This window comes from Ornithorhynchus anatinus, chromosome 1 (assembly GCF_004115215.2).
Source record: "Ornithorhynchus anatinus isolate Pmale09 chromosome 1, mOrnAna1.pri.v4, whole genome shotgun sequence".
NCBI lineage: Eukaryota > Metazoa > Chordata > Mammalia > Monotremata > Ornithorhynchidae > Ornithorhynchus > Ornithorhynchus anatinus.
In genome coordinates, this window is record NC_041728.1 from 84068074 (window position 1) to 85221506 (window position 1153433).

General features: G+C 43.0%; 7 protein-coding genes, 2 long non-coding RNA genes and 5 other non-coding genes across 18 annotated transcripts; 7 read left to right on the forward strand and 7 right to left on the reverse strand.

Moving 5' to 3' along the window:
- The first annotated feature begins 213286 nt into the window (after window positions 1-213286).
- KCNQ5 (potassium voltage-gated channel subfamily Q member 5) lies at window positions 213287-778145 on the forward strand. Its single transcript, XM_007669803.4, has 14 exons — window positions 213287-213921; window positions 624452-624542; window positions 648111-648237; window positions 665210-665385; window positions 665893-666018; window positions 677219-677329; window positions 691262-691357; window positions 699833-699927; window positions 703044-703070; window positions 713067-713287; window positions 737948-738056; window positions 768379-768510; window positions 772276-772402; window positions 772890-778145. Exons 1-14 carry the CDS (start codon window positions 213575-213577, stop codon window positions 773844-773846), a joined length of 2742 nt encoding a protein of 913 aa, XP_007667993.1. The 5' UTR covers window positions 213287-213574; the 3' UTR covers window positions 773847-778145.
- LOC114816111 lies at window positions 479144-479281 on the reverse strand. The gene has a single exon (XR_003763896.1). It is a non-coding gene; the product is annotated as a small nucleolar RNA SNORA7 (small nucleolar RNA).
- LOC114817705 lies at window positions 595096-595233 on the reverse strand. The gene has a single exon (XR_003765563.1). It is a non-coding gene; the product is annotated as a small nucleolar RNA SNORA7 (small nucleolar RNA).
- LOC114816883 lies at window positions 734035-734172 on the forward strand. The gene has a single exon (XR_003764688.1). It is a non-coding gene; the product is annotated as a small nucleolar RNA SNORA7 (small nucleolar RNA).
- Window positions 778146-795312: 17167 nt separating the features above from the next.
- Window positions 795313-816449, forward strand: DDX43 (DEAD-box helicase 43). 3 transcript variants are annotated; one of them, XM_029067390.2, is made up of 17 exons: window positions 795314-795738; window positions 800296-800351; window positions 801996-802128; window positions 803789-803917; window positions 805386-805467; window positions 807229-807385; window positions 807510-807628; window positions 808067-808177; window positions 809520-809661; window positions 810149-810249; window positions 811310-811397; window positions 812320-812447; window positions 812685-812794; window positions 813059-813197; window positions 813413-813500; window positions 813660-813807; window positions 815940-816449. In XM_029067390.2, the coding sequence occupies exons 1-16, from the start codon at window positions 795462-795464 to the stop codon at window positions 813768-813770; spliced, it is 1971 nt and encodes a 656-aa protein (XP_028923223.1). In that variant the 5' UTR covers window positions 795314-795461; the 3' UTR covers window positions 813771-813807; window positions 815940-816449. The 3 variants fall into 3 exon arrangements, with proteins under 3 accessions (XP_028923300.1, XP_028923223.1, XP_028923446.1); XM_029067467.2 differs by lacking the exon at window positions 803789-803917 and having other exon boundaries at window positions 795313-795738; XM_029067613.2 differs by lacking the exons at window positions 807229-807385; window positions 807510-807628 and having other exon boundaries at window positions 795315-795738.
- A 3863-nt stretch (window positions 816450-820312) lies between these two features.
- On the reverse strand, window positions 820313-834255 carry CGAS (cyclic GMP-AMP synthase). Its single transcript, XM_029062847.2, has 5 exons — window positions 832188-834255; window positions 826477-826699; window positions 825845-826087; window positions 822871-822973; window positions 820313-820762 (listed from the first exon to the last, which is right to left on the reverse strand). Exons 1-5 carry the CDS (start codon window positions 834048-834050, stop codon window positions 820414-820416), a joined length of 2781 nt encoding a protein of 926 aa, XP_028918680.1. The 5' UTR covers window positions 834051-834255; the 3' UTR covers window positions 820313-820413.
- Window positions 834256-843714: 9459 nt separating this feature from the next.
- MTO1 (mitochondrial tRNA translation optimization 1) lies at window positions 843715-870637 on the forward strand. Its single transcript, XM_029069083.2, has 12 exons — window positions 843715-843841; window positions 848102-848301; window positions 848391-848508; window positions 853618-853907; window positions 855664-855776; window positions 855939-856129; window positions 856664-856794; window positions 860561-860765; window positions 860994-861165; window positions 863771-863889; window positions 865858-866018; window positions 869822-870637. The coding sequence occupies exons 2-12, from the start codon at window positions 848107-848109 to the stop codon at window positions 869981-869983; spliced, it is 1857 nt and encodes a 618-aa protein (XP_028924916.1). The 5' UTR covers window positions 843715-843841; window positions 848102-848106; the 3' UTR covers window positions 869984-870637.
- On the forward strand, window positions 857211-857348 carry LOC114816480. The gene has a single exon (XR_003764260.1). It is a non-coding gene; the product is annotated as a small nucleolar RNA SNORA7 (small nucleolar RNA).
- A 10750-nt stretch (window positions 870638-881387) lies between the features above and the next one.
- Window positions 881388-885304, reverse strand: EEF1A1 (eukaryotic translation elongation factor 1 alpha 1). The gene is made up of 8 exons (XM_029068268.2): window positions 885214-885304; window positions 883890-884067; window positions 883414-883593; window positions 882870-883166; window positions 882599-882749; window positions 882237-882493; window positions 881889-882123; window positions 881388-881786 (listed from the first exon to the last, which is right to left on the reverse strand). The coding sequence occupies exons 2-8, from the start codon at window positions 884031-884033 to the stop codon at window positions 881662-881664; spliced, it is 1389 nt and encodes a 462-aa protein (XP_028924101.1). The 5' UTR covers window positions 884034-884067; window positions 885214-885304; the 3' UTR covers window positions 881388-881661.
- A 57507-nt stretch (window positions 885305-942811) lies between these two features.
- Window positions 942812-942949, reverse strand: LOC114815509. Its single transcript, XR_003763297.1, has one exon. It is a non-coding gene; the product is annotated as a small nucleolar RNA SNORA7 (small nucleolar RNA).
- A 32901-nt stretch (window positions 942950-975850) lies between these two features.
- Window positions 975851-1028296, reverse strand: SLC17A5 (solute carrier family 17 member 5). 2 transcript variants are annotated; one of them, XM_029065079.2, is made up of 11 exons: window positions 1028161-1028294; window positions 1017181-1017377; window positions 1015252-1015485; window positions 1009966-1010053; window positions 1005604-1005690; window positions 1004395-1004513; window positions 1002339-1002497; window positions 998506-998638; window positions 994871-995018; window positions 980901-980991; window positions 975851-977304 (listed from the first exon to the last, which is right to left on the reverse strand). In XM_029065079.2, the coding sequence occupies exons 1-11, from the start codon at window positions 1028228-1028230 to the stop codon at window positions 977167-977169; spliced, it is 1464 nt and encodes a 487-aa protein (XP_028920912.1). In that variant the 5' UTR covers window positions 1028231-1028294; the 3' UTR covers window positions 975851-977166. The 2 variants fall into 2 exon arrangements, with proteins under 2 accessions (XP_028920912.1, XP_028920922.1); XM_029065089.2 differs by lacking the exon at window positions 1015252-1015485 and having other exon boundaries at window positions 1028161-1028296.
- On the forward strand, window positions 986678-991694 carry LOC114812101. 2 transcript variants are annotated; one of them, XR_003759751.2, is made up of 3 exons: window positions 986678-986748; window positions 989559-989686; window positions 991657-991694. It is a non-coding gene; the product is annotated as an uncharacterized LOC114812101 (long non-coding RNA). The 2 variants fall into 2 exon arrangements; XR_003759750.2 differs by lacking the exon at window positions 991657-991694 and adding an exon at window positions 989831-989901.
- Window positions 1028297-1082152: 53856 nt separating the features above from the next.
- LOC114813000 lies at window positions 1082153-1115563 on the reverse strand. Its single transcript, XR_003760661.2, has 3 exons — window positions 1115519-1115563; window positions 1111179-1111269; window positions 1082153-1082302 (listed from the first exon to the last, which is right to left on the reverse strand). It is a non-coding gene; the product is annotated as an uncharacterized LOC114813000 (long non-coding RNA).
- A 7007-nt stretch (window positions 1115564-1122570) lies between these two features.
- Window positions 1122571-1131773, forward strand: RRM2 (ribonucleotide reductase regulatory subunit M2). The gene is made up of 10 exons (XM_007669547.4): window positions 1122571-1122801; window positions 1124071-1124148; window positions 1124515-1124673; window positions 1124946-1125062; window positions 1126455-1126588; window positions 1127835-1127929; window positions 1129001-1129134; window positions 1130497-1130601; window positions 1130718-1130831; window positions 1130921-1131773. The coding sequence occupies exons 1-10, from the start codon at window positions 1122691-1122693 to the stop codon at window positions 1131071-1131073; spliced, it is 1200 nt and encodes a 399-aa protein (XP_007667737.1). The 5' UTR covers window positions 1122571-1122690; the 3' UTR covers window positions 1131074-1131773.
- Window positions 1131774-1153433: the final 21660 nt, after the last annotated feature.

Here is a 1153433-nt window from a genome sequence, read left to right on the forward strand (position 1 = left end):
AGCACATAATAAATGCTTAACACCATAGGCATTGGAGCCAAATAATAAACTGAAGTAACTTCACTTTCTCTGAATGACCTGAAGATACCTATATCATTGTACTTTTTATAAAGGTTAAATTTGGGATGGATCAAAAACAATTAAATTGAAGTAATTTAATAATGAGGGCAAAGAACAGGACTGGACAAAGTAACAAGAAACTGAATTTTGGCTCTTAGGAGGGTGTACTAGCATGTTGAATGTAATGACATACCAGACAAGTTTGTAAAATCTGTTTCCTTTTGCCTCATTTCCTGTGATAGTTAGAATGTCTAATCCCATGATGTACATTACAATCCAGTCCACTGGCTTCATTGATCTAATGCCAACCTACTCACTGGGCCTTACTCTCATCTTTCTCATTATTGACCTCTTTCTCACGTCCTCCTCACTGCCTGGAATTTCCTCCCCTTCCACATCCAAAAGACCAGCACTCTCCCCATTTTTAATTCCCTATTATAATCTCATCTCCTCCAGGAAGCCTACCCCAACTAATTTCTCACCCTACCACCCTCACCCACAGTGCATCATTTATATACTTAAGTCCTCACCCCTACTCAGCTATTCAGTCAAATTCATTGAGTGCTTACTGTGTGCAGAGCACTATCCTGAGTACTTGGGAGAGTACAATATAATTATAACAATATACAGTCATATTCCATGCCCACAATGAGCTTATGAAGAGGAGAAGACAAATATTAACATAAATAAATAATGAGACATGAGACGTACATAAGTACTGTGGGGTTGGGTGGGAGATGAATAAAGGAAGAACTCAGGGTGACACAAAAGGGAGTAGGAGAAGAGGAAGTCAGGAAAGCCTCTAGGAGGAGATATACCTTCAGTAAGGCTTTGAAGGAGGAGAGTGTAATTGTCTGTTGGCTCTGAGGAGAGAAGACATTCCAGACAGCGGCAGGATAGGGGCGAGAAGTTGGTGGCGGGGTAGATGAGATCAAGGTACAGTGAGAAGGTTAGCTAGCATTAGAGGAGTGAAGTTTATGGGTTGAGTTGTAGTAGGAGAGTAGCAATGTGAGGTAGGAGGGGGCAAGGGAATTGAGTGATTTAAAGGCAATGGTGAGAAGTTTCTGTTTGATGCAGAAGTGGGTGGGCAACGCTGGAGGATCTTGAGGAGTTGGGAAACATGGCCTGAATGTTTTTTGTTAGAAAAATGATCTGGAGAGCAGAGTGAAGGATATGGACTGAAGTGGGGAGAGACAGGAGGCTGGGATTTCAGGAAGGAGCCTGAAACAGTAATCAAGGCTGGATAGGATAAGTGACTGGATCAACATAGTAACATTTTGGATGGAGATGAAAGGGCAGATTTTAGGAATGTTGTGAAGGTCAAAACGACAGGATTTACTGATGAATTGAATATGTGGGCACTTAGGTACTAACCCTAGCCATCCTTCCCTCTCAGCACTTTTGTACATACCTTCATACTCCATTGCTTCCCCTACCTGTAATTTGTTTTCGTGTCTATCTCCCCCACTAGATTGTCATTTCCTTTAGGGCAGAGATCATATCTATTAACTCTATTCCTCTCCCAAGTGCAAAGAATGGTGTTCTGCACAGAGTAAGTGATTAATAAATACCAGTGATTGATTGATTGATTGATTGATAAGCTGAGAAGCAGCACATCATGAGAAGCAGCTTGGACTAGTGGAAAGAGCACAGGTCTGGGAGTCAGAGAACCTGAGTTCTAATCCCCCCTCTCAATTTCTTATTGAGTGACCTTGAGCAAATCAGTTAACTTCTCTGTGCTTCAGTTCTCCTGTTCTCCCTCCTACTTAGACTGTGAGCCTTTGTGGGACTAAGAATGTGTCCAACCTAATTAACTGTTTGACACAGTTTACTTAATAGAAACCATAACAAAAATATCCCTAATGGATTTTTATAGTTCAGCGGGTACAGTTATTTCTATCTCGACTATTGGAAAAAACCTATCTGAGGACCACACTCATAAGAAAAGAGGTTGATACATATTTCTTGGTAGGGAAAGATACTGAAATGAGAATTACTGCAGCTGGAACCTAGTCCTTAAGGGAACAGATACCTGCATCATAGGGGTTTTGCAATGACTTAGAGAAAAACTTACAATCCAAGATGATAGAAGTGAAAAATCTGGGTGGTGTTTATATATTTAAGTGCTTATTAGATGTCAAGCATGATGCTATAGAGTGGGGTGGATTGATACAAGAAACTCAGGTGATAGGACTCACAGTCTAAGTTGCATTAGGCAGATCACAGGACTCACAATCTAAGTTGCAGTAGGCAGATACAAAGAGCAAGAACAATATAATAATAATGATGGTATTTGTTAAGAGCTTGCAATGTGCAAAGCACTGTTATAAGCACTGGGGGGCTACAAAGTGATCAGGTTGTCCCACGTGGGGCTCACAGTCTTAATCCCCATTTTACAGATGAGGTAACTTAGGCCCAGAGACTTCATTCATTCATTCATTCAATAGTATTTATTGAGCACTTACTATGCACAGAGCACTGTACTAAGCGCTTGGAATGAACAAGTCAGCAACAGATAGAGACGGTCCCTAACGTTTGACGGGCTTACAGTCTAATCGGGGGAGACAGACAGACAAGAACAATGGCAATAAATTGGGTCAAGGAGAAGAACATCTCGTAAAAACAATGGCAACTAAATAGAATCAAGGCGATGTACATTTCATTAACAAAATAAATAGGGAAATAAATATACACAGTTGATCAGACGAGTACAGTGCTGAGGGGATGGGAAGGGAGAGGAGGAGGAGCAGAGGGAAATGGGGGGAAAAGAGGGTTAAGCTGTGGAGAGGTGAAGGGGGGGTGGTAGAGGGAGTAGAGGGAGAAGAGGAGCTCAGTCTGGGAAGGCCTCTTGGAGGAGGTGAGTTTTAAGTAAGGTTTTGAAGAGGGAAAGAGAATCAGTTTGGCGGAGGTGAGGAGGCAGGGCGTTCCAGGACCGCGGGAGGATGTGGCCCAGGGGTCGACGGCGGGATGGGCGAGACCGAGGGACGGCGAGGAGGTGGGCGGCGGAGGAGCGGAGCGTGCGGGGTGGGCGGTAGAAAGAGAGAAGGCAGGAGAGGTAGAAAGGGGCAAGGTGATGTAGAGTGAGGAGTTTTTGTTTGGAGCGGAGGTTGATAGGCAATCACTGGAGTTGTTTAAGAAGGGGAGTGACATGCCCAGATCGTTTCTGCAGGAAGATGAGCCGGGCAGCGGAGTGAAGAATAGACTGGAGCAGGGCAAGAGAGGAGGAAGGGAGGTCAGAGAGAAGGCTGACACAGTAGTCTAACCGGAATATAACGAGAGCCCATAGCAGTAAGGTAGCTGTTTGGGTGGAGAGGAGAGGGCGGATCTTGGCGATATTGTAAAGGTGAAACCGGCAGGTCTTGGTAACGGATAGGACGTGTGGGTTGAACGAGAGAGACGAGTCAAGGATGACACCGAGATTGCGGGCCTGAGAGACGGGAAGGATGGTCGTGCCATCCACGGTGATAGGGAAGTCTGGGAGAGGACCGGGTTTGGGAGAGAAGATGAGGAGCTCAGTCTTGCTCGTGTTGAGTTTTAGGTGGCGGGCCAACATCCAGGTGGAGACGTCCTGGAAGCAGGAGGAGATGCAAGCCTGAAGGGAGGGGGAGAGAACAGGGGCGGAGATGTAGATCTGTGTGTCATCTGAGTAGAGATGGTAGTCAAAGCCGTGAGAGCGAATGAGTTCACCTAGCGAAGATAAGTGACTTGCCCAAAGTCACACAGCTGACAAGTGGCAGAGCCAGCATTCGAACCCATGACCTCTGACTCCCAAGCAACAATGAAAAGTAAGTTACCAAATTGAAATAACAATTAAAATTCTTGTGGGGTGAAATCTTCAGATTCTTCAATTTACAATGTTCCATAGTCTAATCATTATTATTCCTATTATCTTTACTGTTATATTTGAAAAAGTTCTTACTATGCAACAAGCACTATACAAAATGCTGGGGTTGATACAAGATAATTTGGTCGGGCACAGTCCAACCTTAGCCTTCTAAATGACCTCAGTGTTTCTGGCACCCAGTATTTTGAGGTGGTGGAATAGTTGTTTGACTGTTGACACATAGTAAGCACTCAATAAATACCATTGAATGAATGAATGAACATAGCAGTTCCCATTCAGTCCAAGGGATAAATTTGAGTTAACTACCAGTTCAAGAGCAGGGATGCCTATACTTCTGGACAACTTACTTCAAATCTAAGGGAGGTAGCTAGAGGGATGGAGGCATTTACACTTTGAGGTTTGATGGGCTAACAGCTCCATACAGGTCTCCCGAACTTAAAATGGTGGAGAGGAAATGAAGAAGCAGGTTAAGCGCTAGTTGCAACCCTGACCTCTCTAAAAACTTAAAGTCTGTTTAAGGAAAAAAGACTGTGGCGATAAGGCAAGGCTACATCCCATGTGACTTTGGGTGTGACTCCATTTCTTGCGGAGAGGGAAGCTCACGTCAAGTGGAGTGTGTAAAATGCTTATGAATGATTTCCAGCAGCTCCTGTGGGGAGCCCTGATTCCATAGCAGCTCTGGGGTGATTGGCTCTGCAATCCAAGGCCACCAAAGGCCTTGAAAATTCTTCATTCTAGTGGTTTTCTTTTTCTCTTTTCCCACCTTATTTTCAGTCATCTTTCTTCACACATTTCCACCTATCCACTCTCTATACCCATTCCTTCCTTCCCTTAATTTCCTCCATGATGCCTTCACAAAGGTGGAAGACAGAACTTTCAGCACAGATTATTCACAAGCAGGAGCAAGCATTTTCTTACTTACCCTTGAAAGGAGTCTCCTTAACATATGAGCCAGAGGCAGTATTACAAAAGCATACAGATCCAAAAAAGAAAAAGGAGGATAAGGCAGGTGTAAAAATATCCCTTTCTTCAAATAGCAGAGAAAACCAACTGAAAATAAATTACAGATTGGAGGAAAAAGAGAGAAGAAAGATTCATTATGTGAATGAGTGTTAGCACTAACTGAGTAAATCAAAAGTGTTATATTGTTGTGATTACCTAAAAGTGGAGGTGGTTCAAAGCATTGAGGTGGTAGTGGGAAGGTTATGACCTGGGAAGAAGAAAAATTAATTGGGAAAGTTCTCATGGAGGACGTGGTATTTCGGAAGGGTTTTGAAGACGAGAAGACCTGTGGTCTGGTGGATTTGAAAAGGGGATGTTTCGGGCAGGAAGAAGATGTGAGTGAGAAGTCAAAGGAATCACAGACAAGAATATCCTGGCAATGTGATCTCCCTCTCTAGATTGTAAGCTTGTTGTGGCCAGAGAATGTGTCTATCAACCATGTCATGTTGTACTCTTCCAAGTGCTTAGTACGGTGCAGAGCACACAGTTAACATTCAATTAATAACATTGATTGGTTGATCATGGAGAGTATAAGTGGGGTGTGGGGTGTGGGGAAAAAGTAAGAATAAGTCAACAATGAAAACTTTTTGCTTCATCTGGGGAGAAATGGGACTGAGACTGTGTCCAACCTAATTAACTTGTATCTATCCCAGTATCCCTAAATATTAACCTTCTAAAATCTTCAATTGTTACCCATTTCTATCTAAATTAGCCCTATCTAAATTACAGTGGAACAATGAAGAGATACTCCACTTAGAGATAAAACTTTAAGAATGCATGGAGTATACAGATTAATGAACAGCAAATAGCCTAACTGGTAATGCCATGATGTGGGTAGTAGGCTGCTGTGTAGAAAACTGATTGAGAAACAAAAAGCTCAATTTCGCTCATGGAGACAAATTTATCTGCCCTTTATACCCACCACATTTCATTCTAAAGATAATTCAAACACAATCAATCACTAGTATATACTGGGAACCTACTATGTGATGAGCATTGTACCAAGTCAGCACCCAGTAGAGTAGAGATGGAATGTCCCATCATAAGAGATCAAGGAGTTTTTCCCCTGATCATCTTTTTTCCTATACAATTGATACAAGGATTGAATTTTTCTCACCCGTTTTCTTTCACCACACATTACTAGAAAAAACCAAACATAGCCACCATCTTCCACACAGTATCACACCACACTGTAAGCAATTTGCATGTGGAATGCAGATGCATTATTTATATTGTGGTAATTTACTTTTATACCTTATAGGGTGTAGTTTAAAAGCAATTGACACCTCATATTATGAGTATAAATGTGTTTTCTTCTTTGATGCACATCATTAAGAATTTATTTTCTAAAAAAAAGTCAATCCTCTAAAATATTTTGCCCTAGGAGGCGGTATTAGGGTCTAAACATAAATTCATCCTCACACCCAAATAAGTTAGAGCATGCTTTTTTATCTATGGAAATTGACAGGGTTTCACCTATGACATGCAAAAATTACTTGGTTCTGGAAAATTTAGGTTCAGTACCTTTTCAAAAAATTTGGAATTACATTTTTCTTTGCTGAAGTGGAGATTGACTTAATGGAAACCAACTTACACAACACCTTTCAGTTGAAATTTAGAGAAATCCACTTCTCAGAGAGGAAAGCCGATGACAACCATTTTGGCCTTTTTACTTTCAGAACTGAAGGAGAGCATGTCAAGAGGACCAAAGGGCACCATCCAACTGTTTTTATCCCAGATTGTTTGGTTTTCAGTTGACCTATCCTCCATCCAGTACCAAATACTAAGCTGGATGCTGTCATGAACATTTGTTTATTTTTTGAGCCCAGACATCCCTCAGCTGGGCATTTAAAATTACATGTGTTTTCTTGACACAAAGAGAAGCAGAATGGCCTAAGGGATGCAGCATGACCTAGTGGGTAGAGCACAGGTCTGGGAGTTAGAAAGACCTGAGTTCTAATCTCAGCTCCTCCACTTGTTTGCTCTGTGACCTAGGGCAAGTCACTTCACTTTTCTGTGTTTTAGTTGCCTCATGTTAAATGGGGATTAACACTGTGAGCTCCATGTGGAACATGGACTGGTCCAACCCTATTACCTTGTATCTACCCCAGTGCTTAGTACAGTGCCTAGCACCTAGTAAGCATTTACCGAATACCACAATTATCCTTACTATTGTTCGGTATTCATAGCATATAAGTAGATACCCTAGGAAGATGTGAATTCCTTTTAATTTACCTGTGAATATTTCCTTCCAAAGTCACAGATGCCATTATTTCATCTCCACTACTTTTGCCTATCTAATATTGTTCTAATGTGGTATAGAGGATAAAGCACAGGTCTTAGAGTCAGACGGTCACGGGTTCTAATTCCACCTCTGCCACTTGTCTGCTGTGTGACCTTGGGCAAGTCACAACTTCTCTGGGCCTCGGTTACCTTCTCTTCAAAGTGGGGAGTAAGTCTGGAGCCCCATGTGGGACAGGGACTGTGTCCAACCCGATTACCTTGTATCTAACCCACTTCTTAGAACACTGGTTGGCACATAATAAGTACTTTAAAAATACCATTATTATTATTATTATTATCATTATTATTATTATAACTAACGTAGGAGGGGCAGAGAACTAAAGAGAAGGCATATAGTCACTTTTGCTTCTGGTCAACTCCTCTATGAGAAGGTGGATTGCCATTATTCTTGGCTGACATTTTCATATTATCAGTGTCTTGATGACTTTGGGGAGATTTCTCGTTTTAACCATCATATTCCATCAACACAGTTCCAGATAGGCAGGAACGACTGAGTACTGCGGAGTGTGTTGGACAACCATTAAGTTCAGTGCACTCAATCCCCTAATATTATGTGCAGTTCACAATGAGTCCCACAAGATGGCAATAGGAGCTCACCCATCCATGAAACATCTCAGGCTTGAATAGAAACCAGCAATTTGTCTTATCCTGGAGCCAGAACTAACTACTCATATTGAACTTGAAGATCATTTTAGAAATAACCACTCTATGACTGCATAAAGTCTGTGAAGAAAGCGTCTCAAAAGATAAAATCCCTTTATTTTGACCCCTCTAAGAAAACCCAACATTGTTCAACACCCCGACAGCTCTGAAATGAAGATAGCTACATAATAGCAATGCCAGTCTTCTTTATTAATCCCGTGATTTGTTTATTAGTTCGTCTGATGTTAGGTTAATTCCTCGGTCTTGATTACTTGTCTGAGTACTCTAGGCATCTTCCAGTGAAGCCATTATCCTGTTGTTATTTTTATTGCTGAACAATTTCCAGCTCCAGACCAACCAATTGAGGCATATTTTTTTCATCATGAGAATGAAGGGTTATTGATTTTGAAAGCTTTTCCAAATATTTCTCTAGTCTTGAAGTACTTTCCTCTATGTGTAGAATAAAAGCTGTTATTTCTTAACATGGTCAAAATTTACAGGATTGGAGAAGATGCCCTCCTCTCCCAGCACTTAGAACAGTGCTTGGGACATAGTAACTGCTTAACAAATACCATCGTTATTATTATTGTTAAGCAGAAATTCATAAACTTTCTTGACAATAAAAGTTTAGACAGCATTTGTTCTCTTCTAAGACTTTTAAGAAACTTTCCAATGACATATAAAAGCAAAACCATGATAATGTAATCACATTAATAAATATAAGAAAGTTCTATTAACAAAACCAATTTGAAAGATTTGACCAGCCGAAGGTGGGAAAGCAATTTGCTGATCCTACTCCTCCTTAATCCCGCCTTCGCCACTTGTCCGCTGGGTGACCTTGGGCAAGCCACTTAATTTCTCTGGGCCTCAATTACCTCATCTGGAAAATGGGATTAAGACTGTGATCCCCACATGGGACAACCTGCTCACCTTGTATCTACCCCAGCACTTAGAACAATGCTTGGGCAGACAGTAAGTGCTTAACAAATACCATTATTATTATTACTATTAAATCATACCATGTGCATTAACAATCAGTCAATGCTTACTATAATCAGAGCACTGTATTAGGTGCTTATGCTGGGCACAACATGCAGTAGATGTCCTGTGGAGGTCTGCCCAAATCCTAGACTTAGAGTAGTTTTTTCTGAGTGACCTCAAAAGAGCCCAGGCTTGGGATTCAGAGGATGCAGAGGATGCAAATGGGGATTAAGACTGTGAGTCCCACTTGGGACAACCTGATTACCTTGTATCTATACCCAGCACTTAGAACAGTGCTTGGCACATAGTAAGCGTTTAACAAAAACCATAATTATTATTATTGTTATTACTGTAAGTTCCCTGTGGGAAGGAAACATGTCTTCCAAATCTGTTGCACTGAACTCTTTCAAGCAAAGCACACAGTGAACTCAATAAATATGACTGATTGATTGGCTGAACTCCACCCATGATCTAGAGATTTTCTTTTCCACTATCGAGGTCCCTGTTAACAGAGCGTCACTTCCATTCCTGGCAGAGGCAGGCTGGGCACACCAGCTATAGCCTGAGTAGATATCTCTGTAGATATGGAGTAGATATCTCCCTCCGCTCCCTCTATCAGCTACATCACTTAATGCAGTGCTCCACACCCAGTAATTATCAATACATTTTGTTGATGACAATGGAAAGTGTTTCCAAGAAATCTACTCGAAGAGAAAGCTTCACATGAATTTACATGAATTGTCAAAGCTTGGTAGAAAATTCCAAACTCTTCAGTGATACTGACAATTTCAAGCATCCAACATGATTAAGTAAATGATGATGATGATGATATGACAATTGTGGTATTTGTTAAAGGCTTACTCTGTGCCAAGCACTCTACTAAGCACTGTGATAGATCCAAGATAATCAGGTTCCACTTGGGGCTCACAGTCTAAGTAGGAGGGAGAACAGGTTTGAGTCCCCATATTGCAAATGAAGGAACAAGGCACAGAAAATTCAAGTGACTAGCTCAAGGTCACACAACACGTAAGTGGAGGAGCTTGGATTAGAACCCAGGGCTTCTGAGTTAGTGCGCAAGTAGCGGGGGCTGCGGTGGGGCAGGGAGCTGATGGCTATTTCCTGGATAAGGGCTTAGTACAGTGCTCTGCACACAGTAAGTACTCAATAAATACCATTGAATGAATGAATGAATGAATGAATGAATGAATGAATGAATGAATAAATGGAAATGCTGCAGTGGCAGAATACAGTCCCTGGTTCGGAGCCTTCAAGAGAGAGACCCTGGACCTGGGCAGTAGGGTTTTCTTCCCACATTTTTATTTGCTTTCATTTTCCAGGCTGTAAACTAGCTGAGGACAGAGAACGTGTTTACCAATTCTGTTACATTGTACTTTCCCAAGAGTTTAATACATGCTCAATAAATATGATTGACTGATTGATTAAGGTGTTAGTGCTGTTTACTACAAAATGATTCCTAGTGGCCTTTATGAGTCTATTTGAGTTTAAGTCTAGTGTAAGAAACAGAGAAGCAGCATGGCTCAGTGGAAAGAGCACGGGCTTGGGAATCAGAGGTCATGGGTTCGAAACCCGGCTCTGCCACTCGTCAGCTGTGTGACTGTGGGCAAGTCACATAACTTCTCTGTGCTTCAGTTACCTCATCTGTAAAGTGGAGATTAAGACTGTAAGCCTCATGTGGAATGATAACCTGATTATCCTGTATCTACCCCAGTGCTTAGAACAGTGCTCTAATACCAACATTATTATTATTATTATTATTATCATTATTATTATTATGAATCTCAGAGCTAACTGGTTTCAGTATTTTCCATAGAGGTCAAAGTTACTAAACAGCATGGCTTAGTGGATAGAGCACAAACCTGCAATTCCATTCTAATCCCAGCTCTGCCACTTGTCTGCTGGGTAGCTTTGGGTAAGTCACTTTGATTCTCTGTGCCTCAGTACCTCATCTCTCAAATAGGGATTAAGACTGTGAGCCCCATGTGGGACAGGGACTGTGTCCAACCTGATTAGCTTGTATCTGCCCCACTACTTAAAACAGTTCTTGACACTTAGTAAACACTTAACAAATTCGCTGTGAATCGGGAATGTGTCTGTTTGTTGTTATATCGTAATTTCACAAGCATTTTGTACACTGTTCTGCATACAGTAAGTGCTCAATAAATATGAACAAACCTCTCCCAACCAGTTCTGAGGGATTCCTCTCTTACTCAAAGTTTGGAACAAGCTAGGTAGAAAATGCTTGGTAGGAATAGTAGTGGACAGAAGTGAAGGAACTCTAGAAGCAGTGTGGCCTAGGAAAGACCAGGCCCTAGGAGTCAGAGGACCAGGGTTCTAATCTAGGCTTCACCATATGTCTTCTGTGTGAACTAGGGCAAATTATTTAACTGTTCTGTTTCTCAGTACTCAGTACTCTGAATCCTTAAAATGAGGATTAAGAATCTGTTCTTCCTCCTACTCGAAGTATTGTCCTCTCCCAAGTGCTTAGTACAGTGTTCTGCACAAAATAAACAATCAGTAGATATGATTGATACTTATACTTTAAGCCCCATGTAAAACAGGGACTATGTCTGATCTGATTATCTTGTATCTACCCTAGTGCTTAGGACAATGTTTGGCAAATAATGAGTGCTTACATAATAACACAATTATTTATTTAACTTCAGCTCCTCAAATACTCCTCCAATCTCCCCCTCCCCTTGCTGCCCCCCACCATCACTCTACCTCGTAAGTTTTAACCCACAATTTCCTGCTGATTCAAAGCTGGTTTAGAATGAAAAAGATTCATTGATCATTTTTTTCAGAAACATGTATTGCCTCAGTATTGACTAAAAGGTAATCTATGGGCCTGAATGAGGTAATGACCCACTTTCCTTCCAGGAAATGAAAATGGGGCCCTTGGAAAATTCCACTGGTGCTTGTACACTTTAGATTACCTACTCAAAAAACATGGAGAATAATGAAACCCGGCAGAGAGGCCTGTTTAGGAAGGATAAATCAATGTTTTGAAAACACTTCGTTTACAGATCTTCAGATGAAAGGTATTGTAGAACTTCAAAGTAGGGCCCATACCACAGCTATTCAAGCTGCATATTGTTTGTGCTAAGCTATCATTTATGTGTCTTTTATTACCCTTTCAAAGTTTTGGAGGCATCTGGCTCTGCTGCAGGGTTTTAGGACTAATTTTTTTCTGGGGCTGCTTTCTTGTAACCTACGAAACTGCTGCCAGATAGGTTGTCCATTGGTGGGATTATGAGCAGATTTTCAAATGAGAGATATACTATATTCTGGAAAGGAAAAAGGCAACTAAACAACCCGAACAATAATATGTAAGTATTAATGCTCCACCAACATCTGGCTAAGAATGAAAGTACTTGGCCTATTGTCTACATAATATTTTGATGGGCAAAGGAGGATGCGGCTGGTTGTGGGAATGAGTCAGAATTGCAATCTAGAAAAGGTTTTATGAGATCCATGTGCAAGGAACAGAATTGATTAAAGTAGACTGGTTAATACAATAAAGTAGGATTTTTGAGTCCAGTTCTGCACTTGAGCAGTACCATATTCTCACCTGCAGTGTTGATTAGAGGACTGTTGAATTACAACTCCAAAGAACAGTTAAAGGATTATTCAGACTAATGAAGAGGAAGCTTGGAAGAGGATGAAAGGAGGAAATAGGCTTAAATCAAGCCAGGAGGGATTTGTTAGACAAGTGTGTATTAGGCAAAAGCAATATCCATTTGAAAAAAATATGTAATCTTGAACTCCTGTGCTTCTAGGTGAAGCAGCCTCATTTCCAAACTAGTGATAGGGCGATATGGAATATTTCTCTGTATCAAAATTTTTAGATCACCTAAAAGTCATTTTCTCCCCTATGATTTCACATCTAATCATGGAAGGAGAGTCAGTGTACTCTGCTGAAACTTAGAACTATGTCACAGAGGGTTATCCATTATGGAAAGGTCTAAGCCTAAGCATTAGGCAAAGTCAATTCACCTGTGCTGTGCAGCAGCAGTATGGGAAAGAGTGAAAGGTGGATGAACAAGTGATCAAAGTGTTGATCAAAGACAATGCCAGAGACTCAAGTGTTTTTATTGGGTGGGAGAAGGCAATGGTAAACCACTTCCATATCTTTACCAAGAAAACTTTATGGATATGCCTACCAGAAAAACTTTACGGCAGCAGTTGGGAAGTTCTGGAGAGGGTGTGTCCATGGAGTCACTATGGATCGGACACAATTTGATGGCATTTGAGGAAAATTCACTTACTGAGCTTGAGAAGACATAATAATACTCTAACTCTAGAAAGTGCTTTTATTTTTCCAAAGCATTTTTTCATTATTTCCTTTTGTTCTCACAACATCCCTGTGAGGTAGGGAAAAGCAAGCATCATTATTCCCATTTTACAGATGGTTAAACTAAGACACAGAGAAGATGACTTATAGGCAACACAGCAGGCAGTTGGGATGAGAAACCAGGTGCTCTCAGTTTCAGACCCATGCTCTTTCCTGTGGCTCCCAGGCATACATTCAAAATAAAATCTCAAGGCATGGATTTGGGGCTGAGGAAGTGTGTTCTCCTGGGTCCTTCCTGATTATTACAGGAGTTCCTACCTGAAAGACACTACTGATGACTACTGCTTCCCCTATCATACTCTCACCCAAACTTGACACTGGGAGCTGCCAATGGGCTATGCAGGCTTCTTGTGGGACCAGGTTGTCATGATATTTCCTTCGGTTGTCAAGATAGTTCTGTTTAGAGCTAAGGGTACACATGCCTGTGAGGCACTCTCTTCTTTGAATGTGTCTTTGATGTTGTGTTGTCTATTTCAATAACATTAACTGCATATCTTACCTACCCTCTTTATTAACTAACCCCCATGTACTAACCCCCTTTTTCTCCTCCTCCTATTTGCAAATTATTTTAGCATGTCTTCCCTAGTAATGATAATAATAATAATAGATAATAATAGATAACTTGCCTTTTCACACTCAATGGCCCAAGGACAATTCAACCATCTCCTCTGGGTATCACTGGATTAAATTGTTATTGCTGTCAGTTACCTCACTGACACCACCATGACCCTTCAATCTCCCCACTCCTGTCAGCCCATCCCAATCTTCCCCTGCCACCTCTCTTCCCCCACCCCCTCTACCACCACCCAAATCCTCCCCTCCCTTTGTGCCCCCACAACCCCTTCTCCTTGCCCCTTGCCTGTAATTCCTCTGTCCCAGAGATGCCATCCGTCATCTCCCCCCAAGCCCTCTGGCAGGCCCCCACCCTTTGTCCCCCTTCCCCTTTGTGGGCCTATCAACTCACTCCCAGCCAGCTCCTCCCCACCCCTTGCACCAGCCCAACCCTTCCTCCCCAGCTCCATCCCTGTCATTTTGTCCCAGGGCCATCTCTCATCCCCTTCACCTATACTGGCCCCCATCAACTATGGAGAAGCAGCATGGCTCAGTGGAAAGAGCATGGGCTGAGGATTCAGAGGTCATGGGTTCAAATCCCAGCTCTGCTGATGGTCAGCTGTGTGACTTTGGGCAAGTCAACTGTAAAATGGGCATTAAGACTGTGAGCCCCAGATGGGCAACCTGATCACCTTGTATCCTCCCAGCGCTTAGAACTGTGCTTTGCATATAGTAAGCGCTTAACAAATGCCATTATCATTATTATTCCCACCGAAACCCTCTACTCCCTCATGCTGTCCCCTTCCCCATTACCCCCTCCACAGCTGCCAAGTTGGAACCTCTGCTGCATTATAAGGAAGCTTCCCTTTATCCTTGACCTGTTCCTGTCTCAACCACTCCTCCTCCTTGCTATCACTGAAACCTGGATCTCCACAGCTGACATAGTCTCCCCTGCTGCTCTATCCAGAGGGGGCCTCATCTTCTCCCAGTCTCCCAGACTCACTGGGAATGGAGGAAGTGTTGGCTTCCCCCTTGTCTCTAAAGCACCATTCCACTCCCCTTTCCCTTTCCTTCCCTCCCTTTGAAGCCCATATCATCCACCTCTACCATCCACTCCAGATTCTAGTAGCTATCATCTACCACTCCCACAGGTCCCACTTCCAACTTTTTAACCATTTTGATCCCTTTCTCACATTCCTTCTCTCTTTCTCCATGCCACATTGATCCTTGAAGACTTCAATATCTACATAGATGTACCTCATGACTCTTCTGCTGCCCACCCTCTATCACTCCTCAACTCTGCTGACCTTCTGCTCCACCCCACCTCTCCCACTCACCAACTTGGACACACACTCAATCTCATCACCTCTAACCACTGCACTTATGTCCAAAACAGAGCCCCTTGTCTCCCCACCCAATCCATTTCCTCCCTCTGATTATCCCATGACTGTAGACGGCACTACCATCCTTCCTGTCTCACAAGCCCACAAACCTGGCATTATCCTTGATTCTTCTCTCTCATTCAACCCACATATTCAATCTACCACCAAATTCTGTCAGTCCCACCTTTACAACATCACTAAAATCAGTCCTTTCCTTTCCATACAAACTGCTACCATGTTAATACAATCACTCATCCTGTCCCTCCTGGATAACTGCATCAGCCTCCTTGCTGACCTCCCAGTGTCCTGCCTCTCCCCACTCCAGACCATACTTCATTCTGTTGCCTGGATCATTTTTCAACATAAATGTTCAGGACATGTTTTCCATTCCTCAGAAAACTCCAATGTTTGCTCATCCACTTCCACATCAAACAAAAACTCTCTATCACCTTTCCTCATCTCCCATTCCTTTCTGCATCACCCTTACTTGCTTCCTTTGCTCTTTCCCCTTCCAGCCCCACAGCACTTATATACATATCTGTAATTTTATTTATTTGCATTGATGTCTGTCTTCCTCCCTCTAGACTAGAAACTCACTGTGGGCAAGGAATGTGACCATTTATTGTTGTATTTACTCTCCCAAACACTAAATACAGTGCTCTGCACACAGTAAGTGCTAAATAGATGTGATTGAACGAATGAACAAATATCATAAAACAAAGAAGCAAGCATGGTAATCACCAAACAAATTCTACTGATGTGGGATCAATTTGCCGTATGCTAATTCCGGTCAGAAATAAACATTCCCATCAAAAAATCCTCTCAGACGTGGCCCATCCAGATTCAGATCCATCAAGAACAGTTAGTTGCTGGAGTGTGTTACTCTTGCAGTTTGTATAATTGTCTTCCCAGGACATCTATGCAAACATGCAAGTCTAATATGCCTTGTTTGATTGACATGTGGTCTTACAAGATGCAAGAGAATGAGTCAAATGACCTTTCTATATCTTCTTTAGCCTTTCCTTTAAAATTCCCTGTCTTCGTAATTTTTTCCATCCTGAACTCAAAGAAGAAACTAGGAAGGAGAAAACAAATAATATATCACAGGTCTGCTCTTTTAAGGACTGCAGTGTTTGGCAAATTAATATCTAAAGAAAGCAAAACTGGAAATCTGAATTGAAGCCATTCCTTTGACATTTAACAAATTTTTGGTTCTAATGAAGGGCAGTTGCCTCTGGTGGGCACTTAGTAAATCCTTGTTAATGAAGGTATTCATGTTTCAACAGGAAGACTAGTTGTGAGGCGTAAGGGAAGTTTGTCCTTCAGATCAACCGACCAATCAATTAGTGGTGCTCATTAAGTGCTTGTTGTGTTCAGAGCACTGTATTGAGTGCTTGGGAGTCTAGCGTCTTGACCATCTAGACTGTTAGCTCATTATGGTCAGAGTATGTGTCTGTTAATTCTGTTGTAATTGTGCTTTCCCAAGTGCTTAGTACAGTGCTCTGCATATAGTAAGTGCTCAGTAAATGCCATTGATTGATTGAGAGAATACACTATAACAGAGTTTGTAGATCTGTTCCCTGGCCACAAGGAGTTTACAGTCTACAGGACTGTACAAGTCAATAAGGGAGATTTGGTTCCAGTTACAGTGTAACAGTTAGTAATGGGTTTCAAGCCATCCCTGTAAAATGTGAAAAGTCTGCTTGGTTCCATGACATTTTTCCGGACTTTGTTCTACGATATGTTAATGAAGTGTGATCTTTTGAGATGATGCCATTAAGTAGAGGTTTATGGAGTCACCACATCAGGTCTCAGCAAAATTTTTATTACAAGGTTGCTGGACCTTCCGATTAGTGGGGGCAGCGTTAGGGAAGAGAGAGGTGGGCTTTGAGCTGAAAGTTAGGAAATCTAGACCATCCACAGGCTCAGGCCAAAAAAGGTCTCTTCACTCTATCTTTCACAGAAATTCTGCCTGCAGTCCAAGCAGGGCAACATGCTGTGTTTGTGAGGTGAGACAGGATCCTGAAGGAACAGTTTCACTCCAGAGATAAGATAGAGGGGGAGACATGAGAAGCTGGGTCAGGCAGGAGGAGAAGAGAAATTCCAAATACTTCAATTAAGCTTTCCTCACATTTTCAAGCATTTAGGAATTAATAATTAAGGCATTATGCTTGCTTTGGAATTAATAATCAAGGCACTATGCCTGCTTTGGACTCTGTCTTTCATCTGTCTCACTGAAGCATGTCAGGCAGTCATCAGTTTGTGCTGAATACTGGGTCAGACGCTGGAGAAGATGGCTGCAAATTATACTATCCTAGCTAAACAATATGAATTAAAGTAGCCCTATTTTTTTCTAATTATTCTGATCACCACTATTATGGCTGACCTTCATTTGTATTTTAAGCCAGCTCCGGCAGCTACAAATAAAGTGGTTCCCTTTAAGCATGTGATATTTCCCCCTCCCTCAACACTTATGTACACATTTGTAATTTATTTTAGTATCTATCTCTCCCTTAAGACAAACTGCTGGTGAGCAGGAAACAGGTCTGCCAACTCTACTGTATTACACTTGCCCAAATTCAGTGCTCAAATACAGTAAGTACTCAAATATCATTGATTGGTTGATATGAAACTCAGTGACTGCTTTATCAGTTGTTCTGTTTTCATGAGGAAATTGAGGCACAAAAGTTAAGTGAGTTGTTCCTTGCTTTTCCCTCACTACACCCAGCTAGCAACCTACTCTTACCTCATCTACCCACTACATTTTCCCAAACATTTAATGCAGTGCTGTGCCCTCCAGAAATTCTCATTAAATATCATTGATTTATTAATTGATCTGAGAGGCCCTAGGGGTGGTGGGTATTAGGGATTGCATAATATGACTGGGAGAAGGGGAGGGAGACAGGGGATCCTGGGAAGGCTCTTCCATGTAGGAGAGTAATTCAACTCCTTCCCCTTTAGGTTGGTAGGCAACCCCAGAGATAACCTTGGCAACTAACCACAGAGTTGTCATGTAAATCGCACCTCTGTCAAGACACTATCTGATTTTCTGGTCTGCATCCACCTTTTGACAGTTGTACTCTCTCAAAATCTGAAAGATAGGATTACTTCCTTCCTCCCTTCCTTCCAGCTAACCAGAAGGAGAGAAAAAAAGTTAGCTTCAATTTAATGAGGCTCACAGTTAAGTTACAAATTAATATGTTTCTGGTATTGATACATTGCACATATTGGTAGTTTATTTTAGTGTTTGTCTCCTCCTCGAGACTGTATGCTCCATTTTTAATGGTATTTGTTAAGCACTTATTCAATCCATGTTTTCAATGACCACTAAAACACTAATATCACTTCCAAAATATCGCTAAAATCCATCCTTTCCTGTCCATCCAAACTGCTACCACATTAAGCCAGTCACTTATCTTTTCCTGCCATGATTACTGAATCAGCATCCTTACTGACAACCCTGCCTCCTGTCTCCACTCCAGTCAAGATCATAGTTGCCCAGATCATTTTCTACAAAAATGTTCAGGCCATATTTCTCCACTCCTCAAGAAACTCCAGTGTGGCCCACCCATTTTCACATCAAACAAAACTCCATTGGCTTTAAAACACTCAATCACCTTGCCCCCTCCTAACTCACTTTGTAGGAGTTTTACTACAACCCAGTCTGCACACTTCACTCCTCTCGTGATAACTTTCTCATTGGGACTCAATTTCATCTATCTTGCAGTCAACCTCTCACTCACACCATACTTCAGGCCTGGAACACCCTCCCTCCAAATTTGCCAGACAACTATTCTCTCCCTATTCAAAGTCTTACTGAAGGGACATCTCCTCCAGGAGGCCTTCCCTGATTAAGCCCTCCTTTCCTCTTCTCCTTCTCCTTTCTGTGTCACCCTGATTTGCTCCCTTTCCTCTCACCCCCTCCCAGCCCCACAGCACTTACGTACATAGCTGTGATTTATTTATTTATATAAATAAATATAAATTAATATTTATGTAAAGAAATATAAATATAAATGTCTCTGTTCATTCATTCAATAGTATTTATTGAGCGCTTACTATGTGCAGAGCACTGTACTAAGCGCTTGGGATGAACAAGTCGGCAACAGATAGAGACAGTCCCTGCCATCTGACGGGCTTACAGTCTAATCGGGGGAGATGGACAGACAAGAACAATGGCAATAAATAAAGTCAAGGGGAAGAACATCTCGTAAAAACAATGGCAACTAAATAGAATCAAGGCGATGTACAATTCGGTAACAAAATAAATAGGGTAAAGAAAATATATACAGTTGAGCGGACGAGTACAGTGCTGTGGGGATGGGAAGGGAGAGGTGGAGGAGCAGAGGGAAAAGGGGAAAAAGAGGGTTTAGCTGCGGAGAGGTAAAGGGGGGATGGCAGAGGGAGTAGAGGGAGAAGAGGAGCTCAGTCTCACCTCTGTATATTGTATGTTGTATATTGTATTTCCCTCTATATTCCCTCTATATTGTAAGCTTGTTTTTGGCTGGGAATGTGTCTTTTTATTGTTATACTGTACTCTTCTAAGTATTTAGTATTCATTCATTCAGTCGTATTTTTTGAGCACTTACTCTGCGCAGAACACTGTACTAAACACTTGGAAACAAGTGTAGTGAGGCAACAAATAGAGACAATCCCTGTTCTGCACAAAGTAAGCACTCAATAAATATGATTGAATGAATGAATGAATGAATGAATGAATGAATACTAAGGACAGAATACGTAGATCTGGGATCTCTTGGAAAAGTCGGAACTGAAAGCATCTGTTCTTTATGGATAGAAACAAGTGACTGGAGGAGAGGATGAGGGGCTGCCAGCAGTAATCTTGGAGACCAGGATACAGTACCCTGTTTGGTAGGGGGCAGGAGGGGAAAGATTGATAAATTTCCCCTAAGTATCCCTATCCATATCTCTTCACCGGTGTCCTGAGGCTTCCTAGAATCTTCTAGGGGATATGGCTAAAGGTAGTGCCACATAATATCAATAATAATAATTATGGTATTTTTAAAGTGCTTAATATGTGCCAATAACTGTTCTAAACACTGGGGTAGATACAAGGTAATCAGGTACATGATGCAGTCCCAAGTGAGACTCACAATCTTAATTCCCATTTTACATATGAGGTAACTGAGGCTCAGAGAATTGAAGTGACTTGCCCAAAGTCACACAGCTGACAAGGGGCAGAGTGGGATTAGAACCCAGGACCTCTGACTTCCAAGTCCATGCTCTTTCCAATAAGCCATGCTCCTTTTCTTCATTGATTGATCTGCATGAAGTACTCAATAAATACCAATGATTGATTAATTGATTTTCCTACGTACTCATTATTTCAAAAACTAATTTATTCTTGGCAACCATAAATAAGACTTTGATTGCAAATAAAGTAATTGGAGGTTCACAAAAGCATTTAATTGTTTATTGGTCACTCCATAACCACTTGTTGCCCAAGGCCATTGTTGGGGACAAATCCACAAACCACACCAAGTAGTAACCATTCCCACAATTGCCAGTTTTGAGAATTTATTCCCAACACTCTCCTCTTCTTTAGATTGGCTGCCTGGATTCTTACAGCTGCCTAACAATTCCCAGCTGAGGTATGCCTTTCTACTTATTAGCCTTCTATGGGCTGTGGTAGTGGGAGTTGTTTTTATGAAGTAATAACTTGTTGTTCACTTAAATTCACTGCATCATGTACCTTCTGCATGTGAGGGACTTCTCTTTCACAGTTCTGGTGTAAGGATTATGACTTAGCCACTTGGCAGAAATCAAGACACAGCTCCCCACATCTATGTGTGCAAGATTTGCTTTGTTCAAAACGTGTTTTTGGGTGTGGAAAATATTCAGTCAATAAAATGAATGTCTAATTGGGATGGAATTTCCCTAAGATTAGAACTGTTTCCAAAAATAATAAAATCCTGATTATGTTCTTGTTGCTTTTCCCTGGGCAATACACAGGGGTTGCTGCTTAAAGCCATTTACTGGCTGATAATCTGAATTTGTTTTAAGGGTGCAGTGAAGGAGGGAGAGATTTGTACAGAATGAGAGCATAAGCTCTTTAATAATAATAATGATAATGGTATTTGTTAAGCACTTACTATGTGCAAAGCATTATTCTAAGCATGCAGAAATCGTGTCTATTAATTCTGTTGCTTTTTCTTAAGTGTTTAGTACAGTGCTCTGCCCACAGTGATGTTAAATATTGATTGATGGACATCTGGATGTCACATGCTTTCTGGAAGAGGGTAAGTTAGATGGCTGATCCAAGGGCTTGAAAATCTGGTCTCACATAGGGTGGCCATTCATCCATTTTTATATTGAGCAGTCTGATTTTCATCCAGGTTCCTCCATCCAGTTTCCTCCATCCGGGACTAGATTTGTGCATGTTCTTTTAAGTGCCCATCTCCCTCTGCCGTAGCACTTGCCTATTGATTTCTACGGGTTGGGAGTATTGCCCTGGGTGGGACCCAAGTAGACAATGCAAAGGCTAGTGAGGAGGAAGTTCAGGGATTCCTTCCAGAGAAAAACTCTGAGCTCTGTGGATTTCTGCATAAGGTGCTGTATAACTTTTCTTGTTAAGCACTCACTATGTGTCAAACACTGTTCTAACTGCTGAGGTAGATACAAGGTAATCAGGTTGACCCTGTCCCACATGGGACTCACTGTCTAAGTAGGAGAGAGTAGGATTTAATCCCCATTTGACAGATGGGGGAACTGAGGCACCGAGAAGTGAAGTGACTGGGCCAAGGTCACAAGCAGACACTTGATGGAGATGGAATTAGAGCCCAGGTCTTCTGACGCCCAAGCACAGGCTCTTTCCAATAGACCATGCTGCTTCTCTGTTAGGCTACCTTAACCAGCAAAAACATGCAGCAGAACAAGCATCTGTTATTCTGGGTTGGCAAAGCAGTGTCTGGTATTCAGACTCCAGTGATTTCCCTGAGAGGTCACCCTAGCCTTATATGAAGGAGGAAGAATTAAGCAATTCTCTCCACTACCATTAGCTTCATGACTGTATGGAACTTTCTTTGACTATGCTCCAGCCTCTGGACTACAGCTAATACCAAACAATTCTGGGTTTGATTTGGGGGTTCTCTGCTGTAGACAGTATTATTATGGGTTGGATGAGGGAGGTATTAAGTGCAGGGATTCCAAGCAGACCTGGGTAAATTATGGAGTGGTAACAGCTTGGAGTTCCTAAGCAACACTACTCCGCAGCCAGAGAAGTTACCAAGCCATATCTGACTTTTGATCAAGGTTTCAGTCCTGCTGCCAAGCCTCACAAGGCAGAGAAAAAGGAAGTGAAAGTGCTGATTGTCTTCCCTCACCTTCAGGTCAACCTTTCCTGTATCCATCCTGGGCCCAGCCCCAGTTGAACCTGATAAATTAAAATGAGGTCCTTTCCCAGCCTATTATCTCTACTGGTTTGTGCTAGGCCAAACCTGACTTCTAAGTAGGAAGGAATCAAACACTCAATAGTATTTACTGAGCATCTACTGGTGTAAATAATTATGATATAATCTCTACAAAAGGAAAGATTTGTGCCTCTGTGTTACTGGGATTCTTCCATTCACAAACATGGCCTCACACATGGAGGAAGCTTAGTTGACTTGCTTCATTTACCTAAAATGATTGCTATTGGTGGAAAAGGATACAAGCTTTTCATAGGGTCTGGTTATATAGTTATTCAGAATAGGCAGAACTCTAACCAAAGGAGTTTGTGGAAATGGAAAGTAATCCTCTAGTTCCTGGAAATGATATGGGGAATTTTTAACATTTTGGTCATAATAAGTAAAAAGTGAGCCCAGCCAATAGAAGGTAGTATGAGACCAGCCAATCTGGTAGGGGTTTTTCAATCCAGGTGAGGTGAGATTCTGGTTTTCATTCAGTTGCTTCTGACTTGCTGTGTTCTTCCTCATATGACTGTACTGTGAGTATAAGCCTATGAATCAGGTCCTGAGAAAGGTTGTGTGTTTAAAAACTCTAGTCATTGAAATGTGCTTGATCTTTCAGGTTTCTAAAGTGACTTTGTTTGCAATGTGTACTGTGCTTCTACTTTACTATCCATTTCTTTGCCCCAAACTAAATGAATAAATCATGTCAACATGATTTTATGTACATGACTACATAAATCACAGTTAAATCATGTCTTGTAGAAGGGAAACATGACACAAATGATTATGGTGTTCTAACAGGCTAGGCTTTGGTTGCCAACATCAGCCTGTATGCTGGCCTAGGCTGAATTGGTGCTCTACATAGCATGGTTCATATGTGTTCAACATTCACAGTCTAGCTCTCTTTGGATTGCCAGAGTAGCATGGAATAATAACTGTGGTATTTGTAAACTGCTTACAATGTGCCAAGCACTGTGCTAAGCATATTACACTGTAAGTAAATTAGACACAGTCCTTGTCCCACACACGCTCAACAACTTAAGGGACAAGGAAACGTATCTGCTAAATCTGTTGTATTGTGCTCTCCCAAGCATTTAATACAGTGTCCATAGTAAGTGCTCAATAAATGGATTGATCTTATCCCTGTTTTGCAGCTAAGGAAACTAAGGCATAGGGGCATTAAGTAACTTGTCCAAAGTCACAGAGCCATTAAATCGAGGATTATAAAAGCTACTGTTACACAAAATGTGCATTAAAGTATAGTAGTTATTGTTGAAATCTATGAATGAAAAATACCCAAATAAATTTTAAGCACACCTGAACCTCTTAAAAATACAATTTGTTTCTCAATTTCCTTAAGCTCAGTTAGGCTGCTTAAATTCTTAAGAAATCATAAGTAAAAACTTGATTGTCTTTCTGCCCAGAACTACATGAAGTTATTCATTTTCATGAAAATACTTTTGACTGGCATAGATGCTATAAGAGAGTTTGGGAAAAGAAAATCTAGTGGCAGATGGCAAAAGGAACAAGTCCAAAATATTAACACATGATAGCTCATAATGGGGGGTTGGGGGTGGGGGGAAAGACATTTCTGCTTATTCCAGCTCTTGGAAAGAGCATGGCCCTGAGAGTCAGAAGACTTGGATTCTAATCCTAGCTCACTTGAATTCTCATCCTAGCTCTGTCCTATGCCTGCTGTGTGACCTTGGGCAAGTCAATTAACTTCTACGTGCATCATCTGCAAAGTGGGGATTCAATGGCTGTTCTCCCTTCTGCATAGACTGTGCCCCATGTGGAAAGAGACTGTGTCCAACTTGATTATCTTGTATCTACCCCAAAGCTTATAACAGTGTTGAGCACATAATAAACACTTAGAACTATTATTATTATTATTTCTAGTATTCAGAAAAAAGGACAGAACAGAGTATGACAGAATGGAGTACCCAAATCTGTGACTTGAGGTCCAGGTCATCAGCTCTATAGCACAGTTAAATCACGGGCTAACTACACAATTTTGTCCTCTAACTGCCTCTTCTCTAACCATATGCTGTTCTGATATCTTGTTAACCCGAGCAGCAGGCATAGAGCTAAGTTATTACTGAATTATCTGTTTTTCCTACTGAATTTAAATTTAGGGAAGGCAATTCCTTACCTAAGAGGAATTTTGAAGGATTGATTGATAATTAACCCACTGTTAGGTGTGTTTAAAATGTTGTGTTTAAGCACTTTCGGGTTCATGCTAAAAATGTTATATGAATATAACTACTGTAGTTGATCACGTGTGCAAAGCTACTGATGTGCAATTGCTTGGTGAAAGCTCTGACTCCCGCATCAAAATAGAAAGGATATTCAAAGCAGGAAATGGATGCAGAAAGGAATACAATTACTTCATACAGGAAGAGGTTGGCAAACTATATTTTCTTAGGCAGAAGGGTTCTTTCTTTGTCCTTAATAAAGGACAAGCCATCTGGGGCACTCTCAATTTGATTATTGTTAACAACATTTCTCTATCCTCTCCTTAAATGTTATCTAATTCTTTGGCTTTTGAAAATTAGCAAGGTGAGGTCTGCTGTTATCATTCTGGCCCATAGTAGATTTATTTAGCTTAAAAGGTCCTCTTACTTTGTCTTTATGCTTGGCATAAACGGTATACCTGCACAGTGAGAAGGCTCAAATCATCTCAAATACGATCGATATGATGGTATACATAAAATAGGCTACTGACAGCCTTAATCACAAAGGCCCCCGGTAATGGATTGGAAGAGGGTGTTTCATTACCAAGATTATAGTTCATTCCTTACTCACTACCTCTGTCTCCCAGCTTAAATTAGAAAACTAGCCTCCAGCCCATCCTACCCTTTGTTCATTCATTCATTTAATAGTATTTATTGAGCACTTACTATGTGCAGGGCACTGTACTAAGTTCTTGGAATGTACAATTCGGCAACAGATAGAGACAATCCCTGTCCATTGACGGGCTTACAGTCTAATCGGGGGGAGACAGACAAAAACAATAGCAATAAATAGAATCAAGGGGATGTGCATCTCATTAACAAAATAAATAAGGTAATAAAAATATATACAAATGAGCAAATGAGCACAGTGCTGACGGGAGGGGAAGGGAGAGGGGGAGGAGCAGAGGGAAAAGGGGAAAAGGGGGCTTAGCTGAGGGGAGGTGAAGTGGGGGGCAGAGAGGTAGGAGAGGGAGTAGAGGGAAAAGGGGAAGTTCAGTCTGGGAAGGCCTCTTGGAGGAGGTGAGCTCTCAGTAGGGCTTTGAAGAGAGTAAGAGAGTTTGTTTGACGGAGGTGAGGAGTGAGGGCATTCCAGGACAGCAGGAGAACAGGCAGTGGGCCAGAGGGCGACGACAGGATAGGCGTGAACAGGGGATGGTGAGGAGGTGAGCGGCAGAGGAGAGGAGTGTGCGGGGTGGGCAGGAGAAAGAGAGAAGGGAGGAGAGGTAGGAGGGGGCAAGGTGATGGAGAGCCTTGAAGCCCAGAGTGAGAAGTTTTTGTTAGTGTGGAGGTTGATAGGCAACCACTGGATGTTGTCACTAGTTTAGTAAATACAGATGCTCTCTTTATCCTAATCAGATGAGCAAATAATCATTCAGTGTTTATTAGTTAACGGTGTTTATTGAGTATTTACCCTTTACAAAGCACTGTATTGTTTGGGAGAATGCAATGCAACAGAGTTGGTAGACACATTCCCTGCCCACTACAGCTCTAAGATGACTCCTAAGCAATACCCATTTCCTTTTTAGAATAACATTCACAAATTAATTTTGTAGTCAAGGATCCTAAGGACCCTTAAATGCAATGCACTAAATCATGAGACGAGTTGTTTTCTCTGTTCATATATTTTTATACTGTTTAAAGATAATCCATATGTGTGGGTATAGCTAAAAAAAAAACAAACTGATGTACAAACATCTAGTTCAGGAAAGATTTTTCGTATTTTAGGTCCATTATAAGCCAGAATCTGAAATAGTGTTATTTCTGCTCACTCCAAAGAACTACTATCTTGAAATACAAAAGGTCTGTGGGCCTTTTACACAGGAGGACTAAAACAGGCAAATTGTTAAATTTTCTACAATGATGGTCTATGTCACCCACACCTTATGAAAGCTGTGAGCGGGGACTGTGCCTATTATATTGTTGTACTCTTTCGTGCTTAGTATGGTGCTGTGCATACAGTAAGCAGTCAATAACTACAATTGATTGATCCATAGTGCATGCATGTACATGTGCATACGTACACACATACACACACATCCCCCCTCTCTCTCCCTACCAGTCAGGTCTACAGCCAGCAGGAGGCATGAAAGTATCCCATGAATCTACAGTACCCTTCAATTCAACTGCCAATATTCATTCATTCATTCAATAGTATTTATTGAGCGCTTACTATGTGCAGAGCACTGTACTAAGCACTTGGGATGAACAAGTCGGCAACAGATAGAGACGGTCCCTGCCGTTTGACGGGCTTACAGTCTAATCGGGGGAGATGGACAGACAAGAACAATGGCACTAAACAGCGTCAAGGGGAAGAACATCTCGTAAAAACAATGGCAACTAAATAGAATCAAGGTGATGTACAATTCATTAACAAAATAAATAGGGTAACGAAAATATATACAGTTGAGCGGACAAGTACAGTGCTGTGGGGATGGGAAGGGAGAGGTGGAGGAGCAGAGGGAAAAGGGGAAAATGAGGCTTTAGCTGCGGAGAGGTAAAGGGGGGATGGCAGAGGGAGTAGAGGGGGACGAGGAGCTCAGTCTGGGAACGCCTCTTGAATTCTGACTGTCTGCACTGTAGTTGTATGAGGGTCCACTGGGGAGATTCAGAATACCTTAGAGTTCAACCAATTATATCTATTGAATAGGCCACATAGGTGGTAAAATTATTCATCCCACTAATACTAATAATATTGGTGGTATTTGTTAAGCCCTTACTAAGGACTAAGCGCTGGGGTGAATACAAGAAAATCAGGTTGGACACAGTCTCCATCCCAGTAGGGACTCATGGTCTTAATTCTCATTTTACAGATGAAGTAACTGAGACACAGAGAAGTGAAGTAACTTGCCCAAGGTCACACAGCAGACAAGTGGCAGAGCCAGGATAAGAATCCATTTAACTCCCAAGCCTGTGCTCTGTCCATTAAGACACACTACTCTTCATGTTTTGTAAACAGTGGGAATGACTTGTGAGGATAAACCAATTACTGGGCAACCTTTATGAGAATCTATGGCAGCAGAGAAGGCCTAAACTAGTATTATTAGTTAAATGACTACCTGATTCTTTGTAAAATGACCAGATTAAAGCAACCTGGGAGAAGAACCTAAATAATATAAGGTTTAAATGGTGATGGAAATGATTAGAGGAGGGAAGGGGGACTGACTTGCTCCTCGTTGCCATTCTTTTCTAACCTTCACCATTTCCTACTTCAGTTACTCATCTCCCCGCTGCCTCACTGATCTCTGTCACTGCATTCAGCCCCAGGAGTTCTGCTCCAGTTTAACTGCACTGACAAGATCATTATGGAAACAAACAGCAAACTCTGTCATGCCAAAACCAGTTCTTATAACTGTTTATAAATGATAACTGAGGTATTTTTAAGGGCTATAAACCAAGTACTATACTAAGTGCTAGGATAGATACAAGATTATCAGGTTGGACAAAGTCCCTGTCCCACATGAGGTTTACAGTCTAAATTGAAGGAAGACTGTATATTGAATTCCCAGTCTATAGATGTGGAACCGAAGCTGAGTTGTTAAAGGACTTGCCCAAGGTCACACAGCAAGCAGGTATGTGTCAGAGCTTGGATTAGTCTTTTTACTCCCCGGGCCAGTTTTCTTTCCACTAGGCCATGCTGCTTCTGATGTAGTCAGAATATAACAGCCTGGCCCTTAGCGTCAGTTCAGTCATAGAGGCTATAGTGGTGGCACCAGCAGAGACTGCTTTGCTACTGGTGAAAAAATGGAAGAGGAAGAAGAATCTTCTATTTCAGGGGAAATATGACCTGAGGATTTTTTTTTGTCCCATCATCCTGGCGGAGTGCACAAACTTGCCATTCTCACTTTAAACATTTTGGGTCATAGAACAGAAATCCCCACATCAGGACAATCAGGCCTATAATATGATTTCTGGTCACTCTTTCTCTGTGTCTCTCGTTGTGGGCCGGGAATGTGTGTCATATTGTGTTAGAGTCCTTTCCCAAGTGCTCAGTATGGTGCTCTGCCCACAGAAATCGCTCAATAAATATGATCGACTGACTGACTGACTGCTGCCCCTCCTGAGACTGAGACCAAAAACCTAATGGTTGACAGCGCAGCTGAAATGACTATAGTATGTAGAAAGACCTGAATGCCTAGTGGAACTTGAAGGGACTCCTGGAATCTGACATTTCTCTAATCTTAATTTTCTTATTTTAGCTAGAAAAATGGGATGATTAATCTTTGGTTTCAGATTACTTTGTCCTATAGGATGGCCCACCCCTTATCAGGCTAATACTTTCTTCTATACTTTGACTCAGTATGCTGTTTACTTTAATATAAGTAACTGTTGAGTATGTGCTCGGATACCTCACCATAACCCAAGGGGAATACCCCTGCTTCCAGTCCCTTGGAACCTGACTGATGGTACTACTAAAATATGATTGGTGGTACGAAAACATCATACAGCCTCTTACAAGCAGACACAGAGAGTTGAAGGATATCTCCACCATATACACCCCTTTCAGAAGTCTATGTCTGGCAATTATTACTTAGGATACACCACGCCTGCTGTACATCACCTGTATACTCGCTCCTCAGGAAGATTGAGGAATCACCGGGCAATATGGGGACCGAGCGATTCTTTTCAATCTTCAACCCTATTTACGAGATTTCCCGAACTATTAAAGAAGTTAGTCTTTTTTGGCAGATATTCTTGAGGAAGTCTCCAATTCCATGACAAAAGCCATTAGTGACCTCAATAAGGAGCAAATAGTCATCTGGGCCACAGTTCTCTAGAACCACATAGCTCTGGACTATAACTTGGCTAGTCAAGGGGGAGTATGCAAACCCATAGGGAAAGAATGTTAAACCTTCATCCCAGACCATGGAAATGAAGTTCACAAATCCCTGTCTGCCATTTGTATGGCTTTACAGAATGTCTATGACATGGACAATAACAATAGAGGAGATTGGTTCTCAGGCTTGTTTGGAAATTGAAGAAGCTCAATTTTCCATGGGTTGTTGATGATAGTAATATTTGTGGTTATGTTTTATATAGCCTATTTGCTGCTTCAATGTTGTTGCAATTGCACAGCCATGAAATGAACCATCAGCAAAGCATGAGGAAGCTCAAGATATCCTATCGCAAAAAATGCGAGGAGGAAGAAAGGTTGGGTAGGGAAGTTTGAGATATATAGGGATCAGACCACAAAGGATTTCCAACCTCAACGTTAGAACAACCTCAAGTTCTGACTGCAAAAAGGCTTCCATGATGAGCTGTAGCCAGATGGGTGTATGGTATTTGGAGCAGTCTGAGTCCTGGAGATATGGTTCGTGATTCTGCCTTGTTTTTTGTGCTAAAAGCGCAAAAGGGGGGATTCTGGAAGCACAACAGTCTTGCAATTCACTCAGAGCCATTTCAGTTCTAGGCCTGCCGGTTCAGCTCTGGGTGGGCTTGATTGATTACTTGATTCACTCAAGGCAAGCACTTCACAACACAAATTCTTCCCTTCCTTCTTTGGTCTTCTGAAAGGAATAGCATATCACCTGAAGACAAGATGAAGCTACTCCCTTGATTTAATCAGGACCCCTGGCCCTGCTGTTCAGTGGGATTTAATCACCTAGGGAACGAAGCAGGGATGCCCCATGGGCTTATTCCTGTTTATCCTCATGTATTTATCCTGCATTGTACTCTTCTGATTAAGTGCTGTACCAACTGTGTATTAAAAAAACTGGATTGCTTAGAGATGAACCATTCTTGACTAACAGAGGAAACTCCGCCTGGCAACCAACAATCCCTACTAGTGCTAGAAGAAACGCTAGTAGTAATAAACTTGTCTTTGACATACTCAAATGCAATGTAGGGTCCATGTAGTTTTTCTTCCACATGGCCCAGTTTTCTTTTCTCCTACCAACCTTTTTCACTGTGGTTCTGCTGCTGCCCACACCGCCCCCTGCCCCCACCCCCCAACTTGGTCACAAGACAGCCCACTGACTAGAAGATGTGAAAATTTGGAGGGCTCAGAGAGGCCTGGCATGCCTCAGCCCATCTGCTTTTGGGCCCGTGTGGGTATGGAACATTGCCCAGCACCAGACCACATGGGAAGCTCCGGATGTACATTCTAAATTATGATTCTTTGGAGACGACAGCTTCTAGGAACATTTTTGTTCCCTATTTTCGTTACTTTGTACTTCCCTACTGAGTGTTGCATGAGGCACTTTCTGGCCCAGAAGAGATTTAGTAGAGTAATGCATCCAAGAAAGACAACAGAAATCCACCCCAGGCTTTCAGCTGCTTAACAGTCCCATTGTTCTGCTAAATGTGCTTCCCTCCCCTCACTGCCCTCAAACCTCTCTGATTAGAAGCTACCAAGGCTCTCAATGAGTCCTCCCAGTTTCTGATTTGAATGGTGCACGTTTTGGAATCATCCCTGGAAAACCTATTTTCTGCTCCTTCTAATGGCTATAAAAAAATAGCATGCCTCTCCTCCATGCCAAAATAACATTTTGCTAAATTTTAAGAGGCCCTTTTTTAGGACTCTCGTAGATGCAGAATTGTGACTGCTGAAAGTTTATGTATGTAATTAACAAGTATTATTAAAATTTACTAAAAATTTTTTTTAAACCTGGCCCTAGAATGGAGGAAAGTTATGCTATTCGCAATGTCACTGTTACTTTTCCCTAATCTATCTTTTGTCTACCATTCTCCAGAGGTGTAAATTATGTGAAGGACTCAGTCTTTCTGCTATCTTTGCATTTCGTGATAGTTCAGGATATAATTTTTGTTTCACTATAACTGGTACTTCATTACGTAGGTTGTTCATTATTCCCTCCATGCACCTCCCTCAAAGTGACGGTAAAAGTCAGGATTAGTTTCTGAAAACTTGCAATGTATGACTACCACGTGACCTGTGAAAAATGTCTTGTCCTTAAGTAAGAATCCCCTCTGGACAGAGGACAAGAAAAACAGTGAATGTCTGGATTAGGCATAGCATCAATGTTTTAAAACCACTAAGCCTAGACAAGATTCGGGTCTCAGGCCTCGTGGTAGTTAGTATGCCATACAATAACATAATCAAGCATCTGTGTCATGTACCTGCTGCTTTCTCTATTAAAAATCACCTGTCGCTACATGTCCCTGAGTGTTCATTTAGATTTATCTTTATTTCAATATAAGCTAATTTTATATAACTGTGACCATCAGTATTTGAGATCCTGTTAGAGCAAAGAGAATGATTAAAGTTTAAAGAAATAAGAAAGCTAAAATTTGCATCACTTCAATGTGTGCATTAAATAAAATTTCCACCTTATTTAGACATTGGTATATGTTTTATGTTGCTAAGTAAATATCCTTGGGGAGATTGATGATAGCAATAACTGTAAGAGGAAATAAAGGCAAAAGCACCTATTCACTTTAGCTAAAAGGAGGAAAAATAAAAACAAATTGTAAAGTTTATCTATTTGTAGCTTATGTTGTAGTAAACACAACAGATGATAAATCAGGTTTATAACAGAGAACTTTCATAAAGAAAAGAAGGAACCAGAATTCATAGAGGTACTCCAGGCTGGCATTTTTCCATCCCCTGAATGGAAATATGCAGAATATCAACATCAACGATATCTATTGAGTGCTTATTGTGTGCAGAGCACTCTTCAAAGTATAATGAATATGTTCAACATATCTTGTCCTAGTTCACCCTTATATTTGTTTTTCTCACATCCCACAAACAACATTTCTGTTTTTGATGAGTTTTATTAATATTAATAGTCACGTTTTATTAATTTATTAATAAATTCATCATTAAAAGTTGGGGTATTCTGAAAGGCTTTATTTCTCCAGAAACCTTCCCTCTGAGTGTAGTAATTTTGCTATTACTTTTATGTTTTCAATATGCAAGTTGAATAAAATCAGGTGGAAAAATAGGGGAACATAATTACTGTAACAGGACTGTGAATGAGTTTTTCTAAAATTCTTCCGGTCTAGCAGAAATGCTGTTTTAAACAACTGTCAGGATATCTGGCAAGCTTTCTATCAGCCCTTCACTATCATTGTAAAGGGAACTAACTATAATGGAGTGAAGACACACTGTTAGGGAACAAAGGAACACTCTTCCAACAGCATGTGCCATTAAGGATACAGAACATCGTGTAGTGGGTCTTGATGTGTGCCTTGTCGAGTACAGGTGAGTAGTACAATATGGGTTCCTTGTCCTTTAAATGAATTTTTGCAAGAACATCCACTCCACACTGTAGAAGAAATGGATGGTTTAAAAATGATTGCTTTTAGAAACTATCTTAAAAAATGTTCATTTCAAGATTCATAAGGCTTAAACTTGAAGTGAACTCCTCCTTTTTCTGTTACTATTCCTCTCACACTTTTCAGTGGTCATTAGCACCTAACCAGGGATCAATTCACAGCTTTTTCATTTTCTGCAACCTCATTAAATTTTACCTCAGGTGATAATAATAATCCCTGTATTTGTTGTGCATTTACTATGTTCCAAGCACTGATGTACATACAATATATGCAGATCAGACACAGTCACTGTCAAGGGGGCCATAGTCTAAAAGTGGGGAAAACATGTATCTTAAGGCCTTTTTTATTTTTCAGATGAGAATACTGAGGCATAGAGATGTTAAGTGTCTTCCCAAGGTTACATTACAGGCAAGTGGCAGAGCTGGGATTAGAATCCAGGTGTGACTCCCAGTTCTGTGTTTAGGGCACACTGGTTTCCTACATGATAGAAACCGTGTATTATTTCAACTTTCTTCCAACCATCTTCCCAGTAACACCTTCTTTGAAGTGAATGTTGACATGACACAGTTTTTAATGGCACAGAGGTACATGAGAAACCAACTAATGTGTCATAGGACAGATTCCTTCAACTTCTTTGAGGAAGTGAAAGTGCATCTCTTTGGAAAATCCATGAAAAAGACCAGGTGGCACCTGCAATACTTGATAGAAATAGCTGTCATGTAAACTATTCCAAAAAGGTACTCGATCTGATTTTAGGAGAAATGTTCAAGGAAAGACATTCCACAACTTTTATAAACCTACATCAGTGGTTATTATTAATAATAATGGTATTTGTTAAGCATGTATTTTGTGCCAGGCAGTGTATTAAGTGGTGGGTTAGATACAAGCAAATTGTGTTGGGCACAGTCTCTGTCCTACGTGGGGTTCACAGTCATGATCCCCATTTTACAGATGAGGTAACTGAGGCACAAAGAAGTTAAGTCACTTGCCCATGGTCACACAGACAACTGCTTCAAGTAAAATACTCCAATTATCCTTCAGAATATTGAAAATCATTATTAATCAGTTCTTCAGACTAAATAATTTTGGTGCTTTATGTATCGCTTCTAATCCTTTCCTTATTCCTCTTTGGATCTTCTCCAAAACTACCATATCTCTAAACTTAGACCCCTAGCTCTCAATGGAGTAATGACTGCATGATCAATACTAAGTAGAGTAGAAAGATTGCCTCCTGGGGACTATTGGTTTATTTAGGATTATCTGAATGTTACTTTTGGTATTATCAATATTAATAACACCAAAATAAGTCAATAGATTTTCCATAAATCAATGTACAAATATGAAAGAGACAGAACAGCAACACATTCCATTACCCCAGATATTGCTGGGATTAGCTACATAAAGGTAAAATTATTGCTGTCCATCTGACTTAGTTTCATAAGACTGTCAAGTTCTTAAAGTCCCATTGAATGATATCTACTGGCCTTGGGTTACCTTTAGGCAATTCCTTAAGTATCTTAATTTAAAGTCAGTTTACACACTTATCTTCAGTGCTGGCTTGCTCAAAACACACAGCATAAAGACTTCTTTTTGAAATCTTGGCAGCCAATATTTAATAGAGTCTGGTTCTGCTATTCTTTTGTTGTGCATTATTTTGTCTCCTACTTTAGAACTAGCACCCTTTGAACAGGAATCCAGGACTAAATGAAAGCAAACAGCAACTGATCTTAAGACTAAGCATTAGGCATGCTATATTTGATTGGTATTCATTCATTAATTTAGGGCTTACTGTTCATTCATTCATTCAATTTTATTTATTGAGCACTTTCTGGGTGCATAGCACTGCACTAAACACTTGGTAAAGTACAATACAAAAATAAACAGTAATATTCCCTGCCCACAATTATCTTGTGAACTAATGAGGGTTTAGTGTGGCTTAATGGAAAGAGCACGGGCTTGGGAGTCAGAAGTCATGACTTCTAATACCGACTCCACCACTTGTCTGCTGTGTGACCTTGGGCAAGTCACTTAACTTCTCTGTACCTCAGGTCCCTCATCTGTAAAGTGGGGTTTTTAGACTGTGAGCCCCACGTGGGGCAACCTGATTACCTCGTATCAACCCCAGTGCTTAGAACAATGCTTGGCACACAGCGCTTAACAAAAACCATCATCATCATCATCATCAACTTAGAGTCTAGAGAAGGAGAAGACAGACATCAATACAAATAAACAAAATTACAGCTATGTACATAAGGGATGTGGGACTGGGAGGTGAGACAGCAAAGGGACCAAATCAGGGCAATGCAGAAGGCAGTGGGAGATGAGAAAGAGTGGGCTTAGTCTGGGAAGGCCTCTTGGAGGAGATGTGCCTTCAGTAAGGCTTCAAAGGTGGGAATAGTAATTGTCTGTCGGATTTGAAGAGTATAATTCCAGGCTAGAGGAGGGGTGTCGGCTAGGGGTCGGAAGTGAGACAGGTGAGATCCAGGCACAGTGAGATGGTTAGCGCTAGAGGAGTGAAATGTGTGGGCTGGGTTGTAGAAAGAGAGAAGAAAGGTGAGGTGATGGTTTGCTCTAAACCATTGGTGAGGAGGTTTTTTTTAATACAGAGATGGATGGGCAACCACTATGTGTGGAGAGCAACGTACAGAGCATTTGGGAAAGTACTGCCCACAGTGAGCTTACAGTCTAGGGAGGAGAGAGACATGAATAGAAATAAATTATGGATATGTACATAGCTGTGGGGCTGGGGGAGGGGGGTGAATAAAGGGGGCAAATCAAAGTGCAAGGATGCCACAAAAGGGAATGGGAGAAGAAGAGTAAGGATAGTCGGAAAAGGCTTTGAAGATGAGGAAGGTGATTCTTTCACATACAAAGAAGGAGGGTGTTCCGTGCCAGAAGCAGGACACGAGTGAGAAGTTGGAAGTGAGATAGATGAGATCACAGTACAGTGAGTAGGTTAGCACTAGAGGAATTAGAGGTGCAAACCTGGTTGTAGTAGGAAAGTAGTGAGGTAAAGTAATAATAATAATGATGGTATTAGCGTGGCTCCGTGGAAAGAGCACAGGCTTGGGAGTCAGGGGTCATGGGTTCTAATCCCGGCTCCGGCACTTGACTGCTGTGTGACCTTGGGCAAGTCACTTAACTTCTCTATGCCTCAGTTACCTCATCTGTAAAAATGGAGGTTAAAAAAATGTGAGCCCCATGTGGGACAATCTGCTTACCCTGTATCTCCCCCAGCGCTTAGAACAGTGCTCTGCACATAGTAAGCGCTTAACAAATACCAACATTATTAATAATTATATTAATAATATTATATTAATAATATTATTAATTATGTTGGTATTTGTAAACCCATGCTCTTTCCACTAAGGAGGGGGCAAGGTGATCAAGGGCTTCAAAGTCTATGGTAAGAAATTTCTGTTTCATGTAGAGGTGGATGGGCAACCATTTGTGGTTCTTGAGGAGTGGGAAAACATAGACTGAATGTTTTTCAAGAAAACTGATCTGGGCAGCAGTGTGAAGTTTGGACTGGGGTTTGGAGAGACAGGATGCAGGGAGGTCAACAAGGAAACTGATGTGGTAATCAAGACAGGATAGGATAAGTGCTTACATTAATGTGATAGCAGTTTGGGCATTTGGCATCACATGTTCATGCACAAAGTAGATGCCCCAACTGCTCTAGTGCTCTATTACTGTCTTACTGTTTGTAACTATCATTCTCAGCAGTTGGCAGATCTGTGGTAGGGGCTAAGTCCTGGTCAGTCACTTGGGCCCAACTGGGATAGAATTGCCTGAGCTGGGAAGGGAGAAAAGAGAAATTCAATCTTAATTTTAACTGGATATAAATCAATTATATTTGTTAAATGCAGCTGTTTCCTTGTATTATGCTTATCATTTAATTTTATATATTATAAATTACTTCATATTATCTGTCTCCCTCTCTTGACTGTAAGCTTATTATGGACAGGGAACATGTCTGATTCTGCTGTATTCTCCCAAGAGTTTAACACAATGCTCTGAATGTAGTAAGTGCTCAATAAATACAATTGATCATAATTCATTTAAAATTGAGTTTCTACTCTCATCGCATACTGCCTTTAACCATCTATGAGTGAAGTCTAGAAAAAGGAAAATCTTAGCAAATTAATTGTGTATTCCAGATTTGTTTTTAATCCAAAAATGCAGATTTATTTTGAGGGGGGTATCCTAGGGGGAAGATATTTAGCTCAATCTTAAATAATGAATGAAAACATAATGTAAAATGTGTCTGGGTCATATGATTTGCTATGTAAATACTACACTGCTCTTAATTGGTTCTACTCTAGTTAGTTCCATAAAAATAGGGTGCTTCCCAAGTGCTTAGTATAGTGGTCTGCACACAGTAACTGCTCAATAAATATTATTTAATGATTAATTATGGGCTTGGTGCATAGTAAGCTCTTAACAAGTGTAATGATACGCATTCAGAACACTAGGCTGTGCTTGGCACCGTGCAATAGAGATAGTAGACACGATCCCTGCCCTTAAAAGCTTACAGTATACCAGGGATGATGGACAATAAAATCAATTGCAAATAGAGGGAAACAAAATAGTGTAATGATTCAGGGTGCTATTTGCTTAAGAGGCATTTGATTGGGCACATCTATTGTAACTTCCACCACACAGGTGGAAAGGTTGATTTATGAGCCCCATCTTCTGATTGGTTCCTGCAGATGGGATCTGATTCATTTGGAACTTCTGGCAGACATAGGATGCAATCTGACATGGGCAACTTCCATTATTAACATATGCATGTCTGTTTCAGTTTATCTGATAGGTTTGTGTGGTGGATTGGAAGAGGTAGAAGCCTAGGGAGGATGATAGCTTAACTTCTCTGTGCCTCAGTTACTTCATGTGTAAAATGGGGATTGAGACTGGAAGCCGCATGTGGGACAGGAACTGTGTCCAACCTGCTTGCCTTGTATCTACACCAGTGATTAGAACTGTGCATGGCACATAGTAAGTGCTTAACAAATACCATAATTATTATGATTATTCACTGAAGTGATATTGTATTGCTGAAATTATTTTAAAGACCCAATGCAGATGGGAGAAGCATAGACACTGGTAGAAGAAAACTCTTAGAGAGCCCTTTTTTTAATGGTATTTGTTAAGCACCGTACTAAGCACTGGGATAGATACAAGCTAATCAGGTTGGACACAGTCTCTCTCCCATATGGGGCTTACAGTCTTAACTTCCATCTTACAAATGAGGTAACTGAGGCACAGAGAAATGAAGTGACTTGCCCAAGGTGACACACCAGACAAGTAGCAGAGCTAGAATTAAAACCCATGTCCTTCTGACTCCCAGGCCCATGCTCTATCCACTAGGGAACACTGTTTTTCATAAGTTGTCAATAAATGTCAAATATATGGGGGTGCTTACTGAGCCAAAATTACCCTGCACTGGGAGACTTTGAAACTCCCCTCACATCACTTTGAACGAATTAATTTAGTCATTCATCCATTCAATCATACTTGTTGAGCCCTTACTGTGTGCAGAGCACACAGGACAACAATGAACAGAAACATTCCATGCCCACAACGAGCTTTCAGTCTAGAGGTGGGGGAGGCAGACATTAATATAAATAAATGCATTACATATATGTACATAGGTGCTGTGGGGCTGGGAGTGGGGAAGGACAAAGGGAGCGAGAGAAGGTGATGCAGAAGAGAGTGTGAGAAGAGAAAAGGGGGGCTTAGGGAAGACCTTTTGGAGGAAATGTGTCTTCAATAAGGCTTTAAAGTGGGAAAGAGTAATTGTTGTATTCGAGGAGGAAGGATGTTTCAGGTCAGAGGCAGGATGTGGGTGAGGGGTCAGCAGTGAGATAGATGAGATCGAGACACTTTGAGACGGTGTGTATTAGAGGATCTAGATGTGCAGGCTGGGTTGTAGTGGGAGAGTAGAAAGGTGAGGTAGGAGGGGGCAAGGCGAGGTGAATGAATGCTTTAAAACCAATGGTGAAGAGTTTTTTGTTTGATGTGGAAGTGGATGAGAACCCACTGGAGTCTCCTGAGGAGTTTCCTGTTGTGAACGTTTTTGTAGAAAATGGTCCAAGCAGCAGAGTGAAGTACAGTCTGGAGTGGGGAGAGACAGGAAGCTGGGAGGCTGATGAGGCTGATGCAGTAATCCAGGCAAGTAAGGATGAATGGTTACATTAATGTGGGAGCAGTTTGGATGGAGAAGAAAGGGCGATGTTGTGAAGGTGTGACCAACAGAATTTAGTGATGGATTGAATATGAGTGTTGAATGGGAGAGAGTCAAGGATACCGCCAAGGTTATAGCTCTCTTATTCACCCCACTTATCCAATCCATCACCAATGCCTGCCGGTCTCACCTTTACAATATCGCCAAGATCCGCCCTTTCCTCTCCATCCAAATGGCTATCGTACTGGTACAAGCTCTCATAATATCCCAGCTGGATTATTGTGTCAGCCTTCTCTCTGATCTCCCTTCCTCCTGTCTCTCACCGCTTCAGTCTATTCTTCATTCCGTTGCCCGGATCATCTTCCTACAGAAACTCTCTGGGCCTGTCACTCCTCTCCTTAAAAACTTCCAGTGGTTGCCTATCGACCTCCTCACGAAACAAAAACTCTTCACTCTGGGCTTCAGAGCTCTCCATCACCTTGCCCCCTCCTACCTCACCTCCCTTCTCTCTTTCTACTGCCCACCCCTCACGCTCTGCTCCTCTGCCGCTAACCTCCTCACCGTCCCCCATTCATGCCTACCCCGTCGTTGACATCTGGCCAATGTCCTACCGCTGTCCTGGAATGCCCTCCCTCTTCACCTTCGCCAAACTAAGTCTCTTCCCCTCTTCAAAGCCCTACTGAGAGCTCACCTCCTCCAAGAGGCCTTCCCAGACTGAGCTTCCCCTTTTCCCTCTGCTCCCTCTGCTCCCTCTGCTCCCTCTGCTCCCCCTCTGCCCTCTGCTCCCTCCCCATTTCCCCCTTTACCTCCCCTCAGCTAAGCCCCCTTTCCTTCTGCTTCTCCCTCTCTCCCTTCCCCTTCCCTCAACACTGTGCTCATTTGTATATATTTTTATTACCCTATTTATTTTGTTAATGAGGTGTACATCTCCTTGATTCTATTTATCCTGATTATGTTATTTTTGTCCATCTGTCTCCCCCCGCTTAGACTGTAAACCTGTCATTGGGCAGGGATTGTCTCTATCTGTTGCCAAATTGTACATTCCAAACGCTTAGTACAGTGCTCTGCACATAGTAAGCACTCAATAAATACTATTGAATGAATGAATGAATGATTGTGAGGCAGGAAGTATGGTGGTGTCTCATACCACCATATGTGTATGAGATGTACAGTGATAGGAAAGTCATAGGGAGGACAGCATTTGGGTGGGAAGATTAGGAGTTCTGTTTTGGACATATTAAGCTTGAGGTGACGGGATGACATCCAAGTAGAAATGTCTTGAAGGCAGGAGAAAATGTGAGACTGAAGAGAATTGAAGTAAGGGTGGGAGGAAGGGCAGGACAGAGAACTAAAAGGCATCTTAAATTATGCTCTTTTCCAGTTTTAAAAGAACAGTCATAGAGGATTTTGCCTCTGCTGGTAATATAATTTACTTCTTAGGGTTGGAAATTTGAGTAGGGAAACATTGAGTGGGGCTGTGACCCAGAAAGTTCCTTGCTGCCTCTTTTCCCTCTCTTCATCCTCTTCCCAAAGAGAAAAAAACACTTGAATTTCAATCAGTCATCCGTGATCAGAAAATATTCCATTCACAGTTTGCATGATTTGTTTCTAATCATTTTCTTCTTGTTTAATTCTAGTGCACTTACATTTGTGGTCTGCCTTAATGTAAGAACCTACTCTCCTTATGCCTTTCATATCTCACTGAAGTGTCAGGCAATCATTAGTTTTTTATTGAGTTCCCATTTTGTGCTGAGTACTGTAACTGGGCACCAAAGAAGTTGGCTGCAAATTGTATAATCCCACTTAATCAGCATGAATTAAAGTAGTCCATTTTTTTCAGATTTGTTCATTATTTTGACCATCCACTCTCGTGCCTGAACTTGATTTCTATTTTAAACCAGCTTTGACTTCTACGAATAGAGTTGTTCCTGCATTGAGATAAAATAGAATAAAAAAAGGTTTCATTTCAACAGAAAAAAATGTCCTTCATAAATCTTAATTTAGTCATCAATACTGAGAATGTAGGAGCAAAAATGGGAAACAAATTTGAGTTCTTTTTGCACTGACTATTCAATCTGATTTTAAGTTTAAGGCAGTAATGCCTTCCAGCATTTGATGACTTTTACATAGTACTCACCAGGCTCATCATTCCCCTTATTTCATTGAAAAGGCAGTTGAACATATTTGACTAGGTAATCTCCAAGAAATTATAAAATTGAAAGCTTCCCCCTTAAGATACATCAAGATAATTAAGAAGTTAAAATGACTGTGCTTTTGAATGGCCTAGTAGATAAAGCGTGGGCCTGGAAGTCAGAAGGGCCTGGATTCTAATCCCAGCTCTGCCACTTTTGGCTGCTGTGTGACCTTGGGCAAGTCTTTTCACATCTCTGTGCCTCAGTTCCCTCATCTGTAAAATGGGGATTAAAACTATGAGTCCTCTGTTGGAAAGATACTGTAACCAACCCAATTATCTACCTCAGCACTTAGAACAATGTCTGGCACATAGTAAGCCCTTATCAGTAGTTATTATTATTATATGACACTGTGTCTGACAGCTTTGTCAATTGTCTTGCTATCATGAGGGAATTGAGGCACAAAGAAGTTAAGATTTGCCCAAAGTCACACGTCAGGCAAGTGGATAAGCCAGAATAAGAACCCAGGTCCCCTGAATCGCTGACCTTGTGCTGTATCCACTAGGGTCCACAGGATTAAGAACCGGGGCAAAGAGATGGGGAGGAGGGTAATTGCTCCCACTTAGGTACTTCTGCTGATGGTGCTGCTGCCTTCGTTGTCACAATCATTTCTCCTTTCCACACAACATACATAGTGCTCTGCACACAGTAAGCGTTCAATAAATATGATTGAATGAATGAATGAATACATACCTGTAATTTTATTTATATTAATATCTTTTTCCCCCTCGAGACTGTAAACTCGTTGTGGGCAGGGAATATGTCTGTTATACTGTTATATTGTACTCTCCCAAGTGCTTAATACAAAACTCAGAATACATTAAATGCTCAATAAATTTGATTGACTGGCTGACTGAAGATGTTGGCAGTGGAAAAGCATGCAGCATTCCTCCCTTAAAATCAGGCTTGGGCAGTGCCCAATTTACCACTTATATATATATTCAGCTGTAATTTATTTTAAGGTTTTTCTTTCAAGCTCTTTGAGGGCAAGGTACTATACCTACTCCTTTGTTTTGTGCTCTCTCAAGTGCTTAGTACAGTGTTCTGCACATAATAAGCACTTTAATAAATATCATTGGTTGACTGATTAGGTAAGGAATTCCTGCTCCCTAATTAATATGCTTGACCTTGGACAAATCATTTAAAATAAAAATAATAATGCTATTTGTTAAGTGCTTACTATGTGCCAAGCACTATTCTAAGCACTGGTAATCAGGTTGTCCCACGTGGGGCCCACACTCTTAATCCCCATTTTACAGATGAGGTAAATGAGACACAGAGAAGTCATGTGACTTGCCCAAAGTCACACAGCTGACAGGTGGCAGAGGTGAGATTAGAACCCATGACCTCTGACTCCCAAGTCCATGCTCTTTCCACTAAACCACACTGCTTCTTTTGGGCTCCAGTTTTCTACTATTTTCTCCTATTTGAACAATGGGAGCCTGTATACTGGAATCCTGACACACCAGAATGGGACAGGTTCAAAAGCCACTTGGGATGATCAGCCATTCTTGAGGTATGACTGAGAGGTGATGGTGACAGGCAGCAAATGAGGATTTTTGCTTCAGAAAGGACAATCAAGCAGCTGGCTGGCTCAAGGGGGTTTTTCTTGGATAGTACATTCAGTGCTGCCCCAGACTTTTCTATCAGTTCTATACTGCTTCCTCCATTCATCACCACCTCTGCCAAAATCCACAAATGAACATTTTTTGAGTCAGAGTTCTAGAAGGGGTAGGGGATATTCATTATCATGGATATTGCATTTCCCCAAGAAAGGTATCATGCCAAACTACATGTGGGGAGAGAGGGACTGGGGGAAAAAGAAAAAACATAATGGACTTGGGGGTGGGTCTCTGGAGTGAGGGCTGAGGTATGCAGAAGAGGAGGGGAAGAAAATTTTATTAGGGTTTTGAAAGCAGAGAGTGGTGGTCTGTCAGATATGAAGAGAGCAGGAATTCCAGGTAGGAGAGAGGGCATGAGCAAGGGAACTGGCGAGAGAAGAGGAGAAGGAAGAAAAAACCAAGTGTGGCCTAATTTGTCTTTTTCTAAAAGAACCTAGGAATCCTGAAGTGTGTATGAGCTTGGGGGGAGAGGAAGGGGGAAGAGAGAAAGAGAGAAAAGATAATATGCTTCTGAAAAATAAAAATCAGTTTTTTTTCCCCCACCTCACTGTCCTGCTTGGGTGGCTGTTGCCCCTGCCCTTGATAACATGAAAACCACAATCCACAGTCACTGTAACAGAGGAAGTGCAGAAAAGAAAACCAAAAGCCAACCTCTCTAGTTCCTCAGGGATCATGTCTGTTCCTTGGCCACACTGTCCAGGAGCAGGATATAGAGGTGGTTTCAGGAGGTGTGAGTGAAAGCTAGGTTCACCAAATGCCCTAGCCTATCTTTCTTAGTTCCTTGGGTCCTATCTGTTATGTGGCCTTGACTCCCAGAAGGGGGATACAGAGGCTGATGTAGGGATCACCAAATTTTCCACCTTCTCTTTCCAGGGGATGACCCCTTATTGTTAGGCCAGTGATTACATAGTTTAAACTATCTAGACAGTAGATGAGGTGCCAAAATACAGCAGTCACTTAACTGGGTCATGGTGAAGGAATTTGCATGATAAGTGAGTTGTAACTCAAAAATGTATTAATGCTCCATGATATATATGGGTATATATAGATAAGGGCATATATCTATATCTATATTCATCTATATATACGGTAATAATATATGGTTACATATAGATCTAGATATGCACGATGGGGTAACTTGATGGTGAATTCCTAAATGCTTAGGTGATGTTGAAGTGGTGGTAGGTGGGTAAATAGCATAGAAAAATGAGAGATTAATTAGGACTGCAGAAACGATCTGGGGATGACACTCCCCTTCTTAAACACCTCCAGTGGTTGCCTATCAACCTCCGCTCCAAACAAAAACTCCTCCCTCTAAGCTTGAAGGCTCTACATCACCTTGCCCCTCCTACCTCTCCTCCCTTCTCTCTTTCTACCGCCCACCCGGCACGCTCCGCTCCTCTGCCGCCCACCTCCTCACTGTCCCTCGGTCTCGCCTATCTCGCTGTCAGCCCCTGGGCCATGTCCTCCGGTGGTCTGGAATGCCCTCCCTCCTCACCTCCGCCAAACTAATTCTCTTCCCCTCTTCATAACCCTACTTAAAACTCACCTCCTCCAAGAGGCCTTCCCAGACTGAGCTCCTCTTCCCCCTCTACTCCCTCTGCCATTCCCCCTTTACCTCTCCGCAGCTTAACCCTCTTTTTCCCCTTTTCCCTCTGCTCCTCCCACTCTACCTTCCCATCCCCTCAGCACCGTACTCGTCTGCTCAACTGTATATATTTTCATTACCCTATTTATTTTGTTAATGAATTGTACATTGCCTCGATTCTATTTAGCTGCCATTGTTTTTACGAGACGTTCTTCCCCTTGACTCTATTTATTGCCATTGTTCTTGTCTGTCCGTCTCCCCCGATTAGACTTTAAGCCCGTCAAACGGCAGGGACTGTCTCTATCTGTTGCCAACTTGTTCATTCCAAGCGCTTAGTACAGTGCTCTGCACATAGTAAGCACTCAATAAATACTATTGAATGAATGAATGAATGACTCCTGAAGGAGATGTGATTTCAGAAGGACCATGATGGGACAAAAAGCTCCTGTTGAAAGCAGAGGAGGATATTCGAGGCAGATGCATGAGTAAGAGATTGGTGGTGAGAGAGTCATGAAAAAAGCAGTGAATAAAATGACTTGAAAGTAGTGAAGCATGTGAGCTGGGGTGTATTGGGAGTAGAAGCAAAGCACTGGAAAGTGATGACCAAGTGCCTTAGAGCTAATGTTCATAAAGTTTCTGTTTGAAGAGACAAAAAGGAAATCATTGGAGGTTTTTTGAGAGGTTTTTGTACTGTACTTTTGTACTGTACTTTGTACTGTACTGTTTTGTACAAAACAGTAACTCAGTACAGAACTCAGTAGAGAAGCAGCATGGCTCAGGGGAAAGAGCACGGGCTTTGGAGTCAGAGGTCATGGGTTTGAATCCTGGCTCTGTCACTTGTCAGCTGTGTGACTTTGGGCAAGTCACTTAACTTCTCGGTGCCTCAGTTACCTCATCTGTAAAATGGGGATGCAGACTGTGAGCCCCACGTGGGACAACCTGATTCCCCTGTGTCTACCCCAGTGCTTAGAACAGTGCTCAGCACATAGTAAGTGCTTAACAAATACCAACATTATTATTATTATTATTGCAGCAGTTAGGATAGACTACAGGTAGGAAAGAAAGTGCAATGTCTTGAGTTGGGATATAACAAGCTCTTGGATTAGCTTGAGAATATTTTGGATGGACGGGAAAGACAGATTCTGAAATACTGTGAAGGAAGATCCCTCAGGATTTGGTGATTGAAAAAGGGGATTGTAAAAGAAAGCCATTGAGGAAATTGCAGGTTTGAGAAATGGAGAGGATGGTAGTGCTGTCCACAATGATGGGAACAAGTAAAGGAAGAATATGGGAGGGAAGATGAGGAATATGGCTTTGGACATGTTGAATTTGAGATGCCAGTAGAATATTTGTGTGAAGATGTCCTGAAATCAGGAGGAGATGCAGGATTTCAGAAGATAGGGGTTAGGGCACTCTGAGAAAGTACAACAGAATCAAATATCAGTCTCCCGGCCCATAGTGATTCTACAATCTAATGTAGCAATATTATCAGTTGTTTTTTTTGTTATCTTTCAAATCCTATTCAAGAAAATAGAACTGTGTTTCAAAAGACTAGAGGGGTGTGCCTTGCTTCTGTTGTATTCTCCAGTAGCTTATTACATGTTTGATATTCAGTATGTGCTCAATAAATATCACTGATTGATTGGAATACTGTCTATGCTAACTAGATTTACCATTAATCTAAACTAAATTGAAATGGACCATAAGCACTCCTAAATCAATCAAAATACTTCAAAGGATGAGTTTAAGCAAGGAATCTATAATGCAACAATAGGGTTATGGAGAAAGAGTGGCAAAAAGAAGAGCCTCATAGCAGGAATGGCTGTATTAACAATAAATAATAAATGAGTAGATATTCACTGTGAACATTTTGCCATCCTCCTCTTCCCTCACAGTTTTTTCTACTTAGCTCTGTGGTATACAGCTCCATACTAGGTGGTAGAAATCAACTCAATGATTCAGAATATTTGAAAAGATCCTTGCTTAGGATGTCTCTGTGGAGGTAGAGGGTCTGACTATGTATAGTGTCTTGCAGGAGCGTATTAAAGAAATGGATAAGCTTTAGGAGTGGTAAAGTAAAGAGAAGGTCAGGTGTGTGCATGTGTGTGAGAAATTCTTGTCAATGATATTTTTGTGGGCTCTAATGTTCTTTTTTGATCTTCAAAACTGCTTTAAGCTACTTCTCCATAGTGTATGTTCCCACTTCTTGCATTTATTTTTAACTACTATCTCTGTTCTGTTGATAGGCTTAATTCAATCTTTTCACTACTTTGGGTATGGCATCAGTTTCCCAACTTCGTTTTTCTTCAAAGCTTTTTGTTTTCTGTCATTCTTCACTGTCTAGGCAACTTATCCTTGGTATCTGGGGTAAACCAATGTTCTCAGCTATATTAAGCCCAATTATAACCACCATTGTAACATTTCCCCTGCGGTACTACAAATGAGCTTTCAGAATTGTTATTACAGTCTCTTTTCAAAGTTGCACATAGCTTTTAATGGTAAGAAAAAAAAATGCCCAGAACCTGTCTATTAACAACTACTTTTTAGAATCTGTCAAAATGTGTTTTACATAGGCATAAACATTGGACCAGCTGGTACAGTGAATTGAGAAGATGTCCTTATTGCAAGAGGAAATAGATCGTGTTGAAACATTTTAGCCTTCACCCACTCTATATTAAGCTTATGAAGAGGATTCCAATTATTCATTTTTACACATCCAGAAAGATAGCACAGTTTGGTATGGAAGGCAAGCATTACTCCTACTGTAATAGATGTTACTATGTTAAATTTGCACCTGGGTGAAATCAAACTGGTTCAAATCCAATATATGACAAAGTAGAGGAAAACACTCTGCAGCAGGTGCAAGAATTTTTATAGAAACAGAAATTATTACTCTTGGATGCTAGATTACCCAAACTGAAAGATAATTTTTTCCCCTCTATCTGACAAGAATTCTATCTTCTATTTTCCAAGATGAAGACCTAGACACTATGATCTGTAAACCGTGATGAACAGTTAGGCTGGGACTAGAACAGATGGTCCCAAATCAACTACAGCTGATGTAGCAAGCAATCATTCTGCCTTCAACTCACAGGTTGCTACAGGATTTCAAACCTGTTATCTATTTTGAGTTCAGTTCTTTGTTTTAGTGAGTTTAGGGAGGGGGAATAAGAACATATACTTTCAACTTTGTAAAAACAAAAAACATTACTATATAATTGTATTTCTTGATAGCTTACTGTATGCAGAGCACTGTACGAGGTCCTTGGTAAAATATAGTAGAGTTGATAGACACAGTCATGTATGCAGAGCACCATTTGTACTAAGCATTTGGGAGAGTATAATATAATAGTTAACAGACATGTTGTCAGCTCACTATGAGATTACAGCCTAGACGGGGAGACAGACATTAAATAATGCTATGGGGCTGAAGGAGGGGCAGAATTAAGGGTGCAAATTCAAGTGCAACAGTGATGCAACAGGAAGTGGGAGAAGAGGAAATGAGGGCTTACTTGGGGAAAGCCTCTTGGAGGAGATGTGCTTTTAATTAGACTTCAAAGGTGGAGAGAGTAATTGTCTGTTGATTATGAAGGGAGAGGGCACTCCAAGCCTAGAGTGAGTAGGTTGGCATTAGAGGAGTGAAGTGTGCAGGCTGGGTTGTAATAGGAAATCTGGGAGGCAAGATACGAGGGGAGAAGGTGATTAAGTGCTTGAAAGCCAATGGTAAGTCGTAGATACAGAGGTGGATGGGCAACCACTGTAGGTTATTGAGGAGTGGGGAAACATGGATAGAATGGTTTTGTAGAAAAATGATTCCCAAGGTAGAGCGAAGTATCGACTGGAGTGGGGAGAGATAGGAGGCAGAAAGGTCAGCAAGGAGGCTGCTTACTATGTTATTACTACTACATTATTACTATGTTAATCCAAGCACTTAGCCTATTCCACTTTAATAATAATAATAATAATAATGTTGCTATTTGTTAAGTGCTTACTATGTGCAGAGCACTGTTCTAAATGCTGGGGTAGACACAGGGGAATCAGGTTGTCCCACGTGGGGCTCACAGTCTTAATCCCCATTTTACAGATGAGGTAACTGAGGCACCGAGAAGTTAAGTGACTTGCCCAAAGTCACACAGCTGACAAGTGGCAGAGCCGGGGTTCGAACCCATGACCCATGACCTAGGCTAAGTGCTCAGATTAACGTAGTAGCATTCTGGATGGAGAGGACAGGTGGATATTAGTGTTTGGATTAATATTGAATTGATAGGATTTTGTGACAAATGGAGTATGTAAGTTGAATGAGAGAGATGAATCAGGTTAATTCCTAGATAATGGGGTTGTGAGACAGGGAGAATATGGTGGTGCTGCCTACTGTAATGGGAAAGTCAAGGGAGGACAGTGTTTGGGTGGGAATATGGGGAAGGTCCTCAAGGTCCTTACAACAAATATTAAGTTGAATTTCCAGTACGAGAAATCAAGCATAAAAATAAACACATCAGAGCTGTGAGGGGGTGGGGTGGAGTGAGAACCTATGAGTTTAGGGTTTAAAGATTCAGTTGTATAGTGTTACAGTAGGTGTGCAACTAGGGTGAGTAGATGAGAGATTAGACAGGGAAGACTCCCTGGAGAAAATATGATTTGAGCAGGAATTTGAAAATGGAGAGAATATTGATTTGTCAGGTGTAAGGGTAAAATACCAGGCTAAAGAGGGTATGACCAAGAGGTGGGCTTTGAGAAAGATGAGAGACAGGCACAATTAAGAGGTTGGCATTAGAGGAGCGCACTGTGCAGGTGGGGTTGTAGTGGGAAAGGAGAAAGGATGAATAGAGGAGAAAGCTAAATGAGTGCCTAAAGTCAATGATCAGGAGTTTCTGCTTGATGCAAAGATAGGCAATCATTGGAGACTTTTGAGAAGAGGAAAGGTGTGTACAGAAAGATATTTTAGAATCGTTTTCTACCCAGAAATATTATACCACCTTCATCCAGTTAAACTTTCTAACCTTATACTTTTAAATCTTTTATAAATTATTAAAATCCAATTCCTGGTAAGAAGAACAGAAGTATTTGTAGTCCTTTAAGCTTTCCTTCTCAGAAGGTACTAAGCAGGTAACAACACTCAGGCTAAGCTTAATAAGATTTGGTACAGAGAATTTTTCAAAATGCACATTAGGACATGCAAATTATTTCTAACTATTTCAGAGTCAAAAAGTGTTTACAGACTGACAAGACTAAATTATACCAATGAATTTCACCAGCCCTCACATCTCCAAGGAAACCCTTCACACATCCAAAGATTTTCAAAATTAGAAAATTTGAAAAACAATAATTGAATTTTGCTAAGTGGCACACCATCCAGTAATGCATTGATTTGAAAAAATTGGAAAGCCAAATCAAAAAATGCTGACCTAATGTAGCAACGTGACAGTCCTATAGGGAAAGAGACATGCAATAACATATAGGTAGCTGGAAGAGAAGCTCAAGTAGCATATGTAAATTTAAAAAATAAATGCAATATTGAGTGCAAAAGTGTGAAGATAATAGGTGAGCTGATAATAATAATAATGATGGTATTTATTAAGTACTTACTATGTGCCAAGCGGTGTTCTAAGCACTGGGGTAAATACAAGATAATCAGTTTGTCCCACGTGGGGCTCACAGGCTTCATCCCCATTTTACAGATGAGGTAACTGAGGCACAGAGAAGTTAAGTGACTTGCCTAGGTCACATATCTGACAAGTGGCAGTGGTGGGATTAGAACCCATGACCTCTGACTGCCAAGCCTGTGCTCTTTCCACTAAGCTATGCTGCTTCTATAGGATGTAACCTGGGGAGAAGAAAAATTATTTGGCAATATCATTCTGGAGGTGAGATTTCAGACAGGCATGGAAGATGGTGGGAGCTTAGATTTGAGAGATTTTAAGGGGACGGTAGCAAGAGTAAGGGGTGATCCTGGGTGGTAGGTGGGAGCTCAGAGATTGAGGCAGTGCGAAGGTTAGTTTATCAAATGGTTTTGTCAAAGTTCCTTTAAGCATATCAAAACCCAACATTTCCCGAGTACTATTTGTGTGCAAAAAATTGAACTGAATGTTTGGCATCGTGCAATAGGAGGGACAAATTCAGTTCCTGTAAAAGGAGCTCAGTGGGGAACACTGATAGGCACCAGTAGTACCATGTGTACTACTTATAAAAAATGAAAATAAGTAGACATACATGAGAGCTGTTTGCTCATGGTGTGAGATGTCCCAAGGCCTGCGTCTGGCCTGGAACTCCCTTCCCTGATATATTCAAAAGAACATCACTTCTCCTTCAAAACCTTTTCAAAAGCACATCTCTCCAAGAGGCCTTCCCCAACTAAGCTCTCATATCCTCATCTCCCACTCCCTCTGCATCACCATTGCACTTGGACTTATTCACCCCACTCTCAGTTCCACAGAATTTATGTACATATCTTCAATCTATATTAATGTCTGTCTCCCCCTCTAGGCTGCGAACTCATTCCGGGCAGGGAATGTATCTACCAACACTGTTGTACTCTCTCCCAGTTCTGTATGGAATGAAACCACTTCTCACCCATGAGATATGGTGGCAGAAACTGAGACAAGGGGAGCTGGACATAAAAACAGAATATAAGGCAGAAAGGCCTCTGGTGTCTTATCGGTACCAGACGAGAAATAGCCGGGGGGTGGGAGGGGAATGGAATATAATAATTCATTCATTCATTCAATAGTATTTATTGAGCGCTTACTATGTGCAGAGCACTGTACTAAGCGCTTGGGATGAACAAGTCGGCAACAGATAGAGACAGTCCCTGCCGTTTGACGGGCTTACAGTCTAATCGGGGGAGACGGACAGACGAGAACAATGGCAATAAATAGAGTCAAGGGGAAGAACATCTCGTAAAAACAATGGCAACTAAATAGAATCAAGGCGATGTACAATTCATTAACAAAATAAATAGGGTAATGAAAATATATACAGTTGAGCGGACGAGTATAGTGCTGTGGGGATGGGAAGGGAGAGGTGGAGGAGCAGAGGGAAAAGGGGAAAAAGAGGGTTAAGCTGCGGAGAGGTAAAGGGGGGATGGCAGAGGGAGTAGAGGGAGAAGAGGAGCTCAGTCTGGGAACGCCTCTTGGAGGAGGTGAGTTTTAAGTAGGGTTTTGAAGAGGGAAAGAGAATCAGTTTGGCGGAGGTGAGGAGGGAGGACATTCCAGGACCGCGGGAGGATGTGACCCAGGGGTCGACGGCGGGATAGGCAAGACCGAGGGACGGTGAGGAGGTGGGCGGCGGAGGAGCGGAGCGTGCGGGGTGGGTGGTAGAAAGAGAGAAGGGAGGAGAGGTAGAAAGGGGCAAGGTGATGGAGAGCCTCGAAGCCTAGAGTGAGGAGTTTTTGTTTGGAGCGGAGGTTGATAGGCAACCACTGGAGTTGTTTAAGAAGGGGAGTGACATGCCCAGATCGTTTCTGCAGGAAGATGAGCCGGGCAGCGGAGTGAAGAATAGACTGGAGCGGGGCGAGAGAGGAGGAAGGGAGGTCAGAGAGAAGGCTGACACAGTAGTCTAGCCGGGATATAATGAGAGCCCATAACAGTAAGGTAGCCGTTTGGGTGGAGAGGAAAGGGCGGATCTCGGCGATATTGTAGAGGTGAAACTGGCAGGTCTCGGTAACGGATAGGATGTGTGGGGTGAATGAGAGAGACGAGTCAAGGATGACACCGAGATTGCGGGCCCGAGAGACGGGAAGGATGGTCGTGCCATCCACGGTGATAGAGAAGTCTGGGAGAGGACCGGGTTCGGGAGGGAAGATGAGGAGCTCAGTCTCGCTCGTGTTGAGTTTTAGGTGGCGGGCCGACATCCAGGTGGAGACGTCTTGCTCATGTTGAGTTTTAGGTGGCGGGCCGACATCCAGGTGGAGACATCCTGGAGGCAGGAGGAGATGCGAGCCTGAAGGGAGGGGGAGAGGACAGGGGTGGAGATGTAGATCTGCGTGTCATCTGCGTAGAGATGGTAGTCAAAGCCGTGAGAGCGAATGAGTCCACCGAGGGAGTGAGTGTAAATGGAGAACAGAAGAGGGCCAAGAACTGACCCTTGAGGAACTAATAATAATGTTGGTATTTGTTAAGCGCTTACTATGTGCCGAGCACTGTTCTAAGCGCTGGGGTAGACACAGGGGAATCAGGTTGTCCCACGTGGGGCTCACAGTCTTAATCCCCATTTTACAGATGAGGTAACTGAGGCACAGAGAAGTTAAGTGACTTGCCCAAAGTCACACAGCTGACAAGTGGCCGAGCTGGGATTCAAACCCATGACCTCTGACTCCAAAGCCCAGACTCTTTCCATTGAGCCACGCTGCTTCTCTAATGTTTGTATTTGTTAAGCACTTACTATGTGCAGAGCACTGTTCTAAGCATTGGGGTAGATACAGGGTAATCAGGTTGTCCCACATGAGGCTCACAGTCTTAATCCCTATTTTATAGATGAGGTAACTGAGGCATAGAAAAGTTAAGTGACTTGCCCACAGTCACACTGCTGACAAGTGGCAGAGTCAGGATTCGAAGCCCTGACCTCTGACTCCCAAGCCCGTGCTCTTTCCACGCTGCCATGCTGCTTCTCATTATCTGATGTATCTGATACACCTGGACAAGCGGACACCCTAGGGATTAGTCAGGGAATGGTCCTTAGAAGAAATGGCTTTTGAACAGGATTCTGAAGGTAGTTTGGTAGATGAGGTCAGAACAAAGTATATCAAAGTGTCAAGATAGTATAAGAAAGAGTCTGGTAATTGGCTCGTAAATGGCACTTTCTTTCTTTAAGCTTTCTTGGTCTTAATAGTGCTAGTAAATATAATTAATGAGCCAAGCAATCTGCTAATAGCTAGGGTACATACAAGATAATCATGTTGCAGGCACTCTGACCCACATGGACCTTGCAGTTAGGGAGATCTGGTATCTTATCCTTATATTATTCTTTTCTCTCTGACTTCCTTTCCCACTGATTTTTTTCAATGGGATCATTATTTTTTTTTTCATTTTGACAGAGAAGAAAAGTGAGGCCCGGAAGGATTAAATGACTTGCTCAAGATTACACAAGCCAGTAGCAGAGCTCTTAGTAAAACTCAGGTCTTACCTCCCAGAACCACGCCATTAGGCCACGTTGTCTCCCTTTTTCCTAGTCAATGCAAGCAAAGCTGTTCCCTCAGCATTCCTTAGAGCACAACTGCAACAGCCCAGGACCAACTCTATGAAGCATGAGGGAATGGAGTGGGGTCTTCCTCTGAATGACCCAAAGTTTACCAGAGATCCAGTGACAGGGCAGCTGGACATTGATATCTCCCCTTTTATCATTCTTCTCTCACTCTCTCCCACAGGCTTATGTTTGGAAAGCTAATCAGGGACTTCACCACACTCTCTATATTCCTCTACAACAGAAAGACAGACTAACAAACTGAAAGGTGGCAGGATCAACAACAACATATAAAGTTTTGTGTTTTTTTTGGTATTGTCAGCAACATGATCTTTCAAAAGGAAGATTAGTAGGAAATATTGTTCTTAATCACCTCTATGACTCAGTAAAGGATTTCTACTTACAATAAAGGACTTTTTTCTATAGTTAGATTTATTGATTTCTTTTTTCTTAAGAAAACTCAAATAATGAGATTTCAAGAATGCTTTACCGTAATATATTCTACCAATCAAGGAATCTCACTATTAGGAGATTTTTCTCAACCTGACATATTGTTTTGTTCTTATAATTTTATCCAGTTATGCTGAGCTGAATCTTGTAGACCAAAATTACTCCAAAATATGCACTCTTTATTACTGTAGGTTAGTTACATCACTTATGGGTCTACTGAAAATATTTAATACCTTTCTTCATGAAAGCCTTCATTTCTCTAACAATCTTAGTTATTGAGAAGGGGATAAACTCCCTTTATCTGATATCCTTTGATATTTATCTGATATTGTCAGAACATCTTGGAAAATTGTGGCTATAAGAAATTATTATAAATAGGCTGTTCACACACTATGCACAGCCCTTAGAACTTCAGCAGCACTATATTGTTGGAGAAATAAAGTTATAATCAAAAATAGATTAAGAAAAAAGGCATGTAAGTCATTTCTAAAGAGCACCATACGATATTCTAGATGAGTGGGTATGTAAAGCAAATGTGATGAAGGAAACACAGATTATAGGAATGAAGATAAAATAAACCATGCCTTTTATCACCTTATTCAGATCCAAAATGATTCTGTTTTCTCATACTTTCACATTATGTTGATTTTTCATTTAGATTTTCCTGAGGAGCCCAAAACCTTTTTAAAGAATGATTTTCATCCTCTTCTCAATGCCAAAAAATGCATGTTGCATATTATTATGCCCAGTGTCCTCAGTGTCTGATTAAAAAATTGCTAAAACTCTCTTTTAAATTTCAAGATTATTCTAATCTTGATAAACATAGCTTCTTAGTTATTATCATCAAATGCACAAGGCTAATGAGGAATAAATAGGAGAAACAAGGGGATCCCTGCAACTGAAAATGGAAGTAAATAATAAAATGTAAAGCCTCTTCTGGGTTCCATCATGATTTGCTCTGTGAGTTTGGGATAATTACTTTAAAGCAGTTCACTGGTCAGTGTTTAAAAACAATATGAGTATCTATTTTCTCTTTTGATGAACAATAATAATCGACATACATCTTGACATATGTGAAGATTGATTAAAATAAATTTTTCATAAGTACTTTGATTTAGCTGAAATTTAACTGACTCCCTTTCCATTTTACATCACCAATGCCCTTGGAGATCTGTACCTTTTGAGCATTTGATATTTTCCTCATAGCATTTCTGTACGTATCCAAAATTCATATATATTAAAATCTGTCTCCCCCTCTAAACTGTAGCATCCTTGTGGTCAGGGAACAGATTTACTAACTGTTGCATTGTAATCCTCCTAGTGCTTCGGATACTGCTGTGTACTGTAATTTAATTCTGGAGAAATATACACTATTAATTCAATTTACAAAATTATGCGAAAAGCAGACTATATTGGAATAGGTTGACTGTAGCCCCTTTAGTTTATATTTACACACTGTTAAAATCAAATAGAATAATAGCGTAGTATGATTTGGGATATCCTATCTCTGCCCAACAAAATTGCATTATGATGAACAATGATTCACCGTATTTAACTTTGGCCAGGAACTCATTGCAGGGACAGTAAACAGCTATTCTATGGAGTTCAAGGGTTGAACTCAAAAGTTGAAGTCAAGGAGGTTTTAAGATGAGGAAACCATAAAGCACCACCCTAAAAACATGGCCTAGCCATAGCTGTTGAGGAAATAGCAGCATCAGCAGAGCAATGTTTTGAGAACACCCTTTAAACAGTAAGTCTATGAAGTATAGTCTAAAGCAAACATATCTAGATTGTAGGCTACTTGTGGGCAGGCACTGAATCTACTACTAACTCATCCATACTGTACTCTCCTAAACGCCAAATACAGTCCTCAAAATAAGGAAGTAAATGATCAATGCTATTGATTGATGGACACACTTCAGGTAGTGATCACTCACTAGAGTTATTTTCAAATATGGAGAACGTGTATGTGGAAACTATAATAATAATGTTGGTATTTGTTAATAATAATAATGTTGGTATTTGTTAAGTGCTTACTATGTGCCAACCACTGTTCTAAGCACTGGGGTAGATACAAGGTAATCAGGTTGTTCCACAGAGGGCTCACAATCTTTATCCCCATTTTACAGATGAGGTAACTGAGGCACAGAGAAGTTAAGTGACTTGCCCAAGGTCACATAGCTGACAAGTGGCGGAGCAGGATTAGAACCCATGACCTCTGACTCCCAAGCCCGTACTCTTTTCACTGTCACACTGCATATAAATATATATTTATATATATACATAATATATGTATATCTTATGAGTGTATATACATATATCTATAGAAATATGGATATATGTATACATTCAAAACAATAGCTTGCATAACTCATACTCCATTTCCATTTACCTATGATATCTAACCTTTCTGCTTTGGATAGACCAGGCACAAACTTTGGGGCTTGACCCAATCACATAAAAAGTGGCCAGTGGGATTACTTAAATGCTCTTTTTGGGGGTATGAATTGGAGAGAAGAGACCTATGACAAAGGCAAAGCAAGAGATAACTACTGTTGTTTCTCCTTCTCCTTCACTCTCTTCCTCTCATTCCCACCACCAAGACCCTTTTTCTATGCTGTTCCTGGGGGTGCAAAGTGTAAGGCAATATGTGTACAGATTGGTTTCAAAAGGAAGCAAATTAAAGAGTTTTCCATAGATGCAGTCATAGCAGAAGGAACAGCAATGAAAATTCTGAGTGCTGGAAAGCAGAAAAAATGAAGGAAAAATTAGTAGTAGATATAAGTTGAGGAGGAATGAAATGGGTGCTTTTGTGTTTGAATGAGATGTGTGTATAATCTTTAAGAGAAATAGGAATCAATCAATGGCATTCAATGAGTGCTTACTGTGTGTAGATCACTTTACTAAGCACTTGGGAAAATATGATTCAACAGGGTATTGTAGTACAGTAGTATAGGGGAAGATTGAGATGGTGTTCTTTCTGTAAAATACTTTGTCTTCCGAGTTAAATTTTAAGTTCCCTTGAGGACAAGTAATGTGTGCCTTGCTATTGTATTCTCAGATGAGATTAGGATAGTGCCTAGTATTCTGCACACAGTAAGTGCTCAAATACTATTGACTGGCAGTAAGTGCTCCATGCATTCATTCAATCGTATTTATTGAGGGCTCACTGTGCGGGAGCACAGTACTAAGCGCTTGGAAAGTACAATTCAGCAACAGATAGGGACAGTATCTCCCCAACAGCGGGCTCACAGTCTAGAAGGGGGAGACAGACAACAAAACAAGTAGGCATCAGTAGCATCAAAGCCACTCAAATGCCACTGCTTCACTGCTTTTTGGTCCCATCCAACTTTGTACATTGCTCACCTCACTGCTACATCCTCACTGATACATCCTCATTGATACATTCTCACTGCTACATCACTGCTTTCCTGAATGACCTGTTCTCCAGATCATTAGCAGTTTTTCATATTGGTATATCTAGATTATGAAATAATGGATAGTATACTGCACAAGGTGCCCGATGAACTGAATTCTTATCCTATATCTGCCTCAATTGTTTTAAATTATTTGAGAGATCTTTAATTTGTTTCCTTAGCTATGTTAAATAGATGCAATATCTGTGCTTAATATTTTCCCCAGGATGTTAGAATGATTCATGAGTTAATTTCAAACTCTTAGGAAGAAAAGAATTAAGTAAAGTAAGTCTGTGAATACTGAGGGCTCTCCCCTGCCATCCTTCTTTCTAACAGCAGGTGGCAAAATAGAAGTTTTATACAAAAATATTAAAAAAAGGAAGAGTCTATCGGTGTAAATACTGTATTCCAATATTCTGAGTACAAACCGTACTGAAAATATTTGGTTCCCATCCCTCTCATTTGACACTTTTCCTGGCAAATTTCTTTCCCAGCATAATATAACTTTATTCCTTTCTCTAATACCAATAAAACTGTGGTATTTAAGGAGTTACTATGGGTCAAGAACTGTACTTAGCACCGGCACAGATACAATATAAGCAGATCGGAAATGATGCTTGTCCCACATGGGGCTCAAAGTCTAAGGGGAAGGGAAAATAAATATCTTATCCCCATTTACAAGTGAGAAAACTGAGGCCCAGAATATTTAAAGTCACTTGCCAGGTTTGGATTAGAACCCAGGTTCTCTGCCTCCCAGACCTATGTTCTTTCCACTAGGCCGTGCTGCTTTACCTCTCTAAGTGATAATTATCCAGTCATATATAGCCTCTTCAAACCCATCCCTTCTATGCTTTTGTTTCCTTCCACGTTCTCTAAAATCTCAGTTCCTAATTTAATCAGTAATGTAACCACAGGGAAGAAAAGTTTGGAAATACAGTATCTTTCAAAAAAAATCTCTGGGTCCTTAATTCTATTCATCCTGCAAAATTGACATTTGCCCCACTTCCAAACCATTGATGCCACTAGCAGCACTTCCCAGGACCTCCAGTGCACCAGGTTAAAAGTATCAGTATACTTTTTCTCCAGAAAATCCCAGAAAAAAATAATGAAATGAAAGCCAGTATTTCTCTCCTTTAGCCATTTTGTATAACTTTTAGAGCCTGGGGAGTCGGGGCAGTGCTCACTTTCCCAGATATCAGAGAGCTCACCTCCTCCAAGATGCTATCCCAGATTGAGCTACCTTTTTCCCTCTGCTCCCTCTCTGCTCCCTCTCTGCCCTTCCCCCTTCACCTCCCCTCAGCTAAACCCCCTTTCCCTCTGCTCCTCCCCCTCCTCCCCTCAGCACTGTGCTCATTTGTATATTTTGTTACCTATTTATTTTGCTAATGAGGTGTACATCCCCTTGATTCTATTTATCATGATTATGTTGTCTTGTTTTTGTCTGTCTCCCCCATTAGACTATGAGCCCGTCATTGGGCAGGGATTGTCTCTATCTGTTGCCGAATTGTACATTCCAAGCATTTAGTACAATGCTCTGCACATAGTAAGCGCTCAATAAATTCTATTGAATGAATGAATGAATGAATATATTTGGTCAATAAAATGCACGAAAAATCCTAAGGAACTCCATTAACACTTGCTCTACCCTTGCACTCACACATATTTTTAGAACTGTGTAAAAGAAGAAAATTAGCAGAAAGTATTGGACCAGATCTAATACAAAGACAGACCAAAAAAAAAAATAATTAATTTGGTTTCTTTGGAACCAGAGGAGAAAGAGAATTCCAAGATGGGGTGGCTCAGGTAATTTTAGCTTTCAATGGTTCATCTCAGGATAGGTTGAACTTCTTTCTTTCGGGATATTGGTCACATTCCAGTGGTGGTAGAGCATAAAGTGAGCTTCTTGCTTACAAACCTTCTGGAGATTAGGGTTATGCCCTCAATTTATTACTGTGAATCAATTAATGATATTTACTGGGCACCATACTAAACACTCTAGAGAGTACAATACAACAGAGTAAAAAAATATAGCTGGGGACCTAGGAAGAAGTACCTGTTGCCATATGAAGCAAAATACAGTGGGTAATGAATATCTACCTTTCACATCCTCCCATAGGCTCTAGACTGTAAGCCTGTTGTGGGCAGGGAACATGTCTACCAACTCTGTTGTATCATACCATTTCCATGTGCTTAATATAGTGGTCTGAACATCCTAAGTGATCAATAATTACCATGGATGTTCAAGATCAGAGGTGACTGTGTTACTTGCACAGGAGACTACACAAGCAGATTTCCCAAACAAACAGATCTGGTTTAGGCATTAACAGGCAGATTTTTTACCCAACAGATTCTGCTTGGGGATCTAATCAGAGGAGAGGTAGTACTTAAACCAATTTTATAAATGGAGTTACCCAAGTCCGAACAATAAAGGTTTTCCACTAGTCTTTCATTTGTCGAGAGAGTCTTAGATTAATAAAGTAGAAAGTTAGTGTGTGCCCACTACCGATTCATTCATTCAGTCATAGCTATTGAGCACTTACTGTGTGCAGAGCACTATTCTAAGCTCTGGGGAAGATTCAAGATAATCAATAGAGACAGTCCCTTTCCTATACAGGAGCTCACAATCTAAGAAGGAAGAACAAGATGTGTTGAATAAGTACTTGAGGCACAGAGAAATTTAGTGACTTTCCCACGGTTACACAGCAGGGAAGTGGAAGAATCAGGATTAGAACCCAGTCCTCTGACTACCAGGCCAGTGCTCTTTCCACTAATCCACCGGGCTCATCATAATCCCTAACATAATCCCTACCTTCAAGGATTTTGCAATCCAGCAAAGGAGTTTGGATTTAGGATAATTAAAAAGTAAGTGTTCAAAATTTAAAAAGGTAGGAAAACATTTTCTCAAGAGGTTATTAATAAAAGCATTGGTTTCCAAATGTATGAATTTGTTTAGCCAGTAGAGATATTGCAGTTATTTTTTTTTAAAGAAATGAAAGTCCATCTTCATGGGACTTCTGTGAAACAATTATACTACAGATTTTTTTAACCTAGTCACTTGCACCAAACTTTAGTATGAATGACTTTGGTGTTTTTTTCATGGAATCCCGTGATTTAATACAATAGAAGTTGATATAAATATTCCTTTTTAAAAAGTATCTTCAATTTTCTCCAATTTGATTTTCCCATACTGGATCTCATGTTTGTTAATGTATGGTCCAGACACTGACTGAAAAGTAACTTCTAACATATAATCTGAAAAGTAGTATCTAAAAAAATAATTTCAATTCCACTTAGATATTTACAAAAGATAGACAAGATGGGCTGTATATCACTGGAAATGAGACACTCAGCAAAGCCATTCAGTTGAATGTTCAATTAATCTACCCCATGGTACTTTTAAACATCGTTTTAAAAAATGCAGTACTCTATTAAGAACTGGCAAGTCATAGCTTTGATTCCCATAAAAATAAAGACCTAACATTTTCCCTATATATTTGTTATGATATTTAACAAATCTTCACAACTGAACCATCTCCTTGAAATATAGTTTCATCTGATGCCTGCTATGGATGGCACTTTTTAGACTTCTCTTTTTGATAAATTAAAAGAGATGTCTATAATCTTCTGAATCTGTCATCTGCCTCTCAATATATTATGTATTGTCTTAAGATATCATTGAGGAAAAGAGATTCAGGATGTGTGTCTCCCTTATATTTCTCTTTGTATAGTTGCAATGAAGTCAAAACACTTTGATACTTGTCCCTCATATACCATTTTGTTCCCATAAACAAATTTCTACCTCTGGTCCTGTGCTTAGGCTCAATTCTACAAGACCTTACAAGGTCACAGCTTGGTATATCTGTAAAAAGGTACCTGACCTCCATTATTTTTATTACTAACAATAATGATAATAATGACAGTTGTGATTTTTTTAAGCACTTGCTACATGCCTAGCACTATACTAAGCACTAGGGTAGATATATAAACAGATCAGACACAATGCAAACTATATAATAAAATTGTATATAAGAAAATAAAAATGGGAGAAAAAAGGCTATTCATTGGACATGAAGTCATCTTGTCAGCTGTGTGACTGTGGGCAAGTCACTTAACTTCTCTGTGCCTCAGTTCCCTCATCTGTAAAATGGGGATTAAGACTGTGCGCCTCACGTGGGACAACCTGATGACCCTGTATCTCCCCCAGCGCTTAGAACAGTGCTCTGCACCTAGTAAGCGCTTAACAAATACCAACATTATTATAAGACCGCTAACTTGCAACCACATTGAAAACATTTTTTTTTCATCAACTATCCTGATCATACCAACTTGGCCTTGATCAAGAGTACACAGTATATTATCAGCTATATCCACATGCTTCATTAGCCCTTTGTTATCAGTAATCACTATCTTTGAAAAGGGAATCAGGACAGTGCATATACATATATATATATGTATATATATGTATATATATATATAAAGATACAGAGTTACCATAAGAATAAGACTGTCAAGAGGCAACTAAATGTCCCATCAGGCAAGAAAAGATAGAGGGATATAGGTTTCTCTCTCCTAAAGTAAAGGTGGGCTGACTGGTTTTAATTCCAGATGATTTAGGGAAGCAGCTTGGCTTAATGAAAAGAGCATGGATCTGAGAGTCAGAAGACCTGTTCTGCACAAAGTAAGGGCTCAATAAATATGACTGATCAATTTGGCTAGAGAAGCATCTTGAAAAGAGCATGGGATTGGGAGTCAGAGGTCATGCGTTCTAATCCCAATTCTGTCACTTGTCAGCTGAGTGACTTTGGGCAAGTCACTTAACTTCTCTGTGCCTGTTACCTCATCTGTAAATTGGGATAAAGACTGTGAGCCCCATGTGGGACAACCTGATTACCTTGTATCTACCCTAGCGCTTAGAACAGTGCTTGTCACATAATAAGCACTGAACAAATGCCATTATTATTATTATCCCAATTTCTCCTGTTGCCTGCTGTGTAACCTTGGGTAAGTCACTTCACTTCTCTGGGCGTCAGTTCTCTTATCTGCAAAATGGGGATTCAATACCTGTTCTTCCTGCTAGACTATGAGCCCCATGTGTAACCTGATGATATTGTATTTACCCCAGGGCTTAGTTCAGTGCTTGGAACATAGAAAGCACTTAAATGCAACACTTCTGAGATATGTATTCAGCCAGGCTTTGTAAGTGCTCAGCAAACACTACTAATTGATCGATCAACTCCAAATGGCATGAAAAGAGTACCAACCATGAGGTCCTGGATCAGACGACTCAACGACACTGAAGCAAAACTCACAGCCACATGGCTTTGGTGGGAGGGATATGGGAAGAGAATGGGATGATCACACGATAGCTAAGTAGGTATTGTTAGCTGATCTGAGAGGAAGCACCTGTGAATGGGAAGGCAGAATGAGCAATTTAAAGATGTAATGAAGCACAATTTGTAATGAAACACAATGTGATATAGAACCATAATAGCCAGGTGGGCAGTAATCAGGAGGGGTAGCTTTCCTTGAGCAAAGGCTTCAAAAGATCAGGCTTGCAAGAGACAAGTCTGAAAACAGAGACAGGCCCCGCATTGTCAGATACATTAGCACGGCAAGGAAGGAGATTTATATGCACACAATGAGATGCAGTCACTCAAGTAGCTAGAATTTCCCTGTGAGAATCAATTCTGAAATGAATGAAAACATTCTTTGTGTTTCTCTCTCCTTATATGTACATTTATAAAATACATGTATACATTTAAATAATATACAGTGTTTGTGTACATGTAAGCAGTTACAACAGTGCTAATTATGTGAGAATTATTGCAAGAGATTTCAAATCAGTATCACAGACAGGTTTTCTTTTTTCTAGGATTTAAGTGCTTAGTATGCATCAAGCACCTTTCTAAGCACTGGATTTGATACAAATTGACCAAGTTGGACATAGCCCCAGTCCCACATGGTCCTTACAGTCTAATGAGGAAGGAGAACAGTTATTGAATCCCCATTTAGTAGTTGAGGAAACTGAAGCACAGAGAAGTTAAGTGACTTGACGAAGGTCACAGAGCAAGTAAGTGACATAGCAGGGATTAGAAACATATCTTTTGACTTTCAGGCCTAGACCCTTTCCACTAGTCTATACTTGGACTGCAATAAGACCTCTAGCATTTCAGTGCTCAAATAGCATTTTGACATCTTTTTCACTTTTGCTTTTACAGCTTCAACAACCAACACTACATCGCTAATTCCCAAATATACCTCTCCATCCCTGACCACTCTTGGTATTTCCTTCAGGACATTTCTACTTGGATGTCCCACCAGCACCTCAAACCTAACATGTCTAAAACAGAAGTCCTCATTCTTCCTATCCAAAACATCTCCTCTCCCATCTTTCTTATCACTTTAGACAGGTCCATCATCCTCCCTGTTTCACAGGTCTCTAACCTTAGCATTATCTTTGACTCATATCTCTTACTCAGCCCATATATTCAATCCATCATCAAATCCTGTTGTTCTCCATTCACAGCATCTCTCCATCCAAACCACTACCATGCTAATCCAAGCACTCATCACTCATGGTAGCAGTTTAGATGGAGAGGAAAGGGCTGATTTTAGTGATGTTGTGAGGGTGGGACCAACAGGATTTAGTGATAGATTAAGTATGTGGATTCAATGAGAGAGAAGTAAATATACCTTCTCCAGGAGAGTGACTGATTTCCAGAAAGAGGAAAATCTTACCAAAATACCCCATTGGGGCATCAGCAAGGGAAGTTCCTTAAAACCTCCATCTGCAGTACACTTGCACTTGGATTTGTACCCTTTATTCACCCCACCCTCAGCCCCACAGCACTTACAGTATGGACAGGGAATGTGTCTGTTTTTGTTCTACTGTAGTCTTCCAAGCGCATAGTAGAGTGCTTTGCACACGGGAGACCCTCAGTGAATATGATTGACTGGCTGACAGACATGTTCATATCCATATTTTATTTTAATCAATCATATTTATTGAGCACTTACTGTGTGCAGAACTCTGTATTAAGCAGTTGAGAGAGTACAATATAACACATTTGGTAGACATTTCCTGCCCATTTATATTAATGTTTCTCTCCTCTCTCTTTCCCCCTCAGCCCCCTAGTCTGTAAGCTCCTTGTGGGCAGGGAATGTACCTACCAATTCTTTTGTATTGTACTCTGCCAGTCACTTAGTACAGTGCTCGGCACACTGTAAATATTTAAAATACACCATTGCTAGATGGATTGAAAGCTAAAGTTCATCTGTCAATTCAGTTCTGAATTATAACACACATTGCAAAGACTTAATGTGTTTGTGATGGGGTGAAGATAATTGGCAGTTGGCATTGGCTTTGGCAGTAGAACTGAGTGTTATACAAAGAGAGTAGTGAGAAGAGAGAATATTGTTAGTGGTCTTCATAATGCCAGAGAGCTAATTAACCAAGACCTTACATCTGTCAATCCATTCTATGGCTTGACCTGGTTTCACTTGAGAGCCACATTTCCCTAACTAAGAGGTAATCTTTGAAATGCAAGAGCATGAACTACCTTTAAATGATGAAGGAGCTTGTATGACCCAAATGGATTTTACATTAGAAATAACAGTGTAGGAAGTTCTAAGTGAAATCCCATATTCAGCATTACCTTTTCCTTTTAATTTCTTCATATTTCAGGTGCAGGCAGTTACAGGTCATAGTATGAGCAGTTACTTTCATTGCCCTTTCAGAAATAGAGGCAACTATTTTCCTGCCGCCTTAGACAAGAAAAGCAGAATGCTCCTAATTTATTTATGATTATGTTTTGTTCAACCCTGTTTCTTTTGAAGTCTGTTCCAGAAAATAAAAATATTACTCCTTTAATCAGAAGCATTTTGTTTCCATGTTTAAAAGAAGATGATCAATTTCTGTTCCGGGCACCATCCTTGATTTGCCACATCATTTGGACAAACCATAGCTTTTTTAACCCCTTTCCCATCATAAAATGGGCAAATACTATTTTGTTGGTGAATAAAACACTGTGGTTTTTCCATCTACCGAGGCAAAGAGACAAAGTTGGGGGATGCTAAGTATGAATAGTCTGTAACCTCAACATTTTATGCAGCAATGACAATAATCTAGCCCTATTTCTATTAAGCAACTAAACATCCTCTAGTCTCAGCTGGGAGAATAGTCTTCATTCCTCTTCTGAGATAGCTAGGTCATCTGGGTCCCACATTTGGGAGAGGGAAGAGGAATCAAGGAGAGCGACTCTGTGGTGCTCCTTCCTGAGGGAAGTGTAAATCCTTATTGAAACCAATCAGAGAAGGGGCAGAAGTAGGAGAGCTAGGTAGTTGGAGAGAAAGACTTTCATCCATCTTGGAGTTGAAGGGAAGTGAACCTGACACCTGGGAGAACAAGACATAGGGAGGGCTTTTTCCGCAGACCCTGAATGAACACAGGACACAGGGAGGTAATGGAGAGGATCCTGGATTAAGGTTAGAATATCCTGGAAATTCAAGATCCTGTGGCTAGGACTCCAGAGGATTGAGGCTCCTACCTTGGAGGGGGCAAAAGTATGTTAAGAGACTCCACTTGCGAATGGCTCAGAAAGGATGAGATTGAAACCTGAGGTGCCCTGAGTAAAGAGGGGAAAGGACCAGAGGAATATGAGCCTCAGGACACAAACAGGAAAGTAACAATGATAATAACGATGGTATTTGTTAAGCGCTTACTATGTGCAAAGTGCTGTTCTAAGTAGTATATGGGTTGGTGGGGGGGAATGTATTTGATTTAGGGAGAGCCAGTTTAAAATAGAATTATTTTTATTGTTACCAAATTAAGAAATTATTAAACACTGTTGAGATCTCAGATCTCAATATCTACCTGTAGTAGGGAATGGGGGAGAAGCTCTGGGTTCGAGGGAAGCACGTGGATTTAGAGAGTCTCAGGAGGGAAAGACACGCTTTCTCCGCAAGCTTCCTCTAACCAGTCCTGGGATAAGAGTGGTAAGCTAGTCTCCGATGACCCCTTCACCTTGGAGGAGATGCCTGGGCTTCAGTAAAAGGGTGGTGGCAGGAATAGGGGTGCCGGAATTTGTAGTACATTGAGCCGACAAAGTCCTAAAGCCTGCAGGTTGTTGTGGGCAAGGAATGTATCTGTTTATTGTTATATTGTATTCTTCCAAGTGCTTAGTACAGTGCATTGCCCACAATAAGCGCTCAATAAATATGAATGACTGAATGAATGAATGCATTTTAAAAATGCAACAGATTTAGTTGCAGGGCTTTAGTACCCAGCAGAGGCTGATTGAGGTCCGGGCTCTCCTAAAGTGACTCCCAGACTCTATAAGCCAGTATTTAGACTGAGAACTTCCAGAGGATCACATCTTTTATTTCAAAATACTTTTATTGACTGTATTGCTGAAAGTATCATTGTAACTGGTAAGAAGGATGCAATCAGCCACAATCTCCTTCCCATTGAATGTACTGTCAGGTTTTGGCAACCATTTTCAGTTTCATTCTGTTCTCCTTTTGGTTTGGAAATGCTACCTCAAACTCAGTATTGCCCTGGGTGTGTTCCTATCTATATATATATCTTCAGAGCACTTCATACTTCTTCATGTTGTGCTTTATCGAGTCCTTTCTCCATTTCTTCTGCCCACCGTGACTGCCCCGTTTTTACTCACCACAGAGCACTCAATCAAGTATTCCGATTGCAAGCTCATCCAGCAAAGACTCGGCCAGCAGGCAACTTCAGATCTTCATTATTAATGGCTTTGTATTGGGATTTGATACTATCAGTTTGTTGAAGTCTAAGTGGAAACTGGCTCAGAAATCAAATAGAGAATATGAACTTGTGTCCTACAGCTAGGAAACTGAGCAGTGTTATTGTTCTGTGGGTCTTCAGGTTAATTGGGAGTTTGAATTCTTATGCCATCCTTTGCCTGATAGCCATCAAGATGCGGGCTGGCTTTTTTATTTTTATTCTTCTACTTCTTTAATAGTACTATTGAGGTTAGTAAACTTTAGTGATGCTGGTTTTATTGTGTTTTATATTTATTTACTAATTTTTTTACTTAGTTTTGTATAAGGCTTTTAGGGTTAAAAAGTTGGCATTTTCATAGTCATCTTTGATTTCTTAACCCAGAGCTATTTTATCTTTTAAAAATAGTTTCAAGATTTCTTGAATGTACTTCTTTTATGGCAAACATCCTATGGATCAAAACCCTTAAATAATTGACTAAATATATTTGATATAGCTGCTCACAGACTAGCGAAAAAGAATATAGCAAAATTAACAATATTCACTGAGTGTCTACTACAGCCCAAGTTCTGTACTAGACTTTGTATTCTAGTGGCAATTTCTTGCTGAATTCTCTGGCACAATTAGTAAAAGAAGTTGAATAAATTGGGTCCAGCCTTGATTTTCCTCATCAGAGATATGGAATGGATCAGACAAATCATCAACACAACTGCTAGTAAATTTCCCTCGAACATCAAACCTCGTTTTCAAGAAGCAATGATATGTGCAACAGAGAATTGCCATAAAACTGTAATTCACCTTACATTGTGTAGTCTTCATCTTTTGTGGCTCAGTGGAAAGAGCCCCGGCTTGGGAGTCAGAGGTCATGGGTTTGAATCCCAGCTCTGTCATTTGGCAGCTCTGTGACTGTGGGCAAGTCACTTAACTTCTCTGTGCCTCAGTTACCTCATCTGTAAAATGGGGATTAAGACTGTGAGTCTCACATGGAACAACCTGATTACCCTGTATACCCCAGCGCTTAGAACAATGCTCTGCCCATAGTAAGCACTTAACAAATACCAACATTATTATTATTATTTCTTTTAGGCTTGAGCAGCATCAGTCTTTGGGGTTGGCTTTGGATTTTAGGAGGCTTTGCCCAAACTCTACGTTTTAACTTAAATTAGCCCATGAGATTTGCAGAGAAGTTGGCATTCTCCACAGATTCCCCAAGTTCCCAGGCCCAGTCCATCCTTTCTTCAGGGAGGCAGGAAGTGTGTCAGTGAGGAAAAAAAAAAGTATTCAGAACATAGGGTTCTCTGTTTATATCCTTGTTGAGTCTGGGATCATATTTGCTTTTCAGAAATATAATGGTGGTGTCAGTGAGCCTACTAACAGTCACAAAACTGCCTAATCAATCACCTAATCAATGGTATTTACTAAATGCTTACTGTGTACAAAGTATTGAACCAAACACTTGGGAAAGTACAATGCAATAGAGTTGGTAGATGTGATGGCTTCTCATAAGGATCTGAGAGTTTTCAGGGCTGTGTTTCCTGGCAGACTATCCAGTGGTTACTGCCTGGAAATCATGTGTGAGCATAAGGTGTTTCTTGGGGTGGTGGATCTGTTGAACATTTTGGATAGGCAGATTCAGTGGTACAGCGAGCCCTACCAGGATCTCCAAGATAAGGCCTGGGTGTGGCTTAGTGAAAAGAGCACAGGCTTGGGAGTCAGAGGTCGTGGGTTTTGATCCCAGCTCTGCCACTTGTCAGCTATGTGACCTTGGGCAAGACACTTCACATCAGTGTGCCTCAGTTACCTCATCTGTAAAAGGGGGATTAACACTGTGAGCCCCACATGGGACAATCTGATAACCTTGTATCTATCCCAGCACTTCATACAGTGCTCTGCACACAGTAAGTGCTCAATAAATACTATTGAATGAATGAATGAGGGGGTGTGGATTTGGCTAGAGTGGTCAGTAGAAAAGAGCCTTGATAGTGCAGGGCCTGATCCTGGGGATCAAGGACCTATGGGATTGGAATGAAGATTTGCTACAATATAGATTAGTCCAAATGCCCCCCTTTGGTGCTAAGCTCTAGATTTATTTGATCTCAGTCAACAACTCAATCAGTGGCATTTATTGAGTGCTTACTATGAGCAGAGCATTGTTCTAAGCAAACGTGTTCCCTGGCCATTTCATTTCACACCATGATTGTGTCCTGTACATTTTATTTACGTTTATTAAAGTACATGATGTTGCTAAGTGAAGAATCTCCCCAAACTGACCACCTCTTCACTTCTGAGTTGAAAATCCTCCTTACGCCTTTCTTCATTATCAATCAGTGTAAACCAGAAAGCTTAGAAATCTGGCTTTATCCACTTAAGAATTCAAAAGTTGCACGAGAGACTTTCTTTCTTGGCTAGGAAGCAGCCCTAATTATCAACTGAGCTAACCAAAGCAGGACAACACTGTTAAAATGGTTACCCAGTGTCTGCACAACACCCTTCACTTTAGTTCTTCCTTTTCTTAGTATAACTTTTATCATGCATTTTCAAATTAAAATTTCTATTTTCATAACTGCCACATCTAGTGTGTGGCAAGGGTTTGAAAAATTTCTGAAAGAAATCTGTTCTGAAATCTGGCTCTCTTAATGTACTCAACACCCACACATAGATGAGGGAATGGCAGAAGTTAGAATGGTAAAGATTTACTAGGTCAGTTTGCCCTTTCTTTCAATGACTCCGAGTATCACTTCAACTGACATCTAACTGTCTTTTTTTTGTGCAGCATCCTTATTTCATCCTGGAAAAGTTTTGTTGATGATTTTGACTAGCCACATCTTCCAGAAATTTGTAGGTTGGGCTGTTTTTAAACTTTTATTTCATTTGAAGGAGGAGGAAGGTATTATACATGTCAGGGACCTTCAGTCTTGTCTGAGGTACTCTTTCTTTCTGGTCTTAAGGTTTCACTTCAATTACCCACTTTCTATATCAGCTATGTTCCTATCCTACATTACACCTACTTATACATATTCTCCCTCACACACACTCTTCCTCACATACACTTTCTCTCACACACACTCTCCCTCTCGCACACTCTCCCTCACACACATTCTCCCTCACAAACATTCTTCCTCACACTTCCTCCCCTACCCCCTCACTGACTGGAGTGGGAGCTGAGAGAAAGGAGTTTTGGTAGCCAAAGCAGTAAAAAGACTTCTCCTCCTATCAGGGGCAATATTAACCCTCCAGAGCTCTTGCCTCATTGCTTCTTCTTCTTGCACTAAGGCAGTGGTAGAAAAAAACAAAGTAGTTACTTTTGTCACCCTTCAAAGCAGAGATGCATTGCAGGACTTCCCCAAGAGTACATGTATCCATGGTTGAAAACCTGATCTGAATTATCTGAGTTAGATGAACAAAGTTAGTTGTACACCCCCATTCAACACCTTCTTCCCACATGCTCCATCCCCACCCCATGCACCCTCCCCACACCCTCAGCCAAGTGTCATCATACAGATGCTTCCCTTCATTATTGACTTGTTTTTGAACCAATCACAGTTCCTCCTTGCCATCTGTAAAGACTGGTTCTCCCCAGGTGACACAATCTTTGCTGCCCCTTTCTCTAGAGGGGATCTCATCGTCTCCCACTTCTCCAGACTCTTTGGGAAAGAGGAGGAGTAGACCTCCTTATCACTCCCAAATGCTACTTTCACACCATTCCAACTCCCCCATCCCTCTCTTTCCCTTCCTTTGAAGCCCACATCATCTGACTTCACCACCCACTCCAATTACTAGTGACAGTCATCTACCACTTTCTGGGCCCAGCCTCCAACTTTCTGAAACATTTTGATTACTTCTCTCCTTCTCCAACCCTACATTGATTCTTGGGGACTTTAATATTCATGTGGATGTCCATGATGATCATTCCACTCTCCACTTCCTCTCACTCCTTTATTCCAATGACCTATTGCTCCAGCCAACATCACACACTCACCAACTTGGGGACACACTTTATCTTATAAACTCCAGTAACTGTTCAGTCTCTACCCTCACCAATTCTGAAATTCCTCTATTTGACCACAACATCCTCACCTACTCTCTTTCCCTTACAGCCCCTTTCCCACCCTAGCCCCACAAATCTGTTCTTTTCCTCCACAGAGACCTCCATTCTTTTGAACCCCTCTAGTATCCTACAGCCATCCTACCCCATTTGGTTTCCATACCCAAACAACCTTCTCCTGATACAAATTGACATGCTCAATACCACACTCTCCACTGAACTGAGCTCCCTTGCTCCCTTGGCCCTCCACGGGCCTTGTACCACTAAACCAAAAGCCTGGTTCACCTCCATAGTACACTTCATCCACTCCTGTGCCTGAATTGCAGAGCACTTTTGTAGAAAATCTCGACATCTTTCTGACCTTGTCCACCTTAAATTCATTATTATTCATTTCAATTTGACCCTCTCCACTGCCTGACAATACTTCTTCCAAATTTACTCCTGTATCCACTGCCCCTACCAGCTGTTCCAGATATTTACTCCCTTCTCATACCTCTTCCTGTCCCCTCACCCTCACCATCTCTTTCCCTTAATGACCTGGCCACATACTTCATCAACAAAATTGAAAACATAAGGTGTGATCACCCTAAAGTCTCCCCTGCTCTTCTCCAACACCCCCCTCAACCCTCTTCAATTCTCCCTATGCTTCCTGCAGCAACTCAAGATGAAATCTCTCACCTCTTCTCTAAATCTACCTCCTCCACCTGTGCTTCTGACCCCAACTCTTCATAACTATTTAAAATATTTGCCTACTCCATTCTTCCCTCCTTGCCTGCCATCTTCAACTGTTCACTTTCTAATGGCTTCATTTTCTAATGGCTTCTTCCCCACTGCTTTCAAACATGCATATCCTCTATCCTAAAAAAATCCCCTCCCTTGACCTCATGGCTCCCTCCAGTTATCACCCCATCTCCCTCCTACCATTTCTCTCCAAACCTCTTGAGAGAGTTGTTTACACCCGCTGACTCCACTTCCTTTTCTCCAATTCTCTCTTAGACCTCCCCTAATCTCGTTTCTGGCCCTTTGTTACACTGAAACAGCCTTCTCTAAGATAACCAATGATGTTCTTCTCTCCAAATCTGATGGCCTCTACTCCATCCTAATCCTCATAGACCTCTCAGCTGCCTTGGTCATTGTAGACCCCCTTTTCCTTGAAACTTAATCCAACCTTGGTTTCACTAACACTGTCCTCTCTTGGTTCTCCTCCTACCTCTCTGAACTTTCCCTCTCAGTCTCTTTTTCTGGCTCCTTTTTTTGCCTCCCACCCTCTGACATTGGAGACTCCCTCAGGGCTCAGTTCTAGGTCCCCTTATATTTTCCCTTTATACCCACTCCCTTGGAGAACTCATTCACTCCCATGACTTCAGTGACCATCTCTATGCAGATGATTCCCAAATGTACATCTTCAGCTCTGACCTCTCTCCTTCCCTGCTATCTTGCATTTCCTCCTGCATTCAAGACATATGTACTTGGAAGTCCCACCAACACCTCAAATCAAAAATCCAAAACTGAACTCCTTATCTTCCCACCTAAACTCTGTCCTCTTCCTGTCTTTCCCATCACTTTAGACAACACCACTATCCTCCCTACCTCACAAGCCAGTAACCTTGGTATTGTTCTTGACTCACCTCTTTCATTCCACCCACGTATTCAATCTATCGCCAAATCTTGTTGGTTCTACCTTCACAACACTTCACAACATTGCTAAAATCCGCTCTTTCCTTTCCATCCAAACTGCTACCGTGCTGATTGAAACACTTACCTTATCTTGCCTTGACCACTGTGTTGACCTCCCAGCCTCCTGTCTCTCACCAATCCAATCCATACTATACTTTGATGCACAAATCATTTATCAACAAAAATATTCAAATCAGGTCTTCCCATTCTTCAAGAACCTCCAATTCCTGCCCGTTCACATCCACATCAAACGGAAACACCTTACCATTGGCTGTAAAGCACTCAATCAGCTCAGCCCCTCCTACCTCACCTCACTGATCTCCCACTACAGCCCAGCCCATAAACTGCATGCCTCTAGTGCCATCTTACTTACTGTGCCCTGATCTCATCTATTCTGCCACTGACCCCTTTCCCACATCTTCACCCTAGTCTTGAACTCCCTCCCCCTCCACATATGCTGGACTACCACTTTCTCCACCTGCAAAGTATTATTAAGGTCACATTTCCTCCAAGAGGTCTTCCCCGATTAAGCCCTTTTTTCCCAGGTTCCTCCACCTTCTGCATTTTCTGTGCACCTCAATCTGTGACATTTGGACATTTGATATTCACTCACAATCCCATAGCATATATGTACATATCTGTAAATTATATATTGTAAATTATTTATTTATTTATATTAATATCTGTCTCCCCTCTAGACTATAAGGACATTATGGGCAGGGAACATCTGTGCTAATTTTTTTGTACTGAACTTTCCCAAGAGCTTAGTACAGTGCTCTACACATAATAAGTGTTCAATAAATATGATTGAATAGATTCAAGAGTTTCCTTCCTTTGGATCATTTTTGTATTTATGATCAGGCAAATATAGTTAATTCTTATTTTTGTATGCTATAAGTCAGAAATAGCATGGATAATTGAAATCCACAGGTAATACGAAACCTTCAGTTTTTAGAAAGCCCCCTTTTATTGCAACTTAGTGAGTAGCAAAATTATGGATTTGAGCTTCTTGGCCTATTGATTCTGTATTTATTCTTCTGGGAAAGGAAACTTAAGTAATAAGGAGTTTCTATTTGATAAGGAGTTAGATAGGCAATCACTGGCGGTTCTTGGGGAGAGGAGAAACATAGGCTGAATAGTTTTGTAAAAAATGATTTGGGCAGCAGAGTGAAGTGTTAACTAGTCAGGAGAGACAGGAGGCAGAGAGGTCAGCAATGAGGATGATGCAGTAATTAAAGTGGGTTAGGATAAGTGCTTGGATTAATGTGGTAGCAGTTTGGATGGAAAGGAAAGGGTGGATTTTACTTTAGCAATGTCACAAAGGTTGAACGGATAGAATTTGGTGACAATTTGAATATGTGGGTTGAATGTGGGAGATGAGTCAAGGACAATGCCAGGGTTAAAGGCTCTTGAGACAGGAAGGGTGATGGTGCTGTCAATAGTGTTGGGAACGTCGGGGGAGGACAGAGTTTGGGTGGGAAGATGAGTTCTGTTTTGGACCTGTTAAATGTGAGATGTTACCATGATGCATCCTTATTCTTGATTATTTTAACTCAGTCATTCTGTATGTATTGTTTCCCTTCTGTTTGCTCTATCTCTGAGGATGTTTATACCACCCATTGTTTCTGCCTATCTTTCTTGAACAATCTAATCCAACAATTTCACTAAATGCAAGTCATCACTGTGGTTCCAGTCTAAGGGTTTTGATTGCAATTCCTTTCATCTCTTCTCATTCCCTCTACTCTCTGCATATGGGTACAATCATTTTCAGAAGTCAGGAGTTGCCCCTCCTATTTCTCTTCTGGTTAATTTGTAATCCCACCACCGTATTATCCTTTAGAGCTATGTAAATAAAAAAAGTAAGTTTCACTTAGTTACTTGTGGTCCATCACCATAAACTACTTTCAAAGATACTTTGTCCCCTTCTTCAAGATATGGATCTCATACCAACTCATGAGGGATTCTTCCTTGAAGATTACACCTTTGTCGGAGAATCTATAGTGCTGACTTTGACACCAGTTTCAGACTTTGGCATTCATATCCAGGATGCATCTATCTCTGTGGGAATTTCCCTGCATCTGAAAGAATGAACTAAAGCACAATCCCTCTCCACTTCCCAGAAATCAGAGCCTACCTATCAAAGCCATATTATGTCTATGCAGAACAAAAAGCACTGATGACCATTATTTTTTCATCCTGGGAATGCCATCATTTTTCCATCCCCAAAAATGAAAGCAACCTATTCTTCCTAGGAAGCCAAGACAGCCTAGCATTTGGTTATCTTAGTTCCCATTGATACAAGAAAGGTTCTGAGAGCTACAAGTGGTAGCCGTTTATTTAGACAGTCTCCCCCCTGAGGCATGATCTGTACTTCCATCTCTGGTCAGTGAATCTCACTGACCTTTGATTTCTCCTGGAACATCTGGTTTAGCAAATCATTATCCAGAAACAGATGACTCTCCCTCTAAGCAAACCATTTCCCTAGTTCCTCTAGCTAATAATGGGCAAATGCTTTTGCTTTATTAATTTCCCTGCTTCAGGCTTTCCTCTGTACTGCCAAGGTTCCATAGTCCCTGAAATTCCATTGACCCTATGTGGAGTTGCCTAGGAGCCCTTGTAGATACATTGCAGGCATGAGAAGAGAGGGGCTGCTAGCAGAAACACTAGACCAATCAATCAATTAATGGTATTTATTGAGCACTTACAGAGGGCAAAGAGCTCAGTAATAATAATAATAATGATGGCATTTGTTAAGTGCTTACTCTGTGTCAAACACTGTTCAAAATGCTGGGGGGGATACAAGGTTATCAAGTTATCCCAGGTGGGGCTCACAGTCTTCATCCACATTTTACAGATGAGGTAACTGAAGCACAGAGAAGTTAAGTGACTTGCCCAAAGTCACACAACTGACAAGTGGTGGAGCTCAGATTAGAACCCATGACTTCTGACTCCCAAGCCCAATGGTCTTTCCAGTAAGCCATGCTGCTTCTCAGTACAACATAGAATCATTAGGTATGATTTCTACCCACAAGGAGTTTACAGTCTACAGGGAGAGACAGACACTAAAGTAAATTATGCCTAGGGGAAAGAGTAAAGTATAAGGATATTTACATAAGCACAGTAGGGCTGTGGTGTGTATCAAAATGCTTACACAGTACACTGCCAAATGCATAGTATGTGCAGAGAAAGCAGAGCAGATAGGTGAAATGAGGGGTTAGTTAGGAAAGGGCTCTAGGAGGAGATGTGTTTTTAGGAGGGTTTTAAAGATGGGGAGAGTGGTGGACTGTTGAATGTGAAGGGGGATGGAATTTTCTCTCATGATGCTTTCCAACTGTTCTGCCTCTGTTTTCCTGCCCTTTCTACCTATTTCCTGGGACTCAGAAGACTATCTTATGAAGCATAGAAACAGCTCTTTAAGTGAATTAATTTATAGTAGGGGCTACCTCATCAGAAAAATTAAAAAAAAGGTCAAATGCTGGTGAGGGGTAGGGAATAAGCCTTCATTTGGCTTGGCTTAGTATCCCAGTGTGTTGATCAGAGCAAAAATTTACTACATATCCTCTACAATTTATCTTAAAATAACTCATTAGCCTGGGCAATTTTCCCATCAAAATAACAACAGTACTTGCAATGTGTATTTGATGATATTTTTGATGATAATATTTTTCACCATCAGATACAATTCTGTAAGGACATGAAGAAATGGAAAATCTGGATCCTGTCGGAAGCACTGAGCTCACTCTGGAAAGTAGCTATCTATCAACAGACAAGCCTTCAAAATAGCAACAGTAGCACCCTTGGAACTATAAATCCTGAAAATAGCCCTAGACCTCAGCAACAAATAGGCTTGGATATAGCCACTTGGTGGGCAGACCAGAACTCTCCTAAAACTTTGGGTAAGGGGAATCTAGAATACTTTTTCATTCATATGCCAGAGCTACAATCCAGTCATAATCAAGATCATCATTTCATGCTCTCTGAATTTAGTACAACTGAGTCTGGCCTCTTCTCTCAAGGTTCCAATCATATTCTATCATGCAGTTCCTCAGAGCTCTCTGTGCTTCCAACTCAACCTGACAGAAATCTTTGTCTCTAGAAGAGATGATGGATTTTTGTGATTTCCTCAGGCTCCTAACCCACAGTTCCCATGATTTTCCTGGCTCTCCCTCCCAGTATAGTCCTCCTTTATATCTGACCCCCAATACCCTCCACTAGTCCATATCTAAATCTCTAATTTTTTTCTACAACTCTAACATGAAACACTTGACTGCTACAGTTGCCCAACCCTTTTCCCCAGATGGTTGTGCTATAATCCTGAACTGCAAGCCCTAGGGCTGGGGGTGGATTGGGGCAGGAGAGCCATCTGTGATGGTCGTGGAGGGGGAGAAGGAAAGGTGTAGAACTACCTCTTCCTCTGTTACACCACAGATGGAGAGTGGGGCGTTCTGGGAGAGATGGAGTCACTATGGGTCGGAAACTACTCAACAGGATAAGACAAGACCATTCTATCTCAGATCATTTCCTCAGTTTTGCAGCTTCAGAAAATGGGAACACCAGCTGTGAAAGGGCCTGGGGTGGTTGAAGCAGCCATATCAGTGAGTTCTATCATGTTGGATAAATTAAAGTTACAAGAATAAATATATAGAGGGGAGCATAGAGAATGAAGTGGAGTGGACTGGAGAGGCAGCATCCTAGGTTTGGGGAGAAGAGTCTCCAAGTGCCTACTCCAGTGCTCTGCATACAGTTCTCTGCACGCTTAAAAAAAATGTCATTGATTGAACTTCAAGATGGGAGGTGTGGAAGCTGGGCTGGAGTCAAGTAACTTGGGAGGGGAATGGATTCCTTTACATAGTTATACAAGAAAGAAGTCCAAGGTTCTTAGAGCAGTGAAATTCCCTTCTGTGCATAAGATTCCATGACTACTTCAGAACTGGCCCTTCCCAAAAGGGGAGAGAGAATTCTTCCTGGGGAAGGGCAGCTGTCCTCCTCCACGGATAAACAAAGGGAAATGTGGAGCTTCTCTATCCTGGGGAGGAAAGAACCATTCCATTCAAGATCACTATCCTTGTGACAGGAGATTGATGACATTTTCAAAGTCTAATTAAGGAATCCCTGTCATTTGTTTCCAATCTTGATTTATCAGAACCCACCAACTCTTGCCAACATAGCATTTCTTTTGAGCTGAGATTATGGGAAGAAAAATGCCAGCATGCATTCAAATATAGTCCAACTGTGTTAGCATTTGAAGAGCTGATGCAAGGTTGATTCAAATGCTCTTCACTGAATCTTCTGTACCTAAGTGTCATCCAGAAATATCTAGTTATGGAGAGGATGAGTAGAAACATGTTCCTCTCTGAAAGACCCTTGAAGCAAATGACATGCATTCAAAGCCACCTTAGAAACTATAATAGACCTTAGCGTTGGCAAGTAATTTCTAGGGATCTGCAAAGCTACACAGGGAATTCCTGAATTTCTTATCCTTTTTTCTGAAATTTTTGTTGACCAGGGCAGTATTACATTATTACCTAGATCTCACAGCATGACAATACTCCCAAAGCAGAAATGCTAGTTCTTTAGAGGAAATGCAATAAAGAAAAATTAACTGCATTCTTAATTCAGTCTCTCCCTGATTTCATCTTCCCCCCAATCAACCAATAGCATTCATTGAGCACCTACTATGTGCAGAGACTTCTTCCCCCTCCAAAAAAGAAATTTAGTCTAACAAATAAGGAGTTTTAAGATGACTAATGGTTAAGCAACAGCAAAAATGTGACTGGAAATGGGATTGCTATCAAAAAAGAGCTGTAAGCATGAAAACAAGAGAAGACTTTATTTGTTTCTTATTTCTATAAGAAACTGATTCAAAGGGAAGGAAAAAAATGAAAAATATGAAATAGTGAGATTTATTTGTGTCCTTGTTACAAGGAAAAGACAATATTATAGTAGATACAATAAATAGATTTTGTTTGCAGTTTATAGAAAGCTTTCCCCTCCCGCCATACCAGTATTCCCTAGGTAGCTGTGAAATTGAGGTGGTGACATCTGGGAACCTTAGAAAAATCTACATCTCCAAGGTTTGTAAAAATCTCAAGTTCATGCTCTAAATTCATTGGAATATATAAAGGTAATCCCTTGAATAAATGGAAGTGATTTACCCTGAATATTTTAGGCAGTGCAAAAATGTTGAACTCTCAGTAAATCTAGATTATAAAGTCCTTGTGGGCAGGGATTGTGTCTATCCACTCTGTTACATTGTATTCTTCCAAGGACTTAGTAAAGTGCTCTGAGCACAGTAAGCCCTCAATAAATACAATTGATTGAGGTGAAGATGGAGGGTTAATTTCCAGGAGGAACTGTGCTATAGAGTTTTAGAAAGCAATTTGGGGTGGGCAGCCACGAATTGTGAACTAAAAGAATGGGGGCAGTGTGTCTGCTCTTTACCTCTCTACTATTTAGGATGGCCCCTTCCATAGACACATGTGACATCACTCATATTTAGCCCAGGAACGCAGTAATGTGATGATCTCACAGGTATCATTTTGCAGAAAATACTGACTTCACATGATTCTAGAGTGTATATCAAGGGGACCCCCTGAAACCTTCACTCGACCCAGCATCTTTGACTTCCCCTTACAGGTCCACAAGAACTCCGGTGCTACGTCTGAACTGTAGAGCTTTGCAGCAGGAACTTGTGGTGCAGGAAGATTTGGTACTAAATTTTTGTTTTATATAGCTTATAACACCTCCAGTTCTGTAGTGGCACTGACTGGGGAAAAGTCTAGCTGAAAACTTTATCATATCATAAAAAACAAGTCAACTGAACACCCTACTTCTATTACTTCCCTCCACTAATGGATCTAAAGATAGCTACAGTGCCAAAGTGGGTGTCAGTGGATTAAGAACTGTGGGAAAACTGAAGCCCCGTGTTTGACTAGGTCTGAAAGTGGAATTATACCTAATACAGAATGTGGGATTTAGTGGTACAGGTGGCTTTTCTAAGAATATTGTTTAGTGTGGACAGAGAGACCTTCAGGTATATCCTCTCCCCTTTCCTTGCTAGTTAGGGATTTTCTCACTCATATGATCTGTTGGGCTAGAACTGAGAAAACTGTCGCAGCTAGCTCCACTTTCTCAATTTGTGTAGATTATTAGTAGTTGGGTAAATTGATGGGAGCAGAATGGAGGAGGGGACAGAGAGGTGCTGAGGGACAGTACCCACATATTACTAAACATTATTTCTGAGTAAGACCAACAAGCTCTAAAACTTTTTTGGCCTGCCTGCTGACTTTGAATAATCCTACCCTGTCTGCAGGGAAGTTAGTTGAAATTTTGAGAGCTGGATGAAACTCTAATATTGTCTATACAAAGCATATAACCTAGTTAAGCCACATGGCTGTGATCAACTCTAAAAATGTAATCAATTCTATCAAATAGATACATGTAGAATACCACATAGTGAAGTATTAAGTGAGAAATATTATTCTTTAAGAAGTTTTGAAGAGCCATAGAGAATATATCAATTATCCTTAAATTGGTTCTCTAGAAAAGCAAGAATAGAGGTCATGGCTCAATTGCTGCATACCCTGTGTAAATTGGGGGTCTAAACAGAGGAACCTGAACCATCAACCATCACTGGGACTTCTACATGATAAAAAAATTTGGAGTTGCAGCATGGCCTAGTGGATAGAGCACGGGACTGGGAGTCAGAAATTCATGGGTTCTAATCCCAGTTCCGCTACTTGTTTGCTGTGTGACCCTGGGCAACTCATTTACCTTCCCTATGCCTCAGTTCTCTCATTTGTAAAATGGGGAGTGAGCCTGTGAGTCAGTGGGACAGGGACTGTATCCAACTGTAATATCTTGTATCTACCCCAGCGCTTAGAACAGTATCTGGCACATAGTAAGTACTTAAAAAATATAATTATTATTGTTATTATTATCATCCAAAGAATTATAAAATCAATAGGAAGAATGACTTATTACTTATAGGTGGGCACCCATTTCTTTCTCTCTGGAAAGCAAAGGGGGTAGCTTCACAATTATCTGGTAAACTAAGTATTGGCTTGGCCAATAGAGACTGATCAGGCAGAAATAATAATAATAATAATGTTGGTATTTGTTAAGCACTTACTATGTGCAGAGCACTGTTCTAAGCACTGGGGTAGATACAAGGTAATCAGGTTGTCTCACGTGAGGCTCACAGTCTTAATCCCCATTTTACAGATGAGGTAACTGAGGTATAGAGAAGTTATGACTTGCCCACAGTCACACAGCTAAGGGGCTGATCTGGGATTCAAACCCATGACCTCTGACTCTCAAGCCCAGGCTCTTTCCATTGACCTACACTACTTTGTATCTCTATGTATGTACATATTGGTGGCCATTTAATGAAAACCAATTTAAAATTCTCAATGACCACTGCTTTAATTAAATCACTATTGAACCTGATCAAACATATACTTATGAGGAGTGCTTGTAATCCGTGGCCTAGTGAATAGAGCACAGGACTAGTTTCCCAGCTACTCCACTTGTCTGCTGTGTGACTTTGGGCAAGACACTTAACTTCTCTGTGCCTCAGTTACCTCACCTGTAAAATGGGAATTAAGACTGCCAGCCTTATGTGGGACAGGGATTCTGTCCAACCTGATTATCTTATATCTATCCCAGTGCTTAGTACAGTGCCTGGCACATAGTAAGCACTTAACAAATGCCATAGTTACTATTTGTTGTCAATCACCTCCTTATTGTATCAGTAGAGGTGCTTTCTTTTAAAATGATATCATTTAAAAATTTTTAACTTGGAAATAACTTCAAGCCACATATCACAGAATGTAGAATCTAGAAATGTACTAATGGCATAGACTCTGGGACTTGGCTGAAAAAAATAATAAAGAATGACATTATTATTAGCACTGTGGAAAAAAAAAGTATTCTTTGAATGTGCCAATCTTCTCCTAATCAGGTAACTGACTTTACAGTGTCTCATTGAACCTGTCTAAAACTAACTTTACAGAGTTCAGCCAGTGAAAAAACTAAGCCAATAAAGCTAAAGGTCTCCTTTCCCACCTACAATCCAGGGCATAAGAAGAGGGAGAAGGGCAGAAAGCTGTATGTGAGCTTTTCCTCTGGATGGGAGAGTGAAAGCTGAAGTGAAGTCAGTTGGGATCCCAGATTTGTTCACCACAGTGAATATTATTCTTGCGATAACAACTCCATCCAAAGCATGATTTAAATCCAACAAAGTCAGAAGGTTGTCCAATTCTGATTTTAATAACAGGTACCCTGAATTTGTTTAACACTAAACAAACTCTAACTGACATTGTGGTTTTAATCCTCAAAGTAACATGGGTGTTCAGTGTTGCATTATTCCAAAAATATAATAGAACCTAGGTGGCAGCATGGGAATGATGCTAAAGATTATCTATGGCTGATCTAGAGCAGTTCTTTCTCCTAGTGAAAGAAAGCCTAGATTTGCCACATTCCTGACTGAACAGCTTCCTGAAGGAAAAACTTGAGTCCAGCCAAAAATGGATTTATTTAAAAAGAAGTCAAAAAGGTAAAGGAAATTTTCATGAATAGAGCACTTATATCATCAAATGAGGGAGAAGAAACATGCAGGCTGGTATTTTACTTTAGGTCATTAAAATCTTTCTCCACATTTCATTTTGAGCTTTCCATGGGAAAGGTGTTGAGTCTTGGGGCACAGCAGTGCCAAAGTCTTGACACTTCTCACATGATTCTGGCTGAAAAATAACATGTGTGATTTGCAAATTTAAGAAGAAATACAAATAAGTAAAGTAATACATGAAAGAGCCCAGTGTAAGCCCCAAATCCCTGCATTTCTTGAGAAAATACAGAGTTAAAGAGTGTGTGTGTTTTTGCATTCTTCTTGGCAGGCTTATAAAACTGAACTATTTATAGAGAGGCAAAGGATCAGTGCATGTTAGCTAAAGAAGTACCTTAGGAAATAGCTAAAACAGTTTTTTTTTAAAAAATTAATAAAAATCACCTTAAATGAACCTGAATGGAATAATACAAGGAAACCTTGCAGGGTAGAAGAGAACAGCTAACATTTTAGGGCCAAGGAATGAATAATTGTTAAATTCTGACATGAGATATGTCCAGTTTAACATGTCTCGTTTAACTTTCGGAAACTGAGGCAGAATAAAATTGCAGTCCAGATGCAGTAGTCTTAGAATTCCATTCCAATCTACCAGCTGAATGTTTCCCATTTATTTGTCAGGAAATTTACCTGCCAGCCTGAGTAATAATATTTCTATTATTAACAATCAAAGCTAAAATTCTGAAGGGGGAAACTCTCAATTCCTCTTGCCATTTATTCAAATAAGGAAACAGATATACTTCAAAGAACTTAAGATTTCAGCAGCAGCATGAAGTGCAGCTGCACTTCATCCAAGAGCGTCTGCCACCTGAAAACTTAGAAATCCAGAACAAAAGAGAAGAAAAAAGACAAGCCCAAGACTGATGATGAATGAATAAGATCAAGAAAAGTATTCAAGTGGGAAAGAGATGATCAGTGGAGTAAGAAAGGAGAAAAGTATTCCAAGTAGCAGCAGCAGATGAAAATGAGGGGAAGCAGTTCAGGTATGCCAAACTAGAAGGCATTCTCCAAAACTTATAAAATATTGTTATAATGTGAATTAATGATTAAAATAATTGCATTCATTAAGTGCTTACTCTATGGCAAACACTGTACTGAGCACTGGGGTGCTCAGTATAATCAGAGCAGAGAAAATCTGCCCCTCTAAAAACCTACTCTTTGTGGACCTCTATACTTGTGAGAGTACAATTAGTAAAAAATTTTCCCTCACCTCAAGGACCTTACAATTTAGGCAGGGATCTAGTAGAAGAACTGAAAACATTTTAACAGATCAACAGTAGGGTTTTCACAGATTTATTATTCATTCTTAACCTTTAAAGGGCTAGCAACCTCCAAACTGACACTTTGTCAGCTCAACTATCTATTACAAAACCAACCTGCTCAATCCATCAATCACTAAAATTTATTGAACATTTGCTGTGTGCGGGGCAGGATACTCAGTGCTTGTGAGAATTCAATATAGTAGGTAGATATGAACACTCCACTCGAGAAGCTACAAACTAGTGATGAAGTCACATGTTAAAATGAATTACAAGTAGAGGAAGCAACAGAGTATAAGGATATTTACATAAGCACTAAGGGTCTGATGATGGGGAGAATATCGAAGTGCTCGGGAATACGAATTTAAGTGTAAAGGTGATACAGAAGGGAGGGAGAATTCAGAGGAAAAATGAGATGTTATGGGCCACAAACAACAGCATCACTAAATCCTGGACTTACTTTTTTCCAATCGTAATCAATTGGGAGAGGGCAAAGTGTTCCTATTTGTCAACCTGTGAAACTGGAGGCTACTCTGTGGGCAGGATCTATGGCTGAACACTGAGGTGTGACTGAATAATTTCAACTGTGCACCCAAGCACCTGAAAACTTTTCGGTAGGATGGCTCACAATTAGTTGGTTGATAGATCAAGGAATGGACTCACAAAATGACAGGTGCAAAGAAGTAAAACCACAAGATAATACCTCTGGAAAACATTAGTTTAGGAAAGCAGTAAACCTAGTATATGTTAGAAATATAGAAATCAATCAGTCAATCATATTGAGTGTTTACTGTGTGCAGAGCACTGTACTAAGCGTTTGAGAGACTACAACATAATATAACTGACACATTCCCTGCTTACAACGAGCTTAAAATCTAGAAGAATGCTTATCAACTGATGTTACAGCTTCTTCTCTGCTTACATATATATGTATGTATTTATTGATAAAATTGAAACCATTAGGCATCGTGTCCCTAAAATCTCCCTTGCTCCTCTCTAGTCCCTCCCTCCTCCTGCCCCTTCTTCCACCCTCCCATCTTTCCCACAGTATCTCAAAAGATCTTCCACCTGATATCAAATTCTACCCAACATCTCCACCTCCGGCCCTGTCCTTTCATACCTTATCAAAACACTTGCCCCCTCCATTCTTCCCTCCCTGACCACCTCCCCAGCTGTCCATTTTTCAGTGGCTTCTTCTCCACAGCTTGAAAACATGCTTATGTCTCACCTATCCCTAAAAACCCTCCCTTGGCTCCATACTCCTTCCAGTTATCACTACATTCCCCCACTACCATTCCTCTCAAAATTCCTTCATCAAGTTGTCTACACCCAGTGCCTCCACTTCCTCTCTCCAATTCTCTCTTTGACCCTCTCCAATGAGTTCCACCCCCTTAACTCAACTGAAACTACCCTCTCAAAGCTCACCAATGGTGTGCTCCTTGCCAAATCCCAAGGCCTCTACTCCATCCAAATTGTCCTTGACCTTTTAGCTCTTTTCATCACCATGGATCACTTCCTTCTCCTTGAAACATTATCTAACCTCTTCTTCAGTGACACTGTCCTCTCCTGGGTATCCCCCTATATTTTGGCTGCTTATTCTTAGTGACATTTTCAAGCTCCTCCTCTGCCACCCACCCCCTAACAGTGGGGACCCCCAAGGCTCAGTCTTGGTTCCCTGACTATTCTCCACCTACACACACTCCCTTGGAGAACTCATTCACTCCTATGACTCTAACCACAATTTCTATGCAGATGATTCCCAAATTTTCATCTTCAGCACTGATCTCTCTCCATCTCTGCATTCTCACATTTCCTCTTGTCTAAAAGATATCTCTTCTTGGATCTCCTCCTGTCACCTCAAACTTATCATATCCAAAACTGTACTCCTCATCTTCCCACACAAACCCTGACCTCTTCCTGACTTTCCCATCACTGTAGGGAAAGTCATCCACCCTGTTTTAGAAGCCTGCATCCTTGGCATTACTCTTGACTCATCTCTCTCATCCAACCTATAATTCAATCTTCACCAAGTCTTGTTGATTCTACCTTCACAACTGCTAAAATCTGCCTTTTACTTCCTATTCCAACTACTACCATATTGATCAAAGCACTTATCCTATCCTGACTTAGTGAGTGTTAGAGGCTTCCTTTAGGTGTCTGAGTTTTCCTACAAAATAGTTTTATTCAATCTTTCTTTTATTTTAAAAGTGAAGGATTAAATTCTAAACTGCACCAGCTCTTACCTGCTTGCATATCTGTACGCTTCATTTTCTGCACCTCGGCTTGCCCTCTTTGCTCCTCCAAGATCCATACTGATCCCTTTGCTGATCTGCCTATTTAACTACTGTAACAGCCTACTTGCTGATCACCCTGCCTACTATCTCTCCTCACTTCATTCCATACTTCACTCTGGTCCCTGAATCATTTCTCTAAAAAAAGTTTAGTCCATGTTTCCCCACTCCTCAAGAACCTCTAATGGTTGCCCATTCCTCTCTGTGTGAAACAGAAACTCCTTACCATTGGCTTTAAAGCACTCAATCACCTACCCTCTACTGTCTTACCTCAGTGATTTCCTAGTATGACCCAGCCCATTCATTTCGCTCTTCTAACACCAACCTACTCACTTTACCATGATCTCGTCCATCTCACCCCTGAACACTTGCCTAGGGCCTACCTCTGTCCAGCAACTCTCTCTCCCTTCATATCATGCCTTTCCAACCTACAGCCTTATCAAATTCACATCTGCTCCAAGAGGCCTTCCCGGAATAAGCCCTCATTTCCCCTACTTCCCCTCCTTTCTGTATCACCCTTGTCCTTGTATTTGTGCTCTTTAAAAAAAATCATAGTATTTGTTAAGCGCTTACTATGAGCCAGCCACATACAAACTAATTAGGTTGAACATAGTCCATATTCCACATGGGGCACAAAGCTTTATTTGCCATTTTACAAATGAGGTAACTGAGGTATGGAGAAGCTAAGTGACTTGTCCACTGTCACAAAAGATGCAAGTGGTGGGGGTAGAATTAGAACCTAGGTCCTCTGACTCATAGGACTATGCTTTTTCAACTAGGCCATAATATTTCACCCTAACCTCAGCTCCACAGCCCATATTAACATAGTAGGCGTCAATCAACCAATACTCTGTCATGGTTATTTACACTTCTTGTATAAATACATTGATTAATTGATGTCTTTCATGTACAAAAATGTATAATAAGTGCTAATGTTAAGTCTTGACTAGGTCAGGTGTAAATTAGTTGGGGAATACTTGCAGTAGAAAATGAGTTCCAGGAAGGCTTTGAAGGTGAGGAATGGCTAGGGTCTGGTGAATTCGAAAGGTCAGCAAGTTACAGACATGAGAAGGTTGAAAGAGAGGGGTCAGAAACAGACAGAATGGCATGGAGGTCAGTAAGGATCTTGGGAGAAGCAAAGAGGGCAAATGGAAGTGCAGAATAGGAAGTGTACAGATATGCAAGCAGGTAAGAGCTGGTCCAGTTTAGAATTTAATCCTTCACTTTTAAAAAGTAAGGAAGGTTGAATAAAAAGCTAAATTGTAGGAAGACTCAGACACCTATAGATCAAGGAGTGCTTGTGAGAGAGCAAAAACAAGCCACTAACATTCAAAGGACAAAAAGTGTACTTTGTAATTTGCTTTAGAGTTGAACTTCTTTACAATGAAAAAAAAGAATAATAGTTACATGTGGAAAAGATGGACTCAATACTTTATCCATAATTCCTCACTCAGGCACAGAGTAATGAGGACACTAAATTGATTTGTGTTTTTCCATATTGATTTTTTTTTCGGGAAGTGTCCAGCCTATCATGATTTGTTATTATCTCTTCCAAGCAAACTTCTCCTTTTAGACCATAGATTGCAAAGTGGTGGATGTGCTGCTCTGTATACAAAGAAAAAGTAACTTGATAATGAAATACTGCTGGCAAGAAATCTACAAAAGCGGATAGATGCGTCTGGGCTGTTTTTTTCTATATGACTGCTGCTTATTACCCAAAGTCACTAAATAGTCATAACAATGAGAGGAGATTAGAAAGGGCATTTCTTCTCAGGTCACAGGAAAGGACTTGGTTAGCCACTAAACCTGAAATGGACAGATAAACACTCCCACTGAGAGGTTAATAACTCTAAATAAACATGCTGAACCCTCATAATTGTAAAAAGAAATTCCTTGAGGCAATTATGCATATAACCTGGGACTCTCTCTTGTTTTGTTGAAATTCAACTGCTGTTCTGAAATTGAAATGAAACCAATTTTACTGAAACTGGTTGTAATCCAAAAGCATCTACAGCATAGACATGTCTACACAAGAAAAGAATATCTACTGGAGAAGTATTTTTTTCAAGTGAATTTTATTTTTGCCACAAGTCTGCCACAGACTCAAAACCACTTAAAATGATTATTAATAATGATAATAATAATAATAATAATGTACAAACACTGCAATAAGCACTGGGGTAGCTACAAATTATTCAGGGCAGACACAGCCCCTGCTTCATGTGCGGCTCACAGTATAAGTATGAGGGAAGAAAGTTATTTAATCGCCATTTTACAGGCATGCAAACTGAAACACAGAGAAGTGACTGTCATCCGGCAGGTAAGTGTCAAAGTTGGAATAAGAATCTAGATACTACAGCTTTCAGGCTGGCGCACTCTCCACTAGGCAATATTGCTTCTTATTCTTTAAAGGAGATAATCCAGTCTCATGCCTTCACATGTCATCTCTATGTGAGTGACTCCTAAATGTACATCCCCAGCTTTATCCTCTAACCTCCTTTTTAACCACTGCATCTGAAATGACTGTCTCTGCCACCAGCATCCCATGACCCCAAACCCTCCTACTCCCCTCTTTGGAGTCACCCTGTCCTCCTCTCTCAGAGGGACAAAGGCCCCAGAAGTGAGTGAGGAAGTCGCATCAGGACATGTCAGAAGAGACAACCATGAGATGGCAGTGACGGTTGACAATAAGAAAATTCCGTGTCTCCCCTAGCTGAGCCAGAAGAGATATCTGTACTCAAGGAGACCCAGAAGGGGGAAGCTCAGTGACTCTGAAGCAGTGGGGATGGTTCAGGTTCTCTCCTCTTAGAGAAATGCTCTATTCATGGTTTCAGGCATACTTGGTGTGAGGGTAGCCAACCTCTGTTGTATATGATGTTAGCTTCCCAGGGTAATGTGCCAGTGCCATATTTATGAAGGCAGACACTCTATAGAGTGGTGGAGTTTATTTCCCACCTCAGAAGGGCCAATTTTCTGAAGCTGGTCTTGCCCACATGTGCAATATCTTCCTTTCCCTTGTCATCTTTCCTCCCAACACTCACCTCTTCTGAACTTTTCCAATGCTCTCGATAAAGCCATCATCATCCCTTTCCCTAAAGCTGGAAAGCTTCATCTCATCTTTGAGTGTTTTCTGTAATTAACTTCTCAAAGTCAGTCTAACACTTAATTCTATCACTTTTTCCTCTAAAATATTTCGCTAATCTACCCCTTCTTCTCTATCCCTGCTGCCTTTCCTCATCACTTCCCCACTAGATTCCTTGATCAAAGTAAGAGGAATTGGACTGAAAGGCCAGGTGAAGGAAGTTACTTTAGGATTTTTGAAGCATGAGGAGTCTGATTAAATTTAGGTATTTTTTGATTCTCTAATATTGGTTCTGTTAGCACAGATTAGGATATCTTGAATGTTAGGGCTTAAAACTTGGATTCCCATGCAAATTTGGCACAAACAGATATTTTTCATTGAAAATTATCTCCATAGGAAAAAAAAATGATTCATTTTATGCCACCAAATGGAAGGTGGGGAATCTGACAAACTGGACATCAAGGTTTCTTCCTACTCTGTGGTTCTATGGTTAGAACCAATCAATCAATCAGTGGTATTAACTGAGGGCTTACTGTGTGCAGAGCACTATACTAGCAGCATGGCTCAGTTTAAGGAGCTTGGGCTGGGGAGTCAGAGGTCATGGGTTCAAATCCCAGCTCCCAGCTGTGTGACTTTGGGCAAGTCACTTAACTTCTCTGTGTCTCAGTTACCTCATCTGTAAAGTAGGCATTAAGACTATGAGCCCCTCATGGGACAACCTGATCACCTTGTATCCTCTCCAGCACTTAGAACAATGCTTTGCACATAGCAAACACTTAACAAATTCCTACATTATTATTATTATTAGTATAGAACTGGTAGAAAAGATCTCTGTCCTCTTGGAGCTTACAGTATTGTGGGAAGACAGGCATTAAATTAGATAGAGGAAGTAGCAAAGCATAAGGACAAGCACATAAGTTCTGAGGAGCTAGGGTGGGTGAGTAGCAGCATGTTTAGAGGGTACAGATACAAATGCATAGGTGATTCAGAAGTGAAGGAGAAAGTTGGGGAAGGGCCCTTGGGGAGCAAGAATGAAAGGTTAGTAAGGGAGAGATTAGTAAATTGTTAAAAAGAAATGAGGTCCACTTAGTTGAAGCTTTACAAATACCTCCATGCCCACTTGCCAAGACTGGTTTCAGGCATTTGGCCATTGTGATGCGACTCAAAACAGTTGCCTCTCCACATTTCACATGAATCCTTTACGTCATCCTGCACACACATGTCAACTGCACACATGTTCACCATGCAGCATAATAGTGCCATACACAACAATTTGTACCATTCATTCATTCAATAGTATTTATTGAGTGCTTACTACATGCAGAGCACTGTACTAAGCGCTTGGAATGTACAATTCGGCAACAATTCGGCATCATCTCTGCCCACTGACTGGCTTACAGTCATCTCTCCACCACTACTCTTGCCATTCAACCAAGTGACCAGGGCAGGTCAGATTCAAAATCTCCAAGATCTTGAGCCAAGATCCCATTTCCAAATCCCTTTTTATCCCAGTTCCCTCTTGGAGAAGGGTTGGGTGGCCAGCATCACTGGGAAGAACCCATGTGATTCTCCCTGCTGCAAACTGCCCTAGGAAAACAGCTTGCCTCTCTTTCAACCTAAAGCTGATCCACCTACTAGCCTAGGAGCAAATTTTTAAAAATGCAGTTTGAGTAGTTACAGATTATTCATTTCAATTATTTAACTATTTGTATACTGTTTTAAGGAAGAAGCATCAGCTGGCAAATTTATTGCCCAACACAGAATTTCAATAGTCTATGCTCTGTTGCAGAATAGCTTCTAGATTATATGAGAACCTGGTGTGTCTCTGAGGCAGGGATTTATTACACCCTACCAGAGTCTAGAGACTGAGTGAGGACACTTCATAATAAGAATAATAATAACTATGGTGCTTACTAAGCACTTCTGTGCCAGGCACTGGATTCATTCATTCATTCATTCATTCAATAGTATTTATTGAGCACTTACTATGTGCAGAGCACTGTACTAAACGCTTGGGATGGACAAGTCGGCATCAGATAGAGACAGTCCCTGCCGTTTGACGGGCTTACAGTCTAATCGGGGGAGATGGACAGACAAGAACAATGGCACTAAACAGCGTCAAGGGGAAGAACATCTCGTAAAAACAATGGCAAATAAATAGAATCAAGGCGATGTACAATTCATTAACAAAATAAATAGGGTAACGAAAATATATACAGTTGAGCGGACGAATACAGTGCTGTGGGGATGGGAAGGGAGAGGTGGAGGAGCAGAGGGAAAAGGGGAAAATGAGGCTTTAGCTGCGGAGAGGTAAAGGGGGGATGGCAGAGGGAGTAGAGGGGGAAGAGGAGCTCAGTCTGGGAACGCCTCTAGGAGGAGGTGATTTTTAAGTAAGGTTTTGAAGAGGGAAAGAGAATCAGTTTGGCGGAGGTGAGGAGGGAGGGCGTTCCAGGACCGCGGGAGGACGTGACCCAGGGGTCGACGGCGGGATAGGCGAGACCGAGGGACGGCAAGGAGGTGGGCGGCAGAGGAGCGGAGCGTGCGGGGTGGGCGGTAGAAAGAGAGAAGGGAGGAGAGGTAGGAAGGGGCAAGGTGATGGAGAGCCTTGAAGCCTAGAGTGAGGAGTTTTTGTGTGGAGCGGAGGTCGATAGGCAACCACTGGAGTTGTTTAAGAAGGGGAGTGACATGTCCAGATCGTTTCTGCAGGAAGATGAGCCGGGCAGCGGAGTGAAGAATAGACCGGAGCGGGGCGAGAGAGGAGGAAGGGAGGTCAGAGAGAAGGCTGACACAGTAGTCTAGCCGGGATATAACGAGAGCCCGTAATAGTAAGGTAGCCGTTTGGGTGGAGAGGAAAGGGCGGATCTTGGCGATATTGTAGAGGTGAAACCGGCAGGTCTTGGTAACGGATAGGATGTGTGGGGTGAACGAGAGGGACGAGTCAAGGATGACACCGAGATTGCAGGCCTGCGGGACGGGAAGGATGGTCGTGCCATCCACAGTGATGGAGAAGTGTGGGAGCGGACCGGGCTTGGGAGGGAAGATGAGGAGCTCAGTCTTGCTCATGTTGAGTTTTAGGTGGCGGGCCGACATCCAGGTGGAGACGTCCCGGAGGCAGGAGGAGATGCGAGCCTGAAGGGAGGGGGAGAGGACAGGGGCGGAGATGTAGATCTGCGTGTCATCTGCGTAGAGATGGTAGTCAAGGCCGTGAGAGCAGATGAGTTTACCGAGGGAGTGAGTGTAAATGGAGAACAGAAGAGGGCCAAGAACTGACCCTTGAGGAACTCCAACAGTTAAAGGATGGGAGGGGGAGGAGGCTCCAGCGTAGGAGACCGAGAATGATCGGCCAGAGAGGTAAGAGGAGAACCAGGAGAGGACAGAGTCCGTGAAGCCAAGGTGAGATAAGGTATGGAGGAGGAGGGGATGGTCGACAGTGTCAAAGGCAGCAGAGAGGTCAAGGAGGATCAGAATGGAGTAGGAGCCATTGGATTTGGCAAGAAGGAGGTCATGGGTGACCTTAGAGAGAGCAGTCTCAGTAGAGTGGAGGGGACGGAAGCCAGATTGGAGGGGGTCTAGGAGAGAATGGGAGTTAAGGAATTCTAGGCATCGATTGTAGACGACTCGTTCTAAGATTTTGGAAAGGAAGGGTAGTAGGGAGATAGGACGATAACTGGAGGGGGAAGTGGGGTCAAGAGCGGGTTTTTTTAGGATGGGGGAGACATGGGCATGTTTGAAGGCAGAGGGGAAGGAGCCCTTGGAGATTGAGTGGTTAAAAATAGAAGTTAAGGAAGGGAGGAGGGCAGGGGCGATGGTTTTAAGAAGGTGAGAGGGAATGGGGTCCGAGGCGCAGGTGGAGGGGTGGCACTTGCGAGGAGGGAGGAGATCTCCTCTGAGGATACTGCAGGGAAGGATGGGAAAGTAGGGGAGGGGGTTGTTGGGGGGGAGGGGAGAGGCGGAGGGGTGACTTTGGGGAGCTCAGACCTGATCGTGTTGATTTTCGTGAGGAAATAGGTGGCCAGATCATTAGGGGTGAGAGATGGGGGAGGGGGAGGAACAGGGGGCCTAAGGAGAGAGTTAAAGGTCCGGAACAATCGGTGGGGGTGACGGGCATGGGTGTCGATGAGGGAGGAGAAGAAGCTTTGCCTGGCGGAGGAGAGGGCAGAGTTAAGGCAGGAAAGGATAAATTTGAAGTGTGTGAGGTCGGCTTGGTGCTTGGACTTTCGCCAGCAGCGCTCAGCAGCTCGAGCATAGGAGCGTAGGAGGCGGACGGAGGAGGTGATCCAGGGCTGTGGGTTAGTGGCGCGAGAGCGGCGGAGGGAAAGGGGGGCGAGAGAGTCGAGATGAGTAGAGAGGGTGGAGTTGAGAGCGGAGACCTGATCGTCGAGAGTGGGAAGAGAGGACAGGGCGGCAAGGTGAGGCGAGATGCTATTGGAAAGACGGATGGGATCGAGAGAGCGGAGGTCTCTGTGGGGCAGTAGCGAAGATTTGCAGGGGGAGGGAGTGTGAGAGATGAGGCAGGTGAGAAGGTTATGGTCAGAGAGAGGGATTTCAGAGTTGGTGAGTGAGGAGATAGTGCAGCGGTAGGAGATGACGAGATCGAGGGTGTGACCGAGTCGGTGAGTGGGCGCGGTATGGTGGAGGAGGAGGTCGGCAGAGTCGAGGAGGGATAGCAGGCGGGCGGCAGAGGAGTCGTCGGGTACATCCGTATGGATGTTGAAGTCTCCAATGATCAGAGTGGGCAGAGAGAAGGAGAGGAGGAAGGTGAGAAAGGGGTCAAGGTGGTTGAAGAAGTCGTAGGTGGGACCGGGAGGGCGGTAGATGACGGCGACAAGTAACTGGAGTGGGTGGTAGAGGCGAATGATATGGGCTTGGAAGGAGGGGAAGGAGAGGGAGGGGGGAGGAGGGATAGTGCGGAAGCGACATCGGGGCGAGAGGAGGAAGCCGACGCCTCCTCCCTTACCGGTGAGTCTGGGGGAGTGGGAGAAGGAGAGGCCTCCGCTGGAGAGAGCGGCGGCGGAAACCGTGTCTTCGGGAGAGAGCCACGTTTCCGAAAGGGCGAGGAGGAGAAGAGAGCGGGAGAGGAAAAGGTCATGGATGAAAGGTAGCTTGCCTGTAATAGAGCGGGGGTTCCAGAGGCCACACTTGAAAGTAGCTGTGGGTGCAAGGGGAGGAGGGGGGAAGGGCGGGGGGAGGGGAGGGTTTGGATGGGAAGGAGGTGGCGGGGCCCTGGACGAGGAGAGGGGGATGAGGGGTGGCGGTGGGACAAGAGGACTGGGATGGAGCATGGGTGGGGAAGAGAGAAGGGGGGAGGGGGTGAAGAGGGGGTTTGGTGGGGGGAAGAGTAGGGGGAGGGGGAAGAGGGGTAGCGCTGGTAAAGTGGGGTTCTAGGGCGGGAGAGAGGAGGGGGAAGGAGACAGAGGAGAGAGTGGGAAAGAGCTGAGCGAGAGAGGGGAAGGGAAGGGGAAGGGGAGGATAGGAAGGGGCGGGAGGGGGGAGGGGGGAGGAGACTAAACACTGGGACAGATACAAGTTAATCAGGTTGGATACAGTCCATGTCCCATATGGAATTCACAGTTTAAGTAGGAAGGATAAGGATTTCATCCCCATTTTACTGCTGAGGAAACTAAGGCCAGAACAGTTAAGTGAGTTGCCCAAAGTCACACAGCAGGCAAGTGGCAGAGCCAGGCCTGGAACTTACGTCCTCTGACTTTCAGTCCAATGACCAAAATATCCTCACAACATCTCCATGGGCACTGAAGTGAGAGCAAGCCATAGATGTCTGCTTCTGGACCAGTGCTTAAGGCATCTTGTTTTAGTTCTCTAGCCATGAGATACTTCAGAATCAGCCTTGAATGATCTGGCCACTTTCTGGCCCTGTGGTTGACTCATAACCTCTATTCCTATTGCCATGTATCACTCCTAACAACAGAAATAGATGTACTGGAACTGGGGTTGAAAATGGGTTAGTTTCAAATTCACCTTTTCTTTACTCTATCCACTAGTTAGAATGAGGAGTAGCATGACCTAGTGGAAAGTGCACAGGCCTGGGAGTTAGAAGAGCTGGGTTCTAAACCCAGGTCCACCAACTGCTTGCTATGTGACCTTGGGAAAATCAGTTAACTTCTCTGTGCCTCTATTCTCCTTTCCTTCCTCTTACTTAGACTGTGAGCCCCATGAGGACTGTGTCCAACCTAATAAACTTGTATATACCCCAGGGCTTAGAACAGTGTTTGCCACATGATAAGCCTTAACGAATACCATAACAAATGAGATATTCTCCCAATTTTCTCTGTATCTTCAGTAGCAGTGATTCAAATAGGTTTTTCTAAAGGAATCCTTGGCAAATGTTCAATAGTAAAATCATTTTTAGCACTTCTTGTATAAATTCTTCTGCGCAAACATCTGGCAATCATCCCTAAGGAAACATCATCTTGCATCACTCCCTAACTTCTTTTACCAAAAAAGACTCCTTTGAATATTCTTTCTACCTAGAGATCCAAAATTGAGTGTTTTGTGTTTTTGAAAAGTTAATATTACCATACAGTCTCCAAGGCAATACTCCTCTAGAGTTGAACAAGAGATCCAGTTGCCCTTGAAAAAATACATACAAAAAATTAATATTAATCATCCCTAAAAGTTAATTCCACACCAAAATAGACACCTGACTGGGATTTTTCAAGGTCTCTAAACAGTGTCTGTGTGATAACCTCAGCTGGATGAGTGAATGAGATATGACAGCTACTATGATTGTTGTCTTTGAAAGTTGACCAAGACTCCAACGGGATGTTTGGGTGAGCTCAGTTGGTATGTAATGAAGGAGGGGAAGGACTGGAGGGACACACCCTATTACATTACGATGGCTCCATTACCCATTCATTCATTCATTCATTCATTCATTCATTCAGGAGTATTTAGACGGCCAATGCTTCCTGGGGCCAGACCCTAAATGGTGAAGGATTCTGCCAGAAAACCAAATCTGTGAGGTGACAGACCAAGTTGGAGTCCTGAAAAATGCTGGACTGGAGTGGGTGGGTGGGCGTCAAAGACTAAAGCCAGTTGGGTAATGATGCTAAAGGACAGCTATAGCCTGGTAACTTTGTCCATATATGAGTCCTGCCCACAGTGCATTCATTCTTCAAATGTGCTGCACCCCTGCCCTTGCTACTGAATTCTTGGGATGAAGGTTCATTCATCTTTTTCGACAAGATTCCATCATCAGTGTTTACTGGGTTTACTGGGTGCAGACACTGTAGAAGGCACTTAGGAGAGTAACAAAAGTTTTAAAAGCATGGTCTCTGCCCTCGTGAAGCTAGCAGTTCTTTATTTCAGTCAGCCAGTCAATCAGTGGTAATTTATTGAGAGCTGAATGTGTTCAGAGCATTGTGCAAAGTGTTCATCGAGCAAGATGCGATCAAACTACAATAAATAGGTTAGTGTTTAAAGGGGTGCGGTGAGGGGATTGGGTTGTAGTGTGAGATAAGTGAGGTTAGGTATGAGATGAGAGTTGATTGAGTACCCTAAATTCAATGGTAATCAATCAGTCAATCACATGTACTGAGTGATTGCTGTGTGCAGAGCACTGTACTAAGTGCTTGGGAGTGTACAATGTAACAGAGTTGGAAAATACGCTCCCTGCCCACAGCGAGTTTACAGCCTAGAGGGGGAGACTACATGCATAAATAATTAATAATATATAATTTATAGATATGTACATAAGCGCTGTGGGTTTGAGGGTGGGGTGAATAATAATAATAATAATAGTATTTATTAAGCACTTACTATGTGCCAAGCACTGTTCTAAGTACTGGGGTAGATGCAAGGTAACGAGGTTGTCCCACATGGGGCTCACAGTCTTAATCCCTATTTTCCATATGAGGGAACCGAGGCACAGAGAAGTTAAGTGACTTGCCCAGTGAAGCCGGGATTAGAACCGTCGACCTATGACTCCCAAGCCCATGCTCTTTCCACTAAGCCACGCAAGGTAGAAGGGATAAGGAGCCATAGTAAAGAGAGCTTAATTGGGGAAGACCTCGTGAAGGAGATTTGACTTTACTAGTGCTTTGAAGGCCTGGAGCATGGTGGTCTGGTGTGCTTGGAGAGGGAGAGGAGCCTCTTCCAGGCTAGAAAGAGGTTGTGGGAATAAGGTCAGTGGCAAGATAGGCAAGACCAAGGCACAATGAGTAAACTGCCCCTAGAGGAGCAAAGTGTGCGGTCTGGGCTGTGGTAGGATATCAGTGAAGTAAAGTAGGAGGGGGCAGGCTGATTGAGTGCCTTAAAGCACCCCGTTTAAGGAGTAAAGAGAAAAGTCTGTGGGCTGGATTGTAGCGTGCAACGAATGAGGCTAGATATGTAGCGAAAGCTTGATTGAGTACCTCAAAGCCAGTGGTCTGGAATAAGGAAAGAACCATCCGGGCTGGGTGGTAGTGAAAGGAAATCAGCAAGGTTTTATCCTGCAGGCCACAGTTCTTCGTTTACTCTTAAATCCCATTGGGAAGCCTGCTTGACTTAAAAACATTAACCCAATTCCTCTGCAAATGCATGGTAAATCTCATTTCAGCCTTCAGCTGAGGAAATTTTTTCTCATCTCTTTCGAAGCCTTGGCCATTTAGAGATTTCTTGGGTTTGTCTGTGAGCTGAATTTTTATGTTTGTTATGTCTCTGCTTTAGTTATGGAACTTCCACCTTAAAAATCCAGATACTCAACCTCAACCACCTGAGAGGCAGTTCTGATTCAAAAATAAGACCATGAATTATGAATTGTTTGTTAGACTTAGTCTCAAGAGCAGCGTGGTGTAGTGGATAGAGCATGGGCCTGGAAGTCAGAAGGTCATGGGTTCTAATTTCGGCTCTGCCACTTGTATGCTGTGTGACCTTGGGCAAGCCACTTAACTTCTCTGTGCCTCAGTTATCTCATCTGTAAAATGAAATTAAGACTGTGAGGTCCACATGGGACAATCTGATTACCTTGCATCTACCCCAGCGCATAGAACAGTGCTTGGCACATAGTAAGTGCTTAACAGATACCATCATTTTATTATTATTATTACCTTGGGCAAGTCACTTAGCTCCTCTGTGGCTCAGTTACTTTATCGGTAAAATGGGGATTGAGACTGTGAGCTCCGCTTGGGTTAGGGACTATGTTTAACCTGATTTGCTTGTATCCACCCCAGAGGTTAGTACAGTGCCTGGCACATAGTAAGTGTTTAACAAATACAATAATTATTATTATTTGGCCAAAGCTGTGACAAATTCACACTGACTGAGGAGACGAGAACATGAAGAACATGAACAAAGTGATAGCCTAGGGTGGCAGCCTCTTTACTGTCCCCACAGTGAGCTAGGGAATTAATAATGTTGGTATTTATTAAGCGCTTACTATGTGCAGAGCACTGTTCTAAGCACTGGGGTAGATACAGGGTAATCAGGTTGTCCCAAGTGAGGCTCACAGTTAACCCCCATTTTCCAGATGAGGTAACTGAGGCACAGAGAAGTTAAGTGACTTGCCCACGATCACACAGCTGACAAGTGGCAGAGCTGGGATTCGAACTCATGACCTCTGACTTCCAAGCCTGGGCTCTTTCCATTGAGCCACGCTGCTGAGAATAAGAATTGCCAGAGAAGGTAGTCTGGAACCTGATGCTGAGGAGTGCGGGGGTTGTTGGCGGGAGTGGAGGAGGATGGCTCTGCACCTTGTCTGGTCCCATCTGGCCTCTCGGTGCCCGGGGTGGGGAACACGTCTACCAGCCTTGTTATATTTTTCTTGGCCAAGTGTTTGGTATAGTTCTCTGCACTCAGTAAGAGCTGCTTGATAAAAAGAACTGATTGACTGACAGCTCTTTCCTCCATCCCTCCTCTCTATCATGGCCATTGTTGCCATGCTCCGGCGGAGAACCCGGCATCGTCATTTTATACTCAGTGCCTGGCGTAACTGTAGGATGTCACGCACATAAAGTCAAGGATTTTTTTTTTAACTTCCATTCCTGCATGATGGTCTGTGATCCCTTGGAACTTCCTTTGGAGTGCTCTAAATAACTGCCCTATTACTTGGCAAACAGTTGCAATTGGCCGTTGTTCAAAGCAATTAACAGCAGAATATCAACCTTGGCCTTTTTGCACTTAGTTCTACACTAATCAGACCCAACACCCACTGAGTTCAGCAGGAACAAGACCCATGCAGCTTGAGTCAAAGTGCCTTTCTAATAGCTGAGTTGTATGTAACCAACTAATTATATGCATTCTCAAGCATTTTGAAATACCAGGTTCAAAAAACTGAATTGAAAATTAACCCACAGGATTGCCGATTTCCACTAATTTATTCTTACTCTCATCTAGGGTTCTGGGCAGGATTCCTGCTGGGCTTTATAGGCAGATTTCCTGACTCTACATGGTTGTGAGTGCAATAAAACAATGTCTGGTCAACCCTGGTTTTTTGTGCCCAGGAGATTGGCAAATCACCGCAGGGCAATAAAGCACTCTCCTCAACTGTGCTGGCAGAATGTCAGACAAATGCATAGAAATTAATTCCTGTTGAATAGTGGCAGTAACACATATTCAGAAGAGGAGTTCAGGAAATCATTGAACTAACAAAAGAAAGGGCTGAAGGTAAGAGACAGGGTGTCACAATTCAGCTTGGGCTTTGTGACACGTTTACACTCCAGATATGTAGAATTGCACTTCTGAGACAGCAGTACACACTCAGAAAATGCTAAGTGGTTTAGTCATGACAGTGGGCCATGAGGTGATTTGTCAGTGGGCTATAAATTTCCACAGGCAACAGAACTAGACTCAATCAATTAATCAGTGACATTTATTGAGTGATTATTTTGTGCAGATGCAGCTGGCCTGAATGCTGAATACACAGAGGAGAACACCAAACAGCAGTGGCTGTCAGACACTCTGATGACAACAACCTAAATCTTTACATATTTACAGCGGCCAGCCTTAACATCAACCCAGGTCTCTGTTTTCTCCTAAGCATTCACCTCATCATTCTCAAGGACACAAGGACCCACATACAATTCAGCAATTTAAGCACAGAACCAGGATAAACCAGTTATTGCTGTTAACGGCCTCAACTACAGCACCTGAACGTCTCTGATCTCAGTATGTCCACTCAATCCCCTACCTCAAATCCCTATCTTCCCTTCCGAGCATCCTCTCCTCTTCCCTTTCCTTCCAACCCCTTCCCACCTTTGTGCCACCCCTGTCCTCCTCTCCTACCCCATCCCTGTTATCCTGTCCTAGCACTGTTCCTCATACCCCTCCCCCTACATCTGTCATGCTCAACTCACTCCCATCCAATGGCTCCCCTACCCTAAGCTTCCTTCCCTCCCTCACACACCCTTCATAGTCTTAGCAAAGTACAGCTTGTGGAATCCCCACTCCTTCATGGGAAAGCTTCCCTCCATTCTCGAGCTGTACTTGACCAGTCACTGCTTCTCCTTGCCATCACTGAAATCTGGTTATGACATTATCTCCCCTGCTACTCTCCTTAGAGGGAGACTTATCTTCTCCCACTCCCCCAGACTCAATGGGAAAGGTAGAGGAGTCAGTTTCCTTATGACTCCCCAATGCCACTTTCGCAACATTTTTCCTGTCTTTTCCTTCCTTTGAAGCCAATATCATCTGCCTCTACAACCCACTCCAGATACTAGGATCTGCCACTCATCAGCTGTGTGACCTTGGGCAAGCCACTTCTTCTCTATGCCTTAGTCACCTGATCTGTAAAATGGGGATTAAGACTGTGAGCCCCATGTGGGACAACCTGATTTCCTTGTATCTTCCCCAGCACATAGAACAGTGCTTGGCACATAGTAAAATAAATAAATAAATGGTGGTATTTGTTAAGCACTTACTATGTGCAAATCACTGTTCTAAGTGCTGGGGGATACAAGGTGATCAGGTTGTCCCACGTGGGGCTCACAGTTTTAATCCCCATTTTACAGATGAGGTAATTGGCACAGAGAAGTTAAGTGACTTGCCCAAAGTCACACAGCTGGCAAGCGTCAGAGCTGGGATTCGAACCCACGACCTCTGACTCCCAAGCCCAGACTCTTTCCACTGGTAAGTGCTTAACAAATACATAATAATAATAATTATTATTATTATACTAGTCATGTTCATCTACCAGCTACCAGGCTCTGCCTCCAATATTCTGAGCCATTTGGATCCCCTTATCACATTCCATTCCCTCTTTCTCCATCCTTACATTGATTCTTCCATCCTTGGGAACTGCAATATCCTAATGGATGCTTCTGATGACACTTCCACTGTCTGCTTTCTGTTACTCCTCAATTCCACTGACCTTCTGCTCCACCCCCCTAGCCCAGTCACCAACTTGGACATACTCGCTCTCATCATTTCTAGTCCCTGTATAATCAACCTTCACTAACTCTGATATCCCTCTATCTGACTACAACCTCTTCATCTGCTTTCTCTCCCACACACCCCCTCCTCACAAATCTGTCCTGTTCCCCAACAGAGACCTCCAATCTATTGATCCCATCCAATTTTCACAAGTTGTCATGCTTCATTTAGTCTCCATACCCAAATTACCTTCCCTTGACAACAAAATTGATACCCTCAACACCACCCTCTCTTTCAAATTCAACTCACTTGCTCCCCATCCCTTCGTTGATCTCATACCACTAACCCATACTCCTGGATAGCCTCCATAGACAACTTCCTTTGCTCCTGTGCAGGAAACACAGAGAACTGCTGGGAGAAATCAAAATATCAAGAGAGCTTGTCCACTTCAAGTTCATCCTTGTCTGTTTTAACTTTGCCCTCTCCTCTGCCTAACCATTTTTCTATCCTTATTAATAATAATAATAATAATGTTGGTATTTGTTAAGTGCTCACTATGTGCAGAGCACTGTTCGAAGCACTGGGGTAGATATAGGGTAATCAGGTTGCCCCAAGAGAGGCTCACAGTCTTCATCCCCATTTTACAGATGAGATAACTGAGGGACAGACAAGTTAAGTGACTTGCCCACAGTCACAAAGCTGACAAGTGGCAGAGCTGGAATTAGAACCCATGACCACTGACTCCCAAGCCGGTGCTCTTTCCACTGAGCCACGCTGCTTCTCCTAATGACTCCTATGCCCATTGGGCTCACCTGTTTTTTCAGACAATTAGATTGTTCCTCCTCAGCTCCCCTGCCTGCCCCCCACCCCCCATGTCTTTCAGCTCTTACCCCCAATGACCTGGCCACATACTTTACTGAGAAAATTGAAACCATCAGGCTTGATCTCCCTAAAATCTTCCTTTCTCAGCTCTCTTCCTTCCCCTACTTCAACTCTCACATCTTTCCCAGCAGTATCCATCCCTCCACCTGCACCTCCAACCTCATCACTTTGCACTTTATCAAAGCACTTGCCCCCTACCTTCTTCCCTCCCTGACTGTTATTTCCAACTGTTGACACTCCAGTGGTTTCTTCCCCACAGTTTTAAACAATCACATGTCTAAAATAACCCTCCCTAGGCACCATTAGTCCCTTAGTTATTGTCCCAACTCCCTCCTACCATTCCTTGCCAAAATCCTAGAGTGAGTTTTCTACACCTGTTGTCTCAGGTTCCTCTCCTCCAATCCTTTCCTTGACCCCCTCCAATCTGGTTTTTCCCTCCTTAACTCCTCAGAAACTGCTCTCTCAAAGTCACCAATGTTATACTTCTTGCTAAATCCAATGGCCTCTATTCCATTCTAATCCTCTTTGACTTCTTATTTGTTGTCAACACTGTTGACCACCGTCTTCTCCTGGAAACATTATCCAACCTTGGTTTCACTGACATTGTCCTCTCCCGGTTCTCCTATGTCTCTGGTTGCTCATTCTCAGTCTCTTTCATGGACTCCTCTTCTTTCTCTGACCCCCTAACTGTGGGAGCCTGTTAAGGGTCTCCTTCTATGCTCCTGGGAGCCTGTTAAGGGTCTCTTTCTATGCTCCTCTACACCTATTTCCTTGGAGAACTCATTCACTCTGATGAGTACAGCTACCATCTGATTCCCAAATCCACATCTCTAACCCTTATCTCTCTTCTTCTCTGCAGTCTCACATTTCTTCTTGCCTTCAAGACATATCTCCTTGGATGTCCCACAGAAGCCTCAAACTTAATCTGTCCAAAACAGAACTCCTTATCTTCCCACCTATTCCCTGTCCTCCCACTGACTTTCCCATCACTGTAGACGGCACCACCATACTTCCTGTCTCACAAGTCCATAACTTTGGTGTTATCCTAAACTCATATCTCTCATTCAATACACACATTCAATCTATCATTAAATACTGTCAGTTCTGCCTTCACAATATCATTCATTCATTCAATAGTATTTGTTGAGCGCTTACTATGTGCAGAGCACTGTACTAAGGACTTGGAATGTACAATTTGGCAACGGATAGAGACAATCCCTGCCCATTGACGGACTTACTAAAATCCACCCTTTCAGGCATTCATCAAGCATATTTATTGAGCACTCACTGTGTGCAGAGCACTGTACTAAGCGCTTGGAATGTACAATTCAGCAACAGATAGAGACAGTCCCTGCCCAACAATGGGCTCACAGTCTAAAAGACTGTCCATCCAAACTGCTACCACATTAATCCAAACATTTATCCTAACCCACCTTGATTACTGTATCAGCCTCCTTGCCAACCTCCCTGCCTCCTGTCTCTCCCCACTCCAGTTCATATTGCACTCTGCTGCCCAGACTATTTTTCTCCAGAGAACTTCAGTCCATGGTTCCCCCTCCTTAAGAGCCCCCAGTAGTTTCCCATCCACCTCTGTGTCCTTATCATTGGCTTTAAAGAACTCAATCATCTTGCCCCATCTTATCCTTCCTCCCTAATTTCCTACCACAACCCAAGCCATGCACTTGGGTCTTCTATTGCCAACCTACTCACTCTACTTCAATCTCTTCTATTTTCTTGCTGACCTCTTGCCCATTTCCTGTGTCTGGCCTGGACCACCCTCCATCTTCATATTTGACAGACTATCACCTCTCTACCTTCAAAGCTTTATTGAGGCACATCTCCTCCAAGATACCTTCCCTCACAAGGCCTTCATTTCCTCTTCTCCCACTTTCTTCTCCACTGCCCTTGTACTTGGAGTTACACCATTTATTCACCCTCTGCCAGCCCCCCAGCACTTATGTATATTTCCGTAATTTATTTATATTGATGTCTATAACCCCTTCTAGACTGTAAGCATTTGGTGGGAAGGGAAAGTGTTTCCCAACTCTGTAATATTGTACTCTCCCAAGCCCTTAGTACAATTCTCTGCCACAGTAAGTACTCAATAAATTTGATTGATTGATTGGGAAAGTGCAATACAGTTGGTAAATATGACCCCTGACCTAAAGGAGCTTACAGTCTATTATTGGAAGAGGTGACTTGACATTAAAATAAATTTCAGGAAAGGGAAGCATTTGAGGATAAGGATATGTACAAAGGTGATTTCTTCAGTAGAATATCCAAAATATGGATCTCCTTAGAGTAGACCCCAGGGGCTCTGCTTGTCCCAGTGTAGTTCCTTCAACTGTTAAGAAGAAAAATAGTCAAAACTGATAGAAATTGTTTCAGAAAATGCTCAGACTGTCTATGATTTACTAAAGATCATAGCCCCCAAATACTCTTGTGAATTTCTATGACCCCAAGGGATGCATTCAAATGCAGTACAGAAAAACTGATGAGACCAAGTTTTCTATTGCACCTGCCAACCTTCTCTCCTTCTCTCCAGGTACTATTATATTTCAGCCCAGTAATTGTAAATTCAAAGGGTGAAAACCCCTTCTGAACTCAGAAAGTGAGACTGAAGAGAAGGAAGTCACTGGAGATAATGAGTTTGAGGACCTAATCAACACTAATTGAAAATAGAATGACCGCAGAACTAAAACAAGGCTGAAATGAGGACTGGGGTTGTGTGGACAGTTGGATGGGTGAAGTCATGGCACAGTCCTGACACTTCCTGTCCCTGGTAAGGAGAGACTACAGCATCCTTGGAAAATATAGCTAGAACTGGCATTAGTAAGATTATGGAAAAATGAATAAATAAATGGAGTGCGTAAATCAGTCTATACATAAGTGCTGATGATGCCTTTCTGGATGATCCCCATGATGTGGCCAAGCTTTTAAAAACAACATGGTGAAATATGAATTAAGTGACCATGAAACAATATCAGTAGGCTAAGAGATTTAAAAAGAGGAAAATCGAAGGCCCCAAACTAATCATTTCTTAAAAATGAGCTAAGTATGGTGTTTCATGCTAGTCATTTAGAGAAATTTACAAGTGTTACTAGAGATATTTGAGAGCAGACTTGAGTAGGGGGGTGATAAAAGCCTTGAAAATAAGGATAAATGATAACCTTACACAAAGAAAAGCTATGTCATGTACAGGATTCTCTGCATGAAGTAATTTCTGACTTAGTACTGGTGGTGAGGATGGTGATGAGGATGGATTAGATAGACAAAGAGTTCTCCCAGGTTATGTTTTTAGCAGTAATTCAATTAACCAAATATTTAGTAAGGTTTAAATAAGCATCAAAAATACTGGAAAATGTAAACATTTGTGATTTGGCATCTGATGAAATGAGATTAAATCTAGTTTTCTGGAAAACACTGGAAGAATTATTGAACTGAATGACTAGTTTTGGTTGGTCCCTATGCTGTACAGTGTGCCCTGTGTTTTTGTCATATCTACAGATAACAATGTATAAACACTAGAACCTATGGATCAATCAATCATATATATTATTAATAATAATACTAATAATGATGGCATTTGTTAAGCGCTTACTATATACCAAGCACTGTTCTAAGCGGTAACGTAGATACAAGGTAATCAGGTTGTCCCCCGTGGGGCTCACAATTTTAATCCCCATTTTATAGATGAGGTAACTGAGGCACAGAGAAGTCAAGTGACTTGCCCAAAGTCACACAGCTGATCAGTGGCAGAGGCGGTATTAGAACCCATGACCTCTGACTCCTTAGCCCATGATCTTTCCACTATGCCACGCTGCTTCACAGAAGACAAGTGGCCGAGCTGGAATTAGAACCCATGACCTCTGGACTCCCAGGCCCTTCCTCTATCCACTACACTGTTCACACCATAAGGTCTTCACATAGAACTCAGTGGATAGAACACAGACCTGTAAGTCAGAAGGATCTATGATTGATTGATTTGATGGGATGGGAGTTCCAAGGCCAGATTAACAACAAAAGCAGAGGGGTTGGAGGCAGGAGAGTTGAATTTTAGGGCAATTCAGAGAACTCAGGTATTTGGGGGAAAGAAAGAATGAAAGTTGGGGAGTCGGAGGAGGAGAGAATCAATACATAAGAGAAGGAAAGCTAGTGGAGAACTATTCAAGCCAGTGGAAAAGTGATTTTACTGACTTATTTGACAAATAAAATACCACTTTTTTCAGATGTATTTGGATGTCATTTAATGTCATCATCAAAACAATTTGGCCCTCAAGACAAGCACTCAATCACCTCGCCCCCCTCCTACCGTACCTCCCTGATTTCCTTCTTCAACTCAACTTAAACTCTTGGATGCTCTAATGCCACTCTTTTCACTGTACCTCAATCTCATCTGTCTCAGCACCAACCTTTCACCCATATCCTGCCTCTGGCCTGGAACCCCGTCCCTCTTCACATCTGACAGATGATCTCTCTCCCCACCTTCAAAGCGTTATTCAAGGCACACCTCCTTCAAAAGGCCTTCCCCACCTGGGCTCTCATTTCCTCTTCTCCTACTTCCTTCTGTATCATTCTTGCTGTTGGATTTGCACCCTTTATATCCCTCCCTCGGCCCCCAACACTTATTTACATAGCCATAGTTTATTTATATTAATGTCTGTCTCACCTCTAGACTGTAAGTTCATGGTGGGCAGGGAATGTGTCTACTAATTCTGTTATAGTCTATTCTCCCAAGTGCTTAGTATGGTGTTCTGCACACAGTAAATACTCAGGAAATGTGTCTGTTTATTGTTGCATTCTCCAAGAGCTTAGTTCAGTGCTCTACATACAGTAAGCACTCAGTAAATATGATTAAATGAATAAACTCGATTTATGAATTGATTGATTAAATTCAGGAAAGTGAAAGATTGATCTATGACCAGAAATAGATTTAGAAAAAAATCACTAAAGTTATTTGCCTAGCACTTTCAGAGTTGGACTACACCGTAACACCTTAAGAAAGGATCTGTCTGTCCTAATTTTAACCTATTTGGATACTAGGATAGATAACTCCCTCTGTGGCCTGTTAAATCATTTAGCAATACTTAGTATCAAAAGGTACTTCTTTTTCTACATAAGCAAAATTTACATGGAGCCATTTTAGCCACAGACTTCATCCAGATGTTCTGTCATCAGGAATCCAGCATTTGATTGTCAGTACAATCCCATCTGTTCTGAGCATCCAGTGGAGCCCCAGGCTGGGCTGAAAGAAGTTCTGGCATGGATGGGAGAAGATGCCAGGAGTTACAGAGGCAACTACTGATAGGAATGCATGATACAGGTACATTTGATTGGATTATGGCCATCCTTGGACATTCATTCATTCATGTTGGTATTTGTTAAGCACTTACTATGTGCAGAGCACTGTTCTAAGCGCTGGGGTAGATACAGGGTAATCAGGTTGTCCCACGTGAGGCTCACAGTTAATGCCCATTTTCCAGATGAGGCAACTGAGGCACAGAAAAGTTAAGTGACTTGCCCACAGTCACACAGCTGACAAGTGGCAGAGTCATATTTCGAACCCATGACCTCTGACTCCCAAGCCTGGGCTCTTTCCACTGAGCCATGCTGCATATCTGATTACTCTACACCTGTTTGAAAGGGTTGATTTGTAACATGCTCATGAGCCATGAACTCTGATTGATTCCCGCAGACAGTATCTGATTGATTAGAAGATCTGGCAATTTTCCATTGTAGTTAAATCGTAATGGGACACAGAGACCAAGAGGGATGCAAGAATGCATGTTTCTGAACAATGAAAATCAGTGTTCTTCCCTTTGGGCATCACAGTGTGGCATCTGACTTTTTGGTGGGAGGGGTCATGCCCATTACCATCACTGCCAGCACTCCCACAAGCCTCACCACATCATGCTTCAGCTTCTCCACGGGCAGGGTGAATGAAGAAGCTCTGTGCTCGCTCCTCAGGAGGTGCCATGCCCCTAAAGGCAATTCTCCTCCAGAACTCCCAGATCCCATAGCTGACACCCCTCCAGTAATAATGATAATAATTATGGTACTTGTTAAGCATTTACTATGTGCCAAGTGGTATTCTAAGCACTGGGGTAGATACAAGTAAATCAAGTTGGACTTAGTCCCTATCTCATGGGGGCTCACATTCCTAATCCCCATTTTACAGGTAACTGATGCACAGAGATGTTAAGTGCCTTGTCCGAGGTCACATAGCAGACAAGTGGTGGAGCTAGGATTAGAACTCAGGTTCTTCTGACTTTCAGGCCTGTCCTCTATCCATTAAACCATCCCAGAAACAAAGAAGAGGCTAAGGGGTGCTCCAGGAGGAGTGGAGACCTCTGTGGGAGGTGTTGAAGCCGGGCTCACTGGAATGTTTTATTTCCTTATTTCCTGGCCCTGAGCCCTTGTTGTTAGGCTGGCTACTAAAGTAGTTTAGATCCCTTATACAGGGGATGATGTGGTAAGACATCATGGCAGTTTATCCATATATCTTGGAAGACTTCTCCAGACAAAAAGGTCAAGGTTTTTTGGTTGTTTTTTAATGATTTTTATTTACCACTTACTATATGCCAGGGGCTGTGTTAAGCACTGGGTTAGATACAAATAATCAGGTTGGACACGTCCCTGTCCCACAGGAGGCTCACAGTCTTAATCCACATTTGAACAGAAAGCAAGGACTAGTGTAGCCTAGTGTATAAGATACAGGTCTGGGAGTCAGAGGGACCTGGGTTCTAGTACTGGATCATCTGTAAGGTGGGATGAAGGTTGTGAGCCCCATGTGGGACATTGACTGTGTCAAACCTGATTATTTTGTATCTACCCCAGAGCTTAGAACAGAGTTTGGTACATAATAAGCACCTAACAAATACCATTTAAAAAAATAGGTTGAGGTAACTGAGGCATAGAGAAGTTCAGTGACTTGATAAAGGTTATCCAGCGGACAAGTGGCAGAACTGGGATCAGAACCTATGTCCTCTGACTTCCAGGCAACACTGTTTCTCTTGTTCAGAATGATACTAATACTTCTTATAACTGGATGGAGCCATAATAGAGGGTGACTATGGACAGAAGATCCACAATTTTGTCTTACCCAGCCCCTCTCAGCTCTTCCTTAAAATGTCCCTGAATCCCCAGCATCAACAATCCAGCTTCATCAGTAATCCAGTTAAATCATTAAATATTGCTCTCGGTGTTCAATTTTGTCTTTCACATACCTTTACACAGTGATATGAAGAGAAATCAATCCAAAAAGCATGGGCTGTGGTTCATCATAGATTAAGAAAATGAACTATATACTATATAATGGTATATATACTATATATATCATCTGTAAGTATCCTATAATAGATAGCATTATCATGGACTTAATATCTCTTGGCAACCTCTACTTTACTAACTGCCACTTAAGAACAGCTGGATTTGTTTTCAGAGTTGATGGTTTTGCTTCTTCTTGAATGACAGCAATAGTATGCTGTTTCAGCAAATAGAACCTCACCCACCCCCTCCTAGTCTCACTTAGCCTGTCTCCCGAATTCTCATCTAAAATCTTGGTTTTCACTGCAAGGGTCATAGAAATAGTATTTCCAGCAGATCTTTATTGGCAGGGGTCCTGTCTACAGTCCAAGGTCTGACGTCCCACTCTATCATCAAGTGATTTGTCCAAGATCTGCCACATGTCTGATGTGTGACCTTGGACAAGTCACCTCTCTGTGCCTCAGTTACCTCAGCTGTAAAATGGGACTTAAGACTGTGAGCCCCTAATCAGTCAGATTAGCTTGTGTCTAACCCAGAGCTTAGTACAGTGCCTGATAAGTAGTAAGCACTTAACAAATTCCATATTTTAAAAAAATACCCAGAGAAGGGACACATTCCCATCCCACAAGAAACTGAAACTCTAATGGGGATGACAGACATAAAAATGTTTACAACTAGACTAATCAAAATAAATAATTTTATGTACAAAAGCTTACAACTGGTAGGGGTGTTTGTAAATGAAATGCTTAGATATTAGAAATGGCTGGTGGGTCTATGGAGTTTGTGGTGTTGGGAATTAAGTGGGATTTGAGGAGAGCTTTGAATATGGGAAGAATATGGGCAGAACTGTACTCTGAAAAATTTGGGGAATGAGGGATTCTAAGCTGGGGGAATGGGGACAGGATCACTGAGAATGAGATTCAGTCAGGAGTTAGCTTGGGAGGAATCAATCAATCAATGGTATCTACTGAACACTTACTGTGGTTAGAGCACAGACCTATATACTTAGGAAAGAATATATTATAGTTGGTAGACCCAAATTCTCCTTCAACAAACTCACCTTAACTTGGATGGCAGATGAAATTAACTATAGGGGGAAGCAACAGAGTATAACAATCTATACCTAAGTGCTTTGGAAGCAGAATTGGGTGAGAATCACAGTGCTTAGTGCATGTGTGTATACATATAGAGAGAGAGGTCAGAGCTGAAGAGGTAGATTTTGGAGTCATCTGCTCGGTTATAAATGGAGAACAGAAGTGGACTCTCTACTTGAGGCTTGAGAGAGCCCCCCTCAGTTAGGGAGTTAAAGGCAGAGGAGGAACTGGCCAAGAGGCCGAGAAGGAGCAGCTGAAAGTTGGGAGAAGAGGACAGTGTCAGTGAAATGAAGTTAGTAAAACGGGGCAGAGTGGGTGAGTATGTAGAATAGAGAGAACCTCCAGTGGTTGCCCATCCACCTCCGCATCAAATGTAAAGTCTTTACCATAGGTTTTAAAGCACTCAGTTACCTTGCCCCTTCCTATCTTGCCTCCCCAATTTCCTACTAAAACACAGCCCACATACTTCACTCCTCTAATGCTAACCAATGCTACCCATTGAACCTAGATCTCATTTATCTCACCCTAATATCTCATCCACATCTTGCCTGGAACACCCTCTCTCTTCACATCTGGCAGACGATTACTCTCCCCCTCTTCAAAGCCTTATTAAAAGCAAATCTCCAAAAGGTCTTCCCCGACTAAACCCTCATTTCCTATTCTCCCACTCCCTTCTGTGTGACCTTTGCACTTGGATTTGCATCCTTTGTACTTGGATTTGCATCCTTTGTTCATCCTTCTCTCAGCACCTCAGCATTTATATAGTAGTTGTCTTGGGCTGTCAAGTAGCATCCGATTTACAGCAATGCTATAGACACATTTCTCCCAGAGTGCCCCACCTCCATCTGCAATCGTTCTGGTAGTGTATCCATAGAATTTTCTTGGTAAAAATACATAAGCGGTTTACCATCGTCTCCTTCAGCAGAGTTAACTTGAGTGTCCACCCTCGACTCTCCCCTATGCCGCTGCTGCCCAGCACAGGTGAGTTTTGACTTGTAGCAGATTGCCTTCCCCTCTCTGGCTACTGTCCAATCTAGGAATGGAATGGTTATGCCTTTACTTGACTCTCCCTCCCATAGTTGAAACTGGTAGAGTACTGGAAACTCTTCAGGTGTGACCCTGAGACAGGGGGCAGTGCTTATGTACATATCCATAATTTATTTATATTGACTCCTGTATCCCTTTCTAGGCTGTAAGCTCACTTTGGACAAGGAACATGTCTACCAACTCTGTTATACTTTACTGTCCCAAGCACTTCGAGCAGTGTTCTGCACACAGCAAGTGCTCAATAATTATGATTGATTGATTGATAGATTGGGAGAGTTGGCAGACACACCTGCAGCCCACACCTCTATACAAATATTTTATTGGCTATTCATACAGTGAGGAGAACTGTTTGAAACACTTGGGATTGTAGAAATGTTTAGAAATCCTAGAATTAGGATCTTACAGTCAAAAATAGCAAAAATGTATTGGGCAGTATTAACATTTTACACTCTGAGTTTCCTATTCAAATTTGTCACATCTTGCTCATGCTATCATTTTTCCACAAAAAAGTTTTCTTTTTTATTTAATAAATACCTTTGGAGATACACTTTCCATCCTTTTGTTATGGAGGTAGGGGCTGGGAATCAATGTTTGTATAATTTTATGAAAAAAATGAACGTTTTCTGAAGATAGCTTTCAGATTTTTTTTTCTCTCTGTCTTCTGTCTCCTTCTGCACTACTAGCCAGATCACATTGGCAATAACCCACCCTAAAATCACTTTACTGCTGTCGCTGTTTGGCAAAGTAATGTACTATTTCTTCGATCTAAAAATGGACACTGCTATTGCCAAGTTCACGTTGCCTCATGGAAAATCTTACAGTTGTATGTCAGTACTTCCCCACATGGTAAAGAAACATAATTGACCTTTTATGAAATGAAAGAGTAAAAAAGTATAGAAAGATCAAAACGTATTTTGCTAATGGTGGGGACATTGTCTTTTTCCAAAACCTATAGCATTTAAAGTTCTGAGAGTTAAATCGCATCATGTGCTTTCACCAGGAATCAAAAACAACACTTCAATTTTATTTTTTACAGAGACTTTGAAAAGCAAAACATGCATAAGTGAGAGGTACATGTTCTGAAATAAAGTGAACCAATTTTTGTAACAAGATCAAAGTTGTTCTGGGGGAAATCAAAGTATCTTGATCCCCTATGTATCAGAAAAGTAGGGAGCAGAGTGTCACAGCTGCTGTAGCTGTGAGCACTAATCCAAGCCTAGGGTTTTCGTAGAATGCTTAGGGCACTGTACACCAGTCCTAGAGGATGGAGATCTCATGTCCTAGCTTCTGCTTCTCTGTCATTTTGGTGTTCAACTTTTCAATACTAAGGATTCTAACTTGGCTAAAATAGTTCTTTGGGGTACAACTTAAATACATATTTTAAGAAAGCCCTTCTCAAAGTTATTAAACAAATCCACTTTCCAAATTGGCTATGTGATTTTTTTTTTTATATGTTCCTACACTAGTCATGGATCCTCCAGAATCATCAATTTATTTACAAAATACGGGGAATATCTAATGTAGTAATTAAAAAAACAACAACATTAAAATACTATTGGGTTTCAGAATGTGTACTGGCTTACAGTTTATCCTATAGGGTAATTAAACTAGAAGAAAATCCAAATAAAGTTAGAGTAACAGTGAAACAAAAAAACTCCTAAATCCAGTGGCTGGAGTGATAGTGTTTCAAACCAGCCCAATTTCAGCAAACCTAAGGATTTATACAACCTATTTCATTATATTTTAAAGAATAGTTCAAAATAGAAGGCAAGCTTATTTGATGGGATATGTTCTGTTTCCATAGAAATGTCATATCCTGCAAGATTTAACTGGAGGACTGTAAAAAAAAATTGCTGCTAGGGATTTACAATGGTATAGACTTTTTTAAAAAAAAGTCCTGAACATAGTATTCTGTATAAGTTACAATCTGTTCACCACTCTACAACAGTAACTTTGAAGAGGATATTTCAATCTTTAAGTCTTAAAGTGGGAAATGATGGGTGACAGTTTAATGTTAGCCCGAGCCATGAACTAATGGCAAAAGACTGGAAGTCAGGGATTCTAATTCTGGCTCTGCACTGCCCTGCTCCCCATCCTGTATTTCCCATAATTTTCACTTCAACACCTGTGTCAAGTAAGGATCTGTGTACTCATACCCTTTGACACACACCCAATAACACCTCTGTGCATAGCTACACTATTGTTTCCTTCTACAATATTTATTTTAAGGTTCATCTTCCCCACTAGATTTTTCATTCAATTGTATTTATTGAGTGCTTACTGTGTGCAGAACACTGTTCTAAGTGCTCCTTGAGGGCAAGGATCATGTCTATTAACTGTTCTACTATTCCAAGTGCAGAGTACAGTGTGCTGCACAGAGTAGATGCTCAATAAATGCTACTGATTGATTTATTACTATACAGTACAGTGTTTTCTACCCTGAGGGTCCTTCAAAAATGCTGACTGAACAGTCTCCTGTTAAAAGTTATCTATTGGGTTTATCCTCTACGTTCACTGTGGCTTCATTATAAAAGAGCATGGGATTAACTTCTTGTGGGCAGGGGTCATGTCTACCAATTATCCTGCATGGTACTTTCCCAAGTTTATAATAAATTGCTCTGTACACAGTAAATAAATACCCTTGCTTTAGTGATTGATTGATTGGGAATCAGGTGAACCAAGTTCTAGTCCCAGTTCAATCATTAGCCTGCTTAGTATAGTTTTTGTTTTGTTTTGATTCTGCACAGAGAAGCATTCAATAAATACCACTGATTGACCACTGTGTGACTTTGGGCAAGTCACCTAACTTCTCTGTCCCTAAGTTTCCTCATACATAAAGTGGGAATAAAATATCTATTCACTCTTCCTTTTAGACTTTGAGCCCCTGTGTGAAGAGGTAGGGAGTTTCAGGTAAGAGAGACGGCATGAGCAAGAGGTCAACAGTGAGAAAGATGAGTGTGAGTGACAGTAAGTAGCATTAGACGAGTGATGTGTGTGAGCTGAGTTGTAATGGAAGAGAATAAGGATAAGTAGAGGGGAGAGAATCCACTGAGTCCCTTAAAGCCTATGACGAGCTGCTTAATATGGAGATGGAGGGGCAAGCCTGGAGGATTTGATAAATTGTGAGGGGGGAGCAGAATGATATTTTAGAAAAATGATCTTGGGCAGTAGAATGAAGTATGGAGTCTGGATGGGTGTCTTTATTTAAGCAAGACACCTCTGGACATAGCACCTCTGGCAGAGCATCTTGGCCCAGGAACTGGATAGAATGAAATGTGTAACTTGAAACTCAGAAACCAAAAGGATATAATAATAATAATAATAATAATGTTGGTATTTGTTAAGCGCTTACTATGTTCAGAGCACTGTTCTAAGTGCTGGGGTAGATACAGGGTAATCAGGTTGTCCCTCGTGAGGCTCACAGTCTTAATCCCCATTTTACAGATGAGGTAACTGAGGCACAGAGAAGTGAAATGACTTGCCCACAGTCACACAGCTGATGAGTGGCAGAGCCGGGTATCGAACCCATGACCTCTGAGTCCCAACCCCGGGCTCTTTCCACTGAGCCACGCTGCTTCTCATATGTGTGAGGAGTATCCAACCTGTAACTAATATTTATTTATATTAATGTCTGTATCCTCCCCTTGATTGTAAGCTCTTTGTGGGCAGGGATTACTGTTTATTGTGTGTGCTTCCCTCCCAAGCATTTAGTATGGTGTTCTGCACACAGTAAGCACTCAATAAATATGATTGAATGATTTGAATGAATGAATGACTAACTCCTCTCAGTCTTCTAGCCTCTTTCATCTCTGTTTCCTGAGACAATGGCAACAGAAGTGGTACCTACAGTTAGAGCTCCCGCATCTCTTCTGGGACAAATTAGATTAGGAATTTAAAAGAAAGAGATTTTCTAAGCATAAATGTGGAAATATTTTCTAAGGATTCAATAGCATTGCTAGCTTGAAAATTGCAAAGGTTATATGCCATTTCAGGGAACAAAGAGTCAATAAAGTGATCCAAATAACAAAGTGTGATATCAAAGAGCATTTGGATACATTCAAATTGTGTAATCTATCTGACAGGATAATGAGCTGATAAATTCTACTAAAAAGGAACAAAGCCTATCACTATGAAGGAACAAAGCACATCTACATAGAAATGCTCAAAATGTGCAAGTTAAAAATAAAGCTCAATGAAAACATGAGAACTAAAAGGCAAAGGGCATTGGGAAAGGTATGATGGAGTCTGTTTTTAATAAATGTATAAAAACCTCAGAATCTGAAATTTTAAATGAGTTTGAGTCCAATATTCTATAAACACAGTTGTTCATTAAAAATTATGATGTATCATGACAGAGGAAGTTGGAGAATCTAAAATTGTAATTGTTGGAAGATATTCACTTATGCGAATTTACTATGTAGATAATGGCTATATGCAAATAGGTGAATGTTGATAGATGGAAAATGGATAGAGATGGGTAAATAGATTATAGATAGATCTGTTGTTGAGTTTTAAAGAATTCTGTTACTTTCAGTTTGATACTATCTATGGATAAGTGTGGGCTGAAAAGACAGATCTATGACTGACAACCCATTCCACATTGTGTTTATCTGGAGAGAGTTTCTTGCTCAACTGCTGCATTTGCCATTTTCAGAATCTTTCTGTTTTCAAATGGATTCTTGGATTCACTGTCTTTGAGAAGCCTTTGCTCAAGAACAGCCTCTTTTCCAATTACTGCTCACTTAACTGGCCTTCTGCTATAGTAGTTTCAGGAGATTCCACTGTTAAAGGACATTCCTTGAGACTGTCTTCATTTGTCTTTACATTGTTTGTTCTGTCATTCCTGCTTGCATGTCCCTCTTTCAGTTGAGCATTCAGCAACTGCTTGGAAATCTTGCCGTTGTTCATTCACCCCATGTGTCCCACCCAGCAAAGCTGTGTACTTTGTGTATTTTCTTAATGTAGTGAGATGACTGTCATCTGATATTAAGCATATCTCCTAGCTGATGATAATGGCCAAGAAGCTGATGTGTCTTCTAAGGAGTGTCCAGATGGCCAGCCTGGAGAATTATAAACCACAACAGTTTTGGTTATATACTTTGATTTCCCATTTTTCTAAAGTGCTTTCTATTACTCTGCAAAATGCCTATATAATAATGTTGGTATTTGTTAAGTGCTTACTATGTGCCAAGTCCTGTTCTAAGTGCTGGGGTAGATACAAGGTCATCAGATTGCCCCACTTGGGGCTCACAGTCTTAATCCCCATTTTACCAATGAAGTAACTGAGGCCCAGAGAAGTTAATAATAATGATGGCATTTGTTAAGTGCTTACTATGTGCCCAGCACTGTTCTAAGCGCTGAGGAGGATACAAAGGTGATCAGGTTGTCCCGCGTGAGGCTCACAGTCTTCATCCCCATTTTACAGATGAGGGAACTGAGGCCCAGAGAAGTGAAGTGACTTGCCCAAAGTCACACAGTTGATAAATAGCAGAGCTGGGATTAGAACCCACAACCTCTGAGTCCCAAACCCGGGCTCTTTCCATTAAGCCATGCTGTCTTTTGCACTTTGTGACCAATCAGTAAATACTAATGAAATTGATGATTTTGTCTCACAACATTGCTCAAGTCCAGTGGTGGTGGGAAATAGGTCATACAGGACAAATTTGACCCTGATAACTGACCTTATCCATAATGGAGTAATCTAAGAACCTTCCTATACTTCTTGAGGAAGGTAATCACCCTAACTTGTAACTGGTGCTCTGATCTGTGCTGTGTCAAATGCTTTTAAAAGGTCTATAAAATTATACATAATTTCTAGTGATGCTTCCTATACTTTTCTTGTGTCATATGTCAAAATCATATTTTCTGTACTGGATTTTGATCTGAAGTCATATTACAGTTCAGAAGGTATAGTAACTATTTTCTTAAGAATCCAATCTGAAAAGATTCTTCCTTGAATCTCTTGGGAGTGAGAAGTGGGAAAAACAGTCTGGCTAGTTGAAAGAACAAGGACCTGGTTTCTCTTCCTGGATCCACTCCTTGCGTGCTTTGTAACTTTGGGCCAGTCACTTAACTTCTATGAGCCTCAGTATCCTCATCTTTGAAATGGGAATTAAACATCTGTCCTCTCTCCTTCTTAGCGGCAAGCCCCTTGTGGGGTAGGGACTACATCCAACCTGATTATCTTCTACCTACCCCGGCACTTAGTACAGTGCTTGGCAGAGAGTAAGCCCCTAACAAATATCACAATCATTAATCACTGAAAGCATCTTTGAAGTCTTGTGGCATTTCTCTAGTGATGATAAATGATGATAAAGAGGTTGCTCATATATCTGATTATTAGTCTCTTCTTTGCTTGTTGATATTTGTAGGCATGCCATCGCATCTAAGGACTTAACATTTTTTCATGGCTTTAATTATACTATGGACTTTCACAACATTTGAGCTTTCAGTTTTCCTGGGTGTATGCTTGCGAAGGCCTCGTCTTTAAACTTTGAGCCCGTTGTTGGGCAGGGATTGTCTTTATCTGTTACGGAATAGTACATTCCAAGAGCTTAGTACAGTGTTCTGCACACAGTAAGCGCTCAATAAATACGATGAATGAATGAATAAATGAATGGTGGAAGATATATCCAAAGACCATTGAGAAATTCTTAATATCTGTGCAAAATTCCCTCTTTGTCTGAAGTGAAGGTAGTTTAATCTGACCTTCAGGAGTGCTAAGATTCTAAGTATGAGAACAAAGCTATTTTAATAGTGAAATTTAAGGCAGTTGGAGAAGTATTATGGCTTAATGGCTAGAGCACTGGCCTGGAAATCAGAAAGTCAGGAATTCTTAACCTGGATCTACCACTTGCCTGCTGTGTGATTTGGGCCAAGTCACTTCACCTCTCAGTGCATCAGTTACCTCATCTGTAAATTGGGTATTGAGACTGAATCCTCCTAGATTGTGAGCCCATTGTTGGGCAGGGATTGCCTCTATTTGTTGCTGAATTGTACTTTCCAAGCGCTTAGTACAGTGCTGTGCCCACAGTAAGTGCTCAATAAATGTGATTGAATGAATTGAATGAATGAAAGAGACTGTGTCCAACCCGATTTGCTCATATCCACTCCACCACTTAGTATAGTGCCTGGCACATAATAAGTGCTTCTAATCCTGGCTCTTCCACTTGTCTGCTGTGTGACCTTGAGCAAATCACTTTACTTCTCTGTGCCTCAGTTCCCTCATCTATAAAATGGGGATTAAGACTATGAGCCCTATGTGGGACAGAGACTGTGTCTAACCTGATTACCTTGTATCTACCCCAGTGCTTAAAATGATACCTGGCACATAGTAAGTGCTTAATAAATATTATTATTATTATTTTGAATAAATACCATCATCATCAGTTGGCGTAACTCTGAATCACTTCTACTTTAACATCCTATCATGGTCACACACATTTCCTGCCATGTTCTGATCGTTCCCATACAGGATTCTGTGGGCCTTCTGTTTTTGTTTTGCTCATGAGGAATAATAATGATGACAATAATAGTAATAATAACATTTGTTAAGTGCTTCTATGTGTCAAGCACTGTACTAAGCACTGGGTTATATACAGGCTTACAGTCTAAATAGGAGGAAAAATGGTATTGAACCCCCATTTTGCTGTTGGAGGAACTGAGTCACAGAGAAGATACATGACTTGTCCAAGGTCACACAGCAGATAAGTGGTGGAGCCGGGATTATAACCCAAGTCCTCTGACCCCAAGGCCTGTGCTCTTTTCACTAAGTCATGTTGCTTCTCTAATAATGGTATTTGTTAAGCACTTATTTATTACACTCCAATTGTGAAGATGTGTTTAAATTAAATAAACCAAAAGTAGTGAGTTTTCGGTGTTGAGAAACAGATTGCTCTCTTTGTAATCCTCGAATCTTCTAAAATTGTGATAGTTCTTAAACCAAACATGATGAGCTAAAATAATTCCCAATTGTGGAATATTCTCAGTTCTGAAAAAGGCCAAACTCTTAAAATAACATGAAGAATCTAGTTGGTAATGAATTAATCATGATAATAATTAATATCAGGCACTTATTTAGCACTTTTCATTATCAAAGCACTTCACAAAGTAATTATATCCAAAGCATATTTTGATGTGTGCAAGTATAAAACACTTCATTTAATATGGTGTTTATAGAACACCAATTCTGATATGCCTAACTGAGTTTATTTTAGTATTTCTGGGCTTATTTGTTGAGTTCTTTCCTATGGTCCAGAACTATTAATGTACTATAAACCTTCTCAGGCTCATTGAAGAAGAAATGTTCTTCCCCTCAGACCTGATGAAGGATCCTCCTGTAGGCTGTAACCTCATCCTCTAAACTGTAAGCTTGGTGTAGGCAGGGAATGGATCAGTCAATTCTGTTGTATTGTACTATCCTAAGTGCTTACTGCAATGCTCTGCACACAGTAAACATTCAATAAATATCATTGATTGATGTCCCTGAGGCCTGATGAAAGAGTGATCTTCCCTCAGCCCCGATGAAGGAGAAGCAATACGCCCTCAGGCCTGGTGAAAGATAAATAATATCCCCTGAGATCTGGTGAAGGAGCAGCTATCTTCCCTCAGGCTTGGTGAAATAGAAATGATCCTCCCCTTTTAGGCCTGGTTAATGACAAATTATCTTCTCCTAAGGCCCAGTGAACAAGAATTTATCCGCCTCTCAGCCTGGTGAAGGAAAAACCCATCAAAGGGCAGGCACTGTCTCTGTTACCTATTTGTACATTCCAAGCACTTAGTACAGTGCTCTGCACATAGTAAGCGCTCAATAAATACTATTGAATGAATGAATGAAAAACAGTCTTACTCTCAAGCACAGTGAAGGAGAAGTTATCTACTCAGGGCCCCTTTGAAAGAAGTGATCTCCCCCTACCCAACATTCACCTCTTGAAGCAGGTGTTAGAGGCCAACTTTGTAGGTTTGGCCACCTAAGGCAGGGAAACATTTGTTGCCCTCTCTCATTCCATACAATTTAATCAGGATTCAATAGAGTTTATTGAACAACTTCTGTATGCAGAGCACTGTACTAACTGCTTGGGAGAGGATAGTAAAATCTATTATTATGGTACTTGTTAAGTGCTTACTATATTCATTCATTCAATAGTATTTATTGAGCGCTTACTATGTGCAGAGCACTATACTAAGCGCTTGGAATGGACAAATCGGCAACTGAGACAGTCCCTGCCCTTTGACGGGCTTACAGTCTCATCGGGGGAGACAGGCAGACAAGAACAGTGGCAATAAATAGAGTCAAGGGGAAGAACATCTCATGAAAACAATGGCAAATAGAATCAGGGTGATGTACATCTCATTAAACAAAATAAATAGGGTGATGAAGATATATACAGTTGAGCGGACGAGTACAGTGCTGAAGAGGTGGGATGGGAGAGGGGGAGGAGGGGATGGAAAGGGGGAAGAAGAGGGTTTAGCTGCAGAGATGTGACGGGGGGTAGAGGGAGTAGAGGGAAAAAAAGGGGGAGCTCAGTCTGGGAAGACCTCTTGGAGGAGGTGAGCTTTAAGTAGGGATTTGAAGAGGGGAAGAGAATTAGTTTGTCGGAGGTGAGGAGGGAGGGCATTCCAGGACTGCGGGAGGATGTGGCCCATCCGAAGCCCTATTCTGAGTGCTGGGGCAGGTATAAGTTAATCAGGTTGAACACAGAGTAGAAGGAAGTAGTATTTGATCCCTGTTTCAGAGATGAGGTAACTGAGGCACAGAGAAGTTAAATGACTTCCACAAGGTCACACAACAGATATCTGGCATTACAGGGATTAGAATCCAGGTCTTCTGACCCCCAGTCCCATTATCTTTCTACTAGGTGATGACATTTGTCAAGGAGCTTACAGTCTAGCAGGAGAGACAGGCACTAAAATAATTTCTAGAGAGGAGAAAGAAGTGATAGTAGGTATGAGATAAGTGAATGCCTTAATAACAGGGTGTGCAAGGCATGTACAAAAATGCTGAAGGTTAGTAAACATCAAAAAGTTGGTAAAGAAGTGCTGAAGTTCTAGTTCGAAGTTATAATTTGGAGAGAAGATAAAATTAATTGAGGAAGGACACTTGGAAGAGATGAAATTTCAGAAGCACTTTAAAGATGGGAAATGTTGTTGTCTGGCAAATTTAAAGGGTGATAGAGTACCAGGCAGATAATAATAATAATTGTGGCATTTGTTAAGCACCTACTATGTGCCCGGGTTTGTACTAAATACTGAGGTGGATACAAGCAAATCAGTTTGGACATAGTCTCTTCCCCCCAGGGGGCTCACAGTCTCAATCTCCATTTTCCAGATGAAGGAACTGAGAAACAGAGAAGTGAAGTGACTTGCTCAAGGTCACACAGCAGACAAACGGTGAGCTGGTATTAGAGCCCATGACCTTCTGACTTCCAGGCCCATGCTCTATTCACTCAGCCATGCTGGGAGATGAGGAAGTCGTCAGAAGTGGGAGAGTGGAGAACATGGAAGAGGTGAGTAACGTGTCTTGGGAGAAATGAAGAAGGAGAACTGTGGGATAGTGAAGAGGAGAGGGGATAAATGGGACCAGTTAATCAATCATATTTATTGAGCACTTACTGCAAACAGAGAACTTTACTAATAATAATGTTGGTATTTGTTAAGCGCTTACTATGTGCAGAGCACTGTTCTAAGCGCTGGGGAAGATACAGAGTAATCAGGTTGTCCCACGTGAGGCTCACAGTTAATCCCCATTTTACAGATGAGGTAACTGAGGCCCAGAGAAGTTAAGTGACTTGCCCACAGTCACACAGCTGACAAGTGGCAGACCCGGGAGTCGAACCCATGACCTCTAACTCTGAAGCCCAGGCTCTTTCCACTGAGCCACGCTGCTTCCCCTGAGAGAACTAAGGACCTGAGAGAGTACAATATAACAGAGTAGGTAGACATTTCCCCAACCATAATGACCTCACAGTCCAGAAGGAGAGTAAAAAATCTGATGGAGTGCCTTGAAGCCAATGGTGAAGACTTTCTGTTTGATATGGAGAGGAAATTGTAAACACTGAAGGTTTTTCACAAGTGAAACAGTATCATGTTACACAGATTGTCCTGGCAGTGGTCTGTAAAATGGCACCGCATTACACTGAATAAGCACACAGTCTAATGCAATAACTTAAGAAGGAAAGCATTTTGACCCCAAACCTAGACTATCTTCAAGAGGAAGACTGCAGCATCCTCACTGGATCACCTCACGGGCCCTTATTCACACTGATTCTGTGTCTGGTGGAAAAACACTGTCAAATTATTAATCGCTGCCCTGCACCTCTTCTCTTATCGAGTCCTTGGGGAAGTTGTTCAGCTCATAAATTTCTCCAATATGTCCTGAGTATAGTTTGAGTCCTAGCCTAATGAACAGCAAATCTCCCCATGCACAGTCTTCTTCTCAATCCATGTTAAAAATAGGCAGTAACCAAAACTATGTCTTAATTTATTATACTGTATGTTAATTCAGCTTATTGTCTTTAGGCTGAGGCAACATAAGTATGTTGCCTAATCTTAGGTCATATTTCAAGAATCAGCAATCCTTTCTGATTCTTCTCCAACTGCCTTGCTTCTCTCTGTAACCTTTTAGCCATGCCTAAGAAATGTAACTGTGTTTAATAAATAACACAAATGTAGAAATCTTCCAGACTAGCTGACAGAGGTTTTGGGTAAATAACTAATGGTGAGAAAGTTACTAGAGTAACTAATGATGGAGAGAAAGATTGCAATCTCATAGCAGCAGTAGAGAAGCTTGGAGAGGGGAAATGGAGAGTGAAAGCTGTTGAGAACAAAAATAGGACTGTTATCATCAGCGGCGATCATCATATTTAGTAATGGCTGTTGCAGCTGCTCACCTCTTTTCATTCCTTATTAATGACTTTCCACGAAAGTTGGAAAAATCCTCATTGGAGACCATTTATTTTGATTTTTTTGTATGCAATATGATGTGATCCTGATTTTACTGCATGATTTCATTTAGTATTCACCAGACCCTACAGATAGATACATGCATTAGAGTGTCCATATTTTAGATGATCTCAAATTTATAAATTATGTCTTCTGTGAAGTTCTGAGATGTCCTCTGGACATGCATATTCTGGAATATTATAAAGCTAATTTACTTTGCCACCATGTTCCAATGTGGCTTTTCTTGTAGATGCAGATAATTACGGAATAACTGAAAAATATAATCAGAGGCAAGTTTTGTCATATTTTCTGTTGAAATTTTTGCAATTAATTCGATTTTTGAAATGAAACTTTTATAAAAAATAATACATTTCATATCCATCAGCACAAGCCTGGGAGTCAGAAGGTCATGAGTTCTAATCCTGGGTCCACCACATGTCTGCTGTGTGATCTTGGGCAAGTCTCATTTCTCTATGTCTCAGTTCCCTCATCAGTAAAATGGGGATTGAAACTGTGAGCTTCCTGAGGGACAGGAACTGTGTCCAACTTGATTTGCTTTTATCCACCCCAGTACTTAGTGTATGTCTGGCACATATTAGGCACTTAATAAATACCATTATTATTATTACTATTCCTTTGAAGAACAGTGTAATAGTTCATGTCATTTCCTGCTATGTAACAACCTCAACTCTTGTCTCTAATAGCCCATCGGTGATGAACACATTTAATTCTTCATGTTCCACAATTCCAGCTTTGACATCTCAAACATTGACTCAACCCAGAATGGACCATCCATCCATTAATTTGTCCTAAATTTTTATCTCCTCAAGAAATTTCAGTGTGTGTGTGAATTCCTGTAATGAATTCCAAACTTTTTCTACTCTGGGTGAAAAAGGTTTCCTTTTTGTTGCTTTTTCTCCTATCAACTTCCAACTTCAGTGAAAATGTCCAAAAAGGTGGCCACTGTTGGCCTTCATGAATAGTAGATAAGGAACATCATTTGATACTGTTTCTTTACTATGGGCCACACTATGATGTGTTGATGTCACAGATGCTGTTTTGTATGCTGAGTTTGTGCTGGCTTATCTCCTCTATTGCCACGGAGCCATTCAATTTTCCTCCCATGTCTGTTGAACTCTAGTGATGTACAAACTGGACAACTCATCAGTGGGATCTGTGGCAGAGGAAGGGTCAATGATAAAATAAGAATAAAAAATAAAAAATAGAAGCATCCGTAATAGTAGTAGCAATAGGATTTATTAAGCTCTTACTAAGTACAAAGAACTCTAAAAGATCTGGAATAAAAGTATATGTATAAGTCCCAGTGTTTGGTACTCAAGGATCTCACAAGCTAAGAGAAGATGAGGAGTGACCTACACTTACGTAAAGATGAAATAAAAATAGAAAAGACAAGGACAATGATAAATTTGACAGGAGAAGCAGGATTTCAGGCTCCTTATGGTTCAGACCAACAGTCACAGAAGGCACAGCTGTGGCCATGACGATGACCTTCTCAACATTCTAAAACTAGTAAAAGTTGAGAAGACCTCATGCTGCTGCTGTTGGAGTCCTTCCCGGGCTGCAGCAGGGGCCTATGGGACTTCAGTGGCATGTGGTTGAAGAGAGCTTCTCTTCCTTGTGGTGAGCTCTGGAGGTTGGGAGTAAAGGAAGCTGTTGAGTGCTCATGACACTGACAGTGTTTGTGTCCTCCCTGGCCTGGATTGGGGTTAACGGGAGGTCTACCGGCATGAGGTGCCTCTCCCCCTCACACCTGAGGTGAAACCGTGTCAGTTCAATTTTCATAACATCGCTTAAAACTGCCCCTTCTTCTCCATCCAAACTGCAATGACATTAATTCAAGTACTTATTCTATCCTGCCTTGATTATGGTATCAGGCTCCTTGCTGACCTCCCTGCCCCCGGTCTCTCCCTACTCCAGTCCATATTTCATTCTGCTGCACAGATCATTATTCTACAAAAAAGTTCAGTCCGTGTTTCCCAATTTCTCAAGAACCTCCAGTGGTTGCCCATCCATCTCCTCATCAAACAGAAACTCCTTACCATTGGCTTTAAAGCACACAATCACATTATTCTTCCTATCTTACCTCTCTGTCCTCTTTCTACAACCCACCCTACACACTTTGCTCCTCCAATGCCAATCTATTCACTGTGCCTCAATTTCATCTATCTTGCCGCTGACCTCATTCACATGTCCCGTGTCTGGCCTGGGACACCCTCTCTCTTCATATTCGACAGACAATCACTCTCCCCATCTTTAAAGCCTTACTGAAGGCATATCTCCTGCAAGAGGCTTACCCTGACTAGGCCCTCATTTCCTTTTCTCCCACTCCCTTCTGCATCACCTTTGCAGTTGGATTGCACCTTTTATTCACCCCTCCCTCAGCCCACAGCACGTATATACATATTTGTAATTTATTTATATTAATGTCTACCTCACCCTCTAAACTGTAAACTCATGGTGGGCAGGGAACATGTCTGCCAACTCTGTTATATTGTACTCTCCCAAGCACTTAATACAGTGTTCTGCAAGCAGTAACTGCTCACCAAATACAGTCGCTTGATTGATTAATTGAAAAGGGGATACATGAAGGGTTCTTGCTGCTGCCATTGATCCTTTTTAGGGCCAGGCAGGTGCAGCCTGGCTGAAAATCAGTCTACTTAGTATAAAACCACATATAGATGCAAGTTTCACTTAAAGGTCAGTGCAGGATCTACAGTTACTGATGCACTGTGGATACAGAAAGGTTCATACTTGTTTAGCTCTGTTTGTTGCTTGGAGTGCCTGAAGGTTTTTTGGGGGTCTTTTGAGATTTTTTGCTTTTGACTCCTCGTTTCATGATCCTTATGGAGCTACTGCTCAAAGAGGCTCACTTCTTTCCAAATAGCAGTATGGTCTATCTGGAGCACTTGACCCCCAACTTCCATCTCAGGATCCAACATTGTCTTAAAACATTTCCTCTGGCCTTCTTCTTTCTGTTTCTCTATTTCGGTTCACCAAGAGCAACTCCTTTAAAATCCTGCTGTTGGCTAACCTCCTCTTAATGCTTTCCACTCAGTCAACCTAGTTGTGTTATGTTGTGCCTAGCTTTAATGCTAGAAGGTTGATTATGTTCCAGGATTTCATTGTTTGTGATCTTGTGTTGCTCTCTGATATTGAGATAGCCTCTAGGTGACTGTGATGGAACTGCTCAAGAAATTGGATGTGGCATTAGTAGGAAGTCCAGGTCTCATGACTGCAGAAGAAAGTTGGATGGCATTACAGGTCTGTAGACTGTTATATTTAATTTGAAACCCACTCTGTCTGATGGTCTCTTGAAGTATGTGATGATCTTGATTTGGCTTTCTAGTTTCTTGCCTATTGTTACATAACTGGTCAGCGTCCTGCCTAGGTAATGTAATTTGGTGCCAATATTTAATAATAATAATAATAATGGTATTTGTTAAGCACTTACTATGTGTCAAGCACTGTTCATTCATTCATTCAATAGCATTTATTGAGTGCTTACTACGTGCAGAGCACTGTACTAAGTGCATGGAATGTACAATTCGGCAACAGATAGAGACAATTCCTGCCCAATAACGGCCTCACAGTTTAAACAAGTGCTGGGGTAAATACAATGTAATCAGGTTGTCCCACATGGGGCTCACAGTCTTAATCCTCATTTTACAGATGAAGGAACTGAGGCATAGAGTTGTTAAGTGACTTGCCCAAATTCACACAACTGACAAGTGGCAGAGCCAGGATTAGAACCGACTCCTATGAATCCCAAGCTCTGTGTTACCTATATATATATATTTTTGTACGTACATATCTTTTTGGTGACAGATGATAGGTTACCTCAGTTTCTTCAGACTTATTGTCCTCCCATAGCACCTGGCTGATGCAGCAAAGCTGTTCTGAATTATTATTTTTGTCTTCTTGAATATATACCTGCAGGGAACAATCATTGGTATACAGGAATTTTTGAAGGACTGTCTCTAGATCTTTAACTAATGCTCAAAGTCTGTTGAATTGGAAGAGTTTCCTAGAGGTGCAAAAGAATATTCTTATACCCACAACTAAGTCTCTTGCAGCATCTTGAGAAGCAGTGTGATCTAATAGAAAGAACATGGCCCTGGGAATTAGCAGACCCAGATTCTAATTCTGGCTCTGCCACTTGTCTGCTGTATGACCTAGGGGAAGTCACTTAACTTCTCTGTGCCTCAATCCCCTCAACTACAACATGGGAATTCAATACTTGTTTTTGCTCCTACTCAGGTTGTGAGGCCTGTGTAGGACCTGATTATCTTGTATTACCCCAGTTCTTAGTGCAGTGCTTTACAAATAGTAAGTGCTTAACAAATACCACTATTATTATTATTATCATTATTATTATAATTACTAATTTCCCCCAAGACCGAATAGAATAACACTGACCTGGACCAAGACAACTTTATATCAATAACTTATTCCAATGGCAACAGGGAATGGATCGGAGAAGGCACCTTCAATTGCGACCTGCCCAGCCATTACAAAGTAGTTTAAGATCTGATTAATTTTTCAGGTCAGTCAAATTTACAAGACTATTTCCAGAGTATAGATCTACTGATGATGTCAGATGCCTTGGTAGCATCATTATCACAGTTTGGTGCTGCTTTCTGAATTTTTCCTGTATTTTACACAAGGCAAATATCTCTGTCCACTGTGCCACACTGTGATCTAATGGCATATTGTGACTCCAGGAGTGTCCAATCAATAGTAGCTGATCAAGGAGTATTCTACCTAGGGTCCTACCAACAATGAGATACCTTGATTATTGTCACAATGCAGTCTTCTCCTTTTCTTCTTGAAAATTGTAATGATGGTAACATGTTTCTGCGGTACCTTCCAAATGCTTGATAAAGTGTATTGCTTGAATATATCATTATTACAACTACTATCAGTCATTTAATCAATAGTATTTATTGAATGTTTGCTCCATCCAGAGAACTGTACTAAATGCTTGGGGAAGTACAATAGAATTAGTAGTTACAAACCCTGCACTTAAGGAGCTTAGTCTACTTTGAGATCCTGAGGCATCTTCTCACTGTGCCAAAGGTTGAGGAAGAGGTTAAATAATAATAATAACAATAATGGTATTTGTTATATAACAATATGTAATAATGATATATAATATAATAATGGTAACAATAATAACGTAATAAGTGCTTACTATGTGCTAACCACTGTTCTAAGCACTGGGGGAGATACAAGCTTATCAGGTTGTCCCACATGGGGCTCACAATCTTAATCCCCATTTTCCAGATGTGGTAACTGAGGCACAGAGAAGTTAAGTGATTTGCCCAAAGTCACACAGCTGATAAGTGGCTGAGCTGGGATTAGAACCCACGACCTCTGACTCCCAAACCCGTGCTCTTTCCACTTAGCCATGTAAGGATTTAAGCCAAGTGTTTCCTCCATGCCTGCAGGTCTCAGTGAACATGACATCAGGCACAGGTGCTTTTCTATTTTTCATGTCTCTAACTGCTGAGATTATTCTTTAGTAGTGCAGATAAGTGTTTTCTTTGGAAAACTGTCTGTTCTGAAGACCCTTATCTTCAATAGAAGGTATTTGGAGGAGAATAATGAAATGTTGTTGCCATATCTTTCAGATTCAGGAATTCTGAACAGGTGGCTTAGGGTTTTGGAATTTAACTAAACAGTAGTGTCATAGTCTCCTTGTCCAACTTTCTCTGATTTTTGTAAACTCCACCATATCCTCTCCAATCCTACATCTTTCTAGTCTGAAGGAGCTCAATTTTGAATGGAACCTGCTACATTCATTCATTCATCCATTCATTTAATCGTATTTATTGAGCGCTTACTATGTTCAGAGCATTGTACTAAGCACCTAGAATGTACAATTGGGCAAAAGAGACAATTCCTGCCCAACAACGGGCTCACAGTCTAAAAGGGGGAGACAGACAGCAAAACAAAAGTAGTCAGGCATCAATACCATCAAAATAAATAGAATCATAGTTATATACACATCATTAATAAAATAGAGTAATAAATAATATATACAAATATACACAAGTGCTGTGGGGAGAGTAAGGGGGTAGAGCAGAGGGAGGGAGTAGGGGCAATGGGGAGGTTAGGAGGGGCAGGTGGAAAGAGAGGACTCAGCCTGGGAAGGCCTCCTGGAGGAGGTGAGCCCTCAGTAGGGCTTTGAGGAGGGGAAGAGAGTTAAGTTGGCATATGTGAGGAGGGAGGGCATTCCAGGTCAGTGGTAGGAAATGGGCCAGGGGTCGACAGTGGGACAGGTGAGAACGAGGCACCATGAGGTTAGCAGCAGAGGAGTGGAGTGTACAGGGTGGGCTGTAGGAGAGTAGGAAGGTGAGGTAGGAAGGGGCCAGGTGATGGAGAGCTTTAAAGCCAAGAGTGAGGAGTTTTTGCTTCCTGAGAAGGTTGATGGGCAACCACTGGAGGTTTTTGAGGAGAGGAGTGACATACCCAGAGAATTTCTGTAGAAAGATAATCCAGGCAGCAGAGTGAAATATAGACTGAAGTGGGGAGAGACAGGATGATGGGAGATCAGAAAGGAGGCTGATGCAATAATCCAGTCAGGATATTATGAGAGATTTTACCAGCAAGGTAGAAGTTTGGATGGAGAGGAAAGGGCGGATCTTGGCAATGTTGTGAAGGTGAGACCGGCAGGTTTTGGTGATGACTTATTTGAATGCCCCCCTCCATGCCTTTTCCCACTCTATTTCCCCTTTCCTGAACTGGAATGACCATATTCGATATTCAAGGTACCATACATGTGCCTACATAATGGCAGAATTATTCTTTCTTTCGTTTTCTAATACTTTCCTGGTGATGTACTCTCTCAAGTGCTTAGCATAGAGCTCTGAACACAGTAAGTGCTCATAAATATCATTGATGATGATGATGATAATGGTGATGTCCAGTAGCTAGATGATTGTTTAGAGACAAGTTGGGCATAATGTCTTCCCAGGTTGCCCTTAATTAAACAAAAATGATCTGGGGTTTCGTTTTCTTTGAGGGATGTTGAGGGTGTTATTTTGTGACTAGAGTAAGGTTGTTCTAGGTGTTGGAAATAGTCAAGGCTTTGAATTGGTTGTCCAAAGATCAGTGAGGCTAGTGGGGCCAGAGGATAGGGGTAATTAGGACAGAAAGTAAAAGATTAGTCAATAGCTCTTTAAAAAGTTCTGGAAAACTAAAATACGCATGCCCTTCTTGGCCCAGAGGGATCCCAGCAGAGGATTAGTTTCTGGCTTTCATATATACAAGAGCATTTAAACATCCCTAGCTGCTACTGATTTGTGCTGCTTTTTGGAGAGTTAATTACTTGTGGGAGCAAACAGGAATAAAAGTCTCTTCAGTCCATTACCAGTTTGTTGTGTGTAAAGTAGGCAACAAACCAACGCTATTAACACACCTTTCCTCCAAGGGAAGTGAAGTTGTGTGCCCCAAGTAAAGCGAAGGTCAAACACTGTGCAATTCACCATCTAAATCTGCAACCTAGTTAGTGAAGCTTTGACCATTGGTAAGAATTGGAATTTTTGTATGTGAATTTACATTTATAAGAACACCCTTTAAATCTAGGATAAACCATATCTTTCTCTTTTAAATCATACGTAAGTAAGGGATAAGTGATACTACGTGTGCTAGCTACAGGATAGATCATTTTCTTTGTTTATGTACATATATTTCAGTGCTTGACAATAAGCACCGTAGAGAAAAAACAGACCTGCTTTCACTTAGGAAGGTTGAGTCTGAGCCGGAAGGCTAAAGAGAAGGATGGCTGCAGATTTCAATGGATCCTTAAATCCAGAAAAATTAGCACCAAAGAGTAAAGATCAGGGCTGAGATGAATTGTTCTGGTGACCAACATAATTGGAATTGTAAATTAGAACACTATATCAAGTCAGCTTTTCTGTGGGGCACGTCACACAATCTAAACACTCATATGTATGTACCACTCAAATTACCTTTAGTTTGCCCTAAATTTAAGGCAACCCTTTAATTAAAGGCAACAGAGAGATTTTATCATGGCTTCAACAACCACCTCTGTTTGGGTTATTATCTCATCCTCTTTGACCTATGCCCTTCTTCTCAATACAGGACAGAGCTATCTGAATGTACTGCTGGCATCTTAAATCTTATATGCCTAAAACTGAATTCCTCATTTCTCTCATCAAATACTCTCCTCAGTCTCATTTTCTCAGTCAGTTGACAACATCAACATCCTCCTCATCTCTCAAGATCACAACTTTGGCATTATCCTTTTGCCTCCTTCCTCTCTTTCATTCTCAAAACCAAGTTGGTCATCAAATATTGTTGGTTCTCCCTCCAGGACATTTCCATAATCCTTCCTCTCCTTGTAAATGGCAATCGTGCCAGTATCCTGATTTAACTACTGTATGAGACTCTTCAGTAATCTCCCTGCCTCCAGGCTTTCCTCTCCCCAGTCCAAATTTCACTCTGCTTTCCAGATTACATCAAAACTGTTATTCTGCACCTGTCTCCCCACTCCTCCAGTATCTTGATGTTACCAATGTGTTGAGTTGAGGGAGGAAAGTGATAAGAAGACTGTCACCCTGATTTACACTATTTCTACCCACTCCTTCATCTGCCTAGTTCATCTAATTCATGCTTGGATCCTTAATGAAGTGAAGAGGATTGGTTGTTTTTCTCTTTATCCCTGTTTCAGTCTGCAGCTCCTAAATCTTGGCTCTTCCACCTGCAAATAACAAAAAGTAAAATATTTTAGGTTAGAAATACAGAAGCAGTCTTGAATTTTCACATCAAACTATGAACTATAACCCAATGGTGAGACTCTGATGGCTAGACATCCACTAGTAGACACATGTAATAACAGTCATTATTAATTTATGTCCAGAAGTAAAAGATTCTTTCATGTTCATCTTTTATCAAATCAGTGTTTATATGTCCCCTAGCTCTCTATTACAAGTCAAACAACAAAAATATCTTCATATTAACCCAAAACAAATACAAAATTTATAATCAAAGAATTTGGTTGCTGAGGTAATTATCACAACAGGGCAAATATCCTCTGGATTAAGCATTTTAATTCTTGTTTATTGACTGCACAATTCAACTGAACTTCTATCTTTATATGAAAAGTTAATCAAGCTTTATTCAAAGCTGTAGCAGTAAATCTTTAGTCTATAATGGCTTACTACATCTTTAATCTTTTGTTATGTTTCTGAAAACATGTAATGGAAAGTTAGTTGGTTTATACATTCGTACCATCTATGGTGAACTTCAAAAAAAAAGTTTATGATACACTTCTCTGTTATGGCAACTACAGTAAAGTTCTGAAATGGACAGGCAAAAAAGAATACAGGCTTTTTTATCAGCAGTCTGGATCAGGTTGCCATGGTAATTCATTTCTTAAAGGCAGTTGCCTCTTCTAAAGCATTATAGTATCATAGGGATGGGGGTAATTTGAGAGTCATTAGGTCCAGTGTTTTCAAACTTGGGTTTGGGTCCTATTTTGAATCGCAGGCTCCAATCTTGGGCAACAGGTTAAGTCACCAGCAGAGGGAGAAAAGAAGTTTTTTCCTACTGTTCTCTCAGCAGCCTCACCATTCCCCTCATTGCTACTGAGTACAAAATCAATCAATTGTATTTATGGAACATTTACTGTGTGCAGGGCACTGTACTAAGCATTTAGGAAAGTACAATGTAATAGAGTTTGTAGACATGTTCTCTGCCCACAACGAGTAGTGGCAAGGGAAACCTTCAGCCAATTTGACTAGGGAACGAGAAGAACCAACCAATCAATCAATAGGTGCAGAGCACTGTAAACAACACTTTGGGGATTACAATGGAAGTAAAAAATACAGTTCCTTATTGAGAAGTTGACTATCTAATGGCAAAAATCCTTCTCCATAAGTCTTCCCCTGTCCCCACTAACTGGTTGGGTATCAAGAAGGGGTGTCAACTCTTGATTTAAGTGTTGAAGTGTGCTGTTGCCAGGCAGGGGCTGAACCTGAAGACTGTACCTTTGGGAGACAAGGAAGGAAGAGAGAGGGGCTCAGGGAGAAAGTGAGGAGGAAGAAGAGGGGAAGGGAGGGATAGAGGAAGGGAAATGGAAGAGAAGAGGAGGAGGAAAGAGAAAGTGGGAGAGGAAGATGAAATAAAAGTTACTCATGTAACTCCTCTCTTCTCTTCTTCTTCCAGTTCCTCCTCTCTTCTACCCCACTCTTTTCTGAACCTCTGCAGGCACCAGGGTTGAGCAGAGCAGAGTGACTCAGTGGAAAGAGCCCAGGCTTGGGAGTCAGGGATCATGGGTTCGAATTCTGGCTCTGCCACTCGTCAGCTGTGTGACTGTGGGCAAGTCACTTAACTTCTCTGTGCCTCAGTTACCTCATTTGTCAAATGGGGATTAACTGTGAGCCTCACGTGGGACAACCTGATTACCCTGTGTCTATCCCACCACTTAGAACAGTGCTCTGCACATAATAAGCACTTAACAAATACCAACATTATTATTATTATTAAGAGGGCTTCTCTCACCCTTGCCCTAAGTTCTCAAGAAGAGGAGCTGTCTGCTTGCCTCTTATCTTCACTGTGATTCCATCAGGGACTAACTGGAGGTCCACACTTAAGAGTAACTACAGTGACAGAAGTGTTTAGGATTGTACTAGGCTGATTTGGCTTGACTACTTGCCAGTTAGATACACTGGCCACATCCGTGACTTCTATGACTACTGCTATAATTGAGTGCCACTGCCACAGCTGCAAATCCTGAATCCCAGGCCCTTAGAACAGTGCTCTGCACACAGTGAACACTCAGTAAATACTTGCAGACTGTAAGGTCCTTGGGGGCAGGGATGACGTCTACCAACTCAGTTGTTTTGTACTTCCCAAGTACAGTGTTCTGAACAGAGTAAGTGCTCAACATGTATCAGCGTGGCTCAGCGGAAAGAGCATGAGCTTGGGAGTAGGAGGTCATGGGTTCGAATCCCAGATCTGCCACTTGTTCATTCATTCATTCATTCATTCAATGGTATTTATTGAGCGCTTACTATGTGCAGAGCACTGTACTAAGCGCTTGGAATGAACAAGTCGGCAACAGATAGAGACAGTCCCTGCCTTTTGACGGGCTTACATTCTAATCGGGGGAGACGGACAGATGAGAACAATGGCAATAAATAGAGTCAAGGGGAAGAATATCTCGTAAAAACAATGGCAACTAAATAGAATCAAGGCAATGTACAATTCATTAACAAAATAAATAGGGTAATGGAAATATATACAGTTGAGCGGACGAGTACAGTGCTGTGGGGATGGGAAGGGAGAGGTGGAGAAGCAGAGGGAAAGGGGGAAAAGAGGGTTTAGCTGTGGAGAGGTAAAGGGGGGGTGGTAGAGGGAGTAGAGGGAGAAGAGGAGCTCAGTCTGTGAAGGCCTCTTGGAGGAGATGAGTTTTAAGTAGGGTTTTGAAGAGGGGAAGAGAATCAGTTTGGCGGAGGTGAGGAGGGAGGGCGCTCCAGGACCGCGGGAGGACGTGGCCCAGGGGTCGACGGCAGGATAGGCGAGACCAAGGGATGGTGAGGAGGTGGGCGGCAGAGGAGCGGAGCGTGCGGGAAGGGAGGAGAGGTAGGAAGGGGCAAGGTGATGGAGAGCCTCGAAGCCTAGAGTGAGGAGTTTTTGTTTGGAGCGGAGGTTGATAGGCAACCACTGGAGTTGTTTAAGAAGGGGAGTGACATGCCCAGATCGTTTCTGCAGGAAGATGAGCCGGGCAGCGGAGTGAAGAATAGACTGGAGCGGGGCGAGAGAGGAGGAAGGGAGGTCAGAGAGAAGGCTGACACAGTAGTCTAGCCGGGATATAACGAGAGCCCGTAACAGTAAGGTAGCCGTTTGGGTGGAGAGGAAAGGGCGGATCTCGGCGATATTGTAGAGGTGAAACCGGCAGGTCTCGGTAACGGATAGGATGTGTGGGGTGAACGAGAGAGACGAGTCAAGGATGACACCGAGATTGCGGGCCCGAGAGACGGGAAGGATGGTCGTGCCATCCACGGTGATAGAGAAGTCTGGGAGAGGACCGGGTTTGGGAGGGAAGATGAGGAGCTCAGTCTTGCTCATGTTGAGTTTTAGGTGGCGGGCCGACAGCCAGGTGGAGACGTCCCGGAGGCAGGAGGAGATGCGAGCCTGAAGGGAGGGGGAGAGGACAGGGGCGGAGATGTAGATCTGCGTGTCATCTGCGTAGAGATGGTAGTCAAAGCCATGAGAGCAAATGAGTTCACCAAGGGAGTGAGTGTAAATGGAGAACAGAAGAGGGCCAAGAACTGACCCTTGAGGAACTCCAACAGTTAAAGGATGGGAGGGGGAGGAGGCGCCAACGAAGGAGACTGAGAATGACCGGCCAGAGAGGTAAGAGGAGAACCAGGAGAGGACGGAGTCCGTGAAGCCAAGGAGAGATAAGGTATGGAGGAGGAGGGGATGGTCGACAGTGTCAAAGGCAACAGAGAGGTCAAGGAAGATTAGAATGGAGTAGGAGCCATTGGATTTGGCAAGAAGGAGGTCATGGGTGACCTTAGAGAGAGCAGTCTCGGTAGAGTGGAGGGGACGGAAGCCAGATTGGAGGAGGCCTAGGAGAGAATGGGAGTTAAGGAATTCTAAGCATCGATTGTAGACAACTCGTTCTAGGATTTTGGAAAGGAAGGGTAGTAGGGAGATAGGGCAATAACTGGATGGGGAAGTGGGGTCAAGACTTGTCAGCTGTGTGACTGTGAGCAAGTCACTTAACTTATATATATTTTAACCACTCTCAATCAATCAATAGAATTTATTGAGTGCTTAATTGAATGCAGAGCACTGTTCTAAGCACTTGGGAGAGTACAGCATCAGCATTTCTATGAAAAGACTTCTCTGTGCCTCAGTTACCTCATCTGTAAAATGGAGATTAAGATTGTGAGCCCCATGTAACATAATTACCTTATATCTACCTCGGTGCTTAGAACAGTGCCTAGCACATAGTAAGCACTTAATGAATACCATTAAAAAATCAAGGAAAATCAATTCAATAGTCTCCTTTCATACTGGATGGTGTTCTTTATAACCAACTTCATGATGCACCTTAATCCCATTCCATTTCCTCTGATCTGCACTGGATTTAGAGAACAGCTCCTCACTTCACTGACCTCACTTACTCTCCTGCCTTTTTCCCTGCCAGAGTGATCATACTGTTCTAGTTTTATCTGTGAGAGAAAGGAAATTCAAGGACATTTGTAATGTCTTGTGCCCACACTAAACTGTTAAGTATATCAGAGACTGAATTAAAGAGCAGGCTTGCCAGAGAGGCACTCAGAGGAATTTTACCTAAATCTCGACCTCCCAGGAGGATGATATTTCATTTCTTTTAGTGCTTGGGAAGTCATGGAATAATCAAAAATGAAAATCCTGTAGGATGTAATTACTGACTTACTCTCAAACTCACAGGTAAGATTGAGTCATAGACTAATGGAGGAACTCTGGGGGCATACATTCATTTATCAGGACATATGTAAAAGGAGCTTGGGCCCAGCATGATTCAGCATTTCCATCTGCTATCATCTAGAATGGTGTTCTCTGTTCAGTAGGTGCTCAATCTGTGTTCAGTAGCTGCTGATTGACTGACTTACCTGTGGGAATGGCTCCTTAATTCTCCAGCTGAAGGCACAAAAAAAAAGGCAAAACTAGATTAAAACTATGGTAGATCTGGGCAGAGGATTGTAAACTCCTCCAGGACAAGGACTGTATCTTCTTTTTTTGTCCTCTTCCAGACATTTAATGCAGTGCTGTAAACACAATAGTAAGCAGAATTATGATGGCATTCACTAAGCATGCACTATCTGCTAAGCACTGTGCTAAGCGAGGGGGGCAGGCACATGATAATGACAAGCGACACAGTAGGCACTTGGTAAATTCTGATGAAGATGAGGAAACCCTGGGAGTTCCCCAGATCAAAGTTTAATCCCTTCAGTCTCCCTAGAATGTGAACAATTTCCTCCCAAACAGAGTTGGCATTATTTTCAGCCCCTTCAATGGTGCTAGTACAAATAAGAGAAAGGGCTACAGGGCATATGACACAGGAAAAGAGGCAGCAAAATTAAAAGGGATTGGACCAACTTCAAAAGAATTAGATTGATCAGATATTTTCACTCAGTGGAGACGAAGGTTAGACTTATAAGGTCACAACTGAACACTGTAAAAAAAAATCCTGACTGATGTGATTATGGACTATATAGTGTAAATTCATTGTGGTCAGGGAGTGTATCTTTTTATTGTTGTATTGTACTTCCCAAATGCTCATTTCAGTGCTCTGAACACAGTAAGTGCTCAATAAATTAGATTGAATGAATGAAACCCTAAGGGCAGTAGTTCTTGGAAAGCTGACCTTCTATTTAAAGATGAAAGCAATCCTGTGTCAAGACCTCTGTAAGGATTTATGAGGAGTATGGCTTATGGGCCTGAGCATCATAAGAACTAGGTTCTAATCCTGTCTCTACCACGTGTCTGCTGTGTGACCTTTGGCAAGTCACTTAACTTCTCTATGCCTCAGTTACATCATTGTAAAATGGAGATTCAATAACTCTTTTCCCTCCTACTTGGACTGTGGGACAGGGACTGTGTGGGAAAGGGACTGTGTCTGGCCTAATTATCTTGTATCTTCCCCAGTGCTTAAAACAGTGCTCGATGCATAGTAAATGCTTAACAAATATCACAATTATTATTCTGAGGAAGCCAGAAAGTAGTGATACAAAATTTCTAGTCTTCTCTTACTCTTCCTCATGAGTTTTCTAGCAGCACTAAATTTAGTACCCTGCCAGAATTAGCACTTAAAGTTCACCATAATGTATTGTCAATGATTTATCAAGTATGCTGACATGATCTAATTTCAGATGTTCACCAGTATTACTTCAGTCCAGGCACAGATTCTCAATTTTCTAAACAAGGATGCACATTTCATTTATGCAGGATTGTTTCATACTTGTCTGTGCAAGGATTTTGTTTTGCCGAAGCAATCTAGATTTTTCAGCCAGCTTCTGTCCTTAGAAAGTGTTCTTGAGGTTGATGGTTTCACCTGTATACAATGAGAACTTTTAATTCAGGTGAAATTGTAAGGGAATTAAGCTCACATCTTTTTAAATATATGTCAAAGTTTTCACAAGTACATTTATTAATATTTGAAACACTTAAAAAAAGTGAAAGAAAAATGGGAAAAAGGCATCTGTGGTGAGATGAACATATGTAGCAAGCTTGTTCATTGCTGGTTTGAGACTTGATCTGTCAATATGCCATCCTGTAATTATTCAATTTGTAAGAGTTCTATCTCAGGAACTGGGAAAGAGAAAAAATGTAGAAAGCAATATCTAAGAATAGGTATTATGTTAAAAGATATTGAATGATTACCCATTGCAAGATCAATTAGAAGATTACAAATTGTTAATTCACACTTTTATGGTTTATAAACTGGAGATGTCAGGGATTTCCTAATTCTGTATTAGAATAAGTTCTTCATACATTTTGATACTAGTCCTCAGTTTTATGCAATCATTATAACATAAAACTTGTAAAACAGGTGCTAACCAAGAGCAAAATTTAGAAGCAAATGTCACAAGCCTTTTTTAGCCTTTCTATTAATACGAAGAAATAGTTACATAACAGGGAAATAGAAAATTGGCAAAGACAGGTATTTTGAATATGTGTCTGAATCCTGGTAACAAACTGCTTGCATAGCTGATCTTCAAGAAGAAAGAATTTTCTTAACTCTGAATCTAAATTACAAAGGCGTTATTGTATAACAAGGTTTATTTTAGACCTAAAACTTTGTATTCAGAAACTGAATGTGGGGGAAAACCAATACCTCCTGGGAAAAAAATAATCCTGAGTCATCATGTGTCTTACCCATTATTTGTGGAAATTAAGCAGTGTGGCCTAATGAATAGAATACGGGCCTGGAAGTCAAAAGGACCTGGGTTCTAATGCCGCTCCTCCACTTGTCTGCTGTGTGACCTTGGAAAAGTCACTTTGGTTCTCTGTGCTTCACTTACCTCAGCTGTAAAATGGGGATTCATACTGTGTGCCCCATGTGGGGACAGGGACAATGTCCAACCTGATTTGCTTGTTTCCCCCAGTGCTAAGTTTAATACCTGGCACAAAATAAGTGCTAAACAAATACCACAATTATTAGTAGTAGTAGTAGTCATCAACCTTTGGTGTTTAGCAACTACTGTGTGCAGAGTGCTCTACTAGATGCTTGGGAGCCTACAGTAAAAGCAGAAAATGGGGTCCCAGCCCTTGAGAAAATTGAATCTGAAAGTCATTCATTCCTGCCCCTGGAGTCATGGCAATTAGTGCCCCTCAGGAAGGCTTGGAGCAGTGCAAGTTGACCAGTGTGGAGCTAGTACTTCTGATTTTGCATTCCCATCCCATCAAAAGGTTTAAGCTTATAAACTCCACTCCTAAACCACTCCCCTCCACGTCCCACTCACATCTGGACCAAACCAATGAGGCTTTGACCTAGAGATGTGATGCTTTCCTGGGGGCAGATCCATGAGGTTGGCATAGACAGCTTTTTAGAAAGGGCTCGTAGACATAGTTAGCCTATTCCACATCTGCAGCCAAGGTGGTGGCTCAAAACAGAACCAAAATGGTGCCTGAGAGTGAAGCCAAGAAAGAGGATCCAATTTTTTGAACTGTCACAGTTCACCGGCCAGCTGTCAGAACCTAGCAGGAGTTCCAGGAATGAAGTGGGGGCATGCCTCACTCCTGCACTGGCTAAGTAGGCTGGTGGGTGATATAGGAGAGATATGGAATCTGGAAGAGTCTTACAGCAAACAAATAGGTTCTCTGGGCTCCATCATCCTTGGGCTCAGTTAGAAATACGTGCTCCGGTACCAAAACAGGCATTCGTATTCAGCCTGGCACTTATCTCAGCTAGGAATTGTCTTGCCTGCCTAGTTCTGGCTACTTACCCTGTTTTGTTCTTCAATTCTGGGTTTCGTCCTCTTTCAAGTAACTGTGTTTCCTCAACCAGGGTGTAAGGTGTGATTTTTGGTAACACAAAAGTCTTCAGCACTTTAAGAGAAATAACCGCAGAAATAATTCAGGGTGAGTGTGGGAGATTTCAAGGATGCTATATAATAGTATTACTGAAGAAGAAGTCCCTTGTTTGAGAGTAATGGAGGATACCTGAACCTGAGACTCTAGGATCAAGAGTTTACCTGATTGTAGTGATTGCTTTGATTATGATTTGCACAGTGTCACTTGGACTTATTAATCCCTACTGGTTGTCCTGGGACCTGAAGGGAGAAGCGTGGATGGAGTGGAACATATTGTGAAGTACAAGTAAAGATATTGCATGTAGAGTCACTTTTGGTAATTTATGTGACCATAGCAGTAGTGATGACATTATGTCCTAGGGCCATATTCCATTGAGCAGCTGCGATGGTAGTTGTAGAAGTCACTTTTGCCTCTCTTACCTGATCCTCTTTTATCATTCCTCTTGGACCACCTTCTTTGTGGAGTGCCCTAGATTTTCTTTGGTCAGAAATAGTGATAATAATAATGAAAATAATAATGAATAGCACCAATTTAAACTTTTATTTTTCTCTACTAACAGCATTAGCAGCAGCATTTATTGAGCATTCACGTTGTGCTGTGCCGTGAGAAGTGCAAAATAACAAAGTGGCACATTCCCTACTACTAGAAGTTTACACTCTAATGGAGGAGATATTACAACTTTAGTGGCCAAAATATATAAACTGAACTGACAAATAAGCATAAATCTTGAGGCATGTGTAAATAAGGGTGTAAATAGTAGAGTAATTTTGCCTTTATTATTTCAATTTAGTCTCACAACATCCTGTTAAAGTAAAGCTGTTTGTGCCCCAGGTTCTGCTTTGAAACTTTTTTCTACTGGAGTACAAATTTAAGTAAACCAGTAGACAGAGAGTGACTTCTAAACTGAAGAGAAATTACAGAAGAGAAATTACTGAAGAGACATTACAGAAAGTTTGTATAAAATACCGATAAAGCCAGGCATTTCTATTGCATTCTGCTCCTCCCTTGCAGGTCAGGAATAGCCAAAGTTTACTGGAAATGAAGGAAAGAGAAAGGTGTTTACTTACCAATAGCTCCCTACCACTTCTGTCTTACTACCTTTCTGCTTATGTGGTTCATTTTGACTCCACAGTAACATTTTTTTCCAATGCTATTCAACTTTAGGTCCCTGATTTTGATTTCATTTCTCCTAATGCTTAGCTAAAGTAAGGGCATGGATGAGAAATGAATTTAATTAGTCTTCTAATTAGGCCAGCCTTGCGTAAGCAGGAGAAAAAGTCTGATAAAAAGCTGTGAGCCATGAAGCCCTCGGCATGTCTGATCTATAAGGTTAGCAACTCTAAGGTGATCCTGGGATATCCAGATGGGAATTGCAGAGCCTGCATTTCTCTGCATTTGACCCACAAACTAATTTCTCTCCAGAGGGGTTAGACACACTCTATCTGAAAAATGTTCAGGTAATGCAGTAGCTCCACAAGAAAGTGGCCTAGCAACATAAAGTTTAAATTTAAGTTCGGTAGGCTGAACGAGAGCCAGAACAGTGGTGGGGCCATGGCATGGTCACTACAATCAGGTAGAGATAAAGAGTTGGGCTGGAGAAGGAGCCAATATAATGCCCTCTGCTTTTCACACTGTACCCTATTGCTGGGCTAAGGAGATGGTGTTTTAAAGCCCTGTTTTGAACCGTGTATCATTTTCTTTCTGAGTGTAGTTGAAAATATTGATTTCATCTGAAAGAAACTTTTATGGCCCTGATAGTTTTGTCCTCTTGTTGTTGTTTTTTTTGTTGTTGTTTTTTAATTTGTCCTTTTAAATAATGGAAACCAAGCAATTTCAGAGAAAGAGCATTCTGGTTTTTATGGGAAGCAGCGTGGCCTTGTGGAAATAGCACAGGCTTGGATGTCAGAGGATCTAGGTTCTAATCCTGCCTTAGCCACTTGCCTGCTGTGTGAGCATGAAAAATTACTTAGCTTCTCTGGGCCTCAGTTTCCTTATCCGTGACACAGGGTTTAGACACGACTTCGACTGTGAACTCCATTTGGGAAAGGAACTGTGACCAACGTGATTGTCTTGCATCTACCCCAGCCCTTAGTAAACTCCCTGGCATGTAGTAAGTGCTTAACAAATCTCCAAAAATGACAAATATTACATCACTGTTTGGCAGGGGGGTGGGGCCGGGGGGGATGTGGGTTTGATGGGAGGTGAGATGGGCATTCTATTTCAGGGAAACAAGCTGGAATAATAATCTAGAAACTTTTATATGGAATTTCTTCCTTTTTTCTTAGATTGTGACCCCACTGAGGAAGAGGGATAATAATGATTAAAAATAATAATTATATGCCAAGCACTGTTCTAAATGCTGGGGTAGATGCAGGGTAATCAGGTTGTCCCATGTGAGGCTCACATTTTTAATCCTCCTTTTACAGATGAGGTAACTGAGGCACAGAAAAGTTAAGTGCTTTGCCCAAGGTCTCACAGCAGACAAGTGGCAGACCTGGGATTAGAACCCATGTCCTCTGACTCCCAAGCCTGTGGTCTTTCCATTAAGCACTAATTCTCACCTGTGTATTCTCTCCCAGCTCACAATGCACAGTAAGCATTTAATAAATATTATTACTATTAGCATTGCTACTTTCATTCATTCAGTCATATTTATTGAGCACTTACTGTTTGCAGACCATTGGACTAAGTGCTTGGAACGTACAATTCCTCAACAGAGAGACAATCCCTACCCAACAATGGGCTCACAGTCTAGAAGGGGGGAGACAGACAACAAAACAAAACAAAACAAGTAGACAGGCATAAATAGCATCAATATAAATAAATAGAATTGATAGATATATACACATCATTAATTAAATAGAATAATAAATATGTACATATATACACAAATGTTGTGGGATGGGGAGGGGGTAAAGCAGAAGGAGGGAGTCAGTGTGATGGGAAGGGGAGGAGGAGCAGAAGAAAAAGAGGAGGCTCAGTCTGGGAAGGCCTCCTGGAAGAGGTGAGCTCTCAGTAGGGCTTTGAAGAGAGGAAGAGAGAATCCGCTAGTTTGGCGGATGTGAGGAGGGAGGGCATTTTGGAAAGGAAAGGTAGTAGGGAGATAGGGCGATAACTGGAAGGGGAAGTGGGGTCGAGAGCAGGTGTTTTTAGGATGGGGGAGACATGGGCATGTTTGAAGGCAGAGAGGAAGGAGCCATTGGAGATTGAGTGGTTAAAGATAGAAGTTAAGGAAAGAAGGAGGGCAGGGGCGATGGTTTTTATAAGGTGAGCAGGAATGGGGTCTGAGGCGCAGGGAGTGAGTATAGAATACTCAAGGGAGTGAGTATAGATGGAGAACAGAGGGCGACCAAGAACTGACCATTGAAGAACCCCTACAATTAGGGAATGGGAGGGGGAGGAGGAGCCCTCAAAGGAGACTGAGAATGAACTATGACTCCTACTCCTACAACTTTTATCTTGAACAGGCCTACTAGTTCCAAGTTGGGAAGGATTGTGTGTCTTACATGTCCTTTCCCTCTTTACCTCCCTAACCTCCGTCTTTCCTGAGACAGTGCTAATCTTGCTCAGTACTCCTAGAATGATTTGTCTGGGAGAAAAAAAGTACTGATCATTAGCAGAATGTTAAGTTAAAAGAAAGGCAAGATAAATGTGATGTTGACTTAAAGATTGCGTGAATGTGCCAGCAGAGCTTGTCTTTCAGGATCTCTTCACAAATATCTCAGAATAGACAGAAACAGGATAACATATGATGAGTCTGCACAGCACAGATTCACCCAAGAGGACAAAACCTGGCCTGCCATAACTGCTCCCTGTGGTCTTTATACAAGTGCTTTTAGTCCAAATAACCATTCAAGTCCAGAAGCCTGGAAATCATTGCTTTAGCACTTGGGAGAGTTACAACATAATGCATTCCCTGCCCACAGTGAGCTTACAGTCTAGAGGGGGGAGGCAGACATTAGTATAAATAAATTATGGATATGTACGTAAGCTCTGGGAAGGGGCGGTGAATAAAGGGAGCAAGTCAGGGTGATGCAGAAGGAAATGGAAAAAGAGGAAATGAGGGCTTAGTCAGGGAAGGCCCCTTGGAGGAGATGTGCCTTCAAAAAGGCTTTGAAGGTGGAGAGAGTAATTGTCAGATATGGAAAAGGAGGACAAATCAGGTCAGAGACAGGATGTGGGCAAGGGGTCAGTGCTAAGATAGACAAAATCAAGATACAATGAGTAGGCTGGCATTAGAAGAGCAAAGTGTGCGGGTTGGGTTACAGTAGGAGACTAGCAAAGTAAGATTGGAAGTGGCAAGGTGATTGAGTGGTTTAAAGCTAATGGTAAGGAGTTTCTGTTTGATGCATGGCATAGTGGATAGAGCACGGGCCTGGGAGTCAGAGGGTCATGGGTTCTAATCCCTGCTCTGCCACTTGTCTGTTGTGTGACCTTGGGCAAGTCACTTCATTTCATTGGGCCTCAGTTCCCTCATCTGTAGAATGGGGATTGAAACTGTGAGCCCCACGTGGGATAGGAACTGTGTCCACCCCAGCATTTAGTATGGTGCCTGACACATAGTAAAGTGCTTAACAAACACCATAATAATAATAATTATTATCATTATGTGGCGGCAGATGGGCAACCACTTTCCAGTTCTTGAGGAGTGGGAAAACATGGACTGACCATGTTTGTAGATAAATGATCAGGGCAGCAGAGTGAAGTATGGACTGGAGTGGGGAGAGGCAGAAGTCTGGGAAGTCAGCAAGGAGGAATGATGGAGTAATCAAGATGGGATAGGATAAATGCTTAAATTAACATGATATCAGTTTGTATGGAGAGGAAGGGAGGATTTTAGCAATGCTGTGAGATTGAACAGATAGGGCTTAGTGATAGATTAAATATGTGGGATGAATGAGAGAAGGGAGTCAAATCAAGGTTATGGGCTTGTAAGACAGGAAGGATGGTGGTGCTGTCTAAAGTGATGGCAAAGACAAGGGGAGGATAGGGTTTGGGTGAGAAGATAACGAGTTCTGTTTAGGACATGTTAACTCTCCAGATCTTCAGAGCCTTATCTAAGGCACATTTTCTCCAAGAGGTCTTCCCTGACTAAGCCCTCACTTCCTCTTTTCCCACTCTCTTCTGTGTCACCCTTTATTCATACCACCCCAAGCTCCACAGAATTTATGCACATAACCATAATTTATTTATTTATATTAATGTCTGTCCCCCCCATACTGTAAAATCATTGTGGACAAGGAATATGTCTGTTGTTGTGTTGCACTGTCCAAAGTGCTTAGTACAGTCCCTTGCACACAGTGAGTTCTTAATCAATGAATACAGTTGATTTATTGTTAAGTTTGAGATTTTGGTGGGACCAAGAAGGAGAGATGTCCTGAAGATGTCCAGACTGCAGAGAGGGAGAGAAATCAGGGCTGGAGATGTTGATTTGGGAATCACCCACATAGAGATGGTAATTGAAGCCATGAGAGTGAATGAGTTCTCTAAGGGAGTGGATGTAGATGGAGAATAGAAGGGGATCCAGACCTGAGCCTCAAGGGCTTCCCACAATAAGGGGGTGGGAGGCAGAGGAGGAGACTGGGAAGGAGATGGAGAATGAGCAGCCAGAGAGATAGAAGGAGATCTAGGAGAAGACAAGGTCAGTGAAGGCAAGGTTGGATAATGTTTCCAGGAGAAGGGGGAGGATGACAGCATCAGAGGCAGTTGAGATGGCATGGAGGATTAGGATGGAGTAGAAGCTATTTGACTTGGCAAGAAGGAGCTCATTTGTGACCATTGAGAGTGTGGTTTCTGTGGGGTGAAAGAGACAGTAACCGAATTGGAGGGGAACAAACAGAGAATTGGAGGAGAGGAACTTGAGACAGCAGTTGTAGACAACTCACTCAAGGAATTTATAGAGGAATGGTATGAGAGAGTTGGGGCGATAACTGGACGGTGCCATGGGGTCAAGGAAGAGTTTTTTTTAGGATAGTAGAGACATGAGCATGTTTGAAAGCAGTGGGGAGAAGCCATTAGAAATTGAACCATTGAAAATGGTGTTCAGGGAGGGAAGAATGGAGAATGTATGACTTCAGTTGGTGTTAGTTTCTATTCCTTCTGTCCTGGAACTCCTTCCCCCTCCATATATACCAGAGCACCACTCTCTCTACCTTAAAAGCACTATTAAGATCACATCTTCTCCAAGAGGCCTTCCCCAATTAGGCTGCCTTTTCCCCAGCTTTCTCCCCCTTCTTTGTCATCTATGCACTGGGATCTGTGACCTTTGGGCATTTGGTATTTGCCCCACCGTCAACTCCACAACCCTTATGTACAGATCTGTAAAGTACATATTATAAATTATTTATTTATTATATATTAGTATAATATAGTTTAATGTGTGATAATATTAAAGTCTGTCTCCCCCTCGAGACTGTAAGCTCACTGTGGACAGGGAACATGTCTACAAAGCCTGTTGTATTCTCCCAAGCACTCAGCACACATTAAGAATTCAGTGAATTCTACTGACAGATTGATTGCTTAATTGACTAAGAACTGTACCAGGCCATTGCAAATCAAATTCCTCTAAAATGGTACCTTCAAGAGTAGATGGGGCAGCTAAGAAAGGAAGCTCCTCTCTTTCCAGTGCAATGAGATTCCTGTCTCTGGACTTCATTTCCTCTGACTGCAGGCTGGGGTCATGATAGCTCTTGATGACAGACCTCTCCACCTTGATATGGAGATAGGGTGCTAGCACAAATCCCACGATGCAACTTGGTTTAGTGGAAGGAGCACAGGCTTGGGAGTCAGAGGTCATGAGTTCTAATACCGGCTCCATCACTTGTCAGCTGCGTGTCTTTGGGCAAGGCATTTAACTTCTCTGTGCCTCAACTGCCTCATCTGTAAAATGGGGATTAAGGTTGTGAGCCCCACATGGGACAACCTGATTGCCTCGTATCTACATCAGTGCTTAGAACAGTGCTTGGCACATTGTAAGTGCTTAACAAATACTATCATCATCATTATTATTATTATTATTACCCAAAGACCCAGCATGTGAATACTGGCTTAAACTACATTCTGGTTTCAGCTGATTGATATCAACTTAAAATCTTCTTTTTTAAAGTAGTATTTTTTGAAAGCCTACTATGTGCAGATCATTCATTGTACTGAGCTCTTGGTAGAGTTGCTAGAAACAATTGCTTACTTCAGTGAATTTACAATCTAGTGGGAGAGATAGATATTAAAATAATATACAGATAGGAGAATGCAGAAAAAGTGGGGAGATGTAGATAATTGAATATTTAAGAAATAGGAAATTTAATTCAATAAATCGACATATAAAGAACTGCTACAGATGGTTGTATCTAAGTGCATTTATGACATAGAAGTGATGAAGTGCAGTTATTAGGGAAAGAGAGTATGGGGATGAGAATAAATTGGGGAAGGCCTCCTGGAGAAGATGTGATTTCAAAATGACTTTGAAGATAAAGAGAGCACTGATGTCACAGATGTAAAAGGGATGGCGGAAGGGTGTGAGCAAGAACAAAAAGAGAAGAGGTAAGAGCAAGGTACTGTGAGCAAGCTAACTTGAAAAGAACAAAGACTGCAAGCTAAGGTGAAGTGGGGAGAGAACTGAATACAATGACCAAAGGTTTCTGCTTGACACAACAAGGAAGGAGTAAATTGTTAGCACTTTTTGAGGATTGGAAAGTCATTTGCAGAGCAAAGCTTTAGAAAAATAATTTGGGCAGTGGAATTAATATGGAATGGATTCATGCGAAAATTTCGTGAGGATGATTAGGTAATCAATATTTATTGAGTGCTTATTGGGTACAGAGAACTGTACTAATTGCTTGAGAGTACAGTATTAACAAAGCTGTAGACACGTTCCCTCCCTACATGGAGCTTAAAGTCTAGAAGGGAAGTCAGACATTGATATAAGTGAATAGATTATGACTATGTAAATAAGTGCTGTGGGACTGAGGGCAGGGTGAATAAAGGGAGCAAGTTCAAGTGCAAGAGCGATGTAGATGGGAATGGGAGAGAGGAAAGGAGAGCTTCACTGGGGAAGGCCTCTTGAAGGAGATAGGATTTTAATAAGGCTTTGAAGGTGGGGAGAGTGATGGTCTTTTCTAGAGAAGCAGCGTGGCGCAGTGGAAAGAGCTCGGGCTTTGGAGTCAGTGCTCATGAGTTCGAATCCCAGCTCTGCCACTTGTCGGCTGTGTGACTGTGGGCAAGTCACTTAACTTCTCTGTGCCTCAGTTCCCTCATCTGTAAAATGGGGATTAAGACTGTGAGCCCCACATGGGACAACCTGATTCCCCTATGTCTACCCCAGCGCTTAGAACAGTGCTCGGCACATAGTAAGCGCTTAACAAATACCAACATTATTATATGAAGTGGGAGGAAGTTCCATGTTAGAGGCAAGATTTGGATGAAGGGTTGGGTGCAAAGTAGATGAGATTGAGGTATATTGGTTGGCATTAGAGGAGTGAAACAAGCATGCTGGAGTGCAGAAGTAAGTCAAAGAGCTCAGATAATAATTTTGGTATTTTATAAGTACTTACTATGTGCCAAGCACTATACTAAGCGCTGGGATATACAAGGTAATCAGGTTGTCCCATGTGGGGCTCATAGTCTTCATCCCCATTTTACAGATGAGGAAACTGAGGCACAGAGAAGTCAAGTGACTTACCCAAAGTCACACAGCTGGTAAGTGGCAGAGCTGGGATTAGAACCCAAGTCCTCTGACTCCCAAGCCCGGGCTCTTTCCACTGAGCCATGCTGCAGATGTGGGGAGGTGATTTTTGTGGTTTAAAAGCAATGATAAGGAGTTTCTGTGTGATGCACAGGTGGTTGGTCACCTTTGAGGTTCTTAAGGAATGGGGAAACATAGATCGAAAGGTTTTGTAGAAAAATGATCCATGCAGGTGAGTGAAGTAAGGTGTGAAGTGGAGAGAAACTGTAATCATGGAAGTCAGCAAGGAGACTGATGCAGTAATCAAGGCAGAATAGGATAAATGCTTGCATTAATAATAATAATAATGTTGGTATTTGTTAAGCGCTTACTATGTGCCGAGCACTGTTCTAAGCGCTGGGGTAGACATAGGGGAATCGGGTTGTCCCACGTGGGGCTCACAGTCTTAATCCCCATTTTACAGATGAGGGAACTGAGGCACAGAGAAGTTAAGTGACTTGCCCACAGTCACACAGCCGACAAGTGGCAGAGCTGGGATTCGAACTCATGACCCATGACTCCAAAGCCCGTGCTCTTTCCACTGCGCCACGCTGCTTCTCTAACATGGCAGCAGTTGTTAATATAAATAAATATCTTATTTATATAATAGATACTATCTAATATTTCAGTGGAGGGGAAATACTGACAGCTCCTTGTGGGCAGGGAATATGTCTACCTACCCTGTTGTATTGCACTCTCCTAAGTGCTTAGTACAGTGCTTCTGCACACAGAAAGCACTCAATAGAAATGATTGATTGATTGACTTTGCTCACTAGAGAAGAGTTGAGTTGGATTGATTAAATTGCTAAATTGACCAAAAAAATCCGATTTCAGAATATCCCCACACCCATGCATCTCCTATATGCAAATAGAAAGACAAAAATAGCGTACTATTAACAAAGGTCTAGTAAAATTATTGATTCTGAGTTGTTCTTATTTTTATTGATTGTCATATTTTATATTTAAAATACACTGAAAAATTGTAAACTAATGTTAAAGTCTAAAGATAGTGCAGATTAATGATGTCCTGAAAATTGGATGTAACCCCAAAGCAAAAAAAAATCCATCTATTTACTCCTCCATGAAAGTGTAAAATAAATGCTCAAAATATTTAGCTTAATTTTCCAATATAATAACTTGCTAAAGTTGTAAATGTGTTGCTAGCATTTCCTTTGTAATCAATGTATTTGTGGCCTCAAAGATAAATTCAACAGTATTCCAAAGAAAACTGCTGAGGTCCTTAGCTTTCTTTAGTCAAAGCATTAAAGCTTCTGTTCAGACAAAACATCTTAAATGCTTAAGAACTGAATTGATGTGCCTTTTCAAGATTTATCTACTCCGAGTTCTTTCCAAAGACCTAGTACTTCAGAGAGACTTTGAATTTATATGAATGGAAACAAACAACCTCAATCAGTCCTATTTATTGAGTGCTTATTGTGTGCAGAGCACTGTACTTAGCACTTGGGAGAGTACAGGTTAACAGAATTAGCAGACACATTCCCTGCCCATAATGAGTTTACAATCTAGAAGGGAAGAGAGACACTAATATGGAAAAATAAATAATTTACAACATATAATTTAAAGATTCATTCATTCATTAGTATTTATTGAGTGCTTACTATGTGCAGAGCACTGTACTAAGCACTTGGAATGTACAAATCGGTAACGGATAGAGATAGTCCCTGCCTTTTGATGGGCTTACAGTCTAATCAGGGGAGACAGACAAAAACAGTACCAATAAATAGAATAAAGGGGATGAACATCTCATTAAAACAATAGCAAAAAAATAGAATCAAGGTGATGTACATCTCATTAACAAAAGAATAAATAGGGTAATGAAAATATATACAGTTGAGCGGACGAGCACTGTGCTGAGGGGAGAGGAAGGGTGAGGGGGAGGAGCAGAGGGAAAGGGGGGAAAAGAGGGCTTAGCAGAGGGGAGGTAAGGGGAGGTAAAGGGAGAGCAGAGGGAGCAGAGGGAAAAGGGGAAGCTCAGTCTGGGAAGGCCTCTTGGAGGAGGTGAGCTCTAAGGAGGGTTTTGAAGAGGGGATGAGAATTAGTTTGGCGGAGGTGAGGAAGGAAGGCATTCCAGGACTGCGGGAGGACGTGGCCCAGGGGTCGACGGCGGGATAGGCGAGAACGAGGGATGGTGAGGAGGTGGGCGGCAGAGGAGCGGAGCGTTCGGGCTGAGCAGTGGAAAGAGAGAAGGGAGGAGAGGTAGGAGGGGGCAAAGTAATGGAGAGCCTTGAAGCCCAGAGTGAGAAGTTTTTGTTTCATGAGGAGGTTGATAGGCAACCACTGGAGGTTTTTAAGAAGGGGAGTGTCATGCCCAGAGCGTTTCTGCAGGAAGATGATCTGGGAAGCGGAATGAAGAATAGACTGGAGCGGGGAGAGACAGGAAGAAGGGAGATCAGAGAGAAGGCTGACACAATAATCCAGCTGGGATATTATGAGAGCCTGTACCAGTAAGATAGCCGTTTGGGTGGAGAGGAAAGGGCGGATCTTGGCGATATTATAAAGGTGAGACTGGCAGGTCTTGGTAACGGATTGGATGTGTGGGGTGAACGAGAGAGCCGAGTCAAAGATGACACTGAGATTGCGGGTCTGGGAGACGGGTAGGATGGTTGTACCATCCACAGTGATAGAGAAGTCAGGAAGAGGACAGGGCTGGGAGGGAAGATGAGGAGCTCAGTTTTGGACATATTGAGTTTTAGGTGGCCAGCAGACATCCGGGTAGAGATGTCTTGGAGGCAGGAGGAGATATGAGCCTGAAGGGAGGGGGAGAGGACAGGGGCAGAGATGTAGATCTGTGTGTCATCTGCATAGAGATGATAGTTGAAGCCGTGAGAGCGGATGAGTTCACCAAGGGAGTGAGTGTAAATGGAGAACAGAAGAGGGCCAAGAACTGACCCTTGAGGTTACCCCAACAGTTAGAGGATTCATTCATTCATTCAATAGTATTTATTGAGCGCTTACTATGTGCAGAGCACTGTACTAAGCGCTTGGGATGAACAAGTCGGCAACAGATAGAGACAGTCCCTGCCATTTGATGGGCTTACGGTCTAATCGGGGGAGACGGACAGACAAGAACAATGGCACTAAACAGCGTCAAGGGGAAGAACATCTCGTAAAAACAATGGCAACTAAATAGAATCAAGGCGATGTACAATTCATTAACAAAATAAATAGGGTAACGAAAATATATACAGTTGAGCGGACGAGTACAGTGCTGTGGGGATGGGAAGGGAGAGGTGGAGGAGCAGAGGGAAAAGGGGAAAATGAGGCTTTAGCTGCGGAGAGGTAAAGGGGGGATGGCAGAGGGAGTAGAGGGGGAAAAGGAGCTCAGTCTGGGAAGGCCTCTTGGAGGAGGTGATTTTTAAGTAAGGTTTTGAAGAGGGAAAGAGAATCAGTTTGGCGGAGGTGAGGAGGGAAGGCGTTCCAGGACCGCGGGAGGACGTGACCCAGGGGTCGACGGCGGGATAGGCGAGACCGAGGGACAGCGAGGAGGTGGGCGGCAGAGGAGCGGAGCGTGCGGGGTGGGCGGTAGAAAGAGAGAAGGGAGGAGAGGTAGGAAGGGGCAAGGTGATGGAGAGCCTTGAAGCCTAGAGTGAGGAGTTTTTGTTTGGAGCGGAGGTCGATAGGCAACCACTGGAGTTGTTTAAGAAGGGGAGTGACATGCCCAGATCGTTTCTGCAGGAAGATGAGCCGGGCAGCGGAGTGAAGAATAGACCGGAGCGGGGCAAGAGAGGAGGAAGGGAGGTCAGAGAGAAGGCTGACACAGTAGTCTAGCCGGGATATAACGAGAGCCCGTAACAGTAAGGTAGCCGTTTGGGTGGAGAGGAAAGGGCGGATCTTGGCGATATTGTAGAGGTGAAACCGGCAGGTCTTGGTAACGGATAGGATGTGTGGGGTGAACGAGAGGGACGAGTCAAGGATGACACCGAGATTGCAGGCCTGCGGGACGGGAAGGATGGTCGTGCCATCCACGGTGATGGAGAAGTCTGGGAGCGGACCGGGCTTGGGAGGGAAGATGAGGAGCTCAGTCTTGCTCATGTTGAGTTTTAGGTGGCGGGCCGACATCCAGGTGGAGACGTCCCGGAGGCGGGAGGAGATGCGAGCCTGAAGGGAGGGGGAGAGGACAGGGGCAGAGATGTAGATCTGCGTGTCATCTGCGTAGAGATGGTAGTCAAAGCCGTGAGAGCGGATGAGTTCACCGAGGGAGTGAGTGTAAATGGAGAACAGAAGAGGGCCAAGAACTGACCCTTGAGGAACTCCAACAGTTAAAGGATGGGAGGGGGAGGAGGCTCCAGCGTAGGAGACCGAGAATGATCGGCCAGAGAGGTAAGAGAACCAGGAGAGGACAGAGTCCGTGAAGCCAAGGTGAGATAAGGTATGGAGGAGGAGGGGATGGTCGACAGTGTCAAAGGCAGCAGAGAGGTCAAGGAGGATCAGAATGGAGTAGGAGCCATTGGATTTGGCAAGAAGGAGGTCATGGGTGACCTTAGAGAGAGCAGTCTCGGTAGAGTGGAGGGGACGGAAGCCAGATTGGAGGGGGTCTAGGAGAGAATGGGAGTTAAGGAATTCTAGGCATCGATTGTAGACGACTCGTTCTAAGATTTTGGAAAGGAAGGGTAGTAGGGAGATAGGACGATAACTGGAGGGGGAAGTGGGGTCAAGAGCGGGTTTTTTTAGGATGGGGGAGACGTGGGCATGTTTGAAGGCAGAGGGGAAGGAGCCCTTGGAGATTGAGTGGTTAAAAATAGAAGTTAAGGAAGGGAGGAGGGCAGGGGCGATGGTTTTAAGAAGGTGAGAGGGAATGGGGTCCGAGGCGCAGGTGGAGGGGGTGGCACTTGTGAGGAGGGAGGAGATCTCCTCTGAAGATACTGCAGGGAAGGATGGGAAAGTAGGGGAGGGGGTTGTTGGGGGGAGGGGAGAGGCGGAGGGGTGACTTTGGGGAGCTCAGACCTGATCGTGTTGATTTTCGTGAGGAAATAGGTGGCCAGATCATTAGGGGTGAGAGATGGGGGAGGGGGAGGAACAGGGGGCCTAAGGAGAGAGTTAAAGGTCCGGAACAATCGGTGGGGGTGACGGGCATGGGTGTCGATGAGGGAGGAGAAGAAGCTTTGCCTGGCGGAGGAGAGGGCAGAGTTAAGGCAGGAAAGGATAAATTTGAAGTGTGTGAGGTCGGCTTGGTGCTTGGACTTTCGCCAGCAGCGCTCAGCAGCTCGAGCATAGGAGCGTAGGAGGCGGACGGAGGAGGTGATCCAGGGCTGTGGGTTAGTGGAGCGAGAGCGGCGGAGGGAAAGGGGGGCGAGAGAGTCGAGATGACTAGAGAGGGTGGAGTTGAGAGCGGAGACCCGCTCGTCGAGAGTGGGAAGAGAGGACAGGGCGGCAAGGTGAGGCGAGATGCTATTGGAAAGACGGATGGGATCGAGAGAGCGGAGGTCTCTGTGGGGCAGTAGCGAAGATTTGCAGGGGGAGGGAGTGTGAGAGATGAGGCAGGTGAGAAGGTTATGGTCAGAGAGAGGGATTTCAGAGTTGGTGAGTGAGGAGATAGTGCAGCGGTAGGAGATGACGAGATCGAGGGTGTGACCGAGTCGGTGAGTGGGCGCGGTATGGTGGAGGAGGAGGTCGGCAGAGTCGAGGAGGGATAGCAGGCGGGCGGCAGAGGAGTCGTCGGGTACATCCGTATGGATGTTGAAGTCTCCAATGATCAGAGTGGGCAGAGAGAAGGAGAGAAGGAAGGTGAGACAAGGGTCAAGGTGGTTGAAGAAGTCGGAGGTGGGACCGGGAGGGCGGTAGATGACGGCGACAAGTAACTGGAGTGGGTGGTAGAGGCGAATGATATGGGCTTCGAAGGAGGGGAAGGAGAGGGAGGGGGGAGGAGGGATAGTGTGGAAGCGGCATCGGGGCGAGAGGAGGAAGCCGACGCCTCCTCCCTTACCGGTGAGTCTGGGGGAGTGGGAGAAGGAGAGGCCTCCGCTGGAGAGAGCGGCGGCGGAGACCGTGTCTTCGGGAGAGAGCCACGTTTCCGAAAGGGCGAGGAGGAGGAGAGAGCGGGAGAGGAAAAGGTCATGGATGAAAGGTAGCTTGCCTGTAATAGAGCGGGGGTTCCAGAGGCCACACTTGAAAGTAGCTGTGGGTGCAAGGGGAGGAGGGGGGGAAGGGCGGGGGGAGGGGAGGGTTTGGATGGGAAGGAGGTGGCGGGGCCCTGGACGAGGAGAGGGGGATGAGGGGTGGCGGTGGGACAAGAGGACTGGGATGGGGCATGGGTGGGGAAGAGAGAAGGGGGGAGGGGGTGAAGAGGGGATTTGGTGGGGGGAAGAGTAGGGGGAGGGGGAAGAGGGGTAGCGCTGGTAAAGTGGGGTTCTAGGGCGGGAGAGAGGAGGGGGGGAGGAGACAGAGGAGAGAGCGGGAAAGAGCTGAGCGAGAGAGGGGAAGGGGAAGGGGAAGGGGAGGATAGGAAGGGGAGGGAGGGGGGAGGGGGGGAGGAGGGACATGGCGAGGCCAGAGAGGTGGGTGGCAGCACTGACAACAATAAACAGTAATAAACGAAATCGGTAATATAGCAACATGATACAATATGATACAATACAGTGGTGCTAATATAGCAACATGATACAGTATGATACAATATAGTCGTGTTAATAAAAGGGGTGATGACCAGGGTCGGGGGTAGTCTCGATTAAGGGGTGACCTGATCAAATTCAAAATCTGACGACAATAAACAATAAAAAGCGAGATCGCAAATACAGCAACATGCTACAGTAAGGCACACTACAATAGTGTTAATAAGCAGGCGATGACCAGGGTCGGGGGACGAGCCGACCCTACCCGATCAGACTCAAAGTCAAGCGGCTAGCGGCCGAGAGAGTCCCAGAGCTCATGACCAATGGGAGGGAGAGGAAGACCCTGCGAAGGAGACGAAGAATGAATGGCCAGAGAGATAAGAGGACATAAAGATATGTCCGTAAGTGCTGTGGGGTTGGAGGTGAAGTGAATATTCAAATATTTTACTACAAATTCATTCTTCTAGACTGTAATCTCTTTGTGGGCAGGGGATGTGTCTTCCAACTCTGATGTATTGTACTCTCCCAAGTTTTTAGTATAGTGCTCTGCACGCAGTAAAGCGTGGCTCAGTGGAAAAGAGCCTGGGCTTCGGAGTCAGAGGTCATGAGTTCGACTCCTGGCTCTGCCACTTGTCAGCTGTGTGACTGTGGGCAAGTCACTTAACTTCTCTGTGCCTCAGTTCCCTCATCTGTAAAATGGGGATTAACTTTGAGCCTCACGTGGGACAACCTCAGTGGAAAGAGCACGGGCTTTGGAGTCAGAGGTCATGGGTTCAAATCCCGGCTCGGCCATTTGTCAGCTGTGTGACTTTGGGCAAGTCACTTAACTTCTCGGTGCCTCAGTTCCCTCATCTGTAAAGTGAGGATGAAGACTGTGAGCCCTACGTGGGACAACCTAATTCCCTTGTATCTACCCCAGCGCTTAGAACAGTGCTTGGCACATAGTAAGCGCTTAACAAATACCAACATTATTATTACATTATTACAACCTGATTACCCTGTATCTCCGCAGTGCTTAGAACAGTGCTCGGCACACAGTAAGCACTTAACAAATACCAACAGTATTATTATTATTAATTACCTTTGATTGGTAATAGTGACATCACAGTAACTTTTCATGATTTCAGGAAGAAGCACAGTTAAGCAATATGAGGTGGATCAAAATTTGTCCTCTTTTTAAAACCCCCAGATAAGATCCTAGTGCCTCCAAAAACATGTTATCATTTCCTCATATTTGGGGGGTATTATTTTGTGATAGGCGAATTTATTTTTTTTTAAAGTTGATGATACCATTCCTCAATTCCCATAATTCTAGGTTTACTTTGCTGTGTCTAAATCCACCCCTTATCTGGTGTTGTTTATATGACCTTAAAAAAAGCAACCAGTACACCCACAGAAGATTTTATTAACTATACCATCTCCTAGCACAGAATGTTAGAAGATTTAAGTCTAGAAGCCTAGAAGCATAAGAAAAATGCTTGTCTTTTGAATGTCACATATACAGTACAATTTACACATAACACTGGTCTGTTTGTCTTGGCAGTACTATGTGGCTCTGGATGAGGATAAAGTTTCCATATCTCTTCGTCTACCAAATATGGTTAAGGGTTAGGCTATATCTCTGGTTCTCCAGTTAAGAATTTAAACTACTATGTGTGTCTCTCTCTGTTTTCTGCAAACCTAGATACCTCCCAGGACTACTATTCCAATGTTTCCAAGATGGGCCATATCTCTTGGCCTAGATCAGATGATCAGTCAATCAGTAAATCAATACTATTCGTTGAAAGCTTAGTATGTAATAATGATGATATTTGTTAATCTCTTACAATGTACCAAGCACTGTTCTAAGCGCTAGGGTAGATACAAGGTAATCAGGTTTTCCCAACTAGGGCTCACAGTCTTAATCACCATTTTACAGATGAGGTAACTAAGGCACAGAGAAGTGAAATGACTTGCCCAAAGTCACACAACTGATCAGTGGCGGAGGCGGGATTAGAACCCATGACCTCTGACTCCCAAGCCTGTGATCTTTCCACTAAACCTGGCAGAGCATAGTACTAGGCCCTTAGAAGCGCTTAGTACAGTGCTTTGCACACAATAAGCTCTCAATAAATCGATTGAATGAATGAATGGAAGAATATAATAGATTTAGTTGACATGTTCCTTGACCTCAAGGAGTTTATAATCTAGAAGTAGATCAACCCAGTTTTAAAGGAATAAAGTTGATCCAATGGGAGTGAGATTATTTAATATTGAACTCCGTCTTTCTATGTTACTTCTAGGGGTTCAACGACACATTTTCTAGAGAGTGATGGAGAGGAAAGCCAAATAGTACTTGCCTTTTCTATTGTTTCTGGGCACTGAGGTTACATACAACTTGCCCTCTCAGCATAACTCCCATGTTGTCTCAAAGTAACATATTTGGGTATGGAGTGACTGACTACTTTCTTAGAATAATCTCCAAGCGATTTAGGCCACTGACCTGGCCCCAGCCTAGTCCCCTTCCCATGTGCACTGTCAGGAAGTGCAGGGTTATTTATTTGGGGAGTGTAGGATTGTATCATATGGACCACCTCCCTACTGTAGGAGGGAGAAATATGCCTTCCTGCCATAGTTCATCTTAAACTGGGGGACTCAAAACACCCTCAGATAAACTTCATGCAGATTGTTATAAGAACATAGCCTCATGAGACCACAGAGAGACATTGATTGATGTACTCAATCTCAAAAGCAGCAAGAAAGTCCCAACAGAGGCACAGGGAAACTGATTAGGGATTATCTTGGTGACCTCAGGAAAGAAACAAAACAAAGTATGTATGCTTATTGTCCCCAAAACAATTTCCTGCGTCGGGGAAGCTTTTGGGGCTTATTGAAAAGACGCTATAAACAGTAAATAGTACCAGTTCATAAGTGAGATCTCAGAAATGGAGAAAATTAAGAGCATAAAAATAGCTTCTGCTGACTATCTCCTCAGGGCACCCCTAATCATTTGCCTTTCAGCACAGAAATGGGAGTCAGACACCATTTCTTTGTACTCCAGAGCTCAATAAAGACCAGCATTAGTCAGTCCTTCTATAAAGCTCCTGATCACACACTCATTTAAAATAAGCAGTTGTCGTAAAAACAGTCTGAGCTATGTATCGCCACTCAGGTTAACATTCCTGGAACACCACTGACTCATACAAAGACAAAAATATGCTTTTTATGGCCTGCCTTAATCTGGAAGGAGAGGCTGCATCCAGAGCAATTTCAGTGTTCATCTCAAACTTTTAACACTTCTCCCAATTAGACATATTTCTCCCAAAATGGCATGATCATTTTGTCTTTATGAACAAATTAAGAATACTGATTTATGTTAAATCCCATGGATACTGAAGAAACCATTTCACATTGAATTAAGAGAATAACATGTATCACTACTCCTTATGAGCTTCTTTTCTGGTCAATATGTTTTGGAAAGTTCATTCTTTGTTGCCTAATCCATTCCTCACATGCCTGTGCTGTTTTTTAATCAAGGAAACATAATGAAGAATTCATTTGGTATTCACCATGTTTTGTGATTATCTGGGGAATGAAATAAGTAAGCAAGATACTGAATAAAACTTGAAACAAGACAGTGATGCCTAATCACTATCCAAAATTGCACTCAGTAAACTAATTTTAATGAAATAATAATGATATTTTATTTTAGAAAAACCACTTTGAAGGCACTGATGACATCAATTAGTTTGATTGCCCAGATAGCTTTTGAATCATGCGGTATAAAGCCCTAGTGGATGAGCTGGTAATTGTTCTCTTGGGCTGTCGAATTATAAAAGACTTTTCCAGTGGGCTGGAAAGTTACTAGGTAGGTCTAGGTAGCAATGGGAGTGGACAAGTACGGTAGGGTGAAGATGTCCAGTTTATTGCTAAGGGTTATATCTGGCACTGATTTACTGCCATGTGAGTGAGAATTTGAGTGTGAGTCCTTAGGTATCTGGAAGGTAAAAATAAATTATCTTGTAGTTCTCTGGCACAGTCTCCATCCTCTGCCATCTCTTGTATCTTTAATAGTATTATGTCTTAGTCAATTAGTCAGACATAAATTGTCTTAGTATCTCACCCTTCTTTGGGCTGTGCCTAGTATTCCCTGGCTAGTCTACATGGCCTAATGGCAAGAGCATGGGCTTGGGAGTCAGAGGTCACAGGTTCTAATCTCAGCTCTACTGCTTGTCTGCTGTGTGACCTTGGGCAAAATCACTTCACTTCTCTGGGCTTCAGTTACCTCATCTGTAAAATGGGGATTGAGACTGTGAGTCCCATGTGGGACAGGGACTGTGTCCAGCCTGATTACCTTGTATCTAGCCCAGCTCTCAGAACACTAAGTGACACTAAGTGCTTAACAAATGCCATTACTATCATTATTATTATTATTACTCTTCTTGGAGAAGAGTCTCTGAATAGACCTCTACCATACAGTTGTTCAGGTGTTACTCTTTAGTTATAATTAGGCACAGAGCCCTTCTCCAAAATGTAGGGTGGAAGGTAGGAAGTTTACTCTAGTAACACTTCCCTGCCCACAAGAGTCAATCCCTGGCTAGTGCCAGTAAATCCCAAGATCCTCTAGGAAGAAGTGCTTTCTACGTAATAGTGGCTCAGGCAATTAATATTCAGATAGAGAGTCGAATTAAAACCACCAGGAGAGATATATCCACCTCTCTTTAGTCCCAGCTCTCCCTCCCTTTCATCCTTCTCCTCTCTGTGTTTCAACAATAATTATAAATATCTAGCTTTCAATTTATATTCTGGTTAAGCAGAGTTGGCATTTAGAAACTTGAAATATGATGACATTTGTTTATTATTCTGATCTCATATTAAAGAGTGGGTTTCTGTAGTGAAGGCTTTGATATCATAAGACTCTAATGAGATTGAGATGAAGTTTTATATTGATTACGGATGTGCTTTTTTAAATAACATATGTTTTTATCTAGACTGTGAGTTCATTGTGGGAAGGGAATGTGCTTGCTGTTATATTCTACTCTCCCAAGTGCTCCCCAGGTACAGTGCTTTGCACACAATAAGTGCTCAATAAATATGAATAATAAAAATAATAATGTTATAGTAAGGACTCATCAATTCCTGTGGACTGAAGCAAGTGAAGTCTGAATAGGACTAATTTAGTGCCTCCAAAATAGAAACTCTCTCTCTCCTTATTTTTTTCTTAGGTTTTTATTATTAATGATAATTGTTATTTTTCTATGAGTTAACTCTTCTATTGCTACCTGTTGGCCCTTCTGCAGGATCTGTTATGATCTTAATAACTCTGAGAACTCTTTTTAGTGGGGTCCAAAAAGGAAAACTGTTTCTAAAATGTCCCTCTAGACAATAAACTCCTTGTGAGCAGGGAATGTCTCTACCAGCTTGGTGGTATTATACTCTTCTAAGTGCTTACTTAGTACAGTGTTCTGCACACAGTAACCTCTCACTAAATTCAATTGAGTGACTTTTAGATCAATCAATCTTTCCAGTTTCACCATCTATAACACAGACATAGCTTTAGATATTAATCCTATGAGATTGTTTCCTATAGGAAATCTTTCCAGTGGAGCCTTAGGATAGCATATTCCTACTTTGATTTAGTTCCTACCTTTTGAATATAGCTTTCCATTTGGCAGCTTGTTTGTTAGATTTTCCGATGAGAACTGCAAGTTGCACAAATCCAAGGCTCAGTGTCTGGCTCCTTAAAGTTGCTGGAGAAATGCTCATTGAATCCAGTACTGGAACCAGGTGGATCTCAACTGACTGTTGTAAGAAAATGCCCCCAAAATGACTTGCAGAGACAGCATAGATGGGGGGCCTGGGTTGTCTGGCAGAGTCTCTATCCTCTGCTATCTCTCGTATCTTTAATTGTCAGCAAATACAGTTCCAATTTTCCCATTTTATTCCCCACTGAGGCACTCGGCTGCAAAACTGGTATTTTCAGTTGCTGGCTAGACACTTTGCTTGCCAAAAATCTTGCCTGCTTCCAAGTCAGCAGTATAATGGGGTGAGGTAAGGGAAGGGAATAGGAACCATTGATATTCCAGTTATGATTTTTTTTTACTTATAGTGTTGATTGAATCCTCAAACTGTAAAAGGAAAGTCTCGATGGAAAGCGCAAATGGTGGTCTCTGCCCAGAAAGCAAAGCCTCTAATAACATAAAAATTGGTCTACGAAAAATGTCCTACAGCATTCACATCTGATATCATTAAAGAGTGAGGTTTTATTATTCACCCTCAACTGGAGTGCATAATTGTACATTGGAAAATGGAGCACATCTCATGTACAAGAAGTTTTTAGTTTAGTCCTTTTCTGTTTTTATATTGCTAATAAAAAAGTGTATGCTTTCTTTTATAATACCTTTTTGCCCTCTTTTAAGAATCTTTTAGATGCTGATTGTTTTGTGGAATACTGTAAAAGTTCAGTTTTATGTTTTATAGATGGCTTAAATGCCCAAATATCTCCTAGATTTCATTCTAACAACTTTACCCTACATTTCACCTATCATGATGCTGTTATTTAGTATGCACCTTCCTGGCACAGATTTTAAATTAGCCGTTCAACATTTTTGTTTCCTTCTTGATATTAGATTAGAGAAGAAACATAGATGGGAAGAAATACTCTTGCAAGACTGAGCTCCTCATCTTCCCTCCCAAACCCGGACCTCTCCCAGACTTCCCTATCACCGTGGATGGCACGACCATCCTTCCCGTCTCTCAGGCCCGCAATCTCGGTGTCATCCTTGACTCATCTCTCTCGTTCACCCCACACATCCTATCTGTTACCAAGACCTGCCAGTTTCACCTTTACAATATCGCCAAGATCCGCCCTTTCCTCTCCACCCAAATGGCTACGTTACTGCTACGGGCTCTTGTTATATTCCGGCTAGACTACTGTGTCAGCCTTCTCTCTGATCTCCCTTTCTCCTCTCTCGCCCCACTCCAGTCTATTCTTCACTCCGCTGCCCGGCTCATCTTCCTGCAGAAAACATCTGGGCATGTCACTCCCATTCTTAAACACCTCCAATGGTTGCCTATCAACCTCCGCTCCAAACAAAAACTCCTCACTCTAGGCTTCAAGGCTCTCCATCACCTTGCCCGGTCCTACCTCTCCTCCCTTCTCTCTTTCTACTGCCCACCCCGCACGCTCCGCTCCTCTGCCGCCCACCTCCTCACCGTCCCTCGGTCTTGCCTATCCCGCCGTCGACCCCTGGGCCATGTCCTCCCGCGGTCCTGGAACGCTCTCCCTCCTCACCTCCGCCAAACTGATTCTCTTCCCCTCTTCAAAACCCTACTTAAAACTCACCTCCTCCAAGAGGCCTTCCCAGACTGAGCTCCCCTTCTCCCTCTACTCCCTCTACCACCCCCCTTCACCTCTCTGCAGCTTAACCGTCTTTACCCCCCTTTCCCTCTGCTCCTCCCCCTCTCCCTTCCCATCCCCTCAGCACTGCACTCGTCTGCTCAAGTGTATATATTTTCATTACCCTATTTATTTTGTTAATGAATTGTACATCGCCTCGATTCTATTTAGTTGCCATTGTTTTTACGAGATGTTCTTCCCCCTGACTCTGTTTATTGCCATTGTTCTTGTCTGTCTGTCTCCCCCGATTAGACTGTAAGCCCGTCAAATGGCAAGGGACTGTCTCTATCTGTTACCGACTTGTTCACTCCAAGCGCTTAGTACAGTGCTCTGCACATAGTAAGCGCTCAATAAATACTATTGAATGAAATAAATACTATTGAATGAAAATACTAATGCTGTATTAAATGTTTGAAGATAATTAGACCCCATTAGAGAAGCAGCATGGCTCAGTGGAAAGAGCACGGGTTCAGGAGTCAGAGGTCCGTCACCTGTCAGCCATGTGACTTTGGGCAAGTCACTTAACTTCTTGGTACCTCAGTTACCTCATGTGTAAAATGGGGATTAAGACTGTGAGTCTCACGTGGGACAACCTGATTATCCTATATCTACCCCAGTGCTAAGAACAGTGCTCAGCACATAGTAAGCACTTCATTATTATTATGACATCACATGATAGTTACTGATTTATAACAGTAACATAAACCTGATAATTTCATAATGTTCCACTAGAAATCAGTTATTTCTAGACCAAAAAATAAAGCAAGAGACTGCAACTTTTTATGATACCTGTAAAGTAAATTTTTATTATCTGCCAAGCATGGTACTAAGAGCTAGGGTAGATACAAGATAATCAGGTTGAACATCCCCATTCTCTATGGGGCTCACAGTCTAAACAGAAGATAATAGGATTTAATCCATATTTTGCAGATGATGGAATTGAGGCACAGAGAAGTTATGTGACTTGCCCAAGATCACACAGAAGATAAGTGGTGGAATAGGGTTTACAAACCAGGACTTCCAATTCCCAGACCCATTTCTTTCTACTAAGTGCTGCTTCCCTAACTCCAGACTGTAGTTTATCCTTCCCTTTCCTTTCTTGATTGTCTTAACCCTTCCCAATGAAATGATTCTTCTTCAGGTGCTGATTAGCTGCTGCTATTTTAACTTCTTAACCATTAACTCCCAGTGAACAGAACATTATTGAATGAATGATGTAGTAACAATACATGTGTGTTTATAATAATAATTGTGGTACTTGTTAAGCACTTACTATGTGGCTAGTACTGTACTAAGCACTGGAGTAAGGACAAGATAATCAGGTCCCACAGTGTGCTCAGAATATAAGTAAGGATATCAGGTATTGAATATGAGGGAATTGAGGCATAGAGAAGTAATGTGACTTGCCCAAGGTCACACAGCAGGTAAGTGCCAGAGCTGGGATTAGAACCCAGGTTTTTTAACTGCCAGGCCCATGTTCTTTCCACTAGGCCATGCTGCTTATGCACATCCATCCTATCCTATCCACACTTACCCTAACCCACCTCTTCGCTGACCTCTCTGCTGCCTGTGTCTCCCCACTTCAGGGCATTCTTCACTCTGCTGGCCAGATTGTTTTACTACAAAACCATTCAGTCCATGTTTCTCCACTACTCAAGAATCTCCAGTGGGACCCGTCCACTTCTGCATCAAACAGAACTCCTTACCATAGGATTCAAAGCACTCAATTATCTTCAACTTTATCTCCCTGATTTCCTACTACATTCCAGCCTGCAAACTTTTATCCTCTAATGTCTACATGCTCATTGTACCTTGATCACTATCTCACCACCGACCTCTCACCCTCATTCTGTCTCTGACCTGGAACTCCCTCCCTCTTGGTTTCTGGTACACCAGCAGTCTTTCCACCTTCAAAATCATATTAAAATCACATATTAATCATTAATCATACTATTGAACACTTACTGTGTGAAGAGTGCTGTACTAAGTGCTTGGGAGAGTATAATCTAACAGAGTTAGTAAACAGGTTCCTTGCTCAAAACAAACTAAAGGATGAGTTTACAGTCTAGAGGCCTTCCCTAAGCTCTCATTTCCTGTTCTCCATCTCTCTTCTGCTTCTCCCTTGTACTTGGATTTGCACCCTTTACTCACCCTTACCTTAGCTTCTTTGAATTTATGTACAGATCTATAATTCATGTATACATATATATATGTATTAATGTCTGTCTTCCCCTCTAGACTTTGTGGGCAGGGAACATTTTTACCAACTCTGTTATATTGTACTCTCCCAAGTACTTAGTATAGTGCTCTGCACACAGTAAGTGATCAATAACGTTGATTGATTGTTTGATCTATATGTATGTATATCTTTAAACTGCATCTCTCTTTGATATGAGGTTTTGTTAATGATACTAAAAGAAAATGGATGTATTAGGACTATGCTTGGAATTTAAAACTCTGAAAGTAACTAAATAAAGCTCACTGCACCCTATTAATCAGTCCATAACATAAATCATAAACCCTTATTGTATTCCTAGGCAAATCAGTTCTTTTGTAAGAAAAGAAAAACTTGAAATGCTAAAGACTAGCAACAGTGAAGATGTGATAATAGCATTCATTCAACCACCTCTCCTTCTAAAGGTTGAGCAAGTAAAATAACATCATAGAAGGCAAATAGAGGGTGTTCTGTTACACGAGCAACTGAGAAGTAGATGAATAACAGGATATGGCTGGTAGGATAAATAGAAAAAGACAAGACTTGAGGAGTTTCCATGAGTCACTGCTGGGCCGCTGTAACCAAAGAGGCTTGAGAATGATACAACGATAATAGAAACAGAGGAAAAGTGTGGGGGAAAACATGGTAGGACCACAGAGCAGAGGAAATGGATGAGATGGTCTGATGTCATGGAGAGATACCTTCCTTGGCCCCAGAGGTGGAACAGTGAAGCAAATAGATTAATGTTATTTATGCTCCCTTGCCAAAAACTTCTTGTTTACAGCAGTGGAGGTTCAGAAAAGATGACGGCTGTACCTTCCTATAACAGGAAAACCTATTTTGCAGTAAGTGTGGTTAGTTTGGCTAGGGAGTTGGTTTGCTAGGAATGGTAGTAGGAACAAGTTGAAAATCAGCTTGGAAGGGGAAAAAAAGAAAGAAAATGAAATCAATTTGAAATAGTTTCTCCTCGCCAGCAGGAGTACTGTAATGTCTCCAGAAAAGTGATGTATGGAGAAGTTTTCGAAACAAAATTAACAGATAGTTTTGATTGCCCCTGTGGAAAATGTATGAAACTGGAAGTCACAAGACCTGGGTTAGAGTCCCAATTCTCTATTGACCTGCTATATCCACCTTGGGCCATCACTTAACCTCTCCATGTCTCAATTTTATTGTCCATAATTGGAATGAGTTAGATGTGAGGAGTAGTGTGGCTCAGTGGAAAGAACATGGGCTTGGGAGTCAGAGGTCATGGATTCTAATCCCAGGTCCTCCATTTATCAGATGTGTGACTTTGGGGATATCACTTAACCTCTCTGAGCCTCAATTACCTCATCTGTAAAATGGGGATTAAGACAGTGAGCCCCACGTGGGACAACTGAATCACCCTGTATCCCCCCCAGTGCTTAGAACAGTGCTTCACACATAGTATATGCTTAACAAATGCCATTATTATTATTACTATTATTATGTGAACTCTGAGTGGGGCAGAGATTCAGTCCGATATAATGGAAGCATGGCATAATAATAATGATGGTATTTGTTAAGCCCTTACTATATGCCAAGCCCTGTTCTAAGCCCTGGGTTCAATACAAGGTAATCAGGATATCCCACATGGTGCTCACAGCCTTACAGATTAGGTAACTGAGGTTCAGAGAAGTGAACTGACTTGCCCAAGGTCACACAGCAGACAATGGCAGAGTCTGGATTAGAACCCGTGAGCTTCTGACTCCCAGGCCCATGCTCTATGCATTACCCATGATGCTTCACTATCCATGGCATAGTGGATAGAGCATGAGCCTAGGAGTCAGAAGGTCATGGGTTCTAATCCTTGTTCTGCCACTTGTCTGCTGTGTGACCTTGGGTAAGTCTCTTCACTTCTCTGGGCCACAGTTACCTCATCTGTAAAATGGGGATTGAGAATGTGAGCCCCAGGTGGGACGGGGACTACGTCCAACCCAATTGGCTTGTACCTATCCCAGCACAAAATACAGTGCCTGACACATAGTAAGCATTTAACAAATATCATAATGATCAATCATCATCATAACCTTATATTTACCCCAGGACGTATGCATAGTAAATGCTTAATAAATGCCCTAATTAATTAAATGATTATCTCTATGCAATAGGCATGGAGTACTTTGACCTCTAAAACTGTGACTGATAGTAAAAGAGCATATCTTGAACTCAAAACTAACTTGATAATTGAAGGATAATTTTACATAGGATATAAAATTACTCTCCTCCACTTCAAATCCTTATTGAATGCACACCTCTTCCAATAGGTTTTCGCAGACTAAGTTCTCCTTCCCTTTTCTCCTACATTATTTTGTTGCTCTGACTTGCTCCTTATATTCATTCCCCTTCCCAGACCCACAGCACCTATGTACATATCTGTAATTTTTTTATATTAATGTTTGTCTCCTCCTCTAGACTAGTAGCTCATGTGGGCAGGTAATCTTAATCATGTGGGCAGGTTTATACTTATATTGTACTCTCCCTAGCAGTTAGTACAGTGCTCTGCACACAGTACGTGATCAATAAATACAATTGACTGATGATCGTATAACTAGAGTTCTCTCCTCAAGATTGAGGGACAGCTCTTATTAAGCTATTATTACAATGAGCGAGGAAAGGGCCCCTTACCTCTACTGTAATGAGAATATTAGCTACCAGATTTGTTAAAGAAAAGCATTTGTCTCAGATGAATCATTAAATCAAATTTTGACTCAGGCCTAGCAGATGTGGAAATCAGGGAGGAAAGGGAAATTTTTCTGGATCCGATGGAAGTTATGGTGATAATGCAACTACTTCATCCAGAATCAGAATGTCACTGATGCTCTAGAGTTGCCCACTGTTGTTCTAAGTATTCTGCTGTGGTCCAGCCATGCTAGTGGAGGGCATGGAAAGAGAAAAGGCATGTGAGGACCCAAAGTGGCCACATAAGGCTCCAAAGAGGGACTAATTGGAGGGTCAAACAGCAATGTAGATCTAGAAACTTAGTAGTAATGGTTTTTATTAAGCACATGCTATGAGCAGAGCTGTGGTGAATAACCGAGCCACTGCCAGAGGTAGGTGTGCCAGTAGGACAATTTAGCAATACTGGGCTCTGACATCAAGGTTGGAGCAGAGCAGGGGGTGACTTCACATTAGTAATGATGGTATTTCTTAAACACTTATTATGTGACAAGCACTGTTCTAAGCATGAGGGTAGAAGGAGGATAATCAGGTTGTTCCACGTGGGTATCACAGTCTTAATACCCATTTGACAGATGAGGTAACTGAGGCACAGAGAAGTGACGTGATTTGCCCATAGTCACATAACTGACAAGTGGCGGAGCTGGGATTAGAACCCATAACCTCTGACTCCCAAGCCCGGGCTCTTTCCACTAAGCCAGGCTGCTTCATCTCTTCTTACTCCTACCTGAATGTCCCTGTTCATTTATGAAACTGAAGTGCAGGTCAAAATATCTCTATTAGTGTAAACATACAAAAATTAATAGGAATAAATTACTTTGCATTATTATAATTATACAGGAATGACTTAACTCTGAATTTCTTGAGAATCCAACTTCATATTTTAGTTGTGGGGCTCCAATGGCAACAGGAAACATTTATCTACCTGATGAAAATGAGGTCAGGCATTCTATATGATATTCAGCTCCTGCCCTGCTATTTTTCCCTTAGACCTGGGACCCTGGCTGTGTCCAACCTGCTTGCCTTATATCTACCTCAGCACTTAGAAAAGTGCTTCACACAAAGTAAGCGCTTAACAATTACCATCATTATTATTATTATAATGGCATGATGATGAAGGTGAAGGCTGTAACAGAGGACACAAAAACCCCGGCCCAGTCTGTTCTCGTGTATTTTGGGTTTTGCATTCCTGAAGAACCCATGTTAAGAGCATGTCTTTTTGGAGAACTCATGCTCTGACCTACATCTTGCCCCAGTCTCCTTCCTCAGGCACCTCATTGTGTTCAAACAGGTCAAATCTTATGTTGTAGGAAAGCGTTCCCTAGTTCAGCAATCATAGTTGACCCAAAGTGTGTCGAGACTGTGATCAAGTTGGTGGTGCAGGAAGAGCATGTGAAACTCACACTAAATTGGTCCTCAGACATGCCATCGTCATTCTGCTCTTCCATCCTATCCAACTCAGTGACTCAACCCTCTCTCCAGACATTTATATACCTGACAATTCTGGGGGAGATGCTACAGTTTAAGTTAGTCTTGAACAGTAAAGGAATGATTATTGGCCCCGCTAGAAAAATCTCATCTCTGATGTATTCCTGAAAGAAAGAGACCCAAATCTATTTTGAAAGCTGCTTTTGGAGCAAAATTTTTAAAATGAACAAAAATACTATATTTTTATAAGCAACTTTGTATATAAAGCCCATGGTTCTATTTATGACATTCCACATGCAGGAAGTAACCAAAATAAGAAAACCACTATGCAAATGGTACCAAATATATCATAATTAAATTGATAATGATTTTATAAGGGTCAGTAAAGTATTACCCTCATAATGGAATATTCGCTGATGCTCTCAGCAAGGCCATGGATTTCTCATTTTCTCTTTTTTAAAAAAATTCCTAGCAAAAAGGAAAGTTCATCATTCTGTTCCATCAAGGGACTAATAAATATTCACAGATGCTACTTAAAACAGAACTAATTTCCTGGTTATATTTTACTCAGTTCTCCATTTTGGGCAGAAACAAGAAGCCATTTCTGGTTTAAAGGAGAGGATATTGTCCACTGATTAAAGTTCCCTACTCCTATCCCTACAAGCTCTTAAAGGGAAGGTCCTCAATTGGACCACATGTAGAAGAGTGCTGGGCCTGCAGGGAAATCTGTGATTTTTAATTTTTAATGGTATTTGTTGAATGCTATGTTCCAGTCACTGTACTAAGCGTTGGGGTAGATACAAGCTAATTAGGTTGGACACAGTTCCTGCCCCATGCGAGGCTCACAGTCTTCACCCCCATTGTACAGATAAGGCTTAGAACAGTGCTCAGCGCTTAGAACAGTGCTTAGCACTGGTAAGTACTTAACAAATACCATCATTATTATTATTATAAGGGAACTGAGGCAAAGAAAAGTGCAGTGATTTGCCCAAGGTCTCACAGCAGACAAGTGGAGGAGCCGAGACTAGAACCTAGGTCCTTCTGACTCCCAGGCCTGTGTTCCATCCACTAGGCCATATTACTTCTCACTGACTTCACAACTGGTCATGCTCTTACTGGATATTCAGTGGTGAGAATTTTGTTACCATTACTGAGCAATGTACATAGTGGTTAGATCTAAACACCTCAAATGAAATAGAGGATTTAAGATCTCCAGTGGATTTGCTCCAGACAGACTTAGCATATCATTTGTGGTCCAGTGTTTGATTAATCATACAATTATATTATGTAGTTAATAAACTGAATAATTGCTCAGCCTTATACTTTGTGAGCTGGATAGGTCCAGTGTACTGATGTTTTGTGACTTCCCTGAGTGGGACTCAGCATATTCACTGCTTCAATCATGCCCCGGTGGAAATAGCCTTACGCTGCTTAACTGTCTCATTTGTTATTGTGGTTAATACTCTCCTTTAGGAATTACCCAGGCTCAGAGGATAGAGGAATCCTACTTCATTCCTCTATCTAATTCTCCTGTTCTAGCTGAACTGGAGGGTAGCTTCTTAGAGTTAATTTCTGGAAGGCATGAAAAAAATCTCTTGCTGTAGAACAGATCTGCTGTCACTACTCAGCTATGATTGCAGTTTGAGTATTTTTTGGATGATCGTTTACCCATAACATTTGTTCAGGCTATGCGTTTTGGATAGGAAAATATTGGGGTATTTGGGAATGATCTTACAGTAACACATATTTTTTGGGAAAGAATGTGATGTGATGATGGAAGGCACAATAGAGCCTGGGTCTGCGTCAGTGGACCTGGGTTCTAATCCCAGCTCCGTAACTTGTCTGCTGTGTGACCCTGGAAAGGTCACTTACCTTCTCTGTGCCTCAGTTCTGTCAGCTGTAAAATAATAATAATATAAAATGGGTATTAAGACTGTGAGCCCCATATGGGACATGGATTGTGTCCAACCTGATTAGCTTGTATCTACTCTAGCACTCAATACTGCACCTGGCATAAAATTAGTGCTTAACAAATACATTTAAAAAAATTAGTGGGTACTAGACATTCTTGCAGCATGGTTCAGACTGGATACCACAACATGATTTTTGCTTGACTTGAGGTTCTCCAGGAACATAACTCCCACATTATAGCAGCACTGAAACTTTACTTAAAAATCACCTCCTCCAAGAGGCGTTCCCAGACTGAGCTCCTCTTCCCCCTCTACTCCCTCTGCCATCCCCCCTTTACCTCTCCGCAGCTAAAGCCTCATTTTCCCCTTTTCCCTCTGCTCCTCCACCTCTCCCTTCCCACCCCCACAGCACTGTACTCGTCCGCTCAACTGTATATATTTTCGTTACCCTATTTATTTTGTTAATGAATTGTACATCGCCTTGATTCTATTTAGTTGCCATTGTTTTTACGAGATGTTCTTCCCCTTGACGCTGTTTAGTGCCATTGTTCTTGTCTGTCCATCTCCCCCGATTAGACTGTAAGCCCGTCAAATGGCAGGGACTGTCTCTATCTGTTGCCGACTTGTTCATCCCAAGCGCTTAGTACAGTGCTCTGCACATAGTAAGCGCTCAATAAATACTATTGAATGAATGAATATTACATATTCTCATACAGCACAAATGTTGATTAGATCAAAGTTTTATGTGGCAGCAAGGCCTAGTGGGGAGAACACAGGCCTGGGATTCAAAAGAACATGGGTTCTAATCCCAACTCTGCCACTTGTCTGCTGTGGGACCTTGGGCAAGTCACTTAACTTCTCTGTGCCTCAGTTACTTCATCTGTAAAATGGGGATTGAGATAGTGTCCAACCTGATTATCTTGTATCTACTCCTGTGCTTACTATAGTGCCTGGAACATAGTAAGCATTTAACAAATACCAGAAAGAAAATATAGGTAATACAGCCAATGAATTTATGGGTTTCTTAGAACTACAAGTCTCAGTAACAGTTGAGGTAATAATAATAATAATAATGGTATTTGTTAAGTGCTTACTATGTTTCAGGCATCGTACTAAGTACTGGGGTTGGAAACAAAAAATCAGATTGGACACAGTTCCTGTCCCACATGGGGCTCACAGTCTTAATCTACATTTTGCTGACGAGGTAACTGAGGCTCAGAGAAGTGAAATGACCTGTCCAAGATTAAATAGCAGACAAATGACATTACCAGGATTAGACCCCAGGTTCTTTTGACACCTAGACCCATGGTCTCTCCAAAGAGGCCATGCAGCCACATAAGACTTTGATCTAATCAACAATTGTGCTGGCTAGAATATGGAATAAAGTTAATACTGCTATAATATGGGTGCTGTGTTCCTGGAGTACCTCAAATCAAGTGAAAACCATGATCTAGTATCCAGGCTGACCAATGCTGCAAAAATGTACAATGCCCACTAATTGTATAGATAAAGTTGCCTCCAAACCCTCCCATGCACACATTTACCCCTCATAAAGGATACTGTACTCCCTAGAGACTGCCTATACCCACTTATAATAAGGAATATTTCTTAAGTGCTTAGTACTTGCTGGGGTAGGTACAGGATAATCAAGTTAGACACAGAGCCTGACCCACATGGGGCTCAGTCTATGTACGAAAGAGAATAGACATTTAATCCCCATTTTACAAATCAGGAAACTGAGGTACAAAGAAGATAAATGACTTGCCCAAGGTCATACAGGAGGCATTAGTGAAGTGGGGATAGTCTCCAAGTCCTCTGACTCCCAGGCTCATGCTGTTTCTGCTAGGCCATACATTCCCGTTACCAATTTAGTCCCTTTGTGGGACAGTATCAGGGCTACCAGGCCTTGCTGGCTGGATGCTATAGTGGATACATTGACTAGAGTTTGAGCACATTATGAACATAGAACCTTTTACCAGGTGCATGAGAGAGTGTAGAAAAAAACCTAATACTTTCTCTTAGAAGTTTCAATCAGTCATGGTGTAATCAAGAAGCAATGTGGCTTAGTGGAAAGAGCCTGGGCTTGGGAGGCAGAGGGCATGGATTCTAATCCCAGCTCCACCACTTATCAGCTGTGTGACTTTAGGCAAGTCACTTCACTTCTCTGTGGCTTGGTTACCACATCTATAAAATGGGGATTAAGACTGTGAGCCCCACCTGGGACAACCTGATTACCTTGTATCTTACAAGGTACAGTACTTAGAACAGTGCTTGGCACATAGTAAGCACTTAAATAACATCATTATTAACAGCTTACTAGGTATCAAGTACTGTAGTAGATACAATACATTGGGCACACAGTCTAAGCAGGAGGGTATAAGATTTAATCTTCATTTTACATATGAGGAAACTGAGACACAGAGTTTTCCCAAATTCATACAGCACACAGGTGGCTGAGGTGAAATTAGAATCCAGGCCCTTTGACTCCCAGCCCTGGGGTCTTTCCACTAAGATATGCTGCTTCTCTCAACTTGTACTGCTAAGCATTTGGGTTTGATAGATGATAACCAGATTGAACGCAGTCCCACACTGGGCTTGTGGTCCAAGAGGGAGGGAAAGCAGATGTCATTACCATTTTATAAATGAGAAAACTGAGACACAGAGAGGATAAGTGACTTGCTGAAGTTCACACAGCAGGGAAGTGGAAGAGCCGGGACTAGAACTTGGACTCTCTGCCTCCCAGGCTTATGCTCTTTCCATTAGGACACTCTGCCTCTAAGTTCATAAGTCTGATACCTCTACTCAGCTGTTATTTTCATCCAATTTTCTTCCATTTTTTTTAAAGAAATAATATCGATTATAGAATGTTTTTAGAATTTTAAGGCAAACTCATCCTTTCCACATTTAAAAATATTGCCAGCTCTTCTTCACGTGAGTTGAAATCTTTAGAAAACTCTCTTGAAGTCCTCACCACATCTAGAGCATGGATGTCATCAAAATTTCTTCCGACTCCTTGCGGCTTGCGTTGTCAAATGAACATCCTCTAATCCAAAAACAAAGTTCCAGTCAAAACTGTAGTGAAAATAGGTGCTAAGGCAGAACTCAGTGGGTTGATGGCAATTTAGCCCGTCCTACTCTTTTGTACTTGTCTGTTCATGAGAGAAGGCTTGTCTATGTTACTTCTGTTTAAAATAAATCTCATTAGTGTATTTAGTGATTTTTAAAAAAATCACTCTTCAGAGTAAGGTAGTTGTCATGTAGCTCATGTAAAATGTCAACTAACAAAATGTCGGACAATTTTAGGTCATTATCTGAGAAACTACTTTAAATAGTCTTCAAAAACCTTATATTTTTTACAGATAAATTTGATTCTTCAAATTTGCCTTGGTTCTGCACACACTAACCATGCCATTCTTTAATAATTTGCATATCCTCCTGCCTGATATCAAAATCCCCCAAATCAGCAACCCTTTGCAATAAAACAGAAATAGAAAAGAAAATCAGAAACAGGAAAATCTTTAGGACTAGTGCCCAATTCTGGTACCACTCCTGATTTCCCTTCATGAAAGCTCATTATAGGCAGTAAATATGTATCTGCTAATTCTGTTGTACTGTACTCTCCCAAGTGCTTAGTCCAGTGCTCTGGAACATAGTAAGAACTTAATAAATACCACTGATTGATGCAGCTCCTGAGGAGGAGTCGGGGAGAAGAGGGTGATAAAATGGGGGCCTGTTTTCGACCTCTCTGAGGAAAAGAAGTCCTGCTTTATTTGCTGCACTGGGCTGCTAAGCACTGAGCTGGTTTTTGGAATGTGTTAGGGACGGAAGGAAATGTAAACTATCAGAGACTCCCTAAGGCGTAGTGCCTTAGTATCTGTTATATGCTGGCTCCTTTTTATTTTTCTCATTTTTCAGTGTTTTTAATTTTAGAGATGGAAATAGATTTTTTCAAATGGCTGAGCTCTTCTGTATTCATCTTGCTTCCATCCCTCTCACTAAGGCTAGAGACCCTAGATAGTCAGTGATTATGTCTGTCATCTTCTTCCAAGAAGTTAGTAGAGTGTGTTGCACAACCTAAGCAATCAATACTTGAGTTGATGATGATTTCTCTTTTGCCCTAGACTAGTGAGCCACTGCTAACTTTTATGACACCAGAACAAATGTGCTTTTCAAAATTCAAATTAAATGGCATCTTTAACTGAAAGGATGCTCTGATTTGGGCAGGGAGACTTCTCCTTTCCCATCTCCACTTTAGAACATAAATTATCTATATTCTATATTTATATTTTGAGGAAAATTATAAACTTATATTCCCTACCCACAGCCCTCATAACATCATTTTGGCTCTTCTGAAAAAACATCCATTATTCTTTCTCTTCCGGGCCTTGTCTAATTCAGATTCTGAGCCCCACTAGAAGGTGCTAAGGCCAATTCAATGCATTGATCCTGATTTCCAAATGTTAAGTGATAATGATGAGTTCTTGCTTTCCTCATACAGGGCAGGTGTGGCATGGGGAAAGGGGAATAACAAGGCATACCTACCACTGTATTCCACAGTAGAGAGAGGTAGTTCCTATCCCACATATGATGCCAATTCCCACATGGAACACCATCCCTTTTAGTGGCTGGATTTTTTCATTGTATTTGTTAAGTGCTTAGTCTGAGCCAGGCACTCTACTAAGAGCTGGGGTAGATCCAAGATAATCAGATCGAACACAGTCTTAATCCCCATTATACAAATGAGGTAACAGAGGCCCATAGAAGTGAAGTGACTTGTCCAAGGGCATGCAGCAGGTAGGTGGAGGAGTCGGGAACAGAACCCAGGTCCTTCTGACTCCTAGGCCCATATTCTAACCACTAGACCACACTGCTTTGATGGATGAACACAGCAGTAGTGACCCCAATCATGCTTCTCTGCATAATCCCAGCAATGGTTCTGCCTCCACAGCGAGCTGTTAATCCGAAAATCAGACCAGTCTAGATTCCCTATGGTCCCAGGAAAACCCTCACCACCCCCAAAAACAAAACTGGCAAGCTGAGGTTTCCTCCCCATGACTTGGCCCTCACTGACTGAACAGTTAAGGTTTACATGCTGTCTGTCTCCCCCATTTAGACTGTGAGCCTGTTATTGGGCAGGGATTGTCTCTCTCTCTTGCCAAATTATACATCCCAAGTGCTTAGTACAGTGCTCTGCACATAGTAAGCGCTCAATAAATACTACTGAATGAATGAATGAACAGTTCTATAGTGAAAGCAGGAATGGACTAGGAGCACACTGTTTTAATCACAGTAATGAGGATGGAGCCCAGCGGGAAGCCCCACCCTTTCACAAGATCTTAGCTACACCCCTTTTAGCTACCAATTGAATTTATGTCTGATATTATTAATGAATGCCAAATGATCTCTTCCAAAACTCTTCTTTGCCTAATATTGGCAAATTATAGAAGATTAAGCCTTTTTGTTTTATGACAATATTTTTGTAATAACCCAACTATATTGATATGGATGCTCATTATGTAATGAGAAACAGCGTGGCTTAGTGGAAAGAGCATGGGCTTGGGAGTCAGAGGTTATGGGTTCTAATCCTGGCTCCACCACTTGTCAGCTGTGTGACTTTTGGCAAGTCACTTAACTTCTCTGGGCCTCAGTTCCTTCATCTGTAAAATGGGGATGAAGACTGTGAGCTCCACGTGGGACAACCTGTTAACCTTGTATCTACCCCAGTGCTTAGAACAGTGCTTGGCACATAGTAAGCACTTAACAAATACCACCATTATTATTATTACTCTGAAATCCATTTTATCAAAATGTGGGTTTCAAAGTGGTTTGTTTTAGCTCCACACTGATAAACAATAGAGAAAATGGTATTAAATAATGCAGTGCAATTTGACAATGTTTGTCTTATGGAATCAATAGCATTTATTGAGATCTCACTATTTTCAGAGCACTGTACTAAGCACTTGGAGACTACAATACAACAGAGTTAGTTGTTAGTTATGTAATCAATTACATTTATTGAGCATTTACATGTGCAAGGCACTATAATAACTGCTTGGGAGAGTACAGCTCAACAGTATACAGACACATTCTCTGCCCATATCAAGGGATGGGAACAACCTCTTGAACTAAAATGACATGTGTGAGGCAGTACTTATTGTCTAACTTTAATACCCACCTCATGCCACTGGTAACTAGGTAGTGAGCAAAGAAAAGTGATAATACTAATAGGAATAAAATTTTTTCCAGTCTCATTCTGGTCCAAACTTGGCATTTCTTTGCTAAATTTGTATTCAGTGTACAGTTTTGTTGGATTTATTAAGAAACCTTATTTTTCTTTAGTCAGGTTCCTATTTCTATTCATACTATATTGTTTCTATTTTTTTAAAAAACCCACATAAAAACAAAAAAACTAACTCTGCTGTACAGATTGAAATCCAAATATGGAATTTGAGCCTGGAATTATGAGGATTTTATTGAATGAATTGATCTTGAGTCTTTCAATCATTTCAGCCTGTGTTAATTAGTCTCTGATCTTTTTTAAGTCAGCTTTATTTTGCGGATAAAATAGTTTGCAGAGTGAATATAGAGCTCTTCAATATATTCTTGACCTTCTCAGTAAATCTTATCTTTAACTTCTACATAACATCATTTTCACCATGTTCCATCACAGGCTCACTAAAACCTGTATAAAAATTAATGATTCTATCTGAGAAGCCCTCTTTTTTCAAATAAATATTTAAAATGAACAATCTGTATCAGAATTAAGTCAATCAATAGTATTTATTGAGGGCCTACTGTTAATCAATCAATCAATCTGCAAAGCCTTTTAATAAGTACTTTGGTCAGTACAATAGAGGTAAAAGGACACAATCCCTGGCCTCAGAGATTTAAATCTAACGGAAGAAACAGAATCCAATTTGCAACTGGAATAATTAGGATTAAGGAGTTGAGATCTCCTGCTATAGTTAACTCTGAATTTCATTCTCTTAATGATGGGCAGAAAATCTCAATTAGCTCCTATTCAGTAATTGTTTCTAACCTATCATTAGCTGCAAAATGCACAAGGGTTTAGGGAGGCTAATTTTTTTATTTTTGAATCTACATCAAAATCTACCTTAAAAATACTTTTATGGCTTCAATTTAAGCTTGAAATCAAGCATTACCTTCAGATTTTATCCTTGCTTTAGTAGACTTAGCATGACATATTTCTTGTTTTTCATAAAACTGACCCATTTCTACTTCAGTCTTCTGCCTTCGAACAGAGCTTCTAAGTGACCCTTCAGGGTACTTCAACATCTTACTTGGTTTGCTTTCATTAAAAATGAGTGCTGAAATGGTCTAAATACTTTCGTTTATTTTCCAGTAAGAGAATGAACACCGGAGGCTCAAACATCTCTCCCAACTTCCACCCATCACCCTGGGGAATGTCTTGTCTTCCCATTTTTTGCATGTGAATAGACACTTATCCATTGACACTTTTTCTCTGTGCATAAACTAGAAAGCTAAATAGTACTATTCATCCCAGACACCCCCCCGGGTAGTCTACCCTTGACAACAAGAAAAATATGATCCAAACAGACCAACCAAGAGCTCTGCAGTGTGGGGGGGAAAAAACCCAGCCAATTCTTTTAGCATGGAAGCTTCTTGAAGAATAGGGATGGTCCATTTTCAAATATTTCATAAAATGTCTGGCACACTGAAGAATACTTAATAACTGGGAAATAAAGTGATGAAAAATGCAACCTATTGAAAGGAATGTCTATGCTATCATTAAACATTTATAAAATACTTTATAATTCAAAGTACTCTATAAAAATTTTGGGTCAGCAGTATTCTCTGTTTTCTGGAAGGAAAAACAAATGCACAGAAAAGGAAAGAATGAGTTAGAAGACAGAGGCTTTTTCATTATTAATTTCTCCACACAAAAAGGAAATTGTTGAAAAGTTAGATTTCACTAGAGGGCTTGATAGCTGCAAGAAAATTAAAGATGTTCAAAAGGTTTTTTTGCCTGTTCAATAAATCGCTGTGCCTGAAACAAAACAAGGTCTCATTAAAAAAAAGACAAAAAACAATGAATCACTTGTTTCTGAACACAGATATATAAGTAGCCTCGTTCTCCATTCCAAGAAGAAGGAGATTTGCAACTAGTTGATGTTTTTTTTTATTTGTAATTTTTACAGATTTATTTATCTCCATTTATTTGAAGTATTGAAAGCCATCTCTTTATGTCCTGTGAGACTGTCTTCTAGAATGGCTCTTGATTAGCCTCAGATTTTGCCATATTCTTCCCTGGTGATGGGGTGGTTCTTACCTGTCTTCATTTCTGATTAATATGTTCCTTATCTACACTAGGACTAACCAAGGGAAAAAAAAACCTGATTCCCCAACCACCCTTTCTTGTACAGTTCCTGTCAAAAGCAACTATATAGTAGCCTTTGACTGTATTATTTAAGAATAGGCCCTATAATTTTGTTTGCACTATCAATATGATGTTTTGCTTTTTTTTTCCAGAGTTCCCCATGGCAGCAGCAAAATAAGGAATGCGTTTGGAACAGGTAGAAAACACTAACATGGAGCCTATCAATTATGCTTCATTAAGATTCTTGGAATGGAATCTGAAGCAGGACTAAGGTATATGGCTCTAAAAATACTGGTAATAATTTCCACAAAATTATCCTCAAAACTATCTATTTGGTGAGGGTTTTTCTTTTGCCTCATACAGGTTCTTACCTATAGAATGGAGTTCCTCATCATCATTAGTAGTATTTATTGAGCTCTTACTATGTGCAGAGCACCGTATTAAGTGCCTGAGGGAGTAAAACAGAATTGGCAGACACATTGTCTGCCCACAACAAGTTTTGCAAAGAGAATTATAATGGTATTTAAGTCATTACTAGGTGCCAAGCACTATACTAGTCCCTGGGATAGATGCACAATATTCAGGTTGCACACAATCACTCCACTTGGGGCTCATAGTTAAAGTAGAGGGAATAGGATTTAATCTCGGTTTTACAGATGAGGAAACTGAGGCACCCAGCAAACAAATGACGTGCCTTAGATCAAACAAAGGAACCTGGGTCCTCTGACTCAGGTCCGTACTTTTTTCACTAGGTCATGCAACTTCCCTGATGATGTAATGTTTTGCATTAGTAAAAAAAATGGAAAGGACAGATTAGACAGGGAATAGATGTTCAGGTCAAAATAGATGTTTATGATGAAAATTCTCTAAACATTAGCCATTCTCTGTGTGAATTCATTAGATGATGACCTTTAGATAAGGAATCAAGGAGAGAAGCAGCTTGGTTTAATAATGTTGGTATTTGTTAAGCGCTTACTATGTGCCAAGCACTGTTCTAAGCGCTGGGGTAGACACAGGGGAATCAGGTTGTCCCACGTGGGGCTCACAGTCTTAATCCCCATTTTACAGATGAGGTAACTGAGGCACAGAGAAGTTAAGTGACTTGCCCACAGTCACACAGCTGCCAAGTGGCAGAGCTGGGATTCAAACCCATCACCTCTGACTCCCAAGCCCGGGCTCTTCCCGCTGAGCCACGCGAACCTGGGAGTCAGAGGCCCTGTGTTCTAATCCTGGTTATTACGCTTGCCTGGTCTATCACCTTGAGCAAGTCACTAAACTTCTCTGTGCCTCAGCTCCCTCATATTTAAATGGGGATTTAATACCTGTTTTCCCTTCCACTTAGACTGTGAGAATCATGTGCGACAGGGACTGTGACCAACCTGATCACCTTTCATCTAATCCAGTGCTTAGTACAGTACTTGGCATTATTATTATCATCATCAATATTATCATTAGCAACTGCACTGACCATATTGACAAATATAATCCTGGGTGTATATTTTAAGAGGATATTTTCTGTAGAAAATTCATTTCAAGTCTAAATATATATAGGCAAATTTCAAGTTAGTGAGAAGTACACACTACAGCTCGGTTCTAGTCCTGGTTCTACCTGGACCTGACTCACACAAGCCAAGACCACCATGCTCTTCTCAAGGTACTACATTCCTGCCCACCTACTTACTCACTGTACTCTTGCCTTCAATGAGAGCTTGACTGTAAGACGAGAGAATGCAAAGGGTAGCATGAATATCACTAGCACTAGAATCTATTCCTCTCTGCAGTTTCTCATTCCTGAAGGTCCTTTTGGGAAGGGAACATGTCTAACAACTCAGCTATATTGTACTTTTCCGAGCACTTAGTAGCATAAACTGCACACAGTAAATGCTCCCGGTTCTACCACTTGTCTGCTGTGTGACATGGTGCAAGTCACTTGACTTCTCTGGGCCTCAGTTACTTCATCTGTAAAATGGTGATTAAACCTTCCTCCCTCCTACTTAAACCATAAGCTCCATGTGACACAGGGACTGTGTCCAACCTATCATATATTTACACAGAGTTTAGAATGGTGTTTTACACATAGTAAGCACTTAACAAATGCCATTAAAAAAAAATGAATTGATAGGCAGATTTCTGAAGTTTTCTGTTCCCCATCACCCTTGCATTTTGATTCCTACCCTAAAATCTTCACTATCCTACCACCATCCTGGGGAGCCTCAGCAGAGTTGTTAAAGTCCAGAAAGGTTTGTAGTGGGATGAAACAACATCGCGGTCCTGCCAGCAACCATCCCCCTCCTTCAACTTCCTCTACAATTCCAAGCATCAACTCACAGTCAGGCAGTCTTCCAGACCAAAAACGCAGCTACGCATTCATTCTATATTAAGCTACAGAAAAAATACAGGGAATAGAATCAAGGCTTCTATATTATTTTCATATATTTTTTAATAGATTACAGTGCTAAGTCAACTTGGCTGTACTGAGAATGTAAGTTCCTGAGGTTTCTCCACAGTGATATGAGCAGTTATGTCAGGGTTGAAGCCACCTTGTCTAGTCTTTTTTCCAGGTGGGTACGAGGGATGAAAGGCAGTAGGAGACCCTTACAGAGTTTTTGTGTTTAACTGAAATGGGACGATTGGAAGCCAGGAGGCAAAATAAATGCTTTAATGATGGAGGAAACATACTCTCATCAATGAACGAAGCTTGGGAACAGAATTTGGGGAGATAGTAGCAGACTAACTTGGCATGTTGCAATTAAATTTGTTCAGGTTTTTGAGCAGCGATTTTTAGAAAGAACATAAAGCTAATAGACAAGTTCAAGAACAGCATTATACAATGCAAATGGAAAAGCCATTAGTGCAAAAAACAAGTGAAAGCCTGTTGGTAATGTTATGGATGCCAGAGACTGTCAAAAGTAACCTTTTCAGCCAAGTACATCGGTGGATTCATCCTGAATACAAAGGGCAACTCTCTCTCTGTCACTTTCTCTGTTTCTCTCACTCTTCCCTCTCCTCCCCAACTTCCCTCAAACCAATAAAAGATGCTTTCATTAAATTCATCTTCAGCAATGAATGTCAATAATTAAAGCAAAATTTCCCTGCTCATAAAGAATATATTGTCTTGTCTTATGTTGTCAGCTTGCCTCCAACCCACAGCAATGCCTTGGATTCATATCTCCCAGAATGTCCCACCTCCATCTGCAATCGTTCTGGTAGTGTATCCATAGAGTTTTCTTGGTAAAAATACCGAAGTGGTTTACCACTGCCTTCTTCTGGGCTTGTAAACTTAAGTCTCTGTCCTTGACTGACTCCCATGCTGCTGTTGTCAGCAGAGGGGAGTTTTGAATAGTAGCATATTGCCTTCTACTCGCCTGTCTTGCCTTATGCTGTCGAGTTGTCTCTGACCCATAGTGCCACCATGGACACATCTCTCTCAGAATGCCCCACCTCCATCTACGATTATTCTTGTAGTGTATCTATAGAGTTTTCTTGGTAAAATTATGGAAGTGTTTAAGCTTTGCCTCCTGCCACACAGTCAACTTGAGTCTCCACACTTAACTCTCTCTCTTGCTGTTGCTGCTCAGCACACTGGAGTTTTGACTTGTAACAGGTTTCTTCTATTTGCTAGCCACTGCCCAACCTAGGAATGGAATGGGTATGCTTCTGCTTGACTCTCCCTCCCACAGTCGAGAGAGGTAGAGTATTGGAAACTCTCCAGGTGCAACCTTGAGAGGGGAAAAAATGTATTACCTACAATTAATTTTTGGCTCAATGTCTTAAATCCCTCTGGACTTTAAGCTTGCCCCCCTAGACTATAAACCTGTTGTGTGTGGTTAGGGCAGGAAAAGTGTCTACCAACTCTGTTATATTGCACTCTTGCAAATCATACTACAGTGCTCTGCACATCATAAGCACTCAATAGAAGATGATGGAGTGATTGATTGAAATCACTTATTCCATAGATGGCACTTATCATTTTGATACTGGTAAGGGAAATCTAAAAGGAATTTGTTGAGAACTTAGGGGGACAAAGCTCTGGGAGTGTTACAGAAGAGAACATCACCTCATCCAAAATAGCTGCTTATGTTATATTCTGCAATCCAAAGCTTTGCTTCAAATCTTAGAGAGATATGGAAATACAGATCCCACCATAATACAACAGAATTGACACAACAAAATTAAAACATGTCCAGAGACAGTTGTGCTAATTATCAAATTTATTTTGTTTTTCTTTGTGCTGGACCTATTGTGGTCCTCTTCATTCCTGAATAAAAGTATAATATTTCTAAAATGGAAAATAAGAAAGATAAAAACATTGTTAGGGCCCAGTCTCTTAGAAAAGATCACAAAGCTTCGATGTAATTGAGAAAAATGTGGTCTTTACTTACTCTACAAATGGCAAGAGAGTTTAGATGGTCATAACTTCCAATAGATAACATTACTATAAAGTCTGTTTTATTGTTATTTATCTTTCATTTTCAGGCAACTTTTACCTTGGGAAGCAGTTAAAGAGAACCTCTTCTTGGCTGCTCTGCTCAATGTTCTTAGTGCCATCTGCTGCATAATTTTGGCTATTGTAGAATTTCAGTTATAGAGGACACTTACAAAATTGGAAAGGGCTCCCCTTGTATGGACCTGGAATTGCTTTAAAGGAAAGCATCTAGCCATGGTTCTGGATTTGGATCTTTTCTAATCAGTCTTAGCTTTGAGCACTTATTCTCTGATATGTTTCTTTCAAAATTTTGCCTTACGTTTTAGTGATTCATACTATTACCAGTGGGTAGTAACCTGTCATTAAAACAACACTGACAGTAATCCCAATTGGTATATAGATTGGGCACAAGTTTCATCCCTTTCTAAAGTGAAGCTGTGATTTCTATGATCTTGTTCTTCATAAGAAAAGCAAGAGTTGGGTATCTACAGTAAGTGAGATGGAGGCTGAAGCAATTATCCATTGATTGCTCCACGTGGATAGCCTAAATGGACATTGGGGCACTGCAGAGTCAGATAAAAGAAGTGGCAATTGCATTCTGCCGAAACAGAATTCAAGAGGAAGTAGATGACAGACCACAGTAAGTGACTGAGGAAAACCCAACACTGGTTGTGAGGAAAAAATTCCAAATCTATGTGCTTTTTTGATCATGGAAAAAACACATTGGCATCTAGTTTCTATTTGATGTGGGTTTTACGACCTCCTCATGAGTGTCTTTTAACTGGCTTAGGAGGCCATAAGACTGATGAATCCTGCTGGAGGTTGAAGACCATTCTCTGCTGTTCCCATTTCTGTGCTGCTCTACTGTCTCCTAGCATTAGAGCAAGTCTACGTTTAGTCTAATCCCTTGTTTGTGTGGACAATAATCAGGAGAAATGTTCCAAAGTGCTGGGATCCTTTCCAATATTCAAGAATCCTCTCCATTTACTGATATCAGAGAGTAGTCTCAGTTGACAAGAGGTCAGCTATGATTCTGGAGTTTGACTCTCATATTGGAGTTCAGACAGGGAACCATAGACGTTCAGAGATCACCCTCAAAGTACTGGGGAACATTCCTTAGAGAAGGGTAGCCTCGACTGCAAGACGACACAACCCCAACCAATCGGAGACATGCCCAACCAATCCCTGACTCCCCTCCCCATCCCATCCATCTGTTTGGATGGAGGGCCTTTTCCAGAAGCAGAATTCTGGAGCTTGAAAGGTTGACCATCAAATCCTCTAAATGGATTGATGATGTACTGCATTCTGGCCCCTGGGAAAGGCTCTGTGCCTTCATAAATATACAATTTAACTTCATCAAACTCTCCTCATAAATAGTTTAGGGTTGTGTTTAATTTTGCCCTTGCATATTTGGACTATTTATATATATATATATATTTCGGGAAAAAACTTTTTAAAAAATGTGTCTGCCTTATCTAGATATTGCCAGTATACCCTCATTACTGAGCAAATTTTTTTATGTATGACCAAAGAAAATCATGAGTAAGACTGAGAAGAAAACATTTGTAATATTACAGCTATCCAGAAACCTGTAAACATATAATTCTTTCAAAACTAAGCAACTCAATTAAAATGCAGCATTAAACTGATCTGTTCCATGTTCTTAAAGCAGGAAACAGCAAACATTTCAGGTCATTATTTTGAAATTTTTATTTGTGAAGGAAGCCCAAGTCCTAATTAGTAAGATGTCATAATGTTTCTTCTACAACTGATTTGTCTTTGGTAAAGATAGATTCACAGCCTAAAACTAATTTTCCTATGTTGGCTTCCTTATTGTGATTAATATATGTCCTGGAGATTTGAACACAAAAACTTCAGGCTATTTAATTCAAATTCTAAATTATGCAAAGATCGGTGAAGAGGCAGTATGAATAGTTATATTCTCAAGGAATGAACAGATTAAAGCTGATAAAAATAGAAAAATATAGTATTTTCTGTAAATTGAGAGACTTTACATAGAAAAATAATTCTGTCCAGATAGGGACCCAGACCTCAGAAACTGGGAGACAGTGATGAGATGCACATTCAAAGCTCTCCTAGAATCCCACCTCTTCCAATAAGACGTCCCTGATTAATTTTCCAACATCCTAAACTGCACAAATCCATCAACCATCTATGACACTTACTGAATCATTCACATCCCTCCTCAGCACTTTTGTTTGCATATGTATGTACATGCAATTCTTTATCTCCTCATAAGTAAGCTCCTTCAGAGTAGGCAAGGTCTCACTTTTATATTCTGAATTTCTCACGTGCCTGATACAATGTCATGCACCAAATGGGCCCTCAAATACTAATACTACCACCTAGAAACTTATCCCTACACTGGGAATTTGATTTGAAAAGAGTTAAGTTGGTCTTCCTTCATGTTCAGGGTTTTGTAGTTCATTCTTTCCACGGCTATAAAACAGATGACCACAAGGGTACTATTCAGTAAATGAAACCAATGTATTATAAAGTCATTAATATCAAGGTTTAACATTGGAAAGGAAGTGAGATAAATGTAAAGTGAAATGAACAGAAATGACTTGTGGCAAAAAAATAAAAGGACTAAGAGTTCAGTACAACCAATGAATGCAAAAGGGCACGAATTCCATATGAAAGGCAATATATGAAGACCATCAGATACCTAACTCCCAGGACTTCACTTGCAACCTGCTTGCCCCCCAATTCTCTTCCTGATCCTCTGAGTCTGGTTTCCACCTATTTCACTAAGTCTGCTCTTTCCAAGGCAACAAGTGATTTCCTTCTTGCCAAATAATAATAATAATGCTGGTATTTGTTAAGTGCTTACTATGTGCCGAGCACTATTCTAAGCGCTGGGGTAGATACAGGTTAACCAGGTTGTCCCACATGGGGCTCACAGTCTTAATCCCCATTTTATAGATGAGGTAACTGAGGCACCGAGAAGTTAAGTGACTTGCCCAAAGTCACACAGCTGACAGGTGGCAGAGCTGAGATTAGAACTCATGACCTCTGATTCTTAAACCCTGGCTCTTTCCACTGAGCCATGCTGCTTCTCTAGGCCAAATCTACTAGACTCAAGAAACTTAATCTTCAAAACCACTTGGCTGCCTTCAACTCTATGGATCAGCCATATATCCAGGAAATACTAAGCTATCCATTTTTTTGCTAGTTTTCTCCCCATACTCTTCCTATTTTTCTGGCTTATCCTTCTCAATATTTTTCACCAGTTCTTCTTCTACCTCCCACCCATTAACTGAAGGGGTACTTCAAGGCTCAGTTATAGGTCCACTTCTCTTCTCAATCTACACTCACTTCATTGGGTGATCTCAGGCACTCCTTCAACTGCCCTCTCTATGTGAAAGATTTCCAAATTTACCATGATCTTCTCTGCCTCTGTAATCTTGCATATCTTCCTGTCAGCAGGGCAGCTCTTCTTGTCTATTTTACCAGCACTTTAATCCTACTATATCCAAATCTGAACACTCATCCTTGTTTCTAGATCAGTGCCTCCTATCTTTCCTATCACAGATGATAAAACTATGATCTTCCCCATCCTCAAATCCAGAACTTTGGCTTTATCCTAGACTCCTTTCTCAATTTTAACCCCCATATTCAGTCTAACACCAATTCCTATTGGTTCTATTGATATAGCATATCAGGACTCCACCCCTTCTCCATCCAAATAGTTCTCATGCTATGTCAAGCACTTCCCATATGCTGATGACAATTGCATCAGCCTGCTTGCTGATCATGTGGCCTCCAGTCTTTCCTCTTTCCAGATCCATGCGTAACTCTCTCCTTCCAGACACTTTCCCTATTGTTCTTCATGTGTTTTCCCCACTCCTCAAAAACCTCTAATTATCACTCATTCCTCTAGACATCAAGCAGAGAATACTGACCACCAGCTTTAAGGGTTTCAATCAGTTCTCTCTGTATTACCTATCTTTTCATCCCCTACTATGTCCCAGATGACACTCTTTGATCTTCTCAAGCGAAGTTCCTCAATATGCCTAGAATTCAATTTACCCATGTCTGACCCTTTGCTAACATCTTCCCTTCTGTCCGGAACTCCTTCCCTCCTTCATATCAATTTGGCAGACCATGGCTGCACCAATCTCTAAATTGTATTATTACATCTCCTGCCAGAGTCCTTCCCCATTTAATTTTTAATCCCCCATAACTGCCTCTTCAGTACTCCCATTCCACCAAAGTAACTGGTTACACACATACCACTTGTAGCATTTGAGTGTGTCAGTCAATTAATGGTATTTATTGAACACTTACTATAAACAGAGCCCTGTACTAAGCACTCAAGAGAGTACTATACATAGAGATTGTACACAGGGGCCCATCAAGAGCTTACAGTTTAGGGGAGCTTATCATTTCCTATACTATTACCTTCTACTATCTGTAATTTATGTTAATGTACATTTTAGCCATGTAAAGAGAAGGGAAACTCCTGTGAACTCATCTGTAAAATTGAGAGTGAGATTGTGAGCCCCATGTGGGACAGGGTCTGCATCCAACCTGATTGCCTTGTATCTATCCCAGCACTTAGAAGAGTGCTTAACGCATAGTAAATATCATCATCATCATTAACAACAACAATGGACCCTTCAACTATAATATTCTGGGATTTATAATTCAATTTGTTGTCTTATATTTTGTCTTTATATATCAAATCCTTTCTCATATACTTGTTGCCCATTTATAATTCAATTTGTTGTCTTATATTTTGTCTTTATATATCAAATCCTTTCTCATATACTTGTTGCCCATTTCCCTGCCCCTTTTTAACTACAGTACAATAAGTGCTTCAAAAATGTTAAGTGAATGGTCAAATTAATTAAGCCAAAGAACTATAAATTCATGCCAATAAGTCAACCAATTTGAAAAATATTGTAATCATGGAAGAGAGCTATATTTTACCATTTTTTCCAAGATAAAATGCCAGCTTTGAAGCAAATATGAAAAATTACTAAAATCATCTTCTTAGACTCATGCTTTTGACATACATAAAAATTAAGCAATACTTTTCACTATTATGGGATGAAATAGGTGCCCCTCTACTATGGGAATTTTACAGAGGTAAGAACTAACCCTTGCATAATCATCGAGACTTTCTCAAACAGGTCAATTTGGCTTTTAGAGAGCATTTGTGCTTAAACTCCCAAAAGAATTTTGAAAAGCTCATTAACTAAGAGCATATTTTCTTTCTTATTTTTTTCCTCTGGAATGTATCCTAAATTTAATAAATGCTCCAAAGTCTATGTAATAGTATTTTGTCTAGTTTCCTTATTTGTAACCCTTTACTGAATAATTGTTATATGTATTTTTAACTGTGAAATGAATTGCATTAAATTATCTTCTCATGAACTGTCTGATGTCATATGTGAATGGAAGTAACATTATTTTTTTATAAAAGTGGTAGCTTAAGTGAGATTTCAAAAGTGAAATAACCATTAAAAGTAGGGACACCTTGATCAGTTATGCATAAATATTGTAATGATTTGGGGTTAGCATCTCTAATTGCTGCTCTTGATGAAAACAAAAGAAGGCTATCTAGCTGAATGTTTTCAATGATGTACTTGCAGCAGATGGGAGGTTTGGGAAAGGACCGTTGCAGTCCTCTGGGCTGCAAAGCTGGGTGAATTCAGCCATACACCACTTTGAGGCCTGTGTTTTGTTATTTACTTTTGAGATTCATAAAAATGGACCCTTTGCCAAGGCCTCTGGGCACACTTTCAACCAAAACATTCAACAGAGGAAAAAAGCAGACTTGTTTTTCCATAATATAATGGTAGTGCTTTTAACGGTCAATATCACTGGTTTTAAAGCAGTAAGTTAAAATTTTCCCTTTCCTTAAAAAAAAAAATGCTATTACAGGTGATAAGACATCCTTGAGGCACATGCTCCCCAGCTGCTTATGCTGATGACTTTTGGATTTGGCTGTAGAAGAAAAGACTAGAATGAGCTTATCAAGGCAAGGAATATGACATGACCTCTAGCTGAGAATGTTGAAAAAAGCAGGCTAAGACTTTATTGAACTGTACAAATGAATACAATATGTAATTGCCTCAGTACAAATGGAGATGATAAATAATAGATATTGCCATTATTTTCCTTTTCCCATAATATGAACAGCCTAATGTATTCCAGACTGGGGAAAACCCCAAAAAGACTAGATGAGTTTTCAGGTGAAGACTGTTTGCTGCTATGTCTTCTATTGAAGACTGAAGAATGAAAAGATGAGTATTTCCCACCCAGGTCAGATGTACTCCTCACTAAAAAAGAGTCACTGAGGTGAGAGATTAGGGAGCGGGCAGGGAAAAGGTATATGAAACAGGACAGCATATCTGCTGCCCTCTGTGCCCAGGAAAATTCATTGCCTATGTCTTCAACTGCACAAAGGAGAGACTAGGCCTGACTTCCAAAATATATATATTCTCAAATATTTTTTCATGTAGAGTCACAAGCATCAGGCAGAAGTGATAAACAGTAACTCTCTATGTAAATTTTTTGTGACTACCTGAACATATGTGCCCTCTCAGGGTCACAACTGGGAGTTCCCAGTACACTACCCATCTCGACTACGGGAAGGAAAGTCAAGCAGAAGCATACCCATTCCATTCCTAGCATGACCAGTGGCTAGTGAGTGGAAGGCAATCTGCTACAAATCAAGACTCCCCTGTGCTGGATAGCAGTGGCATGGGCGAGAGTCGAGGGTGAAGACTCAAGTTTACCATGCGAAAGGAGGCAATAGTAAACAACTTCCATATTTTTCCCAAGACAACTCCCTGGGCACACTATCTGAACAATTGCAGATGGATGTAGGGCGTTCTGGGAGAGATGTGTTCATGGGGTTGTATGGGTTGGACATGGCTCGACGGCCTGAGACAAGAACATATGTAGTGTTGGAATGAGTTGTTGGGATGGTAGCAGGGAACATGGAATGTTGGTAAAACTCAAGTGAGCTAAAGCATCTTACTTAAAGTAACAAACTTAATCAGATAGTAATAAATTATCCATTTTCAAGGGAAGTGTTTGGGGAATTAAAGTGCTATATGAAAACCAAGGTTTTATTCCCCATTAAAGGGTTATTTGTTAGGAAGCGGAGTAACTTTTGGTGCAGAAGCTATCCCAGGGTTAACAATTGTAATGTATATTTGGTGTTTACTATGTACTAAACACAATCAATCAATAGTATTTATTGAGTGCTTACTGTGTGCAGAGCATTGGACTAAGCATTTAGGAGAGTAAAATGAATAGAGTTGATAGATACATTCCCTGCCCATAAGGCACTTACTTTAAGAAAATACTGTTTATCTGTTCATAAACAGAGATTGTGTATTCTGTGTGACTTTTGAGAAAATCAGATCTATCAAACACATTTATTGAGCACTTACTGTGTGCAGAGTACTCTACTAAGTACTTGGGGGAGAGTACAGTATAACATAGTTGGTAGACATACATTCACTGCCCTCAGTGAGCTGATTACAGCCTAGATGGAAAGACATATATTAATAGAAATAATTATAGATATATACATAAGTACTGTAGGGTTAAGGAACAGGTGAATTAAGGATGCAAGTCCGGGAATGGGAGAAGAGGAAATGAGGGCCTGGTAGGGAAAAACTCTTTGGAAATTTGGCTTAGAAGGTGGGAAAATGATCACCTGTCATATATGAAGAGCAAGGGTGTTCCAGGCCAGAAGCAGGATGTTGGTGAGAGGAAGGCAGCAAGATAGAAGAGATCAAGGTACAGTGAGTAGGTTAGTATTAGAATGAATTGACTGAGTGAATTAGAGGAGTGAAGTATTAGAGGAATGAAGCATGCAGGTTGTATAGGAAACCAGGGAGGACAGATAGGAGGCAAGGTGATTGAGTGCTCTGAATATAATGGTAAGGAGTTTCTGTTTGATGTGGAGGTGGATGGGTGACCACTGGAGGTTCTTGAGGAATAGGGAAACATGTACTAAAAGATTTTGTAGAAAAATGATCCTGGAAACAGAGTGATGTATGGACTGGATTGGAGAGAGACAAGAGGCAGAGAAGTCAGTGATGTGGCTGATGTAGTAATCATGGTAGGTTCAGCTAAGTGCTTGGATTAATGTGGTAACCATTTGGATGGAGAGGAAAGGGTGGGTTTTAGTGAAGTTGTGAAGGTTGAACCCACAAGATTTGCTGACAGATTGACTCTGTGGGTTGAATGAGAGAGGTGAGCCAAGGATAATGCCAAGGTTATGGGGCTTATGAGATAGGGAGGATGGTGGTGCTGTCTACAGTGTCAGGAAAGTCATGGAAAGGACAGGGTAGGGGTGGGAAGGTAAGGAGTTCTGTTTTGGTTAAGTTCAGTTTGAGGTGTCAGTAGGAAAGCTAAGTAGAAATGTCGTGAAGGCAGAAGGAAATGAGACTACAGAAAAGGAAAAAGAACAGGGCTAGAGATGTAGATGTGGGAATCATCCACATACAGATGGTAGTTGAAGGCATGGAAGCGAATGAATTCTCCAAGGGAGTAGGTGTAGATGGAGAATAGAAGGGGATCCAGAATTGAGCCTCAAGGGACTCCCACAGTTGGGGGGTGGGAGCAGAGGAGGAGCCCACAAAACAGACTGAGAATGAGCACTCAGAAAGATAGGAGAATGAGGAGAGAACAGTGTCAGAGAACCCATGGTTGGATAATATTTCCAGGAGATGGGGGTGGTCGACAGTGTCTAAAGGAGTTGAAAGGTCAAGGGAGATTAGAATGGAATAGGGGCCACTGGCTTTGGCAAGAAGGTGATCATTGGAGACCATACCTTTCTTTGATGTGTAGGAGGCAGAAGCTAGATTTGAGGGGAATCAAGGAGAGAATTGGAGAAGAACTGGAGATGGTGGGTATAGACAACTCACTTAAGGAGTTTGGAGAGGAATGGTACGAGAGAGATGGGATGATAACTGGAGAGACCCATGGGATTTTGCTGAATAGGGGATACATGAACATGTTAAAAGTCAAGGTAAAGAAGCCTTTGAAGAGTGAACAACTGAGGATGTTGTTCAGAGAGGAAAAAAGATTAGTAGGCAAGTGCTCCTCTTGGGATACTGTTGGGAAAGATGGAAGAGTTGAAAAAGGAGCAGGAGGAGGGAGGGACTGAAGACTAGCAAGTGGGATTTTAGGGAGATTACACCTGGTGGTTTCAATTTTCTCAGTAAAGTATGTGGCCATGTCATTATGGGCAAGAGATGGGAGAAGCAAGAGGACAGGAGACTTAAAGAGGGAGTTAACCATCTGAAACAACTGGCGAGGACAATGAGTATTGGAGTTAATAAGGATGGAGAAATAATGTTGGCAGAAGAAAAGAACAGAGTTAAAGCAGACAAGAATGAACTTGAAGAGGACAAGGTTAGCCTGATAGCTGTATTTCCTCCAACAGCAACCTGCACCTCTTTCACCGGAGCAAAGGAAGCGGACTGTGGAGGTGATCCAAGAGTGTGGGTTAGTGGTATAAGATCGATGAAGGGATAGAGGAGGGAGTGGGTTGAGTAAAGTAGAGAGGATGGGTGTCAATTTGGTCATCAAAGGAAGGTAGTTAAGGTGTAGAGATTAAATAGGACATGATGACTTGAGTAAACTAGGTAGGATCAAAAGATCAGTCAGATAGATTGCTCTTAAGGTGAGGGGAGTAGAAATTTGTTTTCCTCTGGGCTCCAGCAACCCATGAAGGGGGATGTAGTAGGCTAGCTGGACCCTGGATGGTTAATCTGGGATGCACCAAGGTGAACCCCTAAGGACATCCCTCCCTTAATCATAGAATAAAGAGGGCATTTTGATCCCAGGGACTCCCTGGAGGTCTGTCCTAAACATGACTAATGTGGGTTACCCCTCCCAGACAGAGGAAATGTCATCACCCACTAACTATCATAACATTGCTCAAACCTCATTTTTTAAAAACAAAGCTGTGATTTTCCTTATTTTCTTTCCTGTTCTGGTCACTAGATAATGAAGTTCAGTAAAAGCAGGTCTATGCTTAAAATAGGGCAAAAATCTGCATAAACATAACTTAAGGCATAACTATTTGTATGACCAAAATTACCTCGATCATTTCCAGAGAGTGAAACACATAAATGACCTTTAGGAAAGGATTAAGAATTGGGCCTTGTTTATCTTAAAAGATAGGCTTTCTAACTAAGCAATATGTGGGTGTTTTCTTTCTAGAATCTGTGTTACCACCAGCTTTAAAGTAGTCAGCTTGCCCCTCCTATTTTACATCATTGATTTCCTATTAGAACCCAGCCTGCCGCTTCACTCCTCCAACACCAACCTACTCACTATACCTCAATCTCATCTATATCTCTGCCAAACCCTTGCCCATCCTCTCTCTGCCCTGAAACTTATTCTCCCTTCACATATCTCTCTCTACCTTCAAAGTTTTATTAAAATCATATTTCCTTCAAGATGCCTGCCCTGACTAAGCCCTCAATTCCCCTATTCCCGCTCCCTTCTGCATCACTTATGTACTATCTCCTAAACACTTAGCGCAGTGATCTGCCCACAATAAGCGCTCAAAACACCCATTGATTGATCAATTAAGATGTGTAATTGTTACTATTGAAGTACTTTAAGAGATTGCCATTTTTCAAAAATCTGTTTACAAATTCAACATTATTCTGCAAATGAACCAAAACTTAGTTGTGGAATTAATGTACAACATTAGTAGTTCCATTATGAACTGAGAAAAATGAATGTGTTTTTATGCTTAATATTCCAAGAAGCACAAAGGAAGAAGTTTTGTGCTTTCATAAGCACAAAATGTGCCATATATAAAAAAAGACTTCAATACCAGGTAGAGTTTGAGTAAAGTATTAATGAATGCTAAGGCTGCTAGAACAAAATTTGATGTCTATTTAATTTACCTTAAGATATCAGAAATTAATACCACAATTTCAACTTTATCCCTCCTTAAAAAGTCTTACATTTCAGATTACTATCAGAGTTACTCTAGTTATAGTTACAAGGCATTAAATATCCACAGACATGGTGCCCTCAGCTTATTTTGGAAAAATACTTTTTTTATGTAATATTAATCCTATTTTCCAGTGGCAGTTTACAGATAGTTTTTGAATTAAATAAGGACCTAATTAATTTCCACTCACCATTAGCAAGAGAAAAACATTAGTAGACATTTGAATATCTAATATCTTTCCTCAGAAAACTGGAGCAAAACTAGTCAAATGCAATATATGTTTTACTCTATTAATATTCACAATGTTATAAATGAAAGCAGAAAGACTAATCATTTTAAGGAGGTTTTAAGTCAACCACAAGTTACCATATATGGAATATTGTAAATTTCAAAATTGTATGGAAGAAATAGAACTCTGAGTAGAACTTTCATCTTGACTGTATTTTAAATCACGTCTTTCTAAGTCACATTTTTCACCTTTGTTTTGCAAGCACAAGCACAAAATATGGTGTATACAATTTTGGTATCTAAAACTAGGGTTAATTCTGTAGTCATTTCTGTGCATGTTCTACAATGTGAAAAAATAAGGGCTATTTTGGGGTTCTCGTATTCCGTTCCATCAATAATCCTAGAACAAGATCCCTAACCTTCTTATTCGCTTATTTATTGATTTATTATATTTTTCTAAATAATCAACTTGAAGCAAATAACACTGACACAAAATGGCCAATCTGTACATGCAAGCAAATTTTAGAAACATTTTCCATGGGAAAAATCTGATTTTGACCCAAATCTGCATGGGGCAAATCTAATCATTGGTGCCAAGCCAATGTACATAGACAAGGAAATATTTTTAGAGATACATACTGCTATTCCCTTCTCAGGCCCACTTCCAATCACTATGACATTAGAATCTGACCAATGTGACAAAGCCATTCAGACTTTGTTCTGGGCCCCATACCCCATGTCCTAAGGAAGCTGCTCCTCCCAGGGACTGGCATAGCCTCCTCACATGCGAACAAATTGGGCCTAGAACCACTGTGTCAGGGGAAATGGCAGTTTAAGAACAGACCTAATTACACTGAACTCTACTTCTAAGCCGTCCTATCTCTCCACCACCACACAGACCAGGAAACAATATTCTACACCAAGCCATTTTGCTGCAGATTCTCCCCTACCCACCAGGTTCCTGAAATAGCCTCTCCTTCAGTCTCCACTTGACCAGTAACCTGGGCTTGCTCCTTATGGGGATTTCAACATCTGGGTAAACATTTCTCATGACCAGCCCCAAGCTGTCTACTTAACTCTGCTGGCCTTGATCCATCAGTGACATTTATTGGTTATTTAGTGAGGGCTTACTGTTTGCAAAGTATTATATTAAGTGCTGGGAGCGTACAAAATAATGGAGTTGAAAGAAATAGTTCCTGCCTTCACCTCCTTGGATATAATTGGATTTGGATTTGCTCCCCTTTTTTTCATTTCTCCCTCAGCCTCAAGGTACTTATGTACATATCTGCAATTCATTTATTTGTGTTATTGTCTGTCTCCCCCTCTAGATTTTAAGCTTCAAGTTTAATAAGTTTAAGCTCATTGTGTGCAGGCAATGTGTCTACCAACACTGCTATAGTGTACTCTTTCAAGCATTTAGTACAGTGCTCTGCATGCAGTAAGTGCTCAAAAAATATGATTCATTGACTGATTGATTGATCTCCTGCTCTACAGTCCTTCCCTTGTTCTCCAAGGTGGACACATGTTGCCTCACATCATCATTACTTGTTTCACCTCCAACTGCACTGACTTTCAAATCCCATTCTCTAACTCTTAAACTACCAGGCCACCATGGCCCATTAGAATTCCCAATCAACCTCCCTTCCCTTGATGCAAAAATCCAAGAACTCAGTTTGCTTTCTCCACCAGATTCAACTTCCTTTCTTCCCAGGCTTTCCATCAATCTCACACCACCAAAGTCCACAAGATTGATGTCCACAGTACTCTTCCTCTGTTATTACACTCATGACACTGATGGCAATTCCAGTACCATACCAACTTCAACCATTAAAATGTATTTATAGAGGGACAGCTATAACTCTGATATTCCACTGCTTAATAAAACTGCTTCTCTCTCCACTACCAAGTATACTGTCTCCATCTAACTATTCCAGACCTTTAATAACTACTTTGGAACTCAGATCCAAAGACCATGACATCTCTTTTGCTGACAAAATCAATACCATAAGGTATAAGCTCCCCCAAAACTTCCCATCACCTCCCAGTTCCCTCTGCCCGCCACCCCCGCCCAACCTCTGTAGCCCTCTCTAAAGAGATATCCTACCTGCTTTTGAAATTTACCTCCAATCAATAGTATTTACTAAATACTTTGGTGGAGAGCATTGTATGAAGCACTTGGGATAATTCAATACAGTTGGTACATATGATTCCTACCTTCAAGAAGCTTTTGGTCTAGGTGAAGAGACAGATGGCAAAATAAATTATAGATAAGAGAAACAACCAAATATAAGGATATCTATATAAGTGCTGTGGGAATGGGTTGAGTATCTAACTGCTTAGGGGATGAAACTAATTGAATAGATAATGCAGAAAGAAGGAAATATAGGGTAAGGTGGTGAATCTTACAAGAGGAAATCCCGGAGAAATATTTTTTCAATAGGACTTTGAAGATGGGAAGAGTGGTAGCCTGCCAGATATGAAAGAGGAGGAAATTCCAGGCAGGAGAGAGGGCTTAAATAAAAGGTTGATGGAGGATGTGATGAGAGCAAGGCCAGATAATTAGGTTAGTATTAGAGAAGTGAAGTGTGTGCTTAGGTTGCAGTGGAAGAGTAGTGAGGATAAGTAGGGGAAGAGACCTGATTGAGTGTCTTATGCTTACTATGTGCCAAGCATTGTTCTAATCACTGGGATAGATACAAGATAATCAGGTATTAGTCCATATCCCTCTCCTATTCCTGTGCAACTTCTTCTAAGTAGTTTTATATATACACTGCCTTCACTTCCTCTCCACCTCCCATCTCTGACCTGCTACAATCTGGTTTCTGTCCCCCTCATTCCACAGAGACCATTCTTTCCAAGGATGGAGTAGGCAAATGGTGGAGTTAGAATTAGAACCCAGGTAAGTCTTGGACAGACATAGTACACAAGGGTACAGGTAAAGCTTTAAACATTTGGTCAGTTAAAGAAAAGGTTTTAACTGCTGCAGCCCAGAGCCTTGGGCTGGGAGATGAGGGAGGACTGTCAAACACCCCACAGTAAGGAGGAAAAGCATGAAGAGAGAGGAGTAGTTCATGGGATGGGAGCAATATGTCTATGGCATAGACTGAGGATTGAAATGTGAGTTAATGCCAGCCTCCCTTCTCCGGTTGCTGCGCAGATTCAGGGCACTTCCTGTCATCGCTCTGGGTGCCCAGCGGCAGCTTTGCCAGCTGGACGAATCTGGCACCAGAGACTTAGGTTTCCAAACCATGGGGGATGAGGTGTGTGTGGGGGTAGGCAGGGGGATGTATATCATCTCTGCTGAACCTCAGGGAAGGCCATCATTCCTAGAACCCAGGGATGGGCTGGGGATTTCTCCTTCCAAGTAATGGGGGCATGTGACCCTCTCCCCTCTGGGAGGAAGGAGAGGAAGTGGAAATGCTACTCTGGCTTTTATTTCTGGTAAACTTTGTTGCTCTGATCAAAGGGTTATTTGCCATGGTGGTGAATGGACCAAGACATGATGACCCTCAGGGCTGGTCCCCCAACCCAGCAGGGAGAGGTGCTCCCTTAGCAAAGAAGAAAGTATTATGGAACTAATGGGTTAATCTTTTGAACCTTGCTGCTTTTTGGTGGGGGAGGGAATGGGGGTTGAAAGGAAGGTTCATTTTGGTTTGGAATTTCTCCACTCATGTGATGCTGAAGGTCTTTTGTGTCTGCAGCTATAGGTATGGGCGGAGGCAGTGAGAAAAACTGACTGCTACTGTTGGGTCTCAAATGAGTCAAGAAAGCATGGAAGAGGAATCATAATGGTCCAGTTTATTACCCTAGTCTTCTTTGCTTCTCCCTCTCTCTTTCTCTCTCTCTGTATCATGATAAAATAGCATCATATAGAGAAGCCCACAAAATAGAATTGGCCTAAGGCTGCTACTGCTGCTGCCAGCATAACTGTACATAATGGGGACTAGACTGGCCTTCTGCACACATTGATAACTTGTGAAAGTTGTTTTCCTGTGCCTCCCGGACAGTGGGTGCCCTTGACTAAAAAGAGATGCTTTCCGCTGACTGTTGATTCCAAATTGATCTGTCTGTGGCTGTTGCTTCCCAACAACCAATGGCATGTTGCACTGGCTGAGGATAAGTCTGCATATCCTTATCACATTTCTTCCACCCAACTGCTCACCCCACTTCAGGTCACCTTGCAGCAGCTGCTGAGGAATTGTGCAGTCATTCCACCCTGCTCACTAAGAAATTAACTATATATTTACAGACCCATATTCCAGAAAGCTCATGAATCCCACTATTTATAAAATCTCTTAATATGGATAGTAGCTAGTCAATCAGTGGTATTTATTGAGCACTTACTGTGTGGGAAGTAGTGTACTTAGTATTTACGGGAGTACAGTAAAATTTAGTAGACATGATTGCTGCCCTCAAGGAACTTAAAATATAACTGGGAAGACAGATACTAAAATAAATTACAGGTATGAGAAAGCAACTGTGGGTCATACATATATATATATTCTACAGGAAGGATGAGTGCCCAAGTTATTAGAGATGTGGAAGTGCTGAAGTGGCAGGGATATGAAGTGGATGGGGTGATAACATATTCACCTCCTGGAGCAGATGGGATTTCAGAAGGTTTTTGAAGATGGGCTGAGCTGTGGTCTGTTGGATGTTTAGGGATAGGCTGCAAGGCTCAGTGATCTTAATTCAGGATTACCATTCAAGGCAGCACTTCAAGTCTTCTCTTCTAGTTCTGCTACTTCCTCCTGCTGTGACACTGCATAAGACATGCCACTTCTTATGAATAATGCAGCCTATACTAAGAAAAGTAAGACCCACATATTGAAGCCATTGCTGTCAGTTTCCTGCTTCAAGTCTTTCTGGGACATGTAGTTCTAAAAATACCTGATATTTTAAATTGTAAGACGTCATTAGTAATAACCATATGGCAGGATGTATTCTGTAAATGTTCAAAATTTAGCAATAGTGAGTTATAATATTTATTAAGTACTTATATGCCAAACACTGTGAGAAGTGCTGGTGTAAATAACAGACCCAATCCTGTCCCATGTAGGACTCATGGTACAGAGAGCAGGTATCTTGCACATGGGGAAACTTAGGCCCAGAGTAAACTTATTCGTGTTCTTACGTATTTCTGTAAGAAAAAAAGCAACAAACAAATATACAAATTCCCATAGCACCAAATGCTCATGGACTAAAACGGTCCCACCCTCACATATCCAGAAGACTGTGTGGAGGTCAAATTATGTCATGAGTCTTTCAACACAGCTCTGGACATGTGGATTGATTTTCAACTATAAAAAGAATTCCTTTCACTGAATCAGAAAATGAGACTCCATTCTTTCTGAATAAAAAGTACTGTTCCCAGGTGAGAAGGGTTTCACCTTTCCTTTTCCTTTTCAATTTAAAAAAGAGGAAAGCATAAAAATCACATCTGGCCATTTATCAAAGAGACTGCCAAAGTTTTGAAAATACTACATTTGAGCCCCAGTGATGATCAAGAACTTCATCAGCCCTAAGAACTACATAGCATTTTCCAATTGTTTTATTAGCTCATACTCCCCATAGCCACTTTAAACAATTAATTAGAAGTGAAGTGGCTTACAGAGAACCATGGAGTGAGGAAACAATCGGGATAAAAACAAAAATTATTTGAATGTACTGCCTCAACCCTCCACTTCGGTGGGAACCTAGTGACATACCATCTTTCAGGTTAAGGCCAAGTATAGAATATGTCATTTTTGAGAAAAAAAATTTCAGAAAAAGGAGTAATAAAAGAGATTTTATATGACCTTTTAACTCACTTGAGTTGGGACCACTGTCAAAAAGAAAAAGGACCCCGAGCCCTGCAGCCACAAACCTGGGCATATCTCACACTGTCGCATTCTCTTTCAGGCTTCCCCTTTGGCAGTTGGAATGTGGAAAAAGTGATGGGAGGAGTGCCAGGGCTCACTTGCTGGCCTCCATCTGTCCAGTTTCTGAAGTGACAGAAGTTGCTACTCTCCCAGAAGTAAATCATGAAAATGACCTAGCACTCCCAGCCTTGTTCAGCTGTCCTAGATAGTCTCCGGCATTCTCCCTGCCAGAGATCTTCAGCAAGCCACAGGGCATCACAGGAATTGGGTTTCTAGAACTGTTTCAAGTTTTCACTTGGTGTCTTGAGGAATCCCCAAGACCAGCATCAAGAGACCCCCTCCTGCTGCTGCCCATAGATGAGACCCAGGCAAGGAGAGAAGCTGAGTGGTACCTGGGAAGATGGTGTAAATTCCTGGAACTCCCACTATCTAGTGGACTCAGAAGCATCTCCACAGACACTCTGGAGACACCTGGATAATATAGGGATCCCCTTAACCTTTTTCCCACTCCTCAGGGTATATAGCCGTCTTAAGCTCATTGCGGTCAGGGTATGTGTCTGTTTATTTTGGAATTCTACTCTTCCAAGTGCTTAGTACAGTGCTCTGCACAGAGTAAGTGCTCAGTAAATTTGATTGAGTGGACTGTAAACAAATCAGTGGTAGAGCATTATCCATCACTGCAGCAGTCCCTAAGCCCCAGCTCTACCCAAGAGAAAGGTGCGTGAAGCACCACCAGACATTATTGAAAGAACATAAATAGCACACAGAGCCCCTTTCCCTCTCCATCAGTAAATCAGTGGTATTTATTGGGTCCAGAACACTGTACTAATTGTTTGTAAGAGACCAATACAACAGAGTTGATAGACATGTTCCCGGCCCACAAGGAGCTGTAGATGGGGAGAATATATTAAAATAAATGGTGGATATGTACTTAAGAGCTGTGGGGCTGAAGATGGGTGAATTTCAGGTGTTTAAAGGATACAAATCCATGTACAAAGGCAATGCAAAAGGGTGTGAGCCCATTATGGGCAGGATTGTCTCTCTTTGTTGCTGAATTGTAGTTCACAAGCACTTAGTACAGTGCTCTGCACACAGTAAGTGTCCAATAAATATGATTGAATGAATGAGAGGGAGTAAGAAAAATGAGGGTTTAGTCAGGGAAGGCCTCTTGGAAGAGATATGACTTTGATAAGGTTTTGATGATGGGGAGAGTGGTGATCTGTCATATATGAAAGGGGGAAAGAGTTCCAGGAAAGAGGTCAGCAATGAGATAGAAAAAATTGAGGAATAGTGAGTAGGTTAGCTAGAGATGAAGGAAGTGAGCGGACTAAATTGTAGTAGAAAATCAGTGAGGCGAGACAGGAGGCGGCAGACTGATTGAGTGCCTTAAAGCTAATTGTAAGAAATTTTCGAGTAGGCAGAAAATATGGATGGAGCTTTTTATTATCTCAGAAAAATGAATTGGGCAACAGAATGAAGTATGGACTGGAGTGGGGGGGAATAGTAGAAATAGAGAATAGAGATCACCAAGGAAGCTGATGCATTAGTCAAAGATGGAGATGGTAGGTGCTTGGATCAGCAGAGTAGCCATTTGGAGGGAGAGGAAAGAGCATATTTTATCAGTGTTGAGAAGGTGGAACCGACAGGACTTAGTGTTAGATTGAATATGTGGTTTGAATGAAAGAGATGAGTGGAGGATAATATCAAGGTTATGGGTTTATGAGACAGGTAGGATGGTGGTGCTGTCTACAATGATGGGAAAATTCATGGGAAGGAAATGGTTTAGGTGAAAAGATGAGTTCTGTTTTGGATATGTTAAAATTGAAGGCACAAGGCCTCCAAGAGGCCTGTTCCGACTAGGTCCTCATTTGCTCTTCTCCCATTCCCTTCTTTGTCACCCTTGCACTTGGAATTTCACCCTTTATTCACCCCTCCCTTAGCCCTGCAGCACTTTACTAATGATGATAATAATAATAATTGTAGTATTTCTTAAGCACTTGCTATGTACCAGGCAGTGTACCAAGTGCTGGGGTAGATACTAGGTAAATGGGTTGGACACATTCAGGACTCAAAGTCTCAATCCCCATGTTACAAATGAGGTAACTGACACACAGAGAAAAGAAGTGACTTGCCCAAGATCACACAACAGACAAGTAGCGGAACCAGGACTAGAACCCATGACCCCCTGATTCCTAGACCCATCATTTATCCACTATGCCTTGCTGCTTTATATCCATAATTTATTTTATTTATTTTAATGTCTGTCTCCCTGTCTAGGCTGTAAGCTGATTGTGGGCAGGGAATGTGTCTACCAAGTCTGTTGTACTCTCTCCCAAATGCTTAGTACAGTGCTCTGCACACAGTATGTGTTCAATAAATATGGTTGATTGAGGTGCAGGTTTGGAGGAAATATGAGATATCCTGAAGGCAAGAGAAAATATGATATTGCAGAGAAGGAAAGTCAGGTCTAGAAAAGTAGATTTGGGAATCATCCACATGGAGATGGTAGTTGAAGCTGTGGGAGCAAATGAGTTCTCTGAGGGAGTGAGCATAGATGGAGAACAGAAGGAGACCCAGAACTGAGCCCTGAGAGACTCCCACAGTTAGAGGCTGGGAGGCAGAAGAGGATCCTGCAAAAGAGACTGAGAATGAGCAGCCAGAGAGGTAGGAGGAGAACCAGGAATGGACAGTGTCAGTAAAGCCAAAATTAGATAATATTTCCAAGAGAAAGGGGTGGTCCATAAGTCTCTAAAGGAGTTTGGAGAGAAATGGTAGGAGGGAGCTTGGGCGATAACTGGAGGGAACCATGGAATCAAGGGAGGGCTTTTTTTTTTTTTAAGATAGGGGATTCGTTAGCATGTTTGAAAGCGTACTTGCAAGTCACACTACAGACTTGGATCTAGAAATGAACTTTTTCAAATGAGAAATAGCATTGGTTGCATATTTTTGCCAACCACATTTATATCAATTAACTGTCCTGTTCAGAGCAAGGACTATCTCTTTCTGATGTTGTAACTGAAGTAGCACTTATATTAGTGCTCTTTAAGATTAAAGAGGGTATTAAAAGTTAAAGACATTTTACCAGTGACCTGTCTAGATGAGAGCAAAGCTTTGTATAGAGAGAATTATCTGAATTCACTGCCTCAACCATCCACTTCTATGGAAACTTAGTGATGTACCATCTTTCATGTTAAGACCAAACATAGAAAACATCATTTGTAAACAAAAAACCCTTTTCAGAAAAAGGAATAATGAAAGAGATAATTCCATAAGAAATCATGCAAAATGTTCAGCATGAAGAAATGAAGGAAAATACAAAATTGATAGTACGTACAGACTATTTTAAAACCGGATAATGGCAATACAGCAGCACCAGTTCTCTGAATGACACTGCCATCTGAATCAAAAACAAAAACAAAAAAATTCCCGGGGGAACTGAGAGTTAGGTTAAATGAGCAAATAGCCTGAATATTGTGGTTACATTTGCTGCAATATAAAACACTTTTTCGTCATCCTCTATGAAAAATATTTAAAAGAAAAATATAAGAACCACTAGGGGGCACAGAATTATAACAGAATTTTCCACCCACACTTCATGTTTTCAGGAACAGAATCTTGATCGGTATATTTTTTCATCCTGCACCACACTCAGAGAGAGGACTGTTTAAAAAATACAAGCTATCTATTTAAAAGGTCCAATTGCTTTAACAAAATTATTTCATACAGATATTCCTAATTAAATACTTAGGGGTGAGAAAAACAGGTGATGATATCAGCACGCCAGTAAAAATTTCAGGTGCCAGTGAATTTAATAAAGGAAATTCTGACTCAATTTGCAATTCCAGAAGAAAACTGGGAGCATCAGGAAAAGGTAAATGTACATTTGGATTTTAAAATTCAGCATTACAAAGTTTTATGATGAGTGTTTTTTGCTTTTGTTATCTCTCACTACATGTTTCAGTGGTAAAGTTTATATTTCCAAGGAAAGGTTCATGTTATTCATTTCCTGGACAATTCAGGCAGCGAAAAGCACATACATGGACTGACTATCCCAAGTTCTCTTAAATGTGAGGAAGAATTCCTTGCACTACTTGAAAGACACCCTCGATATCTTCAGTACTGCAGAGACCCAAAGTAGGGGGTTTTAATTATTGGTTAGAGGGGCAGCTGTTTCAGGCTTGGTACTCCTAGAGTGTCTCAGGGGATTCCTGCAGCTTTCCCCAATTTTCTCTTTCCTCTTAATCTACCAAGGAAAAATAGCCCCAAGTATGTTTGGCAATGTCCAAAAGAGTCAGCAAATGCAGGCAGGGGATGTCTGGATTCAAATGAAATTGGACCAGGAAACCTTGATCTCTCAGACAGCCAGTTTTCTTCTGTCCCGAGTAAGTCAAGCCTCAAACTTACCCTGACCAGGGCACTGTATTTTGGCACCAATAATCACTAAAAGATTTTGTAATTTCTTTTGCTCTAGGGACTGAAATTATCTAGGTCAGTGCATGTCTGAAGCCTGAAACCTGGCAGAAGTAAGGGGTGCAGAACAAAATGGGCATGACTACTCACCAGGAGGCCTGGGTAGACACCCCAGAGGGTCTCTGTGAGGAAAAATTGGCTCCAGCATCCCCGGATTCTCACTGCTTGGGAAGATCTAGCAGCATGACTATCACCAAGGCCTGACAGAAGGAAAAGCGGTGTTTGCTGAACAGAAGGTTTTCTTAGCCATGATGGAATAATAGAAAATGTAACACTGATCCCATAGGAACTTTGATATTTAATTCTACAGTAGCCTTACCATTGGTCTAATGGAAAGAGAATGGCTTTCTGGTTCAGACGCTGCAAGAAGGAGAATACTAACTAGGGCTATGTCATCTGTGTGAAAGCTTCTGACTGAAGAACCTCTCAGGGCAGGAATCCTGAAAATTGGTTGACTATTGTGGGTGGTGAAAACTGCAAATTTGTTAAGGCAACCAACTGCTGGTTATAAATCTTGTACGTGGCACGCTCATTCTCCTAGTGGTCATTTTAGCCCTAAATAGTATTTTTTTCATGTAGTTAAGGAAGTGGAAGCAGCATGGCTTAGTGTAAAGAGCACCGGCCTGGGAATCAGAGGACCTGGGGCCTAATCCTGGCTCCACCACTTGTCTTCTGTGTGACCTTGGGCAAGTCTTTTAACTTCTCCATGCCTCAGTTTACTCATCTGTAAAATGGGATTAAGACTGTGAGCCCCATGTGGGACACAGACTGTGTACAATCTGATTAGCTTGCCTCTACTCTAACACTTAGTTCAATGCCTGACGCATAGTAAGGACTTTAAAAATACTATAAAAAACAATCACAAAAAACTTCCCCAGCTCTTTGAACACTTTTCAATGGGCTGCAACTACTTGCTCACTGCACTCTGTGCCCTAGCAGGAGCACCACTCGCCGGGATGTTTATTTGTGAGTGGAACGGCACACCCACTATCACTATAACCAATTTCTTCATGAAATTTCTAGGACGTGAAACCTCTGGACTGGAGTTCATCCATAGTTACAAGCGATAGAATCCGATTCCACCATCAAATCATTTTAAAGAAGATTAATTCCCCAGACAATAGCATTGATCTGAATTTCCTAGAGTGAATCCAAACCAGAGGAAAATCCTTGGTACTTAAAGAGAAAGATCTGGAAAAGGCGTGAGTTCAATGGGAGTTAAGGCCAGGGACTCCCAAAGGTTTGGCATGCTCTGGAGTTATTTACACACCAACACTAGGCAGAACCATCTCTGGCTTGGAGCTTTCCCCGACATTTCTCAGAACAGGGATCTGCCAGGCTATCCTACTACACCCTGTCGAGGACTGAAATGTAATGAGACTGGAGAAACGGCTCAAAAAATTACAGTGCCGCATAAGTTTTTGTGCCGCTGTATTAATAATTATAATGGTGGTATTTATTAAGCGCTTACTATGTACAAAGCACTGTTCTCAGTGCTGGGATAGCTACAAGGTCATCAGGTTGTCCCCCATGGGGCTCACAGTCTTCATCCCCATTTTACAGATGCGGGAACTGAGGCCCAGAGAAATGAAGTGACTTGCCCAAAGTCACACAGCTGACAAGTGGCGGAGGCGGGATTAGAACTCATGACCTCTGACTCCCAAGCCCGGACTCTTTCCTCTAAGTCATGATGTTCATTATCTGATGATTATAAGATTTCTGTTCCTAAGTGAGTGTTTTCTAGGGGCAGGACTTCCAATAGGTAATTAGTTAAGAGCAGAGATAGCATTTACTAACTCCATCATACTTTCCCAAGTAGTACAGTGCTCTGCCCAGATCGAGCCCTCAATAACCCTATTGATCGATCGATTGATTAAATGAGTAGCTCATTCATAGCACTGGAGATTATGCCAGAGGGGTTTTCCTTGTGGGAGAAGATCCATCTGCATTCCTTTGGGGGCTGTGCCCAAATGTCTCTCATGAGTAATCTGGTTGATACAGTTTGACTAGCACCTGCACTTCCACCCAGAAGCTTCCTTAAGGATGGCACAAGTAGTAATAATAATAATAATGTTGGTATTTGTTAAGCGCTTACTATTTGCAGAGCACTGTTCTAAGTGCTGGGGGAGATACAGGGTAATCAGGTTGTGTTACATGAGGCTCACAGTCTTAATCCCCATTTTACAGATGAGATAACTGAGGCACAGAGAAGGTAAGTGACTTGCCCAAAGTCACATAGCTGCCAAGTGGCAGAGCCAGGATTTGAACCCATGACATCTGACTCCCAAGCCCATGCTCTTTCCATTGAGCCACGCTGCTTCTCAAAAATAAGGTCGACACACGTGGGCCTCACAATCTTCATCCCCATTTTGCAGATGAAGGAACTGAGGCACAGGGACGTGAAGCGGTGTGTCCCAGGCCACGCAGCTGACAAGTGGCAGAGCTGGGATTAGAACCCACGTCCTCTGACTCCCACACCCGTGCTCCTTCCACTAAGCTATGCTAACAAGTGACACATGAGCCTAGGGAAGCAGCATAGCATAGTGTATAGAGCCCAGGTGCAGGAGCCAGAAGGTCAGGGGTTCTTATCCCGACCCTGCCACTTGTCTGCTAGGTGGCCTTGGGCAAGTCTCTTAACTTCTCCGTGCCTCAGCTACTTCATCTGTAAAATGGGGATTGAGACTATGAGTCCCATGAGGGACAGGGACCATGTCCAACCCAATTGCTTGTATCCACCCCAGCACTTAGTACAGTGTCAGGCACATAGTAAGTGCTTAACAAATACCACAATTATTATTATTATTAGGAACAAATTTCCTTATTAGTGGAAAGAGCCCAGACTTGGGAGTTAGAGGTCATGGGTTCGTATCCCAACTCTGCCACTTGTCAGCTGTGTGACTGTGGGCAAGTCACTTAACTTCTCTGTGCCTCAGTTACCTCATCTGTAAAATGGGGATGTAGACTGTGAGCCTTACGTGGGACAACCTGATGACCCTGTATCTACCCCAGTGCTTAGAACAGTGCTCTGCACATAGTAAGCACTTAACAAATAGCAACATTATTAACATTATTATTGTCCTCTCCCTGTCTTTGCCTATGTTGATGAATGGGAGGTTGGAGGAGAAGCTTCACTGGGCATTCTCTGTAACCATTTACACGTGCTTCTATTATTAATGCCACTACACCCTTTCTAAATGTCTGAATGATTCTTAGTCTCCTTGCCTCTCTCAGAGTATAGATTCCATGAGGACAGGGTCCATGCTTTCAGAATCCTACTTTCCCCCTAAGTAACCACTCAGTAAATTCTGCTGAAGATGTTGATGATGAGGTTCAAAAGCTTCTGTTCCCACTTCAGTTTTTTCAGATTTGGAGAAAGAGAGAGTGGCGGGGATGGGAAGGTTGGAAGGGGACCCATATTATATTGAGAGCTGGCCTCGCAGCCAGCTCAGTAGTACTTTGGGGAGAAAATTCCAGGGAAGCATGAAACGATCCTGCATTCTCCTTCGTGAGCTCAGCCATCTTTCAAAAGAAAACATTTTAGCAAATAAAGGATTTCCTTTCACTTTCCTCTCCTGGGTTCAACCAGATGACAAAGCATCACGGGTTTAGAGTTTCAAAGCTCTTCATCTTGATCTTCACCTGAATCATCTTTGCCTTTGAGGTGTTAAGCCATCTGAAAGGAAATGGAATGCTGAGATTCCTGTTGTTAAGAAAGATGACTGCTCATTTTTCAAGTTAATTAGCTTTCCTTATCACTAAACGGAGTCCACATCCTAAAACATCCAAGAAAGGAAAGGAAGTACAAGAGGCTCATCTATTTTAATTGATCTGATCATCAAGTCATGAATTCACATAAGCTTGATTTACTCTTTTTTCTACTACTCTGTTAGGAGAATCTGAGAATTAAAAGGAATCCTAAGCAGTGATAGGTTCGAGCCTCAAGTTTCAGGCAAGCCAACTCTCTGTCACACAGCCTTGTAAAAGTGTGCTCAATATGGATTGTCTTTCTGTTACGTCTTTCTGGGTGCTAAAAAACAGTGAATCCCTTTCTCTCCATTGCTATTAAATCTCCAGTATTGACTTCACCAACTGTTATTCACTGGCATTCGAGTTCCAGTTGAGTTCTGGACACTGTACCAAGCTTTTAAGAAAGAGCAGTAGCAAGACACATGTTCCGTGCCTTCAAGGAGCTTAGAGTTTAATGGTCCAGAAGATTGAAGTCATCTCTGCACACAGTAAGTACTCAAAACATACCACTGATTGCTTGGCTGATTTCTGTAAGACAATCCTGATTTTTTTTTGTTGTTTACTTTTACAAAGAAAAGAGAGTAGTTTTTCACTTTCACTGTATATAGCAACAAACAGTGCATATAATGGGCTTAGGACTTACTTGGAAGCATACCATGGAATTAGAAAACAAGATCCCTACCCTCGTGGAACTCATGGGAGATAGAGACTTTACAGATAGAAAAGAAAGGAAAATATGGATTTGTAAATGAGCAAGTGCTTGACATGCAGCATTTGAAAGTCAATATGTACAGAACTGTGAGTGCTCACATGGACCGTTGATACAAAAGTGGTAGTTCATTCAGTCGTATTTATTGAGCACTTACTTCATGCAGTACACTGTACTAAGCCCTTGGAATGTACAATTAATTGGGCAACAAATAGAGACAATCCCTACCCAACGGGCTCACGGTCTAGAGGTAATTGTTGGTGGTGTGGTATGACCTGAGAGAATTAAAAATTATTGGGAGAAAACATCTGAAGGAGATGAAATTTCAGAAGGGTTTTCAAATTGGAAAGTACTGTGGTCTGGTGAATTTAAGGGAGAGGGAGTTCCAGGATAGAGAAAGGTGAGAATAAGGCGCTAAAGGCAGGAAACTCAAGAGGCTCAGTGAACAGTTCAACGTAGTTCTTTAAATTTTTTTACATCACCAGCACGTTTTATACAGCTAGAACATTTTAGTAGTTTGGAAAACTTGTTTTTAACTTCAGTCAAAATTTCCTCTATTTTACTCTGCTCCTCTTCCTCACCAGTCTTTTTGAGAGTCCAGGGAATATACAAGATCTGATTTGAACACTGGTTTTTCTCTAAAGTGAAGCATGTTCTGTATGGTTGTATATTTCCCAAAGACTGCTGTATCTAGGAATGAGGGGCACAAATAGGAGTAAGCACTCAATAAATACTATTGAATGAATTTCAGCCTCAGAAAAATGATAGCAAAGGTTAGTCAACAAGGAAGTGTTTTTGTCATTGTTTTTGTTGTTATTGTGTTGTGTTTTGATTTGTTTTCTGCGGGACAAATACAGTTCAGACTGAAAAGAAAAACACACGAGGTCATTCCATTTTAAGATGAATTCCCTCTAAAATAATTCGGCAAAGAGTCAAAATGCAGGCTGGGTGGGGGAGGAGGGGAAATCACCTGTTCCTTACTTTTCATGAGGACTTGGAAGTTCTGCTTTCCAGTTTCTTCTGTACTTGTCTTGAATGTAACAGGGAATTGAACAGCTCCCCAAGCCCCTCCCCAGCCTGTGGGTGGAGAAGAGTGGGTTAGCCCTGAGAATTGGTGCTCAGGCCAGTCACGTGGACCTCCTGCCAGCCGCAGCACAGTGCTGCTCTGTGCGCGCGGGTGGGGACACACATCCACAAAAATACACACAACACACAAAAACACACACACACACGCAGGCGACCACGCCGACTGCTGGAGGATTGGAGCAGACCGAAGATACAGAGAGCGACTTGAGAGAGGAGTGCCCAGAGATGGTGCAGAGGTTTCGTTCTCACTAATCACCCCGATAATAAATAAAGCAATAAATTCAAGGCCGAGCGTCGCTGGTGGGGCAGGGGTGGGGTGTGGATGGGGACGTATGTCTCAGAGAAGGACAGAGGAGAAAGGGGGAGACCCGTGCTCGATCTTTCCTGGACACTTAACTTTTAAGCTTCGGGGTGAAACTCTCGAGGGGTTGCCAGCTCAGGGAGCCCACGTCTTTGGTTTGTTTTCCATTTACTTGATTCCCATCCGCTTCACTTGGCGACCATCATCTTTCTCGCGGGTGAAACTTAGTAGTGGCAGGGAGTACCAACGCTCCAGGAGGCGGGGAGGGCTCCCCTTTTTTTGAATAGGATGTCATATGGGATTTTTCTTTTTTAATCTTTTTGGAAAATAGATAATCGTTTACCTGCACACCCCTCCATTACCGGGGAACAGACCGGGGAGCGTGGACCCCGGGAGGCGAGCCCTGAAGGACAAGGTGCCTGGGGGGGAGACACCAAGCATTCTGCCGGGCGGGGTATTTTTAAATATATTAATAGTTGCAACAATACACGCTGGAGGAGGGGGAGGGGGAATCCGAGAAGGCAGGGTGTCATCTGCAGAGAAGAGAAAGTGAGTCTGCTCCTGCCCCTGACAGCTTCTTTTTTTTTTCCCCCTCCCAGAGACGGGAGCCGCCTCCACTGCCGAGACTGGGCGATTTTATGACTTTCACGGACTTAAATGGAAATTTCTTGAGTGAGGGAGCCGGGTCGGACCTCCGGGAAGTGGGAGCCGTCGGTCCCAGAGGGGACGGACGGGCCGGAGGGATGGACGGGCCGGGGGAGTCCAGGACAACCTCGCCCCGGGACTGGTTTGGCCTCCGCTAGCCGGACTGAGCCGGGGGGTCGCCGGAGGCCCGGTGGGTAGGGCGGGGCACCGCAGGGCAGCCGGTCCTTCCCCATCCGTAGCTGGGCCGGGCACCACCGAGCTCCTCCTCCTCCTCTCCCACCTGGGCCGCCTTCCTCCCTCCCCCTCCATCCCTCCCGGACACCGGGCCGGGCCTCGGGGCTCCCCCAGCCGAGGGGACGGGGGACACCCTCTCCCCTCGTCCGTCCAGCCCTGGAGAACCGCCGGGGTGGAGGGGGGAGGTGTGAGTGTGTGTCCGTGTGTCTTTGTGTGCCCTCCGGGGAGCCCCTTGCCGGGAGGGGTTGTTGCAGAAATGTACTTTCCAAGCGCTTAGCGCAGGGCTCCGCACCCTTGCAAGCGCTCCAGAGAGACGAGTGGATGGATGAGTGAGAGGCGGTCCTGCCGGGCCGGGGGTGGGAGACAGAGGGGTGCTGTCACCCCGAAAAGCCAGGCTGTGACCCCCAGGACCGGCCGGGGTCACTGTTGGTCGGTCCTGCCTTGGCATTTTCCGCCTCTCCCAGGGCTCCTGTTGGAAATTGGGACTGGTCTCTTCCCTCCCCAGCAGCAGCAGCAGCAGCAGCAGCAGCAGCAGCAGCAGCACCACCTCGTCCTCCCGGTCGTCGGCCCGGGTGCCCTGGTCCCTGCCCCCGGTGGTGCCGGTGCCGCCGCGCTCCCCTTGCCCATGGTGATGCCATGCCCCGCACCCTCGGCGGGGGAGAGGAGGGCGGCTCCGCCGGGCTCTGGGTGAAGAGCGGCTCGGGGGTGGCGGGGGGCCGGGGCCGCCGGGGTCCCGGCATGAAGGATGTGGAGTCCGGCCGCGGCAGGGGGCTGCTGACCTCGGCCGCCCGAGGGGACGGCTTGCTGCTGCGGGAGAACCGGCGGGGCAAGCAGGGCGCCCGGATGAGCCTGCTGGGGAAGCCGCTGGCCTACAACAGTAGCCAGAGCTGCCGGAGGACCGCCAAGTACCGCAGGGTGCAGAACTATCTGTACAACGTGCTGGAGAGGCCCCGCGGGTGGGCGTTCATCTACCATGCCTTCGTGTGAGTACCCTCGGCGGGACACCAGATGCCCCCTAGTCCGTGTCGGGGACCCCTTTGACCCCCCCGACCCACACACTCCGGGACGCCTTGACCCCCACCCCCGACCCCCCCAGACACACACACACAATCCGGCTGGCTCTCCCCCCTGCACGTGTTGGGGCTGGATCTTTGGCACGGCTCCGGGGGTGGCCTTGGGCCCTGCGACTTGCTCATAACAAGAATAATTATGGCATCTATTAAGCCCTTACTAGGTGCAAAGCACCGTTCTAAGCTCATCCAAGCATTCGCCCCCACTGGGCGAGGGGAGAAGGGGCAGGTGGAGGGGGAATCTGGAGTGGCCCAAACTCCTAGTCCGGAGAGGGAGATGCAGCTGGTGGGTGGGGAGGGTGAGGTCCGGCCTGGGAGCTGGTGGGGTGGGCAGGGGCTCCCCTGCCCAGCTGCCAACGGTGCTTGGGGGCTGCAGAGCTTACCAGCTTCTGGACTCCTGGTTGGCCAGGGAAACACAAACACACACACACACACACACACACTCCCCCCCCCCCTCCTGCCCCCCGATGACCCTGCTAGGGCCCAGAGCAGCTGTCAGCAAGGGGCAGTTAGCCAAAAGCACCGGTGTGGCTGGTGAGAGATGAGGGCGACTTCGGGGGCAGCGGCTGCTTTACAAGCCACCGAGCTTCCCGGGGTGGGCAACTTCTTGGCCTGCCTCCAGAAATGGTGTGTCAACTTGCGAGATGTGCGTGGACTTTGTGTCCAGCACTCCGGTGGCGTGGCAGCTTCCAGAAGTGTGTATGTGTGGGTTAGAGAGAGGGAGCGCCCTTGTCATCCAGCAGAAAATGCTTAATGAGAAAATGATTGGAAACAAATGTTTACTTTTCCCTTAGGCATTTAAGACCTTTCAATGGTTTAAAGGTTTACTACTGTTTTCCCAGCACGTCCATTCATTCATTCAGTCGTTCATTCATTTTCTCAATGCAGTTTTACACTCCTGGATATTTTTAGATCTCTTTACCTTCCCTTCTACTCCCAACTCAGCCACCTCCTCTGTCCCTGTCCTCCGTCTCCCGCCCCGTATGTTACGGATCTGTACCTTTTGTGAAGTTATGAATTGAGTGCTCTGCACACAAGAAGCGCTCAATAAATGCGATTGAATGATATAGTCCCGAGTTATGGATGGACCAGCTGAGAAGTGTTGTGATGTGTTGCTTGTGCAGGCTTTTCTGATTGTGTTTCAAACATTATCCACGGAATTCAGCAGTCACTCGAATCTGTATTTTGAGGTTTGGGGTTTTTTTCCCCTGTTTTTTTTTTTTTTTTTAATTTTTTCCCAAATACGGTAGGGAGAAAGCTGAGTTTGGATAAATCCCTAAATTCTAGGCTCCGTCACATTTTACACTCCGGAAGGGCAAAAGCTCAGTTTAGGTGAAAGATAGCTTCCTATTTTATCATTTAAACCTTTCAGTTGGTTCCCAGTCACAGCTTTAGGCAACTTAGGTCCAATACTTTCATCATTCTGAATGCATTATGTTTAAATTCACATTTGTTTTTAAGGTGTAAGGAAGTAATGGATCTGTAAGAGCTGATTGTTTAACCGTAATTATTTTGATGTCAGTTAAAAATCATCATACCTCATATAAAACTGTCTAAAACATTTGTATGTTCAAAAAATGCAGTTTTTCATAGTATTTTCACACATACAGTGTCAATGTACTGTGCATTTTGAAAATTATCTCTTCACTTTAATGCGTTTGTAAGGAGTTCAGAATATTATAGTATCGTAATGACACTTCTTTAGGTTTCCAGGTGTTACCCTTCGGGCAAGAGTATTTAAAACACTACGATCTTCTTAACAAGAACTTTGTTGCAATGCCTGTTGTTCTTCACAAGGAATTGTTGTGATTAGTTTGTTTTAGCAAGATAACGCTAGTGACAAAAGATACCATTAAGTGAAACAAAATATCCGTTACTAGATAATATGGTACCTCTCCCAGTAAGTTTAACTCTGATCAGAAATAGTTTGCAGTGAAGTGATATAATAGGAAGAAAAATATTATGTATTTAGTATAGACACATTTCAGATGTATGGAAAGACCTCAGATTTGTGCAAATTGCTCTGTGAGCAATTTCAGGATGGCTCTGCTTAATGCTCTTGTCTGCCCTGGTATTTGGTTAAACGAACTGGTGGTGCGATCTTGTTTTTGTCAGTGTTGCTGGTATTGCATATCAAGCCAGCACTATCAAGCTGTTTAACTAGAACTGGAGGTGGACTGATAGCAGGCCAAAGCAGAAGGCTTTCCTGAAACTATCCAGTGAATTGTAGATTGAAACGGCTCAACATGTAGCAACTGCCACATGGCAGGAGCCCCAAAATATGAAATACCTCCATCCGTTACCAAGTACAAAAACCTGTGTGTAAGTGCATCTCTGTCCTCTGTGTGAAAATGTTCATGTATACTTGGGTGTGGCTGGAAAGATCAGCATGCAATCGAAAATCCATTCCACACTGTACACACAAAAAAATCAGTCTTTAGCTGGGGTGATGAAATTGCCATTTGCAGCTCCTGGTGCCGTTTTCATATTGGCCTTCTGATATTATGAGCTTTCCAAAGACTTTAATCAGAGAGCCGCCCCTTTTCTAAATTGCCAAACCTCAGGGTAATCTCTCTGCTGTCATGTTCTCCCAAAAGACTGCTGTTTTACCATATCACTGGAGGTTGTGCTCACTGTGTTTTCAAAACACTCTCTCTTCCCTCCCTACTTGTGTACTTAAGGTTATACATGTGTTTCGAGACTACCTTCTTCTGTAATTCATAGGTATTTAGAAAGGACTGCTAGATGCATGGTGAAACATGAGGAAGTATACAGTATGCTATACTTCTCTTTCTCTGCTTCAGGACAGCGTCAATGGTCCCTGAAAATAACTGCTCATTTTAGCTATTGCCTATTACCAGGTTAAATGGAGTTCGGAGCAGTGCGAAGATTGTTAATTAATGAAAGTGAATATGTTCTACATGGTAACTTTAGTAATCTCATTTAACCCGGCTCTCCGCTTGACGAGTAAGGCAGCTGAATGTGCCTTAAAGTGACAGTTTACTTGCTTCCTCTCCCCAGTCCTAAACTCTAACCCTCATTGGCCTCAAGGGCAGATTAGTGGGCAGTGGAGCATTCTGAGAAATTCAACCATCCAGCCCAGAGTTCCTGAACCTCTGGCATTTTTCTTCACCTAAAAGAGGATGAGAACTCCAGGCCCATCACATCCAAAGAGGGACCCACCCTGTGGTACTTGGCCATGTAAAAGGGCCTTCAACACCGTCAGGAGGGGCCGTGTATGTGACCAAATGGACTCCAGCAACCCCCACTCTCTACCCCCACCCCAGGTGCTGCAGCACACTATGAGGGAGTAAGCCAGCTCTTCTTAGGGACCTGCATTCCGTGACCGGAAATGGGGGTACTTGATCCTTTCCCTTTCCTGTGTGAAGGTGCTTAATTCCACAGAGGAGTGATCTTAAATACCACCGCCGCCCTATTCTCTCCTGGGAGAACAGGAATCATTAATTAAAAAGGAATTTACAGGAAAACCATAGGAATATGTGATTGAATACTCATTTCTGTCACCCAACCTGGAATTCCCCAAATCCTACTTTAATACTAGATTTTATAGCATGGTGAACACCTTTCCAAAAACCAGTACAATGTAATTTAGGAGATAATTGGGACATAGATTTGCTTTGAAGTCTAAACTATCCACTGCCAAAAAGCAATGATCATGGGGATGAGGGAAGAAGGGCTCACAGGTATCATAGAGATGGGGTTTTCCAAAGTGTCTTGATGGGGTGCTTTTTCCGCCTCTAGACTGTAAGCTCCTTGTGAGCAGAGAATTCGTCTGTCAACTTTGTTATATTGTACTCTCCCAAGTGCTTAATACAGCATCCTGTGCACAGTAAGCGCTCAAAAAAATATGATTAATTTATGGATTCCAGGAGTCTAGTGGGGGGGATGCAAACTAGCTGAGAGATTCCATACAGTGACTCAGTAATCATAATAATAACAATGATAATAAGAATTATGGTATTTGTTTAGTACTTACTATGTGCCAGGCACTGTACTAAGTGCTGGGGCGGATACCAGCAAATAGGGTTGGATACAGTCTCTGTCCCATATGGGCCTCACTGTCTCAATCCTGATTTTAATAATGAAGTAACTGAGCCACAGGGTAGTAAAGTGTACCCAAGATCACGCAGCAGATAAGTGGTGGAGGAGGGATTAGGACCCATGACCTTCCGACTCCCAGGCCCGTCCTCTATCCACTATGCCATGGGGGTATCTCTGCCCTGCACTGGTTTTAGGACAGATCCAGGGATAGAGCACTGGGGACATGGCAGCTGCCTTGGATTGGGAGATTCCCTCAAGGAATCAGAAGAGAAGCAGCGTGGTTCAGTGGAAAAAGCTCGGGCTTGGGAGTCAGAGGTCATGGGTTCGAATCCCGGCTCTGCCACTCGTCAGCTTTGTGACTGTGGGCAAGTCACTTAACCTCTCTGTGCCTCAGTTCCCTCATCTGGAAAACGGGGATTAAGACTGTGAGCCTCACGTGGGACAACCTGATTACCCAGTATCTACCCCAGCGCTTATAACAGTGCTCTGCACATGGTAAGCGCTTAACAAATACCAACATTATTATTATTACTATTATCTGTGGCCTGAGACTCTCTCCTCCTCCTTTCTTTCCCCAACCCCTAAGAGCCCCCTTAAGCTCTTGTCAGGATGGGGGGACCCTGCCTTAGGGCTTCGGAGTTGGGTCACTAGCCTCACCAGAGATGTGCCAGTTTCATTTCTAGGGAGTGATTCTTTTCAGGTGAGCATGGGGCAGGTTGCCCCTTGTTGAAATGTTTTAATCAGTTCTTTCCCTGTATCTTTGAGAATGCCATGCATTCAGAGCTGCTGGCTCTGCTACTGATTAAATGACCTGGTGGTGCCGACTTGTACGTTCATGCTCATCATCAACACTTAGAAAAAAGCACTCTCCGCCTTGGTAGCTGGGACAGTATTTTGCCTCCCCTGTTGCAGCTAACTCTCTGGATTCTTATTAGAAGAATTAGACTCAGTGAAGGTGTTAAAAATTAACATTTAAAAACATGAACATTTTAAAAAGAAGATTCTTTTTCTTCTGTCCTCTTCCATCTCACTCTCCCAATTTCATTCTTCCTTCTCCTTCCCCATTTCCTCTGCCTTTCTTTTTCTCAGGCCTCTCCATCATTTTGCCATCCTTTCCCTCTCTCCCTCCTCCTTTCGGTTCCTAGAAAGTTTAGAGTCCCCTTCTTCTCATTCCCTTTTCCCCAGTGTCCCCATCTCTCTGAAGTTCCATCCAGTTGTTGGTGACATAGAAATTTGCCTGAGTTGTTTGGCAGATTAACCTGATTACCTGGAGGGAATGAAGAAATCAACAGCATGGATAAGAATCTGGAATAGAGGCAAGAAGAGTAGGTGTAAGGATTGAGGGAAAAGATAACTAAATATGGTAACTAGACTTGCTTGCACTTGTTCCCAGGGTCTCCAACCTTTGAAGGGGTATCAGAGCATGAGGCTGAGAGTCAGAAGGACCTGGGTTCTAATCCCAGTTCTGCCACATGCTCGCTGTATGACCTTGGGCAACTCCTTTAATTTCTCAATGCCTCAGTGACCTCATCTGCAAAATAGGGATTGAGACTGAAAGCCCCACCTGGGACAGGGACTGTGTTCAACCCGATTTGCTTATATCCACCTCAGTGTTTTGTACAGTACCCGGCACATAGTAAGCACTAACAAATACCGTTATTATTAGCATTATTATTGACCTGGTTTCTAATCCTGTCTCCACATCTATAAAATGGGAATTAAGACTGTGAGCTCCATGTGGGACAGGGACTGTGTCTAACCTGACTAGCTTGTATCTACCCCAGTGCTTAGAACAGTGCTTGACACTTAGTAAGTGCTTAACAAATGCCATTATTATTATAAACAAATACTACCATTATCATTGTTATTATTATTGATTTCTGATGCCATTGTTTTGGTACCTTAGTTCACCTCTACATTCCTTTGCTCCTGTGCATGAGCTGCAGGACTGCTGGTGGAGATCTAGATATCAGGCTGACTTTGTCCATCACAGATTCATCTTTCCCTGCCCAGCAACATTATTTCTCCATCCTTATTGACTCCTATGCCCATTGACCTCACCAGTTGTTCCAGATATATAACTTCTTCCTCAGACGCCCAGTTCCTGTCCATCTCTAATCACCTGGCTACATACTTTATTGACAAAATTGAAACAATCAGTCATGAACTCCTTAAAATTTCCAATCCTTCCTTTGTCCTCTCCTCCCTTTGACTCTACCCTCTTTTTCAGTAGTATCTCAAGAGGAGATCTCCTGCATCCTCTCAGAATCCACCCCTTCCATCTGTGCCTCAGACCCAGTCCCTTTGCATCTTATCGGAACACTTGCTCTACCCTTTCTTCCCTCCCTAGCAATTGTCTTCAATTGTTCACTTCCAATGGCATCTTCCTCACTCTTTTCAAATATGCTCAAGTAACCCCTATCCTAAAAGAGCCTTCCCACTGTTCCTCTCCAAACTCCTTGAGAGTTAACCACACCTATTGCCTCCATTTCTACTCCTCGAGTTCTCTACTTGACCAGCTTCAGTCTGGCTTCCACTCCCTTGACTTCACAGAAACTTGCTCTCAGAGGTCACCACTGACCTTCTTCTTGCCAAATCCAACAGCCTCTACTCCATCCTAATCCTCCACGACCTCTCAGTGCCTCTGACACAGAGGACCATCCCCTTCTCCTGGAAACATTGTCCAACATTGGTTTCACTGACACTGTCCTCTCCAGGTTCTTCTTTTATCTCCCGGGTCTCTCATTCTCAATTTATTTCAAAAGGTCCTCCTCTGCCTACCACCTCCTATTTGCCAGAGTCCTTCAAGGCTCAATTCTGTGTCCCCTTCTGTTTTCCATCTACATTCACTTCCTTGGAGAATTCATTCGCTCCCATGGCTTCAGCTGCAATCTCTATGTGCTGATTCCCAAATCTATATCTCCAGTCCTGAACTTTCTCCTTCTCTTCAGTCTCCCCACCTTCAAAAATCTACTAAGGGCACTTTTCTTCCAAGACCTTCCCCATGTAAGCCCTCATTTCATCTTCTCTCACTTCTTTCTGCATTTCCCTTTCACTTGTATTTGCACTCTTTATTCATCCCTCCCTCAGCCCCACAAAATTTTTGTTCATATCCATAATTTGTTTACTTATATTACTATCTGTTGTCTGTCTCTCCTCTAACACTGTAAGCTTGTTGCAGGTGGGGAACTTATCTACCGACTCTGTTATATTGTACACTCCCAAATGCTTATTATAAGGTTGTGTACTCTGAAAATGCTCAGTAAATACGATTGTTGGATTTACTGATGCTCTGCACTCTTGCATTTCCTTCTGCCTTCAAGACCTCATTTGGACGTCCCACCAATTCCTCAAACTTAACATGTCCAAAACAGAACTCCTCTCCTTCCCACACAAACCCTGTCCTGCCACTGAATTCCCATCGCTGTAGGCTGCACTGCCATCCTCCCTGTTTCACAAGCCCATTACCTTGGTATTATCCTCAACTCATCTCTCTCAGTCAACCCACATATTCAATTTGTTACCAAATCCTGTTAGTTCTGCCTTTATGACATCACTAAAATCCACCCTTCCCTCTCCAACCAAATTGTTTCCGTGTTAATCCAAACCTTTGTCCTCTCCCGCCTCGGTTATTACATCAGCCTCCTAGCTGTCCTCCCTGCCTCCCGTCTCTCCCCAGTTCAGTACATAGATCACTCTGCTGCTCAGATCATTTTCGTTCAGAACTATTCAGCCCAGATTACCCCAGGCCTCAAGAACCTCCAGTAGTTGCTCATCTACCTCCATATCAGATAGAAACACCTTACAATGGGTTTTAATGCTCTCAATCAACTATAACTTGGGTTATAGTTGTAAAGCAAGAGGTAAAGAAAGATAACTCTAACCCTGCCCACAAGCTTTGCTTCTCTAACTCGAACCTACTCACTGTACCTCAATCCCATCTGTTTCACTGCTGATCACCTCAATCCCATCTATTTACCTCTCCCAATGCTGCCTCTGGTTTGTAACTCCCTCTACCTTCATGTCTAGTGACAATCATTCTCCCTACCTTCAAAACCTTATTAAAAACACATCTCCTCCAAAAGGCCTTCTTTGACTAAGCCCTCATTTCTTTTTCTCCAATCGTTTCTTATTTTTTTTTTTTTGTGCGTGACATTTGTTAAGACTGTACTAAGGTCTTGGATAGAGGCAAAGCCTGGAATAGATACAAGTTAATCAGGTTGGACACAGTCGCTGTCCCACATAGGGATTACTGTATTAATCCCAATTTTACAGATGAGGTAACTGAGGCACAGAGAAGTTAAGTGACTTGCCAAAAGTCACACACTAGACAAGTGGCAGTCAGCATTACAACCCAGGTTCCTTCTGCATCACACTTGTACTTAGATTTGTACCGTTTATTCACCCCACTCACAGCACTTATGTAGATATCCATAATTTCTTTATAGTCATGTCTGTCTCTCCCTCCAAACTCTCAGCTCCTTTTATGCAGGGAAGATGTCTACTACCTCTGTTATGCTGTGCTCTCCCAAGTGCTTAGTACAGTGCTCTTCACAGAGAAACCGCTCAGGAAATGCAAACTGATTGATGGAATGATTGGTTGATCAGTTCCTGCTAATTGAGGAGGTGGTCAAGAAGAATAAATATTTTCTTTTATCCTTTTTTCTCCCTGAAGGTAGAAATTGTAATAGTATTTATTGAACACACACTGGGTACAGTGCACTGTAAGAACTACTTGGGAAATACAAAACAAATAAGTGCCATGTTGCCTGCCCGGAAAGGGGGAGACATAGGTAAAAAAAAAAATCTACAAGTAGAATAGTCAAATCAAATATTTGTGTTCAATTGAATAAACATAAACAAGTGTTGGAGACTGTAAAAATAAGTACATTAATATTAGGGATAACTGATGGATTTATGTGACATAATTGTGTTGTACTTTCCTAAGAGCTTAGTACAGTGTTCTGCAAACAGTAAGTACTCAATAAATACGACTGAATGAAGTCACTCAACTTCTCTGCGCCTCAGTCACCTTATCTATCAAATAGGGATGAAGAATGTGATGTTTGGGACATGGAAAATCTGCTTGTTGAGTCCCCCACACGTGACACAATCCCCGCTGATTTTGTATATGGGAGAGTGGGTACAGTGGGCACTCAGCACCCACTGGATCTTGCTTGGTTCCATGTTCTTTCCATAACAAAAGCAGAGGCAAATGAGATGGAGGCACAGTGAGAAGGTTAGCATTAGAGACAAGGTAAGGTGAGTAGATAATAAACTGCAAACAAGCTAGAGGAAAGCTGAAACTATTTCTTTCTCCTGATTCCCCTCAAAAACTTGGGGCATTTTTCCTTGTTGGGAACAAGGCAGGAGTGGGGGTTGATAGGGAAGTAAGCAACTAATAAGCTGAAAGTAAATGGATGGAAAGGCTGAAAGTATTCTTTTGCCTGCAGCTTTTTTTCTGCTTACCTTTAAAGTTCTGTGAAAAACCCAGATAGGACCCTGCTTCATCATCCCGCCTTGCCCCCTTTTCACTAGCAGTGTCAAAACGAGCTATAGTCCTCTTGAGAAATGGAATAATCATTTTGGTAAGCCATCTCTAAAAGAGTCATTTTGGCGGGGAATTCACCAAATGGGAGGATCACCATCACGCTAGACTGTAAACTCACTGTGGGCAGGGAAAGTGTCTACCAACTCTGTTATACTGTACTATCCCAAGCACTTAGTACACTGCACGGCACATAGTAAGCACTCAATAAATAGGATTGATACTGATGGATTAGCTTTATAGTATCAAGTGGGATCCTTGAAGACAATAAGGAGTTAAAGCATGACACTGACATTTTCAGGCTTCTGGGAAAGTTAGGAGAAGGAGTGAGTTTAAGGGGAAAGATGAAGTATTCTGTTTTAGACGTTAAGGTTTACATGCTTTCTGCCTTCCCCGTTTAGACTGTGAGCCCGTTATTGGTCAGGGATTGTCTCTATCTGTTGCCGAATTGTACATCCCAAGCGCTTAGTACAGTGCTTTGCATATAGTAAGTGCTCAATAAATGCTATTGAATGAATGAACATGCCAACATTCAAGTTGTCAAGGAGATAAGAGAAGATGCAGGATTGCCGTTCAATTACAGCTAAAAATCAGGGATAGAGAGGAAGATTTGGGAATCATGTGCATAGAGGTTGTAGTTGAAGTCATGTGAGCAGATGCGCTTCTGAAGAGAGTGAGTGCATATTGAGAAGAGTAGGACACTCAGCATTGAGCTCTATAGTAAAAGGGTGAAGAGCAGAAGAGAAGCCAAGTTGTGGCAGGAGTGGTAAGAGGATAACCAGTATAGTACTGTGCCAGCAGAAATGAGACCTGTTGGTGTTTTGAGTAAGAGGGCATGGGCCACGGTGCCAAAAGCAGTTGAGATCAATAAGAATAGAGTAGAGCCCTTTGGAGTTGGTTATAAGGTGATCACTCATCTCGGTGTAATGAAGAGGTCAAGAGTTTGACTGTAGTGGGTTGCAAAGAGTGTTGGTGGAGAGGAAATGAAAGTAGCCAGTGTAAAAGACCTCTTCTAGAATTTGGCTGGGAACAGGAAGATTGGGCAATAACTGGAGGGGACCATGGAGTTGATCACAGGCTTTTTTTCAGAATGGGGGAGGCTTGAGTGTGTTTAAAGTCAAAGAAGAAGGAACTGCCTAAGAGTGAACTGTTAAAAACCGCAGTGAGGGAGGGGAGGAGAATGGGAGAAAATGATTTTAGGAGGCATGGGGGAATAGGGTAAAAGTGAATGGATTTAGAGAGCAGAAAGCTGACCTACTTCTAAGAAACAGTTGGGAGAAATATAAGAAAATGTCAGTAATATGTTGAGGGAGACTTTGGGAAGTTCATGCTCGTGATGTCAATTTTTATCAAAATGATAGCTGGAGGGGTCATCAGGGGTTAGGAAGCTAAGCACGGAGGGAATGGAGCATTCAGAAAGAAATACAAGTTTTAGAAAAGTTGGTGAGGGTTGTAGGTGTGTGAGTCAGTGAGGGAAGGATATAATAGTCATTGAGCAGAAAAGAGGGCTGAATTATAGCCCAACAGAATGAATTTGACTGGGCTGAAAACTGCCCCGAGTTTGAATTTCAACTGCTGTTTTCAGCCCGCAGGAGAGAACTGGAAGAAGCCTACTGTGTCATTCATCTAGGCCTGTGAGTTGGAGGTGTGTGGGATAAGGGGTAGGAAGGTGACAATAGTGAAGAGGATGGAGTTGAAGATGGAAAGGGATTTCATGGTCCTAAGGATTAGCTAGGGGAGGCTCCAGAATGGTTTTTCGTGCTGCGTCACGCTTAAAGGAGTGGCTGTTCACCACTCACCTATTCTGTTTACGTAGGTAACCAGTAAAAGAGCAACTGACACAGCCACTTGCAGGCTGGGGCACTATAACACAACAACAGCACAATGCCACAGTCACTTTGGCTGTAAATGAGTATTCTCTGAAGCGCTTAGTGTAGTGAACTGCACATAGTAGTTCAATGATGCTTGTAAAAAGGCTTTTTCTGCACTTCCCAGTGTAATGACTCTCCATCATTTCCTTCCCCATTACACTCTCCGTCACAGTGGTAACACAATTGGAAGGACCAGAAATGTGAGTGACACTGGAAATCCCTATTACTGGGATCAATCAGTCAGTCAACTGGTAGTATTTACTGAGCGCTTATTAGGTTCAGAGCACTGTACTAAGAATTGGTAGAGTACAATATAACGGAATTGATAGACATGATCCTTGTCCAAGAGGAGCTTGCAGTCTAGAGAAGGGAATAATTTATTCTTTTTACACAGGTTCTTGATCCTGAACTCTTAAACTAAGTTTCATCTGCCATTCCTGATAGGAAACTGCTGTAGTAAGGATAATGGTTATCAGAAACTCCTGGGCTTTATCTATCAACATCTATTCTGGCTCCCCACTAGGGATGATAAGTGGTAAACAGGCTGGCAAGAGAGCAAGCCCAAGCCAGTCTTTGCAAGGAAGAGCAGAAATGATGAGAAGCAGTGTGGCTTAATGGAAAGAGCACGGGCTTGGGAGTCCAGAGGTCATGGGTTCGGATCCCAGCTCCGCCTTGTTAGCTGTGTGACTTTGGGCAACTCACTTAACTTCTCTGGGCTTTAGTTCCCTCATCTGTTAAATGAGGATTAAGACTATGAGCCCCACGTGGAACTGTTAACCTTGTAATAATAATGCTGGTATTTGTTAAGCGCTTCCTATTGCCAAGCACTGTTCTAAGCACTGGGGTAAATACGAGGTCATCAGGTTGTCCCACGTAGGGCTCACAGTCTTCATACCCATTTTACAGATGAGGTAACTGAGGCACAGAGAAGTTAAGTGACTTGCCCAAGGTCACACAGCTGTCAAGCGGTGGAGCTGGGACTAGAATCCATGACTTCTGACTCCCAAGCTCAGGCTCTTTCCACACTGAGCCATGCTGCTTCTTATCCCAGTTCTTAGAACAGTGCTCAGCACATAATAAGTGCTTAACAAACACCATCATTATTATTTATTATCATGGGGAGTCAAAACTCACAGGGCCAGTCATTCTTTGGTCCTCCTACCTATGTTTCCTGATCTTTCTAGGGCTTAATCTTTCCATCTGCCTCTCTTCTCAGAACCCGCTACCGTATCTCCCCATATATTGCTAACACTCATCCCTTGATGCATGTCCCAAACTCCTATTTAATTGATTTAATGCTAAACTGTCCTTTCGGATTTCACTGAGTGTATTTTCATATACTTGCACACTTAACAAACATGGCTCATGATGTTTGTGTTTCAAGAATATTTTGTGCTCGTTTGTACTTCGTGTTCAGTGAATACAATCGATTGATGGATTGATTTGTACTTTGCTGCCAAGTTCAACTCTGCCCTACCTTAGAGGATTGTAAATTGAGGTACGTAGAGTGTACCACACTTTCCATAAAATTTATGATGCTGAATTTGCCCCTACTCCAGGAGAAAAGTATGAAATACTGTTTTATTTCAAAATAAACTCAGTCCTTCCACGTGAAGAACTTCATGTTTGTATTGAACGCTGCTGGGGATTTAGGGATTTAGGTTAGTAGAGAAGCAGCGTAGTTCACTGGAAAGAACATGGGCTGGGGAGTCAGAGTCATGGGTTCAAATCCCTACTCAGCCGCTTGTCAGCTGTGTGACTTTTGGCAAGTCACTGCACTTCTCTGTCCTCAGTTACCTCATCTGTAAAATGGGGATTAAGGCTGTGAGCCCCACATGGGACAATCTTATCACCTTGTATCCTCTCTGGTGCTTAGAACAGTGCTTTAACTAACAGTGCTTTAACGTTGTAAGTGCTTAACAAATGCCATCATTATTATCTCACAACTCTTCCTGGATGGAATGTGATGCAGTATAGGAAGGGACAATTTTACTTGTGTGTGCAACATCCATTAAGCTTTATGTTTTATAATGTGAGATTTTCTTAAACAGAATTAACTAGGAAAGTAGCCCAAGCATTAATTAATAATGGTATATATTGAGTGCTCAGTGTGCACAGAGTACTGTACTAAGGACTTGGGCGAGTCCACTGCAATGGAGTGTTAAGCTCATTCCCTGCCCACAAGAAACTTACAGTCTAGTGTGGGAGACAGACGTTAAAATAAATTACAGTTATGTATGTAATGCTGTGAGGCTGAGGATGGGATGGATATCTAGGGTCCAAAGCACATAGATTATAATCTTAATGCATAGTAGGAGAAGTGGGTTAAGATCAGAATCTTCTTCCCTGCCCACCATCAGTGAAGATCAGAGGTGTATTGACTCCTCTTAATGTTTAAATGTCGAGGATGCTATGGCCATTTCTCACCCAGGATAGTGTTTTTCCTGGAGTGCTGCAGTTCTTGAAGATGGTCTTCGTCCTTTATTTATTTACTTATTATTATTTATTATTACTGTTGATAATATTGACCTTTCAATTTTTCCATTTTCTTTTTGTTTCAACTACAGTCTTATTGTTCTGTGGGTTTTACGTGCCCCATTTAGATCATAAACCCCTTGTGGACCAGAGGTTATGTATTCACTGAATCTCATGTAATCATCCCAGAGCTTTGCAAAGCACACAATAACTGTTCAGCCAATAAATCAGTGGTATCTGTTGAGCATTTACTGTGTGCAGAGCTTTGAACTAAGCACTTGGGAAAGTATAGAACAAAATTAACAATGTTAATAATATTATTCTTCTATCTACAGTTTAAACTCAGCCTAAGAATCCTTAAAGCAAAATAGCTAATCAATCAAGGCATTGACATTGACAGTCCTTAGACTTTTGTTATACGAAACACTGTTACCAAGCAATGCCCCTCAATTCGGACATAATCCTCAATCCACAAGATGCTTGCAATGGGAAAACCAGAAGATCAGGCACCAAAATAAAAAAGAACAAAAATCACAATGGTAAAGTGGTAGTACACAACTACTTAGAGAGGATAGTTCTCATTCAGTTGAGCTCTTCGCTGCTTCAGGTAGGAACAAACCACCACCATCATTCTCACATACTAAATGTGGAATAATATCAGGGAAAATGCTGATAATTCATACACATGAAAAGTAAATTTCCAAGGAAGATGAAGTCATGATACAAGAACAGTGTAAACAAAGGACATAGCCAAATTGCATTTAGATAATTGCTTCAATAGAATGTGCCAGTTTTAATATTTAATTGCAAATGGCTATTTTGGCAACTGGAAATGCCAACAGAGTACCTTTTATCTTGGCACAGCTGTATGGAGCAGTTTGAAACCCAATTTAAATGTAGCAGCTTTTAGTAGTGTCACTATTAAAGGATTCCTCAATGTTTCAGTTTTCAATTCTTTTTCTTCTGCTTTTTATATAAGAGCTCTTGAAGTTTTTTGGGTAAAAATCTTGGAGTCGGGTTATCTTCATGAAGGCATTTTTTTTTATAATTAATGAAATACTTTCAAATTTCTCCTTTTTGGATTAATCTTTTAGTATATCTTCAAATACACTAATGATGGTCAAAAGGACTTAGTTTGATAATGTGATCTAAAGTTTTGATATCTGATCATTTAGAAAAGAATATTTAGAAGGCATTTGCTATAGATCTAGACGTACCTCTTGTTCGGTGGTACGCAGGTGAGCTTCTTTAAGTTTTGCACTTTTGCTATTTTAACAGCAGTGGTAAAAATTATTGAGTGGCCACTTGGTGTGAAGCATTGTATTAGGTGCTTGGAAAGTACAGACCAGTGAAGCGTCATGTTCCCTGCCCAAAAGGAACTTATGTTCTAACAGGGAGGCAAACCTAAAAATATTTATAGCACTGTTGAAATAAGTTCAATATAAGTGAATGTTAAGGAACATGTAAACACATGCTAGAGATTGATGAAAGTGTGATATGGTTTAGGGTTCTGGGAAATTAATTGGGGAAAGCTTTTTGGAGGAGGTGGGATTCTAGGAGTGCTTTGAATGTGATGTAGAGCTTTGTGAGGTGAGGAAAAGGGGAGTCTCTAGCTGGGGAAAAAATGTGAGTGAGACAATCTAGGTGGTAAAGTCGAGAGTGACAAAATGAGAGGGTCGATGCATCTAAGAGACTGGAATAACCAGTTTGATTATGAAATAACCAAGTTATTACATATAATGAGGAAATCTACAAATAGCTCTGCTATTTTGTTTACAATTAACCCTTGAATCCATTTTTTTCTGTTAACTATGGGTTAAATAGGCTTGGTTGCCATTTCTCCAATTTGTAACGCAAGACAAGGGAACAGACAGAAACATTAATTCTGTATTAAAAACAAATTAAACATGTAAGTATTTAAATGAAATGCAAGTTTAAGGTTAAGTGTCTTCAACGGAGTGATGAGAAGAGGGAGTCAAAGGACTTACATGTTTGAACAGATTGTGGGTGGGAAAGTCATCACCTTTCTTCCTTGAACAGTAAAACTTTGCAATGCAATATTATTTCATTCAAAATGGCATCAAAACTGATGCAGGTTCTCTACCCCAGCTGACTGAGTTTCATTTGAAGCTGTTTGCTTAATACAAAGCATATAATTCAAAGAGGAAATTGGATCCTGGGAGTGCCTTGAGGTCCCTAGACTGAAATGTGTGTCTTAAAACATCCATCAGCACAAGAGAAACAGTGATCTGTGAACCACCCTGACTTTTTGTCTACAGAAGAATAGGGGAAAGAAGATTGTAAATAAAGAGTCTTTTCATTATAATTTCCCACTATTGACAATTAATCAAAGCTCCCTATGGTTTAAAGGAACATTTCAATCAATTGTATTTATTGAGCACTTTACTTTGTGCAAAGCACTGTACTAAGTGCTTAGGAGGGTACAATATAACAGTGTAAATAGGCACATTCCCTACCCACATAGTGCTTATGGTCTAGAGAAGGAGACATTGTTATAAATAAATGATAGATATGCACATAAGTACTGTGGGGATGAAGGAGGAGTGGATAAACAAAGCAAATTCAAGTGCAAGGCTGATGAAGTAGGGAGTGAGAGAAGAGGAAATGGCAGCTTAGTCAGGGAAGTCCTCTTGGAGGAGAGGAGACTTCACTAAGGATTTGAAGTTGGGGAGAGTGATTGTCTGTTGGATATGAAAGTTGGACACAGTCCTTGTTCCATATGGGGCTCAATCTAAATTGGAGGAAGGAGAATTTAATCTCCATTTTACAGGTATGGAAATCGAGACACAGAGAAGTGAAGTGATTTACTGAAGTTCACACAGCTGACAAGTAGCTGAACTGGGACCAGAATCCCTCTAGATGCTAAGTTCCCTCTAGACTGTAAACTCATTTTGTGTAGGGAACATACCTGCTAATTCTGTCTCTCTCAAACACTTAGTACAGTGCTCTGCAAATAGTAATAGTAAGCACTCAATAAATACCATTGATTAATTGTTGGAAGAGGGAGCACATTCCAGGCTAGAGGAAGGACATGGGCTCTCTGTATAGGATTGAAGGAGTAATGTGTGGGCTGGGTTCTAGTAGGAGAGCAGCGAGGTAAGGTAGGAGGGGGCGAGATAATTGAATATGTTAAAGCGATGGTAAGGAGTTTCTATTTGATGTGGAAGTGGATGGATAACCACTGGAGGTTCTTGAGGAGCTGGGAAACATGGACTAAACATTTTTGTTGACAAATGTGGAAAAATGATCCAACCAGCAGAGTGAAGTATGTACTGGAGTGGGGAAGAATGGGAGGCAGAGATGTCAGCAAGAACAAGGTGGGATAGGGTATATTCTTGGATTAACATGGTAAGAGTTGGATGGAGAGGAAAGGATGGATTTTAGCAGTTACGAAGATATTTCAAGTGAAATATCCGGTGACCTGAACCTATTAATATAAGTATCTTTTGCTTAGTTTCAAAATGTTGCTTTTTTCCCTCAAGGAAATCCTCATGAAAGAGATTGGATTTCAGAAGCTATTTGACTGATGAAAGGAAGAAGAATTGACCAGCTGTATAGTTGGGGGAAAGGTGATTTTCCTACTTTTCCTAGTAACCTCACGGCTTAGTGGCTAGAGCACTGTCCTGGGAATCAGAAGGACCTTGGTTCTAATCCCAGCTCCAGTCACCTGTCTGCTATGTGTCCTTGGGCAAGTCACTTAACTTCCGTGTGTCACTTAACTTCCGTGTGCCTCAGTTACCTCTTTTGTAAAATGGGGTTATGAGTGTGAGCCCCATGTGGAACAGGGACTATGTCCAACGTGATTAATTTGTATCTTCCCAGCGCTTAGAACAGTGCAGTGCTTGGCATATAGTAAGTGCTTAACAAGCACCATAATAATTAGAATAGTAATAATAATAATGATGGCATTTGTTGAGTGCTTACTATGTGTAAAGCACTGTTCTAAGCCCCGGGGTCGGGGGGAGATACAAGATAATCAGGTTGTCCCAAATGGGGCTCACATTTTACAGATGAGCTAACCGAGGCACAGAGAAGTTAAGTGATTCACCCAAAGTCACATAGCTGACAAGCAGCGGATCTGGGATTAGAGCCCATGACCTCTGACTCCCAAGCGCGTGCTTTTTCCACTGAGCCACGCTGCTTCCCCGAAGCAGCCTCATGCAGAGGGATGATCTAATGAAGGACTGGCAGTGAGGACACTTTTCTTGAAATGGTATTGGAAAAAAGCAAGGGAGAGAATCAATCAGTCAATCAATTAATCAATAATATTCACTGAGTCCATACTGAAGCAATATTGCTTAGTGGATAGAGCATGAGTCAGAAGGATCTGGGTTCTAATGCTGGCTCTACCACTGTCTGCTTTGTGACCTTGGGAAAGTCACTTAACTTCCCTGTGCCCCAGGTACCTCATCTAAAAAGTGGGGATTAAGACTGTGAGCCTCATGTAGGAATAGCCTGTGTCCTACCTGATTCACTTGTATCTACCCCAGTCGAGCACAGTGCCTGGCACAGAGTTAAGTGTTTAACAAACACCTCAAAAAGCAATGCAGAGCACTCTGCTAAGCACTTTGCACTGTACTAAAGTCAAAACATTGCTGAACTAGGGAAGTAATAATAATAACTACAGTATTTGTTAAGTGCTAGGTATGTGCCAAGTGCTGTTCTAAGCGTTGGGGTAGATACAAGATAGGTTGTCCCACGTGGGGCTTACAGTCTTAATCCCTATTTTACGGATGAAATAACTGAGGCACATAGTGAAGTGACTTGCCCAAGGTCATGCAACAGGCAAGTGCGGAGCCAGGGTTAGAACTCACATCCTCTGACTCCCATCCCCGTGCTCTTGTCACTGGGCCATTTTGCTTCTCTACTGCAGCAAATAATCAAATAACGTTGACTATGAGCCTTTATCCCTTCCTACTCTGCAAAATTTTCTAATTCTGCTATGTATAACATCAAACCCCTAAATTTCAAATTTCAGTGAAAGATAACATTCTTTCACTTTGATAAATTTGTGATCACTTGTATCCAGAGCAGTCCTGACATTTTGACTGCTTCTAATAATGTTGGTATTTGTTAAGCGCTTACTATGTGCAGAGCACTGTTCTAAGCACTGAGGTAGATACAGGGTCATCAGGTTGTCCCACGTGAGGCTCACAGTTAATCCCCATTTCACAGATGACGTAACTGAGGCACAGAGAAGTGAAATGACTTGCCCAAAGTCACATAGCTGACAAGTGGCAGAGCTGGGATTCGAATGCATGACATCTGACTCCCAAGCCTGGGCTCTTGCCACTGAGCCACGCTGTTTCTCTAGACTGTAAGCTTGTTGTAGGCAGGGAATGTGTCTGATTATTGTTACATTATACTCTTCCAAGTGCTTAGTACAGTGCTCTGTACACAATAAGTGCTCAGTAAATATGATTGAATGAATGAATGAATAAATGAATGAATGGTTGGAGCAGTAGGCATTGGGGCAGTAGGCAGTAGGGGGTGGAACTCCTAGTTGCACCAGTAACTCTGCACCATGACCAGCCTCTGTCTCTGAAATGAGCTCAGGAGGCATCAGATCTAGGATCCAACACTACCTGGGGTCTTGATAAGCAATGTATAGTGAGCTAAATGTTGGACAGCAAACAGTTCTGCTCTTCATTTCTCTCTCAGCCCATTTGCCAAATGCCAGCTTGCCTGGGATGATTCTGATGGCATCTTTTTTTTTAAAAAAAAAAATGGTACTTAAGCACCTATATGTACCAAGCACTGTATTAAGTGCTGAGGTAGATACAAGATTATCAGGTTAGACACAGTCCTTGTTCCACATGGGGCTCACAATCTAAATTGGAGGGAGGAAGGAGGATCCCCATTTTACAGGTGTGGCCAATGAGTCACAGAGAAGTTAAATGACTTACTCAAGGCCATTCAGCTGACAAGTAGTGGAGCTGGGACTAGATCCAGGACCTCTGACTTCGAGGCCTGTATAGTTTCCAGTAGGCTGCTATGGTTTCTTGCCAATTTTGTGTTGCCCACTCTGTCAGTGGGGCAGCCCACAAGGGGTAGTTCTGACTGAGGAAGTGAAAACTGACACAAATTTAGTGGCCCCTTAAAAATATCCTGGATGTCCTAACTGTATCTTTGTAGTTCTCAGAAACTTAAAGATTTGAAGTAGGAGACTGACACAGCATTTGGATCAGTCAGCTACCAAATTCCAGAAGTTCTGTCTTGGTGAATTCTATATTTACTACAAAGGAAGGCTAAATTAACACAGCATTTATTTCATTTTGTAAGTTACTAGCTTTTACTGTTGATCAAGTATAAAAGATAATTGCCAAAAAAAAAGAAGCTCTAACCAATGGTGTAGATGAAGGCACTCTGAAATAATGATAGTGACTATTTTTTTTGTCTTCCGAGGAAACCCAGATAAAGTATGCAATCTAGAAAAAAACCCAAAAAACTTTTGTTCTGTTTGTTGTGGCCTACAATCAAAATGCATTAGCAATATGATCTGAAATTTAGTTGGAATTTTAAACAGTTCTTTGAGATGGTATGGGAGCTAACCAGTTGTTATTTTAAATGCTGTCGCATCAGCAGTACTGTTATTGCAGCACATTTGTTAGAATCACAAAATCACTGGACATTACAGCTGGAAGAGACTCTGAGAGCCTTGCTGACCCAGCCCCCTGCTTCCAGGTGGATGAATGACTAAACCATCCTAGGCAGTTTGATTAGTCTTCAAGATTAATTGATGGTGCCTTTGCAGCCTTCCCATACTTCCCACACTAGTGTTTTATCCCCTTCATTCTTACATCCTTATGTCCACCTGAAATTTCCCTGCCTTCATTTAAACCTATTTTCTCTTAGTCCAAAGTAGACGTGATGAACTGACCGTCAGCCTCCCCGTACATTTCCTTTGAATACCTGAATTGACACTCAAGAGATGTCATGTTCATCTTACTAAGCACTTGGGAAAGTACCATACGATAGAGTTGGTAAGCCTGGTCCCGATCCACAAGGTGCTTACAGTCTAGATGGGGATACAGACTACTTTCCCTAAAATAATAATTTTAGGGAAAGGATTCTTAATTTAACTTGGAAGGGTTAGTCATTGACACAAGTATTAAAAGTCAGTCAACTATATTGAGTGCTTAGTGTGTGCAAAGCGGGAGAGTACAACATAAGCAGACATATTCCCTGCCCACAATAAGTTTACTGTCTAGAGGATTAAAAGGAATGTAAAGGTATGAAATTTTAATTCATAACTTCAGCTTACCAATTGCGTATCACAAATTTCAATTTTTTTATATAGCCCATTTTGGATTTGGAATAAAAGTTGTGCTTCTTAAGAAGGAGAATCTAATGGCAGTTTGAAAAAGATCCTCAAGCCCCTGTTACCTCTTTGTAGTCATCCAGTTGAAGTGGTTGATTTACAGCATGCTCATTAGTTGTGTCCTGTGACTAATTCCTTCCAACGGGATCTGATTGAAAAATCTGCCACTCTTCTGATGTAGTAATGAAATTATAATGGGACACAGAGCCTGCGTTCTGTCACACTTATCTCCTTTGTCCAGCAACAGAGAGGAAGTACAGGGGGCTCCAGAAGTGTTGCCGCTAACACCAAAGCCCCTCTGGAGGACAGAGAGGAGGTGGAGGGGAAATCCAGGAGTGTTGTGTCTCCACAAACTCTCCAGAGAACAGAGAGGGGATGTAGTAGCAGGACCCAAGTGTTGCGTTAATGGAGGGGGTCAGAGAGATGGTTAAGGGAAGGGTAGAAGCTGGGATCACTGGAATGTCCCACCTCTCTCTTCCCCAGTTTTGCCTCCTTGTTGCTAGACCAGTAAGTAACAGTCTAAATAACTTACCCAGTGAATGATGTGGCAAGATACTATGACCCTACTTATCTGGTCATCTTGAGGAATTCCCTGTATAGATGGGTTACTGTTGAAAATAAGGATAATTCTTCACAGAACCCTAGTCCTTTAGTTGCAGTTCTGTATAGGAAGGCAGAAAAGTGTCATTAAGTGGAGCTTGTGAAGATGGAATATTTTCTTCCATGAGCTTGCATTTTCCTCATTGTTCTGGGAGCCAGCCTGATTCTTGCCATATGAGAATACATGTCCCCTCATGTCTTCATGCCTGCTTTTGTTGATGCTGGGGGAGGTCTACCAGAGGTCCCTCAAGAAATTGTAGAGGTGGTGCAAGAAAGCTTCATAGGAAAAGACTAAAAATGTAGCTGTCCACAGGGTCCATCCTAGTGCTACTCCTAACCAAGAGTAGAATATTTACTACTGACCTATCAGTCAATCAGTGGTATTTACTGAGAGCTTACTTGGTGCAGAGCACTGTACTAGTAAACACTCAGGAAGGTATAACAGAGTTAGCAGATATGATACCTGCCCACAGTATATAATAATAATGTTGGTATTTGTTAAACGCTTACTATAATAATAATAATAATAATGTTGGTATTTGTTAAGTGCTTACTATGTGTGGAGCACTGTTCTAAGTGCTGGGGGAGACACAGGGTAATCAGGTTATCCCATGTGAGGCTCACAGTCTTAATCCCCATTTTCCAGATGAGGTAACTGAGGCCCAGAGAAGTTAAGTGATTTGCCCACAGTCACACAGCTGACACGTGGCAGAGTCGGGATTTGAACCCATGACCTCTGACTCCCAAGCCCATGTTCTTTCCACTGAGCCACGCTGCTTCCCTATGTGCAAAGCACTGTTCTAAGCGCTGGGTGGAGATACAGGGTCATCAGGTTGTCCCACGTGAGGCTCACAGTCTTCATCCCCATTTTACAGATGAGGGAACTGAGGCACAGAGAAGTTAAGTGACTTGCCCATGGTCACACAGCTGACAAGGGGCAGAGTCGGGATTCGAACCCATGACCTCTAACTTAAAGTTGTACGATTCAACTACTGTATATCTTTGTTTCTAAATGAATGAAAGATTATAATACATTTAAACTGATCTTGTGCTGTATCTTAGTAATATATAGAAATGTGTAAATGGGTAGAGCTAGATTGAATGTGTTTCTGCTCAACTACTTGATTCAATCAAAACTGTTGAGTTTTCTATTTTTAGGAATAATCATCTGCTCTAATGACTCTTTTTTTCCCCATGCCTCTTTCACCATGTAAAATCCATGAAAAGAAGATTTTGTTGCTTCTATTTATCTGAATTCTGGTAACTTATTGGTCCAAATCTATTAATGCATACTTTCGAGATGGTATTGTGCAGAAAATAGGTTCAATCTGCTGGCTCAAGCCATTGAAAGAGTTGAAGAATACAAAACAGAGTTGCCTCCAAATATCAGAATATTAAAGGTCAGCCAGAAATGTGTTGGTAAAATTGCTAATGACCTGGCGATACTTGTGTAACAGCCTGCCACAGCTGTGAATCCACCAGATGCCTGCCCTACCAGCTAACATAAAAATGAATACATTTCTGGGAAGCAGCATAGCCTAGTGGAAAAAGCACAGACCTGGGAATCAGAAGATCTGGGTTCTAATTCATTCATTCAATAGTATTTATTGAGCGCTTACTATGTGCAGAGCACTGTACTAAGCGCTTGGGATGAACAGGTCGGCAACAGAGAGAGACAGTCCCTGCCATTTGACGGGCTTACAGTCTAATCGGGGGAGACGGACAGACAAGAACAATGGCACTAAACAGCGTCAAGGGGAAGAACATCTCGTAAAAACAATGGCAACTAAATAGAATCAAGGCGATGTACAATTCATTAACAAAATAAATAGGGTAACGAAAATATATACAGTTGAGCGGACGAGTACAGTGCTGTGGGGGTGGGAAGGGAGAGGTGGAGGAGCAGAGGGAAAAGGGGAAAATGAGGCTTTAGCTGCGGAGAGGTAAAGGGGGGATGGCAGAGGGAGTAGAGGGGGAAGAGGAGCTCAGTCTGGGAACGCCTCTTGGAGGAGGTGATTTTTAAGTAAGGTTTTGAAGAGGGAAAGAGAATCAGTTTGGCGGAGGTGAAGAGGGAGGGCGTTCCAGGACCGCGGGAGGACGTGACCCAGGGGTCGACGGCGGGATAGGCGAGACCGAGGGACGGCGAGGAGGTGGGCGGCAGAGGAGCGGAGCGTGAGGGGTGGGCGGTAGAAAGAGAGAAGGGAGGAGAGGTAGGAAGGGGCAAGGTGATGGAGAGCCTTGAAGCCTAGAGTGAGGAGTTTTTGTTTGGAGCGGAGGTCGATAGGCAACCACTGGAGTTGTTTAAGAAGGGGAGTGACATGCCCAGATCGTTTCTGCAGGAAGATGAGCCGGGCAGCGGAGTGAAGAATAGACCGGAGCGGGGCGAGAGAGGAGGAAGGGAGGTCAGAGAGAAGGCTGACACAGTAGTCTAGCAGGGATATAACAAGAGCCCGTAATAGTAAGGTAGCCGTTTGGGTGGAGAGGAAAGGGCGGATCTTGGCGATATTGTAGAGGTGAAACCGGCAGGTCTTGGTAACGGATAGGATGTGTGGGGTGAACGAGAGGGACGAGTCAAGGATGACACCGAGATTGCGGGCCTGCGGGACGGGAAGGATGGTCGTGCCATCCACGGTGATGGAGAAGTCTGGGAGCGGACCGGGCTTGGGAGGGAAGATGAGGAGCTCAGTCTTGCTCATGTTGAGTTTTACGTGGCGGGCCGACATCCAGGTGGAGACGTCCCGGAGGCGGGAGGAGATGCGAGCCTGAAGGGAGGGGGAGAGGACAGGGGCGGAGATGTAGATCTGCGTGTCATCTGCGTAGAGATGGTAGTCAAAGCCGTGAGAGCGGATGAGTTCACCGAGGGAGTGAGTGTAAATGGAGAACAGAAGAGGGCCAAGAACTGACCCTTGAGGAACTCCAACAGTTAAAGGATGGGAGGGGGAGGAGGCTCCAGCGTAGGAGACCGAGAATGATCGGCCAGAGAGGTAAGAGGAGAACCAGGAGAGGACAGAGTCCGTGAAGCCAAGGTGAGATAAGGTATGGAGGAGGAGGGGATGGTCCACAGTGTCAAAGGCAGCAGAGAGGTCAAGGAGGATCAGAATGGAGTAGGAGCCATTGGATTTGGCAAGAAGGAGGTCCTGGGTGACCTTAGAGAGAGCAGTCTCGGTAGAGTGGAGGGGACGGAAGCCAGATTGGAGGGGGTCTAGGAGAGAATGGGAGTTAAGGAATTCTAGGCATCGATTGTAGACGAATCGTTCTAAGATTTTGGAAAGGAAGGGTAGTAGGGAGATAGGACGATAACTGGAGGGGGAAGTGGGGTCAAGAGCGGGTTTTTTTAGGATAGGGGAGACGTGGGCATGTTTGAAGGCAGAGGGGAAGGAGCCCTTAGAGATTGAGTGGTTAAAAATAGAAGTTAAGGAAGGGAGGAGGGCAGGGGCGATGGTTTTAAGAAGGTGAGAGGGAATGGGGTCCGAGGCGCATCCCAGCTCTGTCCACTTGCTTGCTGTGTAGTACTGGGAAAGTTACTTCACTTCTCTGGACCTCGGTTTCCTCATAGGCCAGAAGGAGATTAAATACTTGCTCTCCCTCCTATTTAGGCTGTGAGCTCTATTTGGAAGACTGACTGTGTCCAAACTGAATATATTGTAGCTACCCCAGGACTTAGTACGATGCTTGACACATAATAAGTGCTTACCAAATACCATTAGTATTATCATTGCTATTATTATTATCATTATTATTATCATCATCATTATTATTCATAGAAACACAAACAGTAGAATTTTGGATTTCTGATCCTTATTATCTGGCTTAACCCAGTAGGGTTTGAGATGAAACATCCAAGTTCCTCCATAGTCACACTGCAGATTGTTATTTTACATGAGTTCTTAATAATGATGTTATTTGTTAAGCACTTACTATATGCCAAGCACTTTTCTAAGCCCTGTGGTAGATACAAGATAATCAGGTTGTCCCATGTGGGGCTCACAGTCCTAATCCCCCTTTTACAGATGAGGGAACTGAGGCACAGAGAAGCTAAGTGACTTGCCCAAAGTCACACAGTTGATAAATGGTGGAGCTGGAATTAGAACCCATGACCTCTGACTCCCAAGTCTGTGCTCTTTCCACTAAGTCACGCTGCTTCTCAACTGTTAGATCCTTGTGGACAGAGCTCTCTGTTGCATTGTACTCTCCTAAGTGCGTTAGTACAGTGTTCTGCACATAATAAACAGTCATTTCATATCGATTGATTGATTGATCTGCCTGCAGAATCTGCACCACAGTCTGCTGATGGCAGAATCTCCCTGTTGACGCCCAGCACACCAATCCCAAACCAAGGACTACCCCTGGTCCTAGAGGGGTGCGGATCAGAAGATGACAGTCTGGGGGCCTGGGGGACTCCTATGGAGACTCCTCCATGGAGAAGCTAATCCCCTGGGGATGTGGCGCACATAACTCTGAAAACATAACCTCCCATCCCAACCTCGCCGTGGACATAATCCCACCTGCCTCCTCTCCCTCCTCCCCCATCCCTTTCTTCCCTAGCAGTGTTGAAACCAAACCTTAGTGCCCTTGAGAAGAGGAATGGGAGCTTTGATGATCCATCTCAAAAAAGGTCATTCCTTGGGGACTTTGCCAAACAAGAGAATCTCTATTCAGAAACGCAGATTGATTTTGTGGATATGTTTGAGAGATTTGGAAATAAAGTTTCAGAAGAAAATTGAAATAAAAAATACATTTAAAAGTATTTGAGAATAGTATATCAAATTTTAAGTAAAAATCTCAACTAATCACTTCTACTAAAGGGAATATTACTGTCTACATCTTCTACATAAGGTAAAGGAGCAAAACCAAATTTTTCTATATCAATATTTTGTCTGATACTAACACCAGTAGCTTCATAAAATGGCAGGAAGACTGTAAACATTTGGCATTTACGATGCAAACATTAGAATGTTGTGTTAGAGACAATATTTTTGTGGTTGGAAAAATGCTTTAATTCTAATCCTGATGTACAGGTGTTTATTTTTTTCTCATTTTAATTACTTTTAGAATTAAAACTTCCAGATAGATATTTTTGAGGTTTCCCAATGTGGAATAAAGTGCGCAATCAAGAGTTAGGAAATTTTATATTTATGAGCAGGAAATATATCTGTTAATTCTGTTGTATTATACTTCCCCAAGCACTCACTACAGTTCTCTGCACATAGTAAGTGTTCAGTAAATACCATTGATTGATCTATACTATGTAACTATGTAGGCATATATTATGTAAATTGCAATTGTCAAAAACCTTTTATAAAAATTTCAAAAAATTATCATGGGCTTATTGCGTGGCAGGTTTTTGTACATATGTAGGGATTTTATTTTAAAAAAATATGATAGAATTTAAAAACTTTTTGGATATATATATATATAATTCAGGGGTTTTTCTAGTAAATAGTAAGGATCACTAAATTATTTTTTACAGTTAAATACTTTATTTAGATCTGATGAATTTAAGATTATTCTAAAAACTTTTCAGAAATTTCAACAGTCCGTATGAGAACAAAATGAACCAATAACCTTCTCGTAAAATAACTTTTAAGAGTAATCAAGGAAAATATTAAATCCCATTTAAAAAATTTTTCTTTAAAAGGCAAAATGAGTTCTTATCATAGGTAATAAGTAGTAATGTTGATTAGAAGTATTTATAAGGAATAAAATCATTTTGGGGGCATAAAATTAGTTTGGGGATTAAGGATAAAATGAGACTACACCTGCTTCGGTTAAATGCGTTAATATCCAGTATGAACGTAGAAGAAGGCAAAAATGATATTTGGTTATATTCAAGTGCAAAAAATACATAATAGAAAATTAGTTATTTGACCCTGGTGATACTGTCGGATTGGTGTGCATTTCACATGATAGTCAAGAGCATTAGAATATACATATACCAAACCATCAGTTACTTATGGACAATCCATTAGGACCTAGCAACTAGTTCACCCAGCAATATAAATCATCTCACACAGCTGTATTCAAATCTGCCAGGCTGAGGCTGGTACATCAGCAGGGATATTATATTCTCTGAAAATGCAGGTGCCAAGCTAGGTCAACTACAGGAAGACACATTCAGATAAACAAATTCCATAAACAAAATGCAGTCTTTGCCTGCAGAATGAACGGTAGCAATATAACAGCTTCATTGTTACAAGTGCTATCAATTTAGTTATGAATGGCATAATACAAAGTATAACAACTCATGAGATAATTCCTCTTGAGAGAGAAGCGTTTGTGGGTGGGAGTTAGGTGCTTTACCACGTGTGAGTACTGCATAAGTGAATTCCTCCCGAGTGGGAAGTATTTGTGGGTGGTAGCTAGGTGCTTCACCACATGTGAGTAGCTCATAAGCATATTCCTCATGAGAGGGAAGTTCAATTAGCCACGTGTGAATAACTACAATAAGTGTACTCCTCCTGAAAGAGAATTTCAATTCACCATATAGAATATATTTTGTGTGGCTCAGCCTTTCTGACTCCAGTCTCTCACTCTAACCACGCCAATCCCTGAATCGGTCCCCATGCGATAGGTGACAGAGGCTGATTTACGTTTTGTGTTCTGAAGACCTGTGCACATCAGTGGAAATGCATGTGTAGCTCCCATGGTAATCTATAAGACTGTGGTTGCATTCAGTTTCACAACAAAGTAGTTGGTTTGCTAAAATTGAAAGTAAAGTTGCTCAGTGGACAAATGCAGGGCCAGAACTGTATCTCCAGAGTTATAGTCTTAGTACATTCACTGCTTGCTTTCTCTCTTTGAGCAAGACATGTAAATCATCAATCTATCAATCAGATTTATTGAGTGCTTCCTGTGTGCAGAAGACTGTAGGAAGCATTGCTAGAGTATAATAAACAGAGTTGATAGACATGTTCCCTGCCCATAACGAGACCATCTGCCTTAGTTGTTTTATAGGAACCATTACCATTACTGTGTCAGACAAATCATCTCCTCTGACTAGAGAACACCCTCAGAAACCATGTGATATGTCATTCTCAATATCCAGTCACCAGTTAGGAAAATCCCACCTCTCATAGCAGGAGGGGAATGAAACAGGCTATCCAACCATAAGTGAAGCTTTCTAATTCAAGACCCACCTTCTGTGTTTCTTGGGATGAATTGACCCAAGAAGAATCCTGAAAAATAGCTGACGAGTATGAGCTTTGAAGACAACAGTGGCCACCAAAGCAGATGTCCTGACAACCATTTAATGGTCTGTGGTACTTGGATAAACAGCATTTGCACTGAGGTCACTTTGGCCATAAATGGGTTTTGTAATAATAATAATAATTGTGGCATTTTTTAAGTGCTTACTGTGTGCCAGCCACTGTACTAAGCACTGGGGTGGATATAAGCAAATAGAATTGGACCCTGGCCCCATTGCACGTGAGGCTCACTGCCTCAACCCCCGTTTTACAGATGAGGTAACTGAAGCCCAGAGAAATGAAGTGACTTGCCCAAGGTCATACAGCAGACAAGTGGCCGAGCTGGGATTAGAACCCATGACTCAGGCAAAACTCTTGTGCACACTTCACAATTTGCTGGTCCACTTCCTGCTTATTTGCTTGTTACCCTCTTTAAACTAGTAATGATACAACTGGCAGGAACAAGATTCCATCACCATCCAACATCCCTAACTTTCCCTCTGCTAACGTGGGTTAGTGGAAAGAGCACTGGCTTGGGAGTCAGAGATCGTGGGTTCTAATCCTTTCTCGGCCACTAGTCAGCTGTGTGACTTTGGGCCAGTCACTTCACTTCGCTATGTCTGTTACCTCATCTGTAAAATGGGGATTAAGACTGTGAGCCCCATGTGGGAAAACCTGGTTACCTTGTATCTGGCCCAGCACTTGAACATTGCTTGGCACATAGTAAGTGCTTAAGAAATGCCATTATTATGATTATGGTTATTATTATTTTGGACTGCTTTTCAGGAATTTGCCAAATTCCCCCAGAACCTACTGATGGTTTCTAACTTCCTAAAGTAATACATTTCATATGTTTAGTGCCATTTTATGTAGAAGTATTCCAGATGGGTCATTTTGTCTATCATTTTCAAACTTTAATGGCTATCCCCTCATTCTGATATTATGGAATTTGTTAAGAGCTCACAGTGTAGCAAAGACTTTATTAAGCACTATGGAAGATGCATTCTCTGTTGTTCTCTCTTCACATCCCCCCGCCATGTTTTGAAAAATTGGAGTTAGCAAATCAAACTAGTGCCAACACTAACCCTTACACAAGCCTTAATTCCTAAACATCACCTCTTTCCAAAGTCCTTTTATCACACTTTTCAGCCCTTATCATTTTTGGTTGGGATCAGAACTGATGTGGAGGTCACAGCATTTTTCATCAGCCGGTCCAGTGATGTTTTCTCCTGTGTGTTTACTGTGTGCAGAGTAAATGGAAAGAGCAGTAGATATAGCAGGAGATATGATCCCTGCCATTTTCCCACCCTGACCACATCTTCAACCACTTTCTTTCAGCTTGGCTCAGTGGAAAGAGCATGGGCTTGGGAGTCAGAGGTCACGGGTTCTAATCCTGGCTCCGTCAGTAGTCAGTTGTGTGACCTTGGGCAAGTCACTTAACTTCTCTGTGCCTTAATTACCTCATCTGTCAAATGGGGATTAAAACTGTGAGCCTCACGTGGGACAACCTAATCACCTTCTATCCCCCAACGCTTAGAACAGTGCTTTGCACATAGTAAGCGCTTAACAAATAGTACTTTCCACATGGCTTCTTTCCCACTGCCTTCATACATGCTCATGCATTTGCTAACCTGAAAAACCCTCTTTTAACTCCAAAGGCCCCTCCAGTTATAACTCCATCTCACTCCTCCATTCCTCTCCATATTCCTTGAGCACTCAGCTACACCCGCTGCCTCCACTTCCTCTCCTCCAATTCTCTCCATGACCCCCTCCAACCCAGCTTTCTGCCCCCTTCACTCTGCAGAAACTGTCCTCCCTAAGGTCACCCTACTTGTTAAATTGAACTGTTTATCCATTCTAATCCTCTTCAACCACTGAGCTGCCTATGACATTATGGACCACCTCCTTCTCCTGGAAACATTATCCAGCCTTGAACTTCATCTCATTACTTTAATTGCATGAATTACTCTCATGTTACAATCATGTCATTGCATGAATTACTCTCCAAGTGCCTAGTACAGTGCTCTGCACACAGTAAGCACTTAGTAAATGTTACTGATTGATTGATTACCCACTAAGAGTTTATACAACTTGCAAAACACTTACAATCTTTCATGTGGCCATAGATGTAACCCAGGGCACTAGCAAGGAGAGGGAGAGTAACTTGACATGCCCAAGCTTAAACCAGCAATCATGCTGGTTCCTAGGTAGGTCAGTCAGTCAGCCAGTCCTATTTATTGAGCTCTTATGGGGTGCTTAGCACTGTACTAAGCATTTGGGAAATACATTCTCTTTCTACAATGAGCTCACGATCGAGCGAGTCAATCCAAAGAAGTATTCACCAAGTGTGAGGCAACATCTCAAAATTTCGGGGCAGTCCTCAACCGATGACCGTCAGCCAAGGAACCCGAAAAATGGCAATGAAATACATACCTCTGTTGGAAAGTCTTCTTTAATTTCATTGAAAAACAAGTGACCTTTGTGGACACCACTTAGAAATGCATACTATACACTTAGGTTCTTTCTTTTTAAATGAGTTGTTTTGCCCCGTTCAGACCTAGCGACCATGTAACTTGTGCTCCACAGGCAAGAAAGTATATATATTTAAAGTTGTTAGATACTATAGAAGTATTTTATAACTTTGCATTTTCCAAGTTTGTATAGTTAAAAAGAGTTTCTTGAGATCAGCAGGAATTTAAGATTCTAAATTATAATGTTGCAAATTCTATTGAGCTCTGAATCCATTATCAGTTCATTTCACTTTTTTTGTGCTTAAGTAGATAAATGCCAAGGCAGTTCCGCTATTTTCTACATGATAAAACACAAAAGGACGTTTTTAAGAAAATATCAAGTAACTGTGTTTTCTGAGAAAATAAGAACATATGCAAATCAATTTAAAATTTAATGTGACTGGATTTCTACCAGCAAAAAGCCTTGTATCCCTGCTTGTTGTAATTCTCCTGGAGTATCAGAATTTCTAGGATATTTTTCCAAAATTGACCATTTATCCTATCGTAAGTCACTTAACTTCTCTGTGGTTCAGTTTCCTCATCTGTGAAATGGGGATTAAATTGGGAAGCAGCGTGGCTCAGTGGAAAGAGCACGGGCTTGGGAGTCAGAGGTCATGGGTTCAAATCCCGGCTCTGCCACTTGGCAGCTGTTTGACTGTGGGCAAGTCACTTCACTTCTCTGTGCCTCAGTTACCTCATCTGTAAAATGGGGATTAAGACTATGAGCCTCACGTGGGACAACTGATTACCCTGTATCTACCCCAGCGCTTAGAATAGTGCTCTGCACATAGTAAGTGCTTAACAAATACCAACATTATTATTATTGTTATTATTGTAATTATTATTATTATCATTATTATATCTGTTATCCTTCACTCTTAGGCTTTGAGCCCCAGATATGACAGGGATTGCATCTGACCTGATTATCTCATATCTATCCCAGCTTTTAATAGTGTTTTAGTAAGTGCTTAATAATAAAATTTTATTGTTTTCATTCATATTTAAAAGAAATCCAAAGCATATATGCTAATAAGATGTTTCAATAAAAGGTTTTATGTGTGTATATGAAAATAACTAATATTAAAAGTGTTACTTTTCATATTCTCTTCAACTAAAAGAACCTAGGGCTAACAAACTAGAAGTCTATAGTACTGAAGTAGAAGAGTGGACAAAGTTAAAGCCCCACACCTTCTGAAACACACATCAGAAGATTTAGGAGCATGGTAAACAGATCTGTCATCGGTCAATGCTAAAATGAAATGTGTTTTTTCAACCTATTCCAGTCAGGTAAAACAATTCAAAGTGTGAGAAAACTTGTTTTCTGTGTGACCTTGGGCAAGTCAATTAACTTCTCTGTGTCTGTTAGCTCACCTATATAATGGAGATGATGACTGTGATTCCCATGTGGGACTTGGACTCTGTCAAACTGATTAGCTTCTATTTCCCCTAGTACTTAATACAGTGCCAGACCCGTAGTAAGTACTTACCAGATACCATAATAAAAAAGGAAGGAATGCATCTAAGCCCAGAGAATGTAATTTGCCCTTAGTTTAAGGATAGCACTGCCAGTGATGAGACTGATTTCATGAGTCTGAGTTACTTTTAGAGAGACTCTTTGGCATACTTTCACACTTTACCCAAGAAAATACAGTGGTGAACTTTTTCTGCTCCCTTGCCATTCAGGTGAGCATTGCTCAGACACCAATGATTACTCAGGAAAGGTATGACCCACTACTATCAACACTATTTGTGCTCGAATTGTTTTTGCAGTAGTGGTTATAGTTTGTACTGTTTCATACCAGAAGTTCTCTAGCCTGGTCTTCTCATACCCGCTATAATATCTGATAGTGATGGCTGGCAGGGAGAATCCCCTCTGCTTTCCAACATGCTCTTGTCTCTCCTCTCCTAAAAAAATACCTTCTTCTGACCCAAAAACTCCCTCCAGTTATTATTGCATTTCCTCCCTATCATTCCTCTACAAACTCCTTGAGTGAGTTGTGTATACCCACCATTTCCAGTTCCTCTCCTCCTAGTCTCTTCTTGACATCCTTCAATCTGACTTTCGGCCCCTTCACTCCATAGAAATCATCCTAACAAATCAAAGGTCACATTATCTCTTTCTTGCCAATTCAAACGGGCCCTACTCCATCCTAATCCTCCTCAATTTCTCAGCTGCCTTCAACAATGTGGACCACACTCTTCCTCTGGAGACATTATCCAACCTTGGCTTCATTGACACTGTCCTCTTGTGCTTTTTCTCTTAGCTCTCTGGCCGCTACTTCTCAGTCTCTTTCATGGGCTCCTCCTCAGCCTCCCACCGCCTAACTGGGGGCATCTGTTAAGGCTCAGTTTTGGGTCTCCTAATCTCCATGTACACCCACTCTCTTGGAGAACTCATTTTCTTCCAAGGCTTCAACTATCATCTCTATGCAGATCATTCCCAAATATACATCTCCAGCCCTCATTTCTCTTCCTTTTTGCATTTTCTCCTGCATTCAGAGCATCTCTGCTTGGATGTCACATTGACTCCTCAAATTTAATATGTCCAAAATAGAATTCCTTATTTTCCCACTCAAACACTGTCCTCTACTTCATTTTCCTGTAACTGTACCACCATGCTTCCTGTGTTACAAGTTGGTAAACTTGGCATAATCATCTTTTCATCTCTCTCATTTAAGCCAAGACACTAAATGTCACTAAATCGTGTTGGTTCAACCTTCACGACATAGCTACATTTTGCTCTTTCTTCTCCATCCAAACTGCTACCATGTTAATCCAAGCACTTATCCTATCCCTCCTTGATTCCTGTATCAGCCTCCTTGCTGACCTCCCTGCTCATGTCTCTCCCCACTCCAGTTCATACGTCATTCTGCTGCCAGGATCACCTGTCTACAAAACCGTTCAGTCCATGTTTCCTCACTCCTCAAGAACTCCAGTGGTTGCCCATCCACCTCTGCATTAAACAGAAACTCCTCACCATTAGCTTTAAAACACTCAATCAACTTGTTCCCTCCTACCTTACCTCACTGTTTCCCTACTGCAACCCAACCTCCACATTTTGGTCCTCTAATGCTAGCCTCTTTGCTGTACCTCAATCTTATCTATCTAGCTGCTGACCTCTTGCCCATAATCTGCCTCAGCCCTGGAATGCTCTTTCCCTTCATATATGACAGATAATCACCCTCCCTACCTTTGAGAAACATCTCTTCCAGAAGTCCTTCCCCAACTACATTCTCATTTCATCTTCTCCCATACCCTTCTGTGTTGCCCTTGCACCTGGATTTGACCCTTTATTCACCTCTCTCTCAGCCCCACAGTACAGAGTCAGAGGTTGTGGGTTCTAATCCTGGCTCCACCACTCGTCAACTGTGTGACCTTGGGCAAGTCACTTAACTTCTCTGTGCCTCAGTTACCTCATCTGTAAAATGGGGATGAAAACTGTGAGCCCCACGTGGGATAACCTGATTACCTTGTATCCCCCAGTGCTTAGAACAGTGCTTTGCACATAGTAAGTGATTAACAAATACCATTATTATATTCATATTGACAGTTTATTCATATTAATGTCTGTTTTCGCCTCTAAATGGTAAGCTCATTGTGGGCAGTCAATGTGTCTACTAACTCAGTTATATTGTACTCTCCCAAGCATTTAATACAGTGCTCTACACACCGATGGCACCCAATAAATATGATTGATTGACTATCTGGATGGAAGCTTCTATGATCCAAAAAGAAGGATAAAGTCCCAGAGAACAGGATGAGTAGAGACAGATTTTTTTTTTCTGGAGACATCAAAGCAGAGAGGATTTTTTGAGAACTTCCCACCTGAGACATTCACTGAGAGTGAGTGTGGCAAACTGGTATTCTTCAAGAAAGCTGGATTCCATCGGGGTGAATGACCAGGGAAGTGCCTGTACAGGAGGTCCAAAAAAGAGTTCCTGAGGGAAGTATAAAGGTTTTGGGAGAGCAGCTCTCCCTGTGGGCTGAAATTGGGAATAAGTTCTAGATGTCTCGATTTGGTATGAGATCTGTTGTTCTAATACTGTTACTGTTTTAATCTTTGCAGAATAAATGCCTATTAACTGTTCATAATCAGAGGTATTAGTGTATTCAGTGTTTCATGAATCAGTCAGCCATATTTATTGGGTGCTTACCATGTGCAGAGCACTGCACTAAGTGCTTGGGATAGTGCAATATAACAGACACCTTCCCAGCCCACAGTGAACTTACAGGTTAGATGGGGAGATGGACATAAATATAAATAAAATAATAGATATTTACATAAGAGCTGTGGGTCTGGGAAGGGGCATGAATCAAGGGAGTAAGTCAAGGCCATGGAGAAGTAAGTGGGAGAAGGGGAAATGAGAACTTAGGGAAGGCCTCTTAGAATAGATGTCCCTTCAATAAGGCTTTGAAAGAGGGGAGAGTAATTGTTGGCTTTGAAGAGGGAGGATGTTGCAGACCAGATATGGGTGAGAGGTCAGTGGAGAGGTCATTCTTGTAAGGGTTTTGCTTTCATCCATGTCTTGGCAACCAATCTTTAGGAAGCAAGACCAGTGAGTGGAATATCCACTCTGGTGGTGCAAAACCTGACTATAGGCTGGTGGCACAAGGACAGTCATGGGCTGGACCACTAGCGTGGGCCCCCCCATAAAACTCCCTGACTTAGTTGAAAATAGCCAAATGTGCTAGGTCCCTGGGGATCCTTCTGGGTCCTGGTGTCTTTGGATATTTACAGCCGGAGTAGGGAATGCAATCTCAAATATGGCAGCAATAATAATGGCATTTATCAAATGACCGGGCACTGTAAGATATAAGGTAATCATATCGGATACGGCCCCTGTCCCCCTTAGGGATCAGCACTTACCTTTTCTCCTTTTTATAGACAAAGAAATGAGGTTCTAAAAAGGTTAAATGAATAGCTCAAGGTCCCACAGTGGACCAGTGGCAGGGTCAGGATAAGAATATGGTTCTCCTGACTCTCAAACCTCTGTTGTTTCCTATAGGACACACTGCCTCCCCAATCCCCATAGGTGGCTTAAACCTTGAAGAGAGCAACAGAGAACTACTAGCTGTCACAATCACAGAACAAAATATCTAATGGACCTCGGCAGACAAACTGGAGCCAGGAAGCAGAAACAGTATCTGCACAGGTCATCTGTAGACAAGGACTTTGTTTCAGGGCTAAGTGCAGCATTGCCAGACTTCTACCTCTGAGCAGATCTGGAAGGCCTGGTACTGTCTTAGTGTGAAACCAGACTCCTGTATGCTACTGCTCTGATGACTAATAATCTTTCTGAAACTGGATGCATCCAAATCCCATCTCCATTAGCTATTTTTTACTGGGCTGTTCAGCCTCACCAGTCGATTTGGCATCGTACAGTCTATGTGATGAATTCTCACTGTTATGCATTACCATCACAGAAGTTCCAAATAGAGAGAACACTTGTGTATGGTGAGGGAGCAGGGTGGAAAAAGTTAAAATTCAACATACTACTCTACATCAGTCAGGACCCAAGGAGTCAGGGAACCAAATTTTTCAGAAGCTTCCCTTTTCCTAGGATAAACCAGTGTAAAGACATGGAGATCCAAAGAAAAAGAATGAACATAAAAAGCAACTGTGGCTTAGTGGATAGAGCATGGGCCTGGGAGTCAGAAGAACCTCACTTAACTTCTCTGTGCCTCAGTTACCTCATCTGTAAAATGGGGATTAACAACAACAACAATGACAATGTTGGTATTTGTTCAGCGCTTACTATGTGCAGAGCACTGTTCTAAGCACTGGGGTAGATACAGGGTCATCAGGTTGTCCCACGTGGGGCTCACAATCTAAATGCCCATTTTACAGATGAGGCAACTGAGGCACAGAGACGTTAAGTGACCTGCCCACAGTCACACAGCTGACAAGTGGCAGAGCGGGGATGATTAAGACTGTGAGTCCCACGTGGGACAACCTGATTACCTTGTATCTTCCCCAGTGCTTAGAACGGTGCTTGGCACATAGTAAGCACTTAATAAATACCATAATTATAATTATTACCCTGGGTTGTAACCCAAGCCTCGCCACTTATCAGCTGTGTGATCTTGGACAAGTCACTTAACATCTCTGAGCCTCAGCTCATCTATAAAAGCACTTAACATAAACCATATTAAAAGAAAGAAAGAGAGGATTTACATTACTGCTCTCTTTCTGCTTAGTTCAATCAATCAATCAATCAGTCAATAAAGCTTACTGAGCTCTTATTGAGTGCAGAGCACTAGTCCTTGGGAGAACATAATACAGCAGTACCACAGAGTTGGAAGGCACATTCCCTGCTCACAACAAGCTTACACTCTAGAGGAGAGACAGACATTAATATAAATAAATTATGGATATAAACATAAGTCCTATGGGGCTGAACGAGAGATGAATAAATGGAGTAAATCTAAGTGCAAGCGCAATGCAGCAGGGAATGGGAGAAGTCAAAATGAGGACTTAGAGAGGCCTCTTAGAGGATATGTGTCTTCAAATAGTTGTGTCTTCAGTGTGTCCTGTCTCTCCCTGCTTCAGTCTATACTTGACCCTGCTGCCTAGATTATCTTCCTACAGAAACACTCTGGGCATGTCACTCCCCTCAAAAATCTCCAGTGGTTGCCTATCAATCTTTATATCAACCAAAAACTCCTCACTATTGGCTTCAAAACTCTCCATCACCTTGACCCCTCCTACCTCACCTCCCTTCTGTCCTTCTCCAGCCCAGTCTGCATACTTTGCTCCTCTGCCACTAACCTCCTCACGGTGCCTTGTTCTCGCCTGTCCCACTGTTGACCCCTGGCCCACATCCTACCTCTGTCCTGGAATGCCCTCCCTCGGCACATCTGCCAAACTAGCTCTTCCCATCATCAAAGCCCTACTGAGAGCTCACCTCCTTCAGGAAGCCTTCCCAGACTAAGCCCCCTTTTTCCTCTGCTCCTCCTCCCCTCCTCATCCCCCTACTCCCTCCCTCTGCTCTACCCCCTTCCCTGTCCCACAGCACTTTTGTATATTTGTATATATTTATCAGTCTATTTTATTAATGATATGTATGTATTCTATTTATTTTGATGCTATTGATGCCTGTCTACTTGTTTTGTTTTGTTGTCTGTCTCCCCTTTTTTGAGTATGAACCCGTTGTTGGGTAGGGATTGTCTCTATCTGTTGCCAAGTTGTACTTTCCAAGTTTTTAGTACAGTGCTCTGCACACAGTAAGCACTCAATAAATACAATTCAATTGAATGAATGAATAAGGTGGGGAGAGTACCTGTCTGTCAGGTATAAAGAGGGAGGGCATTCTAGACCAGAGGCAGTACATCAGTGAGAGGTCATTGGCAAGATAAATAAGATTAAGTTACAATGAGTAGGTTGACATCAGGGGAGTGCAGTGTGTGGGCTAGGTTGTAGTAGGAGAGAATCAGGTAAGGTAGGATGGTCAAGGTAATTGAGTGCTTTAAAGTCAACGATGAGGAGTTTCTGTTTGATGTGGAGGTGAATGGGAAACCCCTGGAAGAATGGAAAAGCATGAACTGAATGTTTTTGTAAAAAATGATCCAAGCAGCAGAATGAACTTGGAATTGGAAGAGAAATGAAACAGAGAAGTCAGCAAAGAGACTGATACATAGTCAAGGTGGGATTGGATGGGTATTTTGATAAGGTTGTATCAGTTTGGATGGAGAGGAAAGGGTGGATTTTAGTGATTAGGAGGCAGCATGGCCTAGTGGATAGAGCATGGGCCTGGGAGTCAGAAGGACTTGGGTTCTAATCTCAGCTACAACACTTGTCTGCTGTGTGACCTTGAGCTAGTCATGCACATAGTAAGCGCTCAATAAATATTATTGAATGAATGAATGAATGAATTAATGCAGCATGGCTCAGTGGAAAGAGCCCTGGCTTCAGAGTCAGAGGTCATGGGTTCGAATCCCGCATCTGACACTTGGCAGCTGTGTGACTGTGGGCAAGTCACTTCACTTCCCTGGGTCTCAGTTACCTCATCTGTAAAATGGGTATTATGACTGTGAGCGCCACGTGGGACAACCTGATTTCGTTGTATCTCCCCCAGTGCTTAGAACAGTGCTCGGCACATACTAAGCGCTTAACAAATACCAACATTATTATTCTCTTGGCTTCCATTTCCTCAACTGGAAAATGGAGATTCAGTGCCTGTTCTCCTTCCTACTTAGACTGTGAGCCTTATGTGAGACAGAGACTGTAGCTGACCTAATTAACTTATATCTAGTCCTGTGCTTAGAGCTGTGCTTGACACAAGAGTGAACACTTCAGTACTATTAAAAAAAAATTAGTTCCAGGTCAAGGTACGTCTTGCAGTATTATTTCAGAGTAAGAAAGCATTTTAAGAAATTTCAGCATTAAGATACATTAGTATTTACCTCGAAAGAATGCTAAAAGAAGAGCATTTGTATGGGAGGAGGGGAGAGTAGCTGTATTTAGGAAAAAAGCCATTATCAGCATAGTATACAAACTGCCATGCAGTTGGTTTTGATTTTTTTTGAAGAAAATTGGCAGAAAGGACCATTCAAAGTTAATTTGCTGGTTGCAATGTTTTCCAAACAGTTTGAAGTTGGCTACGAAAAATGTTTTTTGGATTCACATAAACTTGTACTATATTTCTTCTAATGAAAAAAGCATATTACTGCAGGAAAATGCAATATATATTAAAATGCTTTCAGTGGATATATCTTTTGTTCTGGAAGCCATAGCCAACACTGGTTTCTTCATAATACTTACTATAACACTTGTTACTTGCTCACCATAGTAATATACAGTTCTACTGAACTACTAATTGGATTCTAGTTATTTCATTGGGGGGGTGGGGCAAGTGATTTTTTAACTAATGCTTTCATAGGATACTATTTTCCAAATTAAAAAGCTTAAATTGGTAACTTGTACATTTGACCACTATTAATGACAATACTGAATAAGAAAGTAATAATTTAAATCAATAACTATTAAAACTGGTATATGTTATAGAGCATACTCATGAAGGAAAATAACACTGTATTCATAAGCAGAACAAGCAGATGGATGGAATTTGGGGGAAATGTCTGTGGTAAAATTTATTTATATTAACGTCTATTTCCCCACCCCGCTAGACTGTAAGCTCATTGTGGGCAGGGAATGTGTCTGAATGAATGAATGGTTAATAAATGAAAGTGGAACTTTCCCTTTAATTTTTTAAAAATCTATATCCCATACCCTATAAGAATATACAATAGTATTGAAGTAAAAATTTAAATGGACATGTATTCATATGTAACTTTTGCAAAATTCTTGGAAAAGTTAGCATTTCTAGAGGCTTTCCTCCTTTTTAATACCTCTTTCTTCATCATCCCATTTTCCTACATCAGCATTCCTTCTCTTCAGCTCTCTTTCTCACACATATACACATCTCTAGGATTCCTACCTTGGAGACTGGATATGGCTAAATTCTGTATCTCATATGCATTAAGAAGACAGGCCAAACATTCAGAGTGCCATCCAACATTTCTTTAGGGAAGGATAATTAAAAACAAAATTCTGCTTTTTTGTGCTTAATCACTAGTTTTCTGATTTCATCCATGACTTCACTTAAACACATACATACATGGCCCAAATAAAGAAGTTTTATGAAGGGAGTTGAAAGTCATCGATTCTTATTCAAGGTTTTAAGCTGTTCTAGCTCTGCTCCTGTCACTGCCTTTTGTCATCTTTTGTGCAATTCTCATGTGTGGGTGGTCACATTATCACTCACGTTTCAGCTGCTTAAGGAGATTTGCTATCCTAATGGGGTAGGCAGCCCTCAAAGGAATAACTTTCAGAATCTAAAATCTTAAATGTATTATTAAGGTAGAGGGAGAGAATGATAATTAGATGCCAGAAATGCTTCTTAGCACTTCTCTAACATTTTAACACCCTTCTTCAAAGGTAGATGAAATGCCACACTATTTGCAAGCATATACATGGGCAGAACTGGTAGTCACCATGCTGTCTCATCTATCTAGAGCTATCCTAAGTCTGGATGAGTGTGAGTACAGGGGATCTACTAGTTAGGGTAAATGAATCTATCACTGAAAGTTGATCATCATGATCCAAAGCCTTTTCCAGGAAGGGAGTGCCAGTATTGTGACTTACCAAGGACTCGTCTAATACTGAGAAGCAGCATGGCTCAGTGGAAAGAGCATGGGCTTTGGAGTCAGGGCTTATGAGTTTGAATCCCAGCTCTGCCACTTGTCGGCTGTGTGACTGTGGGCAAGTCACTTAACTTCTCTGTGCCTCAGTTCCCTCATCTGTAAAATGGGGATTAAGACTGTGAGCCCCACGTGGGACAACCTGATTCCCTTATGTCTACCCCAGCGCTTAGAACAGTGCTCGGCACATAGTAAGCGCTTAACAAATACCAACATTATTATTATTATTATTACTGTAGGATCCTGAGATTGTTCTGTCCACTTAGGGGATTTTTATACCAGAGCCAGACTGAGGCCCAGAGTTGCTTGGAGAAATCCAGAGATGTGAAGATGCACAGGTTGTTTTAAACAGCCTGAAGGTGATTTTTCACTCTTGCATTTGCTCAGTGACCATAACCCACTGTTCTTGTATTTGTGCTAGGAAAAGTTAAGGGCTGAAGCTTTACTACAGTTGCCATCTTTCTGTGCAGTCAGCTCAGCAGCACTGAGGTCATGTTCTCAGCTACACAGCAACAGTGGAAGGACCATGTGAAAAGAATGGATAGCAGCAGTATACCCGAACAGTAGGCAGCTATTTATTGCCATTTATAAATTTATTGCCATTGCCATTGCCAATGCCATTTATTGCCATTGTTCTTGTCTGTCCATCTCCCCCGATTAGACTGTAAGCCCATCAAATGGCAGGGACTGTCTCTATCTGTTGCCGATTTGTTCATCCCAAGCTCTTAGTACAGTGCTCTGCACATAGTAAGCGCTCAATAAATACTATTGAATGAATGAATGAATGAATAAAAGGGGCCACACCAGACCAGAGGGCATAAAAGTATTTTAGGACAAGGTAGAAGACAGTCTCAAAAAATGTAATGTACAAATGAACTGATGGAAGACTACGACATCAGCCAGATCAACCTGATGGGCAGAAATTGGTAGAGAGGTTACTCTCCTACAGCAAAAGCTTCCCAAAGATTGGAATGTAAGAAGGCCAAGTCTAATTGTCTCTGACACACTTAGTCTGTCTCTGACTCTTTCCCTTACTCTCTCCACAGTAGTGGTAGTGGTGATTTTATTTATTGAGTGCTCACTGGATACAATGCACTGTACTAAACACTTAAGAATTACAAAACAGAGAAGAGATACATTTCTTACCCATAAGGAGTTTACATTTACACTCTAAAGTGGGAGAAAAGCATAAAAATAGGACAATCAAAATAAGTAATTGTTTGCACCATTGAATATATATATATATATTTACATATATATTTAGGATGGGTACAAATGTATAGAGATATTATGTCTTTTTTTTGGAAATCTGAGGGCTGAAAATACCAATCACCACACCCACACGTAGCCTTAATTTTCCTTCTCTTTCAATAATCACATACATACATACACATATGCATACATACACAGCCAAACGTAAATAAACAATCCCCAACACATTCTCATTAAAGAGCTTCACTCTCAAACATAAACTTATACCTCTGTCCTTACATAACTCAGCACATAGGTACACATGCAGACGTCTATGCTCACATACATACACATACCCATCTATACATATATACCCTTAGCTTCCTATAATTTTGTGTCTGTGTTCCTGAGGGTGTTGTCTTCTATATCTGAGCCCCAGATTGACGTTTCCCTGTGTAGGTATCATTCTGTATGTATGTACACAAACACACACATAGAATAAATGTTCACTTATGAGAACACACAAAAGCATGCTTACATGCAACGGAGGAAACACTCAACAGAGAAGGAGCACACAAACACAGACGGTAGATGCAGAAAAAAAAAACACCCCAAAAGAGAGAGCCATATAGGAATAAGAGGCCAGAGAGGGCAGCTGCAGAGAGGGTGAACACTGGAAAACAAATGAAGAGAAAAAAGGAAATCAGAATATTAGGATGAGAAATGATTGGGTTTTCAACTAAAGTGTTTCCTGAATTATATGTGTCCGGAAGACCTCATATTCAGATTTCACACCACCTCCAGCTTTTTGGATTCAACTGAGCAACAGATCAAATTTTTTTATGGCTTGTCTTAGATACACTGAATAATCCTCTCCTCTTTGAATTTTCCACTTTTTGATTTGGTAACTCTTTTCTGCTCTAACTTCATTACCAATTGTCAATTGTCTTGACAATTCATCCTCTTTTTCTATCTTATTTTTAAGACCTCTGTCCTGAGCCCAATACTTTTCTCTCTGTAAATAATGACTTTCTGAAGGGAAGTTGTTGGATGGCTATCTAAGAATCTAAGAGAATCTTGTTGCTAGAAAATGTATGGGCCTATGGTATCTTCAGGTTGTAAACTGAAGCGATACGTGCTTAAAAATTATATATGCACCCAAACCTGAGTGATAGGACAGATTCACAACCAATAATAATAGTAATGGGGGTGATATTCGTTAAGCATTTACTAATGCCAAGTACTGTACCAAGTGTTGGGTTAGATAAAATAATCAGATCAGACAGTCCTACATGACACTTAGAGTCTGAGGGGAAGAACAGGTATTAATCTCCAATTTACAGATGAAGAAAATGGGATGCAGATAACTTGTGACTTGCCCAAGGTCACACAGAACAGGGAGGGTGACAGATCTGTCTTAGTACAGTGCTTAGGACAGTGCCTGACACACAGTAAGTGCTTAACAAATACCAGAATAATTATTGTCTGGCATTAGAACCAGACTTCCTGACTTCCAGGTTCATGCTCTTTCCATTGGACCATACTGCTTTCAATGACCTGGAATAATCTACTAAACTGCAGCTACTCTCAACCTCATCCTTTCTAGATGGGACATGTGAATAGAGCAGATGACAGTGGGATGACCAAACAGAGAAATCAAATGGGATGACCAAAAGGAAGGGCTTTTGACTGAAAAGAATGAAACTGTTCTAGAGAATGAGAGCAAAGGTGCAACCACCCTAGAAAGAGAGAGTTTATTCCAGTTGTTCAATGGGATAGGAAGGAAAGATCCCTTAGAGTGCCAATAATAAGGTGGTTTGGTGCAAATGATGTGGGTTCCAGACCATTTGTAGTTAGATTTGATGCAGAGGAACCAATGCTCTGTAATTGTTTTACAGGAAAAGTGGTTCAGAGTTGAAAGGTTTTGAATTTAGATGTTATTTTTAGGAACCAATTGTGTTATAAGATCGAGGATGGCCTTATTTGCTTTTATTTTGGTCAACTCTACCACAGCATGTGTTTTTACTAGGTTCATTCATTCATTCATTCAATAGTATTTATTGAGCGCTTACTATGTGCAGAGCACTGTACTAGGCGCTTGGAATGAACAAGTCGGCAACAGATAGAGACAGTCCCTGCCTTTTAACGGGCTTACAGTCTAATCGGGGGAGACAGACAGACAAGAACAATGGCAATAAATAGAATCAAAGGGAAGAACATCTCATAAAAACAATGGCAACTAAATAGAATCAAGGCAATGTACAATTCATTAACAAAATAAATAGGGTAATGAAACTATATACAGTTGAGCAGACGAGTACAGTGCTGAGGGGATGGGAATGGAGAGGGAGAGGAGCAGAGGGAAATGGGGGGAAAAGAGGGTTAAGCTGCGGAGAGGTGAAGAGGGGTGGTAGAGTGAGTAGAGGGAGAAGAGGAGCTCAGTCTGGGAAGGCCTCTTGCAGGAGGTGAGTTTTAAGTAGGGTTTTGAAGAGGGGAAGAGAATCAGTTTGGCGGAGGTGAGGAGGGAGGGCGTTCCAGGACCGCAGGAGGACGTGGCCCAGGGGTCGACGGTGGGATAGGCGAGACCGAGGGACGGTGAGGAGGTGGGCAGCGGAGGAGCGGAGCGTGCGGGGTAGGTGGTAGAAAGAGAGAAGGGAGGAGAGGTAGGAAGGGGCAAGGTGATGTAGAGCCTTGAAGCCTAGAGTGAGGAGTTTTTGTGTGGAGCGGAGGTCGATAAGCAACTACTGGAGGTGTTTAAGAAGGGGAGTGACATGCCCAGATCGTTTCTGCAGGAAGATGAGCCGGGCAGCGAAGTGAAGAATAGACCGGAGCGGGGCGAGAGAGGAGGAAAGGAGATCAGAGAGAAGGCTGACACAGTAGTCTAGCCGAGATATAACGAGAGCCCTTAGCAGTAAGGTAGCCGTTTGGGTGGAGAGGAAAGGGCGGTACTTGGCGATATTGTAAAGGTGAAACCGGCAGGTCTTGGTAACAGACAGGATGTGTGGGGTGAACCAGAGAGACGAGTCAAGGATGACACCGAGATTGCGGGCCTGAGAGTTGGGAAGGATGGTCGTGCCATCCACGGTGATAGGGAAGTCTGGGAGAGGACCGGGTTTGGGAGGGAAGATGAGGAGCTCAGTCTTGCTCCTGTTGAGTTTTAGGTGGCGGGCCAACATCCAGGTGGAGACATCCTAGAGGCAGGAGGAGATGCGAGCCTGAAGGGAGGGGGAGAGGACGGGGCGGAGATGTAGATCTGCGTGTCATCTGCGTAGAGATGGTAGTCAAAGCCGTGAGAGCGAATGAGTTCACCAAGGGAGTGAGTGTAAATGGAGAACAGAAGAGGGCCAAGAACTGACCCTTGAGAAACTCCAACAGTTAAAGGATGGGAGGGGGAGGAGGCGCCAGCGAAGGAGACCGAGAATGACCGGCCAGAGAGATAAGAGGAGAACCAGGAGAGGACAGAGTCCGTGAAGCCAAGGTGAGATAAGGTATGGAGGAGGAGGGGATGGTCGACAGTGTCAAAGGCAGCAGAGAGGTCAAGGAGGATTAGAATGGAGTGGGAGCCATTGGATTTGGCAAGAAGGAGGTCCTGGGTGACCTTAGAGAGAGCAGTCTCGGTAGGGTGGAGGGGACGGAAGCCAGATTGGAGGGGGTCCAGGAGAGAATGGGAGTTAAGGAATTCTAAGCAGCAACTGTAGACAAGTCGTTCTAGGATTTTGGAAAGGAAGGGTAGTAGGGAGATAGGGCGATAACTGGAGGGGGAAGTGGGGCAAGAGCGGGTTTTTTTAGGATGGGGAAGACGTGGGCATGTTTGAAGGCAGAAGGGAAGGAGCCATTGGAGATTGAGTGGTTAAAAATAGAAGTTAAGGAAGGGAGGAGGGCAGGGGCGATGGTTTTAATAAGGTGAGAGGGAATGGGGTCCGAGGTGCAGGTGGAGGGGGTGGCACTTGCCAGGAGGGAGGAGATCTCCTCTGAGGATACTGCAGGGAAGGATGGAAAAGTAGGGGAGAGGGTTGGTGGGGGGGAGGGGAGAGGCAGAGGGGTGACTTTGGGGAGCTCAGACCTGATTGTGTTGATTTTTGTGATGAAGTAGGTGGCCAGATCATTGGGGGTGAGAGATGGGGGAGGGAGAGGAACAGGGGGCCTGAGGAGAGAGTTAAAGGTCCGGAACAATTGGCGGGGGTGACAGGCATGGGTGTCGATGAGGGACGAGGAGAAGAAGTTTTGCCTGGCAGAGGAGAGGGCAGAGTTAAGGTAGGAAAGGATAAATTTGAAGTGTGTGAGGTCGGGTTGGTGCTTGGACTTTCGCCAGGAGCGCTCAGCAGCTCGAGCATAGGAGCGTAGGAGGCGGACAGAGGAGGTGATCCATGGCTGTGGGTTAGTGGAGTGAGAGCGTCAGAGGGAAAGGGGGGCGAGAGAGTTGAGATGAGTAGAGAGGGTGGAGTTGAGAGCGGAGACCTGATCATCGAGAGTGGGAAGTGAGGACAGGGCGGCAAGGTGAGGAGAGATGCTTTTGGAAAGACGGATGGGATCGAGAGAGCGGAGGTCTCTGTGGGGCAGTAGCGAAGATTTGCAGGGGGAGGGAGTGTGAGAGATGAGGCAGGTGAGAAGGTTATGATCAGAGAGAGGGATTTCAGAGTTGGTGAGGGAGGAGATAGTGCAGCGGTAGGAGATGACGAGATCGAGGGTGTGACCGAGTCGGTGAGTGGGCGCGGTATGGTGGAGGAGGAGGTCGGCAGAGTCGAGGAGGGATAGCAGGCGGGCGGCAGAGGAGTCGTCGGGTACATCCATATCGATGTTGAAGTCTCCGAGGATCAGAGTGGGCAGAGAGAAGGAGAGAAGGAAGGTGAGAAAGGGGTCAAGGTGGTTGAAGAAGTCGGAGGTGGGACCGGGAGGGCGGTAGATGACGGCGACAAGTAACTGGAGTGGGTGGTAGAGGCGAATGATATGGGCTTCGAAGGAGGGGAAGGAGAGGGAGGGGGGAGGAGGGATAGTGCGGAAGCGGCATCGGGGCGAGAGAAGGAAGCCGACGCCTCCTCCCTTACCGGTGAGTCTGGGGGAGTGGGAGAAGGAGAGGCCTCCGCTGGAGAGAGCAGCGGTGGAGACCGTGTATTCAGGAGTGAGCCATGTTTCTGAAAGGGCGAGGAGGAGGAGAGAGCGGGAGAGGAAAAGGTCATGGACGAAAGGTAGCTTTCCTGTAATAGAGCGGGGGTTCCAGAGGCCACACTTAAAAGTAGCTGTGAGTGCAAGGGGGGAGAGGGGAAAGGGCGGGGGAGGGGAGGGTTTGGATGGGAAGGAGGTGGCGGGGCCCTGGACGGGGAGAGGGGGATGAGGGGTAGCGGTGGGACAGGAGGACTGGGATGGGGCGTGGGTGGGGAAGAGAGAAGGGGCAGGGGGGGAGGAGGGGGTTTAGTGGGGGGGAGAGTAGGGGGAGGGGGAAGAGTGGTAGCGCTGGTAAAGTGGGGTTCTAGGGCGGGGGAGGGGAGGTGGGGAGGAGGCAGAGGAGAGAGCGGGAAAGAGCTGAGCGAGAGAGGGGAAGGGGAAGGGGAGGATAGGAAGGGGCGGGAGGGAGGAGGGGGGGAGGAGGGACATGGTGAGGCCAGAGAGGTGGGTGGCAGTACTAGGTGTCTTCAATAGTAAGCAACAGCAGAATGAAACAATGTGCTGGAATGCAATGGGATGTCAAAAGTGTTGGCTGGAGGCACAAGATAAGTGCCAGTCCATACTTCACTCCACTGCCCAGATCATCTTTCTACAGAAATATTCTGGGCATATCATCCCCCTCCTAAAAATCTCCAGTATTTGCCAATCCACCTCTATAATCAAACAAAAACTCCTCACCATTGGCTTTAAAATATTCCATTACCTTTCCCCCTCCTACCTCCCCTTGCTTCTCCCTTCTTTCATTTATTCATTCATTCAACAGTATTTATTGAGGGCTTACTATGTGCAGAGCACTGTACTAAGTGCTTGGAATGTACAAATCAGTAACAGATAGAGACAGTCCCTGCTTTTTGACGGGCTTACAGTCTAATCGGGGGAGACAGATAGACAAGAACAATGGCAATAAATAGAATCAAGGGGAAGAACATCTCATTAAAACAATAGCAAATAAATAGAATCAAGGTGATGTACATCTCATTAACAAAATAAATAGGGTAATGAAGATATATACAGTTGAGCGGACAAGTACAGTGCTGAGGGGATGGGACGGGAGAGGGAGAGGAGCAGAGGGAAAGAGGTGAGAAGAGGGTTTAGCTGTGGAGAGGTGAAGGGGGGGTAGAGGGAACAGAGGGAAAAGGGGAGCTCAGTCTGGGAAGACCTCTTGGAGGAGGTGAACTTTAAGTAGGGTTTTGAAGAGGGGAAGAGAATTAGTTTGGCAGAGGTGAAGAAGGAGGGCGTTCCAGGGCCGCAGGAGGACGTGGCCCAGGGGTCGATGGCGGGATAGGCGAGAACGGGGGAGGGTGAGGAGGTGGGCGGCAGAGGAGCGGAGCGTGAGGGGTGGGGAGTAGAAAGAGAGAAGGGAGGAGAGGTTGGAAGGGGCAAGGTGATGTAGAGCCTTGAAGCCTAGAGTGAGAAGTTTTTGTTTTGTGTGGAGGTTCTACAACCCCGCCCACATATTTAGAGAAGCATCAAGACTTAGTGGAAAGACCATGGGTTTGGGAGTCAGAGGACTTGCGTTCTAATCCCAGCTCTGCTAATTGTCTGTTGTGTGACTTTGGGCAAACCACTTAACTTCTCTGTGCCTCAGTTACCTCATCTGTAAAATGAGGATTAAGACTGTGAGCCCCATGTGGGATAACCTGATTACCTTGTATCTATCCCAGTGCTTAGAACAGTGTTAGGCATATCATTATTATTATTATTATTACTTCACTCCTCTGGTGCTAACCTTCTCACTGTATCTCCATCTAGCCTGTCTTGGTGCTAACCCCTGGCCCGCATCCTACCTCTGGCCTGTAATGCCCTCTCTCCTCAAATCCTCCAGACAATTACTCTTCCCTGCTTCAAAGCCTTGCTTTGTTTTGTTGTCAGTCTCCCCTTTCTAGACTGTGAGCCCATTGTTGGATAGGGATTGTCTCTTTCTTTTGCCGAATTGTACTTTCCAAGCACTTAGTACAGTGCTCTACCCACAGTAAGCTCTCCATAAATACAATTGAATGAATGAATGGGTGAATTAAAGTCTTACTGAAGGCACATCTCCTCCAAGAGGCCTTCCCAGACTAAGCCCCACTTTTCCTCATCTCCCACTCCCTTCTCTGTTGTCTTGACTTGCTCCATTTTCTCGTCCCCACTACCAGCCCCACAGCACTTTTTTATATATCTGTAATTTTATTTATTTGTATTGATGTCTGTTTATTTGTATTGATGTTTGTCTTGCCCCATCTAGACTCTGAGCTCATTGTGGGCAGGGATTGTCACTCATTTTTGCAGGGTATTGTACTTTCCCAAGCACTTAGTAAAGTGATCTGCACAAAATAAGCATTTAATAAATATGATTGAACGAATGGATGAATTACCCACGAGGACTACAACTCAAATTTTCCTTCGGCAAGATACTGGAAGGGTGGCATCCCTGCATTATAGGGTACTACGCTTTGATCCGTCGATCCATCAGTCGTATTTATCGAGCATTTACTGAGAGCAGGGCACTTTACCAAGCACCTGGGAGAGTACAATACAACAATATAACAGATACATTCTCTGCCACAATGAGCTAGCTTACAGTCTAAGGGGAGGCAGACATTACCATAAATAAATGAATTATGATTCTGTTCATAAGTGCTGAGGGGTTAGGGGTGCTGAATAAAGGGAGAATGTCAGAGTGATGTAAAAGGGACTGGGTAAAGAAGAAATGAGAGCTTAGTTAGGTAAGTCCTCTTGGAGGAAACATACCTTCAATATGGCTATGAAGGTTAAGATGAGTAATTGGCAGATAAGAGGAGGTAGGGATAAGAGCAGGACGTGGGAGAGAGGTCGGCGGTGGGATTGAAGTTCACTGTAGATTGTCATTAGAGGAGTGAAGGGTGCAGACTTTGTTGTAGTAGGAGAGTAGTGAGATGAGGCTGGCAAAATGATTGAGTGCTTTAAAGACAATGGAAAGGAGTTTCTGTTTTGTGTTTGATGAGGAAGCAGCCTGGCATAGTGGATAAAGCACGGATCTGGGAGTCAGAAGGTCATGAGTTCTAATCCCTCTCCACCACTTGTCTGAAGTGTGACCTTGGGGAAAGTCACTTCACTTCTCTGGGTCTCAGTTCCCTCAACTGTAAAATGGGGATTGAGACTGTGAGCCCCACTGGGAACAGGGACTGTGTCGAACCTAATTTGCTTGTATCCACTCCAGTGCTTACTACGGTGTCTGGCACATAGTAAGTGCTTAACAAATTCCATTATTATTATGTGGAGGTGGTTGGGCAACCACGGGAGGTTCTTGAGGAGTGGGAAAACTTTGACTGAAAAGTTTTTGTAGAAAAATGATCTGGGAAGCAGAGTGAAGTATAGACTGGAGTTGGGAGAGTAGGGAGGCAGGGAGGTTAACAAGGAAGATGAAACAGTGATTAAAACATGATAGGATAAATGCTTGGATTAAAGTTTTAACTGTTTGGGCGGAGAAGAATGAACATATTTTAGCAACGCTGTGAAGGTTGAACTGACAGGATTTAGTGATAGAGTGAATATGAGTGTTAAGGATAGCACCAAGGTTATGGCCTTGTGAAACAGGAAGGATGGTGGTGCTGCCTTCAGTGATGGAAAAGTTAGGGGATTTAGCAATTCAGTGAACACAGCCTTCAAAAGCATAAGTAAATCTGGGTTCAAATAAATTTGCCTTTCACATTTGAAGGTAACTTACTAACTGGGAAAGTTTGTTCTTGTCTGCAGTTGCCACTGAAAAATCAGAAGCCAGCAGCCTTCAATCCATTCAATGGGATGCTGTCATTTCCCACACAGGTGCATTCACCAAATTTCAGTGCCTGCCTCTATTTTCAAATCTCCCTCTTGGTATCCTGCTGCAAAACTTCTGATGAAAAATAACCACCCTTCTGTAATTGATACTTATCCGGCTGGTCTTCCTGCTGCTATTGTCCTGCTAAAGATCACAGCTAACTTGTGCTCTATGAAATTCAAACATTTTTTCAGCCCTGCTGGTTTGCATATGACTTGTTTCAAGTCACCTCAAGTCAGTGGGATCGGTCCTGACATAGGAGGAACAGCTTAAATTCAGTGACAGGAACAGTGTAGTGCACATAATGGTTATTATTATTGGTAATAATGATTTTTGTAGTTCTTAAGAGCTTATTGTGTGCCCTAATTATGCTAAACACTGGGTAGATGCAAAATAATCAGGTTGGATACAGTCTCTGTCCCAGATGGAGTTCATAGTCTAAGTAGGAGGGAAACTGCCTTTTTACAGAAGAGGAAACTGAGACAGCAAGAAGTTGATGAAACTGAGGTACCTTGTCTGTGATAGATGTACAAAAAGTGGAAAGTGAAAAGTCTCAGCACAGTGCCATAAGTAGCTGAGAATCAATGGCATGATTATGATGATGATGATGGTAATGATAAGAATGATAAATATGGACTATATTAGGTGCTTATTACATGCCAACCGCTGAACTATACAAGGTCATCAGGTTGGACACAGTCCCTGTCCCACATGGGGCTCAAAGTTTCAGAAGGACAGAGAACATGCATTTAATCTCTATTTACAGATGAAGAAACTGAGATTCATAGAAATTAAGTGACTTGCCTGTGGTCACATAGGCAAATGGCAGAGCTAGGTTTAGAACCCAGGTCCTCAGACTTCAAAGCTGGTGCTCTTTTCAATAGGCCACCCTGCTTCAAGATGAGGATGATGATATAATTTGGCCTTAGTGCCAAATTTGTTTAGATTATTTCACACTGATTGCCTCAGAATTTCAAGGTTTCACTATTGACCACTGTGTTTGACAGTGGAAGTCTACAATCCTACTTGTTTATTAGAAGTGTGGTGTGACTCAGTTTATGAGCTTAGAAATTGGTGATTCTGTGTTCCTCTATCTAATGATAACTAGTCTTAGATAAATTGGATAAATTTGGAAGCAGTGGCACCTAATGGAAAGGCAAAAATCTGGGTCAGAGGACATGGTTCTACTCCTGGCTCTGCCAACTGCCTGCTATTTGACCCTGGGCAAGTCACATATCTTCTCAGTGCCTCAATTTCCTCATCTGTAAAATGGGAATTGAAAACCTCTTTTCACTCCTTCTTTCTTAGACTGTGAGTCCAATGAGGGACAGAAACTATGTCCAACCTGATTATCTTGTACCTACCCCAGTGCTTATAACAATTCTTAATACATAGTAAGCATTTAACAAATGGCATAATCATTAGTATGTTTCTTTAGTTTCTGTGCCTCTGTTTCTCCAGCTATAAAATAGGCAAACAGTTTAAGTATAGAAATTACCTGATGCTTAGTTCATATATAAAAATGTTAAATCGAGCTATATAATCCCTGCATAATTCATTCATTCATTCAATCGTATTTATTGAGCACTTACTGTGTGCAGCGCACTGTACTAAGCGCTAGGGAAAGTACAATTCAGCAATAAAGAGAGACAATCCCAGCCCACAACAAGCTCACAGTCGGGGGTGGTGGGATGAGGAAGGAAGACAGACATCAATACAAGAAAACAGACATCAGTATAAGTTATTCAAATGACAGATATGTACATGGCGGGGCAGGGAGCGAGGAAGAGCAAAGGGAGTAAGTCAGGGTGATGTGCAAGGGAGTGGGAGAGGAGAAAAAGTGGGGCTTAGTCAGGGAAGGCCTCTTGGAGGAGATGTGCCTTCAATAAGGCTTTGAGGAGGGAGGAGACGTTGTCTAGCGGAATTGAAGAGGGAGGGCTGTCTAACCCTACTCTGTGCTAAACTTGCTCTGGATATGATATTTGCTGTAATTTTCCAAAGGTGTATGAAAATGTCAAGTTGTTATCATTTTAGGAATATGTCTCTCTCTAGTCATGCAGTTTACATTATCATGAATATAACAATATTGCCTTTTCTTGGAGATTAATTTTATGTTTTAAAAGTCCAGATCATATTCATTTCAAATAAAAATGTGGGAATCATTATAGATTAGTATTCATTGATGAGACAATTATTAATGTGTTACTAAAATAAAAACTAACCACATATTTGTTATTCTATTGGTACCTTTGGAAAGTTGCTGCTTTTCTAAAATAAAGAGTTAAAGTAGTTATATAGTGAACAAAGAAATGTTATTTTTCCCCTCTAACCAGATTAGGCATGGTTAGAATGTTCAGAGCTGTTGATTTCTGCTTAATTCACAATGGACTCAGGAATGTAATTTTGATAGACAATGGTTATGTCTGCATGGGGCCAACCTTAAAGGCTGCTTGATTTTTTTCTATTTATTCTTTTTTTTTACAGAATTCTGAGGTCTCTTAATGGCCTTCATGATATCTCATATGTTGCCAGCTACCCTTAGGAAGATTTGATTCTTTGTAGTGTAATTCAGAATGGCAGGGCTCAAAGGAGATCAACTGAGCTGGTATTTTATGTGTAAGATCATGTCTTTGATGTGCTTTTTGGTATACAGGGCAGCTCTGCTCACTTCATACAAATGGCTGTGGGTGCTGCCTTCCCTGTCTGGTCTCACTCACTCCAGGATGAATCTTACTTGAAGTCAGGGTAGTTCCTAAAGGTCTTTCAGCGTGGCAGTCAGTCAGGTAGGTAGGAGGGCAGCACTAATGGGTAGAAAGCTGAAATGTCAATTCAACCTTCACAACATCACTAAAACCCACCCTCTGCTCTTCATCCAAACTGCTGTCACGTTAATTCAAATGCTTATCCTATCCTGCCTTGATTCTTCTTTGCTGACCTCCCTGCCTCCTGTCTCTCCCCACATCAGTTCACATTTCATTCTGTTGCCCAGATAATTTTTCTACAAAAATGTTCAGTCCATTTTTCCCCACCCCTTAAGAACCCCCAGTGGCTGCCCATCCACCACTGCATCAAACAGAAACTCCTTATTCATTCAATAGTATTTATTGAGCGCTTAGTATCATCATCGGCTTTGAAGCACTCAGTCACCTTGTCCCCGCCTACCTTTCTTTATTGCTTTCCTACTATAGTCCAACCTGCACACTTCCCTCCTCTAGTGCTAACCCACTCACTTTCCTCGTTTTCATCTCAATCTCTCATTGCTGATCTTTCTCCCTTTATATGTGACAGATGATCATCCTCTCCACCTTCAAAACCTTACTGAAGCTTCTCCAAGAGGCCTTCCCCAATTAAGTTCTCATTTCCTCTTCTCTCTCTCCCTTCTGTGTCTCTCTAGCACTTGGATTTTCAACCTTGATTCACTCCTCCCTTATCCCCACAACACTTATGAACGTATCCATAATTTATTTATTTATTTCTATTAATTTCTGTCTCCCTCTCTAGACTATAAGCTCGTTCTGGACAGGGAACATATATGTCAATTCTATTATATTGTACTCTCCCAAGTGCTTGGTACAGTTCTCTGCATACAGTAAGTGCTAGATATATTTAATTGATTGATTGATTGATAGATCAGTTATACAGATGACAGTACTGATGTAAGTATTCCTTCAGCTAGATATGATAAGGTATTGTTTGATACCTAATATTAGTTGGGGCCCATGCAGAATTAACTAATAGGATCACATTTTGTAGTTAATAGAATTCCTTTTAAAAATGTGTGTGCCTCCTAAATGTATTGGCAAAGCCAGCCTTGAATAATGTGAATACTGTTTTGAAATACGACTACTTTATTTTTAAATAATCAATCCAGATGGATCCATAAATCCATTTCATACCATTTGAATTATACCAATCAATTCATGTCATACTTTTGGATACCATTAAAATCATTTTGAAATGTTATCATGCATGATAACCACAGTGTATTCTTGCTGGAAAAAACAAAGTTTGGAATCTACTACATTTGGCTAGCATTGTTTTAGTATACCATTGAAATAAATTATTTTAATCTCCTCAACTGTAGCCCACCATTTGAAATGTGTTTAAGTCTGAGGATGGCTTAAAGCAGTTGGATAAAATTGCAACGCACAAATTTTAGGCAAAAGCAAGATGCTTGCCAAGCATACCGATGAGCAACAAGAAATGCTGTGTGAAAAAGAAATCTACAGTATTACTGCAGGAGTCAGTTTATTTACCCAAGTAAATATATATGTAGATTTTCTTCAGACACCAGCTTGAACTGTAGGGAGATTGTTTCAGACTGTTGACTTGCAAATCATTTTTTAACTTCAGTAGCTGAGTGGTTATTAGAGTTGTACAAAGCAGCTGTTCAGCAACCCTACATATGCCCTTTCTGGATGAGGAATGGAGGGATGGAGGAGTGGCTTCCTGTATCTTTACTCAAATATGGGTCTCATGGTAAAGATATTCCATAAGAGCAATAAAGTTTTTCTATTTAATAAACTGGAGATTTTGCTTCTTCTTGTGTTGCTATGGATTCACATGCAAGGTTTCTCTGACTTATTTTGCTTCCTCTCGTGTTGACGTGGACTACATGCAGGGCTTTGAGGGTTGTATATATATATATGCATATAAAATAATAATAATAATAATGATAATGGCATTTGTTAAGCACTTACTATGTGCCAAGCACTGTTCTAAGTGCTGGGATAGATAGATGTTAACAGGTTGTCCCACTTGGAGCTCACAGTCTTGATCCCCCTTGAACAGATGAGGTAACTGATGCACACAGAAGTTAAGTGACTTGCCCAAAGTCACCCAGCTGACAAGTGGCAGAGTCAGGATTAGAACCCACGATATATATGTATGTATGTATAATAATGATGTTATTTGTTAATCACTTTCTATGTGACAGGCACTTTACTAAGCACCAGGGTGAATACAAGCAAATCAGGTTGGACACAATTCCCTGTCCCACATGGGCCTGGCAGTCTCAATCCCCATTTTACAGATGAGACAACTGAAGCCCAGAGAAGTGAAGTGACTTGCCCAAGTGACTTCACACCACAAAGTGGTGGAGCAGGGATTAGAATCCAGGTCCTTCTGACTCCCAACCCAGTGCTCTTTCCACTAGGACACACTAACATGAAAGAAAGCCAGAAATCAATCAGTTACTCTGTGCAGAGCATTGTACAAAGTGCTTAGGACAGTACAATACAATAGAGTTAGTAAACCTAATCCCTGTCCACAAGCAGCAGATAACCAGAGCTTAAGAGAGGGACTGAGAAAGAGAAAGAGAGGAAAAAAAGGCAACACAAAGGGAAAGAGAGAAGAGGCACAAAGTAAAGGTAGAAAAAGAAGGGGACACGATGGTCAAAAGTTCAAAAGTGACATACATACATCACAAAAACACACACACAACAAACACACAATCTGAACCTTTTCATACATCACTACTTCCTCTGTCATTATCACTGCTGGCACCACTGTCAAAAATACTGACTCTGCTCAGCAGCTGGCCCAACATCTTGGTCTGTACACTAAAGATTTTGACAAAACCACTGACTTGTCAGAAGGCTTTGCTAGAAACTTCTTGGACATGGCAGTGTGGGTCCCAGATTTGGGATTTTTGGTCACCTAACTATCCATCTATTAGGCCATAATTCAGTACTGTCCATCTAGCAGCAACCAAATATGTGTTAATTAAAAAAATTAAGATTTTGGTTTCCTTGGGAGCCTTGGACTGTCCTAGAATAATGTGTTCTGTCATTTGGTAGCATAGATGGCATTAGTGGAATTCATGTCACATAAGAAGTGTTTATTAAGTGCCTATTAGCTGCAGGGCACTGTATTAAGAACTTGGTAATTAAAGGTTGCAATGATAGCAAGTCGATGTTTCTTAGACTGCGAGTCCCATGTGGGACAGGGACTGTGTCTGATGTGCTCATATTGTATCAACTTCTGTGCTACATACAGGGCTTGGTATATAGTTAGCCTTATCAAATTCTACAATTATTACTATAACCATGATGTATGCTGAGCTGCATTTTTAGTCTATTATTATTGGACTTGTCCAATGGAAAAAAATGTTGCTGCTCTGGGAATCAAGAAACATGGGTTCTAGGCCCATCCTCTGTTGATATTGTACCATCAGTGGTGAAGTTTTCCAAATGAAGAATCACCTAGCATGTTCCACCAGTTGGACAGGATTCCAATCCTGCAGGAATCCTGAAAAGGAGCTCATTAATGAGAGAGAACTCCATAGTGGCTACCAAGTCAACCATCAGCTGGCTCAAGGCAGTCTTCAGATTATCACAAGTCATGGTCTGGTCTCTTTGGTTTACAATGGGTTCTGCATGGTCTAGTGGAAAGAGCAAGGGTCTGGTAGTCAGAGGATGTGGGTTCTAATCCTGCCTCTGCCCCACATCTGTTGTGTGATCTTGAGCAAATCACTTCACTTCTCTGTGCTCAGTCACTTCACTTCTCTGTGCTCAGTTCTCTCATTTGTAAAATAGGGATTAAGACTGTGAGACCCATGTTAGACAGAGATTGGCTCCAACCTGACTACCTCGTGTCTACTTCAGTGCTTAGAATAGTGCTTAGTACATAGTAAACACTTAACGAATGCCACAGTTATTATTATTATTATCAATCTCATTGAGAACTTCTTAATGTGCTGCTCCCCACACTTCTGGCTCATTGTAGTCTGTGCCCCAGTGGTAACATGGTTGGAAAGTCAAAGAGAATTTTGCTTGTCTCTGACAGTCTCTAGCACCATAATCAATTCCTCTCATGCAGCTTCTTGATCCTGAAGCCTCTACACTAATGTTTCAATGGGATATTCAAGTTCCTATGGGCTCATCACCTTTATTTGACTTAACATCTCAGTAATGTGATTCCTCTTTGTCTATCAGTCAATGAATCATATTTGTTGAGTGCTTACCATCTGCAGAGCACTGTACTAAGTCCTTGGGAGAATAAAATGTATTATAGTCGGTAGATATGATACCTACCCAACAGGAGCTTAAATTCTAGAGGGAGAGAGATACATTAAAATACATTAGAAATGTGTGCATAGATGCTGTGCGGATGAGGGTGGTGATTGTTAAGTGTTTAAGGGATACAGAAATAGGTGAAAAAAAAGATGAAGAAGGAAGAGGGAGTAGAGGAAATGAGATCTTAATTGGGGGGCCCTCTTGGAGGAGATGTGATTTTGATGAGGCTTTGAAGGTGGGGAGAGTGATCTGTCAGGTATGAAGTGGGAGGGAGTTCCAGGATACAGGCAGAATGTGGGCTGTGCTCAGTCAAGATCAAGGTAGAATGAGTAGGTCGGAATTAGAGGAGTGAAGTAAGCATGCTTGATTTAATAGGAAATCAACAAGGTAAGATAGGAGGAAAGGTGAGTGTTTTAAAGCCAATAGTAAGGAGTTTCTGTTTAATGTGGTTATGAATGGGCAATCACTGGAGGTTCTAGAGTACTTGGGAATCATGGACTGGAGAGTTTTTTGAAAAATGAACCTGGCAGCACAGTGAAGTATGAACTGAAGTCTGGAGAGACAGGAGGCAGGCAGGTCAGGGGCTGATTCAGTAATCAAAGTGTAAAAAGGCAGTTTGGATGGAGAGGAAAGGGAGGATTTTATTGATGTTATGAAAGTAGATAGAATGAACAGGATACTATGACATTTTGAATATCTGGGTTGAATGAAGAGATGAATTATGGATAATGGCAGGGTCATACCCTTGTGAGTTAGGGAGGATGGTGGTGCTGTCTACAGTGATGGGAAAATCAGAGGCAGAACAGGATTTGGGTGGGAAGATGAGGAGTTCTGTTCTGGACATGTTAAGTTTAAGATGTTGGCAAGACATCCAGGTAGAGATGCACTGAAGGCAGGAGAAAATAGGAGACTGCAGAGAAGAGAGAGATCAGAACTGGAGACATAGATTTATCAGTTCGTCAATGATCAAATAATCAATTCATCATTTACTAAACTGTCCTTAATTTCTTCAATTGTCCAACTCTCTGACCAAGAAAATTCTATTAATTTTACTCTATATGTCGAGCTGTCTTTCACTTTCAGTAATGCTTCTTAAAATGAAGTTTTGAGAGTTTGACTAAAAAGAAAATGCAGTATTGATAATCCACAAGGATAGGTCCACATTGTACAAGTCCACTTATTGTTTCTGAGGCAAATCATTGTCTTCACAGAAGAAGCATCACCTAGTGGAAAGCACAGGGGCCTGGGAGTCAGATGACTGGGTTCTAATCCCGGCTCCACCACATGCTTGCTATGTGACCTGGGGCAAATCATTCACTTCTCTGGACGTTGGTTCCCTCATCCACAAAATGGGGAGTCAATTCTGGTTCTCCCTCTACTTAGACTGTGAGCCCCATGATGATGATGATGATGATGATGATATTTATTTAGGCTTCACTGTGTTCCAGGGACTATTCTAAGATACACAGTCCATGTCCCATATGGGACTCACAGCATTAATTCCCATTTTACATATAAGGTTACTGAAGCACTGCCTTGTCCAAGGTCACACAGCCAATATGGTGGATTGGGATTAGAATCTGTTCCCATCTACTCTCAGGCCCTTGCTCTCTATCCACTAGGCCACGCTATTGTCTTGTATCTATCCCAGTACTCAGTACAGTGTCTGGCATGTAAAGTACTTAAAAAACACAATTATTATTATTATGACTATTACCATTCACAACTGCCTCCTTCTGGTGTCCCAATCTTCACGAAGTGTCTTCTCAAGGAAAATAACCCCTCTCCTGATTCTTGCTTGCAAGACAGTTGCACCTGTGGCTGAAATCTTCCTACAAAGTACTACTAAAACACATTAAAACATGCCCAACTAGGGTGCTATTGTGTCCTCCTTGTGCGTGTCCATTTCATTCCAACATTAGTCACACTTAGCCTAAGTTCTTCTCCTGTGGTCCTTCCAACCAAGCCATATTGTTTTACCATTGCCTCAAAGCTGGTGAGCTGACTGATTGGGGCCTCATTGTTGGCCACAATATATTTAGGATATTTCAATATATTTGGGGTGATAGCCTCTACTTTTAGAGATAACAGAAATAGATTAGGCAGCTTTTGAAAAATGAATTTTATGGTTCAAATGTATATGCATCATGCAAATTAATGTGTTGTTAAAAATAAGCTAACTGTAAATTTTATACAATGTGAAAATTTAAACAAAAATAATGACAACATACTTCACTACATTACTGATATTTACTACCACCAGAACCATCATTTTTATAATATTGATATCAATCAGAGTATTTAGTAAGGATTTCCTTTGTGCAGAGCACTGTACCATGTGATTAAAAGAGTAATGATAATAATTTTGGTATTTGTTAAGTGCTTACTATCTGCCAAGCACTGTACTAAGTGTTGGGGTAGATAAAAGCAGTGTGGTCTGGACACAGTCCCTGTCCCACGTGGGGCTCCCAGTCTTAATCCCCATTTTACAGTTGAGGTAACTGAGGCACAGAGAAGTGAAGCACCTAGCCCTAGTCACACCGCAGAATTGTGGCAGAGCCAGGATTAGAATCCATGACCTTCCGACTCCTTACCCTTAGTCTATTCACTAAGCCATGCTACTTCTCTAATACTGTAGTACAGTACACTAGGAGATTATCCTCTAGAGGGAGAATTAGGCATTAAAATAAATTACAGATATTTAATCAATCGTATTTATTGAGCACTTATTGGGTGCAGAGCACTATAGTAAGTGCTTGATATGTACATCAGTGCTGAGAAGATGAAAGTGGGATAACCTCAAGTACTTAAAGGGTATCAGAACAAAATACACAGGTGACACAGAAGGGAGAGAGAAGAGTACAAATGAGAGCTCAGTCGGGGAAGGGCTCTTGGAAGACATATGATTTTAATTAGATATTAAAGGTGGGGAGAATGAGTGTCTTTTAGATATGAAGGGGAAGGGACTTTTAGACCAGAGATAGGATATGGGTAAGAGGTTGGTAGTGAGATAGGTAAATTCAAGATACAGTGAATCAACTGTGCAGGCCGGGCTTTACTAGGAAATCAGTGAGATAAGGTAGGAGTAGGTGAGCTGACTGTGTGCTTTGAAGCTGATGGTAAGGACTTTCTGTCTGAGATGGGGATGGGTTCTTGAAGTACTGTGGTTCTTGAGGAATAGGGAGACATGAACTGAATGGTTTTTAGAAAACTCATCCGGGCAGCGGAGTGAAGTAGAGGTTAGAGTAGGAAGAGACAGGAGGCAGGGAAGTCAGCAAAGAGGCTGATACAGTAAAGGCAGAATATAAGTGCTAAGAACAGTGTGGTAGTTCGGATGGAGAGGAAAGGATGGGTTTTAGAGATGTTGTGAAGGTATACTGAGGGTATTAGGATGATATGCTGGTATGACATTGGTATTGTGACAGTATGCTATGGGCCAGGGAAATTTTTCTGCTTGGAAATTGCACATCTGTTGTGTCCATACAAAAGTCAGACAAATTGAAAACTTTTCCTTGCAACAACTTCCAACAGGTATGTGATTTCCTAATCATGAAATGACACCTGGAAACCAATCCTATTTTGTGAGGATGCACCCTCTTAAAGGCAACTATGATCAAGGTCAAGGCTAATTTGGGACTCACTAAATACTCCAGAGAACTTTCCCCTTGTACTCCTCTTGATGGCATGGGTATGATCTGAGATGGAATTAAGGAGATGTTTTTCTAACATGAGAGTGTGAAAAGTTAGAGGTGACATTGGCCAGTGAAGGTAATCTCCATGCCAATCCCTTGGAAAACGTGAGGGTAAGTCGAGAGCCCGGAATGGTAGCCAAGAGCAGCGACTTCCACCTCTCTGGGTTTATATCCCTGCTCCTGAGAACACTGCTACAGCCCTGGACCTCTAACGAAGCGTCTGTTGAAGGAAAGCAGTGTGACAGGAGCACTGAGAGTTGCTTGGAGGGTCTCACCATAAGCATCCCCGCTTTCTGTAAGAAATAGTCTAGAAAGGTGATTTTCCCATGCCACCTTCTACTGTATGTGCAAATTGTGGCTGATGCTTGGGTGGAGAACTGTGTTTATAGGAAGTAGCATTCTTCTGAATTTGCCAGCATGGATTATTGGATAGAGCATGGGCCTGGGAGTCAGAAGGACTTAGGTACTCAGCCCGGCTGTGCCGCTTGCTTGCTGTGTGACCTTGGGCAAATCACTTTACTTCTCGGTGCCTCACATCTCGTCTGAATATTGGGAATTAATACTCTGAGCCCCATGTGGCACAGAGACTCTGTCTAACCTAATTAACTTGTATCTGCACTTATAACAGTGTTTAGCACAAGTACTAACAAGTTTCCTAATATAAATAATTATTATTTATTATGAATATTGTGTCAGTAATAACAAATCTCTTTATGTAGTCTGGAGGAAATTAAATCAATGGCATTTGTTGAGTGCTTACTGTGTGTACAATTCTGTACTAAGCATTTGGGGGAGTACAGTATTAAAGAGTCAGTAGACATGTTCCTTTTTTTTTAATGGTATTTGTTAATTGCTTACTATGTATTAAACACTTTTCTAAGCACTGGGTAGACTGGACACAGTCCCTGTCCCTCATGGAACTTGCAGGCTATTAGGAGGGAAAAGCAACGTGTTTAGTGGCTAGAGCCAGGGCTTGGGAATCAGAGGACATGGGTTCTAATCCGACTCCCTCACTTGTCTATGTGAATTTGGGCCAGCCACTTCACTTCTCTGTGCCTCAGTTACCTCATCCGTAAAATGGGGATTAAGACTTTGAACTTCACATGGGACAACCTGATTACCTTGTATCTACCCCAGCGCTAAGAGTAGTGCTTGACATATGATAAGGGCTTAATAAATGCCATTATTATTAGAGAAACAGCATGGCTTAGTGGAAAGAGCATGGTTCTGAGAGTCAGAAGAACTAAGATCAAACCCCAGCTCTGCCACTCATCTGCTGTGTGACCTTGGGCAAGTCACTTAACTTCTCTGTGCATCAGTTACCTAATCTGTAAAATGGGTATTAAAAGAGTGAGCCCCACTTGGGACAACCTGATTACCGGTATCTACCCCAGCACTGAGAACAGTGCTTGGCATATAGTAAGTGCTTAACAGATGCCATAATTATAATTATTATCACAGGAGAGCTGAGGCAAAAAAGGGAGAAGTGAAGTGACTTGCTCAGGGTCACCCAGAAAGCATTTGGCAGAGCCAGGATTAGAACCCAGGTCCTCTCATTTCCACGCCCATGCTCTTTCCACTAGGTCACACTACTTCTCCCTGCCTACAGTGAGCTTGGAGTTTAGAGGGGGGACACAGACATTAATATAAATAAATTACAGATATGTTCATAAGTGCTTCGGCCTGCAGATAGAAAATATCAATTGCCCAAAGTGTATAGATCTAAATGATGACACAGAAGGGAGAGGACGTTGGGGAAAAGAGGGGTTAATTGGGGAAAATTTCTGGGAGGAGATTTAATCTTGATGAGTCTCTGAAGGTGGGGAGAGTGGTGATCTGGTGAGTGGTGCATATATAGGAAGGGAGTTCCTGGCCTGTGGGAAGATATGACAAAGGGTCTGCAGCAAGATAGACAAAATCGAAGCAGAGTGAGCAAGCTGACACTAGAGAAGCAAAGTGTGTGGGTTGGCCTGTAGTAGGAGATCAGAGAGGTAAAATAGGAGGGGGCAAACTGATTGATTGCTTTAAACCCAATGTTAAGGAGCTTCTGTTTGATGTGGAGGTGGAAGAGCAATCACTGGAAGTTCTGGAGATGTGGGGAGTCGTGGGCTGAATGTTTTTTAGAAAAATGATCTGGGATAATAAGGATGTCCCATATTACTAATCCCCCAAATCAATTTAACCAAGATACCTTTCCTGAGGGCTACAGTAAACCTGTGGAATGCTGAAATTGTTTTAAAAGGCCAAATATGTCTTTAAATGGTTTGCTGATGAATATGATTCATTTTACAGTGAATAAAAGCTTTAGCAATTATTCATCGCCAGCTCATGTTTCCTTTAAATTCATTTTATATTTTAATAAAGAATTGAAGAAATGTGAATTTCTTATTATCTAGAGGAGTTTTTAATGAGTTTTAATTTCACAATTTGAAAACAAAAATAATTGCTAGAATAAGCTGCTGCAGCTACGGCTGAAGCCATTACTTTGTTGATATTTTCTTCTTAAGTACTGAATCTTTGTTTATGTCGTTCCTGACTAACTTTTATAAAAATTGCCCTCTTCCTCTATTTGTTTTCTTCCTCTAGTCCACCTTCCTTATACATTATTTAATATTGTGTCTTTGAAGAATATTTTTTCAAAAAGTCTTTAAAATCCTCCATGAAAATTCTTTCCAACAGTTTTATTTGATATATATCCACAAATAAAACCTAAAAAATGAAAGTGTTTTGAGCTTTTAGGGTATATGTTTATAAAGACAAGGTTCTTGCCCTTTGGGGATTTGCATATTATAAATGACTTAGTTTTGAAAGTTGACTAGTTTTCTTTTTTATTCTTTTTTGATGGACAGCTCCCAACCTCTCTAGTGTGAGTCATGTTTGCAGAATTACTCTTTAGAGATGAGATAAGAATGATTCTGATTTAGGATATTATATTCATATTGACGATTGTTCTCTAACAGAAAGGTAACACTTTCAGAATGCCACACAATTCCACCCTTTCTCTTCTTTGAGACTAAAAGGTTCACTGTGACAACCTTTTCCACCCCAATCCTAAATAATAATAAAAATAATAATAGTATTTGTTAAATTCTTACTATGTGCCAAGCACTGTTCTATGCACTAGGGCAGGTACAGGGTAATATGATTGTCCCACATGGGGCTCACAATCTTAATCCCTGTTTTACAGATGAGGTGAGTGAGGTACAGAGAAGTTAAGTGGCTTGCCCAAGGTCACAGCAAACAAGTGACAGAGCCGGGGTCACAACCCTTGTCCTCTCACTCCCAAGCCTGTGCTCTTTCCACTAAGCCACCCGGCTTCTCGTATCAGTTACAGATTATCAGATATCAGTTACATTATCAGTTCATAAAATTTTATTTATTGAGCACTTACTGTGTACAGAGCACTGTATCAGTTAGATTATCTGTTACAGCCAGGCTAAAGACCACTTCCTGGCTTCAACTGAATAATGGCAAATGGTTCCTGGCTCCCTTTGCCCACAAAAATGTGGTTATGCCAAGACTTATGCTGAATTAGACTGCTTACTGCTCCTCCTTTCACCTTCTATCAACCACAACCCTAAAGAGAGATCTTTTTAGAATGGGACCTCAGGCTACTTTTGATTCTTTTGATTCTCAATCTACTCAAGTCTCTCCCCTCCCTGAAGTTTCATTTTTGTACTGGAAATTGTTCCTTTCTCTTCTCCTTCTCCTGCTTCTCTTCTTTTTATTCCACTCTCAGTTTTTTAAGAAACACTATACTAAATAATTTTCATGATTTCATGAAGATCATGCTCCAGAAATGCAGAACAAAGCACCCAAAGTAATTAATAACAATGGTGGTATTTCTTTAATGGCCACAAAGTGTGCATTCATAAATTCTATTTCTCCTCTAGAGTGTAAGCTTGTTGTGGTTGGGAAATGATGTCAGTTTATTGTAATATTGTATTCTCCCAAGTGCTTAGTACAGTGCTCTGCACACAGTAAGTTGTCAATAAATATAATGACTGACTTACTATAGCATCTAAATAACTTACATTAAGATTTAAGCATGTGCCCTTATTTGTGATTCAGTGTGCTAATAATTTCCTCAAGGGATCAATCAATGGTATTTAATGAGTGCTTACTTTGTGCAGAGCACCGTACTAAGCACATGGGAGAGTACAGAAGATTTGGTAGACATGATTTGTCTCCTTAAGGAGTTTACAGTCTAGTGGAAAAGTCATTAAACCACAAAAATACAGAAAGAGGAAGCAACAGAATATAAGGACATAGACATGAAATGGAATAAATAATGAATATGAACTATTTATATTAATGTCTGTCTCTTCTCCACTGTAAGCTCATTGTGGGAAGAGAATGTGTCTATTGTTGTATTGTACTCTCCCTAGCATTTAGTACAGTGTTCTGTACACATTAAGTTCTCAGTAAATAAAATTAAATGAATTAGTGCTATAAGGGTGGGGATGGGTGACTATCAAAGTACTTAGGGGGTATAGGCCCAAGTTCATAGGTGAGGATGAAGAAGAGAGGGAGAATAGGATAGGGAGAGTGAGAGATTACTCAGGTAAGGCTTCCTGGAGGAGGTATGATTTTTAGTAGGGCTTTGAAGATAGGGAGAACAGTGGTCTGCCAGATGTGTAGGGGGAGGAGTTCCAGTGAGGAAGGAGGACAGAGTTTGAATGGGAAGATGAGAACTTCTGTTTTCGTTGTGCTAAGTGAGGTTTCTGTGGTATATCCAAGTAGAGATATCCTGAAAGCAAAAGGAAATGGAAGTTTGCAGAGAAGGAGAGGTCAGACTTGGAGAGGATCAAAAAAGAAACTATGGTACTTGGCTTAAAAATAAACATTTGTGGCATCTGAAGGTATTTCCAAGAATAAATGGAGCAATATGAAAAAAAATTAGCTAGAAGATCTTGTGGTTTATAATGCATGTAAGCCAGATAGTCAGTTTTGTGGGTCTGAGCAAAGCAAGACTTGGGGATGAATGTCAGCTCAACAAATAGGGCTCAGTACATCTTTATTTTGGAAAGGTGTGAAAGATGGCAAACCAGTTGTGCTTTCAGAGAATCTCTGGTCATCCAAATTTGCTCTGGGGGTAGTGAGACTCTAATGTCCCTACCCATAACTGTAAATAGAAGTAAAATATGTCTAATGATGAGAAAGATTCCACAAAGAGCTAGTCAAACTCCTCTTAGCCGAACTAGTAGTGTCTGGCTAGTTGATTTTCCTGGGCATTAAATTTTCCTGGAAATTTAATATAAAATTTCCTATGTTTTCTGAAATTCTACTGCATTAGATTTTGCTAAATTAGTAAAAGAACTACATACGCAAGTCGAATACCAACTACGTGGCAAAATGCAAGGCCAAGTGGAAAACTCCCAGACCTGGGAGTCATAGGACCTGGGTTCTAATTCCGATTCCACCACTTGTTTGCTGTGTGACCTTGGGCAAATCACTTGACTTCTCTGTGCCTCAGCTACCTCATTTGTGAAATGGAGATTGAGACTGTGAGCCCCACATGGGACAGGGATTGTGCCCAACCCAATTTGCTCATATCCACCCCAGCACTTAGTAGAGTGCCTGGCACACAGTAAGCATTTAACAAATACCAGAAATAATATTATTACTCCATACTCGGGCAGTAATGCCGACATGTGTAGAAAATCATTCGATAATACAAGTCAGTTAAGGTAAATAGAAATGGCCTTTCTGCTCAGTGAATGAGCTAAGAATCATCTTATTACACCTGGCAATCAAAGCAATGACACTATATGGGAATCCCTCACATCACAGACATATTATGATATATACAACCCAGGGATAAATCCATTATTCTTTGCAACCTTAAATTAGGTTACAGTCACCCCATGATAAATGCAACCTGGGAAACATAAAGAAGTTAGTGTCTCTCAATGAGTAGCTGAAATATGGGGATTGAGAAATACTGCCCCAGTTTTGAAGAAAGCAGGTGAAAATTTCTGAAAATATTTGACAAAGGTGCAAATCTCACAAGGAGTTGGCCTACTAGCGCAAAGTATTTTATGCAAAAAACGCTGTTCAACTTAAATTGAAAAAGTTCTTCATTAAAGTTGAAAATCTACTATTTCATTCAGTAGCTCAAACTTCTTCTGCTACTTTGAAGACACTCCTATTGATACCACAACTTTTCCTTAGTCACTGTTTTGATGTTATGCTTTGAATTACTTTAACAAAGATTAAACATTAGTTCCGTGTTTACTGTAACAGGAAGAAGCAACAGCATCTGGTGGCCTAGTAGAAAGGGCATGGGCCTGGGAGTTAAAGGACCTGGGTTCTACTCTTTCCTCTGCCGCTTACCTGCTGTGTGACCTTGGGCAAGTCATTTAACCTCTATGTGCCTCAGTTCCCTCATCTGTAAAATGGGAGTTCCCTCTTACTTAGACTGTGAACCCCTTGTGGGACCTGATGATCTTGTAGTGCTTAGAACCATGCTTGGCACATAGTAAATGCTTAACAAAAACCATTATAATGATTATATATAGCATATATTTCATATTTTTCCAGAGATTCTGGAACAATTTCCAATTGATACGTGTCTGTAGGAGAGCATGCCCCATAATGTAGCTATTTATGATATAGCAACATTTTTAAGGAACAAAACCCAACTGTGCCGTGAGGCATACAAATGTGGATGACACAATTCATTATTCAACAGTGAGATCTGACAAATATTTATATCATTACTACAATGACCCTAACTACTGGAATAAGAATTGCCTGATCTGTTCCAAACTTTCATTAATGATAAAGCTAATTTAATTGAAAGTCACATCAAAACTAAGCAAGAAACTTTGGAACTTAGTAAACAAACTTATAAGGGCAAGATAGCCCATTTACATCTATACTAATAATAATGATGGCATTTGTTAAGCACTTACTATGTGCCAAGCACTGTAATAAGTGCTGGGGTGGATACAAGCTTTTCAAGTTGAAAACAGTCCCTATCCAACATGGAGCTCAAAGTTTCAATCCCCATTTCACAGATGAGGTAACTGAGGCAGAGAAAAGTGAAGTGACTTGCCCAAGATCACGCAGCAGACAAGTGGCAGGGTCGGGATTAGAACCTATGACCACTGGAGAAGCAGCATGGCATAGTGGATAGAGCACGAGTTTGGGAGTCAGAAGTTCATGGGACTTGCCTGCTGTGTGGCCTTAGGTAAGTCACTTCCCTTATCTATCCACTACACCATGCTGCTTCTATCAAGCTATTTATCAAGGTGACTAACAATTGGCTTTGTGTGTGCTTCCAGAAAATAAACAAAACAGGACTCATTTGAGGAGTAATCATACTGAAGTTTAATTATGGACTCTAGTGCAAGCTCAAGTGTCAAGCAGGACCACTGGCTAGATGCCAAACCTGAAGTGTTTTGGGGGAGGTTTGGGGAGTGTTTTTGTTTGATTTTAGGATATTTGTTAAATGCTTACTATTTGCTATGTGCTATACTGACAGCTGGAATAGATACAAGCTAATCAGGTGGGACACAGTCCATGTCCCACGTGGGGCTCACAGTCTTAGTTCCCATTTGGCAGATAACTGAGGCATAGAGAAGCTAAGTGACTTGCCCAAGATCACACAGAAGACAAGTGATAGAGCCAGAATTAGAACCAAGGTCCTTCTGACTCTTACGCCCATGCTTTATACACTATATCAAACCAAGACTTCTTATACATTCCTGGTGTATTGTAAATAATTTTGCCTCCTGACTCTCCCTTTAAGATTTTAAACTCTTTTACTGTGATTGTATTTTTCTGTTGTTGTATTTTTCTAATACTTGTATACTCAGAGGCTTAATACATTTAAGCATTTGCTGTGTGCAGAATACTGCTCAAAGTTCTTCAGGATGAATGCCAAAAACATGCTACAGTCCTTGCCTCGAGGGATCTTACAAACTAGAGGAAACAGACAAAATGTGTTTATAAAGAAATGGAGCAAGAGAAAGAACAAGAGTAAAACAGGTAATAGCACAGATATTTCAGAATGAAATAGATGAACAATTTAATATAGGTATACAACTCTATTACATAAGGACAAAATATGCAATACATACAGAAAGCTCATTGATATGCAACTATATCTATCACCAACTAATCTCATTGCAGATAAGAATCATAAAGCAATGGTAAGAGCAATGATACATTTTTTATGTTATTTCTTAGGCACATACTCTATGCCAGGCACTGAACTAAGTGCTGAGTAGATGAAAGCTAATCAGGTTGGAAACAGTCCAGGTCCCATATGGGACTCAGTTTTAACCCCCATTTTACTGATGAAGTAACTGGGACACAGAGAAGTGATGAGATTTGCCCGCGGTCTCACAGCAGACAGCTGGGAGAGCCAGGATTAGAACCCAGGTTCTCTGACTCTCTTTCCCATGCTCTTTCCACTAGGCCATGCTGCTGCTCAGCCTGGGGAAGAAATTGGATAAAGCTGTTTGTGGTTATTACTGTGGGATTTCACTTTTCTCTATTTCTATCCAGTTTGGTTTGTTTAAAACCAATTTAAGGAGAACACCGGTAACCATGTTTCTGAGAAGGATGCAGCTTCAGAGCACAGAAGGGCTCAAGGAACATGAATTTTGTGCATAACAGAGGGAAAGCCTAAGAAGCTACATCAAGACAATGTGGGTAGATCATACAACCACATTTAATGGCCTAGATGGTATGAGTTCTGACAACTACTAAAAATGTTTGACTACACTGATGAATTTTGGAAGATCCAAAATGACTCCACTGTGATATAGCTGGGTCTGTCACAACTTGGGGGGTCTTTCTACATCACTAGGACTAGTCTTTCTTAATCTATTCTACAGACCCAAAGCCAACAAAGTATTTAGAAACTTGTGGGAAAATACTATTCAGCACCTGTGGGAAATGCTTTCGACTCATCAGGCTGAGAGCATCATCAAAGGTAATTGGATTTCCCAAACAGTACTCCTGGAGATAATTATGAGCTGATTTTCTTTTATTTTTAAATGGTATTTGTTAAGCACTTATTTGCCAGGCACTGTACTAAGCACCAGGGTAGATGTAAGGTTTTCAGAGTTAGCCAAGTCCTGTTTTCTGACAATTAGTCTGAAAAATACTGAGATTATTCAATATAACAAATATATTGTTTGGGGATATTGAAGTTTTATCTAAATGGACTAACGTATACTGACATGGAGAATATTGCTACATCATGTAGCACGTAATTTGATGAACATCTTTTAGAAGACATTCAAGAAATCAGATGAAAGTTATTTTATTGTGTAGGAAAAAAGACATGAGTTCATTGGACACACACACACATGCACACTCACACTGTAAAAATCACAGTTAAGAGCATTATCTTCAAAACCCTTTATTGCCATTGTTCTTGTCTGCCTGCCTGCCCTGATTAGACTGTAAGCCCGTCAAAGGGCAGGGACTGCCTCTATCTGTTGCCAATTTGTACATTCCAAGCACTTAGTACAGTGCTCTGCACATAGTAAGTGCTCAATAAATACTATTGAATGAATGAATGAAATCCCAAAATGAGATATGTGTACATGTAAACTTTATCCAAACAGATTAATGTTATTTAATTTCCTGAATTAGCCAAATGAGGCTGAAACTGTGCTTATTTTTCCAAGTATGTGACAATTCTGGCAATCATATTTGGAACTAAAATGTCTTCTGAATCACATGTCACACAGGAAGCCTGGAAAAGCTAGTTGACTTGATTGAGGGTATCCATCTCCCTTCCACATTTGAGCTAAAATATCTCCCGTGATGTTGGAATTAAAGATAATATAAAATCTCCCAATCAGAGTTTTGAATATTTGAAGGCTTGTGGAAAGAGCATGGGTCTGGGAGTCAGATGCCCTGGGTTCTATTGTGCCTCCACCAATTGCCTGCTATGTGTCTTTGGGCAAGTCACTTCACTTCTCCAAATGTGCACAGTATCTCAATTATCTTGCTTTCTTGTTTCCATGGTTTAAGTTATGAGGGAATGACTATTCCCCCCACCCTTCCCCTGGGTGGCCAAATGTCTGAAATCAGTCCTGATGGAGATATTAAAGAGCTTTTTTGTTAAGTGTTCCATGCAAAATAGCAATATAATGGACCCATTAATTTTAGACAAATTGTCTTATCCATAATAGCTTATACAGCTTGAAACTATTCAACAGAAAACATCTAAGAAGGAATATGTTTGCATAGGGTTCCTGCATCTGTGCTAATGAAGAGGAGGAGAAACACAATATTTCTCAGTAAACTTCAATAATAATTATTATGGTATTATTATGGTATTAGTATGAAGCACTGAGTTTGGACAGAGTCCCTGTCCCTTGTGGGGCTCACAGTCTCTCAATCCCCATTTTATAAATGAGGTAACTGAGGCCCGGTGAAGTGAAGTGACTTGCCCAAGGTCATAAAGCCGACAAGCGGAGAAGCTGGGATTAGAACCCATGACCTCCTGACTCCCAGCCCTGTGCTCTATCCACTACACCATGCTGCTTCTCTGCTTCACTACTCACAGGGAGCAAACACACAGGACAAGGAATGACAACTAGAGGAAAGTGATTAGTGGTAAAGGTCTCTTGCAACTATCCTCACCTTCATCAATGCTATTTATTGAGCACCTACTGAGCATTAAGCTTTGGGAACACTGTATTAAGCTTATGGAAAGTGGAACAGAAGCAAGGTAGCCATTGTCCTACAGGACTTTACAATTTAATGGAGTAGGAAGACATATTTAAATTATTTATACTTAGTAAGGAGAGGAGGGAGGTAGCCTGGCCTAGTGGAGAGAACATGAGTCTGGAATTAGGAGACCTTGGTTCTAGTATGGTTTCTACCTCCTGAGGAATCATGGGCAAGTAGCATAACTTCTCTCTGCCTCAGTTTCCTCATCTATAAAATGAGGGATCAAATACCTGTCTTCACCACCTTTCAGACTGTGAGTCACATGTGACATAGAGGCTGTGAACGATCTATTTGAGGCTACCCCAGTGCTTAGAATAATACTTGTTTCATATAAGCAGGCAATAAATATAATAATAATAATAAAGGTATTCGTTAACTGTGTATTATGTGCCACGCACTGTGCTTAAACTCTGGGGGAGATGGAATATAATCAGATTATCATCATCATCAAGAACAAGGATAAAACAGGAAGTTATACAAATGTATCAAGATAAATAGAGCTGAATAAATAATTGCATATAGCAATAAATACATAAACAAATTATGAAAAGGGAAGCACTGTGACCTAGTGGAGAAAGCTTGAACGTGGCAGTCAGAGGACCTGGATTGTAATCCTGGCTCCCCCATTTACCTGCCGTATATCCTTGAGCAAGTTACTTCACTTCTCTTTGCCTCAGTTCCCTCATCTGCAAAATAGAGATTCAATACCTGTTCACCTTCCTACAGGTGTAAGCCCCACGCAGAACCCGATAATTTTGTATCTACCCCGGTGCTTAATTCAGTGCTTGACACATAGTAAGCATTTAATAGATACCACACTTAGTAGTAGTATTATTATATTCATTCAATAGTATTTATTGAGTGCTTACTATGTGCAGAGCACTGTACTAAGCGCTTGGAATGAACAAGTCGGCAACAGATAGAGACAGTCCCTGCCGTTTGACAGGCTTACAGTCTAATCGTCGGGTTTACAGTCTTCTACAAGATCTTTCAGGCTATGTGCTCCAGCACTCCTGCATCTGCCCCTGGAGAATTCAGGCAGGAAGCCTGTTGCATCCTGAGAGCAAAGGGGATATTGTCTTAGTATTTTTGCTTTCATATAGCTTCTCTTCTGGGAAATATGTTAAGGTCTATATTACCAGTCATCAGTGAATGTTTTAGAAGATTGTTATAACTGGAGAATGTCATGCTGTGTGGCATGTTAAAAAAGTCACACATTTAGAAAGTCGTTTTTCAGTCCTGTATTTTTTGAATGAGACTCAACTGTTGCAATAAATAGGGGCCCTTCAGATTAAGGGAGGGTTCCGATCTCTAAAAATAACTTTGGAAATAAAGTGCAGAGCTAAAGGGGAGTCCATAAAAATTTCCCTTTAGAGAACGATAGGGCTGGAAAGAACTGCACTCAGACAGGACCACACCTAAACCATGCTGAACAGTTGAAAAATCTACCCAGTTTTGAAAGACCTCCCTGTCTGGGTCATTGGTGCCTCATTGCCAACAGGGGATTGGAAAGGCATTACATCTCTTTCCGTGGCTAGTCTGGCAGCTAGTCACCTTATGCAAGCAAGGCGCTGCTGGTCCCTGCTTCTTCTTTTCCAAGCCAGGACAGGAGAGACCAGTCATATTCAATGGGCAAATACCCAAGTTCCACTAGGGTGGTCCAAACCTCGATGAATATCCTGCTCTTGTATATGCGTTTGTCCTTGTGGCTTCATGAAGCATGTGTTTTTCAACTGCCCTGTACTATTTGACCCAGCCGCTTTTTCTGTTTCTTTCCACTTGCCTAAACATTAAGCAGGGAAATGGAGTGTTGCACATCTTCAAGGCGGCAGCAGTAGCTTTTTTATTAATATAGAGAACATGGGTTGAGCGTTACAAGGCCTGGGTTCTGGTCCCAGTTCTGTCACTTGCACAGTTTATGACCTGAGGTGAGCCACTTGTGTCAGTAATGCACTTCACTGAGACATCTCTCTCAACCTCAATTTCCTCAGCTGAATGATGGGGATCTTTTTCCCTGTCTTCATAGACCGTGAGCCCTGGGTGGGAGAGAGACTGTGTCTCATCCAATAATCTTGCATCTACTATACAGCAGAAATTCGCATAATGCTCGGCAAATAGTCAGTACTTTAATAAATACCAAATTTATTATTATTGTGGTTGTCATTATTATTTATCAAAGAATAGACAAGTTTACTGAAAAATAGTTTGGTACAAAAACAGATGCCAGCAAAGTTCTGATGATCCAAAGGAGTCCGAGGATTCCCTGACAATACTACAGGTTCCAGATTCCCATTCTCTGAATTTTTACCTCTTCTTACCCCTGGTCCCGCAGAAATGATTTCTGCTAATTCAGTAGTCCTGAGTATCTGGTTAAAAACCTGCACTCTGGGGATGTGTATCCTTTTTAGTAATCTCTGGATCAAAGACAAGAATCCGTTGAGTGGGAAGACATTTCATATAATAATAGTAATGATGGCATTTGTTAAGTGCTTACTATGTGCCAAGCACTGTTCTAAGCACTGGGTTAGATGCAAGGTAATCTGGTTGTCCCACGTGGGGCTCACAGTCTTAATTCCCATTTTACATATGAGGTCACTGAGGCACAGAGAAGTCAAGTAACTTGTCCAAAGTCACACAGCTGCTTGGTGGCAGAACCGGGATTAGAACCAATGACCTCTGACTCCCAGACCTGGGCTCTTTTCATTAAGCCACACTGCATATGACATATTATGGTATTTAGAAAGTGTTTTCTATAGGCCAAGCATTGTACTAAGTGCTGGGGTAGGTACAAGGTAATAGGGCTCATAGTCTAAGTAGAAAGGAGCAGAATTTAACCCCCATTTTACAGATGAGAAAACTGAAGCAAAAGAGGTAAAGTGACTTGCCTGAGATCTTACAGCAGACAAGTGGCGGATCTGGGTTTAGAACCCAAGTCTTCTGACTCCCAGGCCCTTGCTATTTCCACTAGATCACACTGCTTCCCACATAGGCCATTTTGTCTCTAGAGGACCTCAAAGTTTTTGGCTGAAAACTCCCCCTCTATAAGACTGGCTAAAAGGGTAGAATAAAAAATTTTTATATGGGCATCCAGTTCAGACTGCCAGACTGCCACACACATTCTTAACTATTCCTTGGCCTGAATTTCACCTTTTTTATTCCTTACATTTCACTTCTTTTTAACATACACTGTGGCTCTCCAAGAAGAGGTAAGTAGTCTTGGGGACTTCTCTACATTAAGATTTAATATTTTTAAGTAACTCGATGGTGTCACACTATAGAATATAATCTCAGGGTGCTCTTACTTGGTAAATATACCCAGATTTTTACTCTGCATTGAGCACTTGGCTAGACCCTGAGAAAAATACAGACAGTCCCTGTATCACAGTGGATTCACAGTCTAAATGGTCAAGGACAGATACTTAGAAAGAGGAAAGGTAAATGCTTGGAGCTCATAATAAACAAACAATTCAGAAATGAAAACATGACATGGGAAAATAGGCTGTGGAGTTGGGTGACCACCTTTGGAGGTGGGTGACTTCTACTGCAGGTTTTCTGTGGTAAAAGGTTATTAAGAGGGAACTCTAGCCAGGGTTAGAGTTCTCTATTCCAGAACTCCCTGTGGAATAGTGCCTTCATGCACCTGGAATTCTCTTCTACTGGCTCTTCTTCCTCTGGAGGAGCAGGGTGCAGTCTGTAAGGTGGAGTCAAAATCTTAGAAACCCTTAAGCACTTTGATATTCAACCCTTCCCAGAGTACCACTTGTCAGCTGTGTGACTTTGGGCAAGTCACTTAACTTCTCAGGGCCTCAGTTACCTCATCTGTAAAATGGGGATTAAGACTGTGAGCCCCACATGGGACAACCTGATTCCCCCTGTGTCTACCCCAGCGCTTAGAACAGTACTCGGCACATAGTAAGCACTTAACAAATACCAACATTATTATTATTATTATTGTGCTCTGCAGTTTCCCCTAGCTGCACTTTTGTTTTAATGCTTGACTCCCCAACTAGACTGTATGCTCCTAAAGGGCAGGGATTGTGTCTACCCACTCTATTGTATCGGTCTCTCCGAAGCACTGCACCTAATAAGCACTTAATAAATATAATGGATTGATTGATTGAATCCCTAGTTACAAAATATTCTCATGTGTTTCAATTTAACAAAGTCCTGGAGGCTGCAGGTTGCGATCATGGATACAGCCTTGGCCTGAAAGTTAAAAGATCATGGGTTCTAATACTGGCTCCACCACTTGTCTGCTGTGTGACCTTGGGCAAGTCACTTCACTTCTATGGGCCTCAGTTACCTCTTCTGTAAAATGGGAATTGAGACTGTGAGCCCCTCAGAGGACAGGGACTGTGTCCAATAGAGAAGCAGCACAGCTTAGTGGAAAGAGATGGACTTGGGTGTCAGAGGATGTGGGTTCTAATCCCAGCTCTGTCACTTGTCTGCTGTGTGACCTCGGGCAAGTGACTTTACTTTTCTGGGCCTCAGATACTTCATCTGTAAAATGTGGATTAAGACTGTGAGCCCTATGTGGGACAGGGACTGTATCCAACCCACTTAGAAGAGTGCTTGACACATAGGTTTAACAAATACCATCATCATCATCACAATTATTATTATTACTGGACCACTCGCAGGTGACTGCTCCAGGAGTTTTACTTAGAAATGCCCTGGGTACAAACTTGTCAAATAGCATATACTAAAAAGACTGCAATTGGCTGAAACGCATAAATGAGCTCCCTACCTCTTACATAGCCCCTCTCTTCTCACACTTACCTCCAGATTACAATCTTTATTCCTCTCAACATAACCCACAGTCTTCTGATGCAGATTTCTTTCTCAAATCCTGCTCCATAACTGAAGCTTCCTTCCTTTCATATTTATAGAGAAGCACGGGCCTAGGAGTCAAAAGACTTGGGTTCTATTCCTGGCTTTGCCCCTTTGCCGTGTGAACTTGGGCAGGTCATTTAACATCTCTTTGTCTCAGTTCTCTCATCAGCAAAATGAGGATTCAGTACCTGTTTTCCCTCCAACTTAAACTGTGAGTCCCATGTGGAACCTGATTATCTTGTCTCTACTCCAGTCGTTAGTACAATGTTTGGCACATAGTAAGGATTTAACAAATATCACACTTCTTATTCAACAGACCACAGTGCCCCCATATTCAAAGCCATTATAATACAATTTCCTTCAGGAAGTCTTGTTCAAATAATCTTTAATCTCCCCACTTTATATTTGACAGCAACCACTTCAGCCCCTCCTTTTCACCTAAGCACTTAAACTCTCAAAACACCTGTAGCATTTATGTGCATCTGTTAAAAACTCTTATTTCTCTCCCTAACTGTAACATTGATTTGTTTCCCCCTAAAATCTTTGAGAACAGGGATCATGTTTTCTCACTCTTTTATACTCTCCCAAGCAGTATATTGCTCTGCTTATTGTGGTGCTCAGTAAATGCCACTGATTGATCGATTAGTTATAGGTTTTCTCATTGTAATACACTTTATAATGTACAATCGTAATATTCCTTTTACCTGCCAAGTAGTGGGATCACCCACACTTACTTTTTCAGTGATAACTAATGTCTGGAAAGACATCTTGGATTGTTTAACTTCACTTTTGGACTATGATCAAAGAGAATAAGGAAAAAAATGAAGCTGAATTCTCTTGAAAGAATATGGATAGTGTATTGAAGAGATAATAAGAGTTGCTTAGATCTATTGTCTCTATAAAAGGCCTATTCTCCAAATATTTAAACAATATAGCTTATATTAGAGAATTATCCAAAACTGAGGTTAAATTTTTATTTTGAGTGTGGGGGCAAGCCTGAGGGTGGGCCATTGGAGGTAGAGTTTTAAGGGGACAGAAGAGGAAGAATTGAAGGGATGAGAGGAAGAATGGGAGAGAAAGGAAAAATGAAAGAGGAGAACTTAGAGAAAGATGAGCAAAAGGATGGTCCCTCCTCATTTTTCACTCACTCACAACAGGTTCCCATGAGGCACTAAGTCCAGACATGAGTGTCTGTCTTCACCCCTGTCCGAAAGAGTCTAACCATCCTCCTCTGGCCCCCATCTCTAATTCCTGATCCCATGGATTAAGAGACCACTCCAGCCTCATTGCCATGGCTGCTGGGTTGCTGCTAGGACTGACTACACTAACACCCAGTTCTCCCTTGGACTATGGAAATCCCAGTCCTTGTATCCAACCAGATTATCTTGTATCTACCCCAGTACTCAGGGCATAGTAAACTGTTTTTTGTGGTATTTGTCAGATGTTTACTATATGCCAGGCATTGTATTCATCAGTTGTATTTATTGAGTGCTTACTGTATACTGAGTTCTTGGGACAATACAACAATAAACAGTTGTACTAACTTCTGGGGTAGATAAAGGTAATCGGTTGGACACAGTCCCTGTTTCACATGGGCTCGGGTATTAATCCCCATTTTACAGAAGAGGTAACTAAAACAGAGAAGTTAAGTGACTTGCACAAGGTCACACAGCAGGTATGTGTTGGAACTGGGATTAAAACCCAGATCCTCTGATTTCCAAACTCATGCTCTTTCCACTAGACCAACCCACTTCTCTTTTGATTTGGTCTTCTACCTCATTGTGTATCTTTGACAGGGTAAAAAAGCAGAATTCAGGGAGAGCTCTCAGCTCTGCACTGATGTTGGAGATCCTTGGTTAGGTAGAGGGCTTGCCAGGTTCTGCCTAGTACTTCATTATCAACCCACTGAACCAATTCTTAAAAAAAGTACAATTCATAATAAGGTTTTTGTCTTTGTGTTTGTTTCTCGGCTGCAGGCTGCATATTGATGGGGAAGTTGAGCTAACACTTATCTGTGACTGTGCTATCAACTTTTAATCAGAAGCTCTAATTCCAGGAGGAATGAAGTGGCTCCACATTTGTCCCAGCCTTAGTGAAATCACAATTCCAATTACCAGTTCCAGAGCAACATTGCCTAGTGGATAGAGTATGGGCCTGGGAGTCAGAAGGACCTGGGTTCTAATACAGCTCTACTACTTGTCTGCTGAGTGACGTTGGACAAATCGCTTAACTTCTCTGTGCTTCAGTTCCCTCATCTGTAAAATGGGAATTAAGACTGTGAGCCCCATGTGGGACATGGGGTGTGTCCAACCTGATTTATTTGTATCTACCTCAGTGATTATTACAGTAATTAGCTCATAGTAAGCGCTTAATGAATACCATAAAAAAAATGCTGCCCCTGAAAGTTCCATCTAGTATTTTGGCATCCAAATAATTGAGTAGTCTTCTGGAAAGATGTAAATCAATCAGTCATATTTACTGAGAGCTTAGTGTGTGCAGAGCGTCATAATAAGCTCTTGGGAAAGCACAAGAAAATAAAGTAGATAGACTAGATCCTTGCCCACATGGACTTTACAGACAAAATTGACTTTGCCTGCAGATATGCATCTCATATCTCTTCAATAGAGTGGTCAGTAATAACACTCCTGCCTCTCTGACCCCAAGTAACAGACACCCGGCATGTCGAGCAGATTACACAGGTAGTGAGCTTAGTTTAATGCCTTGCACATAGTAAGTGCTCAATAAATTTGATTGAATCATTGTTATTATTATTAAGGTATTTATTAAGTGCTTACTATGTGTCAAGCACTGTTCTAAGTGCTGGGGTAGATACAGGATAATCAGGTTGACCCACTTGTGGCTCACAGTTTTAATCCCCATTTTCCAGATGAGGTAACTGAGGCACGGAGAAGTTAAGTGGCTTGCCCAAGGTCACACAGCAGACAAGTGGTGGAGGCGGGATTAGAACCCATGTCCTCTGAATCCCAAGACGATGCTCTTTCCACTAAGCCACGCTGCTTCTCTAATGATGGCTAAGGTTGCACAGTCTAATGACAATATGTAGAATCTTCTATAAAATCCAGAGAATATAGAACATGATACTCAGGGATGCCCTGATTCTCTGTTTTCTTCCAGAATCATTATTTTCCCTCTAGAAACCTGGGAACAGATGTGCTACTTCTAGTCATTTCCTCATTTCCTCTTCTCCCTCACCCTTCTGTGTTGCCCTTTATTCACACCCTCAGCCCCACAACACTTAAATGTGCATATATTAATATATCTGTCTCCCCTTCTAGGCTGTAATAATAGTAATAATGATGATGATGGTATTTGTTAAGTGCTTTACTATGTGCCAAGCACTGCTCTTATTGCTGGGGTAGATACAAGGTAATCAGGTTGTCCTACATGGGGCTCACAGTTCTTAATCCCCCTTTTACAGATGAGGTAATTGAGGCACAGAGAATAATAATAATAATAATGTTGGTATTTGTTAAGCGCTTACTATGTGCAAAGCACTGTTCTAAGTGCTGGGGTAGATACAGGGTAATCAGGTTGTCCCACATGAGGCTCACAGAAAATTCCCATTTTATAGATGAGGTAACTGAGTCACAGAGAAGTGAAGTGACTTGCCCAAGGTCAAACAGCAGACGAGTGACAGAGCCAGGATTAGAACCCACATCCTCTGACTCCCAAGCCCGGGCTCCTGCCACTAATCCACTCCACTTCTCTAAGGTCTCTAAGCTGTAAGCTCCTTGTGGGCAGGAACAGAGTCTACCAACTGTTTGTTTTTTTTTAACGGCATTTGGTAACTCTTACTTTGTGCCAGGGAAGATAATCAGTTTGGACACAGTCCATGTCCCACATGGGGCTCCCAGTATTAACTCAATTTTACAGATGTGGTAAATGAGACAACGAAAAGATTAGTGAATTGCCCAACATCCCACAGTAGAAAAGTGGCAGAGCTGGAATTAGAACTCAGTTCCTCCGACTCTCAGAACCATGCTCTTTCCATTAGGCCACATTACTTCAGCTCTGTCTTATTGTACTCTCCCAATAACTTAGTACAGTTCTCTGCAGACAGTAAGAGCTAAATAAATACAATTGATTGATTGACTCCCGAGACTCAGTAGCCAAAGTTGAGGCTGAGGGAGGCTGGACATTTAAAATAAAATTACCTTAGGTGAATGCATCCATTAATTTATCAGTTCTGGAAATGGAGCAGTCCAGCTTGAAAACCTGATGGAATGGTATAAGACTAGATGAGTGACTACCCAATATTCAGTAGAATCCTTAGGTATGAGAAGGATACCCGGGTGTCCAAATTAAAATTAAAAAGGAGGCCTTCAAAATTATAAAGTAATAGCACTAATTTTAATATCCCTCTTCTCTCTAAACAGTGCTTTCATAAGACTTATCTTTGGTGTAACTTTTAAGGACAATTCAAAGAAGTTTACAGTTTGGAGTTTTATTTTTATTCTCATAATTTGTGATATCTTCTTTGAAGTCTGGGAATAAGTTTTACCATGCTAATTTTATACTTGTAACCCTCGGCAAACACTGATTTTTGCCTTTATGTTTTGAGTGGAGCTGAAATTAATATGACTATTTTATTTGCTCATTTTGTTTTCATTTTAAGCTGTGTCAAGTGACATAAGCTCATAGGACCAAATGTATAGGCAAAATATGTTGTCTTCAAATCAAAACCAGATGTGTATATAACGCAGAGCTATTTCATCCCTACACTTAATTGTTTCTATAATTACAACCTTTTCTATTTCTAATAGTTTGTGGGCATCTTACTGAGACACTTTTTACTCTAGACAGGGTTCTCAAGTGGATTTGTGGTGGTCATGCAATTATTTTGGTCAAGCCACACAAAAAAATCAAATTGAATCAAATAAATTTGTTCTCATTTAAAATTTCATTTCTCTTGTATATTAGGTTTTTATTTGTCTGATACCTTCAATGTAAAATCGTCTGCTATTATTGCTACCCTAATTTTTAAAATGTGCAACCATAAAAACTCGTGGTCCAACAGTCGTAGCCACAGCAAATAATTTTTCGGAAGTCACTGCTCTGGGGATACTGATTTCTCAATGGTCAGTTGGTGTGTTTCTTTCTACCAGGCAATGCTTCAAAGAGAAGAGAAATCTGATTATCCAAAGTCTTAATAGGAATAATACTTATATTTGTTAAGTGCTCACTTTGTGTCAAGCACTGTACTAAAAACTGAGGTAGGGGCAAGATATCTGGGCCCACGTAGAGCTCACAGTTTAATTAAGAGGGAGAACAGGCATCGAATCCCCATTTTGCAGATAATGGAGATTAGGCATAGAGAAGTGAAGTGACTTGCCCAAGGTCACACAGCAGACAAGTGGCAGATCTGGGATTAGAACCTAGGCCCATGCTCTTTGTACTAGGTCAAGCTGTTTCTGTTAGGAATTCATTGAACATTTTCAATAATTTAAAAAATGGATAATAAAAGCTGAATGCTGTCTTGTTTGAAAAGTAAACCCAAATTATGATATATTTTTCTTATTAGGAACATTTAAAAATTCTTCTGCAGAGATATTTTGTATGATGAGTCCCTTCCAGGTCACACTCCTGGACCTGACTTGTTAAATTAAAATCTCTAGCTGCTGTCCTAGACCTTCCTGACTTTTTGCCTCTAGCAGGCTTTGAGGTAAGAGAAATTTGCTCATTTTTGTCTTTCATGCATATCAGAAAGAACTTTAGTATTTTGTCCAAGTAAGATGGCTTGGGAAATTTATTTAAAGTAGCAAAAAACAACAAATCTAAGCAGTAGTCTTTCTTGCCTTATTTTGTTTTTCATGGCCCTGATAGATAACACATGTCTTTCAGTGATTGGATACAGGAGGCAGAGGGGTAGGGGTGGGGGCTCAGTGTGGACAGTCATTGCTGCCATTATTGTCTGTGATACAGCAATATTTGATAACAGTTTTTCTGTTTATAATCAAATGAGTAAGAAGTTATTTTTGGCTTTGTTTATGGAAAAAAAAATTGTGAAATTGTGGTTTAGAGGCTGTGGAGTAAAAGCAATGAGTGGTTTCTTGGAATTATAATTTGAAGTTTTGAAGAAACACAGAAGTACCTCTGTGGGACTGAGACTGTTTTTGATATCATTTTCCTAGTTTAAAGTGAACTGCCTATAAGAGTATCACTCAGCAAGGGCATTCTGATATATATGTGCATAAATACTCAAAGCTCAGTTAAGGTTATTCAGTAATGAGAAAGCAAAAAAAGACAATATGAAAGTAAAAGTGAGGAAAAGATGATTTTGGAAGCAGTTTAAAAATAATTGCACTAAAACTGTAAGACTATGATTGTGACAAATTATAATTCTAATTCTTAGGAAAATGCAAACATACATAAAGTAGAAAGTAGAAAATAGCAACTATTAGAAAGCAAAGCTTATAATCCCTAATTTGAAAACATTAATCCCAGTACTGAATTCTGTACAATGTTAGGGGACATAAGATTTAAATATACTTACTATAAACATTACATATTCTTTCCACTTTGATGTGATTCTCAGTTTGTAATTTACCTAAGATGTAACTATGTTTTAAAATCTTGACATTTTTTGAGTAGAGTATCCCAATTAATAATTCAGCTAATGAGTGTTTTCCTATCAGGGTCTTTAGACATCTTTGCTTCTTATCTCACTGCTTATCCAGTGACCTTGAAGAACCACACTTAACCCATACACTTGATATCATCGGTGGTGCCCATGAAATGGAAAAATCCTCCACTCTACATTCCTCAGTAATTTGAAACAGTCAGAGGTTTCCATTTAAACAAGTGGTAAGAAAGTACAGTGAAATGTTACAAATGTTACAAAATTCTTGACCTAAGGTAGTATTATACTTATTTTCCATGTTCACACTGTATCCTCAAGCAGAACCCCTAAAATAGAAAGGATAGGTCTGGAGAGCAGTCTTAAAGTTCAGGTATTGAGTAGCTATTATGCTGCCAAGAAGCACCATGGATTAGTGTGGAAAGAGCACATGCCTGGGAATCAGAAGATGGAGTTCTATTCCCAGCCCTGCCAGTTGCTTACTATGTGACTTTGGGTAGATCACATAACTTCTCTGTGCCTCAATTTCCTCAATCGTAAAATGGGGATTCAATACATCTCCTCCCTCCCAATTAGACTGTGAGCCCCATGAGAGACTGGGACTTGTCTAAACTGATTAATTGGACCTACCCCCAATTTTAGGACAGTGCTTGACACGTAGCGAGCGCTTAGCAAATACAATTTTAAAAAAGTCTAATTGGCTTCTCCAAAGAATGTTAGTTTCAAAGTAAGAAATATACAACATCAATCTTGTGTTTCACTTGGGAATTCAAGTGTTTTTCTAGAATTGATAATTTACATAATAACAATTGTGGTTTTTATTAAGTGCTTACTATGTACCAAACATTGTAATAAGTGCCAGAGTAAATACAAGTTAATCACATCCCATATGGAGCTCACAAACTAAGTACGACACAGGACAGATATTGAATTCCTATTTTGCAAATGAGGGAGCTGAGGCACAGAGAAGTTAAGTGACTTGCCCAAGGTCATGCAGCAGACAAGTGGCAGAGCCAGGATTAAAACCCAGGTCCACTGACTCCAGGCCCATGCTCTCTCCATTAAGTGATGCTGCTTTTGTAGAAAGATTGTTTTTGCCTATTTGTTCTTTCCTTTTGTGGAATAACAACCAACTTGCTGCACACTGTTTGGATGCTCTCTTACTCTGTGAATACTGCAGTGATTTCCTTTTTATTCTCTGGGTTCCACCCAATGTCTAGTACTTGCTCAAAACTCAAGAAATATTGCTGACTGACTTCACATTCTCCAAACAGTTATATCGCCCAAATTAAAACCAACCACACACTTGTTAAAACATATGTGACCTCAATAGTCTGAAGTTGGAAACTGCACTGAAAGATAATTTAATATAATTCAACTAAAGTATTTATTGGGGAAGGAGAAAGCTAAGTGCTAGGCCCCTTCTTGCTGGCATTAGGTTTTGTTGACCTGGCAACATTTCTGGACTCTAGAAACTCCTGACTGAAGGCTACCCAAAAGACTCTAGATCTCTCTGCTGGAGACTTCAAAACTGACCTGACTTGGAGCAGTCATGTCCCTCCCATGGTCCTCCATATTGTAAGATAACTCTGGGCTCCACAGTTTCCCAAGGTGGTCCTAGGAGACTCCAAATAGAACAAAGTGGAAAATGAGAAGCAATTCAAAAGTTCCCTAAACTAGTGGCCCGGAGTAGCAAATCTGTAGTCTGAAAAACAAGCTGTTGTTCCAGAAAATGTTGTGACTGCAGGCAAAGAGATTTGCCAGTCTGCCTTTATATAACATTTTAATGCTCTACCTTTATAAGGGTTCAGGACAACATATAAATGAATTTAGTGTGAAAATTCAGTGGGTAACTTTTTAATACATTCCTCCAATTTAATACTTTTAAAATCCTCCTAAAAACATAATGAGTAAGAGGTAAGAAGTTTTTAGTTATGAATAAAAAACAACTGTCTCTGCACTTGCAAATATACCATCAGAAGTACCCGCCCAGGGTTCAATCACTCAGGCAGTGCTTGACAGGATAGTCTTTTATAAAAGAGGGTTTTCTCATCAGACTGCCTAGATAGATGAGTTTGGCATCCCATCAGTTTGACATCTGGCAGCATATATTATTCCAGAAAAGAACAGCAAAGCTCATAGTAACAAAAACACAGAATAATGTCTTTTTAGATTGCATATGAATAGTTGGAATTATGAAATCAAGAGAGAAATGATTTCATTAAAGATTAGACAATCGTCAATTTTTTATAAGTTCAATCAGTTCCAGGTAACTTATAGAGAAAGATGTGTTTTAATTTGTAATGACTTTGTTTAGTACTTTGAATGGGTGCCTTAGCAATTGGCAGTCAGAAAAGCAGTTTTTTGTAAATCTCAGATTTTAAGAAATACTGTATACTTTCCCATTTATATAATAAGGAACTTGAGTATTGAAACAAGAATTTCATCAGTCAATCACCAGTACTTATCAAGACTAATGAGGTGTAGTGTTCTAAGTACTTAGGAGAGTATTATTCCATATAGAAGGTAGACACAACCCTGTCCACAAAGAGCTTACAGATTAGATGGGGCGAAAGACATTAAAAATAAATTACAGATAGGTTTGTATATAAATTCTGTGGACTTCAATATCCATGTGGATGTTCCTGAAGGGTCTTTCACTGACCACTTTCTCTCACTCCTCAAGTCCACTGATGTCTTGCTCTATCCCACCTCACCCACTCGCAAACTTGAACACACTCTTGATCTCGTCCTCTCTAGACATTGTACAGTCTTTACTCTTACCAACTCTGAATTCCCTCTATTCAGTCACAGTCTTCTCACATGCCTTTTATCCCACATACTCCCTCCTGGCATATCTACCATGATCCCCCACAGCATATTTACCATGATCCTCCACAGAGACTTCTGATTTTTGCTCCCATCCAATTTTGTGAAGTCATCAGGTCTCATTTAATCTCCATATCCAAACTACCTTGCCTGGACAACTTAAAAACCACCCTTTCTACTGAACTCAACTCACTCACTCCTCTGTTCCTAAGCCAATCTTCTACCATTAACCCCTGGATAAATGCCACAGTCTGCTTCCTTCGATCCTCTACTCAAGCTGCAGAGTGCTGCTGGTGGAAATTCAGATATCAGTCCAATCTCGACCACCTCAACTTCATCCTTGGCAGCTGTAACTCTCCTTTCTCCTCTGTCTGGCAATATTATTTTTCCATAGGTATTGACTCCCATGCTCCTTGTCCTTGCCAGTTGTTTCAGACATTTAACTCCCACCACAAGTCTGCAGTCCTCTTGCCTCCCCCATCTCTTTCCACAATGACCTGTCCATGTACGTTACTGAGGAAATTGAAACTACCAGTCTTGATCTCCCTAAAATCTCCCCTTCCAGACCATTTCTCCTCCTATCACGTCTTCAACTCTCCCATCTTGACCAGTTGAATTTCAAGAAATCTTCTGCCTCTTCTCAAAATCCACCTCTCCCCCTGAACGTCTAACCCCATCCTTTCATGCTTGCCCCTTCCTTTCCTTGCTCCCTGCACTCCATCTTCAACCTTTCACTCTTCAGTGGCTTCTTCCCCACTGCTTTCAAGTATGTGCATTTCTCACCTACCCTAAAAGTCCTCCTTGACCCCACAACTTCCTCTAGTTATCATCCCATCTCACTCCCACCTTTTGTACCCAAACTCTCTGATCCAACTGTCTACACCCACTCCCCTGACTTGGCTTCTAATTGATTCCCTCCCAACTGGCTTCTCTCCCGTTGACTCAACCAAAGCTTCCCTCTCAGACAATAATAATAATAATGTTGGTATTTGTTAAGCGCTTACTATGTGCCGGGCACTGTTCTAAGCCCTGGGGTAGACATAGGGGAATCGGGTTGTCCCACATGGGGCTCACAGTCTTAATCCCCATTTTACAGATGAGGGAACTGAGGCACAGAGAAGTTAAGTGACTTGCCCACAGTCACACAGCCAACAAGTGGCAGAGCTGGGATTCGAACTCATGAGCCCTGACTCCAAAGCCCATGCTCTTTCCACTGAGCCACGCTGCAGTGACCTCCTTCTTGCCAAATGCAATGGCCTCTACTCCATCCTAATCTCCCAAGATCTCTCTGCAGTGTTTGACATGTGGATCACTCCATTCATCTGGAACTATTGTCCGACCTTGACTTCTCTGACACTGTCTTATCCTGGTTCTCCTCTAATTGCTCTGGCTCCTCATTCTCTATTGCTTTTGCAGACTCCTTCTCTGCCTTCTACACCCTAACTGTGGGAGGCCCTCAGTGCCCACTTCTAATTCCCCTTCTGTTTTCCATCTGCACCCACTCCTCTGGGGAACTCATTCACTCGTGTGGCTTTCATTACCATCTCTACAGGAATGGTTCCCAAATATGAATCTTTAGCCTGAACTCTCTCCTCCTCTCTGGGGTCTCCTCATTCATTCAATTGTATTTATTGAGCACTTACTTTATGCAAAGCACTGTACCTCCTGCCTTCAGGACACCTCTGTTTTGATGTCCCACTGTCACCTCAAATTTAACATGTCCAAATCTGAACTCCTAATCCAAACCCTGTCCTCCCTGCAACTTTTCCATCATTGCTGACAGCGCTACTATCATCGTGGCTCAATGGAAAGAGCCCAGGTTGGGGAGTCCGAAGTCGTGGGTTCTAATCCCAGCTCTGCCACTTGTCTGCTGTGTGACCTTGGGCAAGTCACTTAGCTTCTCTGTGCCTCAGTTACCTCATCTGTATAATGGGGATTAAGACTGTGAGCCCCTTGTGGGACAACTTGATTAATTTGTATCTACCACAGCGCTCAGAACAGTGCTTGGCACAAACAGTGCTTTGCACATAGAGAGCACTTAACAAATACCACAGTTATTATCCCTGCCTCACAAGCACATAATCTTGGTGCTATCTTCGCCTCATATCTCTCATTCCACCCATATATTCAACCTTTACTATACTGCTAAAATGTACCCTTTCCTCTCCATACAAAATGCTATTATGTTAATCCAAGCATTTATTGCTACCATGTTAATCCAAGCATTTATCCTATCTAGCCTGTATTATTTCATTAGTCTCCTTACTCAGTTCCCTACTTTCTCTCTCTCTTCACTACAGCTCTTACTTCACTCTGCTGCCCAGATTATGTTTCTATAAAACTTTTCAGTCCATGTTCCCCCACTCCTCAAGAACCTTTAGTGGTTGTCCGTTGACCTCCACATCAAACAGAAACTCCTTACCATAGACTTTAAAACATTCCATCACCTTTCCCCCCTCCTCCCTTATCTCCCTGTTTTCTTATTACAAACCAGTCCACACACTTCGATCCTTTAATGCCAACCTACTGCTGTATCTCAATCTCTGCTATCTCACCACAAACCCCTCACCCATACCTGCCTCTGGCCTGGACCGTTGTCCCTTCATATCTGACAGATGATCAATATCCTCACCCTCAAAACCTTATTAAAAACACATCTTCTCCAAGAGGCTTTCTCCAACTAAGCCCTCTTTTCCTCTTCTCCCACTTCCTTCTTTGTTGCTCTTGCATTTGGATTTGCCCACAGCACTTCTGTAGTTATACATAATTTATATATATTAATGACTTTCCCTCTAGACTGCTTGTTGTGGTCAGGGAATTTGTTACATTTTACTCTCCCAAGAGCTTAGTATAATGTTCTGCACACAATAAGCACAATAAATATGATTAATTAAATCTCCTTAAGGGCAGGGATCTTGCCTACTAATTTTACTATTCTCTCAGCCCTTTTCCCAGTGTTCTACATAAAGGTGGCCCTCAGTAAATATTGTTGATCGGTTGATGACTAAGTCCACTGAGACTGATGCTCAGGCCAACATTGTAGCTTTTTGGATGTCTCTCAGCCTCTTCCCAGTCAGAAGAACCCCAAGGACCATGGTGTTGAGAGTCCCTGAATTCCTGGGTCCTCCTGCTAATCCCCCAAATCCCTATGAGTTTTCCCATCCCTGGACTGGACAAATCCTGAAATCTTCCCATTGGTAGCCCCTCTTCCTCACCCAAAAATCACTGCCACCACCAGTCAGCATGGCCTAGTGGAAAAAGCATGGACCTCGGAGTGAGAGGACCTGGGTGATAATCCTACTCTGCCAATTGCTTGCTGCTGTGTGAAGTTGGGCAAGTTACTCAACTTGTATGTGCCTCAGTACTATTGTTCTCCCTCCTAATTAGACAGGAAGCCCCATGCAAGAGCAGGTCTGCTTCCAGCCTAATTTAACTTCTATCCACTCCAGTGCTTAGAACAGTGTTTGACATATAGTAAGCACACAACAAATACCATTTAAAAAAGGCTAGTTTATCCAGCATATTTCCACCACTGTTGCTGAGGGTTTGAGCAGTTGTTCGTGTCCATTATTATTTTTTATATTCTACATTAGTATGTTCTGTCCATAATACTGGGTCCTTTCCCTGTTTTAAACAAAATACTAAGGTCTTAATACTTATGGGCACAGAGTAATTAAACATTTATTTGTCCTACTGGTAATAATCATTACTATGGTATTTATATACCATAATCACTTTATTCAAAATCACTGTACTAAATGTTAACATATACACAGATAAATCAGATACGGTTCCACTCCCTTAGGGCCCACAGTCTAAGTAAGAGTTGGGGGATAGCCAGTATCTTATCTGGGGGAAGCACAGGAAAGCAGCGTGGCTCAGTGGAAAGAACCCGGGCTTGGGAGTCAGAGGTCATGGGTTCGAATCCTGGCTCTGCCATTTGTCAGCTGTGTGACTGTGGGCAAGTCACTCAACTTCTCTGTGCCTCAGTTACCTCATCTGTAAAATGGGGATTAAGACTGTGAGCCTCATGTGGGACAACCTGATTACCCTGTAACTACCCCAGCGCTTAGAACAGTGCTCTGCACGTAGTAAGCACTTAACAAATGCCAACATTATTATTATTATTATTATTATTTTCTCCATTTTACAGATGAGGAAACAGAATCAGAGAGGTTAAATGACTTGCCCAAGAGCAGATGAGTGTCGAAATTGGAAATAAGACCAAGATCTCCTAATTTCCAGTCCTGGGCTCCTTAAAAAAAAGGTCCTTTGTTAAGGGCTTATTATGTGCCAGACACTATAATAAGTGTTGGGGTAGGTACAAGATAATCAGGTTGAACACAGTCCATGTCCTTATATGAGGCTCAGTCTTAATCCTCATTTTACATAGGAAGCAATGGATGCATAGACAAGTTCAGTGTCTTGTCTAAATTCACACAACAGACAAGTAGTGAAGCCAGGATTAGACCCAAGTCCTCTGACACCTAGGCCTGTTCACTTTCTACTAAGCCACAAGAAAGGGTTTTATTGAATAGACATCTTCATGTACAGCATATAAATGTATCGGTGATACATGTCATAGATTTTTTTTGAGACAAATGCCCCAGCCATGAAACTACCATGTGAAAGGAAATCAATCAGCAGTATTTATTGTGTGGAATTACAGCATGAAAAAGGAAATCTGATTAGAATAATTTATCTTTAGATTTTACGCTCCTCTAATTTATAGTTACAAAGCCATTTAACTTCCTTCACATATCCCAGGGGAACTTAGGGGGCTCTCTCTATCAGATCATCAACATTTTGGGCTTGCATCTTTTCAGGGCAACAGTTTTCTGATCCCATCCCTAAGAAGAATCAAAGGAGCTAAAAACTTGCTGCCTGAAGGTTAAAGGTTCTTATTTATTTTTTATAGTGCTTAATAAATATCATTAAACAAAATACCCTCTCTGCTCAACCAATTTGTGCTATCTATTGAGCACTTACTGGGTGCAGAACACTTTACTAAGTGCTTGTGAGAATGAAATCAAGCAAGTAGACATAATCCCTGCCCTCAAGGAATTTACATTCTTGCAATTTTACAATCTCTAATTATCTCTAAACTCTAATAATGGCTAATTTTTGCCCCTTTCCTCTGATTGGAGGTGGAGCCAGGAAGAAGTATTTGATATCTAATGCAAATTTTCCCCTGTGAATTTGAGCTCTACCTCATCCTCTCTTTGATCTGGGGTCTTTCTGGCTTCTGTAAATGAGCTTTCCTTGAAAGAGCAGTTAAAGTAAATCAAATCAACTTGGTCCATTGTGTTAGTGCTGGATATACTTTAACAGAATCCCTTTAGTTGGTATGTTCTTCCAACTCTCCAACGAAAGTGGATTCATTCATTCAGTCATATTTATTAAGGCCTTACCTATGTGCAGAGCACTGTACTACCTGGTTGTGTTTGGGAACTTGATTTTAAAATTGTCTTTCTAATTGGCTCTCATTTAGTTTCTTCTTTTCCCAGATGCTCCTCTCCAAGTTCCCAGAGAAGTCCTAAAACAATATCTTTTCCCATATCTTTTTCCTACACTTATGCTAATTGTAAAATCAAACCAAAGTAGGGCATCACAAGCACACATGCTTTACAGACCTCCACCTACTTATGGCCCGATGGATAGAGCTTGGGCCTGGGAGTCAGAAGGTCATGGGTTCTAATTCTACTTCTGCCACATGTCTGCTGTGTGACCTTGGACAAGTCATTTCACTTCTCTGTGCCTCGGTTACCCATCTGTAAAATAGGGATTGAGATTGTGAGCCCCATGTGGGACAGGGAATGTGCCTACTAAATTTGCTTGTATTCACCCCAGCACTTAGTACAGTGCCTGGCACATAGTAAGCACTTGACAAATACCATCATCATCATTATTATTATTATCATTATTATTATTATTACACAGGGTCCTTGTCCTTGTCCTCCCTTTGAAACTCACACTGTGGCTAGACCTACAGTCATTGGTGTGATTGGGGTTATTTTTTTCCTTGAGACTTTTCCTTATTTTTATTTCTGTTTCTATCACTGTGCCAGTCTCTGCTCCCACTCCCTTCCCTCCCTTACTCCCTTCCCCCTTCTACTTTCCTCTCATTCTCTATTTTTTTCTACCTCCCCCCACATTCCTCTCTCCTTTCTTCTCCCTCTCCTCCTTTCTCTCTCTCTCTTTCCCTCTTTCTGACTCTGTATTCCTTTCACACCCTCGCTCTCTCTCTTGCTCTCTTTCTCTCTCCATTTCTCTTTTTCATAATATTGTTAAGTGCTTATTATTTGTCAGGCACTGAGGTACATACAAACTAATCAGGTTGAACACAGTTCACAACCCAAATGGAGTTCACAGTAGTAATCTCCATTTTCTGATGAGGTAACTGAAGCACACAGATGTTAAGTGACTTGCCCAAAGTCACCCAGCAGACACATGGCAGAGCCAGTATTAGAACCCAGGTTCTTATGACCATCCCCAGGCCTGTGCTCTATTTTATTTACAGAGAAGCAGCATGTCATATTGAATAGAGCAAGGGCTTGGGAGTCAGAAGGTAATTGGTTGTAATTCCGGCTCTGCCACTTGTCTGTGTGACCTTGGGCAAGTCACTTAACTTCTCTGTGCCTTGCTTTCCTCATCTATAAAATGGAGATTAAGATTGTGAGCCCTATGTGGGACAGGAACTGTGTCCAACCTGATTATCTTGTATCTACCCCAGTGCCTAAAACAGTGCCTGTCATATAGTAAGTGCTTAACAAATAGCATCATTATTATTATTATTTATTAGGCCACGCTGCTTCTTGCCTCTTCCTATCCCTTTCACTTTGTCTCTGCCCCAGTGGCTATGTGGAGTTTTGGGTGGTTGTAAGTTGGGCAAAGAGTTAAGTAATAGGGAATTAAGGTAGATGAGAGGAAATGACTAAATTAAGTAGTAGAGAAAGCGTTTCTATCAGTGTATAAGTTGAAAAACACCTTCATGTAAATTTAGATTCATGGCTACTGAGCATGGCATGGAAAGCATGGAAAGAGCACGGGCTTGGGAGTCAGAGGTCATGGGTTCCCGGCTCTGCCACCAATTAGCTGTGTGACTTTGGACAAGTCACTTGACTTCTCTGTGCCTCAGTCACCTCATCTGTAAAATGGGGATTAAGACTGTGAACCTCACGTGGGACAACCTGATTACCCTGTATCTACCCCAGCACTTAGAACAGTGCTTTGCACATAGTAAGTGCTTAAAAAATACCAACATTATTATTATTATTAAAGGTGAATACCCCAGGAAATCTATTTCATGGGCAGTTACATTGCATCATAATTAGAGGGCACAACTTTGCCAAAATCAATAAAGAGAAACTTATGATAAAATAAAACAAAGATCTGATAAATTCTTCATGTAACTGTTAGGGAAAAACTGGAATTACAGTGAGAACTATTTCGCGCATAACTTTACATAAGGAGTGCCTGCCTACTGTTGACTGAATCTGCAGGAGTTAAATAATCACACCTCAAGGAAGAGGAAGTGTCCCCAAAGGAAAAAAAAAAGGCAGCTGTTGAGTTATTTACTAAACCTACACTCTAGCAGCTGGGGAGTTATCTCTTTTACAAGGCCAAGCCTGTTTTTCTCAAGATGCTTTTTCACGCACAGAGCTCCCTTGGAGTTAATTGGAAAATTGTACCTACTGCAACAGATTTGTTTCAAGTTAATACAACTCTCATGAGTGGAAGAGATGGACAGAAGGTAGTGTTAAAAAGTATCAAGCCCAAAATGAATTGAAAGAGCTTTAGATACCAAGAAAATGGGCTAAAGTAATAAGTGAATACCAAAAATGTATTAAGTTTAAGAACTAGATGATATACAAATGAAACATGATTTGGAGAATTTTAGGGAAACCAGTGAGAAGAAAAATGAAGATTCTCACCCATTTTTGTCTTAAATTATTTTCGGTTCTGATTGGCATCTGGCTTCATGTCTGCGCCTTGTTTTTCTGCTTTTCTCTGCTTTGGTGTTGGAAAGGAAATCTGCCATATGCTTCCCAGACAGGGTGTTCTGGCCATGATTGTATCTACTCTTGTATGAATCCCAACTGATGCTCTCTGTGACAGCTAGCCATGGATGATAGTAATTGGTGCCATGCTAGGAGGTTCATCCTGGAGATATGGTATGAAGAGATTTGGAACACCATTCCTAGGATATGTGAAGGACTGAAATGAAGATTTAGGCTAGAGAAGGGGGAAGAGATAGTGTCTTGAGATAGTGCCTTTACTCAATCTAGTTAATGCTTCACTCTGCTGCTGATTGTCATTCTAAAATGTTCTCCAAATGTTTTTCCAATCCCCCAGTGGTTACCCATTCTTCTTCACATGAAAAGAAAATCTTTATCATTAACTTAGTTATTTCCTCTCATCCATTCTCTTCTTTTTTTTAATGGCATTTGTTAAACCTTACTATGTTCTAGACACTAAATGCTGGAATAGGTACAAGATGAGAAGCAGCATGACTTAGTGCAAAGAGCACGGACTTGGGAGTCAGAGGTCATGAGTTCTAAGCCTGCTCTGCCACCTGTCTGCTGTGTGACCTTGGGCAAGCCACTTAACTTCTCTGTGCCTCAGTTACCTCATCTGTAAAAATGGGAGTAAAGACTGTGAGCCCCACGTGGGACATCCTGATTACCTTGTATCTACCCCAGCACTTAGTACAGTACTTGGCACATAGTAAGCGCTTAACAAATACCATAATTATTATTATCAGGTTGAACATAGTTCATATTCCTCATGGGGCTCACGGTCTTAATCCCTGTTTTTACATATGAGGTAACTGAGGCACAAAGAAGTTAAGTCACAGAGCAGACAGGTGGCAGAGCCGGAATTAGATCCCACGTCCTCCTGACTCCCAGGTCTGTGCTCTATCCATTAGGCCATGCTGCTTGTCTCTTCCCCACCTCATATTCTCTATTTCTCCCCAACTCACTTTCTTACTAAACCTTGTTCCTAACTCTCCTGCCTATGACTTCTGGATCATGCCCTTTCTCCTGCCTGTAATTCTCGCACCCTTAGAATCCTGCAGGCCTCAGCTCTCCACATCTTCAAGACCCTTCTGAAATCTTATATCCCCCAGGCTGCTTTCCTCAATTAACCTTTCCCCACCACAGGCTATATTCTCTCAACTTTCATCTTGACTGTATACTTGCTGTAGGCAGGGATCGTTTCTACAAGCTCTGTTATATTGATTTCTCCCAAGTGCTTAGTACAGTGCTCTGCATATTAGTAAGTGCTCAATATATGTGATTGATCCTGCAGAAACGATCTGGGCATGTCACTCCCCTTCTTAAACAACTCCAGTGGTTGCCTATCAACCTCCGCTCCAAACAAAAACTCCTCACTCTAGGCTTCAAGGCTCTACATCACCTTGCCCCTTCCTACCTCTCCTCCCTTCTCTCTTTCTACCGCCCACCCTGCATGCTCCACTCCTCTGCCGCCCACCTCCTCACCGTCCCTCGGTCTCGCCTATCCCGCCGTCGACCCCTGGGCCACGTTCTCCCGCGGTCCTGGAACGCCCTCCCTCCTCACCTCCGCCAAACTAATTCTCTTCCCCTCTTCAAAACCCTACTTAAAACTCGCCTCCTCCAAGAGGCCTTCCCAGACTGAGCTCCTCTTCTCCCTCTACTCCCTCAACCACCCCCTCTTCACCTCTCCGCAGCTTAACCCTCTTTTCCCCCCATTTCCCTCTGCTCTTCCCCCTCTCCCTTCCCTTCCCCTCAGCACTGTACTCGTCCGCTCAACTGTATATATTTTCATTACCCTATTTATTTTGTTAGTGAAATGTACACTGCCTTGATTCTATTTAGTTGCCATTGTTTTTATGAGATTTTCTTCCCCTTGACTCTATTTATTGCCATTGTTCTTGTCTGTCTGTCTCCCCCGATTAGACTGTTAAGCCCGTCAAACGGCAGGGACTGTCTCTATCTGTTGCCGACTTGTTCATTCCAAGCGCTTAGTACAGTGCTCTGCACATAGTAAGCGCTCAATAAATACTATTGAATAAATAATAATGATAATGATGGTATTTGTTAAGCGCTTAGTATGTGTCAAGTACTTTCCTGAGCACTGGGGTAGATACAAGGTGATCAGGTTGTCCCATGTGAGTCTCACAGCCTTAATCCCCATTTTCCAGATGAGGTAACTGAGGCACAGAGAATAATAATAATGATAGCATTTGTTAAGCACTTACTATGTGCAAAGCACTATTCTAAGTGATGAGGGGGATAAAAGGTGATCAGGTTGTCCCACGTGGGGCTCACAGTCTTAATCCCCATTTTCCAGATGAGGTAACTGAGGCACAGAGAAGTTAAGTGACTTGCCCAAGATTGCGTAGCAGACAGGTGGCAGAGCCTCAATTAGAACCCATGATCTCTGACTCCCAAGCCCGTCCTCTTGCCACTAATAATAATAATAATGTTGGTATTTGTTAAGCGCTTACTATGTGCCGAGCACTGTTCTAAGCGCTGGGCTAGACACAAGGGAATCAGGTTGTCCCACGAGGGGCTCACAGTCTCAATCCCCATTTTACAGATGAGGTAACTGAGGCACCGAGAAATTAAGTGACTTGCCCAAAGTCACACAGCTGACAAATGGCCGAGCCGGGATTTGAACCCATGACCTCTGACTCCAAAGCCTGTGCTCTTTCCACTGAGCCACGCTGCTTCTCTAGACCACGCTGCTTCTCATCTCAGTACTTTTTCCTTCACAAGCTCCCATTACATTTTTGTATATGTAGATTTATATATTCCAGAACCTGCCCCTCCATAAGTCTCTGCCTTTGCCAAAATCCATCTACGAAGTCAGACTCTCTTTTTGGATCTCCCTCTGTATTCTTATGCATCCCCAGGCACAGGATCTCTTCTACTACCTCCATTTTCGTCATCTGTAGGATCCATTGGTATGAACCCTGGGCCGTGTAGGTTTGGGTACACCCAATTTTCCTGTAATGCAGGGGTTTCCTTCTCTTAAAACCTCAGATTAAGCAAACATGCATTTTAGTTAATATTCACCATGTCTGATGTTGCAAGCATGCCCACAGACACACATGCATGAGCTAAACTGTTTTTCTCAAAATTTCTGCATGCCGATTCTAAATGAGCTTGCATTGTCGGATATACATTGCCTGTTTGGCTAATAACACATTATCCCAAACATGCAGTGAAAACAGGTGTTTTTGCAGATGTGAGTCTACTTGAAATGCTTATCAAAAACGAATCACAAAATTAGCTTAGAAGGAATGAGGGCCGTCACCCAGATGAATCAATTCAAAATCAATTTGAAAGCATATATATATCTATATATCTGAAATGCTCAGAGAAGAAGACCCTAATTGTGAAATTCATTTATGGAGGTTTATGTACAGATGAAAAAAAGCCAACAGGGTATCACCAGTGTCAACCACATCGTGCACACACAAAGACTGTCCCCACTGTGTTGTCATTCAGAAGAAAGAAAAATATACAACCAGAACTGGTAAATTAAAGACATGTCTGAACAGAAAAGACAAAAGACAGAGACTTTTTTTTAACCTGGAAGTTTTTTCTAAACTGTTGTTATCTTACCCCAGTCTCCTTAGACCCAAGGAACAAGATTGAATTTGGAGCAAATTAACATCCGAAAAATGAGAACCCCCACCCCACCACCCTAGTCCGGACATCTCTGTGCTTTGGCATCTTCAGTTTTTCCACATGAATCAACTAATCCATTTATTAAGTGCTTACTCTGTGCTGAGCACTGTACTCAGCACGTGGGAGAGTATAATATAACAGATTTCATTCATTCATTCAATCATATTTATTAAGCGCTTACTTTGTGCAGAGCACTGTACTTAGCGCTTGGGAAAGTACATAACAGCAATAAAGAGTGACAATCCCTGGCCACAGTGAGCTCACAGTCTGGGGTCGGGGAGAGAGAAATACCTTAATAATAATAATAGTGATAATATAACAATGATAACAATATTTCTTAATCACTTACTATGTGCCAAGCACTGTTCTAAGATCTGGGGTACATATAAGGAAATCAGGTTACCTTATTACCTGGTTACCTGATTGCACACAGTCCCTGTCCCACATGGGGCTTACAGTCTTAATCCCCATTTTGCCTCTTACTGTCCAAAATTCATGAATGCTGAGGAATCCCATATAAGCAGTTTTGTAAACTCAAAGAAAGGAAAAGTGATTTTTTTGTTTTAAAGTAAAGAATGATGTTTTTTGTCCACATTTGCATCTGTATTACAGCCGTATCAGAGGGAGACTACTTCCTGCATGTGGTTTCTGATACTGCCTCTATTGTTTAGGCAAGTCAGATGGATGTGGGTGAAACGTGATTCCAACAGTGTGGGTGAAACATGATCCCAACAGTGTTGCAACTGAATCCTGAAATGTGTATATCTTCTGGGGAATTATTTTAGATTAACAGTCTAGAATGAAAAGCAGTATTTCCTAGTGGATAGAGCATGAGCCTGGGAATCAGAAGAACCTAGGTTCTAATCCCCAATCTGCCACTGGTCTGTTGTGTGATCTTGGGCAAAATGGTATTTTTTGGCTTCCAGTATGTATTAAAACAACCCTGTAACCCCCATATTATGTGATAATATCACGATTTTATTTATTTATGAGGACAATAGAATATTTTCTGGAAGGATACCTTCCAACAAACAATTGTTCTCAAAAGTAGATAAATGGATCAATGGTATTTAATAAGCACTTACTCTATGCAGAAGACTGTACAAAGTGCTTGGGAGAGTGTAATAGCATTAAATAGACCTAATCTCAGTATTAAAGGAATTTACAATCTAGAGATGGAGACAGGAACTAAAATTATCCATAAAATGACGTTAATAGGAAATAAAGATAAAGTACTCAAGTGTCTCAGAGAGGAATGTAGGTGTCAGATCCCAATTAAATATTTCAGAAATGCTGAATTGGGAGGGTTATAGGACAGGGAGGTGAGAGCACAATCAGGGAAGGCTTCCTGAAGTAGATCAATCTATGGTATTTATTGAAGGCTTACTATGTGCAGAGAACTGAATTTAGTTCTTGATATTGTACAATAGAGCAATAGAATAAGTAGGCACAGTCCTTGAGCTCCAGGAACTTACATTTGATTTCAGAAGGGTTTGAAGATGGGAGAACAGTCATTTGCCAATGTGAAAGGAGAGGAACTTCAATCAATCAATCATTGGTATTAACTGAGTGCTTACTGCATGCCGAGTGCTGTGCTAATCTGTTGGGAAAGTTCAATACAATAGAGCTGGTAGACTTGATACCTACCCACAAAGTGCTTACACTCAACAAGGGGAGACCGACAGTAAAATGAATTATAAATAGGAGAAATTGAGTATAAGAATATTAGTATAAGTGCAGGAATACATACCAAAGTGCACAGTCAATGCTAAGGAGTGGGCAGATAGAGAAATGAGCACTTAGCCAGGGAAGCCCTATGGAGGAGATGGGATTTTAGTAGGATTTCAAAAGTGGCCTGTCAAAGTTGTAGCCTGTCAGATATGAAGAGGGTGGGAGTCCCAGGCCTGAGAGATGATATGAGCTAGGGGATGAGATTGGGACAGAAGAGATCGAGGTACAGATTGTAGGTTGGCATTAGAGGAGCTAATTGAGTGGGTTGGGTTGTAGTCGAAGATCAGTGAGGTTAGGTAGGAAGGAGAGACCTGTAAACTCCAGATTGGAAGCTAAGTATGGGCAGGGGATGTGTCTACCAACTTTGTTGTATTGTTCTCTCCCAGGCACTTACTACAGTGCTCTGGAAACAATAAACATGCAAGGATTACCAATGATTATTGACTGATTGATTTAATGTTTTAAAGCCAATGGCAAGGAGTTTCGGTTTAATGAGGAGATGGATGGGCAACCGTTGGAAGTTTCTGAGAGGCGATATGCGGACTTAACTTTTCTTTCAGAAATAAAGAAGCAGCATGGCCTAATGGGTTGAGCCCAGGCCTGGGAGTCAGAAGGACTTGGGTTCTATTTCTGACTGCACCCCTTATCTGATGTGTGACCTTGGGCAAGTCACAACCTCTCTATGCTTCAGTTACCTTATCTGAAAAATGGGGATTAACAGGGACTATGTTCAACCTGATTAACTTGTGTCTACCCCAGAATTTAGTACAGTGGCTGGCACATAGAAAGGACTTAACAAATTCCAGGAAAAAATATGATCAGGGCAGCAGAGTGAAGTATGGGCTGTAGAAGGGAGAGACAGGACACAATGCAGGTCAGTAAGGAGGTTGATGCGGTAGTCAAGATGGGAAATAAGTGCATGGATCATCATGATAAGAACTTGAGTGGAGGTGAAATGGACTATTCCAGAGTAGCTGTTGTGAGGATAGAAGCAGCATGACCTAGTGGATGGAGCTTGGACCTGGGAGTCAAAAGGACCAGCGTTCTCATCTTAGCTTCACTACAAGTCTCTTGTGTGATCTTGGAAAAGTCACTTCACTTTTCTATACCTTAGTTCTCTCATCTGTTAATTGGGGATTAAGAACATGAGCCTCATTTGGTACAGGGACTGCGTCCAAGCCGATTTGCTTGTATCTACCCCAGTGCTTAGTAGAGTGCCTAAGTGCTCAACAAATACCACAGTTATTATTATTATTGTTATTAGAACCAACAGGATTTTATGAAAAATTGAATGTGTGGACTGAGTGAAAGAGATGAGTCAAGGATATGGCAGGGAGGTTGCTGGTGTTGTCCATGGTGATAGGAAAGACAGGAAGACAGAGTATGGAAGGGAAAATGTGGAGTTCTTCAAGGGGAATGGAGAGCATGAGCAAGAGATCAGTGAGGGAGAGACAAAAATAAGGTACAGTGGATAAATTAGCCTTAGAGGAATTTAGCATCTGAACCGATTTGTAGTCAGAAACTGAGGATAAGCAGGGAGATAACTGTTTAATGCCTTAAAGCCAATGGTCAGGAGTTCCATTTGATCTGAAGAAAAATGATAACAATTGGAGAAGTTTGTGAAGTAGGGAGATATACTGAGAATAATATTTTAGAAAACGTTCAGAGAAGCAGAGGGAAAGGTAGACTGGAGAGTGGGAGAGTTTAGAAGCCAGGAAGGCACTGAAGAGGCTAATGTAGTAATCAAATTGGATATGCTAAGTGACCAGACCAGGACAGTGGCGATTTAGAGGAAGAGGAGAAATCTATATTTGTTGAGGAGAAAAAAAACAACACGATTTGGCAACAAACTGCATATGGAGGCTGAAAGAAAGGGACTAGTGAGGGGAAAAGGCTTGAGCAGTGGGGAAGTTGTTAGTGTTGCCAACTGTGAGAGGTAAATTAAGTGAAAGATAAGATTTGAGAGGGAAGATGAGAAGGCCAATTTTGGACATGATGAGTCCATGCTGATGGAACATCTAAATAGAGATGTCCCTGGAACAGGAGGAGATGTGAGATTGCAGAGGACAGAGTTAGGAGTTAGTGAGATAGATTTGGGAGTCACCTGCAATGAGGTGGTAGCTGGACCAGATGTGCTCCCCAAGAGAGTGAGTGTAGATTGAGACTGGAAGGGAATCCAGAACTAAGCCTTGAGGGACACCACAGTGGGAGGCAGAGAAAGTGTTGGCGAAAGAGATTGGGCACAATGCACCAGTAATAGTTAATTCCTTTGAAATCTATGATCCATCAATCAGTCACATTTATTGAGCACTTAAAGTGCATGGGCGAATAAAATGCGGTAGAATTGGTAGACACTTATTCCCTGCCCACAACAATCTAGAGATGGAGGTAGACATTAATATAAATAAATTATGGATATGTACGTAAATGTTGTGGGGCTGAGGAAGAGTAAAATAAAGGGAAGACAGAAACGAGTGTGAAAAAAGCAGTGTGGCTCAGTGGAAAGAGCACGGGCTTTGGAGTCAGAGGTCACGGGTTCTAATCCCGGCTCCGCCACTTGTCAGCTATGTGATGTGGGCAAGTCACTTAACTTCTCTGTGCCTCAGTTACCTCATCTGTAAAATGGGGATTAAGACTGTAAGCCCCATGTGGGACAACCTGATTCCCCTGTGTCTACCCCAGCGCTTTGAACAGTCCTCTGCACATAGTAAGTGCTTAACAAATACCACAGTTTATTTATTTTATTTATGTAACTTGGGTTGGAAAAGGATGTGAAGGAAAGGTTAGGGATTATTTTATGACACTAAACATTAAATGGAGGCCAAAGTAACCATCACCCTGTTTTCTTGCGTACCCTTTTGCTACCAGTGGGAATTAATCTGACACATTTTTATCCATTAAAAATATATCTTTCACCATTGGAGAAGGAACCATTCAGTGTATAATCAGCATGTAAATAGAGATCCCAGAGCCTGCTAACACTAAATATAAGGCAGAACCACCCGGCTATATAAGCAACATCTGTCTGATAACGCTACACCCGGAGAGCCATTCTGAAGACATCCAGAAACCAAGATAGAACACTGACTAAGGGAGCTCAGTGGATATCACAAAAGTGTTAAAAATGTGAAAATCTACATTCACCCACATTTATGTTAAGTAGGAGATAAATGGAGAAATATTGAAAATTTTATTCATGTGGCTTTAAGAATGGGTTTAAAAATTTCTGGTTTATAAACGACAGATCATTAGAAAATAAGTAAGGCAAGAGATTTTCATCAATATGGCTGTCAAACTAAACTAGCAGGAGATATATAGCACATAAACACACATTTGTCTTGTGTAAATTCTTTGGCTCTTGAAAGCAAGTAGTGAATCAAAAAATCAATATTATCAGACATACTTTTGATTTTAGCTTATTTAAAACAGCTTGGGAGGAATATCCTTCTCCCTTCTCTTTCATTATATTCACATTGTGTCTGCAGTGCCTCTTCCCTATGTGGCAGGAGCTTCACAAAGCCTCGGGTGTGTTGTAGAGTAATGCCTACAATGCCTACTTGTAAAATGACACTGTTTAGAGCAGATTTAGAAAGGGATTTTTCAAAAATTCACGTGATTCGTAAAATGCCTTATTAAAATTCTCACTGTCTCACAAATTATCCCAGTGAAAGAGGGACTTGTAACAAACATTTTTCACGTTTAGGACCTGCCTTTTAAAATGTCTGGGCAGTTGACCCTTCAATCCTATTTTGAATTTCCCGATGAAAATAAGGTTTCCCTTTAAATGGGGGTTGCTATAGGCAACTGGTACTGACGCCAAAAGATGAATACTCTACCTCCTTAGTATAATGCCTACTTTGTGAGCTAAATAAAGAGCTAAATTGCAGAGAAGGAAGTTGGATAAATGTGAAACATCAAGGGAGTAAAAAGCAAGATTATTAGAGATGCAGAATTCAGAAAGGATTACTGATGGTAACTTGTAATGCTGGCGTGCTATACCAATGACCTAATCCAATGCCCATTTTGCACTGCACTGTTGTGGCTCCTTGCGCAGGACCCCTGACATCACTCATTGAGCCAGCACTTTCTCTCGTTCTCATCTTCAAATGAGGGTGTCATTTTCTTCTGCTGGAAATGAAAGAGGTGGAGACAGAGTCGGGAAGGGGTTGTACGAGGAAACATTTCCTCGAGGTCTTCAATTGATGTTTTGAGCAGGAATAGCTGGTACCAGCATAAGCCCTGTGTTTTCTGGGTTACCACGCAGAGAACGTATTGCTGATAAGCTCAGCTGTCACTAATGAATTTCTGCAGTTTAAAAGGGTGTTTAATAAGCACTTTCGTTTATCAAGGCAGTCTGGAAACTACAGAATATGTGTATAGCTGTGTGTAATCTTCCAATGCCTAAAATTTTACCACTAACAGGTAGCTGTGGCTGAGGCTCCAGAAGCCTATGCATACTTCATAAATTTTGATTGATGCTATTAACAGAGCATTACAAACAATCAGGGCTGATTTCCAACAGTGCATGAGTGAGGCAAGCGCTGAAGAATACAACATCAGAGAGCATGGGTGTGTCATGCACGGTGAGAGCGGTGACAGCATCGACACTGCGTGGCAGCAGCGATTACAAATTTTAGACGAAGTTGGAAACAGTGTCTGTGCAAATAGAGAGCAGGGAGCGGCATTCATTGGCTCTGGAGCAAAGTGGAGGTTGGTGGGATGACCATTCTCCCAGAGAAATACTTTAGGTTTGGGGGGTCTAACAGACTTCCATCTAATGATGGAACACTTAGAACATTTCATGAGGCACAGCATCATTATAATAATGTAATAATAATAATTATGGTATTTGTTAAGCACTTACCATGTGCTAGGCACTCTAATAAGTGCAGGTGTGGATACAAGCAAATCAGGTTGGACACAGTCCCTGGTCCCACGTGGAGCTCACAGATTCAGTTTTACAGATGAAGTAACTGAGGCACAGAGAAGTGAAGTGACTTGCCCAAGGTCACACAGCCGACAAGTACTAATTGAAAGTGGTGGGAACTTTTTTACTGCCTCAGAAAGGCCAGATGCCTGAACCAGCCCTGCAACTAATGAGAATTTGCCCCTCTGCCATTGTTCTGGAAAAATCCAGTTAGCAGTCTGGTACTGAGTAAACAACTGGAACAGTTTCGGAAACTATTTGCAGTTTATCTCAGACTTTTTTATTTAACCACATGCCTCATATTAAATGACCATCTTATGGAAACCCACACTGTCAAGGAAAGGAAGAATAATATTTCCTTCATTTGAACCTGAGGGAAGGGAAGGCTTATAGGGGTGGAGTGGAAAAGATGAAATCATTCTCATCATAAAGTTAGGAGGAAAGGATAGTTAGGTAAAATCGAGCGCTGTGCTGTTTGTGTGGGGTAGAGATTTGCCTAGTGTACAGCCACCTTGGTTTGATCAAGGAATTTATTGAGTGCTTACTGTGTGCAGAGCACTGTGCTAAGTCCTTTGAAGAGTACAATACTTGTTCCCTGACCATGGGACTGATCCCCAAATCTCTGGTTATTTCCTTGACCCTTGGTGTCCTGACTCCAGTTTGAGAAGTGCTGTACTAGCTGTGATCACTAATTTCACATTATTAAATTTCACATGACAGGAGATCATTCTTTTTTGAGATAGCTAGAGGATAGCAAATTAATCTTGTAATAATAATGATGGCATTTATCAAATGCTAAACACTTGAGTAGATACACGATAATCAGCTCAGACACAGTCCCTGTCCCACACAAGGCTCACAGTCTAAGTAGGGAGAGTAAGCATTTTATCTCCATTTTACAGGTTTCTTTATTCCTAGTCCCCTCTTCTTTTCTTTAGGCCATATAACAATAATAATAAAAGCAATAATTGTGGTATTTGTTACGTGCTTTTTATTTGCCAGGGACTGTATTAAATGCTGGGGTGGATACAAGCAAATCAGGTTGGACACAGTCCCTATCCCACATGGGCTCACAATCTTTATTACTATTTTAAAAGATGGTGAAGTGATTTCCCCAAGGCTACCCAGCAGACAAGTGGCAGAACTGGCATTAGAACCCAGGTTCTTGTGACTCCCAGGCCCATGCTCTTTTCATTAGGCAATGCTGTCCCAAATCCTTCAATGGTAACCCTTCCACTGTGCGTCATTCAGAAACTCCTGATCATTGGCTTTAGGGCATTCAACTTTCTCTCTGATACTTATCCATACTCTCCCACTGCAACACAAATCATCACTCCACTCCAAACAAGCCAATCTACTCACCATGTATCACTCTCATCACTCTTGCCTTCGTCCTTGTGTTAATGCCCTCCTGCCTGCCTGGATATTTCTCTGCTTTTACATCCAACAGACTATTGCTCTCACCATCTTCAGAGCTTTTTTAAAAATCAATCCCCTCCAGAAGTCCTTCCCTGATTAATCCCTTATCTCTCCACCCTATTTACCCTACTTCTGATATCCCAACACTTCTGTATCACCTAAGACCTTGGGCACTACATCTCCCTCTTCTCCCTGTATCATTTATATACATGACTATAAAATCTTTTGCTTCCCTCTCCCTGCAATTTATTTTAGTGTCTCTCTCTCTCCAACTTGATTGTATGCCCCTGGAGGGCAAGGATCATGTCTACTACTACTAATAATAATTATGGTATTTGTTAAATGCTTACTATGTGCCAAACACCGTTCCAAGCACTGGAGTAGAGACAAGATATTCAGGTTGTCCCACGTGGGGTTCGCAGTATTAATCCCCATTTCACAGATGAGGTAACTGAAGCACAGAGAAGTTAAGTGGCTTGCCCAACATCACACAGCAGACAAGTGGTGGCGCCGGGATTAGAACCAAATCCTCTGACTCCCAAGCCTGTGTTCTTTTCCCTAAAACACGCTGCTTCTCATTCTATTTCTATTGTACTAATTCTACTGTAACCTTCCAGTGTTTGGTACAGTAAGCAGTGAACACTATTTATTGATTGATTATTTGATGCTGCTAAAAAGGAGCCAGATTCATCATAGAATCATCAAAATCAAGGGTGATTTTTTGATATCAGAGGATATTGAATGTAAACCCCCACCTCCGGCAGCAGCACATGTAAACCAATAATATGATAGCTTAATTTATGAAAATGATAATAGTTGTGGTATTTGTTAAGCGCCTACTATGTGCCAGAATCTGTACTAAACTCTGGGGTAGATACAAGCAAATTAGGTTGGACACAGTACCTGTCCAACATGGGGCTCTCAATCTAAATTCCCATTTTACAGATGAGGTAACTGAGGCCTAGAGAAGGGAAGTGACTTGCCCAGGGTCACACAGCATACATGCAGTGGAGCTGGGATTGGAACCCACAACCTTATGACTCTCAGGCCTTTGCGCTATCCACTGGAAGATGAGGCTCTGTGAAAGCATAATTTGCATTTCTTATTCTAGTCTGAGCCTGCTTTGACAATTGTGTGAATTGTGACAATAGAAAGACTAGTTATCTTTGAGTTTTAATTGGATAAAAAAATTAAAAACACCCTAATATTTGCTCTGCTTTTATGAAAACTAAAGTTACTGCAGAATTCACACTAGTAATTCTAAGAACACTGGGAAGAGAGTATTTACTGCCCAGCAAATAATGATTCTACAGAAAGTAAAGTCATTAAAGAAGCTTCTGTTTCCCTAATGACTTGTGAGATTTAATTTTTTTGAGTCAATAATAGCATAGAGATATTTTATATATTTCCACCTGTTTTAGGGAATGATTTATTTCTTGAATTATGGCACTATATTCAGTTTCCAAGAGGAATCATTTCTTGCAACTAGCAAAATATAGACTACAAATAATCCTATATCTAAAATTGTACAGATTAAAACCTGAATGTTAAATTACTGAATTAACAGAGTCATTCAGTAAGAGGATTATTTGAATATTATTTGGTAGATGATATTTACTCAGAAGACCATACTAGGCAATTGATATCCATGTTAGAATGTTAGTTTCCCAAAGTGATAAAATTCAATCATGAAGTATATAGTTAAGGTGTGAATAACATTTGAACTGTGAGTCCTTCTGAGAATCAAAATCATAAATTTTCTTTCACACTTCATAAAATATAGTTTTGCTACATACTTTATGTACAACATTCTTCTGAACAAAAAAATGATTTATGAAATGTTACCTTTAATGCCATTACATTTTCTTTGTAATTTGATAATTATAATTTTTGATCCTTTTGAAGCTCATCAAATATATTTGTTCTATTCCATTATTTTTTAAACTCTAAAATATTATTTTTAGGAGTGAGCTCTAGTGGAAAGACCAGACCTGGGAGTTAGAGAACCTGGTTCGGCAACTTGACTACTGGGTAACCTTGGACAAGAGTCACTTAACTTCTCTGTTGCTCAGTTTCCCCATTTTATAAATGGGGATTCAATACCTGTTCTCGTTCCTGCTTAGACTGTGATTCCAATGATGAACAGTGATTATTTCTATTTTATTGCTATTGTTTTAATGAGATGCACATCGCCTTGATTCTATTTATTGCTACTGTTTTTGTCTGTCTGTCTGTCTCCCCCGATTAGACTGTAAGCCCGTCAATGGGCAGGGACTGTCTCTATCTGTTACTGATTTGTACATTCCAAGCACTTAGTACAGTGCTCTGCACATAGTAAGCGCTCAATAAATACTATTGAATGAATGAATGAATGAATTTCTGACCTGATTGTCTTCCATCTACCCAGGAACAAAGTAGAGTGTTTGACACATAATAATTGCTTAACAAATACCATGTTATTTTTATTATTAATAATAGTAATAAGAATATTATCCTTATCACCATCTTTATGATTAAGTATTTTGTATGAGAACTGAGGATATTCTAAAAGACTTACATAGAAAGAGAGTCTACTATATCTTTCAGAATCCCATCCAATATTTAATAACTTTGCCACCAGGAAATTTTTAAATGTAATTGCTCCCATGCTGCATTTTAATTCAGATTATTTTTTAATCTGACCTCAGAGAAGGAGTGACATCAACTTCCTCATTGTATTGGTTGACTGACTTTAATAATCCTCACAGACTGAAAGATTAAGTGTATATCACTGTCGTTATCCTTGTTATCATCAAATATAAATTGTATATTCACCTGTGCTTTTTGTCTTCTTTTTTGCCCCATTTCAATTCCAGAGGAGGTAATTGAAAAGAATTTATTTATCAAGGTTGGATCTGAACAAGAAGTAGATCATCTACTCAGATTTTATTTACGTTCAACCAATCCTCTGATTTTAAGATTTTTTTCAGATTTTTAGTCTGAATCGAAGTCGCTCCCTATGTTAAATCATATGCCCCACTTACCTCTTTCTCCCTCTCTCCTTCATTTCCTCTTCCCCTTTCTCTTCGACCCTGGGCAGTGATCTGTTCATTGGTAATCTAGGATTTTAAAGTTGCATAGCTATATAGACAGACCAACTATTCACTGAAAGGTCTTTTGTGCTAATGAACTTAATCAGAAACAATCAGCCATAGAGACAACCAAACCCTCATATGCACCTTGGTTCCATAACTTCATTTCCTCTGGGAAATGTGCAAGAGAATTTAAAGTCCAGAAAAAGAAAAGGTTTGAATCATGTAGTACAAGTAATCAAATAGTAAAATTCCCTTGCCAAGAATAGAAATGATCTTAGATTTATTTGGACCACCACCGTAATGAAGGTATTCTTGGACAATTCAGTTTCACCCAATATTGTAGTGCTAATATTAAAAAAGAACCAAAAAACTACTGTCTTCCTTCTCAGCTTCTAATTTTACTAGAAAGAGAAAAAAATTATTACATTTCATCAGCTATGGCTTTAACTGTGGTCAGTGAGTGTGGCAATAATTATTAAAAGAATCATTTATTAAAAATGGATTGCATGCATGCATTCATACCTTAACTATTCACATCATGATTGAATTTTATCACTTTGGGAAATTATCATTCTAAAATGGATATTAATTTTCTAGTATGGTCTTCTGAGTAAATATCACTTATCAAATAATATTCAAGTAATCCTCTTACTGAATGACTCTGTTAATTCAGTAATTTAACATTCAGTTTTTAATCTGTGCAATTTTAGATATAGGATTACTTGTAGAATAGTCCATGTTTTGTGAGTTGCAAGAAATAATTTCTCTTGGAAATTGAATGTAGTCCCATAATTCAAGAAATAAATCATTCCCTATATCATTGCAAGCAGCTAGACTTCATAGAAAATTGGATTAGATTTAGTTCCTTCTCAGGAGTTCTCAATATTAACTTGACAAAAAATCAAGTCACCAAAGAAAGGAATGGATGCTGATGAATGGCGTACCAGGAACATGTGTTTTTTATTAGAGATTATTCTGATTGTCTTCTGGGATAAGGGGTGACAATACAGGCTTCATGAACTAGCGAATCATTAAGTGGGGCTAAGAAAGGAAGAATGAAAGTAGTTTTTAGTTGTGGAATAGCATCCATTCATTCATTCAGCCATATTTATTGAGCTCTTACTGTGTGCAGAGCATTGTTCTAAGCACTTGGGGGGGGGAGTACAGTATTATAATAAATGTAGACAGATTCCCTTCCCACAAAGAACTTGCAGTCTAGAGGGGGAGACAAACATTAACAAACATAAATAAATGAATAAATAAATAAATTGCAAATATGTACGTAAGTGTTGCAGGGTTGGAAGGGGAGTTGAGTAAAGGGAGCAAGTCAGGATGATGCAGAAGAGAGTGGGAGAAGAGGAAAGGAGGGCTTAGATAGGGAAGGCCTTTTGAAGGAGATGGGCCTTCAATAAAGCTTTGAAGTGGGGGAGAGTAATTGTCTGTGATATATAAGGAGAGAGATCATTCCAGGCCAGAAGCCGGACATGGGAGAGAGGTCAACGGCAAGATAGACGAGATCGAGGTACAGGGACAAAATTAGCATTAGAGGAGAAAAGTGTGCAGACTGGGTTGTAGTAATAATAATAATGATAATAATGTTGGTATTTGTTAAGCGCTTACTATGTGCCGAGCACTGTTCTAAACGCTGGGGTAGATACAGGGTAATCAGGTTGTCCCACGTGAGGCTCGCAGTTAATCCCCATTTTACAGATGAAGGAACTGAGGCACAGAGAAGTCAAGTGACTTGCCCACAGTCACACAGCTGACAAGTGGCAGAGCAGGGATTCGAACTCATGACCTCTGACTCCCAAGCCCATGCTCTTTCCACTGAGCCATGCTGCTTCTAGTAGTAGAGTAGCCAGGTGAGATAGGAGGAGCCAAGGTGATTGAGTGCTTTAAAGCTAATGGTCAGAGTTTTTGTTTGATGCTGAGGTGGATGGGCCACCACTGGAGTTTCTTGAGGAGTGGGGAAACAGCCTGAATGCTTCTGTAGGAAAATGATTTGGGCTGCAGAGTGAAGTATTTCCTGGAGTGGAGAGAGCCCGGAGGCAGGGAGAGGACAAGGAAGCTGATACAGTAATAGTAGAGGTGAAGACACAGTGGCAAAGTGGGAGATAAAAGAGAAGATATCCTTACTTTATATAACAATATCTGCCCAATTTTTGCTTGGTTATTTTCACCTCTATAGCTTTACAATAAATCTTAATTTCTCTAATTCTCTCCTTGACACCCTCCAATCTGATTTCCCCCACTCATCACTCCACAAGAAACTGCCCTCTCTTCAGTTACCAATGATCTGCTTTTTGCCAAATCCAATGGCCTCTCCTCCATCCAAATTGCCTCTAAATCTCTTGGCTGCCTCCATCGGCTGAATTACTACTACTATTACTAGTGAATTGCTTGCTGTAATAGTAATCTGTCAGCTGGGTGACTGTGGGCAAGTCACTTAACTTCTCTGTGCCTCAGTTACCTCAACTGTAAAATGGGAATGAAGGCTTTGAGCCTCACATGGGTCAACCTGATTACCCTAGATCTACCCCAGTGCTTAGAACAGTGCTCTGCACATAGTAAGTGCTTAACAAACACCAACATCATTATTATTATTATTATTATTATTATTATTATTAATAGTTCAATTACTATTCAATCTCTCAGCTGCCTCCCTCACCATAGGCCACCTCTTTCTCTTGGGAATATTATCCAACCTCGGCTTCATGGACACTGTCCCCTCCTGGTTCTCCTCCCATCTCTCTGGCCACTCATTCTCAGTCTCTTTCATATTCCTTATCCGCCTCCCATCCTCTAATTTTGGGAGTCCTTCAAGTCCTTTAGCTGTCTGCATTCTGTCAAACAGTATCGGCATCAATATATCGACTATACCAGAAGCAGCATGGCGTAGTGGTTAGTGCACGGGCCTGGGAATCAGAATGTCTTGAATTTTCATCCTGGCTCCACCACTTGTCTGCTTTGTGACCTTGGGCAAATCTCTTCATTTCTCTGGCCCTCAGTTAACCCATCTCTAAAATGGAGATTAAGACTTTGAGCCCCATGTGGGACAGGGACTGCATCCAACCAGATTTGCTTGTATCCACCCCAGCACTTAGTACAGTGCCTGGCACATAGTAAGTGCTTAACAAATAGTACAATATTATTATTAGTTGGAGACATACCTTGATAGAATTCTTCACTGAAAGAATGAAATTTTTAGCTGTCTCCAGGTCTTCATTCCTGGCCCTTGGCTAGAAAATGGCATTTGCCAAGATGTGGATCAAGTTGATTTTCTAGTTCCATTCCTTGCCTAGAATTATCTGGCCTGATGGTTAACTTAAAAACACTACCATCCACAAGTAAAATAGCCTACTTCATAGCTGACCATAAATTCCTAAAATAGAAATGATAAAATAACCTACATCACAGCTGACCATCAATTCCTAAAACAGAAATGCTCTGACATAGGGAGCCTTTGAATGCCAAGTTTCCAGGTCAAGCTTTCTCAGCCATTTTTATTCATTTTTGTAAACATGGTCCTCTTCTGAGACTACATCTATCCAATAATCAACAAATGTTTTGGCAGGGATGAATTGACACATATGGAGGTAGGCGCAATGTCTTGTCAGCTTACTATCAAGGAATGTTTCTTTCAAATAGCATGTTCTGTCATACAAACCAAAATGATCACTTTCAAACACGTAGGAAACCGAACATTTATTGTGTGTGAAGCACTGTACTAAGCACATGAATGAACAAAGTGGGCAGTATCCTTAAGGATCCTGATTAGGTATCCCAGTGAGTTAATTTTTGGACTCTTTGGATCCAGTGGTAGCCATAGTAATAGCATTTACTGAATGCCTATTTGGTGTGGAGTTTTGTACTAAGCACTTGGGAAGTACAGAATAATGAAGATAAGTTCCCTGCCCACAAGGATCTTACACACTTTTATGGGAGACAAATATTTTCAACTCAAGTGGTCAAAGTAAGGAACCTCTAGGTTCCAGAATTTGGGGGAAGTGCCTCTGGGATATCCTATTTTTGAAGGTGCTTGGGTTGGCTTTTACCAAACTGCACAATTTAGGTTAACCATAACTGGACTATATTATTTGATCTAAAATGCTTATCACATTTTTTCTGTTCATTTCTGTGAAAATGCATACTATAGCATATGGAATAAAAACAAAGCAAAGCATTTGTAACTAAATAATGTAGTCCTTTGGAAAATGCTTGTCTTATGTAATATCTATCCATTCCTTTTTCACAAGCTTGTTTAGCACTGCAATTTACATATCACATTCCAGTACATGATTGGACTGTGTCACGTTCAGCCAAAGCAAATCAGTTTTACACTAATAATAAGATAAATTTAATCAACTTTTTTTAAGCATTTTTGGCACTGTCTTTTCTAAACACTACAAATAGCCATCCTTAATTTTTATACTTTTTAAACCCGACTCCAAACGAAAAATCTATTAGTACCAAATTTCAGTAATTTTTGTTTCTGGCTAATGAGTCACAGTAAGGCAATTGAGCTGTGAATCACATACAGATAAATAAAATGACAGACTTTAGAGAATCTTAATAAATGAAAGCTGTTTAATATTGAACTTTTCTTCATAAATGACTTCTACAGACTGTTTCAATTTACATGTGCTTCATTGCTGTCAGGAAGATAGTGGTCTTGTACAGTTGCTATATTAGACACAACTATGGATATTCTCCAGTACCTGATGGGGAAAGTAACAGGACTTCGGTAACTGATATGTAACTAGTGATAATCTTTCCTGTCGTTTATGTTCCAGTTTTCGGGGAATTGTCGAGTCACATTTTCTCTTCACTGTTTGGTTTCTGATCTTTATTTCAGACATTAACATCTTTAAGAAATTCCTTCTTATGGTATTTGGTCCTGAATCACAGTACTTCATAAACCATACAATTCTGAATACAAAGCCAAGATTGACATTTAAATAACTTTTATAATAACTGCCTTGATGCAGTTTATTTCAGATGACTGATAGCAAGATTATTACTCAAACTTCTAAAGCATGACATTTAAAGTCACATCATGATTTCATTCTTAATTGTCATATCTTGAAATGTTTACGATTGTGAAGCTGAAATAATTTTCAGTGAGCTCATTTTATATAGCACAGAAAGCTGATAAAATGTTATATTGTAGGAAGTTGATGTTATTGTAATTTTAAACCCACACAGGAACTCAAATGGTGAACAAAGCTACTTGGCACTGTATCAATCAATCAACCAATAACATTTATTGAGCACTTACTGTGTGCAGAACACTGTACTAAACGTTGGGAGAGTACAATATTAGAGTTGGTTGACACATTCCCTGCCCACATTGAGCTTACAGAATAGAGAGGGGAAATAGGCATTAATATAAATAAAAAATAATTTTATGTTATTGCTAATTAACAATCAATATTAATTACAATTACTTATTAATGACCATTAATGTGTATGTTAATAAAATGGAAGTATATACATGCTTAGGGGCTGTGGGGTTGGGGGAGAGGTGGATAAAGGATGCACAGAAGGGAGTCAGAGAAAAGGAATTGAGGGCTTAGTCAGGAAAACCTCTTGGAAGAGATGGACTTTTAATAAGACTTTGAAGGTGGGGAGAATGATTTTCTGTTGCATATGAGGAGGGAAGGCATTTCCAGGCCAGAGGTAGGACGTGGGTTCTAGGTCAGTGGTGAGTTAAGCAAGATTGAGGTACAGTGAGTAGACTAGCATTAAAGGACTGAAGTGGCTGGACTGGTTGTAGTAGAAAATCATTCCAAGCACTTAGTATGGTGCTCTGCACATAGTAAGTGCTCAATAAATACTACTGAATGAGTGAAATCAGGGAGGTAAGGTAGGAGTGGGCAAAGAGTTTGAGTGCTCTAAAGCCTGTGTCAAGAAGTTTCTGTTTGATGTGGAGGTGGATGGGCAACCATTTGAGGTTCTTGAGGAGTTGGAAAATATGGACTGAACAGTTTTGTAGAGAAATCATCTGGAAAGCAGAGTGAAGTATGGGCTGGAGTGGGAAGAGACAAAAGGCAGGGAGGTCAGTGAGGAAGGAGATGCAGTAGTCAAGGAGGGATACAATAAGTGCTTGATTAGAAACTGTGGTAACAGTTAAGGTGGAGAGACAATGTTGTGAAAGTCAAATTGTTAGGACTTGGTGACAGATTGAATATGTGGATTGAATGAAAGACATAAGTCAAGGATCATGCCAAGTACAGTATAGGATGAAATCTGGTTGAGGGTAAAATGTAGCACTCAGAACAGATGCTTCACCTGGATTGTAAAAAAAAAAAAAGTAAATGAACATCTCTTTATGCAACATAGTTATTTAACCCTGAATCTTCAAGATACTGTGGTATAGTATAGGAGAAGCAGCATGGCTCAGTGGAAAGAGCACGAGTTTGGGAGTCAGAGGTCATGAGTTTGAATCCCAACTCTGCCACTTGTCAGCTGTGTGACTGTGGGCAAGTCACTTAACTTCTCTGTGCCTCAGTTACCTCATCTGTCAAATGGGGATTAACTATGAGCCTCACGTTGGACAACCTGATTACCCTGTATCTACCCCAGCACTTAGAACAGTGCTCTGCACATAGTAAGTGCTTAACAAATACCAACATTATTATTATTAGATTTGGGGTTCAATAATTGTGTTTCATGAAGAGACATTCATTTCACCTTTGTACAGTCCAGGAGTAGCAACTGTTCTGAGTGTAACATTCTATTCTCAACTTGCTTAGACCCTTATCACTGCCAGACAATATACTAAGGGGACCACTGAACTAGATAGGTGAGTCAGAGTACATCAGTGCAACTTCTTTATTAATTTAACTACACGCCCTGTTGAGTCAACCATCAGCAATGTTCTCTTAAGTTGTAGGAAGCATAGCATTCAAAATGCTAGGTACATGGCCCCAAAACTGATTCTTTAAAAGTAAATGTAATCCAAAGAGTGAATGACAGGAAAACCACTATAATCACGGAGGAAATTTAATACAGAAGACTGAAGAGAAAAAACGAGAATTAAGTCAGGATTGAAGAGCAAAAAGGAAGTCTTTCTATTGCCCAAGCGGTGGGAGACTGACCTCCACTTTAGTGACGGTATGCAAGAAAGCATAACGCTAGAAATGGGAAGAAATACACAAAGGGAACAGTGAACAGAAACAGCATGGCCTAATGGAAAGAGCAGAGGCCTGGAGTCAGAGGGCCTGGGTTCTAATCCCGGTTTTGCCACTTGTCGGCTGTGTTTCCTTGGGCAAGTCACCTAACTTTCTGTGCCTCAGTTACCTCATCTGTAAAATAGGGATTAAGCCTGTGAGGCCATGTGGGACATGGACTGTGTCCCACTTGATTATCTTTCTCCTCCTCTTAGGCTGTAAAATCACTGTGGGAAGGTAACGTGTCTATCAACTTTCTTATGTTCTCTCCCAAACCCTTAGGTCAGTGTGCTGCATGCAGTAGTCATCAATAAATATGACTGATCGATTGAACATGCAGAGCCAGGTATAGATATTTGTCTATATCAAAGGAGAGGAAAGGAGGGGAAATATTAGATTACTGGTGATATAAATGGTTAAAACTTCAGTTTTCAAAATCCAAGGCTGCTGTTTCCAAATATCTACTGTTGGGGTAAAAAGTATCAGAGTTAAAGCCGTACTATCCACCTAGACATACATTACATTCATCACTAATGCGACAAAAAATAATAAAGAAATCCTAGATCGTAGTTCAATTTTTTCATAAGCAACAGGGTGGCTCACCCTGATGAGACCGAAGATGAGACCGGGCTTGGAAGTCAGAAGTCGTGGGTTATAATCCCGGTTCCACCGTTTGCTAGCTGTGTGACTTTGGTCAAGTCACTTAACTGCTCTGTGCCTCAGGTACCTCATCTGTAAAATGGGGATTAAAACTGTGAGCCCCACGTGGGACAACCTGATCACCTTGTATCCCCCAGTGCTTAGAACAGTGCTTTGCACATAGTAAGCACTTAACAAATACCACAATTATTATAAGCTGAACATTTTTGTTGAAATTAAAAATGCCTCATTCTACTTATATGAGGTTAAAATATTATTTACCATTTTGACGGCAATAGTTGAATTTCAACAGGGAGATGGTTGAGTCATTGATTTCCTCTCAGGTTGGTCTATTCATCTGCTGAGTCAAAGTTTTGGTGAATGCTGAATTCTGAATGAATAAATGCTGATAGTTTGGATCATGTTTTTCACCTAGGTATTGTGACTTTCAATAGTGGATAAGAAGATATGTGCCAACATATTTTTGAGGGTCCAGGTGTGGAAGAAAGGGAGTATAAAATACCTTTCTTAATGGCCATGCAAGTTTCAATTTCGATTATCTGGAAGGGGGAGTTCATGACTAATTCATGATTACCAGAGATTCCAATTTGAATGGAACAGGCACACTTTTCAACAATTTGTTCCATCCTTGAAAAGCCTAAAATGGAATGATCCAGTGTCTCTTAGACTGTAAACTCAATGTGGCCATGGAATGAGTCTGTTTATTGTTACACTGTATTCCTCCCAAGCACTTAGTATAGTGCTCTGCACATAGTAAGCACTCAATAAATATGACTGATTGACTCAGGAGCCCCCTAAATCCCCCAATCCCCATCTACCCTTGTTTTTCTCCTTATTCTTTATCTTCCTATTTTCCATCTTTCTTCCTTTTCCCTTTACTTTTTCCTTAAATCTCTCATTCATTCATTCTTACCCTTTCTCCAATCACCCTCCTACTTTGCCTTCTCCCCATCTCTCTCTCCCTTTCCCCTAACTCTCCTCTGGCCTCTCCCTGCCCTGCTCCCTTTAGGCATAACCGCCTTTTTGTTCCACTTCTTATACCCAAAGCCACCAGATTTCATATCACCTTATGAAGTAATGGGAATGTCCTGCAGATTATCTGAAAGTCATGTTTTAAGAGGGAGTATAGATAAAGTATTCCAGATGTGTGACTGAGTAGATCAATCAATAAATCAATAGGAAATTTTGAACACCTACTGGGTGCAGAGCACCATATTAAGCATTTGGAAGATTACAATAGAGTTAGTAGACATAATCCTTATGTCGAGGAGTTTTTAATCTACTGAATACTGAAGTAATTTACACAGACACCAATTTAATTTACAGGAGAACTCAATGCACATATGATTTAGTGCTTAAGCAGTAAGCTATGTAAAAGGATATGGACGGGAGTGATATTGGTAGTTGTGAGACTGTAAACACCAAGCTGGTGCCTGGGTGCTAAAATAGTAGTTATGGGGATAAAATCTGTGGGGAAGAGATGTGATTTTGCAACATGGCCTAGTGAAGAGAACCACAACCTGGGGATTCAGTGGCTCTGAGTTCTATTCCAGGTTCTACCATGTGACTGCTGGGTGATCTGGGGAAGTCATTTAACTTACCTGGGCCTCAGTTTCCTTGTCTTTAAAATAGAGTTAAAAGATCAGTTATTCATGCTACTTAATCTGTGGTTCTGCTGGGGAATATGTCTGACCTGATTTTAAGGTCCCTACCCCACTGCATAGGACTTAGCAAGCATTAAACAAATATTAATAATATCTTTTTTTTTATAAATTCTGGGAAGAAGTGTGGGAAGAGAAAGGAACATTGTTGACACTTCTGGTAGAAGTGTGAAAGGCTGAATAGATAAATTAAGTTTGAGATCATAATTTCTAGTCCCTTCAAAGGAATTATTTCATGCATATATAATGCAACGTACAAAGTGAAATATTTAGTCCAGTGTAAGAAGAGCAGCATGGCCTAGTGGCAAGAGCATGGTCTTGGGAGTCAGAGGTCATGGGTTTTAATCCCAGTTCTGCCACTTGTGTGCTGTGTGACCTTGGGCAAGTGACTTAACTTCTTGGTGCCTAAATTACCTCATCTGTAAAATGGGGATTGAGACTGTGAGCCCCACGTAGGGCAACCTGATTACAATGTATTTACTCCAGCGCTTAGAACATAGTAAGTGCTTAACAAATGCCATAAATATTATTATTATTATTACATTTCTGTCTAAGAAGCTAATTAGAATTACATGACATGGTCGACCTATAACATACACACCCACCCTCGTGGGACTTATGTAAATATCCTTATACTCTACTATCTTCCCTCTCTACAATTTATTTTATGTTTATCTCTCCCTGTAGACTGTAAATTCCACATGAGCAGGAATCATATCTACCAACTCTTTTGTACTGTGGCGTGGTGGATAGAGCATGGGCCTTGGAATCAGAGGCACCTCGCTTCTAATCCCTATTCTGCCATTTGCCTGCTGGATGACCTTGGACAAGTCGCCCAACTCCTATGTGCCTCAATTACCTCATCTGTAAAATGGGAATTAAGACTGTGAGTTGCAGGACCGAAAATCCAACCTGATTTTCTTGCATCCACCCAACCTAGTGCGTAGTAAAGTGCTTGGCACACAGCGTGGCTCAGTGGAAAGAGCATGGGCTTTGGAGTCAGGGCTCATGAGTTCGAATCCCAGCTCTGCCACTTGTCGGCTGTGTGACTGTGGGCAAGTCACTTAACTTCTCTGTGCCTCAGTTCCCTCATCTGTAAAATGGGGATTAAGACTGTGAGCCCCACGTGGGACAACCTGATTCCCCTATGTCTACCCCAGCGCTTAGAACAGTGCTCGGCACATAGTAAGCGCTTAACAAATACCAACATTATTATAAGTGCTTGACAAATGCCACTAATTTAAATTCTTTCTCAAGTGTCTAATACAGTTCTCTGCACACAATAAATGCTCAATTAATACAACTGATTGATTTATTGATTAAATTCCTGCTTTTCAAAAGACAGAGTAACAAGAAAAGCTGAATAGGAGTGGTTTTCTATATCAATATGAAATGTTGGCCCCGTGGCCAACATAAGCGATTCAAAATCAAAACAATATGAAAAGAGTCTTTTACCCCATTGTTTTTACTTTAACTGAAGTGAGATTAACTACATTGTTGCTTCCTTAGTACATTATTATTTCCACTATTTTTACTTATATAACTTTGATACAAGCATATTATACTGTTTTAATTTCCAATCTAATAAGAAAAAAACCATGAACTCTTTTAAACAGAACGAATATGGCTTGTTAAAAAGTGACTGTTCTAAGAAGATTTATAATTCATATTTAGGTGTACTCTCTGTGGGAGAAACCTTTGTTGAATTCTGGCCACAGGTCTAGAGACTTTTCATTTAAATTCATTCATTCATTCATTTATTCAATCTTATTTATTGAGTGCTTACTGTGTACAGAGCACCGTACTAAGCACTTGGAAAGTACAATTCGGCAACAGATAGAGACAATCCCTACCCAACAACAGGCTTTCAGTCTAGAAGGGGTAGACAGAAAACAAAACAAGTAGACAGGCATCAATAGCATCAAAATAGATAAATAGAACTCTAGATATATACACATCATTAATAAAATAAATAGAATAATAAATATATACAAACATACACAAGTGCTGTGGGGCAGGGAAGGGGGTAGAGCAGATGGAGGGAGTAGGGGTGATGGGGAGGGGAGGAGGAGTGGAAAAAAGGAGCTCAGTCTGGGAAGGCCTCCTGAAGGAGGTGAGCTCTCAGTAGGGCTTTGAAGTGGGGAAGAGAGCTAGTTTGGCAGATATAAGGAGGGAGGGCATTCCAATCCAGAGGTGGGGCATGGGCCAGGGGTTGACGGCGGGAGAGACAGGAACGAGGCACATTGAAGAGGTTAGTGGCAGAGGAGTGGAGTGTGCGGGATGGGGTGTAGAAGTAGAGAAGGGAGGTGAGGTAGAAGTGGGCAAGGTGATGGAGAGCTTTGAAGCCAACAGTGAGGAGCTTTTTCTTCATACGAAGGTGGATAGGCAACCACTGTAGATTTTTGGTGGGGGTAGGGTTGACATGCCCAGATCATTTCTGTAGAAAGATAATCCAGGCAACAGAGTGAAATATAGACTGAAGCAGGGAAAGACAGGAGTTTGGGAGATCAGAAAGGATGCTGATTCAGTAATCCAGTCAGGTTATGGTGAGAGATTGTACCAACAAGGTAGCGGTTTGGATGGAGAGGAAAGTGTGGATCTTGATGATGTGAAGATGAGACCAGCAGGTTTTGGTGATGAATTGGATGTGTGGGGTGAATGAGAGACCTGAGTCAAGGATGACACCAAGGTTGTGGACTTGTGAGATGGGAAGGATGGTAGTGCCGTCCACAGTGATGGGAAACTCAGGGAGAGGACAGGCTTTGGGAAGGAAGATAAGGAGCTCAGACTTAGACACGAGTTTTAGGTGGCAGGAGGACATTCAGGAGGAGATGTCCTGAAGGCAGGAAGAGATAGGACAGGGTCTCTCTGGAGGGAGGAAGAGAGGACAGGGGAGGAGATGTAGATTTGGGTGTCATCTGTGTAGAGAGGGTAGTTGAAGCCATGGGACCAAATGAGTTTACCAAGGGAGTGAGTACAGGTAGAGAACAGAAGAGGACAAGAACTGACCATTAAATCTTACATTCCTAAAATTTAAACAGGGGTATACAGAAAAGCATCCATAATTTTGTTCTTCATTTAGCCTTATACAAATTTGAAACTGATTTGAAGAACAAATGGACTATTTTGGTCTTTTGTTTTACATATTCTCTTCAGTGGACTTGCTTGTTTGCCATTTTTAAACTATTAAGAGCTCAATTTTAAAATATGGTGCTAGAAAAGTTCTTTTAATCATTTTTTGACTCTGTGCATAATTTTATTCTTCTTTCCGAATGCTGAATCACCTTGGTAGATGAACCCAGGTGCCCTGGGGTGGCTGATTCCAAGAATGCCCCACATCACCTGGGCTGATCCTAACAACAGCATGTCCAGGAGTCATGCCTCGATCTGTTCACACAAGCGGCTTTGTGCTGATCCATATACATTACAACTGAAAGAGCTAGTAACATGGAAATTGAGATTTAAAATGTTTGTCCATTCATAAACAAAAGCCTTTTGTTTTTTCAAGTAAATGCCAACCACTGATTCACAAACAATATATGTCTTATTTTTTCCGTTTTAACATTTTTCATATTGCCACATATAGTAACCTCTTTTTATAGGCCACTAAATCTTTGCTACTTTGCGTATTTGATAGTTCCACAAGAGAGAATATTCATGACTTTCTAGTTTCAGTGGGATTGTCTTTCTTTGCCTCAAGTCAGTCATCTTAGAGGGCTCTGACTCAGTGCCCTGAACACCCTTAAGGTAAGGATTAAATGAAAAATATATCCATTCTTCAATAAGCAAATATTAAATGGGACCAGGTGAAAAGCAGTGTACATTTCATTCTTAGGAAGAAATGCCCAAATTTTGAAGTTCGGAAGACAAGAGACCTTCATTTCTTGCATATTAGCTGGACCAAAAAAGGACAAAAATGAAAAAAAATTTAAATGATTAAATATACTATCAAATGAGAGATCAATATTTTCTTTTCAGCTATAAGATCACTGAATACATTAAATGTTGTAATAGTTACTAAACTAATTTTGTTTTATCCTACTTTGTGGAAATAGTGTGCTGTATTTTCAAAAACTCAAACTTGAAGAAAAAGGCCCAAGGTAAATTGACTTGTCCTATGAACACATCAGCTGATTTAATTGTACCTTTTAACAAATTCACAGATTTTAGCTTGGCTATGGTTTAGATTTAGATTTTGAATGGAGTGGGTTTTCTGACTTAGAGTTTATCTTTCTAATTCCTTCAGTGTCGTTAGAACATGAATGAATTAGCGATTCTGTTATTGAACTCTTGAAATTATACTTCTGACAGATTCAGGTGAAATAAAGTTCATGTTCCAAACTGCTCCCAGTCCTGAACTTTTTCCCATTTCTAGAATAAACTTATTTTTTCTTAATTCTCTTAAGATTTCAACTATGTGTGCTTTACACATGTGATGTTTGCTCATTCTGTGTTTTCCTCACTGACTTGCTGTAAAAAGGTCTTTATATAATGTTATATTTGGCCAAAATGAAAAGGAAAATGCTGAAAAGGTTGCCATTCCCATTCCTCTGAGATTTCCAGTCCAATTCTGGAAAAAAAAAACTTGAATACCTTTGATGAAAATCTATATTTTTCAAATAGTTCACTATTAAACTTTTTTTTTACATTTTTTATGCTTATTAACCCTATTTGAAACCTTTACTTTAAAGTTCAGCTGCATGACCAAGCACATTGCACTGTTTAATTCACCTCACACCCAAAGAAGAAATAACAACCAGAAATGAGAACAGCTGATCTATTTGCTGTTGTTTTCAGAGGCTTAAATGTTCTAACACACTCCACTGGAACCCTATAAAGCTTTATTGTAGGAAGAGAAGTTTTTCTATGAAAATGGATACTTTCTAAAAATGAGAATCATTGGCTGAACAATATGAGGGGGCTGCCTTTATATTAAGCCGCCCTAAAACTTCACCGTCTTGAAGAACCCTCCCCCTGAGTAATTCACAACACAAACATTGCACTGATAAAATCCTCTTCTAAGTACTTATGTAAGTAAATTTTCATTGAGATATATATATCACAATGAAAATTTATATATATATTTATATATATCTTCCTACCTCTCCTCCCTTCTCTCTTTCTACCGCCCACCCTGCACGCTGCGCTCCTCCGCCGCCCACCTCCTCACCGTCCCTCGGTCTCGCCTATCCCGCCGTCGACCCCTGGGCCACATCCTCCCGCGGTCCTGGAACGCCCTCCCTCCTCACCTCCGCCAAACTGATTCTCTTCCCCTCTTCAAAACCCTACTTAAAACTCACCTCCTGCAAGAGGCCTTCCCAGACTGAGCTCCTCTTCTCCCTCTACTCCCTCTACCACCCTCTCCCCCACCTCCCCGCAGCTTAACCCTCTTTTCCCCCCATTTCCCTCTGCTCCTCCCCCTCTCCCTTCCCATCCCCCTCAGCACTCGTCCGCTCAACCGTATATATTTTCATTACCCTATTTATTTTGTTAATGAAATGTACATCGCCTTGATTCTATTTAGTTGCCATTGTTTTTACGAGATGTTCTTTCCCTTGACTCTATTTATTGCCACTGTTCTTGTCTGACCGTCTCCCCCGATTAGACTGTAAGCCCGTCTAACGGCAGGGACTGTCTCTATCTGTTGCTGACTTGTTCATTCCAAGCGCTTAGTACAGTGCTCTGCAAATAGTAGACGGAAGACTTGATTATTTGTATCTAGTGCTTGTCTCCTACTAAGTGCTTAACAATTTCTACAATCATTATTCATTATTATTCTATCTTCTCCCACTATTTGTAAAACTTTTTTGTCTCTCTTCCACATTAAAATATAGGTTCCTTGAAGGCAGGAATGCATGTCAAGTATTTGTTCAACTCATCCAACCACTTAGTATAATGTTTAATAATCAGTAAGTACTCAAAAAGTACCATTGATTTAGTATACTGGTACTTTGTTCTATTGTCTTATACTTTTTGACTAGACTGTAGACTACACTCTAGACTGTAAGCTCATTGTGGGCAGAAAATGCATCTGTTTATTGTTATATTGTACACTCCCAAGCACTTAGGACAGTGCTCTGCACACAGTAAGTGCTCAATAAATACAAATGACTGACAGGTTTCTAGAATAAGGAAAGAAAGCACCAAGGTACATTTCCCAAAACATTTGAATTTAAACTGATTTGAACATATGAGACAATTATCCAATAGTTTGACATTTTTACATGACATTTTTACATGAAATAATTTTGATCCAAATGTTCACTGTTTTGGCATTTTAATTATAATTTTCATGAGTAAATTTCCATAAATAAATTTCTTTAAAATAGCAATATTACTTCTGATTTTTACACAGACTGTCATTATATCCTCTACTCTATGCTCATGTAATCCACACTTGGGCCAACTTCTATAATTAGGCTCTTTTTTTATGCAGAGGTTTCCAAAACTCATATCCCCTAGCTTGAAATTTTCCATGTTTTTGTCTTATTCTGAAGGTGCCACTCTTTCTTTAGAAGCTTGGATTATGTCTACTTTAAATTATTGTTTTTGTTTTAACAACAATTTAGGACTTTTTTTGGTTCATTCCTACCTGAAAGAAATGACTCACCTTAATTAGTTATGACTTTCCGTGTGCCTTTCTCTCATTTTAAAAAAGGCCTTCTGGGTAATCTGAAAAAAAGAAAGCTACGTGATGGAAAAGCTACTTCTACTCAAGTGAAGTTTAAAATTTCCACCTCATTTAGAGTTACACTATTATTTCTGTAACTACAGGGTTTCTAAAACACACAGTAGTATTGTTTGATAGTTATGTAAGTGTGGTTTTGTGCTACTTTTCCACAGAAGAGGTATATTGTTTACTAAATGGAACATACTGCTTTTTCTTGTCTTCTTGCTTTTTCGTCTTCTTTGGACTGAATGTAGCATTAGAAAGTCAAAATATGCTAAACAAAGGCAAAATCCCTAATATTTCAGTCCAAAATATTTTCTAGTATGTTGAAATTATCAGTATTTCTCTTATATGTCGAAAATGAATAAAACAAAAGAATAACAATTGTGAGCATGTAGGTTTCTTACATACAAACAGGGAAACTGCAAAAAGTTATTTTTGTCATAGTTTATATGAATCGTCAGAAAGCCAGTTGTGCAAAATATAGGATTTTCCTGAGACGTCAAACCTCCTCTATCACTTTCAGTTGCACCTCCCTTTTGGAGAAAAGGAAATGTTGCAGAACTTGAAACATGTTTGTTCTTTTCTTTCTAAATCTAGAATATCATATTTTAGTGCCCTGGTACTCTAGAACCCCAAATCACCAAGACGATTTGGAATGGGTTGAATTGAATTGTTTTGGAAAAAGAAAAGCAAGTTAATATAAGAGCCACAGCCTGGTGAAGGCATATAAGCCTGGGAGTCAAGGGATCTGGGTTCTAATTCCAGCTCTGCCACTTGCTTGATGTGACCTTGGGGGAGTCAATTAACTTCTCTGTGACTCAGTTTCATCATATGTAAAATGGAAATGATATAGAGACTATGACAAAACTAATTATCTTGGGTTTGCCTCAGTGCTTAGTACAGTGATGGGCACAAAGTAGGTGCTTCAAAAAATACCATTAATTATCAATCAATTTTCAGTGTATAGAGCCTCTTTTCTTCAATTTACTCTCTTTGCGCCCCTTCATCCTTCCTTCCATTTGACTCTTTACCACTAATACTCTGGTTAGCTGCTGTGCTGCTATGACATGTGGTGAAAGAGGGAGCAAGGAAGGAAAAGATTTATTAAAAATAATTAGTAAAAAATGGAAAAAACCCTCAATGTCCCAGCTCCATACAGACTTGGCCAATGTTTGTATAGATACTATTTTTTAAAATATGATGAGTAGAGGCTTTCAAAGTTCATTTGGTCTTCAAAAAATAAATATGTGACTATATATGCACTATCAAAAAATTACACAAATACAATATTTAATAATATCCATATTTAATAGTAAAAAAGCATTTCAAAATTCACTGCATGCTTTCATATTTCAATATAACACACATTTTAATCCAAAATCTAGACTTTTTGCCATCATAACATATATGTCAATAGGTAGCTTGATTTCAGGAAAGCTTTTATGGATTGAGTATGATGTTAACTGCAGGATGTCTGGAAACAGAATCTAGAGGCAACCACTAGTCCGGAAGCTAAAAGATAGAGTTTAGAATAGAATATGTAAGATCAGTAATGGAGCATAAAATGGAGTACATAAAATTTTAAAAAAACCAGACCTACTAATAGAGTGAGAGCTGAACTAGGGTCTAAGTCATTTATTAGAGTTTGGGAATAAGGTTCTCCCTTAGGGATCAAGAACCGGTTATTGAGTCTTGAGTAGAAACAATTGGTAACTGCGGAGACATGAAAAATAACCTCTCCAAGAAGAAGACATTGTCAGGCACATCATCCAATGGAGCTTTTAATTCCAGCTGGCTCAGGAAAGAAAATTGAATGTACTCAAGGATTAGACCCAGCTGAGGGTGAGTCCATGGCAAAGCAAAAGATCATAAAAACTTGAGGAACAGTGCAGAGTTAAAGACATACAGATTAGACATGGTTTAAGGGCCTTGTCTAAATGATTTCTTCAGAGAAAAGAGTAAAAAGCTGAAAAAGAGCAAATTAACCAACTGTTGCTATTTAGATGCTTTGAGAAGAAGGAAGTGTCTACATGGACTTTTTAAAAGGAAGATATTTGGCATATTTTCCATGAGTGAGCAGGTAGCCCTTTTCAGAAAGAAAGAATACTGATAGGTCTATCCAACATTTATCCACAAAGATGTAGGTAAGTTTAGAAGTGTATAAATGCATAGTATATTATTATTTTGGAATTTGTTAAGAAATTGCTTTGTGTCAAGCACTGTTCTAAGTAATGGGGTTGGCAAAAATTAATTTGAGGAGAGAGGAAAGAGGAAAGAAAATCGAACTATATTCCTTTAGACTTTGGCAAGATGATGCAGTGTTGCTTTAAGTAGCTAATGATCAAGTCCGCTGTATTCCAAAGTGAAATTGCAGCCATGGGAATCCTGTTATTGGCTTAACACTACTGAAAGTTTTGGTCATTGGATGGGTTTGGACAGGAATTGATCTTCTGTGAAATGATTTTTCTATATTAAATTACTTTTTTGGTTATTCAGAATGCATAAGCTTGGAGAATGCAATACAGTACTCTGCATAAAATCAATCCTCAATAAATAAGTTTGATTAACTGAATACTGAATTTCACAAGGTGGCTGCATTTCACTCAGGCTCTCATCACTACTTGCCTCTAGGAAAGAGGGGGAAGAGAGGGAATCTAAACTCCGGAGAAAAGTTCATTCATTGATTCAGTTGTATTTACTGAGTGCTTACTGTGTGTGAAGCACGTACTAATTGCTTGGGAGAGTACAATATAACAACAGACACATTCCTGCCTACAATGAGCTCACATTCTAGAGGGGGAGACAGACATTAATATAAATAAATGAATAGATAAATTGCAGATATACAGATGTATACATATATGCTGCGGGGATGGGAGGGAGAATGAGTGAAGGAGCAAGTAAGAGCGATGAAGAAGGAATTGAGATAAGAGGAGAGAGGTGCTTAGTCAGGGAAGGCTTCTTGGAGGAGATGTGTCTTCCAAGTGTGTGAAATAGAAACACCCAGGTGTTCAGCAAAAATGAAAGCGTGGAGCATTGCCAGCCTAGTTATTATTATTAGAGTATAAGTGTTACTATGTGTCAAGATAGATACAAATTAATTAATTTGCACATAATCCCATTCCCACATGGAACTCATAATCCAGTTAGAGAGAACGGGTAAATTGAGTTGAATCCCCATTTTACAGATTAAGAAACTGAGGCAGAGAAAAGTTGTCACATAGTGGGCAAGTGGTAGAGCCAAGATTACGTCCTTTCACTTTCAGACCCATGCTCTTCAGCCTAAACAACACTGTTTCTCAGTTGTTCCTTCTGATTGTTGGTTGTATTATGTTCCTCCAAGGGCTTAGTGTGGTGCTCAACAGATATTTAGTGCTCATGAATAATAATAATGATCATGCTATTTGTTAAGTGCTTATTATGTGCCAAGCACTGTGCTAAGCACTGAGCACTGTTCTAAACTATTTATTGATTAATTGCCTACTTCATTCATCAGATAATTGATACTTTAGTTTGGGACTTTATAGAATTGGCTTTTTGCATATGATGAATCTAAGGAACAATGAAGTGACTTGGCAGAAGGCCACAAAGCCAAGACCATGCTTTCCCTACCATCAGGATTTAAATTTGTTTCCTTAAATTCCTTAAATTTAAGTTTACGCCTCCAAACTCCAAAGTGTTGCATTATGTCACACCTTCTTAGAGAGTTATGTTTTTAATCATTTTTGTGCAAACTTGTTTCTTAATCATGGAAGATGAGGGAAATTTTGCATAAATAGCAAATATCCTTTTGACCTAAGAGGAAGAGCAGGGAAAAGGTAAGAAAGTGGCTAGATGATACCCAGCTAAGATGATAATTGTCTTAAATGATCCAGATTGGCTCTCAACTCAAGGCATACTTATGGGATAATTGTCAACCCTCCACTTAACTTTGTGCTGTGTAAATCTGGCCTAATAGAGACTCATTCACTGCCCTCTTTCATAGGAGATAATGAAAGCAAATGGAGCAGAAAATGGTTTATAAAGTAAGGTGCAAATAATAATGATAATAATAATAATGTAAGATATTAAAATGTAGTGTTGTAAGAGATCTTCAAATCACAGGGGATTTATGATTCTTGCGAATCTGATTTTCAAGTTAGTTGCCCTCTAAGCAACCCCAGAAAGGCAAATCCACCCTATTATCTGTAACTTACAGGTCATATATCTTCCTCAGTAACCCATTCCTATGTTAAAAACTGGTTCTGTCGGAAAATCCTTCTTTTTAGCTAAAAGCGATCAAAATGACAGCCATTAAAAGCAAAAAAAAAAAAAAAACCCAAGGAAAAAACCAAAAAACTCCCAAACCTGTATTAGTTGAACTGCTAAGCAGTTTCTTTCTCAACTCAAAGGAGTTGCCAACACTGCAGGAAATTTTGCTATAGTTAATATGAATCAATTGAAAGCTGTTTCCTTAGAGCTGGTCACACAAGTTGATTTCGCCACTCTCATTACAGCCTCCTTTCCACCTCTTAACTGGTTTAGAGCCCTGCTCTTTCTGTTCACTTTCCACTTTAGAAAAGAAAATGCAGCAAACCTTGAAACATGCGTCTATTTTGTTTCTCCTAATCTGAATGTAACTATTGTGTTATGCTCTATCCAAATGACAGCTTTGTGGTAGAGGAACCCGTCACCCTCTGTGACGTCACAGCGCCAAGTAGAAAAACATATGTAAACTTCTCCCAGTCCTCATAATGGTCAGTTATCTTTAAGGAATAATTATGCTCAAAGACATATCATCATGACTACCGTGGTTATCCAGGCAGAAATTAATCATCCATTTCAGTATGCCCCAGCAAAAACAAAACTGGCAGATAGTGTGCATAGCACTGTGCAAATCAGTAGCATTATTATTAATTCTTTTGCACAAATTTAGAAGAAACAGTGTGGCTCCATGGTAAGACCACGGGCCTGGGAGTCAGAGGAGCTGGATTCTAATCCTGAATCCACCACTTGCTGGTTCTGCAAGCCTCAACTTTTTGGTGGCTCAGTTTTTTTGTCTGTAGAATGGAAATTCAATACCTGGTCTCTCTTGTCTTTAGAATGTGAGCCCCATGTGGGACAGCAACTATGTCTTACCAGATTAACGGATTCTTACACCAGGGCTTGGTACAGTGCTTGACACATAATAAAAACTTCACAAATACCGTGATTATGATTATTATGATTCATGACCAGATTAAGGCTTATCCATTGTATAAGATGGAAAACTCCATAACCACCTTTTATTTCAGTTGGTAGGATGATGCCTAAACCCTCTATCTTATTGGTTTGGGCAGGCTCAACAATTGGCTGTATTTTAATGTGGCTACTATATTTTTTGATATATTCCCCGATCAACCCAGGACAAACGAGACACTGGACTCTAAACCGGCATTTGTGGGTTCAAATTAATACTATCCCAGTGCCTGACTCAAGAATCATGATTGCTGTTTGTCCATCTGATTGACAAATAGCCTTTTGGATTTTTCCAGCCTCTTAAGCCTTTCCATTCAGCTAATGGCCGAGGCTGACTGGCAGAAGGAAGAACAAAAGCCTACAGCCAACAACACTCCCCAGTCCCTCCTTCCCCCCTGCTCCCCCCACCATCCTCCCATTCCCAGGAAAAATGTTCCCATTAGCTATACTGGATCAACTGGGAGGTGAAAACCAACATAGCCAAAATTCCATATCTACTTAGGATCTAAAAACAGACAAAAATAGCCCTTTGCAAAAATCCCTTTTTATTGGATTGAAAATGAGCTAGGTTCAGGTTATTTTTCAAACAAGTGTTGCTTTTGTCCTGTGCAGACTCAGGACAAACTTTTTTTAAACTTTCCACTAGGTGTACAGGAATTTTCCTGGCAAGATCAATATGGCAATTGGAATAGTAATTACTCTGGGACATGTGCTGTAAACCAAATGATCAGGAGCCTACAGAGGCACTTTAAATTAAAAGGTGTGGGGGTTGGAGGTGCTCTGAATGACAGTTACAGATATTAAATTGATTGTTTTATTAACTTAAACACCTGGTTGTTTGGCAAGTTCCAACCCACCAATCAGAGAAGCATCCTTCAATTTTTTTGTGTGCCATTTTTTCCCTTCTTCCTAGGCTATCCCTATAAGCTTTTATAGACTTTCTCTAAAAATAAAGCCAGCATTGCGGACATATCCAAATACTTGCTTTGGACAGGGAATCATTCTAAAAGTGTCCATTTACTGCCATTTTTTTTCTTAACACATTTATTTCCATTCACAGAAAACATTCAATGCACCATGGTCCCTTGGTCTCAATTACTACTCATCCGAGATCCCTCTAAATGAATAATCTGGGATTAGATTTGCTCTTTGGAAAGGATGTAGATCCAGGAACTGTAAAATACTGTTACTCTCTGTCTCCTGTTTTATTTTCATAACACTACATTGGTTATTTTATGATCCTGAAAAGTGACTTGGCTCCAATACAATACTTTGTAAACTGATGGTTCACCTCTCTAAAATACGATGAACTGGGAAAGTGTTGGAAAAGCTTCAACTCCTGTTGCTCTGGTAATAATTCCAAGTTGGTTTCTTTTCCTTTTAAACATTCAATACCAGTAGGCTTGCTTTCCTCTTTTCTTGAAATTGCATCCTGTGAAGTCCCTGGCAGGCAGAGAATCCTTGAGCCTCAACTGCTGAAACTGAAGACTGGATAGAGATGGGTGGGTGGGGGAAGAGGGTATTTAGGAGAGAGATGTGTGTGTGTGTGTGTGTGTGTGTGTGTGTGGCCCCTGATGTGTCTGTGAGTGCTCAAGGACAAGTTAGCCTTTTGTTAAAGCTCCAAACTCAGAAGCACACGGGCACCCCAATTTATTTATTCAATCAATTGTATTTATTGATCACTTACTGTGTGCAGAACACTGTTCTAAACACTTGGAAAGTACAACTTGGCAACAGATAGAGATAATCCCTACCCAACAATGGGCTCATAAAATTGTACATCCCATGCCCATCGAATAATTATAAATATCAGCGTCCTTTTATTTTGGAAGATGACTTGTAGGCAGCATGACCCAGTGGAAAGAGCATGGGAGTCCTCTGACTCCTAGGTTCCAATCTCTGCTCAGCTAGTTGCCTGCTGTGTGACCTTGGACAACTCACTTAACTTCTCTGTGCCTCAGTTTCCTCAGCTGTAAACTAGATGCTCTAGCTTAGTGTAAGCACTCAGTAAATACAATTGAATGAATGAAACCTGTTCTCCCTCCTACTTAGACTGTAAGCCCCATTCTCAGGACCGGGACTGTGCCTGACCTGATTAACTTGTATCTACCCCAGTACTTAGATCCATGCTTGACACATAGTGAGTGCTTGGCAAATATATGAAATAATAATAATATAATAATAATAATAATGACTTTGTGGATGTTATCCAAGTCAGCATTGAGTAAGTAGGTTTATATTTTCACTTTCAAGTAAATATCTGTTTTATCCTGAACCAGCATGGGGAAAAGCAGACATTAGACAAACTTTCCAGGAAAGATATATGTTGTGAAGGTGGGACTGACAGGATTTAGTGATGGATTGAATGGGTTGTATAAGAGAGAGGAGTTAAGGATAATACCAAGGTTACAGACTTGTGAAACAGAAAAGATGGTGATGCTGTCTACAGGGATGGGAAAGTCAGAGGGAGGACAAGGTTTAGGTGGGAAGACAAGGAGTTCATTCATTCAGTCATATTTATTAAGCACTTACTGTGTGCAGAGCACTGTACTAAGCACTTGGAAAGTACAATTCAGTAATCAAGAGAGATAATACCTGCCCGCAATGGGCTTACGGTCTAGAAGGGGGGAGACAGACATCAAAACAAGTACAGGCATGAGTATAAATAAATAGAATTATAGATATATACACAACAAAACAAGTAAATGACATCAATATGAATAGAATTATAGATATATATATACATATATACATTTAAATGCTGTGAGGTAGGGCAAAGTGCACTTCAGGACTTCCCACAACAAGGTCCTGGACTGCAGTGAACTGACGGCATCAAAGTATTGCTTGCTGCCAATATGGCTTCATTGGGCAGGCCTCGTGAGGAGAGTGGAGCATCTTCAAACGGGGAGGGCAGAACAGCAGATAAATGTGAAGCCCAACCTCAAATGATGAAACACAGTGAGATTGTTGGGAGACAAATGCACCATATGGAGGAGCTTGGTGTGCTAGCAGTCAGAATGGGGTAATGTTTTTCAAGCTGGGTTTGGGGAAAGAGAGTAATTCTAAAAAGGGAGAATCCAAACGCCACCATGCACTGCTCCACATCAGTTCAGGAAAGTAGATCTAGACTTGGCACCATTTCTGACTCCTGCTAAAACCACACCCAGCCAACCACTCAAATAAAGGTTGCCATTAGTAACCTCTTCAAACATGAAGGACAAGTATGTATAAGATATCCATGAAAAACAAAATGCAAGTACCTTTAAACCTCTGGCCATGTTCAGAGCAACTTTGAGAATTGTGACTGCTGGGAAAGGATCCCGGTTTTTGGTGTGTTTTTTTATTACGTCAGTGAGAGACTTTTCCCTGCCATACTCCGTAGCAAGGCCAATGCTACCATTGTGAGCTTCAGTGAAGGCATTATAACCTACGATATTAGGATGTTTTCACATGTTAAACTTGAGGTGATGGGAGGACATCCAAGCACAGATGTCTTGAAGGCAAGAGAAAAATCAAGGCTGCAGAGGGGGAGAGAGAGAGCAGGGCTGGAAATGTAGATTTGGGTATCATCCGCATAGAGGTGGTAATTGAAGCCATGGAAGTGAATGAGTTCTCCAAGGGAGTGGGTGTAGATGTGTCTCTTTTGCTCAAAGAGAGATTCACCCTTATTGATGGTACTATGAAATGTAAGTCTGTCGTCAGCAACTGATTCCAGTTTTCTGCTTTGTTTTAACAGATCCTTAAAACGCTTTTTTTGCTCTCTTTACTTCCAGTTTCCCAATTTCAGTTATTCTTATAGCATCTGTTTAGATATCTCACTGTCACACGTTCTTCTCACGGCTCCCTCCCAGGCTAGCTGTGTTAAGGTGAGCCTAGGTTCAATGCTGGGAAATTGTTTATATTCTAGAACTTTGTTGTCCTCAATCGCTTGCCAAACGATATTGAGCATGGCCCATAAATGACACTGGTAGAATGGCTCCAAGGCACAGAATCTGGTACCTGGATGCGGTCCAGATCTTACAGCCATAGAAAAGGTTGTTCAACACTACAGCTCTATAGACCTTTAGGATGGCATTTATCCTGGCACTACACCACCTAACCCAGAATCCTGAGAGTCCCACTTCTGCTTAGATGACAACCCCATTTCCTCTTGGTCATTCATTCATTCATTTGTTCGTTCATTCGTATTTATTGAGATCTTACTGTGTGCACTGTACTAAGCGCTTGGGATCATACAATATAACAACAGACACATTCCTGCCCACATCAAGAGGGAATCATTTGCTTTTCGAATCATTAGGCAACAATCCCAACCAATTTGAGATTAGCTCGGTCGAAGGCTAACATCAATGTCACCCTTGGTGCCAACGAATCCTTAATCAACCTTGGCAGCCGTGGACACGGAATTAATCTGAGACCTGGATCCCATCTCCAAATCCCCCACCTAAGGGCTGTTATAAACATAATGGAGGATGAGGGTGGGGTAGGGGGGAATCAGGATTTATTTTTCCCAAATGGACACCTAGTTTCCCTATGCATGTCAGGCCATTATCACTCCAGTGACAAGCTCAAAGGAAGTTGAAGACTGAATAATTATTTGGTTGATTCCATGCAGCTTTCCAGATTGAAAGTTCACGCCATGTAAGTGTCTGAATGATCTGTTTGCAGTGCTGGTGCAAAGCAAATCAAAGGGATAATTGGACAATCCTCCACCTCACTTGGATTGTATAAACCCAGCCAATGGTGGGGTCAGCGGAGGGCAGAATTAATATTCATTTGAAAATGAAAATAATTCCAAACCTCTTGTATTTTATCTGATGTGATTGTAGGCAGGAATCTGACTGCTTGATTGCAGACTCATGAGTGACTCATTAGCCCAGGAGTCCAACTAATTGTCAGCTGCTAATCAGGAGTCCTGTATGCTCTGAACACTCTCCTCTCACTGCTGAAGCTTTTCCTTTGCTTTGTTCTTCACACTGCTGTAGTTTCCTTCCTACAAAGGGTGCCATGAAGGGACTCCAGGAAATCAGTAAAATGGAAATATCAGAGCTAGCTAAAGTGAGAAAAACTTGACGTGAGGCAGACTTGATGATATCATGGCCTGGTAGGGTGGGTTTAGAAGTGGTTCAACAAACATTTTCCCCATCTTCCCAGGAAACCCTAATTTTTGCAGGGTTAAATTTATTATATGCAGGTTTGGGTCAAAAACTGGAGAGTTTCTGTAGAAAATTCTCTTAAAAACTAGACTTTCTCCATGCAAGCCCGATCAATGTTTACAAGTGATTAAAAATCAGTTTGTGTTCTATTTGCTGTTCTTCCGCATCATTTTCCTGGCAATGCATACATACTCCATGATACATTCAGAAGTGTATCAGATTTACAAGTATTCACTGGTCCAGGTTAAGTAACAATTCACTTTGAATAAATAGCAAAGAATGTTAATTTCATTAATTTTACTATTCCTATACCCCTGGAGGAATGATGGGCTGGTAAAATTGGTCTTCAAATGCAGGTTCAAATGCACATTAATCCAGTACAGTGGAATGCGTCAAAACCAATCTCATTCAGGTTTTACTGTCTTCCTGAAGAAATGGAAGTTAGCTGGAAGATGATCGTCCCAGACCACTCCATTAATAATTACGGTGTTTATTGCAGGCTTACTATGTGCCAACATTGTGCTGACTCTTGAATGGATGCAAAATTATCAGATTTGGACATAATTCCTGTCCCACATTGGGCTCACAATTTAACAGGTAAAGAGAACTGGTATCTTATCTCCATTTCTACCTCCAAAGAGGAAGATTAGTATAGAGAGGTTAAGGGCCTTGCAGAGAGTCATCCAGCAGGCCATTGTCAGAGGTAAGACCAGAGCCTGGATCTTACACCAATCCATTCTATTTCCACTTGGTCATGCTTCCTCCTAACATACTGAGTGTAAAAACTAAAGAACTGAAAAGAAAGAGGCAAAATCAACCAACAATCAATGTTATTTATTAAATGATTACTGTTTGCAGATCACTTGGAGAGTACAGTACAACAGAATCGGTTCACAATCCCTGCCCACAATAAGCTTAAAGTATAAAGACTTTCACCACAAGACCCTTACAGTGAGGAGTTACTCTCCCCTTGCTGAGCACACACCCCCAGCTATGTAAATAATGATGACCAACAGAAAAAGAATTTTCTGAAATAGATGTTCTAGAAAGACTAGATGCACTGGAAATCATCACAAATAACCTAGATTGATATAGAAAATTGCATTTCAAAAGTGCATAATCCACAATTATAATCTCAATTCACAGAGAAATCCACGCTCAGATCACAGTATTCACTCATAGCAATATTCACTCATTCCATTTTGAATCTACCCCTTGTGTGCAGGGACCGCATCACAGTAAGTGCTCAATAAATACGATTGAATGAATTCCACCGTAGAATAGAACAACAGTAGAAGTGCTGTGTGATACTGCCCTGGACAATCTCTCCAAATAGCACTGTACCTTCCCTAACCACTCTCCCTCTCTCCTCCCTCTCTACCAGGAGTAGAGCACCTGGACTACAAGTACACTGGGTAAATATCTTTGTGCAATACATAGGAAGCAGGCACATTCTCCCAGTCTAATCAAGTTCCTGAAAGATCATTCCAACACTAGACAGATTTTTCTAACCATTCAGGAATGGCAGATTTAGCTCTCAAAGCCTGCAGTGGAAATGTTGTTGCTAATAAGATTTTCCATGTGATCAGATTATGAAGTTTCTCAGTAGTCACCAGGGCAGACAGATATTTCCGGGGAAAATGTCTTTTAAAATAAACTCAAAAAAAAATCTAACCATCAGCACTACACATTTTCAGAGTGAGCGCTAGATAGATAAAGATAATTGTTAATAGGAGCTGTAATTGCTAGTTAACTCCCAGGCCCCATCGGACCGCTGTAGCAGTTCTGGAGAAAGGCATGATGTGGAGATGATTTCCAGTCTCGGGTTGGGGCAGGCAGGGAGTGAAGAAGTGCTCTGGGCTAGCACTGGCCTGTCTTGGGGTCAAGCACCTCCCTGATCTTTTCAGAACAGTCCAGTTTTTCCTACTGCTTCAGGACCTGGGTTCTAGTCCCGGCTCCACCACTTGTCTGCTGTGTGACCTTGGGTAAGTCACTTCACTTCTCGATGACTCAGCTACCTCATCTTTAAAATGGGAATTAAGATTGTGAGCCCCAGGTGGGACAGGAACTGTACCCAACCTGATTACCTTCCTCAGCACTTAGAACAGTGCCTGACACATAATAAATGCTTAACAAATACCATTTTTTTTCCAAAAAAAAGGAAGTGGTTGTCCTAGGGCCTCTAAAGAGGCAATATGCAGAGCCAAGGGTCCCATACCTGGGAAGAATGAAAAGAGAGAGTTGAAATAAATTCATATTCAAAGCCTATTTCTGGAATTTCAGATTCAGGCAATGGGCAACAATACACTGTGAGATCTCTCGTAAAGTTTAAACAAGATCAGTCACCCAGGCCACATTAACCAGCCAAGCACATATAGGACAAGGTCCATGCTCACTTCTAAAACATTTTCTAACCCACACTTTTAAAAACAACTCTTATGTGCTCCTTTCCCATTCCAAGGAAATCAAAAGAGGATTGAGAAACTGTTAATTGTGCCATAGTTTAGTATTTGCAGACAGCTGCTTATTTTAATTTATGGATTGAGGCCATGAAGTTGCATATTTATACCTGATTCCTGATTGGCCCAGAAATCACCTGATTGATAGGTGCTGCCTGGATACACTAGAAAATCTATGCCTCTTTGTTCACCCCAGTTCCCAGTCCTTTAGCTCGGGCAACTACAGTTAAGGCTTCCCAAAACAACAGCAGTAGCAGAAGAACTCTTTGGAAGAAGGAGTTTTGGCCAGGAAAATGCCAAAATGCTTTGGGTAGTCAGGACATGTTGAAGTCATAGTAGCCAGGAAAGAGATCTGATGACAGAAACAGTGTTAAGTGGATCCCAAATTGAGACTCCTATATGCATTGTGCTCTCCCTTAATTGGTGACAGACACCAGGGTCAGATTGATGTCATGCATGATTTGGACAGAATTATAAATTTTTCTGAAAGAGATCCTATCCAAATCTATGCATTTCCCAACACCTACCACACCACTGGACAGCATTTCATGTGACAAATGTTTGTTTTTTAAATATTTTCATATAAAATTTTCATTTTTGAATATTCCCTAGACTGTAACCTTATTGTGGGCCAGAAACATGTCTACCAAATCTGCTGTACTATACTCTCCTAGGTGCTTAGTACAGTGCTCTGCACAGTAAGTGATCAGTAAATGCCACTGATTGATGAAAAATGGAAGTGGGACTGAATGAGTTCTCGAAGGGATTAGGTGTGAATGGAGCATAGGAGACCCTGAACCTCTTGAAATATTCCTGGAGTTGGAGGTCGGGAGGCAGAATAGGAGCCGGTGAAATAGACTGAGAATGAGCGGCCAGAGAGATGGGTGTCGAATGGGGAAAGGGCAGTTTGAGTGAGCCATGGTTAGATAATGTTATCTGGAAAAGTGGTTTCCACAGGGTTGTAGGCCACAAGAAATCAAAGTGTATTAGAATGGAATAGAGGACATTGAGTTTGACCAGAAGAAGATCATTGGCAGTCTTTCAGAGGAGAGTTTCCATGGAGTGAAGGGGATGGAAGCCAAATTGGAGGGGGTCCAGGAGAGAATTGGATGAGAAGAAGTGGAGGTGGCAAGTGTAGACAACTCACTCATGGAACTTGGAAAGGAACAATAGGAAGAGATGGAGCGATAACTGGGGAGAGTTATGGGGTCAGGGGAGGGCTTTTAAGGATAGGTGATACATGAGCATGTTTTAAGGCAGTGATGACTGACAATTCCATCTGCCTTCTTTCAAATTCTCCCCCTGTGGCAGAAATTCTCCCTTAGAGCAGTGTTTGACTCATAGTAAGTTCTTAACAAATACCATAAGAAATTATGCCTACTGCAGACAGAGTCTGGATGCTACTAGGAGCCCTGACCACCTCTGCACTTTTCCGAGCACCCCTTCGGCCACACTGAGGAAGTGTCAAAGGGTTTTAGCCCAGAAGGTGCCACTATTTCAGCACCATTGTGAACAGTGTGCCAGCCACCACTTTCAGTGATGGTCCCGGTGCCAGAAAGGGATAATGTCTTCCTGCTGAACTGTGTGGGGTGGGTGAAGGCAAGGATGATGCATTCTACTCCATTCCTTCCCCAACCACCCCTAAATACTGTGGAGTTAACTCTCTGAACACTCTTGACAATCTTCTTTATCTGCCACAGGTCTGCTGTGTGACCTTGAGCAAGTCACTTAACGTTTCTATGCCTTAGTTACCTCATCTGTAAAGTGGAGATTGAGACTATGAGCCCCACTTGGGACATTGATTGTGTTCATCCAGATTTGCTCGTATCCACCCCTGTACTTAGTACAGTGCCTGGCACACAGTAAGTGCTTTAAAAATACAATAATGATAACTCACAGGACTAAGAGTCAGATTCACTGTCTCTCATCTGTAGTGGGTGGCATCTAGTTTAAACATGATTGTCTCCCAGTGTACATTTCTTATTCCTGTCAGCTGTCTTCTTTAGAGGAGCTCACTTTTTGGCTAAGGGATCTATGGTGTCTCACTAATGGGTATCTTTTTTTTTTGAAGTTGGCTATAATCTGTACACTTCTTTCCAAATCTAGGTTAGGTTCACCCAGTGGGTTCACCTTTTTATTTGATTTGGGATCGTTGTTCAGGTAACATTGGTTTTATCATCGAGTTGTTTCATAAAAATGAATGATGATTCCTCCTTTGGCTTAGCACTGCCTGTATAAGGTAAATCCTTTTCTGCTTCTGCCTCAGTAAATCTTGTCAACATTTTTTACCTAGTACAAGTCCCAAATGATGCTGCTGCCCAGTTACCTCTCAGTGGCCCAACCAAATAAATGAAAGCCCTTTACAAAACCTAAATCTAATCTTGTGCAAATATTGGAGGGCTGGCAGTCTAAAAAAGATCATATTTAACTTTAGATGGCAGCATTCATTTCAGTTTTGCCTTGTGATAATTAGATGATAATGTTTGAGGGGCCACTGGGTTTAATCATAGGATTTAAATTCCAAAAAAATACAGTGCTTTTTTTTCATTTTCTTCTTCTCTATTTCCTCTTCTCCTCTATACTCCCAAACTCCCAATCCAGTATTATAACACAAAAAAGGCAAAACAAAGGAAATTTGTGTTTTGTAATAAAGAAAAGCAGTATGACCTAGTGGAAAGAGCATGGGCCTGGGATCAAAGGAGCTGTGTTCTAATCCTAACTCTGTCACTTGTCTGTTGTGTGACCTTGGGCAAGTCACTAAATTTATCTGTGCCTCAGTTCCCTCATTTGCAAAATGGGATTCAACTATTCTCCTTACTTAGACTGTGAGCTCCCTGATTATCTTGCATCTACCCCAGGGCTTAGTACAGTGCTTGGCACATTAATGATCGCTTAACAAATACCATTAAAAAATAATAATAATCTGCTTTTGTTTTCACTTTTTTTCCAACGCTTCTTCCCCACTATTTATGGAAAAGAGTAAAATTCCTCCATCCTCATACTATTGGCATTTTCCTTCTCATTTTTTAGAAAGTCTTCCAGTTATATAAGTTCAATTGAAGTTCTAATAGCCATACAGTTATTTAATGCATTTTTCAAGAAATATTTCATGAGATACCATATGAAAATTAAGGCTTATTGCACTTACAAAACTTCCTTTGTTCACTAACACTGCAGTTTTATTTTTAAGCAATTTAATTTCTTCTGGTTTGATTTCTTATTTATAAAGCCAGTTGCTTATGGCATATGGAACTTTTTTCCTTTTAAGTATTTGCATAATTTCTTTTAATATTTATTTGCTTTCTATAGTTTTCATGGTTTGTAATCATTACTGAAGTACTTTTTCCTTCTTAGAGCTATGCATTAAGTAATATGAAACTGTTATTAGGTGAATCTTGGGAATATAGGAATTGATGTCAACAAGATAAGTGAGGAGCGTGGAAAGGGCTGCTAATGTTGGTGTGAAGAAATGTTGATGAAAACATTCAGTAATAGTTTTAAAGATTTACTTATTTAATCAGAATTTACTTTAAAAATAGATACATCACCATTCAAGGACTAAGAAATTGATGGTTCCAGTATAAAGAGGGTTACTGCCCTTTACTTTGTGTTACATCTTGTGAGAGATTTTCAGAAATCAGGCTCTGCCTAGACTACATGCTAGAACCTATAGATAGCCTAAGATGGAATGCTAAAATCAGATTCTTCATTCTCTCCTCCTAAAGAGCATATGAAAAAATATATTTTGTGTGCTCAGATCTCAATCAACTGTAAAACACATCAAAGATATAGATATGCACATACACATATGCATTAAAAATATTATAGTGATCCTAATGATTTTATATAGTCCTCATTTTTTATCTTTAGATACTAAGTAAGAATATAATGCCCTAAAATATCAGAAAGTCAACAATGAATGAAGAACGTTCCATTCATACTTACATGCATTTGAATTCATGAACTGAACTACTGAAGGAGCAAATTTGGACTCTCGCTCACACACATACACACACACACACACACACATTCACCCACAAAAACAGAAATGCTAGAATTAAATACTTAAATTTGCAATTTAAGGCAAGGGATTCTGTCAAAGAGACTATTAAAATTAAGTATTATAGTTTCACAACTCAAAAAGACAGCGAGCTTAGAAGGAGAACTCAGATATTTTAATTGGGTCAATAAAAAATTAAATTATCAGTAAAGTTTAGTGATCTGTTTTACTATGTTAATTTTCTATTTCCTTTAAGGCAAAGCTGTAATAGGTATTTAGAAATTGATTTACTGAAATTTGCTTTGCTCTAAAAGAATACATTTCTTGATTTTTTTACCTTTCTTCAGATGGTACTTTTCCATTTCTAATTGTTATTTTCCCTTAATAAATGAAACCATATAAGCAGTCATGGAAGACTTTCAAATATGTGTGCCTTTAACAAGGAATCTTTTGTACACGGTAATAAATTGTACAGTGATTCAGTCAGCTGGTGATGCACAACTCTGTGATTTGAATTCAGTCCTGGCTTTTTGAGGTCTCACAAAAGACTTTAATGGTACCTCAAAAAATATTTTCGAGTGATGTGAATAGTCTTCTTGTTGTGTAGTATGTAATTAAGGAAAGGGCCTTTAACACAGAAATGAAGCTGAGCACAAAGAACATTCTGAATCTTTAGAGAGGTGGCTATCCTTCCATATCCTCCACACCGCCACTATCCACACTTTTCAAAGCCTTATTAAGGTCACATCTCCTCCAAGAGGCCTTCCCTTTCAAGCTCTACTTTTCCCAGTTCCCTATCCCTTCTGCATCACTTATTCACCCATATCTGTGATCTTGTTCACTCTCAATTATACAGCATTTATGTACATATTAATAAATTCTATATTATAAATTATTTATTTATATTTATGTTGATATCTGTCTCCCCCTGTAGACTGAAAGCTTACTGTGGACAGGGAACACGTCTGAAAACTCTGTTGTACTCTCACAAGGGCTAAGTACAGTGCTTCTAATATAGAAAGTGTTCAATAAGCCACAATGAAGATGAAGCCCTGTAGTCCACAAAGAGACCAGAAAGAACCTAAACAGTGTGTAAATATTTTAATGAGTGTGAAGAAATTCAGCTGCTGAAGGACGTACTGCTGTCCTTCAAACCCCTAAGAAGATACCACTGAAAGTGACTGAACAGAGAAGCAGTGTAGCCTAGTGGAAGAGCATGGATTTGGGAGTCATAGGACCTGTCTTCTAATCCCAGTTCCTCCACTTGCCTGGTTTGTGACCTTGGGAAAGTCACTTAACTTTTTTTGCACCTCAATTATCTGGTGTACAGAACTGGGGCTAAGACTGTGAGCCTCATGTGGGACATGAGTGAGTCCAACCTGATTAACTTTTATAATAATGTTGGTATTTGTTAAATGCTTACTATGTGCAGAGTACTGCTCTACGCGCTCGGGTAGATACAGGGTAATCAGGCTGTCCCACGTGAGGCTCACAGTCTTAACCCCATTTTACAGATAAGGTAACTGAGGCCCAGAGAAGTTGTGACTTGCCTACAGTCACACAGCTGAGAAGTGGCAGAGCCAGGATTCGAACCCATAACCTATGACTCCCAAGCCCATCCTCTCTCTACTGAGCCACATTGCTTCCCAGTGCTTAGTACACTGCCTGGCATATAGTAAGCACTTAACAAATACCATAAAACAAAGCACAAATAGTCTACTGCAGAGTGCTTGGCCCTGGCAGGCACACAAGGCTGTCCCTTGAGCTGTACGTTTCATGTTTGTTTCTCCTGGCACTGTTTCATTTTTTCTGTCTTGCCTCTCTATCCTCTCGGAACTTTTGCTCAATAGGAACCACTCTTCTCTAGATTGCAGGGTTCCATGCTGGTGTTTGTTGATTCTGTTTTCAGTTGGAGTGAAGCACTCTCTGTATCCTTAAAAGATTTACTCTGTCCTCTTGCCTTGGTGTCCTACTTTCAGGATAGGAATGCAGCAGCTATTTGGCTACAGTGCTGTCATCCATTTCCTATGTATGTCCTATCCATGCAGCTGTGGAGCTATGTGAAGATCATAGCTTCCACATTAGGAGACTAACTTCATTTTTGATTTCACATTTGTGATCCTGTCCAGGCTTTTAGCCTTGAATATATTCCCTAAATTATATTGATAGATTAACATAATTGATAGATATAATGCTCAAGCATTAAATGTGGCATCTTTATGGAGTTAAGTCTCATGCCATATAGAAGTTTGGACAGCACTATAACTCTACAGTTCTTCATTTGCTCTGGAGTCTAATGGCTTGCCGCCCCCATGTTCTGTTTAGTAGTCTCCCAAGGGTTGTGCTGACCATTTAGACAAAGTGTTCTACTCCTTATTTAGTATTGTTTCATTGGCCAGCCAGTTCACTGCCTAAGTAGCAGAATTATGTAATAGATTTAGTTCTGTTTATTGGGTATAAATTTTGGGTTGCGTTTATGGCTTCCCTAGTCCATGTTCACATATCACTGTGATTTTCTTTGCACCTACAGTCAACCTATAAATCCTGGCTGATTCAGAAGAGTAGTTTAGAGTCATTTTACTCTCCCCCGATTAGACTGTAAGCCCGTCAAAGGGCAGGGACTGTCTCTATCTGTTACCGATTTGTACATTCCAAGTACTTAGTACAGTGCTCTGCACATAGTAAGCGCTCAATAAATACGATTGAATCAATGAATGTATTTTGGGGCATGTGCCTCTAGAATGCAGTCATCTCATCTAGCAATATATCTCATATAGCAATTCTCAAATACCTGTGTCTAGTGTTTTGGGTGATGTGGAAGTGTATTCTAACATCTCTATCAGGGTTCTTGTTGAATCCTCGAACAGTCTAGTGGGGGTGACAGGCATTGATATGAATAAATAAATAAATTACAAATATGTACATAAGTGCTTGTGGGACCGAGGATGGGGTAAATATCAAGTGCTTAAAGTGCAGAAGCAGCATGGTTTTGTGGCAAGAGCACAGGCTTGGGAGTCAGAGGTTGTGGGTTCTAATCCTTCCTTCATCACTTGTCAGCAGTGTGACTTTGGGCAAGTCACTTAACTTCTCTGGGCCTCAGTTACCTCATCTGTAAAATGGGGATTAAGACTGTGAGCCCACGTGGGACAACCAGATAACCCTGTATCTACACCAGCGCTTGGCTTGGCACATAGTGCTTGGCACATAGTAAGCGCTTAACAAATACCACAATTATTATTCATTCATTCATTCAACAGTATTTATTGAACACTTGCTATGTGCAGAGCACTGTACTAAGTGCTTGGAATGTACAAATCGGTAACAGATAGAGACAGTCCCTGCCCTTTGACGGTCTTACAGTCTAATCGGGGGAGACAGACAAAAACAATAGCAATAAATAGAATCAAGGGGATGAACATCTCATCAACAAAATAATAGAATCAAGGTGCTGTACATCTCATTACCAAAATAAATAGGGTAATGAAAATATATATAGTTGATTGGACGAGTACAGTGCTGAGGGGGGGAAGAGGGAGGGGGAGGAGCAGAGGGAAAGGGGGGAAAAGAGGGCTTAGCTGAGGGGAGGTGAAGGGGGTGTAGAGGGGGAGCAGAGGGAGCAAAGGGAAAAGGGGGAGCTCAGTCTGGGAAGGCCTCTTGGAGGAGGTGAGCTCTAAGTAGTGTTTTGAAGAGGGGAAGAGAATTAGTTTGGCAGAGGAGAGGAGGGAGGGCATTCCAGGACCGTGGGAGGATGTGGCCCAGGGGTCGATGGTGGGATAGGTGAGAATGGGGGACGGGGAGGAGATGGGCGGCACAAAAAGAGGAGTGGAATGTGTGGGGTGGGCAGTAGAAAGAGAGAAAGGAGGAGAGGTAGGAGGGGGCAAGGTGATAGAGAGCCTTGAAGCCTAGAGTGAGAAGTTTTTGTTTCGTGCGGAGGTCGATAAGCAACCACTGGAGGTTTTTAAGAAGCGGAGTGGCATGCCCAGAGCGTTTCTGCAGGAAGATGAGCTGGGCAGCGGAATGAAGAATAGACTGGAATGGGGAGAGAGAGGAGGAAGGGAGATCAGAGAGAAGGCTGACACAATAATCCAGCCGGGATATTACGAGAGCCTGTAACAGTAAGATAATCATTTGGGTGGAGAGGAAAAGGCGGATCTTGGAGATATTATAAAGGTGAGACCGTCAGGTTTTGGTGACGGATTGGATGTATGGGGTGAATGAGAGAGCCAAGTCAAAGATGACACAGAGGTTGCGGGCCTGAGAGACAGGAAGGATGGTCGTAAAAGTGTATAGATATACATGATAGGCAATGCAGAAAGGAAAGGGAGTAGAAGACAAGGAGGCTTAATTGGAGAAGACACTGGAGGAAGAATAATTTTTGAAAGGTTTTGAAGGTGGAAAGAATAGTGGTCTGTTATATCTGGAGGGAGACGGAGGGCAAGGTTGATGAGATTGAAGTACAGTGAGTGTGTTGGCATTGGAGGAGCAAAGAAGGTGGACTGGGTTATATAGTAGGAAATCAGTCAGATAAGGTAGGAGGTGGGTGAGCTTTAAAGCTAATGGTAAGGAGTTTCTGTTTGATGCAGAGGTGGTTGGGCAACCACTGGAGGTTCTTGAGAAGTGAGCTGAAAGATGTGAACTAAACTTTTTTAATAAAAATGATCCTAGCAGCAGGGTGATGTAAAGACTGAAATGGGGAGACACAGGAGACAGAGAGATCAGCAAGGTGGCTGTTACAGTAGGCAGGGTGGGATATGAACAACATTGTAGTCATTTGGGTGGATTTTAGCTTTGTGGTGAAGGAAGAACTAACAGGATTTGGTAACAGATTGAATATGTGGATTGAATGAGAGAGATGAGTTGATGATGGTGCCAGGATTATGGGTTTATGAGACAGTGGTAGTACTGTCTACGGTGATGAGAGAGTCAAGTAGGGGAAAGGGTTTAGATAGGAAGATATGTTCTGTTTTCATTATGTAAAGTTTGAGATGCCGGTGAGTCATCCAAGTAGAGATGTCCTGAAGACAGGAGGAAACATGAGATTGCCGAGGAGAGGGCTCAGGGCTGCAGAGACAAATTTGGAATCATCTGTGTAGATGAAGCCATGGAAGTGAATGCTTTCAAGGAAGTCAGTATAAATGGAGAATGGAACAGAACCTAGAACTGAGATTTGAGGGACTCCCACAGTTAGACGGTGGGAGGCAGAGGAGGAGCATGCTAAAGAAACTGAGAGGGAGTGGCCAGAGAGATAGGAGAACCTGGAGAGGACAGGGTCAGTGAAGAAAGAGTAAGATAATGTTTCCAGGAGAAGGGGGTGGTCCAGAGTGTCCAAGGCAGCAGAGAGGTCTAGGAGGTCGCCATATTTGGCTAAAATAAGTTCATGGTAACTTTAAAGAGGACAGTTTCTGTGGAGTGAAGAAGGCTGAAACTAAATTGGAAAGGACCAAGTAGAGAATTCGTATGTAATGACACAGGTTTCTGAAATTTACACTCCTTTCTGAGTTCTGGGGCACCAAGAGGTGATGCAAGGGTAATAGAAGTTTTGCTTAAGTTAGGGTTTTATTTCTGAGTCCCTTTTATTGAATCAATCTTGGTGAATTTGTTGGACCATGTCCAGTGCCTTGTCAACAGCCTGGATTATAGGACTACAGAGAAACATCGAGTCATCATGTATGTTGGGGATTGTGGTCTAAATTTCCTGTTTCAACATAGATTGTAATACTGGACTGTGGTTCGTGATTCCTGTTTCAACAGAGGTGTTGGTTTATAACTGCAGAACTCCTTTCCGATATCTTTATTTGTCATGATGGTCAATGGTATTTATTGAGCGCTTTCGGTGTTCAGGGCACTATACTCTCCAGATGGTTTGAGAGATTGTTGTTGGTCCAGTGGATGTAATGCTCTCAGAGTATTCTGAGAGTAATGCTCTCAGAATAAAAGATTATCAAAAAAGGCACAGTCCCTATTCCTCACAAGTCTCAAAATTTAAGAGGTAGGGAGACTAGTACTTTCTATTTCACCAAAGAGGAAACTGAGGCACAGACCACATAAGAGTCATGACAAAGTTCATGCAGTAGGCTAGTATCAAAACCAAAGGACATTTAGCAGGTGTGGTGTAATTTGCTACGCTAAAAAGTTTCAAGGAAAACTATTTGTGCAAGAAAATACTAAAGGATCTTCAGGAACAAGAAGATTGGGTGTCACAGATGGGCTGGAAATGGCACCATCTGTAGGCTAGTGGTTCTTAGTACCATACAAGAGCATTATTTCAGGGTAGACATGGGAAAGTCTGGCACCTCTTGAGTCACTAACACCATTTACTGCAGGATCTCATTTGAAACACTTGGGTATGCAAAAGCAGGCATGGAAAGCATAGATGCTTAAAATGCTTTCAGGTCTCTATAGATCTCCAACTAAGTTTATATTGACACTGCTTTGAAAAAGTTATCTCAAGAAATGGTCATTTTTATATTTAGTTGTTTTTAACTGTAATCTTTGTAGCTGTATCTGTGGGAGGCAAGCATAACAGATACTAGAATGAAACTCATGGAATCAATATGTGTCTTGATGGCCCTAATTATATCTCATACATTAGTGAAATAGCTGGTAAGATTTGACATTAATACGTTTCGTGGCACAGTAAGACACAAAAACTGTTAGGTTGAGCTGTTCGGAAAAGACTTTGTCATGCCATTACTATTTGTCATCTGTTCAGTCCACAATAACTATGGCATTTATTAAGTGTTTATTTGTCAAGGATTGTATTGAATGCTGGCTCTAAAAGAGATAATTAGGTCAGCAGAGTTTTCATCCCATATAGGGCTTACAGTCTAGGTAGGAAGTTGAACAGGGATTGAATCCCCATTTTACAGATGAGGGAACTGAAGCACAGAGAATTTAAGTGATTTGCCCAAGGTCTCCCAGCAGGCAAATAGAGGAGCCAGCATTAGAGCCCAGGTCCCCTGATTCCTGAGCCCATGTTCTTTCCACTAGGCTACACTGCTTCTCGCTTCTCCATGCAACAGCAGTTATCCAGGAATAGACAGGGAAGAAGGGAGGCTCTACCCTGTTCCAGATACTTTGCCCAGTCAGCGCTTCCTCCTATGGGCATCCTCTTGCCAAGACAACAGCAGAGTGGACCTAGAATATGAAATACCAAAAATGCCATCTGTCACTCAGGTGGACATGTTGATTCCTGGGATCAGTATGGAGGCACATCAAATGATGCATCATTCTGTGAAAAGCTCCACATCAATCTGAAGGAAATGAGTTTTTCCCAAAGTGATAGACTGAACCTTGTGCCTCTGTTTTTGCAAAGTCACTGAAGAGGTAACCTCATCCTTTACCTTCAGTTCCAGCCCTCCCACGTGGCAGTGGCTTTAAGATTTCCTATCCCCCTCTGTGCACCCCAGATTGACCTTACCATCTCTCTCTCCCCACTGCACCTTCCCTTTCTATTCTTTATTCTTTCAAATAATTTATATGCTCTTCTGCCCTTGTGCCATTAGGTTCTATCATAGATTTCTCTGCTCCTGCATCCCACTGCCCCACCAGTCCAGGCCTTCACGACCTGCAGAACTGTTGGCCTGGAAGCAGATTGGGATAGGATGTCAGTTTGAGAGTCAGCAGCTATGGTGATGGAAGGGGAAGAGGAAGAGGAGGAGGGTCGGGGAAGCAGATTGGGATAGGATGTCAGTTTGAGAGTCAGCAGCTATGGTGATGGAGGGGAAGAGGAAGAGGAGGAGGGTCGGGGGAGAACTGTGGATTTTCTGCCCAGCCAGTTCCCTCTTCCCTCCACCAATTTCCTTCCCCATATTCCTGGGCTGGCACAGCCCTGGCCCAATAACTCTACTCCTCAGGAAGCAGCAAAGTTCCCAGTGGGGTTCCATTAAAGTAGATATAGATATAGCAGGGGGGATGAGGGTGGGACACAGAGCGACCAAGTGGAAAACAGTTTGGAGCATGGGGGGGCAGGCAGAGAGGCAGGAGGCAACCTCAAGGAAGGGGCAGGTTGGGTTTAGATACCTAGGAGAGAGAGGACAAAGCTGTCACTCTTCATAGCCAGACTGTATTCTGTCCACCCCTTTCTCTCTGGAACAATATCAGATCTTGGTTTTGCTGAATGATACTCTCTTAGTTCTCTTTCTGTCTCTCTTACCGATCCTTCTCTGTTTCTTTCATCGACTCCCCTTTTTATGGTATTTGTTAAGCACTTACTATGTGCCAGGCACTGAACTAAATGCTGGGGTAGATACAAGATAATCTATTTGGATGCAGTCCACGTCCCACATTGAGTTCACAGTCTTAATCCACATTTTACTGACAGTCTTAATCCACATTTTACTGATGAGGTAACTGAAACACAGAGAACTGCTTCAAAGTCACACAGCGGACAAGTATCAGAGGCAGGATTAGAACCCATGTTGCTGGACTCCCAGGCCCGTGCTCTTTCCACTAGGCTATGCTGCTTGTCTTGTGCTTCTAAAGCCTAGCTGTTGGGATCTCAAGTGGCTCTGTTCTGCATTTCCTACTTTTCTCACTCTACACTCACTGTTATTATTAACAATTAAAATAATAATGAACTATGGAATTTGTTAAGCACTTACTACGTGCCAACCACTCCACTAAGCAATGGGTTAGATAAAATATAAGCCCCCATATTGGACACACAGCCTAAGGAGGAGGGAGAACAGGTATGTAATTTTTACAGATAAGGAGACTGTGGCACAAAAAAGTTAAGTGACTTTCCCGAGGATCCACAGCAGGTACGTAGTACTCTTTCAAAGAGTTTATCCATTCATGTGACGTTAGCTACCAACTCTATGTGGTTAACTCTAAAAAATCTACCTGTCTCCAGTTCTCTAATCTCATATTTCTTTTTATCTCCAGAATTTCTGCACTCAGCCTGTAAGCACCTCAGAATCAACATATTCAAAACTGAACTTCCTATCCTCCCTCTTAAACCCTCCCCTATTCTCAATTGCCCCATATTTATTGATAACAACAATCTTCCCCGTCCCCAACTTTCCCCTTACCTTGGGCAAGTGACTTATCTTTTCTGGACCTCAATTACCTGATCTAAAAAATGGGGATTAAGACTGTGAGCCCCATGTGGAACATGGACTGGACTGTGTCCAAATTCATTACCTTGTGTCCAAACTGATTACTCCAGGGCTTAGAACGGTGCCTGAGTCATAGTATGCACTTAACAAATACCATTTAAAAAAATTAAACAAACTCAGGTTTCTTGACTCACATTTGTGATATCTATCCACTAAACCATGCTGTTTCTGCATCTTTTGCTCAAGCACTTGCTAAATCTCAGTATTAGCCTTCTCACTTGTCTCTGCCTCCATTCTCTCCCCTCTTCATTCATCCTCCATACTGCTGACTGGATCATCATCCTGAAACCTCACTCATCTCAAAACGTCACAGCTTACAAACCTCCAATTCATTCATTCATTCATTCATTCATTCATTCATTCATTCATTCATTCAATGGTATTTATTAAGCGCTTACTGTATGCAGAGCACTGTACTAAGCGCTTGGGAGAATACAATACAACAATAAACAGTGACGTTCCCTGCTCACAATGAGCTCTCAGTCTAGAAGTGGGGAGGCAGACATAAATACAAGTAAATAAAATTACAGATATATACCTAAGTGCTGTGGGGCTGGGGAGGGAGTGAAGAACAAGTCAGGGCAACACAGAAGGGAGTGGGAGATGACAAATAGTGAGGTTTAGTCTGGAAAGGCCTTTTGGAGGAGATGTGCCTTCAGTAAGGCTTTGAAGTGGGAAAGAGTAATTGTCAGATGTGAGAAGAAAGAGCATTCCCCTCTGCTATGCTGTCAGAGGCAGGACATGGACCAGGGGTCAGTGGCTAGACTGTCGAGCTCGAGGCACAGCGAGAAGATTAGCACTAGAAGACTGAAGTATAGTGTCTGGGTCGTGGAGATAAAGTGAGGTGAGGTAAGAGGGGGCAAGGTGATAGAGTGCTTTAAAGCCAATGGTGAGGAGTTTTTGTTTGACTTGAGGTCCAGTGTCTATCCATCTCCTTCTGCATCAAATAGAAACCCATTACTATTAGCCTTAAGGCTTTTCACCAGCTTTCTCTATTTTACATTTCAGTTCTCTTCACTGACTACTCCCAGCTTGCAATCTTCACTCCTCCCATTCTCATCTCCTAACTGCACTCTGTTTTCTCCAAAATCCATGAAGCCTCAACCTTCTCCACCTTCAAAACCCCATCCCTTCCACCAAGCCTTTCTGATTAATTCCCAACACCCTAAGCACTGATCATATATGTATAATTATTCACCTGTACATTCAATCATTTATTCTGATTCCACTATTTGTTAATACCTTTTATGTCCACCTTCCCCAACAGAGTGTAAACTCCTTGTGGTCAGGGACTGTGTCTTGTGCTTCTGTTGTACTTTTTCAAGGTCTTAAAACAGTACACTGCACTCAGTAGGTGCTCAATAAATACCATTACTACTCCTACTACCTGATGTAACTTGAAAGCCAAGAGATCATGTGGCTAATGAGGTTCCCAGTCCTCTGAAATTTGATGTACAGGTAGGTAGTTAGTAGTGTACTGCTAGTATAGATGATTATAATTTGGGAAGTGAAGTTTGTTTACCTAGAAAAGGTGAGAGTTAAAATTTATATACTTTTCCTTCAAATGAGGCATTTTCAACTTGGTTAATTTAATGATTCCTATATATTTTCATACCATTATTGGCTTTAAGACATGACCATTGGTAATTCACATATCTCTTTTAAGCTGACATTTTGCATTCAAGGCAATTACTTTCAAGGTCATTTCGATATTATTCTTCTTAATTTTATGTTTACAAAATAACATTAGAAAATACCAGTTTTACACTAAATTGGCATTTACATAGTATAACTCCCTTAAAAGCCACTTTATAGGCACCTCTGTTTATTTCCAGCATCAGAAATTTCTCTCACAGGCTTAATGCGTAATTTAGGGGGTAACGCAATGGAGGAAACAGCAAAGATTCTTTCACTGTAACTTTAAAACTATGAATTTATTTGAACATTTTTTTCTTTTAAATGATATATCACTGTTCCAAATGGCACTGGCAGCCATAAAACTTTCCAAAGCTCTATTAGCAAAAAAATACAGGAATCTAATCCACAGGTTAGCAGACCTGCATATAAATTAGTTCTCTCTCAAACTGTGTACCATGGTATGTGTTTTGGAAATCATTACAGGATTTAAAGATTGCATAGCAATGAATATCATAATTAGAAAGCAGGATGGTGGTTAACATTCAATCCACCATTCTAGGTAAAAACAAGCAACTGCATATTCATTCATTCATTCATTCAATCGTATTTATTGAGTGCTTACTATGTGCAGAGCACTGTACTAAGAGCTTGGAAAGTACCATTCCGCAATAAAGAGAGACAACTAAGGTAAAGGGGGCCTTAGTCTAGGAAGGCCTCTTGGATGAGGTGAGCCTTCATGAGGGCTTTAAAGGGGGGAAGTGTGATTGGTGGATTTGAGGAAGGGCCAGAGGTAGGACGTGGGCCAGGGGTTGACGGAGGGATAGGCAAGAACGAGGCATATGGTTCTGGAAGTGAATTCCAGAAAGAAACAGAGTTGCATCAGGGAAGCAAAAGTTTAACCCAAGCTGGACCAATGGACAAAGATAAAGGAAAGTTTTCCCACCAGAATACGTATGTACATATATATATATGTTCTTTTTTGCCATTCATCACTGCGATGACAATCCTAAATCCATCAGGAAAATGAAAAATAAAAGAGAAGAAAAGTGTTGTTAGTGAAAAGCAAATAGACATGTTAATAGTACAGTGCAAACTGTATAGTGCTCTGCACATGGTAAGTGCTCAAAAAATACCATTAATTGATTGCTGAAAGGAGCAAGGCTTGGGCCATTATCAGATTCTACCCTTTCCCCATATTCTGGGCTCCCCTTTTCTCCTTCTTCAACTCAGTCACCCAAGATCCCACCATTTTCTCTCACCTGGGGCAACTTCAGCTCCCACCTCTATCCCAACTCTTAAATCTATCCCTCCTTCCCTGTTTTACCCAAGCATGGCCCCTCCAACCAGATGGATCATAAGAACATAAAGACATGCACAGTCACCAGTCAAACAAAGGTCTTCGACCATGGCAGCAGGATGTGTAGAGAAATTATTTATTTATTTATTTATTTATTTATTTATTTATTTATTTATTTATATTTATGTCTGTCTCCCCCTCTAGACTGTAATCTTGTTGTGGACAGTGAATGTGTCTGTTACTGAACTGTACTCTCCTAAACACTTAGTACAGTGCTTTGCACACAGTAAGCGCTCAATAAATATGATCAGATGAATGAATGAAACAGTGTGATGGATGCTCTCCTTGATGTTCCTCCTAATGTTTAGAGATGTACAGTGTAACAACACTAACTTTTCTTGAAACAGCCCACTATGGACACCCATCCTTCTTTTTAATCCAACCCTCTCCTGCATCCATGCATAGAGTCTGTTCCATAGTAAAGGAAGGAAAAAGTGTTTTGTACCTACCAACTTCAGGGTTCGCTGGGTACCTCATCATCCGTGGTGGGGAACACTCCTGGGGACACTTGTCAGGGATCCATTCATTCATTCAATCATATTTATTGAGCACTTATTGTGTGCAGAGCACTGTACTAAGTGCTTATCTCATCTAAATCCCTCTTGGCTCTTGAATCTCCTCCCTGAGAACTGAGCATCTTGTTCTTCCTCTAGACTGTAAACTCCTTGTGGGCAGGGGACATGTCGACCAACTCTTTTCTATTGTATTCAGTTTTTAGCAGAGAGCTCTGCACACAATAAATATGACTGATTGATTGGTATGTGGCAGGTCCCTATTTGATAGCCTGGAGAACGACTTGGACGACAGCCAGTCTAACCTAAGATTCTGAGGCAGCAATTCTTGCCCAAAATCCTGTTGCCTTTTCTACCCTGTGAATTTCTTGAGGGGAATTTCATTTCAAATTCTGTTCAGTAAGCACTGAGTGAACATAATGTTCCCTAGGGAGGAGCCTAGTGGAAAAGACTCCCAGGTTCCCTGGGAGTCAGGGAAACTGGGTTCTAATCTGACTCTGCCACTTGTCTGTTGTGTGATCTTGAGCAACTCACTTAACTTCTCAGTGCCTCACTTTCCTCACCTGTGAAATGGGGATTCTATTCCCTCCCCCTTAGACTGTGAGCCTCTTGTGGAACACAAACTATGTCCTACCTATTCATCTTGTATGTACCCCAGATGCTAGTATAGTGCTTGGTGCATAATAAGTGCTTAACAAATGCCTCAGTTATTATTGTTATTGCCTTCACCAAACTTTCAACTGGATCCTGGCTGGAGTTTCTAACTCCATAGCCCTAAATACAAAGTAGATAATTTTGGTTCTAATTTGTGGCCTACTGCTAAGAGGCCCCAATCCTGGTGTCTTCACTTTTTGTCTGTGAGCTCCTCTAGACTCTGAACTACTCCTCTAGACTGTGAACTACTTGTGGGCAGGGAACATGTCTACCAGTGCTGTCGTACTGTACTTTCCTGGTGTCTTCACTTTTTGTCTGTGAACTCCTCTAGACTCTGAACTACTCCTCTAGACTGTGAACTACTTGTGGGCAGGGAACATGTCTACCAGTGCTGTCGTACTGTACTTTCCCAATTGATTAATATGTGCTCTGCACACAGTAAGTGTTCACTAAATACCATTTGACTGAATGGTCTAATGTAACCTTTCCTAACTGGCTCTGAGGAAGGAAGCAGTTACTCAGAGTGAGTCAGTAGAATGGCAAGGCCAGTTAGAGTTAAATTTCCTCCCAATCTCCATTCCTACCAGATTTCCTGATGAGAATTTTGGAGCCAATCCAGTCCCAGGAAGAAAATACAGAGGATTAACTGTTATATCAAATATCTTCTGCTTCCATCCCCTCACTCATGTTTTCTCCTCGGTTGGAGTTCCCTCCATGCCCACATCAGACAGATCTCACCACATTAAAAGCCCTCCTGAAATCCCAGCTCTTCCAACAACCATTCCTTGATTAATTTCTCAGAACCTTACATGGCATAAATTTACCAGCCACCTCTGGCAATTAGGAACTTATATTTATCCATCCTCAGCACTCATGAATTTATATTCATTCAGTTTTTATGTCATGTCTTCCCTTATAATGTACAGTCCTTATGGTGAGGACGTCTCTTTTATACTTCCCAAGCATTTCCTAGAACCCTGCACTAGACCAAATGAGCATTAAATAAATATTACTACTATACTTCTATCCCTGGAAGGATCAAGGGCCTGGGGATCAGAGGACCTGAGTTCTATTCCCAGCTCCACTACTGCTGAGTGACTTTGGGTAAGTCACTTCGCTTTTGTTCCTCAGTTTCCTTATCTGTAAAATGGGGATTACAGATGTGTATACAAATGTGTGGTAGGAACTATGCCCAACCTGATGTGCTTGTATGCACCCCAGGGCTTAGTACAGTGCCTGGCACACAGTAAGCACTTAACAAATACCAGAATGATTATCCCTAAGATAGACTGGGAGAAACGGGAAAGAAACAGTCAATCAATCAATGGTGCTTACTATGTACCAACAACTGTACTAAGTACTGGGATAGACATAAAATAATCATGTCCAATAAAGCATATGTCCCACATGGGGCTCATATTCTAAGTAACAGGAAGGTGAGGTATTAAATTCTCCTTTCACAAATGAGGAAACTGATGCAAATAGAAGTTAAATGTCTTGCCTAAAGTCACAAGGCAGCCAGGTGTCCTCTGACTCACAGGCCCATGGTCTTTCCAATAAGCCACATTGCTTCTCAAATAGCAAAATCCTGAGACATGACAGTAACTGTTCAGCAGGAGAGAGAAAATTCAAGATAAAAATAGGTTTCAGAAATTTCTCAGTGAGATTGGCGAAGCCAGGCAGGTGGATGATTGGGCCTATTGAAAGGGTACAATAAATATTACTAAGAAACTCACAGCACTTTCTGCCACCAAGAAGTTCTTCCACTGACAAGTCACACATGAGGAAAGAACTTCATTGGAAGGAAGAGAGGCTGTTTTGAAGTGAAGGCTTGAAGTTCATAAAAGCTTGATATTTTTTGTGGACCTTATCAACTTTACAAATGACAGTAACCAATTAATCAATGATATTTGCTGGGCATTTGCTCTATGCAGAGCACTATCCTAAGTGTTTGAGAGAGTACAATATACTAGAGTCGGTAGACACAGTTCCTGCTCACAACAAACTAACTGTCTAGAGGAGGAGCTATCAGAGCTTATCAGTAGTTTTTCACAATCAGAAGTCAGTGTGTTATCCTTGATGAAGTCTAAGAAGCTCTTTAGGAACTAAGAGACTATGTTAAAAGGATAGAGAAGCAGCATGGCCTAGTGGTAGAGCATAGGCCTGGGAGTCAGAAAGACCTGCGCTCTAATCCTGACTCTACCTGCTGTGTGACCTTGGGAAGGTAGCTTAACTTCTTTGTGCCTCAGTTACCTCATCTGCTAAATAGGTGTTTAAGACTGTGAGTCCCATGTAGAACAGGGACCCGATTAGTTAATAATAATAATAATAATAATAATAATAATAATGTTGGTATTTGTTAAGCACTTACTATGTGCCAAGCACTATTCTAAGTGCTGGGGTAGATACAAGGTAATCTGGCTGTCTCATGTGAGGCTCAGTCTTAATCCCCATTTTACAAATGAGGTAACTGAGGCACTGAGAGGTTAAGTGACTTGCCTAAAGTCACACAACTGACAGGTGGTGGAGCCGGAATTAGAACCCATGACCTCTGACTCCTAAGCCCGGGCTCTTTCCACTGAGCCACACTGTTTCTTATTTCTTATCTACCCCAGTGCTTAGCACTGTGCCTGGCATATAGTAAGAGATAAATAATATTATTTTGGATTATGGGTGCTTTAGCTTGGCTTCTGCCATGTTTTGTCACTTGTGCTTGTCCACTCTGTTTTTTATTAGGGAGGTGGGGGGCGTTGTTAAGATACAGGTCCAGCATAAAAATGGAAAAGAGAGGTTTTTTTGTTATTTTTTAAATCCTCAAAAAATAGCCACAAGACTCTAACAAAGTTAATATAGATAGGATTCCCATGGAAACCCTCAGGGCAAGGAGGAGAATATTTGTGTGTTTTTCCAGGAGTTATTGCTGTTCATTCCCTCCCCTGACACACAACTCTTCTTCCTCATAACATGAGGCTGCTATTATTGTTGAGGTGACAGACACTGATTATCTGTTCTTGGTATCTGTAGAAAAAAACACAACCAGTGAAGGGTTTATATGACAAGAGAATCTTTGGAAGAAATGAGGAAAGAAAGTATATATCCTATATCTCTATATTTGCCTTTTAAAAACTTAATTTATTATTTCCTCATTTAGGATTATAGGACCAGCCTCACTTTCATGGGTCCAAATTATTTTTCTTGTATTTCTTATTTCCTAGATCTGTTATACTATTAATTTCTCACCTTCATCTATTAGCTCATATTAGCTGATATTTCTTCAGTTATTCAGGCTGCTTAAATTACATCTTCCTCCACTCTAATTGTCACAAATGAATTATTATGTTTCTGCAGCAGGTGTCTGCAACAAGTGTAGTTTTTGAATGGATATTGTCACTGGAATCAATCAATCAGTGGTATTTATTGAGAGCATTCTACTAAGCCCTTAGGAGAGTAAAATGCAATGGAGAGTTGGTAAACACAATCCCTGCCCAAAAAGAGTTTACAGTCTAGAGGGAGAATAATTATAGATAGGGGAATTACAGATGGGGAAATGGGAGAGAATAAAGGTGTGTACTTTAGTAGTGCAGGACTGAGGGTGGGGTGTATATCAAATGCTTAAAGGGTACTTTTCCAAGGGGAGAGGTACTAAGCTAACTAACCTAAGATACCCAAATACAACAAACCCCCATGTAAGGAGAAATCACAATGCATACCTCAGTAAAGACTTCAGAGTCATGTATCACCAGTCTTACACAGAGCCTACCCCCACAACCACACCACCATCATGGCACCTGTTTGGTTGTTCCCATTTTGAGCTTTTCCCACTTTATGACCCACCTCACTGCCACCCTCCGAGGACACAGCAGTGTGCAGGGTCAAAGCAAATCAGCAACAGTTGCTACATACATATCATTTGTTGTGTTGAGAATGATACTAATGTTGCTTCCACCAATAAGAAATATGCTCCCTTCTTTCATAACAAGAGGATTGTGTTCCTGCAGAAAGCAGAATTAAGAAAAAAAATCTCCATGCAGAGCTCACCCTGTGAGAGATGGCAGGCATGTGCACAATTTTTCCACCTAATACCATACTCCACATTGTCCATCTAGAAAGACATGAATTTCTGGTAGAATGTTCTCTAAATCTGCCACTGTGTTCTATCCAAAACGTGTAATGAAAACATGCATTCTGGCAGAACTGATTGTTCATAGATTTAATTTTTTTTGTCCTGAAAGGGTTGAGCCATTTTTTGGTCAGCTACAACATTAATTCAAACTGTCCGCCTACTGCCTTCTGTAAACATTTATAACAATTATGCAAATTTGTGGTTTTTTATGTGATATGCCTTCCCCAGGTGGAAGACTGATAAATTAACTGTCATTTTATTTTTAATCTCAGAACTCCTAAACAGGTTTAAAACCTACTGTAGGTGGGAGCCTAATACAGTTCCTTAAAAATACCCTGAGTATAGTACCAGTGCTCAGTAGAGGGGATGTCCCTTAGCACTAGAAAAATACCATTACTATCACTATCAACTATGTCTTTTGAGCTTATTAATGTGTTTGGACTCAGGAACATCAAAGAAAAAGATATTTTCTTAAAATATTGCATAGAAAAATTGAGTATTTTATTTGTCCATTTATTAAAAATAATAATGCAATTGATTCTGTGATAGTTTAATTACTTTTTCTCCACAAGTAACTTTTCATTAATATATCATTATACAGTTTTAGAAAATGCACTATGTCTCTCAGTTATTCAGTAGCAGAAGTCTTTTTTATCAGATTTTGTTTGCCATTTTAATCATATCAGTATGTGTTGAATTACCGTTCCGCATTCATACACTTATTTGTGTTCTAAAAACGTGCCTTGTATTCATCCACATTTTCACAACATTGCATAGCCACACTGGGAATTCGTTCTAAGACCTGCAAATATCAAGAGCAGTTATGCCACACTGCCTCCACAATTTTTGTTCATATAGACTGTCTGAAATATGACCAATTTTCACAATCAAACTTCCATTAGCTACAATGAGCTGGAACAAATATGAAATTTGTTTTCAACACTAAGGAACCCCTGGTGTTCACAGAAAAGTAAAATTGTAAGATTATTGTTCATCTCTTTGTTCCCCCCACCTTGATTTCTAAAAATGTATTTAGGTCACAGTATTTCCCAGGAGTCTGACTTCATAGGTGTCCTCGGCTCTGTCTTTGTTTATAAAATTTGATGCTGTTCATCTCAAAGATAAATGTTCAGCTCAAATTCAGATAAGTGGCCTAAGTGAAACAGTCATTTGGGCTGTGAAATGTTAATAAGGATTTTTCTAAATTCCTCTTTCCATTTGGTAATCATAATTTTCCATTTGAAAAGTACAAATTTAATGATCTGAGATGAGACCCATTTGTCCCATTATTTTGATTCCAACTATCTCCTCACTGATCAATTCTTCATCTCAGAGAAGAATGCTGGAAAACTTCAGGACCAAAAGGGGGTGCAATCTGGCCAAAAATTGTAAGGAACATCATGAAGTTGAAATCTGATGGAAAGAAATGGAAATTCAGATGAAAGTCAAATGATTATGAATCCTATATCAGAAAAATTCTTACATAACTGGTAGTCTACATAAATGCTGGTGTGAAACCAACATGTTCCTGCTGGGTTGCAAACGTGTTGTTTTTAAAATAATGGCCAAGCCTCATGTGGTTGGAGCCCATTCATTATTTAAATGAATGCAGATATATGATCAATTATATTATGGGCCCCCTAAAATTAGGAAATGTGCATATATCTCATTGGTATACTTCTTTCTGAGCACTGAAAATTACGTAAACATTCAGCTCATCATAAAAATTGGTCTAGGAGAAATATAAAAAGTCAAAAATAAAATGATCAAATATGAACTTTTATTCAAGATCAGGAATCACTTTTATCTTTTATAACAAGAATCAGAGTATTAAATTAATGACAACCCTACACCTTGTCTATTAACTATTGCTTATACATGCATGATTTTCCTGTAATTATAAAAATTCACTCTTTTCAGTGTTAATGAATATCCAATTATTTGTAGTGCAGAAAACATCACTATATTCTAGACCTTGGCTACAATAAAGCTGTAACACATTAAAATATCATTAGCAAACATTATATCAATAATTTATTTTGAAAGCAAGCTTAATGTTAACCCACATAAAAGACATGTTGGCCTTAAAGGAATGAGTTAGTATAAACACAATCATTGTAGACAGTTGAAAGAAACAGTGTGGGAGTCACAATTACAGGTTCAAGAACCTATTTTTCTTCTTTCTCCCACACACACTCATCTCCTGTCATATTCTTTCTTAATAGTTTGCAAATTCTGGTTTCTCAGTGCACCATTCTGCTAAGCAAATGCACAGTAACAGCAATAAGAACCTCCGTGCCACCAATTATTGTCAAGTGCCAGGATTCTTCACAACTGAAAAGAACTAAAAGGTGTTTGCCCCCCAGTTACCTTAGAACTCTGTGAAATTAAAAGTGTACATTTTAGAACTGGAAATGAGGTAAGAATGTTGTCTGATACAGAACACAATTCCAAACAGTGTTTACATCATGAAGTCTACTTTTCTAATTGCCTAAGAAAGCCCTCCCGAAGAGTGTCTCCTCTATCTGTGAGTAAAGACATAACTACTATTATTCTGGGAAATAAGAATAGAACTAAATAATAGAGGTCTAACCAGACCCAGTGGAAAGAGCCAGGATCTGGGAAACAGATGACCGGATATCTTATCCCAACTCCATCAGTTGTCTGCAGGGTGACCTTGGGCAAGTCACTTAACTTTTCTGTGCCTTGGTTTCCTCATCTGTAAAAATCCCTGTTCTCCCCACATGTATAATGAGCCCCACATGGGTCAGAGTCTGTATCCAGTATGATTAGCTTATATCTAGCCCAGCACTTTAGGACAAGGCTAGACCCATGGTAATCGCTTAAGAATAACAATAATAATAATAATAGTCCCAACCTGGAGTGACACACTGAAATTTTTGATCATTTGGTAAACTATTAAATGTAGAGGGGAATCAATTGGTGAAGTTGCTTATCAAATTGTTCTCAGTCTCCAATGTTGGGGAATAAAGGAGAAAGGTATTTACTACTTTACGCATGTACAAATTAACCTATTCCACAGCTAAAGTTAACTTGCAAGTGTTGGATAGGGAATGGCTGACTTGGCCAGGACTTTATCCCTCCTTCCAAATCCTCTTCCTACCCACTATAATATTGAAGTTTTTGATACAGAAGTATCGTATATTTTGAAAATTATACTCTCCCAATTTTAGTTTTGTGCTGGTAGGGTGAAATAATTTCAAATCAGTTTCACCCTTCCAGAAGGTTTGCTCAATTAATCAATAAATCATATTTATTGAGTGGTTACGTATGCAGAGCACTCTACTAAGAGCTTGGGAGAGCACAATAAAACAGAATGGGTAGACATCGTCCCAGCCCTCAGTGGACTTACAGTGTTCCCTAAGAGTGATCATCCATTTCTATAATTTATTTATGTTAATGTCAGTTTCACCTCTGGACTGTAAGTTCACTATTGGCAGGGGATGTTGTCTACCAACTCTGTTTCACTGCACTTTCCCAAGTGTTTAATTCAGTGTTTCTGCACACAGTAAGCACTCAATAAAAACCATTGTTGATGATGATGACTATAGTTTTAGGAATTTGTGAACTCAATTCCTCTGTTGAGCTTTTTTGATCCATTGAAATCCTTGAGAAATAATTCTGGATTTTGTAGGTAAAATCATTTTGGATATTTAATATGCATTTTCATTACCCCGTTTTGTATAAAATGCATTAGAAGAATAGGGGAACACAGTTACCATAAAGAAGCTATAAATTAGTTATAGCGTGATGGGCCTGGACCAAGAATGCTGTTTCAAGTAGAGGACTGCGTTTGGAAGGGATCTATTATTTATTATCAATGCTAAGGGAATCAACTGCAAATATTTGAAATTAATTGTTTATCTGAACTAATTTTAGATGGTGCAAATTAGTTCTCCATGAGACCCCACTGACCACTGAGAAGTGTTAGAGGAATGTTAGGAAAACACTTGAAATGCAAATATTATCTTCAACTTCTAACCTTCAAAAACTTGAGATTATCTTAAAACAACATAAAAAACTTGAGATTAGCTTAAAAAAATCATCTTCCACAACTTTTTGGAATTCCATCCAATGTGTTAGAATCCATTTACTATTTCAAATTTCCTTTGAACCCATTCTTTCATTTCCCACTGAAGAACTTAATGCAGCACAATTTTGGCATGACCCAAGTCTTTCAGGTAAACAACTATCATGTTTTAAGATGAATATCTCTATTTACCCATTGAAGGTATATTATTTTGGAAGGTATACTGTCCTCTGCATTACTTGAAGCATATCCTCAGAGTTGTCCATCCTGCCCTTATCCAAAACATACAGTCTTTAGTGCACTAATGTAAGCTTTTCTAAAATATTTTTTGTTAAGAGCCTATTATTTGCCAGGCTCTACAGTAAGCACTGGGGTGGATACAAGCTTAACAGGTTGGACACAGTCTCTGTCTCACATGGGGCTCACAGTGTAATATTTAAATTAAATTTGAATATTCCAATTTAAATCCCATTTTCATTCTTGCTATGAAGCAGTTGTAAGTATATTTCAGACCCAGTGTCACTAGCAGAGAGTAGTTGTATTATTTCAACACAAATGTAGACAAAGCCTTTAGGTGTATTCTGTAATTATTTTTTCCAGTTTTCAAAAATGATTTACAGTTCTGAACAGCAGCTAGAAAAAGAAAACCTAAAGAAGAGTAGAAATGCATAGGCAGAGGGAAAGAAACCAAGGCTCTATGAAGCTCCAGTGATTAGTCACATTAATTGACCTCTGAGGCACCATAATAAATTTGGTTATGATCATATGCAAAGGAAATAATAAATCACACAGTGTACGTGGTTAGATTAATGAGGAGGAATGTAGGCGAGCAAGATACAAGCATAAGCACTGCTCAGTAGGAACAACTACAACTAGCATACATTGGCAACAAATCTCAAAGTCTATTGCACATCTTCTGAGCTCTATACTCCACCATTCCACTTGAACTGAGAGTCTGAGACAGAGGGCAAGAATTATAAGTGCCTTCCCCATTATATTTTATCAACCAGGAGTGAAGAAAAGAAGACGAATACAACGTGTCGCCTGGGGGTAAGAAAGAAGCAAAAGACTAGCAGCTGTTAATTTGGTTGAAGTGGGAATATAAGAGCTATTTTTAGGCTCAGTGTTGACAGGCACTGTACCATCCTGTAGACTACTTCAAGAAGGCATGCCCAATGGATCCTACTTTCTAAACTCCTTCCAGCAAGGGAAATGGAAACCACTTTAAAATTAGCATGAGGAAACAGAGGCCCCGAAATAGTAGTCCTCAAATATCCTCTTCCAAACCTACAAGTAGTTGTTAAGAAAGGTCATAAAGTACATCTAGTTTGGTAGCGATAATTTAATAACTATAAGAGCTTCGATCTCTTTAAAAAATAAGGACATGCTAGAAATGCCTTGAAATGAAACGGAAACACAAGGTTTTCTAACCATTCTTTCATTAAAAAATCAGAAAATAGTTTCACTAGAAACTCTTGGTTCCCAATGAAAGGGAACTAACTGTATAAGGAAAAACTGAAACTCAATATACATGTTTGTGGTGATCATATTGTAATAATTTATAATAACATATTAGTGGATTATAAAACTCTGCAAAACTTTTCAGTAATATCTGAATACCTATGGGAAATATTCACATACGTACACACTCAAACATGCACACGCACACACACACACAAACTCATATGTGTGTGTGTGTATATATATATATATATACTTATATGCCAGAAGGAATTTGATGAGAATAATATGTTCTTAAAAATAATAATAATTGTGGTTTTTATTACGTACTTGTTATGTGCCAAGCACTGTAATAAACGTTGAGATAAATACAAATAAATTGGGTTGGACATAGTCCCTGTCCCACATGGGGTTCACAGTCTTAATCCTCATTTAACAAATAAGGTAACTGAGGCACCGATAAGTGAAATTACTTGCCCAAGGTCACACAGCAGACAAGCGGTGCAGCTGGAATTAGAACACAGGTCCATCTAATTCCCAGGCAGGTGCTCTGTCTACTAGGCCATGCTGCTTCCCTAACTAGAATCTGCACTTTATGTGTATTTTTCTAGAAAACATCATCTTAAGACATCCAAGTCGAAATCCAAGCCTAGTTCTGGGGAAGAAGGAGGGATTATCAACAATGTTGCCCCCAGAGACAAGAAATGGAAAGCTCTAAGACAACTAAGACCATCAAAAACTGACATTTAAGCAGTTACAGGGAAAGTCCCTTGTTACGATCTTATGAGCGTGTGTCTGTTTCAAAGACACAGAAAAAGCGTTTATCTGTTTAATTTCCATAGTCTATTAAACTTCGATTTTGTGTTAATTTTGCATTTTTTTGAGTTTGACTTGAAAAATACTAACATAAAAAAACTAAAGACCCCACATGTGAACATCCTTTTTAGATGTCTATTTTTGAGATAACCATAGCCTTCAAAATCAATAGTTCACACTATTTTGCTGGATCTTCTTACTTCTCATTATAAATCTTCAATTTCAGTTGGTGTAAATCAGAGTTGAGAGTACAGCTGGGGGAAAAAACCTCTCAAGCTTTACTTTTGTTTTCATTTTGCATTCTGAATTATGATCAAATAGGTGAATTTATAGTGACTCACACAATAAGCAGGAGGTTAAATTTAAATGGTTGAATACCTGGAAACTTCAGGCTATAAACAAAGAATAACAGGAGCACAGAAAATGACTGTGTTTCACAATCTGAGAATGAAGTAAAATATATTGCTTTTTCCTTCACTGTCCACATGAGCTCTGATGAATTTTCCAAGGCTCAGTTGGTATACATTAATTTCCACTTCTCAATTAACATTAACATTTTTTTCTCAGTGCAACATTCTGTTAGAGATCATTTAAATTGAACAGTTAATATTTTGAATTTGAAGCAAAAAAGGTAAATAGAAATGTTATATTTAGTAAGCTTAAGCTGAAAATCAAGTTTCATTTTATTACAAGTTTTATCAAAGTGGGGAAGTATAACAGCAGTATCCTATGTTTTGTATACCATGTAAGGCTTAAATTCTATGGCTTTAGTTGGGTTGTTTTTTATAATCTCATTTGGTTATTTTTTAGAACCTTAAACTCATTGGAATTCTTTTTAAATTAAAGGAATCTGTAGAAAGTGAATGCACAACAGTTAACAAAATAATATTTTTCCACTTCCAGAGATTGTCCATTGTATTTGAGGATGTAGCAGTCTTTCTATTTAATAATGTGCACCTGCAAAGAAATCATTGTTTTCTGTACGCATTATCTTTTGTTTTTGCAGATTAAACTGCAGTTTCATCGTCTTACAAGGTATCAGCTAATTATGCTCATCTGAAAACACTGCCAGACCACAAATAGCAAATGCAACAGCTGAGCCAAGGACAATGTTTCTGGGTGCCCAGGGTGAAAGGGACAGTTCGTTACAAGTTGATCTTTTCAGCCCCACCTGCACTCATACATTGGCAGCATTATCTTAGAATATGAAAGACATCAGTAGGTGTAAATAGGCAAATATGACATTTCTCCACACACACACATCTTGAAAATAGGTAAAATTCCTGAGCTACATGTATAATTAAGGTCCTCCCACTACACAAATCAAAGTGTGACAACAGGAAGATGTGACCTTATTCAGTTTCTCTCTTTGTGTGAAATTGATTTCTGCCTAGGCGTCAGACATAGATATGGACAGCTCCAATATCCCAGGAAGTCTTGGCCATTGATGTCCGTATTGATTTACAGGAGGTCTAAGGTTTAAAAAGAAATGTTGACTGGTTGTACACCACTACCAGCTTTAAAAGTCACCCAAAGAATGTTTCTCAGTTACAGGATTAGTGTTCTAAATGTAATGAAGCTTCTTCCAATGAGTCCCAGGTAGGGTGGAGAGAAGGCTGTTAGAGCTCCACTATAAGATTAATAATAATAATGATGGTATTTGTTAAGCACTTACTATGTGCCAAGAAGTGTCCTAACCTCTGGGGTACGTATAAGGTAATCAGGTAATCACGTGGAACTCACAGTAATAATCCCCATTTCACAGATGAAGTAACTGATGCACAGAAAAGTGAAGTGGCTTGCCCAAAGTCACAAAGATAAGTGGCTGAGTGGGAATTAGAACTCATGTCCTCTGACTCCCAAGCCCATGCTCTTGCCATTAAACCACCATGCGAATGAGATGATCTCATTGCCTAAATGGAAAGAATCCACTCTGCCTTGACCTCTGAACAGAGGCAAATCATTGTGATAGAGAATCTCCTTTGGGGAGATCCTAACTCCTCAACTTTCTCACAGCCCAGTAATTTTATCATCAGAGTTCTGTGCAAGTCTAGGTATTTTTGAAGCCTTTATTTTTATATTGATCATGACCATTACACTGAAATGTTCTGTTTTATTTATACTATTCATTCTTAGATTGTAAAATCATATATCTTTATGCTGGGAGAATCTTTAAAAATTAATTTTTCCCCTAGAAACTAGAAGTTAACTGAAACAACTATAGCTATGTTGTAATGGCCATTCCTTTTGTCCTGAAAAGGTACAAAACCTGTTATTCAGTTTCATGTGATAGAAAAGATAGAAATATGCAAGCAATAAATTAGGATCACACAAGCACCAATCTTTGATATTCCTCCATTCAGATAATTGATTTGTACATATTTGGTATTAGGGGAAGTGGGTATGGATTTGCTTAGAGTCCCAATACCATTATTATGGATATTTAAATTTGAAATGTATATGCAGTATTTACTATGTTCTGCAGTCTAGAGTGCATAAGATATTTCGATAGATCTCATTTTATCAGACTTCATAATATCCTTTCATGTTCTGGAATACATCAAAAAGATATTAGTTTTCAGAGAGAACTGCTGGTAAAAGCATCCAGGGAAAAAGCAAATTTTTTGGTGAAAATGCAAATGCTTCATAAAACAGTACTATCTTTTAATGAAGTATTTCCCCATAGCAGATGTGAAACATTTCATTTCTATGAAGCAATTTAAAATACATTTTCTGGCTTATCAGGTTTTTTAATCCTTTATAGCATTCTTTATACTTCAAACTGCTGTTGTGACTTCATTCAATCGTGTTTATTGAATGCTTAGCTGTGTGTGCAGAGCACTGTACTAAGCTCCTGGGAAAGTAAAATACAGTTAATTGACACATTCCCTGCCTGGAGCGAACTTACAGTCTAGAGAGGGAGAGACAGACATCAATATAAATAATAAATTACAGATATGTACCTAAGTGCTGTGGGGCTGGGATGGAGGCAGAAAAAGGGAGCAAGGCAGGGTGACCAAGAAGGGAGTGGGAGAATAAGAAAGCAGGGACTTAATCAGGGAAGGCTCCTGGAGATGTGCCTTCAATAAGGTTTTGAAGGTGGAGGGGGTGATTGGCGACAACATAGGCGAGATCGAGACACAGTGAGAAGGTTAGCTTTAGGGGAGCGAACTGTGTGGGCTGGGTTGTAGTAGGAGAATAGCAAGGTGAGATAGAAGGAAGCAAGATGACAGACTGCTTTAAAGTCAGTGGTGAGGAGTTTTTGTTTGATGCAGAAGTGGATGGGCAACCACTGGAGTTTTTTCAGAAGTGGGGTGATATGTCCTGCACTTTTCTGTAGAAAAATGATCCGGGCAGAGTGAAGTATGAATTGGAGTGGGGAGAGGAAGGGAGGCAAGGAGGTTAGCAAGGAGGCTGATGCAGTCATCCAGGCAAGATAGGATGAGTGATTGTATTAATGTGGTAGTATTTTGGATGACGAGGAAATGGGATTTTAGTGGATTTTAGTGACTTACCTCTAAATAGATTTTTTTCTGAAGCTCCTCTTAAAATAAGAGCAGTGGTTGGTTAATTATTATTTAACCAAAGGGGAAAGCATACTCTCTTATATAGACTTGCATGCCATAATGATTTAAGAATGTAGTTATTTACTTTATATGGAACAAAGGTCAGTTTTTGAAATGTTCAATATTCTAGGTCAGGATCAAATTCTTTCAGAATTTTAAGGGATTCAGTTTTAATTAGGAGTATGATTCTAGAGCTAATATAATTTTTAACTAAGCGGTTAAACACATTTTCTACTTTTGAAATTTAAATCAAGAAGTAAATATAAAATATATACTATAGCATGTGAGAAGAACTACTGCTTTCCTACAAACTTTTTCTTTCAGAATTTTTGTCACGGTCTTTTTCTTTTAGTGAATACTTCATAGTTCCACTGATGTTGATGGGGAGATTCTGCATTGCATTAGTGTGAACCAAGTAGTGTTTTCACTAGGTTTGAAAGAATCACTAGAAATCAGCTGAAATGGGATGTCCATTAGGTGAATGATAAGTACTCTACCCAATGAGAAGCAGCGTGGCTCAGTGGAAAGAGCACGGGCTTTGGAGTCAGAGGTCATGAGTTCGAATCCCCGCTCTGCCACTTCTCAGCTGTGTGACTGTGGGCAAGTCACTTAACTTCTCTGTGCCTCAGTTACCTCATCTGTAAAATGGGGATTAAGACTGTGAGCCCCACGTGGGACAACATGATTCCCCTGTGTCTACCCCAGTGCTTAGAACAGTGCTCTGCACATAGTAAGCGCTTAACAAATATCAACATTAATGAGAAATGGTGTTTTATTCTTTACTAATTGCTTTTAGCAAAGGCTCTTAAAATAGTTTTTTGATATGAAGGTAAAATCCCAAATAACCAGGATTCTAATACATTACATTTAGACTTGTCAGACTCCTGGCTCAATTCTGACTATGCACTTTGAAAATTTTTTTTCTTCTAATATATGTTTGATTGTGAATCTTTCGTAAAGATTATTTTCTTCAGTTTTGAAATGTGATAGCTCAAATCTTGTGAAAACTGATGGATTGCAATTGATTCATTAAATCTTCAATTCCCATTCTTAATATAATTTTAAATTTGTGTGTATCTTAATCATCTTCAAAAACTGGTGATTCATCATCTTGCAGCTGATTTTCTTCTAATTATGTTTTCCTTCAGTTTCTGTTGGTTTAGAAACTTTTTCTTTATACTGGTATTTGTTAAGTGATTACTATGTGCCTCACACTGTTCTAAGCACTGGGGTTGATACAAGCTTATCAGGGTGGTCAAAGTCACTGTCCCACAAGAGGCTCACAGTCTAAGTAGGAGGAAATAGGATTTAATCCCCATTTTACAGTTGGGGCAGTTGAGGCACAGAGAAGTTAAGTAACTGACCCAGGATCACACAACAAGAAATTGTCAGAGCCAGGATTAGAACCTAGGTTCTCTGAAACCCAGGCCCATGCTCTTTCCATTACACCATCTTGCTTCTCTTCTGGTAGCTTTTATCAGAAACCACCAAAAAAACCTTCATGTGAATGGTAGTTTAGTATTGTTCTTGTCTGTCTGTCTCCCCCCGATTAGACTGTAAGCCCATCAAAGGGCAGGGACTGTCTATCTGTGGCCGATTTGTACATTCCAAGTGCTTAGTACAGTGCTCTGCACATAGTAAGTGCTCAATAAATACTATTGAATGAATGAATGAATATCTGTCTTCTCTTCTGGTTCACCCATTGCTGGGTGATTGACTCAACAATGAACAGTGAATTATAACCGAGAATTTAAGGTCCATGAATTTACTCTGGATTCTGCACCGAATCCTATCAAATCCAAAATCGGTGAATCTACCCAGTAGACATAGCGAAGTCAAACTCAGGTTGGCATACCGATCACCTGCCTTATCTCATATAACATAAGGCTTTCTTTCTTATTTGCACAAAATATACTGAAAAGCTAAGTTCATCCAAAGTGTCCTAGATATTTGCTTTGAGAGGAATGGCCTCTAATCTTGGCACTAAACTTTTTAAAAGAAAAGTCGAGTTTTAGAAATGTCATAATCATTCAACGTCACTTTATTGAATTAAAATGAAAATCTGAATTAAAGTTATTTTCCTCTTCTGAGTTGTCTCTGTGCTGTATCCTGAGGTTATTTTCAAATTATCTTCAGTTAACTCTGGTTTTTTTGGATTTATTACTACTCTTTCTTATTGGTGGGAAGCATGGAGGGTGATTTCTTTTCAATTCTAGCTTGATGTTTATAATGACATGGAAAGTTTTGTGTTGCATACTGAAGAATTGTCAGGACATTCAATGTGAAGGACTGTGTGTGTCTTACAGTGGTGGATTCTATTCATTTTCAACTGTCTGGGACAAGTTTCCACCAGTTACACCAGTGACTCTCTATATTCCTTTCAAATTCTAAAAAATACTAAAGCGTAGCTAAATATGTATTTATGTAGTTGGAAGGAGGCAGTATTTTAACATTTAATGATTAATGAGGTTTGTGTAACTCAAAGTTATGCATTCAATAGCCAAAATAAATGTCCACTGCTAAAATAGTGCTACTGTAAAATGAGCTTTAAGTTTAAATAGTTTTTGATTTTCAAACTTCTGTTACTTCTGTGGAATTTGTTAATTATAATAAGGTAATAATAATGTTGATATTTGTTAAGCGCTTACTATGTGCAGAGGACTGTTCTAAGTACTGGGGTATACAGGGTAATAAGGTATCCCACATGAGGCTCACAGTCTTAATCCCCATTTTACAGATGAGGTAACTGAGGCACAGAGAATTGAAGTGACTTGCCCACAGTCACAAAGCTGACAATATTAATTTTATATTTTCTTTTAAGATGTAAAGAAGCTGCTGAGATTTGCATTAAAACAACAAATCATATCATAACCATCATGTCTACATTTGAGCATTACAGGATCACCTTATTTCAGCACAAGAACTGTCGAACCATAACAAAATCGCCAATGCTACTATAATAATCATAATAGTAAATGTAATATTTATTAAGCACTTATTAAGTGCTAAACATTGTGTCCTGGGGTAGCTATAAGGTCTTCAGGTCAGACACAGCCTCTGTCCCACGTGGGGCTCATAGTTTAAGATCGAGGGAAGACAGGCATTGAAACCCCATTATACAGATGGAAAGTGAGGCACAGAGAGATTAATGACTTGCCAAAGGTCACACAGGAAACAAGTGGTCAACTAAGCTTAGAACCCAGGTCTTCTGACTCTCAGGCCAGTGCTTTTTTCTACATGGCTTCTTCAGGAATGAATTAGGTTGCCATGTGAAGCCATTAGTTGAGAAGACCCAAATTATTCCAATAAGTTTTTATAAGCAATATTTTTTTTTCGGGACAAATGTGATCAACCTTTTTTTTTTTTCCTTTGAAGGCTTGAGTAGAAAGAACACACAGAAAAGAAGCAGTGAACAAAATGTACTTGTATTTCACGAAAGGACATTTTATAATGAACTTGAATAAGACCCAGCATAACAGATAGATGACTAGTGTTAGGAATGAGGCATCCCACAGTGTTCAAATAAGATCAGAAAATAGACTAAATTTGCTATGTTTCATGTTTTAGATCATTTTCAAATCTCCTAAAAATTCATCAAAAAGTTGATTTACAATTGTCAAGTTCTGGGCACCTGTATCAACTGAGTCTCATTATCTTTGGGGTTATAATCTCATTTTTAATCACACAGTAAGGACTATGGTTGGTTGTTGAAACACCTACATTCAACCAATCAACATCCACTGGGGAAAGTGATGGGATGGGAGAGCTTTATAGAGGAGCTTAAAATAAATACTTGCATTTACCAAAATCCCATTTTAAATAACACTTACCCTATAGTACCTATCCCAGGGCTTCATATATGTGCACAAGCTGCTTTGTTGAACACTGCAACACCCCAGCTTCAAACAGACTTGTTTTTGCAAATAACTTTCCCTAACAGTTTTCTGGCCAAAACACTCCTCGAGATCATGTATGATAGAACTGAGTATAAGTAAGTCTTTACTGAGCATTGAAATAATAATAATAATAATATAATGTTGGTATTTGTTAAGCGCTTACTATGTGCCGAGCACTGTTCTAAGCGCTGGGGTAGACACAGGGGAATCAGGTTGTCCCACGTGGGGCTCACAGTCTTAATCCCCATTTTACAGATGAGGGAACTGAGGCACAGAGAAGTTAAGTGACGCCCAGTCACACAGCCGACAAGTGGCAGAGCTGGGATTTGAACTCATGAGCCCTGACTCCAAAGCCCGTACTCTTTCCACTGAGCCACCTACATTGTATTGTACTCACCCAAGTGCCTGACACAGTGCTCTGTACTCAGTAAGTGCTCAATAAATACTATTGATTGGAGAATATGAGATACAGTCCCTACAGTCAAGTAGGATACATTGTTATTAGCCACTGTAACTAGAAGAGAGCTATGTTTGGGAATAGTAATTATTTCTTAAAAACCCAGAAATATGACATATTGTAACAATAATTATATAAATGTAAATCAAAAGCTAAACCAAAGTAGAATGCTTTACTGCAAAAAACGATAGGCACTTGCTGTGCCTACAGTTCCTCATCTTGAAATGTTTTTCCTTTCCAGTGCTTTAATTCTGTTTGAACTTTAATTGTTCATAGAATACACAATAAATGTAACTGCTCTACAATAAAAATGCAAATACTTAATAACCTGGAATATCTACATTTTCAGATCAAGCTCAGACTCATGAATTCTGAACTGAAATCTAAAGTGTGAGAAAAATATCATTTCAAATGTAGATAATTATGATGGTATTTGTTAAGTGCTTACAATGTGCCAAACACTGTTCTTAGTACTGGGCTAGATACAAGGTAATCAGATTTTCCCACGTGGGGCTCAGAGTCTAATCCCCATTTTACAGATGAGGTAACTGAGGCACAGAGAAGTGAAGTGACTTGCCCAAAGTCACACAGCTGACAAGTGGTGGAGCCGGGATTAGAACCCACGAAATCTAACTCCCAAGCTCGTGCTGTTTCCACTAAGCCATGCTGCTTCTTGTAAGCAGGAGGAAAAAGGGTTTCATAATCAGTGAGTCTTCTAATACTCAGTAGATATGTCCCAGCTACTAGATGAGTTCTCTTTATGTGATCTTTGTTGCCACATTGTAAGAAGTACACAATAAAATCAATCGATCAATCAATCAATGGTACTTATTGAGCACCTACTGTGTGCAGCACACTGTGCTAATTACTTATGAAAGTGAATTGCAACATAATTGGTAGATGCGATCTCTAAGCACAAGGAGTTTGCAGTCTTCAGGGGAAGGCAAACAGTGAAGTAGAATAAGGATAGAGGAAATAGTAGAGTATAAGAATATTTATGTAACTTTTGTGGGGCTGGGATGAGTATCAAAGTACTTAAAGGATACACAGCCAAGTTCATAGGGATGCAGAGTAAAGGCCAGGTATGGGAAATACAAGGGGTGAGTCTGGAGGAGGTGTGATTTTAATGAGGCTTTACAGATGGGGAGAGTGGTGGTCTGTCACATATTGAAGGATATAGAGTTCCAGATAAGAGAGAGGACCGTTGTTGGTCAGGATTGTCTCTATCTGTTGCCAAATTGTACATTCCAAGCGCTTAGTACAGTGTTCTGCCCACAGTAAGTGCTCAATAAATATGATTTAATGAATGAATGAATGAAGTCATGGGCAAAAGGACAGTGGTGAGATAGACAAGATTGAAGTCCCAGGAATAGGTTGATATTGGAGGAGCGAAGCAGATGGGCTGAGTTGTAGAAGGAAATCAGTAGAGAAAGGTAGAACAGAGCAATCTGATTGAGTGCTTAAATGGTGATAGAATGGAGTTTCTGTTCAATATTGAGGTGGATGGGCAAACACTAGAGGTTCTTGTGGAGTAGAGAGATGTGATCTGAACAATTTTTTAGAAAATTGATCTGGGTAGCACAATGAAGAATGTATGGAGAGGGAAGGGAGACAGGATGTCAGCAAGGAGGCTGAAGCAGTAGTCAAGGGGGATATGATAAATGCTTGAATCAGCATAGCAGCAGTTTAGATAGAGAGGAAAAGGCATATTTTAGTGATGTGAAGATAGAACAGGATTTGGTGACGGATTGAATCTATGGGTTGAAAGAAATAGATGAGTTGAAGATAATGTCAAGGTTATGGGCTTGTAATATAAGGAGAGTAGTGTTTTTTCTTCAGTGATAATGAAAGGCGGGAGAGGACAGGGTTTGAGTGGGAAGATTAGTTTTGTTTTGGACATGTTTAGTTTGAGGTTTCGACGAATCAACCAGAGAGAGATAGATGACCTGAAGGCAGAAGGAAAAGTGACACTGCAGAGGAGAGAGGTTGAAGCTGGAGAAGTGGATTTGGGAATCATATCTGCATAGAGATGAAAATAGAAGCCATGGGAGTGAAAGTTTCTCCAAGGGAGTGGGTGTAGATGGAGAACAGAAGGGGACCCAGAACTGAGCCTTTAAGGACTCCCACCATACGGGATGGGTGGCAGAGGAGAAATCCACAAGAGACAGAAAGTGACTGCAGAGAAAGGACCGCTTCTCTTTTAGGATAAAGTGGAATGATCAAGGCTGACGGGGCTGTATTTGAAGGTTAGAAAATCACAAAAGGTGAAAAAAGAACAGCACACCCCAGAACTTCAGGGCTAGATAAGACACACTGATGCTTGACTGTGGAAAGTTCATGATTCCAAGGGAAAACAAACAGTAGGTAGGAAACTTCATGAAGTTAGGTACCACAGGAAGATGTAGAGCTAAAATTATACCTATAGACTTGAGAAAGGTAGGGATGATTGGACTAAGACTTTTTAAAAAGCAACTTCTCTCCATAGTGCCATGTACTTACTTTGCTCTGTTGGTGATGGGATAAAGGCCAAGTATCTTGGTAGAATTCTTATGATAACCAAAAACATCAGTCAATCACATTTTTGAGTGTTTACTGTGTGCAGAACACTTTACTCTTGCTTGGAAGAGTATGTAATAAAGTTTATGGGCATATTCCCTGCCTACAGAGAGTTTAAAGTCTGGAGGGAGTTACAGACATTAATATAAATAAATTATATATGTGTACATACGTGCTGTGGAGCTGAGGGGGGGTGAGTATAGGGTGCAAATTCAAATGCAAGGGGATGCAGAGGGAGTGGGAGAAGCGTAAATGAGGGCCTATTGAGAAAGTCCTCTTGGAGGAGTTGTGCCTTCAGTAAACATTTGAAGGTGGGGAGAGTGATCATTTATTGGATATAAAGGGGGAGAGTGTTCCAAGCCAGAGGCAGAAGGTGAGCAAGAGGCCAGCGAAGTAGGTAAGATTTTTTACAGTGAGTGGATTGACATTAGAGGAGCAAAGTGTGCAGACAGGTTTGCAGTAGGAAATCAGGGAGGTGAGGTAGGGGACTTCTTCCAAAGTCCCAGTGTATTTTCCAGGGAATAACATTAATGTTGGGAGAATTGGGATTCTTGAGGTAAGGAAATAGTGTCTTATTCAGTGATGGTGGTCAAGTGGAGATTAACAAATTTCACATTTGCATTCTTTTTGGTCTTTATTTCATTATTCATTTGCCTTCTCCAATTTCTTCCTTTAACTTTTTGTGACATTTCTACTAATCTTCACTCTATTTCTCATTTAAACAGTTCCCTTTCATTTACTTACAATGCAGTTTATCCTAAGACTATTTTGGAGCTTCGGTTCTACATCCCATACTTTACCAGTAACTTTTCTGGGTTTTCTAGTATCCATTTTTTACTGGGATATATTTTTAAATTAGGCTCTGATATTGAGGTGCTGTGGTGTCTGCCACCATGCAACCAAAAACAGTTCAATAGCATGTATTTTTCAACTTAGTGTAAAGATTCATGCACTCCATTTTCAATTGATTTGGAGGCTGCTGTTGCTCTTCAATGTGTCCAGATTGTTTTATCAGCTCTGAAACTTGTTGCTGTACTATAATAACCAGGAGAGTGAAACTGCAGGGTTCCAATTACTCTGGCATAGGAACCTCATTACATTGTCTTTGACTAAGCATGTAATTAATGTCGCTATTTCAAGGCCATTTTCAGCAAATTCAAAAGGGAAAGGATCACATAGATTCAGGAAATTCATCCTAGTGGGCAGAGAATACCAGAAAAAAATACCAAAAGGTTAAAGGACAACATTTAATCTGAAGTGGTGGATAATTATGGCTCACAAATTGTAGCTTGATATAGGGAATGTATTAATCAAACATTGCCTGCATTGATCATACATTTATGTTATATTGTGCAGCTTCTACTGAGGACAGCATTAGATCCTGGTGATATTAGATACAAACTTGAAAAATAGTAAGTAGGTTTGGTTATGCAGATGCTTACAGAATAGTAGTAGTCTTGAGAGTATTTATTAAGCACTGTACTAAGTGCTGGAAAAAAATATGTATAAGAATTAGATTAGTCCCTGGCCCTCAAGGGACTCACAATCTAAGAATATGGGATAATAATGATGGTATTTGTTAAGTACTTATTATGTGCCAAGTACTTTTCTAAGCACGGGGGGAGATACAAGGTTATCAGGTTGTCCCAGGTGGGGCTCACAGTCTTAATTCCCATTTTTACTGATGAGGTAACTGAGGCACAGAGAAGTTAAGTGACTTGCCCAAAGTCACACAGCTGACAAGTGGCAGAGCTGGGATTAGAACCCCATGACCTCTGATTCCCAAGGCTTTGATCTTTCCACTAAGCCATGCTGCTTCTCTAGTAAAGAGGAGGTTGGCAAGACATGCACAAGAAAAAGATAAAGCAGCAATAACACATAAACAACATAATAGATAAGGACAAAGAGAAACAGGGTACTGTGGCCAGAGGAATAGAGTTTCAGGATTCTCGAGGCTCGGAATCTATTAGACACAAGACAGTAGTCACAGCTGTAGCCTCACCTAGTTCTGGCCTATGGCTGACACATTTTCCTTGTGCTGTAGAATGCTGTTAGAGCAGGAAGGAAAGCAAATGAGCTGCATTATGTTCCCTTGATATAGTTTGATATTACAATTAAAAGTTTTAGTAAGCAGCAGAATCAGTAAAGTTAGAACATTTAGAGTGTTTTAATTGAAAGGTATTTTAATGCTGGCTTAAAAAGTGCTTCAAAGATTTCCATATGAACATGTGCCTTAGTTCTTTGTGGCAAATCTAGATATAAATACATCGCTACAAACCTTTATAAGTCCTTACAGAGTTCTATAAATGAGCATCAACTTTGATGACCAGCCATCTTGGTGTCATCCTCAACTCTTCAAGTTCATTCATCTCTCATATCTCATCAATTGCTAAGTCCTCCCAATCTTTTGTCCAAGCCAAGCCACCCCCTTCTCCACTCAAACAACTATCAATAATAATAATAGTGTTGGTATTTGTTAAGGGCTTACTATGTGCAGAGCACTGTTCTAAGCACTGCGATAGATACAGGGTAATCAGGTTGTCACACATGAGGCTTACAGCCTTAATCCCCATTTTACAGATAAGGTAACTGAGGCACAGAGAAGTTAAGTGACTTGCCCACAATCACACAGCTGACAAATGGCAGAGCTGGGATTCGAACCCATGACCTCTGACTCCCAAACCCTTGCTCTTTCCACTGAGCCATGCTGCTTCTACATCAAGGATGTAGATTGATTGCCCATCCATTTCCACATAGAACAGAAACTCCTAACCACTGGTTTTAAAGCACTCAACTAATTGTCCCCCTCCTACCTTAATAATAATTATGGCATTTGTTAAGTGCTTAACACTGTTCTCAGCGCTGGGATGAATACAAGCAAATCGGGTTGGACACAGTCCCTGTCCCATAGGGGAGTCATAGTCTCAATCGCCACTTTACAAGTGAGGTAACTGAGGCCCAGAGAAGTCAAGTGACTTTCCCAAGGTCACACAGCACACAAGTGGAGGAGCCTGGATTAGAATCCATGACCTTCTGATTCCCAAGCCCGTGCTCTATCCACTATGCCATCTCCTACTACAGCCCAGCCATCACCATTTTCCCCTTTTGTGCCTGCTTATTCACTTTGTCTAATCTCATCTGTTTCGCCACTGACCCCTTTCACACGTCCTCCCCCTAGCCTGGAACTTCCTCCCTTTCCATATATGCCAGACCACCACTCTCCCCACCTTCAAAGTCTTATTAAGGTCACAGTTTCTCCTGGACGTCTTCCCTTGATTAAGTTGTCTTTCCCCAGCTTCTGCAGCGTCTAGGTACTTGTATCTTTGACCTTTGGGCATTTTATATTTACCTCACCCTCAGCTCCAAAGCATTTATGTATACATCTATAAATTATATATTATAACAATTTTATTCATGTATGGCTCCCCCTCTAGACTGTAAGCTCATTATGACCAGTTAACGTGTCTACCAACTCTGTTGTAGTTTATTCATTCATTCAATAGTATTTATTGAGCGCTTACTATATGCAGAGCACTGTACTAAGCGCTTGGGATGAACAAGTCGGCAACAGATAGAGACAGTCCCTGCCGTTTGACGGGCTTACAGTCTAATCGGGGGAGACGGACAGACAAGAACAATGGCAATAAACAGCGTCAAGGGGAAGAACATCTCGTAAAAACAATGGCAACTAAATAGAATCAAGGCGATGTACAATTCATTAACAAAATAAATAGGGTAAAGAAAATATATACAGTTGAGCGGACGAGTACAGTGCTGTGGGGATGGGAAGGGAGAGGGGGAGGAGCAGAGGGAAAAGGGGAAAAAGAATGATCCCGTGGGGTCCTCCCCCTTAGATGGCCCTCAATGACCACAATAGTAGCTCACTAGCCAGAGTGGTGGTAGAGAAGTAGGGGAGCTGTGGGCAGCTTTGGCTGCTGGAGCTGACATATCCCCTGAGTTAGGAGGATTTTCTGCAGTACAATTGTCTTTTTGGAAACACTAGTTCTGCATCAGGTATTTCCCTTTCTCAATATCTGATCATATTTGAAATTGTTATAAAAACCTAAGGTAAAGCCTGCCTTAACCTTCACATTTTCTCAGAGACTACCTAACTAAACTGAACTTGTAAAAGACTTATGGCCAAGATTTTGCAGCTCATTAATAGATTGTGGTATTTATTGAGTGCTTTCTAATTTGAGAGCACTGTACTAAGCTCTTGGGAGAGTACAATGTATCAGTTACTGACCACCCTGTTGCTTGGGGTATATCAATCAATCATATGGATTGAGTGATTATTGTGTGCAGTGCACTGTGCTAAGCAGTTTGTGGGCAAGGAAGTTGCCTATCAAAACAGTTGTATTCTCTCTAGTGCTTAGTAAGGCACTAGTAAACTTCTAGAACCTTTTACTTGTCTTTGGCATTCGCATGTAGTAGAGTAGGTGCTTTCCCTATTTGTGTTTAGGAAAAAGTCTATATGTTTCACAAAAATAAAAAATTCATTCATTTACCTGTCCACCTTTTTGCTCGAGGTACACTGCTTTCTAAAGTTCTTTAAAGAAGTTTCCCTTTTTGTCAAAACCTGGTTACCTTTCCAATTTAAGAAGAGAAAAGCAAGATATAATTTTTTTTTATTTTTTCATGATTGAAGTTTTCTCTATCACCCTTGGAGTTCAGAAATTGCGGGAAAATGCTTAAATAAATAAGAAAGGTCATCTTTTTCCTTCTTGTTTATAGTCATAGTTTATGTTTATTGGAGTCTAGTCACTCAGTGGTATTTACCGAGCACCAAATAAATGCTAAACATCACACTAATGCTTGGGAGAATACAAAAGGAAGGCACACATTCCTGATCCTCAAGTAGCTCTCATTTTGAAGGGGAGATAAAAAAAGCAAACCATTTACTTATAATGCACATAGGAGAATATTATGTGGTTAGTAGTTAAAGTATAGCAGAATGAAGTCGAAGAATAAGTAGTTGAATATGCAAATGAAATTCTATGGACAAATCTACATGTATACGTAAGTGGTGAAGTTAAGACTAAAATCAAATGCATACATGGCTGTTGTGTTGATGAAAGTGGTGTATTGTGAATTACTCAGGACAAGTATCTTGAAGGAGGTGGGATTTTAGGAAGACTTTGAAGCTGAGGAGAGCTTATGGTCTGGTGGATTTGAGTTTGGAGGGGACTCCAAGCCGGGGAATATCTTAAGCTACGTGATGGAGGTAGAGTCAAGAGGGTGATATATATTTCATTGAAAAATTAGTTTTGTTTTCTTTTTTTATCTTTTGAATTTTTATCACCTATTTTTCCCTCAATTATGGCTGACAAACAGAGTTTGCAAGGTGTTTTTGTATTGCCAAGAACTGGTTTTACCATAACTATGGTTATGCTCATTCAAGAAAATTTACACCTTCAAAAAGAATTCCAAGTGAACCATGTGAATAGGATGTTTTCTGTGTCACTCATAAAAACATCTGAATTCCAGTTAAATAAAGGTTCTTTGTGCTTCCAATCTTCACTAGTTACGATTTGATGTATATCAGAGGTACCTTGTAAAGGTTATTAAAATATATCAGAATTATGTCACTGGTTTTGCTTTAGACCGAGAACAAAAGAAGAAAAGCATTGAACATATAAATGAATGATAAACTATGTAGATTTAACATTTGCAACTATGCTTTCAAGAATTATATACGTAGCTCTGGTGTGCCTTGCACTAGCTATCTGCTGATGGACAAAATGAATGGATGATTTTGTAGGCTGTGACTTTCCTATACCAGTGATGATGGAGTCTTCCATCATAAATGACAGCTGAGATTTTGTCCACTCCCAAAGGCTCAGGGACTGAGCCTGAAGAAACTGGTTATAATGGCAGAGTTTTCCAGCACCATACACACTCTCTTGGGCTTGCCTGGGGCAAGGGGATACAAGAAGCAGATTGTACATTTTGCACATTGTAAAGAGCATGCAAAAATTTTCTGTAGTATTACCATAGTGACATATCTTTACCAAGACATAAAACAATTTTGCTGAATGTCATTTTTCACAATTCTAAAAAGGAATGAACTCCAATTTCTGCCATTTTAAGGAAACAGAAGCAGGTTCCTTATTAAAGGATTAATATGAAAAGCGCTAATGACATACTCTAAATTCAGTGGACTGTATAAAGATTGTTCTTAGGACAATAAACTTCTAGTTTAAAATCCTGGATTGTATCTAGAGGTTAGGTAGGGTTAGAATATGCTTTCAGTTCACTGCTTCTCTGCTGATCATAATTGCTTGTCACATAGCTTTGGGGAATCCACCATAGAAAGTATCGATTTTCACCAAGCCTGATTTTCCATTCCTTCAAACTTATCTGTATTCATTCATTCATTCATTCATTCATTCATTCATTCATTCATTCATTCATTCATTTATTCTTCATCAATGGAAGTGGAAGAGTAGAAAGATGAATTAAAGGGATAAACATCATGTATAGAGAGCTCACCTCCTTCAAGAGGCCTTCCCAGACTGAGCTTCCATTTTTCCTTTGCTCCCTCTGCTCCCTCTCTGCCCCCTTCACCTCCCCTCAGCACTGTGCTCATTTGTATATATTTTTATTACCCTGTAAACACCCTTTCCCCCCTTTCCCTCTGCTCCTCCCTGCCTCCCTTCCCCTCCCCTCAGCACTGTGCTCATTTGTATATATATTTTATTACCCTATTTATTTTGTTAATGAGATGTACATCCCCTTGATTCTATTTATCGTGATTAAGTTGTCTTGTTTTTGTCCGTCTGTCTCCCCTGATTAGACTGTAAGCCCATCAATGGGCAGGGATTGTCTCTATCTGTTGCCGAATTGTACATTTCAAGCGCTTAGTACAATGCTCTGCACATAGTAAGCGCTCAATAAATACTATTGAATGAATGAATGAATGAATGAGTTATGTGTTCATGTATCCAGAAACAGTAATGAACCCACTGATCAGTCAATGTTATTTATTGAGTGCTTACTATAGGCAGAACACTGTACTAAGTACCTGGGAGAGTACTACACAGTTGGCAGACACAAGTTCAGAAATTAGCACAAGTACAACTTTATTTGTACTGAAATAGTCCGAAATATGTTTTATGACCTTCAAAATTATCTCATGAAATACGTAGTACTTGAACTTGAACTTGAGTTTCTAGGATTCAAAAGGTATCTATTTTAAAATTATAATATTTGATTTTGGGTGAAGTTGTGAAACCCATAATATAATTTCTTCCTTCATATTCCTATTACTGTGATTGATTCTTTAGCTACAATTCATGTTGCCATTTGGAATATTCATTCAAAATGAGCTAAAAGAAGACTATGATAAAGCTGTATCTTTGGCACAATATATTTGGATTTCAAAATACCAAGGTTTGAAGTGGCTCCAACATTTAAATATATTGCTTCAGCCCTATCTGCTCTTTCTATCTATCTTGTATCTTTGATAGACGGACTGTGTCACATTCCCAACCCCACCTAAAAATAATACTATGGATTTCTATTAAGATGCTCAAATTGATCACAGTTGGAGCCCCTAATTTTGATTTTTTTTTTACTATTTTTGTACTTTAAAAATGTTTAAAGGAACTTTTTCAAAGGCTATGTCTTTACCAATAAAGATGGGCTCACAGTATTTTTGGTCATACTGCATGAGGCTCCTTCAGTTATTTAGTAAAGTTTCTAGCTTTGAAGGGTACAAAAGAGCATACAATCATGTGTCCATTATTCAGTCTCTCCCTGTCACAATGGGCTCCAAGAGTTCCAAAATTCAGATCTCTAATTCACCCCGGAGTTTGGGGTTCAGACTCTAGCAATCACACCCAGGCCTGGGTCTGAAGACTGAATTTAGCCAGGCCATCTGGAAACTGCAAAACACTAAAGGCAGCTGCCTCATCCTCTACTTCAATTACCCCTTGCCAGACTCCCAAACTCCCAAACCAGGTCTTGGTCTCTCGTCTATCCAAATTAATCCCAACCAAGTGTCAACATCACTTGCTGGCCGTGAACAATTTCTACCTTTCTCAACGATATTTTACTATAATGCTGCTAATTACTGCATCTTAAACCCTTCATAAATGTTTCCAAATAAAGCGAGGGGAATGCCAGGCCAGGAGATGAACATGATATCTAGAGTAATTTCATTTCAACAGCTGGGAGCTTCTGATCCTCTCATAATACTAGCAATAGAAAGTGAAAATTAACCATAAAGGATTAGTAGCCCTAGGGTTATGGCCAAATTTTTGATGAAATGAAGTGTCTTCTTCAGGGATCTAGTAGCTCAATTCTTTAACCAGTTTCCCATCTGCCTGAAATCAGTATTTGGACGATAATCAAAGTAATGTGTTTTTTAAGAGGGCTGTTGTGGTTTTATACTAGATCTGCTGATGGAATTAGTTAACAGGTTATTCAGTTTCCTAGCGTAGGTGCAGTATTCCAGTATCCCACATAATTATTATCAGAGGGAAAGGTTTTGACTTATCCAAATTACATGGTCTTTAGGGTCCTTACTCTGAGTGTTTGGAGAAAGCAGTGTGTGAGTGCGGTTATTTTCAGAATTCCAGGGAATGGTTTCATTAGAACTAGTTCTCATCAAATTCTTTCCAAGTATAATAATTTTTAGTGGATTAAATTTAAAACACAAGTTCTATGTTTTCAGCGTGTCCTATTATATTTGGAGCACTAACTAAAATAACAGGCTTTTTCCCTATGACCAGTGCCAATTTGAAAACTGACTAAATCAAAGAGAGGCTAATAAATTAATTAATTCATTCATTCAATAGTATTGATTGAGCACTTACTATGTGCAGAGCACTGTACTAAGCACTTGGAATGTACAATCCAGCAACAGATAGATAGCAGATAGCAACAATCCCTGCCCATTGACGGGCTCACAGTCTAGTTGGGGGAGACAGACGGACAAAAACAAGACAACTTATTAGCAATAAATAGAATCAAAGGGATGTACACCTCATTAACAAAATAGAGTAATAGAAATATATACAAATGAGCACAGTGCTTGGGGGGGAGGGAGAGGGGGAGGAGCAGAGGGAAAGGATGGAAAGGAGGCTTAGCTGAGGGGAGGTGAAGGGGGGTGCAGAGAGGCAGCAGAGGGAGCAGAGGGAAAAGGGGAAGCTCAGTCTGGGAAGGCCTCTTGGAGAAGGTGAGCTCTCAGTAGGGTTTTGAAGAGGGGAAGAGACTTAGTTTGGCAGAGGTGAGGAGGGAGGGCATTCCAGGACAGCAGGAGGACATGGGCTAGGGGTAGACAGCGGGATAGATGAGAATAGGTGACAGTGAGGAGGTGAGCAACAGAGGAGCGGAGCGTGTGGGGTGGGCAGTAGAAAGAAAGAAGGGAGGAGAGGTAGGAGGGGGCAAGGTGATGGAGAGCCTTGAAGCCTAGAGTGAGAAGTTTTTGTTTTGTGTGGAGGTTGATAGGCAACCACTGGAGGTTTTTAGGGAGGGGAGTGACGTGCCCAGAGCATTTCTGCAGGAAGATGATCCAGGCAGCGGAATGAAGAGTAGACTGGAGCAGGGAGAGACAGGAGGAAGGGATATCAGAGAGAAGGCTGACACAATAATCTAGCCGGGATATTATGAAAGCCTGTGCCGGTAAGATAGCCATTTGGATGGAGAGGAAAAGGCGGATCTTGGCGATATTGTAAAGGTGTGACCGGCAGGCCTTGGTGACAGATTAGATGTGTGGGGTGAATGAGAGCCGAGTCAAGGATGACACCAAGGTTGCGGCCTTGAGAGATGGGAAGGATGGTCATACCGTCCACAGTAACAGGGAAGTCAGGAAGAGGACAGGGCTTGGGAGGGAAGATAAGGAACTCAGTTTTGGACATGTTGTGCCATATTTGCCAAATAATTTGTAATGTTCAAAGCACGTACCAGCAGTGTAAAAAGGATGAAGAATGAGCAGACTAAGAAATTACGAAGACTACAATTGCTAAAATAACTGGATAATTCCTGTAAAGTTAACAATCTTATTTTAGAATAAGCTCTCGATAAATAATTGGAAACAGCCTGTGCTTGCAGTGATAATCATGAAAGTGTAAGACCACACGTCAACATCAACAGTGGCACACCCTAAGAATTATTAACATCTAACATCAACCCGGTGCTGAAAAGAAGCTGAGTGGTTCATAAAATGTTTGATACAGTTTAAAAACCATCTCTGTCATCAAATAGATAATGAAATGGTACTGCACACATAAAAGAACAGGGACCATTATGAGGATGTGTCTCCGGCAGTCACTTATACACCACTGATCCTTTTTGCTGTAAGTTTCTTTGGGATGTAGCACCCTCTCTGGACATGACTGGTCCAACACTACCTGGCCCTCCAGGCCTACCCAACATGTCCACCCCGGAGCAGAGTCTGTGCAGAATTATCTGATACCATGCCAATGGTGTATTTACAGGAGCAACTTAACAGTAAATGCTGATTTAAATGTGTACCCCCCCCCTGCAAAAAAATTCCATTGATTGACTGGCATATTGCCCCAACTAATATGTTACTTGCCAAATATCATGCTCTAGACTTTTCCCTGCCAGTCTTCATTGTTGTCAGTGAAATCTCTTGAATGAATAGTTTCAAACTTGTCTGAACTTTGAGTGTTACAGTGCCAAATTGGCAATTTAGCAAACTGAGCACATCGCATGAAAACAGGTTCACTGTTGTATTTGAATGATCAAATAAACCCAGCAACAACCTCTTTTGAAAAGTGCAATATATTAAGATAGATTGCTGCTGCATAACTTGTTCTACTTTATTGCTCTTTTATTTAAGATAAATGAAAATATTATTATCTCCCTGTTACTTAGACTGCGAGCCCCAAGTGATACAGGGAATACAATCCAGCCTGATTATCTGCCTTAGTCCTTAGTAAAGTGTCTGGCATATAGTAGGCTCTTAGGAAATATCACAGTCATTTTTATTACAACAGAACCAAAACTTGCAGCTGCCTAAGTGATCTTGTTGAAGTGGTTCTGTAAAAAGAGTTTGAATCATACAGGAGAAGTATTAAGAATGATAAGGAAAGGAAATTGCCAAATCCCCAGGAGGCTGAAATTAGAATCCCAGCCAATGCCTCTACTCTCAAGATGCAGTGGTGAGTGTTGACCTGAGATCACCAGGGAAAAAATGCGTAGTTCACAACTCCCAGTTCCATGTATGAGTTTCTCCAAGCCCAGTTCCTCATTCAAAGATGACTTGGTATCTATGCCTGCTGGTATTATTTGGGGCCCCAACCCAAACCAGAAGAATCTTTATTTTATCACTAACCGATTTTCACTTTAGAGCCCTGGGTGAGCTTCAAACTGCCATGTCTTCTAGCATCCTTCTCTATTACCTTCTTTCCCTCAGTAACTCTTCTTGCTGCCAAGAGCCCTTCTCACTTCTCACAGATGCTCCATTGTGGGACTGTAGGATCAGGGGCACTTGAAAAGCCAGGGCCAGGCCATCATGTCACTGCAAGCTCATTGGTCTCCCTGTCTGGAGGAATCTCCCCATCACCTTTGTGGGAGTTTAGATCTGTCCATCACGACAGTGGGAGGATGTCACCTGCCGTATGGGGTCAGGTTTCTTCGGGAATTGGCACGATGAGAGAGAGAGAGAGAGAGAAAGAGAGACTGGGAACAGAAAGTCTGAGTTTTATACAAAATTTATTCCACGAGGTGAATTGAATTATTTCATAATTGTGGACACCGCAAATTTAATTATTTGATCATTCTGGACACAGCAAATTGAATTATTTGATTATTTTAGACGTGCTGAATTGAACTTCCCTTTCAGGAGGAATATGATTATTTAATGATATTAGAGCTTCCCTAATGGGAGGAATATACTTGTATGTTACTCACACATGACAAAACACCTTGGTCCCACCCAAGAAGAATTCAGTTATGGTTCATTCGCACTTGGTAAAATGGCTAGCTCCATCCACGAGCACTTCCCACTCGGAAGGAATCCTCTTATGCGTTACCCGCACATGGTGAGGTGGCTAACTCCCACCCACAAGAACTTCCCTCTCGGGAGGAATCCACTTGTGTGTTACACACCCATGGCGAAGCGTCTGGCTTCCAGCCCCACAAGCATTCAGCAAGACGGGACACTCACCCATCCTACAGCCCCTCACTCGGTGCAGGCAGACCAGGCTTCTCACGCTCTGAGCAGAAGGGACCTGCAGCCGGCTGCTACAAGTCTCGTTCCACTGCACAGAAGATCAGAGGCCACAGGTATTTATCACCTGTGCATTTAGTCCATTCCAGCTTTCAGCCTCAGTTAACCAATCTCTGCCCTCCCACCTCCTCCATAAATTGATTAGAATGAGGCAAGGGACACCTTCTGTATTCCCATCTTGGTCTGTCAATCTAGCAGTTTTGGTTTTGGGGGCAGTATCCCACCCGCACTTCCGATTTCCTCTTGCTGGCTCAGGGTCACTGGACAGCATTTGACCTTGAGATGATGGTTACTCTGGGGTCACTTTGGGACAGAGAATGATCTTCAAAAGCCAGGTATACTTATCAGCACTGATGAAGTCTTCAGAACTCTTAGAACACTAGGGATGATATGGTAGTTCAGAGCCAAAGATAGTGGCCTGAAGTGGGGAGAAACATCAATCAAGCAATCGATCAATCATATTTATTAAGCAGTTGCTGTGTGCAAAGCACCATACCAAGCACTTGGGAGACAAGAATGTAATTTATTCTTCCTTCTCTCCAAGTACTCCTTTCTCTTTGCCCTTCATTTTTGAACCTTCAATTTTCTTCAAGGGTCCCAATGTCTGGTAATTTCTTACCTTTCATTCATTCCTTTTCTCTATGTGTCTGGCTTCACTCAGTTAGACTGTGACTTCATGTGGGACAGGGACCAAGTATGATCTGATGATCTATTCTTGTACTTAGCACAGTGCTTAACTAACCAAGCTTCCCGTATGCCAAACTGCGGCCAAGCCCCAACTTTAGTCAAAGGCACTGCCTTACTGCCACTCCTGTGGCCTGAAAAAGTCCCAGCAGGACCTAACAGTTGATGTTCATTGTGGGCTGGGAATATGTCTGTTTATGGCTTTATTGTTCTCTCCCAAGTGCTTAGTACAGTACCCCCCACACAGTAAGAGCTCAATAAATGCTATTGACTGACCGACTGATTGACACACAGCAGACTGTTGAGACCATTGTACCAACATCTTGCCCTTTTGGCCAAGGGTAATTAGTGCAGAAATGGAGGGCAGAAAGAACCTGGGAGATGGTCAGGTCCAGGCACACACATGTGGATGCTTGTTTTTGATTTAGAGAGAACCTCTAATGTCACTGGTCATGGGGAAAAGAATTAAGTGGCCAGGATAATAGAAATTATGATATTTGTTAAGTGTTTACTGTGTGCCAAGCACTGTTCTAAGCACTGGGGTAGATAAAAGGTTGACCCACGAGGGACTCACAGTCTTAATCCCCATTTTACAGGTGAGGTAACTGAGGCACAGAAAAGTTAAGTGACTTGCCCAAGGTTACACAGCAGACAAGTGGCAGAGCTGCGTTTAGAACTCAGGGCCTTCTGACTCCCAAACCCGTGCTCTTTCCACTAATCCAGCTTATTAGTACTGCCCTGTTGCTCTGTGCACTTGCGCCACATAAAATCAAGCTACAGTGATCAAGACCTTACGAAAACCTTCAATTTTGCATTTGTAAGCTTTTGCGTACTTAGGCATGAGTTTATGCTCGGATATTTATATGTGTCCCAGTGTACTGTTTGCTAAACTGGCTCTGTGTATCTAATGTGTTTGGTCTCAAATATCCCCAAAAGGCTGGAGGGTAGGTCTGGTACATTAGTCAGTCACATACTGTACTCCCCTTAGAAACACTGGAGCTGTGCCACATTTTACAAGTGCCTTAAATATTTCCTACACTTGCTAGAATAAACAAGGCCTTGATGTCTTTTCAGAAGTGTAGTCAATTGGGAACCTTAGGCCTATGTGTGACTTCAAGCACTTTTCAACCAAATCAGTGATCTGTAGTAAATGTAAAATCCCTCACTCAGGCGCCTCAGACAAATTCCTCAAATCAGCTCTTGGAAGAAGAGTTTTTACAAAACAGAATTTTACTTCATCTACGTAAGCAGATTTTTGTAGGGGAGAGATGCCATATTGATCGTCTGTTCTTAAAGGGAAGCAGTCTTGTGGAAGGAGCATGGACCTGAGAGTCAGAGAATCTGGGTTCTAATGATACCTCTGCTCCTTGCCTGTTGTGTGACCTTAGGAAAGTCACTTAACTTCCCTGTGTCTCAGTTTCATCATCTGCAAAATGGAGATTCAATACCTGTTCTTTCTCCCACTTAGACTGTGAGCCCCATTTGGGACAGGGACTGTATCCAACTTGATTATCCTACATCTACCCCAGCATTTAGCACATTGTAAACACGTAAGTAGTGCCATTTTAAAAAAAAATTTGCAATTAAAAGTAAATGCATTTTTCATACTAAATAGAAATCTTTTCATTTCTGTTCCATACCGCATTTTTGGTTTGGGTCTCAGAACTTATTTCTCTTCTGATGACTGTGACCAGCTGATAGGCTACTGTTGACAGACCTCACTTTGAACCCTGAAGAAGGAGGCAGGATGTTCTCTGTGAAGGAAAGTCTCTTGGCTATGAAATTAGCCCGTCTTGCTAGTTTGCCAGGTCTTACATTTGTTGACCTTCTGGATGTTGAATGGAGCCCAGGTCTTTAGAGCAGCCATCAATGACTGGGCTAGAGGAAACTTTTCCAGGATTAGGGGGGAGTTCTATGGTTCAATATGACATTTTTTTACTTTTGATGCCAAAAGATGAAAGGATGTGGTCGCCACAAAGTAAAATTAGAGTTGGCAATAATTCGTCTGAGTAAAAGAAGCCTGTCAAAAAGCAAGTTAAGAGAAAACATCCACATCCCATGAGGTGTTTTATGGAATTTCCATCCCACTATTTTCATCCAGTTGTGATTTTTCCAAATTTTGTTGCTCTGCCCTTGGGTCTTCCCAGTTGTCATCTCCTTAGGTGGATTCTCCTGGATGCCAAGATGTTTTTCAGGTGGAAAGGAGTTGTCCAGTGACTTTCCAGTGGTTAGAACAGTGGTTGGCACATAGTAAGAGCTTAACAAATGCCATGATTATTATTTACCTGTCAGGAGAGGTTTGCAACTGTGTTTTCCATCATGAAATCTCACAGATGCAGAGGGAAAGTGTTTGTGAATCCTAATTTTAATCTTTAAAGGTGTTGAGGATTCCAAGAATAAATTTAAATGATGATAATAATAATAATAACTGTGGTATTTGTGAAGCACTTACTGTGTGCCAGGCACTGTACTAAGTGCTGGGGTGGATATAAGTAAATCAGGTTGGACACAGTTCCTGTCCCACATGGGGTTCACAGTCTCAATCCGCATTTTACAGATGAGGTAACTGAGGCCCAGAGAAATGAAATGACTTGCCCAAGGTCACACAGCACACAAATGATGGAAGTGAGATAATAATAATAATAACTATCATTTCCAATCAAAATAAAATTGGATTCAGGGTGATAATTAGCTGTTTTTATCTTTCATTAGATACATAGGAAGGGTCTTTTTCAGCACTAAATCAATCAATCAATCAATGGTGTTAATTGAATGCTTACTGCATGTAGAACACTGTGCTAAGTACTTTTTAGAGTACAATATAATAGATTTGTTAGACATGATCCTTGTCCCTGGGGCCTGGTAAGCAGACTTCCTCTATCATCACTCAGCACTGTGGTGGCCACCAACAGCCTTCTCGACTACCAGAGCACCTGATGTCACATCAATTAATCAATCGATTGATGGTATTTATTGAGTGCTTACAATATGCAGAGTACTATACTAAGTGCTTGGGAGAGTACACTACAACAAGACGTAGCAGACAAGTTCCTTGCCCATAGTGAGTTTACAGTATAGAGTATATGTGTTATTATTATTAAATCAGTATATCAATATTATTGATAATAACAAATAAGTAATTTATGATATACTTTACATAAGCATACAGTGTAATGTATAATGTCGCACCAACCATTTTGTGGAAGTCCATCCAAGGCCACACTTTCCCAGAACATTTCTCCAGGGGGGAATCCATGATCTCTCTCTTTCCCTCTTTCTCTCTCTCCCCTTCTCACACACACACACACACACACACACACACACAAGCACATATCTCTTCTAGAGGTTTGATGTTGCCTTCCCAGGTCTCTGTGAACACAAATGCCACTTCCGAGCTATGGAACTTGACAGCAGGAACAGAGGAATAGAGAAACTAGACACTTAAAATAAAAATACAAGTCATAAAGGCATCCGGTACCACTTCAGTACCAGCTAGGAGAGAGACTAGCTGAAAACTGAACTGTCTGGAATAAAATTGGATGATTGCTCACCCTACTCTGAGCAGATTATGGGCTAGCTGGATGTCCGAGTAGCGTAACATCCTTGGGAAGATAGAGGGGCACATGTGAGAGGAAGAGAAGGAGGGTCAATGTCAGCCTCATAAAACTCTTCATCTCCTTGAATACAGGTACTAAATCTCCCCTCAGATTCTTCCATGCAAACCAATTCCAGTTCCTCCCTGGGGTCATTTTTGTCAAGCCATTCATAGCTGCTCTTTATGGTGTGCCCTTTGAGCCAACCATGGATCCACTTAATAGTCAAGACCATATATTCCTGCCTTGTCATTAAGATTCTACTGTTCCTTTTCTGGTTGTATTCTACAAATATGAGCCTGCATTTTGATGTAAATAGTGTTTCCTGATGCATGGTCATCAATGAAAATTCATAGTATTCAGTAAATCAATCAATGATATTTATTGAGAGCTTCATTTGCAGAGTGCTGTAGTAAGTGTATGGGAGAATACTTAGAGTTGGTAGACATGATTGCACCTCTCAAAAAACCATCAGCAAGTGCTGAGAAGTGCTAAATTCTAATGGGTGTACTCCTGGGGGAGATAGGCTCCTAAGAGAATTTTAAGGAACAACCAAGGCAGACCGTACTTAGCTATCTGAGAGTCTGAAGTGAAGAGAGATGCATAGCTCTCAGAAGCCTTAGGTGCCAGCTACTACTCAAGTGGATTTATGAGATTATAAACTTGTTATGGACAGGTAATGTGTCTATCTACTCTATTGTACACTTCCAAACACTCAGTAGAGTATTCTACACATATTAAACGTTCAACAAACACCATTGAAGATGATGATGATGAGTCCAAGGAAGTTTGAAATGTGGGAGAATTGGCCCATCCTTATGCTACTTAAAAGACCCTAGCTCGATGAGTGTTCTGTTGTATTTTCTTGGTGTGTCTTGGGCAGAGTGGGTTGGGGGAGACAGTGCGGTCTGCTGATCCTACCCAGGACAAAACCCTTGATTTAATCAGGAAGGGACTGAGGCAGGCCTAACTAGAGTTGGTCAAAACTCTGCTTTTCCAATCCTGGACAAAAACTAGTCCAGAAAGACTGTCCACATTACTGCAGGACACTCCGGGTATGCCCTATGCTATCAGCTCCTCCCGCAACCTTGGAGTATAAACCCTGCCACCTAGAAGATAAACTGCAGCCATCATCTCTCCTCGCCTTGGGGGGCTCCCCTCCAGCTTTGTTCCAAGCACAACGCGGTGAGAATGAAGCAGCAAGGTGTCTTCCAAGCATTCAGTATGTTAGGGTTGGAGAGGCTGCAACTGTGGCTGCTGTGACTATTCTAACACCCTTACCTGAAGGGTAAGTGGAAAACCCCCTCTCCTTTATACCCACTATTCTATACTACTTAAGTGTTCATTGTTCTCTTTGCCTTTAATGTTTTCATTATTTCATCTTTCCTTATGGGTCCATCACCAACCCTACTCCATGTATTTTTTCCTAGCCTTATAACACTGAAGTATTCATTTATTCATTCATTCAATAACATTTATTGAGCGCTTACTATGTGCAGAGCACTGTACTAAGCGGTTGGAATGTACAATCCGGCAAAAGGTAGAGGCAATCCCTGCCCAATGATAGGCTTACAGTCTAATCGGGGGAGACAGACAAATACAATAGCAATAAATAGAACCAAGGGGATGTACATCTCATTAAAACAATAGCAATAAATAGAATCAAGGGGATGTACATCTCATTAACAAAATAAATAGGATAATAAAAATATATACAAATGAGCGGACAAGCACAGTGCTGAGGGGAGGGAAAAGGAGAAGGGGAGGAGCAGAGGGAAAGGATGGGAAAAGGGGGCTTAGCTGAGGGGAGGTGAAGGGGGGGGCAGAGAGGCAGCAGTGGGAGCAGAGAGAAAAGGGGAAGCTCAGTCTGGGAAGGCCTCTTGGAGGAGGTGAGCTCTCAGTAGGGCTTTGAAGAGGGGAAGAGAATTAGTTTGGCAGAGGTAAGGAGGGAGGGCATTCCAGGACAGCGTGAGGATGTGGGCCAGGGGTCGACGGTGGGATAGGCGAGAACGGGGGACGGTGAGGAGGTGGGCTGCAGAGGAGTGGAGCCTACGGGGTGGGCAGTAGAAAGGGAGAAGGGAGGAGAGGTAGGAGGGAGGCAAGGTGATGGAGGGCCTTGAAGCCTAGAGTGAGAAGTTTTCGTTTCATGTGGAGGTTGATAGGCAACCACACTGGAGGTTTTTAAGAAGGGGAGTGACATGCCCAGAACGTTTCTGCAGGAAGAGAGGGGCTCAGCATGGCTCAGTGGAAAGAGCCCGGTCTTGGGAGCCAGAGGTCATGGGTTCAAATCCCCGCTCTGCCACTTGTCAACTGTATGACTGTGGGCAAGTCACTTAACTTCTCTGTGCCTCAGTTACCTCATCTGTATAATGGGGATTAAGACTGTGAGCCTCACATGAGTCAACCTGATTACCCAATATCTACCCCAGCGCTTAGAACAGTGCTGTGTACATAGTAAGCGCTTAACAAATACCAAGATTATTATTATTATGTTATTTACTTATATGGTAATAATAATAATTATTATTATGGTACTTGTTAAGTGCTGCTGAGAAGCCCATGCTGCTTCTCCACTAAGCCATGCTTTTTCTCTTTAATGACTGTCTCCCCTTCTAGGCTGTATATTCCCTGTGGGCTGGGATTGTGTCTACCAAGTCTACTGTACTCTCCCAAGCACTGAGAACATTGCCTTGATTGATTGGCAGGGCCTCAGTAAATACCACTGAGTGAATGAAGTTAAGTGGATTGTCCAAGGTCACACAACACACAAGGTCACACAAGGGCTCTTATTTAGGTCTTCCTACCCAGAACTGCTCCAAACACCAGGCTCTAGAGGAATGATGGGATGGGAGGGTGTCCTTTGATCTAGGCTATCGTTTGGCTTTCATATCTACATTCTCCTACCTAGACTTTGAGCCCTTTGCGGGTCAGGGACTTTGATCTAGCTGTGACCTAGGTGGGTTTTGACTTGTAGCAGATTGTAACAGATTTCACTCTCTAGCCATTACCCAAGCTAGGAATGGAATGGATATGCCTCTGCTTGACTCTCCCTCCCATAGTCAAGACTGGTAGAGTACTGGAATCTCTTCAGGTACAACCCTGAGAAGGAAGCTTGACATAGTAAGTGCTTAACAAATACAATTATAGTTAATATAAATAAGCTCAATGTGGGAAGGGAATATGTCTGTTATATTGTTATATTGTAATCTCCCAAACATTTAGTACAGTGCTCTGCACACAGTAAGCACTCATTAAATAGGATTGACTGACTGACTAGTTAGGCCTAGTGGAGAGTGCACAGGCCTGGGAGTCAGCTGACTGCTGCGTGACCTTGGGCAATTCACTTAACTTCTTTGGGCCTCAGTTACCTCATCTGGAAAATGGGGATTAAGACTGTAAACCCCTTTTGGGACAGGGACTTTGTCCAACTCAATTACCTTGGATCTTCCTCAGTATTTAGATTGGCAGGATGATGATCTGAAGTATGACTCTTCATCTTTAATTCCTGCACTCAGTAGAGCATTCCAATTAAATGTGGCTCCTAATATCACCTTTTCAAAAAGGTTTGATCACACTGTAAGTTTTCAGGTTGTGATCTACTCTTGGAGTTATCACTTTTAACTTCATCAGTTTGTCTAATTCTCCATTTCCAATTGTAAAATTCATACTGGTGACCCTGCATTTGCTAAGAATAAATTTTGAAAAAAAAACAAGGAAAAATTTCTTTTTTTTCCTTCCTTTAGCTTTGGTCCTGTGGTAATATATATGCTAAACATTCTGCAATTGTATTCTGGCATTTACAAAAGTCATTCTCTGAAATAAATAATAAAATATTTTTATAGATGGTAATAGAGTACCATCATTTGAATTCCCATCTTCACTTTTAGAGAAGTAAAGAGTGGAAAAATAGGTAAATAAAAAACAACAAGTGGATATAGTTAGAGTTTGAATTCTGATCATACTTGTCAAAGCTTTAGATATTGGAATCCTTCCCAGAACTAGATCTAAACACTCCAATACATCAAGAGAAAGCAGAGTAGGTGTCAATCTTTCTGTCCTAGTCAGCAATGGATATGTTCTCTAATGATGTCCAATTGCTTCTTTATTTTTTCTTCCTGAAAGTTCATAAATATGCCCTTCAAGTGGTCAGGGCCTGTGTATTTGTAGACAGCTGGAAAATTTCACTCACACAGTAATGGTTCCAATGAACACAAAATACTTCTTCCACAGTGCAACTGCCAATAAGAAGTATTTTTAGAGGCCCATGTCATCGTTTCTGTTTGCCTCTGTTGTGATTGTTAATGATCTCTAAATGAGTAAAAAACTGCTCCTCATAAAAGCATTACAGTACTGTTTCATTCTAACTATAAGCAATAAATATTTACTAGGCAGTCTTCAAAAGGTTACATATCCTTAGAATGTTTCCAGTTAAATTACGTATACAGTATATGTCAACTGTATATTTGTTAGCTCCATAGCAAGCTTGCTCACTGTTGTTTTCCTGTTTTGTAGATCGACTGCTAAAGATTGCTGAAAGTACAATTTAAGTGACCAAATATTATTACTACTTTTTCATACCAGCTGCCCCTGCTTTCTTGGCATTTTGAACCAAAATAGGTTTAAACCTGAGGAAAATTGGTTTTATGTATTTTTTTCAAAGTATGTGCTAAGCACTTACTATGTGCCTGGTACTCTTCAAAGTGCTAGAGTAGATAATAATAATGATATGATATTTGTTATGTGCTTACCAGGTGCCAGGCACTGTAAAGTGCTAGGGTGGATACAAGGAAATTGGGTTGGACACAGTCTTAATCCCCATTTTACAGATGAGTCAGCTGAGGCAGAGAGAAGTGAAGTGGTTTGCCCAAGGCCACAGGGCAGATAAGTGGAGGAGCCAGGATTAAAAACCTTGATGATTCCCAGGCCGGAGTAGATATATTGATGACTTGCCCAAGATGACAGGAGATAAGTGGTGGAGCCAGGATTAGAACCCAGGTCCTTCTGACTCCCAGGCCCATGCTCTAGCAACTAGTCCATGCCACTTATCAATCTTCAGTTAAATGTATTGCTAGATAGAGTACAGTGAAAAAATTCCACTAAAATGAGTGTGAATGGAAGCAAAATGTAACGTAATGTAATGCAATGAAATGTAGCCCTTTATTTGGAAAATACTAATCATAATTTTGTGACTTCAACTCAAAGTTGTTATAAAGCTTTATAGTCTTATCTTCATTTTACAGTTAATAAATGGACATATGTAGAAGTAAAGGGAATTATTACCCAGCAAATCTTAGCAAAAATTGAAACTTGTAATAATAATAATGTTGGTATTTGTTAAGCACTTACTATGTGCAGAGCACTGTTCTAAGCGCTGGGGTAGATTCAGGGTAATCAGGTTGTCCCATGTGAGGCTCACAGTTAATCCCCATTTTACAGATGAGGTAACAGGCACAGAGAAGTTAAGTGACTTGCCCACAGTCACACAGCTGACAAGTGGCAGAGCTGGGAGTCGAACCCATGACCTGTGACTCCGAAGCCCAGGCTCTTTCCACTGAGCCACGCTGCTTCCTAGACCATTTCATAGAGGATATACATATATTTCCTGACTCAAAATGAATTAAAGCCCACAGAGTTAACCCTGGAAAGAATATTTTGTGAAAAGAGAGATAAAACATGAGATAAAAAGCTATGTGTTTGGCCTCTTGATGTACCTGAAAATGAGGCTCAGAATTTAGGCTTAGCGAATTGAGCTACCTTTACAGGTTTTTATAAACTGTGTGCAGGCAGATAGTTTTACCATGAACTTTAACTACCATCTGAACTTGCTGCTTCGCCTCATGAGCCATTGAGAGAGCTACAGTGACTTTCCAACCTAATTTATAGCCAGAATAATGAGTAGTGCCACTCCCCTAGGTCAAAACAGTCCCATGACTGTGATTTACAGCTGGAATAGCTGGAGTTCTCTTTGTGAAAACCTGTGATATGTATAAGGGCATGTTGAGCCAGCAGTGATGCCTTCCTATTTAGAAATCAAAGAAATATTGAAAGCCAATGAAAATTTATCTGCTTGCAAATGAACAGAAAAAATATCAAGTCACTTGAATCGTCTGTACTTTATCTCTTAATCTGCAACAGGATAAGAAAGGATATTCTCAAACCACTTTTCCTAAAGGAGATTGATCTCTTACCTCCCTGCCCTGTATCTCTACCAATTCTGACTTTCCCATTTCCTAAATACTTGGGCCTGCCACTCCCCTCATCCCCCCACAGTAGTTATATACTGACCCTTACTTTCTGTAGTTTCCTCCTACCTGTATTTTATTTTAGTGTCTTTTCCCTCTGTTGGTTTGTAAAGTTCTTCAGGGCAAGGTTAGCATCTACCAACTCTAATCTACTCTGCCAAGCATTAATATAGCGCTCTAGACAGAGTAAACACACAGTGAATAGGATCGATCGATTGATTGACACTTGTGGTAGTAATTATAATTATAGTACAGTGAATACCAAATGAAAAAAAAAATGTTCAGCTTTATTCTGAACTAGATCATTCTTTAATATAAAATATCAATATAAAATAAGGCTTTAATATAATCAACCTCTATCCTCTGAGTTGTCCCAAGTCATGCATCTCTAGTATAGGGCAAAACTTTGAGACTGCTGGCTGCTGGGGGGGTTTTTTGTTGTTTACTTATAGAAATATTTTTAAGCAAGGAACTGTTAAACAAAGATTAAATGATAGTGCAGTGTACAATGACCTGTACTGCACTCCTGGAATGCTACCTATTTTGGATAATCAGAGTGATCATCTCAAGCCTACGAGTGACTTTGCTATAGTAACATTTTGGCTATAAAAGCAGGATTACTCACAGGTCAAATAAGCAAAACTCTCTTTTACCATCCTCTTCTCTAGAGAGGAATAGGAATAAAGCTCATCATTCTTTAGTTCTGCCAAGAGTTTTAGGTTTGCTGCACGCACTCACTGCTTCAGCTTTCTCAGTCATCCAGAATGAAAAAGGAGAAATCTAAAGTTTTGCATTATTGAAAACAGTTCCAAGCATTATTCAGTGGTGGAAATGACAATTGCTACATACATGCACACAAAAAAATTTACGTGAAATAAATAGCCACATCAATGTCCTAGATATAGAAATAAAATATAGTGCTCTATAATGTGTGGCAAGGTATTAGAGTAAATATAAAAATGGCATGTGTGGCCTCAGTGCAGACTATTTGGTTAGTATTATTTTCCCAGGTATAAAATATTCAAAATTATCACATTCTAGTATCCCCCAGGAAGCACCTAAACCTCAAATGGATGCCAGTCGGCCATTGACATTAGTAGCTGTGAGTGAGGGTATCTAAGCTACTATAATATGCACCCCAAAAGATGCCCAAAGGCAAGGATGCCCTTGCCCCACAGATCTACACTCTGGAGTAATCTATGAATTGCATTTACTCTGGGCCAAGGTACAAGAAGAGAGATCTCTGAGGCCTCAAACCTCATCAGTACCTCTCAGGGAAGACCAATTGGGAAATGTCAAGGATATCCCAAAATCATTCTGCCTAACCCAAGATCCTCCAGAATGACTTGTCCCAACAGAATTCTTCTGGCCCAACTGCACTTTCTTGGGTCCCCCAATCTCCAGTACCTTCCCTCACCAAAATGAGATGGGGTTAGTGACAGTTCTCAGTATTCCAAGTGTTTTTGACAGCAGCAAACAGTACACTGAGAAACTGCCAGTAGGTAGACGTGCATACGAAATGAGCTATTTGATGCCCCACTAAATGTCAGCATGCTTTCATTTTTTCTTGTCCTAAAAGCACCCATATTATATTTTTTACCCTGGAAAATTCAGAGGTGATTACAATATAATGAGTAAAAATAGGCATGCAGAAGTCATAACTCTTAAAAATAGACTTCAAAGACATATTTTAACTCCATTGATTTATGCCTTCAGTTCTTTGTGATTAATTCCATTTATAGTGCATTTCTGGAAGTTTTTCTGTATAAACATCAATATAAACCACATTTGTAATCATTGGCCTTGTCTAAGCCTCAAGTGTATTTTTGAAACACATTTTCCACTGGGAGTACATTTCCCTTGAAAATCTACAGGGAACAAACCTGACTATTAAATGCCAAGAAAAGTTGTCTAGGATTTCTCATGGAAGACAAAGGTAATTGTTCAATCAGTGGTATTTATTGAGCACCCACTGAGTGCCAAATTTTACACAAAACACTTGAGAAAGTATGGCAGTAGCAAAACACACGCACCCCGCCCTCGAGACTGTGAGCCTCATGAAGGTCAGAAACTGTGTCTGACCTGATTTCCTTGTATCTACCCCATCACTTGGCCCAGAGCTTTGAACATGTTAAAAACTGTGGTATTTATTTAGCTCTTACTATGTGCCAAGCACTGTACTAAGTACTGGGATAGATATGAGATAATCAGTTCCCCCCTGGGGCTCTCAGTCTAAGTAGGAGGGAGAATAGGTATTGAATCCCCATTTTCCAAAATAGGGAACTGAGGGCACAGAGAGGTAAGTGTGGCTTAGTGGCTTAGAAGCAGCATGGCTTAGTGGAAAGAGAAAGGACTTGGGAGTCAGATGTCGTGGGTTCTAATTCTCTCTCCACCCCTTATCAGCTGTGTGGCTTTGGGCGAGTCACTTAACTTCTCTGTGCCTCAGTTACCTCATCTGTAAAATGGGGATTAAGGCTGTGAGCCCCATTTTGATACCTTGTATCTTCCCCAGTGCTTAGAACAGTGCTTGGTACATAGTAAGTGCTTAACAAATACCATCATCATTATTATTATTAAGTGACTTGCCCAAGGCCCCACAGCATAAAAGTGGAGAAGCTGGGATTAGAATCCAGGACCTCTGATTCCCAAGCCTGTCTCTTTTTTCTAGACTATATTGCTTCTCATTTTTTTAAATGGGTTAAATAATTGAATGTACAATTGAATACCAATGAATACTAAAGTGCTAACAGCTAGCTTGTGTTGACTTGGAGGATTGGGAATCAATCAGAGTAGTGTCATGGTTCTGCTTTTGCTCCTGTCCCAAGCACACTAACAGCAACACATGCCTGGTTGAAAGGCTACCTTTTGAGTTTTTTAAGTCTTCAGTCTGGAAGGTCTCAGAATGCTTCCCTCTCCCAGGAAGGCATGTAGCTGTAGGTAGAAAGGCGTGTAGAGTCCCCAGAACCAATAATAATCATAATAACTTTTGTTAAGCACTTACTCTGTGTCAGGCACTGTATTAAGCACTGGGGTAGGTACAAGATAATCAGATTGGACACAGTCCCTGTTCCACATGGGGCTCACGGTCTAAGGGGGAGGGTGAACAGATATTTTATCCCCATTTTACAGATGAGGATAAGGAGGCCCAGAGAAGCCAAGTGGCTTACCCAAGGTCACACAGTAGGTAAGTGACAAAGATGGGATTAGAATCCAGGTCCCATGACTCCCAGGCCTATGCTCTTTCCACTAGGCAACACTGTAATTATCACGGGATGGATATCAAATCCCGGCTATGCCACTTGTCAGCTGTGTGACTGTGGGCAAATCACTTAACTTCTCTATGCCTCAGTTACCTCATCTGTAAAATGGGGATCAACTGTGAGCCTCAGGTGGGACAACCTGATTACCTTGTATCTACCCCAATGCTTAGAACAGTGCTCTGCACAGAGTAAGCATTTAACAAATACCTACATTATTATTATTATCTAAGCCAATGCAAGAGGCAATTAGACAAGAGGAAGCCATCTAATATGGGGAGTGAACACATTTGGATGGCCTTCAATTCTTTCCTTGCTAGATGGTGACAGAAAGCACCAGAAGCAAATATGTCTATCATTAACTGACTAATGAGGCATGTACTATCCAGGCCATTAAGAACGTGTGGATTCTGCAAATTCTTTTCAAGCTGACAGTATGTTTGCCTTGTGTACCCTCATCCTCTGTTAGCTGTACTGCCAAGAAAGACAACTACCCTTTTGAAAGTTTATTCTTCTTGTTCAACTGAATAGTAGTTAAATGGACAGGAGCTATAATAAAGTTTCATAATAAAGGATGAAATGCACACAGTTCTCCCGTAGTAAGTGTTGTACTGTGCATTTTAGATAGAACTTTGTGAAACAGAGAACATTCCTTTGACCACCCTAAGCCCATCTAAATTGAAAACGATGTGATGGCGGAAGCTCACATGTAAAGTACCTGTACATTAAAGTGGGTTTTCCTATGCATGAGTTTCATCAAGAATATGTTCTCCATTTTATGAGAGAATTAAGTGTAAAGTTCTCTGCATCAGCATTAGTTTCTGGCCCATTTTTTACATTATAAAGTTCCAGCGAATAGACAAACCTGATATGTATTCAACTTAGAGTGTTCCTGATGTCTTTCCGCACCAGGCCACCCATATTCCCTGAAAACTCAATCTGAAGTAGAGAAGGAAGTAGTGGGAGCAGTATGGAGATTGTGAGCCCAACATGGGACAGGTACTATGTGCATCCTGATTTACTTGTAAATCAGCTCTTAGGACAGTGCCTGGCACATATTAAGTGTTTAACAAATACCATATTATTATTATTACTATTATTAGTAGTAGTAGGAGATTAATGGCTTGTTCCCCACTGCTTTCAAACACGCCAATGTCTGCCCCCAAAAAACCCTCCCTCAATCAAATCACATCAAGCCCACGGCTTCCTTCAGTTATTGCCCCATCTCACTCCTACCATTCCTCTTCAAACTCCTTGAATGAGTTGTCTACACCTGTTGCCTCAGATTCTTCTTCTGCAGTTCTCTCCTTGATCCCCTCCAATCTGTCTTCCATCCCCTTCACTCCTCAGAAACCACCCTTTCAAAGGTCACCAATTATTTCCTTCTTTCCAAATCCAATGGCCTCTACTCCATCCTAGTCCTCCTCGACCTTTCGGCTGCCTTCAATCTGTGTACAACCCTTTCTCCTGGAAACATTATCCAACCTTGGCTTCACTGACTCTGTCCTCTCCTATTTCTCATTTCTCTGGCTGTTCATTCTCAATCTCCTTCATGGGCTCCTTCTCTTCCTCTACCCCCTAACTTTGGGGGGCCCTCAAGGCTCAGATCTGGGTCCCCTTCTATTCTCCATCTACACAAGTGCCCTTGGAGAACTCATTCACTCTGGTGGCCCAACCAACCCCTCTATGCAGATGATACTCAAATTTACATCTCCAGCCCTGATCTCTCTCCCTCTCTCCAGTTTCATATTTCATCCTGCCTTCAAAACATCTCTACTTGGTTGACCTCCTGTCACCTCAAACTTAACATGTCCAAAACAGTACTCCTTATCTTCCCATCTGAACATTGTCCTCCCCCTGACTTTCCCCCCATTGCAGATGGCACCACCATCTTTCCTGTCTCACAAGCCTAAACCTTGGTGTTACCCTTGAATCCTCTGTCATTCAACCCATATTCAATCCATCAGTAAATCCTGTCGGTCCCACCTGCACAACAACTCTAAAATCGGCCTTTTCCTCTCCATCCAAACTGCTACCACGTTAATACAATCACTCATCCTATCCTGCCTCGATTATTGCTATCAGCATCCTTGCTGACATCCTAGTCTTCACCTTCTTCCCACTCCAGTCCATACTTCACTCTGCTGCCTGGATCATTTTTCTACAGAAACGTTCAGGACATGTCACCTTACTCCTCAAAAAACTCCAGTGGTTGCCCATCCATCTCTGCATCAAACAAAAACTCTTCACCATTGGCTTTAAAGCAGTCCACCACTTGTCTCCTAATACCTCACCTCACTACTCTCCTACTACAACCCAGCCCACACACTTTGCTCCTCTACTGCTAACCTTCTCACTGTGTCTCAATCTCATCTATCTTGCCACACCCACTGGCCTGAAATGCTCTCCCTCCTCAAATGCTTTCGCTGCTCAAATCTCCCTGCAAAGAGTCAGAGGTCTTGGGTTCATATCCCAGCTCTGCCACTTGTCAGCTGTGTGACTGTGGGCAAGTCACTTAACTTCTCTGTGTCTCAGTTACCTCATCTGTAAAATGGGGATTAACTGTGAGCCTCAAGTGGGACAACCTGATTACCCTTTATCTCCCTCAGCGCTTAGAACAGTGCTTTGCACATAGTAAGTGCTTAACAAATACCAACATTATTATTATCATTATTATTATTATTGAAGGCACACGTCCTTCAAGAGGTCTTCCCTGACTAAGCCCCCTTTGCTCTTGTCCCACTCCCTTCTGCATTTCCCTTATTTGCTCCCTTTATTCTTCCCCCTTCCCAGTCCCACAGGACCTATGTACATATCTGTAATTTATTTATTTACATTAATGTCTGTCTTCCCCCACTCTAGACTGTAAACTCATTGTGGGCAGGGAACGTGCCTGTTTATTGTTGTGCTGCACTCTCCCAAGTGCTTAGTACAGTGCTCTGCACACAGTAAGTGCTCACTATAATACAGTTGAATGAATAGTAGTATTTATTGAGCACCCACTTTAGTCAGTCATTGCACTAAGTGCTTAGACAGTACAGAATTAAGAAGTGGGTACATTTCCTACGTTCAAGGAGCTTACATTCTAATAGAAGAGATTAGCATGAAAATATTTAAAAGAGTGGTGAAAATGAATAATTGATAAAGTAGACCAGAGGCAAGAGTTGAGTGGGGTAAGGCTGGTGAACATGCTTTACACACCCTCCAGAAGCAGGCCTGGCTGAGGCCGTAGTGGAGATGACAGCAATAGCCAGCAGGTGAGCAGGAGAAGGTACTGATAGGTCCTTTTTCTTACCCAGAATCTAGGCTGCAGTCAGTCAATTGTATTTCTTGAGTGTTTACTGTGTGCAGAGCACTGTAGTAAGCTCTTGGGAGTGTACAGCTGAACAATAGACAGACACATTTCCTGTCCACCGTGAGCTTACAGCCTAGAGATATCTACAGTCCAGTTCTTGCAAGGTTGGGAAGGCAGTTTGCAGTGGAGGCAAATGAGAGAGGTGCTAAAACTAGCAATTGGTTTCCTCAGAGCCATTTTGGACTCATTCTGTGGGAAATCGAGTTGCAGCAAGAAGGGGCTACTTGGCACATGTACCTGTTCACTGCACCCCCTTTCCTTGCCGGACCCCACAATGGCTCAGACAACTATTCAAGACTCACCTGACAATTTACGTAAATGGAAGTCCTGTGGTCTGTTGATTTATGAATTGTCTAAGCAGTACAATTTTAATAATTGGCAATAACGATCGATGAAATAAATTGAAGTAATAAAGCTAAAGAGTTCTCTACGAGGAACACCACTCCTTAGTAGTCATGAAGGGTGGATTTATTTACTTGCAACACAAATAAAGTTAGGCACACTAAGTTTTAATGGCTCTAATATACCTTAGTGTCTGGAAAGAACAAAAAACAAACTAAAAAAAGGACATAATTTCAGAGATTATGACCACCATTTTCCAGGACTGCAAAATCCACAAGGACCAGATTGGATGCGGGAGGAGGCTTAGGAAAGATATACTGCTGCCCTCTCCTATCCCAGTTTGGTCCAATGCTCACCACCTGAAGCCTTTGGCAGTCCCGGGTAGCAGGGACTGCAAGCCAGAGAAGGGCAAGCAGAGACAGTGGAGGCGTCACAGTACTCAAAGGAGAAAGAGCTATGGGGTGAACTTAGTTCTAGGTGTGGGACCAAATCAACAGGTGGGGTGAGATGGTTGTCTGGAAGAAACCAGAAGAGGAGCAACAAGTCAAAGCTCACTTATGAGGTCTTGGGCAGGGTGAGCAATACATTCATTCATTCATTCATTCATTCAATAGTATTTATTGAGCACTTACTATGTGCAGAGCACTGTACTAAGCGCTTGGAATGCACAAACTGGTAACAGATAGAGACAGTCCCTGCCCTTTGACAGGCTTACAGTCTAATCGGGGGAGACGGACAGACAAGAACAGTAGCAATAAATAGAATCAAGGGGATGAACATCTCATTAAAACAATAGCAAATGAATAGAATCAAGGTGATGTACATCTCATTAACAAAATAAATAGGGTTATGAAAATATATACAGTTGAGCGGATGAGTACAGTGCTGAGGGGAGGGGAAGGTAGAGGGGCAGGAGCAGAGGGAAAGGGGGGAAAAGAGGGCTTTGCTGAGGGGAGGTGAAGAGAGGGTTGAGGGGGAGCAGAGGGAGCAGAGGGAAAAGGGGGAGCTCAGTCTGGGAAGGCCTCTTGGAAGAGGTGAGCTCTAAGTAAGGTTTTGAAGAGGGGAAGAGAATTAGTTTGGCGGAGGTAAGGAGGAAGGGCGTTCCAGGACTGCGGAAGGATGTGACCCAGGGGTCGACGGCGGAATAGGCGAGAACGGGGGATGGTGAGGAAGTGGACGGCAGAGGAGCGGAGCGTGTGAGGTGGGCAGTGGAAAGAGAGAAGGGAGGAGAGGTAGGAAGGGGCAAGGTGATGGAGAGCCTTGAAGTCTAGAGTGAGAAGTTTTTGTTTCATGCAGAGGTTGATAGGCAACCACTGGAGGTTTTTAAGAAGGGGAGTGACATGCCCAGAGTGTTTCTGCAGGAAGATGAGCCGGGCAGCGGAGTGAAGAATAGACTGGAGCGGAAGAATAGACTGAATACATTCATTCATTTATTCAATAGTATTTATTGAGTGCTTACTATGTGCAGAGCACTGTACTAAGCCCTTGGAATGAACAAGTCGGCAACAGATAGAGACAGTACCTGCCGTTTGACGGGCTTACAGTCTAATCGGGGGAGACGGACAGACAAGAACAATGGTAATAAATAGAGTCAAGGGGAAGAACATCTCGTAAAAACAATGGCAACTAAATAGAATCAAGGCGATGTACAATTCATTAACAAAATAAATAGGGTAAAGAAAATATATACAGTTGAGCAGACGAGTACAGTGCTGAGGGGATGGGAAGGGAGAGGGGGAGGAGCAGAGGGAAATGGGGGGAAAAGAGGGTTAAGCTGTAGAGAGGTGAAGGGGGGTGGTAGAGGGAGAAGGGGAGCTCAGTCTGGGAAGGCCTCTTGGAGGAGGTGAGTTTTAAGTAGGGTTTTGAAGAAGGGAAGAGAATTAGTTTGGCGGAGGTGAGGAGGGAGGGGGTTCCAGGACCGCGGGAGGATGTGACCCAGGGGTCGACGGTGGGATAGGCGAGACCGAGGGACGGTGAGGAGGTGGGCGGCAGAGGAGCGGAGCATGCGGGGTGGGCGGTAGAAAGAGAGAAGGGAGGAGAGGTAGGAAGGGGCAAGGTGATGTAGAGCCTTGAAGCCTAGAGTGAGGAGTTTTTGTTTGGAGCGGAGGTTGTTAGGCAACCACTGGAGGTGTTTAAGAAGGGGAGTGACATGCCCAGATCGTTTCTGCAGGAAGATGAGCCGGGCAGCGGACTGAAGAATAGACTGGAGCGGGGCGAGAGAGGAGGAAGGGAGGTCAGAGAGAAGGCTGACACAGTAGTCTAGCCGGGATAAAACGAGAGCCCGTAACAGTAAGGTAGCCGTTTGGGTGGAGAGGAAAGGGCGGATCTTGGCGATATTGTAGAGGTGAAACCGGCAGGTCTTGGTAACAGATAGGATGTGTGGTGTGAACAAGAGAGACGAGTCAAGGATGACACCGAGATTGCGGGCCTGAGAGACGGGAAGAATGGTCGTGCCATCCACGGTGATAGGAAAGTCTGGGAGAGGACCGGGTTTGGGAGGGAAGATGAGGAGCTCAGTCTTGCTCATGTTGAGTTTTAGGTGGCGGGCTGACATCCAGGTGGAGACGTCCTGGAGGCAGGAGGAGATGCGAACCTGAAGGGAGGGGGAGAGGACAGGGACAGAGATGTAGATCTGCGTGTTATCTGCGTAGAGATGGTAGTCAAAGCCGTGAGAGAGAATGAGTTCACCGAGGGAGTGAGTGTAAATGGAGAACAGAAGAGGGCCAAGAACTGACCCTTGAGGAACTCCAACAGTTAAAGGATGGGAGGGGGAGGAGGCACCAGCGAAGGAGACCGAGAAGGACCGGCCAGAGAGATACGAGGAGAATCAGGACAGGACGGAGTCGGTGAAGCCAAGGTGAGATAAGGTATGGAGGAGGAGGGGATGGTCGACAGTGTCGACAGTGTCGACAATACATACATATTAAGGTCAGATGCCATGCCTAGAATCGTTCATGTTTCTATCTGTTAGTTCTTAGCAAGAGCAAAGGCCTCAGACTCAGAGGATGTGGGTTCTAATCCCAGTTCTTCCATGTCTGCTGTGTGACCTTGGGCAAATTACTTCACTTCTCTATGTCTCAGTTATCTCATCTGTAAAATGGGAATTAAGACTATGAGGTCGTATATGACAGGGACTATGTCCAACATGTTTACTTTGTACCTATCCCAGCACTTAGAACAGTGTTTGGCACATAGTAAATGTTTACCAATTATCACTCTCATTACTATTTCTATTATAGTCTCAACTTGAATCAACTTACATTCATTTAGTTTGCTATTTATCCTTTCATAATTCTGCTCTAGACAAGTTTAGCTTCGTTCCTTTATCTTTCTCTAACTCTTTGTGAATGGTCTGTGTCTGTCATTTTTCTCTGTTATATTGTCAACTCTTTGAGAGCAGAAATTTCTCACTCTTAATATAGAACTCTGAATAAGGATGTGAATATTCATAAATATTATCAATTGCTCAATGCTCCTCCGGTGGAAAACATGTCTACCAACTCCCAAGTAGCCTCCCAGGTACTTTGTGCAGTGCTCTACATACAGTAAGTGCTCAATGAATACCACCAATAGATCGATTGCAATGGAACTTAAATAGCAGTCAGTCCAACACTTTGTTCCCAAACAGCTGCCCTGAGCCATATATCCTCAGTTAATAATAATAATAATAATAATAATGTTGGTATTTGTTAAGCGCTTAACTATGTGCAGAGCACTGTTCTAAGCACTGGGGGAGATACAGGGGAATCAGGTTGTCCCATGTGAGGCTCACAGTTAATCCCCATTTTACAGATGAGGTAACTGAGGCCCAGAGAAGTTAAGTGACTTGCCACAGTCACACAGCTTACAAGTGGAAGAGCTGGGATTCGAACTCATGACCCCTGACTCCCAAGTCCGGGCTCTTTCCGCTGAGACACGCTGCTTCTCCAGTGTTGGTATTTGTTAAGTGCTTACTATGTGCAGAGCACTGTTCTAAGCACTGGGGTAGATACAGAGTAATCAGGTTGTCCCACGTGAGGCTCACAGTCTTCATCCCCATTTTACAGATGAGGTAACTGAGGCACAGAGAAGTTAAGTGGCTTGACCACAGCCACACAGCTGACAAGTGACAGAGCAGGGATTCAAACCCATGACCTCTGACTCCCAAGCCCGGGGTCTTTCCACTAAGCCACGCTGCCATGGCTAAACTATAATGTAGCTCACAAGATGTCACTGTCTTGGTCAAAAGTGCCTACAGGTTGTTTTCATTTTCTCTAATGTTGGTGATCATAGACAAGGTTTAGACATTCACTATGTCAGAGTAGATCATGGTGGTTTAGTTTTTCCATCCCATGTGGTCCAATGAGTCTTTTTCCATGTTTAGACATCACTGTCAATTTGTGATCTGAAACCTTCAATGGCAATCAGCTTGCCAAACTTGGGTACTCCTGAGATGACTATACCTAAATCTATTTCTTGCTAGCAGTTTGTCATTATATTATATGTGTATGAAAATAGTTACAAAAACTATAGGAAAAGAATGATAAGAATTAAAGGGGAAAAAATTCATCATTCTGCATGTTTTCCAAAGGATGTTCCAAATCCTATGCCCTGGGAATTTTCTTCTCAGTAGTACTACAAAATATACAATTACTCAATTGTTCTCTATTGTCAGTAACTTGTAAAATAAGTACCAGATGCACTCGCCATGTGGAGCTGCAACCAGAGTTAAGCATCATGGTTTTTTGGAGAAGCAACATGGTCTAATGGACAGAACATGGGCCTGGGTGTCAGAAGAACTTCGGTTCTAATCCCGGCTCTGCCACTTGTCAGCTGTGTGATCTTTGGCAAGTACTTCACTTCTCTGTGCCTTAGTTACCTAATCTGTCAAGGTAGAATTAAAAATTTGAGCCCTGTATGGGACAGGGACTTGTGTCCCACCTGATTTGCTTGTTTCGATTTGAACGCTTAGTACCGTGCACAGCACATAGTAAGTGCTTAACGAATCCCATTGTTATTATTTTTCCTACCCAGCCTTATGGCTCTGTGAGTTGTTACGTATTTTTTAATGGGCTCTTTTACTTACAAATAATTCCAGCTCTAAATTCTCACTCATAGTCTGCAAATTCTGTATGTCCAGGCTCTGGTTATCTGTGAAGATCAGACCTAACCTTCAGTTAGTAGACTGCAGGGGTCCTATAAGCTTCAAATTATTAATTCCCTATTACAACATTGGTCCTTTACATTCATTCAATCAGTCATATTTACTGAGCGTTTACTGTGTGCAGATTTTGAGGTAAATAAATAAAAACACGGATATGTTGTACTGAGTCATGCCAGTGATCCTTTCAGCACTCTGTGATTCTGCCAGTTTGCCTGGCATAGAGGTGAGATTCATTTAAATGGTGGTCCAATGGCTTGAGAATAATTTTAAAATCAGATTACACTCCTTTCCTAGATGTCTGTGAACTGCATCTACAAGTTACTTGGGCACTTTCAAATGGATGCCATCTGGTCCTAGTGATTTGTTTACCTGGAATTGATTGATTTTGCCCAGAACACTGTGGTTTTTATCACCATTTAATTGAACCAAAGCACAACCAGTCCACTGATGCCCCATGAGCCTAACTGGAATTGCTGAGCCTTGAGCCCTGTGGCAGTCTTTGTTTGTGAGACTTGAATGGTTTCCTGGTCATCCCAGTCTCTGTGGGTATCCAATCATCCTTCAAGGCTAGGACAATCCAGGAAACTATCCAGGTAGGCAGCATAGTGTAATTAACATAAAAGTACAACTTGTGTTAATTCTCCTGGAGTGTGTTTCTGGGGAGACCTTTGACCCCCACCACCACTCAGTTCAGAGCTGTACCATTCCCCTCTGACCACAGGTGCCACTTCCAAACCCCAAGGCATGAAGTCAGGAACTGTAGTCCTGGAGGCTCAAAATAAGAATAACAAACATAAAGAAACCCAGGACTATATCTGTATCAGAGAAGGCTCCTATCATCTGAAAAACCAGCTGAATGCTGGCCTCACTCCAAGATGTGGGACCTGTCTAAGGTCTAATTGGCATCTGGACCCCCAGATCACACCTAGTATAAATTGTGGACTTGTAGCCCAGTGGGATAGCAGTCATCTGAAAAACAAGATGTATACTCTCTGCTTCCACCCACTATTGTCAAGATATGTGAGAAACCAGACACTTCAGGTTCAAATGTATCCTTCCTCTTGTTTACTAACTACCCTCTCCTCTCTGCCACCATACATTTTTTTCTCTTTTTTCCTCATTCTCCCTTTCACCTTCCCTGTGGCTCATTTCTATGTGCTATCATTCTTGGTCGTTCCCAACTCTCCTTCTGCTCTTTCCCCTCCCTTCTCACCATACCCATTTTCTCTTTTCTTCTTCTTCTTCTTCTTAGTCTCCTTCTTCTTCTTCCCCCTCCCTTCTTCTCCTTCCCCTTCCCCCCTTGTCGTCCTCCTTTCCCTTCCTCTTCCTTCTTCTTTCTTCTTCTTCCTCCTCTTCTTTCTCCTGCAAGTTAGAGGTGATAGAATCCTAACCATTTTTCACCATCCCTCAGCTTGGAGAGAAGAGAGTCAAGTGAGAAGATTCATGGCCTAGTGGAAATAGGATGAACCTGGTAGCCAGGGTCCTGGATTCTAATCTGAGCCCTGCCTCTTGCCTGCTGTATGACCTTAGGTAAGTCTCTTACCTTATCTGTACCTCAGTTTTGTCATCTGTAAAAAGGAGGTTCGATGCCTGTTTTCCTTTTTACATAGACTGTGAACCTCTCATGAGACAGGGACTGGGTCAGACCTGATTAGCTTGTATCTTCCCCAGTACTTAGCACAGTGGTTGGCACACAGTAGGCACTGAACAAATATGATGATAACAATAATAATTATAAAAAGTGTGGAAGGTATGAGGGAACCCTATATGCACCTCTGTTCTTCTCTCTCATCCCCAATTCCGGGTAAGACTGAGTCCATGCTTTGCCTCTCATTCTCTCCAGTGAACCAGAAGCTCTAAATGAATGATTACTACTTCCCGTCCACAGAGACTGCCTGGCAAATAGACACAAATATAGGAAAAGATTCTGAGTATGTGAAAATGCATTATGAAATAAGATGGCTATATTTGTAATCAAGAGGTTAAAAAAAATCTTTTCCACTTGCTGCCAGATATTTAACTGATAAACATACAGACATTAAATCTTTAATCTCTGGAGAGTAGGCCACACTTTCCAACTGCCCCTGAATCCCAGATCCATTTATTCATTCATTCATTCATTCATCATATTTATTGAGCACTTGCGCTTAGTACAGTGCTCTGCACACAGTAAGCTCTCAATAAATGCAATTGAATGATTGAATGAATGCAAAACACTCTACTAAGTGCTTAGTAAAGTATAACAATGAACAGATACCTTCCTGCCCATAATGATCTCACAGTCAAGAGGGGGAGACAGACATTAATACAAATAAATAAAAAGATAAATCAATAAATTACAGATATACAGATTGCAGATGTATACATATGTGCTGTGGGGATGGGAGGGAGGATGAAAGAAGGAGCAAGTAAGAGCAGCGCAGAAGGGACTGGAAGAAGAATAGAGGAAGGCTTAGTCAGGAAAGGCTTCTGGGAGGAGACCTGTCTTCAGTAAGGCTTTGAAGTGGGGGAGAGCAATTATCAGATGCATTTAAAGTATGTGTTTACAATTAAAATGAAGACACTAAAGATTATGAACAATCAAGATGAACCAAGTATGTTGCAAATTAGAAATTTGTCAATGTAAATAACATTCCAAAAAAATATATAAAATGTATTAGAATAATTAGAATGTAGGTCTATATCACCAATCTACAGGTCTTTGGACATCACTCGGTCTGTAATAATGAGATGGAAGAGCAGCTTAGTCATATTCTAAATTATTGATTTATATTTATGTCTGCTTTCCCCTTTAGACTATTATCTCATTATGGGCAGGGACCCTATCTACCAATTCTGTTGTATTATACTCTCTCAAGCATGTAATACAATGCTCTGCCCATAGTAAGTTCTCAAAAATACCACTGATATTGATGACAATGGTGGTGATAATTTTTTTTACATCGTGGTCTATTTCCTTAACTTCAGAAGAGTGAAAACATGCACTAATATGACCAATTTGAGCAATTAGTTTTTTCATTTCCCTAAATGAAAACAAAAAATTCTTAAAATTACTGCACAATAGCAAGTAGTAAAATGGATTGTCGATTGTTTCTTAAAGGAAATTGTATTTTTTAAAAGGTATTTGTTAAGTATTGACTGTGTCAGACACTATACTAGCAATGGGGTAGATACAAGATAATCAGACCAGACACAATCCCTGTCCTCCAAGGAATTCACAGTTTTAATCCCCATTTTACAGAGGAGGTAACTAAAGCACAGAGGAAGTGAAGTGACTTGCTGGAGGTCACACAGCAGACAGCAGAGTTGGGAGTAAAACCCAGGTCCTTTTGACTCCCAGATCCATGCTCTATAATTAGTTGAAAAGGAAATATGAAGATCAGCATTTAAGCATAGTTAATTAAATTTTAATTGAATTAATTTAGCATAACCAAATACTGATTGATGCAAAACAGTACATTAAGAGGACATCTGTTAACTTTTATTATGAATTTTAAAAATTAGCTTACTTGGATATGTTGATTAAAACTCCAAACTGCATTTGGAGAAGCAGCGTGGCTCAGTGGAAAGAGCATGGGCTTTGAAGTCAGGGCTCATGAGTTCGAATCCCAGCTCTGCCACTTGTCGGCTGTGTGACTGTGGGCGAGTCACTTAACTTCTCTGTGCCTCAGTTCCCTCATCTGTAAAATGGGGATTAAGACTGTGAGCCCCACGTGGGACAACCTGATTCCCCTATGTCTACCCCAGCGCTTAGAACAGTGCTCGGCACATAGTAAGCGCTTAACAAATACCAACATTATTATTATTATTATTTATTCAATAATCTGAGGTGGACATTTATGAATAAATGGAAAAATCACAAGGACTAGTGATAAACTTTTTTTAATTTCAAAGAACCTCGTTAATTTAATATAGTCAGTACATTGAAATACTAGATCAGCTAAGAAAGGTAACATGTAAGAATTTCATAGATTTAATTTTGGACATAAAGTATGCAGAGCTATTTTAATTATTGTCTTTATGAGCCACGCTAAAATGAAATTCACATCATTGTGGTCAATAATAGCTAATTAAAATCTTTACAGGGCTATGAAAAAGTTTTACAATTCACTATTTTATAGAAGGGCATATAGGACCTATGATCTAAATGTGCTATCAATTAACTCAAGACACAAGGAAGTTTTTAATAATATAGTAGGTTACCTCATAATAAATTCATATTCCACAGAAATAGATTTGGGATGATCTCCCAAAAGGGGAGTTAGCATTCATCCATCTGCTCTCAATGAAGATTTTAATGGTAAGTAGGTTGTGGATTGCAAACTGATTATCTTTAGATTTCTTTTACGGTGGGTATCAATCTTCATGACAGTGAAGGAACTCAAATATTGGAAGTAACTCAGGAATATAAAAATGAAAATTAGATGATGGTGGGAAGTCAGAAGATTAACATGGGGAAGCTATGTGGCCAAGTGAAAAGAGTCAGGACTGGAAGTCAGAGGATCGATTTCTAATCCTTGCTATGTTACTTTCCTGTTGTGTCAATTTGGGAGTCAGTAAACTTCTCTGTGCCTCTGTTTCCTTAACAGTAAAACAGGGATTCAATTCCTGTTCTTCCTCCTCCTTATACTGTGGGCTTCACGTGGAACGTAATTTGTAACTGACCTGATTATCTTGTGTCTACCCCAGCATTTGGTATAGTACTTGACACGTAGTCAATGTTTAACCAATATGATAATTTTTTTTAGAACTTTCAATATATTTGAAGTGTGTTTCTACAACTATATAATAGAAGTGAAAGCAATTTAGAAGTAATAACCGGTTTTCTTTCGACGGTCTTTAAAAATAAGAAATAGCTGCTCTGATTAGCTCAGTGCAACAATTTCTCCTTTCAAGTGACTCAAATACTTACACCTATCTCCTGAGTATTAATGAATTTCCTGGGGTGGAAACATTCCAACACTCCTCCTCCAAGTACATGCTAAATCAACATTCCCCCCAACTTCAGGTTCCAAAAGGCAGGAAAATTTAGCTGTCACTTCCCATCCCACCCCAAATCTCCACCCGCTCCTGTTCCGGAGGAGTTGGTGCTCCTGACTTGAAGACCCCCAAAATTGAGGAGAGTTCTTGGGGTATGTGCCTTCATCTTCCCCACTTAATCTGGTCCTTCCAGATTCTGCCTGAACATTAGCAGCCCGAGTTTCACCTCTGGACTATGTCAGTTGTCAGGGATATCTGATATGTTTTGCTGTGTGGCTCATATTTCATCCTACCACCAGGGCACTACCTTGTTGCACCATTTCCCAAACTATTCCACTCATCACCAAGTAAACTTCATAAGGGGATAATTGGGGAAACTGCTTTTGAGAAAGCTCTCATCATTTTCTATGCTTGAAAATATCCAGTGTGTCATAGAAGAGTTATCTAATGAAAATTGGTCAGTGAGCCTTAAAGTCCATCATGTCCTCCAGATCCCATATTACCCTTCCACAAAAATCACACGGTGCATCTGTGACCTGGACTTCTTCAGGCTGTATATTAAAGCAGATCCTGTTGTTGTTTCTTAAGAAATAAAACACTAAGATAAAGAACCATAATAGATTTTAAAGCACGTTCTTTGAATTATAAAAAAGGAGCTTGTAATACTTGTGCCAAGTTTATAATTCTATAGTAATTTAGGGCTGCTTAAGGCACAGATTTTATTAGAAACATTCTTAGTGATGGTAATGTAGAAGTGGAATAACTGCCCTCTTCTGCTAGTTTGTGTCTCTAGGGTTTGGGATGTTCGGTGAGAAACTGAACCTTTAGAATTAGAACAAATCAGCAGAAAATCACTGAGAATTTGAAAACCTATTGGAAAGGCATGAGGAAAATAGAATTAGACTTTGGATTTGGATCTTCTCATTAGTGCTAATATAGAAAAGAGGTTACCACTAACACATTCACTGTTTCTAATAACCTGGTCCATAAGCAGGTGGAAATACCTATAGATTTAATAATATGCATTAAAGATTTTCAAATCATGATATTTAAGGAAGAAATTACTTCCAAATCCTTTCACTAACATGAACACTCTAATGTGTGTTAAAAGTTGTAGACATGAAACTTATTTTATGGTAAAAGTAAGGATTTTCATAAATGTAGCCTTATTTACCTGAACTGTTAGTGTGCCAGAAATAGAGGATTCTTTAGTGCAGGTAGGCATGAAATGAACCATATTCTATCAGAGATAAGGTAAAGCTGTCTAGCTTCAAGTCTCCTGGCAGAAGCTTTTCATCTTTAAGCTGGGGAGTGTTCCAAATTCCAATTGCCATTATTACATCAGCTGGTTTAAAATGTTTTGTTACTTTGCTGTTATTTTGTATAGCCCCTGAGGCAAGTTAGAACAAGAGATATTTATGGTAAGCACAGTATGGAAACTTAAACAAAATTACTAGAACGGCGGTTGGTGCTGTTTTTCCTATGTTAGATTTTTTTTCCTAGAAGAGGCCCAACCAGGAGAATAGTGTGGAAAAATCAGCCCAAATAGAGGAATTTGTATAAAGAACCTGTCAATAAAGCATTAGTTAAGCCAGTTGATAAATGTCACCCACTTCTAACTGATCCCCAGAATCTCCTCAGTAGTTCCTTATATTGAAACTTGCTTCTGTGCAACTGAATGTGATTGCCACAGCTGAATCAAACAGCCAGTCCTTCAAACCCTGTCTCCCAACAAAAATGAAGGAGTTTGGAGCAACCATATCATGGCTGTCCTCAATGACGATCCTCCTAGTGGATGTGAATGTACTATCTAATATTCATTAGCTTCCTGCCTGAAGCCAGATCTTCCTCCCTAATCAATACCCTCAATCTCTGGATTCTGCATTACTCACTCCCTTTTAAAATCATGCGCCATTTCAGACCTTCTATGAAGGAGGATAGCTATAATATGAAGCAGAATCAGAATAATAATAATAAGAAAGTAATGGTGGTATTTGTTAAGCACTTACTATGTGCCAGGCACCATACTAAATGCTGGACTGGATACAAGCAAATCGGGTTACATAGACCCTCTCCCACATGGGACTCATTGTCTTAATCCTTATTTTACCGAAGAGGGAACTGAAGCATAGAGAAGTAAAATGACTTCCCCAAGGTGACACAGCAGAGTGGCAGAGTGGAGATTAGAACCCAGGTCCTTCTGACTTTCAGGCCTGTGCTCTATCCACTAGGCTATTTTAATCAAAACTTAACTGAACCTAATTTTAACCATATTAAGGGATGCAGAAATTAATAATTCCAGAGCCAAATACTGGACAGACACAAGTATTATTCCATAGCATTCATTCATATAATGCTAGTGGTCAAGAAAGTGTCACTTTTTTGTTTTATAAGTGCCAAGTGTGGGGTGGAGCATTGCTCTGCCTTGTTCAAAGATGTGATTTTGAAAATTGGTTGGGTTTATTTAACTCCTGGCCTATGGGTGAATAGGTTTGAAGGTAAACTTTCAGATGATATTCTTAAGCATTTGATCCAGAGGGGCTCTGGTTGCCAGATATGGAGAGCACTGCGACACCTCGATAATTACTGCAATCCAATGTTTCACCTTTCTTCTTGAAGATGGCAGCATATTTTAGATTCTTTGGCATTTTTATTGGTGTTTAAGTGCTTACTATATGTCAAACACTGTTCTAAGCCCTGTGGTAGATAGAAGAGTATCAGTTTGGGCACAGTCATGGGGCTCAGAATCCAAATTCGAGAGAGGAAAATTTAATCCTCATTTTACAGATGAAGTTACTGAGGCACAGAAAAGTTAAGCAACTTGCACAAGATCATACAGCAAGCAATTTAACAGACAGGGAGTAGAACTGAGGTCCTCTGACTCCCAGGCTTGTGCTCTGCTCACTAGGCTGCCATGCTGGGCATTTCCTTATTGATCCATATGTTGAGAAAGAACTTGTGTAGGTAGATAAATATATCTACAGATAAAACTATCCTGGATTATATATATTATATATATATATATTCCTCCTATATAATCCAGGATAGTTTTACCATAATTAAGTTTGATTGTGAATTTTGAGTCTGATGTTTCATTGGTTGCTTTACTATTGGTGATTTTTAACTAAACATCAAGTATTGGTACCTCCAACTAGAAGTTTTGTGCCCGCTCTTTTTTGTTTGGAATGTGCAGTAGTGCCTGAAATTTCCCTCTAGTTCAGCTGAAGCACCTTCCTATATTAACCTTGTCATTCCTTTAAGAATGCCAAAAAGAGGATGCTGTACATCAATGGAGGATTGTATTAAGATTCTTCATTCCAGAAAATACAGCACACAATTCTCTACCTTTTTTTTATTCTGCTTTGCTAAACATTGACAATTCTGAGCAATAGAAAAGTTTAAAATATAGTGGACTAGGTCACCTCAAGCAAGCTATAAAAAGATACAGAAACCCAGGAATACTAGACAAAGATGCATGCATGGAGGGGAAGAGCGAAGATGTGGATGAGAGAAGTTGAAAAACACTGAGAAGGAGTGGGAGACAACTTCAGAGAGAGAAAAAAGGAGCTACAGAAAGAGACAAGGAGACAGAGACAGGAGTGCAACCCTTACCTCCATTGCTCTGTTCTCTGGACTAATGTAACTGCCACAGCCATTATCACTGCATCCCCACTCTTTTAGGAGGTGGAGACATGCAGATGGGACAGGTTCTGTTGGGATGTGGGGTCACCACGTTGGAGCACCCCCAAGCCATCACACTGTTCACTGAAGGCAATCCAGTTTTTCTTATGTATACTAATTACAATGCCCCTCGATTATCTCCTACATGAATGACCATGCTTATTAGGGTTTTCAAAAGTTATGGTTGCTAATTCCTTTTTTCTCCACCTCATTACTGGTGGAGACAAAATTATTTCCTAAAATTATGCCAACAATAGCTAAAGGATGGAATCATATATGAACCAAGATTTTCTTAGCATTCCATATCCTTTTCTTAGTCTCCCAATCTATAACATATTCTCTTACTTGGCTCAACCAGGGACAACATTATATGCGGGTGCAAGCAGAATGGGGCGGTGGATGGAGCCCGGGCCTGGGTCATGGGTTTGAATCCCGGGTCTGCCCCTTGTCTGCTCTGAGATCTTGGGCAAGTCACTTCACTTCTCTGTGCCTCCTTTTCCTCATTTGTAATCTGGGGGTTGAGACTGTGAGCCCCACTTGGGTCAAGGGACTGTGTCCAACCCAATTTGCTTGTATCCACCTCAGTGCTAGTACAGGCCTGGAACATGATAAGTGCTTAACAAATACCATTATTATTATTATTATGCTGTACTTATGTCAGGGCCATTTTTGGCAGGAAGCTGAGTCTCAAAAAAATTAGCTGGTATGGGACCTTATCTTTCAGGCTCAGTCAATTAATAATATTATTGAGTTTTCACTATGTACCAATTACTGTGTTAAGCATTTAGAAGAGTACAGTAGAAAGAAGAGACATAATCCTGCCTGTCAGTAATGTGTCTATTGTTATATTGTAGTCTCCCAAGTGCTTAATACAGTGCTTTGCACACATTAAGCACTCAATAAATATGATTGAATTAATGAATAAATGAATGTCCTGAAAGAATTTACAGTCTAATGGAGGATAAAACCTGGGGTGAGGTTATTCCAAATTAAGTTGGAAAAGCATCTGGAGGAAGTGAGATTTCAGGAGGGATATGAAGATGGGGAGATGGATTTGAAGTGGGGAAGACGTTCCAGTAGTATCATGAAGCTAATTTAACTCTATGGACAGAGATCCTGCTGTTGGTGAGTTCCCCAAGATTGACAGTTTCGACAAGGTGGCTTCAAAGTGACTATTCCCTTTCTCAAGAGTACTGAGGCTTGTTTTCAGCACTGCTGGTGAAGAGGGACAGTGCATAAGGAGGAGACCGGATGGGGTTCCCTCCACAGCCAAGTCAGGGGCAGGAAGTTGGGAGTGTAGAATGATGCTCCCTGTATTTCCCCAGAGATTTTCTTCTCCTTTCTTCAGGAGCTTTCACAGAGGCAGACTAACTCCTCTCCTCTTCCCACTCTCATGAGATTGGAACGGAGCCAGAGCTGCTGTCCAGGACAAGAGGCATCAAGGGTGATGTGACATGGCTTGGACATGCTCCCTGTCATATCCAATTGGTTCCCATCCTCATTCTCTCACCTCCTGTATTTTCTGCTTTATCTATGAAAAGATCATGGGACTGGTACGTAGTCAGGAGACCTGGGTAAAAGAGGGTTGCTGCTAGGAAAAGCAGCATAGAGTGGGTGTTGAATGTCCATCGTAACCACTTACCCATGTTCAAACCAGAGGAGATTGTGTCACTGGCATGGAGGACTCAACCAACAGATTTTCCCTCCAATGTAATCATGGCAAACACTCAAAAGGCAGATTTGTCTGTCATTCAGATCCTGTCTAGGGAAACCACAGGATGTGGGCATATCTTAAACCAATGTTTTAACTAGACAAATACAAACGACAAAATTTTCCAGGAAGCTTTTCATTTATTCATAGATTAGCAAGCCACAGATTTATTAGTACACCTCCCAGGCAAGAGGAGGGTGAAAGCAAGGGGTTGGAAACTGTATAGATGAGAACAATGCACAGTGTGTAGATTAGCTTCAGTGGGACAAAGAGTTCAAGCTGTGATGTAGTGGAAGAGAGTAGAGGAGGGAAATAGGTAATTAAGTCTCTTAGTAGTTTTTGGAGAGGCATGACAGCCACTGAAGGTTTTTGAGGACTGGGGTGTTGTGAAGAGAGTGATGTTTTAGAAAAATGAACTGGGCACCAGAGTTAAGTATGTGCTGAAGAGAGGAGAGGTTGGAGAAAGCTGATTATCCCAACCAGGAGGACTAGAGTTTCCTAAAAGTACAAAGCCCAGGACAACTGCCTCAGTTTACCCTAGGGCCAGCCCTGCTTTCAGAGCGTCACAAGGCAGCTCAATAGTTCAGAAATAGAGAACACATGAAACACAATATGTATAGATCTATTCTGTAGATTTTAAAATGACAACATATTTAAATTCATAGCACATGGTAAAACCTAAATGTTGATTTGTTTGGAAATCAAGTCAAATTTATCCTCATTATCCACATTTTCAGTTTCAAAATACTTACCCCCACAAAGACCACAACATGCAAAACATCTTAATGTGTTTTCGTTGGATTAGTTTAAATTTTTCCAAAATGTTTCTATGATTTTGAATTTTTTCTCTTATGCTTCATGTCTGACTTTTCTCTACATTTCAACAGTAATAATTCACCTTTGGAGATTCTTTTTTTGTGAAAGAGACTTTGGCAATTTATTTATAATTAGAGATGTTCATAGATTATGAATTATAAAATTTGATCACCTAATTTTTGACAGCTGGAAAGGTCGGGGGGGGAGAGATTAAGTTTTCAGATTCAGCAATAGGTGGTGTCGTGAGAATTCAGATGAGATAATGAGACGACCAGTTAAAAGCAGAAAAATCTTCTTGTCTTAAAATTGAATATGAAGATAGTACTACACCAACAGCTATATACCTAGACTACTGACTATTCCCTGGCTTGAGATATTTTCCTTATTGACTCACCCATTAACTTATGCAAAATGTGAATGCTTTCTCCTCTTAGTAGTTGAAAAGTATCTAAAGGTAACTTCCCTTTTCTTCCGTTTATGGGCAAATCAGTGTCATAACATCACTATGGGAGCCATGGTTTTGCAGAAATAGGTGATGCAGTGATGCGAAGCAAGAGCAGGATTGGCTTCTGAAGACTAAGGAACCATCCCAAAATTAATATTTCCTGACTATTCTTTAGCAATTTCTCAATGCCTTTAAACTAGCCAGAGACTTCATACCCAGATCCTCAGAAAATCCTCTAGTTTGACCAATGCCTCACCATGGTAGAGGTGGTGAAATAGCTAGAAGTAAAGGAAGGCAGGCTGGGCCTATTCAATCAGTGGTGAAGATTTCAGCCCAGGGGCATTTTTCAAGGTGGGCAGACCTAGTTGGAGTCCTGAAAATAGATAGCAAACAGGGATGGTAAAGACTGTAGTGACTGCTAGTTCATGTCAGTATGGCACAGTATTAGCACAATGAGACAATTGGCCAAAAATAGGTTTTAATGTAAATCCCTTGAATGCTCTTTGCAATGTGTTGTACCTCTGTCCACCTTTATTCGCTCACTGCAGCCACTGTTCTGGGGGAACACGACAGGCAGGAAAAAAGAGTGCATGTTGGACTCATCTCCAACCTGTAATTTATCCTTCCTAAAATTTATTTTAGTGTCTGTCTCCCTTGTTAGACTGTAAAATCCTTGAGGGCAGGGATCATGTTTATTAAATCTACTGAACTCTCCCAAGTTTTCTACCCAGAATAAGCATTCAATAAATTCTATTGATTGATTGATTGATTGCTGCATAAACTACCATCACTGTAATCATTTCCTCCACACGGGTTCTCAGACCCGAAACTTTGGGTTTGGACCTAGCTCACTGATCATTGGCCGCAGGACCCTCCCTCATCATCTGGAAAAATCTCTTCCAAATATGTCTCAGTCATGAAAGATTGACTTCAGATGCCAGGTGAGAGGAATCCTCCATGTAGAATCCAATGAGGATCTTTGCTCTTGGGGATTCAATGACCGGTTGGCATATTTTGCTCAATAAAATGTTAATCAGGCAAAATCCTCAAGATGATCACATAAAGCAGGACTTTATGCTTAGCAATAGAATCCATACTGCTTATGCTTAGCAGTTGTAATATTATGTAGAGAGGAAACTTTAGACCCTCTCTGAAAGGCATAGCCTAGCACAGCAACAGCTCTGTTATATCATGCTCTCTCTAAGTACAGTGCTCTGTAAATGGTAAGCACTCAATAAATACAATTGATTGATTGATGAACATCTCCCTGCTAAGAAATCCATCAGTTAATCAGCTGATAGAATTTATAGAGTGCTTATTATGTGCAGAGAACTGAACTAAGCACTTGGGAGAGTACAGTACAAGAGAGTTGGTAGAAACGTTCCTTGCCCATAAGGAGCTCAAATTCTAAATTACAAAGGTAGTAGTCCTCTCAAGCAGTGGGCAGTGCCAGGGATCAGGGGAGCAGGACTTTCCATGAAGAACCCAGGCTGACCACAGAGGCACACACACTTTCCTCCAAAGCCAAAACATGTGTGGGTGAACCTGGAACTGACCCCCGTGGCAGGGGATATCTCTCTCTGGGCCACTGAAGCCAGGGCTCTCACAGCTCTTCAGGAGGATTTGTGCTGCCCAAAGGCCACCTCCCCTCTTGTCAGTTGGGAGATTGGAAAGCACGGAGTGGGGAAGGGAGCCGGAGCAAGCAAGAACTGCTGATGCTACAGTGGCTGTTGCCTCTGCCACCAGGCCATGTGGGTAAAGAAGGAAGGATCCATTTCCCTCCTCTCAGAATAGAAAAGCAGTTCAAGCCAAATGGCTCTGTAGTAGCTCCCTCAGCAGATTATGTGCTACTCAAAGTCTAGTGTGAACTCACGTAGCATGAACCCTCCTGAAAAGCTATTACAGAGCCACCTCAGCTGCTCATGGTTCACTGTGACCTCAGGCAGCATGAACCTTCCCAAGGAGCTACTACAGAACTGCTTTGATTTGCTCTGCTTTCCTGTTTGGAGGGTAGGGCGAAGGAGTCCCCACCTGGCATGTGCACATGACTCACATGATTCACAATCTGCTGGCAGCAGTGGTGGCCGGAGCATCAGCAGCTTCCAGCAGAGCCATCCACAGGGCGTGGGCACCAGGCTGGCATCACACTGTCATATGAGTGGGCAGCATCGTGTTGGATCCTAGTTCAACCTCTTTGTCCCGGGATTGGTAGAGCTGTTAAGACACACAGACAATAATAATAACAATAATAATAATTATGGTATTTGTTAAGCGCTTACAATGTGCCGACCACAGTTCTAAGCCCTGGAGTAGATACAAGGTAATCAGATTGTCCCTTTTGGGGCTCACATTTTTTAATTCCCATTTTTACAGTTGAGGTAACTGAGGCCCAGAGAAGTTAAGTGAGTTGCCCAAGATCACAAAGCAGACAAGTGGCAGAGTTGGGATTAGAACCCACGACCTCTGGTTCCCAAGCCCGTGCTCTTTCCACTAAGCCACACTGCATCTCTGGCTTAGTGACAACTGACAACTCCATAAGACAACCAAATTCTTCTTATGCAAATTGCATCCCTGTCACGCACTCCTCCTGGGCAGTGTTCATTGCAGAAAGAACTTCCAGCCGAGACCAGTAGGAGAGGGACGAGGATGAATTTTTTCTTATGGCATTTGTAAAGTGCTTTCTATGTGCCAGACACTGAACTAACCAATGGGTAGATACCAGATCATCAAGTTGGACAGAGTGCCTGTCCCACATGAGGCTCACGTCTTAATCCCCACTTGACAGATGAGATAAATGAGGCACAGAGAAATGAAGTGATTTGTCCAAGGTCACACAGCGGATAAGTGGAGGAGCCAGGATTAGAACCCCGACACTTCACCCCCTCAGGCCCATGCCCTATCCATTAGGCTATTATGCTTCTTCAGGTTTTTTTCTTCCAAATGACTCTTATTGAAGGTAGTGAGCAGATTAAAATGGTTGTTCCTCTATTGATTATATACAGACTTCTAAAAAATGAGCTCCTTAAAAATAAGAACTGTGCTCCGAACAAGCATTAGCTTAAACTGCTGCTGTGAAGAGTCCATTATTAACCTTTGTATAGCACTTGCAGCAGGAGCAGAGAAGGTGATACTTTGCTTTTAAGCTGCTATTCCAACCACAGCCTTTGAGAACTGTACTGAGAGTAGGGTTGGCAATTGACAGATGAACCTGGAAAAAAGTAGACATAGGTTAATTAGGCATAGGAAAACATTTAAGGAAGAGATGGAAAGAGAATAAACAAATGGGAAAAAGGGAGTACAGACGATTACCTTAGAAGAGGAATTGAAGGGGAAATTTTTGGTGGGAAGCGTATATATAATTAATCAGAGTTGGTGTTTAGGGTTAGATGAAGTGCACAGCCATCCAGGGCTGCAGCATTTAAGGGGCTATGGGTCAAGGCAAGATCTTGTAAGGACTTCTGGAAGCACTTAGTACTCTGCTCTGCACATAGTAAGCGCTCAATAAATACTATTGAATGAACTGAATGAATCTCAGTCAGGATTGACTATAGCCTGGGGGTTGGCCGTTGAAGGAGCAGGATAACTGTGCCAGAAAAGCCTCTCTTCCCATCCCCTCCCGTGTCTCCTCCTCTCTTCCCTCAACCTCCCAGGGGAAGCGACCCTGGTTCAAACCCTGGTTCAAAGCCAGTCAGGGCTGCCAAATGTCTAGGACTGGCTCTGGGACCTCCTGCTCTGAGTTTGGTGACCCACCAGTAGCAGGAGTTGCTAAGGCCTTCTGGAAGCCTACCAGAATCAAAATTAGAAATGGAATGGTAAAGAGAGGAAGGAAGGGAATTCTGACAAAAATATGGAGGTGGGGAAAAAAAAGAAGTGGTTAGGAAGATGGTAAGCAAAAGGTAAACAGCTTATCACACACCCCCCAGCCCTGCCCCCAAAATGAAATTAATTCTGCTCACCTCCCAGTCTGCTTTGGAAATGGCACAATTTTGAAGATTTGAGGTTAAATATGGTAATCTGGCACTGGTACATAATTCACTCTATTCTTGTTATTATTGGCATTATTATTGTTGTTATTATTGTTCTTATTAGAAGCAGCATAGCCCTGTGAAAGAGCATAGGCGTGGGACTCAGAGAATGTAATAATAATAATGTTGGTCTTTGTTAAGCGCTTACTATGTGCAGAGCACTGTTCTAAGTGCTGGGATAGATACAGGGTAATCAGGTTGTCCCATGTGGGGCTCACAGTCCTATTCCTCATTTTTACAGATGAGGGAACTGAGGCAGAGAGAAGTTAAGTGACTTGCCCACAGTCACACAGCTGACGAGTAGCAGAGCCAGGATTCAAACCCATGACCTCTGACTCCCCAGCCTGTGCTCTTCTAATCCCAGGTCCACCATTTGTCTACTCTGTGACCTTGGGCAAGTCTCTTAACTTTTCTTTGCCTCAATTTCCTCATCTGTGAAATGGGGTTTAAGACTGGAAGCCCTATGTGGATCAGGGCCTGTGTCCAACCTGATTAGCTTGTATCTATCCAAGTGCTTCATACAGTACCTGGCATCATAGTAAGCACTTAACAAATACCGTAGTTATTATTATTATTATCATGTAAGTTGGCATTCCTAAATGTTTGTACCTTTGTTTCTACCTCTCTTCCTTTACTTCTTTGTTGTTTTCTCATTTCTTCCCCTTTCACTTTCACTTCTATTTTTCTTTAGTCTTTTTGTGTCTTTTTCTTCCTTTTTTCATCATTTCTATCAATTGATCAATGGTATTTACTGAGCACATATTGTGGGCAGAGCACTGAATTAGGCATTTCAGAGAGAATAATACAATAGACTTGGCGGACACAGTCCTTGCCCACAAGGAGCTTTCAGTGTAGAGGGAGAGCAGACATTAAAATAAATTACAGATAGGGGAAATGGCATAGTATAAGGATACATTATGTAACTACTATGTGGTAGGGTTTGAGGTGACTATCAAGTGCTTAAGGGGTACAGATCCATGTGTATAGGTGGCACAGAAAGGAGGACTAATAGGGGAAATGAGGGGTTAAGTCGGGGAAGCCCTCTTGGAGGAGATGCAATTTTCTTCATCTTTCTCATATTTGGCTGTTTCTCTGTGTTCCACTGACTCTACCTGTTTCCGTTGTTCTCCAGGGGCTTTGGAGTGTTTGAAATCCCTTAGGGGTACTCTGAAATAGTCATGATGGCATAAGCCTGGGTGCAATCTTAGCCACTCTGGGGCCTGGCTAGACTCCTTACGCTGCCCCTCCCCAGAGTTCAGCACTTGGCTATTGCAGTGCCGGTTTCCCCTGTTTCCAGCCCTTGGCATTCCCCAAAGGTTTCCCAGTCTCAGTGAGATTCCTTCTCAACCACCCCACCTAGCCAACGAAGCACTGTGGCTCAGTGGAAAGAGCACGGACTTAGGAATCAGTGGTCATGAGTTCTAATCCCAGCTCCACCACCTGTCAGCTGTGTGACTTTGGGCAAATCACTTAACTTCTTTGTGCCTCAGTTACCTTATCTGTAAAATGGGGATTAAGACTGTCAGCCTCATGTGGGACAACCTGATTATGCTGTATCTACCCCAGTACTTAGAACAGTGGTCAGCACATAGTAAGCGCTTAACAAATGTCTACATTATTATTGTTATTACCAATGATCATCCATTGTAGAGCACTTATTTATTTCCAAAGCTGCGTGGATGAGCCTGCAGCTTATACAGTTTTTCCAAAGGATAAGGAAGCTGCAAAACAGAGTGCCAGATTGCAGGATAAAGATACCGTTTCAATCTGCATTTTGCATATATTCATGTAATAAAACCATGCCATCTATTGAGCACCTACTTAGTGCTAGGCACTCTAAGTACTTGGAAGACTACAACAGTAAAGAGGCTCTGTTCCATCCTTAAGCTTACAATCTAATGGGGACGAGAGGTAAAAAATATTTACAGATAGTGAAATCTAGAGAAATAACTATTGTGGGTACATTGAGAAAAGCAATAGTGATAACTGTCACTACCTCTCCTTCCATCAAGTGTTCTTGCTCCCAACATGCTCAGTTCATGCTGGACCACAGGTAAAAGCTGTTCACACATGCTTTTTCACCAACATCCAAAAAAGCACCACAGTAGCTGCTGCCTTCCCTCCCTTCACCAAATGTCCCTCCTCCGGCATGTTCCGTGCACACCAGACTGGAGATAAAAGTTGCTCTCTCATGTATCCACAGCAGGAGGCCTCTACAAAATTCCAGGAAGACTGGTGACTGAGCCTTGAACTCTGAGCCCCAAGGAGCCTGAAATTCTTCTCCTCTAGCCACAGCCCTTTACTGATTTTGTTAATATTTTTTGTATTTATCTGTGTTATGTTTTAATGTTCAATCATTCCTGATATGCGTGTCTCCAGTCCCATCATTTATTCTCTATGATTGTGAAACCCCCCTGAGTGACAGGGCCCATGTCTAATTCCCACCTGTATTATCATCCCCCAGTGCTTAGACCATGCTCTGCACACAGTAAACACTAGTAAATACTATTCTACTAGAAGTAGGAGACAAAGCAAACACATTAGGGCAAAACAGCCACCCAAAATTGAATGAAAAAATAAATGTAAATAAATGAACAGAAGCACGCATGGTTGTAGTGGTAGTATTTATTATGTGCTGATTATGTGTAGAGGACTGTACTAAGTGGTGGAAGGGAGTACACAGGTTGGAGCTAGACATGGTCAGTGTCCCTCTTCTAGCTCACAATCTAAAAATAAAAAGGGGGAGAAAGGAGTGGTAAGAGATGCATAAGGAGAAAAGAAGCAAAACACTAGTACAACATAAAGACAAAAACTGTGGCTAGAGAAGCAGAATTTCAGGCTCTTTGCAATTCAGATTCCATAGTCACAACTGCAGCTGCCACAGTCTCCTGAAATTTTTGTGAAGACGGCACCAGGTTGTGACTGCTTCTTTTTATCCTGTCATGGTAGTGTGGGGTAGAGGTTAATCGATGATGCAGAGGAGAACCGGTATGGAATCATGTAGAGACATGATAGAGGAGGACAGCAGTGGCCTTGGGAGCCTCTAAGTGGGGTGACAGATTCCTGAAAGAGTTGTGTGGCTGTCTGTGAGAGAGAGAGAGCAAGAGAGCAAGAGTGAGTGCTCCAGGGACTATTCAGTGAGCGCTGAGGATACAATTAAAGTATATAAGTGCTCCTTTAGGAGGTGAGACTTGGGGAGAGTTTTTAAAATGGGGAGAATTTTGATGTGGCCGATTTGGGGGAGAATACCTGCCTGGGGAACAGCATGAGGTAAGGAACAGAGACCAAAGTTGAGAAAGAGTAAGGAAAAATTAAACTGGGAGTTTGGGAAAAATGAAGAGTGGGAGCTGGGGAGTCCTTGGTGAAGACTGCTGATATGGAAAATGGAGAGAGCTGGTGGAGAGTCTTGAAGTCAATCATCAGCATTAGGAAATAGTTTCATCACCAGCCTTTCTTCCTCCGAGATTAGTTAGTTATTAGATCTCCTAATATGATTAGCCTTACTAATGCCTTGGGAGAAACTAGATAATTATTCTATTCTAAATTTAGACCCAACAGTCATTTTCATGGATTAGAAGTAGTGAGAGTCAGTATATCCCCTTCAGCCTTTTCACATCAGAAGTCAGAGCCTAATTCATTTTGAGAAACTATGCTTTGGAAAAGAACATCTAAAATGTGAATCATATTGAAGAAAGGTGGGTTGTAAAGATTCTTTGTTTGAATGTCCACCCAATCCCATTGAAATGTCCATTAACATTTCCTTGTAGTATGACTGTGTTCTCAAAAGAAGCAACTAGTGTTCATGTCTTTCCAAGCGCTTAGTCCAGTGCTCTGTACATAGTAAGCATTCAACAAATATGATTGAACGAAAATGCCTAGTTCATCACATTTAAGAGATGAACACATCTTCTTGGAAGTCTTTATAAATGTCCCAGAAATAGATCTCTAACAATTAGAACTATATTGTGCTATTATATTCAGTCCTTCCTTAAATTTCATTGGACAACCAATTGAATTTTTTAAAAATTCATAAAAATTGTAACATCTTATAGCTACTCCAGCAGAGTCATAAATTGAACTCCCTGGCCTCTCTCCTCTTGAAGACTGGTGCTTTGAGACTACATGTTTATCATCTTAATCTTTATACTGATGAGTTTCTAGATGTTCATTAGCTCTCCAACTTGTCACCTCATACAATTATGGCTTCCAAAGTCACAGCTACTGAATTGGGTTTATTTGGTTTGAAGCTTTTCCTGAGTGTTTGCAAATTTCCATCTGATATTTGGGTCACCTATTAACAAAACCTTTCTATTGTAAAGATAGCAGTGGCATTTGTTGAGTCCTTACTGAGTGCAGTGTACCTTATTAAGTGCTTGGGAAGTACAACAGGACATCAAGACACAACCCTGCCTATAAGGGGCTTACACTCCAATCAGGGAGACAGGCATAGAAATATTCACAAATATTCAATCAAAAATAAAGGTATACACTAATGCTAAGAATGGGCATAAACAGATGAACAAATGCATAAATGAAAATGGCTGTAGGGCTGATGAGGTTTCAGTACTCACAATTTGTTGGGAAAAATTTGTTAGGAGAAGTGGGATTTTAGGGAGACTACGAAGACGGGAGAGGATGAATTCTGGTAGATTTGTTGAGGAAGAGAGTTCCCGGGCACTGGAAATGACATGAGCAAGGGGTATGAGGTAGGAAAGATAAGAGTGGGGTAGAAACAAGAGATAGGCTTAGAGGAGCAAAGAGTTTGATAAGGAGAGTAGTAGGAGAAGAGAGTCAATGAGGAAGGTAAAGAGAATCTATCAATCAATCATATTTATTGAGTGCTTACTACAAACAGAGCACTGTACTAAGAATTTGGGAGAGTACAACAGAATTAGTAGATATGTTCCTGCCCATAATGAGTTGACGGTGTAGAGAACTGGTGAAATTCCTTGAAACCAATGGTAAAAAGAGAGAGATGAAAACCATTGGATGGATTAGAGGAGAGGGGTGATGAATGCTGAAAGAAGTTTCCAGAATATTATATGGGCAGCAGGGTGAGGTATGGGATGAAGGGGTGAGAGGTAAAGAAATGGAAGTCCACGAAATCCAATTTTGATTTAATGAGCTATTAACTAAGGTTGTGGCTCCATAGGTAGAATGGAATCAATCAGTCAATCAATGGTATTAACTGAGCGCTCACTGTGGACAGAGTATTATTCTAAGCAATTGGGAAATTACAGCACCATAGAGGTGGCAGATCAAATTCCTGCCCACAAGAAACTTAAAGTCTACAAGGGGAGCCAGACATTTAAAAAAAAATTCAGAAAGGGAAAATGGCAGCATGTAAGAATATATGTAAGTGCTGTGGGGTGGGAGGTGGAGGAATAGCAAATGCTTAAAGATTACGGATGCAAGGGCATAGGTAATGTAGAAGAGACAATGAAGAGGGCTTTGCAAAGGAAGATGCTAAGAAGCTAAGATGGAGGAGATGAAATTTTTAATGATGTTTTGACATCAGGGAGAGTGGTGGTGGACTGTCAGATATGAGCGGGGAGGAGGTTCCAGGCCAGAGAGAGGTTGTGGGAAATAGGTTAGCAGTAAGACAGACAAATTTGAAGTACCAAAAGTAGATTGGTGCTAAAGTTATTGAGTATGTGGGTTGGGATATAGTAGATCAGTATGGCTCAGTGGAAGGAGAATGGGCTTGGGAGTCAGAGGTCATAGGTTCTAATCCCAGCTCCACAACTTGTCAGCTGTGTGACTTTGGACAAGTCACTTCACTTCTCTGTGCCTCAGATACCTCATCTGGAAAATGAGGTTTAAGACTGTGAGCCCCACGTGGGAGAACCTGATTACCTTGTATCCCCCCGACCACAGTGCTTAGAACAGTGCTTGACACATAGTAAGCACTTAACAAATACCATCATCATTATTATTATTATCAGCAAGGTAAAGTAGGAGGAGGAAGACTGATTGAGTGTCTTAAAGGTGATGGTAAGGAATTTCTCTTTGATACAGAGATGGATGGGCAACCATTGGAGGTTTTTAAGCAGTGGGGAGACCTGGACTTGGTGTTTTTTGAGAAAAATGATCCAGGCAGCAAAGAAACTGAAGTATGAATTGGAAAAATGAGAGACAGGAGGTAGGGAGGACAGTGAGGAAAGGAGAGGAATCATTAAATACTTTGGAGAAACAATTAGCAGATTGGACATGAGAACCGAATGGCAGTGAGACCAAGATTGTGGTCTTGGATCACAGTGAGGTTGGTGGCCTTGTCAAGAAAGAAAGTTGGAAAGTTGGGAGGAAGGGAGGATTAAGAGAATATATCAGAAGTTCAGTTTTGGGCATGTTGAGTTGAAGTGCCACTAGTCCCTCTGAGTAGAGACGTCCTGGAACCAAGAAGGGTGGCATATCGGGTTCTTGAAAGAGAAAAGTGAAATCTCAGATCAAGGCAGTTTAAAGCTATTTATGAATCGTCCTCAAAACGGTGACAGCTGAACTCACGGGAACAATCGAGTTCCCCAAGAGAGTGAGTGTAGAGGGAGAAGAGCAAAAGACCCAGCAGAGACCCTTGCAGGAATCCCACAGTAGGAGATAAGGGGTGGAAAAGGATAGCTAGCCCCTTATGGGACAGGGATCATGTCTGATTGCCTTGTATCTATTCAGTGCTTAGTGGAGTGCTTGGCACATAGGAATCAACTACGAAATATCACTATCATTATAATATTTATCATCCATTCATATTTTTTGAGCCTTTACTATGTGCAGAGCACTGTACTAAGCACTTGGGAGAGTACAATATGACAATAAACAGTTACATTCCCTGCCCCCAACAAGCTTACAGTATAGAACTCTTCCTGCCCTCCGGACTGTGTTGGAATGCAAAGTTTTCACCCTGCAGATTTTAACAAAAGCCTGATCTTGTTTTCTTCTTTATCCAGAAAAATTAACAGAGAAGGAGTGATCAGAGAGATAGGAGGAGAACAAGGAGTGTATTGAGATAGCAATACCAAGATCTGATCATTCCAAAGAGTAGGAAGCTACCCACAGTGTTGAAGGAGTTTGAGTTACCGAGGAGGATTAGAACAGAGTAGATTGTTTGGATTTGATTAGGATGAAATTCTTAGTGACTTGGAAGAGTGAAATATCAGTGGTTTGATGAGGGCAAACAGTGACTCTAGTGGATCAAGAGAAGAGTTGGAAGGGAAGAAGTGAAGCCAACAGATAGAAATAGCCCTTTCAAGGAGTTTGGACAGGAAAGGAAGAATGGATATGGGGTTAAAGCTGGAGTGGGTTGCAGGACCCAGAAAAGGATTTATTTTAGTATAGGAAGATTTGAACGTTTTTGAAGGCAGAGGACAAGAAGCCATCTTATATAGAGAGGCTAAAGATAGCGGTAAAGGAGCAAATGAAGGCGGGGGCAAGTATTTTTAAGATATAAGAGGGAATCAGAGGGGATCAGAGACACAGATAGAAGTGGTTGAATGAGAGCAGTGAGTGATCTCTAGAGAAGGCCAAGTAGGAGGAGGAAGATAAAGAAGTGTTAGAAGGTATGACAAAACTAGTGTTTCATGGCTCTGCAAATATTAGCCTTCCCTGGTCAGCATTAACTCCAAATGTGTGGATTTGAATTATATACTGGAGTTACCCCAGAAATGGGTTAGGGTCAGAAATAGATGTCTCAAGCAAAAGATTTTCCCTTCTCTCAGTCTTCTTTGAAAGTCCCCTGATGGGAAAGGGAGAGAGCTGGGAATTGGCATCATTGTGCAATAGCTATCCCTCAAACAAGTCCCCAGGCCACCCACAGTGACCCAATTTTACAGAAAAAAAACTTACCAGCACATCCTCAATGCAATCATTTTTTTATGCGTTACAACATTTTTCATGCGTTACACTTGGTTCTGTCATAATGCATTTTCTTACCATGTGTTTTGGTCAGAACTTTGTTAGGTAATGTTCGTTTGATACTATGAGCCCTTTTGGTTAGGGTATGCCAAGGTACTGGAACAAATAGCATGGGTATATGCATGTGACATGAGAAAGCACTGAACAAGTTTCCCTTAGTGCAAAGTTTTGTGAGAATGCAACTCTCAGGTTATGGGGGGAATGGGGTATACCTTTTGATGGGTTGAAAATGAGTCTGCTCCTTCAAGAGTATGTGGATTGTTAATTTATTTTTTCCAAGAATATTAGGATTTCCCTTTTGCTGACATGATCTGTGTCATAGTTCCAAAGCTCAGAAAGTTAAAGACAAGAATATAACATGCCCTTCCCTTGGGTGTGTACCTCCCATTAACACATTCTCTAAAGAGCATTCCAAAACGTCTATTTCTGTTGGATGGTTTTCTATTGGAATACCAAAGGAGAGCCAGGAATGTTGGAGTTTCTTTTGATTCCAAGTCCATTTTCCAATTGCAATAAAAACATTGCACAGTGAAAAAAATCTGCTGAATCAGCTCCCTGGGCTTCTAGTTCTCAAAAAGCAGTTTTTCTTAGATTTGCTTTACTGCTATATTTTAAAACCAACCTTGATTATGTTTTAAGTAGACCTTTCAACTGCAGAGCTTGTTATTTTTCAGAAAGTCCAAATTCCAAAGATCTAACTGATTCTCCAACCTCAGAAAGCAGTTCTTTCCTATTTAGACAGTAAGCTCCATGTGAGATTGGGACTGCATCCAACCCAATTATCTTATATTTACCCCAGCACTTAGAACAGTGCTTGACGCATAGTAAGTGCTTAATACCATCCCTATTTTTTTTTCCTCTCAATAACAGGTCGGCTCCTTTGGGTCTAATCGGGCCCTTCCGTTGGCCCAGGACTGTTTGTAGTGATGTGATAGTGACTGAAGTTGGATGAGATAATGGGCACAGCTGAGAGAAAGCAGTGGACATGACTCTGCCCTCCAACCATTGCACTCCCCCAGTGCACTCCCATGGTGATCTCAAGCCCCCTGATTCTGGTCCATATCAGTGTCTCAATTTATGTCTTTTTTATCTTCTCTCAGAGTTTGAAAATCATTCACCTTATATTCACCATGGAGAAGCAGCATGGCATAGTGGATAGGGCACCAGTCTAGGAGTCAGAAAGTCATAAATTCCAATTCTGCCTCTGACACTTGTCTGCTGTGAGAGCTTGGGCAACTCACTTCACTTCTCTGAGCCTGTTACCTTGTCTGTAAAGTGGGGGTTGAGAATGAGTGCCCATACAGGACAGGGACTGTGTCCAAATCAATTTGCTTTTATTCATTCCAGAGCTTATTACAGTGCCTGGGCACATAGTAAGTGCTTAACAAATACCATTATTATTTATTATAAAAACTGATAGGTTTAGATATTTCCTTTAGAATCTTTATCTCATAACTACTTTCTAATTTAATAGTATTTATTGATCACCTACTTTATTTTATTTAAATTTATTTTTGGTATTTGTTAAGCACTTACTCTGTGCCAGGCACTGTACTAAGCATAGGGTAGATACAAGTTAATCAGGTTGGACAAAGTCCATGTCCCACATGGCGCTTACAGTCTTAATCCCCATTTTACAGATGAGGAAACTGAGACAAAAGAAGTTAAGTGACTGGTCCAAGGTCACACAGCAGACAGGTGGTGGAGCTGGGATTAGAAACCAGGTCCTTCTGACTCCCAGGCCACACTGGGAGTAGGCCACACTGCTTTCCTACTCTATGCAGATTACTAAAGTACACCTTTGAGGCAATATACTAGAGTCAGAAGATGTGACATTGCCCTCAAGGAACTGGAAGTGTCATAGAGAAGCAGACACAAATCAATATGCATTTAATAATAATTATTATTAATACATTGTGATAATTATTAAGCCCTTACTATGTGCCAAGTAATAATAATAATAATAATGTTGGTATTTGTTAAGCGCTTACTGTGTGCCGAGCACTGTTCTAAGCGCTGGGATAGACATAGGGGAATCAGGTTGTCCCACGTGGGGCTCACAGTCTTGATCCCCATTTTACAGATGAGGGAACTGAGGCACAGAGAAGTTAAGTGACTTGCCCACAGTCACACAGCTGACAAGTGGCAGAGCTGGGATTCGAACTCATGAGCCCTGACTCCAAAGCCCATGCTCTTTCCACCGAGCCACGCTGCTTTTCCTAATGTACTAATGTACTTAGTACATGTAAGTAATGTACTAAGTCCCGGGGTAAATACAATATCAACAGATTAGACAAAGTCCCTAAATGACAAGGGCCTCCCAGTCTAAGGAGGAGGTAGAATTGGTATTTTATTCCCATTTTACTGAGGAAACTGAGATCCAGAGAAATTAAGTAGTTTATCCAAGATCATACAGCAGGTAAGTGGCAAAACTGGGATTAGAATCCAGGTCTCCTGGCTAAAAAGCCCTTTTTCTTTACACTAGGCCATACTTCTTAGAACAGATTAAGGAAGAGAAAATAAAAATGGACATATAGATAAAATACTTAAATGATAGGCCATTTAAATCAATATATACACTAGAGCATAGGAGAGCTGAGATGGCAATATAGAGATGCAAACTTGGGAGAAGAAAAATTCATCTGGGAAGGCCTCTTGGAGGAGGTGTGATTTCAAGAGGGCTATGAAGGTGGGGAAAGAGGTGGACTGGCTGATTGGAAAGAGAAAGGAGTTCCTGTCAGGAAGAAGGATGTGAATGAGGGGTTAGAGGTGAGAGCAACAATGAATGCCGGCTGAGGGATAGTGAGAGAAGAGCATTACCTAGTGGAAAGAGCATGGTCCTGGAAATCAGATGACTTGTGTTCTAATTCTGACTCCATCACAGGTCTGCAGTGTGACCTTGCGCAAATCACTCAACTTCTCTGTGCCTCAGTTACCTCATCTGTAAAACAGAGATTAAGACTCTGAGTCCCACTTGAGACATGGACTGTGTACAACCTGATTAGCTTGTGTGTACCCCAGAGCTTCGCACCATACCTGGCTCATAGTCAGCGCTTAACAAATGCCATTAAAGAAAAACAGAAAGAAGGAGTTTCTGGAGTACCTTGAAGCTAATCAGGAGATTCTGTTTTATTAAAGAAGAAATCTGTAGCCACTGAAGAGTTTTGAGGAGTGAGGGAAGAAGAGCAGAAGATGAGCTGAAGAGTGTCTTAGAAAAGTGATACAGACATCAGAGTGAAGAATGGCCAAGAGAGAGGATAGAGTGGAGTGGAGTGGAGAACAGGTCAGAGGCTGACACAGTAGTTAAGCCAAGATATGATAAGTGCCTGAATTATGGAAGTGACAGTTTGGATAAAAAGGAGAGCACACCAAGACTTCTGTAATATTTTCACACACCCCCCTGAAGCATTGCACCCCATTAGCAGACCAAAAGCTATAGGCTCCCTGTGGGCCGGAAATGTGACTACCAACTCTGTTGTATCATACTCCCCCAAGGGTGCTGCACATAGTGAGCCCTCAATAAACACTACAGTTTGATGATGGTATTTGTTAAGCCCTTACTATGTGCAGAGCACTGTTCTAAGCGCTGGGGTAGACACAGGGGAATCAGGTTGTCCCACGTGGGGCTCACAGACTTCATCCCCATTTTACAGATGAGGTAACTGAGGCACAGAGAAGTGAAGCGACTTGCCCACAGTCACACAGCTGGCAAGTGGCAGAGCTGGGATTTGAACTCATGACCTCTGACTCCAAAGCCCGGGCTCTTTCCACTGAGCCACGCTGCTTCTCTGATTGATTGATTGACTAGAGTTCTAGCAATAAGAAGCAGATTTAGCTTCTCCAAAATGGTCTGATTAGTTGAATCACAGTTGAAGATGTCCTGCCTGAGTTTATCTTCATCAGAATACAATGAGAGAATCTAGATTCAGAATGCCCTTCTGAATCTTTGGGAAACTCTTCCAGCTCCACAGGCAACATCACAACCTTTCAGGAACTCTTTTAGTAGATGCTTTGCTCCTGATGTACATTGACAAGACTTTTACATATGATTAGGAATCAATCAGCAGATTTAGCACAACAATATGACCAAAAATAAGTCTGAACAGAAGAGCAAGGGGAAAGAGAGATTGGGTTCTCCCAATGTCAGGTTTCTTTAGCTGCACCCTCTACTGCTCCTTCCCCAAGCTTCTTAGAGCATGCTCTTGCCAGCTCTAAAAGGCAGAATACCAATGAGTCAGGAACTCCTGAATCTACGTATGAGTTTCCCCAATTAACTAAACTCCATGCTCTAATATAGCAAATGCAATTCTTCCACTGTAGAAATCCACAAAGTAATTCTCCATCAATTTTATGTCGCATATTACAAGAATACTGGGTAATTCATCTTATGACCTCATTATGTTACCACCAATGTGCACTGGGTGGCTGGAAAACTCTTTCCACACTGTCTTTAAACTCATAATGATTTCCACTGAGTTGTTTTACATCCATAGTCTGATGGCTTAACCACAAATGTGGTTCAACTTTTCTTAACTACCCTTCTTTAATTCAAAAACAATTTCTATGCTTTTCTGAAGGGCAATTGTCCTGGGTCTTTAAATGTTCATGAACAACTGTTAAAAATACACTGCTTTAAAACAAAAGTGGACTGTAAGCTACTTGTAGGTAGGTATCGAATCTACCAACTCCATTAAGCTGTACTCTCCCAAGTGCTTAGTGCAGTGGTCTGCACACAGTAAGTGCTCAAAATATACCACTGACCATTCACTTTACTTTGTATAAGTGGATAATAAATAAATAATGATGGTATTTATTAAGAGCTTATTAAGTGCTAAGCACTGTTCTAAGTGCTGGGGTAGATACAAGGTAATCAGGTTGTCCCACATGGGGCTCACAGTCCTATTCCTCATTTTACAGATGCAGGAACTGAGGCAGAGAGAGGTTAAGTGACTTGTCCAAAATCACACAGCTGACAAGTGGTGGAGCTGGGATTAGAACCCACGACCTCTGATTCCCAAGCCCATGTGTGTGTTTTCGGTTTGTGTGGTTTGTTGTTTTTTTTTTGTGTGTGTGTGTGTGTGTTCAGTCCAGGTCTCACAGGGAGAGAAGATTTGGCAACACTACAGTTCTGTAGAACTAGGAGTTTGTTCTGGACCCGATACCCCAGTGTTGCCACACTCTCTCTGACAAACGCTAAAAGGATTCTCTGGTCTACTTGATTCAATTGTTTATCATTGCTTGCAGTCAGGGCACTGCCTAGGTGCTGCCTAAGATCATAATGTCTGGCTGGTTCAAAGAAAGACTTACAATCATTTTTCTGTCTTCTTGGGTGGGTCTCAAGGGTGCAATCATCTGCAAGTAGTTATTCTTGAATGAATACAAAATTTATCACCTGAATAACTCCCAAAAAGCTTGATCTGAGTTAGTAGCTTTAGATATTGCAATTGACCTTTCTGGAAGGGTTCCACAACAGATTGACGCATTTTGCACTGACAGGTTAATCAGGGGAAATCCTTCAAGATGATGCAATAAATGAGTGTTTTATTTCAGCTCCTTATTGATTGTCTTCATAGCTTAAATTACAAAGGCACCTGATCTTGCAACCTGTGGGTAGCACTGGGGAAGAGGGACATGGGAAATTCTGTGATTGATTGTTTTATTATCTTATATCTATCTTGTGATTTATCACACAGTATTTTGGTTTATAGTAAGTACTTGACTAGACAGTAAGTTCCCTGTGGGCAGGGTACATGTCTACCAACTCTCCCAAGCTCTTAATACTGTGCTCTGCATACAGTAAGTACTCAGTAAATACCACTGATTATTTGATAATGTCAAAATTAAATCAATTCTTTGACATATCTTTAGGGTCAAATATTCCAGGTGTTTTCATTATGAATCAGTTATTTCATTTCACTGCCCTCTGAATCCCCTTCTGGGTTTTCCACCCCTATCTTCAGTAATGAAGTCAGTGTTCAGCATCAGTAATCTAGTCAGGATCCAACCTGATGTTAAGATTTCCTAATGTTTATTGCATTATGTATTCAGAGAAGCAGTGGCTTAGTGGATAAAGCACAAGCCTGGGAGTCAGAAGGATATGGGTTCTAATCCCAGTTCTACCACTTGTATGCTGTGTGACCTTGGGCAACTCACTTCACTTCTCTGGGCCTCAGTGACCTCATCTGTAAAATGGAGATAAAGAGTGTAATTCCCATGTGGGACAGGGACTGTGTCCAACCTGATTGACTTGTATCTACCCCAGTGTTTAGAACAGTGCTTTTCATATAGTAAGTGCTTACCAAATACCAAAATAATTATTATTATTCCTGCATTTATGTCCAATCATTTTTTTAAAATTCCTGTTATTTTTGCTGACTTGCTGCACACTGAACTTTTTATCTTTTCAGCACATAGTGAGAACTTTCTATCACATATTTGGACAGTTTGTTTTCCCTCTCTAAGCAGTCTATGTGCAGCTAAGAAAAGAAATAAAATAAGCTAGAGCATTTTAACTTAAAAAAGGTATTTTAGTAATGGTGTTTAATAGCAATAGAAGAGGTAGTCTATAAATTTATCAATTTGAGAGGCAGCATGGCCTAGTGTAAAGAACGTGGGCCTTGAAGTCAGAGGTCCTAGATTCTCATCCCAGCTCTGCCATTTACCTGCCATGTGACCTTGGGCAAGACACTTAACTTCTCTATGCCTCAGATTCCTCAACTGTAAAACTGGGATTCAATATTCACTCTCCTTCCTACTTAGACTGTGAGCCCTATGTGGGACAGGAACTGTGTCTGACCTGATAAATTTGTGTCTACCCCACCCTTGAAACAGTGCTTGACAAGTAGAAAATGCTTAACAACTACTATTAAAAAATATGCTGCATTTAATTCCAAAGATTTCTGAAATTCCAACTCTACGCTAGATACCATTTAAAGTATTGATATTCTTTCAAGTGGAAAATTTTAAAATCACCAGTTAAGGATCCAGGATTGGCAGCAAAAATTGAATGGATTTAATTAATGGATACAAGAGAAGGAAATATAATTTTCAGAGGAAACCAACTCAACTGCAATAGAAAATATTAGAGAAATTGTGTTGATGGCATAGAATGAGCAGTACATTTTAGTTTGTGAGTCAAATGCATGAACAAAGGAGGAATGAAGCATGCAAATACAATAGATACTGAAGTGAAATAAATGAATAAACAAATGTTCTGGACAGATTTATGGATAATTAGATTGTATTTCATAGTTGTTTGTGTTTGGGAAATTTTTCAATAGATTCTTTTGTTTCAAACTTTCATATTATATACTGGAATTTCAGATTCTATCAGTTCAAACTTTCAAAACTAAATACTTCCTAACATCTTAGGGAACTATAGTTACTATGTTGAACCTGCCCACAAAAGCCTGTGTGTCAGTTAGAAAACAAATTAGATATAAACTATTTTCCTTTATTGAAATCCTTGATCAAAAATTGTCTTGTTAGAAATTTTAAAGCTTTGATCACTGTAGTAAGTTTCATTTCTGAATTCTATCTGCTTTTCCAAGATTCAACAATTGTACCTCATTGAATGCCCCATTATTTGTGAAACACCTAAGGGAAGATTGAATAATAAAGAAGGTTTCATTTATAGGGGCTTTGCAAATAATCCACAAGAGAGTTATAATTGGCAAGGACTAATCTATCTGGCAGAATTTTGCACGAGATTCTTTAATATCTTACACTACATAATAAAGACACCAAATCACACGTTAATCTCCAGTAGCTGCCCAAGAAACATGTCGTAGATTCCCTAGTTCCAAATGAGAAGGGCAAGTACTTCATTTTGGAAGCCAAGGAGAGGAACCATGCTGTGCAGACACATCTTATGTGTCACTAGACACATAAGAAAAAAGCAAAAACAAAACAAAGACCCACTAGAGCGGAAATAATTTAGCATTCATTTTCATTTGATCGAGCAAAGAAGCTTTGTTAGTTGGTGTGTACTGTTATGTTGAGAACCAGTTTTCGGGACACTATGTATTCATTTTAGCTACATGAATCTCCTCATTAGGATTTGTGGGAAATAAATCTAGGCCCTTGTCTAGATGTGAAGTTGGATAGAGAAGCAGTGTGGCAGCGTGGCTGTTGAGAAAGAGAATGGCTTAGTGGAAAGACCACGGGCTTGGAAGTCAGAGGACGTGGGTTCTAATCCCAGCTCTGCCACTTGCCTGCTGTATGAGTTTGGGCAAGCCTCTTAACTTCTCTGTGCCTCAGTTGCCTCATCTTTAAAATGGGGATTAAGACTGTGAGCTCCATGTGGGACAACCTGATTACCTTGTATCTACCCCTGCACTTAGAACAGTGCTTGGCACATAATGAGCACTTAACAAATATCATAATTATTATTATTATAGAGAAATTCAAACTCAGCCAATCAATTATATAAGATCTCATTTAAGCAAAGGAGGCTCTCTGCCTTAAATATGCGAGAGATGTTATAAAGCTTAAGTGTTGCATTACAGTGTTTTTCAAGTGAGTTTATATTTTTAAAAGCAGTCTGAAACTGTTTCATCCCATTTTCTCTGTTCTTCTCTCAATGTCTTTCCTCCTCTTTACCGCACTCTTTTCCTTCTCTTCTTTTCCCCTTCCATTTCATCTCTTATCGAACTCCTTTTCCTTGTTTCTTCTCTTCTTTTATTCCTTGTTCTCTTTCTGCTGTATCTTTACCTTCCCCTTCCTTGAAGTGAATTCTGGAATGGTATCTTCAGATATTGTAACTCAAGTGCCATTTATTCTCTGATGAGGCATATTCTCAAAAGCATTTTAAATCACCAGTGTAGGAGAAACTGAAACCTTTAAAAATTGATTGGACAAAAATAGAATATCATTTCCTTCCCCCCCCAGGTAAGGTGTATCAGACACAATTCATATTGTGTGTACATTTTTCCTATTCACATGTTTTTGTTTGTGGTTTTAAAGTAACTGGGCCATAAAGAGTTTGTGCTTCTTAGGTAAATGTTCTGGGAAAGTGATATCTAAAGTCTAGTTGTTAACAGTAATGATAAAAAATAAAATAGTACTTTATTAGATTGTGTTTAATTTTAAAACAATAGATGATATAAATAATAAAAATGAACGTAAAACCAGTGAATTGTTTTAAGAAATCAGTAAAATTAATTGCAAAATATTCAGTCAGCCCTATAGAAATTACAAGGCTAACCTTTCTCTAAATTGCATGAAGGTTGTGACATTTCATGGCCATTGGCTCAGCTAAATATAAACAGATTATTCCGTACTTTACTCCCTGTGCTTTTTCTGAGTGACAGAACAATTAAGGAAACAAGTTTCCTTTGCAAAATTACAGCTCCACACAGCTTTGAGTAAGCAGAAAGTGTACATTAGAAATATTTTTAGCTTGACAAGAAACTATCCAAAAGCTCCTAATTAAGCATTTAAGCTCAACAAACTATAATTGTAACTGCCAAAATAAGTAGGAAATCATACCTTTAGTAAGATCAATCAAGGTACACATATATTTTAATCGTAAACTAAAACTATTGTTTGGAGAACCTGTATTATTCTCAAAATATACTTCTTAAACAGAGTATTCGTGTGATATAACCTACTTTGAGGAAATTCAAATTCTTGAGTATAGAGTACCCATACAGTGCACTTAAGGTATGTCGGATAAGTATGTAAACAATGAGAAATGATTTTGAAATAGTCAATTCAATATTTTTAAGTTTGCATAATAAATAGGTTTGTAATGAACATTTTTGTTGGTATCATAGAAAGAACACTTCTCTGGGAAATAGATCACTTGAATTCTAGTCCCAGTTTTGCCTTTGGGGGCCCTTTCATCACTGTTGAAACATTCTGATCAAAGAACCGTGGTAAGGCATCCTACAAAGTGGACAGATTCTGGAGAAATCTGGGAAACTACCACCTCTATGCAGATGGTTTCCAAATCTACACCCCCAGACCTGATCTCTCTCCCTCTCTGGAGCTGCACATTTTCTCCTGCCTTCAAAAACATCTCTACTTGGATGACCCACCAACACCTCGAACTTAGCATGTCCAAAACAGAATTCCTTATCTTCCCACAAAAACCCAGTCCTCTCCCTAACTTTCCCATCCCTGTAGACAGCACCACCATGCCTCCTGTAATGCAAGGCCATAACCTTGACATTATCCTCAACTCACCTCTTTCATTCAACCCACATATTCAACCTATCACTAAATCCTGTCAATTCAACCTTTACAGCATTGCTAAACTCCACCCTTTCTTCTCCATTCAAACAGCTACAATCTAAGCATTTATTCTATCCTGCCTTTATTACTGAATTGGCCTCCTTGCTAATATCCCTGCCTCCTTTCTCCCTCTACTCCAGTCCATACTTCACTCTTGCCCAGATCATTTTTATACAAAAACGTTTAGTCCATGTTTCCCCACTCCTCAAGGACTTCCAGTAGTTGCTCATCCACCTATGCATAAAACAGAAATTCCATGCCATTGTACTGCTCTCCTCCTACAACACAGTCCACACACTACACTCCTCTGATGCCAACCTACACACTGTACCTCAATCTTGTCTATCTCGACTCCGACCTCTCTCCGATGTCCTGCCTCTGGCCTGGAATACCCTCCTTCTGCATCTGTGACAGACAGATACTCTCCCCACCTTCAAAGCTTTACTGAAAGCACAACTCCTCCATGAGGTCTTCCCTGACTAACAACTCATTTCCTCTTTTCCCACTCCTTTCTGTGTTTCCTTAATTTGGTCCCTTTGGTCACCCCTCCCTCAGCCCCAAAGCAGTTATGTACATATCCATAATTTATTTATTGATGTGTTGTACCCTCTAGACTGTGATCTCATTATGGGCAAGGATTGTGACTACCATCTCTTTTTCACTGTAGTCTCTCAAGTTCTTAGTACAGTGCTCTGCATACAGTAAGAGATCAGTAAATATGATTGATTAATTGATTGATTGCAAGTAACTGGCTACTGCAAATGACAAAGATAACAGCAGTTTAAGATAACTATTGACATCATCCAAGTTCTGAAGGCAAGAGAAAATGTGAAATTGAAGAAAAGGCAAGAGTTTGGGGCTAGAGAAGTGGATTTGAGATTCAGCCAAGTAGAAATGGAGGTTGAGGCCATGGGAATGAGTGAGTTCTCCAGGGGAGTGGGTTTAGATGGAGAATAGAAAGGGGACTACCACAGTTTAGGGTGGGAGGCAGAGGAGGAGCCAGTGAAAGACAATGAGAAGGAATGGTCAGAGAGACAGGAGAAGAACCGCTGCTGGAAGGAGATACTGCTCAGATGAAAACACAATCTAATGCCCTGGATGCATTTGGATGGTGATGCCTATATCTCTCCCAGGCCAAAGACATCTGAAAGTCTAAACTCTGCCCAGATAGCTCCAGCCTGAACCATCCTTTCCAGCCATCAAGAGGATGTGTACCACTTTCTATCTTCCAACTTACATACTGTCAACAGAGGAGGAGATGGGAAGACTGGCTTTCATAAACTGAAAGGGTTCTTCAGCATCAAATTCTCCTCTCATAAAATCATTGTTGGCAGGGAATTGTTGGAGAAGCAGCGTGGCTCAGTGGAAAGAGCACGGGTTTTGGAGTCAGGGCTCATGAGTTCGAATCCCAGCTCTGCCACTTGTCGGCTGTGTGACTGTGGGCAAGTCACTTAACTTCTCCGTGCCTCAGTTCCCTCATCTGTAAAATGGGGATTAAGACTGTGAGCCCCACGTGGGACAACCTGATTCCCCTATGTCTACCCCAGCGCTTAGAACAGTGCTCGGCACATAGTAAGCGCTTAACAAATACCAACATTATTATTATTATTATTAGGGAATGTGTCTATCAACTCTGTTGTATTATGCTCTCCCAAGTGTTTAGTGCAGTGCTCCGCACCCAGTAATCATTCAAGAAATACCACTGAGAATGATGATGATGATGAGCAGGAAGCAAACTGTGTGGTTTGTCAAGGTGGGGTTATTGTGAGTGGCTCCTGATACAGGTCAGGAAAGGTTTAGTCTCTCTCTTCCAGAAGACTGGGACAGTGCTTACCCACCATTCAGGAGGAAGACTAAGTCTGGTCCATTGTCATTAGTACAACTCTCAGATAAAGAGAAAAAATGTAGAAGGAACAATTTTGATACCCACTGATTATGATTTTACTTGACTTTAGGATAGGAAGGTGATGAAGATTTTGTACTTCTCTGCAAGACTAACTTTAACTTCTCTTCCTTCTGTAATGCATTTTAATGCCCATCTCCACTTCGTAATAATAATCATGATAATTATTTTGGTATTTGTTAAATGCCAAGCATTGTACTAAAGGCTGGGGTGGATACAAGCAAATAGGTTGGACACAATCCCTGTCTCATGTGGGGCTCACAGTCTCAACCCCCATTTTAAAGATGAGCTAACTGAGGCACAGAGAAGTGAAGTGATGGGATTGCCCAAGATCACACAGCAAACAAGCATGGTGTTGGGATTAGAATATAGATTATTCCTTGTGGGCAGAGATGGTATCTATCAACATTATTGTAGTATACTTTTCCAAGCACTTAGTACAGTGCTTGCCACATAGAAAGAGCTGATTAAATATCATTGATTGAGGACAGTGTTAGTGAAGCCAACTTTAGATAATGTTTCCAGGAGAAGGGGGTGGTCCACTCAGCTGCCCAGATCATTTTCCTTCAAATACATTCAGACTATGTTTCCCCACTCCTCAAGAAACTGGTGTTAACCTTCTCACTCTACCTTGATCTTGTATATCTCACCACTGACCTCTTTCTCACATCCTACCTCTGGCCTGGAATGCCCTACCTCCTAATATCAGACAGATTTCAAAGCCTTATTAAAGGCACATCTCCTCCAAGAAGCCTTCTCTGACTAATCCCTCTCCTCCTCTTCTCCCACTCCTTACTGCATCATCCTGACTTGCTTTCTTCATTCATCTTCCCTCCCCATATGTTCATAACTATAACTTATTTAATTATGCATTTATGTATTTTGATGTCTCTCTCCCGCTCTAGACTCTGAGCCCACTGTGGTCAGGAAATGTGTCTGTTTGTTGTTGTTGTATTGTACTCTTCCATGCACTTAGTACACTACTTTGTACACAGTAAGCACTCAATAAATATGACTGAGTTAAATTGAAAAGCAAATATTTTGCTAGGATCCTATAGATTCTTAAAGGGAGAGATCAGTGTCAAAGGATCCTGCAGCAATTAACAAAAATTTCTTTTCTGGAATTGAAGAGCTTTTGAAAATGCATCATGTGAAATATTACTCTTTTCTTTCTTCCTTCCTCCCAAGAAGCCATTCAAGAATGCTCTGGGTTTCTAGGATGGGGTGATATCCAGTGTGTATTATCACCAGAAGGTGAGCACTTCAAGGGGAATACTCCATTCAGGGCAGCTCTGGGAAATATGGAAATCTTGTTCCAAACCAGGCATGGCTTGAGAGTATAACCTTATTGTGGAAGAAGAAAGTTTCTACCAACTCTGTTCCATTGTGTTCTGCCAAACACTTAGTACAGTGCTTTGCACACAGTAAGTGCTCAATAAATACAATTGATTGAGTGAGAGTCTGGTGGACCTATCCCAAGAAATTCAAGGTTAGAGAATCCATGGTGGGGACAATATCCTTTATGAATGCGGAAGGACAAATCTTAACTAGTCTCTAATATCATTCACATGGCAATTTTAACCACCAAATATGCCCATGCTCTGGAAATGAGTCTGAAGTCTTGAGATTGTTTACCAACTCTACCACTAATTCCTGTGGGCTACCAATGAGTCACACAGTATTTTTAAATGGAGATAATAAGCCTATCAGCTTCAAAAGGTGTTGGCAAAGTTGTTGAGTTAATGTTTATAAAGTGACTGAAGTCTCAGGAGATATAGAAATTGAGAAATAGTAGTATTATTTTGCACAGCTTTTGAGAATCCATATTCTCATATTATGAATTAATGAACTTGGTTTCCCCTTTGAGTTATTTTTTTCATGTCTGTGCCTGCATTACTTTTAGTTGACTGATCATCTTTTCATTTATGAGTCTCTGAGTCATTATCCAGTGAAATATAAGAATATAAGAATCAAATGGAAAAGTAATTTTACCAGAATCAATCAATAGTATTTATTTAGAGCTGACTGTGCGCAGAGCACTGTAGTAAGCACTTGTGGAAATACAATACAACAGAGCTGGTGAACATATTCCCTGCCCACAGGGAATTCACAGTCTAGGTGGGGAGACAGACATTAAGCATCAGGGTCAAGTGGATAGAGCATGAGCCTCAGAGTCAGAAGAATTTGGGTTCTAATGCTGGTTCCACCACGTCTGCTATGTGACCTTGGGAAAGTCACTTAACGTCTCTGTGCCCCGGTTACCTCATCTGTAAAATGGGGATTAAGATCATGAGCCTCTTGTGAGAAAGTGACTGTATCCAACCTGATTTGCTAGCCTGGCCCTTAACAAATACCACAATTATTATTATCATTATTATCAATAATAATAAATTACAGATATGAACCTAAGTGTTGTGGTACTAAAGGTGAAGTAAATATCAAGTCCTTAGAGGATACACATCAGAATGTATGGGCAGTGAAGAAGAGAGAGGGAGTAAGGAAAAAGAAGACTTAATTGGGAAAGGCTTCTTAGAGAAGAAGTGATTTTAATAAGGCTTTGAAGGTGGGGAGAGTTGTGATCTCTTGTATATGAAGAGGAGGGAGTTCCAGGCTAGAGGGAAGATAAGGCAAGGGCAAGGGGATTATCGGAAGATAGACCAGATCAAGATACAGTAAGTAGATTGATGTTTTCAAGTGTGAAGTGCAAAGTTGTGGGAGATCAGAGAGGTAAGATCAATCAATCAATCAATCAGTGATATTAAGTGCTTACAGCACGCAGAGCACTGTTCTAAGTGACTGAAGAGTACAATAGCAGAATGGGTTTATATGTTCCCTGTCCTCCATGAGTTTACAGTCTAGAGGGGGAGACAGTCATTAATATAAATAAACAAATTATGGATATGTACATAAGTGCTGTGGGGCTGAGGAAGTGTGAATAAAGGGAGCAAATACAAGTGCAAAAGCAACACAGAAAGGAGTGGGAGAAGAGGAAATGAGGGGTTAGTGAGGTGGGGGAAATGATTGTCATAAATAAAGAGAGAGGGCATTCCCAGCCAGAGGCAGGATGTCAATGAGAGATTAGTGGTGAGATACACGAGATACAATGAGTAGGTTGGTGTTAGAGCGATGAAGTGCGTGGGCTGAGTTGTAGTAGGAGAGTCGATTTAGTGCTTTAAAGTCAGTGGTAAAGGGTTTCTGTTTGATGGAGAAGTGGACGGGCAACCACTGGAGGTTCTTCGGGAGTTGGGAGATGTGGCAGGAGCAGATGATCTAGGCAGCTGAGTGAATCAATCAGTCAGTGGTATTTAATGAGTGTTTACAATGTACAGAGCATCGTTGTAAATGCTTGAGAGAGTTCAATACAATTAGCGGACACCTTCCTGCCTATAACAAGCTTACAGTCTAGAGGGTGAGACACATCAATATAAATGAATAATTGTGATGTATAATTTAAAGACATATATGTAAGTGCTGTGGGTTTGGGAGTAGGGTGAATATCATATGTCCTAAGCCACACATCTAAGTGCATAGATAATGCAAATGGGAGAGTGTCAGGGAAGAGAGGGCTGAATCGGGAAGACCTCTTGGAGGAGATGTGACCTTAATAATGCTTTGAAGTGAGAGAAAGTGGTGGTCTGGTAATATGTGGAGGGGGAGGAAGCTCCAGGCTAGGAAAAGGATCCGGTAGAGAAGTAGATGCGATCAGGGCAAGTTGGTGCTGGGGAGAACAATGTGTGGGCTGGGCTGTAGTAGGAGATCAGTGACGTGAGATAAGATGGGGCAAGCTGATTGAATGCTTTAAAGCCAATGGTAAAGAGTTTCTGTTTGACGTGAGTAGGAAGAGACAGGAGGCAGGGAGGTCTGCAAGGAGTTTAATCCAGTAGTCAAGGCAGGAATATGTTAAGTGATTAGGTTGTGGCTATTTGAATAGAGAGGAAAGGGTGGATTTTAGCAGTCTTGCAAAGGTAGAACTGAAAGGATGTGATGACAGATTGAATACGTGGGTTGAATGAGGGAGAAGGGTCAAGGATAGTGCCAAGGTATTGACTTGTGATATAGGGAGAGTAGTAGTGTTGTCTACAGTGATGGGAAAGACAGGTGGGAAGGTGAGGAGTTCAGTTTTGGACGTTATGTTTGAGGTGTGGTGGGCCATCAATGTAGAGATGTTCTGAAGATAGAAGGAAATGTAAGACAAGAGGAAAGAGCTTGAGGCTGGAGAGAGAATCATCCAGATAGACATGGTAGTTGAAGCCAGAGCAAACGAGTTCTTTAAGGGAATGTGGGTAGATGGAGAGTAGAAGGGGACCCATCACTGAACTTATAGGGACTTCCACTGATGGAAGCAGAGGCAGAGAAGGAGCATATAAAAGAGACTGAGAAGGAGCAGTCAGAGAGATGAATGAAGAGAGCCATGACAGCACAGTATCAGTGAAACAAGGTTGGACAGTGTTTTCAGGAGAAGGGGATGGTTCATAGTGTTGAAAGCAGTTGAGAGATCTAAAAGGATTAGGGTGGAGTAGAGGTTGTTGGCTTTGGCAAGAAGATCATTGGTGACCTTTGAGAGGGGTGGTTTCTGTGAAGTGAAAGGGATGGAAGTTAGATTGGAGGGGGTGAAGGAGAGGAAGTGGAGGCAATGGGTGCAGACAACTCACTCAAGGGATTTAGGGATAAGTGGAGGGAACCATGGAGTCAAGGGATGGGGCTTCGGGTTTTGTATTATTTTAAGGATAAGGGTGTGCTCGAACATGTTTGAAAGCAGTGGGGAAGAAGCAATTGGAAAGTGAACAGTTGAAGATGGTGGTCAGGAAGGGATAAAGGGAGAGGGCAAGTGCTTTGATAAAGTGTAAGGCTATGGAATCATACGTTCGGGGGAGGAGGAGGATTTTGAGCAACGGCAGGAGATCTCCTCTTGAGATACTCCTGGGAAAGAATGGAGAGTTGAAGAGAGGGCAGTAGGAAGGAGGGACTGGAGGGAAGCAAAGGAGGTTTTAAAGAGAATACTTCTGATGCTTTCAACTCATCAATGAAGTATATCCCAGTTCATTAGAATAGAGAGATGAGAGACAGGGGAATATGGGTTTTAGGGGGGAGTGTTTGAGGGGGGAATTAAATTCATTCAATCATATTTATTGAGCACTTACTGTGTGCAGAGCACTGTACTAAGTGCTTGGAATGTACAATTTGGCAGCAGATAGAGACAATCCCTGCACAAAAACGGGTTCACAGTCTCTGGATCATTTGGTGTGGGCAGTGGTTTTGGGAGTCGGTAAGGATAAAGTATTGTTGACAGACAGAGGAGAGAGGTCCCGGCTCTAGGATAGTTCCTATCCCTTAAACTGCCTTTGGAAAGGAAGGAAAAGTGGAAATGCATAAACTACTCTCTTATTACTGGACCCCAAGGAATCTTCAGAAGTAACACAATTTCAAAAAAGAATTATTCGATTAAAACATGTTATTAACATCTCCTTGGGTTTTTAAGCAACAGGTAGCAATATTTCTGAACATAAAAAAGGGACTAAATGGTAATCACAACAAAACCATTCAATTTGGATTTTTCAATTCCACCTAAGATCATTAGTGTACTGACATTTTCCTTAAAACACAATTCTGTGCCTTTGGTAATGTATGTCAACAGTCAGCCGCATTAATTAGCACTCAGCAGTCAGGATCTGAGCTCATATCCAACTGTTAATTTGGGCCCAATGCAGAAAACATTAGTATGATTAAACAAATCTCTGTCTTGAGTTTTGGGGCATTTTTAGCTAGCCTTCTAATGATCTGGAAACATAATAATTTGTTAGGTTTTTTTCCCACTAAAGCAGAATACACTTGTTTTTAAAATTCTTAAAGCATTGCAACTCAATGCTGCAGTCCCAGAAAGGTTGACTCATATGAAGCATATCCATTAGAAATCTGTGTGCAACTGGTAAAGTGGAAAATCCTTTCAAAGAATGCACTTAAACTTTAATATTGTCAATTGAGAATGGAAAATACATTGTGAGAACTCCTTTAGTCCCAGGAGAAAAGCATTTAAGGTTCTTCTTCTTTCCCTTTGATTACCATTAGATTACTCCAAAAAAGCTTTCCTGGCTACTTCAGAAATTTATAAATGGAACAATTCCTTTATACTGTGATACCTTTGTTTTGATTATTTACGAAGTCTGACTCGGCCAAGTCTGAGTAGCAGCATGACCTAGTGTATGTTAATGCCTGTCTCCCCCTCTAGACTGTGAGCTCCTTAGGATCAGGGAATGTGTCTGTTTGTTATTACATTGTACTCTCCCAAATGCTTAGTACAGTGATTTTGCATACCGTAAGCAATCAGTAAATACAGTTGAATGAAGGACCTGGGTTCTAATTCCGACTCAGCCGCTTATCTGCTGTGTGATCTTGGGCAAGACAGTTAACTTCTCTGTGCCTCAGTTTGCTCTGCACAGAGTAAGCACTCAATAAATGCTATTGAATGATGAATGAGTAAAATGGGGATTAAGACTGTGAGCCCCACGAGGGACAGGGATTGTGTCCAACCCGATTAGTTTCTATCTATCCCAGTGCTTAATACAGGACCTGACCCATAGTAAGCGCTTAACAAACACCATAAAAAAGTTTATTTATTGGATTTTTTCAGTGGCACTAGTCTGGTTTACGAGAGGAAAAACACACCTCCTGGCATCCTGCAACCTCTCTGTGCAGATTGCCTCATTCAGACAAAGCCCTTGTTTCCGGAGTCTAACCATCACTGTTTCCCCAGAAGGTCCCGGGTCAGTGTGCCAGACTGACTATGCCGTCTTGTGCCACAGTGACAGCTTTTCACTGTGAATGGAAGAGAGTGTGGAAAGGGGATGAAAAGGACTTTTAGGGAAGATCATATAAAGTGGGCAGGCAGACTTCGAGGATCTCATGTGTCAGCAAGACCTGATTTGGGCTCTTTTCATCTGGTATGGAGGTTCTCAGGCCTTGTCAGGGATCTGGGGTGAAACTGGGAGCCCTGCAATAAAATCTGGGGGTGAAAACAATGACCTCATCCTGAACAGCTGAAATTGAGTTAACTTCAATGCATGGGGGAAGTTTCCTTGGCCTTCCTCTAGGTATTTTATCTTTTCCCCTTAGGAAGCCACTGGTTTCATCGAGGAGCTGTTTGTTTCTTAAATCTCTTCCTTCTTCCTTGGCTTCTGTTGCAACTTGTAGTTCTGTAAGGTAAGCAGAGCTAAAGGGAGTGGAGAGAAGTGAGGGATGAAAGGATTAATTGTAAATTATTTAGCAGAATGGAAAGCATAAAACATTTAGCATCTAACAGGAAGTGTGAAGCATTTAGCAAGAAAGTGAGAAGAACAACTGAGAAAAGAAATCATTTAAAATGCTAATTTATAGATTAGCCCACTTTTCTAATTAGGAAGGAATCTGTCACTCATCTGGCCCGAAGGGCTGGTACACAATACCTTTGCTTAGCCCAATTCTACGTAATTATCGAATATAGAGTCCCAGTGCAACAAGATAATTAAAATTATAGTTCTGAAAGCAGAACGAACAAAACAAACATATATCTAGTGTTGCGACATTTCCTCTTCTAAGGAAGAATGGAAACTGAAAGAGATGGATGTAGATGTCAGTCATGCTCCCAGGTCAATTAAGAAATATGCCCAAGGATGTTTTTACACCTGTCTATTCAGCCTCAAACAACTAACTTTCATCTAACGCTGTAAAAATTTCAACAAAAAGATCTCATTATTTTGTTTTCTAAGTAAGAAGGGAATTATTTGATAGATTTGAGCTAGGAGAACATTTCTTTCAATGACAATGGGTTGGACATAAGAGAGGTAGGAGCAAGGTACTCTTAGAAATCTAATTTGGAAGAAGGCTTAGTCCAGTGTTCAAAGCTGTGGATGGACTGGTTGGGAGCTGGAGGTTTTGGAGGAGCGTAGTTTTATCTACTGACTCTCTCTACCCAGTTTACCTCTGCCCATGACTTTTGATGCTCTCTTTCTCACTGAATACTGTTATCACCTTTCCTGCCTCTGAACCTAACTGAACTCCTACACAAAAATCACATCAACCCCACATTTGCAAAACCCTCCTAATTTCCATCACCTTTGGGATACTTTTCCCAATTAATTCCCAACACTCCTAGTCATATCACCCCATGTGCTTGTATATTTGTACCCATCCTTGAAATGTATTCATGTATGTATATGTACATTCAATCATATGCATATTCAATTATGTATTCAATTACATATTCTGATATTTCATTTTGGAAAATCTGTTCTACTTTATATCTGATCCTTATTATTGCTGTCTCTCCCACTATTCATAAATATTTTATGTGTCTGTCTCCCCACTAGGTTGTAAGGTCTTTGTGAATAAGAAATATGCCTTTTACTTCTTTTTTACCTAAGCATTTAGTACAACACAGTGCAATTGTTATAACACTCAATGAAAACCATTATAATTGTTTCTACTATGGCTACTTGTAGTCAGTCAGCCAATAATATTTAATGAGCACTTACTGTGTGCAGAGCACTGTATTAAGCATTTGGGAGAGTACAATATAACAACATAACAGATACATTCCCTGACCACAACAAGCTTACAGAGGGGGAGACAAATATTACCTACTTCTACTTGCTACAATTATGATCATTATTTTTATTGTTTTACTATTTTTACTACTAGTTCTACTAGTACTATTACTTGTAAGGTAGAGTTGAGAGTCATCTGCATTGAGATCATAGCTGAAAGTCATGTAAGTGGGTTATATGGTTATAAAAAATGATGTCTCTGATCTAATTACTACACACACAAAACTCAGTAGCTTTCAAAATTTCTAAATGAGATCACAAAGGTAACTGGAAATGGCACCTATACCAACCTATTGTTAGGGACTTTGCTTGTCCATGTATCCCTATAATATATCAGTGAATGGTATTTATTGTGCAGTTACTGGGTGCAGAGTATTGTCCTAAACTACTTGGGAGAATTCAATAGAGATACTAGGCACAATCCCTGCCCTTAAGGGACTTTATATAGCAAATCAGTATGCATCATTCCCATCACACACATCACCACCGATATATTTCCAGCACCGCTACCTAAGTTATGCAAATGATCTTCTAAATAAGTAATGAATACCTATATTTCTTCCCCAAGTGGAGAAAAATCCCCTCTCTAAAATAATGAAAATGTAAATGTCTCTCTGTCATAAATGTGGTTAAGTTGACTTATTTGTAGATTTTCTATTAAATTTTCATCAAAGAAGCTCTGGCTAAATACAAAGTTGATATAATTATTTACTCTCCATCATTATACTTGGCAGGGCTGAAGGTAAATGTGGTAACTGAAGGATAGATAGCCTTATGTTACTTCTTTGGCAAATGCAGTTTTGCTTTCCCTAAATGGTACAATTCATTTTTTCATCCCATGTTGAAGTGTGTAAGAATTTTTTCTAAAAATATGGAACTCAAATTAGCAAGTAGAAAATAATATCCAACCTTTTTGCATCATTAGTGGAAGTAGCGTGCTGCGTGACTACGAACTCATTGTGGGAGATGGTCTGTGTCCAACCTTGTATCTACCCCAGTGGTAGGTACTGCACCTGGCACATAGTAAGCACTTAACAAATACCATTAAAAAATTTATAGAAATCATAAATAGGTTTTTGATAACATCATCAATCATATTTATTGAATGCTTACTGTGTGCAGAGCAATTGACTGAGCAGTTGGGAGAGCACAATGTAACAGAGGTAGTAAACACCTTCCCTGCCTGCAACAAGCTTTCATGAATGTTCCAAATAAATCTGTATATATAAAAAATTTTCCTTCCCGTCTTACCAACCATAGAAAACCAAACAATGTATCATCATCTCTTTCTGAAGCCTTTTTTTAACCACCACCAAAAGTTTCCATAGTGTGAGTGTCCCCGATCTATACAGTTATAGCTTAGCAGTAGCCGCTTTTATATGGTATTCGTTAAGTGTTTACTATGTGCTAAAAAATGTATCGTCATCTTTATCTGAAGCCTTTTTTTTAACCACCACCAAAAGTTTCCATGGTGTGAGTGTCCCCTGATCTCTACAGGTATAGCTTAGCAGTAACCACTTTTATATGGTATTAGTTAAGTGTTTACTATGTGCCAGGCACTGTATTAAATGCTGGGGTTGATACAAGCTAATCATGTTGGACACATTCATGTCCCACATGGGGTTCACAGTCATAAGCCCCATTTTACAGATGAAGTAACTGAAGAACAGGGAGTTAAAATGACTTCCCTAAGGTCACACAGCAGAGAAGTGGTGTCACTTGCCACTGTTCTATGCTGTTTCCCAAACCATTTTCCTAACCTTGCATCAGCTCTGAGGAGCTTTCTCTACCAACTGCTGCCTTTTCAGAGCCTTTTTCAACCTCCTGGCCTGCATCTTCTGGAGGGATTTCCAGAATGCCATGAGATAAATGATGTGTAGCTGGGAGCTCACTGACTGGCCATAGTTTGAGATCCCAGAAGAGAACTGAAACCCAACTCCTAGAAGAAACTGGAGTACACAGATTAGTTTTGCATTACTTTTTCTCAGAACCAACCCTACTGGTTAGGCAATGAGATATGCACTCTCATTTCTTCTTCCTCCTAGTTTTGAGGGGCTGTTTTATGCATGCATTTTCAATTTTATCATTTGATAGTATTCAAAAAAGAGCAGGGTCCTAGAGGGACTGAACAAAAATAATTTATACACCAACCAATGAAGTGCTTTGTAATGGTTATAAGAAAAGAAATATAATTCATGGCATAGGTGAGAAAGGTATATAAGTTCATTTATCCCAGACATTGAAATTTTCATTTCATGATTTATCTATTGTTCTCACTGCCTATTGATATTGATATTGATGTGCATGTCCCTGGCTCTCAGCATTGACATTTTGTTCTTCTGATAATGACCATTTGATATCATTTTGAAGAGTGCAAAATGCAGCACCATCATTGACCCATCAAAGACCCCTGCCTTTCACTATTATCCTAGAAAAAAACTACGACAAAGCGGAGCCTTAGCAAGTGCATTAGATAATAAACTCCTTGAGACCATGTCTTCTTTACTACTCTGTTATGGTAACAAGGGTGCCATGAAGTCAGTTTGACTTAATGGACAGACATCCTCCTGTTTGACCAATTCCTCAAGACTGACCTTTCTAGAAGCTGCTCTTCCCTTTCTCAAGCATACTAAGGCTTGGTTTCAATGCTGCTGGTGACTCTCTGCAGTCAGGTCAGGAGCGGGTGCTTAGAGGTTCAGAGTGAAGTGCCATGCACTTCCCAGAAGATTTGCTTGCAACCAGGAAGGAGGGAAAAGTTAGCCAAACCTCCAATCTGCTTCTCTATGGAGAAATCTCCTTAGGGACTACCATGCAGAGGGGAGCTTCCTTGGGTTCTGAACCTATTCCTTGCCCACCCCCACCATGGATTCTGGATCTACTCCTTTTTCCCTCCCCATCCCTACAGGCTAGGAAGGGAATGAGGATGTCCCAGGAATGGAAGAAGGTGAGTGCCATCTCTGGATTGTAAGCTCAATGTGGACAGGGGAAATATCTACCAACTCTGTTGTACTGTACTCTCCAAAACACTTAGTACAGTACTTTGTACACAGTAAGTGTTCAATAAATACCACTGTTTGAGTGAATGATTGATTGCAGGATCCCCAAGCTTCCCAAATGCTGGACTGGGCTCTGGGCTCTTGCCACTGTGGCACACTGAGGCCAAGAGGCAGTAAATATCCCACAATTAATCTCATTTATGAAGCACTTACTGTATAAGCTTATGGGCAGGAAATATGATGCAGTGTTGTGGTGTACACTCCCAAGTGCTTAGTACAATGCCCTGCACACAGTAAGTGTTCAATAAATACATTTGATTACTGAGCACTGTACTAAGCACTTGGGAGAGTACGATATAAATAGAGCTGGAGACATGTTCCCTACACGCAAGGAGCTGCCCAAAGTTGTTTCCCCAGTTGCATAAAAACTGCTCCTTACCTCTCCATCTCCCACAGTTTCTAATAACCCTTTTCCCAGAGTTTTTGCTTTTGCTACAGAAAGAGGACAGGACTGGTAGTTTGGAGTCCCAGAAAACAGGGTGCCTGCTGCCATGAGAACCAAGATGCAGTGGATGCTGAGTGCTTAAGATAGCCAGCCTGCTGTGTTCAGAACCAGAGGGGTGACATCACTGGATTAGAGGGTAGGAGCTCAATGGGCAAATTTTTCCCACAAATCAGATTGAAGGAAAGAGTCAACAAACAGATTTGGCCACAGATCAGATCAGAACCAATCAGTGGAAGAGGCAAGAGTGCAGATCTTAAACCCTTTTCTTTGCCATGGAAGTTGCAGATTAGCACACTAATTGTATATCCTTCACAAGACCGTAGTATCATATTCTGCATACAGTAAGCACTTAACAAATGCAAGTGGTGATAGTGATGATAATATATATATATATGACAGTACATACACATGATTTCTCCAGGTCCGGCAATCAACCAGCCTAGCAGCATATCCAAGACTGCTAGGAGCATTCATTCAATTCATTCAATAGTATTTATTGAGTGCTTACTATGTGCAGAGCACTGTACTAAGCACTTGGGATGAACAAGTCGGCAACAGATAGAGACAGTCCCTGCCGTTTGATGCATAAAGTTCAGTCTTTTTGAATGAATGGTGTGGTCAGACTGTGTGTTCCACACTGGCCTTTGCAGTTACACACATATCTGTAGGTGAGTTTTAGTGACATTCTTGAGCAAGAAGGGCAGGTGTGTATGTACACTGGGCACATAAGCTTCTGAACTAATAAATAATAATAATAATTGTGGTATTTGTTGTGTGCTTACTATGTGCCAGTCACTATACTAAACACTGTGGTGGATACAAGCAAATCAGATTGGACACATCCCTGTCCCACATGGGACTCACAGTCTTAATCCCCATTTTACGTCTTAATCCCCATTTTACAGATGAGGTAACGGAGGCCCAGAGAAGTTAAGTGACTTGCCCAGGGTCACACAGCAGCCAAGTGGCAGAGCCAGGATGAGAACCCCCGTCCTTTTGACTGCCAGGTCTGTGCTCTATCTCCTAGGCCACACTGCTTCTTGTAATCTATTAAGTGCATAGTCAAAATATTAAATTTTATTCTTGGGCTAGACAGGAAAGAATCCTGCTAGAGTAGACTGAAACAATCTTATCAGTTTTAATAACATGACGAGTAAGGAGCAAGTTTTTCAAATTTTTTAAATTAATCCACTAGAATATGAAGGCTATAGTAAACATCTGACTGAAATTTAATGGAAAATATTTAACAAACCATTCCATAGTCAAGATAAATTTGATGCACGAACCATAATCAATAATACTAATTAAGATCAAAGTAAGTCAAAAATGTGAAAGAACTAATTTGTTCCAAAATTGTAAACGTGATTGATACAGTTGGACCACCGTAAAGATGAAAAAAACAATCCCTTTATATAACCATTTCACCTGGTATGGAATAAGTGGGTTGTTGCCAACCCGTTTTGCACAAATTTTCTCCATCTTGAAAGTCCCGCCTCCCCTTAAATCTTCCCAAACATGTCCTCTTAACCTCTTAGGCCCTCCAAAAAGAAAGCACTATTCCCTAAAGTATTCTAAATGGCCATATCAACAGCCACACTATGTAGGGGCATCACTTTATTCCACTTTATTCATTTATTCTTTTATATTTTAAAACATTTTAATAAAATAAAAATAAATTGATACAGATAAAACAAGAAAGATGCTATGCTTCCTAAGCAAGAAAAATATTACTATGCCCTTCAGAGTATTAACACAAAATCGATAAATACATATAAACCCTGCCCTCCCCCCGTCTTTCCCATCACTGTAGACAATGCCACTATCTTCCCCCTCTAGCAGGTCATCCTCAACTCATCTCTTTCATTCAACCTACATATTAAATCAGTCCAAACCTACCTTCACAACATTACTAAAATCCACTCTTCTTCCTCCAAACATATGGCCTATTGGATAAAGAATGGGCCTACTGAGACCTCACCTCCTCCAGTTGGCCTTCCCAGACTGAGCCCTCCCTTTCCCTCTGCTCCTCCTCCCCTCTTCATTGCCCCTACTCCCTCTCTTTGCTCTACCTCTTTCCTCTCCCCACAGCACCTGTGTATATTGGTATATATTTATTGCTCTATTTTATTAATGATGTGCATTTATCTATGGTTTTATTTATTTTGATGGTAGTGATTCCTGTCTACTTGTTTTGTTTTGTTGTCTGTCTCCACCTTCTAGACTGTGAGCCTGTCGTTGGGTAGGGATTGTATCTATCTGTTGCCAAATTGTATTTTCCAAGCGCTTAGTAGAGTGCTCTGCAAACAGTAAGCGCTCAATAAATACAGTTGAATGAATGAATGAATCTAAAGGACCCTGGACTTCTGGATCCCATTTCCCCAAGGAGATGCTTCCTCCAAAGCAGAGGTAGTGATAGATGGGGGAGACCAGCACAAAATATAGTGGTCTGCACACAGTAAACACTCAATAAATATCACTGATTGATTGATTGATTGAGAATGGTGGAAGCTACAAATGTAGAGAGGTGGAATTGGTAGTTCAGATAACGTTAGAAGCTTCAAGAAATCCTGGAGTCTTCAGGGGGCCACTGAGCAACTATGCCAGAGTTAGTGTCCTTGGATCCATGTGCCAGGAGTTGCCAAAACCTGATTTAGATGATCTCTCGCACCCTGCCCTCAGCATGTAATTATACTGCATTTGCAGGCAGCACAGAATAAGTGGAAGTGTTTCCAACAGCTGAAAGTAAATGATCCTGACACATAGCCAAACAATTGCCATCCAGAGACTTAAGACAATATTGGAGTGGAGTTGTGATACAATCTGGCTGATGCTAGACTGGAATAAGAAGTACTGTCAGGAAAATCAAGAGTTGGAAACCAGGGGATTATTAATCAGAAACATATTGAGCTGCAGAAACTGTTGGTGCTATAGAATAAGAAATCAAATTCAGCACTTTAATTTCTAGAAATCACTTCTGGTCTAGCTCAGTTTCATAATCAAGTTTGAGTTAATGGGATGTCTTGAATAACATGGCTGAATACCAATGTCAACCCCCTTGGAAAAGTATAGAGATGAAAAAAACAATCCCTTTATATAACCATTTCACCTGGTATGGAATAAGTGGGTTGTTGCCAACCCGTTTTGCACAAAATTTCTCCAACTTGAAAGTCCCGCCTCCCCTTAAATCTTCCCAATCATGTCCTCTTAACCTCTTAGGCCCTCCAAAAAGAAAGCACTTTTCCCTAAAGTATTCTAAATGGCCATATCAACAGCCACACTTACTATGTAGGGGCATCGCTTTATTCCACTTTATTCATTTATTCTTTTATATTTTAAAACATTTTATTATTTTCTTCATTCTTTGCTATCAGCTGTGTCTGCATTTTATCTTTTGCCCTCATAGAATGTATACTCTCTGGGTCCACCAATCTCCCCATTAGATTGTAAAAATGAGCTTACTTATTAAGGGCTTATTCTGCACAAAGCACTGTGCTGAACACTGGTAGATACAAGATAATCATCTAGACAAGAGTCTTTCTCCTACACAAGGCTCACATCTCCTTAAGGGTGAGGATAGTGTCTCCTCTATTTTAATGGATTGTTTATAAATGCCTAGTAGGGTGCTTTCTGAAGACTAGTGTGGATAGAGCACGGGCCTGTGACTGACTAGAGGACCTGGGTTCTGATCTGCCACTTGTCTGTTGTGTGACCTTGGGCAAGTCACAACTTCTCTGGGCTTCAGCTACCTCACCTAGACTATGTGGGATGTGGATTGTGTCCAATCTGCTTAGCTTGTATCTACCCAAGGGCTTAGTACAGTGCCTGGCCCTTAGTAAGTGCTTAACAAATACCATAAAGTTAAAAAAAAAAAGTAGTACTCCAAAAATACTGTTGGATGATGATGGTGATGGAAATGCTGGAGCACATGCATCTCTTTGCCCTCTTATGTGACTGAAAGTCTTGGTTAGATCATGCAAACACAGCATTGCTATTTGCTATTCGCAACAACTAACCCTGTTTTTTGTGTTTGCTCTTTGTCTCCTGATCCTTTGAAAGCTTCAGCTCAAAAATAGCCCCTCTTTTCTCAATTGCAGTGTGCCGTCTTGCCTAGCCCCCAGTTGTCTCCCAGCTTTCAGCTGTGATACTGCACTGTCTGAGGCTATCGTCAAAATGTTTCCTCTGCCCTCCCACCCCTTGCTTTGGGGTGACCCTATTTCATCTCATCCCGTAGCAGCTGTTTGGATATCCTGATGCCAACCATTCTTCTCACATGTTGGACCCATTAAAGTTGTATTGAAGGGAATGACTTGAATGTTAATAGAATGACTTCATTCCAGGACTCTGTTCATGATCTTGTCTTCCTGCTAGAAGACAATGGTCCATAAAGGATGCTGATGGAACTGCTCAGCAGCAGCTGCACAGTAGCAGCAGCATCATCAATCTATGATAAGTACAACATTATGATTAGTACAACATGAACTTCACTCGATCTCTATCATTTATTGAGCACCTACTGTGTGCAGAGCATCATACTATGCACTTGGAAAAATTTAATAGAGTAAATATTAAAGAATCATGCCATAATAGGCATGATTCTTGCCCTCAAGGAGTTTGCAGTCTATTTGAGGAGGGTAAAGTGTCTCAGATAGCAAGAAGGAAAGGGGGGATATACACATGCCATGTCTTATGCCATCGAGTCGTCTCCAACCCATAGTGACACCATGGATACATCTTTCCCAGAACACCCCTTCTCCATCTGCAGTCGTTCTGGTAGTGGATCCATAGAGTTTTCTTGGTAAAAATACGGAAGTGGTTTATCACTGCCTCCTTCCATGCAGTCAACTTGATTCTCCGCCCTTGACTCTCTCCTATGCTGCTGCTGCCCAGCACAGGTGTTTTGACTTGAAGAAGATTGCCTTCCACTCACTAGCCACTGGCCAAGCTAGGAATGGAATGGACGGGCCTCTGCCTGACTCTCCCTCCCATAGCCAAGACTGGTAGAGTACTGGAAACTCTCCAAGTGCAAGCCTGAAAGGAGAATATATACTTGAGTTAGTGCTTAAATCAATCAACAGTATTTATTGAGCACTGCTGCTGGTCCTATGGAAAGAATACTGCTCTGGGAGATCTAGGTTCTAGTCCTAGTCCAACCTGTTGCTGGCTAACAGGGGCAAAAAGTGGACTGTAGCTGGCTATTGGGGGAAGTGGCATGACACAGGCCTGGGAGTCAGAAGGACCTGGGTTCTAATCCCAGGTCTACCACTTGTCTGCTGTGTAACCTTGGACGTGTCCCTTCACTTCTTTGTGCCTCAGTTACTTCATCCATAAAATGGGGATTAAGACTGTGAGTCCATGTAGGACAGGGACTGGGTCAAACCAGATTAATTTATATCTGTGCTTAGTGCTTAGCACTGTTAAGCACTTACTATGTGCCAAGCACTGTTCTAAGCACTAGGATAGATACAGACCAATCAGTTGGACACAGTCCCTATCTCACATGGGGCTCACAATCTTGATCTCAATTTTACAGATGAGGTAACTGACGCACAGAGAAGTTAAGTGACTAGCCCAAGGTCACACATCAGACAAGTGGCAGAGCTGGGATTAGAACCCAGATCCTCTGACTCCTAGGCCCATACTCTTTCCATTAGGTCATGCTACTACTTATTACTACTTGCCCAAGTAGGAACATGCCTGGCAGGGATGAGAACATACAAATGACTCTGTGCAAGGCACCAGCCTTGTGGATGAAACCTCTGTGCAGGTTTTCAACCCTGACATTGCAGGATGGAGGCTTATCTGCTGTCACTAATGAGTGACTGCATCATCAGTATTTAGCCTCTGCTGAGGACAGAGAACTCTCCTAAACACTTGGAAAAGTACAGTGGAAATAAGGGACACAATCATTACTCTATTTATCATTCTCACAGAATTCTGTTACTTCCTATCTATGGATACAAGAAGAAGAAAAGAGAACCAAGAAGACCCCATGGCTTTTGGAAATTCTAAGATAGGTAGGATTTGGTAATGGGACACCAAGTTTTGCACCAAATTTCAAAGCTTCAAATTTGTGGTGTGGGCCAACTTTTTGTGATAATAGAGTCTGAATTGTACTATATAGAAGACACAACTGGATTCTCAAAGAGTTTCCCCAGTGTCCACTACTAGCCATGCTCAACAACTTCCCACACAGCACTTATAGACATATCCATAATTTATTTATTTATAGTAATGTCTGTCTCCCCCTCTAGACTGTAAGCTCATTGTGGGCAGGGAATGTGTTTCCTGAGCACTTCGTATAGTGCTCTGCACATAGTAAGCGCTCAGTAAATACCATGGATTGATTGATTGGCCAAAGAGTAGGACAAAATACTTACAGTGATATCCTAGAATGCAGTCAGTTCACTAACACGGAAGCAATGCTTATTAAAATGCAGCCCATGTTCTTCTTACTTGGAACATATGAGAAGAATGAACAAAAGCAGGGTACTTAAGCAGCTGCTGTATGGCAAACTGAAATGCCGTGCATACCCAAAGAGGGACTATTAAATACAGTCTCAAAGAATGTAATTTGGAAGCGGACAAGTGGGAGAAAACAGCAGCAGACGGGACTGCCTGGGTGGTAACTCTCATCTGAGGGGGTTGGCATGCTATTTCAGAACGTGGCTGAAATCCTAGGGTTTGGCCTGCTCGATTTTGGGTTTTTGATAGTGAGTCGGGTGCTTTCCTGCAAGATTTCTGTTTGGTCTATTAATATATGCGATTGACAGCTTTTGCCTGGAAGTGTTGAGGGCTCCATTCACTGCTTTGCCAGTCTGCCCGAACTTCAAAGAACACCCAGTCCAAAGACTCTCCTGGAGGTAGCAGCCATAGTGAGTAGACACCAGTGCCTAAAGAAACCCAAACACTGGTAATTAAATAGAGGTGTCATCTCAGGTATACTGCAATAATTGTATGTGGCTTTAGACGTGTTCCCTCTATCGAGGTCCTATACCACCAGTTTTGGATTGTCACCCAGAGTTAGATCGACATTCTAGTGGAAATTTCCTCTTGATGAATAAACAATGCACCAACCAGACCTGCTCAGTGATGCCCTTCCTGGCTCTCTTAGCGCTATGACTTTGATCTTCTGCTGCATAATCTTGGAGGTAAACTCCTGATGTGTGTGACCTGTGAAAGCAGGTCTTCTGATTCCCAAGCTCATGCTATTTCTACTAGACCACCCTGCTTCATCTTCCTTATTTCAGGGCTGGATCATGGAGGTGGTGTTGGCAAAAGTGTCTCTGGAGAAGTCTGTCTCTATGACTAGTTCCTTCCAGACCTAGCATCTTCTTCCAGGTTTCTCACGCCTACTATGCAACCAATCACAAAGTAGGAAGCCTGTTTGCAAGTCAAATATTCCCAGACAGATATCCAGATGTTGGCAACTACAATTTTATGGACAAAAATGATGTGCTAAAAAGTTTAATTGAAAAAAATTAAACCGTTCTGCAAGTTTTTCCAAGCCATGGTTCTCTTCCTAAAGCCTGATTTTGAAGTAAATCTTAAATGTGTGCTGGCAAGCAGTTTCCTCTTGTGCTTCGTATCCTAACCACAAATCACTTTGCCTTATGGAGGTGTAGTGACTTTCACTGACTGGATCAAGAGTAACCTGTCAATTTTCCAGGACACATAAAAAAAATTTAACGAATTAACTCACATATATATGAGAATAAAATCTCCTCATCATTACAAACCTGATCCCTTGTACTATGATCAGACTTTAAAAGAAATGAAGTCAAACATTAGAAGGTTTTAATTTATGTATTTATTTCAGTGAAATGTGAATGCCATCATGTTGTTATTAGTATGGCATTTATTAATTTTTTCTGCATGTACCAAGCATTGCGCTAAGCACTGTATAGATAGATGCAAGATAATAAGATCAGACCTGAATATTATCCCATGGGGTTTGGTGAACTGTAGTCCCATATTCACTTCATCCACACTCACCATAATTTTGAATTGATTTTCTACATGATGTATATCCCAATATGATAGCTAACTTATAGAATCATAAAACCACTCAGCTATTAGTCATCTCCAGAAGTTAATGATTTTTCACCTTGACAGGTAGAAATACCCGGAGAGGTGGTTGCACATCCTGTTCACAAAGAACTGAGATCCCAAGACCTTTCTCCAAAGTCTTGCACTTTTTCATTGAGGAAATCATTGTTTACACTTGTATATTTACATTCCTACTATTTTAGTGAACTTCTTCACTTTTCACTTGAGAGAATTGAGAATATCAGGCACTAGTTTGTCTTTCTTATCCCTCTTCTTTTTCCATGAGTTGCTATTTTCTCAACTCTCTCCACATCTTCCACTTATCTCATAAGTTGTGACCCATAAACAAACCCCATAGAGGAGGTAGAATTGCTCTGTAAAGTCCCTGAAAGTCTCTTCAGTGAGCCTACATGATGTACCTCAAATACTAATCAGAAGAATCTCCAACCTGTTGCTGGCTTTCTGACTTCATTTTTCTTTTACGTAACATTATTATTAGTGTGAGGTTAGGAGAATAGGCTATTTAGGTAAATAAGGTTGCTCGTTCAAATCTAAGTTTAGTTGTCTGGTCTAGATGTGCAGGATTTGAAATATATTTGAAATCTAGCTAATTTACAGCAACTCAGTCAATCAGTAAATCAATGGTATTTATTGAATGCTTACTGTGTGCAAAGCACTGTACTCAACAAAATGCTGGGCAACATTGAATGCAAGGAAACCATCCTTAAAATGCTGGACAACATCAGGAAAAGGGTAGGAAACATAATGAAAGATATGCTTTGGCCACTGCGTAAAATCACGGTATGGCCCCCCTCACCTTCCTGGAGTCATGGGCCACTTCCGCATTTGTAATGCTATATACAGTGCTCATCCCAGCGTCTAGGAAGGAGCTGGCAGTAAAGAATGAAGGGTAACTAGGATGAGCAGGTGGATAGAGAAGGTTACATTTGCATATATGTTGAAAAATTTAGTTAGGACCCTTAATTGGAAAGACAAATGTAAGGGAATGTAGGTGGTGACTACAAAATTATGCAAAGTGTGGACAAAGATAATATAGGATGGTTTTTTACTTGATCTCCAAACACCAGCACAAGTAGGGGTACCATAGCTATTCATCCAGTTTTATACTAGACAGTCTGGTTTTCAGCTGGTTTGTTGTCTGTGTCAGAGACAAAATATTGGATCGTGATCTGACCCAATAAGGGCTTTTCTTGAAGCTTTGTATGTTAGATATCTCTGCTGGCTGCCCCATGCCTGAATTTTGCCTTTTTCTCTGATTCCCATGGACACAGATGACTGGAACTGCTATCTCCTGAAATTTAGAGGTGAAATTAGATGAACTACAAAGTGATGGATTGTGCTTCTAGGAAAGGAAGACATTCACTATACCTTGTTGTTGAAGTCTAACAACTTCTCAGTGATTTGTCTGTTTCTCCCTCCACTCTTTATCTCTCTATTTCTGTTCCCCTTCACTCCACCTCCTCTTTTCCTTACTGTCTTCTTCCTTTGTCCACCTTCTTTTCCTCTCCATTTCTTTCCTCTCTCCTCTTCTTTGCCTGAAACTAATCCCTGATGACACAACCAGGCACCATGAATAGGTAAAAAGGCACTTACTGCAGAGAAAAAATTATCTCCAAACAATTGTCTCAAACAGAACAGTGCATAATTAAGCATCTGGAGATGATCCCACTTTCAGAAGTGTAAACCTATAGAGGGATGAAGGTGTGAAGCCCATTGACCATAATCTATTGCACCTTTGAATTTCCTAAAGCTATTCAGAAAGCTACAGTCATGAGACAATGGACCCAAGACAATGGATGATATAAATTAGCTAGAAAGGTGATTTTAAAAAATAGATGTCCTCGATTTTTTTCCTATTTTCCTGGGTTTGGAGATCAATAGCAGTCATGAACTACCAGTCTTCTCCATACTTAAGAAAATGATGGAATGTAATGAAGAAATGAAATATATTTAGTAACCTGGATGAGAGCTAGTCATTTTGGTTGGTTAGATAAGTTGCCTCTGTCATGCCATGACTTATCAGCATCTTGGTGGCATCCAGGGCTGGATTAATGCAGGAGTGAACAGAACCATGGCCCCAGAGCTCTGTCCTTCCAAATCATGCCCTCCTTGACTTTACCAACAAGGCCACCACTTGAGGTTCTATGAAAATAGATTTTCCCAAAATGGTTACAGAAAGGTAGCCTATATTACTGTATTTGTCTCTTAAAGAGTATGCTCCCCTTAAAATTACTGAGCTTAGGCAGCCTGAGAGAGAGGTGATCACTACTTCCTCCTTAATAATAATGAGGGTATTTGTTAAGAGCTTACTTTGTGCCTGAAACTGTACTAAGCACTGGGGTGGATATAAGCAAATCAGGTTGGACACAGTCCCTGTAATTCTTTCATTCATTCAGTCATATTTATTAATCACTTACTATGTGCAAAGCACTGTACTAAGCACTTGGAATGTACAATTCGGCAACAGATAGAGACAATCCCTGCCCATTAACGGGCTCACAGTCTGAATGGGGGAGACAGCAAAGCAACACAAGTAGTCTGGCGTAAATATCATCAAGAAAAATAGAATCATAGATATACACACATTAACAAAATAAATAGAGTTATAAATAATATGTACAAATATGCACAGTGCTGTGGGGAGGGGAAGGGGCAAGAGCAGAGGGAGGAGAAAGGGGAATGGGTAGGGGAGGAGGAGCAGAGGGAAAGGGGGAGCTCAGTCTGGGAAGGCCTCCTGGAGGAGGTGAGCTCTCAGTAGGGCTTTGAAAAGGGGAAGAGAGTTAGTTTGGTGGATGTGAGGAGGGAGGGCATTCCAGGACAGCGGGAGGACGTGGGCCGGGGTCAACGGCGGGACAGGCACGAATGAGGGGCCGTGAGGAGGTGAGTGGCAGAGAAGCAGAGTGTATGGGGTGGGCAGTAGAAGGAGAGAACGGAAGTGAGGAAGAGGGGGCAAGGTGATGGAGAGCTTTGAAGCCAAGATTGAGAATTTTTTGTTTCACGTGAAGGTTTATAGGCAACCACTGGAGGTTTTGAAAAAGGGAGTGACATGCCCAGAGCATTTCTGTAGGAATATGATCTGGGCAGCAGAATGAAGAATAGACTGGAGCAGGGAGAGACAGGAGGAAGGGAGATCAGAGAGGAGGCTGACACAATAATCCAGTTGGGATATTATCAGAGCTTGTACCAGCACGATAGCAGTTTGGATGGAGAGGAAAGGGCAGATCTTGGCAGTATTGTGCAGGTGAGACCAGCAGGTGTTGGTGACAGATTGGATGTGTCGGGTGAAAGAGAGCTGAGGCAAGGACGACACCAAGGTTGCAGACCTGTGAGACGGGAAGGATGGTAGTGCTGTCCACAGTGATAGGGAAGTCAGGGAGGGGACAGGGTTTGGGAGGGAAGATAAGGAGCTCACTCTTAGACATGTTGAGTTTTAGGTGACGAGCAGACATCCAGGTGGAGATGTCCTGAAGGAGGAGATACGAGCCTGGAGGAAAGGGGAGAGAACAGGAGAGGAGATGTAGATTTGGGTGTCATCTGCATAGAGATGATAGTTGAAGCCGTGGAAGCGAATGAGTTCACCAAGGGAGTGAGTATAGATGGAGAACAGAAGAGGGCCAAGAACTGACCCTGAGGAACCACTACAGTTAGTGGAAGGGAGATGGAGGAGGAGCCCACGAAGGGGACCAAGAATGAACGGCCAGAGCTCTCAGTCTCAATTCCCCTTTCACGGATGAGATAACTGAGGCCCAGAGAAGTAAAGTGACTTGCCCAAGTTCACACAGCAGATAAGTAGTGGAGCCAGGATTAGAACCCATGACCTGCTGACTCCCAAGTCCATGTTCTAACCACTGCACCATGCTGCTCCTTCTTCTCAGCTAACCTTCTGGGGTTATTGTGGAGGAGAAGGAAGAATTTAACACAGATAATAATAATAATGTCGGTATTTGTTAAGCGCTTACTATGTGCAGAGCACTGTTCTAAGCGCTGGGGTAGATACAGGGTAATTAGGTTGTTCCACGTGAGGCTCACAGTATTAATCCCTATTTTACAGATGAGGTAACCGAGGCACAGAGAAGTGAAGTGACTTGCCCACAGTCACACAGCTGACTAGTGGCAGAGCTGGGATTCAAACCCATGATCTCTGACTCCCAAGCCCAGGCTCTTTCCACCGAGCCACACTGTTTCTCAGCCAATCACTGCCCCATCCACAGCTATTCCCTCAGTGCCTCAGGGAGAAATGTTGATTCCTTGGTTGGGGAAGGTCACAAAGCAGATAGAGAAAGGTGAGAAGAAAGGTGAGTTTAGTGCTGAGCCACTTTAGCAAAAAATCATTTATCTCAACTGAAGCAGAAAGGAGTTATGCACGGATGCCAGTGTATACATACACATATATGTGTGGGGGGGGGGTGCGAGGGGGGATGTGGGCTGTTCCTTCTTCAAGGTGCTTCCCTCCTTCACTGTGAGGTGTCACTGTGAATTGCTGGTAGAGAGGGAGCCTGCTGCTGCCCCTCTTCTCCCCTCACCTCATCTCACCTCACTCCAGAGAAGTAGCATAACCTAGTGGATAGAGCATGGGCTGGGAGTCAGAATTACCTGAATTCTAATCCCACTTCTGCCATTTTATTCATTCATTCAACTGTATTTATTGAGTGCTTACTGTGTGCAGAGCACTGTACTAAGCACTCGGGAAAGTACAAATTACAAAGTAATTTGTAACAAAGTACAATAACAGACACATTCCCTGCCCACAGTGAGCTGACAATCAAGAGCCACTTTGCTGTGTGATATTGGGCAAGTCACTCAACTTCTCTGTGCCACAGTTCCCTCATATCCGTGAAATGAGATTAAGAATGTGAGCCCTATGTGTGAATGGGACTGTGTTCAACCTGATTATCTTGTATCTAACAGTGCCTGGCACATAAGCACTTAACCAATACCACAATTATTGTTGTTATTGTCTTTCACTGGAAATGCTAGGGGGGTGAATTGCTGGGGGAGATCCTTATAGTCACAATGTAGGTGTCTTCCTAACTCCTGCTTCCCTTCTCAGATAACCCCACCCACCCTCTGACATAAGGCCATCCACCCCAGCATGCTAAACCAAGTCCAGCTACAGCTCTCTTCTATCCCTGTCTCCATCCTGGCTGGTAGCACTATAATAATGTCATCATGAACGATGTCATCTGCATCATGGGTCAAGGGAGGGTCCCTATTAGATTCTCCATCCTGGGACCCTGGATTTGGTTGATTTAGCCCTGTGGTGGCAGGCTGAAAGAGACTGGATTACCAAATTCTGCTCTCAAGTTAAAGTTAGGGGTTTTTGGAGAGGATTTTTGTGGTATTTAAGTGTTAAGCATTTTACTATAGGTTGAGTACTGTTCAAAGAGATGGGATAGATTCAAGCTAATTAGGTTGAACACAGTCCCTGTCCCATGTGAGGTACACAGTTGTTGTCAGAGATGTCCCCAGTGGGTGAAATAAATGGGAAGAAACATGGACTATAGACTAAAAATTGATTTAAAATTTAGAGCAAAACCCACGGAAAAAGGTGCCTCCTCAACTTTCCTATGCTGAGAGATGCCTGATTTCTTCGCAAACAGAGATTTATCAAGGATGGGGGCCAGTTTCCCATGCAAACGAGTGACTCTAGTTCTCCCACAAGCTAGACTTTTGGTAACTAGGTCATTTTGGGAGGGACATTAACTCTTTCAGATCAGTTAGTGTATAAAATCAATACTTCCAAGTGGGTTCTCAGTTCTGAAGACTCACTTCTGAAGCTCAGCCACCATTCAATTCAATGTCAATTCAGTCATATTTTTTGAGCGCTTACTGTGTGCAGAGCACTGTACCAAGTGCTTGGGAAAGTACAATATGGCAATAGAGACAATCCCTGCTCACAATGAGGTCACAGTCTAGGAGGGGAAGGCAGACATCAATGCACATAAACAGATATCAATATAAATAAATAAAATTACAGATATATACATAAGTGCTGTGGGGCGGGGATGCGAGGGAAGCAAAGGGAGCGAATCAGGGTGATGTGGAAGGGAGTGGGATATGAGAAAAAGTGGGACTTAGTTTGGGAAAGCCTCTTGGAGGTGATGTGCCTTCTGTAAGACTTTGAAGAGTGGGGAGAGTAATTGGTGGATTTGAGAAGGGAGGGCATTCCAGGTCAGAGGTAGGATGTGGGGCAGGGGTCGGGGGCAAGTCAGGTGAGCTCAAGGCACCGTGAGAAGTTTAGCACCAGAGGAGCAGAGTGTGCGGGCTAGGTTGTAAAAGGAGAGAAGGGAGGTGAGATAGGAGGGGGCAAGGTGATGGAGAGCTTTAGAAGCCAAAGGTGAAGAGTTTTTGTTTAATACGGAGGTGGATAGGCAATCACGAGATTTTTGAAGAGGGGCGTGACACATCTGAACATTTCTGTAGAAAGATAATCCATTCAGCGGAGTCAAGTATGGACAGAGGGAGAAGAGGCAGGAGTTTGGTAGATGAGAAAGAAGGCTGATGCAGTAACCTAGGCAGGAAATAATGAGTGATTATACTAATGTGGTAGCAGTTTGGATGGAGAGGAAAGGGCGGATCTTAGCGATGTCGTGAAGGTGAGACTGACAGGATGGATTTGGTGACAGATTGGATATGTGGGTTGAATGAGAGAGCGGAATCAAGGATGACACCAAGGTTACGGGCTAGTGGGATGAGAAGAATGGTTGTGCCATCTACAGTGACAGGAAAGTTTGGGAGAGGACAGGGTTTGGGAGGAAGGATAAGGAGCTCTGTTTGGGACATGTTAAGTTTGAAGTGATGGGACGACATTCAAGTAGAGATGTCTTGAAGGCAGGAGGAGATGCAAGCCTGGAAAGAGAGAGAGAGAGAGATCGGGGAGGAGACGTAGATTTGGATATCATCCACATAGAGATGGTAGTTGAAGTCTTGGGAGTGAATGAGTTCTCCAAGGAAATGAGCATAGATGGAGAATAGAAGGGGACTGAGAACTGAACCTTGTGGGACCCCCGCAGTCAGGGGATGGGAGGGAGAGGAGGAGCCCGAGAAGGAGAATGAGAACCAACGGCCAGAGGGATGAGGAGATTCCCAGCAATAAACACAATCAGGTACAATATAGAAACAGAAATGGACTGAATGGTTCCAAGAGCTAAAATACCCCTCCAAAATGTCTATTTTATTACCAGCGAGTAGATTTAGGTACCACAAAAGTTGAGCTCAGAGAATTTGTTAAACCAGCATAAAATCCAATGTCTGTATACATTTTTAAATATGAATCGTGTTTTATTCTTGTTCAGAAATCTAATTCTAATACAATTTTCTCCCTATTTTTTGGACAGAGAAATAGTAGAAGTGCTTACGTGGTATTTCTCCTTCCAGATATCAGATGTGATTTATTACTAAGGGAGACAGCCCACACAATGGTTTTAACTGGCTTAGTGAAAGCCTTACTGCCATTTCTACTTAATCACGTTAGTAGCCATTTTAGCATTTAATTACATTTCCAGAACATTTCAATAGGGGTAGAAGAGTTAGTGTATTGCATTAAAAGGAAGTTGAACAACTCTGATCCTCCTTCCTGGGTGGTGATGGAGAGATAGCTATGGTAGCCCTCTTTAATAAATCCTCTGTAATAATTACATTTATTCTATTAGAAGTTGCTTCCAGAAGCCCTGACTGTCCCAAAATGCATTTTGCCTAGCTCAAAATGAAACTTCACAGAGACCTCCAAGTAATATGTCTAGATTGTCAATCTGAAAGGTGACAACTTGAAACAAGTCCCTGAAGTACATTCTCCTTAGTATTTTATTTGACCATTTGTTCAAGATACAGGAACCAGTGTTGCTTAAAACAAGTGAAAGTTAAGAACATCTTTCTCCTTGCCAAATGACTTGTTTTTTAATAATCTCATTTAAACAGAATCTACCTGGGCTACAGAGGCTGTGGAAACAAAGTAGTTCTTTAGATTTAGCAATCAATCAACCATATTTATTGAGCACTTACTATGACCCCCGTATTAAGCACTTGGGAGACTACAAGTAACAAGAGTACTTTGTTACTCAAGAGTTACAGAATTGGTAGATATGTTCCCTGCCCACAACAAGCTAGAGAGGGAGAGAGACATTACCCATAAGTAATGAGAAGCAGAATGACGTAGTGGATAGAGTACGGGTCCTGGGATTCAGGAGGTAATGGGTTCTAAAACCAGCTCTGCCACTTTTCTGTTGTGTGACCTTGGTCGAATCATTTGTCTTCTCTGGGCCTTAGTTCCCTCATCTGTAAAATGGGGATTGAGATTGTGAGCCCCACACTGGACAGGGACTGTGTCTAATCTGATTACCTTGTCTCTACCCCAGAGCTAATACCATAATTATTATTATTATTATGTACATAAGTGCTGTGGGGCTGAGGAAGGAATAAAAGAGATCAAATCCAAGTGCACTGTGTTATGTTTTGTGGTTTCAAGAAGCTTGAATGAACTCCATACAAAAAGTTTAAGGTAGTTTAATTTACTATGAAAGTTTTTCAAAGAAAGTCCCTGTCCAGCTGATTATAAGAGACAAAACTAACTATATTTTGAGGACTCCAAATAGCAGTGGGTGATTAGAGTGATTAGATTAGTGACGGTTAGGTCTGGCAGGCAACTCTGAGACCAATCACATTCACCAGCACATGTAAATCACTGATAATGAATAAAATGTTTTAACAGCAGTACAATCAGGGTACGCAAGGAAAATAATTTTTCACTTCCATCACTCCAATTGTAAAAAAAATCATCTTTTTTCCTAATATTGCCAATCAGAAAGCTAGTCATCAAATAGAAAGTTCCAGTAAAATAAAATCCAACTGGGCTAGACTCAAATTTACACCAAGCCATTGTTAAGGTCTGAAAGGGTTAGGTGATTTGTTTTTAAGCAACTCATTTTCCATTTACACTCTTATTTTTGCACTTACCTGCCCTTACTGGCTCTATTAGGACCATAAGAAAAAGCTTTGAGTCCTTCAGAAATTGGTTTTATCTTATGGGATTTCCTTCCAGTTTCTCTGACTAAATTTCAGAGAGGACTTCTGTAATGAAGTGGTAATCACTGTAGGATTTCTATAAAGTTTCCAAAGGGGAAGGTGAGTAGGAAATTCAGTAAAAGAAACTTTAAAGTAAAAAAAAGGTAAAAAACCCAGAATACTCATTTAGCCTATATCAGTGTTCCAAATACTAGCAACCATGATACTAAGGAGTATTAAAGAAATATTAATACTCTTAATTAATACTTAATTAAAGTATACTTAATATACTTAATACTTAATACTAATTCTAATACTAATATTAATTATAACTCTTAATACTCAGAGTATGGAAAAACAAAAGAATGATCTTCCCATTGTATTTGACAATAGTCAGACCTTAGTGGTGTATTAGAGGACATTGAGTCCTGTCCTCAGTTCACAGTTTCACAACCTGAGAGGATTATGGAGAAGTTGGTGGAATATGGAGGAGAGTGATTCAATATTGACAATAATAATAATAATAATAATTGTATATCTATTAAGGGCTTATTTTGCACCAAGTACTGTACTTACACTGGGATAAATTCAAGATAACCAGGTTGGACCTGGTCCCTGTCCCACATGGGAGTCTAAGTAATCACAATTAAAGTGAATGAAAGGTTGAAAAATGTGTCTAAAGGAGAAAGGTACTGCTGGAAAAATGGCTGAGTGGGGATAAAATGATGGCCTTCAAGTATTTGGAGAGTTAGAATAGAGGATGGTGAGCAATGGGTCTTAAGGACTTCTAATGATTCAGAAAGAATCTTAAACTAGAGCACCAAAGAGTTACATTTTATATAAAGGAGGCTTTCCTGACAGTGAGGATTTTAAAAAGCTTAAGTAAGGTCTTAATGGAGGTAACAGCATCTACTTCTCTAAAGGTCGCTATAGAAACTCCTGTTTCTCCAAAAGATTGGACCGTTTCTTTCCTTGAAAGCATGGAGAAAAATTTAGTCTCTCAAGACCCTCCCATACTGGTGATTCCAGTATGCACCTTTGCCCCTGTGCTCAAGAAGCACTTGGTATGACACTGATTAAAGAAAAAAAGGATTTATTGGGGGACACAGATTAATTGTGCAAGAGAACTATCATCTGTCAAATTCCCTTAAATAAGATGGACTAAGATCCATGGATCTCAGTGTATTTTGATGAACAGAATAGTAAAGGCTTTCAAAAAAATTAAAGTACCTCATCCCATTAAGTAATAATTTTCATGAAATAATTGCCACTCTTCATACCAAAATAACCCAATTTGAATTTTAAAAGGCCAGCATGATTACAGATGCATTTAGGCTGTGAATTTCAGTCCTAGTTTATAAAGAAAGCTTCATGTTACAAGGGGAATGTGGGTGGCTCCATGACTTGTTTGCATAATTACTAGTAAGGCAAAGTACAGACGTAGGGAAATGTAGGAAAATGCTCTTTGAAAAAGGTCTACGCATTTTGAGACAACTGCAGAGACCCTTCTTCTCAAAGAGACCTGGGTTGTCAGAACAATAAAGGAGTCCTATAAAATGGTAACTGAAACTCCAGTTAGCCATCAATAGAGGTCCCGTTTAGGAGAAACAGAAAATTCCAGATCATATTCTGAGAAACAATAAGTATCTAAGTTCCTAAATATCTTTTTTTAGAAATAAATATTTAACATGAACATCAGTGATCTTTTTGCTTCTTAGAGTCTCCATTTTAGTTCTTATTAGATACTTGAATGCATTATTATTTTCCCTGTCTTCCTTTCTTCAGTCATGCTTCCTGATTCAATTTACATTTGAAGAACTATATCTCACCACTGGTCATGTGGATACTGAAATATTCCTCAAAGCAGTTCTCAAGTCTAAATACAGTATTTCACTGTGGCCATTCATCCTCTCTGGAGCCTCTGGAACTTTCTGTTTACTGGAATTCTTTTTTAAAGGGAAAAAATAGATTTCTACCCTATTTTATTTTCATTGTCTTGCTCTTGTTAGGGATTTAATGTGACTAACAAATTATGACTCATGCAGCTGAGAACCTAAAATTAACCGAATGCCCAGGAACATTCAAAAGTCTACCTAATCTAGGAAACTTTCCAGGAGCCTTGCTCTACCACATCGTTCCCCTGTATTGCTCCCAGCCTTCACAGAGTACGAAACAAGTCAATAAACACACAGAAGGATGTGTGTTTGGATCACAGTAACCTTTGCCGGGTTGTGGATCATGAGGATAAAATGGAAATAGGAGCGATGAATATCCTGAGATTTCAGAGAAGATAAATATCCTAGAATGGTTTTAATATGTTCATGTTTTGATTGTTAAACTCCACTACTGTTGAAATTATTATTCCTCACTGAAATCCTAAAGAATGTCACTCCCTCCCCTTCTCCTTCCCCATTCTAGTCTCAATGCATGAAGATGCTGATTTAGTAATTTGTAGAAAAGTATAGGAAAGTACTGCTGTGAGGTTTCCTACTGAAACTATGTGTGGATGTTGAATTCAAACTATCAAAAATCCATAGACCCACATAGGGTACCTAAACTGCTTTTGAAAATCAGACCTAATTGAAAAAAAATATTTTTTTTTTCCTGGACTGAAGAATACAAAATACGTTTACATAAACTAAGCCTCCTCTACAGCCCTATTTTATTATACTCTCTCAAATGTTTTGTACAGTACAGTATAAGCAGCAGCATGGCCTAGGGGAAAGGGCATGGGCCTGAGAGTCAGACGATCTGGATTCTAATCCCAGCTTTGCTACATACCTGCTGTGGGACCTTGAGCAAGTCATTTAACTTCTCTATGCCTCAGTTCCCTCATCTGCAAAATGAAGATTCAATACCTGTTCCTACCACCACGAGTACAGTGTCCTGCACCCAGTAAGCTTTCAGTAAATATAATTGATTGACTGATTACTTAGACTGTGAGGCCCATGTGAGACCTGATTGGCTTGTATCTACCCCAGTGCTTAGTCCTGTGGTTGGCCCATAGTAAGTTCTTAGAGAAGCAGCGTGGCTCAGTGGAAAGAGCCTGGGCTTGGGAGTCAGAGTTCATGGGTTCGAATCCCGGCTCTGCCACTCGTCAGCTTTGTGACTGTGGGCAAGTCACTTAACTTCTCTGTGCCTCAGTTCCCTCATTGGTAAAATGGGGATTAACTGTGAGCTTCCTGTGGGACAACCTGATTACCCTGTATCTACCCCAGCACTAGAACAGTGCTCTGAACATAGTAAGTGCTTAACAAATACCAAAATTATTATTGCTTAGCAAATACCACAATTATTACTATGACAGTGCATGCTAAATAAATACCATTTATTGATAAACTGACGGACTGATCAAAAATGGAAATTCTTTCCCAGTTTCTGGTCACTGGGCTTCTCACAGTGGTCTGCTGCCAAGCCACATCATCTGATATGTTTGTTTATTCTCTCTCTGTAATTACTTGTGTCCCTTTCAGTATACCACTGAACAGCTCTATGGGTGCCTGTTATCATCTATTTTCCTCACAAACACCACTCCAGTGAAATTTTGGTGTTGTGAATATTTCTGGATGTGACCTGCTTAATGGTAAAATTGTCTTGTCAAGTGTATGACAACATCATGGCATTCACTTCTGTGCAGAAAACATGGGCATGGCATCCCAGCTTTTCGTATAAATGTCACCCTGCTTATTGACCCAAGAAAGCCACCTGCTTTTCCATCTCCAAGCACCCCCAACCATTAGCCCTCCTCTTTCTGCCAGGCTGGTTCAGCACTTGTAACTAGACTCACCCCTTGTCGCTTTTTATTATCATTATTGTTATTATTATTATTATTTTCTTATCACTTCTTCAGACCTGCTCCTTCCCTGATTTACAGCTTGCTCGTCAAGGACCACCAAAGTTGCAAACAACAGGACCAGCCAGGGAAAGAGGAGTGGGAGACCGCGGCTGCCATTTTCTCTGGTTCATTCCAGTATCTCAGATATGAGACTAAATTTGTGAATCCTCTCGTAGTATGCCAGAGCAGATGACTTTTAGGCAAGACTCAGAATTGTGTGCAAAGTAACCTGCCACCTCATTCAAACAATCTGACAAGCTAAAGTTCTTCAATAACATAATGAAAATATAGTACCATTGACATGGTCCTAATTACAGCTCTGTTAATACTTCCTTTCCTTATGTTGTTCATCCTCATCCTAACAGGTTCAGGCCAGTGCTTTCCATGACCCAATTTTTCAAAAAAATCAAAATTCTGCCCTGAACGTTAAATAAAAACCTTTTGATTAAGAAAAAAATAAAAAGCAGTTCACAAGATTTGTGGAAATAGTGACAATTCCCATCTGTCAGATGTAAGTTAACACAGAATCTAAGTTAACACAGAATCCTATAGCAAAAGACAGTGCATTTGACTTAACTACAGTACTAGATTTGGGAACTCCAGTAAAGGTATCAAATTGTAATATGATATGACAGCAGGATTTCCGACTCCAATTATCAGAATGGAAAATGTTCTATGAGGTGTTATACAATGTGAGGCACAGCACCTCCGGCTAAAAACAATTTGCACACTGACACTCATGCTTCAGTAATTTTGAACTGTGAGTGCATGCCCTGTCAAAAATATTCTCTTAAAACTCAGTTACTTTTATGGGTTTTGGAATCCACATCAAAAACATTAATAACATCATATCTCTGTTTTCCTGGCTACATCTGTAAGACATTAAAAAGTGTATTTTTAACTGAGTTAAGCAGGAAAATTGTGTGGCACTTTTTTAAAAGTTCTAGTGATTATCATCGATGATTGCTAAACCCATAAAATCGGAACCATATGAAGCTAGTCCCTGTAAAATTAAAATGTGAAGAATAGACATATGGATATTGTAGGAAATTTGCTTTTTTCCCTCTGCCCACCCCAGAATTTTCCATCTTGAGTAAATTTTTCCATCATTGAGCATCTCTAAGAAAAAAATGGAAAGGGGAAATGGTAGGGAGACTGAGAGAGTTTGAATAAGAGCCTTTCCAAGCAGGGTGTGGGCAGAAGAGTAGAATGCAATTGGGTGGTATAATCAATCACTCTGGGGCATGTACTGCCAGGAAGCAGTGTGGTGTCAGGAAAGTATATATGCTGTAAGATGAGGAAGAGATAATGTTCAGGCTCCTGTTTCTTGAACTATGTCTAGGAGAACATGAGTCAGGCTGTGAAGCCCTTTTATTGAAGGCAGCTCCAGTCCCCTTTGCCCTTTGTTATGTGGTTAAAGTATGAAAGTCAACTTTGGGGACTGTTTTTCCCATTCACTCCAAAGTGGGATGGATATAGAAAAAGAATGTGATTCTTCCCCATATATGGAGTGGGGACTGCTGGGACATTAGCAGAGAATCTTTGATATTTGCATGTGTGTGGGGATGGGAGAATGAGAGAAAATCTTTGTGCTACTTAGAGTTTTACTATTTTGGAGAAGAGGAAAAAGAACAAAGTGGAGAAATGGGGGGAAAGAGTTGAGTTAAAGTGGGGAAAAGAGCAAGAAACAGAAGAATGAGAATGAGATAGAGCAAAAAGAAGAGTGGAAAAAGTGAATGACATGATTCTAAAACGAAAATCGTGAACTGAAGATAAATGACAGATATGAATATAAAGTATTGTCCCCATTCTGAAGATTTCGTAACCTCATCTCTAAGATTTTCATATAAGGCAAAATTTGTAAACACCCAGATATCATCACTATCTCCTAGTTTAGTATGCATCTGGCCCATAAAGTCTCAGGCATATAACATTTATACTCCCTTCAAAATATGTGATAGCTGAGCAGTAATGAGAGATCATTTATAAGTGATATGATGAATAAACTTTACTGGAAAAAATTCAGAAGCTCTAATGACAGAGAGCATCAGATAAAAAAATACTAAAATGTCTGTTGACCTAAGAGAGGATGCTAGTTTAGATAAAATATCACACTGCCAAATTTGAAAGGAATTAAATTACTAGAAAGCTGGTCTGAAAAGAAATGCAGATTAAAAGAGACACATAAATGAAAAAATATGAAAGGCCAGAGAAAGAGCAGTTGAAAAGAGACGGTCCTCATAAAAAAATGCTATAATATATTATAGGTAGGTTTATGAAAAATACATTTTTCAAATGTGAAATATGAGAATACACGTGTGGGTAAAATGACAGAAGTCCAGCTGGTTTGTTTTACATTAAGCTTTATAGGTAAAAAAAAGTTTGTTTACTACAAATAACCTAGAGTCAAAGTTCTTCCGAAAGTTTCTTGCATTAATGAAAAAAATCCTCTTTTATCTGCTAAAATTATCATCAAACACACACCATCTGACCACCCATGTTTAATACTAGTAGGGAAACTTCATCTTGTACTGTTTCAGTGTCTCAGTTTACAGTGTTGCCTCCATAGCACCAGCACGTACAAAGTCTATTCTTTAGAGCAAAATATTTCACTTTCCCTCACCCTGTTTTTCAATTATGTGGAAAACAACATGAAGGGAGGAAAATGTCAGAAAATAAGATCCTGAAGAGTCTCCTTGGAAACTACAAAAACCAGTAGGTCTCAAATAGAACTTGTGTACAGGGTAGTAATAATTATAATAATAGGAAGAATATTTGTAAAGCATTTATTACGTTCCAAGCACTGTGTTAAACCATGGATTAAGGAAGGCACATGGCATAGTGGATAGAGCACGAGCCTGGGAGTCAGAGAGTTATGGGTCTTAATCCGGGCTCCGTCACTTTGCCGTGTGACCTTGGGCAAGTCGCTTCACTTCCCTGTGCCTCAGTTATCTCATCTGTAAAATGGAGATTGAGACTATGAACCCCACATGGGACAGGGATTGGGTCACTTGTATTCCCCAAACGCTTAGTACGGTGTCTGGTACAAAGTAAGTGCTTAGCAAATACCACAATTATTATTATATCATCTAATCAGGTGGGACATAATCCCTGTCTCACATAGGGCTCACAGTGAGTGTAAAGCAGGTTCATATATCTGGGTGGGTAACAGTTTGCCCCAGGGGTAATCAGGTTCTTAGGATCAGGGGTGGGATTAACTTGATCTTGTTGCATGTTGCCCTGTTCCTATTGCTCAGCTAAGGAGAGGAGGGGGCCCAAGTCTAAAACCACATGAAATCCAAAGTCACCTTCCCTCCCTGTGAACCTCCTGTTGCTGTGACTTTTCCCCATCACCCCCCAACTACTGTTAGACTCTGAGCTCTTCATGGTCAGTGAACGTTTCTACCAACTCTGCTACATTGTACTTTCCCAAGTGCTTAGTTCAGTGCTCTGCACACAGTAAGTACTCAATAAATACAACCGAATGAATGAATGAATGCCTAGAAACCCCATTCATCAGTGGAAAAATATTAAGAGACTTTCTTGATGTGGCCCTGGGTGTCAGCAAGGTCATGAGAAGCAGCGTGGCTCATTGGAAAGAGCACGGGCTTTGGAGTCAGAGGTCATGGGTTCAAACCCCGGCTCTGCCACTTGCCAGCTGTGTGACTTTGGGCAAGTCACTTAACTTCTCGGTGCCTCAGTTCCCTCATCTGTAAAATGGGGATTAAGACTGTGAGCCCCACGTGGGACAACCTGATTCCCCTGTGTCTACCCCAGCGCTTAGAACAGTGCTCGGCACATAGTAAGCGCTTAACAAATACCAACATTATTATTATTATAGAGTCTCTAGAGCTGGTAAGTGAAACACTCCACAGGGCAGTGGAGCATGTAGGTGAGGCTATGGTAAGGCTGCAGTCCTGAAACTGAGCACTTGTGGGGACTTTTCAGAGTTTGACAACTGTGGGAAGGTTGGGGAAGAACAAACAATAGATTGGTAGGGATTACACTGCCATTATCCTGTAAGTCTCAGTGGAGCCATTTTCCCCTGTTTTAGCTCTCTCCGTGGCATCATGGAGGATGACAGAGGGGAAAACTCTAACTAGTAAAAGTAGTGTGGCCTCATGGATAGAGCAAAGGCCTGGGAGTCAGAAGGATCTGATTCTAATCCTGATTCCACCACTTGCCTGCTGTGTGACTTCTTTGTAATTTCTCTGTGCCTCAGTTACCTCATTTCTAAAATGAGAGATTAAGACTGTGTGTCCCATAAGGGACAGAGACTGTGTCCAAACTGATGATCTTATATCTTCCCCAGTGCTTAATACAGTGCTGCTTGACTGGTGGGCAAAAAGAAACATTCCATACTGCCTTTAGTCTATTTTTAGCCAGTTACTGAGTCAGTCAATCAAACTGAGTCAATCAACCAGTGATATTGAGACAACAGATAGAGACAATCCCTGCCCCAAAGCGGGCTTGCAGTCTAAAAGGGGCTTGCGCCTTGTCTCCCAGAAGGTCCATTATGTAATTTTCTCACCTAACCAAGGACTTGGGCCAAAGAGTTCAACTCACTATAGAAAGTCTGCAGTTGGGAAAGTATGGGGGAAGTGGCTATTTGTAGTAGTGTTTAAGGGCCTATGTGTGCAAAGTAAACTACTAAGCACTGGCAAAGCAGTACACCGAAGAGATATAGACATCATCTACATATTGCAATCTAAGAGTAAGGGAGGGATTATGGTGATATAAACAATTAAGAAGGATAAAACCAAAAGACAAAAGACAAAGATGACAATAAATGCATCAGGAGCGGCCAGGTTTCTTGTTTCTCATGTTCTAAGAGTTGAGGTTACATGCTTCTACAGTTGGATTCCTTTCTGTGCTGGAGCAGGAGCCTCTAGGAATCCTAATGGCATGGTGGTAGGGCTGTGTCCTTCTCGAGCAGGTGGGCCTTGGAGACCAGGAGTAAGGGAACCAAAGGACAGCTCAGATGGATACCACCGTTGGTGTCCTTCCCAGGCTGGAGCAGGGCCTGAGGGGAGCCCCAGTGGCATGGAGGTGAGAAAACCTCCCTCGTGGTGAGCCTTGGAGGTTGGGTGTAAGGGGAGTAGTGAAGGTGCTACCATTGTTGGAGTCCTTCTCTAGGTGGAGCAGCGGCCGCTTCATTCCCCAGTGCCAAGGGGGTGAGGAAACCTCTCTCCCAAACAGGGGACTCTGGAGGGCAGGAACAAGGGGAGCGGTGGAGGGCTCGCTCTGAGGCCACTGATTTGTGGAAATGTGGATGTGTGGGTGTTGGTAAGTCTGGTGAACCTGAAGAGAGTAGCTTCAGTGGAAAGAAAATGGTGGAAACCAGACTCAGTGCCTTGTGATCTCATGTATCTCCCTGTCTACCTCATCCACATTCTCCCTCTAGTCTAGAACTCCTTCTCTCTTTTAACCAGCAAATCACCACTCTCCCCACCTTCAAAGCCATACTAAAATCACACCTCCCCTAAAATGCCTTTCCTGACCTGATCCGCTCAGGCACTTGATAGTCATCCACCCCGAGCCCCAAGGCACTTTTGTATATATCCATTTCCACTATCTGTAATTTATTTGAATATCCACCTCCCTCTTTAGACTGTAAGCTCCATGTGGGCAAAATTATGTCTACCAGCTCTATCTTACTGTGTTCTCCCAAGTGCCTAGTATTGTGCTCAGCACACACTAATAATAATGATGATAATAATCAGCATTTGTTAAGCACTTACTATGTCCCAAGCACTATACTAATCACTGGGGTGGATACAACCAAACTGGGTTGGGCACAGTTCCTGTCCCACATGGAGCTCAGAGGGTCTATCTTCATATTGCAGATAAGATAACTGAGGCACAGAGAAGTGAAGTGACTTGCCTGAGGTCACACAGCAGACAAGTGGCAGAGCCAAGTTTAGAACCCAAATCCCATGCTCTATGCATTAGACTATGCTGCTTCCCTTGGCACTCAATAAACACTATTGATGGATTGGTCAAGAAGAGAGTTGGAGGCTAGGAAGTTCTGTTGTATATATCTTGTATGAGAAGTTTGAATAGAAATGGGAGAAGGGAGTTGGAGCGAAAGCTGGAAGGTGCCTTGGGATCCCATACAAGGATTTCTTTAGTATAAGGTAGACAAAAGCATGTTTGGAGGCACAAGAGAAGGAGCCATCACGATGCTTCATGATTCAACCATTGTAAAGAATGGTACTTTTCACAGGATCTATTTGAATGAAGTAAAGGATAATGTGAAGAGATGGTAAAAAGAATACACCACGACCTTCCTTTCAAAATTTTAAGATGACCATTGTTCTCTCAGTTAAAGATATGCCATAGAGGGAAAGAATACATTAACTAAACCACAGCTGAAAATGTCCTTTTTAGCTTCTCGCTGTATGTGAAATGTTAGGAAAACCATGTTGTTTACCCCAGACTGATGTATAATTTAGAAATATGTCATTGAGAATATAGATCTGCTAGCATTAGGACATTTTACTAAGAGAAAGAATACTCTTGTTTTATTATACTTTCTTTAGGAGCAAGTAAAGCTGACAATTACTAGATATATTTCTTTAGAGTGATTTATTATGTGATCAGTCTTCCTATAGCATAGAGGTTGTAATCTGGAAAACCCCTGCATTATGAGGAGCAGCGTGGCCTAGTAGAAAGATCATGGACCTGGAAGTAAGAGGGCCTGGGATCCGATTCCAGCTCTGCCACTTGTCTGCTAGGTCACTTTGGGCAAGTCATTTAGCTTCTCGGTGCCTCAGTTACCCCATCTGTAAAATGGGGATTAAATGTTCCTCCCTCCAATTTAGACAATTACAGTTAAAAATTTTTTTAAAAGCTTGCATTTCAAGGTGGACCTATCCCATGAGACTACCAGGTACGTCCCTGGAAAATGTTGTTGCATTGTGATTGGTTATAACAAAATATAATGCTCCACTATAGACTTCAACATTTATAATTAGGATCTGTTCTGTAACCTCTGGAATAATACTATAAAATTACTGTATGAGCTATATACTTAAATGATAAACTTCACTAAACTATGGTTTAATCTCTATTAAAGTAATTTAAAGCATATCATCGCATCATTAAATAAATTAGGAGTTGTAATATGGTTATGAGTCTTGCAGGAGGCTGCAGCAGTAGCAGTGTGTTCTTCTGACTGCAGAAATGTTTTTTCAGCTGTAGTGAAAAATTGTTCCCACTTGGATTGAGTAGCAGCCTCATACTTTTCTTCCTAAAGCCCTTCATATCAGGCAAACTCCTTATGACTACTTCTGCATATCTTAGAACTCCTCAATTAACCAGTCAGTGGTACTTACTGTGCATTGGGTAGTGCTTGATAAAATAATTGTGTGTTTTGTTACTATGAGCCAAGCACTGTAATAATAATAATAATAATAATAATGGTATTTGTTAAGCGCTTACTATGTGTTAAGCACTATTCTAAGTGTGGGAGTAGATACAAAGTTATCAGGTTGTCCCAAATGGGGTTCACAGTCTTCATCTCCATTTTACAGATCAGGTAACTGAGGTACAGAGAAGAGAAACGATTTACCCAAGGTCACACAGTAGACAAGTGGTGGAGCTGGGATTAGAACCCACATCCTCTGACTTCCAACCCCATGCTCTTTCCACTAAGCCATGCTCCTGGGGTAGATACAAGACATTCAGGTCCCTTATGGGGTTCACAAGTTAGTAAACATGATCCCTGCCCTCAAGGAGTTTGCAGGGTACTAGTTTACAATCTTTTCATTAAGAGTTGTTCTTCAAATATACTTAAAAATACAAGTTGCAAATCATTTTAACTCCAATAATTTAGATAATATGGAGAAATTATAACTTCATCTGTTTCGGCATCTTGTAATGATGCATAGGATTGTAGAAGTCTGAAGAGGTCCTTTGGACAATTCCTCTGTATAAGATTATCCCAATACATCTGCATCATGCACTTCTAAATTAAGCTGCCTCCTCAAATCAATAACATCTCTGGCTCTCTACTCAGGGGTCTCTTCAACGCCTTATAAATCTGACAAAAACTGTGGGCGGAGCATTCTCTAAAATCAATTCATCGTAGACTGCTTAATCTCATCCCAGGAGAGGAGTAGAAACAGGATTTATTTACTCATATTGCTCATCAGAACACTGAGGTCAAGTGGGCCTATGTCTGGGGTAAAGCATCAAATAACACTTACCGTATCCCTGGAGTTGTTTTATCATGGAGTGATTGTAACTTGGGGGATTCCTATATTCATCCTATGTGTTTTGTGCCACTGACATTTGTCCAGCTATTCCATCCGACAGCATGTCACATCCTAGCTAAATAGAAATACATTGTTAGGAGGATATTACTTAATTTGGCAACATGTTCTATTTAAAACATGGAGTGAAAACAATGTATGTTTATTTATGTAACTAAGATACTTGGGATACGGTTAGATTAAGAAGACCAGCTTTCCCCACCTAAGTGGGAGAGTCCAAAATCTGGATAGTGCATCTTGCCTGTCCCCTCTGAAGATGCAGCTGTTCATTCATTCATTCACTTACATTTATTGAGTGCTTTACTGTGTGCAGAGCACTGTACTTAGTGTTTATTAATAATAATAATAATAATAATGTTTTGGTGTTTGTTAAGCACTTACTATGTGCCAAGCACTGTTCTAGGCACTGGGGTAGTTACAGGGTCATCAGGTTGTTCTACGTGAGGCTCACAGTCTTAATCCTCATTTTACAAATGAGGTAAATGAAGCACCGAAAAGTCAAGTGACTTGCCCAGAGTCACACAGCTGACAAGTGGCATATCTGGGATTCGAACCCATGACCTCTGACTCCCAAGCCCGTGCTCTTTCCACTGAGCCATGCTGCTTATAACTGTATATATCATCATTCCCTACCCACAATAAGCTTACACTACGGCTAGGTCCAGGAGTTGGTTGTTTTCCGTACCTACCTTCTGCCTGGCTATTGCCAACTTTCAGAAATTAAGACAGAACTGTCAGTGTGCCCATCCTCTCCCTGGAGAGAGAGAGAGAGAGATAAGGTATAGGAGCTTACTTGCTCTCAGCATCATTTTTGCATTTTTCCAGCAGCTATATTACCAGTAGCATCTAAAGTCAGGTGGACCGCAACTCGGAACAGCGTTTAGTAGGTTGGTCCTGAGAGCTAGCTGGGACACTGGTGAACATGTACTGCCTTGTGTGGCACTGGAATTCCCTGTAACCCTTCCCGCCTTTCCCAAGACTAACCTATGATTTGGCTCTCTGTAGGGGAGATGTCCAACTGTTGGAGTTGGTCAAAGCCTGCTTTAAAGTGGGTGTGGACTCAGTTACAACGTACGGCTAGAGTTAAGGTGGAAAGAGCAAGGATGTCTTTATATTCTTAGCTCAGCCTTTCGTTCATTCTTTCAATTGCATTTATTGAGTGCTTACTGTGCATTGTACTGAAGTGCTTGGAAGAGTACAATACAACAATAAACAGACACATTCCCTGACCACAATGAGTTTACAGTCTAGAGGACAAGCTCATTGCTTTTCCAGCACTGGTAAACTAAGTCCCAAGTGAGGACAGAAGTAAGGAGCTATCCCAGGTGGTGACCTCACCAGCCACCTTGTCATTTTTTTAAATCTTAGATTTCTGCATTCCCACTCAGAGATCAGGTTCCTAGTGTGGATTTCAGCTTTTGATTGACCGACTCATGTTCACTGAATTAGGGAGGAAGGTGATTTAATGGATTTCTCTGGGTTTTGATGTGCTAGACCAACTACAAATTTAGTTTCTAGTTGATTTATTTAACCTCTACAACCTGATGGTTCCCAGCCATAGTGTTACATCTTACAGGGGATAATAATCTTTCTTGGTTCAACCTAGCATCTGTTTACCATTTTCAGGTTCAAATCACTTTAGGAACATGAACAAGAATTTCAATGTTTTTGAAAACTATATTGATGCCATGTTAACATAAAACAGTGATATTAATGTGAAAATATTGAGGGTTGGAGATTTTCTCAAAACCTTATTTTATCAAGCAGCTATGAACAGCATTCTCAGTATCAGGCATTTCAAAAATGCTGCTTTTACTTTCCCCAAGAGACTTTTAAAGTAAGACTGGAGAATATTCTTATCCACAGATAGATTTACTTAATCCATCCAAATCTGTCCAGGCTGAAATTAAGGGTATTCCCTAGTGAAGGTCAAGCAAATGGGTTTCCAAGATTAAGATGACTTTTTTTTTGGAAATGCAAGGGACATTGGAATATTATTCCAACGAAACTTAGTAAAGTTGTCTAGAAATGGACAATGTGGTGAGGGTTGGGGACAATTCTTCTGTCCATACTAGTGATGTTGATACATCAATCTAGATAAATGGCATGATTTAGAGATAAATATATTTAACAGGCTCATATCAATCTGCCAAGATTATATTTTTCAACATAAAATGTCATGTATTCTTGGGAAATGTCTGGGATCTACTTTTGTTATATTCTACTTATATTTGCCTGTCTAAAGCCAAATAAATTCAGATATAAAATGGATATGAGTTTTAATGCCAAATATGTGATATTTTATGTATGATTGGGAATGTATACCATTACAAAGAACAAATATATATCCCTGCATGAAACTAAAATTTCAGCCAGCTTTTAGGTTTCATGACTTGCAAAAAGGAGAAAGAACTCACATAACAAAGTCCTTTGAAAGTAAAAGTAGTTGAAAGAGGAAAGTTTATGGGCAGCGCTGGGAGGCTCTGAAAAGCATACCAGTAAATCCAGTTACAATTGGCTCTCCCATTCCTACATAACTGTGCTGCTATTGCTACTTATTACTGTTGAATACTACTTCCACTACAATCCAATGTGCACACTCTAACACCAACCTACTCTTTGTATTTTGATCTCATCTCTCTCACCATCGAGCCATTACCCATATTACTCTGCTTCCTCAGGCCTGGAACTTCCTCTCTCTCCATATCCAACAGACCACCACTCTCCACAGCCTCTAAACCAATCTAAAATTACATCTACTCCAAGAGACCTTCCCAGTCTTTATTTCTGGGAAGCAGAAGCAGAACCAGAGAAGCAGCGTGGCTCAGTGGAAAGAGCCTGGGCTTGGGAGTTAGAGGTCATGTGTTCGAATCCTGGCTCTGCCACTTGTCAGCTGTGTGATTGTGGGCAAGGCACTTAACTTATCTGGGCCTTACTTATCCCATCTGTAAAATGGGGATGATGACTGTGAGCCTCACGTGGGACAACCTGATTACCCTGCAGCTACCCCAGTGCTTAGAACAGTGCTCTGCACATAGTAAGTGCTTAACAAATACCAACATCATTATTATCATTATTATTATTCTCCTGTCTTCTCTGCCTTCTGCCCTCGATTGCAGTCTTGGTTGTATACCCCTTAAGCACTTTGATACTCACCCCAGCCACAAAAACTTTTATAAATATTCTCACACCCTAATTCTCCTATCCCTAGTGTATTTTAGTATGTCTCCCCATCTAGACTTTTAGCTCATTATGGGCAAGGCTCTCACCTACCAACTCTGTTGTATTGTACTTTCCCTAGCATTTAGTACAGTGCTCTGCACATGATAAGCACTTAATAAATACCCTTGATTGACTGATTATTATTTTCTATAACCTGAAAGCTTTGAGAGTAGTTTGAAGAGCAGGAGCTACCCTAATTCCATTTAATACCCTCCCCACTGACTCCAAATGATCCCTTGCCTGATATAATTCTAGACTGTGACCCCATTGTTGGGTAGGCATTGTCTCTATCTGTTGTCAAATTGTACTAAGTGCTTAGTACAATGCTTTGCACACAGTAAGCGCTCAGTAAGTACGATTCAATGAATGAATCTACACACCGCACTTCTTGAATAACTGTCTCTAGGACTTTGCTCAAAGTCGCATTGTAAGACTTTCCTAAGGGTGCAGAAGAGCAGTTGAAAACCTACAAGAAGGTCTGATTTATCCTCCAATATGGCCAGTCTGCAAAAAGAGAAATCGAGACCTGGGCTGAATGATCCCGTGGGGTCCTCCCCCTTAGATGGCCCTCAATGACCACAATAGTAGCTCACTAGCCAGAGTGGTGGTAGAGAAGTAGGGGAGCTGTGGGCAGCTTTGGCTGCTGGAGCTGAGAGTACTTTTGTCTATGACAGGTCAGGGAAGGAGGCAGTAAGAGTCAGGAAGAATCCCACCATGAGTGAGTGGCATTTCCCGATGCACCTCTCCTTCCCCATCCCTCTCCACACTTCACCTTGTGGCAAAGCCACACAAAGTTGGCTGCAGAGCGAGGAAGCTGGGGAGTGGTCAGGAAAGGAAAAAGTGATGGTGGGAAGTCACCTGTGGGGAATAAGCATGGCTTAGTGGATAGAATGTGGGCCTGGGAGTCACTTGTGTTCTGATCTAGCACCATCACTTGTCTGCTGTGTGATCTTGGGCAAGTCACTTCACTTCTCTGTGCCTCAGTTACCTCATCTGTAAAATGAAGATTAAGTCTGTGAGCCCCACATGGAACAAGACTGCTTCCAACCTGATGATTCATTCATTCATTCATTCAATGGTATTTATTGAGCGCTTACTATGTGCAGAGCACTGTACTAAGCGCTTGGGATGAACAAGTCGGCAACAGATAGAGACAGTCCCTGCCGTTTGACGGGCTTACAGTCTAATCGGGGGAGATGGACAGACAAGAACAGTGGCAATAAATAGAGTCAAGGGGAAGAACATCTCGTAAAAACAATGGCAACTAAATAGAATCAAGGCGATGTACAATTCATTAACAAAATAAATAGGGTAACAAAAATATATACAGTTGAGCGGACGAGTACAGTGCTGTGGGGATGGAAAGGGAGAGCTGGAGGGGCAGAGGGAAAAGGGGAAAATGAGGGTTTAGCTGCGGAGAGGTAAAGGGGGGATGGCAGAGGGAGTAGAGGGAGAAGAGGATCTCAGTCTGGGAACGCCTCTTGGAGGAGATGATTTTTAAGTAGGGTTTTGAAGAGGGAAAGAGAATCAGTTTGGCAGAGGTGAGGAGGGAGGGCGTTCCAGGACCGCTGGAGGACGTGACCCAGGGGTCGACGGCAGGATAGGCGAGACCGAGGGACGGCGAGGAGGTGGGCGGCAGAGGAGCGGAGCGTGCGGGGTGGGCGGTAGAAAGAGAGAAGGGAGGAGAGGTAGGAAGGGGCAAGGTGATGGAGAGCCTTGAAGCCTAGAGTGAGGAGTTTTTGTTTGGAGCGGAGGTCGATAGGCAACCACTGGAGTTGTTTAAGAAGGGGAGTGACATGCCCAGATCGTTTCTGCAGGAAGATGAGCCGGGCAGCGGAGTGAAGAATAGACCGGAGCGGGGCGAGAGAGGAGGAAGGGAGGTCAGAGAGAAGGCTGACACAGTAGTCTAGCCGGGATATAACGAGAGCCCGTAACAGTAAGGTAGCCGTTTGGGTGGAGAGGAAAGGGCGGATCTTGGCGATATTGTAGAGGTGAAACTGGCAGGTCTTGGTAACGGATAGGATGTGTGGGGTGAACGAGAGAGATGAGTCAAGGATGACACCGAGATTGCGGGCCCGAGAGACAGGAAGGATGGTCGTGCCATCAACGGTGATAGAGAAGTCTGGGAGAGGACCGGGTTTGGGAGGGAAGATGAGGAGCTCAGTCTTGCTCATGTTGAGTTTTAGGTGGCGGGCCGACATCCAGGTGGAGACGTCCCGGAGGCAGGAGGAGATGCGAGCCTGAAGGGAGGGGGAGAGGACAGGGACAGAGATGTAGATCTGCGTGTCATCTGCGTAGAGATAGTAGTCAAAGCTGTGAGAGCGAATGAGTTCACCGAGGGAGTGAGTGTAAATGGAGAACAGAAGAGGGCCAAGAACAGACCCTTGAGGAACTCCAACAGTTAAAGGATGGGAGGGGGAGGAGGCTCCAGCGAAGGAGACTGAGAATGACCGGCCAGAGAGGTAAGAGGAGAACCAGGAGAGGACAGAGTCCGTGAAGCCAAGGTGAGATAAGGTATGGATGATCTCGTATCTACCTCAGCACTTAGTTCTCTGATGCTAGGGTGAACTGGAGAGGAGCAGGGGAGATTTTAGGGAGATCAAGCCTCATCTATCATCTTCCATCCTACTCCCATCTGTCACTCCAGCTCTTCTGCACCACCTAAGTACTTATGTAGTCACAACTCCCAAAGAACTTGTGTGTACATATCTTAGAAATTTTATTACTTCCTCTTACCTGAAATTTATTTGTCTGCCTTCCTTGCTAGAGTAGAAACTTTATAAGGCAGGTATCATACATATTCATGTATATTAATTCTAGTGTACTCTCCCAAGCACTTAATAGAGTAGTGCTCTGCACTCAGTAGTGCTCAGTAAATGTTACTAATCCATATATGGTATTTATCAACCACTTAATATGTGCAGAGCACAGTAGCAAGTGCTTGGAAAAGCACAATATGACAGAGTTGGTAGACATCATCCATGCCCACAAGAAGCTTACAGTCTGCAGAGTAGTTAATTGATTGTTATGGATTGATTGATTTAAAATAGGAAACTAAGATCTTTCTTTGCTGATATATCTCTCAACATAGCTTTCTGCACTTTCTGTGTTTTTACATATAGATAAAACCAAGTAAGAGAAATAAATTCTAAATTTAGGAATAATTCTAATTATTCACTTATATTTGTTGAGCACTTACTATGCACAAAGCATTATTCAAATGTTTAGGGGAGTATTATATAAGAATAAACAGATGCATTCTCTACCCACAGTGAGCTCACAGTTTAGAGGGGAAGACAGACATTAATATACAAAAATAAATAAATAAATACATAAATAAACTACAGAAATATACAGATATATGCATATGTGTTATGGGGATGGGAGTGAGAATAAATGAAGGGAGCAAGTCAGGGCAACGCAGAAGGGAGTGGGAGAAGAAGAGAGGAGGGCTTAGTCAGGGAAGGCTTCTTGGAGGAGATGTGCCTTCATTAAGGCTTTGAAGTAGGGGAGAGAAATTATCTGTCTGATATGAAGAGGGTGCTTGTTCCAGGCCAGAGGTTAGATGTGGGTGAGAGGTCAGTGGCGAGATAGACGAGATCGAGGAACAGTAAGAAGATTAGTATTAGAAGAACCAAGTGTGCGGGCTGAGTTGTAGTAGAAGAGTAGTGGGGTGAGGTAGAAGGGGGCAAGGTGATTAAGTGGCTTGAAGCCAGTGGACGTGGATGGGTAACCATTCGAGTTTCTTGAGGAGTGGGGAAACATGGTCTGATTGTTATTGATGGAAAATGATCCAGGCAGCAGAAATGGATTAAGGACTGGAGTGGGGAGAGGCCGGAGGCAGAGGTCAGCAATAAGGCTGATACAATAATCATGGAGGGATAGGATAAGTGCTTGAATTAATGTGGTAGCATTTTGGATGGAGAGGAAGGAGTGGGTTGTTAGTTCTAATGGTATTTTCTTCAGCACTTTGTTTTCCTCAAGGTTTTGCAGTGTGTTTGTATTAACAATATAATATTTCCTAGCTGGAAGTTTCACTGATGGCATCTCTGTATAAAAGAATTGCTTAAACAAATTTTTCTCTTTGAGTGGATTACAGGCCTATTCCCATTCTTCGCTGCAGCAAACAAATATATAAGCACTCTAAAAGCCTAGTTGCATGCAGGAGAGATTGAATTATGAAATTACGTAAGTTAAAGCAAGTTGGAATTTTGTACACTTGAATAATTATAGAAAAATTTACATCATTCTTCCACTACTGTAATAACCCTCAAAGAACTGGATTCATTCATGAATTTTGGGAGATTTTATTTTCCTGTTTAATTTTAAATTCAGAGATAGTTTCCTCTTTCCCTGTGAATCAAGTCTCTTCCACTTCAGTGTGTGAGCCTTTTCTGATATCATATTGCTACCAGCCACTACATTCATTTTACATGCATATTAGGAGAATAGCTTTGGGGGACTTTATAGCAGATGGAGGAAAATATTTAAATATACTGTTGACATAATTAACCACATGAGCTCCTAGAGGCTGAGAACTATTCGTTTATTTGTTATTCTGCATTACTGCATGAGGACTAGTGGAGAAGCAGATATGGAAGGTACAGAAATGCTTTTGTTCTGATTCTGATAAAGTTTCTGGCAGATTGTGCACAGGGAAATCAGCACTCATTTTTTTTAAATTCCCCAATATGTTTATTAAAAGAGCCAAAGGTAACAGCCTTATTTCAATTTAACAAAGGGGAAATTGGCAATTAGCTTTTTCTGTCATAATAATAATAATAATGATAATAATAAATGCGATATTTGTTTAGGGCTTACTATGTGCCAAGCACTGGACTGTACTAAACACTGAGGTAGGTTCAAGATAATCATGTCAGACACAGTCCCTGCCCCTCCTGAAGCTCACAGTCTAAGTAAAACAGAGAACAGGAGGATTAGCATGGCCTAGTGGCAAGAGCCCAGGCTTTGGAGTCAGAGGTCGTGGGTTCTAATTCCAGTTTCACCACTTTTCTGCTGTGTGACTTGGGCGAAGTCACTTAACTTCTCTATGCCTCAGTTACCTCATCTGTAAAATGGGGCTAGAGACTGTGAGCCTCATGTGGGGCAATCTGATCACCTCGTATTTACCCCAGCACTTAGAACTGTGCTTGGCACATAGTAAGCGCTTAACAAATACCATAATTATTATTGTTATTATTATTAACAGGCATTGTATCCCCATGTAAGAAATGTGGAAACTGAGGCACAGAGGAGTTAAGTGAATGTCTGAAGTCATGCAACAAACAACTAGCAGCGCTGAAGTTAGATCCCAGATCCCCTGACTCCCAGGTCCATGGTCTTTCCATGAGGCAACACTGTTATCATTTTCCACACAGACTAAGTTACTGATTTAAGGCTATGCAGAGGAGGATATTTTACTCAGGCTATTGAGTACTTTGACATAGGTCTTGATTAACCCCTGAAATGTTGTGTTCTTTCATTTATTCAATCTTATTTACTGAGTGCTTACTGTGTGCAAAGCACTGTACTAAGCCCTTATGTCTGTCTTTTCCCACCCCCCCATGATACTTTAGACAAGCAATTGCAATATTTAAAATGTATCTAGCTTTTTCTCATTTGGCTAACTCCTTGGTTGTATTGAGATCTGGAAATCTTGAAATTTCGTAGAGCAAGACAAATTTCTCATTTACATTTTAGTTAACTTCCCTGGGCACTTTACACCTGCCTGCTAAATGCTTCCTTTCACACTTTTTCCTCATAATAACAATAATCATAATCATAATTATGGTATTCATTAAGTACTTACAGTATACTAAGCACTCTACTAAGCACAGGGGTAGATCAGGATAAGCAGATTGGATGCAGTCCCTGTCCCTTGCAGTCCCTGTCCCTTAGCTCACAGTCTAAGGGACTTCCTTCCTCCGTAATTCCTGGGCAATCACAGAAACAGGAGAGCCAAAAGTGATAGAGGAAGAAGAAAATCGTAGATTCTATCATTCTCAAACCACCCCCTAACTTACTCTTCCCCAATCAAATTAGCAGCTCTAGGATGGGGCCTTTTGTGCTATCCAAAGGGAACTGGTCAAAGTTGGTGCTGTTTGCCAGTCTGATGGGCATGTTAAATATCAACCAGTGGAATTTATGGAACACTTACTGGGTATGGTGTACTGTGCTAAGCACTGGGAAGATTTCAAAAGGGTCGGTGGACACGATCCCTGCCCTCCAGGATTCTGAGGTAAACTCTAGGTCAAGTCAGAGGAGCTTGGCCTAGTGACTAGAACACAGGCCTGGGAGTCAGAAGGGTCAGGGTTCTAATGCCGGCTCTGTCACTTGTCTGCTATCTGATCTTAGGCAAGTCATTTAACATCTCTGTGACTCAGTTACCTCAGCTGTAGAATGGGGATTAAGACTGTGAGGCCCGTGTGAGACATGGACTGTGTCCAACCTGATAAGCTTGTATTTGTTTAATCTTATTTATTTAGTGCAGAGCACTGTACAAAGCACTTGGGAGAGTACAATATAACAATGAACAGACCCTTTCCCTGCCCACAGCGATCTTACAGTCGGAAGGGTGAGACAGACAGTAATACAAATAAATAAATTATAGAGATGTGCATAAGGGTTGTGGGGCTGGGAAGGGAGAAGAGCAAAGAGAGCAAGTCAGGGTGATGCAGAAGGGAGTGGGAGAAGAGGATAGGAGGGCTTAGACAGGGAAGGACTCTTGGAGGAGATGTGCCTTCAATAAGGCTTTGAAGTGGGGGAGAGTAATTGTCTGTTGGATATGAGGAGGGAAAGCGTTCAAGGCCAGAGGCAGGACATGGGTGAGGAGTCGATGGCAAAACAGATGAGACTGAGGCAGAGTGAGAAGGTTTGTATTAGAGGGGCTGGTTTGTAGTAGGATAATAGTGAGGTGAAGCAGGAGGGAACAAGGAGATTGAGTGCTTTAAAGGCAATGGTGAGGTGTTTTTGTTGGATGCAAAGGTACTTGAGTTTCTTGAGGAGTGTGGGAAAACATGTTCTGAATGTTTTCGTAGTAAAATGATCCAGGCATCAAAGTAAAGAATGGACTGGAGTGGGGAGAGACAGGATGCTGGGAGATCAGCAAGAAGGCTCATGCAGTAGTCAAAATGTGAAAGGATAAGTGATTGTAGTAATGTCATAGCAATTGAGATGGAGAGAATAGGGTGAATTTTAGCAGTGTGAAGTTGGAACCGACAAGATTTACTGATGGATTGAAAATGTGGGTTGAATGAAAGAGAGGAGACCAACCAGTGCTTAGTACAGGGCCTGGCACATAGTAAGCACTTAGCAAATACTATTAAAAAAAAGAGTAGCTGTATATGACACCCAAAACATTGGCTTTGTCAACATGGGGAAAGCCATAGAATCTTTTACATCACAGACTGAATATTTCCACTACAAAAATCCTCTCAAAACGTTTACTAGGTCCATGCCGATTCAGCCACTGGTCCACTCAGTAAATAAGTTCTGCCTCTGATGGATATCTAAATTTACACAGATGGCTTCTTGTGCTGTGTATAAAGGTTTACCCCTTGGCTAGTTGATCAGGAAATGAACATTTTGGGAGGGCACAACAGGCTCAGGTGGCTCCACATAAACAATAAATTCAGGGTTAAGGTTATTTACAAACAGAAAGCAAACAGGAGGAAGTTGGCTGTAGAGCAAGGTAGTACCTGTAAGTGCAGTTTGGGGAACAATTAGTAGTCCTGAGTACAGAGGACCCTAGTGAACCACAAGCAGAGTGAGTCAGCAATGCACCACTGTTATTAAAAAGCCAACATGACACTAGATTCTTACACCAGGCATATTTTAAAAATGATTTTTCTAGTGGAAAATTACTCTTGGGACCCAGATCTGCATAAGATAAATTTGGCCCTCGATGCCATCCAACACTAGTGGAGAAGGCATCTGGCAGACTGAGGGAGTGTCTTTGGAGCCACCTATCCTACTCCTAAGAGCCTCGTCCCCCCAGCCAAGCTCAGATGGCTCAGGCTCAGGGTCCTTCCTGAATTTCCAGCTCCGAGCCCCACCACACACTGCATGCTCCATGTCTCAGTTCCCCTGCAGTACCTGAGAGAAATTCCCAGGGCCCAGGCAGGATGGCAGTGAAGTGAACGGAGCTATTGTTGGAGTCCAGTCTCCCCAGGCAGTTTTGGTCATTCAAGGCAAATCCATATTGATGAGGAACGTCACAGGAGAAATAAACAGACCTGAAAAACATGCCTAATGAGGTGAACATAATGACTTCCTTGAGGTCAAGGATTGTGTCTACTCACTCTACTGTACTCTCCCAAGTACTTAGTACAGTGTTCTACACAGAGTAAGTGTTCAATAAATTTGATTAATCGATTTCCAAGATATTACAAGATTTACGGCTTTCCACTTCCCATCCAAGTGGTGATAAAGAGAGATAGCCGCGGTCACAGTGTTGTGGCTACAAGGGGTGGGCCTCCATCTGTAATCTCCACAGCACTTATTGTACGTATCCATAATTTATTTATATTAATGTTTGTCTCCCCCTCTATACTGTAAGCTCCATGAGGGCAGGGAAGATGTCTATTACATTGTACTCTCCCAAGTGCTTAGTACAGTGCTCTGCAAACAGTAAGTGCTCAATAAATATAGTGATTGATTGATTGAGTAATCTGTGTTTCAATCACCGTGACCCAAATCTGTGTGAGGTCCGTGCCAACTTCATGATACTATTTCCTCTGTCTGTAATTTATTTTAATATCTGTTGGCCCCTGTAAACTGTAAGCTCCATGTGTTCCAGATGGTGTCTATCAACTCTATCGCATTAAACTCTCCTAAACATTAAATAGAAGGATTTACAATCAATCTATCAATCAATCGATCGTATTTATTGAGTGCTTACTGTGTGCATACCACTGTACTAAGCACAATACAATAGATAGTGTATAATATAATCGAGTTGATAGACACCTCCCCTGCCCACAGTGAGCTCACAGTAAGCATTCAATAAATTAAATTGATTGATTAATTGATTGAAGCGGAACAGATAGCAATATGTTTGTTGCTCATGGTAAAAACAAAAAGAGTTTTGTCAGATTAAATGAAAACGTAATCAAAACAGAGCAGCTCTAATTTTATAGTCATTTGCCTTCCCACAAATACTTTATGAAAAAGGTGACATATGCCCTCTTAAATTTTAAATTTGGTGAAAAATCTAGTGGACAAGGTGCATTTGGAGGGATAAGAGAAAGAATCTGTGAGGTCTTAGTAATCTATCTAGAAGATAAATATGTCTGCAGAAGGAAAATCATCTTAAAACCATTCTAAAACACTCAGAACTCTTTACTTTCATTTTGAACAAGGGTTTTTCTTTGGGCTTTTCTGACTGAGCTGAACTATCTATGTGTGTGCTATACATTGTTATGGGACTTTCAAACACTGTCAATTGTATCTATGGCAGCAAATCATTTCCTATGCCTATTTTTCATAACCACAGTGTTCACCCATTGTTAGAAATACATAATTTCTCCTATAAAGGACAGAAGATACACATATCATTCAAAACTCATGTCAAACATTTTGTTTACTTTCTCAACTCCTGTGTGGAATCTACTTCACAAAGAAATAAGAAAATCTTGCAGGCATTTATTAGCGGCAGTTACTCTGAGCATCTTATGGAAGAGCAAAGAGACAGAATCCTAGTGAGTCAGAGTAGGAAGGCGAAAATAGAGACTGTGGCAGGAGGAGGATGATTACTATAATGAGAGGCAATGTATGTGGACAACTCACTCCTTGCAACAACAATTTTGGCAAAAGTTTTGTGTACTGCTGGTTTGACAAAGTGAAACATCTGTGAAACAGATATTCAAGCTATGTTTCTAATGCATAGCCTGATCTGAATTTGTAGTGTTCCCCTCATTAGATATGTTTCAACTCAATCTGTTACACTGGCCGGGGAAAAATAAATACATTAGAACTAGGTGCGGTTGAAATGATTTTAAGTTTTGTGGAAAACTTAGTAGCAATAGCAATCTTATTAATTTAAGCTCTTTGAGGGTGGGTATCATACCTGCTAACTCTATTGTACGCTCCCAAGCACTGGCTCAGTGGAAAGAGCCCGGGCTTGGGAATCAGAGGTCATGGGTTCGAATCCCGGCTCTGTCACTTCTCAGCTGTGTGGCTGTGGGCAAGTCACTTAACTTCTCTCTGTCTCAGTTACCTCATCTGTAAAATGGGGATTAACTGTGAGCCTCGTGTGGGACAACCTGATTACCCTGTATCTCCCCCAGCGCTTAGAACAGTGCTCTGCACAGAGTAAGTGCTTAACAAATACCAACATTATTATTATTATTATTATTAAATACAGTGCTCTGCACCCAGTAGCTGCTGAATAAATACTACTGATTGACTGGAGATACTATGGGGCTTTTACATGAAAATAAATGCAGGTATTAGATTCCTGTACTTTTTAGCTTCTCCTCCCACGTCAGCTACTCTCTCCTTTCCTCTCAGGACTTCTGCCACTTTCAAAATGCTGCTACCTATTTCTCCGTGTTCCTCAAGGAGAAAGGACAAGAGAGAATGGGGTTCTTCTCTGCCAAAGCAGCAGCATTGAGAGGAAGGGAAGGACTGACAAGGCCTGGGGAAGAGAGATCACTCTCTGCCTATCTGGACAACTATACTGAGGGAAGGGGCTAAAATCTAAAGTGGGAGAGAGAAGTGGGTTCTGCCCATCAAAGGCAGCAGTGTTGAAAGGAGAGACTGAGGAGATATATCCCTATTTTGAATCTTGGCCACAGAAGCCCCACCCAGCCCTCAAGAAGCCCAACCCAGAGTTTTTACAGAAAGAAAAGTATTGCTTAGCCTAATTAAGGTGCATGTAATTTCTCAGTATTCAATCAGTGGTATTTATTGAGCACTTACTGTGTGCAGAGGACTTTACTAAATGCTTGGGAGAGTACAGTGTAACAGAGTTGTAGAAACGTTCCCTGCCCACAAGGAGCTTACAAAATAGGAAATCTTTTGTTGATTAAAAAACAGAAACAGAAAAAGAGGCAGCATAACTCAGTGGGAAGACTGGAAAAGCTGGAAACCCCATTCCGTACTAAGCCTATTATTTTGGACAAGTGAACTGAACTTTCTTCACCACAATTTCTTCATCTGGGAAATGCAAATAAAAATAGCTTCTTCTTAGCACCAAAGGGACATTGGCAGGAGGAATAAGGCTTAATTTAAGAAAGGGAAGCTTAGATAATCAGGGAAAATTAACCAACTGTCCAACTGTTCGATTGTCCATTGAAGCAGCAAGGTGTAGTGAACAGGGCACGGGCATGTTCCCTGCCGATAATGAGCTTACGGTTTAGAGTGCAAGTGTGGAGTTAATAATAAATAATTATACTACCATGAACTTACTGCATGTGTCTGCTGTGTGACCTTGGGCAAGTCACTTCACTTCTCTATGCCTCAGTTACCTCATCTGTAAAATGGGGATTAAGACTGTGAGTCCCATATGGGATATGGACTGTGTCCAATTTAATGCAGTGTCGGGAAAATAGTAAGAGTTTAACAAATACCATTAAAAAACAGGAATACCTGAGTATATCCAGTGCTTGAGACTGCAGGCAGATTTTGCAGCTGAATTCTTCAAAACCTGATTTTTTTTAATAGTATTTGTTGAGCAATTACCAAACACTGTTCTAAGCACTGGGGTAGATAAAAGTGGATTAGTTAGACACAGTGCCTGTCCCACATGGGGCTCGAAGCCTAAGTAGGAGGGGGAGCAGGTATTTAATCCTCTTTTTAGAAATGAGGGAACTGAGGCACAGAAAGGTTAAGTGACTTGCCCATGGTCACAAAGCAAGCATTTGGCAGATCAGGGACTGACTCCCAGGCCCCTGCTCTTTCCAGCTACATGTCTATCTGAACAAATCCATAATATTTGCCCTCTTACTCTCGTGGTTGGAGGCTCACTCTCATGTACTGCACTTTGCCTTGGAACATCTGAGCAACAACATGTGGAGGTTGTGTGTTACCTCTGCAGTAGCAGCAGTCCACTACGGCCATGAAATACCTTCCAGATCATTTCTTTGAGCCTTCCCCACCCCAGCACCTAACACCCCTATTCCCAAGTAAGCCACATGGAGGGGGCAGCAAAGATGTAGATGGAGCCATAAGTCAGTCTGAAGACTGTAAGCTCCTTCTAGACTGTAAACTCACTGTGGGTAGGGAATGTGTCTACAATATTGTTAAATTATACTCTCTCCAGCACTTAGTACAGTGCTCTGCACACAGTAAGCACTCAATAAATCTGATTGACTGATTTAGGACCAGGAGGGAGCCTCATGAGGCTCCCTTTTGGGGAGCAGGGGGGCCCACCCTGTTACTAGAGATCACAAGAACAAATGGGTATACTGAAATGACCACAGAAGAAGTGGACTGACTCAGGGGAAATTCAGATTTCTTGTTGCCAACTTCTAGGTTCTGAAAAAACACCTGTAAAACTTGACTATCGAGGCCAAGGAAGAAAAGGCTTATATGACTGGAGAATCTAAAGAGAATCTAAAGAGAATCTACTCTTACCTGGGCTGATTCCCCTCAGCTTCTACAATGCAGAATCCACGAGAACCTTAAAGTGGTCCTGTATCTTTTGTGATACAGACTAGTTCCAGTTACTGTCATGTGGACATGGTGCAAACCTAGGCTCTCACAGAGAGTGAATAGAATTTTAGGAGCCACTCAGGATTCGACTGTGTTTTTAGCAGCCAAATAAAAATAGCTAGAATTTGTATAGTCCTTTTATTGTTCCAAAGCACTTTAACATCAATGATCTGACTTTATCCTCACAGCAACCTTGTGAAGTAGGGAGAGACAGAGGTATCATTATCCCCATTTAGTGATAAAGAAACTGTAGGCACAGAGCATTCATTGTCTCTCTTAAGGTAAAAAAACAGCAGTCCAGGGGCACAACTGAAACTAGAACCCAGAACTCAATACCTATAGGTTCTGAATCCTTCCACTAATTTATGTCATCACCACTAACAGCCCCTAGAAATGCAAATTAAGAAGGTAGAAGAGTAGGAAAACCATCGAAAGTCATATTATATACTCTCAGGTTCTGATCATGTCGATGTAATAAACTTGCAAGACAGTGGAATTGGAGATAGTCTATAGAAATGATTAGTTTATCACATTCTCTCCTTCCTTGTGAAACTAAATTTGGAGTGATAGGATCATAACTGCCCTTACAGAGGAAAATTAGAAATTTTTCAAGGTTTTAAAAAAAAATCATTGTCAAGTATCCACCACGTTACTAAGATTTATAGGCAGGCTGAGGCTGACATTTCATGAGGCAAAAATCTGCATTCTTTTGAAAAACATCAAACCCTGTGTTTTTTAAAGGAATAGCCAGAAGGAGCTCTTTTTTCAAGCCAACAAAATTTCAGCTAGTTCATTTCGCCATAATTTATATAAAGCAGCTGATCTTCATTTAAGGTCATAAATGCAAGTTTTTTAATCCTTCCTTCTGAGATTGACTCTAAAATCGGCTTAGATTGACATTTCTATCTAGTGATTCTTATCTGTTTTTATTTCTCATCTATTCATTTCTTTATATGCCAATTATTTTATGTCTGCTACAAGCGGGGACAAAAGGACTCATTTTTCTATTCCATGATATTGAAACTCTGAATATCTATTTTTAGATTGTGAGCTCCCTGAGGATCAGGAACCATGTCTAATTCCCTCCTGGGTATTATTTCCCAGTGCTTAGTACAGTGCTCTGCATTAAAGGTCTTAATAAATACTGTACTACTACTACCTCACTTTCTCTTCTGGTGTAGCCATTCTGTTCTCTTGCGCTCTTTGTCACCAGAAGGCAGATATTCTTAATAACTTGATGATTAGCAAACCATTTTCCTTATAATGGTGTTTTATATGTAGAATTATTGATTTGGTGTGACTTTTCTTTTGGCATTTCCAAACAGGGGTAGGGTACTTGACTGTGGGATCTCTTTTCTCCTCCACATATTTTCTGAAGAAATTCATCTATTTTAGCTATATCTCTATGCATTGGTATTGTTTATTTGGCAGTTTGTGTCTTTCTGACTCCCCCATTAAATGGAGAATTCCTCAAGGACAGGGATTCTTTGTATTTTATATTGTATGTTCTCAAATGTCTAGTACAGTTCCTTGCACACAGCAGGTACTCAGCAAATCCTGATGATGATAGGCTGATTTTTAGCCTAAGTTCAATCCTTCCGGAGGTCAAATCCATGCAATCATCATGTAATATTTATAATAATTATGGTATTTTATAAGCCCGCTCGATGAGCTAAGCAGTATACTAAGTGCTGGGGTACTCCCAAGGTAATCAGGTTGGACACAGTTTCTGTCCCACCAGAGAAGCAGCATGTTCTAGTGGAAAGAGCATGGGGCCAGCAGTCAGAGGACCTAGGTTCTGCCAGATACCTGTTTGTGATCTTGGGAAAGTCACTTAATTTACCTATGCCTCAGTTCCTTAATCTGCAAAATGGGAATTCAATACCTGTTCTCCCTCTTATTTAGACCCCGAACCCCATAAGCTGTGATTATCTTGTATCTACCCCAGCACCCACTACAGCGCTTGACATAAAGTAAGCACTTTCATTCATTTGTTCAATTGTATTTATTAAGTGCTTATTAGTACAATATAACAAAAGACAGACCCATTTCCTGTCCACGAGAGGTTCACAGTCTAGAGGGGGAGACAGACATTAAATATTTATGCATATAAATAATAAATAAATTACAGATATGTACAAATATATGCATATGTTCTGTGGGGACAGGAGGGAGGATGAGTCAGTGGTATTTATTGAGGGCTTACTGTGTGCAGTTAACACTTAACACCACAATTATTATTATTTTATTATGGGTCTGTAAGTGCATCCCCCTTTCAGTCCCTGGTAAATGGCTGAGATTTGGAGTCTGTGGCATGGATTACACAGATGCTCCTAGAGCAAATGTTCTAAGCCTTGAAACTAGAATCCTAGATCTGTTTTGCTTATAACTTCATTATGAATAGTGGCTGCAGGTTGACTAATATAGTGGAAGGCATCTGAGTGACTCCCAAGGGAAGAGAGATCATATCCAAGCTGCTCACTCTGCTTATTTCTAGCTGGTTGTAGATTTTTTGTGAACAGCAAATAGCTCAGGTAAGGAAAATTAGCTAAAAGATTTGAAATCAGATTAGATAAAGACTTCCAGGAAGCTGTGTCTGTAAGCAGTCTCTTGCATCAACTAGGAGTCAAGGACACAGAGTAAACCATTCATTCATTCACTCATTCAATCAATCAATTGTATTTATTGAGCACTTATTGTGTGCAGAGCACTGTGCAAAGCTCTTGTAAAGTACAGTATAACAATAAAGAGACAATCCCAGCCCAAAAAGGGTTTACAGTCTCCGGGGGGAGGGGAGAGATAGACATCAAAACAAGTACACAGGCAACAATATAAATAGAATTATAGATATATACATATATGCATAAGTGTTGTGGGGGCAGGGAGAGGGGGGAAGAGCAAAGGGAGCGAGTTGAGGTGACACAGAAGGGAGGGGAAGCTGAGGAAAAGGGGGCTTAGTCTGGGAAGCCTCTTGGAGGTGGTGCGTTTTCAGTAGCGCTTAGAAGAGGGGAAGAGTGAATGTTTGGTGGTTTTAAGGAGGAAGGGCATTTCAGGCCAAAGGTAGGAAGGATGTGGGGCAGGGATCGGTGGTGAGACAGACAAGATCAAGGCATAATGAGAAGGTTAGCACCAGAGGAGCAGAGTTTGTGGGCTGGGTTGTACAAGGAGGGAAGTGAGGTGAGGTAAAAAGGGGCAAAGGGATTCCAGTTTGAATCCCTTTCATCTAAATAAAAAATAAACTATTTCAGTAGGCGAAATGTATTTAGATGATTTGTTTTTAATGAATCTGGTTTCATCCTGTTCAATCTACAATGAATTTTACTACTTGAAGATTAAGCACTCATTTTGTCTACCTAGCATATTTTCAGTTCAGAAGAACAATCCATTTTTTAAAAAAACCCACTGGAATAAGAAAGGAAACTTCCAAGAACACACTTGCAGTGTGTCTTTAGCTATTTGACAAAGTGTTTTTTTGGCTGCTTCAGTTTCTAGTGGGGCCCCTCTATTAGCTACAGGTGACAAGAAAAAGAGTTGACAAACAGGAGTTTGTGCTGTTGTTATGTGTCAGAAATCTTTGGATTGGGTCCCGCTGAGATTTTCACACACTTCAACTGTGACAAATAAGCTTGGCTTTCCAGAAAATATGCCTTTTTCAAATCTCACTTTTGAAAATGAAGTTTTGTTATTTATGTTGGGAATTAGCAAAGTAGGTCGTCTCTTCCTGTACTGGATCCTCCTGGGGTGAATCTTTCATGTTTGTGTGGCATGCCTGCTGATTTTCAGTCACAGATCAAGGCTCTTAGGTTTGTGGTGTAACAAGAATTGTACAGAGGAAGAGGAAACTAAATACTGTAATAGAAACATTGGTACCAGATGAAAAGAAAGATAGCCAGATATCCAGTTGACCCAAATGAGTCCATGGGAATGCTACGTGGGAGACAGATGCCAGGTAGTAGGATGCCTTCAATCTCCTCATTTTGAGAAGTTGGACTAAAATGTATATAAAGAGGAAAGTATAAATTGGGTAAAACTTCCTATACACCAAGACAAGCAAGTTGGAGGATCATGGCATTTATCCTGTTTTCTAGATTAAATTCCCACAAAAAGAGAAGCAGTATGGCCTAGAAGAAAGAGCACAGGCCTGGGAGTCAGAGGATCTGTGTTCTAATCCCACCTCTATCACATGCCTGCTGTGTGACCTTAAGCAAGTCACTTAACTTCTCTGGGCCTCAGTTATGTCATCTGTAAAATAAGGGTTCTAAACTGATTCTCCCTCCTACTTAGATTGCAAACCCTGTTTGGGATTATCCTGTATTTTCCCCAGGGTTTATAACAGTATCTGACCCATAGTAAGCACCTAATGAGTATCACACTCATAATAATAAGACTGTAATCCCAGTGCTTTCAGTTAAAAGACTCATCTCTCTATCGAGGAGCAGGACTTGAGTTATCATTGATCAATCACCTGATAGTGTTTATTTATAAACAGATCACTGTACTGAGTGCTTGGGAGAGGACAACAGAGTGAGAAGAATTAGGCCCTGTCTTCAAGGAGCTACTTGTTAATAAAATTGTTCTTGTTACTAAATTTTCTATAGACCTTCAAATCACTTCAGTAGCCAGCACTAAGGTATTTATTTTCCCATCCGTGGCATATGTATAAATAGTCATAGGCAACTGATGTTTTCATTTTGTTTATTCTGATTCCATTGCTTGTGAATTTTCTGTGTCCATCTCCTCCATCTGCTTGTAAGCCACTGTGGGCAGGGAACTTGTCTTGTTCTTCTGCTGTACTTTCCAAGTTCTTTGTACAGTACAGTGTATTCCTTAGAACTCAAAATACTATCATTACCATTTTATATTCTCCTATGAAAAAGGATGGTAGTTACTTAAAAGCTCCTGTCTACTGGCCTTAAGGTACTCTATCAGCTTTCTCTATCAATCATATTTACTGAGTGCTTACTGTGTGCAGAACACCGTACTAAGCTCTTGGCAGAGTACAATATAACTGAGTTGGTAAACATTATTAATAATAATAATGGTATTCATTAAGTGCTTACTATGTGCGACACACTTTTCTAAGCACTGGGATAGATACAAGGTAATCAAGTTTTCCCACGTGGGGCTCACAGACTTAATCCCCATTTTACAGATGAGGCACAGAGAAGTTAAGTGACTTGCACAAGGTCAGACAGCTGAGCCAGGATTAGAACCCAAGACCTCTGATTCCCAAGCCTGTTCTCTTTCCACTAAGCTATGTTGTTTCTGTATTCTGCTTCTAAATTCCCTGCCCATAACAAACTTACAGTCAAGGAGAAACTTAATTACTTCTTGTTGCACTCTATACTTATTATTTTATATACATATTCTTTGAACATTTTTTCCTCCTACTTGTAAATTATTTTAGGTCTATCTACCCCATTAAATTGTAAACTGCTTTTTTTATGGCATTTGTTAAGCACTTACTATGAGCCAGCCACTGTACTAACTGCTGGGGTAATACAAGATAATCAGATTGGACATAGTTCTTGTTCCACACTGGGCTCAGAGTTTTAGTCCTCATTTTTCAGATGAGGTACAGAGAAATTTATAACTTGCCCAAGATCACACAGCAGAGAAGTGGTAGAGCTGGGATTAGAACCCAGGTACTCTGACTTCCAGCTCCATGCTCTTTCCATTAGGCCATGCTGCTGCTCCTTCTCCTTCCAAGTTGTTAGTGCAATGCTCTGGACACAATAGGTACTTGATAAATATTGCTGATTGATTCATTGATTCATTAAAAGCTAAGCAACTGTTCCTTCTCACAGATGTGACCCCATTCGAGGCACCTTTAAACTGTGGACCACTCTTGGGAGAGTAAGCATCACTGAACTCAAAAGATTTGATTCAGGAAATAAATTTGTGCAGTTGAGGAACAGGATAAAATCATAAAGTTAGAAAGTCAGATAAAAATGCCTCAGACTTTTCTTAACAGCAATAGCCATCCTGTCTGCTATTGCTACTTTCATCATTAGTTCTGTACCCCTTAGCACTTGATGCTCAACCTAGCATTAGTCCCATGACACTTATGTACATATCTTTATACTCTCTTATTCCCCTGCCAGTAATTAATTTTAATGTATGTCTCCCCCTCTAGACCGTATGCTCCATGTGGGCAGGGAGTATATCTACCAACTCTACTATATTGAACTCTCCCAAGCACCTAGTAGAAAGCTCAGCACACAGTAGTGCCCAATAAATAACACTGATTGATTGATTTAGAGTCAGTGATAAATAGATATGGCAGTATATCATCCCATTAATCCTTTTAGGAACAACAGTCATATCACAGAGGTTTTTTTAGGTGTAATTCATCCCAATTCTTAAATCCAGAAAATTATGCTTAAACCACACTATTACAGAAGAATTTGTGGGGTGATGTTCTGGAAAAAGTAATCTTTAACTGTGTGCTATTTGATCTTGTGGGGAAAATGAATCACATCAGAGACATGAGACTAATATGAGGCAAAAAAAAAAAGATATAAAAAAATAGGGCAATAGGCCAGTCTGATGTAAATGCTTTCAAGTATAAAATATTTTAATCTATTAGTCACAGGTATTCTGTGAGTTTGTTTTCTATTATTATCACTGTTTTATGTATAAAGAGAAATATCTTGAAAATCTGACTAAGAGCAGAGCTTCCTCTATCACTGTTTTACATGTGAAGAGAAGATAAGTAATTTAGCCGATACCATACAGTGAGGTAAGGGCCAGTCCAGGACTAAGGGCTCTCGCATCTGTAGCATTAGAGAAGGGGAGTCCTCACTGTGGTTCATGAGCCATGTGCAGGTCTTCTTTGAGGTATGCCGTGCATCTCTCGGTGGAAAGCTTGTGGAACCGTAGGCTGTGTGGCTCACATGTCACTATGGCAGCAGGCCCCATGTGCCACTGCTTCAGCACTTTTGGTGACAGCGATGGCTATTGTCCTGCCCTCTTCACAGGCCCAGGCTGGGGAGAGGTGCACCCCCCATCTGCCCCACCTCCAGCCCTGCTTTCCCCTGCCTCAGCTCCTTCCCCCAGAATAGCTGCTTGCTCATCTGGTTAAGGAGATTATTCTATCTGCAACTCAGCCGTATTAGGTATTTGGCTTAGGGCTCTTCAGTTTGTGATCTTATATTGACTGAGATTTGTTGACCTGGTAAAAATCATTTATTATTCTCTGAGCCATATAGAAATACACACACACACACATGCACACACACACACGAATATATATGTATTATATAAATATACACACATATAGAAATGCATATATATACATATTTAGGCATACATCATGACACATTCAAGTTACCTGCCTTGAAAATGGTGTTGTATAATGAATAATTGCGTTGTGGGTGCATTTCCCCCTAGACTTGAATGTCAATCAATCAGTCAATGAAGCACTGGTATTTTTTAAAATTTATTTATTTATTTAATGTAAACACTTGAGAGAGCAAAATGAAACAGTTGGTAGGCACACTTCCTGCCCATGTGAGTGCCCATAGTGCCCATGTGAGCTCGTTATGGGCAGGGAATGTGTCTACCGACCCTGTTATATTGTTCTCTCCCAAGTTCTTTGTACAGTGCTCTGCACGCAGTAAGTGCTCAATAAATGCAATTGATGATTGAATGACTGATCCAATCCAGAACCTCTGGAAACATAGAATGAAATTCTTTCACCTGCTATACACTTGAACGGTAAACATTACCAAACTGTTGTTCAATTTTTGGAAAGGGAATTCAAAGCATTACAAGACAATTTTAAATAAAGGAAGTATCATAATAGGATATGTGTTGCAAGTGGCTACAGAAGTTCTCTGATGGAGATAATGGTTTTTCAGAGTCAGTGAGGAATCTGTATAATGTGGGGAGAGTAGCAGTCATCTTTTCTTCTTAAAGCTTCTTGTGGAAGGCTAACTCCTTCAGGATTCATCTTTTAACCTTTGAGCTCCTGTCCCCATTAGGACTGTCTTCTGTGAACATATTTAAAAGTGATCTGTTTCCTTGAAAATTGATGCAAATAATTTTAATTCCTAGATTTAAGAAGGAAGTGGAGAAACCATAACTTCTTCATCTTTCTGTGCATCCATAGTGATAGATTGGATTGCCAAAGTTTGCCAAGGTCCACCATCAACCATTATGAGAGAATTGTTTCTTTCAGGAACAACTAGGAATAGAAAACATCAGAGATGGGAGACTGTGGTGCCTGAGACAGAACAGGCTCACCATCACCTTCCCTAATGCCTAGTTTAGCCATCTATCATATCCAGTAGATATAGAGACCTCTACCCTCCACTCTACACTGGGACCTGGGAAGTGCCATGAGATTTCTGTGCCCATGCTTGTTCCAGAGCCATTGTGTTTCAGAGCCAGTATGATATCTGGCAGGGAAACAGTGCAGACTAGTGGAAAAAGCACTGACCTGGGAATCACAGCAGCATCTGGTTTCTTATCCTAGTTCTGACAATTGTGTGTTGTGTGACTTTGGGCAAATCATTTAACTTCTCTGTGCCTCAGTTTCCTTATCTGTAAAATTCATTCATCCATTCAGTCATATTTATTGAGCACTTACTGTGTGCAGAGAACTGTACTAAGTGCTTGGAAAGTACAATTCAGGAGTAAAGATAGACAATCCCTGCCCACACTGGGCTTACAGTCTAGAAAGGGGGAGACAGACATCAAAACAAGTAAACAGGCATCAGTATAAATAACTAGAATAATAGGTATGTATATATGTACACACGTGCTGTGGGGCGGGGAGAGGGGGGTAGAGCAAAGGAAGCAAGTGGAGATGACACAGGGAGGGGGAGGGGAGGAAAAGTTGGGGGGGCTTAATCTGGGGAAATGGGGACACAATACCTGTTTTCCCTCCTATTTAGATTATGAAGTCTGTTTTGGACAGGGACTGAGTCTGATTTGATTGTCTTGCAAATACCCCAGTGCTTATTATCATTATTATTATTATTATTATTATAAAGAGTAATAGTAGTAGTGAAATGGTGTTTTTTTCTTATGTACTGATCAATGTACTAAACATTGGCATAGATACAGCCAATCAGGTTGGACATAGTCCCTGTACCACATGGGACTCATAATCTAAGTAGAAGAGAGAACAGATATTGAATGAGACCCTATTTTTCAAATGAGGAAACTGAGACACAGAGTACAATGTTTGCTACATAGAAAGCACTTCTCAATATCATAACTGTTATTATTATTATTAGCTACAGAACCACCTGACAGTACCCAGGGCAGAAGAAGTCTCGGTGCTCCTAAAGTAATTATCATTATTACTATTTTGGTATTTGACAAGCACTTACTATGTGCCAGACACTGTATTAAGTGCTAGGGCGGATACAAGCAAATCAGGTTGGACACAATCTCTGTTCCACGTGGGCTCACAGAATCAATCCCCATTTTACAGATAAGGTAACAGGCACAGAGAAAAGTGAAGTGACTTGCCCAGGGTCACAAGTATACAAGTGGTGGAGCTGGGATTAGATCTCATGACTTTCTGACTTCCAGGCCCGTGCTGTAATCACTAGGCCACACTGCTTCTCTAATTCATACCAGAACACCCTACTGCCAATCATTGTTTTAGCAGAACTGCAAACGAGACACTGAATGCTATCACCAGCAGTTACATTATCCATTTCCAAATTAAGTTGCTTCACCATCTCAGTACCTTCTTTGGCTATCTGCTCAGGGATATCTTCGATGCCTTGAAAACCTTTCACAAACTGTGGACAGAGCTTCCGAGAGATCTATTTATTGCTGATTGCTTAATCTCGGCCCAGGAGGAGAGGAGAAGAAAGGGGATTAGTGAACTGTAGCTCTCACCCAAAACTTTGGGAAATGTCCAGAGTTTGAGTGGAGTCATCAGATACCAATGTTTCGGTAGAACACAGGGTACTTGTAACCTGGGTTTGCCTGTATAACTATTTGTGTGTATACCTATATATATATCTATATATGCATATATGCATAAAGTTTAAATTAGAAGACCCAAACTTTATGTATGAGTGCCATATGGTTGCAGGGAATAGACTATCTTCATAAATAATTTATGTCATCATCGTCATCAAAATTGGTTATTTTAACAGTCACGTGTGCCGAGTGTTAAATAGTAGTAGTTGCTTTATGACATTAGCCGAACAGACATAGTCATTGTCTTTAAGGAATATAATTTAACTGGGACACTGATGCAGATGACATAATAGAACAGATGAACCTAAGCTATTCAAACACTGATAATCACCTAACAGATGAATGAGTGAAATTCTGTATTTACATTCATTTGAGGCATAGTGTGAGAATCTTTGATATGAAAGCATGAATAGAAGCAGTTTCCAAGCACATGGGAACAGAAAGCCTCCCCCTCATTTGGAGAAATCTCAATTTTGTCTTATGATGAGAATCTAAATCAAATGAAAACAGTTCTTAATTAGACTGTGAGAGCAGTTTGGCGTTGGCACAATTCCCCTGAGAAGTTTAGATTATAGCAGTGCCAGACCGAATCCAACCCTTGGTGTCCAGGATTGATCTATTCTGAAGGTATTTTGGTTACTAGTGTTCATTATTCATCTTCTTACCCAACCAAAAATAGAAATGAGAGTTTAAAGGGTGTGGGGTATGGGGTAAACCATAAATCTAGCACCTGGTTTAAATTGGTGAGAGCAGAGAGACAACAGGAAAGGGGAAGCAAAGTTGTGAGCAACTGAGAGCAAATGGAAAATATACATTTAAGATTATCCACCCAACCTACTACATACAGATATAGCCTGAAAAATGCACTCTGAGTTGGCTGGGAACTAGGAGAGATCTAGTAATTCTTTTTAACCCTAAAAGTCCTAAATGTAGAGCCTTATCTTTCAGGACTGCAAGTGGTAGTATCATGTGACCTTAAACATTTGAAGATTAGACCACAAATTTTGGATGGCAGTGGAATGTTTATCTTGTACTAGAACTAGGGTAATAATGGAAAGAATTTAGTTAGCAATGTAGAATAGTTTTAAAAAGCTAGATTTTTTTAAACCATGCATAAAAGAGTAATAGTAGTTCGGGGTATGAAAAGAACTCTTTTCCTCAAATCAGAATTTAAAATGTAAATCATTAGTAAAACAGAATGGTTGGCAATTTTAAGTGCAGCCTAAGAATATGGAATCAAACTACTTTGTTTTTAGATGGTCTGTTTTGTCAAGGAGATAAAATACAAGTATCCCTGATAATGAAGTCTGCAGAGTGCTATGATTCAAGTGAATAAAGTGGTTCTGTAGCACTGCCAACTCATTTTAAGCTTTTCAGTCTAAATTTCATCAAAAGAAGCTGCTGTCTTCTATTAAATGAAACAAACATCAGGGAAAGGTAACAAATCAAAATTTACTTAATTCTTAATGTAAAATGTAAAATTTAGTTAGTTTTAAAAATCCAAAGCTTTAAATTTCAATTTTATTTTATGTTTTTGGGGGGGTTTTCAGTTGAGAAAAGTACTTTGGAATTTTTTTATCATTTTGAAAATAAACAGAGTATCCTAGGCATGTTTACCTTTAATTGAATAGTAAACAGTGAGGTTTTAAGTTCCCTTTTCATGTCATTGAGATAATGCAGTTAATCACCATAGGAAAGACATCTGGCCAATATAAAGGAAACTTGTGCCAAATAGTAGTTGAAATAAGGTTAAATGGGCCTGATTTAAGTGGAGCCTTAATTAACCATATGTGCTGCTATATTATAAAATGTTCACGCATATGCTACGAGCTTGAATTGCTTTTGTAAAATAATGAATATAACAAAGAAACACACTTTAGCTTCTGTTCATTTGAAAGTTAACTAAGATTCACACCAGCTGGGCAAGTGATTGAATGCACTAAATGAATGAGTAAATCATTGGTTTCCTCATTTTAAATCAAATCCACTTCTATGACTGCTCTATACCTTAATGAAATAGGAAAGACACTTGATGTTCATATAATTACAAATTAAAATGTAGTTTAGTGATATTTATTAGCTAACTAATAGGGTCATTGACCCTTTACATTTGTTTACCAACCCCGATCCTTTGAGACAATTTGGGTTTTTTTGAAGGCAGTTATTTCAGATGGAAAGCAACTGAACTGTGCATTCACACAAATTCACACAAATCAAAAATACAGCTGACTTGACCAAAAAATCTATAATGTATTCTTCCTGTTACTCTTAATTGGGCCACCCAGAATTTGGTTCCCAAGTAAGTTGTACAGACTCAAATGTCTCTACACATACCCAATGTCTTCTCATTCCCAATTTAATAGTTGTAATAGATTAGCATATTTTGGAGACATAATCAAGAGAACTAATTCTCTGGAGAAGATACTAATGCTAGGGAAAGTCCAGGGAAAATGTGGAAGAGGCAGACCAGCAGCTAGATGGATACATACCATAACAATGAAAACAGAAGAACCATTAGAAAGGATACTGATTATGGGAGAAGACAGGACGTTCTGGAGAAAATATATCCACAGAGTGGCTATGAATAGGAAACAACTCGACGGCACTTGATAATAATAATTATAATAATAATAGTAATACTGCAACAGTAGCAGAGTATTTATTGGACGTGCTGGGTACAGTGTACTGAACTAACCACTTGGGAAGTAGTACACAAAAAAGGGACATGTGCTCTGTAGCTTATACTAGAACCAGGACACCGTACATTAAAGCATTTACAATAAGTAAGTAAAATAATTGAATATACACATAAAGAGATATTTACACAGATGCTGAGACTGGGTATAAATAATTATAAATTATATATACATTTATCTACATCTGTATATCAGTGGTGGAAAGACTATGGATTTGGAGGAGTTGTGGGTGTTGGAATTAATAAGGGAAAGCTTGTTGGAGGAGGTTAGATTTTGAACATCAGGAGTGCTGTGATCTGTGGGATTTCTGGCTTGTCAGTTATTCTACTATAGGTATAAATTTGTGCTAAAAGCAAGCTTATCATCTTTTGACCCAAAATTAAAAAATCAACTAATATCCTATTTTCAGAGCAACAAAGAGTTTCAAAAAAGCAGAAAACCACATGTCCATTATGAGAAGACCTTTATATCTCAGCCAAATTTTCCCCATGCCCATGTTGGGAAATCGCTGTGACCACTAAATGGGGAATGGAGGCCAGGGCATTTCAAACTGCAGCAGCGGTGACAGAGAGCGGGCAGGGGCAAGAGCTGTTACAGATCACTCTGCCACCAGTTGAGAATGATGGGAATACTAAGTGCAGAGCACTGTGCTAAGCACTTGGAATGTACAATTCGGCAACAGATAGAGACCATCCCTGCCCAATGACGGGCTCACAGTCTAAACGGGGGAGACAGTCAGCAAAGCAAAACAGAACAAAACAAAAACAAGACAACATCAAGATAAATAGAATCAAGGAGATATACACCTCATTAACTAAATAAATAAGGTAATAAATAATATATACAAATGATCACAGTGCTAAGGGGAGGGGAAGGGGGAAGAGCAGAGTGGGGGGGCGGGGAGGGGAGTTGTAATCATAGTCACACTCCAATTATTTATAAAGTGCTGATCCTTTGCAGACCTGGAATAGTCTGGGCTCCTCCTCTGCCTCCCATCCCCTAACATCCAACCCCCATCTACACCCACTCCCTTGGGGAACTCATTCACTCCCATGCCTTCAGCTACTGTCGCTACGCAGATGATTCCCAAATCTACAACTGCAATCCTGATCTCTCACCTTCTCTGCAGTCTCGCATTTCCTCCTGCTTTCAGGACATCTCACCGACACTTCCAATGTAACATGTCCAAAAGAGAGCTCTTATCTTCCCACCCAAACCCTGTCCTCCCCTTGACTTTCCCATCACCATCAGTCTCCCTGTCTCAAAAGCCCGTAAACTTGGTGATATCCTCAACTCATCTCTCTCATTCAACCCACGTAGTCAATCTGTCACCAAATCCTGTCAGTTGAACTTCACAACATAACTAAAATCCTCCCTTTCCTCTCCATCCAAAGTTTTACCGCTACCGTGTTCATCCCAGCACTTATGTTATCCCACCTTAATTACTATATCAGCCTCCTTGTTGACCTCCCTGCCTCCTACCTCTCCCCACTCCAGTCCATACTTCATTCTGCTGCTTGGATCACTTTTTTCTAAAAAATGTTCAGTCCATGTTTTCACACTCCTCGAGAACCTCCAGTGGTTGCCCACCCACCACGGCTTCAAATGAGGAGGAGTCTCCTCAGTGACACAGAGGACAGCCAGTGCAGGTTCTGTAGCTATCCGGTCAGTGCGTCTGGGGACAGTAAGTCAGCCTGGTTGCACAGAGCGTGTCAGAAGCAGGGACCCTGAGTGACAAAGAGGAGGCTACAGTAATAATTGTGGTATTTGATAAGCACTTACTAAGTGCTAAGCATTGTACTAAGCGCCGGTATATATACAAGATAATCGGGTTGGACACAATCCCTGTCCCACATGGGGCTCACAAACTCAATATCCATTTTACAGATGAGGTAACTGAGGCTCATAGAAGTGAAGTGACTTGCCCAAGGTCATACAGCAAACAAGTGGAAGAGCTGAGATTAGAATTAGGGTCCCTTTGATTCCCGGGCCCATGCTATTTGGCAGACACAACTACACCAGTGAAGGGCTGTCCAGGTCCCACTACTCAGCAGAGTTCCTCTCCCAGAGACCCCAGTCAGCTGAAAAGAAAAGCATCTCCTTTGAAATAATTCGTAGGAGAATGCCAAACCCAGCCCTTTTGTTTTTATCATTGTGCCATTTATTCTAGGAGGGAGCTGGAGTATTTTCACTACTGATTAGTTGAAAAAACAGACTTTCCAGCTACTGTGGAAAAATACAATATCACTAAGAGGTTAAAATAAATTTCATTGGTGAAAAACTTAATGAAGGTAAAAGTGCTTCAAAAATATCTTTAATTTGCTCATTTTATTAAACAGTTTTTATAGATTATTTCTTAGCACTGGGTAAGAACCCAAGCACTGTTTATATAAAATATGGAAATAAAACAAAAAACTTAAAAATGCTCATGAACCAGTTTGCATAGTGCTTTTAAAATATGAACTGAAAGTTTTTCAATTGACTGTGGTTTATAAGTAACAAGCGAATTCAGTTGCTTAGAAACAGGTTCGGGGTAGAGAATACATATGCAGTGTCAGTACTTAGCACACTAACTAGAAAATTCAGTTTAAGGAAAAACAATCTTGAATTTTCCTTTGAGTCCATTCAGTATATCAAATATTTTAAATGTTGGCATGTTAAAAAAATCTCCAAAGGATTGATTCTAAAGAGATGTTTGAAAGTCTTTGCCATGATAATAGTTTTAAATTCTTATGAAATCCCAGGTGGAGAATCTTTGGAAGTTTTTTGTAGGGATTACCATGTGTCAGGTCCTGTTCTAAGCAATGGGGAAGATACGAGATAATCAGGTCAGGCACAGTCCCTGTCCCACACTGGGCTCACGATCTAAGAGGGAGAACAGGTATTGAATCCCCATTTTACAGATGAGGTAACTGAGACACAGAGAAGTTAAGTGACTTGCCCGAGGCACCCAGCAGGCACGTGGAGTGGGCAGGATTAGAACCCAGGTTCTCTGACTCTTAGGTCAGTACTCTTTCCACTAGGCCACAGTACTCCTCAGACTGCCCGAGGCAAGTAGTAGTGATATAGCACTCCTAAAATTTGGAAATGAAAGAGGAATTGAGATTAAATTCAAGAAATTCTTAGCACCCTCAGCAGTCCAAAGGCACTTAAAACAATGATATCATTCTGAGTATATATTAATTTACTTAGAACTCCTTAAATCCAGGGATGCCACTTGACAGTTTTTCAGCTGGTCTGTTCCTGTCCGGTACTGATCCAACACAAGATGCCTTCATGCCCAGCATTTTCATTTTAAACAACCAAATAAATAGCTGTCACCACATCCTGAAAATCAAAAGCAGCACCCTGTTCACGGAGACCTGAGAAGGGAATGCATTGATTCTGGAATGAGAGCGAAAGAGGAAATAACAGGTACAAACAGTGGCAGGTCCTAGGTTCTGCAGATTTCTCTAACGGATTCCAAGTCACATTATAACATTATGTGGCAAAACTGGCATAAAGCCTGTAACATTATGTCACCTGTTTCAGGGCCAGCAAAGTGTTGTCTGGTATATTCGAGAGGTGTCGGTGACCACTCCACTTAGAACATAGCACATATTTTTATTTATTCTTATTTATCATTCTCATGTGAGAAGGGTAGGTAGGGGAGGAAAGCAGATATCATTTTTCCCATTCTCTAAATAGACAAACAAACCTCAGGGGATTAATTGAACTATCATCTCTGATGTACATAGGAAAGGTAGAAGAAGAAAAACTCTGGTCCCTCAACCCTCTGCTTTTACTGGTCTCTCTTTAGGCCCTACCAGAAGTGACCATAAATTGTTAAAAGAGCCAGTGATTAATTAGAATAATTCACATTTGTATTCAATTTGTGTTAATAAAATCAATGAATTCCTGACTTTATTTGAATAAAACTCTTTCATGCTCTATCAGAATGTATTTTTTCATTTAATATCTGTTATCCCCAAAATTAATATGATTTATAAGATTGTCCAATTTGACTTTCATGAATAAATTATTCACATTAGAAAACAGAGTTTTAAAATATTCGTCAGTGTTCAAGCTACTACAGCTGGATAGGCATATATCAGGAGGACCTTTTGCCCCAGAAACATCCATTTTTGCCCCATTTTTAATGCAAACCGGGAGAACTAAGGATTGGCCTCAAGCCAATGTTTCAAGAGAAATGGAGATTGAACAGAGAATAATATATGTGGAATCACACTTGACCCACCCGAAAGACCTTGCTACGGGCCACGAGATCAGTCCGCCTGCCCAATTCCAATTGACAGACAGCATTTGGACTTTTCTGACCTCCAACTGTACAGTCTGGAGGACTTTTGGCAGTCTCCAAAATTAAGGAGGATGGACAGTAAATTGATATATGTAGCATTCTTGGGGTATAACTGTCAATCAGACCAACTCTCAGACAAACCAGGAAATATCATGGACATATAACACAACCAAAATTCCCAGCCAAACTGGGTCAAGCAGCTTTCTGTTAACCCATAAATGTTCAGATAAAAAGAACTGACTCCAAATCCTCCCTGTTATTCAATTTAAAAATTCTTTGTAAACATCTGTGCTGTTAGAAAACATTAATCCAATCTATATCCTGAAATTTAACTAGAAGATTTCTTGTCTTTTTTAAGCAATTGGTTTCATCTTGTTGTATTTTGCAGTGACAAGCCAAATATTAACATCAATCAAGAATGATGCCTGAAAATAACAGTCTACCTATCTACTTTATTCCTTCCAAGTTGTTTTGTATATATACTCCAAGTAGACATTTTATTATAGTGACACTAAATGAGATGATTGACAGAATGATGTTTGCCACTCTTTGGAAAATGAACATTAAGGCCATGGGCCCAAGTTTTGCAGCTGATGGATCACAATATAAAGGGAAATATTCCAAGAATTGCTTGAATTAATTGGCAAATTCTGGCCCGTGAGGTGGCACACAGCTGGGAGAATCTGTTCTAGACTGTATTCCAAGATAGTATTTCCCAATTGTGCATTAATAGGCTGAAATTTGCAGCAGTTAACAAATTTGATGTTCCAACTAGACTCTTCAAAGAGACTGCATTTCATTAAATAGGACTTATGCTTTCCATGTCCCAGCCAATAATTTGTGTGAATTTCAATTTTAAGGGTAGTCAAAGGAAAGCCAAAATTTATAGAAATTCAAACTTAGTAAGTATATTCAAAATGTAATACCAGTATTAAGCCTAATATTCACAATATTTCTAGTCCAGTATTTTTGTGGGAGGAGGGGAGTGAACATGAGCATGTGTAATGAAGGCAATATGGCTTAATTGGCACAGCACAGTTTCTTAAAAAAAAAAAGAGAGGTTTAAGAAAATGCCATACAAAATACGTTTGCAGAGGGCAAAAGTTTTATTAAAAAATATTTTGAATGAAAGTATTTGCTTTTATCGTAATCAGTGCTTCTGCTATCAAACACATATCCCTAAAGATAACCTGTGCAAAGAGAGAGAGCCGAATACCATTATTTTGGAGCCATGCACCATTAGTCCGACTTCAGAGCCTATTCAAAAAATTCCAACCTCACTGATGAAGCGAGTATCTCACCACCTGTAAAGGCATCTTTGGAAGTGAAAGATAGAGCTCACTTTGTGGAATGGCAAGAACTCTAAAACAAATTCCTGAATATGCCTTGCGCTTTCACAGAAAAGGCCCTTTCAATCATAGTGAATCAACTAAAATGTGAAGGCAGGAAGCTAGCTTCAGCTTCTGAAGAAGTAATTTCCCCCTTCTGAGTCACAAAAATGGAAGATCACCTGGATCTGATGGCATTCCTGTAAAAATCTATGTCCAAAGAAGGGATTTGATGCACTGGTATCTTCACAAACTCTTCTTCAATATGTGAACCCTGAGGAAATGTCATAGGACTTTAAAGATTATGGAATTACCATCGCCAAGGAGGATAGGAACATAATTGACTGGGCACTACTAGGACATCTCAATGGTTTCCAATGACAGCAAGACTTTAGATCAAATCTTTCCAAACAGGCCACTGAAGAATGTAATAATAAATTTTTAATAAATTGCAGAAATATTGAAACTTCCGTGATTTTTTAAGGCTCTTATAAAAGTATTTCACACTGTATCTCATTCTCAACTCTTCTACCTCCTTGCCTATGTCATTCCCCCGATTGGAACTTCCTCCTTCCCCAAATCTGACAGACACAGCTTTCCATCTTGTCCAGAGCTCTCCTGAAATACCACCTCCTTCAAAAAATCTTCCCCAGTAAGAAGCAGTGTGGCTCAGTGGAAAGAGCCCGGGCTTGGGAGTCAGAGATCGTGGGTTCGTATCCCACCTCTGCCACTTGTCAGTTGTGTGACTGTGGGCAAGTCACTTAACTTCTCTGTGCCTCAGTTACCTCATCTGTAAAATGGGGATTAAAACTGTGAGCCTCATGTGGGACAACCTGATTACCCTGTATCTACCCCAGTGCTTAGAACAGTGCTCTGCACACAGTAAGTGCTTAACAAATACCAAAGTTATTATCCATACACACACGCACACACACAAATATGCCCACATACACAGAGACACCCATGAGGAGAGAGAGACAGATGGAGAGACAGATAAAGAGATAAAGAGATATAGATAAAGAGAACTCTCATTCTCAAAGATGCCTTAACTGATGCTGAGATCCTTTTAGTCCATGTTTGTGGCTAAAAAAACAGATCTGTGGTTGATTTTCTCAATTAAAAATCCTTTACAAATATTAGATAAGGAAAGGAAGCTATAGAAAATTAACCCTAGCTTTCTAAAAGGTCTTTGAATACCACTAAGACCCCTGAATAGCACCTGGCAATTAGCACGATTGCTAAACCAACCAAAGGACCTAACCTAAGGAGGAAAATTTATGGCTAAAAAGCTGCAATTTGAATTTCAAAACCCACCATTGTAAATCCCAATTAGTTGTATTTTTTTAAAAGGCTGAAAACAGTTGTGAATTCATTCATTCATTGTCATATTGATTGAGCGCTTACTGTGTGCAGAGCAGTGTACTAAGTGCTTGAAAGTACAATTCGGCAACAGATAGAGACAATCCCTACCCAACAACTTGCTGAAACAAGGCCTTCTGCTCTTTTTTTTTTTTCCGAAAGGATAGTTGTTTTGCCACCTTCAGACCTGGATACCAAAAAAGTTAGGACTTGGGGTCATGTATTCATGTTTTCCTGGAAATTAATCTTTGATAAAAAAAAAGTGTTGAGCAAAATTGAGTAGTAGTAGTTCACTCATTATAGTTCTACTGGTGCTTTAGAATCTTGTAACCAAATTTAAAGCTAACAAATAAAGAACACTTTCCTCCCAAAATGGTATCACTCATTTATTGAGTCAATATAAAATACTAAGAAATCACTGATTTTTAAGAAGCCACCATTGTTGTTTTTCTTTGGAAGGCAAAGAGTCGTGAATATACAATCATATCATTTATTTCATTTATTTCCTATTTCATCATCTATATCACATATCTGAAAAGAAAGAGTTAATAAACAATTAAAAGTTCCCTCTTCAACACTGACAACTAGAGGTTATCAATTTTTACGGAAATGCACTTAGTTCTTCCATATCTTGTATTTTCACTAAGTATTTTGGGTGGATTGTTTTTAGGGAATATCTTTCCAACAATGTAGTCCTTTTGGATAACATGATAGGATATCAGAAATTGTTGTGCACACACATGTACCTCTAATAAAAGTGTGTGAACTGTAGTGCTAGATTTCCTTAATGTGGGGTTTGTCAAGAACGTAACCACAAAAGAATAGGACTGTATTTGTATTTGATAATATTTTCAGGAAATGAGAAAATCAGCCAGTTTTTACTAGCTACGGTTTTTAGGTGATGATGTGAATTAGCTCCTTGGAGAGAGGTCTGCAGTAATTTCATAGTGGTATAATTATTTATTATTAGCTCTTCACTTGCACTCTAGACTATAAGCTCATTATGGGCAGAGAACATGCCCGTTAATACTTTTGTATCGTACTCTCCCAAGCATTTAGTACAGTGATCCACATATAGTAAATGCTCAGTAAATACCATTGATTGGTGATTGATTGATATATGGCCCAAGTGCTCGAAAGGCAAATTAATAGCACCCAATTCAAAACTTTTGACACATTTGCCATTGAAGATGTGCACCTGTCAGTTTGAATCTATTCCAAATTGTACTTTGCACTTCAAAAATTAGAGGAGACTCTTAGATAAAGAGTGATGAAATTGAAAATCCCAAAGTCCTTGTGATCAATTAATCTTAATTATTGAGCATTTACTCTGTGCAGCGCACTGTACTAAGCCCTTAGGATTATAACACAGCAATATAACAGACACATTCCCTGCCCACAGTGAACTTACAGTCTAGAGGGGGAGACAGACATTAATATAAATAAATAAATAAATTGTGGATATGTACATAGGTGTTGTGGGGCTGGGAGGAAGGGCTGAATAAAGGCAGCAAATCAGATGGCATAGAAGTGAGTGGAAAAAGAGAAAATGAGGGGTTAGTCAGGGAAGGCCTCTTGGAGGAAATGTGTTTTCAATGAGACTTTGAAAATAGAGTAATTGTTGGATATGAAAAGGGATGATGTTCCAGTACAGAAGCAGGACGTAGGTGAGAGGTCAGCAGCAATGCCACTCTGACCAGTAATTAATCTTCTTTTAAAACCTGAAATCAAGCAATCAATCAATCAGTGGTATTGAATGCTTACTGTGTGCAGAACACTGTACTAAGCATTTGGGAAAGCCCAATACAATAGAGAGAGTGGATGTGATTCCTGCCCATGAGTTTACAGTCTACAGATTCAAACAGTCTGCAACTTCATACCTTTTTAAAGGGAGGTGTGAAAGATTGGATAATCTATTTTAGACTATTTGGTGGGAGATGAGAAGCAGTTTTGCTTTCAAAGAAAATATGTTTTCTCTAAAATTTCCATTCAAATAAATCTCAAGTAGCTTGTTATTTTTTCATGTGCAGTGTAAAGTTTCTCCAAAGCCTTCGTTAGTTTTTAGCATACCTCCATGTTTTGAAAACTCTTTATCATATATTTGCATTGAATCTGTCACATACTAAACTAAAGCAATGTATTGTTAGTGTCAAAAGCCATTAACTCAGATGGAAAACTCTAACACAAGGAATTTGTTACCATAATATAAGTACAACAGCAGTCACAGTGAGACTTGTTTTATTTTTAGTTTGCAACAATCTTTCAGCAGTAAATTATAGAAAATAGCAATCATTTGCTAGTTATTTAGAGTTTATAATTAATCAAGTAGCAGTGTTCATAATAGAGCCCTTTTATTAATGATCCACAAAGCACCTGTATTTATTTTTCATGAATCTTCAAAAAGTGATGTGCTATTCAAACTCTGTCAAATAATAATTTGGGAATGATTTAACATATTCTAGAGGTAATTTGTTATAAATATTTTAATAAAAAGCTTTTTGTGAAAAAGTCTTGCAACGAAGCAAGTGTAAAAAACTGTGCTCATTTTCATTCATCTCGAGTCTTAAAATATTGATTTTTTTAATCTTTTTTTTAAATCTTTGAAGGCACTTTCACTTTGTAGCCTACCACTTGGCCAGTCGGGAGCCAGCAAACACTTTACCAATCAATCAATCATATTTACTGATCACTTATTATGTGCAGAGCACTGTACAAAACACTTGGAAGAGTACAATATAATAGAGTTGGTAGATACATTCCCTACCCACAGTGCTCGGCACGTAGTAAGCGCTTAACAAATACCAACATTATTACCCACAATGATTATAGATTCTACCTGTGTATATGATGCATATACCATGTCACACAAGGATTTTTTTTTAATTATTGGGTCATTCATCATTTTAACATTTACTCCATCCTATGGAATAAGTTGACTCTGAGAGCTCAAAATGCTCAATATATTAAAGTTCGTGGATGGGGCAGTGGCACAAACCAGTGAAGCCAAATACCAATCTGGAAAGAAAGAAAACAATGCAGTCTTTTGGGTGTGATGGCATCCTGAGTGACTTCCTGACCCAAGAGACAGAGCGTCTGGTGATCTCTGGCACTTCGAAAACAGGTCAAATGTCTCAATTCAGGTTGCAATAAAAATGGGCCAAGTTATATCTTATACTATAATTTAAGGTACAATAATAAAAATAATGGTATTTGTTAAGTGCTTACAATGTGCCAGACACTGTATTAAGCACTGGGATAGAGGCAAGCTAATCAGGTTGGTCACAGTCCCTGTCCCACATGGGACTCACTGTCTTAATCCTCATTTTAAAGATGAGGTAACTGAGGCCCAGAGAAGTAAAGTGACTTGTCCAAGGTCACACAGCAGACAAGTGGCAGATCTAGGAATAGAACCCAGGTCCTTATGATTCCCAGGCCTGTGATCTATCCATTAAGCTATGCTACTATGTGTCAAGTTCCGTTCTTAACACTGGAGTAGATCAGGTCAAGCACAATCCCTGTCTCACAGGGTCTCACAGTTCAAGTAGGAGAGTGAAGAGGTATTGGAACCCCATTTTACAGATGAGGAAAGAGAGGCACAGAAAAGTTAAGTAATTTGCCAAAGATCTCACAGCAAAGGGCAAAGCGGGGATTAGAACCCAGGTTATCTGACTACCAGGTTTCACTAGGCCACGCTTTTTCTCTAAAGTAGTTGAGTATATATTAACTCTTGCAGGCCCAGTTATCCACTTATTAGCCTATGAGAGGGCCTATCAAAGAGACAGTATAAGAATTAATTGTTTGTATCAAATTAGCCATAAGGTTTCTCACACAGATGATGCCCAATAAGAGTTATCACATTGCCAATTGCCCTCCCTTCTTTTTCATTAATAATAAAAATGTTGGTATTTGTTAAGTGCTTACTACGTGCAGAGCACTGTTCTAAGTGCTGGGGGAGATACAGGATAATCAGGTTGTCCCACGTGCGGCTCACGGTCTTAATCCCCATTTTACAGATGAGGGAACTGAGGCACAGAGAAGTGAATTGACCTGTCCACAGTCAGCTGACAAGTGCCAGAGCCAGGATTCGAACCCATCACTCCCAAGCCCACGCTTTTTCCACTGAGCCACGCTGCTTCCCTTGTCATTTGCAATTGCCCCATTAATTAACTATTCATTAAGCACTTACTATGCACTGAACACTAAGATCAGAAAAACTCCCTGCCCTACTCAAGGCCCACAGTCAAGAGCAGATCTTGTTGCCATTAACAAATGAGGAATCTGAGGAAATGGGGAAGTTAAGTGATTTGCCCAAGTTCACACAGCAGGCCTTGTATCAGTGTCGTTCAAGAGCAGCATGAGTCAGTTGAATTTACTGTTTCCAGTTTTTGCTATTTCACTTAGCCTGCAAATCAGTTTGTAAGGGAATTCGCTGGGTACATGAAATCTTGACGCTGCAGTATTTCAGAAATGTAATAAGAGCTTCCTCTTAGTTTGTACAGCATATGTGAGTTGGAGCAGGTGGAAGGAGAAAAGTGCCAAAGAATAAACTGGTATGCTACGTGTCTTTTATGAGATATTAGAACAGGAGAAGAGAGACACAGAAATTGATTCCACACAATGCACCTCCACAGGAGTAGATGTATCTTGGGAATCCTTCAGTTATCCTTGTTGCACAGATGATTTTCAAGTCTAGTGATCTGATGTTAGACCATACTGGCATTAGAAAACTCTACAGGTATTAGTTGGAGTATGAGCATAGCCTTATGGGTTTCATTAGCGAAGGTTTTCAAGTTACTCATTTGCAACCTAGATTCAGAGCCAAATCACTTGTTTTTATTCAAGAGGGTGCTTATTTCTGTTCAAGTATGATTTGTGAGTCTAGGGATTCCAGATCAACTCATTTTTGAGGTGGGGAAGGGAATTAGCTGGAACATCTTAGATGGGAAGCCAACACGAGTCTTGAAGCAAAAAGAAGAGTGATACCTGTCAGTAATACAGCTGGATTTAAAGAGGTCATTCCTAAAATGCCTATCTAAAAATAATTTTCTTATACTGGCAAAACGATTGAAGGATCACCCCCCGTCCCATTAATTAATGAATTAATTCATTCATTCATTGTACTTATTGAGCACTTACTGTGCGCAGAGTTCTGCATTAAGCGCTTGGAAGAGTACAATTTAACAATAAACAGACACATCCCCTTCCCACAATGAGCTAAGAGTCTAGAGGGGAGACAGGCATTAATATAAATAAATTATAGATATGTACATCACAGAATTTTTTTAAAAATCACATTATACTGAGCTTAGCTTGGGTATTTGGGTACACTCACTAGAGCATAAGCCATAAATGTTGGCTACTGGGAGTGTCCTGCCCTGAAACTTTCAGAGCTCCTGCTATTTTGGGGAAGAAATGCCTTGAAACCATTTCTCCTCGTGCCTGAGAGACAGCATTTTCTTCTTTTAAAGGCACTTCTAAAATGTAGTTATGGAAACTTCTTTTTCTTTCTTCTCTTTTTATGAAATTTTGAAATTTCCAAGAATATTAACATAGTTCATTTAAAATGATAAACATTTCCTTGCACACTGTTTTGTGCTTAATAGTACTGATTTATAGCCAATCAATCAGCATTTATATTTCTTAAGCACATACTCTGTGTAGCGCACTCTTCTAAGCACTTGGGAGGGAGTTCCATGCTCAGTTTCCTAATTCATGCTAAGTTCATTAATATCTGATATATGAAAATGAGCCTGGACTCCATGTCCCTTCTCATGCACAAGGAAGAAATCTCTTTTGTTTTCTTTCTTAAAATAGATTTATAGTTGCAGGCCTGTGAAAAAAGTATTACTAAATCATTTCCTTTTAGCACGAAAATAGCTATAAAATACATATTTTTCTCCTAGGAAATGATCTGACCTTTTCTCATTGGAGACCCACTCTTAGATAATAAATGCACTTTACAATGTTGAGGAAGGTAAAGTAATCATGATCCTGGCTCCTGTATGCTTTCTTCTAAGAGTGCTTATGTGAATATTGCTGAACTAAATTTGTTTCGATTCCACAATGTCTAATATTGATGGAGGGTTTTTTAACAAATGGCCTAGGAATATTGTAATAAAGAAGTAGAAATCCTTGCAGCCTCAAGCTACCTGCAATCTATTTGCAAAGTCTTCGTGATTTTTTTGTTCAAGTTGTTTTAGAAGGTAGGTATTCATGTTCGACCCTAATCAAATACTCATTTTCCCTCTTTGATAAAGTAGTCCTGCCTATAGTTTGATATCAAGGCAAGAAGATATATGGACTCCTATAAATAGGAAAGAGCAACAGTTTAGGAAGGAAAGAAAGAAACTGATTTCCCATGTATGCTTTTCCTCCAAAAATGAAATGAGAGTTATGGTGATTTCCAAGAAACACAACCTATCTTTCTGTGGGCTGATAATAATATTAATAATAATAATAATAATAATGTTTGTTAATCGCTTATTATGTGTCCAGCACTGTACTAAACACTGGGATAGATAGAGGCAAATTGGGCTGGACACTGCCTTGTCCCACATGGGGCTCACTGTCTTAATCCCTATTTTACAGATGAAGTAACTGAGGCACAGAGAAGTGAAGTGATTTGCCCAGGGTTACACAGCACACAAGGAGCAGAGCCAGGATTAGAATCCAGGCCTTCTGACTCCCAGGCCCATGCTCTATCCACTAGGTCATGCTGCTTCTAATGCAGAGATAGGTGCAAGGGGCAGGGGCAGTGAATAATTAATGTCTCTTAGTAGTTCTAAAAGGAAGTATAGGAGGATTAAGGTGAACCAAAGCATATGCTCTTCCAGAATCTTCTGGACTTGATTCTAGGGCTCTGTGTTTCTGGTTTTGGCTCTCTTTGGGTACACCAGCCAGCTTTGCCAGCTGTCACCTCAAGTTAGAAAGGGCAACCTTAGCTTGATAGATCTCAAACTCCTCCCAGGGAGTTCTAGTAAGGATAACTGCAATTATAGAATGCACCCAAGTTGTAAGTGCTTGGGAAGTACTAAACAAAGAAGCAACACATTCTCAGTCCACAATAAAGCATATTCTCTAAAAGGGAAGACAGACATGAAAATTGTACAAAAAGAATAATCAAAGTACTTGATACAGCTGATGTAGTTTGGGATGCTGGGAATTAATCAACTAAGGATTATTGGAGGAGATGGGATTTCAAGGGGGTTCCAAGCCGAAGGATCACTGTGGGCCAGAAGTCGGGAAAGTCAAGAGCCAGGTAGTTACAAGGTTAGTGTGGATGGAAGCAATAGAGCAAATTGGGAAATAGTGTTGTGAAGTTAGCAGATAGGTAAGGTGGAATGAGTTTGTCAAGAGCTTGACCCCAGCTGGGGAGGAGGTTTTGCTTATTGTGGAGGAACTCAGGAAGACAGGGGAGGGTTTTCAAATGTGGAGCGATGTGTGCCAGGTCATGCTTTTTTTCTTTAAGGTATTAGTTGAGAACTTACTATGGCTAAAACGCTGTTCTAAGTTCTCAGTTACAAGTCATTCAAGGTGGGCCACAGTCTCTGTTCGCCTAGGGAGTCACAGTCCAAGTAGGAGAGAGGACAGATATTTAATTCCTATTTTATAGATGAGGCAACTAAGGGACTGAGAAGTTAAGTAACTTACCCAAGTGCACACAGTAGGCAACTGGCAGGGCCTGTGTTCTTTTCATTAGGCTATACTGCTTCAAGATGATGCATCCAACAGCATACAATCAATTAATTAATGATAGACTGTTGAGTATTTACTCTATGTAAAGCACAATACTAAGTTCTCAGGAAAGCACAATACTAAGTACTCAGGAGACTATAATAAAGTACGTATGAACCCTGTCCTCAAGGAGGGGGAGATCATGGAAACAGGGAAACCAGCAGAGAGACTGATTTAATAGTCTAGGCACAGTGTGAATAAAACTTGTAGAAATGAAGACATGGATCTGGGAGACGTGGTGTTGGAAAAACTAGCAAGATTTGGCAATAGATTGAATGTGATTTCAGAAGGCAAGTGGAAGAAAACTTGTCTTTTCTTCAGCCCAAGGAAGCTGTATTCCTTGTTTCCTCCTAGATCCAGAGGCAAAATTGAGCTGACAACATCATTTCTAGATTTTGCCTTGTCTTATTCTGTCGAGTCATTTCCGACCCATAGCAACTTCATGGACACATCTCTCCCAGAACATCCCACCTCCATCTGAGTTTTCTTGCTAAAATTACAGAAAGGGTTTACCAGAGGTCATGAGTTGGAATACCGGATCGGCCACTTGTCAGCTGTGTGACTGTGGGCAAGTCACTTAACTTCTCTGGGCCTCAGTTACTTCATCTGTAAAATGGGGATTAAGACTGTGAGCCCCATGTGGGACAACCTGATTCCCCTATGTCTACCCCAGCGCTTAGAACAGTGCTCGGCACATAGTAAGCGCTTAACAAATACCAACATTATTATTATTATTGCCTTCCTCCATGCTGTAAATTTGAATCTCTGCCCTCGACTTTCTCCATGCTGCTGCTGTCCAGCACAGGTGTGTTTTGACTTGTAGCAGATTGCCTTCCTCTCACTAGCCACTGCCCAAGATAGGAATGGAATGGGTATGCATATGCTTGATTCTCTCTCCAGTAGCCAAGACAGGTAGAATACTAGAAACTCACCAGGTGCAATCCTAAGAGGGCCATTTCTAAATAGCTTATTCAAAATTTTGAAAGATGCAATAGTGCTCATAGTATTTATGAAGCTTCTGTTGCTTGCAAAGTACTGTAATAAATGTTGGGGAAAAAAATTAAAAGGATGAGAAATGCACTTAATCTGTGGCCCCCAGGGACTCCTATTCCAAGAATAAGGAGGTAAAGGGAATTGGCGAGAGACTCCTAAGGGAGTTCTGTAAGGCAGTGCTGGTGGTGATTCAGTGGGGTGGGAGACTGATGCAACATGCCGCCACTGTTTATGCTCTTCTTGGTGGCATAAAGTAGGTCAGATCAAGACCCTAGAAAGACGTGCGAAGGGGCTAAGGGAGGTAGCTACCAATGATGTTGAAGAATATTGTTTCTCCATCTGGATAAAAAAGATGCAAACTTGGTAAAAAGTCCCACACATTGCACTATCACTGGGTACAAAGACTAACAGTCACCTCAGACAGTTCTACTCAGGCTCTAATTGAAGTTCATGACATTTCTTCTTAAAAAACAAGATGTTATTAATTTGTTGTATTTTTATGGTGATTTTTGATGGCTTCAGATCAATGCCTTGAATTTGGGAAGTCTCATATTATTGCCTGGGATGAGTAGTTAATATAGTGGTAAGATATCCACCTCTTTCCTCTCTATCTATAAAATCAAGTCTTTTTTATGATGTTTGTTAAGTGTTTACTTATGTGCCAGGCACTGTACGAAGCATTAGGGTAGATAGAAGCTAATCAGGTTTGACAAAGTACATGTCCCTCATAGGGCTCAATGTCTTAATTCCCATTTTACAGATGAGGTAACTGAGGCAGAGAGACGTTAAGTGACTTTCCCAAGGTCAAACAGAAGACCCCAGCAGAGGCAGAATTAGAACTCGGGTCCTTTTGATTCCCAGGTCTGCAATCTACCCACTAAACTATGCTACTATGTGTCAAGCTCTGTTCTTAACACTGGAGTAGATCAGGCACTGTACTAAGAATTTGGGAGAGCACAATACAACAGAATTAGCGGATACATTCCCTGCCCATAATGAGCTTACTAGGGGCAGTGTAGGGGATGTTTGACTCTATACTGGACAACTGATTGCCTCTATACCCAAATTACCTTTCCTTAAAACACAAATCAACACTACCAACACCACTGCATCCCCTGAATTCAACTCCCTTGCTCTTTTGTCCCTCCAAGGATCTCATACTACTAACCCACTACTCAGGATCATCTCCACAATCCACTTCCTCCACGCCTGTGCTCGAGCTGTGGAGTGCTGCCGGCAGAAATCCAATCACTGTCCAACTCTTCCAACTCATATTTATCTCACCTTAACTGTGGTATTTGTTAATCACTTACTATGGGCCAGGTCCTGTTCTAAGCCCTGGGGTGGTTACAAGTAAATCGGGTTGGACACAGTCCCTGTCCCAAGAGGGGCTCACAGTCTCAATCTCCACTTTATAGATGAGGTAATTGAGGCCTAGAGAAGTGAAATGACTTGTCCAAGGTCACACAGCAGGGAAGTTGCAGAGTCAGATGTAGAACCCATGACTTTCTGACTCCCAGGCCTATGCTCTATCCACTATGCTAGCTGCTTCTCACCTCTCCTTCAAGAGGCCTTACCCAGGAAGCCCTTTTCTTCACTACTTCCTCCCCCTTCTACAATGCCTATGCATTTGGATCTGTTCTCTTTAAGGACCACCCTCTTCCCCACAGCACTTATGTAAAGATCCATAGTGAATTTATTTGAATATCTGTCTCCCCGTCTAGGCTGTAAGCTCCTTGTAGGTAGGGTATGCTTCTACCAAGTCTATTGTATTACATTCTCCCAAATGATTAGTACAGTGCTCTACACACAATGTTCAATAAACACCATTGATTGACTGACTGATTGGAATTGGTCAAGCTTTATCTGGATGAAGCAGTCTCCTATGTCTATTCATGCTTTCTTACTCTCTTGAGAATTTAGTTGCTAATTTTTATATTTCAGTGCCTTCACACATTCATTTAAATATTTTAAACAGGAAAAAAACACCTTAAGGAATATTAAAATGAGAACAATGCTATAATTTCTAATACAACTTAGATTTTTGAGCCTCATGTAGAGCAAGGACTTTGTCCAACATGATTATCTTGTATATACCCCAGTGGTTAGTACGTTTCCTGGTACTTAGTAAGTGCTTAACAAGTACTATTAAAACATAAACTACTGTATTAGATGCTACTTTTTATTATACAGCTCAAAACATAAAAATTGAAAGATGCAATAGTGCTCATAGTATTTATGAAGCTTCTGTTGCTTGCAAAGTACTGTAATAAATGTTGGGGAAAAAAATTAAAAGGATGAGAAATGCACTTAATCTGTGGCCCCCAGGGACTCCTATTCCAAGAATAAGGAGGTAAAGGGAATTGGCGAGAGACTCCTAAGGGAGTTCTGTAAGGCAGTGCTGGTGGTGATTCAGTGGGGTGGGAGACTGATGCAACATGCCGCCACTGTTTATGCTCTTCTTGGTGGCATAAAGTAGGTCAGATCAAGACCCTAGAAAGACGTGCGAAGGGGCTAAGGGAGGTAGCTACCAATGATGTTGAAGAATATTGTTTCTCCATCTGGATAAAAAAGATGCAAACTTGGTAAAAAGTCCCACACATTGCACTATCACAGTGTCTGTCCCACAGGGGCTCACAGTTCAAGTAGGAGAGCGAAGAGGTTTTGGAGCCCCATTTTCCAGAGAGGCACAGAGAGGTTAAGTAATTTGCCCAAGATCACTCAGCAAAGGGCAAAGCAGGGAATAGAACCCAGGTTCCCTGACTCCCAGGTTTATGCTCTATCCATTAGACCAGGCTGCTTCTTACTTAGCCACACTGCTTCTTCATTTACTTACTTTTCTTTACTCTCCCAGCCAAACACACAAACACACACATGCACACAAAATTCTCATAAATACATTCCTCAAAGCCTCGAGAACTAACCAATTAGTCTTTATATTTTTCTACTTAGTAAGTAAATTGTCTCACTTAGGGATTTTTATGTTTTGAGCTGTATAATAAAAAGTAGCATCTAATACAGTAGTTTATGTTTTAATAGTACTTGTTAAGCACTTACTAAGTACCAGGAAACGTACTAACCACTGGGGTATATACAAGATAATCATGTTGGACAAAGTCCTTGCTCTACATGAGGCTCAAAAATCTAAGTTGTATTAGAAATTATAGCATTGTTCTCATTTTAATATTCCTTAAGGTGTTTTTTTCCTGTTTAAAATATTTAAATGAATGTGTGAAGGCACTGAAATATAAAAATTAGCAACTAAATTCTCAAGAGAGTAAGAAAGCATGAATAGACATAGGAGACTGCTTCATCCAGATAAAGCTTGACCAATTCCAATCAGTCAGTCAATCAATGGTGTTTATTGAACATTGTGTGTAGAGCACTGTACTAATCATTTGGGAGAATGTAATACAATAGACTTGGTAGAAGCATACCCTACCTACAAGGAGCTTACAGCCTAGACGGGGAGACAGATATTCAAATAAATTCACTATGGATCTTTACATAAGTGCTGTGGGGAAGAGGGTGGTCCTTAAAGAGAACAGATCCAAATGCATAGGCATTGTAGAAGGGGGAGGAAGTAGTGAAGAAAAGGGCTTCCTGGGTAAGGCCTCTTGAAGGAGAGGTGAGAAGCAGCTAGCATAGTGGATAGAGCATAGGCCTGGGAGTCAGAAAGTCATGGGTTCTACATCTGACTCTGCAACTTCCCTGCTGTGTGACCTTGGACAAGTCATTTCACTTCTCTAGGCCTCAATTACCTCATCTATAAAGTGGAGATTGAGACTGTGAGCCCCTCTTGGGACAGGGACTGTGTCCAACCCGATTTACTTGTAACCACCCCAGGGCTTAGAACAGGACCTGGCCCATAGTAAGTGATTAACAAATACCACAGTTAAGGTGAGATAAATATGAGTTGGAAGAGTTGGACAGTGATTGGATTTCTGCCGGCAGCACTCCACAGCTCGAGCACAGGCGTGGAGGAAGTGGATTGTGGAGATGATCCTGAGTAGTGGGTTAGTAGTATGAGATCCTTGGAGGGACAAAAGAGCAAGGGAGTTGAATTCAGGGGATGCAGTGGTGTTGGTAGTGTTGATTTGTGTTTTAAGGGAAGGTAATTTGGGTATAGAGGCAATCAGTTGTCCAGTATAGAGTCAAACATCCCCTACACTGCCCCTAGTAAGCTCATTATGGGCAGGGAATGTATCCGCTAATTCTGTTGTATTGTGCTCTCCCAAATTCTTAGTACAGTGCCCTGCACAGAGAACTCAACAAATACCAATTATTGATCAACTGATTGCTAATCATTAAGCAGGTAAGTAATAATAACAATAATAATAGTATTAAGCACTTACTATGTGCCAAGAACCTTATTAAGCTCTGGAGTAGATGCAAGATAGTTATGCTGCTTTCAGTCCCTGTCCTTAATGGGGCCCAAACCTTGACATGTAAATAGGATAAATAGTGTATCTTTGTTGAATTACTTTTTACCTGGGATTTATTAGTTCATTATTTAAAGGTAAATTTGTGAATTTAGGTAGAGAATTTAATTTAAAAAATTTTCAGAGCAAAGTACATCAATCAATGGTATTTATAGAGCACTTACTATGTGCAAAACATGTGTTTTTAATTCTGTTACTGAAGTGTTCAGCTGAAGTTAGTATTTTCAATCTTTTCAGTTATTTGGTTCAGTTGCTTTGATCAGGGATTCAGAAAATCAGTCAGTCAATCCATTAGATTCCATGTTGAACAGAGTACCAGCTGGCTGGGATATACATGTTTTTTATAGGATTCAGTGGCAAATAACATGATAAATCCAAAGTAATTTGTATTTATTAGTAGTATGACTGCTTAACTTAACTCCGATTATTAACAAGACCACAAGGTAAACTGAAGTTTGCTAATATTGCTTGAGGTCTTAATAGATGAGGAAATGTGTTCCTTGTTTGCCTTTAAAAAGGCCACCCACTCTCTAAAGTAGGACTTGCAAAATCAGCTAGTCTGAAATTTTAGTTAGCTTTTCTTCAGTGCACCACAGTTAGGGATGGAGGTAAAAGCTTGTGATGAATATTCAGGAGGGCTCTTTACTTCTTGTGAGCTTCATCTCTGGGACCTTCAAATGAGCAAGTTACCTTTGGATACCTAGTTCCTTTCTCTTTATTCCACTGCACTAGAGTTTATTGAACAATAGTTTTAAATTGTTCTTAATCCTTCATTATGGAGTGGGCACTGAAAAATAGAGAGAAAGTATTCTCTATTACAAACATTCGGTATTGTCTTCCAAACTGGGCCCTTCTCTCTGTGACAGTTACCTCTTGGAAGAGTACAATTCAACAGAGCTGACAGTCATGTTTCCTGCCCATAACGAGCTTACAGACTAAAGGGGGGGAGACAGACATTAATATAAATAATTTAACCTATGTAACTTTAAAATATGTACATAGATGCTGTGGGGTTAAGGATGGAATGCTCCCTTCTTCCCTCCCTAACAGCCATCTTCAACTGTTCACTCTCCAATGGCTTCTTCCCCATGGTTTTGGTTTTTTTGTTAGTTTATTTGTTTGGTATATGTTAAGTGCTTACTATACTTACTGTTCTAAGTGCTGGGGTAGATACGGGGTAATCAGGTTGTCCCACATGAGGCTCACACTTTTAATCTCCATTTTACAGAGGAGGTAACTGAGGCACAGAAAAGTTAAGTGACTTACCCAAAGTCACACAGTAGACAAGTGGCGGAGGCTGCATTAGAACCCACGACCTCTTTACCTATGTCTCCCCCCTGAAAAAACCCTCCCTTGATCCCACAGTTTCCTCCAGTTATTACCCCCTCTCCCTCCTTCCATTCCTCTTCAAACTCCTTGAGCAAGTTGTTTAGCAGCGTGGCTCAGCGGAAAGAGCCCAGGCTTGGGAGTCAGATGTCATGGGTTTGAATCCCGGATCTGGCACTTGGCAGCTGTGTGACTGTGGGCAAGTCACTTAACTTCTCTGTGCTTCAGTTACCTCATCTGTAAAATAGGGATAAACTGTGAGCCTTACGTGGGACAACCTGATTACCCTGTGTCTACCCCAGTGCTTAGAACAGTGCTCTGCACATAGTAAGTGCTTAACAAATACCAACATTATTATTATTATTATTGCACCCACTGTATCAAATTCCTCTCTTCCAGTCCTCTCCTTGACCCCATCCAATCTGGCTTCCATCCCTTTCACTCCACAGAAACTGCCCTCTCAAATATCACCAATGAACTCTTACTGGCCAAATGGCCTCTACTCCATCCTAATCCTCCTTGACCTCTCAGCTACCTTCTCCTGAAAACACTCTCCAACCCTGGCTTCACTGACACTGTCCTCTCCTGGTTCTCCTCCTACCTCTCTGGCTGCTGATTCTCAGTCTCTTTTGTCTCTTCAAAGTTCAGTTCTGGGTCCCCTTCTATCCTCCATCTACACCCACTCCCTTGGAGAACATACATGCCTTCAACTACCCCCTCTATGAGTATGATCCCCAAATCTACATCTCCAGCCCTGATCTCTCTCCCTCTCTGCAATCTCGCATTTCCTCTTGCCTTCAAGACATCTCTACATGGTTGACCTTCCGTCACCTTAAGTTTAACATGTCCAAACCTGAATTCATCATCTTCCCACCCAAACTTTGTCCTTCCCTACCTTTGCCATCACTGTCACTGTAGATGGCACCATCATTCTTCCTGTCTCACAAGCCCATAACTTTGGCCTTATCCTTGACTCTTCTCTGCCATTCAACCCACATATTCAATTCATCTCTAAATCCTGTCAGTCCCACCTTCACGACATCTCTAAAATCTGCCCATTCCTCTCCTTCCCAACTGCTACCATGTTAATACAATCACTCATCCTATCACACCTGGATTACTTCATCAGCCTCCTTACTGACCTCCCTGCCTCCTGACTCTCCCCACTCCAGTCCATACTTCACTCTGCTGCCTGGATCATTGTTCTATAAAAACATTCAGAACATGTCAGCCCAATCCTCAAAAAACTCCAGTGGTTCTCCATCTACCTCTGAATCAAGGAAAAACTCTTTACCACTGGCTTTAAAGCAGTCCACCGCCTTACCCCCTCCTAACCTCACCTCATTACTCTCCTTCTACAACCCAGCCACACACTTCACTTTTCTAGTGCTAACCTTCTCACTGTGCCTTGGTCTCACCTATCTCACTGCTACCCCTGGCCCACATCCTGCCTCTGGCCTGGAACATCCTCCCTCCTCAAATCTGACAATTATTTCCCCCAACTTCAAAGCCTTATTGAAGGCACATCTCCTCCAAGAGGCCTTCCCAGACTAGACCCCCTCTTTCCTCTTATTCCACTTCCTTCTGCATAGCCCTGACTTGATCCCTTTGTTCTTCACCCCTCCCAGCCACAAAGCACTTATGTACATATCTGTAATTTATTTATTTGTATTGATGTCTGTCTTGCACCTCTAGACTGTAAGCTCATTGTGAGCAGGATATGTGTCTGTTTATTGTTGTATTGTACTTTCCCAAGCACTTAGTATGGTGCTCTGCACACAGTAAGTGCTCAATAAATGCAACTGAATGAATGAATAAATATCAAATGCCCACAGATCCAAGGTAAGGTGAGGTGAGTTTGTTTTGAGCCTTGAAGCCATTTGTGAGGAGTTTTATTTTGAGGGGCATTTAAGATGTGAAAAGAAACTTGAGGTTGATTTTGAGGAAAGGAGAGATGTGGGCGGAGGGATGTTCAGAATGATGATGCATGTAGACAGGGAGACCAGGAAGGAGGCTCATGCAATCATCTAGCCACTATATCTCCAGAGCTTGTACCAGGGAGGTAGCAGTTGGATCTGGGAGCTGTTTTGTAGGAAGAACTGACAGGATTTAGAAGTAAATCAAATGTGATAGCTGAGTTTCAGTGAGAAGTATGAGCTTGACACCAACTTGACAGGTTTCTGGAACACAGAGGGTGGTAGTGTTATTGACTGAGGTGGAAAAGTTAGGAAGTTCAGTCAAAAAAGAAGTAGGAGGAGACCAGCTAGTACTGTTGCAGCAAAACTGGGAACTGATAGTGTTTCAAGGAAGAGCTAGGGGGAACAATGTCAAAGCAGTTGAGGGGTCAAGGAGGATCTTGCCTATGAGTCCACTGATGACCCTGAAGAAAGCAACCTTGGAGAAGTAAAGGGGCAAAAGGCAGACTGCAGTGTCAAGAAGAGAGTTGGTGGGAGAGGAAATTAAGATGGCTGTTGTATAATAGGAAAAGGAAACAGAGAAATGGAGCAATAGCTGGAAGAAGCTATAGGAACAAAGAAAAGACTTTTTAAAATGGGGCAGATGAGGGTGTACCACAATTATCATTATTATTATTATTACTATCATTATTATAAAAGGGAGGATGAGAGATAGAAGCCACCAGAGAGTGAGAGAGGAAGAAGAGGAGATCTAGTGTTTTGAGAAATTAAGAGAGGATAGGGTCAGAGGCATAGGTGAGGGAGACTCAGACAATAGACCTCAGTCCAATTGCATCTAAAATATTAGTATAAATCATAAAGTGGGGAAGAATCAACCTCCTCACTGACCTCCCTGCTTCCTGTCACTTCCAACTCCAGTCCATCCTTCACTCTGCTGCCCAGATCATCTTTCTAAAAAAAGATTCATTCTATGTCTTCCTCATTTCTCAAGAAACTCCAATAGTTGCCTATCCACCTCCACATCATACAGAATCTCCTTACTACCAGCTTTAAGGCACACAGTCAGCTCTCTCCCTACCTTACCCTGCTGATCTAATATAATCCACTCTGCGCACTCTACTCCTCTAATGCCAACCTACTCTCTGTACCTTGATCTCAGCAATCTCACCACTGACTGCAGCGTGGCTCAGTGGAAAGAGCCTGGGCTTGGGATTCAGAGGTCGTGGGTTCTAATCCTGGCTCTGCTGCTTGCCAGCTGTGTGACTTTGGGCAAGTCATTTAACTTTTCTGTGCCTCAGTTACCTCATCTGGAAAATGGGGATTAAAAGTGTGAGCCCCATGTGGGACTACCTGATCACCTTGTATCCCCCAGTGCTTAGAACAATGCTTTGCACATAGTAAGAGCTTAACAAATACCACCATTTTTTTTAATCCTCCCTCTGGCTTGAAACTACCTCCCCCTTCATATAGGATGGACCACTACTCTTCCCACCTTCAAATCCCTCCTAAAATCACACTTCCTCCAAAAGGCCTTCCCTGATTAAGCCCTCATTTTCGCTATTCACCCTCCATGATGTGTCATTTCACTGTTACCCCATAACACTTTGATATTCACACCACCCTCAACCCCACAGCACTTATGTACATATTCTTATGTTCTGCTGCTTCTCCATCTGTAATTTGTTTTAATGTCTGTCTCCCCCAATAGAACGTAACCTCACTGTAGGCAGGGATTTTGTCTACCAACTTTATTTTACTGTGGTTTCCCAAGCTCAGTACAGTGCTCACAATAAATGCTCACAAATAACACTTATTGATTGATTAAAATACCACTAGAGAACCAGTATGGCCTAGTACAAAGAGCACGGGTCTGGCAGTGAATAACTGGGTTCCAATCCCAACTCTGCCAATTCCTTTCTAGATGACCTTGGGTAAGTTACTTAATTTTTCTGTGCCTAAATTTCCTCATGTGCAAAATGAGAATTAACTACCCATTCTCCCTCCTACTTAGACTGTAAACCCCATGTGGGACAGGGACTGTGTCCATCCTGATTAACTTATATTTACCCCAGTGCATAGAACAATATGACACATAGTAAGCATTTAAATACTGTCATTATTATTATTAATGTGCTGTCAGATATAAGAGCAAGAATGGCTTCCTCTGCTTTATCTGACCTGAATGACAGGCAAGAATAACTATACTGGCCCTTGAGCTCTTTTCTATTACCCATTGTCCACAGTACTACCTTTTCTGACTCTTAGAAACTTGTTCATGGGCTTTGGAATATCAGCATTCTTGAAAAATGAAATCCCACACATTCTCTTCATTTATCTCAAAGAGTGGCGAGGTCTTTATTTGCCAACTCTCAGAATGAACTAGATTAATGGAAATTAAATAAGGGGAAGCTATATTGTTCTGATGTTTGAAACCCGAAAGATTTACCAAGGAAAACCAGGAGCAGGATTCTGAAATCTTTCACATTATTGAGGCATTGTGATAAAGAAGCAATAGCACAGAAAACCCAAGTTTGAGTCCCAGCTCTGTTATTGGCCTTCTGTCTTTCCTTAGGCAATTTGCTCAGCCTATCTGGGCATCTTTTTCCTTATTTGTAAAATGGAGATAAAATAGATTGCTAGCCCCCTGTGGGACAGGAACTGTGTCAGATTTCACAGGTTGTTTCTACCCCAGGGCTAAGCACATAGTACATAAATGCTATTTTTATATTATAATTATTATCATTAGTGGGGTTTTATGGTATTTATTAAGCACTTACTATGTGTCAGCTCTGTCAGCACTGGGGTAGACACAAGTTAAGCACGATGAATGCAGTCCACAAGGGGCTCACAGTCTGATTAGGAAGGAAAACAAGTATTGAATCCCCATTGGCAGTTGAGGAAACTGAGGAACAAAGAAGTTAAGTGACTTGCCCAAGCTCGCAGAGCCGGCAAGTGGCAGAACTGGGATTAGAACCCAGGTCCTCTGCCTCCCGGGCCTGTGCTTTATCCACTAGGCCACGTTGCTTCCCTCAGTGTGTTCGATTGGTTCTTTGCCAATGAAGATGATGTTGCTGCTGGGAATATCCCATTGCCTAACTTGCCACCGAAAACAAGAGTTTGTGAGCGCCAATTCAATATTTTGTCACTTTACGGCTCAACAACCTATGTAGGGAGGCAGCTGGTAAGAGACAGGATGTGGTTTGCAGTCACTGGTTCGAGATTCGGAGGCTGTTCCAATAAGACAGCGAAGTGCAGAAAAGAATCAGTGATCCAGCTTACTGAGCCAAAAAGAGCCCTATTGAATGCTACTAGGAGGGAAATTAATCCAAATTGAAATGGGATTCTTCCTATTTCCCAGAATGATTGCCTCCATCTTCTGTTTCTCTAACGGGACCTGCCTCCCAGACTTACAATATTATTTAGCGTGAACTACAAGGCAGATAGCAGTTGGACTGCCCTTTGATGAGGATGATACCTCCACTTATTTTATCAACCTTAAAGGTTTTCAGTTTACTCACTTCACCCACTCCCAAAGACTAGGCTGTAGATTGGTGCATAGTACTTTTGTATCCATTCCTGCAGAATCTTAGGTCCACTCTTGTCTTCACTGTCCATTTGAACATTTACTTTCTCTCCCACAAATCAACCTCGTAACTTCCTAATGATCAGTCTTTCCACACTCCTAAGAGGACCCTAGTTTCCCTGGTCTGTCATGTCCTGTTTGTAAGATTAATACATGGCCCTACAACATGTAACTCCAAACTGTGATTCTATCACCTCATCTCTCCTGCTGAGTCCCACAGGATTCTGGATGTGGCAGTCTCTAGAGTCAGTGGAAGTTGGCAGCAACGGGAGGTAACCACAAAGAGCTAGTCGCACCATTGGGCAGCTTTGTTAATAAGGCAGACTCCCAAACAATCTGAACCTATGCATGAGGATACAATCCAAGGGCAAAAAAAACTCCACACAATTTTTCTGACCTCAACCTGTGCTTCTGACCTTCCATGTCAATTTGCAATCAAGGATACTAATTAAATGACTGCCTAGGAAGATGTCATTAGGGTGGTTAAGAAGTCTGTTGATTCTGTACAAAGGATTTTTGAACTGAAATTTGGTTTGCCAGTGTTTCTAGGGGTTATGGCTCAGAGCAGAGAAGGGTAGTGACACAGAGCAGAGAAGGGCTGAATTACTTCACTAGAGCAGACTCATGTCAGAAATCTCACAGAAGGAACTTTGCTGAACTGATTTTATATTTTGAGTAGCATGGGGAAGTGGTTAATATTTAGCTAATGAAACAGAAATTCTCAGTCACTTTTAAAAGGGGGCAGTTTGGCCTGCCTAAAAGAAGTCAGATATGGAAGGAAAACACATTTGTGCCTAGCACGCTGAAATAATTAGTTAAGAACAGACTGTCCACGTCAACCCATGACCCTGCTAGGCTGCCAAGGAGAAAGAAAGAGGAAGGGAAATGGCAGGAGGAAGGGAGTGAGAGTGTAGGCGGGTCAGTGAGGACAGTAGTGAAATTCTCCGACTAAGCCCTCATTTTCCCTATGTCTTCTCCTTTCTGCGTTACACTTGCACTTAGATTTGTAATCTTTATTCACCCCACCTTCAGTCCCGCAGCACTTCCGTACAGACCTGTAATTTATTTTAATGTCTGTCCAGACTGCAAGCTCCTTGTGGCCAGGGAGTATATCTACCAAATCTGTAATATCATACTTTCCCAAGCACTTAGTTCGGTGCTCTACATGTATAAGAACTCAGTGAATATGATTGATTCACTGATTATTGTTGACTAGTGCTAGTTGATGTTCAACAAGAGTCAAACCCCATTTTGAAACAGGTGAGGAGCGTTGAGGGAAGATAGCGTATGCTTATGTATGCATCTAAAACACGAACATACTTTCTCATTTATGCCAATATTTATCTCTGTTGTCCTTCTCGGATCATTCTTTTTTCCTTTTATCATTATCATCATCAAATAATTTTATGGGGCATTATTATGCTGGACTCTCCAGCTTTCAGTTGTTGGAATACAGGACACAAGAGGCCTTTGGGCCTGGTAGAAAATACTGGCTAGAATTGTGTGCAGCCACTTAGTAAAAGATGAAGGCAGTCAGAGATATTCTCCCTTCAGGTTAACTATCCAATTTTAAACTTAGCTCAACTTCACACCTTTCACTTTGGTTTGACTCCTGATGTCAACCATCTCTTCCCATCCTCACCCTCTTGATCGTTAACTCTTTTACCCCAGTTCAAACTCTCACAATAGTATTCTTCTAGTAAGACCAAATTAGATGTGGAGAATAATGAATGGAGTGGCTTATCATAAACAAAGTGTTCTCACTGACAGCTGGCTAGTGTAATCAAGACACATTTTTTCATAAGAATCTAATTTTCCAGAGCTCCTAAAAGCTTGTCTCCATTGTAATGTTTATAGCCAGGCTTTCTCGAATTGTATCCTTTGTGTTCAACAATTTGACTTAACCTAGCTTACAAGAGTGACTGGGAAGGTCTTTAAATATCCTGGATCTACAATGACGAGAGGTCCAGAATTATATCAGAAAGTTTGTTTTTCAGCTGCCCTGTAAGTATCTCTGCATTGATATGTATTGTTATTATTATCACTATTATTTTTATTACATAGACCTGGAAAGGTCCGGGGTCCTCCTATGCCTCCCACCCTTTAACTGTGAACATCCCTCAAGGCTCAGTTCTGGGTCCCCTTCTACTCTCCATATATACCCACTTTTTTGGAGAACTCAGTTGCTCCCATGGCTTCAACTACCATCTATGTGCGGATGATTCCCAAATCTACATCTGCAGCCCTAATCGCTCTCCTTCTCTGCAGTCTCACATTTCTTCCTGCCTTCAGGTTATCTCTATTTGGATGTCCCACCAACACTTCAATCTTAACATGTCCAAAACAGAACTACTCAACTTCCCACCCAAACCCTGTCCTCCTTCTGACTTTACCATCAATGTAGACATAAACACCATCCTCCCAGTCTCACAAGCCTGTCATCTTGGCATTATCCTCAACTCATCTCTCTCATACAACCCACATATTCAATATGTAACCAAATCCTGTCAGTTCTGCCTTTACAGTATTCTTGAAATTTACCCTTTCTTCTCTATCCAAACCACTTCCATGTTAATCCAAGTGCTCATGTTATCACTCCTTGATTACTGCATCAGCCTTGCTGACCTCTCTACCTCTTCTATCTCCTTACTCTAGTTCATTTTTCACTCTGATGCTCAGATCATTTTTCATTCATTAATTCTATCATATTTAGTGAGCGATTACTGTGTGCAGAGCACTGTACTAAGTGCTTAGAAAGTACAATTCAGCAACAAATAGAGATAATCCCTGCCCTCAGTGGGTTCCCTTTAAAGCACTCAATCACCTTACCCCTCCTACCTTAACTCCCTGATTTCCTACTACAACCCAGCCTGCATACTTTGCTCCTCTAATGCCAACATACTCACTGTGCCTCACCACCAACCTTTCACCCACATCTTGCCTCTGGCCTGGAACCCCTCCCTCCTCATATCCAGCTTTCCTTGACTAAGCCCTCATTTCCTCTTCAGCCCTTATATACATAGCCATTATTTATTTGGAGAAGCAGCGTGGCTCAGTGGAAAGAGCACGGGCTTTGGAGTCAGGGCTCATGAGTTCGAATCCCAGCTCTGCCACTTGTCGGCTGTGTGACTGTGGGCAAGTCACTTCACTTCTCTGCGCCTCAGTTCCCTCATCTGTAAAATGGGGATTAAGACTGTGAGCCCCACGTGGGACAACCTGATTCCCCTATGTCTACCCCAGCGCTTAGAACAGTGCTCGGCACATAGTAAGCGCTTAACAAATACCAACATTATTATTATTATTATTATTTATATTAATGTCTGTGTGCCCCTTTAGACTATAAGCTTGTTGTGGGCAGAGAGCCACAACTCTGTTATATAGTACTCTCCCAAGCACTTAGTATAGTGCTCTGCACACAGTAAGCTCTCAATAAATATGACCGCTTAAATAAAAGAGGCCAGATTTCGAGGCGACAGAGAAAGGTACAGGAAAAAAAGAGAGAGAGAAAGAGGTGTGGGACACCATAAGAAACAGAAATTGATGGAAACCATGGGGAAAGAGAGAAGCAAAATAAAATTAATGAATTAGTCTGCAGAGCCTGGTACTAGGTACTTGGGAGCATATGAAAAAAGTAAAAGACATACCCCCTTTACCTCCGTGATTTCCTGCTACATCACCCTGTGCTATTATTAGGTCTATTGTCGACCTACTTTGGATACCTCGATGTTGTCTATTTAACCCTACTGAGAGCTCACCTCCTCCAAGAAGCCTTCCCAGACTGAGCCCCCCTTTCCCTCTCCTCCCATCTTCTCCCCCACACCTTCTGCTCCTCCCCCTTTCCCCTTCCTCTCCCCTCAACACTGTGCTCATTTGTATATATTATTTATTACCCTGTTTATTTTGTTAATGAGGTGTACATCCCTTTGATTCTATTTATCCTGATAATGTTGTCTGTTTTGTTCTGTTTTCCTCTGCTGTCTCCCCCGTTTAGACTTTGAGCCCGTCACTGGGCAGGGATTGTCTCTATCTGTTGCTGAATTGTACATTCCAAGTGCTTAGTACACTGCTCTGCACATAGCACTCAATAAATACTATTGAATGAATGAATGAACCTCTGACCCCTTACCCACGTCCTCCCCCTGGCCTGGAATTTCCTCCCCCTTCATATAGGTCAAGCCACCACCCTCCCCACCTTCAAAGTCCTACTAAAATCAGCTGTCCTCCAAGAGGCCTTCCCCAACTAACCCTCATCTCCCCTGCTCCCCCTTCTGCATCATTTATGTACTGAATCTGTATTCTTTAAACACTTGACATTCACTCCATCCTTATCCCAACAGCACTTATGAACGTATCCATAATTTATTTTAATGTCTGTCTCCCCTTCTAGAATGGAAATTCCACACGGACAAGGAACATATCTCCCAAATCTGTTGTGTTGTACTCTCCCAAGTGCTTAGTACGGTGTTCTGCACACAGTAAACACTCAATATATACCATTAATTGACTGGCTGATTAAAAGGAACGATCCCTTCCCTCTAGGAGTTTACGATCTAAGGGCTCCCCAAAAATGATCCTGTAATCACATGCCAATTTTTTGAAATTTCTGTTCCAGGCCATTGTTGGGAAGGAGGAAAGAGGAACAGAGCCAGTCTGGTTATCAGAAAGAGGATGATAAGCCAGGCTGCTGAGTCTCAGGTGATTTACCCTCACTTCATCTTTGCTCCCTCCCACCACTAGTTTCAGGGAAGGAAGTTGGACCATAACAGTGACCACCCCAACATCCCACTTCTTCCCCAAATGGTCACCACAGAGGTGAGGGCTCCCCCTCTTAACACCACCCTGACCCCAAATATCTGTATGTATAGTGTGAGCAGCTTCACCCCCACAATCTGAACATAGTTGTCCCCATCATGAGCCTAATTTGACATTCATGTCAATTTAAATGAATAGATGGATTCTGTACCATAAATATTTTGAGATTCATAGAGTGTACTTGCTAAGCATTAGCAATGCTATATATTGTAATTCTGAGAAGCAGTATTGTCTAGTGGATAGACCATGGGCCTGGGAGTCAGAAGGATGAGGTTCTAATCCAAACTCTGCCATTTATTGACTGTGTGACTCTGGGCAAATCACTTAACTTCTCTGTGCCTCAGTACCTCATCTGTAAAATGGGACATGGACTGTGTCCAACCTGATTACCTTGTATCTCCCCCAGCGCTTAGAACGGTGCTTGGCATGTAGTAAATGCTTAATAAGTACCATCATTAATATTATTAATTATTAAAGTTCTATGTGTTCCCAGTGGTCAATTTTTGACAGAGGGTCATTTTTATTCAGTTATAGTCTACCTGCGAAGATCAAGGGCAGGACAGGGATTTTTAAAGCTGGTTTTACAATATACTCCCAGCCCTCTTGAAATCCTTTCAACTTCACAGACTTCAATCATCACTGAACTTCCTTGAATCAATCATCCAGATTGTCTTCTGGCCACACACAAATTGGAAGACATCCATATGATGTTGAACTGATTTGAATAATCAAAAAAGCACTATTGACTATCAATAATCCTGATGAAATCAGGTTAAGTAGCAGTCAGCACCTGAAAATCCATAAACCCAACTGAAGAGTCTCATGAGAGAGATATTAGTTCTCTGAATGAGGTCCCTGTATTTCCTTACCCAGACATAGCACTGCCAACTTTGCAGACAGATAGACAAAACAGCAGGAGAATCAGGATGGCCAGCATGACCTTTTTTTAGATGTAAAAATTCCTAAGTAAGGAACTGAGAAGCTTCCACAGCTTTTTGATCAAATTTTGGTCCCATTGTTAAAGAAGCACAACTCAGAAATTAGAAGGAAGAATATTTGCATGACTAATGTAAAATTTGGTCTTGTCTGGTTCCAATGCTAAGTTTTAAAATCCCCTAGATGAAAAATGCAGGTGGTTAGTAAGGGAATTAAATAGAAAAGCAAGCTCACATGAAAAGAGATGTGGCTCAACAATAATCATCACCTCTTAAAATAACCAAAATCAGTGTTGCACAGCTTAACCATTTAAAGCAATATTATTTAATGTGACCAAGAATTTATTTAGCACTTCACCGAACCATTAACATTACTGTGTCCTCTGAAGATTTTTCCAGCTCTTTCATATTGTTACTTGAGCACTATCATATGTTCAACCAACAAGCCCTTTATTTTTATCATTTGAGAAAACTATTGAGGTAATCTGCTCAGTGGTTACTGAAAAATGTCAACCCACAGTCTTCTTTTGGCAAGAATGTAAATTGAAAAGTTCATCCTGAACAAAGTGCCTTTTAAAAAACCAGTGCTTCTTAGCAAAACAGCAGAGAAAGACAGTTGGAATAGTTGGCTCTGCTTATGCAGGGCAATTTGGACTAACATCTGTTTAATACAACTAAACTGAGCTCAAAAATGAAGGACAAGTCTGAGGATTCAACCTGAAGGATACCTACTGCCAAGGCTGTGTGTTTTAATGTAGTTTATTAATCTGTCAGCTATGATTACCTTCTTATCTGGAGCCCGTGAACTTGCGATTTGTACTTAAACTAGTGGAAAATATCCATTTTTGTTTCCTTTTTCCAGATAGAAAATGTCCTTTGGCATCGTTCTTCAAAGGCAGTTAAGTCAGTAGCATCATGGAAATTTGGCAACGATTTGAGTACTTGAACAGATATAAACATTAGGTTAGGTTATTTTAACAGGCTGTTGTTCCATCATTTTTCATTCTTTTATTTTAACAGTTAGTATAACCATTCAAAATCATTAATCTGAAGTGTGTCCATATTTAATATCTTATCTGGATAGTTTTGATATTTAAATTTGGAAAAATGCAACATTTCATCTAACAGGATGCATAAACAGCAAGCCTTCACCATTGTTGAGTTTGCATATCGTGTTTAGTTGAGGGCCTTCCAAAAAAGAAGTACTTGAATAAGTCCATAACTTGTTGTGTTTAATTATTGGTCTTTTGAACTTTTAAATCAGTGTATAGTTAGATGTGTTCGAAAAAAAAGAAAAGCATTACTGACTGATTATTCTTAATCTCTATTCCTCATTCTATGTGATGGCTTTATATCTTCAGCTGGAGGAATCATTAGATGAATTGGTCCAAACTTCCTGTGTGGAGTGTTGGGAGATTTCAGAGAATTGTTTTATACTCTTAATGGGCCTTGGGTTTTAAGATTGCATAATCGCATTTAGTGGTTAAATGTTCAGTGATGGTGAGGTGCTAAATCAGAGGAAACCATTGCTTGTAGTTAGACTTGATCAAAAATACAAGGTAGAGTAAGTATGGCATTGCTTTTAAAGATACTGAGTGTCTTCAGAATGCCAAATTCTTGAAAAAAGTAGAACCAAGGCACACATTCCAAAATGCTTACCTTTTTTTAAAAAGTCTAAATTTGCAAAATGAATACAAAATTTCAAAATCCCAAAGGTTTATGTTTACTTGGGGGCGGGGTGTGGTAATTTTTGAGGAGGTTAGCTTGATAGGCATGAAGAGTGTGAATTAGGGTATAGTGAGAGAGCAGAGTGGATAAATAGGAAAGAGAATGTTGATTGAATACCTTACAGTAAATGATCAGGAGTTTCTGCTTTAATGTGGAGTTGAATGGGAAGCTATTTGAGATTTCTGAGGAATGGGGAGATGTGAGCAGAAAATTTTTGGAAAATCATTCTGGACAGCGGAATGAAATATAGACTAGAGCAGGAAGGGCAGAAGGCAGGGATTCAAGAGGAGCCTGATTCAATTGTCTAGCCACACTATGACCAGAGTTTGGTCCAACGTGGTAGCTGTTCGGATGGAGAGGGAGTGCGGACACTGGACATTTTCAAAGGGAACAACATTTAGCAACGTTCTGATTAGTTGGGGTTTAAAGAGAGTGAGAATGCCTAGGTTTCGGTCTCTAAAGAAGGAGTTGGTGCTGGTGGAATTGACTATTAACTATTATTGAAAAAGTGGGGTGGAGGAGATTACTTGGGAGGGAAGATACAGAGTTAGATTTTTGACATATTGACCCTGAGTCCTAAACTCTGAACAACTTTTACTGGTTGATTTATATTGAGGGGTGGATGTTTTTCATAGTATAAATTTTTTTATGTTTTTTACAGTATAAATACCAACCTTAGTTAACCTGTATAAAAGCACTGCATTAATGCTGTGACCATTTGCCATTTACAAAGCAAATTCAAAGGTTTGCTTATTTACTCAGTCTTGAAAATTTCCTCTTTAGAAAACTAAAATTCAAGTTGATGGTCAGGAGTAGGATCCACATTGCCACTGAAGATGAAACAAATTTAAAATGAAAAGAAAAAGACAAAAAACCTGGGCTAGTGTAAATACTTATCAAAATTTTTAGGAACATTTAAGTTCAATAGTAAAAAATGTCAGCGCTGCTTACAGCACAGTCACTGTTTTGCAAATCCTTTATCTAGAATGGAATTTTCTTAGCTATTTGAGTTGTACCTCTCCTATTCTAAATTTTCTGTCACATTAATGTCCCAAAAAGAACCTAATAAAATGAAAGGGAGACAAGTAGTATGTTGAAAATAATAGCATCCATTTATGGATTCTGGAACACTTTCAAATGAAGCAGATTATACCAAGACAACATCAATCAATCATTACATTGGACATGTTTAGCTCTCTTCAGCTGAAAACCTCAAAGTACTCTTATATATATTTCTATATTTCATTTTCCCTCAACATTTCTGGGACCGACCGTACAAACATCAGCAGAGCCAAATATCCTGATTCCTGGTCCAATTCCATGTATTTGACAGAGAATGGGCATTTATTTTGTCTGGAGAACCATCTACAGACTTTTGAGGTACACCGAATACTCTTAGTAATAGGTAATAGAAATAGAGTATATATTGAGTGCCTACAAGTACTCTCTGTGCCTACTGAATGCAAAGCATTGTTCTAACTACTTGGGAAATTACAACAGAAGCCCAGCAAGCATTCCCTGTCAATGGTGAGCTTACACTCTAACAGGGAAGTCTGGCATCAAATCAATTGATGGAAGCAGAGTAAATGCATGGAATTTTGATCACATAAATGTATGTACACCAGTGGGAAAAGTATGCATCTACGCATATAGGTAAGCAGCGTGGCTCAGTGGAAAGAGCCTGGGCTTCGGAGTCAGAGGTCATGGGTTCGACTCCCAGATCTGCCACTTGTCAGCTGTGTGACTGTGGGCAAGTCACTTAACTTCTCTGTGCCTCAGTTACCTCATCCATAAAATGGGGATTAAAACTGTGAGCCCCACGTGGGACAACCTGATCACCCTGTATTTACCTCAGCGCTTAGAACAGTGCTCTGCACATAGTAAGCGCTTAACAAATACCAATATTATTATCATTACATCAGTGCAAAAATCAAGGTAAGGGTGGGGAAAGTAGGGGAGAGGAGAAGTTTAAATGTGGGGGGAGTTATTGTTACCCCATGTTGATAGATCTTCCATAGCTCTTAGTCCATGCAGATAAAGTTAATAATAATTAGTATTACAGTAGTTATTAAGTGCATGCTATGTGCCAAACACTGGGCTAAATCCCCAGGTAGATATGGGGTAGTTATGTCAGATACATTCCCTATCCCACATGCTGCTGTTCCCGGATCACAGGGTTCAAAGGGTTTGCTCTCAGTGGCCACAGTTAGCTCAGAGCCCAGTCAGGGTTAATTGTTTGGTGGGCCATATTTTACTCACCACTGCCTTTTGTTCATTGATTGTGTCACTGTCCTCCTAAGTCTTTCATTTCCTTTTCATCACTACTATCATCATCAACCAACCTTCCACTTGAAAATGGGTCTAAGATGAGAACAGATCTTGAAAAGCCAAAAACGTGGCCAGATCTGTTCAGACATTTAAAAATCATTTCCCAAAACTTTGCTGGTGTTTTAATGGCATTCCTCATTTTTATTGAACACTCCCAAGCACTTAGTAGAGTACTCTGCATAAAGTCCGCACTCAATAGATACCACTGATTGATACGAATACATTTTTCTGAAGTGTAAATTATTTGGGTATAGTTTTTAGAGAAGCTTTTAAAATCTAACCTGAATATTATTAAGAAAGGTCACTTAGGTCTCTGTCACACTGCTCTGCTCTATTCATAGCTTAAGTAGGAGCCAGTCGGATGAACTTCCCCATCCCATTTCAATAATTATCATTAACAATGTTTATCAGAGTTTGAAGTCTGACAAATTGTCAATCAAGAAAGCTTCAGGCTGATCCCACACGTAGATCTACTGTATAATTCATTTCAAAAACAGCTTCAAATTAACATATCCAAAACAGAACTCCTCATCTTTCCACCCAAACCCTTTGATCCCTGTAACAGCACCACCACCCTCCAGTCTCATAAGCCCAAAACCTTTTTTATTCTCAACTCATCTTTCTTTCATTCTATATAATGTGTCACCAGATCTCCTCCATCCAAACTGCTACTTCACTGATCCAAGCACTTATCATATCCCTCTTTGATTACTGCATCAGCCTCCAAGCCACCTCCCTGCCTCTGACTCTCCCTACACCTGTCCATATTTTGGTTTGCTGCCCAGCTCATTTTTCTAGAAGATAGATCCATATTTACTACTCCTCATGAGCTTACAGTGTTTGCCCATCTATCTCCACATCAAACAGAAACTTCTTACTATTATTGGTTTTAAAGGCCTTGGCCCTTCGTATCTTTACCTCCCTCATTTCTTACCGCAACCCAGACCTCTCAACTTTGCTCTTCTAACACCAACCTATTCAGTGTATCTTGATCTTGTTTATCTGGCTGCTGACCCCTGCCCACATCCTCTCTCTCTGGCCTTAAACTCCCTCCCCCTTCGTATCTGACAGTTCACCACTCTTCCACCCTTTAAAGCCTTGCCAACTAAGCCCTCATTTCATCTACTTCCTCTCCCTTCTGCTTCATCTAGCAGAAGCAGTGTGGGTCAGTGGAAGGAGCAGAGTCAGATTGGGAGTTCAAATCCCAGTTCAGCCGCTTGACAGCTGTGTGACTTTGGGCAAGTCACTTAACTTCTCTGTGCTTCAGTTACCTCATCTGTAAAATGGGGATTAAGACTGTGAGCCCATGTGGGACAACCTTATCACCTTGTATCCTCCCCAGCACTTAGAACAGTGCTTTGCATATAGTAAGTGCTTAACAAATGCCATCATTATTATCTATACACTTGAATTTGTTACCTTCTAAACATTTGACACTCACCCTGCCCTCAGCCCTACCACATTTACAAACGTACTCATAATTTATTTTACTATCTGTCCTCCCCTCTAGACTGTAAGTTGCTCATGGGAAGGGAATATAGCTATCAACTCTGGTGTAGTGTAGTCTCTCAAGTGCTTATTACAGTGCTCTGCATACACTGGGATCAATAAATACCAGTGATTGAGTACCATTGGGAAAAGCATCGTATAGCTGTTTCCTGGTGACCTAGGCTTTGGATTTTGTATCACTTTCAGAGATGACTGGAAATTCATAACACTATCAGGCCTGACTTCTCACTGAAGACTGGAATGCCACATAGCAGATCATGTGTTCTAATCAAAACAAGGCTGAGCTATTCCAAAGGGAACCCAAGAAAGATCTCAATAACCCAGTAGCTGTAAGAGCCACAGTAGGATTCATTTCCTCTTTTTAGTTTGTAAATCCTTGGGTCGTTCGCTCTTTTAATCCCACCCTGTACTTGAGTAAAAGAAAATAGCCTACCCACCTTTGACAAAGTGATCCAACCGAACCTCAGGGCCAGGAAAGACATTGCGTCATAGTAGAGTCTCAAAGAATCTATTTTAGTTCCAGGGGAGGACCACTTCAACTTAATACAGACCTTCCCTACATCCAAACTCTTCACTTCAGAGCAGCTCTTGCCATTTTTGGTCATCCAAACTCAGTTACCAAAGGACGCTGTTAAGCTCTCAGTAAAGTATTGTCACAACAGTGAACGCTGCCACAGGGATTAAAGCATTTTTTACTGACATCATTCTAGAATGTCCGGAAATTTGATTACTATGAAGGGTCTGAACTGTTCCAGAATCGGGCCAATCTTCCATTGACGTCAAAGGAAGATCTGCCTGAGTCAGCACCACAGCACCACAAACGCATAATTTCTTAGTATTTTAAACTATAGAGAATTCCCAGAAAAAGTAGAAACATGCTGGTTACTCTTTTTGAGGCAGTCCAATACATATATGCGGACTGGCGCTTGGTAGTGTTTATTTTCTAATGGTACCTCATATTAAAGATCTTCTAAATCCTTATCAGCAGTGTTCTCTGATCTGCAAAATGTGGCAGAAACATATTGACTAAGCAAATTGTTGTCAGGTGCATAAAAAGCTTTCTAAATCCTGGCTAGGAACACCATTAAACCCAAAATTTGCAAAATCTTGGAAAACCTATTTCAGCTGTCAGGAGCAATTCAAGATCAGATCCTGGTGCATAAATCTTTCTAAGAAACCAGAGGTAAATGTGAGCCTTGACATGTGTGCAAAATAATGGTCCTGAGGCTCATGGGCAGAGCTTCTAAAGATTCCATGGAGGATTAATGTCATTTTGAACTATGAACCGCTCATCTGGCAAAGTATTCCAAGATGAGAGGATAAGTGGCTGCAGTAGGTTGCTGCCTCATCCATCATCTAAGTGGCTTAAACTATGTTAACCTTCAGCCAAACAATAAGGGGGAGGAGCCAGTGAAGAGAGAGGTGATATAGTCCAGTGGGCCCGGCTCCTATCCATCCTGGTGTAGCCTCTCCATCCCCCTCCACTGGTACAGCATTCCCAAAACCACCCCCTCCACCTCCTGTCTAACCCCAACGGGGTAGCTACAATGTGGCAATAGCAGAGGAATAACACCTCCTGGATCCAACTGTGGCTCTCATTGCCCAGCCAGGTAGAGACCCAGAAATGACCCCTTCAAAAGCCAATCAGAACCTGTCTACAGGAACCAATCACAGCCTGCAACCCATAAAAGTCCATAAATCAACCTTTCAACTGGGTGGAGTATGAACGGGCACCTGGTTAATCCAATTAGATGTAGTAAAGCTACTGTAAACCTGTATCATATACTCCAGCTAAACAATGCCTTTACTCTTGAAGGCAAATGCATCTTTTCGTGTCACCAGAGGGCATGACTAGGGAAGTCTCCTGACTGAGGGATTGCAGTCACTTCTGGAAAGGCATGTGACCAGTAGGCTTTTGTACCAAGGGACAAACTAGAAGAGAAACAGAAAAGACTGCTCCCTCTAGACTGACAAAATGTCTATTTCCCACTTTAAAGAAAAACTTGCTCTCAGTGCATCTGTTCTCTTCCTTTCTCTTTCCGTGTACAATTTCAATACTGGATATAATTTATATTTGAAATATTTATAAATAATCCAGGTTATCCCAGGGAGTTTGTGCACTGAGCTCTTCCTTCAGAAACCTGAGTGCAAAGTTAAATCTGGCTACGGCTAAAAGTGAATTGAGCGATCTCTTAATATGCGATCTCTTAGAGTGATCTCTTAGAGAAGCAGCGTGGCTCAGTGGAAAGATCCCAGGCTTGGGAGTCAGGGGTCATAGGTTCCCAGCTCTGCCACTTGTCAGTTGTGAGACTGTGGGCAAGTCACTTAACTTCTCTGTGCCTCAGTTACCTCATTTGTAAAATGGGGATTAAATGTGAGCCTCACGTGGGACAACCTGATTACCCTGTATATCCCCTATCACTTAGAACACTGCTCTGCACATAGTAAGTGCTTAACAAATACCAACATCATTATTATTATTATTATTATTATTATTATTATTAACACATCACTGCAGTGGATTCATGAGGTACAGTGGCCATTCCCAGCAACAAAATTCCAGTAGCAGTCAGCCATTTACTGGAAAACGATTTTTTTCATCTACCGTATCTTCCAATCCTCCTTTGCCTCACTTTCCCCCATCCCTATTTGTGTGGGCTCTGCCTTAACCCAGTGGAAGGCATGGCCTCTCAAAGTGATTGCGATTTGGCTTTCCCAAATCGCACGACCATCAAAGGCACGACCATCCTTCCCGTCCCGCAGGCCCGCAATCTCGGTGTCATCCTTGACTCGTCCCTCTCGTTCACCCCACACATCCTATCCGTTACCAAGACCTGCCGGTTTCACCTCTACAATATCGCCAAGATCCGCCCTTTCCTCTCCACCCAAACGGCTACCTTACTATTACGGGCTCTCGTTATATCCCGGCTAGACTACTGTGTCAGCCTTCTCTCTGACCTCCCTTCCTCCTCTCTCGCCCCGCTCCGGTCTATTCTTCACTCCGCTGCCCGGCTCATCTTCCTGCAGAAACGATCTGGGCATGTCACTCCCCTTCTTAAACAACTCCAGTGGTTGCCTATCGACCTCCGCTCCAAACAAAAACTCCTCACTCTAGGCTTCAAGGCTCTCCATCACCTTGCCCCTTCCTACCTCTCCTCCCTTCTCTCTTTCTACCGCCCACCCCGCACGCTCCGCTCCTCTGCCGCCCACCTCCTCGCCGTCCCTCGGTCTCGCCTATCCCGCCGTCGACCCCTGGGTCACGTCCTCCCGCGGTCCTGGAACGCCCCTCCCTCCTCACCTCCGCCAAACTGATTCTCTTTCCCTCTTCAAAACCTTACTTAAAAATCACCTCCTCCAAGAGGCCTTCCCAGACTGAGCTCCTCTTCCCCCTCTACTCCCTCTGCCATCCCCCCTTTACCTCTCCGCAGCTAAAGCCTCATTTTCCCCTTTTCCCTCTGCTCCTCCACCTCTCCCTTCCCATCCCCACAGCACTGTACTCGTCCGCTCAACTGTATATATTTTCGTTACCCTATTTATTTTGTTAATGAATTGTACATCGCCTTGATTCTATTTAGTTGCCATTGTTTTTACGAGATGTTCTTCCCCTTGACGCTGTTTAGTGCCATTGTTCTCGTCTGTCCGTCTCCCCCGATTAGACTGTAAGCCCGTCAAACGGCAGGGACTGTCTCTATCTGTTGCCGACTTGTTCATCCCAAGCGCTTAGTACAGTGCTCTGCACATAGTAAGCGCTCAATAAATACTATTGAATGAATGTTCCCACCTTTCAAATTTCCCGGGAACGAACCCTGACCCTTCTTTGCTTCTGCCCCATCCCTCACTAGCCCTTCCCAGTTCAATATATAGGCTCTCCTTCACTGTTTAAAATGGAACTAGGAATTTAGGAGTTGATAGTACAAGCCTTACTGTCTGCTTGAACCAATCAGGGAAAGTGGTAGAAAACCTACCTAAAGAGCTTTGCTCTCACCAATACTATCATTGAGCTCAGTTCCTGAAAAACAACCCATTAATGGGATTTATTTAGCAGTTACTGTGTGCAGAGCCATGACCTAAGCTCTTGGGAGGGAAGAATATGATAAGAGTTTGAAGACACAATACCTGCCCCCAAGATCTCACAGTCTAGAAAAGGAGCTGACAGTCTTTATTGGACATCAATGCAAGATGCTCCATCTGTGCTTCCTTTCCAGCTCCCCTAACACAAAGACAGGGCATAATAAGGCAGGACCAGTTTAAGTTCCCAGTGAAGCCAAGATTCCCACAGACCACATTATCCTTTTCCATTGTGCCCTTGGGACAGAGCAGCTCTTCATACGGAAGTTGCCAAGAAAAGGAGACAGCACAGGCAATTGCCTTCCGCAGAGTAGAACTCCAATTGCAGTAAGTGAACACTAGGAGACTATAGGAGGGGAAATAAGAAGGCTATTTCATTCTACCAACCTTTTGGGTTACAAAGGAAAGTTCTTGGATGGCCCACTGGCCTTCTGAAGACAGAACAAATGTCTTCACCTGGAGTTCCATTCATCTACCTGTTATGAATGGAAAGGAGGAGCTGAACTGATGGAGAGCCCTAAGTTTTATTCAGCTTTTCCGCTCCACCTGCACCTAAAGACAAAAAACAAACATCCGACATCCATAAATATATCTCTGCCAAACCTAGCCTTTTTAATTATTATTATTATATTATTAACAGTAATTAATAATGATATAATGACAATAGAGTTATTTGTTAAATAACATGTGCCAAGGACTGTACTAAATACTGGGGTAGATACAGTATAAGCAGATTAGATACAGTCCCTGACTCATGTGGAGCTCACAGCCTAAGTGGGAGGAAGGACAATTATAATTGGTACTAGTATTACTACTAGTAGCAGCAGCAGCAGTAGTAGTATTTTTTAAGCATTTACTATATGCCAAGCACTGTGTTAAGTACTGGGGTAGATACAAGATCACCCCATCCCACATGGGGCTGTTGTTGCAAGTAGGCGGGAGAACAAGTATTTTTTGAATCACCATTTTACTGAAGAGGGAACTGAGACCCAGAGAAATGAAGGGTCTTGCCGGAGGTCACACAGCAGGCAGTTGGCAGAGCCAGTATTAGATTCCAGGTCCCCTGACTCCTAGGCCCGTTTTCTTTCCACTAGGCCATGCTCCTTCCTCAGGATAAGTATTTAATCCCATTTTAGAGATGAGAAATCACAGAGAACTTAAGTGCCTTGCCCAGGTGACATAACAGACAACAAAATCCAGGTCTTTGAACTCTGAGTCTGTGCTCTTTCCACTGGAAACCCTACATCCCTTATTGCCTCCCTTTTTCTGCTTAGATGCCTCCACAAATATATGACCATTAATAATATGATGACTGTTTTTAAATCTCTTTCCTGAAGAAAACAACCAATTCCGGCTCTGTGGCTAGCAATCTGAGAACGAGAGTTCCATCATCTCAGTTGCCTTAATTACCACTCCTTGCAGTTTAGACAGACAGAACACCCTCTGTTTCCCCATCCCTTAGTAGTGATAGTATTTAAGTGCTTACGATACACAGAGCAATGTACTAATAGCTGGGAGAGACTATATCGCTAGGAATTAGATAGGGTCCCTGTTCCTCAGAAAGCTCACAATCAAAGAGGTCATATCTTTATTTTCCCCAGTGCTACCTTTCAAAATGTGTGTGTCTGTCTGGATTCTACCTTGCTCATTACTTAAGTTTGCAGTGAGTCACCAAAGCGCTAAGATATTTATTACTTTTGGTTCAATTAAGTACTTACTATATGCAGTGTACTGAGGAATTGATAAAATAATAACAATAATAATTATTGTATTTGCAGCATTCTGGAGTAATAATAATAACAATAATGATTATGATATTTGTTGAGCACTTACTATATGCCAGGCACAGTACTCAGCACTGGGATGGATACAAGCAAATCGGTTTGGACACAGTTCCTGCCCCATGTGGTGTTCACAGTCTCAATCCCCATTTTACAGATGAGGTAACTGAGGCACAGAGAAGTGAAGTAACTTGACCAAGGTCATACAGCCAAGTGGTGGAGTAAACTGATCATCAGGTCTCAGTCCCACATGGGACTAACAATCAAAGAGATTGGGAAAACTATCATCTCATTGCCGTTTCAGCAAATGAGGAAACTGAGGACTGGAACTCAGGCATCTTGTCTTCCATTACCTTGCTCTTTCCACTAGGCTATGCCGCCCCCACATAGAAATTTTTTTTTATTTCTATGACAGAGTGTTAGGGAAGAAAGTACTCTCTTCTGAGCAGGCGACAAAATATGGTAACTTCTTGAGAAAAAAAAGTTTTCTTGGCCAGGGAGGAAAGAAGATATTTGATTCAAAAGCTTAATCAATTTTAGGATTTCATCTGTTCCCAAAGCAATGCAAGTCTGATTACAGAAATGACATCCCAACAGTGAAGTGTGGGAAGTGTGTTTGGTTTCTTTGACTAAACTTTCAGCAGTAGTTTTCATCATTCAATACTGAAAGACAAATGAAAGTAATATTGAGCAATTTAGTGCTGCAACAAAATTTGCTGACTGTTGGGTTTTGAAAACATGCCAGATTCAGGCCAGAGTAGCAATGGAATTCTTAAATGTACATCACATTATGTTCAGTTCTAGTTAAATCACTTAAATTCATTTAATGAAGAACTGCAGTCCTTTCACCAAATGGCAGGCTAACCTACTTCTGAAGACGATAAGTGGGTGAGTTTGGCTGTTCTGTAAGGTTGGAAATTGACCTCAAGTCAATTAATAATGTTTTTGAGGCCTCATATTCTTGAGGTGTGCAAAGGCCAAGAGTAATTTTCAAAGGCAGTTTTCATGAAGAAAACCTGCCTTAAAAGTCAAGCTAGTGAGAGCTGGAATTGTAGTGTGGGACAGGTCCAGTTTTTTGAGTGTCTTCTTATGCTATCTCCCATCCTGCCTCAACGCGGAACTCTGGCATCAACATATAATAATTGATAACAATTATTATTATGGTATTTGTTAAATGCTTACTATGCATCAAGCACTGTTCTAAGTGCTAATGTGGACACAAGGTAATAGGGTTGAGCACAGACCCTGCCCACAGTCTTAATTCCCACCCAGGTAACTGAGGCACAGAGAAGTTAGGGAGTTGCCCAGGGTCATATGGCAGACATGTGGCAGAGTCAGAATTAGAACCCAAGTCTTCTGACTCTCAGGCCCATGCTCTTTCTACTAGGCCATGCTGCTTCACATATCTACCAAGGCCTTTTCACCCACTACCATTAATCAAGTTGACACTCTGGGAGGAACTTCAAAAGATTGGCCCTATCCCACACAGAAACTTGGAACATTGAACAGAGCCGGAACTTGGGCCTGGTGACAGGGTGAAGAAACAGCCAGAGCTATCTGTTCTCCTGGGCAGTAGCTTCAGTGGCTTGGTATGGGGGAGATGGTGGTGGTGATGAGAAAGCAGCATGGCTCAGTGGAAAGAGCACAGGCCTGGAAGTCAGAGGTCATGGGTTCTAATCCCAGCTCCCCTGCTTTGGGCAAGTCACTTAACTTCTCTGTTCTTCAGTTCCCTTATCTGTCAAATGGGGATGAAGACTGTGAGCCCCACATGGGACAACCTGATCACCTTGTATCACCCCCCAGCATTTAGAACAGTGTTTTGCACATAGTAAGCGCTTAACAAATACCATCATCATCATCATCATCATCATCATCATCATTATTTCTCTAATAGTAATAGCAGTAGTACTTATTAAGCACTTACTGTTCACAGAGCACCATACTATACACAGCTGGGAATTAGACACGGCCCATGTCCCTCAGAAATGTTCACAACCTAAAAGTCCCAAGTCCAATCAGGTGATATGCATGTGGATGGAATGGCCTGGGAAAAATTATTTTTGTATACGGCCTTGGTTTGGCAGCATGAGGCCTCAGTAAAGATTGTTCATTGATTAGCTGTTGAACCAATCAATAGTCAGTGTAACTTCCAACACTGTGACGTTTAAGCTCTTAAACAATTTTTTTTTTACTATTTTAAATGGGCAACCTGAATTATTCTGAAATGTTCAACTTTGGGGGGAAACAAAATATATCGTGGTGTCTTCAATTTAGTGCCTCAAAACCTTCTGTTCTTCAGGTTATTCAACCTTTAAGAGAAAAGTTTTCAATTATTGTTTTCACATCTTTATCATCCTCCTTTTAAGAATATTTTTCATAGAAAATATAATTTTATTGTTATTTTGTACTCTCCCAAGTGCATAGTACAATGCTCTTTACCAAGTAAGGGCTCAATAAATATGATTGAGGGAATTTGCCCTCTAATTTAGGTTATTCTGACCATTTCATTCTGGTAAAACCATTTGATTGGATATTTTACTTCTAAACTCCAAGGCTCCAACTTCCACCAGTATTTGATTTAATCTCCTTTGTGGAACAATGTTAAAAATGTTCACAATACTTATGATAGTTCTAACAAAAATGCTACCTTTAGTTCCATCCAGGATTACTATTATTTTAATTGGGCAGTCCATAGGTACTTAGGTAAAGTAAGCTAATGAAAGACTAAGTGGATCAAGTGTCTTTTGAGTTTCAGAGATATTGAATTTAATCTTTGGGTTTGGAATTACATTAAGAATTCTATTATTTCCACTAATATGACCAGAGATTAATTTTTGACACTTTTCCAAAGGGAATAAAAAATAACCAGAAATGATATCTATGTCCAGACTTTTCCCAGACTAAAAGGATTCATGAATGGTTTAATAATTCTCAGCCAAATGACCTCATCTAAGGGAAGAGATATCTCATGTTTTTGTGACCAGACAAGAGAAGTTTAATCTTAACTCCATTTGGCAATTTAGCACTCATTAATATATGTGTGAACTTACTTGATATTAATTACATTACTCCCTTGTATTATCATTTGTATAAATTATCTCATTCTTTCACTTATTCTGTGTTAGGAGATTTGTGTAAATGTTTGGCAATAGACCATAAACACCTTTTTTACAGTCCCCTCTAAGAATATTTTCCATAGAAAATTTAATTTTATTGTTATTTTGTACTGTCCCAAGTGCTTACTACAGTGCTCTGTACAAACTAAGTGCTCAATAAATATGATTGCATGAATTTGCCCTCTAATTTTAACAAAAATTGCATGTTATACTTTTTTATACGTTCCCCAAGAACATAATACAGTGCTCAGCACATGATCATCTCAATGCATTTTATTGATGAAGATCTTACTGATAAATACACATATGCAAATCTCTCCTGTTAGCCAAAAAACCTCTATTTTTTCATCCAATTTTTTCTGATATTTTTTCCATCCAATTTTCTCCAAGTCATCATGTCCTGTTAGTCTCCATACCTAAACTACCTTCCCTTGATGACAAAATTGACAGTCCCAATACCACCCTTTCTACTGAACTCAACTCACTTGCACCCTGATCCCTTCACCATGCCTGTACCACTAACCCATAGCCCTGCATCACTTCCACTGTCCACTTCCTTCGTTCCTATGTACAAGCTGTAGAGCATACTTAGCTCTGCATCCATTTATTCATTCATTCATTCAATTGTATTTATTGAGCACTTACTGTATGCAGAATACGGTACTAAGAGCTTGGGATAGTATGATGCATCAGTAAGCAGGCACATTCTCTGCCCACAACGAGCTTACAGTCTAGAGGTAGGGAGACAGACATTATAATATAAATAAATAAATTACAGATAGGTGCATAAGTGCTATGGGACTAGGAAGGGGGAAACACAAAAGGAGCAAGCCAGGGTGACTCAGAAGAGATTGGGAGAAGGAGAAAGGGGAGCTTAGTCAGGGAAAAGCTTTTTGGAGGAGATATGCCTCCAATAAGGCTTTGAAGGGAGGGAGAGTAATTGTCTATCGGATTTGAGGACGGAGGGCATTCCAAACCAGAGGCAAGCTGTGGGCAAGAGGTCCATGCTGAGATAGATGAGAACAAGGCCCAGTGAGAAGATTAATATTAGAGGTGCGAAGCGTGCAAGCTAGGTTGTCCAGCTCAAGATCATTCTTGGTTGCTTTAACTTTGCCATCTTCTCTGCATGGCGACATCATTTCTTCAACCTTATTGACTCCTATTCCCGTTGTGCTCATTGTTTCAGACGTTTAACTCCCTCCTCAAACCTCCTGTCCTCTTTCCTTTCCTATGACCTCCCCTTAATTATCAGGCCATGTACTCTATTGAAAAAAATGAAACCATCAGGCATGATCTCCCTAAAATCTCCCCAGCTCCTCTCCAGCCCCTTCCTCCTACGACCCCTTCTTCCTCTTACCAACAGGATATTTGTACTTCATTGTCCCAACAACACCTCTAACTTAATATGTCCAAAACAGAACTCCTTATCTTTCTACCTATACCCTGTCCTCCCCTTGTCTTTCCAGTCACTGTCGACTGTACATCATCCTCCTTGTCTCACAAACCCATAACCTTGGCATTATCCTCAGCTCAGCTCTCACATTCAACCCACATATTCAATTTGTCACCAAATCCTTTCAGTTCAACCTCCACAACATCTCTAAAATCTACCCTTTCCTCTCCATCCTCACTGCTAACACATTAATTCAAGCACTTATCCTATCCCACCTTGACTACAGCTTCGCCTTCCTTTGCTGACCTCCCTGCTTCCCATCTCTCCCCATTGCAGTCTGTGCTTCACTCTATTGCCCGGATCCTATTTCTACAAAATTGTTCAGTCTATGTTTCCCCACTCCTCAAGAACCCCCAGTGATTGCCTATCCACCTCCGCATCAAACAGAAATGCTTTAACAGGGCACTCAATCACATTGCCCCCTCCTACCTTACCTCCCTGATTCCCTATTATAACCCAGCCCACACACTTCACTATCCTAATGCCAACCTACTCACTGTACCTCAATCTCATTTATCTTGCTACTGACCTCTCGCCCATCTCCTGCCTCTGGCTGGAACACCCTCCTTCCAGGCTATCACTCTCCCCAGCTTCAAAGCCTTAATAAAAGGCACATCTCCTCCAAGAGGCCTTCCCTGACTAGGCCCTCATTTCCTTTTCTCCCACTCCTGTACTTGGATTTGTACTATTTATTCACCCCTCCTTCAGCTCCACAGAATTCATGTACATTTCCTTAATTTATTTATTTATATTAATATCTGTCTCCCCCTCTAGACTGTAAACTCGTTGTGGGAAGGGAACGCGTCTTACAACTCTGCTATATTGTACTCTTCCAAGCACTTAGTAGAGTGCTCTGCACACAGTAAGAGCTCAAATACCACTGATTGCCTGATTGATAATTTCCCAAGAGATCTCCTGCCTCCTTTCAAAATACACCTCCTCCTGCTGAGACTCAAACCCCATCCCTTCACATCTAATCAAATCATTTGCCCCCTCCCTTCTTCCTTTACTGCCATCTTCAACTGTTCACTCACAAATGGCTTTATCCCCACTGCTTCCAAACATGCTCAAGTATCCTCTATCCTAAAGAAAAAAGACCCCTCCTGACCCCAGAGCCTTCCCTCCAGTTATTGTACGATCTCCCCCCTACCACTGCTCTCCAAACTCCTTGAGTGAGTTGTCGACACATGCTGTCTCCACTTCCTCTTCTCCAATTCTCTCCTTGACCCCTTCCAACCTGGCTTCTGGCCTCTTAATTCCACCAGAAACCTCCCCTTTGAAGTTCACTAATGATCTTCTTCTTGCCAAGTACAATGAACTAAACTCCATCCTAATCCTCCTTGACCTCTCAAATGCCTTCAACACTACTAATCACCACTTCTCCTGGAAACATTGTCCAAACGTGTCTTCACTGACACTGTCCTCTCCTAGTTCTCCTCCTATTTTTCTGGCCACTCATTCTCAGTGTTTTTCATGGGATTCTCCTCTGCTTCCCACCCCCTAATGGTGGGAGTCCATCAAGTCTCATTTCTGGGTCCACTTCTATTCTCTATCTACACCCACTCCCATGGAGAACTCATGCACTCCCATGGCTTTAACTACCATCTCTATGTGGATGGTCCCCAAATCTGCATTTCTAGCCCTGATCTCTCTCTTTCTCTCTCTCTCTCTCTTTATGTCACACCAAACTTAACATGTCCAAAGCAGAACTCTTTATCTTTCCACCCAAATCCTGTCCTCCCATGTGTCCAACCTGACTACCATTTATCTAGCCTGGCACATAGTAAGTACTTAAAAAATACCTTTAAAAAAAAAAAACCTTTGGCCCAGATTTTTTATGAATACCTGCTCAACTAATCGCACATTCAGGGTCAGAGAAGATGCGATTTCCAATTTCCTGGATTTCAGAAATTAAGATAAATTAGTTAAATTACATAAATGAAATTATCTGGAGACAAATACACATCTGAAAGCATCATTAGAGTTGATGCTGGTGTGGGAGTATATGAGCACAGGCTGTGAATATTGAAGGTCACAACTCTAGAACTTCACTGGAAGAATTTTGAATAATATTTATTTTTTACTCTGTCCAGCATCTTGAGTTGTTTTGCCATTTTTATTTTCTTTAATGAAGACCTCTTGCATTTTCAACATTTCTACTGACATATACTTGGATAAGATTCTAGTAATTATAATGTTGGTATTAAGCTGATCTTTTGCTCATGTCTTGCCTCTGGCCTGGAATGCCCTCCTTTATATCCAACAGACAGTTACTCTCCCCCATTTCTAAGCTTTATTGAAGGCACATCTCCTCCAAGAGGCCTTCCCTGACTAAACCCTGCTTCCCTCTTCTCCCATTCCCCCTGTGTCACCTTGACTTGCTCCCTTTATTCATCACCATTCACAGCCCCCAGCACTTATTTACATATATGTAATTGTATTTATTTATATTAATATCTGTCTCCCCCTCTATACCGTAAGCTCCTTGTGGGCAGGAAATGTGTCTGTTATATTGTTATATTGCACTCTTCCAAGTGCTCAGTAAAGTGCTCTTCATGCAGTAAGTGTTTAATAAATATGATTGAAGTGCTCTGTGCTAAACTTTGGGTGAGATAAACATTTTCATCTGTTGCAAAAATGCTGTTTCTTCAGATTTGGGAATATCATTTGAACTCCAAGTTAACTGTTTTCATGGGTTATGGGGTCTAGGTTACTTCCAGAGTAATTAAGAATTAGCTTAAGAGATGGGATGATCTACTCTTCACTCCTTGGGTCTTTTTCTAAATGGAAATAATCACCTATTGACTTTAGATGGTTATATTTTATTACCAAATGAGATATGGACCCAGAAGGGGAATATATTAGCCAAGCAAACATTATTTAATGAAGGTAGATAAAAACACAGCATAACAGCAGGCAGCATGAAATCTGCATTGAAAACGTTTATATTTTCCCACAAAACTTTTCTTGCCTTTCATTTCAAAGATGTTAGTCTAATGATACTTCTTGTCTACTTCAAAAAAGATTAAACCTTCCTGTGGATGTAATTACTCATACATAATTCACAGAGGAATTAATCATCATCATCATCATCATTATCATCATTAGGCTACTGATTAAACTCTTACTATGTGCAAAACACTGGGGTACATATGAGGTCATCAGAGCACAGATTGTGACCCTTTTGTGAGACAAGGATTGAGTCATAGGGAGAACAGGTATCTTTACCCTACTTTGCAAATGAGGCACAGACAGGTGAAGTGACTTGCCCAAAGTCACAGCAGGCCAGTGTGCCTACCAACTCTATTGAAAGAGCACAGACTTGGGAGTCAGAAGTTGTAGGTTCTAATCCTGGCTCCGCCACTTGTCAGCTGTGTGACTTTGGACAAGTCACTTAACTTCTCTATGCCTCAGTTACCTCATCTTTAAAATGGGGATTAAGACTGTGAGCCCCACGTGGGACAACCTGATAACCTTGTATCTATCCCAGCGCTTAGAACAGTGCTCATAACATAGTAAGGGCTTAATAAATACCACCATTATAATTATTATTACTTTCCCTAGCACTTAATACAGTGCTCTGCATGCAGTAAGTGCTAAATAAATATGATTGATCTACTGAGTGATTGATTGGCAGGACTGTGAGTAAAACCTGGGTCCCCTGACCTCCAGACCTATTGCTCCTTACACTGGCCTTGCTGCCTAGTGGAAAGTATGTCAATTAAATGACAAAAAAAGGGGAATGATGGTAAACCTACATAACCACAAGCGCACAGTTTTGGAAACTCTACCCAGTGAATTAATATAATTGTTTGGTGCATTTGCAGTCATTTGAAAGTGAATTCTCAGAAGCATTTAGGAATATCATATGTCTGTTCTCTGTTATTCCTTCGAGATAAGTAGGCATCGTTGCCAAACAAATATAAATTCATGCAGTTGTACCCACCATCACTGAACTTAATGGAGAGGTAGTAGGGCTAGGACATCAAAATATACAGACTGTATCCCTGAATTGGTGTGTTATCAGACAGTTGTAACCCAGAATAAAGTATTAAATTGTAGGTATATCACAGGGGGCTTGTATGATGAAATGGCTGTGACTTGGGATGTGTCTCTGGTTCCCAATTCACATTTCTATTCCTCAGTTAATTGCTGTCATTGGGAGAATGTTCCTCAGCCTGAAATTTACAGGAAGTGTTTCCCAACTGGACTCTTAACTGAATAATTCAGTTATCTTAATGGTAGATACAGGGCAGGTGAATCAAGAATGCTTCAATTACAAGATATTTCCAAAAACTTATTTTGCAATCATTAGCTTATCTCCTCCCCCACATAACCTATTAACAGAGCATTTGTCAAGAAACAAAATAGATTGGTTTAACTTTGCTCTCCTCTATCTCTCTCTGCTTACCTTTTGATTAACTTATCCAAATCAATAAATATATTTACTTTTTTTAAAAAAAAGCAAGATGAGGGGAATGGAATAATCAGCCTATAAATTAGTGAGAGTTGAATGGATTTATAAAAGTACCCAATGACTTTTAATTATTTTTTTAAAATTTTTCTTTCATTAATAAATGACAAAGAAATTTTAAGGACCAATTGGATAGATAGTTAGGTCATGTGCAATTAAACATTTTGGAAAAATTAGTAGCTAAATAATAAGCTAATTAATGGATTGTCATGTGAACTGGGTTAGTGGATTACTCGTGGACATTGCTTTAAGATAAACATTTCAGGTGTATGTTATCCTGGGGACCTACCCCATGTTTTCCATTTCAAGTAAAATTCACAAATTGGTCACCAGCCATTTGCACTGCCTCTCTTTCTGCCATCTTCACTGCCTCCCTCTCTACTATCTTCGCTGCCTCCTTCTCTCTCATCTTCACTTCCTCCCTCTCTCCCATCTTCACTGCCTCCCTCTCTCCCATCTTCACTGCCTCCCTCTCTGCCATCTACACTGCCCTGTGATCCTCACTGCCTCCCTTTCTACCACCTACACCAAATCCCTCTCTGCCATCTACACTGTCTCCCTTTCTACCACCTACTCAGCATCCCTTTCTGCTTTCTCCAAATGCGACTTATGTCACATCAAGGCAATGATACAGCCACAATGGCGAGCAGGTGTGTTGGTGCCGAGGTCAGTTTTGCACTGGATAATGTCCTTGAGGAGTTCACAGAAGGGAACTCATTCTCTCTCCATAGTTGTGTTCACTGGGGAACAGCACAGGTTTTAGTCATTAGTCTGTGTAGTGAGAGCTATTAAGTTCTCAAATCCTTAGCTTACACACATTTATCGATGGACACTCGTATTTCACTTGATGTCAACATTTTCAATCCCTTCTTTCATTACCACGAAGTCTGTGACTTGAAGGACAACTATTTTTCACCCTTTTTGTGAATTTCACAATGACTGTGTCTGCATGAGAAAGAGGGAAGAGTCAACTTTGTGGATAAGGTTTCTTTCCTGGAAATGTAAAATTTCAGGCATAATGCACATTCATGGGGATAGTGCTGAGTAATCAGAAATAACATCTTTATTATGGTATTTGTTAAGTGTTTACTATGTGTCAAGCTCTCTTCTAAGCACTGGATTAGATTTAGGTTTATCATGTCAGACAAAGTTCCTGTCCCACATGGAACTTAGAGAGCCAACTATGAGGGAGAGCAGATATTGAATCCCCATTTTACAGTTGGAGAAAGTGAGGCATAGTGAAGTTAGGCGACTTGAACTCTATTCTCTCCTTCTATCTGTCATGTATTTTAGTGCCTGCCTCCCCTTCCACAATGTAAGTTCCTTGAGGGCAGGGATCGTGTCTACTAATGCTATTGTTCTCTCCCAGGTACTTAGTACAGTGTTCTGCACACAGTAAGTTTTTAAAACTTACCCCAGACAATTAGTAGAGGTGGGATTAGGCCCATGCTCCTGAACCAACAGGATTAGGTGACAGAGTGAATACAGAGGTGAAAGAAAGGGTGTAATCAATGAAAATACCAAGTTTATGGGCATGAGAAACTGGATGATGATGTTACCATCTGTGATGGGTTGGTTAGGTGGCAGAAAAACTTTTGGAGGGAAGATGGGTTCAGTTTTAGATATGTTGAGTTTGAGGTACTGGCGGAGCATCCATGAGAAAATGTCCTGGAAGCAGGAGGATATGTGAGACTGAAGAGAAGGAGAGAGATCAGAGAAAAGCGAAGAAAAGAGGGTAAAGGTATAATTAATTTGCATGTCCAAAGCTTTTAATTTTGGAGGGAGGGCATTCAGCAGCAGCAGTATGAGTAGTAGTAAGAATAGTAGTAATTGAAATAGTGATGGCGTTTACTATTTAATACTGCTTAGTTCCCCCTCTCAGAGTCGCAGCTAAAGAGCTTCCAGTCCTCTACCAGTCTCAGCTACAGGAAAGGAGAGTCAAGCAGGAACATATCCATTCTTTTCCTAGCTTGGGCAGTGGCTAGCGAGTGGAAGGCAATCTGCTACAAATCAAAACTCGCCCATGCTGGGCAGCAATGGCATGGGAGAGAGTCTAGGGCAGACACTTGAGTTTACTGCACGGAAGGAGGCAATGGTAAACCCCTTCCATATTTTTACTAAGGTAACTCTATGGATACACTACCAGAACGATTGCAGATGGAGGTGGGGCATACTGGGAGAGGTGGGTCCATGGTATGGGTCGGACACGACTCGACAGCATAAGAAAACAACAACAATCCCAGAGTTTAAGCCATAGTAAGCACTTAATAAATGCCATTAATCAGTCGTATTTATTGACAGCTTACTGTGTGCAAAGCACTGTTCTAAGCACTTGGGAGAATACCGTATAAAATAAAAGGACACATTCCCTGCCCACAACCAGCTTACAGTCTAGAGCCTAGAGCCTACAGCCATTACTATCAACTATTTGTCAGTTTCCTTTGGTTTTGATGGGAAATGAACAAAACAAACTTGAACTATTAAAAAACACGTGACCTTGGAATATTTTAGAAATGACTATGAGCCCATATTCGTGTGTTAGAAGGCAGCTGAAGAATCATTAGGAAAGCAAAGACTCGATTGTGTTCGGCATGGAGCAGCTGAGGGTCACATAAATGAATCATTATTTTGTTCGCAGTGAGAGAAATTCTGAAACTCGGTGATGTTGCCAGGTTTCATGGTTGGGGCTCAGCAGAGTCCTTAAAGAAAGAATCTAGTCGATACACAACTCCAGTCTGGCACACCGCCACTAGAAACGGCACAAGTCAGTGGTCAGGAGAGCCCTGGCAGAGACTACGCACAGCTGACTTTAAATGGAGCCTGTTCAAATTGGCCTGGAAAACTACATTTTTATTTGGGGAATGATTTTCCATGTCTTGCAAGAGTTTGGCTTACGCAAAAGTGTCGGGAAATAAGAGCTGTAGCTTGTGCAAGACTTCTACTTTATTTTTATCCCATTATCTGATGAGAACCTCCTTTTTTCTTTTCATTACACATTCAGTGAATCCAAGACATACGCACATATACGCATACTAGTATTTCCCACCGGCAGATGTAAAAATGTAATTATCCCTTATAAGTTGTATTTATTGAGCACTTGTTATGTGTTGACCTTTTTCTCAGTGTTTGGAAGAGTACAATAAATTTAGTAGTCAAGACTCCTGCCCTCAAGGAGCTTAAAGTCTGGTGAAGGAGGATATAACACTGGCAAGCAGCGTGGCTCAGTGGGAAGAGCCTGGGCTTGGGAGTCAGAAGCCATGGGCTCGAATCCCGGCTCTGGCACTTGTCAGATGTGTGACTGTGGGCAAGTCACTTAACTTCTCTGTGCCTCAGTTATCTCATCTGTAAAATGGGGGTTAAGACTGTGAGCCTTACGTGGGACAACCTGATTACTCTGTATCTACCCCAGCGCTTAGAACAGTGCTCTGCACATAGTAAGCGCTTAAAAAAATACCAACATTATTACATTATTATTATAGTTGTGTACAGTAGTGTAGTTAAAAAAAACACTTGACAGTGTCCGTAACGGGAACAGTTTGCATAAGAGGCATTTAGGAGTATTATGAATTTGTGTGGGTGTCCTATCAGCTCTACCAATCATTAGTCAAATCATTTCCGTCACCAAAACCTGCCAGTCTCACCTTCACAGCATCGCCTAGATCCACCCTTTCCTCTCCACCCAAACTGCTACCTTGCTGGTACAATCTCTCATAATATCCTGACTAGACTACTGCATCAGCCTCCTTTCTGATCTCCCATCCTCCTGTCTCTCCCCACTTCAGTCCATACTTCACTCCGCTGCCTGGATTATCTTTCTGCAGAAATGCTCTGGGCATGTCACTCCCCTTCTCAAAAATCTCCTGTGGTTGCCTTCACATGAAGCAAAAACTCCTATTAGCTTCAAAGTTCTCCATCACCTTGCCCTTTCCTACCTCACCTCCCTTCTCTCCTCCTACAGATCAGCCCACACACTGTGCTCCTCTGCCACTACCTCCTCACTGTGCCTCGTTCCCGCCTGTCCCACCGTCTACCCCTGGCCCACGTCCTACCTCTGATCTGGAATGCCCTGCCCCCTCACGTCTGCCAAACTAACTCTCTTCCCCCCTTCAAAGCCCTACTGAGAGCTCACCTCTTCCAGGAGGCCTTCCCAGACTGAGCCCTCCCTTTCCCTCCGCTCCTTCTCCTCTCCCCATTGCCCCTACTCCCTCCCTCTGTTCTACCCCCTTCCCCTCCCCACAGCACTTGCATATATTTGTACATATTTATTGTTTTATTTATTTTATTAATGATATGCATTTATCTATGGTTCTATTTATCTATTTTGATGGTAGTAATGCCTGTCTACTTGTTTTGTTTTATTGTCTGTCTCCTCGTTGTTGGGTAGGGATTGTCTCTATCTGTTGCCGAATTGTACTTTCCAAGCACTTAGTACAGTGCTCTGCATACAGTGAGCGCTCAATAAATATGATTGAATGAATGAATGAAAGGAGTTGAACTATGACCCAACATGGCGTCCCATCCCCCTGGCAGTCATGTGACACAATCTGACACTAGTATGGCACCTGTCCCCCACCCCCTGACATCCATGCAGTCATCAGCTGTGTGATTGTGGGCAAGTCACTTAACTTCTCTGTGCCTCAGTTCCCTCATCTGTAAAATGGGGATTAAGACTGTGAGCCTCACGTGGGACAACCTGATTACCCTGTGTCTACCCCAGCGCTTAGAACAGTGCTCTGCACATAGTCAGCACTTAACAAATACCAACATTATTATGATGGAGGCCCAGGTGCAGCCCCACTGTGCTGGGCAGTGACCTCTGGGCTTCCCTGTCTGAGAGTCGCCCCTGCCCCAGACCACTGCTGGCCTGAGGGATTTATTTTTTGTCAGTTTTTAAAAATTAAAAGAAAACAAGCATAAGGTCTTATTTCATTTCCTCTGCCTGCCTTGTGGCTGGGGCTAGAGGATCTGGGTTCTGATGAGGAGCCATAGGTGCTTTCCTCTTTTCCCCGCACAGGCAAATCCCCATTGACAGTCCACTTCCTACACATAGAGCCTTCCCCAACCCACATGTCCCTTCCTCCTATAAAGCTATGAAGTTTCATGAAATGTCCCATCTCCCTCTTTCCTGGTGCCGCCCCCAGACCGAAGATTGGGTGATCTAGTAATAATATTATGAGATGATCAATCAATAAGCAGTAATAATAATAATGATGATGATGGTATTTGTTAAGCACCTACTATGTGTCAAGCACTGTTCTAAGCTCTGGGGTAGTTCCAAGATAATTAGGTTGGATACGGTCCCTTTCCTAGATGGAGCCCACAGTCTAAATCTCCATTATATAGGTAAGATAACTGAGGCCCAGAGAAGTTAAGTAACTTGCCTGAAGTCACACAGTAGACAAGTGGCGGAACCATCCATTCGTTTATCAGATCATCTTAAAACATTTCACCCAAATAATGGGCAATAGTATAAAATGTGTCAATCCATCATGGAAACTCTATAATAGACCCATTATCGACCCTTCCCTGACAATCTAGGACAAAGTCAGCAGCTCTTTGGTATTAGCAGTTTTTACTTCTCAAATTCTCTCTGGGTCACAAACAGGTTTTATAAGTATTATTTTTTTTTCCACAAACAATCTTTGAGTTCTCAAGCAATATCATAGTCTTTTTGAAATCTGAACATAAGCTCACAGATACAAGAATTCTGGGAGGAAATTACACCTAGTAAATCTTATTGGATTATTATCATTTTTTACATTTTAAATTAGTTATCATTATTAATATTATATTATTTGTTAAATGCTGAATATGTGTCAAGTTAATTAGGTTGAACACAGTCCCCATTCCACATGGGGCTCAAAGTCTCAAGTAAGGGCGGGTACACGTATTTAAACCTCATTTTACAGATGAGGAAACTGAGGCACAAATAAGTTAAGTGACTTGCCCAAGGTCACACAGACTTGCCCAAGGTCACACAATAAGCAATTGACAGAGCTGGGATTGGAACCCAGGCCCAGACATTTTCCACTAGGCCATACTGCTTCTCTGGATCTTTGGAAGAGACTGTTTTGGTGATAGAAAGTAAACAGTGTTGCCATTGTAGTCACAGCATTCTCCTTCCCCCAAGGAATCCTTTAACTGGAATTTTTAGTAAATGGAATCATTAATGATGATGACATAACACCCTGATGGGAACAGCATACGTTTCAATCCTGAGACTTCAGAACAGAAGTGAAGCAGTTTGGCCCAATGGATAGAGCACGGGCCTGGGAATCAGAAGGACCTGGGTTCTATTTCCCAGGTATATTACATGTCTGCTGTGTGACCTTGGTCAAGTCACTTAACTTCTCTGCCCTTCTGCTCATCTGTAAAATGGTGATTAAGACTTTGAGGCCCACGTGGAACGTGGACTGTATCCAACCTGATTATTTTGTCTGTAACCCAGCTCTAGGTATAGTGTCTGGCACACAGTAAATGCTTAACAAGTACCAGTGAAAAGAAAAAAAAAGGTCCATTCCCATGGCCCCTGAGGATATTGGATCAGTCCTGAGGCTGACTCAGTCCTTCAAGTCTGGGCCATTTCCAGAGGACAAAATGGTACTAATCCCATAAGCCCGAGACCTCTGGGGACACCCCACATGCAAATTCTACCATGTGGGATTTCAAAAGTTCTAGACCTCTAAGAGGATAGCTGATAGCTGTACAGTACCTGGCATATAGTAAGTGCTAAACAAGTCTGTCTCCTCCGATTAGATTGTAAGCTCGTCAAAGGGCAGGGACTGCCTCTATCTGTTACCGATTTGTACATTCCAAGCGATTAGTACAGTGCTCTGCACATAGTAAGCATTCAATAAATACTATTGAATGAATGAATGAATGAAATATTATTAATGTTATTAAATAAGTTTCCCCATCATGCTTATAGTTCTCAGCAGGGTTGCCTTCAGGTCTGAATGCTTTGCCACTTTTCATGGTTTTGGCTGCTATGATGATTTCCTCAATAATTGGAAAAAATGCCAAGTTTTCTTATGTTGGAAAGAAGGGCCTTATATTCACAAGTAGAAGTTTTGTTAAGGAGAATATTGAAAAAATGTTGCTTTCTTGTCAGGCTTCTCTCCTTTCTTGTGATGAAGCTAGAGTCATCCTAGTTCCTCAAAGTTGCTGGATGGCCGATACAGGGAAATGCATCATCTTTAATGGTGCATAAAATAAAAATTTTTGATTTTGTGGCTGTCTGTCTGCATAGTCTTGAATCTCTTCTGCTTTGACATCCCACCACCCATCATACGTTCCTTAACTTGATTTGTGTATCACTATGCAGGTTTCAGTAAACCTACCTTTAGCCTGACTCATACGGTGCTGCAGTAATTGTTTTGCTGCAAATAAGACTTTTTATCTCTGAATCATTTCCATAAAATCACTCTTGATAACTGCCTTTAGCCATACCCACTTTTTTGACAGCTTCCTGGTAGACAGCATCATGGAGAAAGCCCATTTGTTGTTTCTGCTGGAGATTGTTGTTTTTACTTCCTATTCCAGGAGGGCTGTTGTAATAATGCTGCAGACTAATATATTTCCCTCTCCTTATACCTAATACCCCCCTTTTCCCTTTAGTAAGGCTTTCACATTGCCAGCTCTTGATTCAGGAGACCTGGCCTCTTGTTCTCTGGACAGACAAGAACTTCCACACTGAAGATTACTTTTATTTCCTCCTTCTTTCTTAATTGCTATCTACTAAACAGATTCACCTCCGACTTCTGCTGCAAAGCTAGAAAAAATTAAAGAAGCAGAAAAATTGGGAATGCCCACACATTCAAATGAGTCAGAGAGATTTATTTTTCTTCCCTGGAGAGCCAGGGAATTGGATAGGACTGGAGGAACTTAAAAGATCTGATCCTGATAACTGGAGAATAGAAAACAAAATACTGAAGAAGGAAAGAGAGAAAAAAAGAGACAGACAGACAGAGGGGTGAGTTTGACTCTTCTTTTATGGGTCCTACATATGTTTTCCCCTTAATGCTTTGGGAAATAGGCAGAATTGTATAGAAAACAGTGACTTGTTTGCATACATAATAATAATTAATAATTATGGTAATTGTTTAGTGCTCAATTATGTGCCAGTCACTGTACTATGTGCTCAGGTAGATATGAGATAATCAGGTTGAATGCAGTCCCTGTCCCACATGGAGCTTCCAGTCTAAGTAGGGGGGATCTAAGTAGGGGGGAGTAGGATTTAATCCCCATTTTACAGATGAGGAAATTGAAGAACGGAGAAGTTAAGTGATTTGGCCAAGGTCACCCATCAGACAATTGGCAGAGCCAGGATTAGAACACGGGCCCGTAGTCTTTCAACTAGGTCAGACTGCTTCCCATACATCTGCCAAATAATAATAATAATAATAGTACTGTTAAGTGCTTACTATGTGCCAAGCACTGTTCTAAGTGCTGGGTAGATACAAGTTCATCAGGTTGGACACAGTCCCTCTCCCACATGGGGCTCACACTCTTATTTTACATTTTACAGATGAGGGAACTGAGGCCTAGAGAAGTTAAGTAATTTACCCAAGGTCACACAACAGACATGTGGTAGAGCCAGGATTAGAGCCCAGGACCTTCTGACTCCCAGGCCCTTGTTCTATCCACTAAGCCATGCTAGTAGCTGGCATCTATCTGTGTAGGCAGTCTTGGAGAAAAATTTCAATGGCAGTAATAATTATGGTACTAAGTGTTTACTATGGGCTAAAGCTCAATACTAAGCTCTTGGGTAAATAGGAGAGAATCAAATTGTATGCAGTCCTGGGCCCAAACAGGACTCAGAATCTAAGAGGTAGGTTAAATAACCATTTTACAGATGAGAAAACTAAGACACGAGGAAGTTGGGACTTGCCCAAGATCACAGAGCAGGTCAGTGGCAGAGCTGGAACTAGAATCTGAGTCTCCTGACTGCCAAGCCCAGTGCTCTTTCCACTTAGCTTCACTGCCTCCATCCTACATAGAATTGTTTTCCAAGTTTCTACTGCTGATTTCTATAGTACTAAACCAAATTATTTGCTTGAGGTGTATAGTTAACTCAAGGGGCAAATAATGTCTCAGTCATTTTTTGTGGCTTTATGTTGCCTAGCAGGAATATTCTCTATGCAAAGTATTACTGAAGCCCTTTCAATCATATTAAAATCACTAAGGACTTTTTGGCCATTGCGGGGAAATTCTTCTACCTACATTTGAACCATCCTAAGCAACTGCCTACCTGGGGAAATCTGCCTTGCCAGTGAAATGTTTTCCTAAATTCTCTCCTTTCCTTTTCATAGTGTAGAAGCAGCCACAATCTAGTCAAACTCTTGTGTTTGTTAACTCGGTGCTTAAAAAAGGAGTGAAAAGCTATTTGGAAGCAGAATTATCATGACCATCTTCGGTCCTATCCATGTGAATCTCTATGTTAGTCAATGGTATAGGAAGCTAGACAAACTAGCAGCCACAAATTTCCACACAAACATTCTATGGCAAATAGTCTCTGGAGTGTAAGGAAGGACAGAATTGAATAATCTGCAGACCACTAGCTGCAGTCATGTCAGATTATATTACCACATTCATTCATTCATTCATTCAGGTGTATTTATTGAGTGCTTGCTGTGTGCAGAGCACTGTTCTGAGCACTTGGGAGAGTCTTGTCTTATGCTGTCAAGTCATTTCTGACCCACAGCAACTCCACATGGACACATCTCTCCCAGAACGCCCCACCTCTATCTGCAATTGTTCTGGTAGTGTATCCATGCGAATTGTACTTTCCAAGCGCTTAGTACAGTGCTCTGCACACAGTAAGCGCTCAATAAATATGATTGAATGAATGAATAGAGTTCTCTTGGTAAAAATATGGAAGTAGTTTACCACTGTTTTCTTCCACGCGGTAAACTTGAGTTTCCACCCTCTATTCTCTCCCATGCCGCTGCTGCCCAGCACAAGTGAGATTTGACTTGTAGCAGATTGCTTTCCACTCACTAGCCACTGCCCAAGCTAGGAATGGAATGGGTAGGCCTCTGTTTGACTCTCCCTCCCATAGCAGAGAGTGGTAGACTACTGGAAACTCTCCAGGTGCGATCCTGAGAGGGGAGCTTGGGAGAGTAAAAATATAACAATAAACAGACACATTCTCTGCCCGCAATGAGTTTACGGTCTAGAGGGGGAGACAGACATTGGACCCCATATATACAGTCAGTAGCTTTATTTTTAATAACCAAATACTACAACCTCTCATCTTCCTGCTCCTCTTCATTTGTATGTATGTGTGTGTTTAGAACATATAGGGTGAATATGACCATGATTGTTGCATTTGCTAGTTACTTATTATATGTCAAGCATATATATAAATTAATCTGGTCAGACCCAGTCCCTGTCCCACATGGGGCTCTCAGTATAAGTAGGAAGGAGAACAGCAGGCAAGTGGTAGAGCTGGGATTAGAACCTAGGTTCTATAATGCTTAGGCCCGTGCCCTTTCCAGTAGGCTATGCTCCTGTATAATTGTGTACAATATATATTCGTTCTAAATATTTGCACACTGGAAGAATTATAAATGAGGAGGAGGTAATTTCAGAAAGGGAAAATACACATATCAAAAATGGGAAGCTTAATTGCTTAAATCAGAGAGCAACATCTTTGTAGATGTCACCTAAGTGATGTGCTGACTTTTAAAGATTTATTCTCGGAAGCATAGGAAAAAAGCCTTAAAGCACTTTAAAATCTCTACATTTTTATTGAAAATAGAAGGGCACCAAAGAAATACTTTAAAGGATTGTGTGATTATAGAAAACCATTTTGAAATTTGAGAACACTAAATTGCTTTATATTTCTTAATGCTTTTTTTCAAGAGAAAGATGCTTGGGAAAAATTTTGAGCTCTTAGATTTTTACAGTGATATAAAAATTAACTGACATCTATTATAGATAATGCCACCTGCTTAATTGCCTATCAATTTTCTTTCAAGTTTGGTTTTCTACTAAGCAACTTTCGACACAAAAGTATGCTGATATGATTGGCTGCTTCCATTCTACTTAGTACAAATGACAAAATGGAAATAACCAAGGGAAAAAACACCTTAGACTAGAATTTAGTCAAATCTGCAAAACAGCAATCTAAATGAAGTACATTGCTTTGTATAGGGTTTGTTTTCAATCCCTTTAAACTCAAAAAAAATGGGATATATTCCATGATTAGCATATCCACTAGAATGGTCTTACCTTTGAATTTTTAGAAAAAATTGCAGCCTTCCCAGGCCCTATGAGACATGTCTATCTACGACTCTCTTGCCCTGTAAGTCACACCGTGAGCACTCTGTATGTAGGAATAAGCAAGCAGGATTGCCTTCACAATAACTACTTAGGTTATTTTTGTGCTGTTATATCTGATATCTGAACCACATTTCCCTTCTTATTGCTGACTGAGGCCACTCTTGGGTAGAGAGTGATGGAACAAGATGCACTTCCTAGAATAACTTATGGCCAGAAGCAGAAAATAATGAGATTTCTTGCCCTGCAAGTTCAAAGAAAAAAAAAGTGTGGAAAAATAAGTTGTTAAAAAAATTCTAGTAGTTACTGAGTACATGGAGATGTTTCCACGAATGGATGTATCCCTGCATCAAAAGTGTCGACCATGGATCCATGATTAGTGAGTCTATTGGTTATCTTATTTCATGTTTCAGAGAAACTTGGGGAGTGAGGATGACTCTCCCATTGAAAAACACAGGCGAAGCCTCGGTGCTGAGATTTTAGGTCCAACTGCCTGAAATAAAGGATTAATTCTAATGTTAATGGCTATGCATGACGTCAGTCGCACTCTCCTGCTCCTGCCGGTTGTGCTACTACTGGGGCCCAGAATGCAATGAAAGTAGGGTCTAAGCACATTGGGATGTGCATGCAAAGAGCTTTTCCTGACAGACACATTTACAGACCAAGTGACCGCTACAGAGGGCCGATGCTGTGCTGCTGCATCATGACCCAGCAGGCCAGTTGCCCTGGTTACCGCTGCAATCTTCGCTGCCAATTTTTAACCAGCTTTATTTTCAGGATTCCTCTAGGATTTTCTGTGAAACCAGGTGGAATGGATTTCACACTTGTCTGAGGGTCAAGAGATTGGTTTTGATTCCTGTATCTACCGGTATGTGTGTTTTTCGAGCTGCCTCCTTGTGATTTATTAATCTGAAAGTGGAAATCACATCCCATTTACCAATCTCACTATGAATCTGAAAGACTTAGCATGACCCTACACTTGAGAAAGACTTGAACAACTAAAGCCTAAATGCAATTTAAGCTTCAATTACCTAGGCTTTGATTATCTGGATATTATCGCCTAAAAAACATCATCTGCCTTTACTAGTTTGATTTTTTTCCCCCTTAGATCCCAAAAAGGAAATACCTTGAACTTGGCTGGAGAGAAAATATTCTGGTTGTTGCTGATAGCCCCCACAGTCATCAGCACAGCAGTGGGTCCATAAAAATTTCCAAATAAGCACAGGTATGGCTCTCAGGCGAAGGACTGAGAACAAACTCCAGTGTCTCAGGATTCCTATACATATGTAATGCTGGCTCCTTCTCTCTGCCCCTGGCCATATCCCATTAGGTAGCTAGTAGCTAAGAAAAATGTGTGAGTACTTCATTGGTGGAAGAGAGGGAAGCCATCAAGGGTTCAGGGGGCACTGAGAGTATTGTTTTTGAGTATCCGAAAACACTTCCAAATGATCAGTTCCTAAATTGAACCTCTAACGATATTTTAAATCTTTTTTTAGTCTTAAAACTCAGTCTGTCACCAAATTCTTTCAGTTCTACCTGCACAACATTGCTAAAATTCTCCCTGTTGTCTCCATCTGGTAAACTGCTATTACATTGATTGCCTTGACCACTGCATCCTGCTTCTCCATACTTCAGTCCTTCACACTGCTATACCCTGCTGCTATATTAAAAAGCTGTTCAGTCTACATCTCCCCACTCCTCAAAAATCTCCACTGGTTGCCCACCCACCTCCACATAGAACAGAAAAAAGGCAGAAAAACCTGCCAAAGAGACTGAGAAGGTGTGGCCAGAGAGATAGAAGGAGAACCAAAAGAGGACAGGTTCAGTGAAGCTAATGTTAGATAATGTTCCAGGAGAAGGAGATGGTCCACAGTGTCAAAACTAGCTGAGATGTTGAGGAAAATTAGGATGGAATAGAGGCTGTTGGATTTGCTGACCTTCGATAGGGCAGTTTCATGGAATAAAAGGAGCAGAAGCCGGACTTGGAGGGTGGTCATAGAGAGACTTTGAGGAGAGGATGTGCAAGATAGCAGCTGAAGACAACTTACTCAAAAATTTGGAGAGGAATGGGAGGAGGGAGAGGCGTGATAACTGGAGGGAGTCATGGGTTCTAGGGAGGGTTATTTTAGGATAAGGGATACACAGACATGTTTGAAAGCAGTAGGAAAGACATTATTGGACAGTGAATGGTTGAAGATGGCAGTCACAGAGAGAAGAAGGTGGGGAGAAAGTGTTTTGATAAAGTGAGAGGGATGACACTGAAGACACAGATGGAGTTTGTAGATTTTGAGAGGAGGCAGACCTCCTCTTGAGTTACTTCTGGGAAAAGTGGAGGAGAAGAGTTGAAGGGGGGCAGGAGGAGCAAGGGACCGAAGGGGGGGGGGGGATTTTAAGGATATCACACCTGATGGTTTCAATTTTGTCAATAAAATACATGGCCAAACCATTACGGCCAGGAGATGAGGAACGTGGGGAACAAGGGTTTTGAGGAGGGAGTTAATTGTCTAAAATAGCTGGTGAGGACAATGGCCATGGGAGTCAATAAGAATGGAGAATTTTGTGGCCAGGTAAAGAATAGGACAAAATTAAAGCAGGAGAGGATGGACGAGGTCAGCCTGGTGTCTGGATTTCCCCAGCGGTACCCTTCAGCTCAAGAAAAGAAGAGAAGGAAGTGGACCGCGGAGGTGATCCAGGTTTGCACATTAGTAGTAACCAATCAGCTCAGGAGCAGGGGAGCCAGAGAGTTGAGTTCAGTGGTGAGGGCACTTTTAAAGGTGTCAATTTATGGATCAAGGGAGGTAGTTTGAGTTTAGAGACCAAATTGGGCATGATGATATTAGAAAATTGGAGGAGGGTCATTAGATCACAGGTCTCTGTAAGGGAACAGGACAGATTTTTAGGGAGTGGGTGTGTTGGAGAGAAGGCCGGTAAAGAGGTTGTAGTCAGATTTCAGAATTTCAGAACTGGCAACAGTAGACATTGTACAGTGACTAATGATGAGGTTGAGCATGTATCCAAGTTGGTGAGTGTGAGAAGAGGTGGAGCAGAGGTCATTGGAGTTGAGAAGTGAGTTGAGGAGTGAGAGGAAGTGGGCAGTGGAAATGACATGGGGACTATCCACATGGATATTTAAGTCCCTACGGATCAATGTCCAGATGGAAAAAAAGAAGAAATGTGAGAAAGGGATCAAAATAGTTCAGAAATGTGGAGGAGGGGAGTTATAGATGATTCATTCATTCATTCAATAGTATTTATTGAGCCCTTACTATGTGCAGAGCACTGTACTAAGCGCTTGGAATGAACAAGTCGGCAACAGATAGAGACAGTCCCTGCCGTTTGACGGGCTTACAGTCTAATCGGGGGAGACAGACAGACAAGAACAATGGCAATAAATAGAGTTGAGGGGAAGAACATCTCGTAAAAACAATGGCAACTAAATAGAATCAAGGCAATGTACAATTCATTAACAAAATAAATAGGGTAATGGAAATATATACAGTTGAGCGGATGAGTACAGTGCTGTGGGGATGGGAAGGGGGGGGAGGAGCAGAGGGAAAGGGGGAAAAGAGGGTATAGCTGCAGAGAGGTGAAGGGGGGGGTGGTAGAGGTAGTAGAGGGAGAAGAGGAGCTCAGTCTAGGAAGGCCTCTTGGAGGAGGTGAGTTTTAAGTAGGGTTTTGAAGAGGGGAAGAGAATCAGTTTGGCGGAGGTGAGGAGGGAGGGCGTTCCAGGACCGCGGGAGGACGTGGCCCAGGGGTCGACGGCGGGATAGGCGAGACCGAGGGACGGTGAGGAGGTGGGTGGCGGAGGAGCGGAGTGTGTGGGGTGGGCAGTAGAAAGAGAGAAGGGAGGAGAGGTAGGAAGGGGCAAGGTGATGTAGAGCCTTGAAGCCTAGAGTGAGGAGTTTTTGTTTGGAGCAGAGGTTGATAGGCAACCACTGGAGTTGTTTAAGAAGGGGAGTGACATGCCCAGATCGTTTCTGCAGTAAGATGAGCCGGGCAGCGGAGTGAAGAATAGACTGGAGCGGGGCGAGAGGAGGAAGGGAGGTCAGAGAGAAGGCTGACACAGTAGTCTAGCCGGGATATAACAAGAGCCTGTAGCAGTAAGGTAGCCGTTTGGGTGGAGAGGAAAGGGCGGATCTTGGCGATATTGTAAAGGTGAAACCGGCAGGTCTCAGTAACGGATAGGATGTGTGGGGTGAACGAGAGAGACGAGTCAAGGATGACACCGAGATCGCGGGCCCGAGAGATGGGAAGGATGGTCATGCCATCCACGGTAATAGAGAAGTCTGGGAGAGGACTGGGTTTGGGAGGGAAGATGAGGAGCTCAGTCTTGCTCATGTTGAGTTTTAGGTGGCGGGCCGACATCCAGGTGGAGACGTCCCGGAGGCAGGAGGAGATGCGAGCCTGAAGGGAGGGGGAGAGGACAGGGGCAGAGATGTAGATCTGCGTGTCATCTGCATAGAGATGGTAGTCAAAGCCGTGAGAGCGAATGAGTTCACCGAGGGAGTGAGTGTAAATGGAGAACAGAAGAGGGCCAAGAACAGACCCTTGAGGAACTCCAACAGTTAAAGGATGGGAGGAGGAGGAGGCGCCAGCGAAGATGATCATTACAAGTAATTGGAGAGGGTGGTAGAGATGAATGTTATGGAATTCAAAGGAAGAAAAAGAGAGATGGTGGAGGTAGGATGGTGCAAAAGCAGGATTGAGGAGCACAAAGGAAGCCAATTCCTTCCCCTTTCCCAGCAAGTCTTGGAGAGTGGGAGAATATTAGGCCCCTTCTGGAGACAGTGGCAGGAGAGGAAGTGTTATTTTAGAAAGGCCAGATTTTGGTAATAGAGAGAAGGAGCAGGAGCAGTGGGTAGCTCAGGAACTGATCAAGGAGGAAGGGAAGCTTTCCCATGATTGAGCTGAGATTCCACAGGCTGAATTTAGCTGAGCTGTGTGTGAGCATGGAACAGGAGAAGCGGACAGTGTGAGGAGTGCGGAGGATTTGAATGGAAGTGAGTTGATGGGGGCCAGTGCAAGGGAGGGGGATGATGGACTGTGTTTTGAAAGAAGGTCAGGATTGGGGGTGGAGCTGGATAGAGGGGGACAGGGGTGACTCTGGGAAGGAAGAACAGGGATAAGCTGATTATAGGGAGAGAGATCCAGAAGCATGGTGAGGTCAGAAAAGACCAAAGATTAAAGGAGAGGTTGTCAGCAGCAGTAACTGCTTAATCTGGTGATTCCATTGAATAACTCCTAAATTATATGTGGGTCTTTGAGAGTCAAGAGGTAAATGTTAAGGAGTAAATAAAGGGCTGAGCTGATGTGAAGGCAGGCAGCTGTTGATTTGTAAAGGGCAGATTTATGTCACCTGAGTGTCAGACAACCATGCCTGTTCTGTATTCTCCATTGTTTGTTCAGGCTGGGCTCCTGGAAGAGTGGAAGCAAGACGAGGTAAAACAAAGGGATGAGCACTTCGATAGCAGAAGTTCAGGAGTGTGTTCTTTGTGTTCTGGTGGGTGGTCAGCCGTGGTTCTGATATCGGCGATTACAATTTTGGAAATAGCTGATTAAGCTCCTAGCTAAGATATCTTTATTTAGTTTAGTCTGTTGGGTCCATTGGGGCTGTTGCTGAGTATTTTGGGGCATGGTTTATGTTCTGGTTTCTCTCCAAAGCTCCAAGAATAATATGATAATTCACATAATATCGTTGAGATATCGGAAAGGAGCAGTTGTTGGGGTCCAAGGAGAAGTGTCAGCAAAAGGACAAAGGAAGAAAATGGGTCCTTTGAAGGTTGCTTTCATAGCTTTTTTGGGTTGGTCTTTGTCTTCCTGCTTTAGATTGTTTCTGGTATTTTTGTTGCTGGCTGGGATCCTACCCCAAGGAAACTGACAAATACCTTTTCTGCAGAACCTTGTCTTTGGCATCTTCAATAATATTTTCTTTGATTACTTGTTTTCTGTTCCTGATTTTGAGCTTCACTGGGTTCCAGGGGCTAGAGAAGGAGCTTTACTTTATCTCCAATCAAATACCAGGGCCAACCAGGCACTTTTAAACCTCCATGGAAAGTAAGGAGAGGTCTCCTGCCCCAGGAAACCACAGCCCCCTCAAAGTCCCAGCATTCCATTTTTTAGGATAGGCGAGAGCTTGCGGTGGAGCTTTGATTCATGGGACTTTGATATCCTTAAAAATGTAATGTTGGGACCTGTGACTAACCAAATTCTCTCCTGCTGTAATTTTAATACACTTCCTTATGCTCACATAATCAATCAATGATGTTTTTTGAGTGCTTACAGTGAGCAAAGCACTGTACTAAGCACTTCTCAGTGGACATGGAGAACAACTGGGTAGTATCCTCCCCATAAAAACCCTTTGTCTTGAGAATGTGTTTTTTGCAGTGTTTATTAAGCACTTACTATAAGCCAGGCACTCTATTAAGTGCTGTGATAGATTCAAGGATGTCAGATTAGACATAATCTCTGTCCTGCAAGGAGTTCACAATCTTAATCCCCCTTTACAGGTAAAATAACTGAGGCACAGAGTGAAGTGAAGTGACTTTCTCAATGTTGGACAGATTGTGGAGGCAGAATTAGAACCCAGGTCCTTTAAGGCTGTTGTCACCTCTTAGCCTATTCTTCTATGCTAAAAACCCCAATTTTTTCATCTTTCTTCCTAGGACCCACTTTCCATCTATTTAATCTGCACTGGGCCTCTTCTCTGAGACATCTCCAGTTTGGTTCCATCCCTTATAAAGTACAGCTACTGAACATGCTGCACCGGTAATTAGTGCCAAGAGCAGTGGGAAGAATAGGAACATGTCTACCAACTCCGTTATATTGTACTCGCCCAAGCACTTACTACAATATTCTGCACACAGTAAGTGCTCAATAAATACAACTGATAGAGTGAAAGAATACTTCCAAACTCTTAAAGGCTCACCCACACTTCAGTGGAATTCCACAATACCAGTAGTTTCCCTTCCAGAAGAATTTACCCAGAAGAATTTAGGCATAAAAATCCCTTAAGAACTAATGCAATAATCCCTCTGCTTCTGGAGATCATAAAGAACTTGGAAAGTCAAATTAGAAACAGTCATTCATGCTAAAATGTATGTCCATGAAGCAAAACTGGCAACACTGTTATATCATATTTTGGCATTTTTAAATTGAGGAAAAAATTCTGCTTTCCAAGCAAATGGAGTCTAAAGAACTTGCTGAATAATTTGTCAACCCCCCAAATCCCTACTGAATTCCTCAGTGTTTTTTAAATACTACAATATTGGCATCCTCTTCCTTCCTATACAACCCTCTTCTGAACAAGGAGAGAAGGAAGAATGGAACTTGAATTTGAACAGTTTGAGGTCTAGGCAATAGTATTTTTAACTACTCTAGTCTTTTTATCCATATGCTCCTACAATCAATTACTACTAATCCCCGGAAGCAAATCAGTTAGCAAGTGTTTCCTCTTCACGGTTTTTTTTCAAAATGTCCATTTAGGCCACAAAATGCTCACCCTCTCAGATCATGCCAATTAACTGTCTTTTTGTCCTTTGCAGAAGGTAAGGTATTTTTCTGATGCATAAAAGATGGGAAGACCCATCAAGCCTAACAAAATCTGAAGTTTTTCAAATAGGTTTTATAAAGCAAAATCAAAAAACCATAATCCATGAATTATTTTTTATTAGCAGATATATCCTGCAAATCAAAGAATCTTTAGGGTTTTCAAACTGAAAAAGTATGAAGTTTTAAATGTAGATTAAGATCCTTAGGTCATTCTCTTTTTGAACAGAAAATTATGAACAGTTATCTTGATGGGGCCTTTGTACATTTACATATTTTTTTCATTTTCAGATAATTTGGCATGCTACATTCTTATATTCATAGACAAGGTCAAGGGGCAAGCCGTTTAAAACCTATTTACAGGATAAATTTGTGAGTCTTTTTACAGAGAAATGCTTCTGACCAAAGAACTGTGGTCAGACATTTTCAACAAATTATTATAACCTTTGTCATATCTCACTTCCTAGTGTAAACAAGCCCCCTTGAAACAATAACAGATGGAAAATTTAATCCACATTACTTTATCAAAACTAACTTGAAGATTTTTCCATCAAGTCAGCAATGTATTGTCTGTCTTAAGGAACTGTTGAAAAGATGATGTTTAATGGAAAAGGGCATGTAAACTATGTAAAAAGATATTTTAAATATCACCTCTCCACCCTTTTTAGGATGATGATTTTTGAGTTCAGTCATCTCTATGGATAGCCCGATGTGATGAGACCAGTTCTCCATGATTCCCCAAAGGAACCGTGCCTTTGTGGCTGCCATTTGGTGAATCCTTAAAGATTGTCAGCCATGAAGCTAGCATAGCTTACTAATTTGATGATTTCCTGAGTTGGGTTTTGGTTTCAAAATGAGCAGGTGCAAACTCTGCAGTCCAACTAGGTCTGGGCAGAGAACAGAATGGGAGGACTTCCCTAGCACAGTTTGGATTCAAACTTGCTCTCAGATGGGGTCAGGGCAGCAGCTCCAAAATTTGCTGGGACTTTCATGTTTCATGATTCAAAATGTCCTAGAATCCGTGAAGAAAACAAGATCAGGTTTTTGTTCAAATGTGAAGGATGAAAACTTTGCAGTCGAACTCAGTGCAGAGAGCATGTTGGGAAGAATTCTCGACTGTAAGCTCATCGTGGGAAGGGAATGTGTCTTTTTATAGTTAGAGTGTACTCGCCCAAGCCCTTAGTACAGTGTTCTGCACACAGTAAGTGCTTAATCAATATGATTGAATGAATGAATAAATGAATGAATGAATAAAGAACTAGCCCAAATTGGATTCCAAGCTCACTCCTGCATGGCTGCAAGGGAAGGCTCAAACTCCTTTTATACCCTTCTCTACCACTTCCTTTCTTGATAGCAGCTCCAGGGGGAAACTCACTGAAATGTGGGTGAACCTATAAGAGTTTGGAAGTAATCTCTGCAATTTTCTCTGTATGTGTTGGGCCATTATTGCCATAGTGTGCCCAGTGTGAACCTCTGTACTTTAAAAGCGATGGAGCAAGTCTGGAGAGTGACATATTTTTGTACATTACTGGACCTTAAAATGGTAGACTTCGTGGACAAATATATCAGGTTCAGTCTAGAACTCCTCATTCTTGTTCCTACTATCATGATCAATGGTATTTATTGAGGGTTTACTATGTGCAGAGCACTGTACTAAGAGCTTGGGAGAGTACACATGTTGTGAGCAGGGATTTCTCTCTTCATTGCTGTATTGTACTTTCCAAGCACTTAGTACAGTGCTCTGCATACAAGAAGTGCTCAATAAAGATGATTGAATGAATGAATGAATAAATGAACACTACATCGCTATCCATAGGCTCTTCCCATTACATCACCAAAAAAGGTGCCTCTGCCTCGTTTAGGTCATTTGACTTTAATTGGCAGATTGCTAGGTTGTTTCAGTGCTAGAAAGTCTCTTGATCTGTGCCAGCTCAAATTTCTGCACACGTGTTCTAAATTGACAAGGGAGAAGAATAAGATACTGCCCTTTTCATTCTACATCTCTAGCTGCTTGCAGAAGCATGTCCCTGTCTTGATAGCCAGGAAAGGAAGGCAAAACAATGGGTATTACTTTTATTGGCTTTCCTGGAGAGAATCCTGAGGTTCACTGCAGAAATCTGGACCTCATCCATCGTGTTTAAATTTGGAGGTAGAAGCAACAAGCTCTTGACACAAAGACTTAAATCTCTTTTTTCCAATTCAGTTCAAAGATTCATTTCTTGCAACAAAGGACCTCATAAAATGGTGACGGGAGCAACCCCGGGGGGAATGGAGAAGGGGAACTGCAGTGGTGAGAGCAGAAAAGTGGCCACAGAACACAGTTGACTCAGAGCAGCATGGGAGGAGAAGAAGGATGGCAGAAAAACAGGCTGACACAGAAGCCCACAAACTAAAAGCCAGAAATACCAATCAAGATTATACATTTTGATTTGTGCTGGTTTTAAATACTCATCAATATTGTTTCTAAACCTACTAGACCGCTCAGCTGCCTTTGTCACTGTGGACTATCCCCTTCTCATTGAAACGTTAACTATCCTTGGCTTCATCGACACTGTCCTCTGTTGGTTCTCCTTTCTACCTCTCTGGCTGCTCCTCTCCCTCCCACCTTCTAACAGTGGGAGTCCCTCAAGATTCAGTTCTAAGTCCTTTTCAATTTTCCATCTATACTCATTCCCTTTGAGAACTCATTCCCTTGAAGAACTCACAAGGAGTAGCATGGCCTACTGGAAAGAGCACAGGCCTGGGACTCAGAGGAACAGGGTTTTAATCCTAGCTCTGCCAATTGCCTGCTATGTGAACTTAGGTAAATCATTTAACTCCTCAATTACTCAATTTTGTTTCATCTGTAAAATTGGATTTCAATACTATTTAAAATATGAGCACCATTTGGGACAGGGACTGTGTCTGACTTGATTAACTCCAGTGCTTAGAAGAGTGCTTGATACATAGCAAGCACTGAAAAAGAATAATAATGATAATAATTCATTCCCATGGTTTCAACTACTACCTTTTTGCAAATGATTCCCAAATATACCTCTTCAGCTCCAGTCTCTTTCCTTCTCTGCAGTCTCACATTTTCTCCTGGGTTCAAGACATTTCTACCTGAATGCACCACCAATATCAAACAAAATATGTCCAAAGCAGAATTTCTCATCTCTCATCTCTCCTCTACCATCTCTCCCTGTCCTCCCCCACATCCTTCTTCATCACTGTAGAAAATATCTCAATCCTCCCTATCTCAATAGCCCCTAGCCGTGCTGTTATTCTCCTAGTAGACAGAACATGGGCCTGGCATTCAGAAGGACATGAGTTCTAATCCTTACTCCACCATCCTCTTCTGTGTGATCTTGGGCAAATCACTTAACTTTTCTCTGTTACCTCATCTGTAAAATGGGAATTAAGACTGTGAGCCCCACATAGGACATGGACTGTGTCCAACCTCATTAGCTTGTATCTACCCCAACACGTAGTACAATCAATCATATTTATTGAGCACATACCATATATAGAGAACTATACTAAGCGTTGGGTGAGTACAATATAACAGAGTTAGTAGACACATTTCCTACCCACAACAAATGAGCTTACAGTCTAGAGGGGCACATAGTGCCTGGCATATAGTAAATGCTTAACAATACCGTAGAAACAAACAAACAAAAAAGCCCTCACTTCTCTCACTCAACCCACATATTCAATCTGTCACTAAATCCTGTCAATTCTACCTCCACAACCTCACTAAAATCCACCCTTTCCTCTCCATCTACACTGCTGCTACGCTTAAGCAAGCACTTATATCCTGCCTTGACTACGGCATCAACCTCTTCACTGACCTCCCTGCCTCCTGTCTCTCCCCACTTCAGTCCATACTTTACTCTGTTGTCCAGATCATTTTCCTGAAAAACGTTCAGTCTACATCTCCTAACTCCCCCAGAACCTCCAGTGATTGTCCATCCACCTCTACTTCAAACAGAAACTCCTTACCATCAGCTTCAGGGCACTCGATCAGCTTCTACCCTCCTACTCTACCTCATTAATTTCCTACTACAACCCAGTCTGCATATCTCAGTCCTCTAGGGCCAGCTTGCTTATTATGGTTCCATCTCATCTATATCATCACCCTCCCCTTTCCCACATCCTTCCTTTAGCCTGGAACTGCCTCCCCCTACATATATGCCAGACCACCACTCTCCCCACTTTCAAAATGATATCTCCACCAAGAGGCCTTCCCCATAAGCCCCCTTTCCCCTGACTCCCTCTCCCTTCCACATCACCTATGCACTTGGACCTGTCCCCTTTGATTTTCACCTGAAATTCCCTCTACCTTCATCCCCACAACACTTAGTTCCATATCCAAAATTAAACTATTGATATTAATGTCTGTCTTCCTCTCTAGACTGTAACCTACTGTGGGCAGGGAAGTGTCTTCCAACTGTGTTGTACTGAACTTTCCCAAGTGCTTAGTACAGTGCTCTGCACACAGTAAGCACTCAATAAATACCAGTGATTGATGTTTAAAATCCTGAGGTGCTGAGGACTCAGCTTCATAATTTCTTTTAACTCAATGTTTCATATAAATATGATTCATAATTCCCATGGCCTAGTTGTCTTAAATATCTCAATTTAACAAGGCAAGGTGTTTTCCAAGGAGGGTGATGACAAGGTTATATAAAGTCATGTTTGGTCTGAACCAGAACCCTTAGGGGAGTACACAATTACAAATAATTTCAAATTGTCTATTGTACAAAATGATCCCTCTTGTTTGTTTCTTGTTAGAATTCCTTAACCACAGCATTCAAAATGAAAGTCCTATGTAATTTCAAAACTTTTCTTCTCCACAGCATCTCGTTGCTACTTCACTCGAGTCCATCGAGAAAGAGATACCTTGCTCCTTAGTAAGATTAGCTGGTAGCCGCCCGGCTATAAAATTGAACAGGAATTCAGATGAAACTAGGTTACCAGTTTAAGCTCAGTGATAGTTAATAGCAAAGCCAATGAAATTACTTCTCCTATCATACTGTCCTGGTCTTTACAACATAGAAAGAAGAGTATTGAAAATCATTTTGAATATCCAAGCCAGCCTAGTATTTAATCTGCTTGATTTATAGTAGATTCTGGAGCTTCTAGTAATTAAACCTTCATTTATAAAATGATCTGTGATACTTTTCACTAAATAATGGGAACAGCCATTGCAGATTTGTCAATTGCCATCTATAGAAAGAAAAGTAAGTTGATTTAGAAGTACAAATACAAACTTTGTCCATTCAGTGTAATTATTGCAATTTAAAATTGTGAGCTTCATTTTAATTTCCACCTGTATATTCTTTTCCAGCAATTAGTACAGTGCACTGCACACAGTAAGTGCTTAATAAATGCTATTATTACTAATTTCATTTTAACTAAATGGAGCTTTGCCTGGATGAACCCAGAATCCCCCTAATATTTAAATGTCACACATTAGCTAGACTAATTCAAGATCCTGCTTTACTAAAAGCCCCAAATGTGGTTAATTGTGCTTTTGTGTTAAAGCTGCATAGATGAGAATTAAGAAGCAGTGTCAGATTTGCGGAGCAGGCGTGGTTTGCCTGAGGAAGCATTTTGTTGTTTGAATTGTTGAAGCCAGATCCTTTTCAAAATCTCAGTTTGAAGTACTATTTAAAGTCAAATTTTAAAAAAATTCACTTGTTTATTAACTTTTAATTCTCTTATTAGTCTTGTGGAAAGCTCACAGCACCCTGGAATGTACATAGACAGAAAGCACTTTGTAAGTTTGTTGTGTCTGAAACACAGTCTGATCACAGTGTTCTTCTGGTTAAACTAAATGTGACAGAGTTGCAGGCAAAATTCTAAATTTCTTCTTTTTATGGGGTTTAAATCATTTGTGAGGATTTTTTGAAGCTAGATGGCTTTGCTTCAACTATAGTTCATTTAACAGAGGACATTTGAGCTTTTTTATACATTTTTATTTTCAAGTGATTTTAATTTCCTTACTAAATGATACAGTGAAATGGCTTTTAAAGTTTTTCAATGAGTCCATGGAACATATCATTTAAGTCAATGTGTCTCCTGGATAATGTTTTAGGCATATCTTTTGAAGCTATTATCTGTAGTACGAGCTATCTATTAAATAACAAAGTAAAGGTTTTCAGAAAACTCAATAAAATTTGACATAGCTTCCTAATTAGCCAATGAGAAAAGTTTATGGGAGTAACAAGCAAATATAAAAGCTTTTGAGCTGATTTTCTCCTTTACAAATGGCCATTTTTTCCACTTATAACATTGAGAACCTTCAGAAGAAGAGAATTAGGTGAAAGCAACTATAATTAAAACAGATTATCTCTGAAACAAAATATGGAACCACTTCAGATAAAATACAGACCTATAGTTGTGATTGAATCATTCTGACACAATGTAATATGTGTGACATGATTTATTATCTGAGCCTCAGTTTGTGATAGAATTCATTTTCCATCTCTTTCAAATTCTACAGGCCAAACTAAGGCATAGTCAAGATGAAGGTACGTGTAAAGTTTTGTCATGGTCTAGAGAGGGAACCCTATCAATCCTGCAGTCTGATTGAAGATTGATTGATTGAAGAGGAAGAGCTGCTGCCTCATGGGTGTTGGATGGTGAGGAGAGGCCAGACAGCTGGTGATTTGGCACGAACAGGTCTCAAGATCCCCCATTCTCACTCTGCCTGACAACAGCTCTCTAGAGTCCCACTTTCTGCGAGGTGTGGGACCCAAGGGGAGTGCCCTAATAGTAATTCATTCATTCTTTCATTCAATAGTATTTATTGAGCACTTACTAAGTGCAGAGCACTGTACTAAGCGCTTGGAATGTACAAATGGGTAACAGATAGAGACAGTCCCTGCCCTTTGACGGGTTTACAGTCTAATCGGGGGAGACAGACAGACGAGAACAATGGCAATAAATAGAATCAAGGTGAAGAACATCTCATTAAAGAAATAGCAAATAAATAGAATCAGGGTGATGTACATCTCATTAACAAAATAAATTGGGTAATGAAGTAATAGTAGTAGAGACCTTCCCAGACTGAACCCCACTTTTCCTCATTTCCCACTCTGCTCCCTTCTGCGTCACCCTGATTTGCCCCTTTTCCTCTCCCCCCACCCAGCCCCATAGCACCTACGTATATATCCGTCATTTTATTAATTACATTGGTGTCTGCTTATTTGTATTGATGTCTTCCCTCCCGCCCACTAAACTGTGAGCTCACTGTGGGCAGGGATTGTCACTGTTTATTGCTGTATTTTCCCAAGTGCTTAGTACAGTGCTCTGCACAGTCAGCACTCAATAAATATGATGGAAAGAATGAGTGAATAGTAGTAGCAGTAGTCATACTAGTAGTAGTATTCATTAAGCTCTTACTGTGGGCAGAATACTGAACTAAGCACTGGGAGAGAATAACCCTGTGTGAAAAGAGCCTGGGCTTGGGAGTCAGAGGTCATGGGTTCTAATCCCCGTTCTGCCACTTGTCAGCTGTGTGACTTTGGGCAAGTCACTTCACTTCTCTGTGCCTCAGTTCCCTCATCTGTAAAATCAGGATTAGGACTGTGAGCCCCACATGAGACAATCTGATCACAATGTATCCCCCCAGCTCTAGAACAGTGCTTTGCACATAGTAAGCACTTAACAAATGCCATCATTATTATCATGATCACAGCTCAACCTACTTCCAAACGGTCCTATGCCTGGATTCCAGTGATCTGTTTCCTACACCTGAGAAGCAGCATGAGAAGCAACATGAGAAATAGCTTGGCATAGTGGATAGCACGGGCTTGGGAGTCAGAAGATCATGGATCCTAATCCTGGCTCTGCCATTTGTCTGCTGTGTGACCTTGGGCAAGTTACTTCACTACTCTGGGCCTCAGTTACCTCATCTGTAAAATGGGGATTAAGACTGTAAGCCCCATGTAGGACAGGGACTGTATTCAACCTGATCTGCTTGTATCCACCCCAGTGCTTAGTACAGTGTCTGGCACATAGTTAAGCCATTAACAAATGCCATAAGTAGTACACCTGGATTCCAATGATCTGTTCCACACTGTGTGCACATTAAGAATTGTTTCTTACCATATTGTTGCATTTCCCACTTTTCCCACTGTGAGCAGGGAACATGTCTCCCAACTCCATTATATACCTAGTCTCCCAAGAGTTCAGTCAGGACAGAGCTCTGCACACTGTAAGCACTCAATCAATGTGAGTGATTGATTGATTGATTGATTGATGAGAAGCAGCGTGGCTCAGTGGAAGGAGCCTGGGTTTGGGAGTCAAAGGTCGTGGGTCCTAATCCCGGCTCCGCCATTTGTCTGCTGTGTGACCCTGGGCAAGTCACTTCACTTCTCGGTGCCTCAGTTACCTCATCTGTAAAAATGGGGATTTAAAAATGTGAGCCCCACGTGGGACAATCTGATTACCCTGTCTCTACCCCAGCATTTAGAACAGTGCTCTGCACATAGTAAGCGCTTAACAAATACCATCATTATTATTATTATTATTATCACTGATTCTAATGAACCCCTAGCTTCTGCTTAACAGTAAAATATCAATCATCAATCAATAGCAAAGCAGCGTGGCCTTGTGGATATAGCACCAGCCTGAAAGGAGGACCTAGGTTCTAATCCTTCCCCGTCTCACAAGCCCTCAGCTTTGGTGTCATCCTTGACTCTGCTCTCATTCACCCCACACATCCAATCCATCACCAAAACCTGCCAGTCTCATCTTCACAACATCGCCAAGATCCGCCCTTTCCTCTCCATCCGAACTGCTACCTTGCTAGTACAAGTTCTCATCATATCCCGACTGGATTACTGCTTCAGCCTCCTTTCTGATCTCCCATCCTCCTGTCTCTCCCCACTTCAGTCTATATTTCACTCTGCTGCCCAGATTATCTTTCTACGGAAACGCTCTGGGCATGTCACTCCCCTCCTCAAAAGTCTCCAGTGGTTGCCTTCGCATGAAGCAAAAACTCCTCACTATTAGCTTCAAAGGTCTCTATCACTTCACCCCCTCCTATCTCACCTCCCTTCGCTCCTTCTACAGCCCAGGCCACACACTTCGCTCCTCTGCTGCTAACCTCCTCAGTGTGCCTCATTCTTGCCTGTCCCACCATTGACCCCTGGCCCACATCCTACCTCTGGCATGAAATTCCCTCCCTCCTCACATCCGCCAAACCAGCTCTCTCTTCCCCTCTTCAATGCCCTACTGAAAGCTCACCTCCTCCAGGAGACCTTCCCAGACTGAGCCCCCTTTTCCTCTGCTCCTCCTCCCCTCACCCCTACTCCCTCCCTCGGCTCTACCCCCTTCCCTGCCCCACAAGCTTGTGTACATTTGTACATATTTATTATTCTATTTATTTTATTAGTGATGTGTATACATCTATAATTCTACTTATCTATTTTGATGCTATTGATGCCTTTATACTTGTTTTGTTTTGTGATCTGTCTCCCCCACTTCTAGACTGTGAGCCCATTGTTGGGTAAGGATTGTCTCTATCTGTTGCCCAATTGTACTTTCCAAGCGCTTAGAACAGTGCTCTGCACACAGCACTCAATAAATACAATTGAATGAATGAATAATCCAGATTCTGACACTTGTCTGCTGTGTGACCTTGAGCAGGTCACTTCACTTCTCTCCAATATCGCCAAGATCCACCCTTTCCTCTCCACCCAAACGGCTACCTTACTGTTACAGGATCTCGTTATATCCCGGCTAGACTACTGTGTCAGCCTTCTCTCTGACCTCCCTTCCTCCTCTCTCGCCCGGCTCCGGTCTATTCTTCACTCCGCTGCCCGGCTCATCTTCCTGCAGAAACGATCTGGGCATGTCACTCCCCTTCTTAAACAACTCCAGTGGTTGCCTATCGACCTCCGCTCCAAACAAAAACTCCTCACTCTAGGCTTCAAGGCTCTCCATCACCTTGCCCCTTCCTACCTCTCCTCCCTTCTCTCTTTCTACCGCCCACCCCGCACTCTCCGCTCCTCTGCTGCCCACCTCCTCACTGTCCCTCGGTCTCGCCTATCCCGCCGTCGACCCCTGGGTCATATCCTCCCGCGGTCCTGGAACGCCCTCCCTCCTCACCTCCGCCAAACTGATTCTCTTTCCCTCTTCAAAACCCTACTTAAAACTCACCTCCTCCAAGAGGCCTTCCCAGACTGAGCTCATCTATAAAATGGGGACTGAGACTGTGAGCCCTAAGTGGGATAGAGACTGTGTCCACCCCAATTTGCTTGTACCCATGCCAGGACTTAGTACAGTACCTGACACATAGTAAATACTTAACAAATACCATAAAAATAATAATAATAATAATAATGTTGGCATTTGTTAAGCATTACTATATTCCAGGCACTGTTCTAAGTGCTGGGGTAGATACAAGGTAATCAGGTTCTCGCCCCGCTCCAGTCTATTCTTCACTCCGCTGCCCGGCTCATCTTACTGCAGAAACGATCTGGGCATGTCACTCCCCTTCTTAAACAACTCCAGTGGTTGCCTATCAACCTCTGCTCCAAACAAAAACTCCTCACTCTAGGCTTCAAGGCTCTCCATCACCTTGCCCCTTCCTACCTCTCCTCCCTTCTCTCTTTCTACCGCCCACCCCGCACGCTCCGCTCCTCTGCCGCCCACCTCCTCACCGTCCCTCGGTCTCGCCTATCCCGCCGTCGACCCCTGGGTCACGTCCTCCCGCGGTCCTGGAACGCCCTCCCTCCTCACCTCTGCCAAACTGATTCTCTTTCCCTCTTCAAAACCCTACTTAAAACTCACCTCCTCCAAGAGGCCTTCCCAGACTGAGTTCCTCTTCTCCCTCTACTCCCTCTGCCACCCCCCCTTTACCTCTCCGCAGCTAAACCCTCTTTTTCCCCCTTTCCCTCTGCTCCTCCACCTCTCCCTTCCCATCCCCACAGCACTGTACTCGTCCGCTCAACTGTATATATTTTCATTACCCTATTTATTTTGTTAATGAATTGTACATCGCCTTGATTCTATTTAGTTGCCATTGTTTTTACAAGATGTTCTTCCCCTTGACTCTATTTATTGCCATTGTTCTTGTCTGTCCATCTCCCCCAATTAGACTGTAAGCCCGTCAAATGGCAGGGACTGTCTCTATCTGTTGCCGACCTGTTCATCCCAAGCGCTCAGTACAGTGCTCTGCACATAGTAAGCGCTCAATAAATACTATTGAATGAACTTCTCTAGGCTTCAGTTCCCTCATCTGTAAAATGGGGATTAAGACTGTGAGCCCCATGTGCGGCAGGGACTCTGTCCAACCTGATTACCTTGTATCCACTCCAATGCTTAGTACAGAGCCTGGCACATAGTAAGTGCTTAACAAATACCATTATTATTACTATTATTATTGTCATTATTATCATTACTATTATTACCTACTAAGTGTGGAGCACTTTACCAAGCACTAAGGAGATAAAGTTGCTAGACATGACCCCTGGCCTCAAGGAATTTATGGTTTAATGTGGGGAGAAAGATATTAGAGGAAATAGAATATAAGAATACGTTCATAAGTGCTGTGGGACTGGGGATGTGATGATATCGAAGTGCTTAAGGGGTACAGATCCAAGTGCATAGAAAATGCAGAGGGAAGGGTGAATAGGGTAAGGGAATGAAACGTTAATCAAGGAAGCCTTCTTGGAGAAGATGTGGTTTTAGAAGGGCTTTGAAGACAAGGAGAGTCATTGTCTGTGGATATGAAGGAGGAGGGAGTTCCAGCAGGCTATAAGGAGGACATGGGCAAGGGGTCATAGGCAAAACAGATAAGATGTGCAGTGAGTAGCCTAGTGTTAGAGGAGTGGAGTGTGTAGGCTGGGTTGTAGTAGGAGTTTAACAAGATAGGTAGGAAAGGAAGAGCTAATTGAGTGGCTTAAAGCCAATGATAAGGAATTTGATGTGAAGATGACTAGGCAACCATTAGAGGCTTTTGAGGAGTAGGGAGACATTGACTGTAGGCCTTTTTAAAAGAATGATGTGGACAACAGAGTTAAGTATGGATTGGAAGAGGGAGAGGCTAGAGGAAGGGAGGTCAGCTGATGTAGTAGTCAAAGAAGGAAATGATAAGTGCTTGGACTGCCATGGTAGCAGTTTGGATGGAGAAAAGGGGGAAGATTCCAGAGAAGATGTGAAGTTCAAACCGACAGGATTTGGTAACAGACTGAATACATGGGTCGAATGAGAGATGAGTGGAGGATGATGCCAAGGTTACCTTGGGCAAGTCACTTAACTTCTCTGTGCCTCAATTACCCCATCTGTAAAATGGGGATTAAGAGTGTGGACAACCTGGACCACCTGATTACCTCGTATCTAGCCCAGCTCTTAGAACAGTGCTCAGCACATAGTAGGTGCTTAACAATTACCATCATTATTATTATCATTATTATTATTACAGACCTGTAAGGCAGGGAGAATGGTAAAGTTGTTTATAATGATGAAAAACAGGATAGGGGACAGGGTTGGGTGGGAGGATGAGGAATTCTGTTTTAGAGGTGCTGGCTTGCATGGGATGATCAAGCTCATGGTGGGTAGGGAACGTGTCTGTTATATTGCTTTATCGTACTCTCTCAAGTGTTTAATACAGTGGTCTGCACACAGTAAGTGCTTAATAAATGTGACTGACTGATAGTATGACTGACTTTAGGTGTCCTACATACTTTAAAACAATCTCTATGATTAGGCCTGAAATGCGACAAAAAAAAAGATGCACTTCAACAACATCTCAATACCAGAGTTCTAAATGCTTCCGCTTCTAAAAATAAGTTAAGCAAGATTTGTCTTGGATAATTTAGACTTCTTGCTCCTGAAATATATCAATCAAGAATTCTTACGAAAGTTTCAGCTGCAAGTTGGTTATTTCTCCCAACCAGCCTATAAATCCCGAAATAATGAATACTGTTCTATCTTTTGCATGAGGCAGAAAGTCTGTCTCAAGTCCCCAGAATGGGCCTGCAAGAGGGTGTGATTTGCATAAAAGGCATTTAGTTGACAAATTTGTCTGGCTGACCTATCAGTTCTATCAATCCCTAAGGGGTGTCGACTCTCTCTGCCAGTAATATCTGATACCAGCCTGGTGTCCACCCTCTATAATAAGAATAATTATTATTATGGTACTTGTTAAGCACTTACTATGTGCCAAGCATTGTTCTAAGCACTGGTGCACTGTCCCGTGCCCATCTGTGTGGCAGGGATGGAGACATGGTATGACCTCTTGGGTGGTGACCACAGCTCTTTCCAATCTCAGGGTCATCCCTGCCTTGGGGGATTTATTTTTGTCATTTTTATTTTAAATAAAAATAAAACCAACACAAGGCTTCTCATTTCTTCTCCTCTGCCTTCTCAGAAGCCAGGACCAAAGGTCCAGGGTCTGCTGAGGACCTACAGGTGCTTTCCTCCTTTCCCCATCCTGGCCATTGCCCCAGAGTCTAGGCTGATGAGGGTGGAAGCAAACCTCAGTCCCTCCATCCCTGATGGAGTGTCTTTTCTGTCCCCTGGTCCAGTGGCAGAAACTGCAGTCACCCTCCCCTTCACCCACACAGCTCCTCCACCTCATTTCCATCCCCCAGAGAAGCAGCAGCCCCTGAGACCAGAGGATACAGAGGGAAAGCCAGGACAAACCCTTTTTGGAGAAAACCGTGCGCTCTCACATCTCTGATGGACAGTCTTCTCCCTGAGCATGCAACCCTCTCTGCTCCACATGCCCATGGTCAGCCTGAGTCCTTTCCTGGTACAGAGTTTCACGGAAAGTCCACCCCCAATTTCGCACATACCACCCCCTTTACTGAAAGATTGGACCATCTAATAATTTCAGCTGTGAAGATGTTCAATCAGTAGCCACTATAAACCACTCGTTTATTTGGAAAAATTCGGCCTGATTAAAGGATAGTAGAGCAAAATGTGCCAATCCATCATAGAATTCCGGGTGGTGACTTAGGCAGGCTTTGGTACTTACACTCAGAGTAGGGGGTAATACAAGGAGCTCCATCTGGGCATGGCAGGTAATCCTGCCTAATTGCCCACCTTGCTCCAGAGCCATTGATTCCTCTCTCAGTTATTTGAATGAAACACCACTGATGTTGAAGTTCACTGAGGGGTACATGTAGCTGAAAAGGTCACTGTAGGATCCACAGCCCCAGCCATAGTGTGTATACAGAAAGTGTCCCTTGTTGTGTTACATTAACTTTGATTTTGTTTTCTCCTGTGCCTCCTTGTCTCTCATTTCTTTTGGAGTTTTTGCTCCAAGAGAGCCATTCCTTTCTTGAGAGTGGCCCAAGGAATGGGTGACTGGAAAAGTGAAAGAATCAACTAAGGGATGTTTTCTAGAGGAAAGTATATTTTAAGAGAGCTTTGGAGGATGGGAGGGACACAAGCCTAGAGAATCTGAAAGCCCAAGCAGGAAAAAGGTGTGAATAATATGTCAGAAGCAGAATGGCCAAACAAGAGGGATGGTCTTGAGGTTTGCTTGGAAATTTTTGCCAAATGCATGAGCTGGGATGTTGCAGAAGAGAGCAGCCAACTGAAGTAGAGCTTTGACATTGAGGGTTATGAGTGTGAGTTTTATAGGAGTAGAAATGGGAAATCTCGGGGATTTTTAATGAATGGAGTGAGACAATTTGTACAGTTCAGAAAGATGCTACATGTAACTGTAGGTAGGATGGACTATAAAGGGAGATGCTGGGCTCTAGAAGACCAATAATTGGCTGTTTCAGTAGTCCAGACAGGTGGTAAGAGCATATTCCAGAGAGGTTATTGTCAAATGGAAAGGAAGCATTTTGACTGATTGAAGGAGCAGATCCATAAAATATTAGAGGCGGAAAGGGCAGAATTTAGTTGCCAGTTGAATCCGAAGGTAATGAGAGGGGCTGGAAAGGCATTGCCAAAGTTGCAACTTTTAAACATGAAGACATTGTCAATAATGATGGGAAAGTCAGTAAGATAATAAAAGAGGAGAAGAGGTGGAGTCCAATTTTGCCCATAGTAAATTTAAGGTGCCAGGAAGTCACCTAGAAGTGGACATCCCAAAGGTAGAAGTCATTACATAAGAATGCATGTAAATGTTCTTATACACTACTATTTCCCCTACCCATAATCTATTTTAATGTTCATCTTCCCCTGTGGAACTGTAAGTTCTATGTGGGCATGGATTACCTCTCCTCATATTGAACTTTCCCAAGTGCTTAGTACAATGTGCTACTCGGTAAGATGGAATTAAGAAAGAGGAGGATGGTGGGAATGATATTTAAGGGAAGACACAGTGTGTCTATCTGGGCTACATTTGGAATTTCCCCTTCACTAATAAGTATTATAATTATACATTGCCTACAATCCCTTTCTGTACCTTTATCCTCTTCTACCCCTCATTAGGTACTCTTCTGATGAATCCTATGTAAGCCTCTGTTCATCAAGAAATATAACACATTATGGATATTTTACTGCTTCCTACATGTTCAGGATCACAATTAACTTTATTAATGAGATGCTGCACATGGGTTTATTTGGTATAATTACACATAGGACTATAGGCAAAAAAGTCTAATCATTTGTAATAAAATGTTTAATAAATCAGTACTCCTATAGCCTAGGGGTCTATTATTGGTACTTGCTGAGCACTTACTATCTGCAGAGCACTGTACTAAGCATGTGTTTTCACTATATGTTTTGAACAGATGCTGTTGGAGAATTAGGGATCTGTCTGGTTAGATTGCAGTGCAATATCAGATGGAATGGCATCAAGTCAAAATGTATACTGTAATACAGTGTTTCCTTTACATGATGTTCTTCAAGAACATATCCCCCATATTATAGGAAATTCTAGAGAACGGAAAATATAAGATCAGTTGCAACAATACTTCACAAGATAAAAATGTCATATAAATGAGTAATATCTATATCATTTGCATCTTTATAAGTGACATACATATTCAGCAAAAAATTAAGTATCCCATCACCATCTGTAAGCTCTTTGTGAGCAGGGAACATGTCTAGCAACTCTGACATATTGTACTGTCTCAAGGGCTTAGTACAATTCTCTGCACTTAATAAATATGATTGATTATTGATTCATCCTCATTAGGTCTACAGAATTGATTGGACGATCCCAAAGAGTGGAATGGCATCCGTATAGGGGAATACTGAAGGGTTTCATGGGGCTTGGGTTCTTGGCACTATTTAGTTTTCTTATTAGTGAGTTAGACTAGATAATGGAATAAAGAGTGTTTTCCAGGAACACCAAGTTGGGTACATTTTCTAGGACCAGGAGGAAATGGATTGTAATTCAAAATGGTTTTGACAAAAGGGTAGATACAAATAAGATGAAATGTAAACATAACGAATGTGGAGTAATCCACTTGGAAGAACAATCGTTTTAAATGTAAAGTAGGGAAAGATTGGCATGAATCTGGCAGAAAGAAAAAATCTAGTATTCATCATGGACGGTTTGCCAAAAACTAATTAGTCAGCTAGTGACACACTTGAAAAAAATAACTGTGTATAATAATAGATTGTAAACTCTTTGTGGGCAAGGACTGTTTCTGCTAATTATGTTGTATTGTGCTCTCCCAAGCACTTAATATGGTGCTCTGCACATAGTAAGAACTCAATAAATATGATTGATTGATAATGAAATAATGGGATAATTATGAGCAGGGCATATAGAAACTAAAGTAGGAACCTGGATTTTAGACTTTTATTTTTTAAGGATGCTTTGGTTTGGGATGTGAAACAGAGTGAAAACAACAACAAAAATTATTTAAGGTTTGATAATTACATCCTTTAAGAAAAGGGCAAGGAAATTAGTCATCTGGTTAAATAAGAGAGAGCTTTGATGGAGAACTCGATCTTCAAGGGTATTAGCATTATCATTGGGTAGTGATGAATGGTTGTTATCCATTTCCTCTGGGGACAGGACAAAAGGAATGGGTTCAAACTGTGTCATGCAGAATTGAAGCTAAACATTAGAAATAACTTTCTCATTCCAAGGCTTATTAATGATGATGATGATAGTAGTAAGAATGATAATAATAATAATAATTGATAAGTGCTTTCTACGCACCTAGCACTGTACCAATTGCTGAGTTAAATATGAGATATCAGGTCCCACATGGGACTCACAGTCTAAGAAGGTGGGAGAACAAGGATTGAATCGCCATTTTGCAGACAAAGAACTGAAGCACTGAGAAGTTTAGTGTCTTGCCCAAGGTCAGACAGCAGGTACTTGGTGGAACCTAGATTAAAACCCAGGTCCTCTGACTCCCAGGCCTTTATCTACTAGGCCCTGCTGCTTACAGAATTCTTAGATTGCAATTCCTTGAGAATGGTTAAAGATTTGGAAGATGGATTGGAAGATCTTCCAGCCTTGTGACCGGGGGTTACATCTGCAAATTAGTAATCCCAAATGCCATATGGTTTATCATTGGAAATGATTAGTGGGAGAATTCTGAAACAATAATTTTCCATGAAAGATTTATGGCAGGGAAAATAATCTAAGGAGTTCGATTGCAGCTCCTGGAAAGATAGAGACTCTGTCTAAACTGTTTATTGTATTTCCCTCTAGACTGTAAACTCATTTTGGACAGAGAACATGTCTACCAATTCTGTTGTATTGTACTCTCTGAAGAGCTTAGTACAATTTAATTAGCACCCAGTAAGTGCTCAGTAAATACCATTGATTAATCAACCCCAGCCTTCTGTGCAGTGCTCAGCACATAATATAACACTTAATAAATACCGTAATCATTTAATCTGGAGGAAATTGAGAAATAATAGTAATGATATTTGTTAAGCGCTTACTATGTGCCAAGCACTGTTCTAAGCACTAGGGTAGATACAAGGTAATCAGATTGTCCCATGTGGGGCTCACACTCTTAATCCCCATTTTACAGGTGAGGTAACTGAGGCACAGTGAAGTTAAGTGGCTTGCCCAAGGTCACACAGCAGACAAGTGGCAGAGTGCGATTAGAACCCACATTCTCTGACTCCCAAGTCTGTGCTCTTTCCACTTTAAAGAGAGCTAGTGGCCAGAGACGGCAACTGCGCTGTAACGGATTGTTTTGTATCTATTCTGGAGCTTAGTGTAGTGTTTGGCGCAGAGTAAATTCTTAACAAATACCACAATTATTTCTCTTAGTTGACTTTCAGATTTCACATTTGCCCTCCCTGGCATGGAAGATTTTGTTAAAAAAAAAAAGGTATGATTTTCAAGTGGATTATTTCCTTTCCTCTTGTTTTTTAAAAGTCACAAGCTTCGTCTGAAGTGGTGACCATGCATTCAACTGAGTCAATTTAAGCACATTGAATTATAAATAAGATTATTGATTTTTCACCATATGTATTTTATTTGCTAATAGAAGTTAACCCAAAATGCACACTCCTAGAGACTTTGTTTAGATGACATCTTAACTTCTAGATAAAGCAGTATGTATTTGCTGATTTGTTCCCTTTATTTACCAACCCCTCCCCTCAGCCCCACAGCACTTATTTACATACCCATAATTTATTTATATTAATGTCTGTCTCTTCCTCTAGACTGTAAACTTGTGGTGGGCAGGGAATGTTGTATGTTCCTGGCAGTGAGCTATTTCCCATGATAGTACTAGAATCTCAGAAATTGACACTAACTACTAAGAGGTCCCTGGCTTGGCTACACAGTGATCTATTCTTTTCCTCCAATCACAGATGCTTTGATAATATCACATTTTTATGAAGTAGAAAATGCCCTCGATATGCTGTCTCATACAAGCTGTCAAAGGTCATGAAATCTGATTTATTAAAGTTTATTGCAGACATAAAAATAAGGGAAAGAGTCTTGGAGCTGAGTCATTTTCTGCTTTGCAGGTTTGGCATTTGGTCTATTGAACTGAATTTTGCCCTTTCAGAGTTACCACAACCACAGGACTCAAAGTCCTGGTTTCCATATCTCCAGATGAAAACCTCTTCAGGGTGGATGTTGAAAGAGATAATTAATTCTCCCTCTCTCCACCCCTCTCAGCACCAACTTCTCATCCCCACTGCCACAGGGACATATGGGTAAGAGAAGATTAAAGGGGCTTTCACTTCTGGTTGGTTTTAAAGTGAAAGAAGAGGGTTGAGAGGGAGAAGTGGGGGTAGAAAATTCCACACTCCTTCTTTGAAAAGGAAAGCTAATAAAAAAAAATTCCATGGGCCATACCAGCTATTCATAATGATCCAATAAATAGCATCCAAAGAGGACACTAGAGACATACTCAAGTGACTTTTGATGGACTCTTGTTCCACTGCTGGAAAAGGCACCAGCTTTTGGGCACTGTGGAAGGAGTCTCTATCTTCCCCAGAATAGGATATTGTCAACCTGGTTTTCTGACCTTCTGAAAGGTCAAGGAAGATAAGGACAGAGTAAAAGCCATTAGATTTGGCTCTAAGAAGGACGTGGGAAACCTCGGTGAGTGTGATCATGATGGAGTGGAGAGGGAAAAACCACTGCGTTTTCTAATTAGTGAAAGACTAGATAACAGAATAAAGAGCTTTTGCCAGTAACACCAAGTTGAGTACATTTGCTGGGACTTGGAGGAAATGGTTTGCAGAACAGTAGAACAAGAAGAAAGCTGTGAAGATGTTGGGTGTATACAACATGCTTGAAAAGTTTTGATAAGAAAAGGAGAAGAAAATGGAGAACACACGAAGATCTAGAGAAAGCTTCTCTCTTTATTATAGGAGAGAGAAGAGCAAATCTGAAGGCTGAGAAGATGGATCTAGCATATGATAGAGGTAGCAAGAGGAGGAAGGCCTTGATTAGGGAGTGAAGGAGAATGAGTGATGGTGTTTAAGGCACAGGTAGAGGAGATATATTTTGAGAGACATCGAGGAAGATGGATAAAGGGAGGGGGAGGATTAGAGAGTTCCTAAGAAAGGGCTAGAGGCCCAAGAGCCTGATTGGGAATTCAGAATTTCTTCCATTAGTAGAAGTCTTCCTTATATCCCAAACATTTATCAGTGTATTAATCAATGGAACCAACTTGGCCTAATGAGCCTGGGAATCAGAGGAGCTGAGTTCTAATCTCAGCTCTGCCACTTTCCTACTGTGTGACTTTGAGCAACTTCTCTGTGCCTCAATTTCCTCACCTGAGAAATGGGGATTTGAATATCTGTTCCTCCGCTTCATCAGACTGTGAGCCCCATGTGAAACAGGGACTGTGTCCACCTGATTAACTCGTATCTTCCCCAGTGCTTAGTACAGTACTTGGAATATAGTAAGCACTTAATAAATACCATAATTAATCAAAACTTGTTACTTATTATGATAGAGAGGAAATTAAAGATTTTGATTCCCAGCAGGTCAATTCCCACCAGATACTACTATGATTAAAAGGCAGTCATTTACTTACGTTTTATTTGCTATGACTCACTATATGGTGCTAGCATTTTGTTTGCCACAGATTTCAAGTCATGTTGTTCAACAGTGTTTCAATGTTCTCATCAGATTCAATATCTCTTTCTTTTACAGGTTTCTCCTTGTCTTTGGTTGCTTGATTTTGTCCGTGTTTTCCACCATCCCAGAGCACACAAAATTGGCCTCCAGTTGCCTCTTGATTCTGGTAAGTAAATTTTACAAATAGAAACTATTGTATAGTTTGTTATAAGTAAGAACTGCCTCATTAACTACACATTTCTGTGATGTTTGGGGATTTAATGGAAACAGCCGTGGAAGTAGCATTGTCTAGGGGAAAGAGCACATTCCCGTTAAATCAGAGTACCTGGGTTCTAATTCCAGCTCTGCCATTTGTCTGCTGAATGATCCTGGGCAAGTCACTTCACTTATCTGTAAAATGGGGATTCAGTGTTTGTTCCCCCTCCTATTTAAAATGAGCCCCATGTGGGACCTGATTATTTTATATCTACCCCAGTGCTTACACATAGTAAGCACTTAAATACCACAATTATTATTTTTCTGCTGAAAAAATCCTCATCTGGAAAGATATGGTAAAACCGCAGAATGGATCCATTTTGAAGACTGGACCTCATATGAGGCTCCGTAACTTCTTTACCCATAGCCAACAGCATGAGTAGGAGCCCAGTCACACCACACAGCATTATCCACTCATTTTCTTCTTTTATCATTCAAACTAAAGCTCCATGGTGAATTGGCAGTGATCCAGCATCTTAACAGTAGCAAAGGATAAATGATTTTTGATAATGGGAATTTGGTACTTTCAAAAGACTCTAAATTGGGGTTGCTTTTTCTATCACAATTGACTTCCCCATGGATTATATAAGCTATTCATCTTAGACCAGGAGAAAGACAGGTTGCTCTCTCATAAGCTTACCAACCAACAGATTGCATTGCAAATTTAACTGCTAATGCAGTTGCCCCAGTATGTAATTCTGCAATTTGCTCAGTTGCCATTATACTGTCAATCCAGTCCCTTCTAAGAGTATTCAAATCATTTTTTAAGATGAAAAAGCCCTCAAGGACATTTTGGTACAAATTATCTTGCATCTTTTCAGCATCAATACTTCGTCTTTAAAGACTATGGTGTGGTTATATTTTATGTACTTGGAAAAAAATGGCTGTATGCTTTAAAAGCCATTTCATATCAGGAAATGGATTTTCTCTTTTGTTGCACTGATTCAAAAAAGCAAACCAACACTGTTTGTGCAAAATGTCTAGTTGGTTAGGGATCATATTCTGGGGCTATCCACTCTGCAAAGTGCCCATTAAAGGCAGCAGGCTGGTTTGGATCCTTGACCACAATTCTAATTCTTAACATCGCATGGTGTGTGCCCAAGAGCTAAGGCACAATTAGCTCTTTAGCAGGCTTCAGTGTGGTAGAGCAGATTTAGCGTGGATGTAACCTTAGAATGCAACACCAATTATTGCTAATGAACTGCCAAACATTTCATTGAATTACATATAATTATGCAGCCAAAAACTGATTGCTGTCACAGTTTTTTTAATTAGCTGAGGAGGGAACAATTGGTCAGGGTGCTATCATTTAGAATGGATTTGACTGTGGTAATTTTAAAAGTTGTGATAAATTTCTTGCTATTGAGAGTATTTAGATTGATCACAAATCGATGGGGGGAAAGCCTGGGCAAAAAAGAATTTATTTGAAATAATAGTAGTTGATGATATTAACAGACTTGGCAGTGTTCCCAGAAATTTGTTGTCCTGCTCTGAGTGTGTGTGTGTGTGTGTGTATTTGTAAAATTTGTTAGTCACCTTTATAAGTCATTCATTCATTACAGTATACCTAAACATAGTAGGCATTATGATATATAATAGTATAGAGTGAATAACAGTATAAATATTCATTCAGAATTATGTGATACATGCATATGTATATTTAGTTGTCCATTTCTGAAGATGATGCTAGTGAGAGTAATAATCTATTCATATGTCTATATTGCTGAAAAGTACATAATTCAGTATCACGTGACTATTTTCAGAAAAAGAAAAATTGTTTCCATAGTGTGAGGCTAATTTATTTTTAAAAACTAAAATTTAGAATTTCTATGTTTGCCATTATTTGATTAGCTGATCAGGTAAATAACTAGAGATTCATTCTTTTCCCCCCAAGTTGAAAATGAGCTAAATATTAATCAATTATGGAAAAACGGCAAAATAGGAGGAAAATCTAAGTGCAAGCCTACTTCATGATTCAGCACTCCATTAGGCCTCTTCCTCTTATTTAACCTTTATTCTTCTGCTCTATTCCAGCTCACACTCTTCATTGTCTCAACCTAACCTATGTACCATGTCTCATTCTGGTTTCTCCCACCTCTGTCCCCTTGCTTGTGCCTTCCCTAATACCCATAGTGTCTTTCTCCATCAACTCTGCCAGGCCAAAGCTCATCCCAGCATCCTGCAAGCAAGGGTGCTGCTCGTAAGCTATGGGACTGGCAACAAGAGCCAAAATAAGGAAGGCTGGGCAATTTAAAATGGAAATAATAATAATAATTGTGGCATTTGTTAAGCACTTAGGATGTGCTAAGCACTGTACTAGCACTGGGGTAGAGATTAGATAATCAGGTGGGACACAGTCCGTGTCCCATGTGGGGCTCATAGTCTATAAAGGAGGAAGAGTGGGTATTAAATCTCCATTTTTCAGATGAAGAAAAGGAAGTTAAGTGATTTGTCCAGCATTACACATCGGGCAAGTGATGGGGCCCTGATTAGAAAACAGAACTTCTGACTCCCAGGTGTGTGCTCTTTCCCCTAGGCCAAACTCATTTTCAAGCATTTAAGGCCAGATAGGTGATAGACCAGCTGAAAACCAGTCTGTGTGGTATAATGAATGAATTAATCCCTTTCTGGCCCTTTCCAGTGTTTCTTAGACCTTTGACCCTAGCCAGAAGTACATAAGACTCTGTCAACGACTGGGCTAAGTCTGTATTGAACTTCCTCCATTGCAGGTGCTTTTAATGAGTGTTTTTCATGTTTTCATAATCTTAATGGTTCATTCTATTTGGTTTCATCAGAAGTACCAGTTTCTTGCATTTTATCCCTACATTTGAAAGACCAATATCAATGGAGACATTTTATCTCTTTGGGTGCAAGCTTCCTTCCACATGAAATTGAAACAAGCTACTCCAAACTACAAAGCTTTTTAAATATGCACAACCAACATTTAATCACAAAAATGAAGCAGTAAGAACTGCCTTTTTTTCCGAACTAGCAGAATTCAGTATCTTATGGTAGGAAGCTGATTATCCAAGCTAATTAAGACCAGTTAGCTCAAATAATGAAACAAAATAACTTTGACCAGCTTGGACAATTCTAAATACAATTCTGTTAAGCTGTGCAAGTCCTGTATTTTGAAATTCAAGCTTGTTTTGATTCAAATCAGCAGGTGAGCTAGCAGACATTTAGATCATTGATTCACAGTTACATTTATAAAATTCCTGCTGAGGAGTTTTTCTTCCACAACTGTGGTATTACTTTAAAATCAGCAGTTTGCAATGGCTTGGATTGCCAGTTCCTGTGACAGATGAGTGGTGGAGCCAGGATTAGAACCCAGGTCCTTCTGACTCCCAGGCCCATGCTCTATCCCCAAGCCATGCTGCCTCTCCACTGTTGGTAGGATGCAAAAGCTGTTGTTTTCCATATCAGATCCAAGTCTTTTTAGTGTGTAGCAAAGTAATTTTCCATTGAAAAATCTGGTAGGAATAATTGTTGAACTCCAAACTCTTCCAAACACTTACTATAGTGCTCTGAACATAGTAAGTGTTAAATAAATGCCATTGATTGATTGATTAAGATCATAACTCTAAACCATAAGGTTACTGTTGCTGTCCGAATGGCATTTAGTGAAAACTGATCTACCAGGGTTACTGGGAAGAAATCTGAGAAAAGAGGCAAAAACTTAACCAGAGCCAAATGTCTATACAGCCTTCAACTAGCAAAAAGAATTATGTATGCATAAGCCAAGTTCCTTAGATAAACAGATATAGGTCTGAGTATGTATATTCATCAGCAACACTTGGGCAGGCTCATCAGCAAGTCTACCAGGTGTATTCCAGCAAGTAGGAAGAGACAATTTGAAGCAATTCCTTGCATTTATGTCTGTTTTTTTGTTTGTTTTTAATAATATTTGTTAAGTGCTTAACGTGCCAGGCACGGTAAATAAAATAATAAATAGTGGTATTTGTTAAGCGCTAACTATGTGCAGAGCACTGTTCTAAGCGCTGGGGGATACAAGGTGATGAGGTTGTCCCTTGTGGAGCTCACAGTTTTAATCCCCATTTTCCAGATGAGGGAACTGAGGCCCAGAGAACTGAAGCGACTTGCCCAAAGTCACACAGCTGGCAAGCGGCGGAGCTGGTATTAGAACCCATGACCTCTGACTCCCAAGCCCAGGCTCTTGCCACTAAGCCACGCACTGTACTAAGTACTGAGGTAAATCAAGCTAATTAGTTTGGATACAGTCCATGTCCCACATCGGGCTTACAGATGAGGTAACTGAGGCACAGAGAAGTGAAGTAACTTGCCCATATTCACAGATCAGACAAGTAGCAGGGCCAGGAGTAGAACCAGGTCCTTTGACTCACAGGCCCATGCTCTAACACCAGGAAACATGGCTTCTATTCCCTACTAGATTGCCGGTTACTTGAAGGCAGGGTCCATACCTACCAACTCTATTGAATTTTGCTCTCCCCAACATTTAGTACAGTTCTCTGCCCCCGGTAAGCGCTCAATGAATACCATATTGTGGTTGATTGATTGATTGAACTTTCAAAGCCCCCTTCTGACTTGATTGGTTATCATTCCAAGATGTTTCTGTGGAACAAAGAATTTGGCCTTCTGGGTAATACACTTCCCAAGAAAGCTTTCTTCTCCTCTTGAGACTTTTAACTTTATCTTCACTTCCTATAGAAGCCTGAACAACATCACATCCAATATCTACCAAAAAAAAAAAAAGTAATTCTGTTTTTTTCCTTGCTTCGGCCAAAATAGATATCTGAAATGATGGCTTCAGGCACCAGCATTTATTTAGTAATTTCCACCCATTTGCCAACACAGAGATGCTCTGAATGAGCTCTGATTCAGAATTAGAAGATGAAACAGATTAAAGTTCCCAAGGTCTCATTCAAAGCATCCAGCACTGATTGCTATATGAGCGGGTACCAGAGAGGGTCATGAATCAAGAACTAAACCCCGGTTTTGGTCATGAGTCCCCATCTGACACAACAAGCACTTGTCTGATTCAAAGAGAAAGTAAGGGAAAGAGGATTTTTATTATCTTCCTTAGCTTCTGAGGATGTGTTACCATGTCCTTTGGAACCTCAGATAGGAGAGGTGGGCTTATTCTCATTTTTTTCCCCTAGGGATTAAAAATAGCTTCTAGACTGCTCTCTCTTCCCTTTCCTCTTGGGAGAATTGGGCAGAGGAACAGGTAAAAAAATGTAAAGGAAAATTCACCCATGGAAATGAAAGTCCTACATAACCCCATTCAACAGTGCTCTGCTTTGCTGGATTCAACATAGACTTAAAAAGGCTAGAATTCCACTCACCACATTCTAGAAAGGAACAAAGCCTTACTGAAACAGCTTGGCCTATTGGATAGAGCATGGGCCTGGGAGTCAGAAGGACCTGGGTCTAATCCCGGCTCCGCCGCTTATCTGCTGTGTGACCTTGGGGAAGTCGCTTAACTTCTCTGGGCTTCAGTTACCTCATCTGAAAAACAGTGCCTGGCACATAGTAAGTGCTTAATAAATACCAAAAAAAAAAAAAGGTGTTTATGAATGTCAACAGTTTGACACTGTACAAAATAGTGTCATGAAAATAACTGGGAAAAAACTCAGTATGCAGGCCTGCTCTGGGGAAAATAATTGAAGTAACTTGGGCAGAGGCACATCAAACTTCTGGAAAGAAGATTAAAGAAAAATTTTCCAAGCCCTAAATGGAAGCTGGGCAGACAACATCACAGACTGCATTCAATGAAGGTGCTCCAGAGCTGGCTTCCCCAGCTCTATAAATCAAGATAAAACCACAAAAATGTTGCTGGAAGCTGGAAGCCAAACATGATAATATGCAGAGATTGTTATGGCCCCTTTTGCTTTGACTGCACAGAAAGCTAATTTAGAGCGACAAGAATATGGTATCAAAAGTGTCTTAACTACATGGGGGAAAAGTTTGCTCATGGAAAAATCATTGTAAAACAACTTTTAAACAATAAATAGAGACTCTAGATAATAAACCCAAAGCCTAAAAATCAGTGGTAATCTGGGAGAGTCATCAGCTACCCAAATATCTCCACTGCTGCATTTGTATCTCAAGGCAATATAGTTGCAGAGTGTGAGCTATATGAATGGGATAATGCTGTTTCAGTCTACAAAGATAATTTTCATTATCATCATTCTTAACTTTTGGAAAATTGAGGCACTATCCAGGCTTCCAAACATTCAAAATTAAGGCTTTGAAAATTTAAAAAAATCTGTTTCTGGAACTTGCTAACAGGATATTAATGGGGATTTAATAATGTTGGTATTTGTATTTGTTAAGCACTTACTATGTGCCGAGCACTGTTCTAAGCTCTGGGGTAGACACAAGGGAATCAGGTTGTCCCACGTGGGGCTCACAGTCTTAATCCCCATTTTACAGATGAGGTAACTGAGGCACCGAGAAGTTAAGTGACTTGCCCAAAGTCACACAGCTGACAAGTGGCCGAGCTGGGATTCGAACCCATGACTTCTGACTCCAAAGCCCATGCTCTTTCCACTGAGCCATGGATTTCTTAGAGGAATTAGGAAAAGAACCATTGGATTTGCTTTCCTGGCCCCAAAGTCTGGAATATGTACCCATTCCACTCAACAAGTACTGGAGGCCTTGTCAAAGTGGAAGTAAGCAAACTCTGTATCTGCTGTGCTAGCATAGATGGAATGGTCGGCTAAGCATCACAAGTAAACTGTATGCTGTGACAACTTTGCGTGACTGCTGACCCCAAGGGGCCTAGGGCCTGATCTACAAAGCAATACCAAGACCCTTTCCCAGGAAACAGAATCTTAAAATAAACAAATCATGGGTTGTGTAAGAAAATCCACTCTCAAAGTATTTCTCCTAGTTAGGGATGTCTCTTGGAAGAAACTAAAGAGAAAGTGGATCCTTGAAGGCCCTGATAGATCCAGCAGTCTTTGCCAACTAGAATCATCTTTGGTATATGATATATACCAAATATATCACTATACATATATATATTGGAATATATATAAAATGACCACAAAATCATATCTACAATTTAGAGATATCCGCGCTCGTAGTTCTTAATTCATTTGGTATTTCTTAATTTATTTTTATCTCGTTAAATTGGATTGATAATTTTTAAGGCTAAATTTCACTGCGGCAGAATCATTTGGAACTGGTTAAAGGTTACTTACTTACACCCCTTCTCTCTCAAACGCAAATTTTATGTTCTATCTGATATTATTGCCAAAACCAGCAAAGGAAATAATCAAGCAGTCAAACATGAGCAGAATTAGATGGTGTTACGGTTAGGTCAGGAGTGTAGAGAGCATGAAACCCTTGGTTAGCTAGTTATCCTTTATCCTACTTTGTGTAGCATTTTATTTTTCCAAAGTGATTTCACATCAAGTATTCATTTCATCCATAAAACATTCCTGTGAAGTAGGGAGAGGTGGGTATTATGTTGTCCATTTTAAAGATGAGGAAATGGAGGCACAGAAAGGTGGTGACTTGATTGAGGTCATACAGCAGATCACGATCAGCCTAGAATCCAGACCTGTCTTCTTTCTATTAGGCTACATTACCTCTCACAAGACAACTGGCACTCAATCCGGCTTTTTCAAGTGAACATTTAAATTAAAAATGAGAATATAGAAAAAAAATTTTAATAATTCTACCACCCAAATTATCAGTGGTGTATGATCAATCAATCACTACTTCACTGACATTTATTGTTTATACCAGTTGAATCTGTTTTTCAATCAATTTATTGAGTGCCTACTGTGTGCAGAGCACTGTACTTACCATTTGGAAGAGTATGATATAACAAAAGAACACATTCCCTTCCCACAGTAAACTTACAGACTAGAGGGGGACACAGACATTAATATAAATAAATAAATTATGGACATGTACATAAGTGCTGTTGGACTGGGAGGAGAGACAAATAAAGGGAGCAAATTAAGGTGGCACAGAAGGGCAGAAGGGAGTGGAAGAAAAGGAAAAGAGGACTTAGTCAAGCAAAGCCTCTTGGAGATGTGTCTCCAAGAAGGCTTTGAAGATAAGGAGAGTAATTATCTGTCAGACATGAAGAGGGAAGGTGTTCCAGGCCAGCGTCAGGATGTAAGCAAGAAGTCGCCAGTGAGATAGATGAGATTGAGGTACAGTGAGTAGGTTGGTATTCGAAGAGAGATGTGAGTGGATTGTGTTGTCATAGAAGAGTAGCGAGTTGAGGTAGGAGGGGGCAAGGTGATTGTCCCCTCCTAATCATAGTGATCGATTTTTCTGTGTATTCCCATGGTATCAATCACCCAGTCTTATTTGAGTGCCTACTATGTGCACAATATTGTACTAAGCACTTGAAAAAGTACAGTAGAATTGGAAGACATAATCCTGCTTTCCAGGAGCTTACAAATGTACATGTACAATCAGTGCCTACCTGCTTCCCTAAATTGCAGGTTCCTTGAAAGCAGGAACCACATTTTACTGTATGCTCTCCACTGACTTTTAGTGGCTGCAAATAGTCAGCATTAAATACTGATGAAGATGATGAAGGCAAAAAAAAGATTGCTTACTCCGCCTTTAACCATCTCTTATTCTCCTACTCTGAAACACAGCTTTTACATTCCAAGCATAGAAATATAAAAGAAAACATTGCAACAATGGACCCAACAGTTGGCCAGCTAGTTTAAGATTTCAGTTAATACAACAAAAATAACTCGGGGCTGGACCTATTCAAGATAACCATTGCTAGCACTAAATCCTTAAATAATTGATAGAAATCACCAGGACTCTGGAATTAGAGGGAAAATATTAGTGATTTAAGAAAGAGAGCCAAGAAAGAATCCATCTGATATGAGAGATTTACTTCTTTCCATGAACCAACTTTATATATATGGGCTGTGTGGGTGTGGTGTGTAGGTGGGTGGGAGTGAGTGTGTTTATAGGATCTTTATAAAAATATATTGCCATGTTGACTGTAGGGACAAAAATCTCCTAATCTGTAATATCACTAATTTCTTGGGACTATTCTACATTCAGATTTATTTCAAAAGCAAATTGGATTTTCACAAAACTTCCAGTTGACTATAAATTTCCAAACTCTATTCCATCATAAATATTATTGATGTACCACTATTGATTAGATGGGTACAGATTCTAAACTATCACCTGTAATAATCATAATAGTAATTATTATAGCTTTTATCCTGAGTTATAATTTAAGAAAATGAACCTTATGATTATAATTGCATCTTTTTTTGAAGACTCAGAATACACACACCGGTATGCACTCCTAATTTTTAATAATAGTTGAATGAATGAATGAACCAAGCGATCACAGCCAAAAATAGTTTTAACTACCTTTAAATGTCTTTAGTTAATAGAATCTATATCTTTTTACTGTTGCTACTGTTGAACTTTCCCAAGCACTTACCCTCCTGTAAATCCTTAAATAATTGATAGAGATTACCAGGACTCTGTAATTAGAGGGAAAATATTAGTGATTTCAGAAAGTGACTTCATCCACACAAAGAAATCATTCTAGTAAGTGAATTTCTGACTTCTTTAAAAGTAATCTCATTTCACCAACACAGAAGCATTTAATTGATTGAGGTTCCTTTTTTGCCATTGGACTGCTTCAGCAGATTAATATTTGTTTTTTGGTGAGTGTTTGGGGCTTTCCAGTAGTTCCTAAGAAGAATCCATTTGCACTTCATAGAAACCACCTATTCTGTTGTGTTGAAATCATTAAATCTAATTATAGAGTTGTTCTTTGTTTTCAAAGAGCTTGCTCCTAATGGAGAAATTCACCTATCAGTCCATGTTTGACTGAAAAGGCCAATATGGAAGCCAAAGTCCTGGCTGCATTGTACACACAAAAAGGTTGTCTCTTGTGTGGTCTCATATTTGTTTTTTTCCATACCTATCAATTAATCAATTAATGGTATTAATTGAGCACTTACTATGTGCAAAGCATTGTACCAAGCTCTTGGAAGTACAACATGATAGAACTGTAGTTGGGTTGCCTGTCCTTAAGGGGCTTACGGTCTATAGGTAGAGACAACCTTAAAATAAATTAGACAGAGGAAATAGAGTATAAAGGTAAGCACATAAGTGTTGTGGGGCTGCTGGGGAGGGTATTAAATTGCTTAAGGGGACACAGTCCAAAGCATAGGCAACGTAGAGGGGAGGATGCATGGGGAAATAAGGACTTAGGGAGAACTTCTTGTTATTACAGGAGAGTTTTGAAGTTGGGAAGAATGTTGAACTGTCAAGTATGAAGGGGCAAGGAATTCAAAGCCCAGAGTATGACATGGACAAGAACAGAAGTGAGGTAGATGAAATCAAGGGACAGGGAGTAGGGTATGTTAGAGGAGTGGGATGTGCAGATTGAGTTGTAATTGGAGGACAGCAAGATAAGGTAAGTGAGGGCAAGCTGTTTGAGTGCCTTAGAGCCAATGATAAGGAATTTCTGTTTGATGCAGATGTGGATGGACAAACACTGGAAGTTTTTGAAGAGTGGAAAAATGTGTATTGGACAGTTTTTCAGTTAAATGATCCAGGCAGCAGAGTGAAGTATGGACTGGAGAGGGGAAGAGGCAGGAGACGGGGAGATCAGCAAGGAGGTTGATGCTGAAATGATAAGGTTGATGTTGATGAGAAATGGGATAAGGCTGAGGTTGATGGGTTATGATGTGTTTGGATGGAGAGGAAAAGGTAGATTCTTTAGATATTGTGACGATAAAGCCAACAGGATTTTGTGACATTGAATATGTGAGTTGATTGAGAGATATGAGTCTGGGATAATGCCATGGTTACAGGCTTGTGAGATGGAGAAGAAGGGGGTGTTGTATACAATGCTGGGAAAGTCAGAAAGGAGAGGGTTTGGGTGGGAAGATGAGAAATTCTGTTCTGGATATATGAAATTTGAGGAGGCACTGGGACATTCGATTAGAGATGTCCTGAAGGCAGAAGGAAATATGAGACTGCAAGAAAGAAAAGAGGTCAGGCTGAGAGGTAGATTTAGGAATCACCATCATACAGTGGGTTTTCCAAGGGAGTGGGTGTAGATGGAAAATAGAACTGACCTTGAAACACACCCACAGTTAGAGTACCTGACACTTTTGAGAAATAGCATGGCCTGGTGGAAAAAGCACAGCCCTGGGAATCAGAAGACCTGGATTCTAATCCCAGCTCCACCACTTGTCTGCTGTGACCCTAAGCAAGTCACTTAACTTCTCTATGCCTCAGTTATCTCATCTGCAGAATGGGGGTTCAGTATCTGTTCTCCATCCTACTTAGAATGTGAGCCCCGTATGTGACCTGATTATCTTGTATCTACCCCAGCACTTAAGTACAGTGCTGGGTACATAATGAGCATTTAACAAATACCACAGTTACTTTTATTAGATCCTCATCTCTTGATCATCAACAAGTTTCTGGTCAAAAAGAATCACTTCTTTCTTGATTGCAGTAATTAGGAACCGAGTGTTTGTCCTAAATGTATGCTGTACTCTTAAGAAACACTTTTATTTTCCATGCCCTGATTGCAAGGATTGTCCAGTGGGACTTAGAATTTCGGAGAAGCCTCTCTTGCTTTCTATATCACTGACTCATTGCATATAATTTGGCATTTCTTCACCTCAGTTTCCCAACTCCTAAATAATCAAGATCACTCAAAACTAAGAGGAATCAACTATGCTCAATACACTGATTATAATAGGGCTTTCTGGTATTTTGAATTCCAACCAGATTCAGATTAACAGTTGTCTGTGAATATAACTGATCCTTTCTGACCCTTTCTGACACAGAAAGGATCTCTACTGCTACACCTCCACTATAAAGTGCTCAGCCACTTTATGTCATTTTTCCAGGAAGTTAAATGGACTAAAATAAAATACTTTTATGTGGAAAATATATCACAGAAGGAAATGGGAAAGACCTAACTGAAAATTATCAAGGAAAATTACTTCAGCTTTTGTGTTATGAAAGAGGTACTTTATAGATAAAAAGTCCTCTAGTTGCAAGCTTGTCCTCTATACTGCAAGCTTCTTGTGGTATACATGGATTGTGTCAACTCTGTTTGTACTATACTCTCCCAAGGGTTTAGTATAGTGCTCTTCATGCAGTAAGCACTCAGTAAATACCATTAATTCATAGACATGCCATTTCCCCCTCTAGGCCGTGAGCTCTTTATGGGCAATAAGTACTGACTCTCCCAAGCGCTTAGTACAATAATCTGCATAAGGTTAGTGCTCAATAAATAACACTGATTGATTGATAAATCAATACTATTGATTGATAGATTGCCATGAGTTTAATTTTGCATTAATGATTGCTAAACTCTTTGAGAAGGGAAAGCCCCAAGTGATGTTCACCTTTAGACAAAGAATACTGACAGTACATCAATCTTGAAACTTTGTCTATCTGATTACATATGAACAACAAATTCATTTAAAACAAGAGTTGACTTAGAAAATATTGTCAGTTTAGTTGCATTATCTTCCATTTCTAAATCACCCATAGCTTCATTTGCAAAGAGTAATAATGTTCTGCCTAGTTTGGCCCTAGGGAAAAATATGTTTCCTTCCTCCACCTACAAGATCTTAGCCAAAAGTCCTCCAAAAGCTGTGCTCTCCACTAATGAATTATATTTATTAAGCACCGTACATTGGGCACTACAAGGAAATAGCATAGTCTAGTGGATAGAGTACAGGCCTGGGAGTCAGAAGGACATGGGCTCTAATCCCAGCTCTGCCACTTGTCTGCTGGGTGACCTTGGGCAAGTCATTTAACTTCTCTGTGCCTCAGTTACCTCATCAGTAAAATGGGGGTTAAAGATTGTGAGTGACATATGGGACAGGAACTATGTCCACCCTGATTTGCTTGTGTCTATCCCAGTGCTTAAAACAATGCATGGCACACAGTAAGTGCTCAACAATACCTCAATTGTTATTATTATTGTTGTTGTTATCATTATCATTACTGTATTAAACACTGGGAAGAATTCCGGCAAATTAAGACACTTCCCCTGGTTCATAAGAAATTGCCATCTAACAGGGAGCGAGACAGCAGACCATGAGGGGAAAAAACAAAGAGAAACTGAGGCACAGAGAAATTAAGTGACTTACCTGAGGTCAAACAGCAACCAAGTGGCAAAGGCAGAATTAGAGCCCAGCTCTTCTAACACCAAGACCCATGCTCTTTCCACTAGGCCACGCTGCTTCCCACAGCTTCCCACTCCCTGACGACTGTGTGATATTAAAGTCACTTAAGCGCTTTGTGTCTCAGTTTTCTCATCTGGACAATGGGGAGGCAATACCAGTCCTCCATCTTAGACTGTGAACCATCTGTGGGTCAGGGACTTCATTCAATCTGAGTATTTTATTTCTACCCCAGTTCTTGGCACAAAGTTAGTACTTAACAAATACCATCATCATGATCATTTTTATCATTATTATTATTATTGCGACTTCATGTGGGTGACAGTTTTGCTCTCCAACATGACTCAGGCTACCTGGAAGTACACCCTTCCACTCACTTTAATGCAAATGCCTCAACATCTCTCTCCCAGCAGCTGTCTATACTTCCAAAAGCTCCCCTCTCTTCCCATTCCACCTCCACCTTCTGTCTCCAGGCATTTTTCTTGCTATCCATTATCCATTATCATTCATCACTTCTGAACCAGATTGCGAATTGACTTTTCACTGCACCTTGCTGGGATCTCTTATGTCTAGATTACATAAAAGGTCAGCTTGACACTTCTTTATTACTTTACATCTACCCAGAGCTGTAGGACATACCTGCTTCTGCAACTTTAGAATCTCTCAAAACTGAATCTGCTGTTTTAGATAGAAATCTTTATTGTACACTGAATTGTTGTTTTGATCAGGATATTTCTCCTTTTTTTAAGATCACTATTGCTGGAGCTTTTCGCCAATTGCCAACAGCATATCTTGCAATTCAAAATTACAGAATCAATTTGTATCTTTATGTGTCCCTGGATCCAAATTAAGAAAGAATTTTGCTGCCCAGATAGAAACTACAAAGAAAAAATTACTCCATTTTGGTTATTGAATGCAGTGAAACAATCTATCTTATCAGTGATCAGTGTTACATATAGTATATGCTCAATAAATACCATTGATTGATTTATTAATCAACTACCTATCACTCAGTGATATTCCCAGTCAATATATGTGTTCATTCAATAGTATTTATTGAGCACTTACTATGTGCAGATCACTGTACTAAGTGCTTGGAATGTACAATTCGGCAACAGAAAGAGACAATTCCTGCCCATTGACAGGCTTACAGTCTAATCATGTGTAATTCATGTTGCTATATTTGTTATCAGCAATTAAAGTTGGTTGATAGTTGTTATCATCATCTATCCAAGTGCATCATCATCTATACACTTGGATCTGTCCCCTTTAAACACTTGCAGCTCCACAGCACTTATGATATATTCACAATTTATTTATGTTAATGTCTATCTACCCCCTTAACTATAAGATCATTTGGCGCAGAGAAAGTGTCTAGCAACTCTATTGTATCATACTCTCCCAAGCACTTAGTACAGCGCTCTGCACACGGTAAGTCCTCAATAAATACCATTGATTGATGCCATACTATCTCAGTCTCCAAAAGGGCACATTAACCCTCTTGCTTCACTTTTCTTTTCTTTGTATATCCTTGCATGATTGGACAACGTGCTCCCTAAATAGCAGAATTAATTGGCAACATTCAGTTCTATATTGTCAACTGTAATCCTCTGTGGTATAGAAAGGGATAACCACATAACAGCTGGGACATTCTTTGGTCTTCTTCATCACCTTGTCAATCTATAATGCTTTACTTATTCTGAGAAATGGTTCATATACCCCAAGAGGTGAAAGTAACCTGGAACCCTTCCGAGTGCCTTAAATGATTAAAAAAAAAAATCGGAGTAGATTTGCGTGTATCTACCCCAGCACTTAGTACAGTGCCTGGCACATAGTAAGTGCTTAAAAAAAAATTTATTTTTAAGTGCAATGTGCCATTTGGCAAATTGTCTACCAGCAATGGCTCTAGGTCAGGGGTGCAAAGTCACTATAAAGTGAAGATGGGAGGAAACAGAGCTGGCTGCTCCCAATGCTCCAATCCTCTAACCAGCTGGCAGGCTGACTCCCTCCCCCTCTCCCTAAGAAAGGCAGGCTGAGAAGTGGTGGCCATGATCTGGGTCCCAGAGCAAACAGGCAGGAAAAAAGCCAAGAGTATCTCCTAAAATGGAGCACCCAGTTGGGCAAGAGAGGAGCCAGGGGTGTCCCCTCCACCAGACAAGCAGTGTGGCCTAGTGGAAAGAGCACAAGCCTGGGAATCAGAGAACCTGAGTTCTAATCACAGCCCCACCACTTTTCTCCTGTGGGAGTTTGGGAAAGTCACTTCACTTCTCTGTGCCTCAGTTACCTCATCTGTAAAATGGAGATTAAAACTGTGAGCCCTATGAGGGGCAGGGACTGTGCCCAACCCAATTATCTTCTATTTGCCCCAGCATTTAGTAGAGGGTCTGGCACATAATAAGCACTTAACAAAATCCATTATTATTAGTAGTAGCAGTATTATCATTCCCGTAGCCTGAGCAGTTGCCTGAGGCACGAGGCAAAGAATTATCCCCACCCTTTTCCCTTTCCCCAACAAATGCTCAAGCCAAGGGGTGTGGTGGGTTCCTAATTGGTCTGGGAGTGTGCCAGTTCATCTGCCTTCCCAGACCAGAGGGAGACTCTGGGTAAGGCAAGCTAGACAAGATCTAGGTACTGTGAATAGATTGGCAATTGTGGAGCAAAGTGTGCAGGCTGGGTTGGTAGAAAATCAGCGAGGTGATATAGGAAGGGGCAAGTGTGTTAAAAAAAGGTTTGTATTTGTTAAGCGCTTACTATGTGCTGAGCATTCTTCTAAGCGCTGGGGTAGATAGAGGGTAATCAGGTTGTCCCCCATGGGGCTCACAGTCTTAATCCCCATTTTACAGATGAGGTAACTGAGGCACCGAGAAGTTAAGTGACTTGCCCAAAGTCACACAGCTGACAGATGGCGGAGCTGGGATTAGAACCCATGACCTCTGACTCCTAAACCCAAGCTCTTTCCACCGAGCCACGCTGTTTCTCGTACTAGCAGTGTGGCTCAGTGGAAAGAGCCCGGGCTTGGGAGTCAGAGGTCATGGGTTCGAATCCCAGCTCTGCCACTTGTCAGCTGTGTGACTGTGGGCAGGTCACTTAACTTCTCTTGGCCTCAGTTACCTCATCTGTAAAATGGGGATTAACTGTGAGCCTCACGTGGGTCAACCTGATTTCCCTGTATCTACCCCAGCGCTTAGAACAGTGCTCTGAACATAGTAAGCGCTTAACAAATACCAAATACCAACATTATTATTACAGTCCAGCCTGCACATTCCACTCCTCTAGCACCAGTTTAATCACTGTGCCTCAATCATATCTATCTCACCACCAACCCCTTTCCCACATTCTCTTCCTAGCCAGGAACTCCCTCCTCCTCCATATGCACCAGGCCACACTTTCCACCTTCAGAGCATTTTTAAGGTCACATCTCCTCCAAGGGGCCTTCCCTGACTAATTCCTCTTTTTCCCAACTTCTTCTCCCTTCTGCATCCTCTATGCACTTGCATCTGTGATCTTTAGAATTTGATAGTCACCTCACCCTCAACCCCACAGCACCCTTGTACATGTCTTTAAATTATCTATCATAAATTATTTATTTGTATTAATGTCTGTCTCTCCCCCTAGACTGTAAGGTTGTTATGGGCAGGGAATGTTTCTGCTAATTCTTTTAGATTTATACTCTGCTAAGTGCTCAATAAATACCATTGATTGATTGATTGATTAAAGTTTATTGTAAAGAGTTTGTGTTTGATGTGGAGATGGGATGGCAAGCAATGGAGGTTTTTGAGGAGTGGGAAGATGTGGACTTAATTTTTTTTTAGAAAAAAGATCCAGGCAGCTGAAAGGGAAAAGATATACAGTGGAAAGAGCACGGGCTTTGGAGTCAGGGCTCATGAGTTCGAATCCCAGCTCTGCCACTTGTCAGCTGTGTGACTGTGGGCAAGTCACTTAACTTCTCTGGGCCTCAGTTCCCTCATCTGTAAAATGGGGATTAAGACTGTGAGCCCCACGTGGGACAACCTGATTCCCCTGTGTCTACCCCAGCGCTTAGAACAGTGCTCTGCACATAGTAAGCGCTTAACAAATACCAACATTATTATTATTATTAGTCAAGGAAGGATATGATTAATCCTAGAGCTTCTCAGCATGGTAATAGCAGCAGTTTGGATTGAGACGAAGGGGTGGATTCTAGAGATATCACAAAGGTAGAACTGACAGGATTTGGGTATGGACTGAATATGCAACTGAGAGAGATTAATCAAGGATGATGATGATGATGATGATAGTAATAATAATAATGTCATTTGTTAATGCTTACTATATGCCAAACACTCTATTAAGTGCTGGGATAGATACAAAATATCCAGGTCCCACAGGGAGCTCACTGTCTAAGTAGGAGGGAGAAAAGGAATTGAATGAGGGAACTATGGCACAAAGAAGGTAAGAGGTTTACCCAAGATCACACAGCGGGTAAGTGGTGGAGTCAAGATTAGAACCCAGAGCCTCTGGCTCTTGGCCCATGTTCTTTCAACTAGAGCATGCTGCTTCTCTAATGCCAGGTTTATGGGCTACTGATGCAGGGAGGAAGGTGGTGCCGTCTACCGTCATGAGAAAGTCAGAGGAGGACAGGATTTGGACGGAAAGTTAAGGAGTTCTGTTTTGGACATGTTAAGTTTGAGGTGCCGAGAGACATCCAAGTAGAGTTGTCCTGAAGGCAGGAGTAAGTGCAAGTCTGCAGAGAAGGAAAAAGATCCGGCCTGGAGGTGCAGATATTGGAATCATTTGCCTAGAGATGGTAGTTGAAGCCATGAAAGTGAATGAGTTCTCCAGGTGAGTGGGTGGAGATAAAAAAAAGAAAAGAAATCAGAACTGAGCCTTTAGGAGCTCCCAAATTTAGGGGGGAAAGGAAAATATTCTTCCAAGGGAATAGAGGAAAAATAGAGTGGAGTTTCACAGAATTTGCACTGTATTTATTTAGTTGAATTCCTTCCCACAAACCCCTCCCATAATCAAAAAAAGAGACCCTCTCTACACGTTCTTTCCCCTGGCTTCCCAAATTTACTGCCTATCCAGAATTTAGAAAGATGGAAGGGAAGTTGAGGTCTCTGACCAACAATTTGAAAGACTTCGCGAACATCTGGGAATGCCAAGCCAATGGATTATCATCATCATTATTATCTGATATTGTTTTTGTGTGTTTACACTCTACCTAATATAATAATTAGACCGTGAGCCCATTGTTGTGCAGGGATTGTCTCTGCTGCTGCCAAATTGTACATTCCACACGCTTAGTATAGTGCTCTGCACACATTAAGTGCCCAATAAATACTACTGAATGAATGAATAATTGTGGTATTTGTTACTAAGCATTGGAGTAAATACAAGATAATCAGGTCAGACACAATCCCTGTCCTCCACAGGGATGGCAGTCTAAAAAGAAAGAGGACAGGCAGTGAATCTGCATTTTTACAGATGGGAAAACTGAGGTTCAGAGAAGTTAAGTGACTTACCCAAGGTCACAGCAGCAAAGTGGCAGAGCCAGAATTAGAACCAGGATACTCTGAATCCCTGGCCCATGATCTTTCCATTAGACTACATTGCTTCCTGTGGCCAGATTTCTTGGTCTGCTTGTATGAGGGTGTGTTTTGGTGCCCATTACCCCTGGCCCTCTGAACTGTATTCTTATGTGCAAAGTATGCAGGAAATTTTCTCTCTATGGAATTCCCATTCCTAGATACAAATCAAAACAGGAGGCAGCAGCATCTCTGGACCAAGGGACAACACTTCTGCTTCAGGGACAACTGGAAGTGGAGCAGGCAATATAGGATGACCTCAGAATATTCTGCTTGAGGGAGGATAAAGATAATGCTCTGGCCCTGAGTGAAAAGCAACATCTTGTTCAGTACCAAAATAATAAAAATGTAATTGGTTTACTACTTAACTGTCCCAGAGGCCTGTGGCGGAAATAAATCAAAAAAGGTACCTACTGACATAAAAGACATCTTACTGTAAGAGAGTGAACTGTATTTAGAACCAACAGAGCTGAACAGGCAGGCTAAAAATTATAGACTGGGAAACTCTTTCCTGTTTTTCCATCCATAAATTGAGGTATTACCACTAATGGATAAAATAAAGCAACTTAGCTATAAACTGTAATTTTCCCGACAAGCAAGTGACCTTTTAAATACTGTACAATGTCATTGTTAAAATGTTTTGTAGTGAAACAAGATATAGCCAGAAAAATCTAATTGTGTTCCAGTAGTAACATTAACATTTTCATGTTTAGCTAGGCTGCTATACATGAAAACAAAATGAATGGTTAATCAGGGAATTAAAGGCCATTTAGCAGAGACTGGTTGAGCCAATGTTTGGGCTACAACCTTATTAGGATTAAGGTTGAAACAGAACTGAAGGGCAAGTAGGAAACTTATTCCCACCACACCTGCTGCCTGGGAGCTACATTTCCCAGAAGCCAAAGAACTATATTTCCCGGAATCATCTGAGTAAGAAATCAAACAAAGGGATTTATTGAGCACTTACTGTGTAGAGAGCATTATACTGAGCACTTGGGAGAGTTCAATTTAACAAGTTAGTAACATGCTACCTGCCCACAACAAGCTTACGATGACCAAGTCAGTGAAGTGTTTAGATTCCTGAGAGGGAAGCTTGGCTTGCACTTTCTCTCTTCCTGCTTGCTGGGATACACACTTATATCCTTGCTGGATGTCTTTCTCACTGCATGACTCGGGGATACATTTCTAATGGCTTTTGAGTCATTCAGAGTTTCTGGTTATTGTTACATTATATGTGTGCAGTGCTCTGCACACAGTAAGCACTCAATAAGTACAGTTGAATGAATGAAGGCATTTAGACTTACTTTTCTCTCCCTAACATTAAAATAGAGTTCTGGATCTAAATTCCTGAGTGTTTGGGGAAATGACTAGAGGTACCCTACACATTTATTAAATTGGTGCTCCAATAACTCCAAGAGACTGGCTCTCACTAAGTGTCGCATGCATAGAATTTGTCATCCTATATCCGGGAATTGTGACCCAAGACATCTTGAGAGCTCACGGTCCTACCTGATCTCAAGAGAGACAACAGCAGAAGCAGCAGTCATTGCAGCATCTTGGGAATGAGAGGGTAGGTTTGGGATTAGTGATCTGGGGAGGAGAGAGAGATGAAAAGTAAGGAGTTAGTCTTCCCACTGAAGGGAACAAAACTCATTCTCTTTTTTTTTCCTTATGGTATTTGTTAAGCACTTACTCTGTGCCAAACTCTATTCTAAATTCCAGGATAGATTTGAGACAGTCAGATTGGACACCATGCCACATGGGACTCATATTCTTAACCCCCTTTTCCAGATGAGGTAACTGAGGCACAGAGAAGTGAAGTGACTTACCCATGGTCACACAGCGGATAAGTGGCTGAGCCAAGATTAGAATCCAAGTCCTTCTGACTCCCTGTCTGTGCTCTCACCACTAGGCCACAGAGGTGAGGGGGATCTTTCAAGCCATTAAAGGTAGAGACTGCTGTTGTTACCTCTATCTTTGAAGAGGCCATGAACCACCAAAATTAGGAGTAAAATTTTACTGGACAGTTTGAAATAAAAGTGTGCTGTAAATGTTGTTTTTTACTGTAAGAAGTTAGGAGTATTTCTGTACTCACCAGGGATTAAGAATTCCAAAGCATTTGATGATTTTAGACATTAATACACATATTTTGAAATAACATTTCTTTGGCATTTTGACATTCTGCTACAATTTTCCAAATTGCCCATAATCAAAATCTTAATCTTCTGATCTCTGAATTTTGTACCTCAGCTTTTCAATAATTCTTTCCCTGAATGTTCTAGGCATTCTAGTAGGAGAGATGTTAGTCTGCTAAAACCGTGTTCCTTTAAATTAAAAAAGTGAGTGAAAATAACAGGAAATTGATTGTCCTAATATTATGAATAGAACAGCTAGCTCCAATTTTGTGGGACTAATTAGCCACAACTGGTTGAGAATTGGCTCAAATGTCACAGAATTTATAATGTCACCATTTCATTCTACAAAAATGCTGTCTCGTGGCACAGAATTAAGAGAAGTTAATGGCTACCGAGATATCAAATCACATTGTCTAATGAAAAATATACTGTCAAATATTGAAAAAAACATATTCCATTAAGGGTTACACTTCTATAGTTCGGTAAAGCAATATTTACTTAATACCATTTTCAGAAGCATCACAATAAAGGAACTCCAACAAAAGGTTGTGATTTGATTCTCTACTGGAGAAGGAAAAAAAGGCTCTTTAGATAGAACCCACCTCATTTCTAGGTTTTAGCACACTGAAATATTTCAGCAGGCAGGAAATACATTATTATTTATTGCTACAGGAAACTTGAATTGCATTTCCGTCCCTACGACAGACTGAAATTTCTCAATCTCTATCCTTCATTAGCATGCTTGATAAACCAAAGATAGTTTGTAAGTTTGCCCTATTTAAAGAGATGATGTGAGTATTAATCAAGTAATCCTGGTATGTTGCTTTGAGCTCCTTTGATGTGGGTGCTCCAAAATGTAAAGTGGGTCCCCAGAGTTTCAACATTTATAGAATCATAGAGAGCTCCGAGGAGCATTCTGATCCAAACTCCTCACTCCAGGCTGGGGAAAGCCTGAGCTATCTAGGCAGTTCTATTTCTTTTTAGACTTCTCCTGGGACATTCCACTGGCTCACTTGGTAGCATTTCCAGTTTCAATGCACCCTTAAAAGCAAGAAATTCTTCTCAAGTCAAACCAAAATCTCTTGCTCAAATTAAGCCCAATTTTCTTTGATTCCCAGGAGGAGTAGCCTACTTTCCAGGAGTCCAACAGGATGTGGGCGGGAAGCAGACCTGTCAGAAAACTATGGAGGAACACCATTATCTCCCCACTACAGCTTTTAATCTGTTGGGGTTGGTGTGCTATTAGGCAATACCCCAGTGTCTGAGGAAAATGACAGCATGAAACCTGTGGAAAGGGGATGGGCATGGACGGATATTCCAAGACCAAGTCCAACCTCTTAATATTAGGTTGTTTCATTGAAATTGTCTCTTCCCAAGACTTCTCTCACATTACCCAACTAATGATCCTAACATTTTAATCGTATGCCAGTATCTTACTTTCCCTGAAGTACTGAATGCAGTGACTCGCTCTAGGAACTTCAAGCTGTGGGCCAGATTTTTCCTCTTTGCACCCAGGAAGCGCCTATCTGTTTAGGGAATTAAGACACCCTCCAGTGACTGCCACTATGGCTTTTAGAAATCTCACCCCCTCACCAACACATAGGGAGGAGGGAAATGGGCTCATTATGTTTAAAAAACAAAAAAAGGACATTGTGAAGAAGTCCCCGAAAAAAATCCACTTTGGACAACACAATACTCATTCCACATTACATAGGGATCAAAGATACATTGTCAGGAAAATTATTTTACTTTCCAAATATTGTTGAGGTCTGTTATTATAGGACGAACTGCTTAATAAGCTACTTCCGGTTTGATGTACCCCTGGGCTAACTCACTACTCTTCCTGAATGACTTCAAAGTCACTTTACCCCACTAGAACAGTGATGTTTTCCAGGCAGAGCTCCCAGAAGAACAAGATAACCATTAACAATCTAATTTTGCTGCTTGGTACCCAGTTCTTTTTCTCATCACTTCCAATCATGTATGCTATAAATATGTTTCAACACTCTTAAAGTTTGATGTTTTAAAAAGGTTTTGATTTTACAAGTAAAGAACACCATATAAACTTGTAAATACTGTAGCTATTTTCACTAAGTAGACTAGTCACATAAACTTTGGGATTAAATGACTTCTTTTCCATGAAATAAAAATCTGCCCTTCCAAAAACATACAGTTGAAATTAAGGCTTGAGCTCTAAATTCAGGCACTGTCACATGTGATTGTGTGGATAAGAAAACCAGCTACTACTGTGTACTTTCTAAGTGCTTAATACAATGCTCTGCACACAGTAAGGGCTCAATAAATATGATTGAATGAATGAATGAATGAATGCACGTCAGCTCACCTATCTGAGACCAGACCGTGGTCTTAACCCCAAGCAGAGAAGCCCTTGAGAGGAAATTATGCTTATTCTGTGTGGGTAGGCAAGCATTTTAACGCCTGAATGTGATCCAAAAGGTTGAGCTTGATTTAGAAAAGAGGAATGTGCTTCACTTTACTTTCCAGTGTCTTGAAATTGTAGATGAATGGCCTAAATTCCCAGACATATCAAAGAGCAGCTCATTGCTTATTTTCTTCTATAATGCCCGCCGTAGTCATGTTTCTCATTTGCTTTTTGTAGGAGTTTGTTATGATTGTCGTCTTTGGTTTGGAGTTTATCATACGTATCTGGTCTGCGGGTTGCTGTTGTCGATACAGAGGATGGCAAGGAAGATTAAGATTTGCCAGGAAACCATTCTGTGTTATAGGTGAGTATCAAATTATGGTTGAGGCCCACATGACATCAAGTTATTTCTTCTGTTTCTCATGTTGTTGCATTGGAAATACATGCAGATTGGACTAAGAATTGATTTTCAAAAAATGGAAAATATTATTTTTTGTATGTGATGACCCAGTGGCCTCCTCCACGAAAGACTCTGGAATCAATCAATCAGTGATATTTATTGAATGTTTACTGTGTGCTGAGCAGTGTACTAAGTGCTTGGGAGAGTACAATGTTTAACAAATACCAGAATTATTGAGAAGCAGTGTGGTTTCATGAGAAGAGCACGGGCTCGGGAGTCACAGGATGTGGGTTCTAATCCCGGCTCTGCCACTTGTCTGCTGTATGACCTTGGGCAAGCCACTTTAACTTCGCTGTGCCTCAGTTACCTCATCTGTAAAATGGGGATGAAGACTGTGAGCCCCAAGTGGGACAACCTGATTAACTCATATCTACCCTAGTGCTTAGACCAGTGCTTGGCACATAGTAAGCGCTTAACAAATACCGTAATTATTATTATTATCATTATTATTACAACACAACAGAGTTGGCAGATATGTTCCCATCTCACAGTGAGGAATATACACGCATTCGAGGAATGGCAATGAAGACTATTTTCTTCATCAAAGCCAATTCCGGGTGAAGAATTGGTATTTCCTTTGTGTGTCAGAACTGAATGAGCACAGGCTAGGGTTTGCATGACATCTGTGGTACTCCATCACCCTTTCTTCTTAAACAGAAGCCTAGTCAGTTTATATGCACCACTATTAAGTGGTGAATATTGAAGTGCTTCTGCCTCACTTCCTGCAGACATATCGATAGTATAATAAAGGAGTATGGGCATGTCACCCCCAAGTATAGGATGAAGCCAAGTGACCCAGCAAGGTTATCCTTAGCATTATCCCAACCCAGTTCTCAGGAAGATACGAAAAATGCCCCATTCCTTTTCAGATGGTTGACTTCAAATTCCATTGAAATTTTTGAATTTCAAAAATGGGATTTTATGGAAATTTCTAAGTCTCATTTTTCCTTTGGTGAACAGATTTTACCTTCATTTTCCGAGACAAGAATTGCTTAAACCATTATATTAAGTTATCCCAACCCCCTGGAACTCATTGTTTCTTCTCTCATACTTGGCAGTTGGAAAATTGGGAACTTTTCACTTCACCAAATGAAGTTTGATTGAATTTATTGAATCTAATGCTTAATATATTTGGAATAGATTTATGACACTGTTACCGGAACCTTCGTGTACACCCAACTGAGAGGCTGTTTTGTGGTTTTCAGTTCAATACTGGGGAATGAGTAATAAGCAAGAAAGTGAGCTTTTGAATGGTTCCCGAGGTTTTGCCTGGTTCCTGTTTGCTAGGGTGAGGTACAGTGCAAAAGCATAGTTTGTAGGAAAGAAGAGGAAGATGAGGGGACTGCTTAAGATCACTTTCAGTCTTAAGATTCTTTGACTATGCCAAATTCAGGACCAATTGTGATTTTCGAAAACTTGAATTGTGTCCAAAAGCAATGTAAAAAAAATTGCTGGGTCATTCACTGTCTTACAGAGAATTCTGCTTCAGAGAATTCTGATCTCACATCCCTACTGCAGGTATGGCCTTGGTAATAATAATAATAATAACGGAGGTATTTGTTAAGTGTTTATTATGAGCCAGGCACTGTACATGACTTCTGTGGTACTCCATCATCCTTTCTTCTTAAACAGAAGCCTAGTCAGTTTATATGCCCGAGTATTAAGTGGTGAATATTTAAGTGCTTTTGCCTCCAATTTCCTGCAAACATATCAATATTTTAATAAAGGAGTGTGGGAAATTTGCTGCAGTGAATACAAGCAAATCAAGTTGGACTCGGTCCCTATCCTATGTGGGGCTCACAGTCTTAATCCCATTTTACAGATGAGGTGACTGAGGCCCAGAGAAGTGAAGTGACCTGCCCAATGTCACAGAGCAGACAAGTGGCAGAGCCAGGATTAGAACCTATGGCCTTCTGATTCCCAGGCCTGTGCTCTATCCACTTCACCATGCTGCTCCTCTAATAACTGGACAACTCCCATACCTTGTTTCAGGGCACTCCTGAATGTTCTAAGAAGCCACTGGCTCAAGTTATTTAAAAAAATCATAAGGAGCTTGGTTCCCCCAATACAATTGCATTGCTTTATATCTCTCTTCTGTGTTTCACAAAAGCTAGGGTGCTTTTAACTTAGATTTGATTGAGGCCATTTTAATCCCAATCCCATGGGTCGCTTGATTTTTCTTTCCTAGTAGTGGAATAAAGAATTTTTACCCCATAGGTATCAACCTACATTATTAACATTGAGGGTATGAAGCCCTGCTTTTGGTACCGTGGAAAGAACACTTTACTGGGACTCAAGAGGCCTGAATTTTAGTCCTAGCTCTGCCTGCAGCTGGCTAGAGTCGGTAAAGACCCCACGTGCACCTTGCGATAGACTGCTGCCATGCCCACCTCCTCACTTTTTGCAGTCCCTGCCCCAGCGGGAACATGATCGACAGAGATGGGGAAGTACATGGTTCTCAGTCCTGGAGTCCTGAAGCTTCAGGACCGAGGCTCATCCATCATTCCTGATGGGAGACTCCATCATCACCTGGAGTATGGCAGTTAATAATTACTCTCCACATTGCCTATATTACCTGAGCTGCATATCTGCACTAGATATACTTTGTGATTAACTTCCTAGTCAAAGATAAATGACTTGGACCAGTGGCTAAGCTGTAAAAAATAAGAAATGTTGTGGATCATTTCAAAGCCCTTCCTTTCTCTTCTTTTATCTAGAAACTATCAGAGTGACAACCAGTGCTCATGCCCAGCACATTAGATACAGTGATCAGTTTGCTTTATTAGGAAGTCTGACAAATTACTTCCCACAGCAATCTGTGGCATCTTAGGTATCTCCTGCTAAGGAAAGCTACAGCAGGACAGATTTTTCAATTTTGCACTTCATTAGCTGTTTCAGGGTAAGTGGCAAGCATCAAAATCACATTCGTCATGATATATATAAGATGGCCTTATCCCCCAGTCTTAGATGCTGAGCCCCATTTGGGACAGGGATTGTGTCAAAACCCGATTAATTTATATCCACCCCAGTGCTTAGTACAGTGCTTGGCACATAGTGCTTAACAAGTACTATAATTATTATCGTTAATCTAGCAGCTTTCTCACAGCTCCAGATTTCCACAAAACAAATTGGAAGTAAGCTTCAGTTGGGCAAGCTTCAAGAACCAGTCACTTTCCTTGAAATTCTGAGGGTGCTTCAGGAGAATGTCAAACATCAGATCACTGTATCATGTCCATCACCTTCATAAGCAGCTTAAGTGGCAGAATCTTTGGTATTATTGAGTACCTAGCATAGTCAGAACACTATACTAGAGGCTTGGGAAATAAAACATAGAGTCCCTGCCTTCAAAGGTACTTACAGTATAGCAGTAATAATCCCAGTAGTCTTTATTGAGAGCCTTCTGAATGCAATACACTTGTTTCTGCAATTGGGAAAGTATAGTAGAAGGACAAGAAGTGTTTCCTGAATAAAAACTCATATTCTAATAGGTGAGACATGCTGACCCGATCGTAAACCTACAGTAGTAAAAGTGACAGGTCGGATGTAAATGCTAAAAACAAGAGAGGCAGTTATAAAGGTAAGCAAAACATGGATACACACCTTAAAACTCATGTGTTTAAATGTAAGCTACTTGAAGACCAGGACTGTGTCTAACTTTATTGTACTCTCCCAAGTGCTTAGTAGTTGTTCTGCACAGAGTAAGTACTCAATTGGTACTATTGATCATTGGATTGATTGGTTAAGGATGAGCTGACAAGATGAGGAAGATGTCTCTAGATGGAAGGAGTTTTTTAGGAGGGCTTTGAAATAGGGGATGTCCATGTTTTGATGAATTTGAGGAGGGAGGGTCTTCCATGCAGAAGAAAAGATATAAACAATAACTCCAAGACAGAATTGTCAAGAGGGTGTGAGCTGAAGTTAATGAGAAAAGACTAGATAGGTAAATAGAAAACAGCAGGGGGAGTGCTCTAAGTGTCATGTCTGTGAGATTTTATTTAATATGGAGAATATTATTATTATTATTGTTGTTGTTATATTTGTTAAGCACTTACTAAGTGGCAAGCACTGGTCTGAGCTCTGGAGTAGATATCAGGTCAGACACAGTCTTTATTCCTCTTGGGACTCACAGTAGAACAAATATTGCATCCCCATTTTACAGCTCAGGAAAGTGAGGCACAGAGAAGTTAAGTAATAATAATAATAATAATAATGGTATTTGTTAAGTGCTTACGATGTGCTGACCACGGTTCTAAGTGCTGGGGTTGATAGAGGGTAATCAGATTGTCCCATGTGGAACTCATACATTTTAATCCCCATTTTTACAGATGAGGTAACTGAGGCACAGAGAAGTTAAGTGACTTGCCCAAGGTCACACAGCAGTCAAGTGGCGCAGCCGGGATTAGAACCCATGACCTCTGACTCCCAAGCCCGGGCTCTTTCCACTAAGCCACGCTGCTTCTGCTTCTTAAGTGATTTGCCCAAAGCCACACAGCAGGCAAGGGGCAGAGCTGGGGTTAGAACACCAGGTTATCTGACTTCCAGGCCGATGCCCTTTCGAGTAGGCTGTTCTGCTTACTCTTGGAGGTTTTTGAGGAGGGGTGTGAGGCTTTCTGAATGACTTTTAAGATGAGGGCCTGAGTAGCTGTATGTAAGGCAGAAAAGAAGAGAAACTTCAGTCAGGGAGACTACTATGGAAACTGTTAAAATAATCCAGCCAGGAGATGATGAGTCTTGAACCAAAAGAATGATTGTTTGGAAAGAAGGGAGTTGGCCAGTGAAATATGATAGGAGAATCAGCAAGATTTGAAGATCAATTAAATGTCGACGGCAAAAGACAAGAGACAAAGATTAAAGTAAGGGTGGTGAGCTCTGAGACAGAGGATAGTAGTGTCAATAGCAATGGGAAAGATTGGAGAAAAAGCCTTGAGTGAGAAAATGAGTTCAATTTTGATAGATTGAGTTTAAATGCCAACGGGTGCCTCGTGAAGGCAAGTAGAGCTGAGATTTTAAAATAGGTGAGAGTTCAGGGCTATTTTCTTAGATTTAGGAGACATATGGCTAAAGATGTTAGTTTAAGCTATGCAAGTAGTTGAGCTCCCTAAGAAAATGTGTGTAGACTGAAAAAAGAACAGAACCTTATGGAAACTCACAGTTAAAAAGTGAGCGGAAGGTAAAGAGCTAGCAAAGGAAGCTAAAAGAGAGCAGTTTCAGATAAGTTAATTTAAGAACAAACTTGCTAACTGTAAATTAGCATTGGAGATAGCAGGGGGTGGGCATCATTATGGGTAAGCAATACAGGTGTGAATTGCCTAAAGTATGTTTGATTGTGTTACCGGTGTCCCTGGGTGCCCACAGTTAATTGTCCTTTAATCAGGTGAAGGGATTAATTTACGATAAGTTTATAAGTCACATCTTCTCATTGGTTCCTGTAGGGGAGATATGACTGATAGAAGATCTGCCAATTTTCTGACAGTGAAATCATAATGGCACAAAGAGACAGAGAAACAGAGAGAATGGTTCTGAAAAATCAAAATCAATATCTTTCCCCACCAACCCCACTATCTCTCCAAACTCATCTCCACATGGCCTCACAATGCCATGTCCTAACTCTTTGTTGGGAAGGGCGATGCCCTGCCCACTGTCACCTCCATGAACCTCGCAACACTCCATACTGGCTCCTTGTTGGGAGAGAGGCAAGGTCTGATGTCACCACCCCAGACCAAAAAAAATAAATAAAAACTTTTTTTGTGGGGGTTCTCAGGAGGGATCATGCCTGATTGGGGCATTCCCCTCCATAACCCCCAGATCCATAGCTGCCCCCTTCCCAATCTGTGAGGCAGAAAGGAGTTGGATGGGTGGGGGGGTGCTCCAGGAGGGGTGATGTTGATGGAGGGAGACAGAGTGGACACTTAGGGGGAGGTAGAAGCCAGACTCTCCAGAAATTCCCACCATTTTCTTCCCCATCTCTGCCCCCTTGTTAGGCCAGTGATAAACTTAGCTCAAACCACTAAGTGAAGGAGGCCGTGAGGTACACTGATAGGTTATCTGCTCATCTTGGAGGACTTGGACAGATAAACTGATTGTAAAATTACAATAATCTTTCATGGAACTATCATCATTGCTTTCAAACCTGGCCCGGCATTTTCAAGTACTAACTCCAATGTATATATTTTCATGGTTTGAAAAGACCATGTTCTTTATTGAGGTCAAACTTCAACTGAAGTTGATGTTTCAAAACCCAATCAATCTTCAGTTACATAAAAATAACAAACTTTTTAATCAGGTTAAAATGTATTTTTTTACTATCTTCACCTAGAAGTACAAAGAATTTTTCCTTGTTCTTCTCCCTACTTCATCTTTATTCTCAATACAAAATAAGCACTCAACAGTGATGTTCTTCTCATGCTATGAGTAAACAAGGAACTTTCAGCTGCAAGAGAAAATGTATTACAGAGACTTTATAAAAGAAACAATTTACATGCTTCTTTTTACTTATAACTACTAGAACCATGAATACAACTAGGGTAGGGGGGTAAGTACTGCCAGCAAGACATTTTAAATGAAAATTAAAGGACTTAATAAGGGATTCGGAAAGTTGCATAAAAATGTGTTTCATTACAATAATTTATGTCAAAGCAACCCATTGTCCATTTTGCCTGTGAAGTCCTATCAATAGGCTTGCAATCAATGAGAATCATTCAACTGACAATATGGGGTAAATTTTCAGAAGCCGCTAGGGATTTAGCCATGTGAGTTCTATTCAGTTGGGAGGGAACCCTGCTGTAAAGTGACTACAGTGACTCTGAAAATGCCCTAATGCATACCTTGATTTCTTAAAATGAAAACTATAACTGTGACTCAATCCCTTAACTGAGCACAAGATTTGAAAATGTAAACCATCTAGTGTTCGGCAGGGGGATCTCTAACACTAGGTACTAAAGCCTAATTAATAAAGACTTTACATTTATTATTATACAATGGTATAAAAAATACCATTTAGTACTACAAAGACAACCGTTTTTTATTTTTTTCAGAAGCATTTGGCTCATTAACGTACCCTTTGTTCTCTTGGAGGAAGATATTAGTGGTATATTTTATGTTCTATTGAAAAAAGCTCAGGTCTGCAAGTCAGAAGACCTGGGTTCTAGTTCCAGCTTGCCACAGGTGTCTTTTTTATGACTTGGGCCAAAGTACTTAATCTCTCTGGGACTCAGTTTCCTAATACATAAGATGAGGACAAAAATGTTTACCTCACCTACTTGACAAGGAGGTAATCATCATCATCATCATCATCATCTTGGTATTTTTAAGAGCTTACTATGTACCAAATACTGTAAGTGCTGGAGCAGATACAAGAGAATCAGGTCACACATGGTTTCTGTTCCACATGGGACTCACAAGTCTAAAGGATGGAGAGCAGGATGGACAGCAGGTTTTTAACCCTCTGTGTACACTGTGAATATAAAATGAGATAAATGATAAGAAAGTGCTTGGAAAAAAATAAGACCTATACAATACAAGGCTGAGATGATCCAAGGCTATGCAGACCAAAAAATAAACGAAGAGCTTCTTTATCTCCAAACAGTGGTCCTTACATATGGTCCTAAAATGCAGACTGTAAATGACTCCATTCATATTATTGACAAGGGATGATTCTTGAAAAAATGGCAACAATACTTCACCACCCACCTTAACACGCCTTCCAACACTAAGTATGGCTCCTATGAAGAGTAGTCAACTTTCCTGAGGAGTGACGACATAGCCTTTGCTCCAGTATTTGCTGAAATCACCTCTGCAGCTAGAGCAGAAGTTATACCAGAATCAAGACAAACTGGGAGGGATACTCTGCTCAGCACCAGCCCCAACTCTTGCTCAGTATATGGAAACCTAAAGAAATGTCACTACAATTCAAAGAAATCACCATTTTTGCAATTTTACCATTGAACTATTTATTACCCTTTACCCTAGGCCAAGCAGTGTACCGAGTTCGGGGATAGATAAAAGATAAACAGGTCATTCTTTCACCACTGCTCTGCTTTCTAAAGGATACACCCCCAAAAATTAAATTCTAGTTAGGTGAATGTGCTCATAGCTGCTGTAGAAAATATCAGATCCTTCTGACCAAAATTAGATCTAAATGCTCAATCCCTCAGTATTCAAATGTAATGATTCCGTTGTTGTTTAAAAACATGTGGGACAGGGACTGTGGCCAACCCGATTAGCTGTAATCTACCCCAGAACAGCACTGGCAAATAGTAAGTGATCATCATTCCAATATCCTGTGCTGCAGAGGAAGGGTAAGAACATTTGCAAAATTAACCACCATATCACATTAGCTCATGTCTCCTGCAAATAAAGTAGGGAATTATTCATTCAATTCTGGCATAACACTTGTATTCAGTGCACGTTTTGGAGAGAATGCTTTTAGGGAACTGGGGAAATTTCTTCCAACAGAGTGAGCCTGTTTGGGCTCAGCATACTGTGTTATGGCAGAAACTGCCATTAGGCTTGGGTGTGGACTCACAGTGGGTGAGAACTGTAGCATGCATTTTCCTTAACGCGAAATTTTGCAAGAACTCACCCGTCACATTATAGGAGAACTGGGTGCCTGCCAGGACTTCTGAGCTGTAGCTGTAAATTCAGAGGGCATATAGAGACAGAAAAGAACTTGTTCACACCAGCTCAACCTAGCATCTGTGAGTTCAACCCAATTGACTTGTAACAAAAAGTACCAGCCACAAATCCATCTGAAATTAGCTGGTCAACGTAGAAGTTATAGTTAGCAGACTTGAGGACCTGTGGACCCTTTTAATGTTTTTCTGGTTGCTGATAGGTTTACCTCATGCAAACAGGTCCATTTTCTTTTGCACAAGATTTAAATATCTGAATTCAGCCCTTCCCGGGGGCTCTGAATATGAATTCAGAATCTGGAGATCAAAGTACTATAACTAATCCATAAAAAAAATTACAATATAGTGATTCAAGAATTCACCCCTTAATGTTTTGCAATGTTTACTAGGCATTGACATGAAAATCTAAACTATAAGATATTTTTGTGCTAAAGTGCTTGATATTTTAGCCCTGTTTGCATAAATCTCACTGGCTAGTGGATGATGGTGTATTATTCTGAAATCAGTTGCCCAAGAATTATTAAAAATAACCATGCTGGTTTTAAGAGATTGTACTGTCCAGAAACACTGGAATTCATCCCCCAAGCAATCTGCTGAGCATTTGGGAATGAGTAGTACAATAGATTTGGTAGAGATGATCCCTGCCCACAGGGAGCTCACGGTCTAGAGAGGGAATAAATTATTGATGGGGGAATGGGAGAATATAAGCATATATACTCGAGTGCTGTGTGGCTGGGTATTTAAGAGGTACAGATCCATGTGCATAGGCAGGATAGGAGGTCCCTTCCTAGACGATAAGCTCATCGTGGTAAGGGAACATGTCTACATGTATTTTACTTTCCCCAGTGCTTAGTAATAATAATTATTATTATTATGGTACTTGTTAAGTGCTTACTATGTGCCAGTCACTGTCGTAAGTGCTGGGATAGATCGAGTTAATCAGGTTGGACACAGTCCCTGCCCCACATGGAGCTCACAATCTCAATCCCCATCTTACAGATGAGGTAACTGAGGCACAGAGAAGTGAAATTACGTGCCTAAGGTCACACTACAGACAAGTGGAGGATCTGGGATAAGAACCCATGACCTTCTGGCTCCTACTCTATTCTTTATGCTGTGCTGCTTATCTGTGTACAGTGCACTGAACATAGTAAACACTCAATAAATACCATTGATTGAATGATTAATTAATAATAATAATAATGTTGGTATTTGTTAAGCGCTTACTATGTGCAGAGCACTGTTCTAAGCGCTGGGGTCGGTACAGGGTAATCAGGTTGACCCATGTGAAGGCTCACAGTCTTAATCCCCATTTTACAGATGAAGTAACTGAGGCCCAGAGAAGTTAAGTGACTTGCCCACAGTCACACAGCTGACAAGTGGCAGAGCTGGGATTCAAACCCATGACCTCTGACTCCCAAGCCTGTGCTCTTTCCACTGAGCCACACTGCTTTTGAGGAAGGACTTAGTAAGGCCAGTTGGAGGAGTGATTTTAGAGGACTTAGGATGTGGAGCCTCCTCTCAGGATCGCACCTAGAGAGTTTCTAGTACTCTACCGATTTTGACTGTGGGAGGGAGAGTCAGGTAGAGGCCTACCCATTCCATTCCTAGTTTGGACAATGGCTAGCTAGTGGAAGGGAATCTGCTACAAGTCAAAACTCACCTGTGCTGGGCAGCAGCAGCTTAGGAGAGAGTTAAGGGTGGAGGCTCAAGTTTACTGCACGGAAGAAGGCAATGGTAAATGACTTCTGTATTTTTACCAAGAACTCTCTATGGATACAGTACCTGAATGATTGCAGATGGAAAGTAGGGCATTCTGGAAGACGTGTGTCCATGGAGTCACTATGGGTCGGGGATGACTTGACGGTGTAAGATAAGACAAGACAGGAGGTGGGGAGAGTGACAGTGGGTAATAAAGTGGGTAATGAGTTCGAGACCAGAATAAGGCAAGGGATGGGCAGCAAGACAGGTGAGATCTAGGTACAGTGAGTAGCTTGGTATTAGAGGAACAAAGTGGGTTAGTTGGGTTTTAGTAGGAGATCAACTGGATAAGATAAGAGGGGGAGAGTCCATTGAGTGCTTTAAAGCCCGTGGTAAAGCATGTGTGACCTTGGGCAAGTAACTTCACTTCTCTGTGCCTCAGTTAACTCATCTGTAAAATGGGGATTGAGATTGTGAGCTCCATGTGGGGTAGGGACTGTGTCCAACATGATTAACACGATCTATCCCAGCGCTTAAGACAGTGACTGGCACATAGTAAGCACTAAACAGGTACTTGTGGTAAGGAGTAAAGCTGTGGTAAGGGCAGCCCCTGGTGGTTTTTGAAGAGTAGGGAGAAGTGGACTGAACATTTTTTTAGGAAACTTGTATGGGCAGCAGAGTAAAGTGTGGATTGGAGTGGGGAGAGTCAGGAATCAAGAAGGTCAGCGAGGAGACTGATTCAGTAGTCGAGGCAGGACGTAATAATCGAGAGAGCAGGTGGTATCAAGTTGGATGGAGAAGAAAAGGCGGGTTCTGGAGATATTGTGAAGCTATAACTGACAGGATTTGGTGACAGATTGAATATGTGGGTTGAATGAGAGAGGTGATTTGTGGATAATGCAGAGTTCATGGGTATGAGAGACAGGGAGGATGGTGGTGTTTTTTACAGTGATGGAAAATTGATGGTGAGATCAGCATTTGGGTAGAAAGATGAGGAGTTCTGTTTTGGATCTGTTAAGTTTGAAGAGTCAATGGACCACCCAAAAAGAGATGCTCTGAAGGCAGGAGGAAATGAATGGCTGCAGAGGAGAGAAGACTACTGGCTATTTATTTAGAACTTTTATTTACTGCAATGCACATAACTCCAAACTCCAATCAGTTTCATTCATTAAAGCAATAAAGTTCATTTTCCTGCTCCTCCCTTTTTTTAAATGGCATTTGTTAAGTGCTTACTATGCCAAGAGGCAGCATGGCATAGTGGATGGAGCATGGGCCTGGGAGTCAGAAGGCTGTGGATTATAATCCTGGCTCTGTCACTTGTCTGCTGTGTGACCGTGGACAAGTCATTTCACTTCTCTGTGCCTCAGTTACCTCATCTGAAAAATGGGGATTGAGACTGTGAGTCCCACATGGACAGGGACTGTGTCCACCTCGATTTGCTTGTATTCCCACCCTCACTCCCCCAGGGCTTAGTACAGTACCTGGCACAAAGTAAGTGCTTAACCAATACCATCTTCATCATCATTACATGCCCGACACTGTACTAAGAGCTGAGGTACATACAAGATAATCAGGTTGAACATAGTCCATGTACCATATAGATCTCACAGTCTTAATCCCCATTTTACAGATGAGGTAACTGAGGCACAGAGAAGTGAAGTGATTTGCCAAGGTCACATAGCAGCGAAGTGGCAGAGTTGGGATTAGAACGCAGGTCCCCTGACTCCCAGGCTGGTGCTCTTTCCATTAGCTCATGCTACCTCATTTCAGAAAATATCTTGTTATGAGCAGAAAATATGTCTGCTAATTTTGTTGTAGTGGACTCTTCCCAAGCTCTTAGTACATTGATCTGCATATAGTAGGCACTCAATAAAAACTTTTAATTGATTGGTTAATTAATCTCTTGAATGTTAACTTGTGACCCTTATAAAGTCCAAATTCTTTTGCCCTTGAAAGGGTCCGGTAGATCGGATGTGCCTGAGCTGCTCCTTAATGGAAATTAACCTGAGTTTCCTTCCACAGATGGCTTTTAGGCTGCAGTAACACCTAGACCTGAAGAACTCAAACAGCACTGAATATCCAAAGACTCTATTAAGCACATCCTACCTATTACTGTTACTGGCAGGCTGACTAAGAATATCCTGCCTGACATTTAAATAGAGGTCAGATTCCTCGACAAGAAGAAATTCCTAATAATATTATTAATAATAATGGCAATTGCTAAACTCTTGCTATGTGCAAAGCACTATTCTAAGTGCTGGGATAGATACAAGGTAATCAGGGTGTCCCATATAGGGTTCACAGACTTCATCCCCATTTTACATATGAGGGAACTGAGACCCAGAGAAGTGAAGTGACTCGCCCAAAGTCACATAGCTGACAAGTGGCAGAAGTGGGATTAGAACCCACAACCTCTGACTCCCAAGCCAGGTCTCTTTCCAATAAACCACACTAATCTAAACCCTCCTGAAAGGAATAAATTCTGAAATTCAGGAGTCTTGAGGACCATTCAGATATTTTTGGCAAGTGACAAGAGAGAGGATTTCAAGTTGAGTATTTTGTTTTTTAGTTTACAGAATCAATTCTGAGATAACATTGTTTGGCTGTTGCCAGCTAATTATGTGGTATGTCACAGGAACAAGATCTCAGGTCTCAGATTTCACTGACATGTTAGGGGAGCTCCAGGAAGAGTTGTGCTCTAGATCATTTATTTGTAGAAACCCATTCTGTTTTCATTCCACTGTCCAACTCTCATATGGGGTTTCACCTAGAGAATTAGGCTCAGAGGTGTTGTGTCTCGAGTCAGAATGAAAAGGAGTGACAAGGAGAGTTTTAAAAAGATCCAAACTACTCTCTCCCCTCTCCCTCATATCTGCTAAAAATCCTGCCTTTACATTTCCATTTTTATTTTTTATTTTAAAATCCCTGGCTCCCTAGTTTAGCTCTTCCAAACTCTAAATTAACTATGGGCAGGGAACATGTGTACCAACTTTGTTGTATTGTATTCTCCCAAACATCTAGTACAGTGCTCTGCACATAGTAAGTGCTCAATAAATAACATTGATGAGGAGGATATAAAATTGAAAAATCCTATGAGTACTTCTGCATATTTGTGCCTACAGTTCAAGAACCAGATGAATGATGCTTCTGTGGTTTTGTCAAATGAGTGATAATGAACCTAGGTCTTAGGAAATGGCCCCTTTGAAAGTTACTTCTGCAGCTGCGCAACAGTTATTGGATTGGACGTTGTGGGATGCTTTCTTTTTCCACTTGACAATCTCAATTGTCAGTTAATTTGCTGCTTTACTATTACTGTATGAAATCCTATATGTATATCCACATTTTGTATTTGCAGTGTGCATGTATGAAATGCCCGTGTATTTGAAAAGAGAAAATTAGGCAATCCACTTACTGGGGTCACCCATTCACCAGGCATACCATTTAAAGGCAATTTTTCTGTACTCATCCCACCCGCTGCATGGCCCTGATGCCCAATAACTCCTGAGTCCACTTGCCCTGCCCTTTTATACTTCTGTCCTCATGCACCTATTTATCCCCTGCACTGGATCCCTCGAACTGCCCCCTCCCTCCCCAACCACACAGACTACACATTCCAAAAAGTTTATTTCTAGTCCATTTTTCACAGTGTTTCATCTTTCTAGTACAGATTTTCTTTAATTAGTCATTGTCCAAATAGCTATCACAATGTGACCCCCCATGTGGGACAGAGATTTTGTGCAACCTATATCTATTCCAGCTCTTAGAACAGTGCTAAACACACAGTGAGCACTTAACAATATAATAATAATAATAACAGTGATGAACTAGATGTTTCTGCAGAATTGTTCTTTTCTGTAGCGATTGTAATTCCTTACGTCGTAAGGACTTCTTGAATGCACCTCTTCCATTATATTACCTCCTCAGGGCAGATCTCATTGGGTCTCTAATCCTGAATCTTTTTTTTGATGCCAAATATATTCTGCTGAAGGTCAGAGACTTGGCCACCGGTTGGTTTGTTTTATGGTATTTGTTAAGCGCTCACTACATGCTGGCACTGTACCAGGCTGGGGAAGATACAAGCTATCAGTCAGATACAGTTCCTGTCCCACATGGGGCTCACGATCTTAATCTCTGTTTTACAGATGAGGTAACTGAAGCAATGAGAAGTGAAGTGACCTGCCTAAGGTCACACAGCAGACAAGTGGCAGAGCCAGGATTAGAACCCATGGGTGTGAGTGGGGTTCCTTACCTAGGGGCTAAAAACTGTTACCCACCTTCTCATTTATCTGGCCAAACAGCCTGCCTGTCCTCTACATTTCTGCCCTGGGCAGGAAAGGTGCCATGCTACAAGATTCCTGGAACTTGGTCGGGGATGACCTAAAGGGGGCACCGGGACCTTAGACTGGAGAGATAAAATTATTGCAGCGGTGATATATGAGGCCGAGGAAACTGGAATCAGTCTCATTAGAGTAGCCATTATCCCCTGAGAATGGCAAGGTGCAAACTGGGTGCAGAGGAAGGATTTGCTTTTCCCATAGGTAGGTCCTTTGCACTCATGAGTCACCACACAATTCTTCTCAGGCAGCAAAAGCGAAGCAGCTGGGAGAATGCCAGGAGAAGAATGCCCCTTTTCATGTTTTTTATTTCCCTAAACAAAGAATAATGGCAACAGCCAGTGGAGAACAGCCAATGGCCCAGGTGCACCTTTCCACACCACCCTCAGGGCATAGTCTGCACACAGTAAGCACTCAATAAACACCATTGATTGATTGATTGATAGATGTGCCATGTGTTCCTGATTTTACTTCCAACCCTGCTCTTTCCTTTTGAGGTGGGGCATTTATGAGAGCAGTAAATGCTCCCCTTGGGCCCCAAATCCAGTCTGGCAAGTCTCCATAAAGTCCGTATCCTTTCCTCCTAGTGTTTTATGGATAATATTCTTGCTAGAAGATTGCAGCAGCTATAGTGTTACCAAGATTTGGGGTAATCAAAATGATCCTTTTGGAAATTGCAAATGTTTAATTCAAGATCCCACTGTGGGAACAGCTCAGAAGAGTAAAAGCCGCCCCATTTCTTTTCAGTTTTTGACTGGTTTGAGACAAGCTAGGAGGAGTTTGAGGAAAGATTTAACAGTACCCTATCAGAATTCTCCAAATGGAATCACATCACTAAGACTAGATGAAATCCAGGTGGAATAGAAAAACAACCTTAGAAAATATCAAAGTAGAGTTTTATTCTACCTGCTAACATGCTAGCATTGTTAGAATAGAAAATATGATCCAGGTTTCTGACGGCATAAACTCCAAAGGGAGTTAATTTGGTATTATGAATGGGATTAACAGGACAATTTTTTGCAGTGAACATGTTAACTCTTTCCATTTGGTTGCTCAACCGTGGTTTAATTTTGCCAAATTCTGAATTTCTCTTTTGAACAGAATGACAGTGAGATTGTTAAATCAAGTTTGATGTTATTTTCACATATTTTGGTGGCTACGAGTACTTAGATTCTGAGTCACTGGTTGCATAAATTTTTTAATAAACTAAACATTTCTTCTTCCTGATTTTTTTCTCCTGCCTTCTAAAGTGAACTGAATTCAAAGCATTCCTTTTCTATTTAAAAGTTCTTGAAAACATACTTAACATATAATAATGCATACTAACCCTGACAACTACTTCTTTTGCTCTTATTCAAACTTCTGCTATTTTTGAAAAAGTCTGCACTGAAAAGATATTTCATCTGAAGATCACTGAAGGAGGAATTTCAGCATATAGCACACTGATGTTTTGGCTTCTCTTTGGTGTAGGATAACCCCGCAAGCCCATATTTCTTGGAGTCCAGAGGCAACTTTATCTGAGGACATTAACACCAGTGAAACTTTGACAAAAACACTCAAAGTTATCTTCCTCTTTCTCTTCAAATTGTCCCTGAGTTTTCCATAAAATTTCACCAAAAGGGTTATGTTGTTCATCCTTTCTCTGCACAGATTAACTACTACTTTTGAATTTCTGTCTTTACACTTAGATTTGCACCCTTTATTCATGCCACTCTCAGCCCCACAGCATTTATGTACCTAGCACAATTTATTTATATTAATGTGTGCCTTCCTTCCTAGATTATAAGGTCCTGTGGACAGGGAACGTGTCTACCAACTCTTTTAAATTGTATTCACCCAAGTGTGTAGTAAAGAGCTCTGCATAAAGTAACTACTCATTAAATATGATTGATTGATTGATTGATTGATTTCCTGGCTCCTAGGTTTCATCAGCTATCAAGCATGAATATTTATTACAGATAATAAATCTATTGCACTCAGGTACTTACATCAATAGGTGTGAAGGCATTAGTAGTCAATTAATCAATGAATCATATTTATTGAGTGCTTCTGGAGTGCAGAGCACTGTACTAAGTAAGCAGTTGGGAGAGTACAGTACGATCAAGTTGACAGATGTGTTCTCTGCCTACAACAAGCTTACAGCCTTGGCGGGGAGGGGAGTATACAATATATATAGTGACTGTATTTTTATACCTTCTTTGATTCTTTCAGATACTATTGTTCTGATTGCTTCAATAGCAGTTGTTTCTGCAAAAACTCAGGGTAACATTTTTGCCACATCCGCACTCAGAAGCCTTCGCTTCCTTCAAATTCTCCGTATGGTGCGCATGGACCGAAGAGGAGGAACTTGGAAATTATTAGGCTCGGTTGTTTATGCTCACAGCAAGGTAAATGTTCCTGAATAATAGGGCAAGTATTTACCATTCCATTAGTGGTTCTGGCAGCATTTAATAAAGCGTACAAAAGACAAGTAGAGTCAGTTCGCCTACAACATGTGTTTTCACTAATGCATTTTGGCTAGAACGTAATGGCAGAATTAGGAAACGGTCTTCCCACAACCGCATCTGTCAGGATGCAGTGTGATGCCGTGTCAGAAGAAACAATTTTGCACAAATGTGCAGTGTCAAAATAGGGTGAGTACTATAACATGAGTTTTCCTAATATGAAAACCCGACACCCTCATTATAGAACTGACCGTGTTTCTGTCTTCTCTAACTCCAAATAATAGAGTAGTAAATTTGAAGTGAAATAACTAGGTCATTTTAAGTGACCATGCATTGACTTTGATGGTTCCCTATGAAAATAAGCAAAGCATTGTAAATATTTTCTATCTTGCACAAAAGGAATGTTTTCTTTTAAAAAAATTTGATGCATATTCATCTTTTTGAATCTAGGAATTAATCACAGCCTGGTACATAGGATTTTTGGTTCTTATTTTTTCATCTTTCCTTGTCTACCTGGTGGAAAAGGATGCAAACAAGCAGTTTTCTACTTACGCGGATGCTCTTTGGTGGGGCACGGTATGTATAAAATGAACTTTTGCTAAACAAAGATGTGCTATATAATTTCTCCTATGCCTGCTGTCACTAAGTTATTTACTTCAGAATAGCAAGTTGATCTCGGGTAGTAATGGTAAAGTTAGCTCATTTGGAAAATGATAAAATTAGGGTGATACCAATATTATATAGCATTGAAATCTTCCACCCAGTAAATTCAAGGACAATCCATAAAAATAAGTTAAAATTGGTCATGTTTATAAATCCAGGAAGATTAATTCTAGGTTTGTAAATATGGTGGATTACCACATGGAGGAAACAGCAAGAGGAATCCTATCTGCTCTGCACCCCGGCCCAGCAGCGACATCTATTGGGGCACACACTGAACTCTGTGAGGAGTGCCCTTTTCCCCGGGGTGCATGGGGAGTCCCCGCTGCAAAAGCAATGATGGAAAACCACCAAGCCCATTTCCTGAAGAGATGGAGAAGGAAGCTTATCTGCTACCCAGCCTTGCCTTCCCTGGCCAATCAGTTATAGTGATAGTGAGATGGGCAGTGCCCTCCCTTCTTCAGCCAGTGAGGGAGCAACTACTCACTTGTTACAGCAGACCCAACTGGGTGAGCAAGCCCTGCCCACTGCCAATGCCTCCTCTCTTTGCCCTGAGGCCCAGTGGCGAGCCTCCATAAACCATCAGGTTCCCCCACTCAGATCAAGTGTGCCTTCTCCTCCCCAACCTTGTAGGGTCCTGGCTTCTCCTCCCCATCACCACACCCTGTTTTTCCAGATATGCAATGGGGCTGATCACCTTTCTAGCTGCATGATTTGGGGTCAGAGGGAGGGAGAGGGGTAAGGGACACCTTTATTCTCTCCCCTTTCCTTACACCCATTCTCCCTCCCCTTCCCCTTCTTTTTCTTTCCTTCTTCCTCTTCCTTACCCTTCCCTTCTCTTTCTTTAGAAAACCTTTTCTTCATGTCAGTTGGCATGAGGCAGAGGGGCCAGGTGCTTCAACTTGAGAGCTAATGCCTGTCACTCCTCTTCAGACTGTGAGCCCGTTGTGGGGAGGGATTGTCTCTATTTGTTGCTGCATTGTACTTTCCAAACACTTAGTACAGTACTCTGCACACAGTAAGCACTCAATTAATACAATTGAATGAATGAATAGACTGTAAGCTCGTTTGGGGCAGGGAATGTGTCTGTTTATTGTTATATTGACTCTCCCGAATGCTTAGTACAGTGCTCTGCCCACAGTAAGCGCTCAGTAAATATGACTGAAGGACTGAATAAATGAGTGAATAGGAGGAAGCAGGCAGGCACGGCAGAAAGAAAGACTACTAGACTACTTCCAATTGAATGCATCTTCCTCTCCCACTGTCTGGGTTGAAATAGTTATGTGAAAATATAATTGATTCTTCCCCATTCATTGAGAGGGTAATGACGGGTCTCAATAAGTACATGTAAGAGCATCTAGGCTGATTTAAGTGGAGCTGGAAGGCTTTATGTTCCCCCACACACACCATGAATACTCTGCAGCGTCTTTTCATAGGTGCTATAGAGGTCATATCCAGTGCCATTTGGAAGCGTGGTTGGAAATGGGCAGTAATAATGTTAATAATGTTGGTATTTGTTAAGCGCTTACTATGTGCAGAGCACTGTTCTAAGCGCTGGGGTAGACAAAGGGGAATCAGGTTGTCCCACATAGGGGCTCACAGTCTTAATCCCCATTTTACAGATGAGGGAACAGGCCCAGAGAAGTTAAGTGACTTGCCCACAGTCACACAGCTGACAAGTGGCAGAGCTGGGATTCGAACTCATGACCTCTGACTCCAAAGCCCATGCTCTTTCCACTGAGCCACGCTGCTTCTCTAAAGCAGTGAAGAACAGTCATGCACTATTGGATAGTCTTGTCATTAGTGAAAGCATCTCTACTTCCCTACCTTCTAATACTAATAATAATGGTAATTATTAATGTTTACTATGTGCCAGGCACTGTTCTAAGCGCTGGAGTAGATGCAGGGTTGTCAGGTTGAACACAATCCCTGACCCGCATGGAGCTCAGAGTCTTAATCCCCCTTTTACATTTGAAGTAACTGAGGCACAGAGAAGTGAAGTGACTTGGTCAAGGTCACACAGCAGACAAGTGTGGAGCTGGGATTAGAACTCAGGACCTTTTGACTCCCAGCCCCTATCTCTATCCACTAGGCCACGCTGCTTTCCATCTTCTAACACTTCATCAATGTACATTCAGCAGGATGATCAAGAGAAGTGAAATGGGAGGCAGGTCCCACCCATGGAAAGCTCTTCTATTTAAAGCCACCATAAGCATTCTTCAAGCACAGCAGGGAAAGAAAAAAGCTGCCTCCTGCTTCCCCTCCTCCTAGAATGTGCTATATTGTCTATTATATATTTATCCTTCATATTTGAAGAGGATATCACTTAAAGTGAAGTTCACCTATGAGTGTGAAATGATGTGTTATAACTCCATATGGAAGGAGTCTTAAGGTGTTTAATATTAACAAAATACCCTGGTTTATTCACTTTTAGTTTGGTCCTTTGAGCTAAAGCTTCTTAGCAACTACATTTTACAGGCCTGAGAAACTCTTTCAAGTTTTAGCTCTCCTTAAAAGTAGAGATTAGAAAGAGAAAGTAACCTTTTTGAAAAAAGAATTTTTTCTGTAAAAATTCTTAAATGCAGCTCGAAGGCCTAAACGAGGTTTTCTTCCAAAAGTATTCCCAAGGCTGAACCACAAAACCTGAGCTTGCAGCTTTCCCTCAAAGTCGATGAAACTACTTGTTCTTTGCTGCCTTTAGGTCAACATCGTTGTACACTTATCAAAATCGGTTGCTTATCCCAACCCATGATCTCAGTGATTTACTCAACTTAGTCTCGTAAGGACTTCATTTAGGTCATTGGCAAGAAATGTTGATGGGAACCCACATTTGAAGTTTGTTGCACAATCAGTATAAGAATTAGAAGCATTTTGCTTGAAAAGCTCCTTGTTTCTAAACATCAGGGAAATCATCTATTAGAATAGGTCAGGGTTTGGGAAGCAGTGGCTTGGTTGGTTTTTGTGTTATTTCTACCCTCAGCACTAAAAAGGACAGTCTTGAAAGAAATTACCTTGAAAACATAAAAGGAAAATCTTGAAAGAAAGCAGTCATCTGATCAAATGGTTGCTTAAAATACTTTCCATGTATAGGGCAAATACAAATATATGACTCATGATAGGTTTTTCTTACCAGGGAAAGGCAGGCAATTCATCAACAGAACCTTGAAAGTAACGTATTTTTTATTCAGGTTTTTTTTTTTTCTCTTTAGGGAGATCTAATGCATTTAAATCACTGAGCCACTCAGGTGCACTTTTATCATTAATATTCAATTTCTGGTGGGCACAGCCTGGCAGTCTTTATCTTCCTTTCCCATTAACATTTCTTTTTTTCTTCTTACTAATAAGAATTGTTGTATTGTGTGTCGAACAGTATGTGGGAAACTCATAATATGCCTCTTAGTCTCCGTTGCCTGAGGAAGCTACATACAGATATTTTTAAAAGGTTATACTGTGTGCTATTCTGGGAAAGTGAACACATTGTCATTGATTTATTTATTTGCTTTGGTACTATTTTGACTGATAATTTTGCTGTTCTCAGCACTTCCTGAATCTTTATTATGCCTTTCTGTAAAGCACTAGTTTGGCAAAAGAGTAAAAATCTTCCAAGATGCCAAGCTCCTAGGCATATACCATATGCTATGGTTCCACAACAAACATTTGCTGATGCTAATGCGTCAGATGGAGTAATATACTGTCACTGTGGGGCAAACTAGAATTTTGTAAAACTTTCTTTCACTTTTCCCTTTCTGCTTCAAGGCGTTGGGTTTCCTCTGCCCATTTATTCCCAGGGCTATATAACAGGACCCACACTGTCTGTAAATTCACGGTGGACAAGGAATGTGTCTGTTTATTGTTATATTGTACTCTCCCAAATGCTTAGTACAGTGCTTTGCACACAGTAATTGAGTGAATGAATGAATGAATGAATGAATGAATGAATGAATGAATGAATGAATAGTGCCATTGGTTTGCTGGAATCTGTTTTCACTAGAATTTCTACCTTGGGAAGACTTATTTATCATGTCTGCTCAAGAAAGATGTATTATTCCCATCTGAATTATTGAGTGGAAATTTCCATTGCTCAGCTAATACTTGATTCATTCAATCATAATTTATTGAGCACTTATGGTGTGCAAAGCATTGTACTCAGAGCTTGGGAGAGCACAGTATAGCAACACATAGACACATTCCTGCCCACAGTGACCTCACAGACTTGATCTCAGGGATCAGATTAATATCCCTCGATTAGACTGTAAACCCGTCAAAGGGCAGGGACTGTCTCTGTTACTGATTTGTACATTCCAAGCGCTTAGTACAAAGTAAGCTCTGCACAAAGTAAGCACTCAATAAATACTATTGAATGAATGAATGAATATTCACAGTCTTTGAGCTGAGTAGACACAGCTCTTTGTTAGGTAGGAGCACATTGTAGTTTTGTCTTCTCACACAAACCTGCCCTACCTATGTCTTTCCCATCACTGTAGACAGCACTACCATCCTTCTTTTTTAATGAGCCTGTAGCCTTGGCATTATCCTTGACTCCTCTCATTCAATCTACCACTACATCCTGTCAGTTCAACCTTCACATTACTAAAATCCTTTCTTTCCTCTCTATCCAAACTGCTATCATGTTAGAGAAGCAGTGTGGCTGGAGAAGAAGTGTGGCTTAGTGGAAAAAGCCTGGGTTTGGGAGTCAGAGCTCGTGTGTTCTAATCCTGGCTCTGCCACTTGTCAGCTGTGCGACTTTGGGCAAGTCACTTCACTTCTCTGGGCCTCAGTTACCTCATCTGTAAAATGGGGATGAAGACTGTGAGTCCCATGTGGGACAACCTGATTACCTTGTATCTACCCCAGTACTTAGAATAGTGCCTGGAATATAGTAATGCTTAACAAATGCCAACATTATTATTATTATTATTTTTATGGTATTTGTTAAGTATTTACTATGTGTCAGGTACTGTACTAAGTCCTGGCATGGGTACAAGCAAATTGGGGTGGACACAGTCTCTATCCCACTTAGGGCTCACAGTCTCAGTCCCCATTTTATAGATGAGGTAACTGAGGCACAGAGAAGTGAAGTGACTTGCCCCAGGTCACACAGCAGACAATTGGTGGAGTTGACCTTCTGATTCGCAGGTCCATGCTCTATCCATCATGCCATGCTCATTACTGTATCAACTCCTTGATGACCTCCCTGCCTTCTGTCTCTCCCCACTCTAGTCCATACTTCACACTGCTGCCCGGATCATTTTTCTACCCAAAACTTTCAGTCCATGTTTTCCCACTCCTCAAGAACATCCAGTGGTTGCCCATTCACCTCCTCATCAAATAGATACTCCTTACCCTCCTTACCCTCGATTTCAAAGCAGTCGTTCACCTTGCCCCCCTCCTACCTCAAATCTCTGCTCTCTACTACAATCCAGCCCACTCACTTCACTCCTTTCATTCATTCATTCATTCATTCATTCAATCAATCATATTTATTGAGCGTTTACTGTTGAAGAGCACTGTACTAAGCGCTTAGGAAAGTACAGTACAACAATAAAAAGTGGCATTCCCTGCCCAGAATGAGTTTACAGTCTAGAGGTGAGGATACAGACATCAATACAAATAAATAAAATTACAGATATGTACATAAGTGCTGTGGGGCTGGGTGAGGAGAAGAGCAAAGGGAGCAAGTTAGGGGGACTCAGAAAGAGAGAGAGATGATAAAAAGAGGGGCTTAGTCTGGGAAGGCCTCTTGGAAGAGATGTGTCCTCAATAATCCTTTGAAGGCTAATTGTCAGATTTGAAGAGGGAGGGCATTCCAGGCCAGAGACAGGATATTGGCTAGGGGTCAGCAAGAAGACAGGTGAGATCGAGGGACAGCAAGAAGGTTAGCACCAGAGAAGCCAAGTGTGCAGGCTGGGTTGTAGAAGGAGAGAATAGAGGTGAGGTAGGAGGGGGCAAAGTGATGGAGTGCTTTAAAGTCAAGGGTGAGGAGTTTTTGTTTGATACGGAGGTGGACAGGCAACCATTGGAGGTTCTTGAGAAGGTTGGGGTGACGTGTTCTGAAAGCTTTTGTAGAAAAGTGATCTGGGCAGCAGACTGAAGTATGGACTGGATTGAGGAGAGGCGGGGCGGGGGGGGGGGGGGTCATCAGGAGGCTTATGCAGTAATCCAAGAGGGTTAGGATGAGTTATTGTATTAACGTGGTAGAGGTTTGGATGGAGAGAAAAGGGCAGATTTTAGAGATGTGAAGTTGGGACCAACAGGATTTGGCGACAGGTTGAATATGTGGGTTGAATGACAGAGGGGAGTGAAGGATAATGCCAAGATTATGGTCTTGTGAGACAGGAAGGATGGTGGTGCCATCTACAGTGATGGGAAAGTCAGGAGGAGGACAGGGTTTGGGCGAGAAGATAAGGAGCTCTGTTTTGGACATGTTAGGTTTGAGGTGACAGGAAGACATCCAAGTAGAGATGTCTTGAAGGCAGGAGGAGATACGAGACTGGAGTGTGGGAGAGAGATCAGAGCTGGAGAGATAGATTTGGATATCATCTGCAATAAATTGTTATTGCTGTCATTTATTAAGTTGTAATTGCTGTCGTTTACCTTACCGACCTCACACATTCACTTCTCTAATGCCAACCTACTCACTGCACCTTTATCTCGTCTATTTATCTATCTCGTCTATCATAGAAAGAGCGTGGCTTAATGGAAAGAGCAGGGGTTGGGAGCCAGCGGACATAGCTTCTAATCCCAGCTACCCCAGTTGTCAGCTGTGTGGTCTTGGGCAAGCCACTTAACTTCTCTGTGCCTGAGTTACCTCATCTGCAAAATGGTGATTAAGACTGTGAGCCCCATTTGGGACAACCTGGATATCTTGTATCTACCCCAGTGCTTAAAATAGTGCTTGCCACATAGTAAACACATAACAAATACCACAATTATTATCATTATTATTATTATTATAATCTCGCTACCAACCTCTCACCCAAATCCTACCTCTGGCCTGGGTCACCCTCACTCTTCATGTCCAACAGACAATTATTCTCCCCACCTTCAAATTCTTATTGAAAGCACATCTCTTCCAAAAGGCCTAACGTGACTCAATCTTCATTTCCTTTCCTCCCATTCTCTTCTGTGTTGCCCTGATTTTCTCTCTTTATTTACCCCCTTCTTCAACCCCACAGGTGCTTATGTACATATCTGTAATTTATTTGTTTATATTAATGTCTGTCTGCCTCTCTAAACTCTAAGCTCACTGTGGGCAGAGAATATGTCTTATTGTCATACGTGGCTCAGTGGAAAGAGTACGGGCTTGGGAGTTAGAGGTCATGGGTTCAAATCCCAGCTCTGCCACTTGTCAGCTGTGTGACTGTGGGCAAGTCACTTAACTTCTCTGTGCTTCAGTTACCTCATCTGTAAAATGGGGATTAAGATTGTGAGCCTCACATGGGACAACCTGATTACCCTGTATCTACCCCAGCGCATAGAACAGTGCTCTGCACATAGTAAGCGCTTAACAAATACCAACATTATTATTATTATTATTGTACTCTCTCAAGTGCTTAGTACAGTGCTCTGCACCCAGTAAATGATCAATAAATGCAATTGACTGACTGGTTAAGTCAGCATTAAATCCAGAACTCTTTAATATGCAGACAGGAGCATGAATCTATCTACAAATATTGGACCGAAAGATATGACATTCACAACCTCCTGTTGGCTTAGTTTTGTTTTTGTTTTGCTTTGAGTTAATCCCATGAGGTTTTAATTTTCAAAGAGATCTTAAAAGACATTTGAAAGGGAGGACTTGCAAAATTCAAAGCTTTGGAGCTACAATTAAATTTTAAGAAAGAATGCCTATATAACAATAATAATAATAATGGTATTTGTTAAACATTTACTTTGTGCCTAGCACTGTTCTAAGCAGTAAGATAGATTCAAGGTGATTAGGTTGGACATAGTCCCTGTCCCACATAGGGCTCACAATCTCAATCCCTATTTTATAGATGAGGGAACTGAGACCCAGAGAAGTGAAGTGACTTGCCCAAGGTCACACAGTAGACAAGCAGCTTAGCCGGAATTAGAACCCATGACCTCCTGACTTCCAGGTCCATGGTCTATCCGCCCTGTCATGCTGCTTCTCATGAAAAGTTCTCAGGAATTTTATATGTAGTCCCTCTTTTTTTCTCCTTTTTCCCCTTTCTTCTTCCTTTTTCCCATTTCTCCTGTTTCCTACTGACTTAGCCTGCCACAGTCTCCACCCTTCTTCTCATTCTTGTTCCGTCCTGGACCATCCTGGCCTTGTCTCTTGTCCCTTATCCCTGATTCGTCCCTAGTCCGAGGTCTTAATTAACTTGGAAGGAATCATATCATCACTGTCTTCCCAACACATCTGTGGTATCATCTGGTACACCCTTAGTCTTTCTCCTATCCCTGTCCTTTGTAAATATTTTTGTGTCTCCCACCTTAAAATGGTTACTATAGTGCTTCGCACTCAGACCCTCAATAAATGCCACCGATGGATTGATTGCTTGGCTGATATAATAATAATAATAACAATTGTAGCTTGTTAAGCATTCACTACTCTGTGCCAAGCACTGTACTATGTGCGGGGGTAGGTATGGCATTTGTGACACAGTCTGTCCCAACAGACCTCACATTCTATGGGGAGGTATTTAACCCCCGTTTCACTGATGAGAAAACAGAAGTCCAGAGAAGTGGAGTCGGAATTAGAACTCAGATCCTCTGATTCCAAGGCCCGTGCTCTTTCCACTAGTCTATGCTGCCTCTCAAAAGGACAAGCAGCGTGGCTCAGTGGAAAGAGCCCGGGCTTGGGAGTCAGAGTTCATGGGTTCGAATCCCGGCTCTGCCACTTGTCAGCTGTGTGATTGTGGGCCAGTCACTTAACTTCTCTGTGCCTCAGTTCCCTCATCTGTAAAATGGGGATTAACTGTAAGCCTCACGTGGGACAACCTGATTACTCCGTATCTACCCTAGTGCTTAGAACAGTGCTCTGCACATAGTAAGCACTTAACAAATACCAACACAAAAAAGGACATCAGCAGAAACTAAAAGTCTGTAGACATCTGATCTGGCTTCTGGCAGGCAATTTTGTAATTTAGCCTGCTCAGTCTTAGAAAAGAGACAATAAAAAGACTATTCTGGTGGTTCACTGAGAATTTCTGGAGAAAGGATGCAGAAACCCATGATTTGCAAAACTCAAAGCAGCTATCCTAGCCCATGGCATTACTACTGCCTCACAAATCTGAACTCAGTGTGGGACGAAACATGAAGTGCTTTGTGTAATCCCATGTCAGCACAGTGAGTTCAGTTAAGTATCTCCACTGGAACTAATTCCACTAGAACAAACCTACTAAACACCTCTCCGCCAGGCCCAAGACAGACAAAATGAACTGTTGATGGATTGCATCAGCAAACTCCAACTTAGCCCCCAGCTAGAACTGACATTTCTCTGTCTACGGATTTCTACTCTGTGCTGCAGTTCGACTGTGGTTGGGTGTTATTCTTGCAGTCTCCACGGTTTCCTCGTCCTGCTGGTGATAGTTGCGTAACTTTCTTGTTCTACAGATTTCTACTCATGCCGAAGGTTCACTGAAGGAAGTCTGTGGTTAGCTCTCTCTACCCCTTGTTAATAACTAAAATTGTGCTAGTCCCCATACTGATGCTAGGACCCGGACCTACCCAACTTTGACATTCCTGGAGCATATCTTTGGTGCACTAGGATGAGGAAACTAGGAATGTGTTAGAATAAAGAGTTGCCTTTCGAAGACTGCCCTTTAATACAGCAGGCTAGTCGGGTTTGAAGGATCTATTTTAATTAAATATTTGTCGAGCGGCTCTCCTTTCCGAGTGAAGAAGTGAGCATTTTGCATGGATTTATTCCTTCCCAAAATGGTTTGTCTGCCAAGAGACAGGCTGAGGGGGAGAGAGGGTAGGACTCCCTCAACGGAAGCCGCATGGTTTAGTGGATTGAGCATGGATCTGGCAGTCAAGAGAACCTGGGTTCTAATCCCAGCTCCGCCACTTCTCCACTGTGTGACTTGGGCAAGACACTTAAATTTTCTGTGCCTCACTTGGAAAATGGGGATTAAGACTGGGAGCCCCATGTGGGCCATGGACTGCGTCCAACTTGATTAGCTTGTATCTACCCAGTGCTTAGCACAATGCCTGGCACATAGTAAGCCCTTAACAAATGCCATAAAAAAACAGTAAGTAAAGGAAAACCAGCCCTGCAGGGAGAAATCCTCAACTCAGTAAATGGCACGAACCATGAAACTTTGGAGAATCGTAACTCCCTCTTTATTGCACCTTCACCAGTTGTTCGTTTAATTTGTCCAATTAGGAATAATTAATGGCTTGCCACTATGCAATTGTTGTTGTCATTTCTTGTTGTCATCCTTCTGATCTGAAATATAAATGTCAGCTCTTAGTCACAGGCCTGAACCTTTTGCATATCATCATCCGCTTGAAGAACTGAACAGATCTGGAAAAATTCAAAGGGCGACAAACCAAGAAATTTGACATTTCTGTCATGACCAGTCTATGAAATTAGTATTTGTGTGAATCTCAGACAGAAATGGAAAAACATTAAATAAGTGCCTTGCAGACAATGTAGTACACTGACACATTGCTGTTAAAACTGAAATTCAGTCATCTCTGGTGGGATAGACGCTCAAATTTAGCTATGTTAATGGAATGGTTAGGTTCAAACGATTTCCTTTTAAGTGTTCTCTTAGTCCTGGCTCCTTCCATCTTAGAGGTCCATTTTCACTAACAGCTTCTGTTTCTGGATCCCCCATTACGCTACATCTTTGATGGTAGCAGAGATGCTTATCCACTTTAAATAACCTTTCTTTGGAGGATATTTTAAAATGGAAAATGTTGTCACAAGAAAGGAGTGGGTATACAAGTTGTCCTTTTCCTTAAACAGTGAGAAGTCCTGTTCAGTGTCAGAGAAAGAAAAAGCACATGGCTATCAAATCAGTTGAGCAGGCTTAGGGAATAATGATTTAGTGGAAAATGTTTTATTGTCGTATGTACTGACCATAGTTCCTAAATTTCTTTTCCGGTACTAAATTGCATGTTCTATGTGTCTGGTTTTTAGATTACACTGACAACGATTGGCTATGGAGACAAAACTCCTCTAACTTGGCTTGGAAGATTGCTCTCTGCAGGGTTTGCACTCCTCGGCATTTCTTTCTTTGCCCTACCTGCTGTGAGTATCTGTAAAAGTAAGATGTAAAAGCAACTTGCTCTTTGAGGTGATGTAATGTGAGGGAGAGATGAAGGCAACTTTCAACATACCAGTTCTTCTTGAGAGCATAACTTGGTCATACACATAAATACCTATTTCTCTTTTTTTTCCTGAAAAAAACATTTAGCACATTGGGCTCAAGCTCATTTGTCATCATACCAGTGTGTCTTAATACCAGTGTTTATGAGCTGGTAGCAATCCAAATTCAAGCATTCCCGCTACAATGCAGTAGTTACATTCTTGAAAGCCCTCGTGGGGTATTAAAAGATCAAGTTACCTGCTATTATTTCAGTGGTAAATAAGGAGTTAGGGGGAAGATGTTTTGGAAACAAGTGAAATAGTACAGTTCTCCTGTCACACCGGATAAAATGCACAAAGGACGTGGAAAACAAACTGACCAAAAAAAAAAGTTTCAATCGGACTCTGCGGTCTTATGTTTTCTCTGATACTTGTTCGACAGTTAACTAACTGTACAGGCGTACGGCACAGTTCAACCAAGTTGTGTTTCTCAAAAAGTGGCTGTTTTGTGAAGAGTGTTTTCCCTTAAATGTATACACAAGTAAGTTAGGTTCTATTCCAGAACCAGTCCTCGCATGATAGCTGAGTCTTACAGGTAGGAAGAGAAGCTTACAGAGAAGTAGCGTGGCATAGTGGAGAGAGCAAGAGCCTGGGACTCAGAAGGAACTGGGTTCTAATCCCAGTTCCGCCACTTGCCTGCTGGTGACCTTGGGCAAATCACTTAACTTCTCTGTGACTCAATTACCTCATCTATAAAATGGAGATTAAGAGGGTGAGCCTTATGTGGGACAGGGATTGTGTCCAACCTGATCGACATATATCTACCCCAGCACTTACTGCCTGGCAAATAGTAAGAGTTTAACAAGTGCCACAAATACACTGTAACTACCTTCTTGACTCAACCCGTCCCTCTTTTCTTTCCCCTTTCCTTTTCGGCTATCTCCTGAACTCCTGTACCTCCATCATCTCCTTCCCTGTGACCCCATTCCAACCTCCACACTCCAGTGTTTTAGTTGAGTTTAAATTCCAGTCACTGCCAATATATCGGCTCCTTGCTTGTCCCACCTCTTCACTCTGTTTCCTTCCCGTTCTCCCTGTTGCTCGGGGTGGACTGGGATCCTCCCATTGATTAGCTGCCTGGGTCTGGCCTCATCTCATGGCATAGATGACAGAGACGGAACTGGAAGTCAAAAAGTTATGGGTTGTAATCCTGGCTCTTCCACTTGTCTGCTGTGTGACCTTGGGCAAGTCACTTTATTTCACTGGGCCTCAGTTACCTCACTATAAAATAGGGGTTAAGACTGTGATGTGGGACAACCTGACTACCTTTTATCTACCCCAGTGCTTAGAACATTGGCTGGCCCATAGTAAGCACTTAACAAACACCATTGTTATTATTATCTCCTTGCCCCAGCCAGTGGGAAGCAGCTACCATCCTCTGACAGCTTCCTGACTAGCTCAGGCCAGCTTCCCCTTGAGTGCACCTCTCTTGTTCCTCAGCAAATGGAGTCCAGCCACCTCTGGCATCTCTTGTTCCAGCAGACTGGATCCCACAGAGAACCCAGTACTCTGGAGAGTGGGAGTGGTAAATGCAAGCTGTAGATTGTGGGCTCCTCGTGGGCAGGGATTGTGTCTACCAACTCTGTTGAATTTTACCTTCTCAAGCAGTTAGTACAGTGCTCTGCACATGTAAGTGCTCAATAAATACCACTGATAAGTTGATTGATTGATTGATTGATTGCAGGGATCATAGAGCTAGGTCACGCAGCTAGTGAGGAGAAGGTCAGAGAGTGGGTCCAAAAGGGAGGTAGCTGGGACAAACTGAGCTAGATTCCCCCACTGCTTGAGACAAGAAGGTGAGACCAGGATCCAGGAATCTGGTTACCGACAGGGGTGCGGGAGAGGGGAGGAAAACTGCTGGGAACAGGAGAGTGTGAGAAGGGGACAAGATGAGGGGAAATTAGGACAGAGTGGGAATTGACTTAGCTGAAGCGATGGGACATGACACGGGAGGATGAGGTACATGGACCTTCTGGTACATCAGCAGATAGTCATTAGATTCAGAGTTCGTGCTTCGTGATCGTGAACAAGGATTAAATTCAAATGGCAATCCTCTATATTCAGAGCACCCCAGAGGGGAGGAGGGAGTAGCGAGGCTAGCCAGGGTCCATCAGCTCCCTCGGCAAAATCTTCGGTAACCATGGCTGAACAGAGTTCCCAAGCAGATTGAAAGGCCAAAGTCAATGTTTAAAGAGCATTACACTTGGAAAGAATAAAAAAAAAGAGATTCAAAAGGCTGAGGCTTACCACTGTGGACCCAGAGATTAGTGGAGAGATACCGAGAGCTTTAACATATGCTTGAGGCCAAACCCTCAGTATTACAGTTGGAAATAAATTCAACAAGGACATTCAAATATTTGCAACTGAGATTTCAAACCACACATCACACAGACTGATTATGGAATAAATAAGGCCGCTCACCATGAGCTCATGCCAAAGCCTTAAGGCACATGACCACCTTTGGGGTAGGAGAAGGAAAGAGTTTCAAACTGAGATAACTCCAAATTAGATCACACTGGCCTCTTCGACCACAGATACTGGTTTGACAGGGAGAGATACCGCGACATGTGGAATCTTTATATGGCAGGGTCCCAGGCAGGAACGGATCTGAGAGCAGTCAGGCAGTCAACAAGAGCAACAAAAGCAGCACACAACGAGAGCAGAGGAACAGCAATCATCAAGGGCAAAAGAAGTTCGCAGACTAAGGCTAGGGCTTTCCTACTGGGGCAATCGCTTATGAAATGAAAACTCTAAACTCTGTCCCAGATACCCCCGAGAGCAAGTAGCTCATCGCCTCTGGAGGAGTGGCAAACTGCTCCTGGAATGCCCCAGTGGCTTCAGGGAAATGCAAACAAACCATGTTTTTCTCCAGGTCTTGCAGTTTTTGGTTCTTCCACTCCCTTCCATTCCCTTGCCGGCTTCCTGATTGATTAACTTGTTTGGAGGGTTGTTTAGATTAACTTGTTTGAAAGCCATATGGATTTGGAAGTGGCCTAGCAGGTCACCAGTAGTTCAATATATAGCTCCACAGTGCAGGTAATTTGAGATGGGCAGCCGGGGAACCCCTGAAGTTCATTAGCACTTCACTGAGAACTTATTTACAACAGTTTAAAGTTCAGTTGAAAATAGAAATGGTAGCACCGGTTCCCTGCCCAATGTAATGAGCTATTGATAACTGTCACTACTTAATTCTTCATACTGAATGAAACAGGCTTTATAAGGCATACCGGCAGAGCCTTGCATTATAACTATTTGTGGCCAAGTTATGGTACTATGTTCTGCTATTTTTCCATTTGCTGTGGCCAGGAATCGTCTCCCTTTATTGTTGAATTGAACTTTCCAAACGATTGGTACAGTGCTCTGAACACAGTAATCACTCAATAAATATGATTGATTGAATGAATGAATGAATGAATGAATGAATGAATGAATGATCCGAACTGTGCTCAGAAATGTCCCATCCTGGCAGGACTGTTTCTAATGTTTCTGTTTTGAGCCTTTGAATGGTGGTGGCATTCCAGTTCCATTAGGGTACTGACCTGCAGATTTTGTTTATTAATAATAATAATAGCTGTGATATTTGCTAAAGGTTTACTAAGTGTGAAACCCTGTACTAAACACTGGTAGATACAAGATAAACAGGTCCGACACAGTCCCTGTTCCACATGGGGCTTACAGTCTAAAGGTGAAGGAGAACAGGTTTTTATCCCCATTTTACAGATGATGAAACTGAGACACAGAGAAGTTAAGTGACTTTCCTGAGGTTACATAGCAAGCAAGTGACCAAGAGAGACCAAAATTTAAAAAAAATGCACCAAAACACAAACAGATGAACCATAAGCAGTTATTCAGTGCTAAGAGATATCCCTGAGTCCTCAGATTGTGGAGAGCCAGGATCGGCGGGTCCGTGAAGCCTTCATGAAGTAGCTGGATCTCGAGTGGAGTTTTGAAGAAGAGGTCTAATATAGGTATAGCAGAAAGGAAAGATGAAGTATTCTAGGTAGGGAATTTGATAGTTGCAATCAGCAGGCTACAGATAAGTGAGAGAGAATTCTTGTCCCTACGTAAAAACTCCAAAAAAAGGAACTGAAGTACAAGTCCTTTAGAATCCTGGATCACACAGTTTTCCCAACTTGATTTGCTTGTATCCACCCTAGCACTTAGAACAGTGCCTGGCACATAGTAAGCACTTAACAAGTACCATTATTACTATTATCATTATTATTAAATGGCACTATCAGTATCTAATTTTTGCACAGCTAAATACTTCCCTTAGTTACCACTGAATGCTATCTGTGGAATGACAAATGAAACCTCAAATTGCATACACATTTGGGCTTCATGTTTGAAGACAACACCACCAACAGTGAAGTTTCCTTTAAGTGTGAGTGTGGCAGAGAAGGCCTCTGACAGTCCCCACCACCCTGTGTATACCAAGTGATTGTCCCAGGTTGTGCTGACATGTTGATGGTCAGCTGGAACACTACTGTTTTATTTTTGCCTTTGTCCCATTACCCTCTCAAAATTTCTGCTCAGAGAGACCACTCCTTTCTTGATGGCAGCTGTTGCCCCCCCAGCTTTTATCTGAGATGCTGCGTGATTTCATGCTGCATTTCAGTGAGTACTTAAAGCTCTAATAATAATAATAATGTTGGTATTCGTTAAGCGCTTACTATATGCAGAGCACTGTTCTAAGCGCTGGGGTAGATACAGGGTAATCAGGTTGTCCCACGTGAGGCTCACAGTCTTCATCCCCATTTTATAGATGAGGTAACTGAGGCACAGAGAAGTTAAGTGACTTGCCCACAGTCACACAGTTGACAAGTGACAGAGCTGGGATTTGAACTCATGACCTCTGACTCCCAAGCCCGTGCTGTTTCCACTGAGCTGGGATTCAAACTCATGACCTCTAACTCCCAAGCCCGTGCTGTTTCCACTGAGCCGGGATTCGAACTCATGACCTCTGACTCCCAAGCCCGTGCTCTTTCCACTGAGCCACCCTGCTTCTCTACCTTCTCCACTCCAAGAGAAGACTTGGCACTTCTCTAAGCTCTACTCCACCCTTCTTACTTTTGATTGTCCCATTTCAGCTCAGGCATCTGTTTGGATTTCGTACTGTCATCCATTCTCCTCACATGTCCCACCCAGTGAAGATGAGTTGAAGGGAGTATGCCTTCAATGCTAGTAAGATAACTTGACTGCAGAACTTCACATGTGTCATCCTCCTGTGTACTTGCTATGCTATGTAGCCCTGAACTCACATTATAGCCCCTCTAAAGGGTGAAGATAAATCCGGCCTCACAAAAATAATAATAATAGTAATGGTATTTCTTAAGCACTTTCTGTGCTAAGCATTGTCCCAAGTGCTGAGATAGATCCAAGGATAATCAGATCAGACATAGTCCCTGTAATCATTGTCTCTGTAACCCATTGATCAAGCAAGCAAGCAATTAATGGCGTATATTGACGTCTTACTCTATGAAGCTCTTCTATGAATCAACGTCTATCATGGCAGGAAAGTTTGCATACATTAATGAATCTAAGAGCTATGCTATATAGGGCTACCCATAATGGAAGGGTCTAAGCCAAAGCATCGGACACAGTCGATTCATCTGAGCTGGACAGCAGCAGCATGGGAAAGGTTCAAAGGCAGATGACCAAGCGATCAAAAAATTGATCCAAGACAATGGCAAAGACTCAAGTTTTTACTACACAGAAAAAGGCAATGGTGGTTTACCACATCTTTACCAAGAAAACCCTATGGATGCACATATCAGAACGACTTTATGATAGAAGATGGGACGTTCTGAGGAGGGTATGTCCATGGAGTCATTATGGGTCAGAAATGACTTGATGATATTTGAAGAAGACGACTCTATGGAGAGAATAATAATAATAATTATGCTATTTGTTAAGCACTTACTATGTGCCAAGCACTGTTCTAAGTGTTGGGGTAGAAACAAGGTAATCAGGTTGACCGAGAATGGGGCTCACAGACTTAACCTCCATTTTATAGATGAGGTAACGAAGTCGCAGAGAAGTTAAGTGGCTTGCCCAAAGTCACAAAGCAGACAAGTGGCGGAACGGGATTAGAACCCACGTCCTCTGACTCCCAAGCCCGTGCTCTTTCCACTAAGCCACTCTGCTTCTCTGAGAACCATACTAAGCATTTGAAAAAGTATGATATAACAAAGTTGGAAGACACAATCCCTGCCCAAAAGGAGCTTACATGATTATGATGGTATTTCTTAAGTGCTTACTATGTGCCAGGTACTGTACTAAGTGCTGGGATGGGTATAAGCAAAACTGCATAGTTCCCTGTCCCATGAGCTCACATGCTCAACCCCCATTTTACAGATGAGGTAACTGAGGCACAGAGAAGTAATATGACTTGCCTAAGGTCACACAGTAGACAAGTGGCAAAACTGGGATTAGAATTAATCACCTTCTGACTCACAGGCCCTTTCTCTATCAACTATGCCATGCTGCTTCTCTATCAGAGCTAATAGTATATAGGTACCATATAGGATGGCAGTCAAAGGAGGGGTGGGGTGGGGGGAACAGGAATTTAATCTCTATTTTATAGATGAGGAAACTGAGGTACAGAGAAGTTAAATGACTTGCTCAAGATCACACTGAAGGCATGTGACTGGACTGTGATTAGAATCCAGGTCTCTTGACTCCCAGTCCTATCACTCAATCAATCAATCGTATTTATTTGGTAGAGTACAATACAATGGAGTTGATAGGTTCCCCCTGCCCACAATGAGCTTACAATCTAGAGGGAGAGACAGACATTAATATATGTACGCAAGTACTGTGGAGCTATGGGAGGGGTAAATAAAGGGTGCAAATCCAAGGCAAGGGCGACACAGAAGGGAATTTAAAGAAGACATTCATTCATTCAATAGTATTTATTGAGCGCTTACTATGTGCAGAGCACTGTACTAAGCGCTTGGGATGAACAAGTCGGCAACAGATAGAGACAGTCCCTGCCGTTTGACGGGCTTACAGTCTAATCGGGGGAGATGGACAGACGAGAACAATGGCAATAAATAGAGTCAAGGGGAAAAACATCTCGTTAAAAACAATGGCAACTAAATAGAATCAAGGCGATGTACAATTCATTAACAAAATAAATAGGGTAATGAAAATATATACAGTTGAGCGGACGAGTACAGTGCTGTGGGAATGGGAAGGGAGAGGTGGAGGAGCAGAGGCAAAAGGGGAAAAAGAGGGTTTAGCTGCGGAGAGGTAAAGGGGGGGGTGGCAGAGGGAGTAGAGGGAGAAGAGGAGCTCAGTCTGGGAAGGCCTCTTGGAGGAAGTGAGTTTTAAGTAGGGTTTTGAAGAGGGAAAGAGAATCAGTTTGGCGGAGGTGAGGAGGGAGGGCGTTCCGGGACCGCGGGAGGACGTGACCCAGGGGTCGACGGCGGGATAGGCGAGACCGAGGGATGGTGAGGAGGTGGGTGGCGGAGGAGCGGAGCTTGCGGGGTGGGTGGTAGAAAGAGAGAAGGGAGGAGAGGTAGGAAGGGGCAAGGTGATGGAGAGCCTTGAAGCCTAGAGTGAGGAGTTTTTGTTTGGAGCGGAGGTTGATAGGCAACCACTGGAGTTGTTTAAGAAGGGGAGTGACATGCCCAGATCGTTTCTGCAGGAAGATGAGCCGGGCAGCGGAGTGAAGAATAGACTGGAGCGGGGCGAGAGAGGAGAAAGGAGGTCAGAGAGAAATGATGCCATGGGGCTCACAGACTTAACCCCCATTTTACAGATGAGGTAAAATGATGAGGGAGAAGGAAATGATGAGATGATAAGATGAGGGAGAAGAGAAAATGAGGGCTTAGGGAAGACCTCTTAGAGATGTGCCTTCAATAAGGTTTTGAAGGTAGCGAGTCTGATCACCTGTAGGATATGAAGAGAAAGGTTGTTCCAGATCAGAGACAGGATGAGGACGAGAAATTGGGGGTGAGATAGATGAGCTCGAGATAGAGTAAGTAGGTTGGCATTAGAGGAGTGAAGTGTGTGGGCAGGGTTGTAGTAGGAAATCAGAGAGGTAAGGTAGGAAGAAGAAAGGTGATTGAGTGCTTTAAAGCCTATGGTAAGGAGTTTGTGATGGATGCAGAGATTCTTGAGGAGTGGGGAAACATGGACTGAACATTTCTTTAGAAAAATGATCCGGGCTGCAGAGTGAAGTATGGCCTGGAGTGGGGAGACACAGGAGGCAGGGAGGTCAGCAAGGAAGGTGATGCTACTTGTTTTGTTTTGTTGTCTGTCTCCCCCCTTCTACACTGTGACCCTGTTGTTGGGTAGGGATTGCCTCTATTTGTTGCAGAATTGTACTTTCCAAGTGCTTAGTACAGTGCTCTGCACGCAGTAAGCACTCAATACATATGATTGAATGAATGGTCAAGGATAAGTGCTTGGATTAAGGTGATATCAGTTCGGATGGAGAGGAAAGGGTGAATTTTAGTAAAGATTGAATGGACAAGATTTGGTGACAGATTGAATAGGTGTATTGAAGGAGAGATATGTCAAAGATAACACCAAGTTTACAAGCTTGCGAGACAGAGAAGATGGTGGTGCCATTTAGTGACAGGAAAGTCACGGGGAGGACATCCAAGTAGAGATGTCCTGAAGGTAGGAAGAAATGTGAGACTGTAGAGAGGGAGAGAGAGCAGGACTGGATATGTAGATTTGGGCTTCACCTGCATAGAGATGGTAATTGAAGCCATGGGAGTGAATGAGTTCTCCAAGGGAGTGAATGTAGATGGAGAATAGAAAGGGGACCCAGAACTGAGCCTTGAGGGACTCCCACTATTAGGACGTGCACTCCTGTACTTTTTCCACTAGGCCACTCTCTGCGTCCAACTTGAAAGTAGAGAATTCCTCTGAGATAACAACAAACCCCTCCCTGTTCTGTTAAACACACCATCTACTTTTGAAATTGAGGCTCTATAAGCAGGGAAAACCTACCAACTTTTTTTACTGTCTTTGCTAAATGCTTACTATACTCCAGGCGCTGTACTAAGTGCTGGGGTAGATGTAAGCTAATCAGTTTGGACACGGTCCCTGTCCCACATGGGGCTCACAATCTTAATCTCCATTTTGTATATGAGGTAACTGAGGCACAGAGAAGTTAAGTGACTTGCCCTAAGTCCCATAGCACATAAGTGGCAGAACCAGGATTACAACCTACGTCCTCTGACTTCCAGGCCCATGCTCTATCCACTAGGCGAAACTACTTCTCCATTTGGCCGTCACTTCAACTACTGAGAAAGACACCGCAACAACAGGGGATTAAGACTGTGAGCTCCACGTGGGATGACCTGATTACCTTGTACCTACCCCAGTGCTTAGAACAGTGCTTAGCACATAGTAAGTGCTAAACAAATGCCATCATTATTTTATTCAATATGAAGGAAAGCTTTTCTTCAGACTGAGAAGCTTTTCTTCAATATACAGAGTACTAAAAAGATGTCACAGGATCTCAAAGAAACCACCATCATTATCATCTTCACAAATAAAAGTGAAAGATCAGACTGGGAAAAATATCACAGTATCTCACTGGACCTGCCAAGGGAAACAACAGTCTTCTGGACCAGCTACTAAAGAACATTTCTGAAAATGTGTCCGTTATATTGTTATATTGTACTCGCTCAAGTACAGTCCTCTGCACACAGTAAGTGTTCAATAAGTACAATTGACTGATTGATTCACTACATGCTACTGGAACTAAAATGTAGGTTTTGGACCACAATGTGGCACTGACCAAGTGATCTTCTGAGCAGGACACAGAAGCACAGGAAGCAACACCTGCTCTCACCATCAGATCCAGGCTCTGGCTAATACTGCACAAATTTGACTGACCTGAGAAGTTCAGTAAAATTCTGAGATTGCTCCAAATAATATGGATGGCAACATTAAAACTGGGGTGATTCATCAATCAATCAGTCAATTGTTTTTATTAAGACCTTACTGTGTGCAAAGTCTGAGTTGGTAGACACATAGCCTGCCCATAAGAAGCATATTTTAAAGGAAGACCTAATTCTACTGCTTTAACAGAGTAAAGCAGGGCTCTATAATAGATTTATCTTGTTCAGTCTTTCTAACACAGTCATTATAGACGATTCCACAAGGAACCTGGATGCCGACGATGTTAGTCAATGGTTCCTGTCCTCAACTCAGAGAGTGATGGACATATTGAAAGTCCAAGGGGTAAACCTTCAAGAGTTTCTCTATGGAGAGATGACTGTTCCCAGAAGCTAGTGTGCAAGAAGACACGCAAATAACCTTAAACTGCTTTGCGGTCAACCAACCTGACACTTTGGGCTGATGGGAAGCCTGAAGAAAGACAAAGTAGTATATCAACCTGCATTAGAAAAGCAGTCATGACCAGCAATCTTAATTAATAACATGGAATCAAATGCCATCATAGAATTCTATATTCTAGGCAGCAGAAGGAATGATCATATGATAGGTGAGAGAAGATAAAATTAACTCAAGAAGGCCAGGATATCCTCTAGGAGACTGTCAGAATGGGAGCAACATGGCATCAGTCTTTCAGCCTAATCTGAACTCTAGCGCTTCAGTTGCTTTCCATATGACTGTGAAACCTGGAGTCATAACAAGCACCAATTCTAGCAGCATCAATTACTTGCCGAACTCAACATCTGGGAACCCAAATAATTGAATCGTTCCACTCAACTGAGTTTATTTTTTTTTTTGGAAAAATTATTTTTTTATTACAGTAGGTCGGTATTTTTAGTCCAGGGTGTCAGCATGCGGTGCTTGCCAGATACAAACATGCAAACTCTAGAAAAATGTTTTTGGCTGTTGGGGAATTTTTGACTCTTGGCTAGGGCATTTAAAAAAAGATATATGAAAGCAAATTAAAACTCTATGAAGAGAAGTAACATGTGGCACTAGAAATGATAGTCAATCATGGTTTATAGCTTTTCTGGAACAGATTTATTTGCAGTGAGAGGGTATTTACATTTCCAGATCCATTTGTGTTAAAAGAATATGACCTTAAGGGTTTTTAAGTGTCAGATGTTTTATTCTTTATCACAGTCATCCATTTTCTTAATGAGTAGCTCCTGTTTATTCAAAATGTAGAAAAACATAGCAGCACATTTCTCTCTTTCACACAGTATTGTTTATTTTTCTCTAACAGGGGCAAAAGCAGAGCTTGCCCTTCTCTCATCATCCAGGTCTCTGGTTACTTAAGATAATCAGTAATAATAGTAATGGTACTCAGAAGTCTGGGAAATATATCTTTCTGCTCTTGAACCTATTAAGCAGAAATGGGAATATCCATCTGTACCATATCATGGCTACAAAGTCACTGGGGCAAACTATGTACAAGGGGCTTTTTTCTTGACATATGGATTTAGGATCCCCAGAATTGTTCAGGTCCTAGGCCTTCCCTTCTCTCCCTAGCTCTCGCTCTCTCTCTCTCCTCCTCCTCCTTCTCTTCTCCCTCTCTCTTTCTCTCTCTCTATCTTTCGCACGCAGCATCCCCCAATATTTCAATATAGCAGTATTCCGGACTTTATTGCCAGGATTAGACTATTGGTTACCGATGAAATATCACCAACAAGCATGCTTCTAATTCATTTCCCATTCCACAAGAGCTTGTTTTAGAGAGCCAAAGGAGCTGTTGTGTAAAGTGTGTCTTGTGGGGAGCATTAATCCTGATTGATTATCATTTGGGAAACTATTTTTATGCTTCCATATGAATTTAGGGGTTTGAGCATAGTCTCATAAATTAATGGGTCATGCTAGTGGTTCATGCAGTCAATATTCTTTCGAGATGCTTGAAGAAACCATGTGATAGTTGCCCTCTTTTTGACATCTGTCCTTATAGTTGATGATCTATCATCTACCAACTTTTTATGGTATTTGTTAAGCACTTATTTTGTGCCAGGCACTGTATTAAACACTGGGGATACAAGCTAATAATAATGTTGGTATTTTGTTAAGCGCTTACTATGTGCAGAGCACTGTTCTAAGCGCTGGGGTAGATACAGGGTAATCAGGTTGTCCCACGTGAGGCTCACAGTTAATCCCCATTTTACAGATGAGGTAACTGAGGCACAGAGAAGTTGTGACTTGGCCATAGTCACACGGCTGACAAGTGGCAGAGCTGGGAGTCGAACTCATGACCTCTGACTCCAAAGCCCAAGCTCTTTCCACTGAGCCCCGCTGCCAAGTTAATCAGGTTGGGCACAGTCCATGTCCCACATGAGGCTCACAGTCTTAATCCCCATTTTACAGATGAGGTAACTGAGACACAAAGAAGTTAAGTGACTTGACCAAGGTCGCACATTAGTCACGTAGCAGAGCGGGAATTAGTACCCAGGTCCTTCTACACCTAATTCTTCAGTACAACTGAATTGATAGAGATGTCCCCTCTCCTCCAGGAGCTTACATTCTAGAAGGGGAGACAGATATTAAAATAACTTATGGATATGCACATAAGTGCAGTGAGGCACAAGGGTGAATACCTAGTGCTTAAAGGGTACCAATCCAAGTGTGCAAACAACACAGAAGGGACAGGGTGTATGGGTTATAAGGGTTTATCTGGGGAAGGTCTCTTGGACATGTGGTTTCAATAAGGCTTTGAAGGTGGGGAAAATGGTGGTAAGCATGGAGGGGGAAGGAGTTTCGGGCCAAAGAGAGGATGTGGGCAAGGATTCAGTTGTGAGATAGATGAGATTGAGGTACAGTGACTAGAATGGGATTGGAGGAGCGAAACATGTGGGTTGGATTGTAATAGGAAATCAGCAAAGTAAATTTGGAGAGTGTGAGATGACTGAGGGCTTTAAAAGCAAAGACCTGGAGGACCAAAAGATGAGGTTCTTGATGTATGAAGAAAAAAGATTTCATACCTTTAAAACGAAGAACCATAAACTGCAGTTGAAACCTACTCTTGGTATTACTAAAGGCAATATCTTTGATGGGAAAAATCAATCACAATGATAGGGAGTTTTGGAGGAACGCAGTAGTTCACTTTCCTAAAGACCTATTCCCTGAACTGGGTAAGCTATTCTGCAGAAACTGGGAAAGGATGTAGAATGCTGGGAGTTAGAAGAAATTACCATCAGGTTCTTGTTGAACTGATAGATACACAGAAGTTCCTCTGATTCCTTTCTGCCATGTCTACAAGAGCAAAATGAAACAGAAAGCTAGAGAAACTGCTGATGAACAGCTCACAGTAACAACCCGTGTGGATATTTGCCTCCCATCAAAACTGGGTTTCAAGATGAAAAAGGGACTTTTGAACCTGAATTATCCAGGAAATTGCCTCAGCCTCACCCTTTAATTCCACTTTACCTGTGAAAATTTGCAACTTCACCCCTATGTATATAGAGCTGGACCTATCTGCATGAAGATAACTGCCTAACTTTAAATACCCACTTTTGTTGAATGCACTATTCATAACTCATCTAAAATAAAAGGTACTATGAAAAGCCAAAATGTCATTGTTTCATGCTTTTGCAAAAGCATAGAAAAGCTTGTGGCATTAGCATAATCTAAAAATACCTCAGGAATGGCAATGTAAAACATTGCCAGGCCTACTTGGTTTGCTAATTAATACAACGATGAGAACTTCTACTAGTATCTTCTAATAAAGTGGCATTTTTGAGCATTGTGTTAAATTCTAGGAAATGTGCTGTTTTAAGCATTCTTAAAAATAATTCATTTTAGGAAGGGTTACACATTTATCTCAACCTCAGAATAATTTTAGGGATTTAGGATGCTAACCTTCATGACACTGTTTTCCAAAATGTAAAAATGACTATTTGTATTCCATTCCAGGGCATTCTTGGCTCAGGATTTGCATTAAAAGTACAGGAACAGCATCGACAGAAACATTTTGAGAAAAGAAGGAATCCAGCTGCCAGTCTAATTCAGGTAAATGTCAAAGATGTAGCTAGATAACAATAACCTTTTCTTAAGTGTTGGTTAGGTACGTTTTACAATCTGCATCTCATTGCTTTGCAGAAACGTTATTTATTCGCCATAGATGGATCTAAATGTACCGTGGTCCATAACAGCTTGGATCTCTGGATACAAAATTTGTGTTTCCCGTGCACATTTCATGCACTGTTAGACCTTAGATGAATAACAGTGTCAATAAGGCCTTTCGAAGGATACTGATTGTATGCTTTCTTGAATGTGTTTTTTTTTTAATGAATGATGTGTAAAAGCAAGATTGGTTATTTAAGTGGCAAGTTCAACAAGAGTTGAACACGGCATTAGCTCCCATATTCAATTACTCCTCCTGGCTAAACAAATGACAAAGGTCTGGCAAAAAAAAAACAACAAAAAACTATCTGGTTAGAATGTACCAGTTTGCCTTTTATTGAATTATGCATAATATCACCTACTGCAGTAGTTTCAAACTACTCTCCTACTGCTTTGTTCTGTGGCATGCTAGAGGAATGGTAGATGTCAGTTATTTGAAAATTCCATTTCATTAAGAGTCAGGGTTGAGCAGAAGGGGGCTTTGCATAATCCCCCAGTGGCTCCTGTAAAGCCCCTCTAGAGACTCCAGAAAGATCTGGGAAAAGTAAGTAGTCAGCAAAGGCAACCCTAGCCTCCCCTTAACTTAGACTACTCTCAGATTAAGAGACAATTTTATGCTGGGACTGTTGTTTGATGAAGAGGTCTATTTGTTAGTCATTTTCAGCCCTGCCACTGCCCAAGGCAACTTTGCTTAGGAGTGTTAAGGAGAGCTAATGTGAAATGACTCCGAGTTACTTAGGTAGTCTGAAAGTAAAGGAACATCCAATAGTGGGGAGAGGTTGCTCACTGATCAATGATGAAGTGAGGTTATTTGCTAATCAGACTTGCCAGAGAGGACTCAGACATCATAGATTACTTCCTCGCCAGGGACAGGTCGGCCGAGATTGGTCATGTATGTAGTACATCTGAAGTGCCAGTTGGGAAAGTCTTCTGATTTATAAGAGGTCAGATAGCACCAGTTTATTGCATTTTTACTGATGGTACTGAATACTGTGAAGTGTCAGTATTTTTTAAGGAGAAAACGAAAGAGGAAAAAATGAGTAGTATACTTGACAAATATCCTCCTGCAATATAATGGTATTTTTAGTTAACATTTAATATTATTTTTATTTGGCCTCAATTTTCTTGGAGCATTAAGAATAATGGTTTTCCTGTCTATCTAGTATATGAAAGCTAATATAGACTGTCAAGCAGGGTTTTTTTCATCCTGACCAGTTTAGTATTAGTTCTTAAAAGCAGATCAATAAGTACTTAGTGAGTGCTTTTTCTGTGCAGAGCACTGTATTAAGTGCCTGGGAAAGTACAATCAGAGTTAGTAAATACGACGGTTGCCCTTAGTTTACAGTCCGGCAAAGGTTCATGTCAGGTCATTAAACAAACTCTCAAGGGATGTCTTATAATATTATATTACAGATATACATGGATGGTTGAAAAATTTATAAAATTGAAATACAATAGTAAGTTTAGAAAATTAAAATGTAGTAACAAAAGAAGAGATTGAGTAGGGTTTATGAGTCAGTAATTGCTTGTCCTTTTGCAGTCTATAAAATCCATCATCTATAACAGAGTAAGCTACTCCTGCAACAGGTTTGGAACGATTGGAATTGTCTGAATTCCCACTCGTAATTACCACCCCTCTCACCATTCTACACCTTCCTATGCCCTCTTTTCCTACTGATCCACTTTTCCCAAACACTATCTCTGCTCTCTCCAACTAACCCCACCAGTCACTTCTTCCACTTCTCAGTCTACCCATTGACTCTGGGTACACAACACACCTAAATTAGATCTGCTGGGATTACAGCTGTCCCTGGGCCCCCCATCTGATCTTCCTTCACTTATTTGAAGAGGTTAATTTACCACACAGGATCCGAAACTGTATTAAAACCTCCCCCAAGAGATGGAGAGAATTCTCCTGAAAAATCAAAACCAGTATCATTTCCTGTCCCCAGCCCCATTGTCCCTGCTGCAAGAGGAGTGGAAGCTGGAACCGTTGTGTCTCCTTGCATACAGACATTTCTATTCCTAGGGATGCAGAGCTATGGAGGGGGACAGAGAGGAGGCAGAGGAGGGGGTCTGGGAGGGCTAGCTTAGCTCACCAAATGTCCCACCTTTCCCACCTATGCCCCTTTGTCGATAGTTTGGCAACTACGTAATTTAAACCACTTAAAAAATGGATGAGAAGAAGAGAAACTGTAGTTCAAAGTGACACTACTCTTAAATGGAACCTTCTCTCCCATATCTTCCTGTTCCCTCCTGATTTTTGCACCTCCACTTGTCCTCTCTTCTTGACTTCTTCCCTTTCTTCATTTTTGACTTGCTTCCTATCATTGTTTTCCTTGCTCTAGTCTTCTATTTACTTTCTGTATCTTCTTTGTTCTCTTCCTCTCTTGCAGTCACTCGTTTGTTTTGGTGTTTTTGTCTCTCCTCTTCTGTTTCTTCTGTCTTCTCTCTTTTCTTTTCCTTTTACCTAATCATTTTAGCTACCGCCTTTTTTCCCCCTTTTTACTTCAAAGTTAAATATAGTTTCCCTTTTTCACTTATTTTTAATCCCAGTTTCAAAATAACACAACAGAATTAAATGTGAAGAACATCATCTCTTGATGAAGGGGAAGAGAGTGGTACATAGGAGAAGCAGCGTGGCTCGGTGGAAAGAGCACGGGCTTTGGAGTCAGAGGTCATGGGTTCAAATCCGGGCTCTGCCACTTGTCAGCTGTGTGATTGTGGGCAAGTCACTTAACTTCTCTGTGCCTCAGTTACCTCATCTGTAAAATGGGGATTAAGACTGTGAGCCCCACGTGGGACAACCTGATTCCCCTGTGTCTACCCCAGCACTTAGAACAGTGCTCTGCACATAGTAAACGCTTAACAAATACCAACATTATTTATTATTATTATTACATTTTTAAGCTTTTGAAACAAACAGGTGGCGCTATGAAAAAGTAATATTATTTTTCCCCTTCTGTTCCTCTCCAAGAGTTTTCCCTAATTCTGGATTGATCTCTTTTAGTCCCTGGGAGAATTTTCACTGGTGGTTTAATTGTTTTCAGAGCACCTAATGAATTCTCCTCAATGCCACTGTCTTTTAATCTTCTGTCACTGTTGAGCATATCTGTTCTGCTGTGTGTGTGAAATAGGGGCCCTTTGCAGAATTTCTAGTGGTAAATAGTAGTTGTTATGAGAGAAAATGAGAAAGGAGCTTGACGTGGCTGACACGAATCCTTTCTGTCAGGCTTTAAAGAGAATGGAAAAAGAAATTAGTTCACTATTCCACCGACCTCTGTTGGTTGGACTTGACTGGAGCTGCTCTAATCAACAAGCTAGTGAGATTGGGTATCCAGTCTCAATTTCTGATCCATTTCTTTATTAACCAATCTTGTTTTGTTCTCGATTGGTAAAAGCTCATGCCAGCAAGATCAGAGAGAAGCCGATTTGATTCACCTTTAAATGAGAAGAGTTGATCCAGCACTGACAGAGCGGGAGGGTATTTTAAAATGATTTAGAATTTTTCAAATAAAAAATTCCTCTGAGATCTACATCTGTACAAGGCTTACTTGCCCCTTGGTGCTAAAGGAATGCTTGCCTAGTGGAATGAGCATGGATCTTGGAGTCAGAAGACCCGGGTTCGAATCCCTGCTCTGCCACTTGCCTGTTAAGTGATCTTAGACATGTGACAACTTCTCTGTGCCTCAGTTTCTTCATCTATAAAATGGAGATTCAATGCCTCATCTGTCTCCCACTTAGACTACGAGCCCCATATGGGACAGGGATTGGTTCCATTCTGATTATTTTGCACCTACCCCAATTTTTAGTGTATGCTTAGCACACATCAAGCACTTCTTTTCCTTTTTTATGGTAACTGTAGAGTTCTTACTACGGTCCAGATACTGTGCTAAACACTGGGGTAGATACAAGATAGTCAGGTTGGACACATTCCCTGTCCCACATCGGGCTCACGGTCTTAATCTCCACTTTTACAGACAAAGTAACTGAGTCCCAGAGAAGTGAAGTGACTTGCCCAAGGTCACACAGCAGAGGAGTGGGAGACTCGAGATTAGAACCCAGGTCCTTCTGACTCCCAGGCCCATGCTGTATCCGCTAGGCCACGCTGTATCTCATAACACTTGAGTGTTAAACACTTAACAAATATCACAGTTACTTTTATTATTATTCTCATTATTTTCATTATCATTGCTATTATAACTTATGAAGCGAGTGCTGGGCCAATAAAGTGAGTGAATATTTTTGTAGTCAGACTTCACAAGACTCCAGAGCTCATATGAGGACCCCTGAACATCACTGCATTGTGCAACCGTATCCAAGGCTTCTCCATTTCTCAGTACCAGTACTCTGCAGCCGAGACACCATTCATTCAATTGTATTTATGGAGAGCGTACTGCATGCAAAGCACTGTACTAAGTGCTTAAGCACTACACTAGGAGCTTTTCAGTGTAAGCCGACTGCCAGCGGAGAGAGGGAAGCAACACCGGGCTTCTGGCACTCCTGCCCTCAGCTGCTCATTGAGCCAATTCCCCTGCTTTCAGGAGGCGCATACAAGTTCCCAGTCTCATGATCACATTTGCATGGGCTCAAACAAGTGACTTTGTGACATTTCCAAAATACTACCACAAGATACACCATTTCCCAATCCCTTATTGTGGGGAAAGAAAAGCCAAAACGTTATGACTTTAAAAAAAACTTTTGAATTAAGGCATTTGTTTGGACAAGATCCTTTATTTTTCTTCACAGAGAACCAGCCAAAACATAACAAAACTGCTCTATGAATGTTCAGATGATTGAGAAAGCACAGTGAAATTCCTCAGTATTGCAGGGTTTAGAAATGCAGTAAAGGAAATATGTTCTTTTCTAAAGGTTTGCTAGTTCGTTTTGTCATTTTCTACACTTATTTTTTCAATTATTCGAGCAACAAATCAATCAATGTATTGAGCACTTATTATGTGCAGAGCCCTGTACTTGGGCAGAGTAGAGGAACAGATGACCTCGTGGCAAGAGCGCAGGCTTAGAATCACAGGTCATGGGTTCTAATCCCGGCTCTGCCACTTGTCTGCTGTGTGACCTTGAGCAAGTCACTTCACTTCTCTGTGCCTCAGTTACCTTATCTGTAAAATGGGGATTGAGACTGTGAGCCCCACATGGGACAGGAACTATGTCCAACCCTATTTACTTGTATTTACCCCAGTGCTTAGAACAGTGCTTGGCACATGCTAAGCACTTAACAAATACCAAATTATTATTAATTATTACTATTACAACGTAGGGTTAGTAGACACATTCCCTGGCTACAGTGAGCTTACAGTCTACAAGGGGGACAGACACTAGGAGAAGCAGTGTGGCTCAATGGAAAGAGCACAGGCTTGGAGTCAGAGGACATGGGTTCTAATCCCGGCTCCGCCACTTGTCAGCCGTGTGACTTTGGGCAAGTCACTTAACTTCTCTCTGCCTCAGTTCCCTCATCTGTAAAATGGGGATTAAGACTATGATCCCCAAGTGGGACAACCTGATCACCTTGTAACCACCCCCCCCAGCGCTTAGAACAGTGCTTTGCACATAGTAAGTGCTTAACAAATACCATCATTATTAATATAAATAAATAAATTGTGACTATATAAATAAGTGCTCTGGGACTGAAGGAGTGTGAAAAAAGAGTGCAAATCCAAATGCAAGGGTGGAGCAGAAGGGAGTAGGAGAAGAGGAAATAAGGGTTTAGTTGGGGAAGGCCTCTTGGAGAAAATGTTCTTTTAATAAAGGCTTTTAAGGCTGTAAAGTGCCATAAAAGTTTGCAAAGATCTCTGAGAAGTCCCTGCTAATCCTTTTCCATGCAGTGAGTTAGTATGGCTAGGTCAACACGAATAGGCAGAATTAACAAGATAATATCTTAATTATCTATAAAACTAAGAAAAAAATTGTGTTTGGAGGGTCTGAATGGTCCAGAGAGGCTCTCTACACATTTTAAATTTGTTAGGTGATTGCCACCTCTGTCCTTTGCTTAGACCTAGACGGATTTGAGTCTTGAGGGATTTTGCAGTATCCATTACAATACACAAATTACGTTAGTTATGAGGACTGCCTCCTGGGCATTATGCTTTCCATTGTCATCGGGGATCAAACTGACTCCTCAAATGACATTAACCTTCTCTTCCATCTCCCAGTTCCCCACAACTGCTTGAAGAGTGCAGGAACTCTCTTAACAAGAGGATTTCTCTAAGCTCATAGCCCAGCTTCCAGCTTCCCTTCCTTCAGTGGAAGATAAGAAGCACTCGATCTACACCGTGATAAATTAAAGTCTCCATTCACCTTGAATCGCTCTGGCAAGATGACTAGCAGGGACTGCAAAGCCAGGGGAGTAGGGGGATTATGAGAGAGACAGTTGACTTCCTGACTGTCAGTCACATCTAGAGACAGCTAGAAAAGAGAATGCCAAACAGAGACGGCAGGATTAAAGCTGAGAACAGCACCCCAGTGTTCTCTCTACATTTGGAGTCACTGCAATACTGAAGCAGTTAAAACATTATTACGCCTGCGATGACTGGGACGGAGTGTTGCATTAATGTAATCATTTAACAGTTAGCCTCCAACAGTAAAATGGAGACATAGAGCAATTTATTATTTCTCGGCTACTCCAATTAACAAGAAAATGAGCACTTAAAGAACCGTGGCCTGACAGTTATTTTAGTGAACAGGAATAATGGAACCTCCTCTCCATGTCTACTCTGTCTTAAATTAGCTAACAACATCCCCGAGATGGGTGCCACTTACAAGCCACTTCTAATAGGAGAGGGAAGTGAAGAAAACTGGGTGGAGGTTGGGATAGATTTGAAATAATAGGGAAGAGGAGCCGACCTCGTTTTGAAGAGAATTTTCCATCTTTTGCGACTGTAACTTGCCCCCCGCCTGCCCCTTGCTCTTTAAATCCCTAGCAGGTAATCTTCCCTCGGTCCTGTTTTTTTGCCAGCTCAATGGCAATTGCAGGTTCCAGGGCTGTGGCATAATTGAGACTCCACTTTAACCTTGTTTCAGAAGACCGTTGTCCGAATCTACACTGTTCCTGCAGAAATCATTTTAATAAAGCTGCCATCTTAGGTGTCGCTCCAGGGAAGAAATCTGGGGTTCTCAGCAAAGGAGCAGCAGTTCCAACAAATGATCGATACCTTTTCACATGATTACTCTGAATCATTTTGCAGATTACATGCATTCAGCTATTTGAAATCATTAAAGAAATGCAGACTCCTGATGCTTGAACATGACCTGAAACTAGTTTCACCACATTTTCTGTAAGAGAGTGAGAAATCAAATAAAATCAACTCAAGAAAAGGTCCCCGCCGGTCCTTATAATCCTTAGCGACCACGTACATCTGGGTAAACAAGGACTGGGAACTGCCAAAATTCCTCCCTTGGTCCTGGAGACTGAGAATCTTTCCTTGAGAAGTCTGAGGTTATTTTTAATTTTTAATTAGAAACCCTTTCATATCCAGCGATGTATCTGCTCTGGTGCTTGGGAAAGCATATTTTATCACATTATCATGTTCTTTAGGTTTGCATCTAAAAAAGAGCAACGTTGAGGATATGCTGATTAGAGCCATTTTGCTCAGGGGCCTTTAATAAACAGCTTGACATTTCGGCTAGTTACAACACCATCTCTCTCCAAGCTCATAGATGAAAGCTCAGGAGATTTCCCTTGGGAACGTGACTCATCCCTAGGTAATCATACTCCAAATTTTGAGGCTTGATCCCCTCCCCCGGCCCTTTATAATGCCCACAGCTGCCCTGCCATCTTTCCCTGCTCCTATTTTGTCTTTGGTTCTCCATGACAAAACCTCGGCTCATGCTGCCACAGCCAGAAGTTTCACAGAATTAAATCACTGAGTAGGCACCTTCTAATCAGCAATCCTATCTTTGAGAGCTCTGGAGCTGGGTAAAGTTCTCGTCAGGCCCCCACACTTTCTTCGAAATTGAGCTCGGGCCTTCAGGACGTTTAACCCAGTTAAGTCAGTCCAACAGGCCGGGTTCTTGGTGTGAGCAAAATGCAGAGTGTTCAAGAATCAATTGACAGCTTCTTTTATTTCATTCCTTGTTGGTTCCCTTGTGCTTTTCTATTGTTTCCTGATACCAGGCTGCTTGGAGGAATTATGCTACTGACTCCAGACGACCAAGCTTGACAGCCAGCTGGCGATATTATGAAAGTATTCTTCCATTCTTCAGGCATGTATCAGTGCTATGAGTGATAAGAAAAAAGCCCCGACTTGTATTGGTTTACTAATCTGCTTTTCCATTTTTTTTTTGTTTTGTCCCCTGCTCCCTCTTGCCTTGTTTTTCTTTTTTTACCACATCTCCTGCACGTAGTGTGTATGGCGTAGTTATGCGGCTGATGAGAAGTCGGTTTCCATTGCTACTTGGAAGCCTCATTTGAAGGCCTTGCATACCTGCAGCCCTACAAAGTAGGTAACAATATGGCAGCCAGTGCTGTACTTGGTGTCTATTTGGCTTTTTAAAAAATTAGTATCAATGTTTGGCTTGTCTCGTTCCTTGTTTTTCCTTAAGAGTACCTACTAACCGATCTGGCCAGTAGCATTTAATGAAATCAATATCATCCACTCCATGCTGTACTTTGGGCCCTAGAATTCCCAGGGCCCAGCAAGACAAAATCAATAGATCGATCCATTGATCGGTCATATTTTTTGAGTGCTTACTGTATGCAGAGCACAGTACTAAGCGCTTCAGAGAGTTCGCTGTAATGGAGTTGGTAGACACGTTCCCTGCCCACAAGGAGCTAGAAGGGGAGACGGAGATTAATATAAATAAATTATGGATGTGGACCAAGAGTCGAGTCCAGCCTTTCCCATCCTGCTCTGAAATAAGCAGACCCACGTCTGCTTCGACCTGAGTGTTTTTGCTTTGCAGATGACACCTATCTGCTGTGTGACCTTGGGCAAGTCACTTTACTTCTCTGTGCTTCAGTTCCCTCATCTATAAAATGGGGGTTAAGGCTGTGAGCCCCATGTGGGACAGGGACTGAGTCCAACCTGATTAATACAGTGCTTAGAACAGTGCTTGACACATAGTAAGTGCTTAACAAGTACCTTCGTTATTATCATTATTCTCTCGTGCCTTAATAAGTCCACAGAGGAGAGAGGCTCTGCAGGAAAGAGAAATGAACTCTATACTGAAGAGAGAATTAGACTCAGGCTTACAGTAAGATAACAAAACTCTCAATTATTAACTAAAGATCATCCTGATGATAGTAGTTCCATGCTAACTTCAATCACAAATGTTAATAGATGTGAGATACCATTTTAAATTCATTTATATTCAGGAACATTTGTAGCTTCACTATCCTACTCCACTATGGGAAACCCAATTTCTTCATAGTTCATTTAGCTTAGCAATGAGCTGAAAAGTAAATAGCTTCTGTGCCTCTGCAGCTTATACTCGGAGGAATCAGAGGCAGTGATATTTTGGTTGCTCAATAAAACACTGAAGTCCTATATTTGTAGTTAACTAATTCTTCAATCAGTGGTGTGTTTTGTAAAAACAAACTATGATTTTAGCATTACACTATCTGCGAATCTCTTAATGATCTATAGCAGAAATGAGCTAAATCAACCACAGATCCTTTAGTACATTTAATATAAATTTGGATTAAATGAATACTGAAATTAAAAGAATGCCAGTTTTACTATTTCATCCTAATTTGCCAATATCATTAACACATTCCCATCCCCAATAGACCTCTCTAAACAGAATCAGTAGAAATAAAATCAAAACTGTTTCGCAAGTTGATTCTTCATCCCTTCAAGGTTGAGCAGTGGGTCTTCCCCTGGCCTTTTTGTTAAAAGTATCCAGTACCTCTATGAATAAGAGATGAAAAATACACAGTCTATACTTTCAACCAATAGCAGGAGTGGGAAAACAGTATGTGCTAAGAATTGGGACTCTGCCACTTGCCTGTTGTATGACCTTGGGCAAGTCCTTTAACTTTACTGTGCTTCAGTTTCTTTATCTGAAAAATGGGGAATAAATACCTGTTCTCCCTTCCACAAAGGCTGTGAATCCTGCGGGTAACAAAGATTATGTCCGATGGGCAGTTTTTTTATGGTATTTGTTAAACACTTACTATGTTTCAAACACTGCTCTAAGCACTGAGGTAGATATAAGTAATCTAGGTTGGATGCAGTCCCTGTCCTGCATGGGGCTCACAGTCTAAGTAGGAGGAAGAACAGGAGAACTGAAGCACAGAGAAGTTAAGTGACTTGCCCAAGGTCACACAGTAAGCATTTGGCAGAGCTGTAGGGAAGCAGCATTGACCTAATGGCAAGAGCACAGGCCTGGGAGTTAGAGGACCCGAGTTCTAATTCCAGCTTTGCCACTTGTCTGCTGTGTGTCCTTGGGCAAGTCACTTCACTTCTCTGGGCCTCAGTTCCCTCATCTGTAAAATGGGGATTAAGACTGTGAGACCCATGTGGGACAGGGATTGTGTCCAACCTGATTATCATGTATCTTCCCCAAGGCTTAGAACAGTAAGCACTTAACATATAGTAAGCACTTAAATGCCATAGTTATTATTATTAACTGCTTCTCTGGTCTCTACCCCACCACTTAGCATTGTGCTTGGCACATAGAAAGTGGCTAATAAATAGTCATCATTTTTTAAAGAGTCACTCTGCCCCAACTAAATTATGGTTTAGATTCTACAGAATCAATCACCAAGACAAAAAGTATTGAGAAAATGCTCTCTCTCCAACTGCCAATCCCACAGACAGGACCAGAACTCAATTCTGGGTTTTGGGGTTTATTATCATTATTATTGGGACCAAAAAGCCAAAAAAAATTGATCTTTCTCCATTTAAGTGGCTTAAATCCATTAGGATTGTGGGTCTCAAATACTAATTTTAGAAAATATAAACTAGTCATGTAAAGGAAGTAAAACACTTTGGGAACATTTATCAACTCCCAGGTACCATTTAATGCCCTGGAGCAGCGGTTTATATTGCATTTTTTCATACCTTAATTCAACATCATGAATAGGACACTGCTGTTTCAGGAGACTGAGAATTAATGCAATGTTCCAAAATACTTAACTAGTTTTTGTGCAACCACTTGCAATCTAGGAAAATCTGACTCAAAAAAAGTAAATGGTTATTCAGTTTTAGGAGAGAATTCACACATAAAACCTAAAACTCAAATTCAGGATAGCATTTTCTATGTGTTAACTCTTTTTTGCTTGTGCCTTTTGAATCGGATCAACTTTAATTCCTGCAGATAACTTTATTTAATAAAAAAATCTATGGGGTTCTTTTTTCTGTATGACAGCAATGCATTTGCCTACGTGCTTTATCAGCAAAATCTGCGGCCTGTTCTGCATGCTTTCAAAATTTGAAGCCTTAATTATAAAGAAAAGCTAAACTCTTTGAATGTGTTTCCTAAAATTGTGTTTAAAGTAATTGTTTCTAATCTCTTTCCAGTTTAGCATTTATATCAAGTGTAAAAGAATCAATAGTTGTTTTTTTAACTGATTTATCAACATTGTTTTTCTTCCATACCTGTACACCTGAAGGAAAGAACAAGGAGAAACTACAAGCAGGTTTGTGTTTTGTCTCTTTTTACCTGCTTATTTCTGAGTCTCACATTCTTTGTGGGTGTTCTGAATGTTTTCTTTATAAGTAAAAAGAGATCCTCAAGTACAATTTGATTAAGGTGACCTTTGTTGATATCTCCTGAAAATGCTACTTTATTGGCTTTCCACTAGAGAACATCAGTTTTATTCCCTCTGCCCGGCACTGAGGCAGAAAATATTCTGCAGGGGGAAATTCAACACTGAAAAATGCTTTGTCAGTTTTCCCTACTGCCTTTTTAACAGGCAGAAACTCTACCCAAGTGACTCAGGAGATGGGGTCTTTTCAGATCTGCCTGGTTGATGCTTGTGTTCCCTCCCCCTACCTACCCTTCTTTTCTCTTAAATCCCCCCTATTAAACACGTCTCTAGCAATCCTCACCTCCCAGGGCTAATTGCCACCTTATAAAGATTTCCAACAAAGGATGATGCGCACACTGAAAACAATATGGTCTGCAAAGGAAATTTCAGTTGGTTCTCCTGCAGTGTGGAAGTTCTGATTTGGGAGAATCTCGCATTCAGGAGAAATCACATTGTAACAGATCTTGACTGATACCACGGGCATTGAAAATGTCTATCAAGGAGAGCAAAAAAGGGGCTGAATTATTAAATCACCTGTAAACCAAGCCAAAAATGTCCAGACTGAAGTCTGTGAAGTTCTACAGGAAAATCACCTCCCATATTTAATAATTTTAATATATTTTAAAGTAAATTGTATAATTTTTCTATATTTAAAATTTAAAAAATGAAAGCCCATAAGAAACACAGCCTTGATTTGCACAATCCAAGTGAACTCAAAAGGCAAGCAGTAATCTGGTCTAAGTGGACAACCTAGCCAGAAAATTCAAGTTACAAAGCATTTTTTAGTTGAAATTGTCATGTGGGCTTCTCTTTTGAGCTTTGTGGTCCCCACCTCAAATTTTTGGTTACCAAAGAAAATTTCTGCCACCCAGTAGTTTCTACAGATGAGGGATGTCGAGTGTTTGGCATGCCATAATGATTGAGAGAGGCATAAAAAATCAAGTTCCCTTGATTGGTGTATTCATTTTTAAGCAGGATTCACTTTCCTAGAGTTTTTCAATCAATCAATCAATGGTATTTATTGAGTGCTTACTATATGCAGAACACTGTACTAAGTGCTTGGGAGAATACAGTACAACAGAATTAGCAGGCAAATTTCCTGTCCCTTACAGTCTAGAGAGAAAGTCAGATATTTATACTGTTCAAATCTCTTCAATGTTTCTGGGGTTTATAAGAAATTTAAAATGAATAATGCCATAATCAATCATTCAATAACATTTATTGAGTACTTACTCTGTGCAAAACATGGTTCTAAGGGCTTGAGAGAGTTCAGTAGCGTCAGTAGACACGATTTCTACCCTCAGTAAGGATTATATTATGTTTAATTATATCTCTAGAGTTACAAGAGATCTTCTGCTGCAGTCCTTTCTCCAGCAGAAATTGCATGAATATATGCACTTATCAAACAATCAGTGTGGTATTTATTGATTACTTACTATGTGCAGAGCACTGTACTAAGCACTTGGGAGAGGACAACAGAATTAGCAAACACATTCCCTGCCCATAACGAGCTTAATCAATTAATCTTATTTATTGAGTGCTCACTGGGTGCAGGGGACTGTACTAAGTGTTTGGGAGAGTAGAAACAACGATATAGCAGACATATTCTTTGGCCAATGTAATAATAATAATAATGTTGGTATTTATTAAGCGCTTACTATGTGCAGAGCACTGTTCTAAGCGCTGGGGGAGACACAGGGGAATCGGGTTGTCCCACGTGGGGCTCACAGTCTTCATCCCCATTTTACAGATGAGGTAACTGAGGCACAGAGAAGTTAAGTGACTTGCCCACAGTCACACAGCTGACAAGTGGCAGAGCTGGGATTTGAACTCATGACCTCTGACTCCAAAGCCCGTGCTTTTTCCACTGATCCACGCTGCTTCTCTATGTGAGCTTACAGTAGGGATAGACAGACATTAATATAAATAAATCAATTCTGGACTTGTACATAAGCTCTGTGGGGCTGTGGGACTAGTTTGCATTCTGGAAGGGGAGATAGATATTAATGAAAATAAATAATTTACAGATATGTACATAAGTGCTGTGGGGCTGAGGTTGGGGTGAATACCAAATGCCCAAAGGGTATGGAGCTAATGAATATTTTCCCTTGATGAAGATTAGAGAATTGGTATTCCAGAGTCTTAATGTTGGCATGCAGCCAGGCCTATTTTGTTATCCTGAAGCACTCACAGGAGACAGTACTTCTGCACAGAGTAAGCACTTAATAAATACCAGTGATTGATTGATTTTTCTGTACTAAGGCTAGGAAAATGCTAAAATGAAGTTTGGTCTATCAACTTCTAGAACACAAGAGAAAAGAAGGCATGCAGTCCACGGGGAACCTGATTTTGTATAATGCTGGTACAGCTTAGTTTTAGAGACCGTTGTTATTAAAAAGTTCTCATTTTTAATTCAAACTGGAGCCTATGAGAGCCCCTAGTTTGAATCCCTTTAGGCCAGACTCAATTGCATTACACTTTAAGCATAGGCTTTCCTGCTGCCTTCATCAATTATTAATCATTATTAGGATTGCGTGTTTTCTATTGTCGTCGTTGGGATTTTTTTGCCCTCCAGTCTACTTGGCCTGCCTATTAAATAACTCCCAGGAATGAGCAGCATTAAAGCAATTTCTCTGAAATTACCTAATCCTTCTTTGGTTATTTAGTGTCTTTTCCCAAACATTCCATTTGTTACCAAAGAATTTGATGGCAAGCATGTTAAACTAATTTGATTTAAATCATTTGTTCCTTTAAAAGAGTTCCTTAGATTTATCTGTAGAGAACAGGTGCTATGTTCTGGTTCTCACCAACATGTGAGCACTTACAAGAATGTCAATTTGCCAATAACCCAATTAACCCATAGTAAGCCCTCATCCATCTTAGATTTCATATAGCTACTTCTTGGTTATTCGAAAGCAGATTGTCCAGTCGGTGGAGTATCCAGGCCTTAGATCATTATTGTCATTATTGTCATTATTCTCATTAAGCAATTTCTATGTGCTAAACTAAATCCTGGGGTAGATACTAGTTCATCAGGTTAGACACAGTGCTTGTCCCCTCCATGGCTCACAGTCTAAGTAGGAGGAAGTAGAATTTAATCCCCATTTTAACAATAAGGGAATTAAGGGACAGAGAAGTCAAGTAACTTGCCTTAGGTGACGCAGCAGATGAGTGGCCGTTGTGGGATTAGAACCCAGGTCCTCTGACACACAGGCCCTTCCATGAGACCACATTACTTCTAGATCTGTTTATTTTTCTTTTCTATTATACAACTTTACTGCTTCTTGACTCTATCAGAGAGAATGTAGAGTCAAATACAAATCTGTTCATTTTGCTGCTTGTGTTCTGGAATAGCTTTTATGGGGAATTCAAATCTATTGCCCCAAATGAGATTTTTTTTGGATTATCTTTGAATTTCTATTTCTGTGCTTCCAGGCTTCCCCATTAGTAGAGATATTCAAGAATTGGCTGAGTACCTCATTCCATACTCAATATTATAATTAAGTCTGTAGGAGAATATCAGAAATTTTTCAGGCCACCTGCCAGACAGTAGAATATCACACAAATTGTTTTATCCTGTATCTGAAAAAAATGGATTGCCAAAAGAAAAATGTCTTAAATATCTAAACATTGCTGATTATTTTTTCAACATTTCTGATTTTGTGACTGAAATTTTGTGCTTTGATGCTCTGAATCAGTGGGGGCAGGGGTTTAATATTTTGTTGGTAGTTGTGTTGTGTCATGTATAGCATTTTAGACAAGGATGTGTAGACTTTTGCCAGAGCTGCACAAAGCAATCAGCTACTTTGCACTTTCCAGATTTCTATGCACATATCTTTTGGTCTTTATCCTTCCTTTTCTTCTAACTGTGATGCTCTGAGTGATTTGCATGTGCTATTAAACCAAACTAAATGACATCTGTCTTTGTTTTCTCCACTTGTTTAAAATGAAATATGCCTTTCTTTATCGGCCAGTTCTTAAGCATTTTGAGAACAAATTTTTTCTTTAAATTCTCTTCTAGCCCTATGCATTTAAGAGAGAGAGAGAGAGAGAGAGAGAGAGAGAATTAGGTCTTATTGGTTAGAATAATCTTAAATGAGATACTGAACTTTTTAAATGGTAAATATAACATTTATTCATCTTCTGTTTTGAGTCTTTTTAATTTATGGTCATTTATACCATATATTGTTCAGAATTTAGCCCAGTTTACAAGTTTCACATAGTTCTCTGCACCTGGGTAACTTATTTGTAAATTGGGTACTACATCTTGAAGAAATTCACTGCCATCACTTATCTTGTAATGTCTACTGGGATCGGCAGATCTGTTTTGATCAATCTTTTCCAAAATGCCCCAAGCTTTTTGTTTTTGTTGTTCCTAATCTCTTGAGCAGTATAGTGCACTAATAATAATAATAATAATAATAATGTTGGTATTTGTTAAGCGCTTACTATGTGCCGAGCACTGTTCTAAGCGCTGGGGTAGACACAGGGGAATCAGGTTGTCCCACGTGGGGCTCACAGTCTTAATCCCCATTTTACAGATGAGGTAACTGAGGCACCGAGAAGTTAAGTGACTTGCCCAAAGTCACACAGCTGACAAGTGGTAGAGCCGGGGTTCGAACCCATGACCTCTGACTCCAAAACCCGTGCTCTTTCCAGTGAGCCACGCTGCTTCTCAACTAGTAAACCTCAGCCCCAAACCAGATACAGTTTTGGGAGAGTTACCTAGTAGGTGACTCTTAATCGCTTCTAAAGTGAAAAACAACATTGTACTGGCAGCTGCTTCAAATCTAGGGGGGTGTTTTCCAATTTCACTACTTGGGGATTTTGTATTGGTTTCTCGTAGCAGAGTTGAGCTGGGCACGTATTACTTATACACCATGATGAGAAAGGAATTACAACTGAAAGTGGAGCCTGATTTGGCTCTATTTTTAGAACAATCAACCTGAGCCTTTTCCTAGTAGCGAAATGCGTAGTAATGTGATCCTCTATTTCCCCTCACTCCTAGTAAGCTATGTAATAATAAACAGAAGCTCTTCAGGATGTACACATCTCGGAAACATAGGTATCCAGCATCCTGTCCATTGACATGATATTTGAGAATGCCAACTAACATCAGGTGCATGATCAGTTTACGATCCTCTTCCCTTTAGTGCTGTTACAGTTTCTGACTCCTCCTTGGGGGCTTTTTCCTTGAGGTTTTCTTAACTGCTTGTAAGTTTCCTTGCTGCCTGTTGCCTGCAATGATACATCTCTACTACAGTGGTGAAAAGGGTTATCCATCATAGCGTTGTCTATAAAAATCTCGGAGCATCTATCTAATTGAAAAACTGTTGTGCTGCCGCACGCATTGGCTTGTCTAAGCCCAGTGGTCCTGTTGTGGCTGAGATGGGAACTTGCTGAATGCTTTATCCTGTAAAAGGGCTGAAACAGTCATTGACTACCTGGATAACCACATCCTTCCAAGTCCAAGAGGAATAATACCCTACCAGTGATGAGGGCCTTCTGCTGTCGCATCACAGTTCCTTTTGTAGAGCCCATGAGGTCAGACGCCACGTGGTGGGGTGTTTCGGCACCTACCTTCTGGAACCTTCCAATTGCTACCGAGCAGACTAGTCCCATGGACGGAACTTGGCCAGGAATGGCCTGGATCTGTTCATTAGCTCTGAAGAACAGGCTCCTGCTCACAACAAGCCGTGGTTCAGCGGAACTCCGTTGAGCTCTCGGTTTCCCATCCCAAAGGGTGAGTCACAGCTTGCCGAGCTCCTGTGGCTGCTCCTTGGCATAGCCTGAAATCTTGGTACAGCTATCTTTCAAGGAAAAAAAAATTCAAAAGTAGCAGAAAGAAAATTCGACCATCTGAATTTTCAGCCATGCACTTTCCAGTAACTTTGTCCTAGTAACTGTTGGATCAAAAAGGTCTGTTAATCTCCGTTGAGAGAAAGAAAAAGAAGCTGAATCAAAATTGGCTTTTTATAAGGGACCTCAAAGTTAGATCTTTTGACTTCAAGGGAAAGACCAGAAAGACTGTTATTATACTAAACTTCAAAGAAATGACATAAAAAAAGATCATTTCCTGAATTTTCCAAATGCAGTGTTCTGGGAATTTTCAAAGATGTTAACATGTTGATTTCTTGAGCACTGGGTTAAGTCCTGGATCTCAGCAAATAGATCTAGAGTGCAGAAAGAGAAAGAGTAGAAACCATTGAAAGTATCGGTTATCCCTTTTATTACTGCTTTAATAGCTACTAAGAATCATGGAAGGTAATGAAAGTCAGCTCAAAGATCCGTATTTCCCTACTTTACTAGTTCAAATTTTCGCCATTGTTTATTTTTAAAAGAGTCATTTCTTAAATGAGACCAATCTTTCACCTTCAATTTATTTTTAGCTTTCATCACTGGGATGATAAAAGGGACAGTAGGGCACCATACCCCTTATTGATCCTTACTTGGGCATTTTTATCCACTTCCCCTCAATTTAAATAGTTCAGAAAAGAACCATGGCTAGAAATCTTTCAGAAAATCATTGTATTTAAACTATACTTCCTTCATAATCCATCTTTAAACCTTAAAATGTGTTTATATCAAGTATGGAAAGGATGTCTGAAATGACAGCTCTTTCGGTATGGGATCAATTTGAGTGAAGGCGCAATGGTCACTGTAAAGTTTTCTTGACTTCAGACTCAAATGAGATCATCGGGTAAAAAGGACCTGCGTTTAACAGGTGGTGGAAAATGAACTCGCTTTTTTCTGCAATCAGTTCTGAAGTTCTTTTTGTAGTGAAAACTCTACACAGCGTGGTCCCCGAGTTTAGTTAACAGTGTATGATTGAAAGAGATGACATTTCTAGGACCAACCCATGACCTATTTATTTAAGACTTTGTACATTTTTGAAAATGGAGAAAGAGAGAAGTGTGAGAAAGTTTTTAGATAATTAAACCTGCCATTTAGAAACAGTTTTGTCAAATGCTGTGAAATCTTTCTACTGATGTGATTATTTTAAAGCATTCTTGAAACTGACCTCATTACCTGCTGCCCGGCACAGCATGTGCTTTGCTTGCTGCTTTGAGTCATTCACGTTGGTCCAGCAGTATAGTTGTATTCGATCTGAAAAACTGTCAACTGCATTATCAACCTGTCTGAAGTTATCAAGAAATCTCATGACCTTCGTACCACATCATTTGATTTTGTTACATTTAACAAACACGTGAAATGTCACATCTTTTTAAAGTATGGGTGTCATCTGTTGTTTAATTAGGCATGGAAAATAAATGTTAATGTTTCTTAATAGCAACAAAATACATATCCACTAAAAACATTTGCTGTTGGCATGCTGCAGTATGGGACAGTGGACGTTGCGGTAAGTGGAAAAGTCAAGGCTTCCAGTTGATAGTTGAATTATCCTCATCAAAAAATTCTACTTTGACATCACACCCCTCCCCGTCCCTTAAAAAACATTCATGGGCCATGTCTCCCCAGGGTAAGTGTGCTTTTGAGGAAAAAAAACAGTCTTTTCTAGAAATATCCATTTCCAAACCATGCAAATCTAACATTAAGACCGGAAGAGCACCATTGCATTTTAGTGATGATAACAATTTGGTCTCTGTGTTGTTCCCAAAAATGTGTTCTAGTTGTGGGGAAATTACACACTGAAGGAGAGCCTGCCCCCCAAACTGTACCTTGTGGGGCTGTGTACCACTGTGAACACTCACCCCATTCATAAACAGAGGTGGATCACCAGCGGCTCTGTTTCCACGCGAGGTCACTGTCCAGTGAAGACCTTGCACAACCATATAATCCCCAGTCTTACCAGGCTCCAAAATGTCATTTCCAGAAAAAATGAACTGAGGGCAAATTCTCCTTACCGTTTCACTGAAAACAACCCAGTATTTGAATCATTAAGAAACATGTGAGTTGTGTGGAGGGACTACTGATGGCACTCAAAAATACCAGACACACATGAGACTACACACTTCACCCCAGGCATGCAGAGTAAAGTAGCAGTGTCAAAAGTGCAATTTTGCAGAAGCGGGCCTAGCTCACTCTGAACTACAGCATTCTTTTGGCAAGATCTCGGAACTCTCCCACTTGCTGTCAAGCCTTTGTGCTCCCTTCCCAAGACTCTCTGAGCACAAGCACCACTTCCGAGGCTCAGAACTCAGTGACCGGAGGAAGGCCAGGCTCTGAAAATAAAAATACTGGACATAAAGACTTATGGTGCCATAAACACATTCGCTATTTTTTTTTCAAACAAGCACTGATTTTATCCTATGCAGGTATGGCCATATTGCAACTCTTCAGCATTTTTAAGGACCCAGTAATTTTTACAGGCTTATAATAACTAGCTTGTCCCTTCCATGAACAAACAACATTTTACCAGTGAAAAAATCAGAGGAAGGATAAAGGGGTGTATAATGTTACATGACAAACAAAATGTAATCCTAATAATAGTAATAATAATAGTAAAGTATTTCCTAAGCATTTGCTATGTGCCAAACACTGTATTAAGGGCTGGAGGAGATAGAATAATTGCGCTATTTGTTCAGTGCTTACTATGGGCCAGGCACTGTACTAAACACTGGGATGGATACAAGCAAATCAGGTTGGACACTGTCCCCCTGTCCCTCGTGGGGCTCACAGTCTCGATCCCCATTTTATAAATGAGGTGACCGAGGCACAGAGAAGTGGCTTTCTCAAGGCCACATAGCAGACAAGTGTCTGAGCAGGTTTAGAACCCATGGCTGTCTGACTCCCAGGCCCGGGCTCTATCATATATGCAGATCAGATGCAGTCCCTCTTCAGCATGTTGCTCACAGAGGGAGGGAGAACCGATGGGGAAACTGATATACAGAACCGTTAAGTGACTTGCTCAAGGTCACCCAGGAGGCAAGTGGAGGAGCTGGGATTAGAACCCAAGTCTTCTGACACCTAGATCTGTGCTCTTTCCACTAGGCCACACTGAGAAAGAGAAAAGATTTTGTTTATTCATAATCTAAAGTTTTAGAAACCTCACCAGATCACAAGCAAGTATATGGATGAGAAAAATCTTTAGTTGCAGATTCCAATATAAGAGCCGTGCCTGATTTTTAATGAAAATCCCATCTCCGATTCAGGCAGTCTCCTCCCAAGTGTAGCTGGCATTTCAAAACTGACTGCCTTGACCAAGCCAATTTACTAGTAGCTGCCACAGCAAATCAATAACCTCTTTAATAGCAGGAAATTGTGTTAGCGAACACATGATAGACCATCACATTTCTATTCATCAGTCATCACACTCATTACATTTGTTGGCTGTTGTATTGCATCTGTTGTTTGTCTGACACAAATGGATGTTGTAAGCATAAAGAAAATGGGAAGCAAAAGTTATGTTTGTTTAATGATGGGTATGCAGTGCCGCAAACTGTCTTGAAAATGCATGACCCTATCAGTGTCATAGCCTTGCCTGCAAAATAAGCAGCATGCAGAAAAAAAATAGAACTGTCTTCCTGTTTTGCTGTAGAAATGATTATAAATGCTACATTCTAGCATGAAACTAATTGGAAAAAAAAATTCTGTGAAGCTGGAATCCCAACAGAAAAACCTAAGGTGAAAGCCAAACTTGTATTCGGCTGTATTTGGCCTGACTCCACAAACTGCTGCTTCTTAATGCTTCCTTAATGAATTCAACTAGACGGTGTGCCTAAGAATTTCAACTATTTCACAATGAGTTAAATCACACAGATCAAATACATTTCATCTTATGAATGAGGGAAACACATTATTATAATCACTGCTTCCGAAAATACATTACTAAATGAAATGTACATTTGTTTGCAGTCTTATAAAAGCAAGTGCAATTAAAGCTACTCACTGAAACTGGGATAAACCCACTTCTATTTTTCACAGCCAGAAGCTAAGTTTTAAAGAGCGTGTGCGGATGGCTAGCCCCCGGGGTCAGAGCGTTAAGAGCAGACAGCCATCGGTCGGAGATCGCCGGTCCCCAAGCGCGGACATCACAGCCGAGGGCAGCCCCACTAAAGTGCAAAAGAGCTGGAGCTTCAACGACCGAACCCGCTTTCGGCCATCTCTTCGTCTGAAAAGTTCTCAGCCAAAACCAGTAATAGATGGTGAGTCTTTTATCGCCCCTTTTTTTTTTAATGGTACTTGTTAAGTGTGTACTGTGTGCCAATCACTGTACTGAGTGCTGGGTAGAAACCAGATAATCAGATCAGACCCAATCCCTTTCCCGCTTTGGTCTCACAGTCTAAGTAGGTGGGAGTCGGATTTAATCCTCACATTACAGATGAGGAAACTGAAGCACAGAAAAGTGATTTGTCCATGATCAAAAACAGACAAAGGGACCAGGGTGAGAGCGCGATTATGTCTGTTTTGGGGTTGGGGTATGTCTGCGTTTGGGTGTCCTATCATATCTACCAATAGCTAGTAGAAAGGGGTTGCACTATGACCCAACATGGTGCCTATGATTAACACCTGCCAGTCATATGATTCTAGGCTGTAAGCCCGGTGTAGGCAGGGATTGTCTCTCTTTATTGCTGAATTGTACTTTCTAAGTGCTTAATAGAGTGCTCTGCACACAGTTTAAGTGCTCAATAAATATGAATGAATAAATGAATAAATGGATGATGCAAACTGACTCCAATCAGTCAAACGTATTTACTGAGTGCTTAGTATATGGAGAGCACTGTACTAACAGCTTGACAAAGTACAATAGAACAGAGTTGGTAGACACATTCCCTGCCCACTATGAGTTGACCATCTAGAAGGAGCTTACAGCATGGAGTCTGCTCCCCAGGTCTGCTCCTCGGTCAGCTCTGTGCATGCATTCCCCCCACACAATCACACAGCCTCTCCCAGAGTTCCTCTCTGTCCCTCCAGAGGTTCATAGCAGCTCCTGATCAATTGTCTTTGTAGTTAAATGACAAAGTTGACCGATCTTGCCACGGGGGGCTTGAGACTTCCCTGGAGCTGACCTTCACGGCAGGGTCAGGGTCTCTGGGGTGTCGTCTACCCTGGAGCTGAGCCCAGATCGGGCCGCCATGTCCAGGACTCTCCCTGCCGGTCACGGAGAGCTGCTCCAGAGGGATAGTGGCCCCGGGAGGCCAGGAGACACTGAGGGGAATATCCCTTGTGGGCACCATCCCGGCTTGGACCGAATCACTTGGTTTCTCGTGGCTCAGACAGGGGGATCGTAACTCGGGTGCAATAGTAGCGATGGCAGAATTAGAGGCTTCCTATGTCCGTCTGAGAGCGTCCCAGCTCCCAACCCTCCAAAGAGGCCTCTCCATCCCTCTCTGTGCTACCGCTTCCTGGCTTTTCCTCCTCCGCCTCTTCTCCATTCGGGTGGCTCCGTTCGGGAGGCCAGAGGGGGATGAGGCTTGGAGGTGACAGTATTCATCCATTCAATCATATTTATTGAGTGCTTACTGTATACAAAGCACTGTATTAACCGCTTAAACACTGTACTAAGTACTTAGCTATGGCTACAGCAGTAGCAGCTCTCCGTGACCGGCGGGGAGAGTCCTGGACATGGCGGCCCGAACTGGGGTCAGCTCTGGGGGAGACGGCACCCCAAAGACCCTGACCCTGCCATGGGGGTCAGCTCCAGGGGAGTCTCGGGCCCCCAGTCGCAAGGGCGGCTGACTTCATCATTTAACTACGAAGACAATTGATCAGGAGCTGTTATGAATTCGTTTATCGGATCATCTTGAAGGATTTCATCTGATTAAGATGTTGCGGCTCAAAATGTCCCATTCCGCTGGAAACCCAGACAAGTGGAGGCAGGATTACACCCTAGGTCCTCTGACTCCTAGACCCGGGCTCTTTTGAATGGGCCACGCTCTGTTTCCCTACTCTTTCCTGTTTTGATTTTTCCTGGCGTGAACAGCGTAATAGTGCATGTGGAAAGCAGGAGCCAAACCTGGCAGAATCTGTAAAGCTTATTTATTTCCTTGTGCATTTATAATTAGCATTTTTGCCTTCGTGTCTTTGAGAACAAATTTACCTTTCTAATTAAAACCTGCTACTAACATTCCCATTTTAGAAAAAGCCTCGGATTACCTACAGAAGAAATTTTAGTTGTTCCACATATATGTAGAAACAGATCCCTTCTGTTACGTATGCGACTCAAGGCAAGACCATGATCGCTCTCTTGTTGGTCTGACTTTCAGTTGCCGAGCTGTGTTCCAAGAGTCTCCCTTATATTTATGATATGTGCATGTTATATACTTTAATATGCAATAGGATACATATATAACTGGGACACCAGATTCTGAGTAAATATGTAGGCCAATAGAAATACTGCGTGACCTTGGGTAAGTCATTTAACTTCTCTGGACCTCAGTTACCTCATCTGCAAAGTGGGGATTAAGACTGTGAGCCCCATGTGGGACAACTTGATTACCTTGTATCTACTCCAGTGCTTAGAATGGTGCTTGGCATATAGCAAGCACTTAACAAATAGTATTATTACTATTATTATTATTATTATATGGAGGCAGTATGGCCTTATGAAAACAGAATGGGTCTTGGAGCCAGAGGGCCTGTGTTCTAATCCCAGCTTGGCCAATTGTCTGCTGTGTAACTGTAGGCAAGTAATTTAGCTACTCTACCTCCATTTTCTCATCTGTAAAATGTGTATTAAGTACCTGTTCTTCCTCTCCCTTGGACTGTAAGTCCCATGTGGAACAGGAACTGTGTCTGATCTGATTGACTTCTATCTTCCCCAGCACTTAGAACAGTGTTTAACACATCAGTCAATCAGTCAACTGTATTTACTGAGCACTTACTGTATACCACATAGTATATATTTAACCAATTCCATAATAATAATATTACTAATAATAAAAACTATGGTGTTTGTTATTAATAATAATGGTATTTGTTATGTGCTATGTGCCAGGTACTGGGGTAGATACAGGCAAACCGAGTTGGACACAGTCCCTGCCCCACATAGGGCTCAGAGTCTTAATCCCCATTTTACAGATGAAGGGACTGAGGCATAGAGAAGTTAAGTGATTTGCCCAAGGTCTCACAACAGACAAGTAGCGGGGTCAGGATTAGAACTCGGGTCCTTCTGACTCTTATCCACTAGGCCATGCTGTTCTCTATAGCTTGTAATAGCAATAATAATCTAAGGCTAATTCCTTCAATCACATTTATTGAGCGCATATTGTGTGCCAGAAGGTTCATCAGTGTATCCCAGGAGCATATGCTACATGTAATGATCACTGGCCCGATTCTCAGAGAAGAATACATACTATTGATTTATCATATTGGAGTGGTAAGAGCTTAGTGGCCAATTGTCTGTTCTCAGTTAGTATTCGGTTTGTAGTTCTTGTTTGTACTGGGAGAGGGTGTCAGGGGAACTAAGTGCCCACACCTCTTCCGGACTTTGTCGCTGAATGAATCCTCCCCAAGCCAGAAAATTTGAGAGAAAGATGAGAGCAGAAGCTCCTTTAGTTCTGGGAGAGCAGTGTGTAGGCCGTGCTCCAAGAGGAATTCAGTTCCAGTGGATAGAGCAAGAGCCTGGAAATCAGAAGGTCATGGGTTCTAATCCCTGCTCTGCCACTTGTCGGCTATATGACCTTAGGCAAGTCACTTCACTTGTCTGAACCTCAAGTTCCCTCATCTTTTAAATGGGGATGGAGACTTTGAGCCCCATGTGGGACAGGGACTGTGTCCAACCTGATTGGCTTGTACCCGCCCCAGTGCTTATGGCATAGTAGATAGAGCACAGGCCTGGGAATCAGGTGGTCATGGGTTCTAATCTCCGCTCTGCCACTTGTCTGCTATGTGACCTTGGGCAAGTCATTTCACTTCTCTGGGCCTCAGTTACCTCATCTGTAAAATGAAGTTTGAGACTGAGCCCCACATGGGATGGGGACTGTGTCTAACTCGATTTGCTTGTATCCACCCCAGCGCTTAGTACAGTGCCTGGCTCATGATAATAATAATAATAATTATGGTATTTGTTAAGAGCTTACTGGGTGCCACGCTCTGTTCTAAGCACTGGGGTAAATAAGGTAATCAGATTGTCCCACGTGGGGCTCACGCTCTCAATCCCCATTGTACAGATGAGGTAACTGAGGCAGAACCAGGATTACAACCCACGACCTCTGACTCCCAAGCCCGGGCACTTGCCACTAGGCCATGCTGCTCCATGTAGCATAGTAAGTACTTTACAAATACCACATTTAGCATTATTATGATTATTATTATTACAGTCCTGGCACATAATAAGCACTTAACAAATACCACAATTATTTTTTATTAATTTTATTATTGTTAGAAACAATGTTTCCACTAAACCACAGGAGTGTGCCACCACTTGTCTCATACCATAGACATTCTGGCACTCCACCCAAGGCATCGGGATTCCAGAATAAGTCCTAAGAGCCAGAGAAGAACCCCAGAAAACCCTAACCCTTTGAGCTCTGACACTGCTTGTTTGTTTTTTAATGTGACATGGTTTCCATTCATTGAAAAGTGATATACATTATTGACCTTCATTCTCCAAGAAGCAACATGGCCTAATGGATAGAGCACAGGCCTGAGAGTCAGAAGGACCTGGGTCCTAATCCCAGCTCTGCGATTTGTCTGCTGTGTGACTTTGGGAAGTAATAATAATAATCACGGTATTTGTTAAGCGCTTACTATGTGCCGAGCACTGTTCCGAGCGCTGGGGAAATAACAACAACAATGGTATTTGTTAAGCGCTTACTATGTGCAAAGCACTGTTCTAAGCGCTGGGGTTGACACAAGGTAATGAGGTTGTCCCACGTGGGGCTTACAGTCTTAATCCCCATTTTACATATGAGGGAACTGAGGCCCAGAGAAGTTAAGTGACGTTCAGTGGCAGAGCTGGGATTAGAACCCATGACCTCTGACTCCCAAGCCTATGCTATTTCCACTGAGCCACGCTTTATTTTGCCATCCCTCAGTTACCTCGTCTCTTTAATGGAGATTGAGACTGTGAGCCTCCTGTGGACATGAGCTGTGTCCAACTTTTCATTCGTTCATTCGATAGTATTTATTGAGCGCTTACTATGTGCAGAGCACTGTACTAAGCGCTTGGAAAGTACAAATCAGTAACAGATAGAGACGGTCCCTGCCCTTTGACGGGCTTACAGTCTAATCGGGAGAGATGGACAGACAAGAACAATGGCAATAAATAGAATCAAGAATAAATAGAATCAAATAAATAGAATTAATAGAATCAACTTGATTAGCTCATATCTACCCCATGCCTAGTACAGTGCCCGGAACATGATAAGCACTTAACTCTGCTAAGATCCGCCCTTTCCTCTCCAACCAAACTGCTACCATGCCGATCCAAGCACTTACCCTATCCCACCTTGAGTACTGCATCTGCCTCTTTGCTGGCCCTCCAGCCTCCTGTCTCTTCCCACTCTTAATCCATACTTCTCTCTGCTACACGGATCATTTATCAACAAAAACATGTCTCCCTACTCCTCAAGAACCTCCAGTGGCTGCCCATCCAACTCAGCATCAAACAGAAACTCCTTACCCTTGGCTTTAAAGCAGTCAATCAGCTTGCCCCATCCTACCTCACTTCACTGATCTCCTACTACCTTCAGCCCAGCCCGCAAACTCCTCCTCTCCTCTAGCACCATCTTATTCACTGTGCCCTGATCTCGTCAATCTCACCGCTGACCCCTTTCCCATGTCCTCCCCCAGCTAGGAACTCCCTCCCCCTCCATATACACCAGACAGCTACTCTCTCTACCTTCAAAGCATTATTAAGGTCACGTCTTCTCCAAAGAGGCCTTCCTCCGATTAAGGCCTCTTATCCCCGGCTCCCTCTCCCTTCTGCGTCATCTATGAACTTAGATCTGTGACCTTGGGACATTTGATGTTCATCCTACCCCCAACCCCACAGCACTTATGTACATATCTTTAAATTATATATTACAAATTATTTATTCAAATTAATATCTGTCTCCCCCTCTAGACTGTAAGCTCATTATGGGCAGGGAACATGACTGCTAATTCTTTTGTATTCTCCCAAGCACTTAATACAGTGCTCTGCACAAAGTAAGGGCTCAGTGAATACCATTGATTGATTGATTGATTAACAAATACCATAAAAAAGAAGATGAAGGTGAAATTCACCTTTGGACACGTGTATGGTTGAAAAGACCAATGTGGGTTCCTCAGTTCTGCCCCTATTGTTATGTATACACAAAGGCTGCACTTGGCTGTGTTGGTACATTTGTTGTTTGTAGCACCTCCTTTTACTTCTTCGTCCCACAATCCACGCAAAACTTTTGCTCCAACAGAGTTTCTTCTTTCTTGATTTTACTGTGCCAGACAGATCTACCTGTCCTATCCTATCCTATCCTATCCTATCACATCCTATCCGCTACCAAGACCTGCCGGTTTCACCTTTACAATATCGCCAAGATCCGCCCTTTCCTCTCCACCCAAACGGCTACCTTACTGCTACGGGCTCTCCTTATATCCCGGCTAGACTACTGTGTCAGCCTTCTCTCTGATCTCCCTTCCTCCTCTCTCGCCCCGCTCCAGTCTATTCTTCACTCCGCTGCCCGGCTCATCTTCCTGCAGAAACGATCTGGGCATGTCACTCCCCTTCTTAAACACCTCCAGTGGTTGCCTATCAACCTCCGCTCCAAGCAAAAACTCCTCACTCTAGGCTTCAAGGCTCTCCATCACCTTGCCCCTTCCTACCTCTCCTCCCTTCTCTCTTTCTACCGCCCACCCCGCACGCTCCACTCCTCCGCCACCCACCTCCTCACCGTCCCTCAGTCTCGCCTATCCCGCCGTCGACCCCTGGGCCACGTCCTCCTGCGGTCCTGGAACGCCCTCCCTCCTCACCTCCGCCAAACTGATTCTCTTCCCCTCTTCAAAATCCTACTTAAAACTCACCTCCTCCAAGAGGCCTTCCCAGACTGAGCTCCTCTTCTCCCTCTACTCCCTCTACCACCCCCCCTTCACCTCTCGGCAGCTTAACCCTCTTTTCCCCCCATTTCCCTCTGCTCCTCCCCCCTCCCTTCCCATCCCCTCAGCACTGTACTCGTCCGCTCAACTATATATATTTTCATTACCCTATTTATTTTGTTAATGAAATGTACATCGCCTCGATTCTATTTAGTTGCCATTGTTTTTACGAGATGTTGTTCCCCTCGACTCTATTTATTGCCATTGTTCTTGTCCGTCCGTCTCCTCCGATTAGACCGTAAGCCCGTCAAACGGCAGGGACTGTCTCTATCTGTTGCCGACTTGTTCATTCCAAGCGCTTAGTACAGTGCTCTGCACATAGTAAGCGCTCAATAAATACTATTGAATGAATGAATGAATACCTGTGGCAATTGACATCCAATTTTCAGCTGGGATGTCATTTGATTGTATCCTTAAAATGTTTCCTCTGTCCTCTTGGCTTTTAGTTTCCCAATTACAGCTTTCTATGAAGCAATTATTTTGAGTATCCTGCTATCATCCATTCTCCTCACACACACAGCCCAGCAAAGTTGTGTTGTGGTGAGCATAATTTCAGTGTTCAGAGATTGATTTCAGGCAATGTCAGTCAGTCAGTCATATTTATTGAGCACTTGCTATGTGCAGAGCACTGTACTAAGCGCTTGGGATAGAGTGATATAACAATAAACACACTCCCTGCCCACATTGAGCTTACAGTCTAGAGATGGAGACAGACGTTACTAAAAATAAATACATTACAGGACTTGGTTGCTTGTGCTCCTGAATTTCCATTTGATGTTGAGTCGATTCGGTAAATGAGGTGGATGGAATTTCATCAGCTGTGGAGAATCCAAGTCTCAGAGCCACAGAGAAGATTGGTCAGCACTGCAGTTTTGTAGACCTTTGAATTTAGTCTGCAGTCTAGTGCCACATTGTCTCCAAACTCTGGCTGTCTTCCAGAGAATGTGTTGGCCTTCTTGAGTCAGTTTTCTACCTCCTCTTCTATTGGCGTAGTATTGGAAGTACATTGAAAAATTATGTATCCCATTGGAGATTGTTGCGACTTTGTGTACTCATTCATTCAGTTATATTTATTGAGTGCTAACTGTGTGCGGAGCACTATACTAAGTGCTTGGAAAGTACAATTCAGCAATAAAGAGAGACAATGCCTGCCCACAGCGGACTTACAGTCTAGAAGGGGGGAGACAGGCATCAAAACAAGGAAACAGGCATCGATAGCATCAATATAAACATCAAAACAAGTAAAAAAGCATTAATGTAAATAAATAGAATTCTAGATATGTTCATATATACACAAGCGCTGTGGGATGGGGATGGGGGGGTAGGGCAAAGGGAGCAAGTCGGGGTGAGGGAGGGGGGAGGGGGAGCTGAGGAAAAGGGGGGTTAGTCTTGGATTGGAAGCCAGCAAGATTCTGCTACATCAGGAAAACTTAAACAGTATTCAAAAGCTACAGGATGCAATTTATGAGGATTAATCATATTCATGCTGTTTGTCACTTGAAATAATTATTTCTCTTTCATGCACGGTAAGCACAACTGGGGCATATTTCTCCATGTTGTAATTGTTGTACTCTGCACCACCGATATTTAATGTACAGGACTGTCTTTCTCTAACCAGTGCCCTCCTCAGGGTATTTGAACTCCAATCCAGATTGGGGGGGGGCTCGGTTAAGGGCAACATCAGAACAAAGGAAATGTTTTGTCGGATCAAAACAGAGGCCAAACCAACTGGTCCTCTGGCTCCCACAGTGGCAACAGAATACTTAAAATCTCCACGTAATGGTTGCCCTCTGTGAGCCGATCATTGAGCCTACGCTTAATTATATGTTCTACTAAATTTGCCGGGTATTTAGAGTGAGACTCACCAATCAGTTCTGACTCCCTTTCTTCTTAAAGATAGTGATTATGGCATTTTGTCTGTGGCCCGTAGATTGAGGATTAAGTCCCCTCCTTGCTTGTGGGTTTCTACAGGGGTGCTATCAAGCTGGGTTCTTTCCATGGCTCCCACTGCAGAGGTTTCTTAGTAGTAGTATTACTTATTAATCTAAGTACTTACTAAGTACTATGAAAAAAATACATGGATGATAATTAAACAGGGTCCCTGACCCCTCCAGGGGCTCACAATCTAATAATACAGGTGGAGGGAGTAGGGGGAAGGTAGGACTGGTGACAGATACCTTAGGAAAGATGAAAGAGTAAAACGTAAAAACAAAGAGAGCAATAGGGTGCTGGGGCTGGCAAAGCAGAGTTTCAGATTCCTCATGGCTTAGAGTTCAGCAAAAAAAAATGCATGGTCTAGTGGCTAGAGCGAGGGCCTAGGAGTCAGAAGGTCATGGGTTCTAATATTGGCTGTGTGCTCTTGGGCAAATCACTTCACTTCTCTGTGCTTCAGTTACCTCCTCTGCCAAATGGAGATTGAGACTGTGAGCCCCACATGGGACAGAGACCATGATCAACACGATTTGCCTGAATCCACCCCGGGGCTTAGTACAGGGCTTGGCACATAGTAAGCGCTCAACAAATACCTCAATTATTAGTATATTTCTAACAGTCTCAGTTACAGCAGCAGCCACAAGACCTGTGGCAATCGCCGCAGCTGCCCCGGGGCTTCAGAACATCCTAAATCTTCCTGCTGGAGTCCTCCCCAAAGGCACAGGGTAGCATGGGAGGGAGGCTTCAAGATGGCACCAACAGTAGACTGTCAGGTCCTTATGGGCAGGGATCTTGTCTTCCAGCTCTACTGTATACTCTATTCTCCCCAGTGCTTAAAACAGTGCTCAGCACACAGTAACTGCTCGATGCACACCATTGTCTGAATGATCAACTGGGAGGGTAGAGGGGGCTACTGGTGAGGTATCTCCACAGTCCAATGGGGTCGGAAGACGAGACCACACGCTACAACTTCTTCTGTTCCTGCCGCCCTTCTTCTGTTCTTTCTCCCTTCCCCACAGCTTCATCCTGCCTACTCCCTCAAAAGTCAGAGCTCAGATCCTGCTTTTGCATTTTGGACAGTTTTCTGTGCCTTAGGCATGTTCAAGGGTTCATTATAATGTTCTCACCACCTGTGTGGGATTCTATCTCTGTCTGTAATGAGGATGGTTCCATCTGGACTCTTCAGCAATACCACGGTAATGCATAGAGGGGCCATAAATCATCTTGAGTGTTTGCACAAAAATCCTTATTTGGAAGAAGGTCAGCCTGTCTATCTGTTCAGTTTTGGCATCCCACCACTCCTTTCCTATAGGTTAAATAGGTCTCAATCTGACAAGATGCCACCCATTCTGGTACTTGCTCAGGAATACGGGCTGTTGCCTTAGTCTCCTTCTCCCCTTTCGCCTACCGGGGTAAAAACTCTTTGTATCCTGTAGGCTTTTAAAACATTTTTCTATGACTGTAGTGTACATGACCTCTTTTTATAAAAGCACCAAATTAGCCATTACACAAATTACAAAATCTAGCTTCAATTTCATAGGACTTTTTAGTTTCATGGTGCCTTTCATTGAAAGATCCAAAATTATACATCTCTCAAAATGCACACCTACTTGTCTTCTCCTACAAAAGACACCCATATGACACAATTTTTAAATTGCGTCTAACATCTTGTGTGATGTGCTCTGCTAGGTGAAGTGGTTGGGCTCCCAGGAGAAACTCAGGATCTTTTTCTCAGCTAGATGACCGTCTCAGGAAAAGGACAGGCTACCTGGAACTTAGTCTTCTCCTCAAGATGGACCTCCGCTATATCCAAAGCCACTTTACCACGGGGCAAATCCATTACCCCATCACCCTCCCTGCTTCCCCACCAGCCCCCAACCAAGGTCCCACTGAGACCGTTCCCATAATAACCAAGGCCAGGATATAACAATCTCCCTAGGCTTCTCAGTGAGAACACTCTAAGAGAGGCAAAGGGCAAGGAGGGAAACGTTAGGAACTGAAGCTCCTTTAATTCTACCATCCCACTCTCCCAACTGGCACCAAGAGATTCGTTGACCCAGAGCCAGTTAGCACTGTGGGGAATTTGTAGGACTTCAGTGTGGAACTTCCAGGCCCGGTGCCCGATGTGGCTCACCCTGGCCAACCTGGGCACAGACAGACTCACCAGGATTTTCCTGGTAGCCCAGTGGGCAAGTCCAGCCCTGATAACACTCCCCTCCCCGCCCCAATTCCACCGATGCCTCTGGAAAGCTAATAATAGCACTGCCCTGCCCTCCAAGAGGAGGGGGGTTGCCCTTTGGTTTTGGAAGGGCCTCACACACACATAGTTCCAACACCCAGGGCCTATTCCTGCAAAGAAGCAGCAAGACCTAGTGGAAAGAGCATGGGCCTGGGAGTCAGAGGACCTGGGTTCTAATCCTGGCTCTGCTGCTTTCCTGCTGTGTGACCTTGGGCCAGTTCTTGACTAATCTGTAAAATGAGGATTCAATACCTCTTCTCCCTCCTACTTAGACTGCGAGCCCCATGTGGGACAGGGTCTGTGTCCAGCCTGATTAACATATCTATCCCAGCCCTTACCATCGTTGGGCAGGGATTGTCTCTAACTGTTGCCGAATTGTACATTCCAAGCGTTTAGTACAGTGCTCTGGACATATAAAGTGCTCAATAAATACTATTGAATGAATGAATGCTTGACACATAGCAAATGCTTAATCAATACCATCATCATTATTATTATTGTTATTGACACAATCCTGCCTCACCTCCGTCATGCCATCCTCCATCTCCTGTACCACTTTGTCCTTCCTCACTCCTGTTTACACCTTTCACTCTCCAGCATTCTGTCATTCAACAGCATCCCCTGGTCAGTAAGTAAACTCCACCAGTGCCCCCACAGAGCTGCTTCCTGGATAAGTTTTGGAGAAACAGCATGGCCTAGTGGATAGAGTACAGGCCTGGGAGTCAGAAGAATTTTGGTTCTAATCCCGGCTCTGCCATTTGTCTGCTGTTTAACGTTGGGCAAGTCACTTCACTTCTCTGGGCCTCAATTAGCTCATCTGTAAAATGGGGATTAAGACTGTGAACCCTACATGGGACAAGGACTGCATCCAACCTGATTAGCTTGTATCTACCCCAATGTTTAGAATCAGTGGTATGTATTGAACAGTGCCTAGCACATGGTAAGCACTTAGCAAACACCATAAAAAAAAATGTTTACTTGTGTGCCCCATTTCCTATTGAGGATAAATTCCTGTCTCCCTGATTTAGTGCAGGAAACAGAGGCATTCGATCAATTGTATTTATTAAGCACTAACTGTGTACCGAGCGCTATATTAAACAGTTGGGAGAGTACAGTCCAACGATAAACAGACACATTCCCTACCCACACTGAGCTTACAGTCTAGAGGTGCAGGTGCAGGGCAGCAGTTAATGGCAGTTCTCTGGCTCTCTCCTCTCCCCTCCTGCAGTCCCGAGAACAACAATGGTTTCTCACAAGCCCATAGCAGCATCTCTTAGAACCCCTGCCTTCCCACAGTCCTCCTAACCTGCACACTTTGCTCCTCTAATGCTAATCTTCTCAATGTGTCTTGATCTCTATCTTGCCACTGACCCCTTGCACATGCCCTGCCTGGAACTCCCTCTCTCCCCAAATCCAACAGACAGTTACTCTCTCCTCCAAAGCCTTAAGGCCATCTCCTCCAAGAGGCCTTCCCTGACTAAGCCCTCCTTTCCTCTTCTCCCACTGCCTTCTTCATCACCCTGACTTGCTCCTTTTATTCACCTCCTTCCCAGCCCCAAACACTTATGTACATATCTGTAATTTACTTAATTATATTACTGTCGTCTCCTCCCCTCTATATTCGAAACTCTTCAGTGTGAGCAGGGAATGTGTCTGTTTATTGTTGTATATATCTCTCCCAAGCACTTAATACAGTGCTCTGCACACAGTAAGCGCTCAGTAAATGCAGTTGACTGACTGACTGATGACTGACTTCAAGAAGTTAAGCATTTTCCATTGACTTTAAAATACTCAATCAGCTCTCCCCATCCTATCTCCCCTCACTGACCTTCTACTACAGCCCAGCCTTCACACTCCACTCCTCTAGCACCAGTTTACTCACTGTGCCCCATTCTCATCTATCTTGACGCTGACGCCTTTCCCATGTCCTTCCCCAAGCCTGGAACTCCCTCTCCCTCCATATATATCCCAGACCTCTCTCCACCTTCAAAACAATATTAAGATCACATCTCCTCCAAGAGGCCTTCCTCAATTAAGCCATCTTTTCCCCAGCTCCCTCTCTGTTCCACATCATCTATGCACTTCGATCTTTGGAAATTTGATATCTCCCCACTCCCAACTCCACCGCACTTAAGCAGATATCTTTAACATAAGTATTGTAAAGTTTTTATTTATTCATAGTGATGTCTGTCTCCCCTCTAGACTGTAAGATCGTTAGGGTGGAGACCGTGCCTGCTAATTCTGTAGTATTGTACTCTCCCAAGTGCTTAGTACGGTGCTCCATACATAGAAAACACTCAATAAATACCATTGATTGATTGATTATGTGTCAAGCACTGTTCTAAGCACTGAGGTAGATACAAGTTAATTGTGTCAGACACAGCCCCTGCCCCACATGGGGCTCACGTGGCTCAGTGGAAAGAGCCCGGGCTTGGGAGTCAGAGGTCATGGCTTCGAATCCCAGCTCTGCCACTGGTCAGCTGTGTGACTGTGGGCAAGTCACTTCACTTCTCTGTGCCTCAGTTACCTCATCCATAAAATGGGGATTAAAACTCTGAGCCCCACGAGGGACAACCTGATGACCCTGTATCTACCCCAGCGCCTAGAACAGTGCTCTGCACATAGTAAGCACTTAACAAATACCAACATTATTATTATTACTAAGCAGGAGGGAGAACAGAGATTGTAGTCCCATTTTACAGATGAGGAAACTGAGGCAAAGAGAAGTTAAGTGACTTGCCCATGGTGACACAGCAGTCAAGTGGTGGAGCCCGGATTAGAACCCAGGTCCTCTGACTCGCAGGCCTGGGATCTTTCCAGTAGTCCACGCTCCTTGGTTAGTTAATTGATAGAACGCTATAGGCCAGACTGCAATTTTTCACTGCTGGTGATGACCTTCCCTAAATCCCAGCACAGCACTGGGAATCAGTGTGCTCTAGTGGAAAGAGGAGCCAGGAGATCCTGATGATGATCCCAGTTCTGCCACTGGCCGGCTCTGACCTCGGCCGAATCACTTAACCTCTCTGGGGCTCCACCTCCTCCTCTGCAAAATGGGGATAATAATAGCCATCTCGCCTTTCCTCCCAGGGATAGCGTGAGAGTAAAATGAGATCATTGGTATGCAGATGCTTTGGAAAAAAAGACGGTCTCTACAAATTCGAGGGATGGGTGGTGGTCTCTGGAGGGCGGCATGGAGCTGGCAGTGGCCGTGGCCCCGAGCACGTGTGACACTGGAGCACCGCTTCCTCACGTCACCCGTCCACCCAAGACCCCGCTCCAGCGTCAAGCTGGCTCTGCAATGCAATATTATTAAATGAACTCTACCCTCTCACTCCCTGAGGAGCATTTATATGTGACCCTCTGAGTGGTTAGTTCAGGAAATCATGGAAAGAATGCAGTTCTGTTCATCGTCCCCCACATAATTCATTTTTATGAAGTAATTTATTAAAATACGATGGCAAAAATCTCTGGGTATTTTGGAAGGGTGGTTTGGCCTGATACTTGTTCCTCAACTCGATTATTATCAGAATTTCATTAGCTTAAACTTGCTGATATAGTTGTATTCAGGTTTTATAAACTTTCTTACCAAAAACACAATCCACCACTCGGTAACACTGAATGCGACATTAACACTAAAACCAGATCGTTGAATGTTAGTGCACATAATGGCTGTGTGATTATTTTGGGTGATAAAAATCTCCCATGTTTCAATTAAATTTCCTCTGTAATTAATTAGAAATGACACAAGGAAAGAGTCACTGGCATTCTCATTTGAATAAACAGGTATAGCAATTATATATATATATATATATGTATATATGTGTGTATATTTATACATATATACATATATATATATAATTGAAAATAACAAGAAAGGTCTGACATCTTTCTTTCTCCTTATTACTTAGGAATTACTATGACATGACCAGCAATTTAATAGCAATGAACAGAGTGAATTGTTTGTAAAAATTATCTAATAATATCGCATGTCTCCTCGTAAACCCAAAAGATGTCCTTCAATTGTCAGAAAGTATTTCATGAACTTTGCCCACTATTTTAAAGAATCTTTTTCAAAATTAGGCAAATGATAAAGCTAATTGGCAGTTATTAATAGGGAATCAAATTGAATGCATAATATAATAAACATAATTTATTAGGGTAATGTGTAAATTATCTGCTCAAACAATGCAAATTGAAACTGATCTTAGAGAAAATATGATCCAAGCACAAAAGAATCCTACATAATGGATCTCCTCATTTGTGTTAATTAGAATCACTGCATTTGCTCAGTAACAAATGTAAAGACAAACAATGGAAATTAGGAATTCAGAATCACAGAAATATTATTTTATTTTGATTAAAAAATAGTTAAATTTTAAAGACGATAATGTGCCATAGTCACTTAGTGTTCATGTGTTTTACAAAAACAGTGCTACCTTAATAATTAAATTGACTATTGCAGTTAAATATGGTTAAATAGCAATTTGTAATAACTTCTACTTCCCAGCTCTTTAGTTAAGTGAACTTAGAATGATCATGGACCTGCTGCATTAAAAAAAAAAACTGAAATTTTAACTATAGGGAGTTTACAGTACTTGAGGGTAGAGACCACACATGTATTTTTCTTATTCCCTATTAACACCCAGGTCATTATAAAACCCTCAATTATATCACATTGTATATGATACCAATAATCGGAGATTTGCACTTAAATGCCAGGGTTCATTCATTCATTCATTCAGTAGTATTTATTGAGCACTTACTGTGTGCAGGGCACTGTACTAAGCGCTTGGGAAAGTATAATTCAGGGTTGTAAAACACCAGGAAAGAAATTACTTTCCTTAAAATGTAGACTTACCTAAGGAACATGAGACACCAGTCATAAAAGAAAGAGCCTGAAAATTTTATCGTCAAACACAAAATGACCCAGCTTGTGGAGAAGGAAGGATTGGGAAGCATCTTCACCATGCAGCTGATTTTTAATCCTTTTGCATCTTTTCACACTCATGGGTCCGAAGATGTGTGCAACTTCTGTTGAGGGCCATTTATTTTAGAGGTCGATTTAGATTTTCTTAGTTTAATTGCCTTTCTCCGGGCAGTTAAACTCTAAGTGGATCTTCAGTTTATCCTCATTTGTACACACCCTGAATCTCCCAAACTGCACTATTATTCTAACAAGCATATGCAGTGATCATTAATCTGAAAAATGGCTCTAACTGAGATATATCTACCTGAGAGCAGGTCTGGAACGGGTTTTTCTTTCTCTAATTGAGAGATGGTTGAGGCACAAAAGGGTCCAGAAGCCCTACCTGCATGGCCCTAGATCTAAATCCCACACAAATTATGCTTTGCTTTTTTCTTCAACCTTAATCAAGCAGTCAATCATATTTATGGAGCACTTACTATGTGCTCAGCACTGTACTAAGAGCTTGGGAGCATACAATACAATAGAGTTGGTAGACACATCCCATGTCCTTCCACTGACTTGACTTGACCCAAGACCAGGGCTCTGCTGGGTACGTGTGGCTTCTCTGCCTTTAGCCTCCTGGAATACTTGGAATAGAGTGAGCCGGGTTCTTTGGGAAGCAGCATGACCTGGCATTCAGAAGGACCTGGGTTCTAATCCAGTTCTGCCACTTGTCTGCTGTGTGACCTTGGGCAAGTCATTTCACTTCTCTGTGCCTCTGTTACCTCATCTGTAAAATGGGGACAATAAGCCCAATGTGGGACAGGGACTGTGTTCAAACTGATTTGCTTCTATCTACTCCAGCGCTTAGTACAGCACCTGGTACACAGTAAGTGCTTAACAAATACCACGGTTATTATTACTTTCTTCAAGATGACGTGATGGGTCGAAGCAGAATGTGAGGGTCTTAGCTAATGTTTTCCACATTACTAATAAAGTTAAGGCAGGTTTTATTATCTAGTGCAACCAGCCTTGTTCAACCAAATCTCACACAGACATGCTCATAGATGCAGCAGGAAATCTGGAAGCTGGTGTCAGAATCAGAATCCAATTTCCTGGAAGGCTCTTTTATCTCAAGTCAGGAAGCATCATGGGCTACAGCAGCTCCTATAAATTGATGACTTTTCCCTGGAAGCGCCATTTCTTAATCCCCATTTTACAGATAAAATAACTGAGGCATAGAGAAATTAAGTGACTCACCCAAGGTCTCACAGCAGACAAGAGGTGGAGCCGGGATTAGAACACAGGTCCTTCTGACACCCAGGCACGTACTCTATCTACTAGGCCACTGTACTTCTCATATAACACACAAGGATGAGAAAAGACCAGTGATGCACGGTATGAAGAAACGGTATGGCCTAGTGGATAGACCATGAATCTGGGAGTCAGGAAGACCTGGGTTCTAATCCACTTCTTGTCTACTGTGTGACTTTGGGCAAGTCACTTAACTTCTCTGGGTTCCAGTTACCTCATCCCTAAAATGGGGATTAAGACTGTGAACCCCAGTGCCCAGTACTATGCATAGCACATAGTACTTGCTTAACAAATACCATTTTTAAAAAAAGATAGAGATGGTTGTGAGCTGCTTCTCAAAATCAGCAAAGTCCTATCAGCCATAGGACTGATACAGCATGAAGAAAACCAGAGTTATGTACCAGCCTGCACATGACAAATTCTATATCCAGCCATGGGCAGAGTTGAACTCCATCCCTGTATTTGGTCTTAAGCTGTCGAGTCATCTCCGACCCATAGCGACACCATGGACACGTCTCTCCCAGAACGCCCCACCTCCATCTTGCAATCGTTCTGGTAGTGGATCCATAATGTTTTCTTGGTAAAAATACGGAAGTGGTTTACCACTGCCTCCTTCTGCGCAGTAAACTTGAATTTCCGCCCTCGACTCTCTCCCGTGCCGCTGCTGCCCAGCACAGGTGAGTTTTGATTTGTAGAAGATTGCTTTCCACTAGCTAGCCACTGCCCAAACTAGGAATGGAGTGGATACGCCTCTGCTTGACTCTCTCTCCAGTAGACGAGACCGGTAGAGAAGTGGAAACTCTCCAGGTAAGACGCTGAGAGGGGCCATCTCTAAATACTGCTATTTGAACAAGAATAATAAAAGATAGGAAATTAAATCAAGAAGGCTGGTGTGTCCTATGGGAGAAGGACACTGAATCAAGATGCAAACTAAACTGAAGATCTACAGACTAATTGTATCGCCCAACCCTCTCGAGGGTTATAGAACGCAAGATTAATCACGAGCTCCACGTCTTACAGCAGTTCTACCAACTCCATGCTAACTATGCGCCATACTCAAAAGCAGATGGAGAAACAGGATCACAGACTACAAAATCTCAAAAATTCAGTTAATCCACAAACTGTTTATGGTACTCGTTAAATGTTCACTATGTGCCAAGCACAATACTAAGCACTGGGGTAGATACAAGATAATCAAGTCGGATACAGTCCCTGTCCCACTTGGAGCTCACGATTTAAATAGGAAGGACTAGCATTTAATCCCCATTTTACAGATGAGGAAACTGAGGCCCAGAGAAGTCAAGCAACTTGCCCAGGATCCCACTGCAGGCAAGTGGCAGTCATTCATTCATTCAATAGTATTTATTGAGCGCTTACTATGTGCAGAGCACTGTACTAAGCGCTTGAAATGAACAAATCGGTAACAGATACAGTCCCTGCCCTGTGACGGGGCTTACAGTCTAATCGGGGGAGACGGACAGACAAGAACAGTAGCAATAAACAGGCTCAAGGGGATGAACATCTCATTAAGACAATAGCAAATAAATAGAATCAAGGTGATGTACATCTCATTAACAAAATAAATAGGGTATTAGAACCCAGGTCCTCTGACTCTTAGGCCTCTGTTCTTTCCACGGGGCCATGATGCTTCCCATCTGAGCAATCAGGGCGTGAGAAGACTGAAAAACCACAGAATATCCAAGTAGCTATTCTCTGAGGAGCTTATATAGGTAATCAATCAATCCGTCTATCATATAAGAGAAGCAGCATGGCTCAGTGGAAAGAGCACAGGCTTGGGAGTCAGAGGTCATGAGTTTGAATCCCGGCTCTGCCACTTGTCAGCAGTGTGACTGTGGGCAAGTCACTCAACTTCTCTGTGCCTCAGTTACCTCATCTGTAAAATGGGGATTAACTGTGAGCCTCACGTGGGACAACCTGATTACCCTGTATCTACCCCAGCGCTTAGAACAGTGCTCGGCACATAGTAAGCGCTTAACAAATACCAACATCATTATTATTATTATTTATTGAGTGCTTATTGTGGGCCGAGTACTAAGTTCCAAGCACTTGGGAGAGTACAACATAACAGAGCTGGTAGACATGTTCCCTGACCACAGCAAGCTCAAAGTCTAGAGGAGGAGACAGACATTAATACAAATAAATAAATTACGGATATGTACACAAGCACTGTAGGGGTGAGGAAGAGGTGAGCAAAGAGTGCAAATCCAAGTACAAGGGAAACTGCAAATTTGGTGGGCAGTAGAAATACTAGGAAGCCTTTTTTTGCAATAAAGTAAATTTTCATCAATGCAGCATAGCAGTGGTCAGTTTTAGGAGACAAAAGCAGAAGGCAGCGATGAAAAATGAAATGTCTGCAGAAGGCAGCGATGAAAAATGGAGTGTCTGCAGACGGCTCAGTAGGTCGGTCAGTCACACTTACTGAGCATTTACCTTGTTTAGAGCACTGTACTCGGCGTTTGGGAAAGTAAAATGTAACAATAAACAGACATATCCTCTGCCCATGACGAGCTTCTAGTCTAGAAAGGGAGACTACAATACAAAAAAAAAAGCAAAAGTAGGGGTAAGCTATTGTAGAAACAAATGCAACAGGGCAGCAAGACCATTTTTACAGGTTCGTGATTTTTGAAGCCTCGTCCTTAATCACACATTGATAAAAATCTCACCTGCAGTAGCATTACTGGTCTTTTCTCGTCCCTGACGTGTGTTATATGAGAAGTACAGTGGCCTAGCACATAGAGTACGGGCCTGGGGGTCAGAAGGACCCGTGTTCTAATCCCGGCTCTGCCTCTTGTCTGCTGTGAGACCTTGGGTGAGTCACTTAATTTCTCTGTGCCTCAGTTACCTTACCCGTAAAACGGGGATTAAGACTGTGAGCCCTATGTGGGATGGAAAATGCATGCAATCTGATTATCTTGTATCTAACCGCACTTGGTACATAGCCTGGCACATAGTAAGCCCTAACAAATACCATTAAAAAAGTTTGACTTTCTAATTTAAATTGAACTGGTAATTTTAGATATTAGAAATATCGTACATGTACCTAAATCTCAGGAACAGTGTAACTGGGGCATCGTTAGGCTACTCTCTGGGGAAAATCAGAAGTGTGTTACCATCACCATCAATATTTATTACGTGCCTGTTTTGTGTAGTACAGTCATAGAATACTATAAAAATTGGTTTTGCAGTTATTTTGCAACCACAAATAATTTACCGGTAAAAGTAAATCAGCATAAAATTTATTTTAGAAACCTTCAGGCCCCAGAGAAGAATTTTTTTTTTCCTTTAAGATTTTCCTTCCAACTAACAGTCCTAATGGCCCTAAGCAGTGGTGTCTACAGAGACAATGATTTGACACCATCTGAGTTCCCACCTTCAAAGTCACCGTTTGTCTAGGAACTGGTTGACCGAGTAGTGATTGACTACTGATGTTGCTCAGGTATTGCGTCCGTGTAGAAGCAAGACCCCTCCTCTCAGGGTCGCACCTGGAGAGTTTCCAGTACTCTACCAGTCTCGACTACGAAAGGGAGAGTCAAGCAAATGCATATCCATTCCATTCCTGGCTTGGTCAGTGGCTAGGGAGTGGAAGGCAATCTGCTACACGTCACCTCTGCCGGGCAGCACCGGCATGGGAGAGAGATGAAGGTGGAGACTCAAATTTACTGAGCGGAAGGGGACAATGGTAAACCACTTCTGTATTTTTACCAAGAAAACTCTGCGGATGCACGACCAGAACGATTGCAGATGTAGGTGGGGTATTCTGGGAGAGAAGTGTCCATGGTGTCGCTATGGATCAGTCAACTCGACAGCATAAAACCACATCTTTAGCCCTGGCCAGTGCTACTCTCATGGAGACCAATCCATGACTTTCCCCTCCTTCTCTCTGTCCCACCTCTCTCCTCTCTCTCTGTTTTTCCTCCCCCAACCCCACCCCGTCAGAGAAGCAACGTGGCTCAGTGGAAAGAGCACAGACTTGGGAGTTAGAGGTTCTAATCCCGGCTCCTCCACTTATCAGCTTGTGACTTTAGGCAAGTCACTCAACTTCTCTGTGCCTCAGTTACCTCATCTCTAAAATTAGGATCAAGACCGCGTGCCCCATGTGGGACAACTTGATCACCTTGTATCCCCCCAGCGCTTAGAACAGTGCTGTGCACATAGTAAGTGCTTAACAAATGCCATTACTATTAGTATTATTATTATTATCATCATCTCACACACACATCACCTACTGGCAGGGACTAAAATAGTTACCCACACATCCTGAACCCAGACTGGACTGTAGCATTCAGGTAACAGTAAAAGGGAAATAGTGTGACCTACTGAAGACTAGTGGAGCTGGGAATCAGCTCCATCCCTCCCCTCCAGCTGGTGGGGGAGAGGGGAGGGCTGGGTTTTAACCCTGGCTCTGCCATTTGTCTGCTGTGTGACCTTAAGCAAGTCACTTAACTTCCCATTTTCTCATTTGTAAAATGGGGATCAAATGCCTATTCCCCCTCCCCCTATAGGACAGGGACTGTTTCTGGCCTAATTAGCTTATATCTACCACAGCACTTAGTACAGTGTTTGGTGTATAATATTATTATTAATAATAATAGTGTAGTGTTTGGTGCTTAGTATTCATAATAACAATAATAATGGCATTTATTAGACACTTACTATGCTGTATTTTCTAAGTGCCGGGGTAGACACAAGTTAATAAGGTTGGACACATAGGGAGCTCATAATCTAAATGTGAGCTCACATAGTAAATGCTTAATGACTTGAAAAATAGTGTTGCTCAGTGGATAGAGCACAGGAGTCAGGATTAGAACTCCAGCTCTGCCACTTGTCTGATGTGTGACCCTGGGCAGGTCACTTCACTTCTCAAATATTACCTCATCTGTAAAAGGGGGATTATGTCTGTGAGCCCCATGTGGGACAACCTGATTACCTTGTAATTGTTGATGTGTCCAACCTGAGTCGCTTGTATCAGGCCTCAGTATAGCACCTGGCACATAGTACTTAACAAATACCATAAAAGGCCCACAATTATTATTATTTATATAAGTGGTTACTGCCATGAGTATTCCTACTGGATTTTTTTTAGCATCAGAGACTGAGAAAGAAATGTGACAAGAGGAAGAGAAACATGGGACGTGGCTCTCCTTTCATCCAATGCAAAGATAATCTCCACCGCCATTGCAATCAACCTCAGGAGCCTCTGTCACTGTAACCAGTGTTTTAAAGCAGTGAAAGTTGTTTCTATTTTTGTTATTCAGGAATCAGAGACATCCAGCTGTTTTAGGAGAGTTCCATGTAGTTCCATATTAGTCTACTGAGAAATTTAGCGTAAGCCAGGGTGGGGGGCGGCTGCTTCTGGCAACACTCATTCAGAAGAGAGGCAGAACAGGCAAGGGATTGACATAGTGTCTTAATTTAGGCCGGAGAACAAGCTGTCTTAAATTCATGAGTCCCCAAAGTAGGGTTATGTGGAGGAGGAGGAGGAAAAGCAAGTGCCCATCTCTCTCCTTGTCATAGCTCAAGGGTACTAAAGGTACAAACATGCACAGACGTCCCAGAGACAATATCTCATCCTCTGTGGGGATGAAGGTGGGTTGGTAAATATAGGTGTGACATCCCAGAAACCCTGCCATCGGTTTATCCGCCACTGCTCCACGGGCCTTCCACCATCTCTTGGGTCATTGTAAAGAGACAGGTGAGGAGAAGCATTGTGAAAACAGAAAGGGCACACATAGCCTCTGTGACTCTCCAGAAGAACCTAACAGAGAACAAGGAATGGAGCAAAGGAAAATTGTCTTCCTTTATCACTCCTAGAGCAGTTGTAGCAACCTAGGGGGCACCAGGTGAAAGAATAAGACTCTTCCACTTCAGCTATATTCAGAATTTACTCACATAATTGTCCCGCGTTGGCTAATCATGGCTTAGGGGGAAAAGCCCGGGCCTGTAAATCCGAGGATGTGGTTCTAATCTCAGTTCTGCCATGTGTTTGCTGTGTGACCTTGAGCAAGTCACTTCACTTCTCTGTGCCTCATTTCCCTCATCTGTAAAATGGGGATTAAAAATGTGAGCCACATTTGGGACAGGAACTGTGTCCAACCCGATTATCTTGTATCTATCCCAGTGCTTAGAACAGTGCTTGGCTAATAGTAAGTGCTTAACAAATACCACTATTATTATTATTATTAATGTTACATTTAAGATAGGGCTGGGACGATTATGCTGGTCATATAAGAATCATAAGGAGTAGGAGACAAAAGAGAAGAAAAAAGGAAGAGGGAAGAAGAAAAGAAAAAGGAGAGGAAGATACAAAGGCATGGAATTGCACCTCTTATTTTTCTTTGCACTCTTCTGAACGCTGCAATATAACAGACATTCAGTGAACTACCTCCCACCCCCAACTAGGCCCGGCCCATTCTTGCATTCTCACACTTCCGTCCCTCCTCTCTAATTCACAGCAGTATTCATGAGGTGGCTTCACCAAACCCCCCACCCCTTCCCCTCCCCATACAGTGTTTGTACTTTCACACCCTTCTGCTCTTCCTCCCTGCCTCCCACACACACACCTCTCCTCCCTGACAGTCTTAATAAATTAAAGGCCCACCCCCTGCTGTGTTGCTTACTCTTCCCCTTTTTTTCACCTCCTCCTTTTCCCGGCTTGTTGAGCTACAATTCCTTATAACTATGTGATACAAGAAATAATCTCTTATTTCCCTCTCCAAAATCTGGGTGGGGCAATTTTCTAATGGAGTCAATTATGCCAGTGAATAAGGAGGAGATTCATTCTTGCCAGCTTGTATATTTTTAATGTCTACTAGTCCAGCCAAATTCCTCCAGGAAACTTGTGTCAAGTGCTTTTCCACACTAAATATTTAGGGGTTCATTTATGGTCTTGTGTCTTTCATGCATATGTTTATGCCACTATCATTCACCTAATACTCCCTGGGTCTAATACAGGACTCTGCACACATAAGAGCCATTCACTAAATGATATTAGAAAACTGACCACCACTACCGATCCCAGTGTAAAGTTCAAGATTAGGGCAAAAAGTTTATTAGTTGCCCAGGGTGCAAGGTATTAATTTTCTCATCCAACGTAAGAATCTCTATAATTTTGCCCTAACTTGCTTTGCTGCAAGCTACTTCCAATATCCTGCCTAACTACTCAGATTCTTTGATGTCAACTCACACAATAGGAATCTTCATGACATTCTCGATAAGAAATCAGACACAAAAAAGATAATTTACCTAAATCAGAGCTCACACTTCTTTGTTATCATGCTCCATATAGTAGACCTCACTGTTTCCATTCAAGACAAACCCAATAGAACTTTTGCTTCATTGAAAATATTTGTGTCTTAACATATAATTTTTGTCTTGCAGCTGACACTGCTCTTGGAACAGATGATATATATGATGAGAAAGGATGTCAGTGTGATGTATCAGTGGAAGATCTCACCCCACCCCTTAAGACTGTCATTAGAGCCATCAGGTGAGTGAAAAACACAGTAAAATCACATTTCAGAGATGGAACTAGTCACTTGCATTATTGTGGTGCTGTATTCTTTTTCCAGCATGTAAATTTGCCGGAATAATTTATCTTGCTGTCAGCATGACTGTTAAATGTCGAAAAATTTTCTCCTAATACAAAATAATGTATCATTCAAAACAATTAAAGTTTATTATGCAAAATATGTTGTTTAAAGGTAGTTGAAAGGACTAAAGAGGAAGAAAGAATATTTTAAGATTGGCTTGTCATGTGTTTTCTTCATATACCAATATAAACGTTCATGAAATCTAATTTTAAGAATTCTCTTTGTAACAACTCAGATATACCTTTTTCTTCCTAAATCTTCAAAAGATGTGTAGTAGAGCATTCTCTAAAAATTACACACAACAGCTGAGATGATATTTTATTGCTATGAAAAAGCTTGCAACTGACAATGCCGAAATACAACTAAGATTTTTCTTGGCTATTATCCCTTTTTTTATGGAAAAAAGGGCTTAGTCCTCCAAATCAGTGAGTGTCCTCATATTTAGGAGCTAAATTAAATCAGTTAACAGCCTAAAAGGTGTTGTGTATATGTAGATTCTTCCTACCATTTCCTTGGTTTGGTCTGAATTTGTGTTTGTGAGAGAATATTGAGTGTAACTAAACTTTAGGTTAATAATGTTGGAATTTTCTCTGGCTGATATTCTGCAGTAGAAAAAGGAGTGATGCTATTATGAGGGAGTGTTGGTAGGTGTGGAGGAGGAAAGGCAGACTGTGAGTGAAACTTTTGATGGGCCAGGGATATTTGGAATTGATTTGTCAAAGCGTTCGTGTAAATATTGTCATTTTAAATTAGTAACCACCGACATGAGAGGCAACTGACTAGAGGCATACCTATTTTCTGTATGTACTTTTCTTTAGGTATGTTTTCTTTTTTTTTAATTATTGGTTTAAAATGAGGAGCGGCCTGGCTCTGTGGAAAGAGCCCGGGTTTAGGAGTCAGAGGTCATGGGTTCTAATCCCGGCTCTGCCACTTGTCAGCTGTGTCACTTTGGGCAAGTCACTTAACTTCTCTGTGCCTCAGTTACCTCATCTGGAAAATGGGGATTAAGACTGTGAGCCCCACGTGGGGCCTGATTACCCTGTAACTACCCCAGCGCTTAGAACAGTGCTCGCCACATAGTAAGCACTTAACAAATACCAACATTATTATTATTAGGTGCAGCCTTTGCTTATCTTTCCTGTGTTATGCAGACTAAGTATGTTGGAGCTGACAATATAGGAAATATTCTCAATCACTTTTTATGCACCCGGTTCAGATTTGGAATTGTTTTTAAATTCTCTCTTTCTGGCTCTGGAGAGCACAAAAACAGGATTTGTGAGGAAGAAAACAAATCATCTCTCCTCCTTTTTCCACCTCCTTGCATCCTCACTCTGAGCAAGTCTGTTGCATGCTTCTATTCAGGGAATCAGGCACCAGAAGCCCTGTCCTCCTTAGCTGAAGAAACGGTAACCTCTAACTTAGATGTAATGGGAATCACTGGGAAAGAGTTGCTGCTTTTGGTGACACACCCCAAAATGGTCATATGCTGAGAATTCTTGCTAAGGTCTGGCACCTATGTTTGGGAAGGAAAGAGGACATTATTAACATCCCCCCCCCCCAGAATAACAGGCCAGGGATTGGAGTTTAATAAGAAGCTCCCACAATGTCCTAGCCATGAGCTAGAAAGATTCGTCTTCACTTTTTCTGAGTTTGCCCGAATTCTGTTAGCAAAAACATTAGGCCATTTTTTTTAAGAAGGAATTATATCCCTCTTTACGATCAGAGCTAAGAAATTCTATGAGGCCATACTCTGGTTCCAGATGACTATAGTCCGTAAAATCTGGAGTACGAGGTCGTGCTGTAAATAGTGACGTATCTCAGGATCCGAACACCCTGTCTGACTTTTCATCCAGTCACTGCAGGGAAGACCATTCCTTCTTCACCTCTTCCTTTCCTTGCCCCAACTCCACCATACCGCTTCCCGATCAGTGACTTGCAGGCCACTTTCTCCACTTTGGCTGGGCCTCAGAAGGGAGGCAACACAGATGGGTGGAAATGGAAGAGGTGAGATCTTTCTCTCTCCAGTCCCAATTCTGTGCTGCCTTCAGTGGGGAACAGAAGGGAGGAGTCTTGACTTGGTGGTGAATTGCTGTCTTTTAACACAGCTGAAAATGGCCCTGAGCAAAGAGCGGTCCTGAGCTAAGAACGACCTTGAGCCTCTGAGATGACAAAAATCACCAGGCATCTTCTCAGTTGCAAGGCAGAACTGGGAGTCTGAGCCAGTAGATTGGCAAGAAGGAATGTGACAGAGTCAAACTGAACAGTTTCTCATGGCACTATTTGGGGTGAGAAAGTAGGCCAGCACTCAGGTATAAGGCCATCCGGGTCATAACTGCCTAATATTGTCCTGCCCTAATTCTCCTGGAAATAGTGGGGCAGCCTGAGCCTTAATCAGGAGCAGTGCAAGTCCCTGGCTACAAAAAATTAAAAAGTAGTGGGTAGGAAGGTAGAATGGGGAGAGCCTAGGGAGATGGGTAGAGGGGGATTGGGGAGACAGATGGAGGAGGTTTGGGGAGATGGGTAGAAGGAGCCCGGTAGACAGGTGGAGGTGACTATTTTGGAGTGCCCCAGGGATCAGGAAAGGAAGGGATGGAGGTGGGGGTGTTGGGGAATGATCTGTAGGAAACTACAGCTTGGACATCACATCGGAGCTGGTTCTGGAGCAGAAAACTAAAAACTTGCACTTACAACTAAGAGAAAATGGGTCCCATAATATAATGGTTCCCAATACATCCACATTTTCAAGGAATATGTTATGTACATATATTGTATGTATTGGGTAGTCCCATATTTAGAATATTTATTTAGATAATTTCCAAAATGGATCCTCTCCCTAAAGGAAAATTTACGGTTCTATGTATTTCCTTTAAGAACTACTATAGAGAGATCTCGAGGAATACATTAATTTTTTCCAAGAATAGTTTTTAAACTATATACCTAGGAAAGATATACTTCTCTCCTTTCAGTTACTCAAGAAATCAATTTCTGGATAGAAATATAAAAGAGGAATCTTGTCTTTCGTCTCTATTGTACTATCGCAAGCATTCCATAAGTACTGTTGCCGAATTGTACATTCCAAGCACTTAGTACAGTGCTCTGCACACAGTAAGCCCTCAAAAAATACGATTGAACGAATGAGTACTCTGCAAAGGACAAGTGCTCAATATATACTGCTGACTGACACAGATAATCTGCAGTGAATTTTATGCATTTGCTCTACTCTCCAAGGAGTTGGTCTCCAAGTCTCCAAGAGACCAACTCTACAACCGCTGTTACAATCAATCAATAATTATTATGTCCTGAGTGCCTCCTATTTGCAGAGCACTATACTAGGCACCTGGTAGAGTACAAAAGAGGTAAGTAACATGGTCCCTGCTGTCAAGTAACTTAATAATGTTGGTATTAATGTTGGTATTTGTTAAGCGCTTACTATGTGCAGAGCACTTTTCTAAGCGCTGGGGTAGATACAGGGTCATGTGAGGCTTCATCCCCATTTTGCAGATGAGGTAACTGAGGTACAGAGAAGTTAAGTGACTTGCCCACAGCCACACAGCTGACAAGTGGCAGAGCCGGGATTTAAACCCATGACCTCTGACTCCCAAGCCCGGGCTCTTTCCACTGAGCCCCACTGCTTCTCTATCTCATAACATGTGTTCCAAATGTGAAATCATATGGGAATAGTATAGAACAATTTTAGGGGATCAAGAATAATAAGCAGTGTGGGTAATTACACTAAAATCGATAAGTGGTATTCATTGAGATCATACTGTATGCATAGCATACTACTAAGTGATTGGGAACGAACACGACTGAGCTGGTAGACATAAACCCTGACCTCAGAGATTTTACATTCTAGTGAGGAAGAGAGATATTAAAATAAATTATAGATTGGGGAAGCAGCAGAGTCTTAAGATAGGCTCAATAGTGCTGTGGGGATGAGGATGGGATATCAAAGTGCTTAAGGAGTACAGATCCAAGTTCATCAGTGACACAGAAGGGAGGGCAAATAGGATAGGGAAATGAAGAGTTAGGGAATGCGGGAGTTACGGTTATAGTAGGGCTTTCGAGATGAGGAGAGTAGTGGTCTGTAGGATTCAGTGGGGAGGGAGTTCCAGGCCAGAGGAAGGATGTGGTCAATGGATTGGCACAAGAGAGACGAGATCAGCAAGATAAGGTTGGAGGGTCAGAGCTGAGTGAGTGCCTTAAGGAGTGGTAAGGAGTTTCTGTTTGATATAGAGGTGGGTGGGCAACCACTGGCAGATTTTGAGAAATGGACTGAGTGTTTTTTAAAAAAAAATCATTCAGGCAGCAGAGTGAAGTGGAGATGGAAGACACAGGAGGTAGGGAGGTCAGTGAGGAGGCAGCAGTTGAAGCGAGATATGATAAGTTTTTGGACCAGCATAATAAAAACATCAAACAAAAATAGACAGGATTGTAAGGGAAGAATGACAAGAATATGTTTTCTGTCGTGAACTGGAGAATGCTTATTTTTTCATCAAATAAATTTCCTGAAAGTGCAAAGATTTAAAGAGGCAGCCAAGTACATAAAAATTTTGAATGGCATGCCAAAAGGCTTAAACTCTGTTCCAATTCAGTATCTACATTTACATATTTTTTGACCTGAAACTTATCCTGTCTTAACCCTCATTCCTCCAGCATCAGCTTCTCCCATGAATAATCAGTGGTATATATTAAGCGCTTAGTGAGCAGAGCACTATATTAAGCACTTGGGAGAGTTCAGTACAACAGAGGAGGTAGACACAAATCCCGCCCACCAGAAACTAAAAAGGGGAGACGTGCATAAAATAAACTATAGCTATGTGCATAAGTGCTGTGGGGCTAAGGGTGGGGTGAATATCAAGTGCTCAAAGGGTACAGATCCCAAAACAGTCGTGACTCAGAAGGGAGAGGGAGTAGAAGAAATGAGGGCATAGTTGGGTAAGGCCTCTTGGAGAAGATCCAGTTTTAATAAGGCTTTGAAGGTGGGGAGAGTGGTGGTATAAGGCGGAAGGAGTTCCAGGCCAGAGGGAGAACATGGGCAAGGGGTTGGCAGCAAGATGAACAAGATCGAGGTACTGTGAGTAGGTTGGTGTTAGAAGATCAAAGTGTGTGGGCTGGGTTGTAGTAGTGAGGTAAGGTGGGAGGGGGAGAGCTGAATGAGTGATTGAAAGCATAAGGTAAGGAAATTCTGTTTGATGCGGGGGTAGATGGGCAACCTCTGGAGGCTCTTAGATCGGGGAGACGTGGACTGAATGTTTAGGTATATAAATGATGGGGTAACAAAGTGGAAGTAAGGACTGGAAGGGAACAAGACAGGAGGCAGGAGGGTCAGCGAGGTGGCTGATGCAGTAATCCAAGCAGGATATAAGTGTTTGGATCAGTGCAGTAGCAGTTTGGATGGAGAGGAAAGGGTGGATTTTAGCAATGTTGTGAAGGTAGAACCCACAGGATTTGGTGACAGGTTGAATATGTGGGTTGAATGAGAGAAACGAGTCGAGAATAATGCCGAGGTTATGAGCTCGTGAGACAGGGAGGGTAGTGGTACCATCTACAGTGATGAGAAAGTCAATAACAGAGTCAATAGACACGTTTCCTGCCGAGTTTACAGTTTACAGTAAGGGATTACAGTTAACTGTAACATGCTAACTTTGAGGTGTCAGTGGGACATCCAGGTAGAGGTAGCACGGAGGGGAGAGGAAATGTGTGACTTCGAAGAAGGAGAAAGGTCGGGGCTGGAGAAGAGGATTTGAGAATCAATCCCATAGAGATGTAGTTAAAGCCAGGGTAAAATAACGAATTCTCCAAGGGAATGGGTGTAGATGGAGAATAGAGGGGGACCTAGAAGTGAGCCTTGAGGGACTCCCACAGTTAGAGGGTGGGAGGGTTAGGAGGAGCCTGAAAAAGAGACTGAGAAGGAGCAGCCAGAGAGAGGCCTTGCCGTATTTTTCTGTGGCATATTTTCTTGCTACTCTGCACTCTGAGGATACCTTTACCATGGCAAGCGAAACAGTCACTAGCGCTAAAATACCTGGCCCCTAAACTGGGTGCTTTTGAAGAAATACTCCACAGATAAGGAAGGGTACATCACATGCACTTTTAGAAATGTGCAACTTTTCTATTGTAGCTGGTTTTCATTTTTTATACTCTTTCGAAAGTCACGACTCTCCACCTGCAAATCACTGTTAAAAAAAAAAGAGAGAGAACTAAAGAAGTAAACATTGGAAAGTTCACTTTCCAGACGCTTTTCCCTCTGGAAACATGTTTCAAACATGTTTGTGTATCCTCTATCCTAAGAAAACCCTCTCTTAACTCCACTGCAGTTATCAGTTATCACCCTGGCTCGTTCCCACCTTTCCTCTCCAAACTCCTTGAGCTAACTGTCTATACCCATTGCTTCCATTTCCTCTCCTCTGATTCTCTCCTTGACCCTCTCCACTGTGGCTTCCTCCTTCACTCCATGGAGCTACACTCTCTAAGGTCACTAGTGACCTCCTTCTTGCCAATCCCAGTGGCCTCTACTCCATCCTAATCCTCCTTGACTTCTCCCCTGTTTTCAGTGCTGGGCCCACCCCCTCACCATGAAACATTATCCAACCTTGGCTTCATTGACACTGATGATGATGATGACAGTAATTGTTAAGCACTTACTATGTACCAAGCACTGTTCTAAACACTAGGATAGATACAGAGTAATCAGATTGTCCCACGAGGGGCTCACCATCTTAATCCCCGTTTTACAGATGAGGTAAATGAGGCACCGAGAAGTGAATTCAACTTGCTCAAAGTAACACAGGTGACTAGTGGCAGAGCCGGGATTAATAATAATAATAATGTCGGTATTTGTTAAGCGCTTACTATGTGCCGAGCACTGTTCTAAGCGCTGGGGTAGACATAGGGGAATCAGGTTGTCCCACGTGGGGCTCACAGTCTTAATCCCCATTTTACAGATGAGGGAACTGAGGCACAGAGAAGTTAAGTGACTTGCCCACAGTCACACAGCCGACAAGTGGCAGAGCTGGGATTCGAACTCATGAGCCCTGACTCCAAAGTCCGTGCTCTTTCCACTGAGCCACCCATGACCTCTGACTCCCAAGCCCATGCTTCTTCCACTAAGCCACTCCTGATTCTCCTCCTATCTTTCAGGCTGCTCATTCTCCGTCTCTTTCGTGGGATCCTCCTCTGCCTCCCACTCTCTAACTCTGGGAGTCCCTCAAGGCCGTTCTGGGTCGCTTTCTGTTCTCCATCCAAACCAACTCCCTTGGAGAGCTCATTCTCTTACATGGATGATTCCCAAATCTACCTCTCCAGCCCTCACTTCTCTCCTTCCCTGCAGCCTCATATTTCCTCCTACTTTCGGGACATTTCTACTTGGATATCCCACTGATGACTGGAACTTAACACGTTCTCTAGACTGTAAGCTCACTGAGGGAAGGGCCTATCACCTCTCTTCTATTGTACTCTCCTTAAGTGCTTAGTACAGTGCTTTGCATACAATAAGTCCTCAAAAGTACGATTGACTGATTGATTGATGTCCAAAACAGAACTCCTCATCTTCCCACCTGATCCCTGTCCTCCTTCTGACTTTCCCATCACTGTAGACAGCACCACTAGCCACCCCTCCCCGTCTCACAGACCTATAACTTTGTCATTATCTTAGACTCGTTTCTCTCATTCAACTCACATATTCAATGTCCCCAAATCCTGTCAGTTCTGCCTTCACAATACTACTAAAATCCACCCTTTTCTATCCATCCAAACTGTTACTTCATGGATCCAAGCACTTATCATATCCTGCCTTGATTCTCCTTGCTGAGCCTCCTGCCTCCTGCCTCTCCCCATTCCAATCCTACTTCCACTTTGCTACCCAGGTCATTTTTCTACAAAAATATTCCTTCCACGCCTTCCCACTCCTCAGGAGCCTCCAGTGGTTACCCATCCATCTCCGCATCAAAAAAAAAAAAACCTTCTTACCATAGGCTTTAAAGCACTCAATCAGCTCGCCTCCCTCCTACCTTACCTTTCTACTACTTCACTACTACAACCCAGCCCACATACGTTGATTGTCTAACACCAAACTACTCGCTGTACCTTACTCACATTCATCTCACTGCCGATCCCTTGTCCGTGTTCTTCCTTTACCCTGGAACTCCTTCCCCCCTTAATATCTAACATACCACCACCCTCCCAACCTCCAAAGCCTTATTAGAATTGAATCTCCTCCAAGAGGTCTTCCCCAACCGTGGCCTCATTTCTCCTACTCCCTCTCCCTTCTGCATCACCAATGCATTTGGACCTGTACCCTTTAAGGACTCGATAGTCACCTCATTCTCACCACTACAGCACTTAGGTACATACCTGTAATTCATTATTAATAATAATAATAATAATGTTGGTATTTGTTAAGTGCTTACTAGGTGCAGAGCACTGTTCTAAGTGCTGGGGTAGATACAGGGTCATCAGGTTGTCTCTCGTGAGGCTAACAGTCTTAATCCCCATTTTACAGATGAGGTAACTGAGGCACAGAGAAGTGAAGTGACTTGCCCACAGTCACACAGCTGGCAAGTGGCAGAGCCGGGATTTGAACCCATGACCTCTGACTCCCAGGCCCGGGCTCTTTCCACTGAGCCACGCTGCTTCTTTCATGTCTGTCTCCCTGTCTAAATTGTAAGCTTTTTGTGGACGGGGAACATGTCAGCCAACTCTGTTGTATTCTCCCAAGCCCTTAGTACACTGTTCTGCACACAATAAATGGTCGATAAATACCACCGATTGATTGATGAGAAGCAGTATGATGTAGAGTATAGAGCATGGGCTTGGGAGTCAGAAGGTCGTGGGTTCTAATCCCAGCTCCTCCACTTGTCTGCTGTGTGACCTTGGACAAGTCACTTCACTTCCTCTGTGCCTCAGTTACTTCATCTGTAAAATGAGGGCTGAGGCTGTGAGCCCCATATGGGACAGGGACCGTGAACAACCCGATTTGCTTGTATCCCAGCACATATTACAGTGCCTGGGACATAGTAAGTGCTTAACAAATATCACAATTATTATTATTAACTATGTCTACTATGTGAATACCAAAGCACTCTGATATGGAAATACTTTATAAGTCTTTTAGAGGCCAGTTCAACTCCAAATAACTCCTCTTCTGACATGGATAGGATGCTGTTGCTTCTTTCTGATTCAAGCTGTGGCACAATTTTGTCCTGTCATCCATTACACTACTATTAATGTTGTAGAAAGGATTTAATTTGCAATACTGTATATCACTTCTTTTGCTTTATGGAAACTGACCACATGTCTGTTTGCTATAATTACTTAGTATATTAAAACAATCAATAATGATATGCATAGTTATTTACATTTATCTGGATCTACCACAGATGCCACATTTAACTTCTATAGAAGTTCCAACAGTAATAATTCTGATAATTGTTCAGTACTTACTATGTGTCAAGCACTGTACTCTGGAATAAATACGAGCTGATCGGATCAGACCTGGACCCTCATGATTTTCACAGTCAAAGAAGGATGAAGAACAGGTATTTAATCCCCATTTTACGGATGAGGTAGCTGAGATCCAGATAAATTCATTGGCTTGCCCAGGGTCATGCAGCAGGCAAGTGGCAGAGCCGGGATTAGGATCCAGGTCCACCGAGGCCCAGACCCAAGCCCTTTCCACTGGGCCAGACTGTTTCTCCATGACCCACGTGTACCCAACTGATTAGAAAATGTAAAGACAGCATCACGGCAATAAGGCCTTGGAGCATAGTCTGCCTATAAGCACTGAAGCAAATGTTGGTTGAATCACATCTTCATTCAGACAGACATGTGAGGAGAATCAGCCAGGCTATCTGAAGAGTTGCTTGGCGAGTTGAAATATGGGAACCATGAACAGGTTGGACAGAAGAAATGCTTCAGAAAAACACAGTGAAACCAAACCTTGAATAACCCGGCATAGCCACTAGAAAGAAAGCAGCAGAAGATGAATCACCCTGGCAAACTGCAAGTAAAGATTGGTGACAGACACAGAACTGTCTTGGATCACGAACGCAAGAGTCGGAAATCAAAACCGCTCCTGGTGCCGGGAGCAGAAAATGGGAATAATAATAATAATAATAATAATAATAATGTTGGTATTTGTTAAGAGGTTGCTATGTGCAAGAGCACTGTTCTAAGCGCTGGGGTAGATACAGGGTCATCAGGTTGTCCCACGTGAAGCTCACAGTCTTAATCCCCATTTTACAGATGAGGTAACTGAGGCACAGAGAAGTTAAGTGACTTGCCCACAGTCACACAGCTGACAAGTGGCAGAGCCGGAATTCAAACTCATGACCTCTGACTCCCAAGCCCGGGCTCTTTCCACTGTCAGGCACTTGTCAGTCTTATCAGTCACATTCTCACACTCTAATGAAAAGTTCGCCAACAGTGATGCTCAAACCTGAAGAGCCTCTTTAGTTTTATGACTTCAGTTAAAGCATTTATCCAAAGACCGTAACATATTTTATAAATGATAGAGTACCCAAATTAAAAGCCATTAGTGGCAATGCATTTACTGAGGCCCTAGTGGGTGGAAAACAGAGGTGAGGGCTCTCTGCAGCTCAAAAAGCGACGGTCACGGCCATAGCATGGTCACGACCTGTCCCGAAGGTGGAGGAGGCCCCGTGCCGCTTCTCCGTCTCCTTCCTGTCATGGAGGAGAAGAGGAGGGGCCGATGGCAGCTTTTACCCCAGGCAGTGGAACTCTGGTCCGGTGGAGAAGCGACCAGCAGCAATTCGTGCTGCGGCTGCTTGCTTCCACAGCAGATCAATTGATGATATTTGTTGAGCGCCTACTATGTGCAGTACACCATACTAAGTGCTTGGGAGAATATGATACAAGAGCTCTGGCAGACATGTATCCATAAAGGGCTTACACGCTGAGAACGCCATCATCGCTGCTGGAGGAAGGGAATAATAATAATAATAATAATAATAATAATAATGTTGGTATTTGTTAAACGCTTACTATGTGCAGACCACTGTTCTAAGCACTAGGGTAGATACAGGGTAATGAGGTTGTCCCTCGTGAGGCTCACAGTTTTCATCCCCATTTTACAGATGAGGTCACTGAGGCACAGAAAAGTGAAGTGACTTGCCCACAGTCACACAGATGGCAAGTGGCAGACCTGGGATTCTAACCCATGACCTCTGACTCCCAAGCCCGGGCTCTTTCCACTGAGCCAGGCTTCTTTGGGGGTTGTGAGTATCCGGGTGCTTAGGTGGCTCAGAAGTATAGAAATGGCACTGAGGGACTCAATCAATCAATCATATTCCAAGCGCTTAGTACAGTGTTCTGCACACAGCGCTCAATAAATACAATTGAATGAATGAATGAATATTTATTGAGCTCTTGCTCTGTGCACTGCACTGTAATAAGCACATGAAAGAATGCAATATAACAGAGTTGGTAGACACGTTCCCTGCCCACGGCGAGTTTACAATCCAGAGAGGGCGATAGATGTTAATATAAATAAATGACTTATATGTGCGTTAAGTGTTGTGGTGCTGAGGAAGGGGTGAATAAAGGGGGCAAATCCAAGTACAAGAGCTATCCAGAAGGGAGTGGGAGAAGAGGAATTGAGGTCTTAGTCAGGGAAGGCCTCTTGGAGGAAATGTGCCTTTAATAAGGCTTTGAAGGTGGGAAGCGTGATCATCTTTCGGATATGAAGAGGGAGGGCGTTCCAGGCCAGAGGCAGGATGTGGGCGAGAGGTCAGCGGCGAGATGGACGAGATGGAGGCCCAGTGATTAGGTTGACATCGGAGGAGGAAATGGGAAGAAGGGAGATTAGCAATCAATAGGGAAGGTCTTCCTCAGGGATGAGCATGCCGTGTGGCTCAGTGGAAAGAGCCCGGGCTTCGGAGTCAGGGGTCGTGGGTTCGACTCCCGACTCTGCCACTTGTCAGCTGTGTGACTGTGGGCGAGTCACTTCGCTTCTCTGTGCCTCAGTTACCTCATCTGCAAAATGGAGAGTAAGACTGTGAGCCTCACGTGGGACAACCTGATGGCCCTGTATCTACCCCAGCGCTTAGACCAGTGCTCTGCTCGGTGCCTCAGTTCCCTCATCTGTAAAATGGGGATGAAAACTGTGAGCCCCACGTGGGACAACCTGATTCCCCTGTGTCTACCCCAGCGCTTAGAACAGTGCTCGGCACATAGTAAGCGCTTAACAAATACCAACATTATTAAGTGCTTAACAAATACCAGCATTATTATTATTACTCCTTCCCTGCCCTGTTTGACTTGCTTTCGTGGAAACCTGGCAGAAGGGGTGGGAGGTGGTAGAAGGGAGAGGAGTCTGGAGAAAGGGTTCTCCCTAGGGAGCATCAATCAATCAATGCTATTTATTGAGTGCTTCCCATGTGCAGAGCACTGTACTAAGCACTTGGGAGGGTACAACACAATATAAGCGACACATTCCCTGCCCACAGTGAGTTTACAGCAGCAGACAAGGAGCAGAGCTGGGACAGGTCAGCTACCTCTTGACCAAAAAGCTGTGAGGGGGGAAGTCCCCCTCTAGACTGTAAGCTCATGTGGTCAGGGAATAATAATAATGATAATAATGTCGGTATTTGTTAAGCGATTACTATGTGCCAAGCCCTATTCTAAGCTCTGGGGTAGATACAGGGTCATCAGGTTGTCCCACATGGGACTCACAGTCTTAACCCCCATTTTACAGATGAGATAACTGAGGCACCGAGAAGTGAAGTGACTTGCCCAAAGTCACACAGATGGCAAGTGGTGGAGCTGGGATTAGAACCCATGACCTCTGACTCCCAAGCTTGGGCTCTTTCCACTAAGCCACACTGAATGAGGCTGTTATATTGTTATATTTTACTCTCCCAAGCGCTTAGTATAGTGCTCCGTACACAGTAAGCGCTCAGTAAATATGATTAACTGACTGTCTGATGGCACTGCCCTGACCATTCCAAAGTATGTGGGTGCCCTGGCTCGAGAGCTGCACCGCCTAATAATAATGATGGTATTTGTAAAGCGCTTACTGTGTGCCAAGCACTGTTCTAAACACTGGGGTAGATAGAAGGTCATCGGGTTGTCCCAGGTGGGGCTCACAGTCTTAATCCCTATTTTATAGATGAGGGAACTGAAGCGCAGAGAAGTGAAGTGACTTGCCCAAAGTCACACAACTGACAAGTGGCAGAAGCCGGATTGGAACCCACGACCTTCGATTCCCAAGCCCGGGCTCTTTCCACTAAGCCACTCTAATCGGAAGAGCCAGGGTTGGGCGGCCTCTGCTCTGTGAGATAGATTTATGTTTTACGGAGGGTCCTGTGAAACAGCGTGGCTCAGTGGGAAGAGCCCGGGCTTGGGAGTCAGAGGTCATGGCTTCGAATCCCGGCTCTGCCACTTGTCAGCTGGGTGACTGTGGGCAAGTCACTTCACTTCTTTGTGCCTCAGTTACCTCATCTGGAAAATGGGGATGAAGACTGTGAGCCTCACGTGGGACGACCTGATGACCCTGTATCTACCCCAGCGCTTAGAACAGTGCTCTGCACACAGTAAGCGCTTAACAAATACCAACAGCTTCTACGGCTGTCGATCAAAATCTCTCCTAAAGGCCGTCTTTAACTCATCCACACCGCCTCCCTCCCCACCCCGGACAATCACACATCTGGCCATTTGAAGCACACCATATAGAGAGGCTACTCTCTTCTATGATGTTGAATGTTTAGTTAATATCTCTGAATGTTCTTATAGTTGAGAAGTTTGAGTTTTCTATTTTTCTTTCCTTAGAACGCGTCGAGCACAGGAGCGGAAGGAGCTACAGTGGGTGGCTTATTGTCTCTAGGAAGCGATGGAGGTTTAGGATGAATCTTGTTCGCCTTCTAGTGTTGCAATCGCAGTACTTCATTTCATGCCGTCCTCTGTTTCCTGATTAAAGCAGGATAAACCTCTTTTTTCTGGGATTCGTTAACCGCTTACTATGGGTCGGGCACTGCTTTCAGCCCCGAGATAGATGCGAGATAATCAGGTTGGATACAGCTCCTGTTCCACGTAGGGCACACGGTTTAAGTCAAGAGGGAGACTTCCCTATTCCTGGAAGACCACTTCCGGGCCCTTCTTTAGATTTAGGAAAACAGACATAATAATAATAATGATGGTATCGGTTAAGCGCTTACTATGTGCAGAGCACTGTTCTAAGCGCTGAGGTAGATACGGAGTCATCAGGTCGTCCCACGTGAGGCTCACAGTCTTAATCCCCATTTTACAGATGAGGTCACCGAGGCCCAGAGAAGTGAAGTGACCTGCCCATAGTCACACAGCTGACGAGTGGTGGAGCCGGGATTCGAACCCATGACCTCTGACTCCCAAGCCCATGCTCATTCCACTGAGCCACGATCAGGGGGAGTCTCCCTTATTTTGGAATAATTTGATATTCAGCCCAGCATCGTCTGGGACTCAGTGGTTACCACGCAAAAATCACCCTAAACTCTACTCGATGCCTTTCAAGCGATCGATCAGTGGTATTTATCGAGGGGTTTACTGTGTTTCGAACACTGAACTAAGTGCTCGGGAGCATAACTGGTAGGCCTGAACCCTCCCTTCAAGGAACTGATAATCTAGTGGAGGAGACAAAAATTAAAATAAATTACAGAAAGGGGAAGCTGCAAAGTATAAGGCTACGTACCTTAAGTGCTGAAGGGTGGGGCTGGGGTGAGTATCAAAGGGCTTAAGGGGTACGGTGGTAAATGCACAGGTGACACAAAAGGGAAGGAGAAATAGGGTAAGGAAATGAGGAGCTAATCAGGGGAGGCTTCTTGGAGGCGATATTCATTCAATAGTATTTATTGAGCGCTTACTACGTGCAGAGCACCGTACTAATTGTTTGGAATGTACAAATCGGTAGCAGATGGAGACAGTCCCTGCCCTTTGACGGGCTTAGAGTCTAATCGATATGAGAGAGTGGTGGTCTGCTAGATATGAAGGGGGAAAGGAGTCCCAAGACAGAAGGAAGACCTGAGCACAGGATCGATGGCAAAAGACAAGATCAAGGTGCAGTGGAGTTAGAGGACCAAAGTGTGCAGGCTGGGTTGAAGTGGGAGATGAGGGAGATTAATGAAGAGAGGAGAGTTGATTGCGTGTCTTATGTTAACCGTCTGGCTGTACCTCAATCTCATCTGTCTCGCCACCGACCCCTCGCCCACATCCTCCCTCTGGCCTGGAATACCCTCCCTCCTCAAATCCGACAGTTAGTCTCCCGCCACTTCAAAGCCTTACTGAAGGCACGTCTCCTCCAAGAGGCCTTCCCTGACTAAGCCCTCCTTTCCTCTTCTACTCCCTTCTGCATCCCCTGACCTGTTCCCTTCATTCATTTCTCCTCCCAGCCCCTCAGCACTTATGTACATATCTGAAATTTATTTATTTATATTATTCATAATAATAATAATGTTGGTATTTGTTAAGCGCTTACTATGTGCTCAGCACTGTTCTAAGCGCTGGGGTAGATACCAGGTCATCAGGTTGTCCCACATAGGGCTCACAGTCTTCATCCCCGTTTTACAGATGAGGTAACTGAGGCACAGAGAAGTTAAGTGACTTACCCAAGGTCACACAGCTGACAAGTGGCGGAGTGGGGATTAGAACCCATGACCTCTGACTCCCAAGCCCAGAGTCTTTCCACTGAGCCATGCTGTTAAGCTCATGTGGACAGGGAGTGTGTCTATTTGATATTGTACTCTCCCAGGTGCTTAGTACAATGCTCTGCACACAGTAAATGCTTAGCAAAATAGGATTGAATGAATTAATTAATTAATTAAAGTCTACTAGTCATTCATTTAATAATATTTATTGAGCATTTACTATGTGCAGAGCACTGTACAAAGCACTTGGAATGTACAATTCAGCAACAGATAGAGACAATCCCTGCCCAATAACGGGCTCACAGTCTAAATGGGGGAGACAGACAACAAAACAAAACAAGACAACATCATCAAGATAAATAGAATCATGGAGATATACACCTCAATAACAAAATAAATAGGGTAATAAATATATACAAATAAGCACAGTGCTGACAGGAGGGAAAGGGGGAAGAGCAGAGGGCAGGAGGGGGGAAGGGGAGGGGAGGAGGAGCAGAAGGAAAGGGGGGCTCAGTCTGGGAAGGCCTCCTGGAGGAGGTGAGCTCTCAGTAGGGCTTTGAAGAGGAGAAGAGAGTTAGTTTGGTGGACATGAGGAGAAGGGCATTCCAGGACAACGGGAGGACGTGGGCCAGGGGACGACAGCAGGATAGGCGCGAAAGGGGGACGGTGAGGAGGTGGCGCAGAGGAGTGGAGTGTACGGGGTGGGCAGTAGAAATAGAGCAGGGAGGTGAGGTAGGAGGGGGCAAGGTGACGTAGAGCGTTGAAGCCAAGAGTGAAGAGTTTTTGTTTAGTGCTAAGGTCAATAGGCAACCACTGGAGGTTTTTGAGGAGGGGAGTGACATGCTCAGAGCGTTTCTGTAGGAAGATCATCCGGGCAGTGGAATGAAGAATAGACTGAAGCAGAGAGAGACAGGAGGAAGGGAGATGAGAGGAAACTGACACAATAATCGAGTCGGGATAGTATGAGAGCTTGTACCAGCATGATTGCAGTTTGGATGGAGAAGAAAGGGCGGATCTTGGCGATATTGTGATATTGTGAAGGTGACTATGAGTTTCCATCTGATGCGGAGATACATGAGTGACCATTAGAAGTTTTTGAGGAGTGGGGTATGTACACAAAATGATCTGGGTTACAGAGTGAAGTATGGAGAAAAGTAGGAAGAGTCTGGAGGACAGGAGATGAGCGAGTAACTCAATGCCGTGGTTGAGGATGGATATTAAAATAATAATATCGGTATTTGAAAGCACTTACTATGTGCCAAGCACTGTTCTAAGCCCTGGGGTATATACAGGGTAATCAGGTTGTCCCACTTGGGGCTCACAGTCTTAATCCCCATTTTGCAGATGAGGTAACTGAGGCACCGAGAAGTCAAGTGTCTTGCCCAGAGTCACACAGCTGACAGGTGCTGGAGCCGGGATTAGAACCCACAACCTCTGACTCCTATGCCCGTGCTCTTTCCACTGAGCCACGTTGCTTCTCTAAGTGCTTGGACCAGCTGGATAGCAGTCCAGTTGGAGAGGAAGGGGTGGATTCTAGAGATGGTATGAAAAAAGAATTAACAGGATTTGATAATACACCGAATACGTAGGTTGAACGAGAGAGATTAGTCAACGATAATGCCAAGGTTAAGGGCTCGTAAAACAGGGAGGGTGGTGGTGTTGTCTACAATCAGTGGGGCGGAGAAGGTCTGGGTGGGAAGATGAGGAGTTCTCTTTTGGACATGTTAAGTTTGAGTGTCGAGAGACATCTAAGTAGAGATGTCCCGAAGGCAGGAGGAAATGCGAGACTGCAGAAAAAGGAAGACTCATTCTCATAGAGCTGGTCATTGAAGTCATGTGAGGAAATGAGTTCTCCAAGGGAGTCGGTGTAAATGGAGAATAGAAGGGGACTCAGAACTGAGCCTGAGGGACTCCCACACTTAGAGGCTGGGAGACATTTGGATCGTAGGTTTTTGGGCATTTTATATTCGCCCCATTCATTCAATAGTATTTATCGAGCGCTTACTTTGTGCAGAGCACTGTACTAAGCACTTGGAATGTACAAATCGGTAACAGAGACAGTCCCTGCCCTTTGACAGGCTTACAGTCTGCTGGGGGGAGACGGACAGACAAGAACAGTAGCAGTAAATAGAATCAAGGGGATGAACAGCTCATTAAAACAATAGCAAATAAATAGAATCAAGGCGATGTACATCTCATTAACAAAATAAATAGGGTAATGATAAATAGGGTAAATAGGCCCCACTCTCAACCCCATAGAACTTATGTGCATATCTTAAAATTACATATTATAAATTATTTATTTATATTAATTTCTGTCTCACCCTCTAGACTGTAAACTCATCGTGGGAAGGGAACATGTTTTCCAACTCTGTTGCACTTTGTCAAGAATTTAGTACAGCGCCCTGTACATAGTAAGGGCTCAAAAAATAACATTAGTTGATCGATATGCAGAGGATGAGCCTGTGAAAGAGACTGAGATGGAGCGGGCAGAAAGTTAGGAAGAGAACCAGGAGAGGACAGTGTCAGTGAAACCAAGGTTAGATGGCATTTTCAGGAGAAGGGGGTGGTCCACAGTGTCGAAAGCATCTGAGAGGGCTAGAGGGATTAGGGTGGAGTAGAGTTGTCAATAAGGAGGTCATTGGTAAGACTATTTCTATGGAATGGAGAGGGCGGAAAGGAAATCACCGGGTGTAAAGGAGAGAATTGGAAGACAGGAAGTGGAGACAGAGGGTATAAGCAACTCGATCGAGGACTTTGGAGAGAAATGGTAGGAGGAAGATGGAGAGATAACTGGAGAATGCAGTGGGGGTCAAGGGAGGGTTTTCTTAGGATAGTAGGGACATGACCATGTTTGAACCAATGAGGAAAGAGCCATTTGAGAGTGAGGGTTGAAGAGGGAGGTTAGAGAAGGAAGAATTGAGAGGGCTTCAGTTCTTCAAACTTTGGGACAATTGAGTTTTTTGTTACATAGAAGCATTAAAATTTAACTTAGTGAAAAGACCGACCAACAAAACCACAATAATCTAAAGTCGGGCTAATGTTTCTTACTGAATCTGGCTTCCACAATCCTGTTTAAAGACCCTTGCAATCTGCAACCCTTTCATTTTGGTTCATTTGATTTTGCAGCAAAAGGCCCAGGCCTAGACCAAGTAATCAGTCTGAGGGCAGAGCACTGTACTAAGCGCTTGGGAGAGTACAGCACAGCAGAGTTGGTGGACGCGTTCCTTGCCCACAGCAAGTTTACAGTCTAGAACGGGAGACAGACATTAATATGAATACGTGAGTTACAGATATGTACATAAGTGCTGTGGGGCTGAGGGAATATCAAGTGAATAGCAACTACTTCCTAATTCCTTGCGCTCTCAACCAATCAATTAATAATATTTATCAAATATTCTATGCAGAGTTCAGTATTAAGCACTTGGGATAGAACAAAAGAGGTAACAAACATGATCCCTCCCCTCAAGGAGCTTACATTCTGGTGGGGGAAGCACTAAAATCATTTACTGATAGGCAGAATATCTATTTATATATTATATCATATTTAGATAGATATGTCTGTAAATGCAATGAAAGTGGTTTGAGTATCCAGCGCTGAAAGTGGCAACTGGGGAGAAATTGAACGGGGCTAAGCAAAATGAATCAAGGAATGCTTCCTAGAGGAGATGTGATTTCAGAGAGTCTTCGAGATGGGGAGAGAAGTGTTCTGCCGGATGTGAAGGAAGAACTTAAGTGGGGAGGAGGACGTGAGCAAGAAGTCGGCATCAAGAGAGGCAAGTACGAGGCACAGTAGAAATTAATGGGAGTGGGAGGGAACTGGGTTGGAAATCCATGGTGAGGAAGGCTTTTTAATCCGAAGTGTTTCCATGACACAATTAATGCTCAGCTTTCTGCTACAATGTGGTAGCTGAATTACTGAATGAACCTCACGTTGTTGGGAAGCTGTGTTAAAGTAACTTTTGTTTCAGGGGGAAACAGTGGGTTAGAGAAAAGAAGGTTTGAATGCAGGAGTGAAAGCAAAAAATTTTTTTAAAAGTCTTTCTTACCAAAATGCCCAGGCATTGAAAACTGCCTTCACACAGATATTGTTCATGGCGGAAGGAGAGAGGCGGCTGTCTTGAGCAAGAAACCTAAGCCTCACACCCTCCCTCCCTGCCCTGCTTTCTCTGAGCTGTGTTTCCCTCTCAACAACTGGAAAGCCACTGGACCCGCTCTCTCTTCCTTTCCACAACATCCACCAGTGCCAGATTGCAGGTGGAGGCCACACCTCAGACCAAGAGGGCACTTCCTGTCAGGACCACCTCAGGCAGGGGGTTTGCACTTCAGAGGGAAAGCTTTTCTACTGGCCTTAAGCCATAGGAGCTGCGGTTCCTTCTCTCCAGTGTGGCGGGGGTGAAAACACTCTGAAAAAATAAAACGCACTACATAAATCTAAAGAATTATTATCTGATTATGGTATTTGTCAAGTGCTTACTATTTGCAGGCAGAGAAGTACTGTGGCTCAGTGGAAAGAGCACGGGCTTAGGAGTCAGAGGTCATGGGTTCTAAATCCCTGCTCCACCACTTGTCAGCTGTGTGACTTTGGACAAGCTACTTAACTTCTCTGTGCCTCAGTTACCTCATCTGTCAAATGGGGATTAAAGATTGTGAGCCCCACGTGGGACAACCTGATTACCTTGTATCTCCCCCAGTGCTTGGCACATAGTAAGCGCATAACAAATGCTATCATTATTATTATTATTACTAAGTGCTGGGGTGGTTACAAGCAAATCGAGTTGGACGTGGGCCCTGTCCCACGTGGGGCTCCCATTCTCAATCCCCATTTTACCAGTGAGGTAACCGAGGCACAGCGAAGTGAAGTGACTTGTCCACGGTCACACAGCAGACAGGTGGAGGAACCAGGATTAGAATCCTTGACTTTCTGACTTTCAGGCCCATGCTCTAATCACTTTGATAAAAAGGTGATGGTGAGCTCATGAAGTTTCAGAACGGCATGGCTGGCCCAGTCAGAGCTGAAGGTTGTTCTGTCAGAGCGACCGTCTCTAAATGCCAGTAGAATAAAATAGAGATGCCTCAGTGGGTCCGATGCTATTTGAACTTATTCTGTACAGCCATGGTGGAGGATGCAATGACAGACTTGGATGCCTCCTCACCTCTTTCATCTCAACAAACTTCGAGCATCATCTGAAGTCCTGGAAACGATCATTCAAGAATTCGATCAATCCATCAGTCGTATTTATTGAGCGCTTACTGTGTACAGAGCACTGTACTAAGCACTCGAGAGAGTACAGTATAACAGAATTACTGCATGCTGATGATTGCGATCTAGAAGCCTACTCTCAGGGAGATATTAAGTCAGTTGATAATGATAATGATAACGGTGCTATTTGTCAAGCGCTTACTATGTGCCAAGCACTGTTCTAAGCGCTGGGTAGGTACAAAGTAATAAGGTTGGACAGAGTACCTGTTCTACTTCAGGCTCACAATCTTAATCCTTAGTTTTAGCCCTCAGTTCCCTCATCTGTAAAATAGGTATTAAGACTAAGCCCCACATGGGACAACCCGAGTACCTTGTATCTCCCCCAGCGCTTAGAACAGTGCTTGGCACATAGTAAGTACTTAACAAATACCATCATCATTATTATTATAATTATTAATCCCCATTTTACAGATGAGGTAACCGAGGCCCAGAGAAGTGAAGTGACTTGCCTAAGGTCACACAGCAGACAACTGGCGGAGCCAGGATTAGAACTCAAGTCCTTCTGACTCCCAGGCCTGGGCTCCGTCCAGTAGGCCGTGCAGCTTCCTGGTTTAGCATCCGGTGCTTTGGGCTCACGATAAGTCTAAAGAAAACTGAAGTGATATATCAGACGGCCCAAGGGAAGCCGAACCCGCAACCAAAAAGCCAGTCTGGCGCTACAGAGCTAGAAGCTATGAGAGCACGCTGACCGATGGTGCAATAGTAATGATAATAATAGTATTCGTTATTCACTTACTATGTGCAAAGCACTGTTGTAAACACCCGGGGGGATGCAAGGTGATCAGGTTGCCCCTCATGGGGCTCACAGTCTTCATCCCCATTTTAGAGATGAGGTAACCGAGGCCCAGAGAAGTGAAGTGACTTGCCCAAAGTCACATAGCTGACAAGTGGCAGAGCCGGGATTAGAACCCATGACCCCGGGCTCTTTCCACTGAGCCACGCAATGATAGATAAGGAAATAGTGAACAGAATCAATAAGGCTGTCAGAGTGTAAGAGCAGCTCCAGACCAAACCAGAAGTCTCCACAGAGCTGTAGCGTTGTCTAAGGCTCTGAGACCTGAATTACACACAAGGCCACATCCAGATCCTGGAGCAGTTCCGCCAGTGACACTCAATAGCAGATGACAAAGTCAAGAACGTGAAGCTCTGGAAAGCTGACAACCGCCAAGAACTTTTAGACCGTGAGCCCGTCGTTGGGCAGGGATGGTCTCTGTCTGTTGCCGAATTGTACATTCCAAGCGCTTAGTATAGGGGTCTGCACACAGTAAGCGCTCAATAAATACAAGCGAATGAATGAATCGAAGCTACGCTCGCTTTTTCTCAGCCATGCTGAGTGGGACACGTGAGGAGAACGAGTGACAGTGGGATTCGAGAAGCAACGTGGCTTAGTGGAAAGAGCTGGGGCCGAGGAGTCAGAGGGCGTGGGTTCTAATGCCGGCTCCGCCACTTGTCAGCTGGGGGACTTTGGGCAAATCACTTCACTTCCCTGTGCCTCAGTTACCTCATCTGTAAAATGGGGACTAAGACGGTGAGCCCCAAGTGGGACAACCTGATAGACTTGTATCTCCCCCAGCGCTAAGATCGGTGCTTGGCACACAGTAAGCGCTTAACAAATGCCATCATTATTATTACTATTATTATTACTCCCAAAGAGCTGGTGTACAGAGAGAGCTGAAGTTGGGAAAATGAAAGCAAGGAGGGCAGAAGAAGCATTTTATGGGTAGGGTATAACAGAGCCTCAGACGCTGCTGCAGCCCAGAAAAAAAAATAATAATAGTAATGTTGGTATTTGTTAAGCGCTTACTATGTGCAGACCACTGGTCTAAGCGCGGGGGTAGACACAGGGTAATCAGGTTGTCCCATGCGGGGCTCACAATCTTAATCCCCATTTTACAGATGAGGTACCTGAGACACAGAGAAGTGAAGTGACTTGCCCACAGTCACACAGCTGACAAGTGGCAGAGCCGGGATTCGAAGCCATGACCTCTGACGCCCAACCCCTGGCTCTTACCACTGAGCCACTCTGCTTCTGACTCAGTTGTTGAGGACAGACGTGTGGTGCACTGCCGTCAAGAAGGGAGTTGCTGTCTTCGAATGAAAGCTTCATATGGGAAGGCAGCAAGGAGGCAAAAGAGAAAACAGCGATGGGTGCTGGAAACATTAAATACAACACAACCGGGGACAAGCTTTTTTGTGTGCCCAATGTCCTCGTATCCCACATTGATCTTTACAGACACACACACTTATAGTTGAACTTCACTGTCACTGGTGTCTTCTTCGAATACAGAGGACCCAGTAAATATGCTATGGTGATGTATTTTATTCCTCATTATATTTCCTCTCACAACTTCCAGTTTACGGTTCATGACTTTGGTTGGTTTCAGTGCTCGGTGCTGACGTCCCTCGAGCTTATCAGTCTCTACACTGGAGGAATCAATTCACACCAGTCATTTAGACGAAGCGAAAATTAGCTACACGCGATTCTCGGGAACACTTTTAGTTAAATGAATTCACACTGACCCACTCACCTGCCCTCTAGAGTTTTGGTCTGAGAGAATTATTTTGTTTATTCATTTTGGTCCAGGAAAGTTTATTATTATTATTCAACCGGGGAATATCCGAACGCTTGCGCGGCCGCTAGAGCAAAAGGCTATTATAGAACGCCTACCATCTCTTAACTGGGCCTTTCCACAGAGTGTGCTCGCTCACTGGATTACAAGGGAGAAAATGTTAACTCGCATTTTAAGTAGTATATTATTTTACATTTATTCACTTAATATCAAAACCAATGGAAACCTCTCAGTCCCTAAACCTTCCTCTTTAGTGACAGAAAGTCCCTTGCCTTTTTTTTTAAACCTTCTAGAAGACTGTCAATCATCTGAGTCAGATTGCGTTAATCCCCTGAAATATTTCCAAACGGGACCACTAGACACTGCCGGAATTGGTAAATAGAGCCCACACTTTAACTATTAGGAGCAAAAATGGCTTGAACATTTCCATCCCCAGCTGTCAGTGCCGACCCCCAGAAGGACCCATTGCACCACGACGTAACCCTAGATTATAATCAATCGATCAATCATTGGTATTTTTGAGCACCTTCTCTTTTTGGAGCCCTACTTAAAGACGAGAACAATATAACAGCCCTTAATGAGCTAATAGTCTAGAGGAGCAGCGTGGTTCAGTGGAAAGAGCTCGGGCTTGGGAGTCAGAGGTCATGGCTTCGAATCCTGGCTCTGCCACTTGTCAGTTGTGTGACTGTGGGCATGTCACTTAACTTCTCTGTGCCTCAGTTACCTCATCTGTAAAAATGGGGATTAAGACTGTGAGCCTCATGTGGGACAACCTGATTACCCTGTATCTACCCCAGCTCTTAGAACGGTGCTCTGCAGATAGTAAGCGCTTAACAAATGCCAACATTATTAAAACAAAATTTTGTGTGTAGTCTGGCTATCAGCTTGGCCTAGTGGGAGGACCGTGGGCTTGGGTGTCAGAGGACCTGGGTTCCAATCCTGCCTCCAGCCACTGTGTGGCCTTGGTCAAGTCACTTCACTCCTCTGTGCCTCAGTTATTTCATCTGTACGCTGGGGATTAAGCCTGTGAGCCCCATGTGGGACATGGACTGTGTCCAGCCTAATTAGCTTGTATCTACCCCAGTGCCTGGCATGTAGTAAGTGCTTAACAAATATCATGAAAAAAAAAACAAAGCAAACTCAGCCCTGAAAGTCCCAGAGGCAGGCATTAGAGAATTGATGTATACTTTTGACTACATCCTTGTGCCCACTCAAGAAGACATAAAATGATTGTAAACTGCTTCGACAAATCAACCAGAAGTTAGGGGGTGATGATAAATATAAAAGAATGTAAAGAAAAATGTGGCAGTGTATCAACATGCCCAAGGGAAGCCATACACACAACCAAAAATTAATAGTGGTAACACAGAAAATGAAATGCTGTCACAGGAATTTGTTGTCTGGGTAGCACGCTGACCAACAATGCGGCAGTAAACGAGGAAGGAAAACAATCCGATTAAGAAGGCCAGGACATCTTTTGGGAGACTGGAACATGTCTACCAACTCTGTTGCATTGTATTCTCCTAAGTGCTTGGTATAATAATAATAATAATGTTGGTATTTGTTAAGCGCTTACCATGTGCAGAGCACTGTTCTAAACGCTGGGGTAGATATAGGGAAAGTTAGGAGAAGGAGTGGGTTTAAGGGGAAAGATGAGGTATCCTGTTTTAGACGTTAAGGTTAACATGCAATCTGTCTCCCCCATTTAGACTGTGAGCCCGTTATTGGGCAGGGATTGTCTCTATCTGTTGCTGAATTGTACATCCCAAGCGCTTAGTACAGTGCTCTGCACATAGTAAGCGCTCAATAAATACTATTGAATGAATGAATAGTAAGCGCTCAATAAATGCTATTGAATGAATGAATGAATATAGGGTAATTAGGTTGTCCCACGTGAGGCTCACAGTCTGCATCTCCATTTTACAGATGAGGTAACTGAGGCACAAAGAAGTGAAGTGACTTGCCCACAGTCACCCAGCTGACAAGTGGCAGAGAGGGGATTCGAACCCATTACCTCTGACTCCCAAGCCCGAGCTCTTTCCACTGAGCCACGCTGCTTCCCTTGATATAGTGCACAGTAGAGTACTCTGCACACATTAAGTGCTCTATAAATATGATTGATTTATTGATTGATTAGTTGTAGCTTAATATTAAGGTTCAAACCTATTTTAAAATTCTGAAGGGCTGTCCTGTCATCTCTGTTGCCCTGTGACAGGGATTCACCCTAGATTCCTTGAGCCACACCATTAGTGTTACTTAAGGGTTCTCTTCAATATCAGTGGCAAGACAAGATTACATACAATGAAGTCTTGGATTGAAATCAGTTTCAGAGCCTTGAAACTCCGCTCATCTCAGTGAACCACGCTGGGCGCGTCATGTATTGAGCCTGAACAACAACAGGGTGCCCAAATAGCTACCATATTGGAAATTGGGAAACTGAAAGCTGGAGGGCGGAAGAAATGCTTTAAGGATTCAGTCCTCTAGTCTGTAAACTCACTGCGGGCAGAGAACGTGTCTACCAACTCTATTATACTGTGATCTTCCAAGCACTTAACACAGTGCTCTGCACTCTGTAAGTCTCAATAAATTCAGTTGATTGATTGATTGATTTTAAGCTTCAGACAATGCTGCCTCTCAGCAAAAGAGTGGGAGTTAGTCGTTATGGCATTTGTTAAGTGTTTATTATGTACCCAGCACCCTACTAAACCCTGGGATGGATCCAGGCATGTCAGGTTGGACACAGTACATATCCCACGTACTGTGGCCTCACGATGTTAATCTCCATTTTACGACGGAACTGAAGCACAGAGAAGTTAACTAACTTGCTTAAGGTGACGCAGGCGACAAGTGGCAGAGCCAGGATTAGAACCCAGGTCCTTCTGACTCCTAGGCCTGTACTCTATTCACTAGACCATCGTGCCTTGGATAGACCAGCGTGGCATACTGCAGTCAAAATAAGCAAAAATAGCGCCAGGCACTAGAAACAACAAACTGAACAGGGGGACAAGAGTCCTTCTTTCTGGACACACGGTACGGACAGGGCTGTGGATCACAAAGTGCCTTTTTCAGTGTCCCACACTTTTAGGTGATTATCACACCATCAGTGTGTGATATTCTCCCACTCCCTTCTATATCTCCCTTGCACTCCCTCAGTCTCACAGCACTTTTGTACATATCATATTAATTTATTTATTCATATTAATGTCTATCTCCCTCTCTAGACTAGAAGTTCCTTGTGGGCAGGGAACGTATCCAATTCTGTTGTATTGTACTCTTATAATAGTGCTCTGCACGCAGGAAGTGCTCAATAAATATGATTGATTGATTGTTTGCATAACTGATGTGGCTGGGAGGGCAAAAGAGGGAAATGGAATGTGCAATTAAGTGTTGAATGTTATCAATTCATGGTATTTACTGAGAGCTTACTGTGTGTAGAACACTATATTAAGTGCTTGGAGAGAACATTGCCACAAAGTTGGTGGATGTGTTTCCTACCCACTTTGAGCTTACAGTCTAGCGTAGGAGATAGACACTGAAATAAATTATGGATATGTAACACAAGCACTGTGGGTCTGAGAATGGGGTGAATAGTAAATGCAAAAACTCTTCACCATTGGTTTTAAAGCACTCCATCACCTAGCCCCTTCTTACCTCACCTCACTTCTCTCCTACAACCTAGCCCACGCATTTCGCTCCTCTGGTGCTAACCTTCTCACTGTGCCTCCATCTCACCTGCCTTGCTGCTGACCCTGGCCTACGTCCTACTTCTGGTCTGGAAAGCCCTCCCTCTTCAAATCTGCCAGACAATTACTCTCCCCCCTTCAAAGCCTTACTGAAGGCACATCTCCTCCAGCAGGCCTTCCCAGACTAACCCCCACTTTTCCTCATCTCCCACTCCCTTCTACATCACCCTGACTTGCTCCCTTTGCTCTTCCCCCCTTCTCCCCACCCCACGGCACTTATGTATATATCTGTAATTTTCTTTGTACTGATGTCTGTTTACATGTACTGATGTCTGTCTCCCCACCTCTAGACTGTGAGCTCGTCGTGGGCGGGGATTGTCTCTCTTTATTGCTGTATTGTACTTTCCCAAGCACTTAGTACAGTGCTCTGCACACAGTAAGAGCTCAATAAATACAACTGAATGAATGAATGAATGAATGAATGAATGAATGAATGAATGAATATTGACCCAAATGCGTAGGTGACAAAAAAAAAGGGAGAGGGAATAGGGCAAATAAAGGCTTGGGGAGGGCCTCAAGGAGAGGTGATTTTAATAAGACTTTGAAGGTGGGTAGAGTGGTGGTCTGTGGAATACAAAGTGGGGAGGAGTGTAGAGTTCTTCTTCTGGGCCAGAGGAAGGTCATGGGCAAGGAGTTGGAAGTGAGATACATGAATCGAGATACCGGCAGTGGGGTGGCATTGGACAAGTGAAACATGAGGGCTGGATTGTAGTAGGAAATCAGTGAGGTAAGGCAGAAGAGGGAGAGGTGATTAAGTGCTCTAAAACCAATGGTAAGGAGTTTCTGTTTGGTGCAGAGGTGAGTGGGCAACCACGGAGGTTTTTGAGGAGTGGGGACACGTGAACGGAGCAGTTTTTTAGAGAAATGATCAAAGCAGCAGCCTGAAGTAAGGACTGCAGTGGGGAGAGACAGGAGGAGGGAAAAACAGATATGATAAAATAAATTATGGATGACTTGAAAATTATTTCTCTGCCTTACCTCCTGGGAACAAAGAGGGTTCTAGGAGTATGGAGAGTCTTCTAGAGTTTATTCAGGCCACTGCCATTCCCCTGGGCCATTTGGGGGTTCAGATCGGCTCAGAATGGTCCAACGTTTCATCTTCTCCAAATCGAGTTCAGGCCCCTGGAATGACCCTGAAATTGTTCCATCTTCCAGCTGGAGATGACCAGGCTGGGCCCACCCCAGACCAGCAGCAAAGATTCTCCCTCGTCCATCCCAGTCAAATCTCTCACCCACTGTGGCTTGTCCAAAATCAAACCAACCTTTGGGTGGTGGTGAGTAGCAGCAGTTCACCAGAGCATTCCTTCCGTAGCAGTCGACTCCCTGGGGTCACAGATGTCCCCGGTCGGTGATTTAATTTCACATTTAATGTTTAATTATGATAAATTGATGTGAAGGAATCAACTAATGGCGAGGGGAAAAAAATCAATAGCGCTTGCCAGACGGTATTATAGGTAGTAGAGCAATCAATGAAAGCCCAATATAAACGTTGAAACTCACTTTGCATATTTATTACCATAATGCCATAAAGAAATATTATGAAATACTGTCTCAAGGAGTTCCTATTTAACATAATATTATCGATCAAGTGATAAAGCTTGGATTTTTTTTACTTAATATTGGCGAGCTTACGGATGGTAAATTATACCATCTGTATAGCAAAAGGGATGGGATCGGCTAGTTCTAAATTGAAATGTTGAGCTCTCACCACCCCAAGCATTAAAAAGAGAACAGGGCAGCTTAAGCCATGAGGAGATGATCACACCCTCTTCCCCTCCATTTCTCTAAGAGTAGCATGGCATAGTGGATAGCGCAGGGGCCTGGGAGTCAGAAGATCGTGGCTTCAAATCCTGACTCTGCCACTTGTCTGCCATGTGTCACTTCACTTCCCCGTTCCTCAGTTACCTCATCTGTACAATGGGGTTTGAATCTGCAAGCCCACGTTGGACAGGGACCGTTTCCAACCTGGTTGGCTTGTATCCACCCCAGAGCTTGGCATATTGTAAGTGCTTAACAAATGCCACTATTATTATTATTATTGTTGTTATTATTGTGTGCCTAATCCCTCCAAAGATGACAGCTCTGTTTTAGAGTGAGACAGAGCCAGAGAGACTGGCTACGATTCTTTCTCCCCTTAACTCCAAACATCCTGGCTACATGCAGGATCTTGTCTACAGGAACCAATCAGAAGAAGTGGCTCGTTGCTCCAGAGGGAGATCCAAGCCCCTCCGCCTCCATTCATGGAGAAGCAGAGTGGCTTAGTGGAAAGAGTTTAGGATTGGGAGTCAGAGGTCGTGGGTTCCAAACCCGGCTCTGCCACTTGTCATCTGTATGACTTTGGGCAAGTCACTTAACTTCTCTGTGCCTCAGTTACCTAATCTGTAAAATGGGGACTAAGACTGTGGCCCCCATGTGGGACACCCTGATTACCTTGTACTTACCTCACCGCTTAGAACAGTGCTTGGCACATAGTAAGTCCTTAACAAATACCATCGTCATCATCATCATCATCAGGTTGCATCGAAATCCAGGCATGAGATGACTGACGGACATCCCAAACCGTACTCTCTGAAGTGCTTAGTACAGTGCTTTGAACAGAGTAAAAGCTCAATAAATACTATTGATTGATTGATAGATTGAATCAGATCCTTTCAGCAGGAACCAATTAGAGGAAACATGTAGTAATTCAACCCCTTCAACCCGGTGGAAGACGAACAGATATGGTCAGCCAGGGATGTCAGTAATCCAATCAAATATACCTTAAGCAATGTGCACCTTTATCTTCTACTCTCTCTGAATATCCAAGTGGTTTAATCAAGAGGGGAAGACCTAAGGTACTGTGAGAAACTGAAATTTGAAGTCTGGTTTTTATGTTCTGATCCAGTCAGCTAATTTGATGAAGATATATTTTTGTCTCTGTTAGTGTCATACACTTTTTTGCTCAATTGTTGGGGTTTTTTGTGTGCAAAAATAAATGAGATAAACATTCAACACTTTTTTTCCTATAGAATTATGAAATTTCATGTTGCAAAAAGAAAATTTAAGGAGACTCTGCGTCCATATGATGTGAAAGATGTCATCGAACAGTATTCCGCTGGACACCTGGATATGTTATGTAGAATTAAAAGTCTTCAAACGCGGTAAGGAAGAGTTTTTCTTTATCTAGTATTAGTACTGATTAAATGTCCGCTTGATACAATGAACTGTAGTACGAGAAGAAAAGTTCAAAATTAAAAAGTGGCACATTCTCTGCCCACAAGTAGTTCATGCTCTAATGGGGAAGATGGAAATAAAACTATTTATTATGTGGTCTACCACAAGGAGCCTGGAAATGAGAGGCATGTGTGACTCTTGATGTTACTTAGCCTCTCTGGATCTCATTTTCTTCGGCTGTCAAATGGAGATAAGTAGAGTGTCAGTCCCATGTAAGACAGGGACTATTCATAACCTTGTATCTACCCCTGGCATTGGCACATAGTATGTGCTTAATAAATCTTGTAATTATTATTGTTATAATCCAAAGGAATAATTGGATGTGCAAGACTGCTGAGGGTGGGTATAAATAAGTCCATGAGGAATGCTATTCTTTAGTTCAGAAAACTCCCAGGGCTACAGTTGTCCTTCCCTCCCTTAAAAGATTTTGACTTCTGAAGGCAGCATAACTTAGTGGAAAGAGCACAAGCCTGGTAGTATGAGGACCTAGGTTCTAATCCCAGCTCCAACACTTGTCTACTGTGTGACCTTGGGCAAGTCACTTAACTTCTCTGTGCCCCAATTACCTCATGTGTAAAATGGGGATCTGTGAGCCCCATTTGGGACAGGGACTGTGTCCAACCTGATTTTCTTGTATCTATCCCAGTGCTTAGTACAGTGCCTGGCACATAATAAGGGCTTAATAAATACCATTTTCCAAAAAAGTTATTCAATTAAGTCTTTCATCTAAACTTACTTTTCCTGAACTTTTAAAAATGAAGCACATTTGCTGTTCTTCTGAATACAGATACATTTCCAGAATTTCGATCAATACTAGCCACAGTAATCTCATGTCTATGCCATGTTTCTACAGGTATCATTCTCACCCAAATCATCCATTAGTAACATCCATTAGGCTAGGTTTCTCTATTTCCCAGTGACGGTACAGTAATCCAGTAAGAAGACATATCCTTCCAAGCGCACCACAGATAACATGACTCTGCTACATGGATTGCTATTTCAGGCTTTTATTCCCAGCAGCCCCAGGGAGTTTCAAGGAAGGCCCCAAAGACCAGGCCAGCTGGATGTGGGGAGTAAGAATGTGGGGGCACCAACCACCTTCCCTCTTGCCTCTTCTTCCCCTGACAACAGCCATAAACTCTCAGGCTGAAAACGAGGCCTCATGTGGATATCATACCACTTCCCCCTGTCTTGTTTCCCCAATCACAAGCAGGGGCATCCCAAGGAAAGTTTCACAAAGGACGGCCATTTTCAGCTGGTCTTCCCAACTTCACGTCCAGCGTTTTTATTTTAGACATTCAGCCCCCTGTCACTTGGGCATCTGCCCCCGAGTTCCACAGTTCAGAAACAGCACCTTGGCATACCGGGATCGGGGAGAAAAACACAGTGGCTAAGAAGCAGAACTCAGGAGTGGCCACAGAGAAATGCTCCAGGTTTAATCAATCAGTGGTATTTATTGTGTCCTTACTGAATGTAGAGCACTGTTCTAAGCACTTGGGAGAGTACACTGTAACAGAATTGGTAGATATGTTCTCTTGCCACAATGAGCTTAAGGTCTAGAGAAAGATTTGGTAGATTTACGCAGTGTTCCAGATGATGATTTTGTTATGCCACAGGCCCAGCACAGCCCACGTAGTATCATATAACTGACCACCCTAAGCTTTACTAGAAAAGTTACTGGAGAAGCCTACTTTCCTAAACTTGGGAGAAGCAATGTCGTGTAGTGGATAGAGTATGGACCTGGGAGTCAGAACGTCATGTTTTCTAATCCCAGCTCCACCACTTGTCTGCCGTGTGACCTTGGGAAAGTCACTTCACTTCTCTGGCCCTTAGTTCCCTGATCTATAAAAAGGGGATTGAGACTGAGCCCCACATGGGACAGGGAATGTGTCCGACTCAATTTGCTTGTATCCATCCCAGCACTCAGAACAGTGCCTGGCACAAAGTAAGCACTTAACAGATACCATTAATATTATTACTTACCGAACTATGGCAAAAAGGGCTATTTTCCAGTCTCCCTTTCTCACTGGATTGAAAACAAGTGAGGACCACAGAAGATGTTAAACAGCAGGGAGAAACAGCAGAGAATATCTGCCCGATCCTCCTGTGGTACTTGTTAAGCACTTACTGTGGGTAGAATCAAGCTAATCAGGTTGGAAACAGTCCCTGTCCCACTCGGAGCTTGTAGTCTCAATCCCCATTGTCCAGATGAGGGAACCTGAGGCACAGAGAAGTGAAGTGACTTGCCCAGGGTAGCACAACAGACAAGTGGCAGAGCCGGGATTAGAACCCATGACCTTCTGACTACCAGGCCTGTGCTCTATCCACTACGCCATGCTGCTTGGTGTATGAATGACTTCAAGATAAGATGTTTAATTAACCATGGATCCATGTTTTTTGATTAATCGATCAATCCACGGTATTTGTTGAGCGCTTACTATTTGCAGAGCACTGTACTAAGCATTTGGGAGAGTACAAAACAACAGGGTTGGTAGACATGGTCCCTGCCCAAAAGAGCTTACAGTCTAGATCAATCAATAAATTATATTTATTGAGCTTTTACTGTGTGCAGGATACTTTACTAAGCAACTTGGGAGAGTACAATAGTGTAAGTATCTATTTATATCGATGCTAGTGATGCCTCTTTACCTGTTTTGATGTTTGTCTCCAATTGTGAGCAGGGACTGTCTCTATTTGTTGCAAATTGTACTTCCCAGGCACTTAGTACAGTGCTCTGCACACAGTAAGCGCACAATAATTGAGAATGAATGAATAGTTAGATATCATCCCAGCCCTCAAAGAGCTTACAATCTAATAAAGGGCTTACAAACTGTAAATTTCCAGAACAAAGAGCTGTGGGGGTTTGGCAGTTATCTAATTGGTATGATCACTGAAGTTGACAAACTAATAAAAATTCTTTCCCTACATCAATCAAAATTAACCAAATCGTTGCCAAAACTCTGTTTCGCTCTGTGCTATATAGTCATGGCTTTTGGTTTACAGAAGCTCTCTGTACACAAAATGAAATGGAAAGCTGAGACAACTTTTGGTTTATAGAAGCAGTTTCTACACAAAATGAAATGGAAAGTTGAGACCATTGTTCAGATCATTTAAACCAGAGACCCCCTCATTTGAGGAAAAAGCGGGGCTCTTGGCCCAAATTCTCCAGACTGATTTATTGATCCAACTAGCCAACTAGCCAATTTAAATACCTTTGAACGTAAATGCCTGTTCATTCTTGACCAGAATCTGTAGAGGTTGAACCAAGCCTTTGGCATCTGTTGTGTAGTTTTGCTGAAAATCAATCCAGCCACTGTTTTATTAACTATCAAATAATTTGATGCTCATAAGATTTAACTCTGAATAAGAAATCTTTTACGTTCTGTTCTTTCACTGTTGGGATTGGTTTGCACGTAACTCGTGCCTCTCTAGAACTTTCCCTCCAAATAAAGACCACCATACACTTTCCTAAATCTGTCCCTCCCTAGCCAGTCCCGCCCTCCACAGAGACACTGTCACCGTTCAATCTGAGGGTGGGACTGGGCCTACTCGCCATTATCCTCAGCACATCACATAAACTCTTCTCTAATCTCTCCTTGTTGCAATTCTTTTCAATTCCTTTCCTTGAGAGCTAAGCCGTGATCTCACTGCCACTAGCAGCCCTAGTTACTTCTCTTTTTTTTTTCTGGCAGAGTTGACCAAATTCTTGGAAAGGGGCAAATCACAACGGATAAGAAAAACCGTGAGAAGAATACTGCAGAGAATGAGGCAACTGATGACCTCAGTATGTTGGGACGGGTTGTCAAAGTCGAGAAACAGGTACGGGCCCAACTGGAGTTGTGATTTTTTTGTTCTTTAACCGTACCATCATTTGAGAGTTTTGCCTAGATCAAGCTGGGAAGTAGGTTATCCGATACATTTTAGACAATCAAAATTCTGCAGAAGGAAGTTTCTAAGTAACATGAGTGACAGCTATTTAAAAAGTGGGAGTAATTACCTTTGGATCTAGAAGTAGAAAAATGAAAAGGAAATTGCATCTGAATGGTTTCTCTAGTACAGATTCATTTTCAGATGAGCAAACTAAAACGATTCCAATCTGGTTTTTCTCTGGATGGTAGTAGGATCCATTTTTCTTTTGTCTGTGCTCTAAATGCTCTCTTTTGAAAAGAAGAAAAACGCCTTTCGTGGACGAAATTAACGATAAACAGGTCAAGTAGATGATGCTAAATTTAGGTTTGCGTTCCACAGGAGCAAGTATTTACAGCTGCAGGCCGTATTCACATGATCTCTCTTCTTCAACTTCCAGGTACAGTCCATAGAATCAAAACTCGACTGCCTACTAGATATATATCAACAGGTCCTGAGGAAAGGCTCAGCCTCAGCCCTGACTTTGGCTTCATTTCAAATTCCACCTTTCGAATGTGAGCAGACATCCGATTATCAAAGTCCCGTGGACAGCAAAGACCTGTCTAATTCCGCCCAAAACAGTGGTTGCTTATCCAGATCGGCAAGCGCCAACCTCTCCCGAGGCCTACAGTTTATACTGACGCCAAATGAGTTTAGCACTCAGACTTTCTATGCTCTTAGTCCCCCTATGCATAGTCAAGCCTCCCAGGTGCCAATGAATCAAAACGATGGACCCGCGTTGGCAGTCACCAATAACATTGCAAACCAAATAAACCAGGCGGCCAAGCCAGCGGCTCCAACGACGTTACAGATCCCGCCTTTCCCATCCATCAAGCATATTACCAGGCCTGAGCCTATTCAAATCAGCCCTGCGTCCATGCAGGATAGTATCCCAGACATCACCGCCTGCCTTGTTGCCTCAAAGGAAAGTATTCAGGTCGCCCAGGCGAACCTGACCAAGGATCCTTCTTTGAGGAAAAGCTTTGACACGGGAGGGGAAACTCTGTTAACGGTTCGGCCGGGGGCCCAGAGGGACCTGGGCAAGTCGCTGTCGGTACAAAACCTGATCAAGCCGGCCGAGGACCTGAACGTCCAGCTTTCAGGGAGTGACTCGAGCGGCTCCAGGGGCAGCCAGGAGTTCTACCCTAAGTGGCGGGAGGCCAGATTGTTTATAACTGACGAAGAGGTGGGGACGGCGACCGAAACGGACATCTTGGAGGGCGTCTCTCAGCCGGCCGTGGAAACGGTTTTCTCTTCTGACTCTCTGAGGACTGGAATGTCGAGATCATCTCAAAGTATCTGTAAGGCCGGGGACGGTGCCGACGCACTCACCCTGCCTCACGTCAAGCTTAAATAATGTCTTGGTTTTCTTTCTAGGCTTAGTAATTCCTTTAGCCATACATATCATTGCATGAACTGGTCTGACAGCCCTTTAGAAAAAGATCAGATTTCAAGAATCGGGAAGAAAATGGAAGGCAGTTGAATGAGCCCATTATCTTCTAATTGCATGAAAATGCATGTTTAAGGGATGGCAAAAATTCCAAGTTCCACTACATTAACCCATTCATTTACAGAGGTACACAAGCTAAAAATCCTGGGACACCTACCCCCCCGAGACTGCGGCGTGTGGGAAAAAGCCAAGATTTGAACATTCGAAAACGCTGGTTTGACCGCGGTGCAGAAGCAAACGTCTTGAAATGCTAAGCACTTTTGCATCTGGGTTAATTACACGATGTCTTTCCAGAATTAGGTGATAGTTTATGTTTACAACAGAAGTACTATCTACAGCTGCTAGCAAGGTACCACGTACTATGGGGTTAGAAATGGCTGCTAGTTGCAAGGTACACATGTCAACTCATTACTCAACTTATTTTATTACTAACATATTAGAACGTTTATTTCTGTATATTTTGGGTGATTTGGTGTTGTGGAAACTCATTTTGCACACCACTGTCAGTTGTTCTTTATGACAAGAACATGCTTTTATTCTGAAGCGAGCGAACGCAAATAAGGTCCAGGGCTAGGGGTCGGTTGGGGAAGGGAGCTAGGGGGAAGGAAGTCGAATTCTCCTGGGGAGGCTGGAAGTGAGAAGGAACTGTCCCTTGACCGTATCTACACTTCTGAAAACCCTACCCCAGTCGATTGAAGCATTTCAGCAACCCAAGGTTCTGGGGAAGAGGAGGTGTGGCTTTGAGTGAAAACCTGGTTATTCCTCCCCTCAGGCTAGGAGTGCTAATGTCAGGAAAGCTGGTGTGGGACAGCACAAGAGAGATATGAAAATTACAATGGGAATGAGGTGGGAAAAGGTGAAAGGAAAAAGAAACCACCCAAGGAAAGGAAAAATATGAAGAAGAGAGGAAGCCTCGCTCCAAGACAGCAAGGAGGAGACAGAGGTAAAAAGAAAACCAAAAAAAATTGGGAAAAGCTGAAAACAAAAGGTTGAATAGGGCTGCCAGCCCATTCTTGCCCTCCTACAAGGGGTTCTACACAGCGCTCTAACTTTTCCTATTTAGAAATATTTTCCCTCTTGAATCGAGCAAGTGTCCAGGAAACGGTTTTTTAGATCAATCTAAAACCAAGTCCCTTTGGGTTTGGTAGAACATCACAAAGTGATTGGCTGAATTAGGAGAATTTTGATAATCTGGCATGAGACTCTAAAGGTGGAATCCTAGCAGAGTGGAAGAGATTGAAAACGAAAAAGCAGAGAACAACAGAGAAGGACAGACTGACTCAGGGGAGGAAACAAAATTGAAAAAGCCATTAGCCCCTAAAATGCGCCTTATGAGTCGCAGGTGGCAAATGCTACTTGCAGAAAATCAATTCGTATTGCCCACAGTAGCAAACGGAATTGGGGAAGCCTCACACCAAAGGTACAATAACAAAACCAACTAAATTAGCCAAGGAAAGAAGAGAGCGGGCCATGTCAACATTTGTAAAGCACAAACAGCCTTTCAAGGTGATTATTTCCTATTTTTCCTTGAAATCTGTGACCCGTCCCCCAACCATCTCTTCCCCAGCTGTGGATTTCACAGACATTGTAAAATTGTACTTCTTTCCCTTGGCTCCTTTTGCCCCTCTCTTCCCAATGCCTGTTCCGTTTAATTTAGCTGAAATAGCTACTTTCTTTTGAACTCCATTTGACCTTAACCAGACTTCAATTCCCTCCACACCCCAACGAAGCCAGAGCTCAATTATCCCCAAATGCCTACCACAGTGCCAGGCGCTGAATAGGCTCTTAACGAAGATTAATTGAGGATGAGGGCAAGAGGGAGAAGGAGGAGGAAAAGGAGGAGGAGGAGGATGAAGAAGAGGAGGGGGTAAGAGGAAGGCGTCAGAGAAGAAGGAGGAAGAGGAGGAGGATACCCTCTGCCACCTTATCTTGAAACTCCAATTCTGCAACCTCTCCCCTGACTCATGATCAGACTAGCCTGATTCATTCCTCACTGGCAGCAAGAATTCTGAATGTATGCGGATATGACCCGGGGGCTCCCCCTGAGCAGTTCTGGGAAAGGCAAGAAATCCTAATTTGGGATTTAGGCTATGTGAAGTCACTTCGGTCTTAATCATGGCAAAATGCTGTAAACTGTATTGTGAAGGACTTGAACTATTTACTCTGAATGCATTATCATTTCCGCCTCCACCTTTCTTTTACACAAGAATTCTCATACGTTACACGATAGCTATGTTTTGCAAAACTAGCCCCATACTGTCGTATATGTCGTGTGAATGTCTCTGATTTATGGAAGATGAGCTTTGTTCTCAGGGATTTGCCAGAACAAAGCCCAGTTGGTAAATTTGGGAAAGGTGTCTTGAAGCACAATTAGCTGAGCACTTGAATAGCCATGAGATTTTCTCTAAATTCGTATTTTCTTACCTTCTTCAGAATGTATGTCTAGCCATGCTGATGCTTAGCTGCAGAAAATAATTTGTGTGAGGTTGAGTAAGGTTTGTGAAATTCTCGAATCACCTCTCTGAATGTTTGCATTTTGTCTGGCCCAGCCAGGAACTGTACAAGGTACAAAATCTTTGTCAAATCTTTAAGGTTGGCCTTTGTCCAGTGCTTTTAAGGTGCCTTTCTCGCTTCGTGCTGACTCTCATCGGCTTCATCATCATCAAAGGTATTTATTGAGTGCTTATTATGTGCAGAGCACTGTACTAAGCGCTTGAGAGAGTACAGTACAACGGAGTAGGTAGGCTTGTTCCCTGCCCACAACGAGCTTTACTACTCGGAGAGTTCTCAGTCTTTAATTTGGAAGGTTTAGGCACAAAGAATGCATTATTCTGAATTCATCATCATTTCTGCCTCTGGTTTTCTTTTACACAAAGATTCTAATCCCAGTTATCATGGAAGATCCAACAAGTATGAAGAGCACTGGGTGAATGGCAACCAACCTACTAAACCCACATTAAAGTTCTCCTTTCATTCAACAAGAAGGCATCACAAATTGACTTTTATCTGGTTTGAAGTGTATCTCCCAGATCTTGGCATTGCTTTAAATGTCGTCCTGGTGTTCCCTTGCTTTGTTTTGTTTATTGTAACTTTGTATCCATAAATGAGCAGTTCTAAAGATACTATATAAAAATGGAATGGTCTCTTTCATATAAAACAAACAAATCAGGAATACTGTACCCTTGCTGGGTCACTACAGAAAATTCTGGTAATTTGGTTTCCTTTTCCATTCGCATGGTGTTTTTTTTGTCTGTTTAAAGCAAGAATTTTCATATTACAATTGAGTCAACCAGAACCATCTGCAGTAATTATCCAAGAAAATGTTTTTGACAGGGCCAGCTTCAGACATTTGGCTGGCCAAGAGGAGGAAGTATTTGCCACTTATTCCCGTTCCATACGACATCATCCGTTGGTGCCGATAGCATTCGCGGCATTCTGAATCACTTCGGCATATCATGCTGCATGTACAGAGAGCAAAAGGTAATGATGACATGCAGAAGCCCACTTGAACCCCCAGTTGGAGTGTTTGGGGGACCCCGACCCACCCCCGTCATTCCAGGGTTATCGTGTTTCTCCCCGACCCCAGGTCCCTGGTAACACAGGAGCCTCTTTCACTTTGGGCTGAGCACTTTAAAATGTTTAACCACCACTGTGCCTGTCCCCCCTAATATTATGCCTGAGCTGCTGCTTCCGCCCTAGCAGGCCATCACCTCCTCTCCGACATTGCCCCGCAAGGCGGTTGCCTACCTGGCTTACTGTCTGAAGCTGGTCCTGGCTTTTGAGGGAAATCGTTCTTTTTTGTGTGTCATCAGCAGAAATTTTCCCATCGAGTAATGTTCCTTGGACCTTACATTCAGTCTGACGATTGGAAGCCCCAAATACATAAGGAATGTCTAAGTCGTAGTTGACTGATAGAGAATAAAAGATAAAGAATGTTTTGGGACATCAGTTATGTTCATGTTCAACAGTGAATTGATATCCTTGCACTAAGGACTTATTTCAGTTATCCCATAAATGGAAATACCTTCTATTTCAAAGTCAATACAGTGTTTTAGGATATTCAGTAGAGATTCACGCTAATAGTCACAGTGCGGCACCATTATGTTTGGGGGAAAATCTTATGTCAAATAATAGTACTTTTCACTTAAGCAGAGTTTTCATCTTCAAACCTGTTCCAACCTTCAATAAAAGAAAGTCTGTCCAATATCTATAAAGTGCATGATAAGGATGATTATATCATTTTATAGATGGGAACAGCAAGGACATGAAATTTGGTGACCTCAAACAATAAGGAAAACTCTGATGAGACCAAAGGCAGAGAATACTTTCTAGACCCAGACCTCCATTCTGACGCTATTACCGGAACCCCTATTTTCCACCTCCCCCGTCTATTTCAGTGACATCCAGGAGAGACGGAGCTAGAGGCAGTGAGACTTGGAGCCAGACCAGACAGGGAGAGGTGTATACGTTTTCATCAAAGTCATATTATCGAGGGCCTTCTTTGTTCAGAGCATTGCACTGGTGTTTGGGGAACACCCAGAGAAGTTTAAGGCAAAATCCCTGCCAGAAGACTTTATTTAGTTGGGTAACATATTTAAACTGAAGATGATAGTATTACCGTTTGCTAGGAATACCAGCGTGAGGCAAAATTATGACCTTGGTATCGTATTGACTGACAGAGGATACAAAAGTACAGACTAAGGCTGAACTAGAAAAAGGGTTAACTGAAATTGGAAAAGCGTAATGTGTAATGTGGTGTGAAATGTAATGATCCCAAGAGGGCAGCAGAACTAGCAGTAATCATAAGCTCTAGTCCAAGGGGACTAGGGTCTGAATTGGAAGGTTTTAAAATAAATGCAAAGCAGGAAATGCGAAATTGCCAGGAAGGAGAAAAGAGATTAAAAAACACAAAACTGCCATGGAATCAGACTATGAGCCCCATGTGGAACAGGGGGTGTGTCCGGCCTGATTAACTTGTATCTACCCCAGTGCTTAGAATAAGACTTGACACATAGCAATTACTTAACAAATATAATAATAATAATAATAATAATAATAATAATAATAATAATAAATCAGGGCAGTTTCCCTGGATGACTCAATAAAATAACTAAATATTACAAAGTCCAGCATCTGGGCAGTTTGACCATAACAATTTAGAATTAGTAATAATAATAATAATAAAGGTATTTTAATAATAATAATAATAATGTTGGTATTTGTTAAGCACTTACTATGTGCAGAGCACTGTTCTAAGCGCTGGGGGAGATACAGGGTAATCAGGTTGTCCCACATGAGGCTCATAGTCTTAATCCCCATTTTGCAGATGAGGTAACTGAGGCACAGAGAAGTTAAGTGACTTGCCCAAAGTCACACAGCTAACAAGTGGCAGAGCAGGGATTTGAACCCATGACCTCTGACTCCCAAGCCCATGCTCTTGCCACTGAGCCACGCGGCACTTACGACTGGTTCCAAGGACTGTTCTAAGCACTAGGGTAGATACAAGGCAATCAGGTTGTCCCATGTGGGGCTCACATTCTCCATCCCCATTTTACAGATGAGGTAGCTGAGGCCCAGAGAAGTTAAATGGCTTATCCAAGATTACACAGCAGACAGGTGGATTAGAACCCACATCCTCTGACTCCCAAGCCCGTGCTCTTTCCAGTAAGCCACAATGCTTCTCTGTAATAATAGTGCTGAGTACTAATAGTATTTATTACGTGCTTACTGTGTGCAAAAAAACCCAAAAAACTGTATTCCATGGTGGAAAACAGGACAAGGAACCTAAACTTCAAGGGACTCGTAATCTTAATGTAAAAGTGGGGAAAAGGAGAGGGGAAAATCGTACTGAATCCAACTGTGCTCTGGCCTAAGATTTTCGCCTTTGATTTCCCCCTCTTTCCATTCTAATAGCTCTAAATAAGCACCGAAGTGTAGTTGTAATCAGATGAGCATTTTCCTTCCTGCAAAACATTTGTCATTGTGCAATCTAGTAAAATGATTGCTAAAACCCAAAAGTGCATAAATGCTGGTCTTTTTACATTTGGAATATGAGATTATAAGGTTGGGAAGCTTTTTTTTCATTCAGTCAATCACAAAAGAGAAAATAATCAGATCAAAGGGAATAGAGAAAGAGGTACTGGAGCTAGAAAAGATAGGGGGGTAGCTTGAATTCTGTGAGTGTGGAATTCCAGGAAAGTGTTTTCAGGAGTTTTCGACCTGGATTTCTTCCAAAAACAAAGCTGTAATTGCAAATTATAATTCTTTACTTTTCCCACAACCCAGTTACTTTGTGTTTCTGTTAGCCTTTGGAATACCCACCCATTGCGTCACCAATTTTTTAGAGATCCGCATCCTCAATATGGGACAGATTATAGTATTTGGCAAATCTTTATTCCATCTTTGTGACTTCCTATTCTTTCCTATAAAAAGGGCATGGATTTTAAAAGTTTGAACCAATTAACCTGATTTCTATCAGATGAATATATTTTTACATTGGGATTAATTAAATTCCCCCCCAAAATTATTTTTGCTGTTTTCTTTAAGCGAATTACAAATCTATTCTGATTCAACCATGGTTCACCTAAATTGATTTAGCAGATTTGTGTGATGAATTGCTTACGTCTCTTTTTCCGCTAATAGAATTGAGTAAACTTAGGGATGTGATGTCTGGAAAGCTTAGCCATTTAAAAATTCATCATAAATATTCTTTTTTTTTTTTGGTAGGATCTTCTTTCTCTATTCTCTGTAATGAGTCTGAAGTTTGCTTGGATAACTGACCTGAATAATCAGTTTTTTTCCTCATCTTTTGGAGATGTGATCATACTTCTCATTCCAATTATTGCCTTCACTTTAAACCAAGATTTGCATAACGTTAAGTTTTATATTGTTGTTGGAGCCCAATTTCCCAAAATAAGCAAGGTTGCCTTACCTTGGCCATGTATGTCAAAAGGAGCTTCGATGTTCAGAAGAAGTATAAACATTTGTGTCATTTGCAAATACCAGAAAAGAGTGGTGTTCCTGAAGAAACATACACCGTGTACATAAAAAGATTAAAAATGAAACCCCGATTTTTAAATGTATTTTTGCCTTATTTTTTAAAAAACCAGAAAACACCCAAACTTGTAAGTCATTCACCTTCACCAGTATTTTCTGTGTCTGCTGTTTACCGAGAACTTAATTAGGTTCTTGGGAGTAGTAAATAAAAGTAAAAAACCTTTCCTCGAGGGGTTTAGAATCTCAAGCATTGTTAATGATCCCCCACCAAAAAAATCCAGACCCTATAACACTGACCCTGATACCTCTTTTTTTCTTTCCTTTTTATTGTTTTTCCCTACTCTCCTTTTACTCTTCCTCCTCTACTCCCCCTTCGCCTATTCTCAATCCTCTAATTTTGCCTGATTCCATGTTTCTTACCTCACAGCTCCTTCCTCTACTTCCTGCTACTTCTTCTGTCATTTTCCTTGTTTCTGTACAGCTCTCTCCCTTTCTTTATTCAGTTTCCCTTATTTTTTAGCCAGACCCAAAGCCCAGTTGGTTAAACATCTCTGGGGGACAGGTTGGACTGTCTCTCCACATTTTTTCTGAAAAGTCTGGAGTCTGAGAGTAGAGCTGAAGGTGGGGAAAATATTGCCTGAATCATCCAGAAAATAACCTCAACCCTCCACTTCACTTTGGTGTAGAGGACCAATCTCATTGGGTTCGGGTTAAGCTTCAAATGTACGGGATTTACCTGATTTCTAGTGGCAAGATGGAGAGTGAAAGACTTAACGGAACTTGTTAAACACGTTCTATATTCCAAGCACTTTTCAAAGCGCTGGGATGGATATAAGCTAATAAGGTTGGACACAGTCCCTCTCCCACATGGGGCTCACACTCTTTATCCCCATTTTACAGATGAGGGAACTGAGGCCCAGAGAAGTGAAGTGACTTGCCCAAGGTCACCCAGTAGACTTGGTGGCAGGCGGAAAGAGGAGGGCACTGCTACCTTGAGTTGTTTTGTGCAGCTCACTTTCAAGTTACTCAAGAGCCTGAGCATGGAGATGACCTTCCCTGCTGCATCTTGGTTCCAAGGAGAATTATGATTCTACGATTCTGAAGATCAGTTAGAAAAGTAATGCCGCACAACATGTGACTTGTTTTCTTGTTTGTGGTCTTTTTTTAAATGACATTTGTTAAGTGCTCACTAAGTGCCAGGCTCTATAGTAAGCACTGGGGGAGATACAAGTTAATCGCGCTGGACACGGTCCACGTACAACATGGGGTTCATAGTCTTAATCCCCGCTTTAAAGATGAGGTAACCGAGGCCCAGAGAAGTTAAGTGACTTGCCCGAGATCACACAGCAGACAGGTGGCCGAGTCGGGATTAGAATCCAGGTCCTCCTGACTCCCAGGCTCAAGTTTTATCCTCTAGGCCACACTGCTTCTCAGGCTAAGCACGTAAATAAAATGAAGGCACCAAATGGAGACCTATAAAATTCTTCTTAGGCATTGATAGGTGATGCTAGATCACTCAAAGGAAGTACTGTATTTTTTATACCTATTTTAGACATGGAAGGTTTTCAAGGGTGGATTTGTTGCCGTTGTTGACTTTGACAAGCCCTTCCTATCATCAGCAGCAACAACCCAGTGGCAGCACCGTTTTATTGAGCGCTTACTGCGTTTAGAGCACCGTATTGGACATCTTGTGGGGAGGACTGTGAGCTCGTTGTGGGCAGGAATCTGTTGGTTTATTGTGATATTGTACTCTCCCAAGTTGCCCTGCACACGGTAAGCGCTCAGTACATACGATCGAATGTGGGTAAAGACAACAACCCAAGCTAAGGAAAAAGTGGACCCGCGTCAGGGCCTACTCTGTAAGGAACAGGTAGAGTTTCGTTTGAGAAAGCTATTTTTAAGAATCTATTTTCACTAATCTGAGGGAAAGAAGATTCACCTTGCTTTATTCTGTGGATGGGATGACTTGCTGGAGCTACTTCAAAAGCAACAAAGCTTTTCTCAGTTGAATTGAAAATCTAACAGAAGAACAAGAGAGGGGACCACTTTCAGTAAAATTTCATGCCAATGAAAGGGTCTATTTAAATAAAAAAAACAAAAGGACAGTAATAGAGCTTTTGAAACAAGATGGATGCCATTTGAAGTATCTGGGTGTATTTATTTTTGTCGTCTCCTAAAGTTACCCTCTCTTAAGACATCCCGGTCTAGCCTGTCCAGCCAATTCAAAATTTTTAAGTCATTCTCACTTTCTCAGTTTGGGGATGAACTGTTGGGATATTTTATGCTAGCGGATTTTGGTTTTAAAATATTCATGCTATTTAAATGTTGCTTAAAAATGATAAGAAATTGTACAACTCTGCTGGTTTCAGATGTAATTGTATTGATGTAAATCACACTAATGTACTAACACATTTATACAATGGACTGAAGCATCCTGTCCTTCATTCACAAATGAATATAGTGAAAAGGAATATTTCCCTAGTTGGGAAATCATACTGTACAATTCTTTTTGCCTTTTTATATTGCTCTAAAATGTGAGGTACTGAAAGATTTGCATCATCAGTGTTAGATAATGAAGTTCTTTGCAGGTCTTTGTACATATCTGTGGTTCTTTATTTCCGTCTGTCTCATTGTGTTCTAGTAGATATTATTCTTTGCATTGTAACAAATGGATAACTTAACTAATAAAAATTATTTGTGCTTTTTATAAAAAAAAGCCCTAAAGTTTGACTACTTTAACCTTATTTCTACAGTATTTATCAGTATTTATAATGTGCATCCTTGCAGATCTGGAAGTGAAACAGGGTCAAACAACTTCAAAGAGCATTAAGGTACTTGCCGATGTTCTGAGAAGAGGAAAGGAGAGCAACTGCAGTTGGCTACTAAATTCCAACTCTGCCCAAGCCTTTACTTCTCCCCGTAATGATGTCCCAGGGATGACATCTTGCCCCTGGATGCTCCTCCTCCTCCTGGAGGCCTGAGGGCTTGGAATTTCGCTTAGGCCGGGGAACAGACGTAACTCAATTGCTGGTTATAAAGTCCCTGGGAAATAGATTCACTTTGTAATTTTTTTCTTCGAACCATCCATGAAGATAAATTGCCTAAATTCAATAACCTCCCAAGTGGATCGATTCAAAAATATTCCTAAGGTCCATATAGGTCCACATGTAAGCATACCCAAAATTAAAGTTCCAAGCCCACAGTCCAAATTTATTTCCTGAGAGTACATTATGCCAGGTCACTAGGAGGTCAGATAATGTGCCACTACCCTCTAATGGTCTGAAAGAGTTCATGCCTCTCCTAAAGTGGCTCACTTACTAACAGGGAGATAACTTTAGCAAATCCATCAATCAGTCAGTCAATGGCATTTATTGAGCACTTACTATGTGCAGGGCACTGTACTAAGTACTTGAGAGAGTACAATATAGCAGAATTAGCAGAAACGTTCCCTACCCTTAGTCAGAGAATTGGACTGTATCTGAATTATGACGCATTCAAAATGCTGAAGATGAGACTTAATAGGGTGCTTAACCAATACCGTTTAAAAAATAAGCAGAGAGAGCATTAAAGTGAAAATGAGAAGTAGAGGAATAAGAAGGGTTTTGCATTTGAGCATTTTTTATCCAATTGCATTGACTTCAAATAGAAAATTCGGGGACAAAATGGATCTATTGAGCTAGAATTATCCAGTTGGGCTGGGCACATATAGCAAATCAATTTAAAAATTCATAGAACTGGAAGAACGACAAGAGATGATGTGACTCCAGCCCCTGATTTCAAGCAAGCTAGCAAGCAAATCATCCAAATAGGGATGCAGCCATTCCTTAAAGATCTCCAAGCTTAAAAGCACCATAATTTCCTCTAATAGTCTGTTTATTCCAGGGTTTTATCACCATGATAATCCAGAAATGTCTCCTAGTTTCCAACCAAAACCTCTCCTATTTTACATTAAACCTATTTTCCTCTTGCTTGTTGCTCACTGATTGTGGGACCGGTCAGCATCCTTAATGGAAAGAGCACGGGCTTGGGAGTCAGAGGTCGTGGGTTCTATTCTAGGCTCTGCTATGTGTCATCTGTGTGACTTTGGGCAAGTCGCTTAACTTCTCTGTGCCTCAGTTACCTCATCTGGAAAATGGGGATTAAGATCATGGCCCCATGTGGGACAGCTGATTACCTTGTATCTACCCCAGTGCTTAGAACAGTGCGCGGCACAGAACGAGAAGAACGTGGCTTAGTGGAAAGAGCCTGAGTTTAGGAGTCAGAGCTTGTAGGTGCTAATCCCGCTTCTGCCACTTGTCAGCTGTGTGACTTTGGGCAAGTCACTTCACTTTTCTCCTCATCTGTAAAATGGGGATGAAATCTGTGAGGCTCACATGGGACACCCTGACTACCTTGTAAGTACCCCAGCACTTAGAACAGTGCTTTGCACATAATAAGTGCTTAACAAATGCCATCATCATTATTATTATTAACAAATACCATCGTCATTATTATTATAGAAATACCATCATCAATATTATTATAGAAAACCCTTAATGTTCTTGAGTCAATCGATCAATCGTTTGTATTTATTGAGTACTTACTCCATGCAGAGCATTGTACTAAGCACTTGGGAGAGTACAATATAACAGAGTTGGTAGACGTGTCCCCTGCCCACAAGGAGCTTTCACTCTAGAGGGGGAGACAGACATTAATACAAACAAATAAATTACAGATATTCACTTAAGGGCTGTGAGATAGAGGGTGGGGTGAAGAAAGGGTATAAATCCAAGTTCAAGATTAACAAAGAAGTAAGAAAAGAAGAAATGAGGGCTTAGTCAGGGAAGGCCTCTTGGAAGAGAGGTGCTTTTAGTAAGGAACATAGAATTAGGCACTAAATACCCCTTCCTTTAGGCTAAGCAACCTAAATTCCTTTAACTTTTCCTTAGAGAACTAATTTTGGACTCTCTCAACCATTTGTTACCGGTCTTCTTTAGATACATTCCAGTTTCTCTGGAAACAGCTGGAAACAGCTGACAAGTGATAGATGTAGGATTAGAATCCAGGTCCTTCTGAACCATGCTGCTACTGTGTGCAGAGCACTGTACTAAGCACTTCGGAGAGTACAATACAGTAGAATTGGTAGACACATCCCCTGCCCATAAAGCGCCTAATCTAGCCTTTGGCCAGAAATATTTCTCAGCTCTTGCATGTTATATTCTTGTTGATTCATACTAGCTATATATTGCTAGCACACTGTTGACTTGTAGTCAGCTTCTCTATAATGACTATAATTCTCTATACGGTCACTTTCTAGTAATAGTGATAATAATGATATCTGTTAAACTCTTGCTAACTGCCAGGCACTGTACTAAGTACCGGGGTGGATTCAAGCAAAGTGAGTTGGACACAGTCTCAAGTCCCATGTGGGGCTCACGGTCTCGATCCCCATTTTAGAGATGAGGTAACTGAGGTGCGGAGAAGTGAAGTGATTTGCCCAAGTCCCACAGCAGACAAGTGGAGAAGCCAGGATTAGAACCCATGACTTTGGCCTCCCAAGCCCACGCTCTATCTACCAAGTCACACTGCTTTCTGTTGTGTTTACGACTAGCCATTCTTTTCCAATCTTGCATTTTCTGTTGCTTGTTTTTCAACTCTAAATATACTATCTTGTACTTGTGCCTGTAGAATTTTACCCTATTTGTGAAAGTCTATGCCGTTGTGAAAGGATAAAAGAAAAACGTATGCGGCGATTGATGCCATTTCCCTTAACTTTAATGTCCTGTATGGAAATCTAGGTGGGCTAGTGGCAAGAACACAGGCCAGGGAGTAGGAGGAACTGGAGTCTAATCCTGGCTCTGCCGTTAGCCTCATGGGTGACCGTGAACAAGTCACTTTACTTCTCTGTGCCTCAACTTTCTCGTCTGTAAAATGGGGATTAAATACCATTTTCCCTCCTTCTTAAACTGAGAGCCTGATGAGGGACTGTGGCTGATCTGATTATCTTGTATCTTGATTATCCATCCCTCGGTCTCGCCTATCCCGCCGTCGACCCCTGGGTCACGTCCTCCCGCGGTCCTGGAACGCCCTCCCTCCTCACCTCCGCCAAACTGATTCTCTTTCCCTCTTCAAAACCCTACTTAAAACTCACCTCCTCCAAGAGGCCTTCCCAGACTGAGCTCCTCTTCTCCCTCTACTCCCTCTGCCATCCCTTTACCTCTCCGCAGCTTAACCCTCTTTTTCCCCTTTTCCCTCTGCTCCTCCACCTCTCCCTTCCCATCCCCACAGCACTGTACTCGTCCGCTCAACTGTATATATTTTCGTTACCCTATTTATTTTGTTAATGAATTGTACATCGCCTCGATTCTATTTAGTTGCCATTGTTTTTACGAGATGTTCTTCCCCTTGACTCTATTTATTGCCACTGTTCTCGTCTGTCCGTCTCCCCCGATTAGACCGTAAACCCGTCAAACGGCAGGGACTGTCTCTATCTGTTGCCGACTTGTTCATCCCAAGCGCTTAGTACAGTGCTCTGCACATAGTAAGCGCTCAATAAATACTATTGAATTAATGAATGAATGAATCTTGTACCTAATCCAGTGTTTAGTAGAGTGCTCAGCACATAATGGTGCTTAAAAAATACCACCACTATTACACTCTGCACACAGTAAGCACTCAGTAAATACGCCTGAATGAATGAATGAATACCACCGGGACTTTGTCCAACATCTCAGAGAAGTGGTTAGTCTCTTCTTTCAGTCACCGTTTAAATACAACCAATTTCCTTCTAGATTGTAAACTCATCGTGGACAGGGAAAGCGTCTGAACTGTAAGCCCATTGTGGGCAGGGATTTATTTATTGCTGAATTGTACTTTCCAAGAATTCAGTACAGTGCTCTGCACACAGTAAGCGTTCAATCAATATGATTAAAAGAATGAATGAATTAATTGTCTGCTGTTTTATCGTGCTCTCCCAAGCACTTGTTATAGTGTTGTGAAATAGTAAGGACTCAATAAATCCTATTAATTGATTGATTGATTGACTGATTGATTGAAGCATCGTGGCTCGGTGGAAAGAGGCCGGACGTGAGAGTCAGGGGTCATGGGTTCTAATCCCGACTCCGCCACTTGTCAGCTGTGTGACTTTGGGCAAGTCACTTAATTTCTCTGGGCCTCAGTTGTCAGCTGTGTGACTGTGGGCAAGTCACTTCACTTCTCTGTGCCTCAGTTCCCTCATCTGTAAAATGGGGATGAAGACTGTGAGCCTCATTGTGGGACAACCTCATTCCCCTGTATCTACCCCGGCGCTTAGAATAGTGCTCTGCACGTAGTAAGCGCTTAACAAATGCCAACATTATTATTATTATTACCTCATCTGTAAAATGGGGATTAAGACTGTGAGCCCCACTTGGGACAGGGACTGTGTCCAACCCCTATCTGCTTGTATCCACCCCAGCACTTAGTACAATGCCTGCCCATTATTGGGCAGTGATTGCCTCTATCTGTTGCTGAATTGTCCATCCATTCCAAGTGCTTAGTACAGTGCTCTGCACATAGTAAGCGCTCAGTAAGTACTATTGAATGAATGAATGAGTAGTTAGGCGCTTAACAAATACCACAATTATTATTATTATTATAAAGCAGGTAGTTGCAGCCATGTGAACAAATGAGTTTTCTAGGGGAGTGGGTGTAGATGGAGAATAGAAGGGGACCCAGAACTGAGCCTTGAGGAACACCCACTGCTAGGGGACGGGAGGCAGAGGAGGAGCCCGCGAAAGAGACCGAAAATGAGTGAGTGGCCAGAGAGATTGGAGGAGAACCAGGAGAGGATAGTGTCGGTGAACTCGGGGTTGGATAATGTCTCCAGGAGAAGGGGGTGGCCAACAGCGTCAAAGGCAGCAGAGAGGTTGAGGAGGATCAGGATGGAGTAGAGGCTGTTGGATCTGCCAAGAAGGAGAACATTGGTGACCTTTGAGAGGGTGGATCGTGTGAGTGAAGGAGATGGAAGCCAGATTGAAGGGGGTCAAGGAGGGAAGTGGAGAAGAACTTGAGACAGTAGGTGTAGACAGCTCACTCAAGGAGTTTGGAGAGGAACCGTAGGCGGGAGATGGGTCGAAAACTGGAGGGAGCCATGGGGCTAAGAGAGGGTTTTTAAGAACAGGGGGAGGTGGGCAGGTTTAAAAGCAGTGGGGTAGAATAATAATACTAATAATGTTGGTATGTGTTAAGCGCTTACTATGTGCCGAGCACTGTTCTAAGCGCTGGGATAGATACAGGGTAATCAGGTTGTCCCACGTGAGGCTCACAGTTAATCCCCATTTTACAGATGAGGTAGCTGAGGCACAGAGAACTTAAGTGACTTACCCACAGTCACACAGCTGCCAAGTGGCAGAGCCGGGATTCGAACCCATGATCTCTGACTCCCAAGCCCGGGCTCTTTCCACTGAGCAACGCTGCTTCTCAGCCATTGGAGAGTGAACAGTTGAAGATGGAAGTCAGGGAGGGAAGAAGGGAAGGGGCAGGTGTTTTGATGAGGTAGCATTTCGAGGGTTGCACGTTGATTTAAATTGATGGGAAGCTAAAATCACAACTCCTCCAGGTTGCCTTCCCTCGTTAACCTCTCACCTCCCCACCCTACTTCCCCTCCACTGCCCCATCAGCACTTCCTCAGGGGTTCTCGCTCCTCAGCGTGGCTCAGTGGCAAGAGCCCGGACTTGGGAGTCAGCGGTCATGGGTTCTAAACCCTGCTCCGCCGCTTGTCAGCTGGGTGACTTTGGGCAAGTCACAACTCTGTGCCTCAGTGACCTCATCTGTAAAATGGGGATGAAGATGGTGACCCCCCCCCCACGTGGGACAACCTGATTACCTTGTATCCACCCCCCCCCCGGCTCTTAGAACAGTGCTTTGCACATAGTAAGCGCTTAATAAATGTCATCATTATTACTTATGTATATATCTTCAAATTCTGTTGTTTTTCCCGACTTGTAACGTCTGCCTGCCCTGCTAGATTATAAACTCCTTGTGGACAGGGTTGATAATTATCAACCCTGTGATATTTGTTAAAGGTTTAAATTCTACTCCCTCCTACTTAGACTGTTAGCCCCATGTGGGACAGGAACTGTGTTCAACCTGATTAATTTGTTCCTATTCCAGCACTTGGAAATAAAAAAAAAAACCTTATTATTCACCCAGTACTGTGTTAAGCTCTAGGAAAAGATTCACTATAATCAGAATCTAAAGGAGAACACATATTAAATTCCCATTCCCAATCCTTGTCCCATGTGGGGCTCACAGTCTGAATCCCCATTTTGCAGATGAAATAACTGAGGCACAGAGAAGTCAAGTGATTTGCCCAAGGCCACACGGCAGGCAAATGGCAGTATGGTTCAGTGGGAAGAGCCCGGATTTAGGAGTCAGAGGTCATGGGTTTTAATCCCGGCTCCGCCACCTGTCAGCTGCGACTTTGGGCAAGTCACTTCACTTCTCAGTGCCTCAGTTACCTCATCTGTAAAATGGGGATGAAGACTGTGAGCCTCACGTGGGACAACCTGATTACCTTGTATCTACCCCAGCGCTTAGAACAGTGCTCGGCACAGAGTAAGCGCTTAACAAATACCAACATTATCATTATTATTATTATTATTATTATTAAATGGCAGTGCCCAAATGGAAATCCTTTTTTCTTGAATCCCAGTTGCATTCAATTCCGTGTCTTCTAACTCTACTGTACTCCCCCAATCGCTCAGCACAGGGCTTTGCATAAAGTGCTGAGTTCCAGCCCAAGCCAGGACTATCCCCCCTCTTCCAAAACCTCATTAATAATAATAATAATAATAATGTTGGTATTTGTTAAGCGCTTACTATGTCCCGAGCACTGTAAGCACACCTCCTCCAAAAGGCCTTCCCTGACTAAGCCCTCCTCACCTTTTCTCCCACTCCCTTCTGCGTCACCCTGACTTGTTCCTTTATTCAACCCCCCTCCCAGCCTCACAGCACTTATGTACATATCTGTCATTTAATTATTTATATTGATCGTCTGTCTCCCTCTCTAGACTGTAATGTCGTTATGGGCAGGGAACGTGTCCGTCTGTTATATTTTACCCTCCCAAGCGCTTAGTACAGAGGTCTACACGCAGTAAGCGCTCAATAAATACGATTGAAAGAACGAATAGGGTCTTGCTTTTCCTTGCAACCGCCCGCAGTCTTGAAAGGGGCAGTTGAGTTTCCAGTCAGGCCTGCGGAAATAACCTTCTTTCACAGCTCAAACTGTCATAATAACTATTCATTCATCCATTCAATAGTATTTACTGAGCGCTTACTATGTGCAGAGCACTGTATTAAGCGCTTGGAATGAACAAATCGGCAGCAGATAGAGACAATCCCTACCCATTGACGGGCTTACGGTCTAATCGGGGGAGGCAGACAGGCAAAAACAGTAGCAATAAACAATAATAATAATAATAATGTTGGTATTTATTAAGCGCTTACTATGTGCAAAGCACTGTCCTAAGCGCTGGGGGGATACAAGGTGATCAGGCTGTCCCTCATGGGGCTCACAGTCTTCATCCCCATATTGCAGATGAGGTAACTGAGGCCCAGAGAAGTGAAGTGACTTGCCCAAAGTCACACAGCTGACAAGTGGCGGAGCCGGGATTAGAACCCACGACCTCTGACTCCCAAGCCCGGGCTCTTTCCACTGAGCCACGCTGCTTCTCCTAATAGAATCAATTAACAGAATAATAACAATAATAATAATGTTGGTATTTGTTAAGCGCTTACTATGTGCCGAGCACTGTTCTAAGCGCTGGGGTAGACACAGGGGAATCAGGTTGTCCCACGTGGGGCTCACAGTCTTCATCCCCCTTTTACAGATGAGGTAACTGAGGCCCAGAGAAGTGAAGTGACTTGCCCAAGGATTCGAACTCATGACCTCTGACCCCAAAGCCCGTGCTCTTTCCACTGAGCCACGCTGCTTCTCTAGAATCAAGGGGATGTACATCTCATTAAAACAATAGCAGTAAGTAGAATCAAGGTGATGTACAGCTCATTAACAAAATAAATAGGGTAATAAAAACTATATACAAAGGAGGGACGAGCACAGGGCTGAGGGGAGGGGAAGGGAGAGGGGGAGGAGCAGAGGGAAAGGGGGCAAACTATGGCATTTGCTAAGCGTTTACTATGTGCCAGGCGCCGTTCTAAGCGCAGGGGTGGATGCCGGTCACTGTTCTAAGCGCTAGGGTGGAGACAAGCAAATCGGTTTGGATACAGTCCCTTGTCCCACGTGGGGCTCGCAATAATAATAATTAGGGTATTTGTTAAGCGCTTACTATGGGCAAAACACTGTTCTAAGTAGTCTCGCAAGTCTCCCTCCCCGTTTTACGGACGAGGTAATCGAGGCTCAGAGAATAATCAGCGTGGCTCAGTGGCAAGAGCCCGGGCTTGGGAGTCAGAGGTCGCGGGTTCGAATCCCGGCTCCGCCGCTTATCAGCGGTGTGACCTTGGGCCAGTCGCTTCACTTCTCTGGGCCTCAGTGACCTCGTCAGGGCTCATGAGTTCGAATCCCAGCTCTGCCACTTGTCGGCTGTGTGACAGTGGGCAAGTCACTTAACTTCTCTGGGCCTCAGTTCCCTCATCTGTAAAATGGGGATTAAGACTGTGAGCCCCACGTGGGACAACCTGATTCCCCTATGTCTACCCCAGCGCTTAGAACAGTGCTCGGCACATAGTAAGCGCTTAACAAATACCAACATTATGATTATTAAAATGGGGATGAAGACTGGGAGCCCTACCTGGGACGACCTGATGACCTTGTATCTCCCCCAGCGCTTAGAACAGTGCTCGGCACATAGTAAACGCTTACCAAAATGGCATCGTTACAGTAATGGTGGTATTTGTTAAGCGCTCGCTACGTGCCGAGCACTGTTCTAAGCGCTGGGGGAGATAACGGGTAATCGGGCTGTCCCACGTGAGGCTCATAGTCTTCATCCTCCTTTTACAGGTGATGATGATGATAATGGTATTTGTTAAGTGCCTACTATGTGCGGAGCACCGTTCTAAGCGCTGGGGGAGATACAGAGTCCCACGTGAGGTTCACACTCTTCATCCCCATTTTACAGATGACGATGATGTTGGAATTTGTCAAGTGCTTCTCTGTGCCGAGCACTGTTCTAAGCGCTGGGGGAGATCCAGGCTGATCAGGATGTCCCACGTGAGGCTCATAGTTTTCACCCCCATTTTTTGGTCATTTGTTAAGCGCTTACTCTGTGCCGAGCACTGTTCTAAGCGCTGGGGGAGATACGGGGTCATCAGGATGTCCCACGTGAGGCTCACAGTCTTCACCCCCATTTTACAGATGATGTTGATGATGATGTTGGTATTTGTTAAGCGCTTACTACGTGCCGAGCACTGTTCTCAGCGCTGGAGGAGATGAAGAAGCAGCGTGGCTCAGTGGAAAGAGCCCGGGCTTGGGAGTCAGGGGTCGTGAGTTCTAATCCAGGCTCTGCTGCTTGTCAGCTGTGTGACCTTGGGCAAGTCACTTCACTTCTCTGTGCCTCAGTTCCCTCATCTGAAAAAATGGGGATGAAGACTGTGAGCCCTATGTGGGACAACCTGGTGACCCTGTATCTCCCCCAGCGCTTAGAACAGTGCTTGGCACACAGTAAGCACTTAATAAATACCAATATTATTATTATACAGGGTAATCAGGTTGCCCCACGCGAGGCTCACAGTCTTCATCCCCATTTCACAGATGATGATGTTGGTGTTTAAGCGCTTACTCTGTGCCGAGCACTGCTGTAAACGCTGGGGTGAGAGACAAGGTCATCAGGTTGTCCCACGTGAGGCTCACAGTCTTCATCCCCATTTGACAGGTGATGATGATGTTGTTGGTATTTGTTAAGCGCTTACTATGTGCGGAGCACTGTTCTAAGCGCTGGGGTAGATCCAGGGTCATCAGACGGTCCCACGTGGGCCTCACAGTCTTCAGCCCCATTTTTTGGTATCCGTTAAGTGCTTACTCTGTGCCGAGCACTGATCTAAGCACTGGGGTAAATCCAGGGTCATCAACTGGTCCCACGTGAGGCTCACAGTTTTCACCCCCATTTTTCGGTAACCGTTAAGCGCTTACTCTGTGCCAAGCACTGATCTAAGCGCTGGGGGAGATCCAGGGTCATCAGGTGGTTCCACGTGAGGCTCACAGTCTTCACCCCCATTTTTCGGTATCTGTTAAGCCCTTACTCTGTGCCGAGCACCGTTCTAAGCGCTGGGGGAGATCCAGGGTCCTGAGGATGCGTCCCCATTTTGCAGATGAGGTCAGTGAGGCGGGGAGGATATTATAGCTCAAACCATTCCTATAGAGCCGAATGGTTCTTTTTTACCTGAATAATAAGTGACAATATGAGAAATAATTCCGAAACCGGGTAAGATGAAAAGGTAGACCTCAGGGTGACCAAACAATCAGAACAAGGGTTGGTATAAGGGGAAGCAACGTGGCTCAGTGGAAAGAGCCCGGGCTGGGGAGTCAGAGGTCATGGGTTCGACTCCCGGCTCTGCCCCTTGTCAGCTGGGTGAGTGCGGGCGAGTCACTTCACTTCTTTGGGCCTCAGTTCCCTCATCTGGAAAATGGGGATTAACTGGGAGCCTCACGTGGGACAACCCGCTGACCCCGTATCTCCCCCGGCGCTTAGCACAGTGCTCCGCACAGAGTAAGCGCTTAACAAATACCCACATTATTATTAAGCGCTTCCTATGTGCCGAACACTGTGCTAAGCGCTGGGGGAGATCCAGGGTGGTGAGGATGCGAGGCTCCCCGCCTTCATCCCCATTTGGCAGGTGAGGTCAGTGAGGCGGGGAGCAGCGCAGGGGGTGAGGCCGGCCTGTGTGACTGTGGGCAAGTCACTTGACTTCTCTGGGCCGCAGTGACCTCATCTGTCAAAGGGGGATGGAGACTGGGAGCCTCACGGGGGCCCAGCTGATGCCCCTGGATCTCCTCCTCCCCCGGTGCTTAGCACAGAGTAAGCGCTTCCCCAATAGCCACATCATGAAGCAGCGTGGCTCAGTGGACTCCAAAGAGTCCAAAGAGCACGGACTTTGGACTCCAAAGAGCACGGGCTTTGGAGTCGGAGGTCATGGGTTCGAATCCCGGCTCCGCCACTTGTCAGCTGGGTGACTTCGGGCAGGTCCCTTGACTTCTCAGGGCCTCGGTTCCCTCATCGGTCAAAGGGGGATGGAGACTGGGAGCCTCACGGGGGCCCAGCTGCTGCCCGCTGGATCTCCTCCCCCGGCGCTTAGCACAGCGCTGCGCACAGAGTAAGCGCTTCCCCAATAGCCACATCATTAAACCGTCCCGCGTCCGGACCAATGGGGGCCCGCCCCGCGCCCGCCCTCGCGGCTGATTCGCGGCGGCCGGTGGCGGGGCCGTTACACGGGGCGGCCGGAGAGCGGGAAAAAGGGGACAAGGACCGGCCGCGCTCCCCGCTCGACGCCTCCCGGCCCGGCCCGGCCTCTCCCTCTCCCTCCCCCCTGTCGCGACTGGAGGCCGCGCGCGATATGTCGGACTGGGAGTCGGAGGGCGACGAGGCGGGCGGCTTGCCGGGCCGGAGCCCCGCCGCCCCGTGGGAGGCCCTCCGGGAGGCGGCGCGGCCGGCCGGCCGCAGCCCAGGGCGCGGGGGAGGAGGAGGAGGAGGCGGCGGCGGCTGGTGGAGAAGCGTGGCGGGACCCCGGGAGCCGAGCCCCGGGACGCCCTTGGAGTTCCGCAGCTTCCGCTACAGGGACGCGGCGTCGCTCTGCTTCACCTTGGAGAGCGCGCTCATCGGGGCCGTCATCGGTCAGTTCTCCCCAACCCCCGGATCTTCTCCACCGGCTCGGACCCTTCTTTCCCGGAACCCCCTCCCGGAACACCTACCTCTCCAGGTCCTGCTGGACCCCTACCCCCCCCCAGACCCTCCTGGACCCTCCCGGACCCCCCCTGGGTCCCCCCAGATCCCTCCTGGACTCCCTCGGACCCCCTCTAGACCCTTCTGGACATCCCTCCTGCCCCTCCTGGGACCCCCCCCCAGACCCTCCTGGACACCTCCAGACACCCCCAGACTCCCCTCTAGACTTTCCTGAGGCCCCCGGACCCTCCAAGACCCCCCCCCCAGACCTCCTAGACCCCCACCCACGACCCCTCTAGCCCCCTCGTGGACACCCCCTAGACCCTCCTGGACACCCTTCCAGACCCTTCTGGACACCCCTCCAGACCCCCCTCGGCCCTTCAGCACCCCCCCCAGACCCTCCTGGATCCCCCTAGAACCCTCCAGACACCCCCTAGACCCTCCTGAACCCCCCCCAGACCTCCTCTAGATCCTTCTACACCCCCCCCCCAAGACCCCCTAGATACTCCTGGATCCCTCTAGACCCCCCCCCCAGACCCTGGACCCGCCCCAGTCCCCCCAGACCCACCTGGACCGTCCCCCCCAGGCCCCTCCTGGGCCCTCCTGCACCCCCCGACCCCCTCCCCCCGAGACCTTCTGGACCCTCGGGCGGCCAACCGTCGCCGGGACGCGCAGCCTGCGGGGCTCGGGCCGCTCCTGCCTCCCGACGCCTCCTGGGACCCGCCTCCTAATCATCATCAGTATCATCATCATCATCATCAGTATCATAACGGCATCTGTTAAGCCCTTACTAGGTTCCCGGCACTGTACTGAGCGCCGGGGAGGGTAGAGGCGAATGGGGTTGGGCTCGGTCCCCGTCCCGCGTGGGGCTCGCGGGCTCCATCCCCATCGTACGGATGGAAAAACTAAGGCCCGGGGAAGTCATCGAAATAATAATGGTGTTGGTATTTGTTAAGCGCTTACTCTGTGCAGAGCACCGTTCTAAGCGCTGGGGGAGATACAAGGGAATCAGGTTGTCCCACGTGGGGCTCACAGTCTTCATCCCCATTTTACAGATGAGGGAAATGAGGCACAGCAAAGTGCCTTGCCCACAGTCACACAGCTGACAAGTGGTGGAGCTGGGATTCGAACCCGTGTCCCCTGACTCCAAAGCCTGGGCTCTTGCCACTGATCCACGCTGACTGAGCCAGGGTCACACGGCTGACAGGTGGAGGGGCCGGGAGGAGAACCCATGACCTTCTGACTGCCGGGACCGGGCTCCGTCCATTAGGCCGTGCTCCCCCGGGCGCTCAGTACAGTGCCGTGAGAAGTAGTGTGGCTCAGTGACAAGAGCCCGGGGGGGGAGGCAGAGGTCATGGGTTCGAATCCCGGCTCTGCCACCTGTCAACTGTGTGACTGTGGGCGAGTCACTTCACTTCTCTGGGCCTCGGTTCCCTCATCTGGAAAATGGGGATGAAGACTGTGAGCCTCACGTGGGACAACCTGATTACCCTGTATCTACCCCAGCGCTCTGCACATAGTAAGCACTTAACAAACACCAACATTATTATTATTAAGCAGCGTGGCTTAGTGGAAAGAGCCCGGGCTTGGGAGTCAGAGGTCATGGGTTCTAATCCTGGCTCCACCACCGGTCAGCTGGGTGACTTTGGGCCAGTCACTTAACTTCTCGGTGCCTCAGTGACCTCTGTAAAATGGGGATGAGGACTGTGAGCCTCACATGGGACGCCCTGATGACCCTGTATCTCCCCCAGGGCTTAGAACAGTGCTCCGCACATAGTAAGCGCTTAACAAATACTAACATTATTAATCCCGGCTCTGCCACTTGTCTGCTGTGTGACTTTGGGCGAGTCGCTCCACTTCTCTGTGGCTCAGTGACCTCATCTGGAAAATGGGGATGAAGACTGCGAGCGCCACATGGGACAACCTGATTACCTTGTAACTACCCCCAGCGCTTGGAACAGTGCTTGGCACATAGTGAGAGCTTAGCAAATGCCATCATTATTATTAATCCGCACGTAGTAAGCGCCCAGTAAATACCATAGATCGAGTCAGCTCGTTGTGGACAGGGAATGTGTCTGTTCGCTGTACTCTTCCAAGCGCTCAGTACAGTGCTCGACACACAGTAAACGCTCGATAAATACGAATAGGTGTTGGGCTCCGCGCCCATTTACCCTACATAGATTGTGAGTCTCATGCGGGGCAGCGATCGATTCCGACCTGTTAACTTGTACCTACCCAATGCTTAGAACAGTGTTTGACACAGAGTTAGCGCTTAATACCATTTAAAAAACCAAAAAACAGCCCTGTGGTGAAGGGTGGGGGTCTGAGCGGAGAGAGAGGCTGCAAAGACCACCGTGTGGGGGAGGTTTTCAGGGAACCTCTCTGGTTTTGTAGTTTTAAACAACCTCAAACTTCTTCACTATAATATTTGTTGAGTGCTTATTATGTGCCAAGCACTGTTCTATGCACTGGGGTGGATGCGAGGTAATCAGGTTGTCCCACGTGGGGCTCTAGGTCTTAATCCTCATTTTACAGATGAGGTAATTGAGGCCCAGAGAAGTGAAGTATCTTGCCCAAGATCACACAGCTGAGAAGTGGCTGAGTGGAGATTAGAACCCACGTCCTCTGACTCCCAAGCCCGGGCTCTTGCCACTGAGCTGTGCTATTTCTCTATTGCTCAGAATAAGACAGCCAACGACTTCCCCTTTAGTGGACTCTGGAGGGATTTTTTTATTAATTTTTTTTTAAAAAAAGGACTGACTTGCTGCCTGTTAAAGTACTAAGGCTGGTCCAAAGTGCCATTTTAATGAAAAATTTTCAGGTGCAACTGGCAGTGTAATGTAACTTTTTTGGATTTTATCACCTGACTGCTTTTGACATCTAAATGGGGGTAGAATAGGTTCGATGCAAGTACAAGTTGGCTAACGGGGTGGAAACGTTTCCATGTGAGGATTGACAGGATGTTTTTTTCTGGTTTTTGTGAAGCGCTATGTGCCAGGAACTATACTAAGTGCTGGGACAGGTAGAAGCTATAATCAGGTTGGACACAGTCCATGTCCCTGATGGGGCTCACAGTCTTCAGCTTCGTAACTGAGGTACTGAGGCACCGAGAAGTTAAGTGACTTGCACAAGGTCACAGGGCAGACAAGTGATGGCGTAAGGATTAGAACCCAGGTCCTGATTCCCAGGTGCCTGCTTTCACCATTAGGCAATGCTGCCGCTTGTTGTAAGCTACTTGACTAAAAACGACTACAGTTCTGTACCTGCCTTGCCCTCTCTTCCCCATTTTTGCACACTTCATTAAAATGGGCCCCCTCAGCCTTTCCCTATCTTCCTTCTTAGCAGTTTTCTCCCATAACCGGGCAGTCCCTGTACTTCCAGGATTGCTCAACTTTTTTAAAAAATTCAAAAAGATGGCTTTTGGAAAATCTGTATGTTATATCTGCTTTCCTCCATCACAGACTCATCTATATGCCTGATAAATTGCCCACTACGCATCGATCGATTGTACTTATTGAGCACTTACTCTGCTCAGAGCACCGTACTAAGCACTCGAGAAAGTACAATACAACAGGGTTGGTAGACACATTCCCTACCCACGACGAGTTTATAGTCTACGGCCATTAACTCTGGCCCATCTCTAGGACCTCTCCCTTTCGCTCTCACGCACACACTTTTCAGAGTAGTGCAAGAAGGCATCAGCTGCCGCTTTTTCAACTAAGAGTTCTTTTTCCCTCCCATCTCTCCGCTACCAACTCTGTTGTATTGCACTCTCCCAAACGCTTAGCATAGTGCTCTGCACACAATGAGTGCTCAATAAATGCCATTGATTAATTTCTCCAGCAGGATATTCTCTTGGGGGCTGATTTCTCCAAACAGATTCCCTGATGGTCCTCAGATGGATGTGGGGGGGGAAGAGGTAGGATCTCTGATTTCATTCATTTATTCATTCGATCATATTTATCGAGCACTTACTGCCATTCTGCATCTAAACAGAGAGTGGATGTCAAGGAGGGCAATTGTCATATTTTAACAGGATGTTTGAAAGAGTCACTTTGGGTAACACTACTGGAAAGACTCACTAATGCCACTTTTCTCAGGTTAACCTTTTTTTTTTTTTTAAAAAAAAAAAAGTATCTCTTTGCTTCATGCTCTTTGCAGACTTTAAAATCCAAGAGTATTTATCCCCCGGGGACTGAAAACCTTGCCGTTTTCACTGCCTTCCTTAGAATAGTTCTTAACAATGCGAAATAAAAAGGAAGAGAGCTTGGACAATTGAAAGCAGTAATACTAATTCTGCAGCCTCATTTTAAACATCAGTTATAATTCCTCTCCACCCAGTCTTCAACAGAGCTATTAACAGGAGCCCAATTGATCGCTAAAGGCTAACCAAAATATTAGAGGTGAGCTCCAGAAGCGGTGATTTCCTCATGAATAAGCAAGAAGCAATTTGGCCTTGAAAACCGTGGCCACTTTTGTTTAGTGTGTGAAAATGTGTTTTAAAACAGGTCGTGGTGGATCTAAAATAAGAGAGCTTCAAGAGTCATCTGGTTCCAAAATACAGGTAAGTGATGTGAAGTTCTGGCAAGTGCTTTTCCTGACAGGCAATCTCATTTTTAGAGTCCTCCTTGGGCTAGAAATCCAGAGCCATCTCCAAAGTGGTGTGAGCTCACTTTCAAGCCTCTGTGCAATTGACCCCGTGCACTTCCAGAACTTAGGTCGAGAAGCCAGCTGGAGTAACGGCGCAGGTGAGGAAAACACCTTTTCCCCTGGTCTCACGTCCTAAGTTTCCTTCCCAACTGTGACGTTGGGTTCACGGCCATCACAGCGGCGTCATTTCAACTCTTAGTTTTTCACTGCAACTTTATTAGAAGGAAATGGGAACCCAGTGGAAAGAGTAACAGGCCTGGGAGTTGGGAGTCCTGGGCTCTAATTCTGCTCTGACACTTGCCCGCCGAGTGACCTGGGGTAAGTCGCTTTACTTCTATGTCCCTCGGTTTTCTCATCTGTAAAATGGGGGTTAAATACCCTTTCTCCCTCCCCCCCCCTTAGATTGTGAGCCCCAAGTGGGCACAGGGACTGTACCTGACGTGATCATCTTGTATCTACCTACCCAGGGCTTGGCGCATAAAGTAAATGGTTAACAAATACCGTTGTTAGTACCGCAGTGCCATAACATGGCGGAGAATTGGATTTAAGGGGGCCCCGCTGCCAGAAATGCTGTTTCGAGACGGGATTTGTGACGGAACCTCTTATCGGCTTTTCATTAGTATTTTCAAAGGGAGTCAAGCTACCACTGCATCCATGTCTCCTATTACATGCTTGGAAAACTCCATGCTCCAGTACTCGCAGAGTCCAATGCCAGAGTTCGTTCTGACACTGCATCAAGACGACCCCTCCTCTTCCCCCCTGCCCCCACCAAAGTCAGATGAACCTCTCTAATAACGTAGGATTGAGTAGTATTTTTTTCAAAACTTATTAGAAAGTTCATTGAACCATTTGAGAGCTTACTGTGTGCAAAGACAAACACAGTCCTGCCCACAATGAGCTCACAGTCTAGAGGGGGAGAGAGACATTAATATAAAAAATAGAAATAAATGACAAATATTTACATATGTGCTGTGGCGATGGGAGGGAGGATGATTGAAGTAGCGTGTAAGAGCGGCGCAGAAGAGAATGGGAGGAGAGGAGGGGAGGGCTTAGTCAGGGAAGGCTTCTCGGAGGAGATGTGCCTTAGTACCTCCCAGGGAATCAGTGACAACCCTAAATGCCCCTCACCACGTTCACTAATTCGTTTCGTATTCTTGTCTCCACAAACTTCTTGCATGTTCCCCAGTATGACAGAAGCCATGTCATCTTTCACTTGTTTTCCAATACATATTTTTAAATCTCATCTTTCCCATTGAGATGCAACATAATTTTGGACAATATGGGGATTTTCAATAATGAAGCGATCATGCTGTAGAAAGAATGCCTGCATCAGAAGACTTCTTACCCGGAGGAACAAGTATTTAGGTTTTTTTGGCTTGTTTTTTTATGAATACCCTTCATCCATGTGGGACAGAAGTTGTGTCCAACCTCGTTATGTTGATTCCACCCTAGTGCTTAGTACGGTGCTTAGCACATAGTAAGTGTTTAATGAATATTATTATTATTATTGTTATCTAGGGCTATTCTCCCGTACTAACTTGTGGCGTTTGGTATTTAGATTGATAAGGGAGATTACAAGGCAGAAGTAAAGATCTTTGGTAATAAGGAGGCCCAGAAGAAAGCAAAATCACTAATCGATGAACTAATTAAAAGACAGGAACAAAGTTCCCCTTCAGAAAGACGCAGAAAAAGTAAGTAGTCTACATCAATTTAGGCCCCAAAGCCTTTTTACATAGATTTTACCCTGTTGCTGCTTTGCCATTTTTCCAAATGGCCCTGCACTCTAAAACCTAGTTTGCTGCTAAGTTTCTTTGTTTTGTTGTCTGCTGTTTTTTTTAAAATGGTATTTCAGCACCTATCGTGTGCCGGGCACTGGGGTAGATACAAGCTAATCATGTTGCACACAGTCCATGTCCCACATGGGCTGACAGTCTTAATCCCCATTTTACAGATGAGGTAACTGAGGCACAGAGACGGTTGGGGGTTGTTTGATGTGGGGTTTGTTTTTTGTTTTTTGGGGTTTTTTGCTTATGGCATTTAAATACTTACTCTGTACCAAGTACTGGGTTAGAAACAAGTTCATCAAGTTGGACACAATCCATGTTTCACGTGGGGCACCCAGTCTTAATCCCCATTTTACAGATAACGTAACTGAGGCCCAGAGGAGTTAAGCGACATGCTCAAGGTCACACAGCAGACACTTGGTGGAGCCAGGATTGGAACTCGAATTCTTCTGAATTCCAGGCCCACATGCCCTTTCCACGAGGCCACACTGCCTCTTGACCCATCTGGCCGCTTTTAAAGGACCTGTCCCACATTGATTCTGGTAGCTTTTTCTCAAACGGGATCCCACACTTCTCTTGTCATCACTGACCTAGTTTCAACTTCCGGGCTGAATTTCTGGGGGTGTTCTCTTGATCCAACACTTAATCTGATAAAATAGAACAGGATGAATTTTCCATTTCATTGTAATTGGAAAGGTCAAAATTTCATTTAAATTAATGGAGCTTTACGTGTTCCTCGTAATTGAAAACTTGCAAAACATACCTGTGTTGCTGCATCATTCAATTATTTTATAAACGGAGCCTGAATTTCGTGGCTAGCAGAAAAATTCCCTGTCCTGTGGTTTGGGTTAATAGCTTTACAGTTATGCTCGCATTGTAACCCTATGCAAGAAAATCACACCCCTAAAATTTCAATTAACTGCATAAACTGGGGACTCATAATCTATCTTTTGGTAGACCGTGTTCTTACATCTAGACCTGTAATTGCTGAACGAGAGTCTGACTGCTCACCAGGGAGCTTTATCGAAATTGCCAAGTACTGCAACGGTACCGTTTTTTGTTGTTGTTAGGCCAAAAAGCTTCAGGCCCCTGAGAAACCTCTCCAGGGTCATTTGGGAGCCTGCAGCAGGTTGATTGGGTATCTCCTCCTTTCAGGTGCCACTTCCAGACCCTGGTGCCTTTTTCTAATAATAATGATGGAAACTGTTAAGCGCTTACTATGTGCCAAGCACTGAGCTGTGGTTCTGTGCTATGATTTGACAGCACAGACTGGCCTGAGTGCAACGGCTGTGTCTTGCTCCTCGCTCACCTGTAACTAACCAGGGTCAAGTCATTTCCCAATCAGTTGGTTAAACCCAGTGAAAGATCCCGTTCGTCAAACTAAAAGCAACACGCCATATACGTGTTTCCGATACCCTCTCCTCGATACTTAAGCTAGTGGAGACCCTACAGATGAGATGCTTATTCGTGAACCTCATATTCAAGTCGTAGAGTGGCAACAGTAAGACCCGGATTTCCTGAAGGCAGAGCGTGATTTTCAGCAAACTTGCTAACTTTATTTGAACAGAATCTTCCATAATGCAAGATGATGTTGATTCTCATGGAAGTCCTGAGTCTGGGTCTCAGCTAAGACCAGTGATAGATTGGACATCCATCCGAGAGAACAGAGCAAAATATGAAGCTATGAAGTGGGCAGGTTGGTAAAATATAAAAAAAACACTTGATATGGTACCTGGATTTATGTATAAATACTGACAAATTATTCATTCACTCAGTCTGATTTCTCAAACGCTTGCTGTGTGCAAAGCATTGTACTAAGTGCTTGGTAAAGTGTGATATAACAACAAACAGTCACATTCCCTGCCCATGGGCAATCATTCATTCATTCAATAGTATTTATTGAGCGCTTACTATGTGCAGAGCACTGCACTAAGCGCTTGGAATGAACAAGTCGGCAACAGATAGAGACAGTCCCTGCCGTTTGACGGGCTTACAGTCTAATCGGGGGAGACGGACAGACAAGAACAATGGCAATCAACGGTACTGAGTGTTTACTGTGGCCAGAGTGCAATACTTAGCATGTGAGAGAGTGCAAATAGTATTTTTCTGAGGGATAAAGCTGTAGTACTCCAAGTAATAATAATGTTGGTATTTGTTAAGCACTTACGATGTGCAGAGAGCACTGTTCTAAGCTCTGGGGTAGATACAGGGTAATCAGGTTGTCCCACGTGGGGCTCATAGTCTTAATCCCCATTTTACAGATGAGGTATCTGAGGCACAGAGAAGTGAAGTGACTTGCCCACAGTCACACAGCTGACTAATGGCGGATCTGGGATTCGAACCTCTGACTCCCACGCCCGGGCTCTTTCCACTGAGCCATGCTGCTTCTCCGGTTGTAGACTGTTCACTTTTTTTTTTTAAAGTCATGATATTGCACATTAAGCTCTACAAATGTAGAACAGTGCTTATGGGAAATGGTGGTCATATAATTACTTCTGTCTGGTTGGTTGTAGTTATTCATTCCTTAAAGGTTTGCACAGAAAACCTCCTAAAAAAAAAATTAATTGTAGACTGTCACGTGTTGCTTTTTAAAATCAATATGATTGATTAAAATATTCAGGAGGGTAAAATTCATTCTTAAATGAACCTATATTTGAGAATCCACTATGCTTGGCGTTGGAACTAGACACATCTGAAATTGTATCTTTTACTGTGCCCGTGAGCATCTGGATTATCTGTGACCTAAAAAGAGGTGAAGAACCATTCAAACACGTAGTTGTTTCAAGTAATCAATTAATCAGTCAAACAATCACTGGCATTATTAAGCACTTAATGTGTGCAGAACACGGTTCATTCATTTATTCCATAGTATTTATTGAGAGCTTACTATGTGCAGAGCACTGTACTAAGCGCTTGGAATGTACAATTCGGCAACAGATAGAGACAATCCCTGCCCAATGACGGGCTCACAGTCTAAATGGGGGAGACAGACGACAAAGCAAAACAGAACAGAAGTGTGTAAGTGCTTGGGAAAGTACACCACAACAGAGTTGGTGGACACAACCCCAACTCTGTTGTATTTTTACTTTTTCCAAGTTCTATCTGCATGAAATATACTTTAGATTAAAAAAATGCTTGTTAAACATTTTAATTCTGTTTTTTAGACTTGCCCCCAATTAAGAAAGACTTCTATATAGAATCAAAAAGGACACACTCCATGTCACAGAAAGAAATCAACAACTGGAGGTCAGTAGTTTTAAATACTTTCATGTTCAATAAAATGTGATGCTGGTTATATGCTGTTAAAGGACTTAAAATCTCAAAATAAAATCCTTGTGATAAATTGCTAGCTTTTGTTTTTCGTTTGTTTTTTTGTTTTCCTGGCTGACATGACTGTCACCAAACTGTCTTTTAATGCATCTCTTAGGTAGGACTTTGAAAGTAGGTTAAATCTGCGGAAAGTGGAAATTAAAAGTAGCGCTGCATCTGAGTTAACTCCGGAATTGTTGAATAACTCTTCCACTTCTCACCTCTTCAGCTACCTCTTTTCCTAGAGAGAATGATTTCTGTCTTTAGTCTGTGCATAACTATTTATTTAGAACCACATGGCTCTAAATATAATGCAGGGTTCTTGTGGAACACTTGAGAGTTTGTAGTCTAAACTTAATTAACACTTATTGAGTACCTATTATGTGAAGAGGGCTGTTTTTGTCACTTGGGATCATACAGTAAGGGGAAGACTGAATGTGTCTCCTAAAAGTTTATAGTGTAATGCACAAATTTGCAATTTGCAGGAGCAAATGAAGGAAAACTCAAATATAACTATGTTGAGAAGCAGAGTGGCCTAGAGGGTAGATCCACTATCTGTGGCCTGAGTCAGAAGGACCTGGGTTCTAATGCTGGCTCTGCCACTTGTCTACTGATTGACCTTGGGCAAACCACGTCACTTCTCTGTGCCTCGGTTTCCTCCTCTGTAACATGGAGATTAAGACCGCGAGCCCCATGTGGAACATGGACTGTGTCCAACCTGATTAACTTGTATCTGCCCCAATACGTACTACAGTGCCTGGTACATAGTAGTGCTTAACAAATGCCTTTTTTTTTTTAAAAAAAAAAAAAAGGGTATGAACTAGTACCAGCCAAATTAATAATGAGACTAAGCTCATACAGCATACCATTATTAATTTAGAAACAGCTTTTCTGACAGTCTGTTGTTTTTGACACCTAGCCTCCTATATTATTATTGTCTGAGATACTATGCCAGACAATAATAATAATAACTGTGGTATTGGTTAAGTGCTTACTACGTGCTGGGTGCTGTTGGGAAGCGCCGGGTTGGGTACAAGCAGATCGGGTTGGACACAGTCCCTGTCCACATGGGGCTCACAATCTTAATCCCCATTTTACAAATGAGGTAACTGAGGCACAGAGAAATGAAATGACTTGCCCAAGGTCACCCAGCAGACAAATGGAAGAACTGGGATTAGAACCCAGGTCCTTCTGAGGTCCAGGCCCATGCTCTATCCCCTAGGCCACGTAGCTTCTCACCAACCTCGGAGAGAAATGCAAAGGATCTGGATTGACTAGGGGAGTTCGAGAACCCTTAAAGAAATGCTCTAGGATCATGAAAAGTCTGCATTCTTCCAGAAAACGGCACATGACATCACGTGGTGGAATAAAATCTACTTTCATCTAGGAGCAAAAATAAACCAGAATATGGAAGGGCTGTCTATGAAATGACATGACCAGTGATTAGTTGGATTTGTATTCTAGAGGAGGTGGGAAAGACAGTGATCTGTCCGGTGGGTAGGAAGGTAGAAAAGTGTTCAAGTAGGGGGAAGAGTAGGAGTAAGGGGCCAAGTGGGAGAATCGAGAGTGAGGTAGAGTTTGAGGAACAAAGAGTACAAAGCTGGGATGTAGTGGGTGAAGAGAGTTGAATGGGTAGCTTTAGAGGGAGGGGAGTACTTTAACATTAAGTGTGAACCATTTGAAACTTTCTAATTGTAGGGAAAAAAATAATAACATCATGTGTGATGACCTAAAAGATGGTGAAAAACGCCCCATTCCAAATCCCATATGTAGATTTGAAGATGCATTTCAGCATTATCCTGATGTTATGGCAAACATAAGAAAAGTTGGTTTTAAGAGACCAACACCTATTCAAGTAAGCCTTATATCTAACTCTGTGTTTTGAGTTTACTGGGCAGCTCAGCCTAAACTCAACTGCAAACTTGAAGGGTGGCTGGCATGAAGAATTTATAGTCATCATCTTTATTATTTCATTTCAGTCTCAAGCGTGGCCAATTGTCTTACAAGGCATTGATCTTATTGGCATAGCACAAACAGGAACTGGAAAGACATTAGCATATCTAATGCCTGGCTTCATTCATTTGGATTCACAACCTGTGTAAGGATACCTATTGCTTTCCTTATATTTCACCTTAAGCTGTAGATCATAGGGCTAATTTTCTGAAGCAGATGCAGCTGATGTAGTTCATTGTTAAAAATAAGTATTTAGGTTATATTTGTATGAAACCTCTTTATAAAAATTCCAATCGATTTTCACTTCTTTGTCACAGCATCTTTAAGAAACTCTAGGAAAACTGCTTGACTTACCTGGGCATTATTTTACCAAGGCATACTTGCAGTTTGAAGCTTCTGTGGTGAAGTAAATATAACAAGATTTTAGAAAGACCTCAACTTTAGCTGATCCTGAAAAGGGAATTATTCTCTACCATAAGTCAGTCTTGGGATATTCCAATATTGAGAGAATTCAACATCTTCTGCATGGTGCTTTGCCTATTTTGTAGAATTATTGAATAATCGTGTAACTCTCATTCTCAAGACCCAGAAACAAGCGAGGTGGACCTGGCATGTTGGTTCTTACTCCAACTCGAGAACTGGCTCTTCAGGTGGAAGCAGAATGTTCCAAATATACATACAAAGGAATTAAGAGGTAAATTTGTTTTACTAAGTTTTTAAATGGGTTTGAAGTTGGTAGTCTCTCTCTCTCCCCCTCTCTCTCTCTCTATATATATAATATGTATTAAAATATTTTACATTGAATGTATTATTATTATTACTATTAAGTGCCGTCGAGTTGTTTCCGATTCATAGCGACTCCAAGGATATACTTTCTCCAGAACATCCTGTCCTCTGCCATAATCTGCAACCTTTCTAACAATAATAATAATGACGGCATTTGTTAAGTGCTTACTATGTGCAAAGTCCTGTTCTAAGTGCTGGGGTAGATACAACGTAATCAGGCTGTTCCATGTAGGTCTCACAGGCTTCATCCCCATTTTACAGATGAGGGAACTGAGGCTCAGAGAAGTTAAGTGACTTGCCCAAAGACACATAGCTGACAGGTGGCAAAAGTGGGATTGGAACCCATGACCTCTGACTCCCGAGTCCAGGCTCTTTCCACTTGAGCCATGCTGCTTCTCCGGTTCTTCCATTGTTGTTGTTATTCGTTCATTCATTCAATAGTATTTATTGAGCGCTTATTCTGTGCAGAGCACTGTACAAAGCGCTTGGAATGTACAATTCGGCAACAGATAGAGACAATCCCGGCCCATTGACGGGTTTACAGTCTACGGTCTCTGCCCATCTAGCTGCTGGTCTGCCTCTTCCACGTTTTCCCTGGATTTTTCCTAGCATTAGTGTCTTCTCCATAGAATTAGTCCTCCTGTGTGTATTTTGGACTGTGTCCAAAATATGCTAATCTAAGACGTCATTTGGCCTTCCAAAGATCACTTTGGTTTAATTTGCTCCAAACTCCATTTGTTTTTCAAGCAATCCATGGTATTCACAAAAGTCTTCTCCAACACCACATTTCAAAAGAATCGATGCCCTTTTTTCCTGTTTTTTTCACTGTCCAACTTTCAGATCCATACATTGTCACTGGAAACACCACAGAGTTGACAGTTTGTATTTTTATGGCGATTGTTACATCAGCACATTTCCTGATTTTTTTTTTTCCAGGTTCTTCATAGCAAATCTGCGTGACGTCAGTCTTCGGCGTATTCCTCGTCTGCTAGTTCCTTAATTATTGATTATCGATCCCAGGAGAGAGAAATCGTTAACTATTCCAATCTCTTTTCTCTGTCCACTACAAATGTGTTTAAAACTTCCAGTTGTCAGGATCTTTGTTTTCTTGACATTCAAATATAGGCCCATCTTATTTGCTCTGTTCCTTAACTTTGAATAATAAGCCCTTCAAATCTTCTTCACTTTCTGCTAGTAGGGTTGTATCATCAGCATAACGAAGGCTGTTTACATATTCGTATTTTTTGTAGCACTTGCATATATGGTGGTGGAGACAGGAAGGGTCAAATAAGCCTTGTCACCAAAGGTGTTGATATTGTCATTGCTACTCCTGGAAGACTGCATGATCTTCAAATGAATGACTTTATAAACCTGAGGAGCATAACCTATTTGGTAAGTCAACTTCAGTGGCATTTATCCAGTGCTTACTGTGTGCAGAGCACTGTACTCACAAGTACTTGAGAGTGCAATAAAATTGGTCGACACATTCCCTCCCTACATCGAGCTAACAGTTTAGAGGAGGAGACACCTTAGTATATGGAAATAACCCATATAAATTGTATTATAATTTTGCAGCTCACATATAAAATCCCCAAAATGGTATTATTTGTTGACCAAATAAGACCTAAATCTCAATAAACTTGAAACTGACATTGCGGTCCCAGACTTCAGTCTAGGTTCCCATCTCCATTTAATGAAGTCATAGTTAACCCTGTGTGTGTACTTGTTTGTTGCAGGTGAGATATTTGTATCATAAAAGCTTTGGCTGTGGACCAGGCGGTGTCCACCTCCCATAGTAATAGCTCATAAATAATAGGGTTATTTTGAAATGTGGTCTTGTTGAAAAGATCCTTTATTCCACTCTCTAACCCTCCCACAGGTTTTGGATGAAGCTGACCGGATGCTAGATATGGGATTTGAACCTCAGATAATGAAGATTCTATTAGATATACGGCCAGATAGACAAACAATCATGACTAGGTATGTAAATTTTGATCATCCCATTTCTGAAATACAATAATTTGGAAGCTTGGTCATCAGTTTTACTTTTTATGTTCCCCCTAGTAGGCTATATAGAAAGTTTATTACAACCCCTCTTCTCTTGAGCTCGAACTTTAAAGAGAACCAACACATTTTAGTTATTGTTAAAATTGGCCACTATATATATATATAGAGAGAGAGAGAGAGCACATTTTAGATAGGTGTGGCTTCCTTAAGTGTTAGACATGTTCAACTCTTTTCTCAATATGTACATAATAATGCTGTAGTAGTAAACTCATCCTTCTCCAACTTTAATCTCTAAAATAAACCTATAAATAGCCAAAGAAATATGTACATTTCAAAGTCGAGTTTATTGAAAAGACTGAAATCCATATAATATTTTTGGTTTGATTTTGTCTTTTCCTTATGCCTTTTTCCCCCAGTTATTCCACTTTTGAGTTCCCAGTTCCTACATAATGTCTGTGTCCATCTTTTCAGGTCTTCGTATCTCATTTACTTTCTACGTGAATTCCTTTTTTTTTTGGATATGTGTTACTCTGTGTGGACATCTAATCTATTAATATTATTAATCTATTAAAGAGAAGCAGCGTGGCTCAGTGGAAAGAGCACAGGCTTGGGAATCAGAGGTCATGGGTTCTAATCCCGGGTCTGCCACTTGTCAGCTATTTGACTTATGGCAGGTCACTTAACTTCTCTGGGCCTCAGTTACCTCATCTGTAATATGGGGATTAAGACTGTGAGCCCCACGTGGGATGCCCTGATCACCTTGTATCTCCCCCAGCGCTTAGTACAGTGCTCTGCACATAGCAAGGGCTTAACGAATACCATTATTATTATTATTATTATTATTATCTACATTTTTCTGCCTGATTCACTCTGTCCTATATGTACCTATATGTATGTCTTTGTTTCATTTAACGAATAAGACCTATGAAAAAAAAACTATATATATGTACACATATATAGATATTTATACCTCTAAATATATATTGGTCACAAATATATAATGTGACCTAGATTCCTATTTTCCATTCTTCAGTGCTACTTGGCCAGATTCTGTTCGTCGCCTTTCAAAATCATATCTGAAAAATCCTATGATTGTTTACGTTGGCACCCTGGATCTGACTGTAAGTTGAGTAACTGAGGCTTTCTGTGCAGTGTTTCAACCAGTCAGTCAGTGGTATTTGAGCGCTTAACTGTGTCCAGAGTAGTGTACTAAATGCTTAGACTGCATGTGCTCTGCACAAAAGTAGGCACTCAAATACGACAATAAAACAGACTTAGTAGACATGTCCCCTGCTTCCTGAGAACTTACAGACTAGAGGAGGGGACCGATTATTAAAACAAATTGTGGATAGGTACTCAAGTGCTATGGGGCTAAGGATGCGTGACTATCAAGTGCTTATAAAAGATACAGGACCAAGTACTTAGGTGACACAGAAGGGAGAGGGAATAGGAGAAATGAGGGCTTAGCAGAGGAAGCCTCTTGGAGATGTAATTTTAATAAGGCTGTAAAGGTCGAGAGAGTGGTCATCTGTCATAGTTTGGGGTGGGGGAGCCAAGGTGGTAGTTAAAGAACAGTTGGCTTTTTAACTCAGAAGGAAGAGCAGGAAATAAGCATCATTATTATTATTATGGTGTTACTATGTGCCAAGCACTGTCCTAAGCAAGATAGATTCAACGTAATCAGGTTGTCCCATGTGGGCCTCACAGTCTTAATTCCCATTTTGCAGATGAGGTAAATGAGGTACAGAGAAGCATCGTCAATGCTTCATGGAATAATGAGAATCAACCTTTGAGACTCTAAGTGTAGACAGATTAAACTTTTAGTGCTGTAACACACTAAGACTCATAGAAGGAAAAACTTCTAAGGAGTCCAAAACCTGTTGATATCCAATAAAGTTGTCTTGGGATTTTAGCTTTGAAAGGATGTTCCTAATTATTTTGCAAAACTTGTCATGTTTGTTGTACCGAGTGTCATTTCTAAATCTTGTAAGTCTTAAATTAATCGAACTTGTGATTTGATTCTTATTATTAAAAATGTTATAGGCAGTGAATACAGTGGAACAAAAAGTAGTTGTTATCCCAGAAGAGGAAAAACGATCCTTCATACGGTTCTTCATTGATGCAATGAAGCCGAAAGACAAAGTCATCGTCTTTGTTGGAAGAAAACTGACGTAAGAAATTTTATGTTTAGCCAGCTTGTTCACCACCTACATTCTTCGAGATACACTTACGGTCCTCTTTAAATCAACCTAAAGGCCGCATCTCTCCACTGTTTCATTTCAAAGAATAATAATATATAATATGTAATATTAAAAATTATAATAAATCAAATAATCTTTGATTTAGTAGTGACTTAGTATATATTTAAAGCCTAGTCAATTATATTTGTTTGGCTTTTTATCTTTTAGAGCTGATGATCTGTCAAGTGATCTTAGCCTCCAAGGAATTCCTGTCCAGTCTTTACATGGCAACAGAGAACAGTTCGATCGTGAACAAGCTTTGGATGACTTTAAAAAAGGTACATTCATGTATATATGCTGTTCAGTTAGGTTTGAGCGGTGTGATTTATTATGGCTATAAACTATATGGCATTGCTACACTTCAGGATAGCTCAGTTCCTTTCCAAATGGTCATGGGTAGTGCATAGCAACAGAAGTTGTCCAGTGATTACGGAAGTTGTTGGGGGTTTTTTTCCAAATAAATACCATATTTAATAGAGCAGCACTTGTAAGCAATGTGCTTACAAGTAACCCCAAAACATTCTGAATTGCATTTCTTACAGGGAGAGTACGGATACTTATTGCTACAGACTTGGCATCCCGTGGCCTTGATGTTCACGATGTCACACATGTGTTCAACTTTGACTTTCCACGGAATATTGAAGAGTATGTCCATCGAATAGGACGAACTGGGAGAGCAGGGTAAGTCTGTAGACAATATAACTCTTCATTGGAAGTTAGCAATCCTAAACTTTACCACTTACCTTTGAAACACCTATTCCTCCTAAACTCTGCCCTGTGAACGTCTTGAGGAGCACGCAAACTCTCAAAGCCCCTTGGACATATTTTAATTTGTCCTAATTTGGCAGTAAACACAACCAAGTGAATTTACATAGCTTCCCTTTATTATTTCTTAGAAGGACCGGAGAGTCTGTCACCCTGGTCACCCGGAATGATTGGCGGATTGCTTCGGAATTGATTAATATCCTCGAAAGAGCACATCAGGTAAAAACACAAAGACTGCCTTAAAGAAAATCTGCCGTTTACAATTTTCTGTATTTCAAAACCTCGTCTTATGCACAAGCAATGGCTGACTATATAGCCAATCTACAGTTCCTGGAAGCTGAAAATGTTAAGTCAAATTGTCATGTGTGTTAATTTCAGAGTGTGCCTGAGGAACTCGTGTTAATGGCAGAAAGATTCAAACTCCACAAGGAAAAAAAAGATGTGGAAAAAGGTGGAAAATTTAGCGGGAGGTCCTGGAAAGGTTACTAATCTTTTGGAGTCTTGGAAAATTACTGCCCCACCCCAGGTAATAACATTGACTGTATTGCTTTTCCCCAAAGTCAATTTCCTACCTTTCCTAGCAATGCTGAGACATGATGCAGTATCTCTGAGTTAATGAGAGTTGGTTCCACCTCCCAGGGCCCTAGGAATGTGGTAGAATAAGAAACCATCCCTTTTTTAAGTGTAAGACTTGGCTCACTTTCCTTCTACTGAGAGGCAGAGAGGTTTCTGTAGTGATTTACAGAATGTTAACAATAATAATAATAATAATAATGATGTTGGTATTTGTTAAGCACTTACTAGGTGCAGAGCACTGTTCTAAGCACTGGAGTAGATATAAGGTAATCAGGTTATGTGAGGCTCACAGTTAATCCCCATTTTACAGATGAGGGAACTGAGGCACAGAGAAGTTCAGTGACTTGCCCAAGGTCACACAGCTCACAAGTGGCAGAGCTGGGATTCGAACCCATGATCTCTGACTCCCAAGCCCGGGCTCTTTCCACTACACCACAGGAGCAGAGTGGCCGAGTGGAATGTAATCCCAATTCCACCACTTGTTTGCCGTGTGACCTTGGTCAAGTTACTTATCTGTGCCTCAGTTACCACATCTCTAAAGTAGAGATTAAGACTGTGAGCCCAGTGTGAGACAGAGACTGTCCGACCTGATTACCTTCACACAGTGCCTGGCCCATAAAAAGCACTTAAATACCATATTTTTAAAATGTAGGCAGAAGAGAATCACTAGGCGACTATTTTAATAATAATAATAATGGTGGTATCTGTTAAGCGCTTACTATGTGCAAAGCACTGTTCTAAGCGCTGGGGGGATACAAGGTGATCAGGTCGTCCCACGTGGGGCTCACAGTTTTAATCCCCATTTTACAGATGAGGTAACTGAGGCACAGAGAAGTTAAGTGACTTGCCCAAAGTCACACAGCTGGCAAGCGGCGGAGCTGGGATTCGAACTCATGACCTCTGACTCCCAAGCCCGGGCTCTTTCCACTGAGCCACGCTGCTTCTCTATTTTGTGGTCAAAGGATAACCTTGAAGCTGCAACAGGGGAACGGCCTAGTTCTGAGGGTCTGCATCTTATATCTGGCCATTCTTGGAACCTACCGTGGCAGCACAGGCACTTAAAAACTTCTTGGGGCAAGAGAAAGTCCCCACCAGCCCTCACTGCTGGAGGGGTTTGGGGGATACTTAGGAGCAAAAGGCAGAAACCATTCAGGTGACATGGGGAGGCCCAGCTGGGGCTTTGTCAGTGGTTCTCAGACCACCCATTTGTACTGGGGAGTCGTCACCCCAATCCACCAGGGAGGAAGTCCCTCCCGCTCCAGGAAAGAAATCTCCCCTAGTGCCCCTCCCCCTGCTCTTCCTGGAGGCTGTGGTAGGAGCAGGTCTTAAACATCTCCTTGCAGTCATGGGAAACCCTCCTCTCACCCCTGAGCAGCACAGCCAAAACCCAGCACCTGGGCAAGGGAAGAACGAAGTCCTGCTCTACCCGTCCTTGGAGATCTTAATGCAGCCGCTGGGGGAGGGGGTGGCTGGTTCCCGTGCCCCATCACGTGGGCACTGACCTCTCACAACCCTGGCCAAGGAAGGCAAAGAAAGTTACCTCTTCGGATTCCAGCCCATTCCCTACTTCTACTGACAGCAACAGCTGATGCTGCTAAGAATCATGAGAAGCAATGACGTCGTCATATTACATCACTCCCCATAAAACCAAGGCCTGGGCCCTAATCCAGCTCAGTTAACTGCCAAGCAGGTCCATCACTGGGGGTGGAAGAGGATGATTTTAAAGCTATTGGATTCTCAATGAAATATGTTTACTTAGTACAACGGGCTCTTTACACACCATTTGTCCAGATTTCATTTTTGTTTGGTTCTTTTGCATAAAAAGGTGGTTCACCCCTGCCTGGCGCAAATCACCGTAATTTTTCTGCTTTCCAAACTAACATACGGGCTGGAATCCCTTAGCTGTCCCCTCCGCCTTCCTTCCCTCCCCCCAGTCGACCCTAAACCAGAAACCTGTCACTTCCTAGCCTCTGCAGACCCGTATTTTCAGTTTCACCAAAAGTTGCTTAAGACAAAGGAAACCTTATTGAGTTCAAGAACACCAAAAACTAATTTGATTCTGTTTCTCACTTATATTTTCAGGAATATGAATTCAGTTGCAAACTTCCAGTGGAGAGTCTAGGTGCTTGTAAATTTCCTTATAGGCGAGAAATTAAGTTGCATACATTAGTATCTGGAGATGTTTGGTCTTCTATGTAGAATTATTTAAAGTCTAGAATTTTAAAAATATATTTTGTACTTTGTTAATAAAAAATCTAACCTTTTTAAAGGGTTGGAGTCTCATTTCCTTACTAGTAACTCCCTCTCCCCACCCCCCACCCCCCGCCCACTCCTTTACTACCCTTTTCGTACACACTCCAAGTGGAATTTGGGGATGGTGTAAAATACGGACACTTGAAGTGCCTTGCTTCACCAACTATTTAGTGCAGTGTGCTGAAGGATCATAATGTAAATAGCCCAAATGTGAACCAATCGTTACAATGTTTAAGTTGGAAATGAACCCTATTATTTAGTAATGATTAGCCTTAGTGCTGAACAGGATATATTGTCAAGTAAAAACTGTGTGCTGTGAATAAAACGTATGAAATAAAACCTTGATCCAGTCCTTCCTGCGGGGGGTGGGGAGGGAGGAGGTACCTTTCTTAAATATTAAAGGTCTGAAAAAACAAATCTAGGAAAGACGAGCCTGAGGCGTTGTGTTAATTAACCTCTACTAGTTTCCCTTCTTTCTCTCAGGCCCTCCTCAGCCCTTGCGTTTTATTTAGGGATTTGTTCACCACTGTCGACTAGCTCTTGATTCTCAAGTCTCAAGGACCCAAGGACAATTCAGCCATCTTCTCGGGGTACCACCGGAATAAGTAGTTATTGCTGTGTGTTACCTCACCTTGATCCTTCAACCCCAACTCCTCCCCCACATCATCCCTCTAATCCTGTCCCTGCTCCGGCCCCTGTCAACGCACTCCCGTCCAACCCCTCCCTATCCTTTGGGCTGTCATCTCAGAACCACCCCCACCTACCCTACCCTCAACCCCCACCCCGCCACCACAGCCCCATTAAAGTGTGGTCTGTGGAACCCCCACTTCATCACAGGGAAGCTTCCCTTCATCCTTGACCTGTTCCTGACCCAGTCATTACTCCTCCTCACCATCTCTGAACCCTGACTTTCCCCAAATGACAGTGTCCCCTGATGCTCTCTCCGGGGGGCTAGGGGGTTCTCATCTTCATCCACTGCCCCAAACTCACTGGGAAAGGAGTTATTAGCTTCCTTTGCATGCCCTAGTAGCACTTTTGCACCATTCCACCTCCATCCTTTTCTTTCCCTTCCTTCAAAGCCCATATCATCTGCTTCTATTGCCCGCTCCAGATTCTAGTAATGGTCATCTACTGCCCCCCCACAGGTCCCACCTCCAACATTTTTAACCATTTTAACCATCCCTTTCTCACATTCCTTCTTTCTCCATCCCTACATTGATCTCTGGGGACTTCAACATCCACACAGATGTTCCTATAGACAGATGTTCCTGTAGACCCTTCCACTGCCTGCTTTCTGTCACTCCTCAAGTCCTGTGACCTCCTGCTCCACCCCACCTCACCTACACATCTATTTGGACACCTGCTCAATCTCATCATTGCTAGCCACTGCACAATCACCAACACCAACAAGCCCACACCAACTTGGAAATCCTTCCATCTGACCACAACCTCCTCACTTGCCTGCTCCCTCACACACCTCCTCCCCACAAATCTGTTCTGTTCCCCCACAGAGACCGCTGATTTTTTGACCTCATCCAATGTTCTCAAATCATCATGCCCCATTTAGCCTCCATATCCAAACCACGTCCCTTGATGACCAAATTAATGCTTTCAACACTACTTTCCTTACTGAACTCAACTCACTCGCTCCCCTGTCCCTTCGGCGATCTTGTCCCACTAATGCACAGCCCCAGGTCACCTCGACAACCCATTTCCTCCACTCCTGTGCAAAACCCACAGAGCGCTACTGGCAGAAATCTAGATATAGGCCTACTTCATCCACTTCAAGTTTATCCTTGCTTGCTTTACCTCTGACCTCTCCTCCATCTGGCAAAATTATTTCTCCATTCTTATTGACACCGATGCCCATCACCCTCACCAGTTGTTCCAGACCTTTAACTCCTTCCTCAAACCCCCTGCCCCCCACCCTACCTTCCCCATCCCTTGTCCCTAATGACCCAGCCACCTACTTTATTGAGGAAAATTGACACTATGAGGCATAATCTCCCCTGCCCCTCCCCGGTCCCTCCTCCCTCCTGCCCCTCTTCAACTCTCCTATCTTTCCCAGCAGTATTTTTAGAGGAGATTTCCTGCCTTCTCTCAAAATCCACCCCCTTCACCTCCACCTGCAACCCTATTACTTAGCACCCTGTCAAAACACTTGCCTCCTCTCAAACTGCCATCTTCAACTGTTTGGTCTCCAGTGGCTTCTTTGCCACTTTCAAACATGCCCATGTTTCCCCTATCCTAAAAAAAAACCCTCCTCTGACCCCACAGGTCCCTCCAGTTATCACCCTATGTCTCTCCTACCATTCCTCCAAACTCGAGTGAGTTGTCTATACCCAATTCTCTCCTTGACCCCTTCAATCTGGCTTCCATCCTTTTCTCTCCTCAGAAACTGCCCTCTCAAAGGTTACCAATGAGCACCTTCTTGCCAAATCCACCTGCCTCTACTCCGCCCTATTCCTCCTCCTCGACCTCTCTGCTGCCTTTGATACTGTCGACCGCTCCCTTTTCCTGAAAACGTTATCCAAGCTTGGCTTCACTGACTCTGTCCTCTTCTGGTTCTCTTCCTATTTCTCGGACCGTTCGTTCTTAGTCTCCGTCATGGGCTCCTCCTTTGCCTCCAACTCCGTAACTGTGGGTGTCCCTCAAGGTTCAGTTCTGGGTCCCCTTCCTTTCTCCATCTACACCTACTCCCTTGGAGAATTCATTTACTCGCGTGGCTTCAACTATCACCTCTACGTGGATGATACCCAACTGTACATTTCCAGACTTAACCTCTCTCCCTCTCGGCATTCTCACATTTCCTCCTGCCTTCAAGACATCTCTACTTAGATGTCCCAACTCTGCCTCTTCTCAGCTGTGTGACTGCGGGCAAGTCACTTCACTTCGCTGTGCCTCAGTTCCCTCATCTGCAAAATGGGGGTGAAGACTGTGAGCCTCACGTGGGACAACCTCATTCCCCTGTATCTACCCCAGCGCTTAGAACAGTGCTCTGCACGTAGTAAGCACTTAACAAACACCAGCATTATTATGTCCTCCTGTCACCTCAAACTTAACATGCCTAAAAGAGAATTTATCTTTCCAACCAAACCTCTGTCCTCCCCGACTTTCTCATCACCGTAAACAGTACCACCACCATCCTTCCTGTCTCATAAGCCTGTAATCTTGGCGTTATCCTTGCCTCCTCTCTCTCATTCAACCCACATATTCAATCCGTCACTAAATCCTCTTGGTCTCACCATGTTAATCCAATCACTTCTGCCTTGATTACTTTATCCGCCTCCTTGCTGCCCTCCTTGCCTCCTGTCTCTCCCCACTCCAGTCCATACTTCACTCTGCTGCCCAGATCATTTTTCTACAAAAACGTACAGGACGTTTCCCCACTCTTCAAGAAACTCCAGCGGCTGCCCATCTACCTCCGCATCGAACAGAAACTATTCAATATTAGCTTTAAAGCACTCAATCACCTTGCCCCTTCCTACTTTACTTCATTACTCTCCTACTACAACCCAGTCTGCAAACTTGGCTCCTCTAATGCTAACCTTCTCACTGCACCTCAATCTCATCCATCTCGCCGCCGTACCTCTGGCCAGAAAGCCCTCCCTCCTCAAATCCATTAGACAATTAGTCTTCCCACCCCCCCTCCCTTCAAAGCCACCTCCTCTAAGAGGCCTCCCCGACTAAGCCCTTCTGTCCTCTTCCCCCCACTCCCTTCTGCATCTCCTTAGCTTTCTCTCTTTATTCATCACTCCTACCAGCCCCACAGCACTCATGTACATATCTGTAATTTATTTATATTCATGTCTGCCTCCCCCTTCAGACTGTAAGCTTGTTGTGGGCAGCGAATGTGTCTGTTTATTGTTATATAGTATGCTCCCAAGTGCTTAGTACAGTGTTCTACACACAGTAAGCGCTCAATAGATACGAATGACTGACACATGTCCAACCTAGGGAGGAAGTGAAATGGCATTATCACCAATTCAGAATTTAAATTAATGAGGTGTTACTGCATATTGGATTTAATTGACTCATTACAAAGTACAGCCTTTATCAACACAATTGAGTTCCCCAAGTGCATTCTCCCGAAATCCAGCTTCACACTAAAGGGTCGCTGAGTAATTAAAAAAAAAAAAAATACATTCAGGTGACTTCCCGACCTATTTGAAGGTTCAAACAAATGAAAAAAAAAGTACAAGTTGAATTAAAATCAGATTGTTTAATGCTTCTAATTCCAATTACATTTGAACTTAATTGGTAGCGCTCACTTTAAATCTTTCCTCTTTCAAAGAGTGTGATTTCAATCATCAAACACAGGGAACATATTGTTTCTTTCAAATTCAATTTCTTTTATCAGACATTCTATACTAGTCTTGGCTATCTGGTCAGGACTGAAGAGATTGTATGTAGAAATAAAGAAGTGAATAAGTTGTCTCTTTCTAAGGCACTGAAGAAAATAAACAATACAGTTGTCAAAACATCTCTCCAGGTCACTTAACTGCCATTGGTCATCCTCTGGCTGAATGGCACACAGATTGAGGAAGGCCGTTTTGATATGGTAGGAACAGAATTTGTCCAACACAGTTTGAGCCTCAAACTTCTTTTTCAGCTTTTCAAGAAGATGCTTCATTAGTTTAAGGCATTCTTTCCTGGTGAATAAGGAACACTAAAGTTAATTGGAAATACCTCTTTCAGAGTTAATCTATAGTATTTATTGAGTATTGAGTATCCACTTTTTTCAGAGCGTTGTGCTAAATACTTGAAAGAATACAATGTAGTTAGTAGACATGATTCCTACTCTTAAGGAGTTCACCATTTAGAGGAGGCCGGCCTTAAAAATACAAAGTTGGGGAGGAAGGAAAAGGATTATATGTAGATGAGTTAATGCCTAGTAGGCCATGTAACAAGCTCTCATAATATCCTGGCTGGATTATTGTCAGCCTTCTCTCTGACCTCCCTTCCTCCTGTCTCTCCCAGCTCCACTCTATTCTTCATTCCGCTGCCCGGATCATGTTCCTGCAGAAACGCTCTGGGCATGTCACTCCCTTCCTCAAAAACCTCCAGTGGTTGCCCATCAACCTCCACATGAAACAAAAACTTCTCACTCTGGGCGTCAAGGCTCTCCATCACCTTGCCCCCTCCTACCTCTCCTCCCTTCTCTCTTTCTACTGCCCACCCCGCACGCTCCGCTCCTCTGCCGCTCACCTCCTCACTGTCCCCCGTTCACCCCTCTGGCCCACGTCCCACCGCTGAACTAGAATGACCTCCCTCCTCACCTCCGCCAAACTAACTCTCTTCCCTACTTCAAAGCCCTACTGAGAGCTCACCTCCTTTAAGAGGCCTTCCCAGACTGAGCTTCCCCCTTCCCCCTGCTCCCTCTGCTCCCTCTCTGCTCCCCTTCCTCCCTCTGCTCCCTCCCCCTTCCCCCTTTCACCTCCCCTCAGCTAACCCCCCTTTCCCCCTGCTCCTCCCCCCTCCCTTCCCCTCAGCACTGCGCTCATTTGTATATATTTTTATTACCCTATTTATTTTGTTAGTGAGGTGTACATCCCCTTGTTTCCATTTATCGTGATTATGTTGTCTTGTTTTTGTCCGTCTATCTCTTCCGATTAGACAATAAGCCCATCATTGGGCAGGGATTTCTCTTCTGTTGCCCAACTGTATATTCCAAGCGCTTAGTAAAGTGCTCTGCACATAGTAAGCGCTCAATAAATACTATTGAATGAATGAATGAATGAATGAATGAATGAATGAATGAATGAAGTACCAACTTCCCAGACCATTTTTGGACAGAAGTGCTGCCCGGCAGCATATAAATAATGAATATTAGAAACTAATTGGGGAAGACCTCCTAGAGGGGAGGTGATTTCAGAAAGGTTTTAATAAGAAGGAGATCTGTGATCTGATAAAGGGGAGGAAGGGCCAAGCGGGGAGTGAGCATGTGGTGGGCAGTGGGAGAGATGAGAATAAGGTACAGTGAGTGGACTGTAAGCTCACTGTGGGCCGGGAATGTGTTTACTGTTGTATTGTACTCCCCTAAGCGCTTAGTACAGTGCTCTGCATACAGTGCTCGATATGAATGAATTAATTAATGAATTAACTTGCATAACAGAGAGAAGAGGTTGGGGTGTAGTAGGAGGAGGGAGTGGAGTAGGAAGGAGGGAGCTACTGAATGCCTTTAAAGACAGTGGTCAGGAGTTTCTGCTTAATGCAGAGTGAAATGGGGAACCACTGGAGGTTCTTCTGTGGACAGATGTGTGCAAAACCATTTTTTTAGGCAGAAATGACCGGCAGCAGAGTGAAATATGACTATACAAGGGGAGAGACAGGCGTCAGAGACACCAGGGACGAGGCTGATAGAGTAGTCAAGCTGAGGACTGTATCAAGCGCTGAGATAGATACAAGATAATCAGGTTGGGCAGTCAGACCCTCTCCCAAATGGGGCCCATACACTTCAATTGGAAGGAGCACATACGTTTAATCCCCATCTTACAGATGAGGAAACTGAAGCACAGAGCAGTTGTGACCTGCCCAAGTTATACAGCAGGCAAGTGGCAAAACCAAGAATAAATAAAGCCAGACCCGAGCTCTTTCCACTAACCCCCACTGTGTTTTAAAGGAACGATCTCTGGATTCACAGCCCATTTGAGAGGAACTTATTTTATACAGTTTGCTCAGTTCAGAAAACATGTCTTTCTTAGATCGTTCCTGATATTGATCAAAGTTTAAAGAATAATCAATATGTACAGAAACTTACCTGCAACATTTCACTCCATTGGATTCACAGCATGTTTTAGAATGTCCATGATTACTTAGTATTTTCTTCTCAATGTGTGAAAAGGAAAGCCTCCATGTTTCTGCTGCATTAAGGAAGAAAAAACTTCAATCACTTCATTGAAAATATGTTTTCTATCCACACAGTGAGATGTTTAAACTTCCTCTAGAGTAAAATGTTATTCCAGAGTCTCACTAGGCAAAGTCCTACCTGCATCTTTTTAGAAAAGTTACCTGGACTGTGAGTCCTCGAGGAGCAGGGAACATGTCCAATTTATCTTGTATCTACGGCACTTCTTAGTAAAGGGTTTTGCACACAGTTGCTTCCCAATAAATACCACATTAACTATCCACCTTGCTTTTCTAAATTCACAGACCTCAAATGGAAATCTGGGGTGGCCCAATACCCCATTGCTTAGTACTGTATCTGACACAGAGTAAGCACTTAAATTCCACAGTTAACGTTTTCTACATCCTAGGACCTCTAAGCTTGTCTTATGTTAAGAATTTAAGTCATTCTAATTACAATTCTTCTAACCTCTTACAAAGTTTAGGGGTTTTTTTTTCTTTTTTGGTCCTATAGCAGGATGCTTGAATTGGATTACTTATTTAGTAGCTTAATGAGACTATGTTTTCAATCAATCAGTAGCATTTATAAGGCACCCAGGCATGCAGAACAGTGTATTAAGCACTTGGGAGAGTGTTACAGAAGAAAAACATGGTTTCTTTGCCCTCTAGGAAATTTACGTAATCTTCAGAGGCTGGCCTGCTCAGCTCTGACAAAAGAACTCCAATATGCTGGAATCAAACCCGTGCCTCGGTTTCTCTACTGCTAAAGAGGAAGTAGAATGTGGGGCTCTAGTAATTGCCCCGCAATTAGGAGATAATCAAAGTGGAGTGCTTTGTAATCATTGAAAGAGAGCTGCTTTAGGAGGCTGAGGTGTAAGTATTTTCAGAATGTAGACTGGAATCAGGACATCTCAGCATGGCTTACTGGAAAGAGCACAGGCTTGGGAGTCAGAGATCATGAGTTCTAATCGCTGCTCCGCCACTTATCGGCTGTGTGACTTTGGGCAAGTCACTTTAACTTCTCTGTGCCTCAGTTACCTCATCTGTAAAATGGGGATTATGACTGTAAGCTCCACGTGGAACATCCCGATTACCTTGCATCTATCCCAGTGCTTAGAAAAGTGCTTGGTACATAGTAAGCGCTTAGCAAATACCACCATTATTCTTCTTATTATTGCTTATTAGCTTATACTGCTTATATTGCTTATTTGTGCTTATTATTATTATTACCTCCAAAAGAAGAAGTAGCAAAGTAGTGCCCCAGCAATCATGAGAAGCAACATGGCCTAGTGGAAAGAGCATGAGCCCGGGATTCAGAGGACCTGGGTCCTAATCCCGGCTCTACCACGTCTGCTGTGTGACGCTGGGCAAGTCACTTAATTTCTCTATGCTTCGGTTACCTCATCTGTAAAATGGGCATTAAGACTGTAAGCCTCAGGTGACATAGGGACTGTGTCCAATCTGATTAGGTGGTATCTACCCCAGCGCTTAGTATAATGCCTGGCATATAGTAAGCACTTAACAAGTATCATTTAAAAAAAAAAATCTGCCTCAACTTCCAATCTTTTTCAGGAGCAAGGCTCGTCCTACTGCACTCTCAGCTTGCCCGGGGCCCTCAAGGAGCAGGAGCATAAGATGAGGAAGAAGCAGTAAGGATGAAGGAAAACCCTGAAATGCGCTCATTCAAGCAGGCGTACACAGGTTAGGTTTCTCTGGGCGGGTTTAGAGGCGGGACAAGACTGAAGACATTTAGTCTGATCAGCCATCTAATCCCGGCTCTGACATTTACCTGCTCGTGTGACCTTGGACAAGTCACTTAACTTCTCAGTGCCCCAGTTACCTCATCTGTAAAATGGGGTTTGAGGCTGTGAGCTCCATGTGGGGCAGGGATGTGTCCAACCTGATTATCTTGTATTGACTGTGAGCCCGCTTTTGGGCGGGGATTGTCTCTATCTGTTGCCGAATGGTACATTCCAAGCACTTAGTACAGTGCTCTGCACATAGTAAGCTCTCAATAAATATAATTGAATGAATGAATCAATGAACGACTTAGTGTAGTGCCTGGCACATAGAAAACACTTAAATACTGTTTATAAAAAAGTGGATATTGAGGCTCAGCGAGATTCATATTCATTCATTCATTCATTCAATAGTATTTATTGAGTGCTTACTAGGTGCAGAGCACTGTACTAAGCGCTCAGGATGCGATGTTCTCTTCTTCCTGCCACACGTGTGCCCTGACCCACATGCGCGGTGGCAGGGAATGGGAGTGGAAGGCCGAGGGGAGAGAAGCATGGGCCGGAGAGTCAGAAGGAACTGGGTTCTCATCCCGGCTCTGCCGCTTGTCTGCTCTGTGATCTTGGGCAAGTCACTTAACATCTCTGTACCTCAGTTCCCTCATCTGTAAAAGGGTATTAAAAGTGTGAGCTCCATGTGGAACACGGACTTAGTCCACCCTGATTATCTTGCATCTACCTCAGGGCTCAGTCCAGTGCCTGACACATAGTAAGCACTTAACAAATATCATAAAAATTGGGGAGGGGATTGAGTGAATTCTAATGCTCCCAACAGCATGGCAACTTTGCCAGGTAGAGCACCTGACACCCTAATACTGTGGCTCTAATTTAAAACATTGTCTTTTTAAATGGAAAACGGAACCCTCGCTTTCCATCTTTCTGACGTGCTAAAGACAAATGTAAATACAGTCTGTCCCAACAATATGCCCTCCTAAACAACCAATTTCTCTGGCATATTAACCAGCACGTCTTATAAGGCCAGGAGCCTGATCTGTTCCTTGTTCAACAGCGAGCACAACCGTTAGCGATTACACCTTCCTTCACAAAACATCCCTTTCAAATATATCTGAACGATTCTCACTTTGCAAATACCTCTGAAAATCCGTCCTTCCTTGGCATGCTTTGGTACAAGGTACACCGGTTCGTACTTTAACTCTTGCTTTACTTTGTTTCCCAGCCACTTCTCAATATTTAGGCCATTTCTTGTACTTAGGGGCCAGGAGCTTCTCAATTCCAAAGTCAAGATTAAATCCACGGATATTTCAGTAGGGCTTCGTATAAGAAGGGTTACTGCAGGACTTCCAGGTTTCTTTCTTTCCACAACAATGTCCATATCTATTTAAAGACAGATGAGACAAGGACAAGCTTTATGGAACCAATTCCTTTGGAAAACCTAAACATTTGTAAGAAGTTTTCGCAATTTAGAAGTCAGAGTATGATCAGAAATGTTGGGCTGTTGTATGCTTTGAAGTTATGTCACACATTACGCAACTGGAATTTTTCACAAAGTAGTTTGTCAATGCATCACCCTAGCAACTTAATCCAAGTAAGAGCGATATTTACATTTTTAAAACTGATGTAGAGAAATGTGCCTAACTCACCTGTAGACAGAGGTAAGTTAACGCTAAAGTGCGCAGGGCTGAAATGGTAAAATGGATATCGCCGGTGGTTACTGTTCATCTAAATAATGAAATCTCTAAGGAAATGGAATACTGAGGTCTTACCATTTATGTTTTTTACTTCTTTCTTAATGAGGTCCCTAAATTTTGAAAGTATTTTAGAAGCTGATAGTGTCTCATTATCCTCTAAAAAGTTATTCAGGGGGTTTTCTCGTAGAATTCTTTTAAACTTCACTCGATAGAAAGCACCACTGGAATCAACTTCTTCTAGTTTAACTCTGGGTAGTGGCAATTTGAGCATGATGTCAAACTCATTCGGAGCTGAAATCTATGGGATACATAAAAAAAGTACGGAAGGTGAAAACTGCTGAATGGAAAGGATAAACGTTAATCGGGCTAGAATCCAACCGTTAAAGCTCAGGGAAAAAAATTAACACCATAAAAAATAAACTCTTGGATCATGTCCGTATGGCCCTGCTCTAACACTAACAATTCAGTCCCAGAAGCACAGTCCCGGAAGTACAGGCACGAACAGGGCTAAAGTAAGTTCCTTGAAGCGAAAGCGTTCACGGCCCTAGTATTTTCAGTATCTTCCCCGCCCAGCAAGACCACTCCATGTCCACGGAGAGAAGCAGCGTGGCCTAAGGGATAGAGCAGGGGCCTGGGAGTCAGAAGGACCTAGGTTCTAATCGCAGCTCTGCCACCTGTCTGTGATGTGACCTTGGGCAAATCATTTCACTTCCCTGCACCTCAGTTATTTCATCTGTAAAATGGGTATCAGACTGTGAGCCCCATGTGGGACCTGGACTGGGTCCAACCTGAGTACAGTGCTATTGAATGAGTTTGTATCTATCTGAGCACTTAGGGCAGTGCCTGGTATGTAGTAAGCTCATAATAATAATAATAATAATAATAGTAATAATAACTGTGGTCTTTGTCAAGCACTTATTATGTGCCAGGCACTGTACTAAGCACCGGGGTAGACACAAGTCAATGGGGTTGGACCCAGTCCCTGTCCCACGTGGGGCTCACAGTCTCAAGTTAATGCGGGGTACATCCCCTCGATTCTATTTATCGTGATTATTTTGTCTTGTTTTTGTCCGTCTCCCCCAGTTAGACCGTGAGCCCGTCATTGGGCAGGGATTGTCTCTATCTGTTGCCGAACTGTACATTCCAAGCGCTTAGTACAGTGCTCTGCACATAGTAAGCACTCAATAAATAGTATTGAATGAATGAATTGAATCCCCATTTTACAGATGAGGTAATTGAGTCCCAGAGAAGTGGAGTGACTTGCCCAAGGTCACAAAGACGACAAGCGGCAGGGCCGGGATTAGAACCCACGACTTTCTGACACCCAGGCCAGTGCTCTATCCACTACACCATGCAGTCAGTCAAGGGAACAGTGGCCTGTACCGCCCAAACCCCAAGTTCTTGAGTTGGCCTCGAGGAACAAGGTACCGTGGACCTCCCTCGGCCCGCCTCACTTTCGGCTCGCTGGTGTGAACAGTCTTCGCAGGGGAAGCAGTGGGTGGGAACTCCTGGGAGAGAAAGCTACAACTGTCGCCATTTCCGAAGGACGTAGCCGTACCTCCCCCCTCCAACAGCCCTTTCCCTCTTCCTCCCCACGATGCTTATAAGCCTAATAAGGCTCTGAAGGTGGGGAGGGCAATACGATAAAGCTTTGAAGGTGGGGAGAGCGACTGTCTGACGGATAGGAAGGAGTTTCGGACCAGAGGCAGGTGGTGGGCAAGGAGTCGGCGGCAGAATACAAGAGATTGAGGTACAGCGAGTGGGCTGCCATTACAGGAGTGAAGTGGGCAGGATAGGTTGTATTAGGAAATCAGAGAGGTAGAGGTCGGAGGCGGCAAGGAGATGGAATGCTTTAACGCTAACGAAAATGAGTTTCTGCTTGGCGCGGAGGTGGATGGGCAAACACTGGAGGTTCTGAGGGAGTGGGAAACACGGACTGAATAGTTCTGTAGAAAAAGGATCTAGGCAGCAGTGAATGGGAAGTGGGAGGTCAGCAAGGAGGCTGACATAGTAATCAAGGCAGAGTAGGAAAAGTGCTTGAATTAACATGGTAGCAATTTAGATGGAGAGTAAAACAGTGGATTTTAGCCATGTTGTGAAAGCTGAGCTGACAGGACTTGGTGTCAGATTGACTACGTGGTAGAATATGAGGGTTGAATGGGAGAGAGCAGTTGAGGATAACGCCAAAGTTAGGGACTTGCGAGACAGAGAGGACGGAGGTGCTGTCTGTGAAGATGGGAAAGTCAAGGGCAGGACGGAGTTTGGGTATGAAGATACGGAGTTCGGTTTTAGACAGGTTAAGTTTGAGGGGATGGTGGGCCATCCGAGTACAGCTGTCCCGATAGCTGAGGAAATGCGAGACTGCGGAGAAGGAGAGATCGGGCCTGGCGATGTAGTTTGGGGAATCATCAGAGTAGAGATTGTAATTGAAGCCGTGGGAGCGAATGCATTCACCAAGGGACTGGGTGAAGATGGAGAACAAAAGAGGACCCAGGACTGAGCCTTGAGGGACTCCCAAAGTTAGAGGGTGGGAAGCAGAGGAGGAGCCCGTGCAAGAGTGTGAGAATGAGCAGCCAGAGAGAGGAAGAGAACTAGGTAAGGACAGGGTCCAGGAGGGTGGTTGGTGGTGTCAAAAGCAGCTGAGAGGTTGAGGAGGAGAAGGATTGATGGAGAAGAAGGATTTGGCAAAAAAGGAGATCACCGGTGACCTGTGAGAAGGTAGTTTCAGTTGAGAGAAGGGGATGGAAGCCAGATTGAAGGGGGTCAAGAAGAGAATTGGAGGAGAGGAAGCGGAGGCAGCGGGTAGAGACAACTCACTGGAGGAGTTGGGAGAGGAATCCAGCTCACACACTTCACTCTTCTAACGCCAACCTACTTAGCCTACCTCGATCTTCTCTCACACCATCGACCGCTTCCTTACACCCTCCCTTCTCCCTGGAACTCCCTCTCCGTAAATGGCGGTCCACCACTCTCCCCCCGAAAATGTGGATTTAATTCCTGTCATCCCTACTACTTAGAATGTGAGACCTGTGTGGGACAAGGACTGTGTCCAACCTGATTACCTTCCATCTACCCCACCATTTAGTACAATGCTTTTTGGGAAGCAGCAGGGCGCAGTAGATAAAGCCCGGGCCTAGGAGTCAAAAGGTAATGGGTTCTAATCCCACCTCCCCCTCTTGTCTGCTGGGTAGCCTTGGGCAAGTCACGTTCCTTCTCTGTGCCTCAGTTCCCTCATAGTAAGTGCTCAATAAATCCTATTGAATGAATGAATGAATGAATAAAATGGGGATTAAGACTGTGAGTCTTATAGAGGACAGGGGCTGTGTCCAATGTGATTACAATTATTAAGTGCTTAACAAATAGAATAATAATTATTATCTTCTTCAAATCTCCACTACTACTACGCATAAAAATAATGGTATTTGTTAAGCACTGACAACGTGCCAGGCATTGTGCTAAGCACTGGGGTGGATAGAAGCAGATTAGCTGGACACAGTCCCTGTCTAAAATCATATAAAATCAGTCCCTGTTCCTATATTAAAATCATAAAATGAGAAGCAGCGTGGCTCAGTGGAAAGAGCCCGGGCTTGGGAGTCAGAGGTCGTGGGTTCATATCCCGGCTCAGCCTCTTGTCAACAGCGGGACTTTGGGCTAGTCACTTCACTTCTCTGTGCCTCAGTGACCTCATCTGTAAAACGGGGATGAAGACAGTGAGCCCCATGTGGGACAACCTGATCACCTTGTATCCTCTCCAGCGCTTAGAATGGTGCTCGGCACATAGTAAGCGCTTAACAAACGCCATCATTATTATTATTACTACGTCATCTGTAAAATGGGGGTGAAGACTGTGAGCCCTATGAAGGACAACCTGATTCCCTTGTATCTACCCCAGTGCTTAGAACAGTGCTGGGCACAAAGTAAGCGCTTAACAAATACCAATATTATTATTATTATCATATCTCTTCCAGGAAGTCTTCCCTGAATAACCACCCATCTCCCCACTCGACCCTCCCTCTCTTCCACATCGCCTATACATTAGGATCCAAGCCCCGAGTATTTGGAGATTCCCCCGAAGTAATTACAGACAAATCACACTCTGCCGCCTCCGCTATCTCCAGTGTGTTTTTTGGGCGGTTCCTCCCCTTAGATTATAAACTCCTTGAACTCTTGAGGTCTAGAGGAGAGAGATTACAGACCTGGGAGTCAGAGGACCTGGCTTTCCGATCCTGGGGCAAGTCACTCGACTTCTCTGTGCCTCCGTCACCTCATCTGTCACATGGAGATGAAGCCTGGGAGCCCCTGGGAGCCCTGGACTGCGTCCAACCTGATTACCTTGTATCTGCCCCGAGGGGTTTAGTAGAGTACTGGCCATACAGTAAGGGCTTAACAAATACTATTAAAAAGAAAAACTCTTTGGGGACAGAGATGAGAAGCAGCGTGGCTTAAGTGGCAACAGCCCCGGCTTGGGAGTCAGAGGACGTGGGTTCTAATCCCGGCGCCGCCACTAGTCTGCTGCGTGACCTTGGGTAAGTCACTTCCCTTCCTCCGAGCTTCGGTTGCCTCATCTGCAAAATGGGGATTAGGGCACTTAGCCCCACGTGGGCCAGCCTGATTACCCTGGACCTACCCCAGCATTTAGAATGGTGCTTAGCACGTAGTAAGCGCTTACCACATGCCACAATAATAATAATGATAATAATAATCAACTCTCTTGTACCTGCCCCAAGCGTTTGGTACCGTGTTCAATAAATACGATTGACGGGCGGAGGTGTTACCTCCCAGCCCAGAAGCTTGTCCGGAGGGGAAGCAGGAGTCCGGACTGGGGGGGGGGGGGGGGGGGGGGGGAATTCGGCAATCTACCCCAGCTCTTTAGAACACTGCTTGGCACATAGTAAGCGCTTACCGAAGACCGTTATTATTGTTATTATCGTCAGCTGGGTGACTTTGGGCAAATCACTTCACTTCTCTGGGCCTCAGTGGCCTCCCCTGGAAAATGGGGATGAAGACTGTGAGCCCCACGTGGGACCACCTGATGACCTCCTATCTACCCCCAGCTCTTTAGAACAGTGCTTGGCACACAGTAAGCGCTTAACAAAGCCCATCATTATCATTATTATTGTCCGCCGGGTGACTTTGGGCAAATCACTTCACTTCTCTGGGCCTCAGTGGCCTCCCCTGGAAAATGGGGATGAAGACTGTGAGCCCCACGTGGGACCACCTGATGACCTCCTATCTACCCCAGCTCTTTAGAACAGTGCTTGGCACACAGTAAGCGCTTAACAAAGCCCATTATTATCATTATTATCATCCGCCGGGTGACTTTGGGCAAGTCACTTGACTTCCCCGTCCTCAGTAGCCTCCCCTGGAAAATGGGGATGAAGTCTGTGCGCCTCGCGTGGGACAATGTGATGACCTTCTATCTACCCCAGCTCTTTAGAACAGTGCTTGGCACATAGTAAGCGCTTAGCAAAGCCCATTATTATCACTATTATCGTCCGCCGGGTGACTTTGGGCAAGTCGCTTGACTTCTCCGGACCTCAGTGGCCTATGCTGGAAAAAGGGGATGAAGACTGTGAGCCCCATGTGGGACCGCCTGATGACCTCCTATCTACCCCACCTCTTTAGAACAGTGCTTGGCACATAGTAAGCGCTTAACAGAGCCCATTATTATCATTATTATCATCCGCCAGGTGACTTTGGGCAAGCGAATCGCCCTCATGATGATGCTGATGGCGATGATGGTTAAGGGGGGCCAGGCCGGTGCTGATTATTGTGTGGGGGCTGACCTTGAGGTGCTCGTAGTAGCTTCCCGCGCCCAGCTTTCGGAGGTGGCGGAAGGCGGGGTCCCAGGCGGGCAGGTCCCGGAGCAGGAGGTCGCACAGCCGGTTGACCCTCTCGGAGGCCACCCCCCGGGCCGCGCGACAGAGGCTCAGCGACTCCAGCACCGTCCGCAGCCGCGCCCGGGGGCAGGGCCCCAGGGTGCGGGGCCCGGGGGCGCCCCAAGATTCCCGGGAGGCTGCGGAGCCAGAGGCCTGGGGGGCACCGGCGGCGACCCTGCTCCGGGATGCGCTCGCACCATCCCGGGCTGCACCGGCGGTGCCCCGAGATGCGTTCACATCATCCCGAGCTGCGGTGCCCATGCCCTGGCCTGCGGTGGAGGTGCCCCGAGATGCGTCCACACCGTCCCGAGCTGCGCCGCCAGGGTCCCGGGCTGCGGCGGAGGTGCCCCGAGATGCGTTCGCCTCATCCCGAGCTGTGGTGGCCATGCCCCGGGCTGCGGTGGAGGTGCCCCGAGATACGTCCACACCGCCCCGAGCTGCGGTGCCAGGGTCCCGGGCTGCGGCGGAGGTGCCCCGAGATGCGTTCACACCGTCCCGAGCTGCGGTGCCAGGGTCCCGGGCTGTGGTGGAGGTACCCCGAGATGCGTTCACATCATCCCGAGCTGCGCCGCCAGGGTCCCGGGCTACGGTGGAGGTGCCCCACGATGCGTCCACACCGTCCTGAGCTGTGCCGCCAGGGCCCCGGGCTGCGGTGGAGGTGCCCCACGATGCGTTCCCAGCGTCCCGAGTTGCGCTGCCCCTCCTCCGGGCTGCACCGGCGGTGCCCCGGGATGCGTTAACAGTGTCCTGGGCTGCAGTGCCAGGGCCCCGGGTGGCGGCGGAGGTGCCCCATGATGCGTCCCCAGCACCCCGAGCTGAGCTGCCCCTCCTCCGGGCTGCAGTGGCGGTGCCCCACGATGCGTCCACACTGCCCTGAGCCGCGGTGCCAGGGTCCCGGGCTGCAGTGGCGGTGCCCCACGATGCGTCCCCACCGTCCGGAGCTGCGCTGCCCCTCCTCCGGGCTGCGGTGGAGGTGCCCCACGATGCGTCCCCAGCACCCCGAGCTGAGCTGCCTCTCCTCCGAGCTGCAGTGGCGGTGCCCCACGATGCGTCCACACTGCCCTGAGCCGCGGTGCCAGGGTCCCGGGCTGCAGTGGCGGTGCCCCACGATGCGTCCCCACCGTCCGGAGCTGCGCTGCCCCTCCTCCGGGCTGCGGTGGAGGTGCCCCACGATGCGTCCCCAGCACCCCGAGCTGAGCTGCCTCTCCTCCGAGCTGCAGTGGCGGTGCCCCACGATGCGTCCACACTGCCCTGAGCCGCGGTGCCAGGGTCCCGGGCTGCAGTGGCGGTGCCCCACGATGCGTCCCCACCGTCCGGAGCTGCGCTGCCCCTCCTCCGGGCTGCGGTGGAGGTGCCCCACGATGCGTCCCCAGCACCCCGAGCTGAGCTGCCTCTCCTCCGAGCTGCAGTGGCGGTGCCCCACGATGCGTCCACACTGCCCTGAGCCGCGGTGCCAGGGTCCCGGGCTGCAGTGGCGGTGCCCCACGATGCGTCCCCACCGTCCGGAGCTGCGCTGCCCCTCCTCCGGGCTGCGGTGGAGGTGCCCCACGATGCGTCCCCAGCACCCCGAGCTGAGCTGCCCCTCCTCCGGGCTGCAGTGGCGGTGCCCCACGATGCGTCCCCACTGCCCTGAGCTGCAGTGCCAGGGTCCCGGGCTGCAGTGGCGGTGCCCCGAGATGCGTTCACACCGTCCGGGGCTGCGCTGCCCCTCCTCCGGGCTGCGGCGGGCCGGGCCGGGGCGGTTTGATCCTTCCTCCCCCGGCAGTCCATGGCGAAGGCCGCGCCGCCGGCAGCTCCCCGGGAAAGAAAGAGGAACGGGCCTCGGGAAATGAAACCGACGCCAAGGGGCGGGAAGCCGGCAGCACAATCACCCGGCCAAAGGGGAAACCCGAACCCACCGCCCCCCGACTTGCATTCATTCGAGAGTATCTATGGAGCGCTTACTCTGGGCCGCGCACTGCACTGAGCGCCCGGAATGCGCAAATCGGTGACGGGGGGGGGGAAGGACCGGCCCAGGGGAAACGCGAATCGACCGCCCCCTTTCCTCCATTCAGCAATGTTGGTATTGGTTAAGCGCTTACTAGGTGCCGAGCACTGTTCTAAGCGCGGGGGTGGACACAGGGCAATCGGGGTGTCTCACGGGGGGGGGGGGGCAGGGGGGGGCTCACAGTCTTCATCCCCATTTTCCAGATGAGGTCACTGGGGCCCAGAGAAGTGAAGGGACTTGCCCACAGTCACACAGCTGACAAGCGGCAGAGCCGGGATTTGAACTCATGATCTCTGACTCCAAAGCCCGGGCTCTTTCCACTTGAGCGCTCACTAGGCGCGGAGCACTGTGCTGAGCGCTTGGAATGCACAAATCGGTAACAGATAGAGACAGTCCCTGCCCTCGGAAGGGCTCACAGTCTAATCTACCGCCCGCCCTTCACCTCTTCGCAGCGAAACCCTCTTAATAATAATAATAATGTGGGTATTTGTTAAGCGCTTACTATGTGCCGAGCACTGTTCTAAGCGCTGGGGTAGACACAGGGGAATCAGGTTGTCCCACGTGGGGCTCACAGTCTTAATCCCCATTTTACAGATGAGGTAACTGAGGCACCGAGAAGTGAAGTGACTTGCCAAAGTCACACAGCTGACAAGTGATAGAGGCGGGGTTCGAACCCATGACCTCTGACTCCAAAGCCCGTGCTCTTCCCACTGAGCCACGCTGCTTCTCTTCTCCCCTCTTTCCCTCTGCTCCTCCCCCTCTCCCTTCCCCTCCCTTCAGCACTGTGCATTTATATTTATATTTATTACCCTATTTATTTTGTTTAATGAGATGTACAGCACCCTGATTCTATTTAGTCGCTATCGCTTTAATGAGATGTTCTTCCCCTTGACTCTATTTATTGCCACTGTTCTCGTCCGCCTGTCTCCCCCGATTAGACTGGAAGCCCGTCCAAGGGCAGGGACTGTCTCTATCTGTTACCCATTTGTCCATTCCAAGCGCTTAGTCCAGTGCTCTGCACATAGTAAGCGCTTAACAAATACCAACAGTATCAGTCCAGTGCTCTGCACATTAGTAAGCGCTCAATAAATACTATGGAATGAATGAACAATCGGGGGAGACAGACGAGAACAATGGCAATAAATAGAGTCAAGGGGAAGAACATGAGTCAAGGGGAAGAACATCTCATTAAAACAATAGCGAATAAGCTGCCCCGCCACTGCTCCCTGGGAAAGCACCTTTTCTCCTCCCTTTCTTCCCTCTCCCTTCCCGAATTGCAATCATAGTGATGGGATTTCTAAGCGCTTACTAATAGTGTTGGTATTTGTTAAGCGCTTACTCTGTGCCCAGGGCTGGGGGAGATAATCAGGCTGTCCCACTTGGGATTCACAGTCTTCATCCCCATTTGACAGATGAGGCCCAGAGAAGTCAAGTGACTTACCCAAAGTCACCCAGCTGACAACAATAATAATAATAATAATGGCCCTTGGTTAAGCGCTTACTAATAGTGTTGGTATTTGTTAAGCGCTTACTCTGTGCCCAGTGCTGGGGGAGATAATCAGGCTGTCCCACTTGGGATTCACAGTCTTCATCCCCATTTGACAGATGAGGCCCGGAGAAGTCAAGTGACTTACCCAAAGTCACCCAGCTGACAATAATAATAATAATAATAATAATGGCCCTTGGTTAAGTGCTTGCTCTGTGCCGAGCACTGTTCTAAGCGCTGGGGGAGATACAGGGTCATCAGGTTGTCCCACGTGAGGCTCCCGGTCTTCATCCCCATTTGACAGATGATGATGATGATGATTTTGGTATTTGTTAAGCGCTTACTATGTGCCGAGCACTGTTCTAAGCGCTGGGGGAGATATGGGGTCATCAGGTTGTCCCACGTGAGGCTCACAGTCTTCATCCCCATTTGACAGATGATGATGTTGGTATTTGTTAAGCGCTTACTCTGGGCCGAGCACTGTTCTAAGCGCTGAGGGGGGATACGGGATCATCAGGTTGTCCCACGTGAGGGTCACGGTTTTCATCCCCCTTTTCCAGATGAGGTCACTGAGGCACCGAGAAGTGGAGCGACTTGCCCAAAGTCACCCAGCTGACAGGTGGCGGAGCAGGGATTAGAACCCATGACCTCTGACTCCCAAGCCCGGGTTCTTTCCACTGAGCCACGCTGCTTCTCTATTAGACGTTTGGGAACGTACAATCGAAAGAGGAGACGGTGCTCATCCCTCCAACCCCATCCAGGGGTGTACCGTCTAAATGGGGAGATACACAGATGCGAATTTCAAGCGCACGATAAATGGCACTGTGTTATTATGTTTTGCCAAGACTTGTAAATGGTAACTTTAGAGACCGCTACTAGATTAGGCTTGAAAAAAGGCCTCATCAGTTTATTCCTGTGCCTCGTGCTTCACAGAGAATATGGCATAACACGATCCAGAAAGAATCACTTTTATAAAGACGCTGGTTCGTTTGTAGAAGTTATTGTCACTTTTTATGCTTTAAAAGTTATAATAATAATGTTGGTATTTGTTAAGCGCTTACTATGTGCCGAGCACTGTTCTAAGCGCTGGGGTAGACACAGGGGAATCAGGATGTCATTCATTCATTCATTCATTCAATAGTATTTATTGAGCGCTTACTATGTGCAGAGCACTGTACTAAGCGCTTGGGATGAACAAGTCGGCAACAGATAGAGACAGTCCCTGCCGTTTGACGGGCTTACAGTCTAATCGGGGGAGATGGACAGACGAGAACAATGGCACTAAACAGCGTCAAGGGGAAGAACATCTCGTAAAAACAATGGCAACTAAATAGAATCGAGGCGATGTACAATTCATTAACAAAATAAATAGGGTAACGAAAATATATACAGTTGAGCGGACGAGTACAGTGCTGTGGGGATGGGAAGGGAGAGGTGGAGGAGCAGAGGGAAAAGGGGAAAATGAGGCTTTAGCTGCGGAGAGGTAAAGGGGGGATGGCAGAGGGAGTAGAGGGGGAAGAGGAGCTCAGTCTGGGAACGCCTCTTGGAGGAGGTGATTTTTAAGTAAGGTTTTGAAGAGGGAAAGAGAATCAGTTTGGCAGAGGTGAGGAGGGAGGGCGTTCCGGGACCGCGGGAGGACGTGACCCGGGGGTCGACGGCGGGATGGGCGAGACCGAGGGACGGCGAGGAGGTGGGCGGCAGAGGAGCGGAGCGTGCGGGGTGGGCGGTAGAAAGAGAGAAGGGAGGAGAGGTAGGAAGGGGCAAGGTGATGGAGAGCCTTGAAGCCTAGAGTGAGGAGTTTTTGTTTGGAGCGGAGATCGATAGGCAACCACTGGAGTTGTTTAAGAAGGGGAGTGACATGCCCAGATCGTTTCTGCAGGAAGATGAGCCGGGCAGCGGAGTGAAGAATAGACCGGAGCGGGGCGAGAGAGGAGGAAGGGAGGTCAGAGAGAAGGCTGACACAGTAGTCTAGCCGGGATATAACGAGAGCCCGTAATAGTAAGGTAGCCGTTTGGGTGGAGAGGAAAGGGCGGATCTTGGCGATATTGTAGAGGTGAAACCGGCAGGTCTTGGTAACGGATAGGATGTGTGGGGTGAACGAGAGGGACGAGTCAAGGATGACACCGAGATTGCGGGCCTGCGGGACGGGAAGGATGGTCGTGCCATCCACGGTGATGGAGAAGTCTGGGAGCGGACCGGGCTTGGGAGGGAAGATGAGGAGCTCAGTCTTGCTCATGTTGAGTTTTAGGTGGCGGGCCGACATCCAGGTGGAGACGTCCCGGAGGCAGGAGGAGATGCGAGCCTGAAGGGAGGGGGAGAGGACAGGGGCGGAGATGTAGATCTGCGTGTCATCTGCGTAGAGATGGTAGTCAAAGCCGTGAGAGCGGATGAGTTCACCGAGGGAGTGAGTGTAAATGGAGAGCAGAAGAGGGCCAAGAACTGACCCTTGAGGAACTCCAACAGTTAAAGGATGGGAGGGGGAGGAGGCTCCAGCGTAGGAGACCGAGAATGATCGGCCAGAGAGGTAAGAGGAGAACCAGGAGAGGACAGAGTCCGTGAAGCCAAGGTGAGATAAGGTATGGAGGAGGAGGGGATGGTCGACAGTGTCAAAGGCAGCAGAGAGGTCAAGGAGGATCAGAATGGAGTAGGAGCCATTGGATTTGGCAAGAAGGAGGTCATGGGTGACCTTAGAGAGAGCAGTCTCGGTAGAGTGGAGGGGACGGAAGCCAGACTGGAGGGGGTCTAGGAGAGAATGGGAGTTAAGGAATTCTAGGCACCGATTGTAGACGACTCGTTCTAAGATTTTGGAAAGGAAGGGTAGTAGGGAGATAGGACGATAACTGGAGGGGGAAGTGGGGTCGAGAGCGGGTTTTTTTAGGATGGGGGAGACGTGGGCATGTTTGAAGGCAGAGGGGAAGGAGCCCTTGGAGATTGAGTGGTTAAAAATAGAAGTTAAGGAAGGGAGGAGGGCAGGGGCGATGGTTTTAAGAAGGTGAGAGGGAATGGGGTCCGAGGCGCAGGCGGAGGGGGTGGCACTTGCAAGGAGGGAGGAGATCTCCTCTGAGGATACTGCAGGGAAGGATGGGAAAGTAGGGGAGGGGTTGTTGAGGGGGAGGGGAGAGGCGGAGGGGTGACTTTGGGGAGCTCAGACCTGATCGTGTTGATTTTCGTGAGGAAATAGGTGGCCAGATCATTAGGGGTGAGAGATGGGGGAGGGGGAGGAACAGGGGGCCTAAGGAGACAGTTAAAGGTCCGGAACAATCGGCGGGGGTGACGGGCATGGGTGTCGATGAGGGAGGAGAAGAAGCTTTGCCTGGCGGAGGAGAGGGCAGAGTTAAGGCAGGAAAGGATAAATTTGAAGTGTGTGAGGTCAGCTCGGTGCTCGGACTTTCGCCAGCAGCGCTCAGCAGCTCGAGCATAGGAGCGTAGGAGACGGACGGAGGAGGTGATCCAGGGCTGTGGGTTAGTGGAGCGAGAGCGGCGGAGGGAAAGGGGGGCGAGAGAGTCGAGATGAGTAGAGAGGGTGGAGTTGAGAGCGGAGACCTGATCGTCGAGAGTGGGAAGAGAGGACAGGGCGGCGAGGTGAGGCGAGATGCTATTGGAAAGACGGATGGGATCGAGAGAGCGGAGGTCTCTGTGGGGCAGTAGCGAAGATTTGCAGGGGGAGGGAGTGTGAGAGATGAGGCAGGTGAGAAGGTTATGGTCAGAGAGAGGGATTTCAGAGTTGGTGAGTGAGGAGATAGTGCAGCGGTAGGAGATGACGAGATCGAGGGTGTGACCGAGTCGGTGAGTGGGCGCGGTATGGTGGAGGAGGAGGTCGGCAGAGTCGAGGAGGGATAGCAGGCGGGCGGCAGAGGAGTCGTCGGGTACATCCGTATGGATGTTGAAGTCTCCAAGGATCAGAGTGGGCAGAGAGAAGGATAGGAGGAAGGTGAGAAAGGGGTCAAGGTGGTTGAAGAAGTCGGAGGTGGGACCGGGAGGGCGGTAGATGACGGCGACAAGTAACTGGAGTGGGTGGTAGAGGCGAATGATATGGGCTTCGAAGGAGGGGAAGGAGAGGGAGGGGGGAGGAGGGATAGTGCGGAAGCGGCATCGGGGCGAGAGGAGGAAGCCGACGCCTCCTCCCTTACCGGTGAGTCTGGGGGAGTGGGAGAAGGAGAGGCCTCCGCCGGAGAGAGCGGCGGCGGAGACCGTGTCTTCGGGAGAGAGCCACGTTTCCGAAAGGGCGAGGAGGAGGAGAGAGCGGGAGAGGAAAAGGTCATGGATGAAAGGTAGCTTGCCTGTAATAGAGCGGGGGTTCCAGAGGCCACACTTGAAAGTAGCTGTGGGTGCAAGGGGAGGAGGGGGGGAAGGGCGGGGGGAGGGGAGGGTTTGGATGGGAAGGAGGTGGCGGGGCCCTGGACGAGGAGAGGGGGATGAGGGGTGGCGGTGGGACAAGAGGACTGGGATGGGGCGTGGGTGGGGAAGAGAGAAGGGGGGAGGGGGTGAAGAGGGGGTTTGGTGGGGGGAAGAGTAGGGGGAGGGGGAAGAGGGGTAGCGCTGGTAAAGTGGGGTTCTAGGGCGGGAGAGAGGAGGGGGGGAGGAGACAGAGGAGAGAGCGGGAAAGAGCTGAGCGAGAGAGGGGAAGGGGAAGGGGAAGGGGAGGATAGGAAGGGGCGGGAGGAGGGACATGGAGAGGCCAGAGAGGTGGGTGGCAGCACTGACAACAATAAACAGTAATAAACGAAATCGGTAATATAGCAACATGATACAATATGATACAATACAGTGGTGCTAATATAGCAACATGATACAGTATGATACAATATAGTCGTGTTAATAAAAGGGGTGATGACCAGGGTCGGGGGTAGACTCGATTAAGGGGCGACCTGATCAAATTCAAAATCTGACAACAATAAACAATAAAAAGCGAGATCACAAATATAGCAACATGCTACAGTAAGGCACACTACAATAGTGTTAATAAGCAGGCGATGACCAGGGTCGGGGGACGAGCCGACCCTACCCGATCAGACTCCAAGTCAAGCAGCCAGCGGCCGAGAGAGTCCCAGAGCTCATGACCAAATAACCCTGTGGCGGCGGGGGGGCCCTGAGGTTGTCCGGGGTGGGTGGCGGCCGTAGGCGGCGGCTAAGGCAAGGTAACATGGTGAGAACAAGGACGTCGTCGCCCGGGGCGGGGGCGGGGGCGGGAGGGATGAATCACCTCAAGAGGGAAGAGGGAGTGAGGCCTTCCCAAAATGGCCGCCTCGGGCGGAGTCGGGGAGCGGTTGGGGAAAGTCCCTGTTCGGGCGGGTAAAGGTTTTCGGGAAGCAGCGGGGCTCAGCGGAAAGAGCCTGGGCTTCAGAGTCAGAGGTCATGAGTTCGACTCCCGGCTCTGCCATCTGTCAGCTGGGTGACTGTGGGCAAGTCACTTCACTTCTCTGTGCCTCAGTGACCTCATCTGGAAAATGGGGATTAACTGTGAGCCTCACCTGGGACAACCTGATGACCCTGTATCTCCCCCAGCGCTTAGAACAGACAGTGCTCTGCACATAGTAAGCGCTTAACAAATACCAACATTATTATTATTATTATTATTACCTCAGCTCCCCCTCCCTTCCACATCACCTCGACTCGCTCCCTTTGCTCTCGCCCATCTCCACCCTACAGCACTAATGTAGATATGTATAATTCTATTTATTTATACTGACGCCTGCTTACTTATTTTGAAGTCTGTCTTCCCCGTTCTAGACTGTAAGCTCGGTGTGGGCAGCAGTTAATAATGTTGGTATTTGTTAAGCGCTTACTATGTGCAGAGCACTGTTCTAAGCGCTGGAGTAAACACAGGGGAATCAGGTTGTCCCACGTGGGGCTCCCAGTCTTCATCCCCATTTTACAGATGAGGGAACTGAGGCACCGAGAAGTTAAGTGACTTGCCCACAGTCACACAGCTGACAAGTGGCAGAGCTGGGATTCGAACTCATGAGCCCTGACTCCAAAGCAGTTGTCTCTCTTTATTGCTGAATTGAACTTTCCAAGCGCTTAGTACAGTGCCCTGCACACGGTAAGTGCTAAGTCAATACCATTGAGACTAGACTGCAAACTCATTGTTGGCAAGGAACGGGTCTACCACCTCTGTTATATTGTACACTTCATTCATTCAATCGAATTTATTGAGCACTTACTGTGTGCAGGGCACTGTACTAAGCGCTTGGAAAGTTCAATTTGGCACTTCAAGCACTTAGCTCATTGCTGTAGACTGTAAGCTTGTCATGGGCAGGGTACGTGTCTTTTCATTCTATTGTAGTGTGCTCTCTCAATAATAATAATAATGTTGGTATGTGTTAAGCGCTTACTATGTGCAAAGCACTGTTCTAAGCGCTGGGGGGATACAAGGTGATCAGGTTGTCCCACGTGGGGCTCACAGTCTTCATCCCCATTTTACAGATGAGGGAACTGAGGCCCAGAGAAGTGAAGGGACTGGCCCACAGTCACAGAGCTGACAAGTGGCAGAGGGAGGATTCGAACCCATGACCTCTGACTCCCAAGCCCGGGCTCTTTCCGCTGAGCCACGCTGGCTATAGAGCAGCGCTTAGTGCGCATGCTCGCCCTGCCCCCGCCGTGCGGTATTTTGGCGGCGCTTAGTGCGCATGCTCCCCCTGCGCCCGCCGTGCCTATGGTAATAGAGAGGCGTTTGGTGCGCATGCTCGCCCTGCCGCCTCCGTGACGTCATCCACAGGGCGGTGCTTGGTGCGCATGCTCTCGCTGCGCCCCTGTGACAGATGGTAATAATGTCGGTATTTGTTAAACGCTATGTGCCAAGCACTGTTCTAAGCGCGGGGGGTGGGGGATACAAAGTGATCAGGTTGTCCCAGTGGGGCCCATAGTCTTAGTCCCCTTATACGGATGAGGGAACTGAGGCCCAGAGAAGTGATTTGCCCAACGTCACGCAGCTGACAGGGGGCGGAGCCGGCACTAGAACCCACCACCTCTGAGTCCCCAGCCCGGGCTCTTTCCGCTAAACCACGCTGCTTCTCTATGGCGGCGCTTGGTGCGCATGCTCCCCCTGCGCTTGCTGGGACGCATGGTAACGGGGTGGCGCTCAGTGCGCATGCGCCCCCGTGACGTATGGTAATATAGCGGCGCTTAGTGCGCATGCTCGCCCTGCTGTATAGTATTCTGGTGGCGTTTGGTGCGCATGCTCCCCCTGCCCCCTCTGGGCCATTTTCTGGCGGCGCTTGGTGCGCATGCTCCCCTGCACCCGCCGTGCGTATGGTAATAGGGAGGCGCCTTTTGCGCATGCTCCCCCCGCTCCTGCCGTGACGTATAGTGATAGGGAGGGGCTTGGTGCGCATGTTCCCCCTGCCGTGACGTACAGTGATACGGGGGCTCTTGGTGCGCATGCTCCCCCTGCCCCCTCTGGGCCGTATTCTGGCGGCGCCTGATGCGCATGCTCCCTCTGCGCCCGCCGTGCGTATGGTAATAGGGAGGCGCCTTGTGCGCATGCTCCCCCCGCTCCTGCCGTGACGTATGGTGATTGGGAGGCGCCTTGTGCGCATGCTCCCCCTGTGCCCGCCGTGACGTTTGGTGATTGGGAAGCGCTTGGTGCGCCTGCTCCTTCTGCCGTGACGTATGGCGATACGGCGGCTCCTGGTGCGCATGCTCTCCCCGCTCCCGCCGTGACGGCCGGTAACAAGGAGGCGCTTGGTGCGCATGCGCCCCCCCCCGCCGTGCCGTAGGGTGATGGGGCGGCTCTGGTGCGCATGCTCCCCCTGCCGTGCCGTACGGCGATAGGGCGGCTGTTGCGGCGCATGCGCCCCCGCGCCCTCCGTGCCGTACGGCAACATGGCGGCGCCCGGCGGCTCCTGAGGCGTCCCGACATGTTCCCGCGGCGGCTGGCGGCCGGGCTGGCGGCCGGGCTGGGGAGCGGCCGGGCCGGGGCGTCCCGCCGCGCCGGGGGCGGCCCGGAGGGCTTCCCGGAGGCGGCCCCGGCGGGGCCCTACGACGTGCTGGTCGTGGGCGGCGGCCACGCGGGGACGGAGGCGGCGGCGGCGGCCGCCAGGACCGGCTGCCGGACGCTGCTGCTCAGCCACCGCGTCCACGCGCTGGGTGGGGCCCGGGGAGGCGCGGGGCGTGGGTTCGAGTCCCACCACGCGGCGGCTCCGTCGGCTTGGCGCCGTCGTTGCAGTCCCCCACGGGGCGGGCGGGGGAACCTGCTTCCCACCCTGGATGAATTCCCGGCTCCGCCACTCGTCAGCTGTGTGACCGTGGGCCAGTCACTTCCCTGGGCCTCAGTGGCCTCATCTGGAAAATGGGGATGAAGACTGGGAGCCCCACGGGGGACAACCTGATCACTTTATATCCTCCCAGCGCTCAGCACAGTGCTCTGCACAGAGCAAGCGCTCAGTCAATACGACTGACTGAAAGAATAATCCCAACTCCGCCCCTTGTCAGCTGTGTGACCTTGGGCAAAGTCACTTGACTTCTCTGGGCCTCAGTTACCTCATCTGCAAAATGGGGATGAAGACTGGGAGCCCCACGTGGGGGACAACCTGATTCCCCTGTGTCTCCCCCAGCGCTTAGAACAGGGCTCGCCACATAGTAAGCGCTTAACAAATACCAACACTATTATTATTGTGACCCCCCTCTCCCCAGCGCTTAGCGCAGGGCTTGGCATTCCGTGCCTCATTCCCCTCCTGCAGGGGGGGCGGCGCGGCTGGGTGGAAGGAGCCCGGGGGGGGGGGGGGGGGGTCATGGGTTCCAATCCCGGCTCTGCCAGTTGTCAGCTGTGTGACTGTGGGCCAGTCACTTCTCTGGGCCTCAGTGACCTCATCTGCAAAATGGGGGTGAAGACTGGGAGCCCCGCGTGGGACAACCTCATGACCCATTATAATAATAATGTTAGCATTTGTTAAAGCGCTTACGACGTGCAGAGCACTGTTCTAAGCGCTGGTGGGATACAAGGTGATCAGTGATACTTCAAAACTCGGTGAGGTGGGTGGGGTCCAGAGAGGATTGTTCTTTCCAGGCTCCACCCCTTCCTGTCCTACGCAGCTACCATAATAATAATAATAATAATGTTGGTATTTAAGCGTTTACTATGTGCACAGCACTGTTCAAAGCGCTGGGGGAGATACAGGGGAATCAGGTTGTCCCATGTGGGGCTCACAGTCTTCATCCCCATTTTACAGATGAGGGAACTGAGGCCCAGAAAAGTGAAGTGACTGGCCCACAGTCACCCAGCTGACAAGTGGCAGATCGGGAATTCGAACCCATGAACTCTGACTCCCAAGCCCGGGCTCTTTCCACCGAGCCATGCTTTACCCCAGCGCTTAGACCAGTGCTCTGCGCATAGTAAGCGCTTAACAAATGCCAACATTAATAATAAGGGTGGTATTTGTTAAGCGCTTACTATGTGCCGAGCGCTGTTCTAAGCGCTGGGGGGGGGAATACAAGGTGATCGGGTTGTCCCACATGGGGCTCACAGTTTTCATCCCCATTTTATAGGTGAGGTCACTGAGGCACAGAGAAGTGAAGTGATTTCCCCAAAGGCACACAGCTGGCAAGTGGTAAAGCTGGGATTCGAACCCATGACCTCTGACTCCCAAGCCCGGGCTCTTTCCACTGAGCCACACCTCATCTGTAAAATGGGGATTAACCGTGAGCCTCACGTGGGACAACCCGATTCCCCTGTATCTCCCCCAGCGCTTAGAACAGTGCTCTGCGCATAGTAAGCACTTAACAAATACCAACATTATTATTACTATTATTACCTCTGTAAAATGGGGATGAAGACTGGGAGCCCCACGTGGGACAACCTGATCACCTTGTATCCTATCCAGCGCTTAGAACAGTGCTCTGCACATAGTAAGCGCTTAACAAATGCCTTCATTATTATTACAACGCACTGTACCTGGAGCTTAGAAAAGTACAAAGAAAAAAAATGACGCGCTCCCTGCCTACAAGAAACTTAAACCCAGGGGAGGCAGACAATAAACAGATGTACTAATACAGGCTATCGGTATTTACTGATACTACTAAGTCATAATAAGTTGAAGTAAACACATTGAGCCCGTCGTTTAGACCGTGAGCCCGTCATTGGGCAGGGACGGTCTCTATCTGTTGCCGAATTGTCCATTCCAAGCGCTTAGTACAGGGCTGTGCACACAGTAAGCGCTCAATAAATACTACTGAATGAAAGAAACACGTCCAGGCAAGTGCCGAGTATGAATGGAAATAATGAGATGGCAGTTAAGTGGACGGACCACGGGCTTGGGAGTCTGAGGACACGGGTTCTAATCCCAGCTCTGCCCCTTGTCTGCTGCGTGACCTTGGGCAAGCCGCTCTACCTCTCCGTGCCTCAGTGACCTCATCTGGAAAATGGGGGTGAAGACCGGGAGCCTCACGCGGGACAACCCGATGACCTTGTATCCTCCCCAGCGCTTAGAACAGTGCTCTGCACATAGCAAGCGCTTAACAGATAGCGTCATTATTATATAAATGGGGCTCGTTGGGAATCAATCAGGGAAAACCTGGAGGAGGTAGGATTTTAGGAGGGCCGTTTTGAATTCCCACTACTGCTTTGTCGTCATCCCTGAAAGAGTGACTTCCCCGTCGTTGCCTCCTTGAGGCTTCTAGCGTGGCTCAGTGGAAAGAGCCCGGGCTTGGGAGTCAGAGGTCGTGGGTTCTACTCCCGGCTCCGTCGCTTGCCAGCTGGGTGACTTTGGGCAAGTCACGTCACTTCTCTGGGCCTCAGTTACCTCATCTGGAAAACGGGGATGAAGACTGTGAGCCCTGTGCGGGGCAGGGACTGTGTCCAACCTGGCTTGCTCGTATCTACCCCAGCGCTTAGTACAGTGCCTGGCACATAGTAAGCGCTTAACAGATACCATACTTATATTATCTATATTATATGTAATATTTTATATAATGATATATATATATTATTCTTTACTGCCGCCTCTTCAGGGCTGCTTCCCAAGCGCAATAGACACCACCTTCCCAATCACCCAAATGGTGGAAAGTCAGGCTTTTAGGAGCAGTGTGGCCTAGGGGAAAGAGCCCGGGCCTGGAAGTCGGAGGACCCGAGTTCTAATCCCAGCTCTGCCACGTGCCTGCCGTGTGACCTTGGGCAAGTCACTTCACTTTTCTGTTTCTGTTTCCTCAACTGTAAGATGGGGGTTCAATACCTGCTCTCCCTCTACTGAGACTGTGAGCTCTGTGTAGACTAGGGATTGGGTCCAACCTGATGAACCTGTATCTACCCCAGAACAAGTCTTGCCACGTAGTAATTTGCTTAACAAATGCCATTCTTAATTATTATTCCCGTTTTACCACCCCACCTCAGAGATGAGGCTCTTCGCGGTGGGACGGCGAAACACGGGAGGGAGGAGCCGTTGCCCCAGTGGTCTGACCCTGCCCCAAAGCCACAGGACCAACTGCCCCTCGGGGCTGCCGGGACCGCAGCAGCGCGGGGTGCAGGAGGGAAAACTATTTGAGAATGGCGCGAGCGGGTGTAATTCAACCCTGGCCTTTGGGAAGATGCTCCAGACTTGTAGTTTTCATTTTGGCAGTTAGCGTCCCACTTAATCAAAAGTTAGCATCTTGGGTTACCTGAGGTTTTATGAAAATTGGAAACACTTTATGCCTTTCGTGTTCTTAGGCTGGTATCATAATAATAATAATAATAATGTTGGTATTTGTTAAGCGCTTACTATGTGCCGAGCACTGTTCTAAGCGCTGGGATAGACACAGGGGAATCAGGTTGTCCCACGTGGGGCTCACAGTCTGCATCCCCATTTTACAGATGAGGTAACTGAGGCACCGAGAAGTTGTGACTTGCCCAAAGTCACACAGCTGACAAGTGACCGAGCTGGGATTCAAACCCATGACCTCTGACTCCAAAGCCCATGCTCTTTCCACTGAGCCACGCTGCCGTAGTGCATTTAGAGCCTCTGGATAACAATGATAATCATGTTATTTGTTAAAAGCTTACTACGTGCCAAACACTGTGCTAAGCGCTGGAATAGATAAAAGGTAAGCAGGGTGTCCCACTTGGGGCTCACGGCCTTCATCCCCATTTTACAGATGAGGTAACTGAGGCCCAGAGAAGTGAAGTGGCCTGCCCAAAGTCACACAGCGGACAAGTGGCGGAGCCGGGATTAGAACCCCCGACCCCTGACTCGCAAGCCCGGGCTCTTTCCACTGAGCCACGCTGCTTCTCATGGATCCCATCGGATGCCATAATTTTTCAGGAATGAAAAGATAATAGAAGACGAGATGCCCATTATCTGTTCGTGACTGACCCGTGAGTTTCTCTCCGGTGCGTTCACCGAGTGGGGCAAAGTGACTCCTTTTTTTCTCCTCCAGGTCAGATGTCATGCAATCCCTCTTTTGGAGGCATTGGAAAGGGACATCTAATGAGGGAGGTCGACGCCCTGGATGGTCTCTGTGGTCGGATCTGTGACCTGTCTGGGGTTCATTACAAAGTACTGAATAGGCGGAAAGGCCCAGCCGTATGGGGTCTCAGGGCCCAGATCGACAGGAAACTCTACAAGCAGAATATGCAGGTAGGGAAAACGTTTGTGCCGCTTGTTACGGAAGTGAGGGGTAAGGAAGGGAATTCGGCTGACGTTTTTCGTCTCTCCTTTCTCGGTAGAGGGAGATCCTGAACACTCCGTTGTTGACAGTTCAAGAAGCGTCCGTAGAGGATCTTATCCTGACAAAACCAGACTCCGGCTATCCGGGAAAATGCCGCGTCAGTGGGGTCGTTTTGGGTTTGTACCGAATACCAGTCGTGAAACCCCGGAAGCGCACTGATCTAAATTTCTAGAACTGGGTTATTAAGGAATATTAAAGGCGTAGGAGGTGGTCTGACTTAGGGAAGAGAGAGATGCTGGTTGGGGTGAAAACTTGAGATCGTGTAGAACTCCACTTATTCTGAAATCTTTCCCCTTTCTAGAGAAAAAAATTCAGTACTTTCTGAAAGAACATAATTGACATAGCAGAGAAGTGTCAGATACTTGGGAGAGTACAGTAAGACAGAGTTGGTAGGCAGGATCCCTGCCCAAAGGGAGCTTCCAGTCTAGAATGGGAGACAGACGTTAAAATAAATTACAGATGGAGAAAATGGCAGAGGGTCAGGATATGGGCATCATTTCTGTGGGGCCGAGGGTGGGGTGAATATCAAGCGCTTAGGCGGTATAGATCCAAGTACGTAGGTGATGCAAAAAGAGAGGGTGAATGGGGGAAAAGAGGGTTTAGTCAGGAAAGAGGAGAGGCTCTGACTTAAGTAGGGCTTTGAAAGTGCGGATAGTGGTGGGCTGTAACTTGTCAAGGAAGAAGGAGTTGCAGGCCGGAGAGAGGGTGTGGGCAAGGGGTCAGCGGTAAGAGAGAAAAGATTGAAGTACAATTGGCAGTAGAGATGTTAAGTGAAGCAGCGTGGCTCAGTGGAAAGAGCAGGGGCTTGAGAGAGGTTGGGTTCAAATCCCTGCTCAGCCACTTGTCAGCTGTGTGACTTTGGGCAAGTCACTTCACTTCTCTGTGCCTCAGTTCCCTCACCTGTAAAATGGGGATGAAGACTGTGAGTCCCACGTGGGACAATCTGATCACCTTGTATCCTCCCCAGCGCTTAGAACAGTGCTTTGCACATAGTAAGTGCTTAACAAATGCCATTATAAAGGAGCGTAGGCTGGTGTGTAGTAGGCAGTCATGGAGCTATGGCAGGAGTGGGAGAGTGGATTGAGTGCTTTAAAGCCGATGGTAAGGAGTTCCAATTTCATTCATTCTATAGTATTTATTGAGCGCTTACTATGTGCAGAGCGCTGGGAATGTGCGATTTGGCAACAGATAGAGCCAATCCCTGCCCAGTAACGGGCTCACACTCTAAAGGGGAAGACAGACAGCAAAGCAAAACAAAACAAGTGCAGAGATGGATAGGCAGCCACTGGAGGTTCTCGAGGAGTGGGGAAACATAGACTGAACCTTTTTTAGAAAAATGATCTGGAAGAGAAATGAGGACTGGAATGGGGAGAGTCAGAAGGCAGGGAGGTCAGGAAAGAGGCTGATTCAGTAATCAAGGCAGGATAGGATGAGTGCTTGGATTAACATGGTACCAATTTGGTTGGAGAGGAAAGGGCGGATTTTGGCCACATTGTGAAGGTAGAACCGACGTGATTCGGGTACCGATTGAATACGTGGGTGGAATGAGAGAGATGAGTAGAGGATAATGCCAAGGTTACAGGCTTTTGAGATAGGACAGTGGTATTTCCGACAGTAACGTGAGAGTGGGAAGGAGAAGCAACATGGCCTAATGAAAAGAGAATGGGCCTGGGAGTCAGGATCTGGGTTCTAATTCCAGTTCTGCCACCTGCCTGTTGTGTGTCCTTGGGCAAGTCACTTAACTCCATGTGCCTGCTTATTTTTTATAGTATTTTTTAAGGGCTTACTACGTGCCCGGCACTGTACTAAGCACTGGGGTAGATACAAGCTAATCAGATTGGGCTCGGTCCATGTCCTACGTGGGGCTCAAGTCCAAATTTTACAGGTGAAGTAACTGAGGCACAGAGAAGTGACTTGCCTAAGGTCACACAGGAGACAAATGGTGGAGCCAGAATTAGATCCCTGGACCTTCTGATTCCCAGACCCATGTTGTGTGCACTAGGCCATGCTGCTTCCCTTTACCCCTTCATCTGTAAGATGACGATTTAGTACGTGTCTTTCTTCTCTCTTAGCTTGCGAGCCTCATGTGGGACAGTGACTGTGTCCAACCTGCCTATGTTGTATCTACCCTAGTGCTTAGCACGGTGCTTGTGATATAATAAGCACTGCCGCAATTTTATTGTTGTTAAAATCCGGAAGGACAGGGTCTAGGAGGAAAGATTAGGAGTTCTCTTTTGGACATGTTAAGATTGAGGAGCTGGCAGAACATCAAGAAGAAATATCCTGAAGGCAGGAGAAAGTGCAGGACCGCAGAAGAGAGAGGACAGGGCTGGAGGGTGGATTTAGGAATCGTCTCCATAGAGATGGTAGTTGAAGCTGTGGGAGGGAATGATTTTCTCAAGGGAACGGGGTAGATGGAGAATAGAAGGGGATCCAGACCCGAGCCTTGAGGGACTCCCACAGTTAGGGGGTGAGAGACAGAAGAGAAATCTGTAAAAGAGGCTGAGAAGGGGCAGTCGAGAGAAGTGGGAAGAGAACCATTCATTCATTCAATCGTATTTATTGAGGGCTTAATGTGAGGAGAAGACAATGTGAGTGAAGATAATGTTTCCAGGAGGAGGGGGTGGTTCGCAGTGTTGAAGGCATTTGAGAGGTGAAGGACGATCAGGATGGAGTAGAGCCTTTTGGATTGGCAAGAAGGAAGTCACTGGTGACCTTAGAGCAGGCCGAGGAGTAAGGAGGACAGAAGCCACATCGGAGGGAGTCAAGGAGAGTACTGAAGAAGAAGTTGAGACAAGAGGTGTAGACAATGCTCTCGAAGTCTCTGGAGAAGTATCGTAAGGGAGATGGGGTGATAGCCAGAGGATGCCGTGACGTCAAGGGAGGTTTTTTTAGGGTAGACGATACGTGGACCTGTGTGAAAGTAGTGGGGAAGGAGCCATTGAAAAAATGAGAGGTCGAGGATTGAAGTCAGGGAGAGAAAAAAGGAGGGGGCGAATGTTTATTATGAAGGGATGGGATCGAAGGTGCGGGTGGACGAGGTAGATTTTGGAAGGAAGCAGGAGATCTCTAGATACTCTGGGAAAGATGGGAGAGTGGTAGTGGAGATTTTAGGGAAACCAGGCCTCAAGGTTTCAATTTTAATAATGAAGTACTTAGCAAGTTCATTAGGGGCAGAAAGTCGGGAGAGGCAAGGGGACGCGGAGTGGAAGGAGGGAGTTAAAAGTGTGGAACAGCTAGCCTGGGCAGTGGGCGTGGTAGTCAGTAAGGATGGAGAAGTAGCGTTGCTGGGCGGAGGAGAGGGCAGGGCTATAGCAGGTGAGGAGGAGTTGGAGATCAGTCTGGTGTCTGGATTTCCACCAACAGCCTTTGCAGGGAGCGGAGGAAGCGGACTGCGGAGGTGATGCAGGGCTGTGGGCTAGCGGTCCGAGATGGGAGGGAGCGGGGTGCGAGGGCGTTCAGTTCAGAGGGCAGTGTCGAAGGCGCGTGTTTGTCGTTTGACTTCCAGATTCATCATTAGGGATATACTATCCCTAAAGTCCCCTAAATTTTCCCTCTAATACACACCTCCCATGTACCCGTCACCTGTGATTCTCTTTAGACCCTTGTCAAGCCCTCTAATATCCCTTACTTTACTCTGATGATAGAGTAAATCAGTGAATTAGTCCAAACCAGTCTTGGAGCTGTTAATAATAATTGTGGTGTCTGTTAAGCGCTCACTATGTGTTGAGCACTGTTCTAAGCGCTGGGGTAGATACAAGATAATCAGGTTGGACACAGTCCGTGTCCCACGTGGGGCTCTCAGCCTTCACCCCCCATTTTGCAGATGAGGTAACTGAGGCACAGAGAAGTGAAGGGACTTGCCCAGGTCACACAGTCATGTGGTGGAGCCAGGATTATCGATCGTACCTGCGCGAGTTCCCGTGGTAACAGATGCCAAGTGATCCATAATTTCTTTATATTAATGTCTGTCTCCCCCTCTGCACTGTAAGCTCATTGTAGCAGGGAATGTATCTACAACCCTTTTATATTGTACCCTCCCAAGTACAGTGCTCTGGACATAGTAAGTGCTCAACAAGTGCAGTTGATTGACTGATTAGCATCCCCTATGTGAGAAGGTGACTCTTCCTCTTTGACTTGAACCTGATACCTTCAGGCTTCAGTGGGCACTCCCTGGTTTTGAGATTGCAGGTTTTGGGGAGCAACAATTCCACGTTCATAATGGCACACAAATTGAATTTTGTCCCTTCCCTGTCGTCAGTCTTTCCAGATTGGAGAGTTTTAATCTTGTAGTATAGGTATAACGATAAATATGTGTACATATATATCGTCACACTTACACAATTTAATGCACTCTTCCCTGCCCCCAAGGAGCTCAAACAGTAACCAGGACCGTTCACAATATTCCAGGCGCAAACTGTCCTTGGTTTTGAAAGCTGGCAAACCGATTTGTATTTGGTTTTCCGTTCCCTTCCTGATGACGCCTGAAATTATATTGACAACTGCCCTCCTTTAAGAAACTGATTTGAGAAATCATCTAGCCGTGACATTGAGATCTCTATCCTAAACCGTAACTGGTAGCTCAGAGCCCTACGGCATGTAGTTTTTAGTTTGGATTATTTTTCCCTTTCATTTACCCATCGTACTCAGTTTAGCCCCATCAGCATGACATCCCTGCCCAGAAGAACTTAATGCCATTTACCGACTGGAGATTTCCCTGCCTTCCCTTTTTTTCTTCTTACTTATTCACCCTTCTCCCCGTAGAAAGTAGCTATTCATTTCCGTCTCACAGCTGTGTCCAGACATTTTCCTTATTCACATATAAAAGTGCCTTTTTTAAAAGTCTTCCGTGGGAAGCTTGTCAAGGGCCTTTTGAACATCCCTATTTGCATGCTTATGGACCCCACCTTCAAAGAACCAAATTAGATGAGTGAAAAATGTTTTCCCCTTGTCGAAACCACCGTATCTTTTCTCCACTGAATCTGCCGAAGGGTTCTCAGACCCTAAACTTAATTATAGATCCAACCATCTTGCTACATAGAGAGGTAAGAGTCACTGCCTTCTCATTCCCAGAGTGATCTCGGGGACCTTTTTGGTACATAAGGGCTGCGTTGTCTTTTCAGAGTAGTGTAAATGCTGGAGTTTGTCGAGATCTCACTCTAGCTTCCTTCCTGGTAATGACTTCCTACAAGGAGTTAAGTTTTTCTTTCCTCTTTTGTCCCTAGCTGATGGCAGCAAAGTGCCTGCCGAGAGCGTGATCCTCACTACTGGCACATTTTTGAGGGGCATGGTCCTAATCGGATTGGAAGAGCATCCAGCAGGACGTTTAGGGGATCAGCCCTCCGTTGGGCTGGCTCAGACTCTGGAGGAATTGGGGTTTGTGCTGGGGAGACTGAAGACAGGAACGCCACCCCGAATTGCCAAGGATTCTGTGAATTTCAGCATTCTGAAGAAAACCACACCCGACAACCCCCCTGTGCCATTCAGTTTCCTCAGTGAGAAGGTCTGGATTCGGGTAAGACTGTTCCTGAAGTTACATTGATTGGAACCTTTTCTAGAGAAGCAGTCTTGTCTTGAAGCATATTTATATAATTATACTTTTTAGTCACACCCTGAAGAGGGGCAATAGAGGGACCAGCCGGCCGTAGGTGTTGGGAGCCCAGGTGATGTGAGGATTGTAAAATCCTAATCACAGGTACCCTTTTGAGGGGCCTGGTTCATGGGCAGGAGACAGCAGAGCCACAAATTGCCTGGGACTAGAGAGCGCCTGACAAGTTCCTGGCTGGTTCAGACCCGACCACAGGTGAAAGAGAACTGGGGGCTATCTGAGTGAAGCTAAGTTGGGATTTGTGTCGCTCCAGCCGGACCCAAGTGACTCGGGATCAGCCCAGAGTTTTGCCAAGGGGACAGAGACCAGGAGTCCAGCCGGTGTGGGAAAGGAGCGGAAGGTGACTGGAAACGATGTGCCGAGCGGGCTGCGGGCAAGTAAGGGCCTGCCTTGATCCAATATCTGATCCGTGTTTTACTCCCGGGGGCCCACTTGAAGCCCCCCAAATTCCTACCCTTCCCAAATTTGGACAGGCGACCAGGAGATGCTCATATCCTGTTTTCAGCCTTGATGTGGTGCAGGGGTGAGTGGGAACTGGGAGGGAAGGGCTGAGAGAAGGCTGATGGTTGGAAGAGAAAGTGACGGGAGAGGTGACACGGGGAGGGAAAAGAAGGTGGTGGGGCTGGGGAGGGAAAGAGAGAGAGAGATCCAGCGCACTCTGGAAGAGGAACAGGAGAAAAGAGAAATTCAGAGGGAAAGGACACAGGAGGGGGCCAGGAGAAAATAGGATGAGAAGCACAGGTGAGATTTGGATTGCAGAGGCAGCGAGGAACATAGAAACCAAACTATGGAAGAGGTAAGGGAGTAGAACAGGAGTTGGAGGGGAAAAGGGAGACAAATGACTCCCGTGATTGCTTCAGAGGTGTCAGTCTTCTAGTAGTTTATCAGATTGTTCCCTGAATTCATTTTTGATTTTTTACCAAAGGTCAAATTTATCACTTTATTTAGAAATAAGAACTTTTCCCGAAAGTTCCCTCCCCCAAAGCTTGGACATGCTTTTAAGTACCTGCCTCTAAGTTTGGGAACCGAGAGTCAAGGGTCTTGGTTTCCTAATCTTGGTCATTGTACCATGTGGCTGTAGAAAGTCACATCTTTATCATTCTAGATCACTTATATATAAAGTGGAAATAGTATTGCCCACTTCAAAGAAACCTTAAGGCACTTTTTAGGTTGGTGGTCTCTCCATCCTGCAAGATAGGTGCCACATTTTCTGTTTCTTCTTTAATTTCCCACTAAACCTGGGACAGTGAGTGGTTCTCTGCTGGATTGGCCCTAGGCCCGGGCCACAGCCAGAGGCAGGGGGGGCCACTCAGCCACAAGGCCGTGCATCATTTGACATGGGGTCCCAGGCAGGAGGCGGGGGACTCGCCCTCCCGCCCCATGGGGTGAAAGAGGTCTGCCCGCTTCACCTCTTCCCCGGCCTCCTGCAGCCGACAGCAGGTGTTTGAACCAAATCCCCATCCGCTGTAAACTCGTCCTGTAGACTCTAAGCTCAGTGTGGGCAGGGAATGAATCTGTTATATGTTAAGCACTCTATAAATACCACTGATCGACTGAGGCACCAAGGTTTTCTGTAAAATTCTGTGAGATTCGTCTTTTATGAAAAGTACTGCCCAGATGTAAATGAATATCGTGAATAATCCAATTCGCGATTTTGTTTTAGCCAGAGGACCAGCTGCCATGTTACTTGACATTCACCAACTCTGAAGTGGAGCAGATCGTCCGAGAAAATATTCACCTCAATAATCACGTAAAGGAGACAACGAGAGGACCAAGGTGCGTATGAAATGTTCGGTGTGAGCTTACCGACAGGTGCACGTAAGGACTCCCAGGCTACTGAATGTCCTTCGTGAGATTTCTAGGATCCGTTGCCTCGGGGGAGAGGGGATTTCGTCTATTTTTCATTTTTCTTTTTTTTTTGCCAATATCCGGTTTCAGGTACTGTCCCTCTATTGAGTCAAAGGTCTTGCGCTTTCCAAATCGGGTGCATCAGATTTGGTTAGAACCTGAAGGTCTAGATTCTGATCTCATCTACCCTCAAGGATTATCGGTGACACTTCCAGCCGAGCTCCAGGAACAACTGATCACTCGCATCAAGGGCTTGGAGAAAGCCAAGATAGTGCAGCCAGGTAACAGTTGTAACTACCCTGCCTTTCTTCCAGCCCCACTCCGCTCCATCAGACGTAGAGAGAGCCTCCACCCTTCTTCGAATTGCTTGGAGCATGCAAAATTTAGATGACCAAGGACCAGAGATTAGTGGACTGAACAAGGTCTCGCCCTGACAGGCAAACCCAGGGTTACAGATTGCAGCTTTTCTGTGCCTTTTGCTTTTTTTCCCCTAAATTTTCATTATTTCATGGAACATTTTTCCCCCAGAATGAGATCCTATTCCAGGGTAATTCCTAAGAGCACTTGATCGATCTTCAGGGGAAAAAAGCACCGTAATACAGCTCTTTCTATTTCCCTCTCCAGAATTCTGCACCACCCAGGAAGGGTGGAATATAGATTATTGTTCAGAGTTCTGCTTCCCGCCCCTTCCCCCCCGCTTCTTCTCCCATCCTTACTCCCCCAAAGGGATCCCTGGGCATTTTACAGCACTGCTGCTCCTTTTCCCAAAAGTGAAGGTACCTAATTTGGATTGGTCATTTTTCTGTTGGCGCCAGGTTACGGGGTACAGTATGATTTCTTGGATCCCCGTCAGATCACTCCTTCCCTGGAGACCAAATTGGTTCAGCGGCTCTTCTTTGCCGGGCAGATCAATGGTACTACCGGTTATGAAGAAGCTGCAGCTCAAGTGAGTGGCTTTATTTTTGTGTACATAAAAGTCGAAGTAGCAACTCAAACCTCCGTCCTCATCTGCAAGCTGAACAAGTGCCTATTTGAGACCTTGGCTATTCCTTTGTAGTCTGGGTCTTGAAAAAATGAGACTTTTGAAAGAATAAATAGAGAAGCAATGTGGCCTGGTGGATAGAGCACGGGCCTGGGAGTCAGAAGGACCTGGGTTCTGATCCCGGCCCTGCCACTCATCTGCTGTCAGTTCAAGTGACTTCACTTCTCTGTGCCTCAGTTCTCTGTAAAATGGGGATTAAGAGTGTGAGCCCCGAGCGGAGCATGGACTGTGTCCAATGTGTGATTACTTTGTGTGTGCTTCAGTGCCTGGCACGTAATCAGTGCTTACCAAATATTTTTAAAAAATGTAAATGGGAGAGTCCCCTCTCACGGTCGCACTTGGAGAGTTTCCAGTACTCTACCAGTCTCAACTGTGGGAGGGAGAGTCAAGCAGAGGCCTACCCATTCCATTTCTAGCTAGGGCAGTGGTTAGCCAGTGGAAGGCAATCCGCAACAAGGCATAACTCACCCGTGCTGGGCGGCGGCGGCACGGGAGAGAGTTGACTGCGGGGACCCAAGTCTGCCACGCGGAAGGAGGCATCGGTAAACCACTTTCATATTTTTACCAAGAAAACCCTGCGGATATACTACCGGAGCGATCGCAGGTGGAGGTCGGGCCTTCTGGGAGAGATGGGTCCGTGATGTCGCTGTGGGTCGGAAACGACTCGACGGCATAAGCCGAGACAGATGGGGGAGAGTTGGGTCTTATTCACTGGTATTTACTGAGCACTTACCTGTGCAGAACACTCGCGTAAGTACTTGGAAGAGTAGAGTCCAATGCAGTCGGTAGACACGATCCCTGTCCTGGAGGAGAGACAGACATTAAAACAAGGTGCGGCTAAGGGAAGCAACCAAGTATAAGGATATGTACATCGGTGATGTTGGCAGGGGGGCTGTTAGGGCCTAAGGGGTACGGACAAAGTGCATGGGAGTGGCAGCGGGGAGGGAAAAATGGGTGGAGGGGTGAGAACCTGGTCAGGGAAGGCTTCCTGGGGGAGAGATGATTTCAGCAGGGCTTTGAAGAAGAGCTGGCTTTAAGGCACTCAGTCCTCTCTCCTCCTACTTTACCTTGCTAATTTCCTACTACAGCCCACTTGGCTCGCTCACTTCGCTCCTTTAAGACCAATATACCCTCGCGTCTCGATCTCGTCTGTCTCGCCGTCAACCCTGTGCCGTCATCCTCCCTCTAGCCGTAGAACTCTCCCTTCATATCCGACAGACCACCACTCTCCCCACCTTCAGAGCCCTACTAAAATCATGCCTCCTCCAAGAGGCCTTAACCGACTCAACCCTCATTTCTCCACCCTATTCACCCGCCCCCTCTGTGTCTCCTATTCCCTTGGCGTGTACCCCGTTGATACCCCAGAGCACTTCCGTGCATACCCTTTTGCTCTGCCATTTCCCCTATCTGGATTTTATTTTAATGTGTCTCTTCTCCTCTAGTGTATAAGCTCCTTGCAGGCAGGAGTCACATCAGTTTCCCCAGCTCCCTCTCCCTTCTGCATCATCTGTGCCCTCGGATATGTGACCTTTGAGCGATATCTGTCTCCCCGGGTTGATTGGAAGCTCGTTTGAGCGTGGAATGTGTCTGCCAACTGTCACATTGTTCTCTCTTAGGCCCTTAGTACAGTGCTGTATACATAGTAAGCGCTTCAACAAATGTCATTGATTTTTTTTTTTAATGGTATTTGTTAAGCGCTTACTGTGTACTCAGCACCGGATTAGAGACAGACTGATCAGATTGGAAACAGTCCATGTCCCACCCGGGGCTCACAGTCTTAATCCCCATTTTACAGAAGGGGTAACTGAGGCACAGTTAAGTGAAGTGACTTGCCCAAGGTCACACAGCAAAGTAGCAAAACCAGGATTAGAACCCAGCTCCTCCTGACTCCGGGACCGTGCCACTGGGCCATGCTCCTGATTGAGGCCGGGATTGTGATTCCCAACTCTATTGTAATGTTCTTTCCCAAACGCTTAGTACAGTCCTTTGTACACAGTAAGCACTCAGTACATACCTTTGATTGATAAACAAATTTTAGAGATGTTATGCAGGATATCCCAAAGAGCAGTACTGCTTTATCTCCCTCAAGGTCAGTTGCTGCAAGGATTTGCTAACGATACCAAGAAGAGAAAACTGAGATGCATTGGCTGCAGACCAAATTGAAAACAATCTAGTCGGATTCCGGTGGCCAAACACTATTACGACTAATAATTGATAAGCATCCAACGTGGTTTAGCAGAGAAAACTCTTTTTTTAATCTCGGCTCACCCTGTAACTCTGGCCGGGAGCTCTGTTTTAGGGGTTTGGAGAAATTGGAAGAAGTCACAGAGTATAACAGAAAGAAAAGACACCCGAAAGCAAAAATCAGATGCATCATACCCCAGTTTCTACACTTCTCTTTGTTTTAGCCACAGTGTTAAGTCCTGGATATTATTTTAAGGGATATGTTGATTAAATTGATTGCGTTTAAGATTTGAACGGAAAAAGACATTTTCATGGTATTTCATCTATGGTTATGACAGGGAATTCTAGGGTGTGAGCTCATTATGGGCAGGGAACTTGTTTGCTAGTTCTGTTGTACTGTGCTCTCCCAAGCGCTTAATACAGTGCTCTGCACATAGTAAGCACTCAATAAATACAGCTGATTGACTCTTTTCTAGAAATGGGACATGGGGCAGCCTTTCAGAGAGGTCGAAAAAGACCCGTCTTCCCCATCCAACTTCACCGGTGTCTTAGGTTAGAATGATTCAACGGCAAGTAAGGAGCCTATATGCCAGAGAGCTGCAGTATTAAGACATAATTGCATAACTGGGTGGGGGGCCTTTTCTATTAAAACTCTTTTTGGTCTGCTGTCAGGGTTATTGCCTCACCAATGTGGTCTTTTTTTGTTGTTTATTTATTTTGTAACAAATCCAGGGTCTATAGCTCTATCCATTTTGCCTGTTTGGGTCAGTGCTTCCAAGTCTCTGGAAAGGGGAAATTCTGATTCCTTTACCAGGCCCTCACTTTGTTCACCTGTTTTTTTAAATGATACTTGTTAAGCGCTTACTATGTGCCAGACACTGTTCTAAGTGCTGGAGTAGATACAGAGTAATCAGAGTGATCACAGTCCCACATGGGTCTCCCAGTCTTAATGCCCATTTTGCAGATGAGGGAACTGAGGCACGGAGAAGTGAAGTGACTTGCCCAAGGTCACCCAGCAGACAAGCGCCGGAGCCTGGATTAGAACCCAGGTCCTTCTGACTCCCAGGCCCGTGTCCTATCCACTACGACACACTGCTTCTCTTGCTGAACATTTAACTTCAAAGAATGATGGAGATATAAATAAAATTTATTAGGGAATTTCTGCACATCTGACCGAGTCCTGGACTTTTTGATCCTTGTCTCCACCGATTAGACTGTGAGCCCGTCAAAGGGCAGGGACTGTCTCTATCTGTTACCGATTTGTACATTCCAAGCGCTTAGTACAGTGCTCTGCACATAGTAAGCGCTCAATAAGTACCATTGAATGAATGAATGTAGAGTCATTCCATTCAACGGTTTAAGACCTGAGATCACAGAAGTGAGCCTGCACGTCGTGATACCGCGAGACTATAGCACTCTTGATTTTCTGTGATACCGTCTGCCCCAGTTTCATGATAGCTCTCTGAACGCTCGATTTCCTTTGTAGGGAGTGGTAGCCGGGATCAACGCCAGCCTGAAAGTCCGTGGCAAACCTCCGTTTATCATCAGCCGCACGGAAGGCTACATTGGGGTCTTAATCGACGATCTTACCACTCTGGGCACCAGTGAACCCTACCGGATGTTCACCAGTCGGGTGGAGTTTCGTCTGTCTCTGCGACCTGATAATGCCGACAGCAGGCTTACATTTCGAGGTAACTCCGCTTTCCCCCTGTACTGCAGGCTCTTTACTGGTCAGGGAACGGGTCTGGCAACTCTGTTGTATTGTCCTCCCAAGCGCTTAATACAGTGCTCGGCACACAGTGACGCACTCCATCGGTACCGTTGGCTGACTGAGATCTTTCATTAGCGGAACTGTTTGGCAAAATGTGTGTTCTGTGTGTTTCCTCTCCCCCTCCTGTTTTCTGTGTGCCTTTCTGTAGGCTATGAGGAAGCTGGCTGTGTGTCCCGACAGAGGTATGAACGAGCCTCTATGGTGAAGTCTTCTTTAGAGGAAGGAATTTCCGTCCTGAAATCTGTCCAGTTCTCCAGCACGAAATGGAGCAGACTCATCCCAGAGCTTCCCATCAGCCTCAGTAAAAGCGTCCCTTGCAGGTGAAGTGTTCCTTGGGTACCGCTCGTTCTCACTCTGCTCACTCTAGAAGAGATTCTCTGGTAAATATGTGATTTACAGAGTTTATTCTTCTAACGGCTGGTTTCCCCCTCCCTTTTTACTTTGTATTTTGTTTTTACATGGCTGTGATCTTTTTATTTCCAACAATTATAATAATAATAATGTTGGTATTTAAGCCCTTACTATGTGCAGAGCGCTGTTCTAAGCGCTGGGGTAGATACAGGGTCATCAGGTTGTCCCACGTGAGGCTCACAGTTAATCCCCATTTTACAGATGAGGGAACTGAGGCACAGAGAAGCTAAGTGACTTGCCCACGGTCACACAGCTGACAAAATGGCAGAGCCGGGATTCGAACCCATGACCTCTGACTCCCAAGTCCGGGCTCTTTCCACTGAGCCACGCTGCTTCTCAATAATTTGGTATTTGTTAAGCGCTTCCTATGTGCAAAGCAGTGTTCTAAGCGCTGGGGGATACAAGGTGATCAGGTTGTCCCGCGTGAGGCTCACAGTCTTCATCCCCATTTTACAGATGAGGGAACTGAGGCCCAGAGAAGTGAAGTGACTTGCCCACAGTCACACAGCTGACAAGTGGCAGAGCGGGGATTCGAACCCATGACCTCTGCCTCCCTAGCCCGGGTTCTTTCCACTGAGCCGAAGATTACTATCAATCAAGTCCACCGTACTAAACTCTTGCGGGGGTACAACAGAGTTGGTAGACACATTCCCTGCCCCCAAGGAGCTTTCGGTCTAGACGGGGAGACAGACATCAGTACACTCCCCAGATCATTTTGTTATTTTCAAAACAGGAACTGTAGCTCCTGAATCTCTCCCTCGGGCTTCCTTTTCTCGTACATTTCTGTCTTAGGCCACTTTGTTTGCATACTGTAGAATTTTTTCACTTTAATACTGAAAGCCCCTGACGATGTGATGGATTGAAAGAATAAAAAATTTGTTTTCCATGCCGCTCCGTTAGAGTCCATGAAATTTACTCAGGAAAACATGATTCTCTGCTTTCCAAGACACTTCCATTCTAACTTAGACGTAGATGGCATATCTGACGGACGTCTAAGGGATTGTCACGATTAAGAAAAAAGTTTCAGGTGCTTTGCTATTTAGCCTTTGGAGAGAAAGAAAAGAGAGAGAGACACGAACGATTGTGAGCAGAAGACCTTGTTGTAGAGAGAGCGTGGCACATTCTGAAAAAGGTTCAGTAAAGTGAGAATTCACTAAGTAATAACATATAAGCTCATTATGGACAGGTATCTCGCGTGCCAACTCTGTTGTTGTGTACTCTCCCAAGCACTTAGTACAGGGCTCTGCATACAGTAGATACTCGATAAATACCATTGATTAATAGAAATTTGTTTGCGTTCCTATCAGCCTAATGAGGTTTACCACAGCCATGCCTGTTACATTGAGGTTTCACTACGTGATAAAGGATTGGTGAGCCTTAGAGCAGACCGAATATCAGTAGCCGCTTTGGCCTTGATGATGAGGAGAACAATGCCTCAGTTACCTCATCTGTCAAATGGGGATGAAGACTGTGAGCCTCACGTGGGACGACCTGATTGCCCTGTGTCTACCCCAGCGCTTAGAACAGTGCTCTGCACATAGTAAGCGCTTAACAAATACCAACATTATTATTATTATTACTCCTATCTGCACTTCCTTAGATTGCGTAAGCCATTCTTCTTCGTGTTATATTTCTGTCATTTTCTGATTTCTTTTTGTTGCCTTTAATTACAGAGTTAAAGAACTGAGTGCTAAGATGTCCTAACAGTCACATGCAATTTATTCATTCAGTTATATTTACTGAGCGCTTACTGAGTGCAAAGCACAATAATAATAATAATGATGGTGCTTAAGTTTCTTCTATATGCCAAGCACTGTTCTAAACACTAAGATAGATACAATTTAGTCAGGTTGGACACAGTCCCTGTCCCACTTAGGGCTCGCACGCTTAATCCCCATTTTACAGATGAGGTAACTGAGGCCCAGAGAAGTGAAAAGTGACTTGCCCAAGTCACACAGCAGACACGTGGCAGAGGCGGGATTAGGACCCATGACCTTCTGCCTCCCGGGCCCCGTGCTTTATCCTCTAAGCCGTGCTCCTTCTAATAGACACATTCCCTCTTAGGCCCTAACTCTGTGCCGGGCACTGTACTGAGCACTGGGGTAGATACCAGATAATCAGGTATGACATAGTCAACGTCCCACGTGGTGCTCATAGTCTTTTTCCCCATTTTACAGATGGCGTCACCGAGGCATAGACAAGTGAAGTGATCTGGCAAAAGTCACACAGCGGTAGAGTGGCGGAGCTGGGATCAGAACCCAGACCCATGCTCTTTCCACTAGGCCCTGCTACTTCCCTTTATTGGCGTCTTTATTCAGTTGCCTCTATTCATTGTCGTGTCTGTCTCTCCCCCTAGAGTAAGCTCCTTGTGAATAGGGAACTTGTCATTTTTCTTTTTGACTTCAGTGCATTCAACCGCGTGGGCAGAATGAGAACTATATTCACGGGATCTTTTTACTCAATGCCTTGTATAATCTGTGCCTTATTGACACTGAAACTTTGGGGTTCTTACAGCGCTCTGGACATACTAACGTACGAAGAGGTCGACCTGGAGAAACTAGCGAAAGTGATTCCCGATCCCTTAAAGAAGTTTGTTGAAAGTAGAGAACTAACAGAGAGACTAAAAATAGAAGGTAAAAGTACCAGCTGGAAAACCTCTGTGGCACTTTCCAAACTCTTTCAAGTTAGGAGTAATGACTCCTAACAGTTTTGTTGTTAGCTCTGCGGAGGTGAAGAACTTATTCCACGGAGAACCGCCAATGGACTCTGTGACCTCTTACCCTGGGAACTTACTTTTGTTTGAAAGATGTTTCTTTCCCCCATTTAGCTTTGCTTTTGTTTTGTTTTCCCCCCAAATTCCCAACCCTCGCTTTCTAGAGTTGGAAATATAATAATGATAATGGTGGTATTTGTTAAACCCTTACTCTTTGCCGAGCACTGTTGTAAGCGCTGGGGGAGATAACAGGGTAATCAGGTTGTCCCACGTGAGGTTCGCAGTCTTAATCCCCATTTTCCAGATGAGGGAACTGAGGTATCGAGAAGTGAAGTGACTTGCCCAAAGTCACACAGCTGACAGGTGGTGGATCCGGGATTAGAACCCACGACCTCTGTATCCTAAACCCGGGCTCTTTCTGCTGTACCGCGCTGCTTCTCATGATGATATAATCTAGTCATTCTGTCCAGCGTGGTTTAGTGGCAAGTGTGTGACTTTGGGCAAGTCACTTAATTTCTTTGTGCCTCAGTTATCGCATCTGTAAAATGGGGTTGAAGACTGTGAGCCCCACATGGGACAACCTGATAACCTTGTATCTATCCTCGTGCTTAGAACAGTGCTTGGCACATAATAAGTACTTAACAAATACCATCGTCAGCAGCATTATTATTTGGGGTTTTCCTGTATTCCATCATTTGGGAGGGACCGGTCCTAAAATAACCAGTGAATTTCATATTTTTCCACTGATAAAGTGTACCCAATCACAGCAACCTCTAGGTCGGTGTTATATTTACAGCTATCTTATATCTCAAAAATAACTGGGGAGGAGGACCTTCAGTGGTAGCTCCAGGGAAAATCCTAGGCATTGGAAAGGTACGAATTCTCACGTTCTCTTGGAGGATCAGAGAGCCCAAGTGTCTTTAGCGCTGCTGGGCCAGGGCGGGGCCAAACTAGGCCGGTGCCTGGGAATTGGCCGCACCAGTATTTCCAGAGAGCAGTCCAGGTTCTGGAAATGCAGCCGCTCCTTGGCTAGATGATGCACTGAGAAAGGGGGTGGGCTCCTGTGGAGCAAGAACATAAAAACCGGAAAGTTCTTCGTCCTCATTACTATCCCAAACTCATTTTCTCCCCCCTGCCTGAAGGCCCTGAGGTCTAAATCCAGGGTCCATTAGATGTTCCGCTCCTGCCTTGAGGGCCTTTGAAATTATAATAACAACAGAAATAACTGTTAGGGTTCGTGATAAGCGCTTACTATGTGCCAAGACTGTTCTAAGGTGGAACAGTCCCCGCCCCACATGGGTAGGCGCTTAATACAGTGCTCTGCACACAGTAAGCGCTCAGTAGATTTGAATGAATGAATGGGGCTCACACTCATTCCCATTTTACAGGTAGGTAACTGAGGCGCAGAAAAATTAGGTGACTTACCCAAGATCACACAACAGACATGTGGTGGAACTGGGATTATGTATTATAACAATAATAATAATAATTGTGACATTTGTTAAGCACTTACTATGTGCCAGGTACTGTCCTAAGCACTGGATTGGATACAAGCAAATCGCGTTGGACACAGTCCCTGTCCCACATGGGCCTCACAGTGTTAATCCCCGTTTTACAGCTGAGGGAACTGAGGCACAGAGAAGTGAGGTGACTTGCCAAGGTCACACAGCAGACAGACAAAAGGCAGAGCTGGGATTAGAACCCAGGCCCTTCTGACTCCCAGACCCGTGCTCTATCCACTAGGCCACACCGCTTCTCTATTCTCCATTTATTTATCAGAGCTCCATGGTCTTTCTGCTTCTGTTCCCTGTTGTCTACTTGTGTGTCTTGTTGTATGTTCTTAAAGTATTCTATGCTAAAAGTCTCATTTTATGCTCTTGCCCACCAGCCATATATGAAACGATGATATCTCTTCAGCAGCAAGAAATAGAAGAAGTGCGGCGAGATGAAGCTCTCCAACTACCTGAAGACTTAGATTACATGAGTATCCAGACCGTGTCGCTCTCCCACGAAGTGCGTGAGAAACTGAATTCTAATCGCCCGCGGACGGTAAGAAAACTGGTAGGGAGCCCATATCATCCGCCTCCACCACCCACTCCAGATTCTAGTAGCGATCATCTCCTACCCCACAGGTCCCACGTCCAACTTCTTTAACCGTTTTGGTCCTTTTCTCACGTGCCTTCTCTCTCTCTCTCCATCCCTACTTGGGGGTTTCAGTGTCCACATAGATGGTCCTGTAGGCCCTTCTTTCTGTCACCCTTCAACTGCACTGAACTCCTGTTCCACCCACCTCACTCACTCACCAATTTAGACACACACTCGATCAGTGGTTTCAATGAGACTGATGCAGGCAGGATAGTGTCTTTTGACCCCATCCAATATTCTCGAGTCATTATGCCCCATTTAGCCTCCATACTTAAACTACCATCCCTTGATGTCCAATGTGATGCTCAACACCACCCTCTCTAATGAACTTCAGTCACTCACTCCCCTTTCTCTTCGTCTACCTCATGTCACCAAGCCACAACCCTGGATCACTCCCACAGTTCACCTCCTTCATTTCTGTGCGTGAACCAGAGTGCCGATGGCAGAAATCTGGATATCAGCTCAACCTCATCCACTTTGCGTTTATCCTTGCATGCTTTAACTCTGCCTGACAAAATTATTTTTCCATCCTTATTGACACGCATGCCCATCGCCCTCTGCAGTTCCAGATGTTTAACTCTCTTCTCAAATCCCCTGTCCCTCTGCCTCCCCGATTTCCTTTCTCCTAATGACCTGGCCACCTACTTTACTGAGAAAATTGAAACCGTTAGGTGTGATCTCCCTAAAATCTCCCCTGCCCCTCCTCAGTCCCTCCCCACTCCTGCCCCTTCTTCAACTCTCCCATCTTTCCCAGCAGTATCTCTAGAGATCCCCTTCCTTCTCTCAAAATCTGTCCCCTCCACCTGCACATCCAACCCCATCCCTTCACACCTTATTAAAATACTTGCCTCCTTCCCTTTTCCCTCCTCAACTTCAACTCTTCCCCACTGCTTTCGAATATGCCCATCTCTTCCCAGTCCTAAAAAACCCTCCTTTGACCCCACTGCTCCCTCCGGTTATCACCCCATCTCCCTCCTCACTCCTCTCAAAATTCCTTGAGAGAGTTCCTCTCCTCCAATTCTCTCCTTGTTCCCCTCCAATCTGGCTTCTGGCTCCTTCACTCGACAGGAACTGCCCCCCAAAAGTTCACCGGTGAGCTCCTTGCCACATCCAGTGGCCTCTACTCCACCCTAACCCTCCTTGACCTCTCAGCTGCCTTCAATACTGTCAACCATCCTCTTCTGGAAACAATATCCAACCTCGGCTTCACGACACTGTCCTCTCCTGGTTGTCCTATCTCTCTGGCCGCTCATTCTCCGTCTCTTTTGTGGGCTTCTCCTCTGCCTCCCACCCCCTAACTATGGGTGTCTCTCAAGGTTCAGTTCTGGGTCCTTCTCTTCTCCATCTACACCCACTCCCTTGGAGAACTCATTCGCTCCCATGGCATCAACTGCCACCTCTCTGCAGATACTTCTCAAATCTACATCTTCAGCCCTGATCTCTCTCCCTCTCTGGAATCTTGCATTTCCTGCTGCCTTCAGCACATCTCTACTTGGATGTCCCGCCATCACCTCAAACTTCACTTGTCTAAAACTGAATTTACCTGCCCGTCCAAATCCTGTCCTCCCCGCCCGATGTAGACATCACTGTTGACGTCACCACCACCCTTCCTGTCTCACAAGCCCATAACCTTGGCGTTATCCTTGACTTCTCTCTCTCATTCAACCTACATATTCAATCCATTACTAAACCCTGTCAGTTTGACTTCCACAAAATCGCTAAAATCTGCCCTTATCTCCATCCAAAGTGCTACCATATTAATCCAGACTCTTATCCTATCTCTCCCTGATCATTATATCAGCCTCCTTGCTGACCTCCCTGCCTCCTGTCTCTCTCCACTCCAGTCCATACTTCACTCTGCTGTTCCACGTCCACCTCTGCATCTAACAGAAACTCCTTCCCAACGGCTCTGAAAGCACTCAATCACCTCGTCCCCTCCTACCGCACCTCGCTACTCTCCCACTACAACCCAGCCCGCACATTTCACTCCCCCAGTGCCAGACCTCGATCTGGTGTATCTCGCCGCCAACCTCACGTCCCCATCCTACCTCTGGTCTAGAACACTCTCCCTCTTCATATTCAGCTGACAGTTACTCTTCCTTGCTTCAAAGCCTTATTGAAGGCACATCTCCTCCAAGAGGCCTTCCCCGACTAAGCCCTCTTTTTCTTTTCTTCCACTCCCTGCTGCATTCCCCCGACTTGCTCCCTTTATTCATCCCCCTTCTCAGTCCCATAGCACCTACAGACATATCCATAATTTATATTAACGTCTGTCTCCTCACCTAGACTGTAAGCTTGTTGTGGGCAGCGAATGTGTCTGTTTATTCTTATATTGTACTCTCTCAACCCCTTAGTACAGTGCTCTGTACATAGGAAGTGCCCAAATACAATTGGCTGCTTGGCTGAGGGACGGGATAGGCTACGTGGGGAATTAAGACTGATAACAATACCACTAATCTGCTGCTGTGTGACTTTGGATGAGGGGAAAAATCTCTCCGTTGATTTCCTCATCTATAGAATGAGCCTAAAATTCCAGCCTCTCCCTCCATCAGAGTTGTTGCGAAACTAGAAGTGTGACTTAGTCTGAGAAGTAGCACGTCCTAGAGGAAAGAGCGTTGGCCTGCGAGTCAGAAGACCTGGGTCCTAACCACAACTCTGCCACTGGGCTGTTGGGTGACCTTGGGCAAGTCATTTCACTTTTCTGTGCCTCAGTTACCTCATCTGTAAAACGTGCCTGGACCGTAAGCTCCACGTGGGACATGGACTGTGTCCAACCTCATTATCTCGTATCTACCCCACCGCGTAGTGGTAGGAGATAATCGATATAAAATGCACTGGTAAAATAAAAGCGCTTTTTGTTTTATAGCTATAAAATTTTTAAATAAGATCAAATAATCATATTTATGCCATGATGCCTGCTGTGGGAAGGAGCACTGTCCTAAAAAATATTAAAGCAGCAGCATGGCCTAATGAAAGGAACACAGGTTTGGTGGTGAGGAGCCCTGAGTTCTAATTCAAGCTCCGCCATTTATTTGCCTGCTGTGTGACCTTGGGCGAATCACCTCTCTCTGCCACAGTTCCTCAGTTTCTTCCTCTCTAAAATGGAGGAAAATGAGGAACTATTCTCCTTAAGACCGTGAGCCCCGTCTGAAACAGTGATTGTGCCTAGTCTGATTGTATCTACCCCAGTGCTTAGCACAGGGCTCGACACGTAGTAACCACTTAACAAGTACCACAATGTGATATATACATTGCTCAGAGCTAGCTGGGTTCTGGAAATATTTTCGTCATAAATTAAGTGTTCATCGTAATAAATTGGATCTCATAAGGAGGCAGAATTGCGTTATTTCCAAATCATTAAAATTTCTGAGGAGCTACGTAAATTTTGTGGGTCCTTCAGCACTTGTAGTAGCCTCTGACAATTCATTTCATTTATTGTCTATAAAATGGAGAGCACAGTTAAAAGTGTAGCTAATTTCGCAAATGTAAAATGTCATGTATTTGGAGTGTACTTTTCTAAGGGAGCCACTGCCAGATAGTAGGTATTTGGGCATAAGAACATTTTGTATCATTTATGTTCAGAAGAATCTGTGGCTCAGCTCTGAATATGTTCTCTCGTGTAGCAGGCTGGGTTTTCATATCCACACATAGGGCTATATTTGTGATATTTGATTAATGACTTTGTGCTTACTTGTCTTAATCCTTAGATTGGAGCTGCAAGCCGCATCCCCGGCGTAACTCCAGCTGCGATCGTTAATTTGTTGAGATTTGTGAAAAGCAGTCAGCGAACGGAGGAGGCTCTTGGAGATTTCCCTCAAACCGCTCGTCACGGATGTGGCACGCACAGACCGCAAAGGAGAAAATTATAGCATTCGGCTCTCTGAGACTTTGTGAAGAGCCTCTGAAGTTCAAACAGTTGCACAAAGGAGTGAAGCGGAGTTATTAGAACATATAATTTGCTACCCGAGTAGCTTATTGCATGACTATAGGGTTCTTATCGCTTGTATGGCACAGCGAAGGGCCAAACTTCTATCTCAGTTACTGATGTAATTTTTTTCGAGTGGGATGCAGTGCCCGATAGCAAGTGAGCAAGCTATACTATTTATTTTTTAATCGGTGATAAAATGCGCTGATTCACATTGCCCCTAGGTGCCTGCCCGATATTTCGTATGAAATCTAAGAAACCAAAAAAGGCCAAAAAAGGATCTCACCCAAAAGAACTCCTCTGTCAAGGAATACCGATCGCAAGCCGAGTCTTGCGATATGAATCACGGTAAATTTTTAGCAGACTGGAAGAAGAAGAAAAAGGAGCTCCAAACAATAACTGAGATGTGGAAGGAGAAAATCGATCTCAAGGAAAACCATTTGCAGCTGTGATACTCATTTACTGTGCCCATTTGAGTCGATGATTTGAAATCGGCGGTTCTTGATTTAATCTTAGAGGATTTTTTTTTCAATTAAATCTAGTAAGAATGTGAATATAAATGGCATTTGATGTCTCACAGAAGAGCAATTTTCTCACAGAAGTGTCTTTCCCTCATTTCATATATTTGAGGATGGTTCCAATTGCTGGTGGAGAAATTCTGCATGTACAATTTCAGCTTTTCAGGAAAGCGCGCTGCCCCACCCGGGAAGTTCCCCAGAGAGGATTTGGTGCAAATCCTCCCGCCGTCTTCATGTTTGATTCATCCGTAATGTAACGAGTTCCTCTTTCTCACGATAGTTCTCTGGTTTTTCTCTTTTTAAGGTTGTCAGTCAGTGTGAAAGGGAATGTGTTCTTTCATTTTCCATGTAGCAAGGTTCCGCTTAGTCTCAAATGCTCCATGAAAGTTAATGCAGCTCCCTCCCCGGCCCCCACCCCCTGCCATTCGAGAGCGAAGTACAGTCGGGATTTGCTGGGGAGGAAGGATGAGAGCAAGCGAGGGGTAACGGGTGAGGAGAGCAACATGAGGGAGATGGGTGGAGAGCCTTGAGACCGTGTGTGAGGTGTTTTATTTGAAGCGAAAGGATTCGGGAAGCCGGTGGAAGGTTTTTGAGAGGAGATGTGGGCCGAGCAACACTTCAAGAAGATGACTCGTGTGTATCGTAATAGGTGGGACGACAAGGCCAATGGTTAGTCATCTGATTACACTAAAATATTAACTAATTGGAAAGATCTTCTGTTTTGGTGGGAGTTTTTTAAGTTTACCAGTGAAGAGTATCCAGATTAAGGTTGTAAACTAGAGGTGAGGAACTGCATCTTTTACTTTTTTAGTACGCTCCCATGTTTGACACAAATGGTGCTTTAATAATACCGTTATCCAAAATGTACCCTTTTGCTCATTTTTTGAGTCTTCAGCTGCAGGCAGTTCATGTTATAGCCATCAGCAAAATGGTCTGCATGTAGTTTTAAGCCCCCTTTGCTACTTGTCTTGAGTTTCAGTCTCTACTGAGTCTATGGGATCCCCAGTGAGGAGGCCAGTGACAGTTAAAACAAGCAACTGGGAATCACAGTTATGAGCTCTGGCCCCTTCATTACTGTCGATGCTGCAGAGCAAATTAACCCTTCTGAGGAGCTCAACTCCCTCTTATAGGAGCGCTTTGAGATTCCTCAGGAATGTGCTCAGAGATCTCTGAAAAGCGGTAAAATCTTGGCTCACCTTATTCTATGACTAAGCAGCAGGGATTCAACGTAATATAGCACTACGGTATTTTTTCCGAGATGTAATTGTCACAATTTTCTGTTCAGAAACGTTTTGAGTATCTGCTTGGAGATCACATCTGGGGAGATTGTTAAAATCTGTGGATATTCAGAAGTCAGACCACTTCCTTCCTTCCTTCCAGTTACTTCCCCTATCCATCACTGTGGCTGTCTCCAGCCTTCCCTGACCAACTAAGGCCCGTGCCACTTCCTTGGTTTTCTTCTTTTTATTTTCCCCAAATTATGCAACCAGAACGGCAATTTTACTTTTCCCTTGAAGAAATCTGTAAGTCCTTGGGCTAAATTCACACCGAGACCTCAGTAGATTTGAGATGCGTCTGAGACAAAACTTGAGATTTGGTAGGGACCCAGTATCACAACAGAATCTGCAGAGGCAAAGGTAGCTCCTTTTCAGAAATTTTACATCGTTTCCCCCCACGGTTTCCCCAAGTATGTCCTCCTCCTGAACCTTCCTCTTCTAATTCCTCGACACAATGGAGCGTTGACACCGAGCTGCCTGAAGCTTATTAATGGGAGGTGATGGTTAGAACGCAGCACCGTGATACGCCCACCTCTTACAGCACTGAGGAAATCTGGATTCCCAATGTCTAGAAACAGCATGGACAAGTGGGATGAGCACAGACTCCCAGAGAGACCTTGGTTCTGAGAAGCAGCGTGGCTCAGTGGAAAGAGCTAGGGAGTCAGAGGTCATGGGTTTGAATCCCGGCTCTGCCACTTGTCAGCTGTGTGACTGTGGGCAAGTCACTTCACTTCTCTCTGCCTCAGTTCCCTCATCTGTAAAATGGGGATTAACTGTGAGCCTCACATGAGACAACCCGATGACCCTGTATCTACCCCGGCGCTTAGAACAGTGCTCTGCACATGGTAAGCGCTTAACAAATACCAACATTATCATTATTATCCCACTTCTGTCACTTGCCTGCATTGTGATCTAGGGCAATTCATTTAGCTTCTCAGCGCTTCAGCTTCCTCATCTGTAAAATGGGGATAAAGTATCTGTTCTCCCTCCAGACAGTAAGCGCCGTAAAGGATGGGACTTGGCACAGAGTGAGCACGTAAGTACTATCATTATCGTCAGAATAATTATCAGTTTAAAACACAAATCCGACAAGACTACTAAATAATGTTTTTTTTTTATTTTCAAACTGCCTGGAATCTAAACTATAGTAAGTATTCTCCCAAACACTTAGTACAGTGCTCTGCGCCTAGTATTCTATAAATGATTGATTTAATCATGGGCCTGTGGGCGGATTTGGAGTTCCCTGGATCCGCTTTGGCCCCAAGTACATACTCCCCAGTCCTCCCCCTTTATCGTCATCATCACAAATGGTTATTTATTGAAGGTTTACTGCCTGCGGAGCACTGTACTAAGCCCTCGGGGGAGTGGAAGACCGACCTGGTAGACACATGCCCCATCCAAAACAGATGATCTTCCAGGGAAAGGCGAGCCCTTTCTTTGCTAGACCCGTTGAGACGGTGAGCCCATTACCTGTTGCCGAATTGTACACTCCAAGCGCTCAGTACAGTGCTCTGCACATAGTAAGCGCTCAATAAATACTATTGAATAAATGTATAGAACCAGCTTGTCTTCTAGAGGGGAGCGGGAACGTATGGCCACCAGAAAGAGGAGGGAAACTCTTCCTCTTCTTCGTTGGTCCCCCTGTATCCGCCCGCGGGGAGAAATGGTCCTTGGCCTCTACTCCAGTGATAATGGTGCAGCCCCTCTCTCCTCCCCGCATCCCTCCCAACCCCTAATCAGCTGGGGTCACCTCTATCAGGCTCCGGGGAGTAGCTTCATTTTTTTGTTCTTATTCACCCTAAATCCTTTTTTTAAAATGTTTTTCCCATCATCTCTCTCACCCTAACTTGTCAGCTGTGTGACTGTGGGCAAGTCACTTAACTTCTCTGTGTCTCAGTAACCTCATCTGTAAAATGGGGATTAACTGTGAGCCTCACGTGGGACAACCTGATGACCCTTTATCTCCCCCAGCACTTAAAAACGGTGCTCTGTACATAGTAAGCGCTTAACAGATACCAACATCATTATTATTATTATTATTAACCATGACAAAAGCAGCGTGGCTCAGTGGAAAGAGCCCGGGCTGGGAGTCCGAGGTCATGGGTTTGAATCCCGGCTCTGCCCCTTGTCAGCTGTGTGACTCTGGGCAAGTCATTTCACTTCTCTGGGCCTCAGTGACCTCATCTGCAAAATGGGGATGAAGACCGTGAGCCTCACGTGGGACCACCTGGTGACCCTGCATCTCCCCCAGTGCTTAGAACAGCGCTCGGCACATAGTAAGCGCTTAATAAATACCAACATTAAGGGCAACAGACATGCTAGGACAATTCCTTCCCAGTAACAACGATAGTATTTAAGCGCTATGTGCCACGCACTGTTCTAAACGCTGGGTAATCAGGTTGTCCCACGTAGGGCTCACAGTCTTCATCCCCATTTTCCAGATGAGGGAACTGAGGCTCGGAGAAGTGAAGTGACTTGCCAGAGGTCACACAGTAGACAAGTGGCGAAGCCGATATTAGAATCCACATCCTCTGACTCCCAAGCTCATGCTCTTATCCCTAAACCACACGTCTTCAGCCGGCAGTCATTCCCACTATGCTAATTCATTCATTCAATAGTATTTATCGAGCGCTTACTATGTGCAGATCACTGTACTAAGCGCTTGGAATGTACAAATCGGTAACAGGGAGAGTCCCCGCCCTTTGAGGGGCTTCCAGTCTAATCGGGGGAGACGGGCAGACAAGAACAATGGCAATAAACAGAATCAAGGGGATGAACATCTCATTAAAACAATAGCAATAAATAGAATCAAGGTGATGTACATCTCATTAACAAAATAATAGAATCAAGGTGATGTACGTCTCATTAATAAAATAAATAGGGTAATGAGAAGCAGCGTGGCTCAGTGGAAAGAGCCTGGGCTTTGGAGTCAGAGGTTATGGGTTCGAATTCCCGCTCTGCCACTTGTCAGCTGTGTGACTTTGGGCAAGTCACTTCACTTCTCTGGGCCTCAGTGACCTCATCTGTAAAATGGGGATTAAGACTGTGAGCCCCACGTGGGACAACCTGATTCCTTTTCCCTCTGCTCCTCCACCTCTCCCTTCCCATCCCCACAGCACTGTACTCGTCCGCTCAACTGTATATATTTTCATTACCCTATTTATTTTGTTAATGAATTGTACATCGCCTCGATTCTATTTAGTTGCCATTGTTTTTACGAGATGTTCTTCCCCTCGACGCTGTTTATTGCCATTGTTCTCGTCTGTCCGTCTCCCCCGATTAGACTGTAAGCCCGTCAAACGGCAGGGACTGTCTCTATCTGTTGCCGACTTGTTCATCCCAAGCGCTTAGTACAGTGCTCTGCACATAGTAAGCGCTCAATAAATACTATTGAATAAGCGCTCAATAAATACTATTGAATGAATACCCCAGCGCTTAGAACAGTGCTCTGCACATGGTAAGCACTTAACAAATACCAACATTATTATTATTATTAATGAAAATATATACAGTTGAGTGGACAAATGCTAATACAAAACCCCTCTCTCCATTTCCATGCAGTCCATGTTCCCAGCGCGCTCAGCATTCTCATTGGATGGAAAGAGCCAGAAGGAAAGTCCCCCGCTCTCCCAGAGTAGCACAGCCTAGGATGACAGCCCCCTAATTCTTAGTTTTTGAGGGTTTTTGCCTTTAAGACCTAGTCATGGTCATCAAAAGGCTACCAACCAGTTTATTAATAATAATGATGGCATTTGTTAAGCACTTACTAGGTGTGAAGCGCTGGGGAGGATGCAAGGTGATCAGGTTGTCCCAGTCTGGGGCTCAGTCTTAATCCCCTTTTTACAGATGAGGAAACTGAGGCCCAGTGAAGTGACGGAAACGGAATTATTCATTCAGTAGTATTTATTGAGCGCTTACTATGTGCGGAGCACTGTACTAAGCGCTTGAAATGCACGAGCATGGGCTTTGGAGTCAGAGTTCATGGGTTCGAATCCCGGCTCGGCCACTTGTCAGCTGTGTGACTTTGGGCAAGTCAATTAACTTCTCTGTGCCTCAGTTACCTCATCTGTAAAATGGGGAGTAAGACTGTGAGCCCCACGTGGGACAAGCTGATTCCCCTGTGTCTACCCCAGCGCTTAGAACAGTGCTTGGCACATAGTAAGCGCTTAACAAATACCAACATTATTATTATTATTATTACAAATCGGCAACAGATAGAGACAGTCCCTGCCCTTTGAGGGCTTTGGGGGGGGGGGGGGGCAATTAGAATCCTTGACCTGACTCCCAAACCCATGTTCTTTCCACTAAGCCACGCTGCTTCTCTATTTTTATTATTTCAGTTGTGTGACTGTGGACAAGTCACTTCACTTCTCTGGGCCTCAGTTCCCTCATCTGTAAAATGGGGATGAAGACTGTGAGCTCATTCCCCTGTATCTCCCCCAGCGCTTAGAACGGTGCTCTGCACATAGTAAGCGCTTAACAAATACCAACATTATTATTATTATTATTTTCTTAGTATATATTCCATTTTTAATAGTCTCACTCATTCTGTCTTCACTCTGCAAGTGAATGCCATTGCAATTAGTATGAAAAGCATGCATTACCTTTCTTATTACAGAGCACTACAGCCTTGTGAAGCCCCGAGAAGTCTGGATTGCTCGTCGTGTGGAAATGAAAGTCTGACTTAACAGGTATATATTTGCAATACATAATTTCCCCCCCACCACCCAATGGCTGTGAACGTAAGCAGGTGGGCCGTGTGTTCTTGATGTTGTACTTTCCCAAGGAGTTACCCTCAGTAGCGTCGCTTAGTGAAGTGAGCCCGGGCTTGGGAGTCAGAGGTCGTGGGTTCTAATCCCGACCCCGCCTCTCATCGGCTGTGTGACCTTGGGCAAGTCGCTTCGCTTCTCTGTGCCTCAGTTCCCTCCTTTGGAAAACGGGGATTAACAGCTGTGTGACCTTGGGCAAGTCGCTTCGCTTCTCTGTGCCTCAGTTCCCGCATCTGGAAAATGGGGATTAACAGCGCTTAGAACAGTGCTCTGCACGTAGTAGGCGCTTAACAAATACCAACATTATAATTACTATGTGCAAAGCACTGGGGAAGATACAGGGTCATCAGGTTGTCCCAAGTGAGGGTCACAGTCTTCATCCCCATTTTACAGATGAGGGAACTGAGGCCCAGAGAAGTGAAGTGACTTGCCCACAGTCACACAGCTGACAAGCGGCAGAGCCAGGGATTCGAACCCGTGACCTCCGACTCCCGAGCCCGGGCTCCTTCCACTGAGCCACGCTGCTTCTCATTTAGACGGTGAGCCTGTCATGGGGGCAGGGAGGGTCTCTGTTGCCGAATTGGACATTCCAAGCGCTTAGTAGAAGCAACGTGGCTCAGCGGAAAGAGCCCGGGCTTTGGAGTCAGAGGTCATGGGTTCGAATCCCGGCTCCGTCCCTTGTCAGCTGGGTGACTGTGGGCGAGTCACTTTGCTTCTCTGTGCCTCAGTTCCCTCATCTGTAAAATGGGGATGAAGACTGTGAGCCCCACGTGGGACCACCTGATTCCCCTGTGTCTCCCCCAGCGCTTAGGACAGTGGTCTGCACGTAGTAAGCGTTTAACAAATACCAACATTATTAGTAGTAGTAGTACAGTGTTGTGTACATGGTAAGCGCTCAATAAGTACCATGGAAGGACTGAATAAAGTTCCTAGCCGCCATTAGATGGCAGCAAGCGACCACGTCAGTGCCTTTAGGAGCTCTGAGTAATCACACAGATGGTCTATTATTTTCCAAGACCAGAAAAATACACTTAATTGGCAAATGCTGGTAAATCCGTGGCCTTTACCCCTTCAGAAACAGTCCCAAAATACCAGCACCCTCCAGGGGCCCGGATAAATTCACGATTGACCCGTTCAAAACACTCCTTCGATCTTACCGAGCGCTTACCGTGGGCAGGGCACTGTTCTAAGCACCTGGGGGAGTACAGTGTAACTAATAATAATAATGTCGGTATTTGTTAAGCGCTTACTATGTGCAGAGCACTGCTCTAAGCGCTGGGGGAGATAATAATAATGTTGGTATTTGTTAAGCGCTTACTGCGTGCGGAGCACTGTTCTAAGTGCTGGGGGAGTACGGTATAACAATAATAATGTTGGTATTTTAAGCGCTTACATCTGTTGCTGACTTATTCATTCCAAGCGCTTAGTACAGTGCTCTGCACATAGTAAGCGCTCAATAAATATAATTGAATGTGCAGAGCACTGTTCTAAGCGCTGGGGGAGATACAGGGTCATCAGGTTGTCCCACGTGGAGCTCACAGTCTTCAGCCCCATTTGACAGATGAGGTAATTGAAGCACAGAGAAGTGAAGTGACTTGCCCACGGTCACACAGCTGACAAGTGGCAGAGCGGGAATTCAAACTCGTGACCGCCGACTCCCAAGCCCGGGGTCTTTCCACTGAGCCACGTTCCTTCCCAAGTAGACATTCCCAGTACCAAAGGGAAGTTGAGAGAGAGCAGGGTAGATCGGTGAACACTGAGATGCGTGTATGGAAAGCAGCGGGGCTCAGTGTAAAGTGCCTGGGCTCGGGAGGCAGAGGTCGTGGGTTCGAATCCCCACTCTGCCACTTAAGAGCTGTTTGACTTTGGGCAACTTGCTTTATTTCTCTGGGCCTCAGTGCCCTCATCTGTAAAATGGGGATCAAGACTGTGAGCCCCACATGGGACAACCTGATCACCTTGTATTTTACCCCCCCCCCCCCAGCGCTTGGCACATAGTAAGTGCTTAACAAAGCATGGCTAGAGAAGCAGCATAACTTGGTGGAAAGAGCCTGGGAGTCAGAGGCCGTGGGTTCTAATCCTGGCTCCGCCACTTGTCTGCTGTGACCTTGGGCAAGTCGCTTCAATTTTCTGGGCCCCAGTAGCCTCATCTGCAAAATAAAGCTTGAGGCTGTGAGCCCCACGTGGGACAGGGATCCAACCCGATTTACTTTATCCACCCCAGCGCTTAGTACAGTGTCTGACCCCTAGTATGTGCTTAAAACCATAATTACCTTAAACCTTTCTTAAATAATTCCTCCTTTCCTCTTCTCCCACTCTCTTCTGCTTCACTCCCTGTATTCATCATCTTCATTCAGTTGAATTTTTTCAGTACTTGCTGTGTGCAGAGTGCTGAATTACAACAGACACATCCCCAGCCCCACAGCACTTAGGTACACGTGGACAAGCTCATTGTGGGCAGGGAATGTGTCTGTTGTAATTCAGCACTCTGCACACAGCAAGTACTGAAAAAATTCAACTGAATGAAGATTGGGCTTTTCCCCACATCCTGCTGGCTGTTGAGGTTAGAATATCAATTTTGATATTCTAAAGTTGAAAGTTTGGTCTGCTCAAGTAATGGCATTACTGTATATAGTAACAATATATTACCGTATATAATGCCATTACTTGAGCAGACCAAAATTTCAATTTTGGATTTTTAAAATTGATATTTTAAGAGTTCTGTGCAAGTGTGTCTTAGAAATGTTGACGCTCCATTTAACAAAACTCCCAACAGTCAATAACAAGACTGCAGGAATTGTGCTGCCAGTCTACCCATCTGTGCTGTTAGGCTAATCAATGACTGATAACCCATTTTCACAGGTTGGAAATATCTTGCTTCCGTTCCCTTATCATTTCTAAAATGTCTTTCCTCTCCTTCTGTCACCCTTCACTGAGCCATCTTCCCCCTAAGAACAGGGTAGGCAACCAAAATCTCTTACACTTCAAATTTCCGGTTAATGAGCCCAGACACACCGAAATGAGCCTGGCTTTAACAAAGTCAAAACTATCTGCTTTCTGTAGAAAGTTGGGACCAAGTGTTTTAATCATCTTCACACATTTTAAGCCACCTGGGCCATTATATCTAAATGATCCAGTTTGTGGGATTACATACATTTAATAATGGCATTTGTTAAGCGTTTCTACTTTGTGCCAAGCACATCTGAAGAATATGGATTCAGTTCTGGGCTATAAGCTGCACCCGTATAGCACCCGGTTCCCTAGTAGGCAAAAAAGAGTAGCTATTACTAATTTTAAGCTACTGCTTTTATCCAGAAGATGCTCAGTGACTTTAGTGTAGTAAGTTAGAGCTACTCTAAAAGCTAGATACTAGCAAATTGAATATCGAGTGTACTCCATTGGGTTTTTGCATTTCCTAGTAGAGTGGCAAGACCAGCATGTTGTTTTGGTAAGTGAAAATGGTGATCCTTCACACCCTGATTGACAAGGGCACATCACACATGGGTTTTGTGGACAGAGCACGTGGGTGGGAGTCAGGACTGGGGTTTCTACTCCCTGCTCCCCCACATCCGTGTGACCTCAGGTAAGTCACTTTGTGTGCCTCAGTTACCTCATCTGTACAATAGGCAGTAAGTCTGAACCGCTCGTGGGGCAGTGGTGCTTAGCACATGGCACAAGTACAGGAATTAGTCAAGCCCTATTGTTTACCAAAGGCCCTCCAGCTCAATGCCCAGGTGTTAGTTTTAAGTGCTGGCTTACAAACTAATCAGTTTGGACAATTCATATCAAATGGGGCACTTTAAACTCCATTTTACAGATCAGGCACCTTCAGGCAGGTGAAGTGACTTACCCAAGGCCCCACAACAGATGGATCCAAGACTAGAACCCAAGCTTGTGCTCTCCCCCGTCACATTTGAACACATACTGTTGTGCAGAGAGCACTGGTACTAAGCCCCAGCCCATGCTGACACCAGTTTACCAAGACTCCTGAAGCACCACAGTGGCCCACCTGCTCCTGAGAAGTAGAAATGCAGTTAACTGGCCCCTTTAAAGCCCATTAAACCTGCTTTTTAACTAGAACTGGTACTTACATGGAGGGATACTAATTATCAGGGATGCAAGATTTCAACTCAGAGGGCTGCAAGATTGAACAGATTACTTCCGATGAGTGACTCTTGTTAAAAAGTTGCTTCCCGACACTCAGTAGGGTGGTGGGCAACCCTCACCTGAAACGTGCCATCCTGCTTAACATTCAACCTCTGTGGAAGGAACAGACTCAACTGCCTTCTGGTCACGCTGGTTCCAGTACCGAAGCCAGCTTCAACACAATGAAGCAAAAATTCCCCAGGTTTCATGAGAAAACCTGTTTTCTGATCATCCAACCTAATAACCTGACAAAAATGCAGCCTTATGACCAACACAGCTACTATTTTAAGATAGTAAGACATACACAAAGGGCCCATTTCTGCCACCTGCTTCGAGACAGGTTTTTCCCCAGCTCCCCCCTCGATCCAGCCCCTTACTTCACCCAAAGCAGAGCCTGTACAGCTCAAATTCTTCCAATACGGCAGCTGGACCCCCACAGACATGGCTAAGCCTGGTTTCACACGCACAGCTGTTTACACGAGGTTCGTCGGGGCCGGAGAGTTGTTCCGGTCCACACCGGTCCAGAAGCTCGCTCGGTTCTTACACGAGGTGACCGATTCAGGGGTAGGCCTTTGAACAGAACGTAAAAGCAGGGAGGGCCGGGTTGCGATCGGTCAGAAATCCAATGCACACACAGGTCTTGCATTAAACTTTTAATGGTCTCAAAATTGTGACAGATTTTGGTCAAGTTGTGTTCCATTTAAAATTACTGATTTTAAAAACTAATAACTTAAACTGCCACGAAACAAATGGTCCACAAAACATTCCTTTCCTTCTGAAGCTTTTACGATGCATTGTAATCATTAACCAGTCTTTTACTATTAAACTTAAATGGCCAATTGAGACAAACAGTTCTGAGACCGTTCTTCCACCACTGATTAAGACTGGGGTGGTAGGTGTTGGACACAATATTCATTTAGCCTTCTGAGCTTTCTGGGCAGACTTTGTGACCTTGCCAGCTCCAGCAGCCTTCTTATCAACTGCCTTGATGACACCAACAGCGACGGTCTGTCTCATGTCACGCACGGCAAAACGACCTGCAGGAGAAATCACATTTTTAGCCGACTTGTTACTCTCAGAGTCCCGGACCGCATCGGCTTCGGCTCGGATCCAGGAGCAGGTCAGAGGCCTTTACTTACCCAGGGGGGGATAATCGGAGAAGCTCTCGACACACATGGGTTTGCCCGGGACCATGTCGACGATGGCAGCGTCTCCGGACTTCAGGAACTTGGGGCCATCTTCCAGCTTCTTACCGGAACGACGGTCGATCTTCTCTTTCAGCTCAGCAAACTTGCAAGCGATGTGAGCGGTGTGACAATCCAACACCGGGGCGTAGCCAGCGCTAATTTGGCCGGGGTGGTTCAGGATAATGACCTAAGACAAAATTTTTTTTTTTTAAAAAAAAAAAAAAAAAAAACGAGTCCCTCATCACCCTCACTGGTCTCATCCAAATTCACAGACAAAAAAGCCTATCGCAAAATCTGTACCTGGGCAGTGAAGCCGGCAGCTTCCATCGGTGGGTCATTTTTGCTGTCACCGGCAACGTTGCCACGGCGGACATCCTTGACGGACACGTTCTTCACGTTGAAGCCAACGTTATCGCCGGGAAGGGCCTCGCTCAAGGCTTCGTGGTGCATTTCGACAGATTTCACTTCGGTTGTCACATTGACAGGGGCAAAAGTCACCACCATGCCTGGTTTCAGGACACCGGTCTCCACACGTCCCACAGGTACGGTGCCGATTCCTGAAACGGGCGAGAGCGTTTACTGAGACACCTCCGTCCCGAGGAGCCCGCTGCGGCTACGAGTGAAGAGACGGCGGCCCCCGAAAGGCAGGCTGAACTACTTACCCCCGATTTTGTACACATCCTGGAGGGGCAGGCGAAGGGGCTTGTCAGTCGGGCGGGTTGGCGGCAGGATGCAATCCAAAGCCTCAAGCAGAGTAGTTCCGCTAGCGTTGCCGTCCTTGCGGGTGACTTTCCATCCCTTGAACCAGGGCATCTGAAACGCAATAAGCGTGAAAGCTTTAACTCTGACAAGGGGGGGAAAAAGAAGAGATTCTACCACCGCCTCTGTTTTTCAAGGACACCGCGCCAACTCCATTTCAATCGGGGCACTTACATTAGAGCTGGGCTCCAGCATGTTGTCCCCATTCCAACCCGAAATTGGCACGAAGGCTACGGTGTCTGGGTTGTAGCCAATCTTCTTAATGTAAGTGCTGACTTCCTTGACGATTTCTTCGTATCTTTTCTGGCTGTAAGGCGGCTCGGTGGAATCCATCTTGTTGACTCCGACGATGAGTTGTTTCACACCCAGGGTGTAAGCCAGAAGGGCGTGCTCACGGGTCTGCCCGTTCTTGGAGATTCCAGCTTCGAATTCACCAACGCCAGCCGCCACGATCAGGACAGCACAATCGGCCTAAGAGGGGGAGAAACAACAACAACAAAAAAAAATATAGGTCACTCGGGTGGCTAAAAGCCAAATGTGGATGACCACACGGTGTGGGGTGGCACGACCGGTCTGGGCCCTGCTTCCCGAACCTCGCCCGAGGCAACCGTTTCAACTGGCCGCCTTGATCCCGGCCCGGCCCTCGACCGCTAGGAAGACCAGCTACGGTGGGGGCGGAGGTGAATCTCCCCTCCCGGGCAGGGCCCGAGACCCTCACCTGCGAGGTTCCCGTGATCATGTTCTTGATGAAGTCTCTGTGGCCCGGGGCGTCGATGATGGTCACGTAGTACTTGCTGGTCTCGAATTTCCACAGGGAGATGTCGATGGTGATCCCGCGCTCGCGCTCGGCCTTCAGCTTGTCCAGGACCCAGGCGTATTTGAAGGAGCCCTTGCCCATCTGGAAGGCACGGGAGACTTTTGAGACACCATCTTACGGGAGCAGAGCCCGGGGGGAGGGGGAGGTCTAGAGATAGCAGGGCTTCCCGTCACCCGTCCCGAAGGCGGCCGGGCGACAGATTCCACCCGCCTTGACGCTCTTCGCCTCTGGCTAGCTGAGGCCGAGCCCTCCTTCCCCGCCCTCGCTCGCCGGCTGGACGGACGCCATTTTCCTCTCCCGGCCACGTGCGCCCCAGGGGTCGGCCCAGGCCCCTCTCGGCCCGCCCGCCACCGTGGAGGGGAGGGAGCGGGGCCCACCTCGGCCGCCTCCTTCTCGAACTTCTCGATGGTCCGCTTGTCGATGCCGCCGCATTTGTAGATGAGGTGCCCGGTGGTGGTGGACTTGCCCGAGTCGACGTGGCCGATGACGACGATGTTGATGTGGGTCTTTTCCTTTCCCATCTCGGCGGCGGTTCAGCGGCGGTCGTGCGAGCACCTGGAAGGGACAGACGCAGCGCGCGGGTCCAGATCTGAGCAAGGGAGGAGCGGGGACACCCCCCAGGGGCGGAGGGCGGGGCCCGGAGGGAAGAGCACCAGCTTGGGAGTCGGGTCGTGGGTTCGAATCCCCCCTCCGGAGGCTCCCGATGCGGGGGGTTGTGGCTCAGGAGGAAGAGCACCAGCTTGGGAGGCCGGTCGTGGGTTCGAATCCCCCCTCCGGAGGCTCCCGATGCGGAGGGACAGGGCTCCGAAGGAGGAGCACCAGCTTGGGAGTCGGGTCGTGGGTTCGAATCCCCCCCTCCGGAGGCTCCAGATACGGGGGACAGGGCTCCGAAGGAGGAGCACCAGCCCGGGGGTCGGGTCGTGGGTTCGAATCCCGGCTCCGCCCCTCAGCTGGGGGCCTCACCCCTCTCGAACGGGGGCGCGGCCGGGCGCCCCCCCCTTCGAGCCCCTCCGTTGCGCAGCATGGCGCTAAGCGCTGGGAACCGACGCAACTGCCCTCGGGGCCCCCGCCGTCCCACTGGGGTCCGCCCCGGCGCTTAGCACCGACTAAGGGCGGGGGGGGGAGCTGCGGGTGACCCGGGCTCGGGGCCTGCCTCCGGAAAAGGGGGGTGGGAGGGGAGAGGAGGGAGGGAGGAGGCGTTGTTTGGAAGAGGGTCTGGGGCGGGGGGCGGCCCCGGCCGGCCTTTGTGCGGGTGACTCACGCCCGCTCCCCGCCGTCCTCCATTTTGTGCCGCCTGCGGGCCGGCGGGGGAGCGGCCATCTTTCCGCCCGCGCCGGAGGGGGGCCCCGGGCGGGGACCCCCGAGGGGTCGGGGGGCAAAGGGGCCAGAGGACCGGCGACGAACGGGCCGAGGAGAAGGACACGGGTCAAAGGGCAGGGCCCCTCGCCGAGGCCCCCGCCCGGCACAGCGCCCCCCCGCGGCCCCGCGCCGCCATGCGCCCCGCGGCCCCGACCACGCCGAACAAAAACCAGCCCCCGATCCGACCGGCACCGTCCCGCCCTATTGCCGAAAAAAAAAAAAAAAAAAAAAAAAAACCCATTCTCTTCCCCCGCCGCCCCTGCCCCGCTTCGGGGTGCGGAGAGGCCCGGGCGAGCGGGGAGGCAGAGAAGGCCCGGCCTAGGCGGGGAGCGCGGCCCTCACCTGCGAGCTGGCGGCGGCAAACCCGTTGCGAAAAAGACCGTTCGCCGCGGCGGCGCCCCTTATATAGCCTGCCTCCCCCCCCCCCGCCGGGGAAAAGGGGGGAGTGGCGTCACCAATCCCCGGCATCCCCCGCGCCGGCTCCTCCCGCCCTCCCCCCCCCACCCCGCCGTTCGCGGGGACCGTCGGGAAAGTTCCAGGAGTCTCCCCCGCCGCCCACCCCGCCCTCGGGCCCCTTAGGGGCCTGCGGCCGGACCCCGGTGGGGGATTGAGCGACGGTCCCTGGGCGCGCGCCCGCCCGCCCGCCCGTCCTCGCGCCGGCGCTCGCGCCCAGCCCGCCCTCGCGCTCCGCCCGCCCTCGCGCTCACCCGCCCGTCCTCGCGCCGGCGCTGGCGCGCGGGGGGCGGGGGCAGGGCGCGTCCCTTTGTAGCGCGGCCCGCTCGGCCCGCTCGGCCCGTCCAGAAGCTTCGCCCGCCCAGCTCCTTCTCCCCGCCCCCCCAGGATCTAAGCCTTTCTATATGTCGAACACCGTCCTAATCACCCTCATCATAGTGATAATAATGTGGGCCAGTCCCTTCACTTCTCTGGGCCTCAGTGGCCTCATCTGTCAAATGGGGATGAAGACTGGGAGCCCCACGTGGGGCCACCTGATGGCCCTGGATCTCCCCCAGCGCTTAAAACAGTGCTCTGCACAGAGTAAACGCTTAAATACCAACATCATCATCATCTGTGAAATGGGGATGAAGACGGAGCCCCACGTGGGACAATCTGATGACCCTGGATCTCCCCCAGCGCTTAGCACAGTGCTCTGCACGTAGGAAGCGCTTAACAAATACCAACCTGAAGCGCTTACTCTGTGCAGAGCACTGTGCTAAGCGCTGGGGGAGATACAAGGTGATCAGGTGGTCCCCCGTGGGGCTCCCAGTTGAGGTCACTGAGGCCCAGAGAAGTGAAGTGCCTTGCCCAAAGTCACACAGCTGGCAAGCGGCAGAGCCGGGATGAGAATAATAATTATTATGGTATTGGTTAAGCGCTTACTATGTGCCAAGCACTGTTCTAAGCGCTGGGGGAGATACAGGGTCATCAGACTGTCCCACGTGAGCCTCACAGTCTTCATCCCCATTTTACAGAGGAGGTAGTAATCGTAATATTGATGGCATTTATTAGGCGCTTACTATGTGCCAAGCACTGCTCTAAGCACTGGAGAGGATACAAGGTCATTAGGTTGTCCCACGTGGGGCTCACAATCTTCATCCCCATTTTACAGATGAGGTCACTGAGGCCCAGGAAGGTGACTTGCCCCAAGTCACACAGCTGAGAAATGGCAGACCTGGGATTCGAACCCACGACCTCTGACTCCCCAGCCTGGGCTCTTGACACTGAGCCACGCTGCTTCTCCTTAATAATAACAACATTATAATAATGTCGGGATCTGTTAAGCGAAGCAGCGTGGCTCAGTGGAAAGAGCCAGGGCTGGGGAGCCAGAGGTCGTGGGTTCGAATCGCAGCTCAGCCCCTTGTCAGCTGGGTGACTTTGGGCAAGTCACTTCATTCCTTCGATAGTATTGAGCACTTACTCTGTGCAGACCACTGTACTAAGCGCTTGGAATGGACAATTCGGCAACAGAGAGAGACCATCCCTGCCCAACGACGAGCTCACAGTCTAATCGGGGGAGACGGACGGACAAAAACAAGACAACATCATCACGTGGGATTAGAACCCACGACCTCTGAGTCCTAACTCCGGGCTCGTGGCCCTGGACCACGACGCTTCTCAGCACTGGGGTAGATACAAGGTCATCAGGTGGTCCCCTCCGTTTACCCCCGTTCACACACAGCAGGCAGATGGGCCCGTCGTTGGGCAGGGATGGTCTCTGTTGCCGAACTGTACATTCCAAGCGCTCAGTACAGCGCTCTGCACATAGTGAGCGCTCAATAAATACCGCTGAATGAATGAATGAATGAAGTGGGGGAGGCGGGGTGAGAACCCGCGTCCTCCGACTCCCAGGCCCGGGCTCTGACCACTGAGCCACGCTGCTTCCTCCGCTATGCGCAGAGCGCTGTACTGAACGCTTGGGAGAGCGCCAGCCCACAAGAACTACGGAGGCATTCCCTGACCGCGGTGAGCCCCGTCCCCGGGCGTGGGGAGAAGCACAGAAGTCCTCGATGGAGTCAGGCCGATCTTTCCCCCGTCTCTTGAAGTGGGCCATAAGGGACGTTATTGGAAGGCCTCCCTAAAATAAACCTCTTATTCTAAAATCGATCTGCCAAGACTCTCTAGGAACTGGCAGTGGCCCACGCTCCTCATGGTTGCCGCTGAACGAAAGCTCCTCGAAGGCCGGGACCGCGTCTACCAACTCCGTCGTCGCGTACGCTCCCCGAGCGCTTAATACAGGGCCTGCACAGTGCTCGGCGCGTGGAACGGCGCTTGGCACGTCGTCAGCGCTTAACAAGTGCCGCCATCATCAAGCGGTGGGATTGCCCGATGATAAAAGCGGTTTGATTCAGACGCGGCCGAAGCTATTTTTAACTTTCACCTTTCCTTTTCGACTTCCCCCACCCCCTCTCTATATGGTGTCCCAGAAGGTCCTTTTCTCTCTACATGCTAACCACACTTCCCTATGCTTTAAATAGTCTCTATTTTCCCGAGACACCGGTAGATACAGCGTCACTACCGCGTCTTGGCCGATCACACTACCCATTTGGTTGCAAAACCAAAGGGTGGTTAAAAAAAAAACAAAAACCTCCATCCTTTCATGTCTTTCTACCCCGATTTCGATCAAATGCTTGGCTCTAAATTTTCTTCTCTGCACGTCTACTACGTCTTCAAGTCTGTCCGAGTACCAGATGAAGCTTTGCCAGACGAGGATGCGTGAAGAGCAGTGCCGTCTCACTTCCAGAGTTGACTTCATCTAAATTCATTCAATAGTATTTATCGAGCGCTTACTATGTGCAGAGCACTGTACTAAGCGCTTGGAATGTACAAATCGGCAACAGATAGAGACGGTCCCTGCCCACTGACGGGCTTACGGTCTAATCGTCTAAATTTCCATTCTAGTCTGTTTCCTGCAACGTTATAGCAGGCTGAAAGCCGGGTTTGCGGAGAAAAGCTGATGGAGAGGCGGCCATCGCAGAATCCAAAATCTGTTTCAGTTGCATTCCGGGTGAAAGGGGCTAGAAACGTACCCTAAATCTTACTGGAGAGAGCTACCAAACGTATTTCTTTATCTGACGATGAAAAGAACCGGGCTGTCCAACTGCATCTGCTGTTTGTCCGTATTCGGTCCTCCCTGAGAAATCCTCAGACTAAATTCACCTTGATTTCCAGTCGCTTCCAATAGGCTTCTGTGCCCAAATAAAACTCGGTAAATCGGCATCGTTCCTCTTGAATCGCGTTCCTTATTTCTTTTTCCCCTCCTCTTCCATACGTTTACAAAAGCAATTCAAGAAATAAACCACTTGTCACTGCTCATGGTAAATTTCTCTCTCTCTCTCTCTCCTCTTCTCCACCCAAACAGACACTGACCCTCGTTCAAGCATTCGTCGTATTGCAGTCGGACTATTTTATTAACCTTTTCCGCCCTCAGTCCCATCTCCCTTCAATCCGTACTCCGTGAGGTTCCCTGGATTTCTAGCTGAAATGTCGCTTAATAAACACCTCTCCACTCTTAAAATCTTCCAATGACTGACCATCTCTCTCTGCATCAAATGCAAATTCTTTAGCAGCTGGCTCTAAGACTCGCAATCAGCTTTCTTCACTTATTACTCCCAGATTAATAAAGATAAAAATTTTGGCATTTGTTAACCGCTTACTCTGTGCTCTGCCCTGAAGTAGATTCAAGATAATCACGTCAGAGAGTCCCTGTCCCACCTGGGGCTCATAGTCTAAGAGGAGGGAGAACGGGAATTTAATCCACATTTCACACAGGACGACACTGATACACTGAGAAGATGTGACTTGCCCAACATCACGCAATAGGTCACCCGATTCTCTCGCATCTATCGGTTACCGATCTGTACATTCCAAGCGCTTTGTACGGTGCTCTGCACATAGTAAGCGCTCAATAAATACTACTGAATGAATTCCAGAGCTTATTACAGTGCTTGGCACATAGTAAATGCTTAGGAAGTACCATTAAAAAACAAAAATCAGTGATGGAGTCAGAATTAGAACCCAGCTCCTGGTTCCCCAGGCCTGTGGTTTTTCCACTGCACCCTTTTGCACCATTATCTTCCTGTTTTATTCTAATAAAACTCTGCAGGCCTGGGAGTCAGAGGGACCTGGGTTTTGGTCCTAGCTCGGTCAATTGCTTGCTGTGTGACCTGGGGCGAGCCACTCGGTTTCTCTGTGCCTCGTATTCACAGAGTGCTTACTGTTTGCAGAGCACTGTACTACGCACTTGCAAGAGTACAATATAACAAACACCACCCCTGCCCACAACAAGCTAGAGAACTGTGGTCTAGAGAACCGTAAAATGAGGATTCAATACCTGTCTCCTCGTTAGACTGTGAGCCCCCTGCGGCACAGGGACTATGTCTTAGAACAGTGCTTGGCAGATAGTGAGTGCTTAATAATAATAATAATAATAATAATGATGGTATTTGTTAAGCACTTACTAGGTTCCAAGCACTGTTTTGAGCACTGGGGGTTGTGGGGAACACGAGGTGATCGGGTGGTCCCACGTGGGGCTCACAGTCTTCATCCCCATTTGACAGATGAGGTAACTGAAGAACAGAGAACAATAATAATAATAATGATGGCATTTGTTGAGCACTTACTATCTACAAAGCACTGTTCTAAGCGCTGGGGCGGATACAGGGTGATCAGGTTGTCCCACGTGGGGCTCACAGTCTGAATCCCCATTTAAAGATGAGGTCACTGAGGCACAGAGAAGTGAAGTGATTTGCCCAAGGTCACACAGCTGACAAGTAGCAGAGCTGGGATTAGAACCCACGACCTCTGACTCCCAGGCCCGGGCTCTTTTCCAGTAGGCCACACTGCTTCTCGATAAATACCATTACTCTTGGAACAGTGCTTGACACATAGTAGGCCCTTAGCAAATACCATAATAGTGATGATGATAATAACAATGTGACTGCAATGTAATGGGGCTGTACCCAATGTCACAGTTGCCAGAAGGAAATCTGGGAGTGGAATTAAGTCAAACCTGTCAAACCAAAATACTGCCCCGGCGCTTAGAACGGTGCTTTGCACATAGTAAGCGCTTAACAAATACCAACATTATTATTATTATGCTATTGTTTTTGTCTGTCTCCCCCGATTAGACTGTAAACCCGTCAGCGGGCAGGGACTGTCTCTACCCGTTGCCGATCTGTACATTCCAAGCGCTTAGTGCAGTGCTCTGCACATAGTAAGCGCTCAATAAATACTATTGAATGAATGAATAAAGCAAATTTGAACTCTTCCTTCCACCCCAATTCACTTCCTGAACCCCTCACTCTTAGCTCCCCTTCCCTTTTCAAGCCTCTCTGTCATCTTGTTCCTTAGAAACCTCCCACCCAGATCTGGCAGGCTTCAGCCCCTCCCATCTTTAAAGCCCCCCCAAAAGTCCTTCCCTCCCTCAAGTCTTTCCCGTCGATAATTCCTAACTCCCCAGATCCTCTCAATCAATCCCACAACATCACGCAATAGGTCACCCGATTCTCTCGCATCTATCGGTTACCGATCTGTACATTCCAAGCGCTTTGTACGGTGCTCTGCACATAGTAAGTGCTCAATAAATACTACTGAATGAATTCCAGAGCTTAGGTATTTATATAATAATGACGGTATTTGTTAAGTGCTTACTATGTGCCGAGCACTGTTCTAAGCACTGGGGGGATACAAGGTGATCAGGTTGTCCCCCGTGGGGCTCACAGTTTTCATCCCCATTTCCCAGATGAGGTCACTGAGGCCCAGTGACGTGAAGCACCTTGCCCAAAGTCACACAGCTGACAAGCGGCGGAGTCGGGATTAGAATAATACTTAATAATTACGGTATTGGTTAAGCGCTTACTATGTGCACAGCACTGTTCTAAGCGCTGGGGGAGAAACAGGGTCATCAGGTTGTCCCACGTGGGGCTCACATTTTTTTAATCCCCATTTTTACAGATGAGGGAAATGAGGCACAGAGAGGTGAAGTGATTTGCCCAAGGTCACACAGCAGACGAGTGGCAGAGTCGGGATTAGAACCCACGACCTATGACTCCCAAGCCCGGGCTCTTGCCACTGAGCCACGCTGCTTCTCTGTATTTATACCCATCCTCAGCGCTCATAAACACATACTCGGTTGCGCATTCGATGTGTCTTGAGCTTCTGGTGACCTTTCCCAAGGGTTAATCCGGTAGGCACGAAAATCCCCTTGCTACCAGTGAAACAGAATTAAATAATCATCCTTAAAATCGACCTGGTATTTGGAAATAGGACATCTCAAATTACAACACTTTCGTAAGAGAAAAATCAGTGATGCAATACAAATAGTGGCTCAGTGGAAAGATCCCAGGCTTGGGAGACTGAGGTCCTGGGTTCTAATCCCGGCTCTGCCGCTTATCAGCCGTGTGACTTGGGGCGAGTCGCTTCACTTCTCTGGGTCTCAGTTACTTTGTCCTTTAAAATGGGGATGAAGACTGTGAGTCCCACATGGGACAATCTGATTACCTTGTATCTACCCCAGCGCTTAGAACAGTGCTTGGCGGATAGTAAGCGCTTAACAGGTACCCTTATTATTATATTATTGTTAAATAGCCAGTGAGTTACATATTAAATTCTGGCCTGTTCAAGAACGTTAACCTGTTACTCAAGGTACACTGTCCAAAGATGCCTCCGATTAACTAGGCAACTCTAGCAAAGTCAGTATTTACCTGGATTTAGAAATACAGGCATGCAAGCACTTGCTCAGTGGCACCTTGCTGCGTACTGTAGAATTCTTGGAGCGGCCGGCAAGTAATTCCCCACCGGCTCAGCAAGACCCTATCCCAGCAGAACTAATCCAGTGCAATAGAAAGTGCGTTCTCACCCGCACCTCTCTCAAAAAGCACACAAAGGTGTTTCCAATTAAACACGAAGGCAATCATTATTTTTATTCTTCTCACCCGGCCCAATCTGCCGAAAGCAAGTGCGAACCCCTTAATGCGGAGGTGGTGAAAGGCCCAGTGAGGAGGGTTCCACTACGTTAGTCGTCAGCAAGGGGTTTTCATTCCCGGGGACTGGGGGTTTTAATTTATTTCCAAGCTGAAGGTTAGGTGTGGTGATTGTTTCAATGCCATCTTGGAAATGCGACACGCTAAGGAGTCACGGTTGGCGTGCGGAGGAGCCTTTCCAAAGTAAGTGTCTCCCTCGGGGGTTGGTGGCTAGCGAGGCCGGACAGGCCGCGGAGGGGCATGGAGCCGGCCCCCGGGTCCCTTCCCGGCCAAGGAGGTGTTCCTGCTCAGGAAGGCCAGGGAGAAGGCCGGGAAGGGAGCTAAGGCAGAGGGAAAGGGCTCCAGTGCGGGCCAGATGCTCCTCCCCGATCCCGGCCGGGGAGCCGCGCAAGGGGCGGCCGGTCTCCAGCTGCCCCCACCCTGGGAAACTGGTGGGTGAGTATTAAAAGTATATATATCTATAATTCTATTTATTTATATTGATGTTATTGGTACCTGTCTACTTGTTTTGTTGTCTGTCTCCCCCCTTTTGGACTCTGTTGGGTAGGGATTGTCTCGAGCTGTTGCCGCATTGTATTTTTCCAAGCACTTAGTACAGTGCTCTGCATAGAGTAAGTGCTCAATAAATAGGATTGAATGAATAAATGAATGAAAGGCAAGGCATTGGGGGGGGTCCACTACGCTGGGACGGGCTGGGGTCGGGGCCTCGCGGTCCCCAAGGAGACAGACCTTGCCGGCCCTGATGGACATGAGGCACACGTGTGGGCCGCTGGACGAGCGGCCAAACTGGGCTGTGCCCAGAGCTGAGCCCTCCCTTTCTCTCTGCTTCTCCTTCCCCTCCCCGCAGCACTTGTGTATATTTGTATATATTATTACTCTATTAATGATGTGTCTATATCTACGATTCTATTTATCTATTTTGATGGTATTGATGCCTGACTACTTGTTTTGCCATCTGTCTCCCCCTTTTAGACTGTGAGCCCGTTGTTGGGCAGGGATGGTCTCTATCTGTTGCCAAATTGTACATTCCAAGTGCTTGGTACAGTGCTCTGCACACAGTAAGTGCTCAAAGTCATGGGTTCAAATCTCCGCCCCACCGCTTGTCAGCTGTGTGACTTGGGGCATGTCACTTAACCTCTCTGTGCCTCAGTGACCTCATCTGTAAAATGGGGATGAAGACTGTGAGCCTCAGGTGGGACAATCTGATCACCCTGTAGCCTCCCCAGCACTTAGAAGAGTGTTTTGCACATAGAAAGCGCTTCACAGATACCAACATAATTATTATTATTGTTTTTATTACGTTGCTGGCCCTGACAGAAACGAGGCACGTGTGTGGGTCGGGGGGCGAGCGGCCAAACTGGGCTGTGCCAGAACTAGGGGTTGCCTCTCTACTTGTTGTGTTTTGCTGTCTGTCTCCCCTCGTTTAGACTGTGAGCCCATTGTTGGGCAGGGATTGTCTCTATCTGTTGCCCAATTGTACATTCCAAGCGCTTAGTTCAGTGCTTTGCACATAGTAAGCGCTCAATAAATACGATTACCTCCACTTCCCCTCCCCCCCCCACTCTTCCCCCATCCCCTCCGCACTGTGTTCATTTATATATATTTATTACCCTATTTTGTTTTGTTAATGAGTTGTACATCACCTTGGTTCTATTTGAGAAGCAGCGTGGCTCAGTGGCAAGAGCCCAGGCTTGGGAGTCAAAGGTTGTGGGTTCTAATCCTGGCTCCGCCACTTATCAGCTGTGTGACTTTGGGCAAGTCACTTAACTCCTCTGTGCCTCAGTGACCTCATCTGTTAAAATGGGGATTCAGACTGTGAGCCCCACAAGGGATAACTTAAGTACCTTGTATCTACCCAGCGCTTAGAACAGTGCTTGGCATATAGCAAGCGCTTAACAAATACTAAAATTATTATTATTTATCTTGATGATGCTGTCTTGTTCTGTTTGGCTTTGCGGTCTACCTCCCCTGTTTAGACTATGAGCCTGTCATTGGGCAGGGATTGTCTCTATCTGTTGCTGAATTGTGCATTCCAAGCGCTTAGTACAGTGCTCTGCACATAGTAAGTGCTCAATATATATGATTGAATGAATGCAGCAGGCCATGCCTCCATCTTGTAGCCACATCCCCTATCCGATTAGGATCCGCCCCCTGTCTGCGATTCAGCTCCCCCCACCCCCCTCCACAATAATAATAATAATGTTATTTATTAAGCGCTTACTATGTGAAGCAGCATGGCTCAGTGGAAAGAGTACGGGCTTTGGAGTCAGAGGTCATGGGTTTGAATCCTGGCTCGGCCACTTGTCAGCTGTGTGACTTTGGGCAAGTCACTTAACTTCTCGGTGCCTCCGTTACCTCATCTGTAAAATGGGGATTAAGACTGTGAGCCCCATGTGGGACAACATGATCACCCTGTGTCTACCCCAGTGCTTAGAACAGTGCTCTGCACATAGTAAGCGCTTAACAAATACCAACATTATTATGTACAGAGCACTGTTCTAAGTGCTGGGGTAGATTTACAGGGTACTCCCCCATGAGGCTCACAGTCTTAATCTCCATTTTACTAATGAGGTCACTGAGGCCCAGAGAAGTTAAGCGACTTGCCCACAGTCACATAGCTGACAAGTGGCAGAGTGGGATTTGAACCCATGACCTCTGACTCCATCCCTTGGGCAGGTGCAGGCCAGCAAGCCCTTGCAACGCGCCTTGGCCTCCTTCCCTAAGGGAGGCCTTACCCTAAGGGCCCTCTCTTCCCCAAGGACTTTTTTCTTTTAATGATGCTGCTCACTAATTATCCAGTCTCAGATATTTTTGTAGTTGCTTCAGTATTGCAGCCGTAGAAATGCCATCTTTCAAAGTGGTTATTCGACACTCATAAGGCACCCTGCATCTTCCCAAGTGACTTACCAATTTGGTTTCATTACTTCATTCATTCAATCGTATTTATTGAGCGCTAAAAGTGTGCAGGGCACGGTACTAAGCACTTTGAATGTACAACTCGGTAACAGAGACAATCCCCGCCCAACGACGGGCTCACGGGCTCACCATCTAAACGGGGGAGACAGACAGCAAAACCAAGCAAGTAGTCAGACGTCAATACCATCAAGAGAAATAGCAGCGTGGCTCAGTGGAAAGAGCCTGGGCTTCGGAATCAGAGCTCATGGGTTCGACTCCCAGCTCTGCCACTTGTCAGCTGTGTGACTGTGGGCAAGTCACTTCACTTCTCTGTGCCTCACTTACCTCATCTGTAAAATGGGGATTAAGACTGTGAGCCCCACGTGGGACAACCTGATGACCCTGTATCTACCCCAGCACTTAGAACAGTGCTCTGCACATAGTAAGTGCTTAACAAATACCAACATTATTAAATAGAATCATAGATAATCATTAGTAAGATAAACGGAGTAATATATATAAATAAGCACAGTGCTGTGGGGAGGGGAATGGGGAAGAGCAGAGAGTGGGAGAGGGGGGAATGGGGAAGGGAGGAGGAGCAGAGTGAAAGGGAGGGCTCAGTCTGGGAAGGCCTCCTGGAGGAGGTGAGCTCTCAGTAGGCCTTTGAAGAGGGGAAGAGAGAGTCAGGAGGGAGGGCATTCCAGGTCAGTGGGCCAAGGATCATTCACTCAATAGTATTTATTGAGCGCTTAGTATGTGCAGAGCGAAGGCGGGACAGGCGTGATTGAGGGACCATTAGGAGGTTAACGGTAGAGAAGCGGAGTGTACGGGGTGGGCTGTAGAAGGCTTTAGAGAACAGTAGACATGGACAACCAAATTCATTCATTTGTATTTATTGAGCGCTTACCTGGTACAGAGCACTGTACTAGGCACTTGAAATGTACAATTCGGGCCACGGATAGAAACGATTCCTGTCCAACAAAAGGCACACGGTCTAAACGATATACTAGATGACCCATTCGCATTACTTTCCAAGATAATTACTTTCTACTTAGTGTTGCCTCATCTTTCTTTACCTGTCCCCGAAGGACGGGTGGAAGAGGCGGCTTCGCTGGGTCCTCCTCCCTCAGGGGAACCTCATCCACTTGTAGCCGTCAACGTGGGCTTTGGAATCAAAGGACCCGGGTTCGAATCTCAAGCTCTGACACTTGTCAGCAGTGTGACCTTGAGCCAATCACTTCACTTCTCTGTATCAGTTACTTCATCTGTAAAAATCGGGTTTAGGACTGAGAGCCCCTTGTGGGACATAAACTGGGTTAACTGATTAGCTTTTAATCATAGTACAGCGCCTGGCAAATAGTAAACTCCTAACAGATAACCTTTAGAAAAGGAAAAAGACATGGGCTCTTCCCCCCTCCCCTCAGCACTGTACAGATTTGTATATATTATTTATTACCCTGTTTATTTTGTTAATGAGGCTCTATGATTCTATTTACCTTGATGACTTTTGTTGTCTGGCTCCCCCGTTTAGACTGTGAGCCCGTCACTGGGCAGGGATTGTCTCTATCTGTTGCCAAATTGTACATTCCAAGCACTTGGTACAGTGCTCTGCACATAGTAAGCACTCAACAAATACTACTGAATGAATGAATCCCCCATCCACTATCATCTGCCCACAGCTTATTGACAAAGAATGTCAGTCCTCTAGATTGTAAATTCATTATGGGTAGGGTATATGTCTAACTGTGTACTCACCCAAGTGCTTAATACAGTATGCTGAACACAGTTTCAATAAATACCATTAATTGATCAGAATAATGGCCCCCAGCTGAGTCAGAACCCGGAAGAATGGTGTAGAGGGTGAATCTTGGCCTGGGCCCTCCAGAGTTTCACCTGCTCATAAAAAGGCAATACTTTTAGGGGTCATCTAAGGTGTTAGCCTAATAACCCAAGAAACACCTTGGATGAGGGAATTTTTAAAATCCAATGATGTATTGTGCAGTTCTGATTGAAAGGATCATTAAAAACTGCCTGTGAAATGCTTAGTACAGTGCTCTGCACACAGTAAGTGCTTAATAAATATAAATGAATAAACAGCAGTGATAGTTTATTGCTGTATTGAGGGCTTGTTAAGTGCTGAGATAGTAGACCCGGTCCTCCCATGAGGGTTCACAGTCTAAGGGATAGGAGGAATAGGTAATTTCTCACCATTTCACAGAAGAGATGATCGGGGCACAGAGAGAGTAAGTGACCTGCTGAAGGTCAGAGATCAGGCCAGTGGCAAAGCTGGGACTAGAATCCCGGTCTTTTTTCGTATTATTGTTATTTATTTCACACTCCAGTTCCATGCAATCATGGTCCTGTGTTTTTACAACCTTTTCACGTAGATACAAATTTTTCTGCAGTCACAAGAGTGTCTTGTCTTGTGCCGCTGAGTCGTCTCCGACCCATAGCGACGCCATGGACGCGTCTCTCCCAAAACGCTCCATCTGCAATCATTCCGGTAGTGTAGCTATGGAGTTTTCTTGGTAAAAATCCGAAAGCGGTTTCCATTGCCTCCTTCTGCATAGTAAGCTTGGGTCTCCAACTTCAGTACAGTGATCTGCATACAGTAAGCGCTCAATAAATACGATTGAATGAATGAACGCTTTCCTCTGCTGCAGCTGCCCAGCACAGGTGAGATTTGACTTGGAGCAGATTGCCTGCCACTCACTAGCCACTGCCCAAGCGAGGGATGGGTCGGTGTCTGCTTGCCTCTCCCTCCTGTAGTCAAGACTGGTAGAGTACTGGAAACTCTCCAGATGTGACCCTGAGAGGATCACAAAAGTGTAGGCACTTCCTATTGGATCTAAACTATTGTGGCACAGACCTAGAGATCACTTATTTATCTCAAAACCAAAGTAATCTTAATTATCAACTTGAAAAACCTAAATAACACAGCCAAAGTGAATTAAAATGATTGATTATTGGAAGGAAAGGAGCAGTGGCAATTAACCCACCTGGATTAGTGTTAATGTGTTTTCCTCAAGTCACCTGTTTTTTCCCCCTTCATTGGGAGGCTAGTTGATCGAAAATACATTTGAACATCTTTATAAATCAGGTTCCCTCTACAAATATTGTAACTGACCTCTTCTGACCTTAGGGAACAGATTGCGGGTGGGGAGGGAAGAAGGACACACTTGCATCAAATGGAACAATTTCAGGCATGGCTTAAAATGGATGGGATTTCAGGTCTTCTATCTTGTGTGATGGTCAGCCTGAGGATGTGGAAAGTGTGGGAGAAAGTAGATGCTTCATATCTCTGTTCCCAAACTCAGTTTTCTTCCAGAAAATGTGTCCTATGCCAGTATGGAAGGGGAAGCCCTAGTTAACAGTACAGCTATCGGGGAAGGTGCTAAAAAAAAAAAATTGATTTCATCCACTTAAATTAACAACAACAAAAAGAAGGTAATTCTTATGACCCATTCCTATACAGTGAAGATGGAGCCTCTCATTGTAATTGTCAAAAGAGAGGCAGTCCAGTCACAAAGACTTCAGAATCAAGGCATAGCATAGGCATAGCTGTTGTGGGCAGGGAATGTGTTTTGTTGTACTCTCCCAAGTGCTTAGTACAGTGCTCTGCACACATTACGCACTCAAATACGATTGAATGGATTGATCATAATGCTAGTGTTTTTCATAGCTCTGCTTGAGAGTCAGTCGTATTTATTTAGCACTAACTGTGTGCAGAGCACTACACTAAGCGCTTGGAAGAGTATAGTATAACAGACACGCTCCTTGCCCGCAAGGAGCTTACAGTCTAGAAGTGTGGTGTTCTTTGGGCACGGGATGAGGGCAGGCAGGAAGGAATGCAGCACACAGTGACATGCAGGCAAGAGCTTCACATACAAATAATAATAATGATGGTATTTGTGAAGCGCTTACTATATGCCAAGCACTGTTCTAAGCACTGCGGTAAATACAAGGTAATCAGGTTGTCCCACACAGGGCTCACAGTCTCAATCCCCATTTTACAGATGAGGTAACTGAAGCTCAGAGAAGTGAAGTGACTTGCCCAGGGTCACTCAGCAGACAAGCGGCAGATGTGGGATTAGAACCCACGACCTCTGACTCCCAAGCCCGGGCTCTTGCCACTGGGTCCTGCTGCTTCTCAAATGCGTTTCGTACATCAACGTAATGGCAGTGTTGGCCCCAAGTGCCGTGACTTTTTGGCTGCTGCTTTGTTAGCCCCTTGTTAGGATTCCTGGCAAGTCTATCCACCCTGCAAGATGCCCAAATTGGTGCTTCAGCCAGTGAACTTCACCCCAGATGGCAGAGCTTCAGCAGCCATTTCCCTACTTTTAATTACTTCACCCAGTCACAGTAGTTTTTATCAATCAATCGGCAGTATTTATTGGGTGCTTAGTTTGTGCAGAGTAGCGTATTAAGTGCTTGGGAGAGTACAGTACGACAGAACTAGCTGAGCACTTCTCACTTACTAAACACAAGAAAACATATCTCTACCCTCAAGGGGTTTTATAATCTCATGGAGGAAACAGAAAAATAAAATAATGTAGTTAAGAAGAAATGCTCAAATCATAGAGTGGCTCAGTGGAAAGAGCCCGGGCTTGGGAGTCAGAGGTCATGGGTTCGAATCCCCGCTCTGCCACTTGTCTGCTGTGTGACTGTGGGCAAGTCACTTCACTTCTCTGTGCCTCAGTTACTTCATCTGTAAAATGGGGATTAACTGTGAGCCTCACATGGGACAATCTGATTAACCTGACAACCTGGATGTCAGCCTGCCACCTAAAACTCAACATGAGCGAGACTGAGCTCCTCATCTTCCCTCCCAAACCCAGTCCTCTCCCAGACTTCTCTATCACCGTGGATGGCACGACCAACCTTCCCGTCTCTCGGGCCCGCGATCTCGGTGTCATCCTTGACTCATCTCTCTCGTTCACCCCACACATCCTATCCGTTACCGAGACCTGCCGGTTTCACCTTTACAATATCACCAAGATCCGCCCTTTCCTCTCCACCCAAACGGCTACCTTACTGCTACGGGCTCTTGTTATATCCCGGCTAGACTACTGTGTCAACCTTCTCTCTGACCTCCCTTCCTCCTCTCTCGCCCCGCTCCAGTCTATTCTTCACTCCGCTGCCCGGCTCATCTTCCTGCAGAAACGATCTGGGCATGTCACTCCCCTTCTTAAACAACTCCGGTGGTTGCCCATCAACCTTCGCTCCAAACAAAAACTCCTAACCCTAGGCTTCAAGGCTCTACATCACCTTGCCCCTTCCTACCTTTCCTCCCTTCTCTCTTTCTACCGCCCACCCCGCACGCTCCGCTCCTCCACCGCCCACCTCCTCACCGTCCCTCGGTCTCGCCTATCCCGCCGTCGACCCCCGGGCCACGTCCTCCCGTGGTCCTGGAACGCCCTCCCTCCTCACCTCCGCCAAACTGATTCTCTTTCCCTCTTCAAAACCCTACTTAAAACTCACCTCCTCCAAGAGGCCTTCCCAGACTGAGCTCCTCTTCTCCCTCTACTCCCTCTACCACCCCCCCCCCCACCTCTCTGCAGCTTAACCCTCTTTTCCCCCTTTCCCTCTGCTCCTCCACCTCTCCCTTCCCATCCCCACAGCACTGTACTCGTCCGCTCAACTGTATATATTTTCGTTACCCTATTTAGTTTGTTAATGAATTGTACATCGCCTCGATTCTATTTAGTTGCCATTGTTTTTACGAGATGTTCTTCCCCTTGACTCTATTTATTGCCACTGTTCTTGTCTGTCCGTCTCCCCCGATTAGACCGTAAGCCCGTCAAATGGCAGGGACTGTCTCTATCTGTTGCCGACTTGTTCATCCCAAGAGCTTAGTACAGTGCTCTGCACATAGTAAGCGCTCCAATACTATTGAATGAATGAATGAATGATTAACCTGTATCTACCCCAGCATTTAAAACAGTGCTCTGCACAGAGTAAGTGCTAACAAATACCAATATTATTATTATTATTATTATTAATAAAACAATATGTATGAAAGTGCCAAGATGATAGTAAGGAGGAGAGGGCCTGGAGAGAAGACAAAGTCGTCAGGGGAAGTCTCCCTGACTATGCCCTCTTTCCCCAATCTGCCCTTCCCTAGGTGTTCATTCATTCAGTCGTATTTATTGAGCACTTACTGTGTGCAGAGCACTGTACTAAGCGCTTGGAATGTGTAATTCAGCAACAAACGGAGACAATCCTTATCCAACAACGGGCTCACAGTCCTGAAGTTGATTATTCAATAGTATTTATTGAGCGCTTACTATGTGCAGAGCACTGTACTAAGCGCTTGGAATCTACAGATCGGTAACAGGGAGAGTCCCCTCCCTTTCATGGGCTTACAGTCTAATCGGGGGAGACGGACAGACAAAAACAATAGCAATAAATAGAATCAAGGGGATGAACATCTCATTAAAACAATAGCAAATAAATAGAATCAAGGTGATGTACATCTCATTAACAAAATAATAGAATCAAGGTGATGTACGTCTCATTAACAAAATAAATAGGGTAATGGAAATATATACAGTTGAGCGGACGAGTACAGTGCTGAGGGGAGGGGAAGGGAGAGGGGCAGGAGCAGAGGGAAAGGGGGGAAAAGAGGGCTTAGCTGAGGGGAGGTGAAGGGGAAGCAGAGGGAGAAGAGGGAAAAGGGGGAGCTCAGTCTGGGAAGGCCTCTTGGAGGAGGTGAGCTCTAAGTAGGGTTTCGAAGAGGGGAAGATTATGCACTTGGCCATGTACCCCATAAGTACGTCTCAGCCCCACAACTCTTATGTAAATGTCCTTATCCTCTACTGTTTCCTCTAGCTGTAACTTATTTTAATGTTCGTCTCCCCTACTGGACTGCAGTAAGCTTCCAAGGCCAGGGATCCCAACTACCAATTCTATCTAATTGAACTTTTTCCCAAGCCCTGTAGTACAGTGCTCTGCACACAGTGAGCGCTCAGGCAATACCACTGCTTGATAGATGTGAGTTCAGAAGGACTTGGAAGTCAGGGAGATTTATGGCCTGGCAGATTTTAAGGGTGGGATGGGAATTCCAAAGAGGAAGAAGGGCTTCAGTTAGGAGTCAGAGTTGAGAGGGAAGCGCAGAGAGAACGTGAGCTTGGGGTGAATGGAGAATGAAAGCTGTAGTGGGCGAGGAGTAGGTAAAGAGAACATAGTAGGTTTGGTAGAAGGAGAGCTCAAGGAATGAATGTCTTTTTAAAGCGACAGTCAGGAGTTGCTGTTTGAAGAGACGATGAATGGGTACCCACTGCGGGGTTTTTGAGGAATGACAGGAATAGAGGTGTGAATAGAATGAGATTTCACTCCCCGACCTCGACCACAGAGAGGTGTGGGTCGGGCTTTGATGGAGACAATAGAATTTTCTCCAAAGACTTGTATCGGACACTCCAGTTGCTAAGTCAGCAATGTAGTGCTTTAAGAATTCACATTTTGCCTGTAATATAATAATGATGGCATTTGTTAAGCACTTACTATGTGCCAAGCGCTGTTCTAAGCGCTGGGATAGATGCAAGGTGATTGGGTTGTCCCACGTGGGGCTCACAGTCTTCATCCCCATTTGACAGATGAGGTAACTGAGGCACGGAGAAGTGAGGTGGCTTGCCCAAAGTCACAGAGCTGACAAGTTCTGGGGGCGGGATTAGAACTCACAACCTCTGACTCCCAAGCCCGGGCTCTTGCCACTAAGCCACGCTGCTTCTCCAGCCTATATAAATATAATAAATGCCTACATACATTTATCTTTTGAAGTTGGGGTAGATACAGCTTATATTGTAAAGAAATATAGAAACCTTTTCTGAAGTGAATGGGAATGTCTGACTTGCTTAAAGAAGCAGCGTGGCTCAGTGGAAAGAGCCCTGGCTTGGGAGTCAGAGGTTATGGGTTCGAATCCCCACTCTGCCACTTGTCAACTGTGTGACTGTGGGCAAGTCACTTAACCTCTCTGTGCCTCAGTTGCCTCATCTGCAAAAATGGGGATTAAAAAATGTGAGCCCCATGTGGGACAATGATTATCCTGTATCTACCCCAGTGCTTAGAACAGTGCTCTGCACATAGTAAGCACTTAACAAATACCAACATTAATACAGAGAAGCAGCGTGGCTCAGTGGAAAGAGCCCGGGCTTGGGAATCAGAGGTCATAGGTTTGAATCCCAGCTCTGCCACTTGTCACCTGTGTGACTGTGGGCAAGTCACTTCACTTCTCTGTGCCTCAGTGACTTCAACTGTAAAATGGGGATTAACTGTGAGCCCCACGTGGGACAACCTGATGACCCTGTATCTCCCCCAGTGCTTAGAACAGTGCTCTGCACATAGTAAGTGCTTAACAAATACCAACATTATTATTATTATTAAAGAAAAAAAAGTAAGAGCTTTCTGTGTGCCAGGCACTGTCTTAAGCACTGGGGTAGATACATCCTAAGTAGGGGGGACACAGTCTACATCCCACATAGGGCTTACGGTCTTAATACCCATTTTACAGATGAGGTCACTGAGGCACAGAGAAGCTAAGTGATTTGCCCAAGGTCACCCAGCAGACATATGGCAGAGCCAGGATTATAACCCAGGTCCTTCTGACTCACAGGCCCATGCTCTATCCACTAGACCACACTACTCCTTCATCAACCTCCCCCTTCCATCCCTTTTAATAATAATAATAATAATGTTGGTATTTGTTAAGCGCTTACTATGTGCCGAGCACTGTTCTAAGCGCTGGGGTAGACACAGGGGAATCAGGTTGTCCCACGTGGGGCTCACAGTCTTAATCCCCATTTTACAGATGAGGGAACTAAGGCACAGAGAAGTTAAGTGACTTGCCCACAGTCATACAGCCGACAAGTGGCAGAGCTGGGATTTGAACTCATGAGCCCTGACTCCAAAGCCTGTACTCTTTCCACTGAGCCACGCTGCTTTTGAGTAAGGGTTCAACAGGGGGGAAATAATGTAGTTTTAGTTTTAGTTTGGCAAATAAAAAGAGCTTTTTACTCTTTTTTTTTTTAAGGATAGTTGTGATCAACCGATAACGGGATTTGAATTTTTACATTAGGTTTACAGTCCAAAGGGATAAACCTTCCTCTGAAACTATTGAATGTGTCTATTCTTTCTCAAATTCTCATCAAGAATATAATTTAACACTAAAACACTCAATCATTGAGTCTTATAAAACTTCATGATGTCAAAAGCCCTATATATTAACATCATACACCTTATTTGATTAAAATCAAACCTTTGTAAAGACTTCATTGAAACTTGGTAACCTATGGAGAAAAAATACATCTCGAAAGGGATAATATACTTTCTATTTAATCAGCTAATGTGGAGCAATTTTAAAGTGAGCAAGAATGTATGGTCCACAAATTGAGCCTGCCTTCTTTTAATGCTGGATGGAATCGATAATGAGAATTGTCCTTCCTTTTAAGGCTGTTAGTTTATGGCCAGGAATTTAAGATATATTTTGAGATTTCTCAGTTACATGCAGTTACCCATTTGCTCTGAAATGATCCACAGAGATGGGAAAAAAAATGGTAATTATTGGTGATGGGAGTGTTGCTGGAGAAATTGAACAGAAGGGAGCAACATTGATTCTCAGTGTTTTTATTCAAGGAAAATGGTTGAAAAGAGGCCAAATTGGTTTAAAAAAATTGTTTCGAGGAGAAACAGAACCAAGAAAGTAAACTAGAATGAAGTTTTTTGTCACTGATCCAAGGTGAATTCTCAGACTCAAAGGGGAACCGAAGAGCACACGGGCTTTGGCTCTAGATCACCAGTTTCGGCAGATGCAGAGAGTTCACTTACAAATCCCATGATGGTAATTACATTTTTTTAGTGCATTTGTTTGACCCACCACTTTCATACCACCCTCTGCAGAACAGAAGTGTATATGGTAATAAGGTTTGGGTTTATTCTTTATGAGCTAGAGTATGGCACAATTTGAACAGCTATGAAAAAAAAAAACTTTTAAAGAAAAGACATTTTGAAAGAGAGGCTGTAATAATTTATAATAAACACTGGTCCAAACTTAATATATAATATCACATTCAAATTTGCAATTGTTTTATTTTTCCTTAGAAGGGTGTCTTTGAACTTGATAACTACATCAGCCGCCTCACTGACCATCCTGCCTTCTGTCTCTTCCCACGTCAGTCTATACATCGTAATAATAATGATGGTATTTGTTAAACACTTACTCTGTGCCAAGCCCCGTTCTGTTGTGCTTGGACTCAGTTCTGCCCCAAGGTTTTTTTGTTTTGTTTTTTATTTAAGCACGTAACGTGTCAAATACTGTTCAAAGAGCTGGGGTAGATATATTCCCTGTCCAGCATGGGGCTCACAGTCCAAGTAGGGAGAACAGGAAAACTGAGACAAGAGAAGTTAAATGACGTGCTCGAGGTCACATAATCAATCGTATTCATTCATTCATTCAATCATATTTATTGAGCACTTACTGTATTCAGGGCACTGTACTAAGCACTTGGGGAAAGTACAATACAGCAATAAAGAGAGACAATCCCTGCCCACAAAGAGCTCACAGTCTAAAGCGGGAGAGATAGACATCAATAAAAATAAATAAAATTGTAGATATATACATGTGGGGAGGGGAGAAGAGTAAAGGGAGCAAGTCAGGGTGACGTGGGAGGGAGTGGGAGATGAGGAAAAGCGAGACTTAGTCTGGGAAGGCCTCTTGGAGGAGATGTGCCTTCAGTAAGGCTTTGAAGGGGAGGGAGAATAATTGTCTGTGGGATTTGAGGAGGGAGAGCGTTTCAGGCAAGAGGCAGATGTGGGCTAGGGGTCGGCGGTGAGACAGGCAAGATGGAGGCACAGTGAGAAGGTTAGCATCAGAGGAACAAAGTGTGCGGACCAAGCGAGTGAGGACTCCAGGAGGGGAGCAAGCACAGTGTCAAGCGCACACAAGTATTTGACATACACGCTCCCCCTTGCAGCCCAAGCCGAGTGTCGATGCTGGGCCAGAGTGCCAAAGACCGCAGAGCCTTGCCGGGATTTGCACGTATCCACCCCAGTGCTTAGTACAGTAGTAAGCGCTTAACAAATACCATTATTAGCCTCAGGATCCACTATGGTCTTCCCCGCCCATATTAGCCAGAGATTTGCAGAAATCTTGCTGAGCCTGTCTTTGGTCAGAAAGCTTTACTAATGATGTTAGAGCCTCTGCAGGCCTTCTCCTACCTCCAGCTCTTTCACTCTCCCAACAGGGTGAGGTATGGAGCATTTGAGGCCAAAGTCTTAGGGAGACTATACGGTCGGTGATTCAGACCTGATCCTGGAGCCCTTGGGGCCTCACAGTCTGAGGGAGACAGGCACATGGGGAAAGCTGAAAAAGAAAGGGAAGACCACCAGTGTATTTCTGATCGGAGGGAATTGTCCTTGGCCTTCTCGACTCTTCATTGCTCTAGTCCAGTCCAAACTCTCGCGACCCCCCACATCAATTGTATTTATTGAGCACTTACTATATGCAAAGCACCGTACTAAGTGCGTGGGAGAGTACAGTCCAACAGAATTAGGAGACAGATTGCACTGTAATGGCTTCCCCTCTGCGGTGTTGGACGGGAGTTTGGAGAGACTGCCCCAACCAGCGATCCATCATATCAGTTCTATTTATTGAGTGCTTGCTATGTGCAGATCACTGTACCAAGTGCTTTGGAGAGTAGAGTGCAACAGAGGTGACGGATCCAAGTAGACACGTCCTGAAGGCCAGAGGAAAGAAGACACTGCTGAAAAGGAGAGGAGTCAGGCCTAGCGATGTAGATTTTTGGGAAGTGATCCATGTAGAGATGGATCACTACATCACTACTTTGACGGCAGTGTCAGCTGAGAGGTTGAGGAGGATTAAAATAGTAGAGGCCATCGGTGACCTTATAGAGGGCAGTTTCCATGGACCCAAGGGAGCAGAAGCCACTGGAAGTGGTCAAGCAGAGAACTGGAGGAGAAGTGAAGTCGGTGGCTATAGACAACTCACTCAAGGGACTTGGAGGGGAATTCATTCAATCTGGTAGGAGGGAGATAGGGTGATAACTGGAGGAAACTGGGGAGTTACAGGAGGGTTTCTTTAGAGAAGGGGAGACGTAAGCATGTTTGAAAGCAGTGGAAAAAGAGTTGTTGTTCCCTCCCCCGACCTCCCAACTCATGACAGAGCCCAAGTAGTAGTTGTTAATAATTAGGAAGGTTGTGAAGATTCCCTAAAATAATAATTGTGGTATTTAAGCATGCACTATGCCAAACAAGTTGAGGAAATGGAGGCACAGAGAAGTATAGTGACTTGCCCAGGATAACACAGCAAACAAGTGATGAAGCTGGCATTAAAATCCTGGTCCCTAGCTCCCAGGCCTGGGGTCTTTCCACCAGGCCACGCCGATTCCCTCTTTTGTTCAAAGCAACCTCAAAAATCCAAGCTGTCTGCATTTCAGCAGGAGAACTGGCAGATAGAGAGGAAATCAACAGTTTAATAATGTCAAATCATCTCTGTTTAAACAGTTTTCTCCTGACTGGCATGCAATAGATACCTGGAAAAACGTTTTGTGTGGGGTTTTTTTTCCCCCCCAAAGTTAAATGGTACTTACCTAGATATCAGAAAATAATACGCTAAGTGATTAAGGTCATTCTGGGCCTAAGAGCAAGGAAACGACTTTTGGAAGCAAACAGATTATTAAGGTTAACTACTCTGCAAAGAATAATCAAAACTACCATCCTCCTTAACTCTAAAACTCCTGCAGGCCCTGGTTGGGCATTATTTTGCAGATCTGGGTTTTTTGTTTGTTTTCAAAATCTAGTCTTTCCCTCTGAGCCACTAGTGACTGCTTTTCAACAGTTTTCCAAACTGCCAGACTTCCCTCAACACACTCCCCGGGAAAAGCCACCGCCTTATACTATATAGTCTATTGGAATTTGGGAGCCCTTCCCAATCTGCTCAAACCCACCAAAGTAGGTCTACTGGAATGGGGCCACGAGTCTCTTCCTCACTGTCACTTTGAAATCTTACCATTCCTCCCCTGATTACTAGAGCTTGTGTGAGCCCTGAAGAACAAACATCAGAGGGTGGGGGAGAAGTGGAGTCTGGCTATCCACAGGGTCCAGGCACGCCAAAAACCGAGCAAAGGGGGTAAACTTGTCCACACTTTTGGGCAGCTGCTGTAGGTTGGGTAAGTTTCCTAGCGGACCAGGGACAAAGTCCAAAGGTTTCACTCGATGCGGGTAGGAAACGCTATATCGTACTCTCCCAAGTACTTAGTATAGGGCTCTGTACATAGTAAACGCTTAATAAATACAATTGATTGCTTTTTAAATTCAAGGGAGGCCACCAATCTGCACAGTCCCAATCTATCAATCAAACTAAATGTTGGTATTTGTTAAGCGCTTACTATGTGCCAAGCACTGTTCTAAGCGCTGGGGTAGACACAGGGGAATCAGGTTGTCCCACTTGGGGCTCACAATCTTACTCCCCATTTTACAGATGAGGTAACTGAGGTACCGAGAAGTTAAGTGACTTGCCCAAATTCACACAGCTGACAAGTGGCCGAGCTGGGATTCAAACCCATGACCTCTGACTCCAAAGCCCTTGCTCTTTCCAGTGAGCCACGCTGCTTCTCTAGTGCCTCAGGCCTAATTTACAAAAAAGGACTAGTATCAAGTTCTCCATACGTTAGCTAGGAAGACAAATATTGTCGGGGCAGAAAAATGTTTAATTTGGTAAAAAAAAAAAAAAGTTTCAGCCTTCCAATAAGCTTCCCGTCAAAGCTGGTGGGTATCTAAATCAATTCATCATCACCTACCCAGTGCGTCTAATTTAAAACCTGAGCTGAAGAACAGCTTCCATCTGTTTCCTCATTCGGCAATTCTGCGGACCTACCTCTTGAATATGAGAATTTTTAAAAAATACAAAACCTAATTAGTATGCATAAATAACAAATGTTTTCATTCATTCAGTCGTATTTATTGAGCACTTAGGGTGTGAAGAGCCCTGTACTAAGTGCTTAGAAAGTAAATTCGGCAACAGAGAGACAATCCCTGCCCACAATGGGCTCACGGTCTAGAAGGGGGGAGACAGACATCAAAACAAGTAAAGAGGCATCAATAAAAATAGGCATACACATCAGAACAAGTAAAACAGGTGATAATATAAATAAATGGAATTATAGATATGTACATATACAAGTGCTGTGGGACAGGGAGGACGCGTAGAGCAAAGGGAGCAAGTCGGGGCGAGGTGGGGTGGGGGAGCTGAGGAAAAGGTGGGGGGCTTAGTCTGGGAAGGCCTCTGTGGGAACATACCACAGAAAGTCTCAATCAACTTTTGGACAGTCCAAGATAAACACCTGTAACTAGAATCAGCATTTGTTGAAATTTAGACTCCTGAATTTCAGCAGTTTTTGCATAGTTGGTGCACACTGAATTTGGGTTCAAAGATCATTTCCCTTAACAGGGAAATAAATGTTCACTCTAGGGACTAAATCATAGAACTAATTGAAGAGAACTTCGGTGTTATAAGATGGGTTAGAGAAGCTGAGGGAATAAAGCAGCTTGGGAAGTTTATAAAGTATTCTATAGAACAACATTTTAAAAAATGTACTTGAGAAGAGAAGGACTAATGTTGGACTGTGCCAGGAAAACGAAAACAAAAAACCTCGGTGTGATGTCTCCTCATACAAATTTGCTGTTGGGACTGAGCGCTCCCCATGTGACCTTGACTGTGCTTTAGGGCAGTGAGTAGGGGGGTGACAGAATGACATGTGGTGCCCTTTCTCTACGGAGTTTCTTGTGGAATGCTGCTGCCCACAGTGTGATGAGGGGGTGCTAGTGAGAGCGAGTTTGTACCCCTGCCACTTTGGAAGGGTTTCTCCTCTCCCCTGTCCCTCCCCTCCTCTGCTCTACAACAAAAGAGACAGCGGCTCTGAGCTTGTCGCAAAAGGGAAATCCCCGCTGCCAAAGTCCTTCAGTCTACCCATTCTGGATCTCTTCTGAAAAGTCTCTCTGCCAGTTTTGCTTTTTGATTTACTTTGGCCACAGATCTGTCTAAAATTTGGGGCGGGGGGCTGGGGACGCCTGGTTACAATAGGTTTTATGGATCCCTTAGTCAGTTACTATTCCTTTCCTCCCTCTCTTTTCTCACACCTCAAATGCTCTCCTTTCCCATTTGGGAATTTTCTCTAGAACATTTTTTTTATGCCTCAAATATTATATTTCAAAGTCACTATTATGTGGGACTATTTTGAAAGTATCTTACTAACCCATGCACTTGTTGTTACGGGGACAGGTTCACCAAAACTGTGAAACTTCCCGGAAGGCCCATGACTTGAATTGGAATATTGATATGCTTCACAATAGTTCTCAAAGCTTCACCCAGCTAATAGAATGGCTTACTATTTCAGCAAAATTGAGTGCAGACACAGTTTATGTTAAATACAGAAACAACCTAAAATACTTTGCTTAATAATAAAGAAGCAGCACGGCCTAGTGGATAGAGCACCAGCCCGGGAGTCAGAAGGACCTGGGTTCTAATCCCGGTTCTACCACTTGTCTGCTGTGTGACCTTGGGCAAGTCGCTTCACTTGTCTGTGCCTCAGTTCCCTCATCTGTAAAATGGGGATTGAGACTGAGCCCCATGTGGGACAGGGACTGTGTCCAACCTGATTTACCTGTAACTACCCCAGAACTTAGTACACTGCCTAGTACATAATAAATACTTTACAAATACCACAATTATTACTAATAAAGCAATCTCCCTGTCTTTATCCATCCTCTCCTACTGCTTGCAGTGCCTTGCAAGGCCCTGGTCCTTACCGCCAGATCCTCAAAAATTAGGAAAGGGAATTAGGATGAATTAATGTCTGGCATGAATGTAGCTGAAGTTCCTTGATATCTCGGATAACTACTTTAACACAGAGAACAGTTTGGGTTAAACTATGTATTATAAATTGTTTATTTCAATATCTTTCTCACCCTCTAAACTCTCAGCTCACTGTAGACACTTGCCTACTTTATGATCTTGTGCAAGTCACTTAACCCCTCTGTGGTCAGTTTCTTCAGCTATAAAATGGGGACTAGATAAGAATTCTCCCTCCTACTTGAGTTTCATGTGGGGCAGGAATTGCGTCCAACCTGATTATCTTGCATGTACCCCAGCGCTTAGTTCATAGTTTTGGCATACAGTAAGCACTTAATTCTACGAGTTGTACACTTTATTATTGTTATTATCTGGGGAGAGGCTAGGAACCAGTAAGATGCATCGGCAGAGAACTGCACTTTGCCGCCACCCCCTTCCTGCTACCACAACCTGTGCCAAGTCCTGAGAGTCTGAGATTCTGGCTGAACTGCTGCTGCTGTTATTGCCTCAATCAGTGGTATTTGCTGAATGTTTACTGTGTGCTTGGGAAAGTACAATAAAATAGAATAGAGTTGGTATATGCATTCCCTGCCCACAAGAAACTTAGTCTACCACTCACTACAATTTCTAATTACCTTCATGGATCATCCTGATGACATTTCTGATGATTTTCCCCTAGCCACCTGCTTCCTCCGCTCCACCAAACTCCTCCTCCCCCCACTCACTTGGACATGCACCAGATCTCATCATCACTAGTCCTTGTACCAAACCTCACCAACTCTGAATGATCACTCTCCAACTGCAGCTCCTTCCTGCCTTCTCTCCTACATCACCCCTCTCTACAAAATTGTCCTCAGCCTGGAGGAAGAGTATACGAGACAAGCTCAAATGCTATGGAGGTTGTGAGGACTTAAGTGGTAATAGAAGGACTAAAGTGGCTAGAAGGGAGATCAGTCAACGGTATTTATCGAGCATTTACTGTGTGAAGAACACTGTGCTAAACACTATTAGTTCTCCTCCCTCAGATTCTTACGTTCATTGCCCCACCATTCATTAATTCAGTCAGTCGTATTTACTGAGGGCTTACTGTGTGCAGAGCACTGTACTAAGCATTTGGAATGTACAATTCAGCAACAGAGACAATCCCTACCCACCAGTGGGCTCACAGTCTAGAAGGGGGGAGAGAGACAACAAAACAAAACAAGTGACAGGCATCAATAGCATCAAAATAGAAAAATAGAATTATAGATATATATATACATTAATAAAATAGAGTAATAAATATGTACAAATATACACAGGTACTGTGGGACAGGGAAGGGGGTAGAGCAGAGGGAGGGAGTAGAGGCAATGGGGAGGGGAGGAGGAGCCAAGGAAAAGGGGGTGCTCAGTCTGGGAAGGCGTCCTGGAGGAGGTGAGCTCTCAGTAGGGCTTTGAAGAGGGGAAGAGAGCTAGTTTGGCAGAAGTGAGGAGGGAGGGCATTCCAGGCTAGAGGAAGGATGTGGGCCAGGGGTTGACGCGGGACAGGAGAGAAAGAGGCACGTTGAGGAGGTAAGCGGCAGAGGAGTGGAGTGTGCGGGCTGAGCTGTAGAAGGAGAGCAAGGAGTGAGGTAGGGGGCAAGGTGATGGAGGGCTTTGAAGCCAATAGTGAGGAGTTTTTGCTTCATGCGACGGTTGATAGGCAACCACTGGATATTTTTGAGGAGGGGAGTGACATGCCCAGAGTGTTTCTGTAGAAAGATAATCAGGGCAGCAGAGTGAAGTATAGACTGAAGCGGGGAGAGACAGGAGGAAGGGAGATCAGAAAGGAGGCCGATGCAGTAATCCAATCGGGATATGTTTTAGACCTTGCTCTCCCTCCCCCTGATGATTTTTCCAACTACTTTATTAATAAAATCTAAACTGGGAGGCCTGAACTCCCCAAAGTCTTCCCCTCATGTCCTGAACTCTTTCCCACCCCAAAATCCACTTTCTCATCCTTCTCAGCAGCCTCTGAAGAGAGGGATCATCTGTCAGGTATCAAAAGTCACCTCCACCTGTGGTTCTGACCCATCCCTTCTTATTGCACAAGAACACTCTTCTTGTGTCCAAAAACACCTTTCTTGCTTTCTTGACCACCATCTTCAACTGGTCTCTCTCTCTCTGATGGATCCTTCTCCTCTGTTTTCAAATGTGTCCCTGACTGTCCTATCCTATCCTAAAAAAACCTTCGCTGAATACCGTGGCTCCAGCTAGCTATCGCCCCAGTTCCTTCCTCCCTTTCCTGTCCAAACTCGAGTGGGCTGTATACACTCGCTTCCTTTCCAACTCCCTTCTTGACCCTCTACAACCCGGTTTCTGCACCCCTTCACTTCACTGAACCCTAGGGTCACCAATGGCAACTTCCTCAGCTAATCTAAAAGTCTACTCTGTCCTAAGCCTCCTTGACCTCTTTGTTCCTTTCAACAATGTATGGACCCTTCTCCTGGCACTGTTGTCTAATCTTGGCTTTTCTGACACAGTTCTCTCCTTGTTCTACTCTACTTCTATGACCGATCCTTACCAGTCATTTTCTCTGCTCTTCCTCTGCCTACCACTTCCTAACTCTGTGTGTCCCTTGAGGTTCTATTCTGAGTCCTCTTCTTTTTTTAATTACCCTCATACCTTTGGGAGCTCATACCCTCCCACGACTTCCATTACCACGTCTGTGTACGTGACTTCCAAATATACTTTATTGTGCCCAACCTCTCTCCTTCTCTGCAATCTGACCTTTCCTCCTGCCACCAGGTCAGCTCTATATGGCGGTCTCACCAGTGTCTCAAACTTGATACGTCCAAAACTGAACACCTTATCTTCCCCCACCAAATTCTCTCTTTTCTCCCACCTAACCTTCCCATCCTAGTTGACTACAGCATGTTCTCTCCACTTCTCAAGCCCGTGACCTTGGCATTATCCTTGATCCCCTCCCTTTCTTTCAACCCCCATGTTCAATTTGTCACCAAGTCCTGTTGGTTCTTCCTCCACAACAGTTTCAGAGATCAATCCATCAGTGGTATTTGAGTGCTTACTTTGTGCAGAGCACTGTACTAAGAGCTTTGGAGGGTAAAAGAAATCCCCCAAATTACAACACTGGTCCAAGCATTTGTTTACATTCCATTTTGAGTACTGCATCAGCCTCCCTTGCTGATCTTCCTGTTTCCAGTCCATATTTCACTTTGCTGTGGGAATCATTTTTCTATAACATCCTGCTCACATCTCCCCACTCCTCCCAAACCTCCACTGATCACCCTTTCCTCTCAACATGCAGCAGAAACTCCTGAAACTTGACTGTAGGCTGTATTCTCATCGTGGACAGGGAACGTGTCTACCAACTCCATTATATTGTACTCTCCCAAGCGCTTAGTACAGTGCTCTGCACACAGTAAGTGCCTAATAGATATGATTGATCTATGACCCTCAATCAATTCTCCCTTCCCTTCTTTCTTCTCCCACTATTCACCCAGCTCACACTCTTCATTTTCTTCAAGCTAACTTATTCAGTGTTCCTTATTTTTGGCTCTCCTGTCACTGACTTCTTGCTCACCTCTACTTCCTGTCTGGCAATCCAGCTCCATTGTCACAGAGAAGCAGCAGCATGGCCTACTGTATAGAGTATGCGCCTGAGAGTCAGAAGAATCTGGGTTCTAATCCCTGCTTTGCCACTTGTCTGCTGTGTGATTTGGGCAAGACACTTAACTTCTCTGTGCCTCAGTTGTCTCATCTGTAAAATGGAGATTAAAACTATATGTGGGGCAGGGATTGCATCCAATCCAATTTGCTTGTATCCACCACGGGGCTTGGTACAGTGTCTGGCACGTAGTAAGCGCTTAACAAATACCACAGACAAAATCATATTTACATGGGCCAGGTCACAGTTCTCTCTATCTTCAAAGCCCTTCTGAAATCACTTTCCAGGAGGCCTTGCCTGATTAATTTCTAATCTCCCACTTTATATTCCCAAAGGCTAACATTAGCACTTCCATACCACCTAAGTACTTAAGTACTCACAACCCCCTTAATGTGCACTTAATGTACACCTCTTTAAACTCCATTACTTCCTCCTATCTGTAATTTATTTTAGCAGCTATTCTCACATTAGACCGTAAAGTCCTAGAAGGCGGGGATTATATCTACCAACTCTATTGCACTTGCCCAGCCACCTGGTACAGTGTTTCGTACATAGCAGACTGTCAATAAATAGTATTAATTAAGCATTGTGGGACAAAGTTGCTTTGGTGTGGAGGTGATTTGTCATCAGGCTTCTAGATTCCAGAACTGAAGCCGATTCCTTTTGATGACAGCAGAAAGCAGTGAGGCCTCCTACTCTGGGCAAATTAGCGGGAACAGTAAGTGCTCAAATCAAGCTGAGCTTGGGGATCTCCAGTACTCGATCAGGTTTCCAAACAGCCCACCCTCTGGAGTTTTGAGAGAGGATGTTTAGAAGCAGTACAATCTTCTCCTTTACTTGACCATCTTGAGGGGCAGCTCTTTATAAGTAAATGAATTGAAACTCTCTCAATTAACCCTTATTGCCTCCCCGTTGATCTGCCAGTTGGCTGCTATCATGTCAGTTTCTTCCCTTCCAATGCCTTCCTTCTGGTAACTACAGTTACCAAGTCAACCTATTTACAATCACGGGTAAATATAGTATACATTAGCTGTCTCTCCTATTCATTTCCATGCTAAATATAAATGTATCTTAAAAATCTCACAACCCATGTTTAATGTGTTTATTCACATAAACGTTTTTGAAGAAAAATCTGTTTTTATAGATTTTTTTATAGATTTAGCTGACACACTACTCTGGGTGGCATGTGTTGTTAACTGAAGAGTTTGGATAGTCATTTAGCTGTAACCTCTTAACTCAAATGCTTTGCACACAGTAAGCGCTCAATAAATACAATAGAATGAATGAACTCCAAGACAAGATTTGAACCATGTGTCCCCGATAGCACATCATGGGCAGACTGTATGTTTTAAAGAATTTGAATGTATGTGCTAAAGGCTCTTCTGATCTGAATCTAATTTAATGTGGTATGTTATGGTTCCAGAACAGGGACATCTGTGACGACAGAACCTGGCCTCTCTCTGATGCTGACTCTTGACAAATAAGAATAGTAATTCTTTTATCTCTTCTATATTATGGAGGTTGTGTTCTTGAAGAGGCTTATGTTTTGGGAAATCATGTCTTAGTAACCATCGGGTAAATGAGAATTAATGGCTTAAGGGGCAGAAGATGGTGTTATGACTATTTTTTGATAAAAAAAATTCTGCTATTATGTCATGTCTACCTCTTATTGCTATTTGACAGAATTAAATACTTTAAAGTTGCAAAATCATAAAGCACAGAAAGGCCAAGGCAGAGATTTGGAGACACAGTAGCATCAACCGTCAGGAATGCTATGCATGTGCTGAATTCATTCAATCGTATTTATTGAGCGCTTACTATGTGCAGAGCACTGTACTAAGCGCTTGGAATGTACAATTTGATCAGCTTACACCAACTGGTGGATCTTGTTTTATCCAGCACAGATTCATGTTGTGTGTCTCATTCCCAAATTTTTCAATCAATCAACAAATGAATGGCATTTGAGTGCTTATTCTGTGCAGAATATTGTACTAAGCGCTTGGGAAAGTACAATTTAACAGAGTTGGTAGATGTGATCCCTGCCCAAAAGGAGCTTACAACCTAAAGGGGAAGACCTACATTAAAATAGATTAGAGATAGGGGAAATAGTATGAGCATAGAATATTTACATAAGTACTGTGGGGCTGGGGGTAGTATCAAAGGGCTTAGGTGCACAGGAAATGCACAAGGGAGGGCAGATAGGGACAGTAAAGGGCTTTGTCTGGGAAGTCCTCTTGGAAATCTGATTTTAGAAGGGTTTTGAAGGCTGGTAAAGTGGTGGCCTGTGGGTTATGGAGGAAGAGGGAGTTCCAGGCCAGAGGGAGGATAGAGTTGGTAGTCACATTGTCTGCCCACAAGGAGTTTACAGGGGAGACAGACATTAATATAGATGTTATGGAGTTCATAAGTGCTGTGGAGATGAGGGGGGTGATGATGATGGCATTTGTTAAGCGCTTACTATGTGCAAAGCACTGTTCTAAGCGCTGGGGGTGGATACAAGGTGATCAGGTTGTCCCACGTGGAGCTCACAGTCTTAATCCCCATTTTACAGATGAGGTAACTGAGGCTCAGAGAAGTTAAGTGACTTGCCCGACATCACACAGGGGACAAGTGGCAGAGCCGGGATTAGAATCCATGACGTCTGACTCCCAAACCTGTTCTCTTTCCACTGAGCCAAGCTGCTTCTCCAAAATGCAAGGGAAACACAGAAGGGAGTGAAAGAAGAGGAAGTGAAGGCTTAGTCAGGGAAGGCCTCTTGGAGGAGACGTGATTTTAATAAAGCTTTGAAGTCAGGGAGAGTGATTGTCATATGATGAGAGAGGACGTTCCAGGCCAGATGGAGGATGTGGGCGAGGGGACGACATCAAGATAGATGCCTTCACAACATCGCTAAAATCTTCCCTTTCATCTCCATCCAAGCGGCTACCATGCTAATACAGTCACTCATCCTACCGGGCCTGGATTACTGCATCAACCTCCTTGCTGACCTCCCAGTCTCCTGTCTCTCCCCACTCCAGTCCATACTTCACTCTGCTGCCCAGATCATTTTTCAATAAAAACATTCAGGACAGGTCACCCCCCTCCTCAAATATCTCCAGTGGTTGCTCGTCTACCTCCATAACAAACAAAAACTCCTCACCATTGACTTTAAAGCACTCCATCACCTTGCCCCCTCCTACCTCAGCTCGCTCCTCTCCTTCTATAATTCAGCCCGCACACTTCGGTTCTCTAATGCTAATCTTCTCACTGTGCCTCCATCTTACCTGTCTCCCTGTCGACCCTTAGCCCAAATCCTGCCTGTAGCCTGGAACGCCCTCCCTCCTCAAGTCCAAAAGACAATTACTCCCCCCACCTTCAAAGCCTTGTTGAAGGCACATCTCCTCCAGGAGGCCTTCCCAGACTAATTCCTACTTTTCCTCATCTCCCACTCCCTTCTGTGTCACCCTGATTTTCTCCCTTTGCTCTTCTTCCCCCCTCCCAACCTCACGGCATTTATAATAATAATAATAATAATAATGATGGTATTTGCTTACTATGTGCCAAGCACTGTTCTAATCTCTGGAGCAGATACAAGGTAATCAAGTTGTCCCTCATGGGGCTCATAGTCTTAATCCCCGTTTTACAGGTGAGGGAACTGAGGCACAGAGAAGTGAAGTAATAATAATAATAATAATGTTGGTATTTGTTAAGCGCTTACTACGTGCAGAGCACTGTTCTAAGCGCTGGGGGAGACACAGGGGAATCAGGTTGTCCCACATGGGGCTCACAGTCTTAATCCCCATTTTACAGATGAGGTAACTGAGGCCCAGAGAAGTTAAGTGACTTGCCCACAGTCACACAGCTGACAAGTGGCAGAGCTGGGATTCGAACTCATGACCTCTGACTCCAAAGCCCATGCTCTTTCCACTGAGCCACGCTGCTTCTCTATCCACTAGGCAATGCTACTTCCAGCTTTGACTGGAAGTGACTTAGCCAAGGTCACACAGAAGACAGGTGGTGGAGAACTCATGACTTCTGCCTCCCAAGCCCAGTCTCTTTCCACTAAGCCATGCTGCCTCCTTTGTACAGCACTTTTGTACATATCTGTAATTTTATTTGTATTAATGTCTGCCTCCCCCCTCCTTGACTGTAAGCTCATTGTGGACAGGGAATGTCACTGTTTGTTGTTGTATTGTACTTTCCCAAGCACCTAGTACAGTGATCTGCACACAATAAGTGCTCAGTAAATACAAGTGAATGAATGAACAAATGAATGCGATAGATGAGATCGGAGTAGAGTGAGTAGGTTGGCATTAGAGGAGCAAAATGTGAGGGATGGAGAGGAAAGGAGGGATTCTAGAGATGCTGTGAAGGCAGAACCAACGATTTCCACTGTTATATTCAAATCACATAGAGAAAACATGTTATAACAGAAATGATTATAATAATAAACATAACCGCTTGGTAATAATAAACATAACCGCTTGGTGGTAATAAACATAACCCCCATTTGGGGGGCTTTCAATGCTCAATATGTCTCAATTCTTTTATGCTAAGCCTATGATCTCTGATGGGAAGAAACATATTTTTACATTAGCCATGATGTTGGCTCCTTTTTTCAGCTCCTTCTTTACTCTTGGCCTCTTCTTTGCTTCTAAAAACCATATGGTCCTCATGCCTGGTTCCCCTTTACTGTTGCCTCTGGGAGGGGGACCCTGAGCAATCTTGGGACCAGTGGATATTTTCCAGGCAGACCTGCCCTTTCTCCTCAGGTCTCCCCACACTGGAGGGTGAATTGGAGAAGCAGTGTAGCCTAGTGGAAGAAGTCAAAATGCACAGTCCGGGAATCAGAGGACCTGAGTTCTGTCAGCTCTGCCACTTACCTGTTGTGTGACCTCGGGTGAGTCACTTAACTCCTCCGTGCCTCAGTTCCCTCGGCTGCACAGTAGTGATTCAAAACCTGTTCTCCCTCCTACTTAGCCTGTGAGCCCTTTGTGGAACCTGATTATCTTGAATCCGTAAAGCACTTAGTACCACAGTTATTTTGGCCAACCCAGATCAAGCTAAGGAGTTCATTCTGGTCCTGATTTATAGTCCCAGCAGGAATGACTTTTTGTTCCAGGCTGAAGTGGAGCTCTGTCTTTCAGGGGCTCCGGAGGTATAGACTTAACCCTCGAGGGCTGCTTCAGGCCAGAGGACCAAGGACCACTCCAAACTAGAGCAGTCTCTCTCTCCAAGCCCTCCCCAACCTCTGCGACACTTTTTCAGACTCAGATCGGAGGCGGGTGAGGTAGGCTCAGAGGCAAATAGTTATTCGTATGGGTCTATTTTCCGTCCTGCCAACCCGTGTGATTCCAGCCGTGTGAAGGCACAGAATCTGGGCCAGGGCACCACCTCCTTCTATTGGACTTGGGAGTGTGCTTTCCTACAGGGATGTCACACTAGAATCCTATAGTAGCTGGTGTCTTTTCAAAGTCCTCTTAAATGGTCCAGGCAGGCCTTCAAATGAATAACCTTTCAAGAGGGCATAATAGCTGGAACTGAGGAGGAGGAGGAGGGAAAGTAGCCTCGGCCCATTTTGGAAGTGCAGGCGATTGAACTCTCGTGGAATTCACGAGGAAGCCAAAGCCGAACTCTTGCCAGAGGAGTCCTGCCAGCTACAGCCTGCTAAATTCTGATGCCGTAATTGGAGACTAGAGGGATCCTCAGGGTGGAAGAGGGGAAGTAAGTATCTCTACTGACAGTACTTACGCTGTGGCAAACTAACTGATCTATGCCACACAGACACTGTTTAAAAGATTTTCTGGTTTTCTTCCATAGTGACAGATATTATTTTAAAAATCATAAGTTATCAGAGCTCCTTTTTATCTGTGCCAATTTAGGCCTCACTTCTCAGTTCCCTTAATAATAATAATGGTATTTTTTAAAGTATTTCCTGTGTGCCAGGCCCTGTGGGGTGGGTATAAGCAAATCGGGTTTGACACAGTCCCTGTCCCACTGGGGCTCACAGTCTCAATCCCCCTCACAAAGTCACATAGGCAAATGGTGGAGCCAGGATTAGAACTCATGACCTTCTGAGTGCCAGACCTCTGCTCTATCTACTACACCATGCTGGTTCCCGCTGTGCTTTAATCCAAGTGGGGAACAGCAACAACAAAAGAATCATTAAAAAATGAACTTGTCTGAGATTTTACCTAAGGCCCGCCAGTTAAGGCCTCAGTTAGCAATTTTGAAATTCAAGGCTTATGAAGGGGCCACTCAACAAAAAATAAGCACAGCAACATGCAAATCTTTGGTTTTAGGTATAAATACACCTACCATTTTTAGTTCTAGTCACACATCGTTACTGGTGTGTTTAGCAATTATTAAAACGGCTTCTCGGTCACGTTTAAAATTCAGACTGCCGTGCCATTTTACCAGTAAATGTGTCCTCAGGTAAAGGAATTATCGGACATTCAGGAAAGGAGAAATTAATTCGGGATTCTCTCATCTCATAGGAGCCTCCAGTTACACTGAACGGTTAAGATGGCTTCCTCCAAGGGGAAAGCAAATAGAGTACAGTGGTGTTCTATGTCGGCCTTATGTCTCAGAGGAAAAGCACTATAGGAATGTAAGATGATCGTAATAACGTCATGCATCTGCTCGCCAGTTCGCTGCGTGAATAGTAGTGTAGTAAGGTTGGGGTGGGGTTTCTCAGCACCTAGGGTTCCTCTGCCCAAAAAACTGATAGAAAGGGTGGGAATCTGGAGGAAAAGCGGCATAATGGAACTCAGAGTTCGATACTTGCATTCAGAGTGGGCAAATGGGGCATAACAGTACCCATTAGAAGGGCATTTCCAAGTCTAAATTCCAATTCACTCCCACTAAGAAGGAGTGAAGTCACTGACTGCAAGGGGGGAGTTACGTTAGCTCCTTGCCTCAGGAGCCTTAAAAATGTGGTCTTCAGGGAGCCACGGGCATTATACACTTTGTAGGGTCTAAACCTTAGAATTAGCGGAAAGTCAGTACAAAGTTTGTGAGAAACCGATCTGCAGAAATGGCTCAGCTCAACACGTAGTTTTCAGCTCTTCTACGCGGCTTCTTGGATCTTCAGCAGCATCTGTCACTTAGCTTTTCCTGACACTGCCTACTTCTGAGGGGGTTGGGTGAATATTCCTTCATAGGAAGCATAATAGAAATGCAAATAGCGGGCATCGTCCACTGAGGCTAGGCCCTGTGGAAAGCTTTTAAATACAAAACCCCTTTTCAGGAGAGGTTTGAAGGGAATTAAGGAGGGGGTTGGTACTCTTTGTACCCTAATTTTTTCATTCTGCCATTGCTACTTGTAGAAGCAGCATGGCTAGCCCGGTCTTGGGAGTCAGAGGTCGTGGGTTCTAATCCTAGCTCCGCCACTTGTCAGCTGTGTGACCGTGGGCAAGTCACTTAACTTCTCTGGGCCTCAGCACCCTCATCTGTAAAATGGGGATGAAGACTGTGAACCCCATGTGGGACAACCTGATGACCGTGTATCTCCCCCAAGTGCTTAGAACAGTGCTTGGCACATAGTAAGCGCTTCACAAATGCCATCATCATCATCATCACTCATCATTCATTTGCCAATAATTTTGTTTTGTCTCCCTCAATAGATTTTCAACTCCCTGAGGGTAGGGACTGCATTTTACTGCACTGTCCAAGCATTTGAAGAAAGAGTGGCCTATTGGAAAGAGCATGGTCCTGGGAAGTCAGGGGACCTGGGTTCTAAATCCCACTCTGCCATTTGCCTGCTGTGTGACCTTGGGCGAGTCACATTTCTATGACTCTGTTTCCTCCTCTATAAATTAGGGATTAAATATTGGTTTTCTCTTCTGCTTAGACTATGAACCTCATGTGGGACAGGGACTGTGTCCAAACTGATATCTTGTATCTACCCCGGCAATTTACTACAATGCCTGGTAGAAAATAAGTGCTTAACAAATATTATTAAGCGCTCAAGAAATACTAATAACTTACTGAAGCAAAGTGTAGTTTCTATAAGAGTGTCAGAAGGACCTGGGTTCTAATTCCAGCTCTGCCACGCAACTGCTTGCCGTGTGACCTTGGGCAAGTCATTTAGACTATAGACTGTAAGCTCTAGACTGTAAACTTGTAGGCAGAGAATGTGTCTGTTTATTGTTATATTGTAATCTCCCAAGCGCTTAGTACAGTGCTCTGCACACAGTAAGTGCTCAATAAATACGATTGACTGACTGACTTCTCTGTGCCTCAGTTTCCTCAACTATAAGATGGGGATATCTGTTTTTACTACTTAGACTATGAGGCCCTTGAGGGACTGGAACTGTGCCCAACCAGATTAACTTGTACCTACCCCTATGCCCAACCAGATTAATTTGTACCTACCCCAGTGTTTAGAACAGCGTTTGACCATAATAAGCGTTTAACAAATACCATAAAACAAACAGCTCGTTTTGGTAATTGGGGAGAGAAAACAAGTGGAGAAAGCAGGGCAGTCCTCATGGCAGTGAGATCATATGAACATTCTCCCCAACTTCCCACCTTCGTTCCCCATCAAATAATATTTATTGAGTGCTAATTGTATGCAGAACACTAGACTCAGAGTCAGTCAGGTATTCACAAATAGCTAGAGGAAGATAAAGAAAGAGTGATGCTAATTAAGTGCTTGGAAAAGCACATTACAATAGAGTTGGTGGGCACAGTCCCTGCCCTCAAGGAATTTACAAACTACAGGGGGAGACACACATTAAAATAGATTACAGTTAGGAGAAATGGTAGAGTTTAAGGGTATGTTCATAAAGACAGGGGTGAGAATAAAAATACATAGTACTAATCCTACAGTTAATTATTAACTGTTTTGTTGTAACACAAAAAATCAGATTAGATTGTTCCTTCTGTGAGACTGTGGGCAAGTCACAACTTCTCTGTGCCTCAGTTACCTCATCTGTAAAATGGGGATTAACTGTGAGCCTCACGTGGGACAACCTGATTACCCTGTATCTACCCCAGCACTTAGAACGGTGCTCTGCACATAGTAAACGCTTACCAAATACCAACATTATTTTATTATTTTTTTCCATACAACGCTCAGAGTCTAAGGGAAGGGGAAAACGGGAATTTTATCCACACTTTGCAGAACCCTGATGGCAGCCTGGGTCTCCTAACTACCAATCCTGTCCATTTTCCAGTAGGCCATTCTGACATGCAATTATTGATAGCATGGATATGGAAGGAAATATAGATAAGTTTTGTGGATTTCAGGGGAAAGAGCTCGGGCTTGGGAGTCAGAGGTCATGGGTTCGAATCCCCACTCTGCCACTCGTCAGCTGTGTGACTGTGGGCAAGTCGCTTCACTTCTCTGTGCCTCAGTTCCCTCATCTTTAAATGGCGATAAAGACTGTGAGCCTCACGTGGGACAACCTGATTACCCTGTATCTACCCCAGCGCTTAGAACAGTGCTCTGCACATAGTAAGCACTTAACAAATACCAACATTATTATTATTATTGTCATTTGTGCTCTTTCAAACAATTATTGAGCAGCAGAGCACCTTACTCCGGTGTGTGGGAGAGAATAATAGAAACCTGACCTCAAGGACTTTCCATTCTAAGGAATTTTCATTTTCCTTTCCTCAGACCTTTCCTTTGTTTAGACAGAATTTAGATGCAGAACTCTGACAAGAAAAATCAAAGGTTTCCCTCCCTGCCCCACCCAACCTTCCTGAGCCACTGTAAGTAACTTATTGAAAGCCCAGGGGGATTTGCTGCTGGTGAGGTTTGAAATATCTAGTTCTGTGACTACAGAGTGTGGCTCAGTGGAAGGAGCACGGGCTTGGGAGCCAGACGTCATGGGTTTGATCCCGACTCTGCCACTTGTCAGCTGTGTGACTGTGGGCAAGTCACTTCACTTCTCTGGGCCTCAGTTGCCTCATCTGTAAAATGGGGATTAAGACTGTGAGCCTCACGTGGGACAACCTGATTACCCTGTATCTCCCCCAGCGCTTAAAACAGTGCTCTGCTCATAGTAAGAGCTTAATAAATACCAACATTATTATTATTATATAAACCACTGGCCATGGGGTGATTGTGAGGATGATTCTGCACAAACATCACCTCTGCTACAAAAACAACTCAAGCACATCCTAATGGCACTAGGCCATACTTTTCCTCTCAACTAATCTTAACTCTGCCAATGGCTTGCTTGGTGACCTTGGGCAAATCACTTAACTTTTCTGTGCTTCTGTTTTATCATCTGTAAAATGGGGATTCAACACCTCTTCTTCTTCTTTCCACTTAGGCTAGGAGCCCCGTGGGGGCAGGGACTGTGTCCACTTGTATCTAACATACTCAGAATAGTGTTTGATACCTACTAAGTGCTTAGCAAATGACATAATTACCATTATTATTAGGAACTACTGGTGTTCAGTAGTGCTCACCTGAATGGCAGAGGACCAGAAAATGCATTGCTGTATCTTCAAGAACATGTGTGCAAGTGAGAAGCAGCCTGGCCTAGTGGAAAGAGCATAGGCCTCAGATTCAGAGTACCTGGGTTCTAATCCTGTCTCTGTCACTTTCATTCATTCATACAATTGTATTTATTGAGAGCTTATTGTGTGCAGAGCACTGTACTAAGCGCTTGGAATGTACAGTTCGGCAATAGAGACAATCCCTGCCCAATGACGGGCTCACAGTCTAAAAGGGGGAGACAGAAAGCAAAATGAAACAAGTAGTCAGGCATCAATATCATCAAAATAAATAGAATCATAGATATATACACATCAGTGATAAAATAAAGAGTAATAAATAATATATACAAATATCTACAGGTGCTGTGGGGAGGGGGAGGGGTTAGGGCAGAAGAAGGACTAACTCTCTTCCCCTCTTCAAAGCCCTACTGAGAGCTCACCTCCTCCAGGAGGACTTCCCAGACTGAGCCCTCTCTTTCCCTCTGTCCTTCCTCTCCTCTCCATCGCCTCTACTCCCTCCCTCTGCTCTCCCCCTTCCCCTCCCCACAGCACTTGTGTATTTTTGTATATATTATTTATTACTCTATTTTATTAATGATGTTTATATATCTATGATTCTATTTATCTTGATGGTATTGATGCCTACTTGTTTTGTTGTCTGTCTCCCCATTTTAGACTGCGAGCCTGTTGTTGGGCAGGGATTGTCTCTATCTGTTGTCGAATTGTACATTCCAAGCGCTTAGTACAGTGCTTTGCACACAACAAACGCTCAATAAATACGATTGAATCAATGAGTAGGGGGAATGGGAAAGGGAGGAGGGGCACCGGGAAAGGGAGGGCTCAGTCTGGGAAGGCCTCCTGGAGGAGGTGAGCTCTCAGTAGGACTTTGAAGAGGGGAAGAGAGTTAGTTTGGCAGAGGTGAGGAGGGAGGGCATTCCAGGTCAGTGGTAGGATGTGGCCAGGGGTCGATGGCGGGACAGGCAAGAACAAGGCACCGCTTGTTTGACTTTGGGCAAGTCACTTACCTTCTCTGTGCCTCAGTTACCCCATCTGTAAAATGGGGGCTAAGACTATGAGCCCCATGTGGGACAAGGAATGTGTCCAATATGATTATTTTATAACTACTCCAGTGCTTAGTGTAGTGTCTGACACTTAGAGCTTAACAAATACCTTTTTTTTAAAAAAAAAGTTTCTCTCCAAGTCACTCAAACTCAAGGATGAAGTTTCCCTCCTAGCAACATCATCTTAAAACTGAAGGACAACTCAATCAGTGGTGTTTGTTGAGTGCTTATTATATGCAGAGCCCCATACTAAGCATTTGGGAAAGTAGACATGATCTCTGCATTCAAGAAGTTTATTAGATACTGAACTCTAAAGTAATAATGGCGGTAATTGTTAAGCGCTCACTATAAGCACTGGGTTGGATATAAGCAGAACGAGTTGGACACAGTCTCTGTCTCATGTGGACCTCACTTACCCCTTCCTACCTCACCTCCCTTCTCTCTTTCTACTGCCCAGCACGTATACTCCGCTCCTCTGCCACTCACCTTCTCTCTGTCCCCCGTTCACGCCTATGCCGCCATCGACCCCTGGCCCGAGTCCTACTGCTATTCTGGAATGCCCTCCCTCCTCACCTCCGTCAAACTAATTCTCTTCTCCTCTTCAAAGCCCTACTGAGAGCTCACCTCCTCCAGGAGGCCTTCCCAGACTGAGCCCCCCTTTCCCTCTGCTCTCCCTCCCCTCCCCCCCACCCTCTGCTCTTCCCCCTTCCCCTCAGCACTGTGCTCATTAGTATATATTATTTATTACCCTATTCATTTTGTTAATGAGATGTATATCTCCTTGATTCTAGTTATCTTGATGATATTGTTCTGTTTTGCTTTCCTGTCTGTCTCCCCCGTTTAGACTGTGAGCCCATCATTGGTCAGGGATTGTCTCTATCTGTTGCTGAATTGTATATTCCAAGCACTTAGTACAGTGCTCTGCATGTAGCAAGTGCTCAGTAAATATTATTGAAAGAATGAATGATTCCCATTTTTCAGAGGAGGTAATTGAAGCACAGAGAAGTGAAGGGACTTGCCCAGAGTCACACAGTACTCAGGTAATAATAAGATGTTTTCTTTACAGTCCTCGAATAATAATAATTACAACACTTGTTAAGTGTTTACGATGTGCCAGGCACTATACTAGCCCGGGGGCAAGTAGATCATCCTGTTAGACACAGTCCCTAGCCCACATGGGTCTCACAGTTTTAATCCCTATTTTGTAGATGAGGCAATTGAAGCCCAGAGAAGTGAAATGACTTGCTCAAGGTCACACAGACAAGTGGGGGAGTGGTAATTAGAACCCAGGTCCAGCTGACTCGGAGGTTTGTGCTCTATCCATTAGGCCATATTGCTTTTCATACTTAAGGTCCTTGAGTGTGGGGAGTGTGTCCCCCAACTCTATTGTATTGATTTCCCCAAGTGTTAAGTACAGTGCTTGGCACTTAATAAATACCACTGATTGGTTGATTGGTCACAACCAAGTATAAAATTCGCAAATAGCACCCTCCCTCCCAGTAACTTGAGGTACTTCACATCTCCTCCCCAAGAGAGAAGAAAGCAAATCACTCACTCAACAATGGGACAGCTTGGAACAAATCACACCACTCCTCTGGGTTTCTGTTTTCCTCTTTTATAATACCTTCTCATTCAGAACTCACTTGTGCTTCCGTTAGATTGATAACTGGTTAATAAAATATACTTGGACAAACATTTTCCTCATAACTCTTTCTAGGATTAGGTTTAGTTGGAGATATTTTGAGTATGAGGAAAATGTAATAAATTGAAACCACTCCCCGTCCCTACCAAAACCCCAGAAGTGACCAAAGAAGTGAAGAGGAGAGTCAATAAGTCAGTGAACAAGAGTTCCAAACTCCCAGACATGGGCTTAGCCCTCTGCCCATTGCAATCAATCAATCGATCATATTTACTGAGACTTACTCTGTGCAGAGCACTTCACTAAGCACCTGGGAGAGTACAACACAACAGTATAACAGACACATTCCCTGCCCACAACAAGCTTATAGTCTAGAGGGGGAGAGGGACATCAATATAAATAAATACATTATAGATTGCAGCCTCGTAAATCTCCCTGATTACTTCAGGGGCACTTGAGTTTTAGAAATGCATTTCCAGTCATGATATAATTATCTGCTGGACACACAGGCAGAACTTAAATTGGCCTGCTGAGAATTTTCTCATTTAGGAGGGCCACATAGCTGGTGTGCAAGAGGGAATTAAGGCCCCTGGAGGAGAATTTGCTTCACCCTTAAGGAGTACCTGAAGGATTTGAAACAGCTGTTCTCCTTCCTCTGTTATCTCTGTTCTTGTTGGAAAGGGAATTTCACTTTGCTGGTAAGAATATGCCCTTATATTTTAGAGATGAGGTCTCTCTTAGGATACAGAGTTTAGAGAAAATAGAAGGGGATAAACCTGCCTCTGATATTTCAAAGCAGAAAGCCTTAATTTTATAGGAAGGGAGAAAAGATCTTTATACCCACTGATTTACATGAAACCACATAATTTTCCTAGGTAAAGGACAAATTTTAGAGTGGTGTTTTCCATTTGTGGAGCAGAAAGCCCATTCTCACATTGCCTCAGCTTTGGTTTCTTCCCTTAATACATAATTTTGGTACACTGTTTCCCTTATTTTTGATTTGCTGTTGGTGTAGAAATGTGGGTGAATTGTAGATATAGGTGAGATGAAAGCAGATAAGATAAGCCATTTGTTGTTTTAGGTGTAAGAGAAACAGCAATTTAATTGGGGAAATGGCCTATTTGCACTCTAAATTATATGTAAACAAACTGGTGATTTAAATCCTTCATGGACATAGAGGAAGAAAAACTTGACCTCTCTGGAAGTCAGTTTGAGCCAGCAGCCCCGTGAGATCTCTTCCTCAAATTCAGAACGAGCTGATCCTTTGGACCCAGGTTTGCTGTCATTTTGGGGGTGTGTGTGTCTAGTCCCAGGCAAGCTGTCTTCATCCAGTAGGCCATTAAATACTACATTTCCTGCCCATTCACAGCATTCAAACATCAGTGTCCTTCTAGGCCAGCTACTGGTAACAGTCATGGATAGTAGCCACAGATAGAGCTTAGCATCGGGAAGCTCCTGCCCTTATAGCAGGTCAAGCCTGAGACAATTTTCCATCCTAGCAGAGAAGTTGCATCTGGACATTCCTCCATCCGGAAAATCCGCTCGGTGATGGATGCACATTCTATTCAATCCAATGAGAGTCCCTCTTTCCCACTTACGGTGTAAGTGCTTACAAGGTGCCAGGCACTGTTCTCAGTGCTGGGGTAGGGTCAAATTAATCAGGCTGGACACAGTCCCTGTCCCACTCAGGGCTCACAGTCTTAATCCCCATTTTACAGATGAGGTAACTGAGGTACAGAGCAGTTAAGTGATTAGCCCAATGTCATACAGCAGACATGTGACGGAGCTGGGATTAGAACATAGGTCCTTCTCATTCATTCATTCATTTATTCATTCATTCAATCGTATTTATTGAGAGCTTACTGTGTGCAGAGCACTGTACTAAGTGCTTAGAATGTACAATTTGGCAACAGAGAAAATCCCTACTCAACAACGGGCTCACAGTCTAGAAGGGGAGAGACAGACAACAAAACAAAACAAGTAGAAAGGCATCAATACCATCAGAATAGATAGACTCATAGATATATACACACCATTAATAAAATAGAGTAATAAATACTACATACAAATATAAAAAAATGCTGTGGGGAGGGGAAGGGGGTAGAGAAGAGGGAGGGAGTAGGGGCGATGGGGAGGGGAGGGGGGCAGAAGGAAAGGGAGGGCTCAGTCTGGAAAGGCCTCCTGGAGGAGGTGAGCTCTCAGTAGGGCTTTGAAGGGGAAAGAGAGCTAGTTTGGCGGATGTGAGGAGGGAGGGCATGCCAGGTTAGTGTTAGGACGTGGGCCAGGGGTCAACAGCAGGACAGGCGAGAACGAGGCACAGTGAGGAAGTGAGCGGCAGAAGATGGACGGCCTGTGCTCTATCCACTAGGCTACGCTGCCTCTCATCATAAACCTTTAGAGCTGTTGGTCTCTGTTCTGTTCCTAAACAGCCTAAGGTGCCCAAATCAGGCTGGGTGTTTGCCTTTACTGACACAAGAAAATGTCTTAATTCAGTGGAGGATGCAGTTCAGGATGTGGTAATTCTCCTCTGTCTCCCCAAGCCATGTCCTTCCCCTCTTAATATCTTTCAGAGCTCTAATAATAATAGTTGTGGTATTTATTAAGCACTTAGTATGTGCCAGGCACTGTACTAAGCACTGGGGTGGATACAAGCAAAATCGGGTTGGACACAGTCCCTCTTGGAGCTCACAGTCTTACAGATGAGGTAACTGAGGCACAGAGAAGTGAAGCAACTGGCCCAGGGCCACCCAGCTGACAAGCGGAGGAGCTGGGATTAGAACCTATGACCTTCCGACTCCCAGGCCCGTGTTCTATCGACTAAATCAGGCTGCTTCTTACCTGTGTCATTAGAGAATCGATTAATCATATTTATTGAGATCTTACTATGTGCACAGCACTCTGCTAAGCCCCTGGGGGGGAGTACAATGTAGCAATATAGCAGAAATCAATATACATGAAGACTTCCCTGACCAATCAATCCCCCACCTCTAAGAATGCACCTAAAGCACATGTGAAACCTCTTCCACAAGAAGTGCACCGAGAAACAGTCCTACTGCTTGTCTTTTGACTTTCTAAAATATTTATTGAAAAATGTTTTTAAAAATGCAGGACTAAAGGTATCATCCAAGAAATTCGCTCCATTCATTCCTCAGTACAGGTCTGATTTTTCCATTATTATCTAAATTTAACTACAAGAACTCTAACCAGGGATTTAATGGTCATCAGTCTGACCCACAATGCTTTTGCTCTCAGGAGTTTTCAGATGCAACCACCACACTCCAGTGTCCTTTGAGACGACCGCTCCAAAAAGTGTCCCCAGCTACTTTAAAGCACCCAGCCTCGATTTCCAGGACTTCAAGTGTAATTTCCAGCAATAAAACCAGGTTTTTGGCAGTCAGCCAGAAGGCAGGGCCTCAGTAAATATTACTTCCTGAGAACACAGGAATCAAACCACAACTAGACATTGACACCGGATTAAATTGAGAAGCCGCGTGGCCTAGTGGAAAGAATGAGGACCTGGGTTCTTGATTTCCCGCTCCGTCACTTGCCTTCTAGTGACCTTGGGCAAGCAGCATGGCGTACTGGATTGAGCGTGGGGCTGGGAGTCAGCGGGTCATGGGTTCTAATCCCTGCTCTGCTGTGTGACCTTGGGCAAGTCACTTCACTTCTCTGTGCCTCAGTTAGCTCATTTATAAAATGGGGATTGAGACTGTGAGCCCCATTTGGGACAGGAACTGTGTCCAACCCAATTTGCCCGTATCCATCCCAGGGTTTAGTACATTGCCTGGCACATAGTAAGTGCTTAACAGATACCGTAATAATTATTGTCACTTATTTCTAAGTGCCTCAACTTCCTCATCTGTAAAATGGGAACTGTGAGCCCATTATGGGACAGGGACTGTACCCAACCTATTTACAGTGTTTTTTTCACAGTGCTTGGCACATAGTAAGCATTTAATAAACACCACAATTTTTACTATTACAGCCACTCCATTTAAGGGGCAGAATGCTATGATTTATCCTCATTTCTACTTTGTGGTTTAAAAAAAAAAGATCAACACACTGGAAGAAATTATTAATCCACAGCCACATAGAAGAGCATAGGATACTAGGAATAAAAATTATAATAATGTTGGTGTTTGTTAAGTGCTTACTGTGTGCAGAACACTGTTCTAAGCACTGGGGTAGATACAGGGTAATCAGGTTGTCCCACGTGAGGCTCACAGTCTTCATCCCCATTTTACAGATGAAGTAACTGAGGCACAGAGAAGTTAAGTGACTTGCCCACAGTCACACAGCTGACAAGTGCCAGAACCGGGATTCAAACCCATGACCTCTGACTCCCAAGCCCGGGCTCTTTCCCTGGAAGCAAATATGGCTTTGAAAAATGATCAACATGCTAGAAGAAATTATTAATCCACAACCACAAAGAAGAGCTTAGGATACTAGGAAGCAAATATGACTTTGTGATGAGCCAGTTAAATGCCACACACAATTTAATTTCCTGCTATGACCCTATAGATGAGTGAGAAACCATAGATGTGATCTATCTAGACTTGGATCAGGCTTTGGATTCTGTAGCACGTAACAACCTTATTGATGTCAGCACTTGGGAAAGCAGACGGATGGAATTCTGATCCGGTTCCCCCGCCTTTTCCACACAAATCCACCAAGGTCCTGGAAGAGAAATCAAAGCAGGGCCCGGAAACGAACTCATTTAACGTGCTGTTTTGAGCTCCCTCTAATGGCATTCGTTGTCATATTCTGCCCGCCTCTTAGGTTACTGGCGTTGGCCCAGTTGCTGCAAGTTCATAAGCGAGATAAAAAACTGCTTTTCACATACACAAAGTGGAGTGGAGAGTCGACTGGACATAGATCTTTATCCCCCTACTAATAGGTCGTCACAATCAGTGCCACCGTCTTCAAAATCAGGGACAGAGAGAGAGAGTGTGGCCTAATGGAAGGAGCGCAGGCCTGGGTATCAGAAGACCAAGATTCTAATCCCAGATTTGCCAATTTGTCACCTTGGGCCAGTCATTTGGATGGCTTCTGTGGTTCAGTTTCCTCGTCTGTAAAAGGGGGATTCAATACCCGTTCTCCTTCCCTCTTAGACTGTGAAACCCATGTGGGATGGGGACCGTGGTGGACTTAATTACCCGTATTCATTCAGTAGTATTGATTGAGCACTTACTTTGTGCAGAGTAACTACCCCAGAGTTCAGAAAAGTGCTCTCCACCTAGTAGGTGCTTAACTATTATTATTATTATTATTATAGTTTCTTTGCCCTTGGGGGGGAATTAGAGTCACTGTAGGTGTTGTCTGAAGTGCATAAATGGAATCTTTGAGACTGTCAGAAATAAAGTTTTCTCCCTTTAAAAGAAATTCAGAGAAAGTTGGTGTAACAATTTTGTTTTTGTTTTCTATCGAAAGCAAAGACAAAATTACGGTTTCCAGCCTCAACTCCTGAACATGCAACATGAACCTGACAATGAGGAAAGCAAGCAATTTCTTATTGAGTAGCACAAATTAGCTTAAAACTTGTTCTCGGAGACAAGGGAAGCTATATCAGCTTTTGGCTGTACTGGGTCCCGTGGTGAATGAACACAGTAAGAGCTCAATAAATACGATTGAATGAATGAAAAGGGGCTGATTAGAGACAACAATCCAAATATTGATTTAAAAAAATAATAAAGTGAAGCAGCAGCCCATGAAAAGGTTAATTCAGGTCACAGGGAAGATATTCCTGAGCCAAACCTAGTTAAAAACCTGCTCCTCGATGAAAGGAAAGCCTGGCCAAAGTGTTCCAGAAGTAAGCCCAGTGTGGGCAGGGATTGTCTCTCTCTATTGCTGAATTGTACTTTCCAAGCACTTAGTTCAGTGCTCCACGCACAGTAAGTGCTCAATAAATACGACTGAATGAATGAATGATTTTTCTCCCGTAGTGTCTGTATAAAAAGCATGGACAGAAAAATCTTCTAAGATAAATGGAGACCTGGTGAGGGTTTAAGGATTATGTTGGCCAAGGGCAATGTCTGTTTCACGATACTCCTCAGAAACTTAATGCCTTTCAACGACCACCATGCTGAAATTATAGGTTTGGTTCAGGCTGAAGTGCCTTTTTTATGGTATTTGTTAAGTTTCATTCAGTAGTATTTAAGTGCTTACTGTGTGCAGAAGACACACTTGAGAGAGTAAAATACAACAGTAACCAGAGACATTCCCTGCCTACAATGAGTTTACAGTCTAGAGGACTGTAAACGTTTACTATGTGTCAAATACCATTTTAAACTTTGGGGTAGATACAAGTTAATCAGGTCAGACACAGTCCTTGACCCACATGGGGCTCACAGTCTAAGTAAGAGGGAGAACAGGTATTTAATCCCCATTTTACAGTTGAGGAAAGTGAGGTACAGAGAAGTGAAGTGACTTGCCCAACGTGTCACAGCAGACACGTGGCAGAGCTGGGATTAGAACTCAGATTCTCTGACTCTCAGACCCCTGCTCCTTCCACTAGCCATGCATCTTCTCCAAGTCGTTTTACTCATGATTTAGGGTTATCAAGATCCCCAAAAGTGAGTGAATGTTAGAAAAATTGTCATTCAGATGGTGACCTCTCTTTAATTTTTTGAACATTGGGATGGTTGTGGCAGTTCATAACCAAGAACGGTCAGCCTGGACCAGTTGTGTTGCAATAGGGAGGCGCCTGGAGATCGTCCCCTCGAAGAACTGGGCTTTTTTTTTTACTGCTGTTATATTTTGGCTCACTTTGGTGATGCTGTCATATTTTATGTTTGCCCTTCCTCACAAATTGGAGGGGAGGGGTGTCTATTATTACTATGATCATTATCATTCTTATTGTATTTGTTAAGCACTTATTATGTGTCGAGCACTGTCCTAAACAGTGGGGGTAGGTACAAGTTAATTAAATTGCACACAATCCCTTTCCCTCGTGGGCCTCAGAGTCTGTCTATTTCACAGATGAGGAAACTGAGGCACAGAGAAGTGAAATGACTTACCCAAGGTCGCACAGCAGCCACATGGCAGAGCTGGGATTAGAACCCAGGTCCTCTGGCTCCCAGGCATATGCTCTACTAGACCATGCTCCTTCCTGTGGGTCCAGCACCGAGGCTAAACAGGATTTTCTTACAACTATCCCTGGGCTCAGTTTCATATTGTAAAACAATTAGTAATGATAATAGTGCACTTTAGAGATTAAAAAGAAAAGCAAAATTTATTAGAAATGACGGTGGGGGGGGGTGATCTGGTTCACATTAAGAATCCTTTCAGGAATACTGGACTAAAAAGAAATCCAAATATCAGAAAGAATTCTCCTGAACTGCAGTTGCCCTAGCCTTGGAGTCCAAGCGAGACACTGTCCAGCATCCTGTGCTGGGGAGGACCCTTGTCTTGCTTCCTCATACCTGAGGCTATGAGGGAGATTAGGTAGAAGCCGGAGCAGGGGGTGCCTTATAAATACCATCGTTATTATTCTGCGTAGCAGGTGGCACAGATGCATTATCATACTCAGGGCACGTTTTCTCTGCCTTGCTAGTAGGAGCCTCTTTCTGAAAGGAGCGTGTGCATGGGGAGATGTGGGACAAATAAAAAACAGTTCAATGCCCTGCACGTAGTAAATGCTCAATAAATACCAGTGATTGATCAATTTATTCTTCTCCAGGAGCCACTAGTGCATTAACCTGACCAGATCTGAATATTTTCCTTCCATGAATCCTTTGTGGTTGATTAGCTTCTAAAACATTTCAGGAAGTTTTCACGTGATCCAAAATTGCATTTTAAGTCCTGGCCACACAGCTGTCAGTATTGAGCCTTAGATGCAATTTTACTTTTGACCTTTGCTTTCAATCTATTCAGACCAAAGGGCCTGCAGGCTTGTGGCTACCTAACTTTTAAATGTGTGGTGAGCTCTTGGTAAATGGGAGGAATTTTTGGAGCCTTAAGGAGGCAGGGAGGGCACAACCCAATGAGACAGAAGGAAGATAGGGTGCTGACTGCTTAAGCAACAGACAGTTGAATCACGCGCAGTGATATTTTTGAGGGGCTCGGGACTGAGGGATCTTCAGTTGACAGTCATTGCTCTTCCTTCTCAATACCTATCGTTCACGTCTTGCACTGTTCGACTGCAGGAAGAAACTTTCTACTAAGTAATTCATTCATTCAAGTGTATTTATTAAGCGCTTACTATGTGCAGAGCACTGTATTAAATGCTTGGGAAAGTACGATACAACATTAAACGGTGACATTCCCTGCCCCCAACAAGCTTAAGGTCTGGGGGCCGGAGGGGAGACAGACACTGATACAAATTAATAAAATTACAGATATGTACATAAGTGTTGTGGGGCTGGGAGGGGGAAGCAAGTCAGAGTGATGCAGAAGGGAGTGGGAGATGAAAAGTTGGGCTTAGTCTGGGAAGACCTCTTGGAGGAGATGTGCCTTCAATAAGGCTTTGAAGTTGGAGGGGGAGGGAGTAATTGTCAGATTTTGAGGAGAGAGGGCATTCCAGGCCAGAGGCAGGAGGTGGAGCAGGGGTCAGTGATGAGACAGGCAAGATCGAGGCACAGTGAGAAGATTTAGCACCAGAGGAGTGAAGTGTGCAGGCTGGGTTGTAGGAGAGAAGCGAGGTGAGGTAGTAGATCCGCCCTTTCGTCTCCACCCAAACGGGTACCTTACTGTTACAGGCTCTCGTTATATCCCGGCTAGACTACTGTGTCAGCCTTCTCTCTGATCTCCCTTCCTCCTCTCTCGCCCCACTCCGGTCTATTCTTCACTCCGCTGCCCGGCTCATCTTCCTGCAGAAACAATCTGGGCATGTCACTCCCCTTCTTAAAAACCTCCAGTGGTTGCCTATCAACCTCCGCTCCAAACAAAAACTCCTCACTCTAGGCTTCAAGGCTCTACGTCACCTTGCCCCTTCCTACCTCTCCTCCCTTCTCTCTTTCTACCGCCCACCCCGCACGCTCCGCTCCTCCGCTGCCCACCTCCTCACCGTCCCTCGGTCTCGCCTATCCCGCCATCGATCCATGGTTCACGTCCTCCCGCAGTCCTGGAACGCCCTCCCTCCTCACCTCCGCCAAACTGATTCTCTTCCCCTCTTCAAAACCCTACTTAAAACTCACCTCCTCCAAGAGGCCTTCCCAGACTGAGCTCCTCTTCTCCCTCTACTCCCTCTGCCACCCCCCCTTCACCTCTCCGCAGCTAAACCCCCTTTTTCCCCTTTTCCCTCTGCTCCTCCACCTCTCCCTTCCCATCCCCACAGCACTGTACTCGTCCGCTCAACTGTATATATTTCCATTACCCTATTTATTTTGTTAATGAATTGTACATCGCCTTGATTCTATTTAGTTGCCATTGTTTTTACGAGATGTTCTTCCCCTCGACTCTATTTATTGCCATTGTTCTCGCCTGTCCAACTCCCCCGATTAGACTGTAAGCCCGTCAAACGGCAGGGACTGTCTCTATCTGTTGCCGACTTGTTCATCCCAAGCGCTAAGTACAGTGCTCTGCACATAGTAAGCGCTCAATAAATACTATTGAATGAATGAATGAATGAATGAATAGTAGGGGGCAAGGTGATGGAGTGCTTTAAAACCAATGGTGAGGAGTTTTTGCCTGCTGTGGCGGTGGATGGGCAACCACTGGAGAATTTTGAGGAGGAGGGTGACGTGTCCTGAACGTTTTTGTAGAAAGATGATCCGGATGGCGGAGTGAAATATGGACTGGGGAGGGGAAAGCCAGGAGGTTGGGAGGTCAATAAAGAGGCTGATGCAGTAATCTAGACCGGATAGGATGAGTGACTATTAATGTGATAGCAGTTTGGAGGGAGAAGAGGGCAGATCCTGTTCCAAGAAAGTCACTTTCATAAACTGCTATTTAAAAAGCTATTAAGTGCCTGCAGTTTGTGACTGTTGTGAAGAACAGAGGAACTCAAGCCTTCTTATTGTCATTTATATTCAAACAAGATGCAGCCAGCAGTGGCATCCTTCTGAGAGTCTGAATGTCTCCAGTAGGTGTTTGGTTTTGGTAGGGATTTTAGGTGTGGTGGATAGAGCGACTAAGCTTCGTGGATTCACCAAAGAATGACAACTTCCCTTTGAAAAGAGCGATACCATATCCATTGGCCGAATGTCCCAATAATCAGTATCGCTTGACCTTACTCCTGAGCAGAGAATGGTTAATCTGTCCTTATAGTGTATAGTGTGTAGTTCCCCTCTCCAGATCGCCTTCGAAGTAGTGCCGAGAGGGTGTAATAATAGTAATAATGTTGGTATTTGTTGAGCGCTTACTATGTGCAGAGCACCTTTCTAAGCGCTGGGGTAGATACAGAGTAATCAGATTGTCCCACATGAGACTCACAGTCTTAATCCCCATTTTACAGATGAGGTTACTGAGGCACAGAGAAGTTAAGTGACTTGCCCACAGTCACACAGCTGACAAGTGGCGTGTAGAATTGTCTACGTGTAAATTGGAATCATCATCGATATTTACTAAGTACTTTGTTCAGAGCACTGTACTAAGTGCTTGAGAAAGTACAATACAACAGAGTTCCACGCCCATTGTTACCAAACGATGTCGTTCTTTTGCTTAACACCCGGGTGGCCAATATTGGGTCCGATTGCAGAGGACTTTTGGTTCACTCACTCAGTAGGCCATGTCCAGGCTAGGTTTGTTTTCGGGTGGTGGTGGGTGAAGACTAAGGATTTGCTGGCCCATCCTCACTTTCGTTCAAAACGTCTGGTTAGACAAGTGGCAAAGGGTAGGCCTGCAAGTTCGGGCCACTGAACGTGAGCCACTGAGGGCATCATCATAATGGTATTAGTGACCTCAAGCGGTTGCCCTTCCACCTCTGCATCGAACAGAAACTCCTTGCCATTGCCTTTAAAGCATTCATTCATTCAATAGTATTTATTGAGCGCTTACTTATGTGCAGAGCACTGTACTAAGCGCTTGGAATGTACAATTCGGCAACAGATAGAGATGATCCCTGCCCATCAGATGGGCTTACATTCTAATCCGGGGAGACAGACGGACAAAAACAAGACAACTTAATCACTCAACTAGAATTCCTTAACTCCCTTAACTTCCATTCTCTCCTGGACCCCCTCCAATCTGGCTTCCGTCCCCTCCACTCTACCGAGACTGCTCTCTCTAAGGTCACCCATGACCTCCTTCTTGCCAAATCCAATGGCTCCTACTCCATTCTGATCCTCCTTGACCTCTCTGCTGTCTTTGACACTGTCGACCATCCCCTCCTCCTCCATACCTTATCTCACCTTGGCTTCACGGACTCCGTCCTCTCCCGGTTCTCCTCTTACCTCTCTGGCCAGTCATTCTCGGTCTCCTTCGCTGGCCCCTCCTCCCCCTCCCATCCTTTAACTGTTGGAGTTCCTCAAGGGTCAGTTCTTGGCCCTCTTCTGTTCTCCATTTACACTCACTCCCTCGGTGAACTCATTCGCTCTCACGGCTTTGACTACCATCTCTACGCAGATGACACGCAGATCTACATCTCCGCCCCTGTCCTCTCCCCCTCCCTTCAGGCTCGCATCTCCTCCCGCCTCCGGGACGTCTCCACCTGGATGTCGGCCCGCCACCTAAAACTCAACATGAGCGAGACTGAGCTCCTCATCTTCCCTCCCAAACCCGGTCCTCTCCCCGACTTCTCTATCACCGTGGATGGCACGACCATCCTTCCCGTCTCTCGGGCCCGCGATCTCGGTGTCATCCTTGACTCGTCTCTCTCGTTCACCCCACACATCCTATCCGTTACCGAGACCTGCCGGTTTCACCTCTACAATATCGCCAAGATCCGCCCTTTCCTCTCCACCCAAACGGCTACCTTACTGTTACGGGCTCTCGTTATATCCCGGCTAGACTACTGTGTCAGCCTTCTCTCTGACCTCCCTTCCTCCTCTCTCGCCCCGCTCCAGTCTATTCTTCACTCCGCTGCCCGGCTCATCTTCCCGCAGAAACGATCTGGGCATGTCACTCCCCTTCTTAAACAACTCCAGTGGTGGCGAAGCAGCGTGGCTCAGTGGAAAGAGCACGGACTTTGGAGTCAGGGCTCATGAGTTCGAATCCCAGCTCTGCCACTTGTCGGCTGTGTGACTGTGGGCAAGTCACTTAACTTCTCTGTGCCTCAGTTCCCTCATCTGTAAAATGGGGATGAAGACTGTGAGCCCCACGTGGGACAACCTGATTCCCCTATGTCTACCCCAGCACTTAGAACAGTGCTCGGCACATAGTAAGCGCTTAACAAATACCAACATTATTATTATTAACCTCCGCTCCAAACAAAAACCCCTCACTCTAGGCTTCAAGGCTCTACGTCACCTTGGCCCTTCCTACCTCTCCTCCCTTCTCTCTTTCTACCGCCCACCCCGCACGCTCCGCTCCTCCGCCGCCCACCTCCTCGCCGTCCCTCGGTCTCGCCTATCCCGCCGTCGACCCCCGGGCCACGTCCTCCCGCGGTCCTGGAACGCCCTCCCTCCTCACCTCCACCAAACTGATTCTCTTCCCCTCTTCAAAACCCTACTTAAAACTCACCTCCTCCAAGAGGCCTTCCCAGACTGAGCTCCTCTTCTCCCTCTACTCCCTCTACCACCCCCCCTTCACCTCTCCGCAGCTTAACCCTCTTTCCCCCCCATTTCCCTCTGCTCCTCCACCTCTCCCTTCCCATCCCCTCAGCACTGTACTCGTCTGCTCAACTGAATTTATTTCCATTACCCTATTTATTTTGTTAATGAAATGTACATCGCCTTGATTCTATTTAGTTGCCATTGTTTTTATGAGATGTTCTTCCCCTCGACTCTATTTATTGCCATTGTTCTTGTCTGTCCGTCTCCCCCGATTAAACTGTAAGCCCGTCAAATGGCAGGGACTGTCTCTATCTGTTGCTGACTTGTTCATTCCAAGCGCTTAGTACAGTGCTCTGCACATAGTAAGTGCTCAATAAATACTATTGAATGAATGAACTAGCTTGCCCCCTCCTACCTTATCTCACATCCCCACACTTCACTCCTTTAGTGTCAGCTTGCTCACTAGGCCTCCATCTCTTCTGCCTTGCCACCAATCCCTTTCTCACGTCCTCCCTCTGGCCAGGGACTCCCTTCCGCTCCATATACACCAGAGCGCCACTCTCTCCACCTCCAAAGTCCCATTAAAATCACATTTCCAGCTCGATTTTCCCTGACTCCTTTTAGTTAATGGTAACTGTTAGACACTTTCTATGCGTCAAACACTGTTCTAAGCGCTGGGGTAGATACAAGTTAATTAGGTCAGGCACAGTCCCCGTCCCCCATGGGACTTACAGTCTAAGTAGAAGGGGGCAGGCTTTGAATTTCCATTTTACAGTTGAGGGACCTGAGGCAAAGAGAAGTTAAGTGACTTGCCCAAGGTCACACAGCAAGCAGTTAGGAGAGCCGGGATTATAACCCAGGTTCTTTCCACTAGGCCATCCTGCTGCTCCTTCTCCTGAGTCATCTTTGAATTTGAACCTTTCAAACACTTGCCATCACCCACTCTCAGGCTCACAACATTTTTGCACATATCCTTAATTTATGTATTTATATTAATGCCTGTCTTCCCATTTAGACTCTAAATTAGCTGTGGGCAGCCAAGAAGTCGGCTGACTCTGTTGTAGTGTATTCTTCCAATTGCTTAGTACAGTGCTCTGCACATTGTAAGCTCTCACTAAAGACCATTGATTGATTGATTAATAGGGAGGTTAAGTGACTTGCCCAAATCACACAACAGGCCAGTGGCAGGGCTGGGGATTAGCTCCCCGGTCTACTGTGTGGTAGTAATAGAAGCAGTGTGGCCCAACGGAAAGAGTCAGACCTAAGCCCGGCTCTGCCTCATCCTATTGTGTGACCTTGGGAAAGTCACCTAACTTCTCTGTGCCTCAATTCCATCTTCTGCAAAATGGTGATTCAATAACTGTTCTCCCTCCTACTTAGACTGTAAGCCCCTTGATGCATCTGCCCAACACTAACTACAGTGCTTAAATGCCACAGTTATTATTATTACATGCTTACTTTGTACAAGTGCTGAGAGAAGATACACAGATGGGAATTAAACACAGTCCCTGTCCTTTGAGGGTGGTCTTCCCATTAGGCCTCTATCTGTTACCAATTTGTGCATTCAGTACAGTGCTCTGCACATAGTAAGCACTCAATAAATACTATTGAATGAATTAAGTCAAACTGCCAGGGAATGTGCCTGTTGTTGTATTGTACTCTCTCGCCGTGCTTAGTACAGTGCTTTGCACGCAGTAAGCTCTCAATAAATACAATTGAATTGAATGAACTGCCTCGGGGCAGAAATCAGCAGCTGCAGCTTCCTCACCTGCATGATGCTGGTAGGTGAGGAGGATTATGGTTCCAAGTCTAGTAGTTTGGGAACATTTTGCATTAGAGAAAACCTAGGAAAAGAGGAGGGGGAGGATAAATACACCTTCTTTTTTTGTCAAATAAATGACACGCACGTGTAATGGCAGAGCACTCTACCAAGTCCTAGGAAAGAATACACAGGTGGGAATTAGACATAGTCCCTGTCCCTTGAGGGGGTGGGAAGGGAGGGCTCACAGTCTATTCATAAGAAGGTGGGGACTGGTAACAGACACATAAGGAGAAATGAAGCAAACCATAGGACAAATAGAGGCAAAAACAAAGAACAGTAGGGTACCCCCACAAACAATGCCGTAGAGTCGATCCCGACCTGTAGCAACACCATGGACATGTGTCTTCCAGAAGGCCCCGCTCTCCATCTGCAGTCGTTCTGGTAGTGGATCCATAGAGTTTTCTTGGTAAAAATACAGAATTGGTTTACCATTGCCGTCTTCCGCCCAGTAAACTCATGCCTCCGCCTTCGACTCTCTCCCGTGCCACTGCTGCCCAGCACGGGGGACTTTTGACTTGTAGCAGATTGCCTTCCACTCGTTAGCCACCACCCAAGCTAGGAATGGACTGGGTAGGCCTCTGCCTGACTCTCCCTCCCTTAACCAAGACTGGTAGAGGACTGGAAACTCTCCAGGTGCGACCCTGAGAGGGGGTACCGTGTCTAGAAGAGCAGGATTTCCTCTCAGATGCCATGGTCACCACCACGGTCACGGTGATGGCTACACCAGCTGCTGCCACAGTCTTTTTTGGAGGTGGTGTCAGGCTGCAGCTGCTTCTCTCCATCCTGCCGGGGTCGGGTAAGGCTAGTCGGGCTGGAGCTCTTTGGAGGAGAGCCCGGGGCGGGATCCCTTGTGGAGGTCCACTAGAGGAGGATGCCGAGGGTCCTGGGACACATCGTCGTTACATCCGTTGGACCGGTCTCCTAATTTTGCCTTCCCAATTCCAGTGAACTCTTAGAACAGTGTGAATTTTGGATGACATGTTTGGGAAGGAAAGAAGACCAAGTGGCAGGTTGGGAGACAAACTCATCGGTAGAGTAAGGGACTCTCTTTACCTTTAGCGGGGATTGGATGGCCAACCAAAACCAGCAGCAGTCACAGCATCTTGCAGGTAGTGTGGTAGTGAGGTAGTGTGGTCCAGTGGGGGAGAACCTGTGCCTGGGAATCAGGAGATCGGAGTTCTAGCCCCGGCTTTGCTCCTGGCCTGCTGTGGACTAATCATTAAGCCTCGCTGGGCCTCAGTTTCCTCTCCTGTAAAATGGGGGCGATAATACCTGGCTCTCCTTCCCTAGAGGGATATCACGAGGAGAAAATGTAGAAACACTTTGGAAGCATAAAAGCGCTTTACAGAAACCAAGGTGTGGCTCGAATCTCACCATCAATGCTGTCATCTTTGAATACAGTTCTGTGAAATACAAACTGAAGATGAAGGATTCTGGTACCTCCTCCTCCTTTTCTGCAGCCCTGTTGTGAGACCTGGAGGCAGGATAAAAATAGGGTCATCTGGGACCCCAACATCAGAAACAAGGGGAAGTGCATATTGTAACCCAGGAAACAGAGAAACCTGTGGAGATAGGTTGCCAGAAGAAACTTGCAGTACCAATAATCCAGTTTCAGTGGTATGTATAATCTTAACAAACCAGCCGTTGAATGAACAAAACCTCGCTAATTCACAGCATGGAGTACTGTATATTAAAATGTTAGAAAAATTCAAAGAAAACAATCGTGATGCTAGGTCTGTTGTTTTCTTTTGAAGAAATACTTCTAAGAACTAACTCCTAGTCCATCTTCTCCCTCAAATCACTTTATCTTGCTTAGATGTGCCTGGAAAATCTGTAAACCAACCCAGTCAAACTGTTGTCTCTGGAAACTAGGACTTTCAGAAAGCTTTAATTGATTTTTTTTTTAATACATTGACATTGAAGTAATGAGCTGTCTTTTAACCTTTTGCCGAGGGAGGAAATCTTTGACTGAGAGATATTACATTACAGTGTGGGCATTAATAATTCATTCAATCATATTTATTGAACACTTACTGTGTGCAGAACACTGTATTAAGCACTTGGGAGAGTACAATATAACAGTAAACAGACACATTCCCTGTCCGACTTAGGCCGCAAGGCCTAGAGGGAAGGGCATGGGCCTGGGAGTCAAAGCCCGTGGGTTTTAATCCTGGCTCTGACACCAGTCTGCAGGGTGACCTTGGGCAAGTTGCTTAATTTCTCTGGGCCTCAGCACTCTGGGCTTTCCTATCTGTAAAATGGGAATTAAATAACTGTTCTCCCTGCTTCATAGGCTTGTGGGGCAGGGACCGTTTCCTACTTGATTAACTTGTACCTCTTCCAGTGTTTAGTACAGTACCTTGCCCTATGGTAAGTTTTTATCATCATCAGTGGTATTTATTGAGAGCTTACTATGTGCAGAGCACTGTATTAAGTGTTTGGGTGAACACTTAAATGGAATTATTCAGTCTCCCACAAACAAGCTTTCCCAGCTCTTATGTGAGATCCTGACACCTTTGACTTGTGCTTGGGGATTCTCACAGTTTAACCCCTGCTGAATATGAGTCACTCATGGGCCCTGTCAGATTTGGCTCTCATTCGTTTTCTGTGCAACAAGTATCTCAAAATGATATCTGCAGTGCGTTTGCGTGTTTCCCCGCTTAGATTCCATCCCATCAGTGCTCCAGAGGAGGTGACTATGTGTGGGGGAAGGGTCTGGATTTCACCGCAGTCTTTTCTTTGGTGGGGGCCCTCCCTGCACCCCTCTCCATTGTTCCAGAAGCATGCACGAGCTCGGCAGCATGGAGTCAGCCTAAATCCCTCCCTTTGTCTTTCCCTTAGGGAGAGAGCGGCTCCAAAGGCTCCGAACGGTAGCTTCTTCCTTGCCTAGTTTGCAGACAAAGGAAATCTACTGCTAGAGAGTTAAAATTTATGACTCAACCCAAAACACAAGTCGAACGAGTTTCCTGAGACTTGTACTTGGTGTGTCACTTCCCCCACCCTAAAGGAGATGCACACTTGATTTTTTTTTTTATCCCCTCCTGCATCGCCCTTAGACAGGGGATCAAAATGGCTCAAGTGGAGGCGGGGAGAGGCTGGGACTGGGAAACGTGATCTTCCTCAGAGCTGTTCCGTTCAACTGCTAGTCGACCGAGCTTTTAAATTGGGGCCGGGAGCGTGGTTTTATTTTTACCGCTTCGTTGGTGGGTAGGTAAAGTCGTGAGAGTCTCTCAACTCAGGTCCGGGGTCAGGCTTCCAGAGGCAAGAAAGGCTGAGGCAGAGGTGGGGAGAAAAGGCAGGAAAGCGTGCACGTGAGCAGGGAGGATGGTTATGACGGAGAGAGCTAGACGACAGCGTCGGAGGGAAGACACAGGCACGTGTTCTCGTGGACACATTCTCAACTGGACCCAAATACACCCGGCTCTGCCACTTGTCAGCTGTGTGACTTTGGGCAAGTCACTTAACTTCTCTGTGCCTCAGTTACCTCATCTGTAAAATGGGGATTAAGGCGGTGAGCCTCACGTGGGACAACCTGATTACCTCGTATCTACTCCAGCATTTAGAACAGTGCTCTGCACATAGTAAGCGCTGAACAGTTACCAACATTATTAAATACACACTCTTGCAGAGGCCCGCCTAAATAGGCCACCTCGACATGGAGTGGAGCAGAAGCTAGGGGAGGGAGCGGGAGGTGGGAACAACAGGTGAGCATACTTGGCTCTGCACAGTTTCCACGGGCGCTGCCCATCACAGAGCCTGTAAGGCAACTTTCTCTGGGGTGCAGAAACTCTGGGGAGCGGGTTGGGGCTGCTGTTACCATCGGCAGCAGCCGCCGCCATTTAGCTGCTCCTCTTGCTTCTTGGCTCCCTGCTGCTGCTTCCACCGAATTCCCACCGTCACAAGCGTGACTTCTATTAATAATAACAATTAAAGTCATTGTCAAGCACTTACTGTGTGCCAAGAACGGTTCTAAGCACTGAGGTAGATACAAGTTAATCAGGTTGGTCCCAGTCCCTGTCCTAAGCCGGGCTCGCGTTCTTAACTCCCATTTTACAGATGAGGTAACTGAGCCCCAGAAGTTGTGACTTGCCCAAGATCACACAGCAGACGTGGGGCAGAGCTGGGATTAGAACCCAGGTCCTTTTGACTCGCAGGCCCGTGCTTCGTCCACTAAGCCACTAAGGCCACTAAGACTTTGAACCAGGGGACCCACCGCACCCCCTACCAGCCCCCGTTTGAAGAACAGGACGGGGATTGAGCCTCAGTCCAGTGCTAGAATCAGGCTGCTGCATCCGCAGGTTCTGCTGCTCTTCTGTCCGAGAGCGGGGCCGGCAATCCGCGTTTAGGCTCTGTGTACGTGAGCTTGATGTAAAGACCATGTGATTTAAGTTGAGTGTTTGTACTTAAATCCCGGTAGTCACAAGCATTGAAAGTCATTGTTTGGAAAAGATTCCTCAGGTGACTAAATTCAGACGAGGAGTGTAGTAAATCGGGTCCTCTATCACTCTCCCACGCTTGGCTCAAATGCCAGTTGGCACTGCCAGGCTACGGGGAGGGAAGCAATTTGGCTAATGGAAAGAACATGGGCCTGGAAGTCAGAGGACCCAGGCTTAATCCCAGCTCTGCTGCTTATCTGCTGTGTGACCTTGGAAAAGTCACCTAACTTCTCTGGGCCTCAGTTACCTCATCTATAAAAGGGGATTGACTGTGAGCCCCATGTAATAATAATAATGTTGGTATTTGTTAAGCGCTTACTATGTGCCGAGCACTGTTCTAAGCGCTGGGGTAGACACAGGGGAATCAGGATGTCCCACGTGGGGCTCACAGTCTTAATCCCCATTTTACAGATGAGGCAACTGAGGCACCGAGAAGTTAAGTGACTTGCCCACAGTCACACAGCTATGTGGGACATGGACTGTGTCCAACCTGATCCTCTTGCATCTACCTCAGTGTTTAGTACAATGTCTGGCAAATAGCAAGCACATAACAAATACCATTTTTAAAAAACCAGTAAAAAAGCAACCAACAAAAAACAGGAGAGCATATCTGGGAGGTAGAAAACCTGTGCTTTGCCACTGGCCTGCTGAGTTCATTCAGTAGTATTTGCTGTGTGACCTTGGACAAATTCATTCATGCATTCCATCATATTTATTGAGCGCTTACTGCATGCAAAGCACTGTACAAATCACTTGGGAGAGTACAACAACAGACACATTCCTGCCCACAAAGAGCTCACTATCAAATTGTTCTTCTAATTTCTATGTGGAAATAAGATACATGCTCTCCCTCCCTCCCTCTTAGACAATTCCATGAGTATAAGGACTGTGCCTGCCCTGTTTATCCTATACCTATTCCAGCCCTTTGCACAATGCTTGGCACACAGTAAATGCTTAATAAATAATGGTGGTATCTGTTAAGGGTTTACTATGTGCAAAGCACTGTTCTAAGAGCTGGGGAGTTACAAGGTGATCAGGTTATCCCACATAGGGCTCACAGTCTTCATCCCCATTTTACAGAAGAGGTAACTGAGGCCTAGAGAAGTGAAGTAACTTGTCCAAAGTCACACAGCTGACGAGCGGCTGAGTCTGGATTAGAACCCATGACCTCTGACTCCCAAGCCTGGTCTCTTTCCACTGAGTCATGCTGCTTCTCTATAATATTCCCCTCTAAATGAGGACAACCTAATCACCTTGTATCCTCCCCAGCATTGAGAACAGTGTTTTGCACATAGTAAGTGTTTAACAAATGCCATCATTATTCTTTTTATTATTATAAATAACAGGAGGGAGCAAAGGACGGAAGCAGAAAGTAGTTAAAGGGCAGAACTATTGTGCCAGCAAAAAAGTCCACTCTTTAAACATGTCCCCCTCACTGCAGCAGCCTCTCACCAGTTAACATTTCTGGGCACCATTCATTCAATTGTATTTATTGAGCGCTTACTGTGTGCAAAGCACTGTATTAATTACTAGAGAGCGTGGCTCAATGGAAAGAGCCTGGGCTTGGGAGTCAGAAGTCATGGGTTCAAGTCCCTTCTCAGCCGTTTGTCAGCTGTGTGACTGTGGGCAAGCCACTTAACTTCTCTGTGCCTCAGTGACCTCATCTGTAAAATGGGGATTAAGACTATGAGCCTCACGTGGGACAACCTGATCACCTTGTATCCTCCTCAGCACTTAGAACAGTGCTTTGCATATAGTAAGCGCTTAACAAATGCCATCATTATTATTATTATTGTTATTACAATATAACATAAGACACATTCCCGTCCCACAACGAGCTCATCATATCTCTGGATGGCATAGGCCTGGATGCCTCATGCATCACTGCCCGGCATGAATGTCAAAGCCAAGGGAATCCCTGGACCTGGCATATGTCCAGTGTCAGGGCCCCAGTGCTATACAACACCTTTCCTCTCGGGTCCAAAGACCCTTTATCACTGGTTTCTCGGTGTCTGAAAGGGAGAGAGGGCGAGTATAGTTCTGCTCTACTGCAGGGCAAATAGAAAGGGGGAAGTCCAATCTTTATTTTTTATATTAATGTCCATCTCCCCCTCTAGACTGTAAACTCAGTGTGGACAGGGAATGTGTCTCTTTCATTGTCGTACTCTTCCAAGCGCTTAATACAGTGCTCTGAGCACAGTAAGCACTCCATAAATAGGACTGACTAGTATTTACTGAGCACTGTACTAGGTTTTTGGGAATATTCAAAAATAGTAAAAGACACATTCTCTGCCCTCAAGGAGCTTAGAAGTGAGAGTAGGGCAAAAGTCAGGCCATCACTTTTTTTCATCAAATTAGATCTTGCTTCTTCCAGGAGAGTTATCCGGATTTTAATAGAAACTTTAAATTACCCACACTGCACACTCTGAATTGTAAAGAAAATCTTCAGTCCCTTAAGCGGTAAACCCCAGCACAGTCTGTTAGTAGAGGGGAAAAGAGAAATGAAGGGTACTGTGATATTGTGAAATTGCTAAAAGATAATTAAAATAAATACCATCTGATTAAACAGTATACTACCAAACTCTACAGATGCAGAGCTTTCAACAGTAAGATTATAAGATTATCCTGCTGATGGGCAATTCCACACTCCATCCCAAATACAAATAAGTTTAAAAACATTCCACACCTATGAATCACCTTATACGTTTTAAAAAAAGAAGTTTTATTCTGCAATCTTGATAATTATACTTTAGATCAAGGATGTCCTGTTCTGTATAGAACACCACATACACGCTTGTCTTGTCGTGTGCCGTCGCGTCGTCTCCAACGCAAAGCGACTCCATGGACACGTCTCTCCCAGAACACCCGGCCTCCATCTGCAGTCGTTCTGGTAGTTGGATACATAGAGTTTTCTTGGTAAAAATGCAGAAGTGGTTTACCACTGCCTCCTTCGGCTCAGTAAAATTGAGTCTCCGCCCTCATCTCTCTCCCAAGCCGCTGCTGCCCAGTACGGGGGAGTTTTGACTTGTAGCAGATTGCCTTCCACTCGTTAGCCACTGCCCAAGCTAGGAGTGGAATGGATAGGCCGCTGTTTGACTCTCCCTCCCCAAGCCGAGACTGGTAGAGGACTGGAAACTTTCCAGGTGTGACCTTGAGAGGAGCCACATACATTCAATTATGAGTATTTTAAAAGCACATTACCTGCCCTTGTCAGAGGGAGTTGAAACATTACAGCTTTCCTGTAGCCTATAGCCTTTAGGGGAAGGTGACTCAAAGCAGGACCCAGAGGCACTTGGGCATCAATCAATCAATGGGATTTATTGAGCGCTTACTGTGTGCAGAGCACTGTACTGAACATCAGAGATGAATTTTGGTCCAAAGGCTGAGGGAGCAGAAATATTCTAAAATGTAACATCTGACTTTAATCCAATAAATCATATGAATAAAATCTTTCTAGATAAAGATGTAAGAATATGTTTATTTTAAATAATAATAATTGTGGTATTTGTTAAGCACTTACTCTGTGCCAAGAACTGTACCGAGCACTGGGGTAGATATAAGATAATCAGGTCCTCGTTAGGGCTCACAGTTTAAGTAGGAGGGAGAACAGGTATTGAATCCCCATTTTGCAGATGGAGGGAACTGAGGCATGGAGAAATGAAGTAACTTTTCCAAGGTCACACCGCAGTGGCAGAGCCGGGAGTAGAACCAGGTCCTCTGACTCACAGGGCCCATGCTCTTGCCCTGAGGCCACGCTGCTCTCTAAAGTGCTCAGTATGTACCAACCACCGTACTAAGCACCAGGAAAATGCAATACAATTAGATCGGACACAGTCCCTGCTCCATATGGAGCTCACGGTTACAGAGTGCAAGTCATAATCGACCTCAGAGCGGTAACTCCACAGCTGAACCTGGGAGTATCATCGTTGGATATATTATTTATTACCCTATTTGTTTTGTTAATGATGTGTATATCTCTATGATTCTATTTATCTTGATGATTTTGTTTTGTTTTGTTCTATTTTGCTTTGCTGTCTGCTTTCCCTGTTTAGACTGCCATCACTGGGCAGTCTAAGTGCTTAACAAATACCACAATTATCATTATTATTTAAAATAAACATATTATTACATCTATGTCTAGAAAGATTTTATTCATATGATGTCGGATGTTACATTTTAGAATATTTCTGCTCCCTCAGCCTTTGGACCAACATTCATCTCTGATGTTCAGTACAGTGCTCTGCGCACAGTAAATCACAGTAAATCCCTGCCATCATTGGGCAGATATTGTCTCTATTGCCGAATTGTACATTCCAAGCACTTAGTACAGTGCTCTGCACATAGTAAGCACTCAATAAATACTATTGAATGAATGAATGAGTGAGTTCAACTCAACCGGTGCCCATTCAGGTGGGCTGGTTGGTCCCATTTTGGTATTTTACCATAATACCAAATACCATAATGATATACCATAAAAATACCATAATGGCATTTTTTGAGCACCGACTGGGGCAGTACACTTTACTAAGTGCCTGGGAAGGTACACCTGAAGCATGAGCTACATTTCCTGCCCACAAGGAGAAGCCCCCTTCGGCCGTCCCTTCCCGAGTGTTGTGTTTTGGAAAAAATGAACATTTTTAGACTGTTTAGAGTGTAGACCTGTGGTAGGAGAAGGAAATAGAGATGCAGTAAGGTGGCCCTGAAGGGGCTTGGAGATGGTGAAACAGTGGAATATATACATTGCTGTCCATATTCCCCCAACTCTTCATTCTCTGTATTGAGACTGGGAAGCGGGTTTGTTTTCTTCTCAACTGGTCATTTTATCAGCTGTGTCCAACGTGATTACCTTGAATCTACCCCAGCAGCATGGCTAGAGAAGCAGCGTGGCTCAATGGAAAGAGCCCAGGCTTGGGAGTCAGAGGTCATGGGTTTGAATCCCTGCTCTGCCACTTGTCAGCTGTGTGACTCTGGGCAAGTCACTTCACTTCTCTGGGCCTCAGTTACCTCATCCATAAAATGGGGATTGAGACTGTGAGCCTCACGTGGGACAACCTGATTACCCTGTATCTCCCCCAGCACTTCGAACAGTGCTCCGCACAGAGTAAGCGCTAAACAAATACCAACATTATTATTATTATTAGAGCAGTGCTTGACACATAGTAAGTGCTTAACAAATACCATCGTCATTGTTGTGCTTTTAATCTGCAACATCACATAAATCAAACTTTCCCTTTCAAATGACGAGCTCTCTTATGAAATGCTTCAAGAACACTGTGATTTATTTCCATCCCCAATAGCTTATCCTTGGTTGAAGTCAATTTACTCAGGTTCTGGAGGAGCAGAAGGAGGAGGCTCATTAATAAATTAGTGAATCTGTTTGGCTAAAAAAGCCAACAACATAGTTTTCCTCTGATAATAGCTATAATATAGCACAAAGAATCAGTACTAAAGAATCATGGAGGATTCTTGTTATCTTCCCTTAATGTGGTAATCAGGGAGGAGATGAATGCTGCTAAAGATTTAAGTATCAAATTTATTTAATGAAATAAACTCCCACATTATGGGCTAGGAGAGAGTTGAGATTTCAATCGTATGCACATGAGGAAATGTATAGCCCTGGTACTCACAGGTACTAGGGTTTGGTAGTTTCATATGTGAGCATTTTCTATTTATCTAGAAGTGTTGACTTTAAAGGAAAAAAGTTACATGAATTTAACTGTATTGAAAAATATGGGAAATTATTTTTAATGGAGCTTTTCATGAGGGTTAACTGAAACTAAATCCCGAGTCTGCTACTGTCTGCTGCTGTGGGCAAGTCACTTAATTTCTCTGGGCCTCAGTACCTCATTTGTAAAATGGGGTTTAATCAATCAGTCAATCAAACAGGTATTTAGTTTAAGATTGAGAGCCCTAAATGGGAGAGGGACTCTATCCTATCTGATTAACTGCATCTACTAGAGTGATTAGTACAGTGCCTGGTACATCGTAAGTGTTTTACAAATACCATAAAAACCCCAAAAACAACTAAAAACTCATGGAGAGTTCTTCCAATCAGTGCAAAATGAACGAGTGCCTGAATGATGCCTGGATAATCTCTGGCTCACAGATGATAGTGAGAAAGTAAACAGATCAAGAATTGACTGATATCGTGAGTGTGATATATGAGTTAAACTATACAAACATAATCTGAATAGATCGGAGGATGCTAAAAGATTACATTGGAAATATATAAATCCAATTCCTCTATACTCAGAAAGGTATAATAATAGTCTATAGAGTAGACCTTATCAGTTGTTTTGGGAGATGGAGAAAATCAAAATTTATGGATGAATCATAAATGGCCATAAACCCATGATGAGTAAGTGGGGAAAGTCAATGAGTAAGTGGTTGCTGTGATCTAGTTGAGAAATAACCACATCAGGAAGTACTCTGTGTGTGTGTGTGTGTGTATTTGTGAATGCATGCAAACCTTGGTTAAATGCCTGTATGTGGATTTTCTGATTGTTCAAAAGGTGATACTCACAGACCCGTAGTTATCCTATGAACAGTAAAGGACTTATTTGAATATTTGGTCGGTTCATTCAGTCAGTTGTATTTTTATTGAGCATTTACTGTGTGCAAAGCATTCTCGTAAGTGTTTAATTAAAATGTTTGCTAAAGTGCTGGGGTCCAGAGGAGAGTTCTCCCAGTTTCCATTTAAAGGTCAGGGAGGAGAGGATAGGACACTGATCTGTGGGCCACATAAAAACAGCTTACCAATCAAAAAACAATAAAGAGTGATAAATAAAACCCATCTGTTGCCGACTTGTTCATCCCAAGCGCTTAGTACAGTGCTCTGCACATAGTAAGCTCTCAATAAATACTATTGAATGAATCCATACCCTTTAAGCCCTTTATGCCCTACCTCTTTTGAGGCCTACAACACCAGCATGCTTTTTTCTCCACTCTTTATCCTAAGCCTTAATATGATTGTTGTTAGCTATAGTGTTTATCATCATCATTATCATAATTATTAGTTAATTCACAGAAGCCCCAGCCTAGAGAGGTGGATTGATAGCAATTTGTTAGGGAATCCAAGAATTCATTCCTTCATCGGAGTTGATCAATCATTATTATTTTATTCAAGTAAAAAAAATCTTATTCCAAATGTATTATCCGTCTCCCAGTGAGACGTATAAAATCGATTATCAATAGCATAGAAATAAATCAGTGACCGAAGGAAAAAGCTGTTTTGCAAAGGGAAGCAGTGTAGCCTAGTAGAAAGAGTGTGGACCTGAAAGTCAGTGGACCTGGGTCCTAATTCCAGCTCTGCCACTTCTGCTGGGTGACCTTGAGCAAGTCCCTTCACTTCTCTGTGTCTCAGTTACCTCACCTGTCAAATGGGGATTAAAGCTGTGAGTCCCATATGGGACATGGATTGTGTCCAACCTGATTATCTTGTATGAACCCAGCGCTCAGTACAGTTCTTGGCAAGTAGTAAATACTTAACAAATGTGCTCCCCCCACCCCCCAAAAAAAGTTTTGTCATATTTCCTGGCAGTCCATAGCATTCACATTACTTGGGATGCTTCTAGAAGACTGGAATGTCAACTGAGTACCTCATTCACCCCAGTGACGTTATAGGCGGAAGGAAGAATTCTGTGAGAATGATAATAATAATTCTGGTATTTAAGCGCTATGTGCCAAGGACCCTGTCAGCATTCCATCCTCCCCTGACTGTGGAGCTGGGGGGGCGGTGGTGGGGTTCCAGCATCACTAGTTTTGCTAATGATCTGTCCTGTTTAGGGAGCTCTAATTTTAACACCAAATTTATCTGCCTTGTGGATCACCCAGAAGCTTAAGTTTCAGATAAAGAGGGAATTCTAAGGAATGAAAAGCAAAAGATAAGGGACATGTTCTGGCAAGTATATCTTTTCTGCTCTTTAAGGTGTAGTTTCTCAGTTGATACATCTGACCCTTTGAGGGGGAAAGAGGTAGGTTTTGAAGTACGGACATGTCCTGGCCTGGGTTATAACCACCGTGAGAATCCAGCAGCCTGTAATGTTTGATGCTGACTGCTGACCCCTCAAAACTCCACAGCCTAGATTCGAGTTAAGGGCTACAAGTAAGTAAATCCCCACCTCTCTGATTCTTCCCTCTCCCTGAGAAGATTACAAAATCAATACTAGATGGATCTTAGTGGAAACTCTGCATGTGGTTTATGCCAGATTTTCAGGGAGTGGAAGATAAAGCAGCAGCGTGGCCTAGTGGGAAGAGCACCGGCCTGGAGTTGGTTCTAATCCCAGGTCTGTTACTGGCCTGCTCTGTGACCTTGGGCAAATCACTTAACTTCTTTGTGCCTCAGTTTCCTCATCCACAAAGTGGGGATTCAACACCTGTGCTGCTTTCTACTTAGAATGTGAGCCATAATTAGTTACCTATTTAGTATTTGGCTTAGTACAGTATTTGGCACATAGTAAGGGCTTAACAAATACCACAGTTATTATCATTATTATTATTGTAACAAAAGAAATGGTTGAAGTGGGTTTGTTGGAAGCCACTGGATGGACAAGTTATTGTTGGAAAACCATTCACTGCTTTAACCATCACTCAACCAATCAATAACATTTATTAAGCACCTACTATGTGCTGAGTATGGTACTAAGTGCCTGGGAGAGTACAGTATAACAGAGTTAGTAGACATGTTTCTTGCCCACAGGGAGCTTAGAGTCAACTGACGGTTTAGGCCCCAATCTAGGGAAGACCCCTCCTCACAAAACATAGAGGCAGAGACTCCATTTTGGCCCCCATCCAGAGAGGAGCTAGTAGTGCTAAAGATGCATGATAATAAAAAAGTAGCTCACGCTGGGAACTCAATGAGCGGGCTTGAGCCTGGGGTCCTACCCTAAGCAGCGTGGCTCAGTGCAAAGAGCACGGGCTTGGGAGTCAGAGGTCATGAGTTCGAATCCCGACTCTGCCACTTAGCTGTGTGACTGTGGGCAAGTCACTTTACTTCTCTGTGCCTCAGTTACCTCATCTGTAAAATGGAGGTTAAGACTGTGAGCCTCATGTGGGCCAACCTGATTACCCTGTATATCCCAGCGCTTAGAACAGTGCTCTGCATATAGTAAGCGCTTAATAAATACCAACAGTATTATTATTACCCTACCCACTGGCGGCTGAGTGCAGCAGTCTGAAAGGCCCCCACCGGCGGACTAACCTGGTCTCTGGGTGTTGGGCCAGTCTGGATGACTCCCTTCATGCCTATTGGACGTCCCGTGGCCCGTGCAATGACTCTCCGATAAAGTTCGTTCATTCAGTCGTATTGATTGAGCACTTATTCATTCATAGCTATTGAGCACTTAATGTGTGCAGCACACTGCACTAAGCTCTTGGGAGAGTACATTAGCACAATAAACAGACACATTCCTTGCCTACAACAAGCTCGCAGTCCAAAAGGGGAGACAGACACTAATATAAAGAAAAAAATTACAGCTATATGTACATATTATGCCCTGGGATGACAGTTGGTGAGATCTGACAAACTCTGTGATCAGTGCAGTGAGCAGACTCATACCTCTCCCCATTACACTGATGAACATAGCTGTCTTTGTACTCCATTTCCTTTTGCCTGTAATTTTAAATCAGAGAGGCTGTCTCCCTGGCTAGATTGCAAACTCCTGATCATGTCGACTTATTCTGTTGTGCTCTCCCGGGTGCTTAGTACAGAACTCTGCACACAGTAAATGTGTAAGAATAATAAGAATGCTGATGATGGTATTTGTTAAGCCCTTACTACATGTCAAACACTGTTCTAAGCGCTGGGGTAGATACAACCTAACCAGCTAAGACACAGTCTTTGTTACAGTCTTAATCCCCATTTTACCTCTGAAACAGAGGCCCGGAGAAGTGAAGCGACTCGCTCAAGGTCACAGAGGAGACATATAGCAGAGCTGGAATTAGAACTCGGGTCCTTCTTATTCCCGCGCCTGTGCTCTGTCCACTAGGCCATGCTACTTCCTTAATGCTATTGATTGAGTGATACTTGTGGTCTCCAGAGGAAAGGGGAAGCGTAAATTCTCTCTAGGGGTCAACCGGTCCTGGGACTCTTCCCTGACAATAGGAGGTAGGGTAGAGGCCACTTGGCCAGTCTGTTTTCAAGGAGGCTAGGAAACTGGGCTTACCCTAGTGGGCTGGCCCAAGAGGAGTTCTCATCTATTAGACTGTGAGCCCGTCACTGGGCAGGGATTGTCTCTATCTGTTGCCGAATTGTCCATTCCAAGTGCTTAGTACAGTGCTCTGCACAGAGTAAGCACCTAATAAATACGATTGAATGAATCAACTCTAACACCGGCAACTTAGATTAGAAATGGAGAATGCAGCTGTCGATGAGTTAATTGCACCACATGCAGAGACGTCGATGTCCAACAAGGACCTCATCCAAATTTGATAATTGGATGCATCAGTGCAAGATGGTGAAACGAAGGAGTGAGTTAAGGTTCCTGGGGTTATTTAGAGGCCTTGCATCAATTTTCAGTAAAGCGAATGAACTTAAAAAGATGATTGAAGAAGGCCCTATAGAGAGAGAGAGAGTTTAAAGGTGGTCAGAAGAATTCAGGAGGAGGTGCTGCAAGAAAAGAAAACTTAAATTGGATAGAGTCCACCTTTAATTGGAAAAACCGCTACTGTAGTTAACAGGACACATTCTATCGCAGCCTCTCGCAAAGACTCAGTCATCTGGAAACTCTTCATTTAATATTTCATGATATACTTCGAATTATTTTAATGAAGATTACTCTCAATTGCTCTCCTCCTCACCTCAAAGCCTTACTGAAGGCACATCTCCTCCAAGAAACCTTCCCTGACTAAGCCCTCCTCTCCTCTTCGCCCACTCCCTTCTGTGTCGCCCTGACTCATTCCATTCATCCCCCACTCCCAGCCCCATGGCACTTATATATATATATATCTGTAATTTATTTATGTATATTAATATCTGTTTCACCCCTAGACTTTGAGCTCATTGTGGGCAGAGAATGTGTCCATTCTTTGATGTACTTTTCCAAGCACTAATGCAGGGCTTTGCACACAGTAAGCGCTCAGGAAATGAGAATGAATGAATGAAAGATCAAACAATAGTTTAATGATTATCATTATAGTGCATAGCACATAAGGACATTTCACATTATTTTCTAGAGACTCTGAAATGGATCCTAATGTATAACACGTCTGTCTGGGAGAAAACTTACTCCACGACACCAACACATTTTCAAGAAATAGAACCTGGTTGAATTGTGAGGCATTTCTTTATTACCAGGAGGACCACGATGTGTCCAAGTTGTTGGTAGGCAAGGGTTTTGTCAGTTCCTTCCAGTCAAAACCATGTAGTACATCCTTCAGAATGTGATATAGTAATACCACTAATAATAATAATAACTGTGGCATTGTTGAGTGCTTACTGTGTGTCAAACTCTGGGGAAGATGATCAAATCAGGCACAAGGGCTCCATGTCTAAGGGGAAGGGGAGCAGATATTGAATCCTCATTTTACAAATGAGGCAGAGAGAAGTGAAGTGACGTATCCAAGATCACCCAGAAACAATTGGTGGAGGCAGAATGAGAAGCCAGGCTCTCTGAGTCCCAGGAGCGTGCTCTTTCCAGTAAGTCACACTGCTTCTCAAGGACAACTTTAAAAAAATTTGAACTTTCAAAATGTACAGAGAGGCATCAGAGAAATAAGTAGATTACTGTTCCAGCGCGATTGGGCAATAATTGCAGGACTGCTGACTGGCAGTGACGTGGACAACCGAGTTTCCTCCTCATGGAGCAGAGATAAAGTGAAAGTAAATACGAGTCTGGAAAACTACGAGTTTTCTCCCTAACCACCCAGTATGAACAAGGATCTAAGATTCCAACGTGCATAATTTGTCACTGCTGCAGTTTCTGCTTATTCTTCTGCAACAGCTATTTTCCATGCTGCTTTAATTGTACTATGAACTGTTTTATAGCTCACTGCTTACAAATTCTGTAGTAACTGGGTGCTTTTGTTTCCTTTAGTGATCGTTTAAATGCTAAAATGGTCTGAGAGGGGATTATTTTATGCCACACGGACTTTTCTGTAGTAATTCCTTTACTGAAGTAGGAATTTCCCACCTGACTATTCCCCTTGGAGGAGCAATTCCTTCCCATAATGTCTTGAAGTCTGCTTCGTGATGGGGGAAAAGATCAACAGTCTGATACAGAAGAATTTCCTGAGACTAGCGGCTTAGCTTCCTCTCCAGGAGAGAAACTTTGGTTAGGACTTTTCTTATCATGTCAACATATTTTAACTATCAAAATTCTTATTAGAGAAACATTGAGTGTACAAGTGTGCTGCAGGCCTGGAGGAGGTATCGTATCAATTTTATAAACATTTAAAAATCTAATCTCTGCTACCATCCCCTTCAGTCTTTACAGTTAATCAATGCTATTTATTGAGCATCTATTGTGTGCAGAGCACTTTCCGTATTGCCTGGGAGAATTAACTGAATTAATAGACATGCTCCTGGCGCTCAAGCTATAACAGAGAAGAAAGACCCTAAAATAAATTACGTATACAAAGAGGAAGGAAAAGGAAAAAAATATAAAATGAAAATAATAATAATGATGGCATTTGTTAAGCGCTTACTATGTGCAAAGCACTGTTCTAAGTGCTGGGGAGGATACAAGGTGATCAGGTTGTCCCATGTGGGTCTCACAGTCTGAATCCCCATTTTCCAGATGAGGTAACTGAGGCACCGAGAAGTTAAGTGACTTGCCCAAAGTCACACAGCTGACAAGCAGCTATGTCGGGATTTGAACCCATGACCTCTGACTCCCAAACCCGGGCTCTTTCCACTAAGCCACGCTGCTTCTCATAAATATTTTTGACTAGTAATTAGAGCCCAGGCCTGGGAATCAGAAGGATCTGGATTCTCATCCCAGCTCTGCCACTTGTCTGCTGTGTGACCTTTAGCAAGTCACCTTGCTTCTCTGTGCCTCAGTTACCTCATCTGTAAAATGGGGATTCAGCCTGTGAACCCCATGTAGGATGTGGACTGTGTCCAACTTGGTTAACTTATATCTATCCCAGGGCTTAGTACTGTGTCTGGCACATAGTAAGTGCCTAACAAAGACCACAATTACTATTATTGTTATTGTTGTTAAGATTCAATATCTGCTCTCCCTCCTATTTAGACTGAGAGCCCCATGTGGGACAGGGATTGTGTTGGATCTGCTCATATTGTGATGATGATGATGATGATGATGGTATTTGTTAAGAACTTATTATGTGCCAGGCACTGTACTAAGTGCTGGGGTGGATACTAGCAAATCAGATTGGACACAGTCCCTGTGTGAAGTGCGTAAGAGATGCAGAAAGGAGAGCGAGCCATGGAAAAGAGGGGCTTAATCGGGGAAGACTTCTTGGAGATGAGGCAATTGAGACCCACGGAAGTAAAATGACTTGCCTGAGGTCACACAGTAGACAAGTGGCAGAGCCAGGATCAGAACCCATGACTTTCCGGCTCTCAGCCTTGTACACTACCCACAACGCCATGCTTCTTCCTCGCTTGAATATTAAATAAATATCTCAATTATTTATTATTATTACTCACCTGAGTTAGTGCCTAAGTAATAGGGCATAAATAAGATTCATCAGTGCTTTGGGCTTAAGGTGACGCTTAAGTGCTGGAGCAGCAGTTGAGGAGGATTGTCTGGCTGGGGTTTATCCATGTCTCTTCAGAAAAGATTTCTTTTTATTACTATCTCTAATTAAACTGCATAATTTTCAAAACGAATCTGTAGATTAAATCGGCACATTTGTGGCCCAAAATAACTCCAGTGCTAAAACTACACATGGTTAGTAACCTGCACTGAGTTGATTGGGGCCCAGGTTTGGCCTGTGTCTAGATTTTTTGATTATCAGTTTGGGTGGATGGCAAAGTGAAAGCTTGCCATATTTCTCCTTTGAACAAAGAAATACAGGATATAGAAGACAATGGATCTAAACAGAAAAGGCAAACTATAGACTTCATATCTTGCATTTGCTTATCTCTAAGACCGTCTCTTCTATTCCATCCAATCAGAGCTGAGATCAGTTTGTCAGCTTGTTCCCACCAAATTAGGATTTTCGGTGGCTGGAGAAAAGGTACAATCAGGTTGTCCCACAATGCTTACCATGTGTTTTGGATAGAACGGTGTTGGGGAATTAGAAAACTTTCTCCCCACAATGCACGTTTACCAACGTAGAGCGTGTTGATGTTAGAAGAAATCGTGCCCAGCAAAGGTCATGGGGATACAAGGCGAGGTTTCCTTAATAAGGGGTCTTTCAAGAATGTAAGCACCACATAAGTGAAGGATGGATAGCGTTTTTCCATGGAGGGATTTCAGCTCTAGAAATTCCTTTCTTTAGTCAGTCTTATTTGATTTAGATTAAAGCCTGTTTTATGGCTATTCTTGTTCAGTTTCTCTTTATTTAGTAGTACAGCTTTCAGAACTTATTTATGCACTTAACGATGAATCAATCAATCAATCGTATTTATTGAGCTTTTACTATGTGCAGAGCATTATCCTGAGCGCTTGGGAGAGTTGAATACAACAGAATTAGCAGATATGTTCCCTGCCCACAACGAGCTAACCTCAGTCATGACCTCATCTAGAAAATGGGGATGAAGACTGTGAACCCCACGTGGGACAACCTGATCACCTTGTATCCTCCCCAGCGCTTAGAACAGTGATTTGCACATAGTAAGCGCTTAACAAGGGGAGACAGACATTAATATGAATATGAATAAATATGTAATTTATAGAATATAATTTAAAGATACGCACATAGGTGCTGTGGGATTGGGGGTGGGGCAAATATCAAGTGACCAAAGGTCACAGGCTGAAGTGCATAGGCGACTCAGGACGGAGAGCGAGCCGGGGAAAAGAGGGGCTTAATCGGGGAAGGCTTCTTGGAGGAGATGTGATCTTAGTAATGCTTTGAAGGTGGAGAGAGTGGCAGTGTGGTGTGTATGGAGGGGGAGGGAGTTCCAGGCTAGGGGGAGGATGTTGGAAAGAGGTCGGTGGCAAGGTTCACTAGCTGGAAAAATGGCCATTTAAGTTGCCTAGTTGTTATTTTATAAACTAGCTTGTACTTTTCATCCTGGGACAAGGTTTTAATGGTTTATAAAAATATGTATTGGGTTTCCCCTCTCTTCCACACGGTTTAAGGGTGGATTGTCAATCCTCTTTTCCTCCGACCAGATTCTCTGAGACCCAAAGAGCCTATCCATTTTAGGCCACGTGTGAAGAGATGAATTAGTATAGTAATATGTGCCATGGCCCAGAACCTCCTCAGGCAGCCGGTCAGCAGGTTTATGTTAACTTACGGACTGATTGCTGGCTCAATACTGCTAGGCTCTTACTTAGTATAGCACATAGCCCCCAGTGGGCACTCAATAAATAGCAATATTGAGCCCTCAGCCCCCTCGCCATAGGATCTAAGGATGTGTACATGTGGGTGGAAAACCACTCTAAAAAATGTAATGTCCTAGCAACAGTAGAAAGCTGCAAAGTCGAATGCTTTAAAAAACCCCAAAAAAACCCACAAAACAAAAAGAAAACCCTAAAATACCCCTCTATCAAGACCACAATCCAACAAATGCACCCCCAAAGCGAACAAATGTAATTTTTCTGTTAAAAGGACTTCCCACTACATGGGAAATAGGGTAAATATATCATGAACCAGGCCCTCATCTTAGCTTCTGGCCCATGAGAGTGTTAATAAAGTACAATAAAGCCCAATAAAGCACAATCATTTCTGCTGTAATGTGATAGTTGTGTTCTCAAAGAACCTTGGCTTACAGCGTGGCTCAGTGGAAAGAGCCCGGGCTTGGGAGTCAGAGGTCGCTCTGCCACATGTCAGCTGTGTGACTTTGGGCAAGTCACTTCACTTCTCTGTGCCTCAGTTACCTCATCTGGAATATGGGGATTAAGACTGTGAGCCCCATGTGGGGCAACCTGATTACCTTATATCTATCCAATGCTTAGAACAGTGCTTGGCACATAGTAAGCGCTTAAATACCAAAAAAAATTTTCCCCCATTTAGACTGTGAGCCAGTTATTGGGCAGGGATTGTCTCTCTCTGTTGCCAAATTGTACATTCCAAGCGCTTAGTACAGTGCTCTGCACATAGTAAGCGCTCAATAAATACTAATGAATGAATGAAAGAGAGATGAGATAGATAGAGAAGCAGAGTGTGTGGGCTGGGCTAGTAGGAGATTAGTGAGGTGAGGTAGAAGGGGGCAAGCTGATTAAATGTACTTTAAAGCCAACGGAAAGGAGTTTCTGTTTGGGAGTTTCTGGATGGGCAGCCACTAGTGGTTCTTGAGGAGTGGGGAGACATGAACTGAATGTTTTTGTTGATAAATGATTCGTGCAGCAGAATGAAGTATGTTTTGGAGGGAGGAGAGACAGGAGGCTGGGTGGTCAGCGAGGAGGCAGATGCAGTAGTCAGGATGGCCTAGGATGAGTACTTGGATCAGCTTGGTAGCAGTTTGGATGAAGGATGATTTCTTCAATCGAGAGCACAGGCTTTTGTGAACGGGGCAGTGACTGAGCAAATCCACAGCCTCTGATATCTGAAGAAGTCTGGTTTAATCCACTTTCGACACTCAGCCTGACAAGATAGTACAATACCCCTTTAAGAGTTAGGAAAGTCCCAGCAACAGACCAGGAAGTTGTGGGGCGGAGCGCCCAAGCAGAAAGGAGCAGCAGGAGGTGACTCGGAAATAGTTTGCTACCCATCCTAGTCGGGTAGAGGAGATTTTAAACTGGAGAAGTAATACACAACCTAGTACGGGAAATGAATTTAAGCAATTGACCCCCGAACTTGGGGATAGGGAGGAAAGAAAAAGACATTTTTAGGTGGGGATCAACTGAAAACACCTGACAAATAAGAACCGAAAAGGATATACATTTATCAAAGCCAGTGTCATGGAATACAGAACTAAGAAGGTTCAGCAGTGGGATTCACAGGCAGAAGAAACCAAACCGAGAACTTCTACTTGCCAACACCATGTATCTACCCCAGTTCTCGGCAAATGTCAGATATATTATTCCACGAATGTGGGCCCATAGACCTACCACTGAAGAGAAGAGAGGACACTACCCCTGTCAGATACCTCCCATCAGTTAGGGTGATGGGTTTGGGGCGGGAGAAGCAAAACCCTTCCAAGTCTCATGATCTCAGACGGGGCCCCAAGGGTGTCTTAATCAGTCAATCAGGGGTACTTAATGAGTGCTTTCTGTATGTAGAGCAGTCAATCATATTTATTGAGCACTTACTGTGAGGAGACCACTGTACTAAGCGCTGAGGAGAGTACAAGAATAATAATAATGGTAGTATTTATTAAGCTCTTACTATGTGCCAAGAACTGTTCTAAGTGCTGGGGTAGATACAAGGTAATCAGGTTGTCCCACGTGGGGCTCACAGTCTTAACCCCCATTTTACAGGTGAGGTCACTGAGGCACAGAGAAGTTAAGTGATTTTCCCAAAGTCACACAGCTGATAAGTGGGGAAGCCGGGATTTAATAATAATAATGTTGGTATTTGTTAAGCGCTTACTATGTGCAGAGCACTGTTCTGAGTGTTGGGGAAGATACAGGGTAATCAGGTTGTCCCATGTGAGGCTCACAGTTAATCCCCATTTTACAGATGAGGTAACTGAGGCATAGAGAAGTTAAGTGACTTGCCCACAGTCACACAGCTGACAAGTGGCAGAGCCGGGATTCGAACCCACAACCTCTGACTCCCAAGCCCATGCCCTTGCCAGACACATTCCCTGCCCGCAACAAGCTTAGAGTCTAGAGCACTGTACTAAGCACTTTGGAGAGTTCAATACCATAGAGTTGGTAGACCCCATCCCTGCCCTCAGGAGCTTACAGTCTAGAGGACTGTTTCTCCAACATGAACCTCATTGGTAGGATTTCTGTGCCCGGCTGGAGCCGTGAGTGGGAAGTAGCCGGAAGACAGTCTGAGACTGCTCACCCCGGTGGGGCAGGGGGCTGGGGGCGATGAAGGAGACGAAGGTTGGAGGAGGTTCCTCCCAGCCTTCAGAGTCCCGGGCTGTGACTCTGGGTAACCCAGACCGCACACTTCGCTTTTCTAGTGCTAACCTTCTCACTCTGCCCCAATCTGTCCTGTCTCGCTGCCGACCCCGGGCCCACATCCTGCCTCTGGCAAGGAATGCCTTCAAATTCAACAGACAGTGACTCTCCCCCCCTTCAAAGCCTTATTGAGGGCACATTTCCTCTAAGAGGCCTTCCCACACTAAACACCACTTTTCCTCATCTCCCATTCCCTTCTGCATCGCCCTGAATTGCTCCCTCTGCTCTCCCCCGCACCTCCCCTTCCCAGCCCCACGGCACTTATGTATATATCTGTAATTTTATTTATTTTTATTGATGTCTGTCTCCTGCCCTCCTCACCCCCTGCCCACTCCCAGACTGTGAGCTCGTTGTAGGTAGGCAATGTCACTATTTACTGTCATATTGTACTTTCCCAAACGCTCAGTACAGTGCCCACCACACTAAGCGCTTACTAAATATGACTGAAAGATTGAATGAAAGTGTTTTCAAACCTAAAGATTCGGAAATTCCAGCAAATCTATGATTTCTCCAGTTACGAGTCAATGGAATGGATTCAAAAGTGATGGAATTTACTAACGAGCGGCACTGGGGAGAGAGCGGCTCTATACCAGCGTGTGGGCTTTGTGGCTGACTTCAGCGGCCCGACCCGGGCCCATCTGTGTGTGCAGGCTGCCGCTCTGGGGCAGGACTCTCACTGGAGGGGACTTGGTAGCCTTCCTGGCTTTGGGGGTCAGCTGACCACATTACCGTCGATGGATCCCGTAGGCTGCGAGCCCCATGGGCAACGGGGACCGGGCCCGATCTGATGATACTGTATCTATCCCAGGGCTTCACAAATACCACGATTCTCACAATAATAATAATGTTGGTATTTGTTAAGCGCTTACTATGTGCCGAGCACTGTTCTAAGCGCTGGGGTAGACACAGGGGAATCAGGTTGTCCCATGTGGGGCTCACAGTCTTAATCCCCATTTTACAGATGAGGTAACTGAGGCACCGAGAAGTTAAGTGACTTGCCCAAAGTCACACAGCTGACAAGTGGCCGAGCCGGGATTCGAACCCATGACCTCTGACTCCAAAGCCCGTGCTCTTTCCACTGAGCCACGCTGCTTCAGCAACACATGCTTTCTGTCTTGGAGAAAAGGAAGTTTGGGCAGGGTGGGAAGAAAGATATTGGATTTGACTCATCTCTCACTAGGCTACCCCAGCTCCCCTAGGCGTAGAGATGAGGGCAGTGATTTGCAGAACCATGGCAGTTGTGGGAGAGGGGGATAGAGGGAGAGGTGTGTAGTTGGCCAAAGCTCATACTGGATTGGGATTTGCTAGGGAGTGCTGGCTCCAGGACTATGGCGCACAGCTGCCCAACCTGAGGACTTGAGCCCTGCTCCCTATCCTATTCCACAAGGACACGAGCAGCCTCCTCTCCCCTCTTCTCCAACCACCCGGAATCACACGGACAAACACAAAAACACAAGCAGCATGTTTGTTTCTTCTTCCTCTCCAATTCTCTCCTTGACTCCTTCCAGTCCGGCTTCCATCCTCTTTACTCCACAGGAACCGACCTCTCAGAGGTCACCGATGATCTCCTTCTTGTCAAATCCAAAGACCTCTACTCCATCCTCTTTAACCTCTCAGCCATCTTTGACTGTCAATCACACCCTTCTACTGAAAACATCCTCCAACCTTGGCCTCACTGACACTGTCCTCTCCTGGTTCTCCTCCTATCTCTCTGGCTGCTCATTCTCAGGCTCTTGCACAGCTCCTCCTCTGTCTCCCACCCCCTAATTGTGGAAGTTCCTTAAGGCTCAGTTCTAGGTCCCCTTCTTTTCTCCATCTACGTCCCCTCCCTTGGAGAACTGATTTGTTCCCATGGCTTCAACTATGTAGATGATTCCCACATCTACACCTCCAGGATTGATCACTCTTCTTCTCTGTAGTCTCACACTTCCACCTAGCTTTAGGACATCTACTTGGACGTCCCACCGACACCTCAAACTCAACATGTCCAAAACGGAATTCCTCATATTCTTTTTATGGGGGAGCTATTTGTTAAGCACTTACTATGTGCCAGGCACTCTACTGAGAGCTGGGGTAGATACAAACTAATCAGGTTAGACACAGTCCATGTCCCACATGGGGCTCCCTAATCCCTATTTTATAGATGAAGTAATAGGCACAGGGAAATTAAATGATTTGCCCAAGGTCACACAGTGTACAAGTGACAGAGCTAGGATTATCCCTTCTGACTTTCAGGTCCGTACACAGTAAGTGCTCATTAAATATAATTGAATTTAACCACTAGGTCATGCTGCTTCTCCTGTTTCTTCCATCGAAAGCTTGACCAATCCCTGACTTTCCCGTCACTATAGACAGCACCACCACCATCCTCTCTGTCTCACAAGCCCAGACCGTTCCTCCCTACCTCCTGATTCCCTCCTCTCTAGTCCATAGTTCACTCTGTGGCCTGCATCATTTTTTTTTTTAACAAAACTGTTCATTTCTTGTTTCCCCACTCCTCAAGAGCTTCTAGTGGTTGCCCAACCACCTCCATATCAAACAGATACTCCTAACCACTGGCTTTAAAGCACTCCACCACCTTAACCCCCTCCTACTTTTCCTCTCTGATTTCAGACTACAACCCAGCCTGCTCACTCTGCTCCTCTAACGCTAACCTATTCCCTGTACGTCGCTCTCATCTGTCTCGCCGCCGATCCCTCGCCCACATCCTACCTCTGGCCTGGAACTCCCTCCCTCTTCTTATCCTGCAGACCACCACTCTCTCCAACCTCAAAATCTTATTAAAGACACACCTCCTCCACGAGGCCATCCCCTACTAAGCCCTCATTTTCTACACCATTCAGTTCTGTGTCACTCTTTCACTTGGATTTGCACTTTTTATTCATCCCTCCCTCAGCTCTTCAGCACTTACATATCTGTAAATTTTTTATTTATATTAATGTCTGCCTCCCCTCTAGACGATAAGCTCATCACGGGCAGGGAACATCCCTACTGACTCCGTTGTACTCTCCCAAGCGCTCTGTACTCAGTGCTCTACACAGAGTAAACTTTTAATAAGTACGATTGACTGATTGAGTGGAGAAGAGTCCGGGGTGAGATAAGTGTCTCAGAAAGAGGGGGAAAACAGGAAGAAGCAAAGGAGAGGTAAATACATTCATCTAAGTTGGGAGAAGAACAGGTAACTCCTGAGGGTTAAAGCCTAGAGTGTTCCTAATTCTGCTGAGTAGAAATATGACAACTTCTCTCAATCAATTAATCAATAGGTCGTATTTATTGAGTGCTTACTGCCAGCAGAACGCTATTCTAAGGATGAGGGAGAGTACAATATAACAGAGTTGGTAGACACAACCACCAACTCATTATTACCTTATTATTCCAATGCCTCTGGGCCATTTTTCCCTTCCTCCCCTCCTCTAACCGTGCCCCTTTTTGGTCCCCCTGACATGCCGTCTACACTGATTCTAGTTTCCATTTTGTCTCGGGTACAGACCGGGGACAGTCCCAGTCCCGGAGTCGTATGCTTCACCTGGCTGTGTGTTCCTCTTTGAAGCCGCCTTTGAATTGAGGAGACGGTATCTTCCCCGGGAAAAAGGTCAGGCGGTACTGCCTCCGGGGCACTGAGGTTGTGCAGAAGTCCCTGGGATTGTGGATTCCACAGCGTAGCGCAGAGTGCTCGGCACATAGTAAGCGCTGAACAAATACCAACATTATCATTATTATTATTATTATGACTCTGCAAGGGTGCGCATACGTAAGCTCTTTCTCCAGGGAGGTTGCGGGGGCTTGTTTGGTGTCCCGGGCTGGAACCAGCTTCACCCTCCTGGGGCTTGGTTTGAGCCAAATGCAGGATTTCAGCTCCCTCTATTCTATTAACTCTTGTGGGCAGGGAATGTGTGTCAGTCAGTCAATCTTACTTACTGAGCGTTTACCGTGTGCAGAGCACTGTACTAAGCACTTGGGAAGCAGCGTGGCTCAGTGGAAAGAGCCCGGGTTTGGGAGTCAGAGGTCATGGGTTCGAGTCCCGGCTCTGCCACTTGTCAGCTATGTGATTGTGGGCAAGTCACTTAACTTCTCTGTGCCTCAGTTACCTTATCTGTAAAATGGGAATGAAGACTGTGAGCCTCACATGAGACAACCTGATTCCCCTGTACCTCCCCCAGCGCTTAGAACAGTGCTCTGCACATAGTAAGCACTTAACAAATACCAACATTATTATTATTGGGAGAGTACAGTACAACAGTAAACAGACACATTTCCTGCCCACAACGAGTTTACAGTCTAGAGGATCTCATTCATTCATTTAATCGTATTTATCGAGTGCTTACTGCGGGCAGAGCACTGTACTATATTGTCGTACTCTCCCAAGTGCTTAGTACAGTGCTTTGCACACAGTAAGCGCTCAGTAAATACAACTGATTGCCTGACTGATTGATGACAGCTACAGCAGGGCCCTAGTCCTGCCCTGCTCCTAGATAACCGCGGTTTGGTACGTTTGTTGTGCTCAGGGGACTTGGCTACCGACTCAGTTATACTGCACTTTCCCAAGCACTTAGTACAGTGCTCGGCACACAGTAAGCACTCAGTGAATACAATCGTTTGATTTTGTAGCAAGAAGCTAATCCTTTAGGCTAATCCTTTTTGGAGTATTGGTTAAGTGCTTACTATATGTCAAACACTTGTCTACGTGCTGGGATAGATACAAGTGAAAGTGAATTAAATTGGACATGGTCCCTGTCCCGCACGGGGCTCCCAGTCTAATAGGAGGGAGGACAGGAGAACTGAGGCACAGAGAAGTGAAGTGACTTGCCCAAGGTCACACAGCAAGCATCTAGCAGAGCTGGGATTAGTCCTCTGAACCCCAGGCCATGCTGCTTCTCGACTTTTACTAGCTCTTTTATATTGTAATAATAATAATAATAACGGTATTTGTTAAGCGCTTAGTATGTGCAAAGCACTGTTCTACACGCTGAGTGCTCTGCACTAAGGAAATGTTAATAAATACTAGTGATTTGGTTGCTTGAGAAGCTGCTAGACTTTTGCAACTTGTTAGGTTCTGTTTTTCTAATAATAATAATAATTATGGTATTTACTGAGTGCTTACTATGCGCTAGGCACTTTACTAAGCTCTGGGGTGGATACAAGCAAATCGGGTTGGACATTGTCCCTGTCCAGGTGGGGTTCAGTCTCAATCTCAGCGTGGCTCAGTGGGAAGAGCCCGGGCTTGGGAGTCAGAGGTCATGGGTTCTAATCCCAGATCTGCCACTTGTCAGCTGTGTGACCTTGGGTAAGTCACTTCACTTCTCTGGGCCTCAGTGACCTCATCTGTTAAATGGGGATTAATAATAATGATGTTGGAATTTGTTAAGCGCTTACTATGTGCCAGGCACTGTTCTAAGTGCTGGGATAGATACAAGGTAATCAGGTTGTCCCACAAAGGGCTCACAGTCTTCATCCCCATTTTACAGATGAGGTAACTGAGGCCCAGAGAAGTGAAGTGACCTGCCCAAGGTCACACAGCAGACAAGTGGTGGAGCCGGCATTAGAACCCACGACCTTCTGACTCCCAGGCCTGTGCTCTCTCCACTGCACCATCCTGCATCTAATAATTAGTAGAATCAAGAGTAAAACAGAAGATACAATAACACGCCTCCGGTCAGTAGCATTTACATTTCGGCGGTGATAAACAATCCTCTCAAGTGTACCGTAAAGTCGTATTGATTAGACTGTGAGCCCGTCACCGGTCAGGGATCGCCTCTATCTGTTGCCGAATTGTATTCCGAGCGCTTAGTACAGTGCTCTGCACACAGTAAACTCTCAATAAATACTATTGAGTGAATTCGAAAAGGCAAAAATCGTTGGTACCGAAAAGAGTGACAGATCTGCTGATAAAAGTTTCCAGCGGGTAACGCTGGCTGGCTGTCCGAAGGCCAATATGGCCCCGCCAGCATGTTACATTTGAGTCACCGGAATTATACCCTAAAGGGCCCTATTGGACCACTGGGAATCTTGTTGTAATCTCGGCGGTCAAGTGGTATTTGAATAGCTGCCCACTAGCAGCCGGACCGCAGCCAATTCCTGAACCTGTAGTAATCTGAAATAATCGGTAATAAAGCAAAGGCCCGGCTCCTCGCCGGCTCCGCAGTCCCTCCTGTGGTCACGACCTGAAGAGCACGGGCTGACTTCCCTGACGGGAAAGTGACCCACTTGGGGAACGAAGAGTCAGATCTCTCCTTGGTTTTCCTCTGACTTGTTTTATGGTATTTTTTAAGGTCTTACTATGTGCCAAGTGCCGTTCGAAGCGCTGGCAAGGCAATCGGTACCGACCCAGTCCCCGTCCCACACGGAGCTCACAGGGAGAAGAGGAATTTAACCCCCATTTTACTACTGAGGAAACGGAGGCACAGGGAAGTTAGATGACTTGGCCAGGATCATTCATTCAATAGTATTTATTGAGCGCTTATTATGTGCAGAGCACTGTACTTAGCGCTGGGAATGGACAATTCGGCAACAGAGACTATCTGTGCCCAGTGACGGGCTTACAGTCTAATCAGGGGAGATGGACAAAAACAAGACAATATAATCATGATAAGTAGAATCAAGGGGATGTACACCTCATTAACAAAATAAATTGGGTACACGGGAGGCATTTGGAAGAGCCAGGATTCATTAATAGTATTTAATAATAATAATAATGATGTTGGTATTTGTTAAGCGCTTACTATGTGCCGAGCACTCTTCTAAGAGCTGGGGTAGATACAGGATAATCAGGTTGTCCCACGTGAGGCTCACAGTCTTAATCCCCATTTTACAGATGAGGGAACTGAGGCACCGAGCAGTCAAGTGACTTGCCTAAAGTCACACAGCTAACAGGTGGCAGAGCCGGGATTAGAACCCATGACCTCTGACTCCTAAATCCGTGCCCTTTCCACAGAGCCACACTTATGAGCGCTTACTATGTGCAGAGCACTGTACTAAGCACTTGGAATGTACAATTCGGCAACAGATAGAGACAATCCTTACCCAACGACGGGCTCACAGTTAGACCCTCAGGTCCTCTGATTCCCAGGCCCATGATCTTCCCACTGGGCAAGGCTGCTTCTAACAAGAACGCTGCACTGTTAACTCATTACGAGCAGGAAATACATCCGCTAATACTGCTGTATCACGCTCAGTACAATGGTCTGCATCTAGTAAGCGCTCAATAAATACCACTGATTGATCCTTGACAAGCTCTAAGGAAAAGAATAATCACATTTTAGTAATTACTGTTCTATCATGGCCTACATGTTGCCAGAAGATAATAATAATTATGGTATTTGTTAAGCACTTACTATGTGCTAGGCACTGGGGTGGATACAAGATCATTTCCTAGTTCTGCTGTTGCGTTCTATCCAAGAGTGTAGTGAAAAACATGTTATGGTAGAACTAACTCTGAACCACATTACCCTTAGTCTGTAGAATTGCACTTTCCCAAGCACTTAGTACAGTGCTCAGCACAGAGAAAGCACTCAATGAATATCACCGATTGGTCTGGAACTACAGAATGGATATTTATAATTATTTGAGGAATGGAATCCTACATTCATCGAAGTTATAAATTGCCAAGTTTAGGATGCACCATGTTTTCAATGAATTGGTAACTATTTGCATTTTTAAAATATTAAGTCACCCAAGGGAGCAGAGTATATGGTAAAAATCCTGGCCAAAATCAGGTTATCTGTTACGTTTGCAGAGCAAAGTGATGACCATTTCCTTTCTAATCCAAACCTAATCAAATGTCTTTGGTTACAAGATCAGCTCTGTCCCCTCTACTTAGCCTCGCTCCTCTACCATTAAACCCCAGGTCACCTGTTTTGTTCTTCTCAAGCCAACGTAGTCTCGTCTCTCATTGTCGACCTCTCTCTCATGTCCATCCTCCCTTCTGCCTGAACTCCCTCCCCTTTCATTTCCAGCAGACCTTCTGAAATCCTTCCGAAATCACATCTCCTGAGGCTTCCTCTGATCAATTTTTCAACTCCCCACCAATTTTCTCCCCCACTGCCACTTCAAATACTTCTGTACATCTTTTTTTATGGTATTTGTTAAGCGCTTGCTATGTGTCAAACACTGTTCTGGGCGCTGGTATAGATACAAGTTAATTATGTTGGACTCAGTCCCTGTCCCTCATGGGTCTCGCAGTCTGTTGCTTTCCCCTAGCCCTCATTTCCCCATCTTCCCCACTCCCTTCTGTGTCACCCTTGCAGTTGGATTTGTACCCCTTTATCCACCCCTCCCTTAGCCCCACGGCACTTACGTGCATATCCGTAATTTATATACAACAACATCCATCTCCCCATCTAGGCTGCAAGCTCACTGTGGTCAGGAAACGTATCCACCAACTTCGGTATACTGTATTCTCCCAAGCTCTTGGCACAGCGCTCTGCACACAGTAAGTGCTCAATAAATACAATGGATCGATTTGATTATGCTGAGGGTGAAAAGATAAGAAAAGAGAGAAAATAAGTACAAGAAGGTGACCAGTCCCTATCTGTGTAGTCTAGCGGTGTACGACCAGGGGATTTACCAGCTCCAGAGTAGTCTCTGGAGTTAATCATACCACTTAATGGTATTGAGCACTTACTGTGTGCAGAACACTGTACTAAGCACTTGGGAGAGCACAGTATAACAACATAATAAACACATTCCCTGCCCACAACGATGTCAGGATCCACTGAGCTCCTCATCTTCCCTCCCAAACCCTGTCCTCACCCTAACTTCCCTGTCGCTGTGAACGGCACGACCATCCTTCCCATCTCACAGGCCCGCAACCTTGGTGTCGACCTTGACTCAGCTCTCTCATTCACCCCACACATCCAATCTGTCACCAATACCTGCAGGTCTCAACTGCACAATATCGCCAAGATCCGCCTTTTCCTCTCCATCCAAACTGCTATCATCCTGGTACAGGTTCTCATAATATCCCAACTGGATTATTGTTTCAGCCTCCTCTCTGTTCTCCCTTTCTCCTGTCTCTCCCTGCTCCAGTCTATTCTTCACTCCACTGCCCGGATCATCTTCCTACAGAAACGCTCTGGACATGTCACTCCCCTCCTCAAAAACCTCCAGTGGTTGCCTATCGACCTTTGCACGAAACAAAAACTCCTCACTCTTGGTTTCCAAGCTCTCCATCACCTTGCCCCCGCCTACCTCACTTCCCTTCTCTCTTTCTACTGTCCACCCCGTACACTCCGCTCCTCTGCCGCTCACCTCCTCACCGTCCTCCATTCACGCCTATCCCGTCGACCCCTGGCCCACGTCCTCCCGCTGTCCTGGAATGCCCTCCCTCCTCACCTCCGCCAAACTCTCTTCCCCTCTTCAAAGCCTTACTGAGAGTTCACCTCCTCCAGGAGGCCTTTCCAGACTGAGCCCCCCTTTCCCTCTGCTCCCCCTTTCTTCCCCCCCACCTTCTGCTCTTCTCCCTTCCCCTCCCCTCAGCACTGTGCTCAATTGTATATATTATTTATTACCCTATTTATTTTGTTAATGAGATGTATATCTCCTTGATTCTATTTATCTTGATGATTTATCTTGTTTTGTTTTGTTCCGTTTTGCTTTGCTGTCCGTCTCCTCTGTTTAGACTGTGAGCCTATCATTGGGCAGGGACTGTGTCTGTTGCCGAATTGTCCATTCCAAGCGCTTAGTACAGTGCTCTGCACATAGTAAGCGCTCAATAAATACTATTGAATGAATGAATGAAACAGATGTTAAATTATGGATATGAACCTACATGCTGCGGGATTGAGGATAGGGTGAATATCAAGTGCTTTAAGGGTACAAATCCAAGTGCAGAGGTGATGCAGAAAGGAGAGGAGAGTAGGGGAAATGGGGTCTTAAGCAAGGCCTCTTGGAGAAAATGTGATTTTTATTATGGCTTTTGAGGGTGGGCAGAGTAATGGTCTGTTGTATATCTTTGAAGGACAGGGAGTTCCAAGCCAGAGGGAGGACGTGGGCCAGGGATCGGCAGCGAGATAGACGAGATCGAGGTACAGGCCTAAGAGGACCGAAACGTGCGGGCTGGGTTGTAGTAGTAAATCAGCAAGGTTAAGATGTGGGGGAGAGCTGATTGAATGCTCTAAAGTCAATGGTGAAGAGTTTCTGTTTGATGTGGAGGTGGATGGGCAACCACTGGAGATTCTTGAGTGGGGAGACGTGAAGCGGTTTTTTTTTTTAGAAAAATGATCTCTGGAGTGAGGAGAGACAGGGAGGTCAGAGAGGAGGCTGATGCTCTAGTCAAGGTGGGATCTAAGTGCTTGGATCAGCAAAGTAGCAGTTAGGATGGGAAAGGAAAGGGTGGATTTTAGTGATGTTACGATAGAGCCAACAGAATTTGGCGACACATGTGGGTTAAATGAGAGAAATGAGAAGAGGGTAATGCCAAGGTTGTGGGATTGTGAGACAGGGAAGATAGTAGTAAGAACATTTTACTAAGCAATCTGCATGCATTATTTATTCCTCACAATACCCATTTTGCTGATGAAGGAACCGACAGTGGTGAAGCAATCTGCCAAGGTGCTTGGCAGAACTGCAGTTGTAGTCTGGGATTTTAGCAGATGGAGAAGGGGCTTCCCAAGCTTCAGCTACTTATTTTTTCAGTCCACCCTAGGAGAACTGCCTCACTATTCAGAGAACGCTTCATCATCATCATCCACTATACAGTAAATGTAACTAGAGGCCAGATCCTTGATAACCAGAAAAACAACACCTAAAACTCAAGTCAAACTCTTATGGAGATTTCAAAAATCATTCTAGAGTAGTAAACATCCCACTCGGCGTATTTATCAGTTACCACTCTCTGCACGGAATTCATGAAATATTTCACCTTAAAGGCAAAACGTCTCCATTCCCGTTAACAATCTCTGATTGGAGCCTTTTTTCCACACACCAATTTAGAACACGCGCAATTCTTTAAAGAGCAGAAAGCAGTGCATTGCAATGGTTTTATAATCAACATTTTAATGATTTATAAAAGCAGTATCCCCATGGCAACTGGAAGCTATTTACAAATTTAAAAAATAAACTGTCCACAACAGAGAGCTTAAAAAAGGGATGATGGCCAGGGTTCTGGCAGGTCCTGTGTCATATACAAACAGAACACAAGGGAACATAAAACAATCAACCAAGGCATGATGCGAATGAATGCCCTTGGCCGGACAATCCGAGAACTCAACAGGGGAAAGGTTCCGCTGCCACTGCCGGAAGACTTTTAAACCACAGAAACCAGAAGTACCAGTCTCACACGCTTCCTGGATTTCAAATCCTCTGCACCTTGAGTTGCCACCTGAAACTTTTTGGAAGCCATTGTAGTGAATAATGGATGGATACGCGTAGTCTGTTTTCCTTCTTAGAGTACGTCGGTGATCGATGTGTATGGACAACGCTTTTCTGCCCCACAAGACACTGATTCCGCGTTACACTGGAAGCACCGCACGCCTCCTCTATTGGACACAAATAACCAGAGCTCTGAGTTATTTGCCAGCCAACCTTTCGGCTTAGAGAAGGGCTGTCCACGTATGAAGTGCAAGTCAAATACTCCCCCGACACTGGCTCTCACATCAAAGTTGGCAGGCATTTTCCTACGCGTGAGTTGACTGGAGAGGAAACCTACGTCCCGTTCCTGGATCTGAGGATAAACTGCCTATGCAGAAGGGCTTTGGCTGCACCTGTATGGGTTGAAGCAAACAGATAAGGGGCAGGTGCCCTGACAGGGGTGAGGGGATTCCGTCCCACCCGGTCGCTGAGCGGGATTTGATGACTGCCGGGAGTGGTTTAGTAACTTCCTTCTGAACCCTGGGGACAACCACTGTAGAATCTGCAGGAGGGCGGTGTAGGTGTGAAAGTGTCCTCGCAGACAGTCAAGCACTTCCACCAAATTTGCTTGTCTACAGAGGCACGTCCACACTCAATCTCCTGAAAGGCATCCGCATAAATAAAAAGCCGGGCCCTTCCCGTAGAGTGCCACGGCCAGACTGCTGAGCTCTGCTGTTGGTTTCTAGATCTGTGGATCGGAATTTAAAAATCCTAGAAAGATCATTTCGTTAAATACTTTAAAATATTCATTTAGCCTATGCCCAAGGGGGTAGCGCTGTGTCTTAGGGAAGACAGACCTCCGCTCTTGGTTACAAATCTTAAAAGCAGACAATGGAAACGGATTGTGCGGGATCCTTCCGCACTAGACGTCAAAGGCACTTTCAGGTCCTGGGATCCCAGCAAAGTGAATCGGTCCAGCCGTACTTTTTCAACGGGACTTTCAGTTTGTGTGCCTGTGATAGCCATTTAGAGCCCAGTCCTGGACTTCGCCACTGGCAAAGAGTGTGAAGAAAAAGGCTCCAAATATATTAATAGCAGCTGCAATATAGAACACCATCTGCCATTCCTCCACAGTATTCTGTAAAGAAAGAGGAGAAATAAAAGCACGTTTATATTAAGTGCATCGCCTAAACTCAAGCGCTGCTTTTTGACACCAGCATTTCATTCCCTTTATGGCATCAATGCACATATCAGTTACCAGGAGAAAAATACCATTTCTGTCAGAAGATACGGATTTGAGACCCGTTTCGGCGATCAATCCATCATATCTATTGGACGCTTAATGCGTGTGGAGCACTGTACTAATCGCTTGGGAGAGTATAATATAACAGAGTTGGTAGACACATTCCCTGCCCCCGAGGAGCTTCTAACAGTCCAAGACTACCAGGACTTATTCTAAATTGCTTAACAACTTGGCCATACGGTAAGGCTATTTCTTTCTTTCTCAATCTTCTGGTTTCATTTCAGCTAGGGCTGAAGACCCAAAAGAGAGGGCACGTATTGTGAGGGTAGAGGCTGCAGAAGGGGCAACTGGAGGAGGCAGGAGGTTCTGCGCACGACTAATACTTTTGGGCAAACCACCTGTCTAACTGGCCACCTGCTACTAATACACAGATGGTTACTGGGGTTGGCTGACCAGGGCAGGCCCTTCCCAAAGAGCATGGCTCCATTTGGTCGGGTCTAGGAAAATGATCCTGCTTGCGCCTCGACTCCTCCTCTGCTTGGCATGAAGCATGATTTAATTCGTGGCAGAGTTAGTAATGGGGAAGGGAGTTAGAGCAGGCTGAGTGAACTCATTTGAGAAGTTTTAAATAAGGGAGAAAAAAAATTTGATGCTGGGGTTAGAGAAAGGCAGGAGTGCTTATCTGTAATTAAATTCTCTGCAAAAACAATATGGAAATTGCTTTAAAAGAAGACTCTGAAAAGAAATCTTGGAAAGCCATCTCAAATGATATAAGTGGTTAATCAAATATGTTGGTGAGGTGCCACGGCACTAAAAGAGAAAGGGTAATGGAGTGAGAATTTATTATTCCAGAATAAAATGTTTAATGTTTCTCAGAATTCCAAAGACAAAGCAGTTTCTGTCTGACCGACTGCATAGGATAATACTTTAGTGTTGCTTTGGGGCAATGGTGACTTGTAAGTCAGTCAATCGTCAATTGTACTATGATTCCTACATATGTCACGGTACGTAGGGGAAAAACATTCCTCCCGCCAAGACGAATTTTATTTTTATTGGAACTTGTTTCCTTTTTAAAATCCAGTTACTTTAGTTTGAACATAAACAGCATCTTTCCCCCCAGAAAGATTTTGCATAGAGCTTTTTTTACAAAGCTGAGTTCAATCTGTGCATATAAGAAAAGTTATAGCTACTCCAAATCGGTTTCTCTTTTGCTAGTTGGCTAACCCAGCAATTCAGGAATCCATATTGCTATTGGAAGTGTTAATGTGAGAGGCTGAAAAAGCAGGAAAATAGTACAGAAAAATGCTCTGTTAGAAGGGGCATTGACACGGATTTGTGAAGGGGGATATAAAATCAAATCTTGTTTTGGTTAGGGGGAAGGATAAATGATTCAAAACCTTTTCTAAAGATATATACTGTTTCTCATAATGCTTGTAAAATCGTCATATACACTACTCACTCCAAAGACACCACATAAAAAGAAAAGATTAAACCAAGACGTATTAAAAAAACAACAACCCCAAATCCACATTTTCTGGCAGTCTGCCCTACCCTCAACTATCCACCTTTTAGCACTAGCCCACAAAAGTGGTAATCAATATGTCTTAATTTAAACAAGGAAAAAATAAGTTTTTCACCAGACAGAGATTTTGTCTATTCTTGTCTTATGCAGAGTTGTTTCCGACCCATAGCGACACCACAGACTCTGTAATTGTTCTGGTAGTGGATCCACGGAGTTTTTTTGGTTAAAATACAGAAGTGGTTTACCATGGCCGCCTTCCACGCAGTAAACTCGAGTCTCCGCCCTCGATTCTCTCCCATGCTGCAGCTGCCCAGCATGGGGGAGTTTTGATTTGTAGCAGATTGCCTTCCACTCTCTAGCCACTGGCCAAACTTGGAATGGAATGGACAGGCCTCTGTTTAATAATAATAATAATAATAATAATAATAATAATGTTGGTATTTGTTAAGCGCTTACTATGTGCAGAGCACTGTTCTAAGCACTGGGGTAGATACAGGGTAATCAGATTGCCCCATGTGAGGCTCACAGTCTTCATCTCCATTTTACAGATGAGGGAACTGAGGCACAGAGGAAGTGAAATGACTTGTCACACAGCTGACAGGTAGCAGAGTAGGGATTCGAACCCATGACCTCTGACTCCCAAGCCCGGGCTCTTTCCACTGAGCCACGCTCCCTCCCGTAGCCGAGACTGGTAGGGTAGTAGAAACTCTCCAGGTGCGACCCTCAGAGGGGAGACTTTGGCTAAATGGCATCAAAATTAGAGCTTCGAAACAAAACTATTACCCTTAAAACATTTTGGGCTCCGTGTTGTTTTCCCATGCCGGAAAACTTTTCTGATCTCAGTTGCCAAATTTCAGTCTTCGCAGAGGCAAGAAATGCTGTACATTTTTATTGTTAATCTACTCTATCTGGAATCATTCATTCATTCAATCGTATTTATTTAGCGCTTACTGTGTGCAGAGCACTGTACTAAGCACTTGGAAAGTACAATTTGGCAACAAATAGAGACAATCCCTACCCAACAGGCTCACAGACTAGAAGTGGGGAGACAGACGACAAAACAAGTAGACAGGCATCAATACCATCAAAATAGATAAACAGAATTATAGATATATACACATTAATAAAATAAATAGAATAATACATACATATATGCACAAGTGTTGTGGGGCGGGGAGAGGGGTAGAGTAGAGGGAGGGAGTAGGCGCTCTGGGGAGGGAAGGAGGAGCAGAAGAAAAGGGGGGCTCAGTCCGGGAAGGCTTCCTGGAGGAGGTGAGCTTTCAGTAGGGCTTTGAAGGGGGCAAGTGTGCTAGTTTGGCAGATGTGAGGAGGGAGGGCATTCCAGGCCAGAGGTAGGATGTGGGCCAGGGGTCGACGGCGGGACAGGTGAGAAGGAGACACAGTGAGGAGGTGAGCGGCAAAGGAGCGGAGTGTGCGGGCTGGGTTGTAGAAGGAGAGAAGGGAGGTGAGGTAAGAGGGGGAAAGGTGATGGAAACCTTTGATGCCAATAGTGAGGAGCTTTTGTTTGATACGGAGGTTGACGGGTAACCACTGGAAATTTTTGAGGGGAGGGGGGGCCTGCCCAGAACGTTTCTGTAGGAAGATAATCCGGGCAGCAGAGTGAAGTAGTCTTTGACCTCTCCTTCAAACTGTTATAACAATTATGACATTTACTTGGCACTTACTAGGTGCTAAATGCTGGGTTAATTACAAGACAATCGGTTATGTTATGAGAGACTTTTGGGTCAGCCACATACTTTTCATTAAATTCTATTCTATAGCTGTGTTTAAAACCAATAACTGCTCTTGAAAAATAGATCTTTACATCTGCATCAAAATGAAGTATTTAGCTTGTTATGAATTTAATGGAAAGACACACATTCAGTTCAAATTAAAGTGTTTGACATAGACAGTTAAGTCCCTTGTAGGATATATAACATTTCCATCGACAAGTAATATTTCTACTTACATTAGGAGTTAAGCTTTTGGCAATGACTGGTCCAATCATTCCTGGGATGGTAGCAAATGTATTTGTGATGCCGAGAAGGATCCCAGCATACCTGAAAAAACATTTCACAGCAATTTATTTACCATTTAAAGCACTGAGTAGCTTTTGATTTTTCCGCTGCACCATCTTGGGCAGTGTGAGCAGTTCCCAGATTCATCACAAAATTGGTTCTTAAAAACTGTTGCAATTTGGAGTCATTTTTTCATAAGAACAATGTTAACTACCCCATGAACTGTGCTGCTAGTCCCCTGTGGAAGCACAATGGTCAAGGCCTGGCATTCGTCCCCCTTATTTATCTCTGACCCTTCTTTTCTGAGCTGCCCAGCTCTAGGCCTGCTTGTCCGCCTCTGGGTGTGCTTGATTACTTGATTGCCTCAAGTCAATCCCAGACTAAGCTCCCCTTTTCCCCCTATCACCCTGATTTGCTCCCTTTGCTCTACCGCCCCACCCCACAGAACTTGGGTCTATATGTACATAGCTATAATTCTATTTATAATAATAATAATGTTGGTATTTGTTAAGCGCTTACTATGTGCCGAGCACTGTTCTAAGCGCTGGGGTAGACACAGGGGAATCAGGTTGTCCCACGTGGGGCTCACAGTCTTCATCTCCATTTTACAGATGAGGTAACTGAGGCACCGAGAAGTTAAGTCACTTGCCCAAAGTCACACAGCTGACAAATGGCCGAGCCAGGATTTGAACCCATGACCTCTGACTCCAAAGCCCGTGCTCTTTCCACTGAGCCACGCTGCTTCTCACGCTGCTGCTTTATGTATATTACTGCTTGTTTACTTCTTTTGATGTGTACACATCTCTAATTCTATTTATTTAGATCGATGCTGTTGATGCCTGTTTACTTGTTTTGATGTTGGTATTTGGTAAGCGCTTACTATGTGCCGAGCACTGTTCTAAGCGCTGGGGTAGACACAGGGGAATCAGGTTGTCCCACGTGGGGCTCACAGTTTTAATCCCCATTTTACAGATGAGGTCACTGAGGCACTGAGAAGTTAAGTGACTTGCCCAAAGTCACTGACAAGTGGCCAAGTCGGGATTCGAACCCATGACCTCTGACTCCAAAGCCCGTGCTCTTTCCACTGAGCCACTCTGTCTCCCCTCTTCTAAACTGTAAATCCACTGTGGGCAGGGATCATCTCTATTGGTGAATTGTACTTTCCAAGCGCATAGTATAATGCTCTGCACATAGTAAGTATGTTGAATTAATGAATGAATGAAAATCAACCACACCACAACATATCGTAGCATATCAGCTGAACACAAGATAATTGGGACCTAGCCCTGCCGATCAGTAGTATCTTATCACCTAGAACAAAGCAGGTCCGGGGCTGGGCCCAAATGCCCATGGGACTTACTGCTTTCTATCCTAAAGTATTTTTCTTGTATTTTTCTGATCATTATGAATATTGTAATAATAATAATAATGGTACTTGTTAAGCGCTTACTATGTGCCAGTCACTGTTCTAAGCACTGGGGTAGGTGGAAGTTAATCAGGATGGACACAGTCCCTGTCCCACATGGGGCTCACACTCTTAATCCCCATTTTACAGATGAGGAAACTGAGACCCAGAGAAGTAAAGCGACTTGCCCAAGGTCACACAGCAGACACATGGCAAAGCCGAAATTAGAAGCCAGGTCCTTTTGACTCCAAGGCCTGCGCTCTATCCATTAAGCCACGCTGCTTCTCGTAGCAACCATATATAAAGGAACTCTGTTTTGCTTGAAGTTGAGCTGGCCTTGACTAGCAGAGGAAAATCTGCTCATCGGCCACCACTCCCTACTATTGCTAGAAGAAGGACTAGTAGTTAATAAACGTGGCTTAATGGAAAGAACCCGGGCTTGGGAGTCAGAGGACATGGATTCTAATCCTGGATCTGCCACTTGTCTGCTGTGTAAACTTGGGCAAGCCACTTTACTTCTCTGAGCCTCAGTTACCTCGTCTGTAAAATGGGGATTAAGACTGTGAGCCTCATGAGGGCCAACCTGATTACCCTGTATCTACCCCAACGCTTAGAACAGTGCTCTGTACAAAGGAAGCGCTTCACAAATACCATCATTATTATTATTATTACCTCTGACATAACCTTTTTAAACACAACACAGAGTCTGTTAAGGTTTTCTTCCACACCCCACAGCACTTGTGTACTTATCTGCAATTTATTTAATGCCTGTCTCCCCCTCTAGACTGTAAGCTGATTGTGGGCAGGGAATGTGTCTGCTATACTGTTATACTGTACTCTCCCAAGCACTTAGTACAGTGCTCTGAACACAGTAAGCGTTTAATAGACAAATACTATGAACTGACTGAGGGCCTATCCCTAGCAAAATCAGCCAGAATTGTGTTTACTATCACTGGCAAGAGACAGAGCGGCATTAATGATTGGTTATTAAGTCAGGTTCCACTATAATAGGAAGCAGACTTTTGCTTTATCAGAAGTAAAAATGGACACTTCGCTCCTCCGTTAGCATCACCTGGCTACTGGGTAACCTTCCTCCATCCCTGCCTCCCTAACTTCTCTGTTTCTGTCTCTTTCTGCCCTTTATAAACTTTTCCCCCCTCAACGGGGGCTTTTAATTTTAATATTGTTTCCCCATTTCCCCAAGGCTTTCATGGCCTCCCCAAGGTGTGGCGGCTGGAACCAGAGCTAGAGGAGACTGACGTTGGAAAGCCAAAATCTAGGTGGTGGTGTTGTGGGCAGGGAACATATCTAGAGTCGTTGTACTTCAGTGGAGGGTAGAGTGATTCTAATGTATACCTGAGAGACAGAATAGATTTCAAATGCAATTACTTCTCATTGATATCATGACCTCCCTCCATCCCCCTGGCTAGATGTGCAAAATCACACTGGCATAGAAGGCAAATGCCAAATACTGAAGACACAGAAATGGAGAGACTGAACAAATTATTTACCAAATACTTCCATTTTTATGAATCTAAGCCTTAGATTCTTAGCCAGAATTACAGGACACAAAGGGATCTTTTAAAAATTATAAAACTCCTGAATCCTGGGGCTGGAATGGAACTCTAAAGAAAACCTTGCCTGGAAGCCCGCCTCAAGGCACATGAATAAACTACCCTTGAAAGATGATTTCCTTTTTTCCTTTTGAATCTCCAAGAATAGAGATTCTATATTTCCCGCAGGTATCTTGTTCCAGTATTTTGTCACCTTCGGTTGAGAAGTTCCACTTTCTGGCCTTTATTCTCACACTCCCACAGGCTCACTCTGCAGAGGATGACAGGCGCCAAAGAGACCACCCATAGACACGCCACTGTACAGGTCTAATCCCTTAATTGACATTTCCTGATTTCCCACAGGCCAGGGTTCATCTGTTATCAATCACTCATTTACTGAGAGCTTACTCTGCACAGAGAACTATACTAACTCCTTGGGAGGGTATTGATATGCCACCCATCGACAAAGACACCCCTTTTTATTAACCTCAATCCACCGCTCAGTAAGAGTCCCCACCCAATCAAATCTCTCTCGATTACTCCTCCCCACAAGTTTCTGGGAATTTCAACACTTAGGGGGACATCTTGGTGTTACAGTCCATCTTTCCTCCAATCTGATCCCTCATGGCCTGGTGCTAACTTGTATAAATCGGCCGGAAGAGTCTTCTGTAATCGGATGGGACGGCAGACCTCAGATTAGCCAGCTAGGGGACAGCCTTCCTACACATCTATTGCATCTTTTATCTACACAATGCCAGTCCTGCAATGCTATTATGAGCCCCTGGTCTTGCCTGGCTAGTCAGGCTTCCTCGTCTGTGTTTCTGGTGGTTGTGAGCTCTCGCGCGCTCTCCCTCTTACCTCGCTTCTCCCATTACACCCCAGCTTGTACTCTTTGTTCCTCCCAAGGTAATCTCACTAGCCCCAAGTTTGATCCATCAATCAATCGCATTTATTAAGTACTTACTGTGTGCAGAGTACTGTACTATGCCAAAACCAACAGACATTACTCTCCCCTGCTTCAAAGCCTTATTGCAGGCACACCTCCTCCAATAGGCCTTCCCTGACTAAGCCCCGCCTTTCCCCTTCTCCCACTCCCTTCTACATCACCCTGACTTACTCTTTTTATTCATCACTCCCTCAGACCCACAGCACTAATGTACATATCTGTAATTTATTTATAGTAAGTGTCTGCCTCCTCCCTCTAGACTGTAATATCGTTGTGGGCAGGGAATGTGTCTGTTTATTGTTATATTGTACTCTCCCAAGTACCTAGTACCATGCTTTGTACACAGTAAGTGCTAAATAAATATACTTGGATGAATGAATGGAGAATACAAAACAGAGCTGCTAGGCATGTTCCCTGCCCACAAGGACCTTAAAGCTTAGATGGGGATACAGACATCAACATAAATAAATTAATTCTGGATATGCATAAGTGATATGGGGTTGAGGAAGGGGTGAATAAAGGGGTGCAAGTGTGACATGAAAGGGAGTGGGAGATAAGGAATGGAGGGGCTTAGTCAGGGGAAGGCCTCTACACTCCTTGCTCACAACACACCTTCCTCTTGCTGACATTCCCTCTCCCCCACTTCAAATCTACTAGACTACAGCACCCCCACTTCAAACACTCCTAAAATCCCACCTTCTCCAGGAGGCATGATTGTCTGTCTTCCCTGATTACACTGTAAGCTCCTTGAGAGTAAGAGTTTACCATTTCCCTTTACTGTGCTCTCCTAGGTGCTTGTTATAGTGCTTTGCACACTAATTGCTCAGTAAATACAATGGATTGCTTGTTGTCTGTAAATCTGCTTCTTGACCTTTGCCTCCTGGATTCTTATCCTGTTTCTGTAGGATGTCTTTCCCCAATTTATTGAGGTTTCTCCAAAGAGAGCAAAAACCTGCAGGAAAAAAGTGAGAATGTGAACTGAAAAGAGCAGAAATGCTCACGGGGAAAGGTTTTATTTACTTATTTTATTTCAGCTGGTATTTACTTAGTGCTCACTGTGTGCACAGCACTTTACTGAGTGCTTGGGAGAGAACAATAAACAGGCACTTTTCCTGCCCACAACAAACTCACAGTCTGGAGGTCCCACCACTTCATTAGGCCTTCTCATAAAACAGGGACCGTAGGGACAGGCAAGGCTTACTGAAATGTACTTTCATGATTACAGTAGTTGCCTCAAGGTGTATTTCTGGGTAGCAAAACAAGAGCACTCAAACGAATTTCAAGTGATTGGTCAGGGTTTATTCAGGTGTGGTATGTATGCTTGAAGAATGGGCACTGTTATTTTTCAGTCTGCTGTATAACGAAAGCTCCTAAAGGGCAAAGCCCAAATTGCACGTGTATCCTCGGCAGGGCACACATTATACCGAGCAGATACATTCAGCTAGAATCATATCATGTTCCTCCCCGCCTTCGAAGCGCATCTAAAAAGTATGCACTTCATTCAATGCTTTGTAGAGAGTGAGTGCTCAATAAATACTGTTTATTCCCCCATTAGACTGTAAGCCCGTCAATGGGCAGGGATTATCTCTATCTGTTGCCGAACTGTACATTCCAAGTGCTTAGTACAGTGCTCTGCACATAAGTAAGCGCTCAATAAATACTATTGAATGAATGAATACTATTTATTCATTCCCCAATGAATCCCACCTCCAATCATTCTCAGCATTCCTAACTACCTACTGCGTGTTTTTTTTTTTATTTTAACTGATTTTTCCTCTTTCCCGTTATGTTTATATCTTATGTCTACCTGTCTTCCCCCATTAGGTTGAAACTCCTTCAGGGTAGAGTCCATATCTGCTACGCTAAGAGTTCTACAGTACAGCGCTATGTACAAGGTGAGTGAAGAGTAAGTACCGGAGATGGAGCTTCAGAGGAACATGACAGACTTCTGTGAAATGGAACTAGTTTTAGAGGAGCGTGATAGACGTCTCTGAAATGAAACCAGTTTCCTCATAGAATGTGAGGAGTCCCACTTGGGGGACTTATGGACCACCTCTGTCAAACACAAAGCTAATTTCCTTCTACCCAGAACTGATTGAGCAGCCACTATGAGCAGAGTTTGGGATGAGACAGGACATACACATAAATTTGCAACATGACGTTTAGGTGCCAGTGGAGATCGAGAATGGAGACTCTGTTGGCAGGTGTAAATCTGAGTGTGAAGAACAATATCAATCAAATGTATTTATCCAGTGTTGTGTGCAGAGCACTGTGCCGTTTGGGAGAGTATAATAAGAGTTGGTAGACACATGGAAGACAGGTATTGATATAAATTACAGCTATGTACACAACTGCTGTGGGGCTGAGGGGTGAAGGAATGGTACAAACCAAAGGGCGATGCAGAAGGGAGTGGGAGAAGTGGAAATGAGGGCTCAGTAGGGAATGGCCTCTCGGAGGAGATGTACAATAAGACAAGTTTTAATAAGACTTTGAAGGTGGAGAGAGTGATTGTCTTTAGAATATAATGTTGATATTTGTTAAGCGCTTACTATGTGCAGAGCACTGTTCTAAGCGCTGGGGTAGATACAGGTTGTCCCACGTGAGACTCACAGTTAATCCCCATTTTACAGATGAGGGAACTGGGGCACAGAGAAGTGAAGCGACTTGCCCACAGTCACACAGCTGACAAGTGGCAGGGCCAGGATTCAAACCCATGACCTCTGACTCCCAAGCCCAGGCTCCTTCCACTGAGCCACACTGCTGAAGAGGGAGGGAGTTCCAGGCCAGAAGCAGATTATGGGTGAAGGGTCGGCAGCGAGATAGATGAGATCGAGGAACAGTGAGGAGGCTGGCGTTAGAGGAGCCAAGTGTGCGGCTTGGGTTGTATTAAGAAACAACAAGGTAAAGTTTGGAGGGAGCAGGTGACAGTGCTTTACAGCCAATGGCGAGGAGTTTCTGTTTGATGCAGAGGTGGATGGACAACCACTGGAGGTTCTTGAGGAGCAGGAAATGGTTTTATAGAATTACAGACTGGAGTTGGGGAGAGACAGGAGGGAAAGAGCCAGCAAGGAGGATGAGGCAGCAATCAAGGTGTGAGGCAGCAATCAAGGTGTGATAGGACAAGTACTTGGATTAAAGTGGTAGGAGTTTGGGTGGAATGGAAAGGGTGGATTTTAGTGATGCTGTGAAGGTTGAACCCAGAGGAACTGGTTACAGATTGAATATGTGGGTTGAATGAGAGAGATGAGTCAAGGACAATTCCAAGGTTATGGGCTTGGGAGAAAGGGAGGATAATGGTGCCGCCTACAGCGATGGGACAGTGAAGAGGAGAATACGATTTGGGTGGGAAGATATGGACATCTGTTTCGGACATGTTAAGTTTGAAGTATCAGTGGGTCATCCAAGAAGAGATCTCCTGAAGGCAGGAGGAAATGCCAGACTGCAGCGGAGGAGAGAAATCAAGGCTGGAGATGTAGATTTGGGAATCATCCACATAGTGATTGTAGTGGAAGCCACGGGAGTGAATGAGTTTTCCAAGGAAGTAGAGGTATATGGAAAATAGAAAGAGACCCAGAACTGAGCACTGAGGGACTCCCACAGTTAGTGGGTGGGAGGCAGAGGGGGGGCCTGTGAAATGGATTGAAAATGAGTGGGCAGAGAAGTAGGAGAAGCAGGAGAGGACAGGGTCAGCAATGCCAAGGTTGGATATTTCCAGGCGAAGGGGGTGGTTGCCAGTGCTGAAGGCAGCTGAAAGGTCAAGGCAGATTAGGATGGAGTAGAGGCCATTGGATTTGGCAAGGAGGCGGCTCCCAAATTGCCAGGAGTTATCTTCCCAGGTATAAAAAAAACTATGTGGGCTCCACATAAGGTGAGAGGACAGAGGGCCAATTTCATACTTCACTGTTGTGTTTCCAGTCTGGATTGCAATCCAGATCATCCAGGCAAGATAGTCTTAACCTATTAGTCTAGAATGTCTGAATTCAGCCCCTCCCATCTTGAAGGAAGTGGGGGCATCTCTAGTCACACAACAGCCATTGTACAGCAGATGACTGTATTTATTAGTCTCAATTCAGTCCTTTCTTCTTCCCTCCAGAATGAGAAACCCCTGATTTCTGGTGTTTCCCACTTTCTAGTTTCAAAAATTTCCTCCCAGCCCCCAAACCAGTGCTTTTATGATGTAGTCTAGTGACTCAATTAGAGAGGAAAAAAATAGAGCTGGATGCTATCCAGGTATTAAGATTTATAAACTTGCCAGATTTTCTGAATGTCTGAGTTGTTCAAGGTGTGCTGCATCAGAGCACGGGGCCTAGTTCTGTTGATTTCAATTATAGGAAGTCACACCATTAAACCAATGAAGAAAACAGAGAAGGTACAGTCTTTTTCTTTAAAAAAAGAAACAAAATAGAATAAAAACCCCTTCCCATCATCATGCTGGCAACTAGACAGGTGCTGATGCCAAAGGGGTCAGGGTGTCAGAGTTTTACGTTACGTGCAAATGTATGCTGTGAAATTCTAAATGTCAGCATGAGAAGTATTTCTATATTTATTGACAGGGAAGTGTCAAGAATGCAAGACCCAGTGCCATGTCGAAAGGTGAGATGCAGACTGGCTTGGACTCAGCCTACTGACAGGCCTACGAGGCTCCTGAGTGATGATTCTGAGCAGCTTGTCGGTTCTTATCCATCTTCTCCCCTTTCTTCCTAAGGATGTGGCAGCTCAGAAGCCGGTGACCGGCGGTAACGGTGACGGCGGCCGCTTGGTCCAGACCACCAAGGAGGGATGGGATCCCCTCACGCTCCCTGCCAGGAGCTGTAGCGAGGGCTCCAGGGACAGGTGGGTCATGCCTTTCCCAGAATCTTCCCCACCCCACAGTCAGGGACAGGTTGGGGTGTTTGGGGGTAGTGGCGGAAGGCTTTCTAGGCTGGGGTGGGTTGGCTAAGATCTCCTCCTCTTCCCACTTGCTCTCCTCTCTCTCAGGGTCAAAGAGCTGCTGAAACCCCAGGACCTCCCAGAGTGGGAAATTCTCTTCTCCGGGTAATAAAAACAATAATGATAATGATAATTATGGTATTTGCTAAGTGCTTACTATGTGCCAGGCGCTGGGGTAGGTAGAAGATAATCAGGTTGGGCACAGTCCCTGTCACACATGGGGCTCACAGTCTTAATCCCCCTTTTACAGATGAGGGAACAGAGTCCCAGACAAGTGAACTGTCTTGCCCCAAATCACACAGCAGACAGGTGGTGGAACCGGGTTTGGAACCCAGGTCCTTTTGACGCCCAGGCCCATCTCTATCCATTAGGCCAAGGGAATGGGGCAAGGAATCACCGGTCCCCCGGGGTGGGAGCCGGATCTCACACCTACCCCACCTGTTGCCGACTCCCCCCATCATCCATCACTGCAATGAAGGACCGGACCAGACGGAGCCGGCGGTCTCAAGGCGTCTGCCATGGGTCTGAACCGGGTTACGGGAGCAGTGCAGAGGGCCAGGTACTGGCAGTGCACTTTATGGGATGTTTGGCCAGGCCCCTGACCCTCCCTCCCCAACAAGAGGCAGATATGGTTCCTGAACCACAAGCTACAGACCTTTTGGGCCTTAACAGGGGGCCAAAGGCCAATAGAGTTGTAGGTAATTATGGAAATGAACACAGAAACAAAGCAGTATGGCCTAGTGGAATGAGCACAGGCCCGGGAGTCATTGGACCTGGGTTCTAATCCTTGCTCTGCCACTTGCTGGATGTGTGTTCTTGGGCAAGTCACTTCACTTCTGTGCCTCAGTTTCCTCATCTGCAAAATGGGGATCCAATACCTGTTCTCCCTCTTACTTACAATGTGAGTTTCTGTGGGACAGGAACTGTATCTGATCTGAGTAACTTGTATCTCCCCCGGCAATTAGAACAGACACAAAGTAAGCACTTAACAAATGCCTGTAAAAAAGCACCAAATGCCTAACCCAAAGTGTAAATATAAATCCAATGCATCCCTTTGGAAGTGATTACAGAGAAATGTTTTGTTTATGTTAAATAATCTTGTCTTTAGACACTTTTGTTTTAAGCAGCATGGCTCAGTGGAAAGAGCCTGGGTTTGGGAGTCAGAGGTCATGGCTTCTAATCCCAACTCTACCACTTGTCAGCTGGGTGACTTTGGGCAAGTCACTTCACTTCTCTGTGCCCCAGTTCCCTCACCTGTAAAATGGGGATTAAGACTGTGAGCCCCAAGTGGGACAACCTGATCACTCTGTATCCCCCCAGGGCTTGGAACAGTGCCTTGCCCACAGTAAGCACTTAACAAATGTCATCATCATTATCAATATGAATATACTGTGGTCAATACACTGAATTTTCCAGATGCCATCCAATCATTTCCTATGATTTTCACCCAGCGCCTACTGATTTGAAAGGTTTTTTTTGTTGTGGGAGGTAGGCAAGCAGGAGATGAAGTGTCAGTGCTCCCCTTGGGTAGGGAAGGTATGGGAGCAGCTAAAAGCAGCTGGTTATTGGGAGGGAGTCAGAAGTGACAGAGGTTGCTGTCCACAGTACCCTATGGATGGTAAGCTAGCTGTGGCCAGGGACTGCATCTATTGCCTCAGTTACATTGAACTCTCCCAAGTGCTTAGTACAGTGCTCTGTACTCTGTAAGTGCTCAATCACTGGACTAGCATATAGGGTCAACTGGATTTCTTCCCGTCCTTCCTACCACTTCTGCCCAGGTAACAGCTAGCTTCCCTACAAAGATGGGAACATAATACTATTTTTCTATTCCCATTACAGTTGGTTTCTTGACCTTTGTTTCTTTTATTTTACAGATAATGCTCCAATACCTCTGTTTATGATCGTTATCCTCTGCACATAGTAAGTGCCCAATAAATACGACTGATCACCCAGAAGGTTTATTTATTCTTCCTTACTTGCAAGGACCCCAGCTACTTGCTTGTAACTCCCCTCCCCTTCATGACAGGCCATCCCTTTCCCCACCTTCAAAACCTTATTAATCAATCGCATTTATATTTATTGAAATCACATCTCTTCCAGGAGGCTTTCCTTAAGTCCTCATTTCCTCTATTCCCTCACTCTTCTGCGTCACCCTTGCACTTGGATTTGTATCCTGAAGTGCTTGATATTCATCTCACCCTCAGCCCCACAATACTTATGTGCATATCTGAAATCTATTTATATTAGCTTCTGTCTCCTCCTCTAGACTGTAAGCTCATTGTGGGCTGGGAACATGTTTACCAGCTGTGTTGTATTGTACTTTCCCAAGCACTTAGTACAGTATGATTGACTGACTCCTCACTTGTAACAATAGGTGTCCCACAAAGCTCTATTCTGAGCCCCACGCCTTCTCACTTTACATTCATTAGCTGGCGAGCTCATTTGCTATGCCTTCCACTACCACTTTTACAAAAAAGATTCCCAAACCTACCTTGCAAGCCTTGACCCTCTCTCTAGCTCTGCAAACTGGCATTTTCTCTTACCTCCAGGGCTGCTGCTCCTTTCTTAAAATGGTATTTGTTAAGCGCTTACTATGTGCTAGGCACTGTACTAAGTGCTGAGGTAAAAACCAGATAATCAGGATGAACACATGTCCCACATGGGGCTCACAGTCTTAATTCCCATTTTACTGATGACAAAACTGAGGCCCAGGGAAGTGAAGGGACTAGCCCAAGGCTCCTCAGCAGACAAGCAGCGGAACCAAAATTAGAACCCAAGACCTTCTGACTACCAAGTCTGTGCTCCCCATGGACTTAACACTGGCACTTTAAACTCAAAGGTCTCAGACTGAATTCTTCATCTTTCTCATAGTTACCACCCTCCCTGTTCCTTGGATTTTCCTTGATACTCTTGCTGTATTTTAAATTCCCATATTCACCTTGTCACTAAATCCTACTAGTCTTTCTTTCAACATTTCTTGAAATTGCCTCTTCAAATGGTCACCATCCTAGTCCAGGGCCATGCCATAGTCCAGCTAGACTATTATGAGCCTTTCTCTATCCTCTTCTGCAGGTCACACTCCAAGCTAAAACATCTACCTCCACCCATAAAATGTCTCCGATCCCTTTTTTGCATTTTGTTACTCAGGGCTCTCCCCTTCTGGAAGGGTCCACCTTGTTCCCAGAAATAACCAAGAACCTTGGCACACACAGCTAAAGAAAAATTCAGAAATGGGCCCGGGTTCTGAACCTTGTAGTTACCCTGAATCGTAGCTCAGTACCTTTATTTCCTCGTCCCCAAAACTGGCACCTTGGTTATCTCATTTTCTGCCCTCCCTGGATCCCTGTGAGGTAGTGAGTGGCAGGAATGAGCACTCCACTTTTTCAGGTGAGAAGACCGAGGCCCAGCGAGTCAGTGTGACTAGCCCAAGGTCACCCAGCTGGCCTGAGGGTTTTGGGGGGGGGAGGGCGGGGAGACACATAGATGACACAAGCCAGGAATATAACCTGGGTCCATTCTCTTGGCCACACAGCTGCCCTCCCTGAAGGCTAAAACTATGGAGTCCAAAGGCAGGACTTGATCTGTTATCTGGGGGTGGAGGCACAGTCACCTGTAGTTATTCTCTTCTTCCTCCTCTTCTTTGTCCTCCACCTTCTGTCCACCTCCTCACTCTTCCAGCCCTCCTTTTCCTCTTCCTTCCCCTCCTCCAGCCCTCCTCTTCCTCCTCCTCTCCCCACCTCCTCCCCCAGCCCTCTTCTTCCTCCCATTCCTTTTCCTCCTTCACCTTTTGTACTCTTCCTCACTTCCCCTCTAGAGGATTAGCTCATTATGGGTAAGGAACATGTTCTGTTGTATTTTACTGTCGCAAGCACTTAGTATAATGCTCTGCACACAGAGTGGGCTCAATAAATAACATTGATTAATTGATTAATTGAAGCTCAACTACTTTGATGAAAAGGATCCTTTTCAAAAAAGATTCTGTCGCTCATCGGAAAACTTAAAAAAAAAAAGTACTGAAAATATAACAGTGAATATTAAATTCTGTAAGTCTCTTGTCTCAGGTACTAAAATGTACAAACCCTTTGAGATCAAATGTTTCAATTCCTGTTCAAAATGTCAAAATCTGAAAAGACTGGTGCTTTTTTCACTAGCTACAGAGTTTAATTATTAAGTCACAATTCCTGGTTTGAGACTTTAAACCAATTTGATTATACTCTGTAACTTAGGAAGCTACCAGTTCCAAAGTAAACTGAACAGATGAAATCAATGAAGAAAAAGTGTAAAGACAAACCTGATATACCACTTTAAGGGATGTTTATTTTTTTTAAATTCAACATAATTTTGAATTAAGGTCGGTCCTAACACCATATAGGTGCATGGCAGGATTTGCATATAAGATGCTCCTTGAAAATGTGGATGCATTATGAAAATGTGGGATATGTTTTCTCATGCTTAAAGGTAATTTGTTCTTTTCCTGTACCAAAACCTGCCCAAACATGACATATGAGCTCTCTAAGTACACTGAATCCATCTCTCTTTCCCCCAATCATTCCTAAGGACTCTCTTGGCCCCCGTGCATTCCAGGTTCAGACTTCTAAAGCTTTCTGTGCTGCACACTGTTGCTTCTTGAATAAATCAAAAGTTCAGCTTTCCAGAGTGCTCTGGAATGATTTCTAGAAATATTGGATCCCACAGAGAGAAGCAACGTGGCTTAGTGGAAAGAGCCTGGCTTGGGAGTCAGATCATGGGTTCTAATCCCTGCTACTTACCAGCTTTGTGACTTTGGGTAAATCACAACTTCTCTGTGCCTCAGTTAGCTCATCTGTAAAATGGGGATGAAGTCTGTGAGCCCCTCGTGGGACAACCTGATTACTCTGTATCTTCCTCAGTGCTTAGAACAGTGCTTGGCACATAATAAGCACTTAATAAACACCATTATTATTACAGAACAGGAGTCCAAGTCTTGAGTAAAAGATCCTAAAGGAGCACAATCTATACTTTAAGTCAAAATCACTTCATACTTTACTCCCCTTATACATGAATCCCAAATCAATAAATATCCAGTGGTGAAAACGTATCATTACTTACGAAGGAGCAATATCCAGGTGGTTAATGCCATAACCAGAAGTACAGAATCCTCCTAGTGTCGTCGATACGGTTAAGAAGGCAACCGCCAGGGAATAATCACAACCTATGAATCCAGCCGCCACCAAGAAAACTGCAGGCCCGATCATTCCTGGAGTGAAAAAATTTTTAAAAGAGACCATACTTATTATTAAAGAAGCAGCGTGGCTCAGTGGAGAGAGCCCGGGCTTGGGAGTCAGAGGTCATGGGTTTGAATCCCAGCTCTGTCACTTGCCAGCTGGGTGACTATGGGCAAGTCAATATTTTCACTACCCTATTTATTTTGTTAATGAGATGTTCATCACCTTGATTCGATTTATTTGCTATTGTTTTTATGAGATGTTCACCCTCTTGAGTCTATTTATTGCTGCTGTTCTTGTCTGTCTCCCCCGATTAGACTGTAAGCCCGTCAAAGCGCAGGGACTGTCTCTGTTACCGATTTGTACATCCCAAGCACTTAGTACAGTGCTCTGCACATAGTAAGCGCTCAAATACTACTGAGTGAACTTTGTTTTTGTCTGTCTCCCCCGATTAGACTGTAATCCCGTCAATGGGCAGGGACTGTCTCTATCCGATGCCCATTTGTACATTCCAAGCGCTTAGTACAGCGCTCTGCACGTAGTAAGAGCTCAATAAATACTATTGAATGAATTTCACTTCTCTGGGCCTCGGTGACATCTGTCAAATGGGGATGAAGACTGTGAGGCTCACGTGGGACAACCTGATGACCCTGTATCTCCCCCAGCGCTTAGAACAGTGCTCTGCACATAGTAAGCGCTTAACAAATGCCAATATTATTATTATTATATTATTGTGTTTCCTTGGAGAGGCTAAAAAGAGAAGTGGGGCCCAGTGTGGGTTTGATGTCATGCTGCGCTTTGGTGATACCGCCACCTAGTGTTGCAGTCCTGCTCTACAATCATCCCGAAAGTTTGGGCAGCAAACACCTCCAAAGCCTCCTCTCCTGACTTTTCCTTCATTTATTCATTCAATCGTATTTATTGAGTGCTGTGTGCTGACCACCGTACTAAGCGCTTGGAAAGGACAATTCGGCAACAGAGACAATCCCTACCCAACAACGGGCTCGCAGTCTGGAAGGGGGAGACAGACAACAAAACAAGTAGTCAGGCATCACTACCATCAAAATAAATAGAATTATAGGTATAGACACATCATTAATAAAATAGAGTAATACGTAAAAATATACACAAGTGCTGTGGGGAGGGGAAGGGGGAGAGCAGATGGAGTAGGGGCGATGGGGAGGGGAGAAAAAGCAGAGGAAAAGGGGGACTCAGTCTGGGAAGGCTCCTGGAGGAGGTGAGCTCTCAGTAAGGCTTTGAAGAGGGGAAGAGAGCTAGCTTGGCGGAGCTGAGGAGGAAGGGCATTCCAGGACAGCGGTAGGACGTGGGCCAGGGGTCGACGGCGGGACAGGCAAGAATGAGGCACCGTGAGGAGGTGAGCTGCAGAGGAGAGGAGTGTACGGGCTGGCCTGTAGACAGAGAGAAGGGAGGTGAGGTAGGAGAGGCAAGGTGATGGAGATCTTTGAGGCCAACAGTGAGGAGTTTTTGCTTCATGAGCAGGTTGATAGGCAACCACTGGAGGTTTTTGAGGAGGGGAGTGACATGCCCAGAGCGTTTCTGTAGAAAGATAATCTGGGCAGCAGAGTCAAGTACAGACTGAAGCGGGGAGAGACAGGAGAAAGGGAGATCAGAAAAGAGGCTGATGCAGTAATCCAGCCAGGATATGATGAGAGATTGTACCAGCAAGGTAGCAGTTTGGATGGAGAGGGAAGGGCGGATCTTGGCCATGTCGTGAAGGTGAGACTGGCAGGCTTTGGTGACGGATTGGATGTGTGGGGTGAATGAGAGAGCCGAGTCAAGGATGACGCCAAGGCTGCTGGCTTGTGAGACGGGAAGGATGGTAGTGCTGTCCATAGTGATGGGAAAGTCAGGGAGAGGAAAGGGTTTAGGAGAAAAGATAAGAACACTCTTGGACATGTTGAGTTTTAGGAGGCAGGCGGACATCCAGGTGGAGATGTACTGAAGGTAGGAGGAGATATGACCCTGGAGGGAGGGAGAGAGAAGAGAGGAGGAGATATAGATTTGGGTGTCACCTGCGAAGAGATGATAGTCGAAGCCGTGGGAGCGAATGATTTTATCAAGGGAGTATAGATGGAGAACAGAAGGGGACCAAGAACTGACCCCTACAGTTAGGGAATGGGATGGGGAGGAGAAGCCCCTGAAGTAGACTGAGAATGAATGGCCAGAGAGATGAGGAGAGGACGGAGTCTGTGAAGCCAAGGCTGGGGTTCAGAGATGGAGCAGGTTCCTAAAGGTAGTGATGGTCAGCGGCCTGGAGAGTTACAGCAGAGGAGCCGAAGTGATGGGCCACTCATCACGATCCATGACCACCCCCGCCCCACAGCACTTATGTATATATGTATAGATCTCTAATTATATTTATTTACATTGATGCCTGTTTCCTTGTTTTGATGTCTGCCCCGTTCTAGACTGTAAGCTCGGTGTGGGTAGGGACTGTCTCTACATTCAATTGTTGAACTGTACTTTCCAAGCACTTAGTGCAGCACTATGCACACAGTAAGCGCTCAACAAATGATTGAATGAATGAATGATTGACTTAGAATTTCATCCTAATGTTAGGAAAAAGATACAAGTATGGACATTCCTGGAGGATGGACGTACAAAGCGAATAATATAAGTGGTCCTAATATAGAGCCAGTGGAAATTAGGGAGAGTTACCAGCACACAACGACAATAGATGCTTTAGCTAGGGCACAGTTCATCTTGTTGTGGGCAGGTAATGTGTCTGTTTATTGTTGTATTGTACTCTCCCAAATGCTTAGTACAGTGCTCCACACACAGTAAGTGCTCAATAAATACGACTGGATGAATTTGATATCTGTTGGCCACCTACGTAGCACACTGTGCTAAGCACTTGGAAGGGGACAAGAGAAGTAAAACATACTGTGAGGAGGAGAAAAATATGAAATCTTTGGGGAAGAGTAATGGAGATTTGGAAAATACAGCATCTAAGACAATCCAAAAGTAAATATAGGTTGTTGCAGATTATAAAAACACGTTCCTATCAACATACAGAAAATATCAAATAGTAGACTCATTCATACTCACCAACTTAGGGATAGTCTGCATAGTAAATGAATAATATTTCTTATTTAGTTATAATGCAATCACTTAAAATTTCAAGGCAAAGAACGAGTCTCAAGTTAAAATTAACACTACTTTTAGGAAACTATATCTCCCACCTATAAATAATTTACATGTAAATTTTAAAATTTAAATATGAACAATTCAAATTCACATGGGAGGTATTGTTCAACAAATGTAAGCCATTTTTGCTGTCATTTGCTAGATGCTGAACTAGAGAAACAGATTAACGGCTTAATCCTTAAAATATATAGACAGTTACAAGCATTATATAGACTCTGTTACAGTAACAGTGTTAGGATACTCTGTCAAGAAACGTAAATACTATAAATGGCAAACAGGCTGACACTTGTTTTGACTCGCACAACCTAATCCTGAAAAGGGATGAAAGGAGGAATATCATACTTCACCTACCTATTAGGCTAAATGTTCGGCGGACACAAACAGTGGAAAATCTCCGCTTCTCCCGTAAGTAATCAGCAATTTGACCCGATAGGATTATACACAACCAACAGCCAAAATAAGGTAGGGCAGATAAAAATCCATTCTGGAAAAAACAAGCACATGTCATTGATGAAACAGTTATCACACATGTCATTGATGAAACAGTTAAAAACAAGCACCATGGCATATGTCAAATAAACCCAAGGAGAAGAGAGATTCCATTACACCGATAATAGATTAACTATTTAAACCTCAGAAATGAATTCTTCCTGTCCTTTGAACACGAGGTAAAAGATGAGAATGAACCTGAATTCAGAACCTCATCCCAACCCCTGGCCTGTCTGTATAGCAGGTCCACACTCAGAGCAGCCCTACACCTACTCTAGAGTTTCCTAGGATGTTTAGGAAGGGGGTATTTTCCAGCTAGGCGGGATCTTCCTTCTTTATGGATTGATACAGCTCCCAGGACAACAACTGACCTGGCTTCAGAGAGTGAGGAAGAAGTGAATGCCTTGACCTCATTCTTTTCTTTACTGACCTTTAAGCCTGATTCCAAAATACTACTGCTGTTTACACACCGACTTGGAAACTCTCAGTTACCTGAAAAATTGATTTATCCTTTTTTTAAAAGGCTATAACCCGAATTGAAATCCTGAAAAAAAAATGCTATTTCTAAGATAAAACTGTAGCAGATTTTACATCATCACCATAAGATGTAAAAATTAATAAACAGAAGTTTTTCAGCATAGAGAACACTTTTCTCCTCCAACCCTATCTGGCAGGATGCACTGACAGAAGCAACTAACTAATCAGAGGGTTCTGGCTTCCTGTTGCAAGTGGCCCATCTCTCCCTAGTTTCAACCCTTTTGCAGTTGCTAAAGATGCATTAGTGCTTTTTTGTAGGCTAGGCTGGGTCCTACGGCAGCTTTAAGAAGTGTTATTAAATAGGAAGGAGTTGGCTACTGCCGACAAGCCCAACATTTTCCTACAATAATGGCCTGGTGTTTCTTCTTATTCTTCAAAAGCTCAGTGTCAACTCCGGGGGATGTATTGGGTGGGGTCCCCAGGGATTAGTTCTGGGAATGATTCTATTCAACATCTTTTTGAGAAGCTGGAAGAAACAAAAGCCTACTACATTTACCAATGACTAATGACTACTCTCCCATCTTCAAACCCCTACTAAAATCATATCTCCTCCAGAAAGCCCTCCCTAACCTCATCGCTCCACCCTATTCTCCCTACCTTCCTCTGTTGCCTGATCAATGGTATTTATTGAGCCCTTACTGAGTGCAGAGCACTGTACTAAGTGCTTGGGAGAGTACAATACAAAAAAATTGGTAGATGCTCCCTGCCCACAAGGTGCTTAGTCTAGAGGAGGAGACAGACAGTAAAACAAATTATGGATATGTACATAAAGTGCTGTGTTAGACTGCACTCTCCCAAGAGCTTAGTACAGTGCTTTGCACACAATAAGTGCTCAATAAATGACTGAATGAACAGTGAGTGCTCAAAAAATAACTGAGTGGGGCTGAGGGAGGGTGAATATCGAGTGCTCAAAGGGTACAAGTCCAAGTACATACAGAGAGGAAGTCGGAAAAGATGGCTCAATCAGGGTGGGACTCTTAGGGGAGATATGATTTTTAATAAGACTTTGACAGTGAGGAGAGTGGTGGTCTGGCGTATATGGGGGTGGGAGAGGAAAGGAATTCCATCTAAGAGGGAGGACATGGGCAATGGGTCAGTGAGGAGACAGACAAGATTGAGGCACAGTGACGTTAGAAGAGTGAAGTGTGTGGGCCGGTATGTACTAGGAGATCAAGGAGGTAAGGTAGGAGGGACAAGTTAATTGAGTGCTTTAAAGCCAAAGGTAAGGAGTTTTTATTTGATGTGTGGATGAAAGGGCAACCACTGGAGGTTCCTGAGGAGTGGAGACAACTTTTTTTTTTTAGAAAAATGATCTGGGCAGCAGAGTGAAATATGGACTGGAATGGGGAGAGACAGGAGGCAGGGAGGGAACTGAGGAGACTGATGCAGTAGTCAAAGCTGAATAAATCCACATCCCCTAAGTAAGGCAGGAAAGGAGAAGGGGGAAGATGAGAGAAGAGGAAAACTGGGAAGGAGGAGGCAGGAAGATGGGGAGGAGGAAGAAGAGAAGAATGCAGGGGGAGGTGGGGGAAAGTGGAAGAATGGGGAGCCAGAGGGTAAGGAAGGAGAAGGGAGGGTCAAGGGTTTAAATTTACCCCCACGATTTAAAGAGGACTAGAAAAACTGGAGTGGGTCCTCAACAACAGGCCTGCACCTCCACAACTTACCTGATCCAGGGACACCTGCAAAGACCCACGAACATGGACGAATTGGGTGTGGGTAAAGGGCAAGCAATGACGACTCACTAAATCACAACCAAGATCATATAATCAGCCTATGATGCTAGAGAAGCAAACTGCATTTCCTAAAACTGCAACAGATCCCCAAATCCTAAGAGGGTAAAGAAAGGCCAGCCTACGTCATATGGATGATCCATATTGCCCTGTCATTTGGTCAGCAGCAGCAGCAGCACCGAAAGATGCTTGGAGAAAGAACATGCTAATTGCCCTTATTGTCATAAATCCTTATGGCTAAGGATGCATTTTCTTTCCCAGAATAAGAGGCCTTCCCAGACTAAGCCCCACTTTTCCTCGTCTCGCATGCCCTTCCACATCTCCCCTCTCCCTGCCCCATAGCACTTATGTATATATGTATATATCTATAATTTTATTTATTTATACTGATGCCTGTTTACTGGTATTGATGTCTGTCTTGCCCCCTCTAGACTGTGAGCTCGTTGTAGGCAGGGATGGACTCTCTCTATTGCTGCATTGTACTTTCCAAGCACTTAATACAGTGTTCTGCACACAGTAAGTGCTCAATGAATATGATTGAATGAATTTTCCCTTATTAACCTCTATAGCATGGCTTAATAGAAAGAGCAGGAGACTGGAAGTCAGGAGAGCCAAGCTGTACTTCTAACTCTGCCACTGGATAGCTGTGTGATTTGGGACAAGTCACAACCTCTCTGTGCCACTCCCTTTTAAACTCAGCCCCATGTATGACAAGGACAGTGTTCTATGTGGTTATCTTGTATCTACCTCAGTGTTTACCACAGGGCTTGGTACAAAATAAACACTTCATAAATACCGTCATTACTAGAGACCTGTCTCCCAACAGATTTGGCTAAAAATTGCTCCCCTGCCCCCACAGAAAGCAGATCTCAACTTCCTGTTCTGAGATTCTAACTTGTGCATGCAAAAAAAAAAAAAGGGGGAATCTTCAAATTAGCAGTCTATTCTCTAACAAATTAGTCATGAAAACACTTCTTTATTGATAAGTCTAATCAATCAACTGCATTTATTGAGCGCTTACTGTACACGGAGTACTGTACTAAGCACTCAGGAGAGTGCAATATAACAGAGTTGGTAGACACAGTCCCTTCCCACAAGTTTACTGCCTAACCATCTTTTGATGGGACTGAGTACATTTCAAATCTGAGGATAATTTCTAAATTTTCCTTCAAGTTTCTTTTCATTTCAGTTTAATACGACCAAGTACATACACTCGGTCTGCCGGAATGCATGTTTTCACTAGCATTTTGGCTAGAACACAGTGGTACAATTTAGGGAAGTTTCTTCTGACAATATGACTCGATGTGACGTAGCCCAACACCGGCAGAAATCGATGCAAAATTGCAAAAGCCGCGATAGAGGAGAACTAGGCAATTAAAGACATGCACACATGAAATAGACTTATTAAGTCTATTTTCTTCTCACCTCTTGAGCATCAAATCGAAGAATCTCCTTCATATAGGTCGGCAGTAATGTCAATAAAGTATAAAAAGTCCAGTTGTAAGAAAAATGGGCAACAACAATAGCCCAAAGTGGAACGGATTTCAGCATGGGTTTCCATGGCACTGATTTCTGGGTTGAAAGCTAAAGAAAAGAAGCACAATATTAAGTCAACACATAGCAGTGTTTAGAGATAGGAAATCTTCACTAAAACTTCCTTCCATTTTAGGCCTCATGCTCAAAGTGAGTTCTTTCATTCATTCATTAGTATTTATTGAGCGCTTACTATGTGCAGAGCACTGTACTAAGCGCTTGGAATGTACAAATTGGTAACAGATAGAGACAGTCCCTGCCCTTTGACGGGCTTACAGTCTAATCGGGGGAGACGGACAGACAAGAACAAAAGCAATAAATAGAATCAAGGGGGTGAACATCTCATTGAAACAATAGCAAATAAATGTAATCAAGGCGATGTTCATTTCATTAACAAAATAGTTCTGTTCTACTAGAATCATATGTTTTTACAGTTAGTGCAGAAAACACCTTTCTACTTAAAATAAGGTACAGTCTTCTCCCTTGACACAGTCTTTGTCCACCAGTTTTCACTTGCAAAATTTTATTTTGAACATTAAGAATTCAAAAATCTCAAGAGGCACTTCCTAAATTGAGAGTTCCCATTAAGAACCTGGGTTCTAATCCCAGATCTGCCACTTGCCTGCTGTGTGACCTTGGGCATGTCACTTCACCTCTCTGTGCCTCAGTTACCATATCTGTAAAATGGGGATTAAGACAGAGAGCCCCATGTGGGACATGGACTGTGTCCAATCTGATTAGCTTGTATTGACCCCAGTGCTTAGTACAGTTTCTGGCACATAAGCAGTGTAGCTCAGTGGAAAGAGCCTGGGCTTCAGAGTCAGAGGTCATGGGTTCGACTCCCGGCTCCGCCACTTGTCAGCTGTGTGACTGTGGGCACGTCACTTCACTTCTCTGTGCCTCAGTTACCTCATCTGTAAAATGGGGATTAACTGTGAGCCTCACGTGGGACAACCTGATTACCCTGTATCTACCCCAGCGCTTAGAACAGTCCTCTGCACATAGTAAGTGCTTAACAAATACCAACATTATTGTTATTATTATTATTAAGCAGCACTTAAATACCATTAAAAAAATGGAATTACCTCCACTACCTCCTCAAATTAAGTATACTGCAATCTTCCCCACATTCAAGCCTTCTCTGACTCATTCTTTACTTTCCTGATCGCATCACTTGCATACATATGTTTAGTTTTGTAACTCTCCAACTGCTTACTTTTGCTCTTATCTTATCTACGCTCTTACTCTTTCATCTATTTCATATCTGGCAATTTTTATCTGCTTAGCTCCCTACAAAAGGCTGTCAGCTCCTTGAGGGCAGGAACCATATCTCACTTTTGGGTCACTTTCCCCAGCATCAGACTAGGTTTTGGGTGGCGGAGAGCCTTGGTCAATCGATCAATCCTATTTATTGAGCATTTACTGTGTGCAGGGCACTGTTCTAAAGCACTTGAGAGAGTACAACACAATATAAGAGACATATTCCCTGCCCACAACGAGCCTACAGTCTAGATGGAGAAAGACCCATCAATATAATTATATTTAGGATGGTTTTGGAGTCCTTGCCTCAGCCTCCTGATCTGTTCCACCTGAGCTCTCTTTCTGCCCATGTGGACAGGTAGTGCTGGTTATGACCACTGCAATACTGATGGGGCAGGTAGTGGAGAGAAGTTATAACAATAATTTTCTTTACTCCACAACTATAGTCACAGGAGTTTAAGACCACCTTCAAACACCCCGAAAGCCTAAAAAAAAAAAGAACCCAGTACCACCTTGCAGCCCTGGGATTCCTCCACCCAAGGCTCTATGTGCTAACACCTGGGAAGCTTGTGTGGTACGCTTACCCTCCTCCAGCTCCTGTTCATTTCTGCATTGGATTTGTCAACAGAAAGTAAATTTGCTCTTTTTTCTTTGATAGGAAGGCTAACCGTAGGCTGATGCTCCATACCTGGTTTTTTAGGGATGAAAGAATGTATTCCTTTTCAGACTGAGAGATGGTCTTGTGAGTGTCTGGTGTATCGCTAACCAACCAGATCCATAAAACGAACCAAAATACTCCAACTGTACCTGAAAATGGCAACGTGCATTTTAAAAAATTCTAACCATGATAAAAATAATTGGACTACTCCCTCTTAGATTGCTTGGGTGGGATAGGGACTGTCTCCAATTTGATTTTCTTCTATCAACCCACATGCTTACCACAGTGCTTACCAAATAGTGAACACTGGATAAATATCAAAATAAAAACTATCATCATTAACAACTAGAGGGATGAAAGGATTTTCTCAAATCGAGAGAGCTGAATTCACAGCTAAAATTTTTTAAAGTTTTTATTACTGTTTTTTTAACGTAAACTAATAGAGCCCTCCTTGTAGGCAAAATCACTGACATTGTAACAGCTTCCTTCCAGGCCTCCTCTCAATCTAATTTCATTGAATGGATTCTGTTCTTTCACATTTGTAAAGCAGACAAAACTTGTGGACATATGGCTTAGCCTGGTAAGTCATCCCAATCAAAACGATTCCCTGCACTTTTCACATGCAGCATGTGATTCCTTTTTTGCTTTGCAGTGGAATTTCCTGTCTCCTCAGACATGTGATCACCACGCGCTTAAAGTGGAAAATATCTGAACGGCAGCCTTATTAAAAATCATCTTGTGGCTAGGATTTTGAAAAGACGGAAGCCGGCCTTGAACCAAAAAAAAAAAAAAAAAACAAACAGAACAAGGTGAGCGATTGCTTAGTCGTAAATTGCAAATCTGAAATACTTTCAAATAGCAGTTTCTGTTGAAAACAAGCTCTCCTACCTGTTGCAATTGTGACTCGTGAGTGCTATTTGAGGATCAAAGTCTAAGGGGCCCTCAGCAGTTTCTTTTGAGAAACATTCCCTTAATGAAAACTAAAGTTCATAACTTCAGAGCAGACCATACTGAAAGAAGTTCTCTGCCTCAGCCAGAAGAACAGGTTCTCTGAACGATTTTACTGAGGTGACGGTCAGCTGTATTGGATGCACAAGGCTTTGGGTTTCAGGAAGGATGGCTACAGTCTGCTTTCTTACGACACTTGAAAGATGGTGGTCAAAAAGTCTCTATTGGCTGAACATTTTGAATGTCTGAGCGTTATCAATTTCAAGGTGACCTAGAAGAAAATAAACTTACCAAAAAGGTAGAAGACGTAAATCCAATTCATATAGAAGCAAATTAGGCCAGACAATGGAAGAGACACCACTGTTCCTAGTTGTGCACCTAGAATGTTGCCAAACAAAAATGAAGAGTTTTTAATTTGCCAATTCCGAGCCAATTTAAGCAACAAGATGGATGTCCAAGAAAATATAAGCATTTCCGAACATATTTTTTCACTCTATATTCCCTATCTGTAACTTATTTTAAAGTCTGTCTCCCTGGCCGACTGAAAGCTTCTTGGGGGTAGGGATTGCATTTACCAACTCTGTTGTATTGTACTTTCCAAGTACTGTGCTCAGCTAACAGTAAATACCACTGATTATCTCAGTGTACGGAAATCGATACTGTACTTGTATCAACCACCTTTTACGACATTGAGATCCTACGGTTTTAAAGTCCACTGTTCTCTAAGTGTTAAAGGCATATAATTTGACAGTGTTGTGAGCCATTATAATAGCCTAGTAACTGTGACCTAGTAAATATTACACTGAGCTGGACAACAAATGCCTCCAAAGTCACATTTAAGAACCTTTGGGAATGGAAAATCAGGCCCACCAAAGCATATTCAAATAGACCTGTACAGAGAGCTCACTGATTCAACCAGAAACAAAATTATGCCTGAACTACAACACCCATGACAGTGTTTCACATAAATGAATCAATCAGATTTTTTGAGCACTTCCTGTGGGCAGGGCACTGTACTAACCACTTGGGAGAGTACAATATAATAGAGTTGGTAATAATAATGATGATGGTATTTGTTAAGAGCTTACTGTGTGCCAAGCACTGTTCTAAGTGCTGGAATAGATACAAGGTTAGCAGGTTGTCCCATAGTCTCATAATCTTGATCCCCCTTTTACAGATGAGGTAACTAAGGCACAGAGAAGTTAAGTGACTTGCCCAAAGTCACATAGCTGACAAGTGGTGGAGCCAGGATTAGAACCCATGATCTCTAACTCCCAAGCCCGGGCTCTCTCCACTTAGCCACGCTGCTTCTCTACATTCCCTGCCCACAAGGAGCTCACAGCCTAGAGGAGGAGACAGATATTAATATAAATAAATTATGGATAAGTGCTGTGGATGGGGTGAATAAATCATTACTACTGTTTTAGAATAAACATAAAATCCAAAATAAAAACAAACCAACACAAATCTACATATCATAAATCCAAGTGATTTAAATTAATTAATGAAATCAGGTTTTTAAAAGGTCCTGACAGACTCCATCTTGATTTAGCATCTACCCGGATCAACTTAATAATAGCAATAATGATAAACCTAATAACGCAGTCAAATACCAACAGTCACTTGGGAGTTCTCTTTTGAAGATTTTCAACAAACTGCAAGCATGACGTAACATCAGTGGGAATAGTATCCGTTCTGAGAAACTTAAAAAGTGGGCTGCTTATTAAAATCTCAAACACTTTCTTTCAAAGTGTGACGCAAATTACAGAATTTTTTTCAGCAACAATAGGCTAACTATGGAGCAATACATAGCCTGTGGTTATGGTTGAAACGGAAGATAATTGAAGCATTAATAACAGAACAAAGGGACATATCTGTAGGTAAATTCCCCTACAAAAACAGCTCGCCTTGCAACTCCAACCCTCTCCTATATAGCCGCTGTCAGCAGTCTCCTCCTTGCCTCTTCCCCTCCACACCAATTCATTCCCCTTCCCTGAACTGCAGCTAGAGAAGCTTCCGGCTTAGAGGCGCTTCCATTTTTTCTTCCCCACAAAAAAGTATGAACATTGCCCAACTCTCAAACTACACAGCTTTGGTCCTAGTGGTCACAGGTGTAGTTTGCCCGTCAACCTGACTTGGAAAGTTGGCAAAGCTCCACTACCTCTCTGACTCCATGCGTTTGCCGACATGTTCCTAGCTTCTTTCTGCGTTCTCCCCTTCTCCAGGACTTTTTATCCTTTTCTGGCATCCTCTCTTCTCAGTAGGCTGGGGTGGTTCTGGGGCCCTCCAAGGGTCTCTCTGGGGTTTGTGGGACTTCAAAATCATTCCCAGCAGATGGGTACCCAAATGAGGCACCAATCCACCTAGGTCCAACCAGTCTCTCCACAGGGCATGGCCTCCACAGAGCAGGCCCCACAGGACAGACCTTCCACAGGGCAGCCCACAGCCAGGGCAAGCCCCCCAAAGGGCAGGACACTGACAGGGCAGGCCACAGATAGGGCAGGCTGCCAACGGGGCAGGCCCGCCACCGAGCAGGCCATCAACAGAGTAGGCGTCCCACAGGGCAGGCCACCCACACAGGCTGGTCTTCCAGGTCTGCTCCAAACCAATCCCTCCCAGAGTCCCCTCATCCCCTCTCCCTTTTTAAATGGTACTTGTTAAGCACTATGTGTTAAACACTGTTCTATGCGTAGATACAAGTGAACTAGGTTGGACACAGACCCCATCCCACATGGGGCTCATAGTTAAGTAGAAGGGAGAACAGGAGAACTGAGGCACAGAGAAGTTGAGGTCACTCAATCGTATTTATTGAGCACTTACTGTGTGCAAAGCATTGAACTAAGCACTTGTGTACTGTACTAAGTTCTTCGTTAAGTTGGTTAAGTTAAGCGACGGACACACAGCACGTATTTGGCAGAGCTAGGACTAGAACCCAGGTCCTCTAACTTCCAGGCCCGTGCTCCTTCCTCTAGGCCACATTTCTGTGCTACCCAGCTGTGTGGCTCAGCAGAGCAAGACTCTACTAGGGTCAGTCAGATTTTTGTCAGGCTTCCTAAAAAGCTTTACTTCGTCACACTACCTCTCTTTAAAGCTCTTCTAAAATCACATTCTCCTCCATGAACCTTCCTTTAAATTCCCCGTTGCAATCCTGACCACCCCAAACAACCCAGCTACCTTGACTGCATTTCAATTCATGTAGAGATGTGTCAGGAGGCAAGAAAATGATGATTAAGCTGTTTTAAATTACAAGATTAACATAATAAATTAACTCTCTATAACTTGAGTCACAGTACTCCTTGAGCTCTAGGTTTTTCGCCAGTCATTTCCTCCAGAACCATGACCTGCTGTAGCCACACTCCTATCACTGGAAAAATGCTCCCTAATTTCCTCATAATACTCTAGCCAAAACTCATAGTGAAAACACCTATGGGTGTTTTCTCCCTGACACTCAACCTGCTCAGTCTTTCCCTCGACATAAGAGGGAAGGGAGCTGACCGAGGAGAATGATTTGACATGCTACTCTGAACTCTCCCCCCTCTATGATGAAACAGGGTCCAGGGGCAGAATAACAGTAATTCACCATCAGGGGTGCTGTCTTCATAGACAAAGGGCACTATCTTTGCAACATTTATTAAGCAATTCGAGCTGAAAAGGAATATACGGTGTGGTCCCTGGCCCTCAGGAGGCTCACAATCTAAAAATAAGGAAGCTGCATGGTCTAGTGGAAAGAGCACAGGCCTGCGAGTCAGAGGACCCGGGTTCTAATCCCGGCTCTGCCAAATGCTTGCTGTGTGACCTTGGGCAAGTCACAATTTCTCCATGCCTCAGTTCCGTTCTCCCTCCTACTTAGACTGTGAGCCCCATGCAGGATAGGGACTGCGTCCAACCTCTCACCTCAGTGCTTAGAACAGTGTTTGACACATAGTAGGTGTTTCACAAATACCATTAAAAAAAATAATAAAACAGGGGAGGAAACTGATGACAGCCCCAGTAAGGAAGGTGAAACAAAAATACAAAGCCAACCAAAAGACAGCAAGGACAGGGATAAAGAAAAGAAATAGAAAAAGATGACTAGGAGGCTGTGGTTAGAGGAGCAGATTTTTGGGCTCCTCATGGTTCAGAGTCCAACAGTCCCAGCCGCTGCCATAATAATAATAATGTTGGTATTTGTTAAGCGCTTACTATGTGCAGAGCACTGTTCTAAGCGCTGGGGTAGATATAGGGTGAACAGGTTGTCCCACGTGGGGCTCACAGTTTTTTAATCCCCATTTTACAAATGAGGTAACTGAGGCACAGAGGAGTTAAGTGACTTGCCCACAGTCACACAGTTGACAAGTGGCAGAGCCGAGATTCAAACCCATGATCTCTGACTCCCAAGCCTGGGCTCTTTCCACTGAGCCACATTGCCATCACAGCAGCCGCAGCCTTTCTATCCTTAGAAACCTCGTGGAAGCCCCAAGATGCTGACATTGCTAATTTTCTTTCCATGTCGCCATGAGGAAGTTAGGAACAAGTGGCCAGGATAAAAAGGCACAAGAAAGCAGAAGGGGGAAGTCCAGCGGCAACTTGCCTCAGCTCTGCAGGCAGTCTATTTACACACAGACTTGAAAATTAACCACCTATTATTCTACTTCAAAAAGCGTTTAGTCTCACCTGCATAAGAAATACTAAGAAGCTTGCTGCGCTCTAGAGGGGGAGCCCAAGAAGCCCACATGGCATGCATCGCGGGGAACGTGACACCCTGAAAAACAAAAGATCGTTTATTGAAAGATTTTCTAGTTAGTCTTTACTGAGCCACATAAATCTACTCATCTAGCTAGCTATTCAAAAGGTTCTTAGGCTGAGATGATTTCTTCTAACTATGCAAAGACAGTAAGAGCAGTCATGTACTTAGATAGCCATCCCACCACCAAACTTTTCTTTAAAAGTTTACTCTGTATACAGGAAGCACTCAATGAATATGGTTAATTGATTTAGCACTCCAAAGTGTCTTCAGGACCATGTTCACACCACATGGAACACTTACTGTTCTTGCTATGGAAGCAAAAGACAATTAATCAATCACATAGATCGTTCATTAAATAGTATTTATTGAGCACTGACTGTAATCATATAAATCATTCATTAAATAATATTTATTGAGTGCTTACTGTGTGCAGAGCACTCTACTAAGCACTTGGGAAAGTATAATAACAGTGACATTCCCTGACCACAACGAGCTTACAGTCTAGAGGTGGGGAGACAGACATCAACACAAATACATAAAATTACAGATGTGCACATAAGTGCTGTGGGGCTGGGAGGGGGGAAGAGCAAAGGGAACAAGTCAGAAGGGAGTGGGAGAAGAGGAAAAGTAGAAGATGGGAGATGAAGGCTTAGTCAAGGAAGGCCTCTTGGAGGAGATGTGCCTTCAATAAGGCTTTAAAGATGGGAGTGAGTAATGCCTGTTGGATTTGAGGAGGGAGGATGCTCCAGGGCCAGAGACAGGACGTGGGCTGGGGCTGGTAGCAAAACAGATGAGATGGAGGCACAGTGAGAAGGTTAGCACTAGAAGAGTGAAGTGTGTGGGCTGGGCTGTAGAAGAGAAGCAAGGTGAAGTAGGAGGGGACAAGGTGGTGGACTGCTTTACAGCCAATGGTGAGGAGGTCTTGTGTGATACGGAGGTGGATGGGCAACCACTGGAGTTTCTTGAGAAGCGGGTGACATGTCCTGAACGTTTCTGTCGAAAAATGATCTGGGCAGCAGAGTGAAGTATGGACTGGAGTGGGGAGAGACAGGAGGTTGGGAGGTCAGAAAGGAGGCTGATTCAGTATTCCAGGTGGAAAGGAAGAGTGACTGTATTAACATGGTAGCAATTTGAATGAAGAGCAAAGGGAAGATTTTAGAGATACTGTGAAGGTGGGACCCACAGGATTTTGTGACGGATTGAATGTGTGGGTTGAAAGAGAAAAAGGAGTCAAGGATAATGCCAAGGTTATGGGCTTGTGAGACAGAAAGGATGGTGGTGATGATGGCGGTGGGAAAGTCAGGGGAAGGACAGGGTTTGGGTGGGAAGAAGGAGCTCTGTTTGGACATGCGAAGTTTGAGGTGACGCGAGGACATGCAAATAGAGATGTCTTTCATTCATTCATTCAATAGTATTTATTGAGCGCTTACTATGTGCAGAGCACTGTACTAAGCGCTTGGGATGAACAAGTCGGCAACAGATAGAGACAGTCCCTGCCGTTTGACGGGCTTACGGTCTAATCGGGGGAGACGGACAGACAAGAACAATGGCACTAAACAGCGTCAAGGGGAAGAACATCTCGTAAAAACAATGGCAACTAAATAGAATCAAGGCGATGTACAATTCATTAACAAAATAAATAGGGTAACGAAAATATATACAGTTGAGCGGACGGGTACAGTGCTGTGGGGATGGGAAGGGAGAGGTGGAGGAGCAGAGGGAAAAGGGGAAAATGAGGCTTTAGCTGCGGAGAGGTAAAGGGGGGATGGCAGAGGGAGTAGAGGGGGAAGAGGAGCTCAGTCTGGGAAGGCCTCTTGGAGGAGGTGATTTTTAAGTAAGGTTTTGAAGAGGGAAAGAGAATCAGTTTGGCGGAGGTGAGGAGGGAGGGCGTTCCAGGACCGCGGGAGGACGTGACCCAGGGGTCGACGGCGGGATAGGCGAGACCGAGGGACGGCGAGGAGGTGGGCGGCAGAGGAGCGGAGCGTGCGGGGTGGGCGGTAGAAAGAGAGAAGGGAGGAGAGGTAGGAAGGGGCAAGGTGATGGAGAGCCTTGAAGCCTAGAGTGAGGAGTTTTTGTTTGGAGCGGAGGTCGATAGGCAACCACTGGAGTTGTTTAAGAAGGGGAGTGACATGCCCAGTCTTCAAGGCAGGAGGAGATGCAAGACTGGAGAGAGGGAGAGAGATCTATATTATTGAGCTCCTACTGTGTGCAGGGCACTGTACTAAGCACTTGGGAGAGTATAACTACTACTCTCTCCTACAAATCTTAATTTGATATTTTTCCCATCCACCATTTAGCAGAGCACTATCTATGAGCACAATTTCACTAGAGGGAGCTCAACCTGTACTATAACCCACCAGTTGTGTTTTAGGAAAAAAAAAAGATGGTATTTGTTAAGCGCTTACAATGGGCCAGGCACTGTATTAAGTTCTGGGGTAGATATAAGCAAATTAGGTTGGACACTGCCCCTGTACCACATGGGACTCACAGACTCAAACCCCATTTTTATAGGTGAGGTAAATGAGGCCCAGAGAAGTAAAGTGCCTTGTCTGAGGTCACATAGCAGACAAGTGGCAGAGCCCAGATTAGAACCCATGACCTACCAATTCCCAGGCCCATGCTCTAACCACTACACCATGTTGCTTCTCCAGGCCATGCTTCCAAGTGCTTTGCAGAAAGGCTATTTTTAATTTCACCATGCCAAAAGGGCACGTGCTCATTCAAGACTGTTAAAATCAAGTCTGGAGAGGCCCAGATTTGACTCGCTTCTAATCAGTGCTTTGCAGCGGGGTCCTCGCAAAGCTTCCTGAAGCTTCTGCTGTTCCCGCTCTTACTCTCTGCTTCTCAATTTTCCTTCTCTCTGCTGTACTTCTGGAAAAAGGGATTTGGACACGTCAGAGTGGGCAGGCGGGGAGTTAAGGAATACCTAAGTCTTACAGAAAAAAGAAAAGAAAAAGCTGTCAAGGACAGTCTCTTTCCTGCACATGAAAGGGAAGGCCCAAAGGCTGAGTAGACTGAAAAATGGTAAATAAGTTTCAGTTTGAACACGTGCAAGCTAATGCACCTGAATAATCCAAACTGTACCTACATGATAGGTGGCAAGCACATGGAATTTGTTTGCATTGTAAGCTGTGCAGGTAAAAAAAAAATTAGTCATTTCAAAAGGAATTTGGACAAACTAATGGACAAATAATCCGCGATTTGCTAGAGGGAAAGTTAAGGATGTCAAGGAAAAAAGTTAGGATTTTTTTTTAATGGTATATGTTAAGCACTTGCTATGTGCCTGGCACTGTAATAAGCACTGGGGTAGATACAGACTAACCAGGGGGAATAAAGTCCCTGACCCAGAGGGTCTTACAGATATAATACAGATGATTATAATTACAGATGAGGTAATTGAAGCTCAGAAAAGTTAAGTGCCTTGTCCAAGGTCACACATCAGACAAGTGGCAGAATTGGGATAAGAATCCAGATCCTTCTGCTTCTCAGGGTTGTTTGATGGTACAACTGTTAAGCATTAGGATGGATGCAAAGGAGGGCGAACATCATACATTTCCCTCCTAATATCTTGTCGCCACTCTTACAGACAGAATACTGAGCTAGACGTACCACTCACTGGATCCAGGAATGACATACCTTATAGTCTTATGTAGGAGGAAAGATTGGAGAGAACTAAAAAGGCTGAATGGACTGAGAGAAAAAACAAACAAACAAAAGCACCTCAAAAGCTAAAGTTGTGTAGGTAAGGGTTGAAAGACCCTTTCCTCATAACACATACAATGAGAAAAGAAAATTATCGTGAATTTGAAAAGAAGGGGAAGTTTTTCTTAGGCTTATTCAGAAGAGAGGGTAGAGATGAATATGGGGCCTCCATACTGTATAACCCAACAGAAAGGAAGAGGATTGAGGGAAAAAAAACTGCTGAAGAAGCACAAAGTTAAAAGAAATGAAAAAGAGAAATACTGGTGGAGCAAGTAGGCTCACTGATAAATTTTACAATGCAAACCACGTCTTCAGTCATTGGCAAAAATTAGTAATACCATATTTGGAAAAAGGGTTTAGGAATTAGAGAGGAGGGTTTTTTTTTCCTTTGTTTTTGGTACCTCTCACAATGAATACGCTTGCAGTGAAGGTCAGGGAAAGCTCTGCTTGCAGCTATGGCCTACACAGAGGAGCTTAAATGAAGTGGGGGAGGACAGCTGGGTGGGGGAGGCCCAGACTTTCTACAATCAGCTCTCTCCAGCCTTTCAGTTGCTCCCTTCTCAAATGATCCCACTGTTGTTCTCTCCCCTGCTTTCTGCTGCTGGATGCTGCCTGGTCAGAAACTTGCATGTGTGAGCAGAAGTTTTAGTTAAGCGCTGTTCTTGCTATCAATATTTTAGAATATAAAGATCACAAATCTTTGCTTAGAAAAGCTAGAGTAAGAGATCAGTAAGCGAAAGAAGCAATCTTTTTTTTTGCACATCGCTTCTTATTCTACCACTTATTCTCTTCATTGCTAACTTTGCTTTAAAATGTTCATTGTTTAAAAGCTCAGTGAACTTATGCCATGAACCTTTTGGATGAAAGGCTCTATGAGACCCTAATAAGCAAGGGTCTCATAGACAAGATCTGAGAATTTTATGGAGCATTTTACTGCATTCAGTGTTCCGTTTACCGTAATTCAGTGCTACAGTTCAGTGTCTGTTTTTTGTTGTACTGTACTCTCCCAAGCACTTAGTACAATGCTCTGCACACAGTAAGCACTCAATCAATACAATTGATTGAATGAATAATTCATGAGAAAAATTGGAATTCTACCACGAATGATCAAATACAAGTTTTTTTTTTTTTTTTAACTGTTGGAAAGACAGGCGGCTGTTCGAGACTTACTTTAACAACGAAAATGACTAAAATGCATCAGTGAAATGCTAAATAAACATTAATCATTAACTTTAATCTCCAATTTCAGCAATACAGTGTTGCTGCCTCTAACTACAAAGTTTGGAGGCCACTGACCTATCTCTATTTATTCCCATGGTGAAAATTTGTACTGATATAGGCTACGAGGATAAGCCTCTAGTTTTCAGGGTACCCCTCTCTGATATTTGATTCCCAGTCCAGCCCTTCCTTTTCCACACTGAGCCTTTTCCATTTATTTTATTTTCTATTTTTAAGAGCGTGCACATAAAGAGGGCAAGGAGGAAAGGAATACGTAAAGAGAAATACATCACCTCTCCCAGGCCTTCCAATGCTCTGACTGCAATGAGGAAACCAACCCCTAAATCTGCAGCGAGGGGAGTAAACAAGGTGAAAACAGCCGTGCCAAGAATGCCAAATCCCAGTAACAGCTTCCCACCCACTCTACCGGCAACGTATCCACCAGGGATCTGAGTGATGATGTAACCGTAGAAGAAAGAGCCGAGAATCCATCCTTGAGTTTCTGCATCCCACGGGTATTTCTTTCCCTAAAAGAAAGTAATAAGGTCTATAGATTCTTCAATTCTTAACGTTCTGTCATTTCATTACGACACCCCGCCTGCCTCTCCCCTGGCCCTATGAAATGCCCTGGGCCCACAGTTTCAGTCTGATATGCTACAGTCAAGAAATGAAAACTTTGTGGTGAATGTAATAGCTCTAGGAATGCTGGTTCCTAACATCTCTGGGGAATATTTATCTTGCGAAGAGAACTGAAAGCAAAAACCTCAGGGAGGAAGTCATTACATAAAATGCTTTACGGTAAGCGTCCAAGGAACGGTGATTGCTTTAATAGTAATAATAATGTTGGTATTTGTTAAGCGCTTACTATGTGCAGAGCACTGTTCTAAGCACTGGGGTAGATGCAGGGTAATCAGGTTGTCCCACATGAGGCTCACAGTCTTAATCCCCATTTTACAGATGAGGGAACTGAGGCACAGAGAAGTTAAGTGACTTGACCACAGTCACAGAGCTGAGAAGTGGCAGAGCCGGGATTTGAACCCATGACCTCTTACTCCCAAGCCCGTGCTCTTTCCACTGAGCCATGCTGCTTCTTTAAAAGTATGACATCTGCCAAGTGGAAAGACCACGGGCCTGGGAGTCAGAGGACCTGGGTTCTAATCCAGACTCGGCCACGTACCTGCTGTGTGATCTTGGGCAAATCGCTTCACTTCTCTGTACCTCGGTTCGCTCATCTGCAAAATGGGGATTCAATACCTGTTCTTCCTCCTACGTTGTCTGTGAGCCCCACTTTGGACTTGATGAGCTTGTATCTGCCCTAGGATCTTGTAGAGCGCCAGGTACAGTGTTTGGCACCTGCTTTTCACGAATAGCGTAATAATCATTATTATTATAATATTAGGACAACTAGGCTCTTCATTCAGAAGGTGCTGCGCTCTATTCATAAATGCTTAAAATAGCCCCAGGTGGCAGGGGAACACATTCTGCCCTACTCCCTGATGGTAAACTCCCCTAAATCCTTTCCGTCCCTGTGACTTGGGAATGTGAGGAATGGGGGAAGGAAGGACACATGAGCCAAAGTAGCTCCTGACTTCGTTTCCAACCATCTACAAAACCGCCCACCTCTATTCATTCATTCAGTCGTATTTATTGAGCGCTTACTGTGTGCAGAGCACTGTTCTAAGCGCTTGGAAAACACAATACAACAATAGAGACAATCCCTGTCCACAATGGGCTTACAGTCTACAGAGGAGGAGAGAGACATCAAAACAAGTAAACAGGCATCAGTATAAATAGAATTATATACATAAATGTTGTGGGGAGAGGGTGGAAGAGCAAAGGGAGTGAGTCGAGGTGATACGGAAGGGAGAGGGAGCTGAGGAGAAAGCGGTTCAGTCTGGGAAGGCCTCTGGGAGGAGGTGAGTCTTCAGGAGGGCTTTGAAGGGAGAGAGGGAGAGGGATGGTTTGGCAGATTTGAGGAGGGAGAGTGTTCCAGGCCAGAGGTAGGACATTGGCCAAGGGTAGGTGGTGACAGTGCTCTGCACGCAATAAGCACTCAGCAAATATGATTGATTGACTGGGGCTGTCTTCCAATGGTAGATCTGACCCTCCCTGAGGAGCACAAAAAGCATGCTCAGAAAAGCCCACTTTTTTGAATTACAGAAATCATACACTGGCCATTTGAAAACTCAATTGCAAAGCTACATATTTTTAAAAAATCATACCTTTCCACTACGAGCAACATCTAGGGGAGCAGAATGATCAGGGCACACCTTGGAAGTTGTATTTGTTGGTAAACTTGTGTTTGATTCCACCATGTCCACTAAAGCAACGCTCAGATTCACTCGCAGTGCATAGAGAAGGAAGAATCCAAAGAAGGCTAATACTGCTAAATTGTAGCGAGTGGAGCAACACACAGGAACTGAAATAAAAAGAGGGAAAAGGAAATAATTAGGCATTAGCATAAATAATTAGACATTAGCATAGGCAAAGCATCAAAAATAATCTTATTTGGGGAAATATAAAATGGAAGTTCTTTATTTAAAAAAAATCTACTATGACTTCTGAGACCTAGGTAATGAATTTATGGTTTACACTGCCGGTGATTTCATTCCAATGATCGGAACCAATCAATTTACCCTTAAGTATTTCAAATTTTCAACAAGGGTGCATATCTGTAGGGTTGTTTCTTTTGTAATTTAAAGCAAGAACAAAGTGAAGGCTATTATGGGCATTTGTAAAGCGCTTACGACGTATCAAGCACTGTCCCACGTATCAAGCACTGTCCGACATGCGGGGGAAGACATAAGTTCATCAGATCAGACACAGTCCCTGTCCCACAAGAGGCTCACAGTCTAAGTAGGAGGCATCTATAGGAATTGTGATTTAGTAGTTGATTCACCTATTCAAAACCTTGGGAAGACTGGCGGTTGCTGGGGTACAGGAATGCCTTGGACTCAGACACGAGGAACCTGAAATTTTGCTCTTGGCCACAGTACCCTACTGAGTTTTGTTTCTATTCTGTGCATTTGACCTTGTTTTTCCAGCTGTTTTAGTGTTTTGTTTCAGCACTCCTTATGTGTCCAGTGACCGTCCCTTTGAGATCAGAGACTCTAAATCCCACCTCTGTATTCTTTCCCAGAACTCGATATAGTGATTCACACATTGTAACCTTGTAATAAATACTAGAATTTATATTATTGTAGAAATTTTATTTTAGAACATGGAAAATGGAACGTTACTACCCATGTTAAACAATAATAAAACTATGATAAAGCTTTTAAAATGTTTCATAAGAGAATCTTTTGAAATACCTGAATGGGCAAGATATTACAGTGAACTTAAAGTATACTACGTTAACATCTCTGCAGCTACACTGATTTTCTACTTTGTTGATTTATGCTTTAGGTGGTAAATTATAATCGCATACATATTTTTTTTTTTTAACAAATATGACACTTGGCTACTGGTACGATCAATTATGTCCTTGTTTTGCTTAACTGCATTTCGCAAGATTCGCCTTTCCAGAAAGATGCTCTTCCCCTGCACTTCTATTATCAACAACTGTTAAGGTTTTCCTCGTCATTCACTGAATTACCATTCACAATTTCCTTTAATTCAGTAACCTCTTTGGTGTCCAAATTTGGGTTTTCAGGCTTCTCGGCAGGGGTTCTGTCCTAGAAGCTTATTTATTAATGTATATTTACTCCCTCTGTGGCTGTAAGCTCCTTGTGAGCAGGGAATGTGTCTACTGACTCTATTGTATTGTTCTCTCCCAAGTGCTTAGTACAGTGCTCTGCACTCAGTAAGTGCCCAATAAATACCATTGACATTTACCTAGAACATAATGGAAGAAAAACTTTAATGAGGTTAATGGAATGAAATTGGTCCATCAGTTATCTTCAAAAATGTCCTTAGCAGCCATTTTTATTGTCATTATTGCATCACAAGACCTGGCTACTGCTAACTTCAGTTACACAGAGCATTAAAAACAGCCTCTAACTTTTCAAGGTATTTGCTAAGAGTCTGTGATGCTTCCTCAAGTGCTTACCCGCCATGGCAAATAGAGGTGGAAAGGCAAACATAACAGGTTGCCTTAAACCTTTCTAAACCTGGGAGGGGAAAAAAAACCCCACCAATGGCACTGGGAAATTGCGACTTGTAAACCCAGCTATTTCAATCAAAAGTATTCCTTAAGGATCAACTAGTAAGCACTGTATAGGGGTGTTTGCTGGGTGAGTCAGCCTTAGGTTGGTGGGTGGGAATTGCACCAGAACCACAAGTGAGAAAGTGGGGCCACCTCTCCATTCCTGACTCATCCCCAGGAGAAAGGTAGAGGAGTGAGAGGAAAGAAGAATGTGGGGAAGGAAAGAAGAAAGGGTGAGAAGAAGCAGAGAAGAGAGTCACAGGAGAGAAGAAAAAGCAACGCAGGGGAAGAGGTGCAAAATGAAAGGCGAGAGGAAAGGTTTCTTCCTCCTTGACCACCTCCAAAAGAAGCTCCTGTCAGTCTCAGGGAAGGCAGGGAAGCCGTCTTTACTGCTGCCAATCTTACCTCCTGGCATCGCCTCGCTTTTAACAAAGGCGTGTGAGGTGTTTGGAAGTTGCCCTCTTCCCCTGCCCAGAGCTAAGAGTGATCTAGCAAGCCCCAGGGAACTCTGAGACCTTCCGGAGCACAGAGTCCCCAGTACGTAGCGGGGAGAATATCATCTGTGCATCCCAGAGCTCCTTGACCATTTGCAAACCCGGTCCTGTGGCAGGAGTTGGGATCGGGGCAGGAAGAAAGCCTACCTCTCAGAGTTACAAAAATCAAGAGGGGGAGTCAGGTTGTGCTGCTCCGCAGGCCTGTAGCGGAACCGGGCTGGTTCAAGAGAGACTTTAATAATAATAATAATAATAATAATGTTGGCATTTGTTAGGCACTTACTATGTGCAGAGCACTGTTGTAAGCACTAGGGTAGATACAGGATCATCAGGTTGCCCCATGTGAGGCTCACAGTCTTAATCCCCATTTTACAGATGAGGTAACTGAGGCACGGAGAAGTTAAGTGACTTGCCCACAGTCACACAGTTGACAAGTGGCAGAGCCGGAATTCGAATTCATGACCCCTGACTCCCAAGCCCTTGCTCTTTCCACTGACCCACACTGCTTCTCTTATCCAGACACTTACAGAACAGACCTTCCCTGCTTCTCTTTAATTCTGAAATGAAAACAACATATCATTCAGGTGTGAAAGAATAAATATTTGCACTCTATGCACCACATGAGTTGCTAAAATGATTATTGACTCAGTGAAAAACTTCCTGCACTATTAACCACCATCATGCCTATCCATCACCCATCTCGCTCTGTGCTATCTGCTCACTTGTTACTGATATTCTTTTAGCACTTCATTCCATTGTATTTACTGAATGCCTACTGTGTGCAGAGCACTGTACTAAGCGCTTGGGAGAGTACAATTCAACAATTAACAGACACATTCCCTGCCCACAATGAGCTTACAGTCTTGTGGGGGGTGGGGGGATGATACGGCTATTAATAGAAATACATTACAGATATAATAATAATGTTGGTATTTAAGCGCTTACTATGTGTAGAGCACTGTTCTAAGGGCTGTGGGGCTGGGGGGGGGGAGAACAAAGGGAGCAAGTCAGGGCGGTGCAGAAGGGAGTGGGAGAAGAAGAAAGGGGGGGCTTAGTCAGGGAAGGCCTCTTGGAAGAGGTGTGCCTTCAATAAGGCTTTGAAGGAGGGGAGAGTAGTTGTCTTTCGGATTTGAGGAGGGAGAGCGATCCAAGCCAGAGGGAGGATGTGGGTGAGGGATCGGCAGTGAGATAGATGAGATGGAGGCACAGTGAGAAGGTAAGCATTAGAGGAGCGGAGCGGGCGGGCTGGATGGTAGTAGGAGAGTAGCAAGGTGAGGTAGGCGGGGGCAAGGTGATGGACCGCAGAGGTGGATGGACAACCACCAGAGTTTTGGGAGGAGTGGGGAGACAGGTCCCGAACATTTTTGTAGAAAAATGAGCCGGGCAGCAGAGTGAAGTATGGACTGGAGTGGGGAGAGCAGGAGGCTGGGAAATCAGCAAGGAGGCTGATGCAGTAATAATGATGTTGGTATCTGTTAAGCGCTTACTATGCGCAGAGCACTGTTCTAAGCGCTGGGGGAGATACAAGGTAATCAGGTCGTCCCACGTGAGGCTCACAGTTAATCCCCATTTTACAGATGAGGTAACTGAGGCACAGGGAAGTGAAGTGACTTGCCCACAGTCACACAGCTGACAAGTGGCAGAGCCGGGAGTCGAACCCATGACCTCTGACTCCCAAGCCCGGGCTCTTTCCGCTGAGCCTCGTTGCTTCCCCATCCAGGCGGGATATGATGAGTGACAGCATCAAAGTGGTAGCAGTTTGGATGGAGAGGAAAGGATGGATTTCAGAAGCACGGTGGTGTCGTCTACAGTGATGAGAAAGTCAGGAGGAGGACAGGATTTGGGTGGGAAGATAAGAAGATATGAAGATAAGAGAAGATATGTTCTGTTTTGGACATGTTAAGCTTGAGGAGACAAGAGGACATCCAAGTAGAGATGTCTTGAAGTCAGGAGGAGGTGCGAGACTGCAGAGAGGGAGAGAGATCAGGGCTGGAAATGTAGATTTGGGTACCAAGCATTGGGGTAAATAAAGGATAATCACGTTGGATACAGTCACTGTCCCACAGTTGTAATCCCCATTTTAGAGATGAGGTAACTGGGGCATAGAGAAGTTAAGGGATTTGATCAAGGTCACACAGCAGACAAGCGACAGAGCTGGGATAAGAATCCATTTGCGCTCCCGGGCTCCTCTTCGGGCCCCACTGTTTCCCTGTAGAGCTGTTATTGATCTGTTAGGGGACCAGAGTAATGCTGGGATGTGAAACTGACAAATCCCTCTAGTCCCACACGTCCCCACACCGCTTCCTACTTGACTAAACTTCATAACTGTTAATAACATTTAATTGAGTTTCTGCTACTTTTATTTCATCCGCCCACACTGGTAATATAGTTTATAAGAATGAAACCGTCTAAACTCTGATACTGACAGAGAGGAAGAGGAAAAGCAAAGAAACTGGAAAATCTTCCCCCCAAATCACTCTATTGTTCAGAAACAGTGCTATAGATTGGGTTACCTTTTGCTACTCCCATTGGCTACTGAACGATATGGTCTCTAGAGAAAGAATGTCTATTTCACCGGTTTTCTTCTTCACCCTTTGTTACATACAAATCGACTGGGGGAAAAATGATTTCGCAAAAGATTGGGAAGAATAAGAAGTTAAATATAAAGCTTTTAGGAACAACAGTCCTGAAATGAGGCAAAAGTGAATTATTGTACAATGTAGAGATTTAGGATAGTCCACGATGCATTAGCATTATTACTGAAACAACAAAAGTCAGCACATACTCTAGATAAAAGCCTCAACTGTTTAGTTTAATTCTAAAACTTGAGAGAAACATTTTTTACCCAAATCAAATTCATACTATACTTTTCTTCTTTTCTTTCATTACTCTGATTTTTTCCTCCCCCGAACTCTTGTCTCTATCATCCTCCTCCTCCTCTTCTGTGTATTTTGCTCCTCTGGCCCTAATCCTTTAGTTCTTTGGTCCCGAGTGTCCGATCTTAGTACAGTGCCTGGCACTCAGTACGACCTTAACAAATACCGTCATCGTCGTTTTCCTTTCAATGTTTGACAGTCTGTCCTCTTGGCTGCATTCTTTCTCTTCTCTGTTTCTTGTCTTTCCCATTTTGTCTCACCTCTGTTTCTTGGAAGCCTACTGTGAGCAAGGAATGTGTCTACCGACTGTTATATTCTACTCTCCCAAGCGCTTAGTAACAGTAAGTGCTCAATAAATAGGATTGATTAATTGATTGGTCATTCTCCCTGGTCTTTTCCCACACATACGGTGGGTCTCGGTCTCTCTCTCTCCTCGGACCTCCCATCACTCTCTTTCTTCAGGATCCTCAGCCCCACTTCCCAAGTCACTTCCTTCCCTACCGCCCTTCTTCCCAGGCTACTCCTATCCCACTCTTTCAGCCAGGCGAAGAGTCAATTGCATTTTTGAGCATTGACTATGTGAAGGGCACTACGCAAAATGTCTCACACCTTCCTTCATTCACCACTTCCTTCCTTCCTCTTCCTCGACAAGCGGCTCGGGAGTAGAGATCCTGAGGTATCTCAATGGAAAAGCTGCCTCTCCTGTCAACCTGGCTACTCTCAGGTTGAGCAACAGCTCCCTGCCTCGGTGGCCAAGCCGGGAAGGTCTTCTCCTTTTGTGCCGGTCGATCTATGACCAGGCTGATGGAGTGCTGGCCAATTTCAAGGTGACCTTGACAGAGAGCTTTCAGTTTTATGAAATATTAACACTCCTTTGGTTCATACAAATGCATACATTTCCTAAAGATTAGCACCTCTCAGTCCGGGGCATTTATTAAGTTTTACTGTGTGCCGAGCACTATACTAACCACGTGGGAGGGAATAATCGAACAGAGTTGGTAGACGTGATCCCTGATCACAAGGCGTTTACAGAGAGAGAGAGAGAGGCAACAAAATAAATGAAATATGGGAAATGGGAGAATTTAAGGCTATATACATAAAAGCTGTAAGGCTGGGGTGAATAACAAGTGTTGAAGGGGTACACAGCCAAGCGCACAGGTGATGCAGAAGGGAGAAGCGACATGGCCTAGTGGGTAGAGCACGGGCCTGGGAGTCAGCAAGACCTGTTCTAATCCCAGTTCGGCCACTTGTCTGCTGGGTGACCACAGACATGTCACAATTTTTCTGTGACTCAGTTACCTCATGAGAGCCCCATGTGGGACATGGACTTTGTCCAACATGATTAGCTTGTATCAGCGTTTCGTACAGTGCCTGGCACATAATGCTCAAATACCATTTTTAAAAAGCGGGCAAATAGGGGAGATGAGGGCTAGTCAGGGAAGGCCTCTTGGAGGAGATGTGATTTTAGTAGGGCTTTAAGATGGGGAGAGTAATGGTCAAATATAAAGGGGGAGGAAGTTCCCAGACCAGAGGGAGGATGTGGGCAAAGGGTCGGTGAGGAGCAAAGTGTGGGAGATCAGCACGAAAAAATCTGATGTATGTGACATGCAAGTTCTAATAGCTTTAAAAGATACTTGTGAGTATAAATGCCATAGGAATAGATTCCAGACCCTCTGAGTCTAAAGAGACTCCTGAAACCCCCTGGATATTCACGTAGTTCTGGTTAAAGGAATCATCGATAATTTGATGATTTATCCCCCGCCCCACCAAATAACCTGAGGAAACGAAAGATATTTCCTGCTAATATGAGAGTTGTTTGAAAGACGAACAGAAAATCCAAAATTATATTTCCCTGCTGAAGTTATTTGCTTTTGGTACTATTATTTGGAGGTCAATCCATCTGTCGTATTTGCTGAGCACTTACTGTGAGCAGAGCATTATTCTAAGCGCTTGGGAAGGTACAGAGTTGATAGGCACGTTCCCTGCCCTCACAACAAGTTTACTCTTAGACGCCTTAGAAATCTCCATTTGGTGATTTACTCCTTAGGTGCGTTCACAGGGCCAATGTGCAAAAAATAAGGCCACATATTTCAACCTATCTATGGAAGTTAGGTAGAATTTCTTACAGGGGAAGACAAAACGTTTTACTTCCATATATCCACAAAGAGTTTCAAAGTATGAATCGAGGTAACCTGCAATCAATAGTTTGCAGGTGTGAAGACCTTAGGCACGGAAAATACAAGTGGCCCCAATACAGCTGTAGCTAACAGTAAATAAACCATTTTCTCATCATCAAACCGTTCAGGGATTTCCTATTCCTTTTTGTAGCAGGATCTTTTGCTCTACTTTGTTGCCCTTTAGTAATAATGTTGGTATTTAATAATAATGTTGGTATTTGTTAAGCGCTTACTATGTGCCGAGCACTGTTCTAAGCGCTGGGGTAGACACAGGGGAATCAGGTTGTCCCACGTGGGGCTCACAGTCTTAATCCCCATTTTACAGATGAGGTAACTGAGGCACCGAGAAGTTAAGTGACTTGCCCAAAGTCACACAGCTGACAAGTGGTAGAGCCGGGGTTCGAACCCATGACCTCTGACTCCAAAGCCCGTGCTCTTTCCAGTGAGCCACGCTGCTTCTCAAATAATGTTGGTATTTGTTAAGCGCTTACTATGTGCCGAGCACTGTTCTAAGCGCTGGGGTAGACACAGGGGAATCAGGTTGTCCCACGTGGGGCTCACAGTCTTAATCCCCCATTTTACAGATGAGGTAACTGAGGCACAGAGAAGTTAAGTGACTTGCCCAAAGTCACACAGCTGACAAGTGGTAGAGCCGGGGTTCGAACCCATGACCTCTGACTCCAAAGCCCGTGCTCTTTCCAGTGAGCCACGCTGCTTCTCTAGTATCTCTTCTCTTCTCTAGTATTCTCTTCTTCTAGTATCGTGATCTAGTCAGCTTCCACATAACCATCAACTACGCCAAAGAACAGGAATTGTCCAGTCTCCTTCCGGGCCTGTGCTCAATAAATAGTACAGGTTGAATGATTGGCCCCGCTTAAGGATGCAGAGCCAAATGTTAATTGTAAATAGTTGTTCTCCCGGCCCAGGGTACTGCAAGTACAAAACACCTGGCTTTTCCTTGGAGAAAAAACTGCCTAGCAGAGAGGCGAAGCAGCGTGGCCCAGTAGAAAGAGCGCAGGTCCGCGACTCAGAGGACCCTCCTTTCTTTAGTGGTGTTTGTTAAACGCTTACTACGTGTCAAACACTGTTTTAAGCACTGGGGTGGGTACAGTGTTGAGGAGGTTGGATAGCGTCCCTGTCCCTAATGAGGCTCACAGTCTAAGTAGGAGGGAGAACAGGCGTTTAATCCCCATTTTACAGTTGAGGAAACTGAGGTGCCAAGAAGTTAAGTGACTAGCCCAAGGTCACACGGCAAGCAATTAGCTGAGTGGGGATTAGAACCTGGGTCCTCTGACTCCGTGCTCTTTCCACTAAGCCACGCTGCTTCCCTAGGACCAGGGTTCTAATCCTGGCTCTGCGACCTTGGGAAAGTCACTTCATTTCTCTGTGCCTCGATCATCTCATTTGTAAAATGGGGATAAAGACTGTGGGTCCCACGTGGGACACGGACTGTGTCCAACCTGATTATCCTGTATCTACCCCGAGCGCTTAGTACAGTGCCTGGAACATGATGAGCGCTAGAAGCAGCAGCATGGGGTAGAGGATAGAGTGCAGGCCTAGGAGCCAGAAGGTCATGGGTTCTAATCCCAGCTCCACCACTTGTCTGCTGTGTGACCTTGGGCACTTCTCTGTGCCTCAGTTCCCTCATCTGTAAAATGGGGATTGAGGCCGTGAGCCCCATGTGGGACAGGGACTGTGTCTAACCCTATCTGCTTGTATCCACACCAGCGCTTAGTACAGTGCCTAGTACATCATAGTAAGCACTCAAGAAATACCACTATTATTAAGAAGTACCCATTAAAAAAAGGGAGGATGGTTACATTCATATTATTTGAGCACTTACTATGTGCAGAGCGCTGTACTAAGCGCTCGGAAAGTCCAATTCAGGACTTGGGGGCTGTTAACTCCCACCTCTGGGGGGCGGCGGGGCTGGGCAGCCGCAGCCGGAGGGGGCTTTTGCTCCACCATTTAATAATAATAACAGTGATGGTATTTGTTAAGCGCCTAGTCTTCATGCCCATTTCATGCCCATGCCCACTGAGGCCCAGAGAAGCAAAGTGACTTGCCCAAGGTCACACAGCTGACAAGTGGCAGGGCCGGGGTCAGAGCCCGGCTTTGGGGGAGGGGCCCTCTCTGGGCGGGGCCCGGACGCTGTCTAAGACAACTACCGGCGCGGCTCGGAGGGAGGAGGCCAAACAGTCATCGATGGTATTTACTGAGCGCTTAGGATGTGCAGAGTACTGTACTGAGCACCCCTCTCCCCTCCCCGACGTGCTCCGCGGCCCTCTGCCGCCCCACCCCAAGCCCTGGGAGCATTCAGTCATTCAATCGTACGTACTGAGCGTTTACTGTGTGCAGAGCACTGTACTAAGCGCTTGGAAAGGCTAATTCAGCAACAGAGACCATCCCAAGGGGCTGCCAGATTCGTAATTACTGAGCGTCTACTGCGTACACGGCAGTGTAGTAAGCGCATGCAAAGTACAGTTCAGCAGCAAAGACCACCCCTGCCCAACAAGGGGCTGCCAGATTCGTCTTTACTGAGCGCCTACTGTGTGCAGAGCACTGTACTAAGCGCTTGCAAAGTACAATTCTGCAACAAAGAGAGGGAATCCCTGCACAACATGGGGTTGGCAGATTCGTCTTTGAGCGCCTACTGTGTGCAGGGTAACAATAATAATAATAATGTTAATAATGTTGGTATTTGTTAAGCGCTTACTATGTGCAGAGCACTGTTCTAAGCGCTGGGGTAGACATAGGGTACTGTACTGAGCGCTTGGAAAGTACAATTCGGCAACAGAGACCATCCCTCCCCAACAAGGGGCTGCCAGATTCGTCCTTATGAGCGCCTACTGCGTGCGGAGCACTGTAGTAAGCGCTTGCAAAGTAGAGTTCAGCAGCAAAGAGAGACCAACCCTGCCCAACAGGGGGCTGCCAGATTCTTTACTGAGCGCCTACTGCGTGCAGATTACTGTAGTAAACGCTTGCAAAGTACAATTCAGCAACAAAGCGACCATCGCCGCCCGACAAGGGGCTGCCAGATCCGTCCTTACTGAGCGCCTACTACGTGCAGGACACTGTACTAAGCGGTGGCAAAGTATAGCTCAGCAGCAAAGAGAGACCATATCTGCCCAACAAGGGGCTAGCAGATTCGTCTTTATTAAACAACTACAGCGTGCAGAGCACTGTACTGAGCGCTTGCAAAGTACAATTTAGCAACAAAGAGAGACCATCCCTGCCCAACGAGAGGCTGTCAGATTCATCTCTATTGAGCACCTACAGCGTGCGGAGCACTGTACTGAGCGCTTGCAAAGTACAATTCCGCAACAAAGAGAGACCATCCCCGCCCAACAAGGGGCTGCCAGATTCCTTCTTACGGAGCGCCTACTGCGTGCAGAGCACTGTAGTAAGCGCTTGCAAAGTAGAGTTCAGCAGCAAAGAGAGACCATCCCTGCCCAAGAAGGGGCCGGCAGATTCCCGCCCGGCTGCTCCCGCTGGGCCCCCGTGTGCTTACCGGGTCCGGCGGGGTCCCGCTCCTGCAGCAGCGGGGTGCTGTCCGCACCCTCCTCCGGGCCAGGCCGCATCGCGCACAGGCCGGACCCGCCGGGCGGCTCGGCTCGGCTCCGCTCGGCTCCGCTCGGGCACAGCCGACACCCAGGCCGAGCCCAGCCGGCCGCCGGACCCCCGCCCGCCCGCCCGCTCGCTCGCTCAGTCACCTGACCGCATGACGTCACGCCCCCGCCACCCACCGGCCAATCCCTTTTCCTCATTCCTCAAACCCCGCCCACCGCCAACGTCATGCCCACCCCCAAGCTCCGCCCACTCCCCACCGGCCAATCCCCTTTCCCCATTCCCCAAGCTCCGCCCACTTCTGGCGTCATGCCCACCGCAAAACTCCGCCCACTCCCCACCGGCCAACCCCCTTTCCTCATTCCTCAAGCTCCGCCCACCGCCGGCGTCATGCCCACCCCCAAGCTCCGCCCACTCCCCACCGGCCAACCCCCTTTCCTCATTCCTCAAGCTCCGCCCACCTCCGGCGTCACGCCCACCCCCAAGCTCCGCCCACTCCCCACCGGCCAATCCCCTTTCCTCATTCCTCAAGCTCCGCCCAGACTCCGCCCACTTCCGATGCAGGGCCCCGCCCACCTCCGAGCCCCCCACCCACCCCGCCCGCCAATCTCCATTCCTCAAGCCCCGCCCACCCCAAGCCCCGCCCATTTCACCCGCCAATCCTCGAGCTGCAAGCCCCGCCCATTGATGACGTCACGCCCACCACCAGTCCCCGCCCACTCTACCACCAAGCCCCGCCCAGCGCTGACGTCATCCCTTGTCTCCCTCAGCAGCGTGGCTCAGTGGAAAGAGCCCGGGTTTGGGAGTTGGAGGTCGTGGGTTCTAATTCTGCCTCTGCCACTCGTCAGCTGTGTGACTGTGGGCCAGTCGCTTCACTTCTCTGTGCCTCAGTGACCTCATCTGGAAAATGGGGATGAAAACTGTGAGCCCCACGTGGGACAACCTGATCACCTTGTATCCGCCCCCCCCAGCGCTTAGAACAGTGAGCACATAGCACATAGTGAGCGCTCAACAAATGCCATCATTATTATTATCATTATTATTATTATTATTATTAATATCATTAAAGCAACCTGGCATAGTGGATAGAGCACGGGCCTGGGAGTCAGAAAGTCATGGGTTCTAATTGCGGCTCCGCCACCTGTCAGCTGTGTGATTTTGGGCAAGTCACTTAATAATAATGTTGGTATTTGTTAAGCGCTTACTATGTGCCGAGCACTGTTCTAAGCGCTGGGGTAGACACGGGGGAATCAGGTTGTCCTACGTGGGGCTCACAGTCTTCATCCCCATTTTACAGATGAGGGAACTGAGGCACCGAGAAGTAAAATGACTTGCCCAAAGTCACACAGCTGACAAGTGGCCGAGCGGGGATTTGAACCCATGACCTCTGACTCCAAAGCCCGTGCTCTTTCCACTGAGCCATGTCTCAGTGCCTCATTGAGCTCATCTGTCAAATGGGGATGAAGACTGTGAGCCTCACATGCGACAACCTGATGACTTTGCATCTACCCCCGCGCTTAGAAGAGTGCTTGGCACAGAGTAATAATAATAAATAATAATGTTGGTATTTATTAAGTGTTGACTAAGCTATTTATTAAGGGCTCACAGTCTCCCCCGCAACTCCATTTTACAGACGAAGTAACTGAGGCTCAGAAAAGGGAAGCGACTTCCTCAAGGTCACACAGCCAACAAGTGGCAGAGGCAGGATTAGAACCCATGACTTTCTGACTCCTAGGCCGGTGCTCTAGCCACTACGCCATTATGCTTCTCTAGTAACCCTTCATTCCATCGGATTTATTGAGCACTTACTGTGTGCAGAGGACTGTACTAAGCGCTTAGAAAGTACAATTCAGCAACGAAGAGAGACAATCCCTGCCCACACCAGACTTTATAGTCTAGAAATAGTAATTATGGTATTTAAGTGCTTACTATGTGTTAGACACTGTACTAAACACTGGGGTAGATACAAAATCACCGGGTTGGACCCAGTCCCTGTCCCAAGTCTTGTCCCTGGTCTTTGTTAAGTGCTTACTATGTGCCAAGCACTGTTCTAAGCGCTGGAGTAGATACCAGGTCATCAGGTTGTCCCACATGGGGCTTGCAGTCCTCATCCCCATTTTCCAGATGAGGTAACTGAGGCCCAGAGAAGTGAAGTGGTTTGCCCAAGTTTACACAGCAGACAAGTGGCAGAGTCAGGATTAGAACCTTCCTTCCTACCTCTCCTCCCTTCTCTCTTTCTACCACCCACCCCGCACGCTCCGCTCCTCCGCCGCCCACCTCCTCACCGTCCCTCGGTCTCTCCTATCCCGCCGTCGACCCCCGGGTCACGTCCTCCCGTGGTCCTGGAACGTCCTCCCTCCTCACCTCCGCCAAACTGATTCTCTTTCCCTCTTCAAAACCCTACTTAAAACTCACCTCCTCCAAGAGGCCTTTCCAGACTGAGCTCCTCTTCTCCCTCTACTCCCTCTGCCATCCCCCCTTTACCTCTCCGCAGCTAAACCCTTTTTTTCCCCTTTTCCCTCTGCTCCTCCACCTCTCCCTTCCCATCCCCACAGCACTGTACTCGTCCGCTCAACTGTATATATTTTCATTACCCTATTTATTTTGTTAATGAATTGTACATCGCCTCAATTCTATTTAGTTGCCATTGTTTTTACGAGATGTTCTTCCCCTCGACTCTGTTTATTGCCATTGTTCTTGTCTGTCCGTCTCCCCCGATTAGACTGTAAGCCCGTCAGACGGCAGGGACTGTCTCTATCTGTTGCCGACTTGTTCATCCCAAGCGCTTAGTACAGTGCTCTGCTCATAGTAAGTGCTCAATTACTATTACCTCACCTGGTGAGGTGAGGTGAGGAGGGAGGGCGTTCCAGGACCGCGGGAGGAGCGGAGTGTGCGGGGTGGGCGGTAGAAAGAGAGAAGGGAGGAGAGGTAGGAAGGGGCGAGGTGACGGAGAGCCTTGAAGCCTAGAGTGAGGAGTTTTTGTTTGGAGCGGAGGTCGATAGGCAACCACTGGAGTTGTTTAAGAAGGGGAGTGACATGCCCAGATCGTTTCTGCAGGAAGATGAGCCGGGCAGCGGAGTGAAGAATAGACCGGAGCGGGGCAAGAGAGGAGGAAGGGAGGTCAGAGAGAAGGCTGACACAGTAGTCTAGCCGGGATATAACGAGAGCCCGTAATAGTAAGGTAGCCGTTTGGGTGGAGAGGAAAGGGCGGATCTTGGCGATATTGTAGAGGTGAAACCGGCAGGTCTCGGTAACGGATAGGATGTGTGGGGTGAACGAGAGGGACGAGTCAAGGATGACACCGAGATTGCGGGCCTGAGGGACGGGAAGGATGGTCGTGCCATCCACGGTGATAGAGAAGTCTGGGAGAGGACCGGGTTTGGGAGGGAAGATGAGGAGCTCAGTCTTGCTCATGTTGAGTTTTAGGTGGCGGGCCGACATCCAGGTGGAGACGTCCCGGAGGCGGGAGGAGATGCGAGCCTGAAGGGAGGGGGAGAGGACAGGGGCGGAGATGTAGATCTGCGTGTCATCTGCGTAGAGATGGTAGTCAAAGCCGTGAGAGCGGATGAGTTCACCGAGGGAGTGAGTGTAAATGGAGAACAGAAGAGGGCCAAGAACTGACCCTTGAGGAACTCCAACAGTTAAAGGATGGGAGGGGGAGGACCACGCTGCTTCTCTAAGCCAAGCTGATAGATGTTATACTGTACTCTCCCAAGCGCTTAGTACAGTGCTCTGCACACAGTAAGCACTCAAAAAATATGCCTGAATGAATTCCATTCATTCATTCAGTCAGTCAGTCATATGTATTGAGTGCTTACTGTGTGCAGAGCACTGTACTACTACTACTAATAATAATGTTGGTATTTGTTAAGCGCTTACTTTGTGCAGAGCACTGTTCTAAGCGCTGGGGTAGATACAGGGGCATCAGGTTGTCCCACGTGAGACTCACAGTTAATCCCCATTTTACAGATGAGGTAACTGAGGCACAGAGAGTTAAGTGACTTGCCCACAGTCACACAGCTAAGTGGCAGAGCCAGAATTCGAATTCATGACCTCTGATTCCAAAGCCCAGGCTCTTTCCACTGAGCCACGCTGCTTCTCTAAGCGCTTGGGAAGTACACTTCAGCAGGAGAGACAATCCCTACCCAACAAGGGGCTCACAGTCTAGAAGGGGGAGACAGACAACAAAACAAAACAAGTAGACAGGCATCGCTACCACCAAAACAGATAAATAGAACCATAGATAAATGCACATCATTAATAAAATAAATAGAGCAATAAATATGTACAAATATATACAAGTGCTGTGGGGAGGGGAAGGGGGAAGAGCAGAGGGAGGGAGAAGGGGGAATGGGGAGGGGAAGAGGGGCAGAGGGAAAAGGAGGGCTCAGTCTGGGAAGGCCTCCTGGAGGAGGTGAGCTCTCAATGGGACTTTGAAGAGGGGAAGAGAGTTTGTTTGGCGGATGTGAGGGGGGAAGGCAGGATAAATGAATGAATACATGATAATTGGGTTGAACCCAGTCCCTGTCCCACATGGGGCTCACGATACTAATCCCCATTTTATAGATGAGGTGACTGAGGCACTGAGAAATGGAGTGACTTGCCCAAGGTCACCCAGCAGACAAGTGGATTAGAACTCAGGTCCTTCTGCCTCCCAGGCCCGTGTTCTCTGCGCTAGGCCCCGTCGCTTCACCGCAGATGACAACCCTGCAGGGAGCTTCCTATCAGCCTCTGGAGAGCGGTCCCCGAAATCGTTTTGGAAGGAAAAGTAGAACTGGGATGAACGGGTAGATTGGGTTTGCTACTGCGGTGCCCCTGTGGCCACCTGTCTGGACTGGCCCACCCTGGAGTTATCTGTGAGAGTTTCCCAGGTGGCTAGAAACACCCCTGAACAGCCCCAAGCTGGGCAATTTGTTGATGACTGGAAGAAGTGGAGGAAACTGGCTAAGTCTCTCCTCTAATCAGGCAGAGCTGGCACTGGGCAACTGTGGGCCCCGGCAGAATATTTCCACCAGGGCCTACTTTCATCTGGCAAGGAATGTTACTACTTACTGGCATCATAGTTCCCCTCCTTGTCCCTGGCTGGAAGCTTCACTTCCAGCTATCTCAAATTCGGTTTTTCCCCAGTTGGTCATCCCTGAGACTTGGAGGCTTTGGACTACTGAACTGCGGGCCCCTGAAGCCTCCACAGAGCCCCAGGCAAATTACCCCATTAGCCTATAATAATGGTGGTATTTGTTAAGCGCTTACTATGTGCAAAGCACTGTTCTAAGCGCTGGGGGATACAAGGTGATCAGGTTGTCCCACGTGGGGCTTACAGTTTTAGTCCCCCAGATGAGGTAACTGAGGCACAGGGAAGTTAAGTGATTTGCCCAAAGTCACATAGCTGACAAGTGGCGGAGCCGAGATTCGAACCCATGACCTCGGACTCCCAAGCCCGGCCTCTTTCCACTGAGCCACGCTGCTCCCAACACTGGACCTGCTTCTTCGTCTTCCTTCTTCTACTCCCCGTCCTGTCCCTCTTTCTTTTCTCTCACTCATCCCCATTCCCTCCCTCTTTTCCCCTTCCTCCTCTTTTCCACTTCCATGATACTAACGTGGCTGCTGTGACAATGGGATTCCTTCCAGCCACCTTAGCTAAAAGCCAGACAGTCCTTTGGATGGGGCAAAGATCTCTGAAAAGTGTAACTAGGTACAAAATGTGGGACATGTGGTTAAATTAGGTCTTGACACTTCCTCTCTAAAGTCAAAATCCTGCATTTCAATCTGTCACAAATCCTGTCAGTTCTACCTTAACCGCATCACTAAAATCCACCCTTTCCTCTCCGCCCAAATGGCTACCACGTGAATCAACCACCTATATTCATTCATTCAATAGTATTTATTGAGCACTTACTATGTGCAGAGCACTATTCTAAGCGCTGGGGTAGATACAGGGTAATCAGGTTGTCCCACGTGGGGCTCACAGTTAATCCCCATTTTACAGATGAGGTAACTGAGGCACAGAGAAGTGAAGTGACTTGCCCACAGTCACACAGCTGACGAGTGGCAGAGCCGGGAGTCGAACCCTGACCTCTGACTCCGAAGCCCAGGCTCTTTCCACTGAGCCACGCTGCCTTGACTACTGCATAAGCCTCCTCGCTGACCTCCCTGCCTCCTGTCTGTCCCCACTCCAGCCCACACTTCACTCTGTTGTTCTGATCTTTTTTTTTTTAAAGTCAGTCATGTGTCCCCACTCCTCTAGAAACTCCAGTGGTTGCCCATCCAACTCCGCATCAAACTCTTTACCTTGGGCTTTAATCGACTCACTGCCTCCTACCTTACCTCACCGATTTCTTAGTACAACCCAGCCCGCATACTCACTCGTCTAACCAACTCACTCTTCCTCTATTTCATCCATCTCCCCGCTGAACCTTTTCCCATGTCCTCCCTCTGGCCTAGAACTTCTTTCCCCTTCAGACCAGCGCTCTCCCTACCTTCAAAGCCTTATTAAAATCATATCTCCCCCAAGAAGCATTTTTTGACTAAGGCCTCATTTCTCTCACTCCCTTTCCTTTCTCTGTTGCCTATGCACTTGAATATGTACCCTTTAAGCACTTGATATCCACTGTACTCTCTGCACCACGGCACTTTGGTACATATCCCTAATTTATTTTTAATGCCTGTCTGCCCTGTAAACTCCTTGTGGGCAGGGAGCATGTTCTTCCAAATCTCTTTATACTGTAATTTCTCAGATGCTTAGTACAGTCCTCTACACATATTAAGCGCTCAATCAATACCTTTGATTGATGGAATGATTCATTTGATGTTGGTATTTGTTAAGTGCTTACTATGTGCAGAGCACTGTTCTAAGCGCTGGGGGAGACACAGGGTCATCAGGTTGTCCCACGTGAGGCTCACAGTCTTAATCCCCATTTTACAGATGAAGGAACTGAGGCACAGAGAAGTGAAGTGACTTGCCCACAGTCACACAGCTGACAAGTGGTAGAGCTGGGATTCGAACCCATGATTTCCAACTTTACAGAGAGCGTGTTTCGTCAGTGTAACAGAAGCGAATGAGATGAGGTTAAATAAATAATTATCCGATTCTTAAAACAGTTATGCAATCCGTTACAATTTATATTTGAGGGAGATGGAATGATCTGCTTATAATGTTGGATACTTTTAATGTGGTCCAACTATCCATACTATAAGCTTCAATATATTTTTATTTATGTCTGAGAATACTTTTTTTCTCTTTTGATTATTAGAATGAAATTTACGGCATGTGGTAGGTCTTTATTCCACCTTTAAAAGAACGGTAAAAGTCCCAAATCTGATAAAGTTTCCACAAAATCTTCAAGCAAGGAGGGGATGTATTGTAATGACATCAGCATAAGATTTTCTTCGCCATCATCAAGAAAAAAAGGCAAGAAATTGTCTGCAGAAATTATTGCGCCCTCTCGCAGTTCTGCATTATTGACAACAGCCAGGCTAAGATCTTTCAAAACTGTCTGTCAAACATCATGGTTAAAGGTTCGTTCCCTGTGGATCGATAGATCACCAATAGGTCAGTTGACGTTTCCTGATTCCGAAGAAATTCAAAGAAAAGAATCAAAACATCTGCCCTGTTTTCAGCAACCTTATAAACACATGTGATAACATCAGTGCTTGTATTCTGGTAAATTAATCGATCAATCAATCAATCATATTTATTAAATGCTTACTGAGTTCAGAGCACTGTGCTAAGCACTTGGGAGAGTACAACACAACAATAGAACAAACATATTTCCTGCCCACAGTGAGTTTACAGTCTAGAAGGGGAGACAGACACGAATAAATGTAATAATATTTATAAATAATAAATACAAATAAATAAAGTATGGATATGTACATAAGTGCTGTGGGGATGGGGTGGGGTGATGGGGTGAATGAAAGGAGCAAATCAGGGCAATGCAAAAGGTATGAGAAAAGATCTAGTAGCTCTTGAGAAGTTAATGAAGAGCCTAAATCTTCTTATTCCACAATGGCAAGGACATGACAGAACTAAACAGGTGTTGCCTGACCCCATTATCCCCGAGTAAAGCAAAGTTGTCTGGTAATTCCAGCTTTATTCAACCTATTCTTCATGCCTGGGGATGAGACAAAGGGACCTGGAAGGTGGTGTTAGAATTTACTATAAGTTTTTGGGTAAATTTCCCACTCAAAAGACGGCGAGCAACGTTTAACTTTTTGGAGACCGTCATTCAGGAATCACTGCATTCCTTAGGCTAGGCTATGAAAGCACACATCCAAGAGGATATGCAAATAACGTAAAACAGTTTGCTCAGTCTGTTCAGCATATTTACTGAGGATTGGTTGTGCCAGAACATTTAAATAATAATAAGTATGGTATTTGTTAAGTGCTTATTACGTATCAAGCACTGTTCTAAGCACTGGGAAAGATACAAGGTAATCAGGTTGTCCCACATGGGGCTCACAGTCTTAATCCCCATTTTATAGATGAGGTAACTGAGGCACAGAGAAGTTAAGTGGCTGGCCCAAAGTCACACAGCAGACAAGAGGCAGAGTCAGAATTAGAACCCACGATCTCTGACTCCCAAACCCATGCTCTTGCCACTAAGCCATGCCGCTTACAAGCTAGTTAGATTCTTAATCCCCATTTTACAGATGAGATAGCTGAGGCCCAGAGAATTTGTGAGTTGCCCAAAGTCGGACAGTAGGCTAGTGACGGAGCGGGGATTAGATACCAGGTCTTTCTGACTCCCAGGACTATGCTCTATCCATTAGGCCATGCTGCTTCTCTAACTTCACGCTGCTTCTCTAGCTTCAATTTCTGAGTGACCCCATCCTACTGTAAACTCTAATTCTGTAGGAGCAATGAAACCCATTACTCAGAGAAGCAGAGAAGCAGCGTGGCTCAGTGGAAAGAGCCCAGGCTTGGGAGTCAGAAATCATGGTTCTAATCCCCACTCTGCCACTTGTCCGCTGTGTGACTTTGGGCAAGTCACTTAACTTCTCTGTGCCTCAGTTACCTCATCTGTAAAAATGGAGATTACAATATGTGATCCCCACGTGGGACAATCTGATTAACCTGTATCTCCCCCAGCACTTAGAACAGTGCTCTGCACATAGTAAGCGCTTAACAAATACCAACATTATTATTATTATTATTACTCCCCACATAGTAGGCACGTCCGACTTCAGGCTTTCCTCTAGACAATAAACTCTAACAACTGTGTTATATGGTATTCTCTCAAATGCTTAATACGGTGCTCTGCCCACAGTAAGCGCTCGATAATAATAATAATGATAATGGTGGTATTTGTTAAGCGCTTACTATTTGCAAAGCACTGTTCTAAGCACTGGAAGATACTAGGTGATCAGATTGTCCCACTTTGGGGGGGGGGGTTCCACAGTTTTAATCCCCATTTCACAGATGAGGTAACTGAGGCACAGAGAAGTTAAGTGACCTGCCCGAAGTCACACAGCTGGCAAGCGGCCGAGCCGGGATTAGAACCCACGACCTCTGACTCCCAACCCCGGGCTCTTTCCACTGAGCCACGCTGCTTCTCCTTATTTGATCGACTGAATGATTTCCTCATGCTGGCTGGGCATGAGCTTGGCCAGACAACAGGCGGAAGAAGATGAGACTCAGAGTGGAGGCAGAATGATGAGGAAACGGAACAGAGACAGAAGCGGTTCCATCTGGGGCCCACCCGACTCCTGCTCCGGCTCTTGCCAGAGCAGAGGTGTCACAGTCCAGAAGTCTCCACAAACTTTTGCATAGGGACCGTAGGGGAAACATCTGCGGCCTAGGGTCTATCTAATTAGAGAAGCCACTGATGGCACTAGAAAATGCTAGACAAGGAGGTGCGTAGGACTTCACATGCTTTAGGCTGGGTACACAGCACAGTATGATGACATTGTCCCTTCCTACCTTACCTTGCTGCTCTCCTTCCACAAACCAGCCCACACACTTTGCTCCTCTAATGCCAACCTACTCACTGTACCTCGATCCGCTATCTCACTTCCGACCTCTTGTCCACATCCTGCCACTGGTCTGAAATGCCCTCCCTCTTCTTCATATCTGACAGACAATTACTCTCCCCATCTTCAAAGACTTACTGAAGGGACATCTCCTCCAAGAGGCCTTCCCTGACTAAAACCCCTCATTTCCTCTTCTCCCACTCCCTTTTGTATCACCCTTGCACTGAGATTTGCTCCTTTTATTCACCCTTCCCTCAGCCCCACGGCACTTACGTACATGGCCACAATTTAATAATTGATATTAATGTCTGTCTCCCCTCTAGACTGAAGCTCATTATGGACAAGGGATGTGTCTGCTAATTTTGCTGTATTTTACTCTCCTAAGCACTTAGTACGGTGCTCTGCACGTAATAAGTACTCAATAAATGATTGATTGATTGACTGATATCCATAATTTATATTAAAGTCTATCTCCCCGTCTAGACAGTAAACTCACTGTGGGCAAGGAATATGTCTGCTAATTCTGCTGTATTTTACTTTCCTAAGCACTCAGTTGGTGCTCTGTACATAATAAGCACTCAATAAATGATTGATTGATTGATTGATTGACTGGTACACATAATTTTTATTTATATTAATGTCTGTTTTCCCCTCTAGACTGTCAGCTGGTTGTGAACAGGGAGTGTGTCTGATATTGTTTTATTGCATTCTCCCAAGCGCTTAGTACAGTGCTCTGCACACAGTAAGTACTCAATAAATGCATTTGGTTGATTGATTGACATCGTATGTACCATTCTGCAGAGCTCACCTGAACCTAGAGCGCTTCTCCCAGTTGCTTCAGAGCCACTGTGTTTCCATCTCAGATCCCTCTAAAATCGGCGCTGCTTCTAAGCCACATAATTCTGTGTCAGGAACCACAATGGAAGGAGACTGTGTGAGTAAATAAAATTCCCAGAATAAGGGGTCCCGTTGTCAGATCTGTATTTAATGCTAATTTTCTCACTGAACCTCAGGCTCATCTATCTTGTTGTAGACCTCTTGCCCACATCCTGCCTCTGGCCTGGAACTCCCTTCCTCCTCATTTCGGACAGACAATAACTCTCCCCCCTTCAAAACCGTGTTGAAGTCACATCTCCTCCAAAAGGCCTTCCCTGACTAAACCCTCCTCTCCTCTTCTCCCACTCCCTTCTGCATCACCCTGACTTGCTCCCTTTATTCATCCCCCCTCCCAACTTCACAACACTTATGTACATATCTGCAATGCAATACATTTATTTCTATTAATGCCTGTCTCCCCCTCTAGACTGTAAGCTCCTTGTGGGCAGGGAATGTATCTGTTTATTGCTATATTGTTGTCTCCCAAGTGCTTAGTACAATGCTCTGCACACAGTAAGTGCTCAATCAATATGATTGAATGAATGAATGAATGAGCAGGAAATAAACCAACCAAAAACCAGGTGACTGGCCACCCTCGTTCTGACTGAGAAGTAGAAGAACCATGGAGTCCGGCAATGCAGAGGAAACTGAGGCCTGAGAAACAGCCAGCTCTGGGAAAGTTTCTCCAGTTTAGGTGAAGAAGAAGGAGAAAGCCTGGAGATGGGAGAGAAAAGAAGGAAGAGTTGGGAAGAGGAATAGAGAGAGAGGTGGAAAATTCGCAAGAGTTGGGCTTACCCATTGTGGTGTTCTCAGACTGCACAGAGCTCTCTCTCGTGCGGTTTCCCTGACTCTACAGTGAAGCTTACCCAGTTAGCAGACACAGTTTAAGCTCCTGATGGGGACAGAATGTGATATCATCTGACTTTTACCACAGGTGGAACACGTTCTTCCCTCAGAATCAAAAGCATATGGTTTTCAGCCACCTGGTGCTTGACCGAGAGTTGTCTCTCTGGCCTGCTGCGAGGGAGGATCAGGTTGGCAGGATTGCTTGTCTAGGAAGAAACTCCAATCCCTGATGAAGGGCTGGGTTCAGATAGATTCAAGTTTGAAATCAGTCCCCACCATCAAGAGTTGTAGTGTGGAAAGGGAGGCTTCTCACTGTCTTTTTGCCTAGTCTAGTTTCTCTAGTATTATAAATTTGAAGTAATTAAAGGCAGCCTACCTGCAAAGATGAATCCATGAATTTAAGTTACGTGCTTGGTGAGCCACACATGGGCCTAGGTAACTAGGACAGTCAGAGCCCATCTATTGTCACTGCCCTTAAAGAATGAATTTGATAGGGTTGGAGCTATCTAAGGAGTTATAGAATTGGTTGGGGCGATTGAGTAGGTGTGGGAAGGTGTTTTGCTAAGGCCTAGTGCTAAAAGGGTTAATTTAGGTGGCAGGTAGGGTTGCTACAAAATGGATAACTAGTAAAAGTTTTGGTGGGCCAGTAGACTTTTTCAGAATAATAATAATGGTGCTGGTTCAGCACTTTCTATGTGCCAAGCCCTGTTCTGAGCACTGGGGTTGTTACAAGGAAATCAAGTTGTCCCACGCAGGGCTCAGTCTTAATCCCCATTTTTTTGAAATGAGGTAGCTGAGGCCCAGAGAAGTGAAGTGACTTACCCAAGGTGACACAGCAGGCCAGTGCCGGAGCCGGTATTAGAACCCACCTCCTCTGACTCCCAAGCCAGTGCCCTTTCCACTAAGTCATGCTGCTTACTCTGCCAAGCTGATATATTTAATATTTATTGATGGTCCACCCCTAGCAGCCACCCCTTAGGAGTCTGGCAAACTGAAAATTTGTTTGATGTGGTTTGAGGTAAGAGTTCAATTCTCGAGTTATACAATTGGCTAAGGGAGACTAAGAAGGTGCACGGGAAGGTGCTTTGCTATGGCCTAGTGCTAAGAGGCTTAATTTACAGAAGCATTCATTCATTCATTCAGTCAATAGCATTTATTGAGCGCTTACTATGTGCCGAGCACTGTACTAAGCGCTTGGAATGTACAAATTGGTAACAGATAGAGACAGTCCCTGCCCTTTGACGAGCTTACGCTGTAGTGGATAGAGTACGAGCCTGAGAGTCAGAAGGTCATGGGTTCTAATCCTTACTCTGCCACTTACCTGTTCTTTGACCTTGGGCAAGTCACTTTACTTCTACCTCATCTGTCAAATGGGGAATGAGACAGTGAGCCCCACATGGGACAGGGACTGTGACCAACCAGATTTGCTTGTATCTACCCCAGCTCTAATACAGTGCCTCACACATAGTAAGCGCTTAACAAATACCATAATAATAATAATTATTATTATTAGGTGGCAGGTAGGGTTGGCTACATAATGGGTGACTAGTAAAAGTTTTGGTAGTAGACTTTTTCAGAAACTCTGCAAAACTGATATATTTAAGATTTACTGATGTTCCACCTCCAGCAGCCACCCCTTAGGAGTCCGGCAAACTGAAAATTTGTTTGGTCTTGCCTGAGAAGAGAGTTCAGTGCTGTTGCTCTGGGATTCGGTTCGACAGCCATGCGATTTGCATGACAACTGTGTTGGTAGCTACTGAGGTTGTCTGGGTGTCCTATCAATTCTATTAACCTGGAGACAAAGGAGTTGAATTACTCTCCTACAGGATGTCCCCCTCCAGGGCTGCTCCCTGACCCCTGGAGAATTTACAGTCTCGTCCTTTCCCAGGGCAAAGGTCAGTCAGCGATCATCATTTTATCCTGAAAATTTTCAAATGCTTGGGAATTCATTAATGGGATTTGTACTTTAAGCCAACTTCTACCTGTTAACAAAACAAGTGAGACAGCAGCCACTGAGTTTCAATGTACACAGAGCAAAATGCTCTCAATTTATGATTTGGAAAGTAGAAATATAAATGATAAATATTATCTTGTGGAAAGTTGTGAACATGGAGGAGGTGACACCGACCATTTATCAGTTGCTGTTGTGGATTTTTGGGGTAGATAAAAATCAGTGACTAAAAGATTTTTTAAAAATTTGATCAGAGTTTTGGATTTAATTGTACCTCTCCAATTTTAAGGAAGCTCTTTGTAAAAAGGAGCCTTTAAACTATTTTGTGTATATATCTATAGTTCTATTTATCTATTTTGATGCTATTGATGCCTGTCAACTTGTTTTGTTTTGTTGTCTGTCTCCCCCTTCTAGACTGTGAGCCCGTTGTTCGATAGGAATCGTCTCTATCTGTTGCCGAATTGTACTTTCCAAGTGCTTAGTACAGCGCTCTGCACATAGTAAGTGCTCAATAAATACGATTGATTGAATGAATGAATGTCAATAAGGTATTTTTTGAGTGCTTGCTGTGTGCAGAGCACTGTACTAAGTGCTTGGGAAAATACGATGCAACAGAGTTGGTAGAACTGTTAATAATAATAATAATAATAATAATAATGATGACGTTATTTGTTAAGCACTTACTATGTGCCAAGCACTGTTCTAAGCACTGGGGTAAATAGAAGGTAATCAGGTTGCCCCCGTGGGGCACAGAGTCTCACGGGGGACAACCTGATTACCTTGTATTTACCCAGAGTCTCAATCCCCATTTTGTACTTGCACAGAGTTTCAATCTCCATTTTCCAGATGAGGTAACTGAGGCACAGAGAAGTGAAGTGACTTGTCCAAGGTCACACAGCTGACAAGTGGCAGAGCCAGGATTAGTACCCACATCCTCTGACTCCCAAGCCAGGGCTCTTTCCACTAAGCCACGCTGCTTCCCTACCCCCAGCTCTTTGTCTAGAGGAGGAGACAGATAGCCGAAGAAATTTAAGATGTGTACATAAGTGCTGAGGGTGGCGTCCCTGTCAGAGGCTTAGAGGGAACAAACAACTCAATTTGAAGAAGCCAGAGTTGGCTTAAAATACAAATAAAGGTCAGACATGATGGTAAATGGGCAGAATAATAAACAGATCCGAAAAAAATAGATACTTGAATTCATCCTGCTCAAGTAAGATGTTTCAGAGAAGCAGCGTGACCAAATGGAAAGAGCCTGGGACTGGAGCCAGAGGCCCTCGGTTCTATTCCTGGCTCCACCATTTGTCTGCTTTGTGACCTTGGGCGAGTCATTTACCTTCTCTGCATCTTAGTTCCCTCATCTGCAAAATGGGGATTCAATACCTGTTCTCTCTCCTTCTTAAACTATGAGCCCCATGTGGGACCTAGTTATCTTGTATCAGCTGTGTGACTGTGGGCAAGTCACTTAACTTCTTTGTGCCTCAGTTACCTCATCTGTAAAATGGGGATGAAGACTGTGAGCCTCACATGGGACAACCTGATTACCCTGTATCTACCCCAGCGCTTAGAACGGTGCTCTGCACATAGTAAGCGCTTAACAAATACCAACATTATTATTATTATTATTACCCTAGCTCTTAGCAGAGTGCTTGTACATAGTGAACACTTAACAAAAATAATAATAATAGTAATTATTATTATGTTACGATTTACAGACATCTTCTCCAGTGTCTGCGTCAGGATTCAGCACAAATTGATGTTTGACTTATACTTCAGCGAGAGATGAAAGACAGAGTCAAAAGCAGGTGACTTGCTATACTGTCTCTATCTGTTACCGATTTGTACATTCCAAGCGCTTAGTACAGTGCTCTGCACATAGTAAGCGCTCAATAAATACTATTGAATGAATGAATTAATTAATCCCCAAATACTTGAAAATGGGAGAAGACCATAATTTAAGTATTTGTAAATTGTATTTTCCACTTGCCTGTCCCCTGCATTCCATCCCCACCTTATTTCTCCACCTCCATCTTATATCTGGAGTGAAATTGTTCCTGCAGAGTCCTGTGAAATAATAATATTAACAATAATAACAATAACAATTTGTTAACCGCTTATTACGTGCCAGGCACTATTCTAAGCGCAGGGGTAGATACAATCAAATCAGGTTGGACACAGTCCCTGTCCTACTTGGGACTCAGTCTCAATCTCCATTTTACAGATGAGATAACTGAGGCATAGAGAAGTAAAGTGACTTGTCCAAGGTCACGCAGCAGACAAGTGGCAGAGTCCGAATTAGAACCCATGACCTTCCCAGCTCCCAGGCCCATGCTCTATCCATTACACCATGCACCTTCTCCAAGCCATGCTTTGGGTCAGAAACAGTCCCTGTCCCACATGGGGCTCACAGACTTAACCTCCATTTCACAGTTGAGGTAACGGAGGCCTAGGGAAGTGAAATGATTTGCCCAGGGTCATACAACAGACTAGTGGCAGAACCAGGATCAGAACTCACTTCCTTCCGACTCCCAGGCTGTGCTCTAACAACTAGACTATGCTGCTTCTTTGTGTCACACCAGAAGCCTCCTCGTGGCCCCACTCAGATTGTAGGCAGGACTGCAGGACTGCTGTGGAGGAAAGAAAGTGGAGAGGAGATACCTAACTCGGCCTGGGACCTGGGCAGGTCTGGATTGCATCACAGGACTTTCAACTCAAAATCCTGCCTTCCTCTTCCTCAGAACCTTCCCCTCCTGGTTGGAAAGTCCAAGGACTTCAAAGTTTAAAATTTGCAGAGACCCGGTCGGGCGATTCTGTAAAGCGCCACTTAATGGGATCATCTCGAAGGATCAAGCTTCATCACCTTTCATTCATTCAATCGTATTCAATCGCATTTATCGAGCACTTACTGTATGCAAAGCACTGTACTAAGCACTTGGGAGAGAACAATATAAGAGTAAGCAATCACGTTCCCTGCCCACAATGAGCTTACAGTCTAGAAGGGGAAGCACGTGGCTGGGAAGCAGCGTGGCTCACTGGAAAGAGCACGGGCTTTGGAGTCAGAGGTCATGGGTTCGAACCCCAGCTCTACCACTTGTCAGCTGTGTGACTTTGGGCAAGTCACTTAACTTCTCAGTGCCTCAGTTACCTCATCTGTAAAATGGGGATTAAGACTGTGAGCCCCACGTGGGACAACCTGATTCCCCTGTGTCTCCCCCAGCGCTTAGAACAGTGCTCTGCACATAGTAAGCGCTTAACAAATACCAACATTATTATTATTATTATTATTAAGCACATTAATCTAGGTAAATAAATAAATAAATTACAGGTATGTACATGAGTGCTGTGGGGCTGGGAAGGGGGATGAATAAAGGGGGCAAGTCAGGACGATGCAGAAGGGAGTGGGAGAAGAGGAAAGGAAGGCTTAGTCAGGGAAGGCCTCTTGAAGGAGATCTGCCTTCGGTAAGTCTCTGAAGGGGCCAGAGTAATTATCTGTCGGATATGAAGAGAGAGGGTGTTCCAGGCATTTCCTGAAGTACACCAAAACTGCCATGGAACCTGGGATTCCACATCATTAATAGCAATAATAACTGTAGTGTTGGTTAAGTGATTACTATGTGACAAATACTGTACTAAGCACTGGGGTAGATACCAGAGAATCATGTCCCATCCTCCTTGACCTCTCTGCCTCCTTTGACACTGTCGACCATCCCCTCCTCCTCCATACCTTATCTCACCTTGGCTTCACGGACTCTGTCCTCTCCTGGTTCTCCTCTTACCTCTCTGGCCGATCATTCTCGGTCTCCTACGCTGGAGCCTCCTCCCCCTCCCATCCTTTAACTGTTGGAGTTCCTCAAGGGTCAGTTCTTGGCCCTCTTCTGTTCTCCATCTACACTCACTCCCTCGGTGAACTCATTCGCTCTCACGGCTTTGACTACCATCTCTACGCAAGATGACACGCAGATCTACATCTCCGCCCCTGTCCTCTCCCCCTCCCTTCAGGCTTGCATCTCCTCCCGCCTCCGGGACGTCTCCACCTGGATGTCGGCCTGCCACCTAAAACTCAACATGAGCGAGACTGAGCTCCTCATCTTCCCTCCCAAACCCGGTCCTCTCCCCGACTTCTCTATCACCGTGGATGGCACGACCATCCTTCCCGTCTCTCAGGCCCGCAATCTCGCTGTCATCCTTGACTCGTCTCTCTCGTTCACCCCACACATCCTATCCGTTACCGAGACCTGCCGGTTTCACCTCTACGATATCGCCAAGATCCGCCCTTTCCTCTCCACCCAAACGGCTACCTTACTGTTACGGGCTCTCGTTATATCCCGGCTAGACTACTGTGTCAGCCTTCTCTCTGACCTCCCTTCCTCCTCTCTCGCCCCGCTCCGGGCTATTCTTCACTCCGCTGCCCGGCTCATCTTCCTGCAGAAACGATCTGGGCATGTCACTCCCCTTCTTAAACAACTCCAGTGGTTGCCTATCAACCTCCGCTCCAAACAAAAACTCCTCACTCTAGGCTTCAAGGCTCTCCGTCACCTTGCCCCTTTCTACCTCTCCTCCCTTCTCTCTTTCTACCACCCACCCCGCACGCTCCGCTCCTCCGCCACCCACCTCCTCACCATCCCTCGGTCTCGCCTATCCCGCCGTCGACCCCTGGGTCACATCCTCCCGCGGTCCTGGAACGTCCTCCCTCCTCACCTCCGCCAAACTGATTCTCTTTCCCTCTTCAAAACCCTACTTAAAACTCACCTCCTCCAAGAGGCCTTTCCAGACTGAGCTCCTCTTCTCCCTCTACTCCCTCTGCCACCCCCCCTTTACCTCTCCGCAGCTAAACCCCTTTTTTCCCCTTTTCCCTCTGCTCCTCCACCTCTCCCTTCCTATCCCCACAGCACTGTACTCGTCCGCTCAACTGTATATATTTTCATTACCCTATTTATTTTGTTAATGAATTGTACATCGCCTTGATTCTATTTAGTTGCCATTGTTTTTACGAGATGTTCTTCCCCTTGACTCTATTTATTGCCACTGTTCTTGTCTGTCCGTCTCCCCCGATTAGACTGTAAGCCCGTCAAACGGCAGGGACTGTCTCTATCTGTTGCCGACTTGTTCATCCCAAGCGCTTAGTACAGTGCTCTGCACATAGTAAGCGCTCAATAAATACTATTGAATGAATGAATGTCCCACATGGGGCTCATAGTCTAAGTAGGAGGGAGGACAGGCATTGAATCCCCATTTTGCAGATGAGACACAGAGAAGGGAAGTGAGTTGCCCAAGATCACACCGCAGGTATGATTGAAAGCAGTAGCCAGTGCCCGTTCTGGGCACTTCTCTTAGCCCACCCCCAGAGTCATGCCTGGCCATTTTAACACTTATGGCACAACATGGCTTATACTTCTGTGACGGGGAGCTAAAGTGAATAATGGAATTCTCCTCTCCAGGCAAACTCACTATCCCAAAATATCGTGATAAGCATGGAAGGAGAAACACAGTCCGCTGCATGGAAGTAGAATACAATAATCTGTGTTGTGGTCAAGAAGGTCAATACAGGCACCAGCCGCAATAAATCCAGGTTATATTCCTGGAAAATGTGGCTCCATTTTAAATGATTGTATATTTTCATCACAAACATCAGGATCACAGACAACGAATTCCTGGAACAAAGTCATCTCGATAGCACTGAAGCCATGCTTTCACCAACTCAGTCTTACTCTGTGGGACCCAGCATCTTCATCATCAGTGGTATTTACTGAGCACTTGCTGTGTGGTAAAAGCGTGGGAGAGTACAATACAACACAGTTGGGGGATGCGTAGGAGGAGAGTAGATATGGTGGGATACACAAACGGCTCCTGCGGGGTGACTGAAATGAAACAGGACAGAAGAAATACTTTAAAGATGAAGTGAAGTTTAGCCTCAGAAAATTCAGAATCACAATTGCATGTTTGGAAAGGACTGCAGCTGACGGACAATCTCGGTGCCCTGTAATCAAGAAAATAGTGGTTCATTTTGAGTGGGAGCTTTAAGAGCATTGTGAAACTAAGAATAGAATGAAAATAGCCAAGCTCGGCAAACCCATCCGCACGACAAGGGACAGTCTTTGTGTGTACACACCTGGAAACTTACGCAGAGACAAAACAAATGACAGGATTGTGTGTATACACAAACATATTTTCAGTTAGAACAAACATCACATAAAAACCAAAAAGCTAAGTGTACCTACTTTTCTTCCCTCTTAATTTCTTTTTTAGTAATTCTACTGAAGAATTGTTCACTGGACCTAGAGCAGGCCTATAATCAATCAATCATATTCATTAAGCACTTACTGCCTGCAGAGCACTATATTAAGCACTTGGGAGAGTACACTACAACAGAGTTGAGTTCCCTCCTCACAATAAGCTTACAGATTGGTACTCAGTTACTAGTAAGTCAATAATCAATGGTAATTAGCCTGGCAGCTTCTAGTTTTCCTTTTCTTTGACACATTTTGTTGTTTCTTACAGCTGTACTTAATGAGAACGGGGAAGAGAACAGATACTTTACAGTACATATCTAAAGGTGGGAATGCTGACTAGAACAGTCAGGGTCATTCGATGATAATAACGAGTGTTCGTTAATGGTTTACTCTGTGCCAAGCACTGTGCGTGCCATTATAGTGCCATTAAGGGAACTGGGGAATGTCTTTCTGAAAATGGATAGGGTTACAGAGAATGCACTGTATTATGCACAAGCATGAAATTATAATGAGATTCGTCTCTTATGCAAGGCTTTTCAGAGAATAACTGGCTGAGTTTAAATTTCAATAATGATAATAATAACGTTGGTATTTGTTAAGCGCTTACTCTGTGCAGAGCACTGTTCTAAGCGCTGGAGTAGATACAGGGTAATCAGGTTGTCCCACGTGAGGCTCGCAGTTAATCCCCATTTTACAGATGAGGTAACTGAGGCACAGAGAAGTTAAGTGACTTGCCCACAGTCACACAGCTGTGAAGTGGCAGAGGCGGAATTCAAACCCATGACCTCTGACTCCCAAGCCCAGGCTCTTTCCACTGAGCCACGCTGCTTCAAGATATACTACACTGAAAATTTTAAGGAGGCTTTATTTTTAATTGACAATTCTCTGTAGAGGAGAAAATCAAAAATGGCAAAACTTGGAAAATGTTATTGACCTTTTAGTGTGTACGCATTTGAGCATGCTGAGAGTATCACACAGGAAGTATAAAGTCCCCCTGATTTTCCAGAAATGAGTAAAGTAGAGTCTAAACAAATAAAAATGGAATGACTCAGACTGATTATAAGATTACGACAATGCCAGTGATGGGCCACATCTTTTCTCTTGGGCTCTTGATGAAGCAGAGATGAGCGTGAGTCAGAGAACCAATAGCTAATCATCTCGAGATTTGCCATCCTTCCATTCTGTAGCATTGATCTTTGCAAGTCAATATAAAGTACAGCAACCTCTGGTTTAATTTAGAGGAGCAGAAATGAAGAAATGAGATGACTCGAATGCTGGTATCCCTTCCTGCTCTCCCCCTCCTTTACGCTGTGTTTCTCTTGTGGGGCAGGGATGGTGTCCCACCCGGTTATCTTCAATCAATCAACCAGTTACATTTATCGAGCGTTTACTGCATGCAGAGCACTATGCTAAGTGCTTGGGAGAGAAGCAGAGTGGCTTAGTAGAGAAGCAGCGTGGCTCAGTGGAAAGAGTCTGGGCTTGGGAGTCAGAGGTCATGGGTTCAAATCCCAGCTCTGCCACTTGCCAGCTGTGTGACTGTGGGTAAGTTGCTTCACTTCTCTGGGCCTCAGTTACCTCATCTGTAAAATGGGGATTAAGACTGTGAGCCTCATGTGGGACCAATTGATGACCCTGTATCTATCCCAGCGCTTAGAACAGTGCTCTGCACATAGTAAGCGCTTAACAAATACCAACATTATTATTAGTGGAAAGAGCACAGGTTTGAGAGTCAGAGGTTGTGGGTTCTAATCCCAGCTCCACCACCTGTCGGTTGTGTGACCTTGGGCAAGTCATTTACCTCAGTTACCTCATCTGTAAAATGGGGATGAAGACAGTGAGCCCCACGTGGGACAACCTGGTTACTTTGTATCTACCCTAGCGCTTAGAGTAATGCTTATCACATAGTAAGTGCTTAAAAATACCAATATTATTATTATTATTATATAAACAGAGTTGGTAGAAACATTCCTCACAATGAGCTTACAGTCTAAAAGGGAGACAGACATTAATACAAATGAATAAATTATCAATATGTACATAATTGCTGTGAGGCTGAGGGAGGAGCGAATAAAGGATGCAAATCTAATCTGCTCAGAGTTTACTACAGTCCTGGGCACATATTAATAATAATAATGTTAGTATTTGTTAAGCGCTTACTATGTGCAGAGCACTATTCTAAGCGCTGGGGGAGATACAAGGTGATCAGGTTGTCCCACGTGAGGCTCACAGTCTTAATCCCCATTTTCCAGATGAGGTAACTGAGGCCCAGAGAATAATAATGTTAATAATGTTGGTATTTGTTAAGCGCTTACTATGTGCCGAGCACTGTTCTAAGCGCTGGGGTAGACATAGGGGAATCAGGTTGTCCCACGTGGGGCTCACAGTCTTAATCCCCATTTTACAGATGAGGGAACTGAGGCACCGAGAAGTGAAGTGACTTGCCCACAGTCACACAGCCGACAAGTGGCAGAGCTGGGATTCGAACTCATGAGCTCTGACTCCAAAGCCCGTGCTCTTTCCACTGAGCCACGCTGCTTCTCTACAGTCACACAGCTGGCAAGTGGCAGATCTGGAATTCGAACCCATGACCTCTGACTCCCAAGCCCGGGGTCTTTCCACTGAGCCACGCTGCTTCTCATATTAAGTACTTAATAAGTGCCCCAATAACTATTAATGTTAAAACATCAAAACTGGCTGGTTACTGCAGTTGAAAATTAAATCGACTGCAACTTTTCCCCAAAAGACTGCCAGACTAGTGAATGGACATAACATTAAGTTACATTCCCATAAAAATTATGAAAGAATTGAAAGGAAACTGCAAATAAATTCTGACTTTGGAATTTATGAGGGTCTTGAGAAAACAGGTCCCTACCTGCTTGGAGATTGCCTGACTGGCTTGGAGATGGTGGTGAAACCCCCAGTAAGGATTTGATAATGATAATCGTGACATTTGTTACGTGCTTTCTATGTGCCAAACACTGTACTAAACAATGGGGTAGATATAAGATAATCAGGTCAGACACAGTTTCCATCCCACTTGAAGCTAACAGTCTGACTACGAAGGGTAACAAGTATTAGTTTCCCATTTACAGATGAGGAAATTGGGACATAGAGAAGTTAAGTGTCTTTCCAAGGATCATCAGCAGGCAAATGGTGGAGCCGGAATTAGAACTCAGATCCTCTGAATCCTAAGCCTGTGCTCTATCCACTAGGCCATGCTTCTTCTTGATTTGTGGGGAATGATTGGCCAAGCAAACTCCTAAAGATGGAACAGAATGGCACAGCTCCTGGGTTGAGCCCCACTGTGGGGTTGTGTGTCTGTGGTAGAGCCTCACCTGCTGTGTCACAGAAGCAACCAAACCTGTGTTTTTGCTGGCTGAAGGTGTCGTGAAGTTCTGCCAAAAACCTGTTCTGGATAAAAAATATAGTGCAGATGAACCAGCTTGCCTTAGCTATTTATATATATGTATATATATATTATATATATATATATATATAGTGCACACACAGGTATATATTTCTAAGACAAATTGGTGCATCTGCACTATATTTTTTAATCCAGAACAGGCACACGTGTGTGTATGTGTGTGCAATAGTTGTGGTATTTGTTAAGCGCTTACAATGTGCCAAACATTGTACAAACCTGTGTATTTGCTAGCTGAGAGTGTGTTGAATTTGTGCCAAAAACCTGTCCTGGATAAAATAGCGCAGATGCACCAGCTGGCCTTAGATATATGTACGTGTATGTGTGTGAAATGGTTGTGGTATTTGTTAAGCATTTACAATGAGCCAAGTACTGTACAAGCCCGCGTATTTGCTACCTGAGGGTGTGTTAAATTTATGCCGAAAATCTGTTCTGCATGAAAAATATAGTACAGATGCACCAGCTTGCCTTATATATTTTCAACACACCTGTGGTCTATCCACTATGTAGGGGAGAGTGGATTGGGTGCTAAAGGAATCATACAGCTGGTAGGATTAATAATAATAATGTTGGCATTTGTTAAGCCCTTACTATGTGCAGAGCACTGTTCTAAGTGCTGGGGTAGTACAGGGTAGTCAGGTTGTTCCACTTGAGGCTCACAGTCTTAATCCCCATTTTACAGATGAGGTAACTGAGGCACAGAGAAGTGAAGTGACTTGCCCACAGTCACACAGCTGACAAGTGACAGAGCCAGGTTTCAAACCCATGACCTCTGACTCCCAAGCCCGGGCTCTTTCCACTGAGCCACGCTGCTTCCCAAATAATAATGGTGGTATTTGTTAAGCGCTTACTTTGTGCTTTGTTCTAAGCGCTGGGGGGGGGATACAGGGCGATCAGGTTGTCCCATGTGGGGCTCACAGTTTTAATCCCCATTTTACAGATGAGGTAACTGAGGCCCAGAGAAGTGAAGTGACTTGCCCAAAGTCACACAGCTGGCAAGGGGAGGAGCCGGGATTAGAACCCATGACCTCTGACTCCCAAGCCCAGGCTCTTTCCACTGAGCCAATAGTATTGAGCACTTACTGAGTGCAGAGCACTGTACTAAGCACTAGAGAGAGTACACTGTAACAGTATAACAGACACATTTCTTGCCCACCACACTACACAGTGGATGACTTGTTAAATATGGAGAGGCTAATAAAAGGACTGTCTTTCAGTCGATCAAACAATGGTATTTATTGAGTGCTTTCTATGTGCAGAGGGCTGCACTAAGTGTCTGGAAGAGTACAGTGCAAGAGAATTAGCAGACACATCCCCTTGGCTGATGTATACAAATTTTGTTAGGAATCAGAGGATGTTTTGTAGCTTTCCCCTTGGAAGCCCATCCTCTGAGCTTCCACCCTTCTTCGCAGCCCGAAATGAAAAGTTGGCCCCTCACATCAAAGATGTGAGCTTTGTGAATGTGAATCTGCTAACATGAATCTGTGAATGTGAATTCCAGATGTGAATCTGGAAACCCCAGATTCAGGCCTTTCTTTGGGGAAAAAAATAGAAATGCGGGTCCTCGACGGATTCATATTTGCTCCACAAGATGGTGCTGGATATTTCCGACTACGCTTTTTTTTTAGGGAAACAAGTTGTGGAATGACATTGAATTTTTTTGTCTTTCTGTGGCTATGTACGGCTCTTAATTACATATTCCTCAAAGCTAAATTCTGTCATAAAGAACCCAAGGACAAAGAACATAAAGCTAGTTAGGACTTCAGAGATTTGCCCACATCCTCCCTCTGGCCTGGAACTCCCTTCCCTTCATTTCTCAGAGTTCACCACTCTCCCCACTTTCCAAACCCTCTTAAAAGCACATCTCCAAGAGGCCTTCTTCGACTAAGCCCTCATTTCCCCTTTCTGCTCTCCTCTTTGTGTTACCTATGCACTTGGCTGTGTACCTTTTAAGCATTTTGTTGCTCATTCTAGCCCCACAGCACTTATAATAATAATGTTGGTATTTGTTAAGTGCTTACTATGTGCACAGCACTGTTCTAAGCGCTGGGGTAGATACAGGGTAATCAGGTGGTCCCACGTGAGGCTCACAGTCTTCATCCCCATTTGACCGATGAGTTAACTGAACCACAGAAGTTGTGACTTTCCCAGAATCACACAGCTGCCAAGTGGCAGAGCCGGGATTCAAACCCATGACCTCTGGCTCCCAAATCCAGGCTCTTCTTTCCACTGAGCCACGCTGCTTCCCCGTCTGTAATTTATTTTAAAGGCTGTCTCTCCCTAGACTGTAAGCTCCTTGTGGGAAGGGATCATGTCTACCAACTCTATTGTATGGTACTTTCCCGTGTGCTTAGTACAGTTCATTGCACACAGTAAGCACTCAATAAATACTAAGAGAAAATACAATTTGTCTTGTTTTTGTTTCGTTCTGTTTTGCTCTGCTGTCCGTCTCCCCCGATTAGACTGTGAGCCCGTCAGTGGACAGGGATTGTCTCTAAATGTTGCCGAATTGTACATTCCAAGAACTTAGTACAGTGCTCTGCACATAGTAAGTGCTCAGTAAATACAATTGAATGAATGAATGAATTTCTGTTTTGGGTTTTTTTGTTGGTTTGTTTTTACCTAAAAGGATCGCTATCAGATTCCAGTAGTATTAGAGCACTCTGTTGGGGTTTTGCAGGTAGATTAGACTATACTTTTAGAGATACTGTTGAGACTATAAATACATATCGAAAGGTGTTTTTTTTTTAGCAGCAGGACAATACAAATGAATAACAAAGTCTTTCTATAAATTAGTTCATGAACATGAACTGACCTTAAAATAAGGAGCCAAACGAAGCAAGCCTTTGATCCCCAATCCAGGATATGTGGTAGGTGGCCTTATTTGGGGCAGCTAGGTATTTTGAGTAGCAAGTAGGGAATGTGTCTATCAACTCTGTTGTTCTGTGCACAATTGTTGCCGAATTGTACATTCCAAACACTTAGTACAGTGCTCTGCACATAGTAAGCGCTCAATAAATACGATTGAATGAACGAATGAATGCACAGAGCACCGCATAAAACGCTCGGGAGAGTACAGTGTAACAGAGTTGATAGACACATTCCCTGCCCACAACGAGCTTGAGAGGAAGTGCCTGTCAAGACAGGGGTCTCTTCCACTACATATCTTTCTCAATTAATGTTATATTTTAAAATAGCATGTGGGTGGAAAGAACATTTTGCTGGTACTCAGGGGACCTGATTCTAGTCTTGGCTTTGACCCTGACTACTGGTGACTTTTGAGCAACTTCTTTAATTAATATTTATAAAGAGTCCTTGTTTCTAATTTGCAATTTATGCTAGACTGTCTAGGCTAAGCACAGGAAATACTCTCTTATGAAGTCTTCTTTGACCAAAGGCTTCCCACTCCTGATGAGATAACTCACAGGCACCAGTAGTCAGCCATTTCTCTGTTTTGTTTTGTGGGGCTGAGGAGGGAGAGCGGGTTGGTATTTATTAAGTGCTTCCTATGTGCCAGGCACTGGGGTAGATACAAAATTGGACAGGGTCCTTGTCCCAGATGGGGCTCACGGTCTTAATTCCCATTTTGCAGATGACACACAAAAAAGTTAAGTTGCTTGTCCAAGGTAACACAGAAGACAAGAGGTGGAGCCAGGATTAGAACCCAGTTCCTTCTGACTCCCTAGGCCTATGCTTTAACCACTAGGCCATGCTGCTTCTCTGCTTCTACCGCAACATTCATCAAAAGCGCAGAATTTTTCCCTGACTTATTTAACCCCCATTCCTGACCCAAAGAGGATTGTGACGTGAATACTAAGAGAAATTTAGGGAAAGATATGGGGGCTGAAGACTGTGTGATGGGGCTGAGTCATAGCTACAGGAAACAATCTGAAAATAAAGCTAAACACAGGAAGATTACGATGTGATAAATGCAAATCATTGTAGTACCTCACCATCCACAGACTTCTTTATATATTTTCAGATCAAATTTTTCCAATTTGTACATAAAATCTTAAATCAGAAAAATCAAATATATAACTCTCTTTAACTATATCATACCAAGCAAAAGAACTAAAAGCAAAAGGAATTGAATTAAAATCCACCTGACCACCTAGAGATGAAAATGGAAAAACAAATGCTTCAGTATCTTTTAAATCCATTTTATTCATAAATAAATGTTGAAATTTCAGGTTAAAGTATTGATGGGTCTTTTATTCAACTATTACAGATTTTCCCTGAAACTAAAAGTTTTAATTAAGAAAAGGAGATTATTCATTTATTTGTTTATTTAATAATTTATTTATTATTATATTTATTTAATATTTATTAAATATTCAACATTCTTCTGAAACTGTTCCACTGCAACTTCCATATAATTAGAAGGTGAAACAGCTGATCTTTTCAAATAACACTCAGACAAAGGCACAAAGTTGGTTTCCATCTTTATGCAAATTTGAAATATATATCTCATATACATGATGAAAAATAGATCTTCAAAGATATTCCGAGCCAACTTTTAAGTGGTTTTTGTTGAAGTTATCACTTTACTTCATTCACTCTGCCTTTAGCTCGAGTTGACAAGTGATGTGAAGCTCAGATCTGAAATAAAACGACCTGTTAACAGCAAGTTAATAGCAATTCCTCACTGCCTTAGTAGCAGTAGTGATGTTTAGACTGTGAGCCCATTGGGTAGAAATTGCCTCTATCTGTTGTCGAATTGTACATTCCAAGCGCTTAGTACAGTGCTCTGCACATAGTAAGCGCTCAATAAATATGATTGAATGAATGAATGATGGTATTTAGTAAATGCCTACTGTGTGCAGAGCATTGCGCTAACTGTACACAGCTGGGAATTAAGTTGTCAGCCTCCAGGGGACTCAGAATCTAAGAGTTTAGGTGGGGAGAAGGCATTGGAGATAGATGCGTCAGGAGTGATAAAATATTAAAGAACAAAATAAACAGAACAGGCTTAAAGTCTCAGCGACATTGGAGGAATCCAAGAGCGTGCGAGAGCAGCCTTCATCTCCGGCCTGGACGGGTGGATTGTGCCAGGGGCGGAGATCCTCAGTGATGGGGAGGAAGGTGGCGACTACCACAGTGCTTTTCTCGGTGTCACTGGAAGAGTCTGAGTAGATTTCATCCCGATCCGAGCTCTGTACTAAGCACTTCCACAGCATGTTGGAGCTGGAGCTGCGCTGGAGCCGGGGTGCAGGGTCTGGGGTATGGGGTGCCGACAGCTGTACACTTTTTCCCCCCGGCTGACCATCCTTATCCTACATCATACATACATCATATATCATACATCCTAGCTCTGCCATTTGTCTCTTCCCCTCTTCAAAACCCTACTTAAAGCTCACCTCCTCCAAGAGGCCTTCCCAGACTGAGCTCCCCTTTTCCCTCTGCTCCCTCTACCCCCCCTTCACCTCTCCTCACCTAAGCCCTCTTTTCCCCCCCTCTCCCTCGTCTCCTCCCCCTCTCCCGTCCCTTCCCCTCAGCACTGTACTCGTCCGCTCAACTGTATATATCTTCATTACCCTATTTATTTTGTTAATGAGATGTACATCGCCTTGACTCTATTTATTTGCCATTGTTTTAATGAGATGTTCATCCCCTTGATCCTATGTATTGCTATCTATCTTGTCTGTCTCCCCCGATTAGACTGTAAGCCCGTCCAAGGGCAGGGATTGTATCTGTTACCGATTTGTACATTCCAAGCGCTTAGTACAGTGCTCTGCACATAGTAAGCGCTCAATAAATACTATTGAATGAATGAATGAATGAATGCTGTGTGACTCTGGGCAAGTCACTTCACTTCCCTGTGCCTCAGTTACCTCATCTGTAAAATGGGGATTAACTGAGAGCCTCACATGGGACAACCGGATTAACCTGTATCTACCCCAGTGTTAGAACAGTGCTCTGCACATAGTAAACGCTTACCAAATACCAATATATAGAACCAGTGTGGCTCAGTGGAGAGAGCCCGGTCTTGGGAGTTGGAGATCATGGGTTCCAATCCCAACTCTGCCCCTTGTCAGCTGTGTGACTGTGGGCAAGTCACTTCATTTCTCTGTGCCTCAGTTCCCTCATCTGTAAAATGGGGATGAAGACTGTGAGCCTCACTTGGGACAACCTCATTCCCCTGTATCTACCCCAGCGCTTAGAACAGTGCTTTGCACATAGTAAGCGCTTAACAAATACCAACATTATTATCATTATTATTAATAAACATTTTGTTCTTGGGACTGTAATGATTATCAATACAATTTACAGAAATATATTTCCAATATTAAGCATTATCATATTTGTTAAGCACTTACTATGTGCCAAACACTGTACTGAGCACTAGGATTGATACAACATAGACTCTGTCCTGCATGAGGTTCACTGTCTAATTGTACATTCCAAGCGCTTAGTACAGTGCTCTGCACACAGTTAGCCCTCAATAAATACGATTGAATGAATCTCCATTTTATAAATGAGGAAACTGAGGTACAAAGAAGTTAAATGACTTGCCCAAGATCACTCGGCAGCAAGTGGTAGAGCCACTCTCTCCATGGCTCATCTTTCAGCCTACTGTCTTAAATTTGAAATTCTACTGAATACTAAAGGGGGCAAGGATGGTTGGGGAAAGAAGGAGGACCTCTAAGATTTTGGGCTTCCCCTGGAAAGTAACTGAGTGAGGAGGAGGAGCTTCTCTGTTTCTTCCTCAGAGTCCGGCAACTATGAGTTATATTTTTCCTCCTCTGGGTAGCTTCTCCACCTGCGGCCTGTGAAAGTTTCTCATTGTGCCTCCTTACAACCTCTCCCACCTCTGACGCTTGGCAAACACACTTCCTCCTTCACAGAATTTACTTCCCCTTTCAATCCATCAGACCGGAGCTCGCCCCATCTTCAAGGCCCTTCTGAAGTCCCACTTCCTCCAGGAGGCTTACCCCAATTAATTTTTCTTCTCTCCAAGTCAGAACCTCCCTCCTATCATATCAGCATTTGCTCCATTTTTGTGGTAATTTCAGAGATTAATTCCTGCTGTCTCTTGGTAGTGCTACTTCAGTTTTCATGGGCCAGGCCGTACCTAAATCAATACATACCACCTGGATTTTCTCCTTTCCCCCTCCACTGTCAAGCCGGTGAATGTCTTCATATTGACTTGGGGTTGTATATTTTCAGAATATGTCTTGGTTCATATTTTCTCAAGAACATCTGTCAGGAGGTGAGGCATAATTAATGTGACGCAGGGCCCATCAGTCCTCAGGCACAGAAGGTGGACGAAGCTAGACTGCAGTCCGTCTTCTACGGTGTGAAAATTGTAGTCAGCTCTATCCTGACCATAACCATCCCAGAAGTCACACGGTGGGGGGAGGGAGGGGTGAATGGATGGAGGTTTGGGGTAAGGATGGGACAGGGGGCTATTATTTTGCCAAATCATGAAAATTAATTTCCTATTCACCCCTAATACTTCCTGAAGGTGGCTCCTGGGTAAGGGAGGATCACATGAGCTATGCACTGGGAATTTTCCTTCTTGCCTTTCATTAGAACATTTCTCTTGTAAAAGAGCTTATTTGACTTTCTCACATCACATAAGTGACTTTCTCACTTACTTGAAGCATGATCAGTATGTCATCCTAATCCTGAGGACAGGGTTTTTAAATGGCATTTGTTAGGAGCTTACTGTGTGTCAAGCACTGTTCTAAGCACTGGGGTAGATAATTAAGGCAAGTTAATCAGGTCGGACACATTCTCTGTCCCATATGGGGCTTTCAGTCCAAGTAGGAGAGAGAACAGGCACTGAATCCCCATATTACAGAGGAGGAAGGGTCAGAGGCGGGAGGGATGGTAAGGAGGCACAGTGAGAAACTTTCACAGGCGGCAGGTGGGGAAGCTACCCGGAGGAGGAAAAATACAACTCATAGCTGCCGGACTCTGAGGAAGAAACGGAGACGCTCCTCCACCTCACTCAATTACATTCCAGGGGAAGCCCAAAATGTTAGAGGTCCATCTTCTTTCCCCAACCAAGATCCTACAGTAGAAAAGTGGTGGATACGTTATTCGAAGGGAGGTCCCCTGGCACCCGGGTCTGTGTTTTATCCACTAGGCCACGAGTGGCATGCCCCAAAATAATAAAGTCCTCTAGCCTGTTGGCTCAGTGTGGTCAGGGAACGTGTCTACCAACTCAGTTATACTGTATACACATTTTCTTCAATCATCACCATCAAAAAGGATTAGGTGCTCATATCTGCGCTGCACCAGGCTGACCAAAGGGATTTGGTCTCCTCTACTAAGACTGACCCAACTAAGAGACTTCATTTTTGTGCACAATTTATAAAGGGACAATTGGACCAAACTAAATGGGTAGTTGGATGAATGGCAACCGAGTTTTGTGAAAGTTAGAAGAGAAGGGCCTAATGGCAAGTGCATGGGCTTGGGAATCAGAGGATGTGGGTTCTAATGGAAAGAGCACAGGATTGGGAATCAGTGGTCGTGGGTTCTAATCGCGGATCCGCCACTTGTCTGCTATGGGAGGCTACTAAGATAATTCCTCCTTGCCTCATAGCCCGAAATTGCCCCAAGTGTCAGAGAAACCTTGTCAGACATTTTAGCAGTCAGTCACTTTCCTCCACAAAGAAGAGGTAATGTAACCTCGTCACTAAACTGCCAGTCAAGCTGAGAGAGGGTCATATGAATCCTTTCAACAAAGACAAACTTTCTGCCTTTATTAACTATCAATGGTATTAAGTTGGTTACACGGACTGTGGGAGGGAAATCAGGGTAAAACACAGGCAGAGGAAAATTCACGCACCAGTGCCTTAAGAGGCAAAGAACGTCTTCCATTAAACCAAGCACTGAGGGGCTGGCAAGCCTGTCTCTTCCAATACTGCATTGCAATCTATCTGGAAGAACATTCCCTAATTCCCTATCAGCCTTCTTTCCAAAATGCATAGTGAAAACATGTGTTAGGGAGAACGGATTGCATTTCAGCTTTCTGGGAGACATCTGACTATAGATTTTCTTAGGAGAAGGGAAGAGAAACAGGCTAATTTTAGATTCATTGGCTTTGAGTTTAACTCCCAGTTTCCTGTTCAGATTGCTGATTTTTTTCCAACTAAATAATAATAATAATGATGGCATTTGTTAAGTACTTAGTATGTGCAAAGCACTGTTCTAAGCGCTGTGGGGGGATACAGGTGATAAGGTTGTCCCACGTGGGCTCACAGTTTTAATCCCCATTTTACAGATGAGGTAACTGAGGCACAGAGAAGTGAAGTGACTTGCCCAAAGTCACACAGCCGACAAGCGGCGGAGCCAAGATTAGAATCCATGAAGTCTGACTCCCAAGCCCAGGCTCTTTCCACTGAGCCACGCTGCTTCTCTAAATGAAATTGCTTTTCACGGCTATTTGTGGCAAACTTCAAAGCCGGCCAATCTCAATCAATCAATCAATCAATCAATCAATCAATCAACCAAGGGTATTTACTGAATGCTTACTATGTGCAGAGCACTGTACTAATTGCTTGGAAGAGTACAATACAATAGAATTACCAGACACATTCCCTGACCACAACAAGCTTTCAGCCTAAAGGAGGAGGGTGTGTCCTATGAAAAAATGTCAAAATGAAGATGAGGTAAATTATCAAGTGACAGTACAATGAGACACACACTCCTCATGAAACATTTTAATACGACATATAAAAATCAGTTATCAACAAGCAAGATCAATCATCTTGCTTCCACAGCAGGGTCCTTGCTTGTGCCTCTGAATAATGGAGATAATGGTATTTGTTAAGTGCTCACTGTGTGCCAAGCACTGTACTAAGCACTTGGGTAGAAACAAAATAATCAGATAGGACGCAGTCCCTGTCCCACATGGGGCCCACAGTCTAAGGAGAAGGGAAGACAGATATTGAATCCCCATTTTACAGATGAGGAATCGGAGGACCAGAAAAGTCAAATGACTTGTCCCAGGTCACCCAGAAAGCCAGTGGCAGGCCCAGAATTAGAACCCGAGCCCTCTGACTCCCAAACTCGTGCTCTTTCCATTATTCCAGGCTGCTTCTTTATGCAGTTTTTTTGCACCACGGTGGGTTGATGTGTTCTGAAGCTCCTGGCTCTTGGAGGATGGTGTCTGGTGCCAGCAGGGTCTGTGTGTGTGTGTGTGTGTGTGTGTGTGTGTGTTGGGGGCGGGGGCAATTTGAGGATTTTTCTGTTCCTTTTGGATTTTTCCTCAATGTCTTCCAAGTCCTCTTCCTTCTCCTCCTCCTCTTCCTCCTGCTTCATCAGCCCTCTACCTTGCCCTCAGCGGGAGTACTCCCTCTCGATGCTCGCCATCAGTTCCTCCTCAGAGTAATCGTACAAGACTGGGGCCTGGCAATCTGGCCTTTTGCTCTCCCTGGGAGGGGTCCTGCAATAGAAAAAAACAAGTGCAAATTGCAGTTAGGGGGTGCTCAGAATGGGTGAACCTATTCTCAGAAGCATACATCTGATTTTGGCCCATCCAAGAATCTCTTAGTGCCCCCCAGACTCTAGCCCTGGAAAAAATTACATGAGAAAACATCGTCGCCTTCCAATTCAGTCATATTAAACTTTCCCAAATGGTTAGTACTGTGCTCGGCACACAATAAATGCTTAATAAATATCCTTGAATGAATTGTACATTCCAAGTGCTTAGTACAGTGCTCTGCACATAGTAAGCGCTCAATAAATACTATTGAATGAATGAATGAATGATTGATTGATATGATATGCATAATAATGTTTTAATTTCTTGTGGATAGTCAGAGACAGTTGCTGCTCACAAGGACTGCGCATTTGTGGAAGACCACCATTGAAATAATTAACGGTTACAGATTCAAAATAGAGAGAAAGTCATGAAATTCTCTCCCAAGATCCTTTAAATTATGATGAGGCAGATACCCCAAAATGAGATCCATTCTCCATCGAGGACGGAAAGCTCGTGGGCAGATGGGCAAGGTTAGGATTGGCTTTATCCTCGCTTTGAGCTAACACGGACCTCAGGAATACACATTTTCTTCAATCATCACCATCAAAAAGGATTAGGTGCTCATATCTGCGCTGCACCAGGCTGACCAAAGGGATTTGGTTTCCTCTACTAAGACTGACCCAACTAAGAGACTTCATTTTTGTGCACAATTTATAAAGAGACAATTGGACCAAACTAAACGGGTAGTTGGATGAATGGCAACCGAGTTTTGTGAAAGTTAGAAGAGAAGGGCCTAATGGCAAGTGCATGGGCTTGGGAATCAGAGGATGTGGGTTCTAATGGAAAGAGCACGAGTTTGGGAGTCAGAGGTCGTGGGTTCTAATCCCGGATCCGCCACTTGTCTGCTATGTGACCTTGGGCAAGTCACTTGACTTCTCTGTGCCTCAGTTACCTCATCTGTAAAACTGGGGATTAGAAAATGGGAGCCCCACGCGGGACAATCTGATTATTCTATATCTACCCCAGCACTTAGAACAGTGCTCGGCACATAGTAAGTGCTTAGCAAATACCATGATTATTATTATTACTATTCTAATCTCGCTCTGCCATTTGTCTGCTGTGGGACCTTGGGCAAGTCACTTAATCACTTAACTTCTCTGTGCCTCGGTTACCTCATCTGTAAAATGGGGATTAAGAATGTGAGCCCCATGTGGGACGGGGACTGTGTCCAACCTGATTACTTTGCATCTACCCCAGTGCTTGGAACAGTGCTTGGCACATAGTAAGCAGTTAACGAATACCATAATTATTATTAAGGGCCTTATACAATGAGGGAAGGGAAAGGTAAGATCTATGAGTTGCATGGTCTGAAAATAGATTGGGCCACCAGCTATTAAGCCACAAAAGGCTTCAAGGAAGAGGTGGGAGTTAAAGAGGGAGGGCATGGCCATGGCTAACTGCAGTAAGGGATGATAAACCACTTTCTTGGCTGTTACTTTTCTCTCATCCCAAGTTTCCTTGAAAGGGAGTAGACGGGCTGCCGGTTTGAGCCTTTCTAACCTACTGAGAGGCAGTTCCTTCCAAGTGTTTTATCAAGAAGAGCCAAAACCTCAGCTGGAAAGGTCACTAAGATCAGCGCTTAGAACAGTGCTCGGCACATAGTAAGCGCTTAACAAATGCCATCATCATTATTATTATCACAGTGTTCTTCCGAGAGGGCCGCGATGTTTAATGTCCTTTTTTCAGAATCTAGGCCGGTGCTGTATGCAGTCGGAGGACTAATAAAACTTTCCGATGATAACGCTGAGGAGGATGATCACACCTGGCTGGAGAGGCTAAACGCCTGGTAGGTAGGAAGATCTCTGCTCTCCTTGGTGACTGAATGCTTTCTTTGGGGAAAAAGAAAGATCATAATTTCTGAACAGGGACTATATCTGGGAAGTAAGACTAGACTGAAGAGAGAGAAAGATGGCAGAAGATCACCAAGGGAGATAGATGGCTTTTGATCAAAGATCATTTCATTGTACTTACTCAGAAATGTTATTGTTCTGTATGTCCTGGGTGCTTCCTGCTGATGATACCTTGGGAAAGATTTAAGAACCACATTAGTTGTAATGGTATTAAGCACTTACTGTGTGTGCACCACTGCACTGAACACTAGGAGAGAATAAAAAATAAACGGTTCAGGCACTGTTCCTCTTTGAGCTCACACTCTAGGTGAGGGAGGACAAGCATCTATCAGTTTAAAGCAAAGGTAAAAAATAAAAGTTTTGAAAAACACTGCTAGAGGGAAATTCCGTTCCAATGGAAAACATATTTTGGTGATGAGCTGTCTGTCTTGGTTGGGTTGTGTGTAGAGGCTATAACTACTGTGGATTTCCTGTCCTGCTCTGTTCTTGCTGCCATAACGGGGGAATGAGGAAAAGCACCCCAAACCACGGCTGCCTCCCCAACAATCTCCACCCCAGAGCCAGCCTCCGCTGCGCAGGACTTCATTAAAGCAGACAAACTGCAGAAGAGAGAGGAAGGGAGACAGGATCAAGGCTCTTTCCACTCCTTTGTTCCCAGATTTCCAGCAGACACACCCACTCCCAAGACACCGCAGGAGCTCCCCAGATCTTGGCTTAACCCTCCTCTCTCTGGATTGTACTGTACTCACCCAAGAAAATGGTAACTGGTGCCTTTCCCAAAATTATTAACGACCTCGAGTCTATAGCGGACGCAACGTGGTAACCTGATGATGCTAACCCGAGCAGGAGAGTGTGGCAAATTTCTCCCTGCTGTGATGGCCAAAATGTCTTATTAATAATAATAATAATGTTGGTATTTGTTAAGCGCTTACTATGTGCAGAGCACTGTTTTAAGCGCTGGGGTAGACACAGGGGAATCAGATTGTCCCACATGGGGCTCACAGTCTTAATCCCCATTTTACATATGAGGTAACTGAGGCACAGAGAAGTGAAGTGACTTGCCCACAGTCACACAGCTGACAAGTGGCAGAGCTGGGATTTGAACCCATGACCTCTGACTCCAAAGCCCGTGCTCTTTCCATTGAGCCATGCTGCTTCTCCAACCTTAAGTCAACCCTGCTTGGAATTCTTCTTGGATCACAGTTTGGGACCTTCTGTTTTCGAACTAATTTCTTGCAGACTTTGAGTCTTTGTGCCTGGGCTAAATTTTTATGGCAGACTCAATATGTGAAAGGGATAGAGCACTTGATTCAAAGTCTTGTTAGTACTAAATATTGCTTTCTAATGGACATTATGAACTTTAACTTTGCCACTGATTGATTGCTCAGTAGTGAACAATCTTCACTGTTTTACTTCTGTATAAAAATGACTATTACAGTGATATGCCCAAAGTTGGCACTAAATAAATGTTTGTTGATGGTGAATAAGAACCACTGACTGCTCTAACAAAGTCCCCTGTAGAAAAAGCACAGTCTACTAAAGTAAAAATATAAATTGAACTTCCATAATAAAGAAATCTGGTATAATAATAACAATGTGTGTTCATTCAATCGTATTTATTGAGCGCTTACTGTGTGCAGAGCACTGTACTCAACTCTGGTGTGGATACTGAGTCCTTTGTGGGCAGGGATTGTCTTTCTTTGTTGCTGAATTGTACTTTCCAAGAGCTTAGTACAGTGCTCTGTACACAGTAAGCGCTTACTAAATATGATTGAATGAATGAATATAAGCAAATAGGGGTTAGGCACAGTCCCTGGGGCTCACAGTCTCAATCCCCATTTTACAGATGAGGTAACTGAGGCACAGAGAAGTGAAGTGACTTGCCCAAGGTGACCCGGCAGACAAATGGCAGACTAAGTTTTTGGTCCATAGTCACACACCTTAGATAGTTTGTCCCATGTGGGATAGGGACTGTGTCCTACCTGATTATCTTGTATCTATCCCCAGCACTTAGTATGGTGCTTGGCAGAGAGTGAGTACTTTAACAAATACCACAATTACTATTATTATTATTATTACTAATGAAAATCTGGAGGATGAAGTTTGGGAAATCAAATCAGGTCACTATAGACTGGGTTAAGCAAATCTACGCAGCCAATTCATTTAGTTAAAAAAAAAATAGATGCAGGGACACTACTATGTGAGTTGGTCACGTAGTGTCTAATAAAAGAAAATGATTTAGGTAAAAGAGGAGGGTCAATCTATTCAGTGCTCAAGCACTTAATACATTACTTTGCACACAGTAAGCGCTAAATAAATTTGATTGAATGAATGAATCTATTTCAAAAGGGCTGAAAATATATAGTGCTGTTTCCACTGGAGGAATGCCACTCAAGGAGAAGAGCGTGTTCTCCTCTGTCAAAATTCCTCACTGTGTGACTGAATATTTGAATTAAATTGCATTTCGGTTAATGGATAGTCATCACTAAATCCAAATGAATGCATTTCTTCATAAGACAAACACAAATATGAAAAAGTCATCCAATTTCTTTGAGTACCGTCCGCATTCAGGAATTCTCAATCCCTCACTTTATATCCCTCTAAGTGCCATATTAGCACTTCCATGCCATGTAAACATTTGCACACTCCCAGCCTTCCACATCTACTTTGCACTTATATATGTGCATACTTTTATACTATTACCTCTTCCTATCTGTAATTTATTTTTGAGCCTGCCTTCCCAGCTAGAATGTAAGCGCTGGAGGGCAGGCATCAAGCCTACTAATTCTACTGTTATTAATATTAATAATAATAATAATGGTATTTGTTAAGCGCTTTCTATGTGCCAAGCACTGTTCTAAGCACTGGGGGAGATATCAAGGTTGTCCCACATGGGGCTTACAGCCTTAATCCCCATTTTACAAATGAGGTAACTGAGGCACAGAGAAATTAGGTGACTTGCCCAAAGTCACACAGCTGACAAGTGGCAGAGCTGGGATTAGAACTTACAACCTCTGACTCCCAAGCCTGGGCTCTTTCCACTAAGCCACACTGCTTCTCTATTCTTTTCCAAGCACTCAGTGCAGTCCAAGGACGCAGAGCTGGGGAAGAGGGAGGTGGGAAGCAGGGCGGCTTAATGGAAAGAGCACGAGCCAGAGAGTCAGAGGACCTGGGTTCTAGTCCCAGCTCCACAGCTTGTCTGCTGTGGTGAACTTGGGCAAGTCACTTCACTTCTCTGTGCTTCGGTTTCCTCATTGGTAAAATAGGGATTTACTTCCTACTGTGAGTTCCACACGGGACAGGGACTGTGTCCAATCTGATTATCTTGTAATGCCAGACTGTACACTCCCAACTGCTGAGTACAGTGCTCTGCACAAAGTAAAGTGCTCAATAAATATAATAATAATGTTGGTATTTGTTAAGCGCTTACTATGTGCAGAGCACTCTTCTAAGCTCTAGTGTAGATACAGGGTAATCAGGTTGTCCCACGTGAGATTTACAGTTAATCCCCATTTTACAGATGAGGGAACTGAGGCCCAGAGAAGTTCAGTGACTTGCCCACAGTCACACAGCTGACAAGTGGCAGAGTCGGGATTTGAACCCATGAACCCTGACTCCCAAGCCCGGACTCTTTCCATTGAGCCACACTGCTTCTCTAGGATTGATTTGTATCTACCCAAGCACTTAAGTACCGTAAAATAAAAATTCTGGTGAGCCCAGCTTCTACCCATCCTGCAGCGGCCTCACTGTCCCCCTCCACTGATATGACCCTTCCCAGAAAACCTTCTTCCCTCCTTTTTGGTCCCTAGAAGAGCAGTGGCCATGGGGGTCTGGGGTTACGGAGGGGAATGTCCGGGATGGGCACAACCCCTCCTGTGGAGCCAGGACAGAGCTGCCCATGGTGCTTCCTCCCCTTGCACTTGAGGAGCCGGGAAGTGGCACTGTGAGGCTGGGTGAAGATGAGTGTGGTGGAGGATGGGCAGGATACTGATTCTGATTTTGCAGAAGCATTCACTCTGTCTGTCTCTCCATCTCTGGGTCCCACTATGATTTCACTGCGTCAGAAGACTGGCAGATCTTCTAACAATCAGATCCTTTCTGCAGGAACCAATTGGAGGTTGTGGGTCACGAGCGTGCTGCTTATTGATAACAATAATAATAACAATAATTGTGGTATTTGTTAAGTGCTTCCTATGTGCCAGGCACTACACTAAGCGCTAAGGTGGATACGTGCAAAACCCGGCTGGACGCAGTCCCTGTCGAACATGAGACTCACAGTCTCAATCCCCATTTTACAGATGAGGTGAAGGAGGCACAGAGAAGTGAAGTGAGTTGCCCAAGGTCACACAGCAGACAAGTGATGGAGCTGGAATTTGAATTTGGAATTTGGGAGTCCTTCTGACTCCCAGGCCCGTGCTCGATCCACTAGGCCACACAGCTTCTCTAATCAACTCCTTCAGCTGGGTGGAGGATGATCAGATTCAGGCCACCGTGGACAGATGGAAACCAAACAAATGTACCTCAGGCAATACACATCTGTGCCGTGTACCCTTTGACTACTCCCTAAGGGGACACTGTTCTATACTGGTGGTTTGGAAGGAAAACTGGCTGTGTGGTGATAATTCATTAGATGTCCAACGAGGAGCACCAAGTGCCTGAGCCTCTGTTGTCATTTCCTGATTCGTAACCACATGTTTCATTCCACGGCAGAGTCTTCACATGCAACTCATTAGCATTCCCCATTTTTCAAGTTTCTTGTCATAGTCCTTAACGCCAAATGTCAGTATTGGGGCCCACTGTAATACTTGGCCAGTCCATAGTAGGCCAAAGACTGAGAAAAGCCAGGCTGCAGGCAGCTGAGGTCCAGAACGTGAAAACTTTTTGTCACCAATCTCGTGGGAAATGTCTTTTTTTGTTATAAATCCCGTTCCAAGTGACAGGGGATGATTCTCTCTTGAGCAGCACGACCCTTTTTGTGTCCTGATTGGGTTGTGCATCTGTTTGGGCGATCACTGCAAATATGGAATTAGAAAATGCATATTTGCAACTTCATTTAACATGCCAAATGCTTCAAGTGGTCCAGAATAGAATGCGCATAGAGTGCATATAAGTTTACTTTGGCATTTGGCAGGGATGCAGTTCAGTTCACGAATTTCATTTCTGCCTCCACGTACAGGAGAACAAGGCCCTTTTCTAGAGACTTTAGAAACACATCCTCCAAGTGCCTCTCGACCATTTCGGGAACCCCAGGAGCACCTCACAGGTCCTAGGGTGTTGTTCAGGCCCCTCCCTATTTCCACGGCCACAGGCTACTTGGTTTTTCCCTTGCGTGACTCAAAGGAAAGAATCTCCAAAGCCACGGATATTATTTTTCAGTTGGAGAAACAAAAGTGGTATGAAGAAATGATTGAGAGAGAAACAGTTCTGCCACCTATAGACAAAAGAGCTGAGTTTTATTTCTGACAGATGAAAAGCAAACAAGGTATAGCTCAGGGGCAGCAAACATTGACTATTCAATTACAGAAGGAAATGTCGGTTCCCACTATCAATCAATGGCTCGTACTTCACGCAAAGCACTTTACTCAGCACTTGGGAGAGTAGAAAGGCAGAATGGCCTAATGGATAGCGCACAGGCCTGGGAGTCAGAAGGACCTGGCTTCTAACCCCAGCTCTGCCACTTGTCTGCTGTGTGACTTTGGGCAAGTCACTTCACTGCTCTCTGCTTCAGTTATCTGTAAAATGGGGATTAAGACTGTGAGCCCCATCTGGGACAGGGATTGGGTCCAACCCAATTTGCTCGTATCCATCCCAGCGCTTAGCACAGTGCCCGGCACATAGTAAGTGTTTAACGAATACCATAATTAGTATTGTCATTGTTACAATCAAAAACACCCACATTCTTAGACTGTTGGCACAGCAGATTCCCATCTGAAGAATAGGTCTAATTTTCCAGACTGAGAGAATAGGAGATTCTTCAAAACTACTGGCTAAATAACCATCCTGTCCCGAGATGTTTTATGCAACAACATGTCATATTTGTCAGGGCTCCTCTAAGTCTGAGCTGAGCCACACTTGTCTAGGAAATGACAACAGGCTCATTCCTTGATGCTGATCTCTCATTTGGAGGAGCAGCTAGGACTAGTGTCCTAGTGTATGGCCCCAGGAGTCAGAGGGTTCTGGGTTCTATTCCCAGCTCTGCTACTCGTCCGCTGTGTGCCTTGGGTAAATCACTTCACTTCTCTAAGCTTCAGTTATCTTATCTATAAAATGGGGGTTAAGACTGTGAGCTCCATGTGGGACAGGGACTGCTTCTGACCCAATTTGCTTGTAACCACTCCAGTGCTAAATTAATTAAATAATTAATTAAAAATTAATTTAAATTCTCATCTGTGTAGACATAAAGGAAAAGTCATCTCTTCTTGGGTCACCACCTCCATACGCTCTGGCTTGGAGATGGCCCAAGTGACTACCGGGTGGGAGGGCAGGGCTATGGGAGAGGAGGAAAAGGAGTTGGAAAAATAGCAGGGAAGATTAGGGAGCTGGGAAAGGAGGAATGGGACAGGGGAGTGCTGGGGAAGCAGGAGTACTGGCAATAATTGGAAAACTGGCATTTAATGAGTGCCCACTAGATGCAGTCATTCATTCAATCGTATTTATTGAGCGCTTACTGTGTGCAGAGCACTGTACTAACCATTTGGAAAGTACAATACAGCAATAAAGAGAGATTATCCCTGCCCACAACGGGTTTACAGTCTAGAATCTAGAGGTACTATGTGCGGTTAGTATAGTGCTCAGCACACAGTAAGTACTAAGCACTTGGAAAGCACAATACGGCAATAAAGAGAGACAACCCCTGGCCACAGCGGGCTTACAGTCTAGAGTCTAGAGCTGCAGCGTACGGTACTAAGTACTTGGGAAGTACAAACCAAACAAAGGATATATTCCCTATCCATAAGGCACTTATCCACTAATTCGGGGGACAAGCAGAAAAGTATTTATAAATGTTGGTATTTGTTAAGCACTTACTATGTGCCGAGCACTGTTCTAAGCGCTGGGGTAGACACAGGGGAATCAGGTTGTCCCACGTGGGGCTCACAGTCTTCATCCCCATTTTACAGATGAGGTAACTGAGGCACCGAGAAGTTAAGTGACTTGCCCAAAGTCACACAGCTGACAAGTGGCAGAGCCAGGGTTCGAACCCATGACCTCTGACTCCAAAGCCCGTGCTCTTTCCAGTGAGCCACGCTGAGATGTCCTGATTCCATCAAAATAAATAAGTAAATATAGAATTGAATAAATATATACATGAATGCTGAGGATAGGTTTAGGTGCATATAAGCTAGAGACATCTGATGGGCTTATAAGTACATAACCCTATACTCTGCCATATCTCCTACCTGTAATTTATTTTATGGCTGTCTCCCTTTCTAGACTGTAAGCTCCTTGTGGGCAGGGACTGCGTCTATGGTATTGTCATGTCCCAGGAGGTTAGCGTAGTGCTCGGCACACAGTAAGCACGCAATAAATGCTATTGATTGATGCTGGGAATTAATCACGGAAGGCAGGGTGGAGAAGGTGGGTTTTCAGTAGGGCTTTGAATATAGGAGGGCAGGAAGGACCATGGTCTGTCAGATCTGGAGAGGAAAGGAGTTCCAAGCCAAGGGAACAGAGTGAGTGAGGGGACGTAGGCAGGAAAGTCAAGAGAGAGGTGCAGTAAAATCCCAGGGGGCAGGGATTCATTCAATAGTATTTATTGAGCACTTACTATGTGCAGAGCACTGTACTAAGCTGTTGGAATGTACAAATTGGCAACAGAGACAGTCCCTGCCCATTGACGGGCTTACAGTCTAATCGAGGGAGACAGACAGACCAAAACAATAGCAATAAATAGAATCAAGAGGATGTACATCTCATTAAAATCATAGCAATAAATAGAATCGAGGTGATTCTATTGTATATGGCGATGCACAGCTCATTAACAAAATAAATAGGGCAGAAGCAAAGGCCAGAGTATAGTGGGGAATAAAGGGAAGGCCATCGGTGTTTCTGTTTGCATGTACCAAAACCAAAAACGATTCCCAAAATGCAATTTGCTTCTATGCCGTGGAACCCCTCGGCCTTTATACGTAATATTCCTGAACAAAATACGGTTCAGCTACAACATTTCTCAGGATGAAATCTGAAGAACGGCCAATTAGTAACGTGGAATTCGGTATAGGAATTCGGCCATGACCAACCAAGCCTTTGAAGACTTTGGAGTTAAAATGTAATCCAGAACATATCCTTTTCTTGGCAACCTTCTGATTGCTTTAGTTTTGCTACTGTAACTTTAAAAAAAATGGAAAGAGCTAAAAAGCAAGAAAAATGGAACCTGGAAAATGAGAAAATACCTCCCCCTGTTCACAAAAAAATTGCAGATCACAACTTGAGTTTTTAGGCTTAAAGACTCATACTTTGGTGGTCTCCACTTTGAACTTGTGCAGGAAGATGACCGCATTTTATCAAGTTTCCATTTTAATATTCTCCGGATTTGAAACACGCAAAAGGGAGGATATGCTGCTTTATGATTATGCCATCGCACACAACTCTAGATTTAAGTTAAAAGGAAGAATCTAACTGAAATTCCCAATAATCACTTCTATAACAAGAATTCAACATAAGGGGAGACAACTACAACTCAAAATATCAAAATACATAGTTCATTTTAACTGGGACATGCAGCAATCCCTAAGTGGGCAATGCTTTCTGAACAGTGAAGTGTATTACTGTGGTGGTGTTCATCAAGGCAATGTATTTTATACGAACGTACATTAGCCCTTCACAGTGAAGTTGAAAGCCCAAGTCAATACTCCTAGAGTAACAAAGAATTGGTGAGACACTTGGAGAGAAGCAACGTAGCTTAGTAAATAGAGGACGGGCCTGGGAGCTAGAATGACTTGGGTTCATTCATTCATTCAATTGTATTTATTGAGCGCTTATTATGTTCAGAGCACTGTACTAAGCACTTGGAAAGTACAATTCTGCAACAGAGACAATCCCCCCCCAACAAAGGGTTCACAGTCTAGAAGGGGGGAGACAGACAACAAAGCAAAACAAAGCAAGTAAATAGGCATCAATAGCACCAATATAAATAAATAGAATTATAGCTATATATGCATCATTAATAAAATAAATAGAATAATAAATATGTGCATAGATACACAAGTGCTGTGGGGTGGGGAGCGGGTAAAGCAGAGGGAGGGAGTCGGGGTGATGGGGAGGGAAGGAGCAGAGGAAAAGGGGGCTCAGTCTGGGAAGGCATTCTGGAGGAGGTGAGCTTTCAGTAGGGTTTTGAAGGGGGGAAGAGTGCTAGTTTGGCGGATGTGAGGAAGGAGGGCTTTCCAGGTCAGTGGTAGGACGTGGGCCAGGGGCCAACGGCGGGACAGGCAAGAGCGTGGCTCAGTGGAAAGAGCCCGGGCTTGGAAGTCAGAGATCATGGGTTCTAATCCCGGCTCCGCCGCTTGTCAGCTGTGTGACTTTGGGCAAAGTCACTTAACTTCTCTGTGCCTCAGTTACCTCATCTGTAAAATGGGGATTAAAACTATGAGCGCTACGTGAGACAACCTGATTGCCTTGTCTCCCCCCAGCGCTTAGAACAGTGCTTTGCACATAGTAAGCACTTTACAAATACCATCATCAACGAGGCACAATGAGGAGGTGAGCAGCAGAGGAGCGGAGGGTGCGGGCTGGGCTGTGGGAGAGAAGGGAGGTGAGGTAGCAGGGGGCAAGGCGATGAAGGGCTTTGAAACCAATAGTGATAGGGTATTTGTCTAATTTTCAGGGTTCTGATCCCATTCCGCCACATGTCTGCTGTGTGACCTTGGGCAATTCGCTTCATTTCTCTGGGTCTCGGTTACCTCATCTGGAAAATGGGGATTAAGACTGTGAGCCCCATGTGGGACAGGGACTGTGTCCAAACTGATTAAGTTGTATCTGCCTCACTGCTTAGAACAGTGCTTGGCACATAGTAAGTGCTTAACAAGTACTGTAAAAATCATTATTTAATTTACTTGGAGAGGATGGCAGGACTGGAACTTCAAGGAGGGTTTTTTTGAGTTTTTTTATGGTATGTGCCGACCATTGCTCTAAGTGCTGGGGTAGACACAAGATAATCAGGCTGAATACGGTCCCTGTCCACATGAAGTTCACAGTCTAAGCAGGAGGAAGAACAGGCACCGAATCTCCATTTTGCAGGGGAGAAAACTGAGGCACAGAGAAGATAAGTGACTAGCCCAGGATGACGTAGAAGACAAGTGGTGGAGGTGGGGTCAGAACCCAGATCCTCTGGCTCCCAGGCCCGTGTTCTACCCACTAGGCCACACTGCTTCCAGGGTTAAGCTTTGTGCAGAAGACAAATAAGAGGTTCACCAGGGAAAGTGAATCAGTGCATTTGTAGGGCATCTTTTTTAAACTCTTAAGGTGAGCAGCACTCTTAGGGAAGCAGTATGGCCTAATGGAAAGAGCACAGGCCTGGGAGTCAGAGGACCTGGGTTCTAATCCTGCTGTGTGACCTTGGGCAAGTCCATTAATTTCTTTCTGTCTCAAGTTTCCTCTGCTGTGAAATGGGGATTCCATATCTGATCTCCCTCCTACTTAGACTGTGAGTCCCATGTGGGACAAGAACTGGGTCTGACCTGATTAACCCTTAGCTACCCCAGTGCTTAAAACAGCGCTTGACACATATTAACTATTTAAGAAATACCATTATTATTATTATTATTATTATTGTTGTTATTAGCAGTGTGTCCCTAAAAAGGGCTGTTTGGGCACTTAAGATTTCACCAGTTCCACTTCCAAATGCTTTATCATTAGAAAACCAGTCTGTTAGGCACTTTTCATACAAAGGTACTTTCATACAAAGATAGGATCTTACTAACAGTAATCCCACCTCTGAATATGAGGATTAGCTTTCTTTCTATTTATTCAGCACTTAGTGCAGGGCCTGGTAGATAGTAAACGTTTAGTCACCAAAATAAGTGTTATCTGAAAAACCAAAAAAATCACCACCCTACTTTTATGTTCAAGTTTCATTGACCGCAGTATTCAAAGTCCTTAAAAAACTGGCATTAACAGCTCGATTCCTCCTTAATATTGACAGTGTTTCCTTCGGAAGACTTAGTTTCCAACTTTCTCCAACTGTTGTGCTTAGGAAAATGTTATATAACAGGGGTACTGATGTCTTCTTAAAAGCATGCTGTTATACTCTTTCATCCCAATTAATCCCTCTTAGATTTGTTAGAAAAACACAACATGGCGGGGGGCGGAGGGGGGGAAATCTGCCCAGATCTGTCCAGAATTTAGGGTTTTTCTTCTCATGGGTTACTCTCCCAATCTTTAGCACCTTTTTGTAAATTCCCTCATCCTCAGCAACTTTGAATTGGGTTGTCGTCCATCTGGCTTCATATTCCAATGTGAAGAGCATGGAGGCAGATGCTATTATATAAGAACAATTTTGCTAAGTCCAACTCCCCAGAGAAAAGGAAAAAACAAAACTGCCGAATATTGGATCACCTCTTCTCAGGATAGCAGTATTGTAATTCCATTGGGCTGGGAGACGCTGATGAGAAAATCAAACGCATGGACTGCAGAGGATCTTTCTAAAAGCTGAGAAATAACTGCTTTCCAAATAAAGCCGAAGTTACAGATTTATTTTTTGTGGTTCTATAGCTCTCTGCCAATTTTCCAATCCCTTCACCAAATATTAAGTTGGCTCTCAACAACCATTTCGCACTTTCCAAAAAATATTTCTTTGAAACAAAAGGGCAAATTAGAAGGATTTCAGAGAAAAGGCACCCCTCCCCCAAAACAGCATGGAGAAGCAGCGTGGCTTAGTGGAAAGAACATGGACTTGGGAGTCTTAAATCGTGGGTTCTAATCCCGGCTCCGCCACTTATCAGCTGTGTGACTTTGGGCAAGTCACTTAACCTCTCTGGGCCTCAGTTACCTCATCTGTGAAATGGGGATTAAGCCTGTGAGCCCCACATGGGACAACCTAATGACCTTGTATCTACCCCAGCACTTAGTGCAGGGCACACAGTAAGCGCTTAACAAATACCAACATTATTATTATTATTATTATTATTATTAAAACGCTAAAGGTTAAAAGAACAGTTCAGGGGAGGAGAACAGCTCGAGTTAACTTCTAGTGTGTTATGGGGAGAGGAAAGCAGATGGAACAGTTACCAACTGAAAACCCACGACTTTAGGCCTAGAAGACACTTGAAAAAAATAATGGTGTCTATGTGAGAAGAGCAGGAAGGAAAACAACTTCCCAAATGTAGGCACTCCCAGCTTGGCACCCCAAGCCCAGGAAAGGTAGAAAGTCACTTGGACCTAGTTTTAGAAGAAAAAAAGCGTTTTCAGTGTCCAACTCGGGGGGCCACTGCCAGACGAGTGTTCCGGCTTTTTTTAGAGTGTGAAAGCCTGGAGAAGGGCCAACCTGATGTTTCTTAGTCACTGAATCTCTCCCCCTCCATTTTTCCCCTGCTTATTCATTCATTCATTCATTCAACTGTACTTATTGAGCACTTACTGTGTGCCAAGTATTGTACTAAGCGCTGGGAGAGTACAATTCAGTAATAAAGAGAAACAATCCCTGCCCTCACCTGGACCAGAGGAATGAGGGGACTAGTCTGTTTTTGGTTGTGACTGGGAAGAGGAAGACTAAAGGATAAAAGGGAGGTGTAAATGAAAGAGATGGAGTGGAGAAGGGGGAAGGATAGAGGAGCTTGGGGGGGCAGGATGGAGGGGAAAGGTGGGCAGGCCAGAGGGAATAATAATAATAATAATAATAATAATGGTATTTGTTAAGCACTTACTAGCCCGAGGGAATAATAATAAAAATAATGTGTGGTATTTGTTAAGTGCTTACTATATGCCAAGCACTGTTCTAAGCACTGGGGTAGATACAAGGTTATCAGATTGGCCTATGTGGGGCTCACAGTCTTAATCCCCTTTTTCCAAATGAGGTAACTGAGGCACAGAGAAGTTAAGTGACAATAATAATAATAATAATAGTGATGGTATTTGTTAAGCACTTACTATGTGCCAAGCATTCATTCATTCAATCGTATTTATTGAGCACTTACTGTGTGCCAAAGTAAGCGCTGCTTACTTTGGGAAGCAGCGTGGCTCAGTGGAAAGAGCACAGGCTTTGGAGTCAGAGTTCATGGGTTCGAATCCCGGCTCGGCCACTTGTCAGCTGTGTGACTTTGGGCAAGTCACTTAACTTCTCTGTGCCTCAGTTACCTCATCTGTAAAATGGGGATTAAGACTGTGAGCCCCACGTGGGACAACCTGATTCCCCTGTGTCTACCCCAGCGCTTAGAACAGTGCTCGGTACATAGTAAGTGCTTAACAAATACCAACAAATACCAAATACAAATGTGTGCAGAGCACTGTATTAAGCGCTTGGAATATACAATTCAGCAAGAGATAGAGACAATTCCTGCCCAACAATGGGCTCACAGTCTAAACGGGGGAGACAGAAAGCAAAACAAAACAAGTAGACAGGCATCATTACTATCGAAATAGCTAAATAGAATCATAGATTTAGACACAGCACTGTTCTAAGCCCTGGGGGGGGGATGCGAGGTAATCAGGTTGCCCCCTTGGGGCTCACTGTCTTCATCCCCATTTTCCAGATGAGGGAACTGAGGTACAGAGAAGTGAAGTGACTTGCCCAAAGTCACCCAGCTGACAAGTGGTGGAGCCGGGATTAATAATAACAATAATGATGTTGGTACTTGCTAAGTGCTTACTATGTGCCAAGCACTGTTCTAAGCGCTGGGGGAGATACAAGATCATCAGAATGTCCCACATTGGGCTCACAGACCTCATCCCCATTTTCCATATGAGGTCACTGGGGCCCAGAGAAGTGAAGCGACTTGCCCAAAGTCACCCAACTGACAAGTGGCGGAGTCGGAATTAGAACCCATGACCTCTGATTCCCAAGCCCGGGCTCTTGCCAGTAAGGCAGGAGGAGGACAGGGAGGAAAGGAAAAAGGGGACCAAGGTGGGGGGAAGAGGAGGACAAGGTGGAGGGAAGAGGGGGACGGGGCAGGGAGGAAGGGAAGAGGGGGACAAGGTGGGGGAAAAGGGGGGCAGGACAGGGAGGAAGGGAAGAAGGGGACAAGGAGGAAGGGAAGAGGGGTACAGGACAGGGTGGAAGGGAAGAAGGGGACCAGGAGGAAGGGGAGAGGGGGAGAGGACAGGGAGGAAGGGAAGAGGGGGACAAGGTGGGGGAAGAAGGGGACAGGACAGGGAGGAAGGGAAGAAGGGGACAAGGTGGGGGGAAGAGGAGGACAGGACAGGGAGGAAGGGAAGAGAGGGACCAGGAGGAAGGGAAGAGGGGGACAAGGTGGGGGGAAGAGGAGGACAGGACAAGGAGGAAGGGAAGAGGGGGACAAGGTGGGGGAAGAGGAGGACAGGACAGGGAGGAAGGGAAGAGGGGGACAAGGTGGGGGAAGAGGGGGACAGGACAGGGAGGAAGGGAAGAGGGGGACAAGGTGGGGGGAAAAGGGGGACAGGACAGGGTGGAAGGGAAGAGGGGGACAAGGTGGGGGAAGAGGGGGACAGGACAGGGAGGAAGGGAAGAAGGGGACAAGGTGGGGGGAAGAGGAGGACAGGACAGGGAGGAAGGGAAGAAGGGGACCAGGAGGAAGGGAAGAGAGGGACAGGACAGGGAGGAAGGGAAGAGAGGGACGAGGAGGAAGGGAAGAGGGGGACAGGACAGGGAGGAAGGGAAGAGGGGGACAGGACAGGGAGGAAGGGAAGCGAGGGACAAGGTGGGGGGAAGAGGAGGACAGGACAGGGAGGAAGGGAAGAGGGGGGCAAGGTGGGGGGGAAGAGGGAGGCAGGACAGGGAGGAAGGGAAGAAGGGGACCGAGAGGAAGGGAAGAGGGGGACAAGGTGGGGGGAAGAGGGGGACAGGACAGGGTGGAAGGGAAGCGGGGGACAAGGAGGCAGGATGGAAGAGTGTCTGGAAGGGGCGGGGAGAGACGAGTTGGATGGGATGCGGGGCAGGGAGGAGAGGGAGGCTAGGAGGGGGTCGGAGGCTGGCTCGGGGGCCCGGGGGGCGGGCAGCGGTGACTCACCCCCCGTTCGTGTTTGGCTTGTCTCGGGCTCCGTTTCCCGCGGGTCCCCGGGGGGGAGCGGGCGAGGGAGGGCCCCCAGCCCGCCGTCTCGTCCAGCAGTCTGTCCAGCAGCTCCTCGTCGCCCTCGCCGGCCCCGTGTCCGGCCCCGTCTCCGGCCCCTTCTCCGGCCCCGTCCGGCGGGCGCAGCCCCCGCCGCCAGGGGGCGCCCCCTTCCTCCGCCTCCTCCCGGCCCCGCCGCTGGGGGGCGCCCTCCTGACGCTCGGGGGCGCCCTCCTGCCGCGGCTCTTCCCGGCCCCGCCGCTGGGGGGCGCTCTCCTCCCGCCCCCGGCCGGCCGGTCCTTCGCCCGCTCCCCGCCGCCACCGGCCCCGGCCCCGGCCCCGGCCCCGGCCCCCGGGGGACTGGGGACCGTCCGGGCCCCGATGCCTGCTTTTGCTGCTGCCGCTGCCCATGCCCCCTCCTCCTCCTCCTCCTCCTCCTCCCTCCCTCCTTCCCCTCCCTGCTCCTTCGCTCCCTCCCTCCTTCCTTCCCCTCCCTGCTCCTCTGCTCCCTCCTTCTTTCCCCTCCCTGCTCCCCTCCCCTTCCCTCCGCCCCATCCTCCTTCTGCTCCCCCCTCCCCTTCCATCCATCCCTTTGCCTCTCCTCCCCGCCCCCCTCTTCCCTCCCCCCTCCCCATGCATTCAGTAATGTTGGTAGTTGTTAAGCGCTTACTAGCTGTGTGATCGTGGGCAAGTCACTTCACTTCTCTGGGCCTCAGTGACCTCATCTGTAAAATGGGGATGAAGACTGTGAGCCCCCCGTGGGACAACCTGATTCCTCTGTGTCTACCCCAGAGCTTAGAACGGTGCTCGGCACATAGTAAGCGCTTAACAAATACCAACATTATTATTATTATTATTGTTATATGCTCTGCACATAGTAAGCGCTTAACAAATACCAACATTAATATTATTATTATTGTTATATGCAGAGCACTGTTCTAAGCGCTGAGGTAGATACAGGGTAATCAGGTTGTCCCATGTGAGGCTCACAGTCTTCATCCCCATTTTACAGATGAGGTCGCTGAGGCACCGAGAAGTGAAGTGACTTGCCCACAGTCACACAGCTGACAAGTGCTGGAGCCAGGATTGGAACCCATGACCTCTGACTCCCAAGCCTGGGCTCTTTCCACTGAGCCACGCTGCTTCTATTCATTCCATCGTATTTAATAATAATAATCATGATGATGATGATGGCACCTCTTAAACTGTGTGACTTTGTCAGCTGTGTGACCGTGGGCAAGTCACTGCACTTTGCTGTGCCTCAGTTACCTCATCTGTAAAATGGGGATGAAGACTGTGAACCTCACTTGGGACAACCCGATGACCCTGTATCTACCCCAGGGCTTAGAACAGTGCTCTGCACATAGTAAGCGCTTAACAAATACCAACATTATTATTATTAAGCGCTTACTATGTGCTGTTACAAGCGCTGGGGTGTGGTGGGGAGAATACAAGGTAATCAGGCTGCCCCATGTGGGGCTCACAGTCTTCATCCCCATTTGACAGGTGAGGTCAATGAGGCACAGAGAAGTTGAGTGGCTTGCCCAACTTTAATAATAATAATAATAATACTAATGTTGGTATTTGTTAAGCACTTACTATGTGCAGAGCACTGTTCTAAGCGCTGGGGTAGATGCAGGGTAATCAGGTTGTCCCACGGGAGGCTCAAAGTCTTCATCCCCATTTTACAGATGAGGGAACTGGGGCACAGAGAAGTGAAGTGACTTGCCCACAGTCACACAGCTGACAAGTGGCAGAGCCGGCATTCGAATCCATGACCTCTGATTCCCAAGCCCGTGCTCTTTTCATTGAGCCACGCTTACACAGCAGGCAAGTGGCAGAGTCGGGATTAGAGCCCATGACCTCTGACTCCCAAGCCCGGGCTCTTTCCACTGAGCCACTGAGTGCCTGGGAAGGAGAAGAAGGGTGGTTCAGCGGCAAGAGTCTGGGCGTGGGAGTCAGAGGTCATTCATTCACTCATTCAATCGTATTTCTTGAGCGCCCACTGTGTGCAGAGCACTGTACTAAGTGCTTGGAATGTACAATTCAGCAACGGATAGAGACGATCCCTCTCCAGCAACGGGCTCACAGGCTAGAAGTGGGGAGACAGACCACAAACCTAAACCAAAAAAGTGGACAGGCATCAGTAGCATCAATGGAAATGAATAGAATTATAGAATTATACATATCATTAATAAAATAGATGGAATAATAAATATGCACACATGTACATAGGTCATGGGTTCTAATCCCTGCTCCACCCCTTGTCAGCTGTGTGACCTTGGGCAAGTCACTTCACTTCTCTGGGCCTCAGTTCCCGCATCTGTAAAATGGGCATGAAGATTGTGAGCCCCAAGTGGGACAGCCTGATTACCTTGTATCCCCCCCCGCCCCCACCCCAAGCGTTTAGAACAGTGCTTGGCACATAGTAAGTGCTTAACAAATACCATCATTACAATACAGCAATAAAGAGAGACAATCCCTGCCCACAGCGAGCTATCCCCATCTGACCCATTCCTTCTCTCCCCCTCCCTGGACTTCTCCTTTCCCTTTCTTTTTCTCTCCTTTCCCTTTCTTTTTCTCTCCTTTCCCTTTCTTTTTTTCTCTCCTTTATCCCCTCCTTGAGACTCCCCCGGCCGCCCCAGACTCCCGGAGGGTTTGGGTGGAGGTGCCACCCCGCCCCACAGCACTTGTGTATATATGTACATATTTATTATTCTATTTATTTTATGAATGATGTGTATACATCTCTAATTCTATTTATTTATATTGATGCTCTTGATGCCTGTTTACTGGTTTTGATGTCTGTCTCCCCCCCTTCTAGACTGTGAGCCCGTTGTGGGGTAGGGATTGTCTCCATCTGTTGCCAAATTGTACTTTCCAAGCATTTAATAATGTTGGTATTTGGTAAGCGCTTACTCTGTGCAGAGCACTGTTCTAAGCGCTGGGGTAGATACAAGATAATGAGGTTGTCCCATGTGAGTTTCACAGTCTTAATCCTCATTTTACAGATGAGGTAACGGAGGCCCAGAGAAGTGAAGTGACTTGCCCATAGTCACACAGTTGACAAGTGGTAGAGCCGGGATTCAAACCCATGACCTCTGACTCCCAAGCCCGGGCTCTTTCCACTGAGCCACACTGCTCTGCACAGAGTAAGCTCTCAATAAATACGATTGAATGAATGGAACCATCCTCCTTTTTCGGGGACCTCCGGAATCGTCCCTCCTCCCGCCGTCCCAATCCGTGTGGGAAAAAGCAGCCAGTTCGGAAATAGTCTGGGATAATTTAAAAAAAAAAGAAAACAAGGAAAGGGAGAGGGAGAAGGAAATTCCATTAGGCAGTGCTCACAAACGTGTTCAAGGGTTTGGTCACTGGATACCAACGAAAATAAACAGATCTTTGTATCTAACGTTCAAAAGAATACACAGATCCACCCCCCAACCCAAAAATGAACCAAGAAAATCAAATCAGTAACTTTTGATTTAGATTCAAACTGCAACCACATCACCCTTGTTTCAAGATAGAGGTTTGCTTTTTTTTCTTCTCCCCTTCTTTCCCAATTCAGACTTTTCAGGGCAGCGTAGCACTTATGCCAAGAGTTTAACTGATATATTTTGACTTCTGAAATTGAACGTGTTCCAGGGGGGAATTGCAGAAGAATCATGTTCAGAGATTTTTGGGGCACACCCTTCCTGACTAGTGAATTCAGCGTTGATCATGTAACGCAGCGGTTCAGAAAATAAAGTCATTCCCAAACAGATAACTATCAGAATTAAGGATTCAAATACAGTTGTGTTTTGATGATCAAGGGAGCAGTATGCTGTTTAATTGCCTTCTGAATTATGTGCTGTGATTAACCAGCCAGAGGCAGGAGATGCGGCCAAAGAAATTCATACTTTGGCTTAATTTAGAAGTACTAATCTGCACATATGTCTAGCCTGGAGGCTATTGCTGTAGGTTCTCGGAAAAAAAATGTTGTTTTAGGATGTATGAAACTGAAGCAGAAAGGCTTATGTCAAAAAAAGGGAAATCAACTTTGAACTTGAATAGTTTAAAACATTAAATTCCAAAATCTACCATCAGAATCTGGACATTTTACTTATGGGATAGAAGCAAACACAAAAATCATGAAATTCTCACAGCAGAACTCTTCTACCCATTCCTCTTTAACCACATCTGATTTACTGGCTTGGCTTGACCAATAGAATATAGTGCTCTGCTAACAGTAGAAGCTCAAAATATGCTATTTAATTGAATGATTGACCGACAGATCGACACATCTGTCAAGGATGTCGGGCGGAAAGATGGATATGCTAGTTCTTCCTTATCTTAGTAGTAATTATGGTATTTAATAAACACCCACTGAATGCAATTCTGTTGCTGAACTATACAATCCAAGCGTTTACTACAGTACTCTGCACACAGTAAGCGCTCAATAAATACGATTGAATGAATGAATGCAATGTAATGCACTATCTTAAGGCCTTAGAAGATATATAATGGAATGTTTTTGCTGGTCCTTGTCAGCTTACGAGCTCCCCTGTAGAGACCATTTCTCTTTTTGAGTAATTTATTTAGTTCTTCCTGCTGCTTCATTAAAAATATACAAATGCTCTTGATTTGCATTGGCAATCTGACAGGACTTGGGTTTTCCCAGAAATTTTCAACATGGCTGAGGGGAAAGGGTAGGTGGCTGGGACATGTGGAAAGTCTGGCAAGCTGTCTGACAGATTAACATCAGTTTCCTTAGGGTGGAGAAGGGAGGAGAAGGAGGTGGATATGAGGCAGGCAATCTGACCAGGAATCACGCAGGATAGTCATAAATTTGGGATTCTATCCCATGACCTGAAAAGCTGAGGTAATGGGAATAATAACAATGATGATGGTATTTCAATCATTCATTCAATAGTATTTATTGAGCGTTTACTATGTGCGGAGCACTGTACTAAGTGCTTGGAGTGTACAATTCGGCAACAGAGACAAGCCCTGCTCAATAACGGGCTCACAGTCTAAACAGTATTTGTTAAGCGCTTACTATGTGTCAAGCACTGTTCTAAGCATTGGGGTAGATACGAACTAATCAGGTTGGACACAGTCCATGTCCCACAGGGGGCTCAGAGCCTTAATCCCCATTTTATAGATGAGGTAACTGAGGCACAGAAAAGTTAAGTGACTTGCCCAAGGTCACACAGCTGACAAGTGGAAAGGCCGCAATTAGAACCCAGATTCTTCTGACTCCCAGGCCTGTGCTCTATCCACTGAGAGGAGGAGGAGGAGAAGGAGAAGGAGGATGAGGAAGTAGAAGAGGAGGAAAAGGCGCAGGGGGACGAGGAAGCAATTGTTCAACTACCTCTTCCTCCCTTTCCTCCTCCTTCTCTCTGGGGGCAGCGGCAGACCTGGTGGCCCAGCCCAGAGTGAGCCAGTTCAGGGAGGGCTGCCATTCTCCACCGTGGCCACCGTGGCAGAAGCAGCAGCCACCTCAGTGTCTTATTCCAGGTAGGGAGGGAGAGAATGCTGGTCACCTGAATTCATAAGATGCTTTTATTACGGACTTTGGTCATGGTTTACTAAAACCTTTCAATAATTGGCTTTTCCCTGGACACACTTTCTAAGCACCAGGTTCTGTGAGGATTGAAAAGGCAACTTGGCTCAGTGGAAAGAGACCCGGCTTGGGAGCCAGAGGTTATGGGTTCGTATCCCGACTCTGCCACTTGGCAGCTGTGTGACTTTGGGCCAGTCACTTAACTTCTCTGTGCCTCAGTTCCCTCATCTGTAAAATGGGGATTAAGACTGTGAGCCTCATGTGGGACAACTTGATTACCCTGTATCTACCCCAGCGCTTAGAACAGTGCTCTGCACATAGTAAGCGCTTAACAAATACTAACATTATTTATTCTGTGCCATTTAGGAACTTTGGGGGGAGCACAGTGTGGTTGTGACAAACAAATCAGGGTTATATACAATCTATTCATTTATTTTAGGATAATGGTTCGGTGCAAATTGGAGTGTATGACCACTTTAGGGTCTAGAAACGTACTTCAGGATTTCTCTCCTTCGGCCTTTACTTGGCAAATCTAGTTAAAATCCTCAAACAGGGGCAAACCAAACTTACTCCTGTGGGTTGGTGACATGGTCCAAGCAGTTCTACATTTTTATACTGGCTGAACCTTTAAAAAACTGCAAAGCACTGATACATTCTTTATTCTTTAATCTTATGCCTGTTTTAACTTTTGTTTCGCATTTAACTCATATCAGCTTCTGACTGTACTTATGTACCTAGCCCTCTTTTATTTAATAATAATAATAATAATTATGATTATGTTGGTATTTGTTAAGTGCTTACTATGTGCCAAGCACTGTTCTATTTATACCCAGCTCTTAGAACAGTGCTTCACACATAGCAAGTGCTTAACAAATGCCATCATTATTATTATTATTATAGTCATGTCTGCCTAGCCCTTTAGGCTGTAAACTTGTTGTGGGCAGGGAATGTATCTTCCAACTTTGCTATATGGTAATCTCCAAAAGCGCTTAGTTCAGTGGTCTGCACACAGTAGATGCTCAGTAAATATGATTGATTGTTTGACTTGTTCTCATTCCCAGACAATGAAGAGAAGCAGGTGAAAGAAAATCATTCAAATACAAGTGCCTTTAAATCATACAGAAGACTCTCCATCCCTTGATGATCTTGGTTGCCCCATTTATGAAACCTTCTCCAGCTCTATTAATGTTCTTCTAAAGTTGTGTGGACCAGAACTAGACACAATTGGGTGGACTTTTTTGATCCCTTCGGGACTCCGGCCAAACCATTTCCATCACCCCCTCTCCCATTCCCACTTTTACAGTCTTGAAGACTGAATCTGGTCAAAGTACAAAGGCATTTTAGGGTTTTCGGTTTTACAATCCAAATTCTGGGAAATTAAAGTCCAATAAAATATGTTTCTCAATTTTTTAATTGAATTTAATAAACTGTCAGCTGCCCCTACACTTTTCTCCTCTCTCCCTCCTTCTCCCACATCTGTGCATCCTAAACCCTGGAGATAGCTTTAGTATTCTGAAAAACCTGTTTTTAACTTTAAGGAAGTTTTTTTCATGCATTTTATTATAATCATTTTGGGGAACAAACTTGATCACTGAAGGTTAGCAATCATGTCCCTCACCCATCCCCAAAGCAAATGCTTTGTCTTTCCACTTGGCACACACAAATCTGCCTTTTTTAAAGTCTCCTCAAATCGTTCTCTTGCCTGAATGAAGGCACGGTTGTTTTCTTCTGCTCAAACTAGCTAATACTTGACTGACTAATGGACAAATTGTATTCCCTGAAGGATGAAATGAGTCCATGCCATTTTATGTTAGGAAAGTGATAGAATTTTTTCCCTCCATCTGATTTCTAACTATTAAAAATAGAAAAAGTATCAAGATTCCTATTTGTATAGCCAAAATATAGTTTTTTCATGGAATAGGTTGTTTTATGCATAACATTTTTCTAGTTAAACCACATTCAGGAGAAAGTATTTCAAAAATAGTTTTAGTGGCATGAAGGAAACTCATGTCGTTGGAAAAAGGTTTTATGCTAGCATAGTTTTTTTATGTTTGTTGACTCTTTCAAACCTCTAAGTACACTTAATAAGTGTGTGGAAACCTCATTCAGTACAGATTCCTAGAGAAAAAATGATTTAGCATTAGAAGACTTTTCTAACAAAGAAACAGCAGAATACTAGGGAAAGTATCCATTTTACTCTTGTTTTTCAAACCCATATAAAAGAGAAATTTCAAAAATTCAAATGTCAAATTTTCATCTGAATCCTTCTAGTCTGGGATTCTCAGTCCAAAGAGTGTTTTGGATGAAAAACCCCTTACTGTGGATCTAAAGTTACCAATAAGTAACTGAAAAACCCAGGTAGTTAATATTAACTTCTTTTCTTTAATGAATAAGCAACGAGATTAGATCATTCCCGAAGCCCACAGTTTTGCAGTTGAGGACTCTATTTCAGGAAAATCTCTTAATTATATCTGCTCTTTCTAATTCGCATGATAATACAATGAACTTGAAAGGAATTTCATAAGTATTATTAAGTAGCAATAACTATCACAATAGTAAAAATAATAAAATGACTATTTTTCCTCTTTGACCTATCTTCAACTGTTCTCTCTCCAATGGCTCCTTCCCCACTGCTTTCAGACGTGCTCATGGCTTCCCTAGCGAGCATGGCTCAGTGGAAAGAGCCCGGGCTTGGGAGTCAGAGGTCATGGGTTTGAATCCCGGCTCTGCCACTTGTCAGCTGTGTGACTGTGGGCAAGTCACTTAAATTCTCTGTGCCTCAGTTACCTCATCTGTAAAATGGGGATTAAGATTGTGAGCCTCACCTGGGACAACCTGATTACCCTGTATCTAGCCCAGCGCTTAGAACAGTGCTCTGCACATAGTAAGCGCTTAACAAATACCACCATTATTATTAAAAAATCCCTCTCTTGACCCCACGGCTCCCTCAAGTTACCGCCCCATCTCCCTCCTACCATTCCTCTCCAGACTTCTTGAGCAAGTTGTCTACATCCAGTGTCCCAAGTTCCTCACCTCCAATTCTCTCTTTGATCCCTTCCAACCTGGCTTCTGTCCTTCTCACTTCACAGAAACTGCTTTCTCAAGGGTCACATATGATCTTCCACTGACCAAATACAATGAATGGCGTGGCCTAGTGGAAAGAGCCTGGGCTTGGGAGTCAGAGGTCATGAGTTCGAATCCCGCCTATGCCACTTGTCAGCTATGTGACTGTGGGCAAGTCACTTAACTTCTCTGTGCCTCAGTTACCTCATCTGTAAAATGGGGATTAACTGTGAGCCTCATTTGGGACAACCTGATTACCCTGTATCTACCCCAGCGCTTAGAACAGTGCTCTGCACATAGTAAGTGCTTAACAAATACCAACATTATTTTATTATTTACTCTATCCTAATCCTCCTCAACCTCTCAGTTGCCTATAGACCACCCCCTTCTACTGGAAACATTATCCAACCTTGGCTTCACTGACACGATCCTGTCTTGGTTCTCCTCCTATCTCTCTGGCATCTCATTCTCAGTCTCTTTCATGGGCTCCTCCTCTGACTCTTACTCCCAAACTGCAGGTGTCCCTCAACATTCAGTTCTGGGTCCCCTTCTATTCTCCATCTACACCCACTCCCTTGAAGAATTCATTCGCTCCCATGGCTTTAACTACCACCTCTATGCAGGTGATTCCCAAATCTACATCTCCAGGCCTGATCTCTCTCCCTCTCTACAGTCTCTCATTTACTCCTGCCTTCAAGTCATCTCTACTTGGATGTCCTGCTGTCATCTCAAATTTAACATGACCAAAACAGAACTCCTTATCTTCCCACCCAAACCCTATCCTTTCCCTGATTTCCCCATCACTGTAGATAGCACCATCATCCTTCCTGTTTCACAAGCCCCAAACCATGGTGTTATCCCTGCCTCATCTCTCTAATGCAACCCACCTATTCAATCTGTCATTCAATCTTGTCCGTTCAACCTTCACAACATCCCTAAAATTCGCCCTTTCCTCTTCATCCTAACTGCTGCCACATTAATTCAATCACTTATCATCCCATCTTGATTACTGTGTCAGCCTCCTTGCTGACCTCCCTGCCTCCTGTCTCTCCCAACTCCAGTGCATACTTCTCTCTGCTGCTCAGATCATTTTTCTACAAACGTTCAGTCTACGTTTCCCTTCTTCTCAAGAACCTATAGTGGTTGTCCATCCACCTCTCCATTAACCAGAAAATCCTTACCATAGGTTTTGAAGCACTCAATCACCTTGCCCCCGCCTTCCTTACCTCTCTGATTCTTACTACAACACAGACTGCACTCTGTTCTTCTAATGTCAACTTACTCACTGTACCTCGATCTCGTCTGTCTCGCCACCCACCTATCGCCCATGTCCTGCCTCTGACTGGAAACGCCCTCCCACTTCATATCCTACAGACAGTTACTCTCCCCACCTCCAAAGCCGTACTGAAGGCACATTTCCTCAAAAAGGCCTTCCCTGACTAGGGCCTCAATTCCTTTTCTCCCACTCCTTTCTGCGGCGCTCATTTGCTCCCTTTACTCACTCCCATCTCAGTCCCAGAGCACTTATGTATGTATCTGTAGTTTATATTAATGTCTGTCTCCTCGAATAGACTGTAAGCTCACTGTGGGAAGGGACTGTGTCTGTTATATTGTTATACTGCACTCTCCCAAGCGCTTAGTACAGTGGTCTGTACACGGTAAGGTCTCAATAAATATGATATATTGATTGGCTGGTTAGAAAAAATTCTAATTTTAAAAGCACTCAGTACTTTTTGGAATTTTTACCTGGAATACTGAGCTTTGACATTAGAGCCACAGTCTCATACATGAGCAACAGAAAGTATTGATTCAACTTTTCAAATAGTCATCTGCCAGCAACCATTGATAACAATCCAATAATAATTTACAAGAGGACTCTTCAACTATTTATGTAGACTGGTAGCCAGGAAGCTTAATACGCTAGTTCTAAGAAAAATGTAGCCTATGATCTTTTTGTGTGAACTTCAAGGCTATGTAAACTCGTGGTTAGAACAGTTTTCCAAACAATTTTCAAAAATTGATAATACCCACAAAAGTTATGCTTGGCTTAAACAATTTATAGTTGCCCTATTCATTTTACTACCTCTACCAGATGAAGAAGAACCATCTCTTTTTACTTTTACCCATATCATTGCTTAACAATGGCTGTATGCATTAAGTCACCTCACTTCTCTGTGCCTGAGTTACCTCATCTGTAAAATGGGGAGTAAGACTGTGAGCCCCACGTGGGACAACCTGATTCCCCGTGTCTACCCCAGCGCTTAGAACAGTGCTCGGCACATAGGAAGCGCTTAACAAATACCAACATTATTATTATTATTATTAAGTGCTTACTACATGTCAAAGACAGTACAGAGCGCTGAGGTAGATAAGAGATCATCAAATCCCACATGAGGCTCATTGCCTAAGTGGGAGAGAAGAGGTATTGAGTCTCCACTTTGCAGATGAGGGAACTGACTCACAGAGATACGGATATCTCAAAAACTACATATACTCTCCCTGTCTGTAATTTAAGTGTCTGTTTTCAATAAGTCTGTAAGATCCTTTAAGGCTGGGATTTTGCCCTCTTCTAAGCACCTAGTACAAAGTTCTGCACTAAGTAGGAGTAGGAGAAGCAGTGTGGCCTAGTGGATATGTAGAGCACAGCCCAGGGAGTCAGAAAGTCATGGGTTCTAATACCAGCTCCGCCACTTGTCTGCTGTGTGACCTTGGGCAAGTCACTTTACTTCCTTGGGCTCCAGTTACCTCAGCTGTAAAATGGGGATTAAGACCATAAATCCTATGAGGTAGAGGGATTGTGTCCCACCGGATTACCTTCTATCTAGCCCAGCGCTTAGAACAGCGCCTGGCACATAGTGAGTGCCTTAACAAATACCATTAACAACAACAACAACAACAACATTAACAATAGTAGGTCTCCATAAATGCTACTGATTGAGAAAGTAGGGGTAGAGCGAAAAGAGTAGGGGACTCAGAATAGATCTATTGGGAACCTACAGTTAAGAGATGAGAGAAGTAGAAGGTGATAAAGTCCCAGTAATAGTGGTGCCATGTAGACGCCAGATCAACAAAGACTGGAAGAATGCTGACTCTGATCCAAAGTGGTTTACTTAATCAGTGAATGATGTCACAAACCACCAATAATCCGAAAAGCCTTCGGGATTCATGTGCCCACTCCATCAGCAATATTTCTACATATTTTCCCATCAGAATTTAGAAGATAAATCACCTGTTAAATGGGGAAGAACAGAAACAAGTTCACCATTTTTTTGTTCTTTATTTATTCTGCAGGGCTAACAACACAGCAATAAAAACTTCATTGATTAAGTAAGCAGATAGGACCTAGGAAGCAGTTTCAAAATAATCATATAGTCAGAATTCTGACTCCAGATAAACTTAAGTTGACATATTTTACAAGGACATATTTTATATCACTTGCTAAATGATTCTTTCTTTTCAGAACATAGCAGTAGGTTGAATTTAAGAGTGATCCAAAAAGTGCATTTCTAACTCCCAAACTCTACCTGTTAAATTAAAGTTCCTAGTGTGCACCCCCAAAATGAAATCCCTAAACTAAAGCATTATGTAAATTAGAAAGCAGAAGCAGCTTGGCCTAGTAGATAGAGCCCGGGCATGGGAGCCAGAAGACCTAGGTTCTAATTCCGGCTCCACCACTTGTCTGCTGTGTGACCTTGGGCAAGTCACTTAACTTCTCTGTGTTTCAATGACCTCATCTGTAAAACAGAGAGCCTCACGTGGGACATGGACTGTGTACTTCTCTTTGCCTCAGTGACCTCATCTGTACAATGGGGATGAAGACGGTGAGCCTCATATGGGACAATCTGATTACCCTGTATCTACCCCAGCACTTAGAACAGTGCTCTGCACATAGTAAGCGCTTAACAAATACCAACATTATTATTATTACAACTTGATTAGCTTGTACCTACCCAGTGCTTAGGATAGTGTCTGGTACGTAGTAAGTACTTAACAAATACCGTGAAAAAAAGGATCTTAAAATCCAGACCAGATTAGACATGACCAAAGTTAAAAAATCATGAAGAATTTATGCAGGGCACGCCTGCAATTACTGTACCTCAGATTTCACAGTAACTGGACAAGGGAGCTATCTACTGATATTTGGTCACAGAACCTAACAACTAACTCTTCTATATTGTTCTCTCCCAAGTGGCTAGTACAGTGTTTGACACACTGTAAGCGCTCATTAAATACTATTGATTGATTTGAAGGTGGTAGATTCCAAAGAAAGGGTAACACCTATCAATAGTAGCAGTGTGGCCTAGTGGAAAGACCACGGGCCTGGGAGTCAGGAAACCTGTGTTCTACTCCTATCTCCTCCACTCGTCTGCTGTGTGACCTTGGGCAAGTCACTTAACTTCTCAGTTACGCTATCTGTTAAATGGGCATTAAGAGGGTGAGCCCAGAGAAGCAGCGTGGCTTAGTGGAAAGAGCACGGGCTTGGGAGTCAGAGGTCATGGGTTCTAATCCCGGCTCCGCCACTTGCTGCTGTGTGACCTTGGGCAAGTCACTTAACTTCTCTGTGCCTCAGTTACCTCATCTGTAAAAATGGGGATTAAAAAATGTGACCCCCACATGGGACAATCTGATTACCCTGTTATCTACCCCAGCGCTTAGAACAGTGCTCTGTACATAGTAAGCGCTTAACAAATACCATAATTATTATTATATGGACTGTGTCTAACCTGATTAGCTTATTGTATCTAGCCCAGCACTTAGTATAGTGTGTGGCACATAGTAAGCACTGAACAACTATCATTAAAAAATTAGTACTTATTGACATCTGCAGCGGGCAGAGTATTGTACTAAATTCTGGAAGAGTATAGTAGAGTTAAAAAGCACTCAAGGACATGCACTCCAAAGGACTCCTCACCCAACAGGTGGGAAGTTGTGTAAGTTGAGAAGCAGTAGTGCATAGATCACAGGTCTGGAGTCAGAAAGTCATGGGTTCCACTCCCAGCTCTACCATTTGCCTGCTGTGTGGTCTTGGGCAAGTCACTTTACTTCTCTATGCCTCAGTTACCACATCTGTAAAATGAGGATTGAGACTGTGACCCCCAAAAGGGGAAGGGACTAGGTTCAACACAATTTACTTGTATCCACCCCAGCCTTAGTACAGTGCCTGGCACATAGTAAGCACTTAACAAATACCACTATTATTAAGCCCAAAACAGTAGCATATACAAGACGGGTTGGGATCAATTCACGTGTAATTGTTCCATAATTGGTGATCACAGGGAAAGTTAAGGAAGTAAACGGCAAAGTGAGGGTTATTAGTACATTGGTAATCATTAAAATAAATGTCAAGGAGGGCAACCATAACACCATTTCTCCAAGCAGCCTTTTGCCCTATCATAGACATAGTAGTGAATTGTTTGTATCACTACGGTTTGGTCTAGACTACAAGTCTGTTGTGGGCAGGGACTGTGTCTACCAACCCAAGTGTTTAGTACAGTGTTCTCCACACAGTAAGTGCTCAATAAATACCATTGATTAGTTGGGCTGAAATTACATTTTACGAATCAAGAAAATAAATTTGGAGAAAGCAGTAGCCTGGAATGAAGAAAGGAGAAGGTCACTAAAAAACAGTTAAATAAGTAAAAGAGAGGAGCAATCCTGGTTGAAATTATTTTTAAAAGGTTCTCCTGGAGGTGCTGATTTTCCATGTTCCATTTCTTCACCCTAATCTAGTAGAAAGAACACGGGACTGAAAGCCAAGAGACCTTGATTTGAGACCCAGCTCCATCTCAGGCCCACTGTGTAATCCTTGGTCAAGTCACTGATTACTGATGTACTATCGAACATTCTTCATTTTGCCTTCTACTTACTTAACAATTGACTGATATTATTATTGTTATTGTTTATATTATATTATTATTACTATTGTTGAATAAAATGAAAACGAAAAAATAAGGAACACCTACTCTCCTCTCATTCTCATTGCTTCTTTTGGGGCATTCCTCAACTGTGGCTAATGGAGATAATCTGAAAAAAGCACTTGTTTCTTTAACATCAACTGTTCCCTTAACCCAGTGCCCCAGCACTTGAGAAAAGTAAGAGGTGAACAGCCAAATCACACACTATTTGTGCTACCCCTTCGGGTCCTCCATTTGGAAGGAGGCTGTTTAATTCAACAGACCCGTAAAGGAGTACATGATAGGTACGCACTGCCTAAGGTAGGTTTGATTGTATCTGATTGTGCTCCACCCAGTTGAAGGAGTTGATTTATGGCATGCTTATGATTATTACCCTATTTATTTTGTTACTGAGGTGTACATCCCCTTGATTCTATTTATCATGATAATATTGTCTTCTTTTTGTTTCGTTCTGTTTTGCTCTGCCATCTGTCTCCCCCGATCAGACTGTGAGCCCATCATTGGGCAGGGATTGTCTCTATCTGTTCCCAAATTGTACATTCCAAGCACTTAGTACAGTGCTATGCACATAGTAAGTGTTCAATAAATACTATTGAATGAATGAATGAATCTGCATCCTCACCGATTCCTGCAGATAGGATCTAAATGATTGGATGGTCTGCCAATCTTCTTGATGCGGTGAAATCATGATGAGACACAGAGATCAGGAGGCAGAGAGAATGTATCTAAAAAAGCAAAATCAGTATCCTTCCCTGTCCCTGCCATATTACTGAACTCATCTCCTCCTGACTGAACTCAGAGAGCCATTGTTGCTGTCGTCACTACTCCTCACAACCATCATCATCCCCTTGTCAGTAAATCACTCGGGCAATCGTATTTATTGAGCACTTACTGTGTGCGGAGCACTGTAATAAGAATTTGGGAGAGAACAATAGACACATTTCCTGCCCATTCAAGCTTAAAATCTAGAGGGGTAGGCAGACATTAATGTAGATAAATAAAATAGAGATATGTACTTAAGTCATGTGGGGCAGAGGAGGGAAAGGATGAATTCAGAGAGCAAGTCAGGGAGACGCAGAAGAGAGTGGGGAGAAGAAGGGAGGAGATGTGCCTTCAATACGGTTTTGAAGGGGGGCAGAGTAATTGTCTGTCGCATATGAAGAGGGAGGATAGTCCAGGTTAGAGGCAGGATGTAGGCAAGAGGTCAGCGGTGAAATAGATGAGATAGAGGTACGGTGAGAGGGCAGTGGCAGCAGAGGCCTCCTCAATGTCTCAGGGACACAGAGGCCAATGCGGGAGGGGCGGGAGCCGACCTCACTGGAATATCCCACCTCCTCTTTAAGCTTGAGACTAAGTTGAAGCCACTCAGACATTAGATGAGGTGCCAAGATACTGTGACAACTTAACCGATCATCTCAGAGGATTTTGCCAAATAAGCATGTCGCAGTTCAAAATCCTTTAGGATCCTGTCAATCGATCGATCGATCATATTTATTGAGTGCTTACTTGGTGCAGAGCACTAAACTAAGTGCTTTAAAGTACAATATGACAGATTTGGTAGACACGTTCCCTGCCCACAAGGAGTTTACAATCTAGAGCGAGAAACAGACATTAAAATAAATTGTGGATATGTACAGAAGTGCTGTGGGACTCAGGAGGTGAATAAAGGGTGAAAATGCAAGTGCAAGGGTGACGCAGAGGGAGTGGGGGTAGAGGAAATAAGGGCTTTGTCGGGGAAGGCCACTCGGAGGAGATATGATTTTATATCATCTTATTTCAGACTGAGCCCTTCAACCTTCAGAAAAGAATTCCTTCACATTTGTCCATTTTCATACTTGGGATTTCCCCCACTTCTACTCCATTTCATCATCAGTAAATGAGATTTTTGGTGAAACCCTTCTCAGTGCTTTCACTGATGCTTTTGTGACGAAGGGACAAGTGGGGAATCAGGAATTTCCAGAAGGAGCAGACTGTATTGGGGGTGCAGACAATTTGTGAGAGAACAATGCTGTGATGCCCCTGAAATTGGAAATGGATGAATGAGAGTTGATAATGGCAACGTGCCAGACAGCAAAGGCGAGAAAGTGTTCAGAGATACGTTTTTCCACATCAGTTTGTGTTTCCATTTGTCTCTCTGTTAAGGGTTTCCCCACAGGAGAAGCCAAATGGCAGAGATTCAGCTTGCTTCCCTCCCCCTTAAGGCTGTCCAGGTCAGATTTCTAACAGCACCCCAGCGTCTGCCAGCTGTCAGCACTGCCTAGGGTTCCAGAACCCCACTTTTGTCAAAGTGAAAGAATGGGGCAGAGAGAAGGTGGAATGGGAGCTCAGAAGGATTAGAAAGAGTCTGGCCCAGTAGAAAGAGCACAGGACTGGGAGTCAGAGGACCTGAATTCTAATCCCACTTCTGCCACTTGCCAGCTGTGTGACCTTGGGCAAATCCTGTCCTTGAGGCTAGTTGCCAGGAAGGGAGGGATACTGAGGAGAAATCTTTGGATCCTTGGTGTGTATTGGCGGGGGGCAGAGCAGAAAGGGGTGGTGAACAGGGATGGGGGAGTGCAGAGGAGAGGAGGAGGAGGAGGTGGGGAGAAAGAAGAGGAAGTTTCTGTTTAGGCAAGTAACAGTCCTAGAAGAAAGAATCACATGACCCGATTTGTACATTCCAAGTGCTTAGTACAGTGCTCTGCACATAGTAAGCGCTCAATAAATACTATTGAATGAATGAATGAATGACCAGAAGCTCCTCTGCCCATTCTCGCTGCTCAATGTGAAATGAATCCCATTAAAGAAGATCAGACATGTCATGTAGAGACATTTGGTGGGGGGCCACAGAGAAAAGAAGTTAATACTTTGAGGGCAACATTCTGATTAGCATGTAACTTGCCCAATCTGTTTGGTGTATTACTAAAATCTTTATTAAGTGACAGACAATTAAACCAAACCTATACTTGAACCTAGACCTTTACCTAACCACTGTAGATAAGTAGGGGGAATAGTGGGTGTGGGGAGCGGGTACTTATTGTGCAGAGCAATATACTAAGCACCTAGGAGAGCACAAATCAACAGAGTTGGTAGGCCTGTTCCCTGCCCACAAGGAATTTATCATCTAGAGTGTGCCTTTACCAACAATTTGTCTTGTGACTGTGGAGATGTCTCTTCTGCTTTCAATGTCTCATGTTTTCCAAAACAGAAAAGAGGGATGATAATATTTGTTCATCTAGCAGGGAACTCAAGGAATAATTCATGTTGGTGTAGCTTCTTGACATCAGTGTTTGAAAGGAGGAAATGACTGTTGAATAGCAATAGCATCACTGAGTCAGTGATTAAAAAATGAGTAACATGAAAACAGCTAATAAATTCCAGCTGAGTTTCATCCCAGCTGTACAGATTTGGGTAATCATTTATTCTCATGAGCTCAAGTAAGCTTTGCCAAAGGCCGCTCTCTGGTCCCTACCTGTTCTAGGGAGGGATGGAGTTACTTTTCTTGGCAAAATTTCTCTCAACCCTAACTTGTGCAAGTAGCAAATTAAAATGAACTGAGGTTGGCAGAGAAAAGCTGGGTTTTCTCATTCAGGGCCAGAAAGGGTTAACTCTTTCATTATTGGAAGTCATGAATTTTATAATTTTATATTTCCAGGCAGATACATTAAGACTGGTTTGGATAAGTTACAACAGGAACTGTTCCAAACAATAGCTTGTTAGAATAACTCACCACCCTCACTGCCCTCCATTGCCTCATTTGCTCAATAAATGTGATTGATTAATTGAAAGGCAGGCCTGGGAAAAAAAGATCACTTTAATCTCCCTTTTGGGTTCAATTAGAATTCTCAACACTTCTTCCTTTAAAACATCTAGGTTCCTTTAGGAAAAAAAAATGCAGGTATCACGTTGGAAGGGATGCTTATCTTGATGGGCTCATCTTATTCGGGACTGGTGGTGAAACGGACAACAGAGCCAAGGGAATGACTGAGCAAGCAGGACATTGGCTCAAAGCTCACTGAAGCCAGTAAAGTCATCTCTGGCAGGGAAGGAAGTGATGGCTGCTCTGTCTCCAATGAGCTCAGGGTAAGACTAAACAGAAATATTGGCTGCCAGTGAGGAAGCGCATTCATGACTCCATCGGCTAGCGTTTGGCTTCTTTAGAGAGAGGAGTGCATGTGTGAGGGACATTTGAGGACACGCTTCAGACTTGGCATTGACGAATTCAAAACGAAGCCAATCATCTGACTCAGATGATCACGGATGTTCTGTCTTCAGGGCCAGCTCCAGGGAGTGAGCACCTCTTGGAACCCATCCCTTTTTTAAATTGGAGTCAGTTTCTCCTCTTCCTCTCCACTGCCACTTTTTTCAGTCAAGAGAAAATTGCTCCTCAGAATGGAAACCCAGGCTGCTGCTAGGAAAACTGGGAAAACTCACAAGCAGACAGCCTGTGTGGATCTCCTGCATTATTCCTTCCTAACTTCCCACCAGGGGCAGATTTTTTGTAACCTGGGGGTCGCATTCTTGCAAAATTCCAGGTTAAGGGAAACTTGCACATGGAAGTCATCCACTCTAACACCTTTGATACCGACGTGCTTCTCTAACAACTTTTTGTAGCAAAAATATGCATTATAATAATAATGGTACTTAAGTGCTTACTATCTCTCAAGCACTGTGGTAGATAAAAGATAATTACGTTGGACACAGTCCCTGTTCCACTTAGGCCCCACAGTCCATTTTCTTCGCCTACCTCAAATTCATTCTTGTGAGCTTTAACTCTGAGCTTTCCTCTGCCCTGCAAATTTATTTCTCCATCCTATTTACACATATGACCATTGTCCGGTCCAGTTGTTCCAGATGTTTAATTTCCTCCTTAAACCCCCCGTCCCACTGCCTCCCCCATCCCTTGCCCCTAATGACCTGGTTACCTGTTTTATTGAGAAAATGGAATCTATCAGGCATGATCTTCCTAAAATCTCCCCTGCTCCTTTCCAGTTCCTCCCTTCTCCTACCTTTTCTTCAACTCTTCCATCCTTCCCAGCAGTATCTCAAGAGGAGATCTCCTGCCTTCTTTTAAAATCCACGCCCTCCACTGGCACATCCATCCCCATCAAAACACTTGCCCACTCTCTTCTTCCTTCTCTGACCTCCTTCTTCAACTTTTCACTCTCCAATGACTTTTTCCCCAGTGCTTTAAAACAGCTCCTATCTCCCTTCCTTGACCCCATTGCTTCCTCCAGTTATCATCCCATCTCCCTCCTACCATTCTTCTCCAAGCGTTGTCTCAAGTTCCTCTCCTCCAATTCTCCCCATGACCTCCTCCAATCTGGTTTCCATCCCCTTCACTACACAGAAACTGCCCTCTCAAAGGTCACAAATGATCTCGTTCTTACCAAATCTAAAGGTCTCTCCTCCCATCTTTATCCTCCTCAACCCCTCAGCTGCTTTCAAAACTGTTAGCCACCCACTTCTTCTGGAAACATTATCCAACCATTGCTTCACTTATACTCTCCTCTCCTAGTTCTCCTATCTCTCTGGCCACTCATTCTCAGTCTCTTCCACGGGCTTCTCTTCTGCATCCCAACCCCCCTAACTGTGGGTGTTCCTTAAGGTTCAGTGCTGGGTCTTTCTAGGCTCCATTTACACCCACTCCTTTGGAGAAGTCATTTGCTCCCACGGCTTCAACTACCACTTGTATGCTGATGATTCCCAAATCTACATCTCCAGCCCTGATCTCTCCCCCTCCCTGCAGTCTCCCATTTCCTCCTTTCTTCAAGATATCTCTGCTTGGATATCCTGCCGTCACCTCAAACTTAACATGTTCAAAACAGAACTCTGTATCTTCCCACCCAAAACCTGTCCTCCCAGTGACTTTCTTATCACAATACATGGCATCACCAACCTTCCTGTCTCACAAGCACGTAATCTTGGCATTATGCTCAACTCCTCTGTCTCGTTCAACCCACATATTCAATCTATCACTAAATCCTGTCAGATCAACCTTCACAACATTGCTAAAATTTATTATTATCATTATTATTATTAACAATAAAACCTGCCCTTTTCTCTCCATCCAAACTGCTATCGTGTTAAACCAAGCATTTATCTTATCCTGCCTTGATAACTGCATCAATCTCCTTGCTGACCTCCCTGCCCCCTGTCTCTCCTCACTCCAGTTCAAGCAAGTGATAGAGCACTTTAAGGATGATGGTAAAACATAGACTGAATGTTCGCTTCACTCTGCTGCATGGATTATTTTTCTATAAAAACATTCAGGCCATGTTTTCCCACTCCTTAAGAACTTCAGGTGGCTAACCATCCACCTCTACATCAAAGAGGAACTCCTTACCATCATCCTTAAAGTACTCAATCACCTTGCCCCTTCCTAGCTCATCTTGCTGCTTTCCCACTATAACCCAGCTTGCATACTTTGCTCTTCTAATGCCAACCTACTCACGATACCTCGATCTCTCCACCCAACTCTTGCCCACATCCTGCCTCTGGCCTGAAACACCCTCCCTCCTCATATCCTACCGACAGTGACTCTCCCTGCCTTCAAAGCCTGATTGAAGACATTTCCTCTAAGAGGCTTTCCCTGACTAAGCCCTCATTTCCTTTTCTCTCACTCCTTTCTGCATTGCCTTGACTTGCTTCCTTAAATCCCCCCACCCAGCTCCTTGGCACTTATGGACGTAATTTATTTATTTATATTAATATCTGTCTCCTCCTCTAGACCGTAAGCTCACTGTGGGCAGGAAATGTGTCTGTTATACTATCGTGTTATTCTCTCCCAAGCGCTTAGGACAGTGCTCTGCACACAGCCAGTGCTCAATATATACAATTGATTGATCGATTAAGTGAGAGGAAGAGCCTTACTGAATCCCCATTTTGCAGTTGAGGAAACTGTGGCACAGAAAAGCTAAGAGACTGGCCTAGGGTCAAACAGCAAGCAATTGGTAGAGCAGGGATTAGAACCCAGCTCCTCAGACTTACAGACCTGTGCTCTTTCTACTAGGCCATGCTGTTTCCCTTATAGGAATTATGGAAGAACTGAGGAAAATATTGATGAAGCTGTTCTATTTCTAATCGTACATAATGTCCAAAATGTGCATTCTGCATAAAAGATCTGCCAAAAAGAACATATGTCTGTCAGCAAAAATGATTCTCTGGACCTCACAGAGAATAACCAAATAGTACACAGTAAAACTTAGAAAAGACAGCCAGCTAAGAGTAGTTGAAGTCCTTCACTTCATTTTCGTGATTTTCATTTTATTCATTCATTCAGTAGTATTTATTGAGCACTTACTATGTGCAGAGCACTGTACTGCGCTTGGAATGTACAATTCGGCAACAAATAGAGACAATCCCTGCCCAATAATGGGCTCACAGTCTAAACATATTACAATAATCAATACTTATAAATAATTTTGTGAAACTACAGTGAAAAAATGAGCTCCTAGCCATTACTTATATTATTTTTCTCTTTCACGTAACTTTTTTCTTATTCCGTGGTTCATTTCTCATTGCATTCTGTGTTTCTGCAGAACACAGTTATTTCAGGAACTAAGCAGCAACTTTTTGAACCTTCAGGGTTCAATTTGAATTTAAAGATGCACAGCCCCCTCTAGTGAACATCACAAGTAGATCCATCTATACTAAAGATTTTTCAACTTTAGGACTTGGGGGTTGTTTTTTTTTTAAAAAAGGTATTTGTTAAGTGCTTACTATGTGCGAGGCAATGTACTAAACGATGGAGTAGACACAAGCTATTCAGGTTGGATAGAGTCCAAGTCCCACAAGAGGCTCCATTTTAGAGGCACATTTAGAGGCACATTTTAGAGGTAACTGAGGCACAAGAAGAGAATAGTAATAATAATAATAATTGTGGTAATTGTTAAGCACTAAATATGTGCCAAGCACTGTTCTAAGCACTGGGGTAGATACAAGGTAATCAGGTTGGACACAGTCCACGTCCCTCTTGGGGCTCACAATCTTGATCCCCATTTTACGCAGCAGACATTTGGCAGAGTCGGGATTAGAATCCACGACCTCTAACTCCAAGGCCCATGCTCCCTCCACTAGGCCAAGCTGCTTCCAAGGTCACAAAGCAGACAAGTCAGGCGGAGCTGGGAATAGAACTCAGGTCCTTCTGACTTCCAGGCCCGTACTCAACCACTAAGCCATGCTGCTTCACACTGCTTGGTCTTTCTGCAAAATGCTGTATTTAGGAAGAAAGAACACTGATTTCTCTGAGTCAATCAGTGGTATTTATTGAGCACTCACTGTGCAGACCACTGCATGAAGCACTTGGGAGAGTACAGTACAATAGAACTGGTTGACATAATCCCTGCCCACAAGAAGCTTTCATTCTTACACTTTCTTTCTGGTGGTTCTGCTTTTTACACAATCTAATCAAGACTGTAAGTGTGTTTTGGGTAGGGAAATGTGTCTACCAAGTCTGTTATATTGTACTCTCCAAGCGCTTAGTAAAGTACCCTCTGCACATGATAAGTAGCCAATAAATATGATTGACTAATTGATTAGCAGTCTCTTACCCATTCTCTTTTCTTGAGCTAAGTGGGGGTCGGAGGGGAGAAGAGATGGTAAACAACATTCATTAGTCTCTTTTTCCCTAAGGAAACTTGCAGAAGGAAAGAAAGAATTCATTCAATCGTATTTATTGAGCACTTACTGTTATGACCTTTGGACCTCACCCCTCAGACTGCCAAAATCCCCCAACACCTAATGAGAACCTGGGCCTGCCCCTGGACAAAGCACTAAGCAAGCAGCAGCCAGTTCTGCTCACTGGAAAGCTCAAACTGTGTTTCACTTAGAACTGTAAGAATATTATCAATCCTAAATAAACTAATGGCTACAAACTTTCAGTCTATATACCTTGCCATCATGAGTTCTACATATCTCTGGGCCAACATGCTTTCAGAACTGCAGTGGATAATGGGTAACTGGGTAGTTTTAGAAAGTAGTGAAAGAGGGAAGATAATTTTTTATTTGTAGAGAAATCTATTTATGGTTGGACCCTGAGCTTTTTAAGGGGTCTCAAAATAGGATTCCAAGTCACAGGACCACTATTACAATCCATATGACACATAATGAGAGTCTTCTTTCCGAATTCTGAACCAAAATCCTACTTACCATCCATACTTGGAAGTTTAAAATATAGATTTATTTGCTAAAAAGTATGATATGCATGCAAGTAAATCAGCCCAGTAAATATTTTATTTTTATCACCAAGGAGAAATACTTTATTTTAAATGTCTGTGGGCTCTTTATAGGTTTTTTTATAAGCTGAGAAAAACAAGCTTCAGGAATCTTTTATTCCACAAGTTTCCTTAAAGAAAAGAGACTAATAAAATGTGCCTTTTTCCAAGCCGTAAAAAGCAGAAAAGTGAATGACTGAATCTTTGAACGCCCAATCCTTCAGATATAAATCCAGCAAAATCCTTAGACTCATCAGCCTGCAGAGTCAATGTCTTTTTATAGCCAACCTTAACTTATTAACCCTTTGGTCCTACTTCCTTAAATTCTCAGTGAACTTTAATGCAGGCACCTAAAAGATTTTTTAAAAAATGAATTAAGGTTAATTGCCCAATGCAGTATTGCTAGATATTTGCTAAACCTAACTAATCTCCCCAGAACTTCTGTCATGACATTCAAAGTCCCATTAAAGATCAGAGATAAGTCGTTCAAGAGCCGCCTATCTCAGGCATGCCGAAGTCTTTCACTAGTTCAGCAGAAAAAAGATCTTTCTGGTTTTTGGTTTGCCTGTCTACACAGATGGCTCCCAAATTGTATGGACAAACACACTGCCATACTGCTACCTCCAATGGATAGATCACAGGCCTGTAAGTCAGAAGGACTTGGATTCGAATCCTCACCCTGCCACTTGACTGCTGCATGACCTTGGGCAAGTTCACTTCACTTCTCTGGGCCTCAGTTACCTCCTTTGTAAAATGAGGATTAAGACTGTGAGCCCAATGTGAGACAGAGACTGTGTCCAACCCGATTTGCTTGTAATCACCCTAGCACTTGCTACAGTGCGTGGCACATAGCACTTAACAAAAAGCACAATTATTAGAGGAAAGTATAAACCATTTTTAAAGAACACAGCTATTTGTTTTGCCCCTGATAGAGTCTTAGAGAGAACTCCCGTGAATATCCACACAGGCAAATGCACTCCTGGAACTCAGGGCTTCTAGAAGCATTTCCATTTGATCTTAACGATCATGCAGATGACCAGTATTCTGCTAAGAGAACTCTACTAATTTTACCAGAAAACACCAGGCAGCAAAGATCACTTGATCATTTTGTTCACAGTTGTAAGATCAGTCATAGGTCATAGGTCATAGGACTCATATAATTCTACTGGAGAGTTATCAGTTTCCATTTCTTTTTTTAAATTGAGCACGTATTCTACTGGGTAGAGTACGCGGAGGACTCTATGGGATGTGATCCCTGCCTTCAAGTAGGGAAGACAGACACAAAGGGACTAACACAATAGAGGAAAAAGACATGTAGATAGTAGATATAAGTACATAAAATGAAAATAAATAGATAAATATGTGCTGAGATGCCAGGTGGGAGGGAATGACCCATCACTATCTGTATCATTTCTAGTTACCTTATTGGAGAGACTACAGTAGGAGGTTTGGCTGCTTTGGGTGAAAGGAAGTGCTTTCTTGACATCCTCTATAATACCAATCCCTCCAAAGTGTCTATAGATCCTGCTATTGGTGAAGATGGTAGGGAAAATGTTAAAACTGTGGAAAGAGTGGTTTCTGTTTATCAATCACTCAGTGGTATTTATTGAGCACTTACTATGTGAGGAGCATTGTACTAAACACTTTGGAGAGTACAATATAACAGAATTAGCACTTACGTTCCCTGCCCATAACGAACGTACCATCTAGAGACAGACAGTAATGTGAATCGATAAGTACTTTATACTATATCACTTAAAAATATGTACATAAGGGCTGTATGTTAGGGGGTGGGGTGAATATCAAATGGCCAAAGGTCATAGATTCAAGAGCACAGATGATGCAGAAGGGAGAGCGAGCTGGGGAAAAGATCTGGCCCAGGTCCAATCCCTCTCTGCTGCCATGTCACGTTTTCCTGGTGCCACTTTCACAGGGACTCTTGCGGTGGCAAACCAGAGCCTTGCAAAATTGGCACAACCCCAGGTGAACACTCTCGTTGGGGACCTTTGTGACTTGGACTCCACTTTTTCCCATAATAATAATGATGGCATTTGTTAAGCGCTTACTATGTGCCAAGCACTGTTCTATGCGTTGGGGTAGGTACAAGGTAATCAGGTTGTCCCATGTGGGGCTCACAGTCTTAGTCCCCATTTTACAGATAAGGGAACTGCGGCACAGAGAAGTTAAGTGACTTGCTCAATGTCACACAGCAGACAAGTGGCAGAGCCAGGATTAGAACCCATGACCTCTGACTCCCAAGCCCATGCTCTTTCCACTAGGCCATGCTGCTTCTCTATGAGATGATAATGATGCTATTTGTTAAGCGCTTACTGTGTGCCAAGCACTGTTTGAAGCACTGGAGTAGATACAAGGTAATCAGATGGTCCCAGTGAGGCTCACAGTCTTAATCCCCATTTTACAGCTGAGGTAACTGAAGCCCAGTGAAGTTTAGAGACTTGCCGAAAGTCACACCTCTGATAAGCAGTGGAGGAAAAGAACCCATGACCTCTGACTCCCAAGTCCGCATTCTTTCCACTAAGCCACTCTGCTTCTCCAAGATGCTATACATCCCAGTGTCACCACGACCACCCTGAGCTACTGCCCCCTAAGCATTTCTGGGATATGTTGAACCGATTCGCTGTCTGGGAAGCTGACTGTTTGGGGCTCTCGTATCCTGGATTGGATCCAAATCCTGGGTCCATCCTCGTGACAAAGGCCCTGGGTCTCATCCTCAATCAATCAATCGTATTTATTGAGCACAGAGCACTGTACTAAGCCCTTGGGATAGTAATCAATCAGTCCTATTTATTGAGCACTTACTGAATGCAGGGCATTGAACGCTTGGGAGAATACAACACAACAATATAATAGACACATTCCCTGCCCATAGTGAGTTTACCATATAATAACAGAGTTGGTAGACAAGATCCTTGTTCACAAGGAACTTAGAGTCTACTGGGGGAAACAGGTATTAAAATAAATGACAGAAATGGGAAATAGCAGAGTATAAAGCTGTGACAGCTCAGGAGGCTAGTAGGTAGGAGGAAATTGCCAAATGTTTCGGGAAGGCTCCAGAACAAGGAAACTGCTCACTTCTCAGGATCCCTTCAAGAGGGAAAACTGTTTCTGTCAATCTCTCATGGGCTAATAACCGATAGGGACCCTCCATTAAAGGGGAGAAATTAGGTAAGAAGTTAACTCATTGTGGGCAGGGAATGTGCTCTACCAACTCTGTTGTATTGTACTCTTCCAAGTGCTTAATACAATGCTCTGCATATATTCAGTGAATATGGCTGATTGATTGAGTCTGGGGCTAGAAATGGTGGAAAGAACCCAGAGCAGCGGGAGAGGTCAGATCTTACGAGGCATCTGAAGGGAAAGGACACATATTATGGTTGTTCAGCAAAAGGGTTGAGTTCCAGCTGGGTGACCAACCAGGGAAGGATCTGTGGGTGGCCGATCTACAGAGTCGCTGCTAAAGGAAGTAGAGCAGTAATAATAACAATTATGGTATTTGTTAAGTGCTTACATGTGCCAAGTACTGTTCTAAGCACTGAAGTGGAGATAGGGTAATCAGGTTGTCCAACGTGGTGCTCACACTTTTAATCCCCATTTTACAGATGAGGTAACTGAGGCACAGAGAGGTATAGTGACTTGCCCAAGGTCACAGCAGATAAGTGGTAGAGGCAGGATTAAAACCCACATCCTCTGACTCCCAAGCCCAGGCTCTTTCCATTAAGCCATGCTGCTTCACAGCCACGCTGCGGGGCAGAAACCTCTCTATTTATGTCAGAAACAAGTACAAAATCACCAACAGGCATTTATTACTGGATCTGGTTTGAGAATCTGTTTTCCCACTGTTGCTGTTACAATCTTTAATTGAGTAAACAATAGTTATCTGTTTTTAACTAAAGAGGGCAGAACTAGTCGGATTATTTGGGAAGATGGCTATTACATGGGGGGATAAGGCATAACCGTTCCCTTCCAATGAGGAGAGGCATGGCTTTACTAGAAAGAGTACAGGTCTGGGAGTCAGAGGACTTGAATTCTAATCCCGACTCTGCCACATGTCTACTGTGTGACCTTGGGCAAGTCACTCCTTTTTTTAAAGGTATTTGTTAAGCACTTACTATATGCCAGGCACCGTATTAAGCGCTGAGGTAGATCAAGTTAATCAGGATGGACAGAGTCTGTGTCCCACACAGGGCTCACAATCTTTATCTCCATTTTACAGATGGGGTAACTGAGACACAAATAAGTTAAGTGACTTGCTCAAGGTCACACAAATGGAGGAGTGAGGTTAGAACCCAGGTCCTTCTGACTCCCAGGCCATTGTGCTATCCACTAGTCCATGCTGCTTCTCTAAACTTCTCTGTGCCACAGTTACCTCATTTGTAAAATGGGGATTGAGACTTTAAACCCTATGTGGGAAAGAGGCCACGTCCAACCTGGTTATCTTATATGTACCCAATGTTTAGTACAGTTCTTGACACATAGTAAGTGCTTAACAAATAATACTGTAAAAAAAACAGGGAGGCAGTGAAACTTATAGTAAGAGCAGGGGACTGGAAATGAGGAGACCTGGGTTTGAGTCCTGCCTCTGCCACTTGCCGGCTGTGTGACTTTGGGAAAGTCACTTAACCTCTAAGTACCTCAGTTTCCTCATCTTGAAAAATGGTTATTCAATACCTGCTGTCTCTCATACTCAAGCATCGTGTAGGACAGGGATTGTGTCTGCTCTGACTAGCTCAGCAGCTGTCCGCTGGAATGCAGTTAAATGCTTCCCTTTCCTTTTGAGAGTACCAGATTTGTGAGCCATTTCAAGTTACTGGATGGGGACACCAAGCCACTGGGACAAATTTGGGGTGTACAACTGTGGAGCCTCAAGAAAGATTTTACCATCTCTGTAAGAAGCTGTGGGCACTAGAATCCTGGAATTAAAAACTGGGTGGGGAACCTAAAAAGTGACCAAAACATCACAAAGTTTTTCTGGGAGGAATGATAGCAGACACATGGCCTGGGATTAGAACTCAGGTCCTCTGACTCCCAGCCCCGTACTTTATCTACAGGCCAGGCTGCTTTGCTTCTAGTGATAGTAGTAAATTGAGAAAGTAAATAAGCATTTTTTTATAAAGTAATGACAGTATAATCAGTTCCTCTATAGAGTGCATTTTCACTACACAGTAGGGATAGTAAATAAACTACAGTCACTTGATACAAAACACTTCCTTTCTATATTTACTGGTGATAGCAATGCGGAAATCTCCCCCAACACATTTCCCTATACAGTATATGAAATTCAGAAGTTTTAAAGTGACAATTCTGGGTTTAAGAAATATACTTTTACATTGGAAAACTTGATAATGACGAACATAATTTAGACTGACAAAACAATACAGAAAAGTAGAGGTTTAAGTAATAATCAGCAATGCTAACATGGCTAAACAATACCTCTTCCTTGAATTACATTACAGTAAAAAAGATGGGTTTCCCATCCCTCCCAACAGTATCTCCAGATATCTCCTGCTTTCTCTCAAAATCATCCCCGCCACCTACACATCCAACTCCATCCCCTCACACCTTATCAAAACATTTGCCCCTTCCTTTTTCCCTCCCTGACCTCTATCTTCAAATATTCACTCTCCCATAGCCTAAAAAACCCCTCCCTTGACCCCCCCGGCTTCCTCCAGTTATCGCCCCATCTCCCTCCTACCGTTCCTTTCCAAGATCCTTGAGCAAGTTGTCTACACCTGTTATATCAAGTTCCTCTCCTCCAATTCTCTCCTTGACCTGCTAAAATCTGGCTTCCATCCCCTTCACTCCACAGAAACCGCCCTCTGAAAAATCACAAATGATCTCCTTCTTGCCCAATCCAAAGGCCTCTACTCCATCTGAATCCTCTTCAACCTCTCAGCTGCCTCTGACACTGTCGACCACCTCCTTCTCCTGGAAACATTATCCCACCTCGGCTTTCCTGACACTGTCCTCTCCTGGTTCTCCTCCTACCTCTCTGGCTGCTCATTCTTAGTCTCTTTAGCTGGCTCCTCCTCTGCCTTCCACCCCCCTAACTGTGGGTGTCCCTCAGAGTTCAGTTCTGGATCCCCTTCTATTCGCCATCTACACCCATTCCCTTGGAGAACTCATCTGTTCCCATGGCTTCAACTACCAGCTCAATGCCGACGATTCCTCAATCTACATCTCCAGCCCTGATCGCCTCTCCCTCTCTGCATTCTCCCATTTGTCCTGCCTTCAAGACATTTCTAATTGGATGGGCTGCCTTCATTTTATACTTAACATTTCCAAAACTCCTTATCTTAACACACAAAATTTGTCCTCCCCTTGACCGTCCTTTCAATGTAGATAGCACCACCATCTTTCCTGTCTAACAAGCCTTGGCATTATCCCTGATTTCACTCTCTCATTCAACCCACATATTCAGTCTATCACTAAATCCTGTCCGTTCAACCTTCACAAATTGCTAAAATCCACCTTTTCCTCTTCATCCAAACGAATTAATCTTATCCTCCTTTGATTACTGCATCAGCCTCCTTGCTAACTTCCCTGCCTCCTGCCTGTCCTATCTGCCTTTTGCCCTGCCTTCTATCCTTCCCAACTTCATTCGGCTGCCCATGTAATTTTTCTACAGAAATGTTCAGTCCATGTTTCCCACCCCCTCAAGACCCTCCAGTGGTTGCTCATCCACTTCCATACCATACCGAAACTCCTTATCTTAGTCTTTAAAGCACTAAATCACCTCTCCCCCTCCTACCTCACCTTGCTGCTCTCCTACTACCACCCAGCTCACACACTTTCACTCCTCTAATGCCAATTTACTCACTGTACCTTGATCTCGTCTATCTTGCAGCTGACCTCTCATCCACATCCTACCTCCGGCTTGGAACATCCAACCTTTTCATATCCGACAGTTACTCTCCCCACCTTCAAAGCCTTACTGATGGCACATGTCCTCTAAGATGCTTTCCCTGACTAAGTTCTCATTTCCTCTTTTCCCACTTCCTTCTCTGTTGCCCTGACTTGCTCCCTTTATTCACTATGCCCACCCCCAGCCCCACAGCATTTCTGTGTATATCCATGATTTATTTATGTTAATGTCTGTCTTTCCCTCTAGACTGCAAGCTCGTTGTGGGCAACGTGTCTGTCATATTTCCGTGTTGTATTCTCCCAAGCACTTAGTACCGTGATTGATTTTTGTGAGAAAACCAAATAGGCTTTGAAGGCTTCAGAGTTCTCAGCACTACATTCGTTGTGGGATGACAGTCAAGGTTTCTGTCCTTTCGTTTTTTAATTTTGTTTTATTATGGCATTTTAAAGTGCTTCTTATGTGCTAAGCACTGCGGTAGATACAAGCTAGGCAGGTTGGACACAGTCCATGTCCTTCATGGGGCTCACAGTCTTAATCCCAAATTACAGATGGGGTTACAGATGAGCTACACTGAGACACAGAGAATTTAAGTGACTTGCCCAAGGTCACACAGCAGAGAAGCGGCAGAGCTGGAATGAGAACCCTGGCCCTTCTGATTCCCAGGCTTGCGCTCTAGTCATTAATTCATTCATTCAATCGCATTTATTGAGCTCTTACTGTGTGCAGAGCACTGTACTAAATGCTTGGGAAGTACAATTCAGCAACAAATAGAGATAATCCCTTCCCAACAACGGGCTCCTTTCCCTGATCTCTCCTGGCTTTGCTCTTCTGATTCTACAGAATTGCCAGAATCCCAATCTGCGGTAATCTGCTCTGCTGACTGTTTTGGCATGTTTACTTCAGGCCCAAGTTTCAAGAACTTGAAGAGGGTAAACATTTTGTAATTGATGCAGTGAAAAAAAGCAGCCATCAGACTCATACGCGCACCAGACCAAGCTGCAAAATGTATGAATTGTGTTTTGTGAAAAGTTCAGTTCTCAGTTAAATATTCTTCTTTCAAATTCCTTTTCCCGAATTGAAACCTCATTTAGATTTTCCAAAGTTTATACGTTTTTAAAGACTCCACCTTGTATAATTCTGCACTTTGAGAAACTAGATTTAGTTGTGAGTGAATGCGTGAATTTTCACTTTGAGTAGAACAATACGCTTTGGAGTAATGTGGTCTAATGACTAGAGCATGGGCCTGGAAGTCAAAAGGGCCTGGGTTCTAATTCCAGCTCGGCTGCTTGTCTGCTGTGTGACCTTGGGCAAGTCACTTCACTTCTCTGTAACTTAGTTACATCATCTGTAAAATGGGGATTAAAATGTGAGCCCATGTAGAACCTGGACTGTGTCCAACCTGATTAGCTTGTATCTACCCCAGGCCTTAATACAGGGCTGAGCAAATACCATAAAAAAAATACATATCGGCCAGCTGAATGAGATGGGGGTTGGGCAAAGAGGGAGCAGGGAGTGCAGAAAAAGTAAAATGAGGATATAAAAAAGTGTTCTTACATTATGCCATAATAGGGAGTTTCTTGCTTTCATCTCATAAACTGCCTGCATGCTGTTTTTCACATTTTGTCCCATCCTGTTGCCCACACATCTGGGATGAAATATAAAAAAAGACATGCATAGGTCACCACAGAATAAAAGACACCAAGGTTTCACACGTCCGCTGAGACCAACTCACCTAGCTAATTCAAGGCCAAGCTGCCTAATTCTAGAGCAAATACATATTATCATTCCCTTAATTTAAATAGAAAGAACTAAGACAGGGAAATTTTTAATCAAGAATGTAATTAATTGTCAGTGTGAGACATGCTGGGCTATCTGACCTATTTCTCACCATGATGACGCTATTTTGCCTGCTTTTGTCAGAAAGTGTATGTTTGAATGACTATACAAAGCCATGTTGACACTGACCATCGTCTCCAAGATAGACTTGGAAAGAAATTGGGGTTGGATGAGATAGTTGATGTAGGAGTGTTTGAGGGTGTCTAACTCAGAAACTCTGATGTGTTTGAACATGACTGTCATGACAATCTATAGTCTATGAAAATACGCCAAACACAAACTTGGCCAGCACGTGTTAACACATTTGAGAGTATATACTTGTGCATATATGTCATATTTATTATTCTATTTATTTCATTAATGTGTATATATCTATAATTCTATTTATTTCTACTGATCCTACTGATGCCTGTTTACTTGTACCTGTTTTGTTTTGTTGTCTGTCACTCCCTTTCTAGAATGTGAGCCCATTGTTGAGTAAGAATTGTCTCTCTTTGTTGCTGAATTGTACTTTCCAAGTGCTTAGTACAGTGCTCTACACACAGTAAGCGCTCAATAAATCCGATTGAATGAATGAATGGAACAGATGTCATGAAGATCCATCCTAAATCAAATAGCTTTTTCAGAACCGCGTTACCTATTGAGTTCAAATCCAGAGCCAGGGCCCCTCAACTGCTCCCTTTCTTCGATCTCTTCCTGATCTTTCAAGGGAGGTGTAGCAGGGACTTTGCCTGCAACCATCCCCATTTTGACTTTATTGAATCACATACCGAATGTTTTGGCCTTGTATTACCCTCAGTTCAATAAAAATGATGCCATTACTTTACATATCTCATGCTGCTCCCCTGGCCTGGATCTCACTTCATCCCCGAATCCATCAAATCACAGGTCTTGCCATTTTTAAAGTCCACTTAAGATAATAATGTTGGTATTTGTTAAGCGCTTACTATGTGCAAAGCACTGTTCTAAGCGCTGGGGAAGATAGAGGGTAATCAGGTTGTTCCACATGAGGCTCACAGTCTTCTTACCCATTTTAAAGATGAGGTAACTGAGGCACCGAGAAGTGAAGTGACTTGCCCACAGTCACATAGCTGACAAGCGGCGGATCCGGGATTCGAACCCATGACCTCTGACTCCCAAGCCCGGGCTCTTTCCACTGAGCCACGCAGAAAGTCTTCCCCTTTTCATTCCCGACGCCATCTTCCCACCTTGTTAATTTGCCTCGTTTTCATTCTGACTGTTTTTGCAGGACACTTACTTCCCTCCTCTAGTCTGCCAACTTATTATGGGCAGGGACTGTCTACTAGTTCTGCTCTATCGTACTCTCCCAGGCCCTTAGAACAATGCTCTACACATAGTAAGCATTTAGAAAATACCATCGATGGATTGATTGATCTGTCTTTCTCTGGTTTGTTCCCTCTCCAAAATTCCTCTAGCTGTCAGTATTTATTTTCACCAAGCTTCACCTTCTGAGAAACGCAGTTCATTCATTCATTCAATTGTATTTACTGAGCGCTTACTGTGTGCAGAGCACTGTATACAGAGAAGCAGCGTGGCTGAGTGGGAAGAGCCCGGGCTTGGGAGTCAGAGGTCGTGGGTTCTAATCCCGCCTCCGCCACTTGTCTGCTTGTGACCTTGGGCAAGTCACTTAACTTCTCTGTGCCTCAGTTACCTCATCTGTAAAAATGGGGATTAAAAAATGTGAGCCCCACGTGGGATAATCTAATTACCCTGTATCTGCCCCAGCGCTTAGAACAGTGCTCAGCACATAGTAAGTGCTTAACAAATACCATAATAATAATTATTATTATTTCTAAGCCCTTGGAAAGTACAATTTCACAACAAATAGTGACAATCCCTACCCAACAACCGGCCACCAGTCTAGAAGTTGGTTTGGAGCAGATTAGTGAAACTGTGAGTTTTCACCTAAGAATTAATCAGTGGTATTTATTGAGTGCTTACTGTGTGCAAACCATTGTACTAAGAGCTGGGGAGACTATAACAATAAAGTAGACACAACCTCTGCCCTCAAGGAGTTTACACTTTAGCAGTATAATGGTACTTGTTAAGCACTTACTATGTGCCAAGCACTGGGGGAGATGCAATCAGATCAGACACATTCCTGTCCCACATAGGGCTTTCAGGGTAAAGGGGAGGGAGGTCAGGTATTTAATGTCCATTTTACAGATGAGGATACAAAGGCAAAGAGAAGTAAAGTACCTGGCCTAAAGTCACACAGCAGGCAAGAGCACAGCTAGGATTAGAACCCAGGTCTCCTGGATACTCTTTGGATTAGGCCACAATCCTCTATTTACTCTGTGGTCCCAGACAAACCTCAGGAGATCTTTTCACCTAGAAGTATTTGTCATATCTCAGGTTGGATTGGTTCACTGAATCACAGAGCATTTACTCAGTTGGTTGATTTTATGTGAAGAAGAAAATGTCCAGTAGAAGTTATTTACCCCAGGAAGAAGCGGCATGGCCTAGTGGATGGGGCGTGGGCCTGGGAAGCAGAAGGACCTGGGTTCTAATACCAGCCCCACCACTTGTCTGCTGTGTGACCTTGGGGAAGTCACTTTACTTTTGTAGGCCTCAGTTTCCTCATCTGTAAAATAGGGATTAAGATTGGGATTCCCATGTGGAAAAGGGACTGTGTCCAACCTCATTACCTCTCATTTACCCCAGCGGTTAGATCAGTGCCTGGCATAAAGTAAGCACTTTACAAGAACCATAACTGCCACCCCAAAAAAACAAAAACACACACAGTAGTTAAATCCCCTAGTTAAAAAATGAAACAGAAATCAAAGTGAGAAAACACATTTCCATAAGTAAGGTGTCCCAGGTAGATAGGCCTCATTTCTTTAGGAGGTAGTGGAACCTGGTAGGAAGAGCATGTACGTAGGAGTCCCCCGACTTCTAGACAGTAAGCTCCCTGTGGGCAGGGAATGTGACTGTTGTACTGCACTCTCCCAAGTGCTTAGTACTCTGCACACAGTAAGCACTCAATAAATACTACTGAGTGAATGATTGAGTCAGGAGGCTTGGTTCTAGTCCAGGCTCCGCCACTCACCAGCTGAGTGACCTGAGGTAAATCATTCAACATCTCTGGGCCTCAAATGCATCTGTAAAATGGAGATGGCAACAGATCTCCTGCTGTCTTAGACAGTGAGTTCCTTGTGGGCAGGGACTGTGTTTGAGATGATCATTTCTTATCTGCCCTAGCACTTAGCATAGTGCTTGTTACCAACTGTTTTATAAATACCATTTCCTTTTAATTATCATTATTAGGAAAGAGTTTTTGGGCTCCACTAGAAAAGCAAAGTGCACAAAATGTGTGCGTTGGACTGGTGACAAAGATAGCTCTTGTAGGAAAGTGAAAGGGAAGAGAAGAAAGGGCAAAAGGGTAGTCAAGTTTCCCATTTTCATCCTTAATTCAATTGTACTAAGGGCTTGTTGCATGAAACACAGTTTACTCAATATTTGGGAACATACAATAGAAGTAAAAGGCAAGTTCCTCGTCCTCAAGGATCTACAATTGAATGGGAGAAACAGGTAGGCATAAATCACGTGGGAGTAGTAACAACACAAAGTACAGAAATGTTGGGTTCACTAAGCCCAAAATCTCAAAGTGCTATTATTTACAAGTCATTCATCTATAAGTGATACCCTTCTAGCAAAAAATAGCAGTGTCCAAGTATAAATGGGGTTCAAACTTATGCAGCTACTATCTATATAGGGCCCTGAAGATGGCAATTGAGAGGAGGGGGGGGGGGAGAAGATGCTGATGATTAAAAGGAGTTAATTGCCAGACTCAAATTTGCCCTTCTGGGGAGATTAGTCTGGATAAGAGGCACCCTGAGAGAACCCAATCAATCAAAAATCTTTATCAAACACCTGTGGGCAAAGTCCCGCACTAAACACTTGGGAGCATGCCACAGAATCAGTAGGCATCCCTGCCCTCAAAGAATTTACAACTTTCTAGAGGAGACTGACGTTAAAATAAAATAACAGGAGGAAGTAATGCATGTAAAAATCCATTCAGGTGTGTGAGTACTCACCTGAAGATGAAGCGTGGCTTAGTGGATAAAGAGTCAGAAGGACCTGGGTTCGACTGCAATACGGCTGCTGTGTGACCTTGGGCAAGTCACTTATCTTCTCTGTGCCTCAGTTACCACATCTGTAAAATGAGGATAAGAGTGTGAGCCCCATGTGGGACAGGGACTGTGCCTAACCATTCATTCACATTTATTGAACTCTGACTGGGTGCAAAGCACTGTACTGATTGCTTGGGAGAATACAATATAACAGACACATTCCTACCCACAGTGAGCTCACTCTAATGCTTAGAACAGTGCCCAGTACATAGTAAACACTTAACAAGTATAATAAGTGTTTAGATGGCACCGAAGAGCCGACATGAGAATAGGGGGTTATAAAGTTGGGATGGTAGAAATTGAAAGGAAAAGGCCACCAAGAGCAGAGGGATTTCAGTTCACCTTCCCAGATTTCTCCATTTCCCATTTGAACCCCACATGCTGAGAGGATGAGTCCTAGCCACCAGGAGAATAATAATAATGTTGGTATTTGTTAAGCGCTATGTGCAGAGCACTGTTCTAAGCGCTGGGGTAGATACAGGGTAAGCAGGTTGTCCCATGTGAGGCTCACAGTTAATCCCCATTTTACAGATGAGGGAACTGAGGCACAGAGAAGTTAAGTGACTTGCCCAAAGACACACAGCTGACAAGTGGCAGAGCCGGGAGTCGAACCCATGACCTCTGACTTCGAAGCCCAGGCTCTTTCCACTGAACCACGGAAGCATTCATTCTTTCATTCATTATTTATTGAGCACTTACTGAGTGTAGAGCACTGTACTAAGCCCTTGGAAAGTACAATTCAGCAACAAAGAGAGGCCATCCCTGCCCACAATGGTCTAACAGTCTAGAAGGCACAGCATAGTGGAAAGAGCCTGGGCCTGGGAGTCAGAAGGTCATGGGTTCTAATTGCGACTCCACCACTTGTCTGCTGTGTGATCGTGGGCAAGTCACTTCATTTCTCTGTACCTCAGTTAGCTCATCTGTAAATGGGGAATCAAAACCGTGAACTCCATGTGGGACAGAGACAGTGTCCAACCTGATTTGCCTGCATCCACCGCAGTGCTTAATACAGTGCCTGGCACATAGTAAGTGCCTACCAAATACCATTTTTTTAAAAAAGAGATGTGTTGGGTGGGGCTGGAAGAAGGGAAGAAATGAGGTAATTAATGCCGAGAGACGTTAAGTGACTTGCCCAAGGTCACCCAGGAAGTGACAAGTGGCAGAGCTGGGATTCAAACCCAGATGCTTCTGAAGCTCAGGCCTGTGCTCTTGAACCACTAGGCCACTCTGCTACTAGACTGTGAGCTGGTTATGGGCAGGGGTTGTCTCTGTTGCTGAATTGTACTTTCCAAGCGCTTTATATGGGAAAGCAGCATGACTCAGTGGCAAGAGCCCGGGCTTGGGAGTCAGAGGTCGTGGGTTCTAATCCCCCCTCCGCCACTCGTCAGCTGTGTGACTTTCGGCAGGTCGCTTCACTTCTCTGGGCCTCAGTGACCTCATCTGTAAAATGGGGATTAAGACTGTGAGTCCCACGTGGGACTACCTGATTACCTTGTACCCCCCTCCAGCGCTTAGAACAATGAAGCAGCGTGGCTCAGTGGGAAAAGCCCGGGCTTGGGAGTCAGAGGTCATGGGTTCTAATCCCAGCTCTGCCGCTTGTCAGCTGTGTGATCTTGAGCAAGTCACTTAACTTCGTGCCTCAGTTCCCTCATCTGTAAAATGGGGATGAAGACTGAGCGGGGCAACCTTGGATCTCCCCCAGCGCTTAGAACAGTGCTTTGCACATTGTAAGCGATTAACAAATGCCATCACTATTATTATTAATGCTTGGCACATAGTAAGCGCTGAACCAATACCATTATTATTCTGAAAAAGCCTACCAGCCCCCCAAAACTTTTACTAGTCATCCATTTTGTAGCCAGCCCTACCTGCCACCTAAATTAGCCTTTTTAGGACTAGGCCTTGGTGCTTAACAAATGCCATTACTATTATGAAAAGAGCGTGGGCTTCGGAATCTGAGGTCATGGGTTCGTCTCCCGGCTCTGCCCTTTGTCAGCTGTGTGACTGTGGGCAAGTTACTTCACTTCTCTGTGCCTCAGTGACCTCATCTGTAAAATGGGGATTATCTGTGAGCCTCACGTGGAACAAACTGATCACCCTGTATCTGCCCCAGCGCTTAGAACAGTGCTCTGCACATAGTAGCGCTTAACAAATACCAACATTATCAAAAGGCGGTGTCCTCACTAAGCGCTCAATAAATACGACTGAATGAACGAATGAATTTGCGGATTAAGGAGCGTCGCCCGAAGATGTTGATCTCATTGGGTCTGTCGAGAGGGAGGGGCGGGGAAAATCTCCTCCTAAGCCAATCGTGTTGCAGACGGGTGGACAACTTGGCTAGTATAGATTTAAAAAAGAAAAAAAGGAAGAAAGAAAGGAAAAAAGGCGGTCACTGGTAAAAGAGGCGGGTGGTGCCAGGGGAGTCAGGCTGGGGGATGGAGGCAGGATGTGCGCTCGGGCAGGCCTGGTCCTCCCACAATCTTTCGCTCCCCAATCTTTCCTCCCCCCGAGTAAACGGAGACTGTAGACACCGGATTTCGACCCCCCCCTACCTTGAGCGGGTATTTAAAACCAGCCACGACAGCCATTTTAGGAGGGGGCCCCTCGTCCCCTTGTGCTGCAAAAGATCATCTTTTAAAGGAAACGATTGGGGCTCCAATGATAACTGTAGGAAAGCAGGCATTCGTGCTCTCCGAGCGCTTAGGACAGTGCTCCGCACAGAGGAAGCGCTCAGTAAATGTGTCTGAATGGAGGGGAAGGGGCAGGAATGGGTCTTTAAGGGAGGAGAGAAGGGGGGATGTGCTAGGGCAGGAGGTGGGGTGGGGAACAGCCGGAAGCTATTAAGGCGCCACTTAAAATAGGGGCCGAAAAGCCGATTCATACATTCAGTCCTATTTATTTTATTTTGTCCATGAGATGTACATCACCTTGATTCTGTTTATCAGCTATTGTTTTAATGAGATGTTCTTCCCCTTGACTCTATTATTGCCATTGTTCTCGTCCGCCTGTCTCCCCCGATTAAACTGGAAGCCCGTCCAAGGGCAGGGACTGTCTCTATCTGTTCCCCATTTATCCATTCCAAGCGCTCAGTCCAGTGCTCTGCACATAGTAAGCGCTCGATAAATACTACCGAGTGAATGAATTGATCGAGCGCTCACCGTGCGCAGAGCACTGGACTGAGCGCTTGGAAAGTATGAAACTGCAAGAGGGGAAGGGAAAGATCATCAGCCCGGGGCGGGGGGGGGGGGGAAAGAGGGAAATTGAGATGTATGGTATCTGAGGGCTACTAACTCTAAATAAGATTGATTGATAGCCACTGGGAGGAAGAGGCTGCGGAAATATTTTGTGATGGGGACATACCGCGTTATTGGCGCCTTCTCTGCCATGCTAAAATGGCTTAATCACACTTCCCGGAAGGCTTTACTTCAAGTCAGGAGCCTTGCTCAAGAGGGAGGTGCTTCTGGTTTTTCTTTTGAGCTTCAAGATGTCTGGGGAGAGGCATCTGCTCTTTTCAGAGGCCTTTTCCAATGCCAGGAATCTAGTTAGTTATGATATTTAAATACTGACTATGCCAAGCACAGTGGTACACGCCGAATCTTTTATTTTACCTGGTTTTTCACTCCCCCGCCACTTTCTTTCCATTTATAGCTCAGAAAGGTGAAAGAGGATTTGACCGCGTAGAGGAAGGCGGTATCTCTTCCTGGTTACCCTTTTGGTAAAAACAAAAAGTGAGATCGTACATCAAGATTGTTCCCCAAGGAGTAATTTGAACTCGTTTTTAAATCAGATTTGTGCAAGAAACTGTAAAACAGACAAGAAATATTGTCAAATCATCTTTATTAATAATAATAATGTTGGTATTTGTTCGTGGGCAAGTTACTTAATTTCTCTGTGCCTCAGTTACCTCATCTGTAAAATGGGGATTAACTGTGAGCCTCACGTGGGACAACCTGATTCCCCTGTATCTACCTCAGCGCTTAGAACAGTGCTCTGCACATAGTAAGCACTTAACAAATACCAACATTATTATTAAGCGCTTACTATATGCAGAGCACTGTTCTAAACGCTGCAATAGATACAGGGGAATCAGGTTGTCCCACATGAGGCTCACAGTCTTAATCCCCATTTTACAGATGAGGTAATTTAGGCCCAGAGAAGGTAAATGACTTGTCCACAGTCACACAGCTGACAAGTGGCTGAGTCTGGATTCGAACCCACGACTTCAGGATCCCAAGCCCAAGCTCTTTCCACTGAGCCATGCTGCTGGGTCTGGGGCCCGGAGCAATAGAAAGGAAGGTAATTTGTTTTGGGATAGATAGTGAAGATTGCAGATGTTTGAGGAGAAAAAAGATTCATTTGAACCAGCTAATTTGGGTTTTGTGTGTGTGGTGTGTGTAAACAGATTAGGTGGGTTGCAAAATATTCTAAAAATCAACCTGAAATATATATTTGGTTTGTTTTAAACAGAGTTATGATATTGCCCCTCTTACTCCTTCAAGGGGGACATTTAAAAGGAGAGCATATTTGTGGAACGGACTAACAGTTCTACAATCGACGGCTATTTTTCGTAATCTCCAAATACAATGGATGGGCTGTTTCTCCATCCGAACCGATTTTCCACTGAAATTAAGACAGAGTGGGGCCAATTCGGCGGCGTCTCTCTGGGAAAGACGTTCCGGGCACAGAAAGAGCCCAGAGTCCAGGATTTAATAGACAATCCTGGAATTGTCCCACATGGGGCTCTCAGTCTTAATCCCCATTTTACAGATGAGGCGACTGAGGCCCATAGAAGGGAAGTGACTTGCAGAAAATCCTATAGCTGACAAGCGGTGGAGTGAGGATTAGAACCCATGACCTCTCACTCCCAAGCCTGGGCTCTTTCCAGTGAGCCATGCTGCTTCTCTATAATATAATAATAATGTTGGTATTTGTTAAGCGCTTACTATGTGCAAAGCACTGTTCTAAGCGCTGGGGGGTGGGGGCAGGGGAGAGTTCTAAAGGTTTGGGAGAGGGACAGGAGGGAGAGTGGAAAGGGGGAAATGCACTTTCAGCCGCCCAAAGTGGACCTGACTTTCCACTCCCCCTCTTTTCCCTCTCCCAAGCGCTTAGTACTCCCCCTCAGCGCTTAGAACAGTACTTTGCACATAGTAAGCGCTTAAATACCATCATTACTAAAAAATGTAAGCCCCCCCCCCCCGTGGGCCAATCTGATTACCCTGTAGCTACCCCAATGCTGAGAACAGTCCTCAGCACATAGTAAGCCTTACCAAATACCAACATCATTATTATTAAAAAATGTGAGCCCCCCCGGGGCCAATCTGATTACTCTGTAGCTCCCTCAGCGCTTAGAATTACCAAATACCATTATTATGATGATAGAGAAGCAGCATAGCTCAATGGAAAGAGCCCGGGCTTGGGAGTCAGAGGTCATAGGTTCGAATCCAGACTCTGCCACTTGTCAGCTCTGTGACTGTGGGCAAGTCACTTCACTTCTCTGTGCCTCAGTTCCCCCATCTGTAAAATGGGGATTAAGACTGAGCCTCATGTGGGACAACCTGATGACCTTGTAAACCCCAGTCTTCACCCCCATTTTACAGATGGGGGAACTGAGGCACAGAGAAGTGAAGTGACTTGCCCACAGTCACACAGCTGACAAGGGGCAGAGTCGGGATTCGAACCCATGACCCCTGACTCCCAAGCCCAGGCTCTTTCCACTGAGCCACGCTGCTTAGTAAGCGCTTAACAAATACCAACGTTATTATTATTCATTCATTCAATAGTATTTATTGAGCGCTTACTATGTGCAGAGCACTGTACTAGAGAAGCAGCGTGGCTCAGCGGAAAGAGCCCGGGATTGGGAGTCAGAGGTCATGGGTTCGAATCCTGGCTCTGCCACTTGTCAGCTGTGTGACTGGGCAAGTCCCTTCACTTCTCTGGGCCTCAGTTCCCTCATCTGCAAAATGGGGATTAAGACTGGGAGCCTCATGTGGGCCAACCTGATTCCCCTGTATCTCCCCCAGCCTTTAGAACAGCGTTCTGCACAGAGTAAGCGCTTAACAAATGCCAACATTATTATTATTCATTCCATAGTATTTACTGAGCGCTTCCTATGTGCAGAGCACTGTAGTAAGCGCTTGGAATGGACAAATCGGTAACAGATAGAGACGGTCCCTGCCCTTTGACGGGCTTGCAGTCTAATCACTATTATTTTATCATTATTACTTATCACTATTACTACTGAATGAAAGCCCCGCACCCAGTGAGCGCTCAATAACCTCATCTGCCAAATGGGGATGAAGACTGTGAGCCTCATGTAGGCCAACCTGATGCCCCTGGATCTCCCCCGGCGCTTAATAATAATAATAATGTTGGTATTTGCTAAGCGCTTACTCTGTGCCGAGCACTGTTCTAAGCGCTGGGGTAGACACAGGGGAATCAGGTTGTCCCACGTGGGGCTCACAGTCTGCATCCCCATTTTACAGATGAGGGAACTGAGGCACGGAGAAGTGCAGTGACTTGCCCCCAGTCACACAGCTGTTGCCGACTTGTTCATCCCAAGCGCTTAGTACAGTGCTCTGCACCTAGTAAGCGCTCAATAAATACTATTGAACGAAAGTGGCAGAGCTGGGATTCGAACTCATGACCTCTGACTCCAAAGCCCAGGCTCTTTCCCCTGAGCCACGCTGCTTCTCACACACCAACAGTCTAATTCAAGGCGAGTGACTTAGGGGGAGAGGGGGGAGGTGAAGCTCTGCAGAGAGGGCCCAGAAAGCGCGCGCCGGCTTGCCCGGGTCCCTCGAATGTGCCGCGCGAATTCCCCACCAATCAGAAGAGGGGGCGAGCGATACTTCGGGCCCAGCGGCCAATGGGAGGGCGGCCCCGGGCCCGGGAGGGCTTCGCTGATTGGTCGGCGCCGGAGTGTGGCGCCAAGCGGCAAAGGCTATAAGATGGGGGTCGACGCGGGAGTCTGCTGGCCTAGCGCTCTTTCCTGGTGGCCGAGGTGAGTGTCCCCTCCCCCTTGCCCCTGGCTTGGACCTGTCCTGCAGGCACCCTGTGCTACACGCTCGCCCTCCGGCATGCTTCCAGTCCGCGTCCCGCTTGCCCCGCTGGCCTCCAAGCAGCCGCCGCAGCCGTCGCTCCGCCTCTCCCCCATGAAGGGCCTCCACCTCGCCGACAAGGAGAACACGGTGAGTGGTCGGGACCCGCTTCTCGGCTGCCTCACTCAGTCGTTAGTATTTACTGAGCGCTTACTATGTGCTAAGCGCTTGGGTGGGACTCATCTCCCCCCCCCCCCATCCTCCCTTGCCCCATCTGGAAAATGGGGGTGGAGAGGGGGGCCGGTCCTAATAATGTTGGTATTTGTTAAGCGCTTACTATGTGCCGAGCACTGTTCTAAGCGCTGGGGGAGGCCCAGGGGCATCAGGTGGGCCCACGTGGGGCTCCCGGTCTTCATCCCCATTCTCTGAGAAGTCGCCAGAGTCGACTTTTCGGGCCTAGAGGTCGATCTGTCCCTTCCGAGCGCTCAGTCCAGTCCTTTGCACATAGGAAGCGCTCAGGAAATGCTACCGAATGAATGACTTATAGGCCCGGGAGTCGGAAGGGCCCCGGTCCTGATCCCGCCTTGGCCACTCGGCTGCTGGGTGGCCCTTGGCCAAAGTCACCTGGCTTCTCTGGGCCTCAGTTACCTCGTCTGTAAAATGGGGATGGAGACTGCGAGCCCCACATGGGGCTGTGTCCGACCCGATTTGCTGGTATCGACTCCGGCGCCCGACACGTAGTTAAAATCTTAACAAATACCATCATTATTATTATTATTACCCTAGCGCTTAGGACCGTGTCTGCTTAAATACCACCCTCATTATTATTACCCCAGCGCTTAGTACAGTGTCCGGCGCATAGATAGGCGCTTAAATACCATCATCATCATTATTACTATCACCCCAGCGCTTAGTACAGTGTCCGGCGCATAGACAAGCGCTTAAATATCATCATCATAATTACCCCAGCGCTTAGTATAGTGTCCGGCGCATAGATCCAACGCATAGATAAGCCCTTAAATACCATCATCATCACTATTATTAGTACCCCAGCGCTTAGGACAGTGTCCGGCGCATAGATAGGCCCTTAAACACCATCGTCATTATTATTAGTACCCCAGCGCTTAGTACAGTGCCCGGCGCATAGATAGGCCCTTAAACACCATCGTCATTATTATTAGTACCCCAGCGCTTAGTACAGTGCCCGGCGCATAGATAGGCGCTTAACAAATACCATTACTATTATTATGATCATTACCTCAGCTCTTAGCACAACAGTTGGCACCTAGGGAGCGCTTAACGAGTACCACCATTATTATTATTCTTCTCCCAGGCGCTCAGTACAGCGCCCCGCGGATTGGGTCGATGTTTCGGCTGGGAGGGCTCCTGCTCAGGGATGTTTGCTTGTTTCTCTTGCAGCCCCCGTCGCTGAACATAACCCGGGTGCTGGCCAGCAAAACGGCCCGGAAGATTTTTCAGGAGCCCCTCGAGTCGGTGGTGAGTAGCTGGGGTGGCGAGGTTAAAAACTGGCCATGGGGAGCAGAAATGTGGGTCTAGGGAAGGGACGGGATTTTTTTCTTCTTCTTGGCGGCAACTCATTGTCTCAATAGCGGGAAACAGATGTTGCGAGCCCGCCCAATACACCATCCCGCCTTTCTTAGTTTCCCTGTCCCCCCACCAGTTCCTTTCCCCGCCCTCTTTTACCATTCCTCCTCCCCTTCCCCGCCTCCTGCCTCCCTCACCTCCTCTCTTTCCCGCCCTAATTCCCTCTCATTCCCTCCCGCTCACCCTCCTCGCTCTTTAGTTTTCCCCCCATCAGAGTTTTGTAGCTCTACATTTTGCTTTATTTTTTTTTTATTGCAGGTGACTTCCATAACTCCCATCATCCCAGCCAGCCCTAGGGTGGAGGATGAACCTTTACTTAAGGAGAATCCGCGTCGCTTTGTCATTTTTCCTATCCAGTATCACGATATCTGGCAGATGTATAAAAAAGCAGAAGCTTCCTTCTGGACCGCCGAGGAGGTGAGACAATGCCCCTCAGTTCTGTCTGCGGAGTTAGTTACTTGGGCCTTCTTGGAAGATGATCCTTTACAGTGTCTTTCACCAGAAAGCCTCCCTTTTCTCAACTTTTCTGCTTCAAAGCAATTACCTAATTTAAAAAAAAAAAAGCGCAGGATGCTCACACCTGTGGTTTCTTTTTCTTTTTTAAGAAAAAATAAGTGACTCCCAATACCAAGTTCAGCTCCACACATTGCATACCCTTGTCTGAATGCCTCTGGTTTTTTATTTTTCAGGTGGACCTGTCTAAAGACATTCAGCACTGGGAATCCCTGAAGCCAGAAGAAAAATATTTTATATCCCACGTCCTGGCATTCTTTGCAGCAAGTGATGGCATTGTAAATGAGAATTTGGTAAGTTTACACTGCTTTTGCTGACTTCCTGTATTGGGAACCAGCGGTTAAGCATTTGGGGGCCTATTTTTTTTTTATTATGGTATTTGCAAAGCATTTATTAGATGCCAGCACTAGGTAGATATAAGGTAATCGGATTGGACGTATTCCCTGTCCCACATAGGGCTCAGTTTTAAAATCCCCATTTTTCAGATGAGGGAATTGAGGCCCAGACTTACCCAGTATCACACAGCAGACAATGGCAGTGGGATTAAAACCCAGGTCCTTACTCCCTGGCCTGTGCTCTTTCCACTAGGCCTCACTGCTTCTCTATGCAGATCTTTCCCAAGAACAATCAAATTAGTGTACATGATTTCTGTTGTAAGCAGATTGCACAAATTTCTAGGATGAACTGGGATGAGGTACTCTTTAAAAAAAAAAAATAAATAAATAAATAAGCAGTTGCTATCCGATTCTGCAAACAATTTTGCTCCAACTGGACGTTTACCTTGTGGATTTCAATGGTGACTTATGTGTTCTTGTAGAAATAAAAAATCTTTTACATACTCTAATCTGCAAATTTAAGCATCACTATCCCCTAAAGTAATTCAAAGCCTAACATTATAGCCTTAACTCGTGGAGGATTGTAATATGATTAATAGTCTGCGGATGCTTGCTCTGCTGACTATTCAGTGCTTGTTCAATAGACTTCTTAAAACGACTTTGTAGAATAAATTCTTGCCACACCTTAGAACTTTTGTCGGGTTTGTACTAGATATTGATGCCGGATTTTAGTCCCAAAATTTCAGAAGGTGGAGTTGAGATTCTAGCTTTCTCTACTTCCTCCAAAAGCACAGGATCAGGCTGAGAAAGATAATAGGCAGATACTTTAACTGGATTTGGACATCTCCAACCTGGCTATCATCGTAAACAGCTTGGGGACAGAGCAAAGAACATGACTTTCAGTTTGTGTTCTGGGTGGGGAGGGAATTGAATTTGCAGCAGCGATTTGCTGTGATAGGGGGTGGGGCTCACATCCTGGGCTGCATCAGCAATTCATACGGAGTGTATTTCTGGATTTTCTGTGTTGCCGTCACTGGGAGCTGGGGGAACAGCGTGGCTCAGTGGAAAGAACCCGGGCTTGGGAGGTGGGTTCGAATGCCGGCTCTGCCGCTTGTCAGCTGTGTGACTGTGGGCCAGTCACTTCACTTCCGTGCCTCAGTTCCCTCATCTGTAAAATGGGGGTGAAGACTGGGAGCCTCACGTGGGGCAATCTGATTACTCTGTATCTACCCCAGTGCTTAGAACAGTGCTCTGCGCATAGTAAGCGCTTAATACCAACATTATTATTATTATAATTATTATTAAGCTGGTGACTAATGATGCTGTCTTGATTCTGGTTTTGCCCACTAGGTGGAGCGCTTTAGCCAAGAAGTACAGATAACAGAGGCGCGGTGTTTCTATGGTTTCCAAATTGCTATGGAAAATATCCATTCGGAGATGTACAGTCTTCTTATTGACACGTACATTAAAGAACCGAAAGAAAGGTGAGTGTCTCACTGTAGTGCCACTTGTTAATTTGCCTCGTAAAGCTCTTTCTCCTAATGCACTTACACTCCTAGACTTTAAGCTCGTTATGGGCAGGGAACGTCTTATTCTGTTAGACTCTCCCGGGCGCTTAGTACTGTGCTCTGTACATAGTAAATACCACTGAATTCCCATTTGGAGGTGGGCATAATTCTCTGGAGAAGACACTAATGCTAGGAAAAGTCCAGGGAAAACGTGGAAGAGGCAGACCAGCAACTAGATGGCGACCATAACCACGATAACGGAAGAACCGTTAGGCTGTGGATATGACACAGGACAGGACCTTCTGGAGAAAGCATATCGGAAATGCCTCGATGGCACAAAAATAATAATAGTAATGACATACATATGCACAGAGAAGTTAGTTGCATAGGGTCATACAACAAGTAAGCAAAAGAGTTGAAATTAGAACGCAGATCCTCCGGCTCCCAGGCCGATTCTCTTTCCGCTAGGCCAAACTGCTTCCTCTACCTTTCTGCAATGGCTACCTTATAGAGCTTAGTAAAAGCCAACAGCTCAACCTTTGCATCACTGCCTCTCTGGCGTAATTTCTACCTTCCCAATCTTTGAGGAAGCAAGTTTCTTGGTACTTCGTAATGTAATCGGAAGCAGTGATGGAGGCGTGCTCGGGATAGAAAGAGAAGAGTTAGAGCCCAGCAATGAGGAAGAGGGGGTGTCTATCATAGGAAGAAAGGAAGGGGGTTAGAAGCTAAAGCTGCAGCGAAGGGGAGACTCTTTAAAGGGGATGCTCACCGAGATAGGATGTAAAGGGGGAACTTGCCTATTGGTATGCATCATTTAGTGCTACAGAAATCCATTCCAATTGGCTTACCTTTCTTTTTGGACAACCCCCCCCCCCCTTTTCTTTTTCTAGTCCGTCCCTCAAAATTAAAATTCCTCTATAATAGGCTCACCTGTTTCTGAGTTTCAAAGTTGGGCATTTATGTGAGCAAATACTTTTGTTTGGTATTCTGAATTACAACTGGATCTTTCTGTGGCAAATTCACTTCACTATATACTGTAGGAATGACTTGGGATTCTGTTTCCTCAATTGATCACTTACTTGGCTATATGGAGAAAAGCGTAGCAAAAGACCTGGAAGAAAAGGTCTTTTTCCCTTCCCAAATGGCAGTCGGAAATTGGTGAATTTTGGTTTTTTGTGTGGTTTTTTTTTTTTTAAAGTTTTTAATTTTGAAACTTTAATAGGGAATTCCTCTTCAATGCCATTGAAACCCTACCATGTGTTAAAAAGAAAGCTGATTGGGCACTTCGTTGGATTGGTGACAAAGAAGCAACCTATGGTAAGTGTACTTCTGGACAAAGTTTTTGCTGAGAAATTCCCACATTGATATCCCAACATTTATCCTTGATTTATAAGAGTTCTGAACTTTTTTCAAAATATCAAACATCTGTGACTGCTGCACAGAAATTGTATTTGGAACTTTGAAGCTTTACTTTCCAAGGCAAATGCCTTGGATTGTTGCTGTTGCCAGAGTCCATACTACTTATTGACTGAGAGCAGGGGGTATAGGGTGGGTGGGTGTGTAGGGGAGAAGGAATGCAACAAATCCTGTCAGTTCTACCTTCTCACCATCTATAAAATTCATCCTTTCCTCTCCGTCCAAACCTGTTGTGATGCTGATCCAAGCACTTAAATCCTACCTTGACGACCCAGCCTCCTCACTGACTTCTTGACTACCGTCTCTCCCCACTCCAGTCCATGCTTCATTCTGCTGCCCAGATCATTTTTCTACAAAATTGTTCAGTCCTCATAAGCCCACTTCTCCAGAACCTCCAGTGGTTGCCCATCCACCTCTGCATTCAGCAGAAATTCCTTGTTTGGCTTTAAAGCACTCAATCACCTCTCCCCCTCCTAGCTAACCTCCCTTATTTCATATGACATCCCAGCCTGTACACTTCATTCCACTAATGCCAACCCATGAACAATTGAAATCTCGTCTATTCCGTCACTGACACCTGGCCCTGGAACTCCCATGTCTGTCTCAGTTACTTTGTAAAATGGGGATTATGACTGAGTGTCATGTGGGACATGGGCAGTGTTGAATCTGATCAGCTTGTGTCTGCCTCTACACTTAGTACAGAGCTTGGCACTTAATAAATACCATTAAAGAACACACACACACACACACGAGCTCTGTTCCCCGTTTTTCTGGGGGGCCTCACACTTTGAATTTTACTAGTATTATATTTTGCTGATGCTGCTTTCATTTAGAATGTTAAGGCCCTAATTTGCTGACCTAAATCCTACGTCACCAAAACCAATCGTCTCGAACGTAGCTTTTTTTTTGGATTTCGCTATAAACCAATGGCAAAGGTCATTAATGTAAACTTAAACTCTCCTCTTTCCACAGGTGAGCGTGTTGTAGCCTTTGCAGCGGTAGAGGGAATCTTCTTTTCTGGTTCTTTTGCATCCATATTCTGGCTCAAGAAAAGAGGGTTAATGCCTGGGCTCACTTTTTCCAATGAACTCATCAGTAGAGACGAGGTAAGTCATTTAAATCCTAGTGCGATTCAGAGCTCCTTAGTCACGTTGCTCTACTTGAATCGGAATTAGGGTCAGGTTGGCAGAAGCTGGAGAAAGATTTTTGTTTATTATAAAACTCAAACCATTTGGATCCAGCTCAAAATAAAATAGCCACATGAAAAGCCTTTTAAAATTACTTCTTCCTTTCAAGTTCCCATTACTTCTGTCACACCCCCATGTCTATTCTTGGAGTTTAAGAGCAAAGCACCTCTTTGACTCCTCCACAAGGAGGTAATGCCCCTCGCCCTTCTGTGCTGCAAAGTCAGGGTTCTGAATCAATCAACAGTGGTATTTATTGAGCACTTAGTGTATGCATAGCTCTGTACTAAGAACCTGGGGAGAGTACAGTGCAGCAGAGTTGGTAGAAATGTTTTCAGTCTATAACGAGCTTACAGATTCTGTTTTGGCTGTCACGTCGTACATCAGGTTCCTTTGCCTAGTCTCTCCCAAAGTCCTGCATTGCTATTTGCAGATCCACGCGCCTTCCTACCTGGGGCCGCTTCTGGTTTTGACCCTATTTTATTCCCTGGCTGCCCCCCCGGCCTTGGTTTTTGGGTGCTCTTCCTCCCACCCCCTCTCCCCAAGACTGCAATCAGGGAAAAGTAGTAGAGCTCCTTGATCTTTAAACAGTGGCTCCCCAATAAATGTTGAATATTGGACTTCTGGGAGCTCCCGAGGCAGAATTTCCTCCCAAACACCTGTTCTCTGGGTTCCAGTGATAGGGTTTACAAAGTAATATTAGTTGGAAGTGTTTAGTCGATCACTGACCCCAGGACTTCTGAAGAAATCACTTACTGGCTGATTGTTCCCACAAGGGGTCTTTTCTGGTTCATCCACCACAGTGATTGGACTGCTTTTCTTGGCTCCTAGTTTTTGACTCTCGTCTTAAGCAAAGTCCCCGCATTTTTGTCCAGTCCTTTGCCGTGAAGATGTTACTGACTGGTTAAATTTAGAGTAGGAGTACTCTTAGGGCCAGTGACCACAAAGGTTTGGAGAAAGTGAATTTTCCCCTTCTGTGAACCCTCCTATCAAGCTTGTCTGGTTCCTAGATTTCTGGAGATAAATTATTTTGCAGCAACCACTCAGTAAATTAGCCTTACCGTATCAGAATGAAATGCGAGTTGAAGTCACTGCCGTCTTTATTTCTAGCTATCTGTGGCATTTGCTTACCTATGAATATCAATTTTGTAGTTTTTTAGGGGGTGGGAGGAGGTGTCATAAAATCCTAAATTTCAAATCTAACATCTGTTACATGAGCCTAGAATAAAAAATATTTTCAATGATGGACATCATTAAACATCTGCTTAACTATTCTTATTCTAGGGTTTACACTGTGACTTTGCTTGCCTAATGTTCAAGCACCTGGTACATAAACCTTCTGAAGAAAGAGTAAAGGAAATCATCATTAATGCTGTTAGGATAGAACAGGTAAAATGGACAGTGGTTTTTTGTTTCTCTGACTTGAAAATTTAAAGTTTATTGTTTATCCTGTACAATACCAAAGCTGTATACTTACACTGGGGGTTTTTTCCCCCCCCCTTCAGGAGTTCTTGACTGAGGCTTTGCCTGTAAAGCTGATTGGGATGAATTGCACTTTAATGAAGCAGTACATTGAATTTGTAGCAGATAGACTTTTGCTGGAACTGGGCTTCAGCAAGGTAAGCTTTTGGGCAGTCTTTCACACCTTGACTCTGCAGTTTTTCTGTAAAATTCAATAATCTAATAGTTGGAAATTTCTATCTTTCAGATTTTTAAAGTAGAAAACCCATTTGACTTTATGGAAAACATCTCATTGGAAGGGAAAACAAATTTTTTTGAGAAGAGAGTAGGAGAATATCAGAGAATGGGAGTAATGTCATCTTCAACTGAGAATTCTTTTACTTTGGATGCAGACTTCTAGAGGAATTGAACACCACTGGGGTTTTCTTTGTGTGAACAGAAAATCTGTATAAGCGTAAATCAAGTTCCACAATGAGTTGACCGCTAAAAGGCCATTCAATTTTTGGAGGCCACTGTTAACCTCATCAGGTAGTCTAGTTTGAGTTCTGAGAGTGGTTCTTCACCTAGGATGTGAGGGTTATTCTGACGAGCTTCTCAGATCTTTGTAAAATATCTGAAAATAGAAGTTGTTGTCCATGTTGATGTGGTAAGCAAATTGATTATAGATGACTTTCGGTAGCCTTGTTAAAGCTTGAGCCACTGGGGGCTCAAGGATGGGGAAACCCTTTAAATTAAATTTGATTCATTCTCCATAACTTCCTGGTCCTGGGCAGAACCTCCACACAGTTGGAAGACATCAACCTCACTGCTTCAAAGCAGACTTAAAGTTTACTATTTTTAAATAGTTTGTAAATAAAGCTGGCACTTTACTTGAATAATAAAGATACTCTGTACTAGGAAAGGGTGGCCGGGAGGCGTAGTCATTGATTTGGTCTAGGACGTTTTCATGTCCACACTCCTGCGGTTGCATTTAAAATCAGGAACAGTGGGTTCCATTTTACAGGTGAGGAAATTGGCCCGAGGCCACAACCAGGTAATTGGGACTAGATCCTAAGCTGAGACTCTAGATGCGTTCTTTCTATTAAACCATCCTGCCTCTATTTATCTTTGAAGTTTTAATTGACTTATTCCCAAGGGTCTAATGGGAAACTAAAATTAAAAGAACTCATGGGCTAACTAAAGCCTAACCTTTCAAGCTGACCTCATCAGAAAAACATTTGCAGTTCCAGTATTGGTGGAAGAGTAAGTACCATGGGCAGGGGTAACTGAGTGTTGTTAGTACTAGCTCTCAATAGGGTACATTTTCAATTACTGGAAATTGCGTAGCATCTCAGAGAAGCAGCGTGGCTTAGTTGCAAGAGCACGGGCGTGGGAGGCAGAGGACATGGGTTCTAGTCCCCGATCTGGCCCTTATCTGCTGTGTGACCTTGAGCAAGCTGCTTCACTTCTGTGCCTCAGTTGCCTCATCTGTAAAATGGGGATGAAGACTGTGAGCCCCACGTGGGGCAACCTGATTACCATGTATCTAGCCCAGTGTGTAGAGCAGTGTATGGCACGTATGCTTAGTAAATACCATTATTATTAGTTGGAGGTCGCTGGATTCTTATGTGTCTTGAATCTGGCACTTTGCCTTCTCCCAAAATTATTAACAGTCATTTACTGGGCAAAGAGAGTTCCTGCCTGCAAGTTTTATAATGACAGATTCATCCATTCAATAGTATTTACTGAGCGCTTACTATGTGCAGAGCACTGTACTAAGCGCTTGGAATGTACAATTTGGCAACAGATAGAGACAGTCCCTGCCCTTTGACGGCTTTACAGTCTAATCGGGGGAGATAGACAAAAACAAGACAACTTAATCACGGTAAATAGAATCAAGGGGTTGTACACCTCATTGACAATAAATAGGCCAATAAAAATATATACAAATGAGCACAGTGCAGAGGGGGAGGAGCAGAGGGTGCAGTCAGGACAAAGAGAATTTGAATTGGACTGTTTTTAACACCTTGTAGATAGCGTGGGTGGGGTTTTCAGGATTGAGGTGTGGGAGAGGGGGAAATACCTTCCCTGAGGAACAATTTGAATTGAGGGGTAGGGTGGGGAATACCATCCTCCCTCAGAGCATCATGATCAATCAGTGGCATTCACTGAGCCTTTACAGTGTGCAGAGCACTATTAAGCATTTAGGGAAATGAGGTTGGTAGACATTCCTTGCCCACAAGGAGTTTACAGTCCACAGGGAGAAACATTAAAATAAGTGCACTTCCTATTCTCCCTCCTACTGAGATTATGAACCCCATGTGGGACACGGACTGATCCGTATACTCTACCCCACCACTTAGTACAGTGCTGGGCAAATAGTAAGTGCATAACAAGTACCATTCAAAAAAAGTTTCCATCACACTGCAATATATATTAGGGAAAATCTCCCCCGATTAGACTGTAAACCCATCAATGGGCAAGGACTGTTTCTATCTGTTGCCGATTTGTACATTCCAAGTGCTTAGTACAGTGCTCTGCACATAGTAAGCGCTCAAATACTAATGAATGAATGCTAAGTGTTCATTTGCTCATTTCACTGGCAAATGACATGAAATTCATTCAATCATATCTATTGATTCATTCATTCATTCAATAGTATTTATTGAGCGCTTACTATGTGCAGAGCACTGTACTAAGCGCTTGGGATGAACAAGTCGGCAACAGATAGAGACAGTCCCTGCCGTTTGACGGGCTTACAGTCTAATCGGGGGAGACGGACAGACAAGAACAATGGCACTAAACAGCGTCAAGGGGAAGAACATCTCGTAAAAACAATGGCAACTAAATAGAATCAAGGCGATGTACAATTCATTAACAAAATAAATAGGGTAACGAAAATATATACAGTTGAGCGGACGGGTACAGTGCTGTGGGGATGGGAAGGGAGAGGTGGAGGAGCAGAGGGAAAAGGGGAAAATGAGGCTTTAGCTGCGGAGAGGTAAAGGGGGGATGGCAGAGGGAGTAGAGGGGGAAGAGGAGCTCAGTCTGGGAAGGCCTCTTGGAGGAGGTGATTTTTAAGTAAGGTTTTGAAGAGGGAAAGAGAATCAGTTTGGCGGAGGTGAGGAGGGAGGGCGTTCCAGGACCGCGGGAGGACGTGACCCAGGGGTCGACGGCGGGATAGGCGAGACCGAGGGACGGCGAGGAGGTGGGCGGCAGAGGAGCGGAGCGTGCGGGGTGGGCGGTAGAAAGAGAGAAGGGAGGAGAGGTAGGAAGGGGCAAGGTGATGGAGAGCCTTGAAGCCTAGAGTGAGGAGTTTTTGTTTGGAGCGGAGGTCGATAGGCAACCACTGGAGTTGTTTAAGAAGGGGAGTGACATGCCCAGATCGTTTCTGCAGGAAGATGAGCCGGGCAGCGGAGTGAAGAATAGACCGGAGCGGGGCGAGAGAGGAGGAAGGGAGGTCAGAGAGAAGGCTGACACAGTAGTCTAGCCGGGATATAACGAGAGCCCGTAATAGTAAGATAGCCGTTTGGGTGGAGAGGAAAGGGCGGATCTTGGCGATATTGAGCGTTTACTATGTACAGAGCACTGTACTAAGCACTTGGAAAGTACAATCTGGGATAAGTTACCAAACGTTTGGCTGTGCAGGTTTTATTAAATGTAAATTAAAAGCCAAAGAGGAATTTTTTGAAATGTTTGGAATTTCAACCCTAATGGAACATAGCCCTGACAATTTTTCTAACTTACATGCACTTAAAAATAAAAAGTCCATGCCTTAATTCCAGATCATTGTGCCCTAGACAACAAATTGTTTAGGAATCTGGATTCTGAATTTTTAAAATTAATAATTGTAGGAAACAACTTCATACACACATACGGACACCTACTTGGTTCAAGAAGATGCAAGTCTACCATCTCTGATATATTATACTCTCCCCCAAGTGCTTAGTTCAATGCTCTGCACGTAAGTGCTCAACAAATACAATTGATTAAAGTCAACACTTTCCATGCAAGGTTCACAGCTCTATAATTCATTGTAATTATGCATTTTATTGAAGCCCATTACTTTCATTCATTCATTCATTCAATAGTATTTATTGAGCGCTTACTATGTGCAGAGCACTGTACTAAGCGCTTGGGATGAACAAGTCGGCAACAGATAGAGACAGTCCCTGCCGTTTGACGGGCTTACAGTCTAATCGGGGGAGACGGACAGACAAGAACAATGGCACTAAACAGCGTCAGGGGAAGAACATCTCGTAAAAACAATGGCAAATAAATAGAATCAAGGCGATGTACAATTCATTAACAAAATAAATAGGGTAACGAAAATATATACAGTTGAGCGGACGAGTACAGTGCTGTGGGGATGGGAAGGGAGAGGTGGAGGAGCAGAGGGAAAAGGGGAAAATGAGGCTTTAGCTGCGGAGAGGTAAAGGGGGGATGGCAGAGGGAGTAGAGGGGGAAGAGGAGCTCAGTCTGGGAAGGCCTCTTGGAGGAGGTGATTTTTAAGTAAGGTTTTGAAGAGGGAAAGAGAATCAGTTTGGCGGAGGTGAGGAGGGAGGGCGTTCCAGGACCGCGGGAGGACGTGACCCAGGGGTCGACGGCGGGATAGGCGAGACCGAGGGACGGCGAGGAGGTGGGCGGCAGAGGAGCGGAGCGTGCGGGGTGGGCGGTAGAAAGAGAGAAGGGAGGAGAGGTAGGAAGGGGCAAGGTGATGGAGAGCCTTGAAGCCTAGAGTGAGGAGTTTTGTTTGGAGCGGAGGTCGATAGGCAACCACTGGAGTTGTTTAAGAAGGGGAGTGACATGCCCAGATCGTTTCTGCAGGAAGATGAGCCGGGCAGCGGAGTGAAGAATAGACCGGAGCGGGGCGAGAGAGGAGGAAGGGAGATCAGAGAGAAGGCTGACACAGTAGTCTAGCCGGGATATAACGAGAGCCCGCAATAGTAAGGTAGCCGTTTGGGTGGAGAGGAAAGGGCGGATCTTGGCGATATTGTAGAGGTGAAACCGGCAGGTCTCGGTAACGGATAGGATGTGTGGGGTGAACGAGAGGGACGAGTCAAGGATGACACCGAGATTGCGGGCCTGCGGGACGGGAAGGATGGTCGTGCCATCCACGGTGATGGAGAAGTCTGGGAGCGGACCGGGCTTGGGAGGGAAGATGAGGAGCTCAGTCTTGCTCATGTTGAGTTTTAGGTGGCGGGCCGACATCCAGGTGGAGACGTCCCGGAGGCGGGAGGAGATGCGAGCCTGAAGGGAGGGGGAGAGGACAGGGGCGGAGATGTAGATCTGCGTGTCATCTGCGTAGAGATGGTAGTCAAAGCCGTGAGAGCGGATGAGTTCACCGAGGGAGTGAGTGTAAATGGAGAACAGAAGAGGGCCAAGAACTGACCCTTGAGGAACTCCAACAGTTAAAGGATGGGAGGGGGAGGAGGCTCCAGCGTAGGAGACCGAGAATGATCGGCCAGAGAGGTAAGAGGAGAACCAGGAGAGGACAGAGTCTGTGAAGCCAAGGTGAGATAAGGTATGGAGGAGGAGGGGATGGTCGACAGTGTCAAAGGCAGCAGAGAGGTCAAGGAGGATCAGAATGGAGTAGGAGCCATTGGATTTGGCAAGAAGGAGGTCATGGGTGACCTTAGAGAGAGCAGTCTCGGTAGAGTGGAGGGGACGGAAGCCAGATTGGAGGGGGTCTAGGAGAGAATGGGAGTTAAGGAATTCTAGGCATCGATTGTAGACGACTCGTTCTAAGATTTTGGAAAGGAAGGGTAGTAGGGAGATAGGACGATAACTGGAGGGGGAAGTGGGGTCAAGAGCGGGTTTTTTTAGGATGGGGGAGACGTGGGCATGTTTGAAGGCAGAGGGGAAGGAGCCCTTGGAGATCGAGTGGTTAAAAATAGAAGTTAAGGAAGGGAGGAGGGCAGGGGCGATGGTTTAAGAAGGTGAGAGGGAATGGGGTCCGAGGCGCAGGCGGAGGGGGTGGCACTTGCGAGGAGGGAGGAGATCTCCTCTGAGGATACTGCAGGGAAGGATGGGAAAGTAGGGGAGGGGGTTGGTGGGGGGAGGGGAGAGGCGGGGGGTGACTTTGGGGAGCTCAGACCTGATCGTGTTGATTTTCGTGAGGAAATAGGTGGCCAGATCATTAGGGGTGAGAGATGGGGGAGGGGGAGGAACAGGGGGCCTAAGGAGAGAGTTAAAGGTCCGGAACAATCGGCGGGGGTGACGGGCATGGGTGTCGATGAGGGAGGAGAAGAAGCTTTGCCTGGCGGAGGAGAGGGCAGAGTTAAGGCAGGAAAGGATAAATTTGAAGTGTGTGAGGTCGGCTTGGTGCTTGGACTTTCGCCAGCAGCGCTCAGCAGCGCGAGCATAGGAGCGTAGGAGGCGGACGGAGGAGGTGATCCGGGGCTGTGGGTTAGTGGAGCGAGAGCGGCGGAGGGAAAGGGGGGCGAGAGAGTCGAGATGAGTAGAGAGGGTGGAGTTGAGAGCGGAGACCTGATCGTCGAGAGTGGGAAGAGAGGACAGGGCGGCAAGGTGAGGAGAGATGCTATTGGAAAGACGGATGGGATCGAGAGAGCGGAGGTCTCTGTGGGGCAGTAGCGAAGATTTGCAGGGGGAGGGAGTGTGAGAGATGAGGCAGGTGAGAAGGTTATGGTCAGAGAGAGGGATTTCAGAGTTGGTGAGTGAGGAGATAGTGCAGCGGTAGGAGATGACGAGATCGAGGGTGTGACCGAGTCGGTGAGTGGGCGCGGTATGGTGGAGGAGGAGGTCGGCAGAGTCGAGGAGGGATAGCAGGCGGGCGGCAGAGGAGTCGTCGGGTACATCCATATGGATGTTGAAGTCTCCAAGGATCAGAGTGGGCAGAGAGAAGGAGAGGAGGAAGGTGAGAAAGGGGTCAAGGTGGTTGAAGAAGTCGGAGGTGGGACCGGGAGGGCGGTAGATGACGGCGACAAGTAACTGGAGTGGGTGGTAGAGGCGAATGATATGGGCTTCGAAGGAGGGGAAGGAGAGGGAGGGGGGAGGAGGGATAGTGCGGAAGCGGCATCGGGGCGAGAGGAGGAAGCCGACGCCTCCTCCCTTACCGGTGAGTCTGGGGGAGTGGGAGAAGGAGAGGCCTCCGCCGGAGAGAGCGGCGGCGGAGACCGTGTCTTCGGGAGAGAGCCACGTTTCCGAAAGGGCGAGGAGGAGGAGAGAGCGGGAGAGGAAAAGGTCATGGATGAAAGGTAGCTTGCCTGTAATAGAGCGGGGGTTCCAGAGGCCACACTTGAAAGTAGCTGTGGGTGCAAGGGGAGGAGGGGGGGAAGGGCGGGGGGAGGGGAGGGTTTGGATGGGAAGGAGGTGGCGGGGCCCTGGACGAGGAGAGGGGGATGAGGGGTGGCGGTGGGACAAGAGGACTGGGATGGGGCGTGGGTGGGGAAGAGAGAAGGGGGGAGGGGGTGAAGAGGGGGTTTGGTGGGGGGAAGAGTAGGGGGAGGGGGAAGAGGGGTGGCGCTGGTAAAGTGGGGTTCTTGTTAAGTGCTTACTATGTGCAGAGCACTGTTCTAAGCGCTGGGGGAGATACAGGGGAATCAGGTTGTCTCATGTGAGGCTCACAGTCTTCATTCCCATTTTACAGATAAGGTAACTGAGGCACAGAGAAGTTAAGTGACTTGCCCACAATCACATAGCTGACAAGTGGCAGAGCCGGGACTCGAACCCATGACCTCTGACTCCAAGACCCGGGCTCTTTCCACTGAGCCACGCTGCTTCCCAAGTGCTTAGTACAGTGCTCTGCACACGGTAAACGCTCAGTAAGTAAGATTGACTGACTGACACACATTCCCTGCCCACAAGCGTTAATAGAATAGAGGGAGCTGAAATCCTGCATTTGGCTCAAACCAAGCCCCAGGAGGGTGAAGCTGGTTCCAGCCCGGGACACCAAACCAGCCCCCGCAACCTCCCTGGAGAAAGAGCTTACGTATGCGCACCCTTGCAGAGTCATAATAATAATAATAATAATAATGATAATGTTGGTATTTGTTCAGCGCTTACTATGTGCCGAGCACTCTGCGCTACGCTGTGGAATCCACAATCCCAGGGACTTCTGCACAACCTCAGTGCCCTGGAGTCTAGCCTTCTTCACATTACTTGTGAATGGGTTTCAAATACGACACATTGCCTAGCCATGTGATTTAATCAAGGATATCCAGGCAACCTTAAAGACTATCCAGACAATCAGTCAATTCCTTGAGAAAATACAGTTTTGAAATGGTAAGAAAGTAGGGGTTGTGGAGTACCTCTTTAGGCAGCATGGAATCGGGAGAAAATTACATCTCTGTGCTAAAAAAAAGGCTTTGGAGTTGGTTTCTTCAATTTAGATTTTTTTTTAAAACTGCTACAGGGTTAGGAGAAACTTTAAGTGAGCTTGGTGTCTAGGAAAATCAGCGTGGCAATCTTTCATTTATATATACTTTTCAGAATCCATGTTTTGTGAGCTTGGAGTTGTTTTAAGAAAATTTGAGTGAAATGGTGGCTTATGTAACATGCACGATTTCTTTCATATGAACTGTGCTGGATTCCTGGGCTATAATCCTATCAATGGAATGAGGGCTGATAGGACAGGTTTGGTGAATGGAACTTTTAACCATTTTTTATTAGTCTATTTCATGGCCTTGGTCCATTTAAAAGAATTTTGCCTTGAAGCGAAAACTAGATGGAAATTCTCTAAGGTAATTTTGATTAGAACATTAATAGCTTTTCTTCTCTCCTTGTGATATTGAAGTATAATGACCATGCCTACTTAGCAGGTAGTAATGATGCTAGGACTTGCTTTCACTGAACTGAAATTACAATGGGAGTCCAGTGCTCTTAGGTGGTCATCAGCGTGCAATTGTTACATTAAGAAATAAAGATAGAACGGGACTCTCAGATTTCTTAAGGTTCCTAGAATGATTACAGACAATGGTGCACTTTTACATGGGTCAAAGACGACCAGCTGCTATTTGTGCCTGTGGTCAATTATTTACTGAGCGCTTACTGTGTGCAGAGCATTGTACTAAGCTCTTGGGAGAGTACAGTACAACAATATAACAGACACATTCCCAGCTCAAATCGAGCTTGCAGTCTTGTCTCGTCTTGTCTTATGCCGTCGAGTCGTCTCTGACCCATAGTGGCCCCACGGACACATCTCCCAGCACGCCTCTATGTGCGATCATTCAGGTAGGGGATCAATAGTTTTCTTGGTCAAAATATGGAAGTGGTTTACCATTGCCTTCTTCCAGGCAGTCAACTCGAGTCTCCACCCTCGACTCTCTCCCGTGCCTCTGCTGCCCAGCCCTGGGGGAGTTTTGACTTTGTAGCAGATTGCCTTCCACTGGCTAGCTACTGCCCAACCTGTGAAAGGAATGGGTATGCTTCTGCTTGACTCTACCTCCCGTAGTCAAGACTGGTAAAGTACTGGAAACTCTCCAGATGCAACCCTGAGAGGGGGCTTACAGTCTAGAGAGCCGCAGGGTTTTAAAAATGAGATATTTCAAAAAGCAATGTTCTATGATTTCATTTTGAGGGGCAAACCGAAGCCATTAAAAAATGAGTAGAGAGACTGCGTGTTTTATGCACCAGATATGCTGGTTTCTCTGAAGGACTGTATGTTAAAATCCAGAGGAATAAAAAAAAGGCTGAATCTTCATTACATCAGAAAAGGATGTGCATTCTCTTTCTGTGGGATTTATGAATTCGTGTCTTCTTCTGAGGGACAATTACGTGACTTTCAACCATTGGTCAGCAGGATTAAATTTTTTCCCAAGGGGGGGAAAAAAAGAAAGATTGTTTTTGTAACCACACTGGCTTTTTCTTTCGACTCATCATACTGCTATCACTGATTTATAGTAAATCCATCATTATTTCACTTAAAGCAAGGCTGCAACATTTCCTCTCTTTGGCCAGGGATTAATCTTTAGAAGTGTTGTAAAACTCCTTTTAATCTCTCCTCTTCCTTCTCTTTCCCAAAACCACCTCTCCCCACCTCATCACGACTGTTGGATATGGAGCATCTAAATAAGATGTGCCAACCAATCAATAGTGGTATTTATTGAACACTTAGTGAATGCAGTAAACTCTAGACTGTGAGTTTGTTGTGAGCAGGAAATGTGTCTGTTTATTGTTATATTGTAGCCAGTCAATCGTATTTATTGAGTGCTGTGTGCAGAGCACTGTACTAGTGCTTGGGAGTACAGTAGTACAGCAATTGTACACATTGCCTGTCAACAACGAGCTTACATTCTAGAAGACGAGGCAGGCATTAATAAAAATAAATAAATTACAGATATATAAGTGCTGTGGGGCTGGGGGGGGGGCGATGAATCAGGGGAGCAGGTCAGGGCTCTGGCTTGGAATGCCCTCCCTCAAGTCCACCAAACAATTACACTTCCCCCCTTCAAAGCTCTATTGAAGGCTCACCTTCTCCAAAAGGCCTTCCCAGACAAAGCACCTCTTTTCCTCTAACCCCTCTCACCTCCCCATCACCCCAACTGGTTCCCTTTGGTCTCCCCGGCTCCCTGCCCCACAGCCACAGTATAATTCTATTTATACTAATGATGTGCATACATCTATAATTCTATTTATGTTGATGCTATTGATGCCTGTCTACTCGTTTTGATGTCTGTCTCCCCTCTTCCAGACTGTGAGCCCATTGTGAGCAGGGATTGTCTCTATTTGTTGCTGAATTGTACTATCCAAGTGCTTAGTGCTCAGCACACAGTACGTGCTCAATAAATATGATTGAATGAATGAAGGGCGGAGCAGATGGAGTGGGAGAAGAGGGAAGGGGGGCTTAGTTAGGAAAGCCTTCTTACATTCATTCAATCGTACTTATTGAGCGCTTACTATGTGCAGAGCACTGTACTAAGCGCTTGGAATGTACAATTCGGCAACAGATAGAGACAATCCCTGCCCAATAACAGGCTCACTGTCTAAACGGGGGAGACAGACAGCAAAGCAAAACAGCACAAAACAAAGCCAGTAGTCTGGTGTAAATATCATCAAGAAAAATGGAATCGTAGATATATGCACATCATTAACTATAAATAGAGTAATAAGTATATACAGATATGCACAGTGCTGTGGGGAAGGGGGAAGAGCAGAGGGTGGGAGAGGGGTGATGGGCAGGGGAGGAGGAGCAGAGGGAAAAGGGGGGGTTCGGTTTGGGAAGGCCTCCTGGAGGAGGTGAGCTCTCAGTAGGGCTTTGAAGCGGGGAAGAGAGTTAGTTGGGCGGAGGTGAGGAGGGAGGGCATTCCAGGACAGTTGGAGGACGTTGCCCAGGGTTCGACAGCAGGATAGGCGAGAATGGGGGACGGTGAGGAGGTGGGCGGCAGAGGAGCGGAGTTTACGGGGTGGGCAGTAAAAGAGACGGGAGGTGAGATTGGAGGGGAAGAGGTGATGGAGAGGTTAGAAGCCAAGAGTGAGGAGTTTTTGTTTCATGCGATGGTCGATGGGCAACCACTGAAGGTTTTTGAGGAGGGGAGTGACATGCCCAGTGCGTTTCTGTAGGAAGATGATCCGGGCAGTGGAATGAAGAATAGACTGGAGCGGGGAGAGACAGGAGGAAGGGAGATCAGAGAGGAGGCTGACACAATAATCCAGTTGGGATATGATGAGAGCTTGTATCAGCAAGGTGGCAGTTTGGATGGAGAGGAAAGGGCCGATCTTGGCGATATTGTAAAGGTGAGACCGGCAGGCGTTGGTCACGGATTGGATGTGTGGGGTTAATGAGAGCGCAGAGTCGAGGATGACACCAAGGTTGGGGGCCTGTGAGACGGGAAGAATGGTCGTGCCGTCCATAGTGACAGGGAAGTCAGGGAGAGGACAGGGTTTGGGAGGGAAGATGAGGAGCTCAGTCTTGGACATGCTGAGTTTTAGGTGGTGGGCAGACATACAGGTGGAGATGTCCTGAAGGCAGGAGATAGGAGCCTGGAGGGAGTGGGAGATAACAGGGGACATGTAGATTTGGGTGTCATCTGTGTAGAGATGATAGTTGAAGCCTCGGGAACAAATGAGTTCATTTGCCTTCAATAAGGCTTTGAAGGAGGAGAGATTACTCTCCCACTGGCTTAGTACAGTGCTCTTCACACAGTAAGCTCTAAATAAAAACAATTGACTGCAGAGCACTGTATGTAGTAAGCCTGTGGGAGAGTACTATACTATATATATATATACTATATACTATACTATATATACTATATATATACTATATACTATACTATAGCAGTTGGTAAACCCTGCCCACAATAAGCTTACAGTCTTCATACAAGTGGCCCTTTGGGCCTCTTCTCTGTTGTCCGTCCCTTTTGACAAAATCCTTCAGTGCCAGGGAGGAGAGGACAGGTGTGTGGAGCTAAAGGAACACATATTCTGTCCATATTCTGGAAAAGTGGGATGAGGGCAAACCTGTACATGGGAACCTGGTCCCAGACCTTCACCTGACCTTTCCTGCCCTCTTGGTTCTGGATGTTTCAAGAAAGGGAGGAGGGAGGGGCCAGTTGATGAATGCCCAGCTCCCCCAGGAAAGCTGGAGCTAATAAGAATAATGGTACTTGTTAAGCACATACTATGTGCTAAACACTGTAGGGAGTGCTGGGGTAATAATAATAATGGTATTTGTTAAACGCTTACTATGTGCAAAGCACTGTTCTAAGTGCTGGGGAGGAATACAAGGTGATCAGGTTGTCTCATGTGGGACACTCAGTCTTAATCCCCATTTTCAGATGAGGGAACTGAGGCATGGAGAAGTTAAGTGACTTGCCCAAAGTCACACAGTTGACAAGCGGCGGAGCCAGGATTAGAACCCATGACCTCTGACTCCCAAACCCATGCTCTTTCCACTGAGCCACGCTGGGTAGAGACAAGATAATTGGGTCACAATCCCTGACCCATTTGAAGGGAGTAGAATTTAATCCCCATTTTACAGGTAAGGAAACTGAGGCATAGAAAGATGAAGTGATTTGCCTCAGGTCACACGGAGGGGGTAAGTGATAGACCTGCGATAAGAACCCAGGTCCTCCAATTCCCAAGCCTGTGTTCTTTCCGCTAGGCCAACCTGCATCCCATACTGGGTTCAGCAGTCTTCTAGACAATAAATTCTTTATGGGCAGGGAACGCTCTGGGCATGTCACTCCGCTCCTCAAAAATCTCCAGTGGTTGCCTATCAACCTTCGCATGAAGCAAAAACTCCTCACTCTTGGTTTCAAAGCTCTCCGTCACCTTGCCCCTTCCTACCTCACCTTCCTTCTCTCCTTCTACAGCCCACCCCGTACACTCCGCTCCTCTGCCGCTAACCTCCTCATGGTGCCTCGTTCTTGCCTGTCTCTCCTTTGACCCCTGGCCCACGTCCTACCGCTGTCCTGGAATCTCTCCCTCCTCACATCCGCCAAACTAACTCTCTTCCCTTCTTCAAAGCCCTACTGAGAGCTCACCTCCTCCAGGAGGCCTTCCCAAACTGATTCCCCCCTTTTTCCTCTGCTCCTCCTCCCCTCCCCATCATCCATACTCCCTCCCTCTGCTCTACCCCCTTTCCTTCCCCACAGCACTTGTGTATGTTTGTACGTATTTATTATTCTATTTTATTAATGATGTGTATATAGCTATCATTCTATTTATCTACTTTGATGCTATTGATACCTGTCTCCCCCTTCTAGACTGTGAACCTGTTGTTGGGTAGGGACTGTCTCTATCTGTTGCCCAATTGTACCTTTCAAGTGCTTACTACAGTGGTCTGCACACATAAGCACTCAAATACAATTGAATGAAGGAATGAGTAATAATGTCGGTATTTGTTAAGCGCTTACTATGTGCAGAGCACTGTTCTAAGCGCTGGGGTAGATACAGGGTAATCAGGTTGTCCCACGTGAGGCTCACAGTTAATCCTCATTTTACAGATGAGGTAACTGAGGCACAGAGAAGTTAAGTGACATGCCCACAGTCACACAGCTGACAAGTGGCAGAGCTGGGATTCGAATGAATGAATGAACATGTCTGCTAACTCTGTTATAGTACTGTCCCAACCCTTAGTACAGTGCTCTGCACATTATAATAATAATAATAAAAATGTTGGTATTTGTTAAGCGCTTACTATGTGCAGAGCACTGTTCTAAGCATTGGGATAGACGCAGGGGAATCAGGTTGTCCCACGTGGGGCTCACAATCCCCATTTTACAGATGAGGTAATAAACAAATTATGGCATTTGTTAAGCGCTTAACTATGTGCCAGGCACCGTACTAAGCAATGGGGCGGATACAAGCAGGTCAGGTTGGACACAGTCCCTGTCCCACGTGGGGCTCACAGTCTCAATCCCCATTTTACAGATGAGGTAACTGAGGCCCAGAGAAGTGAAGTGACTTGCCCAAAGTCACACAAGCTGACAAGTGGCAGAGTCGGGATTAGAAATCATGACTTCTCCCAAGCCCAGGCTCTTTCCACTGAGCCACGCTGCTTTTCAATAAATACCATTGATTGATTGGACACAGTTCGTGTTTCACATGGGGCTCACAGTCTAGGTAGGAGGGAAATGGGTAAGGTGGTTAAAATGTCCAAATATATGTGAAATTCAACATACATAATCCACTTTGTGTCCCCCCCAAATTCTCAAAAGCATTAAAATCAGTGAAAAGAGCAGCAACCCTGATTTACCATTCATCTGCCTATAGTGGGTCAAGCGGAGTAGGGAGGAGGAGCAGAGTCTAGTGGAAGCAGCCTGGACCTGGAAGTCGGAGGACCCGGACTTTAGTTCCGGTTCCACCATGAGTCAGTTGTGAGACCGTAGGCAAGTCACTTCTCTGTAAAATGGGGGTTTATTACCTGTTCTTCTTCCTTAGACTATGAGCCCTAAGTGGCACAGGGATCCAACCTGATTAACTTGTACCTATGCCAACCCTTAGAACAGTGCTTGACACAGAATAAATGTTTAACAAGCACTAATAAGAAGAACTGTGGTATTTGTTAAGCGCTTACTATGTGCCAGCCACTGTACTAAGTGCTGGAGTAGGTACAAGTAATCAGGTTGGACAAGTCCCTGCTCCACATGGGGCTTGCAATCTGCATCCTACTGAGAGCTCACCTCTTCCAAGAGGCCTTCCCAGACTGAGCTTCCCTTTTCCCTCTGCTCCCTCTCTGTCCCCCCCTTCATCTCCCCTCAGTTAAGCCCCCCTTTTCCACCTGCTCCTCCCCCTCTCCCTTCCCTTCCCCTCAGCACTGTGCTCATCCGCTCATTTGTATATATTTTTATTACCCTATTTATTTTATTAATGAGATGTACATCCCCTTGATTCTATTTATTACTATTGTTTTTGTCCGTCTCCCCCGATTAGACTGTAAGCCCGTCAATGGGTAGGGATCGCCTCTATCTGTTGCCGAATTGTACATTCCAAGTGCTTAGTACAGTGCTCTGCTCAAAGTAAGCGCTCAATAAATACTATTGAATGAATGAATCCCCATTTTACAGATGAGGTAACTGAGGCACAAAGAAGTTAAGTGACTTGTCTAAGGTCACACAGCAGAGAAGTAGCAGAGCGGTATTGGAATTCAAGTCCTTCTGACTCCCGGGTCCACGCTCTATCCACTAGGCTCCACTGTGTCTCTAAGCAACAATAATAATAATACTGATAATAATGAGTATCATCACCCAGTCGGTTGAGGGGTCTGGAGGGCAAATCTGGAAGGGTCGGGGGTCCAGATGGAGTGGAAAGGGGAGAAGGTGTAATGGTGGGATGTTGGCTCTAAGCCTGGGGGAACAGTTGGGAAAAGAAAAGAGCCAAAGCTTCCGCTTGTTCAGAAAGTAGTGAGTCAAGTGCATAAATTGCTTCAGCTGGAAGCCCTTGACAGTGGAGAGGGGAGGCTCTTGACCAGCTGGGCGCTGGGTGGCTCTTTCCATTGCAGCAGCAGTCTACAGGCTTCTGGGGCTCCTGGTCTGGGGCCTGCCAAGTTCCTCCGAGCCAAGGTTACCGGTCCTTTCTTTCCCATCTGAAATGCTTAGCATCCAGAGCATCAGTAGAACCAGAAGGTATATCTGACTTGACAGGACTATTCAGGAGTGAGGAGAGAAATTAGAGCAGGAGACAGAGATTAACAGCAGTTCTGCTGTTGGGAGAGAGAAGAGGGATTGTCTCGCCTAAAATGGATGATCTAGGCACAGCATCCAAGAGCAGCGTAGGAGTTGCCATCTTGAGAGCAGAGCAAGCCCAGTGTGACCAAGAGGAGCCTCAGCTCTGGTTTCCCCTTCTTTTTTTTAGTGGGGCCTTAAGGAGAAAGTAGGAGGAAACAGAGGTACTGGAAAGCCCTAAATCCACCAGGATTGTGAAAGAAAGGGAAGTACTGGTTTTTCATTCAGTAATATTTATTGAGTGCTTACTATGTGCACTTGGAATGTACAATTTGGCAACAGATGGAGACAATCCCTGCCCATTGACGGGCTTACAGTCTGTCATCGTATTACTTTAGCGCTTCCTAAGTGTCAAGCTCTGTTCTAAGCGCTGCGGTCGATCCAAGGTCATCAGGTTGTCCCACGTGGGGCTTGCAGTCTTCATCCCCATTTTGCAGATGAGGGAACTGAGACACAGAGAAGTTGATGATGGTATTGGTTAAGCGCTACTATGGGCCAAGCACTGTTCTAAGTGCTGGGGTAGATACAGACTAATCAGGTTGTTCCACGTGGGGCTCACATCTTAATCCCCATTTTACAGATGAGGTAATTGCGGCACAGAGAAGTTGATGATGGTATTTGTTATGTCCATTCATTCATTCAATAGTATTTATTGAGCGCTTACTATGTGCAGAGCACTGTCCTAAGTGCTGGGAATGTACAATTCAGCAACAGAGACCATTCCTACCCAATGATGGACTCACAGTCTAATCGGGGGAGACAGACTGCAGAGGGAAACAGAATGAAACAAAAACAAGACAACATTCTCACGATAGAATCAGGGGATGTACACCTCATTAACAAAATAAATATGTGCTTACTATGGGCTAAGCACTGAGGTAGATACAAAGTAATCAGGTTATCCCATATGGGGCTCACAGTCTTAATCCCCATTTTACAGGTGAGGTAGATGAGGCACAGAGAAGTGACTTGTCCGGCTTTTGTCTAAGGAACCTCTTTCTTGGACCTCTACAACAAGCTGCTGCCGTGGCTGAAAAGGATTTAGGGCTTCTGAAAGCCGACACTTAAATGTTGGTATTTGTTAAGCGCTTACTATGTGCAGAGCACTGTTCTAAGCGCTGGGGTAGACACAGGGTAATCAGGTTGTCCCATGTGAGGCTCACAGTCTTAGTCCCCATTTTACAGATGAGGGAACTGGGGCACAGAGAAGTGAAGTGACTTGCCCACAGTCACACAGCTGACAAGCGGCGGAGCCGGCATTCGAACCCATGACCTATGAGTCCCAAGCCCGGGCTCTTTCCACAGAGCACTTGTGAGAAGGGAGTCAGGGGGAGCTTTGGTAAAGGAGAGAAGGGGAACCAACACGAAAAGGTCAGGAGGAGAAAGAACCAAGGGAAGAGATGGAGATTTGTGCTTCTGGAGCTCTTAATGTTGGCTTCCTGTGGCTTGCTTATTTTGTTCTTTCAACCATAAAGAAAACAGTGAAAACAGCAACAGTGCCAAACTGCTAACAGCTGGGGTCTAGCTCTTTGGCTTTACTGCTAGAAGCACTAAAATACCAAACTTGGGTGTTGTCCCTTCTTCCCAGCCCCTCTAAATATTCCTTCTGGGGTCCTTGGGGGTGGGGGGTGGAAGAGACCCTTAAAGGGTAGGCAAGCAAGGTCCATCCAAAGAAGAAGTAGGCTGGCCCGTTCCACTGGGACCGGTTCTTCGGAGGTAGTGGGTAGACACAGGGATGAGGGTCGCACAACAATCCCGTCACCTGAATGCTAAAACTAGTGGATGAATGAACAATATCCTTATAAGACAGTTCAATCCTGCACTGAGCTCACCCCTGCTCAAGGAACTCTGGCCTTGGAACAGGAACGTACGTAGGCTTGGGGTCCATCCAAATTGGAAGCTTTTGTGGTTACTGTTTCCCCTCAACAGGGAGATGAAGCAAATGACATTGTCTCGCTTTGGAGAGGGACTGTACTATTCCAACACTGACCTTGGAATAGTAGTTTACATTGACTTGGGGCCTATCCAAATTGGGAAATTTTGAGGTTACTGTTTCCCCTCCCCAGGGAGATGAAACAGATAACAGTGTCTGATTGGCAATGTGAAGATGGGAGGAGGAAGGTTCTTTCCTTTCTGGAGAAAGTTGTCTAGGCCATGTCTAGTGTATAGGATTGTCCATGTATATACATCTGCGGGGGGGTGTGTAGGAACTAAGTCAAAGCCAGAGCCTGCACCTCCCAATTCTCAGTCAGTTGTTGCCTCTGTTTTCCCTGCTTCCCTTTTCATAGACGGAACAAAACATGTAAGCCACAGGGAGCCAACATTGAGTTCCAGAAGCACAATTCATTCATTCTATTGAATTTATTGAGCGCTTACTATGCGCAAAGCACTGTAATAATAAGGTATTTGTTAAGTCCTTACTATGTGCCAAGCACAGTTCTAAGCGCTGAAACTAAAGGGCTTACAAGGTGCCGAACACTGTTCTAATAATAATAATAATAATGTTGGTATTTGTTAAGTGCTTACTATGTGCCGAGCACTGTTCTAAGCGCTGGGGTAGACACAGGGGAATCAGGTTGTCCCACGTGGGGCTCACAGTCTTAATCCCCATTTTACAGATGAGGTAACTGAGGCACCGAGAAGTTAAGTGATTTGCCCAAAGTCACACAGCTGACAAGTGGCCGAGCCGGGATTCGAACCCATGACCCCTGACTCCAAAGCCCGGGCTCTTTCCACTGAGCCACGCTGCTTCTCTAAGTGCCACGCTGAAGTGCTAAGGTAGATACAAGGTAATCAGCTTGTCCCACGTGAGGCTCACACAGTCTTAATTCCCATTTTCCAGAGGTGGTAACAGAGGCACAGAGAAGGTAAGTGACTTGCCCAAGCTCACACAGCAGACAAGTGACTCCCAAGCCCATGCTCTTTCCATTGAGCCACACTTGGGAGAGTACAATCATGGGTTCGAATCCCCGCTCTGCCACTTGTCAGCTGTGTGACTTTGGGCAAGTCACTTCACTTCTCTGTGCCTCAGTTACCTCATCTGTAAAATGGGGATTAAGACTGAGCCCCACGTGGGACAACCTGATTCCCTTGTGTCTACCCCAGCGCTTAGAACAGTGCTCTGCACATCGTAAGCGCTTAACAAATACCAACGTTATTATTACAACATAACAATAAACAAATCTCCATCTCTTCGCTCTGTTCCTTTTCTCCTGTCCTTTTACTTCTCCCATCAGAACAGGCTCAGATGGCCAAGGGACTGCTCTGACTATGGTCCTCTTAATTGCCTCTTCCCATGGGACTCACCGAAGGCGGAGAAAACTTTGCAGCCAGCAGGACAAACAAAACCCAGAGAGTCTCGGCTCAAGGAGCTTAAATTTCTGTCTTTACCGAACTGCTCGCTTTCGAGTCTGTGCTGGTGGCAGTGAGTGGGTACCGATGGTGCAATAACATGCCACCAGCAGGACTGCTTTGTTCATTAAACACTGTTTACCGGATCCTGCAGAGGCCCAGAGAGGATTGCTAACAAAGGGGCTTGTCTCCAGTGAAGATGGAAATAGAAGCAAATTAATAGGAAAGCCCGCTGGGTGCCTTAAGGGAGATCACTTACTCTTTTTACTGCTACACTCTATACCTTGTTTCTTAGTGGCAGAAATTATTAGGTTCCGACAAGGTTTTTTCCTCGGCAAATCTAACTAGAGATAAACCTGATTAGGACTAAAATGACGGATCACACTGTATTCATTATTATCGAAGACAACTATAGGATTAAATGTCTTCCTCCTCCCATCTCACCACCCTCCCGGCCAACACATACATACGTACCAGGGTGCATCTGAAAGTTCTGGAGGGGCCCAGCGCCCATGGCTGGCCCAGACTCCTAAACAAGATGCTAATTAAATCCCAATTTTGATCACTAGTACACCAGAAAAGAGTATACAGAAATACCCGAGTGGAGGTTTGGCATTTGTCAGTTAATATTTGAAGTCCCAGAGATGCAAGACTGTCCGGGCTGAACTTCCGTTACTCAAATCCTCGGTCAGATACCGTTTACTTTGGCTATGTACGGTGGGAAAAACCCAGGAAAGAGGGCTGTGTCTAAAATACCCCACAGGTAGGGTTAATGACTAAATTAACCCATTCTAGCATTCTCTTTAGCCTAGGTAAGGCTTAAGTAAAGAGAAATAGGCCTCCACGTGAAGCTCTCTTCTGGCTCTGGCTGGGTGTCAGAAAGGGCAGGCAGGAGCATAGAGGACGGCTGTCAGACCTCCACTCTCTGACTTCCCTCTCTCTGCTCTCAGGAGAACTTGGCCTCACTCCCAGGGCCTGGAGCTTTCCACTATTGACAGAAGTCAAGCCTCCTCCCAGAATGTTCTAAGTTATTGTCCTCTGCCAGGCTTGTGATCTTGCTGCCTACCAGAAATGACTTTCTTGAATGTCAGATCATTTCATTTGCCCTTTTTTGCCCCAGTGAAATTTGTTAAGCTCTTGCTATGTGTCAAACACTGTTTTAGGCACTGTGGTTAGATATGTTAATCAGGTTGGACACAACCCCTGTGTCTCACCTGGGGTTCCCAGTCTAAGTATTAAATTTCCATTTTACAGTTTAGGAAACTGAGGCACAGATAAGTTAATTGACTTGCCAAAGGTCCCTTTCCCTCCCACCTTTACTCCACCAAGTCAGGGGTGGGTGGTCTGCCTGCGGAACCCCAGATAGCTCAGTCACTCCGACAGAGACACTGTGCCTGTCCAAAAGGCCTGTACTGCCTTTGTAGAGATCGCCTTTTAACAACTGAAGGAGTCTGTCAGAAAGCATTAGGAGGGTTCTGCACATAGTAAGCGCTGAATGCCATTAATGATGACATGGACCACTTCTTAAATCAAGGATGGTGACCATTGATTTGCAAAGATACTATGTAATACAAGAGAAAATAAGAATTGATTTGTAGATATTTATGCAAAGTTAGAAGCATTTTCCTTCACATCAAAAGTTATTGAAGCTGCAACTTAACTGCGTTATTAAGCTGCATGCAAATGACATCTCTTTGAACATTTCACCTGGATCAAATAGGAGCTGAAAGGGCCTTTTGCTTTTAAATATTTAACTCTACTCCCCAGATGCCTGTGAAGCCATTCAGAGCGTGGGATATTAGTACATAAAACATTCTGTGCTTTAACGTGGATTAATTTCTGTATTTTTTTTATTGCTTTTATTGAACATTAAATCACTGACTATATGCTAGCTATTACAATTAATTTTATCCACACAGCAAATTATGTATAGTGTGAAGGAAAGATCTACTTAGAAGTCATTATCTTCAGAATTTTATTTCCATGTGCCAGTTAAAAATGTTAGAATTGGCTACAGGCCAACAAATTGCCTGACAGGATAATTTTTTAATACATATTTCATAAAAAGTTATTCTTTCTTTAATTAAAATTATATTGCATTTTAGCCTAACTGCAATGCCACTACCAAAATTTGAATCCCACTACCATAAAGTAAGGATTTAATGAATGGTATAATATATTATAAATTAAATAATACACTTAGAGCGGCTTTTAAAATGGAAGTGGGGAAAAAATGTAAAATGTTTTCAGTTGCTTAGTGCAGTCCTGGGTTCACGGGTGCTTGATACGTACTGTTGTTAATGATGTAATTTTACTGTGTCCCAGTGAAATTAAGGCCCTGAACCCTTGTATAAACCTGGTAAGCAATGGGATATTGTGCAGTTGGGTATCCACATTCAAAACAAGAGGTGAGCAGTTTTGAATCTCAGCTATCCCATTTTTAAGAGAATTGTTCCATAGTTTTATAGGCCCTCTCTGGTCCGCTGATTTTTTTGATACTGAACTTTTCATTATGTTCTTGAATCTGGAAGGGATAGATCTGCTTTAAGATCTGACTAGAACTTCCTGGGCAAAAGAAACTTTGTAAACTATGGATAGTTTTAAATAGAACTGCCTCTCACATGATGTCGCTAGAAATGCATTTAGAGACCATTTTCATCTCAAGTACAGTAGTTCTCCCTCTTTGCTCAAGGGCCCAGAGGCACCAGATTGGAGGTAGGCCACCTACTGTGTCCTTTCCTTTTGACCCCACAGCCTCAGAAATGTGGTGTCAAAGACAAGATTTTTAAAAATTATGTGACATAACTAACAGTGCCTCAAGTTAGACACCAATAAAACACAAAGAATCACATTCATTTATCTCCAGCAGAGATAAGACTGCAAAGGATGTATAGGGTATCCTTGTTGATTAAGAGACATCATCCCGAACTGCATGAAAGCTCAACCCTGACCAGATTGAAATGGGATATTGCGGGCCTGAGGTTCCACGACGGATTGGCGCCTTCTGAACTGCAGCACATTAATCGGGCAAAATCCTTCAAGATATTCTGGTAGACGAGCTGCTTATAGTGGTCCTCGATTGGCTGCCTTCATAGTTTCAATTATGTGGAATCCTGAGCTTTTGAACAGAAGATGGCACTGGGGAAGAGGGAGGTACTACTACTATTAATAATTGTGATATTTGTTAGTGCTTACTATGTACCAGGCACTGTTCTAAGCATGAGGGGGGAATACAAGCAAATCGGGATGAGGAAACTGAGGCCCAGAGAAGTGAAATGATTTGCCCAAGGTCACACAGCAGACATG

Bases quoted from the DNA above. Each gene is read 5' to 3' on its own strand.
- CGAS (XM_029062847.2), bottom strand. From the start codon at position 834,050: ATGGACTGCCGGGGGAGGAAGGATCAAACCGCCCCGGCCCGGCCCGCC. The intron at 826,088-826,476 runs GTAAGACCTCAG...GTCTTTAAATAG, and splicing joins AGAAGTAAAAAACATAAATG to ATATGGACATTGTTGTGGAA. The intron at 820,763-822,870 runs GTAAGTTTCTGT...CTTATTCACCAG, and splicing joins AATGGAGTGAAATGTTGCAG to GAAAGAATGCCTTAAACTAA.
- KCNQ5 (XM_007669803.4), top strand. From the start codon at position 213,575: ATGCCCCGCACCCTCGGCGGGGGAGAGGAGGGCGGCTCCGCCGGGCTC. The intron at 677,330-691,261 runs GTGAGTATCTGT...ATTCCATTCCAG, and splicing joins CTTTCTTTGCCCTACCTGCT to GGCATTCTTGGCTCAGGATT. The intron at 768,511-772,275 runs GTAAGGAAGAGT...TTTTTCTGGCAG, and splicing joins ATTAAAAGTCTTCAAACGCG to AGTTGACCAAATTCTTGGAA.
- EEF1A1 (XM_029068268.2), bottom strand. From the start codon at position 884,033: ATGGGAAAGGAAAAGACCCACATCAACATCGTCGTCATCGGCCACGTC. The intron at 883,167-883,413 runs GTGAGGGTCTCG...TCCCCCTCTTAG, and splicing joins TGATCACGGGAACCTCGCAG to GCCGATTGTGCTGTCCTGAT. The intron at 882,494-882,598 runs GTAAGTAGTTCA...CGCCCGTTTCAG, and splicing joins GGATGTGTACAAAATCGGGG to GAATCGGCACCGTACCTGTG.
- SLC17A5 (XM_029065079.2), bottom strand. From the start codon at position 1,028,230: ATGCGGCCTGGCCCGGAGGAGGGTGCGGACAGCACCCCGCTGCTGCAG. The intron at 1,017,378-1,028,160 runs GTAAGCACACGG...TTTTTATTTCAG, and splicing joins GCGGGACCCCGCCGGACCCG to TTCCTGTGTGTTGCTCCACT. The intron at 1,002,498-1,004,394 runs GTATGGAGCATC...TCTTTTCTTTAG, and splicing joins TTTCATCCCTAAAAAACCAG to CTTTCAACCCAGAAATCAGT.
- RRM2 (XM_007669547.4), top strand. From the start codon at position 1,122,691: ATGCTTCCAGTCCGCGTCCCGCTTGCCCCGCTGGCCTCCAAGCAGCCG. The intron at 1,129,135-1,130,496 runs GTAAGTCATTTA...TTCTTATTCTAG, and splicing joins AACTCATCAGTAGAGACGAG to GGTTTACACTGTGACTTTGC. The intron at 1,130,832-1,130,920 runs GTAAGCTTTTGG...TCTATCTTTCAG, and splicing joins TGGAACTGGGCTTCAGCAAG to ATTTTTAAAGTAGAAAACCC.
- DDX43 (XM_029067390.2), top strand. From the start codon at position 795,462: ATGTCGGACTGGGAGTCGGAGGGCGACGAGGCGGGCGGCTTGCCGGGC. The intron at 803,918-805,385 runs GTTGGTAAAATA...TCTGTTTTTTAG, and splicing joins TGAAGCTATGAAGTGGGCAG to ACTTGCCCCCAATTAAGAAA. The intron at 805,468-807,228 runs GTCAGTAGTTTT...TTCTAATTGTAG, and splicing joins AAAGAAATCAACAACTGGAG to GGAAAAAAATAATAACATCA.
- MTO1 (XM_029069083.2), top strand. From the start codon at position 848,107: ATGTCATGCAATCCCTCTTTTGGAGGCATTGGAAAGGGACATCTAATG. The intron at 853,908-855,663 runs GTAAGACTGTTC...ATTTTGTTTTAG, and splicing joins GTGAGAAGGTCTGGATTCGG to CCAGAGGACCAGCTGCCATG. The intron at 856,795-860,560 runs GTGAGTGGCTTT...TTTCCTTTGTAG, and splicing joins ATGAAGAAGCTGCAGCTCAA to GGAGTGGTAGCCGGGATCAA.